The sequence below is a fragment of the Pipistrellus hanaki genome, assembly GCF_964339955.1.
Source record: "Pipistrellus hanaki genome assembly, chromosome: 5".
Taxonomy (NCBI): domain Eukaryota; kingdom Metazoa; phylum Chordata; class Mammalia; order Chiroptera; family Vespertilionidae; genus Pipistrellus; species Pipistrellus hanaki.
In genome coordinates, this window is record NC_140507.1 from 55,892,282 (window position 1) to 56,906,154 (window position 1,013,873).

General features: G+C 35.7%; 1 protein-coding gene and 1 pseudogene across 2 annotated transcripts; one reads left to right on the forward strand and one right to left on the reverse strand.

Moving 5' to 3' along the window:
* Positions 1-143,770: 143,770 nt before the first annotated feature.
* On the reverse strand, positions 143,771-144,131 carry LOC311623414 (large ribosomal subunit protein eL34-like; annotated as a pseudogene). Its single transcript has one exon. The product of its transcript is annotated as a large ribosomal subunit protein eL34-like (transcript).
* Positions 144,132-427,460: 283,329 nt separating this feature from the next.
* Positions 427,461-968,988, forward strand: FSTL5 (follistatin like 5). Its single transcript, XM_084884381.1, has 16 exons — positions 427,461-427,840; positions 477,408-477,549; positions 531,133-531,166; positions 618,334-618,582; positions 696,006-696,202; positions 711,481-711,601; positions 781,461-781,627; positions 835,222-835,342; positions 865,644-865,805; positions 870,934-871,068; positions 890,105-890,131; positions 897,870-897,988; positions 910,424-910,573; positions 920,622-920,729; positions 926,690-926,814; positions 966,409-968,988. Exons 2-16 carry the CDS (start codon positions 477,424-477,426, stop codon positions 967,109-967,111), a joined length of 2,544 nt encoding a protein of 847 aa, XP_084740507.1. The 5' UTR covers positions 427,461-427,840; positions 477,408-477,423; the 3' UTR covers positions 967,112-968,988.
* The last annotated feature ends 44,885 nt before the right edge of the window (positions 968,989-1,013,873 follow it).

Sequence of the window (1,013,873 nt, forward strand, 5' to 3'; positions counted from 1 at the left end):
TTAGGTGAATCACAATTGCTTGATATATATATATATTTTTTTTCCCCTCTTTTCCTGTGGTTTTTAAAATTATAAGACAGCTTGGCCAGGAAAATTTTTCTTGTGAGGTTGCTGTGTACATTATTCTGCTCTTTTCCCAGAAATGAATACTGCTGTGAGAAAGGAGAGGCAGCTCTGGTGTTGAGGAGGCAAATGGTGTCTTTTCCTCCCTTGGATTTCCAAAAGTTCTTTTTTTTTTTTTTTTTTTTTTTTTTCATGGAAAGCCACTGACTTTGCTAGAACATGAATTGGAGCTGAATATTCTGTATAAGCATTTTCTGACCCAAGGCATACTCTTTTAATCTATAATTTACTATATTCTATGATATCAGGTGAATTTTTTTTCACAAAAGTTTTCTTGACTTAAATTTTGTGGATTTTATATCTTTGATGTTGTATTTTATTTTCTCTACTTCATAAATTTCCCATCATTCTCCCCCCTGCCTCCCAATTTGCTTGTCTTCTCAATTCTTCATCAAGTTTTGTAACTTTCTCCGTCATTTGCTGTTTAGATGCAATATTTTCATTACTGTTTTTGACTTATTAGAAATGTTTTGACTCAATCTTTCTATTTATGTGAGCATCACTTTTCTGTACATTTTTAACCCTCATTTTTGTTCCTTTTGTCTTTTTATATATATTTTACAAATTCTCTATGACTGAAAAGAAATGTCATCAGTAATAATTTAAAGGGAGGTTTGGAGAGAGCTGGGGTTGTTAAAAAAGTAGGTTAAGCCAAAAGATCATTCTTATCACCTATCAATTTTGTACTTGGGCTTAAGGAAACCAGAATAGATTCTTAATCTTGAATGTTATCTCTGTTTATTAAAATACAGGTAAAAAAACAATAAAGATTGTTTTGTCTTCTTCAGTCAGGAAAATGAATATGAAAATTCTCTATTGGTGCTGAAACCGGTTTGGCTCAGTGGATAGAGTGTCGGCCTGGGGACTGCAAGGTCCTGGGTTCTATTCCGGTCAAGGGCATGTATGTTGGTTGCAGGCACATCCCTGGTGGTGAGTGTGCAGGAGGCAGCTGATCAATGTTTCTCTCTCATTGATGTTTCTAACTGTCTATCTCTCCAACTCTCTCCTCCTCTCTGTAAGAAATCAATAAAATATATTTTTTTTAAAAAAAGAAAAAAAATTCTCTATTGGTAATCACTTCTCTTCAAGGCCATGTTTTTTTCTTATCAGTTATATACAACTAGAGGCCAGATGCACAAAAAATCGTGCAAGAGTAGGCCTTCCTTGCTCCGGCTGCTGGGACCCAGGCTGGCTTTCCCTGGGCCTCCCACAGGCACTCGGGACCGGGGCTGGCTTCTCCCCTAGCCACGGCTTAATCAGGAAGGATGTCTGGAATCTGTCCAGTTCAATTAGCATATTACCCTTTTATTATTATAGATATGCATATCAGGCACAGATGGCTCATGAATAAATCCAGATACCGTATTATACCATGATGCCCCATTTAGTATGAAATAAGAGAGCCTGGATAACCTAGTATGTAGAAATTAACATGCTATTAGTTTTACTGTTATTTTATTATGGCTTTTCACTAGAGAAGAAATGCAGGAGCTCATTTAGTTTTCTATTCTATAAAAATTTCTTATATGTAAATAAAGTAACATTATTTCTCCGAGCCATAAAATGTTTCATTGCCTACTGTCATTACTGACTTAATTAATAACTAATTACAAATATTGGGCATTGTATGTATGGTGTGAGTCACATTATACAATTTTTTTTCCTTGTGTTTCTCTTCTTGTTTTCCTTTTTAAATGTCTTATTGATGTAAACATTAAGGAAATTTGCTACTAATGAAACATAATGGAAACAGATGACTCCACTTATCTGTTGTGTTCGACTCTCAGGAGAAATATCACTTCTTGTTATGAGCACAATATGTAACTCTGCTTATTGAAAGGGCCCTCGTGAGTGGCTGTTGGGAAGCTCAATAATGGTAGTCAGTCTCTGAGCTGTCACTTCATCAGAGAATTCTTTGGTTACAGAATGGAGCAGATGTTTGGTCTACATTTGTGTATTCGAAACACTGAAATCACAAAGTCGGTAAAAGACACTTGTTGATGAATGGAAGATGCACAGAGATACAAAGGCACAGAGATACAAAGGGAAGAATTACAGTGTAGCAGGTTCTAGAAATCATTTGGTTGAATACATTTAAAGGATCTAAATAGTAAGCATAGCAATATCCTGCTGAATATCCAGCCCTGGGGGAAGTAAAGGACTTCAAAATATGCTATGTAGTTTCAACTATGATAACAACAAAAAAAATTATTATGGGACTATTACAGTCCTTAGACTAAAAGAAACTAAAGCAAAATTCACTGTGATTTTAATTCCATGTAATGCACGATTTGCCTTGCCCACAAGTAAAACATTTCTAGACAAAAGTTTAGGTGAAATTTTGTTATAATTACTTCATAAATCTATTTTGCTGATATATATTAAACTAATTTTAAACGGAGGCTACAGTGCAATCTCTTAGTCTCATAAGAAGAATGTACTTGTACTTCCTTATATTTGGTGAATGGCTTAACCTGAACAAAGCTCTTTGGTGTAGGTCAGGGTTCTCTAAGCTCAGCACTGTGATAGGCTGGACAATTCTTTGCTGTGGGAGTGTCCTGGGGAGGGTATTTAGCAGCCTCTCAGCCTCTACTCACCAGATGTTAGCAGTATCTCCTCTACTACAATGTCTCTAGGCACTGCCAAATGTTCTCAGGGGGCAAAATCGCCCCAAGGTGAGAACCACTGATCTATATTCTGGTCATTTGATATTCTTCTCTGATGTGATCTGACATACCAATAGCACTCAAGGAATGCTATTGAATGATACATATGGATTTCTCTCAACACAATTGATCAATCCTTGAAGAATTTAGAAACAAAAGAGTTTTAAAAGCTATATTTAAAATGACAATTTGATTGGCAATCAAGAGTGGGAAAAATTGCTGAAGCCGGTTTGGCTCAGTGGTAGAGCGTCGGTCTGCGGACTGGAGGGTCCCAGGTTCGATTCCGGTCAGGGGCATGTATGTTGGTTGCGAGCACATCCCCAGTTTCTCTCTCATCGACGTTTCTAGCTCTCTGTCTCTCTCTTCCTTTCTCTCTGTAAAAATCAATAATATATATATATTTTTTAAAAAGAGTGGGAAAAATTACTCCACACGAATTACTCAATTTTGAGGGATTTTGTTGCTCAACACGAATTAATAGCTACAATCATAAAACCAGCATGCTGCCTTCAGTGCCTGGAGCTCATCTTTTGTTCACTGGATAATTATTTACCACCTGGTATGTTTTACCTTGTGCCTCTCACAGGTAATGCATTACAAAAGGCTTTCCTCAATATTATACATGCACCATGCTACATTTTACTTGCTTTATCCCACAGAAGACTGGCATGAATTCTAGGATGTGAGAATGATATTCCTTTTTCTATGTGAATATATCAATACCTCCTGCTGGTACAAATAAGTGTAGTGGAAGAGAAATGCACAGGACAAATCCTTAATGTAGGAGACACGAAATTTGGGAAGGCTTCTTTCTCAATGAGAAAGGGGCACAAACGTGTGCTTTGTGGCAGGTACTGTTCCATATTCATTTACTTGGGTTTTATTGAAAGTAGACATACAGCAGCAGGACTTTTCTGAAGCGTCCCCTTGACTCCAGCACTCCCTACAAGGATGGTTGCAGCCTCGTTGTGAGTACACGGTTGCCCAGCTTCTTCCTGCTTTCTGTCTTTCCCCAGAGTTGTTGGTCCCAGGAGTACTATGGCCCAGTAAAGGTCTGGCAGAGTATTCCTCATGTTGAAGCATCCATAATATATAAAAACTATTTGAAATTTTAACTCTGCTATTTGGCTTCTATAAATTCTTGCTTGCTAAGACTACTCCCACTACAGAGAGGCCACTAAACCTTCCCCAGACAAGGTTATCAGTGCTGGCGCCAGGCCAGGCCTCTGGTTGAGGTCTGAAGGCCCCAGCATATATGGTCTCTTTAGGAACTTGCAAAAGGGGCTAGAAACATCCCATATTTGGGAGCCAAAGAAGGCAAAAACATATAAATAAGGAAAATTCCTGCATGTTGGAGCCCAGAATTTGAGAGACATTTTCCTCTGGACCCATGTGTAATAAATTAACTCCATCTCTCTAAGTATTGCTTTGTTCTTCCTCGGTTTTCTGTAACAATGTCAGACGCTGCTTACTGGGGAACCCAACCTGCAAGGGTTGGTCCAGGAATGGTCTGAGAAAGCAGACTCGGTGATGAGGATGGGGAACTGTAGCACTTATTGGCTCACTGTCACTGAGGCCCCTATCACAATGAGGGTATCTGTGGACAACATATAGCTTTTGGCACAAGGCAGCAGTGGAATTAGTAAAGCATTCACAAAACTTGGGATGATAGATCAGTGGAAAAAGTTAGTGGGAGCATTGTTAGAATTATGGAGGAAAAAGCAAATAGAAGGACCATGAAATTGGATGATTTTTGCTAGAGATAATTGATGCTCTGGAGAGAGAGAGAATGAAAAGCTGAAGACAGCTAACTATTAATTAAAGGTTGACAATGGAAGACAAGAAGGAGGCCTCCTTGGCAGCATGAATGTAACCCACCCCTTCATTTTTTTTTTTTTTTTAACATTGTTTCTGTAGCTACGGATAAACAGCCTGTTTGCTTAAAGGATTCTAGAAGCTAACCTTAAAGGAAGCAGCCTCAAGTCTTCAGGCACTGCAATTTCAAGAGATTTGTTCCCTCTCTATGTTAAAACTAGGATGATAAAAACTGGACTATCCATTCTTGACCAGCTCTAAGACGGCTATTGGAACAGACGGCTCACACCCTCAAGGAAGAGCCCACACCCCCTCTCTCCTGTCTGTATCTTTTGTTCTGCCTCCCCCTTCCCACCACCCTCACAAAACTCCTGTCTTCACTGAGATGTTAAGATGGTCTTTGCTATCTTCTCAGGCTGCCAGCTTTTGAACAAACCAACTTCCTTGTACCACCACTTGTCTCTCCATTATTGGCTTTTTGGGTGGCAGGCAGCCGAACCTGACTTTGGTATGATACAGAGTGCAGGTAGAGGACCCAGAAAGCTGAAGAATAAATTCAAGACTTAATAAAAGTGTATTATACTAGTGGCCCAGTGCATGGAATTCATGCATGGGAGGGAGGGTTTCCCCCTCAACCCAGCCTGCACCCTCTCCAATGGGGGACCTTTTTGGGGGATGTCCGACTGTCGGTTTAAACCAGCAGTAGGACGTCCCTCTCACAATCTGGGTTCCTAACTGCTCACCTGCCTCCCTGCCTGATCATCCCTAACTGCCCTCCCCTGCTGGCTTGATTTCACCCAGTCTCTGTCTCTTTGTTTTTCTCAGCAATCTTCCAAGCCTCCCTGCCTCCCTCTCTCCCTCTCCCTTTTTTTCCAGCTGAGAGGGGGCAGGGCCAATGGGGGCAGCTTCACCCTCTGCCCACCCTGGGGCCTCATTCTGAGAGAGGCTCCGGTAGTGCTGAGAGGGAGAGAAAGAAAGGGAGAAAAGGCTGTGAGCTGGTGGGTGTTGTGTGTGTCTGTGCATGTGTGTGGTTGTGAGTGAGTGTGAGTGCTGGCCCTGCCTCCCCTGGCCCCATCCCTGCTGCCACAAGTCCCCACCCACCGGAGGCTGTTGTGCGCACAGCCTGGGCAAATGGTCGAGTTTCTGGTTTTTGTGGATGTGATGGACCCAGGGATATACATAAGGTTATAAGGGTTATAAAGCTATATATAGATAAGGCTAAATTCTCAAATGAGGCAGGGTCTTGGTTGGGAGATAAGAGGATCCTTAAACTTTATATGAGGACTAGAGGCCTGGTGCATAAAATATGTGTATGAGGGGTGTGTGTGTGTTTCCCTCTGCCCAGCCTGCACCCTTTCCAATCTGGGACCCCTTGAGGAATGTCTGACTGCCCATTTAGGGATTGGGCCTTTCCCTGGATACTTCCCATCCCTCCTTAGGGCTACTAGGCCAATACATTGAGTCATGATGTCACCCGATTGGAAAAGGGCTGAATTTGCTGATAGAGGAACGGAATCCGTAATCTAGAGCAGCGTTTTTCAACCGCTGTTCCACGGGAGATGTTGCCTGGTGTGCTGTAGGTGCAGACAAGACAAAAATTTTATAATTTTTCACTATTTTGTTTACTTAATATTTCATAATAAAGTAATTATAAAATACTTTCTTTGTGTTTATTTGATTCCTATTCAAGAGAATTACTTTATATATAGTCAATATAGGCACAGAGTTAAATTTTTTAACATTTTCTAATGGTGGTGTGTCTCATGATTTTTTTCATGAAACAAGTGTGCCTTTGCCCAAAAAAGGTTGAAAAACACTGATCTAGAGGAACTGCAAGACCTAGTCATCACCTATTGGCAGGAAGTGGGGAGGCCATTTGGAACTCAACAGTGGAGTCTAGGATCAAGGTCAGTTGTATAAGAAAACATTTATTTTATTTACTTATTTAAAAAAATATATTTTATTGATTTTTTACAGGAAGAAAGGGAGAGGGATAGAGAGTTAGATAAATCAATGAGACAGAAACATCGATCAGCTGCCTACTGCACACCCTCCTCTGGGGATGTGCCCTCAACTAAGGTACATGCCCTTGAACAGAATCGAACCTGGGACTCTTCAGTCTGCAGGCCAATGCTCTATCCTCTGAGCCAAATCAGTCAGAGCTATTTACTTATTTTTTTAAAAACACTTCATTGATTTTTTACAGAGAGGAAGGGATAGGGATAGAGAGTTAGAAACATCAAAGAGAGAGAAACATCAATCAGCTGCTACCTGCACACCCTGCACTGGGGATGTGCCTGCAACCAAGGCACATGCCCTTGACTGGAATCGAACCTAGGACCCTTGAGTCTGCAGGCCAACTCTCTATCCACTGAGCCAAACCAGACAGGGCTATTTACTTATTTTTAAGGAAACATTTATTAATTTAGGAACATTTTGGGGGGGTTTTGGGACAGAACAAACTGGGTGAGAGATGGTGCTAACACTTCTTGAACAGAGATCTTAGAAGCTTGGAGAAAGTGTTAGCCATTGCCAAATAAAAGGAAAATGTGAGAATGGTCATGGGAGACATTAAAAAAAAGAGGTCCAAAAGCTTATATAAGTCCACATGACAAAATGGGTATATCATATGGGGTTGGGGAAGGTTTCCCAGGAGAAGACCTGAAAGACATTCTGCTTGTCACAGAACAGGATGATGAGGAGCATCAGTATTATATTGAAGAGCTCAAGCATAGCCATCACCTGTAAGCCAGGGCTGATGGCAACAGGCACGATCACTGAAGATAGCAAAGGGGTGAGTGATGGGATCCTGACACAGAGGCAGGAGGAAGTCAGGTGCAATGATCACCATGCGGTTTGGAGGCAATTAGTAGTGTGTCTCCAGGGAGCACATATATTTTAGTTATCAACAACTCTTTGCTGTCAAGTTTTTTTTTTTTTTAATTTTTTTTAAAAAAATTTTAATTTTAGAGAGAAGAATGGGGTGGAGCAGAGAGAGAGAGAGATTCTTGTATGTGTCCAGACTGGAGATCAACTGGAAACCTTGGAGTTTCAGGAAGACACTCTAAGCAACCAGCTCCCAGGCCTGGGCCACACTGCCCTGTTGAACAGTGAGATGAAATCTTCCGGGTCCCATGGGCACAGCCCACAATGCGTGTCATCCGTCCAGCGTGTGGGCGCAGTCTGCGTTGGGGGGGGGGTCCGTCTGCGTGTGACGTCACTCGCGTGTGGGCGTCGCCAGCGTATGGGCGTCGTCTGCGTCTCCCGCCGTCCATGCTCCCACGCTCCCACGTGTGGGTCCCTCGGCTGCCCGTGGGGTGAACAGGTGGACGCCCTGGTGTGTCCGTGCTTGTGCCGATCACCCCCATTTCACTTAATGGCCCCGAAGCACAGGCCTCCCGCCGCCGGCCGCGAGGAGGAGAAGCCCCGGAGAACCAGAGTCTTCCAGTCCGAGGTGAGGACAGCACCATCCTAGGTTGAGAGAGGCCACATTCACATCGCGTTTATTACAGCGTGCTATTAGAATTGTTCTATTTTCTTGTTTAGTTATTGTTTGTAATCTCTTGCTGGGCCTCATTTAGAAGTTAAACTTTATCATAGGCATCGACGTACTGGAAAGAACAAAATATATGTATCTGCTGTTTCAGGCATCCACGGAGGTCCTGGAACTGCCCCCAGGGATAAAGGCAGGGAGGGGAGGGGAGAGGATGGGACGCTTAGGTTGCTTTCTTCCCTTCCCTCCCGTTCTTAGGGTATGTGGTAAAGGTAATATACTTCTTGAACATTACATATCAGAGTTTGCTTCTTGAAAATCATTGTGTATTATTTTTCGCCTACTCTGTTTATAATTTGGATAAAAATTTACAACATCCGTTTAATTTCTGTACCCCCACCTCCATTGGGGGTTTTAAAATAACCAAATGTAACTGCTATCATGTTACATTTTCCCAAAGCTAGCTTTAGCATGGTCTCCTAGAAAACTGGTGATGTTTACTTCTACACATTTAAAAAAATCTCTCTCTTTTTTTAAAAATTGATTTCAGAGAGGAAGGGAGAGAGAGAGAGGTAGAAACATCAGTGATGAGAGAGGATCATTGATTGGCTGCTTCCTGCACGCCCCCTACTGGGAATCTAGCCTGCAGCCCCAGCATGTGCCCTTGACTGGAATCGAACCTGAAACCCTTTGGTCCATAAGCCTTCGCTCTGTCCACTGAACCAAACCAGCTAAGGCTACTTTTACACATTTAACTTTAAAATCAGGTGATGATTTACATAACAGGAGGTCTTCCGCTTTTAGAAGCTTAGAAATTGCTTAGTACTTTTCATTCAAGTTCATCACAAGTTGTTATAATTAACTGATGAAATAAAAATGTTGATTGCTTCCTCACTATTTTCTTTCCTTTATCATATTCATATGGTTTCCCACTTTGTTGATCCAGCATCATATTATCCCCCACAAAATAAACCTACCCCCCACAAATTGTGTAGGCTTAAATCTTTTTTTTTATTTTATTTATTGTCTTATGTTTATTTTCTGCTGAATACCAGAATAGCAATTTTAAAAAAAAGTAACCAAAAGTTTAATATTTAGTGTGTGTTATATATATATGAACTCACTGTGATTTGTGGGCTATTCAAAGAGAAAGCAAAGCTATAGTTTCTTCCCATTAAAAGTAATGATAAAAATTAGAGAAGTATGAGTTATTTTACTATTTTTGTTTCATACTCTGATAGCTATTAAGTTATAATTTTTCATGGCTATTATCAATCTAGATAAAACATATTTTCTTCATTGCATTACTTTAAAAGCCATTTTCTCAAAATCAGAATACAAATGTGCTATTATGATTGTTAAGATACCTTTGATATAGTTTTGTATATTTAACTCATCTTAAAGCATCTTTCCACATGCCAGTTTGAATATCTTATTTTAAACACACTTAGAAAATCATGTTCTCACCGTACGAAATAGAGAAAAATGTCTATGGCCAATATAATTGAATAGATTTTAAAATTTTCAGTAGTAACCAGTTATGCACTGTATTGCAATATTGTCAGATTTGAAGGAGAGAGGGAGGAGAGGTGGGGCATCCTTGTAAGTGAACCTTATTTTTTGTATTAGAATTATAATATATAAAGTTGAAAGTTTATACATCAATAAATAGGAGAGAACCTCAGAATGTTGGAAATGACCACTAGAAAAATCTAAAGAGAAATGGATAGATGAGATTACATTTGGGATACAGGAAGAGAGTGAAGCAGTGTGGAAAAGGTAACTCTTCCTTTGTACTAGTGTTTTAAAATACTTGCTTTATTTAAAAAGCCGAATTTAAATTTATATGCATATTTTATAAATTGTTTGATATAGTAGTTTAGCTATTGTTTATTTTTATTTTTTATTGATTTTATTGGGGTCACACTGGTTAGCAAAATTATATAGGTTTCAGGTGCACAATTCTATAGCACATCATCTATCTATGTATCAACCACATTGTGTGTTCATCATCTTAGAGATCTGAAAAAACCTACAGATAGTTAATATGTTTGTGTCTTTTGACCCTGTTTTTGTGCTAATAATCCCATTGTCTTAGGCTTTAACTGTCTTTTTAAGATTGAATGTAAGATACAGAGGATTTTCTCACCAATGTGTTTGTTTTAGATTTAGGTTCAGTTGATGGAGTATTATAGCAACTCTTATTTTTTGCCTGCTCCCTGGTTTCATGTCTTTTATTTCATAGTTTTCCATATGGGGAGATGAGAACTTAGAATTTGCAACTCAGAAAATAAACCCTGAATTTTAATTGTAGAATTTACAACTAAAAGAATTATTTTATTCCTCTGGCCATTACTTTATTGCGCTGAAGACATGTTGCTTTCTAAAAACATATTTTTCATTTAGTCTCTATTTATTAAATGACTATTATATGCACAGTGCTGTATAATGCACCTTTTCAGATACTGAATAGAGTAAAAGTAGTTCTTCCCCCAAACAGATGAGATATCCACCAGGATAGAGATATATGATGGCTAAAATAACAAAATTATTTATAACATAATTAAAATAATCCAGGGAAAAAATCAGTAATGTGGTCAGAGGCGCTTCCAGGAAGCAGAGCCTTCACAGAAAGATACAATGTGGCTGTGGCTGAAGAGGATGAGGATGCTCCTGATGAGGTGAGCATCAAGGCCAGAGGAAAGTCATGGAGATACGATTCTGTATGTAGAGTTCCTGCAGGACCAACGTTGTGGAGTAGATTTGGTGGGAAATACAAGTAAGGTAGAGTTTACAACTGCTTAAACATGAAAGGTGCTGCTGATAGAGGTTAAGGTTAAATGGCATTTTACGTGTTAGGATAAAATATATGCATTTTGCCATGTGGGGAATAGGAAATTAAAAGATTTTTAGACAGAGGAGTTATATATTAAAATGAAAGTTTTTGGAAACCTGGCAGTGTTATAAAGATGGAAGAATTGGAGCTGAAAGGTGAGATAAAAATTGAGATAATTGCCCGAGTTTAAGTCTCTAATTTCACAAGTTTTATAACTACATTTTAAAAAGTGTTTTTAGGTAGTTACTTTATTATTATAGATGTTCAAGTATTCTACTTGAATAAATATATGGGTATCAAACTAATTTCTTGTCTTAAAATTCTTTTTATGTTATACATAATAATATCATACTGCTATACTTAAACACAACTGTCTGCATTTCTTAATATTCTTTGCCATCCATATTCCAATTAAATAAACCTATGGGTCCATATTACCTTCTGTTGGGTTACATTTTAGTAACTATAACAACATTGGCAAACAATGATTTAGTAGGGAGCAAATATATCGCTATAATATATATATATGTAATATTTTATTAGTAGTGATATTGGAAAATATTCTTGTAAGTTTAAATCTTAAATTTAAAAACATTATATTCATGGAAATTCAATTATTTAATTGTAAAGTACTTGAAAAAATTAAATTAATATTATAAGAATATTCTAATATTGCCCTAACCAGTTTGGCTCAGTGGGTAGAGTGTCGGCCTGCAGACTGAAGGGTCCCAGGTTTGATTCCGGTGAAGGGCATGTACCTTGGTTGTGGGCACATTCCCAGTGGGGGGCATGCAGGAGGCAGTTGATCGATATTTATCTCTCATTGATGTTTCTAACTCTCTATCCTTCTCCCTTCCTCTCTGTAAAAATATCAATTATACATATATATATATATATATATATATATATATATATATATATATATATATAATGTCCCAATACTTTAGAGAATTTAATCAATCAACAATTGGCAGAAGAACATGTAGGAAATGCTTATTATTGTAACATTTTTTAATTACAGTAAATAACTTTAATAATTTTTGGATGTACTGTTAAGCTAAATAAAATCATCTTTTAATAATTTTGGTTTACATTATCACTACTAGCTAAAGAAAATATCTTAAGTATATAGCTGATATATAATTCAGTCTGTGATTTGTCAATTTACCTCAGAATGGATCATGTGAAAAAGATTGGTGGAGAAGAGAGAACTGGAGTTTAATTCCAAAGTTTATATTATGTAGTTTTTAGGTATCCAATTTAAGACATTACCTTCTTAGCTGGCCTGAATAGTCTGTTATGCCTCATTTGATTGAAAAGGAGCTTTCAGTGATATATTACAATTCTGTGGAATCAAAGATCCACATTCATAATATTGTTATTTTGCCTTGATTTTGCACTTCTATAGATTTTTCTCTAAGCTTCCATTCCTTGTATTGACAAAGCAATTTAGAATTGAAAAGGAATCTTTATGAATGGGCATAGTTACATCAGTATGGCTCAGTGTAACAATATGACTAATCTCCACTATCCCTTCTACATCTTAATGTTACCTCAGAGAAATATCAGCAACTTAAGGAAAAGCCTCAGACCTGTTTGCCTGTTTCTTTAATACAGTTCTTGGCATGTTGCATAACTATTTTCAGTCTGTCTTTCTTCCTCTGCATCGTATTTGTTCTTTATGCTTGGCACTTATTAAATGCCAGATAAATATTTGTGAATAAATAACTTAGTATGTAAATGAATAATGAAAATAAACATATGTGTTACATTGTTGATAAAATTTTATTTTTCTCAATTTTCTATGTGCTCCAGAAGACCTGAATTTCTTACTTATAAAAAAATAGAAGAATAACTCTGAGAATTTCAGTTAGAGACTGAATATTAGGGAAACTTGGTTATTGCCTAGGAAGCATTTACTAGTAGCTACTCATGGTTTTTTCTTTTAGAATGTTCAAAGTATAAATTGGTCAGAAACCCTTCTCCAACATTTTCAGATGACAGAAAGAAGTATCTTGTCTGATCTCCCTCTCTGGATTAGAGCGGGTGGGGTAGAGGTCAGCATTCAGGTGACCTTTTGCAGTATGTAGAGCATGGGGACAATTATATGTAGCATCCTATGGATTGCTAGGTCAGACCAACACTCCAAAACTTATTCCTGATCCCAATGAAGATTAAAAAAAATATGTTTTTAAAGTAATTTCAGAGAGAAAAGCAGAGGGAGCAAGAGATAAAAATATTAATGATGAGGGAGAATCATTGATCGTTTTTTCCCCTTCATGCCCCCAACTGGGGATCAAACCCATAACCCGGGCACATGCCCTGACAGGGAATCAAACTGTGACCGCCCGGTTCATAGGTACACACTCAACCACTGTGCCATGCTGGCTGGACCCAAATGAGGATTGTAATGTTTATTTTCAATCATTGTAGAGTTATGAAGAGGTTTTATTTATTTATTTTTAAATATATTTTATTGTTTTTTTTACAGAGAGGAAGAGAGAGGGATAGAGAGTTAGAAACATCAATGAGAGAGAAACATCGAACAGCTGCCTCTTGCACACTCCCTGCTGGGGATGTGTCCAAAACCAAGGTACATGCCCTTGACCAGAATCGAACCTGGGACCCTTCAGTCCACAGGCTGATGCTCTATCCACTGAGCCAAACCGGTTTCAGCTATGAAGAGGTTTTAAGTTGAAGAGTAACTTGATCAAGTTTACTAGGTGTACCAGTTAATAATGAGAATTTTTTCAATAGGTGGAGTTACACATAGGTTGATATATATGCGATTTAATATATTTGCTATTTTGTTGTATTGACAACAAGCTTCAAAACTTCATATGTCAAATTTTCTTAAGGTGTTAACATCATAGATATTTTTGCGCTTAAAAATGTCGAATTTTGTGCCAAGAAAGAACCTTTGAGGGAAGTTTTAATTCATTATTTTATTTTGAAGAAAAATGCTGCTGAAAGTTACCGTATACTTCGGGAAGCTTATGGTGAACGTGCGCCATCTCAAGATACTTTCTGATAGGATACATCAGTCCTAAGTCCTGATGAGAGTTGTGTTTCCTAAGACAAAGCAGATGGGGCTAGAGAACCCTGTGAGGCTATGACCTGGCATATAGGAAGCAGTGCTCAATAAACGGTGACTCCACTCACAATTCATTTTCCTTTAGAAGTATGGTTTGCTTCTATAATTGTTCAAGATTTACATTGTTGTGGGAATGAAGTTTTTTTTTTTTAATTTTGCTATTAATATAGATTAAACAAATATTGCCAAATTTCAAATATTATCCCTACACATAAATTACCTTTATGATTGATATATTTTTTATTAGTAAGTTTTATTAATCATATGATGATAATCATAACACAAGCAAATGAATAATCTACTCAATAAGAGCACCAAACAAAATCAGAAGAACAGGTTCAAGTCACAAGTATGTCATTCTTCAGCAGGTTGACTTTAGATATTCATTTAATTTTTTTTCTTGAGATTCATTTTTTTCTTATCTATAAAGTGGCAATGAGCTCTTATTAGAGGTAATGCCTTTTGTAAGTTTTAACACACTAGAGTGATAATCATTGCAGATATTACACATTTGTGCTTTGACTGGGTTTGCTATTTTAATTTTTAAAAACTGTGTGCATCCTCCTGAAGCTAATGTTCACACAAGTTTATAATACTCTTCTATAAAAGGAATGTATATCTTTATTTTTTAAATTATAGCTTAATTTATGAGAATCAAATTCTTGTTCAACTAACTGTAGGTTAACACAGGGGCAATTATCCTATTTAAACTGTGGAATCCCCATAAGTGTATTTCTTCCTTAGAACTATTTTTAATAATTCAGACTTTCAGTGTGAACTGTAACACTAGAGAGAGAATTATGAGAGTTGGTTTATATCTCTGACCCTATAGCTAATTTGGTATTTTTTTGGGACAAGGCATTTAACCCCGTTTTAGTTTAGTTTTACAAGCTGTAAATTGATATAAAAATGTCTTCTCAGATAGAATGTCTGCCAAGTTACTTCTATTAAGGAAAATATGATTTTTAAAATTTGAATAAGAAAAAAAGGCACTCTCTGTTGTCAGTGAATGACGAAGTGCATAAACCTCATGCACTGTAATTATATTAAAAAATCTGTCTGGTGTAGATAGGATCAACATTCATTATTAATTTCCCTTTCTCTTAAAGAAACAACTACATACATCTTTGGCTTACTTTAAGGATATTTTAAAATCACCGAAAGCACTGCATCTCCCCCTCCCCCTGATTTTTTTTAACAGAACAACATTGCAAAGACCAAGCTCCTTGGGGGACAGTGTGGGAATCCCACGCTTGACCACATGCTGTTCCAGCAGAACTTGGCTGATGGTGTCTAATAGAGAATGTCCTAACTCAGTTCCTCCCTGAGGTTTCTTTAAACTTTAAAAAATTTAACATGTCCTCAACCTTCTTGCTTCTGATGAGTTTTCCATGTTTATCTCTAACATTTAAGTTACCCTTAGGATGAGACTGTCCTGTGGCCTAGAAACAAAATTAGCTCTCTTTGGATACCAGGATTTAATAAATCAGAGGTGCTGGTATTTCCCATCAATATTAATCACATTCCCATTTTTGCAAGTGCTAATTCACTTAAAACAAGAAGACACCGTTTATAGCTCCCACAAACTAAAATTAGTAACTTAAGGCATACATAATTCATATTAAGTGTCATTTCCTATTTCTGACTCAGAAAATATTGCTCTTGTCTTCAAGCGTCACACTATTAGAAATAACCCCGTGAGAGTCTCACCAATGCATGCTCAAGTGGACCAGGGCTTAGTGCTTTCTTCTTTCCCCCACCATTTTTAGTCATCAACCTCTCTGGGAAACTGAAGCAGCCAAGTTTTACGTCAGAGATGAAAAGATTCTCAAGTTAGTCTGGGTCTCCAGAGGGGACTTAAAGGTCTTAATGTTAATAGTATATGTTTATTGTTGGCCAGAACTCTAAAGCTTAGTAATTTATATTTTTAAAACCAATTCCTTTTTCCCCCCCTGAAGAGCAAAAATGCTAATATTAATCCTACTCTGTACAAAAGAGGAAAAGAAAGGAGTATAAAAAGAATTATTTAGGAAGGGGGGAATGACGGACAAAGAGTTTGTTGACTAAAGTGAAATGTAAATTAAGAATTTTGAGGGGAAAAAATAGGTTATTTTTTTTTTCCCCTCATCAGGTTTCCTCAAGCTATGTTGCCTACTTTAAATGTCCATCCTTCCTTTTAGCAACATTGACAGTTATTTACTCTCTGATTGAATCCCTGGTGTTTTTATTCAATAAGTATCAACATCGATTAGGATCACTTTTTTTTTTTTTTTTTTTTATAAGCTGCAAGTGTTCTGCCCTAGGGAATTTCTAGTAAACTCAGAAAATACATCAAAAACATTTTTTTAAATATATTTTATTGATTTTGTACACAGAGGAAGGGGAGAGATAGAGAGTTAGAAACATCGATGAGAGTCATCGATCAGCTGCCTCTTGTACACCCCCTATTGGGGATATGCCCGCAACCAAGGTACATGCCCTTGACTGGAATCGAACCCGGGACCCTTCAGTCCCCAAGCCGACGCTCTGTCCATTGAGCCAAACCGGTCTCGGCCATCAAAAACATTTTTATTGCCAAATTGGTGAAGAAGACAACAAATTTTTCTTTCTTAAATTTAGTCACAGCTGCTTGTATTCAGATATCACAATCATAGACTTTCAACTATGCTCTCCTACAAGTAGGTTAGTGTGGACCACCAGAAAATCATGCTATTTACCTAGTTAATTGAGTCAGGAGGAACTTAATGGTAAGAGTAGGGTATTTTAGGAAAGTTTGACTAGAATAACTGTAGAATTTTTGAATATTAAATTAATGTTGTCTGTTACAAGATGGGTTGACAATCTCGGGATATTGTCTCTTCCCTAGTAAATCTAGGACATCAACTCATACTTAATTCATACACATACGCACATACACCACACCTATTTCTAAATTGTGATTTATATTCTCATCCAAATAAATGGTAGCAAATGATCAAAATGATTAGGATGAAAGCAAAGTCTTGGTGCTTCATGTCTGTTACTATAAATAAGGGGACTTGGGAAAAATGGGACAGGAAAAAATAAAATACTCTTAACATTTTTTTTAAAACCATGTATTTTTAAAAATACATTTTATTGACTTTTTACAAAGAGGAAGGAGAGGGATAGAGAGATAGAAACATCTATCAGCTGCCTCCTGCACACCCCCTACCAGGGATGTGCCTGCAACCATGGTACATACCCTTGACCTGAATCGAACCTAGGACCCTTCAGTCCGCAGGCTGACGCTCTATCCACTGAGCCAAATCAGTCAGGGCAAAGTAAAATACTCTTCAATCTCTGTATTACAAGCCTCAGAAATATGTGCAAAATGTGTAATAGGTTCTAATTCTCCAGTAAGCAATCCAATTTTAGGAAAAATACAGAGGAAAGTGTGAGACAGTTTTGATTGTTTCTAGAAGTCTAGCTTATTTGTGCCATTTCAAACTGAAAGTAGGAAATAAGAATAATTTTTTTTTCTATCTGGAGGTTGTTATTTAGTTGTAAATTACCTAATTTGCTGTTCAACACTTTTTGGTTTACTAGAATTTTAGTGGTAAGTTCTTCATCGAGTGGTGGTGTGATTAGTGTATTAATAGTTTAATGTCATTGAATAAAATTTAATCTTATTTTGTAGCCATCCTATCTGCTGGAGAGTTTAGTATAAGTCCTAACCCTGCATCTCTTCAAAGATCTCTTCTGTCATCTTTTCTTAGACCAGAAAAGATGAGGCCTTGACAAAAAAGTGTGTGTGTGTGTTATTTAGCTTCCCTGTGTATCATCTTTCATGCTTGTATAATGGAAGTACAACTTACATTATGATAGCTTTGAGACTTAAACAAGATAATGTTTATAACTCTTCTCAGTTAGAATAAATACCCAATGAGTTTAGGTATTTTAATCAATGTTACAATTAGAAGTGTTTATTGATATTCAAATTCTTGAGTCCTACTTTGTAGCAGACACTGATATTATAAAACTTATTTACTCTTAGTAGTCCAGTCTTCTACAATACATTACACATTAATATATAATGTGTGATTAGCATGCCAAGTAGTTAGGTTTTCAAGTGCAGGCAAACCTTTCTGGGAAATTTGTGTAGTACTATAGAAAGAAAATTAGTAAAATTAATAATATAACATAATAATAATTATGTTATGAAACACTACTATGGATAAAAAAGTGTGGTATTATATGCAATGGGATGTTACCCAGCTTTAAAAAAGAAGGAAATCCTGCCATTTGTGAGAACATGGATATATTTGGAGGGCATTATACTAAATGAAATAGCCAGATAGAGAAAGACAAGTACTTCCTGGTATCACTTCTATGTGGAATCTAAAAAATGAAGTTAAATCCTAGAAACAGAGTAGAAAATTGGTTGCTAGGGGGCTGGGTGTGGGTGGTTAGGGAGGGGTGAGGTGGAGGAAATAGGGAGAGGTTGGAAAAAGAGCACAAACTTTAAGCCAAAGATGAATAAAGCCTGAGTGTCTAGTGTATAACATAAATATCTTACAATTTTATTTGTTAGTTATTTTGCAGTAACACTGAGAGAAGTTCATGGTTCTATAATTGCTATTCATTGTGTCATTGCTATTCATTGTGTTATTGGTTAAAAAAAAAGAGCTGTGTTCCATTTGTCAGTAAAGTGATTGCATTCATTAGATAATTATCATTTACACTAGAGGCCCCATGCACAAAGATTCATGTAAGAACGGGTCTTCCTTCCCCTGGCTGCCAGCACTGCCTTTGCTCTGGCTGGAGCTGCCTTTCTGCCTTTCCATACTGCCTAGAGGCCCAGAGCGGCTGGTGCATTGTCACCATGGCAGTGATGCAAGCATCCCACCTAGGCCCTGGCGCCTGCATATGTAAATTAACCCACCATCTTTGTTGGATTAATTTACATAATCCTGATTGGCTGCTGGGTGTTAAGAAGTTACTGCCAGTTTACACCTTACTCTTTTATTAGTGTAGATTCTTTTAACAGGAGCACAAAACCTTGGATTTTTGTCCAAAAACAAATTTAAAATATCAAACAATTACCTTTATTTGTATGAGCTCATATTTCCCTTTGGTTGCAGATGAAGATTCTTAATATTTTGTTAGGATTTAAGAAACAGATAGGCAAATTAAAAGAGGATTTTAGCACAGCCTTCCAATGTTTTCCACCAGGAAGTTATGTGATTAGAGCTGTGTGTCAAAGGAACTAGTCAGGCAGAAGAGTATAGGTGAACCTAGACATTGGCGGGGGGGGGGTGGTTCTAGGAACTGAGGTGAGGGAATGAGATTGGGAACCTTTGAGATGGCCTGAGTGAGGAGCAGAGGCCCTGAACAATGGTCCAACAGCAGAAATGGAAAGAATGGACTGCAACCAGAAGAGAGAGGACAGTGGGATCCTTGCAAAGGATTAGATAAGAATGCATGAGCAGGAAAGGCAATGATAACTTCATAGTGTCAGTTTTGTGACTAGAAGATTCTTAGTAAGGGTAGGGAGGGACTTGTTAAAACTGAAAAAGCCAAGTAGGCAAGTAAGGCTTCTGCCCTCTGGTGTTCATGTTACAGAAAACTGAAGAAGAACAAAGCAATATTTAAGAGAGAGAGAGTTACATTTATTACCTGTGGGTCCAGAGGAAAATGTCTCTCAAATTCTGGGCCCCAACATGCAGGAATTCTCCCTATTTATATGTTTTTACCTTCTTTGTCTCCCAAATATGGGGTGTTTCTGGCTCCTTTTGCAAGTTCTTAAAGAGCCTTATGTGTTGGGCCTTGAGATCTCAACCAGAGGCCTAGCCTGACACCAGCACTGATAACCTTGTCTGGGGAAGGTTTAATGGCCTCTCTGAGGTGGGAGTAGTCTTAGCAAGCAAGAATTTACAGAAGCCAATTAGCAGGGTTAAAATTTCAAACAGCAGTTTTCATATAAGATGGATGCTTCATTCAGAGAACCTTACTCTGCCATCATCTGCATCTCAGACTTCCAGCTTCCAGACATGTGAGACAGAAAATTCCTGCTGTTTTCAGCTACCCAGTTTCTGCTACTTTGTTATGTCAGCCCTAGGAAACTAAAGCACTGATCTAAATTCTTTAATTGTGCTGATTCTCACCCAGTAGTATTTAAAATTGTTTGGTATTAGAAGGGAAGTAAAAGACCCCCTCTCCGCCGCCCCCCCCCGCCCCCCCCGCCCCCCCCCCCCCCCCCCCCCCCGCTCCACACACATACATACAATCAAACACTCCTGGGACTATGGCTGGCTGGAGAGGCCTCTGTTGGGAGGTTGGAGCTTCCAATGAAATTTCTGGTCACAGAGCTTGATCAAGTGTGCACATGTAAAATACTCCACAGTTCTGAATATATATTTTTTTAGTTTAAATTTTATATCGTTTCAAAGAAAGAATATTCATATGTTCCCAGGAGAACACAGCCTGGGACTGTGCTGTTTGTAGGAAGCAGGGGTACACTGTAAAGCTTACCTCTCATGGAGTGCAAGCTGCAGGGGAAGGGATGACAGGTAACATAGCTGTGCTCAGCCACCGAAAGGCAGCTAATGCTTTCCTGTGACTTAGTTTTCCCAAATTGAGGGAGAGAAAAAACAATGACAGGAAAATAGGGCTAAGTTGTTGCCACATTATTCCTTTAAGTTCAAGTTATAGCTGGGCACTACAGAAAAGACTCTGAATGCAGTAATTTTATCTGCTCTAGTTATATAAACATTAATTAATTAAAGGGATTTGCCTTAAATCCCATCAATAAAAACACCACAGCTATAAAATGCCCAACATCTAAGACACATATAATGTTTGTGTCTAGGGCTAATTTAGAAAGATGGACTTCAGTTAGAGTTTGCAAGAAGGTTGTGCTGTAGGTTTTAGTAGCCATCAGAGAGAGAGAGAGAGTGGTTCTTTTAAGCTGAAAGAAAACTGTCTCTGAAATGAGGCTCAATCTTTGGAATTAACAGCAGAGTTTGGAAGGAAGGGTTCCAAACTACTAGCAGAAGTCAGATGAGAGGTAAGACTTGCAAATATTACTGAAAAACATTGAAACTCAAATATCCATAACTCTCACCCCTTTTAGTTAATCAGTTAGTTTACTTGTTCAACAACGATTTACAGTGTATATTATTTGCTAGTATGTGGTAGGTCATAGATGTGACAGTGACGAAGATAGATAAAACCTCAGTTGAGCTTGTATTCTAGCAAATCATAAAAAAAAAATGTTTGCTATTTACCTCTTCTTATGTCTCACAGATTTGCCTGAGGCTTGGTGAAATTAGGAAAGCTGAAGAAAACAGATCAGGGATCGACAAATTTTCATTCTTAGAGACACAAAGCATCATACTGTTTTTAAAAAATATATATTTTTATTTCAGAGAGGAAGGAAGAGGGACTGAGATATATAAACATCAATGATGAGAGAGAATCATTAATTGGCTGCCTCTTGCAAACTCCCTATAGGGGATCACACCAGCAACACAGGTATGTGCTCTTGACCAGAATCAAACCTGGGACTCTTCAGTCCATAGGCTAATGCTCTATCCACTGAGCCAAACCGGCTATAGCACAAAGCATCATATTGAAGCAATTAGGAGTCAGTTATAAACAGAGAATCTGCTTAAAATAAGACATTTCTAAATATTGTTCTCATCCCCCCTTTTCCATGTTATGACATTCAGTACATTTTATGGCATGTTATGACTTTTTTAAAATCCACTAAAGCTACAGAAGCTCTTTTAACATATTCCAGTATTTGGAAGACAGCCTTTATAGATCACTAAATTTTCAGCTAGTTGGAACTTAGAATGTTTAACTCTAAGGTTAACTCTCCAATCATCTTTTTTTTTTTCTCTCAATAGAAATAAAAGCTATTCATAACCTACAAGTCATTTTACATCTGATGCCTTCAGACTGTAAAAATCAATACTCACTAAAGATGTGACTAGCTTCACCATGTTTGGTTGATACATAGGCACCACAGTCACATTACTTGAGAGGTTATTTTATTTAGGCAGTTATTCTTTCCTTGTTTTTTTTCTTTTTTCTTTTTCTTTTTCTTTATCTTAGCTTTATGAGTGGCCAGGAGGTGAAGTCTGAATAATTGGAAGAGTAGCAATGGGACATACTCACAACATTCAGAAGGTGAAGCGGCACAGGAAGACTAGCACGATCTTCTCAGGAGATGCCGTCACAGTATTTGGTGGACTTGGTATGCCCAGTGAGTCAGACCTTAGAAAACCAATCACCAGCCCAAAGGACCCACTGAATTTTAGGGGTAACATCCTATTTTGCTGCATTCATTTTCAAATTCAGCTGCTTATTGATTTTAGATGCTTAGGGGAAAAAATCATCTTTCAAACTATGAACATTTGGTATGAGTAGCATTTTATAAAGAGTTCCAATATTGCTCAAACTGACTTGGCTCACTTATGAGCTATGTAGCAGGATAGGAGCCTGTGGTAGCACAAGTGTCAGGGTCTGGAGTCCTACACTAATGGAGTTTGCAGTCACACCCACACATTGTGCTAGATGAAAAGTGCTAAGGAAATATCTATTTTATTCAAATAGACTGTCTATAAAATGACTAATAAAAAGAAATTATGGCTTCCATATCCTTTTTAATATTATGGTACTATTTAATTTATAATTCATTTAAAATTTATATTTATTGTTGAAAGTATTAAAAATGTCCCATTATATTCCCTCGTCTATCCAACATCTGAATCTTCACCACTCTATTGTCTGGTGATTGGTTTTCTAAGGTCTGACTCACTGGGCATACCAAGTCCACCAAATACTGTGATGGTATCTCCTGAGAAGGTTGCACTAGTCTCCCTGTGCCGTTTCACCTTCTTGAAAAGAACAAGAATAAAAGTTAAAGGGAATAAGAAATAGTAAAAATGAACAGGAAAAATAATACAAATTATAGTATGATAAATTTAGGTAATCTTTAGAAACTAATTTTAGTTCCCCAAATCAGTCTTGAAGCTTATTTCTGTATTTACCCAAATGAAATAAAGTAGGAAATCTTTAGTGACCTGTAGCATCTAGTATATATTTGATGTTCTCAACCCTGCTGATAAGCATAATTAACTATCAGTCTTAACTGACAAGAGAACTGGAAGTAGCCAAGAAAGACCTATATTTACAAAATAAAGAGAAGGAAGCCCAAAGGGAATAGCAAAACAAATATGAAGGAGGGGGTTGGGGGAGAACCTCACAGGTTCTACCTTTGAGCCCAGGAGTTACCAGTCTAGGGGATTAGTGACCAATCAGAGGGGATATCAAGGCGCCAGAATCTGCAGCCTTTATAAGCCTTTGGGAAGAGGAATTCAGTGGAGCCCTTTCCCCCCTCCCTATGTGGGTGTCTGTACTTGTTCTTTAATAAATCTCCACCTTTGCTATACCACCTTCTGTACGTGGATTCATTCTTCGATTCCAGCAGACAAAGAATCCAGGTTCCAGTCCAAAAATTTGGTATCACTTATAGTGTAAGTGATATACCAATCACTATATTGGTATATATAAGTCTTATACTAATCCTTTGCTACAAAATTTCTCATCTGAGAATAAATCTTACCATCTGGTCATGCCCTATAAGGCCGAAGTGACCAGCATCTGTTTATCTTTCCCTTCTATGTGCTAACCCTCTTCTGATTCAGTTTGTTTTCTTTCCCCAGCTATAATAGACTTCTTGCTGTCTTGTAAAAATAAACATTCAACTCAATTCCCATCTTTGCAGTTTTTATCATCTCTACCTCGAGTTCTCTTCCCCTGGTCTTTGCATTAATCCAGGTATATTAATTAGGATATTTTCCCACCCAAAGATCACTCATCTGAGAGACTTTCCTGGCTACCCTTTTAAAAATAGCTGCCCTGATTCATTGCAGGAAACAGAAATACGTGTAGGTATTTTAGGCAGAAAGAAATTTAATCTAAAAATTAGGATATTACAAAATCATTAGTAGGAAAGGAAATCAAGGGATCACCATTGGATCCCTCACTTTGGATCATGTCACTGTAGAATTCAGGAAATAGTTGCTGCCACTGTTTCTCTGTGGCTGCTACCCCAGCCACCCCCACCTATGAAGCAGGTATGAGACTGGACTCTGGTGCCCAGCAGTGCGTATGTTCACATGTACTAAAGTTGCCACCAGTGCAGGAAAATGGCCTCAACCTCCCAGAATTATCCATATCTTATGCAAGGTCATCTCCATGGGAGAGCCCAAACCACATCTAGTGAGCTAGCTGAAAGGGAGTCTAGGAAAAACAGTCTTTATTTTTCTAATGTAAGTAGAGGACACAGAAAGGTCAGGACTGGATAGGAAGTGCCAAGAAATGATATTTAGCTCATGCTCCCCTGGGTCCTGTCACACTCTATTCTTGACTCTGCTTTACTTTTCTCCCAAACACCAGTACCTAAAATACTTATTTGTTTGCTTGTTATTTTCTTCTTGTTTGTTTGTTTTTGTTTTTGTGTTTGTTTTTTTTTGCTTTTTTTTTTATTATAATAGAATTGTTATGGGGTCGAACCCTCGGTTCAGAATAAGACCACCAGAGGCTGATGATTAATTTAAAAAGCAGGCAAAAAATTTATTTAAATACTTGGCCAGGACAGACGCAAGAGCACCACACGCAGGTGGTCTCCACACGACTGCACCGTTTCAGGGGTAGGAAGTCCCTTTTAAAGGTTTAAACCACAGGAATTTTCCTTTGTTCTAAATTCTAAATCTTAAAGACTACATTCTAAAGACTGGGGTCAGCCCACAGAGTCGTTGTTAGTCACATCCTGCTGGACATTGGAATGTGGCCCTATCCTGCAATAGCCTATAACATAGAAGCAGAGCTCAGAGGTTATCTACAGTTTCTATCTCTGAAGGTTACTGAGTTAGTGGGAATTACTCTCCTGTGCTCCTGGTCCCAGGCATGGGAAAATTGCCTTAGCCTCCAAGTCTCCACCTGAAAGCTAAGGTAAATAGTTTTATTTTTTCCCCATGTTTAATCAGGTGCAAGAGCCAAACTAGAAGGGTTAAAATTCAAACAGCAGTTTATACCAAAGTATAGTTGCCACTGTATTTCAGAATCTAAAGTTCAAGGCAGGGACTAGAAAGGTGCCTGTTGGCTCAGACTGCAGCACTTGAGATACATGTGCTGAATAGAGAAATGAGTCAAGGAATCAGTCATATATATATCTGCCTTTGATAGAAAGTCATATTCAAAACATTGTAAAAATAAAAAGCATGTCCCATGTTGTGTAAGAAGTATTACCAGAGGATGATTCTAGTGGTAGAAAAAGTAGAAGCCATTAAAAGTTAAACTAGTATATTGAGGAAAAACTCAATCTTAGGTCAGCAAGATTTTGTGGCAAATGAAAACAATCAATTAATTGTATTTTTGCAACCATAACTAAGAATGATGTTTACTTCTCTTAGAGAAGAAAAACAAATGATTACGTAAAGTAACAGTAACTTTCTATTCTTTTCCCACCTCTTACTACTCTCCATGGGAGACTGATGAGACTGAAAACTCTTGTCTACTCGAGCTTAACCTTTCTTCTGTCACTCACAGGACCTGGTTGCTGCAGGCCAAATGCTAGTAGCCCTCTGGGGCAAGCCCTGTCCCTGCAGGGAGTAGCTTGCAATTGCCTAACTGTTCAATGACTCGGAAGTTGAGTTTAATTTATGTGCAAAGAAATGAAAAAATTATTTTGACCTCATGGGTGAAACTATGTTCTTCAATAATAAAGCTAGTTTTTTTTTTCTCTACTTAGTTGTCTCCCATGTGTATTACAGTAGTTTTCAAGCTTACACGTTGGAATCACCACCTAGGAGCTTTCAGATATACCGATGCCTGGGTCACCTCTAGAGATGTTGATTTAATTGTTCTGTGCTGCAGGCTGGAGAATTGGGATGTTTTATAAGCTCACAGGTGATTTTAATAATTAGCCAAGGTTGCATGCCATTGCTTTTATGGAAAGGAATGTTAATTAGCATCTCAAAACCCAACACAACAGATTGAAATTGATATGAGTTTATTGCTTGTCTTATGTGATGGGTTGTAATTGTGTTCCCCCTAAAGATAGGGTAAAGTCCTAATGCCTGGTACCTATGAGTGTGACCTTATTTGGCACTAGAGTCTTGGCGGTTATAGGCAAGTTATGATGAGGCCTTTCTGGTGCCTAATCTAACATGACTGGTATCTAATAAGAAAATAGGCACAGAGAGAAGACTTCCATGTGACAATAGAAACAGATTGTGGAGTTATAGTGTCACAAACCAAGGAATTCCTGGGCCTCCTGGAAGCTGAAAGAGACAAGGAAGGATCCTCCCTTAGGGGGTATAGCCTCTATTCAAAGCATGGAGCCTCTATTCAAATCCAGGAAAATGTTATCCTACAGGAATGTTCTCATATTGTCCTCAAGCTTCTTTCAGCTTCCAGAGCATGTTATTTGCAAGTGCTTTTTCAAAACATATTACAAAGACTAGCTCATGCTTAGAAATCTCATAATTTCAAGTACAGCTTTAAAACACGCTGTTGGATGTCACTAAGCTCTTCATTAGCCAGAACCCACTTGTCATCTAGATTTTGCTGTAGGCATTCTTCAGAGACTGCAGTTGCAGAATCACCTTGGTTCTCACTTGAAGAAATAATCAGACTACATCACTTGAAAGAAGAATGGACTCTTAAAAAAAGGTTCAGCCGAAACCGGTTTGGCTCAATGGATAGAGCGTTGGCCTGTGGACTGAGGTCCCAGGTTCAATTCTGGTCAAGGGCATGTACATTGGTTGCGAGCACATCCCCAGTGTGGGGTGTGCAGGAGGCAGCTGGTCGATGTTCCTCTCTCATCGATGTTTCTAGCTCTCTATCCCTCTCCCTTCCTCGCTGTAAAAAATCAATAAAATATATTTTAAAAAAAGGTTCAGTTAACCTAAACTCAAATATATACTAATTCCCTTAAGTCTATTAAAACTTTTAAATTCCTAATGATGGTTATCCCTGTAAATCTGGATAGTTGTTTTATATTGACATGTACCCAGATACCACTTTTGGAAAAAAATAATTGGCCCCTCCTAAAATTTATTTTAGTAGGCATATGTTTTATATGAGCCTTCTTCCTACCTGTCAGGTGATTGGACTAAAGTGTTTATATGACCCAATGACAACTTGCTCATAGATTAGCCTCTGAAATATGATGTAAGACAAGACATAGAAAAATAATCTGAATGTAGCAAATCGTATTTTGAGATACCCTGAACTGAACAAATAGAAAGAAAGTAGATCAATGAGAATTGGGGACAGATGATATTTTCTAAAACCTGGTCTGTGTACAATCCAAATTGTAAGAAAACATACAGTGAGTAAGCATTGGAAGACAATGTACAGAAAGAAATGGACATACATTGGTTGAGGTAGCATTTTCAAGGTCCAGAGTAATGATACTATCAAGAGGAAGAGAAGTAGAGGTGGGGCGGGGAGGAGGAGAATGAGAATAAAAATGTGTCCATTTCTGAAGTCAGCCTCCATGATTCCAGTTCTAGTCTCTATGTAACTTTTGATAGACTCTGTTAACATAGTATAAGTCTCTCTTTTAAACCAATGATCTAAATTAGAACAATATTCTGTGTAGCATGGCATTACTTAAATGTAATGTAGTACTCAAGTTAGGCATATGCAGTGTCAATGCACTTGGAGATTTTGAAAAGGTAATTAGCTATGGTAAACCTTGAAGAGTTTCTGCGTATGTCCAGGTTTATATTGTATTTAGTCTCATGACTAAATCTAAAGTAGAATGCTGGACTATCGAGAAGATTCTGTCCACAGTGTTATCTAATTAATGCATTCTATATTTTAAATTGGAAGTGTGTACCTAAAATTCTGGATGTCTTTTTTTTTTTTTTTTTTTTTTTACTCTTGAAAAACTAGGCTTGGGAACAATATGAGAACATTCCTGTAGGATAACATTTTCCTGGATTTGAATAAAGGCTACATGCTTTGAATAGTTCTGTATTTCCCAGGGGCTGTAGTATATCTGAGTATGTTTCCCCTTCAACAGGTTTCATACTATTTTTAAAAAATATATATTTTTATTGATTTTAGAGAGGAATGGGGAGAGAGAGAGCAAGAGATAGAAACATCAATGATGTGAAAGAATCACTGATTGGCTGCCTCCTGCACTTCCCTTACTGGGGAACCTAGCCCGAAACCTGGGCATGTGCCCTGACAGGGAATCGAACCATAGCCTCTTCATTCATAGGTTGATACTCAACCCCTGAGCCACACTGGCAGGCTGCACTACTTTTCTTATGGTACAAAAGTGTGTGCTTACATGTGTGTATGTGTGAATGTCTCTGAAACAAAAAGGAAATGCAAAAAAGCTTTTGTTAGAATTAAAGCTACTTTTTTTTTAAAAGAACTTTAAAAAAAAAAATTTTATTGATTTTTTTTTTACAGAGAGGAAGGGAGAGAGATAGAGAGCTAGAAACGTCAATGAGAGAGAAACATCGACCAGCTGCCTCTTGCACATCCCCTACCTGGGATGTGCCCGCAACCAATATACACGCCCCTGACCGGAATCGAACCTGGGACCTTTCAGTTCGCAGACAGATGCTCTACCACTGAGCCAAACCTGTTTCGGCTAAAGCTACTTTTATATACTTAAAATAAAGACAAAGTATGTTTTATTTTTACTCTACTCTTCAACTACATTTAAAATTTAATTTTAAAAAGAATTCAGGAAGTTTAAGAAGGGTTGGTGTTAATTCTTCTTTAAATGTTTGGTAGAATTCACTAGTGAAACCATTTGGTTCTGGACTTTTCTTCATTGGGAGATTTTTGTTTACTGATTCAATATCCTCACATATTGGTCTGTTCAGATTTTCTATTAATGGTTCAGTCTTGATAGGTTTTACACATATGTATAGGAATTTCTCTCTCAAAAGTGGGTGATAGTCTATGACAGTGCTTTCTTGGGGCTCTAGGACCACAGCCAAGAAACACTGGAGCCAGTACACAGGCCTTTGCAGGGTCCATAGCTGTGACTGAGGTCTGGCTGCCTATCGCCTGTTACATGGATGAGTGAGGCTCCTCTGGGTTCCTTGGTATGTGATACGGTATCCCAGTTCTCACAAAGGCATGCTTGTCTGTTCATAGATGCCAGAGTTTTGTTGCTAAGCGATTAGAAAGGTGGAATCTCCATGCTGCTATTATGATTTTGACATCACCTGGAGCCACATCAAAATCATCAATTCTTTCAAGGTTAGATCAAGCTATTAACCCTGGTTCCTGTGGGTTAATAGATCTTTTATGATACTAGATGGATTCTCATTCCAAATTTGTTATTGGGTCAATTTTCTCATTTTTACTCTATTAGGAGATCAACCATCTAGATTTAAAAAATTTTGTCATACAGTTACATTCCTAAATTTGCAAATTATTCTTTTCAAATGTTTTGATAATAAGCTTATAATTATTAATGCCTTTCTACTATTTTATTAATTACCTATTTGTTTTCCTAAATAATTGAATCCATTTATTGGGTCGGCAGCTAAGTAATTGCGGGTTTCACACATATATGGCTTCAGTTGAATTTTTAGGTTTGCAGACGTAGTACAAATGTAAAACACATTTTGTTATTTGATAGTTGGCTATTCAGCTGTTAATCAGTAAAAAAAAGTTTTTTGATCTGTTTTGTAGTTTTTGTTTGGCGTTCGTTGAAAAATGGAAAATCAAAAGGAACATTTTCGTCATATTTTGCTTTTTTATTTCCGCAAAGGGAAAAACGCATCGCAAGCTCATAAAAAGTTATGTGCTGTTTATGATGACGAAGCCTTAAAAGAACGGCAGTGTCAAAATTGGTTTGCCAAATTTCGTTCTGGTGATTTTTCACTCAAAGATGAAAAACGCTCTGGTCGTCCAGTTGAAGTTGATGACGCCCTAATCAAAGCAATAATCAATTCAGACTGTCACAGTACAACACGTGAGATTGCAGAGAAGCTTCATGTATCACATACATGCATTGAAAATCACTTAAAACAACTTGGCTATGTTCAAAAACTCGATACATGGGTTCCTCACGAACTGAAAGAATCACAGTTAACGCAACGCATTAGCAGCTGCGATTTGCTAAAGAAACGTAATGAAAATGATCCATTTTTAAAACGACTGATAACTGGCGATGAAAAATGGGTTGTTTACAACAATATCAAGCGGAAAAGATCATGGAGCAGGCCAGGTGAACCAACTCAAACAACATCAAAAGCTGATATTCATCAAAAGAAGGTTTTGTTATCAGTTTGGTGGGATTACAAAGGAATTGTCTACTTTGAACTCTTACCACCCAACCGAACGATCAATTCTGATGTCTACATTGAACAACTAACGAAATTAAACAATGCAGTTGAAGAAAAGCGGCCCGAATTGACAAATCGAAAAGGTGTTGTATTCCATCATGAAAATGCAAGGCCACACACATCTTTGGTCACTCGGCAAAAATTAATGGAGCTTGGTTGGGATGTTTTGCCACATCCACCATATAGTCCTGACCTTGCACCATCTGATTACTTTTTGTTTCGATCTTTACAAAACTCCTTGAATGGTAAAAATTTCAATAATGATGATGATGTCAAATCGTACCTGATTCAGTTTTTTGCTAATAAAAACCAGAAGTTTTTTGAACGTGGGATTATGATGCTGCCTGAAAGATGGCAAAAGGTCATTGATCAAAATGGGCAATACATTACAGAATAAAGTTATTTAGTTTCATGAAAAAATTGTCTTTGATTTTCTTTAAAAAATCCGCAATTACTTAGTTGCCGACCCAATATAATTATTTTTGATTTTGGTTCATTTTTTCTTAATTTATTAGTTAAGATAACAAACACTTATTTTTTTTCTCCTGTCCTCATTATAAAAGACATTGCAGACTATAAGTTTTTACTAAGTGCAGCTTTTTTCTGTTTCTCAACAGTTAGGTTTTCTTTTTCATTTCTCTCTCTATAGTTTGTGAACTACCTTTTGACTTCTTTTCTGGCCTAAGGATTTTCTTAAGCTCATATTTTTTAAGTTCCTACTAGTTAAAATAGTAATTGTAAAATTATATATCTTACAGTTTCTAAATCATCTAAATCATGAGGTAAAATATGTCTTGATATCATCTACATTTGTTAAAGAATCTTTGTTGTCAGGTACATAGTAAAATTGTGTGCATATTGAATAAACAAATAGACAAAACATATCTCAGCTATGTATCTGTTAAATAAAATCAACTGATTGAATTATTCTGTTTGCTTTTATCTATCCTCAGTTTTTTTTACATTAAGTTAGAACAAAGTTCCCTATGTTGTGTTTTAATCTGGCTTTCTTTGTACTTACAAATTTTTTTTTTACTCATTTATTTTAGAGAGAGAAGAAGGGAGAGAGAAAAACATAGATTTGTTGTTCTGTTTATTAAGAATTCATTGGTTGCTTCTTGTATGTGCCCAGACTGAGGATTGAACTCACAATCATGGTGTATCGGACAATACTGCAACCAACTGAGCTACCTGGCCATTGCTTCCTTTATATTTTTAATCATGCATTATGAGACAAATTTTAGTATATGTAGGTTTATGATTATAGAAATTTCATACATTATGTCTTTTGAACCTACAAAATTCTCTCTTTTTTCTTTCAATTTACTTTTTAGCTTAAATTGTGCCTGATGTGATGTTAATGTTGACAGCCCATGGCGTGTGTGTGTGTGTGTGTGTGTGTATGTGTGTGTTCATTTGCCTGATTCTTTTGAATCATCACGTTATTTTCAGCCTCTCTCTGATACTTTGTTTCTTGAAAACAACATGTTGCTGGGCTTTTATTTTTAGTGTTTAAACAACATATTGTTGTTCAACCTCATTTTGTTTACTATGATTGATATACTTGTTTTTCTTCTAACTTACTGGGTTTTATTTTTAGTAATCCCTTTAAACAGCAGTTTGTATCTCAATTTCATTGTGTTTATAATGATGATATGGTATGCTTTTTTCTTCCAACTTGTGCTTACTTTTATATTATGTTTTTCCCTTTCTCTCAAATGTGACCAAGTTTCTATTCATTTCATTTTCTTTCTTTGTTAATTTTGAAATGTAATTTTATGGCTCACCTCTATAAATGATTACAATTCCTATTCCTATTAATATATTCAGAAATATATTTAAATACTATTATTTGGCAATAAAATGTATTTTTTTTTTTAATCCATGAAGATGCACTGCTGAAACTTCTAAAAGATGCTCTACCAACCTACTTAATCCCTCTTGGTTTTCGATTAGTAGGATTTACCTTAGAAAATGTCTCTTCTGTCTTAGAAGGACTTTTTTTGGTACTGATTTTAACATCCCCACAACATCTGTTTCTGCTTCTGGTTTACTTTCTTCATAAATACTACTACTTGAAATATTATATGTTCTTAAGTATATTTGTTATATTTGTTGCCCTAACAAGCGAATGTGTCACAGGGGATGCATATCTCTTGATCCTAATCTTCTCTTGGAAACTGGTTAATGCAATTTTGCTACCTCCTAGTGCCCAGTGTTGGAGATGAGAAAATCTGATATTTATTGTTTATAGGTAACTCTTTTTTCAGTGTAGACATTTACAATTCTTTCTAAATATTAGTGTTCAGGCATTTGCCCTTCTATGCATAAGTTTATGTCTTTTCAGACTGGAATTGGATGAGAACTTTTAGTCTTTTTTCTTCCTTTACCTCCATCTATTTCTTTTTATCATTCTAGAACTTTTATATCATGTGTTATGCTTCCTAGATCTAACATACTTAGTTAGCACTTACCTTTTCCATCATGATGTCTATCTCTTTATAATTTTGCATAATGCTGTGAAGAAAGATTTGAATTTAATCTTCTGACTGCTTATTCACAGCAGTGACCATAATCTCAAGAGTGACCATAATCTTCAAATTGAATTGTCTACCAAATTGTTTAGTTGAAAATTATGCTTTATTTTAAATTTCAAAAATGTTCCTTTTGTATTGAACTTGTGCTTGTACCATTTTTATTCAAATTGCTATCTGTCTTTCAGAAGCTCTAGTTTCCTGGGCTTGCATGCATTTTATTTCTTTTGTTTGATAATGCTTTTTTTCTAGCCTCCGGGCTCCCTCATACAAGCTATTATATATTTTCTCTTGGTTCATTAGGGTCAAGTTTGCTGTTGGAAGATCCTAGTGACAATAATCACACAAACAATGGAAACTGATCTTTTTCCCTTGGCCTGACAATGTAGAAGGATGAAAGAACCTGGATTGCATGCTTGTCTTTTTCTAAGAAATCTTTATTGTTGAGATTATTACAGATGTCCCTAATTTTCCCCCCATAGATCCTCTCCACCCAGTTTCTGCCCTGCCCCAGACCCTGGCCACCCTATTGTCTGTGTCCATAGGTAATGCATACATGAATATAATATCTTTGTCTAATCTCTTCCTGCCTCTCCTTCCAAACCCCCAGAATGCTGAGAATTACTAGTCTGTTCCATTTTTATGCCCCTAATTCTATTCTATTCACAAGTTTATTGAGTATCAGATTTTTTGTTCATTTGATTTTTAGATTTAATCACTGATAGATAAGTATTTGTTGCCACTTTGTATATAATCTTTTTCTTCTTCTTCTTAAAGAATATCCTTCAGGAATTCCTATAATACTGATTTGGTGGTGATGAACTCTTTTAACTTTTTCTTGTCTGTGAAGCTCTTTATCTGACCTTCAATTCTAACTGATAGCTTGCTGGGTATAGTAATCTTGGTTGTAGGTCCTTGCTAGTCATCACTTAAAATATTTCTTTTTTTTTTTTTAATATATATATTTTGTTGATTTTACACAGAGAGGAATTGAGAGGGACAGAGAGTTAGAAACGTCGATGAGAGAGAAACATCGACCAGCTGCCTCTTGCACACCCCCCACTGGGGATGTGCCCGCAACCAAGCTACATGCTCTTGACCGGAATTGAACCCGGGACCTTTTAGTCCACAGGCCGACGCTCTATCCACTGAGCCAAACCGGTCCCGGCTTAAAATATTTCTTGTCATTCCCTTCTGGCCTGCATAGTTTCTGTTGAGAAATCAGCTGAAAGTTGTATGGGCACTCCCTTGTAGGTAATTAACTGCTTTTCTCTTACTACTTTTAAGATTCTTTGTCTTTTGCCCTTGGCATTTTAATTATTATGTGTCTCAGTGTGGTCCTCTTTGGGTTCCTCTTGTTTGGGGTTCTCTGTACTTCCTGGACTTGTAAGTCTATTTCTTTTACCAGGTAGGGGATGTTTTCTGTCACTATTTCTTCAAATACATTTTCATTATTTTGCTTTCTCTCTTCTGGCACTCCCATAATTCAGATGTTGGTACACTTGATGTTGTCCCAGAGGCTTCTTACACTATATTCATATTTTTGGATTAATTTTTCTTTTTGCTCTTCTGGTTGGGTGTTTTTTGCTTCCTCAAATTTCTAATCATTGATTTAATTCTCAGGATTCTCTAGTCTACTGTTGGGTTTCTGTATATTATTCTTTATTTCAGTCAGTGTATGCTTAATTTCTGACTGGTCCTTTTCAAATTTTTTGGCATTCTAAGATCCTTGAAAGTCTTACTAAATCCCTTGGATATTTCTAAAAGATTCTTGAGTAACATAACTGTGGTTTTGAACTCTATCTCTTTCTCCCATTTCTTTCATTTGTGACATGTTTCATTATCTCCACATTTTGACTGCTTCTCTGTGTTTCTATGTATTGGGTTGTTGCTAAATCTCCTTTAACAAATAGAATGGCTTTGTGTAGTAGGTGTCCTATAGGGCCCAGTGGCTCAGCCTCTCCAATCACCTGAGTTGGACACTGTAGGTATACCCTTTTGTGGGCTGTGTGCCCAGTCTTATCATAGTTGAGTCTTGGTTGCTGTTAGTATCACTGAAAGGAATTGACCTCCAGGCCAATTGGCTCTGGGGACCAGCTGTGACTACAGTGGGAGAGCTGTGCAGGGGACACTCTAATGGAGAAGGACTTGCTTCAGTGGGGCTTTGGTGCTCACTGAGTCTGCCCCTTGAGTGTGTTGCTTATTGATATGAAGAGTTGTAATCTGGTATGTTCTCACACTGAGCACTGGGTGTACTGGCACTTGGGTCTCCAGGGAGGTGCAAGTCAGCCCCAGTCTGGGGCCACCCAATAGGAGCTACAGAGAGTTCTGCCGATTCCTCCTCTTTGTATCTGGTTTGGAAGTGCCCTGATGAGGCCCAGCTGAGAAGCAAGGCAGGCTGGTGCTGGTGGAAAGTCTAGGGCAGTGTTTCCCAAACTTCTCTCATGATGAGAATCACCTGGTGGAGTTGTTAAAACACAGATTCCTGAATCCCAACTAAGAAGTGCTAAACTAGAATTTTTGGGAACATATAGGTAAAATTGCATACTTAACTAGTGCTCTAAGACAGATGTTATATACAGAGCACTAAGTTAGGTATGCAATTTTATCTATATGTTCTCAAAAATTCTAATTTAGCACTTCTTAGTTGGGATTCAGGAATCTGTGTTTTAACAACTCCATCAGGTGATTCTCATCATGAGAGAAGTTTGGGAAACACTGGTCTAGGGCCTTCTATTGATAGGTTTGGAGTTCCCTGACCCACCTGCAGCTTGTTTGACAGGTTTTAGCCTGAGCAAGAACAGGCTATTCATATGGGGTTGTAAATTGAATGGGGCTGTTTATTAAGGAATCACTAGAGCAGAGCAAACAGAAATGGCAGCTAGTCAGCCCTGTCACAATGGAGGTCTCAGAATGGGAACAGTGACTACTAGGAGCATCTCCATTTGAAAGAAAGCCACCCGTGAGCTCCTACCCTGATGCCAGACAGTCCAGTTTCTCCTTGTATGTTTCTGGGTCCCCCAGAGCCTTGTCTGGCAATGGAGCTCAGAGGAAGTAGGAGTTTATAATTTCATTTTGTGGTGTTGGCCTTTTAAGAGGAGCAGCTGGGTCTCCAGCAGCCTTTGTGTCACTGAGACCCAAACCACACTTGTTTTTACAGCTCATAGTTCTTACTGCTCATAGGGACTTCTTTTCCCATCTTTGGGAGGCTGGGCATCTGGTGTGGGAGTGGGACCCCTTGCTCCTCTGGGAGGCCTCCACAGAGGTGATTTAGCTCCTAATTAAAAGTGGCACATGTGGGTGCAGGACCAGCCGTTCCTCACCTCTGGACCTTCTACCAGTCTCAGTGTGCTTTCTTCTTTACTTCTCTAGTTGTAGGACTTTCGTTCAGCCAGCTTTCTGGCAGTTCTGGATGATGGTTGTTCTGTATTTTAGTTGTAATTTTGATGTGGTTGTGGGAGGCAATGAGTATAGGCATTTGCCTAAGCTGCTATCTTGATTCTCCTCCCCGTGCTTATCTTCATAGCTTTGGGATAAGGAGGACTGAGTTAATCTATTTAGTTGATCTTTTAGTCACTCTTGTGTCCCAAGAGATCTATGGATTTCTGCAGGTCAAATTTTTCCCAGGCTCCATCACTTTTTGCTTTCTATTTCTTTCTGGTGTTTCTGGTCCTGGTCCAAGAAGGTAGCCAAAGCCATGGCTAAAATAGCTGTAATAATTTTCTCTTTAACTCTTCCCACAGAATCGGAACCTGCACTCATACTCATAGTAGCCAGCAACTAGCCTAGTAAAAGGAAGCATGCAGAGCACAGACATAAGGAGTTTTCTTCATGTCACTCTGTTCTCAGAATTCTCTTTCCCATAATCAGCTGTAATCTGAAGCAATATACTGCACATATATTATCAGCAAACTATTGTATACAATTCATTTATCCACCATTTACTATAATCTACCTATCTATATTTGAAATTCAGGAGTTGGGTAGAGAGGAAAGAAGTCTTCTTTTTTGACACATAAAGAAAAAAAGAACAACTAACCCTAAACTTCAGATAGCAATTAATATATCCATCCAGACATTATTTTGAGAGCTTTACCCATAATCTTAGCCCCTACTCTCTACTGCTCCTATAAGTGTGCCCTGTTAAGAAAGGAAATGTTTGTAGTCTTCTTTGCTAAACTGAATTCTGATCGAAGAAAAAAAACAAGGAGGAACTAAGATTTTATATTCCATGTAAAGTTTGATGGCAGCACTAGCCCTCGGCAGCATTGAGATACCTTAGGAAATGTTTATGACCTGTATTTTCCCATTTTCCTAAGATTCCACTTCCTTCGTTACTCTGGGACATGTATGACAGGAATCTAACCATTTTGGTTAATTATGTTGGTAAACTAGGGTTCACTGGCTACTTTGACTTAATTTTGTAAATAAAATTTTATTGGAATCCACTAATGTATTGCCATGGCTACTTTTGCACTACGGTGTCAGAGATGAGTAGTTGCAACAAGATACCAAACAGCAGACAAAGCCTAAAAATATATTTATTATTTGATCTTTTACAGAAAGAGTTTGCTGAACTTTGCTCTAGGTTAGTATACTCTTTTTGAGAAGTAGTATGGGACTTTAATTTCTCTGGAATACAGCTCGCTTAAAATGAGTCCCATTCTATTGGGCTTTTATTCTCTGCCTCCCAGTAAGAGAGCTAGCTATCTAAAACCTAATTTATGAGAAGATATTGAAGACTGATGCTGGATTTTATGTGTTTCTCTCAAGTGGCATTTACTCTCTAATATAAAATTTCTGGAGAAAAATGTTACAGAACAAAAGCAGTTAATATCTCATTTTATAATTTCAGAGTTCACAGCAAATTAGAACAGCTCTTTCTAGTGCCCTTCTAATTATATGACCTCATACACTTCTGGTCTCATTTTATTGTGCGTAACTTTGTTTACTTTCTCTGATATGTCTCTCTCTGGCTGATAAACCCTTAAATGAGTTATTTTTTCTTCTGGCTCACTGGCTTAAGTCCAGTTTTTGGAGGTTCGTGAGTGGCAGTAGTCACATAGTGAAAAATGAAGTGCTCTTTACATTCACAGTCAGCACTATAGAAGCCACTGGACCACCATTCTGTTCATTCCAAAAGAAAGTGTTAAAGGAAGAGTTTTATTTATAATTTAAAATTACTTATTATATGTAACTGGAGAATACATTTTACTTGGCAGAGAGTAGAAGAAAGAGCTCCTGTAGTAATGACAGCTGGCCTGCAATTGTAAATATTTATATAGGTTTTTGAGGTTTACAAAGCACTTTTCAACACTCATTTACTCTTTTCTACATCTTTGCCATTCGTATTTGTATTCCCATTTCACAAGTGAGATAACAGGCTTAGAGTAAACAGCTCTTAAGTGACAGAGGTAGAACAAATCTATGTTTTTAGGTACTAAATATCATGCTGTTCCAAGTGTCCACATGGTTTTTATTGGAAAAGACTTTGAGAAGTGTGATGGAGAGGAGTTAAGGGACTCTGCGGGGACAGGGCCGGAGCAGGGAAAAGCAATTTTCATTCCTGCAGAAAAGGCAATTTTCTTCACTGCAAGGAAGAGAAAATTAAGGAAATTCTGTAGAAGTTTCTCCTTCATCTATCTGTTCATTTATTTAACAAATATTCATTAAGAATATGTGTCAGGCATTGTCCCAGGAACTAAAGACATAGCAGTGAACAAAAGATACCTGTCCTCGTGGAGTATATATTTGTAGGGGATTGGCAATAAAAAAAAAATGATACACAAAACACATAGTATAATAACTAATGATAAGTGCTAAGGAGATAAAAAGCAGAGAATAGGGATATAAGTGTCAGGGTATCAGGTTAAAATTTTAGAAAGTGTGATCAGGAAAGGCCTTGCTGAGAAGGCAACTGTTAAGGTACTGAATATACTGGTAATGTTATTTTTTACTGAGTTGTCTAATGTTATAGTTCAGTTTTCATTTGCTTTGGTGAGATATATAGTACCCAATTTATTTTTACTAAAAGTAAATCACTTGATTTATTGAGTGCTTCTAATTATCTCTACTAAGTAATTAATCCAATGGTACTCTAGTATATTATAGTATAAAGTGATAGACTTGTTAAAGCTTGGTGTAGTATATCAGATTAATTCAGCAATATTCCATGTATATAAAAATTTTAAAATAAATTTCTGAATGAAGAACCTATATGAGAAAGACTGTAGCTTCCAGTACTGTCAGAACATTAACTTGAATAAAAGGAATCATATTGCTTTTATACAACAGTCTTGGAAATGCTAGAAACGCAAAAATACTATAAATATAAGTTAAGTTTATTGCCTTGTTTTATACTAGAAAATGAGATAAAAGATAGTTGGCACTCTTTTTCTTCTTAAAATTAGTGTGCCCCCATATTCACTATCTGGGACATTAAGACAGTCTATAACTAAGAAGTATCTACTGTTCTTATATGGGACTATTGGAGCAATAGATATAACTATTGTTGACATTTAAGGGGAATTCGCTGAATAAATAACAGTCCCCTTTCAACTCTCGTGCTCTGTTGGTGGAATGCTGATTGGGATAGCCACTGCAGTATGGAGGTTCCTCAAAAAATGAAAAGTGGAACTGTCTTGTGAGTCAGCGATTCTATCTCTGGGTATATGTCCAAAGAAACCCAAGATACTAATTCGAAAGGAAATAATGCACCTCTATGTTCATTGCAGCATTATTTACAATAGCCAAGATATGGAAACAACCCAAGTGTCTATCAGTAGATGAGTGAATCAAAAAGCTGTGATATGTGTATACATATTACTTGACCATAAAAAAGAATGAAATTGTGCAGTTTGTGACAGCATGGATGGGCCTAGAATGTATTTTGCTAAGTGAAATAAGTCAGACAAAGATAAAGACCATATGATTTCACTTATATGGGAAAGCTAAAAAAAACAAATGAACAAACAGAAGAAAAACAGACTCATAGTTGCAGAGAACAGACTGGGATTGCCAGAGGGAGGAGGGCTGAGGGGGCTGGGTAAAAAAAGGTGAAGGAATTAAGAAGTACAAATTAGCAGCCACAACATAGTCATGGGGATTTAAAGTATAATATAGGAACTATAGTCAATAATATTGTAATAGCTATGTATGGTGACAGGTGGGTACTGGAAACATCAAAGAGAACATTTTGTAGAGTATATGATTGTCTAACCACTATGCTGTACACCTTAAACTAATACAAAATAATATTGAATATAAACTGTAATTAAAAAACAAACAAACAAATAACAGTCCCTTTCACTAGCCCCTGAGTTTGGAAACAGAATACAGCAGGATTCAAAAAATACCAGCTTTATTACTAAGAAAACTGTTTGGAGAATAGAGCCTACATTTGCAAACTAGTGTTTTTGCTAATGTTATTCCCTGCAATTAAAATTATTCCCTCAAATTAAAGGACTATCTGCTCTTACTTGACTAAAAGTAGATGAAAAAATAAACTGTCTGCAGACCATCAGACCCCTACAGAAGGGCCAGGTTCAGGACCACCAACTAGACTGTAGTGTGAATGGCATCTCCATGGAGTTGTGAAAGCAGTAGGTCTGGCCTCAGTCCAACCTTCCCTTATCTTCCTCTGAGAGGTGGGAGCAGTGAGGTGAAGAGCACCTGGGAGAAGAGGCTGGAGTATTACTCTAATTTAGTTCCATCCACATGGAAACATCCCTGCAGGGAGGATTAGAGCTCCTCCCTAAAGATTTCCTTTGATCTAGCTATATAATTTCATATTAATATTAGTAGATAGCAAGAAAAAGATTTATTACTTCTGAAGTTAATTTGATCTTAGTTCTAACATCATTCACTCAATTTAAAAAGGAAGAAGAAATGGATATAGTATTAAAGTTACCTAGCAGGTGTTCTCTGAGTGCCAAAAAAATGTGCCCAGCATATAGAGTACCAGCTTCCAGGGATACCGTAGAATCAGACATAAGCTTTATCATCAAGAAATTTATAATTCAGCAACTTAGACAATAATAATAAATATAAAGTAATAGTTATAAAGCACAGAATATTAGTTGTTATTGTGTGTGACAAGCTAAATGTGCCATTAGGGTAGAAAGCAGCATGGCATATTGTAAAACAATCCAGCCTGGGAGCCCAGGGATCTGGGTTCTTGTTTTAATCAAGTGGGAAAAATTCTACGCAAGCTTTACTTAATCTCTTTAGGTTTCAGTTTATTATTCTGTAAAATGAAAGGTTTGACTAGAACCCAGTCTAAATTAAAAATTTATTTTTCATAATGTAATAGCAACCAAAACAAAGTTGGAATTTTTAAGGTTGCAATGAATTAAGTGCTATCCTTTCCAATCCCCCTACCCCAACCCCCGCAATCCCTGCAAGAAAACAATGACTAGAAAATGTAAAATTGGTGGAAAAGTAATAATGAAATATAGAAGATTAATCAAAGGAGCAAAGGATGAAATTCTGTCATAAACATTTAAAAGGTCCAAACAACAGTTGTTGAGGGTGGTGAAGAGAAGGCCTGTACTTGGTGTCTCAGCACTTACACTTGTGAAGGGAAATGCATGGCTAGCTCTGCAGAATCGAGTGCAGGACCCTCCCTAGGGTGTCATTGCATATAGCACTATAGAAGCTAATCCACATTTTTTTTTTCCTCTTCCAACCTGGAGTGCTGCTGCTTTCAGAAGATTGAAGTGTCACCCTTACCCTGGCACCTTAACAAGAAGTGACAGAGAGGACAGAAAGAGACTCTTTGTTCTCATTTGCTCTGTTGTCTATCACTGCTGTATATTTCATGGGATGAGGAAATAGGAATTCGGTTGTTTCTACTGGTAAGGAAAAAAAAAAAAAGAAAAAGGCACTTTCTTGAAGAAAAAAAAAAAAAAAAAAAAAAAGAATGTTATGTTTGGGCGAATCTGAGAATATTCAGAAAGGGCTGCTGTCCCTGAAATTGCAGATACAGGCTGAAGGGATTCTACAACTTCCTTACTGATTTTGGGAGGCATCCGTCTTAATTTTGTACACCCTCTTTCTGGCAACCCTGAGGCCGGCCTGCAAAAAGAAAAAGTGTATGTGAAAAGGTGGGCATTTGAGGAAACCAGAGGGGAAAGAAGGCAGAAGGCCTTTCTCTGCATAAATCCACTGGATGTCTTCCTTGTGTTTTTGTTGTAGCCCTCCTCTAAAATATTTTTGCAATTGGACTTCTTTTGACGACCTATTTAGAATTAAGAGCGGGGCAGGGCTTACTGTCTGATTTCATTGTCTGTGAAAGAAAAATTGCGGTGTTAGTTTCCTGCCGGTGTATGTCTAATTGGAGATCAGAGGTGACAGATGTTTTCTGTAAGGAAACATTTTAATGACTCTTGTTATGAAATACAAGGAAGTTGAGAGAATGAATTCCTCTGCCTAATTGCTTAATAAGATAACAGAAATACAGAGTTTTGAGATTTTGCTGGGCAATGGGAAGAGGAGGAAGGGAGGCCACAAGGTAAAGAATTTGAGGTGGGGGAAAAAGTTCTGATTAAGGAAGATAAAAACACTACAAGTAAGAAATAGAGTCCTAGCTGGCTTGGCTCAGTGGATAGAGCACCGTCCTGTGGACTGAAGGGTCCTGGGTTTGATTCCAGTCAAGGCCACATACCTGGGTTGCAGACACCATCCCTAGTAGGGGCAGCTGATCAGTGATTCTCATCATTGATGTTTCTCTTTCCCTCTCCCTTCATTTATGAAATCAATAAAAATATATTTTAAAAAATGCACAACAGAGAAATAAACATGGTGTGAAGTTCTCTGTGGTGGTGATGGCCTGATGCCATTAATGACACTGATATTGAATAAAAAATTTAATATTTTTTAACCTACTCTGTTAGTGTCCCCACATCCTGCCAAAGCCTTGAGTAAAAGTTAATTACATCAAAAAGAGTTGTAATGGAGGTTTGGGAGAGGGAAGAAATGATGAGCTTTACCCAGAGAGCGGTTGGGCAGGAGAAAAGAAAACATCTGTAGGAGGTGAGATGGCAAGCAGGGATTAAATTATCAGCAACAACTAGGACTGAAGTCTGGACATAGAGGTGACAAAGGGAACCAAAGCACCTCTTTCAAAGAACTTCAGAAATAATTGGGACCATGGGAAACTTCCCAGAGTACTTGAGATGAAGAAGAATTAAACTATCCTAAAAAAAATACAGAGAAAGGAGGTGAGCTTGAGATCTCTGGGGCAAGACTTTCCCTCTAGTGCTTACAGTATATATACTCTCAGCCACCAGTGCGCAGGTCTCATTTTTGATATACGTACTGTTATTTCTTAAGATTATGAAAACAATGCAAATCATTGTCAGGAGAATGTACTTAAGCAAATATAATATATTCAAAATTACAACTCTACTTTGGGTAATGATATTTGCTCTTCTTGAAGTTACATAACTCTTATCTTGTATCCAGTGAGATATCAAACATTATTGTTAATAGCTTACAAATTGGGGTTTGAAATTTATAGCTTGAAATAATTGTGTTTGTTGTTCCTGTGTGTGTGCAGGTGGGTACACATGCATATGTATCCCTGTAGATGCATGCACTTTAGCAAGGAGAAGCTTAACTGAGCCCACTGAGTTAAAAAAATGTAAATTCCTCTCTCTGCCACCTAAAATGAAGAATCCTCTTTTCCCCGACCTAGCAGATGAAATACACACCTGAAGCCAGGAACTTTTCACATGGCTAAATGAACCTGTGAGTTGCTTATGCATTTTTCATAATAGATTCTGAGATGTTTGTGCTTGGCATTGCTGTCAGAAGAAAATGAAAGGTATAGATCAAAATTGGCATTAACTTTTTTTTGTGTTTATATAGTTGATCCCTTTCCCATTTTCAATAATTATGTTACTGACATATGTATCTAATATGAGCTTTCCTCAAAAGTAATATTTTTGGGGAAATATTGTTTACTTTTTGAACATATTTGATAAAAGCATTCCCAGATTGAGGTTTATACTTCTCACTGCTGAGGCCTTTCAAATGGCTTTGCGAGGTGCTATATAAACAATACAAAACCTGTCAAGTCAGGTTTACTTTGATGTGTTTCTGCCTAATAACAAGTTCAAGTTGAGTTGGCATTGTAGTGTGCTTACATATAATACTCTAACTTACCTTTAAAATTTTCTTAACATCTTTTATTTTCTTGCTGTTTCTAGACCTAAATATGCAGCTAGATTCTCTTAACTTGCATTGATGAAGCAACACTAATTACTTCAGTTTTAGTACATCTGTTAAGATTGAACACATTATTTTCATGCTATTGGATTAATTACAGAAGTGTAGGATGTATTCAAGGCTATGGAGTTGAAAGTGGAAGTCATAGAATCACTTAGTCAATAGATAAGTGCATGAGAAAGTTGTCACATGTTTTATATTTCTTAAAAACAAAACAAAAAGTTCTTATGTGTCATTTCCTCATTTTCCTGGATTTTGCTGTGGAAGTGAAAAGAGAGTGGATACTGAGGTTATGAGGTTTGGGTTCAAATCTTTGCTCTAGATTTTACTTTGTAGATTACCTTAGACAATTTTTTCATCTTTTTGAGCCCTAGTTTCCTCATCTGCAAAATGGGAGCTATATTTAAATTATATACTTGTCAGAATTATGCAAGATTAAGAATATAATACAGGTAATCAGTAATTGCTTTTCTTGGGATAATTCCTTATTTCAGAGATTTCTAAAGTTTAGTTCTATTCTTGCCTGACTCCAGCTTGGTTAGTCAACTCTTCATTTGGTTGCATTAGTTACGCAGGTGTCTCCACACCCCACTGGCTTGGCATACAGGGGAGCAGGGCTTGATTGTTTCCCTCTGAATGTCTGGAATGTAGCACAGTGTCTCATATGTTATATAACTAATAAAGAACAATAAATACTCAAAATGAAAAAAACAAAAAAAAACAAACATAGAAGATAAAAAGAAAAATAAATGTTTATTGAATGAATCTAGTCAATAAAATTTTCATGTTTGCTTTAGCTAGTTGAGGTTAAGTTTCTATATTTTTCACATGAAGTCCTGAAAAGTGTAGAAAACAGGAGGCTATTCTATTTCATAAAATTTCCCATGAGGACGAACAGTTGTTAAAGCTGGAGAAAAGAAGTGTAATGTAGAAGGTAAAGGAAGAAACATAGGTTTTGGGAAAAGAGGATTGAAATACTTGTAAGGCATTAAAAAGCTTCCCGTTATTGTAAAACAATTAGAAATGCCTGAATATAAAGGGTTCTGATGAACTGGAACCATAAACATGATCTGAGTTGCAAAGACAGATAATTTCAGAGCGCTGGACAAAAACAACTGCTACTTCAAATCAACCTGGGGTTTTTGTTTTGTTTTTTTTCATGGTGAAATTAGATTTGCCCTTAAGGTTGAGAAATAAAAAATTACAGCATCAGGGATAGTAGGAGTTGGAAGCAGGGGAGTAGCAGTTGAGGAAGGAATTGGAGTAGTAATAGTGTTGTCAAGTGATTGCATTCTATACCTGAAAACATCAGAGGGAAAAATACAAACTTTAATTTGAGTAGTTGGGGTAGGGAGAGCCTTCAATTTTGACCCTGAAAATGATGCAACCAAGTGATGACATTGTGGACTTTGAGGTTCCTTGCAATTGTAAGGACAGACTGGGGGATTAAGAAGGGACAAAGATAGTGAGGGGCATCACTAGAATATTCAAAACTTACGTATTTGAAGGATGAAAAGTCTTTAATTTCCTGCCACTGTATAAGAAATTGTCTAGGAATCCATATTATGAGGCCTAAATAAATACTATTCAATTATTTCAACTAATATCCTATTTTTATCATGCATTATATAGTAAACTCTGATTAGATACCTAGCTCATTGTGTTCCCACCACCTGTTTCTAGAATTTACCTCTTTTCTTCCATCCATGTGATTGCAACTATATTTGTATAATGTGCCTCTGACCCTTTAGCCGTATTTATTTCTGGGATGGACACTAGACCTAAGAGGGGAAAATCAGTTTCTATATTTGCAAATGATTGCAAAAAGCAGTAGAGAGAAATGGAGGACCATTTTATGTGAATGGTATAGACAGGAGCAGCTAGATTACAGGGAGAGGGAGAGACAGAAAATGAGAGGTAGACAAAAACTGGGGGCAAAGAAAAATGAAGCTATTGGAAGAAAGAAGTAGAAATAAATATAAAAAAGAGTTCCTGAGCAGTGCCAGTCCCAGTTCTACCCTAAACAAATTAGATATGATCCCTTCCATTAGAATCACCAATATACTTGATATCATTCCACTAAGTCTTAGTTTTTCCATTAGTTACTTGCAACAGTGAATGCCAACATTCATTCTTTCAGTTGCTTGTCCCACAAACATTAATGGAGCTCTTATGTGTGTAAGCATTTTGCTTTCACTGGGGGCAGAGATACTTGCCTACAGAAGTATTGGCACTATAAAAAGTAAAATAAAGGCCTTTTTTGGAATGATATATGGGAGATATTAATTCATAGACTTCAGAGAGCATGGTCTATGTTTGTGGCTAATGAGAAATTGAAGAAGAAGCAATACTGCTGTATTTTTATGTATTATCAAATTAGTGGATGATTAGTCTGAAGCATGGTTTATCATCTAAGGGAAGAGAGCATATCTAATTTTTTCCAGAGGCAACAATGGAAAGAATGACAATAAATCATTAACAACAATTTTTACCTTTCAAGAGATATTGAGCATCTTGAACAGCAAGTGTCAGGCAAGAAAATGGTGAAAAACAAGACTGGAAAATCGAGTGTCTTCTATACTAGGCTTCAATGAATTTTAATTTTATTCTTTAAGCAGTGTAAAACTATATCAATAATTATAGTCTAAAAATGTGTAAGGCTGTTAGGTCAGGATTTCTCATGCAATGGAAGCCTTGGGACTAAAAAGTGCTTAGAATTTTTATATTTTCTGTGGGTCTCAGTAATGAGACCAATAACTTGCACTTACTATGCCTGTGTCTTCTTTTTTCTCCCTCTCTTTTCCTCTCTGAAATCAATAAAAATATACTTTAAAAAAGCATTAAATAAACTATTAAAACTCACCTTAGATTTAAAAATGTTTTCCATTGAAAGTTATGTTTCATATTTTCTCTAGTATTACATTTATATTTCATATTATTACTTAGAAAATTTACAGTATTTTAAAATTTACTATCAACTATAAATGTATGAGATTAGTGATTCTTCAGGTATTTTAATTATGTAGGTTACAGAACAATGTCTATTGTACAATAGTACAGTTGGGTGAAATTAATGAGCAATAACTCATCTTTATCTACCAAACCTTCTAAAAGAATGATTCAAAATTGGGAGAAAATGTATATTTTGAGTAGCATTTACATTAGTGATCTTATAGCACTACTTTTTTGAAGGTTCAAGATATTCTCTCTAGTGGTCCCTGTACAAATATATATATAATATATGTACTAGAGGCCTGGTACACAGATTCCTACACTGGTGGGATCCCTTGGCCTGGCCTGTGGGGATTCAGTTGAAACTGGTTCTCTGTCATCTCCTGAGGGTTTATGGATTGTGAGATGGTGGTTGTCAGGTGACACACCCTGGAATCGGGCTCCCTCCTCTCTGAGTCCGGGTATGTCACCCAAGAACTGTAGTTGCCAAGTCACCATAGCTCAGTAGTTCCTGTGTTGAGCATCTGCTCCATGGTGGTCAGTGTGCAACATAGCTACTGGTTGGAGCTTGATAGGAATGAGTTGAGGGGTTAGAAATGAGAGCCTTCATTCTCTTTAGTTCTGCTATAATAAGACATATGCATTCTAAAATATCACTGTATTATACCAAGTTGTATAATAAGATCTACTGGACTTGTGAGAAATGTGGGGCGAGAGTCACAACACTCAAAAACTTCCATCAGTGATATATTAAAAAAGAGTAGGAACCTTAAAAAAGTGGTGTGCATTTAATATACACATATTAAATGGTTAATAAATAAAAAAATTCAATAAACATGGCACTCTACCATGAAGCAGATCCAAAGTTTGCTAATGGAAGTGGACATCAGAAGGGTTTCAGCTTGCATGTTATTGTGAAGTGGAAGAAGCAGAGTTAGAAAAAAAGTCATATTGTGAATATGTGTGTGGCTTATACCATGCAGTGAGCTGAGGTAGCTCGTGGATATTCCAGGTGTGAGCATATGCTTTTGTTTATTCTTACTCAGCTTGGTTCAACCAGGTGAGGTTTTCCTGTTGATGATATTGTGCATAAGCAAAGACCAGATTTATATTATGCTGAAATATGTAGTGTTGGAACAAATCAGAATTTTCCAAAACAAGCATTAAGCTTGAATCAATTAAATATTGACATATAAAATGGTATCAAAAAGAGAAAAAGCACTAATAAAATTGAATACAAACAAACAAATGTATATTCCTGTCCCATTGAAGGTTTTACCATGTAGAGAAAAGATTATTTCTGGTAACTTTAAAAATCCCTGCTTTGACTACATATTCTTATTGGGAATTATTCTCAGGACAAAAAGCACTGTAAAACAAATGTCTTAAACATTATTATGGATTTATTGTTAATATAAATGTTAGTTATATAATTTTGAGCCATGTCTGTGTAAGTTGTAGAATACAGCAAATACGCAGGCTTGTTGCTTTCATTAGGATCTAGAATTTTTCACTGTAAGGAAAAGAATGTATGGATTTAAAGGAATATAAGAGAGAAAATATTCTGATTTCCATTTTGAATTGAAAATATTAATATGATCTCATCCTGACTAAAACATATATTTATAATTTCCTTTTTTTTTCATAAAAAGGGCCTAAAAGGACACTCTGGCAGCAGTTAGCATACCTATTGCCCAGATCTTGGTTTCTGAATATAATTCTGCATGAAAAAGAACTAGAACTTCTTAGAGAACTGGCTGATTATAGGCCTAAGACAGGAAAGTACATGGTGAGACAGATATACTGAAAGGGTCCAAATGCAAATGAGGAAATATAAAAATGACACAAGACCCAGTTGGAATGGTCCCCCACTTGACAAATTTGATAATTTGAGCACCAAAAGAGAATAATGACAGTAATTATTATGCATTGAATCACAAAGAAAAGTCCATTATTCTTAGTGGACAAAAGTACAAACCATAAAAGCTAAGAAATGAGATTATTAAACCTAAGAGCTTCTGTATATGAAAAGACACTATAAAAGGAGTGAAATGACAAGCTTCAAAGTAGATATTTGCTTTATGTACAACTGACAGATGATTGATGTTTCAAATATAAAAACATATTAATAAGATAAAGAAAACTCAATAATAATTTTACTGAGATATGAATAGGTAGTTCAGAAACAAGAAAGTATAAATGATCCCTACATATGTGAAAAGAGTGTTAATATCATCCCTAAATAGTGAAATGCAAATTAAAGTCATACAGACTTATGATGCCATATTGACCAAATTGGCAAAAATTAGAGTCTGATAGTACAAGGTGTTTTTGGGAATATGGAGCAATGATACCCCTCACCTGCTGCTCATGGGAGTTTAAATTTGTTCCTTTGGAAGACTGAAATTACCTACTAAAGTTGATGATCAATTGCCTATGACTCAGCAAGACTGATGCACAAGATTGCTCATGGCAACATTATTCATAGATAAATAAATTTAATTATTATATTCATATAGTGGAATATGGAGCAATAGGAAAATTAAATAACTAGATCTACAGGATCAATATATTTGAATTTCATTAATGGACTGCTGAGTGAAAGGGGCAAAAAAAATGCATGCAGTTGATTCCATTTAAATAATGCTTAACAGAATCTTAAACAGTATGTTAGTTGATGTTTCATACGTAGATAATAAAAATGATAAAACTACATTTAAATAACAAAAAATATAAACACAAAATCAAGAGAGTTCTTATTTCTGGAGAGAGATAGGGGATGGAACTGTGTAGAGGTTCATAGGAGACTTTAGGATGATGGTGTTATATATACTATATATAATGTTTTAGCAGAAAATAGTTTCAAGATCATTAAATTTACTATCCTAATTTGATAGGTGCAGATACATACCAAGAGAGGGTAAATTACTTGACTTTGACTACAAAGCTAGTGTCTGATATTAATCATATTGATACATTACACATATATAAGAGTTGAAAGTTGATATATCCCCTGTGTTATACTCACATGTGAGTATAGGAAGCTCATGGAAATGGACTTAAGCTCATAGAAATGTTTTTGGGAAGGGGCAGAAACAGGGTTGAAAAATTAGGCCTGTGATTTGTACTTTTATAAATCCACCTCCATCTCTTGGGGATTAGATCTGAGGTTCTCAGCTGGGTTGTTGGAATACCAAGAAGGTTTATACCTGAACTGAACCAAGGAACAGACACCATTTATCCTTGGTTTACCCTCTTCTATTATACCTCCTCCTACCCCCTTTCTGTTTCATGAAGGAAGAGCTTATAAACTTTCCGTGGTAACTTGTTAACTGCTGATTTTTAAAATAAAGATTTAGAAATCATCATAAATTCATTATATGTTTAATTTCCCTTGAACATTGGATTCTTCCAAATTTTCTACGAAGTTCAATATTTATTTATAAATCTAATAATTTTAAAAGGAAACTATAGCTAAGTTTTATGTTAATGTATGATTGCTTTAAATTATATTGTGGCAGGATGTGAAAGGGGACTTTTCATCTTGTAATTATAGCTAAAACATACAAGTTGAAAGCAATGGTAGTGGAAGTGGCCAAGGACATCCACATTCTGAAGAGAGGTTCTAGACATGTCCATGCAAGACTTGTCAAGAGGCAGGAAGAACAGTTCCTATAGGAATGATCCCCAACTTAAACCTCAAGCTTCTATCACAGAAGGCTATGGATTCACTTTGGAGAATCTTTAAAGGGAATTAATTTGAGAAGAAACACTAGGGTGTTTATTCCCTCCCTTTCCTATGGAGAGGAAGAGAGAAGAGCTTCATCTTTCCCACCTGAAATCATATGGGGGTGGGGGTGTGGCCACAAGAAGTCCTTTGGGGAAGGGATGTTCTCTGTGATGAGGGGACTGGTTAGCATCTCACTCTCGGTGGGGTTTGGTGAGCAGCAGATAGGGAGGCTTGCTTGGTGCTGCCAGTAGTGCTGTAAGAGGGTTGTTGGCAGAAAGAACCTAGTATCTTTTCCAGCGATTAGAGGCACATGTGAGCAGAGAGTCCTTTGTCTCCGTCTCACCTCTCAAGTTCTGAAGACAGTTGGTGAGTTATTTTGGGCAACTGTTGCCAGAGTCACTTTCTTCCTTATTTTGAAAGTGGAAACAGATATATTAAATGATTGCTATTTGTTTTTTTGTCCTTTGTTCAAAACACATTAAAAATATATTTTATTGACTTTTTACAGAGAGGAAGGGAGAGGGATAGAGAGTTAGAAACATCAATGAGAGAGAGACATTGATCAACTACCTCCTGCACACCTCCTACTGGGGATGTGCCCGCAACCAAGGTACATGCCCTTGACCGGAATTGAACCTGGGACCTTTCAGTCTGTAGGCCGATGCTCTGTCCACTAAGCCAAATCAGTTAGGGTTGTCCAATACACATTTGACCCAGATTTTGTGCACAGACTATGTGTGTATTCACATTTGTGCACGCATGTGCTTATTGTTCATGCATGTGTCTGTATTTGGCAGGAGAAAATGAATTAAAATACAACTGAACAATTTAATAGGATTAACTTTTACATATGGAAATATTCATATTCACCTAGAGTAAAGATATTCAGAAACTTTACTCACTATTTACTAAGCCTAAATCTCAATGAAACATCCAACATAACAAGGTTCAATGCTGCTAACCAATCAATCCTGTAGGAATACCATATAGAAGATGAAGCCAGTTCAACTGATTTGCTTTCATCTTTCTAGGCTGACCATGAAAAGGACAGAAATGCCAACAGCATAAACCAAAGCAGAAGCTGTGCAGTGAGCTGATGTAGAGCAATCAGCCACACATGAAAACAGCAAAATAGAACAACAGAGCAACACTTCAAGGGCAGCACAATATAAAGCACAGTGCCAGCTCACTAAGGCTTGGAAGTGATAGCTACAGGCATTACAAATAGGATGTCAGCTCTTGGGGTGTTTCTGGCTCACTGAACTGACTCAGTCAAAGGTACAGCATTACTAGCAGCAGGTGTGTGGTCCCATGATCAGTGGCTGCTGCTGAGGGCAAAGAATTGTAAAGAAGAGATTGTATTGCACCCTCCAGGTTTACAGAGAAATTAAAATATACCTGAATCACATGATTGGTTTTTCTAAATGGAAAGGTTTTATCTATGCCACTGTCTTCTTTCATTCACATTGTATCACTTCGGTTCTATAGGTCTGTTTCTCTTTTTGCAAATGAGAGGAGTACAAAAAAAATAAGTGAAGGAAAGGTCCTGTCCAGTGCTAGCATTCTCTGGTCCTAATCCCTGTAGATGATGTCCATAGGAAATCCTGAATTTCAAAACTCAGAACCATGGGTTTGTACTGGTAGCTGGATGATTTGAAGGGGGAAAAGGCAAGAAAATCAAATCCCAGAGCTGAGGTCATTTGATTTTAATGAACATAGAACATTCAACGAGGTTTCTGCAAGAAGGGTTCTGGTTGTCAAGATACAGGATCATTTCATGTAATCCACCATAGGAAGTGCAACTGAGTGTCCTTGCAAAATGAAATGTCAATGTGCAGATTGCTCTCTTGGCCATAATGTACTTCCTTCCCTCTGTCATTCTGCTCTATTTTAAAACTTTTAGACTAGCTTTCCCCCTCAAGATTATATCTGATTTCCTAAAAATTGACATGGCTCTGACTGCAGTTCCACATAAACTTATGATAGAAATATAACTTAGAGGAACAGAATCTTATCACTTTGCATTACTTGCCTATGGCTAGACACTACTATATATTGGATAGTATAATAAAGTGAAATGGAGTAGGAAAAAAAGCTACAAAGAAAAAAAAAGGAAAGGAAAGGAGAGGAGAGGAGAGGAGAGGAGAAGAGGAGAGAGGAGAGGAGAGGAAAAGAAAGGGAGGAAGGATGGACATTGGATTTGTGTTACTCTTTGTTATAGCGGTTTGATGCATACACTAACTAAACTACTGTGGTAAAACAGGAGCCAGGGAAGTTCTAGGACCCTTCAGAATCAGATCTGGTGACTGAATGACAGTCTCCATATTGCAGGGGATCTGGAACTAGTAGCTGCATATTTGCATATAATAACTTTGACTCCCTCCTTTCATTGTTTTTAAAAATTCTGGTGATGGATTCTGACTGGCTTATAACCTAAGTGTTTTGTTGACTATCACTGGGACAAATTCACTGACCTATTAGGGATCCTGTATTTCCCATGGAAGGATCAGTGTGGGAGCTGAACTAAAATTTCCAAACTTTTTAAAAATGGTTTATTTATTATTATTTTTTTAAATTTGTCTTTATTTTTGAAATTATTATAGATGTCCCTCTCCCCCCCCCCATTGACCACCAAACCCCTCTTCCGCCCTTCCCCTCATGCCTTCACTGCACTATTGTCTGTGTTCATGAGTTATGCATATATGCATATAAGTTCTTGCTTAATCTTTTTCCACCCATCCCCTTCCCTCTTAGATTTGTCAGTCTGCTCCATGCTTCCTGTCTCTGGATCTATGTTGTTTACTTTATTCATTAGACTAGAGGCCTGGATGAAATTGGTGCATGGGGGAGGGGTCCCTCAGCCCAGCCTGCACCCTCTCCAATCCGGGACCCCTCAGAGGATGTCTGACTGCCTGTCTAAACAGACAGTCTAAACAGGCAGTCAGACACAATCCTGTACCACTGGCTCCTAGTTGCTCACCTGCCTGTCTTCCTGGTTGCCCCTAACTGCCCCCTCCTTCCAGTCTGATCATCTTAACTGCCTCTCCCTTCTGGCCTGGTTGCCCCATGTAGCCTGCTTGTTCAGTCGTTTGATCATCCCTCACAAACTCTCCTGTGGCCTGATCACCCTACATAGCCTGCTTGTTCAGTCATTTGGTCATCCCTCACTAACCATCCTGCCGGCCTGGTCATAAGCAGCATTCTTGTGAGGCTGTGAGGGTCAATTTGCATATTACCAATTTATTATATAGGATTACCTGATGCTGCTATAGAGCCAGCAATCACTAGTCCTAAACCATGCTGTAGTTAAAACATATATTTAACTTATTTGAAGAAATATAAAGTGTACATTTCAAAATGCATTGTGTAGCTGTGAAACTTACCAAGTTTCACATGCCATTTTTGCCTAAAATGGACCCAAAATCTACAACCGAAGAAATTGGCTATGCTGTAACATGCATGACTGAGAGGTGACCTATTTTTTTTTGAGCTTCTTATCTCTATTTTGCCATGAAATAATACCTAAAAACCATCCTAGATAATGTGTGCACCTTTTGAATACTAGTTTGGGAAAAATTGAGTCTGACACAAGTAAAAAAAAATTATACTCCCCAGTTTCATGCTGAGAACATTAGTAATTGTGGATTCAAAGAGTCTTCATCAAAAATTATACTGATACAATGTAGAGGATAATAATGGAGAAACTAGTGTTAACACACATCCTGGCACTTAGAAGATTAATGGAAGGAGACCATTCCTCTATGAAAAGATTTACAAATTATGAGTCATAGATACTGGTACAGAGACAACTTTCTAACCCAAGGGTATTGGAAAGGCTTTTGTAAAAAACAAATTTGGTAATTTGGGCTGAAGTTTATTGTCAAGAGACATATTTAGCGAATATGGACGATGAGGGCATTTGGATAAGACGGCTCTATGGATCATCTCAGTCTGTCTGCAAGTGACACACAGCCCTGAATAGCATTGATTTACAACTGCAGTTTGTTTTCTGATCAACTATATGAAGCTCAAGTGGAAATTTCTAGGCCCTATATGTTTTGTTGTACATTTTAGTATTCAATTTGTAAATTTTCACAAATCACTTTAAAATATTGATTAGAATTATATAAATGTAAACAATAGATTTGGTAAAAATTAATATTTTTTTAAAAGATCAAGTCTCCCAATTCATGAACAAGGAATATCACCTCATTTACTTTAGTTTTAATTTTTTTTAAACCATATTTTACAAACACATGTGTTTTTGCAGTGTTGCTTTTCATTTATTACACAATTAATATCATACTATACATGTTATTTTCCAAGTATATAAACACAACAATTCATATGTAAGATTTGTAGAATTAATTCATACTTTTAAAATGCTTGTATTCTCTAGTATGAATTTATTATGAATTTACTATTTCATTATTGATGCACATCTGTGTTTCTAGTTTTTCTTTATTATAAACAAAGCCGAAATGAATATCATAGATCATTTGGATGATGAATGTCTAGAAGTAGACTTACTGGATTAAAAAGTGTATGTGCTTTTTAAATCCTTGATTTTGTATTCTCTATTTTCTATTTCTTTAATATATCTATATGTAATTTTCTTCCTGTAGGATATTTGGAGTTGATGCCTACATTTTATAGTTTTTCTGAATTTGTGATTAAGATATTATTTTTTTATTGTATTTACAATTTGATTATTGCTAGTGACTAGAAAGCCACTGGCTTTTGTGTCAATATTATATGTGGCATTATTGAACTATCTTTGTTTGAATAACTTGAGAACTAAGTGAAGTTTACTGAAGAAGCAAAAGCTTTATCTTGTCTGTTGGATATGAAATTTGCTGTATAGCAAATATAGTAGCAAATATCAGAATTATTGTATTCCACTAGCTGTGTGTTCTGCTCTGAGCTCACACACATGATGTGAAAAATTTAATATCCATCATTAGTGGGCATTCCTCTGGCCACTCACTGTGTTGGAAAGCAATCCAAGGTCTTTTTTTTTGTGGTCAGATATGGGTGTGAGGGGAATTAATCTGGTAGGTCCTTACCCCAGGGTATTTGCCATAATTTTTATTGCATAATAGCATGGCTTCCTTTTTTTAAAAAAATTTTATATATTGACAAAGGAAAACTGCAAACAAAATACACTTTCATATCTTAACAAATTGTCCTGCTTCACTTATTTGAAGGCCACTTATAGTCTGACCCACTTTATCTAATTTATCATAATTTGCACTCCAGCTCAACTTCCATCTGCTATTTTATTTTATTAATGGTCGAGGTAATGAAAGAAAAATGTTAAATAGCATCTATCACTACTATTTTTTTTTATAATTGCTTAAACATTTGTATTTTTATTGAACTTTTTTGTTTATTTCTGCCCAGTTACAATTAAATAGGAAACCACAATTAAAATTCACAAGCTGTGACATGAAAAATAACACACATCTTAACACCCATAGGAATCATACCAAGCCCTTTCCATTTTTTTCATTCAAAAAAGTCCATCACACAAGTATCAAATACAAGCACAAATATTTTTTTCTTGGACGGGGGAGAATATTAATCCTGGAATCATATTACAATTCTAGGAAGTGGTTCTGATACAGCAAGCTATAGTGATTGAAACCATAACAAAGTTTGGGGCGTGTTTCTTTGGGGGGCCCAGAACTACTTGGAGGGGAGACTCCCTGTGTGCTTAGTGACCTGCCTGCTATCTCAGCTGGCTGAGTCTTTCCAGGTGTTGATATAGGAAAGGACTTCCCTGCACAGATGGTACCATTATGTTTTTTTATACAATAAATATTTAATCACATAGATAGGTACAGTTGCCATTAAATTGTGGAAGCCTATTCTCTGAAACTCTACTGGGGTTATTTTTCCTTAGTTTATTTATTTAATCAGCAAACCTTCATCAAATGCTTACTATTCAGTATGATCTGTGCTGGGGAATAAACAAAATTAATAATTCACATTCATTATCCTCTGTGAGGTTGGTCTCTGGTAGCTAGCTCATATGGGATAGTTAGAGCATCCATAAAACATGATGCAAGAGTATTTCTGATTTTCTTGAGGGTCAGTGAATGTGGCTAAGTCCCAAATACTGCACCCATGATCATCAGTTCTGACCTCTAGACATTGGTAACTCCTCATTTAAGTATTTAACAGTGTGGGTCATGTGAGGAATATAAAAACAATTGGAAGCAGCATGAATAATGTCAGCTTATGTACAAGAGCACAATGTTGGATACTTATTTAGTGACCATGCCATTTCCTGCTAGCAGCACAGAGTCCCTGGGCTATGGAACAAAGTCCCCACACAAAATCAGACCATGTGCACAGAGACTTGGTCATCAGCAGACAGTGTTGGTACTCAGTTGGGGATGGACTGCTAGTTAGACATCTTGTCCCTGAGGCAAATTGGTATCAACAGGAAATAATGCTGTTGGAGGCAGCAATTTCAAACTCTGCAGGCAATGCTGTGTTTCTTTTTAAGTGTTATTTATGTTCTGGGACATAATTCAGGGGAAATTATTGTGCCATTTTAGATGCCACTACTTTGGTTTTCTTATAAGCATTTTATATTTTATTGTATTAAACATTTCATTTTGTTAGTCTATTCTTTGATATATCTGAATGTGTTGTAAGTTTGCATTTCTGCACTGCAATCATAATTAGAATCATAAACAGCAGGTGCAGTAGAGCTTTGTGAATTATCAAATTGGATGTCTTGAGAAAATGGCAATTATTTCACTGAATATAAGCAATTCAGCACTCTCAGGGCACAGTTCTAATTGGTCTCTGCACATTGGATATGATTCATTTTATTCCCATTCCTGAAATATGTTCTTAGATGTGTTCAAAACAAATTTTATATTAGAAAGCTAATTGACAGCTTAGTGTTCAATCTAAAAGTTAGTAGTGTGTCTATGATGTGGAAATTCAATTTTTTAACTTCTTAAGACAATGAAGTAGACACCTAATGATTTTGTGCTCACACTCCTTCCTTTAATTCTTGGATATATTACTGTTGTCACTCTAATCATGGTATAGTCTCAGATGGCTACAGTGATTGGTATAGGAGGCAGTACCTGACCCAAGTTTGCTCCATTATGATAATCAACTTCCCTGATTGCTATTATTTGTCTAATGATGCACAGTTTATTTAATTTGTGCCAATAACAACAATTCTTGGGCATTTTTAGAGTTAACACCAGACAAAAAGCCTATTGGGGTCCCCCCCCCGAAATGATAATTATTGGGTCGGCAGCTAAGTAATTGCGGATTTTTTAAAGAAAATCAAAGACAATTTTTTCATGGAACTAAATAACTTTATTCTTTAATGTATTGCCCATTTTGATCAATGACCTTTTGCCATCTTTCAGGCAGCATCATAATCCCACGTTCAAAAAACTTCTGTTTTTTATTAGCAAAAAACTGAATCAGGTACGATTTGACATCATCATCATTATTGAAATTTTTACCATTCAAGGAGTTTTGTAAAGATCGAAACAAAAAGTAATCAGATGGTGCAAGGTCAGGACTATATGGTGGATGTGGCAAAACATCCCAACCAAGCTCCATTAATTTTTGCCGAGTGACCAAAGATGTGTGTGGCCTTGCATTGTCATGATGGAATACAACACCTTTTCTATTTGTCAATTCGGGCCACTTTTCTTCAACTGCATTGTTTAATTTCATTAGTTGTTCAATGTAGACATCAGAATTGATCGTTCGGTTGGGTGGTAAGAGTTCAAAGTAGACAATTCCTTTGTAATCCCACCAAACTGATAACAAAACTTTCTTTTGATGAATCTCAGCTTTTGATGTTGTTTGAGTTGGTTCACCTGGCCTGCTCCACGATCTTTTCCGCTTGATATTGTTGTAAACAACCCATTTTTCATCGCCAGTTATCAGTCGTTTTAAAAATGGATCATTTTCATTACGTTTCTTTAGCAAATCGCAGCTGCTAATGCGTTGCGTTAACTGTGATTCTTTCAGTTCGTGAGGAACCCATGTATCGAGTTTTTGAACATAGCCAAGTTGTTTTAAGTGATTTTCAATGCATGTATGTGATATATGAAGCTTCTCTGCAATCTCACGTGTTGTACTGTGACAGTCCGAATTGATTATTGCTTTGATTAGGGCGTCATCAACTTCAACTGGACGACCAGAGCGTCTTTCATCTTTGAGTGAAAAATCACCAGAACGAAATTTGGCAAACCAATTTTGACACTGCTGTTCTTTTAAGGCTTCGTCACCATAAACAGCACATAACTTTTTATGAGCTTGTGATGCGTTTTTCCCTTGCGGAAATAAAAAAGCAAAATATGACGAAAATGTTCCTTTTGATTTTCCATTTTTCAACGAACGCCAAACAAAAACTACAAAACAGATCAAAAAACTTTTTTTACTGATTAACAGCTGAATAGCCAACTATCAAATACAAAATGTGTTTTACATTTGTACTACGTCTGCAAACCTAAAAATTCAACTGAAGCCATATATGTGTGAAACCCGCAATTACTTAGTTGCCGACCCAATAGCAATATTAATAAGCTCTTTAGTGTTCTTAAACTAAGTCTGTAGAAGAAACCAGCTGGACTAAATAAAATTTCTGCATGCAGAGAACCAAGGACAACAAGTGGAAGAAATGGATCTTGGCAACTTTCAAGATTAATGTTCACTTTGATCCAGTCATCCTATAGTGCAGGTAGACTCCTGCCTTTGACAAAGATTAGTTAGAGGTGCCAATAAATTCTTGCGCGAGACTTAATTTGTTCAGGTGAATTTAATAGCAATTTAAATATGTCTGATATACACTGAGTGGCCAGATTATTATGATCTATGAACACATAATAATCTAGCCACTCAGTTTATATTCTATATAATAAAAGGCTAATATGCAAATTGTCCCTTCGACCAGGAGCTTACCATCAGGCAGCTTGCCAATCGCCCATGTCCCTTCCCCATGGCCAGGCTGGCTGGACTCCCACCCATGCATGAATCATGCACCAGGTCTCTAATATATATATATATATATATATATATATATATATATATATATATATATATATATACACACACACACACACACACACACACACACACACACTGAGTGGCCAGATTATTATGCCTTCAGATATCATAATAATCTGGCCACTCAGTGTATATGGCAAAGATGACTTTTTAAAATATTTGAGTTCTACCTCTGCAACCAGAATGTCATAATCCAATGTTTCTCACTGTTGCCCCCAACTACTCTTTATATATTTTTTTCCCTAAAAACTTAAGCACATGCTCTTTCTATTTTAAATAAACTTTAAACAATAACTTTGTTTTATGTAGATTGAAATGTGCCAAATTAAATAAAATCAGACAATTTTGATAATTCAGGAACAGATATTACTTATTTTCTTTGATATATTTAGAACCATAGCTTTAAGTAGAGATGGAAATATAATCTATATAAACGCTCAAGTTTCTAGAAAACTTTTAAGAAACCCATCCATAAAGGAATTATCAGTTAACTGAAAGAAAGAATAAGAAGTCTGCTATAAAAGAACAATTTTCTTTAGTACAGCTATATTATGTTATCATTATTATTGGATATCTGATATCATTTGTTTTGCTAGTATTCACATAGGACTAAAGAGAGGGAATGTTGGTAAATGTGAACATTGTTTAAATATTAATATACCAATTTTCATCAAAGGTAAATGTATAGTCAGGATTCTCCAGAAAAACAGATTTATTATGAGGAATTGGTAAAGAACTCTGGAATCTAGAGACCCAAGAGAGCTGGTTGTATAGTTTCAGTGATAGTCCTAAAGTCTAAGAACATGGAGCACTAACGGCCTTGGTCCCAGTACCAGGACAAAATACCAGTGTTCCAGCTCAAGCAATCAGGTACAGCTAGAGAGTTCTATTCAGGTCCTAAATAGATTGCATGATGCCCACCCACATTGGACTTTACTCAATTCAAACGGTAATTTCTTTTCAGAAACACACACACACACACACACACACACACACACACTCAGAAACAACATTTAATTAGATAACTGGGCATCCCATGACTCAGTAAGCTGATGTATAAAATTAACCATCAATAGTAAATATTGGTGAACTCTTACGAGTGGATATTTTAATCGCTTCTCACTAAAGGGTGAATATCCCATTTGAAATGATAAAGTAATTTTAATCCCCATTTCCCATACAAGTTATATTTTAGTTTTTCATATTATAGACATTTATATTTGTTATAAATGAAATATATTATAAACATACATGTACTGTTGACAGTTTAATTTTCTTCTCTGTGTTCTAATGAAAAGATCTGTCATAAGAATGTTCCATACTTAGTAGATTTAGAATTAGTCTTCTAAACTCTGCTTTGATGACAGTTTCTCCCTCATTAACATAGTCCCAGTTTGCTGATTCAGTCAAACCAGAATTGTTTTGCATTTTAATGTCATGCAAATGTCCTCTCAGAAATGTTTCTAGAATTCCCAGTGGGAGGCCCAAAATTTCCTAGGATGACTTATGATATAAAGGTACCTGAAAACAGCAGGCCCTCAACCTCCAGGAGATATTGCTTGTTTTCTCAGGTTATGATGGGATTAATAATATTTCTTGATTTTGTTCTAATGGTCAGACATACTGCTGCTGTGTCTGGAAAATATCTGTGTGTTTTTTCTTTGTCTTTTTGCTCAGATAATAAAGAGTTAACCTGTTTCAAGTGAAAACAAGTAGGTATAGAATATGGAATAAATTGTCCATTTCTTCTAGAAACCACATAGAGATTCAGAACTAATTTTATGTTGTAAATAAAGAGTTATAGATAATAGCTATAAGTTGAACACATTTAATTTAAACAGAGGCTTAGTATCCTATCCTACCATCAGTTGGGACAGGGATAGCAGTGTCCCCTCATCTTCTAGTGTGCATCTGAGAATGGGGTTTAGTAATCTATCTTTCTTTCTTTCTTTCTTTCTTTCTTTCTTTCTTTCTTTCTTTCTTTCTTTCTTTCTTTCTTTCTTTCTTTCTCTCTTTCCTTCCTTCCTTCCTTCCTTCCTTCCTTCCTTCCTTCCTTCCTTCCTTCCTTCCTTCCTTCCTTCCTTCCTTCCTTCCTTCCTTCCTTCCTTCTTCCCCTTCCTCCCCTTCCTCCCTTTCCTCCTCTCTCTCTCTCTCTCTCTCTCTCTCTCTCTCTCTCTCTCTCTCTCTCTTTCTTTCTTTCTTTCTTTCTTCCCCTTCCTCCCCTTCCTCCCCTCCCTCCCTCCCTCCCTCCCTCCCTCCCTCCCTCCCTCCCTCCCTCCCTCCCTCCCTCCCTTCCTTCCTTCCTTCCTTCCTTCCTTCCTTCCTTCCTTCTTTTCTTCATTTCTTTCTTTCTATTTGGCTTCCAGTAATGGAGAGTTGGAATAGATTTGTAGAAAGCTTTAGGTAGACTATTATATTTTGGTAATAAGAAACCAAATATATGTGCAGTTTACTTCTAAAAAGGGGGTATTTAAAAGATAGATTCGGGTGAAAGAATGTGAAGGGATTAACCCAAAAACATATACCTGGTATACACAATAGGTAGACACAGACAAAAATGTGGTGATAACCAGAAAGGAAGTGGGGTGGAGGATATGTGGAGCTGGGCAAAAGGGGTGGGAGGGGAATGGGAACTGAAAGAGACTTTGCTTGGGGCAATGAGCTAAGGATGCAATGTGTAGATGATGTTTTATCAAGGTGTGAACTAGAAACTTGTATGATTTTTCAAACCGATGTCACCCCAATATATTCAATAATAAAAATAATAATAATAATTGTGAAGCTGTGAGTCCTGGTGAATGCTCTTTTCCTCTTTCATATGCCAAGTGACCATTCGCACTGTAGATGAACAGGGGCCATATGCTAGCCCAACAAGCTCAGGGGGTGGCAGCCTTGCAAACTCAGAGATCTAAAGTAGTAACCAAAAAGGGTGGTCTGAAATTCAAACCTTTGAACTAAAAGCAGTTTGTGGCAGATAGTCATCTCCTAAGCTCCACTCTCCCCTGACAAAAGTCAATCTTTACCTTAACTGAGTCTGTCTACTGTCTTGCATCTACCATAACATATCTTTGGATGTAAGGGTAACTCCCCCTTTTTCAGACCCCTCAGCACACAACCAATGCACCTGTGTAGAGACCATATATCCTCTTATTGCTGTTGTTATCATGTTAATTGTTGACTGTTAACTATCCTGTACCCACCTCTATAAAAGATGTGTGTCTAATATTTTACTGCTCATTCATTCCCAGATGTTTCACCCTCTCCCCACTGACAGGCTCACCTTTCCCTGGAATGTGATTACTAAACTCACCTGTCTCTGGAATAGCGATGACTTACTGTAAATATGATATGGCTCCAACCTAGAAGGAACACCTTGTATGGACATATATACATTGACTAACCAACCAGCTCTCGCCAAGTACCCCAAGCCCTGGTGCCTTCTTTATTCTCCTTAAAAAGAGTTCTAACCACTACACAGGCTGCTGCTCTCCCTTAGAGGCAGCCAGGCAGGCCTTTCCTCTAATAAAGCCTGTGTCACCTGGCTTTTGGCCTCACTAATCTTTCACCTAACCCTTTGCTTTCTTTGCCTCCCTCATCTACAATATCACCAATGCATTTCATATAACTCACTCACATCTTCTCTTTTGATTGCAATGTATAAAACAAGGTGGAAAACTATCATTCTGTGAAGCATTATATTAATCTCTTGAGATTTTGTTTCCTGGTTTTGGCTCAAATTAACTCACAAAAATTCTCTATAGGTTTGAAAGTTTCTTATGTTGACAACATTGCCACTCTCTTTCAAGGCTGCTCCATTCCCATCAGTCATTCCCTCCATTTTTCTCTCTTACTGATTGACCTCCTCAAGCTATTTAGAGGGTTTGCAGTTGAAGCTTTGATTTGGGACTTACCTTTCCAACTCCAGCACTCCCTATTAATTAAATTTATTGTTTAGAATCACTTCGCTCATATTCCAGGGAAGGGAATCTTGCCCCATCCATGTTTTTCAGCCAGGCTGTAGATTGTAAGTAACCCTGTATTACAAACCCAAATGCTGTACATCAAGGAGAAAATGAATTGACTGTACTCAGAAGCAAGTAGTTTTCCATAGCAGTATCAAGAATCAGCAAGATCAACCTTATTAGGATAGGTGATATTTTCATAATAACCCCAGGCAACAAATATCTAATTGAAGATGTTCTTATAAATGTTTTAATAAACACATGACTGTGTGTGTGTGTGTGTGGTGAGAAGCATGAGGGTACAGCAGAGTATTATTTGAATGTTCTGGGTCCTGCTTCTATACCCCAGGTTTCATTTATGGGATCCAAACATCAGAATGATGGCATTTCTTCATCTTGGGATATTAAAGGAAACTTCTGATGTGGTTTCATATCTTAAGTGCAAAACATTTCTATATTTCCTTTAACAGACTCACATTTTTTTAGACATTAATTTTTTTTTAATTGATTTCAGAGAGGAAGGGAGAAGAGGGGAGAGAGAGAAACATCAATGATGAGGATCATTGATTGGCTGCCTCCTGCATGCCCCCCACTGGGGATTGAACCACATCCCTGGAATGTGTACTGACCAGCAATCAAACCGTGACCTCCAGTTCATAGGTCAACACTCATCCATAAGCCACACTAGCCAGGCAGACTCACATCATTTGAATAACAAGGTCAGTTGATTAAAAAATTAGGCTGAGACAAGGATAGACTTCTAGAGTGGGATATTCCCTCCTGCTAGTGATAAAGAACAGGGAAAACAGAAGACTTAAAGCTCTTTTGTTTATAAATCATAATCTTATTTAGGAAAAATAAGTGGTATTAACCCTTGGTAGTTCCCTTATTGCAATTTTCCCCCCCTTTTAGGCTGAACTTGGTATTTGTTTTCACCTGATTTCACATGTGTAAACATTTTAGGAAAAACCTAATGTGACTTATGAAAATGACAGAATCTTGCTTAAGCATCAGGGGCACTTTTGGTGGGAGATTAGGCTTTCCCTTCTATGGACTGCTCTTCCCCCCACCCCTGCCAGGTATATCTTTTCATCAATGTCAGAAGATCCTTGTGTTGAAGGCTAACTTTAATGTATACTCAGACTTAATATTCTTTCCCTTCCACCGAGGTATTGCTTGTTCCATCACACATTCTCATGTATCTTCAATATTGCTTATCTGATTTTTTTCATTCAGCCTATATACATGCACAAGTCTTTCAAAGACACAAATTAATTCTTTATCCCTTATAGTTACTATTTAAATTTTCTCACTTTCTTGAATTAGGCATAAATAATTGCTAGTTCCAAATTCAGAGCTCCTATATATTTTTCAAATCAATTGCAATCTGCTTACTATTCTTATACCTTTTCTGGAACTTCTTTAAGGTGCAGAATTATTCTATAATTACTAAATCTAAGGTATACCATCTAATCTTCATCTTGATAGAGCTGTAAGGACATTTAACATTGTTGATATTTAAAGTCTCTTCTTCCTTGGCTTCCAAAAATAAATGGTTTGGTTCTCCACAAACTTTTTTCCTAATAACATTTTAAAAGGATTTCATAAGAAGTCTTACATTGATTTCCACTTAACTTTGGTATTCCCTTCTATCTCCTATTGAGATCACTGCTTACATCAAGCAGAGTCTACCAGAGAAATAAAAGCAGCAGGATATAGATTTATCACATTTGCAGCACCACTGAGAAGGATAGTTAATAGTCCTTGCAAGACTGTCTCGGCTTCTGATTGATGGAGCCTAAAGTTCCCTTAGTAGGTTAGGAGGAAGAGGAGATCAGGAGCAGGTTGGAATCCTATGAGCACAAGCTTAAACCACATGGATGGGCTGACACTTATGTACATTCTTATTGTCCCTTTCCTTGATGACAAGGACATTCTGCAGAAGCTGAGGCCTTGTGTCACAAAGTCAGGCACAACCATCTGGTCTAGTTGTTGCTTCATGCCAGTGAGGTAAATCAGTAGGTCAGCAACAATTAATATGTGCTATAAAATTGCTGCTAACAACCTTCTGCCCTTTAAAATTATAAGAACCCTGCAGGTTTTCCTGGTGGTTAGAGCATGCTCAGTGGTTAGAGCATTGGCCCATTGTAAACTACTAAGTGCAGCTTTCACTGAATCAGATAAATTTTGATAAGTTGTATTTTCATTTTAATTTAGTTAAAATATTAAAAAATTTTCTCTTGAGAGAAATTACTTTTTTAAAAAGTCTCCTTAGCTCCTATTTTTTTTTAATCCTTTGCTTGTTCATCATAGCATCTTGTTTCCTATTTAATAAAAGTGAAAAAAAGTAAAAAGGTCACTGATCTATTGATAGAACTGACCACAAATATCAGGTTAATGGACTTATATTTATTTAAAATTTATGCACAGCAAGAACAAGTTCATAAGGTAATACTTAAAGTTAATTAAAATAAATAGAAGTGCTATATTTCTGTTTTTTAATGTTCTCATAAAACATTTAAAAGCCTCTGTTTGATTAGATTAGAGATGAAAGCTATTTAATAAAAAATTGAAGTATACAATGCTTTTTCTCAATATGGGAGATAATTAATACTCAAAAACTTAGAGGAGTATTAGTAAATAAATCAGGACTATGCTGCAATATATAGGGTAGTCAGAAAGTAATAGTATTGCAATAATGAAATGCAACATGGTCTAATAGAATTTTGCAGCAATCTCTTAGAGACCATGTTCGTTTTCCAAATTTTCCATCACCTACTTTGTAAGCTTGGTAAGATAACTGCATTACTTTCAGTCTCAGAATTTTCACATTCCAAGTCTTCTAATATGTACGCATTTATCATATGTGCCAGGAACTGTCCTGAGTGTGTTAGTATATTTTATTGCCTATTAACTCTGTGATACAAAATTGGGAAATAATACATGAGGTTTCTGAAGCTCTGAAATCTCATGGTGATATCTAATGTTAGTATTGGATATATAGAGCAGTTTTGGAGATTTTATATTGATTAATTTTGCTGATTAAAAGGAGTATATTATAATTATTACCATCAGCATATATCTCATGATAGTAATGATACTACCAACTCAAGTGATATTTTTGATGGAATGATCTCCCATCAACAAAACATGTCTTTAAACTCCATCACAAGAAGGTCTAAAGTTCTCCTAATTTGGATTAAGCCCTTAACAGAAATCAACATGAGGATGTGAATCCATTAAGCTATAAGTATTCATTAATTCTGTATTATATTTAGGTTTTTGGTTGTTAGTAAAGATTTAAATATCTTAGTAATAGGACCTAAGACAGATAAATTTTACTTGGTGAGAATATAAAAACTGGGTATATTAAATGTCAGAACTTATTGAAAACAGGAGATCCTGGAAAGCTGGAGGGTGAATCCATTTTGTTTTCTACCACTTTCCTCCCCTCCCCCCCTTCCCATATATGTAGGTTCTATTTTTACACTTAGCCTATAGATACAAAATACGTTCAAATTGTTCAGTTTTGAACAATAGCAATAACAGATTTCTAACATATAAGTTGAAATGTTACAAGAAACTATAAGATCTAGTGGGTAAAATATTAGGCCCAGAGTCCGCAGCGAGGGCAGTTGTGAGGGATCAGGCCTGTAAGGGAGGGCAGTTGGGGGCGATCAAGTCTGCAGGGGAGGGCAGTTAGGGGTGACCAGGCTGGCAGAGGAGGGAAGTTGGGGGCAAACTGGCTGGTAGGGGAGCAGTTGGGCATCAATCAGGCTGTCGGGAATGGTTAGGGGGTGATCAGGTTGGCAGGCAGAAGCCATTAGTGGCAATTAGGAAGGCAGGCAGACAAGCAGTTGGGAAATAGCTGTCCTGGATTGTGAGAGGGATCCTAGATCAGAGAGGGTGCACACTGAACTGAGGGACACCCTTCCTGCTATAATAATAAAACGCCCTCATCCTGTACTCTATAATAAAAAAGGGTAATATGCTAATTAGACCAGACAGCCAGCCGTCCTTCCAGACAAAGCTTCAGGCAGCCGCGGTGGCTGCCAGGGCCCAGGGCAGGTAGCCGCGGTGGCAGCAGCAGCACCATGGGGTGTTTGGGACAGTTCCTTCCCCTGATCGGCCCTGTCTCTCCTGCTTCCCAGGGGGAGGAGGCCTAAGCCATCAGTAGAACATCTCCTGCCAAAACCCGTTTGGCTCAGTGGATAGAATCTCGGCCTGCAGTCTGAAAGGTCCCAGGTTCTATTCTGGTCAAGGGCATGTACCTTGGTTGCAGGCACATCCCCAGTAGGGGGTGTGCAAGAAGCAGCTGATCGATGATTCTCTCTCATCGATGTTTCTAACTCTCTATCGCTCTCTCTTTCTCTCTGTAAAAAATCAATAAAATATATTAAAAAAAAAAAAAAGAACATCTCCTGATGACTCCCGAACTGCGAGGGGCGTATGAATTTTCATGCACCTGGTCTCTAGTAGTTAATAATTTTATATTACACTTGATAGTTGCTAAAAAAAAAAGTATATCTTAAAAGTTCTCACTATAAGAAAAATATTTTTGTAACTATGTATGGTGATGAATGTTAATTAGACTTATTGTGGTGACTATTATATTTCACAGTAAATACAAAAATTATACATTATGTGGCATACCTGAAACATATAATGTCTTACATCAATTGTAGCTCAATAAAAAAGCATATTTTACTTAATTATTTTCTAACTTTATATCTCCCTCCAGGAGGGTAGGGACTTTTATTCTGCTGCCGATTATTTTTTCCAATTGACCTGATGGGCTTATTTTGAGTCAGGTAAGGGGACTGAAGGTGTTAGTAAGAAAATCTCTTCCCTCCCTCCATTAATTATCTATTGTTGCATTGTAAATTAATCCAAATTTATTGGATTAAAACAAAAAACAAAAAACATTTTTTTTTTTTAAATCTCGTGAATGAGCAGTCTTGGGAGTAGCCTGTGGCTGTACCTGTGGGAGAAAGCATGAAGCATGCAGATCTGTGGGTTTCATGGTAATGGCTACCAGAAAGCATCTGCTGCTGAAGAGAAATTCTAAGGTAGCATGTCACCAGGCTGCCTCATTGACCCCCTGGTGCTCACACAATGGGATCATGAACTTGGTGGCTATGGTGATAGCAATGAGATTACTGGCCAATAGCAGAGAGCCTCCAATGAGCACCATCTTTCAATGACACCAGCTAACCTTTGAAAGCAAGTTCATTATTGTATATCAGACCCTTTTGAAACCTAGAGTGGGCAGAAATTCGTTCTTATCAGAACTGATACAAAAGGCCAGCAGCTTCATTGGGTATATAACCTGTGCACAAGACTGCATGCTAGGATTAATGCTCTGATGTCATGGATGTGACATTCTTAATAGCTTTTGAACAAAGGACCCTGCATTTTCAATTTGTATTGTATCCCACAAATTAGATAACCATTGCTGCTGTTGCATATTCCAGTTGTATATGGGCTTTTCCATTTCCTTTGTGCAGAAGACACAAAACAACATCAGTACCTGAGAATTTAACACCTGATTTATTGACATGAGATCTCACAAATATCCCCGCAAATCTAAGGAACTGTTAATGAAATTCGGTAGAAGCAGCTGACCTGAATAACTGAAGAAGGTGATTTATAAGTGAAAGACATCTACCGGAGCAGCGTGATAAAATTGGTGAACATCGTTTCTTTTGAAAACCATAGCCTCCTAGAGTGTCACTTTCCTGTGTTTTTCCAATTGTGCTTAATCTCATTTACATTTTTAATCCCCTAATATCATGTTCTCTCTAAGAGTGTCTTCTTTTCATTGGCAGTTTCTCTTACCATGTATTTTTAAATATAACCTCCAAGGTTAGCTTGGGCTATGCTTTTTAAATGTTGACCTCTTCCATAGCATTACTCTAGCAAGCTGTTAAGAGTAATTAGAATACAGCCTGTGAGAATGGCAAGAATAGAATAGGTTTGAGACATTTTGAAGAGTAAATCAATATAAATCAATAGATCTTAAACTGTTGAGATATGGAGTTCTAAAGTGTATAAGTTAAATGTGACTTTTAATTTACAACCTATTAAGTCAAAGTGACTAAACACCAAAAAGGTTAAAAGGTTTAAAAGACTTTATAAACAAAACAAAACAACAAAAAAATGTGTCATGGCTATTTTTCATGGTGACTTTGAGACTTTTATTTTGCAGTATTTCTCTAACTGAGAAAGTATACACTCTCCAGTTCTATCCCACACAGAAGGGGAGGGACTGGACAAAGAATGAATAGACATATGCTTAAGAAAGTGTAGGTGACATAGGGAAGGGTGATTTTCTGTCAATCACATCTGGGAGCAGGTCATTGGCCAGAATGGCTTGGCCACTGGAAGGGCATAAAATCTGAGATACTTAAACTCCTAAACAAAGGGGGGTTCTCTCTCTCTCCCTTGATGACTCCTGGCTTGCAGGGCTTTTACACTCCACACTCGCCCACACAGCTCATGGCCACTTTGACCTCACACAAAATGGACTGATGTACTGAGAGGGCAGGGCAGGGTGAGGATAAACTCCGGACTCCACTGTGGGGCAGGGCGGAGTTACCCTCCATTTTGTGTAACTGGACCCCTCACCCAACCAATCAGGGTCAGCCAAAGCAGTGACATCACCACCGGTGTAAAACCCCAGGGCTTGGCGAAGTTCACGCTTTTGTCCGCCATGCAGTTGGCGTGAGTGGGACAGAGCCCATGTTAACATGGAAGAGGCTCTCTTGTTAATTGCATCGAACTTGGCTCCCTGGTGGTCTTTGGGGATCACGGAATCACGGTACAACAGGACTAAAATTAGCCTGATTCTGTGTTGGATTCAACTCTGCCATGGATCAGACCCTTTGGACCATTTGCTTTTATCACTGCTGGACCCCTAACTGCAACTTTTCTAGGACTGGTGTAAGGGAATTGGGGCTTTGGAAACTGAGGGGCATAAGTCCATGCAAACAAAGCTTCCTACCATATCTTTTCCTCCAATGGGGCCTCTGAAAATTCTTATTCCAGCAGCGCCTCAAATAACCTAGCAATGGAAAAAGGCAGTCCAAGCAATTCCCGATAACAATTCTATCAATATATTATGTAAATATATTCCAGGCAGTTGGAATTGCTTGGCAGTCTCTAAATTCCTTTTCCACTTTCCTAGGCAAGGGGAGTGGTTATGTGTAATTAATATGCAGATTATCATTTGTTTGCCAAATAACAAGTGCTGATAACACTGTTCCAGACAGAGGTGCCACTATTAAAGATGTCATCATGGGAGTAAAATGTATCAAGTAAACAGGGAGCAGAAATCACCTGTGAGGACCTGCAGGCAATTCTATTTGCAAAGCGTGCCATTGTATGCAATGTTAATTATAGACACTCCAGGCATCTGTAGTACTTCCAGGATAGCATAGAAACTCACCAATAAACAAAACACTGAAGAGAGGGTATAGATGTTTAAATTTTTAAATGCTTTTAACCACCAGCAAAAATTATAGCATTGTTCACAAAATTAAATGTATTTTAATCTCATGTTCCCCCTCTGGGTTATCAGATTGACTATCCTGGTATCACCATGCTTGTATTGAAGTAAACCTTATTTTACTTAAAAATGGCCCTAAAGCCTAAGAATAGTGATGTTCATAATTCAGATATACCAATGAAGACTTAAAGTGCTTTCTTTAAGTGAAAAGGTAAATAAACATTCTCAACATAATAGTTATTTTATAATCTCATATCATCACAAAAATCAATGGTGATGTAAAATAAGATACTTTGAGACAAAGAGAGGGAAAGATGACATTCACATAACTTTTATTACAGTATATTGTTATAACTGTTCTATTTTATTATTAGCTACTAGAGGCCCAGTGCACAATATTTGTACAATAGGGAAGGGGAGGGGGGGGGCGCAGGGAGAGGGGGTGTCCCTTTGCCCAGCCTATTCTCTCTCCAATCTGGGACCCCTCAAGGGAAGTCTAACTGCCTGTTTATGCCTGATCCAACAGGCAGTCTGACATCCCTCTCACAATCCAGGACTGCTGGCTCCCAACTGCTGGCCTGCCTGCCTTCCTGATTGTCCCTAATTGCTTCTGCCTGCCACCCTGATCACCCCCTAACCACTCCCCTGCCAGCCTGATTGATGCCTAAGTGCTCCTGTTTCAGCCTGTTTGCCCCAACTTTCCTCCTCTGCCAGCCTGGTCATCCCTAACTGCCCTTCCCTGCAGGCTTGATTGCCCCCAACTGCCCTCCCTTGCAGGCCTGGTCCCTCCCAACTGCCCTCTCCTGCTGCCCATCTTGTGGCCATCTTGTGTCCACATGGGGGCAGGATTTTTGACCACATGGAGGCAGCCATCTTGTGTGTTTGAGTGATGGTCAATCTGCATATTACTCTTTTATTAGATAATATAGAGGCCTGGTGCATGGGTGGGGGCCAGCTGGTTTGCCCTGAATGATGTCCCTGGTGAGGGGCCTGTGGTGGTTTGCAGGCCAGCCACGCCCCTCTGCCAACCAAGTAGGGACCCTGGTTTATTTATCTTCTACAATTGAAACTTTGTAGCCAGAGTGGAGCCAAGCCTTCTGCTCCCTTGGTGGGGGCAGGGATTTATTTACCTTCTAAAATTGAAACTTTATAGGGTTAAGTGGAGGCCTGGGCCTGCCAAGGTGTGGGGAAAGCTTGGCTTCCTCTGTCATCTGGGAAATCCAAGCCTCCCTCTTGCTTTCTCCATGGCTGCAGCCATCTTGGTTGGGTTGATTTGCATACTTGCTCTGATTGGCTGATGGGTGTGGCTTGTGGGTGTAGCAGAGTGATGGTTATTTTGCATATTACTATTTTATTAGATAGAAATAGATGCCCCTTGGAGGAAGATTCCTGCAATAGGATTTCCTGCTGCAGTCACTGTCCCGCCTGCTTTCCTCCCTTCTCCAGGTCTGGCCTGCTTCTCTCCCTTCTCCCTGCCCACCTACTTTCCTCCCTTTTCCCTCAGCCCATCTTCTTTCCTCCCTTCTCCCTGCCCCACCTGCTTTCCTTCCTTCTCCCCAATCCTGCTTGCTTGCTTCTCTGCAGCACTTGGCTTCTTTCTACATGTCTTCAGTTTTCCCTCTGGCCTGGATATGCAAATTAACTGCTATCTTGATTGGGTTAATTTGAATACTCACCCTAATTGGCTGGTGGACAGGGCTTATGGGTGCAGTGAAGGTGCAGTCAGTTTGCATGCTTCTCTTTTATTAGGTAGGATTGTTATTAATCTGTTATTCTTCCTAATTTATAAGTTAAACTTCATCATAGTTTATATATATGTAGGAAAAATATTTGGTTTCAGGCATCCACTGGAAATTTTGGAATGTATTCCCAGCAGAAAAGGGGGGAATTACTGTATAACTGAAATTTGAAAAGACTCTATGAGCTTTTTATCTTTTTTCCCCTAAAATCTTTACATATATTATTTTGATCACCTATTTTTTTCTCAGGTTAGCTTTTTAATTTTCATTAATGCATTTGAATTTTTTCTTTATCTTATTCTGATTCCTTTTTGTATAATCCTCATGATTTTGTAAAATTTTCTGATCTTCTTCCTTATATTTTCCATCTTGCATTTGTTTTTCAAAAATGACCTGCTTCTTCTATTAAACTTTTTTCAGTTGTACTTTTCTTTTGAATATTCAGAATAACTTCCCCATCTTCTTTCTTCTTAATATTTTAAATTAAGATAGAAAATATTTATTTTAAAGAAAATTTTGTTTACAAGAAAATTGAGCATAAAGTATACAGTATACACATACACCTCTCTCACCTCAGTTTTTCCCTTTTATTAACATTTTTGCATTTATATGATTCTAGAGGCCCAGTGCACAGAATTGGTGCATGGGTGTGTGTGTCCCTCAGCCAACCTGCACCATCTCCAATCTAGGACCCCTCGGTGGATGTTTGACTGCTGGGCCTAAACAGGCAGTCAGACATCCTTCTCACAGTCCTGGACTGCTGGTTCCCAATTGCTCGCCTGCCTGCCTGATTGCCCCTAACCGCTTCTGCCTGCCAGCATGATCACCCCTTAACCACTCCCCTGCCAGCCTGATCGATGCCTAACTGCTCTCCTGCAGACCTGATCATCCCCAACTGCCCTCCCCTGACAGCCCGTTCACCCCCAAATGCCCACAACTGCATATTCCCTCTTTATTAGATAGGGTTTTTCTTTAACATATTGGATAGCCCTAACTGGTTTGGATCAGTGAATGGATTAATGGCCTGCAGACTCAAGGGTCCCAGGTTCAATTTTAGTCAAGGCCATATACCTTGGTTGGGGGCACTTACCCAATGGGAACTGTGTAGAAGGCAGCTGATCAATGTGATCTCATAGATGTTTCTAGCTCTCTATCCCTTTCCCTTCCTCTCTGTAAAACATCAATAAAAAATATATATATATAAAAGAAACATTTAAGATTCCTCCATGTCTGCCTGGCTGGTGTGACTCAGTGGCTGAGAACCCAGGCTGGGCCGGAAGGGATCTCTGCGTGGGTCCGCGCCTCTGCCAGCCTGAGATCCCAGGCTGGGGGCATGGACCCAAACAGCTTGGTGCTGGAACGTTCTCACGCCGTCCGTGTGTCCCCCCCACCCCCGCTCCAGCTGCTTGGCGTCTGAGCTCATAGTCTCTGAGTGGCCAGGGGGTGTTCTGGGACCCCTGCCACTTAGGGCCTACAGGCTAGGAGCAGCCTGGGTCCGGAGGGTGTTCCTGTTGCCTGGGAAACCCAAGCCTCCCTCCTCCTTCTCTCTGTGGCCATAGCCATCTTCCTTGGGTCTATTTGCATACTCGCTCTGATTGGCTGGTGTGCGTGGCTTGTGAGTGTAGCAGAGTGATGGCTAATTTGCATATCACTCTTGTATTAGGTAGGACTAGACACCTAGTGCATGAAATTTGTGCATGTGTGGAGTCCCTAAGACTGGCTGGTTATCAGGGCCTATAGGGGCTGTCTTGCCCAGTCCCTATCAGGGCCAGCCCTGCTGCCGACTGGGGCTTGCCAGCAGGGGACTGAGGGCCTGCTGGTTGCCAGCTGTGGCCTGCTGGCTGCTGGATGAGACCTTTAGGAGTGGGGGAGGGATAGGGGGAGGGACTACAGGAGGTTTGCCAGAGGGGGAGGCACTGGTAGGAGGTTGGGTGTGGGAGTGCACTGACCACCAGAGGGCAACTCCTGCGTTGAGCATCTGCCCCTTGTTGGTCAGTGTGCATCATAGCCTGGTCGACTAGTCATTCTGGTCATAATGGTAGCTTAGGCTCTTCTTATAGATATTACTATTGATGAGAAAATATTTATTCATTATTTTTAACCAAGATCCATATTTGAAATTAGGTTTTACTTTTTGTGAATGAGGCAGGAATCTATAGAACCTATGTAAAAGGCTGAATCTATGGACAGATAAATTACTCATTCTCTTTGGATAAAATAAAAGGATGTGGTAAATATGTATTAAAAGATTAATGGGAAGAAATTAAAATCTTTTTTTAGGAATTAAATTATTGAGCCTAATAGCATTAATTTTACTATGAAATGGTATGGAAGATGATTTGCTGGGATGCACACACATCAAGAGAAAAAACACATTTTTTAAAGCAAAATTACATATAATAAATAATATTTTTATGTTCTCTAAAGCCTTTTTTATATAAATGGCTTTTTTATATCATTGCTCACTTAAATAAAATTGTATTTACAAAAATTCTACCTACATACACAACTGAGGCAGAAATTCAAATAGTACATTGATGAGAATTGCTAGTGTCTTAACTCCCTGGGAATGATCCTAACTGTGAGTAATCCTGATCTAATTCTCAAGTACCTAGGGGAGCCTTGGGGTTAGGTAAACTCCAAATTTCATTCTCAGTCAGTAAGAGAGAGCTATGTCTTCTTGGAAAATAGTTTGATTCCTTAGAGGTGTCTGCAGGGTCTAATTTTGTTAGCTTGTTCTGGAAACTATTGAAAAACCAGTTTATGGTATATTTTGTGTGAATTGTTAGAGAAGACATGATTATTCTACATTTCATTTTTCTCAAATACATGTGAGTCAACCTGTGCATTATATAATTAATGAAAATATAATATGTTTTTATAACACTTTGTAATTCAATTATGATACTGCTTATAGTCAGTATAAAGGATTTTTAAAAATTGCTAATACTAAATTAATCATAAGTTGCATGTTAAGTGTTTTCAAATTGCCATTAATTTTATCACAAATGATAATTTTGTAAATTATTCCTTTAGCGTAATTTTATTGACTTGAAAAGTAATGAAGCTTCCCAAGGCACTACAGTTCTTTTCACATTAGCACTTGAAAAATAATCTACCTAATTAAATTTTTCAGAAATTTTAATTTTTGAAATTACACAGAAATGAAACAAAATGATACCTCTTCAAAATGAACAAAATTATATTACTTCAGAATAATTAGAACTGAAGTATGAATGAAAGTTCATTTCTAAATATTATAATTATTGGAATTTCTTAATTCTGATCCATAATTCTATAGAAATCTATGGTCTGCTTGTTTTAATCTCAGTATTTTTATGCCCAATATGTGGTTTTATAATAATTTTACTTCAGCTTAGCATTTATTAAAAAGAAAAAAATCTTGCCCAAACCGGTTTGCTCAGTGGATAGAGTCAGTCTGTGGACTGATAGGTCCCAGGTTCAATTCCGGTCAAATGTATGTACATTGGTTGCGGGCACATCCCTGGTAGGGGGTGTGCAGGAGGCAGCTGGTCGATTTTTCTCTCTCATTGATGTTTTTAGCTCTCTATCTCTCTCCCTTCCTCTCTGTAAAAAATCAATAAAATATATATTTTTTAAAAAACCTTACGTCAAAAACTATATGAAAGCATTTACTGGACATATTGCCTTAGGGGGGGGAAATCAGTGAAAACAAAAAAACATACAATGGTCAAAGTTTGGAAAGAGTGCTTAAGCTACATGTAGACACAAAGGTTGATATTTTAAATCTCTTTGATGAGGAAAGGTTTTCATAAAATCAGGAAATTCCTTTAACATCTCCATAATATGTGGAGGAAATGGGATGGGGATAAAAGTGGTAAAAGGAAAAGAGACAAAGTGCCTTTGAAAAATGGTGGATCCCCAACTCAGTTTTATCAGCTGGTTATCAGTAGCAGACTACTTAGATATATTGCTCTTTTCCGTGAAAATCATCCAGTAATTCCTTTCTCTAAGTCTAAGACATGGTTCTCAATAGGGACATTTAAAAATGTCTAGAGACATTTTGGTTCTCACACTAGGGGTTGAGGGAAAGTGCATTTAGCTTCCAATGGGCAGAAGCAAGAATGATACTAAATATCCTACAATGAACCAGACAGGCTACCACAACAAGAATTATCTGGACCAAATTGTCAGTAGTGCTGATGTTGAGAAACACTGTTTTAAGATAAAATAAGAGATTCTTGGAAAGATGTCTGCCTACTGGAAGGCAGACTGCAAGATAGTGTGTGAGAGAAAATAAAAGGGAGAGTGTGTGGTCGTACGGGGGTTGAGGGACAGCTATACTCCAGGAGACTCTGGGGGACTGATCAGACAGCCCCCATTGCTACTGGGTTCCCTCCTGAAGTGACTGGCTCTGACATGAAGACCTCGCCATCTTGAAGGGGAAAGTGGATGTTATTGGAAGCCAGAAAATCCTGGGAATCTACAACTAGGGCACCCAGCAAACAGCTGCAAACTCAAGAACACTGGCCCCCAAGTGGCGCCAGCAAGCAGATTCAGAGGAGCTCTGCACCCCCTCATAGAAAGGTCAGATTTCGCCTGGGATAAGATGCGGTCTGTGGTCCCGGGCAGGGGGATCTGGAAGACCTGGGGAAGTCTGCACCCAGAAAAATCTGCAGCCATTGCGGGCTGGCATGATCTGTGAATGTGGAAGGAGGTCCACAGAGCTGCTAACAGAAGGGAACTCTAAAAAGCATAGCTTAACTGGGTGCATAAAGAAAATTTAAAAATTTGGGGACATTCTAAGAGACTGCAGGGGAAAGTTGTTTTTCTGGAACCTGGGGATCAGAGTAGGGAATAAAGATCAGAGAACCAGCTCTGGGGCAATCCATTCCCCCAAACCGGTAATAAGTGCCACAGGGAAAACAAAATAGAACACTAGCTAGAGCGGACCCATAGACCCGGAAGTCAGTCCAGAAACACTGCCACCCAGGGGTTGAATCACAAATTGACTCTGTGTAAACACAAATAAAGGAATATAAGAAATAAAGATGTACTGCCTGCTTGAAAATCAGTACTATGACCTATAACTGAGGAGCAGTGGAATGCAGGGAACTTCAATACTGTCCTGACTGGAAAAAGGCATGCCGAACAGAAGAGTAGAGGAAATGAATGACCTTCACTAATGCACATTTTTATTTATTTTTTTCATCTTTTACTATATAAACTAATTTTTTTTCTTTTTTCCTCACTTGGTTTTACCTTTTTAATTATTACATTTTTATTTTCAATCAGTATTATTACTACTACTATTTTACCTTTTTTTTTGTGTCATTTTATTCTTTCTTTAGTTTACTTTGGGATTAGTGTTCTACATTCTATTTTCATCTGTCTTTTAACATCATTTTACTCTTTCTCAACTTTACCTTTATGCCAATACTCTCTCCCTCACTTTTTCCCTTTTGTTGTCCTGTTTCTTTTATCCTACTCCTGCTTTAGATTTTCCCTATTCCTTCTTTTTTACTGCCTGTTAAAATTTCATCCTATTTAATATATCCAATTTCCAATCCCCTGCTCCAAGTACATACACACCTCTCTCTTCTCTTTCTTCACTTTCCAGAATTTATTTTCTCTCTCTGCCCTTTTATTGTTTTTTGCTTGATTGTTGATTATATCATATTTTTATGCTTGTTTGTGGGATTGTTTCGCTTCTTTTTGTTTTTTGTTTTGTTTATGTTTAGCTTCTGTTTTCCCTCACCTCACTTGATATTGGTTGTTGTTTGTAGTTTGCATTCATCTCTATGTATTTGTTGCTGTCTTTTTTGGGGGGATTAGTGGCTGTTCTATTGAAGTTTTCTCCCTATATAAATAACCCCCCCTCCTTATCTTCTTTTTCTCACTTACTTTTTTTTCCTTTACCCAATTTTATTTTTTGCACTCCTTTTCTTTTTCTCTTCTTCTTTCTTTCTTGTCCTCTAATTCGCCTTTCTCTGCTGATCACCTTTATTTGGGATTATTAATATCATGAATACATTTGTGTTCAGTGTCTTGTGCATTGTGCCTTGTTTTGTTGTGTTGTATGTTGTGCCTTTAAATCAAAACAGGAGAAAGAGAAATACATAACCAGACACCCTGAGAAGAGAGATTATGGGGAGATAAAAAAAATAGTCTGCATATAAAAGAAGAACAGGCCTCACTAGAAAAGGAGGCAAGCAACTTGTCAGAGAAAGAATTAAGAGAAATGGTCATAAGGTGGATAAAAAGAATGGAAGACAAATGCAACAATATGTGTAAGAACCAAGAGGAAATGAAGAAGAACCAAGAGGAAATTAAGAAGAACCAAAAGGAAATGAAGAAGAACCAAGAAGAAATAAAAAATGACATTGCTGATATAAAGAATTCAATAGAAAGCATCAACAGTAGACTAGAAGAAGCAGAGGACTGCATCAGTGAGCTAGAAGACAAAGTAGGAAAAAATAACCAAGTAGAACAGCTTCTAGAAAACAATTAAAAAGCAGGAGGAGAGTCTAAGGGAACTTCGGGACAACATGAAATGAAACAACATGCCCATAATAGGGGTGTCAGAAGAGAGGAAACTGAGAAAGGAATAGAAAACCTGTTTCAAGAAATAATGACAGAAAACTTCCCTGATATAGGGAAGAAAAAATCTACACAAATCCAAGAAGCTCAAAGAGTCCCAAGCAAAATAAACCCCAAAAGACCAATGCCAAGGCACATTATAATTAAATTGGCAAACACCAATGACAAAGTAAGAATCTTAAAAGTAGCCAGACAGAGACAGAAAGTTACATATAAAGGATCCCCCATCAGACTAACCACTGATTTCTCAACAGAAACACATCAGGCCAGAAGGGAATGGATTGAAATATACAAAGTCATGCAAAGGAAGGGTCTGAATCCAAGAATACTATACCCAGCAAGGCTATCAATCAAAATTGAGGTTGAAATCAGGAGCTTCATAGACAAAAAAGGTCTAAGGGTGGAGCAAACAGCAATGGTTTCCCATCAGCTCTGCCCTAAGAGGCCCCTGGGTCTCAGTGTCCTGTGGTAATTGCTGCAAGCACCTCTGAGAGAAAGCTGCCCTCAAGTTTCACCTGCTGCCAGATAGTCCACTTTTTCCCAGTATGAGGCTGGGTCACCAGAGTCTCTCCCGGAACTGGAGTTCAGAGCAGTCGGGAGCTTTTGTCTCCGTCCCGATTGAGAAAGCAAGCCGCATACTCATTTGCCAACCCTCTCTGTGCACGTGCCTCTGTACCTCTGCCTTCTGCAGCTCCCGTGAGTCTCAGTGTGCTGTTCTCTTTCCTTCTAGTTGTAGAATTTCCACTCAGCCTGCCTTCCTATGGTTATGGATGATGTCTGTTTTGTCTTTTAGTTGTAGTTTTGAAATTGCTGGGTGAGGCAGCAGTTTAGGTGTTTACCTATGCCTTCATCTTGGTTTCTCCTCATTGAAGATAAATTTTAATATTTTCATTGGAATTTATATTTATAAAATGTTAATATTTACATTTGAAATTTGCTTCCACCTAATAATATATTTCTGCCTAATAATACAATATATTTCCTCTGTATGATGATACTTTTCAATTAATTTTCTAGCCTGAGGTGCATTTTTCTCATTACAGGATAGATCATTTGTTAAATGCTAGTTTGCCACCCACCTTTCTGAAAAAACAGTAAGATTGACCCTAAAATTTCTACTATCTATATTCCAGGGTAAATGATAGTAACTTCTTCCTGGTTAAAAAGAGTTATAAGATATGAATTAAACCTCCAAAATGTCATTATTGCTAAAATGACTTAAGCTCAGTTAAAAGTGTATTTAGAGCAATAGCAGAGGAATGAGTTATAGGAATTTGTTTATTGCTAAGCATGATGCAGGGCTCTTAATATAATCATGTCTTTAGAACCAATATATATATAGAACAAGTAATCATTAAAGCCCATAAAGTAGACCAACTCGCTTATAGAAAGCATCTAATATTCCTGGGATTAGATTGTGTTATTATACCAGTTTGAACACTAGCTATTGTATTAATTTCTTACTTGAAGTAGGCATTAGGTTTTTATTTATTTAACCTACATTTTTAGTGTTGGTTTGAAATCAAATTAAGCTTTACAGGATATACTACATCCAATGTTGACCTTATTATTTTTTTAACCAGTTTTTAATTTTTTAAAAATAAATAGTTACAATATATATCAGGTACCTACCAATGTGAAATTGAATAAAAAGCAAGGTATCATAGCAATAAAGTTACTTGATTTCTGTGCCAGACAGATCAACAATTGATTTTCTGCTCCATAACTTAAGGGTTGAATAAAGATAAACTTGGAGACATTTTCTCACTTTCTATGGTTGGCACATAGTAGGGATCAATGATTTTATCATTAATTATTTCTTATGTGTTTTCCCAGAACAAACATTGTTCAAAGTACTTGTTTTTAGATGTTTTGTCTCCTCTTCCTTTCTTTTCCTCCCCCACCCCAGACAGACACAAGTTGATATATATACAGTTTTTAAACATCTATGAGCATTATATTTTTACCTTCTAATAATTTTATGAGGATTAAGTTAGACAATGCAGTCTATATTCTTTGTCTTGGACTTAATAGCTAAGTGATTTTCAGTCATTATTTTCAAATGCTAAGCATATTATATGAACTATATTTTTAAAATAATTTATTACAAATAAGTCTTAAAATAGCAAACATATTACTTTTTGTTAGTAATCCATATTCCTTTGAGATTCCTATGTGATTTTTAAAATTGTATCACAGAATTTTATATTTTGAGGTATCTTTGATGTTCTTCAGTTGTTTTGTTTCATTTCTATGCAATTTTAAAAATTAAAGTTTCTGCTGAAACCGGTTTGGCTCAGTGGTAGAGCGTCGGTCTGGGGACTGAAAGGTCCCAGGTTCGATTCTGGTCAAGGGCATGTACATTGGTTGCGGGCACATCCCCAGTAGGGGGTGTGCAAGAGGCAGCTGGTCGATGTTTCTCTCTCATCGATGTCTCTAACTCTCTATCTCTCTCCCTTCCTCTCTGTAAAAAAAAAAAATCAATAAAATAAAAAAATTAAAAAATTAAAAATTAAAGTTTCTGACAAATTTAGTTAGGTAGATTTTTTTTTTCGAGTGTTAATGTGAAAAGAACTTTAGTACCTTGGGAATCATCATTACTTTCAAGTCAATAAAGTTACACTAAATTAATAATTTACAAAATTATAATTTGTGATAAAATTAAGAATGGCGATGAGAAAACAACATGCAACTCCTAATTAATTTAGTAAGAAGTGAGAGAGAAATATTTTTCAGAAATATGCCAGAATTATCTCTGAAGCAATCCTTGTTCATATTGATCCTAATAATCTATTCCTTTTTCATTGATAGGACTACCAGGGTTGTCTCCATTGAGATGCTTTTAAAAGAAAAAGCAGAAACATTATCTTGGGCATCTCTAAATTCACGTGAGATTATATAGTTAATGAGGAGCATGTTTAGTTATACTATTGTCCAAACTTTTGAATGAGTGATAAAATGCTTAGGGAAGGGTTTTAATATCTCAATTACTTGCCTGAAACAAGCTATTTTTTATTTGTTTCCTTTTAATTTGATGTGCGTATTTCCCCCTGAATTTAAAATAGACTTAAATAAGTTGGCTATTAAAAACAATGCTGACTCAGAAAGAGACTGCCTACTCTGTAGACTAAATAATCATCATTTAGAGTTTTAATGGATTATGGAAATTAAGAGAAATCTGGGCTGGTTTCAGGACAAACCAAATTAAAGCATGGCTATTGAAAATTTCTAACTTACAACCTGAATGTATCTTTATGATTAATGTTTTCTCAGATGTAAATGTCCTCATCTTTTTATATATAAAATGGTTATAATTATATAATGAAGAATTTGCTCATTGATACAGTTAATCATTAACATATGCTCTTGCAAAAATGAGAACTTAAAACTGGTATTTTACTATTCCACACACTTGTATGTATGTTTGATGTTGAGAAATTTTGGACTAGGTACTTACATCAACCTTACTGCTGAAGCAAGGTATGTATATACACACACAAATATACAATTATTTATTAAGTTGTCAAGGCACAAAAGTACTTGGTATTTGCAAAAGTATTGCATATTTACAGGTGAATTTTGGATTACTTAGTTCAACATGTATTCCTATTAACTTCCAGCTAGAGATCAGAAAGGCAAATGATACATTTCTCAGATTTCCTTCTTGCTTACATTCTTGGTGAGGGGTACACCAATCAGATGCACTCTTTGAAGGTTAGGAGAGTAGCAAGATACAAGCCGTCTATTTTGATAGTATCTTGTGATTCATATCTTTTATAGGATCCAAAGGACTGGTTTGTATTGCTCTACTTCCTCTCAGTTTGGGAATGTTGGTTCAGTGGGGAAGATTCCCAAGGAGCCCTACAAACTACTATTCTTCATATCCTACACGTTCTTTAGTATCCCATGATGCTGCGATTGTATGCACCTGCTCCCGCTGAGGCTGGTATCCAAGTCCCCCAAGCTGCCCAGATTGACTTGCTTTAGCTATTGTGGCCTCTTCATTCTGTTTCTTTCAGGGCAGCCATATTTCCAAGAAGTGGTTCTTGGTTTATTTGCATCCCCTTTTGTATTTGTATACTCTTGCCATGTTAAAATTCCTTCCTGGAGAGTCCGACTTTTTAAATCTGTTGACCTGATAGATGGCACTGGCCTCTTTGTCCTTTTCCCCACTTGGTTCCTAGCACCACATAGTGGCAGGAAATGGATTTAAACCTTCCTTTCTCTCTCAACAAGCAATAGCATTATTCTCAAGTCTCCCTTCTGCTCATGTTCTCATGCTCAGCGTCTCCATTCCTTTATAGCTGAATTAAATCAGATTCACTTCAAATGTGATTTTTTTCTCTCATGGTATTTGCTATATGTCTGCTTATATTTTTCTCATTCTAGAAAGGTTTATAATATGAGGTTTTTGCATATTTAAAATTATTTAATGTTATGGAGAGTTGTGCTGCCATCTTAATGACACTATCAAATAATTTATATTACATTTAAGATAGTATGCTACGATAGAATATTTTATTTGCCTGTCATCTTATAGATGGAGCAATTAATCAAACAACTGTTTATGATCCTTAGAAGATGGACTGGAAATTGCTTTCAATTATCAATGACTTGGCATCATGCGACTTATTTGACCATAAGTGAGTTTTTCACTTGAACTAAATTGAATACATTTCCTAATACATACTTATTAGCCATCCCACAGGCACATTGCAAATTGGTGGCCCCCATGACACGTGCTGTCTCTTTATTGATTCTGATTTAGAATGTATGATCTTTCAACAGATCCTTATATACATCATACAAAAATCAATCCTATTACTTTTTTGCCACTCTCATTCTCACCACAAAAAGTATTTATTCCTCTTGTTGGTATATGTTTATAGTAGGCTGTACAAGGTTGCCTTATAATGATACACGTATAAATGATCTAAGTGGTTATATATGGGAGAGGAAACACTATAGTTAATTTGTAAGACGTACAGTAAGTCCAAATAATCCCTCTTATTTTGGACCTGTCAGTTTTCCTGAAACTAGCTTTAGTGTACTGCTTTTCCCCCTACCAAACCTGACTAGAGAAAGCCTGAAGTGGGTTTAGTCAATTCATCATTAACTGGACCTTATGGGTGCATTTTGCTGCCACAGAGCTTGCCCCATCTTTCTAGAATGCTTATAACTACAGTGTGTCATCATCCTTCAACTAAGAATGCTGCCTGCAATCAGAGGATACCATAGGAGAAAGTTCTTGGGAATTTATTGCCACATCAATTGACATAGAACTGAGTGTGACTTGCATTGCTTCTAAGACTCATCAAATAGTGCCGAATTTCCTTTTATTCTGAAAGCTTAATTCAAGGACACTTAGGACAAATTGTTTTCTTGTATTAAGTGAGAAGTTTTATCCTCTCAGGGAACATGAGCTGGGTATGAGGCCATTAGTGCAGAAATTCACATAGCTGTGCTAATAAAGATTTTTATTTCAGCTTTTCCACAGCATTTTTCATTAGTTTCACATGGTCATGGAGCTTATAAAAAAGCTGAGGGGAGGAATGAATGCATTTTCGCTCATAATTGTTCTTTTCATTCAAAAAAGTAATCAGTTCATTCCCACTTTGTCATAATAGTTATTCCTCAGCTTTAGCATTTGAGCAAATGCATTGTAAGTTGTAAAATTGCATTCTATCAGACCTTTACTAATCTTACTAGCTCATGCAAAAATTGTAAACTGTGGAGGGCAGCTGTTAGTCAGCTGAATCCAGAAATTCTGATTTCATATGATTGAATTGGCCAAAATGCTCACGATTTAAGGTAAATAATATAAACATCATACTGAAAAGCAACTCAGGTAAAGATTTTGGTCCAGATGCCTTGATTCCAGTTGCACTACAAATTAATTGTATTTTGTTGGCCAAGATTATAATTAATTTAGGTTTTAGCTTTTTTCAATTATAAGTAGCAATTCTCTTTGAGAATATAGAGGGATAATTCTTCACTCCTCTTGCTTGCTTTCTATCACAGTTTGCAAAAAACCTACTAGCAAATTATATTGCTCTATTATTAAAATATATTCAGATGCTTATTTTTAAAAATCATCTTTACTGCTATCATTTTGGTATAAGCATTGTCATCTCATGCATAAATTACCATTGTATTAGATTACTCATTGGTCTCCCTTCTTATACTTGGACCTACGTCCCAGTTTTTAAAATAATTTTTAAAAATGTGAGTCAGCCATGGCTGGTATGGCTTAGATGTCACCATTGGATTCTCTGTTAGGGCACATGCCCATGTTATAGGCTCAATTACCAGGAGAGAGCATGGAGGAGGCAGCCGATGAATGTTTCTCTCTCATCCATGTTTTTCTTTTTCTCCTTTCCTCTCTCTCTAAAATCAATAAAATATATATTTAAAAATATGAATAAGATAATGTCACTCCAGTTTTCAAGACCCTCCGATGGTTTCCCATTTTATCCTATCTAATAAAGAGGGAATATGCTAATTGACACTCACTTGTATTTAAACCAGAGTTTCTGAAGCCTATTAAAATGTATCCATATTTTAAAATCATCTAATGGTTTATTATCTATCTATCATCTATCTACCTATCTATTTATCTATCTATCTCAATCTTTCATTTTGCTATCTAATATACAAAGACAACTATACAAATATGCACGTTAGTAAGCACTCTTTCACACATTCTTCTATACAAAGTCACTCAGATGGCTATCCACTCATAGGATAAAAGGAAAGAGAAGGTCATAATGTGCTCTAACAAGAAAGCAGAGATGGTACAGAGTTATAGTCCCCAGATACTTGTATGGAAGGAACAGCATGACCTTTTAGTCCTGTTAGGAGCATCAAAAGCTAGAAAAGAGGGAGCTGAGTTGTCCTTTTTAAAAATGAATGCTTTTCACTTTCTGTCATATTGACCTAATAGCATCTCAATGTTGCCAAGCACCACTGTGAAGTTGAGCTGCTTAAATCAGGAAAATGTGTGCTGGGCCAGGTAAGTTGGGCTTTAAGAAAGACTTGGGTATGACTCACTCCAGCTGCTCTGGGTACAGATACTTCTTAGTTCTTTAATGGTATTTCAAGTGATCTTTTTATGTTTCCTGAATTTATCATGCTTTTTGACCATTTTCTTACGGAAAATGTTTTGTTATTGTTGACTATTTTGGTTTTCAGATTTCCCATCAGTCGTGGCAGGAAATTCAGACAAAATCCATTTAGTTATCCTTAAGTTTCTATTCCCCCCCCAAATGTCTAAAAATATATTTACTGAAAACAAATATCTAAAAGTCACTGAAATCTATATAGAGAACTAACTATCTAACCAAGAGCTGCTATTAAAATCAGTTAGGTGAATTTTTTAAAGGTATTTGTATATATTGAAAGGTACATATATATTGGTAACTGGCACTATCAGCAAAAGAGGGGGAGTTCATTTTTCCTCTAAAAGTATTAAGAAACAGTATTTCCATGTGATATATCTAAAGGGACAAAAATGGACATAGTAAAATGGCAAATTTATCAACTAAATTTAAAAATTAAACCATTTTATGTAAAATTAAGCATGGAAGTTAGAGAAAAGTAAGAACATTAATACACTGGGGCAGTGGTCGGCAAACTAATTAGTTAGCAAAGCCAAATATCAACAGTACAACAAATGAAATTTCTTTTGAGAGCCAAATTTTTTAAACTTCTAATACCACTTCTTCAAAACAGACTCACCCAGGCTGTGGTATTTTGTGGGAGAGCCACACTCAAGGGGCCAAAGAGCCACAAGTTGCTTACAAGCCGCAGTTTGCTCACACGGCACTGGGTGACACTCAATGTGACTGAGAAAATCTGAAGAAACCAGTTTTAATTTTACACATTTCTAAAATCTGGCTTTGGTAGTTTGTTAGCAAGACATTTATTTGTTCAATAGTTGTATGAAGAATGGTGACCTAGCCTGTGTTCTTGGACAATTAAGTAGGCCAAGTTTCATTTCACACTCCTGAAATCAACCTTGATGATTTTATTTTAAGTTTTTTTAAAGTAGGGGCCCAGTGCATGAAAATTCGTGCACTTGGGGGGCTTCCTCAGCCTGGCCTGTACCCTCTCACAATCTGAGATCAGGTCTTCTTCCCCTGGCTGATGTCTGTTTGCCCTACCCCTCCACTGCCTCCCTCCTCTCCCCTGCCACTGGTTGCCTTCCTCTGCAAGGGACAGGAATGGGGTGTAATTGCTTGGCTGGCCTGAGCCTCCCTCTGTCGGGTGATCACTGGCTGGCCTTGCACACCTGCCATAGCATCGCTGGTCAGTGGTGTGGGCCTCCTTCTGTGGGGCGATCAGTGGTGGGGCCCACAGACCGATTACCCCACAGAGGGAGGCCCCATCCACCCCCTACAGTGCCACCAGCCAGGTAGCCTGGGCCTCCTTTTTTTTTTTTTTTTTTTTTTTTTTTTTTTTTTTTTTAAGTAAGAGTAATGTTTACTGAGCAATACATAACTGAGTACTATGAAGGGTTTACCAGGATGGAAGTGCCCTGCACCCCTGCCCCTGCCACCCCCAACACCCAGAGATTACAATATTTAGAAGTTACATGCAACAGCCATAATTGCTGAATATCTGTTTGTAACAAACAAACCATAGCATAATTTATACTCTATCACATTGAGTGATTGTAGAAATCCATTTATATATTGCTTCTATAAAATCTTATTTTTGTGTGAAAAACATTTTTTAAAAAGCAAGTATAAAAACATGTGCAATTGAAAGCTCTACCAGGACCACCAGTCTGTAAACATTCAGTGAGTATGTGCTTTGGAAGGGCGCCCGTGCCTCGTGCCCACAGCAACTCCAGCAGTACCAGCGAGGTGTGCCGCAGCTGCCACTCTGGGTAGAACTGAGCTGGACCACAGTGGGTGGGTACAGCAGGGCCTGGCACTGTACCCTTCTCCAACCTTGCATCAGGATCAGGGTCAGGGTCAGGATCAGGGTCAGGGTCAGGGACAGGGATAGGGGCAGGCAGATTGCAGTTTCATTATTCTAAATTCCATAGTCAGCTTAATTTTGATTACAACTTGAGGCTTTTCCTGGCAACTCAAAATTCCTTTGGGTGGGTGCCCTGGCAGAGAGGCCAGAGTAGTGCCCACAGCTGCCAGGTTTGGCGTCTCTCCAGACCAGAGCCTCTGTCCTGCCTCCTGAAAGCCTGGTCCCAGGCAGAACACACTCCCCACTGGACTGCTTTAGTCTCAGCACTTGGTTCTGGGTTTCATCAGCCTGGGTTTCTTCCCCTGGTGCGGCTGATCTGAGTTTCACAAAATAGTTGGTCAATGCTGGCTGTGCCGAGCCTCATTGAAGAGTTTTTCATGCAGCAAGGAAGAGCCCTCTGGGACACTCCTCCTCCTCCTTGTCTTTACCTCCTTCTCCTCTTCCTCTTCCCAGCTCATGGTCACTTCTTCTCCAGCTGCTCAGCAGTGGGTTGACTTCTGAGTTGGGGGATCTTAATGCTGTCAGTCCTGACAGTGCAGGTGGGGTGATGCCGGTTGAGCATCAGGTTGAGCTGCTGCTGCTCCTGCTTTAGCTTCTCCATCTGGGTTTTTATAATAGCTCCGCATTCATGAGCTCCAGCCACTCAGATTCCCGCTGCAGAAACTCCTTCTGCTTCTTCTTCTTGTTTCAGCATCAGGCTGCTGCCACTTTGTTCTTTTCCCGGCACCTTTTCCTCCGCTCCTCTTCCTTGTCTAGCCCACTTTAAACAGATGGAGGCCTCCTGCCCTGTTTCACCTCCAAGAAGTGCAAAGGGGCCATCATGGCCCCAGTGTTGTGGAGGTCAGCCTATTTCCGCTCCTCTGCAGTCAGGGCTGAGCTGGGGAGAGGGAGCCTGCAGTCGTGGAAGGGTCTGGGATCTGCCCAGGCATCATAGCAGGAGGAGTGGCAGTTTTGCCTGCAGAAGCCGGGTGTAGAAGTGGTGCAGGTCCTGGGCCAGGCTGCAGGCACTGTGCCCGTTCAGGATTTGCCATGGCACCAGCGTTCATAGCTGCCAGCACCTCATGTCACAGCCACCAAGAGTCCCTCCTGCAGGCTGTGACAGGCGGCCTGGGTCTCTCTTTGAGATCATTGATCGAGGGGCTCTGCTTGTCTGCCTCATTGCTCCTAACCACTTGCCTGCCTGCCTCATTACCCCTAACCACTCTGCCTGCCTTGCGTGATAGCCCCTAACTGCTTGCTAGGGGACAGGGCCAGCCCAGGCAAGGGGTTGTTGTGTCGCTCTGATCACTGGTCGTTCTAGTTGTTCTGCCATTTTGGTCGCTGGGCTTTTATTATGTAGCATTATGCTTGATTTTCTTGGCGGATCCTAATAAAAGCAAATTTGATATCATCTTCAAGAATGTCTTTTATTGACATTCTAGTATTTGTATTTGCATTTAATTTCAACACTTATTTCTAAAATTTTCTTGGTAAAGTGATGGGCAGCTAGAAATAATGATTACAAACAGGTTTTGTTTTCAATGCCAGTTAATTGATTGATTGAAAAGCTTTACAGAATCCTGTCTTTAGAAATAGCTCCATTCAGACAGAGATATATGTGCTCTATGGGGAAACACAAAGCAAGGATTTAATAATATCTGGCCCAGACTTTATTTTATGTATTTTAAAAAAAAACTTAATCATTTATTTCTTATTTCTTCAGTATAAATTGTGTGGCTGCCTCATGATTATAGAAACTTCACATGGATCTTTCATTGTTATTCAACTTCTACATATCAAGAAGTTTGCCGAGGTCGGTTTGGCTCAGTGGTAGAGCGTCGGTCTGCAGACTGAAGGGTCCCAGGTTTGATTCCGGTCAAGGGCATGTACATCAGTTGCGGGCACATCCCCGGTAGGGGGTGTGCAAGAGGCAGCTGGTCGATGTTTCTCTCTCATCGATGTTTCTAGCTCTCTATCTCTTTCCCTTCCTCTCTGTAAGAAATCAATAAAATATATTAAAAAAAAAAAAAAGAAGTTTGTAGAAGCATACCTAACTGGTTTGGCTCAGTGGATAGAGCATCGGCTTGCAAACTGAAAGGTCCCAGGTTTGATTCTGGCCAAGGGCATGTACCTTGGTTGCAAGCACATCCCCAGTAGGAGGTGTGCAGGAGGCACCTGATCAATGTTTCTCTCTCATTGATGTTTCTAATTCTCTAGCCATCTCCCTTCCTCTCTGTAAAAATTAATACAATATATTTAAAAAAAAGAAGTTTGTAGAAGCAATAGGACAGTGTTTTAGAAAATTATTTAAAAGCATAAACACACTTGCTATTAGGACATGTGCATTAATGAAGACAATTGTCCGCATTATAGAACAGTAAGAGGAAGCCTGCTATGATAAGAAACTGTGTAGACAACACACACACACACACACACACACACACACACACAGTTACATTCTGAATCTTCTTTTTAGGGGTTGAATGATTTGGGCAAAGCACTAAATTCTCTGAGCTTCAGCTTCTTCCCTGGAAAACTGGAATTATAAATAATGTTAAGTCTTTTTAGTGCTTGGAGTTATTAGGAAGATTAATAGAAGGAAATGGCTTATACACTAAAAGAATTAAAGAATGTTTAATGAAGGGACTATTTTCAAAACTTTGATCAAGGGAACTCATCAGGGGTGGTGAAACACCCAGAATGTAGTAGCAACATTAAGCTTTTAGCACCCTTTGCTTAAAAGGGCCAAGGGCTGTGTAGCTGGACCTGTGGGCTTTGGTAGAGTAATGTAGCATTTGCCAGACCATGGCAAGATGGAGAGTGAGCAGGGGAATGAATTATCGGCTCTCTTTCTACTATGCTCTGAATTCTCTGGCTTGTGCCTTCTATTGGCCAAATGCAACAAGGAGCAAGTGGATGAAAGAACCTGAGTGATGCAGTTCATAGTGTCCTGGGGCTCAGAGCTACCAGAGAAGGTAGATCTCAGGATGATATACAATTTGAAAATTGGCACAAAACTCACTGACAAGTATTAAATATTCATTCTGTAAGAGGAAGAACAAAACCACTTTATAAACCCTAGGTCTTTGCTGTGGCATGAATCTTCTGCACATCTTTAATCTTACACATTTCCCCTTTGTGAAAATCAAGGTCGGAATTTCAGTTTCATATCTGAGTTAATGCCAGGGTAGAGATAAACAACTGCAAAACTCGGAACTGAAAATAAGATATTGGCAGAATTAGGAAATCAGATCCTGAGAAGGTCTTGAGGTCACAAAATCTTTATGGATTCCGAGAAAGCTTTGAAAGAACATGAGTTGGATTTTCTGCTAAAAAATGAAAGGCAAGTTTCTAGAGGCGACTTCATCTTAGTCATTAGAAGAAGAACATAGTTGACATTTGGATTATAAATAAATAATAGCTACCATAAGTGCATATTATTGGGTATTGACTTATTCTATTCTACAATAATATATAAAAACCCTGGATTGTAATGACCAGTAACGACCAAAGCTTGACCAACGGGAAGTCAGTCCTACAGTCAATGCTGGGTTGCCATAGCAACCCAGCACTAACTGCTTCCTGTAAGTGCAGTGCCCAGCATTGACTGCTGAGAGGACTACAAATCAGGGCCAGAGAGAGGCCTGAAGAGAGAAGCAGGGACTGATTCATTCCATCTGAGGCAGCTTTTGATCAGCACTTGTCTCTCTTTTTCTCCTAGTCTGGCCAGCAGCCACCTCCATTTCTCTCCATGCCTCCACTAGAGCTGCTAATCAGCCTTGCCTTTCTGATCAGGCCCCATTGATAGGCCCAGAAATGCTGAGTGACATAGAAACTGACCAATCAGAAACAAATGTGGGTGCTGTGAAGAACCAATGGTTGCCTAGGTGGCGGAGCTTTTGACATTGATTGGCATAGAAACCTACCATTCAGAACCAAGTCTGGGTCAACTGTGAGGAGCCAATGGCTGCCTAGGAAGTGGAGATTTTGACGCTGACTAGCATAGAAACCGACCAATTAGAATCAAATTGGCCAGCAGAGGAGGGCAGTTGGGGGGCAAGATCAGCCATTGTGGCCAATGGGAGGGTAGTTGGGGGCATCAGGATGGCAGGGGAGGGCAGTTAGGGGCAATCAGACATGCAGGCAGGTGAGTAGATAGAAGCCAGTGTTCCCAGATTGCGAGACCACAGGGATCGGCCTAAACTGGCAGTTGGACATCCGCAAGGGGTCCCCAATTGGAGTGGGTGCAGGCTGGGCTGAAGGAACCCCCACTCTGTGCACAAATTTTGTGCAGGGGGCATCTAGTAGTTTTATAAAAGGATGAAACAGTATGTACCTTGGTTCTATTAGTAATATTCTGCTTTGTCCAAAGAGGTGAGTCAGAAGCTTGAGATGGAGCCTAGAGTAGCTTCACTAGCCTCCCACCCACATCACATTGCTTTTTGGCCCCAATCCTGTGAGCCAAATCAAGGCATATTAATCCAATGCTATACCCTTACTTCATAAAATGCTTATTCAGATTAAAGTGCCTGTGATTACTAACCTCCCACTGGCATGTCAATGCTACTCAGCTGATTATAACTTTTTGATAATTTAAATTTGAGCTAAAAAGTAGGTACAATAATTTAGAAGTAAAGTCAGCAGTATTTGCATCGGAGTAGCTGCCAGTCAAGATGAGACAACGAAGAAAACTGTATTGTTGTGATTCCATTATGTCAGTATGGTGAAGCTTAAAATTTATCTATCTATCTATCTATCTATCTATCTATCTATCTATCTATCTATTTATCTATAACCCTAATATGCAAATAGATCGAACAGCTGAACAACTAGTTGATATGATGTGCGCTGACTGCCAGGGGACACGTGCAGAACATGTTAGGCACTGTCAACAGATGGCAGAGCATGGAACTAGGTGGGCCTCAGCCATGGTAGGATGGCAGAGCATGTGAGTGTGGGTGCCGGACCAAGGCAGGGTGCCAGACTCTGTCATTGGGGTGAACCTCTGATGGTTACTAAAAATTCTTTGCACCTACACATCATGGTTCTGCTAGGCACTTGAATCTGCTGCCAACACCCACACCTGTTGCCGGTGCTGGCCCCACTCGCACCTGCTTCTGGCCCTGGAGCCACCGCTTCACCTACTGCTGGTGCCCAGTGCCTGACCTGATCGCTTAGTGCCATCAATGGGTGTGAGTGGCGGCTGCCGGCCTTTATCACCTCTGAGGGCTTCTCCACCTCTCCCTGCTCCTGAGGGGCAATCGGGGTAGCAGCTGCAGCTCATACCCTCTGATGGCACCAGCCCCACTCACATCTGTGGCAGGAGGAGATGGGCATGGGCATGGAGGATGGGCTGAGATCCACCCCTGTGCCCATCACAGACTGGCAGTCACAGTTCCTTTCAAGGGGCACAAATTAGTGCACTGGGCCTTTAGTCCTAGATATGACAGTATGTATGCCAAGATAACCAGGAGCATATGACTCTGTTAAAGATTAAACCTATAATTTCAAAATCAAATACATATCTCTTTTTAAAATCCATATTTTTACAAACAACACATTTTAAAGGCAAAAGCCCATGTGGAATGGTGTGGTATTGGGGGAGGATAAAGTAAGGGATGAGGGGGTGAGTGTGGAGTCAGAGCTAACACTGAAGACTAGAAGGTAGAAGCAGTCAGCTGAGAGTAGAAATTTGATTGGCACTTCAATTCTTGAAAGGGTAATTACTTAGCAGGAAGGGAGTGATTTGGCCAGAATAAAGTCTAACCATAGTTTGGAAGACATTGAAGCCCAGATAATCAGTGAGTTTTATACACTACACTGAAAATATAAGGATTGATGAAGAGGTCGTGAGAGAACATACTAGATTGTGGGTCTCAGGGCCAAAAGTCAGATGAAGGATAACACACTAAATAATCTGGCTAATATGGCATATGGTTGCACTTAATTTTTAAGTCCCATATCAGGTCTCCTTGCTTTTAAATGCCTAGATGTTTTACTAGATTGGATCTTTGAAGGACAGGACTATGTGTGATAATTAATAAAATATTTAAGTGATATTTTCTTACTATTTATGGCCCCTCATTAACAATTCAAAAATTTAAATACCAGTATACAAAAACATCCAAGGTAAAATTTTGTTAGCATCTTGCAGATTTGTATAGCAAGAGTACTATTAACAATGACATACAGCATGTAGGCAAAGAAAAATAAAATGTAGTGGTGATAATTTTAAAGAGTAGAAGCATAGCAATACTAAACTTATATAATATTATAGAACAAAAAATTCAGTTTACTGTGTTACAAGATGGTAAGAATTATATTGTCCTAAAAAGTAACTAAATGTATCTCCTGTTACTTGAAAAGTGTTTCTGAAGTTGAAATTAAAGTAGAAATAGTTTGTATATCATTGATCCTGAAGTGAAAAACATAAAAGCCTAATTGTACAATAAAAAAATGATTCAAGACCATCCTCAAAATACAAGTTGTTTGGAGAGATATTTGAACAGAAGTGCAACTATTTTAAAGTAGAAAAGGCTTACCTTAGAAAACATTTTTTTAAATCAATAAGTCAATAACTGATTTCTTTGTGATTGCCTATATTCTTTAGTGCAATTATTTGTCCATAGCAGGTGACTAATATATGCTTGATGGCATAACCTTGAGTTATTAAAATTGGGACCATGCACTATCATTGCATTTCCCTGGGTTATTTGCCCCTGAGGAGGAAAAAAATGTTAGGTTCAGTTAACTTTAATAGGATTTAGGTATATAGTAAAAATTCTACTGGCACCATTTATATACATTATATGATTGAATCTTCTGAAGTAGATATTGTTTTGGTTTTACAAATGAAGATAGTGAGGTTCAATAGAGATAAGCAATTTACCTTAACCACATAGTAAGTGGACAAGATATAATCAAAACACATACTTTTTATAGCCTTTTTATGTCAATAAGAGCAAAATGCCTGGCTTAAGGGCATTTTCATTTCTACAACAGCACTAATAGATCTTGACATATTTTGCCACTATACCAGACTTGTCCCAAGAATTCTACTCAATACAGTGATTTAGGCCCAAATTGCCAATTACTTAGATATGTCATTCTGTTTCAAAACTCCTGACTATATTCTTTTTCCTTTTAAAAAAATACATAATAATTAATAGCTCTTATCATTGAATTTGCAATCAAACCACAGGTAAAGAATTTTATAAGATGGTATTTATCTCTAGCAGTTTTCATAGGAAAAGGAAAAGAAAGGAAATAAAGACATGCATGAAAGGCAGAAAGAAGTTCTATCTTAAGAATCCTACTTATGCCCTAACCGGTTTGGCTCAGTGGATAGAGTGTCAGCCTGTTGATTGAAGGGTCCCTGGTTCGATTCCGGTCAAGAGCATGTACCTTGGTTGCAGGCACATCCCCAGTAGGGGGTGTGCAAGAGGCAGCTGGTCGATGTTTCTCTTTCATTGATGTTTCTAACTCTCTATCCCTCTCCCTTCCTCTCTGTAAAAATCAATAAAATGTATTTTTAAAAAATCTTACTTAATCTGAACACTCACAAAAAATGTATCTCAGTAGGTAGCACCAAATTGTTTTTTGTTTAGAAAAACATGTTTATAAGGTGCTTGGCTTGGAAGGCGAGACCTTGAGTGTATAGATTTATAGATGAACAAACAAAAAATAAAGTTAAATTACTCAGGATTGGCAGACAGATCAACAAAAACATTACTAAAACAGATGCCAAGGAACTTACTGTCCATGTTTGCTTTTATAAATTTTAAGATTTCAGGTTTTATGTTCAAATCTTTAATCCATCTTGAGTTATTTTTTGTGTGTGTATGGTGTAAGACAATGGTCTAGTTTCATTCTTTGCATGTAACTGTCCAGTTTTTCTAACATTATTTCCTTTCTCCATTGCTTGCTCTTGGCTCCTTTTTCATAAATTGATTATCTGTATATATAGATTTTATATATATATTAATGTTATAACCTGAAACTTTGCTAAATTCATTTATTCTAGCAGATTTTGGCTGAAGTTTTAAGGATGTCTACAGTATTGTGTCATTTGCAAATAGTGACAGTTTCATTACTTTCTTTCTGATTTGGATTTATTTTATGTTTAATTGCTGTGCCAGGATTTCTAATACTCTGTTGAATAGAAGTAGCAAGAATGGGCATTCTTGTTTTATTCCTGATGACATTTTTAAATTGAATTTTTTTTTGTAACAGTGGTTCACAAAACCATGCAGGGTTCAACTGTACAACTCAACAAAACTTCATCTGCACATTGCATCATGTGCCATCAATCAAAGCAAAGTCTCTGCCATCCCTATTACTCCCCCTATGTTCACCTCCACTTACTCCCACTTCCCCTTCGCTCTGGATATCAACACACTGTTGTTATATATATATATATATATTTTTTTTTTTTTCCTTATGTACATATGAATTTGATAGCAGCTGATTACTTCAGACTATTTTATACATTCTTACAAAAAATATATTTTTGATTTGGGGTGTATGTGTGTGCTTGCGTGCACGCTGTATTGTAAAGAATGGGAATGTCAGGAGAATTAACTACTTTAGCTTTTCATAATTGCAAAAAAGAGTGGTGCTTATTTTTTTAACCCTCTCCAAAGGATATGTTTTTTATTAAATTTAGAGAGAGAGGAAGAGGGATAGAGAGAGAAACTAACAAACTCTGAATTTTGTCATATATATATATGTGTGTGTGTGTGTATATATGTATATATATACACATAGGGAGTATGTATGACAAGTGTGTATGTGTGTGTGTGTGTGTGTGTGTATATATATATATACATATATTCTAAAATATTAAATGCATGTCTTAGGTGCAATAAAGAGTATGTATGTATATATGAATGAAAATGGACATAGTAAGGTCCAGATAAGGGAACAGTTTCGCCATTAAACTGTAGCCCAGTAAAGTTATCATAGTGGAATCATGAAGAAATGCCAGTTTTGGGACATGTTTATTTTACCCTGTTTCCCCGAAAATAAGACAGTGTCTTATATTATTTTTTTTCCGCCAAAGTTGCGCTAGGTCTTATTTTCAGAGGATGTCTTTTATCTTTCCATGCACTAGGTCTTATTTTCGGAGGATGTCTTATTTTTGGGGAAACACAGTATAATCCTAACACTTAAAATTGAACAGTAGCATTGTATCACATAAGTTGATTTTGGACAAGCTGACTTTTAGACACTTCAAATCTGTTGAATAACTGACAGAAATCTTACGTCTTTTGAAAGTATTTTATATGCTCAACCAAGGAGAGGGGTAGGGAAAATGTCTAATAACAATGTGAACTGAAATCACTGAACAGACTCTTAAACCTGGAAGAGGTACTAAACGTCACCACCTCCAAGCTCTTCACATTGCTGAAATTGAAAGAAGTTTCCTTGATCAAGATGTGCTTTTGACATGCAGGAGGACTGACTAAAATTCCTGCCCATTGAAACTAATGCTTCATTTTCTCTATTAAACATTTTACTGGGCTAGACTTTAGGTAGGAAAGAAAATCGATCAATACCATCTTTATATGCACAGGAATACATTGTATTAATTTAGCAAAATACATAGAGTACTTCATAATTAGGAGCTTTTAAAAACCATGATATGTTTTCTATAGCAGGACATGAGTAGTCATTAAGGCCATTAAGACATGCTAAACCACTAAAAAAAAGTGGGACAAGGTAATAGTGAAAGAAAAACTGCTAAATTAATAATATACAGAAGAACATTCTAATGGTATATTTTGGGCAAACTGATGGGTGATAAGTGAAAGGACTTGAAGATTTAGACAGGAAAAGGAAAGGAAACCCATTATTTGTAATTCATTTTAGAATTATTCTTTGAAGAAGGGAGATATCAGAAAAAATATTTGAATCAAAGGAGTCAGAATTCTTGACAAGTGGGAAATGAATTATACATTGTGATGAATATCTTCTGTTTGCCCTTCCAAGTCAACCTTTCTAAACTTTTTCAAATTGTCCCATGTTTTGGAAGACTGACCACATATTGATTTTATCAGTGAGATCCCAGGCTCTCTGACTTCTAATTGGCTTGGGTCATGAACATAACTGCAGGAAATGTAAATGAGAGAGCAGAGGGAGTCAGGGTGTTTATTTTCCTTGATGTCTGTGGCTGGCTGACCTCAGCAGAGGCCAGTGCTCCTCTTAAGGTTGCCTGTCTAACATAACAATTTCTCTTTCTGGGCTCAGAAAATCCTGCTTTGTTGTTCCCTAGTCCCTAAGCTGTTGACATCTCTGCTGCTAAAAATCCTGTGTTTCTGTACAATCTGCTGCGTTCTCTCTCCTCTAACTTTTGTAGTTATGTTCTTTGTGAATATCAACCCTTGGGCATATCTCAATTCTTATTATTCCATTTATTTCCTGGTGGGCCTCTGATTGATATAGTGACTGCTACTGAAAGTGGCTCCAACAGAAAGGTGTTTAAAATGGGATTCTGGGATTTTTTTGTGTGTGTGTCATTTACTTGAGGAATACATGGATAACTCCCTTGTCAGGGGAAAAAATCAAAGACAAGTAATTTCTAGCATGTGAATAAAATCACCAGTTACTCAATGCTGACTGGAGGATTATGGGATAAAGTGCATACTGAGAACCAGATCTGGAAAGAACAAGTGGCCCTGCACTTAGTTGTTGTGTATGCAGAAGACAGTTAACTAGCAGGACTGAGGCTGATCCCTATTAAGGCCTGCTTGCTAAGATTGGCTCTTACCTGGCATCTGGAAATTTGGATTTCGGGAAGGTTCTGATTCCTAGAACTCCTAAGAGGCTCAATGTGTCTGTACTTTTAGCAAAATGCATTCTCCCAAGATTTATTGAGGTACAATTGCCAAATAAAAATGTATATTTAATGTATACAATTTGATATTTTGATAGACCAAACAATGAGCTTTATGTTGAGCACCTGCTTCCCTTTGGGAGTCTGGAATTTTGGTACATGCTAGACAGTGAGCATCTACATGACCAGCCCTCAGTAAAACTACCAGGAAAGGAGTCTCTAATGGGAATCATTTTAAAATAGAGATTTTAGATCAATAATTCTCATTATGATATATAAGACTATGTCTGTTTTACATGGGAAATTTTAGAAAGATTCAGGTCAACCAACATAAGGAAGAACAGGCCTTTGTTAACTTTTACTTATCACTATGTGCAACTTCACTGATAATTTTATCGTAATACATCCTCTAAAAATTTATTTTCTCTTTTTAAATAATATAGTCTTTGACTGTAAAATTCAGAGATTTCCATTACCTACTCTGACTGCTATCATCCTAAGTAGTTTCCAGAGGTATCAGAAATAGTTAGGAAACACATAAAAATCTATAACATCTCTACTTTATGTCAATGATAGATATTACATATATATCTATCTTTATACGTGTATTATTAATTCAAATGAGTAAATAATGCTTTTAAAATGATAGGCTTAAATACTCAGTTGAAAATATTATTCTTGACCTTTGGGAACAATTTGAAATAACACAGCCAATTTTATCTTCAGTGTTCTTCTAGATAAGCACGGATGACCTACTAAATAACCATGACAGTCAAATTTCACACAGGATAATCAACCTTCAAACAGATTGCTTTTTTATGGATTTCTAACTGGATCATTGATATGCCTGAAGAAAAACAAACTAAACTAAAACTAGATTGTACAGTTACATTCATGAAGAAATAAATACTAAAACATATTTTTTAACTCCTAATTGAAAATTTTGTTAAATATTGGCTAAAAGTCCCTTTAACTTTCAGAATAGAAAATTAAATCAGATAGGTCAGCATGCCCTTTGGGATAATAGCACAATGTGATGATATGGCTGATGCTGGAACAAATCAATGATCTAAGCCATAATTTGTATGCAGTTGTACATGGTTTGCCTGTATTTGTAATTATAAAGTCCTGGAAAATAATATTTCAAATGCAGTAAACTTTGAGATTCACCATAGGACATATATATAAAACAAAAGAAGGCAAATTCCAGAGGCCATCTCTTTATTATAGGTTGAATTGACCTAAAATAAGTGAAAAAAGGGTGGGCACCAGATTTCCAGTTAATAGTTTCAAAGAGAAATACCAGAATGAATATTCTCTCCACAAATTGAAGGATAGATTCAGTGTTTGCATAGGATTTTCAGAGTGGATGCTAAAAGAAAGAAAATAGTTATTTTGAATATATAATTACAACTGTATGTGTGTATATGTATACATAGTGGTACATACATAAGCACATATTTAGGCAGAGTATAACTATATTAAATAAAATGAAATAATTTGTTCTGTTGACATAATACTGTGGAAAATTCACCCTAAATAATTGTACCTTATAAAATAGACTAAGTTTACACAGACTTTCAAACCATTTTCAGCATGTTTTCATTTCCATAAAAAATCATCTGTTTAAGCATTTAGTTAGTAAAAATGAGACAAAAGATTTTTTACAGGAAATATTATGACTCATTGGACAGTCATAGAAAATGAGTAAGACAGCCAGTTCATCGCAGTGTCATTTTAGATAATGTGAGAAGTTGTGCACTTTTAAGCAATGGTGACAATGCTGTCATATCCTAAATTAAAAGCCTGTAAACTTAATAAAATAACAGATGATGTTTATATGATATATATAGCTAGCTCTCAAAAGTAGTGTTAGAGGATGTTGTAGTGTCTAGTCACACTACAGATGCATGAAAATTTGTCACTAAATCTACTGAATATATATTTAAGTTACCTCCTGTTTTGTTTTCTGATGAGGCTATTACATTGTATTAAGGAATATCCTATAAAATAAGAGAGGAATATGTTAATTATCCATTATTCTGTGAGGTGTAACAACCTACTGCATAACAACCAGATCACAGGTCTGCAGGAGAGTGGGGTAGTGAACTACAAGTGGTGGCAGAGAGCTACAGGAGGGGGAAGGGCAGCAAGCTATGAGATGGGGGTGGGTGGGGCAGTGGGCAGAGAGCTACAGGAGGGGAGCCATGACCTACTGGCACATGGATTCATGTGCAGGTCTACTAGACAAAAGTCATAGTGTCAAACTGTATTAACTAATTCTGTAAACAAATCTTTATTATTTATTAGGTCTCTGGCACTGTGCTCTCTTGTAGAACCATAACTAACAATGAATAAGGCAGACATAGAGCCTAACCTCAAGTTGCTTTTGGGCACTACAGTACTGAATATGTATAATCCTGTGGAAGAAGAACTGAACACTGTCTAACACATTTCCTTGAGTAATTGGCATTTGTGGGAAGAGCTAAAGGATAAGTTGGAGTGAATAGGGAAGTCAAGATAAAAATAGCAGATGTGATGTGACAGACTATAGAAGAAACGAGGTGTAGATAGGCCTGCATGTATTAGGAGTTCATATAGTATGAAAGTTAGAAAATCCAAAAAGACTATGTTTCACTCTGCATCCTTTTCCAAAGCAATGATGAGTTAGTGCTGAGGACACCAGCATCACTAAGTTTAGTAGTGGCCTGCTTTCTAGGCCAGGGCTGACAATAGAAGCAATTGAAAGCCTAGACCAGTGGCCGGCAAACTCATTAGTCAACAGAGCCAAATATCAACAGTACAGCGATTGGAATTTCTTTTGAGAGCCAGACTTTTTTAAACTTAAACTTATTCTAATGCCACTTCTTCAAAAGAGACTCTCCCGGACCATGGCATTTTGTGGAAGAGCCACACTCAAGGGGCCAAAGAGCTGCATGTGGCTCGTGAGCCACAGTTTGCCAACCACGGGCCTAGACTTAAGAAGTAGGAGATGGTTGATACCCTAAACAGAAGCTGGTAACAGCATTTAACTATGGAGGAAATCATTGCAATTCACTACAAGGTCAAAGCCAAGGGTGTCTGACCTACAAAGAATTATGGAGATATAGGGAGATGGTGAATAGTGCATGGCATTCCTCAAGCAATTAACAAGCATATTGCTTAATATGTACAATCAAAATTAAGAAAGGATCATCAGGTTGTTGAGGACAGCCTTGCTAATAAAAACAAAAAGTCACAGTTCCTTTGCCCTGTTGAATCCATCAATTGAAGTAGAGGGTGGTTCTCCAAGATGGCTGCTTTTATTTATTTTTTATTTAAAAATATATTTTATTGATTTTGTACAGAGAGGAAGGGAGAGAGATAGAGAGTTAGAAACATCGATGAAAGAGAGTCATCGATCAGCTGCCTCTTGCACACCCCTACTGGGGATATGCCCGCAACCAAGGTACATGCCCTTGACTGGAATCAAATCCGGGACCCTTGAGTCCACAGGCCTACACTCTATCCGCTGAGCCAAATCGGTTTCGGCTAAGGTGGCTGCTTTTAGATGTTTTCTGGTTAGCATAGTGGGTTTAATATTTGAATATTCTTTCTTTATGCAAATACCACTATTTCCATTTTAATATCCTATTCCACATTTATCTTCTTCATTTCTGATAGCTGTAAGTTCTGAGAATAGGTATTACTCTTTCTTAGATTCTCTATCCCTAGACATACTCTTTCTTGCCTGTGGGATGGGGGAAGGTGAAGGGTGGAGAGGGAATGAGATTGGGCACCTGTAAACTGAGTAGAAAAAAGGTCAACTAATTCAGTATGGACCTTCGGCCTCCACTTCCTTGCATTTTTTCATACTGTCACTAACCCCAATTCTCTACCTAGTGACAGTCTCCACATCCTGAATCTCTGGTGTTCTTCAGAGTAAGTCATCTTTCTTCTACCTGTACACATAGATTCCAACTGTCTATATCTCTAAAAGAATGATCTTCCTCCAATCTCCTCTACTATCATTGAGAAGATATAATAAACACAGATCCAGAAAGATATTCTTACCCTCTGGCCTTGACCCACCAACTTTACAAAGATAAATAGATTTGAAGAGTAAGACCCTTTTTTTTTCTTTTTTAAATATATTTTATTGATTTTTTTTATAGAGGAAAATGGAGAGAGATAGACAATTAGAAATATCGATGAGAGAGAAACTGATTAGCTGCCTCTTGCACACCTTCTCCTGGGGATGTACCTGCAACCAACGTACATGCCCTTGATTGGAATTGAACCTGGGACCCTTCAGTCCCCAGGCCGACGTTCTATCTACTGAGCCAAACTGGTTAGGGCAAGACCCTTTCTTAAATGTTTTTTTTTTTTTTTTAAGTGTATGCAAAATTCTCAGCAACTTTTCTCCAGGATATCTGGTTGACATTGGGAATTCCATCTGCCTTGCACAGTCTTAACTACAAGATGTTCCAAAAAAATATGTATATACACTTTTAACAGCTGATAGTTCAATTTTAGAAATGAAATGTATTTTAATAAACACAGCCTTTATAGTTATTCCAAATATGTGTATACATTTTTTTGGGACACTCTACATATTAGCCTTTATTGCTGAAGCAAGGACATAAAAAAGAGCTAATGGTCCCTTCTGGAAGAGAACATGGTGAATGTCTTCCCTAAGCTGGGTAGTAAATAAGAGGTTGAGAGAATTATTTGAGGCAGAAACCTTGTGTTTTCAGACCTTAAGCTGTGTGACAAACCTGACTTCACTCAGGCAAGCCCCCTTCCTCAGGTTTCAGTGTTAGACACTTAAGCCCTAGGTGATATTCTGGAATTAGGACATGGACAGTTTTATGGATACAGTGTATTACTGAGGATGGAGGTACATTTTGGATAATAAAATAAAGGAACAAGTATCAGTTCCAAACTGAGGCCACCAGGAGACCAATCCAATATCTCATTAATCTGTAATGAGCATATATAACCTGTAAAGACAATCTAGATATATCAGGGGTTATCTCCAGAGCATCTCTAATATTTAAAGAGGTTATTTAAGGAAATGAATGCATTTTGTAATCATCCAAAGGGTTGGTCCACTTGGGGAAAGTTATATTAGGGTGTGATTTTATTTTCCCTCTTTCTCTTCCAGGAGCTGGAAATTTTTACTGATCCTATCTAATAAAGAGGGAATATGCTAATTGACTCTTATGCCAAGATGGTGGTGCCCACAGCCTCAAAGATGGTGGCAGCCAGTTCCCTCAGCCCTGCTGGGGTGGCAGGCATGCAGCAAGGCCAGACCTGCCCTGAGGTGGGCCTGGCCTTGCCTTGCACCTGCCTCCAGAGTACCCTAGTCCCCTCAGCCCCTCAATTGCCCAGGGCTGGCACGAGGTGCAGGCAAGCCTTGAATAGAGGCTGCCCAGCCACCCAGGACTGCCCAAGGCTCAGGTAATAGGGCTGGCAGAGACTTGTGCTGCCAGTAGTAGCAGCAGAGGTGTGATGGGGGCATCACCTTCCCCTGATTGCTGGGTTGCCTCCCATCTCTGAGGGCTCCCAGATTTGAGAGGGGGAAGGCCAGACTGAGGGACCCACTCTCCAGTGCATGAATTTTCATGTACCAGGCCTCTAGTGCTATAATAAAATGGTCATTACTTGATGGACTGATAGAGTTTTGTTACAAGGCAAACAATGTTAGTAAGAAATTTATCTTTGTCTTTTAAATGTCTTTCATTCAAATGAGAGAGCCACTTACCCAGAATTTAATTTGAGGTTTCAGTGTTTGACAATTAAGCACTAGTAGATATTTTTGAATTAATACACAGAAAGTGATATAAAGTATATTACCGAGCATGGTGGATGTCTTTCCTAAGCTGGATGAGGCAGGCTGTGTTCCTCATGTACTATCTATGGACAGGGCCCGGAAAGACCTGTCTTCACAACACCAATCTTTATCCAAAAAAATCTGCTCTAATCTTTGAGTTGAAACCCTAACCAGTGGCTGAAAGCAAGACAACAAAAGAGTGTTTGTGTTGTAGAGCAATGGGACATAAAATCCAGGGAAACAGTATGGGGAGAGATGGGGGAGAAAAACGCCGGGCCAGTAAAGGTCTTCCCTAACACCATTAAAGAGAGATTTATTGGTGTCAAACGGCAATAAACAAGAAACGATTTTGCATTATTTTCACTAAGGTTTAAATATGCTTAATCGTATAGTTAAGAAGATTTTATTTCTGGTAATGGATTGTCTCTATTTGATTTTAAACAATAAAAGACACTACTAAAAGGATATAAATATAATTGAGTTTAGTAATGGTAGGCCATTATGTAATAGGACTCTCCGAAAGCATCTAGGCACTGTTGGCTAGAACAGCAGGTGATTGTTGATCTGATTTGGATTTTCTTCATTCCGAAATATTGATTTAGCTCCTATATGAGTGGCATACATATTGCAACATTGTCTGAGTTACATATTTATTGCAGATGGTCAGAGTAACACTTTAATCTTTTATAATTACTCCAAGTGTATCTCAATAACAATAGAATTTAAACTCTTCATGCATTTTATCATTATGGTGATTTTTGTTCCTACTGGCTAACATACTATAATAATTCATTCATATGACAGAAAGGAAATAGTTAAAAGAATTTTCTAATATGAATGTTCTGACATGCTATATGCTAAATGGTTGTGCCTATGTAAATACTTACCAATTTATTCCCTGAGGCTTTGATAATATAGCTTAAAATCTGTGTTCCCCTAAAAGCAGAGCCTGAGACAAAAAATTTATATGAGAAGGGATTAAAGGAAGCAGAAATGAAGGAGGAGAGAGTAAAGAGAAAAATTGGGAGGCCATTAAGAACATGCATGATTGATTTTGACATCCACTATTGGCAAGCGATGTTCAAATCAATTGTAAGCCAGTTGTTTTGAGTCTCCATCTAACCCTTTCCACTTCTCATTCTTTACATGTGTTGTTTCATCTCTCTGCAGTGCTTTCTATCCTCTTATCCACTGGTTGATTAACTCCTGTGCCTCTTCACAGTCTCAATTTATTAATTTGAATGCCATTTACCATGGAGATGTTCTTCAACTTCTTATAGCTCTTTCTATCCTCTCTTGACACCTTCATAGCAACTATTCTTCTATTCTTTTCCTTTGTAGCACTTGTCACACTTTTAATTGCTTGGTAATTATTGGTTTTACTTTTACCTCTCAAACTTGGTATTTAGTTATCAAAGGTAGGCACCCTGCTTGTTTTATGTGCTGCATTAGCACATTTCTTGTTACATATCAGTATTCAGTATAGTTTTCTTCTTTTTGACTGATAGAATGAACAAATATGATAAAGTAGTAGTTTGTATCAACTGTTTTTGAGTTAGGCTAACATACCTAAATACAAACAAATGCGATTATTAAAAAACTAGAGGTACAGTGCATGAATTCATGCACAGGTGGGATCTAGCCAGCCTGCCCGAATCAGGGCTGATTGGGCAAAAAACTAGAGGTACAGTGCATGAATTCATGCACAGGTGGGATCTAGCCAGCCTGCCCGAATCAGGGCTGATTGGGCTGGGCTGGCCAAGGGGAGGGGATGCTGGAGGTTGGCTAGGGGCTGGGTGTGGTTGGCTGACCTACCCAACCCCTAGTTGAACACCTGGTTGAGGAGACAATTTGCATATTAGCCTTTTATTATATAGGATGGGCTTGATAAATGTAGTTTTTGATAAGATGTGATTTTATGACCATATAGCCATATGAGGTTAACATCTATATAAATAACAACTATAATGAGATAGTTTTATATCTTTTATCAGATTTCACATACATTTTCCCTTGTCTACTTTATTTCTTATAGTATGTCTATCCACAAACATGCATTTAATAAATTATAAAAATTGTTTCTATTGTGCCAGTTTCATTAAATATACAGTATTCTGTAAACTAGTTTTAGTGATGTCTACTTCCATGGCCTGTCACCTTTTTATTTCTAAGTTCTAATTTCTGTGAATATATGTTCCTGCAAAAAATCAGATATACTCCTCCCCAAGCCCCCTCTCCCCCCATGTATGCAAGAGCTAAAGGCTAGACATGGGCAAATAATGGGAAGATACCAAAGGCCTGCCAGTATATCTGTTAGGTGTGATCTATATGTATACTATTGAAAGTGTGCACAGTATTAGTTAAAAATGGCATCCCCTAATTCTGCCTGCCTATCAATAAATTTTGATGTGTTTAAAATTAATAAAAATGAGTGCATTTTGAGGTCTCTTATATTTAGTATGGTGACAAACTTTGAAAGTCTTTTCCTGCCAGTAGTTATTAGAGAACAACAATGAATTGATAAATGTATATTTTTATAACTGAAATATTAAACATGAATTGAATTAAACAACATAATAAAATTCCTCTGTAGTGTATTAGCCTACTTACAGAGTGCTTTCAAGTTCTGCTGATCATTAGTCATCTATGAGGATTTCTTATACATTTAAGTTTTCTGGCCTACTGCTGTATGAATAGAAGAGATCCTGAGGTTCTGCATTTTTAAAAAATATATATTTTTATTGATTTTTTTTACAGAGAGGAAGAGAGAAGGATAGAGAGTTAGAAACATCAATGAGAGAGAAACATCAATCAGCTGCCTCCTTCATACCCCCTAGGGATGTGCTGGCAACCAAGGCACATGCCCCTGACCAGAATCGAACCCGGGACCTCTCAGTCCACAGGCCAAAGCTCTGTCCACTGAGCCAAACCGGTTTCGGCCTGAGGTTCTGCATTTAAAACATTTTGAAAGTGTTTCTGATTGTCAGCCAGAGTTGTGTTACTTATACATACAGTTTGACCATATAATGTATTTTTGCTAGTGACATTTTTATAAGAATACAAAGAAAAAAGATAGAAATGCTAAAATGGTTACATTGGTTGATCATCCCATGTCCTCCAGTTATCTTAGTGAATGAGCTAATATTCTCCAGATCTACTTATTTCTACGGAAAAGTATTAAAATTGGTTTCTAGTTAGATAATATTAGCTTTTTCTATATTTATATAATAATTACTTTTCTGATGCCTTCACTTCGAGTTGAGGAACAGTGAAAGATTATATAAGCTTCAAGTGTCAAAATTTTAAAGATAGCTTACACACTTTATATACTCTTAAATTATTTTAATATTATTTTTAAATCTCCAATACTGATATATTTTAAAATATGCGCATTTGATAAGTACATATTTTATTTTAGAAATATGTATTGTGACATTTTTAGAAAATAAATGTGGTAGTAATGATATGGATAACATAACAGCTATGTGTTCTTTTTGGAACTTTTTATTTTCAGAACAACCTTGCATTCTATATCAATTGCAGATAAACGAGAAAAATTTTTTTGAGAAAGTGGGAGAACAAATCTAGGAGGGGATTACTGTCATTGAATACTAAAATAATGACTTTCAATCTATAAATTCCTTTCATAATTCATGACTGTATCCAGTTATTCTCCAGTTAAAGCTAGTACACATTAATAGTGTAGAAAAATTTTATTCTAGGACACGTAGATAAACCTTGGTGCTTGTCTATTCTGTGAATGATTGTCAGTATGAGCAAAGGATGTGAAGAAGATTTACTGAATTTCCTAATATGAACACAGAAACACATACCAATACAAGGCTGGGGTGGAATTAGAAGTAGACAATACAATGCTTAAATTATATGATTTCTGGAGAAGCAAGAAAAAATTATTTTTTCTTCTTGCCTTTCCAAAGTCAGTATATTGTAGTTATTGAGTAAACAGATGCTGAAGAAAATGGCTTGGAATTCTGGCTCAGCCATTAGCTAGCTCTGAAAAGAATCTTCAGCAAATTACTTAACCTTGCTCTGCCTTTGTTTTTAATATGTTAATCACATCTTCTTGAAAATGTGAATTCCAGTAGTATCTACCCCACGAGTGTTGTGAGGATGACAGGAGTTAACACAGTAACATGGAAAATATTTAGAATTGTACAAGACCTATGAAGATCTCAGCAAGTCATAAAAATTACTTATCCAATAAACCTTTGCTATGGGTTGACTAATCTTTGATTTCAATTTCCAATTAATTGCACCAAAGTTAGGCTTAGCATCTAAAACTTGTCAGTCATTTTACATTTTTATGCATATATAAATTTAAATGTTTCCTGCCAGTAATTTTTGAGGAGGGATAGGAATGGAGTATCCAATTACTGGGCAGCCATTTGAGAGATCAGTTCATGGATGTCGCAAAGAACAAAATACACTGAGGTCACAGATGTAAAGGAAAAATGAAAACAACAGAAAATAACATGTTTGTAGAAGGCCACACTTTGTTATAAGAAGTTATCATATAGCCCCATGGCCAGTTTGCCTGTATGCCAATGGCAAGGGGAGTGGTGTTGGCCTCTTTAATCTCCTGAGCACTGGTTAGTTTTTTCCAAGATGTCAGGCCTAGGCCTGGTTCTACTTTTCCATGTGCTGAGAAAACTTAGTTATGGCTTCATTGAAAGGAGAGACTTATATACTAACTCTTACTTTCTGTCTTGATGAGCTAGTGGCTCAGAAGCAAAACTACTTGCTTTTAGGCATCTCACATTTTCCCACTGACTCTCACTGAAAAATTTGGTCTTTGAGTAAAAGGAAATTAGTAGATAATCATAAGATTTAGTCAACAGCATTTTTAAAAAACAGAATTTGTCCTACCACAACTGTTCTTATTTTAAAATTCATAACACTTACCAGTAACTTGAAAATCAAACTTACACATTGCTTTCATCCGATTTGAACAGTAATATTATTTTACTTTCTCTAATTTTTGATACAATTGAGAAATAAACATAGGTATCATAGATGTTAAATATTAACATTATAAGTAAAAAAAGAACAAAAACTGGTCTGCAGAACGTGGCTTAGTTTTTTAATTTGAAGTCAGATGAGATTTTCTTCCAAAATAAATTGTATTGGGAGGCAATTCTGTGGCTTTGCCAGATGTCTTCACATTTTTTGACCCATATGTGTTTATTTTTAGGTCCTTGATTTTAGAAAGTAAAGCAATAAAGAATATCACTTGTACAATTAGAAGAATTTTAACTTGGACTGTGTGTTGGGTATTTGGTTATTCTTAGGAGATGCATTCTGAAATATTTAGTGGTAAAATATCATGAGGTCTGCCAGTAAGAACATTAAAATAGAGTGATACTCATTTATTTTTTTTACTCTGAAGCAATAAGAACCATGAAGTGGAGAGGAAAAAAAAGCTCACAAACACAGTAACACTTACTTAGATTCAAATTTTGCATCTAGCACTTTGGGCTCTGAAAGGTGTCACAAACTTGCTGAAATGATTTTGTTTTAATTAGGAAGTGAGAAGAATAACATCTACCTCTCAATTTGTAAGGTTAAGGGGCACATATGTGAAATTACTTTGTAAAAGGCAAAGTGTTATGTGTGGTTCATCATCCTCCCTTTCTCCCTTTGAGTTATCATCATCATCATCATCATCATCATCATCACTCACAGTTTTCTCCCATAAAGCTTAGTTAGGACAAGGTCAGTAAAAGATCTAGAGTAGAATAAATAATGGAAGTAAATATGAGAACTATTTCTGTGTCCTTCTGACTGGATTAGACTGCATAATAAACTATCTGGACTTTACACATAAAAGGCAAAATAATTAAAAGCAATACCTTTCTAAGATCACTTCTAAATTTTTTTTTCAAAAGTTGGTAAAAGGTCAACATACTTTTTAAGAAAAAAACAAGCATTGGCTACATGAATTAAGAGTGACATTTGATGAAGATGGACACGACATTTTCAAAAGAAACTAGAGGGTTGCACTTTGTTGTTGGCTAGGATGGCAGAATGACTGCAGACAAAGCAATGGAAATTTCACTTTACAGTGTCAACTGCGAGTTAAGTATGGCTGTATCATATCTTTACTAGATTAGTCATTGTAACTTTCACAAGTGATCTGATTGATAAAGTGGGGAGTACTTTAGTCAAGCTCTTAGAGGATGAATACTTGTGAGAGATTATGCATTCCAGAGAGAAAATTAATAAAATTATCTGTGAAGAAGGTGGAAGGCGAGGGAGCAAGACTCTCTGCCTACTGCAGTAGTTGTCAACCTTTTTAATGCCGTGATGCTTTAATACAGTACCTCATGTTGTGGTAACCCCCGACCATAAAATTATTTTTGTTGCTACTTCATAGCTGTAACTTTGCTACTGTTAATGAATCGTAATGCAAATATCTCTGTTTTCCGATGGTTGAGAACAGCTATGCTAGAGGGTCACTTAAGACCATCGGAAAACACAGATATTTACATTACGATTCATTAACAGTAGCAATATTACAGTTATAAAGTAGCAATGAAGATAATTTTATGGTTGGGGGTCATCACAACAGGAGGAACTGTATTAAAGGATCCCAGCATTAGGAAAGTTGAGAACCACTGGTAGTGGTTACCACTCCCTTCCCTGAGGCCTGATGGAGGTGGAAGGAGCCAGGGACACTCATGCAGAAGCATACGCTATAAGAGAGCTAGTATAGCAGTCTCCCTCTCGCTCATTAATTTAAGAAGGATGGTGTCCTATCCACCATTAAGAATTAAATATGTCTTTTTGGCACTCTTCATTTTAGTTCAGCAACATTTGTCAGACAATAAACAGGGCTGTATAGATATAAATGGAATACAAAACATAATTACTGTTCAATTAGCGTAAGAAAGACAAATGTGTAACAAATAAATGCAAACAAAGCACACGTACATTATGGTTATGGAAAACACGTAAGGGTTGGAAATCAACTATTTTATCAAGGAGAGCCAGAAGTAAGGGGATGGATGATGGACTAGGTGGTATTTGAGTACTTTTAGAAGAATAAAATAAGTATATCCAGCTGACTTGATGAAGGTGATGGTACCTTCAAGGCAAAGAAACTATATGCACACAAATGGAGAGTTGCTTATGTTGTGTCCAGATGAAGAAGGGTGACTCTGATTACTGAATTTATGGGAAAGAGGAAAACATGAGGCTGCAGAGGAACTCTGCAGGCAGAATGCAGGAATAACTCACCAGACAGGAAAGAAACATAATTAATGTATACATAAATAACATTCAATGTTAAAAACTAAATCCATACAAAATTGTGACAGTTGATTATTGTCTTATATAGTTATTTGAGATTCTCTGAATATCACAATCAAGGCTTTCCTAAGTTTTTTTGTTTGCTTGTTTGTTTGTTTTTTATAGACTAATGCATGCTTTCTCCTTTTTGAGCTCCTGTTTATCTGTCTATAGTATATTTGGTCCTTCCATTACTTCCAATAATCTCCAAAATATTTACTGCATTATGAATTCTCCAGAAACAAAAGGGAGGAGAGAGTCTATAAATAATTTAAAGAGGATGGTTACCTACCCATCAATTGATGGTTTCCTATTCACCAAATTCCTATCAATTTGATATATTTGGCCAAATGATAAATGTAAAGTGCTGAATTTATCAAATACTGATATTTATGGAACAGCTTTATAATCTCTTAAATGCCATTTAGAAGTCTGTGTAATTAATGTAGTTTTCTGAAGAAATAATTTTTTATGTTCATGCAGTGGCAAATTCTAACTTAATAAGGTCTCACAGTAATTATGTGTATTTTTTCTTTCTTTCTAGAACTAGAATGATTCTGTAGGGACCTGGAAGTTATTTTCTGGGAGAAGTCATAGCATAGAATTAATGAGTCTGCTATTTTCCTCTCATTAAAAAAAAAAAAAGAGAGAGAGATTACAAGTTTCATAAGCTGCACTAGTCAAATGCTTGACAATAGCCCAAGATATATTTTCTTACACAAAGACTTTTGATACTGAAACATTGTCAAGAAATACTTAGTCCACAAATATGAGAATTCCTGTGAAGTTGCTTTTATAAAATTCCTATGCATGGCCTGATAAGAGCTCAGTGCATGCAAAGAAAAGTGATCATGAAGAATATATTCTCAATGCAGATTTTTCAAATGGCAATACATGAAAGCTTCATACATTTGGGATATCCTATCTAATAAAAGAATAATATGCAAATTACTCCATCACTCCAACTCACAAGATGGCTGCCACCATATGGTCAAAGATTGCTGCCCCCATGTGGGCACAAGGTGGCTGCCACAAGATGGCCAGCAGGGGAGGGCAGTTGGGAGGGACCAGGCCTGAAAGGGAAGGCAGTGTGGGTGATCAGGCCAGCAGGGGAGGTCAATGGGAGTGACCAGGTTTGCAGGGGAGGGCAGTTAGGGTCAAAGAGGCTGGCAAGGGAGCAGTTAGGCATCAATCAGGCTAGCAGGGGAGTGGTTAGGAGATGATCAGGCTGGCAGGCTGAAGCAGTTAGGGGCAATCAGGAAGGCAGGTAAGCAGTTGGGAGCCAGCAGTCCTGGATTGTAAAGGGGATCCCATATTGGAGAAGGTGCAGGCTGGGCTGAGGGACCCAACTCCCCCCCACCCCCCCATGCATGAATTTCATGCACTGGATCTTTAGTATTAACATATTTTAAAGTATTTTTATTGATTTCAGAGAGGAAGGAAAGGGAAAGTTAGAAACATCAATGATGAGAAAGCATCATTGATCAGCTACTTCCTGCACGCCCCCTACTGAGGATTGAGCTCACAACCTAAGTATGTGCCCTGACTGGGAATTGAACCTGTAACTTCTTGGTGCATTGCTCAATCACTGAGCCACACAAGCCAGGCTATCTATACTATTTGGTACTTATTGTAGTTTCTTTTTAGTTTAGTCAGACATGACTGCTTCTGACAAGAAATGCTTTGGTATTCATTCCTGTCTGTCTTGAAAATCTAGGTCTGTCAGGTTTTGAGAGTACTTTTTACCTGAAGTAACTGAATTTCTATATGTCTCTGTCTCTTCATATTGCCTTCTTATAAAACAGCAGTCATTGGAGTTAGGGCCACTTTAATCTACTATGACTTTATCTTAACTATTACAACACAAACAACCACTTTTTTTTTTTTTTTTTTTTTAATAAGTTTTTATTTTTCATATTATTACAAATGTTCCTTCCCCCCGCCCCCCCACCATTGCTCTCCTCCACCAGGTTCCCACCCCACCCTCTGCCCTTTCCCCTCTCCCCATTGTCCTCATCCATAGGTGCACAGTTTATGTTCAGTCTCTTCCCACGCCCCCCTCTCCCCTTTTCCCCAAGAATCGTCAGTTCACTCCCCTTCCATACCTCTGATTCTATTATATTCAACAGTTAATATTGTTCATCAGATTTTTTTAATTTCCTTGGTTTTTAGAGTCACTTGTTGATAATTATGTATTTGTTGTTCATAATTTTTATCTTTGTTTACTTTCTCTTCTGAAAGAACCCCCTTCAGCAATTCATATAATTCTGGTTTGGTGGTGATGAACTCCTTTAGCTTTTTTTTATTAGTGAAGCTCTTTATCTGGCCTTCGATTCTGAGTGATAGCTTTGCTGGGTAGCTTATTTTTGGCTGTAGGTTCTTGCTATTCATCACCTTGAATATTTCTTGCCATTCCCTTCTGGCCTGCATGGTTTCTGTTGAGAAGTCAGCTGACAGTCGTATAGGTGCTCCTTTATAAGTTACTACCTTCTTTGCTCTTGCTTCTTTTAATATTCTCTCTTTATCTTTTGCTCTTGGAATTTTAATAATGATGTGTCTCGGTGTGGTCCTCTTTGGATTCCTTTTGTTTGGAGTTCTGTGCGCTTCCTGGACTTGTAAGTCAAATTCTTTCACCAGGTGGGGGAAGTTTTCTGTCACTATTTCTTTCAGTATGTTTTCGATATCTTGCTCTCTCTCATCTTCTGGAACCCCCATAATTCTGATGTTGGTTCGCTTGAAGTTGTCCCAGAGGTTTCTTACATTATCTTCAATTTTCTGGATTCTCTTGCCTTCTAGCTTCTGTGGAGGAGTGTCTTCTGGCTCTTTATGTTCCAAATCTTTGACTTGATTCTTGCGATCTTCCCTTTTGTTTTTAGGACTCTGTAAAATATGTTTTATTTCAGACAATGTATTCTTTATTTCTTGTTGTTCCCTTATCATTTCTTGATGGTCTCTTTTCATATCCTCATAGGTCTTATCCATCTTTTCTAGGAAATTCTTGAAAAACCTTATAAGCGTAGATTTGAACTCTATATCCAGACGCTTTTTGTCCTCCATTTCTTTCGTTTGTGATCTATTTTGTTGTCGCATTTCGCAGTTACAGATGGGACGGGGTTTCAGGGTGGAGCCTGCAGCTTTGGCTTCCGTCAGCCCCGCCCTATGCGGGTCCTTCAGCTGCCGGAGCCTCTGAGAGAAAGGTGCCCTCGATTTTCGCCTGCTGCCAAACAGTCTATGCTCTCCCACAATGAGCCCGGTATTGGGGTTCAGTTCAGTTGGAAGTGGAGTTGGAGGTGGCGTTCACAGCAGTCTGGAGCCCCAGTCTCCTTCCCGTCAGGGCAATCCCGCGGCACAGCCGACCGTCCCTTCTCTGGGGGCAGTGTGCGCGCCTCCGGGGCCTCCTTTCTCCGCTACCCCGGGGTTCCGACTTACAGCCCAGCTCCCTATGGCTGAGCCTGGGTCCCCGGGGTCTGGCCCAGAACTGGAGTTCAGAGCAGTCAGGGGCCCAGCACAGTCGGAGTTTTATCTCCTTTCCGCTAGGGAACGCCCGTCAGGCACTCGGCCTCCCTCCTCTCCGGCTCCGTCCTCTCCGCGCGCCGCGTGTCTCCGTACCTTAGGCTTTTACAGCTCCTCCGCGCTTCCTTCTGGTTTTCTCCTTGCTTCTCGTTGTAGGATTTCCAGTCAGTCGACTTTCCTGTAGTTCTGGGTATTGTCCATTTTATATTTTAGTTGTATTTTATTAAAATTGTTGTGTGCGGCTGCGGCTAGTTGCCTACCCGAGCAGCCATCTTGGATTCTCCCAAACAACCACTTTTTAAACAAGGGCACATTCTGAGGTTCTGAGTGGACATGAATTTTTGGAGGACACTATTTAACTCAGTAGGAGCCTCAGTCTGATTTTTGTCAGCTGTACTTAATTCCTGAAATCCGATTGGAGTACCCAGTCCTGGTGCAGGAGGCCCATTTTGCAGCCCTCAGCCACAGGCTGCTTTTCCGTGGAAAAGTAGCCACTTCTGACATACTCCTCTGAGAGATGTTCAGCTCTTTGCATCCCTCTTCATTAGAAATGCAGATATTTCTTTTATTTTAAAGTATAATTATTTTATTGATTTCAGAGAGGAAGGAAAAAGGAGAGAGAGAAATATCAATGATGAGAGAGAATCATTGATTGGTTGCCTCCTGCACGTCCCCCCCTGGGGATCGAACCTGCAACCCAGACATGTGCCCTTGGCTGGAATTGAACCTAGGACCCTTTTGTCCGCAGCCTAATTCTCTATCCACTGAGCCAAGCAGGCTAGGGCTATGCCTGTTTCTTAAATGCCATGCATAATAAAATGCTGTGAGAGTAGGGACCATACTTTGAGATCCACTGTTCTAGGCTTAACTAGCATAATTTGCCACCTGGCACTTGGGTAAGAGAAGAGCAGCATATACATCTGGGCACATTTTCCCACACTCCTCAGTTGGAAGGTGAGAGTTTCAGGTTTTCTGCTTTCTCTCTGCAAATCCCTTCCCATTTAGCATAATGAATTTCACGGGCTAACAGTCATCAGAGGAAGTGATATTCTAACCATTCCATGGGAGAAACGCTGTTGACTAGTGGCCTACACTAGCTGTCAATATGTAAGATGGAAAGTAAAGAAATATAAAAGCTTATTCTTCTAGACTAGAGCCTTGGTTGACAAACTGTGGTTCACAAGCCACATGCAGCTCTTTGGCCCCTTGAGTGTGCCTCTTCCACAAAATACCACGGCTTGGGTGAGTCTATTTTGAACAAGTGGCATTAGAAGAAGTTTAAAATTAAAAAATGTGGCTCTTAAAAGAAATTTCAATTATTGTACTGTTGATATTTATCTCTGTTTACTAATGAGTTTGCCGACCACTATTCTAGAGAAATACTGGCATTTATTTCATTTATTGTTTATTATTTTTAGTTTAGAAACTGAATTTTAAGTTTCTTTTTATATCCTTTTCCAGTTTATCTTATAAACTGAATTCATATGCTGTTGAAAGATAACTGGAGTACATTGAAATTTTGAATAAAGATTGATTAAAACTGAGCAGCACCAAACCAAAAATGGTTAGCAGTTCTCTGCCGGGAAGAGATAAGGAAAAGGCTTTTGTAGGGCAGACAGAAGCATAGCAAGGAAATTAGTTGATTAGCTAACAACTTAAGCAGTTACCATATTTGAGAAACCTAGTTGGCTGTTTGTGATTAGTTGTTCTTAAGTTTTAATTTTTTAATGTCGAGGAATTTATAGAACTCAACTCTGGCTTAAATTTCAGTGTGCATCCACAGACTGGTAAAGCATTAGAGCCACCTCAGTCTAATGGTCTCCTGTTTAATTAATTTAACAGCACCTACCCACAACCCTGGGCGAGGTGGATACCAGAGATTTAACAGTCCATGCACATAAAATGCAGCGAAAAGCACATTAATAAAAACAAAATATTGTTCCTATTACAAATATTCATATTTTTGATATTTTAACAAATGTTTATCAATTGCCAAAGCACTCTTGCCAATATCTGCACAGTATTTCACATATTTTGCTTATTTTAATAACTTCCATCCTACCATTCTATTGCTTACTGTTTTCCAGAACTCTCTACTTGTCATAGCATTTTTCTTGCATTTCCTCATCTATAATTCAAAATTTCAAGACTTATAATACTTATTTTTAGATGCAAATATTGAAGCTCAGAGAGGCATGAGGTTGTTAAACTATTATAAGGAAAAAACTGAAAAAAATTCAGCTTTTATAAACGCTGATTTAGTTCTTTTTATATATAACTCTAGATAAAGATTATGTAATTTTACCTTTAAAAATGGTATCATCTTAGGCTTCTCATAGAATTTTTAAGCCTGAGGTTTATGACAAATAAAACTAAGGTTAAGGGTTTGTTTTTCTGTTCCACATTGTTATTAAGAATTAACTAACAATTACGCAAAAGATTTTAACAAAATTAAAATGAAATAAAATTATTTTGTGTTATGTTTACAGGTGCTTAGCAGGGTATTTTTTTGCAGGGACTCGTAATTGACTATTCCAATATTAATTTCTCCCTTTTTTGTTAATTATAAAATCTGACTTTTTAGCTGTTAGAGAAAAGACTACACTTCTCAAGTACAATTGCAACTGGAAGTAGCTGTGTGACTAACATCTGATCACATGTTTAAAATAAAAGTATGAAATTGAAAAAATCCATCTGGTTGTGTGGGAAGGGAAAAAACCCTTCTCCTACCAATTTTGCACTTTTAAAAGAAAGCTGCCATAGCTATAGGAGGAAAAAAATTATGAGACACACCAAAACACATGAAAAAATTACCCATTGTCAAGAGAAAAAGCAATCAACAGAATTAGACTCAGATTTGACCCAGAGATGGTACTACCAGAGACTTTAACATACCTACGATTAATATATAATGATTTAATTTTGTATAAAGGAATTATTTCAAGTGCCTTTAAGACACAGCAGTTATTCAATATAAATATTTGAATATATCTTAATGTTAAAAATGCATTTATACATTGAGCTGTTTTCAATAATATTAATAGTAATATTTTCAAATTGTACATATTTATATACAAAACTATATATAAAAATGTTTTTTTCAAAGTTATTTCATTATTTCTCAATTCCTCTATTACCACCCCTGCCCAGCCTCCCTAAAAATGTAGTTTTTAAGAATAAGATGATACAATGTAAAATGCATGTGGATAAATCTACTGAATATTTATATTAAAGTTATTGGGACCACAAATGTAAGGTCAAGAGGAACAAAAACAAATTACTTAGTAAAAGCACTATAATATCTTTTTTTTTTAGTCCTCTCTAGAGCATATGTTTTTCATAATTTTTTTTAAGAGATAAAAAACATCAATGGGAGGGAGTAACTGATTCGTTACCTCCCCTACATGATTCTGGCAGGGATCAAACCCCACAACCTGGCTTATGCTCTTGTCAGGAATCGAACCCACCACTTTTCATGCCTGGGGCAGTGCTCCAACCAACTGAGCCACACTGGTCAGAACAAAGCACTGTAATCTGAATTGACATTACTAATAACCTCACATGTATCTTTTTCTAAATAGGCCTAGAAAAAGTGACCAATAATAATGAGCATCTTTAAGTGATGAGATTATGTACTGTAAATGCTATTTTCCACTAAAGGGAGGCAGACAGAAGAAATATATAATGTTAGATCTGGGATAGGAAGTATGCTAGATGGGCTTGGAATATTTTATGAGTATAAAGGCAAAAATCAGACTACAGGATTATATTAAAAATACACATGAGCCATATGGAAAGGGTTCCCACTACTAAAATATAGGCTAATATAAACATTAAAAAGGATGAAGACTATAATAGAATCAAAGGTAGAAAATGTGTTAAAAATCTATGGATTCTTAATAGTACTAATATATAAAAAGCTAGGGGCTGTCACAACTGAAACAACTGGATGGACGACCCAGGCTGTGTGGGGCAACCAGGCTGGTAGGGGGAGCAATTGGGGGTGACCAGGCTGGTGGAGGGTTGGGGTGACTAGGGCAACAGAGGGGAACAGTTGGGGGTGACTAGACCAGCAGGGTGGATAGCTAGTGGCGATCAGGCTGGCAGGCAGAGGTGGTTAGGGGTGATCAGATTGGCGGGGTGGGGGTGGGCATCAGTTAGGGGCAATTAGGCAAGCAGGCAAAGGAGGTTAGGGGGTGATGAGGTTGGCAAGGGGGGCGGTTAGGGAAGATCAGGTAGGCAGGCAGATGAGCAATTAGGATCCAATGATCCCGGATTATGTGAGGGATGTCCAACTGCCGGTTTAGGTCCAATCCCCACCTAAACTGGCAGTCAGACATCCCCTGAGGGGTCCTGGGTTGGAGAAGATGCAGGCTGAGCTGGAGGGACACCCGCATGCATGCATTTCATGCATCAGACCTCTAGTCCCCTGTTTCCCCAAAAATAAGACAGTGTCTTATAGTAATTTTTTCTCCCAAAGTTGCGCTAGGTCTTATTTTCAGGGGATGTCTTGTCTTTCCATGCGCTAGGTCATGTTTTCAGAGAATGTCTTATTTTTGGGGAAACACGGTAGTAAATAAAATAATCATAATGAAATTATATACATATTTGGGTTTGCTGCAAACCAATTAATTATTCTGGAAACTGCTAAACAAAGGGAAAACATAAAACATTTATTTAGAAATGAGTATCATTTCTCATTGACTATTATAACAACCTAATAGTCAATGAGAAATTATACTCTTTAGAGAAAAAATGTTAGGGCATATATAGAATATTTTCTGTATATATTTTTTTTGTTTTTTTTGTTACATAAGTATGTTATCTGCAAATAATTAATTTAGTTTTTTACTTTCAAATACTTACTTTTTAAAGTATGTTTTTATTGATTTCAGAGAGGGGAATGGAGAGAGAGAAAAAGATAGAAACATCAGTGAGGGAGAAATATCAATTAACTGCCTCCTACACACCCCCCACTGTTTATTTGTCTTTGCTATAGGCATAGTGATAAATTTCCAGCTCAATATTGTCTGGAAACAGTGATAATAAGTATGCTCACCTAGGCCCTGGTTTTAAAGGGACCACTTTTGATGATCCTTATTAAGATTAACACATGCTATAGGTTTTTGGCATATTCACTTTATCAAATTAAAGAAATGTCCTTCTATTCTCAATTTGCAAAGAGATTGTAATCATCTACTGAGATACTTATGTTTTTATGCTGTTGATATCCATTGCATCATTGTTTTCTATTCCCATAAGAAATCGCAAAAACAATGAATTTTTTGTATTTAGCCTCATTATTTCCACACTACTTGAGTTTATTTCTCTACTATGTAAGTAAGCTATCAAATTCCCTAAATGTAATAATAGTTCACATAATTTACATTAATAGTTTCCTTTTAACTTAGTTATAATTACTCCCCATGAATTATTTTTAAAATAAGATTTAAAATTTTAAACAAATATTTTCAGCTTTTTTCTCTTTTTTGAGATTTAATTTTCATTAAGGAATGTTTCAAGTACATAGTAAGGAAAGAAATAGTGAATACCTATGTACCCATTAGTAAATTTAACTAATTAATAATTTATGCCCAATAATACAGGATGGGGCAAAAGTAGATGTACAGTTGTTTGTATGGAAAATAAGGCAAGAATTAATAGATAATACAAGAATAAACTCTGTGTTTTGTGTGCCCCACCCTACATTTTAATCTTTATATGCCCAAACATTTCCTTCTCATAACATGATGTATTTAGGTTATTTTAAAGCAAAAACTTTGCATCATACCTTCTAATATATGAATGCTCTAGTATATATTTCTAAAAGATAAGGATTTTGTTTTTTAACAATAAAAATAACACATTATAACTATAAAAGTTACCAATAATCACCTAACATTACCAAATGTTCAATCACTGTTCAAATTTCCCAGATTATATTATATTTTCATAGTATATTCCATTCAGGATAAAAACAAGGTCTACACTTGCCATATGGTTAATTACTCATTGTATCTATTTAATCTGTAGGTATACTCTCTCTGAAAACCAAGACACTGTTAAAAAAACAACTATTTATTGAAAATAAACTGGGAATTTTGTTTTGTAAAATTTCCTTTATTACAGATTTTGCCAATTTCTTTTTTTAAATACCTATTTTCTATATCCTATATTTACTATACACTTTTAAATAGGTCAAATTCAGGTTCATTTCTTTAAAGTATACTACATATTTATATGTGGAAGCATGTATATGTTAGAGTATCCTATGAAATGTGATTTTTTCGTATCTCAGTACTGTTTAGATTCATCAGTGATCTGGATGTTGTCAGTCTTTTTCTTATAATATAAATTTTCCCAGCAGTAATTTATATAAAGTTATTGGCAGCCATTGAAGATCATTGCCTCTCTATTCTATGTCATTAGGGGTTACAAATTAATTATATTCTAAGTTTATTAGTTATTCTGCATTTATTTTCTGAAGTGAAATTCTTCTCCGTGACTATTTGTCCCTAAATGTATATTGGTTCACTTTATGTAGAGTATTCCATTCATTCTCATTATGAACTTGTTGTCCCAAATAAAAAGAAAAATACATATTAATTTATTCGAATGAACATATATCAGTGCTGCTTCTAGGGAAAATATATAGCAGTAGTGTTACAACAATCACAACATGATTCAAAGTCCCCTTTCTTATTAGCAAAGGTACCTTAAATTAGTTGGTTTGAGGGTACATTTGTTTACCTTTTAGAATAAAAGGGGTGATTTATTATAATAATGGAGTATGTGTAATACCTTACTGCCTGATATTTCACTTTTTATTTCACATTCCAATTTTACATGCACAGGAGACAATTTAATTTCTAGAATAAGCATGTGAGAGGAGAGAATGACTGCAACATATTCAGCTTCATGTAATAACTATTAGATGTTTGTCATGAGAATGAAATAACAAAATAAGCAGCCAAATAAAGGCTAATTACATTGGTCTAATTCACAATTGCAGACTTAGCCAACTCCTGGCTTCCAAATACATTTGTCACAAGAGAAACCATGTAAAACTTTGCAGTTAGATCTATCAAACCTCTTGCTGCAAGTAAAAACAAACAAACAAACAAACAAACAAACAGATAAAACCACAACCTTATATTGGTATCTTAATGTTCACTATTTATGGACCCAGAATGTTATTTGTTTGTGGAAAAAAGAGATGAATTGATAGGAAAAGCAACTGATATGAGGAATACTGTTGTGTTCAAGACCAAAAAATTATGTAAGAGTAACACCTGGATACTGTGTTCCAATGAAGAAAAAAAATGTGATGGAGAAATCGCAAAAACAATGAGAAATAATGACATTATACTTGATAAGATGATAGATGTCAAATAGAGAGTGGTTAAGAAAAAATGTGCTCATTTATTTTAAAAGAAGATAAAGCACAATCCATAATTGATGTATTTTCTTCAAAGAATGAATACTTATTCTGACTTTAAAGGAAAAAAATCAGAAAGTTTCTGGATATATCATTTGAAGCTATTTTAGTGAAATCAATATAAATTACTAAACTAATTTTGACACCTCAAAATTAATTTTAATTTGGCTAGAAGACAAATATATTTGAGACTAAATAAATTTATTCTGCTGTTAATATGATAGACAATAATAATCCTTCTAAAATTTAACTATTTTGTTTCTATTCTCTAAATACAAGAGAATTTGCCTTCGATCCTGGAAATACAGTTCAAAGAGAGAACTGCTCTCTGAAAGGTGAAGAGTCATTTGGAAAGACCCCAGTTTATTTTAAAAATTAATTCACCTTCTGGGCTTGTTTAATTTATATTCATGATACTAGAATAATTTATAGAAATTACTCACTAATGTTGAGTATCCTTGAGAAATGAAAAGAAAAAGAGCTTTGAATATGTGAAACATTCATTTACCTTGATTTTTAAATAGTAAAATAGGTTGTATTTCTGAAAGCATAGTCGTTGTACACTTACTAAAGTGTGTGAGCATTTAAATAGCTCTTATCCTTGCCAATACTTTGATATATTCCATAGACAAATGAACTTAATGTAAACTCTTTCCTTTTGTTTTAATTGTAAGATTCTTCTGGTTTTGATTATGCAGTATGTCAGGTTTATGTATTCTCTTCAGAATATTTTTCCTTCATTCTAGGCACAGCACAATATTTTTATTTCTTTTATGAATATATTGATTTCAGAGAAGAGGAAGAGGGAGAGAAAGGTAGAAACATCAGTTATGACAGAGACTCATTGATCAAGTGCCTCCTGCACCCCCCAAACTAGAGGTTGAGCTTGTACCCTAGACATATGCCCAATTGGGAACTGAACCTTGACCTCCTGGTTCATAGGTCAACACTCAACCACTGAGTGACCTGGCCGGGCTATTTTTATTTCTTAAAATCAAATGTGTGTTCACTTACATTTCCATGCTTTTTTATAACATATTTATAAAGAAATAACTTGCATAAAAATATACAAATAAATTGAATAGCTTGATCTATTTTTAAAGCCTTTAATCATGTAAACATGAACAGTAAACAATGTTCTCATCTTTCTGGAAGCATCTCTGGCCAGTTTCTTTTCTCTTTAAAGCGTCAGCACTGTGACAACTTATGAATCCAAAGAGTAGTTCCAGCTATTCTTGAATTTTATATAAATGCAATTTGGTCTCTTTTGTGCCTGGCACTTATTATTCAGCATTTAAGTTATGATGTTCATCCATATTGATGTAGGAAGTTGTAGTTTTAAGTTTTTTCTTGCCATATCACCTTTCAATATGAGAATATATCACCATTTACATATTCTTTGGCTGTTGGACATTTGGGAAGTTTAAAATTTGCCACTCTTCTGTGTAGTTCTGTTATAAAAATTCTAACCTAGCACTGTGTATCTACTGAGTGTATAGGCATTTCAGTTGACCATCCACCTAGAAATAGAATTACTGCTGGATAATAAAATACCCATTTTAAACTATATTAGATATTGCCAAACAATATTCTGTGATATTTTTTAAAACTTGAAGCATTGGTTGAGAGAGTGGGTTATATAGTGGCATTTTATTGGGGTTTTATGTTTTATTTCTCTGAATTGTAATAAAAGTGAGCAAATTTTCTTATCCATTTGAACATACATTATTATAGAGATCTTTTTTAAATCTATTGTTCCTTTTTTTAATTGATTTTCTGGCTTTTTCCCCCCTGTTAGTTCAGATCAGTTCTTTACATATTTTGCATTGAATCCACAAAATTTGGGGACAGTTATTCATAATATTAAGCCTAACAATTCAAATGCATGATATAATCCCTCCACTTATTTATTTAAAATTTTAACAATGCTTTGCTGTTTTCAATGTAGAAGCCTTGACATTATCTTTATTCTTGTGTATTTGATGTTTTTAGTGCTACTGAAATGATAGTTTAATGAATTTCCTGTTGTATTTGTTTGTTGCTGAAATATAGAAATTCTTTTGTTTTTATTTATGTTTACCTTGATATGATAACCTTATATCCAGAGATTTAGCTTAATCGAGTACTCTTAATAGTTTTCCCACAGATTCCTTTGGATTTTCTAAAGATACAATGATATCATATGCAAACTCTGACAATTTTATTTTCTTTTCCAATCTGTTGGCTGTTTATTTCCATTTCTGACCTCACTGAATATATTACAAACTCAAATATGTGAGGAAAATATCTTTATATCATTTCTAAAATCAAGATGAGATTTTGTGTTTTCTAACTAAGTGAAATGTTTACTGTAGGATTTTTATAGTTATTTCCTTTTTAATTTGCTGAGTTTTTTCCCTAATAAATGATGGTTGAATTTTATCAAAGTTTTTTCTATATGAGCATTTGATATTTCTCCTTTTATTCCTACTAATGTGGTAGATTAGAATGATTGATGTACATTGACATATATTTCACTATAAATGCACAATTAATTGGTTTTCAGTTTATTCAGAGAGTTGTAGAGTCATGAGCAAAATAAATTTTGCAACAAGTCTATCACCCCCAAAAGAAATCCTCAACCTTTTAGTCATTGGTCTCCTTTCCCTGTCCCCCACAACCCTCCATGTCTTAGGCAACCATTAAAATAATTTTTTTCTTCGCAATTTTTCTATTGGATCTTTTGTACAAATGGAAATATACAATATGTGTACTTTATGACTAGCTTATTCTCCTGAACACAATGTTTTTAATGCTGATCCATGTTGTAGCATGCATCAATACTTTATTATTAATGCCATTATATGGATAATCACATTTTGTGTTTCTATCAGCTGGTGGGTATTTGGCTTATTTCCACTTTTGGCTATTTTGAAATGCTGTAGGAATATTTATGTGGAGTGTGTACAAGTCTGTGTAGATGTGTGCTTTCAATTCTTTTGGGTATGTATCTATAGATTGCTTGGTCTTACAGTAACTGTATGTTTGCTTGAGGAACTACCAAAGTGTTATCATTTTAAATTCCTTTAGCAGATGGATAAGGGTTCTAAAGTCTCTATATCCTTGTCAACACTTGATACTATCTGTCATTTCTTTTCAATGAGAAGTGGTATCTTGTCATTTTGATTTGCATTTCCCCAATGATTAATGGTGCTGCGCTTTTTCCATCTTTTCTTTCTTTCCTTCTTTCTTTCCTTCTTTCTTTCTTTCTTTCTTTCTTTCTTTCTTTCTTTCTTTCTTTCTTTCTTTCTTTCTTTCTTTCTTTCTTTCTTTCCTCCTTCCTTCCTTCCTTCCTTCCTTCCTTCCTTCCTTCCTTCCTTCCTTCCTTCCTTCCTTCCTTCCTTCCTTCCTTTCTTTCTTTCTTTCCCCCTCCCTCCCTCCCTCCCTCCCTCCCTCCCTCCCTCCCTCCCCTCCCTCCCTCCCTCCCTCCCTCTCTCTCTCTCTCTCTCTCTCTCTCTCTCTCTCTCTCTCTCTCTCTCGATGCCTGATAAGAACACATATATTCTCAATTGTAGTTTTTTTGTTGTTGTTGCTGTTAATTATCACTTATTTTTAAAAAAACGATGTTGGGCTTCTTTTCATGTGCTTATTGTGACTTTTATATCTTCTTTGAATTAGTGTCAATTGGTCATTTATGCAATTTCAGGTTTAGTTGTGTTCTTGCTATTGAGTTGTCAGGGTCCTTTATGTATTCTAGATACAGTCCTTTGTCAGATAATGTGATTTAAGATTATTTTCAGCTATTCTATGGGTTGGATTTTCACATTCATGACAGTGTCCTTTAATATATCGAGTTCTTCATTTTGCTTGACCAATTTGTCTTTTTTTTCCCTTTGGTTTCTGATTTGTTTTGTTTTTTTGTTTTGTTTTGTTTGTTTGTATTATGTAGAATTAAGGACATCATAGTGTGAGGGAAAATTTTATAAGAATGAACTCTCCTGAAACTTGATGACATTTGAAGTATATATGCATGGTTTAAAAAATGTTTTATGAGGCTTCTGTGGGTTTCAAAGGATTAACAATTTCATTCTATTAATTTTACAATTGCATGAAAGATAAAGGCCATCTACTTGAAGTCAGAAACTGTTCAAACCAATTGTTCAATTAACTGTAGTAAATAAAATAATACTAGTATCAGAAGTTTTCTCATCTCAAGGAGTTTTAAAAAATTGTAACACATGTTTTGTGTGTTTTCTAGGATACCAAACTGAAACCAACCCAAAGACTTATGCTTATTACCATCTAGTCACCAGCTCATTAAATTATATAATAGGAAAGTAAAACAAACTAACACCTATACTACCTAAATGGCATGTCAGATTTAAAGAGTCTTTTACACTTAATTTTCAAATGATGTAAATTTTTTGCAATCTGTTTATTTTGTGATTTTAATGAAATTTTAAGCATCTTTTTGCAAGATCTATATGGTATTCATAAACTTATTTTTAAGTAAATAGATTGCCATTTAAAAATTAGTGAATTGAGAAAGATAACAATTATCCAAATTGATTGTTTTTAAGTAAATCATTTGTCAATTTTAATATTTAAATTATTCGATATTTTGCAGATAGAAATTACAAGTTTCTTTCCCCCACCCCCTCAAGCTCTAATAAGCAAGTAGTTTCAATCTTTTTTGTTAAATTGGCAAAGTTCATTAAGTGTGCGAATTTTCAGAGATTGCCATGTATAGGTGTGTTAAGACTAAATGCAATTTCAAACTTGTGCATGGTTTTTTGAAAGTTTATCTCTGCCTGCCACATGCAGCCACATGATTTATAACCTACATTTATTTACATCTTATCATGAGCATTAGGAATCAAACACTAGGCCCTGTGCTTCAGCTTCCGTAGTGGAAAATGTGTCCATTTCCGTACTTTTTGCCAAAAATGGAAATCTCCATTTCCAAGGCTTTACTCTCTTACTCCCAAATCTCATGAGGGTATGGGTGTGTCTTCTAGTTAAAATTATGTAAACGTATCAAACCAATATTTAGAGCATTTGAATTTGTAGTATTTGGTTCTTCAGACTTTTAGGATGCAGTTAAGATCATCATGGGGATTGATATGGCATTAAGTGACTTGATTTTTAATATATGCCCCAAACCCCAAAGCAGTAAAGTAATAGTACACAAAATATTATTAATACTGTATCTACTGACAGCATAATCTATAATGTAAAATGTGGGGGCAGAGGAAGGCATAGAAATTCAAATGACAAGAAGAATATCTTGTTTTAGATTGAAATTAGAAGAGGGAGAGAATAAAGAACTTGTTTATCTAATTAGTACAAATCACCCACTGCTAAAAAAAAGCAAAAATCATTGACTTTGCTTTCATTTATTCTACCTCTCCCCTCCCCTTCCCTCCGTTTTCCTCCCCTCTCTTCCCCTTTCCTTCCTTCCCTTCCCCTCCCCTCTCCTATCCTTTCATTTTCTTTCTCTCTCCTGCCCTTTGTCTCACTTTCTCTCACTCCTTCTCCCTCTTAAATTCTCTCCTATTTTCTTTCTTCATTTTGTATTTTATTGATTTTTTACAGAAAGGAAGGGAGAGAGATGAGAGAGAAACATCGACCAGCTGCCTCTTGCACACCCCCTACCGGGGATGTGCCCACAACCAATGTATAATACATGCCCTTGCCCAGAATCGAACCTGGGATCTTTCAGTCCGCAGACCAACGCTCTACCTCTGAGCCAAACCGGCTTCGACCTTTCTTCATTTTGGATAAATCCGTCTAAAAATTATAAAGGAGAAAACGGTCTTTCTAAAACATGCCTGAGAAAATCACTCAATTGCTTAAGCTCTTCAGTTAAGGAAATCATCATAGTCTCTAGTAAGTGCTCTCTGATGCTAAGTCAGTGTGGCTCATTCTGAACAATCAAATATATGTCAAGCATTTCTTAGCTCCTGGAACACTTTAAAAAATTAAACTTGATGAAATGAAGACTAATTACATACTTTAATTTTAATAAGCATCCTTAAGGCACTGCCTAGAATTCATTACTCACTTTAATTTAAAACATATTTTTTTGATCCTTTGTCCTAAAGGTATTGTCTTCTCAGGCAAATGTCGTAGAGACATGTCACTTGGCAAATAAAAAGTTAGTGCTAAAATTTTTATTTTATTTTATGAATTTATTTTTTCAAAATTTTTTCTTACTTTTTGTTTTCTGACACAAAAGACTAAGCAATGACATTAAATAATATATTACTCCCTGGAGAAATACTTTTATCTGTTAGACATTCATCAAGTGCTATTAAGCATTTCAAAATGCAAAAAGCATAGCTAATGTGACAAAAGCCTTCATAAAATTAGCAGAATGAATATAATGACTTGATAAATTTTGTTTTCACAATAAGAAAGAGGAAAGTCTTTGGGAAAATATAAAAGACTGAAAGAAATACAACTACCTCATTTATTTTCCCAGTCACCCTGTTTTAGACAGAGTATTAGTTAAGAAAATTCCAATTGGATTGTGTTGGAATAGTGATAAATTAAAAGGGCATCTTCTAGACACTGGTAATCTTATTAGCACAGAAAACCTGTGCTGGGAAAATATTCATATTTGAAGTGAATAGTTTTTATCTACAACCTTAAATTATAATAAGAATAATACCATTAACTTTATATGGTAGGCCATAATAAGAAAATAGGCAATAAAAGTAACATTGATAGAGAAATATTGATAAATAAAATGCTATTTTGAAGGTGTTCTTTAAAAATAGGATTTTCTTTTCTTTTTTTCCAGGGTATTCTTTGAGACACCTCATACTTCTATTGGTATTGTGACCTTCCACAACACTGTGCATTGATTAGGCTTATTTATGGATATGTTTTCCTTCAGGTGCTCAGAATTGCATGGAGATATTCTATTTTCTTTTGATTTCTTCCTTATTAACAAATATTCCCAATAAAAGAAACAGACATTCTTTAAGCTTACAAGGGACAGTCACCAAGATAGACCATATTCTGGACCACAAAATGTTCACTAATAAGTTTAAAGTAATATAAATCACTAACGTATGTTCTTGGAACACAACAGAATAAATTAGAGATCAAAATAAAATATAGTAGAAAGATCTTCAAATATTTGGAAATTTCTAAATACTCTTCATAAATTAGTGAAGTCTCAAAGATTTTTAAAATATTTTCAAAATTTGGATAAATATAAATTATTCAAATTTGTGAAATGCAGTGATAGCAGTGCTTTGAGAGACATTATAGTAGCAAATTTATATATCGAATACCTGGTTGGTGTGGTTCAGTGGTTGAGCATTATCCCTTGCACTAAGAGGTCTCTAGTTTGATTCCTGGCAGAGTAGTGATCAGTCTCTCTTATGAACATATATGCAAATATCCTTAACAAAAATTAGCAAGTGAAATATAGAAGTTACATAGCTCAACTACATAGGAATTAGTATAGATATTCAAGGCTGGTTAAACATTAAAAAATAAATGTAACCCTCATATAAAAAGTTTAAAGAAGAATAAGCATATTACTTAAAACAGTCAAAATGTATAAGCATATCAGTTAAAACAGATAAAACACGTCTCTTGGCCATCTGTATGACCTTCTTTGGGGAAGTGTCTATTTAAGTCCTTTGCCCATTTTTAAATTGGATTCTTTGTCTTCCTTTTGTTAAGATGGATGAGTTCTCTATATATTTTGGAAATTAACCCCTTATCAGATGTATCATTGGCAAGTATATTCTCTCATATATTTGGCTCCCTTACCATTTTGTTGATAGTTTATTTTGTTGTGCAGAAGCTTTTTCCCTCCCCAAAAATAGTTTTTATTGATTTCACAGAGGAAGGAAGAAGAGAGAGATAGAAACATCAATTATGAGAGAGAATCATTGATAGGCTGCCTCCTGTGCCCTGATCTGGAATTGAACTGTGACCTCCTGGTTCGTAGGTCACAGCTCAATCACTGAGCCACAGTGGTCGGGGTATGCAGGAGCTTTTTATTTTGATTTCCCAAAGAGGATATATAGCTGGCCTAGATACATATAAAAAATGTTCAAAGTCATATCATTAGAGAGATGCAAGTTAAAAACGAGTTATCACCTCATACCTGTCAGAATAGTTACCATTAACAAATCAATAAATGACAAGTGCTACCAAGGATGTGGAGAAAAGGGAACCCTAGTGCACTGCTGGTGGGAATGCAGACTGGTGCAGCCATTATGAAAAACAGCATGGAGTTTCCTTACAAAATTAAAAATGGAACTGCCATTTGATGCAGTGATCCCACTCCCAGAAATATATCCTAAGAATCCCCAAATACCAATCAGAAAAAAATATATGCACCCTTATGTTCACAGCAGCACTATTTACAATAGTTAGTATCTGGAAATAGCCCAAGTGCACACCAGTAGATGAGTAGATAAAAAAGATGTGGTGCATTTATACCATGCAATACTATGCAGCAGGAGAAAAAAAAAAGGATCTCTTACCCTTCGAGAGAGCATAGAGTGACCTGGAGAGTATTATGCCAAGTAAAATAAGCCATTCAGAAAAAGAAAAAACAAGTATTACATGATCTCATGCATATGTGGAATCTAATGAATACAATAATGGTGAACAAAATAGATCCAGAGACATAGAAGCATTGAACAGACTGACAAATATTAGAAGGAATTTGAGGGGTGTGGGTGGGAAGAGATTAAGCATAGAATTTATGTGCATGTATGTATAATCCATGGACATAGAGGATAGTGCAGTGAAGGAGTGGAGGGTGGGGGAGGTGAAGGGTGGAGGTAGTCATTGTGGGAAAAAAGGGGACATCTGTAATACTTTCAACAATACAGATTTAAAAACAACAGATAAAATATTTGACATAATATCTAATAAAAGTAATATGCAAATTAACCATCACTGCACTACACCCACAAGCCATGCTTACTAACCAGTCTGATCAATCAGCTGCATTATAATCATGGATAATTATTTCTGTATCTGTGTAGTGAATTAATCACTAGCACAATATTCTTGAACATCAACAATATGCAAATAACCACAGATCTTGGAGACACTTTTATCCAGTTTACAATATAACTTGGATATTATCTGAAGTATTTTAAAGGTATGTGAAAAGAAAGAACAATGAACTTGTAGATAACTTGAAGAATACCTTATGAACCACTAAATTTTGAGACCCAAGATGTTCTAATATGAACTTTTCTTTTTTTACCTCTAAGAAGAAATTCTAAAATAAGATCAACAGGCTGCCAGTTAATCAAGCTTTCCATTCATCATCTCATATTGTCTTTGGACATGCAGACATTTAAGAAAATACATGTAAATATGTGAATACATCTGGTCTACACAAGTAAATATATAATTATTTGGAGGCAATACATTCTTAATTCAGTAAGTTGTGTAAATTGTAAACTTCCCTTTCAATATTGAAATTTTCTTTAGGTAACCCTAACCCAACCTTATGTTCTCCATAGGGGAAGAAAACCTAGGGAAAGGGAATATTATAGGTAGAAGTCTAAAGGATGCCTAAAATATAAGTTTTTATTTGGCACTTCCATAGGAGAAGTATGCCTGGTAAAGAGATGAAAACAGATTACTGACTTATTCCTGCAAAAGCAGTATTAATGACTATTCAGAGTGTCCAGGTGTGAAAGAAAAATGAATGTGTGGGCTAGAATGAAAGTGTGTGATATGGGATTAAATTAATGTAAGAAAGTGCTATGAAAAACATATCAGTGTTTTACTTATTAATGATTAGGAAAATTAATTGTGATTTCTACTTTAATTTTATTACATAATTATATGTTTCAGTTTGCTGAGAGTTTTTGTAAAATACTGCCTTTACCAGATATATATATATATATATATATATATGCAAAAACTTCTGCATCCTGGTGTATGATAGATACTCTCCAGAAACATGACATTTTTAATAAATGAGCTTAAAATCTGTTTGATAACTACAAACTATTTCTTACAGAACTCTCATAATAGTACAGGGGAATGTAGTCTCATTTTTAAGGAATGTATATCAGGAGACAGCTTCTTCATCATTAGAGCTTATTCCATTTTTTACTCCTGGAGAATTATAAAAAGTGAACCTCAAATGATGTAGGAAATGGGTTGCTGAGATTTGCTGCTAATACTACTTTTAAAAGATTTCATTGAATAAGTGCAACTTACTGTTGCATTCTTTATTGAATAAATGCACCAGCAGTGCTATTATATAGATAACAATTGATGCCCTATAGATTTCACAGACAGACGATAAAAGCATACAAATTGTATTAACAGGTATATTGTGCATATACATAGAAGAAACTCAGTGAATAATAATTCAAAGGGATGGTTAAAATTTGGTCTCTTTAGGTCTAAAAGGAGAGGAAAGAAAGGGGAAATGGGCACTCAAAGAAAAGCAAATGACTTTTTGGAAAGAAATTGTCCTTTAGAAGAATAAATGGGGATATGATACTTTGTGATAATGCCTTTTTGGATGTGATGCTGATTTCTCTCTGAGAGGGGAAGATTAGAATTGCTTTAGAAAAGAGATTTATGAAAATTGAAGTTTTATGGGAGGCTCAGCTTCTAGGCAGATAGGAATTTCAGGACCTCAAATGCTTTCAACTTTAAATAATTTTTATACCAAAGTATATTTGTTATATTTTGGTCTGGTATATTCTGATCCCTTTCAATATGCTATTATTTTTTTTTACTGTAAATGTCAAATAATAACTTTACAAGTATTAAAATAATAACAGATTCCAGAAATGTAGTAGAGTTACATTTTAAATATAAAATTACTCACCTCTATATAAACAATGTAACAAGTAGCTCCATTGTAATCTGACCAAACAGGCCCTATTTACATTAGTAATATAAAGGATAAAGTAAACAAAATCAATGGAATAAATATTGAAATTCTAACAGGTATTTAAAAATGACTTAAACAACTACAAAGATATTTCAGGTTCCTGGATAGGAGAAAACAACATAATTAATAATTTGTTAGTCTTCCCATTTGTGATCTATACATTTAATATTTTTACCAATTGTGATTATATTTTTATTCTTGCTGTGTAAAATTTATTCGCCAAACGATAATCAAACAGTTTTTGAAAAAGATGTAAAACATGACTATGCTTTTAAAAAATAGTTCAAAGACTTTCTAGCTTCTTTATTTCCAAAATTCTGATCACCATCAGCAATCACTAGATGATTTAGCCCATTTGCTCCCTGTGATATATCACTCTACTGAGACTTCCCATCTACAGATTCTACATTTGCACCTACTATCCTAGGTTTCCTCTATCATACTTGCTGAGACTATTTTCTTTATTTTTCTATATTGTCACTACTTAATTTTATCTTGTTTACATTTAGTCACTTGTTTATTTTTTGTCTAAGATTTAAATGTAAGATCCTAAAGATCAGGAACATAACGCTATATACTTTAAAGAATTTTGAAACTATTCTTAGGACCTAGTAGTGATACTAGTGGAAATGGGTCCTTTCACAGAGTTTTAAGGAAAGCATTTCTGGGGCACCTCACATGGGAGGTTGGAGTGTTGTAAGGTTTACTGAAGCCAGGATCAAACGCAAAGGACTGGCCCGGGTTCAGTTCCATTCTGCTGTGGGGAAAATCTTCAACAAAGCCAGAAGAAAGGCCAGGGTTAAAAAATTCTGTGCCATTTGTTCAGTCTCTGTCCCCATCTGGGCTAGCTTAGCTTCTGTCCCTGGCTGTGCTGTCACTGCATTACTGCACCCTTACTTGTGCTTGGAGCCTGAGCTTGGAGTCCAAATGGCCACCACGCTGCAGGTGGCTGCTAGGGTCACATGGCTGTGATGGAGAGAAAGAAGCACGAATAAACCAGGTAAGGGCATGAAACCGAGCAAGTAAGGGAGGGGGGTGGGATAAACCTTAGTTAAGCTTGAATTATATATTATCTCAGGCTTGGGAAGGACCAGGCAGTCTTCCAAAACAACCAGTCAATTTTCCAATCCTTTGTAGGCTTCACTTGGGTCTTTTCCCTAAATAATTCATGTCCTAAATCTTCCCATTTTTGTGCCCCTTATCCAATCTGATTCTTTACCAGGCTAGCCTCCTCCTCTTTATGGTAGCTTCTTGGCTCCTGTGCATGCCTCACAGTAGAAGCACCTCCCCCCTGTGCCATCTTGGCTTCTACAGGGCATGTGCCCAGAGAGGAATATTCCTTTCTGAGAACATCCTTCCTGCCCACTTCAGGGACTGGGTCCTGAGGGTGGGGGATATGGCAGTCCCCAAGGGAATGTGTGGAGCTGTTGCTTACTAAGGAAGCAGGCTTATTGTCCTCTTCAGCTCCCCAGACTATTATGCTTAATAGTGTCTGAATCCCATTGGTCCCTTTCTTTATTAGTATTGTACTTACCTCTGGTAACAGTAGGAACGTAATAATAACCTGAGTAGATAAATACATTTTAGTTTAATAATATATAAAAAATTTCAAGCAAATTTTTAAGAGATCATGGTTTATAATTTTGAATTTAATGGAACTAGATATGCCAAAAATGAGTTAAAAGCTTTGCAAGACACTTTAGTATATCCTGAAATTCTTTATAGAAGCAGAAAGATGCATTATTAATAAATGTGGTTTTTATTAATAATGCTTATTATAAATGCAAATGTAAAACCACTCATGTCATTAGTAAGCAGAGCAAACAAAATAATGATGTTATTGAAAGGTAGTGAGTCATTATTTTGAGATTTACCTTCAGTTATTTATAGCTATAATAATAATCAGGATAATCAGCTTCTATGAAGATGCCCTTCATTTGGTTTTAGAAAATGTAGCCTCAAAATCATCTATAAATTTTTTAGAATTAATCAACTCCCATTATTTTAAAAACTACATACCCACATAATCAGAAATGATCAGTGATTGATTAACTTATTTGATTATATATACATCCCTTTATTCTTCATTAGTGTTTTTACTATTGGAAGACAATGTACTTGCTTGGTGTATGTACTTTCATATTTTCTGTGCAAATGCAAATGCATATATTTTTACATATTTTCCTATTGCTATAAACTTTTTAATATATGTATCAGATTATACTTTCCATAATGTGTTGCAGCTTGTTTTATAAATCTAGTATGTTGTGGGAATTTTCTGTGTCATTACATAGATTTTCTTCATTCTTTGTATACTGTTTGGCCTAAATTGAGATCTTAATTAGAGGGACAGTTTGATGTGTTCTAAATTTATAGGCAGGTTGAGGCAGTATAGAGCATTTCAAAATTTCATAGTAACACAGAGACATGAGGGTATAGGAAAGGGAAATAGAAGTGGATAAGAATAAGAAGGGGCAGCATACTTCTGAGAAATGATGAAGGCGGAATAAAACTCAAAATTTGTAGGTGGATGAGAGAGAGTACAAAAGTGAAATAATTGAAATTACATTAATTGGAGTTTTTAAGTGATCATAAACTAATATAATTACAGAAACATGTTGAAATAAGAATATAAGAAAATATGTGGGCTTTTAATATTTGTAGAGGTTATAAATGAACTATATTTGGAAAGCAGAAGAATATTAGGGAAAACAAATTCTGAGAGGTTCATAAGTTTATGTATTTTTTTTAGTTTAATTCTGAGAGGTTCATAAATTTATATATGTATTTATTTTACTTTAATAAAGATAAAATGAAACTTTATGGTTGATATTTTAAAATATGAAATTATATATTACTCAGGAAGAATATTGGTCAGGGAACATAATGTACCATTTTAATTAACTTATTATTACCAATTTTATTTTATCCATTTTCAACATTATTATCTTGTCAGTGTAATCAGTATCTTTTCTATCTTTCTCACAGCTCAAATAGGGACAAAGAAAAATCTATTAGGCACCTTTCTTTTAGTGCCTCTCAAAAAGGGTTTGTTTCATATGAAACAATCTTACCCATATCATAGAGCAAATCATTAGTATTTTCCTTCTCCTTCCTATCTTTTTTAAAAATATATATTTTATTGATTTTTTACAGAGAGGAAGAGAAAGAGATAGAGAGCTAGAAACATCGATGAGAGAGAATCATTGATCAGCTGCCTCCTGCACACCCCCCACTGGGGATGTGCCCGCAACCAAGGTACATGCCCTTGACCGGAATCGAACCCGGGACCTTTCAGTCTGCAGGCCGATGCTCTATCCACTGAGCCAAACCGGTTTCAGCTCTTTCCTATCTTTTGAATGTAAGTTTATTTTAGGACATAGTCCTGTGAGCAGAAGAGTGTGAGTTACCATTATTTTTCCTGTAGAAACATGAAGACAAAGGCACGGGAAATTAATAGTGAGTAATTCAAGTTTGTTAAATAAAATAATTATTTGACTGGGATATAGAATAATGAAACCTAATTCAGGGAAGGTTGGTGTTGGCCCTGACAGCTGCAAAATCACCTGTGGATTAAGATTGTTTCTGAGGTGGTTACAAGTAGCATGTTTCTGAGGTGGTTATAAGTGGCACAGCTTTTGAGTCCCCATCTATTTTGGGTGGAAATGGAGTTCTTTCATGTTGCAGGGAAAGGAATTAACTGAGACTTGCATGGGAGGATGAGTGATCTTTATTTCTGTGAAATGAAACCTCTGGGTTTCCAATGTTGCATTTCCCTCTATCCCGCCATGGAAAAAAGTCCAATCTTATCTTCAGCAGGGCAAGAATTAAGGCCACTGCCTAGAGTCTCTCCTCTGTATTAAAGCACAGTCCAGTCCAAAATCCTGTATGAGGAGTCTGCCTGGCCCATCTTCTGAGGCCATATAACTATGGAAAGAAAACAGGTGAGCATGTGGGTCACAGAGAAAGAGAATAAGAGCAGAACCAGAGAGAGATAACTCTCATGGGTTTGTATTGGGGACCACCCCAATGATTTATTTCCCAGATTAGACTGATAGGCAAATATTTTTCTTAGGTCATCACCCTGACTTCACTGTGCATGCATCCATCCCCCCCTTTAACCCCAAAGTCTGCAAGGAATGAACTGTGTTCCCTGGGGTGTGTGAAGTTGTAGTTTCCAGATGACTATGCTGATAATGTTTGGCTTCCCCTTTGCTCTCTTTCTATTTTAAAATTAGCTAGCTAATTAAGATGATAGCCGGGTTCCAGTTGGTTTCACTGGTATTCAGAAAACCAAAACAAAAATACAAATGGTTGAGGTTAAGAAAGATTTGTTCTTTGTTGTTAGTATATTGAATTAATCGAGTCTTTAAATATTTTATATTTTATAATTCTTTGACTTCTTGGGGCCCTGTTGGCCAGCCTGGGTGAGCCTGGCCAGCCCCTCCTAATGTTACTAATTCCTAGAGATAGTAAACAACCTGTCTACTAGCATTCTTTCTTACCTAAATCAAGCAATTCAAAGCACCCAACATCTTCTTTATCTAACTCTCACATATAAAAGCAATATTTCCTCTAACCTAAATTATGCCAGGGCTAGATACTTGACAACTAGAGGCCACACCAATAGCCTAAAGCATATATAAAGTTTTAAGCAATTCAACTTTAAATTTGCTCAAACTTGCCTACTCTCCCTTGCAGTGTTCTTTGTGCAGAAAGCACAATAAATGCTCTTTGCTTTGCTTTCCCCTGCATTCCTTCTACTAACTCTAAAATTCTGGTAGCCATGCATTGTGTGGCATGCCCCTTTCTTTTGGGAATTTTAAGTAATACACTATTCTTGCAAAGGTAATTGTCTCTGTGTCGGTCATTTTCCACACATGATTAAAACAAATCCTGAATACATTTTGAAATATATATCAATATATTGCCTTTTAGAAATGGCATCTGTTTTATACATATTAAAAGGACAGAATGAAAGAGTTGCCATTTGAACTCTTTTGACTGCTACCCTTGCCCTGGACTGGACTGCCTTGGCTATATATTTACAATGAAAATAGAAGCAATTAATTAAAAAATGAGAGCTTCTATAATGCTAGCATTGGAAATATGTCTTGAAAAATGCTACATGTGGTATTATAAGTTCTCCACATTTTGGGGTCAAATACCTCATATTACTTTTGATAGTTCAAATTTCAAGAAATATCTGGCACACATTAAAGCAATAAATTTTAGGATTACATGTCTTCGCCAAGAATATAGATTCTTACAGTTAGAGGCTCTATTATTACTAAAATTTAACAAGTACAATTGATTGCTTGGAAATAATTAGGGCAAATTTATATAACATCCTTGAGATTTGTCTTTGTATATTTTTCCACTCTATAATGAATCAATAAAAGTTGATTTTAACAAGCATTTTTCAAGATGTAGAAGTTAAAGTCATATAAATTGCATTTATTAATGAAAAAAACTAATTTATAGGGTTAGATACTATATGATTCCAACTATGTGACATTCTGAGAGAGATAAAACTATGGAGTCAGTAAAAAGATCAGTGGTTTTCAGGAGTGGTGGGAGGGAAGGCTGAGTGAAATATAGAGGAGTTTTAGAGAAGTTAAAATATTCTGTGTGATACTATAATGGTAGACTCATCTCTATACTAATAAAAGAGTAAGATGCAAATTGTCTGTACCTTTGCGATGCTCACACCAGCCAATCAGGAGTGAGTATGCAAACCAACCCAATAAAGATGGTGGGTTAATTTGCATACACAGGCGCCACTGAGGGGCGGGGGTGGGGGGAGGGAGACCTGAGCGGGACACTTGTGTTGTTGCCATGGGCCTCTGGGCAGCGTGGGAAGGCGAAAAGGCAGCTCCTGGCCAGAGCAGAAAGGTAACTCCATCTGAAGCGAAGGCGGTGCTGGCATTCGGGGGAAGGAATGCCTATTCTTTCACGAATCTTCGTGCATTGGGCCTCTTGTTATTATGTATTTGTCCAAACTCATGTGATGTTCTGTAGCACCATGACTGAACCTTAATGTAATGTGTAGATTTTGGGTGATAATGATGTGTCAATGTAGGTTCACCAGATGTAGAAAGTTCCACTTTGGTGGGAGATGTTGATAATAGGTGTGCTGTGTTGGGAGAACAGGGAGTAGTATATGGGAAATCTCTGTACCTTCCTCTCAATTTTGATGTGAATCTAAAGCTGACCTTTATAAAAAAAAGTATTTGAAAGATCATACAGATAATCTTATATAACTATTTGGCTTAAGACTGAGTATTTCATTCAACAAAGAAAAGAATGGATAATCCAAGTTCTGGCTAGGTAGCAAACCAGACAAGACCTCATCAGTCGTTTGTGGACATCACTTTTAGATACCTGCTACTTCATGTGTAGTCTGAGGACTAGCAGTAGCCATAACACTTGAGAGCTAGGTAGAAATGCAGAATCTCTGGACCCTCTGCAGTTGAATCTGTATTTTTACAAGATCTGGTGATCCGTATGCATATTAAAATTTGAGCTAAGCTGGTGTTGCTCAGTGGTTGAGAATTGATCTATACACTAGGAGGTCGTGGTTTGATTCCTGATCAGGATACATGCCTAGATTGCAGACTTGTTCCCCTGTGTGGAGTGTGCAGGGGGCAGCCAATTGGTGATTCTCTATCATCATGAATATTTCCATCTCTTTTTCCCTCTGCCTTCCTCTCTGAAATGAATAAAAATATACTCTTTGAAAAAATTGAGAAGTGTCCCTAAATAATATACTTTAACAGGATTCAATTAACACATTTTTTAGATTCTGCTTTTTAGTTGAACTCCCAGGAGAATAAGTATAACGTACCCAATATGAGTTCTGTGTCATCTCCTGTTTTTTACTCTCCCACAAGACACATACTTAAATTTGCTTTAGAGAATGAGAAATATATGAAATGTCTAGAATAATTTTTTAGGCCTATTCCTGGAAAAATAGCAATTTATATCCACCAAAGATATTTGGAGTAGTAGTTCATTATGTAATTTTAAAAAATGGTTTGCTTTTGCTTATAACTCTTATGTTGATGTACAGACACAACTGAAATTGGGACTGGCTAGAGTCTTGAGGGAAGAGTTAGAAACAAAAGTGAATTTATTGCAATTTAGAGTATACATATTGCTATGCATAGTCTTGCCTATGTCTTAATGGTTTTGGGACAATCATATTAGTCAATTAAATATAAACTATTTTAAATACAACTATATTTCGATATTTAGTTGTGCTTTTGGCACTCAGCATTGTAGCTATGAAAGTGTTCTCAGGCTCAGACTATTTTGAAATCATTGTGAGTTAAGCTTAGGTTCTTAAAAATGAAAGAATATTATTTGGCAGTAGATAGGGTAGAGGGTCAGGATGAGGATTTGAACAATATTTCTTCAGAAGATTCAGAAGAACGATGGACCATCACCAAACGAGAAGTTCAGAGCGATGAAGAATTTTCTTAACTTCTGTAGTGGATAAAAATATATTAAATGCTGGAGAACATGTAGTATTTCTATACCCTGAGGTGTTTAGATTCCAGGGATGGCACTCTATACCATCTTATCCACCCTCTCATTATCTAATTGTAGGTGCGGTTTGCTGGAGATGGGATTCTGAGAAACTTTGAGAAATAGTTATACTTTCTTGACTGTTTTAAGACAAGTAGTTTCCCATTTTCAATAAATATATTTGCTAGGTATTCTCCAAAAAGCTATAAGCCATAGTGTTAGATAGGACAAGGGTTTCAATGTCTGGGCCAGTCTTACCAAACATTATTCTTGCAAAATATTAAAATGTAGCACAGTATTTTGCAGACTACATTTAAACAGGATAAGCGTGACAGAAGTCAACCTGATAAGTTTGGCCAACTGCAAAAGAAGAAATCAACATCTAATTGATCAAACTGTGTGTGTAAAGAATGGCTAAGCCTTCCTTCAGAGACAGAGCTTTTGATATGAATCATTTCCTTGATTCAAGTAAATAAAACTACTTTGTAACAACCCCATCTTGTTTCTGAAAAGAGAACTCCAAATGGCAAACCCCTTGAGTTTGGTAACCATAGTGATATTATTTTATAGAAATAATATAAATGAGTAACTTTTTCATTCTTTTTATAGATCGTATCTTCATCTGATATTTTTTCTTTTGCACAAAGGATTTTTCTTGAAATTTCTTGTGTGGGTCTGCTTTGGATGTATTCTTTCAGTGTTTGCATGTCTAAAAATGTGTTTCACTTTCATTTATGAAAAGATTTATTCTGGTAATGAATTCTAAGTTGACAGTTTCATTTTTTTCTTTCAGTACTTGAAAAATATTATTCCACTGGATTTGCTCTTATCACTAGCTTTTTGTTCTTTTCATTTTATGTGTATTTAAAATATATATATATATGTGTGTGTGTGTGTGTGTGTGTGTGTGTGTGTATATATATATATATATATATATATATATATATATAAAATTGATTTTTACTGAGAGGAAGGGAGAGAGATAGAGAGCTAGAAATGTCGATGAGAGAGAACCATCAACCAGCTGCCTCCTGCACACTCCCTACCGGGGATGTGCCCGCAACCAACATACATGCCCCTGACCGGAATCGAACCCGGGACCTTTCAGTCTGCAGACCGACGCTCTACCACTGAGCCAAACTGGTTTTGGCTATGTGTATTTTTTTTTTTAAATATGTTCATTTTATCACTGTGTTAAGCAATTTGTTTAAACTGTGCCTTTGTGTAACTTTCTTAAAATTTCTTGTGTTTGGAAGAGTTAAATATCTTGGTTATATGGATTTCTATTTTTCAGAAATTTGGTCATTATTTATTCAAATAGTTTCCCTTTGCTTGCCTCCCTTTGTGTTTCAAATTACCGTACATTTGGCAACTTAAATTTATCTCAGCAATCAAAGCCTCTGCTTGTGTATTTTTTCTCTCTGTTTCAGTTTGGATAGTGTTAATTGCTGTCTTGGAGCTTACTAACATTTTCTGGTGCAGGTTCTATTCATTATTTCATGCTGTGTATTTTAATCTCAGACATTGTTATTTTTCATATCCTAAATATTTACTTAGACCTTTTAGTATCTTCCATGTCTATCTGTAATATGTCAAATCTAGCTTCTTGTCTATCTGTAATATGTAAAATTAACAACTTTTAATCTTTTGACTACTAATTTTTTCATTTATGTCATTTCTGGGTAAATCTTTGACTCCTTTCTCTCATTCTGAGTAGTAATTTCCTGCTTCTTATATACTTAGTTAATTTTTTGAGACTTTTAATTGTTTTTATTACTAAAAAAACTTCATTTTAAAAACTTATTTAGCTCTCTGAGTCTGTGCTTGTGCCTTCAACACTTTCACAATGATTTTCGGCTCCTCAATAAGGAAAGCACTCTCGATCCTGTCATGGACACATTTAGCACACACGGATCCACCGTGGGCCCTGCTGATGTATTTTTTTTTTTTTCATTTTAAACGACCTTATTAGAACGTTAGGTCTCATAGTATTGAACTCTGCGAAGTTGGCCTGGGCACACTCCACATGCAGATTTTGGTGCTTTCCCAACCTTGTTGGTATAAAGGTAAACAATTCTATAACCAAGGGTTTGGGAAGCCTAGTTTTGTTAGATGCTATATTGTAGGGCAGCCTTTGATGGTTTGTCAAACACTGGACCATGGTGCAAACCTGAAGTCACCATCCCTGGAAGAGTCATACTTAGTTACTTTTGACTGGATGCCTGACATTGTACGTTTGCCTTGTTGGGTGCTGAATATTTTTATGATTTTAACATTTTTGGACTTTGTTGTGGGAGACGGTTAAGTTACTTCAAAACAGTTGGATCCTTTTGTGTCTCATTTTTAATATCTGTTAAGCAGGACCTAAGCAGCAGTTAGTCTAAGGTTAATCTTACATACTCCTGAGGTAATGCCCGTTTAGTATTCTAACTGATGACTCTCAATCATGTGGTTTTCCAATCTGGCCTATGTGAGCTTTGGTCCCTATTGAATTCTGTGATGGGTTTTTTCCCCAGGCTTTGGGTAGTCTTTTCACACATATGCTAATAAGTTCTCAACTAGATGCTTCAGGGAGACCTTCCCTATATGCAGCAATCTCTTCTCCAGTGTGGTGCCCTGCAAACTCTAGCCTACTTACCTTCCCTGGACCTCCAGATCAATCTCTTTAACACAGGAAGAGCATTAGGCTCTTTTTCTTGTACTGCAGACTGGAAACTTTATCCAGGCAGAAGGCTGTGATGATCATAGGGATTACTTTGTTTGTTTCCCAATTCTCAGAGATTGCTGCCTTCTGTTGTTGTCTGACACCTAATATCTTGAGGGCTATTTTATATATTTTGTTACTTTTTGTCTGTCTGTTTCAACTAGGAGGGTAAATCTGGTCCCGTTAATGTATTTTGGACCAAAGAAGGAATTCCTGGGCTATTTTAAACCAGCATTCTTTTATCCTTGTCATTGTTTCACAAGCAGAAACCCTGTATTTTATATTTCTGGTTCTGAGAAACCACCGACTTGATATTTCATTAAAGGGCTGTTTCTATTGAAGGCAAATAGCATCTTGGATATCCATAGACCCTTGGACAGATCATAGATTTTTTTTTCACCATTTTTCTCTACCCCAAGTATATTAATACTTCTCCTCTTACATCCTTTAATCCTGAACATGTTGAGATTCTTTGTAAGAGAGAGCACGTCTTTTTTATTGAAAATCTTCCTCTGTCATCTCTAGTTGTTTATGTATATATACATCTACTTCTAATGTGCCTTAAAGAGACTCCAATATCCTTATTCACAATAAGAAAAGTGATAAGGCCGAAACCGGTTTGGCTCAGTGGATAGAGCGTCGGCCTACGGACTGAAGGGTCCCGGGTTTGATTCCGGTCAAGGGCATGTACCTTGGTTGCAGGCACATCCCCAATAGGGGGGGTGCAAGAGGCAGCTGATCGATGATTCTCTCTCATCAATGTTTCTAACTCTCTATCTCTATCCCTTCCTCTCTGTACAAAATCAATAAAATCAATTTAAAAAGAAAAGAAAAGTGATAAGGCAAGGGATTATATTAGAATTAAACATTACTAATTTTCCTTCTTTTGAAAAATATCTTCTAACACCAAATAAACACACAGATGAATAAATAAGTAAATATCTAGCTAATTAGGTAGTAGATATAGCTCAGTCATTGAACTTTACCAGCATATTCAACACAAAGTTAAACTATAAAACCAAATGTGTCATGCAATTTGACATTTTCACACCTTTTCTTTTATTGTTTTTATTTAAACCTTTGGTCACAGCCTACTGCATATTCATATTGTTTCTCTCTGGTATCATAGCCACCTTTTAGGATATTAATTACTAATGTTGTTTTGGGGCAGAGTTTTACATACGGTATCAAACCCATTTACTTTAAACCCAAATTGCCAAAGTAACCATAAGTTAATGATTATGGAAGCTGTATTGATAAAAATTATGAAAAAAAGTGCCCTACAGGCCCTTTTGGAAAAAGAAAAAGATTAATATAAAATAAACAGCACTGATAAAAGTTGTTCAGCTGTCCCAGAGTATGGCCATCGGAGTTCAAACAGTCCTAAGATTAAAGTCAAAGGGCTCAGTAGGAACTCTTATTTTATTAAACTGAAAAAAAAATTAAGCAACTGGATTCTTTCTATTTTTTCCCTAGGTACCTTCTTCCCAAATTACAATTAAGATGCCTCAACCCTTTCTAACAGTGAGAAATAGTCAGACATAGGATATTCCTCAAAACAACTTTCAGGAAAACATCCTATATAATAAAAATGCACATTGCCCCCTTGGGAGTTTGTCCAGGAGACCAGGAGTTGGATCACTCACTATGACTTGTGCTGACCACCAGGGGTTGGCACAGAACATGGCAGGTGATCAGTGGTGGTGGAGGAGGAGGCAGGGAGGTTGGGAGGCGGGAAACCTGATCGACCCTGATCACCAGCCAAGCCTAGAGACCCTACCTGTGCAATAATTGTGTGCACTGGGCCTCTAGTGTAATATAAAATTAAAATGCCAATGTTGTGCATATTTCATTAAACTTATTTTTAACTATTTAGAGAGATAACTTTAGAAAATATTTTTCTTTCTAGATAGAAGCAATGAAAGACATATGATATTTAATCAGATAAGTATATTATATTGTGGCTAATAATACTAAATAAGGTATGATTTTTTTAAGTGGTATTTTTATATCTGTGCACTGTTAGAGAACTACTAAATATTTTTAATAAAATAAAGAATTTGGGTCATGGAACTATTCAGAATATGTAACACTATAAATGATTTTTTATATAATAATTGAATATACTCTAGAAAAAAAGAACTTATTAGATATAGTTTATTCAGATAATTTTAAAACATTTTTATTGGCTTCCTAGGTTGCATAACTATACATCAGAAGTATATGGACTATTAGATAAGACATCAACAATCTTAAAGTTAAAATGCAAATACATTCTTTTTCCAAATTATATCTTTTCTGAAAATTGAACCTGTTTTGATAGCCAACTTACCCTCATTGAACACATTAAATTATTTATTACATAAAAAATAATTTAGAACTCTTTAAATATCAAACAGTCTCAAGGGTACAATATGTGCATGCATGCATACACACAGAGGAATGAATATTGGAGAGCACAGCTGTGGACAAAATTGTACCAGGTTGTTAGATACTATATCACTCCAAACTAATGGTTTGATTATACCTGTTTATTAGTAAAGTGAAAGACCTCCCATGAAACCTATGGGAAATTTTACTTTAAAATGATCACTTGAAAAAGAGGTATATTTTCTAAAGACTTCTTAATATTAACTTAAATTTCTGGCGAATAACAACCGGAATGCATTTTGTAATCACATCCTCTGTTTTCCATTTGATTGCATACAAAACCCCATTTGATTATGCACCTGGCCATGGTTACAATTGCATTTCCTGCCTCTCCACGTACTTCCTACTCTGATGCAGCCATATAGGCTCCTTTGCCTCGTGTCTCTACAAGCTCAGCTCCCTCAACTTGGAGCACTCTTCCCCCAAATATTCAAATAACTGCTTCCTTTGGCTTTATTTGGCTCTCTGCTCAGTTGTCTATGCCTTCTCTGACTACACTATTCATTAGTACCTTTCCTCACTCCCAGTTATTCTTGAGGCCTAACTTTATTTTGTCTTCATAGCATTTACCATATAACATGTCTCATGTTCATTTGTTTATTATTGCCTCTCACTGGAATGCAAAACTTCAGTAGATGAGGGATTTGTTCTATTCACTGCCGAAACCTCAACTTCCAGTATAGTTCCTGGCTGCTTATAAGACAAGTATTCCATTTGTAAAATGCATGAATGCATGCATGCATACACAGATGATTGAACAAATGATAAAACAAATAACTGCTACCCATAGGATCTTCTATACAAGTTTGTAGGATATTCCCTTTGCCAAGATCTGAACATTCATAATGACACAAATGAGTATGTGGGAAGTTTTATCCATTGCGTTGGGTAAGTAACAGGACATTTCAATCTGGAAACTCATGGCTTGGAGTCTTGGAATATTTACTTTTAATTTTGTCATTGATGATTTTTGCCAACTCTAATTTTATTTTCTTCCTAGAGCTTAGTTTAAAGTTGGATCTCTAGTAGGTACTCTGCCTTTTTTTTTTTCACTTGTCTCCTAATTTTAAAAACTGTATTACTACTCGGCTTTGTGGAGTTACTGTATCTCCCTATTTATTTATTTATTTTTATTAAATGTATTGAGGTGGCATTGGTCAATAAAGTCACATAGGTTTTAAGTGTACATTTACATGACTCATGATCTGTAAATTGCGCTGCAATTTTTAAAATTGATTTATTATATCAATTTCTGTTTACAGTTTTTGTTAACTTTCAGAAGCTTTTTTGGTTCTTCGATTTAAAAAAAATATTTGTTTGATTGTTTTTCTTGAAAAAAAGTATCTTTTCTTACTGCCTAAAGGATATTAATGTTAATAAGGTTTTATTTTTTCTTGGAAAGAAAATCAGTTTCCTTTAAGTTACTTTTGACAGATCAGATTTTTGTTTGTCTTGGTTTCTATAGTCCATGCTATAGACTTTCTATCTATGCTTGGTTTCCCTTGATTGACGGCTCAGGTAGTAAATAAAATGCTGAATGGAAGCTCTTTTCATTTGATGGGTGGGAGAGTTGCTACTGCTTTGAAGTGTATTGTAGGCTTTAAAATTCACTAGGATGTCAGTATTTTCTTTAGTTATTTTTTCTTTGAGTTGCCCTCTACCCCCCATTCAACCTCTGCCTAGAGAGTAAATGCTGATCTGCTAGTGTTCCTAGAGTCCAGTTTCAGAAGGTATCTGGAGTCTTAGCAATTTACACATATACATGTATTGTATAAAAGAGTTTAAAAGTTCTAGTGAGTTAACTAGAAATATTAGAGGGTACCTTGAGAAGAGATTGTTGGGAGAGGTGAGGGGTAAGGGATTGCATTAGAGAAAAAGCTAACGTCTACAGAACTTGGCAATCTATGGATACATTGTTGTCCTTACCCGGTCTTGGACGAAGAAGAGTACCTATTTCTTCAGTGATTATAAACAGATAAAGTTATTTAATTTTCCTTACAATAAATCTGTTTAGTCTCTCTATATAAAAGGCTAATATGGAAATTGTCCCTGCGGGAGTTCAACCGGGAGACCAGAAGTTCAGTCACTTGCTATTACACGCGCTGACCACCAGGTGTGGCGCAGAACAAAGGAAAACCCCAGCTGGCTGCCAGGGGAGGAAGGCCCCGACCAGCAGCTGGAAGGCCCTGATTGTCCCTGACAGCTGGCCAGGACTAGGGAACCTACCCATGCATGAATTTCATGCACTGGGTCTCTAATTAATGTATAAAGAAATATAATTCAACTCCTTTAAATATATATTTATCATTATGGATAGATGTCTAGGAACATTTAAATGGTGTTTAAATATTTCACCATTATCATCAAATTGGTTCTTTCTGTACTCATATCTTTTGCAGTTGTTCTTGGGGGTGGACCAAGAAAGAATTATTTTATGCTTGAACTGCATTTCAACTCAATAATCATACCTCATGAATTGTGCTACATGACTTGATCAATTATTTCATTTAAAATTCATAATAACAACTTAATTTCAGTACTATAAAAATCCCCATTTTAAAGCTTTAGGAGGTTAAATAAGACCAAGCACCTAGTAAATGACAGAGCTAGAATTTGAACCTAGGCAATCTGTTCTTCCCTTAACACATGTAGGCCACTGATGTGAAACTTGATTTTAAATTTGTTTCTTATGTTAAAATCAAAGAAGGAGATAAATGGATTATTGAACTTTAATTTCTGTGTTGGGAGAAAATCAATTTGGAGTCAGTTATCTTGATCTATAAATAGTTATTGAGTAGGTAGCAGACACTATTGGTCCAGCATGTAGGCTCCTCAATTAGACTACTTTGTTACTTAATCAATGTGTGATGTTGGATTGCTTTTTTCAGCATTCCTTGTGAGGATTACATTGTTTAATACATGTAAAGCACTTAAGGCAGTACTTGGTGAATATTAAATGGTCATGTGTCAGCTGTTATTTCTGCATATTGCTTAGATATTAATTTTAAGAATGTGAGAATAGGCACATGACATTATACCTCACAAGCAAAACCATACACTAGACTTTATGGTTCAAAAATATTCTTTCTTTAAGGTTGTGAAAGTCTAACATTTTTCTTTTATTATTATTTTAAAATTTTTATTGTAGAAATTGTTATAGATTCCCCCACTACTTACCTCCCATACCCTCCACCACACAAGACTAATATTTTTCATTTAACGTTGGACATAATGTGAAATTTATGAAAATTAAATTCATAAAACTGCAGTTCCTTTATGAGAAAGGAAGGAAATGCACTGGCATTCTGTTGTACACTCAGTTGGAAGTATTCTAGGTGGTAAAACAGTGTCATCTAGTGAGAGCTTTAGGTGAGAAAATTCCCTAAGATATAAACAATTCTTATTGTTTATTGGATTCAAATTCCTAGAATTAAAGAAAGCAATTATTGCTTAAGTGATACATAAGTGAGAGTTGATATTTTAGACACATTCATCATACTGAAATAGACACAAAGGGTCAGAAAGTTGAGACCTTTCTTGGTGTTATTTTAGTAAGTGGCATATTAGGTTGTTCTCATCACAATTTTGAAATTCTATATTTAAAGTTTTATTCCCTTGCATTTTGGAAGTTTGGAGGTGGTAGGTGGTTTTTTTTTTTTTTTTTTTTTTTTTTTTTTTTTTTTTTTTTTTTTTGTGTGTGTGTGTGTGTGTGTAGAAATCCACTGTAAAGTGAACTAGTAATTAGTGAGCAAACAATGGGCTCATAGCTGGGGATGTGAAGACACAAGTAGCTTCTTCTCTTTGTTACGATGGCATTTCTACCATATGCTAAGAATTAGATGCCATTCCTTCCATGTTAATTCCAGAGAGATTGCCACAGGGAACACATTATTTGAGAAATTAGCATTTTTCACTGTTATTGCCAAGCCATCTTTTGTATGAGATGACTCAGTTCACATTATGAGCCTTCTTTTTGGGATTATTGTAACTAGATAAAATAACCCCATACATTTAAGATCTTTTAAAATATGTTTTTAATTGATATTTGAGAAAGAAAGAGAGGAAGGGAGAAGGAGAGAGAGAGAAAGATTGATAAAAGAGAAACATCCTGCATGCCCCATTATGGGGGATGGAGCCTGTAATCTGAGTATGTGTCCTGACCAGGAATGGGACTGGTCTTGGTGCATGGGATGATACTCAATCAACTGAGCTACACTTGCTGGGCCTTTTAAAGATCTTTGATTCTAAAAAGAAATAAAAATTATCACTTAAGCTTGAAATATATCAGTTAATAAATAACTCAATTGATTTTATTAATGAAATCACTTCATGGCAGGATTACTTAGATTTAATATAATCAGGTTTTAAATGAGTTTAAGGATTGCATATTAAAGATTTATTAAGGTTATTGCTCTAATATGAATCTTAGATAAATTGAATGTAGTAAATTTCAATTCTTAGTTGGAAACCTTTAGGTGATTGTCACTTTTCAATTGGTGATTCATTAATAAATTAATTAGTGATTCACAAGCATGTGAATATAATTTGTAATATCAGTGCAATTAAGTTCTCTCCCAACACTGAAATATTTTCTTATTCTCCATAATAACAATTTAATTTTTATGTGATTACAGCATCAATTTGAAAAATAAACCCTTCAGAGGACCATTAACAACATAATTTGCTTAGGCGATTCTCATTATGCCTTTTACCCCATTGTATCTAGTCAGCACAATAAGCTCAAGACTCTCAGGCCTCATTTCATTGAACACTGATCACTTTGCAGTTCTGTGTATCCCCCAACCAAACCCCATTTTGTACCTCTCACTAATGCTTTTACTGTACACTCTGAAACTCAAGCCCTTCCTCAGCACACTTCCTTCATCACCCATACCTCCCCTGAAAGCTCTGCTCACTTTCTTAGAACTGGTTCACTCACGTAGCTCTGCCCACTCACACATCCTTAGATCTGGAAGTGTGGTATGTCTCCTCTGACTTCATTTTGATAACTCCAGGCTGTTTTCAATTCTCCTCTGGAAAACATCCCAGGCTTTGAAGTTTGGGCTTCAGATCTTAGCTATCATTATTATTGAGGATTTTAATATCCACAAAATGATCTAATATATTGGTTGTTCAGTCCTTCTCCTTAAATGGCATCCTTCCACTACCTTAGCCATGATCATACTAAATATTATTATAACTAAATAACTGCATCTACCAAAAGCTTCCTATTTTTTAAAAATCATAACTTCTATTAAATAAATTCCAATAATTATTAATTCAACTAGAAGCTCTAATTGATTTATCCTACAACTATCCTACTGTATCTGCACTTCCTCATGTCCTCAATTTCCCTCATTTTTGAGATTAGGTTCTGTTGGCTATATATATATTATGAACCCTTCTATGAACCCATAGTACTGTTGGCTTTTTCTCTTTGTCATATTAACCTGGCAGGATCCCAACCATGTTTCCATTTAGATCTACCCAGGCCAGGCCTGCCAAGCAATCTTACTACATTTTGTAATCATAATGTTCTCATATGTGACTGTTATGATCCTTCTCTTCTCAGGAATTCACTATTTGATTCTGACTCAACTGTTGATCTTGCTGCCTGTTTCACTCATACAATAAAATAAATAAAATCAAACTAAAATAACCTATAGAAACAGAGAACAGATTGGTGGTTGCCAGAAGTAAAGAGTGGGAAATAGGGAAGTTGGATGAAGGTGGTCAAAAAATACATACTTTCAGTTGTAAGGTAAGTGCTGAGGATGTAATGTGCAGCATGATGACAATAGTTGACAGTATTGTATTGTGTAATGGGAAGTCTATAAGAGTAAATCTTAAAAGATATCATTGCAGGGAAAAATTGTAATCATGTGAGGTGATGAATGTTAACTACCTATTGTGGTAATTATGTGGCAATATATACATATATCAAATCATTATGCTATACAACTTAAACTAATATAATGTTATATGTATGTTAATTATGTTTCAAGAAAACTGGAAAAATTTATCAGTAGAGGAAATCCACATGCTCTTTGCACCATATCTGAGCACATAATTCTTTCCTTCCTTTTAAATAAGCCAGACTTTTTGTTATTCTAATGAAGTCCTACTGTTTCTACTATCCAAGCTTATCACTTCAAAAATTTCCTATTAAATCATCAGCATGAAATTATGTAATAGGTCTCAAAAAAGAAAAACTTCCTTTCTGTTCAGCTACCGTTTCGTTGTTTCATCTTTCAGAAAACTTAACAAAGACGTTGTCTGTACTCATAAATTTCTGTTATGAAATTTTCTCATTTCAGTCTATTTAGGTTTTTACTCCATTCACTTTGCTTAAATAGCTCTAATCTAATTAATGTTTGCATCATTCCGGACTGATTAGCACAATAGGATGCAGTGGATAACTCCCTTAAATTTCTTCACTTTTAGGATCCAAGATTGTTTTTCTCCTGCTTAGAGGGATTACTTTTCTCTACAACAGTGATTACTTTTCATATTCCTCACCTTTGAACTATCCCAGGCCATGGTTCATTCTATTACTTTTATTCACTCAGTAGATAATCTAATTCATTCTTAGAGTTTTTAGGTACCAGTGATCTCTAGTATGTATCTTGATTTCAGCCTTCTTTCCAGAATCCATCTATCAGTGCAACTTTTCCATTTCAATGTCTAATAGGAACTTTAAAGTGACTAAATGCCATTTCCTCATTCCTAGTCTTTTTTTCCAGATCAATTATATATCAGAAAACAGTAGTTTTATATTTTCAGTTGCTTGGGTCCTAAACTTTAGAGTTGTCTTTGACTCTCATAATTCACAGGAATTAATCAACAAATATTGGATTCTCATTCAAGTTTTTTGATTAATTCACCCAACACTTAAACCACTGCTGAATTCCTAACCCAGCCTCCCACTTTGAATTAGTTTCCTATTGCTGCTCTGCAAATACCATAAATCTTTCAGCTTGAAACAGTAATCATTTACCATCTTGCAGTTCAAAAGACCTAAAATCACAGTGCCAGGAGAGCGGCATCATTATAGAGGCACTTGGGGAGAATCCCACTCCTTGCCCTTTCCAGTTTCTAGGCTACTATACTCTGGTTTATGGGTCCTTCTTCCATCTTTAAAGTCAGCATCTTATCATTTGCAAGTCTCTTTCTCTCTGACCTCTGCTTTGATTGACACATCTCCTCTCACCCTGATACTCTTGCCTTCCTCTTATAAAGACATTTCTAATTATATTGAACCCACTTGGATAATCCAGTATAATATACCCATGTTGAAATACTTAACTTCTTTTCCTAAATCTTTAGCCTTGTAAGGTAAAATATACATAGGTTTTAGGGATTAGGGCATTGATATCTTGAGAAAAGTGCATTATTCTATCACCACACACTTTGATCTGTAATCCTTCAAGTGTTCCAAGCTGGTCCCCCCTGACTTCAACCTTTTCTCTATTCTCCACAGCAGAAACCAGATTGATTTTTTAAAAACCTGTCAGAACTTCACTTTTTATGGATAGCAAGACTTTATGAAAATATATGAGCTATCTTTAAATTAGTACATAGACTCACTGTAATTTCACTTAAATCCCACAGTTTTCCATAAAATTTATAGAGCTAATTATGCAATTAATATAGAAATATTAAGATTGATAAATAGATATTTACTTTTATGAAAAAGAGCAAGAGTGAGTAACACTACCTTAATAGACTTCTATAATAGTTGCATTATAAAAACAGTAATTAAGATATTAACCTACTTATATACCCCACGGACTGGAGAAGATAAGTAGATGAATTGAGCACATAGAAATTTTATAAAGAGACCCATACATATATAGGAATTTGATGTGGTATTGTAGATCAGAGGAAAAATGGTGTTTCATGGATATTAATTATGTATTATAAATGAATTCCTTTAAGCCATACACAAAAAAACTCATCAATTTAGAAGGAAATATAAAAGTAATGTCTAATGAACTTGAATAGAGAAATTCTCTTAAACATGGCAAACACACAAACCCACAAACCATAATGTGAAAGATGGATACATTAATCCATATTAAAATTAAATAATTGTTTTTATTACAGGACTTCATAAAGAATGGAGACTTAAGACACATGGAGACAAAATTTGTAACAGGTTTAATCTATAAGAAAGTAGTATCTTCAATATATAATTCTATGCATTAATAAGAAAAAGACAAACACTACAGCATAAAAGTAGTCAAATGACCTGAATATTCCTTCTCTAGGAGAGGGATTATAAATAGCAAGTCAACCTATGAAAATGTGCCTAATCAAATAAATAATCTTAAATACATAAAATCACAATGTATACCAATTAAAAACCACTTGATTTTTAAAATTGAATTTTATTAAGTTATTATTTATTTATTAGAAAATAAGTTTACTGGTGACAATGTAAAACAATGTGGTCTCTTTATACTGTCATTGAGGGTATACATTGATGAAATAATTTGGAAAAGTGAAGGTATATATACACTCTGAATCAATTTCAACCCACCTCTTTAAAATGCCTCTCCCTGAGGGCACATAGACCCCTTTCCCATGACATACATTTTCTTATATATTTCCTTTCCCATTCATTTCCTTGCATATAACATTATGATCTTGTACTTCTCTTGATGCTTGATGATCTCACAATTTCCTTCTAAATTCTTCCTTCAGCAGTCAACAAAATGTGACTACCAGTATTTCTGCTCCTGTCCTCTGTTTTTATTTAGGTCTGTGGAGGATAGTGTGGGTATACCTGGAAAATCATGTGACCCTAAATCTTCTGGGATTAAGATTCCTCTGCATATTTTAATATTTATTCAAGTCACCAACGACTTTCTTCAAAACATCAACCTGAGAGTATCTTTTCTTCTGCAGAACAAGGAGAGAAAGGGATAGAGAAGGCAACTAACCATGAGTTTCCTCTGATAAAAATAGGGAGAGACTGTAAGATTTCCATTTTCATCACAGTATGCCTTAGAGTCATTGACTTCAACTGGCTCATTTTATAATATAACTGCTTAGAGTTTTAGTTTTTTCTCTCATTTAGATGGAAATTTTGAATTTTTAGGTTCCATTTTTCAAAGTTACTCTTCCTAATTTTGCTGGTCAATAATCCATCCCTCTCTTGTGTTTATTCTAGAACTCAGCCCATCTGTTAAGTTTTTATCTTAACTGTTGCTCTTCATTAAGAAGTGCTTGTTTCTTTCTATTTTTATGAATTCATTAGAGGCTCAGTGCATGAAATTTGTGCAAGAGGGGTATATGTCCCTCAGGGCAGCCTGCACCCTCTCCAATCTGGGACCCCTCGAGGTATGTCTGACTGCCCTCTTACAATCCAGGACTGCTGGCTCCCAACTGCTTGCCTGCCTGCCTTCCTGATTGCCCCTAACCACTCTACCTGCCAGCCTGAAGGATGCCTAAGTGCTCCCCTGCAAGCCTGTTTGCCCTAACTGCCCTCCCTTGCAGTCCTGGTCACCCTAAATGCCCTCCCCTGCAGACCTGGCCACCCCCCCGAACTTCTCCCCTATAGGCCTGGGTGCCTCCCAACTGCCCTTCCTACAGGCCCAGTCGCCCCAACTTCTCTCGTCTGCCGGCCTGGTCACCCCTAACTGCCCATCCCTGCAAGCTTGATCACCCCCAACTGCCCTCCCTTTCAGGGCTGGTCTCTCCCACTGCCCTCTCCTGCAGGCCATCTTGTGGTAGCCATCTTGTGTCCACATGGGGGCAGGATCTTTGACCATTAAAGGCAGACATCTTGTGTGTTTGAGTGATGGTCAATCTGCATATTACTTTTATATTAGATAGGATAGAGGCCTGGTGCATAGGTGGGGGCCAGTTGGTTTACCCTTAAGGATGTCCCAGATCAGGGTGGGGGTTGCCTTGGGGTGTGGGGTAGCCTGAGTGAGGAGCCTGTGGTGGTTTGCAGGCTGGCCACGCCCCCCAGCAAACCAAATGGAGGCTCTGGTAACTGGGGTTTATCTATCTTCTACAATTGAAACTTTGTAGCCTGGAGTGGAGCCAAGCCTTATGCTTGCTCCCTGGTGGCAGGCATTTCTGTTGGGGTTTATTCACCTTCTATAATTGAAACTTTGTAGCCTTAAGGGGAGGCCTGGGCCAGCCATTGTGTGTGAAAAGCTTGGCTTCCTCCATTGCCTGGGGCAACCATAGCCTCCTGCTCTTTCCAGCTCTGTGGCTGCTGCCATTTCTGTTTGGATTTATGTATCTTCAATCATTGAAACATTTAGCCTTGAGTGGATGTCTAGGACAGCATGGACAGGCAGAAAGCTTGGCTTCCTCCATTGCCTGGGAAACCCAAGCCTCCCTCCTGCTCTCTGTGGCCATAGACATCTTGGTTGGGTTTAGTTGCATATTTGCTCCTGATTGGCTGGTAGGCATGTTTGGTGGGCGTGACTTGTGGGTGTAGCGGAGTGATGGTTAATTTGCATATTACTCTTTTATTAGATAGGATATGTCTTCTTCCTGCTCCAATATCTTTCCTTATCTGTCTGTAGATATTAAATATGCTTATTTTAAATTATTTTTATTGTTTATATTAATTCAGCCTCATCTGCTCTAGCTTCTCTTTTTCTTTATCATCAGCACACGAAATACAGTGTGTCCTCCCAAAATGTATACACACTTTAACAGCTAATAGCTCAATTTTTTAAATGAAATGTATTTTAATAAACAATGTCTTTATAATTATCAGTGTGTTGTGTATATTTGGGGGGACACCCTATATTTACTTTATTTTCCTGAGTTCTTATTCTTTTGGAGCTATATTCATAGCAATTGATTGTGTGCACCGTGGAGGAGCATCTAAAGCCCTATGCTTGCTGTGCTTTGTGTGATGATTTTGAGGTAGGGATAACCCATAATCTATATGACACCCCATGGGATTTCATTCTCTTTGTTGTTATTCTTAATTAAAATCATTTAGTTACAGGATACAAGTGGGGGAGGACAATAATCTGAGAGGTTTGAAGATTTATGAAGATTATTTTGGACCCTGCCTCTATATTAATCTTAGAGACCTGGCTGGGTTGGACACTATTTTTCTGTATTCTTGTGTTTATTGGGTTTCCAGGGCAATATGAAGGCGAGATAATGACATATTTTAAAAAATACTCTTGTTTTCATGCCCAAAATATTTAATTTAGGAAACTATTTTCCTTCCCATCTGTTACTCAGAAATTATCTTACAGAGTTTTCTCATAGTTTTTTTGTTAATGTGATAGATCCTTCAACTTATTTTTGGTCTGCAATACCTCTAAGGCTGAATTGAGAAGAGATAGACAACACCCCAAGCCAGTTGTCATCATAGGAGAAGCAAGAGGTACTCAAGAAAAATAATCTCACACAGATTATTATGAATAAAAATTCTAGTTTTTAATTAATTTCTTTTTGTAGCTCTCTTATGTTCTATTTGGCAAATATAATAGGCTATCTTCTGTAAGTTTTAATTTCATCTTATTTGTAAGACCTACAGTTTTTTTCATTCTTCCTTTCTTCTGTTTATATTTTAAAAAATGTTTTTGGATATGGCTTCTGATGGTTAATTTTATGTAAACGTAGCTAAGCTATGGTACCCATTTATTTACTCAAACACTGGTCTACATGTTGCACTGAATGTGTTTTGTGGATGTGACCGACTTCTATAATTGTTGACTTTAAATAAAGGTGTTTTTCTTGAGAGTATGGATGGACCTCATCCAATCAATTGAAGGCCTTAAGAGCCAAAACTGAGGTTCCTGGCAAATGAACTCTGCCTCAACACTGAGTCATTGAAGTCCTGCCATGATTTTCAGGCTTCCAGCCTTCACTATAGGTTTAGAATTTGCCAGCTACCATATGTGTGAGCCAGTTCCTTAAAATAAATCTCTACACACAAACATATCCATTATATACAAATGTAGTTGATTTTGTTTCTCTGGGAAAACCCTGACTAATATAGGAATCTCTATTATGGATAAAGGATTGGATTGTTTGATATGACTTAAAACCATAGTAATAAAATCTCTGCTTTTAATTTCTTAGTTTCCCATTCAATATTTATTGTGACCTCCTGAGAACAGAGTGTTACAGAAATAAGTATGAGGCTCATTAGAGGACCACAGAATTTTTTTCTTTTATTTTCAGAACAGGAAATGAAATATTAGATTATTAATTTATTTTACATAGGAATAGACTTAATTGGGAAGAGTAGGTAAAGATCAACTTTGAGATAATAGGCTAAATATTTGTTCAGACTCCCTACAATTTGACTTTTGTATTTACCCTTTTACAAAAAAAAAAAAATTTCTTTCGAAATAGAATTAGGCTCTTTTGTTCACTGTCATTTTCAAGCCTTCTTTTCTACATTTCTCAAGGCTTTATTGTCTGTACATCCTCCCTGCCCCCACACTTTTTACCTCTTATCACCCAACACAGGGTTATCATTTTATTCTCTTGCAGCTAAATATCTCATTTACCTCTTTCTATTTCTGTTTTTTCCCACTTCTGGATTCTTGGCCTTTTATGATAGTAACTATTTCTTTCATAATTTAGAGTTTCTAAGAATTCAAATAACTTTTCTGTTGTGTTTTCAGAATCATTTTTATTTAGTTCTAGAAATATAAATAGCAACTGCATTTTATGAGAGGGAATATATTGGTACACTTTAAAAAAAAAAAAAATGAGAGCATTGAAAAGGAAGGGGCTAGCAGTTTGAACAAAAGGAAAGTTTACTGGGCCACTCAAGGTAGGTCTACCACACAATGGCATAACAGCAGAATTACAAATTTAAAGGAAAGTAGGAATTTTCACAAAAGACTGTTCATAACTTGTACAAATGATAATAAAACACCATTCCTCTATATCTAGGAAGGGAGGACAATTGGTATTTAAATAAAATATGAAAGTATTGCATATGTTTTTTTAATGTCAACACCATTGTAGATATCTCTAATTTTCTTCTCTTCCCCCCCTCCACATCTAGCCTTCACCAGAGTTGTCTGTGTCCATTGGTTGCGCATACATATTATTTGGCTAATCTCTCCATCTTCTTTTATCCAGTCTTTCTCACCCCCATCCTCTCTGACATCTGTCAGTCTGTTCCATGTATCCATGGTTCTATTGTGTTCAACAGTTTATTTTACTCATTAGATTCCACATATCAGTGAGATCCTATGGTATTTGTCTTCTGCTGATTGACTTATTTCATTTAGCATAATAATCTCCAGGTCCCTCCATACTGGCACAAAGGGTAAGAGTTCCTTCTATTTTATAGCTGCATAATATTCCACTATGTAAATGTATTATTGGCAAATATAAAACTGCCTTTAGGGAATGAGAAATAATTCACATATTTTTATTCCTTATCTCTTGTTATGACCTTCACCTTGAGGTCTAATTTGTCAAATATAAGTATTACTACCCCAGATTTTTTTTTCCACTTCTATTCCCCTGAAAAACCTTTTTCCACCCCTTTGCCATCAGTGTGTCCTTTGTTCTGAGGTGGATCTTCTATAGACAGCAGATATATGGAGCATGTTTTCTTACCAACTCAGCTACCCTATGTCTTTTGATTGAGGCATTTAATCCATTTATATTTAAAGTGATTATTGGTAGGTACCTGTTTGTCACCATTTTATTCTTTATGCCTGTGTTCATTTTTCCCTTCCTATTTCTTATTTTTACAGAAGTCCCTTTAGCATTTCTTGCATTGCTGGTTTGGTGGTAATAAACTCCCTTAGTACTTTTTTTTTGTCTGTAAAGATCCTGATTTCACCCTCAACTTTGATTGCTAGTTTTGCTGGGTACAGTTTTCTTAGATTCAGACCCTTGCTTTGCATGACTCTGTATATTTCATTCCATTCCCTTCTGGCCTGATGTGTTTCTGCTAATAAATCAGTTGATAATCTAATGGGAGAGCCCTGTAGGTAACTTTCTGTCTCTCTCTTGCAGCCTTTAAGATTCTTATTTGTCCTTGATGTTTGCCAATTTAATTATAATGTGCCTTGGTATTGATCTTTTTGGGTTACTCTTGTTTGGGACTCTGTGAGCTTCTTGAACTTGTGTGAGTTTTTTTCTTCTTCCCAATATCAGGGAAGTTTTCTGTCATTATTTCTTCCAACAGGTTTTCTATTCCTTGCTCAGTTTCCTCTCCATTTGGTACTCCTATATGTGGATGTTGTTTCATTTTGTGTTTTTCCAAAGTTCACATAGGCTCTCCTCCTGTCTTTTAAGTATTTTTTTTTCCAGTTGCTGCTCTGTTTGGATATTTTTTCCTACGTTGTCTTCTAGCTCACTGATGCAGTCCTCTGCTTCATCTAGTCTACTATTGATGCTTCCTAATGTGTTCTTTATTGCAGCTATGTCTTTTTTTTGTTTCTTCTTGGTTCTTCTTCATTTTCTCTTGGTTCTTACACTATGTTGAATTTGTCTTCTGACCTTTTCAGTGCCCTTATGACTGTTGCTCTGAATTCTTTCTCTGACATATTGCTGGCCTTCATTTCATTTACTTCATTTTCTGGTGATTCCTCTTTTTCTTTCATATCAGGGCTTTTTCTTTGTCTCCCTATCTTTGCTCCTCTCAGGGTGTCTGAATATGTAGCTCTGTCTCTCTGCATTGATTTAAAGGCACAACATAAACATGACAAGATACAACACACAGGGCACCAAAAGCAAATGTACTCACAATACCAGTAACCCCAAACAAAGGTGATGACCAGAGAAAAGAGAATTAGGGGAGAGAAAGGGGTGCAAAAATCATATTGAGAAAAGGGAAAAAATGTGAGAGAGAAAATAAAGAGAAGAAAAAAAGGGGGGAAATATATGTATATGGGAGAAAACTCCAAAAAAATCAACAACTAATCCAAAAAACGCAAACATACACCCAAACAACAAATATCCAGCTGAATCTGAGGAGGCAGAGCTCTCTTTAGGCAATGTTTTGACTTTTCTGTGCACAGATTGTTTTACCAGCTGTGTTTAATTCACCATTTCTGGGTGGGTATTATTCGATTCAGCTGTTCCTTCTATCTGCTCTGTGAGAAGGCACAGGTCCCATCCATATATTCAGTCACCATTTTGTCTCCCCCTCGACAAACGTTTTAGGTTCCTGCAGCTGGGGAAGATGGAGCCTCAGTGTTTGTGGGTTTGCAGCCGAGGCAGCTGATCCCTGGATGTTGTGGTTGTAGGGTCTGAGGAGGTTTCCAGTTTTAAGGTGGGGCTGGCCTTCTGATCACAACTGCTTTCCCCTTCAAGATGGTGCATTCTCTCACACATATTTCTTTTTTTTTTTTTGTTTAAACAACTTGTTGAAATTATTTATTTATTTATTTTTTAAAATATATTTTATTGATTTTGTACAGAGAGGAAGGGAGAGAGATAGAGAGTTAGAAACATCGATGAGAGAGAGTCATCGATCAGCTGCCTCTTGCACACCCCCTACTGGGGATCTGCTCACAACCAAGGTACATGCCCTTGACCGGAATCGAACCCGGGACCCTTCAGTCCCCAAGCCGACGCTCTATCCATTGAGCCAAACCGGTCTCGGCCTCTCACACATATTTCTAAAATACAAATTTTAATGTTTCTCACATAGCATACTTTAATTTTAAAATGTATATTATATTTAAAGCTCATAGGATGTGGAAAAATAAGTCCTATGAATCTTTTAACAAGTATAAATTATTCATATGTTATTAGTGAGGTGATAAATTATAATGATACTAGAGGCCTGATGCAAAAAATTCGTGTGTGTGTGGGGGTGGGACCCCTTGCTCTTAACTGCCTGCCTGCTTAGCTCTTTACCACCTCTCTGCTCACTCCTAACCACCTGCCTGCTTGCTCCTTACTACCTGTCTGCTCGCTCCTTACTGGTTGGATCACTGCTCCTTAGCACTGCCATGGAGGCAGGAGAGGCTCCTGCCACCACCATTGTGCTTGCTAGCCATGAGCCTGGCTTCTAGTTGAGCTGTGGTTCTGCTGTGGGAGTTCACTGACCATTGAGGGGGAAGCTCCTGTGTTGTCCCCTGGTGGTTAGTGTGCATCCTAGTCACCAGTCATTCTCATCATTTCGGACATAAAGGTCACTGGGCTTTTACATGTATAGATTAAGCAAAGAATGTACACAGAAAAGCAGGTGAGAATAGTTTCAAGGAATCTAGAGATATTCATGATAAAATATGTGATGATTTAAATGTGGATTCAGATGAATTTGGAAAAAGGGTTGTCAGACCAGGTTGAAATATATATGTTCATGTGGGATGTATGCACACGTGTTAATGATTTTGGAAAAGGTTGCAGATTGTATTTGAATAATTTATATTTCATTAGATATTTCTGGTAGTACTTCATGCACACCCAAATCAGCATATTATCCCTGGATTCTCTTCAGTACAAAATGTACCATTTTAATAACATGATACAATAAAATAGCTATTTAATTTCAGGGACTTATGCATCTGATTTGATAGTACATTCTAAATTAAATAGAGAAACATTTTTCTTTCATGCTTCCAATATAAACAGAGGCCAAAACATTTGCATATGAAATATATTAACTGTCATGAAATGCTTATCTTCACAGCCAGTTTGAGCAGACAATATTTATTCAATCTTGCCGTCAGCATTCAAAAGGAAATTTAGTGACAATTTTATTTAAGTACATTGTTATCTTGGTTCTGGAAAAAAGTAATTTGGACACTATTTCTGTGAAGGAGATTTAGGAAGTTCAAATCTGCCAGTTATGCAAATTCACTCCAAACAACAACTTGGACATCATTCAAGGACACTATGTTCGTAATAGTTTTCCTCTACCCTGACCATCTTTGTAATTGTGCAGTTAAAAAGAAAAGTTATATTTTTCATCCGTTTAACATCAGGAAGAAAATAATGAAAGGCAGGGGTGATTGTTTTGATTGATAACATGGAAATTGTTACAGATGTTGATGAGAAATACCATTTTCCCTATGATGACTTTATTTTCCTAGTTGTTTTATTTCTCTTTCAATTGTCTTGCTTAGCAGCAGTTACATCTAGTATTGGTAATGGATTATTATTGTATGAGAAACGATAGTATTACAGATTTTTTTGGCTTGTAAATAACCAATAAAAGAAGTGTATTTCTTTTCTCCATATTAATTCACAATCATATGAGAGCTATTCAGAATTTAGATTAAGAACCAAACTTTACCTTTATTGTTAATCAAGGGAAGGGCAAGATTTTATATATGTGTGAAGACAACTTACTACTACTTGTCTCTGGTTTCAGCTTAACCAACCTACTTATTGCGACAGTGGTCACATGCATCTTGTGGTCAGTCAGCTCCCAGAGAACAAATGATTGAGGAATGCCTTCTCACTAAAATCTCTTAAACTTGGTATTAGATTTGTAATACTGCATAAAAATCACCACAGGTCTAGCAGCTTGAAGCAATACTCACATATTATCCTACATGTAGGTCAGAAGTCTGGGAATGGTCAGTCAGCTCCCAGAGAACAAATGATTGAGGAATGCCTTCTCACTAAAATCTCTTAAACTTGGTATTAGATTTGTAATACTGCATAAAAATCACCACAGGTCTAGCAGCTTGAAGCAATACTCACATATTATCCTACATGTAGGTCAGAAGTCTGGGAATGGCTAATATAGGTCCTGTGCTCAAGAGTTTCACATCTAAAATGCAGATGTGGTCTAGTTCCTTTTACAGACTCATTTGACTGTCAGCGGAGTTCATTTTCTTGCAGCTGTGGAACACACAGCAGTTTGCATATTCAAGACCAGATGGATAACCTCTCTGTTATCCACAAAAGCCTAAATAGTCTTTTAAGAACCCTCCGGAAAAGGTCAGGCCCACCCACAATAATCTTCCTTTTGATTAACTCACAGTCAAAATGGGACTTTACATCTGCAACATGCTTTCACCTTAAAAAGTAATATCATCATGAGAATTAATGCCATCGTATTCATGGCTTCTTCCTGTAAACAAGAGCAGGAGATTACAAAGTGTGTTAACACCAGGGGGCTGAAATCTTTGCGGCCATTATAGAATTCTTTCTACCATACTGAACAAACAAAATTCACTTAAAAATAAACAAACCATCAGTTAATTGGAATGAAGAGAGAGGTCAATAGTTCACCCTAATTTACTTTTTTCATTACAAAACAAACAAACATGAGGCTTAGGATCTTTGTTATATTTTATTTAAATGACTTACTGAAACAAATTATTTAGTAGAAACATATTACAATAGTATTCAATTTATATTCAAAATTTATTCAATCAGCACTTTAATTCAGTGATACAACTCATAATATATTTGAAAACTATCATGCAACTATATTGAATCTTCAATATGGCTTGAGTTAATGATAAATAATTTTGGAAGAAACTATTCTAGGGCATAGTGCTTCATTTCCAGTTTTACAGATTTCAGTTCTTTGGTGTATTTTATTCTCTACATCTTCATCTTTTTTTTTCTTCTTTTTTTCCCATTTCTCCCTCTATTTCATGAAAAATATTACTAATTGTACCGGTTAATAATCAAAGAAAACATGATAACTTCAAGAGAAACATCAAAAGTGCTTTATTCAAATTAATGTCCATCGCTAGCTTCCCCCATCTTTCAGGTAATTTGTGGATACCGTCCCAATAGAACTTTTCTTGTTTTGAGGCAAACATTCAGAAACCCGATTTTCTGCTTCTTCATATGTTTTGAAGTGCTGCTCAGAAAGTGCCCGTGCCATCTATTGGAACAAGTGGTCATCTGAAGGAGCAAGGTCTGGTGAATACAGTGGCTGGGTTAATACTTCGCAGGCAAGATCTTTTAGTATGTCTTTAACTGGTTTTGAAACATGTGATGGTGCATATTATGAAGCAAAATTATTTTGCCATGTTTTCTGGCACATTCTGGTCATTTTATGATCAGAGCATGCTTTAAATTGATTATTTGTTGTCAGTAGTGATCAGTATTATTGGTTTCATCTGATTTTAGAAGCTCATAATACACTTACACCATTATAAGACAAATGCAGAGCATTGTCTTCTTTCTAAAGCAATTTGGCCTGCAGTCAATGTTAATGGTTGACCTGTATCAACCCATGATTTTGTGCATTTGGAATTCTCAAAATAAATCCACTTTTCCTCGCCAGTCACAATTTGATGCAAAAAAACAACTTTCTTTCGTGCTGTTGAAGCAACTTTTTACTGATGACTTTTCAGTTTTCCATTTGTCTTTTGTTCAGTTGATGTGGCACACATTTTCCTTCCTTTAAAATCTTTCCCATTGCTTGTAAAAAAATCAGAAATTGTTTGCTGAGAAACATTAAAGCTTTCTGCAAGTTGTTTTTGAGTTTGACATGCATCTTCATCCAATAATGCTTGTAATGGTTGGTCTTCAAACTTTTTTGGTTGACCTGGATGTTCTTTGTCTTTTACATTGAAATCATCACCTTTAAAGTGATTAAACCAGCTTTCACAAGTATCTTGAGATGTATCACTTTCACCATAAACTTCCTAACGTATACAATAACTTTTTTTTTTCAAAATAAAATAATGAATTAAAACTTCCCACAAATATTCTTTGTTTTTTGGCACAAAATTTGGCATTTTAAGCGTAAAAATATCTATGATGTTAACACCTTCAGTAAATTTGACATGTGAAGTTTTGAAGCTTGCTGTCAATACAATAAAATAACATACATATTAAATCACATATATATCAACATATGTCTAAATCTATCTATTGAAAAAACCCCACATTATTAACTGGTACACCTAGTAAACATTGCCCTGGCTGGTTTTCTCAGTGGTAAGAAGGGATGCAGGTTTGATTCCTAGTCAAGGGCACATACCTTGGTTACAGGTTCAATACCTGGATCTTGTCAGAGTGGGAGGCAACCAATCAATGTGTTTCTCTTTATCTTTGTTAGTCCCTCCCTCCCTCCCTCCCTCCCTCCCTTCCTCCCTCATTCCCTCCCTCCTTCCCTCCATCTTTCCCTCCTTTCTTCCCTCCCTCTGTTCTTTCCACCCTCCCTGAAAAGTAATGGAAAAAAAATCCTCATGTGAAGCTTAATAACAACAAAAATAAACATAAATATTGTAAATTTTTTGTTTGCTATTTCCAATATCTAGATTATATAAGAATTTGCTCCTATTGTCTTTGTTTTTTCTTGTTTTTTTTTGTTGTTGTTGTTTTGTTTTTGCAAGCCTAGTGATTTTATTGAATATCAAATATTGTTTGAAAAGTAGAGGTTTCATATTGTGTTCTTTTCCATCCAAGAGGCTTTACTTCTTCCTTGATTAGAAAGACAGAACAGGTAATTGATGAACTTAATCTAATCATGAACTTGCTGAGTTTGGAATGGGCTAGAGTTGCAGTAATAATGTGTGTAGATCTGGTTTACAACCACTTCTCAGCATGTCCCTCCAGTGATTCCAACTGAGAGCCATAAATGTTCATTGAGGTTGGTTCCCCAGTGGGCCCTGAACATTATAATCATCCTCTACTAGTATTCAGCACAGTGAGATTATAGAAAACTCTGTTCTACTTTATACAATAGAAATCTTTGGCTCACCTTCACCTCTTACCTACATAAGTCATAATATTGAAAATAGCTGGAGAGAGAAAAAAAATCTGTATTTATGGCTTGGTTCTGAGACCCTTACTTTTATCAGAACTTTAATCATCCCATCTCCACATTTCATGTCTTTGGTCATGCACTGCTTGACTATATGCTGATTTCTCTGACTCTCAACTACAGTCCTCTTCTCAGGCCCTTCTACAACCTCAGCCTCTTTTTATGCACTTAAACACAGAAATATCCCCAAAGGAAAAGTGGCTGCAGGATATCTACTAAGCTCTCAGCCTTCCTCTCTATGGAATGTAGGTATTTCATTCTAATCTCAGCAGCATTATGCTGCCTTTATATTAAAATAAAATAAGACATAAACTAATTAGTAAGTAAATACATTTGCATTTTTTTGGAGCTCTTCTATTTCCATGGCAGAATTGTTTGGTCACGCACAAACTACTCTGTCTTAGCCAGAAGCAGTTCCTGCTTACCTGATTTTACAAGGTTCTGAATCCTTGACTTAAGTTTATAAGCAAGATCACAAGAATACTGAATTTAATGGTAGAAGTTTAACTTGAGAAGTAAAATAAAGCAAGTGAAGTAGGTAAACTTATAGCCATTGCCTGGATGTCTTTTTTGCCTTCTGTCACTGAAGTCAAAGATTAAGTAATAGGTCATTTGTACAATTTACATCTCTCAGTCCTGTTTTGAAAATCACAGTGATAGACACACTGCCAAGAAATTCTTGAGAAACATTCTTCAGTGGTAGGTGAAGAATTTAGGATTTAAAAGGTTGTGCAAATTTGTTGGATTATTTTCAATGTAATTAATTTCTATATTTATAAAAGCATTTTTTACTAGTACATTCTACAGTATAGGAGAAATTACAACTAACAACAGCAGTTTATTTTATGTTATCAGAGCATCATAAGCATAATTTAAATATGAATTTTTGGGAGAGCTCAACCATGAAGCTTTATTTATATAAAAATAACACAGAGAGAAAGTTTTGTTTAGAAGTTCTTTCAGAGGCCATCAGGAATTCTATGCAATCGCTTTTGTTAGAAGAATAATTAGCATCTATCCAATTTAACGGTAAAATTGAGCTCTTTCTGGCCCTATAATTTTATGTGAGATAAAAGTGACCACAATTTTAAAAAGAATATCTATTGGTATACCTAGATAGGATTATTCCTTAGTGCATTATAAGTTGGTAGACATTACATCTCATTTTGCCATCCTACATAAAATTTTATATATATGTATTTGCTTTACTCTACATATATTACTTTTTTATATACCGACATTGTGATTTGATTTTCTTGAGGCATACAATATTAGGTTTATGCCTGGGGATAAAAGTATTTTAATGCCACTTTAGGATTAAGGTACTGAGATAGCTCTTATCTTTAAATGATTATTCTTAAACCAGTATATTTTAATAACTAAATGATAATGATGCTAATTCAGTTTCTTCAAGGGGGAAAAAAAAACCAATGAGAAATTTTATCATGAATAATTTTAGGTCATGATTGCTAGTTCCCAGATAAATTAATTTGCAGAGATTATGGGAGAAAAGAGAGTAAAAAAATTAAGTATGATGTATAAAGCTTCTTTCAGCTGGGCTTTGTTCTATCTTCCATATTACAGTCCTTATTAAGTCTATTTGGGGATCATACATTTTAGAATGTTAATCATTTTAAAAATTGAGTACATATAAAGGTTCTGGAATATGGTATTGACATATCTTTTGCTGATATGCAATTAATATAGTGATCATCCTAAATTAATACATTATTTTTTAAGTATCCCATTTTTGACCAGTGCTTAAACATTAAATTCATTTATATAACATAATCTGTCTATGCTTATCTTATATGTTTCATCAGATTACAAATGTGGTTAGCAAAATTTTCAGAGAGCAATTATTATGGATAATATATTTGCTATTCATGATTGCACCATTTATTTTCTTAGTGAGTTTCTGATAATATAGAAGATTAATGAATAATAGCTCATGGATCATTATTACTACATAGAGAGGCACCAATTCTATATGCTGTTGTGTGCATGTTTCTATATTTTATAATCTATGAAAAAGTTAGCCACTTAAAAATTTTTTTTTACATCTCTTGTCTCTCTAACATGCCATGTATGCTTAGAAATGTACTTCCCATTATCAAGAATTTGGTGATACCTTGTCACATCTTTTTAATTATATTGACCATGATGTTGTTCTTAAAAATTTACTAATATAGATTATAACAGAAAACATGGAATGAAATTTAAATCTATCACCATGAGAAATTTTGTAAAGCTGAATTTTAAGCAGAGGGATTTATATTATACATTTGGAGGGGGTGGAGGTTTGAGAGTAAAACACACCCTCTCAAAGGCAAAGGGTTTGACCTAACACATGGTACACTACATACTGGATTTAACACATATGAAGATAAAATATTTTGCTCTAAGAAACCACAGTCTTAGCCAAAACCACTTTGGTTCAGTGGATAGAGCCTCGGCCAGAGGACTGAAGGGTCCCAGGTTCTATTCCTCTCTATAAAAAACTTCAATAAGGTATATTTAAAAAAAAAAAAAAAAAAAAAAAAAAAAAAAAAAAAAAAGAAAGAAACCACAGTCTTAGGTTTGGATGAGCAATTTGTGGAAAACTGGACAGAGTACTTCTACATTGTATGAGAACCAGCACAGTGCAAAATGGAAAGTTGCCACTGGTTATGAGAATATGTGTGTATAGAATGAAGTATATTTCTACTGTGCTAAAGAATGTTCTTAGAGAAGACTTTTCAGTAGACCTAATACTTTATGAAGGCCTGGAATAATGGGTAAGCTTTCATCTGGTAGGAAAGTAAGGGTACTTCAAGCATAGAAAATGGACCAATGGAAGCAGAGATGTGAGAGTGAATCTTAAGTGCATGATAAAAAGTACACTAATAAAAGGGAAACATGCAAATTAACTGTCACTCTGCTATGCCTACCAGCCAATCAGGAGGGAATATGTAAATTAGAAGGGCAAAGTTGGTGGATACTCAGCTGCTCCAGGAGTGGAGTGGCTGGAGGGTCAGGATGCCTCAAGAGAGGGGACGGGGGTGGGGTGGGGGGGGGAGTGTTCTACAGGAGCAGCACTCCCACACAACAAAGACAAAGACTTTGGAGTCTGTAACAAAGACCAAGACTGCAGACTCCAACCAGATATGCATCGAAGACGAAGAAGGCAGACTCCGGCCAGAGCAAAGGCCTGGGTTCTGGGTGCCAGAGGAAAACTGGTGCTGGAAACCAAGGGAAGGAAGGCCTATTGCACGAATCTCTTTATGCAATGGGCCTCTAGTCTGTAAATAAAGCTGGAGCAATGAGTTGTGGCCAATTTATGAAGGACCGTAAATACAGGCAAAAGGTTTTTAAATCCTTTTAGCCTAGAGGAATCCATGAAAGTACATTATTTGGATTTATTAAGTTTCAAGAAAAAATAGTTATTAATAGTGGTCATTGGAGTTCAGTTACAGATGGGAGAAATATAATATTGGGTGACCATTGTGAACTTTGGAATTTGAAGGTTTTTGTAAATGTCCAGGCCTAAAAGAATGACAATGGTAATGAAAAGGCAAAGGTTATGTCCAGCTAAGACATTACATTTGCATAGTACCTATGTTTGCTCAGAAATTTAAATTTACTCATGCTAATAAAGAAAAAAATACTAAAGATCTACTATGTAACAGTTTACATAAACTATGTTGATAGTCTTGAAAAATGCTTCCTTTAATCAGATATAACTTGCAAAAGAGGAAACCAAGAATTAGAGATGGTAAATCATTCTCCCAAGGCCAGGGATAAATCTACTAGGCAGTATTTATAGTTATAGCTCCCTTCAAACTTTTTGTATAACATTTTTTACAAATATACTCAACAGTTACTTATATATTTTCCTTAAAGACACTAATGATAAAAGTGTTAAAAATCTGGTCTTAAAAGCTAGTAGCTTTTTTCCCCCTCCACCATCTATTTAGCAACTATACTGGTAAGATCAGTGCCCATAGCACTTCTCAGGGAGGTCTGGCTGGGAATGTCATGACATCTAGTACAACACTTCTGAAATAATAACACCCCGATTATAAACATTAAAAATGGGTAAGTAAAAATGGGTAACTTTCCAATTCAAGGAATGAAATACAAATAATTCTTCATAGCATGATAGTTTCAGTAATACCATTTTTATAATTTTAACGGGAATTGCTAAGATGGTCTGTCTCAGTAATATGTAAAATATATATTTGTATTGCTGGAAAAAAGGTAACCAGACTTTTTAAATAGACAGGCACATGGTACTAGTACCTCAGTGACTGAGAGATTGAAACCTAACACTTTATAGTTTTATTCAGTTGAAAAAAGAAGTCAGAAGTCATACCAGTCCTACTTAAAAATTGCATTGAGAATATAAATAAATAAATAAATAAAATCAAAGGGTAGATTCAAAATTGTGAATTTTATATCTGAACTGATGGGTTTATGTATAGTAATGATATTTATAAATTATTCTATCTTTTTTGCATACCTGTATATGATTTATTCCTACACATTTTTTGTCAGAAGTGAATGTTATTATCTTCATATATGACATATATTAATAGTTATTACTGAAATAAACTCAATAAATAAATTTGTAACTGTATCAATGATATAATTGTTGATTTTTAGTGTATATAGTATAATTTTACATTGTAGAGAAATATACTTTCTGAATGTTATAAAGGGAATGATAAAGTGTCCATGTAATGATATATCCTGTAACTCTTAGTCTATCATTTTTTTCTTATGGAACTTTCTATCTTTGTGATTTTTTTATTATGTCATAGAAGAACTACATATGACTGTTTCTTTAAAAACAAGCACACATGCATCCTGTACACAGTAATTATCAAGTAAAGATATACAAATGATGGGAGAAGAGCAATGGGAATTAATCATTTTGAGTCATTATTGTTTTCTATTTTACTTATTTCAATAAACCTATTAACTGCATATTTTAAAAGGACCTTTGATCTCAGGGGTTGCTTTATGAGACATAGGAGGGAACAGCTGTCACATAATCTTATTCTAGGATTTTCAGTAAAGTCTAGCAATTATAAACCAGGACAGTCTGTCTAATGTGGCCGACATGTAATCAACATTCACTGCTGCTTCAGCCAAAATGATGTGCATTACATTTTGTTAAAAAAAAAACACCACACACACAAAAAACCCCAGCTTCATTGATCAGACAATCAATTCTAAATGGCTCTGCATTAGGTAAAAACAATATTGTTTTATAATTATAACTAGTGGCCCAGTATACAAAATTTGTGCATGGGGGCAGGGGTTGTCCCTCAGCCTGGCCTTCACCCTCTTCAATCTGGGACCCCTCATGGGATATCTGACTGATGGTTTAGGCCTAAACCAGCAGTCGGCCATCCCTCTTGCAATCCAGTACTGCTTGTTCCTAACCAATCACTTGCCTGTCTGTCTGATTGCCCCTAACCACTCTGCCTGTAGGCTTGCTCACCCCCAACTGCCACCCCTGCCATCCTTATTGCCCCCAATTGTCTCCCCTCGCTGGCCTGATCACCCCAACTGCCCTCCACTCCTGGCATGATCACCCCTAACTGCCTTTGCCTCAGCCCTGCCACCATAGCTTTGTCCAGAAGGACATCAGGAAGGTCTCCGGGTCCAATTAGCATATTACTCTTTTATTATATAGTATAGATTGTAGTTTTGAAAGGATACTACAAATAATTTTCTTTGATAAAAAAACACACAAATATTTCAGAAGTCGATATAAGCCAAAGATCTCTATAAGAAATAATAACATACTTTCAAAAATTTCAGCTTCTAAAAAATTATTAGAATCCATTAATAGGACATCAAACACATCAGATGCAGATCTGTATAAAATCTGAAAAGCTACAGTGTAAAGGTCATTGGATTGTCATTTTTTTAATGTATATATTTAACATCTATTAAAATAATGGCCTAATTGCTAGTGGAATCAGCCATTTGTTGCTATAAATGTAATGACTAGGCAGCTAATCAGGTTGGAAATAGACTATGTGGGTCATTATTAGCACTCTTCGTATTGTGATTGAAATAAATTAGAATATGTAGAAGAACCATGAAGATTCCTTTCACTTGTCTCCCTTAAGTCTATAACAGATTCCTAAGCCTTTAATCCATGTTTCTTAGTACCATTCTCCACCATCATGTCTATCTGTCTAGAATAAAAAGTACAGATTGACAATGTTTGACAATCTTAAGCAGATAGAAAAGACAGAGAAATAGATAGTCTTGTTGTTTGTCCAAAGTAGCAAATTAGAAGGTATGACACGTTCAAATATAAAGGAAAAAATACACGCGCACAGACACACACACACACACACACACACACACACACGTGTACGTGCACACACAACAAACATAAGAAACCTTGTAAGGAGAGCAAAAACAATCACAATCACATAAATAATCACAAAATGCAGTTCAGGTACTAAAATAATCCATCCAAAATCATTTATTCTTTTTTAAAAATATTTTTATTGATTTTAGAGAGGAAGCTAGGGAAAGATAGAAATATCAATGATGAGAGAGAATTATTGATCAGCTGCCTCCTGCACTCTCCTCCTCGCCCTCCCTCCCCCCTGGGGATCGAGCCCACAACCTGGGCATGTGCCCTTGACTGGAATCAAACCCAGAACCCTTCAGTCTGCAGGCTGATGCTCTGTCAACTGAGTCTAACCAGCTAGGGCAAAATCATTTGTTCTTTTATGAGAATTCTATGTAAATAGACATTTATGTCTTTGATTCAATATTTTATTTGTTACAATTATTTAAGAAGTTTATCCGTCTAACTAGAATTTTCCATTAATAATATTCATTAAAGTTTTAGGTCCATTCCTACAGGAGCCAGGCCAAGAAACATTGTGAGAGTTTAAGAAATTTTATAACATTCTCCCACAACGGACTAAAACCAGTATATTGGTGTCAGCAAGCAAGTAGGGAAAGCAGGATATTCTCTTGTGAAGGTTGAATGTTGGCCACTTAACTGTCTCTTGTGACACCTGAAATGAGAATAACAGGAAAACCACAGAGAGGGCAGAAGCCCGAAATGGGACACAATGGAATGGTACTGAGTGCAGGGGAAAGGTTCAGAATATGCCGAACATAAAGGAATGCTGGTTCTTGGTTATAAAAGAAATATTTTTACTGTTTCTTCATTAGTAATGATAGTAACTAATTATAGTTTCTACTGATAAGTTTACAATGAAGACAGTGAGGCGATCATTAGATTTATGTGGTCCAGTACTGTCATAAGTAAGCATACTATTGCACAGTTTCTACATTCTTCCTGATATTCAAATTTCTGATCTACAATAGCAGATAGAATTCCCCCCAGTTTTCTGAGAGATTCAGAATTCTGTGATAAATCATGTGTATGTTGTATTGTGTGTTCACCACCCAAAGTCAGATATCCTCCTCTTACCACTTACTGCTTTATACATTTTTCTAACTCCCTCCACACCCTTCCCTCAGGTAATCATGATACTGATGTCTGTCTGAGGTTTCTTGGTTTTTTTTGTTTGTTTTTTTTGTTTTATGCTACTTTAATTGACTGTCCCATCAGCAGTGCATAAATTGGAGAAGGGGTAGAGGAAGATTGAAATGACACTTTCAGTAGAAGAGGGAAGGGATACTGAGCATATTATATTTTAAAAATATATTTTTACTATAGAAAATGCATATTGTTTGCAATTGTTAATGTTTTATATAATGTTAAACCTGAACACTATGTTGCTAGTCATTAAAAATTTAGATTTTAACCATTCATGACTGAATTTAAAGATCTGTGATATGTTGTCACTTATTATGTTTTTGGGAATGAAACGGGCAAGATTCTGGATTTATTTAGATAATGAAAAAACCTTACCAATGGCCCAACATCTAAATCTCAATGAAATTTTTATCACTTTCTATCCATAATAAACATAGCAGTTTTATGATCAGTCTAAAAACAATTCACTTAAATATCTTAGCTAAACTTAATTTCGTGTGCTAAAGATACTTATTCATTCATCAGAGATTTTTAAGTTTTATATATCTGCTATGCTAGTGGTTATGTATAAAATACCTTGCATTGCTTTTAGACAAGCAAGGATAAAAGCTTTTAAAATGTAAAGACATTTTTCAGACAAAGGTTCTGTGATATCACATCTCATTTGAAACCAATCAGGGTTTTGTATTATCCAGAAAAGCTGTATCCTATTTAAAGAGTTTTTAATTACAACGTTTGAACTAGATTGAAAATAGATGCTTGGAACATTAAGAGACATAATTATCTATAGCTGACAATTGGTCCAGATGTCAGATGCAACACACCAATTGTTTTATATATAAAACTGTTTTTAGTTTAAGAGATTGATTTAACCATTTCAAGCAACTGAAGCACAAAGAGTATTTTCATATGGCATATAGATGGGTACTGTCAAATTTCTTGAATTTTGAAGAGTTTGAAATGAGTGTTTATAGTGAAACAAGTGTAATGCTAGATTTCTCTACAATAATTATCACTGGTAAAAAATGAATACATAGATATTTTACTCTTCGTGCTTGAGGTCTATATGTAGAAATGAGTCTGGAGTTCTAATTTTATGGGTTAAAATAGTAAAAATAAATAATATTTAACTTTAAGAATCTTACAAATATGAATTTTGTACAATATTATTTTACTGTGATTTGCCATTCATTAAGACCAAAAATTTAAAAAAGTTGAACTAGAAATGTCTTTATTCTTATATATCTTGATTAGTGTCTTTAATATCTTACTAAATTTATGTTCCTGTGAATGTACAGTATGTGTTTGAGGTGGGAAGAGGATCTGTTAGCAGTTCCTATAATCATTTTCTGACTTTCAGGATTTTAAGTACCCAATATTAATTCTAGTCATTCTAGAGGAAAAACCATTATATCATTCAATCATAGTTCCAATAATTAATTAATTTATTTATAACACTGAGAACCTACACCAAAGTTTAAATAGTGATTTCAACTCTCAAGGAACTTTTAGTTTTATTGGAGACCAAAATTGAACTCTCTTTCTTATAGCTTTAAGTCTATAAAAATTACATCTTAAAAAATAATTTATTTTTTAATTACAGTTGACATAGAATATTATATTAGTTTCAAATGGACAATACTGTGATTAGATATTTATATAACTTATGAAGTAATTGCTCCAGTAAGTATACAACTCATCTGACACTTGCATAGTTACTAGAATATTATTGACTACTAGAAGCCTAGTGTATGAATTCATGCACTAGTGGGTCCCTCAGCCTGGCCAGTAATCAGGGACATGGGAGGCTGGTGGTAGGGAAGGCCAAGAGAGGTTAGCTGGCCGGGGGGGAGGGCTGAGGGAGTTTGACTGTGGGAGCATACTGACCACTGGGGAACAGACATCTGTGTTGAGTGTCTGTCCCCTGGTGGTCACTGCATGTCATAGTGACTGGTTGACCAGCCATTACATCCTTGATTCTGTTTATAACTGGCATTTGCACATCTGGATTCCTTTCTTCTTTTCACCCATTTCCTTAATACCCCTCCCATTGGGCAATGGTTAGTTAGTTTATTTTTTTTTTTAGATATCACTTATAAGTGAAATCATATGGTATTTGTTTTTATCTATTTGACTTATTTCAGTTATCATCATACCCTCTAGGGTTCATCCATATTGTTTCTCTCTTTTTATGACTGAGTAGAATTCCATTGTGTATACTGTATGTACTACCTCTTTTTTATTTATTTATCTATTAATGGACACTTCTGTATTTCTGTATCTTCGCTATTGTAAATAATGCTGTGATGAGCATAGGGATGTATATGGCTAGAATCTAACCCGGGACCAATCAGTTTGCAAGCCGATGCTCTATCCACTGAAACAAACCATCTTGGGCAGAATTTGGGTTTCTTAAAGGCAATTTTTTCCCTTTATATCCAACACAATAAAATGTGTACTACATAGCTATGGCTAAATATCTACTGAATGGTTTTAATAGATAAAATCCTGTTAAAAAAATCAGAAGAATAAGTAATTCTATTCTGAAAATACTAAAAATTTCATAAAGTGCTTTGGGTCTGAGTTTTAAAAACTTAAGTAATCAATAGGAATCTTCTTTGTTGACTAGCTCCCTGTTAAATTAAATAAATATCCTAAAACAATTTTCTTACATAATGTACCCATGCTATTTTTAAAGTTCAAAAGTCAGTGAAACTATAAGTATATAATTAACATAAATTGTTTCTTGTTAGGAACCATTGTGGGAATCTACAGTTGATTCAGTTATCAGAATAATGTCACTAAATAGCCATGAACATAAAAAATATTGCTTATGATCATTTTTTAAATTTATAAGTTACGTATCAGAAATTATTCTTGCTCAATGCATTCTTTTTTAAAAAATATATATTTTATTGATTTTTTACAGAGTGGAAGAGAGAGGGATAGAGAGTTAGAAACATTGATGAGAGAGAATCATCGATCAGCTGCCTCTTGCACACCCCCCCCCCCGGGGATGTGCCCACAACCAAGGTACATGCCCTTGACAGGAATCGAACCCGGGACCTTTCAGTCCGCAGGCTGATGCTCTATCCACTGAGTTAAACTGGTTTGGGCCTCAATGCATTCTTAAAAGTTATATAAACTATACCAAGTAGATAGTTTTATATTATTATTTTTTTGTTATTACTAGAGGCATGATGCATGAAGATTTGTGCAAGAATGGGCCTTCCTTCCCTTGGCTGCCAGCACCACCTTCGCTATGGCCAGGAGCTGCTTTTCTACCTTCCCACACTGCCAAGAGACCTGGAGCGGCTGGGGCCGTGCAGAACATCTTGGCGACAACACAAGCATCCAGCCCCACCCCAGGCCTCTCAGTGCCTGTGTATGCAAATTAAACACCCATCTTTGTTGGGTTAATTTGCCTACTCACTCCTGATTGGTTGGTGGACATTGCAAAGGTATGGTCAATTTGAATCTTTCTTTTATTAGTGCAGATTTGACTTATTTTTAACCTATCAAATAAATAAAAATCATAAGGTTTAAGTAAATAGCTTAAGTAGTATACCTAGTGAAAGATGATAAAATATTTCAATTCATATCTAGTTTCTTAAACAGCTCTTTCTGTGATACCGTGCTATTAGTTTGGGTAGTATTCTGTACAATTCAGTCAGGGAAGAGCTCCAAACCAAACCCATACATCCATGTCCCCAAATTCCTTAAATGATGTAAGACTTGCTTCATTTGGATGAAATATTCAAAATTAGTCACATGAACTTCCTTGTAAAACTAAGATTTATGTTACAGAAATATTTTATAGTCTATCACCCAGCACTTTCCAAAGTGATGTGATCACAAAGCATTTAAGTGGGAATGTGTAAAACATGCTAGTATCTCAGTTGCTAGGGATCCTTGAAAAATATTGTGTGATATAAAGTCATCTATCTCCTCCACTGAATTACCCTCATCATGAGTTTCTGTCAATTGTTTTTTTTAATGTTCACTGACACATTCCTTAATTGGGAGCTATAGTTGAAAATAACATTTCAATAATTTCCTTGTAAACTTGAATATAGTTTAAATTATGTATTTTGCTCTAAAAATATCTATACTTTTAGGTCCTTGAATATATTAGCCCTTATTTTGCCATTTAATATTTTTTAAACATTAGAACTTTTTTATAAATCAATTATGTCACATTGTTACATTATTTTGAATTGCTAGTTAGTAGAGAGATACAATGACATGTTCCAGGAGGGCATTTAAAAATGAAAATAGTTTCCCAAAAAAAAAAGGTAGAGATCACTTTTAAGTTACTTTTGACTGCCAAGTGAAATTTGAAATAGCTTCAGAAAGTGGAATAGCTTTCCTAAAGAAAGTAAACACAGAACTTCAGAAGTAATAAGAAAACATCAGTGTATATTTTCATCCTAATGATGCAGCAGAGTGCTTTTAAAAGCATGCACACTAGCTGTTTGTGAGGTGCTGCGCTATTTTCATTAGAATAAGAGACTTTCCAGGATTAATAAGGCAATTATTTGTTATGCTGCTTTCTTTGAATTCGCCAAATCATTTACATTATGAACATGGTAATATTATAATGTCTTTGGGGAACTATCTGGCTCCCTAGAGGTTAAACCAAGCATCAGCCTGAGACCATATGAGTTCCTTTACAACACATATTCATTAAGCATTTAATATATGCAACACCTGCATCAAATCTCATGGTTAAAGATAAAAGGCATACTAACTATTAAGGAGGCCGAAGTAGAATCTGAAATTAAAGATGCTTTTTTCAGTACCACGAAATCTATCAAGCCACTTATCAACCAGAACACAAAAGCATTTTATGAGCTACACAAAATAAGATTTGAAACAGAGCACTGAGAATTTATTCCTTAAACAACCTTTAAATTTATAGAATAATTTCTCTAAGAATTCAAACCAAAGGATCTGTGCATGGTGTATGTGGAACCTTTAACTTCAAGTGGCTTATTTTCTTCACCATATTTCCCAGCTGTCATCTACTCTGTGCCTACATGTTATCTAGTTTGAAAACCAGCAATATGAAGTGGTAAAAGAACCACTTCCACAGATGAGCAACTCTGATCTCCTGAAAGTTCTTTCTCTTCCTTTCTTTCATAGAGTTTTACCACATTATATACAGGGTTAGGCAAAAGTGGGTTTACTGTGCCATTGGACATTCTGAGTTAAAAAGCTCTTGTAATAATCATTAACCTGCATGTCTTTTTCAATATGAACATCTGTCAACCTACTTTTGACCACTCCTATATTTACTTATTTTTTATATTTTTTATAATACCACATGATCTCACTCATATATGGAATCTAATAAATTGATGTACAAAATAAATTCAGAGACATAGAACCATGAAACAGACTGATGAGAATTTCAGCGTGAAGGTGGGGTGGGTGTGGCTGGGGTGGGGAAGGGGTGAGATTAACCAGGAGATTTATATGCAGATATGCATATAGCCCATGCACACAGAAGATAGTGTGGTAAAGGCTTGGGAGTGGCAGGCAGAGGGTGGCAGGTCAATGGTGAAAACAAAACAAAAACAAAAACAAAGGGGACATGTGTAATATTTTCAACAATAAAGATACTATATAATAAAGAGGTAATATGCAAATTGGCCATCAGTCCAACACACAAGATGGCCACCAAAAGATGGCAGGCAGGGGACGGAAATTGTGGGCGATCTGGTCAGCAGGGGAGGGCAGTTGGGAGGGACCAGGCCTGCAAAGGAGGGCAGTTAGGGTGACCAGGTCAGCAGGGGAGTGCAATTGTGGGATGGGGGGTAGGCCTGCAGGGGAGGGTAGTTAGGGGTGACCAGGCTGGCAGGGGAGGGCAGTTAAGGGTGACTGGGCTAGCAGGGAAGGACAGTTGTGGGTGACCAGGCCTGCAGGGGAGGACAGTTAGGGGCAATCATACTGGCAGGAAAGTTATCAGGAAAGTTATGTGTCAATCAGGCTGGAAGGGGAATTATTAGGAAGTTATCAAGTTGGCAGGAAGAAGTGGTTAGGGGGAATCAATCAGGCAGGCAGGCAGGCAAGTGGTTGGGAGTCAGCAGTCCTGGGTTGTGAGAGGGATGTCTGACTGCCCTGATCTCAGTGGGCCTAAATGGGCAGTCGGACATTCCTCGAGGGATCCCAGATTGGAGAGGGTGCAGGCTGGGCTGATGGACATACCCCCTCCCACCGTGCATGAATTTCTTGCACAAGGCTTCTAGTAAATTAATAAAAACAAACAGTTACCTTATTAAAATATTTACTCTTAATCAAACAGAACATTTTAGGAAGACACAGCCACTTTAGTTTAGCTTACACTATGTTCTTGATGCCTAGCACAGTATCTGACACATAGTAGAAATTCAGTAAGTAATCTATGAAATAATATCTGATTACTTGTAAATTCACCAATTAGTTGCAATTTGATTCTTGTAGACTTTCAAAACAAGTCTATCCTAGTAACAATTTGATGGAAGTTATGAAAAAGACAGATGGTTTTTCTCTGTGTTATTTTAGGATTAGGTTTTTCTTTGACAGCAAACTTAAAATAACAGTACCATTTGAGAGACAGAAGTGAATTTCTTTCTCATGAAGAAATCTAGACAAAGACAGCCATGTCAGATAATCTCACTACATCCCAGATCCTTACCCTGTTATTCAGAATTATGGCTGTTTCAGATCAAACCTTTCTTTATTACTTGTCATATTTTTGCATGAACTCTATACACTATTCAAATTTACCCAAATATATCTCTTACCTTCTCTGTTTTGTTCTCTTAACACAAACTCCATTTTAATTGCACTTTTCACAGTCCACTCATTTATTGTCCTGTCATCACTTGTTCCCATTAAAGCTGAGGGTAAATGCTATGTGTTTCATAAAGATGTTATCTATTCTGATATTTTCATCAAGAACTGATCATCCAACTTCATAAACTTATAAGGCATTTTTGGACAAAATAAATATACTTAATGTTATATCACTCTGATTAGTAAGCTATTATGTGGTGCATTCCCTTCAAACTTATGAATTAATTGTGCACTCTATTGGTATGTTTAGCTATTGTTTCTCCTGGTAACTGATTTCAAGTTATGTCACAGTTGTTAGGTAAGCAAGGACTGTACCCTTCCCTATGACCTCAGAGGGATATTTGTAGAAAGTGTATACATGGGCAGAACAAATATTATGCTTTTATGATGGTACTAAAGGCCCAGTACACGAAATTCATGCACTGAGGGAGGTGTCCCTTAGCTCAACCTGAACCCTCTCCAATCTGGGACCCCTTGAAGAATACCTTTCATAATCCAGTACGGCTGGCTCCCAACTGCTCACCTGCCTGCCTGACTGATTGCCCCTAACCACTTTTGCCTGCCAGCCTGATCACCCCCTAACCATTCCCCTGCCAGCCTGAATAATGCCTAACTGCTCCCCTGCCATCCCAATTGTCCCCAACTGCCCTTCCTTGACAACTTGGTCGCTCCCAAATGACCTCCCCTGCATATTCCCTCTTTATTAGATAGGATTTTTCTTTTTCTTTAACATATTGGACAGCCCTAATTGGTTTGGCTAGGTGGATGGAGCATTGGCCTGCAGACTCAAGGGTCCCAGGTTCGATTCTGGTCAAGGCCATGCACCTTGGTTGGGGATTGTGCAGGAAGCAGCTGATCGATGTTTCTCTCTCATAGATATTTCTAGCTCTCTATTCCTTTCCTTTCCTCTCTGTTAAAAATCAATAAAATATATATTTTTAAAAAAGAAACATTTAAGATTCATCCATATCTAACTGGCTAGTGTGACTCAGTGGTTGAGACCCCAGGCTGCCCCCACTGGGAGGGGATCACGCCATGGGGGTGCATGCCCCTGCCAGGCTGAGACCCCAGCCCTGGCTGTCGCCTCTGTCATGGGATTGTGCCTTGGGGAGTGAATTTGTTTTTGTTTTTTATAAAAGGTCAGTAGGGCCTCTGGGCAGCATTCCACTATGCCGCTTACTCTGCAGGCTCTCAGCAGCAGCTCTCCTTGAGACTGGGGGACTCTGGCGGGGCTGAGAGTACTGGGTGCCACCATTTTGTCGTGGAGTGACAGTTAATTTGCATATTACTCTTTTATTAGATAGGATTATTGTACTAGAAACACCAATCACAGTACTGCTTTACCCACAGACCTCCTAAGGGAAACTTCCTTGAGCTTAATGAAAAGTCCAGATGAAGTAACAAATTGCTGTTGTTGTTGTTTACAACAAAAAAACCTTTTCAAATTTGCATACAAATGTGTGTGAGTTAGGGTATATTATCCCTTAAGCATATCTTTCTAATTTTCTTTCTTACCCAAGTTCATCTTTTTGAATTTTATTGAGCCAGATACCAGTGATTTAAGTGTGAGCCAATGTAATTGTGATCCTTGGTCTCATGGTGTTTGTTGTCTTTGTGGGTAAAACAAGTCTACTAAGTAAGTCATTACAATATTATAGGTGCTTAGTTGAGGAAGTCTTAAGTGTTGGTTCTGTGAAAGCAATTAGGGAAGCTATACAATCCAGTGTATTAAGGTCAAGAAAGACATCCTGGCAAAGCTGTTTAGAATAAGATCCAGAACATTCCTATATAGTGATGAAATTGAAAATGGTTTATTGCAGCAACAGAAAGAAGTTCAGTGCAAATAGAACATAATTTATAATGAAAGTGATGGAAATGAATGTAGTGGAAAAGCAATCAGAGGTCAGTAAACAGGTTCATGAAGATTAAATCTAAGTACAAGAGGTTAATAAATTATTGTGTATTTTTGCTGTTTGTTTTTACAGAAGCAATATGTTTGTAAACATATAAAATTTTGCTTAGACAAATTGTTATTATAAATGTTTTACTAAACATTAGAGAGGATAATGTTTTGCTATTTTGAAAAATTTAAAAGATTTCAAGAGAGTAATAATTATCCCAGTGTAATAACTACTTATACCATCTCTACTTTAATAAGTGTAATAGTAGATTAAGTCATAATAATGATTATAAAAATAATTTATAACAATCCATTCACCATCTATAATAATAATTGATTTATGATCATTTGCTAAGTGATTCCCAGAACCAATTTTTGAATTTAATTATGTGCCTAAGAACAGGGTCCCCATGTGTTCTCATCTCCTCAAAAGGCAGCTGTCAGCATGCAGAATGCTTGAATTCTTGAGTCAGAGAATATAAGAATTTTAATATATTAGTAATACAGATAGCCCAGTGACTTCCTGATCCCATTCTCCTCATGGCTTTAATCTGTGTATGTGAATTTGCCTTCCTCCTATCTTTTAAACATATCATTCTTGCTTTTAAGCTTTCTCTTCATTTTAATCACTCTAAGTAATTTTTCTAGTTAAACTAGTATGGTATTACAAATAGGCAATGATCTTTGGGCAATAACTATATTTCAGACAATTTCATACATTATTTTATATAACTATTGCAGTATTTTTATGAATGTCATGACTAGGATTTAGTAGAGGAAGAAAACAATTTCAGGAAAGTTAAATGGTTTGCTTAAAATCATGATAAGAATGTACTTTTGTATGTGGGCTATACATTAAAATAAATAAATGAATGAATGAATGAATAAATAGATATTTTGTCAACATTTACTTGCTCTTCGGCCCCACCCATGCCCCCAACTCAGAATTAGAAGTCATATTCATATTTTCTTTATTCAAAAATGTCTTTTCTTCATTCTTTGATACTCAGATCCCTAAAACACTTTAATGTCAATATCATCTATTAATCTGATATCCTAGCTATCAAGGAAAAATAAAACCTCTGACAAGCTAGGATGAAATGCTCAGATAGATTGCCAAAATTTATTCAGAGCAGAATCATTAAACTTTCTTCCCTTTCCCCTGCTCCCAAACACATGCCATTCCAGTGAAGGGCATTGTCAGATATCAGGTGACAGCAAGAGATGTAACATTTGAGATGAAACCCTGAAATATAGACAGTTAGGGAGTTATCTAGAAACAGAAGTTGTTGATAAGATATCGTTCTGAAAATAGATTGATATGAGTTTAGAAAAGAACTAAATTTCATATTCTTTTTATTAAAGCCTAAAACCTCTACTTACTTAAGTAGGCTTCAGCACCTCTTATAGGACTGTACTTTGAAATTGAGTTCTTTATTAAACTGAGCTGAAATGCCAAGACTTAAAAAAAGAGGATGGTCGAAGGTGACATTTAAATGGGAGAGAACTGTCTAAAACAAATCTTTTCATTGGAAATCAGCTAACTTCCTGGCTATTAGGGCTGAAGAAGTGGCTTTATCTCAGAAGTGCAACATATTTAGAGTAGGCTGATATTAAATTGTAAAACTTAGCTCAGCAGAATGCTTTATAAGATGTTCATTATAACCAATGCTTAAATTGAAGGAAATCTTCCCAGTTGGAACTCTTATTTCTTTGCCTTTCTGAGTCATAGAAATGTCTAGTTTGTATAACATCTTAGTGAGGTATCCTCAATAAGTTTTCTTCTCTTTGGATTAATGATCAAGACACTGCCATTACTGCTGCCCTTGCGCTGAAAGACACTGGTATTCTGAACCTAGCCCTCCTACTTTCTCATTCATGCCACTATTTGGGCTGAGTCCTTGTTTCTGGCATGTGTTTATGCTTAGTGACCGAAGAAGGAACAATTAACACATTTAATATTTCTGCATTTGAATTTTTGATATGATGTTGAGTTTCACTCCCAGCGATTCTAAGCAAAAGTCAGAAAAACATATTTTTTTCTGAAAACATATATTTTAATGTTCCATGAGAATATTGATTTTCTGCTTAGTAATGAAAATGGGTTGTTGGTTTTTAATTTGGAAATAATCTGCCCTAAATGCAGCATTTTTCCCCCAAAGAGGCAATAATAAAAACTGAATCATTTTTATTATATTCAATTCAACAACTATTACTTTAATGTCTGATCTGTGCCACAGTGTCCTAAATCCCTGAATTGAGCAGTGTAAAAAAGAGACAGAAACACTTGCCCTTCTGAGTTCATCTTCCAACAGTGTCATTTTTATTCAATGATGTGAGGCTTTTAGGATGGTTTACTGAAAAATAGCTTCCAAAATTGACTTAGGGTATTTGCTTTATAAAATTTTTAAAGTATTTTTTTCCAGTTCTTCTTTAATCTGACAATACGGTCCAATTAGCTCTCATAGCAAAGGTATTGTACGAGGTCAATCTGATCATGTGCTTGAAATAGATGTAGCAGGTACAATAATATCTGCCAGCAATAGCTTAGAAAATCATTGATAGCAGCAGTCATTAGCAAGTGTTAAAAAGCTCCCAATTTGGTGAATAAAATGAATTAAATATCTGACATAAAGCCGTCACACTGTTTTGTGGGAGTGAGTACTAGCCATAATCATCTCAAGTTGTGAAGTGTGTATTATATTAATTTGTGAAGTATATTTTATAAATAAATTCTTAGAGCAGAGGATCAATTAGACGGTAGAACTTTATGAGATTTTTTTTTTTTTTTTAGATTTGTATAGGCCAGGATTTGTGTTTAAATTCTTATAACAGAGAACTCAAATAATAGTGGTTTAATCAGGTGTGGTACTATTATTCTCACATAACAGTGGTGTCTGTAAAAAGGAAGTCTGTCTTCACTGTCCTCAGGGATTTAAGCCCAATCTTTCTGACCAACAATTCTTAGCCAGTGGTTTTGCCCTCCCACTTATCACCTTATGGCTTTAAGTTGGTTGTTTCCCTCCCAGCATTAAAGATTTATTCCAGGCAAGAAGAAGTGAAAAATGGATCTTCCCTTGTCTTAATTAGGTCTCATGAGAGTTCCATCACTCTGTTACATCCCTTGATCACATGAGCATCCCTATCCCCAAGGGCAGCTGGCAATGATTTCTTCACAGGCTGTTTGACTCAGGGGCATGGAAATATCTACAGTGATATTCTCCTGTTAAGGGGGATGATTTATATTTTTATAACCCTATGAAATACCTTTAGATGGCCTCGGTTCTTACAGATTAATAAATAAAACATACATAACTATCATAGGGAAAATAAAAATGGGGTGGGGGAAAGTGGGAGAAGAGGAGATTTGAGAAATCAAGTTGAAATTTTCAATAGTGTAGTTAGGGAAGACTCAATGAAAAGTGATGTTTGTGTAAAGGACTGAAGTACACTTGGGGAAGGGGATTATGGGTAGAGAGATAGCAAGTGCTATGGTGGGAGCATGCATGGGAAGTTTAGAGGACCAAGGGGAACATAAAATTAAATTAAATTATTCTCACTAAAGCAGAACATAGTTTGTTCTATAATAGAACAAAATTTAATAGTTTTCTTTCTTAAAAAACCATCTGTTAGTATATACTTGCATGCATTATTACATACATGTTATAAAATACAGTTTTCAATGGGTAAAGAGGAATAATGGACAAAATTATAAATGTGTAATATTTTATCTCATTTGATAATTTTAGTAATACATTTGTGGCATAAACATTTTTCAGAGTGCAATTGGATTATAAAATCCTCCTAAGACATATAATAAGTACAAACTAAAAGAATTAGCATTTTCTTAGTGAAAAAACTTTTTTGTCTTCTGATTTAAATGAAAAATGCTATTTATGTGGTCATTTGAGAGAGAAATTTTAATTTAAGTAAATGTGCTCAAATTATTCTGACCAATCTGGCAGTCTGAAGACTATGGTAAAGTCAAATTTTGTGGTAATGGTGAGAACCCCGTTGCCTTGAACAAGTCTAGTGACCTGGGATAAGGTAGTTGTGTTTAGTAAGCAAGTGATAGAAGTGAAGAAATGTTCTAGGTTATCCTAGAGCTGATAGTGAATATGAGTTAGAATTCACTATTGAGTGAAAGAAAAGCTCTTGGGTTAGGAAGATACACATACATTCACTGTTCACAAAGTTAAAAATATTCTATAACAGCCGGGACTGGTTTGGCTCAGTGGATAGAGCGTCGGCCTGCTGACTGAAAGGTTCCAGGTTCGATTCCAGTCAAGGGCATGTACCTTGGTTGCGGGCACATCCCCAGTGGGGGGTGTGCAAGAGGCAGCTGATCGATGATTCTTTCTTATCGATGTTTCTAACTCTCTATCCTTCTCTCTTCCTCTCTGTGAAAAATCAATAAAATATATTTTAAAAAAATATTCTTTAACAGAGATGCCAGCCAAGATAAGTTTACAATTTAACCTTTCAAAGAGCAGAAACTGAAAGGCTAGAGTTAACTAAAAAAGCAATTGGGTGTTAGTCAGGAAACAGCCATCAAAGGCAAAGGGAGATCAACTTCAGAGGCATCTTATCTAATAAAGATGGAATATGCTAATTGACCCTTATACCATCACAAAGATGGCAGCCGCCCACAGCCAATAAGGAAGGAATATGCTAATTGACTGACAAACCCTCAAAGATGATGACACCCACAACCATAAGATGGAGGCGCCCAGACCCCTTAGCCCCACTGGGAAGGCAGGTGTGTTGAACAACCAGGCCCGCCCCCAGGTGGGCCCAGCTACCCCATGCACCTGTCTCTGGAGTCCCTCAGCCCCCCAGCCACCTAGGGCCAGCCCGAGGTGCAGGCAAGCCTTGGATGGCAGCTACCCAGCCACTCAGGGCTGGCATGAGGTGCAGGCAAACCTTGGATTGTGGCCGCCTGAGGCTCAGGTAACCAGGGCCAGCCAAGGCTTGCACTTCCAGCAGTGGCAGCAGCAGAGGTGTGATGGAGGCATTGCCTTCCACTGGTCACCAGGTCACCTCCCACCCCTCTGGGCTCCTGGACTGTGAGAGAGGGCAGGCCGGGCTGAGGAACCCCTCCCCTCCAGTGCATGAACTTTTATGCACCAGGCCTCTAGTATTTATGTCAAGTATATTTAAAACCAAGTCAGCCTTTCCCACTCATTAGTTGTAGCAGCAGCAGCAGCAGCAGTACCTGACACATGCTTATCGCAGGCTTGGAGCTGCCTAGTCTAGAATTACTGCCTATTTGTAGAAGCAGGACGGGCCAAGGGTGGACCCACAGTCTGTTGCAGGAGCATGAAGAGCTGCTATTTGTTGGGCTAGTTGACTAAAACCTTGGTAGAGGCTTCTGGAAGATGGACTAAATACGGAACAATACCCCAGCCATTCTGGGCATGTAAGCATGCTACAATTTAAGAAACAAGTTTGCCTTTGCTAATAAAAAAATTCACATTCAGGGAAGACTTATGGAAGTGTTGCTGTGGTTTATCAAGAGATTCACACTCCACTGAAGAACCCTCATTAAAGGGAGTACATTTCTGCGATGTCAGTGGATCCTGACACTTTATGGATAGTATTTCCTTCCTCTTAGCCGGAGACAAAGGAAATTTAGTTAGGACTTCAGTGCAGGCATTTGGAGGTAGAATGCAAAAACAAACAAACATTTCCGATAACTTGGATCAGGTATAAAAGTTATTGACCCAATTAAAACTGACCCAAAGACAGAGGAATTCTGAGTTCTTAGGATCTACAAGATCTTTCCTTTTTGGCACTGCCTCTGGTTTATGCCTTTTCCAATTCTCTGTGGTATGAGCGTAGCCATCCTGCTGAATATATCAGAGAGAGATATGGGAAAAGGTTCTTGAGTGCCTTCCAGTATCAACCAGCTACTCATTAAATGCTCCACAGGTCTGAAACCAGGTGATTTTGTGCACACCTTGGTATCTGAAGCATAACCAACTACTGGGATTTCAGCTTTAGTGGGAGAAATAAACCTTTTTCCAGTTTTAAAAATCCTTCAAAAAAAAGTTGAGAGAATTGTAAGATAGCCAAGCTGAAAATTTAGAGAATAAGGGCTACAATTTTAGCTGTCTATTAAGGAAATTATTATAGAAAGTTAATTTAAAGGAATTTTGTCTCAAATAAGTCATTTGTAGTTATGAGGACTGGTACCAAGGTTAAAAAATCATAACAAAAAGGAAAAAGTATACTGGCTTAACCCATATCTTCTTATAATTATTCATCCTTAGGGAATAGGTTTCATTCAGGGATTTGCAGCAGATGCATAGAAAAATTACACTAATTCTCTGGCAATTAAAAGCCTTGAAATGACTAACACATTCATTGAAGATGTACAAAAATTGCTAAAATTATTAATAAGGACAAGAGAAACACAGTTTATATAATTTTATAAAAAATGTATGCATGCATTTCGAACATGTCTCTTTATAAAGGAAGACCATGAATTATAATAATCATGTATACCACTTTCCAACATTTGAGCAGAGGGGAGTAATAGCATATACACATACATATAAAAGTGTGGTCAGGGACAATTAGAGATGATCTGTGCATTTTTTATTGCTAGAGATCTGGTGCATGAAATTCATGCACAGGGGTGTCCCCAGCCTGCACCCTCTCCAATCTGGGACCCTTTGAGAAGTGTCTAACTGCTTGTTTATGCCCAATCCCACAGTTGGACATCCCTCTCACAATCCAGGACTGCTGGCTCCCAACCGCTCGCCAGTCTGCCTGCCTGATTGCCCCTAACCACTTCTGCCTGTCAGCCTGATTACCTCTAAACACTCCCCTGCCAGCCTGCTCAATGCCTAACTGTTTCCCTGCTGGCCTGATTGCCCTTAATTGCCCGCCCCTACTGGCCTGGTCACCCCTAACTGCCCTTCCTTGCCAGCCTGGTTACCCATAACTGCCCTCCCCTGCTGGCCTGGTTGGCCCCAACTGCCCTCTCCTGCTGGCCTTGTCACCCCTAACTGCCCTCCTCTGCTGACCTGGTCACCCCCAACTGCCTCCCTTGCAGGCTTGGTCCTCCCCAACTGCCCTGTCCTGCAGGCCTGATCGCCCACAACTCCCTCCCCTGCTAGCCATCTTGTGGGAGCCATCTTTTGTCCACATGGAGGTGGCCATCTTTGACCACTTGGGGTGGCCATCTTGTGTGTTGGAGTGATGATAAATTTGCATATTACCTCTTTATTTTATAGGCTAATTCTAATAAAGCTATATACTATTTTACAAATAAATACCAGCAGGAAGTATACATGCTATCTGTCAGACAATAAATTACTTTTCCAACATTATAGGATTATGAAAGTAATAAAAGTGAATGTATTTATTTTTTATTCTTGTCCAAGAGCAATATCTGTGAAACTTGCATCAAAGCCTTCAGTTCAAAGATCTGAAGGCTTTAGTATGTGGTCTTTTCCATGCATTCTACATGGCCTCTGGGCCTCACATGAAGGCAGTGGTGGTATGTCTTCTCCTTACAGAGATGCAGTCCTCCAAAATGATCAATGAGCAACCATTTCTGTCAGTTCTGTTCACCACAGGGAAAGCTGCTGCCCTTTCCTCTCCAGTGTGTCCCTGCTGAGATCTATAATGAAACTCAGTACTTCATCTACTTTGTCAACCATGTGTCACATAGAAATTCTAGCTTTTATTTCATTTTTGTTTGTCTTAAATGGTATTTTTTCTCAGTAAGATTTCAGCACCTTCATGAAGTGAATAAAATTTTAAGTTTATTTGAGTTTTTCTCAATACTCCTCAATATTCTCACTTCCTTTCTATACACCCTTACCTGGTAATATCTTTTTCCTCACACATCTGGGTACCCGGTCCTTTCCTTTAGGATATGCATTTGTGTCATTCTCTGAGGAGATTAGAAAGTTCCCCTTTTGTCAAAAAGTACAAACTTGCATTTATAAGATAAGTCAGTCCTGGTGATGTAATGTGTAACACCTATAAAATGACAATAGTTCACATTGATTATAGTATATTTAAAAGTTACTAAGTCACTAAGTTCTTATCACAAAGAAAAAAATAATTTTTTTTATATCTATGTGAGATGATGGATGGTATCTTATAATTATTTAATGTATGTAAATCAAGTTATTATACTGTACCTAAAACTAGTACAGTGCTGAATGTCTATTAAATCTCAGTAAAACTGAAAAAAACAAACAAACAAGCAAACAAAAAAATCCTCTCCCCAATCTTTGTCCCAATAGCTTACATGGTTCATGAATCCCCAGCTGCCTAAAATGAGTCTGTTTGCAAATTGTAATGACCAAAAGAATCCAAGTGAGAGCCACTGAAATTCAGTTTTGGCCCCACTAGCCCTGCTCTGGGCCTGCATCTACTTTTAGAGGACACCTTTTTACTGTCTCTCTATTGAACCAATCAGATGCTCTTAATTTTAGAGCAGATGGTAAAGGTTTGGAAAAATTAAAGTGTGATGGCCACCTAAACTGAAAGTTAACCTTTTTTATTTTGCTTCTTTTACTCTTCAGTTTGAATCCTTGGCAAGTGTTATTCACCTAGATTATATATGCCTGAGCTGAAAACCAACTGAGTAGCAGTTGGATCATCATCATCAAATGGCCTGTTTCTTGGAATAATGTGAATATCTAAGGGAAAACTCTAGATGCTTGCACTTACAATAGCCTAACTGAAAAATACAACAAAAAAACATGTATTATGTATGTAGTACATGGCGAAATAACCACCAGAAATGTGATAGCACTGACAAAAATAGAAGGCTTATAATGATACCTCTTGTACAAATTTGAAAAATGTCTCAAATTTTGGATGCCTGATTCTCAGAAAATTGTAGGGTTTTTGCATTTGAATAGATAATAGATGTACCACTAAAATACTTAGATTCTAAGAATTTGTATTTGACACAAAGGAATACATAGTATAAGTGAGTTAGATTAAAAAAAAATAAGTTAAACATGTTACAGACTTAACACAATTATAGAATAGGTTCAATGATCTTTCTTTTGGTGCTAAAGCATCACTCAATTTTTATGGAAAATCAGTGTTCTATGAATTCTCTTGAGAGTGCTTTTGAAAATGTATAGTCATGTAAAAATTCAGAGAATGAGAATACAATTAGATCTCACTGTAATATAAAATGTATGTAAGCCACATGTCATCTAAAACAATACAGATTATTCTACAAGCTCATAATTGCCTAATGTGCCTTTGAACATAGTGCTTGATAGTAGCATAGACCAAATTTTGTGAAATATGCATTTTTAAGTTTTCTGATATTTTACTTATAGAATATTGCTGCATAGTTTAAGTCACAACCCTTTAAAGAGATCAGTGTTTTTGATAGCTGCTTCCAAATCACTGAAAATAATGGGGTTGATTAAAGCAAGTGAAGTGAATTTCATTGAAATAAAGTGAAATGAATCAACTTTGCTCAAATAGGCTAGTTGTTCTAGGCAAAGCCATTTTCTGCTAAGCTCTGAAAGTAGTTGATGGACAACACTGTTTAGGTTTGTTTCTATAATGGAACTTTTGGCCAGTGAGTGTGAAATAAGAAAGAAGACATTTCAGAATTTGTTTTTAGTTGGCCCTTGATTAGTCACCTACTTTAGGCCTGAGAAATTCTGAAGAACTTAATTGGCTCTGGCAGAAGACAGCTTATCCATTTCTGCATTCATTTAACAAGCACTCATGCTGTTCTTTGGAAAGTTCTAGTGTCATATTTTTCATACACACTTTTTAAACTCTTTTTAGATTATGATTTATAATGCTATTAATTTTCATATGGAATAAAATAAAACATTACATCAAATATTAGTTCACAAGATGCATTCATTTATTTTAGTGTCATAACTATCAAGAGAAATTTAAGAATGGCTTTTTGACATTTCTCTTCCAGTAAAGTTAATGCTTATATAATATTCAAAGACATAATAGTAATAGACTCATCAATGATAGGGTAGGGTCACCAGTTGTGGTTAGAGATTAAATAAGATTAAAATTAAGTGTGCTTTGAAAAAAATTCTCTCTCCTCTTTGATTGTGCTCTTTCTATTTTACTAATGTGATGAGATTAAGCCTGAGAATATGCCCTCTCTTTGAAAGGACACATAGGAACAAGAAAGGAGATCATATATAAGAAAACTTGTACTTCTTGCTCATGTTAGACTCTACTAAAAATCTTTTCCCTAGAGTCAAATGAGCTTATGCATGAGTCCAGCTCAATAAGGTGAGAAAACCTATACAAATTTGAAGCCAAAGTATATAAAAGATGCACATATATATATATATATATATATATATATATATATATATATATTTGTGAAAATGTGTTTTTCATAAATGCATAGCTCCATAGTGTATTTCTTAATAGACATAGGGAATTGGTCAATAGTGTCAGTGGTAACTAGCTATTTTTGTTACTTAGAATTCTTATCTCACTACTATTGTAAATTTGTACACTGTTGTCATTTTTATTTATTTTTGTAAAGGAGATGTACCTTTTATTTTCTTTATTTTTTTAATTTTCACCTTAGAGAGAGAGAGAGAGAGAGAGAGAGAGAGAGAGAGAGAGAGAGAGATTTATTGTTCAACTTATTTATGCATTCATTGGTTGATTCTTGTGTGTGCCCTGACCTGGAATTGAAACTTTAGCCTTAGCATATCAAGATGATCATTTAACCAACTGAACTACTCGGCCAGGGCTGCAAACTTACTTTTGATCTCACTTTTTCTGTTTTTTCCTAACCAGATGGAATGCTTCTCAAAGGCTGGAACTATTAGTTCTGGCTTATTTTCTCTTATTCATAGTACAGTGGAGTGTTGTCCCTTATCATCAGAATAGTCTTCAGGGACAATTCTAATGAAATGTCAACCAGTAGAGTGTGCCCTGTGTTCTCTCCATGTTCTCCTTCACAAAGAAATACTGTAGCTTAATAATATTGTTCATACATTTTTGTGGCATCAATATTTGTGGAGAATTGGAGGATCTCATCCAACCCCAGGATTGGATGGGATCCTCCACATAATGATACCATGATGTTCATTTGCATGGCAGTTTACCAAGAATTCTTAGAGATATTAACATGTCTTACCACATTCAAAGTATACACTGTATTTTATCCTGAATTTCATATAGATCAAGTATCTTAATTATCTCATTTTACAGGTTTGGGAAACAAAGAATTAGACACAGAAAGTGATTTATCTGAGAATATACAGTTGTGATATGATTAGTGATAAAGCCCAAGCTTTTTCTGTTATACGTTATGTTTTCTCCTCTTTAATTCTACACCCAAGTCTAGAAGAGCAGATACTTTGGAGTAGAATCCAAACTAGCACACAGTGAGAAAAGTCAGGCCTGCTTATTTCCCCCCTGACTATTATTTTAGCTTTTCCCCATTTTAAAAACATCATATCAATACTTTTTTATCATTTCTTTTTCTTGGTGAATGTTAACGCACAAAATGTACATTCATTCTAGTTTTCTAATTTTGTATGCTTTTTTATGTCAGTGTCTATAATTGAGCTTAATTTGATGGATTTTTTTCTTTATTTTAGAAAAAAATGATATGATATATTTTTTAAAATGTGTTTTCTTTCGGGCAATTTTTTTTTGTTGTTGCTGAATTCAACTGATATAAAAAAAAAAAAAAGCTAGATTGCCCCAGAACAGTAGATGTTCAGACGTCTGACAGGCAATTTCCTGGAATAGTCCAGCTTTGAGAGGGTGAGCACATATGATATGCCAGATAAAAACAACTGAATGGTGGCAGAGAACAACTAAACATAACATTAGAGTAAGTGGCTGCATTACTTACAGTCAACAGAAATTTCCAGAAAATAGATCTAGGCTTTTAGTGAGTGTCTGTGATCTAATTCTACTCAACAAAAATAATTTCGTTTTCCAGAAATGAATTTGAAGTTTCTGTACCCAAAACTTAGCAACAGAGATAGTTACTCTAAGCATTTGGGTGACTTTTGAAATCACTCTAACAATGATTTGAATTGCCTAATATAGCATTATACTTAAAGTGTATATTTTCAGAGTGTGAATTATGCTAAAACACACCTTTACAAAATACATATGAGAAATATAAAACAGAATTATACTTTTATTAATATTAATATTATTACCTCAGTTGCTTCATGATGCACATGTATTTTATAAGTTGTTTTCACTTAATGATGCATCAAACCTAAACTGAGATTCATATATACTTTAATCAACAATGTGGAATAATCATATAGGGTGTCTCAAGAAATGTATACACACCTTGAATAATTATTAGTTCCAATGGGTTAAATCTGAAAAGAAACATCAATTGAGCTACCAGCTGTTAAAATGTGTATTCATTTTTGAGATACCTATATTTCCCCATATCCTCACTAAAATGGGACATTATGACACTTTAATTTTTTTTTTGAAATGTGGGACATGATCTTTACTATTTAATTTACATTTCTGAACTCCAAATTATTAAGTTGCACCAAAATCCTCTTATTTTTAAAAGTAAAACTACAGAAAACATTCTTGATTCCCTTCTTTTCCTGACAACTAATATGCAGTATCTAATTCAACAACAAAATAATCTATAATTTTTACATATTACATAATAATATATGTGTTAGAAAATTGCTATTTCTCATCATATTCTCTTCTACATTCTTTGCCCATGCACATATTGCTGTTTTACCTGGCTTCTGCATAACTCTGTTAAATGATCTTATTGCACCCCCTCTGCTGCCCATTCCCTATTCCACATAGTGGCAAGGTTGATTTATTGTTTTAAGGCCCAAGTCAATTTTTGTTTCTCCTGCTTAAAGTTCTTCGATGTCCCTATGTCTCCCTTATACAATCAAAAGTCTTTTGGTATCTTTTAAAACACTGTATGCATAGTCTCTGCAAACCATTCTCATTTCAGCTCCCTGCACACTGACTTTGTAATTGCTGCCATTTCTGTTTAGACCACTCTTCTCACAGACCTTCACTTTTTCCACAGCTTTTTTCATGATCCATGTTTCAACTCAAATGATAGATTCTTAGAGAGGCCTTTTCAGTGACATTATCCAGTTTTATCTTCCTTACAGTAGCTGTTATTTGTGTACTAGAAATAAACATTTCAGAGTCTTTTTTATTGTTCTCATACTATTTAAAAAAATTCTTTATTGATTTATGAAGGACTTGTATACATGCATATAAGTACAACCAAAGGACACAAAACTCTGGGGAGGGAGGATATGTATGAGAGGGGGGGCAATGTTAAAATATGTACACAGATAATAATTTAATTAAATAAATAAAAATTATTTAAGTATTTATTGATTTAAGTATTACATATGTCTCCTTTTTTCCCCATTGACCTCTCCTTGGCCACTCTCACCCCCAGAACATGCCCTCATCCCTGGCTAGTGTTCGTGTCCATTGGTTATGCTTATATGCATGCATACAAGTCCTTTGATTGATCTCTTACCACCACCACTGTCCCCTTCTCCCCTGCCTCCCCTCTGAGGTTTGACTGTCTGTTCAATGCTTCCCTGTCTCTGGATCTATATTTGTTTATCAGTTTATGTTGTTCATTATATTCCACAAATGAGTGAGATCATTTGAAACTTATCTTTCCATTTCAGAGTCTTTTTAGAGAATTGCAGTTATGGGTTTAGGAACTCAATACTAAAGGAAGGGTGTACAGAGGATTAAAAAGAAATCTTTGCCTTGAGTCATGAATAAAATCAACATATATACGTGAAACTTAGCTATGAAGTAGAAAGTTGAGTTAAAATATATAGTAGGAAAAATAAGACTGTGAGACATGGAAAAATTAAAGAACTTGAGTGTAGTTATATTGTTGAATGCCTCTGAGTAATCAAGTAAGTGTAATAATTTAAAAGATTTGAAGACATACAAACCTTTTCTAAACTTGCCAAGAAGTGTTTTAATGGAGTTATATTGATGATAATTGTGTTGGAATGTATTGAACTGAGAGCAAGAAGCAGGGAAAGTCAACGTTATATATGGAAAATGCTTTTGATTCCAATAATAAATTCCAAATTATTTATGGAATTTGTATATCAAGGGGAAGGGCACTGGACTGAGAGCTGGGAAGACTATGGTACAGGAAGTGAAGTTTAAAAAAAATAGAACAGGAATTTTTGCAAGAAGGTGGAGAAATACTAGTCCTGAAGTGAAAAGGATTGTGTTTATACATTTCCAATGCTTCTGGTAAGAGCAAAGAAACAACTGAGAAGATGACCAAGTCTGGCTTAAAATAAGGGGGAGGGATCTTTCAGAGAAGATGAAGATATAAGAAGTTTGCCGATTATGAAGATAGAGTTCTAAAGAACCAAGAGAAGAGGAGATGAAGAGGGATGTAAATAGAAAATTCATGTTACTGGAATGAAGGTTTGATGGAGTATCAGCAGGGAGGCTAACTTATGTGAGAAGAGACTTATATTATTTTGGAGAAATGTGGGCAATTGCCTGATTTTCAAAGAAAAATTTGGCTGAAGGGGTGGATGACTCAGAAGCTTCGGAATTTACAGCCTACAGGAGCCTCCTACTTTGTCCATGTAGAAATACCAAGATCTATAATCTTGCACTATTTTTAGCTACACCAGTTTGAAAGTAAAATTAAGTAAACAATGTAAAGATCACATTTAATTTGTACTATCATATACTTTTAAAAGTATTTTAAGTAAAACAATATGCAAATATAATTTTCAAAATAATTTTATAGTAGTTGTTTTATCCATGATAGTTGGTTACTTGCTCCAATGTAATTACTTTTTAGTGAAGTCATGTGATTTGAGGGTAAGAGAGTGAAAATAAGAGACTGATTCTCAGTTAACACACACATACACACACACACACACACACACACACATCACCCAGAGTTCTTTGAAATATGACAGATATACTAAATTATATATGAAATGAGCAAGTGAGCCAGTTATTATGATTTCTATTAGTTGAAGAAATTGAGGCTTATAACAGTAGAGGATGAATCAAACACATAATTACTAATTGATGGATGCTAATTTTGAGCTTTTTTTTTCCATGAGTTTTTGCCCAGTATACTTTTCTTCTGTCATACACTGCTTCTTCATTGAGGCTTGTATTATGAACCTGATTATAACCTTTGCTGAGGACAAAATTACAGCCATCTGAACATCTGGAGCTTTTTTCAGCCACACTAAGATCTCTTTATAGAGTTTGTAGCTGGAATACTAATATCAACTCTGACAATAATTAACCATCAGCAGAGATTTTCATAGTGTCATTATATAAGAAGTTACTACAGAACTAGAGATTGTTTTTTAAATTTAATTTTTATCAAAGCAGCATTTCACTGTGATTTTTTAAAATATTATTTTTGTTTGGGATAAGAATGTTATTTTAAATTTATATATATTTTGTACTTGCCTAAACTAAAATCACATTGACATGTATTTGATTTGTTGAGGTACTTAAATCAGGATAAGAAAAATGTTATATATTGCATATCTCTTATAGAAGTATTAAGTAATAAATAAATGTAAAAGAAAACATTCTTGAAAGAAAATTGCCTATCATGCCCTAGCTGGCTTTGGCTCAGTAGATAGAGCATCATACTGCAGACTGAAGGGTCCCAGGTTTGGTTTTTGATCAGGGCACATGCCTGGGTTGCAAGCTCAGCCCCCAGTGTGGGGCATGCCCTGTCAGTGATTCTCATCATTGATCTTTTTATCTCTATCTCTCCCTTTCTGAATCAATAATATATTTTAAGTACATTTTTAAAAAATCACCTATCACCTATAATTACACTAACCAAACTCAACTATAGTATTCATGGCATTTTAGGCTATTTCCTTGAGTCTTAATGTATTAATCTTTACATGCAAACATTATTTCCACAAACAGTTATTGGACATCTACTTCGTGCCAGACATTGATAAAGACCTAGGCACTGAGCCTATTGCATGTACAAGATACACAAGGCTCCTATTCTTTATTACCCCCCCTTTTTCCTCAGTATAAAAAGACATGAATGTAAACATAGTAGATAACATATAGTAGAGTATCTTTGCTTTTCATATGACATTGGTTGTTTTTTAAATAAAAAAGGATATTCAGTAGAAAGTCCTCGATTCCTATCTTCCTGGCACCCAAAGGTTCCTTGGTGCAGAGGCAACCAATTACTCTATGTGATATTCAATCAACTTTTAATGATAAATTCTAAAACATTACTATATTACTAGATGTCAAATATGTAGTCTGTTATCTTTTTTAAATTTATTGGGATGATATTGGTTAATAGGATCGTGAGGTTTCAAGAATATATTTCTATGACACATGATCTGTATATTGCATTGTGTTCACACTAACCAAATATATTGTGTTCCATCACCATATATTTGGTCCCTTTTACCCTTTACCAACCTTCTCCCCCGACACACCACTTTCCCTCTGGTAATCACTATACTGTTTTCCATATCTCTTTATTTCTTAGAATTATATTTGGAGTATTTTCCTATCTTTTAATAATCCTCATGATCTGTTATTGTCCATGGAATGTTCAAACCATAATGGACTATTCTTCTATGATTAGAGATTTAGATTCCAATTTGTAGTATTTTTACCTAAATAATGTCTAAAATGTTTATATCTATCTTTTATTAGTCACATTTCTGATAATTAAAAGATGCTTATTTTAGAAAATCTGAAAAAATGATTAAATAAAACAAAATGGTAACCCATCCTATCATCTACAAATAATAATGGTTCATAACTTGATGAGATTCCAGCCTCAGTTGTAAACAAACTTGCCATAATGCCTTTTACTATGTTTATATCCTATAGCTTTAATTAAAATTGTATCTAACACATGGTATTTACTTCTCCATTGAAATGTAAAAAAGAAAGCCAGTAGTTTTAAATGCCCATTTTAATAGCTTCTAAACTTGTTAGTTAAATTTTGCTATTATTATTATTATTTTTTTTTTTTTACATTTTCTTTATCTGCAGTTCGGTTACTGTGGATACTCAGGGAGCACTGGGGAGTCTCCCTATTTGGCCAAGAGGACGTAGGTGTGGAGGTTCCTCCACTGAGCGCACCAAAGACTAGAAAGATGAGTAAGCAGCAGCCCAGAATGCCAAAAGCTAGTAAGATAATTGGGTAGAAAAAAAATCCCTTCTCTCCCTCTCTGTATAAGAACCCAGCCTTGAGCTGGAAGGGGGAATGGTCTTTGAGATGGGAATCCACCATTTCCCCAATTTGCAGCACCGAATAGTCCTCTTTCATTTTGCATTAGTGCCTGTCTCTCAGTTTTTGTTTGCTTTGTTTTGTTTTGTGACAGGCAGCTGAACCTGCGTTTTCAATTACTTACTGGCCAAGGCCAGTTCTTTCTTTCTACATGTGTGTATGTATACAAATACATATGTTCTTTTAGAGCTATATGATTTAACAATTATATCATATAGATATAATTTTGCATGGATTACATATATATTGAACCATGACCTGGTAATAAATATCATTCCTTGTTAATGGCTTATTTTTAAGTGTTTAGATAGTATATTGTGGTTGTAAATTGACATATGAACTCACATATTTCATGTTGTTGCACTGTCAACATAAAGTATAGTTTAGATTTTCCTTTAGATATTTTGGATATATGACATTACAATTATGTGTACAAAATAATTTTAATTTGTTTAATTCATTTACAAAGACCATAAACAACACCTACCTATTATCTGCATCTCTACCTATATGCTCTGTCCTCCCTGCTGTTAAAGGAATTTGTGCTCCTCTTGTTTCCAGTCACCTATAATAATGCATTTGATCCAATTACTTCTCAGTTTTGCAGAGATGTTTCTTCATAAGTACTCATTTTCTCCTTCATCAGCAAATCACTAGCTTATTTCAATCAATGTACAAAAGCTAAAATATAATCCTTCCTTAGAAATAATCCATATACCCCTTGTGTCTCTATTTCCCTTTATAGTAAAATTTCCTGAGACTTGTCAATGCAAATTATATTAACTTCATATCCTTTTATATTTTCCTTGGGCTTTTTTCAAACAGGAACTTATATTTTCTTATTGCTTGAGTAAAATAGCTTTTTTAAAAAGGCCACTGATGACATTCGTGTTGCAATTTAAGTGGTCATTTCTTAGAAATTAAATGATTTGAGTTATCTACTGCGTTAGATGTAGTTGGTCAACACTTTTTATTGAAACACCGCTTTATTTTTCAAGATTCTGCTATTTTTTGGTTCTGTATTTCCATATTTGGTAACTTATTCTCAGCCTCCTTACTGATTTCTTCTAATCTTCCAAACCTTTACAATTTTATATGTTCCAGGCCTCAGTCCATGGACATATTCTTTTTGTAGCTATATTTATTATCTAAATTATTTTTATTCATTTCAAGCTTTGGTTCTTCTTTCTCTTAGAATAACCATTCCATTGTTAAATCATGTAATCTTCAATATATATATATATATATATATATATAGAGAGAGAGAGAGAGAGAGAGAGAGAGAACTAATAAGAAAGTATACCAAGGTTATGAGATACAAGATTAACATACAAAAGTTAATTACTTTTCTATATATTAGTAATAATTGAAATTTGAAATAAAAAATATATAATTAAGAATAGCACAAAAATATGAAATACTTAGTCATATACCTAACAAATACATATAGAATCTGTCAGTGGAAAACATAATAAAATAAAGATCTAGGTAAGTAGAGAAATATTCCAGGGTCAAAAATTGGAAGATTCAATCTTGTTATGATTATGGGTTGTTTGTAGCATTTGATCTATAGATTAAATACAATCCAAATCAAAATCCAAGAACCCTTTTTGTAGATATTGACACACTTTTTCTAAAGTTTATATAGAAAGGTGAAAGCCTTAGAATAACCAACACAGTTGTGAAGAACAAAGTTGGCAGATTTATGGCACCAATATCAAGACTTACTGTTGAGCAAACAGGAAACAAATCAAATCAGAATAGACAGATCAGTGGCGCATAGTAGATAGATCATATGAAGAGATCCACACACTTATAGTCAAATGATCTTTGATGAAGGAGTAAATAAGCTACTTAGAGAAAGACAAATACGATATGATTTCACTCAGATGTGGAATCTAATGAACAAAATGAATTAACAAGCAAAATAGAAACAGACTCATAGATAGCAGACTGACAGCTGTTAGGGGGTGGGGGTTGGGAGTCTGAGTGGGGCAGATGGGAGGATTGATTTTAAAAAAGAAAAAAAGCTCATGGACATGGATAACAGCATAGTGATTTTTAGGAGGGCTGGTAAGAGGAAGGGGGTTGGAGGAAGGTATGGGGGGATAAATAGTAATGGGAGGAGACTTGACTTGGGTGGTAAATATATTGTAGAGTGTACAAATGATGTGTTGTGGAATTGGGTACCTGAAACTTGTATAATTTTGTTAACCAGTGACACCCAAATAAATTTTATAAAAAGGAGAGAGAGAGAAAAAAAAAGAAATAGATAGGTTCAACAGCATTTGTTATCAGGGAGTTGAAAATTTAAAAAAGTAACGAGATACCACTAACATACCTATTAGAATGGCTAAAACCAAAAAGCTAACAATAACCTAATTTAGAAAAAGCTAACATTACCAAATGCTGGCAAAAATGCAGAATTTCAGAAACTGTTATTAATTGCTGTTTGGAATACAGAGTCAAACAGCCGCTGTGGAAAACAATTTTTGGCGATTTTTATAATACTAATGATGCCTTCCCTTATAATGCAGCAATCATAGTCCTATGTATTTAACCAACTGCTTTGAAAACTAATGTCCCCAAATTGCACATGGCTGTATATAGCAGCTTTGCTCTTAATCACCAAAAATTGGATGTGACTAAGATGGTTTATTAGATTTATGTACTATGTGAAATTTAAATTTATAGAGGACTTATGCCTGAAGGGTTAAGCTTACTAAATATCTTATATATATATATATATATATATATATATATATATATATATATATATATATATATATATATATATATATATTGATTTCAGAGGGAAAGAAAGAGAGAGAAAGAGATAGGAACATTGATGATGAGGATCATTGATTGGCTGCCTCCTGCATGCCCCACACTGGGGATCTAGCCTGCAACCCAGGCATATGCCCTGACCTGGAATCAAACCCTTCCTGGTTCATAATTTGACACTCAGCCATTGAGCCATGCTAAGTAGGATAAGCTGAGTAAGTATCTTAACTTACAAGCCAGGGGTTGGTTTGTTACTTGATGGTTTAGCATTGTTCTTTTGGAATTCTGTCTCTGACCTTTTATTTCTGTAGCTGAGACATCAGTTTATAGCCATGCGCTGCCCAAGTGCTGGGCTATTTATTAGCTTCCTGTTTAGACTTCTGAATATTATATTACTTACCTCCTACACCAACTGCTTTAGCCTTTGGATTCTACATCATTTGCCTGATGTTAGTATGTCTATTTAAATTTAATCACAACATGCTTCTGGAAATGTTTATGATACTGCTCAGCAAGCTTCAGTTCTCTCATTAATGGCATATTAAAAAATCTTTATTCTTGAAAGTATTACATATGTCCCCTTATTTTTTCCATAGACCTATTTTAGCCCACCCCTGCTTCTCACCCATGCCTTCACCACACTGTTATTTGTGTCCATGGGTTATTCATAAATGCATAGAAGTTCGTTGGTTAATTTCTCCCAGTTATAGAAATATGCAATATAAACTTTTCTTTGCTAGTTTAATATTAAATTTGGGAAGGTTCATGAGCTATCCATGTAATTGATGAATACTTACGGTATTTGGTATTGTTTTGCTGAAAAAATATTCTAATATTCCAGCAGTTGATATGCAGACACTTTTTGTAAAATAATAGCTATGTAATTTGGAAAGTGCCTGTTTGGTTACATGGTAGTCCTCCATTCAATAATTTCATAGAAAAAGTTTCTTCTGGGCTATGTTCATAGGAGATTATATAATTACTAGAGGATTGGTGCCCGAGATTCATGAACTTGGGGGTAGAGGGGGCCCTCAGCCCAGCCTGCATCCTCTTGCAGTCCAGGAGCCCTCGGGCAATGTCGCACTGATGGCTTAGGCCGGCTCCACATGGACATCCTTAGGCTCCCACCACCGCCACTGCACTCACAATGGCTTCTGGAAGAGCAGCGCTCCCCCTGTGGGAGCACACTGACCACCAGGGGGCAGCTCCTGCATTGAGCATCTGCCCCCTATTGGTTAGTGTGTGTCATAGCAACCAGTCATTCAGTTGTTTGGTCAATTTGCATATTAGCCTTTTATTATAGCAGAGGATTTCCAATATTTTATGTCTAATCGTTACGATACCTTATTTTTGTGAAATTTATCTTCTAATTTTGGACATGTATTATTATATATAATGTATTTGTGCATTCTTCAAATGAAAAGCATAGTTTAATAACTTGCAATGAAGTTCATATTTCTTTAGGAAGTAATTAAATCATTTATAAAATTTGATAAATTAGTGATTAATATTATTTTACAATTTAACAGAATTTTGTGATTTAAACTATATGAATATTGCTAGAAGTATCAGGAATGGCTCTTAAAGCAATGTTGTTGTTTTTTTTTTCCATTAAACAAATGAAGAGTACATCAAAACATAAAATCATATTCTTCAAAAGATTTGTTGAGAAGCACAAAGTGGGGGGGAAAAGTAACCAAATATTTTTTCCATTAATTTTTAATATTTGTCCCAATTCTTGGCCCCAAATAAATGTTTTATGAGTTAATGAGTAAATTAATAAATTTGGATAAGGCCCTAAATTTTTCTTTAATGGCTGTTGCATTAGATTGAAATTGGTGACTTTATTATCAATCATCATCATCACCTTCATCTTTATCTTAATATCCCTAACCCTCCTGAAAGACTACTAGATCTTAGACACTCACATTTTATAGTTGATTTTTGCAAGTAAATCACAGAGTTTCTAAAGCACAACCATGTCAGTGTAGGTCACTGCATAAAAGTACGTTTTGAAGAGCAGGAGTGCTGTGAAAGTGGTCTTGGCAATTCAATGAAAGCACTTTGGTGAGTGAATCAGCCCAATGAAAAATTCCCGGAGATTTCCACTGACTCGGTTCTTGCTAATTCTCTGTCCAGTGGTACAGTGTGTACAACTAAATTCTATGGTATGAGACTCAGAATGTAGCCTGGATGTGTCTCTATGAGTCTATCATAAAAGTTAAATGTAAGAATTTTAAATTGTGTTTTTTCATAACATGTTGAAATTAGTTTTAAAATGTTAGTGTTTAAAAATAGACATACATGGAAAACTTCCCATAATCTAGAAAATAATTTGGTGTTGGTTTAATTATGAGGGCACTTCAAATTATATGTTATTGACCTTGCCTAATTACTTTATGTCTCTGAGCCTGAGATAGTTCATAATAAAGCAATAGAATGTTAATTCCCTTAAGACTTTTTCAGGTTTTGAAATAGTTTGGAAACAGTGCAATGTTAGTTCTCATTTTCCCTTCTATTTTGTTTTCTTTTATATAATATAAATATTATCTTATACATTTGAGGAATCCAAATTTTATTGTGCCTTAATTTTTAAGAATGCATTGCAATAAAAATCAAATAACTGTACTCATTGCAGTATTAATTAGTCAATTCTCAATTCCTAAGAATATGTAAGATTTATAATGATTGAATTTTAGGTGGTTTTTAAAAATAAAAGAAATGTTACCCTTGGAAATATCTGAGGCAGCTTGGCTCTCTATATGGAGCAATTTGTAATCTTTAAACAAAATGAAGGCCAACCAAATGGGAAAAATCAATCTGTGTACTCTGAACTTGCTGCAGCAAGGAAATCAGCCACTGTCACCTGCTTCTCAAGTGTTTCAGGAGGATTTAGGGATATTAAGATAAAGAAGAAGGTGATGATGATGATTGATAACATTAGTATTAAAATCAAGCAGAGAAGTGGGAATGCTGTATAGTGAAGCAAAGAGAAGGCTTTAGGTTTGCTCTACTAGGAGGCAGAGCTGGGGTAACCAGAAGCAGGGCATCCTATGTGACCTGTTAGAGGTGCATGCTTGGCTTTCTCTTGTTAGTTCTAAATTGGGAATGGGACAAAATATATGAAGCTCTCAGTTATTAATCAAGGCATAGCCATTTGAGCAGATTTTTATAGAAGTTATTGTTTAGCTTCCTTGATTGTTCTAGAGATACCAGTTTAATTTCCTACAAATCTGACTTGTAGCAGGCTGACTCTGGGATGTTATTATAGACTAGAGACCCAGTGCATCATGCATTGGAGTTGGGTTCCCTCAGCCCAGCCTGACCCCTCTCTCAGTCCAGGAGCCCTCAGGGGCAGGAGGCAACCCAGCAATCAGGGGAAGGTGATGTCCCCATCATATCTTTGCTGCTGCCACTGCCAGCAGTGCAAGCCTTGGCCTTTCCTCGTTACATGAGCCTCGGATAGTTCTGGGAAGCTGGGCAGCCACCATCCAAGGCTTACCTGCATCTGGGGGTCTGGGGGACTACAGAGGTAGTTGCATAGCGGCTGGACCTGCCTGGGGGTGGGCCCAGCCGTGCCATGTGCCTGCCACCCTGGCAGGGCTGACAGACTGTGTGCTGTCATCTTGTGGCTGTGGGCGATGCCATCTTTGAGGATGTGGCAGTCAATTAGCATATTCCCTCCTTATTTACTGTGGGTGCCGCCATCTTTGTGAGGCATGATGGTCAATTAGCACATTCCCTCTTTATTAGATAGGATAAAGGATTGGATTCCAGACAGGTTGCTGCAGGTTGTGGATTATAGTTCTGTTATTATGGTCTGGATTTTGTTTGTATTTTTTATTAATATGGTCTGGATTTTGTTTTTATATTTAGTCTCTCAATACAAATTAAGTATCTTTGTACGAGTTTTTAAAGGCAGAAAGTAGAGGCCATTTTCCCAGTGGCTGAAGAGTGGATCTTTCTCAGATATAATTCTTGCCATGGTCAGATACTAGCTCTATTATGCTATCACCAGCTTCATGATGTAAGGCAGCTGTGATGTAAGCAGCTGGAAGGGGCCACACACTTGGGACCGCTTTATGACAGCCACAGATTCTGGCACTTAGATAAAAAATTTGAGCATGCACCATATGGGAAAAAATAAAATGTATTTTAAAAGTAATAACTGAAGGCAATACAAATAGGAAGAGAAAATTTATAACATATATATATATATATATATATATATATATATATATATATATATATATAATGTCTAGAGAGGCCCTTTATGTCCATTACTACAATAATAATAAGAGAAAAATAAACTTATATGTAGAGAAAAGTTGTAAATGATGGGATGGATGACTAAGAATGTGGAACTACTTTTAAAGTACAAACCTACATGTATGGCTAAGGTGAGGTATAGTTAGCATAGTAACTACTGAGGGCTATATTATTGAACCATTACATGGCTACACTGTTGAACCATTAGAATAAAAAACAAGAAATTTCAATTGAAATGCAGTTAATGTTTGAAAAACCCATAGACTATCAATCAGTTTTATACTCTGTGACTGTTCTGTTATTGTGTACTTGTTCTGTCGCAGTTTTTAAAAGTTTCTGTTTTTTATTCCCTTGTAGAGCAGTGGCTCTGTGCAGTTGCTCTTATCCTTTGCTGCCACCGTGTGGTTATAGATAGAAATAGTCTAAAGAGTTTCACTTACCTTATATTTTAGGTTAATCAAGAGGAATTTAGAAAAATTAAATATTAGGCCAAAATCCTACAAAATAACTTTTTGTAAAATAATGACTCACAGATAAATTTTCTTGTGTTAAAATACACACATACACACAAATATATATTATATAGTGTACATATGTACAAATAATATAGCTCTCTGTGTAATGTATTATATAAAACATACTACTTATATCAGTATCTATATATCTATTACATCTAATATACATATGTAAGTTTTGATATGTGTATGGTATATATCAATACCATATATACAGAGAAAGCTATGTTATTGTTATTCATTATTTGTCAACAGTTCCACTTTCTTTTGGTTTATGAGAAAACATTGAGGGCAGGAACATGACGAGATCTGAATACTCTTTATAGCGGAATCATTTGTACTTCTTTTCTCATCCACTTGGGTGAGCCATGGCTCTAAGCAAGGAGGTGTCCTTCTCTACCTCACCTCTGTCTCCTCCTTTCCAGCTGTCTCTCCTGCACATCAGATTCATTAAGAGAACAGATGTTTTATTATCCTGTATAAAGAGCATCACATCTATGAGCTATCAATATTAGTACCAGTCATAAAAACATAAATCACTTATTTTCAAGAGTATCTCAGATTTAGCATCCTTCTAATGAGAATGACTATGGAATTCAGAATATCAGTGGTTGAATTTTAAGAGTGAAAGTTGTATTACAAATAATCTTATCAAGACAAACTTTATGACATTCCGCACAGGCAATCAATAGCATCTCTAGCAATGTGTTAACATGTGTTAAGCTCCCTAGCAATGTGTTAACATGCTGTTATATGCAAGGTGCACTTCTCGGTTGTGTAACCTGTGTGGTCTCACAAGTCGCCACTCTCAGAGGAGGCTTCTTTAATTCTCTGCTCTTGCTGTCATGAAATTCTTAATCATTTTTGAACATGGGAACCTCCATTTTTTTTGTTTTGTGCTGGATCTTGACCATTCTGTAGGCAATCCTAGATAGGGGATTTTAAAATTATATTATTATTGTGTATTTCATAAGGAAACTCAGCTGTCCACTTCCCCTTTTTTCTATCAGCAAACAAGTTGCACCCTTCCAAAGCAAAATGTTCATAGGCATTGTGTGTTATTCATGCAGTCATCCTAAAAATAAGTTGTGGTTTTCTAAACAAGTACATTAGTTACATGGAATTTTCCTTTTTGCTTCTATGTACTAGTCACTTATTTTCTTATTATCCTATTATTTACTAATTTATTTTTTATTACTCAGAAATTATTTTTAGAAATATAATTTTAAAATCATATACTAGCAACCCTCACATCACACCTTCCCAATATGCAAAAAAATTTAGATACCATAGTTTACTTAATACCAGTTGCCCAACAATCCTGTTCAAATTGTAGTTACCATTGTCTGTTCACTGTGAAAAGCTGAATAATGCACAAGCCTCACATTTAGCATTTCAGCCCACAAATCCCTACAAGAATAGCTGACACATTAATTGCATTACTCCTTTGAAAGTTTGTCAGTGATTGGTTGCTGCACACCTGTTATTCAGTTCACACACAGGCCAAAGCATGTAGTTGTGCTGCCTCTTTGTCTCACAGAATGAAACCCATGCAATATTTTACTAAAATGGATAATTGAAAGATAGACTTGACTGACAATAATAAAAGTGCAGCCAAAAAAAAAATCCCCCCCAAAAAAACAAAAACCAGAAAAGTGATTAATGAAGAGTAATTCAAAGGAACATGATAGAGTTATAGAAGAAGTAGCTGGCTTTGGGAATGTTAAGATTGCCAACATTGGAGAAATTTTAGATACGCCGCAGCCCAAGAAACTTAGTGGAGATGAACTTATTGATCTAAGTTTTCCCACTGATTATTAAGATCTCCTTGAATGCTTTCAGCTTCCATTAATTCTATGGTTCTTGACTACTTGAAAGGAGCACATATCATTCAGGGATTTAAATTGTAACTTTCATCAAGAAAGGGACATTGTCAAATTTGTTAACATAGCTTGTGGTCCTTAGAATAGTGCCTGGAAAATTGTGGTCACTAAATAAAATGTGCTTAATGAATAAATGAAGACAGTAGATTAGTAAACTAAATTACATGTTTTAACAGAGATATTTAAGTAACCCAAAAAAGATCACAAAAGGAGCAGTTGAAAAACAAGGAAGAAATTGTGACAATTTTTAAAAACCAAAGATGCTCAGGACCTCAATAGGGTGTAAAAAACATGGCAGGAAATCTATAAAACACTAAAAATAAAACAAAAACAAAATAAAAAAACACACTATATAATAAAATGGAAGATTAATCTGGAAAGTTTAATGATTTTCTACTTAAATCCCCCAAAAAAATAGCAATAGAGAAAATGGACTGGGAAAAAATAATCAAAATAAACAATTGTATAACATTTCTCAGAGCTAAGGAAAAATATACATTGTCAATGAATGGCTCAACCAGTGATAAAGTAGATTAGCAGTCTCCTCTTCCCAATAAATCAATTGCAGTTACAGATATGCTTGTGAGGTTTTGAATGACCAATATAAGCTGTGAAAGCTTCTATAGGGGAAAGGAAAAACAAACATGCTAACCAAAGAATGCAACTGTCACTGAAGAGTTATCAGACTTTTCATCACCAGTATGATATGGCAGGTGGTAATAAATCTGTTTTTATACTTCTACGGAAGTGTTTTAAAATTAGAATTCTTTATCTAGTTCAATTGTCAATCTGTTGAAGTAAGGAAATGTTGTTCTTTTTTGCTCAGAAGAGCAAAACAGTCAGAAAAATTGATTTGTGTATCTTTTGAATAAGATATACAGAGAGGAGAATATAGATTTTTTTTTAAAAAACATCAGAACTTATTCAAGAGTGCAAAGAAAAATCAGTCAATATAGTAACTACACTGTGGATCAGAGAACATAATGAGGCTGGGAAGCTGAAAATAGAGTGCTTAGGAGAAATACAAAGTTAAAAAGGCGATTTATGCAATAAAGAATAAGGTTAAATGTGTGTTTGTGCAGTAAAATATAATGTACTGACAAGGATAAATGGAAGACATTTTACACTTTAACATTGTAATGAGGTTTCCTCTAATTATGTTAAGCGCTGGTTGATATGTATGGGTACTTTTATTAATGAAGACTTGTAGATTTCAGTTGAATTCAACTGTTAGCATGTTTTGAAATAATTTAACTGTAATATAATTTTTAACTTTTTAAACTTTTGGTGTAAACTATCCGACATTTAATAGATGTTCATCTCTTTTGTTTATGCTCTCATGTTGGAGAAGCACATACTCCAATTTATTTTGAGGATATTGATGCAATCTTTTTGAGATACAACATGTCTGAGCATGTTTTAAATGACATTTGCATTTGACTAAATGTGATAAAATTTTAGTTTAGAAATAATTTTTCTCTCACATTTTATTTATTTTTACTTTTTCTCACATTTTAGAACGCTCCATTTTCCGCTAGATTCTAGTGTGACTTTTAATAAATTAAGTTCAATTTTGATTAGGAATTGCTAATATGGGATTATTCCCCTTTTCCCCCAATGATCTTGTTGTCTTTTATTTTCTTAAAATTCACAAATACATTACCTTAAAATCTTTTTTCATATCATTGTATCTTTATTGTTTTTTTAAGCATCATGCAAGAGTACTCATGCTTTTATGTACTGAACTTGCCGTTTTCACTCCATTGTGTTTATGAATGTATCTCAAAGAATTCCATTAATTTAATATGCTCAATGTTCTTAACCCACTCTCCTAAAGAAATATATTTAGGTTGATTATCTTTTTTTTTTTTTTTAGAATGTTTCTTTATCTTTTATGTATTTGCAATTCTTAAACTTTTTTTGATTAACCAACTTTTTGTATCCATTTCATAATAAAAAATGGTTTCTAACATAATTTACTTTATACTAACTTAAACATCTTTAATTTATATTAATAAATTTGATCTGTTCCTCTTTGTGCTAGTTATCAATTTATTGTCTCTGAGCTCCAAATTCTCCCTGTATTATTTGCTCTGTGATAATGGACTTGACTAAGCATTTCCTCTCTCCAGGGAGCCTCTTATACTTAGACAGAGAGGGCACTGAAGAGATAATGCTGGTGAAACAGGGCTTTTGGTTCAATTCCTGTTTTGGTTTCTCTTGCTCTTACTACATCGGTTCATGTGTGGGACATCAGATAGTGTTCTAGTTATAATGGCCATCTTGCCAATTACACTGACACTTATAATTACTTGCCAATATATTGTCTACTTTCAACACAGACATCTTGCACTCTAGGCCTCTTACCACAGTGCTCTAAAGAGTATAGTTACTCTCTGTGTGCCTGCCAAACTGTCTTGACTCATCCACAGTCCAGAAGGTTGTTTTCTTTTAGTTTGATGACGGGGCCAGCTTTGGCCTCAGAAACCCAGGAAACTTATCAGCCATCTCGTGGGCTGTAACTCTCAGCCTGGTGCAGATCTTCTGTCACACGTATGTTCTTTATTGGGTACTCTGCTTCAGCTCTGGGCCCTTCATAGGTATCTGCCTATCTTTATACTGACTCTCCTATTCTACAAATGAATTATTACTCATATTAAATTTTCCATGTTTAAATTATTGTGTGGCTCTCTATCCTAATTGAATCCAGACTGACAAATTTCATTTTTACATTAGAGAATGGGGTTTGCAAGATTATATTTAATAATGTAAAATCTACTAACTTTAAATAATTAATCTGACAACAAGTATTGACTAGGTGCCTTTAGTAGTTGTTTATGGTGTTTCTGTTATAGTAGATAAATTCTCTAAAAGATTGAGGTTTTCATATCCTAAGGTGTTCCTATAAATTAACAGAAAGTTACACTAACACTATGAATGCTGAAATTCCTGGTAGATGATAGGCAAATAAAGAAACGATTGCCATGCCAGTGCCCAGGCATAACATACCTGCAGCTGCACTAAATATGATCCTATCTTCTCTACACCTTCTGTGGTCTCTCATACAGAAATCATACTCTATAATAACTTAGAACCAAGGCTAGTTATTTTATGTGGCTAATTGACTGTTTCAAGTGAATGCATTTTCAGTACCCTAAAATGATGTCTTATTACAAGGGCCGGATGAATAGCACCTTGTCTAGGGGTATAAGTAACGTTTGCTATCCCAAATCTTAAAATGCTTCTGCATAGGAATTTTCTCAACAGATGACTCAAAAAGTGATTCAAAGACAAAAACATGATGAAAGCATGCTGATAGATGCTCAACCTGAAAAAATATTTCTTGGCCAATGAAAGCTCATTTCAACAATAGTAGTGAAGATAGAGAATCCTTGATGATCTTCGCTGAAGATTTTGCTATTTGAAAACAAAAATAAGGAACTGACAATAAAAATATTTCCACAGTCCTAAAAAAAAAGACTAATTATTCTACAATTATAAAATAGACAAACAAATTGGGTGTTAACACACTTAACTGGTTGATGATAATTTTATTATAAGAAAATCAATCAGTAACAGCTTTTTACTTTGGAAAGCCAAACAATTAGAAATGGACTCACTCTCATAAATACACCTCTAATGTCAACCAGTTGACAACAATTTTATCAGAGTAACCATATTTGACAGCTAATGTTAGTTTACTTAAGCCTTTTGATAGTCTACCAATCGCTGGCCTCCGTGTTTCTAAAAAATGCCCACATAAATTTAGCATCTTCCTCTTAGAGAGACTACCTGACTAGGTGTTTTATCATCAGTTGTTGACAACATAATTTTTCCCATGGCAGAATGTGCATTTATATACCTTATTAGGGGATCCTTTTTCTTTTGTTAGTCTTCATTTGAGAATATTTTGACATTGATGTTTAGGGAGAGAGGAAGAGAGGGAAAAAGAGAAAGAGAAACTTTGATGTGAGAGTAACACATCAATTGGTTGCCTCCTACACAAGCCCCTACCAGGGCCCTTGCTGGGATGAAGCCTGTAACCAAGATACATGCCCTTGACCGGAATTGAACCTGAGGCCCTTTGGTCTGCAAACCAAAACTGTATCCACTGCACCAAACTGGCTAGGGCAGGAGATTATTTTCCAGTGTTAGAGCAATCTTGCCCCTAAACCAAAATGTTTTTGTTTTTGTTTAAATGCCAATCCAAAATTAGGCAGAAATCAAATTCAGGAACATTTTAGTAGAATTTATGTTGCTCTTGTTTGTTCCCTAAATTTATCATTGTTGCTTGGATACAATTAAGATATTTTATTCCTCTGACAATATCATGTAATAGCTTTTCATAAAACTACCTAGCTCAGGGCTTTATTTTCACTCAGAACAAGTATTTGGAGATCAGAATGAAAGAATGACTTGACAGTGACCATTGTTTCTCTTCTCAACATGTCTTGGAACTTGGATTTCCTTATTTTTTAAAACTTAAAAAGCAAATTATTATTTTTCTTTTTTTTTTCATTTATATATCAATATATTGTCTGTAAAGTGTGCAAAAAGGACAATATGCTCATGGAAAAACAAGCCTTCAGGGAAAATGGGCAAGGTCTTGCTTTTCAAGAAATAGTTGAGCATTGAAAATGTTCTCCTGTGATAAAATAATTTTTTTTCAATTAAAATGAAAACAAACTTCAATATCAGTGACAAGTTTATTGTAGAATAGAGACACATCGCTAGTTCAGATTATGTGTGGTCCTGCTCTCACAGTGCCAGCTTTTAGAGGGTGCATTATAAAGTTTGTGACCATTTTCTGCTTATAAATGAGAATGTGTACTTGTAAAACACAGCATGTAGGATATCAAGAATACATCTATTAAAGTCTGTCAGTGTTGAAAAATAATAGTTTTCTTACTGAGGAAAAATGCCTTTAGGTTTGACTGTGTTCAGCTCTGGGATAAAAATGTGATGCTTTAAATTTAATAAAAGAATAATATGGTTACTTTTAAAACTGTTAAAATTAGATTAAAGTCCATGTTTATCAAACAGTATATGCAACCTCATAGCATTGTCTTCTATTAAATTTGTGGATATGTATTAAAAGACTTGGGTTTTAAAAACATTGCTATATAAGCATACTCAGATTCATTTAGTATTTACCCCCGTGTGTGTGTGTGTGTGTGTGTGTGTGTGTGTATTCAGAATTTAAATTTTTCATAAGAGACCTATAATTCAATCTTGAGGTTCAGAGAAGGGTTTTTCTGTTAAAGGCATCTTTAAAGCCATTTCAGTGGTAGGGAAAAGAGAAATGCTATCAGATATAGCAAACACCAATCAATGCAGGATGCTCAGTTAAATTTGAATTTCAGACAAGTATATTTTAGAATATATCCAAAATGTTGCATGAGACATCCTTATACTAAAATATATTTATTTGTTTAGAGTTAAAATTTAATTGAGTGTCCTGTATTTTTTTTTTGAAACTTTAGAAAAGAGGAAATTAGGACAAGGTGGTTCAGACAGATGAAGGCCTGAAGATAAGAACAATAGGGACACATTTGGGGAACAAAAAGTAATTTACTGATTCTCAAATATAGAGTGCATGGACAGGGATGAGAAGTGGGAGTAGAGGTACAGGATATGTGCATTCCTTGCTAATATAAGCAAGGTACAGGTGCCTCAGGCCCTAAGTCTTGTTTAAGAGTATATGCACTTATTATATGCATGCAGTTCCAGGATTAACCAGTGATAAATATTGACTTTTAATTTAGGATAATTAAATTATGAACATTGTCTGTATATCTTTCTCAGTGTATTATAATATTAATTTAATAAATATTTAGTTTTTAATATACACATTTTAATAATATCTATTTTTCCTTTTTAAAAATTTATCTTTACTATTGAAGGTATTATATATATCTCTCCTTTTTTTCCCTTTTAACTCCTGTATCCTCCCAGGCCTCCATCACATTATTGTCTGTGTCCATGGGTTATGCACATATGTATATAGGTTCTTTGGTTAATTTTAATAATATGTATTTTAATGCATGTATATAATCTATATTTATTAATAGTTTCATGGCTTAAAAAGGAAATTAAGAGAAATTTAGGGGGAAATGCTGTGTTTTTAAATTTCCCCAAACTCCTCATTAAAGCTGACAAGAGTTACTAGGGAAATGAAACTAAAACTCCAAGTACATCTAAAATAAATATAAGTAATGAGGTTTTTCCAGAACCCCCCAAAGTGAAGACAACTGATTGAGAGCTACAATATCAGTATAATGTGAGAATCCATTTGGAAGAAAGCTGAGGTAGGAAGCAGGGAATCTACAAATAATGAAACTAGCCCTGGCTGGGTGCTCAGTTGGTTGTGAGTTCAATCTCTGGTCAGGGTGCATATGGAAGACAAAAAAATCAGCATTTCTCTTTCACATAGATATTTCTCTCTGCCTCTGTTTCTCTTTCTTGCACCCTTTCTCTCTCTCTAAAAATAAATTTAAAAAAACCTCAGGTGAGGATTAAAAATAAATTAATTTAAAAGTAGTGGCTGAAACTGGGATGTTTTCAAATGAAATCACAGAAATGTATGTTATTCTGATTATATTCTGAAAAATCTTGAGAAGACTTTGTCATATGACCTCACAACAAACCAATAGCATTCTTTTCTTGCATAGAGCTGCTGAGTGGCAAAATTCACATTGAGCAGAACAAGGAAAATAGGATTTCAGAGGAGAAATATTCATGCAGAAGTTGTGGGCTGTGAGACAGAGCCTGGGATTGAAGACAATAGTGGCCATATTTCTAACAATTCATTACAAATAACTAAAGATGAATCTGTATACTATAAAGCTCAAAAAGGTATTCCAGCAAGCCAGCCTTTTAAATAAGATAAACTTATTTCATGTAAAAGTATATAATAAAAATAATTGCTCCTGATTTCTAAACAAAGTAATAAGAAAAAAAGCTGACAGCGGGGAAAAGTCATCCCCCAAAGGAATTAGTGCCCCAGATAGATAACCTAGAATCTCATACTTTTAATTGAGCTAAATGAAATTATGGAAATATTCAAATACATGAGAATAATGTAAATGAGAATCCTATATACAATAGCAAAGAGGTAATATGCAAATTAACGCTCACATCCTCACAAGATGGCTGCCTATGACCAGGTCAGCGGGGGAGTTAGTGAGGGACCACCAAATGACTGAACAAGCAGACAGTGGGGGAGCCATGAGGGGCAACCAGGCTGGTGGGGGGGCAGTTAGGAGTGACCAGGTTGGCAGGGAAGGGACAGTTGGGGTGACCTGGCCCGTGGGGGGGAGCAGTAGGGGTGACCAGGCCGGCCAGGGGAGCAGTTAGGGGCAATCAGACCGGCATGCATAGGCAGTGAGGGGCAATCAGGCCAGCAGAGGGGGAAGTTAAGGTGACCAAGTAGGCGGTCAGGTGAGTGATTAAGAGCCATTGGTCCAGGATTGTAAGAGGGATGTCCTGCTGCCTGTTTAGACCCAACTGGAATCAGGCCTAAATAGGCAGCTGGACATCCCCCAAGGGGTCCCAGATTGAAGAGAGTACTGTTTGGGCTGAGGGCCCCCTCCCGTGCACAGATTTTGTGCACAGGGCCTCTAGTTACTATATAACAAGTAAAAGTAGAGCTGACAGAACTTAGGAATTAGAAAAGAAACAGTCATCTCAAAATGAAGAGCAAACTAGAGTGAATAAACACAACTGAAAATGGCTGTAGTATTTGCCCCAGGCATCCCACTTAGCTCCCCTTAGCTGCTGGTAGATCTACTGATTGTCAGGAGCTCAGCTGAGCTGGAAAGATAGCTGACCTGTCAAATGTCCAAATATCCAATGAAGCCAACAAATCAAGATGGAAATAACCTGGGGCGTTACTTACTAAGATGGTATCAGCAAGAATCCAAACTGGAGAAAGTGTCAGTTCTCATTCTGTTTTGCCCAATGGAACCGCACACAGATGAAGGGCCAGCAGATATGCAGTTATCATCTCACCTTTGAGGGAGTACAAAACAAAAGACTCCTGCATTTTTATGGACCCTGGAGCGGGGGGAAGTGTGAGAGGGAAAATCTAGGACTGAAATGTATTCATTCTGATTAAAATTTTTGTTTCTTAAACTTCTCATTAACACATTTACAAGAATTCTTTGTCTATGATGTGTTGCTTATTTGTTTCTTTTTCAAGAGTTACCTTCATTTCCAAAATTTGTAGACACATTTATTCATGCTGAGAAATGTGAATAGCAACATCAGTAATGCCACAATTATACATGGACAGAAAAGATACATGTGAAGAATATGACTATTATTTACTGACTAGAGGCCTGGTGCATGAATTTGTGTACCAGTTGGGTCCCTCAGCCTGGCCTGCTGGATTGGGCTGAAACTGGATCTTCAACATTCCCTAAAGGGGAGGAGTCCTGGATTGTGAGAAAGTGCAGACCAGGCTATGGGACTCCATTGGTGCACGATTGGAGTTGGGGAGGAATGTAGGGGGTTGGTTAGCCGGAAAAGGATTGTGGGACGGCTGCAGGGTATGTCTGGCTCATCTGCTCAGTCCCAATCTGCTAGACCCCAGCATCAAGTTAACTTACCGTTTGGAGCATCTGCCCCCTGATGGTCAGTGAATGTCATAGTGAGCAGTTGAACATCCGTAGCATATCATTAGCATATTACACCTTGATTGGTTGAATGGACGACTGGAAACTTAGCATTTTAGACTTTTATTATATAGGATTAATATAGTTACGAAGTCTTGTCATTAATCATACCTTAAAAGTATGCTCAAATATGTCCATTAGTTTAATCTATAGAGCTCTCTAAAAACCTGTCATTCAAATTCTATCATTGTGAACTGATGACATAGGAGGAATTTACTAGGTTATGGATCGTGATAATATTGAAGCTTTCAATTTTTTTTAAATCCTGTTTTTTGAGTTTTTTTGTAGACTTGACAAGATATTACAAAGAATGAGGGATTTGCAATTTACTAAGAAAGATCATAACCAAGTAATATAAGGCAAGATATTTTCTTGTGATTAGAAGAAACAAAGCATATTTTTTTTCACCAGTCCCTTCTCCCTCTGTATTGAAATTATAGCATTTTTTAGCTTAACTTAAAGTGATAGTATTGTATTCTGATAAGTCCTTTAACTTTAGTTTACTTCTTGAGAAATAATATATTTTTAGCCATGTTTTCCAAGCATCTTCTTTAAATTTCAAGGCAAATATGTCTTACTTCAAAATTCATTCTAAGTAAAATATTATCAATATTTGTCCTACCAAATATCTTGCTAGAACTTTCATTGCTAAAATTTGTGCTTTGATGGGGATTAGAAGAAATTAGCCTATTTAGTATTATATTATGTGTCCTATTATTACCCTTTAAGACTTGCTTTATTTTAGCATTTATTTTCTTTTCCAGTTCTTAACCATCTCTTTAATGATCTCAGTTTCTCATTTTTGCTAATGAAGGACAAAAGGAAAGGAAAATAAATTCCCCCATAATCCTTCACTTTGGCCTCTGGCGAATTGACTTTCCCTATACTCATTGAAATGTGCTATCTCATTTATCTAGAAATGTCAATGACTTCTACAAAGGACTGCATCTGAATGTGGTTTGGATAAACATGTGCTAGTAATTCAAAGTAAATGTCTTTCCCCTTGCCCTCTGGATATAGCTTATTAAGTGACCTTTTATGTTTTGAGAACATTAAAGTGGAGGAAAACAGACAGATGCTGCATGGAACATTTGAAAGAAACAATAACGTAAACATAATGACAGCAGTGACATTATTTTGTTTTCAAAAGTAAAGACAGAGATGAGAAACAGAGTGAGAGAGAGAGAGGAGAGAATTTATATAACTAATATTCTCTGGGAAGGTGCTACATATTAGGCACTACTCCTGTATAGAATGTACTTATATTTTATCATGTAACCCTCAAAACCACCCTTTTAGGGAGCATGGTTATAAGAAGCAGATCCTTAAAGAAAATGTAGACTTGGTTGTGATGGAAGAGTGTGCAGGATAGGGAACAGTAGGAGACAGTTATTTCCTTGCAGGTATGAAGTACCTAACCTTCCCTGTTGTCTTCCAGAACCCAGAACAGATTAACGTAGAAGAGGAGAGGGTGCTTTGGAGAAACTTGATGACAACTGAATGTCCTTGACAATAATACAACAGAAAGCAGAAAAATTCTGGTTCCAGGCCATTCAGCTCAATGCTACTAGGAAAAGTCATACAGTTTTGTATCTCTGTTGCTAGAATTGTTTTTTTTTTTTTGCATTTTGTCTTGGTTGCTGTATGCCAGATAAATAATTTATACAGTTTGGCAGAAATGAAGAGACAGTTCTCTATTGTCAGTTTTCTCACTAGATACTGTCCTCATATGGAATTCAACTTCTACATAGTCAAATGCCAGTGGTAGCTATAGGTTAGGGTAAAATTCAGGCATGGATAAGGATTCTTTAAACAAAGAAAGTTTATGTGAAGGCTGTAGAAGGAAATCAGCATCATTAGAATGCCTAATAAAGATATTAACAACATCTAATAGGGAGTTTAGGTGTGGGTGATAATGTGAAAATAAAGTCATAAGGTCTACCTATAAACATCTAGTATTGTTTACATGCAGGCTACATGTTTAAGTCACCTCACTGGATCAGATACCTTAACATTCTTGGAGTTGTACAAGGAAAAATATGATTATTGGCATACAATGCATTCAGCACTAACAATCCTATATAATAAAGAGGTAATATGCAAATTGACCCTCACACCCTGGCCCAAGATGGCCACCCTCATGTTGTCAAAGATAGCTACCATAAGATGACTGGCAAGGGAGGATAGTTGTGGGTGATCAGGCCAGAAGGAGAGGGTAATTAGGGGTGACTGAGCTAGCAGTGGAGGACAGTTGGAGGTGACCTAGCCTGTAGGGGAGGGCAGTTGGGGCCAATTGGGCTGGTAGGGAGCAGTTAGGCATTGATCAGGCTGACAGGGGAGTGGTTAGGGGGTGATTAGGCAGGCAGGCAGGCAGGCAGGCAAGCAAGTGGTTAGGAGCAGGGGTCCTCAAACTTTTTAAAGTGGGGGCCAGATCACGGTCCCTCAGAGAGCTGGAGGGCCGGACTATATGAACTACTAATTCCTACTGTAACACCTCGGCTGCGCTCACTGCCCAAAAAACCTGGCGGGCCGGATCAGACTCCTCTGCGGGCCGCATGTGGCCTGCGGGCCGTAGTTTGAAGACCCCTGGGTTAGGAGCCAGCAGTCCAAGATTGTGAGAGGGATTTCTGACATGGATCAGGCCTAAACTGGCAGTTGGACATCCCCTGAGGGGTCCCAGATTGGAGAGGATGCAGGCTGGGCTGAGAGACACGTCTCCCTACCTCCCTCCCCAGTGTACGAATTTCATCCACTAGGCCTCTAGTTTATCTATCTATCTATCTGTCTGTCTGTCTGTCTGTCTGTCTATCATCCATAGATAATGTAGACTGATAGACCTCGGTTGAAGAATATCCTCAAAAATACAGCAAGTTAGAAATTGATTTTCCTTAGGCCAGTGGTCAGCAAACACATTAGTCAACAGAGCCAAATATCAACAGTACAACAATTGAAATTTCTTTTGAGAGCCAACTTTTTAAAACTTAAACTTCTTCTAATGCCACTTCTTCAAAATAGACTTGCCCAGGCCGTGGTATTTTGTGGAAGAGCCACACTCAAGGGGCCAAAGAGCCGCATGTGGCTCCCAAGCCGCAGTTTGTTGACCACGACCTTAGGCTATTACATTAGGGAGATCATCCCAGCTATGAAGATCACAGTGTCTTGGGAGTATGATTCTACCTTACGTTTTATAGGGAGAAGTGCAGAAGGCATAGGTAGTGTGGTTTAGAACTGCAGTTGCTTTGCCCTCAGGGGAAGTCTCAGCTGTACAGGGAATGTCTATCTCTGTGTCCAGTTAGGTTCATTAGACAAACAATTCTAATCTCAATTAATTATTCACCCACCAGAGAATCAGAGCTTAAAAATTTGTGTCTGACTTTATCAGTGTATCCAGGCAGAAGGGAAATGTCTGTGGTTGACTTTGTCACAGGCAAAGGAATCATTATGGATCTTAGGGAAGTTCTGAGTCTTATCTAAATCATATGGTGAAAGATGACTGGTTCTTTGCAGGGAGCCATTTCCATAAACACAAAATAGTAGTAGAGGGAGTTGGAAAACAAAAGCGTGGGTACATTTTTTTTTTTTTAAAAAACTAGCACTGCTTTGGGAGTACAGAGATATGGTAAACTTGAATAGTCAATATTCCTAAACTTAAGACTATGAAATAGGGGCAAGAAACATTTACCCAATTGAACATGAGAGAATGTTTGTGTAACTGGGGAATCTAAGCCCTGGATCTTCTAAAACATGTTTACACTAAATCTTTATCCCCATTTTCTCAATGTAAATATTATTTCCCTTTGAAGGGAGTTTATGGAAGAAAGTCATTCTTCTGTGCTTCTACTGAGTAGCATGATTCAACTGTTCTGAGATCAAGGATATTCCCAGGAGAAAAATGAGGGTGAGCTACAGTAATACAGAGGTATTCATTAGGGAGAATGTCAGATATTGGTTTTTGGAGCAACCTGCTTGCAAATGGCTTATGGCAAGAGTCCCTTTACTAAATCGACAAGCAGTCCACTAAGGTGCTGTGTTGTCACAAATCACAAAGTAAAAAAAAAAAAAAAAAAAAAAAAAAAAAATATATATATATATATATATATATATATATATATATATATATATATATAAACTAATTTAACTAACAAGGTTTGGAGGCTAATCTTCAGGTACCAGTCAGATGTGGGTTGTTGTAATGATACTATACTGAAGCACACCCCCTTGGGGTAATCCTCATGCATTACCTTTTTGAAGGTGAACATTTACTCACACATGACAAATGAAGTTCTTTCAGCATGAAGCAATACCAGACCAAAATTCAAACTCAGGGAGGGCAGATGTTGCTTATTTTGTTCACTGATAAATAATCCCTGGAACAGTGTCTAGAATATGGAAAGTGCTAAACACATAATTATTAAATAACTAGAGGCCCGGTGCATGAAATTCCTGCATGGGGATGTGTGTCCCTCAGCCTCTCTTGCACCCTCTCCAATATGGGAACTCTAGAGGGATGTCCAACTGCCCGTTTAAGCCTGGGATCAGGCCTAAACGGGCAGTCGAACTTCCCTCGCACAATCCAGGACTGCTCCCAACTGCTCGCCTGCCTGCATTCCTGATTGCCCCTAACCCCTTCTGCCTGCCAGCCTGATCACTCCCTAACCACTCCCCTGCCAACCTTATTGATGCCTTACTGCTCCTCTGCCAGCCTGTTTGTCCCTAACTGCTCTCCCCTGCAGGCTTGGTCACCCCTAACTGCCTTTCACTGTAGGCCTGGTCTCCCCCTCCCCCCCAATTTCTCTCCCCTGCAGGCCTGGGTCCCCCCCAAGTGCCCTTCCTTGGAGGCCTGGTCACCCCCAACTTCCCTCCTCTGCTGGCCTGATCACCCCTAACTGCCCACCCCTGCAGATTTGATCACCCCCAACTGCCCTCCTGTGCAGGCCTGATCCCTCCCAACTGGCCTCCGCTGCTGGCCATCTTGTGGTGGCCATCTTGTGTCCACATGGGGGCAGCCATCTTATGTGTTGGAGTGATGGTCAATTTGCATATTACTTTTTTATATGATAGTATAGAGGCCTTGTGCATAGGTGGGGGCCAGCTGGTTTGCCCTGAACGGTGTCCTGGATCAGGGTGAGACTTCCCTTGGGGCATGGGACAGCTTGGGCTAGAGGTCTGTGGTGGTTTGCAGGCTGGCCACGCCCCCAGCAACCCAAGTGGAGGCCCTGGTATCTAAGATTTATTTATCTTCTATAATTGAAACTTTGTAGCCTGGAGCGGAGCCAAGCCTTCTGCTAGCTCTGTGGCAGCAGCCATTTCTGTTGGGATTTATTTATCTTCTATAATTGAAACTTTGTAGCCTTAAGCAGAGGCCAAGGCAGGCCAGGGTGTGTGCGAAGCTTGACTTCCTCCATCACCAGGAGCAACCCTAGCCTCCTGCTCTCTCCAGCTCCATGGCCACAGCCATTTTAGTTGGGATTTATTTATCTTCTATAATTAAAATTTTATAGCTTGGAGTGGAGACTTGGGCCAGCCAGAGTGTGTGGAAAGCTTGGCTTCCTCCATCAACGGGGAAACCCAAGCCTTCCTCCTGCTCTCTCTGTGGCTACAGCCATCTTGGTTGGATAATTTGCATACTGGCTCCTTATTTGCTGGTGGGTGTGGCTTGTTGGCATGGTTTGTGGGTGTAGCAGAGGCACACTCAATTTGCATATTAATCTTTTATTAAATAGGATTGAATGAAAAATTAAGGAACAAGTGAGTACCTAGAAGTCCATTCATCTTGAAAAAACTAAGTCCATAATCATATTAATAAAGTTAGGTAAAATACACACACACACACACACACACACACACACCATTAGGGAACATTTTTCTTTCATTTCCACTTTCTAAATATGAGCATTTTGCTGTTGTATTCTTATACCTCCATCTCATAAAACTGTACTTTCTTTTGCTCACATTTTATGATCAAAGAAAGTCTTCCATGAGCCCATGTGTTAATATAGCCTCAAAGACTATCTTAATTCAATTTTTATAATTTAGTCTATTTCTATAGAATACCAATTTCCATTTTCTGGAGGAATTTATTCAATTCAGTAGGGTCACCATGGACTAAGCAAGTATTTGTATATGTTCTCAGAATACTAATGTATTCACTGTGTAGGTATTAGTTTCTGGCACAGTGTCTAACCTATTAGTAATTAATACAAATTAAATTACAGTGTGTGTTCATAATCAACAGAAATTTCTGTTATTACTCTATTTTAAATACACATTAGATAACAGAACACAATAGAATGAACAATTAGAATAAACTGAGACACTAGATGTAAACGTAATATAAATGTGAATTTGGGCCACTAAATAAAATGATTGATGCAATCTCTGGAAATAATTTCTATTATTTTCTCTTTAAATAAATTTGTACTTATTTGTATAATTTGTAGTAAAATGTATGTTATAGCAAATAACCTTCACATCTCATTTTGGCATAAGAAATTTTATAAAACCATTATGATATAAAAATTATTATATTTTTGTCATTTGACTCCAGATGAATACAAAGTAAACTGTTGTTAAAATGTTTTCTTCATGGTTTTAAACACAAATATGTAAGGTCAGTATAATTGCAAGAAAATATTTGCCAACAGCCCAAATTAATTATAAACAGGAGAATGGAATGTCCTTAATGGATAATTTCCTATATTATATGACACTTATTAAAGAGCCATCAAAGAAAACTGCTCATTAATTGTGCATTAAGAAATTATCCCTAAATCTTTGCTAATTTCATTTAGAAAGATTCAGCCATGACTCCCATAAGATAGCAGAAAATGTAACTCAAAAAGGAAATAATGCCAATTGGGTTCTCATAAATTTCTTCCCAATAAACACTTTCTTACATACTTCACTAGCTTTGTCTCATCTTTAGCATTAAAGAGGAGCAGTTGGAAAACAAATGTGCGGTGTTGCACTCCATGCTTGGCTTATAAAAATAAATTATCAGTTAAGAGAGAGCTTTATTCTGTCAGCTACACAGAAGTGGGTAAGTGATCAAATTATTGAACAGGAAATACATGGATAAAAAGTACTAATGAAAACCAGGTGTTTTATGAGATTCATTTAAAAATTATGCATGTCAATATACTACCTATAAAAATGCTTTTAGTAATGTAACTATTGTGCTCAGCAAGGAAATAATACAGTAACAAATTATCTATAATGGTTAGCCCATTGGGACACCAATATTTATAAGTAGTAGAAGGCATACTAACAAAAGAAGAAATTTGATCTGCCTGAGTTGGACTTGGTACTGCTTTTATTTATTTTTAATTTTTAAAATCTTCATTGTTGAACATATGCTCCCACCCTTTCCACCATTGACCTGTTCTAGCTTACCATATCAGTGGAATCCATTCCACATTTGATACTTGTCTTTCTCTGACTGACTTGTTACACTTAGCATAATACTCTCCAGGCTCCTCCATGCTGTCACAAAGGGTAAGAGATCCCTTTTACTGCTGCATAGTATTTCATTGTGTAAATGCACCAGAGCTTTTTTCATTTCCATTCGCCTGGAAAACCTTTTTCCATCCCTTCACCCTCAGTCTGTGTGTGTCTTTTTTTCTGAGATGGGTTTCTTGTAGACAGCAGATATATGGTCTTGTTTTCTTATCCAATGCGTTACCCTATGTCTTTTGATTGGGGCATTTAATCCATTTACATTTGAAGTTATTATTGATAGGTACTTATTTGTCACCATTTTTTATTCTTTTAAAAAATATATATTTTATTTATTTTTCACAAAGAGGAGGAGAGAGGGATAGAGAGTTAGAAACATTGATGAGAGAGAAACAGCAATCAGCTGCCTTCTGCACACCCCCTATTGGGGATGTGCCTGCAACCAAGGTGCATGCCCTTGACCGGAATCGAACCTGGGACCTTTCAGTCCTCAGGCCGACGCTCTATCCACTGAGCCAAACCGGTTTAAGCCATTTTTTATTCTTTACCCCTGTGTTCCTTCTTTGCTTCCTATTTCTTTTTTTCTCACAGCAGACCCTTTAGCATTTCTTGCATTGCTGGTTTGGTGGTAACAAATTCCCTTAGCCTTTTCTGTCTGTGAAGCTCCTGATTTCACCTTCAATTTTGATTGATAGCCTTGCTGGGTACAATATTCTTGAATTCAGATCCTTCCTTTGCATGACTTTGTATATTTCATTCCATTCCCTTCTGGCCTGATGTGTTTCTGTTGAGAAATCAGTCACTAGTCTGATGGGGGATCCATTGTAGGTAACTTTCTGTCTTTCTTTGGCCGCTTTTAAGATTCTTATTTCATCATAGATGTTTGCCAATTTAATTATAATGTGCCTTGTCATCAGTCTTTTGGGGTTCATTTTGCTTGGGACTCTGAGAGCTTCTTAGATTTCTGTGGGTTTTTTCTTCCCTATATCAGGGAAGTTTTCTGTCATTATTTCTTCAAACAGGTTTTCTACTCCTTGCTTAGTTTCCTCTCCTTCTGTAAACCTTATATGTGAATGTTGTTTTGTTTCATGTTGTCCCAAAGTTCCCTTAGACTCTCCTCCTGCTTTTTATTTTATTTTTTTCTAGAAGCTGCTCTACTTGGATATTTTTTCCTACCTTGTCTTCTAGCTCACTGACACGGTCCTCTGCTTCTTCTAGTCCATTCTTGATGCTTTCTATTGAGTTCTTTATAGCAGCGATATCATTTTTCATTTCTTCTTGGTCCTTCTTCATTTCCTCTTGGTTTTTATTCATGTAGTTGAATTTGTTTTCCATTATTTTCAGCCACCTTATGACCATTTCTCTGAATTCTTTCTCTGACAGGTGTGCTTTCCTCTATTTCTTTTACTTCTTTTTTTCTGGTGATGTCTGCTTTTCTTTCATATGCGGGCTGTTTCTTTGTCTTTCCATGGTCTCTCTTCTCTGGATGTCTGATTATGTAGTTCTCTCTCTCTTATCTCAGGAGAAATCTGACCTCTCTGTGGTGGAGTGTAGAGCTCTTCTGAATCTGTGTGTTTGTTCTAATTGGGGACCTGTGTTCTGGTGCTCACAGCTGTTTGGTGGTTGCCACAGTTGTATATTTTCAAGTTTATGATAATATCCACTTTCCTTTTCAAGATGGCATGGTCTCTGCATCTGAGCCCGTAGCTCTGGGAGGGGGGGAATCCGCAGCAGTGGGGGCTGCCCAGTTAGGGGAACCCTGTCCAGCAGTCCTCCACCTTCTCCTGGAGTATAGCTGTCCCTTAACTCGCCAACAAATACTCCCCATGCCACCCTCAACTGTTCTTTCTTTCTGTTCTGGGACAAAGCTCAGGACCCTTCTGTCTATTCTGTCACCATTTTTCTTCTTCTTCCACCACAGCTCTTTTATCCACTCATCTACTGATGGGACTTGGGCTGTTTATAGATCTTAGAAACAGCAGTTACACTGCTATGAACATAGGGTGCATACATTCTTTCTGACTGGTGTTTCTGGTTCCTTAGGATAAATTTCTGGATGTGGGATCACTGGGGCAACCAAGGAAACTAAGGAGAAAAGTGCCTCTTTTAGAGTTTTTATTCTAATCTTGCAAGTGGGCTGTCCATCTATTTATCTGCCTATCTGCCTGTCTATGTATCTATCATTTTTTTGTTGTGCAATTATGTCTTGCTTTGTTTTTTTCTAAGATACTCATTGTCCTCATTACTTAACACTTAGCAACTACTTAAAATGTGATAAGCAATATATAAAATTAAAGAATAGAGGAGGTAAACATGAGGAAAAAAAACAACAATTAATAGTAATTTGATACTAGGGAATATAAAATTTTGGTGTCACCAGAGTAGTTCTAACAGAAAAGAGTTTCCCATGAAATGTAGAGTGAGAATTGTAACTTCCTCCTATTACTTTTGGTTACTTAAGCAATTTGAGGCAAGGAATATAATGGGGAGCCATGAGATGATTTTCATTTTATCAACTTCAGAAAATTTTGTGGAAGTGATGTCTAATATTGTTCCATATATTAGTGTGAACTTTACATACGCATCTTTAAGGATTCTCTATTAGCAACTTGCAATTACCGCAGACCATAAATTATATATTTACTTTTTTTCAATTGAAAGAAGTCCATTCATTGACAGTTGCTTTAAATAATGCAATTTGGATAATAAAGAATCCCTTCATTATTCACGGCATTTCCAACTTATCAAACTTTTTAGTATTTAAGGGGAAAATGCAGTGCACTTTACCCTAAAATGATGTTGAAAGTAAATTTGCTTTTGTTGGTGATTTAGAAAGTTGTCATAAAATTAAATAAAAATTAAATACTTTTAACTAAGGAGACTGAATTTAAAATCAAAATTATAAGGCAAAAAAAGAGACTTTAAAACCTTTAACATTATAATAATATACACAGGGGTGAGAAATAATAGGTCTACAGTTGTGAATAAGTGAAATACAGTTAATAAAGCTACTGTAATAATCATAACTTGAATCTTTTAATAAGAACAGCAGTAAATCTACTTTTGTCCTCATTATGTTTTCCTTAGGATAAGTTATCTAATTAGCTAAGATGAGCAACAAAATATTTTGCTGATATTAAACTGTTAATGCATGCATTTGGAATATGTTTGTGTATATTCCAAATAGAGCTTACTCTAAAAAACAAACAAACAAAAAAAAAGAAAAGAAAAGAAAAGTATGGATGTTAACTCACCAATAGATGGCAGTAGGAGTTTATATTTTAAGTTACTAGAAGGAATTTGGCATCTATTCCAATACTGCAATATTCCACTGAAATCAATGTTGATTTGAAATTGTCATATTGAACTTCAACCAATAATATTCATCAAGGTTTAATATATATATATATATATATATATATATATATATATATATATATATGTAATGTTTTTTGTGTGTATGTATTATACACACACACACACACACACACACACACAAACACATATATATCAATGTATCTACCTGTCTATCTATATCTTGTATTAGATATCTGTTACTGTATAACAAATTACCTCAAAATTTAGTTTCTGAGGTTCAGGAATCCAGCCATGACTCAGCTGGGTGGTTCTGCCTCAGTGCCTCCTGTGTGAGACTTAAGTTGTCAGAAAGCGACACAGTCACTGAAGGGCCTGCCTGGGCAGTCTAGTCCAAACTCTTCCTGACAGCTGGCTGATTGCAAGAGGTTTCAGTTCCTTTGCTATGTGGGTTCCTCGATAGGACTGCTCATATGGCATGGATGCTGGCCTTCCCAGACTAGGTGAAGAAAGAAAGAGAGAAAATGAGAGCACAAGCAAGCAAGCAAGTCCAAAAGAAAACTCCCTCCAGCCTTTATAACCCGACCTCAGGAATGGCATACTGCCACTTATGTTCTATTGGTCAGTAGACCTATACTGCTATAGTTTGGAAGATGATTATGCCAGGGTAGTGTGAATGCCACGTGGCAATGGAGAGATCCAGTGGTTGGTTAAATTCATACTAAATTTTGTCATTCTTATGTCATTTAATATTTCTATTCTTATAATCATAAATACTTTTTCTATTTCTCTACTTGATATATTTTCATTAACTTCCTTCTTTATTTGCATCCATCAACATCTGTCATGAACAGAGTGACGTACATAACTATGTTTTAAAAATCTGACTTCTTGTTTGGGATCATATTAAAACTTTTGGAAATAGACTGACAGAGAAAACAGTGTTTATTACTCACTGATGCAATAGTATCTTCTACCACAGAGGACAATATCTAGAATAAAAATCCTCCTAGATTTATAATTTATCTTAGTCTATCTATGAAGACTTTCATTTACTAGGGAATCTGTGCCAATGTCTCTTTAGAATTAAATTAATATTTTATTAAAAAACAGTAGTTATTACAGATGAAGTGAATTCAATTTGATTGGGAGGGTGAGAGCACAGGTATAAAACTTTTAAAGTATCAGTTCAGTATAGTACAGCTGAAAATGTTTTTAAACAAAACTGTGATATTAATGGGATAGTGTTGAGATAATGATAATAAACAAAATAAAGTGTAGAAAGGAGAGGAAGAAAGTCCTTAATTGTTAAGAAAAAAGAATAATTGAATTTGAAAGTGTTTTCTGGTTAATAGATTATCTCTATCAGGGTTCAGTGGAGGAAACCAACCAACTGGGTGCTTACAAATTCATTGTAATTTTTCAGGGAGAGATCTGGTCTTGGTTATCCTGGAAAGATTCCCAGAACCCTTTAAAATGACAAACAGAGAAGCTTCAAAGTGGGATACAATATAAGAGGTATGAGAAAGCTGCAAAAAAACAAAAAACAAAACAAAACAAACAAACACACACACACACACACACACACAAAAAAAAAACAAAAAACAAAAAACAAAAAAAAAACTTCTGAGATTAAAAATTTACCACTGAATTTGTGATTTATTAATATGAAAGATAGAATACAATTGTTTCTAAACACCTATGACGCTACAAATTGGACACTTCATTGACAATATGAAAACTTCCACATCTGCACAATCTTTTTTTTTTTAAGTATATTTTATTGATTTTTGTACAGAGAGGAAGAGAGAGGGATAGAGAGTTGGAAACATCGATGAGAGAGAGTCATCCATCAGCTGCCTCTTGCACACCCCCTACTGGGGATATGCCCGCAACCAAGGTACATGCCCTTGACCGGAATCGAACCCAGGACCCTTCAGTCCCCAAGCCGATGCTCCATCCATTGAGCCAAACCGGTTTTGGCCACATCTGCACAATCTTGCAAAAAGAAAATATTAAAAAAAATTGAATGCCATAAAAACTTCTGTTTTATTTCACATTTTACATCTCCTGTGAATGCATACAAATGCCAGTTCTTGATACATAAAAAAATCCTACCTATATCAGCACCTGAGAAATATCGTGTTCCTTTTCCAGATCCTGTAGACATTAGGAGGTGTCAAGCATGGATGATAAATTGCAGTCTACCATATTTGGCATGCCAAGTATTTCTGTTTTGAATATGAAGTAATGTTTTCCCTATCTACAGACTCTATTTTTCTCTTTGGCAATTTCCCTTCTCTGCATTGCTCTAGAATTAGGTGAAATATACTCCCATGTTTTTGTTACAACCAGATTGTAGTAGCACACTCACTAAAAATAGATTTTAATATCCTCTGTTTGAACAAATAGCACTCTTCCTCCTCGAAGAATAATCAGTCTATTAAGAGGGATACATGTTGAAAAATCAAATGAATCCTTGATGCCCAGGGCAAAGCTGGCCTCTCTAGAAAATATTTTCTCTTTAACAATATCTATACCCAAAAATATATTAGAAAAAATTAACATATACAGATTCCTGAGCATTTATTATGAAATTCTGGTCACTAGTTATAATAACATGATAAAATTAATATTGTCATTACCATTAGACACAGAAGCTTAGAAACTGTAAACAACTAGCCTAAGAATATACAGTAACCAAGCTAAGGATCTATTATAACAATCCAGGTTTCATTCTATTGCATAATGGTCACCAGTATAGGCTCTTTCTAAAGATTTTGTGTCATATTGAAAATTTTAAAATATTTAATATGTATTAAATATAGTTTGTATTCCTTAAGGGATCTCAAACTTTTCCTAAGTGGAAACTACCTCTTGTGATTAAACTTTCCTAGTACTACTAGATGTGAGAAATGAAAAGGGGAGTAGGAAATGCGAGGGTGAAAAACACGTATGTAAATTTTAATCTAAACAGTTTGCTATTTACATAATACTATTTTAATAGATGTTTCCCCCACACTATGCAGAGAATAGTAAGTCAGGTAGTCACTGCTTTTGGCTGCATGAAACTGATATGAACAACTTAATATCATTAATACACGGTTTATTTTCCTTGTGTAACAGTAAGAACAAGGAAAACTGGTTCAGGGCTGGTGTGTTCATCCCTTTCTGCCATTTTCAGCATATGATTGCTTCCCCTCACAGTTGTAATTTGGCTGCTCCCCTTCTGGCCATCCCATCTGTCCCCTAGGCAGGCAGCCAGGAAAAGGGCAAATGATGAAGAGCAGAGTGTAGGAGGTAAAGAGAGAAGTCAGCTGAACCTGTTCTCTTTTTAATAGCCTGTCCAACAGTCCTATACAGCAACATTTGCTCATATTTTATTCATCAGGACTACATGTCATGGCTACATGTCACATGTGAAAGATATGATCAGTGAGATTCATAACTGAGGGTTTAGTTTGGAATAGAAGGAGATTTTTTAGTAAATAAATAACAAATGAGTATTATCCTAAAATGTTACATAGCTATCTAGCTTTCTAAGACCTTGAAAAACCAAATATTTTAATTGGGTGTGTTTCTGTTCTGTAAATACCAAAATTCTTATAATAAAGGAAAGGGAGAATGGATTTTTGAAAGGCCAATAGCACTGACTGTAAAACTTGGTTAGTACTATGATGATCCTAAAACATAGGATCTAGGATTATCCTATATAATAAAGGGCTAATATGCAAATGGTCATCACACCCTCATGCCTTTACTCCTTTACAGCTCAGACACTCAACACTAGTGAGAGAGAGGAATAGGGACCAGCCAGGCCCAAATGAGCTCGTGAGAGAGGAATGGGGACCAGCCAGGCTGCGGCCCGGGAGAGGGACAAGCCACTTGCTCTGTGTCCCCGGGCGCCTGTGGCTGTGGCCTGGGCAAAGGCGCCCACCCACTGTCCCCTGCAGCTGCAGCTGACCCAGGTGAAGCCAGCTCGGGTCCTGGGTGCCTGCCACTGGCCAGAGGGAGGGAAGCCTGGGTCCCAGATACTGCAGCAGCAGAGGAGGGAATCCTGAGACCTGGGTGCAGGGCAAGGCAGAGTTGGTTAGGGACAATCAGGCCAGCAGGGAAATAGTTAAGGGTGATCAGGTCAATAGGGGAGCAGTTAGGGGTGATCAGGCAGGCAAGTGAATCGTTAGGAGCCAGTAGTCCCGGATTGGAGAGGCAGTTGGACATCCCCTGAGTGGTCCAGGATTGGAGAGGGTGCAGGCTAGGCTGAGGGAACCCCCCCCTTCATGTATGAATTTTGTGCACCAGGTCTCTAGGAGATTTAATAATCCAGTTATTAAAGCTAAAATAACCACTATTTAAAATTCTCATCCTGATAAATTTTTTTAAGTGTATAGTCCATATCCTACTATGCTAAATTTTTTCTATACTTTTTCTTTTCACTTTAAAAGGGAAATATTTTAAAATAAAGGAAATATTTATATCCAAAGAAAAAGAAATGCCATCTTAGAACAAGTTTGGGGATCCATTTCAGTACAAGTTTCTGTATTTATTGTCACTGGAGAAAGGGACTGCATTGATGAGAGTAGTGGCTATTAAAAAACTTTTATCCAGAAGTGAGATCTTTCACTGCTAAACACATTTTATTGTCCAAAGCAAGTCACATAGTCATGCTAAACAAAGATGATACTAAAGTAGATGTGGTCTTAAATGGTTTGGCCCAGTGTATAGAGCATTGGCCTGTGGACGGTTCCAGGTTCAATTCTGGTCAAGGGCATGTACCTTGGTTGTGGGCACATCCCCAATAGGAGGTGTGCAGGAGGCAGCTGATCGATGTTTCTAACTCTCTATTCCTCTCCCTTCCACTCTGTAAAAAAAATCAATAAAAATATATTTTAAAACAATTTTTAAAAAGTAGATGTGGAAGCATCATAATAACTAGCATATGTTTCCTACCTTTTTAAAGCCACTATGTTAGAAACTCCATGAGAATAAATAAACTACCTTTATTACAAAGTTGGAAAGTGAAGTGTGCTATGAAATGGCACAGAATAGAGGCTCATTGAACAGTTGGCAACTGCTTCAATAATCAGGTAATGAAATGATGTATAAAATAATCTTTGTGAATTTAGCAATATAGTCTAAGTAACTTGGTGCATATAGAAGTAAGGTTCTTAGTACAGGCTGGAATAAGAAGCCCCATGAAAAGTATTTTCTTTATTAGTTTACCAATATTATTGAAAACATTCATTTTTCTAAGAATTGTGTATTTGGCATTGGATTGTCATTGGGTTCATAGGCAAACATGGAGAGAAGCACGCCCCCTGGATTCATGGAAATTATTGTCAAGTGGGGGTGGAGTGTGGTAGTATAATGCTATAGGAGATAAAAAAAATATCAACCAGAATTTTGCAGTGAAAACAAAATAAAATCTTGACCACATCTAAATAGGAAGAAGAATTTTATATCATGAATTTCTGTGTGTCATTTAGATTTAGTACATGTATACTAAGATGTGTACTATTATCTATATAGTTTTCATTTCTTCAGGCTTCAAAAAAGTTGCAATTTAAAAAAAATAAAATTAAGAATTAAAGGACCCTTCTGGGTATTTGTATAAAGGCCTAGTACAGTCAAACCTTGGTTCTCAAATCTTTCCCATCTTGAACCATTTGGTTCTGGACCAAATTGTTTACAGAACTGGGGGTCGGGGGAAATGGGATGTCTCAGTTGTAGAACAAAACATTGGTTCTTGACCAGACAATCCTTTCATGCTGATATCTGTATGCTCAGTCACACATCTGTCAGGTAACAAATAAAGGAGATAATGCATGAGTACTGAGTCAGTTTACTGTAAAACCTTGTGTTATTTACATCTCTGGAAATAGTGCTGTGAATAGTTTTATATGTTTGTTTTTGTTTTTTGTTTTACTTATGTTGCTGCTTATTATTATTAAATACATACAGTAAGTCACCATTTTTTTTACCATGCATTTCATTTCCTTTTTATTAAATTTTCATTTACATGTTATGTATTTTTTTTTTGTTCTTAAAGAGTTAATTTATAAACATTACTATAGATTAGACATGTACTACATATAAGAAAGGTTAAAAAAGGAATCATTTGGGGGCCTGGAGTGGATTCATTCAAGTTACATGATTTATTTTTATTTTTTATTTTGTTTTATCATCACTATCCCCTCTCTGCCCTCTTCCATTCCACCCACCTCCTCCCCACCCCACTATCACCAAACTGTTGTTCATGTCCATGAGTTCTCTCCCTTTCTTTTTTTTTCTGTTTTATTCAATCCCTCCACCTCCCTACCAACATTCCCCCAACACAACAGAGCTGGGGAAAATGATTTGGATTTCTAACAAATCAATTCTGAAACAGCCTTTTGGAACAAATTAAGTTCAAGAACTGAAGTTCCTCTGTAGATTATTTATGGTTATTATAACTGAAGTAGGCACAATTATGGAAAAAATATTCACTAGTTACTGATTTAAAATTTTATATATGTAAATGTGTTGCATATTACATGTACAGATATCCACATGATTGTAAGGAAATTAGAGCTAGTAAGAAAACATTTAAACAGTTCATAAAGGAATTTTAATTATTTTAAAAATGTTGATTTTTGAATTAGTAGCAGAAATGAATAATCTTAAAATTTTAAGCAACTACCTTTCATATTTAAGAAAGCAGAATGAAATGGCCTTACCATGCGACAATAGAGATTTAAGTATATCCTAAGAAAAAAGTACTGACAGAGCCTGACTAAAACATAGAATATGTAGCACTGACAAGCTCATTGCTTTTAGCAATGATAGGGCTATGTAAATAAACATACCTAATGAACAGGTATTGATATATGTCTAGAGTATATATACATACATGAAAATAATAAACTTACCAAAAAAAAAAAGCCTGCAGGTAGTGGGAACATTTGGATTAACATTGAAATAAGAAAAGGGGGAAATGAGAGAAAACAAGAAATTATGTTGCTGTTTAAAATATAAGACACGAGCAACATAAACTCACCTAATGATTTATTTATTTATTTATTTATTATTTACTATATTTTATTGATTTTTTACAGAAAGGAAGAGAGAGGGATAGAGAGTTAGAAACATCAATGAGAGAGAATCATCAATCAGCTGCCTTTTGTACAACCCCTACTGGGGATGTGCCCGCATCTAAGGTACATGCCCTTGACTGGAATAGAACCTGGGACCTTTCAGTCCACAGGCTGAACCTCTATCCACTGAGCTAAACCAGTTTCGGTGACCTGGTGATTTTTTTTATTGCCCATTAAATTATTTAAGATTCATAGTCTAAAAGGTAAGTAATTAAGAAATAGGTGAGTCAAATAGTTATTGGTTTGCATAAACTCTTGTCAGTAGAAGGATAAACAGTTGAAGCAAGAACTAAATAGAAATAGAAGTGACAGAATGTTTAGAAATTTAGAATATCGTACGAGGCAATGAAATTCATAGAAGAAAATAATAGTAAAAATTGTTCAACTATATGCCCAAGTTTTAAGAAAGTTCATTTAGGTGATGTCAACCTTACTCATCTAGAATTTACTAAATAAGTAACTTTAAGTAAAAGTTAAGAGATATATTTTATTTCACTAGAAATAAATATTTTTCAGGCTGCTATAATTTTCCAGAATTAAATAGTTTCCTGAAAAGTAATGGGCTAAATGTGTTTTTAAAGAAGTTGAATTAGGATTAAAAAAGTACATACAGATACTATAATTTGGAGTGGGAATTGGACTATATGATCCTGTATTCATGAAGGATAAAAATTAATAATTGCTGGGAAAAGTTTTATTTTAATTTAGTATGAGCTACTATTGATTTTAGGTAATGAAATAACATTTTTAAAATTAAAGACAATGTTTTCAAATTCCCTACAGTTCTTCCAAAAACTACATCCTAAGTCTGCTAATTTCTTCTCTCTATTGTTTTCACCTGGTCCACATATTAATCTTTCACTTAATTGCACTTGACATAATCCAATCATCTTCTGTACGTTAGTTAGCCAGAATCAAGATTCTATACTATAGTCAAAATGATGTCACTACCTTGATTAAAAATTCTCAGTAGCTTCTCCTAGTGTTTGGTATACAAGCATATTTCTACAAGGGGTGTGTCTCTGCCTAACTCCAGCCATTTCTCTTTTGCTCACTATAGGTAAGTTACACTGGCCTGCTTTCAGTTTTCTGTATGAAATAAGCTCTTTCCAGGTGTATATGTCCTCTCTTCTACTTTTGAAAAACACACTCTATCCTTTATTATCTGACAAGTCTTTATCCTACAAATGTCCCAAATAGGTACTTTATGAAATCTAATATAAATTATTTGCTTCGTGAATTTTCTCTCATAAATCTGTCGTTTTGGAAACATATTATGTGTATATATTATTATTAATAATAATATATAAACATAGTAGCATATATATTTTGGTATAGTAAGTGCCAGCAAAAAAAAATTTCTTCTAATTAAAGAAAAATTTCAAATTATGACAAGTTTGGCTCTGGTGAGCAGAATAGTTTTTATAGATATAAATACTTTTAAACTATGGACACAATTTTTAAAAGAACTATGTGAAGACACTGGTGGGTGAAGAAAAGCCTTGAGAAACTGGAGTGGGTTTATCCTCAAACAAAGGTTTCTCTACTGTGGGAATTATGTAGTGTGCAGCATTCCCACTAGGATATCCTGTCCGTGGTGGGTGAATAGGATGCAATCAGGAAGTGTCAGCCACCCTGGTGAAAGAAAGGCTCAGAGAAGTTGAGACAGCCACTATACGGTGTATAGAAATTGAGGGACATCTGAAAGGAGGGTGAAACAATGCAAGAACCCCAAAACTGGGTATAAACTCACCTTAGATCTTAGTTGAACAACGAACTATGCACATCAGAGTGAGATTACAGGAGTCCAAGGGGAACAACAGATGGTGCTGAAAGAGAGCAGTTTGTATTTTAGCTGCTCCTCAAAGCAGAGGAGACACTGTTTAGAATTTGAACCCAACTTGGTAGTGATTGATTCAGAAGTTGGGCTTTGTCTTTCACCCAAAAGGACCATGTCCTAAGAGTCAAAGTTCAGCCTGGGATTAATTACACAGTGAAATAATAGACTCATCTAAATAAAACCTACAAGTTCAAGGGTATCCATCTGAATAATTTATTTGCTAGAATAAAACTCAGATAACAGAAATTGCCTTTGTAACTCATCTGCCACAATGTTAAGATTTCTAGAAGTTCTAGAATAAGTTTGGGAAAAAAAAAAGCCACAGTGGTAGAAATTAGAAGTGGTTTGTAGGGTGAGGGAGATTCTTAACTAGATAAGGGCATAAAAGAACTTGGTGACAGTGATAATATTCTTTATAATATTAACCTGGATGTTGCTTATACAGGTATATTTGTCAAAATTCATCAAGCATTGCACTTAAAACCTATAAATTTAACTTACGTTACACCTAAAATGAATGGGTTAATGAATGAATTTTCCCTAGTTTGTGAATAATATATAGAAGTAATTTTTCATATTCATTGCTCATGAGTTATAAAAAATAGACCTAAAATCACAATTTAGACACGAGCAAAATTTCTTTGTTTGCTTTCCCCCTATACACAAATAGCTCTCCAATATTTCCATATCCCAATTTAGCCATTCTTTCTTTTAGTATTACTATCTTCTAAGTTAGAGCAATAACACCATCTTCTCCCTTTGATTTGAATGTAAATGACAAAGGTGTGACAATAAATACATTACGGATCAGTAATTCAGTGATTCTCACTCATGCTATGTTTTGGATCACTGAACTAAGCATCCATTTCACAATGAACTGCCTTCTGCTCGCTGCTGCATTTTTCACTCTTCAGGTCCCACCTAATATACAGCGATAATGGAAATTAAATCTATTCCAGTCTGGCACATACATGGACTACATATAGTACATAAAGTATTTCATTTTCATAGTGAAACTCTGTAGAGTTAAAATTCTCCAGATTAAAAAGGAGAGGGGGAAAAGTACACAATTCTCCTCTCACTAAAACAGCACAGCATTGTTGTTCAGATCCAAGCAAATAATCTTCAAAATAAACCACGTACTGTTGATTTACGTATGCTGCTTTGATTGAGGGTCTTTAAAGCTTGTCTTTTATACACAGAAATACTGAATTTTATGTCTAAAGAAAAGTTCAAGAAGTATGTCACATAGTGGAATTTTATCTTTTTAATAGATCTTTTGTGTTTCATATCAAATATCTAATCTATTTGTAGTCTACCCTATCTAATAAAAGAGTAATATGCAAATTGACAGTCACTCCAACACATAATGTGGCCGCCCTCACATGGTCAAAGATGGCTGCCCCCATGTGGACACAAGATGGCCACCACAAAATGGCTAGTATGGGAGGGCAGTTGTGGGTGAGTAGGCCTGCTGGAGAGGGCAGTTGGGGGGGACCAGGCCTACATATTAGGGCAGTTGGGAGGGACCAGGCCTGCAAGGTAGTGCAGTTGAGGGAGACCAGGCATACAGGGTAGGGCAGTTGTGGGGAACCAGGCCATCAGGGAAGGGCAGATAGGGGCGATCGGGCTGGCATGGGAGCAGTTAGGCATCAATCAGGCTGGCAGGGGAGTTGTTAGGGGGTGATCAGGCTGGCAGGCAGAAGAAGTTAGGCACAATCAGGCAGGCAGGCAGGCAGGCAAGCAGTTGGGAGTCTGCAGTCTTGGATTGTGAGAGGGATGTCTGACTGCCTATTTAGGCCGGATCACACCAGGGTTGGGCCTAAACAGGAAGTTGAACATCCCTCTAGGAGTCCCATATTGGAGAGGGTGCAGGCTGGGCTGAGGGACACCTCTGCCCCTATGCATGGATTTCATGCACTGGTTCTCTAATGTTTTGATAACTTTCATTTTAATACAGAAAGGTATAAAGACTAATAAACAGTTTCTTCATCTTCTCTATGTCTCACAAATGAAATAACATTCTAGTACTTTTGGTAAAAAGTACATTGATGTGCATGTATTTATAAATCTTTTATTTTGACACAAATTTATTGACAGATAAAACTCCAGTGTAAGCATGAATGATTTTAAATTCTTAACACCTCCCCTAGAATCAAAATGCATTTAGAAGTTCTTGGGTTTCAAAATTTTTGACTTCTTAGTTTTACAGAATAAAGAACTTTATAGATTAAAGATGATTTATGCCAAAGCCTTAATTTTATGAGAAGTTGAAACCTGTATTCCCAGAGTAATGAAGTAAACTGCCAGCTCATAGCAAATCAAACAGTAAAATAGAACTCCAATAGCATTTTCCAGTAACATACATCTTAGACTCTGAACATTTAAGCAATTTCTTGTGTAATTCTCTATGCTTCAGGTTTTGCCTTTCATATGATATGCTCTGTGCAAATCCAAGCCTTAGCATAAATCTAGAACTAATTCACTTATGTGCATTCACATTCTGACCTGGAACACAGCTCAGATGAAAGAGAGGGATGATTGGATATGGTTTATGCTGCATGAAATTTAAATAGAGATGCATCAAAAAAATATTTCCTTAGAGTTGGTGAAGCCTTTATTACATTACCTGCTCAAAGATTATTTTCTAATGAGAAAACATTTTTATTTCCATCTCTATCTATAGACTTAATTCTTGCCAGCAGCACAGAACTTACAAATTATAGGCTTTAGTATTTTTAGATATATTTAACATGGGCTTAGTAAAATATTATTCGAATCACCTTCACCTCAATCCATAATACTGTTCTCTGAATTTTTATTTTTTATTGTGGTCAGATACTTCTCCTATATAAAGAATATGTTTAGAGAACATAACATACATATATCAAATGAATTTGTATTTGATGCAAAATTTAACTCATCTTTTTTAGTATCTTTACTGAAGTGCAGATGTTGGGAACAATATTTCTCTATTCCTTTTAAGATTTACATTTCTTTAGACACTCTGCATATATTTATCTTTTAAGAGTTAAATATCAGCTCTTAGTCTATAAGCCAGTGGGTCGTAATAATTCAGTAATAATTATTGGTGTTTTCTCTCCCTAGGCTTTCGAACATGACAAGTGTTTTTTGCCATTAGATATGACACTATTTTAGTCAATGGTCTTCAACTGGAGACCGAATTTACTGTGTATTCTATGTTTTCCAACTATTGTATTATTGGATAGTCTCTATTGTTATTTTTTTGTGAGACTGTGTCCTATATGATCCATCATTTGTTCTTTTTCTGCTGTATTTAGATATTTGTTTTATTGTGTGTGGTATTTTTTTAATTTCTACATTTTCTCTCCTTGGCTAAAATCCACCCCATTATTCCAAAATAAAGTAACTCTCTCTTCAAGTACAAGGAAGGAGTTATATTCTCTCTGAAAGAATGAGATATTCTTTCAGAGAGAATATAAGAAAAGGAATTGAAAACTGTGTGGCTATTTTTTTAATATGAAGATTTTTTGAGTTAAAAATGTACTATTTTTTTCTCCATATAATTCTCTAAGATGGTAGTTATACAGAAATCGAGCTATTGCTATATAGATACTATATTCATGTATGTTACTTTTATTTAAAAACAAACAAACAAACAAACAAACGTGTGGTAGTAGCCATGAACTCTTGAAAAAAGCATGATGGTTAATTTTATGTATCAGCTTATCTAGGCAATGGTGCCTATATAGTAGGCCAAATATTATTTTGTTTGTTGAAGGCTGGGGAGTGTTGGGGAGGGAGGGAAATAGAGCAGCCAAAGGACTTGTATGCATGCATAAAGCATATCAATGAACACAAGACACTGTGGGGGAGGGGTGTTAGGTGAAAGCATATAAAAGGGGATAGGGGAGGCTGGGGTAAGGTCAGTGGGAAAAATAGGAGATATATGTACTAATATATGTAATACTTTAAACAATAAAATATTAAAAATAAAATAAAAAATATTTTTAAATGAAATTAACATTTTAATTGATGACTTAGAGTCATACAGCCCTCCATATGTGGAGTTTCTCATCCTATCAATGTGAAAGCCTTAACAGGACAAAGACTGACCTTTCCAGAGTAAGAAGGTATTCTGCTGTAGACTGTTTGGACTCTGCAACTCTTCCCTAGGTTTCTAGCTTGCTGGCCTACCCTGCCGATCTTGAATTTATAAGGCCTCCATCATCATATTACCCAATTTTCTTTCCTTTGCAAAAATACGTTCTTATTGTTTTTCAGAGAGGAAGGGAGAGGGAGTGAGAGTTAGAAACGTTAATGATAAGAGAGAATCACTGAAAGGCTGCCTTCTGCATACACCACACTGAGAATCAAGCCAGAAACCTGGCCATATGCCCTGACTGGGAATCAAACTGACCTCTTGGTGCATAGGTAGATGTTCAACCTCTGAGCCACATTAGCTGGGCAGACCCAATTTCTTAAAGTCTCTCTCTCTTCACACACACACACACACACACACACACACACACACAATCTTTGAATAATAATGTTGAATAAGTTCTTACAGAGATTTGGGAATCAGTAATAAGAAATATTTTTAAAAACCATTAAAACACGATAAAAATTTAAAAATATTGTTATATACCATATATATGCCAGATATATTATACATAATGTTTATACAAACTCTGTTTGGTCTGCTTTTCTGGATAACTAATGGAGAAAGTATTGTCAAATTCAGTCATTAAAATTTTTATTAATTTTTCCTTGAAACCAACTTTTCAATCTTCATATTTTTAATGAGGTGGGTAGTATTTCACACACAAATAGGCATGAAATTATTTTTATTTAAGTTGTAAATATGACCTGAAACTTTTTAAACTTAAAGTTTACATTTTAACTGAAAATTGAGTTGTTTTTGTAGAATCCTCCTTTTTCTTATATGACCTTGCTCCCTTCTTTTGATTCATTTTTCTCAACCTCTGATGATAAAGGAGCTTTGCATCTCACCCAGGGACTCAAGAGAAAGTGTTATTAGCAGGAGTTTTCTATGAGAAAATTGCATTGAGCCATATGGGCTTTCCAGATTTCACTGTATTACAAATGGGAATTTCAAGAGGGTCAAGGGAAATAAACTACTCTCACCCACAGTGGAGAATATTTGAGGCATCAGAGGAGGAGGATCAAGACAATATTAATGTCGGTGTTTTCTCTTTCAAAGATGCCTTTAGATTTTGCTCTGAAGATATGTGAGGAAATGTAAAAATTGTAACTTTTTATTGCATTTTGAAGAAACCTTATAATGAATGAAATTGTTGAAGGATTTAATGTAGCAGTAGAATAAAAAATAACCCAATTTTGATAAGAGAAAAAATATAGTATCTACTACAATTAACAGTTTTAAGTGGCCATGTATAGAGTTAAAAGCTTATTTAGCCTCTGGCATTTGCACAAGTAATTGCTTGCTTTGCCCATGCCATCGTGCCCTGCATTGCCATTAGAATCATTAATTGCCTATTTGCCTGTTTCAATTTGTACAGATGTCATAGCAGTAATTAGATATCCTGCTCATTTCCCTCCATAATTGTCTAATTTTATTTCATTCATTCTAAAAATTTAAGACTATTCAATTTTATCCAAGTCATATTCCTCTGTTTAGCTAATATTGATCACATAAGCATAGATTGATTTTATCATATTTCTTGTGATTAATCCTTACATCTCCAAAGGTTCAATTCAACATTAACATTCAAAAACTATTTCTCATTTTGAATTCAGAGTAAACATACAGAATCAACTAATTCCATATCAGAAGCATCTTTAAGAGTCTACTATTCATTTGACTGGTCTGATACTCAGCACTGGCTACATAATATGTAAAGTTCAGCAGTAAATGAAAATGTGGGGCCTTTTTTTTTTCAAGAAATTAAGGATTTCTTGAAGTGACCCCAGAGTATTAAGCTAATTATAGCGCCTACTTAAGCTGGCCAGTTCCCACTGGAAGCTTTCTTGAATTCCTCCCTGTCATCCTTACCAAAGGGTTTTTGGGCCTCTGTTTGCACATTTTCAGAGACAGAAACTTTACTAATTCTCAAAACCATCCATTTCCTCAATTCACCAGTTATGTCTGTTAAAGAGTCTTCCTTATTTTTTTTTTTTCAAAATAAGGGCAAGTGTTGATAGCACATGACTAATTGCTGATTTGTTATTATTACTTGTTTTCTCACATTTTACTTGTAATAGTGTTTTTAAGGCAAACATAGTAGAATAACTGAAATGATTTAACAGTCTGTCCCACTTTGTTACCTTTACTCTTTTCATCTTTTTTTTTTTTTACCAAGTTAATTCTCTTATTTCCTAAACTCGAGAGTAAACATCAATAACAATACCTCTAAAATTGGTTTTAAAGGAAATGAACAGACTAAAATATAAGGAATAAAATGTTATAAGATGTCATCCAACCTAATTAGTTCTAGCCATAAATAGTGTCTGAAATATAGGCATTGAAATAAATTCTAAATGTAAGGACTTCTTGGCCAAATACACCTGTACAAATGGACTTCTCATTCACCATGGTACCAGCAACACAAGACTCTGAAGATCTTTTTGATGCACCCTTGATTAAATAACTGAATGAATTATTTTTATGTATTCAGTCTTATGCATATTTTTACATTGATTTCTTAGGCCACTATATAGATGAGATGTATTATTTTAGGCACATAAAATGGCATTTTTATTCAATATTTTTGTTAATCTTCTTATGTACATTTAGCATGATCCCTTTCTCCTTGCCTACTATCACAAATCTTGTTCATCGCATCGGACTATCCTTATTTTCTAATTCTGAATCTCTTTCTCCTCTCTCCAATTAAATATAATCTCTTATTGGAATTCTTGTTAAAATTTGGATTGATTTTTCCTCATTGCACTTCATATCATATCCACCTTCCATATTAAGACCAACTTGAAAGTCAGACTTTTAAAACAAATAACCTATTTCATTTATTGATCAAATATGATTAACCATAATTTTGTTTATTGATTTTGAATGATACTTTTTGAATTTGGTTAAAATACATGCAAAAAAGAATTTTTAAAAACCACCACACACCCAAAATCATAAAGAAAACATTGCTGCTAATATTTTTTTTTAATTAGAGAAATTAAACATCAGGGACATTTAATACTGAAATATTAAACATGTAAGATATCATTGAGGAGCACAGTATTTCAAAAAGATAGTTGTTCCGAGATTTTCTAAAACCTTAAATAGAAAATAATTATTTTAAACATGATAGCTTACCAAATAAATAAATAAATAAATAAATGTGGATGGAATCAAGGACCAAATCTAAGATACTCTCTAATCATGCTTAAGGGTATAAATGATTAACGTAAACATTTTAATACAATTTATTCTATGGAATGCAGACAATGGTGTTTTATTTCTTTAAAGTATGTGCCATGAGATCTTTATCTCCTGTTCAAGAGGGAGGAGAAAAGAAAATTCTGACTCTGAGGCAAGAGAGACAGGTTCCAAGCAACCCATCCCAAGTTAGAGCTCTGGAAGTAATTGCTTATTAAAAGGTACTTATTAATAGGCTGATGCCCTAAGGCTTGGCTTGGCTCAGTGGATAGGGCATCGGCCTGCGGACTGAAGGGTTGAAAGTTCGATTCTGGTCAAGGGCACATGCCTGGGTTGCAGGCTCAATTCCAGTATGGGCCATCCCAATAGCGGCCATGCAGGAGTCAGCTGATCAATGATTTTCATCATAGATGTTTCTATCTCTCTCCCTCTCCCTTTCTCTCTGAACTTAAAAGAAAAAGGCACCGGTGTTTGTAAGAGAGTGAGAATGTTGGAGCATGCTTGCATAGAGGCCGTGGATCAGTGCTGACACTAGTACAGGCCTTGAGATACAGTCTCATGGCCCCTCCCCAGCACGTAGGCCTTCTTTCAAGGGCAGAGCAGGACTGACTCTGTTTTGTACTGTGTAACTGTCTTGTATAACTATGTCTCCGACATAACCCCTTTCCAAGAAAGACCACAAAATGTATCAATTACTCAACCCACCCTTAAAACAGACCAACAGAAATACAGAGGGAAGTAGCCCAGCATAACCGGATCCTGGCCCTCACCCCACCAATCAGAACCAGCCAACTCAGTGGTCTGAGCATCACCCCACCACCCAACCCTAAAACCCTATAAAAAGACTTCAGAGCTTGGGGCTCTTTGCATTCTGCCGCTGCATCGGTAGAGGCAGGGAGACCAGACTCGAGATTGAATAAAGGCTCTTTTATTTTTTGCATCAGACTTGGCTCCCTGATGGTCCTTGGGGATCTTGAAATCTGGGCATAACAGTGTTTAATCTACAGCACTTGTAAACATTAGATAACTGTCTCGGCTCCCTTATCAGTCAAGTGGGTTTTATTTTATTTTATTTTATTTATTTTTTATTTTATTTATTTAAATTTAAATTCTTTATTAAAGTATTACACAAGTCTCCTTTCCCTCCAGTTGACCTCTCCCTGGCCGCCCCCACCTCCTAGCACATGCCCTCATCCCCTCATCTGTGTTCATTGGTTATGCAAGGCCTTTGGTTGATCTCTTGCCTCCTCACCCCCTGCCTTCCTCATAGGTTGGAAAATCTGTTTCAGTGATTCTGCTTCTATTTTTGGTCATCACTTTATGTTGTTCATTATATTCCACAAATAAGTGAGATCTTATGATACTTATCTTTCTTTGACTGGCTTATTTAGCTTAGAATAATGCTCTCCATGTCCATCCATACTGTTGCAAATTGTAAGAATTCTTTCTTTCTTTCTTTCTTTCTTTCTTTTTTTTTTTTTTTTTTTTTTTTTTTTTTTTTACAGCAGCATAGTATTCCATTGTGTAGATATAGAATTGTTTTTCTAATCCACTCATCTGCTGATGGGCACTTAGGCTATTTTCAAATCTTAGTTATTGTAAATTGTGCTGCTATGAACATAGGGGTGCATTTATCCTTTCTGATTGGTGATCCTCTTTTCTTGGGGTATATTTCCTTAAAGTATGTCCTCTTTCAAAAAGTGTTATTTAGGTCCTTTGCCCAGTTTTTGATTGGATTGTTTATCTTCCTCTTGTTAAGTTGTATGCATTCACTATACAATTTGGGGATTAAACCCTTATGGGAGATAACATTGGCAAATATGTTCTTCTATACAGTGGACTTTTTGTTTTGTTTTGTTGATGGTTTCTTTTGCTCTGCAGAAACTTTTTATTTTGATGCATTGAAAATTTGTTTATTTTCTCCTTAGTTTCCTTTGCTCTAGGAGCTGTATTGGTAAAGATATTGCTACGACAAATGTCCGCTATTTTGCTGCCTATGGCTTTGTCTAGGATTTTTGTGGTTTTTAATCTTAAGTTTAAGCCCTTTATCCATTTTGAGTTTGTTTTTGTGTATGATATAAGTTGATGGTCTAGTTTCTTTTTTCTTTTTTCTTTTTTTTTATTGCTTGTATCTGTCCAATTTCCCCAGCATGATTTTTGAAGAGACTGTCTTGACTCCGTTGCATGATCTGGCATCCTTTGTCAAATATTATTTCAGCATAAGGGCTTGGGTCCATCTCTGGGTTCTCTGTTCTGTTCCATTGGTCTGCATGTCTGTTCTTGTGCCAGTACCTGCCAATTTTGTGAACAGTGGCTTTGTAACACAGCTTGATATCTGGTATTGTGATCACTCCATTTTTTTTCTTTCTCAGGTGCTAGTTTTATTCATTCAGTTTTCTATATATAATTATTGTGACTTTAAATTCAAATAAATATTTATCTTTAGCATGAAGTAATTCATAAATCATATCAGAATATTTTCAGAAGGTTAATGTTAGTTTATTTTTAATAACATAATGAACATATTTATTATTTTTTAAAAGCTGTGTAAAAATTGCTTTGACAAGGTGATTCTGACACCTGCATGACTTCATGATCACAAGTACCATAAATTAAGCCACTATTGATGCAAGCATATAACAGTCTGGTGAAAATTCTTTCATGTTTTCATTTTAGCAAAACCCATGATTTAAAAATGATATATATTTTTATTATTAAATGATAATTTAAGCATATGTTTTAAAGGAACTTATGACTTGTAGAGGCTTCCATAAAATTTCAAAAAATGTTTATAAATAGTAAGATTGGGAATTTTTTACCAAACCCTTTATCAAGACACAAGATAATTATCAAACACGTGAACTCAAATACTTTTATATATTTCCACTTAGAGATATTTTCAGGCTAAGTGTTGCTATACTTTAGTTTTAAACTTGATCTACAAAAATATATGTATATTTTAATTTATAATATTATATTATTAATTGAAATAATACCTCAATGTCATGATTTTATAGAATTTAAACTTATTAATTAAATTTAATTTCCACCAATATATTTTAAATGTATTTTCTTTTAATTTTCATTTTTTAATTGATTTCAGACAGGAACAGAGAGAGAGAGAGAGAGACAGAGACAGAGAGAGAGAGAGAGAGAGAGAGAGAGAGAGAGACGGGAACATCAATGATGAGAGGGAATCATTGATTGGCTGCCTCCTGCATATTGGATCAAGCCCACAACCTGGGCATTTGCCCTTGACCAAAATTGAACCTGGGATCCTTCAGTTTAGAGGCTGATGCTCTATCCACTGAGCAAAACTGTCTAGGGCTTTAAATTTCTTGAAATAAACTTAAACTTTAGTTCAGAATTTTTTGCCACTATGTTCATCAGAATCATTAGTTTTGTACTATTTTAATATGAGTCATTTACAGACATTACATGGATTTATTTTTTTCTATGTTATATAGTTATTTTCTTATTGTCTCCTTTATACTTCATTAATTTATATATTATGCTATGCTTAAATTAAATATTTCAATGCCAGATTTTGAAATAATCTTTTATTATATATTATGAATAATGAGAAACTACCATGAGTTACAATTTGATAAACATATGTTTTCTATTTTTAAAAGTGTTTATATGTATTTTATTGAAACATTTAATAAGTTTTCACTATGCTACTGGAATACTAAGTACTGAATATATATAAAACTTTCATATTTAAACACATACAGATGGCTAAGAATTTTTACTTACTGAAATCTTGTGTTTTGTTTGAGAAAGTTGAAGGAGAATGCCAAAGTGATATTTAAACTGAACTTAAAAAGTGACTTGGACTTGAAAATGACATGAAAAGGTACACCAAGTGATAGCAGCAGCATATAAATTTATTCATTTAATCAAGCGATTAGTTAAAAGAACATATATGTACAATTCATAGATCAGACAACAGTGTGGTGATAGCCAGAAGGAAGAAGGCTGAGGGCTGGTGGAGGTGGCAGAGGGGAGGGGAGGGGCATCTGTAATAGTGTCAACAATAAAAATTATGTCAAAAAAAGGGAAATAGTTATGGAGTGCCTACTCATGAGGTAATGTATTGTAAGAGGGGCTAGAATGTTCTAAAATTTGAAACTGGTAGGAGCAATGAAGTTGGGGGTTGGGTCTCAAAGGTGTTGGTAAAAAATGAGAATGAGCAACTAGGTTGAGAACAGATGGTGCCAAGATATAGAAATTGGATTTCATCTTATATATAGGAAAATTCTTCAGCAGCTGAGTGACCCAAACCAGTTCACTTTTAGAAAGATAACTTTGACAGCGACATGGAAAATGAGCTAGAGTGAGGGAGAAATGGGTTGTCAGCTAAGAGTTATGAGGTCCTTATTATAGTTGTCTAAGGGAGAAATAGTGATGACCCAGACCTAAGGAGTGACAGGTGAATGGAGAGGATCGAATTTGAGAGACATGTTTGGGGGAGAATTGACAGTGTTTGGTGACAGAATATTTTGCTGTCAATCATAGTAAAAATTATTTGTTAAAAGAAATACATATTATAAAACATATGCACTATAACTATATACTGTTATTCTTGATTTAATAATTTGGATTAATTTTATCACTTTTATATATCTCAAGATTAAAGAGAATGTGGATTGACATTGTTGGTAATGGGAATAGAAAGCTTTAATTTGTGTAAAACATAGGGATTTCAGAATCGATGCTGGAGTCAATTTTTTTATTTTAGGAGGAGACTGAAGTCCAGACACAAAATACAGTTATTGGCAGATCCCATTAACTGACTCTCTTGATTTGAGGCATTGAAATTGGCTTAATGGTACGTTCATATGTTTTTGGAGTAATATTTATTACTAGAATCCACCAGATATTTAAACTTTATTTTTATTGTTGAGACTATTATAGATGTCTTCCTTTTTCCCTCCTTTGACCTCTTCCACCCGGCCCCCACCCCTCTTCCCTCTGGCCATCACCACACTGTTGTCTGTGTCTATGCCTTATGCTTATATATTCTTTGACTAATCCCTTCACCTTCACCAGTTCCCCTTCCTCCTTTAACTATACTGCACACAATAGGCTTGTAGTATATATATTTAATGAGTGAAGACTTGCTTTAGAAGGAACAAGAAAGTAAATAGTGATTGTATAATTTCACTGTTTTTTAGTTTGTTATTTATCGGGGACTATAGAAATGTGATCAGCACCTACCTTAGTACATTATGAAAGAAATAGAATTAGGTCATTCTTAGAGTTTTTGAATAAAAATAATTTAAAAATGAAATGTATATAATGGAATATTACCCATAAAATTAATAAAATCTTGCCTTTTGAGATAACATGGATGGACCTAGAGAACATTATACTAAATGAAATAAGTCAGAGAGAGAAGACAAATACTATATAATTTCACTTATATGTGGAATCGTAAAAAAAGATAACAAAATAAATGAACAAACAAACAAAACCCCAAACTCATAGATACAGAGAACAAATTCGTGTTTGCCAGAAGGTAGAATGTTGGGAGGGTGGGTAAAAAAGGTGAAAGGGATTAAGAAGTACAAATTAACAGTTAAAAAATAGCCACGAGTATGTAAAGTACAGCATAGGGAATAAAGTCAATAATATTGTAATGACTCTGTCAATGACATCAGATTATTAGGCTAACCAGTTCATAAGATATATAAATATCTAATCACTATGTTATAAACCAGAAACTAATATAATAATGAATTTCAACTAAAAGTTAAAAATAAATTTAAAAGTGACAGTTGTACGTCTTTATTTCCAATTCGGATGCATTTTATTTCTTTCTCTTTCCTGATTGCTCTTGCTAGGATTTCCAATATTACTATTTTAAATAGAGTGGTGAGAGAGGGCATCCCTGTCTTCTTCCTGATCTTAGAGGAAGTTTCCAGTTGTTTACCACTGAATATGGTATTAGCTGAGAGTTTGTTATATATGACTTTTATTATATTAAGGTACTTTCCTTCTATGCCTATTATATTGAGTGTTTTAATTATATATGGATGTTGTATCTTTTGCTTTTTCTGCATCAATTGGTATCATCATATGATTTTTATTATTTATTTTGTTGGTATGGTATATTACATAGATTGACTTGCATATGTTGAACCATCTTTGTGCCTCTGGAACAAACCTCCCAGAATTTGATGTATTTATTTTTTTAGTATATTGTTATATTTGATATGTTAGTATTTTGTTTAGGATTTTTGCATCTATATTCATCAGAGATATTTATCTGTCATGCTTTTTGTATGTACTATCCTTACCAGGTTTTGATATCAGGTTTATGTTGGCTTCATAAAAGGTGTTTAGAAGTATTGCATCTTCTTCAAATTTTTTGAAGAGTTTGTGAAGGATAGGCATTAAATTTTCTTTGAATTTAAATGAAGCCACCTGAAACCCATTTGGTCCTGGACTTTTACTTTTTGGGAGATTTTTTAAAAATCCTCACCTGAGTACATATTCATTCATTTTTTTGAGGGGTAAGGGATATATATATATGGAATTGAACCCAAGACCTTTCAGCAAATGGGACCCTACTAAGTGAGTCACACTGGCCAGGGCAGGAGGTATTTTGTAAAAATATATTTTTATTTTTCAATTATAGTTTAAGTTCAATATTAGTTTGTATTAGTTTTAGGTATATAGTATAGTGATTAGATAATCATATACTTTATAAAATGTTCCTCCTGATATTTCCAGTACCCAAATAGCACCATACATAGTTATTGCAATACTAGAGGCTGGTGCATGATTTTGTGCACTGGGGAGGTATCCCTCAGCCTGACCTGCACCCTCTCCAATCTGGGACTCCATTCGGACACTGCTGGCTCACAACTGCTTGCCTGCCTGCCTGATTGCCCCCTAACCACTCCCCTGCCAGCCTGATCAATGCCTAACTGCTCCCCTGCAGGCCAGATAACCCTCCATCTGCCCTCCCCTGCCAGCCTGGTTGCCCCCAACTGCCCTTCCCTGGTTGCCCCCAACTGCCCTTCCCTTTAAGGCATGGTTGCCCTTAACTGCCCTCCCCTGCCAGCCTGGTTTCCCATCTGTGGTGGTCATCTTTAACCACTTGCATATTACCATTTTATTATATAGGATTATTGACTGAGTCATATTTCCTGTACTATACTTGATGGTTGTGCCAATTTTCTCACTGTTGATTGGTCTAATTAGATTTTTCAGGTCTTAGTGATTTAGTTTAGGAAGGTTACATATTTCTAGGAACTTATCCATTTCTTCAAGGTTATTCACTTTGGAGGTATATAGTCTTTCATAATATTCTTGTATGATTCTTTGTATTTCTTTGGTGTCTTCAGAAACTTTCATTTCTGACTGATTATTTGAGTCTTTTCTCTTTTTTCCTTAGTGAGTCTGGCCATAGGCTTTTCAATTTTATTAAATAAACAAACAAGAAAAAAAAAACACCATAAACTCATAGACACAGACAACCAAGGGAAGGTAGGTGAGAGTATTAAAATGTAAAGTGGGTCAAATATATGGTGATGGAAAAAGATTTGACCTCTGGGCACACAGTGCAATATATGTATCATAGAATGGTACATTTATAACCTATAAACTTTTATTAACCAATCCACTCCAATAAATTTAATGAAAAATTAATTTAAAAAAAATAGAAGACAATATGACAAATTAAATCAGCACCTATACTAATAAAAGGATAATATGCTAATTAGACCAGGAGACATTCTGGGCATTCTTCCAAACAAAGCCATGGTGGTGTACCAAAGCAGAGGGGCTTAGGGGCAATTAGGCCAGGAGGGGAGGGCAGTTGGGGGCAAGCAGGCCAGCAGGGGGTGGGGCAGTTGGGGGCAAATAGGACAACAGGCAGAGTGGTTAGGGGTGATCAGGCAGGCAGGCAGGCAGGTGAGTGGTTAGGAGCCAGTGGTCCCAAATTGCGAGAGTAATCCCAGATTGCAGATGATGCAGGCTGGGCTGAGGGACACCCCCTTCTCCATGCACAAATTTCATGCACCGGGTCACTAGTTTAATATAAAAGTTTATAGTAAACAAGATATTTTGAAAAATTTTCCTGAAGAAAAGAAGAGTAATAAAACATGTAGAATATATTCATATACACAAAATATATAAAAATATTTCGATGTTTGCAATGGCACTTACTGGACTAGGATTTGAATATGTACAACCCAATTTTTTTTTTAGCCCTTTAAAATAAACTAAAAATGATTGCAATTCCATAAAGATCACTAGTTTTGGTTTTAAAAGTAGGATGAAGAAAATATTAAGAAATAGATGAATTTAAATAATGGAACACTTTAAATTGAGATAACTTCTAATGAAGAAAATCATTTTTTTAGTTTCCAGATAAACATTTTCAGATTTTTCTAGTTTATCTTTTTTCTTTCTCTTTATTGATTAAGGTATTACACATGTGTGCTTATCTTCCCATTGTCCCTCATAACCCCCCCCCCCCTCCCATGCCCTCACCATTCTGGTGTCTGTGTTTGATATAGGAAAAACAGAATGAAATACATAGGAAAGTGGAGGAAAATACAATTAAACCATGTATTAACACTAACTAAAGGGGAAGCATAAAAATTCTGTGGTAGTCCATATGCTAGCTACAATGTATGCCACACTGCAGTCAATGTGAGTTCATTGTGAAGGAGACCTCTCTGGCTCAGGGCATGCCAGCAGATAATGCAGGTCTGGTCTGCACTGCTTTGTGTTCAGGACAGAATGAGGAATGAGGCAGTGTGACCAGACTTCAGAGATGGCCCTCCCACAGTCTGTGAAGTTTCAGTACATAGATATTTGTGCTCAGTGGCTGGGATACTTTAATAACAATTAATTTGGCCTCTAGAGAAGGTATGTTCTCTCTGGAAAAGTATTCTCAGAAGTGTTTGTCCCTCTAGTTCAGGGGTCCTCAAACTTTTTAAAGTGGGGGCCAGATCACGGTCCCTCAGAGAGCTGGAGGGCCGGACTATATGAACTACTAATTCCTACTATAACACCTTGGCTGCGCTCACTGCCCAAAAAACCTGGCGGGCAGGATCAGACTCCCCTGGGGGCTGCATGTGGCCCGCGGGCCGTAGTTTGAAGACCCCTGCTAGTTGTTCATTTACCAACAAAATACCAAAGGAGAGGGAAAAAAGAAGTCATGAGATTACTAATAATTTCCAGAGTGATGTATTTGAGACGTTTGGGAGATTCTTAAAATTTTGTTTTAATTAACGGCATTCACAGAAGGACTCTGTGCATTAACAAAGAATTATAAAATTATCCCAGATTTGGAATTTTTTTAAAATATATATTTTATTGATTTTTTACAGAGAGGAAGGGAGAGGGAGAGAGTTAGAAACGTTGATGAGAGAGAAGCATCGACCAGCTGCCTCTTGCACACTCCCTACCGGGAATGAGCCCGCAACCAATGTACATGCCCTTGACCGGAATCGAACTTGGGATCTTTCAGTCTACAGACCGATGCTCTACCACTGAGCCAAACCGGTTTTGGCTGGAATTTTTTTTTAATAGGAGAGCAAGTATAATTAAGAGGGGCAAGATAAAGTCATGTTTGTTTAATGTATATTTCAAGTTTCTAATCTGTTATTTTGTTTAATTTTTGAAAGTGCAGTTATCTCTATTTATTTGAGTACTCTGCATTTACAAAAAAGAAAAAAAAGTAATAATTGTAAATGCATGTCCCTGGGAGGAAATAAAAGCTCTAATGTTGCAGATTATATTATCATTATACAAATTCATGGAAGATGCAGAGAGAATTTTATAAAGTTAAATAATATACACTGTTTATATTAAAAAACAAAGTTCACTGAAGGAAAGTGAGTCATGTATGACTTCCCATTCTGTGCTCATTTCTGTGCTCATTTATTTCCTTGGTCATACAGACAGACTTTGGAAATCTACTTTGACCATATTGTTGGTGGCAGTTTTAAGCTTTATAGACTTTTGACAGATGGAATCATGAAATTATTGATTCAGTATTCTCAAACCTAAAATATTCCAGATGCAGATGTAATATAATAAGGGTTTATGGCATAGTTAGGGTTAGTTATGATATATTTGATTATTTTAATCTTTAGTGCATTTTGGATCTCAAAATATTGTCATGGTCTATAATAAAAAGATCTAAATTAATTTGATGAAAGCATCATTTGCCTATATGCAAATATGGGGAGGGTGTTTCTAATTGACATGCTGGATTCCACATAGTGTAGCTAAATTGTCACAGGAGATTTAGTGCAATTATCTGGGCAATCTGGCTAGGGCAAACTTATAATCAACAGATATTTATGGAGTGTCCACTGAGTGCCTAGCTTTATATTAGTTGCTGCATATCTGTTTAACTCTCTGGAAGTAGATCTGATTATGAGAATGGAGATGGAAGAAAGGTGCAGAGGGCAAAGTTTCCATCAAAAAAGAAGCAAGTTTTTAAATCTACAAAAAACGATGAACTAGGAATTTTTTTAAAAAATTGTATTTATTTTATCTAATGATAATTCTAAAATAAAGCATTTCTTAAATTAGATGTTTAATAAAGTCAGTTAACAATATATTTATAATAATAAAAGTGTAATATGCTAATTAAACCAGACCTCCTTCTGATGACCTTCTGCAAGGGAAGCCCAGGTCCTGGGTGCCTGAGGGCAGCTGGTGCCGGCAATTGGGGGAAAAAAGGCCTACAATTGCACAAATTTCATTTATCGGGCCTCTAGTATAAAAATAATTGTTTTAGGAAGATTACCACATTATATAGGCTCTTTAGTCATATTTAGAGTTAACAAATCAATTTTTGGCATGAGATACTCTAAAGAAATAAAAGAAAAATTATTTTTTAAAAATGAAATATATTTCCTGATTTAGAAGGCCTAATGTTATTTTCATTTTTGATGGGGATGGGGGAAGGGACAAAGAAAACCTCTGACAGTAAAAATTATCTGTGTTGTATACCAATATTTTTTTTTAAAATAAAATCGTATATTTTCACTGTTTTTTTTCTTTGCAAACTTTTTAAATGTATAGTAAGAAATACATTTTATATCATGACTCATTTATCGCAGTGGGCCCTGAGCTGAAGTTCTTGCTAAGGAATCACATCATGTGTTGTGATTATTTCTATTCCATTTCATCTTTTTTATTTTTTATTTTTATAAACCTTTATTGTTCATATTATTACAAAAGTTCCTCATTTTTTCCCCCTCCACCAGGTTCCTACCCCACCCTCTTTCATCTTATTTATTTTTATTTATTTCATTTAAAAATACTATAGCTTACTACATTTATTGTAGTAAATACATCAATTACCAATGGGTAGTGACATATAGTTTGTAAAATTCTTTTTCCTAAAATTTAAAAAAAAAAAAAATCACAAAGGATAAAAAAAAAAATCAGACAATAGAAATTAAACACTTAATATATAGATGTACATTGTTAGATACACAGTCAGTCCAGCTTGTGGTTGAGTGGCGCTCCCCCTGTGGGAGTGCACTGACCACCAGGGGGCAGATGCTCATTGCAGGAGCTGCCCTTGGTGGTCAGTGTGCATCCTAGAGACTGGTCATTCCACCCTTAGGGTCAACTTACATATTACCCTTTTATTATATAGGATATTGTCTGTCTATTCTGTATACTTCTACATTTGTTAATATTGGCTATACTAAGCAAGAGAGTCTGAATGTGAACTCATCACATTGTTCAGCAAAAGCACAGCCAATAGTGTTTTCAACTTTGTGCATTAGGTTGAGTTGTCTTTAGTATCCATCGTTTAATGGCAGCTCAATCATCCATAAAGATAGGTAAAAATTAAATTATTGAAACATTGCCAATAAAAACACTTGGGTATATTCAGTACTACCAAATCCACATTTTTTTTTCTTTCTTTTATCATATATTAGAGGACTGGTGAATGAAATTCATGCAGGGGGGGAGGAGGGGTGCTCTGCCGGGCCTGCTCCCTCTTGCAGTCCAGAAGCCCTTGCTCCTTACTGTCCTCCTGCTTGCTGCTCCTTACTGTTTGGCTCCCTGCTCCTTAGTGCTGCCGCAGAGGAAGGGGAGGCTCCCACCACCATGGCTGCACTCGCCAGCTGTGAGCCCTGCTTCCAGATTCCCCCAGTCCCCTCAGCCCCCAAGCCACCCAGGGCCAGCCTGAGGTGCAGGAAAGCCTTGGATGGCAGCTGCCCACCCACCCAGGGCTTCCCAAGGCTCAGGTAACCAGGGCCAGCCGAGGTTTGCATTTCTAGTAGTGCCAGCAGCAGCGGTGTGATGGGGGCATGGCCTTCCGCCGATTGCCTGGTCACCTCCCGCTCCTGAGGGCTCTAGGACTGTGAGAGGGGGAAGGCCAAACTGAGGGACCCGCCCTCCAGTGCATGAATTTTCATGCTCTGGGCCTCTAGTGCTGTAATAAAATGGTCATTGCTTGATAGACTGATAGTTTTGTTATAAGGCAAACAATGTTAGTAAGAAATTTATCTTTGTCTTTTAAATGTCTTTCAATCAAATGGGAGAGCCACTTACCCAGAATTTAATTTGAGGTTTTAGTGTTTGACGTTTTAGCACTAGAAGATATTTTGGAATTAAAACATGGAAAATGACAAAGTATCGATATATTACCGAGCATGGTGGATGCTTTTCCTAAGCTGGATGAGGCAGGCTGTGTTCCTCATGTACTATCTATGGACAGGGCTTGGAAAGACCGGTCTTCACAACACCAATCTTCATTAAAAAAAAAAAAAAAAATCTGCTGCAATCTTTGAGGTGAAACCCTAACCAGTGGCTGAAAGCAAGACAACAAAAGAGTGTTTGTGTTGTAGAGCAATGGGGCATAAAATCCAGGGAAACAGTATGGGGAGAGATGGGGGAGAAAAATGCCGGGCCAGTAAAGGACTTCCCTAACACCATTAAAGAGAGATTTATTGGTGTCAAACGGCAATAAACAAGAAAGAAATTTGCATTATTTTCTCTAGGGTTTAAATATATTTAATCATATAATTAAGAAGATTTTATTTCTGGTAATGGATTGTCTCTATTTGACTTTAAACAATAAAAGACACTACTAAAAGGATATAGATATAATTTAGTTTAGTAGTTTTAGGCCATTATGTAATAAGACTCTGAGATCATCTAGGCACTGTTGGCTAGAATGGCAGGTGATCGTTGGTTTGATTTGGATTTTCTTCATTCAAAATACTGGTTTAGCTCCTATATGAGTGGCATACATATGGCAACATTGTCTGAGTTACATATTTATTGCAGATGGTTAGAGGTGTGATGGGGCATCGCCTTCTCCTGATCACCTGGTTGCCTCCCACCTCTGAAGGCTACCAGACTATGATAGGGGGCAGGCCAGGCTAAGGGACCCTCCAGTGCATGAATTTTCATGCACTGGGCCTCTAGTCCTATATAGTAAAAGCCTAATATGCTAAGTGTCCAGTTGTCCAGTCAGTTGTTCAACCAATCAAAGTGTAATATGCGAATGCTATGCTAAGGCCGCTTAACTACCATGATGTACACTGACCACCAGGGGACATGTACTGACCACCAGAGGGCAGATGCTCAGACTGGTAGGTTAGCTTGCTGCTGGAGTCTGGCTGATCAGGACTGAGCAAGACAGGCTGGACACGCCCTGGCCAACCTCCCAAGTCCTTCCCTGGCCCGATAGTGTACCGGTGGGGTTCCTGGGTCTGGCCTGCATACTCTCACAATCCGGGACCCCTCAGAGGATGTCGGAGAGCTGGTTTCAGCAAGATCCTGCAGGCCAGGCCAAGGGACCCCAAAGAGCCTCTAGAATAGAATAAAAACAAATGAACTACTGCTTAAGCTAAGAGCATAGTAGAATCTCTCAAAAATACTATGGAATGAAAAAGGTCAATTATAAAAGGGACCCATGTTAGACAATTCCTTTTTTTTTTAAGTTTTAAAATAGGCAAAATAGTGATCTTTGGTTTTAGAAGTTATGATAATGTCACCTGGTGTTGGAGGATCCAGGGCACAGTAAAGTTGAAGAGACCAGATGCTGCTGATGTTGATAATATTTTATTGGCTAGTGATTAAAATAATGGGTTAATTTTGTGGCAATCAATTATTGTAATTTCCATTTAGGATCTGTACATTTTTATTTGTGTTCAGCATCAGTATAAATAGTTCTTTAAAAAAAAAAGTATTGAAAAGAATGTGTATGTTGGGGACACCTGTTCCGTGGTGCTGGGAAAGAGCCTCGCGAGCTGAGCTGCCAGTCAGAGCTGCTCTGCTCCAGCTCACCTTCCCACCCCCAGGTTCTTGCTCACGCAGAGCCTCGCTTTTCTTCAGACTTTAAAAGGTTTGAAACTCAGAAAAGTGTTTGGAGCAGGTTTTTTGATATTTGGAGTTTCTTTCCTTCCTGGAGATGTGACTGGATGTTTTGTATATGAATACTTATTAGAGGATGGCATAGGCTGCGTAGATTATTCACAGGAAAAGGTTCTTTTGAGTTTTTAAATCTTTGCTGTTTTCTATCTCTTTTTTATGGTTCTTTTGAAAAACTCGTGTATATTTCACACTGTGTTAACTTTTCTCTCTCTCTGCATAAAATTTTCTCACTTGCAAACTTATTTCTCTCTATGCCTCTCATTTTCCCCTCCTTCAGGACTATCTTTCATTGAAAGTATTATACTATTCTTTTTCATAAATAAAGATCCCAGTCTTCCTGAATCTATTATTATTACTTTAGTATGAATATTAACATTTCTAATTTAGTTAAAGGTCTCTAATCCTCCTTTTTCATTCTCAAAATCCACTTTCTCTTTACTGGGTCCTGATTTATCTGCTAATTAATCTTCCATTATGCATAATTTTATTTCTAACAGCTTTCACTTCCTTATGGAGGGGAAGGTCTGGATATGTAGAAAGAAGCTATTTTCCTAGGTCTTCCAATTATGCATGACAATCTCCTGTCACACACACAATTGTGGCAAGCTGTGCTGGTAATATGGCCATTTTCACTTCATTTCTAGAAATTATCCCAATATTTGATTTTGAATTAGTAAAATCTACAAGCTTACCAGTTATTTTATTTATCCTGAATTCTAAATTAAAATTTTTCACTCTGAAATATTACATCATCTGAGTCACCTTAAGTTATTTTATAGGTTTAATAATATGTAAATTTGCTTTTTAATTTACTTGTTACTGATGTACTTATTTTTTAATTTTTTTAAAAAAAATAACATACTTTTTATTGTTGATAGTATTATATATTGTATATATATCTTCCTCCCCCCATTTTCTTGATGAAGTTTACACTGTTTCATGCCTTAACAGAAATAACAGGATTTGTATTCTTGCTTGTTTTAATATTGCCTACCATGTTTAGCTGGTTGTATTTTTACACACACAGCTTATTCAGTATTTTTGTGCTATAAACTATCACCTAACTTTTTGAATTTCTATGATTATTCAGGTAATAATTCACCTCTGACATATTTGCTATATGGGCCACTCCATTCTGATTTTGACTCTGATATACTTTATTGTTCTCTGTAGGTTTATGGCTTTTAATAAAGGCATCTCTAGTTACTATCTTTTTCATTTCTGTCTGATGTATTTTCATGTCTCATTTTGCATCCTTCCCCCCTGGAAGTCTCACTGTTGCTTTCCTTCTCTTTACTACCACTTTCTTCTTTGTGGAATTATAGAATGGAACTAAAACAGCTTCTAGACAACATCCTGCTTCTCTTTCCTTTTAAAATCTCAGTAGTTCCAACAGTGAACTTGTTTTTATTCTTTGTTATTTTCTTCATCCCTCTGATTTCCCTTCTGTTGAATAGGCTTCATTAATTTTTTATACACAATTATTTTGAAATATGTTCCTTTTCACACATCTTTCTTAATATGTTATTTGCATATTTCAATGTTATTAAATATATATCTGCATTGTTATTTTGTAGCCCAAGAGAGCAGGATTAGAATCCTGCCTCTACAAATTAAGATTAGTCATTTATTTTTATTTTTATTTAATTTACTGGAGTCACATTGGTTAATAAAATTATATAGATTTCAGGTGTACAGCTCAATAATACATCATCTGTATGTAGTATTTTGAGTTCAGCACCTTGGTGGTGAGTGCAGTCCCACAGGGGGAGTGCCAATCAGCCAGCAACTGGGCTCACAGCTGGCCAGCACAGCTGTGGCAGCTGGGTCCTCTCCCGACTCCATGGCAGTACTATTGAGTGGCAGCAGCAAGCGCAGTGGGCAGGATGAATGTGAGCAGCCTGGCCTCATCTCGGGCTCATCTCTGGCCACCTGCCACTTGGCACCCTGCAGGGATTGGGCCTAAACTGGCAGTTGGACATCCTCTGAGGGGTCCTGGATTGTGAGATGGTGCAGGCCAAGCTGCACCTTTCCCCTCTGTGCATGAATCCGTGCATCAGGCCTCTAGTGTTTAAGTAAAAATTTACCCATAAGATATTAAGGAAGTTAACATTCTTGAAAGGCAGAATGGATATAAAATTATCCACATACTTTTACTTTGAAAATATTTTTGTAATTATTAATTATTGAATAATACAAACATGCAGTACTTAAAAATTCAAATGGCCGAAACTGGTTTGGCTCAGTGGTAGAGCGTCGGTCTGCGGACTGAAAGGTCCCAGGTTTGATTCCGGTCAAGGGCATGTACGTTGGTTGCGGGCACATCCCCGGTAGGGGGTGTGCAAGAAGCAGCTGGTCAATGTTTTCTCTCTCATCGACATTTCTAGCTCTCTATCTCTCTCCCTTCCTCTCTGTAAAAAATCAATAAAATATATTTTTAAAAAAATTCAAACGTTTAAAAGAGGGGTGTTAAAATTTAAAGTTAAGCCTGCATTTCTATCCCAGTTCCTTTAATGAGAGCAATAAATCTTAGCAGTTTCTTTTGTATCACATCTTTTGTATCACATCATATAAATATTACACACATATTTATATTCACTTTTATTTCATACAAAACTATGTATGTAAGTATGTATTATAATATACACTGAGTGGACAGATTATTATGAACTCTGAATCCATAATAATCTGGCCACTCAGTGTATATCCTATATAATAAAAGGCTAATATGCAAATTGTCCCCTTGACCAGGAGTTTGACCAATAGATATACCAGCCAACCGCCCATTTCCTCCCGAGTGGCCAGATTATTATATGTTCATGCATTCAATGGTATAATAATCTAGCCACTCATTGTATGTATGAATGTATGTTATGTATGTCATGTGTGGTATATGTTTTAATACTTAATAGCACGTGTGCTATGTATGTTAATGTATTTGAAAGCACTGCTTTTTTAAATGTATGAAAAATATTTCCAAATATTCTTATAGATATACCTTGCTAACCTAATATCAGAAAGTGGCTTAGTGGTCAGAATTTAGGCTTAAGTTCTATTAAAACTTTCATATGCATGTTTCAAGGATGATTTTGATAAGTAAGTTTAATTTTAACCAGTATTAATAAATGTAAAACCAACCTAATCAGACAAAATACCCATTATTTTCACAGAATATCCCAGAAAAGTATAATAAACTAATATACAATGCACACTAATAAACACTACATAAAAAACTTAAATCTCAGAAAATAGCATTGTTGAATCCTTCTTTCCCCAGTTCTTATAAATATACAAGCACACTGCTCATAACATCATTTTTTGTAGTAGTAAAATTGGTAATCATTTAAATTTTCAGAAACATGAAACTACATAAATAAAGCATAAGGTATTTGTAGTATAGGTACCATAAAACCATTATAAGAATGAAATAAATCTTATATAATGAAAAAGAAAAGGATACCATGGAAAAAGAAAATAAATTAGATATATAGATGGAAAGAAAAGCGCTCTCTCTCTCTCTCTCTCTCTCTCTCTCTCTCTCTCTATATATATATATATATATATATAATAGAGAAAGGATAATAGAAGTGAAAATTCTTGATAAGGTGAGAGAGAATTCAGTTATATATATATATATATACCTTCCAACATTATCAGTTATATATATATATACCTTCCAACTGATAATGTTTGCCATCTGGATACAGTGGGGAATCATCTGAATTCAATGGGAATTGGGCTTGGGGATGTGGAATATCGTCAGTTTTAATTTATGTACTACTTATGAACATTGTGACTATTATAACATTTATAAGAACTGCTATATTTTGAGCTTTTTCTCATATCCTTTCATACCTTTTTCTCATACTGTTGGCTATCATTTTTTAAAAAATGATGCATCATTTAGTTCACACCTCTTTTCTGTACAATATTTCACTTTTTCCTCACTCTGCAATGATCCCTCATCCCTTATCATGATCAAGTACACAATTGGAGCTGATAATTACCTAATATTTCACTGTGAAAATAGAAACTGTCAGACAGAAACATTTCAATCTTCTCAGGACTGAGCCTATGAAAATACCAACGTCTGCTTTTGCTTTTTTCCTTTTTTTTTTTTTTTTTTACCATTTCAGTGAAAGAAGCAACTCTTATCTTTTCAATGATCAATCCCTTCCTCCCTGTGTGAACTGAATTCTCTCTCACTTTATCAAGAATTTTCACTTCTATTATCCTTTCTTGATCCTTTATCAAAATCTCATCCTCTTAAAGACCTTCCCAGAAAAATGCTGAACTCTTTCAAGATGACATGAATTTTCTTCATGGGAAAATTTTAGTTACCTCTAAAACATAGCTGGGAAAGAATGTAGCTATCTAACTGGCTTTCTCATTCTCTCTCACCCTAACACTTTGCCTTTGCACTCTCAGTGTCTTCTTATATCATGCCAATTTTTGTTGCTACACATATCTCACAGAATTGAATTTTTCTAAAACAGCCATTCTTAAGATTCTTTTGTTGAGATGATAGGGTTGGGCCAGATAAGCCTTCATGCCAAGCTGTCTTTCCCAAGTCAATGGCTATCCCTTCTGTTGTCACACTGTTGTCCCATTGGTATTTGGCATATCTGAGAGGACACACCTCCCATGCTTCTCAGAATTTGTCAAGTGTAGAGGTGGTGTATTGCCAGCTATGACCTGCTTCAGTTCCCTCAAAAGTATTGTCCCCAGTGGCAAATCATGTGACTTTGAAAGTGATAAAAATTATTAGTGATAAAAATTAAAGTGATAAAAATTTTAAGATGGTATATTTCTTTATTGGTGATTTTTCTATTCTTGTTAGAACATCCCTATGCAATTTTTCACTTTGAACCATGGCTGGTGTGGCTTACTTGGTTGGGTGTCATCCTGTCATCTCGTATTCCTGAAAGACTGCCCGGTTCAATTCCTGATCAGAGCATATGCCTGGGTTTCCAGGTTCATCCTCAGTAGGGGGTGTACAGGAGGCAGCTGATCACGTGGATGTTTCTCTCCTTCTGCCTTCCACTCTTGGTAAAAATAAATTAAAAATCTTTAGGGGGGAAAAAAAAAACCCTGCCTTTTAAAAAAAGAAAGAAATTGAACTTGAGGTTTCTTCAAACTCCTATTTTTTATACAAGTTAATGTATATTTGCTTTTTTATACTGGATTGTCTCCAGGAACAAAAAGGTGATTCAGAACTTATTGGTCACTAAGTTTCCACCACTAGAAATGCATTAGCATAAATTTAAACAATTCTGAGTATGTACTAGGTTATATAAATCTTTGGTAAAAACGTTTATTCACATAGAGGTTAAGCCAAAACTAACAATTTTCTATGTGAGTTTTTATTTTTAAAGAAATAAATTATTTCCATTCTTTACTTACATTCAGTGTGCTAGTTTTGCAGAAATTTTAGTTCCAACCACTATCTTTCAATATAGCAAGGTAATGGGCCCTGTCTGTACTATTTGTTAAAATTAAAATTGTCTGGATATAAAGTCTAGCTTCTAGATTTTTACAGTAGGAAATCACTCGGGGTTTCAATTTTGCTTCAACTTTTTACTTCTAATGGTGCCTCTATTGTTCTGCACATTTGAATATTCATTTAAAAAATGTTAATTATTGGATCTTTTCTAAGCATTTGTAGCTATAAATGTTTTAATATGTAATTTTCTAAATAACTCAAATTAAAGAACTCATAACCTTTCTATCCTATTTTAATCTAGATTCAACCTCAACCACTAGAAAAGTGACAATCCTATATAATAAAGACATAATATGCAAATTGACTACCACACCCGCACAAGATGGCTGCCTATGACCAGGCTGGCAGGGAGTTAGTGAAGGATGACCAAACAACTGAACAATCAGGCTGTTTCGGGTGACCAGGCCAGCAGTAGATTTAGTGAGGGATGACCAAATGACTGAACAGCAGGCTGTGTGGGATAACCTAGCCAGCAGCAGGGGGCAGTTAGGGGTGACCAGGCCAGCAAGGGGGGCAGTTAGGTGTGATCAGGCTGGCATGCAGAGGCAGTGAGGAGTGATAAGGCTGGGGGTGGGGCAGGTAGGTGCAACCAGGCAGGCAGGTAGGTGAGCGATTAGGAGTCAGTGATCCAAGATTTTGAGAGGGATGTCCAACTGCCATTTTAGGCCCAATCCATAGATCTGGCCTAAACCAGCAGTCAGACATTCCCCAAGGGGTCCCAGATTGGCGAGGGTGCAGGCGGGGCTGAGAGGAACCCCCTCCCTGTGTATGAATTTTGTGCACCAGGCCTCTAGTTTACTTTATAAAAAATGTGTCTTTATTGTTGAAAGTATTACAGATGTCCCCTTTATTCCTCCATTGACCCCTTCCACCCTACTTCTGTCCCCTCCTTAGACCTTCACTGTACTACTATCTGTGTGCATGGATTGTGCACATATGCATATCATTAATGACCATCTTTCTGTCAAAACATGTATTTGAACTTAAAAATCTCTCTAATCTTCTTAAAGGTAAATCCCCTTTATTATGAATTTTGTTGGAAAACAACCACCAAGAAACCAATAAAATAAAAAACACTTATGACTTTCCTAATATGTCTGATAGTCAAATCTCAATTTAATTTAGAAAAATCTTTTATATAGAATTATTTTTATTTTACTTTTTAATATTCATCTGGGAAACTGTTTTTATATTTGTTTGAGAGAGAGAGAGAGAGAGAGAGAGAGAGAGAGGGAGAGAGAGAGAGAGAGAATAAACTCAATGTGAGAGAGAAACATCCAACAGTTTCCTTCCATACTTGCCCTACCAGGAATCAAACCTGTAAATGCTTCTGGTGCACAGGACAACACTCCAACCACTGAGCCTCTGGCCAGGACTATATAGAATGTTTAGGCCTAAGATATTTTCTTTCCCTGTATTGTGTCTGGAGATAACTGCTTCATTTTCTTGAAATAAATATAAATACAAATTTAATATATTTGCTATTTTTTCAGAACTTTCTAGAAATAATTTATACTTGTATACTCAGCAAATGGCATTTTAATAGAATTTGTATTTATTAAACACTACTTTTATATTCTAAATGTACCTTTGTGTCTTAGCATGAAAACAACAAATAAATAATCCAATATGGCAGTCTACTTTCCTTAGGTTTCAGAAAATGTATGACCAATTCTATTGCCTCAGTGTTTTTTTCTGTTCAACTTGGCTCTCTAACATAAGTGTCTATTTTTCTCCCTTTAGTCATTCTGCGTTTCATTTATGTGTAAGAGTAAGCTTCTTCATTTCTAACATAAACTTAGAGGCTTTGAAAATAATAAAGGGAACTCTTAACAAAATTGGTAAAAACAAGACTACCTAAAGTCTATATCCATGCTGTACTACTTATTAAATATCTCAAAATATCAGAGATATAAATATATATGAATATATGGAAATATAACTATATTTAAAATATAAGTTACCTTTATGAAGATAATATTGTTTTATAAATTATTTAAGGGTTTTGAGTGGTTACGATATGCAGATTATTGTTTATATAATACACTTAGCTTTGTTAGCTTTGCTAAGTGCTATAAGATATCTCTTTGACATGTCCAAAAATTCAGCAATTATGTAAATATTTAAATAGAAGGAACTCAAAAGTGTCATATTTTGAAGCTTGAGAATTTACCCATGCACCACATCATTGTCAGGGCCCATGATACCAGTTTATCATATGAGAAAAAAACAAACAAACACAAAAAAGAACTTTCAGGGGTTACCTAAACAAGCTCCAAAAATTTTAGAAATGAGTTGTAAAAGAACACATTTCTTTCAGTAACAACAAAAGCCCTGAAGACAATCAGAATTAGACTAATTCCTACAACAACATGCTGCTGTCTTCTTTTGCTCTTTCTGCATCTATCATGCTGCATGTTCTATTATATTCAGGCAGATGTGATCGCACATGAGTCACAGCAAACTTAGGTAGACAAAATATACACCATTATTGTTTTATAACTCATCTTGATTTCTGACTATGAGTCTACATTCTTCATGGCTGAAGAGAAGAATTAAAAGTCAACTTTTACTAGATTTAAACTTACTTGCTCCTGGATTTTGCTGTCATTATGTTATCTTTTGCAATTTTAACTCTTTTTTTTATTCATTTAAAAAAATGATTTTAGAGAAGGGGGGGGGAGGGAGAGAGAGAGAGAGAGAGAGAGAGAGAGAGAGAGAGAGAGAGAGAGAGAGAAGCACACTGACCACAAGGAGGACAAGGAGGTGGATGCTCAATGCAGGAGCTGCCCACTGCTGGTCAGTGAGCTTCCCCTGTGGTCAGCTGGGCTGATGGCTGCTAGTGCAGCGGAGGGCTCCTGGGCTGCCAGAGTGATGTCTGACTGCTACTTCGGCCTAATCTCCCAGGGAGCAGGCCTAACCCAGCAGGTGGACATCCCGTGAGGGGTCCTATACTGTTAGAGGGTACAGGCTGGGTTGAAGGACTCCCCCCATTCGAGTGCACAAACTTTTGTGTACTGGCCTCTAGTAGTAAAATAAAGTTCCAGAATATTCATTATTATAATTCAAGAATTATTATAAAGTTACAGTAATCAAGATGTGGTTACATTGGGTTGTGGTTAAAATTGTTTTTATTTTGCCAGAATGAAACAGTGTTCAGAGAGACCCACATATATAAGTTTAATTTATTTCAATTAATTACCAATATAATCAAATTTAAACAATAGAGACCTTTTCAACATATGGCTTGCAACAACTGGATATTCTAATAGGAGGAAAAATAAAACTCAACCCCTACTTCAAACCAAAAATATAAACAAAATATAAAAGATTATTATTATGAAATGGTTCATACATCTAAATGTAAAAGTAAAAATGTTAAAAGTTTTAGAAGAAAGCATAAGCACAGAATATCACCTATAGTCATTTGGGTTAGGTAAAGTTTATTAGAATGCATAGATCAAAATATAAAATATATTAAATTACACGAAAATTATTCTGAATTTCTAATAACATTTAAAGAAAAGTAAGGCACACACTGGGAAAAAATATTTGCAAAATTCCTTTGGATTAAGTACACATTTAAAATGTATAAAAACTCCTTAAACTCAATAGTAAAAAGAGAACCCAAATTCTAAAGTATCAAAAGATTTCAACAGCCATATTATCAAAGGTGAAATGCAATATTACTATATAAACACAATGGAAGCTAAAATTTAAAATAAAAAGTAACGAATATTTCCAAGAACATGGAGCAGTTGAAACTATTATATTATGTTCATGAGAATGTGAAATGGGAAAACTACTTTGGAAAACATTTTAGCATGCTTTTGTTTTAAAGTTAAAAATAGTCTATCATTTGATCTAGCAGTAGAATAAGAAATGAAAGCATATGACCCTTAGGGAGACTTTTATCAGAATGAATGCATAAGTCTTAAAGCCTCAGGTGAATAAATAACCATAATGTAGTACAGTCATACATGTATGTACTACCCCAAGTAGATATTATGTTGAGCAAAAAAATCAAATACAAAATAGTAGATGTGGTATGATTCTATTTATATAAATTCTAAAACAGGAAAAATTATTGACCTGTCATGTTTAAAATTGATTTATTTTATTGTATGTAAATGATTCATCAACTAACATAAAAAGAAGTGTTTCTATCTCTTTCTCTTCCTTCCTCTCTGAAATAAATAAAAATATTTTTTAAAAGATGGGATTATATAGCTCAAATTGTGGTTTTGTATTTAGGAATATATTTTAGAAATAAAATTACTGGATATGGGATAGATTATGACCTCAAAAATGATATAGTGGCCTAAATAGAAATATACTGAAAATGTTAGTTTTTTTTACTTTGGCAAGTATATTACAATTTATATTTTTAAAAGTTATTATCTCCATCCTGTCCCAAGCCTATTATTTATTTTTACACTGGACAATTGTGACAGACATTTTTATAAAATATAATTATTGGAAGTTAATTGTGCGTGGTGATCTTCTTCTAACTGGAAGGGATGATGGAAGAAGGGATGTCAAGAAAAAATTGATTACTATTCTTCCTTATATGTCAGATGTTATTCCTGTAGAGGTCCCTGGAATATCTTCAGTATCTCTGAAGTTTCAGATTGATAGCCCTTTCCAAGTTCCTTTGAGGTCATAATTGTCTTTATGCCAAAAATACCGTCAACTACTTACATGATTTCCTTATCCTATCTCCTATCCTTTTCTCTACCACTGATTTTTTTAAATGCCTGTCTTATATACGCAGTTAATGTGTTCTAGAATGTCTTATTTAATATGGATAGTATGTGTTTAGGAGAAGGACATATTTATTTTTAAAGTATTGTAATGTTCAATCAAGATGAGATGCTCAGCTCAGTGGTTGAGCATAAATCTATGAACCAGGTGGTTACAGTTCAATTCCTGGTCAGGGCACATGCTCATGTTGCCGGCCAGATCTGCAGGAGACAGCTAGTTAATGATTGTTTCTCATCATTGATGTTTCTATCTCTTTCCCTCTCTCTTCCTCTCTGAAACAAATAAAAATGTTTTTAAAAAGATGGGATGGTGTAGCTCAAATATATTTTAGGAATATATTTCAGAAATCAAAATTACTGGATATGGGATAGTTCAATATCTCAAAAAAATTTTTTTTGTTTCTAGATTGCAGAACTGAACAGATAGTTGCTATAATAATAATTTAAAAAGTAAGTTTTGTGAGATTTGAACTTTTGTGGGAGGTCAAGGATTTTTTTTCATATATATATATATATATATATATATATGCGCACACACACACACACACACACACACACACACACACACATATATATATATATATATATATATATATATATATATATATATATTTTTTTTTTTTTTTTTTTACTGAGAGGAAGGGAGAGAGATAGAATCATCAGTGAGAGAGAAAAATCAATCAGCTGCCTCGCACACCCCTTACTGGGATGTGCCCACAACCAAGATACATGCCCTTGAGCAGAATCAAACCTGGGATTCTTCAGTTTGCAGGCCGATGCTCTATCCCCTGAGCCAAACCGGTTAGGGCAAGGGTTTTGTTTTGAACATACTGAAAGTGCAATCAATATAATGATGGTAGTAATTTGATATTGAATGTGATGCTATCAAGTAAAGGATTAGAGAGATTCGAAGTCATCTATAAGAAAAATGAGGTAACTTGAGTAGAGTGTATGCAATGAAAATGGAAGAGGTCCCCATGTAGAAATAAGAGTAAAGGAGGGTGCCATGGCATGAGATTGAGGAGTGTCAGAGGAGATAAAAGGGCTATAAAGAGAGTTTAATGTACTGTAACCAAGAGGAAAATGTTTAAAGAACAGATTTGCAAGAAATTCCAAAAGATAGCCTTTAACTTGGATAGTGTGAAAAATCACTAGTGAATATATCAAGAACGATTCTCATAGAATCTTAGGGACTCTCCAAACTCAGATCTCAGTTGAATTCCAGAAAAGTTATAATTTGGTAGATTGTTCAATTTTTCTTATTTCTGAGGTAGATATGAAGCTTTTTAAAACATCTTTCTACATCATAAGCAGAAGCCAAAAGGCCATTAATATGTTTTTTATTTATAGGAGTGACTCACTGTTAGCAGTAGATGCTGCCATAAACATACTTAAAATGACAGAAGCTACAAACTAGTCTAAAGGATTTGACCATAGATTTAATAATTCCTCTACATACTTTTATGTTCCTAGAAAAAGTAAAGTTTGACCCCATGAATCATTGTGTCCTATTTTTGCTTTTGACTTTACATCAGTAGGTATTTTCAAAGAGAAATATGTCTAGGTTGACCATTAAGTTTTAATTCTTTCAATGGAATCATAATTAATTTCCCCATTTTTCCTAATTTATTGACTGAGGAATTTGGTTAAATATTGAATTTATGATAAATTCCAAGAAAAAATATTGCAAGAAAACACTAATCAAGTATAGTTTATGGAAGAATAAATCACTGGGGATGAATATATCAAAGAATTGAGAAGCTAAATTATTGGGTGTATCAACCAATGGGATATTGAAGCGACTCAAGAAGATAGGGTAAAGTAGAAGGTTAACGGAGGCTTATACAGAGGTTCAGTGAATAAATTAATGACTGCAACATCTGTGGCTGAAAGCAAAAAGCAAAGACAGTATAATGTATCCAAGCTTTATTAGCCTCAATAGTTAGGCTTTATTTTATTTTATTCATGAATAATAATAAGGATGAGGTAGCAATGGTTTGGAATAATGGTATCATTCTACGTGGTATGAATTCTAATATTGTGTTTTAGGAACTGTGCTAAGAACTATAGATAGATTATAACTGTGCTAAGAACTAATATAGATTATTTCACTTGGGTTCCCAAGGTGAATCAATTATTAAATGTAAGTATTTGGATTTAAATCCCAGTAGACAGACTAACCTATGTGTGGAGTCACCATATCACATTCCTTGAATAAGCATTAGAGGGAGGCCTGAAATATGTTTTAGAGGCCTTGAAAAAAGGATTTCTAGAATAGAGCCAGGCTTAAGTTAGTAACTGGAAATAGAGGGACATTTTCTTACATAATGGAGTTTCCAAATGTTGGATATAGCTCTGAAAGGTGGAGTTGGAGAAAATGAAAGGGTAATAGACTAGGCTCAAAAACATGCAAAGCCACTTGAGACCCACAGAATAGAATATAAGAGGGTCTAAATTTTGAGTGTTGACTACTAAAAACAAGGATAAATGCAATATTGGGTTTGATATGAGCAGTTTCTTAAGGAGAATGGGCATTGGATTTAATAGCTAAGGGGACGTGTTTTACCCAGGTTAACTCCTGATAAGGTACAAATCAAAAGTTAAATTCCTTGTTTACTTTGCCTGTAATGGGGGTAATCCCAGTGTCTCTAGGCTCAGTACCTTAGTAGCCCAGGCTGGTAGATGTAACTATTTATGAGAAGTACTGGAAATAATATTTCATTTATTTCTTAAGACTGTAATAACAATAGAATAATAATATAAAGACCATTTTATCTGAATTTAAGCCATGTTACTTAAATATAAGAAAACTTTTTTCTGACGATAAACCCAATCAATTTGATACTTTATAATACTTTCTTTAAAGCTTTCTATCATTTGTAAAATAAATACCTATTGAATGCCTATGATGTGTCCAGTATTATGATCCAAAGGTGTATCGGTAGATAAATGCTGAACAAAAATAGTCACAGATCTTAAGATCTAGAAGGGCATTCAAATTTCCTATTGGGTTAGGAGATAGACATTAATCAAATAATCATACTAATGAATGTATAATTGCAAATAGATACATACACACCCAGGGGAGAGGAATATGAATTTGTTAAGAACCTGTATGGTAACAACAGCAACAAAAAGAAAAGGATTTGCCTGGGAGAATAATGAAAACATCCCAGAGAAAATTGTTTTTAGTGAGATCTGAAAAATCAAGAATTGTTAATTATGTCTAAGTGTCTGGGGATACATCATAGAACAGCGTGCCAGGAAAAGAGCAGAAAATATGCAGACTCTGAAATGGGAGGGAACATGATATTTTAGGCATTTGAAGAAGGGATTCTAGCTAGGTCACGGAGAAGGAAAGGTATGTTTGAGATGAGAATGGGGAGATAGAAAAAGGAAGGCTGCAGAGACTGATACAGGATGCTGAGAGTTTTGGTCTCTGTACCCAAAATTAATTGGAAATGGTACTGGATTTTAGAAAGATATGATTTGATTCCATCTTCATTTTGAAAAGATAACTCTGATTGCAGTATAGTTTGAAGGAAGGCAGAGCTGGATGCCAGTAAGACTAATTAGAGGGCTGCTAGCCCAGGTCAAAGATAGTAACTTGGACCTCTGAGCTGGCAGAAGTGATGGAGATAATTGGACAATCTGAGATATGTTAACAAGGACTGGTATTTTAAATTCCATTAAAACTCTTCAAATAGTTTTTTCCCCCAAATAGTTCTAACACATTGTTATTTTAAAATATTAATAATTTGAACTTTTCATTTAAGTACATTTTTCTCCCTTATTTAGGTAACACCTATACCAATCATATTACTAAGATTTAATTGTAGTTGTCTTTTCATTGAATCAAATTAAAACTTTATTTTACTTACGATAATATCAATTATATTTGTGTCACAAATATTCCTTGATCATTAACCTCTCTTGACTGAACTTAATGTTCATTCAGATTTTCCCACTATTCATCCATATGACCCCCTCTGGAGTATGATTGACACAATAGCTGCCTCATATTAGAAACTAAATATTTCATTTAAGTGAAATTTATTCAGCTTAGTTGATGAAATATTTCTATAACCCTAAAACCACTCTTCTGAAAATAACAAATGATTGCTAAAAATTCTGTCACTCCTTTTCTTGTCATCACTTTCTTTTTCATTTTACTGCAACATTTACCACTTCATAGCCCATGCAATTTTGCTCTTCTGTGATGTAGATAGAGTGTGCATTGTTCTGTCTGCATCTGGATGGCTACTGCCCCATTTAGCTAGCTGCAGACATTGCCTCATTTAGAAAACATTTCACCACCCAGGCATACATGGGTAACAAAGGAACTAAAGGGCCTTTGGAGATATTTCTTTTTAAACTCCTCAGACATTTCTAGGAAATCTTGAAAAATTAGATCAAGATAATTTTCTTCCAATAAAAAAAGGGTTACTAATAAAATAATTGTGTGCACATTAGACAACCCAGTATTCATAAAAGAGCAAAGGATGTATAGTCATAGTGCTGTGTTCAATTCCTGGCTCAACCACTTTCTAGTTTGTAAAGTTAAAAAAAAATTACTTAGCAGTATTTTGCCTCCATTTATTTGTCCATAGATGAATATGAAGCCATGCTCCTTCCTCATAGGGTTGTGATAAAGGAAATCACAGACTTCTAAAATAACCCTTAGAAATGGGATGCCTCACTTAATGTGTATTTGGAAATTTCAAGTTGTTCATACTAGTTTGTGTAAAATTGTCAGTTTTGTGCATTTTCCTGTACATAGGATTCTTTAAATTCTCAAATTAATCCCTGGTCACCTGCTCCCACCCCCAACAAACATTAACTATTAGAGGTAGTGTTAGATGTTATCTTTATTCATCATTACTTTCGTCTCTGAGAGGACTGTTTCAGCAGAAGGCACACAAGCTTTGGAGCTCTATACACCTGGAGATGAACCTGGGCAGGTCAGATGTACTCAACAGAAATGGTTTAGCCCAGTGGTCGGCAAACCTCGGCTCGCGAGCCATATGCTGCTCTTTGGCCCCTTGTGTGTGGCTCTTCCACAGAATACCATGGCCTGGCAGTCTATTTTGAAGAAGTGGCGTTAGAAGAAGTTTAAGTTTAAAAAAATTGGCTCTCAAAAGAAATTTCAATTGTTGAACTGTTAATATTTGGCTCTGTTGACTAATGAGTTTGCTTACCACTGATTTAGCCTCTCTGAAGTCCTATTTCTTCATCCTTAGAATGAAATGTTTAGATAAACATGAGGATTTACAGGATAGAACTCAATTATTAGAGCTATTTTCTTCTTTCATATTTATTTATTCAGATAAGTATATGAGTAATTAGTAACATTGACACTTTAGAACTGAAAAATTTCTATATTAGGTGTTTTTCTTAATTGTGTAACTTAGCAATTAACAAAAGAACTTTAAATTATGGGTTTTTAGCTATTATTATATTTTGAAATCAATCCCTTAAGTTGGAATAAATTTACTAAATGACACTGATGGCAAAACTGATTCATGATTTAAGATTCTCAAATGAAAAAAAAAACACACACCTTTTTATTTTTCTTATATTTATAATGATATAAAGAAAAGTAAAAATTTCTCATTAGGAGTATGGTTCAATTTATTATAGTTTTTTATTTAATTTTAAGGATTAGCTCAATAATGGTTATATAGCCATCTTTTGTGTGTGTGTTTTTTTGTTTTGTTTTGTTTTTTTTACTATCTTTTGAGAGCTGTCATTAAACTGATTACTTATTATAAAATGCTAATAAATCCTGCCTTGTCACCATGGTTCAGTGGTCGAGCATTGACCTATGAACCAGAGATCACAGTTCAATTCCTGGTCAGGGCATATGCCCAGGTTGCTGGCTAGGGCCCCAGTGGGAGGCATGCAGGATGCAGTTAATCAATGATTCTTTTTTATTATTAATGTTTCTATCTCTGTCTCTGTCTCTCCTTTTGTCTCTGAAATCATAAAATATATTAGAAAATAAAAATAGACCAGGATTTATTTTTTAAATGGTTTTATTTATTTCAGAGAGAAAGGCCATATTCATACACAGAATCTTTTTCTAGAATGAAAGCTCTTTTGTATTTTTCTTTTTGTGAGTTTATTGTAATTAATTTATAAATTCATTATTGTGACCCTTTTACTGCCATGCTATCAGTACTAGTAAATGATTTTTATCTTGAGTAATCGAAGAACACCTTTTTAAAAAAATTTCATAGTGACCAACTGTTATGGACTTATGGGATTTCATGTCTAGGAGGAGGTCAACATGAAAATTTAGCAAATATATTTATGTATCTAGTACTTTAGTAGAACCACATTTATGTATCTACACATTAGTAGAACCACACTTAAAACCTGTGCTCCAGCTTTTCTGCGTATGGAGGATAACAATGGATGCATTGTTAAGAACTAAATTAAAGTTCTCAGGAGTCTGAGCTTTATCACATGGCTAGCATTTATGTATTGCTTAGTATATGCTAGGCCCATCACACTCTATGATTGCTTATTTGTGAGAACCATAACTATTGTCTCTAGATGTCCATTTAATATCTCCATAGAGATATCTAGTAGTCATCACAAACCTAACATATCCCAAAGTGAATTTGATCTTTTAGTTGTTCTGGCCACATTTGAAGTTATCTTTGATTATTCTTTTTCTCTTATATTACACATATAAATCTCACAGCAAATTCTGTTTATTCTATCATCAAAATACATAATGCAACATTTTCTTTATTCAATCTATCTATCTTTCACCTGGATTACTTACACAGTTTATTTAACATCCTTGCCTTATATTATTATATTATTTTCAAGCCATCTGTGAAAGTGATTCTTCTAAGCATAAATCAGATTATGTTGCTTTTCTGTTCAAAAGAAAAAAAAAAGTGCCTTTAAAAAGGCTTCGAAGACGCTGTGGATTCTGGCTGTCTTACCTCTTTGGCATTGTTTCCTGCTAGTCTCTCCCTTACACAATCTCCTCCCAGCCATCCTGTGACCTTGCTGATGCTTGAACATGTTCAGCAAGCTCCCATTATAGTGTTTTTGTACCTGATATCCTCTCTACCTTGAGTACTTTCTTCAGATTTTTGTTCAAATATCTTTTTTCTTTGTAAGGCCATACTCAATCATCCCATGAAAAATATGACAAGACACACATCCCAACAGGCACTTCTTATGTCCCTGGCTTATTTTGTGCTTCATTTCCTCTTGAATGTATTTGCCAAAGGCAGGGAATTTGTTTTTTTTCTTGGTACTATCACTAGAGACTGGTATATAGTGGGACTCAAAAAATACTTGGTGCATAAATGAATGAAAAGAAAAGCTATTTGCTCCCTTGTGTAAGGCTCTTCTGACCTGTTATGTAAAACAGTCAGTCCTCAGGGATTTTTTGAGTAATCTTAGACTTAGAACTTCTGGCTTTCCCCCATATTGTTCCCTATTAAGTTGATTATGATGTAATATATCATAATTGGTCGCATCTCTTAACAGTGCTCTTGTTTTCACTGCTGGGCTCATTTTTTGAAAAATTTTTGTCCTCAGACTTTATACTACTAACAAATACACCCAACTATAGGAGTTGGTCTGAATTGATCTAAAATAAGCATGATACATTTATTTACACTTTCACAATGATTGCTTTAGTTAATGCAGGGCTAAGTTAATCAGCCCATGGCATTTACTTGGCAACTATAATTATTTTAGAATGAAGTTCAGAATACAGGCTGGAAATTCTGGCATGCAGACAATCTCCTTCTGGGTAATGGGTTGGTGTTTATGAAGTCTGGTAGTCCTGCTGCCTTTTAGTACAAGCCCAGGAATTACAACCAAATGATGTAATTAGCAAATGGGGGAAAAACAGAGAAATGAGCCATATCCTGATTAAACTGAACTTGAACTTTTAGTTCCTTGAGGAAATAAGTTTCCTTGAATGCACATAAGTAGATATCAGATAGTTGTTTTTATGTTATTTGCTACCAAAAAGTCCTACTAAATATATATTGTCCTGTTTTGCCCTGTTTCAAAGCTAACACCTAAATATTATCTATATCTATCTTTACAAATATTAGTTGGGTGTTTTGTTTTTTTTAATAAGAAAAATTGGAAATTTCATCCTCAAAATATTTGGTTTGTTTTTCCAATAATACTGAGGCATTTTTTAGTAACATTCATACTTAATTGTTTTACTTATCTGAAAAAATGTTTAAAATTCTTAGTAGATGGAGATGTTGAGAAATATATAACTCAGATTCATTTGGAGCCTGAGGCAGTCCCTCTTTATTTAAAGTCATAAAGTATAGTACTATGTGAGTGAGGCCAGGCTGTTGTATACTTCTGAGTTAAAGTATCTAAACTCATTCTCTTTTTTTGTTTGTTCTTAATTGTGGTAAAACATCAATAACATAAAATGCACTATCCTAAGCATTTTTAAGTATACAGTGCAGTGATATCAAGCACATGCACATTGTTGTGCAGCTATTACCAGCCTCCATCTGCAGAACTCTTTTAATCTTGCAAAGCTGAGACTGTATCCATTGAATAGCAACTCTGAATCCCCCCTTCCTTCCAGTCCCTAGCTAGAGAGAAAAATTAATATTATGTATAATAAAAGGCTTATATGCAAATTGACCAAATGGCTGAATGATTGGACTCTATGATGTGCACTGACCACCAGGGGCAGATGCTCAATGCAGGAACTGGCTCTGGTGATCAGTGTGCTCCCATAGAGGGGGAGTGCTGCTCAGCCAGAAGCCCTGAACTGGGCTCAAGGCTGGTGAGCAGGCCTAAGCCATCAGTCGGACATCCCCTCAGGGCTCCCAGACTGTGAGAGGGCACAGTCCAGTACGTGAATGTCATGCACCAGGCCTCTAGTAGATATATATTTGCCAATATTTAAATAAATAAAATGTATATTTATAATAAGTAAATATGATCAATTCATATTTATGCTTTCTATGTAAATAGATAAACAGAGATGTAAAGACAGAGAGAGAGAAAGAGAGGGAGAGGACAGAAGGACTATAATGTGTTTATTGAAATGGTAACATTGAGAAGTGGGTTTAAGGTAATTTTTACTTTTTTAAAAATCTCTACCAAGATTTTCCCCCCCAAAAAATAAAGCATGATTTTAAAAGCTGGAATAGACTTATTTCTAAATGAAAAATAATTTTGCATGCATTCTCCATTGTTTTATATATTGGGAGAATATAAAAGAAAAGTATTTGAAATAGCAACCTGTTTTTCACACAATGGGGAGCTGAATAGTGTTGGAGTGAAAGCTACATCCAAATAAAATAGAAAATGAATGTGTGTTCAGTTGTATGATGAATTATTATAAGTTTAATTAGAGTTTAGATAAGAGAAAAATCAGTATGGATCAGAGTGTGAGAACAAAGTTTCATGCAGAAATCTGAGTTTTATCTTGTGACCCTTGATCATATTACCCAATGTGAACAAATACAAGTAAAAAGGCCAAGAATTTGAGTGATCTCAGAGGGAGTAAGATTTGCCAAGACATAATTTTGGTTCATAAACATTACTTTTCAGTTGACATAAAAAATGAAAGTATTTTTGAATCTATAAGTTCTACAGGTGAATATCTAGACAAAAACTTGAATAATTGTGTATGTCTGAAGAGGTTATCAAAATGAGTAAGTATTTCATTCCTGTGCTTGTCATATGTTGCTGTTTGGAAAAAATGCCAGACATTTGATTATTGTCATCTTATTTAATTAAACACTACTTATTTATACAGATGTCAATCCTGCAACATGTATATTATCTCAATATTGAAATATTATGTTTTCTTGAGACATAAGAAATTTGTTTGCATTTGTTTGCTCTCTGGGCTATTTGTTTGCCTTCTTGTCTTCTCTGTATTGCAAAGGAGATAAAGGCAAAAAGATTTATGTCTGACTAAATTTTAGCATCTACTCTATCCTCCCATTATATTGCTGCTCTAAATGTAGTGCTGTTGCTGAAAAATTGCCCTTGTCAGCCAGAAAAATTGCTTAGCAATATGATCTAATATATTTCTCTTGTTCTTAAGGCAGAGATCTTTCTAGTAACCATATTACATGGATGTGTTTCTTATAATTTAATGAACATCTTATGAAACTACCACTAATTAGCAGAATATTTAATTTGGGCCCCATAATAGGAAACCTGTTTTTCTTTCCTACTTCTTCTAAGGAATATTATCTCTTAGGTCACATCTAACTGACAATAAGTGAGTTCTCAGAAAGGAAAGTTTGCATTAAACTCTGCAGTGTTATTAGTGTCTTAACTGGCAAAAGCAGGTCCTAATGCAACATTTTCTGCACCTCAGCCTTTACAAACACACTACACACAAAGTAAGAATCACCACTTTTTTATTTTGAGCAGGAGCAGTTAGTTTATTAAGAAGGTCTTGGGTGTGGATGGAAAAGGAAAGTGATAGTTTTCTTCTTTGATGGCAAAACTACATCATTAAATCATTGAAGGGTAGGCACCTATACAAAATGTGGAGTTTACATAGCCCTGAGGGCTGTCACAATGTTCCACCAGACAGCCAGTGTTGCTGTAGGATTGAAGTCCATTGTCTTTCTGAATGTGGACATTGTCTTTCTTACGTGGTTTGCACAGGTACAATAGTGTCATTCTGCAGTAAAGAGGTAAGCAAACACTTACCTTTTTCTTCCTAGGTAGTGAAGTCTAAGACAACACAATACGCAGCCAGAGTAGAATCTCAAGCACATGATATGTTAGATATCATTTGAACCCAAAATGTTGTTTTTCCCTTTGTTTGAAGTATAAAATAATGATGCTCAGCCATGGGCCATTGTATTAAAAACACATAGAACGATTTTGGTAAATTGCACATATCTAGAGTGAGTGAGGGTAGAAAGAATTAGAATCTGTGAAATCAGTTGTTTAAAACATTAAAATTATTTTTTTAAAGAATACATTTACTGGGGTTATATTGGTTAATAAAATTATACAGGATTCAAGTGTACATTTCTGCAATACAGTATCTGCATATTGAATCATATGTTCACTTCCCAAAGTCATCTCCTTCTGCCACCATTTATACCCTTTTACCCTATTCTACACACCCCCACTCCCTTTCCTTTCTGATACCCACCCATTGCTCATGCTGTCTCCCAGGTGAGAAGGCTGATGTGAACTGGCTAACTTAGAACAAAATTATATCTCTAGGGATAGCTTAGAATTGTAAAACAAACCATTAACAATAACTTTCCTGTTGACTGATGTTGGTGAACCTTATTGTCACTTAAAGCACAGGACTTATTATAGCACTTAAAACCTGATTTTAGATTTTTGGTTATAAATATGTCTCTTAGACTAGAGTGCCATTGTCCAGTTTATATATATATATATATATATATATATATATATATATATATATATATATATGCAAATAAGCCAGGACGCCATAACAGTCATGACCACTCAGGAGGAGGCTACACTCGCAGATGGGCAGGAGAGGACTGCTGCATGGTGAGGCAAGCCACGGATGGTGCAGGACCATAGAAAGCAGGGTGGAACAGGCGTGCAGGGAGCGGGCCTGCCTGATGGCTGTGGTGGTGCCGAGCAGGCAGGCCTGCAGAGAGGAGGGCCTTCCCGCAGAGTACAGGGCCTGCCAGCTGGGGCACGCTGGCTGTCCTGCCTCTGCCTGTGCGATGTAGAGTAAAAACCTTTTCTGACTGCTCATTGGCTAAGTTAATGGTATACCACTTACAGTGTTCTTGGTAACTTGCATAGTAAGAATTCAAGAAGGTGATCTATGATTTTTCCACCTCATACTAGAGGAAAAAATGAAGGTCCACTGCTGGAGGGGCTAAGAAATGTCGTATCCTGCCCTAGCCAGTTTAGCTCAGTAGATAGAGCCTTGGCCTGCTGACCACAGGGTCCAGGTTCGATTACAGTCAGGGACATGTACCTAGGTCTCAGATTCCTCCCTGGCCGGGGCCCAGGTCAGGGCTCAGGTAGGAGGCAACTAATTGAACTGTGCCTCTCACATTGATGTTTCTCTCTGTATTTCCCTCTCCCATACTCTTTAAAAATCAATGGAAAAATATCCTCAGGTAATAATGAAAGAAAGTAAGAAATAAATGTCATATCCTATGAAAGAGACATCTTTAAAATGCCAAAAGAAAGTTGTTTTTTCATGGTGAAGGGACTGAAGTCCATGTTGATGAAAACACCTTGGCAGATGCAGTGGCTGGCAGTGGCAGCAGCAACTAATTGGTGTGGACAACACCTTCCCCTAATCAGCCTGGTTACCTCCTGCTGAGAGAGGTCAGACTGTGGCTTAGGCTGTGGCTAAGCCATCAGTAGGACATCCCCTGAGGGCTCCCAGATTGGAGAGGGTGCAGGTTGGGCTGAGGGACACCCCCCAGTGCACAAATTTTGTGCACCAGGCCTCTAGTTAACTATAATCACCAGGTTATACATTAGATCCTTAGAACTTATATATAATTTAACTAAATGGCTGTGCTTTGATCAACCTATTCCCATTACTCCCAAATTTCAGCCACTGGCAACCACCATTCCATTTTGTGGTTCCTTGAGTTCAACATTTTAGATTCAACATATAAGTGAAATTATACAGTATTTATAAAACATTATTTTTGTACATTAATCAAGATGCTATATAAAATTTTATGTACTAATATTTGATAATAGCTGAGTTTTAACTTTTAATTTCTTTTAAAATCAAGTCACATAGTGTAAACATAGACTTGACTTTAAAATGCTTGATCCCTTCTAAATATTGGAATAGTTATATCAATGTAAGAGTTTACCATAAAAAATGTCTCACAGAGACATGGTCAATTATTTTTTCAACCTCACCATAATCAGACTAGACATAAACTTAGACAAATGACTGCTGCAAAGGACTCAATGAAACAACTTGTAGCCAATGCTTACCCAGGACATTGAGGGAAATTGTTATTTCATCTATTATTACTTTGTTTGGAGCAAAAGTAAGAATATTTAAGATAAACAAAGTTGTTCACATTATTGAAATAAAATAGTTTTATGACTTGCAGTTATTAAGTTTATCTTTATTGTTAAAAATATTACAAATATCCCTTTTTTCCCCCATTGACTCCATCCACCTTGTACCCATTCCCCTACTCAGGCCTTTACCACACTATTTTTTAAAAATATATTTTATTGATTTTTTACAGAGAGGAGGAGAAAGGGATAGAGAGCTAGAAACGTCGATGAGAGAGAAACACCGACCAGCTGCCTCTTGCACACCCCCTACCGGGGATGTGCCCGCAACCAATGTACATGCCCTTGACCGGAATCGAACCTGGGACCTTTCAGTCCGCAGACCAACGCTCTACCACTGAGCCAAACCGGTTTCGGTCTTTACCACACTATTGACATATATTTATTAAATTTATTGATATAATACTGAAATCTACCAAATTGCAAACTAGACTGAGTTAACTTATAATGGTGCTCATTGCATTAGATTTTATTTGAGAAGAAAACAAAGGAATTTGATAGAAAAATTAGATTTGTAGATTAATTTATATTGTATATATATGTAGCTTATAAATTATATATTATGTATTACATAAATATAAATGTGTCACAATCTATTTGTTATTTTTACATACGTAGAATTCTAAGGTTACCACATTCTTAAGAGTTATTTTCATTATCGTACAAAAATAGTCTTTAACATTTCAAAACTCACAAAATCATTGTATGAAGAACTCAGGGCTACCATATAGAACAGTTAATTAAATACCAGTATTTTATAGACATTGAAAAGTGTGCAGTGATATTTTAAAAGTTGGCCAAATGAGCAAATTAACTATAATTTAGTAGATACAAATCATATTTTGTGAAACATGAACAGCATGTAATATAAGTTGGAACATATAAAAAAATCATGGAAGTAATTATGATTATTAAAAATATATCTATTTGCTCTGTCCATTAATTTGTCATTTTTGTTTGTAATAATAGATAGTATACTATATGTTTGTCACAGGCTTTACCTCCTCCCAGGCTTTCCTGTGCCTGTGTAATCATGTTTTCCTTTCTCTCACTTGTCCTTGAATACACAAGGATAACCTTTGCAGTTAGTGGCTGTGACCTTAGATTTGAATGACTTCAGGTTGAGCAAAGCACATTCCAGTCCATTTCTCTGAGATACCAGGTCTCATTGTCCCTCAGGATATTTGCTGCTGATTCTGTGGCACCTGTCAGTCATCACCCTGCACCTACTGTCAGTGATTCTTCCAGTAATTGGTGTATTTCACATATAATGGATATGTTTCCGTCAGTATCTGTTTAGAAACTAAAAATAAGTAAAGGTTTTGGAATGAGGGAGGGTTAGTTATGGATTGTGAACACATCTGTTTATATGATACACAATATTTGGCAAATGGTAATTTTTCTGATCAACAATTGTTGTGTGTGTTGTTTTTTTGTTTTTACCTAAAAAAATATGGGATTGAGTATTTATCAGGTAGTATCTTTGGAAAGAAAAGAGAAAATGACTAGCATCCTGTAAGGGTTCAATAAGTAACAGACTTCTATGTCTAACCCCTTTTCTTCCTCCTTTACCTACCTCTTCTTCTTCTCGTCCATCTTATACTTTTTGAGTGCAGGGAATTGTGTACTAATTATCAATAGAATATTATAGAAAAGCAGTATGGAAGGTAGCTTGATGGTGATAGCAAATGAATGCAGTGATTACATTACAGATCTGATACAATAAAGGCCTGGCTAGAGTGAGGCAAATAGAAATTGAAAGGAAACTGTGAGACAGTATGCAGAGATAGCAATAACAACACTTGTGAAAGAATTGAAATTTTAAAAAAGACTGATTTTATTATGTTATATTATAGTTTAAATTGTTCATAATATAAAGTAGAGAAATTATACAGAAAGTAATATTTGATGTAGATACAAATAATTTTGAGAGCAGATGAGTGCAATGCCTCTGTTTAGGGTACTGTTATTCTCTGTTGATTATACTCAAGGGATAATCATGAATAATGCAGGGAAATCATTATGCACTTGTAGTCTATAGCAGGGGGTTATTAAACATAGTTGGAAAAGACCAGACAACAAATATTTAGGCTTTCCTGGACATGAGGTGTCTTTATAGTGCTAAATAAGTCAAAGGCAATATTTAAACACATCACCATGTTTAATCAATCTATCTATCTATCATCTATCTATCTATCTATCTATCTATCTATCTATCTATCTATCTATCTATCTAAAAAAATATGCTAAGTATCCAACCATCTGACTGGTTCCTATGATGTTCACTGACCACCAGGGGGAAGACACTCAACACAGGAGCTGCCATGACACACACTGAACATTTACAAACAAATGACACTGAGGACCTGGTGCCCACAAAGCAACTCTTGGCTTCTCCCAAGTGGGACACAGCCCCCCACCCCCACCCCCGAGTGATAGCTCACCAAATCCCAGCCAATGCTGTGGATAATCCATAGTACAAAATGTGGCCCACAGCCAAGCCCAGCCTTGAAACAGTGGCTGTGGGCATTGGGTAATGACATCACATACCAACTTCTGGCTTCCTCTCCCTAGTGACTAGCCTCCTTGCATTTTCTTCAGCCCAGAAACATGACTTGCTTTATAAAACCAAGTGCAAACATTTACACTTTAACCAAATGTCCATGAAGTGTTTTCCTGTGCCTCATCTCACTTGATCCTCACAGAAGTCCTAGAATAGGTATATAGGAGACTTGGTGGATTCTATTTTCTTTTCATCAGCCACTAAATGGAGATTCAGAAAGCTCAGAAACTTGACCTGACTGAAAAGAAGTAAGAAATGGTGAACCTTGAGAATGACTTCAGGTTTTCTCAACTGTACAGAATATAGTCAAACACTGCTGCAGTTAAATATTTACCCTTTATTCTTCCTGCATGATCTACAATAATAATCTGCTTCATGTTGATATTTACTGCTGTGTTGCTAACAATTACCTGAAAGAGAAGTTGGGGTGTTTCACTGGGCTTGCAAAAGTTTAGCTAAATCAGAAAGCAGGTCTAATTAAGCAAGTTTATTCTATATAAAAAGGTTACATTGACTTGCCTGTGTGTGATACATATATAGCTCTCTCTGATGCCAATCACATGTGTGTGTTTTGATCTGTCATTGTAATCATGAATTTGGTTGACACTTCTATTATAGAGAAAGGGCAAATAGTGATATTAAAATATTTCTTCTAATTAATTTCCTTTCAATGTGCATGAATTCCTGCACTGGGTCTCTAGTATGTAATACGGTTGTTATTTACAGACCCTAACATTTGGATTATATTTAATTTTCTTGAAATTGCCATTAAATATTCTTTACTTTTTTCCTCAACCATTTAAATATGAAAAGGAACATGTTTAGCTCACAGGCCATGCAAAATAGGCAATTCAGGGGTCCTCAAACTTTTTAAAGTGGGGGCCAGATCACGGTCCCTCAGAGAGCTGGAGGGCCGGACTATATGAACTACTAATTCCTACTGTAACACCTTGGCTGCGCTCACTGCCCAAAAAACCTGGCGGGCAGGATCAGACTCCCCTGGGGGCTGCATGTGGCCAGCGGGCTGTAGTTTGAAGACCCCTGGATTAGGTGGTCAGCCCTAGTTAGCAAACCAGCTCCTATATTTCACACGATGAGTCCAATATAGCCTGTGTTGAGTTAGAATGATTTGGAACATCCTTGTGCAGACATCACAAAAATATTTGAAAGAGTAGAAGATGAAAGGTGCAGGGTCAGGGTCTGGTGCCAAACATAGAGTTAGAAGTCAAGCAGAGAAGGATTCAAACTGAGGAGGAAGAGATAAGCGAATTTGCATTAGAATTTTGGAAACCAACTGATTTGCATTCAAATTAAGTTCACAATAGATTCCAGGAAAGGGGAAAATCAGGCTAATGTTTTACACACAAAAGTATTTTTGAAAATAAGACCTGTAACTTGATATAAAGCAGTTCACTCAGAGATCAATAATGTTTAAAATAATTTTGGATTTATATTATTCTTTGCTTCACTGTCTTAGAGTAGTAACACATGAAAAGATGCCAAAAACATCGAGAGGAAAAAATAGTATCATCATGGGCTGCTAAACACTCTGATCTATATTTTAGATAGAATTGAGAAAATCTAGCATATTATAAAACATTCTTGAAAAAGGATCAATTAACTCTTTACTATATTTTTGAGAATGCACTTATATCTTAAACTTTCTAATCATTTTATCATAAATTTCTGAATGACTTTCAATAATTCTGTTGCTTACTGAAAGTTTCATATTTTTCATCCTTATGTAATTACCATAGGCCCAATGCAAGAAATTCTTTCATGGGCTTGGCCCTCCCAACCCTGGCTTCATTGGGAAGGTCGTCTTCCTGTCCATTCTAATTAGCATATTATGCTTTTATTTTATAGATTTTAATTCATTTCCCCTCAAAATAATATTATCTTTTCATTATGTTTATCCAGTTTTGTAATGGTTGTAAATACTTTCTTCTCCCTCTTTCTCCAGATACAAATGGTTTACAGATCTATAAAATCTATTGACTAATAACCATTTAACACATGTAGAGGTCATAACTTTTGTTATGTATTAAGTACACTGACCCGTTTTGGATTATCAATGGCCTCGGTCGTGGTGAGTTTCATTGGAGGCCAAAAATAAAAGTGTTACAATAATCTTCCTTTCTACCAGGCTTTTCTTTTTTGAGAGCTATCCATTTCAGTGGTAGAAGCAAAATATTTTACTTTCATCACATCATTTCCTTAAAAAATATTGTTATTAGTTCAGAAATCAAGGGAATGGAGAGGGAGAGATAGAAACATCAATGATGAGAGAGAATGACTGATAGGCTGTCTCCTGCACTCCCCACACTGGGGATTGAGCCCGAAAGGCCCTGATTGGGAATTGAACCGTGACCTGTTTCACAGGTAAACACTCAACCACTGAGCAAGGCCGCCTGGGCTCATTATTTCTAATTGCAGTTGTCCCATCTGAAGTGGTTTGATGAAATAAGGAGGAGAAAGACTAGATAGGGGAATATAATAGAAATTTACATAAAACCAATGTAAATAATTAAACCCAAAAGAATTTCTGTATATTTTATTAGTAACTAAAAACGACTTTTCAAGACTTAAATGAAAAAAGCAAAAAAGCATCTCCCATTTAAAAAGTTAGACACTAAGTTTTAAAATCCTACATTTTATTTAACTTCCTATAACAAATTCTGTAGTCATCATGATAATGAAAGCCATGAATGTGACTCGAGACTTAAAAACTTTGGGCCTATCCTGGATGTGCCTTCCTGTAAAGGGCACACTATCTGTAAAAACCTTTCTGCCATATTTCTAATCTTCCTGGACTCTCGCTCTATTAGGGCATTATATGTTCTGGAAAATTTAGTAGTTCTCTTGACGACCTCAACATAAATCTACACTGACATCAACATCTTTGGCAGAGACTCAGAACCAAGTAATGATTTTAGGTTTGTAGTTTGTGGAGTTGAGCCAGTGGAGTCTGATTTATGTCTAATTAGACAAGGGTTCTTACTTCAGTTGCCAAAGAAAGCACAAATAAAAATGAATACACATATGAACACTACTTGGGAAAAATAAAATTCCAAAAAATATATTTTTAAAAATTATTTAGTGGACAAATAAATCCTCTATGTTTCAGTGCATGTTCCCTTCTATAAGTTTAAATCAATATTTATGGTTCACCACACTTTTTAAATAAGTCTTTAGATTACTGCATAAAGTCTTTTGTTTTGAGACATAATATAAATAGAGACTTCGGTAATACTATTAGATTTACCATGGTGAAGCCATTTTTAATAAATTTTGATTAATTAATTGGTAATATGGATAAATGATTTATTTGTGAAATAAAACACCTATGTTTGTTTACAAAGGAATAATCTATAGGTATTTACTGAAAATGAATTTTTGTTCTTCCTTATGAAGATAACTAATCGTATAACTGAAATTTATATTTATATTGTAATTTAAATTCCTGAGAAATTAGAAACAGCAATATAAAGCTTCATTATGATTATGAGTACATATCATCAGTTGCTAAAATGTTGAAACAAAAAATAAGTACAGGAAGATTTTGTTTTGTCTATTAAAGTACTAATTATTTGGGAAGCAGACAGAATTATAATAGAACATCCACACTACTCTTGAGAGAGAAATATTTCATACATTAAGGGAGTAACTTTGCTTTTGTATCCAGGCCAGAACATTTTATGCTAGCAATTTTTCAATGTTAAACTTAAGCCTATGTAATCTCTTAGGTCTAAAAAAATCCCAAAAATATTATAACTTTTTGGAAAGGGTGATGAACCTTTTTTAAACTTAAATTTCTTATTATAAACTTAAATTTCTTGTTACCACATACATTTTAGTTTGTATATTAGGCATGCAAACAGGAAATTTGAGTGATGGGACTTTTATATATTTTATCGATTTTTTACAGAGAGGAAAAGAGAGGGACAGAGAGTTAGAAACATTGATGAGAGAGAAACATCGGTCAGCTGTCTTCTGCACCACCACCCCCCCTCCACTGGGGATGTGCCTGCAACCAAGGTATGTGCCCTTGACCAGAATCAAACCTGGGACTCTTCACTCCACAGGTTGACACTCTATCCACTGAGCCAATCCACTTTCGGCAAGTGATGGGAATTTTAGAAGAAATAACAACATACCTTCTGTGATGGTTAATTTTATGTACTAATTTGACTTGACCCTTATAGACATGGAAGGAAGGAAGGAAGGAAGGAAGGAAGGAAGGAAGGAAGGAAGGAAGGAAGGAAGGAAGGAAGGAAGGAAAGGAAGGAAGGAAACATTTAAAACTCAGGAAATTTCAAAACATTGGGACTTCTAGACTTTTCTTAGTGAATCAAAATACTAGACAATTATTGCATGGGCACATTCTTCTAGAGATAACAGATGGATGTTAATTTTGAGCAAGCATGTCAAATTCGTGGCCCACAGGCCATATGCCTTGTTTCTTTGGCCTTCGTTAGACTTTGAGTTTTACATGCTTGATTTAGAGGGAGTAAATAAATTAAACCAAAGGGAACCAGAATGGACATGAGATAACATGGTTCATATAAGTCAATCAAATATGTCAGGGTCAGTGGACAAAGATATGAAGGAAATAACACTGGAGATATGAGCACATTGACAAGGTTATGATTAGCCATATATTTGACACTCAGGAATTTCAATTTCATTTTTATTCTTTAGAGAATGAAGATTTAATAACATAATTTTAAATGGTTATTTCTAATACTAGAGGCCTGGTGCATGAAATTCGTTCATGGGTAAGGTCCCTAGGCCTGGCCAGCAACCAGGGCCTATCAGGGCCATCTGATTGATGGCTGGGGCCTTTCTTCATTCTGCACCATCCCCTGGTGGTCAGCACTCATCATAGCGAGTGGTAGAACTCTAGTCATGGAACTCCCAAGGGGACAATTTGAATATTAGCCTTTTATTTATCAGTCTATGACAAGTAAACTAAGGTAACTATGGCTGTTCTTCAAAATAAATGAAAATAAGCAAGAATCAATTAAAATTATTTACTTAAGCTTATTTAATATAAAATGTTTATTTTTAACACTTCTAGGATGGGAAAATCTAGTTAAATTTAAGATCCAAATTATATTAGCTTTAAAAAGATATATGATAGTGTACTTAGCATGAAAATGTTTTTGTTATCATGATTAAATTTGAGTAATTTAAAACAGACTTTTAAGTTTTAGAAATCTCATTAAAGATATCTTTTGTATATTATTTTCTTACTTAGGAGCATAGGAAAGGTAAGCATATCCCTGTACAACAATAAAACAGTTACCCTCCATCAAGGATCACTTTTATTGCATGGTCTTTTGGCCAATCTCTAAATTATGTACTTATTGTTTTGCTATCATAAAGAAATACTAAAAGTATTTTTGAGCTGCTCACTCTAGAGAGTACTATATTCCTTATTAAATAATAATGGATCTTCAAGAAAATAAAAAGTATATATAAGGAGTTTTATTATAAAGAATTGGCTCACATGGTTATGGAGGCTAAAATGCCGTAAGATCTACAGTTGGCAAAATAGATACCTAGGAGAGCCAATGGTATAGTTTCAATCTGAATCTGAAAGCCTGAGAACAAGAGTAGCTGATATATAATTTCAGACACAATTCGAAGTGTAAAGGCAGGAGAAACTCAGTGTTCCAGCATGAAAACAATTAGAGAAAGTGAACGTTTCCCTACTCTGCCTTTCCTCTACTCAGACCTTCGATGAATTGGATAAGGCCCATTCCCGTTGGGGAATACAATCTGCTAAGTCTATCAAATCAAACATTAATCTCATAAAAATCTTTTCCTTTGTACTATAGCTATTGATAATGAACTTTAGAAAAGCACCATGTTTACCCAATGTTATTTAAGTCAAGCAATATATTAAAAAATTATATTTTATATTGTAATTTTCCCTTCCCACTGAATAACTTACAGTTTTATATAGATCCTATTTCAGCAAACTGTTAGGACATGTGCAAATGATATATAACACTTGAAATTAACCATCATAGAATTTATGTTATTATTTTCTCTAAAATCACTGAACTTTTCTGTGTACATAATATGCAACCTAAAATATACTATAAAATTTAATAGTACTGCTTTCATATTTAATAAAATCAAAAGTTATAGACTGAAAAATAATAAAGTATATGTGGCACATTGTAGAAGCAAGTTAAACTAAACAAAGGTCAATACCCTATTTAGATGTATTAAAAGGAGTTAAAAATGCATGTGCAACCGACATCACATACAATTTTATTTATAAGGTAATTGGAGGATTGCATACTTCTTAGAATAGAAAAGCATTTGGTAATGAATATAATATATAAGTTTGGCATGTGAGCTTTGAAAGCAAAGTTAACCAATGTTTTAAAGCTATGGAATTTCTGTTATTACATCTGTCACCAGGGCTCAGTGGATTCAATCAGTATTGGAGGCAAGAATCGCAAGTTCTGAATCTTAGGCAAATTCTCTGGTCAATATGAAACCCAAGCTAACAGAGAAAGTAATTTCATACTGCATGTTTGCATTGATCTTTAGTTCAAAACCATAAACAAATAATCTATGATGATAGAAGTCAAGATAATGGTTTCCTTTGTGGAATATTGACTTGGAAGAGTATAAAACATCTTTCGCAGTGCTGATACTATTTTTTTTGTCCTGTGTGCTGGTTATTTGGTCTTATAAATTTTGTGAGAAGTCATTGAACTATGCATTTAGGCTTTGTATAGTTGTCTTTATGTACACTATACATCAAGAAAAGTGGAAGAAAATTACTTTGATAACCATAAACATATTATGGCTGGCTGCCTTTAGGGATTCACTCAAAATTATTCCTGTTATAATGTATTTGATTTTTATTATGTAAATATTTTAGAATAGAAAAATCAATTTTCAATATCAAAATGATAGATCAATAGTAGCAATAATTACTGTAACAAATACTGTGTTCTTTTTTTTTTAGAGTATTTGTAATATTTAAATTAATTTGCTTAAAATAGATTGATTGACTTTCTAATTTAAAATGGTTAGTTGAAAAATTGATTTAGAATGTAATTTTAAATATTAATCTTAAAAATTATGTAAGCTAAGCCTGGCCAGCATGGCTCAGTGGTTGAGTATCGACCTATAAACTAGGAGGTCACGGTTTGATTCCTGGCTAGGGCAAATGCCCCAGTTGTGGGCTTGATCCCAGTATGAGGTGTGCAGGAGGCAGCCAATCAATGTTTCTCACTCATCATTGGTGTTCTATCTTTCATTCCCTCTCCTTTCCTCTTTGAAATCAATAAAAAAAATATTCAAAAGAAGATCTGCTATAGGCCAGTGCTAGGGATTTGAATGGTTAAACTCCATTATAAAAATAAGGTGGGCTGTTTCCAATATGTTGGAATTTTAATCAAACTCGTCCCTTCAAAGTTGGTGCCCTTTTCTGTATTGAAAGCTTCCCTACTTCGAATACAAGTATCAGTTTCTATTTTTTTGAGTTAATTTGACTGAGGCACCTTCTTTTGTTATGTCCTTGATGGAGTTTTCTTTTTGATTCTATCTATAATTTCTAGAACTTCTGCTAATCCATTAATAAAATTCTTACATTAATGTGTTTTAAAAATATATTTTATTGATTTCTAGAGAGAGAAGAAGGGAAGTGGGGAGAGAGGGAGAAACATGGAAGTGAGACGGAAGCATAGATTGGCTGCCTCCTGCAGGACCGGACCCAATATTGAGACTACAACCTGAGCAATCAAACCAGCAATCTTATGGTGTATAAGACAATGCCCAACCAACTGCTCACCCTGCTTCTGATCACCCTGCTTCTCTCCCCCGGCCTCGTCAGAGCTGCTGCCACTACTGATCAGGTCCGCCTCTCTCTCCCTGAGAGGTCAGCAGTTCATCTCACTCTCCTGCTGATGTGTACACAGCCTGGCATTTGGTTGAGCCTTTGATGGTTTTGGATGTTACAACCCTGGCTCTTTATATGTATAGATATTTTATAGGATCCTTAATTGCCTGTATCTATAAAACTTTTTTGGGTTATCTCAGTTTTGTTGGATAATAACCTTCTATTCTCCATTTGGTGTTGGGCCTGTCTAGAAACATCCTGGGTATTAGAAGAGAAAAGCCTGTGTGTTTTTGTGTGTGTGTGTTGTTGTTTTTTTGGGTTTTTTTTTTTGCTTTTTTGTTAAGTGTGTAAAACTTTATTAATCGCCTGTTTTCAATTCCATAATAACTCCTTCCTTCCATCTGGCTTATCTGATGTGGCTGAAAGAGAAGTATAGATTGTTCAATTTCTGTAGATAATAAACTACTAGTCTTATGCTTGGGGTGGGGCAATTCAGCCCAAACTCCCAAATGCCTGGTATTTGCAATTCATGAATCTTATTGAGTATTTAAAAAACAAATAAAAAAACGATAGTTTATCTCTCTTATGCTCTGCCTATTGTTTAACCATCCTCTGTCTCTTTCTATCTTCCATCAATGTAGTTATCATCGGCTGTCCAAAGAAGTCACCTCTCCCATTTTATTCATAATAAATTTATAGTTTTATATCTTTTAAATTCCTTAGTGTTGTTTCAGGAACATCTTGTAAGGAAAAGATAAAATAAATATACATGGTTAATCTTTCATGTTTAGTTGGAATCCCAGGGCCCACTATTTATTCACTATGATGCACTGCTTTATTCTGGGGAATAGTGAGGGAAGATTAGGTCAAGGACTGAATAGAACAGAGGTTAAATTTAACAAGTATATTCCTCCTCCCCTTTTCCATTTCAAACTAACTTAGTGTAAATACCCAGTCTTACAGAATTACTCTTTTCATTTTTATTCCATATGATAACTGGATTTAAGGCAGCTGGGGGACAGGCTTATATGATTAGTGTCTATTCTGTTGTGCTATATTCTCTGAGCCTAGTTAATTGCACAGTGCTATCCCTTGTTCCCACTGGGCATCCAAATGCTGCTGAAGTCAGAGCAGGTAAAATCACACCTATTCTCTGTTCCCCTTCTACCTCAGCACCACTAGGACCAGCACCACTTAACACATCACCCTGTCTAGTTGGCTGCTGATGCCCTTGTTGGGATGTATGGGTCTTGAGCAGCAGTTTTCTATCTAGATTCACAAACAGGGAATTTTCAGCTTTCCCGATGCCTATTAGGATATGGAACCTGCCTGTGGAATCTACATCTCACCTCCTTAACATACTATTCTTCAATATGCTCATTAATAGAGGAGAATATTGCCCTAGCCCATTTATTTCAGTAGTTAGAGTGTCAGCCCTCAGGCTGAAGGGTTGTGGATTCAATTATGGTCAAGGGCATGTACCTAGATTGCAGGCTCCATCCCCACATGGATCTTTCTCTCTGTGTGTCTCTTCCTCTCCCTTCCACTCTCTCTGAAAATCAATGGAAAAAATATCCTCTGGTGAGGATTAACAACAACAATAACAAAAGTGAAGAATATTTTCTTCTGCTTTCTTTCCTTTTCTTTCCTTTTTCTTTTTATTTTTTGAATAGGCTCATATCTTATATTTTATATAACTGTGATGGACAATAATGCTTTTCATCTGAGCTTCCCAAGACTGGATTGAATATGTAAGAGACACTGACAAATGTGAAAGAATTCAATAAAAATATAAAATAACAATATAATTTACTAAGTACCCTTCTCCTCCTAGTGTCAGATGTTCTCTTGCATGCTCCTGCATCCCACATGAGAGTCAGTGCAGTCTGTGAGCATGTAAAACCTCTAACAATGCATTAATACATGGATGCTTGCTTCCAGAATTTTCTTCATATTAGAATGTTCCATCAGGTCTTCCAGCTGATGAACATGTGACAGTGTTGGGTTTGCTGTTGTTCTGAATGAAGAGAGAGTTAGAGATTTGGGAAGGTGTGACAAAATTATTCTGCAGTTTGCATTACATTTTAATTTTATGTAAAATGTTGTTTTATATTTTGTAACTTAGAAAGCATTTATTTTCCATTAGAGTTGAGTTAATAGTTTTGACAAGTCCTAGTAGAATACACCTCTAACAATCTCAACAGAAGAGACTTGAGGGAGAAGATCAGAATTTATCAGGATTCTCAAATCATTGCTCTAGCACATGTCTACTAATTTTCTATAATTTGTACTGTAGAGTTATTCCATTAAATTCTACTTCATTATATTTAATTTTGAAACCCATTTTTATTCCATGTTTCTAATGTGCTGTAGCTGAGTCATATGGGAAGTAAATATAAAGTGGTCAGAAATTATTTTACCTTAACTTTTTCAGCTTTATTGATGTCAAGAAATAAATGAAAAATAGTTTCCCAGCTTGAAAATTCTTTATAAGCCACTGTATTATGCATCCAAAATATAAATAATAGAATATACAATGGTTTCAGTGTATGTATTTGTGCTACTCAATTTTAAAAGTACAAATACCATGACACATTTTCATTTTTTTGTCATCTTCTACCTCTATGCAATTTTGATCAAATGAGTTACATTTCTTTCTGTATTTTCTCTTGACTTTTTAGTGGGCAGAATGCCAATGTTATAATTTACATAAATAAATAAAAACTTTCCTCAAAGTGGGAAAATCAGAAATACATGCTGTGTCTGGTAGCAGAAGTAGAGTCCCTTTAGTGTAGAAATTGAATTGCTTCTTTTCTAATTACAGTATTAAAGTGTTTGCCCTTATTAAGTCACAATTGAATAGGTATGAATATTTTACATACATCAAACACTGCCTGCAGTTTGCTTGAATAGTTATTTCTGAAATTTTATGTAAAAAAGGACCTAAATTATTTATTGAACTTTTGAAGTGTTTAGTGTCTTTGACTATAACAAGGTACTATCATTTATTCACGGCTGTCAACTTTGGATTATTTCAAGGGTTAATTATCCATTTTATGATTTGTCCATACCCTCCCCTCCTTCTCTCTCTTTCTGGCAGCCTGTTGGCCATCATCCTATTTGATGGCACGTTGGCCATGTCACAGAAAAGGCACTAGTATTAATGAAGTGCCACATGCCTCCATTAAATGCCTCCATGAAAAGATTGGATAAGTACTATAATTATTTTTTAACTTGGCTCTGAATTAGCCTGTAATCATTTGTTCTATATAATATCCAAATATATGTCAGTATAAAAATGTTCCATGAGAAGAGTTTTCATCCTAAAAATAATAAATAAATTGAGTTTGTTTTTAAGAAGAGAAATGCATCTCAGCTAGTGTGGCTCAGTGACTGAGGGTCTATCCAGTATCCAAGAGATCAAGTGTTCAGTTCCCGATCAGGGCACATGCCAATTGATAACTTCCTCTCTCATCAATGATTCTTTTTACTGGGGGGGGGGGGATGTTAATCCTCACCAGAGGATATTTTTCCATTGCTTTTTAGAGAGTGGAAGGGAAGGGTAGAGAGATAGAGAAACACTGATGTGAGAGAGACACATCAATTGGTTGCCTCTCACATGCAACTGAGGTAAATGCTCTTTTATTTTCCATTTTTTTTAAATTAAGGTATTATATGTGTACATATCTTACCATTGCCCTCCCCCACCCCCCACTTCCACACATGCCCTCACTCTCCAGTGTTTTGCATCCATTGGTTATGCTTATATAATGTGAGGTAAATGCTCTTGACCAGAATCAAATCCAGGACCCTTCAATCACCAGGCTGTTGCTCTATCCTGAGTCAAACAGGCTAGGGCTCATTGATGTTTCTATCTCTCTATTCCTTTTTTCACTCTATTTATAAAAATAAATTAAAATATATTATTTTAGAAAGAAGAAAAGAAATGCATCTTGACATATTAAAGCACTATAAGAGTAAAGCAAACTCTTTAGGTAATTAAACTTGTGCATCATAATTCAAATTGTGAGAAAGTAACTAAAATACACATATTCCCTTATGATGTGTTGGGCTTTTTAAATAATTTTAGAAATTATTTTATGTATAATGGAAAATGTGAATATTCTTGCTATAGCACAAAGAAAGAAAATATAAATGTTCTTTTTTGTAACACAAATGAAAGGCATGGACACAGAATCATCTCCAAGCATCATCACTGTCCAAATAGCAATAGATCTAAATCTGGAGATAACATGAAAATGTTTTGTTTATTTGACTAACATCAAAAAATAAAATAATAATTAGGTTGTTGTAAGGCTTTCTCATATGGCAACCTATGTTCTCTGTGTTAGTTGGTTTTTCAAACATTGATTCATCTTTCATTCCATTTAGACATTTCACTTGGGTACCTCAGCTTCAACTGCTGTTAACGTGGAATTCCAAGAGGGAATGAACAAATGCACCTGGTTCTAGCTCTTATATTTGGGGAAAAAAGTGATTCAAAATCTCACTTTAATGTTTTTCTGATTATTAAGTTATACACACATCAATAATTGATGTGCATCAGCTATGTTTTGATATAACTCCATTAAAAATTAGCTTATATGAGTTCAACATTGGTTGGCACTAGAAACAAACTAGAAGGCCAGGGCTTATATGATAAGTCTAGTTATAAATTTCATAAGCAACATGGATTGATTACTAAGCTCAGAATGTTATTTTGCATGGAGGGAAACTCCCCTCCCCTTGGAGAAGAGGAGAATCTATCGCCATGGCAAAGCTATACTTTTTTGAAGTTATATATCCTATGTCTGTATATATTGGCTATCATATTGGCTCTGTTATGAGTAAGCATTATTATTCATTGTTTATTTTAAAAATCATTACAATTAAAGTCTTAAAATTCATAAATGTCAAAATAGTATGATGTCATGTGTGCTCAATGCGTTAAAGACAGAATATCTGACACATGGGACACGTATTGACCTCAGTTACTTTTTTTAGCTTCTGAAAGAGTAAGTTAGAAACACACACACTTTAGAAAAATCTTGGGATTTTATTAGTTAATATGAGGAGCATCATTCTCCAAAATATTTTTATTAAGTCAGTGGCAGTGAGAAGATCTTGCTTCTTTCCCCAACCCCTGAGTTGTTATTTATTATGGAAAGACAAGCTTTTATACTCACTTTTACTATATTTCATATTCCTCAACTTTAAAATAAAAATTTAATAAATATATACCTATATTTGTATAACACATAATAAATATAATAAATATTTAATAAATAAAATAAAGATATAGCTTTGATATACAAAGAGTATTTTATAATTCATGGAGAGACAAAAAAAGTTTAATCTCTTTATATCAAAAGTACTTCATAAATATGATGTAGGTTTAAATTTTTAATTAAGTTGATAGAGCAACTATTGGGTCGGCAGCTAAGTAATTGCGGATTTTTAAAAGAAAATCAAAGACAATTTTTTCATGGAACTAAATAACTTTATTCTGTAATGTATTGCCCATTTTGATCAATGACCTTTTGCCATCTTTCAGGCAGCATCATAATCCCACGTTCAAAAAACTTCTGGTTTTTATTAGCAAAAAACTGAATCAGGTACGATTTGACATCATCATCATTATTGAAATTTTTACCATTCAAGGAGTTTTGTAAAGATCGAAACAAAAAGTAATCAGATGGTGCAAGGTCAGGACTATATGGTGGATGTGGCAAAACATCCCAACCAAGCTCCATTAATTTTTGCCGAGTGACCAAAGATGTGTGTGGCCTTGCATTGTCATGATGGAATACAACACCTTTTCGATTTGTCAATTCGGGCCGCTTTTCTTCAACTGCATTGTTTAATTTCGTTAGTTGTTCAATGTAGACGTCAGAATTGATCGTTCGGTTGGGTGGTAAGAGTTCAAAGTAGACAATTCCTTTGTAATCCCACCAAACTGATAACAAAACCTTCTTTTGATGAATATCAGCTTTTGATGTTGTTTGAGTTGGTTCACCTGGCCTGCTCCACTATCTTTTCCGCTTGATATTGTTGTAAACAACCCATTTTTCATCGCCAGTTATCAGTCGTTTTAAAAATGGGTCATTTTCATTACGTTTCTTTAGCAAATTGCAGCTGCTAATGCGTTGCGTTAACTGTGATTCTTTCAGTTCGTGAGGAACCCATGTATCGAGTTTTTGAACATAGCTAAGTTGTTTTAAGTGATTTTCAATGCATGTATGTGATACATGAAGCTTCTCTGCAATCTCACGTGTTGTACTGTGACAGTCTGAATTGATTATTGCTTTGATTAGGGCGTCATCAACTTCAACTGGGCAACCAGAGCGTTTTTCATCTTTGAGTGAAAAATCACCAGAACGAAATTTGGCAAACCAATTTTGACACTGCCGTTCTTTTAAGGCTTCGTCACCATAAACAGCACATAACTTTTTATGAGCTTGCGATGCGTTTTCCCTTTGCGGAAATAAAAAAGCAAAATATGACGAAAATGTTCCTTTTGATTTTCCATTTTTCAACGAACGCCAAACGAAAACTACAAAACAGATCAAAAAACTTTTTTTACTGATTAACAGCTGAATAGCCAACTATCAAATAACAAAATGTGTTTTACATTTGTACTACGTCTGCAAACTAAAAATTCAACTGAAGCCATATATGTGTGAAACCCGCAATTACTTAGCTGCCGACCCAATATACCTCATCACTTGCCATTTATTGTAAATACAAATAATATAATTACTGCAATAGTTCCACCTACTTGAAATTGTTTTGTGAGCTATGAATAGACAAGGCTATCCTTTGGCATGCATACTAGTAGAATTGAGCTCCTGGGATTCTTCAGGCAAATAGCACTGTTCTCTGTTAATCTTAGTATATTTGTGAGATTAGCACTCCTTTGCAGTTAAATACTCTGGTCCTACAGCATTAAGAAAATGAAATCAGCCGAAGCCATTTTGGCTCAGTGGATAGAGTGTCAGCCTGTGGACTGAAAGGTCCCACTCAGGTTTGATTCCAGTCAAAGGCATGTACTGTGGTTGCGGGCACATCCCCAGTAGGGGGTGTGTAAGAGGCAGCTGATTGACGTTTTTTTCTCATCGATGTTTCTAGCTTTGTATCCCTCTCTCTTCCTCTCTGTAAAAACTCAATAAAATATATATTTAAAAAAAATGAAATGAGAGGGAATATTCCACTAATTAAAACAAAGGAAGATATATTTTCTTTATCTTATTAAAACATATCTTCCTATAAAACCTGAAAAGGACAAGGAACTAACTTCACAACTAATTTTTAAATCTATCTACACTAATAAAAGAGTAAGATGAAAATTGACTGTGCCTTCACAAGGCCTACCAGCCAATCAGGAGTGAGTATGCAACTTAACATAACAAAGATGGCAGGTTAAATTGCATATTCAGGCGCTGAGTGGCTGGGAGTGGGGCAGGATGCTTGTATCTTTGCCATGGCAGCGATGACACAGGCATTCTTTACCACCCCAGCCGCTGGGCCTCTGTGCAGCATGGGAAGGCAGAAAGGCAGCTCCAGGCCCTGAGCGAAAGTGGTGCTGGCAGCCAGGGGAAGGGAGGGCCATTCTTGCACTAGTTTAGTTATAATTGTCAAATATAAACTGATTAAAGAAATATATAGTAGAAGTATTAGGAAGTTCAATATTATTTAAAATGATCAACATAATTTGATGAACAAGAATAGATCCAGAAACAAATGGTACGGGAGGGGGGGCAGTTAGAGAGCAACCAAAGGACTTATATGCATGCTTATTAGCATAACCAATGGACACAGACACTGGTTCAGTAGGGGCTTGCCTGGGGTGGGGATGGCTGGGGAGAGAGGAGTCAATTGGGGAAAAAGGAGACATATGTAAAACTTTAGACAATAAAAAAAAAATGCAGGAGACGGGGCATTGGTAGTGGTTTGTCATTCTTTGGGTGGCATACAATCTAAGCCTCTGACATTTTGGGTATTGTCCACCATGTGAGTTGTGCTGGAATGCAGAGTATGCCAGCTACTAGATAATGTAAATGATACAAAATCACCTTCCCATTATCCTTTGTAGCAAAGATAGCAAATGGCTCAAACTGTGCCAGTGGGTTGCATTCATCCAGAATAAAATGGGAATCTAGTGTACAAGTATGTGTGACCTAGGAACTCTCTCCAGGAAGTGGTTTCCTAGGTATCAGTGGCAGCACCAGTGTCCAGAAATGTAGAATTGTCCATATCAGTGCCAGAATTTAGCATCTTACCAGTTGTGCCAACTATAACCACAGTGCAAATTTGGTGTATTTTCCTATTTGTCTATTTTTAAACTTAATTTTTTAGTTACCCTGAGAGTTATATGAATTAAACAAATTCATTCCTAGAAAGATTTATTTTATAATCATAGAGATATGGTTTTATATAGCTTGTAATTTAAGTTCTTAACAGATTCAAAATAGAATTGATAGCTATATGGTACTATTAACCACATTAAAATTAATTTAATAAAAATATAAAATATTTTCATTTTAATACTCAGAATGAAGAAAGATAAGTAAGTTATATTAATAAAATATCAGGAAATAAGTTAGATTATCTTAGTTTTAATTTAAAAAACTATATTCAAATGAAAAAATATTTTGGCATATTATAGTGAAAAATATTTTTCTTTTATAGTGTGAAGAAAAGAAGAACCTCAGAGACTGTCAAATGAATTGATGTCTAGTTTTCTGTTTTCCACCATGAGGCTTTGGGTAAGTCATTTAAACTCTTTGATTATTGATTTCTTTCCTCATATGGAAAGGAGAAAGATACTATTGATATGATTGTCAAACTAGAGACAATATATTTCAAATGCTTATCACAACGTCTGAAGCATGAAAGGTGTTCACAAAATTATGTGCTATATTACTGGATAATAATGAGTTATTTCCTCAAATTCTTCTGTCTTGATGTGGGTTTTAGCTCAGTGCGGTTCTTAAACTATAAAGTGGAACCTGAGCCAGTCTGCCATGTGTGGCACCTCTTGATAGTTTAAGGTGATGCCCTTGCTGATGGTTTGGTGATTCTACTATATTAATTATTATATATACCATAAAAGGAAAGGGGAATATTGCTTAGAAATCTGTTAGATTGTTTAAATTGCATTATAAAGTAAGAAAATTTTGTACAGTGTGACTCTATTCATGTTTGTATTTTGTATCTTTTCTAACCAACTGTGACAGGCACTATAGGCTGGCTACACGACCTTAATTTTATGTTACTTGATTGCTTAAGCTCAACCTGAAGATCTTTGAAATAAGAAATGCTATCTATTCCTAAACAGTGCCTCTTGATTTTGTATACCTTTTGATACAACACTAATCTTTGATAATTTCCTTGATATCTGGTCTGACAGGATTTTCTAGTCCTATCTTGTGTGGTGGTTTTGTTTTGTTTTGTTTTGTTCGGTCCCAGATACATCTCTATCTCTTTATTCACACTGAAGTTTGCAGCTTCCAGAGACAGAAAGGATAACAGAATTAGAATTTCATATAACTAGTCGCTATTCTTATTTAATAATACCAATACTACTACAATTATGATTTAAAAAAGAAATTGCACATGTGTTCATTTGCATGCTTTATTTCACCGTACTTTTTAATAGTAATACACCTATATTATCAGATCATATAGACTGTACATAATAATTTCTCTGTCTTAAAACCTCATTTAGTGTTGGTACTAATGCACTTAACTTTCTTTTAATTGATTTCATAGAGGAAGGGAAAGGAAGAGATAGAAATATCATTGATAGAGAGAATCATTGATTGGCTGCCTCCTGCACATGTCACACCGGGGGTTGAGCTCACAACCCAGGCATGTGTTCTTGACTGGAATTGAACCTGGGATTCTTCAGTCCGCAGGTCAATGTTCTATCCACTGAGCCAAACCAGCTAGAGCAATAATGCACATTTTTATTTACTGCTCACAGTGAGTCTTTATGTCAGTGTCTGCCTAGTCATTTTGTTTCTCTGAGATCTAAGCTGTGCTAGTTTCCTCTTCCAAATGGTCTGTAGGTTATGTACTTGAAAACCAGTTTAGTTTAATAAGATCCGTGGTTTACATTTTCATTTTTTTATAACCCTAAAGCATTACTATTGAAACTTGGACAACAATGTCAATTGGATATTTGCAGTTATTTTGTTTTTCATCCCTAAAGAGTGATTTGATCTTTTTCCTTGGATATTTAAATGATGTCCCTGTTTTTCTCCCTCTCATTCTCCCCTGCTTCCTTTTATCCTTTACCCACTCCTGTCCTATTTTTCCTCCTACTGACTTCCTTTTCAAGGTTTGCATGAGTTGTGGAAGTTGTCATGGGAAGGAGTTGACATTTTGAAAATCATTTTGTTTGATGACTTTGGTGTACCTGTGCGCCACTTATACAACAATCCTCAGAGGCCAGCAGTGATGACAACAGTTGGTGTTCTAGAAGAAGCCTGATAGTGTCAGTGGGGAGGATATTGTTCAGGGAGAGTGGAGAATAAGTGTTGTCACTGAATCCTTAGAAGCAGGATGAGCTTACTAATTTTCAGGCATCTGAGATAATAGTTTATATGCCATGGTATTCCTGGAACATTACAAATTAGCAATACATGGCAATATAACTTAATTTATAAACCAAAAAACATTCAAGAATCAGTGAGAAAAAGTCTAACACCAACTGCTGTGACAGAAAAACTCAGATAGTTTTCAGATCTAACTGGTTTTCAGACCTAGAACTCCTTGATTAAAAGGGAGACCAGGTTCCCTTGGGGAAGAACCCTTCAGTGCCATTGCAAGTGTTTCAAACAAATATCAGCCAACTTTACCCTAAAAGGACCTACACTTTTTATCAAAGTTGTTACATTTGAGGAAAAAGGAAACCAAGCTCTTTTGCAACCTGCTGGGTTCAGCTGACACAGAACACCATCCTGGCTCCTTTCCATTTAGTTTAGAGATGTAAAAAGGCCAGATGATAAATGGCATGCTGTGACAATTCCATCTCCTAGATGTCTTATGGTTCTGCAGAGCAAATTGCAGTTATTTCTCTAGTTCACAGAAATACAATTGGTGTGCATGTAATTAGTAGCTGGCAGAACTCTCACTTTCTGGTCCAGGAAATGAGAGTGATTATGGTAAGAAAAGCCAGATGGAAGTTTCTGAAACATCCCCCTCTACCTACAGAAGACAGTAAATCAGAATCAGTCCCATATCCCATGCGGAATGTTAGAGATTAGTTCCTTAAAGGATGCAGTGTTACTAGTTCCTCATCAAATTTTATTTAATTCATGAAAAACAAAGCAGAACACTGAAATAAAAGAAACAGATTTTGACAGAAGACGGTGGAGTGCCTAAACATAATGAAGTTATAGTTTCAAAGGTGGTGGGTACGATATCTTTATTAGGAAATATTTAATCAGCTCTGGAAATTGGTATATAGATAAAGATCTGGAGGTGTGCTATTTTCTATTAGCAAAGGAGATCTGAACCAGTGCACGTTTAGTGTCTTGCCCCAGAGCTATGATAACTTCCCTTCACATTTACAAATACATCTAAAGGAAATTTGGCCCCCTTGTTAGTCCTTCGATCAGATTAGTTAACTGTATTAATGAATCACATTAAAGGGACCTGACAAATCTGTATTAGAAAGTATTTTCACTTTCCTAGTAAGATTCATGTGCACCAAAGAGTAGAAAATAAATCTTAGGATGATTTAGAGACCTGTCACGCCATTGAATCTTTAAGGGCTAGATACGCCAGGATATTCCTTCAATGGAAGAACAAATTATTACATTTATGTCTTCTACCACGAATAAAAAGAACAGCAGTCTGTAGGTGTTTTTGGATTTTTCAGAGAATATTAATCTTTTGGGGATATGACTTCTACCTATTTGTTAGATAATTCAAGATTGCAAATTTTCAGTTGACCCAGAGTGCTCTGCAGCAGGTCCAGACTCTGTGGTAGCAGTTCTTTAGATCAGTCATTTTATGTGATAGACTCCAAAGTGCTGGAGGCAGATTAGGATGTTGTATTAAATTTCTGGAAACAATAATAGGGGAATAGCAGTGAGGAGTCCTACATTTCTGGAGAGCGGTTGTGATTTCAGTAACAGAAAACCAGCAGATTTTGACATGCTCCTAAATTCCAGGTGAGACTGAACACTTGACCATAGGACAGTGACTGACTGTGGGATCAGAGCTGACCTGCCTGGATTTTCTGTGTCAGACGTGACAAATTCTAAGTTTGGGCAATGCAATGGCATCTGTTGTCATGGAAATGGTATCTTTGTGATGGTAACCAAATGTAGAGTGTACAAGTAAGTTACTATACAAATGATTTTGTGTGTGTGTCATCTCACTATTTTTGAACAAATAAGTTGGTTGCTAAGGGTCACTTTGGGATGGCAGATATTCATAATCCATCCTCCACACTCCATTCTAGCTCTGAAAGCAAGTCTGAGGAATTCCTTTCCCTTCTTTTCTTCCACAACTTGAAGGTCGGTTTCTGGAGTACCTTTCCATGGGATCTGAAACAGGATTCATGTAGGCAGGGTTTCGGAGGGTATGAGGCTGGAATAACAATGTTAAAACTGGGATATAAAGAAATAGAATGGAGTTAAGGAGTAACCATTGTGGTGGTCCATGGATTTCATGAAGGAACGTAATATGGTAATCTTTCTTACAGTTTATTTTTCTCCTTTACCTTGGCACTATTCTATTACAACCTGTTAGTTGTTGCTCTTCTCAGGTATTGTGCATATTGGATAGAAGTGTTGTTTTGCACTGAGGGCTTTTTAATAGCACTGATGATGTGGAAGCATGCATTTCTATACTCAAATAGAATAAATTGAATAAATAAGAATTCTAGGTACACAACTCATTTTCAACCTGCAGACTTTATATATCACAGGCAAGTTCTTTGACAATATTTTCTTTCAGTATTGCGTCTCAAAAAGCATCCATGTTTTATGAAAAGACAAAGAAAATATATTCCATTGAAGGAGAAGATATTTTCATAAAACAGTGCTTCATATACATTATAGAAAACTAGTAGATTTACTTCAGATAAATTATTCATTATTTTTCTTGGGAAATGCTAAGATTTTTAAGTAATGGGTAAATTTTTGTTTCTTCTCCATAATGTAACTATTAAAATATTTGATGTTATATATCTTTTTAAAATTTATTTCAACATTTATACATCAGCAATAACAGCACTCAAGAAATTATTAAATTACTTAAATACATTTATTTAATACACCATCCATTCTTTGTAATTACAATTTCATTATCTACTAGCAAAAATATAATTTAAAAAGTGTTACCTACACATAATCTGAATTTCCCCAGATTTTAAGTGTCTGTGGATTACATGAGTAATACTAATTTGAAACCCCTGGATTTTCTGTTACCCTACACCTTATACATGGAAGTCCTTTGCATGTTTTATATTTCCTTCCAAATGTTTCTTTATTCTCCTTGCTCAGGGTTGTTTTGGAGGCCCAAGCAGGTGTCTTTTAAATGCATATGTATCCTGCTAGGTGCTATTCTTCTAACTCCATACCAGTTCCATCATTTTTAGCAAGTAGGGCAGTGTTCTACCTGGCAGAAATGGCACTATTCTGAGTATTTTTGTCCCTATCAACTCCTCCACTCAGACACTGTTCCTGTATATTAAGCAGGTCAGCTTTGAATATCTGCTGCCGCTGCCTTGAGTACTACTGCTTCTGTAGCTCATGCACCCCTTGTACAGCCCAGAAATGCATTGAGGTAGTGGTGGTTCCAAAGCTGCTTCACTCTAGCCCTGGCATAGTGCAAAACTGTTCTCTCTTTCTGATGATACATTCTCTTAAACTTAGAGACTTTCACAAGAAGTAATTCCTATACCTTGCCTTAGGTAGTTTTAGGCAGATAATCTCTTCCTGTATTTATCTTATTTTATATGACAATAGCTACCTATTTTCTATAGTTCTCAAGCATGAATCCATTAGGAATTAGGCTATGATACAAATGTCAGCTTTTCTGACAAGTAATGCTTCCTCTGATAAATGCTCTTAAAGCAAAAAGCTTTTAGTATAAGCATACCATAGCATGTCTTCAAATTCTACTTGAATGATTCAGTACATACTCAAAATCCATACCACGATTGTAATCAATTTGCAGAAAGAATAACATTTAGAAAATTCTCTTATTTCCAAGTGGGTTGTTGTTTTTTTTAATAACAGTATTGGATTGAAATGCCCTATTCCATAAAAGACAATATTGGTTATGAAAAAAAAAGAGGACACAAGGTAATATACGATAGAACACAAAAATAAATCAAAAGCTGTGTATCTTATAATGCAATTTATTTAATATAAACAGATCTTGACAATCAAATGAAGACTGCTTTGTCACTTGTCCTTTAGCACAATTGAAAACCTTGATTGAAAAGAGGAAATAGAAACTTATATAAATTGTGAAATGTAATGATTGTTACTATTAATTTATTGATTGTTATACTCATAATGAGCATTTTAAAAGTACATAAATTCCCTTAAGACAGGAAATACAAAGCACCATGCTATACTGCAAAATAAACAAAAATATTAATTACTAAGAATTTTTCTTGACCTACAGATGGGAATATGTAATAATCTAACCTCAGGATTTATTTTAATAGCATTGACAAAAATAGCATCAACCAAAGCTCAATGACTTAGATCACTGCTTAGAGTTAGGTCACATTCCTTCACAAGACTTGCCTCAATTCAGACATCAGATGAAAGTTTGGGGATTCCTAGGTACCCACACTTCTGACCAGCTGGCCATATATTTGAGAGTTTCTGTTATACCCTCATGTTCAATAAATTGCTAGAAAGACTCAGAGAATTTGCTGAAAGCGCTATACTTATAAATTCAGTTTATTAGAGCAAAAAAGACAGAAATCAGAATCAGCCAAAGAAGAGATACATGGAACAAGGGTCCCAAATATGAAGCATCCATGTCCTCAGGAATGTGTCATCTTTTTCCCATTTGTGTAGCAATATGGAGAGAGTATTGTTCACCAGTGAAGCTCATCTGAGCTTTGGTGCCTAAATATTTTTATTATGTATATGTGATTGATTAAAACATTGGCATATAATTAAACACAATCCATATCCCATTGGCATATAATTAAACACAATCCATACTCCCTTGAAGTTGGGCCCTTACCAAGTGGCTCAAAGCCCCATCCTTCTAATCCATCACATTATTGATCTCTGTGGCAGGGCCCCCCACATCTTGAGTCATCTCATTAACATAATCTATTTAGGGTCTACCATGAATCACCTTAATTACATAAATAATTAGAGGACACCATGAATACCAAAGACACTTCTAACTTTTGGGAAATCTCAAAGATTTAGAGGTCCCCTACCCTGAACCAGAAACAAAGGTCATGACATTTATTTCTTTTGTTTAACCGTGTTTTTTTTTTTTTTTTAAATTTCTTTATGCCTGCAATTTTGAATTGCTTCTTAGTCTATAGTAAATTATTTTATTCATGTTAAATTTATTACATTTTATATTAAACTGCCTCAAACTTCTTTTTTATTTCTACATTATCATTTTTCAATATCGTATTTCTCTCAAACCAATTGTGCTATCATGTTGTAAATTGTTAGTTTCCTAGCAGATAACATCTTTACCATTTATACAACAAACAAGATAAAACCAAAGAAAACCACATTATAATACATCATAATTACACTATTGCAAACTAATACCAAAAGGGTAATAGATTGACCAGGGTGATCATTCTATATAATAAAGAAGTCATATGCAAATTGACCATCACTCCAACACTCAAGATAGCTGCCCCCATGTGGACACAAGATGACTGGCAGGGGAAGGCAGTTGTGGGCAATCAGGCCAGCAGCGGGGTGGGGGTGGGGGGATTTGGAAGGGACCAGGAGTGCAGGGGAAGGCAGTTGGGGGCAACAAGGCCTGCAGGGGAGGGCGGGTGTGGGGGGACCAGGCCTGCAGGGGAGGACAGTTAGAGGAAATTGGGCCAGTAGGGAGCAGTAAGGCATCAATCAGGCTGGCAGGGGAGTGGTTAGGGAATGATCAGGCTGGAAGACAGAAGCGGTTAGGGGCAATCAGGCAGGCAGGAAGGCAGGCTGTTAGGAGCCAGCAGTCCTGGATTGTGAGAGGGATGTCAGGACTGCCAGTTTATTCCTTATGACTATGTTATGCTATGCCTTGTCTGTTGCTATAACACTGAGGCACAATAGTGAAGATGTTCTGCTGACCATACCAACTGAAAGAAAATTGTTTCTAATGGTGTTTATTCACAAGTATAGAGGGAATAAAGATTTTGTGTTCTGGAGCTGCATATATATTCAAACACTGAAACTACATCTGGATTAGCAACTGTACTAGAAGTCATTGCCCTTTTTTTTTTTTTTTAATAATAATTAGTTGTTATTATCCAAAATTCATTCCTCTTCTGCATAATTCAAATAGGCATATTAAATGTGAATATCAAATTGCAGCATAGTATCACAGATATGATATATGTAAACTTTAAAAACATCTATTAACAAAGATATATGCATCACTATATTCATGGCAGCATTTTTCACCATGGCCAAGACATTGAAGCAACCAGAGTCCTTCAATGGAGGATTGAATAAAGAAGATGGGTGTGTATATATATATATATATATATATATATATATATATATATATATATAATGGGATACTACTCAACTATAAGGAAAGATGAACACTGCCATTTGTGATAACATGAATGGATTTTGAGAATATTACACTAAGTGAAATAATTCAGTCAGAAAAAAGCTGAGGACCATATAATCTCACTTATCTGTGGGATATAAACCTGAAACTCATAGACACAGATAACAGTATGATGGCTACCAGAGAGAAGGGGGTAAGGGGCATTAAAGGGTATAAGGGGATGGATGATGATTTGACTTTTGGTGGTTACACAATGCAGTATACAGATCACGTATCATAGAAATGTATAGTTGAAACTGTTATGATCTTATTAACCGATCTCACCCCAATAAACTTGATTAAAATAAAAATAAAATAAACACTACAATGAGCACATTCTGTTGGTGAAGTCATGCATATATAATATAATTCTAAAATACATGGATATGAAAAAACACAACATATTTGGTTAGAGTTTGTTATTGCATGTAGTCTGGTGAGAATAAATGCATTGTGGAGCATTACATAGAATTTCAACTGTGCTATAACGTTTTGGTTTTCAGAAAGCAATTTGATTAAATATGACAAATGTTAATATTCAGTTAACCTGAATGTAGGTACATGGGCTTTGTTTAACTAACTTCTACACATAGATCAAACATTGAATATATATAAAAATTTATATATATATATATATATATATATATATATGTGTGTGTGTGTGTGTGTGTGTGTGTGTGTGTGTGTGATACAAGCCAGAACAAATCCAAATAAAAAATGGTTCAACCCAACCATCACCCAGTGACATTTTAATTCTTTAATTCTCAATTTTGAATCACAAATAGTAAGAAATTCAAGAATCAAATATGTGCTCAGACAAGGGAGGCCATAACATGGCATAGAAGAACAGGTGTGACAAAGAATAAAGAATATGTAGTCAATTTACATGAGCTCATATACATTCTTGGATAGTTAATTTCAGAAGCTGGGTCAAAAGAAAACTATGAAATAGATAATGCTTTTTTTTAATTGTCAGAAAAATATTTTGGTTCTTTAAATTTACCACCCAAGAATTTAGGAAATTAAGGTGCCATAAATTTTAGAATAAAGGTTTTGAACCCATTGCAAAAACTTTTATAGATTTATATAATAAAACTTTTCCTAAATAATATCACATCATACCTCATTAGGTTCTTGGACTTAACTTTGTGCTTTAGATTAACTGCCTTCTTTACTTCTGACATTTTAAATGAATGGAAGTTAATAAAACAGTAGCCAATTGACAGATACAATATTTCTTTTCTGTTCCATACAAATGTGGTTTAATATGACTTTCAATATAAAAGTCAAATGGCATTACACTAAGTTTAAATCACATGCTCTTCATTTGAAGATAAGACTTTCAATCTAGTTTAATAAAAGGCTAAAAATGTCAATAATTTCAAAAGTCAGACTGATAGATTAAATGATAGTGATGCAAAAAGTCTAGCAGACCTCAAGTAAGAAAAGATAGTTAGATACCATTATTCTTAGCAATTTCACTTTTTATGCCATCATGAAATGAACAAAATAGTGGTTCCATTTTTAACATTATAGGTGGAAAAGAATATACATCAATGAGAAACTACATAATCAGTATTCACAATTATGGTATTACTTCGTAGAAGAAATTTATTTTCATGGAAAATTTAATGTTCTACAATACTTTTATTTTATAATGATTATAAAATAACCACAAAAGTAGATAATTTAATACTTTGTTGTTTCTCACAAATTTAATGTGTTTCCTATGAAAGAAAAAAAAACTATAAGCCAAGCGAACAATTTCAGAAGAGGGCCGTGTTAAACATCTATTGTGGTTCCATCATCTTTTTTTGAGCGCTTCAGTGTAATTTTTGGAATCTGGAATCTCCTGAGAAGAATGTAGTGAGATGAAAAAGTCTGGGGAATCAAACATATAATGTCTGATTCCAGTTGCTGCTCTGACACTTTTTAGCCATATAATTTTGCATATTGTTCATCTCCTCTACACTTACTTAATCGATAACTGCAGTAAAATATCTTTGTCTTACCTCATGTTTTTCCCTCTGATATATTAGGATTCAATGAATATTTATATGAAAATGTCAGCATATTGTGAAAGTTATGCAGTGTTTTGTATAAGTAGAAATTAATACTGTAATTTCAAGCAAATGCGTTTTTGTTGATATGAAGAATGCACAAAGGTAAATTATATGCTCAGGAATAAAGTTGTGGGGATTAGTGGATTAATTTTGCAAAATAAATAGATGAGGGAGAAATTTGTTTTAAAGCATGTCCAGGACACTTTATTAAGGGGCAGATGCACCACTAGAGTGACATCTATATAGCTATCAGGATGCTGATGATCAGAGAAACAAGAATGTTTTAGGATGATATTCTTTTGTATATATACTTCAATGCTGGCAAATTTGATATGGTAGATTCAAATAAATAGAGCAAGAAACAAATTTGCTTTCAAATTTTTACTCAGCCATTCATTGTAAGTATGACTTTGAAGAAAACTACTCTGTTCCCGAGTTCAGTTTTTTTTAAATCTCTAATATAGAGATGGTAACAAGAATAACATCTCACACTTGTCAGGATGAATATCAATAACAAACGACAAGTGCTGGAGAGGATGCAGAGAAAAAGGAACCCTTTTGCACTGTTGGAGGGAATGCAGACTGGTGCAGCCACTGTGGAGAACACTATGGAATTTCCTCAAAAATTAAAGTGAAATTTCTATTTGATCCAGTAATCCCACTTCTAGGAATATATCCCAAGAAAACAAACACCAATCAGAAAAGATAGTATATGCACCCCTATGTTCATAGCAGCACAATTTACAATAGCTAAGATTTGGAAATAGCCTAAGTGCCCACCAGCAGTTGGGTGGATTAGAAAACTGTGGTTACATCTACACAATGGAATATTATGCTGCAATGAAAAATAAGAGATTTGTACCATTTGTAACAGCATGGATGGAACTGGAGAGCATTATGCTAAGTGAAATAAGCCAGTCAGAGAAAGATCAATATCACATGATTGCAATCGTTTGTGGAATATAATGAACAACGGAAACCGATGAACAACAATAGAACCAGAGTTATAGAAGCAACAAACAGACTGTCCAACCTATAAGGGAAGGTGGGAGATGCGGGGGTAAGGGGGCAATTGATCAACCAAATATGATTATGAGCATAACCAATGGACACAGACTGGGGAGGGGATTGGGCATGTGCTAGGGTGGGGGCATCTGGGGAGAGGTCAGTGGGGGCGGGAAGAAGACATGTAATACTTTAAACAATAAAAATTTAAATAAAAAAATAATAATACATGTAGTGTGAGAAGCTAATTGTGAGTGCTAATTACAGCAGGCACTGTATTCAGGGCTTTTTGTAGGGAATACTCCTGTACTGGGCTATTGTGTAGAGTGAGGAATATTTTATATATAAAACATTTACTATACTCTGATACTTGTATGTGCTAAATAAAAGAAAGTCACATTATTTTTTTTTTATCAATTTGAGAAAAGAGAAGTGCAACAGGAACTATGTTATTTAGCTTTGGAGTAAATTGATGGGATTTGATACCTACTCTGAAATACACTAGTTTTTTAAATTAACCTCTGTAAGCCTTATTTTTCCAACTTCCCAGAGATGAGTAATAGTGCTAATGTTGCATTATGAAAATAAGTTATTTTTTCAGGATCTAGATTTTGAAACACTGGGAAAGTCAGTGTTGCACTGATTTTTTAGTATGTATCTTGTCTTATTTTTAAATGTTCTAAAATGTAATTTTTCATGTGATTAATTGCTTAAGATGGACAGTTTTATTTGAAATCAATAGTACTTTGTTTTCAATTCATTTCTGCACATTTGACAGTAAAATAGGTTTTTTATTTGTTAATTCATCCTTTAGTGATTTATCAAATTCATGTAAACAGCCATTTAAAACATCTTTATAAATGATCAGGGGAAAATGGAGGTAGAAATAAAAATAGTTTTGAGGTTAATATTGATTCTATTTTATTTCAACTAAGGTATTACTTTCAACAAATTATATGACATTTTTAAAACCAGAGCACATGATATGTACATCAGGGTATGCATGTGCAGTCCTCAGTCATTTGAGAATGCTGGCTGCCCACAATGAAGGTAATCAAGAGATAAGCTTGAGCAGACTTTTGGTTGCAGGTTGCACAAATGGAAAGCCATCTGGAGGGCTCTGGGTATTGAACAATGGCTGCCAGTCCCTGTACTTAGGTGCAACAGCACAGAGAGAGGCAGATTGACTCAGTTGGCTAGTGAGGGAAAATCTAGGGAGAAGTCAAATCATGTTTATTTCATTTTCTAAATTAAAAAAAAATGATTTAAATCACTTGAATGTGTACAATGTGCAGAATACTCTTCTACATGCTATAGAAAAAGAAGTAGGTTTTGAGAGGTAAATCCAATATAGACCTGGTGTTTACCCTTGAGAATTTTCCTTTAGATTAGATAACATTTGCGCAGATACCAAAAATAAAATATTTAAAAGATGAGGACATGTAGGCAGTCAGGCGATCCTGGAAACAATTTCAAAGATGTTTCCTCTGGCCCAAAATATGTAGCAGAGTTTAGTGATATGTCACTATTGATGCAGGAGGCTATTAGTCAAAGTGAATTGACTGAAGCAGGGATCAACAGAAAGACCATTTCTAGGTTGGAAATGCACATCAAGCATTATCCTTTTTTGCTTTTTTTTTTTCCTTTAGTGTTGGGTAGTTACAAAATGTTTTCCAAAGCCTCATTTCTATGTGTCTCTCTCTATGTATCCTGAAATTTATTTCCTATTTTATATGCTGATTGACTGCCTAGATTTATGAGGTCAGGGATTTTCTGCCAATGTGCCATTCATTCAGAGACAAGCATTTGTTGCTTCTTCCTATTTGTGAGATTCTGAGCCAGAAATTTAAAGTTAAATAAAATAAAGCTTTTGTCCTATCACACTCAAGAGATTTATTATTTTTTTCCAAAGAGCAAAGAGGAGAGGCAGTAGAATTGCAAACAAGAGACTCAGAGAAGTCTTTACAGAGAAGAGAGTTCTTTTTGTTCTGCTTGTTAATTAATTAGGACTCCTTGTTTTTGTTAACCAATGTCACCCCAGTAAGTTCAATAAATAAGAATTTTACATAAAAAATAGAATTCTAAAAAAAAAAAAAATGTTTAATTTTCCAAGCTTAAAATTCATTGTCTATGAGGTATCTGTGATACTGCAAGTACATTAATATAATTGGCTCACAAAATTTTTGAGGAGAGGCAGGAAATAAAGGCTGAAATAAGTTCAGATCATATATTTAGGGTATTACTGCAGCTGTAAAATATTATCAGAAACTTAATTATCTTACAACACAGAATTATCTTAGAATTCTGTAGTTAGGAAGTCTGACAGTGAGGCTAACTTCAAGATTTTAGCAGGACTGCTTTCTTGAGTGGAGGCTCTGGGCTTGAATCCATTCCCTTATTCATTTCAGTTGTTGGCAGGAATTGGTTACTTACCCTTTAGGACTGTAGGACCGTTTCCTGGGTGGCTGTCCGATCTAGAGGCTGCCCGCACTCCTTGACTCAGACTTCCTTTCTCCAGCTCAAAGCCAGCAATGATGGGCCAAGACCCTGGCGTGCTTAGACTCTGTCTTTTCTTCCACTGCCACATGCCTCTCATTGACTCTTCTGCCTCCTCTTCCACTTCAACCACCCATTAAATTTCATAGGTTTCATGTGCTACGTATTCACAGGTCCTGGTGATTAGGGTTTAGAGATCTTCAGGGTGGCTCTTATTCTGTTTTCCATGAATGTGTTACACGTGTCATTATTTAAAAAATAATGAGGGTTATCTTTTCATTTCAGATTCTTTAGTGTATATATGTCTATTCAAGTTTCTTAACCCATACCCAATTCTAGCATATTCTTTAACTATTAATTAAACCTCTTGTGTTAGTTCATGTTTAACCCTTTTATTCATATGTTTTCATTTCTATCTCTTTGACCAACATCACTAGAAGTTTTCACTGCTCATGCATCTTTTCTAAAAATTAGCTGTTCATTATGTAAGCCTTATTTATATATTATTTTTCCTATATTATTAATTTTATGTTTATTTTTTACTATTGTATTCCTTATTTTCAGTTTTCTCAATTTTTATTTTCCCAGCTTCTTGAAATGGTTGGTAGCTCCTTAGTTTTATTTTTCTAATTTATTTGCTGACAAATGTGTCTAAACTACAAGTTCTATGTACCTTTTTCTGTGTCCCACAAATTTTGGCATCTAATGTTCTTATTGGCATTCATGTCTAAGAGTTTTTAATTCCTTATTTTTTCCTCTTTTGATCAAAGAGTTAGTAAGTTGTGTTTTATTTAGAATGCAAACATTTAATAGTTTTTGCCATATTTAAACATAAAATTTTTAATTTCTATTTTATTGTATTATTAGTGGAGAACACATTTTATTTGGTCTTGATACTTTGGGAAAAATAAGATTATTTTCTGAACATTATTTCATGGTAAATATTAATATTTTTAATTAGTGATTAATATAAACATGCATTTTTTGTTTAGATATATGTGGTACTCTATAAGGCTATTAATTAAAGTTTAAAAATTTAATAATTCAAATTGTATGTATTTGGGTTTATTTATTATGTGCTTTATATATCAACTAGAGGCCCAGTGCATGAAATTGGAGAATGGGGCGGCGGGAGGAGGGTCCCTTAGCCCAGCCAGCATCCTCTCCAATTTGGGACCCCGCAGGGATGTCCGACTGCCCTTTCACAATCCAGGACTGTTGGTTCCCAACTGCTGCCCTGCTTACCTTCTTGATTGCCCCTAACTGCTTTGTCCTGCCAGCCTAATCATCCCCTAACCACTCCCCTTCCAGCCTGATTGATGCCTAACTGCTCCCCTGCCAGCCTAATTGCCCCTAACTGCCCTCCCCTGCAGGCCTGGTCCCCCCCAACTGCTCTTCCCTCCAGGACTAGGTCCCACACAACTACCCTTCCCTTTAGTCCCAGTCACCCCCAACTTCCCTCCAATGCTGGCCATCTTGTGGTGGCCATATTGTGTCCACATGGGGGCATGATCTTTGACCACATGGGGGCATCTGTATTGTGTGTTGGAGTGATGGTCAATCTGCATATTACTCTTTTATTATATAGGACAGAGGCCTGGTGCATGGGTTGGGCCAGCTGGTTTGCCCTGAGGGTGTCTCAGATTAGGGTGGGGTTCATTTGGGGCATAGGGCAGCCTGGGTGAGAGGCCTGTGGTGGTTTGAAGGCTGGCCACGACCCCCCAAACAGAGGCCCTGGGACCTGGGTTTTATTTTTCTTCTACAATTGAAACTTTGTAGCTTAGAGCAGAGCCAAGCCTTCTGCTCACTCAGTGATGGCAGCCATTTCTGTTGGGATTTATTTATCTTCTATAATTGAAACTTTGTAGCCTGGAGTGGAGGCCTGGGCCAGCCAGGGCATGTGGAAATCTTGGCCTCCCCGATTCGTGGGTGCAACCCTAGCCTCTTGCTCTCTCCAGCTCAGTAGCTGTCACCATTTTTTGTTTGGATTTATTTATCTTCTATAATTGAAACTTGGTATAGCCTGGAGTAGAGGAAAGCTTGACTTCCTCTATCGCCAGGGAAACCCAATCCCCCTTTTTACTCTCTCCTTGGTCCCAGTCATCTTGGTTGGGTTAATTTGAATACACACTCCTGATTGGTTAGTGGTCATGGCTTGTGGGTATAACAGAGTGATACTTAATTTGCATATTAATCTTATATTAGATAGGTAAAGTATATATTTCTATGTGTATTTATATAAAAAGAAGAAATGACATTATAAGTAGGGAAAAAATGCTTTATTTTAGTAGGTAGTGTTGAGAAAACTAATGGCACAATCTATGGCAGGGGTCCTCAAACTTTTTAAAGTGGGGGCCAGATCACGGTCCCTCAGAGAGCTGGAGGGCCGGACTATATGAACTACTAATTCTTACTGTAACACCTTGGCTGCGCTCATGCCCAAAAAACCTGGCGGGCCGGATCAGACTCCTCTGCGGGCCGCATGTGGCCCGCAGGCCGTAGTTTGAAGACCCCTGATCTATGGAAAAGAACATAAGTATATGACTACTTTATTCCAAATAGCATTGCACTAAAAATGTATTCATGTCCTAAATATACAAATAAATAAAAAGTATAAAGATAATACTTTCTCCAGGGTGTGGGGAAAACATCTTAAATGAGATCTAAAATGCACAAATAAGAAAATGATAAGGCAAATTTGAAAACACAAAAATAATTAAATTATATTTACTAACAATTTCTATAATAAAAGTTAGGTAACCAGTGAAAAAAATTTGAAGTATCTTTTTACTATATAAAAGTTAAAGATATATTAATAATATAAATGAGGAAGAGCTCTAAATATAGGAGAGTAAAAAGGTAAATTTTTCAGTAATAAAACTGACAAATAAATGAATAGGAAGTTGTAGTCTGTGACTGAGGCAACTTCTTTAGCAATCAGGATAAAATGCAAATTAAGACATCAGAGTGAAACAGTTTAGAAACATGAATATAATCTACTGATAACCATGTTGTGAAGAAAAGGAGTGCTTGACAGTATTTAGGGAAATTGAGTATGTGTATACTTATGATTCAGTGGTTTTACTCCTGAGTGATATCTTCCCATAGGGGAAAAAAAAATATTTATAAAGGATCTGAGAAGATATGTAACACGGTATATATTAAACTTTGTTGGTCATGGCAGGTATATAGATAAGGAACATGAAAATACTAAAGAAAGCTAGAAGGAGTAAGAAGGAAGGGACATACAGTGCCATGGATAAATCACAAAAATATGAAGATGAATGAGAAAACTAATAAATAGGTCTTACACCTTAGTACTATTTGTGTAAATTAAAATAGCATATTCAAGAAACAACAGTACATATTTTATAATATCATTTGCATATTAAGAACAGGTATTGAACGTGCTTTATTGATACCTGTGGAAGACAGGGATAGAAATGTGTATTAAGCCTGGCCTGTGTGGCTCGTTTGGTTGGACATCATCCCATGCATTGAAGGACAGAAGTTCCTGGTCAAGGCACTTGTCCTGGGCTGTGGATCAATGTTTGGCGCTCTCCCTCTCTCTAAAAAAAAAATAAGAAAATATTTTTTAAAGTAATCAGTATTAAGAAGAAAGGAGAAAACAAGACAAGGAATGTTTAAATACGAAATCTCTATGATAGTAAATTTATTATTTTAATGTAACATTATAGAAATAGGTAGAGGTGAATTAGTGTAGCAGCTCATATATTAGCAATCTAGCAAATCCTTTCTACTTGGAACATGTAACTGTTCATTATGGCTGTAAGATGTCTGTTTCACCCCTGGATTTGGTACTTGCGTTCCATTTGGTAAACGGCGAAAGATTTATGCGGTCTGAAGAGAAACCAGAGCATTTGCGTTCCATTTGGGAAGAAGTGTAAGACCTGGAGACCAAACACAAGAAAGAGATGCCAGTTAAGTCTGTCTTTTTAAAACTTTTCCATGAAAGCCCCACACAAAACTTTTGATTATATGTTACCTGCCAAAATTAAGTCATATGGCCACCTTTAGCTGTGAGGACACCTGAAACATCAAATATTATTGAACTTGTGACCCTATACAATAGAGAAAAGTGATAGGGAATGTCATTGTAAATGTGTGTGCAATAAAGAGCTTATTTATGCATACTATTTGGATCTAATGGGCTGAGCATTTCTAATAGGGACTAAAAGGAATAGATTTTAGTGCCTGAGACACAAAATAGCAAGTACACTTTTTGATATAATAATAAAATATTTTATTATAAAAGGTAATAAGATTCACTGGTGATTTCTGAAAGTAAGTAATGAAATTATGAAAGTGCTAGATTTGAAAGCACAATTATGAGTTGTGGGATATGTTGTAAAAGAGAAACTAAAAACAGAAAAATTTAGTAGGGAAGTGCTTGATTTCTGGCCCCACTAACTAGTTTAATGAATTTGATGCACATTAAGTCTGAGTCTCATTTGTTTCATCTGAAATTAGGGATATTGATACTAATTGCTACAACAAGTAGGTGAAGTAATGTTTGTAAAATTATGTAACTGTGCAGCACTTTTAGTTTAGAAAAAAAATTTTTCACCTTGGCAAACAATGTCTGCCAGACACCTTTCAGAAATATCACACTTAGTGGTAGAATACTGGAATTTTTCTCATTAAAGATAAAAATAATATAATGATGTCCTCTGTAAAGCATGGTTCAGTAGTTCACATATCAAAATATTGCTTTTAGCCAATTAAATAGACAAAGTGGGAAAAAAATAAGTAATTAGATTGTGATTCTAATTTTTTATAACGAAGACCTGATAGTCTTCTCACAAGCCTCAGTGAGATTTTATAGATTAATGGAATTTTAGCCTAGTTATAATTCACAGTGAGCCCAATTTGTCCTTAAATCCATCTCCAATTATTTCCCCACTTGCTGAATAAGGCTGTACATGTCTCAAGAACACTCTGTCACCCTACTTGCATTTATTGGGTCGGCAACTAAGTAATTGCGGGTTTCACACACATATGGCTTCAGTTGAATTTTTAGGTTTGCAGACGTAGTACAAATGTAAAACACATTTTGTTATTTGATAGTTGGCTATTCAGCTGTTAATCAGTAAAAAAAGTTTTTTGATCTGTTTTGTAGTTTTCGTTTGGCGTTCGTTGAAAAATGGAAAATCAAAAGGAACATTTTCGTCATATTTTGCTTTTTTATTTCCGCAAAGGGAAAAACGCATCGCAACTCATAAAAAGTTATGTGCTGTTTATGGTGACGAAGCCTTAAAAGAACGGCAGTGTCAAAATTGGTTTGCCAAATTTCGTTCTGGTGATTTTTCACTCAAAGATGAAAAACGCTCCGGTCATCCAGTTGAAGTTGATGATGCCCTAATCAAAGCAATAATCAATTCGGACTGTCACAGTACAACACGTGAGATTGCAGAGAAGCTTCATGTATCACATACATGCATTGAAAATCACTTAAAACAATTTGGCTATGTTCAAAAACTCGATACATGGGTTCCTCACGAACTGAAAGAATCACAGTTAACGCAACGCATTAGCAGCTGCGATTTGCTAAAGAAACGTAATGAAAATGATCCATTTTTAAAACGACTGATAACTGGCGATGAAAAATGGGTTGTTTACAACAATATCAAGCGGAAAAGATCATGGAGCAGGCCAGGTGAACCAACTCAAACAACATCAAAAGCTGATATTCATCAAAAGAAGGTTTTGTTATCAGTTTGGTGGGATTACAAAGGAATTGTCTACTTTGAACTCTTACCACCCAACCGAACGATCAATTCTGACGTCTACATTGAACAACTAACGAAATTAAACAATGCAGTTGAAGAAAAGCGGCCCGAATTGACAAATCGAAAAGGTGTTGTATTCCATCATGACAATGCAAGGCCACACACATCTTTGGTCACTCGGCAAAAATTAATGGAGCTTGGTTGGGATGTTTTGCCACATCCAACATATAGTCCTGACCTTGCACCATCTGATTACTTTTTGTTTCGATCTTTACAAAACTCCTTGAATGGTAAAAATTTCAATAATGATGATGATGTCAAATCGTACCTGATTCAGTTTTTTGCTAATAAAAACCAGAAGTTTTTTGAACGTGGGATTATGATGCTGCCTGAAAGATGGCAAAAGGTCATTGATCAAAATGGGCAATACATTACAGAATAAAGTTATTTAGTTTCATGAAAAAATTGTCTTTGATTTTCTTTTAAAAATCCGCAATTACTTAGTTGCCGTATATAATCTCTACAACATAAGCCTACAATGATCATTTCTTAAAAGTTAGACATTACAGAATACCAACACTTCTGATGTCTCCTCCAAGTCTGGCAAAGTGTTAATTTTGTTGGGTCTTCTAGACTATTACAAAGTTAGTGATTGGAAAGATAAGAAAATCCTTGAGGTTATCTACTATAGGGTATTATTTATCAATATTACTGATGAACATTAATTATTCTCCCCCATTTTCTCTCTTACTGAAACTACACTGTCAACTCTCTATTTATAAAAACAACTTAGCCAAGAAATAGCTATAAGACAATTATCACTTTTGTGTATATATATATATATATATATATATTGTGTGTGTATATATATATATATATATGATGAGTGTGATCAGAGATCTACAAAACAATAGGAATTTCTGTGAGGAGTATATTCAGATGATGAAGGTAGGGCTTTATGAAATCATTCTCAGTCACATACTGATAGTTTGATAATTGTGGCACAATCCTCAGGGTCATGAAATGTGTACTAAGTCTATTATGTAGTTTTCCTTACTTCAATTAATTTGCTCAATCAGACCAAACTTTGACATTTTACAAAGTTTGAGTAGTAAAATAACAAAGCTCTACTGATGATTACAAAGTTATAATGTGTTTAAATTTTAACAAAGCCTCAATGATTTTAATTATTTAGAATAATTCAGTGTTTTTTTTTTTTAAATAAGCATGCTTATAAATAGTAAATGGACTTTAAATGTTAGCTTTTGTAGCAAATCTTATAATTAAAGAATGTCAGCAGATTATACATATATCAAGATCCTTAGGAGACATGCTGATTTATTATTAAGTTTTTAAAAGAGACTGCAATTTCTTTTTTATGTTCCATTCTACAAAATGTAAAGAAAAACCAAATCAATTTCTAACAATTATTGACCTCTGTCTGAAGTTGTTAGTAAACATGATCTCATTTAATCCTCATAACCCTCCCTTGAGGTAGGAGTTATTACTTTTCTTACTTTAAGAAGAGGAGATCAAAACTGCCAGGAATAGTGATTGGCCTGAACTAGTGAAGCTAGTTGGTAGTGAGAACAGATGGGCATCAGGAATTCTATCTGTAATGCGTGCTCACTTAACAACTCTGCCCTACTGACTTCTCCCTGAGATTTCTCATGCTTCCTTTAAATTGAGGTTATGCCTTGGTCAAATATAGCACTCGAATACGAGGCTATTAGTATTCCTGTCAGTGACTGAAGCTGTGTATGGTTTGTAGCTTATTGCATATCATGCGGGTAAAAGTAGAGTTATGTGAAAGAAAGAAAACAATTGTTCACTTAGGGCACAAATACATTGCCTTCCTTCTGGGCCTTATGTAAACCTACGAAAGGATTTTCCTCCATACATTTAAAAGTATCTGGCCCTGGCCTCTTACATGTGATTTATGAAAATAGGCTGAATGAATTCTGAAAAACAAGTGATTTGAAAGCTTTTTATTTGCTTCTATGGGAACATAACAGAGAAGCCAGAAACAAGCAAAGTTTATCCTGCTGCTTATGTGTCACATATGCCCCTGAGGTGCCTTATAATAATATACTGTGAATAATTCTGTCTTAACAACCAAAGCTTAATAAGAACAAATAATTCTTTTTCACATTAAGAATTCAAAGAATGTTCTTTGTATAAAATTCTAAAAATTGTTTTCAATGTTCAACAAGAGTGAATGATTTTAAAACTTTGTAATAAATGAATATATTTCTTTTTCTATGTTGGATCACCTCTTTAAAAAAAGAATTGTTCTCTGCTGATCTTTTAAACCTACAGCATTTTAATCAGGTAAAATTATGCCTTTTTAAACTCTCATTACTGGCTTTGTTTATTTTATACTTGTACTTCACACTGTAAGTAACATTGAATATTAAAAAATAGTTGGGATCTAAATGATATTCAATATGATTCTGTGTTCCTTTAATCATGTACATAAAGGCAACAATTTTAAATGGCATTCTAAAGAAAAATTGCTAAAATTGAATATAATTTAATCTTCAGTAAATAACCAAGATTAAAATATTCACCAGAATAATTTAAAACTATATAAAGTCAAATCTTCATTGTCCATGTTGTACTGCTTCTAATCTACTTTTTAGTATCAACTCAATATAAATATTAAACACATTTAATATTATTTTTATCTATAGTCTTTGAAGATGAGATGACCACATTAATATATTTAGGGAAATCCCCAATAGGGATGGAACTTAGTGTCCAAAATTATTTAGGTGCTCAGCTTTCCAAACAAGGTAAGCCATGGAATGCATCTGAATTCCCTGCAATCATTTGTCTTCACATTGCCTTTCAGGCCACACTGAGCAGGGCTAAGATGCTCCAGAAATTCTTTCTGGTTGTGGCCACTTGTAATTATCCTTTTACTCATCCTCAGTCAGCAGATCATAAGCAACTTCTTCATAAGAACCTAGAAATGAAATGAGGGAAGTATAGTGGTGAAGTAGGAAGAGGCACATTGGGAATGTGTTCCTTCAGGGCCTGTGTGAAGATAATCCTTATCTCCATTCTTTCTTAAGATCAAGTATATTACTGTGTATCTGCATTTATGTTTTGGTACTTGCTCTACATAGTACAATAAAATGCTGTGAAATCCCGTGGATTGATGAGAATAGGTATCTTCTTAGATTAAATATAGTACACATATAGAGAATTGACATATCCCTGAGACAGAGTAGAGAATGTGCAACACTGTTTTTTCCTAGGAGAAACAAAATATTTCTTTTGTTTGTTGCTTAGTTATTTTTTTATAGATAGTGTTATGTCAGGTATTAAGGTATATGCTCTCTGCTTTAATAAAGAGATAATATCTGAAAGAAATTGCAATTCTAAAGCCACCTTATTAAGTTTATAACAATCCACTATTAATTTTAAGGCTCATCCATATTTTTTAGAGTACAAATAGGTAGGCTAAATGGTGATATGATAAGCATAATCACCTCTGAAATTTTTAAATATTTGATGTGATTCTAACACTCTGCTTCTCCAGAATATGCAGCTGCTTTTTCTCACTCTTTTGATATGGAAGATAATTTCTGAGTACATCTTGGCTCTTTAAATAAAATTAAAAAATGTCTTTATGCCAAGGACCATGGAAACAATGAGTGGATTCTACACTTTCCCCAAGTGTCTATTCCAACTACATTCTCAGAGACAGAAGCTTAGCCATTCTATGGGGTTTGGGGTCCTGCAGTACTGATAAAGAGGCAGACTCAGACTAAAATTCATTTATTAACATATCTATATCTATATATCTATATCTATCTATCATCTATCTATCTATATACTAATATAAATTTATAGAGGGTCCCTTCTCAAGAGAATGCACACTCCATTTCCTTCATAGCTCACACTGTTGTTTTAGTTTACATTTAGACAAAGGGTAGGGTTCTAACTATTTATTAATAGTGTCTTTCATTGGCCATGTAATCCCAATTTAGAGTTTCCTCAGATTATGAATCTAGCAGGAACTAACCTAAGAATGTCATTGACTTTCTCATAAAATGTGTCCTGTGATTATCTTTTTATTGCTATTTTTCTGTTCTTAATTGCCTTTGGTAAATAACGGCCTTAGGCACCTGGAAATCTTATTTTCATTGAAATCAGGAAGCCCTGTTCTGTGGCATAATTTCCCACCTACATCTTCAGACTACACATTACAACCACTAAAGGCATGTTTTCTCATATTGTCACTCACCTCTACCAATTTTTTTTAAAAAAGGTATCTAAGGGGACTCTCAGGGAACATTGGAGACTGACTAGGATTCCCATGATAATTTCCTGTAAAATTTCTAGCTCATTTGATCATTCCCATTACATAATATACATTATATTTTAGCATCCAAATTCAATTTTACCATAAGTCAACATGAAGTCTGAGTGCTACTCAACTGAAAAAAGGACTACCAGACCATACAAGAATTCAAGGTTTCTTTTATTGGCCACTCTATCCACAAATATGGCTTAATCTAATAATCTTAGAAAAGGCCCCCAATATATTCTTCAGATATATTAGAAAATACTTGTGATTCTCCTGCTGGACATTTTGAGTGGTGCCAAATAAATGAACTCTTGGTTTCTGTCATTAGTCAAACATCCAAACATTTATTTATGAGCCTTGTTTTGAGAAGCAAATGAACTCACAAGTACTACCACTCAAAAAAGGAAATTTATGAGAAACTGATCATAACATGCAGTATTTGTTGTTCCCTAATTTACTAATCAGGAAATGTACTCTATTGCCCCTGGGGCAGAGTTTTTTTTTTTAATTCTCCAAACTGTAAGACTGTACTATTTGAAATTTGGCTACTTCAGCTATATTGGCTTAGCTTGTTCGGGATTCTATAACAAAATACCATAGACTGGGTGAATTAATTAACAAACATTTATTTTTCACAGCTTTGGAGGTTAAGAGGTTCATATCCAAGTTGCTAGCCTGTTTGGTGTCTGGTTAGGTATAGTTTTAGTGGAATAAGTGGTCCTAGGTTTGCCTTCCTGCTGACTAAAACCTTTCTCTGTTGAGAAAGAAGTTCAAGCTGAAAGTATTACTCAGCTCTCCATGTTTCCAATCAACAATTCAAATCTTCAACATCCACACTATGTTATAGAAATTTGATTTTTTTCCTTATGGTAGGGGAATGTGGTCATTTTGCCAATATTGTAGAACCCAATTTTACACTAAGTTTGCACAGGCTGCACTAGTGTTAACTGCCTCATTAACCAGAATATGCTTCATTCAGATATGATGGTGCCCTTAGTGCTGATCTAACAGTTTCATAACTATCTGGTATATATATATATATCCTGTATCATTTCCCTCTGGCATGTAAGTCCCTAGTATATCTGCTGAAGAAGCCTATAATAAACTGTTGATTGTAGCAGCAACACAAGTATTTGCTTTGAGCCAGTAATCTACGTTGTGATATTTAACTTTTGCTATGGTAAGTGCATTTATTGACTGTCTATTATGAATAAGATATCAATGCTACCATCAAGACTAAGACTATTATTCACTGAATTATTTTCTCACTGTTGTCAAAGCTGGCATTAATGACAAGTCTCCAATTATGTTACTTTTTATTTTTATTTTTATTGATTGCAGAGAGGAAGGAAGAGAAAGAGAGAGAGAGAGAGAGAGAGAGAGAGAGAGAGAGAGAGAGAGAGAGAGAGATATCAATGTGAGAGAGAATCATTGACAGGCTCCTGTGTGGCCCCCATTGGGAATCAAGCCTACAACCTGGGCATGTGCCTTGACTGGGAATTGAACCCTGGCCTCCTGGTTCATAGGTCAGTGCTCAACTACTGAGCCATGCCTGCCAGGCTCCATCTGTCCTTATTGGAGAACTGGCCACATAATGGTACACTGTGTGCATGCTGAGCAGCATGAAGATAATAGTTGTGCCTGATGTTGTCAGCAGCAGGCAGTTGGCCTGAGTACCAATCCTACCTGTGCTTTCTGGTACACAGATGAAGAAATGGGAGAGTGTTCAAGGGCACATCAGGATATCACACAAAGGGGTCAGATAGTCAACTGGTTGAGCAGTCGCTATGATGTGCACTAACCACTAGGGGGCAGATGCTCCGACTAGTAGGTTAGCTTGCAGCTGGGGTCCGGCTGATTGGGACTGAGCAAGATGTGCCTGAGATGCCTTGGAGCCTTCCCACAGTCCCTCCCTAACCCAATTGTGCATCAGAGGGGTCCCTCAGCCTGGCCTGCACCCTCTCATAATCTGAGACCCCTCGAGGGATATCAAAGAGCTGGTTTCAGCTCAATTCCACAGGCCACTCCCCTTGGGAGGGTCCCAGATGCAGGGCTCATGGCTGGCAAGCACTCCTGTGGCAGTGTGAGCCTCTCCAGATCAGAACTGATTGGGCACAAGCCTGTGGCAGGCAAAATATAAGAAAAGAACCAAATAAATAGAAAACGAGACCTACAAAACCAAATACATCCCCACATATTCCAAAATCATACAGATAAACAAAGGAGAAGAGAATTTAAAACATAGTTTATGCCTGAAAGATGACCAGGACATAAAGATTGATAAAAATGTGAACTTAATGTAAGCAGGGAAATATATCTTGAAACTATCTGAACCTGTCTGCAGTTTACACTCATGTGGAGAGTCAGGCAATGACTATTAAAGAATCAAGGGATCAGTGACCTAGCAGGGACAGAGGAAAATACTAAGGGCCCAGTGTACGAAAGTCATGCTCTGGGGAGGGGTTCCTCAGCCCAGGCTGCCCCCTCTCACATACTGGGAGCCCTCAGGGGATGTATTACTGATGGCTTAGGCCCACTGGGAGTGGACCTAAGCTGCAGTCTAGCCTCTCTTTGCGGGAGTCTGCCGGGCTGATCAGGGGAAGGCTCCAGCCCCTTCACTCTGCTGCTGAAACCACTGCTAGTCACCACAACCTCCAAGGTATTTTCATCAACACCGAAATGACAACTTTTTTAGGCATTTTCAAGATGTGTCTTTCATAGGATATGACATTTCTTTCTTTAATTTTATTTTTATCCTCACTTGAGGATATGTTTTCATTGATATTTTTTTTCTCCTCCCCTCCGATCCCAGGCTCATCCCATTGCTAAGCCTAAAGCCTGGTTGGGAAGCAGGCAGCTGCCCCTTTGATTGCAGGCTTGACCCTTCCCAAACTGAAGCTTCTGCCCCAGGCTTTAGGCTTGGAAAGCGGAACCCCTCCGATGGCCAGCTGAGGAGGTTCCAGGGAATCAGGAATGTATGCAAATTAACCACCATCTTTGTTGGGTTTATTTGCATACTCATTCTGATTGGCTGGGGGCATAGCGGAGGTACGGTCAATTTACATGTTTCTCTATTATTAGGTAAGATGGTAGTTTTCAGGCCTGAATACATTAAATTAGATAAAGAAACTTCTTTATGATGCAGAATGATTCTATTGACAGTATTTCACAGGTACAAATATCTATGCATCAAGTAACACAGTAACTTTTTATTGTTAAATTAAAGTATATGCAAGGGGGAATAGAAGAAAAAACACTAGGTAGTTTAATACTTCTTTCAAGTTTATGTTAATATAGTTTAAGTCCAGCCAGTGTGGCTTAGTTGGTTTAGCATTGTCCCTTGCACCAAAAGTTTGCCAGTTTAATTTCCAGTTAAGGCACATGCCCAGGTTGCCAAACCAGGTGGCACCTTAATACCCTGCCTAGAAATCTCCTAAGCTCATTAACTTAGTTCCATAAGTATGTTTTCTACTTTTCATGTTACTGTAGATGCTATTTTTGCTAATTGTTCTGTTACTGCAAAACAAAGATCCCCCTTCCTCCCATTCCCAGTAAGATTTTTTATGTTTTCCTATAAACCCTCAATTGCAGCTTTCTCAAAGTTTATAAAAATTTTAAGATTTTTTGGGGGCTCTTGATGCTTTCAAAAACATTTGCCTCGCATATCTTTTAGCTTCTAAATCCACCACAACAACTTAAGTTTTTGGTACGCTGCCTTAATATCCAATTCCAGCATCAAAACAGGTATTAGTTATCTGTAACTGTGAAAACAATTGCTTCAAAATATAGCAACTTAAAACAGAAAATACTGATTATCTAAGATGTCTGTAGGTCAGAAATTAAGAAAAAACTTAACTGGGTGATTTTGACTCAAGGTCTCATGTGTGGTGGCAGATAGGGTGTCAACCAGGGCTGTAGTCATCTGAAGGATTGACTGGGACTGAGGGATTCTCTCCCAAGCTCACTCATATGGCACTTGTCAGGAAGCATCAGTTCTTTGCTAACCATCTCTAACCAAACATCCTGGTAGAGCTGATTGGTTGACCTCATGACATGATAGTTGGCTTCCTAAAGAGTCAGTGATCTGAGAGAGAGAAAGGAGAATGCTATAATGCTTTTCATGACTTACTAAATCTCCAGTGACACACGATTACTAACACCATATTTTATTCATTAGAAGCCAATCAGTGTCCACAAAGAGAGGATAATTAAGTGTCACCTATTGATGGGAAAATTCAAATAATTTGTGGACATATTTTAAAACCACAAGGCCAAAGATAAACTTTTTTCATATATTCTCGACAAATTGAGTGCTGTGGCAGAAATGTCAGGGCTACCTCTTGATGTAGCAGTATGACCATATAGACAAAAGTTGACTTAGGTTGGGAGGTACTATATTATTACATGAAAACTTCCAAACTAGGTAGGAGAGTTTTGTGGTAGACAATAAACTGGGCATTGAAAAATAAATATTATTTAATATTATTTTAGTTCAAGTTCTTAAAATATATTTTAAGGCCCTATAATTATTTCAACTTTCCTGTTTTAGGAAATGTACAACTCATGCTGGAGGAAAAATATAAGCTTTCTCTTTTTCATCTTAAATTTCTCATATGTTCATATATATCCTATATAATAAAACCCTAATATGCAAATTGTCTGAAAGGTGGAAAGACTGATTGCTATGATGCACACTGACCATCAGGGGGCAGATGCTCAATGCAGGAGCTGCTCCTGGGTGGTCAGGGCGCTCCCACAGGGGAAGTGGCACTTAGGCAGACTTTGGGATCAGGGCTAGTGAGCACAGTGGTGGTGGTGGGAACCTCTTCTGTTACCGAGGCAGAACTAAAGACCCCTTGGGGGATGTCTGACTGTAAGTTTAGGCCTGCTTCCCAGCAGTCAGACATCTCCCCAGGAGTCCTGGACTGTGAGAGGGTGCAGGCCAGTTTGAGGGATCCCCCCTCCAGTGCACAAATGTTGTGCACCAAGCATCTAGTCATTGAATAAAAATAACACAGAGAAAAAAATAATATAAGTAAAACATACAGAAAATTATATTAAGATACAAAATCTGTTGGGATAAATACTGTGCATTTTGTAAAGACTATCTTACATGATTCACTTCTTCCAAAAGTTTCATATGAACAGTGAAACAGTCAACATTATTATGGTTTGAGTAAAAATAGTATTATCCACATGATTATTATCCATATGATTACCCATACAGAGGTAACCTAATATGTTGAGATGAATACTTATGTTCCAGGTACTCTGATAAGCAATTTATATGCACTGCTTGATTTAATTATCCCTAAATCATGTGATTGATGCAACAAAGAAGCAATTATTTTCCTTAAGAGAATCATATTCTGGGCTAAGTTAATATACATTGATATGAATCCAACTCCCTTGAAGTTCTTTGAGCACTGGATTTTCTGATTGATTTTCTATTTCATTATTAATGCTTTAATTGATTTTAGGTCTGATGATTATTAAGAATTATCTAGTTTTTACATTTGCCAATTATACTTTAAGAAAACTAATTTCCATCATTTCAGGCAGTTAAAAATGAAACAATTATGCAAAATGTTTATACAAAAAGAGGAGGAATTTTACTCTTCTAGTGTTTAAACTGCATACAATTAAACTATCTTTCTTAATTCACATCTAGTTTTCCCTATAAAGATTACATTTATTGTTCTTACTATTTTCAGTTTATTAACTAAGACTTAGCTGATTTAATTTAAGCAGTGCTTTTCAACATTTTTCATCTCATGGCACACATAAACTACTAAAATTCTAATTACCAAAATATCTATTTTTGCCAGTCTGACAAAAAATGGGTGTAATTTTGATTCATTCACACTGGACAGCTATTGTGTTGGCAGTTGTCATTTTTTTATTTGGTAATCTAAGGGAATAGAGGTCAGTGCCCCTGACTAAATAGTCAGATATTGCATGTTTTAAAATCCCTGTGGCACACCAACTGAAATTCACTGACCTGAAGCAATGAGTGTGCCATTTGTTACAAGACTAATCTTTCTTCAATTCTATAATATATGGGACATATAGAAACCTTTATAGTATTATTAAAATGTAAAGCACTGTTAATGTGTTAGTGTAGCTCTGCTGTGACACAACTGAGGAAATACTTTTTCAATATTTTTTTATAATTGGTAAATGTATACTAATTATGGACATCAGAAAACATAAAAAGGGACTCAACAACAACAACGAAAGTAGCTAGAACTTACCAAGGTTAACAAATCCTCTGTATGTTTCTGGCTATATCCAAAAGTATGTCAAATATATATAGATGTATTCTATATAATAAAAGCTCAACATGCTAAGTGTCTAACTGTTAGACAGTTTGACCAGTCACTATTACATGCACTGACCACCGGGGGCAGATGTAGGTTAGCTTGCTGCTGAGGTTCGGCAGATTGGGACTGGGTGAGATGGGATGGACAAACCCTGGAACCCTTCCACAGTCCCTTCCCAGCTCTGATTGATCATGTACCAGTGGGATCCCTTGGCCTGGCATGTGCCCTCTAACAATCCAGCAATCTGGAACCCCTCAGGGGTTGTTGGAGAGCCAGTTTCAGCCTGATCCCCACAGACTAAACTAAGGGACCCCACTGGTGCATGAATCTGTGCACTGGGCCTCTAGCAGATATGTAAATATAGATATATAGATATATTTTTTGAGAAATAAAATAGTTTGTGACATTATTTCATTTAAGGTTTTTATAAAAACATTACATGTGTTTTTAAAACATAATTTTAAAAACTATACAGTATTCCTAAAAAGGTATATACTAGATTTTATTTAATTATTTTCCTGCCATTGAAATTATAATGGATGACAACTAATACTTTCAAATAACTGAGAATATATTTTAGAAGGATTCAAGGTGTTGATATGTGAGTGCAGTGGGAATTCTTCTTAATATATTCCTCAAGAGACTTCATCAGCCTTCTTTAAGATTGGTCTTCAGGTTCCCCAAGGTTCTGTTTTTCACTGGGAAGTTTTTCAATATCTAGCAAGCAATTATAATAGCACTATCATAGCACCTGAGGCATTTAATCACACATTTCTACCCTCTTTGCCCAGCTATCTCTGAATTATCTTGGTTAGAAAAAAAAAAAAATACTGTTCCAAGCATGGCTGCATTAAAACTAGGGGGAGGGAAGGAGTAATATAAAAGATCAAATAGAAATGGCCTGGGGAGTGAAACAGCAATTGCACCTGGATTTTGGGAATTGGTTGCTACTCCCTGTTGAGCACTTGAATAGCATTGTGCCCTAGGGAAAGTCACTTAAATTCTCCAGACCTCTAGTTCCTCATCTTATCATTTATCTCAAAGAGTAATTTCCACTCTGGAATTTTTAATTTGTCTTTAGAGGGAATAAATTTCTCAGTTGATGTTATCTTGTTTCCAAGTGATCTGAAGCTAGGTAAAAATTATACAGATTAATTCCATATACTTGACTAACTTTACCAGTGAGGCTTTTTAAAATAGAGTTGAGTTTCTTTGAGATTATTTATTGGCATATGTGGTTAGCGTTTAGAGTATTTCCTAAACGTTGTTTCTCTGTAATTAACATTTTTTACCCCTCTACTCAACTCAACAACTCAACACATTTTTGTAAAATATAAAAGAAATGCTTATTTTTTCATAGGAACATTAGAATTACATTTTTATCTGTAAAATAGTCCATTTATATTAATTAAAAGCTTGTTGGAACTAAAATTAATTTGGGAAGAATTTGTTATTATAATGTTGAGTCCCATATGAGTGGAATTTTTAAATGACCCTGGCAAAAAAGTCTTGGGAATCTTATATGTTCATCTCTTAAAAGGTGTGCTAAGCAAGATGAGCTCTTTCTGCCATTAGGTTGGAAATGTCAATGGAAAGGACTAGCCAAGCTTATTATTTATGAATAGAGAAATAAGAGGGAGATTGTCCTAGCAGAAATTGAAATATACCCCTACAATAAAAACCAGTGTGGTATTGGCCCTTGAATAAAAACTGAGATCAAAGAAACAAATGAGAATCTGCAAACCACAAGTCTGATATTCATAGGTAAAGAACTAGATGTTTATTTATTTATTTATTTATTTATTTATTTAAATATATTTTATTGATTTTTTTCAGAGAGAAAGGAAGAGAAATAGAGAGCTAGAAACGTTGATGAGAGAGAAACATCGACCAGCCGCCTCCTGCACACCCCCCACCGGGGATGTGCCCGCAACCAATGTACATGCCCCTGACCGGAATCGAACCGGTGACCCTTCAGCCCGCAGACCAACACTCTACCACTGAGCCAAACCGGTTTCGGCAAGAACTAGATATTTAAAAAGGAACTGGGACAATTGTTAGATACTGGTATCTAAAACAAAGCTATATGCTTTTTTTCTCAACTTCACCAAAATGAATTCAGTATGAATAAAAGTTAAAACAAGGATATTTATAAAATGGAAAGGAATACATAATCATCAGGAAAAGTTTTTGATGTATTTTTGTTATTACTATGCTATGAAACTTTTTCTTATCAAGCAACAAAATTATATAATGAATTAAAATGGTACATTTGATAACAGAAAGCTACTATAATCAAAATACATGAAGACAAATCAAAGGTTAAAATAGGAAAAACTAAAGAAAACAAAGTATCACAGCCAGTATCACAGATGAAAGGTCAGATTAATATCTTTAACAAATAAAATTTTATGATTTAAATGTTTAAGGGATGAGAACAATGCCATAAAAAAATAGGTTAATGAGAAAAGAAAACATAAACGACAAATAAACACATGTAACATATTTGAGCTCACTTGTACAGAAACAAAAGCAAATCAAATAAAAATATAATATTACTTGCTAAATTTCTATTATAAATGAGGAGTAACACTATACTAGATTACAGTGCAGAAACATAAACTGTCTTTTTATCATGGGAAACCTTCAAAGTTCATGGCCTTTGTTTTAGCAATCCACTTCCAGCAGTTACCTTCAGCTAATGAAGGGCAAGTTTGTAAAGGTCTGGCTATAAAGTTGTACTGGAGCAGTTTATACCAGTCAAAAAGAAATTTAAATGCTTTCCAGTAGGAGACTGGTTAAAGTAATCATAGTGTGGCTTTTTAAATGGTTACCTTCTAGTTTAATTTCCAGTTTGTTTTTTATTGTAACTTAAAATTGGTCAGCTCATGATATCCCATTACTGCTGATGTTGGTAACAATAATGAAGGTAGGATCTCAGTATTTTTTCCTTCACAGTGTTAGTAAATACATTAAATAAAAATTCCTGGGAAGTGTATATCCTGTTACAAAAAAGAAAACTGCAATCAAATAAGTTAATATTATTAAGATTGAGTCCACAGATGTCTTTGCACTTTATCACTGTCCATCAAAGTTAGAACAATTTTAGGCTTAAATTGATTTTCTGATATGCTGATAAAGTGCTAACCAGTTTAATCAGGTCTGTGGTCAGGCAGAAACCCATATCTATAATTAGATGTCCCTATTTGTGCCTTACCTTTTGAGACACACCTAGCTTGTATGAAGTTGAAGGCAATTGCATTCACTTAAAACATTAATTTTGGATTGTTATATAAACCTGCATAATGGCCTAGCAGTATAGATATTTCTGACTGTAGATAAAACAACCTACAATTTCTGTCAGTATGGTGGTCACAGCTAAAATGCAATATGTAATACAACGTGCTTATTTTAGCCTCAACATCACTACTTGTGAATTTCTGCTTTACAATTAATTGCCTGGAAATCAATAAATATATGTTGACTGACAATTATTTTATCTGAAAAATAATCTTGAGATTTTGCTGATTTGGTACACGTTCAGAGCCATCCATATACTGTAGTATATCTATAGTATTTATGACAGTGGTTCTGAAACTGGTGTGTGGATCTCAAAATAATACACGGAATTATCATTAGATTATTCACCTGAGCTTGTACCAGGTCAGAATATAATCAAAAGGTTTTCTCTTTTCTTTCACATTGCTTCTTCCTAAACTCACTATTTTCTCTTTTATGTCAGCATATGTCCCTGTAAAAGTTATCATTTTGTACCTCTCTATTTCTTTCATGCAACTTTTAAATTGAAAAGAATAATAATAAAAATAAACAGAAGAAAGAAGCTGAGAGTTGGTAAGATATAAAAAGGGCAAGTTACAAATTGTGCATCCTATTACTTGATTAATATTCTTGTGAGATATCTTTCTAAATAATCAGATCCCAAACCAATTTTCTACATGGAGTACACAGTAAGGCCTTAGAAAATGTTCTTACAGCTCTACTTTCTCTCTCTCTCTCTGTAATAAAATGTGGGCAGTGCATTGTGATGCAAATTTGCTGCAATGTCTGACTTAGTTCTCTGGCCCCCAGTTTCCCATGAATATCATTATCCTGCCCATGAAAAATAAAAGGCACGCCTAGTAATGGGCAAAATGCTATCCAGGTAAGATGAAAAACTCTTCCAGCTAACAAACCCAACCACCTGACATTTGAATGTTTGGAAATTACCAACAGGTGCAGAAAAGCAGGTCCAGAAAGATATCATGATGCAGTTTAAGGAATTAGATTAGAGAAAGAGAGTTTTGTATTACCGCTGAGAGATGTTGAACTGAGCTTGGTATTTGGCAAAGGTTATATATTTGAGAGCTACAATAAAATATAAAAGGCTATGAAAATGTGCATCCTATTTAGAATCAGTATCAAGAACAAATGTTATAGTCCTTTTTCTTAAAAAATAATGTAACATACAGCAAATGACAGAGTTTTATATTATTAGGTTTTTTCACAATAAAGTCTTGAAATGAAAATGTACATTCTTTTTACCATTTGGTATGTATTCTACTAAAACATTATTTTTAACAAGTTAGGATTCTCAAAAGTAGATGCACATCTAACATAGATTAATTGCTTTCAATAAAATATGTAATTCAATGTGAACTATATATTTAACTTTAATGACTATTAATAAATAACTTTTGTTATCACAAGAAAATAAAATTTAGACTAAAATATGTAGGAATTCTGAATGAATAATCATAGAAAAGTCAGACTTACAAGTTGACACATGATTTTAATAGAAATATGCTAAAATGAACATTCTAAACCTACTATTTTGTCATTGTGAACATTTCTTACGTCACTAATATTAAGCCAGGATATTACTTTTAAAGTAAATGTACTTTTTTGGTTGTGAAGAAATCAATGATCATTTGTTTTTTAATATAAACTTTAACTGTATTGTTGTCTAAGATGATCATGTATAATCATAGCACTTAAAATGTCATGATCATTTTGGACAACAACAACAAAAAATTATAAACTCTGTTCAAAATATTAAATAACACTACCTAAGGGCTATAATTAGTGAATAAAAGTACAGGGAGAATTTGGGAAGGAGTTTAGCCTTAAATGAAGTAATCTTTAACTAGGTTTCCTGTTTTAGGACACTGGTGGCAAAATGCCAATAAAAATGCAGCTGTATTTCTAGTATTTTATAATTTGTGTCTTCCTTTTAAATTTAGTTATGATTTGTATATCTTTATCTATAAAATAAATACAGAACTAATAAGATGTATAACTCTCACAGAGTTTCAAATAAATAATTATATTATTTTGTTGTTTTACTCCCTCCACTGGCTTAAATAGAATTTCTTGAAATTATAATTATAAGTACAACTAGTTTAAATGAGATGAAACAAAAACAGTATTGTTATAAGCATATATTTCATCAGAAAGAACAGGTTTATCATGAGCACACTGAAGCTAGAGAATGCCAGCATTAAGTATCAGTTATTATAGTCAATAGTTGAATAGTGGTAAAAATGGCAAAATTGTTCTACTTGAAATTGTTTTTGCGAGTTTCTACTGACTCCCTCTTAGGGTTCCATTATGCCACTAACCAAATTGGCCACTATGAATTGGCCATTTATGAATCTCTACAAATGTATGCAATACAAAGACTTGCAGCATCTTTTCATGGAAAAATAACAGCTTTTGAAATATTTACTCAACCATACATCTATTTAATTATTTAGCAAGCTGTGCATTTAAGCTCTTCTTTTACACTGAGCACTGTGCTAAGCATTGGAGATACATGAAGAAATAAAAAAATCTAAATACTGGTGATTTCAATTCTAGTTTCAGTTATTAAATTAAAGACCTGGAAAAATATCACTTCCTTTTCTATTCCTTGATGTTTTGTGTGTGTTTTTCCTCCTAGATATAAATTATACATAGATCTCATGAAAACCAAATGAGTTAGTATGTGGATAAGACACTCAAAAACATTAGTATAAATCTTGACAATACTTGTTCTTTTTAATACTGAGGGTTTTTTTAAGTGGTGATTGTTATAGGTTAAGAAAGAGAGAAATGGTAAATGAGAGATGAGTAAGGTCAATTTGAAAATATTTGCCGGATTAGAATACATTAACCAAATAAGAGAAAGTAGATCACTGGATCTTAAGAATATGTTCTTGAGGTTTCTGAAGGAGCTGGGGAGGGTGGATAGGTTTGAATAGCCCTGGTAAACATTTTGTTAGTTTGCTTTGTTTTGTGTACTTTCTCAGATATGGAAAAATTATGATAGAGGTAAAGTCATAGGTATTGAAGAGCAGAGTCATAAAAATTTCCTAGATACATAAAGTGAGGGGGGCTTATTACCTTGAGCTAAGAAAATGTTACTTAAGCTAAGCTATTGTTTATTAAAGCCTCCAAATCACTGTAAGCATTTATGGTATTTAATATATAGAGTTAATTACCATAGATCTCTTTTTAGCTATTCTCTGAAAAACACCGTCCCCTTCTCTTTGAAAATACATGATCCTCAATATCACAAATGATACCGAGATGATAGATAATTAAGATACACAGATAAACTATGATTTTGTTTTTAGATAAAAATACTTCACATGTGTTTCAGCTTCTTTTACATTATATTGAACTATTCTTATTTTTCAATTAATGTCCCAATGTACTCCATCTGATAAAATATGAATCAATAGGGAAATGCTTTCATACTACTTGCTACATGTACATATTTTGAGTCTTAGCCAAGTTTTGCTTTCGTGTGATTTATTTTCTATAGTTATATGTTTTAAGGTCAAAGTTTTAGAATTTTGGGGTCTTTCATGCTTTTAAAAATAATATATAACCCTTAGAAAATATTTTTCTCCTATGTCTATAACAGGTAATGGGGCTAGTAGGTAGACCCAGACCAAGTGTAACTGAGGCAAAAATTGGATATTAGTGAGTAATCTTTTACATGTCATGTTTTTCAGAAATGTATTTAAGTGTAGGCAGTAATTAAATCTAGTAAAAGGATTTATACAGTTATTAAACAAATACTTATTGACAGATGTCCATGTGTCAGACACTTTTCCAAATGCTGAAGATAAAGCATAGGGTATAATACACAAAAATTCTTGCCCTTAAAGTGCTATAAAGATATCTTATGTTTATTATTTTATAAATCCAGGTTTATAAGTAATAGGAAATCAGGAAATTGTGAACAGAAAATCTGAGTGAGTTTTCAGTGACTTAAACCAATCTTATGGAACAGGGCTCATGCAGATGGGGCAGACTGGAGGCCAACCCAGACAAACAGCACAAGGTCAGCATCCAACAACTAAAAATGATGGAGATAAAAGAGAAATGAGTCCTGTATAAATAAGAGGTAGTAAACTACTCAACAATAAGGATGCTAGGTGGCCTGTGTCTTATTCCTATTGCCCCTTGGTGGATGGAAAGTCAGAGGAAAGCAAAGCTAACTCCTAAGTAGGTAGTAAGCATAATAGGAGGAAATTATCTTTAAGGGTAAAATATTAGATTAAAAGACAAAAAGTCCAAGACTATGACTTTAAAACTTGTAATTGAAGAAAATGAAATAAATTCCCAGATGACTGAAGTGGCTGCATTGCAAGGGCACAGAATCAACTTGGCATGCTTAAAAATGAAATAGTAAAAATTATGCACATTTTCTTTTAAGCTAACTTTCAAAAATCAACTATTGTGATGGTTTACTTCTATATTTAAGAGAAGAAACTTTTTAAAATATATATTTTATTGATTTTTTTATAGAGAGGAAGGGAGTGGGATAAGAATTAGAAACATCAAGGAGAGAGAAACATTGGTCAGCTGCCTCCTGCATCCGCTCCCCCCCATTTGGGTAGGTGCCAGCAACCAAGGTACATGCCCTTGACTGGAATCAAACCTGGGACCCTTGAGTCCAAAGACCAACACTATCCACTGAGCCAAACTAGGTAGGGCAAGAGAAGAAAAACTTTTTATTTATTTTTAATTATTATGATAGAAAATAGTAAAATATATACCAAGTTGTTTTTTTTCTATTGAGTTAGGAATGACAGAGTACTAGCATTTATCTTTGCCTTATCTAAAAGTAATTTAAAATTGCTATGAAAGCTGATTCATCCCTAAAGGACTTTAATTAACATGAAGCTCAGCCTTGGAGGTTCAAGAAAAAGGCAAGATTGACCTTGTCCTTCAGATTGTTCCTTTTGTACAAACGTGACATTTTGGTTAGAATTTTTGTTCGACAATCCTACAATGTAATTTTTCAGAATGTGTTGAAGTGGAATCAAATGTCATTGACTTCATTCAGTAGAATTTTTTGCCTGGTGATATACCATACCATTGACACGTGAAAATTAGAGTGAAACACATTGTTTTCCTCTGGGCAGGCTGATTTCCTGGTTCCATGTCCAGGTGGATTCCAAGAATGAAGCCACAGACAAAAGGTGAAATAGGAAAAGGTGGAATTTATTAGGAAACAAGCACAGACCCACAAGTGGGGAGGGGGAAACAGACCCACTATGTTCCTCTTTCCTAAGGTTTACAAAGGTTGCAGTTCTTTGTGTCCTGACAATCTCTCTGATTGGTCACTATAGCAGCTTCAAAGCTCAAACCCCACCTCAGGTCACCCTCATTTTCTCTCTTTTGTTTTACTACTCCCTGTGGATTTCCCCTTTATTCTGTGAAGGTCTTCTTCTCCCCTTATTCTGTAAATGAATGTCTTTCTCTCCCTTTATTTTGTAAATGTATACCTTTTGGCAGCTCCCAGCTCCCCAGCTTTGCAGCCCTGCAGTTCTCCCCCTATGAACCCCCTAAACCTGCCTATTTTACCCCTGAAAACTCTTTTCAGCATCACTATTATATTTGGTTTTTATAACCAATGAAAACAATGATTATTTTGATTCATGGAGTTATTTTAAAATGTATCCTATGTAAATATATATATATATATATATATATATATATATATATATATAGTAATAAATTGTAATAAAAGGCTAATATGTAAATTTGTCCCCTCAACTGGGAGTTCAACAGAGAGTTCTGCCAGGGGGCTAGGCCAGCCGGCCATAGGCAGTCCCTCCCATGGCTGTCCCCACCCCTATTGCTCCCCCAACCTGATTGGGGGCAGGTCTGGCTGCCAACCACCCCTGGCTCCTCCTCTCCAGCTGGCCAATTGGCCTGATTGGGGTGGGCCAGCTGAAACCCACCCATGCATGAATTTGTGCACCAGGCCTATATATATATATATTGATTTCAAAGAGGAAGTATGCAGGCCAGGCTCATGAAGTTCTTTTAGACATAATTTTTCCAGAATATACTGATCCCATTTTAGTCATTATACTGTATCTGTCTATGATTGAATGTAAATTGATTTGGATATAAAAAAATGACTATGTTTAGTTCCATTTTGGTATTATTTTCATTAGCAGTTAGCAGGTAGTATTGGCTTAAAGAAAATATGAAAGTACTTGGAGAATTTTGTGGCATAATATAAAAGGTACTCATGTAAAAGTCATCCATAAGTAGAGAGAATGAAAAAAGTGGTTTATCAGATGAAACCAAATCATAAATTGGGAGGAGAAAGGAGGCTAAGTCAAATACAAGTGTCAAGTTAAAAAAAAAAAAAAGTATTCCTAGGGTCTTGTAATATTGTGTTATTGGAAGAAAGAGCAATAAATAAGGTTGAGGGTATTAGAGCTCAGAAACTAACACAGGTTAGGGTATATGATAGAAAGGCACACAGGTTTTTCTGAAGCTAACCTAGAAAAGAAGAATTTATAAGTTTGTGGTATTGGAATAAAGAGGCAATTCCAAGAATGATTTTTTTTTAAATACAAGTTAACTTCAAATTGGGATTTTTAAAGTAAAATGTTACTTAATTTTTCTACAGATTAATGAAATTTAGCCTTGTGATGTTAGGGAAGCTGCGACTACTTGGGAAAGAGGGTGTTATTAGAATTATTGTAATTTTTAAATATTTTTCTAAGTACATTTTGTTGATGATCTCTGGTCCATTCATAAAAGAAAATAAATCTATGCCAACATGCAAATTTCAATTGTAATCAACCTACTTAGCACCCTAAATTTGTGAATTAAAGTAAAATACTTTGTAGTAAAATAGAAACCTGAATTACAGTGAGTTTGTGGTTTAAATGTGTACACTTAACTCCTTATTTGTTAATATCTCCTACTGATACTTTTTAGCATGAAGATAGTATCTATATATATAAAAGGCTATGTGACTATCCGACTGTCTGAACATCTGACCATCTAACTGGCCTATAGGTATAATGCACATTGACCACCAGGGGGCAGACACTCAACGCAGGAAGTGCTGAGTTATGGTGATTTGGCAGTGGTGGTTCTCGGGTGACACACCTGAAACCAGAGAGGAGGAAGCCTGATTCTGGAGAGTGTCACCTGAGAACTGCCCTGTCGCAATCCAGGATCCCTTAGGGAAAGTCAGAGAGCTGGTTTAGGCCTGATCTTTGCAGGCCAGGCCACTGGGACCCCACTTGCTGGAGGTGCCCACTCACTCCTCAGACCACCTTCGAGCGGTGGCGCTGCCCCAAGTGCAGCCGTCAGGAGAGGGACTGTTGAAGGTTGGTCTGGCCCCTCTCACTCAGTCCCACCACACTGGCCACCTTCTCAGTAATTTCCTTTCAATGTGCATGAATCCTTACACTGGGGCCCTAGTATGTAGCTAATAAATCAGGATGCTAAAATTGTAGGTGGGTTATGCAAGAAACTGGAAATCTTAGAACTTAAGAATAAAAGGCCATGATATGATATGATTTATTATTTTACATAGTAAGAGCACAGGCATAATATATTAGAACAAAGGGTATTGTGAGTAAAGTACCTGGATCCTATCTTATGGCCCAGGCAGTACACCGTCAAGTAACCTTTAAAAATATTACATATTCTGTTGGTTTCCAGGAAATTTATAATATAATAAGAACCTCCTGGTACTTCTTAATCAGCAGCTAGCTTTTCATGAGAAATCACTGGAAAATGAAGCAAGCATAAACTTTTGGACTCTCAGACTTTTAAAGAGAATAGAAAACATTCATTTTGCTTGTGTCAGTGCTTACTTTTCTGCCTTCTTCTCATTAATGCGTTATATAAAAATCTCTATCCCAATTTGACCATACCTGTGAAAGTTGCCTGATCTTTTCTGCCTCAGACGCCTCCCCATAACCCAGTCGCACCCTTATTTCCAGCATCTATACAATTTCTCCTCCCTAAAATGGAGTCTCTCTCATTCGCATCTATAGAATATAGTTTTTCAATTTGTTTTTGACTTGTTATAGTGCATTGGAGTCTGCTAAGTTTCTCTTTTCAGTCTGCCTGGTGTGGTCCTAAGGGTAAAGAAATTCTCAATTGGTTATCTCTCCTTCTTTTGCTAGAATACAACAAAAGAACTTGGCCAATACCTTTTATTAATCAACAGTCTACCGCATGGAGTTTCCATGGGAATTAAATGAGATAATGAGCATGGAGAATTAGCATATAAAATATCTGTTTGTTAGAGACTCTTTGTACACCTTAAAGTTTTAAAATCAAATGTAAATTTCTCCTACCACTCACCAATCCCACAACTAGATATCTACTTAAGATAAATGAAAATATGTCTACATAACCATATTTTTACAAATATTTATTGCAGTATTATTAATGATAGTCCAAAGATAGAAATACCCACATGTCCATTAACTGGTGAATGGATAAACAAAATGTATACACTGGTTGTGAGGCAGGATAGAAAAAGTTTGGAAAATTCCGTGGCATTTGGAATGGGGAAACTGAAGCAAATTGTTAAAAAAAAAAATAAAAAAAATCACTGAGCCTTAGATGCCAGCTAATACATTACAAGATCTTATCTTTCCCAACCAAAGACACTTAGGAGTAGATGATTTACACCTCTCCTCTGCAAAGATAGAGTGAGTAGCTTAAATCACCCTAGTCAGGGAGGTAGAAAACAGAGACCCAGTTAGGGACATTAGTGCCAGACAAACCCAAGAACTGATGTCATGGAAAAAATAAGAAAAACAATTAGAGCCAGACAAATCCAAGGTAGAGATGAAGCTGACCATAAAATGATCCCAAACTCCATTATATGCTTATTTTTCTGCATCAGCATATCAAAAGACATAGCTGAAATTTGATGAATATTCTGATTGGGAATTCCTCTAAAATTCTCACCTGCAAAAAAAGAAAAAAACAGATAAAAATCTCAGGACAAGAGGACACCAGAATGTACTCTCCCTTGAGCATGTCTGCAACCTCCTCCCTACCTCCCAAACCTTTCTTCAGATGTGTACTTTTCCTTCTTTTTCCTAAGCTCTATGGGTTCTGAGGCCACTTGCAACCATGGGAGCAGTGGGCAACAGCAGCTCATCCAGAGCTCACCCCTAATCTAACCTCTATGATGTTCTTGCTGAGTCAAAGTAGCCCCACTCTGGCTCATTCCTTTTATCACTGTAACCTTTTTCTTGAGTCTAAGTAGCCCTGCCTTGGCTCAGTCTTGTTGCTGTGATCTTGCTTCTTTTATCCCAAACTCCTCCTTTGTCTTACTGTCCCCAGTTTTAATAAATGTACTCTCCAAATCACCTGGACTCATCTCTTGAAATCTTTCCTGCACAAAGTCAGGGACCCACACATCCTAGACTGTGCCAGGACAGACCAACTTCGGCCTAGTCCCTTTCTAGAGACAGTTTGCATATGTCTCCCCCCAAAATCCATGCCCATTTGGAAACTTAGAATGTGATCTTATTTGGAAACAGGGTTTTTGCAGATCTAATTCATTAAATGAGGTCATGCTAGGTTAAGGTGAGCTCATATCCAATGACTGGAATCTTTATACTAAGAGAAAACTGAGGAAACACAGAAGCAAACAGGAGGAATGCCATGGGACAACAGAGGCAGAGATTTTTGAATGTGGTTCTACAAACCACTGAACATTAGTTATTGCTGGCAACCATTAGAAGCTAGGAAGAAACAAGGGAGGATCTTTCCCCAGAACTTTCAGGGAGAGCATGGCTCTTTCATCACTTGGATTTTAGGCTTCTACCGTCCAGAACTCTGAGACTAAATATTTGTTGTTTTAAACCACCAAGGATGTAGTATTTAGTTATTGGAGCTCTAGAAAATCCACACAATGTGGTACAATCCAACTCCATTCAGACACAAAAAGGAATATACTTCTGAAATATAATAAAGTATAAACAAATATTTCATGGCTTGAAGCTTTTCTAAAAGAAAGTGTTTATTGAACCAAATGCCAGCCAAAAAAAGGGTCAGGTCCTAGGGATGAAGTCTAATGACCTCATTTAATGTATTACATCTGCAAAAACCCTGTTTCCAAATAAGGTCCCATTCTAAGTTTCCAAATGGGCACGGATTTTTGGAGGGAGACATATGCAAACTGTCTCTGGAAAGGGACTAGGCTGAGGTGGGTCTGTCCTGGCACAGTCATTGGATGTGAGCTCACCTTAACCTACCAGTAGAGAAGGCAGCACATCTTCCACCCTGAAGTTGATGGGCTTTTTTTATATATGAACAAAGGAAAGAGGGTATAAGTTGTTGTGAAAATATTCATATTGGCTATTAATAAAAGTGGTTGGAGAAGGTGAAGCTGGGCTAGTTCTGGAAAAGGTGCAGAGTCCATTGGTTGTGGACACAGTCTAGAAAGTGCATATGTGAGCAAGTGGTCGGTGGCACCTAACTGTTCTCTTTGGATAAATGTGGAAATAGCCACCTGGAAGTTAATTCAACATTTCAACATATATTCTACAAAATCAAGTCTTTTGTTGGTTTTGCTCTGCAGTGGCTGATAGATTAACCTCTCTTGTCTCTTTCTTCTACTCTCAGACCTGCTGTAATTTAATTTAGGGCATCTCAGAATTCTGTTCTTGTCAAAAGCATAAATTAATTTCAAAATATTATGCTAATAGGATCCTAACTCAAAAGATCACATACTGTACAAGATTCTATTTATATGAGAGGCCTGATTATAGGAACAGAAAGTAGATTAGTGGTTGCCTGGGGAGGTGGTCAGTGAGAACCAGGATTGCCTGCAAATGAGCAGAAGGAATATCTTCCAGGTGATGGAAATGTTCTCAAACTGGATAATTTTGATGATTGTACCACTTTGCAAATTTACTAATATTCACTGAATCATATACTTACATGGATAAATTTATGGTATGTACATTATACCTCAATAAAGTTCTATTTAATAAAAAGAAAAAAAGATGTGAAGAAAAGTAGATGTCCCTGATTTCTGATTTCCAGCTTGGAGCCTTTAGATTCCTATGGTTCATTCATGAGTAATATAATATCATGAGCATATTATAAAGTACAATCCTATATAATAAAGAGGTAATATGCAAATTGACTGTCACACCCTCACAAATTGGCTGCCTATGACTAGTTCAGCAGGGGAGTTAGTGAGGGACAACCAAACAACTGAACAGCAGGCTACATGGGGCAACTAGGCTGGTGGGGGGGCAGTTAGGGGCGGCCAGGCCAGTGTGGGGGTGAAGTTGGAGGGGCCAGCAGGGGGAGAAGATGGGGGCAATTAGACTGGCGGGGAGGGGCAGTTGGTGGCAATGGTCTGGCAGGGGGAGCAGTTAGGGATGACCAGGCTGGCAGAAGGCAGTTATGAGCAACCAGGCTAGCAGGGGGTAGTTGGGGATGAACTGGGTGGCAGCTGAGGACAGTTAGGGGTGACCAGGCTGGTGGTAGACAATTAGGGGTGATCAGTAAGTGATTAGGAGCCAGTGGTCCAGGATTGTGAAAGGGATGTTCAACTGAGAGTTTAGGCCCAATCTCTGGGACCAGGCCTAAATTGGCAGTTGGATATTGCCCAAGGGGTCCTGGATTGGAGAGGGTGCAGGCTGGGCTGAGGCAAACCCCCTCCATGCATAAATTTTGTGCACCGGCACTCTAGTATTGTTATAAAGGTTTTTACAATTTTATTCAATTTTAGATGTGATTGTATTAACTTTATGTTGTGATAGAATTTAGTGACCAGAGTTTCTAAATATCTTTTGATTAATGGAAAAATTAAGTTATTACTTCTGACTTGCTATTATTTAATCAAAATGCTCTTTAGTATCTAATGCTTTATATGAGAAAAATGAACAGAGTTTATGGTGGCAAGTACTTTGAGATTTAATTTAAATGCACATATATTTTCTTTCAAAAAAATTTTAACTAAAGGAGAAATTTTATGGCTTAAGAAATCTCAGAAGTTATGTGTCTTTCAATTTGAATGTAATTTTATGATTTTTCTTTAATACAGGGAAATAAGATTTTTGTTTATTGTTTTGTTTTGGGTTTTTTTTGCACTTGATTTATTATTAATTTAACAGATCTTATATAAAAAAGGATAATATGCAAATTAACCCTAATTTGGTTGTTTCAGAACAACCAGAAAGACCACTAGACCAGTCACTATGAGGCACACTCTTGGTCCTTTTTTCCCAGCCGACAGGCGACAGGCTCCAATCGCCTGATGGCCACCCATTGTGGGGGTGGGACTGGCAAGTGGGCGGGAACAGCCAATGTCTCTGTGCCTTCCCCAGGCCATCTGGCACCGATCACCCGAGGGTGAATGGGGAGCTGGGGGTGGGTGGTATCAGGGGCCAGGGCCAGCTGCGGGCAGCTGGGGAAGATGGCCCTAATCACAGGCCAGGCCTAGGGACCATACCCACACACACATTTCATGCGCCGGACCTCTAGTATTCTATATTCTTCAAAATATCATGAACCAAGTTACTAATCACAAGAGAAAATAATGGCTATCTGTATAGTGTTTGTTTATTCATGATGGTACTCAAACTTAGAAACAATACCAAGTCAATGGTACATATCTGTACATCATTGATTAACATGTCAAATATGGCAAACATGTACAGCAGGGGAAGAGAATTGATGATCAGTAAATATGCTGTTGGCAGCATACTTGTACAAAAAAAATTATGGAAACTATTCACTAATATTTTATAACTATTAAATATGAGTGTAACTGACAGCATGGAATTTTAACATATGTTTTCTAATATATGAATGCAAATATTGACCTTGATTAGTATTCCTAAATAAAATGACTTGTAAGCAATCACAGCAATGTTTACACAACAGTTTTTTGCCTAAAAACTTGCAGAATGCAATCTAAAGATCATGCATTTGCCATGTTCATCGTTATTTTTTAATGAACAATGTTATTTTCAGGTACCACAAAATTACTGCCACATATTGTTTTTTGGAAGTATTTACATAAACTATTAAAATAAAAGGCAGTTATTTAAATAAATACTTTATAAAGAAATTGTGAAACGAGTTTTATAGCACTCAATACAAAGATAAATCAAGTAAGTAATTTACCAACTAATCATATACCTTCAATTTATTATGTGCCAATGTGAATTCTGGAGCATAATAAATCTCTTATATGTGAGGATACTGTTCTGAGTGGTTCATAAAAACAATCACACAGTAAGTCAGCTAGATAAACAGCAGGGAGTTTTCCCTTGGTTTTCAATATGAAATGTAAAGCATGATTTACTTAAAATCTTAAATATTCTTTACTTTACATGCTTGTTTATATTATTCATTTTGTTATTCAAAATAACTACTCAATTATTGCTTATTTTTTACCACCCTCTTATCCCATGCCATCTGTCAGTTGGACCCAAATACAAACTGTACTGTTTCATGTCCTCTTTAACTCTGTTTTGCATGTGTTAATACACACAATAAAGTTTATGTTAGGCAAGTTCAACAAAAGCTTCATTCAGTTTTATAAAAATATTTATTGGCCACATGGTATTAAGTATGTGTTGATACCATATATAATTACTTTTAAGAAATTCAATTATAAGAGTGGATATTTAGGAACTTCAATCAGAACTCATTGTTTAATATTAGACAAGCTGATAGCATTAAAATGTGGTTCCTCAAGCAATTGATCACAGAATTTTCATATCATTCAGCAATTCTACCTCCAGGCATTTATACACACACACACACACACACACACACACACACACAAAATGAGAACAGGGACTGAAATAGCTGTGCATGGATGTTCACAACAGCATTTCCATAGTAGCCAAAAGCTGAAAACAAATCAAATGTATATTCGTGAATGAATGAAATTCTGAAACTTGCTGCAGCATGTTTGAAATATGGATGAAACTTGAGGTCATTATGTAAATGAAACAAGCTAAACACAAAATGGCAAATATTGCATGATTTGTTGAGACAGAAAGTAGAAAAGTGGCTACAAGGGGCTGGTGTGTATGGGGAAAGTTATGAGGCTCAATGATGGTTGCACAGTATGGATGTATTTAATATCACTTGAACACTGAAAATGGTTAAAATGGTAAATGTTGTATTATGTATATTTTACTGGAATAAAAAAAGTAAAATTTATTCATTAACATATTTTTTTTCCTTTTCACCTTCTGCTTCTTAATCTTCCCTAGGCTAAAATAAATATAAATCTAGAAAGTAATGTGGAGTAAGATTAGTGAGTCCATTTGGATATAGGAAATATTTAAGCTGAAGGACCAAAAAATTTTAGATATTCTTCACTGAAGTTAGGGCTTTCCCCTTCATTTCCTCCATATTTCTTACACCAGCTAGTCTAAGGAGAACGAAGAATGACTGAGATACAATCTTAGAGATTGGGCATGAGAAAAATCACAGTCTTAAAATATAATCTATTCTTGCCTAGGAATTGTCATAGAAAAGCCAATCACTCTGAATAAAATATGGGGGGGGGGGGGGAAGTACGTTGACAGTTGTTTGTATGGAAAATAATACAATAATCCTATATAATAAAAGCTTAATATGCTATGTGTCTGGTCATCCAGTCATCTGTTCAACCAATTAAAGTCTACTATGCTAATGATATGCTAAGGCAGCTTGCTATAACATGCACTGACCATGAGGGGGCAGATGCTCTGACCAGTAGATTAGCTTGTTGCTGGGGTCCAGCTGATTAGGACTGAGTGAGAAGAGCCAGGCATACTCTAGAGACCTCTCATGTCCCTTCCCGGCCCTGATTGTGCACTGTAGGGTCCTTCAGCCTGGCCTGCACCCTCTGGCAATCCAGAACCCCTCAGGGGATGTCAGGAAGCCGGTTTCGGCCCTATCACACATGCCAGGCCAAGGGAACCCACTGGTGCACGAATTTGTGCACCATGCCTCTAGTTTATAAATAATAAAAAGAATAAATTATTTATTTCCTGTGTTCACAACCATATCTTGTATACTAGATTACCACACAATTTTTATAAGATTAACAAAGTGATATTTAAAAAAATTTTGTAAGTAGATGCTATAATATGTAATAATGGGTAAAACCTAAAGAAATATATGTAGTAGTATGCCATTTTGCAAAATTTTTATTCATTTTTTAATGTAGGAATAATCTATTGCAATACAATTTAACTTAGATTACTAAAGTAGTAAGGGCAGATCTGTGCATAATAGCAACACAAATAGAAAAAATAGGTAAACAGTTGCAATAAATGTAGGAAGTCAATCCTGTAGAATAATGTGGATAAAGTAGAAATTTGAGATAATATTTTACATAGCATTGAAAATTCTATGGACATTAATATCCATAGAGAGAAAAAAAAAACACACAATAAAACCACTTAGTAGTGTCATTATAGTTTATAAATTGCTAATCTGATGTGTAGGCAGCCACTGTGTCACTCTACTGGGGAGGTCATGGAGCTATACCTGTTTTTTTTTTTTTTTTTTTTTTTTTTTTTTCTGCCTGCAAGAGAAGGGGCAAATGGCTAATCAATTGGCACCAAAATTTAGAAATGATTTGTCTGTGTCTGTGTATGGATAAAAAAGAAAAAGAGAAAAATGTTATGTTTCTAAATGTGTAGTTTGGCTTATCATTAAAATATGGCATTTTACAATGCAGTACGATTTAGAGAGTTTTTTTTTTTTTAAAAGAATGTAGTTGAATATGGAAAATCATTGAATAATCTCTGGTGTAAAAGTCTATAAGTTCCTGTCCTTTAACTTAACAAGCGTTAGTGCTCACTGCTAATATACATACAAATATGCATTGTACATATACAGAGAGATGAGAATGAACGGCCTGATTTGAGAAAGATTTTTTAATATGTTATTTGAATTCATTATCAATATTTATTCATAATTATATCCCCTCCTTCAAACATACACATTATAATTGAGGAGTTTTTCTATAATAAATAAAATATAAAAAGCAAAAGCATAATAAAGTATAGCTTAAAATAGGACATTTTGTTAGAAACTGTCAAGGGGACAATGAACAAAGAAAACTGTTTAAGTAAATAAACATACAAATTATAATTCATAAAGAGTAATAATTTACTTATATACATTGGATTATAAAAGTAACTTTAATTTGCATACAGTGAAGTAATTCAAGTTGATTATATTTCAATATAGAAATACTAATACTTTATTTTATAATACTTATAGATATCATAATACTCTTCTCACTTTACTAAATATATGCCTTTACATTTATTTCAAATTTTGGAAGTTGCAGTTTAAATAAATCTTTAAGAAGTAGTAATGCAAGACATAAATGAATTAATTCTAAAGATTAACTTAGTTCTGTTTGTCTTTTACCATTATTCACTGTTTTCTAAAGCCTATATTATCTACATTTAATTTTCTTTACTTCTATTTCTCACTTTTACTTTTGTCCTGCAATGAAATAAATAAGTAGAGATCTTTAAAAAATAAAAGCAACAATACATCTATTATTCCTCCACCTTCATCATTACTCTCCTTATCGCAGTCCCTAGCAATTACCATAAAACATGTTCTTTATGCGTTGGAACAAACAAATAATAAGCATCATATATTTTAGTTTTATTGTTAAGAACATGAATATTAAATGGCAAAAGCAGGCACAGCATGTATTCTACAAGCGTGGTGCACAAGCTTATTTCATATGCTTTCCCTTTACACTTGTAAATTGGATAAATGCAGCCATAGGTGTTTTGACAGCTAATTAAATGTGAATATGGGCAATTATATGCCAGCGTACTACTATGATTTGTGGAAAATAAGATGGGATTTGTATAATTTGTACTGAACTATTTTAAATTCTGCCACTTACATACACCTGATTTTATGATACATACTGAATCATTCAAATTGAAATTTCCATTGTGTGTGTATTTGTTTATGGATTCATATGAATCCATATATGAATGAATCTTAGGATTTACTACCTATTTGAAAGCATGTTTTTATGTAGCTCATATAATGCCAAATCTGTGAGAAGCAAATAAAGTTAGTTTGGAAATAAATATTAAGGCCCATGTTTTTTCATTATTTTAGCTTCTATCTTTGGTAAAATTCTTATAGAAAGAGCATAAAGAAGGGATTTTAGAGTACTTATATTCATGAGAAAACATTGTTATTACTAAATTGTTTCATTATCTTGGTTAATCACAGAGATCATAATAATCTAGCTTTTTGAGTTATGATAGAAGAATCTTGTGACCTAGGATTTATATCAAGAATCTAATTGTTACCTTTTGTTAAATTTTATAAAATTGTTTAAAGGAATCACAGTTTTATTTTAGTGTTGCTCAATAATTGGCTCCTTAGCAAAAAGAACAACAACAAACAAACACAAAACACAAAAATACATGTAAGAATAAAACATTTAATCAAATCTGTAGTTCATTTTTTATTGCTGTCGATAACCCCTCCACTTTGTTCATAGGCTATTAGAGTAATCTCCATTTCTGTAACAGAAGGCTATGACTGCTTTAATGGAATGTGTTGTTGATAGTTAGATAAATATTACTCTGTGTAATTAGCATTGACTATGTTCTAATTAAAATGACTCTTAATTATTGCCTCACTCTGAAACTGCTAGATTCTTTAAAAATCTGTTCAGGTGACTGAGGGAAATGAAATTCTTACCGAATGGCCCTAAAGTAGAAGAGATGATCATTCCTTGGCTAGTTTTATAGATTGATTGTGGACATGACAATTAGCTGCCTGATCTTCTTAAATTTTCTAAGCTTTAGTTGACTCATAGGTAAAAGAAAAATAAGTAAAAGCCCACCTTGTATAATTATTGTAATCATTAAATTAATCATGTATTTAAACCTTTGAGGGCCAATACCTGATGAGGAATAAGCATACAAAATGTATGCATAGGTTCATTATCATTATGCTCTTTTGTTTTATATATAATATTTTATGTTATGTAAACATGTGTTTTATACAAACAATGTAAATATATTTTTAAACAAAATATTCTTCGTAATTCCAGTGACAGTATTTTTATCCCCAAAGCAATGTCATTTATTTTGAACTCTTTTTAAATTTGTAAAACGTCATGTGAAAGCTTAACATAGGCCTTGGCATATACTAATTGTTCAATAAATGTTAGACTTATCAGCATCACCTCCAATGGTTTTGTGGCTCAGATTGTCATATCAACATAGCATGTGTTTTACATTCAGTCATCCCTCAACTTACATGCCCACATGCTTCTCCGGGGACTCAAGCAGGAAGGGTCACTCGCACTTATTTTCGTTGGGTCACTATCATCTTCATCCCTTCCCTTTGTCCACCATCACACTTCTTTCTGCTAGCCAGTGTTATTTCCAGCATATTCTAAATTTATTTTTCCCCTTTACCTAATATGCTGACCTCTTTTCCCAAGAAATCTCTCATAATCCATGGGTTGTTTATGCTTAATCATAGAATTACAAATTCAATAAATGAAACTATTTAAATGATAGTAATTAGAGTAATTTTATGTGTGTGTTTTCCAAAATAGTGGCATGATATTTCAGTGATACTGTTTTATAAGATTTTTAAAATTCATTCAAATCATTTGCTTAGATTTTTTTCTAGAATGCTTCCTAATCATTCTTAATTAACTTATATATGAATGGAATGAGACATCTTTTCTGTTTAAGAAATTTTATTTACCACAAATATACAATATTCAACATCTGGTTGAAAATAAAGAATTATAGCATCATAAAGAGAGAAATCAACTTTCTTTCTTACCTGTTTTAGTTTTGAAACTAGCTTCCATTTTTCTAGAAGTTGACTGGATGAGAGGAAGGACATAAGCTATAGTAAGGGTTTCTGGATACTGGAATCAAATTCATTTGGATCTCTGGCTCTGCCATTTTCTAGCTGGATGATCTTGGACAATTCAATCAGTGGGCTTTAGTTTTCTTGATGTAGAATAATTTCCAAGGGTCTTCTTGGCCTAACATTCTCTGTAGCTTTGAATTTCTTAAGACACCCAAATATATGCTTTATAAAATATATATTTTAATATATAATATATATTTGTTATATTTACATATGTTACATTATTAAATCACATGTAAATGGTTACATTAAATTTAATTTAAGGAAATGAATGGGTTTAGTTTAATATTTTCCATTTATTAATGGGTCCATCTATACATGAATTTAAGATTTTCATATAATTTCTGCAGATACCCTAAAAATTCTTTACCTGACTTCAGATATATATATATATATATATATATATATATATATATATATATATATATATATATATAGTGATATATATATCTCATGACCAAACACTGCACTTTTTTAATACATATTTTTAATATATATTTTATTGATTTTTTACAGAGAGGAAGAGAGAGGGATAGAGAGTTAGAAGCATCAATGAGAGAGAATCATCGATCAGCTGCCTCTTGCACACCCCCTGCTGGGGATTTGCCTGCAACCAAGGAATCGAACCTGTGCCCTTGACTGGAATCGAACCTGGGATCTTTCAGTCCACAGGCCAACGCTCTATCCACTGTGCCAAACCGGTTACGGCAAACACTGCACTTTCTAAAATACTTTCCAAATTGAAAGCTAATATTGATTTAAAGTACAAATGACTGCCCTGACTAGTTTAGCTCAGTGATTAGAGCATGGCCTGTGGACTAAGAGTTCCCAGTTTTGATTCTCTCAAGGGCACATGCTGGGGTTGAGGGTGAGATTCCCCCAGTAGAGGGTGTGCAGGATGCAGCAGATAACTGAGTCTCTCTCATTGATGTCTCTATCTCTCTCACCCTCTCTTTTCCTCTCTGAAATTAATAAAAATATATTTTCTAAAAAGTACAGAGTACTGTAAATGAAGGGGGTGAAAATATATACTTTTTTATACTTCGCAAAAGTGGACATCAGAAATCTTTAAATTTCCCTGAATGGTGAAAAATGTGTGTGGGTGTGGGGCAGGTGCATGTGTTACTTACAATGTAAGACAGTAAAACCAAACAGGGCAGTTGTAAAGCACTGGGTGATGAAATTTACATTGTTGGTTGAATGGTAATTGACTCAATTCTCTCATTTTCCTGAGGGTTGTTTTTTTTTTCCTTTTTTTTTTCTCTATGAAATATTTTCTTAAATTAAACATTATGGAAAGGATAAACATAAAATTCGATGAACTTGGGACTGCAGTGGTTTAAGATACTGGTGAGGACAGACACAAAGCTCTTATCTTCGCACCCTTTCTCTCAACTCTTTCTCCAGCCAAATGCATCTGCACACACAGACACAGAGCTTAGCTCGCATTCAGCTGAGTTAAGAAAATAGAATGATCCCAAATTCATATGAAAGTCAGAGTGAAAAAGAAATAGAATATGATACTTAGTTATTTTGTCCTTAAGTTCTCTTTGAAATATTTTTATTATGGTCCTTAAGAGGGTTTCCCAGCTTATATTATTGTATGTTTTGGTTGGCTACTTAAATCTTTTCAATTTTTTTTTTTAAAAACACATACACATTAGCACAACCAGGAACACACATTTTAAGATGCAATTGCTTTCCAATTTTTTGTCTTGGGTTTCTGAGTTTATGTTTGGTTTTACTTGAGGTGAGAATGCTGGCTGATTGGGAAAATTTCCAGACCATTATTCTGCCTTAAAGGATAAGGCAATTGATCTCATCTTGAATTCCTGAAAATCCTAATTACTCTCTTCCTTCATACACTGTAAATCTCTGAGCAAGGATGTATTTTTGTTATTTCATTTGGATGTCTCTAGTTCCGTTTGGTTTTTAATTATTTGGCCAAAATCCCTCTGAGTATGTGGAGTCAGATTTACTTTGTGCATTTATTTCTAAGCACTTAACTTGCCTTAGAATGAAAGGTTCTCTAATGTCTATTCCGGTACTAACATTTTATGGTTCTAAGCTTTTAGGTTGTATATTGAAAAATAACATGTATGACTATAAATTATACTATATTTGCCTTGTGGCTAAATCAATGTTTTCCTATAAAATGATGCTGCTCTTTAATTATTATTTTCAGGGGAGATGATCCATTTATTAAAGTTCTGAAAGAACACACATATTACTGCTTTACCTGAAAGTTGATACATATTCATAAACACCTTTCTATACAATTTGATATTCTTAATATGGGATTGCCATCTGAAACAGGAACAAGGGAGAGGAATCCTTCTGCTCTCCTGTATTTACATCTTCATGGCCTCAGCCACAGTTATATTCTGATGAAGAAAAATATTTTGGAAACCTATAGTCAAATATTCTCTTCAGGGTTTAATGTACATCCCCATATGTAGGTAAGGGAGTTAATGTAAACCCAGTCAATGAAAACAAGACCCATTTCTTGTTCCTTACAAATTGGAACTCCTTTTTGTTCACTGTCTTAGAGGAATAAATTAACAGAATAAACAAAAAGGTAGGCACTTAATTCCAGCTGTTAATATTCAAAATTAGTTGTCTGTTAACAAACTACTTATTTTCTTTTTTTTCACTATAGTTTTATCCATAAATAATTATAATAACAGTATCTGTATCAAAGGTTTATTTTCATCCTTACAAGGAGCAAATAAGTTAATTTATATATACTTAGACATAGTAAGCATTCAGCAAATATATAGCATCATTATCAACCCTTTGGCTCTATGGATTAAAGATGTATGTTCTACCTGATGTGCAAAGAAATTATAGCTTGTTTATTTTCTGCAATTAATGTTATCTTTCTCACATGTCACCCTTCCAGTTTCCCATCCTATTTATTTATTGTAGGGAAAACTGCAATAAATAAATGTCTGTTGCTTTCTACGTAACTTTAAAGTTAATGAATACTTCCTTGTTCTTTTTTGATTATATATAAACTTACATAAATAGCTCAGTATCTTTTAAATCAGAGTTTGCTTTCTTTCCTCTTTTCTATTCCTAGAATGGCCAGTGTATATCTGAAGTATTTACAATATAATGGTGGCAATGGAGAAAAGAAATGGCAGGTATGCTGATTACACAGGATTTTGTGCTATCATCCTTTAAGAAGTGTGTTATCTGTGATCATCTTTGCACTGCCAGCTGCTAAGATACAACAGGTTCCACCTGGCTTTCGGGGTGCTATGCTGCACCCACCTTAGAAGATTATTGTCTTTATTTTTGTCACAGTGCCCCCATTCATTGAAGCTGCTTCCTACCATCTCAGCCATTTGCAAGTCCATAGTCTTTTAGAAAGGCAATCTGAAAATTCCAGATCCCCTGCACATTACAAATCGACCATAGAAAACCTTAAGCAATATTATGGATATGTTTATTGGACACAGGATTTTCAACACAGCCAACACCAGTCTCCGTCAGGGCCTCTACAGTCCCTTACAGCTGTGTGTAGGGAAGCAGACTGGCAGTCCCCAAATATTTCATTATTTCCAAGTTTAAGACCTAGAGGAGAAACCAAGACATAGGTTGTTGGTGGTGAAAAAACAGGTATCTTCCATTATTGTGATGCCTTTATTTCCTCTTCACTCCTTATTTATTTTCCCTTTGGAAGTTTCTTCTGTATTTTATCTATTCCTTTTTGCAGGGTTAAGACTGACAGAATATATTTAATGGTGAAATGTCTAATGCACATCTGAGGACATGTCTAAGTGTAGCTTTAACCTAACCATAGTTATCCTGATAGTGTAAGAGCCTTCACCAAGCAATTTCTCTTTACCCATGCAATATGATATTCTATATATTCTATATTATATGTAACTCTGGAGGTTCATTTCCTCCATTTTATTCCCACTGCCATCACCTTACCATAAGCCTGAATTAGGTCTTAATGAAAAATATTGTTGCCAATCTACTTCTAAATGCATCTGTTTACTAAATAATGGATCTACTAGCTTGCTTACCTACCTGTCATGCACAGTGAGGGACACTGACACAAATGCCAATAAATGCTTGGCTATAAGTAAATAATAAAATCCATTTAATAGAGAGAGAGAGCATTATTCAGCTTCCTTATAATCAAACTGTGGGGGAAAAAAGTGTTGCTATTAGATCTTCTAATTTTTCAACACAAAATTGGCATTTAAAATTTTATGAGAAATTTCCCAATGTCTAAATGTTCAAAACTAATTCAGAAATTGTTGAACGCATTTCATAAGGCAATAAAATATCTGTAGTCAAAATTCAGCCCGAGGATAACCAATTGTCAATATCCAATATGAGGAAAGAACTATTATTTCCCCAACTTGATCTCAGTTACACTTCTCTTGTATCATTCCTTAGCATATACACATATATTTCGCCCTACACTTCAACAGACTCACTTCCTGTTTTTACACTGATCGATCTCTTTGTCTGTAATGTGTTCTCACCTGCAGAGTTCACTCTACTGTATTAAGACTGAAGTAAATGGCCCTAGCTGGTTAACTCAGTGGATAGAGAATCTGCACAAAGACTGAAAGGTCCCAGGTTAGATTCTGGTCAATGGCATGTATCTCCATTGCAGGTTCCCAGGTCCTGATCAGGGTGCATGCAGAAAGCAACCAATAGATGTATCTCTCTCACATTGATGTTTCTCTCTGTCTCTCCCTCTCTGTTCTACTAGTACTCTTTCTAAAAAATCAATGGAAAAATATCCTCGGATTCACAACAAAGATTGAAGTAAATGATAATTTCCTGGTAGCTATGATAACTCATTCTTACCTATGCTCCAAAGATAATCTATACTAATAAAAGGGTAATATGCTAATTAGACCAGGACACCTTCACGGAGACTTTCTGGACATCTTTTCAGACAAAGCCATGGTGGTAGGGCTGAGACAGAGGTGGCTAGGTGTGAGCAGGCTGGCAGTGGGAGGCATTTTGGGGTGATCAGACTGGACAGGGGGCAGTTGGGGTGATCAGGCCAGCAGGGGGGGCAGTTGGGGTCAACCAGGCCAGCAGGCAGAGCAGTTAGATGCAATCAAGCAGGCAGGCAGGTGAGCTGTTAGGAACCAGTGGTCCCAGATTGTGAGGGAGATGTCTGACTGCCTATTTAGGCCCGATCCCACAAGGACATCCCCCAAGGGATCCCAGATTGGAAAGGGTGCAGGACAGGCTGAGGGACACCCCCCCCCCGCCCCATGCACGAATTTTGTGCACTGGGCCACTAGTTTTCTATAAAGTTTTATTAATGCTCACTTCACTAGACTATTAATGCTTCAAGATAGGGACAGACTTTATTCATCTTTGTTTCCTAGCATTAAAATAAAATTCAATAGAAGAAACTCAGAATGAAAAGGAACAAGCTCCCTTGACTCTCCAGCAGGCAGGAAAGCCTTAGAAATCCTACAGTCCTTAACAACCTGAGAGTAGGTCTTAACTTGTTGATGATGCTCATGCTGAACCAAGGTGTTTTTATTTTATTACTAATTTTTGAGTCACCTTGTGAAGTTTTACTAATTAAAAGAAAAGAAAAATTGTTGGGATCTGATTGGTATTGTGTTCACTCTATAGATGAGTTTTAGAACTAAATCTAAATTAGACTTCATAGTCCTACTCATGAACATAATTTATCTCTCTATTTATTTTAGGTTTTATCTCAGTAGTGTCAATAATCTATAGTTTTCATTATATAATCCTGCAACATATTTTGGCACATTTATTCATAATTACATTATGGTTTGGAATGCGTTAGTAAATTATTTTAAATTAAATGCTAATAATTATTTGCTTACAGTTTGTAGAAATATAGTTTATAGATATAATGATATAAAGTTAATATTATTATTGTTTTGTCATCATGTTATGTGCTGCTACCTAGGTAATTTCTCATTTAGTTTTGGTACATTTTTGTTGATTTATTGGAATTTTCTATATAATTTTATTAACTATGAATAAACACAGTTAAATTTGTTTCTTTTGTACATTTTATTATTATTTTTTTTTAATCCTCACCTAAGGATATTTTTCCATTGATTTTTTTAGAGAGTGGAAGAGAGAGGGAAAACAGAGAGAAACATCAATGTGTGAGATTCACATCAATCGGTTGCTCCTGCATGCACACTGACCAGGGCCTGGACCAGGGAGGAGCCTGCAACCAAGGTATGTGCCATTGACTGAATCGAACCCGGAACCCTTTGTTCTGAAGGCCAACCCTCTATCCGTTGAACTAAACTAGGTAAGGCCTTTTTGTACATTTTAAATGTTTATTTTTGCCCTATTGTATTGTCTGGATTCTAGTACAGTGTGGATCAGGAATGCTGATTAACAGCTATCTTTGCCTTTCTATCATTGCAAGGGAAAAAACATTCTATATTTCACCATTAAGTAAATGTTAACTTCAGTTTTTGTTTTTATAAATATGTATACTTTATCAGATTGAGCAGGTACTCTTTGTTCCTACTTTGTTGACAGTTTCCTATTAATTGAGTGGTAAGTTTTGCATTTTTTACAGCTATTGGATCACATGATTTTTGTTTTATTTGCTAGTGTGTTAAATTACATTGATTTTCACTGCTGAAACGTACATCATTACAGATATAAACCCACTTGCTCATGATGTATAACTCTATATATTGCTGGACTTCATTTGCTAATATCTAATACAGGATTTTGACCTCTTTGAAAGGGATATTTACATGTTTGTTTGTTTTTTCTTCTGGTGGCATGGTCAAGTTCATGCTGGCATTATAGTGGAATAAGCTGGCAATTGTTCCTTTCTCTTCTATTACTCAAAGATTTTGTGCGAAAATATTAGTTTTTCATAGGTACTAGAAAGACAACTAGTAAAGCCATCTGGGCCTGAAATTTTCTTCAAGAGAAGTTTCTCTTTAGTTTGATTTTAGTGGTTTATTTGTTGTTAATTTGAATTTCTTTACTAGAAGTATGACTATTTAAACTTTTTCAAGTGTTTTGATGTTTGTTTTCTAAAAATAATTACTGATTTCATCTAAATTGTTAGATATATTGACATTTAATTGTTTTTAAAGTTCTCTGTTTATCCTTGTGCTTTTGCTTTAGTACCTCTAGTAAGAGTAATTGATAATGGAAAATAATTTTATCTTTTTCTAGTCTTAAAGTGGATGATTATATCACTAATATTAGGTTTTTTTTCCCTAATATGAGTATTGCACTTACAGTGAATTTTTTTCTTTAGAAACTGCTTTATTGCATCTTATACATTTTATATTTTTTATTTAAATTTCTTTTTAGTTTAAAATAACTTATATTTGTCCTTGCAATATTCTTTGAAATTTTATTTATCTAGAAATATGTAGCTAATTTCCAAATATACTTGGGTTTTCTAGATAACTTATTGTTATTGATCTCTAATTTAATTCTATGGTGCTCAGAGAACATGCTCTGTAAAGTTTCAATCTTGTAAAATTTATTCAGGCTTATTTAATGACCTAGCATATGGTCTATCTTAGAGAATAATCAATATGCACTTGTTAAAATGTTGTTCTGTTATTATTGTGTGTTGTGTTTTTAAATATAAATTAGATAAAGTTAGTTGCTAATTTGTTCAACATCCCTACTAAAATTTTTCTTATCTCAGTTAATGGGAGAGGAGTGATCAAAATCTCCTATTGGAATTGTATACTTGTCTGTTTCAACCTTTTCAGCTTTTCTTCATTAATTGGATATTCAGTCACTTCAGACATTCACATTGATGGTTTTCTCTTCCTGATGACTTTATAATTTAACATTATGATGCTTTCCTCAATAGCATTTCTTGTCTTGATGTTTATTTATATGATATTAATATAATCATATCAGCTTTCTTGTGCTTGTTATAAAGAATATATTAGTTTATAATTGGAAAGTGCTTTCAAATGTACTTGGCAGGAATACATAAGTGGGAAAATATACCCACAATTTCCAATGATCACTTCATTCCATATAAACTAATCTACGTAGTATTACCCCGTTCACATGCTGTTTTCCTTCACAAAATCCTTTCTCCTTGTATGAAGCAACATCTCCTACTTCTTCTTTTACCTGAGTCATACTCAATTTTTGTAGTTTTTATTTTCTCCATGACATTTAATAAAGAGTGAGCTTTCCCTTCTCTAAGCTCCTATAACTACCCTGGCATCTTCTCACTCATACTTGTCATTTGCTGCTTCTTAATGTAATTTAGGTTTTATGTTTCTTTTTTCCTAGTTACTAGGCTATGTGTTATTTCCATGTTACAATGCATCCTTATTTTCCTTGCAAAGCTTTGGTAAAATGTATTTTGGGTTTTTGGCTTACTTAGACTCAGAGCTCAATTCAGAATTGCCTTTGGTATGTGGAGAAGCATAGAGCAGCAATCCTACATAATCCTACATAATAAAGAGGTAATATGCAAATTGACCATCTCTCCAACACACAAGATGGCGTTCCCATGTGCACACAAAATGGCCACCACAAGATGGCCAGCAGGGAAGAGCAGTTGATGGTGATCAGGCTAGCAGGGGAGGGCAGTTAGGAGGGACCAGATCTACAAGGGAGGGCAGTTGGGGGTGATCAGGACTGCAGGGGAGGGCAGTGGGCAGTTAGGGGTGACCAGACTGGCACAGGATGGCAGTTGGGGGCAACCAGGCCTACAAGGGAAGGCAGTTTGGGGGGCCATGTCTGAAGGGGAGGGCAGTTAGGAGTGACTAGGTCAGCATGGAAAGGCAGTTGGGGGTGACCAGGCTGGCAGGGGAGGTCAATTAGAGGCAATTGGGCCTGCAGGGGAGCAGTTAGGGGTTGATCAGGGGGGCAGGGGAGCGGTTAGGGGGTGATCAGGCTGGCAGACAGAAGCTGTTAAGGGCAATCAGGCAGTCAGTCAGGTGAGCAGTTTGGAGCCAGCAGTCCTGGATTATGAGAGGGATGTCAGCCTGCCAATTTAGGCCCGATCCTACTGGGATATCCTGCATCTCTCAGCATAGCTTTCCATTAGAATGATTACATGTTGTATTTTAACAAATTGCTGCTTCGAGACAATTTTTCATGATTCTGACATGATAAGATTCTTTTATTATTTTCTAAAATGAGCTATTAATAAGCTAAAAATGTAACATAAAAGCAGAAGTCTTCTATTCTTTAATGACAAAAATATGACAGATATATAATATCAATATTTCCCACCAAATAAATGCCCTAAAATACAAGTTAGAGATATTGCACTTTGAAAAATAACATCAAACAAAATGCTTACCAGTCCCAAGTATTCTATCGCAGGGCATATATCCCTACCGGGATTGGGCCTAAACGGGCAGTTGGACATCCCTCAAAGGGTCCCAGATTGGAGAGGGTGCAGGCTGGGCTAAGGGACACACACACACCCTGCCCCCTGTGCACAAATTGTGTGCACCGGATCTCTAGTAGGGCAATAAAATGGCAGTGGGTAATCAGAATTGAAGAGGCTCCTTGGAGGAAAATTTCTCTGACAAGGCTAGCTGAGTGGTGCAGAGGTTATCTTAATCTGCCTTCTAGTTGTACCAATGCCTACCTGGAACAGTGTTAATGGAACACGATATATGCAAAATTAGGATAATTCAAAGTGTGGGGAGCCCTGGCCTCTGTGGCTCAGTTTGTTGAGAGTTGCCCCATGCACATGGGGTTGCCTGTTCAATTCCTAGTCAGGGTACATGCCCTGGTTGGCTTGATCCCCAGTAGGGGGTGTACAGCAGGCAGCCAATCAATGTTTCTCACATTAATGCTTCTTTATTTCTCTCTACCAATGTGGGGTGTGCTGGAAGCAACTGATCACAGATTCTCTCTCATCATTGATGTTTCTATCTCTTTCTCCATTTCCCTTCCTCCCTCTAAAATAAAAAAAAAATATATTTTTTAAAAAGAGAAAAGTTTGGGGAAACTAGAGTACTATTCATTATTCCAGCCAATCTTAATAATAATTGTAATAATAACAATTTATACATCATGTACCACATGCCAAGCACTTTCTAAATGCTTCATATACAAACTCATTAATTAGTTACTGTCATTAACATTTTACAGAGAAGAAATTGGAGAGACTGTAGAAAGCAATAATATGCCCAAGAACCTCTTAAGCTGTTAAAAATCAGAATCAGATTTTAAACCAAAGTTGTTTATGCTTCCAAGCAAATGTTCATGTGTAGGACCCACCTTTCTTTGATTTGTTACAAATTCAATAGTATTTCTAACCCTCTAAATCTTCAGAAGTAAGATAGAGAGGCTGGTATAAGTTCTGATTTGTCCTCTTAACCTGCCAAAGCATTCACTATGTCTGTATCAAGTGATACAGCATGAGCCCTTGGTAACTAATACAGATATAATTTCCTGAGATAAAAGTGTAGATAAATAACCAATGTAAATGCCATTTATTCATTAAAATTCTACACAGCAAAATATCTAATCATTATCTGAATGACTAATATTCTTTCCTGTCTTCATGTATATCATAAAACATAATAAAATGGATAATGGATATATTCTCCTGAATAATATTGCTGCAATTTAAATTCTAATTTCATGACATGAATAGAGCACACTTCTGTGCATAAAGTAGTAAAATGCCATACTATGGTTCGACAAAGAGCTGCAGTATTATTTAAAGGAAAATTCATGAATCATACAAAATAGCACATAATTTTTTTTTCACATTTGTTTTTTATTTAAATCATTTCTTTCTACTCCAAGAACAAAACCGGTATATCCGGCATCTCTCAGCATAGCTTTCCATTAGAATGGTTACATGTTGTACTTTAACAAATTGCTGCTTCAAGACAATTTTTCATGATTCTGACATGATAAGATTCTTTTATTACTTTCTAAAATGAGCTATTAATAAGCTAAAAATGTAACATAAAAGCAGAAGTCTTCTATTCTTTAACGACAAAGATATGACAGATATATAATATCAATATTTCCCACCAAACAAATGCCCTAAAATACAAGTTAGAGTTACTGCACTTCGGAAAATAACAACAAACAAAATGCTTACCAGTCCCAAGTATTCTACGCAGGGCATACATCTTTCTGTTTGTCTCAAAAGGAATATTAAATGCATATCTTCAGAAGAAATCCATAGCACTTAATCTAAGTAAAGACATTTTCTGGGAAGCATTATAAAATCAAGTGAAATCTTTTGCTGTGAAGTAACCCAGAATGAAATAGGAACTTTGAAATTTTTTACTGTTTCCTAGGTAAAACTTGACTAAAGCTACTTGGGAACATTTCATTAGCAGCCTCCCTTCTTTCCTATATTTCTCTTTTTCCCAAGAAATGTTCAAAGGGCCGCATGAATTCATGAATAAGAAAATTCACTAAATCAGTGATACATTTTATTTATAAATTTTAAAAATAACCAAATGTTTGTAAGTGCATTGGTATCCATGAAAATATAGGTTGTATAAATGTATATTTCCATTTTAATTTTTACCTCTGATCATGAATATTTCTAAGAAACATGTTAAAACAAAATATGTGGATATCAGCAAAAGAGTATATATATTTATTTTTAGCATAATTATTTGTGTTTTTTTGGGGGGGAAAGGATTAATAATTTCCAAGGTACCTTTGGAATCTGATGCATATGTATACGAAAGATCTAGTTAACTGCCAGTTATATTTTGTTTATGTTATATGAATGCATATCTGTCAAATCCCAACACTCAAAGGTAATTTTTTAAGACTTTGGGAAAGTAAATTTTAATTTTTATGGTTATAGAGTCATACTACATAAATTTCAATAATTTTTCTTGGTGCTGTTTTATTTTATGAATCTTGAGTATATTTGCTCTTCCAAAGATCAAATGGATAATGATAAAAATGGAGAGAAGGTTGCTTTCTTCTCCAAATTAAGAAAAATCAAACAGAGTAGCAAATGTAATTCTTAAACTTCAAGCTTATTCAATATGTCTAACAGCTAAGGAAGTTGATTTTATAATAATCCAGAAATTATAGCTGTTAAAGATAGAGGTTAATGCAGTAAAAATTGTATCACTTTAATTCAAAATATATTGCTCTTTTTTTTTCTCATTGCTCAACAATAGTGCATTACATTTATTTTGCCTTCTTTACCAGTTTGGTAAACATATTTTGGAAGCTATTAGGAAAAAAAAATATTGTTAATACCATTTTGTGTATCTTTATTTTCATTGTCTAAATTGAAATAAGTATGGTTTTGTTTCATGATAAAATAATTCATTCTAGTTTTGTATTTATACAAAAAGCATATAAACACCAAGACTTTATGGGAAAAATCTGTTTCCATAGTTTTGTGAAGTGATCCCTAGACAAAAGTCCACTTAAATAGTAAATCTTCCTAGTTCTATTTTGGGATCTCCACCTCTATTATCAGAGCAGTAAGTTTAATGATTCTCATCTATTTTTAATGGACAATACATATCTAGAGTGGCTACTATGTCAATAATACTGTTATTACCTTAGTTATATGTTTTTTCAAGACTCAATTAAAATAAATTATAATATTACTACATTAAATAATTTAATATTAATGTAACCTAAAATCAGCCCCTTTCCATTTAACATTAATTCAGTTATTTAGGAATCTACCAATTAGGAACCAAAATTTCTCTATATTCAAATGTTAAGTCTGTTTACTGGGTATTTTAGGTACTTGATTCTTTTTACATCTCAGAAATGAGATAGTAGGTACATCATCTTTTCTCTCTTTTGTCCTTTCTATCCCTCATTTTAATTATGAAGAACCTCACTGTTTTCTGTGTTTGAATCCCTCCTATACCATATTTGTTAATTCCCATGTCCATATTCAACTTGGCAGGCACTGGATCCATGTCAGTCCCAGGGTCCCAGGGCAAAATTAATTCAATGTTTGAGATAATACCATTGCCTGACTCAGTAACAAAGCAAAACAAAAAGTTCCACAGTGAAAAAATATCAACTGGTCATAATGCTTTGTGTGAGCTACCTGGCCAATATTGAATACTAATATTTATATTTGGATATTGTTATATTTTAATACTAGTTTTCAAATATAATACAACCATTTATGTATTATAATATTAGTCTTCAAATATTCTGTGGATTTGACTTATTGAATTTATAATGTTACAGTGTTACTTAATTGGCAATGGTAACTCATTCTCAAACAAACAAACTGAATCCAACTAACCTGTATGTCATGAGAAAATAAATCTAAACTATTTTAAATCCAAATATGCTTGTTAACAGGCATTCCATAGACAACAATATTATTTTTGAGATTTTCATTCCAATAAAATAGAAGTAGCCTCAATAAAATAAGTGGCACCCTAGGCCCAAATCCTTCCTTTAAACTTTCTTTAAAATATTTTTTCATAAGTTGTATTCTCCTAATTTTTGTAATCTGAAAGTTTTGATAGGAAAATGCATTTTAACATGTGCCTGTATGCAAAAGAGGGATACCTTCCCTCCCCCCCCCCCCTCTGAAAGTTGAGAATCTGGATATTTAAATTATGTAGAGAATAAAATGTGAAATTATAAACCAAAGTTTCCATACCAGCTTTTAGACTAATGATTATTTTAAGTATTAGTTTTTATATCATGTAGGAACCAAAAAGTGGAGTGACATAGAATAACTTTTATAGTTGCCTATGTGTGTACCTTTACTTCAAACTTCTTCATAAGACACACATTACTAATGTCCTTTTATTTTAACCAGTAGAACTCTACTTAAGTTTAATGGTAAAAGGCTCTCTCCGTTTGTGTTTATCTTGGAATGTCTTAATTTCTCCCTCACTTCAGAAGAATGGTTTTTCTAGATATAAGGTAGTTGGTTGACAGCTTTATTCTTTTAGCACTCTACATCTATCAGCCAATTTCCTCTAGCTTCCAATATTTCTAATGTGAAATCTGCTCATAATTTTATTGAGGATCCCTTGTTATGTGATTAGTTACTTCTTGCTGCTTTTAAGATTCTCTTTTAACTTTTGAAAGCTTCATTATAATGTGTCTTGGTGTGGCTATCTTTGAGTTTATCCATTGAACTTGCTGAAGGCATGTATTTATGCCTTTCTTCAAAGTGGGGAAGTTTTCAGCCATTATTTCTTCAAATATTTCCTTGTACTCTCCCCCTTCCTCCTTCTCCCACTTTTCTTCCATTTCCTCCTCCTCCTCCCCCTCCTTCTTGTTATTATTATTCATTGACTCCTACACTTCATTTATTGGTCACCTTGATGGTGGCACACACAACCACTAGGCTATGTTCACTACTTTATTATCTTCCTTTTCCCAAACTCAATAATTTCCATTGTACTACCTTAAAGTGTACTGATTCTTTTTCTGCTTTCTAAAATCTGCCTCTGAACTCCTCTATTTAATTTTTCATTTCAGTTATTGTAATTTTAAGGTTGAGAATTTCTTTTTGGTTTCTCTTTAGGTTTTCTCTTTGTTGATATTTTCATTCTGCTCCTATATAATTTTCTTTAATTTCTTCAAAATTTGTTGTAGTTTTTGAGGATCTTTTAAGACTGGTAATTATGTTTTGAACAGTTTTGAAAGAGGTTTGCATGTATGGTCAGCCTGCACTCCCATAGTTTATCCATAGAAAGAATGCAGAACCCTAACCAGTTTGGCTCAATGGAGAGAGCCTCAACCTGCAGACCAAATGGTCCCAAGTTCAATTCTGGTCAAGGTTATATATCTTAGTTGCATGCTTCTCCCCTGTCTGGGTCCTGTAGGAGTCAACCAATCGATGTCTTTCTCTCACACCGATATTTCTCTCTGTCTTTTCCTCTGTCTTCCACTCTCTCTGAAAAAAAAAAAATCTTCAAAAAAATCAATGGAAAAAAACAAAACAAAACAAAAAATAAAAATAAAAAAAAAATAAATTAAAAAAAATCAATGGAAAAATGTCCTTGGATGAGGCTTAAAGAAAAAAATAAAGAAGGAATGCAGAGAAAATTAATGTTTTCTAGGCACAAAATGATCTCCAGCTGGGGTTATTTTAAGTTATATCTAAGAGGATCACCAGAAGTGAACATGAGGTCTTAACATGGTTTATGGGTGAAATGGATTACCAAAAAAAGAAATAATTAAAATATTGCAGGAAGCCCAACAAAAATATGTTGCTGACTCAATCTAAGAACAAGTCCTTAGAAAGTGTCAGATCAAAGAGTGAGCAGTAAATTTATGAAAGTGCTGATTAAGAACTTCTCTGCTCCCTTTATCTTTCCTCTCTCTCTTGCTTCATCACAGAAGGATAAGAGACTATGAGAACACAAATTAGAGAGGAAGGGTGAAAGTAAGAAACTAAACAGACCAAAGACATATTTTAGAATGTTCTTACCTGAAGCAAGCCCTCTTTGCATCAGCAAGAGTAGCTATTGTCTTACATAAAGTTATAATAATCTTGAATAGTAATTGTGATTAGTACTAAATCAGATCCATATATGTCTTAAAGTTATCATAAATCACTTTGTATTAAGCATGAGAGAAAGTGCAGGAATCTTCTCCCAAGAGAAGATGAAGAACTTGCTCCAGCTTTTGCATTTGAAAGTTGGGGGGCAGAGGGAGAGTGAGAGAACAAAAAAAAGATTTTGAAAATTATATATTATGAATCATTTGTTCAACAAAAGATCAAAATATAAATAACAATATTTTAAAAAATCACAGTTCATGTTGTAATGTTATATAATTTACAAATGTACAAAGTAACTCTGTTACCAGTAGAGAACAGGAAAGACATCCTATATGATAAAACCCTAATATGCAAATAGACTTAACAGTGGAACGACCTGTTTCTAAGATGCTTACTGACCACCAGGGGACAGATACTCAATGCAGGAGCTGCCCCCTGGTGGTCAGTGCACTCCCACAGGAGGAGCACCACTCAGTCAGAAGCCGGGCTCACAGCTGGCAAGCACAGTGGTGGTTGCAGGAGCCTCTCCCATCTCTGATGCAGAAGGGCAGTAAGGAGCCAGGGATCCTGCACTAAGAGAGCCCTAGACTGAGAGAGGGACTAAAGCAGCAGGTGGATATACTCTGAGGGATCCTAGACTGCAAGAGGATGCAAGCTGGGCTGAGGGACCCTACCTGTGCATGAATTCATGCGTCAGGCCTCTAGTTGGAAAATAATGCTCTTAAGTCATAAATTTAAAAAGTGGGGAAAGGCTATATTCATGAACCATCACCCAACATATTGCTTATTTATGAAAGTTTGTGAAAAACATTTCAAATATTTAAATCTTATAAATATTTATCTTCTTGAATTAATTATATGCTAATTCTAAATGTTTACATATTTCTATATTTATTTGTCCTCAAATCATAAAAATGTGTTTTTTTCATTTTTTATAAATTTATTATTTTAAATAGGATAGCCATATACTCCAGCATCTTTATACAAATGACACTAAATATTTTGCCTGTTAGGAAGTTCCAAAGGAAATTATACTGAAAATAACGGTAACTTATAGATCCAGTTTTACCAATATGCTTATTCTGATATGATTATCCTAATGCAACAGAGTTACAGTGTTCTATGAACAACATACCAAAAAAAACCCCAAAACACAAAACAAACAAATAAACAAACAAACAAACAAACAAACAAATGCACATGCGCACACACACACACATAGCAAGAAAGAAAATTTAAAAAAGTAATATAGATTTTTGGCATAAAATATTCCAGTAAAATAGATGTATATAGAGATCCTATATTGTACATTGATTATTTGGAAGAACATTATTGCATACTAGGGGCCCAGTGCACAAATTAGTGTGTCTTGAAAGGAACTGTGGGTTGTGAGGCTATAATGGGCACAGGAACAGGTCTCAGCCCATCCTCTGCATCCCTGCCCAGCCCATCCCTCTGCGACCCCTGGTCCTCTGTCTGCTGGCACCCTGCTCCTGCCACCACAGCTCCCACACTTACAGTGTAGAGCAATTGGGGCTGGTGCTGTCAGAGGGTTTGTGTGGTGCCTGCTGCCCCCGTTGCCTCTCAGGAACAGGGGAAGGTTGAGAAGCCCTCAGATAGTCAGGGCTGGGAGCTACCGATCACACTCCTTCATGGCACTGAGCGATTTGGACTGCACCTGGAGCCTTCAGCAGGTGTGAGTGGCAGCTCTGGCGCTGGCTGCAGTTGTGAGCTGCTCCAGCATCAGCAGCAGGTGCAAGCACCAGGCGGGACTGCAGCACGTGGGAGCAAAGTATTTTCAGTAACCACCAGAGCAGTGGTTCTCAACCTTTGTAATGCCGCGACCCTTTAATATAGTTCCTCATGTTGTGGTGACCCCCAACCACACAATTATTTTCGTTGCTACTTCATAACTGTAATTTTGCTATGTTATGAATCTTAATGTAAATATCTGTATTTTCTGATGGTTCGCTGCTGTAAAGCCTTAGGCCATCGGAAAACATAGATACTTACATTATGATTCATTAGCAGTAGCAAAATTACAATTAAGAGGTAGCAATGAAAGTAATTTTATGGTTGGGATCATCACAACATGAAGAACTCTATTAAAGTGTCGCGGCATTAAAGGTTGAAAACCACTGCACCAGAGGCTTGCCCCGATGACAGTGACCAGTACCCCACCTTGGTCTGGCACCCATGCTCACCTGCTCCACTATCCCGCCATGACCCGCCATGTACTACACTCTGCGGGCTGCTACTGACTCCCACCAAGTTCTGTGCACGGCCCCCGGTGGTCAACGCACGTCATAGTGACCAGTTTGGTTTTTCGGTTGTTCGGTTGTTCTGCTGTTCAGTCTATTTGCATATTAAGGTTTTATATATATATAGAGAGATAATCTTCAATACCTTCTAATATTTTTAGTTAACCTCTGTGTAATACTTCATACATTGTTGGGCACAAAGGACATTTTATATATTTTTAAAGAAGAAACATCAAATATTGGGGGGGAAATATGTACAAGTTTGAGAAGATCTTTGGGTTGGGAAATGGTCAGTTTTCCTTAACTTTGTCCTTAGTCATCTTCTAGAACCTCTTAGGCTTTGTCAGAAAGTGATTATACTATCATGCTGCTAAGATAAATGATTCCTATCAGCTTCAGTGAACTCCTGCCTACCATTTATCTTGTTGATTTCCAACTTTAATGTGCAATGTACTCAACAAGCTTAAAATTGATCAAGGTTACTAAATAAATAGTCTTTGGAGATGAGAGCTGGAGTGGACATCAGATTTTGACAAGGGGAAAATAAAATACCTGAGGTTTCTGACAAGTGAGCACTCCAAATGAAATTCTCAGATGTGAAACTGCTGGAGAAGTACATCAACTGAAGATATCATTTTGATCTTAAGGTTGTTATTATTACCTTCAGTTGACACAACTCTTGAAGTATTGCTTGCTATGCATCACATCATAAGCAGCACAACAATATTAAACTGCAATGGAAAACCCAGCACTCTTTCTACACCATTGCTACTACAGCACTGACTGTAATGTGCCTCCCGTTTATTTATTTTTTTCTGTTACATTGAGAAGACTTAATGTATCTATTCTGCTTAGCTAACAAATATTGAGTGCTGAAAAACTGCGCCCAGTTAAAAAGAGATTTTCTATTTCTCTTGCCATATCACTTCTACATGCACAAAGAAGAAGGGTTGCTATGAATTGATCAGTTTGAAGGACATGATGTTGGTCTAGATGTTTTGAGTATTAAAAATTTTAATAAGGCTAGCCTGTCAGTGCTCCTGAGATTGGCCGTTTTCTCTGCTTATAATGATCAAAATAGTAAAAATAGCAGTACTACTTTTTTTTTTTAGTAGCCCAGGGTAATTTCTCTGAGTATTTTATTCCCACATTTATCATCAAGTCAAAGGATTTCTTCTGTAATCTGAGGTCTAAGATGAACAGTTTCAGTATGCTCTGTGGTAGATTTCAGGGACATATGTTGCTATTTTTGTTGCTTAATTTATTTTATTTACTTAGTTTTCTTTTGGCTATTGGTGATGTTCTTGCATGGACTGCTAATTTCTATTATTTGAATTTATATAATAGTGCTTGCAGTGGTATGGATCAAGAGGAAGAAATTACTTGACTATATATGGGACTCAGATATTTTTATATTATGGCATTAAAGTTTGGTGCTGGATCCTCAATGAATAAGGTATTACTTTGATTTTCTTTGTTTATGTCCTTTTATTTGACAACTACATTGGGGGAGGAGGTGGTTAGACTAACTTAGGTTTAGGCATTCCTGCATTTACTGGCTCATTAATACTTCATAATATGTTATAAATATAAAACTTCAATAATACCTTAGCATTACATGTATAAAATCTTTTTAAATATATTTTACCTCTTCATCCATAGCTAGTGGAGAGTTCTTTAATTTTCCTAGCCTCGTTTAAAAATATATAATTTTATGATTTTATATAAATTAGAAAATAACCATATTCTATGTACTAGTTTACAAACCTCTACTAACAGCCAGAAACATAATCATGGAGAAGAGGAGTCATCTGTAAAACCTTGCCTATACTTAGAGATGCTTTATCCAGAAGGTCTTCTCTCTCATATATATTTTTCTCTATCTCTGTGAGAATCTTGTAAATTCAGTTCAACAACTTAACACTTGTTTTTCTCCCCTGGGTCCCAGATCAATAATTCAGATAAATTCTCACAAATATAAATGTTTTATCGCCTAAGAAAAAGTAAAAATATTCATAGTTAATAAAGATTCAGGTTGTCATTGAATGGGTGTGCTTATTAATTATTTAAAAATCCGGGTTGACTGACAAGTATAATATTACATAATCCAAGAAAACATGGAATTCGACATATTTACTGTAGGATTTAGTAACTCTAGGCCATGATAGCTCGATGCTACTTAAGAATTGGGCCAGGCCATTCCTATCTAAGCTACTTAATATCTATTGTAGGAAGATCATAGCACTAAACTTGGGGAGAAGAGTGAGCACAAATGAATAAACCACAATTCAATGTGTTTTGAACAAGGCATAGATATTAACAGATCATTTTATTACATATTATAACATCTGCTAAGAAAAGACAGGCAGAGACTAAGATAATTGACCCAGCATGAAGAAAATGAGTTATCCAGGAACATTTTCTGAAAAAGCTGTCACCTTGTCAGCATCTATAATCACACATAGGAGTTAGCCAGCTCAAGAGGAAGCGAAAGTTAGGTATGGAGGTAGAGACTCATGCATTCTAATTTTAAAAAGGAAGAAAATAAAACATTGTAAAAACAAAGCATGCACCAGGAATATAAACAGCTAAGTATTATTCAGTAGTACCCATAAATTACAATAAGTTTTAAAATGCATTCTAGGCAGTAGTGTTCTTTCAGGTCTTAGATATCAAGTTAAAATGCATTATCCTGTATGAAATAAAAGTAACAAAAATCCATAATTATAAAAATATCTTAATAATTTCACCCCCACACATATTATAATTTATCACATATAATTTTAAATTAATAAAAATAGAATAAAATATTTTTTTTAGTAGACATGAAAGTAGGTTGCAGAACATAAGGCTACATCATTATGTTTTACACACAATATTAAAAAAAATATTGTTGAATTGTCTTGAAATAAGATATGGGGATATTCTTGAAAAATGTTGATTGTGTTTTTAGTTTAGCTAAAACATCGTATATATAATTCTCCAAGAATTATTTGAATGATTTGTGTGAACCCTTTGGGATGTCAGTGTTTTAAAACTATAAAATGATAATATAAAACAATGTTATAAAACAAAAAAAGTGTTACTAAATTTATTAGATTAAGACATCTAAAATACAGTCTCTGAGGCAGAAATTGAAGTTTGTTTTTTTTGGGGTGGGGGCTGATTTGGGAATAAATAATACCCGTAAAGGAGTGAAGGAGGCAGAATTGGTCAGAGAGAGAAAGTGAACAGCCGTGCACCTGCAACAGATAACTCGGGTGAGCTCAGAATGGAATCGGCCCTTCAGAGTTGTCCCAAAGCTAACTAGGAGTCAGGCTTTGTACTTTCTCATATCACTCAGTGTTTGGTTATCAGCTTCTGAAGACATCACTTTCGTCAAGGCCAACTGGTGAAAAATTCAGCTATAAGTCATTAGAAAACTATATTTTCAGCAGGAAAATAAACCCTACCAAAAAAAAAAAAAAAAAATCAAACAACAACAACAACAAAAAACAGACAAAAAAGGGTTCCTTACTCATAAGTAGGCAGCTTACTGCCTTACTCAGTACAGGTTATCCCTGGTACTGCTTACATCTCCATTTACTTCCAAAAGTGAATTCACATAATCTAAGAAAAGCTCTTTCAAGATTCTCATGTTTCTTTCCTTAAAGAAACTCACAAAGGTAGGTTAGTGTGATAAAACCATGATATATGACATTGGTGTTAGCTTCAAGGCCACAATTGATATTCAGTATCTTAACCCTGCCCTAACCAATCTAGACTTCTTAACCCTATGGGTATCTGGCACGGTGATACAGACTTTCATTTGGAGGCATGTGAACTACTGGTTATCATGACTTTTCAGATGTTGGCTGTAGCACTAATCCATTTGTAATCACAATTGGTAGAAGAGGTGCCAAAAGACTACCTAAGAGATCACCTGGCTGCAAAGTGTATTGTTTTCCTGTTGCTTTTGAGTAATTTCAGCCCTCCCAACTCATAATTATCAGGGTGAATTACCCTCTTAGTTTGGTGATTCATTTTCTTGTCTGCTCACCTGCTGGCACAAGAGTCCTGAAGTGAATAGGAGTCAGTCATAGCTTAAAGTTTAATAGGATATTTTATGTTTCCAGGTGTAAGCAAGTGATCCTCCCCTGGGGATTCATGCTCTTTACACATAAAGCTATGGAGTCTGTGGAGATAGAAAGCATGAGTTACCCATATGGCTTACGAAGTGATGGTAAGTGAAACTACTTTTGTCACCAGGTTCTGTGTATCCCAATTATCGCACACAAAACACTCATGGTTATTATTGATTTAGGATACATTTACAACTTAAATAATGAAACCCCATAATTATAATATTATATTGCCTCCCATTTTTTCTTAGCTATACATTCATTCTCTATCAGGCTGGCATCCTATATAATAAAGAGCTAATAAGCCAGTTAGACCAGATGGCAAAATAACAAGCATGGAGTGGGGCCGTGGGGCTGTGAGGCAGCCAGGGTCCTGAGGCAGCCAAGGTAGCCAGGGCTGCAAGGGCCGATGCAGGTGGTGTTGTGAGGACCTACTCTTGCATGAAATTTTGTGCAGCAGGCCTCTAGAATTCTATACATGCCACAATATTACCGTTAAGGACAGTATGGCAGGAAAAGCAAACATGAGTAGAATATATATTGATTCCCTATTTCAGTATAAAAACCTACTTGTTACAAATAAGATGGTGAGTCACCTTGAGAAATTAAGTTCTAGTGATTATTCGGTGTTGAATTTTGCTGGGCATTTGACTAGGGCAGTAGGTAGAGTAGCCTTGGTGAGTTTGGATATATACTACTGGGATTATATATAGTTGCCATTCCTTTCATAATTTCCTCTGTGAGCTTTTGTGTGGCAAGATTTTGGGGGTTGATATCAAAGGCTGGCTGATTTCAGCTGGCTTCTATTTATCTGTCTACTGTCTCATATGTAGTGGATGCTCTCAGAAAGACACAGAGATCTTCAGATTTCAAGTTACTCTCAAATCCAACTGCATGCCTTTTTCACATATCTCATTGTCTATGGTCTTCCAATCTTTCTCACCTATGACCATCCTACCATCCACATTATTTGCCATTTCCCAAGAGTAAATGCTTATTGTTACCTTGTCCTTTTCTGTGAAAAGTGGATGATTGGGTGAAAGACTCAAAGCTTTAATCATTGGAAAGTTATTCCTTTCAGTATTGGCCCATCTGTAAACCAGCTCAAAAATGTCACTCCACTATAAACCTTTCAAAGGGACATATTCCAATGTGGCTAAGAGTTTGAGCTACAGAAGCTACTGTATCACACACTATACTTATGGTGCTGGCATGAGTATAGTGGGTGATATAGTATGGAGGCAACCAACTCATTTAACATACCTGTGCATTTTAATGGAATTTGTGCATTATGGATGTTTCACTTTATTTTGTGATTGATTTTTGTTAGACTCACTTTTTCTTCTGAGTGAGAGACCTGTTAAATACAGCTCATAATGGACAGTCCTTGTTCTACTATCTCTTAATGTATTATAGGGCTACCAGAGAATGTTAGAGCGATAAAAGCTGGTGGTTTTTTTGTTTGTTTGTTTGTTTGTTTGTTTGTTTGTTTTTGTGGTGTGTGTTTTCAGATGGCATGGCCTTGGTCCAAAAACCTAGGCAAGTCTTCTATTGTGCCTTCCTATAAAGTCCACATAGTGGATAAACCAAGATGGCGACATAGGTAAACACTTAAACTGCTGCCTCGCACAACGATTTCATAACTACAACTAAAAGACAAAATAAACATCATCCAGAACCACAGGAAGGCTGGATGAGTGGAAATTCTACAACTAGAAAGAAAGAGGAAAGCACACAAGAGAATCAGAGGAACTGCAAAAAGCTGAGGTACAGAGACACACGCTTAGGTGGCTGAGTTTCTGGTTGGCTTTCTCTAACAGGAAGGAAACAAAAGCTCCCCACTGCATTGAATCCCAGTTCTGGGTGAGATCCTGGGGACCCAGGCTTATACTGGGGGAATCTGTCAGGCAGAAACTCAGGGGAGCAGCAAAATGCAGATGTCTGTAGGCATGTGTACCAGTGCACATAGAGAGGACTGACTGCTGAATGCACTACTGGCTTTCTCTAGCAGGTGGGAAATGGAAGCTCCTGACTGTGCTGAACTCCAGTTCTGGGAAAGAATCTGGGAATCCAGATTCATTTGGGGAGAAACTGGACTGTCTGGTAGTGGGCAGAACTCAAGGGCGGCTTACTGTTAGAGATGTTTGCAGTGATAACCAAGGGACACTGAGACCCAGGGGCCTCATAGGGCAGAGCTGATGGGAAGCCAAGACTATCTGCTCAGCCCTGAGACTCCACCCCATCCAAGCTGAGCACAGAGGCTTTTGCAATTTTGCAAGTCTTGTCTCATAAGGCTGTCTCCAGCACAGAATTTCTCCTGGCATAGATACAACTGATCCTCACAGCCAATTGGCGTGGAGAGCAATTCCTCCCAGTGATACTAACATCAATCAAGACTTAACTACAACAAGGCTGTACACACAGCCCACACAAAGGTGCACCAGGAGTGTCCATCTCAGGTAATTGTGGAGGGCCATATAGGACACCTGGCACACAAAGCTACCCTACCAACTCAGGGAAGCAGCAGAACTGCGGAAACAAAGAAACAGATCACAAACAGAAGAAATGGAGGAAAACAAATGACTGGATATAAAGTTCAAAACCACAGTTATAAGGCTTTTCAAGAATTTCCTAGAAAATGCTGATAAATTTAGCGAGATGCTCGAGGATATGAAAAAGGACCAACTAGAAATTAAACATAAACTGAATGAAATAAAAAAAATATATGGAGACCCAACTGCAGACTAGAAGAACATAAGAATCAAGTCAAAGATTTGAAATACAAAGAAGCAAAAAACACTCAAGTGGAAAAGTAAAAAGAAAAAAGAATCCAAAAATTTGAAGATAGTGTAAGAACCCTTTGGGACAACTTCAAGCATACCTACATCAGAATAATGGGGTGCCAGAAGAAGAGAGATAGCAAGATAATTAAAACCTATTTGAAGAATAATGACTGAAAACTTTCCCCACCTGGTGAAAGAAATAGACTCACAAGTCCAGGAAGCACACAAAATGCCAAACAAAAGGAATCTAAAGAGGACCACACCATGACTCATTGTAATTAAAATGCCAAGGACAAAAGACAAAGAGAGACTATTAAAAGCAGCAAGACAAAAACAGTTAATTACCTACAAGGGAGCACCCATAAGATTGTCAGCTGATTTCTCAATAGAAAATATGCAGGCTAGACAGGAGTGGCAAGAAATGTTCAAAGTGATGAATAGCAAGTACCTACAAGCAAGATTACACTACCCAACAAAGTTATTCAGAATTGAAGATGAGCTAAAGAGCTTCACAGATAAGAAAAAGCTAAAGGAGTTCATCATCACCAAATGAGAATTATATGAAATGCTGAAAGGTATTCTTTAAGAAGAGGAGGAAGAAGAAAAAGGTAAAGATAAAAATTATGAACAAGAAATACACATCTATCAACAAGTGAATCTAAAAATCAAGTGAATTAAAAATCTGATGAACAGAATAAATTGGTGAATATAATAGAATCAGAGGCATAGAAAGAGAGTGGACTGAAAATTCTCAGGGGGAAAGCAGTGCGGGGGTGCAGGAAGAGACTAGACAAAAATGGTACACTTATGAATGAGGACAGTGCAGGTAAGGGCAGGTAAGGGCAGAGGGTGGGGTGGAAACCTGGTGGAGGGAAGCTATTGGGGGGGGGGAGGAGAAAGAGGAAAAATTGTAATAATCTGAACAATAAAGATTTATTAAATTTAAATAAAAAATAAAGTCCACATACGGTAGCTTCTTTTCCCACTAGAGATGGCTGTAGTGATATAAGGTATGCCAGATCATTTGGACCAAATGGCTAGGCTGCTGTCACTGTAGCCTATCTAGACTGGTGCAACCTTCTCCTACTCTGACCCCAATTCAAATGTAGAAGCTTTCTATGTCAGTTAGTAAATAGGATACAGTATATTCACAGCTTTAGAAGATTTTGCCTTCAAAAGCTGAAAAGGACTGTCTGACATTGTGTTTCCTTTTAAATGTTGAGTTGGAAGCTATGTAACAATTGGTCTTTTGCATTGGAGGGGATCCTGGCATTAGTCTTATCATTAGACTCTGAACCGCTCTACTGATCTGATGGGATCTGAGTTTCCAAACCTTCATAGAGCTCATCTCCTATAAATTGGAGTATTTTGTCATACAAAGCCCTTGGAATGACTTGATGAGGCATTCTTCCCATATAAAATATAAAATCCCAGGGAAGGACTGGAATGTGAGGCATCAAAAGCCCACAGACTAAAATAGCTGGAAGAGGGAAGACTTTGGTACTAAAATGATAAGAGGGTATAAAATTGCGCACTGTATGGGATATGGCAATAATAAGTTTGAGGAATGTGTGCAATATTTTAAAATATCACTATTCATAGTTCCTTATATTTGGTAAACCATTGTCATTTTCAGAGTTAGGATGAAAAATGTTAATATAAAAAAACTGCAATTCATTTGTGTCTGGGTCTGAGACTCTGTAAAAATGACTAGAAAGCAAACTGATTTCCTTATGACAAAGAAAGTGAGAAAAATCATGACCTTAGAAATTTATAAATTGTTTCTGTTTATGACATATTTGATTTAAATTTATAATAACTTTAAAATATACTAGAAGATTGTCTTCAAATATTAAAAAAATTAGAAAAGTATGGTAAGATATTTCATAGCAAGTTAGCTGTCTGTACAACTTGGAAAGGTATTTTATCAATTATACACATAAAGCTTATTTAAACTGTTCTATTCAGCTGTAAATTCTTTCCTGAACTATAAATTCCTTCAGAGCCAGCTTTATGTCAAAATCATCTCTATAGCCATGCTAGCACATTCTTCAAAGCCATGTACTAAGAAATTCTTCACTATTATTACTTGAATGAGTAAATGAATAAAAAGTGTCATCTTTTCAAATATCAAAAATCATAAGGCAGTCTCTGTCAAACATAAAAATGGCCATATATATATATATATATATATATATATATATATATATATACATATGAAATTATAGTTATCTATCTCTTTAAATAGATTTGGACAATTAGGTAAAAAACTATACTTCAGGCATTTTCAATCAAGTTCAATTTTTTAAAAGCATGAAAAAATTCTAAAGAGAGTATTTAAGTTGAAATTGTATGCCCAGGAAATCTATTCTCGATTATCTGAATGACAAAGACTTATTTGCACATCAACCAGGTATTTTATTTTAAACTTGAGAGTAGGGCAGCATGGAGGAGAAGTATAATTCAAAATCAAGCTATGTTTCTAGGCACTATGATTCAGTGAATCATTTTTATGACAAAAATTATAATAAGCTAAGTATGGTACAAAATCTATCTCTTTTAACAAGGCTGGGAGGTAATATTAAATTACACCATCCTCATTACAGTCCTAAGTCAGTCACTTCACATTACTTTTTGCTGAGGTTGATATGTGCATTCACAGTCATTGCCAGACTTTCATTACTACCTTCCCCTGTCATTTATTACTGGTGTAGGATAGAAAGCCCAAAAGAAAGCTAACGTGATAAAGAATATATAAAAGAAATATGGCAAGTAAAATGCAGTGTTGGAAGTCATATTTCTTGCATATTCTGCTACATTATAAATTAGAGGAAGAATATTATTTTTACATTTGTTCCCTCTCTGATATTATTGTAACACAACCTACATTGGAAATATGCTAATGAGATATTATTAAACAATGTATGATCATGCACCGATTTATAAATTTGTAAAGTAAATTCAAAGTAAGCTCCTCATCCCAGTACTTTTTGCAGAATTCATGGAGATGGCAAGAAGCATAGAACTGTGATTAAAGGCTTAGGTGAGGTTAGACTGTGGAGAATTTGAGCCTGAGCCTAAGCCACTTTTCCATTAGTGAGGTCCATTATCCCAGGAGCTATCACCGTTAGTTCATAAAGTTTCCAGTTAGAAGAAAACTAATCCTTGAAAGGCTCGGATGAAGAAATATATATTTTTTAATATCTGGAAAAGTCACATAGCCCAGTTAACAGTGTAGACTCTTGGGAGTGGTCTAGATTATTCCAAGTATGATGGGTTTATCTGTCTTCTGAGTGACATACAGCAAGTCCTCAAACAATGTCGTATCGTTCAACGATGTTTTTTATAGCATTGTTGAGACGCCAGAGGAACTTACCATAAGTAACTGTTCATATCAATTATGGTAAAATTGGTTCTGCTATGCATTGTTTCTCTACGATTCCAAGGACTATGTTAAGTGAAAGACTTAGCTATACTGTTTCCATATCTTGAGTTATCAAATCCATGGAGTCATCCTAATAGTTGCTGCAAAACCAGCAAAGTGGGTTTAAGGAAAAAAGTAAGACAATCACACAGACCCTCTCTTTAGTGTTCACAAAAATAACCATTGCATTTTAATTTAAAGATCTATTTTACGATGAAAAACAAGGACATGCAGCCAGAACTAGGAATTAGATTGAATTATCTCAGCTGCATTTGGACTCAGAGTCCTCGGTGGTTTGCATGGAGATTGTAACAGCACTGTGTATTAATCAAAACATAAACTTAATCACGAGCCTCTGATGTGACTAGAGCACAGAGTTAATGATGTTGCAACCAGGATATAACAAGTATGTGCCTGGCAATTAGATCAGAGTCCATTATGTATCTAAGGCGAGATTTTCTGATTAACAAAAATAAAGAAATCATCACCCTCAAGTATGCTTTTCTCCTGCAAAATGGGGGGGGGGGGAAATGGCTAACGAAAGTTGTTAAAATGAAACTTTTCCTCATTAAAGTTATGTGTTTGCTCAGTTCTCAACATCCATTTGCTCCATCTGTGTGCCTTGCTGTATTGTAGAAGCAGTGATGTGAAAAATACATTTCTCTAACTAAATGTTCTAGGTGCAAATTAGGTTTTGACCATGTTATGAACTTAAAGATTTATGAGATAGAAGTGAAGCTGATGCCATCTTACCAGTGTTTTCCTCTTTAATGTAGCAAGGAAAGCCTATGAGAACACAGGTGTCTCCTATTTCAGTTGACACCTGCATGGGATGCATAAGAAAATTGTAGGCTCAGTGGCAGCCTCCTGATCCTGGCATTCTTATCCCAAGATCAATAGCTTCAGCAATGGCCACCTGCTTCTCACTCACCCAACATTTCCAAAAGTTTTATAAAATTCCTGGATTAAATATATTTATGTTTGGAATGTCTTGATTTGTTTTGATTCTTGGACCAAAGCCTAACTGATATAAGCAATAGGAAATGTGGAATACAAATTAATTTGTTTCTTATGACCAAAACAATCATAATTATTCTGCATAACAAGATACTTATACTTGTGGAGCAGACAAAGGTACCAGGCATGTAAACAAAAAGGACAAAGTCTTTTTTTATTGTCTTGGTCTGATCATTTTCCCAAATTGCAGCTCAAGATTGATGCATCTATTATGTAACCATTAAATCTGAAATTTATTTACAAAATTATTAAGTGAGCTATGAATCAGCAAAATGAGAGACCACTAAAATTTGCTGAGAAGAGGAGTATTAAGGATGTACCACTGAACCATTTTGCATTTGATAGAAAAGAAAAACAACCATGAAATTAGTGATTATAGCTGCTAAAGTTAACCTGAAACCAGAAACCACTCATTAGATTCCTTATTTGAAATATTTGATTCACTTTTTAAAAATTCAGCAATTTTTAGAGAGAAAAACGTGATTGTCAAAGCTATTAAAAAATAAGATCATGAAAAGCTCTACACACAAAAAATCATGTAGACACAAGCTGACTAAGAAGACACCATCTCAATTTTTCCCAATAGCTTTTGTATAAAGCATTTAAAAAAGCCATATGAGGTCTTATTATCTATCAAATGTATCCTCTGTTCAGCAATTGATATACATACTTTCTGCTCACATTCCTTGGCCAGAGTAGAAAAGGAGGATGTCCAAAAGGCAAAGAGGCCCTAAATCCCATTCTCCAATGACAGAATAAGTACCACCAGGGATAACTGAAACTTAAAACTTACAAAGGCATCAGGCACTCTATAACACACTGTTTTCTTCCATCTGAGGTAGTCTCTAGAATTTCCTTTAGTGTGGTCTATTGCTGATAAATGTTCTGTTTCTTTTTTTAAAACTCTGGGATGGTAGCTTATCTCCTTTTAGCATTTTGAAAGTCATATACCCTGTTTTCTTCTTTTGAGAAGTCAGATATAATAAGCTGATTGTTTCCATGGAATTTTATTTTTCCAAGTTTGTTTTCTCAAACAAATTTAAAGGATATAAAGCATACAAAGCGTGTCTTTGCAGAAGAAGTAAGTTAGAACCAGGAACAACAACAACAAAACTAGAAAATATTCAATACTTAAAAAATAAGCAATACATTTATATATATTCAAGTAGAGGCCTCGTGCACAAAATTCATGCATGGGGTTGGGGTATCCCTCAACCCAGCCCGCACCCTCTTCAATCTGGGACCTCTGGGGGGATGTCTGACTGCTTGTTTAGGCCTGATGCCTTTCACAATCCAGAACTACTGGCTCCAAACTGCTCACTTGCCTGCCTGATTGCCCCTAACTGCTTCTGCCTGCCAGCCTAATCAACCCCTAACCACTCCCCTGCCAGCCTGATTGATACCTAACTGCTCCCCCGCATGCCTGGTAACCCCCAACTGCTCTCCCCTGCAGGCCTGAGTCCCCTGCAACTGCCCTTCCCTGCAGGCCTGGTTGTCCCCAACTTCTCTCCTCTGCCGGCTTGCTCACCCCTAACTGCCTTCCCCTGCAGGCTTGATCGCCCCCAAGTGCCCTCTCTTGCAGGCCTGGTCCCTCTCAACTGCCCTCCCCTGATGGCCATCTTGTGTGGCCATCTTGTGCCCACATGGGAGCAGGATCTTTGACTACATGGGGGCAGCCATCTTGTGTGTTGGAGTGATGGTCAATCTGTATATTACTCTTTTATTAGATAGGATAGAGGCCTGGTCCATGGGTGGGGGCCAGCTGGTTTGCCCTGAAGGGTGTCCTGGATCAGTGCTGGGGTTCCTTTGGGGCATGGAATGACCTGGGCGAAGGGCCTGTAGTGGTTTTCAGGCTGGCCACACCCCCTAGCAACCCAAGCAGAGACCCTGGTATCTGGGGCTTATTTATCTTATATAATTGAAACTTTGTAACCTGGAGTGGAGTCAAGCCTCCTGCTCACTCTCTGGCTACAGCCATTTCTGTTAGAATTTATTTATCTCCTATAATTGAAACTTTGTAGCCTTGTGTGGAGACCAAGGCAGGCTAGGCTGCAGAAACTTGGCTTCCTCCACCACCAGGGGAAACCCTAGCCTCCTGTTCTCTGCAGCTCTGTGGCTGCCGCCATTTCTGTTGGAATTTATTTATCTTCTATAATTGAAACTTTGTACCCTTGTGTGGAGGCTTGTGCCCACCAGGGTGTGTGGAAAGCATGGCTTCCTCCATCGCCAGGGAAACCCAAGCTTCCTTCCTGCTCTCTCTGTTGCAGCAGCCATTTTAGTTGGGTTATTTTCCATTATTGCTCCTGATTGGCTGGTGGGCATGGCTTGTGGGTGTGGCTTGCTGGTATAGCGGAGTGATGGAGTGATGGTTAATTTGCATCATACTCTTTTGTTAGATAGGATAATATATATTTTTAAAAAATACAATTTATTGATTTTTTTTACAGAGAGGAAGGGAGAGGGTTAAAGAGTTAGAAACATCGATGAGAGAGAAACATCAATCATCTGCCTCCTGCACACCCCATACTGAGGATGTGCCTGCAATGCCCTTGACCAGAGTCTAACCTGGGACCTTTCAGTCTACAGGCTGATGTTCTATCAACTGAGCAAAACCATACAGAGCTTCAATAATATTTTAAAGTGAAATTTAATAAAATATATATTATACCAAAATGTTATTGATTTAGTTAAATAATGCTTAAGACAAAAATAATCTCTTAAAGCATATAATAGAAAACAAGATTGAAAATTTATGGATTAAGCATTATTCTTAAGAATTTAGAAAAATAAATAGCACATTAAAATAAAAGTGACAAAAGAATGAGATAATAAAGTAGAAGAAATTAACTACAGAGAGTAATTAAAACAAATTTGGTTTTTGAGACTAATAAAATATATGTATCCATAGAAACAAATGTATAGAAAAGGTATATTTAAAAAAGTAACACTACCATAGAAACTATCTATACTAATAAAAGGGTAATATGCTAATTAGACCACATTGACTGGACATCTTTGGGATGTCTAACTTCTTTCTGGACAAAGCCACAGTGGTGGGTGCCGAGTCAGAGGCGGTTAGGCGCTATCAGGTCAGCAGGGGAGCAAACAGCTAGATCCGGATGATCAGGTTGGCAAGGGAGCAAGCAGTTAGGGGTGAGATCAGGCTTGCATTGGGGAGCAAGCAGTTAGGGAGTAATCAGGCTGGCATAGGAGTGCAGTTAGAGGTGACCAGACCAGCAGGGGAAGGCAGTTGGAGGAGAGATCAGGCTGTCAGGGAGGGCATTTGGGGGCGATTGGGCTAGCAAGGGAGCAGTTAGGCATTGATCAGGCCAGAAGAGGAGCGGTTAGGGGATAATTAAGCTGGTAGGCAGAAGTGGTTAGGGGCAATCAGGCAGGCAGGCAGGCAGGCAAGCGAGTGGTTGGGAGCCAGCAGTCCCAGATTATGAGAGGGATGTTTGACAGCCATTGGACATCCCCTGAGGGAGAGGGTGCAGGCTGGGCTGAGGGACACCCTCTAGTATCTTACATAAAGGAAATGTATATATAGGAATAAAAACTATTATAGATTAAAAAAAGCAACTTTCCTCAATTTCTCTAATATTATTAAAGTAGTTGAGAAAAATAACCTTCAACAAGTATGTGCAAGATGCCAGCAATGACATTCACAAACTGGATCACCTGAAGTTTCCCAATAGACCAAATAGGTGTAGTCAGGGAACCTCCTATTTTTGATGTACCAAGAAAACCACCTTCTGGCATACTTTCCCTAATACTTTTTCTATAGTTTACATAAGAGAAAGGAACAGCCATGCAAGAGAGTACCATTACATTTTTTATTGGTCTTTTCCTCACACATCTGACTTTTAGGCTAGAGGGAAAACAACTGGATTGCTAAACATCAAACTCACATTAGAGTTCTGCGTTTTCTTCCAATTACTGCTTACTTTCCTAAGATTCTGGTGATTAATATCCCTGATATTCACTGTTTTCCAGCGTCTTACTCATCATTCTAATTGATTCTCTAACCACCACCCACTGTTATTATTCTATTTACCTACTCCAGGTGCTGTGGTTGTTTCCTGTTTTGCTTTACTGATAAGTATAGAATGAAATAACAGATTTAAAGACATTTTAACATTTAGAGCTTCTTTCTTTTATGTGAGAGAGGGACTTGTAGATGTCTGAACTATGGAGGGATCTCATTTGTATTCCTCTTGTGCTGAGCTATTCCCTGCAGAGTCCCGAACAATCAATTGTTCATTGCAGCAGTGAGACTAGCCACGCTCCTCCTATATCTGACATTTGGCTGATTATCTCAAGAATGTCCTTGTATCTCTGCCTTTCTATTCTTGTTGATGAAATGTTTGACAAATTGTGACCCGGTTCTATTTGTTCCATTCTCTTTTTCATTATTATTTAGATTAGGAACAGAAGATAATTTATAAAGTTCATATAATTCACTCCTCTCATTTCCCCCCTTAATTAATAGTAAACAGTATTTCTTTTTTGTGTGTGATTTTCCTAAAACTATTTAGATTCTGTCTAAACTTTGATGATTGTTTAATGAGATGTGGAATAAATCATATTCTAAATAATTTAAATTAGGCATTTGCACTATTAATACTTTGGATAATGCCCTCAAGGGATTGTTTATTTCCCCCTTTAATTAAGCAGGAAAGATTGTTAAATTGGTAAGATAGTGCAATTATCTTTCTGTGGCTTCTTTTAGCATCTGTTTACAGTTATATGTTAATGTATCTTATTAGATTGGAAGCTTTTTACTTCTCTTGACAATTCCAATAAGAAGTTCAATATTATTCATGCAAACATATGTCATTTCATGTTTAAACTGAGAAAAAGATTCAGACCTTTACAATACAAAATCCATGAATTTTAATGGGATGGATATAGCAAATGCCCTAATAAATTCAATATTAAATATTAAATACTACTTAAAAATATTAAATTATAGATTCTACTATTTCAATTAGTATGTAATCTTTTCAAATGTGTTACACTGATGTTTAATAAATTATACATGAGTATTTCAAAATGTTAAGTGCCTGTATAGATGGTCAGTTCAAATGAAACATAAAAACACATAGATAATATGGAAATGTCATTCATTTAGTCACTAATTAAAATTTATTGGATAATTATTTTTGTACATAATATATAGCTTAAGCATTAGAAATTAAATATTTCCTTGAGAAGGTGACAATTTAACAGTGGAATATATATATATGTACACACCATATATATTATATATGGTGTGTACATATATATACACACAAATAAATATTTTACATTCTTTAGTAAATGATTGTAAATGTTTCCAAAAACACAAATACATGCAGTAATTCCAGCTTTAAAAAAGTCATGGAAAATTGTTCAAGGCAAATAACTAAGTTATGATGTGAATATGAAGTGTGGCATTTCTATGAGGAACCAGAATCTAAGACATATAAAGCACATAGTATGCCTTGGGAATGAGCAGAAGTCTGTATTAGCTTCCTAGGCTGCATTAACAAAGTTCAAAGGACTGAGTAGCTTAAAACAGTAGAAATTTACTCTCACATTTCTGGAGGCTCAAAGTCTGAAATCAATGTAGGACCATGTCCCCTCCAAAACCTCTAGGTAAGAATCCCTTCTTGCCTCTTCTAGCTTCTGGAGGTAGCCAGCAATCCTTGGCCTACACTAGTAGCTGCATCATTCCAATTTCTGCTTCTGTAACCACATGGCTATCATTCCTCTGTGTCCTCTCCTTTTCTATCTTCCAATATTTTAATCCTTTTAAAGACACCAGTCATTGGATTTAAGGTCCACCCTAATCCTCTAGGGCTTCATCTCAAATAGATTACATCTGCAAAGTCCCTGATAACATTACCTTCACAGGTACCAGGATTAGGATTTGAACATACCTTTTTGGGGGACACAATGCAACCCATAACCAAATCCCACCAAGGAGACTCTGAAAATAAATTTAATACAGCTAATAGGACATACTAAAGAGTCTGGATTTGAGGCATTAAGGAATTATACAGATATCTGCTAAGGTTCTAATATTTGTTTAAGAAAACTAAATGTTGGGTCTGGGGAATATAAATAGCAAGGTGCAAATGCATAGGCTTAAGCTAAGAAAGGGCTACCAAAACCTGGCAAGAGGAAAAAAAAACATTAAAAAATGCTTCTAAGTGACTGTAATGAATTTGTCAAATTAACACTTATCAAGTGGAGCACAGAATTCCAGGTGATAAAACCCAGTTTATCAACAGACTGCAAGGGGCATTGTAATTGAGATGTTTATTATTCCCAGGTCCTGAAGGAAGTACCTTCCATCCAGGGGTCACATGAGGCGGGGAATGCAGAGTGCAGGCAGGGAGAGAGGCATGCTTTTATTAGGGTCGTTGGTAGGATTGCTTCTGGGTCCCCAGGCTAAGACCAAATTGGTCAATTCAAACAAAAAAGTGGGATTTTGGTAAGCCTCACAGGCCTTACCTAAGGAGCACATAACGGGAAGCCATAGGGTGCATTTACATTTACCCAAGAGCCTTTGGGTAAGTCAGAGCAGGAATTTACATTTTTCTGTGAACCCAGTTATTTAGGGCTGTGTTTTCAGGAGGGACTGGGATCAGTTTAGGCTGCTTGGCCAAACAACATGAAGGCATAATACCACGGAGTGAGTATCTACAGAGAGGAAGCTTTCAGAGAGGAATGGAGTGGGAGAGAGAGAGCTAGAAACATTAATGATAAGAGAGAATCATTGATCAGCTGCCTCCTGCATGCCCTCTATTGGGGATCTAGCCTGCAACCCAGGCATGTGCCCTGACTAGAATTGAACCATGACCTCCTGGTTCATAGGTTAATGCTCAACCACTGAGCCATGCTGGCTGGGCAATTTACCCAAACTCTTAACAGTGATGAGATGGGTGTGAGCTGTGTGGAGGAAGAGGAAGGAAGCTGTAATTTGATGCAAAAGTTTGTGACCTGTGTCATTTGGAAGCAATGTTCATTCATATACAGTGGGATAATAAAGAAGAGGATGTTCGGGGAAGAAGAAAATTAGTTTGGTTTTACTTTTCTGCCAGGAAACTCAAGCTTTGGGGGTATATGCAAGTAAGAAATATTTCACAGGCAGTTGTAAATTCCAACCCAGAATTCAGGACAAGGTTAATTGCTGAAATGACGTCATCAGATATAATGATGATTGAAACCTTGGGAATTGAAGCCAAGGTTGTTGCTCAGTTTTGCTGGGATGGGAGAAGAAGAGTGAACTAGAGACATAAATCTTGGGGAAAACTCAACACTATCAAGACATTATCATAATTGTATGGCGTAAAACTCCAAACAGTTTTACAGAACTAAAGTGAAACAAAACATTTAAATAATTTAGAATTGTGGCTGACAAAAAATGTTTTAGTAATTATTTGCTATCATTAATATAATAATCATTATTATGAAAATGAAATACACAAACTTGGGTTTTAGGTTGCTGGACTATCACATTTTTAAAACAAAGGTTTTATTTTAGTTATTTTAGATTTAGAGAAAAATATGTAAAAATTGTACAAAGAGTTTCTATATATTTTATACTCACTATCCCCTATTATTAAATCTTACATTAGTATGGCTTATCTGTCATAATAAGTGAACCAATATTGCTACACCATTCATTAAAATCAATAATTAAAAAAAAAAATTTAATTTTACCTAGTAGCCTTTTAATGTAGTCATGTTTTCTTGGGCTCCTCTTACCTGTGAAGTTTTCTCAAACTTTATTGTTTCTAATAACCTAGGCCATCTTGAGGTATGCTGATCAGACATCTTGCAGAACACCCATAAGTTGGGACTTCTTTGATACATTTTTCACGATTACATTGAAGTTATGATTACAGTGCCGTGTTTCTCATATTAAGAATACATATTCTCAGCATGATTGTCATTGTCGGATGTTCACTTTGATCACCGGGCTGTGTAGTGTTCACAAAGTTTCTTCATTGTAACTTTCTATTTTCCTCCTATGAAAACTAGAGGAAAGTAAAGCTGCAAAAGTCACTATGCAAAGCCCACACTTAGGAGTGGGAATTATGTGCCTCCTTCTTGAGAGCAGCATATCTACATAAATCATGTGGAATTCTGCATGAGACACCTGTCTTTTCTCCCCATGTACTTATTCATCTAATCATTATCTATCTCACTATAGACTCAGTTGTGGGTTTTGTTTCATTTGTTTTTAGCTTGTCTCTTCTTTCTGGCACTAATAGAATGCTCCAGGCTTTTCTTGTGTATTTCCTCCCTCAGTCCTAAAAACAGCCATTTCCCAGGGACCCCTTACTTATTTTATTGGAGAATAGTATGGAAACCAATTGTGAGTGCTTCTATACCATCTCAGATAACAGAGCAACAAAATATGTGCTTATTATCTGTGTATAAAAGTATACATATAAGTACTCTTATGTGTAATTATTGTATCTCTATTAAGCTAAACATGAGTTCTATTGATATATCCAACTCTAATTCATTACCACATAGATGATTGGAGCCTCCTTTTTTTATTTTTTTTTATTTTTTGGCTTTTCTGTAATCTCTCAATCCAACAATAAGAAATCTGGCCCTCACTATCCACCAACCACCTACATGATTATTCAAGTTCAATATACATGTACAGTAGTATCAGAATTATTAACCTGAAACTGTAGAAAACCACTATTTCATGGAGAGTAATGTGCCTTTGTACAATTCCTTTTGCCTTTAGTCTAACACATTTCAATTGCATCCGAAATTACTTAGGTTACACCTGGTTGGTGTTGCTCAGTGGTTGAGAATCAACCCATGAACCAGGAGGACCACAGCACATGCCCAGGGTGCAGGTTCAATCCCCAGTGAGGGATGTGCAGGAGGCAGCAAATCCATGATTCTCTTTCATCATTGATGTTCCTATCTCTCTCTCTCTCACCTGCTCTCTGAATTCAATGAAATATATTTAAAAAACAACAACACAAATTTACTTAGGTTAACTCCTTTTCCCAATTTTTTTTTCATTTTATATACTTGTATACACTTAAAAATTTTAACAAAAGTGATTTAAAATAATTTTAGATACACATACAAAGGATTAGTATTTTTATTTTTTATTTTTTTAAAAATATATTTTATTGATTTTGTATAGAGAAGAAGGGAGAGAGATAGAGAGTTAGAAACATCTATGAGAGAGTCATCGATCAGCTGCCTCTTGCACACCCCCTACTGGGGATATGCCCGCAACCAAGGTACATGCCCTTGACCGGAATCGAACCTGGGACCCTTCAGTCCCCAAGCCAACGCTCTATCCATTGAGCCAAACCGGTCTCGGCAGGATTAGTATTTTTAAATGAAAAATATTTATTAATAATAAGTTTGAATAGGTGCAATTATAAGATGATGTTCTTTATAAAGGCAAAAAAGTATTTTTAATTATTCCTGTACTATGCTCATTTAGTATTACATTGAAATTGTATTTGATGGTACAAAAGTAATTTTGTAATTATTTTTGTTAAGAATTATCCAAAGTATTTTTCAAAATTTAAAGAAGACAATAGGGACTTAGTTTTTATGTCAACCTTTCTATACATTTTAGTACAACTAAAAATAAAATACCAACTATCTTGATAAAACAAAGCAATTTGTGATGTCTCCAGGCAGCTTTTACGTATCCCATTTGTTTAGATTATCAGCCAACATTTTGGACAAACTAAACAAACCCCAAATCTTTTGAGATTGCACAACCAAAATTAATCAAATAGCATCCCAGTGTGTGTAAGGTTCTTTCTGAGTGAACTGCTAACATAGTCTTATAATACAATAAAGAAAAAACACACACTTTGTCATTTCTTAATATCTTTCAAATTCTTTCCTAACAAGAATATTTTGAAACTAGATATAATATGATTTTAGGCATTTGAGCACACTGTGAGATTTGCTGCTTCTCACAGTACCCTTCTTTGATAGATGACTCTGTTGAAATCTTACTAATTTTCTCCAAAAAAAATATCTAGGGTAAGATACACAGAAATCAAACTAAAGCATAGGTGGGGAATAAAACCATGACCATAAATCTGAGAAGATCTGTATCCTAAACCAGAATTTTTCACTAAATTGCTTGTGGTCTTGAGCCCTCCCCTTAACTCTTTGTGTCAGGCATCCCTCATTAAAAAGTTGTTTAGTCTAAAAGTACTCTAATGAATGCTCTGATATTAGCGTGATATGATTTTATAATAAAAATCACATGTGATATTCTGTGCTCTAATCACACCATAAATGCATATAGTGTTTAACATGGCTGCTCAGAACAAAATAATATTATAAAGCAGCTGAAAAAAAAGGAATAATTCCTTTTGTTTTAAAATTATTTTTTCAGAATACCTACAGATGAGTTGATTGTGTGAAATAACAATTGTAATTCTGAATATAGAATTATTACTTAGAATCTCATGTACACTCAGGGAAACCCAGTATGCCAAATATATTTTACTCAGATAACTTTTCTTTTCCCAGTACAAATACTACTCCATGAAAGTATTTGGCAGTAACAGGCAGATATTGATAAACAGTTTAAAATCATTGACGAGTCTTCTCTTGACACATAGGATTTGTTTTAGAGTCAGTCTTTATACAACTATGTAGTTATAATAAGCATTACATATTCTCACTTTTCAAAGATAAATCTATATATAAAAACCAGGGCCTTAATGCTGTAACTGCTGGTTGCGCATGGACCAGTAGGGGGTAAATGCAGGAGCTGGCCCCTGGTGGTCAGTACACTCCCACAGCGGGAGAGCCACTCAGCCAGAAGCCAGCTGCAGGAGCCTCTCCTGCCTCTGAAAGGTGCAATATCCAGCAAACAGACTGCAGTCCCAAATCATAGGTGATGGAGGGGTAGCCAGAATAATCACGGATCAGCCATTGCTGACCCCGGGAATTCTCCCTTCAAACCCTGCGGTTGCACCACATCCCTTATCTACTGCCCTCTGGGTCTCCTGGTGCAGACTTGGGGGGAAAAAAAACCACAGAGGTGCCTCACAAACATACTGCCTGGGCCGGCCCCCAACTCAAGAGCAAGTGCTGGTGAAGTCCAGCCCAATGACCAATACCCATGCGTGTCCTCGGGAGAGCCCTTCACAACTTCCACCTACAACCCGGCCTGACCCCATCTCCCAGAAAGGTCCGTGACCTGGCACAGACTCCCCGCTCCTGGATCCCTGTTTGGTTCAGGCAGCCCCACACCTGGGCGGGGAGTTGCGTGGTAAAATCACCCCCTATACTCTGCTGGTACAATCTACTGTGAACAAATGCAGCATGGAACGCTTGCCCGTGACTGGGATGACCTTGATACTGACGCCAGCTCCCTGGAACTGTGCATCGGGCCTCAGGGTCATGTTCCACCCCTAGGCTATTGCCATGCTTCTTTGGATGTGGAACTGACATATTAAGAATGCGCCTTACCTGGGACCATGATCTGCCTCTCCCTCCTTCCTTCCGACCACCCTCAATTGCCACTAACAAGCCAGACTGGTCCCCACCTCTGAAGAGAGTACTGGAAAAAGTCAGAAAATTCCAATCTGATGAGCGAGTCTCCCATGGGTGTCCACAGCACAGTCCATTGCATCCTCCCAGGGCCTGGCCTGTATCTGGGCTCCCTTGGGGCTCCTGTGGGTAGGCCCACAGGTGGCAGCTCCTGTGGATGGATATCTCTCCCCTGGCGGTGCTGATACCAGGCCCAGAGACACCCACAGCTCAGCCAGAACTTGCCCTGAGGCATATACCCTATAAGCCTACAGTTACAATCTTTCGGGAACAGATGAAACTCGGACACTCAGAGTAACCAGGACAAGCCTGATATCACTGCCAGGCTCTTGGAACTCTGCCTTGGGCATAGAGATAAAATCTCATCCCTTACCGATTACTCCAGAGCTACAGAGGAAGGCAGCAATATAAAAATGGCCACTAGGTTGTCAACTGACAATCGGGATAAAATCAGAGAAATGGATCTAAAGGGTGGGGGCATGGGAGAGAGAGGACCCCCTCCCTCAAAGATCCCTAACTTGATATTGTTCACCTCCTACCGTCTCTTATCGGGCTCTGAACAGTGGGAAGCATTCAGCACAGCCCAAGGTGTTCACTGGGGACTTCCTGGCTGGCAAGGCGCAACCCTGGCTGCAGAAGAGACATTTGGAAATATTTTTTCAGGAAAGTTCGGGGAAGACAGACTCCCTATATGACTTCCTGAAGGCTCAGGGAATGTGGAAACTTCTGGGGCATGTGGGCACAGGCTCCTGGTTTCTTTTCAATGTGCACGAATTCGTGCACTGAGCCCCTATTTACTTATATAATGGCTATAGGCCTGGTGCATGAAAATTCATGCATTGGAGGGGGCTCCCTCAGCCTGGCCTGTACCCTATCACAGTCCAGGAGCCCTTGGGGGCAGGAAGCAACCCAGTGATCAGGGAAAGATGATGCCCCATCACACTTCTGTTGCTACCACTGCCAGCCCTGGTTACCTGAGCCTTGGGCAGCCCTGGGTGGCGGGATAGCTGCAATCAGATGCTTGCTTGCACCTCAGGCTGGCCCTGGGTGGCTTAGGGAGCTGAGAGAACTGGGGGACTCTGGAGGCAGGTGCACAGAGTAGCCAGGGACGCCTGGGGGCAGGCTTGGCCATACTGTCCACCTGCCGCCCCAGCAGGGCTAAGGGGACAGGGCACCGCCATCTTGTGACTATGGGTACTGCCATCTTTGAGGGTGGGGCAGTCAATTAGCATATTCCCTCCTTATTGGCTGTGGGCACTGCCATCTTTGAGGATGGGACAGTCAATTAGCATATTTCTCCTTATTGGCTATGAGTGCCACCATCTTTTCAATGGTGAGAGGGTCAATTAGCATATTCCCTCTTTATTAGAAAGGATATCTTTATAGCCCCTGGCTTAGGACTCTTTGTCATCTGGCCCATGTCCATATCTCAAGCCTCATGATCTGCTTTACTTCACAGTTATGCAACTCAGGCATGTGCCCTGACCAAGAATCATACAGTGAGTGACCTCCTGGTTTTTAGGTTGATGCTTTACCATTGAGCAACATCAGCTGGGTACAATGTATTATATTTTTAAAACAGCTAAAAGGAAACACTTTTAATCACAAAAACTTAACTGATTGTTCATACATATTTGTATGACCAATTTTTTTTCAGAATGATTAAATAAATGTAACTGACTAACCTTTTTATCTTTAATAAATTCAAACTAATGCCAGAATTTGTATTCTGTGTACAGAATACACATATACATGCCAATCACTGATAAGCATAATGAACATTATGTCAGACAAAGAGAAAAAGAAAAGATTCATAAAACACTCCTGGGCTTTTGAGCTTGCATTACAACAACCTGGGGAACATGAAGACCTAAATAAGGCTTTGATATGTCGAATAAAATACCATCTCTGAAAAAAATCAATGTGAGCAAAACACTCATTAGCAGTAACAAAATCCTAGTGTAAGCAGGTTTAAATAAAACAGAAAAGGGCATCAAAAAATAAGGGGGAAAAAGTTTGATTGCTGCCTTTCATACATCACTTATATAGATCCATTCAAATTTCCTCCTGATCAATATAAGGAAATTTGTCTTTTTCTGTTCTTTGAAAATATATTTACACTAGAGGCCCAGTGCACAAAATTCAGCCTGAGCTCTAAGCATGGCCTGTGCCCTATGGTGATGCCTTACTGATGATGGCATCCTAAGTCATCAGTTGGACATCCTTAGCACTGCTTCTGTGCTCACCAGTCATGAGCCCAAGCTTCTGGTTTAGCAGGGGGCACTCACTGATCACTAGGGGGAGGCTCCCACATTAAGTGTCTTCCCCCTGGTGGTCAGTGCATGTCATAGCGACTAGATTTTCTGCCATTCAGTTAATTTGCATATTAGCCTTTTATTATATAGGATAATCAGTTACAACTTCATTTTTTCAAATCCACTTTATTTCTAGAATCACGTCTTTGGCTCTAGTATTTTCCCTGAAAGCTTTGAGATACAATTTACCTTTTAATGTGTACAATTCAGTAAATATATTCAGAGTTTTACTACATTATTACTAATTTTATAACATTTCATCACTCCAAAAAGAAAACTTATATGTAAGGGTGGACTATTCCTGTTTCCCCCTCTCTGAGCCCCCAGTAACCATAATTCTATTTTTTGTCTTTATGGATTTCCTTTTCTAGATATATATCATATACATGTAATATTTGTGTGTGTGTGTGTGTGTGTGCGTGTGTGTGTTTGTTTTGTTTTGTTTTTGACTTGTTTCTTTCACTTAGCATAATAGCACAAAAGTCCCATAGTTCAAACCTCATTAAGGTCCTGTATGCTAGTGAAGGATGCTAGCTAATAAAACAGATTCACTGCGTTCAAGGTGAAGAGTGCTAGGAGGAAGAATTGAAGTTCTTAATGTGGTTTCACTGGTGGTTCAGAAGTCTGAAAGTTTCATGATTGGAATGAGCATAAGGCAAACTTCCTTATGGGATCCCACCTTCATTTTAGTTCCCTTGACATAAATGACATCACTATGGCAATTTTAATTCACATATTCATGATTTTTACTAAAAAAATAAAAATAAAACTTTGCTGTAAGAAATTAAAGAATATACTAGTATATTGGAGAGATAACCAGCATAAGATATCAATTTACCCTTTCTATAATAACTGTGTGAAATTGGGACTCTCATTCATTTTTCATGGAAGTTGGAGTATAAAGTGGTACAACAACTTGGCTGTCTATATAAAGTTACATACACATACTTATTCATACCAGGTGAGCCGGCAATTCTACACTTAGGTGTTTGTTATGGATTGGATTGTTTCCAGAAACACACACACACACACACACACACACACACACACACACACACAAAACAAACAAACAAACAAACAAACAAGAAACAAAAACAAAAAACCTATGTTGAGATTCTGACTCCCAGTATCTCAGAATTTGAATTTATTAGGAAATTTAGATATTGCTGATGAAATTAATTAATCAAGATGAGGTCATACTAAAGGACAGTGGTTCCCTAAGCCAATGAGACTAAAGATGTTATGAGAAGATGACTTATGAAGACAGAAACACACTGAGAAATACCACATGATGATGGAAGGCAGAGGTTAGAGTTAAGTAAATGTAAGCCAAGTTATGCCAAATATTCTTAGCACACCACCAGAAGCTTGGAAGAGACAAAGATCCCCCTACAGTTTTCAGAGAAAGCACGGTGCTGCCAATGACACTTTGATTTTGAACTTTCAGCTTTCAGAACAGTGAGACTAATAAATTTCTGTTATTTTAAGCCACTTAGTATGTGGTTCTTTGTTATGACAGCCATAGGAATTAAATGCAGTGTTTAACTAAAAGAAACAAACAAAAAAACTGTCAGCAAACAGATTAGAACAAGAATGTTTATGTCAGCTTTATTAGCAACAGAGCTTGGAAAATAAACAATAAACTAAAGTCATGATCAGTAAAATAGAAAACAAGTATGATATCCAACAACATAATACCAACCACCAATAAGAAAGGCATTATACCCTAGCCCGCATGGCTTAGTGGTTGAGTGTTGACCTATGAACTAGGAAGTCACAGTTCCATTCCTGGTCAGGGCTAATCCTAAAAAAACCCCACTATGATGAGGAAAAGAAACCAGAAAAAAAAACATTTACTATTTCATAATCCTATTGGATATAAATTTGGATATCAGGCCTGAGGAAACTTTTTAGTGTGGTAAAAAATGTCCTACATCTTGAATTATTCTGTTTATCCTCCACCTCCCACCTTCCAGTTTTCTTGTGGCCCAGATTTTGTCTCCTTCACTGTCTCCTCTCCCACACTTCAGTCACAATGGCCTATTCTATTTCTAAACTTGCTAAATTGACTTGCTAAGTCACCTTGGAACCTCCACACTTACTGTTTTCTCTGCCTGGAAGAGATTATATGGCTTTCTCCCTCACAACTTTTAGATCTCCAATGGTATGTTTCATATTCAAGTGGTTTTCCCTCGTTACCCTGTCTGAAATAATCATTCTTTTCAATCTTTCTCCCCATTTCATTTTTAGTCATAGAATTCATCAGCACCAATCATAGTGTGTGTGTGTGTGTGTGTGTGTGTGTGTGTGTGTGTGTGTTTGAGAGTTTCTTGAGAATAAACGTGTTTTTCCTTTTCTCTCTGCCTGTCACACAATAAGTCCTCTATAATTATTTGAATCACTAAACAGAAGAATAAGCTCAAGCAGAGGGAGTATTTTTAGCTTTCATATTCACTATTGTAAGGTAATCAGCATTTATACGTAAAGCTGTGGTTTATGATGTTTATTTAGAACTCACAAGAACTCAAATAAAAATGAAACCAATTATTTCATGTTTGTCTTTTTTTCTTAACCAAAAGTAGCACCTTTTTGAAAGCAGTTACATAAGTTAGCACATTAAAAAAAAATAACAAAAAACTCTCTACAGCACATAAACCACATAACATAAACATTAAGTATAATTAAAATTCATTAAATGGAGGTCTAGAAAATATAGTTTATTGTCCCATACGAAAAGAAAAAATAATATTTTTTTTATTTAAAGTCACAAATAAGGACAAACAGGGGGAAACATTCTGGTTATAACCAATTAATCCTTTGATTTCTATTAATGTAAGATGTTCATTGATAACTTTATAAAGAAAGGTATTTATGGATTAAATAGTAAAGGGCAAAGCAGCTAAAATATTATAATTCAAAATACGTACCTTTCATAACTTTAAAAATGGTTGAATTTAACTTGCCTATATATTATATAATTTTAATGTTATTGTTTTCAAGAAGATAGCAATATTAATAGTATTTTCTTTACAGTTATAGAGTGTTACAATCTGGCTTGAAAAACAATTGAATAAAACCTGACATGATATCTAATACTATAGAACAAAAGGCACAAAAAGAAGGATAATTTATTATTTAAAACATGTGTTGCAGGCAAAGTCTCTTCAAATTCAAGAAGATAGAAATCATATCAAGTATCTTCTCAGACCATAATGGCATAAAACTGGAAATTAACTACAATAAAAATAATCCAAAGAAATCAAACACATGGAGACTAAACAGCTTGCTATTAAACAAGGACTGGGTTACCAGAGAAATCAAGGAAGAAATTAAAAACATCCTGGAAACAAATGACAATGAGAGCACAACAATCCAAAATCTTTGGGACACAGCAAAAGCAGTTTTGAGAGGGAAGTTCATATCCTTACAAGCCTATTGCAAAAAACTAGAAAAAATAGTAACAGATAATCTAACTCTACAACTCAAAGAGTTAGAAAAGGAGCAACAAGAAAAACCCAGTGTAAGCAGAAGGAAGGAAATAACAAAAATCAGAGCAGAGATAAACGACATAGAGACCAAAAAAACAATACATAAGATCAACAAAACCAAGAGCTGGTTCTTTGAAAGAATAAACAAGATAGATGGACCTCTAGCCAGGCTAACCAAGAAACAAAGAGAGAGGACCCAAATAAACAAAATCAGAAATGAAAGAGGTGAAATAACAACAGACCCCACCGAAATACAACGGATTGTTACAAAATACTACGAACAACTCTATTCCAACAAACTGAACAACCTGGAGGAAATGGACATATTCCTAGAAAAATACAAACTTCCAAAACTCAATCAGGAAGAATCTAAAAATCTCAATAGACCAGTGACTTGGGAAGAAATTGAAACAGTCATCAAAAAGCTTCCAGCAAACAAAAGCCCAGGGCCAGATGGCTTCACAGGAGAGTTTTACCAAACATTCAAGGAAGAACTAAAACCTATCCTCCTCAGACTATTCCAAAAAATTCAAGAGGAAGGAACACTTCCAAACTCCTTCTATGAAGCCAGCATCACCCTAATACCAAAACCCGATAAAGACAACTCAATGAAAGAGAATTACAGGCCAATATCCCTCATGAACATAGATGCCAAAATCCTCAACAAAATTCTAGCAAATCGGCTCCAGCAGAGCATCACAAAGATCATACACCATGACCAAGTAGGATTTATACCAGGAATGCAAGGTTGGTACAATATCCGCAAATCAATAAACGTGATACATCACATAAACAAGTTGAAAGATAAAAATCATATAGTCATATCAATTGATGCAGAAAAAGCATTTGATAAAATCCAACACCCTTTCCTGATAAAAACTCTTAACAAGGTGGGAGTACAAGGATCATACCTCAACGTAATAAAAGCTATATATGATAAACCCACAGCAAACATCATACTCAATGGGCAAAAACTAAAACCATTCCCTCTAAGAACAGGAACAAGACAGGGATGCCCACTATCGCCACTCCTCTTTGACATAGTACTGGAAGTACTAGCCATTGCAATTAGACAAGAGGAGGAAATAAAAGGCATCCAAATTGGAAAAGAAGAAGTAAAGTTATCCTTATTTGCAGACGACATGATATTGTATATAAAAAACCCAAAAGACTCCATTAAAAAACTAATTGGCTTAATAAATGAATTTGGCAATGTAGCAGGATACAAAATTAACACCAAGAAATCTATGGCATTTCTATACACCAACAGTGAGTTTATAGAAACAGAGACTAAAAAAGCAATTCCATTTACGATCGCACCAAAAAAATTAAGATACCTAGGAATAAACTTAACTAAGGAAGTAAAGGACCTATTTGCGGAAAACTACACGACACTGAAAAAAGAAATAGAGGAAGATGTAAACAGATGGAAGAACATACCATGTTCATGGATTGGTAGAATCAACATCATCAAAATGTCCATACTTCCTAAAGCAATCTATAAGTTCAATGCACTCCCCATTAAAATACCAACGGCATATTTCACTGACCTAGAAAGAACTCTCCAAAAGTTCATTTGGAACAATAAAAGACCCCGAATAGCCACAGCAATCCTGAGAAAGAAGAGTAAAGTAGGAGGTATCTCAATACCAGACTTCAAACTGTATTACAAAGCCACTGTTCTCAAAACAGCCTGGTACTGGCACAAGAACAGACATATAGATCAATGGAATCAAATCGAGAACCCAGATATCAACCCAAATCACTATGCTCAATTAATATTTGACAAAGGAGGCACTAATATACAATGGAGTCAAGACAGTCTCTTCAATAAATGGTGTTGGGAAAATTGGACAGATACATGCAAAAGAATGAAACTAGATCACCAACTTACACCATACACAAAAATAAACTCAAAATGGATACAGGACTTAAACATCAGACGGGAAACCATAAAAATACTTGAAGCATCCACAGGCAACAAAATCTCAGACGTATGCCAAAAAAACTTCTTCACTGATACTACCCCTAGTGCAATGGAAGCTAAAGAGAAAATAAACAAATGGGACTACATCAAAATAAAAAGCTTTTTTACAGCAAAAGAAACCATCAACAAAACAACAAGAAAGCCCACTGTGTGGGAGAACATATTTGCAAATGTTACCACTGATAAAGGTTTAATCTCCAACATCTACAAACAGCTTATACAACTAAATAAAAGGAAGATGAATGATCCAATTAAAAAATGGGCAATGGACCTAAATAGAATATTTTCAAAAGAAGACAGAAGGAAGGCCAAAAAGCACATGAAAACATGCTCAAAGTCACTAATTATCCGAGAGATGCAAATCAAAACAACAATGCGGTACCATCTCACACCTGTCAGAATGGCCAACATCAACAAATCAACAAACGACAAGTGTTGGCGAGGTTGCGGAGAAAAAGGAACCCTCGCGCACTGCTGGTGGGAATGTAGACTGGTGCAACCACTGTGGAGAACAGTGTGGAGTTTCCTCAAAAAACTGAAAATGGAACTCCCATTTGACCCAGTAATCCCACTTCTAGGAATATATCCCAAGAAACTTGAAACACCAATCAGAAAGGATATATGCACCCCTATGTTCATAGCAGCACAATCTACAATAGCCAGAATTTGGAAACAGCCTAAGTGTCCGTCAGCAGATGATTGGATCCAAAAACTATGGTACATCTACACAATGGAATACTATGCTGCCATAAAAAAGAAGGATTTCTCATCATTTGCAGCATCCTGGATGGAATTGGAGAACATCATGCTGAGTGAAATAAGCCAATCAATGAAAGAGAAACACCACATGACCTCACTCATTTGTGGATAATAAAGAACATTATAAACTGGTGAACCATAAGATAGATATAGAGACAGTATATGAACAAGTAGACTGTCAAGTTACAGTGGGGACGGGAGGAAGATCTGGGGGAGATAATAGATCAACCGAAGGACTTGTATACATGCATATAAGTGCAACCAATGGACATAAAACTCTGGGGAGGGAGGGGATGTGTGGGAGGGAGGGAGGGGGTAAAAAAAATCAATAAAATATATTAAAAAATATAAAAAAAAAAAAAAAAAAAAAACATGTGTTGCTTGATAAGCTGTTATCAGTGCATTGCAACCTAATTAGAAAAAAAAAAAAGATAGAAACAACATTGGCCATTAAGCACAGAGTGATGAAAGATTTAAAATATCCACACATCTTTTTTTGCCAATACTTAATTCCTGTTTCTGCAAGGATGTAGGCTAGATGCTTCCAATTTCCAGGTTATGCAGAGGAAATAGCAAAATAATTATGTGAATAAAATAATTATATATATGAGGTTATACAAATTTAATATAATTATGTTTTATCTGTTCCATTTTTATGCCCCTGATTCTATTCCATTCACCAGTTTATTCTATTCATTAGATTTTTTATTTGTTTGATTTTTTTAGATTTAATTATTGATAGAGACTAGTATGTACAATATTTTTGCCACTTTGTTGTTCATAAGTTTTATCTTTACTTTTTTTTTTTCTTTTGCTGAGTATAGTAACCTTGGTTGTAGGTTCTTGCTATTCATCACTTTGAACATTTTCCCTTGTAGATAACTAACTGCTTTTCTTTTGTTGCTTTTAAGATTCTCTCTTTGTCTTTAGCCCTTGACATTTTAATTATGATGTGTCTTGGTGTGGTCCTCTTCGGGTTCCTCTTGTTTGGGGTTCTCTGTGCTTTCTGGACTTGTAAGTCTATTTCTTTCACGTGGTAGAGAAAGTTTTCTGTCATTTTTTCTTCAAATAGGTTTTCAATATCTTGCTGTTTCTCTTCTTCTGACACCCCCTTAATTCAGATGTTGGTACAATTGAAGTTATCCCAGAGGATCCTTATACTATCTTCATATTTTTAGATTATTTTTTATTTTTGCTCTTCTGGTTGGGTTATTGTGCTTCCTCATATTTCAAATTGTTGATTTGATTCCATTCTCACTAAGATCCTTGAAGGTCTCATTAAATACCTTGAAGGTTTCAAGATGATTATTAAGTAACGCTTTAACTGTGGTTTTGAACTCTATATCTAGCAGTTTACTTTCTTCTATTTCTTTCATTTCTGACATGTTTCAGTGTCTCCACATTTTGGCTAATCCTCTTTGTTTGTTTCCATGTATTGGGTAGAGCTGCTAAATCTCCTTGAGTTGATAGAGTGGCCTTGTATAGTATATCAAATTTCTTTGGAAAGAGGACATGATAAAAAAAGAAATGCCATTACTACCAAATTTAACTTGATAAATTGAAATATAGGAAACAGACTCTCACTAATTTGATTTTAATCTGAGGAGAATGAAGTCTGAATATAGGCCAGATTCATAACACTCTGATAATGTACTTCAAATTAAATCAAGTTATTTCTTTGGAGACTTTTCAGTAAATCTATTTATGAAATAATGAATTGATTATAGGATAAATAGCAAAATATCTTCCTGAGATATGCCAGAAATATTCCAGTAGACAGGGGTTTATTTTTTCCTTCCTAATCAAGATATAATGTAACATGTCTGTAATAGTTCAATAAGGGAGACATCAAATGTCAAACCTAATTACAAGATAAGTCTTCAGGAAAGCGAAATCTTAAATTATTAAGAAAAACATTATGTTATAACTAAATTTATATGAAAATTTACATTTTACCTTGTAGATACAACATTGTTCAAGATAGTGTCATTGTGCATGTTCCAATATTGTAAGAACAACAATAAATATCTCAGTGAATTAGAATGGGATTATTTGCACCCATGTATATATACTAGAGGCCTGGTACACGAATTTATGTACTGGTGGGGTCTGGCCAGCCCTCTCTGATTGGGGTTGATTGGGCCAGGCTGGCCAGGGGTAGGGGACATAGGAGGTTGGCTGGCCAGCCCCACCCCCAAAGACCTGAATCATGGGTGGGGCCATCCAGGGGAGGGGCTAAGGGCAGTTGGCTAGCTGGCCCCGCCCCCTGGTTGAATTCTTGGTCAAAATCCTGCTAGAGGGGACAATTTAAATCATATAGGATAAAAGCCTAATATGCTAAGTATCCAACCATCCGACTGGTTGCTATGATGCTCACTGACCATCAGGGAACAGATGCTCAATGTAGGAGCATAGTCACTGTTGAGCTGCAGTGACTTGGCAGCTGTTGTTCTCGGGTGACATACCCCAAAACCAGAGAGCAGAGAGCCTGATTCTTCTCAGGGCTGTGCAATTCCACCTTTGGCTGAGAGTTATGCTGCTGGGCCACTGTCAACCCCAAATGTGGTTTACTGCACATTTGCATTTGCATTCCAAACCCTGTATGACAGCAACTTTGTAGAGTGCCCTCTGGTGCCAGTTTTGGCCTGATTCCTGCAGGCCAGGCCAAGGGACCCCACCTGCCTGAGGGGCCCAGACCTTGGGAGGTGGGCTCCAGGGTGTTTCCGGCCCGTGTAGCCCAGTCCCCCCCTGCAGGCCACCTGTTAATTAATTTCCTTTCAATGTACACGAATCTGTGCACTGGGTCACTAGTCCAAAATAACCTTTTAATTTATCTAATTTGAGATTTATCATAGTTAAAAGGTACAATTAAATAATGAAAATCTACAGAGGCTTCTTTAAACAACTTTACACCACATGCTAATTAATTGTAGTCTACAAGAGTCAATAAAATAATATTACCTGCATGGCATTGATTGGCAGTATTCTGTGTTGAAAGTATGTTGAGAGTAGATAATCTGTATTTTATGACGGACAGTAGATAAGACAGACAATAACAAATTTGAGTGCCTGATCTGTTTCAGGCATTTGTATATTCTTTCATTGGATGCTCATAAAAACTGAGCTACAAAACCACCATTTACTGATGTGAAAAGTCAGGTGTGTAGGATATTAAGTAATTCAGTTTTTTGTTTGTTTGTTTGTTTGTTTTTTAAATATGTGGAAAGTTTTGAATAGAAAAATAGGATGCAGAACATCATGGTGGTTTGTGTCAATGGGTAGAATGTCCAGACTTCTCCATCAGCCAGAATAATCCTGGTTTCCACCTTTAAGTGAGGGTGATTATTCATTATGCCTCTTTCACTCTCAAATGTCTTCCAGTTTGGGTGACAAATTGTACGATCACTGGAGCAATGTGGAACCGTGACAGGCTTTTTAGTGGGATAATGACATGATGTGGGCAAAGTTTTAGAAAGATTAGCCTGAAATAAATGTGTAGAGAGGAATGAAGATACAAAGTCCTGAAGCAGAGAAACCAATTAGATGCCTATTTCAATCATCTCAGGAAATATACTGAAAATCTGAACTGGGACAATGGCAATGGAAAATATACAGTACAAGCCAAATGGAGCAATGCTACAGATATAAAATAAACAGGACTTGCAGGCTAAGTACTTATTATGAGGGAGAGTGAGGCATTAACAGTGATTGCAGGTTTGGATCCTGAATGCCTGGGAATATAATGCCACTAACATGTGGAAGTCATCTAGATTTTGTTCTTGGTCTGACAGAATTTTATTTTTATTTATTTACTTTTCGAGAAAGCTGCTTGAATTATTATGGATTCTCTCAGTTAACATTTTCCTGTAAATTATGCCACTTTAGGATGCCAATTTATATTTATCTGAAAATTTCTAACTCTGCCAGACACTGTGAGATATAAAGTTGATTTTAAAAACTATAATAACATGGAAAATCATATGCTACAAGGTTTTCACAATTGGTTCTTTGTTTATATTATAGCAAGCCTCTCTTCCCAAAACAAATGGTAGAATTTAAAAAGTTGTTTGGTTTCTGTCATGCATTCCCATATAATTAACATCCTATATAATAAAGAGCTAATATATTATATGATACTAATGGTTGTGATGCCCTCATGCCTTAACAACTGATCAGCAGGAGGCTGTGTGTGCATGTGCTGTGGGGTGGAGCAGCCGTGTTGCTCTGGAGAAGGGGTGGAAGTAGGGAGGCACCCGGAGGGGGCAGGACCATCCCATGGCAGGGAGGGCAGGGGTGAGAGCCTGTAGCACCCCTCTCACCAGTCCTTTGCCACCCATGGCTCGCACTCAGCATGCCCTCTGCCAACCTGCCAGGGGAAGGAGTGCAGTGCACGTGTCACCAGGAAGTGGTGCTCAAAACTCTGCAGCAGGCATGAGGCTTCCATGCTCTCCTCTGGCACCATGTTGGGTGGAGCTGCCTCATTGCTCTGGAGACAGGCACCCGGAGGAGGCAGGACCAGCTTGAGGCAACATTTGGTACTGAGGGCAGGGCTTGAAGCTGCCAGAGAAGGTCAGAGGGGTTGGAGGCAGGGCCAGGCCCACTTATGCTCTGGGTGGAGAGGGTAGGATGTCAAGGTGGAGTGGTGGGTGGGTGGGCAAGGCGCAAGTGGGTGGGCATGGCTGCACGATTTCACGCACTGGACCTCTAGGTGTATTTAATGGAGAATAGAAGTCCTAGGTTACAACATCAAGTCCTTAAAGGAAATGTGCTAAAATGTTTTACATTTTGTTGAAAATTTAGGATAATCATACTAACACACAAACAGATTAATATTACTGAAATGCCTGCTTATCAATAGGTAATTCTGAAATAAACATTACATTCTTCTGAAGAAGAAAAAAAATAATTTTATATGAAAAGCTGACACCTAAAGAAAATCTTACCGATTTAGAGGGTAATTATGAGGTCAGTGAAAACTTGGAGTTGTGAAGTATAGTGAGGCTTTTTTAATGGCATAATTCATTGATCAATATTTAAGTTGCTTGGCTGTTATGAATAATGCTGCAGTGAACATAGATATCAATATCACCTTGAGAATTTGGGGTATATAGCTGAGAGATGAATTTCTAGGTAATTTGGTGATTCCATATTTAATTTGCTGAGGGACCTCAATTCCGTATTCCAGAGCAGATTACCAGTTTACATTCCTACCAACAGTGTTCAATGGTTCCAACAAGGATCAAATTTTTTTTTGCAACTTTGTTAACACATTTTCTGTTCTTGTCTTCTTTCATTTTTAGTTTTGGTTTTTATTTTTTGATAGTTATCTTAATGGGTGTGAGGTGAAGTTATAGTTTTTATTTGCATTTCTTTCTTTATTTTTTTAATATATTTTATTGATTTTTTTTTTTTTTTTTTTTTTTTTTTTTTTTTTTTTTTTTTTTTTTTTTACAGAGAGGAAGGGAGAGGGATAGAGAGTTAGAAACATCGATGAGAGAGAAACAGCGATCAGCTGCCTCTTGCACACCCTCCACCGGGAATGTGCGCGCAACCAGGGTACATGCCCTTGACCTGAATTGAACCCCGGAGCTTTTAGTCTGCAGGCCACGGACTATCCACTGAGCCAAACCGGTTTCAGCTGCATTTCTTTAATGGATAGTGCTGTTGAGCTATTTTTATATCTTAGTCACCAAAATATCTATTCAAATCCTTTGCCCATTTTTCAATCAAGTTTTGTTGTTGTTAAGTTGAAAGAACTATTTGTACTTCCTGGATATTAAACCCTTGTTAGATTTATGATTTTCAAAATTTCTCTCCCATTTCATAGCTTGTCTTTACACTTAGTTGATTTTTTCTTTGATGTGCAGAAGCTTTTTGCCCATTGACCCCTTCCTCCCTGTTCTATATATCAATTTTATATAACTATAGAAAAATGTACTATATTACAGCAATGCATATTTTTTAAGGTTTTCTCCTACTATAAAATAAGTTCCCTTAAATTAGGACTATTTTTTCTCTTTTGTCACTGCTGTATCTCCAGTTCCTATTAAGCACCTGGTCAGAAGATACTCCAAAATATTTCTGTAATGATTAAATTAAAATGATACATCAAATAATAATATCTCTCCTTAATATTTCATATCAAACCCTATTTCTAAAATCTACAACTTGCTTATTGAATTAATATGTATAGTTTAGGAATTCAATTGAATTAATATGTATAGTTTAGAAATTTATTACTGTAAATGTAGTTTAGAAGCACATTCTAAGATTTGTAAGATATTCACTTTCATATTTGGAAATGGACTTGAAACACGGTTAAAGTTGAATTACTATCGAGTAATACATCTATGTCAAAGTATTTTATGCAAATGTTAAGTTTTCAGCAAATGCAATGAACATTTGTAGGGAAAAATATGAACTCCTGTAATAGATGAGGTTGAAAATGTTGAGAATCCACAGCTGTGTCTTAATTACGATCGATTAGATGTTAAAATGATAATGAAACAAGGGAACTGGAACTATTAATTGAACACAAAGATAGATAATAAGGTAGGTTGTCTGTGAACTGAAACTGAAGAAGCAGTTCTGTGAAGTCACCTAAGATTATTCTGGGATATATATTACACAGCTAAGGGATTCTTGTCACTTGTCTAGAGTAAAGTGTATAAAATGGGCTGCCAGAATAGGGCCTAATTTGAAGTAAAAGTAAATTAATAATAACCAAACAAAATATTGCATTGCATGAGCACTGAGGTGTTTCTTATGTCTAAGGTACCTGATTAATATATTTTACATACAGTTTCTTTACTTGTTTGTCTAGATATTTTATATTCAATAGGAAACAAAGCAAATACAACATATTAAGCTTCAAGACTCATTTTAAACTGCTATTTCTCATTGTTTATAACTTTTACTTTCTTCCTTGTATTTCACTAGCTAAATAAACACTTATTTACTCAGTCTAAAATGTCCTCATAGAACTCTTTTCAGTAATTTAGGCAGTATTACATAAAACAAATAAAATTATAAAACTTTTTTGGTTCAGGTTTATGTAACAATTTAGTAGCATTACATTGTTATTCATAATTGATGTGCACCATTAAGGATAATTGAAGGATGCTTGTGTTTATGTATAATACCTATATTGTATTTGTTCTAAAGTTTTATTTCTATGATAATTGTTACTTTAATTTCCATTATTAGGTAAATAATCTGTACATAATGTTTAAATTCTTTAGTATGGAAATACATATATTCTCTCCACCATGTTTTCTCCTAATAATTGATTATAGCTTCCTTAAATATATCAAATAGTGGCTGTTGATTGTTGTCATAAAGCAAGATATAGTACTTATCTGTTCCTCTTCAATAGGTTATCTTTCTTGGTTTATTGATGATTTTCTTTGCTGTATGAAACCTTTTTAGTGTGATGCAGTCCCACATGTTTATTTTTCTTTTCTTTCCCTTGCAAGGAGATAAATCAGAAAAAGAAAATATAGCTTACAGAAATGTCAGAGGTTTTACTGCATACACTTTCTCTTAAATGTTTTATGGTTTCAAGTCTTACATTTAAGTCTTTAATTCATTTTCAGTTTATTTTTGTAGATGGTGTAAAAAAGTTATCTAGTTTAACTTGTTTTGTATGTATTTGTCCAATTTTCCTAACACCATTTATTAATAAGACTTTTTATTCCATTGGATGTTCTTGACTCCTTTGTCATATATAAATTGATCATATAGGTGTGGGTTTATTTCTGGACTCTGTATTCTGTTCTATTGTTCTGTGTCTGTTTAATGCCAGTACCATGCCACTTTTATTATTATAGCCATGTAGTATAGTTTGATATCAGGTAGTGTGATATTTCCAACTTTGTTCTTTCTCAAGATTGCTTCACTGTTCTGGATCTTTTTTAGTGTCATTTAAATTTTTGAATTATTTATTCTAATTCCATAAAAAATGCTGTTATTATTTTGGTAGGAATTGCCTTAAATCTATAGATTGCTTTGAGTAATATGGACATTTAAACAATATTAATTGTTTTCATCCATGAGCATGATGGATGCATTCACTTATTTGTGGCTTAATTTTTTTCTTCAAAGTCTTATAACTTTCTGAGACCAGGTTTTTAACCTCCTTAGTTAAATGTATTCCTAGATTTTTTGTTTGTTTGTTTTTTTAACCGAGTTATAAATGGGATTGTTTTCTTAGTTTCTTTGTCTGATAGTTCATTATTGATGTATAAAAATGAAACCGATTTCTGAATACTTATTTTGTATCCTGCTACTTCACTGAATTTATTTGTTTTTTTATTAATGCATTTATTTCCCATCACCAGATCTAGTAGTTTTTTAATGGAATCTTTAAGGTACTCTATAATGGTAGCATGCCATATCCAAATAAAGGCAGTTTTACTTCTTCCTTTCCAAACTGGATTCCTTTTATTGCTTCTTTTTATCTGATTGTTGTGATAAGACTTCCAGGACTCTGTTGCCTAAGATGGTAAAAGTGGATATCTCTGTCTTGTTACTGATCTTAAGGGAAACGCTTTTAGTTTATGCCCATTGAGTTCGATGTTGGCAGTGGGTTTGTAAAATGTCGCCCTTATTATGTTGTAGTATATTCCCTCTAGTATCACTTTTTTCTTGTAAGTATATTCTAGCTTTTGTCATTTTTTTCCTGCATCTATTAATATGATCATTTGATTTTATTCTATATTTATGTGATGTTTCACATTAATTGACTTGCAGATTTTGAATTAACCCTCCATTCCAGAAATAAATCCCACTTGATCATAATGCAGGATCCTTTTATTCAGGCTGCAAACATTTTGTTGAGGATTTTTGCATCTATGTACATCAAGGATATTTGCCTAGAATTTTATTTCTTAATCTGGCTTTGGGAGCAGAATAATGCTGGCCTTATAAAATGACCTTGGGAGTCTTTTTTCCTCTTTAATTTTTTTCTCATAATTTGAGAAGGATAAGTATTAGTCCTTCTTTGAATGTTTGATAAAATTCACCTGTAAAACTGCCTGGTTTAGGACTTTTGTTTGTTGGGAGTTTTTAAATGATTGCCATGAGTTTGTTGGTTCTAAATGGCCTGCTGAGATTTTCTGATTCTTCTGGATTCAGAATTGGACGATTGTTTCTAAGACTGTATCCATTTTTTCCAGATTGTCCAATTTGTTGGAACATTGTTGTTTGTAGTATTTTCTTATACTTTTTTTTTTTTTTTTGGTATTTCTGTTCCTTCTTCTATTTAATTTCTGATTTTATTTATTTGTGTCCTCTGTCTTGTTTTCTTAATGAGTCTGGTTAAAGACATACCAATCTTTTTTATCTTTTCAAAGAACCATCTCTTGGTTTCACTGATCTTTTGTATTATGGTGGGTGGTTGTTGTTGTGTGTTTTCTTTTTTGTTTGTTTGTTTATTTGTTTTACCTCAATTTGTTTATTTTGCTCTGGTATCTATTGTTTCCTTCCTTCTACTCACTTTGGGCTCTTTTTGATTGTTTGAGATTTTTATTTGATATTTTTCTTGTTTATAGAGGTGGCTGGTATTACTATTAATTTCCCTCTCAGGACTGCTTTTGCTCTGTCTCACAGATATTGTGTTGTTTTGTTCTCATTTTCTCTTGTCTCACAATGTATTTTGATTTTTTTTTATCTCATTGTTAACCAATCACCTTTTAGTAATGTGTTATTTTGTCTCTCTGTGCTTGTGTATTTTTCAAAGTTTTTTTTTTTCCTTGTAATTGATTTCTTGTTTCATACCATTGTGGTCAGAGAAGATGCTTGATATAATTTTTATTTTCTTAAATGTATTTAGACTTGTTTTTTCTAAAATATAGTATACCTTAGAAAATACCTTATGTGCACTTGAAAAAAATATATCTATTCTGCTATTTTGGGTTCAAATGCTCTGAAAGTATCTACTAAATCCATGTGGTATTATATGTTATGAGGATGCTGTTTCCTTATTGATTTTCTGCTTGGAAAACTCTATCCATTGATGTCAGTGGGATGTTAAAATTTTCTACTATTGCTGTATTACTGTCATTCTCTCCATTTTTGTCAAGATTTGCCTTATAAATTGAGGTTCTCCTATGTTGGGTGTATAAATGTGTTACAAAGGTTATGTCCTTCATTGGATTGATTTCTTTATCATTATGTAATGTTCTTTGTCTATTATGGCCTTGTTTTAAAGCGTATTTGGTCTGATATAAGTATTGCTACCCCAGATTTTTTCTGTACTTAAAAAATTCAGTATATTCAATATAACTTTTATTAAGTATTGATTCTATACTGTGGGCCAGGTATGGGCTAAGATTAGAGATCCTATAATGAATTTTTTTCATGGACCTTATAGTGTTGGAGGCATGATACATGCTTATATATGTAGTTATACATAATGCAATAAAAATAGTAAGTCTAAGAAATTAAAGATGCATTGACCATAATATTGATGTGCATAATTAATACTATAAAGAGTGGAATCAGGAAATCTTCCTGAAGCAGTTGACATTTAAGCTGTCCTACAAAGAACTAAAAAATTACAATGCAGTTTTGAGCTCTAACTCGGATAGATGGAGGTGTGTTCAATAATCAAGGAACATAAAAGGAGAAGTTTTCAGGGTAATAGATGAATTTAATTTGAGACATGTGTTGCTAGAGAGGCCTGTGAATTATTTTATTGCAATTGTATTATAATGGCTTAGGTTGGTCTTATTTGAGGTATTATATATTTACTTTTGTGTGTCTAATTCCCAACATATCTGTTTCAGACCTATTCCTATTGCTGAAGGAATAATTGAAGGGATTCTTGGAAAGAATCACCTATAAAGAGGATTGGTTCTTATTTTGGGTAAATGTGAGTAGGTGAAAATGAAATCTTTAACTGAAGGATAGTTACCCATTACAGAAAGTCTAGAAAAGAAGCTAACTCATTAGCTCCAAAGTAATGCATCTGGGTCAGAGTGATAGAAAAACTAAGTTGGTTCAAGTCAATATAGGGAAATCTTGTTTTGACATTCTAAGCTTATTTTTGAGTGGGTTTTAAGAGGATGAGATTCATTTTACTTAGTAATTACAGGTACAGATGAAACCTAGGGACAATGTAAGTCTCTTTATGAGGAGATCAGTTACATATTTCATTTAGGAAGCTAGAGAAATTTTCTAATATGTAACTAAGGTGCATATATAACTATTTCAAAATCAACTCAGTTGCTGATACTTATCAATGAGGTTAAATTCTGTATGCTGTGATATCACACTAACAAACCTCAAATCTCAAAGGCCTAAAACAAATGTCAAATCTTAGAGACTTAAAACAACCAGGGTTTATTTCTTGCTCATGCTCTATATCCATCATAAGTCAGTGTCTCTTCTACTTACAATTCTTTTTAAAAAATATATATATTTTATTGATTTTTCACAGAGAAGAAGGGAGATAGAGAGCCAGAAACATCGATGAGAGAGAAACATCGACCAGCTGCCTCTTGCACACCCCTACCGGGGATGTGCCCACAACCAAGATACATGCCCTTGACCGGAATAGAACCTGGGACCCTTCAGTCTGCAGACCGACGCTCTACCATTGAGCCAAACCGGCTTCAGCTACTTACAATTCTTTATACATAAATGGGCACATGTCTACACTCACCCACTGTAGACCACAAAGTGTGATTCAATCTCATTCAGGGGAGGAAAATTGGTATTATACAAATAGTAGTATTAATAAATACAGAAGTGTATTGTGAAATTCTAATACATAGAATCTCAGGTTTCTTTATGGGCAGTGTTTGCTTTTATGAGTTTTATTTATTTTTTTAAAAATATTTTTATTGATTTCAAAGAGCAAGGAAGAGGGAGAGAGATACAGAAACATCAGTGATGAGAGAATCATTGATCAGCTGCCACCTGTATGCCCTCTACGGGGGATCAAGCCTGCAACCCATGTATGTACCCTTGACCAGAATGAAACCTGGGACCATTCAGTCCACAGGCCAATGCTCTATCCACTGAGCAAAACCGGCTAGGACTTAAATTTTAAATCATTTCTGTATAATCTTAATAAACATAAAAATGGACACTAATGGAGTGAAACTGCAAGAAAAGTATCCTATATAATAAAAGCATAATATCCAAATTGACCCTAATGGTGGAATGACCTGAAACAACCGGTCTCTATTATGTGCACTGACCACCAGAGGGCAGATGCTCAATGAAGGATCTGTCTCCTAGTGATCAGTGTGCTCCAACAGGGGGAGCTCCGCTCAGCCATAAGCCTGGCTGAGAGCTGCAAGTGCAGCGGCGGTGGCATGAACCTCTCCCGCCTCCTCAGCAGCACTAAGGATATCCGACTGTGGTGGGGAGTGGGCCTAAGTCACAGTTGGACAGCCCCCAAGGACTCCCAGGTTGCCAGAAGGATGTCTGACTGCCAGATTAGGCCCTATCCCCTGGGGAGTGGGCCTAAGCTGGCAGGTGGGCTTCCACTGAGGGCTTCCGGACTGCGAGAGAGCACAGGTCATGCTGAGGGACATCCCCCACCCGTGAGAGCACGAATTTTTGTGCACAAAGCCACTAGTGTGTGTGTGTGTATGTATGTATGTATGTATGTGTGTGTGTGTGTATATATATATATACATATCCTATCTAATTAAAGAATAATATGCAGATTGACCATTACTCCAGCACACAATAGCTTCCCCCATGTGGTCAAAGATCCTGCCCCCATGTGGTCAAAGATCCTGCCCCCATGTCGACACAAGATGGCCACCACAAGATGGCCAGCAGGGGAGGGCAGTTGGGAGGCACCAGGCCTTCAAGGAAGGGCAGTTGGAGGCAATCAACCCTGCAGGGGAAGGCAGTTAGGGGTGACCAGGCCAGCAGAGGAGGGAAGTTGGGCCAAACAGGCTGGCAGGGAGCAGTTAGACATCAATCAGGCTGGGATGGGAGTGGTTAGGGGTGATCAGGCTGGCAGGCAGAAGCGGTTAGGGCAATCAGGAAGGCAGGCAGGCAAGCAATTGGCAGCCATCAGTCCTGGATTGTGAGAGGGATGTCTGACTGACGGTTTAGGCCCGATACCACCAAGATCAGGTCTAAAGAGGCAGTCGGACATTCCTCGAGGGGTCCCAGATTGGAGAGGGTACAGGCTGGGCTGAGGAACACCCCCTCCCTGGCTCCATGCATGAATTTTGTGCACCAGGTCCCTAGTATACACACACACACACACACACACACACACACACACACACACACACAGACACACACACTAGTAGCCCTAAGCACGAATCCATACATTAGTAGCTCTCTGTGGGGCCTGGCTGCTCCATACCAGCTGCCCAGAGCCTCTCCACAGCCCAGAAGCCCATCTGTAGCTGGGCATGGAACGGTCATGCTGCCCGCTCTCAGTGGCTGCCCCACTGGGACTGGGGGACTCTGGCGGGGCTGAGAGGACTGGGTGCTACCATCTTGTGGCTATGGGCACTGCCATCTTGGTGATGGAGTGGCGGCTAATTTGCATATTACCCTTTTATTAGATTATATATATGTGTGTCTGTTTTTTCACTACTATATTTTCCCCCAAACCCTGTCAGTACCATTCTTCAGAACAAACTGGGACAAATGCTGCTTTGGCTCATATGCTCTGGAAAGATGTTACAGACAAGGAAGGCTAAAAAGAACAATGAAAAATAAGCAATAATTGCTCATTTCACCAACTTGTCCTTATTTCTCTTTCAGGATTGTCACTTTCTACTTGTGACATTTCCCTACTAAGTTTTACCTGTGATCTTTCATATAGCAGTATACTTCTAATATTGTTTATTTTATATTAATTATAACTATTATAATTTTAGTGATAGTTATTAATTTATATACTATATTATATATTACACACATATTTATATTTATAGTATATATTACACAAACATACAGAGATGCTGGACTTTAAAATCCAGATTTTTTTCTCCATCCTTTCTCATTGTCGTGCCTAATGTCTAACAAGTAGCTATTATATTTTTGCAAAATTACCTCTATATCTTGCCAAATATACAAATTATTTTCAGTTCTAACAGTATATCTTCTTACACAATATAATCTTTCTGAACTTAAGATTTATAGCCATATTCTCAATATCCTTATCATTCTACTCAGATTACAATGTAAAATATTACTGTGTACTTCTTTTGAATGTAAAAGGATAATTATTTTGACATTCCTAAAAAATCCAGAAGTTTAAATTGAAAACTGAAAGCAGCTAATCCAAAAAGTGACATATAGATTCTGAGACAATATAAATTTTGAGAATGTTGAAATGTAAATATTATGTTACCAAAGTTTATAGGACTGAGTTCCATACCATATTTCTTTTCATATATTCGATTAATACTTTAAATTCAATAACACACATGAAAATTTTCCATTACAGATTTCTTTTTTTAAAATATATTTTATTGATTTTTTTACAGAGAGGAAGGGAAAGGGACAGAGAGTTAGAAACATTGATGAGAGAAAAGCATTGATCAGCTGCCTCCTGCACCCTTCCCACTGGGTATGTACCCACAACCAAGGTACATGCCCTTGACCGGAATCGAACCTGGGACTCTTACCCGCACGCCGACACTCTATTCACTGAGCCAAACAAGTTGGGGCTATCACAGATTTCTTTATTATCATGTATTTAAATCATTATTTTTAAACACAGAATTCTAGAATTTACACTGCAGTGCTATAATTCTCATATGCAATACTAACATTGGCCAATAGATGTCCTAAGAGATCTCTTAAAACACAAAAACTATAAGAAGTAAACTCTTCTGTTGAGGGATCAGTAAATTCTTATGCTTTATTTTCATAGTTCAGTTACACTTGTGAAAAGGCACGTTTTTAGATTCCAAAGACTCTTAAGATTATTAAATGCCAAATCACCTCCCCCAAACAGTGATTATTAAAATAACAGAAGAAAGACAAGGGGGGAAAAAAATCCAGAATTGACTAAAAAAACTGCAGTGAAATCAGTGATACATCTAAGCCACTTAAATTGATTATTTCTAATTTCAGTAAGTTCAGCCAAAACTATAGTGTGTAAATATTATTCTAAGCTTAATTTAATCATATAAAAGGAGAAGGTTGACTTATAAAGAATTTACTTGAATAAGCTGATGCCTTTAGATTTTTCTGATTTTACTACAATTCCTATCATTTTCTATAACCTAGCTATTAGCAGAGTGTGCATTGAGCTCTACTAATGGAAACTATTTTACTATAGTTCTCTACTTTTATATTTTTTTAATATTAAGGTTTATTCAGATGTATTTGTCATATAAATCTGGAAAGTAGAACTATTGATACATTGTTTTTTATTTACAAAAACATTTTCTCCAGATATTTTTTTCTTTTCTACTAAAATCCAAATGATTTTCTTGCAGGCTCATGTCTATATCTGTCATCTTCCTAATGAAGCAATCTCAAATTGTATAGACATGTGGCTACATAAAAACACTTTTTATTTATTCAATTATACTTTCTACAAAAATATCTTCTTAATCCTTCATTTTATTTGATCCTCCCTTTTATAGAAAAACTCATTTTTACACCATCCAGAAGAGCTGAGAATTCTGTACATGGACATACTGGTGGATGAAAGCTTTTATTTTTATTTATTTTTATTTTTAAAATACATATTTTATTTATTTTTTACAGAGAGGAAGGAAGAGGGATAGAGAGCTAGAAACATCAATGAGAAAGAAACACCAGCCAGGGGATGTGCCTACAACCAATGTACATGACCTTGTACATGTACAAACACCTTGTACTTGTACATGTACAAACACGTACTGGGGATGTGCCTACAACCAATGTACATGCCCTTGACTGGAATTGAACCTAGAACCAGTCACACAGACCGACGCTCTATCCACTGAGCCAAACCAGTTTCAGCAGGATGACGGCTTTTATTAAAGTTTATTTACATTGTTTCCTAACTAAGAAAGAAATAGAAAGTATTATTTACCAAACAAACCAAAAAGGCAAAATATAGCTCTGGGGAAAATTCATAGTTTTATAACTTGTAAGAAGTATGTTTGAAAAGGAGCTATTAAAAGAGGAAGATAAAAGCAAATGGACTATTTTTTTAAAAAATATATTTTTATTGATTTTAGATAGGAATTGAGAGGGAGAGAGAGATCAAACATCAAGGATGAGAGAGAATCATTAATTGGCTGTCTCCTGTAGGCTGCACACTGGGGATTGAGCCTGCAACTCAGGCAGGTGCCCTTACCAGGAATGGAACCATGAGTTCCTGATTCATAGGTCAACACTCAACCACTGAGCCACACCAGCTGGGCCAAGTGCATGGAACATTGTAAACTAGATTAGATAACACAAAAATGAGTCTGGTATATCTGTCTGTTAATACTAATTTCCCTTAATCGGCTAGGTAAAGATATAGTTTTACTTTTCACTTCAATTTAGAATACAAAACTTAAAAAGTTAAGGATCCATGTTTATCATAAGAAAAAAAAAATTAGATTTGTACTACCTTTTTTTTGTATTACTTTTCAGTGTAGTCTATAATAGTCCTGTGAATAGCCATCAGGATTTAATTCTTAATCCAAATTCATAATTTCAAATGACTCCAAATTATTGGTGATAATTATTGACAACAAAGAACCCCAAATTATTGATGACACAAGCAAACCTGTTCCTTAAAACCCAATCTAGATTATTCTATTTAATGTTGTAAGTTTTAGCTTCCTATTTATGTAGCATTTCCTGAAACATGTTCTATCATTTCTGTATTTAATGTTATCTCCAAACAGATATCATCCACCAGTTTGTTGAACCAATAACTTTTATCATGTTATACACTTGCACAGGTTCTTTTGGAATTTGAAAAGCCTATTTGCACAGTGAGAACTAAATAGTTCAAGTGTCCATTGATCTGAGAATTTGATGGAGAGGATAAAAAGTTATATCCAAGAAAAAGACTGAGTCCTTTATGAAATGATGGTGTATTCATGAGTAAAAATTATAAAAATAATCTCCCTTAGTGTATATCCCTGTGCATTAAAGTAAATACTAGTAAGAAAAATAGACTTTCATGTTCTTGGTGAAAAATATAACCATTTCTTATGCAAATTTAACACATTGCCTACACTATGATAGACAGTGGATACAAAAACATAATTTTATTGTTCAACATATATTAAGAGGTTTTTAAATTAAACTATCACAGTCATAAAAACTATAGTTTATTGCAAATAATACTTAGGCAAAAAAAAAAAGAAGTGTGTGTGTGTGTGTGTGTGTGTGTGTGTGTGTGTGTATGTAAAAGAAAAGAGAGAGAGAGAGAGAGAGAGAGAGAGAGAGAGAGAGAGGAGAGAGAGAGAGAAAGAGACTCAATAGTATTCTTTAGTTTGTAGCTTTATATATTAGGATTTAGGTTTTGAAGCATATCCTAAGTCTAATGTCCATATTTTAAAGAAAAAAATATTTGAAAATCCTCTTTAGTGAATGCTTCTCTCCTGATCCCACTCCCACTCCCATACACACAAAGTGCATTGAAGATCACAATTCTGGGTTACCTAAGAAATTTAGATTTAAATGCAGTGCTTCAGAATTCCACTCAATAATATAATACCGTATATAAACATTTCATAACATACAATAGAAGGTATATTATTAATCAATATTTTATTAATAGACTATTAAAATAAAAGATAGGTAAAGGGAAAGGCCCTGAGGAAGCAAGAGTTAGAAAGGAAGAAGGAAAGAAATGATGGAAGTAAGAAAGTAAAACAAAAGAGGAAGTTAAAGAGAGGAAATACATGTAAGTATCAAAATTTTTCTAAAAATTTTGTAAAACTTTGCATATTTAGCATTTGGAATTGCCATTAAAAACCTAAAAAAGTAAGAACATAAATTAATTTCAGAAATTATTTTTTTTCATGAGAACTAATTGTTAAATGAAGCATTCAACTCTTTTAAAAACATTATGTTCATGTATGTGTCATGAGAAAGCAAATCATATAGAAGAAGCCCATGTTGCAGGAGTTGAGATCTCTAACAGATATATTTTGTGCTTTTATTGTAATTGTTTTTTACTCTTTTTAATTAAGGAAGCATTGGTCATTTATGACTGACTTTTTCCCTGTTCTGCTTTATTTTATCTTTCAAAATTAAGAGTGAAAATTTCTGTAAAAAAGTAGTGAATATTTGCTTTTAAAAATAAGCATATTCTGAATTTGCAGCAAACCTTCTCATAATTAACTTAAAAAATAACGAAGTATACCCTGTTATTATCTTTGGAGTAATTCTAATTACTCATGTACTACAAATACATTATAATAATTATAATTTGAAAGGAGCTTATAAAATCTGATGCCTCTACAGGAGTCCAAATATAGAGAACTGGAAGGTAATATGATTAAAAGCTAAATCTTTCCTACAAGTATAAGTATACACATATAAGACAATAACACAATGATCTTCATCATTTCTGTGTATTATATTTTACGATGTCCATGTAGATTACTTAAATTAAAATCCTTAAGTAGATGTTGGTCATTTGCTTTAAACATATTTTCCTTGAGTATATTTACTTAATATTTTTGTCATCTTTCCAGTGGCAATTTACAACTAAAAATCAATTTAATCACTTTCTACATGCCTTATATTTTATTGTTACTTTACAGTTACTTTAAATATACTGAACAGTTATTAAATGTATGAGATGATTGTAATATTGCTTATATACAAACAAGTAAATACTGGAACAGACTCATTCAGTCATCTCTCAGTTTCATCCTGGGTAGATAGAATTCATGTTTGACCTCATTAACCTCTTCCTTGGTATTAGCCACTAGTCCCCTTTCCACACTTCCCAAACTACTTGCCCTCAGGTGCCTTTTTCACAGACTTAGTAACAGATGCCAATTTATTGCGTCTTAGAGGAATGTTCTTAAAATCTTGCATTCTAATATACAATTTTTGAAGTTTTCTAATTCTAATATATGGTAACAGAATGATATAAAAGTAAGGGACTTTAGAGATAATTTAGTACAGTCCCGAAGAGCCAATTAGGGCAGAACAAAGCCTGAACCCCCTAGGAAGGTGCAGTTGTCCCAATACCTTTCTGGATGAGTGCACTTTCATGAATGTGTCACAGATAGTTCTATTGCTTTCCTTTTTTAAATTTAATTTTTTTATTGTTTAAAGTATTGCATGTTGCCTTCCCCCCGTCCCCGCACTTGATTTCTCCCCACCCCCAGCACATGCCCTCCCCCCTCCCACCCTGTCTGTGTCCATTGGTTCCAGGGGTCCTCAAACTTTTTAAAGTGGGGGCCAGATCACAGTCCCTCAGAGAGCTGGAGGGCCGGACTATATGAACTACTAATTCCTACTGTAACACCTCGGCTGCGCTCACTGCCCAAAAAACCTGGCGGGCCGGATCAGACTCCTCTGCGGGCCGCATGTGGCCCGCGGGCCGTAGTTTGAAGACCCCTGGATAGGCATGCATACAAGTCCTTGATCTCTTATGCCCTTGCCTCCTGCCTTCCCTCATAGTTTGGACAGTCTGTTCAATGCTTCTATGACTCTGGTTCTATTTTTATTCATCAGTTTATGTTGTTTGTTATATTCCATAAATGAGTGAGATCATGTGATATTTATCTTTCTCTGACTGGCTTATTTCACTTAGCATAATGCCCTCCAGTTCCATCCATGCTGTTGCAAATAATAAGAGTTCTTTCTTTCCCCCCCTCCCCTCCGTAGTTTAGTATTCCATTGAGTAGATGCACCACAGTTTTCTAATCCACTCATCTACTGATGGGCACTTGGGCTGTTTCCAAATCTTAGCTATTGTAAATTGTGCTGCTATGAGCATAGGGGTGCATATACTATCTTTTTCTGATTGTTGTTTCTGTTTTCTTGGGATATATTCCTAGAAGTGGGGTTACTGGGTCAAATGAAAGTTCCATTTTAATTTTTGAGGAAATTCCATACTGTTCTCCATAGTGGCTGCACCAATCTGGATTCCCACTTACAGTGCAAGAAGGTTCCTTTTTCTCAGCATCCTTTCCAGCACTTGTCCTTTATTGAATTTGTTGATGATAGTCACTCTGTCAGGTGTGAGATATTGTTTTGATTTGCATCTCTCAGATGATTATTGATTTTGAGCATGTTTTCATATCTCTCTTGGACTTCTGTATGTCCTCTTTCAAAAGTGTCTAGATCCTTTGCTAATTTTTAGATTGGATTGTTTATCTTCCTTTTGTTAAGTTGTGTGAGTTCCCAGTTTTCTTTGTCTTTTTTTTTCTTTCATTCTCTCTCTCTTTTAGAGATGAGAAAATTTTTTTTTAATTTCCATATTTGAAGCATAGTTTTGTTTTCCAGTTTTATCCCCTTAGGCTTTTGAATAATATTATGCCTGCTTTAATTGAATCCATAGCCCCAAACAATATGATCACTGAAGTGAACTGCATAATGGTGTCTATTAAACAACATATGACTTTGGTGGAATTTTATAAGAATTTTTGTAACACGCTCTATATATTTCCACCATGAATTTTTAAGTCTTTGCTGACATTTTGGCATGTTGTTATTAAGCAGAACAAAAGATGCCATGTGGCATTTCCAAAAGAAGAATAAGATATGTGCTTTGATCATCCTGAGTACAGGTTATACAGTTGGCTCTATTGTTATTATAATTAGAGAAGACCCATCTGCCTCTAAAAGTCAGCTTTCATGCCTTACCCTGGCATCCGAAATCAGTATTAGAATCACCTGGGGAATTGAGGAGCTTTTAGAATGTGTGTGTGTGTGTGTGTGTGTGTGTGTGTGTGTGTACATCTATGTAATAAGCAGAGCAGAAAGGCATGACACTTATCATTTACACATTTACATAAAATCAATAGTTGTCAAAGAAAATCAAACATTGCAAATTACCTGGATGTGATATAGCCTAGAAGTGTTGGAGTGATGTACCCAGAAAATTTAATATTTGGGGAAGAGATGGACAAATTCTAGAAGAAAGCTGAAAAGAAAGATTGTAGAATATGGATGTAATGCAGAGAAAAGAAAATTTCCTCAAAAACAAAAATACTTTTCCTCCTCAATTTTGCTCCTGTTTCAGTGAATCTTAAGAAAAACATTGAATATACATGCCCACAAAGCAGATCTGCTTCCTCAAACAATTTCTCACACACTTCAGAACATCAAACTTATTATTTTTCCTCACAGGAAAAATAAACAAGTGTATTCATTTCAACATAGTCCCAGAAAACCTTATGAATAGATCCAGTGCAAAATTTTATTATTCCCCAGGAATACAGCACCTATCAGTATGTATGCACTTTGATGGAAAACTATGTATTGAATGCTATAAAATTCTTGAGTAAACTTTTTAGTGAAAGAAGTTTTAACCAACTTGGTAAAATGTAGTCTTAATTTTAATCCCCCCCCCTTTTTTTTTATACAAGTAAGTCCTGATGGCTGTAGGTACAACATGGGGTTATGTGAATAATAAGCCTTTTGGGTGGTTGATCAGTTCAGTTCACTGTTTGTTTACAAGTTCAAGCAGTCAGGAATGGGCTGACATGGCACCCCCTCTTCCTTTGCTGTCAAGGCCCTTCAAGCCCTACTGGGACAAGAAGCATCACATATACTGAGAGGATTGCTAAAGGCTATGAAATGCTTCCGGCATACCCCATCTTTCATAGAACAATTTGATATATTAGACATAATAAATATTGCATAACCGTCAGGATTTTGGCAGTGGAAGGAGAAGCTGAGAACTTTCACTTTTTTCATTATTAAATGATTTTTTATTTTAACCCTGTAATCTCCAGCTCCATTTAGCTCGATGATACTGTTAAGCCATGAGAATAAAGAGGGGTGGAGGGTGTGCTGACATTTTACAGGAAAATACATGAAGTCCCATCATTATATTATGAAACCCTCCTAGCAAACACTAAGAAAAAGATTCTGTTTACGAATGATGGTAAGCACTGCCAACTTTCACATTTTCTCCCTGGTGCTCGAAGCATGTTTTCCTCCAGAACAAGTTTCTGCTGCAGCGACTCCCTCTAGCAGTTCCGTGAACCGAGGAAAAGGGAACGGAACACCGAATACATCCTTCCCAGTAAACAAACGGAGGGGAAAGGAGGAAAGTTTGACCATGAAGATCAAAAGGATCAGGGGTTGTTTTGGAGTGGTCCTACAGATTCAGCCTGTTCCCCAGTCCCTTCCTACCCCTGCCCCCAAGCCTCTCCTCTCCGGGCTGCACCGCCTCCTCCCTCCTCGTGTGTCTTCCCACTGGAGCTGCTGTGCCAGAGGTGGGCTTCGGATGCTCAGACCCGTCAGTCCCAGGGAAAGCAGAGGCTGTAGCGACACACGACACCCAAAGCATCCAGTTTCTTCAGGACTGGCTGTGAATGGAGCGTGAAGTCCAATGATGCCCAGGCTGATCACAAGTCCGGAATTTCTCGCCCGGAATGCCTCAGCTGACCCCAGCAGAAGCCAAGTCAAGGGGGTGGCCCCCCCGCACCTCTCCTTGAGTTGATATGCAAAATAGTTACGTCAGCTGTGGGGGCGGGGCACGTCCGGGTGAGTGACAGCAGCCCTTGCTTAGGGAGGAGGTGCTAGAATCAGCCTGGTTCAGTGACTGAGACAAACCTGGAGGTGAGAGGAACTGGCGCTGTCCGCTGTGCTGTGGGTGCTGAACCTGGGACGCGAGCAGAGCAGTCGCTCAGGCATCTCGAGGCAACGCCCTCTTGCACCCTGTGTGCCCTGCGGGACCGCTTCGCCAGCAGGACTATATCAACTTGACAAAGGAGTGTGGTAGCGGACGGACGTGGGAGAGAGTCCTCTCTTTGCCACCTGGGCGCTCGTTCAGGCGTGACTTTGGAGATTTCTATAGTTTTAGACCAAACTATTTTCATCTTTTCCCAGCCAAGAGGATCTTTTTAGTTTTTTTTTTTTAATTATTATTTTTATTGTGATTTCTATTTCCACACCTTTTAGGGATCTTTCTGGGAGACTTTTTTGACTGTTAAAATAAGGTAAGAAAAATATTGTTATAAATTATTATAAATGGGGGGGGGGGTGGTGGAAGAGACCCAGACTGCCGTAAAAATTTAAAAGCAAGTTATGTTTATTTTTATAATTTGAAATGGTACTTTTGACAGTGATTGCAGTAATTATTTAAATGGTTATTATCATTATTATTACAAGAACATCTATTGGTGATTATGCACTGGATTCTAGAGAGGAAGTTGAGGGCTTTGCTTTTTGTGTGAAGTTATTGTCATCATGTTACATCCTGCTTTATAAACATAAACATTTGTAGAGCAATCCTTCCAGCATTTCTCAAGGAGCAGCAAAAATTCAACGCAAGCCCCCAAATATGTTAATAAATTACAGTAAATAAGTCAACCAACAAGTTGTTTAAAACAAATGTATTCTTAAAGACATGTGTGAGTGGACTGATTTCTGATTTATTAATATTACCTCTGGTATCTAAAGCCTAGACTACAAAGTGCAGAGCTCTCTTAACATGTTGGGAGGGGAGGTGCTAGGAATAGGAGCAGTTATACCATGCTGGGTTTATTTGGACGTATTGTTATGCAGCAGATCCAAATAAAACTTGTGAAACTCAGGCTCTGAAAATTCTATACCCCAAGGTCATGTGCATTTCCAAGTTGGGGGTTGTTTGTTCTGCTGTTGACTAGTAAATGTCATCCCCTCCCACCCCCTCGGGTTAGAGTTGTATGTAAATGGGAAGCTCTGATTTAATAATACAGTTTTAGCTTGTATTATGGTCGCTATTGCTGTTGGTAATTGAATGGAACTCAGAAGCGTGGGTTGAGAAAATGTCTCGCTATTTCAGCAATGCTTAACCTCTTGCATGCTTAACAGAGAGCTTTTCTCTACTTAGATTTTCTTTTGAAGCTGTTTTCCTTTTGTCAATTGGCAGTGTGTTCCAAGTGTGTTTGGAGAAAGAATTCAGTGCAGAAAACCACCAAATAGTACTTCTCACAGTGAATGATTATTAAATGATAGAAGTTAGCTGGTGCTGTGTGTTTTTCATTACTGTTCAGACTTTGAAACACATGATGGCTTGTTTGATAGACAGAATTATGATTTTTATTTATGACATTTAGTGACATCAGATTAAGTGTAAATGATGGCTGGGAAATGATTAGGGTAGGGGTTCCTTTGCATTTCATGGGAGAGAGTTCACATTGCAACCAGTGTTCTATATTTATAGTAATGGGTAAAATAAAAGCTGTTGCAGAGTTAGTAATTATTGCTTAACTGACTAAGGCTATGTTTTTCAGCAATTAAAGATTTACACTAAGTTTAAGCATTTTTATATTTTTAATTATAAAAATTTCTACTATAGTTGCATTATACTTACAGGGATAAACTTTAGCTTTAGAGTTTATAATTTAAAATAATTCCTCTAGGTAGAGATTTTTTAATTTTATTTATAGCACAGTCCTACACAAGAGTAATTTTTACCAGGAATGGATATTACTGCAAATACTCGAGGTCAAATGTAAATTCCTTTAAGGTTTTTTTTTCTTTTTTTTCTTCATGTTTTGCCCTAAGCAGATGTTCTTTGTAGTATTTATGTCAGTCATGTGATCTTACATTAAATATTCCTACAAATTTTTTAAAACAAGGCAGGTAAAGGAGCAAAACAGGGCATGTGAAACACTGAGCCATGAAGCTGATATCAAACAGACTTCTATAAATTTATGTGGCATCATTCTTCTATACATTTTTTATTTTGTCTTTAAAACTAATTATCTTGGTATAAATATTCAGACTGGATTTCAAACAGAATTGTGGCTTCTTTTGATTTTAACTTTATTTTCTTATATTGAAACATCAATATGTATTTTACTTTTATAACTTACTATATATATATATATATATATATATATATATATATATTATACATAAATACACACACACACACACACACACACACACACACACACACTATATTCACCCAACTGTATGAGTATCCCATTGACTTTTTTTTTGCATAAAGTTTTCAAAATGTATGTCTTTGTTCAAGTATGAATGGTTATCTTGAACTACCAATATCTGGAATTCTTTCAAATGAAGTTTCATATTGTCAAGTTTTATGCTTAAATGCTGAAAGCAAAATATTCAACTGACAATAATGAAATCAGCCAAAGGTAGATTCAATTAAATTTATTTTTAAAACATATTTGGCCTTTGTATCTTACTTCTGAAGAGAAAATTAGTTGACCATAATTGGCCAAATTTAGCATATAGAAAATACTACTTGGAAAGGGTATATGATTCCTACTGTAAACAAATAAAATTACCATCTTTGAAGACACCTATGAAATATATTCAAATATGATGGCCCTTCATTAGTTCTTTGTGCCACAAAAATTACCATGTTTTGGAGTTATAACTTGTCCATGTAAAATTCAAAGGAATGTTCAACTTAGTAATGAATAGCCTGCTAAAGCACTAATTCATTTCTTTACATAGGCACTGCAAGTGTATATAGAACTTTTTACTTCAAGATGATGAACTTTTATAAAGTGCATAGAAAAATTACTGAAATAATTGAGTTACGTTATATGACATGCTCAGGTTGTTGTCTTTCTTAGTTGTTTCTAAGTTTCTTAAAGCACATTGAGCTAGACAAAAGTAAAATTAAAAAATATGGCCGGACATATGTCTTTCTTCTTACAAATAAGGTAACTGTGTGTTTGGTGAGATTTAATCTAAAGTTAAAACAGTTTGGGTTATAAGTTATCAAGGCTACATATTTTTTTCTTTTTTTATCTACTAACATGTACAATAGAGAAATACAGAAAATTATAACAAGCCTAAAATATGCTAAAAAGTTTGAGTGAATTGACTTTTTAAAAGTAACATTAAATTAGTTCAGGAAATTATGTGAATAATAGTTTATTGAAAGTTTTCTTTCTTTAATGCTCATTTATCAATTTGACCAAAGATCCTGAATAGTAGGTTCCTATTAGTGCTTCATATTTGCTCAATATCGCCATACTAACTTTAATATTTTTATTATTTAATATATTACCAATTTCAAAAGACCTTTATGAATAAGTAGGCTAGAAAAAAGTACTTCCTGTTGTTAATATCATTGTTAACAGCTCTTTGAACAATTATCCTTTGCCAAACAGACTTAATCACTTCTGCTTCAACACCTCTACTGTCCTTTGGGTATAGTCTACTTGAGGTGATCTGTAGGATCCCTAGTGGAATATCCTATTTCATCAAATAGGTCATCACAACAACAAAACAATTAATCCCTTTGAGCTTTAATTACCTTGATATTGAGGAAGTTAATATTATTGTAATGGATGAGATAGTATTTTTGGCAAATTCAGAATTCCAGTATTCCACTGGATTTTCTGAAAGAGGAATTAAACAATAGTATATGCATGAATGTGTGAGTATAATTTTGGTAGAGTCTCCTCTACCATAAACATGCAATGAGAATGATGTGGAATATTTAAATTCAACAAATGCTGCTTAATATAACAATAATTTATATAATAAGCTATCATACTATATATATATAGTATGATATATATATTAGTAGCAAATGTGTCATCAAATTATTGTTATTTTTATTTAGGCTCGTATGCTTGAGCATACACAAGTTTTTTGGCCTGAAAGTATCATTTAGAAGCTCTCATGTTGATTGACGAGGAAAGGGGCAATTAGAAATGAAAATTTGCCAGAAATTAGAAAGAAAATGGATGTGTACATAACAAAGAGTTTACAGTATTACATTGATTCTGAGAAAATAGGAATTCTAAAAGTTATTCTCTAAAAAATACATTTCAGGTTTACTTACTGCACCTCTTTAGGTAATAAGCCATATAAGTCTAAGGAAAAAGCCTGGATATTTCTACACCTAAAACATTTTTATTCCTAACAACAGCTTAACTATGAACTTTCTGTTTTTAAAACCAAGTAATTAATATTAATTTTATGTGTTTTGTTATCAAATTATGTAAATCTCTAAAGCAAAGTGGTTGCTCATTGAGTTCATTTGCATGTCAATACAGAGGGTATTTTTCCAACTTATAACTAGTTCTTAACATTGCCAGTAATTCTAAAGCACAATGCAAAAGATTTGAAAATACTTTTTAATTAAGTTTTATTTATATATGTTCATTGTAATTGACAGTTAAGAGAAAGTTACTTTAGTGATATATTTTCTCTGTGTCTCACAAGGTAGTAATTAAAATATACCTACAGTAGCAATTAAAACAACAAACCTCAACTATGTTCCCTAAAGATGATGATGAAATGGAAGTAATTTACCTTTCATGGTTGGACCACTTCCACCAAACACATTAGACAGTGTCTTCATGACCACCAGTGACTTATTTTTCTTAATTTCTAAAACCCCAAAAGTGAAGGTTCTTGCTCTCATGAAAAGACAAATGCCCCCTTGCACTCTATGGTAATGTGGCCCTTTTTCTCAAAGCCACCATAATTGCTGTGACCTTGGTGTCAACCAGATTCTGAACTGTCTCATTTAGGTTTAAGAAGGTAGTCCATTCAACTTTCTAAAGAAAGAGATCCAATAAGTTGTTACTATTAAACACATTTGAGGTTTCATGATAGATTACCTATTGATATTTAAACGTATGGTTTTTGATTTGCATATACATTTAAGAAGAGAAAGAAAACAGAAAAAGTTCCCATCTATAGTATTACTATTTATTCATATTAGGCCATTTTATCCATATTAAGTCATTTAACATTTATTAGTACATAACCAGGTAAAAATCAATATTATCTTCATTTTATTATCATTTTGTTTGATCTTCATTTTAGATATTAGAAAACAGAAACTCGGATCAAAGCTCTCTACCTCTCTAGCCATGGTCACACAACCAGGAATAGGTGAATTAATCAGTTAAACCAAGTTCAATCCTCTTTAACCTACACTGCTCTAGAACCTCTGTTTAGGTCAAATAGTCAATTGTGTGTGTATAAAACTTTATTTTTGGTGATACTATTTTTACTAAATGTGAATATTCCCAAATACTTTCCTTAATTATTGTTGTATTAAAATTATTTAAAAGCATATATTCTTTAGAATGCACAATTCCAAAGTTTTAAGATGTTTTTCCACTCTAGCAGCTTTGGCTTAGTGGATAGAGCATAGGCCAGTGTTCTGATGGGTCCTGGGTTCGATTCAGGTCAAAGGCACATACCTCGAGCCCCAGACCTGGTTGGACCATGTGCAGAAGGAAACCAATCAATGCATCTCTCTCACATCGATGTTCCTCTCTCTCCTCGGGTGAGGAGTAATAAAAAAAGAAGAAAAAGTTTTCCCTCCATACTTAATGTTAGAGAGGTGTTATTTTATTTGATTTCGTAGACCATTCAAATTATTAGCATCAGACAATATTTATCTTTGCATTTCAAATAGAATGTAAAGCACTATAATAGAGTAGTTAATGTGTCTTAAGAGTTTTATGTTTTTGTTTTCATGTAACATTTAGCCTGATTAAAGAGGTGAGCACTGGTGGCAGTAATTATAACACAGCTCCTGGGTGAGCCACAGGGTTGCATCACATCCCCTAGTGAATCCTCATTATCCAAGTTTTGGGTTCTCCTTATTAGATGGATCCCAAAGGACATAGAAAAGTTTGATCTGTGGAGAAAGTTTATAGGGCTTTTATTAACAAGGTGTGTCCTCCAAATTTGTGTGCACTTTGAATGATTATAAAGTCAGCTTTTATTGACATAAAATTTATTGTGATAATTAATTGAGTTATCTGCTATTAAAATGTATACACATTTTTGGGAAACCCTGCATTTTACATATTGGTTAGCAATACTCTGTATTTTACTTTTGAAATGAACTCTGATATAATCATTTTTTTAATTGAATTTATTGGGGTGACACTGGTAAACAATTACACAGGTTTCAGGTGAACAGTCCTACAACACATCATCTGTATTGTGTGTTGACCTCCCCAAGTCATTTCCTTCCATCACCATTTATCCCCTCTATACCCTTCTCCAACTCCTGTGACCCCTCTTAATCCTCAGCAACACCTCACTGTTGTCTTTGTCTATGAGTTTTTTCCTCTCTTGTTTACAATATTTTTTTCTGATATATCTCCTACAGCAAGGGAAACAAAAGGAAAAATAAACAAATGTAACTACTTCAAACTAAAAAGCTTCTGCACGGCAAAAGAAACCGTTAACAAAATGAAAAGGGAACTTACTGTATGGGAGAACATATTATTCACCAATGATACATCCAATAAGGGGTTAATATCAAAAATTTACAAAGAACTTATAAAAACAACATTAAAAAAATCCCACCAAACTATCCAATTAAAAAACGGGCAAAGGACCTAAACAGACACTTCTCCAAAGTGGTATAAACATTTTTAATCTTGAATTTCCTATACCGCTTTGTATACATTGAATTTAACTCATAGTTCCTCATTCTCTGTGGAGCCTGCAGGAAGTCCATTCACTCCAGCAGCTACGATTACTCTCTCTTCATAGATGTATCTCAATTCTATAGCTCTGGCCCAGATTGGAACTCCATTTAATGTATTTACAAAGGTCTTCTAGACATTTTAACTCTGATTTGATGGTGAGAGCACAAACTCCATGAACTCATCATCTTATTCCTGGCATGGCCCCCCAATTCTAATTTTTCTGCCCATCATTTTATGACACACTCTTTTTTTCATCCACTCAAGTGTAAAAATTTATAGGTGTTTTAAACCTACAACACGCTTACTATCCTATATAATAAATATGTAAATATGCAAATGGTCATTACACTGTGAAGCGTAACAACCAACTGCGTAACTACCAGATCAGGGATCAGCAGGAGAGTGGGGCAGTGAGCTACAAGTGGTTGGTGGAGAGCTACAGGAGGGGGCAGGGCAGCAAGCTATGAGGAAGCAGTGAGGGGAGGGGAGCTATAGAATGGCGAGGCAGCGGGTGGAGAGCTACTGGAGGGCAGCAGCGAGCTACTGGCAAGCTACTGGCACATGAATTTGTGTGCAGGGCTACTAGTGCTATATATAATGAGTCCCTAAGTTCTGACATTCATCCCTTTATAATGTTGCTTTAGCTAATTTGTTATTTCTATACTCTTCTTCTGTAAGTTTACCTTGACTCAGACTGTTCTCACTCAGCCAGAATTATTTTCACATTCTTTACCGTACATTGATCTCCCTAGTTCTTGTTTCTTCTGCTGTAATAATAAATGATAATAGCCACTAAATTTTTGATGATTCATAATATGCCATGAAAGGTGTTCAGTACATATAAACATTATTTTGTTTTATATGCACAAGCACCTTATGAGGTTGAGAGACCAAATCTTAAAAGAGTTATGTTGCCCACAGAGCTGGGGCTTGACCAAGCTCTGTCTGAAACCAGCTGCATGATCATAATTATTATGCTCTGCTGATACAGACTTCAAACATCTTGTAAATTCCTCTTGATTAGAGTAAGCTTCCAAATGTCACTGTGTTCAGAAATCATCATTGGCTCTTCAGCTTTTACTATAAGTTGAAATTCTCTGCTTGTTTCAAGATCATTCTAATTGATCATACACCTTGCAAATAATCAAACTGATTTTTAAATTTCTCATTTGTGCAATGCACAAAATTAAAACACAGGTGGATCAAAATATTAAGTATGATTTGTCCTTTCTATACAAACACAATGACCTATCTGGACGGTCATGTCTGCAAGAATCCTGGCCTATACCCAACTCCTCTGTGTTCAGCCACATTTCCTCATAGTATAAGATCACAGTGTGCGCATATGTACTTTTCAGAGTCTGTATTTTTGTTGCAATAAATGGCATGTCAGTGTCACTGTGGACATCACTAAAATATCCATTCCTTACATGTGTGTATTTCTTTGTTATTATTGCATAAGAATCAATGTAAATTCTTATTAGCTCATAATTTTCTTGAATCACAAGTCTGGATACATATTAGCTAGGCCCTCTGCTCAGGATCTCACATCAACTTTCAGCCAGTGCTGGGATCTTTGAGACTCAAGGTCCTCCAAGATAACTGGCTCTTGGCAGGATGTCTTTTCTTTACAGCCCAGAATTCATGGAAGATTGTTTTTTCAAGGCCAGATAATAATCTCACTGACTCCTTTAGTTTCTGACCTGTAGATTGGCCTCTGAAGAACTCGCCTCATTAGGCCAAGTCCAGTTCGGATAAGCTCCTTTTGAATGTACATAAAGTCAACTGATTTGGAACCTAAATTACATCTTAAAATCTCTCCTCTTTATCACATAACATAACATAACCAAAAGAGCAATATTACATCACCTAGTAATATTCTATTGGTCAAAAGAAAGTTAAAGGGTCTGGCTACAGATCAGGTAAGTGTGTGGTCACTGGGATTCATGTTAGAAGTCTGACTGCATACCTGCTTCTAGTTCTGCTCGAGCCTCAGAGTCTGTCTTCACTGATCTATAGTACCATTGAGCTAATTTCTTTCCTCTGCAGCATTAATGACCTGAACTATGCAGTGGACAACTGGGTTTTTAAAAACATGTCTTAGGCTGTTTTTCCCAATCAATCTTAAGCTCCTTTTAAACGAAAAGGCCTAGGAATTCCTTTCTTGCATACAAAACTTTGTGATTTAGATTTTATCACATTCTTTAATATTATTTAATTATCATTGAAGACAAAGGGTAATGTCTGACATTGATAGGTGTTATGATGAAAAGTAGAACAGGCAAAGAATTACTAAGGGTAAGAGTGCTACCTAAGATCCAGGTTATCTTAGGTGCCAACTTTGTCATTCTGAGGGACCCATTAAGTAATTTATGGTAAGTTAACATTACTTATGGCTATTGAGAACTAATGGTCTGGTGCACAAAATTCGTGCACTTGATGGGGGGATCCCCCAGCCTGGCCTGTGCCCTGTCAAGTGTGGGAGCCCCGAGATACATCACCCCAAAGAGGTGGGCCCCGCCCACACATCCAGGCCTCCTCGATGGATTGCCCCAAAGAGGTAGGCCGGAGCTGGGGTAGTCCTGTGGATTCCAGGCCAGGTTGTGGCGATTGCCTGCAGAGGCCTGTGGAGACTTGCAGACCCCAGGGGGCAGGCCTGCCATAGAGGCCTCCCTCTGCATGCCTTGGCCTAACCCCCACCATGGCCACATCACTGTCCCTGACACTGCAAGGCCCCACCTACCCATGCTGCTGTGCATGCCCTCTACTGAGTAGTTGTGATGTTATGGCGTCCTGGACAATTTGTATATTTCTCTGTTATTTTATAGGATTATTATATAGGATAATGCTGCTATCAACATGGGAATAAAAATATCTTTTTGAGATCCTGCTTCAGTTTTTTCAGATGTATAACCCGAAAAAGGATTGATCTGTCATATAGTAGTTTTCTTTGTAATTTTTTAAGGAACATTAATACTGTTTTCTACAGTGCCTGTATCAATTTACATTTCTATCAACACAGCACTAGGGATCCAATTTTCCTACATTCTCAGCAATACATTATCTTTTTTTTTAAATGATAGCCATCCTCACAGGTGTGAGGTGACATCTCAATGTGTTTTTGCTTTGCATTTCTCTTATGATTAGTAATGTTGAGCAACTTTTTGAATACCTCTTGGCCATCTGTATGTATTATTTAGAGTAATTCTCTTGCTTTTTAATTTAATTATCTCAAAAATGGAAAGGCTTCTATCATGAAAAAAGATGATTAGTTGCGATTTTCTCATTAAAGATTATTAGCTTCTCTCATTTAAAAAAAAAATATATATATGTTATTGCCCTATCTGGTTTGGCTCAGTGGATAGAGTGTCAGCCTGTGTACTGAAGGGCCATGGGTTCGATTCTAGTGAAGGGCACATGCCTGGGTTGTGAGCTCCATCCCCAGCACGAAGCATGCAGGAGGCAGCCAATCAATGATTCTATCTCATCATTGATGTTTCTATCTCTTTCTGCTTCTCCCTTCCTCTCTGATATTAATTATATATATATATATTCAAATGTACATACATACACACACATATATATATATATATATATGTGTGTGTGTGTTTTTGTGTGTATGTACATTTGAATACATTTTTATTGATTTCAGAGAGAAAGGGAGACACAGAGAGAAATAGAAACATCAATGAAGAGAGGGAATCATTGCTTCACTGTCTCTTGCACACCCCACGCTGGGGATCAAGCCCATAACCTAGGCCCTGACCAGGAATTGAACTGTGACCTCCTGTTTTTTAGGTCAATGCTCAACCACAGATCTCTGCATGGCAGGCTGGCTTCCCACTTTGTTTGCCACACCATGTATTTAAACTATGTTAGTTAGACTTGATTAATTTAATTTTCATTTTTAAACACTGTAGTATACCAAGCATGCTGCAGGGAAATACTGGGACTTCAAGCTAATTTCTGAAAATTAGTTTGTACTCTTTGTGCATTGTATGGTTTATTTCCTCAGACCTCCACATTGTTTCATATAAAACTTAAGTGTTCTAAAATCTATGTTGCTTTGAGGCAGTGATCCAGTGAGCTGGAATTTACATCAAATGATCCATTATCCAAGACACTGAGGCATTGTTAGGGAAAGAGAAATGCTTAGAATGCCTTTTGGGATTGTGCACATGCTTGAGAAACCACAATGTTTATGAGTTATTATGTAATTGTAGCCTTTCTACAAATTCTGTGACATCATGGGACCATGTAAGGCAGAATCAAAAGAAAATGAAAGTAATAAAAATACATGTACAACATTAGAAAATAAATGCTAACAGGGGTCTTCAAACTACGGCCCGCGGGCCACATGCGGCCCGCAGAGGAGTCTGATCCGGCCCGCCAGGTTTTTTGGGCATGAGCGCAGCCGAGGTGTTACAGTAGGAATTAGTAGTTCATATAGTCCGGCCCTCCAGCTCTCTGAGGGACCGTGATCTGGCCCCCACTTTAAAAAGTTTGAGGGCCCCTGTGCTACTAGATGCACAATATCTCAATCCCTTTATAGAGTCTCAAAGGTTAGTGCATTTACAAAAACGTAAGGCCTGAAGAAACTTGCACCGAGTGCCAGTGCTTTGCCTGAATTATTTTCTTTGGTGACATTTCTCATGAAGCCATAATTAATTGAGCTAAAAAAAATTAAAAGGTGAAGGAGAAAAAAAAAAGTGAAGGAAAATTTAAAAAAAAATTCTTTTTATGCTAAATCTACATATTTATAGTTCATGATCACAAAGATGTCCAAAAATACCTTCTATGATTATTTATATTTTTGTTTGGCAAGTGTCTCTTTTCTCTCTGTGTCCTAAGGCCTGAGGAAGGTGAAAGGGGATTTCATTAAGTTTGTTTTCCTATCTTAGAACAAATTGTACAACTTAATTGATAATGTCTGGAGTAGAACTGTGTGCCCAGCTGTGAAAACTGCTCTCGATGCTAGCACTCGACTGGACATCTCATTAATTACTTGTTTTGTTGAACATCTCGGTTAGGTTAACAAGTGTCTAAAAATCAGTAGAGGGAGCTCAAGAGGCCATGAAGGATATGGTGATCCTAGCTGTCTAATGTCACGGTGCTTTCCTTCAAAAGCAGTCTTATTCCTGTAGAGGAAATGAAGATATTTTTAAGTGCAAGATAACCTGTTTATAATTTGTGAAATTCATGACTAAATAGTTGAAGTCTCACCTTTTCTCTTTAACTTGTTTTGTCCTATTTATTACAGAAGGTAATTGTGTTCCATTTATATACAATAGATTGTTCAATCACTTTGAAGATCCCACTCTGTGATATTGAGGCTTTTACTGCCTTAATTTTTAGATTTTGGTACAGAGTTCTTGATACAGGAAAGAAAACATGAAATAGCATGCATATAGACATAACCAATGGACACAGGCAATAGGGTGGTTAAGGCCTGGGGTGGAGGGTGGGTTCTGGTTAGAAGGGGTCAATAAGGATAAAAGAGGAGATCTATAATACTTTCAACAATAAAGGTATATATATTAAAAAGGGGATATCTAGTATTCAACAGACTTATATAAAACAACATTAGCCTTAAATTAAATATGTGATAGTTCTAAGAATATAACAGACCATACTGTAACATTTTGTTGGTTAGCTTAAAAATATTGGACTTAAACATAGGTTTTTGTTTTATCCCAGCCGCTATAGCAACATCCTTCCAAATGTTTAAAAATTAACACCAAACCAAAACCACCAGCCCTCAAAAACTCTTAATGTTTTTAGTTAGTAACTTTATACTAAGAGCCATGTCTCCAATTTTATATCCTATAAATCTAAAAGTAACAACTATCTCTGTTCATTTTTATTGGGATTCTGTTGCTTATTGTTTAGTCTTGCTGAAAATATAAAACATGTTAATTTAAACACTTTAAAAAAAAAATCATCACCCCAGGATATGTCTTCATTGATTTTAGAGAGTGAGGAAGAGAGAGAGAGAGAGGGAGACACACATACACACACACACACACACACACACACACACACACACACACACACAAACACACAGAGAGAGAGAGAGAGAGAGAGAGAGAGAGAGAGAGAGAGAGAGAGAGAGAGAGAGAGAGAGAGAGGCTGCCTCCCATATGTGCCTTGAATCTGAAACCCAATAGGCATATACCCTGATTGGGAATCAAACCCACAACCTTTTGGTGTACAGGAGAACACTCCAATCAACTGAGCCACCTGGCCAGCACAGTACTTTAATTTAAATTTAATTTTTTAAAATGTATTAGAGAGTATCAAACATAACCTAAACCTACTGTGCTGTAAAATGAGCTGTGAAATTGCAACATTCTTGAAAAGGAAGCACTTTTATTACTAATAATGTCTTAGCATTGATTTAAACTAAATTAATATATTATTTTCTTGCATAATTGTTTTCCAATTTAATTGCCTTTTATATAAGACCCTTAAATCATATAGCAGCATATGTGACTTATTATGATCATATTAAAATTGCATTTTAGTAACTTTTATACATTATTTATTATTGTTTGACATGCACTTTTTATATTAATGCAGAGTGAACTACAAACTTTCGAAATGCATATTTGAAATCCATTCAAATTTATTATTATAAAATTTTCTTAGAAGTTAAATTACTTAGTATGATACCTGGATTGTTCTTAAGAGTGGAAATGACTATTGTGGTATTATTTTCTTTTCTTTTCTTTTCTTTTTAAATATATTTTATTGATTTTTCACAGAGAGGAAGAGAGAGGGATAGAGAGTTAGAAACATCGATGAGAGAGAATCATCCATCAGCTGCCTCTTGCACACCACCTACTGGGGATGTGCCCGCAACCAAGGTACATGCCCTTGACCGGAATTGAACCCGTTACCTTTCAATCCGCAGGCCGACGCTCTATCCGGCTATGGTATTATTTTCTATAATGATTACATCAATCCACTTATGCTAGTAATGTTTGAGATATTTGACCATAGTGTTGTGTGTTTTGATTTTGTTAATTTAACAAATTCAAATCTGTGCTTTCAGAATTTTATTTGCATTTGCTTATTAATGAATGTGATGTTTTGTATGTTTCTTAGAAATAATTCTATTCTACTTTTTCTCTGGATGTCCTTTGACCATTAATCTAAGAGAATCTTACCTAGATTTTATATAGTCAATGAAAATTATTAGATTCTAAGAAATAGTAGTAATAATTGCTTATTGAGCAATTATATCACTAAAACTTTAGAAGAGCTTTTAAGGTAGAACCCATGCTGAGCCCAAGGCTTCTGGGAAGGTTAAAGGCCACAATGTCACATATGGGCCTCCCAAGTTCAAGCCTCAGTGCTGTCTGTCTATATGTTTAATACCCTATAATGTTAGAGTCATATTTTCCATGAAAGCTTTTTTTCAATTCTAAAGCCTTCAGTAAAAGTACATACGGATTGCTCTAGCTGGTTTGGCTCAGTGGATAGAGCATTGGCCTGCATATTGAAGGGTCCAGAGTTTGATTTCCATCAAGGGCACATGGCCTGAGTTGCAGGCTAGGTCCCCAGTAGGGGGTGTGCAGGAGGCAGCAGATCAATGATTCTCTCTCATCATTGGTGTTTCTATGTCTCTTTTCCTCTCCTTTCCTCTCTGAAATCAATAAAATTATTTTAAATATATATATATATATATATATATATATATATATATATATATATAGCACTTGGGTTTCTCAAGTACATGAGTATTTCTTCAATGTGACTCATTTTTGGGTATCTAAGATTCTAAACAAAGATATATTATTCCAAAGCAACCCTTGTTAGTCATTATTTTTAATTGAGAAAGTCTAACTTGTTAGCTTAAGGCAAAAGAACCATACGTGAAAACATTCCCTAATTTAGAGAGGAGATAAAACTAATTTTATTAATGCAATTTTATCTCCTTGTTTTCCATGCATGTCTTATCACAAAATGGTTCAATATCAGAACTTCTATTTCTGAAAATCTCCAAATTTTTTAATTTTTATTTTAGAAACAGATATTAAACTGAACTTCATATTGAAGCTGACTTACAAATTAAATAGAGTCATGAAATAGCATTTTTTACCAGGAACAAAAATATTTTAAAAAACAATCTTATTTTTCCTATTAATATTCAGATTTATATGTATTTATAACAATGTTAATATAAGTATGTATACAAATTGAATGAATCTACATTGACTTTTTAGTGGCAGAAATCTTTATTATTACTTAATTTGATAAAGAGAAACTAAGATTAAACAATTCATGTATGTCTCATTTCAATTACTTCACACTTCCAGGTTTTTATGTATAACCCTGAGCAGATATATTTAGATACTTCATATTGGGGGTTTGAAATTATAATAACTTTTGAACACAAAACTCCATTTATGAGCTTTTTAACGTTGATTACATGGCTTATTATACAAACAAAAGGCTTTGATTTTTACTTTGCAATATTTTTTCTTCACAAAAGCTTGCATAGAGTAACATCAAGCATTGTTTTTTTGTTTTCCTTTTTATGTATATTCTTTTAAGGTTGAGTACTAAATGAATACTTCTAAAGAGTTTAATTATTGTAATCATTATAGCACTTAAATTCATTTCCAAATATATATACACTGTATTGATTTATAAAATGGTTTGGTAGATTTTTCCTTTTTAAAATGCAAGTTAATGATGCCTGATTCAGAAAACCAAAGTATGGTAATAAATCATATGTATTACAATAAGTTGAATATTATTTTTGGCTACATTGTAGAAAATTTTCATGTTTACAGTGACCACAGTTATTTTTGGGGGAGTGTCAAACTACATCTATGATATTTTATTATTGATAGTAATTAACTTTAATCATGTTTACCTTGAAATATGTACTATTCTATTTTAATAATGTATAATATAAATATTGTAAAACATTTGAATCAGTTGCAATTACCATACTAATTAATATACAGTTAAGTATACTTATAATTGAGTATTATGTTGATATATTTTAAATTGAAGATACACTAGAACACTAGAACTTTATACACACACACACACACACACATTCACTAGAGGTCTGGTTTACAAAATCATGCATAGGAGGGGTCCAGCCACCAGCCCTAATTGGGGCCACTTGCACTTGAGGCCAGGCCCTGGCAGTGGGGAAGGGGCCATGGCCCATTGGCTAGCCAGCCCCACCCCCAGTTGGGGTGGGGGCCAATTGGGGATAGGGCTGGCCAGGGGAGGGGCTGCAATGGGTTGGCTGGCCAAACCCTCCCCAAATTGGGGTGGGGGTGATCAAAAGTAGGGATGGCCAGAGGGAGAGGCTGAGAGAGATTGAGGGGATGACCAGGGCCCAGATCAGGCTGGTTTGCCACTGCAGTGTGTATCATAATGACCAGTTGTCTGGCCATTCTGGTTGTTCTGTTGTTCTGTCATTATGGTCACTTAGCTTTTATATATATAGACTAGAGGCCTGTTGCAGGAAGATTCCTGAAATAGAACTTCATGCAGCAGTCTCTGCCAGCCTGCCTGCTTCTCTATCTTGTTCCCATCCTACATGCTTCCTCCCTTCTCTGCAGCCCCACCTGCCTTCGTCCAGCCTCTGCCACTCTGCTTGCTTCTCTGCACATTTGCTCTCTTCTACAGCACTTGGCTTCCTTCTATGCTATCTCTGCTCTGTACATGGATGTGAAAATTAAATGCTATCTTGGTTGAGTTAATTTGCATATCTGCTCCTGATGGTGGGTGAGACTGGTGGACGTGGTTTATTGGCATAGAGGAGGTATGGCATGTTTCTCTTTTATTAGATAGGATACCATATATGATTGGTGAAAATGCAATAAAGCTCTAGATTCAAGACACAGAAGGAATTTAGGATAACATAATAATCATCTAACAAAAAATACGAATAGTGTATTTTATTCACTTTATTTTTAATTGAACTTGAAGATTTTTTAATGATAGATTTTTAAATTATATTAGTGGATACTAGAAAGAATTAGTCTTTAATCTATTTTATTTTGTATACAGGGACAACAGTAGTCTAGTTTCATTCTTTTGTCATGGAGCTTTCCAATTTTGCCAAAACATTTATTAAAGATCCCTTCTTTTCTCCCCATTTTATGTTTGGATTTTTGTCAAAAAAAAGTTGCCCATACACAAGTGTGTTTATTTCTGGGCTCTTAAGTTTTTTTTTTTCTTATATTGCTCTGTGTCTGTTTTCCTGCCAGTACTATGTTGTTTTGATTTTTGTAATATAATTTGAAATTAGAGAGTGTGATATCAGGATTGCATTCTGGGGTATTTTATTATTCCATACAACTCTGATGATGTTTTTGATCTATTGCTTTTCAAAATTCCATTTAGAATTTATGGGGATTGCATCAAATCTGTATATTACTTTGGATAATCTGGACATATTAACTATTGTGTCTTTTTAATAATACTCTGTAGTTTTCATTGTTTAGGTCCTTCACATCCTTTGTCAATGTTATTCCTACATATGTTATTGTTTGTTGCATTTGTGTAAGGAACTGTTTTTTTTTCCATTTATTTTTCTTTTCTTTTTAAAAAAAATATATTTTATTGATTTTTTTTTTACAGAGAGGAAGGGAGAAGGATAGAGAGCCAGAAACATTGATGAGAGAGAAACATCGACCAGCTGCCTCCTGCACTCCATTTATTTTTCTGAAATTTCATTTTGGTGCATTTATACAATAGAATGCTACTCAGGCATGAAACAGATGAAATACTGCCCATTTGGCATGGCTCAATGGTTGGGCTTGACTCTGTGAGGTGGGAGTCAAGTTTTGATTCCAAGTTGTGGGCTTGATCTCCAGTAGGGATGTGCAGGAGGCAGCCAATCAATGATTCTCTCTTATCATTGATGTTTCTATATCTCTCTCCTCTCCCCTCCTCTCTGAAATTAATAACAGTATAGGGGGATTAAAGAAAAGATGAAATACTGAAAACATGGGTGGATCTTGAGTATATCAAGTTAAGTGAAATAAGTTAGAAATAGTCAAGAACCATATGATTTCACTCATATGTGGGATATAAAACTGAAAGTAGCAAATGAACAAATAAGACTAACAAAAACTCATAGACACAAACAACAGTGTGGTGGTCATCAGAGGGAAGGAGTGTGGGGAGATAGTAAAGGGTAAAGGGTGTCAACTATTAGTGATGAAAGAATATTTTTCTTTGGGTATTGGGCACACAATGCAATATACAGATGATGTATCAGAGTGTACACTTGAAAAATACATAATTAATTTAAAAAATGTGTTCAACCACTGTGGAATAGTTTAATTTGTTCATAAATTCATCTAATAAGGATGGTTCTGAGAGACTCAACATTGAAGTATTTTTTATTTTTAAATGTAAAATTGTATTAATTATTGGACAGTAATCTAACAGTTCTAAGTAACCCAGATTGTGGTTTATGTAATGAAGTTGAGTCTGTCAGATAGTTATAAATGACTATAAATTAGTTATGTAGTCTATACAGTTAGAACATAAATTTGGTAGATACAAATTAATTTAAAAAATGAGAAGCTTAAAGAGACAATACAAATAATAAAAGGTGTTTCTGAAATACCTCTTCATCCAGAGAAAGTATAGTGAATTGATCTCAAGTATAATTTTAACTTAAATGGTATATAAAACTGTGAATCCAACTTGAGTTATTCTCTCTGTTTTGTATTTTCTCAGCAATGGAGTGAATGTGTAATTCTGTATTACAGAAAATCCTTACAACTTATATTATAGAATATGCTTAGAAAACCAAACCTCAAAAACTTTCAGACTTAAAATCCATTATTTGCCTGTTGTGAAACAGCTTCTTGTGAAGTGTTTCTTAAAGTTGGGCTTAATTGGTATTATTTGAAAAACAACATTTCTGAGTTAATTTAGCAACAGTGACTTAAAAAGAAATACATAAATTTGGAAACTAATTCCCAAAGAAGACTATTTACATCATTGTGAAAAGGTAAAAATTGGAAACATGGTGAGATGGCAGTAAGAACCCACAGACGTGTGATGACTAAATCTTGTGTGATGTCCTCAATGAGATCTAGGGAAACAAAAAGCTCATTAGGTAAAACTAAGGAACTCACAAGAAAGTACAGACTAGTTAATAATAATAATTTATTTGTGTTGATTTATTTATTGTGACAACTGTGTCATAGTAATGTAAAATGTTTACAAACAGTATGCTAGGTGTGGGATATATGTTTACTAATTAACATGAGGTATATGTACTATCTTTGCAATTTTTCTGTAAATCATAAAATTACATAAGTATTTTAAAATGAGCTAGCTAAATTATATGTGATAATAAAGCTCCTTTAGCTGTGGATATAGTAATTTATTTTGTGGATTATGAGTAATTATGTACTAATCTGAAAATCATAGATTTGTACATATATTTGCCAAACATATGACAGAATGTTAATATTAAGGAATTTACCCTAGAAAGGAAGTTCTCTATTTGATTCTTACATTAGAATAGACTAATCCCAAAGCCTATTTCAAGGAAAAAGAACTATTCGTTAGGTAGGTGGACAGATGGATAGATAGATAGATAGATAGATAGATGGATGATAAAGACACAGATAGTGATATAGGTAGACATGACATTGATCTGTAAATATCTACATTCAAGTGTTAGAAAGAAACTTACTGAAAGCCATAAGGTCTGGGTTCCAAAAATCATTATTTTCTTCATCACTATTAGTAATAAAAGAGCATCAAAATCTTAATTACTATACTAGCAGTACAATTGTGAAATATTTTTAGTTTATCATAAGTTAACATGTATCATACAATATTTTAAGGTATGTTCATAGAAATTTAGTGCTAAAATAACCCACTTAAAAGTGAACAAAGAGTTAGAAAATTTAATATAGTCTCACATCAGCCTTGGAAAATCATAATGTACATAAAAGATCATTACAAGCTTCACAGTATTAAAGGACATGTGCTGTGGTTTAAATATTTTACACCACTTTTAAAAATTCTCTTCACCATGTGTGCATATGGGAAGATTGCACTGGCATATCTTCCTGAAGTTAGATGTGATCATATGACCTGTTTGGCCAGTGAAAAGAGGAGGCACAGTAGCGCCCCTTCCTTCTGGAAGGCCTAAAAGGCTGGTGTCTGATCATGTTTTCTTCCCTTTCTATGGTACATTCTGATGCTTATGTTGGGATAAGGACATCATAAAGTGAGGCCGGTTTTACCAGTTTTTTTCAAATCATCCCACAAAAATTGAAATAGATTGAGTTTAAATCATTTGACAAAAATCACCTTGTTAGTAGTTCCTTGATGCAATAATCATTCACTTTTTTCTTATTGATTGTTATATTTGTCTAATCAAATTTTCAAAATAACCATGATATTTAAATTTTGATGTTTAAAACCTGATGATGAAGCAAAACTTTGGATTGTGCCTCCAGAGCTAACAAGGTTGTTTAAAAAATTAAGTTGAGTTTGATTCCATACTAATCACATACCCTGAGTGATTATATGCAACATAGCATATTTTGACATGTTTTTTTTTTTGTAATGAATGGGATAGAGCTTTAAGAGTAGCCTAGAAATAAATTTCCATTTGGAGTAGTCTTGTTGGGAAAAAGTTCAAATTAAATCCTCTTAGTGCATTAAAATGCAAATATAAGAAGGCAATCCAGTTGAGTTACATCGATAATAGAAGATATAACACAAATAGAAATTCCTCCCAAATAATTAAGTTATAGCTGTATAAATCACTGATGTGTGTATTTGAATTTTGTTCCTTTCCTGCATGCTTGAAAGTTCATTAACTTTGGATCACATCAGAATATGCTTTGTTTATCCCCCGCAGACCAGTCTCTAGGAAAGTCCTTTTTCCCACTGAGACCAATGAAGGCCCATCACCACTCTTCACTGCATTCACAATACCATAACTAAAGCTTTCAATTCTGCCAGCAGGTTTTGTCTCAGACATAATTATGGAAGCATTGAAATTGGGGCATCACCCTTGGAGTTTCAAGGTCTTGAATTTTTCCAGTAAATAATTTTGACTCTAAAATATACAATATTGTGAGAACAGTAATGTTTATAATCCAATTCCATAATTTTGAGAGAAAACAGAAGCACTTCAGCAAAAATTATGCTTAGAAACTCTGTGAAATCATGCTTCCCTGTGTGTGTATATGTGTGTGTGTATTTGTGTGTATAGTGTAAGATATGATTAGAAGTAAGATAGAATGTAACAATGTCACTTTAGCTGTTAGGATCTGAGATTCAAAGCCTAGGTTTTTTAAACTGTGTATGATGACTTAAAGATCACAGTACCCAAAAATGTACAACTTATAACAATTATGGAAGACGTGGAACTATTTCAGTTAAATGAAAAAAATGGTAAGAATATACTTTGCTTTGGATATTTATGTTAGTAATGATGTCAGTTATATATTCTCTTAACAAGGAGCATAATAATTATGTTGATCACTAAACATAAGTAAGATTGTTTTTGGTAATAATACTAATCTTGAATAAGAATAATTTTCTCTCATTTAAAATATATAGAGAATATTGGTACCTGATAATATGAATTCATAATTGAAATTTTAAAATAAAATACAATTGACACAAATTTAAATTAATTTAAATTTAGAAAGTATATGTAAATGTCTTAATACAAATTAGGCTACTGACAATAAGCTTTAAACTTATTTTTGAATTATTGTAATTTAATATCTTATACTAGAAACAAAATGACAAAATTAAATATAAATCACAGATTATTACCTAGGAAAAGTAAGTGGTCTTTAATTTTTCTCATGTTATCTACCTCCCATTGGATATCAGAGTTGTTGTTTTCTAATAGAACACCTTTTATTTTAAGAAATTGTTAAACAGCTGTAGATATATATCTATTTATCTATCTATCTACCTATCTATCTATCTAAGCCTAAGTGACTGTTATAACTGGTCTACTAAATGACCAGTAGACCAGTCGCTATGACAATGCACTGACCACCAGGGGGCAGACACACAATGTAAGAGCTGGTGGTCAGTGCACTCCCACATCCAACCTCGTGTGGTCGGCCGACCTCCCGTGGTCCATGCATTCATTGGCCCTGATCGGCCATGATCTCTGGCCAGGCCAAGGGATCCCACCGTAGACGAATTCGTGTACCCGACCTTTAGTTATATTATAAAGTTCATGCAGGTATGCATGCATATGATTGAGAATGTTTTCTTGTCCTTTCATCATCTACTTTTGAAGAAAAAAAATGTGGGACATATCATTTACTGTATCACATTTTCTCTTAGCTTCTCAAGGATATTGCTCCAAGAATTCTCTTTTCCCTTTCTGCCTCATCAGTTTGTTCAGCTCTGCTAGACTATTTTCATCAACATAAAAGAAGGTTGCATTTTTTCCCTTCTATAAACCCAACAAATCAGGAAAATTCTTTTGATTATGATTATACATCAGCCATCATTCCATTTCTTTCAGTTTTTAAAAATATATATTTTATTAATTTTTTTACAGAGAGGGAGAGGGATGGAGAGTTAGAAACATCAATGAGAGAGAAACATTAATCAGCTGGCTCCTGCCCAACCCCCACTGGGGACGTGCCCACGGCCAAAGTACATGCCCTTGACCGGAATTGAACCCGGGACTCTTCAGGCTGCAGGCCAATGCTCTATCCACTGAGCAAACTGGCCAGGGCCATTTATTTCAGGGCCATTTATTTGCCATTTATGGTAAACTCCTCAAAAAGCAATCCCTACTTTCTCAAATTTCTCTCTTCAAATATATCCCCTTTCATAAAATATATTTTTATTTATTTTAGAGAGAGAGGGAGAGAATAGAGAGATAGAAAATTTGAAGAGAAACATCATTGATCATCTGCCTTCTGCACACCCACCACTGTAGATCTCACTTGCACCCTGGGCATAGGCCCTGACTGGGAATTGAACCAGTGACCTTTTAGTTCTCAAACATTTAGCCACATCAGATGGGCCAAATATAACCTCTTTTGAATCCACTTTATTAATCCTATTGAGCAATATCCTGCTCATTACTAAATACGTTGTTCAGTTTTAAGTTCTCAATGTGCTCAGACTGTTAGGTGATTTGCTATAGCCCGATAGCCTGTCACTTCACCCTTTCAACGTTTTCTCCACTTGCCAATTCCCCCACCCAGTCCTTTTCAGGGATCTCTCAAAAACCTTGGATTTTTTTTTTTTATATGCACTTTAAAACAGCTTATCAAGTTAAATGAATCCCACTGGGATTTTGATTGGAATTGCACTGAGTCTATAGCTCAGTTTGAAGAATGTTGATATATTTATGATAGAGAGTTTTACTTTCCAAAATGTAGTCAATGTCATATGTTATCTAATATCATTTAATGTTTTTAATAAAATGTTTTGGTTTATTCTATAAGGGGCTTTAATGTATTTTTAATTGATACTCTTTATGTTAATTAAAAAAAAAAACACGTTTTCTAACTAGTGTGGCCTAAAGAAGTGCAATTGAGTGTTACATGCCAACTTTTTTTTTTTTGGTTTCAACAAAAATGCATATGCAGATAATCACAACGTTTTCTCTAAATTTCCAAATTATAGATTTAGTTTTATTTCTTGTTCTTCAATTAGGGGCTACTGGTTTTATTTAGGATTATTTTAATACTTATGATATTGTTAATATTTTTCTTTTAATTTTAAAAATAGATGCCATTTAAATAAATATTTTCATTGATTTCAGATAGGAAGGGAGAAGAAGAGGAAGAAAGAGAGAGAGAGACAGACAGAGAGAGAGAGAGAGAGAGAGAGAGAGAGAGATCAATGATGAGAGAGAATCATTGAGTAGCTGCCTAGCTGCCTACTGCATCCCCCTACTGGGGATTGAGCATGCAGTCCTGACAGGGAATTGAGCTATGCCCTTTTGTTTTGACCCCTGAGCCACAGCTTAGATTAAATAGTTCCCTTCTATTCTTAGTTTGCTAATTTTTTGTTGTTGTCATACTTTATCTTACACTTAATCGAGGGAATTATACCTGCATGTGCAAAGATGAACTTCAGTATTAACACCACTATCTTTTAATATGTATATGTACTATTGTAATAAACTAGAGGCCCAGTGCTTGAAAATTCATGCACTTGAGGAGGGTCCCTCAGCCTGATCTGTTCCCTCTCAAAGTCCAGAAGCCATCAGGGGTGGGAGGTGACCTTGAGATTAGGGGAAAGAAATGTCCCATCACACCTCTGCTGCTGCCACTGCTGGCAGGGCAAGCCTAGGCTGGTCCTGGTTAGCTGAGCCTCAGGTGGCCCTGGGTGGCTTTGAAGCCGCCATCTAAGACTTGCCTGTGCCTCGAGCTGGCCCTGGGTGGCTGGTGAGCTGAGGGGACTGGGGGACTCCAGAGGTAGGTGCTCAGAGTGGCAAGGCCTGCCTGGTGTTGGGCCCAGCCTTGCTGTGCCCTTGCCACCCCAGCGGGGATGAACGGACTGGGTGCCACCATCTTTTGGCTGCAGGCGCCACCATCTTTGAGGGCATGGCAGTCAATTAGCATATTCCCTCTTTATTGACTGTGGGCACCACCGGCTTTGAGGGTAGGACAGTCAATTAGCATATTCCCTTATTGGCTATGGGCACTGCCATCTTTGTGACAGTGTGAGGGTCAGTTAGCATATTCACTCTTTATTAGATAGGATACCAATCAAATTAATTAATTTAGTTAATTACTTAATTGAATACTGTGGAGTATTCTTTTCATTATACCGATTTCTCAAAAAATGCTTTATATTTAAATTAGAGCTGTATTGTTGAACTACATATTTTACCTAGTACATTTAAAGAGAGAGGAAGCTCATCTTATATTTAGTTATATTTATATCCACTATGTGCTTGTGTGTGGATTATTTATATAATAATAAATAATTAATGTGTGTGTGTGTATAATATTAAACGTTTGCATCAGGTTTTGTCCTTGCTTCTCTTTTTAGTGGGGTAGACTTTCCTCCTAGCCCTCTGAATGTTCACTGAAACAGAGAATCACCTGTTTACCAGGATACTGTGGTCACTGATACACATTTCAAACGTACATTATCCCTTAATGTATTTTTTGTCTTTCTTGAAAATGTATCTGTAATAATTTGGACAGCAGATATGTGAATTTCTGTTTGCTATTATTTTACTTTTCTGCTAAAATATATACTACTTTTAATTTAGTTAAAATTAACACCAACTTTAGAAAAAGAAAGCAATATTTTTTCAACCATCTTGAACTGCCCCAAAACTTTGATTATTCAAGCTGATTTATTTAAATTTGTAAATAATGTAAAATGCTACTGCCAACTCAGAAAGACAACTCAATTAATTAATAATTTAATAAACATTTATTGTTACAAGCTCTGAACTAGTAATCGGAGTAAGAAAAAGAAAGGGGGAGGGAGGGACAGCCCTCTTCAAAGAGATTCTAATGTAGTAAGGAGACACATTTCAGGTGTGGTTCCATAGATTATGAAATTTTAAGTATATGCATCAATGATGGCTAGCTAGTAGCTATTGCATTTGTCCATATCTAGTTATGGTTCCTTGCTTCTAAAGCAAAAGTTATATTCTTGCTATAGTTTCTGTGAACAACTCCCCAGACCTTAGCCTGTTGGATGACTGGACAATCTTTAAGCTTTAAATAGTGGACTTTGCTAGGCTGTGAACCAGACAATGCCTGAGAGAGATTAAGTGTTTACAAACAATTAAAAATGCATTTTGAAATTGGAGGGCACATATAATGATCATACAAAATATCTACCATCTCTTATTAAATTTTTGCTCAGAGGATTGTGATAACTGGATTCATTGTCAACATAGTATTATAAAATCGCTGAGAAAAACTTTTATTTTAAGCGTGGTTCCTTTGTTGTTCAATATATTGCATTTTAAAAATCTTGTTTTACTTAGAACTCAGTATATGTCACTAGGTTATCTGCATTTATCACAGTTTATTTCAAAGTGTAACCACAGGAACATTTATCCCTTAGTATGTTCTTTGGAAAAAAAAATAGGAGTTTTTGTTAAATACTTTTTAGGACCCTGCGTACCACAGCTTCCTCTTGGTGTTTCCATTACCCACTATCACATTGAAGTATCTGGGAAGTGTTTTACTAAATTGTGTTTATCCCACCTGTCCTAAGTTTTATTTGACCTTTAAGTCTGTTTCCTTCTTATATAAATACAATTACTATATCACTAATACTCTGGGGAATGCACTTTGGAAAATATTTCATTATGTAAGTAATACATAGTTTTACAATAATACTGTCAATTGGATTAACTTTCTTTGGTATAAAAATGGCTATATTCACAGGCTGGATTGTCTGGTGCAGAGTTACAACTTATTTGGCTCATTGACTCAGTCTACTGTTTCAGAATTCTGTCTAGGTTTTTGGTAAATACTCTAACCAAGTCTCCTCAATCCAAACCCATTTGGCAGGAGTTCTTATATCCCATCCAAAACTGTATTATGAATCCTACATTTGACACACACTTAGTACATTCTTTGGTTTGCTGATGCATTTACTACAAAAGTAATCACCATGGGCATGCTATTCATCCAGATTGCCTTCAGTTCTTTTCTATTTTTACTTGCAACTGGGGTCTTGTCATCCCTTGTAGCCAATCCCATTTCAGTTATAACAGTTCCCTATAGACATCGCACAGAGATGTAGTTATTTGCCGGGAGCAGGGCTGGTGGGGAGGGGGATAGTGATGGTGAGAGGGTAAGCTTTTGACTTAGGACATATTATTTCTGAGATATGTTTGTGCTTGTCAAGTGGAAAACTATAATAAGCTGTCATATTTCTAAATCTTGAAAGAAATTTTATTTAGAAAAGATAACCCTCTAGAATTCAGGGGTCCTCAAACTTTTTAAAGTGGGGGCCAGATCACGGTCCCTCAGAAAGCTGGAGGGCCGGACTATATGAACTACTAATTCCTACTGTAACACCTCGGCTGCGCTCACTGCCCAAAAAACCTGGCGGGCCGGATCAGATTCCTCTGTGGGCCGCATGTGGCCCGCGGGCCGTAGTTTGAAGACCCCTGCGTCTAGATGACAATTGAAATAACAAGAATGCATGGAAAGCCAGGTAGAGCATGAAAGATGAAGACCTAGAACAGAAAGTCAATACCATTAAAAACATAGAGAGAGGGACAACAGAATATAAGAGATTTTAAACACCCTTTCAGATAAATGATGGAAAACCCACAGGTTTATTGCCAGGCAATAAAATGGAAGTATTGTTTAAAGATGATGAATATGACCATTTTTAACAAAATACACAAGGAACCATACTGTGTGCCAAGCACTATACTAGCACTGGACAATTATAAACAAGACAGGTGGTCCCTGACTTTATAGAGCTTGAAACATACAATGATACCCATGTACTTAGGGAAAGCCAAGACAGATAAAGTATTTAGATATTTTCAATAAATTTAACAACAATGAGTTTAGTAAATGACTCAAATAATGTTTTGTGAAGTAGTGGTGGATGAAACCATATTAAAATGGGTTGAACTATAAGGCATTTATCTTAGGCAATATGCATAAGGAAAAAAAAACTGATATCCATCAAAATACTATTCAATACATATCATTGACTTGACTGTGGAACCACAAGTAATTTTTACTCATATGTGTGTTGTTTTTTAAAAATAAATGACTACAATGATATATCTTTTTTAAAATAATAAAAACGTGAAAAATAAAAATAACTCTATTCTAATACTTATTAATTACATTACAAATATAAATGAAATGGAAGTGTTATTTTTCTCAGAATAGTAGTGTGACAAACATTGAGAGCTTAACAAAATAATTTCAACAAATAACATTAACAAAATCTGAGTAAATCCATTTTAAAGACTTTATTATTCTGATTGGCTCCATAATGATCTAATTAAATAGATAACTGCTAAAACTCAACTTGTACTATGCTGACAACACACATCCACCAAAACACTAAAGCTGCTATAGGTTTTTAAAAAAATGGAGTGCGAGGCATTAATTTATGTACCTTTTAAGTTGAGATATGCTAAGCTTGCTTTCAAAATGTATAATAGCTTCAATTCCCATCCGTTTAGCAGCTGATATGATTATGTACATGAATCCTCCAGGAAATGGAGGAAATGGCAATAACAAGCCCAGTTAACAAGAGAGGAAAAGGACTGCCCGGCTGACTGTCTAAGTTTTCCGTGTTAACACTGACTATAAACATCAGTGGTGGTAAACAGTCATTCCATGAGCTTAAGCGGTGAACATCTATGGGAAAATGAGCTCAGCAGTCCTGATTCCGTTTTATTAAAATAATTCCTCTGAGGCCTTTGTAGGATAATACCTTTGCTGTTCTCCCTTCTTTTTAGCAAGTGAAAGGGACTCTGGAATTATGATCTCCAGGAGCCCAATGAGAAGGGGTTAAACTAAATTTCTTCTAATGCAATTGCATTGTTAAATAATTCACCTTGGAAACCCATCAGCTACCAAGACCTTTTTTCCTTCTTTCAGATACATTTCATAAAGAAATTAAAATATTTAAAAAAGATTCTTAGGTAATCTCCTATGTCATGTAACAGAAAAGTGTAATTGTTAGCCTGAAGCCCATTAATCAATTGCAGATAAAAATACATGTTGTGAGATGAGACACTATAGGGACAGTGTAATCATATATTCCAAAATAGGATATTTTGCATTCCTGAGCATAGCTCTAGGTCATCTGCCTAAAATTATTCTCCAACCGCACACTTGGATCAAGCCTCCATAGTCTGAGATATCACCATGCTTAAAATGTCCAGAACAATTATTTTTTTAAATATATATTTTATTGATTTTTTTACAGAGAGGACGGGAGAGGGATAGACAGTTAGAAACATCGATGAGAGAGAATCATCCATCAGCTGCCTCTTGCACACCCCCTAATGGGATGTGCCCGCAACCAAGGTACATGCCCTTGACCGGAATCGAACCTGGGACCTTTCAATCCCTAGGCCAATGCTCTATCCACTGAGCCAAACCGGTTTTGGCCAGAATAATTCTTATTCTTCAACACTTTACAATGCGGGGGCCCATAGGTCAATGTGAGAGAAAATAAACTATAAAGAAAAGAGAGTTCTGAGCTTTAAGAAGCCATAAAGATAATTCAGTCTAGGTCCCATGCTTGGCTGAATTGAAACACACCAAAATAGTTTCAGTGATTTACCCAACATGGCATCAAGTTGGGAGAAGAACTCAGTTCCCCAGCTCCCAGGATTAGGTGGGCTTCCAATGAAGTACTAGTCCAGTTAACTTGTTTAAAATAGAGATTGATTGGTTCATTCTTTTATGTTCCATGATGAGGGACTGAACCCATAACTGTGGCACATCGGGATTGGGCTCTAACCAAATGAGCTGAGGGCTGAGTCTAGTTTCTTTGGGGAGAAGCAAAACAGAGAACTGGTAGTTAGGATCCTGACAGAAAAAGAAGTGATAAATATGCATTCCAATCTCTGTCCTTTATATTTTAGAGCTGCTTACTTAATGTTCCTTAAAAGCAGACGCAGAAGAAATGAAGCATCTCTTTATGGCACCAATTATCACAAATTTAGAAAGGTTTATAATTTCAAGGGAACTACCTATGACAGAGCTTTTTGCCTTCACTCTACATATATTTATCAGGTCTACCAAATGTCTCACACCAGCTGAAACAACTGGCTAGACTGAGAGAAGGGCTGCATTTTAAAGTGTCTGGATATTTCAATGCTTATATTAAAATAAGATGTTACATAAAATGCCTTTAAAACAAGAAATGGAGTTGGGAAGAATGAAAGGTAGCACAGGGAGTTAAAAGCCATCAGTCAGAACGGTGCAGATTTACCTCTTCTGCTTCATGTCCTGTAGAGAAGAGGAGTAGGAACCAAATGAGCTGAAATTTAGGGCATGGCCTTCAACTGGTGTGACCTTGGAGAAGGCACTTACCTGCTCTGTCAGTGGCTCAACTACAGACCAGACTTTCATTCCTCCCCTCCTTTTGGTGTTTTGAGAAGCATGAATATTGTTAAAAGCTCAAATGCATATAAAAATACTTAGATTAACTAGCACTCTAAGGTTCTGAAACCATCTCAGAATTACTTACTGCCACTTTCCTGCTACACATTGGAATGGTTTTGATCTATTTCTAATTTTTTTAAAAAAAAAATCAGACTTTAAAAAATTATAACATATAAGAGTTCATAGGTTGATAATCTTTGGTAAGCCAAACAACCTCCTCTAGAAGAGAAGATGGAATTAGCTCTGCACAGAGAGCAGATGGCAAAATTCCAATAAGAAGTACAAATACCCACAGTTCTCTTGATTGCAACTTTTCCTCCATGCCTCTGAAGATTATTTCATAGTTCACCTATAGCAGAGATGCCTTATTGCTAAACTCTGAAAAACATTTGCAGGGTAGGTATTGTTGATGCCACTAACATTAACAATATTATCTCAGGTTGTAATGAGTAGTTTTTTGTTTGTTTGTTTTTTTGTGTTTTTTTTTTAATTCTAAAGCTTGCAATATTTTACCACTGTAACTATAATGGAACACTGTAACTCTTAATTTTTTCCTCTTTCCTACTCGTGTAAATGAAGGTACTTTTACTAGATACAAGTCTTCCTGCCCCTGCTTAGATCAAGAACAAAACCAATATTCAGGCACTGAAACTTCAAACTCAGTTTCATCAAAGAAGCAAAATAATAACACACAAATATTTGCTAGACCTTGTATGCAAGCTTAATATATGTGCTTAGAGGTTAATATATTTCTTATGTGAGTATAGCAAATAGTACAGAGTACTTTTTCACAAGTATAGGACTTGTCCCAATAATATTGGAATAATCTTACGATGCCTGTTTATAATGCCAATCCTTCGGTCTCATTCAAGAACCCTGGAATCATAATCTCTTTGGTTAGGCCTGAAAACCTTTAACAAGCACACCCTACCTTAAAGTCTCTTGGCCACCCAAATCTGATCATTTTGGGCATAGGGTAAGATCTGCTGGTTTGAATGGGAAGAAAGGTAAGGCAAAGACTAGGGAAGTCAGTTATGTGGTAACTAGAGGCTGGGTACACAAAAATCGTGCACGGGGGAGTGTGTTCCTCAGCCCACCCTGCACCTTCTCCAATCTGGGACCCCTGGAGGGATGTCTGACTGCCCAGGATCAGGCCTACATGGGAAGTTGGACATCCCTCTCACAATCCAGGATTGCTGGCTCCCAACTGCTCGCCTGCTGGCCTTCCTGATTGCCCCTAGCTGCTTCTGCCTGCCAGCCTGGTCACCCCCTACCTACTTCTCTGCCAGCTTGATTAATGCCCAACTACTCCCCTGCCAGCCCGATTGCCCCTAACTGCCCTCCTCTGTCAGCCTGGTCACCTCTAATTGTCCTCCCCTGCCAGGCTGGTCACCCCCAACTTCCCTCCCTTACAGGACTAGTGCCCCCCCCCCCAAACTGCTCTCCCTTGCAGGCCTGGGTCCCCCCCAACTGCCCTCTCCTGCAGGCTTGATCACCCCCAACTGCCCTCCGCTGCTGGCCATCTGGTCCCTCCCAACTGCCCTCCCCTGTTGGCCATCTTGTAGTGGCCATCTTGTGTTCACATGGGGGCAAAATCTTTGACCACATGGGGGCAGCTATCTTGATCTTGTGTGTTGGAGTGATGGTCAATCTGTATATTACTCTTTTATTAGATAGGATAGAGGCCTAGTGCATGGGTGGGAGCCAGCTGGTTTGCCCTGAAGGGTGTTGCAGATCAGTGTTGAGGCATGGGGCGGCCTGGGGGGGCCTGTAGTGGTTTGCAGGCCCGCCATGCCCCCCAGGGACCCAAGTGGAGACCCTGGAATCTAGGATATATTTATCTTCTACAATTGAAACTTTTTAGCCTGGAGGAGAGCTAAACCCAGCCATTTCTATTGGGGTTTATTCACCTTCTATAGCTGAAACTTTGTAGCCTAGAGTGGAGGCCTAGGCTGGCCAGGACAAGTGGAAAGCTTGGCTGCTCTCTCCAGCTCCATGGCTGCCACCATTTTTCTTGGGATTTATCTTCTATAGTTAAAACTTTGTAGCCTTAAACAGAGGCCTGGGCTGGCCAGGGTAAGTGGAAAGCTTGCCTTCTGCCATTGCTGGGGAAACCTATGCCTTCCTTCTGCTCTCTCTATGGCCACAGCCATCTTAGCTGAGTTAATTTGTATAATCACTCCTGATTGGCTGGTGGGCGTGGCTTGTGGGTGCAGCAGAGTGATGGTTAATATGTGTATTACTCTTTTATTAGATAGGATGGTGTAGAACAGTGTCTGTACAGACATGTCTTGGCCCTCTCAATTGTGCCTGAAGCTTTTGACTTTCATTCTGATTCTTCTTGTGTCTTTCTAGCTAGGGAATCTTTTCTCAGTGAGAATACCCTGATATTGAAGGTAGTCTCCAATTCCATAGAATAATTTTATATCATTGTGACAATCCATTACTGTAATCTCAGTAAAGAGAGTTGAATGGCTTAGTCATGCCTTCTAGACAACCAGGGAATATGTTTTGGAACGTACTTCAATTTAAAGTGATGTCACCAGGTGACCAGTTTTAGAGAAGGTGAACTAGTCTCTTAGTGGCCAAAGGATCCCCACATTCTAAAACCTAGTTGATTTTGACATTGAAAAATTGTGACTTTGTTATAACCACAATCAATATTTTTCACTGTGTAAGTTCAAACACTGTTGTAGATTAATTTGTTAAATATAAGATATAATTAAAGCTTTATTAGCCCACGAATAACAGAACATCCTACTCTCTCTTAAGAGAAAGCATGTTCAATGATCACTCAGTTACCCACATATCATCTGAGATTCTAATTATATTTAAGGGCTGACTATGTGATAATGTGTTCCTGCTTGTTTAAGTAAATTCTTATGTCTTTTAATGGTGTTATGTTTTGGTAAACACAGCAGACAGTGGTATGTAAACTTATTAAATCACCAAATTTGCTGTAAATATAAGACAAGTTATTGCCTTAACTGGTTTGGCTCAGTGGATAGAGCATCAGTCTGCAGACTGAAGGGTCCCAGGTTTGATTCCAGTCAAGGGCATGCACCTTGGTTGTGGGCACATCTCCAGTAGGGGGTGTGCAGAAGGCAGCTGGTCGATGGTTCTCTCTCATCCATGTTTCTAACTCTCTATCCTCTCCCTTCCTCTCTGTAAAAAATCTATAAAATATATATTTTAAAACAAGACAAGTTATTCTAATTCAAATGGTAGCTTTGCATTGGTTACATATTTTTGGGTTAGACAATATCCCTCTCTAAAATAACAGATGATTAGATGTAATTTTCTTTTTCATTTAATATTATTTACATATCTAATGAATAATGTGGTTTGAAGATACCACCATTATTATTCACATTCATATATCAACAATGAATATTTGTGTCTAAGGAAATAAATTATCAAAGTAAACATAAATATTATGACATAATTATTGGTCATATTTAATACTTCATATATAAGAACTAGGAAAATGTTGATAAAATAAACATTTAAAATATATATAACCAGTGCCTATTTTATAGTAAATTGATAATCAATTAGAATTATTGACTTTTGGTCATCAAGACTAAAAAGGATAGAAATCTTTTATTAGTGTGGTCGTGTTAGCCAAACCACAACACTTCAGTCTAAGTTGTTTGTTCTTGTTATTTTCATAGCATTAAGTTGAGTTATTCATTCCTACTTAACATAGAGACTTCAATAAGGTATAACTCACCAAACATTTTCTATTCTTACTATTTTATTGTTCTAACTCTGTAGTACTGACATGTCTGGAAGGACTTTTTCTATAGTTCTCCTTGAGCTGACACAGCTTATGTATAAACACAAAAAGCTGGGAAGAAAAAATAATCAAATTCACTTGGAGCTTTTTCTAATTTTATATCGACTAGCAGTCATTTAAAAATATGATTGTAAATATAATAAGTCTCTGTTTGCATAGGTCATATATATTTAGCTCACGAGTTCTCCTAATCATTTCCATAGAAAGTGCTCATAGTGTTCAAGCTTGATTGAGCTTGTTTGGAAAGACTAATTTTCAAAACCCTGAATCTATTTATTATGCACTTGATGAGGGGTGAATTTATAGTTATGATGAAAAAATTTTATACAGGTGATATTAAAGTTACAGATATAGGGAAATTCTTTCTTCCTAAGAATGAACTCATAACAGTGAAAACATAAAACACAGCGAAACTTTATCAAAGACAGACATAGTGATTTTTTTTTTTTTTTCTAAACACTCGATCAAGTGTTCAGGGTTAGGAGAATACAATCAGTTTACATACACAACCTTCAGTTTGTTGTTTAAAGTGGCAGCGTGATTTCAGAAAATGAAAAAAAAAATGTTCATTACCTGTGTGGACTTTATTCCTCTAGGTTCTTAGAATTCTATTGCTTCATATTTGTGATCTTATTGTATTTTCTACTTAAAATATATTTATAGTAGTAGAATGTTACACCTTATAAAGGGCACATTCTAAATCTTGAGCAAATCTGAAAAGTATTGATGGTTGTTTGATCAAGCTCTTCCTCTTTTTCCTTCATAGCAGATATATTTCTGAGAACTATTCCCAAAGCTATTAAATTTGGAAAATTCTATTTTACTAGTTATTTAAATTTAGCATTTGTATAAGATCCTATATATTGAAAGCCTAGGTGGTGTCATGCCCTCACATGATGTTGTCACAAGATGGCTGCCACAAGATGGCCACACACACAGTGGAGGCAGGGCCAGGTGGCCACTCCTCATGGGGTCCCGTGGCTCTACATGGTCCAAAGGAGGCCATTCTTAACAGAGGAAGCAGGCTGTGGCAGTGGAGTGCAATTGTGTGAGATCAGGCTGTCAGAGGAGGGTGCTTGTGGGTGATCAGGCCAGCAGGGAAGCAGTTGGTCATCAATCAAGCTGGCAGAAGAGCAGTTACGGGGAGATCAGGCTGGAAGGCAGAAGTGGTTAAGGACAATCAGGCAGGCAGGCAAGCAGGCAGGCAGGCAGGCAAGCAGTTAGGAGCTGGCAGTCCTGAATTGTGAGAGGGATGTCTGACTGCTGGTTTAGGCCTGAACCAGCAGTTGGAAATCCCCTGAGTGGTCCCTGATTGGAGAGGGTTCAGGCTAGGTTGAGGGACACCCCTCCCCCTTCTCTTCATGAATTAATTTCATGCACCAGGCCTCTAGTATTTATATAAAATGGGATATTTAAGTTAAATTTTATTTAAATATACTAGCTTATTTTTTTTGTTTTAATTTTATTTTGTTTTTGACGTGTAGTTGAGAGATGCCTTCTCTTAATGCTTTCATACAGTTCAAGGGCATTTTTAAAAGGTTTCACAGTTGCATAGCATTGTTTTTAAGATTTTTCTCTGAGGCAGACTGCACCTACTGTTCCCTTGATGTTTTTGAGTACTATAATTTAATTATGAATTTCCTATGTAACTTCAAGTACACCATAAAAGATTTTTTTAAAACTTATTTTTGTAAAGAATATGAACGCTTGCTGAGATTTATTTGGGAATATTAAACTTCAGCTGAGTTCTCTGGGAGACATTTTCTTAAACTCAAAATCCAAATGATAATAAGTTGCCACTACAATATTCAAAGCATTATACTTTATGTAAAATGTGGACTTGAACGAAATGAATGAATTAATTAAACATAAAACAGATAAAATCTTAAGCAATGAGGTTTGAAAGCTAAATTTAACTTGAAGATGACATACAGCCAAAGAGTGACCAATCTCTTGTATATAAAGTCATTTTCACAATGAGAAAAAGATATAATTTGCAAATGTTCTTACAAAAGTATGCATATTAAGTAATAAAACACACTGTTTTATAAGGACAAAAAAAATAACACTAGCTTTATCCCATTTTCTAAAGCTAGGTATCTTTATTACATATTTTATAATAGGATAGCTATATGGAGTTATTTGATTATAATCTTCAATAAATCTTGGAAAGAACTCTATAGGTATTAGGAAATTTTCTGTCCAGCAATATTCCTATACATGTGTCTAGAAATATTCTAGACATATTATTATAAGTAATTATATATGTACCACCAGAGTTCAGCTCTGTGTCACACTGATTGTTGTCTCTTATCTGTGATAAATCACTTTGGATTATATAAATTCTAGATATAAATCATAACAAACTCTGATGAAGAATTTTATGTACTCCTGCAAAAGGTACTTGGAAGAGAAAAGCATCTAAGGTGCTTCTAACTGAATATTAAAGATTATTATCAAACTTTAATAATTATAATCTACGGTATCTGTATAGGTGTAGATAGGTAAATGAAATAAAATAGAAAATTTAAAAAATTAAAACAGATAACATTTAACATTTAACCAAGACAGAATTCTAAATCAGATAGAATTTTCAAAAACTTTAACCTACTAGAACAAAAGTAAAAATAAAATAAAAACAAATACTTCTAAAATCTTTTAAAATCAATTGAAAAACTAAACTGAAGAACTTTAGCTTTATGTGTAGGGAAGGTGTTTTCTTAAAATATTAAAGTTTTATTCCAAACCATTAAAAATTATATATATTGAATACATTATAATTAAAAATAAAAGTAGAAAATATATTCAAAATTTATTTAAAAGAAAAAAAGATTGGTGTTTCTAGTTTCTTGGAATATATTCCTAGACATGGGATCACTGAGTCAAATGGGAGTTTCATTTTTTTTTTTTTTTGAGGAAACTCCATTCTGTTCTCCACAGTGGCTGTCCCAGTCTGTATCCCCACCATCAGTGCATGAGGATTCCTTTTTCTCCACATCCTCCCCAGCACTTGTTTGTTGATTTGTTGATGATAGCCATTCTGACAGGTGTGCGATGGTACCTCGTTGTTGTTTTGATTTGCATCTCTCAGATGATTAGTGACTTTGAGTATGTTTTCATATGTCTATTGGTCTTCTATATGTCCTCTATCAAAAAGGGTCTATTTAGGTCCGATGCCCATTTTTTTATTAGATCGTTTATCTTCCTCTTGTTAAGTTGTATGAGTTCTCTGTAAATGTTGAAAATCAAATCCTTATTAGAAATAGCATTGCAAAATGTGTTTTCCCATGCAGTGGGCTTTCCTGTTGTTTTGTTGATGGTTTCTTAAACTTAGAAATACCAATCAGAAAGGATATATGCACCCCTATGTTCATAGCAGTACAATTTACCATAGCTAAGATTTGGAACAGTCTAAGTGCCCATCAGCAGATGAGTGGATTAGAAAACTGTGGTACACCTACACAATGGAATACTATGTTGCTATAAAATGGAAGGAACTCCTACCATTTGAAACAGCATAGATGCTGGAAAGCATTATGCTAAGTGAAATAAGTCAGTTGGAGAAAAATAAATATCACATGATCTCACTCATTTGTAGAATATAATGAACAACATAAAATGATGAACACAAACAGATCCAGACAGAGAAGCATTGATAAGACTGACAGATGTCATTGGGAAGGCAGGGGATGATGGGTGTAGGGGGAAAGATCAACCAAAGTACTTGTATGCATGCATATAAGCATAACCAATGGACACAGACAGTAGTGGGGAGAGGGCATGAGCTATAGGTGGGGGAATATTGGGGGAGAGGGCATGAGCTATAGGTGGGGGAATATTGGGATAAGGATACATATGTAATACCTTAATCAATAAAGAAAAAATAAAATAAAATAAAAAGGAAAAATAATAACAGAAAGAAAAAAGAAGTTAGAAGCCAAAGGTGAGGAATGGAAGTGGCGTTCCCTGAGCTAGTTTTCCTCCAGGCTTCAGATGCAATTCCACTCCCTAATGTTGGCCTCACCTATTTTTGTGTTTACTGTATGATAGTATAGTCTACCTAAAGGAATAGATTTTGCGTTGCTATCTTGTTATCAAGAATGTGAAAGTATATGGCATACTTGTGCCTGAAGTAGGGTAAATATCCAATAGATACTTTTAGAATTACAAAACATCATATTACTGCTTTGTGTTTTCATCACTCTTCAGTTTTTCTTTCTTTCCAAATATGATAAATTTGTTTTGTTTTAAAATATTCATTCAACCTTTTACCTGTAGTTTATATTTTAAATTTAAACTGCAGTATAAAATAAAATACAAGGTGCTTTGTGTGTGTGTGTGTGTGTGTGTGTGTGTGTCACTTGCTGAAAACTAACTTAACATTTGCTCTGTTTTAATCATTGGCCACGGTTGACCACAGAACTAGATGAAATGATTTCTTTTCATTCCCATTAGGAATTTATTGGAAAGTTTTAACTACTCGTCTGTTTTAGTTCAAAAAGTAGTACTGTGCATGAAAACATTGAGGTTTTGATTGTGAAAAACTTTATGAAAAACCTCATATGAAACTAGATGACATTAATCTATTTTCCCTGCACACCAGGGTGTCCCAGATCTCCCTTTAGGGGAGGCATGAGGTCATTCTGGAAAATACCCTGGGTCCCAGTGACTTTTATTACTAAGGTGGACTCCATCCTTGGGGTCTCCTCACACTTTTCTAAATAGGAGCTAGAATACCTCTGAGACTCTTGACCAGGACGAATGGGCAGTTTTCCCTAAGGCATTTCAGTTTTAAATGCAGAGCCCATTAAGTTGTTCCTTGTGTAGTAGCACTACATTGTTAAACTGTGACAGAATACTTTTTCTCTTGTACAATAAATGCAGTCTCCCTTTAAAGAACTAAGGCTGCTAGAAACCTTGGTATGGAATAGGTTGAACTTAAAATCTGCCTGACATTGACAAAATTGCAATAATTTTTTTTTAATAGCAAATAAAATCTGTAACATAGTACCTTTGGGATTTTAGGCAGAGTCCATTCTAAGAGCTGCATTCTTCTTTAATTTACATTTTAAGTGCTCAGCAAGGTAGATGGCAATGAATTCAGAAGACAGAACTTGTAATGATTTTCTCTTCTCTTGAACTGGGGCAACATCTTCAAGGTCATACAATATCTTATTAATTTTTTATATTTTAAAGCCTCATTTTTTTCATATTATACCAAGCCAACTTGTTGCAGTTTAGATACAAAGTAGGGTAAGAGATATTTCACACAAACCACATATTAAGTTGGTCATCTTTAGCTAAAATTTTGCAAGGTGCTATAAGTTATACTCATCATGTTTAGGAGGAAATAATTTTTAAAATCCACAAAAACTAACATTAATGTGATTGATTACTTTTATTTTGCATAATTACTTCCATTTATTACTTTGAAAAGAATTAAGTAGTTTTTATAACTTTCCATTTATATTACCATGACTACAGATGTTCCTTAAGTTGTTCTTGACTATAGTATTAAAAATAAAGAAAAAAATCTCTTTATTACACTGATTAAAATTTTTTTTAATTTAAAATACTAAGCCTGTCATATAGCTCTAAGAGATCAGGTGAATGAGAGAAAGTGGAAAAGGAGACTGTAAGAAGATGGCTAGAAAGGTGAAATTAAATCATGAAAATATTGTGATTGAAACTAAATGGAGAAAAGGTTAAGTAAATGGGTCACTTCTGTCTAAGCTGTCTTAATAGAGTTGGTAGAAGCTGGATTACAGGAGGTTGAGAACTATAATGCAAGTGTTAAGATCATTTTAGGGGCACAGCCACTAGTAAAATCCATATCTTTTGACTTTTAATCTATTGTTCTTTCTACCAAAGCATGCTGCTGCTCAACATTAAAAAATACTTTTAGTATCATTTTAAAAAAAGATATTTTCAGTATATCAACCACAAGAAGAAAAAAATGGCCTTTTTGATGTCAGATTTCTATGAAAATTAGTTCAAACTAAGAAATTCAACATATAAAATAAATTTCATCCAAGAATATGAGAAGAATATTGAAGTTGCTTCATTTTTTACCTTTCACCCATAAACCTGGGGGACATACAGTACAGAAAAGCTAAGTGCAGCATGCTGAGATATATCACATTATCTTGACAATATTAGAACATGATTTTAAGCAGTCATTTTGTACAGTGTCATAGACCATGGGTTTCAGCAAGGAGGAAGTTTGATGGATCATTATGTATCTATATGTATCAACATATATAATCCAGAATATTAAGATCAATTATATTTTTAAATAACTCAGATTATTCACTGTGAAGAAAAAACTGACAGCAGATCATTTAGTAAACTGTATAAAAAGAATTGAATAAAGTGTATTTTTAATATCTATTAAAGGCCATCATAAAAATGGAAATATGTATTTAATTTAGTTTCAGGCTACACATAGTATATCTTTCACTACTATAACGTTCTTAGGGAGACTGAATATGAGTCACTGTATGTTGGGTTTTTTCAAAGTTTGAGGTATCAGCGCAGACTATTTGAAGTCCATCCTATTGTAAGGTTATAAAATTTAAAGAAATGTTTTGATTAAGTCAGCTAGACTCAAAGTTCATTCTGTTTTATAGTTGTCAAAGTTGTATTAAAAAAATATGTGTATATATATATATATATATATATATATATATATATATTCGGTACTATATATAACTATCTGTTTTAAACTACGACCATTAACATCTAGATTATTATAGAACCATATATTTTTCTTGAGTCAGCTAGACTCAAAGTTCATTCTGTTTTATAGTTGTCAAAGTTCTATTCTAGATTATTATAGAACCATATATTTCTCTTGAGTCAGCTAGACTCAAAGTTCATTTGTTTTATAGTTGTCAAAGTTGTATTAAAAATATATATATATTTTATATATATATAAAAAATATATGTTGTATTTATATATAAAAAAATATATATATGGTTGTAGTTAAAAACAGATAGTTATATATATATATATAACTATATGTTTTTAACTACAACCATAAGATTATAGAACCATATATTTCTCTTTCAAGTTTTAGATATAAATGGAATCTGTCATGATCTAGCCTGATCAACCCCTAACCATTCCCCTACTAGCCTGATTGATGCCAAACTGCTCCCCTGCCAGCCTAGTTACCCCTAACTTCCCTCCCCTGCCAACCTGGTTGCCCCCAACTATTCTCCCCTGCAGGCCAGGTCCCTCCAACTGCCCTCCCCTGCAGGCCTGGTTGCCCCTAACTGCCACCCCCTGCCAGCCTGGTCACTCCCAACTGCCCTCCCCTACTGGCCTGGTTGTCCCTAATTGCTTTTCCCTGCAAGCATGGATCCTCCCCAAATGTCCTCCCCTGCAGGCCTGGTTGCCCCCAACTGCCCTCCTCTGTCAGCCCGGTCACCCATAACTGCCCTCCCTTGTCCACCTGATCGCCCACAATTGCCCTCCCCTGCTAGCCATCTTGTGGTGGTCATCTTGTGTCCATATGGGGGCTGCCATCTTGTGTGTTGGAGTGATGTTCAATTTGCATATTACCTCTTTATTATATAGGATATAATGTATAGAAATTGCATATAAAACTACCGTATTTTCCGGCATATAAGACGACTTTTGAAACGAAAAAAAGCCTGCTCAGACTGGCCAGAGTCAGAAAGGCGGTCTATTAAAAAAAGAACTGGTGTTGCCCCGGAAGTGGAGGCTAGTCTTATACAGCGAATAAAGGCCTAAACCTATGTTTTAACTGTAAAATTAGGGGGGTTGTCTTATACACTGGAAAATACGGTATATTTTATATAAATATATAAAACTTCAGTGTAACTCCAGTTATATAAGCACAACTGTAATCCGCTATATGTGTAACTTTAATAATAAATATATACAACTATCCAGTGGTGATCATTGTGATGAAGAAACATATAGACAATTTTTTCCAAAAATTGCACTTAATATGATTCTTTTTTAAAAATATATTTTATTGATTTTTTTACAGAGAGGAAGGGAGAAGGAGGTAATTAGAAGCATTGATGAGAGAGAAACACCAATCAGCTGCCTGCTACACACCCCCTAATGGGGATGTGCCTGCAACCAAGATACATGCCCTGGACCAGAATTGAACCTGGGACCTTTGAGTCTGCAGGCCAATGCTCTATCCACTGAGCCAAACCAGTTATGGCACAATACGATTCTTTAAAGATGTTGATGCTGATGTCCTTTCAGTAGATTTTTGGAAACTCTAATGAGTAGTAAGTACAAAGTTGTTGGGGCTTAAAGAGATGTAGCTTCTAAGTGACCCCTTGGACACTAAAGCATTTGTACATGTGAATAGATTAAAGTCACACATTTTTCAGTGTTTAAAAAAATACTGAACCTGGAATCAGGACAGTTGCATCCTAGGCCCTGTCTTATTTTCATTACAGGCACACCTCTTATTCTCACTGGTTTTCATTTTCCTCACCTAAAAGAAGAAGGGGTTACACTAGGTCTCTAATATGTTTTTCAGTTCTGTTGTTTGTGTTCTATATTGTACTTAAATATTTTATTTAAAAATGTTTTTAGTCTGAAGAATTAATATAGCTGCAGCATCAATAGTTGTGCAAAGCAGGGATGATAATAGAAAACAAATATTTCCCACCTAAAATGTTTTCCATAATGTGGAACTTTCATTTGTTAAAAGCATAGTGTATAAGTATTTTTAAAAAATTAAATAGAATTCAACATGAATACTTTCTCCCAATGAAAGATTACATTGTACATTTTACACTGCAGTTCCTCTAAAACAGCATGAATATATTTCATGTACATTGAGCTTCTCTCTCAGCTTCAGATTAAGCTGGCTTTTGAAAGGTATGATCGATTAAAATCTAGACAGTTTTGTTCAACCAAATTAAGGATTTAGATGTCATTGAATTAAAGTTCATTCTTTTTTGAAAGAGTGAAATCGATTTAATGACCACAATTCTCATTATTTAACACATTTAATTCTATTTTTATTCCAGATGCTGAGAAAAAAGTTGTACTGCATGTTATAATCTTTCAACATACAACATTACATTTACAAGTTTTAGACATCTTCACAACATGAACCAATCCTATATAATTAAAGGCTAATATGCAAATTGACCGAATGGTTGCACAACCTGTCGCTATGACACATACTGGCCACCAGGGGCAAACACTCAAGGCAGGAGCCAGGCTCACAGCTGGCGAGTGCAGCTGTGGTGGCAGGAACCTCTCCCATCTCTGCAGCAGCACAGGACCCCTCAGGGGATGTTTGACAGCATGCTTAGGTAGCGGGATGTCGGACATCCCCCAAGGGGTCCCAGACTGTGAGAGGGTTCAGGCCACGCTGAATGTGGTGCATGAATGTCATGCACCAGGTCTCTAGTAATCATATAATTAAGAACTGAAGGAACTTCCATGTTTGCTAGTGGCTCCATAGATATTTGAAAAACCCTTTTCCAGGTAGTCTGGAAATAGAAGTCACATAGCTATTGCTCCCTCATATCACTGCATTTGTTTATCCTCTATCTTCACTTACCTTAATTTATAGCAAATATAAGTGAAAGATTCTCTTTCCAGTAGAATTCAGTCTGAAACATTAGCTATTTTTCTTTATATTATCAGCTGTCTCTTTATTTTGGCATCATTATATGTGTCTTTTTTGTTTAAAATTTTATTACACTTTATATTGAATATTGTTTTGTAGATTAAGATGTACAGCATAGTGGTTAGACATTCATACTTTTCAAAATGGTCCCCTGATATTTCAAATACCCATACATAATTATTACAATTCTAGAGGCCCAATGCATGAAAATTCATGCAAGGGCTCAGTTCTTGTAGCTGCAGTGGCTTGCCTCGGTCCTCACAGCCCTGACTTCATCTGGAAGGTTATCTCAAAATACACCCAGAAGGTCATTCAGCTGTTCAATCTAATTAGCATATTACACTTTATTATTATAGACTATATTTCCTGTGCTGCACATTATGTGTGTTTTAAGAGTAGAAAAACAGAACAATGGGCTAAATTTTATTGGAATCAGTCTCGGGGTCAGATACCTGTTGTGACACTAGCCAGCTTTCTAAACTTGGACACTATTTTGATATGTTTCTCTTTATATATTGTTTCAGTGTAAGTAATAATACCTATAAGAAACTATGTTGACATAATTAAATACCATAAGGTACCATCCCCATATGTCTAGTGGGATATACGTGACCTTTCATTTGCTGTTCTCCCTTGTTGTTACACAACATGCAGGCAATGACTCTTAGCTGTTGTTACGTTTTGTTCTTTAATTAGAATGAGTATCTGAAGTTAGAACATTAATAGAGAGAATATACTACCCAATGTAAAACTGAATTCTTTGGGGGAATGGTTTTCTAAGAGAAATATTACTTTAGAACTCATCCACAGAGTTCAAAGAGTGGGTATGAAGTTAGAGTGTGTCAAAGATGGGAAACAGCTGCTATCATTGACTTGCCTGATCAATGTAAGAGATATCTCTGTGGTCCTTTCAATTTCAGTTGCTCTAAGTAGTGACAAGGTTGCCTTGTCCTTAACAAAGGAAGCATTTCCAGAGGAACTACCCATTGAAAGCTCAATTTTGATCCAGGTGTAAAGAAAAAACTTTTTGTGATAACCGCAACTTAATTTCTAACTTGATTTTACTGTCAGTTTCAATGATTATTTTTCAATTACATGAAGAACATTAAGAACCTTAATGTATTCCTACTATTTCAAATTAATTATCATCATTAATTTATTTATTCGTTTATTTATCAAAAATATTTATTGAACTCATGCTGTGTGCTAGGTACTTTTCTAATTGACACAAGCGACTAACAGAGTCTTGTTTTATGCAGTGAATATTCTGGTTGGATGCAGAGAATAGCAAACAAACTGGTAAAAATATAGCAGGTCAGATTGATGACAAGAGCAGTGGCTTCTAGTCATCCTGTCTCAATGAAAATTTCTTATCATTCTGGTTTTAAAATTGACGATTTCACTGTTTCTATTTTTTCTACTTCCTAGCAGCATGTACTCTTCTATCTCAACTAAAGCTGCCCAACGGCTTATTCTTTGGACCTCTTCGCTTTTCTTGAAAGCTTGTGGTAGTTTTTGGGGTAGCGTAAGAGTCAGTGAGGATACGAGATGAAACCCTCAGGATACTTGGCTTCTCTGCAAGATGTAACAATGTTGATGATGTGAGGGATTTGCTTCATCTTGACATTCTTTCTAATCAATGGCACAACTCCACACCATCTTTCCCCATCTCAAATGCTACATTTTGTTCCTAAGGCAATACTCCTACTATCTTAGTTTGTTTTCTCTTGTGATTAAAAGTAAGATTCTAGAGAATGTGTAAACAAATGCAAATCTCTCAAATTTGAATCTACTAAATAACATAACTACTTTATTCTAAATCCTACTGCCATAAGCAGCACACTGAATGATAAAAGTTTGATTCAGGGAAATATATTAATTTTTAGAGAAACCTCTGTTCATCTTCTTTACCATCTACAAGTCTAAATTTGTTAAATCTAATAATGTAAAGCAGATGCTTTTTTAGGTACATGTGCATTTTTTTTCTCAAAGTTAATAATGAGGCCTTTTTTGATGCTTCCATATAAATGTTGAGGTTACAAGGAAAAGTCATAGGATCATTATTGCACCATCTGTTCTAGCTGGTTTGTTTCAGTCAAGTGCATTCTGTGTTCTTACTGAGCTGTCAACAATCTGCCAATTAATTATGAAAACCTAACAGGTTGTTAGAGGTTACTATACTGAGAAAGTGAGCTCACCAGCCAGTATACCATGGGACTGATTACTGCTGATTTACAAACAATTTCCAGAACACCTTCTGTGGATGAGTAAACTTTTAAAGACATAATAATGAAATCTTTGGATCGTTTAGCTGAAGAAAGTTTAGAAGATGACAATTAGTTTCTGAGCATCCATAAAGAAGAGCTATCTTAAAAAAAAAAAAAAAAAAATATATATATATATATATATATATATATATTCTATTGATTTTTTTTTTTACAGAGAGGAAGTTGAGAGGGATAGAGAGTCAGAAACATAGATGAGAGAGAAATATCAATCGATCAGCTGCCTCCTGCACCTCCCCCCCCCCCGCCCCAGGGATGAGTCCCCAACAAGGCACATGCCCTTGACAGAAATTGAACCTGGGACCCCTACTGAGGCCGACACTATTCACTGAGCCAAACCAGTTTTGGCAAGAAGAGCTATCTTTTTGTTTAGATTGTTATTTTATAACTATATAATTGGATTCAATTATTTTTCTTGGTAATGTTTCTATTGAGACACTATTACAAGGTAGCTGTTAGCATAAGATAAATGCAGAAACTAGTCTTGGTTCTTTGTCTTGTCTAACACTTCACTGCTGAGCTCAAATGCCTATCTGCAGTAGAAATCAGAGTTCCCTTTAAAAAAAAGTTATTTGACTTTTAATATTAGTTCTCTTTCACTTTAGCTTTGATACCAAGTAAATTACTCCAGTTTGAAAGCTTTTGCTGAAATAAATTATTTATATTATATATTTATTTTTGCACTTTTTATTAAGAAATTTTAGACTTGAAATTCATAACACTATCAATGAAGAAATTAATCATTGTTAAAAATATGAGAGAAGTTACTTAAAATAGTACAAGTGGGTGGCATGTGCTGCATGAACACACTGAGTTATTTTTATAAACTCTTTGTAAAATTTCTTAAAGCACATATTCCTAGCCTATTGCCTTTGGCAGAGAAAATATTTCAGTAGTTAGTTGAAGTTTAATCACCCAAGGCTTAAGAGATTTTTGGCCATTTGTTAAAATTAATTGTTAATTTGCTATATATTTTATAGTGGGTGAAATAATTGTAGTCATATATGTATCAATATATAGAAATACAGGGTGTCCCCAAATTATTTACATAAGTGTGTGTGTGTGTGTGTGTGTGTGTGTGTGTGTGTTTTGTGTGTGTGTGTGTGTAGAAAAAGATAGAAAGGGAGAGGGAGAGGGAGAGAAGGAAGGAAAAAAGAAAAAAGAAGAAAAAAAACCCTTACATGAGCAATATGAGCACTTTTAAATATATGACATCATCTTTACCCAGAGTTTTGAAGGAACATGCCTTATTCTGACCTCTCCTGGTTGACCACAAAAGGAGCATAGTTTCAGGTACATGAGAAAACATCTTCATTGAGCTGATTCCATTTGCTTTATTCTTTGATCTACCTTGGATTTAAGATATTCCATTCATTGGTTTTAAAAGCTCATATTGACATCTGAGCAAATAATTAGACTATACATAAAAATGACAGCAAAGTAATGGACTACAAATGAAACTATTTTTCTCAGGTTAGTTTTGTAAGCATTAGTGAAAATTGGGATTCCATTCAGCATTGTCAGAATGCAAGAAAACAGGATCCTTCTTTTACCCTTGAATGCAAGGTGACATCCATTTATGCATTTATTTATTGAATGTCTAGTAAGGGTTAGGTGATTTGTTAGACCCATATGACCTAATGCTGAAAAAATCATCCATATCCCTGCATTTATGAAGTTTGAAGAAGACAACAGATATATGTATACTCTAGTGAAGCAGTCAAACATTTAAGCAATCATATTAATATTGTATAATTATAAACAGAAGATCTGAAGTAAAGGAAAACTGACCTGATTGTGAGTGACTAGGAAGTGTAACTCAGGCTTGGCTTTATGGATAGGATCTTTGAAGGATATGTTTGATATGTGAAGGCATTTGGATGATAATTGGGAAAGAAGAGATTTAATTTCATGTGGAGGCACTAGAATACAAAAGCCAGTAGTATGAATTGAAAAAATAATTTCAAAGAATTGAATGAAGGTTAGTGTGTCTGAAAAGCAGTTATTTAGAGAAAAAGAAAGACATGCTGAGAAGTTGCAGGCTACGTCAGTAATTTTGTTTTTACCTTAAAGGTAACTCAGTATATTCTAAAATTACTGACAAGGGCAATAATGTCATTGTTGGAATTTTTGTACTCACTGGGGCTGCTGTGTGGAGAATGGCTGGAAGATTCATGTACATAAATGTGGAAGGACAGTAGGGATGTCATTGGGGCAGATTAGGAAGAAGTGGTGCTAATAGCATGAGCCTGGGTTGTGACTTTAGACTTAGCGAGAAACTGATACTCAGAGATCTATTCTGAAGGTAGAAATAACAGAACTTACTGGTGTGTTTAGTATGAAGGTAAGGAAACCACAGCTATCCAAGATGTCTTCTTTGTTTCTGCTTGAGTAAATGGATAAATGAAAATCTGGGAAAGCATGACTAAACATGTGGGTATGTATGTTATGAGGAGAAGCTTTTGAAACAAAGATGGAGCTGTTAAGTAGGCTAACTATACCAGTCTGGAGATTGGGTGGGTGGGAAGCAGTACATGTATTTGAAACTATAGACTATGTTGAAAAAGCCTAGGCTGATTGAATAGAGTAGGATAAATTGCTAGGAATAGATTTAATAAACTATAATATTTAATAACTAAGTAAAAGAGTAGGATTTACTTACAAAAAGAACTGAAGAATTGTCATAAAATCTATAGAAACCGGAGAGAGGGGTGTCATAGCTATCAAGTAAAATGACCGTTTCTTGAGAAATGAACTATTACTTTGCTAGTGACATAAAAACATGATTGAAGCTGACTATGGTCAGAATGAAATACACAACTCCTTACTGACAGGGTTAGTCAATTGGTTAAGTTGCTCAAGAAGTCGAATATACAGCTTGGCTGAGGAGCAGAGAGAGCTCCTCTATTGCCTCAATATGTACAAAGATGTGGTGAAAGTGGTGAAGTGAAATATAATTGAACTATTTGTAAAAGGGCTTAGTGTTTGTTTATACTAATAAAAGCATACTATGCAAATTGGTCATGATGCCCTCACAGTAACAACTGAACAGCAGGCTGCATGTGGTGTCGAGGCTGGCAGGGGGGTTAGTGAGGGATGGCCAAATGATTGACGAGCAGGCTGTTTAGGGTGACCAGGCCCATAGTGGCCTTAGCAAAGGAGGACCAAATGACAGACCAACAGCCTGCGTGGGGTGACCAGGCCAGCAGGGGGCAGTGAGGGGTGATCCGGCGAGCAGGTTGGCAGAGGGGGGCTTTTTGGGGTGACCAGGCTGGCAACAGGGTCAGTGAGGGGTGACTAGGCTGGCAGGGGGGCAGTGAGGCGCAACCACGCCAGCAGGGCAGGCAGTTTGGGGAGATTAGGCTGGCAGGCAGAGGCACTTAGGAGTGATCAGGCTGGTGGGTTTTGGGGGGCAGTTAGGAGCCAGCTGTCCCTGATTGTGAGAGGGATGTCCTACTGCCGTTTCAGCCTGACCCCCAAAGACATTGGACATCCCCCAAGGGGTTCTGGATTGGAGAGGGTGCAGACTGGGCTGAGGGGCCCCTCGCCCCCAGTACACAATTTTGTGCACCAGGCCTCTAGTATAATAATAAATGCCATTTTACAATTTTTTTGATATATCCAAAAACATAGAACATTGAAAAGAGTTATAGGAATCTTTGTTGAAAGCACTTATAAAACAATTTTCTAGATATATTTGCAGTTTTTACTTTTTAATTTATTTTGTTTTACTTAAAGAGATTTTTTTAATACTATTGAAAAAATGTATTCATAAACTTAAAATAACCCATTTGCATTATTTCTGTAGTACCTCAGTTTATTAAGTACTACTCTAGTAGACTCTCTTCTTAATCTCTTACCAGTCTGTACCAGTGAATTATAATAACTATAGTTTTATTAAGCATTATTGAGTATTAAGAATACTCAAAGAAGAATTCATTCAAGGTTTATAAATATGTTGATAATTGTATTCTATATGGATGCTTAGAATTTTATGCATAGTTCAGTTTTCTTTTTCTTTTTAAAAATTTTCAGCATGCTTTTATTAATTTTCTCCTCAATGCATTTTTATTGCCCCCTATATTCTACTTAATGAATGTTGTATAAGGGATATATGAATGAAAAAAGCAAACAGTATTTGTTATGATAAGATTATATTAATTTATATTTGGAGATGCTTATCTATTATGGATTCAGTTGGTAATTGCTGATAATTTTTTATTTGGTCTGTGGATATTTCTTTGCACTTTTAATACATTTTTTTCAATATATAATGGATTTTCTGATTACTTGCAATGTTAATTTTCACAGGTGAAAAGCAAAAAGGATGTTTAAGTACTGGTCAGCTGTTTTGTTTCTTGGATTCATTTTTTTGGAGTCAGAAGGAAGGCCAAGCAAAGAAGTAGGATATGGACTTAAATCTTATCAACCTCTAATAAGACTGCGACACAAGGTACAGTCACCATTCTGAATTACCTCATAAGTCCTAGTATTTAGGAGCTAATCTATTAGTTGTTTGGTTTCTTATTCATTCAAGAGCACTTATTTAAGAATATGGGTTCAGAATATAATTTTCACATTATGAAAAATACACACTTTAAAACACAAAATGGTAGTGATTTTATAAATTTAGAATTTTGAAAAGTATAGAGATCGCTCATTTAAAAATATATTATTAAAGTTAACAAGTAGTAATAGTTTTATAAAAATAATTAAATGTGGTTAGACTTAATCATTTTATTTCCACATTAATTTTAAGTTTAAAACTTTTAAAACTAAAGTAAAAGTGTTATGTTCTTACATTTGTTATAAAGGTAAACTAAAAAGTTTTTTATACTGTGGACAAATGCTTAGGTTGGTAAAGGATTAATTTTTGTAGAAATATTGAAACATCTTTATGTTAAATATATTTAAATGTAGAATAAATAGACATTTAGGTATAATATAAATTATATAGATTATTAACAATAAATTAAGCTAGTTATTTTATTTTAATAACAGATCTTGATAGTATAAATAACAAACTTAAGTAAATATTAAATTAAATAGAAGTTTATAATACATTTCGGTTTTCATAGAAAGTAGAAAGAAGAAGAAAACATACTAATTATGAGAAAAATATAGATTTTAAATGTCTTATACTACTTGTCTCAATAAAAACTTTCAAAATAAAAAAATAAGCCACAGAAAGATAAGTATCACATTATCTCACTCATATGTGGAATCTAATGAACCAAATAAGCTGATGATCAAAAATAGACCCAGAGACATAGAAGGGAAGGCAGGGGAGGTTTGGTGGGAAGACATCAACCAATGAAGTTGTATGCATATACAAAGGGTGGTGAGGGTGGGTGGGATGAATGGGAGCATGTTGAAAGAGGTTAGTGGGGGAAAAAGGAGGACATATGTAATACTTTCAACAATAAAGATAAAAAAATAAAAATAAATAAAAATATATATTAATTTTTTCTTACATTCAACACACATCTTTGTTACTTACATTATATATATTTTTGTTAAGTTCTTTCATAATATTATAATCTATATATATAAAAGCCTAAGTGACCATTACAACCGATTGACTGACTGGATCAGTTGACCAAACGACTGTCGACTGGTTGCTATGATGTGCTCTGACCACCAGGGGGCAGACATTCAATGCAGGAACTGCCCCCCGGTGGTCAGTGTGCTCTCACAGCCAACCTCCCATGACCAGCCAATCTCCTACAGTCCCTTTTCTCAGCTGGCTGGTCCCGATTGGCTCCAATAGGCCCCAACAGGATTGGGCAAGACAACCATATCAGCCCCAATTGGCCCCAGTTAGCACCGAGCCCCTGATTGCCAGTCAGGCTAAGGAACCCTAGCTATACACAAATTCGTGCCACAGGCCTCTAGTATCTTAATAAAATGACTGAGCTTTCCTGGCATTTTTATGTGCAGAAACTAAGCTAAGATCTGAATTATATTATCTTCAAAACAATTTTAAGAAGATGTACCCATTTTCATCTTATAAATGAGAAATCAAAATTCATATAAATGTTAAGGAATTTTCTGAAGCCATGAATTCATTTAATATATTAATTAGCTAGGCATAACATTCAGGATAGGTTTAATAGCCAGAAAAGTTAAAAATAAAATAAGAAAACTGTAAAAGTATAATTCAATGCCAAATATCATTGTAGAAATTTAGTCACATGTAAAAAATGAATATGTTCTTAAAGTTTCTAGTCTGGGTAAATACAAGGGAAGATTCGCCTTGTTCTACTATATTTAAATTATTATTCATGTCCTCTACTTCAGGGACTAATAATCAGTTTTTTCCTAACCCAATAATTAGAAATAATAACACCTTTGTGAATATTGTCAAAGCACATTATTAATACAACATATTGGCTCATACTCCAACATATCCAGTGAATATTTATTCTGTACTGTGTGTCTGCTCTAAGTAATACATGTTGAGGTCAAAACTATGACTTTCTAGTCCTGTTATTCCTGTGCCATGAACACAGTAGATACTCTTAAATTGAATCTCTGAGAATCTTTAACTAGGAATAATACTTGATTGCTGGTATTTAAAACAGAGAGACAGAGAATGTCATGGTGACACTTCACTTTGAAACAACTTGGGAGAGAAGTGAAATTAAGCGCCAAAAGGCTTACTACTTGTGAGTGAGTGAGTTTGTGTGACCATGTGGAAGGGTGTATTAGACACAAGCAGAGAGGCACCCTAAGTTGTGCAAGCCCCTGCAAGAACCACCAGATAATATCCACTCACACCCAACCCCCACCTGACCACTGGGAACTACCTTTTCTTCCCCAAGACCTTGAATATTAATCTCATTATAGCCTTTATATTTTGTCTGTATCAGTCATTATTTAGATTCTAGAAATACCTGGTCGTCCTTTTTTCCACTGACTCTCATCACAGCACTTGATTGCTAATGCTTTCCCAAACCATAATTGAAAATGGAATAGCCATATCCATTCCCTCTCTCCAACTTTTAAAATTTATTTTCATTCATAGAACTCTTCACCCTTCCTTAAGATATATATTTCACTTATTTGTTGTGGTTTTTTGTTTTTTTTTAATGTTTCCTTCCATTAGGATGCAAGCTACTATTCATCTTGCTGTACACCTGTATCTAGAACAGTGTTTGGCAGGTGGTAAAAATTCAACAAATAGATAGAAAATGAATGACTGCATCTCTTGACTAGAATAAGACTGATATTAAGATGATACATGTATTTGTATCATGTAGTAAATTATACATAATTATGTAGTTCATTATAATTATTTTATTAATTACAATTAGTAAGTTAATTAGATATATATTTATATTTTTATCATTTTATCAGAGTTAAATCAACAAAACAATGCTTAAAAACTTTATGTATATTTCAATATTATTACATAGTTTTCTATTTATTTTTTTACCTACATAGATTTATTTAAATTGAAAAAAAAAATAAATTCTACATGTCTATAAGACTGAGGTAATGCATAAGAGGTTTTCTATTTGGAATATGTCTCATTAATATTAAGTATTAGTTATTGACTAGACAACTAAAACATGGATAATCAATAAAATCAATCTCCAGTTCTGATTATCCATTTTCCATATTTTCCTCAGAGGACTTTTAGTACATTGAATCTAATAAAATCATATGTATAGACCTCATGTTTGCCAAATATTTGTGTGTCAACTGTGTAATGAATCCCTTCTTGGGACCAAAAAGTGAAATGTGAGACTTCTGAGATTTCATAGACATATTGTAGATATAAATACAAATACATGTGCATATTTATAAGTTTTACAAATACACATATACATAAATGTGATTGAAAATATATTTGTGTTTCAAGATACACACAAGAAACATACATTCATCATTCTGATTATGGAAATCTTAATTATAGTCCACAATATGTGTGAGAGAGCTAATCATGTATTTCATACAGTGTGTTTCTTCAACAAGCATTTATGGAATATTAAATACAGGGATTCATTAGCACTCTAGAATTGTAAAATACAGTTACTAAATTCAAACCCTCAAAATGGTTGTGTTATTTATTACTAGCGGCCCGATGCATGAATATTTGGCAAGAGTAAGCCTTCCTTCCCCCAGCTGCCAGCACTTCTTTCCCCCAACTCTGAAGCCTGGGACCCGGGCTCTGGCACTGGCTTCCTTTCACTGGCTTCCCTCAGGCCCAGCTTCAACAGGAAGGACGTCCATAATGATTTCCAGAAGATATCTGGACTCATTACCCTTTTATAATTATAGATTATTTTAAAGTAAACAGTGCATACTTATCCTGTTTTAGGTACTTTCATGTTGAAAGTGATTGTTGAAACGTAATCTTATAATAGTCCTGGGATGCAGAAAATGCATTTCTTTTATCCAAATGAAATCACTAAATCTTGGAGAAATAAAGTAACTTTCCCAAGGACAAGAGAGGGAACAGACAAAATCATTGAGATTGACAAAAGGAAACAGAAAAGGATAAATTGGATAATGAAGATAAAGCAACAATACACTGACCTTGAGAAAAACCGTCTAATGTGCTTTCAGATTGTTCCTCCTGCTCCTCCATAAGCACAACCACAGTATTCCCATGTGCATTTCTTTGCCAGGTTGACATGAATGTCTTCTAAATGTTGCTGTAGCTCTGGTTTAGGGCCATCTTCTCAAGGAAGATTCCCTGGGATGCATAGAGACCACCCTAATTGCTGGTCTTGTACATGAGTAATGTACTTCCTGAAGTCTCCCAAATTTTGAACCATCAGCAGTAATTGGTGTTTGCAGAGAGGTCTTTACAGAACTTAATATTCTCAGGCATTTACTATATATTAAGTTTTCTGTTAGGTTCATTCTATATAGTCGATCATTTAATTTTGAGTATTCCTATGTGGTAAGTAGTTTTATTACTGTCTTATAGATGAGGAAATTGGAGTTCACAAATGTTTAGTAATCATTTAATTTCACACAGTGAGCAAGTTGGGAAGCAGGATTCAGGATTTAATACATATGTTTCCCATTGAGTACTTTTGACGTATAGGTAATAATTTGACCTATAGGTCATATATTTCCTATTCTCCCTTATTCTGATCACATAATAATAAGAATTTTATTTATTGGTCACTTTGTGGTTGAATGAGACTTTGTGTCTAGTTCTGGCCAGTGAATTGTGAGCACTGCCATGCAATGCATCTGGGCTAAACATTATCATTATAAAATCACCCTGAACTCTCTTTTGCCTCCAGCATGGCAAACAAATCTGATCAAGGTAGTGTCAGCTTAAATATCTAAAGTCTAAGCAACTAGGATGAATCAAACATGTGCTTAATTAGTGATTCTCTAGTAATGTGAAAGGAGGGCGGGAGGCGACTTTGGTTTTAAACAACTGAGATTTGGGTGTTGTTATCTCAACATATCCATAGTCTATTCTCATCAATAAAGACGAAACTAGAATTTAAATCCCTATCACCTAACCACAAATCCTGGGCTCTTTTTGCTGTACAATCTTGACTTTCAGTTTCACTTCCACTCTTGGCGATGTTCTTACTCTTTTATTCTCTACTAGAGAACTATGAGCCATGAGGCTGGAAGGGGGGCACTGGGGCAGCTTGACCCATTCTCCACACCCCTTCCCAATCCCTCCTGCCACAGCCTCCGGCCCCCTGTCTACCAGCAGCCCTGCTCCCACCACTGCTGCTCCCACACACTGATGGTTCTGGGCACCCACTGACAGTGTGGAGTGATTGGAGCCAGCCAGGATGGTACAATCAGCAGGTGTAAGTGTTGGCTCTTGTCCCATCGCCCCTCAGGAGCAAGGGAAGGTAGAGAAGCCCTCAGGGGTTATTGGGGCCAGCAGCTGTTGTTTGCACCCATTGATGGCATCAAGTGATCAGGACTGGTGCTGAGTGCCTGCAGTGGGTGTGAGCAGTGGCTCTGGCACCAGCTGCAATTGTGAACAGGGCTGGAGCTGGCAGCAGGTGCGAGTGCCTGGTGGGATCGCAGCACGGGAACAAAGAATTTACAGTAACCACCAGAGGCTTGCCCTGATGACAGGGACTGGCACCCCACCTTGGTCTGGCGCTCACCTACTTCACCACCCTGCCATGGCCAATGCCTACCATGTCCCATGCGCTCCCTCTAGTGGTCAGTGCACATCATAGTGACCAAATGTTTGGTTGGTTGGTTGGTCTGCCATTTGGTCTATTTGTATATTAGGGTTTTATATATATACTGGAGGCCCAAAGCGAATGAAATCGTGTGCGAGTAGCTTGCTTCTGCTTGCCTTAGCTGGCTGCCCTGTCCATCGCTGCTCATAGCTCGCTGTCCCGCCCTCCACCATTTGTAGCTCTCCACCACTAGTAGCTCAAGCCCCACCCTGTTCACCACGAGTGCTGCTGCTCCTTTGGCTGTGACAGCATTACTGTGTCATGGTCACAGGCCTTCCATTAATATCGACTAGAAGCAGGTGCATGAAATTTGTGCCTGGGTAGGGTCACTAGACCTGGCAGGTAATCAGGGCCAATCAGGGCCTTCCTTTCCTGGCTACTGCTGGCTGGGGCCTTCCTTCATTCTGCGCCATCCCCAGTGGTCAGTACATGTCATAGTGAGAGAGCAAACTAACTCCCAGTCTCCCAGTTGAACTCCCGAGGGTATACTTGGCATTATATATATATATATATATATATATATATATATATATATATATACACACACACACACACACACACACACACACACTTTGCATTATATATATATATACACACACACACACACACACACACACACACACACACACCGTATTTTCCGGCATATAAGACGACTTTTGAAACGAAAAAAAGTCAACCGAAAATCGGGGGCAAAAGACCAAAATTGCACAAAAATTACCTGCAGATCTTGACGGCAAAGTAAGTCTTTTCTTTGAAGTGGGGGGTAGTCTTATACAGCGAATAAAGGCCTAAACCTATGTTTTAACTGTAAAAATTAGGGGGTCGTCTTATACGCCGGAAAATACGGTGTGTGTGTGTGTGTGTGTGTGTGTGTGTGTGTGTGTGTGTGTGTGTAAATTTTTTTCTTTTTTTCTGGGTCATAATTTCTCATCTCAATTTAACTTCCTATTGTATTTATAACCCTAAAATATGTGTGTATTAATATTTTAGCTTGTTACCATATACCTTTATCGACTGATTGCAAATCCTGTCAGGGTTGGTACCATATCTTACATCCCTTTTCTTACCAGCTGTACTGATCACACTGCCACATTGCTTGCAGAAGACCATAATCAAAGTCAGGCTTGAGGGAAAAATCTTAGGACAGTAAGAGTGCTCTTTGAGAATTCCTACTGGGACCACTTAAAGAACTTAAAATGCTGACATTTTATGCGACTGGAGAATACTATGTCCAGCTTTACAATGCAGATCTACTCCTGCAAACAAAAATTACGTTATGATTCCTTTACTACCTAAATCGAATTGCTTACCTGTGAGAGTAGTTGCAAATGGACCAAAGAGTTTGCATGGTTTAATAAGTCCAGAGAGTGTCACTATGCACCGTAACACAGTGCAATTTAAATAAACCACTTGTGGGAGGTGATTTTTACTCTCAGTATTTTAAAAAAAAGATAGATGTGGACTCACAAAGAGTGGCAAGAGACAACTCTAGGGAAGGAGACAAACATTAAACAACTCATCAAAGCCACGACTGCTTAGAGGCTGGAAACCTTCAGGCAAACCCAGGAGCATTATTTCCAGACTGAGGAAAATTTGTGCCATTCCATCTGAAATATCTGACTGCTTGAAGGATGCTCAAGGGAAGGCCCTTTAAAATAGTCATATGTTTTTTTATATGTAGGGAAGCAATTCAGACCATTATTTGGTCTGAATGGAGAACAAAATTGGTGGTGAGGAGTAAAGGGGAACATGGGAAAAATAAATTAATTTTAAGTGACCAGAGTCACAGAGCTTCCTCATAATTAAAAACAAACTCAGTAATTAAAAACAAAAATTTATCTTGACATTTAAAAAAATATATGGCTTTATTTTATTTTATTTTATTTTTTAAAAATATATTTTATTGATTTTTTACAGAGAGGAAGGGAGAGAGATAGAGAGCTAGAAACGTTGATGAGAGAGAAACATCAACCAGCTGCCTCCTGCACACCCCCTACCGGGGATGTGCCCGCAACCAATGTACATGCCCTTGACCGGAATCGAACCTGGGACCTTTCAGTCTGTAGACTGACCCTCTACCACTGAGCCAAACTGGTTTGGCTATATGGCTTTATTTGTTTCTCTGAAGCATTACTGATGCTTTTACTAATGCAGAAGCACCAGAATATCAAGACCTAGAAATAATTTTTTTTACTGTTTATTTTCTTTTGATTGACTTCCAAAGAAAGCCTTCTTGTGTTTAAATATAGTTATATTTTCTCACCATGTATCTGGAAATGATAGTGCTGGATCATATCAATTTGCTAAAGAAAAACAAGCTATTAATTCACCCAAATCTACATTAATTGTGTTAAGCTAAGTCCTAATCAAAATATAAAAGTGTGGTTGTTTTGAACAGGAGAATTGAGTAAAAATACATTTACCTAACCATTAATAATGCATTGTCAAGCAATCATTTGCATTCACTACTCCAACGTGTAAATTAATTATAAGATGCCCTGTATATCTTTTATTATTAAAATTCTATTGTGAATTCAATTAGCAAAGATATATATTATAAATGAAAGAAATATCCTGATTTATGAGCTTGACATTTAGCATGGTTAAGAGATTAAAACTTTATAGTATACTAGAGTCTCAGTGCACAAAGATTTGTGCAAGAATGGGCCTTCCTTCCCCTGGCTGCCAGCACCACCTTCATTCTGACTGAGCCTTTTCGCTCCGGCCCTGAGTTGCCTTTCTGCCTTCCCGGCTGCTAAGAGGCCAGGAGCAGCTGGGGCAGTGTGGAAGCCTGGGAGGACACAAGTATTCCACCCTGCCCCAGGCCAACCAGTGCCTGCATATGCAAATTAACCCGCCATATTCACCCCTAATTGGCTGGTGGGCATCACAAAGGTAAGGTCATTTTGCATCTTACTCTTTTATTAGTGGAGATGAACTACAATGGAAAAGATTGGTATTCTTTTTAACTAATATGACCCACTGCTGATTGCTGGCATCAGTTCTCCTGTATGTAAATGAGAGTTTGTTTTTAGAGCCACACAACAATAAAAAATACTCAGTAAGTTTATATATATATATATATATATATATATATATATATATATATATATATATATATAATCTCAGATTAGAAAACTTAGAACCTAGGAAACAAAACAAGGCGAAGTTCTTTGGTAAAGGTCACACTACTAGGGGCTGCTCAGCTAAGATTTGATTTCCTGTCTTACAGAACAGTTCTCTTTTCCTTTAACATACTGCCCCTTAAATTAAGGCTTTTCTTCAAGTTCAGTTTTTATCAACAAAAAGGTATGTTCAATCATTATTTCAACAAATATTTATTAAGTACCTACTACACACAAGGTTCTGAGCAAAACAATTCAAATTGGGTTCTTAAATGCATGTATTGATTTGTCTGTGGTTATTAGTGTAGCAAACATCTCAAATGAATTGATTGAAAACACTATTCAAGACCTTATTTAAATGTGCAACCAAGGAACAATGCTTCAGGGATAGCCAGTGCAAAGTTTGGTTTCTAGGCGCTAGGTGACAGGAAAATAAATGGGGGTGACTACATATATTTGCTGGACTAGGCACTAGGAAAACATGTTTGGTTACAGCGTTGAATTAGCTGCCAGGTTGTCTGAAGGTGATTGCAAGTTTATCAGCTGTGTGGGTTGTCAATCACTACACTATCAATGAATGGAAACATCCAACAGAAATGCTTTATTAAATACTAGTAGCCCATCATGCAATATCAAGCACAGTAGGCTACCCGCTGTTTCCATGGGAGCCCTGTGGCTTCCTTGGTAACAGGGAGGGACTGCGCTGATTCCATGGGAGGCGGGACCACCATCTCCTCTCTGGGCCTGCACTCTGCCATGGAGGCTGTAGGCTGGCCCCTCTGTCTCTGTCTCCATCTCCACTCACCTGTGTATGCAACCCATTCCTGTCTGGTCATGACCTGTTACAGAGTTCCAGCCTAATTTGCACATTTCCTCTTTATATAGATAGATGCTGTTAGAAGTTTGCTTACATATGCTATCAGAAATGCTGGCAATGTGTGTTTTTTTTTTTTTTGTTTGTTTTTTTCTCGAGGTAGGGATCTCTTTTTCTGGGTGTTTTAATAGACTATTTTTATAGAGTATATGGTTTTCCTTATATACATCTTATGCATATTTTTTCAGGTTTATATTTATAGATTTTATTTTTTGGGGGGTGTTATGAAAATGGCATTGTTTACAATTTCAAATTCAACTTCCTCATTGCTGTTATAAAGGAGTTTTAGTAATTTCTGTATATTAACCTGCGTGCACATTTCTTTCTTTCTTTTTTTTTAATATATTGAATATTTTATTGAGTTTTTTACAAAGAGGAAGGGAAAGGAATAGAGACTTAGAAACATCTATGAGAGAGAAACATCAATCAGTTGCCTCCTGCACAACCCCTACTGGGGATGTGCCCGCAACGAAGATACATGCCCTTGACCAGAATTGAACCTGGGACCTTTCAGTCCACAGGCCAATGCTCTATCCACTGAGCCTAACCGGTTTTGGCCTGTGTGGACATACATTTACGGCTCTCTTGCAAACTTACTTTAAATCACGTATTAGTTCTAGGAGTTATGTCAAATCTCTCAAATTTTTGACATAGTTAATTGTCATCTGCAAGCAAAGACAATTTTATTTCTTTCTTTCCAATTTGAGTATGTTTTATTTTATTTTCTTGCATTATCAGACTTAATTCTGATATGGTGTTGAACAGGAGTGGTCAGAGAAGGTACTTTTGCCTTGTTTCTGATATTTGCACTAAGGCTTCTAGTTCTTTACCCTTAAGTGTAATGTTAGTTGTAGGGTTTTATTTTGTTTTGTTTTAGATATTCTTTAATTAAGGTGAGAAAGTTCTTCTTTATTCCCACTTTGGAGAGAGTTTTTATCATGAATAGGTATTGAATTTTGTCAAATGCATTTTCTGTACCTGTTGATATGATCATGTGATTTTTCTTCTCTAGCCTGGAGATGTGATTGATTACATTCATTAAATTTTTTAATGTTGGATTAGTTTGCATAGGTGTTATAATCCCACTTGTTCATAGTGCATAATTCTTTTCATACATTTTTAAATTCCATTTTCTATTATTTTATTGAAGATATTTTTCATCTATATTCACATGATATATTGTTATTTAGTTTCCTTGTAATTTCTTTAGTTTTGATAGTAAGGTAATGATGGTCCCTTAGGAAGTATTTTTTCTGCTTTTGTCTTCTAGAATAGATTGTAGAGAACTGGAATAATTTCTTCCACAAATGTTTGGTAGAATTTACCAGTGAACCCATCTGGGTGGGCATGGCAATTTTTGTTTTAATTATTGATGATTGGTGGCACTGAACATCTTTTCATTACATACTGGTGATTCACAATTTGTTTTGTGAATTGTCTGTTCAAATATTTTGCCCATTACTTGTAATATAATTTTTAAAATATGGAACGCTTCAGGAATTTGCATGTCATCCTTGTGCAGGGGTCATGCTAATCTTCTCTGTATCATTCCACTTTTAGTATATGTGCTTCTGGAGTGAGGACTATTATAATATTTCATTGTTCAGTTGTCTAAGTGCTTTATTTTTCATAGGTGCTTCAGAGAAATCTAATTATTTATGAAAATATTTATGTCATTGTAAAATTTAAAACAAGATAGAGCTACTGTTAGCCTCCTTGATGAGCTTTCATGGAAAACATCATGAAGACAATAAAATATTTACACATTTGGGCAAAAGTTTTAAATGTTTAAATAGTAATTAAAAGGTATAACTCCTAATACAAATTGGATATGACTAAACTATTTATTATATCTGAAGATATGTATGTATGTATATTTATATATTATATATTTCTATCATGTATATATTTAGAATTACTATATTTTATTCTACACCATAATAATCTTTTTTTTAAAAATATATTTTATTGATTTTTTTTTACAGAGAGGAAGGGAGAGAGATAGAGAACTAAGGAACATTGATGAGAGAGAAACATTGATCAGTTGCCTCTTGCCCGCAACCAATGTACATGCCCCAGACCAGAATCAAACCTGGGACCTTTCAGTCCACCGACTGATGCTCTACCACTGAGCCAAACTGGTTTCAGCAACCATAATATTCTTGATACTGATGTTTCATTGTTAAAAAAAAAAAAAAAAAAAGGCATTCATCTTCAGCAATTAGTTTGAGCTGCTGAAGTTAATCAGTCACACTCAATTTAAGGTCTAAAATAGTATTTCCATAGTATATCATCTCTATAACTCACTTTTCTGAGAGGATTAATGATATACAAAGGAGAAATTGCAGAGATATCATTGAAAAGAAGGAATTAAGACTTTAATTAGGAAAGGGAAGAGTTAAGAACACACAATTATTGTAATGAAATAAATTATCTTGTATTATTGCATTGTTTTAGAGTTTTAACAAGTCTTTAAAATAAATTACTATTTCCTTTTTTTAATAAGAAAGTAAAATAGATTCATTCTTCAAAGTTCTTTTTTTAAAATATATTTTAAAAAATATACCACAACTAAGGTACATGCCCTTGACCGGAATAGAACTAGGGACCCTTCAGTCCACAGGCCGATGCTCTATCTACTGAGCCAAATCAGTCTTGGCCATTCTCCTAAGTTCTACATTTCTGTCAGTACTGTAGGTAGGTGGCAAGAATTAATATGGTTTCAACAATATACTACTTTCTATACCAATACCATTTTAATTAAATGTTATTAGCTTTTTATATTTATACTAGAGGCCCGCTGCACAAAATTCATGCATGGGTAGTGTCCCTGGGTCTGGTTGGGATCAGGGCTGATCGGGGCCGTCTGGCTGCTGGCCAGGGCCTCTTTTCCTGGCTGCCAGCGACCAGCTGGGGCCTTCCTTAATTCTGCAACACCCCCTGGTGGTCAGTGCACATCATAGTGAGTGATAGAACTGTGGGGACACTTTGCACGTTATCCTCTTATACATATAGATTTTATTTTGGATTTATAGATACTTAAGAGATATATGTGAATAAATTTTACAACTCTACTAAGCTTGTATATTTATATTTATATTTATTTTTATTGATTTTTTACAGAAAGGAAGGGAGAGGAATAGAGAGTTAGAAACATCGATGGGAGAGAAACATCAACCAGCTGCCTCCTGCATACCCCCCACAGGGGATGTGCCTGCAACCAATGTATATGCCCTTGACAGGAATTGAACCTGGGACCTTTCAGTCCGCAGTCGGACGCTCTATCCACTGAGCCAAACCGGTTTCAGCTAAGCTTGTTATATTTAAACAATATATTGAAAAGAATTTAAGGCCACCTTGCTTGTTCACAGAACTATTTATTTCCTACAAATGGGGAACATACATTAATCAAGTATTGAAGATCCTAACAGAGTGCTAATATGTAGGCATCTATTACTATTACCAGATTACTAGTTTCTATTCTATTCTTAGTTTTAAGGTTACATGGGTAAAACAATAACAACAACAAAATAATAATAATATAAGAAAATGGAAGGTGAGCAGACAGTTAAGCAAAAAGCCTTTTGACTCTACTCCCACTTCACCTAGAACATCTCTGATTTATTTTGATTCATAAAAAGTGTTGAGTAAAATATTTCTGTTGCTTATAAAAATTAAATTATTAGACTGAGTGTTCTCAATTACTTAGTAATTTTATAAATTGTAATTTCAAATGTTTTACCTAGTTCCAAAAATCAAATTTATCCTCAAAGGATAAAGCGTAGCTAAAGCTAAACATCAAGGATAACACCTTTTTCTAGGAGATGAATTAAGTATTTAAGAAGAATAATTGCATTTATTTAGACATTTGTTACAAAAGCATTAGTGAAAGTTAAAGTAAAATGTATCTTATCTGATTATAAATCTAATACCTTCATTTTGCTAATAAAAATGTATGCCCTAATTGTTACATGCCCCAGTTTCAAAATCAAGTAATAATAGATTTTGGAATAAAATTCTGGTTTCCTAATAAAGAGTAGATAGGGACCTAACACATTAATATATTTTCTGATCTATCATAGGACTTACATACATAGGATAGATAGGTATTATATTTAGAAATATTTCCATCACAAGTATATTTCTACCAAGTCTACTGGATTTACCATTCCTGTATAGAAACTTTTCTTCAACACTTGATATTCCAAATAACTATGTGTTTACCCTGAAACGCAATACCTTTGAAATTCTCACTGTGAAATCCCAGCCATTATTTAAGACCTTCTCTGTATAATAAAATGCACCTCCTTTAAAACATAAATACAATTTTTTATGCTATACTTCAGAACCTATTGTTGTGTTCAATGTTCCTCTCTTTGGTAACTGTTCTTCAAAATCTTATAATTTTTGTCCTTTTGAATGTTATAATAAAGTCCCTTATTCACCACAGTGAAGTCTATATTCTTTGCCCCTGAGAACATTATTTCTCTGAAATGTTCTGCTGAAAATGGATTCTAATGACCAAGTCATTCGGAGAAAACTGCCTATTATGCTTCTGTGGAAATCCACAATGCACAAAAGTATATTAAAGCCTGAGAAATATTCTAAACTTTGCTTAACCTAGAATTTTCCAAATAAATGGACTATTGAAATTTTTGAATACCTTCTGATGTTCTGGGGAACACAATTCGGAAAACTCTGCTCTAGTGACTTTTAGAATTATTCCTGCTACACACACCAAAGGACTTGGGATTCTCTTGAAGCTAACAATGTTAAAGGTGAAGGTGGCAGCGATGTGTTGTTTTTATTGCTCTACAATATCCTATTACACAAAAATCCCAATTGGTTATGTATTCCACTATTGATAGATATTTGAATTGTTTCCATTTGGGGGTTATTGTGACTTTCTTTTTTTAAATATATTTTATTGACTTTTTTTACAGAGAGGAAGAGAGAGGGATAGAGAGTCAGAAACATGGATGAGAGAGAAACATCTATCAGCTGCCTCCTGCACACCTCCTACTGGGGATGTGCCTAAAACCAAAGTACATGCCTTTGACCGGAATTGAACCTGGGACCTTTCAGTTCGCAGGCTGATTGCTCTATTCACTGAGCCATACTGGTTAGGGCTGTGACTTTTTTGTGTATGCCTTTTGTTAGACATGTATATTCATTTCTCTTAGAGTATAATTGTGAGGTCATAGGGCTGCCATGTATTTAACTTTAATAAGTAATTTCAAAGTGTTTGTGCCAGCATATCTGTTTTTATAAAATATTTCAGAGTTGCTCTTAGGAATTATTTTAATTTCCGATCTTCCTTTTGTCTACCTAGATAGAAAGAAATGAGATGTGAGCAGATGATTTATTATTGCTGCTGCTGACAAATGTTGAGTAGAATAATTACAGTATAATTAAATGACTGAATATTCATCTTTTAAGAACAAAATACAATTGAGGCTCCAAAATTTCTTACTAAGGCCATTTTTGAAAGTATAATACAATGGAAATTAGTAAGCAATATCAGACACAGAAAAGCTCTTTCTTCAATTATGAATTTACCCTAATGATAAACAAATCCCATAACTTTATAGTTTAAGATTTTCTGGAAGACATATCCCTCTTTTGACATGTAAGAAAATAGTGACTATCAATTTAAACTTCCCATAGCCTTTGTATCTATTATAAACAACAAAGGTCCTAATTAATTACCTATAATAATCTATAATAATAAAAGCATAATATGCTAATTAGACCAGACAACCCAACAACCTTTTGGATGTCCTTCCAGATGGCCTTCCAGTTGAAATTGGGGCTGCAAGGGTTGAGATCTTTGCACGAATTTCATGTATCTGGCTTCTAGTTTAATATATTGTAAAAATCTCTCAGATATGGTGTTCATAATTATAGTCTTTAAAATAAGACACTGAAGCACAGCTTCTAGCCTCAATCCCTACTAGGATTAAATTCAACATTTTCTTTTTGTAATGTTTGCTGGTAGTTAGCAAAACAAGATTTTACTATAGAAAACACTTCTCTGAAAGATAGCCTGCCCCTGGGAAGCATGGTATTTTCTGTAAGAGAAGTTTGGGGTTTTTAACTGGCAATTTTAATGACCTAGTAGTCTTTAGGCTAGTCCAAATTTTCCAGAAGTGAAGAATTAGCTGAACATAATGAAGCAATGATAATATCAACAAAGCAAAATAAATAAATAAATAAAAATAAAGAGCACTGCCACACTTCAGTGGTTTTCTTTTAAAAAATCTTTTATTGATTTCAGAGAGAGGGAGAGAAGTAGAAATATCAATGATGAGAGTCATCAGTTAGCTGCCTCCCGCATGCCTCCTATTGGGGATTGAGCCATAATTCAGGCATGTGCCCTGACAGGAAATCAAACCATAACCTCCTGGTTTATGGTTGGATGCTCAACCACTGAGCCACACCAACAGGGTTGGTAGTTTTCATTTGTATTGACTGGAACACCAAAGTCTTATGTTACTGCTATGTTTTCCCACCTGCACTTGTAGTACCTTCCAATGTTGAGTGCTAGTTAATATTCAACTTTGTGAATATCTTATATTTCTTATAATATTATTATTAATTTTAGACACTTGCTAAACCTAGATGTTTACTAACATTACCTGAGCTACAAAGGTATAGACCTCTATGCTTCTGAAAGACATAGGCTTACCTATTTTTTGAATTATGTGCCAACTGCTAGCATCATCAATTTTCTAAATGAAGCTAATGTAGCTTCTTTTTTCCTTTTCAAACTGTAGGAAAATTATAGTCTTAATCAGTATGGGCTGCTATAATAAAAATGCCATAGATAGGTAGATTTAAGTCATAACCATTTATTTATCACACTTCTGAAGGCTAGGAAGTCAAACATCAAGCCAGCAGATCTGATGTATGATGAGAGGTATCTCACTGGTCCATAGATGACAGTATTCCTGTTATTTCATCACATGTTCAAGGGACATAGAGGACATGAGCGCTCTCAGTTGTTTTACACACACACACACACACACACACACACACACACATATATTGGCACTGATCCAATTTATGAGGACTCCCATTTTCATGATCTCATTACCTACCAAAAACTTCACCTTCAAATATCTTGAATATCTACATGTTATTAGCAGAATTTGTCATCAACATATGAATATTGAGGGACACAAGCATTCAGTCCATAGCAATAATTTCAAAATTACTTCTATCATTGTCTTATTATTGTCATCAGTAATATAAACCAGGAAAAATGATTTCTGGCAAAGAAAATGATCATCTATTGTGAATTTTACCTAATATCTGCCACAAAGTATAATAACTACTGACTTTCAACACAATAATTATATTTAGTGTTTTCATGGTGAAACATTGCATATACCTGCAGAACAATATTTTGTATTTTTGTCAGAATTGTTTCTTTTTAAAGATTTAAGAATACTTCAAGAATTATAGCTGTATATTGACTCTAAGGGACTCTAAAACAGTGGTTATAAATCTTGACAGATTGCCAGGCTGGAGCAGCTCAATTGGTTGAGCATCATCCTGTGCACCAAAAGGTTGCTGGTTCAATTCCTGGTCTGAGCACATACCTGAGTTGCAGGTTGAGCCCCCATTCTAGTCTGGGGCATGAGTGGAAGGCAGCCGATCAATCTCTCTCTCTCTCTCTCTCTCTCTCTCTCTCTCTCTCTCTCTCTCTCTCTCTCTGTGTGTGTGTCCTTGGGTAAAGATTACAGAAATTAAATCTTAAAAGATTTTCAGAATCATCTGGGAGCATATAAGATTGCAGGTGTCTTGCCCTACCTGGCTTGGCTCAGTGGACAGAGCATTAGCCTGCGGACTGAAGGGTCTCACATTCGATTCCCGTCAAGGGCACATGCCCGGGTTGTGGGCTCAATCCCCAGTGGGGTTGTGCAGGAGGCAGCCAATCAATGACTCTCTCTCATTATTGATGTTTCTATCTCTCTCTCCTTTCTTCTTCTCTGAAATCAATAAAAATATATTAAAAATAAAATTGCAGATGTCTTATCTATTTCCTTAAAAAATTAAATTAGAGCTTCTGGTTCCTGTATAAACTAAAGTTCAGTTTAAAAAGCACAAACATATGTTTAACTTAGAAATTATATGTAATAAGATTATATGAAGAGATAATGTAGATTTGTAAAATATGTATAAAATTTTTAATATTTAAAAATTTAAAAATATATGCATAAAATATACATATATTTGAATAAAATAGACATATATAAAAGATACACACATATATAAAGATACATAAGTATAAGATATGCATATATTTTGTATAAAATATATATAATTTGAATATAACCAATAAAGAAAATGGTCCCATTTAAAGGGAAACTCACTTCTTTGGTAACTATTTGATTGCAAATGTTGAAAGGTCAAAGAAAATAATAATGCAGCAACAGTAAGCAGATATAATGTAAGTGTGTGATGCATAGGATGGATGGTTGACTATAATATGCCCATGATATTAGCAGAAGAAAATTAAACTTAAAATCTGTGAAGCCACAGATAGGTTCTGGGAGAATGAACTCCAAACAAATAAGAACAGAGTTTCTAGAGGGAATATTTGAATTATCCCTTTAATTGCAGGTTGACTAGGGAAAGATGCATATAAACTTTTAATGACAACTTATGGTGAAAGAAATCCCAGAAGGAGGCAACACCTTTGTGCAGGGCAGATTGGTCCTGTTCATAATTAAGACAATATATTTGCTTATAACCATAACTGATACTAGTTTAAGATTATTAGGCAGGATGCCTATCTCTCAATTAAATCTCCAATATTAATATACCTTTATTTAAGTATGTATTTGTGCAGAGATTTCAACAGTAGATAGATAGCCCTTATACATTCAAAGAGATAGGCAATTTTTCAAGCAAAAATTGAGGCAACTGCAGGGTGCAATGGAAATGCATAGAATGGTCATTGAACCTGGTTTTGGCAGTGGAGTAAGTGAAGAAGCCACTTAGTGGAAATTTAGAAGAAAAATGTTGGTGCTACTTGGTAAAAAGAAGGGGGAAATGTGTTCTATGCAGGAGAAAAGATAACTGTATTAAAAAACTCTGAGAATGAGTTCAATGTTTTCAAAGGCTAAATGATTTTAACATATAGGAAAATAGGCAAAGTCAGTTACTCATTTTAAAGAGAAGAGAAGCATAGAGGTAATGGGAAAGTACTGTAAATAATAGTAAAACCTTTGAATATTATCCTAGGGTTGAGAAGTCAATGAAAGGGGCTTAAGAAGAAAACATAATAAAATGTTGGTAGTTTCATACATCTTAAAGATTAATAAAATATTTTGGTAATTTTTTTTTATAAAACATCATTTTGTAAAGCATATTTTTATCAGACTTTATTTTAGTTAATCATATTTTTGAAAGGCTAGTAATTCTGAACAATAATCTGAGGCTTGGATTGCGCTGTTGTCTGGCTGTAAGCTTAATGGGCTTGAAAATTAGCAGTAATACTACAAAACCATTTCCTTAAGGCTGTGGTTCGGAAAGTGTGGTTGGAGAATTAACCCCATCAGCATCCCATGGGGATTTGTTAGAAATAAGAATTTTCAGGTCCCACCCAAATCAACTAATTGGCCTTCTTAATATTTTTGACTCATGATAACATTTAAGAACTATTGCCTTAAAGAAAAGGCATGTGTCAAAATGTTTCCGTATTCCTCACTTCAAGATTTTAACATAAAAAGAAATTTCCTTTGTCTGGCTGGTGTAGCTCAGTTGGTTGAGCTTTCTCCCATGCACCCTGAGATTGCCAGTTCGATTCCAGGTCAGGGCACACGCCAGAGTTGTGGGCTTGATTCCCAGTAGAGGGCATGCAGGAGGCAGCAGATAGATGTTTCTCTCTCATAGATGTTTCTATATTTCTCTACCTCACACTTCCTTTCTCTGAAATAAATAAAAAGAAAAAAACAGTTCCCCTTTTACAACCAAATTAAATCAAAATTTCAAAATATAAGTATCCATACATTTAAATAATAATTGTTCCTTATCTTTAGATGTTACAGTATGTTATGTGTTTTGATGTGTTAAAAATCATCTGGTATACTGGATAATCATTCTTTTTTTTTAATTAAATACTTTCACATATGCCTGTTAAATAGTCTTTCAATTTAGAGTAAGTTACTCTGAATAACTCACAACCACAAATAAGTGGATAAAACTCTTCATTGCAGCTTTGAAAACATGCTGTTTTGAACTAAAATCTATGTCTTTGAAGCTTTCAATTACTGATGCTCACTCTGCTCTGTGGATTATATATAACATAGTTAAGATTCTTTCCACAGAGAAACCCTGGAAATATTTGAACATGGCTATCAGATTCCCTAAAATGCTCTTTTCCTCAAGCTGAAAATCTCTAGATTTATTAACCATTAGTTATATAACTTGGCTTCAAGTCCTCTGCCTTCATACTCTATTGAATGCAGTGCACTTTACTCCTTCCCTGTGAATTGAGATGATGCCTGGGACACAACCCAGTTCTCTAGATGTGATCTTCCCGCAAGTAAACTCAATTTCCTTCTGAATATGACATTTGTTTCAAATTAGTTAACTTATTTTTTAAAAAAATATATTTTATTGATTTTTTACAGAGAGGAAGAGAGAGGAATAGAGAGTTAGAAACATTGATGAGAGAGAATCATCGATCAGCTGCCTCCTGCACACCACACACTGGGGATGTGCCCGCAACCAAGGTACATGACCTTGACCGGAATCAAACCTGGGACCTTCCAGTCCGCAGGCCGACGCTCTATCCACTGAGCCAAACCGGTCTTGGCACAAATTAGTTAACTTATTAATAATAAATTAGTTGTTCCTTTTCTCTTGTTTTCATTCTTATTAAATTTGACTCATATTAGGCACTCTAGAATCAACAATCTGGAATCAGATTATGTGTTTTTGTTTTGTTCCGGGTTCTTTGCGGGGGAAGCAGGGTGAAGATGTTATTCTTTCCAACCTTGTTGAGTCAGGCTATTTTTTTAAAATTTTTTTTTTATGAATTTGACAGACTCTGTGTATTGAGAGTTAAACCAGTATGTTACTATTGTTTGTTTTGTTGTTATTTAGAAGTATTATACTGTGTGCATTCACTCATTTCTTTGTGTTTTTTGATTTTTCATTGAATTTATTAGGGTGACATTGCTTAATAAAAGTATATAGATTTCAGGGGTACAATTCTATAATATATCATCTGTGCATTGTATTGTGTGCTCACCACCACAAGTCAAGTCTCCTTCCATCAATGTTTATTCACCATTTATTCTCTCCTACATCCACTTACACTCCTTTCCTTCTGGTAATCATACTGCTGCCTTATTAAATATTAAACATTCCGGTTTTATTCATTTTTGCCACTTATATTTATGTTATTTTTAAAATAACATATTTTGTATATAATTATGTAAGATGACCACAATTTAGAAAATGTTGACATAATTATAGATACATTGAGAATATGAATGAATATTCAAATAGATTAAAGGACACACTTGTTCTAGAATAAAACCAGGTAATTCCGCATTCCATAACAATATTATAAAATGTGAAGTGAAGATCTACTCATTTTCTTTAGTGATAACCTTCATAAAGGGAAATAAAAAATAGTATATGGTGACTTTTACTAATAGTACTTATCACATTCTGCTTTCTACAGGCGCTCAGCTAGTAGGTGTACAAAACATATTGCTTTTGAAAATTGTTCAGGCATAAACTTGAATTCTTCTTTGTATGTTTTATGAATCTATGCTCTTCTTTTTTGGAGAGGGAGAAGTGTGGAAAGGGGAGGGTGGAGTTCATTGAAACCATGAATTTGAATGTAATTGTAATGGGGATATTTAGTCATTATAATCCCTTTAGTCCAGTGTTTTTCAACCTTTTTTGGGCAAAGGCACACTTGTTTCATGAAAAAAATCACGAGGCACACCACCATTAGAAAATGTTAAAAAATTTAACTCTATGCCTATATTGACTATATATAAAGTAATTCTCTTGAATAGGAATCAAATAAGCACAAAGAAAGTATTTTATAATTACTTTATTATGAAATATTAAGTAAACAAAATAGTGAAAAATTATAAAATTCTTGTCTTGTCTGCACCTACGGCACACCAGGCAACATCTCGCGGCACACTAGTGTGCTCCGGCACACTAGTGTGCCGCGGAACAGCGGTTGAAAAAACGCTGCTTTAGTCTATATATTTTATCAATATTTTTCTAATATTTTATTCTCTTAATGAAATTCCAGGAAAAGCAAAAGAACATTGGTGATTTTTTTTTCTTTCTGCATGGCAATTATAATGAAATAGTAGGCCTGTTATCTGGTAGATTTTTCCCAATTGCAAGTAAAGTTATAAACTAGTATATAACCAAAGAGATTAGGCTCACCTTAACTTTAATTAATATTATATTTACTTTTTAAAGAGTGATCTTATACAAACCAATATAAGAAAATATCATTGCAATATTTCATTGGGGCAGAATTTGAATTACTTTTTTTTTTAAATAAATTTTTATTGTTCATATTATTACAGATGTTCCTTTTTTTTCTCCCCCCCTTCATTGCTCTTCTCCACGAGATTCCCACCCCACCCTCTGCCCTTTCCCCACCCCCCATTGTCCTCATCCATAGGTGCACAGTTTATGTTCAGTCTCTTCCCACATCCCCCTCTCCCCTTTTCCCCCAAGAATCGTCAGTTCACTCCCCTTCCATACCTCTGATTCTATTATATTCAACAGTTAATATTGTTCATCAGATTTTTTTAAAATTTCCTTGATTTTTAGATTCATTTGTTGATAGTTACGTATTTGTTGTTCATAATTTTTATCTTTATTTACCTTTTCCTCTGAAAGAACCCCCTTAAGCAATTCATATAATTCTGGTTTGGTGTTGATTAACTCCTTTAGCTTTTTTTTATTAGTGAAGCTCTTTATCTGACTTTCGATTCTGAGTGGTAGCTTTGCTGGATAGATTATCTTTGGCTGTAGGTTCTTACTATTCATCAACTTGAATATTTCTTGCCATTCCTATCTGGCCTGCATGGTTTCTGTTGAGAAATCAGCTGACAATCATATAGGTGCTCCTTTATAGGTAACTACCTGCTTTGCTCTTGCTACTTTTAATATTCTCTCTTTGTCTTTTTCTCTTGGAATTTTAATTATGATGTGTCTTGGTGTGGTCCTCTTTGGATTCCTTTTGTTTGGAGTTCTGTGCGCTTCCTGGACTTGTAAGTCCAATTCTTTCACCAGGTGGGGGAAGTTTTCTGTCACTATTTCTTTCAGTATGTTTTCTATATCTTGCTCTCTCTCATCTTCTGGGACCCCCATAATTCTGATGTTGGTTCGCTTGAGGTTGTCCCAGAGGTTTCTTACATTATCTTCAATTTTCTGGATTCTCTTGCCTTCTTGCTTCTGCGGAGGAGTGTCTTCTGGCTCTTTATGTTCCAAATCTTTGACTTGATTCTTGCGATCTTCCATTCTGTTTTTAGGACTCTGTATAATATTTTTTATTTCAGACAATGTATTCTTTATTTCTTGTTGATCCCTTATCATTTCTTGTTGATTCCTTATTAATTCTAGTTGATCCCTTTTCATATCCTCATAGGTCTTATCGATCTTTTCTAGGAAATTCTTGAAAAACCTTATAAGCATAGATTTGAACTCTATATCCAGTCGCATTTTGTCCTCCATTTCTTTCGTTTGTGATCTATTTTGTCTAGCCATTAAAGCAGCTTCCCTGATGGGGCGGAGTTTCAGGGTGGAGCCTACAGCTTTGGCTTCTGTCAGCCCCACCCTATGCGGCTCCTGAGTCTCAGCGTCCTTCAGTGCTCGCTGCCGGCGCCTCTGAGAGAAAGGTGCCCTCGATTTTCGCCTGTTATCAAACAGTCTAGGCTCTCCCCCAATGAGCCCGGTATTGGGGTTCAGTTCAGTTGGAAGTGGAGTTGGAGGTGGCGTTCAGAGCAGTCCGGAGCTTCTGTCTCCTTCCCGCCAGGGCAATCCCGAGGCACAGCCAACCGTTCCTTCTCTGCACCCAATGTGCGCGCCTCCGGGACCTCCTTTCGCCGCTCCCCCGGGGTTCTGCCTTACAGCCCAGCTCCCTGTTTGAGTCTGGGTCCCCAGGGTCTGGCCTAGAACTGGGGTTCAGAGCAGTCGGAACTGGGGCCCAGCACAGTTGGAGATTTTATCTCCTTCCCGCTGGGGAACACCAGCCAGGCACTCAGCCTCCCCTCCTCTCCGGTTCCGTCCTCTCCGCACGTGCTGCGTGTCTCAGTACCTTAGGCTTTTACAGCTCCTCCGCACTTCCTTCTGGCTTTCTCCTTGCTTCTTGTTGTAGAATTTCCAGTCAGTCGACTTTCCTGTAGTTCTGGGTAATGTCCATTTTATATTTTAGTTGTATTTTATTGAAATTTTCGTGTGCGGCTGCGGCTAGGTGTTTACCTGGGCAGCCATCTTGGATTCTCCCCACAGCTCTCGAATTACTTTTTTTTTCATTTAGAGGTAAGTCAGTCATGATGGTGAAGAACAGGAAATCTGCAGAGTTCCAAACTCTGAATTGCTGTATTTTATACACTCACACTGTGCATTTCCTCATAGATTTCCTCAGATTTGGTGCACCAGAAAAATTAAGTCATTGTGTATACAACATAAATAAATTTTCTATCACAAACAAGTTACCACTTAAAAAAAAGTACATATATTTAAATAGTCCTGCCTTGGTAATTCACAAGATAATGAATAATGCTAAGATATTACTTATACTCTTTGATTTAACCAACTATTCAAATACATTATTTTATTTAACCATAGAATATACTTCATCTTTCAAAATCTAAAATTGTTATTTTCCAAAATTGAAATATTTATTGAGTGCCTAGGAATAAAGTTTTGAACTCTGAAAAAAAGATAAAAATCTATAGCTCTCATTTTGATAAACATTTTGAAAGACAAAAGGAAAGCAAAAGAGGGAAAAGAAAGTCTCAAGGCAAAATACATTTGAATTAAACCACTAAGATTGCCACAAATTCAGCACTAAGAAAGTAACAAAAAGGGAATTTTATTTTAGCCAGTGTCAATATTTAAAAGCGTCCCACAGAGCCATAATGCTTTAAAACAATAACAGCGAGCTACATATTCATTATGCCAGAACTGACAATTTTATAAATATCCTATATATTGTTAATGTTGCCAGTGGAATGTAAATAAGGTCAGGACATAAATGAGTAAACAAATACTATTTTCAATATTTAAATTTGAGAAAGAATAGCAAAAATAAAGGGGCGACAAGAAGAGGGAGAATGGGAAAGGAGAGAAGAAATATAAAAGTAATGCAGTAATATCTGAGCTAGAAACAATGTGAAATAAAGAAAAGTTGTTGGGGTACATTCTCTTAATATATTATGAAGTTCTAGATTTAGCCTGGTGGCTTGAGAAATTAAATACCTAAAGCTTGTATTTTGATAATGATTAAGAATGTATTGAATTTATTAAATATTAAGGGAATTGGGGAAAATATTATTAAATATTGTATCTAGCAACTACATTGACAATGCCCTGAGGCCAATAACACATTCAATTTCAGAGATCACCTGCTTAACATGCTGTAATGTTTTGAAAAACAGTGATTACATTTACTTTTTTTAAACCTAGTTTCAGGGGCCTCTACCTAATATAACTGACAATTTTTGATGTAAATTATGAAATTTTTAAGAACAAAACCATATAAGCAGGAAGTGGATATTTCAAAGGTAACAAATCCAAAGCCCTGTATTTTAGTTTCCAGGAGACTGACTACTTAGGTAGGATGAATCATCATTCAAGTATTTAACATGTGAGCCACCATGACAAGGCAGGAATTCTTATGCTCCACTCCATACAACACAAGTTCTATGGCAGCCACCCCAGTCAGACATATTTAATTATTTTTCAAAAATTATCTTCCAGTTTCCTTATACTGAAGCTGAAATAATGTTTTAAGTAATATTATTTTTATACTTCATAAATGCTTGAATTTTCTTTGCTCCTTTTTCTCTGTGGGTATCTTAACTTACATTAATAAACTAGAGGCCTGGAGCATGAAAATTCATGCACTGGACAGGGGGTGGGGGTCACTCAGCCCATCCTACCCCCTCTCACGGTCTGGGAGCCCTCAGGGGCAGGAGGCAACCCTGCAATCAGGGGAAGAAGATGCCCCATCACACCTCTGCTGCTGTCACTGCCAGCGGCACAAGCCTAGGCTGGCCCTGGTTACCTGAGCCCAGGGCAGCTGAGGGTGGCTGGGCAGCTGCCATTTGAGGCTTGCCTGTGCTTTGGGCCAGCCCTGGGTGGCTAGGGGGGTTGAGGCACTGGGGGACTATGGAGGCAGGTGCACAGCCTTGCCATGTGCCTGCTGCCCTGGCAGGGCTGAGGGGATTAGGCCCTTTTCAGGCTGTGGGCGCTGCCATCTCTGAGGGCATGGCAGTCAGGTAGTATATTCCCTCATTCACTATGGGTGTCACCACCATCTTTAAGGGTAGGGCAATCAATTAGCAGATTCCTCCTTATTGGCTGTGGGTGCTGCCATCTTTGTGACAATGTGAGGGTCAATCATCATATTCCCTCTTTATTAGATAGGATAGTATTGATTCATATATTAAAGTAACACTTGGGATCTACTTATTACAGACATCCCCCCCCCAATCTGTCAAAGAGCTTCAAATGTTTTTTTGTTGTTTTTAAAAAATACATTTTTATTGATTTCAGAGAGGAAGGGAGAGAGAGATAGAAGCATCAATAATGAGGGAGTATCATCGATTGACTGCCTCCTATATGTGCCTCCCTCGCCCCTCACTGGGGATTTAAGCTGCAACTGGGGCATATGCCCTGACAGGGAATCAAACCCGATTCAGAGGTTGATGCTCAACCACTGGCCGGCAGGTAATGTTTCTTTATTGTTTTTTTATGACCTCAACATTTTAAAGACTTTCATTAAATTTGCTTAGCCATTAAATACAAGACAGTCATCAAATAAATGTTAGTAGCCACATGTTCCCTGCATATTTTCAACAGAACTACATTAATTCTATTGCAAAAGATCATGTGCACCATTTTGTTCCAAGTGTAAAAAGGGATGAAATAGTATATTATTTATGACATTAATATTTTATTATATGTTCTTTTCCAAATAAATTTTTCACAAAGCAATGATAGGGCCCTTTTAACAACCTTATAAAAATCTCACTATGAGGTGCCTCCAAAATTACCTTTTAACTTTGTATTTGATATGAATTTAGATTGTAGGTATGTACTGACAGAAGTGTTGCTTCAGTGGATAGTTTCTGGGTATGTTTGGAAGCCATATGAAGTTGAGTCAGTGAATTTACATTTCACTTTGTCTTAAAAAAAGAAAAGAAAAAAATATATACCACATGTCTTGGACTTGAGTTGGTATGGGTTAAACTTAATATGACTGTGGCATCAAAAGAAATGGATTTAAATTTTTTTAATATGCTGCAATCTATGAGTTCCCCTAGTTAATGTGTTGATGTTCTGTGATTGCAAATTCAAATAATTCTGACAACTAAATAAGTGATCTAAATGAAGAGACTGGACCTGATGAGTATTGTGAGAAACTTGATTACTTAGAGGAAAAACATATATTAAATACATGTTTATTACATATTTGAAAAGAAAAAAAAACTAATTATGTAAACTAAAATTGGACAAGGAATACATAAAATAAAATCAGGAATAAGGACATGACAAAGTCAAATCAGAAATTAATATGATAGAGAAAAATTAACAGAATAGGTAAACATTTTTAAAAGCTGTTTTCTTAACTCACTAATGAAATGTATAATCCTTTTCTAAGGCTGATCAATAAAATGGGTGAACAATTATAGGTAATACCTGGAGAAATTCAAAGAGTAATAAGCAATTCTTAGTGCAATTCCTTTGCAGTAATTTTAAAAATGAGACAAAATTGATTGCATCATTATAAAAGTGCAAATTTTCAGTATCAACTCAAATGAAAGCAGATAACATGTATTCTCCAACTATTCTAAAAGAAATTGGAAAGATGATTAGGGATCAACACTGATAAAGACACCAGAACGAGATGATTTCAAAGCTGAGCCATCTTTTTAACTTCTTAACTATTTAACTTTTTAAAACCAGATAATACCAATGGTATTAAAATAATTCAGTTTTATATTTTGATGTGAAATACCTCAGTTTTGAAATGTTAAAATTAATCCATACATTGCAAAATATTATGTACTCAAAATAATTCTGCAGAGTATCTGTGTCACTTGTTTGACATGTTATGTCATTAAGACTGAGGGCTGCTTATTTGTTATTGAAGTCTGCTTAGGAATCTTTGAATTGTATATTTGTGTAAATCTGTTTGTCTAAGAAAATGTGTGTGTGTGGTATAGTGAGAGAGAAGACAGAAGCTTAAGTGATTTTATTCCTAGTTATATTTTCATATTACATACTTTTTAAAAATAATATGTGTGGACAAGGTTCCATACTAAAAATAATTCATTGTTTACCAGATTATTATATTATCTCTATGGTATAATACTATCTAATAAAAGGGTAATATGCAAATCAACCAAACAGCAGAATAACTGGTCACTATGGTGTGCATTGACCACCAGGGGGAAGATGCTCATTGCAGAAGCTGCCCCCTGGCAGTCAGTGCACTCCCACAAGGGGAGCGCCCCACTCAGCCAGAAGCTGGGCCTGAATGCTGGCAAGAGTGGGCAGATCTGGGCAAAAGAATGCATGCTTGGCTGAGCGGGTGTCTCCCCAATCCCCCAACCCCCCACCCACTGAGTGCACAAATGTCATGCACTGGGCCTCTAGTTAAATAATAAATAGAATACTTTTGGCAGTTACCTCCTTGTATTTTTTATTATCTGCCTCCCCTGAGAAAAGCATAAGGTTTATTTCCTACTTATATGTATTTATTTTGGCTTTGGTAAGGCAAAGACAAAAGATTAGCTGCGTTTCATTTCCCAGATATTGTTTGATTTATTTGGGTTCTGTTCATTGACAGAGAATGACTTTACAAATTGGCCTTTGACTAACCAAATGGCAGGCCAGAAATAAATGAGAATTAAATTGTTCTGACTGGATATTGCCTCTGATCTGCTTCATTAGCACAGGGCCTTCCCCCAGTGGTCCTTTGAACTCCCAGTTTCACTGTGATCCATTATATGGTGTCAGTTGTGATCTGCTTTATTGGAAAATTTGCTTGTTAGAAGCATTTTGGTGCCACTGACCAGGGAACTCTTATTTTGTGTAAACTCCAACATTGCTAGTCCCTGAGATGTTGGCATTAGATGAAGGGTGATTAAATATTTGCCTTAAGAAAAAGGATAATTCTTCCTAAAGTGAAAGTTATTTAAAGGGCAGGAATAAAAACATGAACTTTTCAGCTTAATCAACCTAATCTTATTTTTCAGTCTGGGAATTTTATTTATTTATTTTTTTAAAACATCAATCCAATGGACATAATTTACACACATAAGACACTGAGGGTTAGGGTGAGGGCATGTGCCGGTGGGTAGAGGAGGCTGGGGGAAGGTCAATGGGAAATAAAAGGAGACATATGTACTACAATTTTAATACTTTAAACAATAATTAAAAACAAAACAAACAAAAAAACACACAAGGTTTATTTATTCTTAGGTCACAGTAATGTTTTCATATATTGGAAAATTAAGTACAGTAAGGCCCTTTTGGTTAATTTATTTAGAACTTTCAGTGGAACAAAATGTACTTTAGAACTTCATATTTAATTTGCATAATGTTTTTCAAGTTCACATAAAACAATTTTAAAAACAAATAGAACATGTGCAAGTTTATAAGCATGGGGGAGTTGGTTCAAATTAAATTTTAAAATATTGATATTCTTTTTTCTTATGTGGAATCTAATGAACAAAATAAACTGATGAACAAATAGATTCAGAGACATACAAGCATGAAAAAGACTGACCAATTTTAGAAGAAAGGGCGTTGGGGTGGGGAGAGATTAACTAAAGAACATACATGCATATATACATAACACATGGACACAGACCATAGTGCAGTGAAGGCCTGAGGAGGTGTAAAAGTGGAGTGGAGGGGGTCAATGGGGGGATGAAGGGGGGGCATCTGTAATACTGCAACAAGATAAAAATTTTAAAATTAATAATTTAGAGACAAAATAATGAAATGCAATATATCAGATAAGAAAAAAATTGAAAAAACAATTCTTTTATAATTATTGTAGGAAAAATATCAATCTATGATTTTTAAAATGAACCTCTAGAATGAACTACTTAGGTAGAATTTTCCGAATTGATGCTGTACTTCAGTACCTATAGAATAATAGATAGTAGACTCTCAATCCAGCACTCCTCTCTCTTTTAATTTGTCATTACACAATTTTGTGCTTTGATGAAAAATACATCCTGAAAACCATCTAGCAACCAACTTAAGCCCTGCAGCATGAGATTTAATTATTTATATAATATTAGGACACAAATTAAACATGCTCTGAATACATTCTTACATAATTTGCCATAAAAAAATCCTATGTAATAAGCTTTATTACATAGGATTTTTTTATGGCAAATTATGTAAGAATTTTTAAATTATTAAATAAAGGGATAATATGCAAATTAACCATCACTCCATCGCAAAGATGGCAGCACCCATAGCCAAAAGATGGTGGAGCCCAGTTCCCTAAGCCCCTCCAGGGTCCCCCAGTCCCAGGGTGACAGCCGCTGAAGTGGGCAGGACGAATGGCTTGGCGGAACGCTTGCTTCGTCGCCACAGCCACAAGGCAAGCGCTCCACGCTCGGCTGCAGATGGGCCTCTGGGCTGCAGAGAGCCTCCGGACAGCCTGTGTGGAGCGGTCAGGCCCCACAGAGGGCTACTGGTGCACAGATTCATGTGCAGGGCTACTGGTAAATTAGTAAATATAATAAAATCATAAGCAAAAGTATACCTAAAAGTACTTGAAGTAAATTATATCTGAAGGGGAGTAAGCACCTGACACACAAATAATCTCAAAACTATGTTGTTTCAAGAAATGTGCTCAGTGAGTGATTTAAAAAGACAGAGTATTTAAAGTTTCATGCTGCACAGGACAGGAAGTATCATTTTGGGGGAGAGTGGTATAAATTTCTTGATTACAATTTTAGTTGTTTTACTTTTAGAAAAAGTGATAATACCTTCAGGAATGTACACATTTTCTTTTCTATTCAATTAATATCATCTTTAGTCTGCTATAATCATTTATTATTTTCTTAAAATGTATTTTATAATCTTATCTCTTCAACCAGTCTCTTGTGTTCCTAAAACCAATAATAAGTTTTCCTCATACCACACACTAGAATTATATCAAGTCTAAAGTGTCCTTTATTATCTTAAATGTTCTTCTGAATTCAGTTGTATCGCATGTTCTTATTAAGCAATTTTTCATCTGTTCTTCCATTTTCTTTAAATAAATTAAAATTTCTTAAATCCTGCTCCCATTCTCATTAATACAATTTTTCTCTTTGGGAATTAAAGGGTTTTGAAGTTGTCCTGCCTCTATTCTAAAGAATGGTGATTGCACCATATCCAAATATTTACATTTGCTGTAGAGACAAATAAATATAAATCAGCCCTTATTACATTTGCATTTTTAGTGGATTTTAATAAACCTTTAAATACATGTGATGGAATAGGATATATAATAGAAACCATGTGCTCTGAACCATTTAAAGAGATATTAAAATTTTCCAGATTTTTTTATAGTGGAAAATGGGAATCGGGGGGGGGGGGCAACCCAGATATACTTAAAAATCCTCTCTCCACTCCTACCCTGTTCTCCATCTTCAGAAGTGATTTTTACTACAATGTACTGCAGCCATCTCTCTGATGACATAAGTCCATTTACTCAGAAGGAGACCCACTGAGTTCTATTTATCATAGTATGTATCTTGGGATGATATTCATTACACTAATTCAGTCATAATATCAGCTTGATATGCTCTAACCTGAAAGCTAAATTAATATGTTAACCATCACCTGAAATACCTTGTTTAAAATCATAGAAGAAGAGTAGACCCATATGTAAGCAAATTGGTTGATATTTATTATAGTAGACACAGAATACAGGCAGAAAACATGGTATTTTCTGTAGTCTGTGATTCTCAACCTGGTGATATAGCATCTCACCTCCATTATTTTCTGGATCCTTAGAGAATGTCTCAGCCATCAGAGTTCTGTTATTGCTTTCCCCGTATGGTGGGCTCACATTTCTTTTCTGAAATTCCTGAGTCTTTTGTAATTTATTTTTCTGCATTAGGTTGCTATAACCTTCTGTCTGTATTTACCAAAGCATGTGAATATACTATGAACTAGTCCACAGTGTCTTCTGAGTTCAAGAGAGATGCCTGTGCCCCCAAGCCTGTTCTTCGGAGAATAATAACCAATCTTTCAATTTTCTTCGTTTCAATTGCATAAAAATATACAGTTGTCAATTTGAATATCCAATTTGATGGAAGAAATTTTTGTAAGTGCCTTAGTAGGAGCAGTCCTCTCTTGAATACTAAAGTAACAGAATTCTAAGTTGGAGAATGAATGAGTAATATTTTGTGAAAAGGTTATTAAGTAAAATAGTAAGAAAAACTTCTGCTTTTATCACTTTGTTCTTTGATATTATAGGAGAACAACACTATATATTACTTATCAATTTATCATATCTACCTCATCTTGTACCATCAATTCACAAGCCATTGTTTATACTAGCTGGCAACATAACTAAGTACTCAATAAAATATACTATTACACTTATCTGTAAAGCCAGCTGCTTCTGGGTATTGGGGTTTGTGATAAGACTAGTGAGTTTCATGGCCATCTTGATTATTTATTTCATATGAAAATAAGTTATTCGCTCCAAAACAATATTGTGTGAGGTATATAGCAGGAAATAAGACATTTGGTGAATTAAAAAAGTGACAATTTCAGAAATATTGCTGATGGGAAAGGTAAATCCATACTGGATTATTGCCTATTCTAGTTTGGAAAATACCTAAGATTTCCATGGTGCAATGTGACCAGTGTAATCAACCTGCCACAGGTAATTGGCTAGTCCCTGTAAGTACACACACCAAATCAAAGATTTAGAGTTGATCTTTGCTGTTGGCATAGCCACAGTACTTTTCAAAGCTTCTGGTGATCATCTCAGCAGTACATTCATAAAGACACTCTGGCTTTTCAGGTAACATCATTAAAGAACCTGAGTATGTAGTTTATGGCAAGTCTATACTATCTAACTATTTTATTCCAGTTTAATTTTTTTGCACTGTATCAAAGAAGTTTAGTACTCTCAACATTCTTTAATATACGGTACTACTGAGCATTCTAGTTTCAGTAAAAAAATTCAAGCAAAATTATCAATTATGATATTCTAAAACTAGTCTAATAAATCCTGAATGCTCATTATCACACCAGTATTAATAAATGTGGCCTAACCTAAAGTCATTTTATTCATTACTTTTAGAATTTATCCCCACACATATTCTTCAGGTTTTTGCTGCTATAAATTATCAAGTTGTTGAAATTATTTTGGTGTGTTAGCTATTTCCTTCTCAATCAAATTGTTCTCTCTAGAGCACATGTGTCAAACACAAGGCCCACGGGCCAAATCCAGCCTGCCAGTCCTTGCAATGTGGCCCGCACCGCGCTGTCATCACTGCACTCAGCTGTCAGTTTATGACATTGTCAGTTTATGACTGTTCAGTAAACCATTCGGCCCGTGATTTAGGCTGGATTTTAGATTTTGGCCTCTTCTCTGATTGAGTTCGACACCCCTACTCTAGAGCATATTGGATATGACACCAATAGGTAGGAATGGGGCAGGGAAATATGGCATGCCATTGTTAGATAATTATTGCAAGTGCAATTATTATAGTGTATTAAAGCATGGCAGGAGTACTTTGATAAGGCATATAGAGTTGATTGTACTGGCATCTCCAAGTATTCACTCTAATGTCCAGGAATCTATTTCATCTCATTGGTCTCATATACAGGATAAAGTAAAAAAAAAAAAAAATCAACTTATGTTGTAATTCAGCAATCTATAAATTAGATTCTGCAGCTAATTTTTGGCTACATCAGCCTTGTGTCTACAAAGTATAGGATTTTGATAAGGGCAATTTTATAACCTTATGGTCCTCTCATCTGAATGCAGGAAGCACTTACAGTATAATGTTTACTATTTATTCCAGGATAGCCACTGCTTCAACCTCATTTTTATATTCATCTTTACCTTCACAATGTTGTATCTGACCTGCTATTTTATCCACCAAAGACTTGCCTTTGACTGGTACCTCATTCCACATGATCTCCGGTGATAACTTAAATATTTTTTCTTCACCCCATCCACCTAGAACACTTATGGGTTTGTCTCACAGGAATAGCCCAGAAATTAGAGGTCCTATATGTTTTATAATGGGCTCCAGCAAACCTATGGATGTTTTCCTAAAGGCAATAAACATTATTTTTATTATATTGAAAATTAAACAATCCTGCTCTCTGCTCTGGAGAGAATGAGTATCTCTAAATTCCCAAACTGTGCACTATACAAACATCTCTGACGAGATAGTTCAGAAAAAGAAGGCAGTATATGCCTTGCTCACAAAATGTATAACAACGTCAGAAACCCATAGGGAACTGCTTCCCAACATTAGACTTTGCGATTTGTGCTACAGTAGGGTGTTCCTTGATTTAATAGCCCAGTTGGAGCTTCAGTCTTTTAATCCTCCAGACCTAATTATTTTGTAAGCTTCTAATACCTATATTCAAGTATTGGTGCTTGAAAATACCCAGAATAGTTTCCTGCCTGCTACAGTGTATGTCTTAATTCAGTGTCTTAGAAACAGGGGCTGGGGTAAAGATTGTGGTACAGGCGTCCAATTGGGGCATTCTCTTAGGTAAACCAAGATTAAGAAATCAGGGGAGCAGGATCAGGCAGAGGATGGCCTGATCAGAACTAACTACAATGAAGTTTCAACAAAGATCCCAACCAATCCCACAGATAGCTCTGGATCTGGGATGCTCTTGCAGGGATTGCCAATTTGAGACAAGTGGGACAGCCTTTGTATCTCTATTAGCCTATCTCCATATGTGGCCATATTAACCAAGGAGAGTGTGTAGCATCTGCCTGGGCGTCTCCCCATCGCTCTAGTAGTAGGACATGAGCAAAAATGGGAACTGAAAAGTACGTGAGGTTCATGCTTTGTGCTGTGCCATAGTTTTACAGTGATTTGCCTACCATCCAGGAAACTGTGATCTTATGCCAGCATCTATTATAGTGTGGGGGACAAACTTGTTAGCTTACAAGTGCAATTATTATAGTGTATTAAAGCATGGCAGGAGTACTTTGATAAGGCATATAGAGTTGATTGTACTGGCAAATTTTCAGATACTTAATTCTTGACATCAGGAAGTTAGTGGTGCTGCTACTGCAGCTGACTCTCATACCCATGGCCCTGATGATCAGGCACTGGAACATGGCATCAGTCTGTTGCTTCTACCTCAGCACCTCATGGAGAGGACAGCAGGATACTGGAATGCCAATTTTGGGTGCATCATCTGTCTCAAACACTCAGTGTAACTGCTTTCTGGCAGCAATAGCATCAGGAGGGTAACCTCTGCCTCAAAAATTATATTCCGGCCGAAACCGGTTTGGCTCACTAGATAGAGCATCGGCTTGGGGACTGAAGGGACCCGGGTTCGATTCCAGTCAAGGGCACGTACCTTGGTTGCGGGCACATCCCCAGTAGGGGGTGTGCAAGAGGCAGCTGATGGATGACTCTCTCTCATCGATGTTTCTAACTCTCTATCTCTCTCCCTTCCTCTCTGTACAAAATCAATAAAATATATTTAAAAAAAATTATATTCTGAATTTTACGCAAATGTATCACCTATGAACCCTCATGGAAAAGGAAGTTTGAGAATTACAAATTTTACCTTTCAGTCTATCTGACCAACAGTATTGACAAGAGGTTGGAGGTCAGAAAGTAGAGGAATACAATCTATGGGGTACATCCTAGGGTGTGTCCCTCCAGAAAGAACTTGGTTTTTATTGTACCTGGGGCTTCAGAAATATATTCAGCCAGAATCAAATTTTATGTCAGTGTCTTTCCAAGGTTTTCCTATAGCACAGATATTTCATATTTAAAACCTACCCTGTTGGGCTTATGGTTAATTTTGTGTGTGTTTAGAGATTTCCCAAATCTTCCAGAAATTAATCAGAGACATTTTTCTTCTTGTTCTGATATTCCTAGTCAGACTTCCACTGAGTGAACAGCCCACTGAAGGTGCAGATTTTCTGCAATTATCACAGAAAACCTCCAAATCACTTTTTGGAAGCTCAAGGTTGCATCTCCTGCTTCATGTGAGCAATATATCTCAAGCCCCAGAATTGCTGTAGCAGCAGCTAATGAAATGTGCACTATTCATTTTGACTCTAGCACCTAATTTTCACTTTTCAAATTTTTTTTTCTAGTACCTTTTGTTTTTTCTTTCTTGAAAGCTCAGGTATGCATTTCAATGAAAACTTTTACCAGAATTTTTATGTGATTCTGGAGGGAGGTGGGGGTAGTTTCCAATAGATTTGAAGCTAGGAGCCACATTACCTTTGTTTTAATCATTTCACTCAACTTAGTATTGCATAGTATATTTCTTTGCCTTATTTATTTATAGATACTCAATTTTGTCTGGGAAATTGGTCGTTTCTCCCTTATTTTCTACTTTAAATTGTTTTCTTATTTTATCACTATATTATTTGATGTTGATCTTCAATAACAGACAAATCTCCTGATCAGCTTTGGACAGTTTTCACCTAGATAAGGGACAAATCAAAGGAAGGCAGTGAGGTTGACTCTGAAAAATCTTACTTGGAACATGAATTCCTTGGAAAGGTTATGCTGACATAATTTCCCATATACTACCTAAAAATGAAAATAATATCTTTTTTTAATTAAATTAACATTTTTGTTTATCTCTTATCCTATAAGATAAAATAAGAAAACATATGGGACATGTTTATAGGAAGTTCATATTATGGTAAGATAGACACTGATTTCAACAATTATGCAATGTGTACATAGTAGGAGAAACAAGTCTGTAATATTTTACAGAATTTAATATATTAATAATTAAGCAAATATATATTTACTTCATTACAGCAAGAATTTAAATATTGCATGCACAATAAGTAGGTTGTCATAGCTTTGCACACATATACATTGTTAGTTCAGCAGATATTTATTAAGCCCTTGGTACATAGTGCCATTAGTATACCATATGAAAATTTACAGTCTATACTGAAAAAAAAATCCTAAGGTCACACTTGCAAAATCAATATGGATAAATTTAGAACTAAACTGAAGAAAAGAATCAAATTAAAATTAAATGAAACTTAGTGTTATTAAGAATACCATCTCTTAAACAATAAGACATATTCAAAGGAAACTGCATGATCATGATATAAAAGTTAATGTACCTTATAGAAAGGGATTTTAAAATCTCCTTAGGAAAGGGGAAATGATAAATCTATAAATTACTAAGTGGTGAACAGAATACTTATGCCTGGAGAATTACTTGAAGTAACAAAAGGCATAATTTAGAGTTATCTAAAATTGGAAAGTAGTGGTATATAATCCAGCTGACTTTGTGATAGACTAATTGGGCTGAACTACTTTCATTTCCTTTTATAATGGAATAACAGTTTTCAGAAGCAAGGAACAACTGATATTATAAATGCAAGTAAAAAGTCAGATGTTAGCATAGAGGGCTTTCTCATTGAAAGCTGAAGCAATAAAATGCATCATGTTTGTTTTTAAAATTCCTTGACTAGAAAAATCTCAAAATTCTCTCGAGATTAGATATGCATTGCTTTGAGAAAAAGTTGCAACTACTACAAATATTTCCTGATTAATACTACCTTATTTCTGTAAAAGGGGAGTACAGCAATAATTTCAATATTACATGCAAGAATTCCAAAAATAAGCAGGTTTTCATAGCTTTGCTCATCAGAAAAAACCTAAACCTCCTCTCCTGGTCAAGCAGGTTTATTTATTTATTTATTTATTTATTTATTTATTTATTTTATTTTACTGATTTTTTACAGAGAGGAAGGGAGAGGGATAGAAAGCTAGAAACATCGATGAGAGAGAAACATCAATCAGCTGCCTTCTGCACACCCCCTACTGGGGACGTGCCTGCAACCAAGGTACATGCCCTTGACTGGAATCGAACCAGTGGATAGACCATTGTCAGTCCACAGGCAATGGTCTATCCACTGAGCCAAACCAGTTTTGGCTGATCAAGCAGGTTTTATCTTTTCATTATATATATTTTAAAGCATAAACCTTTGTAAATTCTAGCAATATATGGCAAAGAAACTTAGGCCAGTAGCTTATGACCAAACATGAGTAATGATATTTGGTAGGGGGTCAGGGGGTGACATTGACTAGACAGTGAAATGAGAAAACTTTTGGGGATGATAAAAATGATCTCTAATTTGTTTTATGTGGTGGTTACAAAGGTGTATACAATTGTCAGATTTTATTAAACTAAAAAAAAGGGTAGGTTTTTATTTAGATCCACTAACTTTCCTATAATTTCTCCATACCTACTATTTTGATATAAGGTAATTAACCAAAATAAACTATATTTGCTGTACAACAATTATTTATCTTTTATAATTGCTATTATAGTCAAATATCTGTTTACTTTTTAATCAAAAGCATATTTTCTAACTACAGCTGCTTAGGTCCTACCTTTCATTCTAGAAATATTTTTTTGATGTAGAATTTTTCTACTTTTGTAAAGATTAATGATAATAGCACAATAAAGTACATCATAGTAGTCTTTATATAAACAGCTTTACTGTGTTGTTTACAATTTCATCAGTCAGATAATTTTCTAAACCAAAACTCAAGAAACAAGTTTTCTAAGCTGGTCATTGTGAATTACATTAAGTTTATACCAATATACACAAATACTAGCATAAGGATTAACACTGATTTATTATTAAGGTACATTTTTACATTCTGAATTTGTCATAGTTCTCCACAAAAAGTGAATAATACTATATAATAAAGCTCTAATATGCAAATTGACTAAATGTTGGAACGACCAGTTACTATGACACTCACAGACCACCAGGGGCCAGACACTGAAAGCAGGAGCTGCCCCCTGGTGGCCAGTGCACTCCCACAGGGGGAGCGCTGCTCAGTCCAAAGCCGGGCTCATGGCTGATGAGCACAATGGGTGAGTTTGCAGGAGCCTGTCCTGCCTCTGCTGCAGGTGGGCGGTAAGGAACAAGAGGGTCCTGGGCTGCAAAAGGGTTCAAGCTGGGTTGAGGGACCTTCCCCAACCCCCACAGTGTACAAATGTTGTGCACCAGGCCTCTAATAGGATATATAATCATATATATATATATATATATATATATATATATATATATATATATATATATATATATGTATGATTTATTACAAAGCATTGGGGCACATGGTTATAGAGGCTGATAAGTCCAAAAATCTGCAGTGTGAGTCAGCAGGCTGGAGACCCAGGAGACTCGAAGGCCTGAACCCCAAAACTAACGGTGTAGTTAAGAGTCCAGATGTTGGAAAGCTTGGCAACAGTAGAAGCAAGTGTTTCAACTGAATTCCCAAAGGCAGAAAAAAGCCAAAGTGGATGTCCAGGGAGTCAGACAAAAGGAATAATGTCTTTTTCAGGGAGGGTTAGACTTTTTGTTCTAAGTAGGCCTCAAACTATTTGGATAAAGCTTGCCCTCAGAAAAACAATCCGCTTTACTCAGCCTACTGATTCAAGGTTAATCCCATCCAGAAACAGCCTTACAGACAAACATAGAATACTGTATGAACAAATGCCTGGGCACCCTGCGGCATAGTAATTTACCATCACATATAACATCTGTTGATAAAAGTTCACCCCTTCTAGCAACAAGGCCCAGATGCAATCAGCAAAACATCATGCAAGTATGCAAAGGTTAGTTTTGATCAAGAATTCTTCATTAGCATATGACTCCACTATTCTAATAAGAAAACGACTTGCCTGAGTTGGTTTCTGCTTAAATATCTACTAGTATAAAAAGATAACCATATGCCTTTTTTATTGTTATCATTGCATATTTTTGAGAAAACATAAAAAAAAATTAGGATATGAGGCTTAGAGTGAGCAAAAAGAACTGAGTTTCCAACTCAGATTCGTGAGTAAAAATGTATATGGAAGATTCTTGAATAATGTTGTTTCCTTCAGTATTGTTTTTCTGATAACATCAATGAGAAAAAAAAAATGGATTCCTGTTTTGGGCCACTATTTGTGTTGAGTTTGCATGTGCTACTCTCTTCCCTCTGAAATCTGTCTGTTCCACATATACATGTCTTTGTTTCTATTTTGTTCCTCAGTTTATTTTGTTCATTAGATTTTATATGTAACTGAAATCATATACCCTGTTTCCCCAAAAATAAGACAGTGTCTTATATTAATTTTTTCTCCCAAAGTTGCAGTAGGTCTTATTTTCAGGGGATGTCTTATCTTTCCATGCACTAGGTCTTATTTTCGGGGAAACACGGGTAGTATTTATCTTTCTCTGACTGGCTTATTTCACTTAGCATAATAATCTCCAGGTCCATAAATGCTGTGCTGTCACAAACTGTGAGTTTCTTTTTCTTTTTCTTTTTTTTTATGGCTGAGTAGTATTTCATTGTGTAAATGTATCAGGCTTTTTTTGTTTGTTTGTTTTTGTTTTGTTTTTGTTTTTATCCATTCATATACTGAAGGGCACTTTGACTATTTGTAGGTCTTGACTATCTAAAATAATTAAATTATAATATGCAAATCAACAGAAAGGCCAAACAGCAGAACAACCATCCAGATGACCACGCTATGACACACTGGCACCAGGCCAGCCAAGGCAGGTGCCATGTGATTGGTTGGGGGGCCCTGCCATTGCCCCACAATCGCCCTGCAGAGGGAGGCCCGGGCCACCAACTGGTGGGGTGATCAATTGAAGGGCTCCATGATCACCCCAAAGAGGAAGGCCCAGGCCACCCTCTGTGGAGCAATCAATTGGGGGGCTCTGCAGAACCGGGGAACTGGAGGTGTGTGGCAGCAGTTGTGGACAGTTCCAGGTCAAGGTGGATGGAAGTGGGCGGAAGGGGTTGGGGCTGCAAAGCCAGCAGCCAGAGGAAGGAAGGCCAGCCCTTACACACTTATACAAATTTCGTGCATCGGGCCTTTAGTTGCAAGTAACGTTACTATGAACATAGTGGTACAGATGCTTGTTACTTCTTATATATTCATTTTCTTTATCCATTTTTTTCCTCTCGTGTTTCTTTAATTTTTCTCTTCCTTTTTTTATTTGTAGTATCTTCTTCCCTTTCATCTTGAATCCAAACTCTTCATTTTACTTGCAGCAAATAAACAAATAAACAAGCAAAATAACGACTTGCAAAACACAAAGCATACATAAAAAACTAACCTCATGTGAAATAGATGTTTAAAAGTGGAAGAACATTATTCTTCAATCTTCTAATATACTCAAGACCCAATTTAATCATAGAAAAATTACTTTGTTATAGAGACATAAATTGAATTTTAAGTGATTCCCTAGATAAATATAAACAAATAGTTAACTTATGAGTATTTTAGGAGAGTATGACAGCTCTCCATGGTATTTATTCCAGAAACAATGCTAGGTTTTTAGGTTCCAAACTACAAGTTCTCTCAAATAGACTCAGACTCATGTACCACTTCTTTATCCAGAAGTCAGATATATGTATTTAAGTTTCCAATCCATTAAACTTGATCTTCTTTGCAGCCCAGCTTTCTCCAAAGTCCACTTAAATTTTGATTATGTTTCTGCCCTGTCTTCCTCATGTTAATATACACATATCTGCATTCTTTTTTGTTAAAGTCTAGCTTGGGAGTTGTTTGTTGTGTGTCTAGTTTTTGTTTTATTATCCCAATGACGTAATGGGAGAGGATTTGGAGAGTTTATCAGGATAGTAGCCATCTATAAGTACAGACAGCTCTTCAGGGAAATCTAGATTAAAAATGAATAAGCAGAGGGAAAGCTTTTACAATCTGGAAAGCTATGATTTAGTGAAATGAGGTTAGTGAAATTTAAAGATTAGATAAAAATAGAAACTGCACGTCAGCAGCTTCAGCCATAGTGCTAACTGGGCAGGTGGGCCACACACTCCAGCTGGGCTGTTTCATCCCTCAGGACCTATTTACAACCTGCTGCAAGGGTCTTTTTATATTAAGCAGCAGTTGGAGTCATATGCCTGTGCTGACACACAGTATCAAATGTCTTCACAAACCAACATAGTTTCTCTGTGGTAATAAAATTAATGGCAGATGTTTTAAGTAAGTCTTTTTATTACATTGTTGGAATTTGGCATTTAGATAAATTTCTTTTTCATTTAATTTATTAGAAAATATTTCTGATAAACAATAACATATAGAAATAATTTAATACACCTCTACAAATCCAACACCAAAGTAAGAAAAAAAAAAGATGCTAAAAATATTGTTTAGGCCGTTCTGTACTTTCCCCAAATATTCTTTACCTGCCACCTCTTCAAACATAATTGGACACAGACATTAGTGCAGTGAAGGTCTGGGGAGAAGGACAGCTGTGGGGAAGGGTGTCAATGGTGGAAAATAGGACATCTGAAATACTTTCAATAGTGAAGATAAATAAGATGTAATATTTTCTTGAATTTTGTCTTAAGTACGTCATTGTATTCTAAGTTTAATATATGATAAACAATAAATTGTGATTTTTCATGTTAGAAAATATAATGTATCCTTTAGATACTTTTTTGTGTTAATGCTCACTCAAGGATATTTTTCCATTGATTTTTTTTTTTTTAGACAGAGTAGAGGGGAGGAAGAGAGACAGAAGGAGAAACAACCATGTGAGAGAAACCATTGTATGGCTGCCTCCCAAAGGAGTCCTGATCAGGCTGGGGATCCAACCTGCAATCAAGGTTCATGCCCTTGACTGAATAAAACCCGGGATAGTTCAGTCCATATGCCAATGCTCTACCCACTGAACCAAACCAGCTAGGGCACATATTTTATTTATTTATAGTGTTTCCAATAGCTTCACTTTATTTTCTCTACAATTAATGATCCACTTATAAATTGCCACATTCATCATATGTAAGATAGATGTCCCCCAATTTTTGTTAGTGTAAATAGTGCTGTTAGCAGCATTCTTACACATTTTTCAAAGTTCCCACAAAGCAGCAATTATTCTAGGACATATTATAAAAAGTAGGTTTGATATCTTGTAGGTTTCTGCATATCCAAAAGTAACTGATGTGCTAGTGATGTGCTCAAACATTTCTGATAATCTGGTGAAAAGCAATTGCATTAATTGATTCCAGTTTCTATGGTGGACCCATTCAGATTTGTCTTCCAGTTCTCTAACTTTATTCAGCTTACTGCTGTTCAGTTGCTAACTGGTTACATTGTTTTGAACTATCCTAGTCATTGTATTTGAAAAGGTTCCAAGTCTTACTAATATACTCATAATTCTCTTTATCTCCTTACATATTTTTAATCTCCTGAATTTTTAGTCTATATCCAGTAATGCCAATATTTGAAATTTGGGTCCGCATAATTATTTACTTGTTGCTTCCTTTGACACTTGTGTGTACTTTATAAGTTTGAATTTAGATGTGTTTTGTTTATAGCTTTCTTTGGGAACCTTGTGCAGCATAAGTTGAGAGTATATATTTGTGAAGATGAAAATTTCTGAGCTATGAAGGGTCTTAAAGCATAACCAAAGTGGAAATATTTTAAGTTTTTTCTTTTTCTTTTTTATTGTTGTTGAATTATAAGGTTTTCTTTTTATTGATTATAGTATCACATAATTGTTCTCATCCCCCCATTCCCATCCCAAACTCCTTCCTAAATATGCCCCCATCCCCCTGTTGTTCATGGCCACTGGCTAGGCCCATCTGCATGCACACAAGTCCTTTGGTTGATCTTTTCCCCTTACCCCCACCCTCCCCTATTAAGTTTATTTCTTAAGATTTTTCTGGTCATATCAGTAGTATAAATTTGTACTCCAGATCTTTATGAGAACATGCTCATGGTGACAAATACTAAGGGAAATATAGGGTATGGCAAAAATAGATTTACAGTTATGAGTACACAAAACAGTTTATTCTGATATTACTTATTAATTATTATATTGTTTTCCATACTGATAACTGCAAAAGTACTTTTATCCCTCCCTGTACCTTTCCCCTCAGGCTAGAAATGACATTTTCCCTTACTGCCTCTATTTGTCACAAATGTTATTTTTAAAAATTTATATATGTGTATGTAAGTCTATACATCTCCTGCTTGAATTTCATACAAGGCAAGTTATTTAATATACAATTTTAAGAACCTCTTATTGTCTGGTGAAATGAATTATCTAATATATATATATATATATATATATATATATATATGCATGCAGACAGGTATATATGCATCTGTCTGTCAACTTATTTATCTGCCTAACAATTACCTATCCACCATCCCATTAATTTCACTATTCTCTTTTTTTATTCTCATTCTCTACTTAATTCTTTCCCTTAGGGCCAACCATTTTAAATTTTTATGACTTATTTTTATTTGGATATGTTCCCATGAAATGTATTTTATTATGCCTTTGTGTTTGGATTTACATAAATAGTATTATTGCTTTTGATTTAATTAATTTTTCACTCAGTACTTTGTTTTAAAGATATTTGCATGCCATTTTATTATAGCTTCTATTGTTGAATCCCAGCATACAAATCTGTTCTCCTAAGAATGACTACATCAATTTTTACCAACACCTTTTCCCACCAACAGTGCTGCAGTGGGCTCATCCTAGAGATCTCCATGGACCGCAAGTTGAGGATATAGGTAGAGGAAGCTAGACATGACTAGTGGTCATCTCAAATAAAAAAAATATGTATAAAGAACTTCAAATTTGCTTGCCAACTATTAAGACTATTCTGATGCACCCCTATGTTCATAGCAGCACAATTTACAATAGCTAGGATTTGGAAACAGCCTAGGTGTCCATTAGCAGATGATTGGATCAAAAAACTATGGTACATCTACACAATGGGATATTATGCTGCCATAAAAAAGAAGGAATTCTCATCATTTGCAGCAACCTGGATGGAATTGGAGAACATCATGCTGAGTGAAATAAGCCAGTCAATGAAAGAGAAATACCACATGACCTCACTCATTTATGGATAATAAAGGACATTATAAACTGATGAACCAAAAGATAGATATAGAGACAGTAAAGCAACAAGCAGACTGTCAAATTACAGCGGGGAGTGTAGGGAGATCTGAGGAAGATAAGAGATCAACCAAAGGACTTGTATACATGCATATAAGTACAACCAATGGACACAAAACTCTGGGGAGGGAGGGCATGTATTGGGGGGGGCAATGATATATATACAGAGATAATAATTTAATAAAAAAATTTTTTAAAAGACTATTCTGTTTCTTAATCTTTTTTACTTCCTCCTCCTCCTTATCTTTTCTTCCTCCTTACTAATTTCTTCTTCCTCTCCCTCTTTTATTTTTATTCTCCAAGCCTTAATCATCTTGTTATAAAACCTTATAATGAATCTCTCTGCCTAACTGGAAAGGCACCACATGTGTGTATGCTTAGACTCCATGCTGTTGACCTCTGTTGTGCTTATTTCCCCTCTTAAGTCCCTGATTGCTTGAGCCCAGAATATCTTACATTAGTTTAGGTTTATCTTGGATACCTGGCTATAAATATTTTTATTTCATAATTGCAGAATATAGTAGGGATTTTTTTTCTACAAAATGTATTCTCATTAATAAATGTTATTTATTGGTAGCCTCTATAAAATTTTTATACTAGAAAAAGCATACTATACCTGAGATACCATTATGTTCCTTTTACTTTTGGCCTAGTTACAGACTTAATAAATTTCAAATCTAAATTTATTGAGTGTGCCACACCAGCAAGGCCAAAGGTGATTCTGAGTGGGGGTGATGAAAGGATTGAGAATAGACAGACAAGAGAAGGAAAGCTGGGACTCAGTGGGACAATGCTTCCCTGGTGGGGAGCCAGCAGCTCCACGGACTACAAGTATCTTTATTTACAGCAGATGCCACGAGGCAAAGAAAGGGCGTGGTCAAGATGTTTACAGCATTCTCATGAGTTTCGATCCTGCTCAATTACATGCACCTGATCAAGCTTTGTTTACCAGGAAGTCAGGGTTCAATTCCCAGTCAGGGCACAGGCCTGGGTTGCAGTCTTGATTCCTGGAGTGGGGAGGGCAGAAGGCAGCCGACCTCTCTAATCATTGATGTTTCTATCTCTCACTCCTCCTTCCCTCTCCTTTCCTCTCTGAAGTCAATATGAATATATTTTTTTTAAAAAGAAAAGAAAGTCTAATGTGTGGAGGCCCACATGGCCATAAGCCATGTGAGTGCAGGAAAGTGCTCCCCGACCACTGGAACAAACATCAGGAACCCACTGAGTGCAAGGGAGAAGAGAAAGAGAACTAAAGGAAGCACAGGCCTTTTAATTTGTGGAATTGAAGACAGCCTTGCTAGCTTCTGATTGATCTTTTCAAATAATTTTGCCTTAGCAACATCCTTAGGATTGGTTTACAGGCCTTACTGCCTTGTGATTGGTTATCAGCATGATGCCTGTTTTAGCAGTATTCAGCCATTTTAAAGTTTGTCTCCCACACACACCCTTCCTTCCCCAACCAGTTGTGTTGTCCTAGTAATTTCAATTGGGTTCCCGGATTCTATTGTCTCCAGCCCCTGCCCACCTTGCTTCATTCTGTCTCCTCATGTGTATCAGGTACGGATTTTTAATTTCTCTTTGATTACTTTAACTATATGCTGTGCTAATGACTCTGTATTATTTTCTATCTAACATATCTCATTACCTAGCACCTTATTTCTACAAGTTATTTTTTCTGCCCTGGATGTTCATAATTTCTTTAGCTAATTAAATGCTGGTCACCTTTTAAGATCCAGTTTGTTTATGTCTTTCATGAGTCCATCAACCAAAGAAGTCCTTTGTGACACTTTGGACAAATGTTTTTGACACAGTACATAAAGCTTGTTTTTGCATATGTTTTATCAATTTAACTTGAACTCACACACTCTGGTTAAAAAAAATTAGACAAAAAATCTATCTGATGCTTATGACTAGATTTAATTGATGAATGTAATTATAAATTCCCCATAATAATCACTGATTTTTATTTTAAATGTAAATACAAATAAATTTACATAATAAAACATAAAATTAATATTTAATTTAATTTAAAATTATTTAAAAATGCTCAGAGTCACCAGTCATCCAAGAGATGCAAATCAAAATGGCAATGCAGTACCATCTCACACCTGTCAGAATGGCTATCATTAAAAAATCAACAAACAACAAGTGCTGGGGAGGATGCGGAGAAAAAGGAACCCTGGTACACTAATAGTGGGAATGCAGACTGGTGCAGTCACTGTGGAAAATAGTTTGGAGTTTCCTCAGAAAATTAAAAATGGGACTCCCGCCAAAACCGGTTTGGCTCAAGTGGATAGAGCGTCGGCTTGGGGACTGAAAGGTCCTGGGTTCGATTCTGGTCAGGGGCATGTACCTTGGTTGTGGGCACATGGGGGGGGGGCGTGTAGGAGGCAGCTGTTCGATGTTTCTCTCTCATCGATGTATCTCTCTATCCCTCTCCCTTCCTCTGTGTAAAAAAATCAATAAAATATATTTTTAAAAAATGGGACTCCCATTTGACCCAGTTAATCCCACTTCGAGGAATATATCCCATGAAATCAGAAACATCAATCAGAAAGGATATATGCACTCCTATGTTCATGGCAGCACAATTTACTAGTATAATAGCTAAGATTTGGAAACAGCCTACGTGCTTGGATTAAAAAATGGTGGTACCTTTACACAATGGAATACTACGCTGCTGTAAAACAGAACTCTTATCATTTGCAACAGCATGGATGGACCTGGAGAGCATTATGCTAAGTGATATAAGCCAGTCAAAGAAGAAAACAAATGATCCCACTCATTTGTGGAATATATAGGACAATGTAACCTGATTAACAAAAATAGATCAAGAGACATAGGAGCATCAAAAAGAACACCCCTCAGAGGGAAAGCAAGGGAGGGTTAAGGGGGAGGAGGTAAGAGATCAACCAAAGGATTTTGTAAGCATGCATATAAGCATAAGTTTTGGAAACAGACAGGAAGGTGAGGATATATTCTGGGGGGTGGGAGAATGGGAGGGCGGGGGGAAGGGGAGAGCTGCCAGGGAGAGGTCAATGGTGGGGGGAGGAGGAAACATATGTAATACTTTAAATGATAAATAATTTAAATTTTAAAATATATAATATTTATGTAAGAAAGCATAATATAGCCGGGGCCAGTTTGGCTCAATGGATAGAGCGTCGGCTTGGGGACTGAAGGGACCCGGGTTCGATTCCAGTCAAGGGCATGTACCTTGGTTGCGGGCATATCCCCAATAGGGGGTGTGCAAGAGGCAGCTGATCGATGACTCTCTCTCATCGATGTTTCTAGCTCTCTATCTCTCTCCCTTCCTCTCTGTACAAAAATCAATAAAATATATATAAAAAAAGAAAGAAAAAAGAAAGCATAGTATAGGTATTATTGAATATAGAAGATATTTGATGAGTAAATTTAGTTCTAGTTCAAGATTCCTTTATAAAAGTCTAGTGTATGTCTCTTTATCATCCTAACTTTACTATCTCAACTCTGATTACCACTGCACACTGTTCGCTCTTTTGTTGTATGCACTCTCATGAATTGATAATTTTGCTCATGCTGTATATTTTGCATAGAATCCCCTTTGCTATAGAGATCAACTAGTTATCTTTATATTCTCATCCCTCTGTGTATTTTCCAGTAATACACATTCTCAAATCTTCCTTTCCCCTGCCTCAGTTAAGAAAAAAAATGTATTTTTTACTATACTGTCTAGATTGTATGTATAACTTAATTATTGAATGTCACATTTGATTTTAAATATTTCATGTGTGTGCCTGTCCCCCATCCAGGCTGTTAAATTCTAGAGTTCAGAGATTTAGTTAGGAATAGTGCCTACTCTCTTGAAAATACTCTTCCAGATACTGTGGATATACCAGTTAGGATTGCAAAGTCTCCAGTTCTTAGAACATACATTCCAGTAAAGAGAACATACCATGAACAAATAAATATATATATATATTATTGTTAGAAGTAGCAATTATGTTAAGAATTACTAAAATAAAAGGAAATCAAATAGTAACAAGGGTGCTGTTTTAGATAGAATAATCAGAGTTGAGGCTTGTTGTGGAAGTGATAATAGATCAAGAACATGGTTTAAATCAGTGGTTGGCAAACGCATTAGTCAACAGAGCCAAATATCAAAAGTACAATTGAAATTTCTTTTGAGAGCCAAATTTTTTAAACTTAAACTTCTTCTAACACCACTTCTTCAAAATATACTTGCCCAGGCCATGGTATTTTGTGGAAGAGCCATACTTAAGGGGTCAAAGAGCTGCAGGTGGCTCGCGAGCCGCAATTGGCTGACCACATATTTAAATTATAGGGGAAATTGTGTTAAATAAACATTAAGAAGATTGTGATTAAATTGAGTAGTCAAAATTTACCATTCCAGTTTTCTGAAAATATGCCTATATACCCAATATTTAGGAGGATAGATATGATTGCCAATATCTCTTATTTTTCAGGCATTTCATGGTGAAATGAGCTCATAAAAGTATGTTTTGTAAAATATGTTTGTGTGTGCATGCATGCGTGTGTGTGTGTGTGTGTGTGTCTAGGGCCTGGGGAAAGGAGCTCTTATGTTCATGGGAATTCATGCATTGGAATGGCCCAGAAGATATTTACAAGATTGTGGTGGTGTGGCTCTACTAAAATAGCCTCTTATTCCCAACTTTTATGAATTTATAACCCATATTACTTAATATTTCTAATAAATATAAAAACTTGAATAGTTTCATCACCTAGCACATGGAGATTTTAAATATATACTAAACATGTCTATTCTACTGCAAATTAGTATTTTGTAATTTTTGTTGGGTGGTATTTGTCTAGCAATCAATAAAGGAAGGAAAGAGTTCTGAGAAGTAATTTAAACTAGGCAGATTTCTAGAATTTGCAACATTTACCTTTAGGCATGTTTGCCACAAAAATTTATGTTTATATATAGGTTCATTATTTGTGTACAATTTTTTAAAAAAAGGTATTGATTGGGAGCATCTGTTTTGGGTTGATGCCTTTTCTTTAGAGTGACTTAAGCAGTATCATGTAGAATGGGAGGACAATTCACTGGTGGTCTAATGTTTATAACTCAATGCTGTGTTGGTGGAGATGATGCAGTTAGCATTCAGATGGTTGCCTTTCTTCTTAAAGAGCATGTGCATCTTAGTGAGAAAGAATAAATGAGGTAAACTATGTTTGACAGTACTGTGGCCTGATATCTAGTTAATCTTTGATCATAAGATACTTATTATGATATTATACCCATCATCAGATCCTACTAAGAGTCATTCCATAAATTCAAATACTAGGTTTACAAAATCTTTAATAATATCTTCCAGAGTGATAACATTCTGCTAATTTAAAGGACTAGCTTTCTGTGCATCTATTTTGTTTGCCTAGATTTTAATTTGCCTAATCACCACCTCAGTTTAAAAAATATTGTGTGCCTCATCTTGTCTTAATTTTATACCGGATTACCAAAGTTTTATTTATTATGTTGTTCTTTTAAAAATATTTAAGAGATCTTATCATACATTTATGTGTTTTCTTATACCCATAGTTTTGCCCAGATTGTCGTTGTTAATCTTTATTGTACTATCTGCAAGAATCTATTTGCTCATTTCTAGCATTGATCTGAATTTCATGGAGTTTAGTTATATAATTAATATAGCACTTTGGGATTCTTCCAAGAAATGGTGTGGTACAAAGTAAAACATGAATGGTTTGCTATTATTTAGATTTGATACCTGGCCAAAATATATTTCTTATTTTAAGACAAAATCACTCTATCAATAAAGAAAAAATAAATTAAAGGAATATTAAAACTGAGTTATACCAAGAGATAGATTGGCCTTCTGCTATTACAAACAAGAACTAAGGATTCTTATTATAAGAATGCTAGAGGCCTGATGTACAAAATTTGTGCAAGAGTAGGCCTTCCTTCCCCAACTGCTGGCACTGGCTTCCCTCACAGCCCTGCCTTTGTCTGAAAAGTCATCCAGAAGGATGTCTGGAAAGACCTCTGGCCTAATTAGCATAATGCACTTTTATTATTATAGACTACAGGCCCAGTGCAGGGGTCCCATTGTCAGGCCTGCAGGGAAGGGATCAGGCTGAAAGTGGCTCTCTGACATCTCCCAAGAGGTCTTGGATTGTGAGAGGGTGATTCTCAGGTGACGCACACTGGAATCCAGCTCCCTTCTCTCTGGTTCTGGGTCTATCACCCAAGGACCAAAGCTGCCAAGTGAGTGCAGCTCGGTAGCTCCTGCATTGAATGTCTGCCCCATGGTGGTCAGTATGCTTCATAGCTACTGGCTAGTCAGCCAATCGGTCACTTAGGTATATATATATATATATATATATATATATATATATATATATATGTGTGTGTGTGTGTGTGTGTGTGTGTGTGTGTGTGTGTGTGTATTTTTTTTTCCAAATATATCATGAGGTCAAGGTAAAAAATTTCTGATAACTTAAGAATTCTCACATAATTAAACAATCACAATTTCTCCTTAATATTTCTTTATTTTAAAATTGACAGTTAAATCAATTTGTAAATTAAAATTGTAGAGAATATATTTCGCCTTTTGAATAATGCAATATGTAGTCATAGAAGCAAGTCAAAAATACATTACTTTCAAAATCCTAAACTATGTATATAAGTCACCACTAAAAGAGTTCTAATACAAGTTTGGCAGTAAATGGAGTAATTTATTTTTCTTCTTACTTTACAAGTCTGTTCCCAGTCCAATAAATTAATATTTAATTTATCTTCTTTAATGACAATATTCTTAAACATTTCTAGTTTGTAGAATATTTAAGGGTATTTTCATTGGTAATTTTAAGAATATGCAAATGTGTCAGTAGAGAATTTATTTTAAGAAACAAATAAAATATAATAGTGTGTTAAGTCTATATGAAACCTATGTAAACTTATTAACTAATGCTACCACAATACATTTAATTTAAAAATAAAAGAAATAAGTAATACTTAATACCATTGTGCAGTATATTCAATAATGACATTTTTTTTTGTTTTGTTTTGTTCATCCTTTTTTCTTTTTTTTTCTTTTTTCATTTGTTTGTGTTTGTTTTCGTTGTTGAAAATTGTTTTGTTCATCCTTTATATCCTGTTATCTGGAGAGTGACTGACACATAAAAGTCATTTATATATATTTGTTGAAATAATAAATGACTAAATAAATAAATGAATAGTATAAGAGGAGAGACAGAGTATTTTGATTAATAAATACCTCTTTGAAAAATGTAAGCCTGCTTGTCCTATAATTATGAGAGAATAATCTATATTTAAAATAATTAATTTATATTTTAATTTAAATAAACAGCAGATACTCTAAATTAAAAAAAAAATAACTGGAAACTCAGTTAATTAACAAAGACAGAATAGCATTCAAACACAAAGACTGGAAAAGTTAGGATAAGAGACTTAGAACGCAAAAGTGTTAAAGTCTAATAGAATAGGACATTGTGTTAGCTGGTCCAATAAATGTACATTTGTCAACCAGCACTTTCTCAAAATTTGACTCTGGCATTAACGCTTTTAGCAAAATAAATTATTTATATTTTTATTAAGTATGTACATTTTATCAAAATTTATTGGAACTAATACTGTTCTGCACTTCAATGTGTGTATGTGTTTGGGTGTGTGTATACACACATGCAATTGTCACTTTTTATTAGAAATATATTTCAAAGTTATTTTTAGTGGCAACCCTGAAACTTTTAGACAGAATAAACTATGCATGAATATTAATTGAGAAGTCATAGAGTGCATGATTTCTATTTAAAAATTGAACACAAGCTAATTCTTTTGGAGTTGCCTAGTAGCTTATAAGGAGTATGTCAAATTGAAAGACAGGTCTGACTGAAGCAGCCTTTGAATAAGTAATAGAATTTGTTGTCAACGTTAGCCTTAGAGCAGTGAGATAGGGACCAAGTCTAAGTTAAATTGAAGGAAAGACAGTTGAAATGTCTTTTGTGTTTTTTAGTGAATTCTCACTGTTTGCTCTTAAACTTTTTCCCTCACCAACAACTTATGATTAATGTAGAGATGTTGAAGGCAAATTCTGAAGACATCATTCATAACGTTTGAATTAAATGGAATAGCCTAAGGCACTTGAGAGGCATGACAGGCTATTTTTTTATTCATTAACCATTTGTTCATTTATTTATACATTTCTATTCATATAATATATTGGTTTCTTTAATAAAATTATGTCCAATAAAAATAATTGATTACTATTCTAATAAAATATTTGGCATACGTATTTGTTAAGGTGAGCATTATATTACAATCACTCCTGGGTATATGTACAACAAAACATTTAGACAAGTCTTTAGTTATATTAATATTTTATAGCAGGCTGTTGAATATATATTTACAGATTTTGATCTACTTCTGTTTTAATTCCAGCAGGAAAAAAGTCAAGAAAGTTCAAGAATCAAAGGTAAGGAATAATTGTTTTAAGATTATAGTCTCATAAGTTCATGTAAGCATAGGAGAATAACTATAAAAGGTTTGATGTTACTTTGGAAATTTAGTTAAAATTAGGAAACGGAATCCATCTTCAATGTGGTTTTAAAGCCATTGTGAACCCTTGGGGGAAACTTTAACACAATTTTCTGTGTTCCTTCATCTGTTCTCATAGAATTCCTCCACCGAGCATTGTCCATAGAGTTGGTGTTCTGTCACATCAATGATTTAGCAGATGAACTTTTTCTAATACACTTCATGGACAATTATTTAGTCATTTTATGTTCCATGAAAAAGCAAGAAAATATTTATTTATATACTAAAATCAGTGATAGCTTTTAGTGTGGCATACTCAACTCTAGTCAGACATAGGGAGACATGTTTTCCCATAAAAACATTGTTAAGTTAGAAGTTTGCCCATAGAGCTAATAAATGACTCTAGGAAGAAGGTATTCTTACCTAACTGTCTGTGTTGTTTTTTCAGCAAACTACAGCTAGGTTTGTTATTTTATGTGACATTATTACACTTACTTATCCTCAAAACACTCATATTAACTCGAAGTTTTATGCTTTTGTGTTGCAAAAGGGAATTTCTGTTCCAAGATGTGCAGGATGGTGTGCATTTAAATGCTGTAAGCATTGTAAGCATGCTGAGCGCACATAGTCCTTCTCATGAAACATCCTAGTGTTTCAGGTGAATCTTAAATCACATCTATAATTCTGTTATATTGAACCAAGTTTAGTGTAGCTTTCTTCTTGACGCTTTATTGCCTTGGGGTACATAAATCATACCATCCTAAGTAGTGGAAATTATTTTCCAACTGCTGTCTAGGAACATGTTTTCTTTTATAACGTAATACAATTTTTAAGATGTTTCTTGTCACTGCTTTCAATGCTACTGGCTGACACATGCTTTTGAACTGTCACACATGGCTTCTAGACTACTGGATTCTAAGTCAGAGATGCATGGTCACATCAAGACTTGTTGCTTAGCTCTCCTTAAAAGAACTCTACATTTTTGACAGTTTATAGAAATCATCTGGAATGTTATCTTACTGGAAATTATGGATAACCCTTTAAAATGGTTTTAAATAGCAATATTAATAGAAAACATTTAAGCCATAGAAGCTATAGTTTACCCATTGGTAGATGACAAAAATTCTGAAAATTAAATATTGTACTTTTCTTGGTAAGTAATTTTTGAGATGTAAGCTATGTCTTCATGTGATGTTAGTAACCAATTCAGTTATGGAATCTCTGGACTTTCTGACAAATTGGAAATCTCATTTGCCAGATCTTGTTTACTACATGACCAGGTATGTCAGCAGAGGAAGTCTTTAATTTTCTAATTTTATGCATTCTATGCTTTTTTCTGATATGACAACAGTCTCACCCTCATAATATTCATGACTTGAAATTATATTAACACCCAAAGCACTCTAATGAAAATAGATCCCTTCTTTCTCTGTGCATATAGGGATGTATATTGAAATATTTTGAAACTTTCAATTGTATCTTTAATTATTTGACATTCTCAGAAGTTATGCTCAAATTATTTCAAAATACCATTAAAATCCATATTTTACATATTCCAATATTACATTTACATGAAGTTTACTCAATAAAATGAATTTTGATCCAATAGTTAATATACTACTGGTTTCTCAATATTTTTTGCTTCAATTGCCTATTTTTACATGAATTAAAGCCAATATTTAGTACACAATTTTGAGGTTTACAATATTTTGACATCCTTCTATAAAGTTAATTGGGGATAATAGCAGGGAAGTTAAGACAGTCCTACAGTTTTTAAAAAAGAATTCACTATTTAGGAACTCATATTTCACACTGTTCTTCAGTGACATTATGGATATGTTAAACTAGGATACACTATGCTTTTAAAATCAAGTGTGATTTTTATTATATAAGTATTATTAGTAATTAATTCCCTTTGAAGAATAGTTCTAATGTAAGGATCACAAAAATCAATTATTCTCTCCTAATATTATTCCAGACAATATTTTAATTTGTGATTGCTTTATTCTTGGTATTTAAGAAAATCATTATATAGTTCTCAGTTATGAAATAATAACTTATTTTAAGGAGATATCTTAAAAATTCTGTCAACTTAGTTGTTCAACTCCCAGCTGCATTCATCATACAATTTCTCCCTTCTCTCTTTTTAAGTGGATATTCTTCACTCTTCCCATTCGAAAATGATAAAAATAAAGTATATTCCCCTTTCATTCCTAGTTATATTTTGGGTAAGTCTCTAAAAATTAGGTCAGGTTGCTAGATGGAAATAGTGAGTGGATAGGAATGGACAATAAAATTCTTATTTCTAAAAGCCATTTGCCATATTACATTAACAAATAAAAATATTATGTAAAACTAAAAGATGGTAAGTCATATTTATGAGCTCTCTATGAGCCTCTTTTTCTAATTGTTTCAATATCTCTGTGTTTAAGAAATAAAATATAGCCAGTAAAGTAAGTAATAATTGAAATGGAAATTCTTACTATTCTGTGAAATTCAGAGTTACTATATTTTTGACAAATTATAATGTTACACATTATAAGTTGGTATTTTAACTTAGAAAGCTATTGCTGAGGCAAACAATTGTTTGCAGGATTTGTAAAAAACATGGGTTTGTCTAACACATTCAATAGTTATAATACAATCCTTAGGAAGTCCAAGTATCTAAAAGACAAGAAAATTCACCTCTAGATAATGTCAACAAAATAATTGATAGTTTTATTTATTTGTTTGCTTTTGGTGAGCAATAATTCTAAATAAACCCAAGCAAATGTACTTATGGCAGATTTGTGAAAATAATTCCTAAACAACATATTTTGTGAGAGAGTAATAATTTAGAGTTCTTACCTTAACAATTGCATTATATCAGAACAATTCTATTTTTTACTGTATTTGTTTTATTTAAAACACATTTTGTAAATTAAATGAGGGCAAAATGTATTCTATGTGTGATTATTGATTACCTTGAAGCAAAAAAAGGGCCAATATATATGTCCAATTTAATAACATATGACTAACTGGCAAGTGTTTAATTAGAATATGAGTATCTCAAATACTTCAAAACATTTTTCTATACACCTAACTTAACAATGGGAATATAAATTCATTGTTAACTAATTAATTAAAAACATAATTCTCAATTATTATGAACATATTGTCAGACTTTTCTGATTTTATTAGCTGACATCTGTTCCATTTATGTTCTTTTACTATTAAAATATGGTAACATTTCTTCATGCAAGTGATGTTTTGTGAATTTCTGTGATAATGTAAGTTTTTAAAAAGTGAATTCATAGATGCAAATTTTGAAAGTCACTAAATATAATATTACTTGGATAGTAAATGTTACTTTGGCAGACTTTCAAAAATATAACAACTTATACCTTAGCCGGTTGGCTCAGTGGATAGAGTATTAGCCTGCAGACTGAAAGGTCCCAGGTTCAATTTCAGTCATGAGACATGCCTGGGTTGTAGGCTCCAGCCCCAGTAGGGGGCATGCAGGAAGCAGCTGATTAATGATTCCCTCTCATCATTGGTGCTTCTATCTCTCTCTCCCTCTCCCTTCCTCTCTGAAGTCAAAATATAAATAGTTAAACAATTTAAGTTATAAAGTATAACTCCATAAAATAAAAGCAAATTAATAGAATTATATTCACTGGGCATAATCTAAACACTTCAAATGCCTTATTCAATACAACTTTTAAGTAGTATAGATTTCATTGAAGGCAATAACTTTTCTCTGAGAATTAAGGTAATATTTATTTTTCATTCTTTAAAAAAAAATTAAAAACTTGGTACAATTTTAGATGATCCTGATGCATGTCTTCATGCCACAGCAAACAGCAAGACAAACATTCTTCTCTATTATCATTCACCTGAAGAGGTTTCAAAAAGTATCTGAATGTGTTTTACACTTGTGCCAAGAAGGGCTTAATTTATATAATGTCAAATACATCATTGTTCTACCCACATTTTGAATATATTCTTTCATTTTCCAAAGCATATCAATAAATCATCTCCAATGGGTCACTTACAGTGATGGGCAAAGGTAGGATTAAGGTTGTTCATATGAAAAAGACAGGCAGGTTCTGATTATTACAATAACTTTAATTCTGTTTCTCATACAACTATAAGCTATTTTTGCCAACCCCCATATTTTGGTTTCTGTGTGATTAATTGGGAAGCTCACTTTGCTATCTGAAATAAATGAAGGCATAATAGGTTTGGTGATTTGGGGAGAACCCAGAATAACTGGATTTTTCCTCTGAATAAATAATAATTTAATGTTGTGTATAATATCAATAGATATTGTTTGTTGGCTTTTCTTTAAATAATCCAATCTTTTTTTTTTTTTTACTTGCACTGCTCAACAGTGATCTTTCCTTCAATCACCAATACAGAATATCTTTATTCTAGCCTTTTAACAGAGCTAAATTGTTTTCAAAATATGTTTTCTAAAAATTTCAAAAGCTATCTTCTGAAATAGTTGAATGTCATGCTTTAAAAAATGTCAAGTAATATTAACCAAAATGTGTTTGATGGTATTATTTTTTTTTAGCTTTTCTTTTTTTTTTAAAATATATTTTATTGATTTTTTACAGAGAGGAAGGGAGAGAGAGAGAGAGCTAGAAACGTCGATGAGAGAGAAACATCGACCAGTTGCCTCTTGCACACCCCCTACCGGGGATGTGCCCGCAACCAATGTACATGCCCTTGACCGGAATCGAACCTGGGACCTTTCAGTCCGCAGATCGACGCTCTACCACTGAGCCAAACCGGCTTCAGCTTTTTTTAGCTTTTCAAAATAACTTCACTTGCAATGGTTAGTCTTTGTGAGATAGCAGTTCTTGAAATGGTCATGTGAAAATTGAATTTTTTTTTTGTCACAAATTTCTATTTTATCTACCAATAAAAAATTAATGGTTAATCAGTTTTCCCTTTAAAAAAAAAAAAAAAAATATATATATATATATATATATATATATATATATATATATATATATATATATATACATACACACACAGACACACACACATACATATATAATTGATTTCTTAACAGAGAGGAGGGGAGAGTTAGAGAAATAGAGAGTTAGAACCATCAATGAGAAAGAAACATCAATCAGCTGCCTCTTGCACACCCCCCACTGGGGATGTGTCAGCAACCAAGGTATATGCCCTTGACCGAAATTGAACCTGGGACCTTTCAGTCCGCAGGCCTAGGCTCTATCCAGTGAGCCAAACCGGTTTCGGCAGTTTTCCCTTTTTGCTTTGTGTCCCCAAGCACTTTCAACATAAAATTTGACTATATTAAAGAAAATATATTTAGTTGCTTTTTAAAGAAATATTTCTGCCTTTTTATCAAAGTTCATAAATTAACATTTAATGTAATAGTTTTTAAGTTTTTGTAAGATATTTGAATTTTTTTGAAGTATGAAAAATATATATTTTATATAATAAAGATTTGTGACTGTAAGTAGTATTACATTTAGTGACTTATATGAGACAAAGTAAATATATAATACCATTTGTCCAACTCTGATGAGTTAGTTAACTTGGAGTTTTACCTATTATGTAAAAGATAAAATAATTTCACTTTTAAATACTTGTAAGATGCATTTCAAACTTTTAAAAAATTGGTTTCAGAAGGGAAGGGGAAAGAGAGATAGAAACATCAATGATGAGAGAGAATCATTGATCTGGCTACCTCCTGCAAGCTCCCCGCTGGGGGTAGGGTTGAGCCCACAATTCTGACTGTAATATAATCCTGACCTCCTGATTCATAGGTTGATGCTCAACCATTTGAGCCACACCATCTGGGCCATTTCATGCTTCTAGCTCATTAGATGGGTAACCATCTTTTTAATTACTTAGATGATAAGATGTAAATGTTTTTATTGGAAAATTTTGTATCATTCTAAAAAATCATTGTTTCTTAAATTACTGGAACATGGAATCCTTATCCATTGTATATTGGAAAATAAGGGAAAAGTGGTCAGATATAGACTGCAATATTGCAAAATCTCCATCTAATCCTCTGGTGAGGGTTACCTTTGCTTTATTAAACATATATATTATACTTTTAAATGTATCTGGATTGTTGAAAGTATTACAGATGTCTTTGTTGACCCTCTCCATCCCATATGCACTTCCCTCCCCAAGCCTTTACCACACTATTGTCTTTGTCCATGGGCTATGCATATATGCAGATAATTCCCCCAGTTAATCTCTCCCAACCCACCCAACACCCACCTTTCCTCTGAGATTTTTCAGCTGTCCATGTTTCTGGATCTATTTTGTTCACAGTTTATTTATTGCATTAGATTCCATATATGAGTGAGATCATGTGAAACTTGTCTTTCTCTGACTGCCTTATTTCACTTAGCATAATATTCTCCAGGTCACTCCATGCTGTCTCGAAGGGTAAGAGATCCTTCTTTATTACCCAGGATCTCTTTCCCTCCATTATCCCCCTTTCAGGAAACAGCTGTTCTAATTCAAAGCACTAGAGTTACACTGAGAAGTACTGATTTATAACACTTCTCAAGATCTATCATGGGGTGTAGATTCAGCATGCTTAGGCTCAATTTTTTTATCCCCCACTTAAGGACTCAATCTCCTTTTCTCACTTACAATATCAATATAATATAGCACAAAATTTTGTTTTAAGGATTAAATTATATTGAGTATATGACCCTTTAAGTAGAAAGAAAACTCTTGGTTTATGTGAGTTTTATTTCAATATGTTTTGAAATATTTGCAACCATTTTTAATACGCCAATGGTAAAAACATATTTATGAAAAAATAAACTTTAATTTCATGAAATGTTAATTTTAGAGGCCAGGACATGTTGATTTTTTTTTTTTTTTTTTGATTTAGGTATTACCTATGTGTCCTTACCCCCTTTTTGCCCCTCCCCATGTTGATTTTATTTATTTACTTATTTGTTTATTTATTTGTGTTGGTTTTACTTTGCCTCATCATTTTGCATATTTCTAGTTTATAATCCGCATTATTTTCCAAACTTGGAAACATCTTACCTACTGATATTAATTAAGCTTGAGGTGTTTACATATATATTCTTAGGCTCACATTCTTCTTCTTCTTTTTTTTTTTTTTTTTTTGGCATTAGGGCATAGTTGGTTTTTTGTTGTTGTTTTGTTTTTTTAAATCAATATTTATTGTTCATATTATTACAAAGGTCCCTCATTTCTTCCCCCCTCCACCAGGTTCCCACCCCACCCTCTGCCCTTTCCCCACCCTCCATTGTCTTCATCCATAGGTGCACAGTTTATGCTCAGTCTCTTCCTGCACCCACCACTCCCCTTTTCCCCCGAGAATTGTCAGTCCACTCCCCTCCCGTATCTCTGATTCTATTATAATCAATAGTTGATATTGTTCATCAGGTTTTTTAGTTTCCTTGTTTTTTTTTTTAAATTAATAAACTTTTATATTTTTAAGAATAAATTTTAAAATCTAATAATTTTAAACCTTGTTTTTTCTGCCCTGGGAACTGAGAAGCCAGCTTGTTTACATGTAAACTTGCTCTTAGGCTATCAAAAGGTGTAGCCATTCAAATGTAAATGAACACATTTAAAGATAGCTGCTCGCTGGAATTGGATTACCTGTTCTGGGTGGGAAGGCCTTGTCCTCCCCTTTCTCCATTGAAATTAAGGTGTTAGCTTTAAAACCTCTTTTTGGCAAGAGACCTTAAACTTTCAGAATTTTAAATTTTTCAGATAGTAAATCAGTTACTTAGCATTTTCTCAAATCAATAATACCTCCACATGCCCAAGGATACACTTCACACATAAGACACTTCCAAATACATCAACCAACCTCATCCAGACCCCACACAAGGCACTCACAGATCAACACCCTAGCGCTACAATAACTCTACACATCCAGATGTAAGCCTTCATCACTTGATTCAGCAGACCCTCAAGTTCCCCCAAAAGTTTCCAGCCATGTCTGAGGAGCAGCCCTGGGGCATGGGCAGGCGAGGAGCAAGCTGTTCCAGGCCCTGCTGCTGCTCCGGGCCTGGCCTCTGACATTATTCTTATTATGTTCCTATTATGATGTATGAAGCTGCACAAAACAAAAAATATAATATGATGTAGTGGACATTGATTTGAACATAAACATATGGAAGATTAGCATACATTAGTGTGTGATATCCTCATCTGTATAAAATGTGGGTAATTATAGTTCCTTCTAGATAGGTTTATTTCGTGATTAAATGCAGAGAACATAGCAAGAATTGTGCGGTATCTGATATTTTGCTCTTTTCACAATCTAGTTAGTGAGCTTCATAGTTGCCTGGATGCTGGCAAAAGACATGAGGCTCCCATGTCAGAGACAAAGTGCTATAGCAGTAAGAAGTGTACCAGCATTTGTGGCAATTCCCATAGGATTATGGGAAGAGGGCCAGATGATACCTGCCTATGAAGCAGTTTGCATTATAAGAAAGGACCACTCTCCCTCCCTCTTGCTCCGCCCAGCTCAGCTTAAGGAATGCAAATATCTTCTAATTAACAGGAAACACATTTGCCCTGTTTAGATACCTTTTAAAAAAAATTATTGATTTCAGACAGGGAGAGGAAGAGATAGAGATAGAAACATCAATGATGAGAGAGAACACATTGATTGTCTTCCTTCTACATGCTCTCTACTGGGGATTGAGCCAGCAACCTAGGAACGTTCCCTTAACTGGAATCAAATCAGGGACCCTAAAGGCCACAGGCTGACACTCTAGCCACTGAGCAACCTGCTAGGGCCAGATAACTTTTCTTTATTACATTTGCTTTATTACAAAGCTATTATATTTGCCCCTTGCTCCAGAGAGAGGGATTCTTTCTTTCTTCCAAAGATATTAACTATAGAGAATCCTTGAAAAGAAAGCCTGGGATTAAAAAAAACAACAACAGTAAGTGTTTCTTATTTTAAGACATGCAGAAATGCAAGAGATCCATGGAAATTTGTCTCTCACAGAACTGAGAATAGTAGGGGAACACAACAAAATAACAATTTCTTAGTAAACATTTATAATTGCCACCATCCACCACAATCACCACAACCAGGACCATCATTCAGAGAGTGTTTTTTCCTAGCTTATCCTTGGGGTGCAAGTGAAATTAGAAAAAAAAAAACCACAAAAAACAAACAAACAAAAAAAACATCTGTAGGCTTCTCCTGTTCACGGCCTCAAGTTGATGTTTCATGGAAGGGGAGCTGTTTCTAAATTTGCTTCTATGGCAAAAGAGCTATAAACGTACAACATAGAGATAAATGCAGAGAGAAAGACATAATTTCTTTTCTTTCTGTAATATTAATGTGTATTCATTTTAAAAGTCAAATAAATTCAGAGAGTTAAAAAGATTAATTGCAGTAATTCACAATTTCTGTCTAATTAATAAATGCCAGGTCCTATGTAAGGCACTTCACTTGATTTATCTTGATTTTATATATATATGTGAATATTTAACATTTATGAGTACTTCTTTATTGCCAGTTCTACTAAGTGCTTCTCATGCATTATCTTATATAATCCTTAGAATGATTTTATTTATACAAAAAAAGAGTAAATTTTACTGTTAATCTTTTTACAGAGCTGGGTAAAAGTAGGTTTACAGTGGTTCGTATGGAAAATAATACAAATTAATAAATGAGAATATAAGAATAGACTTTGTGTTTAATGCTCACAACTATTTTGCCAATATCTTTATATTAACCATCATTACTATTTGGGCATATGTGGATTTTTAATAAATGTATATACATATATCGTATTTCTACAAAAGTAATGTTAGTATCCTTCTCTTGGAAGTATGGATATTATTGGTTCTTAAATATTCACTCAACAGCCATTTCAAACATCAATTAGCATGCTTTCTGTTTATTGACTCTTTCTGGAGTCCTCATTTAAAAGTTACATTCTCAGGTTTCCTTGCAGTTAAACTTCTGGATATGTTTTGGATTTCTCCTATCAAATTCAAGCAAGCATGGTCTTTTATGAAATTCTTTTTGGAAAACAAGTACAGTTTTGGGGAAAAATATTTCTTTATTGGATAATAGCAGCAAGGCAGTGCAGATCTGACAGCTTCCTTATGCTGTCTTTCCTGATAATGGCAGAAGCAGTACACTGATATTCCAGTTTTGTGGTGTGGTTTTCATTGTTTCTAAGAGTAGTGTATACAGCCCTTTTATTCAATACCATGAATTACTTTCTATTTCCTTTAGTAGGTCTCCTTTACTTAAATAGTGCACATTCTATTGTTTGAAACAAAGAGCTTCCATCCACCCATTCTGGGACAAGAAGGATTAGGGATGGAAAAAGCAAGCAGCCAAGGGATTATCAGAGACCTCTGCAGCAGATCTTTGGGAAAGAATCCAGGAAGGACACATACCTGCAAGGCTGGTGCAGAGGAGGACAGCTTGGAGGTACCAGGTGTTGAGCTCAAGTTATAGAGTAAACACAGGTGGTGTTCAGCCACACGCTGCAGCTTGCAAGCATATCAGTAGGGCATTCTTCAGTCAGATGCAGTGATGGTTCATACAGTCACTTATTCAAATTTTTGTGTTGAGCACCAGTTATGTTCCAAATACAATTGTAGGCACTGGAGATATAGTAGTGGGCACAACAGGGGGGAAAAAAATTCTGCCTTCTGAGATCTTAGACTGCAGTTCCTAGAAAATCTGCCCACACTATAGGATACCAGCTGTTTACCAAAACCAGTGAAAATCCCAAAAGAGCTCACTCAGATTTTCATCTCTTCCTCCTTTAACTGATCCCTTTCTCTACTTTACTTAGGCTCCTGTCTGAAATATAGGGTGAGACGCTAGTACTAAAGGAAGGTGGAGGCAAAAATGTTAACAGAAACTGATCAATTATCCTGAGAAAAGGACAAACTCCCACTCGAAGAGGTTAAACTGCTATTTGCTCTAATTTTCCATGTCATGTGTTGTCCTCCTATTTTGTCTTCATCAACATTTTATCTTCTCAGGGAAATGGAGCCCATGGTTTTAATAGGATGACTAAGAACACAGGGTTGCAGTTTAAGGTTTACCTCAAAAGTTATAGGTAGTTTTCTTGGTTTTCTATGTGATAATCCTACTTCTTTATTATTTAAATTGCCATCCTCTCACAGGTATGGTAGACATTATTATTCCACTGTAATTTTTAATAAATGGTGTTTTAAGTTTCTCCTTTAAAAAAATCATGATATGGCCCAAACGGTTTGGCTCAGTGGATAGAACGTCAGCATGTGGACTGAAGGGTCCCCAGTTCGATTCAGGTCAAGGGCATTATCTTGGTTGTGGGCAAATCCTCGGTGGGGAGTGTGCAAGAGGCAGCTGATTGATGAGTCTCTCTCATCGATGTTTCTGGCTCTCTATCCCTCTCTCTTTCTCTTTGTAAAAAATCAATAAAGTATATTAAAAAAAAAATCATGGTATGAAGGTTATTGTGTAAATTATACATGATGTTAAGTATTATAAATTGTATAATATATGTTATAGCATATAATATACCATATATTGTGTAAATAAAATAATATCAATATAATAACAATATTAAGTGATAATATATATATATATATATATTTTTTTTCTGTTTGTGTATTTGTGTTTTTTGTGTGTTTGTTTTAAAGGCTTAACTAATATTTATCTACACATCTATTTATTTACTTTCCTACTTTGACATAGTATATATTTTTTAAAATTCTGAGAAGTAAACACAATTTTATATGTAAGGAAAATGAATCTTGAAGGTTAATTAGTAATAAACCCAAGATTACACATCTAATAAATGCCTAAAGCTAAATTTAAAATAAATTTACTGCTTTCACTTGGACTTGCAATTTTCAGAAATTTTCTATGAATCCTAGTGCAAGTGAAATATTTCTCTTTTTTGAATAAGTCATTATATAAGAATATATTCATTCTTTGGAACTGCATAGTAACCAATGTAAATTACATGTTGACTGCAAAATGGAAAAGTTCTGCCCACTCAACAGTTAAATAAATAGGCTAGTTATTTAAATGTCAGAATCAAAATAATAAAAAAATAATGCTTGCCTAGCAGGTGTGGCTCAGTGGTTAAGTGTTGACCCATAAACCAGGTTATGGTTCTGTTTTGGTCAGGGCACTTACCAGGGTTGTGGGCTCAATCCCCAGTGCTGGTAGTACAGGAGGCAGTCAGTGAATGTTTCTCTCTCATCATTAATGTTTCTGTACCTTTCTCCCTCTCCCTTCCTCTCTGTGAAATCAATAAAAAATATTTATTTTTAAAATTAATGCTTCATAGCTAATAAAAATCGGAACAAGTTAAAAACTTTAAGTGGGAGAAAAACTTAGACATTTGCCCTAAAATAAAGAACTTAATTGATCTATGATTTAAACGATTGAAAGATTAATTTTATTAACTTCAACACAAATTATAAAATAAAATAAAGGAAATTAAAACATTATATTGAGTCTTATAAAGGGCCCGATAAGGCAATAATCTTTTTGTTCAATAGGCAAAGAGCTCGAGGTAAATATGAGTAGAAAAAGCATAATTTTTAATTAAAACACTTTTTAAATTTGTTATTTAATGGGAAATATTGTTATTCTTTTCTGCCTGGTTAAACATAATTAATTAGACATGTGATAAATTAATCTGCCCGTGTTAAATACTGCCTTTGATATTCACAAGCCATGTAACTGTAGGCAAGTTATACCATTATTTTGAGCCACAATTTTCTCTGCTCTGAGTGAGAGACAACCAATAGTACCAATGTAATGTAGCTGTTGTGAGGATTAACTGTGATTACATATAGAAATGTTGGAACAATTTTGTTACTATTTGACATATGAATTAAAGTTTGGGGAATTATATGATAACTATATCTTGAGTTATCTTGGATAAGATCAGAAAGATGTGTGTGGTAAGGAGAAGGATACCCTTCAATGAAAATATCATTCACAGAACTCATTTTAATTGCCTATTTTTATAAATATTGGATATAATTTTGATTAAACAGATTTACCTTAAATTCATTTTGTTTTACAACCAAAGTGGTTAGCTTTATCCAGTGTGAGTTTATGCACAGGGCATGGGTCTCATAACCCTGGTTATTCAAGTGATAAATGTGCAGTGTTAGCGAAATTGGAAACAAAAATGTATAAATCATATAATTTTCCATTTATTTATAAATTTTCTCATTTACAATGTTGTTGTGGTTTTTTTTTTTTTTTACGAGAGCCAAATACAATAATATATGAGAAATAGCATATTACCATGAATCACACAGGTATTCAGAGAATGTTAATTAATTATAATAAAAATTTGTTAATGAATATATGCAAATATTTGTATAGTTACACATATAAATGATAATATTATATAGAATATTAAATATTGTGTTCAATTCATAATACTTTCTATAATTGTATATATAAAATATATTTAAATTTGTATATCTTCTTAAATACTTAAATATGTAAAATTAAGTTACTTTTCACCTTTTAAAAAGCTATTATGTATATAAAACACATACACACTCAACCAGTTTTAAATATATATATATATATATATATATATATATATATATATATATATAAATCTTATTTATTTTTTACAGAGAGTAAGAGAGAGGGATAGAGAGTTAGAAACATCGATGAGATAGAAACATCAATCAGCTGCCTTTTGCACACCTCCTAGCGGGGATGTGCCCACAACCAAGGTACATGCCCTTGACCAGAATCGAACCTGGGACCTTTCAGTCCTCAGGCCGACACTCTATCCACTGAGCCAAACCAGTTTTGGAATTAACCAGATTTTTTATAGTTATCTTTTAAAGAATGCATTCATAACAGTTGTATTGGCAGGTGCATTGTTCATAAAAAGCATTTAAAAAATGTTTGTGAATAAATGAAGAATAAGCTAGAAAACATATTTAGTTACAAAATGTTATTATACCTTCACATGAAAGTATTTAATGCAGCCCAGGAATAATTAGTTAGACTAATTCCAAGTAGAAATGTGAAACATTATTTTTCACAAAATTAATTATTTTACCTGTGCTCTATATTTAAACAATAGCAAAGACTTGCCCTTTGAATCATCTTTTTATATGTATAATCTAGAAATAAAATATTAAGTCTATTATTACTTTTTACATTTATTTCCATACATAATATATTTTTTTAATATTAAGACTTAAGGTTTGTAAATGTGGAAACATACATTTCCATTATGAATTAAAAATGAATTGGTATCTGGGTCATATGTTTAGGTAATCTTTTAATGAAAAAATACATAAATTCTGATTAATATAAACTTTTTATTTCATAAGAAGCTTTAGGGATTACACATGTTTTACTAAAATTCCATTTTCACGTTGAGAAAAAATGTGTGCCATATTATAAAAATATCAAATTTTAGATTCAGAAAGAAAAGTTTTTAAATGCTGCCATAGTCAGATTTATGGGCCAAAATAACTTGTGGAACATAACTAAAGAATAGAGAACCAACAATAGGAAGTTATTTAAATCTTTGATTAGGATAAAGCTATTTAGATATTTGTGGATTAATTATTGCAGCCACATCATTAATAATATGTAGACAAGTTAGACTTTTAACAGATTGTTTATTTGTTTCCATGTTTCATTATCAAAATATTATTAGTATGGAATTGATGGGAAGAATTAGTGAAGAAGACAGATCTACTTAGACTAAAATGAAAGAAATGGAAATATATAAAACCACCAAAATCAAATATTAACTGTAGAGCCTTAAAATAACAGGGACTGGCTCTAGACTAATTTAGAATGTTTTCTCGAACTTGAGAAGAGACACTGAACTAGCAAATGGCATTAATTTTTTTAATTAAAGACAGGTAAACCTATTAGACACAAAACACAGAGAAAGTATAGGTAGACAAAAATTATGATAAGCAGGATTTCATATCAACATGGTGAAGGGAGAAATAATTAAACTGCATTTTTGGTTTCCAGGTTATACTAAAATAGATAAGCAAGAAGACTTTATAATTATTGAAGAATTAATTTTACTCAATATGTTACAAAATATGAAAGCAATTATTAAATTACTGTCACTAAGTACATTAGGCATCACTAGAATTTCAGAAATTAAATGAAAAGCAATATTATAACAATGTAAAATCTATGTAGTTTAACTCAACCTACAGCAACTTGCATGGTCTTGCTTAATACATCTTTTAAACAGGCCCAAATGTAAAAATTGTAGGTCCTGGACGAAGAGAACAAATAAATTGCTTCTTGAAAACTTTGCACTAGGGGAAGCTTAGAAAAGGGGACCACATTTGGAGATACAATGGCTTATAAGGGATAAATCCACATTTTGAGAAACTTGAATTTTATAAACTTGTTATCAATCTTTATATATTAGGAAAAGTGCTACCCACTGTTGTCTCATTCTCTAACATATTTTACAGTTCTTATGGAATCCATCATTGTGCTGACTTAGTAAGTGATCTGCTAAGCATATAAAAATAGCTAGCTCAGCCAGAGTGGCTCAAGTGGTGGAGCGTCAACCTATGAACCAGGTCACAGTTCAATTCCCAGTTAGGGTACATGACCAGGTTGCAGGCTCGATCCCCAGTATTGAGTGTGCAGGGGGCAGCTGATTAAAGATTCTTTCTCATCATTGATGTTTCTATCTCCCTCCCTCTCCCTTCCTCTCTGAAATCAATAAAACTATATTTTAAATAAATAATTAAATAGCTAAAATTGCAGAAAAACATTTACCTTCTAGGATACCAATGTTGTTGGTGTTCTAAGATTAGCCTTCATTAAACTACTCTTCAACAATGTACACCATGCATTGAGTCATAGTACCTCTGTTGCATATCTAATATAACTTCCCCTTTACATGGTCATCCCGTAGGAAAAAGGTATCTTTTATAATATTTTAGTGCGATATAATACAATTCGAAAATATCAGGAGATACTCTTTGAAATAATATGCTTTCACTTATACTTTTGGGTTCTGAGACTTCAGTGAAATCTGACAAAAACAAAAGCATGGTCAGGTAGACATTATGCAAAGAGTTTGGCTATTGTCTGGTCATTCTGGAAAGAATGTGCTGGCAGGTAATCTACAGGATGACAGCATACAGACCATCTGGCATTTGGTCTGCACACCATAGGCGCTCTGATCTCGGTCACCGCAGGAGGAACCTGCATGGCTAACCACATAGGCACTTTGTAAGAGACTGACTTGAAAGGAAAATTACTAGAGAGTAAGAGGAAAAAGAATTTTATCATCTTCATCCAGATTTCTTAAAACTTTACTTTTACATCATTTTACTAAATTATTAACCCTATGTCCAAACTGCAGTGTAAGCTTCTTCCTCGGAAATTATCAGGACAGTTATAGGAATTCATGAAGTTAGAAAGCCAGTGTTAACCAGGGCTAGTGATGTATGATGATCCGTGTAGATTTCCCCCCAGAAGATGCTAAAATGGTTCAGAAAAAAATAGCTTGAACTCTAAGGCTACTCCTTGCAAATTGAAAAATCCATTCCAATTTTTTTTTCACTTCCCAAATTATGCCATGCCATGTTGTGAACTATAGTTGACCTAAAATTGCATACCAGTATTATATAGAATTTTAAACATATTCTAAAATAAAGCCAAACCTCAAATATAATTGTAAATCTCATTCCTATTTGAAGCCTGGGGAAGGCATTAATGAAATTTAAGCAGAAGACTAAATCCCCAAAGTAAGTTAAAATCTAAGGATATTAAAACCCAAATGAATTAAAACTCAAAAACATAAATTATCTAGCCACTTTAAATAAAAAAATAAAAAAATAAATGGTTTTTTGTTTGTTTGTTTGTTTGTTTTTTAATCCTGGTCAGCATGAGCCCTGGGGGATATCAAAATCTTGTAGCAGGGCATCAGCAGTGTCCACCTGGGCGTCTGTGTTCCACTGGGTTGGTATGAGTCTCTCAAATCAGAATCTCAATTAGCCAATACCAAGTCGGATGTGTCTATCCTTCAAAGAGTCCACAGATTATACATAGATAACCTCAATGCTATCTGAACAAAATGAGGCTAGTGAGTGAAAACGACCTATTTCAGCCACTCTAAAATACCAGTTATTGTATTTCCCTTGCCCATATCTGTTAACTTTTGGAAGTAATTTTAACCAGACAAAGATTTTCATCAAGAGGTTATGGCACAGTTATTTAAAAATTAACAAAAAAAAAGTAAAGAAGAGGTGATGGCAGAGTATTTATCTTAACTGGGGAAAAACTAACCTCTTATGAACATGCTTTCCTTTCTCAGATAATGGCTGTTGAGACATGACCACCTTCTTTTGAGTTTAAAATATTCAATACATAATAACATACATATACAGTAAATGTACAATAAAATGTCTTTAACAAGTCTTAATTGCAGTTTCTTCTTTATCCAGCATATTCAAATCTTTTAATTTCCTATCTTAACTGAATTTTCCTTAAAGGTAGAGCCTTTGAAAAGGTTTATGTGTTAATGTTTTATGGTAAGTACATCCCTAGGAGAAGTGAAAAATAAGACAGAAAGAGAATGTTGGAGAGCCATAGATGCAGTGCTCTACGAGCTGGCCAGAACATACTCTGACACTCTAGTTATTTCATCTCACAGGATATTGCTAATGACACCACACAAAGCCACTTCATCTGCAAATAGTCCATCAATGGGGAAAAAAAGGAAGAACAATTTATCTGAATTTATCCCCTGTCCTCCATATCTATTACTTAATGCTTGCTAGATGGGCACTAGCTACCCCACACTTTTAGGTAGTATATGTGTACATTCTGAGCTGGATCTGTGCCTCAGTGTGCAGTGTGCGGTGTAGCATATGTTACTGGGGCATGTGCAAGACATCACAGAATAATAGCAAGGTCTATATTGAGGGCAATGACAACTGTCTCTATAATTAAGGGAGCACACAAGTTCTTGTTTCAATCAGGAAGCCAATCCAAAGGCATACCTGGAGTAACGAATCTAACTGAATCCAATATTTTTCCTCTTTCCTTGAAGACTATTTTTTTCTGGCCCACCATTGCTGCAATGAATGTGGACTTTTTTTTAGGGACCAAACCTCCTCTCTGTGGACCAACATTTACAGTGCCTGGACAGGAGAGGCCAATTATATTGCCTGACCACTGTGGAATAGGTTAGACACGCGAATCTTAACTCCTAGGGAAAGTTTTACTCCCATTTTGATCCTAACATCACTCTCAGAAGATTCCTAACTTTAACCTCTTATTATTGCATTAAGAACACAGTGAAGGTCTGCTGTGAGTTCTTCAAGTCACTATCACTCATACTTCCAATGTGTCAGATCTTGAATAGTATTTCTACATGATGTTTTATAGGCAATGCTGGAAAAGAACTTCTTTGTTTTATTTTCCCACTCTTTTGCTTTTCTTTTTAGAAAAGTCATTGCTAACTTGTTTATAAAAAGTTGGGTCTCTTTCCTTCTCTACTATGTTAAAAACCTATTTCTTAGATCCAAATGCCTTGCTCCTCTTATAATCCTTACATTCCTGTCCATGCTTTAAAAAAAAAAAGATTTTAGATTCAGTATATTGTTCTGTGTCTGCCAAATAGATCTAGTGTTCAAACAAATCTGTGCACCTTCACTTTCTTGGCTTAGATAATCCCATCCAGGAGATACTGCCATTTAGCCACAGCATGGACTGAATCTGTCATCATCCCATCTGCTTTCTTAACATACATCTCTTTTATGCTGTGCTTTTATTATGGTCTCAGTTCTACAAATTTACCAAACACATTCTCTCAAGGCGCAACAAATTTTTGGATAGCTAACTAAATGGAACTTCATCACCTAAAATTATTTTGTTACTTTTTAAATCTCAGGCATGTGGATTGACTCCATGAATTCAAGCCTAGTTCTTCTTCTGTTTCCTCTTTAGCTCTAAATGCAAATTAAATTTGAAGAATCAAACCTAAGCCAGACAATAATAATTTAAAACCAGAACCTCTTTAGTATGTAGGGTGCTTGAAATCCAGCTACCTCAAAGTATAAAAGCCATTCCCTGTAGCAAAGGTTGAAAATCAAAATGCAAATAGCACATAAGCAGTCAGCCATTTAAAGTCTCAATGGTAGGTGTACAGGGAGATTCCCTTTTCCATAAAATTGGACTCTTGCTCTAGTTAAATCTGATGACTCAGGTCTGTGCAGCTCACTGGCAGTCTCCACACTTGCACTGAGATAGTGCAAGTCAAGCCACCAAATGTACTGAGAGCCAGGATTCCTGAGGATTGCCCCGAGGAATCTTTTGAGTGTGCTATGACATTTTCTGCCCACCAACAGTGCAGTTTGGTTTCTGAGATCCACGTGGCTTCTATTTTGTTTAAATCCAAGATGCCAAGTGCCACTGCCAAGATCAGAACACACTTCTGCTGAAGGCCTGCTGTTTGCAAACCTATCTTTATATCTCTCTTAAAAATTGCCCATGGACAGTTCCTTCCTATGCTGCACTGACCGGTTAAGGCAGAAAAATAAATCACAAATGTTGGAGTTAAGACTTCTTGATAACCTAAAATTCATTTACATGGCCTAAACTAAGCCTCTACAGAAAATAAACAAAAAGACTCTTGTTTAGTAATGCCTGAAATAGAGCAGTGTGCCATGACCCTGACCTGTAAAACCTAAATCATGGCAAGTGGAGAATAATCTTTTATTTATACAAAAAAATATAAAGGGAATAAGCAGAATTAGTACACACTGTTTTGTTCTTCCCATAATTCATCTCTCACATTAGTCCTGCCTTCTCCCTAGGGAGGAATGCAAACAGGAGAGTTATGTGTTACACTGTTGGAGTTTCTCCAAATGGAAGGGAACATCAGGAGAGGCACAAACTTCCTCTACTTTATCTTTATTCCTTGATCTTCAAGACTCTTATTCCCCAAATCTCAGGAGAACTATTCTAGTGGTCACAAGGAATGATTGAACTCTAATAGACACTGTTGAAGCTTTTCTGAGAGGTTCTGTTCTGAAAAAAAGTTCTAATACTATAGTTCTTCTAATGAAATATATTGCACAGAGGAAGGGGTGGGAGTATGATTCTGGGAAAAAGCCTATAAACCTTCAGTTTAATATTATTAAATACTCATCTATGTGCTACTCATTTGAAATGCATTTGCTATATCTAAATGTCTTATCTAATTTAACTAAAATATAAAATAAAGTTATCTGTGTAACTTTCAATTTTTGTCAAATGAGAATTTTTCTACCAAAATTCCTTAGTAGAGTAGGATAAAAATGCATATGCTTCAGACTGTTTCTTTTTAATTAATATTTTGCCACAGATTTTATAATTGAAGAAATAAATGGAATGTTTTGAGCTATGACTGAAATGAAATTTGTATCATCTTATTTAATTTTTAACTGTGATTTTTTTTTGTTTTCACTAATAATGCATATTTATTTGAAGAAGTTAGATATTTAAAATTGTATTAAGGCACCCAAAATTACATCAATGCAAGATTATCAAATGTTGTTAATCTGAAGAGTTGGAATAATGCTTACTAAAACTCAATACTTTCACTTTTGCAAAATCATCAAGAATTCTGTGTGTAGCATATCCTCAGGATAAATATATTTCTATTATCTTAACCTGGGAGGTGATATTGGAATTTACATCTAACTTCAGTTTGCTCCCTTTCAGTTACCCCCACTGAGAGTTCATCCATATTTGATGTACACTAGGTCTATTGCTTTTCAAACCAGGGGCATCACATAGGGACTTAGAGTATATATCTTTTCCCCCCAATTTTTTATTGATTAAGTTATTACATGTGTTCATATCTTCTCATTGGCCCCCCACTCTCATACATTTAATAGAACACCAGTATAAGTGCAAAGTACTTGCCTAGTCAACTATATAGCCAAGATCAAACTCATGAAATATTTTACCTGTCCTACAGAAGCTTGTGATCTATTTAAAAGGTCAAAAATACACATGGAAAACCCTTCTGCCATTGCACAGTGGTTTAATGTCTACCTATGAGCCAGGAGGGCATGGATCAATTCCAGATCAGGGCACAAATCTGGGTTGAGGGCTTGACTCCCAGTAGGGGTCATGCAGGAGGCAGCCAATCAATTATTTCCTCTCATCATGGATGTTTCTATCTCTCCCTCTCCCTTCTTCTCTGAAATCAATATATATATATATATATATATATATATATATATATGTGTGTGTGTGTGTGTGTGTGTGTGTGTGTGTGTGTGTGTGTACTTTTTTAAATACACATGGAAAGAAATATTGCAACAGAATAAACAAGACACTAGAAATAACAAACAGCAGAAGGCTATTTAATATAGTGCTGGAAAATTGGGCAAAGTTTTGAAAGTACTTATCAAAGGGACACCTGTTCCAAGCAATTGACACAACTTAAACTAAGTCTAGGAGTTAAGATAGTAAAATGACAACTACAGGTTCATTTAGTGGGCTGAACAGAGACAAGACTGGAAACACAGAAAAAATTAAATTTAAAATTTCAGAAAAAAAATACTTTTATACATTCTGTCCTGCTGTTAGTCCATATGCCAAAACATATGCTTTGTTTTATTTGGGAAATATGGTCTCTGGTCTAGGGGCCAATTTTTGGGGAGCCTATATTAGAAAATCAAGTCAGATATTTTGGTATATAACCCTAAATGTGCCTGTGGATAGAAATCTTAGTGGTTTGGTGATAAAAAGAATGATAGTTCAGCACAAGCATTGCATCGAATGTCTGACTTGAGAGTTCCTCTAACTCTGAACCCCCACTCTCCTAGGCATTATTGCACCCTAGTTTTCACTGTCATGCACTCTCCCCATAACAGTAAAGCCAAGTAAGAAGGCAGTGAAACAAATGTGCTCTTCCTTCCTAGGGGCTTCTGTAAATTGTTCTAGTGTTCCCGGCTTCTATTGTGCCATATAGCATTAAAAATCTAATTAGCTTAAATACCAAATTACCATATGCCCAGCAATACAACTCCTAGGTATGTGCCCAAGAGAAATAAAAGACATATGTCCAGACAAAACTTTTACACAAATGTTCAAAGTGGTATTTCTCAAAATAGCCCCCTTGCCCCCCCAAAAAACAACAACAATCTAAATGTTTATCATCTGATGAATAAGTGGGTAAAGTTTGTATTACACAATGGAATATTCTGTAATAAAAAAAGAAATAAAGTACAGCTATGTGCCACAACATGGATGGATGAATCTTGAACACATTATACTACGTGAAAGAATTCAGACACAATAGGCCATGTATTGAATGGTTTCATTTATATGAAATTTCCAGAATTAGCACATCCATAACTACAGAAAGTATATTAGTGGTTGCCTAGGGCAAGAGTGGTAAGAACAATGATGTATAGAGGGCATGGAGTTTCTTTTTGGAGTGATAAAAAAATGTTCTAAAATTAGATTGTAGCGATGGTTGTAAAACCTTGTGAACACACTAAACGTCATTACATTCTTCGTTAAATTCTACATGAGTAGTATTGCATGTGAATTGTTTCTCGTATGTTTCTTCATAACGTTTTATCTTTAGCATAACTATCATATTATTTTACAGCCTATTTAACTTCTCTGTGATCTTTAGCAATAATGCTTCACCACCTCAGGGAGCTCTGAGAAAATGTACGGCTTTATAGATATACAAATGCTTGAGGGAATGGGAAAAGGGGTCTGATATATTATATTGTGTGATGCAACCTTGTTATTGTGAAATAGTGTTGTCTCCTAAACTCCTAAGATCAGTGTGCTGATCTCTATAAAAAGCAAATTAACCTGCAAGTAGAAACAAAGCATCAAGAAATGCTTCAGAATCATCACATACTAGGTTTATATTCTGTACCAGGAAAGAGATAAGAACGTTATCAAAAAATGTAATTGGTTCTACTTCTTAAAACAAAACAAAAGAAGACAAAAAAATAACAAGAAAATTTGCTTAAAATTACACATAAAACCCCCCCACAAACACTAACAATATCATGCCACTCGCTCTCTTTTTTGCCTGCCACTATGCCACCTAATTTGTAGAACGATGGTCAGAAGTACATTGAGTTGAACAATTATTTATATAAGGCACATAAGATGTAACACAGAATACTGAATTATAGTGGAATCTTTATGCATGCATGGGATTATGTAGGATTAAAAATAAAGTAATCTTTATTTTTGTGTATGTCAGTTTATTATTTTTATTTTCATGCCAGCTATTAGCTTCAAGTCCATGAGTTAATGCTTTTAAATATTAATTATATATTAAGATGTATTATTCTCTTTTATATTGTCTACTGGTAATTTAAAGGACAGTCAGAGCCCTGCAGCCTTGATCTATGTATCTAAGGAGTGCTTATAATTGTAGCCTTTTGCATTATGCAGGTTTCTACTGAAACAATTATTGTATTTATTTTATGCTTTTGACTGTTCATAGAACTGCTGCATTTCATTAACAATTAAGGTTATGTTCCCGTTCACTCCAAGTATACTCCTTTGCCCCTGCCCCAGATCCTAGCAAGCTATTCATAGTGCCAGCTCTGGTGAACATTTACATCAGGAGAGGAGATGTTACAGTGAAGTGCAAATTAAAGCCTGCTAAAATGCTGCTGCCAACAATTATACTGGGGCACAAGTACATTTTTTCATTTATTTCAATGGGTCAGATTAACAAGGCTGCATGCCACATTATCATAAAAGGTGGCCCAAGCTGTCAGTTCTCATTATTGTTAAAGGAATGACATTTCTAGAAGGCTTTACCACACATCTCTTGCTAGAGTGGTTTAAATGTACGTAATTATCGCACACTTTTTGCAGAATATTAGAAACAACTGTCAATCAAAGGTCAATTTTTCGTTTCATCATTTTTATTTCTTTTTTGTCTTTTCAATTTTTTTTTTTTTTTACAAAATCAAATCCCTTTATGTCAGCTAAATAGATAGAAGAGAAAAATCCTTGCATTTCAATAGCTTCTTGAGTAACTAAACCTGTTTAATTTAAAATACTATAATGCAAATTACTGTCTTAGAGAAAGACTATGTAAATCAAGCCTACATTTAGGAAATTCATCCTCCATGTTAAATATTAAGAAAAAAAAATGATCTAAAGTGATTCATGCTAAAGGAGACAGAGCCCAGCATTTTTTTCTATAGAGTTCATTGTCTTTTGGATAATGATGTCTATCTCCTGGAAATTGTATTTAATAACTCATTGTTTATTCCTATATAATATGAACAAACACCACAACAATATGTCATTGTTTCTATGGAACTTGAATAAGTTTTCTGTCCCTGTCATAATGATGCATGAGTTATAAACCATCTCTGGACTAAAACAGAAAATAAAATTAAAGATGGCTTTCCTGCCGAAACCGGTTTGGCTCAGCGGTAGAGCGTGGGTCTGCGAACTGAAAGGTCCCAGGTTCGATTCCAGTCAAGGGCATGTACATTGGTTGCGGGCACATCCCCTGTAGGGGGTGTGCAAGAGGCAGCTGGTCGATGTTTCTCTGTCATCGACGTTTCTAGCTCTCTATCTCTTTCCCTTCCTCCTCTCTGTAAAATATCAATAAAATATATTAAAAAAAAAAGATGGCTTTCCTAGTAAATCATCTTTACATAAGAAAATAAATAAATTGCAAGTATAACAGATCACTAAATGGAATATTATCATTTCCATTGCAGTTCCTCTCATAGCAGCTTCAGAATTTAACCACTATGATAACTTCTGAAAATAAGTTTAATTTTACCTATTTCTAATTGCTTGAAGCTGCAGCCTACTCATTTTTATTGCTATATACTATGTTTCCCCGAAAATAAGACATCCTCCGAAAATAAGCCCTACTTACAGGTTTCCTTCTGAGTGAAATATAAGGCATCCCCCCCAAAATAAGACCCCCCCCCCAGGCTAAACATGAGAGATTTGTTCCACTGATTCTGAAAGAAATGGAGTCACAAGAAATTCACCAGGAAATTCAGGAATTGGATTGTTATGATGATGTTCCAGAAGATGATGACATGATTGTCATTGAATAAATGAGTAAATTCTTGGTACTGTAGGATTCACAGTTTGTCTGGTTTGTGTTGACAACTACCGTACTACTGTACCATATTCAGGTAATAAATTTCCTTTATTTTCATTTAACAATAAATGTGTACCGTATTCTTCTTCAAGGAAAAATAAGACATCCCCTGAAAATAAGACCTAGCGCATCTTTGGGAGCAAAAATTAATATAAGACATTGTCTTATTTTCGGGGAAACAGGGTAGTATACTACTTATGAATACACTTCAATGAACTTACCCATGTGTGGTTAGCCAGTATATGGCTAATACAGAGCAAAGATTCATACCCAATTTTTACTGTGGTTGAGCCTGAACTATTTCTACCCCCCCCCTTTTTTTTAAATGAGTTAAATATGGTGCAATACTTTGTCCCAAGTACTTCGAAGTTTACAGAAGGAGATATACTTAGTTACAATGCAAACCACATTTTTCTGTTACAATTTTTATTTGAAAAATACATCTTGATCTTGGTAAATATAGTACTTGTATACACTATGGTTCTTTATAGTTATTCCACATGAGTAAATTTAGTTCGTTGAGTTATATAATTATCTTACTTTTTTTCATCTTCTGTATAATAACTAATAGGTTATCAACCACTGGTGAAATCCTGTTTCTTAATTGTGGGCCTGGCAAGTTCCAAATAAAGGGGACCACCTCCTTAAATCCCTTTGAGCCTAACCACCTGAAAAGAAGATTTTGATAACCTATCAAAAGTCAAAATATCCCAAGGACTAACATAGTGTTATGTGCTCTCTGTGTTCCCTCCCATAGGGAGGGCAGTTGGGAGCAATTGGGCCAGCAGGAGAGGGCAGTTGGGGGCAATCAGGCCAGCATGGGAGCAGTTTGGCATCGATCAGGCTGGTAGGGGAGTTGTTAGGGGGTGATCAGGGTGGCAGGCAGAAGCAGTTAGAGGCGATCAGGCAGTCAAGCAGGCAAGCAGTTGGGCACTGGCAGTCCCAGATTGTGAGAGGGATGTCCAACTGCTCGCTTAGGCCTGATCCTGCAGGGATCGAGCCTAAACCATCAGTTGGACATTCACCAAGGGGTCCCAGATTGGAGAGGGTACATGTTGGGCTGAGGGACACCCCCCTCGCCCATGCAAGAATTTCATGTACCAGGTCTCTGTTGCAAATATAAATGTAATGCAGTTTTTATGTTGGGACACTACAGCATCTCACTCTCTTTTATAGTTCTTATTTATAGTATTCAAAATAATCATGTTAAATTTGATTTATCCAATGAAAATTGGCAAGGATTAGGATATAAAAATAGCTATCTCCAGTTAATTGGGTATGTGTATGAAGGGGGTCTTGTACAGTTAGTAGCAATGTTTCCTTAGGACAGTTACTGAACCTCTCTCTGAATGAGTAGAGTTGTAAATAGATCCTATCCCACAGTGTTATTCTGAGGAATAAATGCCATGATATAGAAATAGAATTGTGAATTGCGCCTCATACTTATTACCTATATCATTTTTCCTCAATTTATCAAAACTAATGAGTGAAGGAACTGAAAGAGGGAAAAAGCATGTTTATAAATATTCTCCTCCTCCAACTCCTTTGTTTTCTTTACTTTTCTCTCTTTTACTGGCTTTACATTCTTCTTGAGACATGAAAGTTGGACTGGGACTCATGGTTTTCCTCTGGACAGGATGGTCCTGGTTTTTTGTCCAGGTGGAGTCAAAGAATGAAACAATGGACAGAATTTGAGAAAGTTAAAGTTGAAAGTTGATTGAAAAACAAGCACAGACTTGGGGAGAGGGAGAGAGTCCCACTAAGACCCTTTTTTCTGCAAGACAGTTTTTGTGCCTTGATCTCTCCTGTGATTGGTCACCATTCCCACTGATTTGGTTACTATAGCAACTCCAGAGCTCAAACCTTGTGTGAAGAAGTGAGGTTCTCCTCTTCTTCTCCCTTATTGTTTTCCTAATTCCTTTTGGGCTTTCCTCTTTTCTCTCTGAATGAAAGCATCCTTTTATGTTATTCTTGTAAACTAGAGGCCCGTTGCACAAAATGTGTGTACCATGGGGAGGAGTGTCCCTCAATCCAGCCTGCATCCTCTCCAATCTGGGACTCCTCCGGGGATGTCTCAGCATTGGAGCTAAACCACCAGTTGGACATTCCTCTCACAATCCAGAACTGCTGGCTCACAACTGTTTGCCTGCCTGCCTTCTTGATTGCCCCTAACCACATATATATGTAATTGATTTTTTACAGAGAGGGATGAGAGAGAATCATTGATTAGCTGCTGCCTATTGCACATCTCTTACTGGGGATGTGCCCACACCTGAGGTACATGCCCTTGACCGGAATTGAACCTGGGACCTTTCAGTCCTCAGGCTGACACTTTCTTCACTGAGCCAAACTGGTTTTGGCAACCACTTCTGCCTGCCAGCCTGATTACCCCCTAACAACTCCCCTGCCAGCCAGATAGAAGCCTAACTGCTCCCCTGCCAGCCTGATTGCCCCCAACTGCCCTCTCCTGCCAGCCTGGTCACCCCTAACTGCCCTTCCCTGTTATCCTGGTCATCCCCAACTGCCCTTTCTTGTTGGCCTGTTCCACCCTGCAATTGCCCTCTCCTGCTGGCCTGATCGCCCATAACTGCCCTCCTCTTTTGGTCATGTTGTGGTGGCCATCTTGTGCCCACATGTGGGCAGCCATTTGACCAAATGGGGGCAGCCATCTTGTGTGAGGGTGTGGTGGTCAATTTTCATATTACTTGTTTATTATATAGGATGTGTACCTTCTGCAGCTCCCAGCTCCCTTATTCTATGGAAATGTATCTTTTGTATCTCTGTAGCCCTGTGCTTTTTCTTTATTAATTTTTTTAAATTTATATTTTTATTGATATCAGAGGAAAGGAGAGGGGAGAGAGAGATAGAAACATCAATGATGAAAGAGAATCATTGATTGACTGCCTCCTGCATGGCTCCTACTGGGGATCGAGCTGGCAACCCTGGGCATGTGCCCTTGGTCGGAATTGAACCTGGGACCCTTCATGCTCTATGATTAGATTAATGCTCTATGCACTGAGCCAAACAGCTAGGGCAGCCCTGTACTTTTTCCACAGACCCGTCAATTCCTCAAATTTCATGAACCTGCCTATTTCACCCCTAAAAGCTGCTTTCACTCTCAAGCTCTGAGGTTTCTTGGGATTCCACTCTCATCACCCTGGGTTTCTCATTTCACCCATTCTCTCTGGACTGTATTCCATCCCTGTGTTTATTTATCACTCACCCTTTTAATAACACATTAAATAATTAAATAATACAGAAAGGAGGAGACTACTGAGGGTACAACAATAGATAAAGCATGCCTCATTGAAGTTATGGTTTAAGGACAGAAAATGCACATATAAGCAGAGGGAGTTATGGCAACATCAATCACAAATATGAGACCCTTACCTAGTCAGTGAATGGAATGCTTCTGTGTGAAGTTTATAATTAAAGTTATATAAATGATATAGAGGGAATGCACCTCAGTGTAATAAAGCCTATATATGAAAGCCCACAGCTAACATTATACTATACTCACTGGTGGAAAGATGAAAGTCTTTTCTCTAAGATAAGCATACCTCTCTCACCACTTTTATTCAGCACAGTACTGGGAGTTCTAACTAGAACAGTGACATAAAATTTTTTTTTATAACTATCCAAGTAGAAAGAAGCAAACTGTATTTACAGATAACATGGTGCCTATGTATTCTGGACTCTCTTCATTGTAAAATTTGAATCTCCCAGAGCCTTCCTCTACATTAAACCAAGGCATGTCTGATGTTTCTGATTCACTCACAGAGGACCGCCTTTTGATCCCTGTTTCAGCCAACCAACGAAACAATTAGCACCTTTTCTATCTCTAATGGTTAGAGTTGTGATTCAAATTCATGATTTCATGACTCTTAAATGCTATTTAAGAATGATTTTTTTTTCATAGTCCATACTAGTTCTTAAAGTTCCTAAACGTTTCCTTAAGTCCACTCCAAGATGTTCTTCATACACAAACTTATAAAATACTTTTTCTTTCCCTAGAGGGAATATAACATCAATAATGGTTTGCTAGATTACTATCTTATACTGTATCCAATACACTAAATAGTTTTCTGAGGAGTTTTCTTCTTTAAAGTAAAATAATTTGATAACAATATCAAATGCAGTATTTAGTTCCTGGCTCATAGGAGGTAGATACTAATTGGTAGCTGCTAATTCTTTCTTATTTATTATTATGAAACTAAATCAAAATGGCAAAATCTCAGGACTTATTATTGCTGTTGTGTGGATATGTTTTAGAAATCAAATGAAAAACCAACCATGTTTGTGGATCCACTTATTCTAACATACCTAGTTTCTGAAAGATATGAATCAATGGAATATCAATTATTATTGATTTTATGTAATTTTTGCTACATTTAGTAATCCATTTCCAATACTTAGAGTTTTAAGACCTTGACAAACATTCCCAGGCACATTCTCACTCTTTCTCTCTCTCTTTCTCTCTCTGTCTCTCTTTACTGTTTTCTTATTTCATACTAAGGCCTGTGATTCCTGTGGTTCATATATTGCATCTAATTCCACACCTCTCTAAGGAAGTTTAAAATTATGACCATCTCTCTAGGAAATAATAGCATTTATTTTACTAATATCACTTCTCAATCTCCTGTTAGAATAGAAAGCTCATTGTACAGAGGTGATTTTGTGCAATCATCCAAGAATACTACTCTTAGCTTTGCTATTTTATTTTACAGTGTGTGTGTGTGTGTGTGTGTGTGTGTGTATTTTACTGTGTGTGTGTGTGTGTGTGTGTTTTACAGTGTGTGTGTGTGTGTATATATATATATATATATAATGAAGTATTGAATTTTTAGTTCTTTGAAGACTGTAAGTAGTATGATGGAAAAGGAAAATATTTAATCTTCAATTTTAAGGCATGAACTCTTCACCCTTATGGATACTCGTGTCTTTATGCCTGGTAGGCATGAGTGTAAGCACAGAGATTTTGGCTGATGCTGCCAGAAGTCAAACTTCTTGACATCTGTTCTTCTGATAGCCCCAAAGCAAAATAATTTCAATTCCAATATATCAGATCAGCTCGTCACAATCAATTCAATCTTCAATCATTTAGAACCAGCTGACCTTATGATGCCTGGAAATCCAGCAACAAGTGTTACTTGTATTTTAAAATCTACTTGTGTTTTACCTGGGAAATCAAAGTGAATTTGACCTCTGGAAACCTTTTCTGGATTTATGTTAGACGAGAGAGATGTTTTTGATGGTTTTCACAGGACTTGTCTAAGAAGGAATGGCTCCAGATATGCTTTTGTCATCATTATTTTATGTAGGCTATTAAATTTAAATAACAGATATTATAGTTGAATTTTTATTTCTAAAATTAAGATATAAAATTTGTTGACTATCTTAGTCATAGTTCAGCCACATTAAAGTGTCTTAATTAAATGATTGTGCGAACATAATGCATAGTTATTTTTCCCAGAATAGAGTGATTCTCTTCTTATTAGACTATTTTAGGCAGTCTATTTGCTGATGAGTCCAAATATTTAGTGGCACTATAAAGTGTTTACTGTCCATAGTTAGAGTTTTACTGTACACAAAACAAGATAATTTTAAAGTGAATTTGTTTTCTCATCAATATCAATTTATATTACAAAATTAAAGTTAATATATGTACACTATCTTAAGCTAAATATATTTCTTTATTTTTATTTTTATTTTTTATTTAAGTTTATTGGGGTGACAATAGTTAATAAGATTATGTTGGTTTCAAGTGCATAACCCTTTGATACATAATCTGTAAATTGCATTGTGTGCCCACTGCCCACAGAAACCTGATGATAAGGACACTGTCTTGATGACTACATTTTCAGGAAGTAGCTCCCAGAGTCTTTAAGAAAAAAAATCCAGTCTGACTGGCTTGGCTCAGTGGTTGAGCATGGACCTGTGATCCAGGAGGTCACTGTTCGATTCCTTCAGGGTATATGCCCAGGTTGTAGGCTCCATCCCTGGTGGGGAGCATGGAGGAATAAGCTGATCAATGATTCTCTCTCATCACTGAGGTTTTTATCTCTCTCTCCCTCTCCCTTCCTCTCTGAAATCAATAAAAATACATTAAAAATAAAATAAAAACATTTTTAGGTTGTAAAAGAATTATACCTCAAAAGAATCAAAAGGAAAGAATTTATAATCAAAGTTTTTCTAAAGCAAATGCCTTAAGAAAAGGGAGGCCAGAGATATATAGTCAGGAAAAAGCCTGTCTAAAATTTAGTCAAACTAAGAGGAATTATAAGGCCATCTTAGACACTCACATTCACACACATACACCTGCAATCACATGCAATGAGCTGGCCTGACCCTGATAGGGGCCCTGACCATGCCTTGATCTAGGTAGGCCACTGGCCAACTTCTTGCTGTCTGCTCCTCCAACAGGTCTAGCCCCCATCTACCCTATTTGGGGCCCTGATTGGGGCTGGGCTGGCTGGACCCCACCCGTGCATGAATTTGTGCACTGGGCCTCCAGTAAAACTATAAAATAAAACCACAATATACATCTGTCTGACTCATCCTAGGAAAGATCTAATTAACATGTGTTTTGACTATACTCATAAATTTTATTGGAGTGATTTCACACTTTAAACATAAATGCCTACTGTAATGAGGAACATATTTTTAACTATAAAAATAAGATTCCCCTGTGATAACATCTATCCTAAGAGTGATTTTTGTGATGTTAAAAGTATCTTCTAATTAGCAATAGATATTCTTCTGAAAGTACACATGCATTTCTTATTTATAATCAAACCTTCAAGAGATGAAAAAATATAGCCAAACAATGCAATAATTGTAGGAAGCAAATAAAGTTGGCAGACTTATCCAACAATAATCTGGGCCACTGGTTCCAAAGTGGGAAGAAGGTACACTGGGTGGTACATAAAGGATGCATTTGGATGCAAGGGGAAAATATGATGCTATAGGCAAAAGCTATTGAATGATTCTAAATATGATTAGTGTTATATATTAGAATGAATATATCAGCAACTATGTGGAGCATAGATTAAGCAAAGGAAGCAGAAAAGGCAGGTGAGGGGGTTCTTGAGAAATATGAATGTCTAAATTTTGGCAATAGCAATAAAGTTTGAGTGTGTGTGGGGGGGGTTTTGGGGGAGGGGCTGTTAGGATATATGAAAGCCCAGCTGATGTGGCTCAATGGTTGAGCATCTACCTATGAACCAGGGCATCTAACATCTACCATGTTTTGGACATGACCACATGGTTCAGTTCCTGATCAGGGCACATGCCTGGGGCCTGAGTTGCAGGCTCAATCCCTGGTACAGAGTATGCAGCGAACAAATGATCAATGATTCTCTCACATCATTGATATTTCATTCTCTCCCTCTCCCTTCCTCCATGAAATCAATTTTTAAAAAATATACATGAAAAGGTTCGAGTCATTGGTGAATATTTGGATATTAGAGGATAAGGAGAGATGTTATAAATTACTTACAAGGGCCTGAATGTTTGCCATGCATTGTGAAGGTGAATCTGAAAGAAAAGAAAGTTCTAGAGATTAAAATCATTTTACTGGTGAGCATCCTTAGTTTTAGGCTTCTGCAAGCCATCCACTAAAACCTAATTGTTCATGGTTAAAATTTGTTTTAGACATATGAGGATATATTGCCTTAGGCAACTTATTTAATATCTTGAGCTTCACTTTCTTGATGTATTATGAAGCTTTTATAATCACTAATTCATAAAATCATTCTTGGTATTAAATTTATAAGCAAAGTTACCTTTTTCTAGCACTAGCCTTTACTTCTCTGTTGTTTAGAGTTATGTTTAGCCAGTAACTGTGTTACTGCATTAACTCCAGTGTCTCACTAAGAAAGTAGTTTTTGTCCATGTGAGGTGACTGCCATTTAAGAGAACCAGTTCATTTGTTTTTGTTTTGTTTTTGACAGCAGCAGGCCTTCAGATTCTGAGAGGTGATCTGAACAGTTGTGTGGGTCTCCAGAATTCTTCTGGATGACTTATAGAAGTCATGTGTTTTCATTAAATAAATATAAATACAAATACCATAAAAGCTCATTATATGTTAATAAATACTTTGGGTAACCATTACAACATATTTAGGGAAGTAGAGAATATACATTAATAATTCATTAACAACCTAATGGTCTGTATCTTAATTTATATTTTTGATGTGATACAGTATCTTTTGTAGGGAAGTGCTAATTATTGTATTCCTAAGAGTTGAAAAATTAATAACTCTGGTCCATCTGCTTAAGGCTGATAAGTACCATCTTCTCTGTATATACTGGAGAGCATTCATTCAAAGGAGATTGTTCACCCAAAGGGTACAAGTGATGCATAAAGATTTGACACTTTAATAGCAAACCAAGCACAGGCTCTAGTGTTAGATTCGGTTTTGAAACCCTGATTCTATTGCTTCCTCACTATGTGAAGTTAAGCAATTCACTTCCCTTCTTACATTTCTTATTTGTAAAAAAAAAAAATATTCTAGATTTACCTGGAAGAGTGATTATGCGTAACCAATGCTGTGCATGTAAAAGTATGCAAAATTTTAGGCAATTTGCCTGGCATATGGCAAACAAAACATCATTATTTTATCATCATTGTTTTGAACTTAAAAATGAGCATTTGATTTCCCTCCCTAAATTTTCATGCTATGCTATGAAAATTTTTAATGGACCTTTAATTTTATTGCAAAAATTATTGTAAGTCAATTATGTATTTTCTGTAAAATAACTTTATTATTCACATCCATGTACACACTCACGTATTCATATTCACAAAAGCTGAAAATTAGATAAAAATCATTTTGCTGTTGCTTTTATTCACTACCATTCCCTCTTCATCCTAATCTACATGAAAAAGCATTCCAATAAAGGTATTCTTAATTCAAAAGCCTGCTCCTTGAAAGAGTCTTTCTTTGATGAGCCTATAATAATGTATGAAAGTCCTATGATTATGTAGCTCTAAAGCCTTTAATCTCAGTATACAGCAAAAGCAAAGAGTATATTGTTTTTCCATGTACTTTTACATTATGATTAAAACTCATGTAAAGGGAAATCTTATTTTATCATTTTGAGGACATGCATTTCCAGTTATAAATTCTAATTTTTTTAAAAAAATATTATGTACCATTTATCTTATGCCTCCTATGTAACTTTCAGATGTTTCTTTTCCTTAATTGATCTTGTTGCCATTCAGTGGTAAAGTTAACTAATAAGCCTTTTAACATTTTAAAGCTATAACACAATCTATTAAGAGCCTTCAGATAGGAGTTCAGTTGTAAAACAATATCATGATTTTTTTTTCAGTTTGTGCACCGAACATATTATGGAATTATTGAAAAATAAATAATTATTGACAAATACTTGCTTTTTAAAATCATCATTTACAATTGACATTTAAAGCCATGGGTTTGACCACTTGATATTATATAGGGCATTACTCTGACTTTTATAAAGAAACACACACACATGCACACACCACCTATGAAATATATTGAAACGTATTTCTACTTGAATAGCCTGACATTTCAAACTTTTCCAATCCAAAACAAAATACTTTCTCCTCCTCCCTCTACCTTCCTCTTCTCAATTAATGGCTACTCTTACCTTCCATGAACTAAGTCAAATCTTGCAGTCAACTTTGATCCTTCTCTTTCACTCAAACATTCCCTTAGGAAACCTTGGTCACTCTATTCAAAGTTCTAAATTCCCCACAGCCTCAACTTCTACTGCTTTTGTCCAAGCCACCATTCTCCTTGCTTAGAAGATTATCTGTATCTGAGTTAGGCTCCTTGTGCCCTGCCCTTTCCCCCCTTCAAAATCTTCTCAGTCCAGCAGCCAGTGATTCAGATAGTCAGTCTTTTGCTCAAATTCTAAGGCCCTCTACTTCTTCTTTTTTAATTTTTTTATTTTATTGAATTTTTTACAGAGATGAAGGGAGAGGGATAGGGAGTTAGAAACATCGATGAGAGAGAAACATCAGCCAGCTGCCTCCTGCACAAGCTCCACTGGGGATGTGCCCACAACCAAGGTACAAACCCTTGACTGGAATCAATCTGGGACCTCTAAGTCCACAGGCTGAAGCTCTATCTACTGAGCCAAACTGGTTTAGGCATGCTCTCTACTTCACATGCAAGAAGGTGAAGACCTTAAAATTACTCACAAGAACATGTTCCAGCTGCTTAACTCTCTGCCCTCCTCCTCACTTTCTTTTCATTCCTGTTGTTCCTGCTGCACCACCCCCTGGATGCTCCTGGAATAAGAACACACCAGGCGGTCTTTTTCAGGGGATTTTGCACTTCATCCCCCCTCTCTCTGAATCTCTATTTCCTGAGTTGTGAACCTTGTTTACTTCCTTATATCCTTGATGTTCATGCTTAAAGGCCATCTTCTTCATGAGGTCTACCCTGACTCCCATATTAAACACTGAACTTTCTAAACAACAACAAAACAAACAAAACTAAATATTTTAATTCTCCTAACAGTTCCACTCTTCTTCCGCTGCTTTCTCTTTCTTAGTGGCCTTGTTCCTTTTCACAAAATTGATAATTTCCGTATATATATATCCTGTTTATTGTTTGCTATTTGAGGACAGGGATTTTACTAATTTGGGTCAGTGCTCTCCACCCTGGCTATAGAATATATACACACACACACACACACACACACACATATATATATATGAAATTTGCTAATTAAATGGGATGCCATAATAGGTGGACCCGGCAGGAGTAGGTTACACACGCAGCATCAGGGACAGGGCAGCAGGGGCCTCCGCACGCCTGCACTGGGGGAGGGCCTGATCAGCAGTGGCCGCAGCTGCTTCAAGGGCCAGAGAGTGAGGCAGGGCCTGACCGGCAACTCAAGGGTGATTTTGATCCTCCCGTGATTTCAAATCTTGTGGTGGGCTCCTAGTTAGTATATAATAGATATTTGATAAATAGTTTTTAATGAGGTAATAATATGAAGGTTTGACTTGGATTTATATCTTAAAATTTTAAGAAAATATTCTTAAATATTTGAAGTTTCTCCAAATAATTACTTTCCAGCATAAGTATCAAACTGACCATGTGAGAGAAAGGACTTACAGAGTTGAGGATAGTTGGTCCTGAGGACACCAGCATGGTTTCACAGCTTCAGGCTCCTGGTTCTCTTGGTACTCAGTTCTCTCTGCTTACCAAGTTCTATTATCTGATATAAACTCGGATGGAAATTATGAAGCAAACATAGTTCACATGAAAATAAAATACAAAAATATATGAAATTAAAACATGGTCTCTCTAATTTGAGTATTGTAATAGCCTTTTCATTGTGATGTCTTAATGGTATTTCCAAATCGATGACAGTAACTTTTGTTAGAAAATCTGCCTTGGGAATTTGGTCCACATCTAGAGACTTATTTTTTTTATCACAAATTCTATTTTCATTCATTCACTTCTGGGGCCCCATTATTAACGTGTTCCTAGTAGCTGCTATGTGATCATTGCCAGGTGGTGAAGATAGCAAGTTTGGGCATGCCGACCTAGCATCTAACTTGAGAAAGTGATTATTAGATAGCTAAAATTTTTGTCACATCTCATATATTGCATTCACTGGAGGAGTTGAGGAGTGAGTTGTTGATTCCATCCATTTCTATCAAAAGTTATAATGCTTCCTTCATAGAGAATTCAGCTAAAAGTGTTTACACAGGAAAATAACAAGATTACACTTTAAGATAAAAGCTAAATAGACTTTCAGTGTAGTGTCTGTGTTTTTATCATCCTATGAATTCTCATATCTTAATTGTATTTCCCTTTGTATTTCATTTAAAAAATATATTTCATTGATTTTTTTACAGAGAGGAAGGGAGAGGGAGAAACATTGATCAGCTGCCTCCTGCACACCTCCTACTGGGGATGTGCCTGCAGCCAAGGTACATGTCCTTTCAGTCTGCAGGCCGATGCTCTATACACTGAGTCAAACTGGTTAGGGCACCCTTTGTATTTCTTAATGAGTTGCAATGGAAATAAATTTATAACATGATAATATAATATATATCTATAATATGAATTATATTATTTCTATATATAATGGTAAATTTATAAAAGAATTGATATATTTTTTATATTTCACTAATATTACCTTATTTTTCATTATATATGTTCTTTAAAAAGTAGTATTATTTAATGGTTCATTAATATTTAAAAGTATTTAAAATTTAATTGACTTTATTGATCATGATTTTCTAACACTGTTTTCTTCTCAAATATCAAAAAGAACCTAAATATGAACAAAATTGTGTGACTTTTATTCCAAGAGTGTTTAAACAGGAAAAAGCTGTGTGTGTGTGTGTGTGTGTGTGTGTGTGTGTGTGTGTATGTGTGTGTGTGTGTCCTAGAGGCCCAGTGCACGAAATTTGTGCACGGTGGACCCTTATTTAACCTGCACTTTCTACAAATCAGGAACTCTCGGGATGTCCAACTGATGGCTTAGGCCCACTCCTGGGGTTCTCTGCTCTCTGTGGGGTCTGGGGGTTTTGCTGGCTGCAGCCATGGAGATGAAGCCCCCATGCCCTGCTGTCTGCTCTCTGCCTGCTGCCGCCCTGTCCCATGCCAAGGAAGCCCCAATGCCCTGCAGTGTGCTGTGTCTTCCAGGCCTGAGGCTTCACTGACACTGACACTCTAAGGAACCCCCCATGCCCTGTTGTCCGGGCTCTGACTGCATGGCTCAGGGGTGTTCCTGCCATCACCTTACTAAGGAAGTCCCCAAGCCCTGCTCTCTGGGCTCTGTCTGCTAGTTGTGGGGCTTCCCCACTGCCTCAGTGCTAAGGAAGCTCCCAAGCCCTGCTGTCCGGTTTCTGTCTGCCCTGTCTGGGGGTGGATCCAGCTTCGAGGGGAGTCCCCTCGAACCCCCGCAGGGCTGACAGGCCCAGATGCTGCAGCACCTGTGGAGGGGGCGGATCCAGCCTCACTTCTCCAGCAGACAGGCCCAGACACTCCTGCAGCAGGGCTGACAGGACTGGGCGCTGCCATCTTGTGGCTATGGGGTCCTCTATTTTGTCATATATATATATATATATATATATATATATGGAGAGAGAGGGGGGGGGAGGGAGAGAGAGTATAATATATCTTCTTTAACAAATATTCAGCATACTTTATAATCATATTGTAAAAGGATGCTCACATAGAAATTATGTTAATATTGTTTATATATTCTAATTTCCTAAAATAGAGTTGTCTAAAAAAGGACCAACCATCCCTAGTTTGAATAGAAGCCACCAGACAGTTTAGAAAGTTTAGTACCTAAATGTTATCTTGCTTTAGTTTGATTATTTAAATTACACTTTTGTTAAAATTATGAGAATACAGACTCCAAAGATATTTTCTTAATATCTAAATGTATTTATATAACTTTTACAACAACTTTATTGAGGCATAATTAAATTATAGGTGCTGCATGATTATTTTATAATGACATGTATTATACACAGTGATACATGTTACTGCCTAACATTCCTTTGTACTCTGCTTATTCCCTTCCTTCCCCTCTAACCCTTAACAACCAATGAACTTTTTACTGTCTTTATAGTTTTGCCTTTCCCATAATGCTAAATAGTTGGAATCAGATAGCATACTAGAGGCCTGGTGAATGAAAATTCATGCCCAGCCTGAACACACTTACAGTCCAGAAGCCCTTAAGGGTGGGAGACGACCCAGTGATCAGGGAAAGGTGATGCCCCCATCACATCTCTGCTGTTGCCACTGCCAAAAGTGCAAGTCTCAGCCAGCCCAGCTTACCTGAGCCTCAGGCAGCTCTGGGCAGCTGGGCAGCCACCATCTAAGGCTTGCCTGTGCCTTGGGCTGGCCCTTGACAGCTGAGCAGTCGACATAAGAGGCTTCCCTGCGCTTCATGCCAGCCTTGAGTGGCTGGGGAGCTGAGGGGACTGAGGAACTCCAGAGGTTGGCACACAGAGTGGGCAGACCTGCCTGGGGGAGGCCTTGTGCCCACCACCTCAGCAGGGCTGAGGGAACTGGATGCCGCCATCCTGTGGCTGAGGGTACCACCTTTTTTGAGGGCATGGCACTCAATTAGCATATCCCATCCTTATTTGCTGTGGGTGTTGCCATCTTTGTGAGGATGTGATGGTCAATTAGCATACTTCTTCCTTATTAGATAGGATAGTCCTTTTAAATGGACTTCTTTTACTTAAGAGATAGGCATTTAAGTTTTTTCCATGTCCTTTCATAGTTTGATAGCTAATTTCTTTTTAATTTGTTTTTGTCGTTGTTAAGCTTCACCTGAGGATATTTTTTCTTTGCTTTTCAGAAAGTGAAAGGGAGGAGGAGAAGAGAGAGAAAGGGTGATGGGAAGAGAGAGAGACATCAATGTGAGACATGTTGATTGGTTGCCTCTCATAAGCACAATACCAGAGTCAGGGATTGAATCTGCAATCCAAGTATTTGCCCTTGACCAGGAATTGAACCCAGGATCTTTCAGTAAGCAGGTAGACACTGAATGAGCCATGGTGATAGCTCATTTCTTTTTAATGCTAAATGATATTTCACTGACTGGATGTACCATATGTTTCCATGCATCTAATAAACTTGTTAGTTGATTCAAGTTTTGGCTATTTTGAATGAAGCTCTCCTAAATACTTATGTGCAAGTTTTGTTCTATGAGTTTGATGACATACACACATACAACCAACACTAAAATAACAAAAAAATATACATGTGAATATATATATATATATATATTCACATATATATTTTTGTTATGTAAATATATATTTGTTATATGTAAATATATATATATATGTGTGTGTGTGTGTGTGTGTGTGTGTGTCCCTTTACCTATATATCTTTCTATCTACATATATGAAATGTATTATTTCCTATTTTCATGCAAAGATCTGTGAATTTTAGGAGCTGGTTAGCATCCATTAATCAACAGGTTCATTACCCAATAATACTTTTTAATGCCTATTCTCTAAAGTCAACCTCCCCCCTCCCTCAACCTCTGTCAACTACTGATGTGTTTTCTGTTCTAATAGTTTCACCTTTTTCAGAGTGAATGAAATCATGTAGTATGTAACCTTTGAGACTGGCATTTTTACTCTATCTAATGCATTTAGTATTTCAACAAAGTAGCATTTGTTGTTAAATTGTTAGAGTTCATATAAAAGTCTATTTATAGTCAGCCATATTTTTAAAGTTTTGATTCTATAGTTATATTTTGGGTGGTATTTAAAGCATGGTAAGCTCCATTCATGAAATGCAAAACATGGTGTAATATTTTTAACAATATCTTGATTGAAAAGTACTGGGATATTTTTGTCCTTGAAACATTAAATACTAAAATATACTTTATGTATTATATTTCCAGGGCATAGGGACTATTTGATGTACAGTTGGCTGGCCTTTTCTATTCTCTTCCCCTTTTACTCTGAAGGAGGAAGCATTTCATGTACCAGTTTGTCTTTTTGAGAAGTCAATTGCAACCTTAGCCTTTCTTACCTAGGATCTCCTGAGAAACATGAGACATGAAGCTTGTTTATTTCTTCCAGGCCTTAACTGTACTAGTAGAGGCTGCCCTTTTCCAGATGTGACTTTTATTTCTCAAGTTGTTGAAACTGTTGAAAGGTTAGCAGAATCAGAGATTCAAGTGGAATGCACTGTTTGTATAGGGGAGTGAAAGTTATTGCCACATTCCACAACATCATTATAGCTTCCCATCAGATGCTTATAAATCTGACCCACTTGTTATCAGAAAAGTCAATATTTGCATTCTTTTGAATATGATGACCAGAAAGGGCTACTTGATATATGCACTTATATGATTATCTTATTTGCATTTAAAAGAAATTATATGAAAATCCTCTAATGATTCAGACTTAATGTAAGTGGTTATTTCATTATTAGAATTAGTTCTGCTGCAACCTTATGTATAAAGACTTTGCATTTTACATTGCTTGAATTTAAAATAAATCACCAGAAAAGGGGAAAATATCTGAGAAATAACTTCTTTGTTCATAAATTGTTGTCTGTGTATATGGGTAGCTATTTTCAAAATGTTATCATACATCAGATTTTTTTTTTAATCTGAAAAGTAGATGCAGTAAAGGAATTTGTTTTTCCTGGGAGTTTCCCATATTTTAACAAACCCAACTAGCTTCTATTGAAAATTACAATGTGGCAATTTTTAATTGGTAAAAAATTTCTAAACTCTAATCTAAATCTAAATTTGTTCTTTGTGAGAAATATTACCTGTCACTAAAACTTATTTACCCATATTCCTGATTTGTTGCTTTTTTGCCCTACATCACCTTTTTGTTTGTAAATTATCCATCTTCTTTTTTCAGTTCTGTTAGCTGAAACACGGTGGGGATGCCTTGTTCTGCTTGGCTGTCTGTGACTTCCCCATTTTAACCCTCTGGCTTTGTGATTTGTATCCTATGAAACAAAGGTATCTTGCTAATTACCTCATGAGACTGAACTTTTCTACTCTCTCTAGGTCCTATTTCCCTTCCAATTTTGTAAATCAAAGAAAATTCTACAGCTTATTGGAAGCATATTTGAACTCTCATGAATTTCCTCTGTTGCTCTTTTAGCAGTTTTTAAGTTCAATCATTTATTTTCTCAACCATAAAATTTGTAGAGGCTCTTTGTACTTTCAGTTTGAAGTTTCAAACTGAAATAATTTAAGGTGAGGTTCTTCTCTGAGACTCACTTTTTAGTCTGTAAAATGATGACACATGTGGACTTGGTAAACTTTAAATTTGATCATGTTTAGTGGTCTGAGCCTTATTAAATCTCTCAAAATCAGGTTAAATGTGGCAGATCTTTTGCTCATGGGGCATTTTATTTGAAGGTATGCTCAGGTGTGAAATCTTCCATGGAAGACTTTCATCCTGCAAGCTTAGAATTTGTTGAAGTCATTGAGTAGAAATATTGTTGTGGATTCTGTATTCTTCTGTTAGCTTTGGTATCTTCACTGGATGTTGGTTTGTGTTTTGTTTATATCCTCACCTGAGGACATATTTACTGGAGGGAGGGAGGGAGGGAGGGAGGGAGGGAGGGAGGGAGGGAGGGAGGGAGGGAGTGCTAGATTTCAGGTGTATGTAGTCATGTTGTATCATATGCAAAGAACATTTATTTTTCCCTCATGTGTATTTGCTCCAGTTCACAGATTGGATTCAGATATATCTCCTGAGTTTCTCATTCTCCTAGACTAGTGGCTATCCAAGTCACATTCTTCTTATGTTAAAAGTCAGGAGTGCAAGAATAAAAACACAATTGGATAAAGACATTTTTATTAAATCTACTGGCATCTCATTGATCAAAGCAAGCTACATGGCTAAGCTCAGCTCCCAAAAGAAGAAATGAATCATTCTCCCATTATTTAATCTATCACATATTAAATAGATATAATCTAATACAATAAATTGTCTGAATGTTTTTTGGACCTCAACATATTCATATATAAATATTTCAATATGGATTACCTTTTTGATTCAGAGGGAAAAATTATATCTATTCAATTATGATATTTTTTTATTTACTATTTAACTTCAGAAATAAATGACATCATCAGTTATGAAACATCCTACTAATATGTGGCAATAAGTATACAATATTGCCTGCATAGAAATATTGTCCAAAAATAATTAACTTTAACTTAAATTTGATTAGAAGAAAATAAGAGGCAAATCTATAATGTAAAATATTCTAGAAGACAAGTGTCATATACTCCTTAAAACACAGACAAAGAGACAGAGGTATTATTCTAGGGGAAAGGAAACTAAGGAGCCATGCAACCAAATGCAATGTATGAAGCTTGACTAGAATCTAGAACCCTCAAATCATAGAAATTTGAAATTTTAAGTGTAGACTATACAGTATATAATATCAATGGTATGTAGTGTTACAAGAATGCTCTGTTATATAGAGCACCATCCTTATTATTAGGAGATACATGCTAGAGTACTTAGAAGTAGCATTAATGACATTTGTGCCTTACTTTCAAGTGCATGGAGGGGGAAGGAGGAAGGATGGAATAGAGGTAGTGAGGGAAGGAGGGAGGGAGGAAGAAAGGAAGGAAGAGGGCAATGTGCAATTTTAAACTCTTCTTATATTGTAAACTAGAGGCCTGGTGCACGAATGTATGCATGGATGGGCTCCCTCAGGGTGGCTTGTGAGTATCTGGACCCAGCTGGCGCCTGCAGCCCTTCCTGGCACCCCGCTGTGGCCTGGCACCACCCCCTACCTGTTCCACCACCCCCACCTGTGGGGTGATCCATCAGGCTTGATACCCATCCCACTATTCCCTCAGTGCCTGGGAGCTGGGTGGCAGCTCTGCCCCTGTTGCTGGTCCCCATCTGTGGAGAGATTGATGGGGTGATCAGGCCCCCACTTGTACTTGCCTTGGCCTGGTACCATCTGCTTACCTGCTCCACCATCCCACTGAGTCCTGCTCTCATTCCCGGCCGGCAGAGCCTCTATTGCTGCCCACCACCAGTGCAGCTTCACCAATACCCGCCATGGTTCACGCTGCCACCTAGTGGTCAGCAAGTGGTCTAATTCCTCTTTTCCCCATTGAACTGGTTGAATGACCACCCAAGAGGACAATTTGCATATTAGACTTTTATTATATAGGATAATAAACATCAAAAGTGATGCATTATTTTCTGCATGAAAATTAAGCATGTAAATCAGTTCAAAGTGATTATTTAGACAAAAGAATATGTATCTTTAGTAAGTGTCCACTAAAAGGTTTTTTTTTTATTTTTTATTAAGGGTTATTTTTAACACTTTAGAAAACATTAACACTTTATAACATTTTATAATCAATAGCATCACAAAACAAAGTATATGCATATACATTTGAACCTTTTATATTTTAATTTATTTAAATGAGGCAAAAAGAATATATGTCCAGAAAGTTACCATGATTTGTGTATTGTTAATAAGAATTCTTAATAACCATTATTTTTAATGGCTGTTATATACAATCTGCCTTAAACAGGCACAGTAGATTGTCTTTGCATGTTTACAATTTAAATAAAAGTGGAAAGACCAATAACATTTAGTTTACTTTTGATCCTGTTAGGACAATTATGAGTAATAAATTGATTCTGCATTGTGATGACAGCATCAAAATAACTTACAGATTTTATATGGTAATTCCTGTGGTAATGGAATAGACATATATGCTTGATGGGTTCTCAATCCCTAATCAGGATATAGATTAGTAAAAAATTTTGTAGCAGGGAAACTTTCTGATCAGCCTAATTCTGGTTTGGTGAGTTGTGGCTCATTATAAAGAGATGATTAGTTCATTTATGATTGGGATTTTATAACTTTATGAGCTTTTAAGTGCTCTCTCTGAATGAATAAAATAAATTAGCAATAATAGTCACCATGGAAAATAGAAAAGATGATGTTCATTTCCAAAGAAAATTGCTTATCTAGAAAGTACTAAAGATTGAATCAGGGGAACTCAGTCTTGGGTGATTTGTAATTATTGTATATTATGGAAGACTGTCTTCTGTTTCACAGGTCCCTTGGGGTTAACTAGATATCCACATTTCTCAAACATAACCTTAAAGTTACCTGATAAACATTTAAAAAATGTATTCATGCTTGTATTCCACACTGAGAAATTTTGATATTTATTATTGGGAGAAAGAAATTATTTCAATCTTCTTTATCAGCCTCTATGCATATTTGAATTAATTATTCTTAACACAAAATCATCAAAGAGAGGCTTTCATGATTATATGTGGTGAACAAAGCAAGAAATAGTATTATCTATTCCTCTTCCCAAGAATCTCCCTTTTTCAAAAAAATTATTTCAGATAGGAAGAGAGAGGGAGAGAGAGATAGAAACATCAATGATGAAAATCATTGATTAGCTGTCTCCTGCCTGTCTCCTACTAGCGATGGAACCTGCAATCTGGGCATATCCCCTAACAGGGAATCAAACCATGACCTCCTGATTCATAGTTTGACACTGAACCACTGAACCACACATGCTGGGCCAGAATCAGCCACCTTTATTTCATAGAAGAATATCTCCTTAATCTTGATGTTTCCCATTTGAGATGAATGTGGGTGAAAATGAAATGCAATGTAATCCAGCGACTCCATGTAGCCGTGCTGAGGCAATCATTTTTTTAAAATACATTTTTATATTCATATAAAATGAAAAAATACACACACACACACACACACACACACACACACACACATATATATATATATATATATATATATATATATATATACACTTTCAGAGGTAATTGACAACCTGTTATCAAATCTGTTATCTAATCTGAAAATTCTACTTTATCTCATGAAATCTCTGGTCTGAATCATTTTACATGAACAAAATATAAAATTTCAATTAGCTTTTAATATTTACCATTGCTGTTTGATATTATGATAGTTATTGACTTATGCACTAAGATAAAATTATTATCATTTCCTAGAAAAATAATTTATAGGCCCAGGAGAAAAGTCATTTAATGATGTGCTAGCTCTCATTTTATGCAATTACATCACTTACAGAAAGTACACAAATGAAATAAAATCTATACCAGTTATTAACTCTAATTTCTACATTATTCACTTCAATTTCATTGTTCAAATATAACTAATACAGAGTTGCTTAGAATATAAATTATTGTTCAATCATCTATTGAAGTCCTATTATTCTTTCTGCATTTCAGAGTCTATAGTCAGAATATTTGCATGCTTTATCATGGGGATTTTACTTCTGATATTCTATTTCTAATAGCCTTTTCTTTAAATGTGGATTTAAATTTTGCACATTTTAGAAAATGTTCTGCTCAATATTCCAGTCTGACAGTATTTTGTGCAAGATAGAGAATATTGTTTTCACTGTACAGTTGCTTTCTCCAGAAAACAGTATTTTGCTCTTTTTCTCTTAGTTTAATCTAGACTCTTGAAAACTAAAACAATATAATTTTTTGTGAATTAAGTCTTCTGAAAAAATTATGTCTTGAAGAAAATGTAATGTGCCCTAGTGAAACTTAAGTTATCATCAAGTATTGCAATTTAAACACTATAGTTCACAAATCTTTATTCTTCCCATTGCTCTTTACTTCCCAAATTCAAACCCATTAATATTCAGAAACAATTAAGTTTTGCAACCTGCAAAGAATCTCTTCCCAATTCTGGAAAATATTCTCATTTCTATAATTAGGATACATTTGCCAAAGATGGAATAAGTTCTATAATTGTAAATATTTCATGTTTTTAAAATCTGTTCTTACCTTTTTATTCCTAGTACCATGATCTTGCTTCAGGCCCTCATTATGTCCATTTGGAATTCTAAAACAAAATCCCCACCCAAGGACATGCTTTTATTGATTTATTTTGGAGAGAGAGGAAGAGCAAGAGAGAAAAACATTGATGTGAGAAACAGATTAGTTGCCTCCAGCATGCACTGACCAGGGACTGAACCCACAATGTGAGTATATGTCCTGACCCAGCATATAGCCTGCCACCTTTCAGTGTATGGAATGATGCTCCAACCAACTGAGCCACACTGGCCAGAGCTAGACTGTTTTAATACTTTATAATAATCTTTTATTTCACTTTTTCTTTCTCAAAAATGTCTTCTACATTAATAATACAACTGTGCTTAATTTAAAAAAAATCAAATAATTTTCTTGAATTTCCATAAAAACAAGTTTATATTTTAGAGGCCAGAACACAAGAGTCTTGTCCCCACCAGCCTTTTTGGCTCATAAACGTACTCTCTTACACTATATGAATAACAAAGGAATTACATTTTCCAAACACATACCTTACCCTCCTCCCTTACTCATCCTGAGACTACGTTCTCTCTCTTCGGTTTCCCTATAGGATTCTGTAATACATCCATATGAATAGGCATTATTTTTCTTAGTTGCACGTGAAATAAAGGTGAATAATACAATTGGTTGTATTTTAGTTTCAATGAAATAGAGGGAAGAGTTGTTTTATGTTTTGAGCAATATATTGGATCACTGTGCTTTTCTTCCCTTGAGCCTAATTTCCCAGTGAGAAGTATAATAACTTGACCTTTTTTCCAAAGCAAAATACCACTACCCCCTGGTTTGCCATGGTTCCCTGATCACAAAAGCATGGCTCTGGTTGCCTGGAGCCTGTGAGCCAGGGGGAAGAACCAAGAGGTTGCTCTTCCACCCTCTCCTTGCCCTGCTGCCACTAACCTCAGTTCACTAATCCATTCACCAAGCTGTGATCAGAGCCTGAGGCTTGGGAAGAGGTCAACTGTCCCCCAGCTTTCCAGTCTCACTCCACTGCCACTCACTTCAGTTCCCAGTGGTTCCCTGGTCACAGCTTGGCTCAGGTTCCCTGGAACCTGTAGGCTATGGAGAGGGACCAAGAGATTGCCATTACGCCCGCTCACCAGTTATGCCCTGCTGCTCCCTTACTTTGGTTCTCTGTTCACCATGCTGCAATCAGAGACTTTGGGCTAGGGAAGGGGTCGGGGGGCAGGGGTCAGGACCAAGAAATGGTCAATGCACATCATGGTGACCAGTCTTTGGTCATCCTAGTGGGCCCGGACACTGGCTATATATATATATATTAGAGGCCTAGTGCATGAAATTTGTGCACTGGGGGTTGTGGTGTCCCTCAGCCTAGCCTGCACCTTCTCCAATCTGGGACCCCTCGAGGGATGTCCGACTTCCTATTTAGGCCTAATCCCAGTGGGTCTAAAGGAGCAGACGGACATCCCTTTCACAATCCAGGACTGCTGGCTCCCAACTGCTTGCCTGCCTGCCTTCCTGATTTCCCCTAACTGCTTCTGCCTGCCAGCTTGATCACCCCCTAATCACTCTCATGCCAGCCTGATTGATGTATAACTGCTCCCCTGCCATCCTGTTTATCCCCACCTTGTAATGTAAAGAACTAAGGTATAGTAAAAATGTAAACATTCTTTTTAAAAAATATATATTTTATTGATTTTTTACAGAGAGGAAGAGAGAGGGATAGAGAGTTAGAAACATTGATGAGAGAGAATCATCAATCAGCAGCCTTTTGCACCCCCCCTCCCAAGGATGTGCCCACAACCAAGGTACATGCCCTTGACAGGAATCGAACCTGGGACCTTTCAATCCGCAGGCCGACGCTCTATTCACTGAGCCAAATTGGTTTCGGCTAAACATTCTTATAAATAAGCATGTGTTTTTAAGAAAATATCCAAAACAATTAACGTATGTTTGTTGATAATTTATCCTTTACCTGTTAAAGCTTTAGGAAACATCTGAATAATTCACATCAACTCTGATTGTTTTCTTATTAATTAAGTTAGCATCATTGTGCTATAGAAAAAAAAAAGAAGCAACATAATGATGACCACCAATTAAAGAGAGCCTTATTTGTTTCAAAGAAATGATTATACTTTTTTAGGAACTCAGAGAAAAACTTTTTGAGGAATTGTGACCATATATTTACAAGGTTAGGAAGTGTTTCATTCCAAAATGTAACTTTTACAGCTAGAAAACAGAAACCATGTTTCACAAATTTCTATTACTATCATGCTGCTTCCTAGAAGGCAAACACAGGAAGCTATTAATATTTATAGACTAAGAATGAAGCAAACGCTATCAATGAAATGTTACCGGTTTTAATTGAAGAGCCCAGTAAACTGACCAAATATCCATCAGATGATTTCCTGTGATAATAAGGAAAAGAAAAACCATGGGCAGGGGGATATCTTTAAAGTATTTAACCTTTGATATTATTAAATCTATATGCCAGAACCTGAGATTTGAGGTAAATAACAAATAATTACTTTCTAGAATAGCTAAAGCTTTGTATTTTTTTATTTTAACATAATGGAGCTTCATTGTATGATGTGGTTTTGAGAGGAAGACCATAATAATCTACTTGTAATTTAAAAATCATGTTTAAGGAGCTGCTGCTAAGCTCTGAAGAATCTCATAGAGAATTTGATAAATTGACTGTTAATTAAATAATCAAAACCCAATATCAGTGAACTGAAGTGTGAAGATGTCATTTTCTGCTAGAGGTGAAATACGACTTGAAATTTTCCACCTCAGTCAGATGACTACCAATCCAAAACAAACTCTTAGGGATGTTCTTCAAATTATCATAAAAAACACCCTTAGTATAGTGTCTTTATGTTATATCAATAGTATTTTAGGAACACATTAGACTTCAGTATAGGCCTAAATCATTGCAAGTATGATTAGTTGCTATTAACATTCATACAGTTTAAATAAAACTGGAGAAAAAAATGACATAGCTTAATTGTTTTCTTTATTATATTTCTTGATATCCTTTGTCCTAGAAATACAAATTTGTATATAATTCAGAATTCACAGATTTATTACAAAATGCAAATATTCTCATAAACTCACTATCACAACCAATTTTCAGAATCTTTTAGTAAGTTCAGAAATTGTTTAAATGACTGCTCAATATATGTTACAATTAGACATGTGTCAAGGATGAATAGAAAAAAAATGCCTTTTGAATTGTTAAACATAGTATAGTATATTGATACTTAAGCAAGCTCATTCATTAATGATAATAATTATTATAAGTATTTACATTATGTTGTAAACAATGGTTGGGCAAACTTCAGTGGAAAAGTAAAATTTTAGGAAATCTTTCTACAAAATTGAATCAAGCTCTCACAAAAGGTCAGACATTCAAAACAAACAGTTCATAAATACATACTGTTATAGAAAATCTCATTTTTTATGTTATGGTATTTTTATTGTTGGCACGATTGCAGATGTGTTATAGTATTTTTATATGAGTATTCAAGCATATGTTCTAATTTAAGTTTCTTTCCTAAATTGAGTTTTTAAAATTGAACATTTATTAAAAGGGAATTCAACAATCCAAGGAGTGACCATGGCTGTTTTACCATTTCAGTCACAGCATGCATTATATAGAATGTCATAAATAACCCTGCAAATGAGGAGACGAGCTGTGCATGCTTGGTTTAATTTATTGTTTTAAAATTAAAACACAGACACACACACACACACACACACACGCACAAACTTCTTTAAAAGTCTTCTTCTAAGTATATACAATATATAGGGGACTTAAAATGTATCATTTTATATAAAGAACATGTTTGTGTTTTGCGGGTGACTATATGAACTTGCTAGAACAAAAGAGGACTATTTTATAGTTATTTGGTATCCATTTACAGAAAGTACAGGGAAAAGAGAAAATCACTATCATGTATTGCACTCAGCTATTCTGTAAAATGTAAAGTAACATTTTACTTTAATAATTTCATTTAATCTACAAGTCTGTGAGGTAGTTATTGTATTCCTTCTCTACTAGTAGTAAATTGGAGCTGAACAAATTATTGCTAGCAAATGGCAGAGCTGCAATTCAAACTTAGGTCTAACCCCAAAGCCAACACACCACACACACACACACACACACACACACACACACACACACACTTTTTTCTTCCCTTGAAATATTCTCATAAATTAAAATAATTTTTACTGGGTTGTAAATATTTTTGCTGGTAAAAATTACATATATCCAGCCAAAACCAGTTTGGCTCAGTGGATAGAGCGTCCGCCTGCCGACTGAAAGGTCCCGGGTTCGATTCCCATCAAGGGCATGTACCTTGATTGAGGGGACGTCCCCAGTAAGGGGTATGCAAGAGGCAGCTGATCAATGTTTCTCTCTCATTGATGTTTCTAACTCTCTATTCCTCTCTCTTCCTCTCTGTGAAATATCAATAAAATATATATTTTAAAATTACATATATTCAAACAGTACATCCATTAATTAATTATTTCTATATAGTAAGCAACCAGTACTTATTAATTGCATATATCTTGTTATAAAAATAATACTGCCATTGGTAAAGTTCAATTTTTAGAGGAATGGCTAGTTTATCCATGGTTATAATAATAGGGTACTAGCTGAATAAAGTATAAATGGATTCTGATCTCAAAATCACAAATCTAGTATATAAAATTTTTATATCAATCTTCCTCAGCTGGAGTATGAATGTGTTTAAATTAGAGACCTTTAAGTGCCTTAGGAAATGAAAGTTCTTTAGTTCTATGACCATGCCTGAAATAGCACATATGATTATCTAAATAGAAGTGATTTAAAATGTATTAAGGGCTCAGTTAATAAGCTGTCTCAGTGGCAAAATTAAATATAACTCATGGTGCCTACCTTAGAGGAACTAAAAGGACAGGGCATCAAATTGTGAAAATTAAATGGCAGATAACCAACAGTAAAGGTAATAATAGAAGATGCTCTTATACAATGCCTGTAATTCAATTTTCAAATGAGCATAATGGGCAATTATTCTTGAGTTCACAGGAAGATACCAACTAGAGTATTCTGGAGAGTTACCATAGAAGAAAATAGATTTATTTAATTTTAGAAAAAGAACAGCCTTGGCTATAGTAGCAAGAAGAAAATATTTTCTAATTTACATAAAATTACACATTAAAAATAATGTTAGGTTATGAGAAAAATATTTTCAGAAGTAAGTGAGATTCTACTCTCATGGGGCTTACAATCTATTTAGGAATCTTTATATGAGTCATCACATTTTATTCTATAACTTTCAAATAATACTGTGGAAGTTTTTAAATTTGAGAATAGATTATACAAATATTAGGTTTTACTCATATTTGACTGGAAGTTTTTAAATTTGAGACTAGATTATACAAATATTAGGTTTTATTCATATTTGAATTTTTCGGTATCTGGGACTCAATTTTTATAAAATAGAAATATTCTATTACAATAAATATACAATATGATCTAATATTAACAATTATAATATAGTTAGCACATATTACTCTATTAAGCATAACTAAAATACATGTTGAAATGGTGGTAGAAAATTAATTTGTTCAAAATTATGTAAGTTCACCCAATTTGGATAATCAAGCAAATATATAATTATAATATCTGATTTATGAATTTTAATAATTATGGTGGGATTAGGTCATGCAATAAAGATAAGAATAATACTATTGTAAATTAAAATTAGAAGAAAATACGTCATTTTAATTATTTTTGAGGTGTTAACTTGGTTTTACAATTTTAAAAAAGCTAATCACCACCATATTTTTACTTGGGAGATGTTGATACTGTGCTGTTCCATAGAGTTTTCTTTTGCTAATGGTCAGTTTGGGAAATGAAAAGACAGTTTTTATGATTAAGAGAACTTCAATTTAGTATAAAGTGAGTTCTATTCAATAAAGAGAGAATGCTCTTTAGAATAATATGTATATGTGTATGTTCATATATTTCTATATAGAAGCCTAAGCAACTGTTCGACTGGTAGCTATGATGTATACTGACCACCAGGGAACAGGTGCTCAATACAGGCATGAAAACATGGAACAGTCTGATAAATCTTAGAGGGAAGAGAGTAGAGGTGAGGTTGGGAATAGATAACCAAAGATCTTATATGCATACTAGAGGCCTGGTGCATGAATTTATACACCAGTGGGGTTCCTCGGCCTGGAGTTCAGGGTTTGGGTCAAAGCCAGCAGTCCAGCCGAAACTGGTTTGGCTCAGTGGATAGAGCATTGGCCTGTAGACTGAAAGGTCCTGGGTTCAATTCCAACGAGGGCATGTACCCTGGTTGCGGGCACATCCCCAGTAGAGGGTGTGCAGGAGGCAGCTGATCAATGTTTCTAACTCTCTATCCTTCTCTCTTCCTTTCTGCAGTCCAACACCCATCAAGGGTCCCAAACTGCAAGAGGGTGCAGGCCAGGCCAAGGGACCTAACTTGTGCACAGATGTGTGCACCAGGCTTCTAATATATATATGAAGTATTTAATATATTATTTATTTCCTTATTACCTCATTATGGCCAAGATACCAGTAAATTTAATAGTTATGCAATAGTATTGTTGCTGGAGGATCAGATGGATGAAATTCCTCCATTGCTCATGGGAGCAGTGTTATTGGAATGTTTTGAGATAAAGAATTTTCTAAGATTCACACAGGAGATGAGTGGTCTTTATTTGCATGGAATTATAATTCTCGTTTTCCAAAGACCCATTCCCTTAATCCAGTCCTGGAAAAATGTACAGCTTTAGTAGTGCTGAAAGCAGAGCCAGTGTCCAGAGTTTCTGTTCCATGGTAGAGCTGGATCTGATATAGCACCAGGCTAGTTAATGTTCATCAGTCCATTGTATGGGGTCCAAATGGCTTTGAACCAGGTCAGTGAGTGCAGAGCATGGGAACTTCAAAAGCTAGAGCACAAGAGTCAAGAGAGCCAATAGATGGAACAAAACTCCCTTTGTTCAGGAGCTTATGTACCTCAGATTCCATGCCCTTTCAGTGGCCATTCCTGTTCTGGCCAGTTAACTGGTTTCTAGGTGTGATTGACTGGTAAGCAGCTTCCCATGTCACCCAGAACTTACTGGACATGCATCTAAACTGCCTTTGTCCAGTCCCTTCTCTATTTACCTGAGGATAATAGACCTGGAGAGTGTTAAATTTCAGCACAGCTGTATGACTGGATGAAATTCCTCCGTTGCTCATGGGAGCAGTGTTATTGGAATGTTTTGAGATAAAGAATTTTCTAAAACTCACACAGGAGATAAGTGGTCTTTATTTGCATGGAATTATAATTCTTGTTTTCCAAAGACCCATTCCCTTAATCCTTTATTATCTAGTTTCTTTGCTCCTTTCTTGTTAAATAATTACCAGGTATTATAACAGTGTCAGTACCATTTAAAACTTTAAGATCTATTATAACCAAAGTTAACTCTTCAAGTTATTTTTTTTTCAAAATAAAGAACAAAATAAAACAAATTAAAAGCACATATAATCAAAAGAGTATGCATGAGAAATCTTTACCAAGTGGTTATATTTAGTAAGATACATATGTAGAACAATATTTAAAATTAAAATTTTCATATTCACTTACAGAAGAACTCACTGCATTCCCTGATTTATTTCCATTGTGAGTCATGAGTTTTTCCAGTCTTAGATTATAAGCTTAGATTTCCAATTCATAATTGAACTTTGATGTTTGTATTTGATTGAAAGCAGATAGTTTAGCAAGAGGTTCACTTCTGTCTTGAAATAAATAGCAAATATTGATATACACATGGAAAGTATTATGTATCTACTAGAGACCTGATGCATGAAATTTGTGAATGGGGGGAGAGGGTGTCTCTCAGCCCAGCCTGCACCCTCTCCAATCTGGGATCCCTCAAGGGATGTCCAGGTAGGATCAGACCTAAATGAGCAGTCGGGCATCCCTCTCACAATCCAGAACTACTGACTCCCAACAGCTTCTTGCTTGCCTTCCTGATTGCCCCTAACTGCTTCTGCCTGCCAGCCTACTTGTCCCTAACCAATCCCCTGCCAGCCTATTTGTCCCTAACTTCCCTCCACTGCAGGCCTTGTCATCCCTAACTGCCCTCCCCTGCAGGCCTGGGTTCCCCCCAACTCCCTTTCCCTGCCCTTTCATGCAGTCCTGGTTGCCCCCAACTTCCCTTCTCTGCGGGCCTGATCACCACTAACTGCCCTTCCCAATAGGCTTGATCGCCCCCAACTGCACTCCCTTGCAGGCCTGGTCCCTCCCAACTCCCCTTCCCTGCTGACCATCTTGTGGCAGCCATCTTGTGTCCACATGGGGGCAGTCATGTTTGACCACATGGATGCAGCCATTTTCTGTGTTGGAGTGATGGTCAATTTGCACATTATCATTTTATTAGATAGGATTAGATAGGATAGAGGCCCGGTGCATGAGTGGGGGCCAGCTGGTTTGCCCTGAAGGGTGTCCTGGATTAGGGTGGGGGTTTCCTTAGAGTAGGGGTGTCAAACTCAATCAGAGAAGGGGCCAAAATCTAAAATCCAGCCTAAATCGCGGGCCGAATGGTTTACTGAACAGTCATAAACAATGTCATAAACTGACAGCGGAGTGCAGTGATGACAGCGCGGTGCGGGCCACATTGCAAGGCCTGGCGGGCTGGATTTGGCCCGCGGGTCTTGTGTTTGACACATGTGCCTTAGAGCATGGGGTGGCCTGGATGAGGGGCCTGTGGTAGTCTGCAGGCCGACCATGGTCCCCCCTATCCAAGTGGAGGCTCTGGTATCTGGGATTTATTTATCTTCTATAATTGGGACCTCATAGCCTTGAGTGGAGGCCTGGGCCCGCTAGGGCAGGCAGAAAGGTTGGCTTCCTCCATTACCTAGGCAACCCAAGCTTCCTGCTCTCTCAGTGGCTGCAGCCATTTTGGTTTGGTTAATTTGCATACTCACTCCTGATTGGCTGGTGGGTGTGGCTTGCGGGTATAGCCGAGGTATGTTCAATTTTCTTTCTTTTTTTAAAATATATTTTATTGATTTTTTTTACAGAGAAGAAAGAAGAGAGAGATAGAGAGCTAGAAACATCGATGAGAGAGAGACATCGACCAGCTGCCTCCTGCACACCCCACACCAGGGATGTGCCCTCAACCAAGGTACATGCCCTTGACCTGAATCAAACCTAGGACCTTTCAGTCTGCAGACCGATGCGAGTCTATTCACTGAGCCAAACCGGTTTCAGCTCAATTTTCATATTGCTCTTTTATTAGATAGGATATCATAAAATTCCTGGGTCATGATGCTGTCAGTGTTAATGACCAACTACTGGACTCACCATGCATCGATGGGTCCTGCGGCGGCCACAGCTGGTGGAACATCTGGAGCATTGCAGGGCCTGGCAGTATCCACAGAGCATGTGAGGCTTTGTGGGGTGGTGGACATGGCTCTGAAGGTAGGTTAGGCCTAGTTGATCCTACACGTGCATGATTTAATCGTGTGCTGGATCTCTTAGTAGTTAATAATTTGAAATATGTTAGTTCCCAGTTATTTTTAGCCAGTGATATAGCATATTACGTAATGACAAAACAAATATATTAGCTAGAAACATCCTGATCATTCTGATATTCATTTACTTTGTGATTATATAAGGTATATACATACATATATATATATATTTATTATATACATACATATATATTTATATACATATGTATATGTATATATATCACTGGTTAGAATATATTAAAATTTTGTATATATCAACCCCTACTTATGTTTTAAGATAGGAATAAATACAGAAGAGGGAAAAAAGATAACTGAACATTCAAATGTGAAACTTGTTTTTATTTAATTACATTGTAGATAATAAGTGCATATCTGCCTTACTTTGCTTGATTTGGTGTTTCCATGTGGTTTTATTTTGGGTCTGGGAATACTTTGAAATGCTAGCTTTGTCTTGCTGAGCATTAGAGGAAGCCAGAATTAGTCTTCAGTGTAAACTGCTCCCTAGATGTAAATTTAAAGCATAGTTCATTCTTCTAGGCAACCAGGACAGCACTTAGTGAATTACTGTTTGTGTTAAAGGCTAATTCAATAGCACACCTCTGAATTAGCTTTCTCAGACAGCCAATTCTCACCCAATAAATTTTAGGGCACAAAACTCAGGAGGAAAGAAACATTATTGAAAAACAAAATCTCCCACATTATTTGTATACCAAGAAACATCTCTAATCTAAATATATGGTATTTCTCCCAACATGATACTTTTTGTTAATGTAGTATGGTGTTACTCACATTACAAAAATATACTAACTTTACAGATTGCCTGATTTCTTTGCTATTGTTAATATTATCTTAATTTTTTATTATATTTTCTGTTGTGTATGGGTCTACATATTTTTAACATAACATGAAGTTATTATGCATTAAATAATGATTTTACACTGAATGTAGAATGTCATCCATTGTAAGACTTTATTTAGCTACTACAAAAATGACAAATAAAATCCTGTAAATTAAATTATTCCATCCACGTTAAAATAGGGGGGGTTGTTAGATGTAATGAAATAGGTATATTTTATTGCAAGTTATTAGTCTTTGCAGACCATACTGCCAAAAAAAGGTCTTGTCACTTGGCATAAAATAATAGTTTTAAAAGATTACATAGTCATGCTTATAATATTTGTGCTTATAATTAAGTTGAAAGAACAGGGATAGGATTGAGCCTCTATATGAAATATCTAAAAAAAAAAAAAAAAAAAAAAAAAAAAGGACAAAATATATGAAACAAACTTTTTAAGACATTGGATATCAAGGAACAAAAGTAAATGACTCCTGAGAAACAGGCAATCAAAATGTGGTAACTATGCTAGCCCCCAGTGATAAGCTGGGAAGTTTCTAGACCATGGCAAAGGGATCTTTGAAAGAACCCATCGGAAAGGGATCTTTGAAAGAACCCAGCAGTTCCCTGCATTGAAGAAACAGAGCTTCACAGAGAACTACACAGAACAGAATCTGGATGTCTGGATATGTGCTTCAGTTGATTTCTGAACAGTGCAAGCATGTGAGAGAATGATCTATAATTGATTAAATCAGTTGAAGGAATTAGAAAGAACAATTTATAGAGCTCACATAGGACTAGGTTTAGTTCCTTTTCCTACCATCCAAAGTAGAATCTTTTGCAATTCAAGAAGGAAAACATTGGATAGAATACTCAAAAGCATTTTGTATGAGAAATAAGCCAAATTTTATACTAAGTTAAACAAAGCTTAAAAGATAGTTGCAAAAGGATCCAACTGTTTCCAAGCAACTTCATTACATCCCAGAAGAAAATTTTAGTAATATTGACAGGAATACAAAAATATCAAGCCCCACAGAAGGAAAAGTGCACAGTGCCTTCTATTCAATCAAAATTTACCAGACAGATTAAGAACCAGTAAAGTATAACTCAACAATGAGAAGAAATATCAATTAAAACCAACCCATGACAGAAATTATAGAGTTACTATATATGGGGATTAAAAGAAAATTGTAACTATACTAGAGGCCCAGTGCAGGAATTCATGTACGGGTTGGGTTCCATCTGTCTGGCCAGTGATTGGGGCTGATCAGGGTTGGCTGGCTCGGGGGAGGGACCACAGGAAATGGCTGCTGTGGGAAGGGACTGTAGGAGGTTGGTACACTGTGGGAGGTTGGTTGTGGGAGGGCACTGACCACCAGGGGACAGCCCCTGCATTGAGCATCTGCCCCTGGTGGTCAGTGCATAATCATAGATACTGGTTGGTCATCTGGTTGTAACAGTTGCTTAGGCATAAGTTCACGGAACTATAGGAAACGTGAGGTATAATTAGAAATATGGAAGATACAATAAAAACAAAATTGAACTTTTAATTTTGAAAACTACAATGTTTCTATGAAATAGAATGGCAGGATTAGTAGTGAATCAGACAATGCAGAAGAAAAGATTGCTAACATTAAAGACATACTAATAAAAATTATCCAAATCATAACAAAAATAGACACAAGAGTTAAAAAAAAAAATTGAAAGAACATCATTGGGCTGTAGGCTAACTTCAAGCAACCTAATATAGTTTGTGTAACTAGAGTTCTGGAAATGACATGTAATTGAAGCCTTGAATATTATATTTCAATTTTGATAAAAATTTGTTAACATACCCATGAACCTCTACAATCCCTTAATGCTAGAAAAATAAAGATGTGTGTATGTATATAAATAATCTTAAAAAATATATGTTCTCACTCTTTAAGGTCAATGATGAGAAGTTATATTTTTTGAAAAAGGATGATGACTTATAAATTATACTTTAATTTATAACTTTTTAATGTATAAATTTTTATAGAACAATTTAAATTGTATAGTTTAAATATACTTAGTTAAGTGTTCATTAATTCTATCTCACAAATAGCATTAACTTTCTCTTTTTAATGATGGACATTACATATAATGATATCTTAAATTTGTTACTTTATGCAAGAGGACTTACTCTTATTGACTGGTATAGAGTGGCCAAGGCTGTTGCCACATGTCTCTTCTCATCACCTCAATATCTAATCTAGGCATGACTTCATTAAAGAGAATCAGCTTTTTAAAAAATATTAATTTGAGCTTTTTCTATGAAACATTTTGTCAGTATTATTTGCATTTTTTTCACTAAGCAATGTGTTATATGTCTATAGTAATTACATATATTATAGAAACATCCTTTTTGTGTTAAATGCATTAATATTTTCTTCTCTTTTAGTATTTTTTGAAACACAGAAATATATAAATTTTATTATTATTAATTTTTTGTTGATTTCAGAAAGGAAGGCAGAGAGAGGGAGAAATCTCAATGATGAGAGAGAATTATTGACTGGCTGCCTCCTGCATGCTCCACACTGGGAACCCACAACACAGGCATGTGCCATGATTAGGAATTGAACCTGTGACCCCTTGTTGGCAGGACCAGAAATATATAAATTTTATTTGATAAAATCTGTCAGTATTCTTCTTTTTAATTTGAGGAGATTAGGTAGGCATGCATCCCTAAATATTTATTTATTTGTTTGTTTGTTTGTTTATTTATTTATTTATTTTTATCTTTTTCTATAATAGTTGTAAACTCATTTTGTGTGCCAAAAATCAGTTTTCATATATTTTGTCTATGTTTCCTTCTACTTTTATTTTTAGTAGACACTATATGTTTACATTTTTAAGAATCTAACTTTGTTGTATTCTATTTACTTTTGAAATTATTTTGTTTCTGTTTTACTATTCAGTCTTTTCTTAATTCTCCATCCAATTGGCCATTAGTAAAATAAATCTCATGGAAACTTAATATTAATTGTTTTTATTTATTTATTTATTTCTTCATCATAACAAAGTAGGTAACTGGAATAACTTCACCCCCTCCCCCCCAAATTCTCTTGTCTTTCTTTCTCTGCCATATATAGAATGTGATTGTCATTCTAACAGTTTTAAGGCTCATGCATTTCCAGCCATCTCTCTCTCTCTTTTGTTGGTCACAACTTTTAATTATCTTATATTTCTCTTATTATTAATTAAACATGTTACATGACCACCTTGAGTACAAGGTTGACAGATACTGAATGTCCTAAGCTGGACATTTTTTTTTTCACATTCCACATGCATATTCTGTTTGCAGAACAGTTCAGTCTGTCTCAAGCAGGCTGCTAGATGTGGGTCATATGAAGATTCTATTTAAATGTATTTTGTTGCTCAATTTCAATTTATTATATTAAATACTTAGATTAATTTATTTTAAGATTTTTGCTTAATATTGAAGTATATAGAGATAAAATTTTTGTGTATGAAATTCTATATCCTCTACTTGTTAGTTTTCTCAAAATTCTAATTTTAGTTTTATGTACTACAACTTTTATTTATAATGTTTTTGTTTTTATTTACATTATTTAATTGGAGGTTATTCTTTTATTATTTATTTAACTTTTATTGGCTCAATGTCAAATAATGTAATATAGAGAAGTTCTATCTTCTGAAATTAGAATTTTCTTAATTTTCATAACTGTTTCTTATACTAAAAAATTATTTATCTTCTCTATATTGGACATAATTTACTTTGGCAAAACCAACCTCTAATGGAAATGTACTCTTTTGAACTGTTACCAGACTCTACAAAAGTTACATATCTAAGTTATATGTCTTACAATTATATATAAAAAGAGATTTGAAACTCATTGAAAAAAAAAAAAGAAAAGAAAATCTCTTTGTGGGATAATTACAGGGTTTGAGATATACCAAGTGAAGCAATTTTACTGTAGTTCCCTCTGGATTTAGAATATTTCTATCCAGTTTTTGAAAAGATGTGTTTTGTAATTCTAAGTTGACCTAAAATTGTGCAATTTTATTAAAATAACACAGAATGATTGTTATTTGTCTCTATCAAAGTAAAACTAACCTACCTACCTAAAGAAGTATCTCAGTTCTATGAAATGGGTGAAACATATAATTTATAAGTTAGCAATGTCTCTTATAAACCATTTATATTATAAAATAAATATAAATAAATAAGGGAAATATTTCTATAACGGTTTTCAAATTGTTTAAGCACAACTTGTCACAAATTATTGGAATATAGAATAGAATTTTATTTTTATTTTTTTAATTGTTTTTTATCTATTTTTATTGTTGACACTATTACATACGCCCCCTGTTTTTGCCCAAAGTGTTAGGAAGTTTATATTTTATAGTTATCTAATCCTACAAAGATTTAAATGAGGTAATTGTAAAGTTAACAGAAAGATTTACAGTTCTATTCTCTTTTAAATATATATGTTAATTTCAGACAGGAAAGGAGAAGGAGAGAGAGATAGAAACATCAATGATGATCTAGAATCATTGATAGGTTGCCTCCTGCATGCCCCCCTACTGGAGATTGAGCACCTCAACCGGGCATGTGCACTTGGTGGGAATCCAACCTGGAACCCTTCAGTCTGCAGGCAGACACTCTATCCACTGAGCTAACCCAGCTAGGGCTACAGTTCTAGTCTTGAAGTTTTGCACTCGAATGAATCCACAGATTCATGCAATATATTATAGATTCAAATATAAATCTTTTAAATGTAGAAAGCAAATAGCCATTTTTTTTACAGTAAGCTCTAAAGGACCTATTTAGAGTGCCTGTGATAATACATTCTTAAGGAGAGAAAGCGAACTGAAATAATCCTTTGATCAGCCATTTATCTTCAGGGCCTTCAGGCAGATAAATGTCTAAATCATTTCTGTCTTATATTATTGAAGATAAGGAAACTTGCCTTGAGCCAAGAGTAAATGGTCATATAATTTAATGTATGCTTAGTTCTCTATAAACCCATCATATTTTTGTATAGGGTTATGTTTTTAATAAAATGATAGTTCTTAAAGTTATGACTGTAATGGCTGCATTTTAGTTATATAACAGCAGTTTCAGAAGCAGTTAATAGTGAGGTTGCAATTACCTGCCTTGATAGAAACTAAAACATATCTATTAACACTTTTATCATTTCATTTCTGAGGTTAGTTCCATGCCTAGATTTTTCTTAATTATGTATTAAAAATAAACAAATTTAATGAATTTGTTGACTTGTACAGTGAATATGAGAACTTTACCATGTTTATTTTCAAAGCCAGGTGGCATCTCTTCAGTACATAAGAATGTTTAAATTTAAGATTAGATGATTTATTATACTTTCTAAGTAGCTATTCAATAACCAAAGCAAACCTTAACTAACATTTTCAGCTACTTCTTATGGCTTTGCTAAAAGCACTATGCAGTATTTTATTATTATTATGACTAGAGGCCCAGTGCACAAAAATTTGTGCACTTGGGGTGGGGGTCCCTCAGCCTGGCCTGTGCCCTTTCACAGTCCGGGAGCCCTTGGGGGATGTCTCACTACTACTTAGGTCTGCTACCCCCATAGTCAGATATCCTTAGCACTGCCATGGAGGTGGGAGAGGCTCCTGCCACCACCACTGCACTCGCCAGCCTTCAGCCTAGCATCTGGAATGCACTGACCACCAGGGGCAGCTCTGGCATTGTCACCCATTGCTCTGCCACCACTGCTGCCAATCGCTGCTGTCCCCTGATCTCCGCCCCCTCCCTCTGCCTGCTGGCACCTGCCTTGGCTGGCCTTGCACCGCCCTCTCACTGCCCCCCCACCCCCACCCCTGCTGACTGATCTTTCCACCATTTGGTTGATTTGACTTTTACAGTGAATCTAAGAACTTTACGATGTTTATTTTCAAAGCCAGGTGGCATCCCTTCACTACATAAGAATTTAAATTTAAGATGAGATGATTTATTATACTTTCTAAGTAGCTATTCAATATCCAAAGCAAACCTTAGCTAATAGTTTCAGCTATGTACTATATAGGCTTTTATTATATTAGATGAGTTAAGCTTTTGTTTAGTGACTCCAAATCAGTCTTTAATGATCACTTGAAAACCACTGCATCATATTCTTCTTTACCTTGTCTGTATTTTTATCTTTCACTTTACATCTCTAGTTCCTCTGAGGCATATTTTTCAATAAGGTCAAAAAAGAAGTATTGATTGTGTCTGACAAATGTCAAAAGTTTTTTCCATGGAAAAGAAAGAGAAGAGAATAATACCTAAAAGACTGGTCAAAGCTAGTACGATGAATGGTGTCACATTAAAGAGAAGATCCATTATTTAGCCACTTTAAATTCTTACACACCTTTGATTATTTGCCATGTTATATTATATTCCTATTGCTGTAAAGCTTTGTTTTTCAGATATTATTTTTAATTTAATGTTCAATCACAAGGTTTATACTTTCATTGCCTTTAATGAGTAAACATATAATAGTTTGAAGGCATGTTTTCATAGGTGTCTTGGCCTTTTATATGTCCTCTTTGGAAAGGTTTAGGTTCTTTGCCCATTTTTTAAATTTGATTGTTTATCTTCCTTTTGTTAAGTTGTATGATTTCCCTATAAATTTTGGATATTAAACCCTTATCAGAAATAACATTGGCAAATATGTCCTTCCATGAAGTGGGCTTTCTTGTTGTTTTGTTGATGGTTTCTTTTGCTGTGCAGAAATTTTTTATTTTGATGTAGTCCCATTTGTTTATTTTCTTCTTAGTTTCCTTGCCCTAGGAGCCATAACGGTAAAGATACTCCTACGACAAATACCTACTATTTTGCTGCGTATGTCTTCTTCTAAGAATTTTATGATTTCCAATCTTTCATTCAAGTCCTTTATCCATTTTGAATTTGTTTTTGTTTTTGTGTATGGTGTAAGTTGGTAGTGTAGTTTCATTTTTTTGCATGTATCCATCCAGTTTCCCCAACACCACTTACTGTCTTGAGTCCATTGTAGGCTCTTGCCTCCTTTGTCAAATATTACTTGAGCATAAAGGCTTGGGTCCATCTCTGGGTCCTCTGTTCTGTAACATTGGTTTATATGTCTTATCTTGTGTCAGTTACAGCCAGTTTTGCAAACAGTGGCTTTGTAATATAGCTTGATATCTGGTATCATGATCCCTCCAACATTATTCTTCTTTCTCAAGATTGCTGAAGCTATTTCGGGTACTTTTTATTCCAGATGAATTTTTGGAAAATTTATTCTAGATCTTTGAAGAATGCTGTTGGTATTTTAATGGTGATTGCATTGAATCTATAGATTGCTTTGGGTAGGATGGGCATTGGTTTATGTATTCTTCTATTTCTTTTTTTAATGTCCTATAATTTTCTGAGTACAGGTCCTTTATTTCCTTGGTTAAATTTATTCCTAGGTATCTTAATTTTTGTGTTGCAATATTAAATGGGATTTATTTATTTATTTATTTATTTATTTATTTATTTATTTTATTTCTTCTTTCTGTGAGTTCATTATTGGTTTATAAGAAAGCCATAGATTTCTGGGTGTTAATTTTGTATCCTACTACATTGCTGCAATCATTTATTAAGCCTAGCAGTTTTATGATGGAGTCTTTAGGGTTTTCTAAGTACAATATCATGCTTAAAGTCAACAATCATCTTAGAGATGCAAATCAAAACAACAATGCGGTACCATCTCACACCTGTCAGAATCATCAGCAAATCAACAATCCAATGGGTAAGTGCTGTAGAGGACACAGAGAAAAAGGAACCCTTGTGCACTGTTGGTGGGAATGCAGACTGGTACAACAACTGTGGAAACCAGTATGCCATTTCCTCAAAAAATTAAAAATGGAACTTCCATTTGACCCAGTAAATCCCATTTCTAGGACTATATCTCAAGAAAACAGAAACACCAATCAGAAAGGATATATGCACCCCTATGATCATAGTAGCACAATTTTTAATAGTTAAGATTTGGAAACAGCCTAAATGCCCATCAACAGAGGAGTGGATTAGAAAACTGTGGTACATCTACACAATGGAATACTATACTGCTGTAAAAAAAGAAATAATTCTTACCATTTGCAACAGGATGGATGGAACTGGAGAGCATTATACTAAACAAAATAAGTCAGTCAGGAAAAGATAAATATCACATGATTTCATTCATTTCTGGAATTTGATGAAAAACATAAACTGAACAAAAACAGAACTAGAGTCATAGAAGCATTGAATAGACTGTCCAATCTATGAGGGAAAGTGGGAGGTGAGGAGGTAAGAGATCAACCAAAAGACATGTATGAATGCATTAGAGTAGGGGTGTCGAACTCAATCAGAGAAGGGGCCAAAATCTAAAATCCAGCCTAAATCGCGGGCCGAATGGTTTACTGAACAGTCATAAACTGACAATGTCATAAACTGACAGCGGAGTGCAGTGATGACAGCGCGGTGCGGGCCACATTGCAAGGCCTGGCGGGCTGGATTTGGCCCGCGGGCCTTGTGTTTGACACATGTGCATTAGAGCATAACCAATGGACGCAGACTAGGTGGTTTGGGATGAGGGCATGTGTTGGGGTTTAAGGGCGACAGGGGAGGTCAGTGGTGGGGAATAGACTTATGTAATACAGTAAACAATAAAAAGCTAAATAAAAATAATTAAATAAAAATAAACACATACATACTTTATCATTGATATCATTGACTGGCATGAGGTTCAAAGCAGACAAAACTTTTCTTTACTGATAGAAATCACGGTTCTAGTATGTCTCTGTGAGCCTTAAGCACATTTGCCGTAATTATCTACTTCCCCTATGGACATGCATGTGCGCATACACACACTCACAATTATACTTTATGAATATCCTATATAATAAAAGCATAGTATGCAAATTATATCCTCAACATAAGTTCTTCTGTGAATTTGACCAGGGGTTGGGGGTGGGGCCAACTGAGGGAAGGGGAGGAGGCCTGTGACATGGCTGCTGCAGGCGGCTGGGGGAAGAAAGGGAGTACATGTTGGTGGGCCAGCAGGGGGTTTGTGAGGGACGACCAAATGAATGAACAAGCAGGCTGTGTGGGGCAACCAGGCAGACAGGGGGGTTAGTGAGGAACAACAAAACAACTGAACAGCAGGCTCTGTGGGGTGACCAGGCTGGTGTGGGAGGGCAGTTGTGGGCAACCAGGTCAACAGGATAGGCAGTTAGAGGCAATCAGGTCGGCAGCAAGAGTAGTAAGGGGTGACCAGGTAAGTATGCAGAAGCAGTGAGGGGCAACCAGGCCAGCAGGGGTAGGAGCAATTAGGGGCAAGCAGGCAAGCAGGCAGGTGAGTGATTAGGAGCCAGCAGTCCAGGATTGTGAGACGGATATCTGACTGCTGGTTTAGGCTCAATCCCGGTAGTTGGACATCCCCCTGAGGGGTTCTGGATTGGAGAGGGTTCAGGCTGGGCTGCAGGGACCTTCCCTCCTTCCCACCCTAGATTTTGTGCACTGAGCCTCTAGTTTTAGTATAATGATGAAAAACATTATAAGACATTAAGTTATTATAAGACCTAAAGTTTATTTGTTATTTCTGATTTAAACTAAATTAAAACATTCCCTAACAATGTTATGGGCACTAGCTTTGTCAGGACAAAAATGAGAACGGTGCTTCTTTCTCTGGGGTGGAGAGTTGAACTTGGAAATTGATCAGAAAAGTGCAGAGTGAACTTAATGTGGTAATGGGAATATTATATATATCTTGGTGTGAGTAATATTTATATCAAGTATATAAGGCTATGAAAACTGAGCAATTGAGATCTAGGCATTTACTGATATATAAATTCTATCTTAAAACAAGGTAAATCTATAAATAAAAATATCTAGATTTAAATACATCATAACCCCAAATTTATTAGATGAATAATACTGAGTGAGCATAGACATTTATTCTTCCTTTCCTAAAACAAAACTTTTATTTTGTCATTCTCATTGATCTATAGTTCCTATCCCAGATCTTGCAAGAAGCCTTATTGTGCCACAAATTCCAGTCTTTTGGTCCAGCTTAATATTGTTTTTATATTACATATGCATGTAAACTTTCTTAGAGTGAGAAAACACATAGCTTGGTGTCTGTAAATTACCAGCGTTAAACAGGAATAAATAAAGGAATTCCTTTCTTTACTTCTGTCTCTCAATACCATCAAAAAAAGTAATTTTTTTTCCTGCCTGATAATATTGCCTTTTAGATATTGCTTTTCTCTGTCTGGTAAAGCTATTTAGCAACCTGTCCTTATTTTACTGCAAAAAATGAAGATACTTGCCACCTCACCTGAAGTATCAGATTACTCCTTTTATTCTAGTTGTATGGATTAGAGATGAGCATTCGTCTAATTAGGGCCAATTAGAAATCTTTTGAACAGGCTAAGATCCAGAGAGGATGGTATCTCCTCTTTAAGATAAAATGTAAATGTAGAGTAACCCAGAATAATTATTGCTCCTGGGTGGAAAGAGTACTGCAGAAAGCAATAAGGCCAATATTAAGGAAAACAGTTTGAGAGTAAAAAAAAAAAAAAAATGATGACATAGATACATAGCTGAAAACAGCCATGCCTAAAGCCAGAATCAACCCTGGTTTCTGAGTTACAAGGCCAGATATTTTGTGCTGTATAAAGCTAGTTTCATTGTGGCTAATGTTATATGTATCATAATCTACACTAATACTTCCCCAAACCATTCTATCTATTACATTTTTGGCAACTACCCACAATCCTGGAATTTTCTTCCTACAAATGTTTCACACATACCTTGCTGAGGTGTTTTTCTCTCTCCTCTTTCCACTACTATCTATCCTTTAATTGTTAGATAAAGTGAACATTCCCCCACATATATGCCAACAAGCACAAACCCTGTTCTTAAGGAAGAGAAAAAGAAATAGCAAGAGGAATTCAAGGAGCATTTTCATATTAATAATTTTCTGTCTTTTCTTCAAAGAATTGCTTAAAATATAATATTGTTTTCAGCCATAATTAATATTAGCTATTCATAATAAATTCAGTGTGTAAATAAGAAAGACACATTTCATATTAATAAATTATTTTGAGTAAAGTAAATACAGAAATACTGGTATGAACAGTCATTTATGTCTATGTATTTTCTATGTATTTATGCACATTTATATGGATATATAGTAAATATATGTCATCTATGCTAAAATGTTTTAACACATTTGTCATCTGTAGTTTAACAAATAGAGTTAGCTTTTCTCTGGATAAGAATGTGTGAATTTTAATTTTTCAGTAGAACCTAAATTACTGTGATGTTTTTTGTGTGAACTTTTGCAGGTAAATTTTTAAAACAATGTAAAATAGGACCAAGAAACCACATAGGTATAGCAATAGAAATTAACTTGTGTGGCTTTGTGATATTTATGGAACAGAATTGCTTAGACAGAAAGATAATCCATTAGTCCCTGAGCATTCTCATGTGTGCCCTGTAATTCCACATCCATTATGTATATTAAGCAGTAGGACATCAACCATTTATATCCACTTATATACCATATTCCTGTTAGTATGCTAAAGTCAGGGAATGTTACTTATGTCTAAAATATGACATCAATATTTGTTTTCTCCATAGTGTCATTACTATAATTTAATGCATTTATAATTGTATTTGCAAGGACAGAAATTAAATTGTTTTAAATAATGACAAGAACAAGTGTATTTATCATTGAACTTGTCTCAGGAAACCAACCAAAGGCATAATGTAAACCTCTACATAAAATGCAGGTAGGAATAGGAACCAGGATCTATGGACTCAAAAAATATCCTGATTGTATTTTCTTTCTCTCTGTCCATTCCTTCAGCAGAAAGATGCCCATGCTCTGTACATATAGAAACTCTGACAAACCCACATTCTCCAATTTTAAATGTTAGAATTCCTCAACCACATACAGAAACCATCTAGTAGACTATCCATTTCAACTTCAAATTAGAGATAAGGAAAATTCTAAACAAAATGTGGCTTGGGTATCCTTTCTCTTCAGTTGGCTATAGTAAAGGTGTGTGCATTCTTATTTGAAGACCTTTGTGAAGCATCACATATCCACTGCTATTAAAGCATTAAAGGGGTCCATTTGTCTGCATGTATCAAAGCCCAATCAAACAAGATAAGGAATTTGTAGTCAAGAAAGTAAGGGTTTATTAATTGAAGAAATAGCATACAGCTCAGAGTCACAGGTAAGCCAGTGCTCAAAACCTGGCTTCCTAATGGCTTTCAGGAGGATGGGTTTCATAGGGGGGAAATCATTAATCATGTTAGCTAAAGAAGTTAGAATTGTGGGCTTCCTGATTGGTTGGAGCCAGGGTAGGGACTAGATGATCATTGTATCACGTTCTGATATCCATCATGGCATTGTTCTGTCTGGTTGCATATGGGTGTGAGCCTTAGGGTCATTCAGCTTTCCTAAGTGTGGGGCTGAAACACAACTAGAGTCAAGATGATTTCTTTAGCTTAATCTGTTTCTTTGGTCAACAGACCTCAGGCTATTCTTAAGATATTTTGATGCTGACCAGGATCTGATATCCTAAGGGCTTAATGATTAAGGAATGGAGTGGACAGACAGAAAAGAGTAAGGGTTATGTGAAAAATATGGCATTTCTGCACAGTTACACTGTTCTTAAATTAAATTGTACAGACCAGGTCATATTGTAGTAAAAACAAAACAATAAAATAAACATATTTCCTATTTTTGTAGGCTGAAACAGAGGTTCCCCTCTAAAGGTTCAAAATTAATTGCAGAGTTTAAAATTCAAACATTAGTTACAATTGAATGTAAAAAATCACAGTTCAAACATTTGCTCCCCTTTTCAGATGTGTACATATACTAAAACACTTTGAGGATCCCACAGAAGTTATGCTAGCATGATTAATAGTCAGCTGGGAGGATTTTCTTTTACTTACTGTAAATTTTTAATTAAAAGAATTTTAAGTTTAAAATGAAAACAGAATCAAACATCAAAGAATGGATCTTCTCTGGTGTTCTTCCAAATGATCAAGGCACCATTCAGTTACAGTTCACAATATTTCAGCAAATATACCTAGAGCCCCTTTCTATCTCTAAGCCTCTCCTGCATATGGGGTCTCTGACTCTCATGTATGTGAGGTTCCCATACTATGTATCTATTAAATTGGATTATTTTATCTTTGCTCTTATGAATCTATTTCTCATCTACTTGATTATTAGAACCTTAAAGGTAAAGGAGAGTTTCTTTGTGCGCCAACATGTTAATTTATTGTGATCAAAGGAGTACTTCTTTGAAGGTGAGTACAGGAAAGCAACTTTTCCTCTGCCTTCTTGTGTCCCATACTGGGGGCCTGACACAGACAGATTGATAGGAGAAAAAGGCTTATATATATACATACTGTGCACAGTGGAGCCAACTAAGAGTAGCTGGCTGGTTAAATGAGTCAAGTTAGAACTTTGTATACCTAGTGAAATAGGAAAAAGGGAAGGTGTAGAAAGAAATTAAAGGTTTGTTTAGAAAAGACCAACAATGGGTTTTTAGGAGAACAAGGGGAGATAAAGTTTCTATAAATTTTGCCTCTGTAGGTTAATGATCTTTTCATCTTCTTCAGGGTTTTATGATAATGAAACTAAAACATGGGTGTTTCAGTCCAAGTTTGTTATCTCACATCAAAAATGAAGTCCTGGACAAAAACAGTTAGCAAAATCAAAGTTTATTGAGAGAAGCCATTCCTGGAAAAGGTGCAGCTGGAGTTCCAGGAGCAGGCCAGTGTCCAGAGCTTCATTTCCTTGTTACAGTGGGGTGTTGAAGTCTATTAGTCCATCTATAGAGTCCCATATGGCCATAAGCCACATGGGCACAGGGGAGCATACCTCCTATCATCAACCCAAGAATCTGGCATTTCTGGGAGAGAGAGTGAGAGAAGAGGAAGTGCACACTTTTTAATTTAGGCAGTGGATACAGCCTTCTTACCTCCTGATTGGTCTTTTCAAAGAATTCTATCTTAGCAACATCATTGGGATTGGCTTATATATTTTATTGCCTTGTGTTTGGTTATCTGCAAGTTGCTTATCTTAGCAACAATCCATACATTTAAAGTTTGTCTTTCACACATTTTCTTCTTTCCACGCCCAGTTGAATTGCCTTAGCAGTTCCACTTAGCTGGGTTCCCTGGTTTTACTTCCTCCCCCTCCCCAGGGTCCAGATTCTTGACTACCTAGCTTCCCTCTGTCTCCTCAGTAGCTTTATTCTTGTTTTTCTTCCTGAAGTGAACCTGCCTTGAAGAGGAAATTTCTGGCAGCCTGATTTTAGTCAGATAAAGTAAACTCAGAGAAGGCTTCCTTCTACATCTATTGACTCTCAAATGTCTTTATTTTAAATAATCTTCATACCAACTCTGAGATTCCTAGGTGGTCTTCACAGAAATAAATGACAAACATAGATAGAGGCATATTGAATTTTTTAAGAAATATTTTGAGCAAAAATCTGATTGTTAGGTGTAGCTGGGTGGGGCTGCCCTGGGGTCTTGAACAGGGGCCAGACCAATATTTCTTCAGACCTTCTCTCTATGGGCAGACCAGCAGCCAGTAGACTGCCAGCAGGCAGGTTCAGAGCAGTTTCTTGGCTCAAGTTCAGAAGAATACAAAATGACCTCAAAGGACAATGTGATCTTATTAATACTGGGCTAATTATAATAAAATTTGCATTTTGATCTTGACACCACCCATGTGGATTTTCTATATGCATGTTGGGTAATGGCATGCCCAGAAGAAATATAGGTATGTCAGTCATCCCTGAATGCAAAGGAAAGTCTCCACCCAGAAAGTCCCTCTTTAAAACCCAGGAATTTGGGGCCATGCTCTCTCTCCACTGGCTGGCTCCTCTTCACTTTGATTGTAAAAACCTTATAATCAAAGTTCTTAGAAAAAGTGGAAATCAAGAAAAATCATTTTGATATCTGATATACATCATATACATCATTATGATATTCCTTTCATTATGTAACATGTTAGTAAACTCGCCAGGACCGGTTTGGCTCAATGGATAGAGCCTCGGCTTGGGGACTGAAAGGTCCCGGGTTCGATTCCGGTCAAGGGCATGTACCTTGGTTGCGGGCATATCCCCAGTTGGGGGTGTGCAAGAGGCAGCTGATTGATGACTCTCTCTCATCGATGTTGCTAACTCTCTATCTCTCTTCCTTCCTCTCTAAACAAAATCAATAAAATAAAAAATAAAAATAAAAAAAATGCCCCTGGGATGCATAATTTAAAAAAAACACACATGTTAGTAAACTCTATTTTATTTAATCAATTTTTTTATTTCTCAACATTGGACATTTTTCTGCTCCAAGCTACCAATGGTCTCAGATTTTAATCAACTGCTATATAGTAATGATGAAGTGCACCAATGTTTTATGTGACAGATTTTCTCATGTAATTTTTCTCAGAGGTAAAATTTGTACCTTAATTATGAAAATTTTATGTAATGATTTTTCAATATCTATCTGCATATGTATATATCACTTTAAAAATACACACACAAAGCCAAAACTGGTTTGGCTCAGTGGATAGAGCATCGGCCTGCAGACTGAAAGAACCCAGGTTCGATTCCGGTCAAGGGCATGTACCTTGGTTGTGGGCATACCCCCATGTGCAAGAGGCAGCTGATCAATGATTCTCTCTCATCGATGTTTCTAACTCTCTATCCCTCTCTCTTCCTCTCTGTAAAAAAAATCAAATATGTTTAAAAAAAATACACACACACACACACACACATATTTCATTTAACAATATAGTACAATTTGGTGATTTGTTTTTCTTTCTTTTTTAAAAAAATATATTTTATTGATTTTTTTACAGAGAGGAAGGGAGAGAGATAGAGAGCTAGAAACGTCGATGAGAGAGAAACATCGACCAGCTGCCTCTTGCACATCCCCTACCGGGGATGTGCCCGTAACCAATGTACAAGCCCTTGCCTGGAATCAAACCTGGGACCTTTCAGTCTGCAGACCGATGCTCTACCACTGAGCCAAACTTGCTTCGACTGTATTTCTTTTTATGTCTATCCTAATAAAAGGATAATATGCTAATTAGACTGGGAGACCTTCTGGCAGACCTGGAAAAAGCCATGGTGGCAGGGCCAAGGCAGAGGAAGTTAGGGGTGATCAGGCCAGGAGGGGAGGGCAGTTGGGGGTGAGTAGGACAGCGGGGGGGGCGGGTATTTGGAGTTGACCAGGCCAGCAGGAAGAGTTGTTAGGGGTGATCAGGTGAGCGGTTAGGAGCCAGTGATCTTAGATTTCAAAAGGGATATCCCACTACTGATTTAGGCCTGATCTTTTGAGTGGGACATCCCCTGAGGGGTCCCAGATTGGAGAGAGTGCAGGCCAGGCTGAGGGCCCACCCCTGTGCATGAATTTCATGAATTTCATGTATCAGGCCAAATATATATATATATATATATATATATATATATATATATATATATATATATATATATATATTTTAATATATATATTTTTTTCTTTAATGATTAAGGTATTACATATGTGTCCCTATCCCCTCGTCATCCCCCCCAACTCCCCACTCATGCCTTCACACCCCTAGTGTCTGTGTCCATTGGTTAGGGTTATATGATTGATCTTTCTCCTTTACCCCCACCATCCCCTGCCTTTCCTCTGAGGTTTGATGGTCTGATCAATACTTCTCTGTCTCTGGATCTGTTTTTGTTCATCAGTTTATGTTGTTTATTATATTCCACAAATGAATTAACATTTTGGCATGCAACATCAACTACTGTATCAAACATTCACTTATTCAAATTTAGAGAGGGAGGGAGAATGAGAGAGCGATAGAAAAATCAATGATGAGAGAAAATCATTGATTCACTTCCTCTTCCACATCCCAACTGGGGATTGAGCTGGAAAACTGGGCATGTGCCCTGACTGGGAATTGAAACTTGACCTCCTGATTCATAAGCTGAGCAAGGACTCTGCTTCTTAATCCATTATTTTTGAATAACTGAACATTTTGTTTTCCTTTTTGGAAACTTGTGGAAAATTTTCTTTGTTTTCAATATTTTAAAATTTCACAATGTGTCATGTTATGAATCTATTCTAATTCATTTTTCTGGGGACTGAGTGAATTCACGTCCTTTAGTTCTGGTGAATATTTTCATAATTTTATTAATTATTTTTAATTATTTTCTACCATCTGTTTTTCTTTCCTCTCCATCTGTACCTTCTATTATTTGGACTTTGGAATTCTGGAATTGAAGTCTCTGTTGTTTTATATTTTCCTTCTGATATATTATCATTTTTTCTATTTAAGTGTTTTCTGTAACATTTTTTAAAACTTTATTGCCCAGACTTCCTGTTGAAATTTTCACTTAGCTATCGGATTTTAAAATTCCAATAGTTCTTTTTAGTTTTTATAAAGGATCTTCTTATTATTATTTTAGGGATTAACTATTATCTTTATTTCTACGTGGATATAAATCACTATTTTTCTCCTCGCATATCCTCATTTTACATTGTTTTTTATCTGATTATTTTAACCTTATTTTCCACTTTGGACAGTTTACCCAGGTGTTCAGTTAATACTGACTTTCTGTTTTTTAGCAAGAGCAAGAGCATAAAATATCTGACTTTGAATTTCTGAGCACTGGGTAAGGTTTTGGGTTGTAAACTTCACTGTGGGTGACTTGGGTGGATCACTTTTAAGGAACTCTCAATATTAGGTTACACATTTCCCAGAGAAGAGTTTGAATCACCTGCTCAAAGTCAATGGCTATCAACAAGGTTGCAGGATTCTGGGATGGAGTTCACTGGGGAAGAGAACTGCTGCTCGTGCATTAAGTGTTCAGCGTTCTTCACAGCTGAGCTCCAGCGTCTACCAGGGCTGTGTAGTGGAGGGGGTCTAGTACTTCAACAACTTCTCACACAGTGTTCAGCATGCCTCTATATTTTAAAATCACCATCATTCCCATTTCTTAAAGTACTTGGTATTGCTAATTTATGTTTTTTTTTTCTTTGTTTGTTTTAGGTATCTGTGCAGTAAAAGAGGTTTTTGAGATTGCCTACTGAATTTTGAGATTAGGGCTACTAAGTCAGTTGCCACTTATTCATGTGCTTTCAAACTTCCAATACTTTGTTTTCTTTCTCCAGTTCTCCTGATTCTTGTATATATCTTTTTAAAATATTATTTGGTGGTTTTGAAAGATTTAAGCAGGGAACAAATTGATGTTCATGTATTCAGTAGGCCAAAGTAAAGCAGAAGTGCATTTAGGAAAGTATAAGTATACTAATGTCTATACACAGCAATAAACTTACACAAACCTAGATTATATGTATTATATATACATAAACTGGCAGTTAGACATACCTGAGGGATGCATGCATATGTGTAAAATACATGTGAAACAAACATTAAAAAATATATTTTTATTGATTTCAGAGAGGAAGAGAGAGGGAGAGAGAGAGAAACATCAATGTTCAGAGACAATCATTGATTGGCTGCATCCCACATTCCCCACACTGGGGAGAGAGCCCACAACCTGCACATGTGCCCTGGCCTGGGAATCCAAGGGTGACCTCCTGGTTCATAGGTCGGTGTTCAACCACTGAGCCAGGCTGGCCAGGCTGCAAAAGAACCTTTATTGCTTCCTTAATTTCTACTGTGCCCCAAAGTAACAACTATCCAGTAAACTTCAATCTATATTTCATTAAAGGAAGCTGTCTGTTGGGGAAGGTAGTTTCTGTTTTTGTTTCTTTCTTTTTTCTTAAAGTTCAGGGAGGGTCTTTAAGTCTACTCATAAGACTATTTGTGAAGGATGTGCAGATTTATCCTATTTGTTACCATTAGGACTAGTGAAAATGTATGAAGAAAAAAATGTTAATTGGATAAAAGTTGAATAAAAGGAAACTAATATAGGGCAAAAAAGACTGAAAGTCAGAAGCAACATAGTTATAAGCAAATGAGACAGAATGTGATACTCAGAAGCTTGAAAAAAAAAAGTCCTTAAACTTTCCAACCTTTGCTTACCTCTTCCTGGTAATAGAAAGATGGCTCTGACTACGTAGCTTTATATGTTTATCAGAATTTTGCTAACAGAATCACATTCAGTGACCACCAACTTCCTTAGTTCTGTGAGAACAGGCATTAGTCACCAGATACGTATGAAGTCCTATTTCAGAAAGACATCATGAGGTGGTTGGCCTTATTGTACATTCCTTGTTGAGGAAAGGCAGGGGATCTGCCCCACTGAATCTGTGTTCCCAAGAACAGAGAATAAATTGGAAACAAAAATTCTCTGGGAATCGAAATTGAGAGGAATGATTAGTCTGCAAAGTTTTATTTCCCTACTACCTTGATGTTCTCATTCTTCTCTTTTACTGGCCTCTTACAAATGCCCTGCTGGAACTCTTATGCCAAAAACAATCATTAAGTAAGAACTGGAAGAGTTATCACTTTCACTACTTGTTAAGTTGACAATATGCACTGGAAATGCCCTACAATAGAAGGAATGTAGTAATGAGCTATAGAGTTAAATGGCTAGCCACATTTTGTTTAAGAACATTTTATACATAATGATTATTTTCTATAAAATATCGCAGAAATGGTACCAAACTATTGAGTAGCTGAAGGTTCAGTACAGTTTGTTAGCTAATCTAGCATATCACATAAAGTTTCAATGGGTTTTAAATAGCACATGGATTTTGGATTGTAATTCCTTTAGAAACCCCTACATTTTTGGGTTTATTAGAATGAAATAAAATGACAACAATAACATTGATCTGTGTAATAGCTAACATTAATGTTGCAGTTATTACCTGACATATACTATTTTCGGGCTTTACATGCACTTAAATACATTTTTATAAATATATATCTTTATTAATTTCAGAGAGGAAGGGAGAAAGAGAAAAACATCAGTGATGAGAGAGAATATTGATGGGCTGCTTCCTGTATGCCCCACGCAAAGGATGGAGCCCACAAGCTGGGCATGTGCCTTGACCGGGAATTGGACCTTGACCTCCTGGTTCATAGGTTGATGCTCAACCACTAAGCTATGCTGGCTGGGTTACAGGTGTTAATTTGTAATAACTATTTAAGACCAGTTTTACTACCACCTAGATTTTACAGATGAGAAAACTAAAGCAAAAATAAACCAAGTAAACTTCCAAGATTACACAACCAGTTACTAATGAAGCCAGGTTTTAAACCCAGGCATTAGAATTCTAGCTCCAATGCTTCTAACCACTAGTGAGCAAATGAGAGTTTTCAAATTGACCATTTCTTTTATAACTAAGGATGAAGGTGCTCCCACTCCCTTTGAAAAAGTTTCCCAAAGACTAAGTTGTTATATTTTCAACTATCCCTTGTTTTTCTTACCATTCACTTATATCTTCATCGATTATTTGACATAGATGGTTGTCACATTCAGATTTCCAGACTTTCTAATAAGTTTAAGTTTTATATTTATAATTTTCTATAATGTACATTTCCTATGTATTCCACAAGAATTAATAAAAATTAATAGAAACAAAATCCAGGCATAATAGCATCATGGTTAATTATTCAAACAAACATGAGTTTGAAGTCTTGAACTATGACTTACCAACTATGTTACCTAGGACATGATAAAAAAAACACATTTAAGTAGTTTCCTCATTATTTGTAAAACAGGAAACAAATAGCACTTATTTCAAATGATTGTTACAAATATCAAAGTAGAAAAATGCTTAAGAAAATGCTTTAGTCACCATACACAAATGCAAGTTATTATTAGAAGGGAAGCTTGGTTTGGAGATGTTTTCCTATTTTCCACACCAGAGCTAACACTTAAAAAATTAACTATATAGAAACATAAGTATATTGCTGATACTTTTTAGTAATTAAAAAGTATATGGTAAGTATTTTAAAATAGATCTTTAAAAAGATATACGACAGTTTTTGTTAGCTTTCCTTTATTGGAATAGTAATAAGGATTGCCTTACTAAATTAGGAAATTATCACTCTAAAACACCTTGTAAGGGTACTATAAAAATGACACCAGAGTTGAGTTTTATGAGACATAGAATATTGTTCTCATGTCCTCCCGTTCTCTTCCCTTTCCAGTCAAGTTTCAACTGTCAAAGTCCAAATCATTAAAAAAACAAAACAAAACAAGACCAAAACTGATCAAATCTGACTTCCATTAGGAATATTATTCAATATATCACTTTTCCTCAATATAAATGTCTTTTTCCTCTAAAATTCAGATAACTTTGTATCTTCTATGTTACTTTATTACCTTATAAAATAATTATTTTAATTATCTCAGCTTTCTACTAAAATATAATGCCCTTTGGAACCTAAGCAAATGACATGTATCTTTTTATTTTTTAATATATTTTATTGATTTTTTACAGAGAGAAAGGGAGATAGATAGAGAGCTAGAAATGTCGATGAGAGAGAAACATCAACCAGCTGCCTCTTTCACAGCCCCTACCGGGGATGTGCCCGCAACCAATGTACATGCCCTTGACCGGAATCGAACCTGGGACCTTTCAGTCCACAGACCGATGCTCTACCACTGAGCCAAACTGGTTTCGGCACAAATGACATGTATCTTAGTATACTTACCAGTATGTAGGTGATTACTTTTATGTAGGGAGTTCTATAGCATAACCTGTATATCCAAGAAGGCAATGTTGGATAGAGGGCTGAAACAAGAATAGTTGCCAAGTTATCAACTCCACAAAATATTAGCTTGATGGGATCCGGTGGCCCTGCAGCTTAAAAGGCATAATAAGAGAAACCACTGGAAAGGAACTTCGATGCCAGATACGTTGGCAGGTAGGGAGAGTGAGTGCCAAGATCATGAAATAACTTCTACATTAAGCCTAAAACCTGTCACATCTGCCTGCCAACAATGTAAAGTAGAAGGCAATATTATTATTTAAGCAAATTATACATGATATAAAGGTTTAGAGAAGTTAATCATATGAAAATTAAAACATTTATAATACTGTATCTATATATTGTAGTGTGTTGTTTTGCTCAAACAAACACGAGTTTGTAGAGAGTTTATCAATGATTCAAAAATAACCAAAAGCTAGTGATTGCAAGAATACCAGTATCAAAATACTCAGAATGCTGAGAAGGCAAGTAAGCAACAACATTAATAAAATAATCTTTTAAAATAACAGAAAAAGCTTTATTTTGGTTGAACAATGAATTAAAAATATTTATTCCAAATATGTAGACATCATAAACATAGAATAACTGAAAAAACCAAGTTGACTTTTCAGAAAGTGGAAAACAATGGAGTGACAAATATTTGTAGAGCTACAAAATAGAGATAAATCAGTAAGACCAAAAACCTAGAAATCATAGAAGACACAGGCTAAATGAGATTTTAAATATATGTACAGATGTTCCCTGACTAACAATGGTTCAACCTACCTTACAAAAGTGAGATGCATTTAGTAGAAAATTTATTCAGACATTGATATTTTCCTGAACTTGCACTTGCGGTACCATCCTAATATATAAAAACCCAGAGTCCATAATATCCCAAATGACCAAAGGCTTGACCATCCAAAAGTCAGTGCTGTTGAGGGGCTGCAAATCAGGCCCGAAGAGAGGCCTGGAGAGAGAAGCAGAGTCTGATCCATAACCTCTGTGGCAGCTGTTGATCAGCCCTTGCCTCTCTCTTTCTCTCAGGCCTCTGCTGAGGCTGCTGATCAGTCCCACCTCTCTGATTAGGCCCATTGTTAGGCCCAGAGATGCTGACTGGCATAGAAACCACCCAATCAAAACCTAATATGGGTGAACTGTGAGGAGCCAATGGCTGCTTAGGAGGCAGCACTTTTGATGCTTACTGGAATAGAAACCGATCAATCGGCATCGGCATCTAATCTGTGTGAAGTGCGAGGAGCCAATGATTGCCTAGGAAGCAGAACTTTGGACACTAACTGGCATAGAAACTGATCAATCACCTAATCTTTGTGAAGATCAAGGAGCCAATGGCTGCATAGGAGGCAGAGCTTTTGACACTGACTGGCACAGGAACCGACCAATCAAAACCTAATCTGGGTGAACTGCAAAGGCAGAGCCTAAAGTGGGGGCTGAGGAGGGGTTTTGAGGGCAACAGATGTTTAGTGTGAGATGTAAGAAAGCAGTTCAACTTTTTAATGACTGTTTTGGTAGCATAGTGCATATGGCTGACTATCAGTCCAGATATAGGGATTATGTATTTTTTGTCTGCCAAGAGCATCTCTTCCTGATTAAAATGGCTTTCTCCCCCATTTAAGCAATCCTATCCTATATAATCTATCTATACTACTAAAAGGGTGATATGCCAATTAGACCAAATCAAATGGCCATCTTCTGGACATCTGACTTCATTTTGGACAAAGCTATGGTGATGGGGGCCAATGCAGAAGCCCTTAGGAGTGATCATGCCAGCAGGGAAGGGCAGTTTGGGGCAAGATCAGGCCAGCAGAGAGGGCAGTTGGGGGCAAGATCAGTCCAGCAGTGGAGGGTCATTAGAGGCAATATGAGACAGGCAAGGGATGGCAGTTGGGGTCTACCAGGCTGGCAGGGGAGGGTCTTTGGGGGCGAGATCAGGCTGGCAGGGGATGGCAGTTGGGATTAACCAGGTCAGCAGGGGAGGACAGTTAGGGTTGATCAGGCAGGCAGGCAAGTGAGCAGTTAGGATCCAAGGGTCCCAGATTGCGAGAGAGATGTCTGACTTCTGGTTTAGGCCCTATTCTGCAGAGATCTGGCAGTTGGACATCCCCAATGGGTTCCCGATTGGAGAGGGTTCAGGCTGGGCTGAGGGACACCCCCACCGCACACACAAATTTTGTGCAGCTGGCCACCAGTACTCTCATGATTTTGGGCAGTTGTAATGAGCCACAGATCCCAAGCAGCCATGTGATTCTTGGGGTAAACAGTGGATACTCTAAAGTGAGTGTACTATATAACCCCATTTCATGTATATTGTGGTTTGTGATTTTGCATCCTATTTTATCTCCAAAACACCTATCTGTGTCTACTGTTTCAGGTCAGAAGAGGAAGGAATTATTTTTGGGATGGAACTCATTCTGATTTCTACTTTATGTCTGTATGATTTAACTACACTAAGCTCACATAATGGAAATTATACTGTAGTTATTCTTTTTTGACTGGTGTATGGACTTATCTGTAGTTACCTCTCCATTTTGCTGTAACCTATTAATGCTAAAAATTAATAATATATCTAATATTAAAAACACAAAAGGCATTAAATTATTCATTTTCATAAAGAAAAGTATTTTTCAAGAGAAATAAAGCATATTAAAAAACTTTATTTAAATAGATTTTAAAATTAAAGTGATTAAATTCTAAAGCAATATTCATCTTTGAACAGTCATTTGATTCTATATTAATAACAGAAATTTCTATGTTTTCATCTCTATCTTGATTCCCTGTTAGCCATATGGCTGGTCTGAGTCTAACAATCGTCATTATAATGAATCTGAAGACTATCTAGCCAAATCTACCCTTCTATGACAATGTTTGATTTTTACTTATAATTTTTATTTTTCTATTTAACATTTTATTATTATTTGAAAATATATTATTTGAGAATATTCTCTCTATTGCTTTAAATTTTAATAAGAAATAACATATTTTAAAGTTTTGAATTTATTTCAAATCCTGAAATATTTCAAGTCTCACAGATAATTTAGTATATGTCTTTCAAGTGATTGCATAGAGTTATATAAAATGAAATAATTTACTTTTACTTAGTTACTAGTAAAATTATCAAATGCGATTTCTTTGGTTTCCAACCCATTTCTCTGATCTAAATAAATCACACGGGTGAGGAAAGTATTTTTACTAGCTAAATGTGTAACCATAAGTACCAATTCTGTTGTCATAATTAAAATCATAATCCTGTATTTGAGAATAATAATAAAGAAGTAACTGTTGCCATATTAGTTAGTGATCTCCAATTAACTAACTTTTTGAAATGATGCATTAAAAATCATCTTCACTGGCAAGCATTTATTTTCATTAAACATAAAATATAATTTGGATGGGTGAAATTAAACTGAATACCCGACCTTTTTAAATGCCTTTTTTAAAATTATAAATCTGATGGCAGCATAACATGCAGGTTCTTGCTGAAGTCAAATGGATTGTCTGAAATAAGATGGTGAAGAAGATTCCAAATTCACTGAGCTACAGATGTTGTAGCATGCAAATTGTCTTTCAGTCATGGCACACTGGGGAACTTTTAGGAAGGCAGCCTTGTTTTGACAGATACAAAATAGCAACAGGCAATGCATAGCCCAGTCAGCAAAGGTCATGATAGGATCATACTGTGCTCAGTCTTCTGCAGGCAGTAATGTATTAACTTGAACTGCCAGTTGTCATGAAGTCTTTGAGGACTGAATGTGTTTTGTTAGAGTTTGCAGTGTGTAACAGGTATTCGTGTTTTAGAGTTACTGTAGAATTTCACACTTTTCCATATGTGCATACCAAAATGTTACCAAAATATTATACTTATTTCTAAATAAAAATATATAATAATATAAATGGAACCTCTCTCTCCCTTTCTCCCTCTCTCTCTCTCTCTCTCTCTCTCTCTCTCTCTCTCTATATATATATATATATATATATATATATATATATATATATATGTAGTTGATACTTTTGAAAAAATTATGTGTATTATTTGGAAACACACATTTTAATACTTCTGTAAATACATTCCAGGAGGTGTAATAAAAACTAGAGGTATCAAAAGCTGTTTTTTATTTATTCCAATGGTTTTAAGTCAATATATTTAACATTTCAAATTTATAGTAAATGATAATTCTTAATAATAGTAACTATATTTGTTAAACACCTACTCTATGCCAGTCATTTTCATTGCATAATCTCCCATTTTCCCCTCAACCACCATATGATACTATGAGTATATTTATTACTGCATTTTATTTCCTCTTCTAAATAATACATGTAGAGTTCCCTTTTTATTAGTGTTTTTCAAAAATATATTTTTATTGATTTTAGAGAAGAAGAGAGAAGAAGAGAAAGAAGCATCAATGATGAGACAGAATTATGGAGTAGATGCCTCCTGTACATTCCACAATAGGGATTGAGCATGCAATCTGGGCATGTGCCCTGACCAAGAGCTAAATTGTGACCTCCTAGTTCATAAGTCAAAACTCAATCCCTGAGCCATACCACTGAGCCATGTGGAATTTCTTTGTGTTCTAGTTAGATGAGGAAACAGAAGCTTTGTTATTTGAACTAATTATCTATAATCACACTTGTAGTGACAATTGGAATACAAATAAAATACTCTGATTTGAAAGTTCGCTTTTGTAGATATTAACCTGACACAAAAATAAAAAATGACAAAATCTTAGGGAAAAAGAGTAATTAAAAAATCTAGGTTAAAAATAATGTTACATGTAGTATAGCTGGGATTACTTATAGAATATCTAAATATTTTAAATAGAGAATTATGAGTATGTGGTTGTTTAATGTAGATGAACTTTAATTATTAGGCATTCTAGATATATTACTAAATATATTTCTCAGACATTAGCTTTTATTAGAAAACTATGCTTTGAAAAACAATTATTTTATTATTTACTAGAGGCCTGGTTCACGGATTCATGCACTGATGGGGTCCCTTGGTCTAGCCTGTGCCCTCTCAGAATCTGGGACCCTTAGGGGGATGTCAGAGCGCCGGTTTTGGCCTGATCCCCACAGGCCAGTCAGAGGAACCTGACTGGTGCATGAATCCATGCACCAGGCCTCTAGTATGCATATAAGATCTTTGGTTAATTTCTTTCTGCCCTCCCCCTTTCTCACTTCCCTCTGAAATTCATTAGTCTGTTCCATGTTTTCAAGACTGCGGTTTCTGCTCCTGTATTGAGCATCTGCTCCCTGGTGGTCATTGTGCATCATGGCTACTGGCCCATCAGCTGTTTGCTTAGGCTTTTATATATATTCATTTATTGAATTTATTTGGGTTATATTGATTAATAAAATTGTATAGGTTTTAGGTGTACAATTTTGTAACACATTATCTGTATAATGCATTGTGTGTTTACTAACTCAAGTCAAGTGTCCTTCCATCACCATTTATCCCCACTTTGCCCTCTTCTACCTCCTCCCACCTCCCTTTCCCTTTGATAATCACTATCCTGTTGTCCATGTTTATGAATTTTGTTTCTGTTTCTTTGCTTAATCTCTTAACCTAAAAAGCACAAGTATTCTTAAATGAAATGATTGTTTGGATGAAAGTAAATATAGGTGGTTTATTAGTTGATTCTTTACTGTTTGAATATCAGGCTCAGTTGAGATCAGACAAATATGAAGTGTAAAAGCAGACTGTAATCTGCTAATCTCTGACCAGAAATCTGTTGTTCTTTTAAACAGTACTTACATTTTTTACTTTACTACTATGTATTTTTATGAGATGAAACCTAAAATAACTTGGCATTCTATACCAAGTATGTGTATTACCACTATAATCATTAGAGGTAGTTGACTCATCAAAATCTGGTTCTCCCCTTTCTCTATTGTTACTGTTTTAAATTCAGCATCAGTTTGTTTCATACTGAACTCCATTTCTCAAACATCACCTCAACTGTGACATTGTCTATGAGGTCTTACCTGTACTATCTGTAGAATTACATAGAATTATTTTACTTTATGACATGATCTCTGTCATCTTTTAATGTTACAGTTTTGGTTTTTTTTTTAATTTCATTTTTAATTTAGTTTTAGATGAATTAAAGGTGATTTTTTAAAATTACAGTTTACTTTCAATGTTTTTTTGTATTGGTTTCAGGAGTACAATTTAGTGGTTAGATAGTCGTATACTTTATAGTATTCCCCTTGATATTTCTAGGGCCCACCTGGCACTCTGTATAGTTATCACAATATGATTTACTATATTCCCTATGCTTTATATCTCCGTGACTATTTTCTAACTACCAATTTGCACTTCTTAATTGTTTGTCTTAAATATGTTTGAGGAATTTCTGTGAATCTCTGAAGGTATAAAAATTATAAAATGAAGTACTTGTTAAATATATAGTACTTTTCTGGGAACAAATATGATTTTATCAACTATCAGATAGCAGGATATAAGTTCATGATTAAAATTCACTTAATGTAATAATATCTGACTGAATGTACACAAAATAATTTTTGACATGTTGATAAGATTAAATTTATTTGATCTCATCTGAAACTTTAGTTCAGCATTACTCATGGATAATTACTGTCAGAAAGGATATGTCTAGTTATTTCATTTACATAACACACATTTTCTTTTAGATTACATATGAATTAATTAAAATTTTTTTAATTATACCAGCTACATATAACTCACAGCTTATAGCTAGTATAAATAGTTCATTAACTTCTATAAAATAGCCAATATTCTAATACTATAAGTCTCTGAACTGGGAAAGATACTCAATCTAGATATACCAAAATGACTTCATTTTACAACAGACCATTCCTCACCAAAAAGGAAATTAATTGTACTGTTTAAGTAGCCACCTTATTTGTGACTAAAATATATAATGACCAGATTATTTTGATAAACATTAAACTCATTGATAATAAAAATAAATTGTTTCTTGATAAATCTTAAACTCTTTATTTGATAGCAAGAAAAATTTCATTAGTAAATTAGTAAATAAAGAAAATATAAGATATAAAATTATACAAAATACAATTATGTGAGTCAAATTCCTGAGTTATGGAATTTGAACACTATAAACATTATATCAACCAGAGGCATACATATATGGTATAAGGAAAAGGAAAAAGATTTTCCAAATTGAAATTGGTCATTACATTATAGTTATGATTGACATAATTTTAGACTTTCTTTTTTTACATTGAATGAACATTAAAAAGCAATAATATTACAGAAGCAAAATTTGCTTCATATTATTTTTCATATATTTTTATCATTTATATTAAATACTTGGATTATTTAACATGATTTATTCATATTGTTTATTTAACAAGCTGAAAACATACTCTAACTATCTATGATGATTAATGTAATTTAAGTTTATAACTTCTCAAATATTTTCTCTGCTTTTTGCAATACATAGGTGTCATTGATATTAAATATACATATACATTTGTGCATGTACGCATGTGTATATACATATTATGTTTGTGTGCATATGCATATATGCATGTGTATATCTTTATATATAAATGAGGCAGAGACAGCTCCAAGCTGCCAGATTATTTATATTACACACACAGAGGACAGCATGCTACAAGATAAAGGAAGAAGAAGGGTAGGGGGCACTGGGTGAGCTTTAAAACTTGAAAACTGATACCATCCAGGGTTGAAAGGGAAAATAGCCAATTACAAAAGCACAGGGGACATAAACTATATATGTATATAGTTTAATGACCTTTAAAATTTTCTAATAAGATCTCAAAGGAGAAAATCCAGTTCCGGCTATAAAAGCATGGGTATTAAAGTTTGATTTTAGTGTAAGATTGCTGGATCCATCTATCTATACTTTTCTTATGCCAGTGGAGATTATTAGAGTGACTAAGTAAAAAACATTTTGAATTATCCATGATTTATTAATTCAGTCATGAATTGTTTAAGTGATTGGTGGCAAAGGTCAAAACAAGAAATGATCAGCTGTCAGAATCTACCAAGAAGTTTTTCAAGGCACTATTTTTCATCCCTATCTCCTATTTCCTGCTTTATATGCATATATTTTATTTCCCCTATCCAGAAATCTGCTAATGTAAAAGTTGACATTTATTAAATATCTACTGTGTGCTAAGGATGTGCTTTCTGTGGCTTACTGTAGGTAGTATTTTGTACAACTCTAGGAGATGGTCTACACTATTATCCCCTTTTTACAGATGGACCGTTAGGCCCAGATAATTAGTTTTTTCCAAGGATGTAAAGCAAATAAATGGTAGAGCCAAGCCTTGAACTCGGGCTGTAACTTTGGAAACCTGTTCTAAGGACCATACTTCTCATAGAGGGGAGAGAAGAAAGCTCAAGGAGAGCAGGAGAGAGGAGGGAAGAATGTTGAGAGTATTCTGAATGGGCTCATCTGCCAGTTCTGTGCCCCTTCTCCACTGAGTGCAACAGCCGAACCCTGATTAGACTGTATTTCTCTTAGACAATTTCTTTTTCATTTGAAACTCTGACAGGGATATATTATTTGGGCATATGAATCAACATGATTTTCTATTTTTGATCCTCAGGATTCCATATTCAGGAAGGCCATTTGGTATCTTGCGAAAATAAATACTGTGGTTTGGGAAGACACTGTGTAATCAGCAGAGAGACAGGGCAAGCAGAATGTGCCTGCATGAACCTTTGCAAACGGCACTACAAACCTGTGTGTGGATCTGATGGAGAATTCTATGCAAACCACTGTGAAGTGCACAGAGCTGCTTGCCTGAAGAAACAAAAGATCACCATTGTTCACAATGAAGACTGCTTCTTCAAAGGTAAATGCAGGGTGAACCTAAATTGTCACCCCCCTCTGTTTTGTTTTTCTCTTCTCTCAACTAGTGCCTTTAAGTCTAAACTAACACAATTTTATATCAGCAAATGTCTGAAAAGGGAAAGAAAAAAGACGTGAGCTTGGTTACACCAGTAAGCAGCAAATGAATAGAAATGTACAAGGATACAATTCTGAATCTCAGTTATGACAACAAAGCTGGCCAAAATATGACTCAAAATTTAATATAGCTTATAGCATTGCACCATATGGCTTCCCAATCATGCAGTTATCTTACAGACACAGGGTGGCTGGCCAATTCAGTCAACAGGCCAAACCCAGCCGGTGAGAAGCACCTGGAGTGGAACTGAGGGAATAGTGAATGCCAAGTCACGCTGTGATAACATCTCATTTCCCCCTGATTAAAAAGCATGCTTTCATTTGTACTACATAATTCAAACGGTATTGAACCCATAGATGTCTACTGAAATAATTGTGAAGAACTCATGCTAAACTTAGTAAATCTGAGATGGCCATAATTTAAAATTTTAAAGTGTTGGTAATTATTTTCATGGTAGGTACTGCTAAATTAGTAATATGACAGCTATTTTAACATGCTATAGAAATAAATCATTGAACATTTTTAAATGAGTTGTTTATTTATAAACTTATTTGATTTATTGTTTTTGGACTAGAGAAATTATTTGCTTGTTGACAGTCATAAGGCAGACTAAAATTCTAAAGTCTTAAATATATTATTTATTTAAAACATTAATGCATTATTTAAATACTAGAGGACCAGTGCACGAAAATTTGTTCACTCGGTGGGTGTGGGGAGGTTTCCTCAGCCCACCCTGCATCCTCTTGCAGTCTGGGACCCCTCAGAGGATATGCATCTGTCAGCTTAGGCCCGCTACCTGGGGGGCTGGGCCTAAGCTGGCAGTCAGACATCCCTATGGCAGCTCAGGAGCCCTCAGAAGATGTCCACCTGCCAGCTTAGGCCTGCTCCCCTAATCTGCAGTCAGACATCCTTAGTGCTGCCAAGGAGGTGGGAGAGGCTCCTGACAACACCATTGCGCTTGCCGCCTTCAGCCTGGATCGTTGCTGAGCAGAGCTCCCCGGGTGAGAGTACACTGACCACCTGGGCATAGCTTCTGCATTGAGTGTCTGCCCTGTGGTGGTCAGTGCATATCATGGTGACCATTGGTCCTGGTCATTCCACATTTAGGGTCAATTTGCATATTACCCTTTTATTGTATAGGATATATAAACCTTATTATTTGAATAGGCCAGTGATCAATCTGATTATGAATCTTTGGTTCCATGGCCCAGTTTACAGACTATCTATCCCTGGACTTTATTTACACTTACAAACTTGTTGGATGTTTTAATTTTAGTTTACATTCATGTTTCAAATATATTACTACACTTTCTTTGTTCACCAATTATGGTAAAATGACTATTAAAGTTTGTCCTTTTTTAATCTTGGTAGGACACATAAAGTATTATTTCCCAGGTGATGAGAAAAATTATACATAGCTTTTAAATGACACCAATGAAGTGCTATATAGTGATTGTGGCTACTAACAGCCCTCTGATATAAATGAAGAAAAAAATATTAGAATAGTCTCCTTACCAGTATGACCTGTGTGCACCTTTACTACATGTTCTGAGAATTTTATGATATTAAATTTTCTTCTTCTTTGACAGAAATAAGAGCAGGTACTTTGGTTTTAAGTTCAATTTATTCCCCTCTTCTATCAAATCTGTTTTACAAATAACTAAAATTGAGTCCATTAACATTCTGCTTTAAAGCTCATAAAAGAGTATTTTTTTTTTCTGTAATTTGGACCTGAGATGTTACAGTGAGAATTTTTCTATTCCACTGATGTATAATATCATAAAACTATGTAAATATATGTTATTAAGTTACTTTAGAGTCATATTCTCCAGCTGAGGTTTTGTCCAGCTGACACTAAAGAACTGATTATATGGAAATATATGGTATTAAGTATCATATGGGAAAAAACCTGGCGTATTTAATGTTCTGCTTTATTTCTGGATGCTTAGGCATAGTGCAACTCATATGTAAATCAGTATGGAGGAACATGAACTGGATATAGCAGAAAATATTGCCTTCCTTATGATTTTATAGACAGTAGTTTCAAGAACTTTGGTCCTTCACATGTATACTAAGCATAGTTAGAAGATTTACGATTGCTTCAAAATACTTTCTCATTATATATAATATTAAAATTTCTTTTATTTTGGGGGGTTAGTTAGCACATTTCCCAAGTCACAGAATTTGTCATCTGTTGTTTGTTGTTTTATTTGTTTCGATGTTTTGCCTAACATGTCACTCATAAAAGGGCTTACTTTCAGCAGAACTTAAGTAACATGGAAGAAACAATAAATTGCCTGCCTTTGTGTGTACAATTGGCCAAGTTTTGGACATAAAAGAAGATTCTGTATAACTGAAGGCCTGGCATTGTTGTGAGGGCTAACATGAATTCTTGTGACCGTGAATAATATTTTCTGTGGCATTTAAGCTCTAGTTTCTAATAGTGGTACAAAGGAAGAAGCAAATCAAGTTTTATTGGAATAAGCCACAGCCTTTTGTGTAGGAACTATTTTGGAGGCATTTTGCACTATAAAAGAAAAGTTGAGTAGTTGCAAAGCAAGAATATGGGCAGCAAAGCCTAAAAAGTGTTTTATTTGGATCTTTTCAGATAAATTTATTAACTTCTGTTTTTAAAAAATCACAAGTGCCTTAAAATTAATTTTTAAAAATCTTTGCAGATCTTTACTATTCTGTATCTTTTGGCTATGGAGGGCAAACACACATGGTCAGATTGAGTAGAACACATAAATAAATGGATACAAGTAAAACAAGAAATCTGTGCAGTAGATAGTATCATAGTTGGTATCCTGCTTATGATGTATTATACAAGGATAGGCAAAAGTATGTTTAAAGTTGTAAATACACAAATCAGTTTATTTTTGTATTATTATTTTTAATTATTGTATTATTTTGCATACATACAACTGTTGACCCACTTTTGCTCAATCCTATAGTTTTGTAAAATGTTAACCATGGTAGAAACTGGGTAGAGGGTACATACACTCTCTCTGTATTATTATCTACAACAGCATGTAACTCAACAATTATCTCAAAATAACGGTATTTAATAAAAACAATTGAGTTGGAAAAATATTAGCAGATACTTAAAACAATTTTAAAGAAAGTAGAATTTGCACTATTTATTTATTTATTTATTGTTTGAATTTTAATGTCTTATTTGTTTCTTATATTGAATTTATTATGCTTCTGTTTGGTACTAATATTTTAAATATTTATATTTATAAAATCATATATATTGATTCATTGTTTTAAATTTGAGATTAGAATATAGATCAAATATATATGTGTGTGTGTTTATATCTACATTTATACTTGTATATATAATTATGTCTATATATCCTCTTACTATATTTGTGTAATATATTTAAATGTTTCTGTTCTGTGCTCAGCATTTACTATTACTGATTATAAAATATAGACATAAATTCACTAAGAATTGCCTTTATGATTAAATATTTGTGGAACTATAGAGAAAACATAATACCTCTGTGAACATACATTTTTCTAATTTAGTTATATTGACATTTATCTGATTTCAAAGAAACCAACCATAATAGGATTATAATATTATACTATTTGTTTATTGACATGAAATAGTTTATACTGATGCTTAACATAGCCTAAGACTTTCTATTTTTATACGATGCCTAGCTATTACTTATGGTGATAGTTTTACTTTAATGACATTTCCTATCCCACCCCTACTTCCAAAGGCTCTCTAATTGCTAAAATCCCACATCACTTGTAACAGGTATAATTCCCTCTCTCTGACACAGGTCAGTTTGTCATCCACAGCAAAATTTAGTTAGTTGGGATGCAGATATAAGCTGGAATAGGAAAGTCAAGATGTAACCGGTGCCAAATGAGGAATTAAACCTTTTATGAGAAAGTCAATTGAACAAAAACTCTTTTGCCATTTACTATGTTGAGAATAAAACTCATAAAAGCAAATGTTCTGTGCACTTAAATGTGCATCACAAACAATAACAACTTGGGAAATATGGTTTTATAGCTATATGTGTGCTCTTTGAATGAGACATGACATTGTGTTCTCTTTTTTTTGGTATAATTTGGATAGACATTCATATTTCATTATTTTAAAATTGGTTCTTTTACCAGAACTTTTTTTTTAAGATGGGGCTTGTAGAATGTAGGCTTAAAAACTAGGCTGCCAATATGCTTTAAAATATATCAGTCAGTGTAATGTGCTCATCCACATTTGCTTTATTTTTAAAAGTATACCTTTATAAAGCTTTGGTTTTATGCACAATCTTTTATTATATTTCATAAAATATTATAATCTTCAAAAATATATAAACTTTATCTTTATTCTATTTATTTATTCAAATAATAGAACATAATTTCATTTAGTCTCTAAATATAATACCTATTAGATCTACAACAATGTTATTTTACACTCTGACCTTCCTCTAGCAAACAAAACTTTGTCTGAGTTGGTGCTTTGTTGCATAATTTTGGTCAAATTTTCCCATTTACAATATATAGGAACTACATTTAACTTTCAAATACATAGTCTTATCTTGTTTTTGTACATTTTAATGTTATATCATTTTTCTTTAGGTGCAAATTATAAAAGAAATATTTTTGTTTAACATTCTATTTTGTATTTTCTATGGCTATATGAATATTTCAGTAATGGTTATTAAGCATGATATTCAATAGTGACATGGAAAAATGAGAAATGATTTGTCTTCCATCTTGAAGCTGTTTAAATATTGTATCAGTCATTACCCCTCACTGACACTTTCACTTATCATGTTTATTTGCTCCGTAACTATTTTCAAATGCTGAATGTGATATTTCTGTAACTTACAAAGTGAGGAACTTTTTTTAAAAAATAATTTCTCCTCTTTGATATAAGAGGAGAAGTCAGCTACCTTGGAGCCGCCTTTCTGCCTTCACTCCAGCCTGGAGCTGCCTTTCCGCCTCTCACCTTGTCATGTCACTTTGCATATTCCCTCCTTATTGGCTGTGGGCACCATCATCTTTGTTATGTAATTATGGTCAATTTGCATATTTCGTCTTTATTAGCTAGGATTAATAAAGAGATGAGGCAAGGTACTCTGTAGTTCAGATAAACCCTAGAATAAGTGCACACTGGGAAGTAGAGAGCTGAGGGTAGAATGCTGTAGTACTTCAACTTTCAACAGTCAGGAGGTGGAGGGAGAACAAGCAAAGGAGGTGAATATATAGTCGCCAGTGATAGAGAAGGGAACCAACACAATGTAGATACACAGAAGCTAAGTACAAATGTTTCCCACGGAGGATAAAATGACAGGCTGAATAAGATGTTGCTGAGATCAAGTAAGATGAGGTTTTGAAAATAATCATTGGATTTTGAAAGATTAAGGCCATGGTTAACTTTGGTAAGAGTATGTAGAGAAGCTGAGAAGTGAGATAGGAAGAATAGGAAGCTCATTGGATGAGTGTTTCTCTAGAAGACACCAGATATATGTAGGCATATGTAGTGCAGATATAGACACATGTGTAGTGGTCAGGAGGGAGACATGTGAATGGGAATAATGAAGCAGAGAGCGGGAAATATACAGGGCAAGAAAATAAGAAATTGCCAGAGCAGATCCTTTGGATTGACTAGAGAGAACTTGATCCAATGAATAAGGGGCAGATTTTGAGTTAGATGAAAGCTAGGATTCAGAAGGAAAGGAAAATAAGCACTTTCAGGTGCAGGCAGATGGTTATATCTTATGATATATTGAATAAAAATATGTTGTTCCCATATGGTTTGTTATCCTATATAATAAAGAGCTAATATGCAAATGGTCATCAAGTCTTCCAGTCATCTGATCTTCTGTGTCTGGACACTCAACACTGAGGAGAGAGGAATGGAGACCAGTCAGGCACAAATGAGCTCCTGAGAGAGATATGGGGACCAGCCGGGCAAAAATGAGCTCGCAAGAGGGGAATGGGGACAAGCCAGTCTGTGTCCCTGGAGAGGGACAAGCCACCAGCCCCTGGTCCCAGGCACTAGTGGCTATGCCTGCGCCAGCACCTGTGCCTGCGGCCTGGGAGAGGGCCTAGCCACCCGCTCCACAGTCCCATGTGTCAGTGGATGCACCTGTGCCTGAGGCCCAGGAAAGGACAAGCTGCTTGTCCTACAGTCCTGGATGCCAGTGCCTGCTGCTTCTGCCTGGGAGAAGGACAAGCTGCCCACTCCATGGTCCCAAGAACCTTGGTTGTGGCCCAGGCAAAGCCGCGCACCCATGGTCCTCTGTGACTGCAGCTGGCCAAGGAAAAGCCAGCCAGGTTCCTGGGTACCTGCAGCCTGCTAGACTCAGAAAGGAAGCCTGGGTCCCAGGTGTGGGGTGAGGCAGAGGCGGTTAGGGGTGATTAGGCCAGCAGGGGAGCAGTTAGGGGCAATCAGGCAGGCAAGAGGCAGTTAGGGGCTATCAGGCAGGCAGACAAAGGGGTTAGGGACAATTAGGCAAGCAGGCAGGCAAGTGGTTAGGAGCCAGAAGTTCTGGATTGTGAGAGGCAGTCAGATATCCCCTGAGGGGTCCCAGATTGGAGAGGGTGCAGACTGGGTTGAGGGACCCCCCAACTCCTTGCACAAATTTCATGCACCAGGCCTGTAGAATTTTCATAATGATATAAGAAATAAAGCATCAGTTGAAGGTGGCAAAGAAGATGATTATGGGGATTTGAGGACAATAAAACAAAAAGGTTATGAAATAATAAACAAGGAAAGAGGGAGAAAAATTCAAGAGAATATAATAGAATTTCCAACAGGTTTAAAAACCATATGGTATCTGTTACTCTGCTCATAAATTTAAAGAGAGTAGTGTTTTGTGAATCTGTACTTTTTCTATTATATTTATAAATGTAGTCAGCTGCTTAGATTAATGATTTGAGAAGATGAAGAATTGGGTTTAACTAGGCTTTTTATTTTCCCAAAAAATAATTATACTTAAAGAAAGAGTTGAAAGCCACGTTTTCCATCTCTCTCAGTGACAGTATGATTATGTTATCTATGCTTTACTGTGTATACCTACTTTACTATCCAGACATCTCCTGGTGTCTGTGTCTATTGATTAGGCTTATATGCATGCATACAAGTCTTTCCCCTTTACCCACACACTCCCTCTGAGGTTTGATGGTCTGATCAATGCTTCTCTGTCTCTAAATCTGTTTTTTGTTCATCCATTTAGGTTGTTCATTATATTCCATACATGAGTGAGATCACGTGATATTTATCTTTCTCTAACTGGCTTATTTCGCTTAGCATAATGCTTTCCAGTTCTCTCCATGCTATTGCAAATGGTAAGATTCCATTATTATTATATATATTTTTTTTACCACAGCATAGTATTCTATTGTGTAGATATACCACAGTTTTTTAATCCACTCATCTGCTGATGGGCACTTAGGCTGTTTCCAAGTCTTAGCTATGGTAAAATATGCCAATATGACCATAGGGATGATTAGTGTTTCTACTTTCTTGGGATATATTTCTAGAAGTGGGATCATTTGGTCAAAAGGGAGTTCCATTTTTAGTTTTTTGAGGAAATACCATACTGTTCTCCACAGTGGCTGCACCAGTCTGCATTTCCACCAGCAATACAGGAGGGTTCCTTTTTCTCCACATCCTCTCTAGCATTTGTCTTTGTTGATTTGTTGATGATAGCCATTCTGACAGGTGTGAGATCTTGCCTCATTGTTGTATTAATTTGCATTTCTCCAATGGTTAGTGACTTTGAGCATGTTTTCGTATGTCTCTTGCCCTTGCTAATGCCCTCTTTCAAAAAGTATCTATTTAGGTCCCTTTCCCATTTTTTTTTTATTGGGTTGTTTGACTTCCTTTTGTTAAGTTGTATGAGTTCCCTGTAAACATTGGAGATTAAATCCTCATCAGTGATAACATTGGCAAATACTATGTTTTCCCATTAAGTGGGCTTTCTTGTTTTGTTGGTGATTTCTTTTGCAGTGCAAAAGCTTTTTATTTTGATGTAGTCCCATTTGTTTATTTTCTCTTTAGTTCCCATTGCCCAAGGAGCTATATAAGTAAAGAAATTGCTTTGATATATGTCTGAGATTTTGCTGCCTGTGGATTCCTCTAATATTTTTTAGGTTTCCCAACTTATGTTTAAGTCTTTTATCCATTTTGAGGTTTTTTTTTTTTTTTTTTTTTTTTGTGTGTGTGTGTGTGTGTGTGTGTATGTTGTAAGTTGGTGGTCTAGTTTAATTTTTTTGCATGTATCTGTCCAATTTTCCCAACACCATTTATTGAAGAGGCTGTCTTGAATCCATTATATATTCTTGCCTCCTTTGTCAAATATTAATTGAGCATAATGGTTTGGGTCGATTTCTAGGCTCTATAGTCTATTCCATTGATCTATATGTCTGTACTTGTGCAAGTACCAGGCAGTTTTGAGAACTGAGGCTTTGTAATACTGCTTGATATCTGGTATTGAGATCCATCCTACTTTGTTCTTCTTTCTCAAGATTTTTGTGCCTATGTGGAGTCTTTTTTTTTATTACAGATGAATTTTTGGAGAGTTCGTTCTAGGTCTGTGAAATATGCTTTTGGTATTTTAATGGAGATTGCATAGACTCTATAGATTGCTTTGGGTAGTATGGGGATTTTAATAATGTTGATTCTACCAATCTATGAACACAATATTTTCTTCCATTTGTTTATGTCTTCCTCTATCTCTTTTTTCAGTGTCCTGTAGTTTTTTGCAGACCAGTCTTTTACCTCCTTAGTTTATTCCTAGATCTTAATTTTTTTGGAGTTATGGTAAATGGGATTTTTGGTGTTGTTTTTAAATCTCTCTGCAAGTTCACTATTCTTGTATAGAAATGCCATAGATTTCTTGGCATTGATTTTGTACATTGCTGAATTCATTCATTAAGTCTAATGATTTTTTGATGGAGTCTTTAGAGTTTTCTATGTAGAGTATCATGTGATCTGTGAAGGTGATTAGTTTTACATCTTCCTTTCCAATTTTGATACCTTTTATTTCTTCTTCTTGTCTAATTGCTATGGCTAGCACTTCCAGACTATGTTGAACAGGAGTGGTAAAAGTGGGCACCCCTATCTCCTTCCTGTTAGGTTAAATGGTTTTATTTTTTGCCCATTGAGTATGATGTTGGCTTTAGGTTTGTAATATAAGGCTTTTATTATGTTGAGGTATGATTTCTCTATTCCCATTTTGCTGAGGGTTTTTAATCAAGAAAGGGTGATGGATTTTGTCAGTTTCTTGCTTCATCAATTGATATGACTATGATATTATTATCTCTGAATTTGTGTGCTGTATCATGTTTAGTCATTTGTGGATATTGTACCATCTTTGAATCCTTAGGTTAAATTCTAGTTGGTCATGGTGTGTGATCTTTCTGGTGTAATGCTAGATACGATTTGCTAGAATTGTGTTGAGGATTTTGGCATCTCTGTTCATGAGGAATATTGACCTGTAATTATCTTTCATTGTGTTGTCTTTATCTGGTTTTGGTATTAGGATGATGCTGGCTTCATAGAAGGAGCTTGGAAGTGTACCTAATGATTTTTTGGAAAAGTCTGAGGAGGATATGTTTTAGTTGTTTCTTAAGTGGTTGGTACAACTCCCCTGTGAAGTCGTCTGGCCCTGGGCTTTTGTTTGCTAGAAACTTTTTGATGACTGTTTCAATTTCTTCCATAGTTATTGGCCTATTGAGATTTTTAGATTCTTCCTGATTGTGTTTTAGAAGGTTGTATTTTTCTAGGAATATGTCCATTTCCTCCAGGTTGTCTAGTTTGTTGGAATAGAGTTTGTTTGTCTTTTTAAATATGTTTTATTGATTTTGTAAAGATAGGAAAGGAGAGGGATAAAGAGCCAGAAACATCAATGAGGGAGAAACATCGATCAGCTGCCTCCTGCACACCCCCTAATAGGGATCTGCCTGCAACCAGGGTGCATGTCCTTGACTGGAATGGAACCCGGGGCCCTTCAGTCCTCAGGCTGATGCTCTATACACTGAGCCAAACTGGTTAGGGATGGAATAGAGTTGTTCATAGTATTTTTAACAATCCTTTGTATTTCTGCGGGGTCTGTTGTTATTTATCCTCTTTCATTTCTGATTTTGTTTATTTGGGTCTTCTCTCTTTGCTTCTTGGTGAGCCTGGCTAGAGGTTCATCAATCTTGTTTATCCTTTCAAAAAAACAGCTATTGGTTCTGTTGATCATTTGTATTTTTTTTTATCTCTATGTAATTTATTTCTGCTCTGATCTTTATTATCTCTTTCCTTCTGCTCAGTTTAGGCTTTCTTATTGCTCTCTTTCTAATTCTTTAAGTTTTAGAGTTAAATGATATACTACCATTTTTTCTTTCTTTTTTTTTTTTTTTTTTGAGATAGGTCTATTGAGCAATAAACTTCCCTCTCAGAGCTGCTTTTATTGTGTCCCATAGATTTTGGATTGTTGTGTTTTCATTGTCATTCATTTCCAGGATGTTTTTAATTTCTTTTTTTTTTTATCTCATTGGTAACCCCAATCATTATTTAATAGCATGCTATTTAGCTTCTAAGTGTTTGACTTTTTTTATTGTTTTCATTGTAGTTTATTTCTATTATTATGCCATTGTGGTCTGAGAAGATGCTTGGTATGATTTTAGTCTTCTTGAATTTGGAGAGACTTTGCCTTCGTCCCAATATGTGGTCTATTTTTTTTTTAAATATGCCATGTGTACTTGAGAAGATCATATATTCCATGCTTTGGGGTGAAATGTTCTGAAGATGTCAATTAAGTCCTTCTGATCTAATGAGTCATTTAGAATTGCTGTTTCTTTGCTGATTTTTTTTTTTTTTTTTTTTTTTTTTTTTTGTCTAAAGGATTTATCCAGTGATGTCAGGATTTATTCAGTGATATTATAAAGTCTCCTGCTATGATTGTATTGTTGACGATCTCTCCCTTTATATATTCCAGGGTTTTTTAAAAATGTATTTTGAGTGCTTTTGCATTGGGTGCATATATGTTTATCAGTGTTGGAGATTACACAATTCTTACTTTTGCCAAGTGGGTGAAGTTGAGTGCTAAGCCAATTAATTAGTGACTAATGGTACTTTTCCCCATTGCAGGAAAAATATCATTATTAGGATAGATTAGCAAATGTAGCTGATATTCAGATAAATGAACTTACTCATATAAAACAAATCTATCTACCTTTTGTTTGATGAAACCAAGTTTTCCCATAATGTACAAATGCCATATTGAATCCAGTTGTTGTCTATAGATTTTTAGTTTTGGCTCTTGGCAGTTTATTATTACTGAATATGAAGTCTGAATTTTATAGAGCAGGGGTACATGAGAACCATATTCAGGAAGAAATGAACCAATCAAATTAAGAAAACAAAAACAGGGAAGTTAAAAGAAATTTCACCTGCTCATCATTCAAATGAATTCCTGCAGCTCTGAAAGGCACTGCATATTGTTTTAATAAGCAGGCAGGGATCCTTTATAAGAATTTATACACTCAACCTTACTAAGTTTATTCTACCAACCTAGAATATGATGGCCGTTCACTTTACTTTCAGATGAGTGATGATATCAGGTAAGGTATAGTGATCCAGTGTATGTCAAAGCTAATGCATGCATATAAAAACCCAGACAACCTACTGTCATTACCTGTGGAACATGTCATGTTTTGACTAAGTGACTATTGTAAGGAGGAGAAAGACTTTTGGGACTACTCATTTGCATTGTATTTCTCTGGCGATTGGACATTCATCTACTCCCAAAGAAGTACAGAATAGCATATCCTCTAGCTTTGAGGTGGAGTTTTTATGCCTTATCAAACACCATAATTTATTTTGTGAATCCCTTCATTTACTTATTTTCAAAATTTCTACAAGGCAAGACTGATCATTGTTTATTTTTTAAGTGAAAAATACTAATAGGCCTACATTAGAAGTACTTTTAGGGACTACAAAAGAACATGTAGAATTGGGATAGGTATGTTTTCCAGTATTCCAAATAATAAGTAAGGCATTTAGCTGCAGTGACAGTCTACAAAACACAAGAGTGTGATTTGGGGTTTAATTCAATTTATGGCAAGTTTACTTTCAAATCCTGAGGAAAAATATGCTTGAATGACATAGCACATGTTTCGGCCTTTAAAATTTTTAGCAAGTGGAAACATTTACATGACACATTGGCACAACCTCCAGAGCCCAGAACAGTTCAGTATATACAACATAGCAACAGCTTTGTTCTTTAATTCCATGAACATGCACACTGACTCCTGTATAAATTTGTCACTTCTGCATCTCCATCTACTAGGAACAGCAGGGGTGGAGGTGCGTTTCATTTAAATATACTTATGAAATACATGAAGGAAAGATTATGCCGGACCCTTTCTGTATATTGCTAATTATTTCAACGTCAGAATTGTACACCAAATAAATAACATAAGTAGAAATCTTATCTTGACAACTAGACATTATCTTACAAGCAATAGGAGGCAGAAAGTGGCTACTTTTAGATATTTTGAAAATCTACTTTTAGAGACAGAAGATGGGTTGTTACTCAAAGACAAAGCCTATTTGCACCCACCCCCTCCTGCAGTCATCCCCACCCTCCTGCCAGAAGGAGAACATTGTTGTCTGAAACTTGAAAGCTGTGGCTTTGACACACATAAATCATTACACTGTTGCTTTTGGAAAAGGCCAAGGCACTGACCCCATTTACAACCCAATCTTCTGACCCTGTTTCTGAAAAGAAGCTCAAGAGGACCAAACTGTTAAGTGCTTAAAAAAGAAAAGCTTCTATTCCAACCTTATTTTTATTCATATTAGAGTGAATGGATTGATTTGAGCTAGAGCCTTTAGCTGTTTCAAAAATCTGTCTTCTTTTTCCAAAGTCCTAACCTGAATCCTTTTATGTTTATCATTCTACTGTTATTGTTACTTTGTCCTAACTCCTGGATGCTAGTGTAATCTCTTTATTTCATGTCACCATCAGCCACTAGAAACGGAGAAGAAAGCAATAATTAATCTTAAGATGTCAGGGAGCATTCACAGGACATGTTTGACTCTGGCTGTTTTCTTTACATTTTCTTGGGACACGTACTAGTAGGTATGTCTTTTCCTTGGGACACTCAAGTCTCTTTTCTATTATTCTATGTCACAATCTGTCTTGCCTAGTGACTCAGGAGCTTGGAAATTTTGACTCTGAACTGATCATAGGTTTGCATAGGTTGGGCTCTACTTTCAGAGTTCATATGCCAAAATCATAGGATAAAACATTGTTCAGCCCAACTGGTGTGGCTCAATGGTTGAGTGTTGACCTATGAAACTGGACATAATTGTTCAATTCCTGGTCAGGGCCCATGCCCAAATTGCAGGCTTGATCCCCAGTAGGTGGCATGCAGGAGGCAGCTGATCATTGGTTCTTTCTCATAATTTATGTTTCTGTCACTCTCTCCCTCTCCATTCATCTCCAGTCAGTGTTTCCCAAACTTTTGACATATGTGTACCCCTTCTATAATTTTCATAACCCTGAGTGCCCCTCGTACTCATGAGAACATAGAATTAGGCGCAGCTAAGCACGGTGCAGTGCATATCCCCACCAAACTCCGGTGCAACACATACCCCCACCAAACTCTTCCCGTACCCCTGGGGGTACGCGTACCACACTTTGGGAAACACTGTGACCTAAATCAATCAAAATATATATTAAACAAACAAACAAAAACACATTGTCCAAAGTTGGCTTCCCAGAAGCTTCCAGGCTTAGGCACAATCTGGGTTAGAAGAAAGCCTCTTTCACAAATCTGTCTAATCCTCCTTTTCTTCTAATGGGTTGTGCTTTAAATGCTCAGTGTCCTCAACAATCAACTAATTTCAGCCACTCTACTAAGCCATTGTATCATATGTCCTTGGATTTGGATATCAGTGGCAAAGGCAATATTCTTCCTTTATACCTGCCTACTGTTCATCCCCAGTTTTCACATCAACAAAAGAACTAATGTTTGGGTTTGTTTTTTGCTTCATCTAAGCTACACATCTGATCATAATCTTTTTACAAAATAAATGTGGATCATCTGCTTTATATTCTTATACAGTAGTCTTCCCTTATCCTTGGCTTTGCTTTCCACAGTTTTAGTTACCCTGTGGTTCACCACTTTCCAAAAGTATCACATGGACAATTCCAGGAATCAACAAAGCCTAACAGAATAACTGGCAAATTTTAAATTGCCAGTTATTCTGAATACTGGGATAAAACCTCTCATCATGCACTCTACCTCACCCGCTATGAATCTTTGCTGTGACCAACATTTCCACACTTTAGATGTCCCGTCCAGTAGTCACTTAGTAGCAGTGTTGATTATCAGATATCAGATCCATTGTTGTACCATCATAGTGCTTGTGTTGAAGTAACCTCTATTTTACCTAATAATTGCCCCAAAGCACAAGAGTAGTGATGCTGGAAATTCAGATATGCTAAAGAGACACTATAAAGTATGTCCCGTATGTGAAAAGATGAACATTTCAACTTCAGGAAAGAAAAAAAAAGGTGTATGACGACACTGCTGAGATCTAAGGTCAGAACAATTTTTATTACTGAAATTGTGAAAAAGGAAAAAAAGAAATTAGTAATAGTTTGCTAAGAAGAGAGAGACCACATACACATAACTTTTATTACAATGTATTGTTATAATTGTTCTATGTTATTAGCTATTGTTGTTCATCTCTTACTTTGCCTAATTTATAAATTAAACTTACCATAGGTATGTATATATAGGAAAAACATTACATAGGTTTGGGTTCTAGCTGGAGTTTCAGGCATCCAATGTGGGTATTAGAGCATATCCTCCATGGATAAGAGGGGACAACTGTGATAAAAGAGGTGTTTCTGGAGATGTTTTACTGGACACAGAAAGTCTGTGATGTACTCAGAGCACCTCTGGGTAAGCATGCAAAGTTCCATTGTTTCTGTCCTAACACCACCTATTACATGTGAAGTTGCATTACCAGTGAATGTTATTGTCCACTAAAATTGTCTGCTATACTTGAAACTAAATTAATTTTTTAATTAAAACAGCTGTATTGTGAGATAATATATTCTATAAAATGCTTATTTTTTGATGAAACATGTTTCCTAGTTTACAATCTTTTAAAATGAATTTATATTTTAAAAATGTTTTTACACATCTCATTATGGTTGAGAGTAATCTTTCATCTGATTTTCTTATAAAGTAAATTTTTATATAGCAAGCTGGTTAAAGCACAATATCAGCCAACTTGCTCATTACCGGGATAGTCATATAATAAATTTATATTAGAAGGCAAGAGTTAAGTAATTCATAAATTAAAAATAGTTATGTATATGTACATGCACACATTTATGTAAAACCTTAACATTTACAGTAATAGTACACTTTACTTTTCTAGATATTATAACAATAGAACAGTGGCTTTTTATTTTTATTTTTATTTTTAAAATATATTTTATTGATTTTTTACAGAGAAGAAGAGAAAGAGATAGAGAGTTAGAAACATTGATGGGAGAGAATCATCGATCAGCTGCATCTTGCACATCCCCTACTGGGGACATGCCCGCAACCCAGGTACTTGCCCTTGACCGGAATCGAACCTGGGACCTTTAAGTTCGTAAGCAGATGCTCTATCCACTGAGCCATACCGGTTTTGGCAGAACAGTGGCTTTTTTAAAGATTGGCATTTGTGTTATGCTGATATGCCTCAGTACTTGTTCCACTGAGGATCCAGATCCTCATTTACATTATGATTCATAACAGTAGCAAGACCCACAGGTTGAGAACCACTGATATAAATGAAAGAGGAAGCTTACTCTCTTGCAATGCAGATGGTGGTCCATTGTCATCTAGAAAGCCCAATATTGTCATATGTCTAAGGGAAAATAACATAGGAAGGAAAACAGGAAATATGCCCCTCTCTATTTTTTGTGTGACATGTAAAAATAATTCTAAGAGTTTTTAGTGAGGATTAAACTCAAAATGTGTATTTATCACACTGTTTTTTTTACAGTTAAATACTCTTTAAAATAATTTGAAATAATTAATTTATTATTTATTTTTTGTTTCTTGCTCTATTCCTGCTCTGACATCGTGTACTGTATGCCAGTTACAACTGCTGTGGATAAGGTCTCAGGCAATCCAAAAACCTGTTTAAATTCAGCTTCACATTTCTCTAGTTGAAATTGCTCTGGATTTAACATTGGGTTCAATTTCTGTCCTTGCTACTTGCTAACAGTGTGGCAAGTCTTGCAATTTAATTGAGCTCCTCAGTTAAATGTGAATCATAAATGTCACTTAAAAGCTGGTTCCAAATAAAAAGACATGAAACGTTTAAAAAAAATAATGCCTCTTTGAAAGATAGAAAGAACTGCAACAATAGATTTTCCCCCCCTTATTCATGGGAAAAGAGCATGCCTAACCTATTGTGAAATAGAAAAAGTGTCTAAGAGAATGGGCATTGTGGTCTAGTTATTGTGCTTTTGCCACTTGTTAACTATGTGACCTTGGGTAAGTTAGCCAAAAGTTTAAATCTGAATTTTCTTATATGAAAAATAGAGATAATAACAGTACCTACCCCACAGGGTGGTTGTGCTGATTGGATACTCTAAAGAAGGTAACAGGGAGCATTTGGTAGTGGGAGGGGCAGGATCCATGGGAGAGACCCCAGCAGTGCCCAGGCCCTGGATGAACTGCTCCTACCCCTGGGGTCCTAGGTGAGACTGAGCAAGGAGCACACACTAGCTTTAGTCCAAGCAGGCCAGGCCGCAAAACCAGAGCTGCCCATCCAAGCCACTTGGGCCAGAAGAGCAAGGCACCTACCGCTCTTCCTTCCCAGCAGCTCCCTGGTCCTCGCTGCATGTTAGCGTGCAGGGCCACCACCTCTTCTGGGTGTCACTCTGAACCCAGCCTGGTCTCTTTGAGAGCAAGCTCAACAGGCCTGAGGGCTGCCCTGTGGTACATGGACTAGAGCAGAGCCGGAGTCAGTGACAGCGGCTACAGCTCCCGGGAAGCCTGTTGATAAGGGAGGACCGGGGGACAGTGGCTGGGGACATGGGGAAGCTACAGTGGCACTGAAGAGGATGAAGGGGACCAGGGAAATTGTCAGATCAGCCCACACTTACGCAAGGCATGGCCACTGGTCCTGCTGCTGCTTTGCAAAGCACTGAGGCCCCAGGACCCCAGAACCTCTGGAGCCTGGCCCTCAGAAAACTCCACCTTCCCCCTGAGAGGGAGACAGCAAGGGAACAAGTACCAGAACATTCCAACCGGGGTGACAACTGGAAAGTCAGCAACAGGGTTCAGATTTGCTTTGTACAGGGGACTTGCCTGTTGAAAGACTTCCTCGGAATAGAAATGGAAGCATCTCAAGAAACTTATTGCACTTCAGCATCAAATGCCACCGTGGGCAGAAGAGGGCAGTGGGGAGCTTGCGCTGGGAGGTGGCCTGTTGATCTAAACATTGAGCCAGCCCTCTGGTGAGCACCAGGCCTCCTGTCAACCCTTCACTCACAGACTCCGCAGGCTCTCCGCAGGGGAGAGGTGGCCAGTGTGGGGTCTCCTCCCTCGCAGAGAAGGGCCTGGAGGTTTACGAGTTTCTAAGCTTTGATAATGGTAGCTCCAGGTTCAGAGGATGCCGTTGAGCACATCACAAGTATGTAGTTTTTGGTGTTTGTATGTGTGAATGGACTATTTAAGGTTGAAAGAAAATAAATTTTAAATGCAAAGATATTAACTCTTACTCAAAAAAGAAGACAAAGCAAGATTTGTCTGCCTTAATTTGGCTTTGCACCTGAGCTGTGCCATTTCCACCCAGTGGGCAGCAGCCATAGGCAAGGATGGAGCTGGGCCATGGGCCGCAGCATCTAGAGCCCAGTTGGTATCTTCTGAGAAACATCCAGAGCGGCTGGTGGGCTGTGCTTCCTGGTGTGTTGTTCGTGTGGAGATGTGAATGCCTACTGCTTAAGATATCTGTATGAAGTGCTGCCTGTTAAACCTTTTTTCCGCTTGTTGTTTTTGTTGTTTTTTTTTGAGGGCTCATAACAATGCACACACACAAAACGACAAGCTGGCACCATTAAACCTGTCTCTGCCTTAAAAAAAAAAAAAAAAAGATAGTAAGTACCCTGTGCTACCATTATGATTGATTTCTCCAAGCATTTATTTACTTTTGACAAGTACTGATATAACCAGGAGAGTAATACTAAATAAAGTGCACATTCATGAAGAAAATAATTCCCTGTCTTAAAGCTTCATGTATAACATGGGATATACTAGTAGTATAAATATGTGCCACATGAATTAATTTGTGTGGGTGCATGTGTGTTTACTTAAATGCATTTTAAAGAAGCATGTGTATCTTTGTCCACAGTCAAACAAACAGAGATGACCAAAAAATGTTTTGGGATTATTATTTTTTTTTTGAGCAATTCAAATACTACATTAAAATGGACATTGGTGGTCCTGTAGTTATGTGAGTGTGAAGAAGAGTCCTGATTTTTCTAAAGCCTGGATTAATAACGTCATAGTGTAATGGAAAGGAAATTGAAATCTGGAGTCAGAGAGGCCTCACATTGATCTGTGTTCCACTGCTTACTCTTGACTTTATCTAAACATGCATCGCAGAATGAACCTTCTTCATCCATGAACATAATATAGAGTTAGATGAAGTGCTGCCTGTTAAACCTTCATGTAACATTCTAAAACTTAGAACTGTATACTAGCTCCTAACTTCAATGATTTTTTAATATAGCTTATAGATACAGGATTTAGGACATCACTGTGTTTTTTTAACAATGGATAGAATTTAAGCTCCACAGGCATCCCCTAGAAAAGTCTGACTAATAGAGTAAAAAGTTGTTTTTATCTTACAGTTTAGAACATGAATCTTTAGCGAAAGGGGAATAAATACCGATTAACAAAAATTCCCAATGTCAACTTAGATCACTGAAAATGTGTAAGAGTGATTTCTAAGGGATTACTGCTGATACTGCAAATCAGGCAGCAGTATGCTGCTCTCATTTGTTTTGTTTTAATAAATTTATATATCTACAAAGAATTACACTGTTAACAGAGAATGCAATATTCAGTGTTTGGAGACATTTTTGAATTACCTGATAAAAAATAATAATGTATGTCTGCTTAGTTTTTACTAGGCAAAAGAGTTTTAATCTTGTTTTTCTAATTGTGCTATTTAACTGGACATAGCATGGAAGCATTCTGATAATAGCAGTGGTTTAGCTGTTAAGGGTTATTTTATGTCTTTAGCTTATATTGATGGCATTAGAAAAAGGAAGCAGCATCCTAAACAAAGAATTATGGTAAGATGACAAGTTTAAAATATTAGAATGGGATATAGAACTTGAGAATATTCTTTCCAGTGCTAAAAGCTAATTATGACTTAGAAGTTCCATTATCTGTCTTAAATTTAAAACAACTGCTATATGGATCATTTCTTTGTTATTTAGCCATTCAAGCTTATCTCTTTGATAAAGGTCTTTGCCATCCAAATGGAACATAAAGATTTTATTGGTCTCTAATGATGCCAACTACAGCTGTACAATCATCATTTTAGAGTCCAAGCTCTGTCTGCTCTTAGATCTGCCATTACTTGATCACAATTGCAGAAGTATCTTTAAGTGTATTTGCTTAACCAGATGGTAAATGGCTGTTGAGGGAATACATTTCTCTTTTTTGCTGTATGACTAAGTGTTAAAACAGAAATTTTAGCTATGGTGGGAAAACACAGACTTATATTAGACTAAAAATACTTTCCTTTACTTTTTTTGCAAGAAAAAGATATGAAAATCTGCAGCATGAGAATACAACATTATGGCAAACAGTTTTTTATAATATACACACAATATTTGAATATTTCTTTTAATGAAAGTTAAGTAAAACAAGATATTGATACAAAATGTCATTTGATTCCTGAAATATTTTTCAAACGAAAATCTGAAGAATTTCAATTTTCATTCTTCTTTTAACTATTAACTTAAATGATCAGAGTAAAAGGTCTAAGAATCATGACATTCAGAAGTATTTTAATTTTATATATATATATACACACATATATATGTATATATAATTTTATATATATGCATCTATATCTATCTATATATATATATACACACACATACATATAATGATATAAATATATAATGATATTTCCCATGTGCAAAAGTTTATAAATAAGCTTTTGATATGAGAATTCTTAAAAATTATATGAAATACTTTGTTAATTTTGGGTTAATTCTTTAAATTTGAAAAGCTGTGAGAATGTGTAAATAGATATGTTAAATATATGTTTGAACTTATAGAATTCTACAAGGTTTATATATTAGAAGGATAACTAGAATTATAATTTCTGTTGAAAAGAAAAAATCTCTGCTGTTGTCCTATGAGTGTGAACTGAGAATTATAACATGTTAAACAAACTTAGAAACTTTAGCCCTTGTTTTCCAAAACCAAGTAAATAGTAACTGTATAGTATAATGATAAAAAGGAATGCATCTTGAATTACAATAGTGTGACCAGTGATTTGTTTCTGAATAACAAACTGAGCATTGAGCTTATATGGGGCAATCACTAGAAAAGTAAGCAAATGAAAGCAGGTTTATGTTGGAAAAGTTATTGTTAGTCATATTACATTCTCATATGATGGTTCAGATAATGACATGATTGAAATGAAAGCATAGCAATTTATAATTTCAGGAAACAAGAGTGTCAGATATCCAAGCATAAGACTTAGGAAAACAAGCAGATAAGGAAAACAAAATCCTAGATGCATCCATGAACATGGATAGTTAATGTAGACTGCAAGTTAGATTTCTCAGGTCAAAAAAATTGAAGCTGCACTGTCAGTTAAATTTGATCATTCAAATGGGCTTCTTTGGTAGGATAAATTTATGTTGAAGAGAGAGATTAATATCAGTACTGAGACAACTTTCTTGTGGACTTTGGTGAAGTCAATGGGTTAATGGAGGGAAAAAGAGATAAAGAAAATAGAAACTGTAGTGAATATTAGTAATCAGGGACTGGATGAGTTGGTATCTTGACAAGGTATTATCCTCTCTAAACGTAGGTGTCCTCACCTGTTAAATAAATTATTCTAGGTGAGGTTCCTACTGAACACTTTACTACAGAAGAATAATTGAGGGTAATCAGTCTTATAAATATTAGTTGTAAGGAACAAGTGAATTAAATTGGAAGATCACCAGTTGAACATGAGTGAATATTTGACTAATAAATGAAATTGCTCATCAATTTTAATCATTTATGTATTCAAGTAGAAATATACTAGAAAATAAAGTACACTACATCTTGGAAAATATTAAGTGAGGTAGATATTTTTAAAAATGTTTAAAAATGCTATAGTTTTCATTAAGGATGTAATAGCAAAAGGTGAAAACATCTGAGAAGCATTTAAAATTGGGGAAGTAAAGACACCCAATGGTATAAATAGGATGGGTAGATAAGTAGGTGATAGATGATAGATAGATAGATAGATAGATAGATAGATAGATAGATAGATAGATATAGAATACAGGGACCCTGAAGTAGACAAAAACACTTTGTCAATAATGTGCAAAGTAGCTTTAATTGTTTAGTGTTATTTCTCCTGTTGTTTTTTTTCTTTCTTGGTCAGTAGTCTGAATGCTTAATTTAATTTATTTATATGTGCTTAAATAACTGTCTGATACCCCTGAAAACATGCAACATTAATTTAAATTAAATGACTCTCAGCCTAACCTGCTAATGCTGTTATGGGACTTGGGATTTAAGAATTTGCTACACAGGCTTTCTTCAGAACCATTAAATATTGCATTACCTATAAATTACCAAGACAATAAAATGCTAGCCATCATAAATTTACTTATTTTAAAGCTTAAGTTGTCCAAACTTGAGTAATATATTTAAACAGTAGTCTTTAATCAATGCTATAATCTTTCTAGATTAAGTTTATATCAGGATGTTGTATTGACAACCAACCCAGAGATTCACGAATCCCTATACAAATATTTGTGATGTGTTTCAATTTCAGGTATAGCATGTTTGTAACCTAAAACAGAATGTGCACTTTTTCTTTTACATTAGAAACAGTTTCTTCATTTCTCTTAAAGTACTGGCCCTTTTACATTCACATATGACTGAAGAACATGGAAGATATTTATTTCAGTGTATCTTATTTATTGAAATACAATTTCTTGTATAATGTGGTGGCAAGGTAGTGTGGGGGTGGGGCTGAGAAGCATACTATAGTCCTACAATTAGGACAGCTTGGTGACTTAAAAGATCCTTACATGAGGAACTGAAGGCTAGAAGTTTGTGTTTACTTTTACCTCTTGTTTTTAAACTAATATTGTGGTATAGGCCGGGGGGAAGGGGGGAATCACACATTCCTGAATACTATTTGCTTTACAAACATCCAAAACATATCTTTAACATACTTTACCCACTAAGAGAGGAGCTATTTATTCTTTAGCAATTATTTCCCTGAAAATCAATAATTAAGTATTGACCCAAATTGAATAATGTATGGACATTTTGGAAAGGTATCTTTTGGAGACAAAATGAAACCAACCTATTTATAAATTTTAGTGAACCATTTAGCACTAGTGAACCATTTAGCACTAGGCTTAATACATGAATGACCAGAGAATCCTACTGATAATGCTGCAGTCTGTGGCTCTACTCTCAACTAGAAAGATAACACAGGTTCTGTGAAATCATTATTCTACCGGAAAAGGAAATTCCAATGTGTAGAAGAAAAAAAATGAAGATGAAACATGTTCACAAATTATTTTATGTTTAGTGTTTTTGATCTAAGTAGAAAATACTCTAGTTATAGTATTCTTATTTATCATTATTTATAGTTTTCTTATTCCTTAATTAGAACTTGCAATAATTATCTTGGATTTGTAATTAGCTTGCATAATATAATTGGGTTGAAATATATATTATGGATTTTTTAATAGTACCATTAAAAAAATGGCACCATTTAATGGTGTAAAATAGCAAACAGATAAGAAAAGAAAATCTCTTAACTGAGAAAGATGCCAAAGCCGTGTGAATGTTTTCAATTTTCCAGGTATTACAATTTTGCTTTGGTACAGCAGATTCAGTTTCTAAATAATCTGATGTCAAGGATTAGGTGAGGATTTGAGGTTTTCAAGTAGTAGGTCACTAGTGATTTTAGAAAATCCTGAATTAGAGAGGAACAATTTAAGATAAGACAGGTGATCAGCTTAAAGTCCATTACTGTTGGCTTAGGTCTTGTAAGAGAAAAAAAAAATACGGCTTTTACAGAGTCTGGAAAAAGGTGGACTAGAGGATGAAGGTAACGGGAAACTGAACAAAAAAAGGATGTGAATAAACTGAATACTATTTGATCAAATATAACACACATCAAAACATTATTTTGATCATATGTAAGGCTATTGAATATTTCTTCCTTAAAAATGACTGATCAAGTAGGAATTTTAAGTGATCAGACAGAAATGGATTTGGGGCTACTTAAGGACGAGCATCATATATTAGTCGGAGGTCATTTATAAAATTCCATAGATGCCTACTAACCTGGTTAATAAATCATCTTTGAGAGAAAATACAAATTAACATTTAAGGAATTTCTATATTCAGAATCAAGAAAATATGCTGGAGAAATCATTCAAATAGACAAGAAAGTCTTTTCTAAACCTAACTATACAACTGACCACAAAGCATTAGGCTGTGTTTGTAACCTTTGTTGTGACTGTAATGGAGCCAGATGGCCCAGATAAGCCGGTGTAAGTGAAATCAATTTTCTGTCAAAAAAGCAAAACAACCCCCAACAACAACAACAAAAAGACAATGACCTAAGCCCTTTCCTGCTATTAGTAGAATGCTAAGACTTGTGCATCCCCCCTCCCCCCACCAGGGTATTTAATACATCAGGACACTGCTGACACTCAGGGAGAAAAAAAGTAATTGTCAAAGGATCAGAAAAATCAGCATTAAACCATGATTTAAATGTGGATAACAGAGGTAGTTGTGGGGAAAGCTGTTTGCTTTTCGTGTACTTGTTGTATAGGGTGTCCCAGGTATTCAATAGAGTGTATTACCAAATGCTGTTGAATTCCCAGCTTCAGTATGTAATGTAAACCTACTACAAAAAGCACACACACATATATGTATGTGTTGCTTGTGTATACCCACGCATGTGTGGTGAGTATAGAACAAAATATTGAGTTCAAATTCAGTTATTAAACTATCAGTATTGGTCTTGAGTTATTAAATAGATAAATCATACTCTTTTGCCAGTTAGAGTTGTCAGAATTAAGTTTCATTTCTCAGCAATAGCACAAGTTACTATATTATATTATGGATACTGCCCCCAGGGTTTTACCCAAATCTTTCAATTAGAAGGCATTTCAGGATCTAGTTTGAAATAGTGGGTTTCCAAAAGGTAAGTATGAAATACTTTGTTTGATGTTAACCTAACCTGTGGAAAAGTAAGAGTCTACACTGCTCTTGGAAAGTTCAGGCTGGGTGGTTAAATAGGACCCACTTGACCTACAATACATTTCAGCAACAGAGGCTTCTATTTTTTCCACTGATAAAATCAAAGTTGGAAGACATGACTTTAGATTTATGAGCCTAATGGTTTTTAAAACCCTGACCACAGATTTAGCCAGGCCCATCCCAGTGGCACAAAGGTCCTTCTCCAGCAGATTGCAGCTCCTGCAGGAGCAGCCGAGTTGGCAGATAGGTAAATCTCAAGGGGGAAAATGAGAAGAGCTGCAATTAGGTTGTGGAACTATGCTTTCTAAATACAAGCAAGAAAAAGGACTCTATTCCTCAAGAGTGGAGCTGGTAAAAGTGAGAGAGGGTGGGGTAAATCACTTCTCATGGAAATCAAGAACTGGAAAAGCTAACTCTCTTATTCCTCTCCCAGATAAATTTGACACCCTCTTGTTGTTGTTTTTTTGTGTTTTTTTTTTTGGCTTGCATCATTTCCAGTCTGCCAGTGCCAGCATGCCTCTCACACCTCATTCAGCCTCTCAATGTTCTCTATTTCTTTTGTTGAAACTGTTGCAACAACCTTTAACTGATTCTTCTGTTTCTTTACTTTCTTTGTCTGTATTGATTTCCTCCATGAGCTGAATACAAATTTTCATTATCCTGAAACCCCTTGGTAAAACATGCCTGTTCTGTTATCACATGTAAAAGTCAGTCTGTAATCCAAGAACTCCTACCCTCTGACATATACATGCCTTTTCTATCATTATTATTCACCATTTACATCTAATAAGATCATTTATTTATCCCTAAGCAAAACCATCTATTTCCTAACACTGTGCCCTTTTATGTTTCTTCTTATATTCCTGCAACACTATAAAAATATACATAATTTATATTTCCATTGAAATATGTATGCTAAAGTATCATAAATGATAATAAAATAAGAGGAGCATGGGTTACTATAAAATTGGCTTTATGTGTATTTAGGGATTATTACATACTAGTGACCCGATGTATGGATTCGTGCACATAGGAAACTTAATTAGAATGTGCCAGCAGGGTGGGACTCAGCTAGACAGACTAGACACTCCCTGGAACCAACCTCTTTCAGTCCCTCCCCTGCCAACCTCACCTGGGGTGGCTCAGAGGCTCAAAGAGTGTCTGTGGAGTGAGCAGGGTCCCTCCACCAGGTCCTGGCTTGCAGGGATGGTGTTGAAACCAGTTCTCTGATATCCTCAGAGGGGTCTCGGAGTACGAAAGGGCACTCTGCAAAGTTGCTGTCATATAAGGTGTGGAACACAAATGCAAGTGTGCAGTATACCAGATCTGGGGCCAACAGTGCCCCATTAACAACATAATTCAAGGTCAAAGGTGGAATTGCACAGGCCTGCTAGGAATCCGGCTCCCTCCACTCTGGTTTTAGGGTGTGACAACCTAGAACCACCACTGCCAAGTCACTGCAGCTCTGCAGCTCCTGCTTGAGCATCTGCCCCCTGCTGGTCATTGCATTCCATAGCTACTGGTCATAGCAAATTAGCCTTTTATATATACAGATGAGTCAGTTTAATCAAGTGAAATTGTAATGTTATCACTGACATTTGGTACAAAGAGTATTTTGCAATCAAGGGAGAATTGATGATTCACACTTCCTTCACTTATTCATAGGCTTATCACATATTTTTTTCAGATTGTTTGGATTATAATAAAAGTGCATTTTTAAGTTCTCTACTTACTTTTAGAAAAGAAAAAAGGTACAACCACTCAAAATTTGCAAGTTCTTTACAATTTTTTTTCTTACACTGATTTCTTATAGATCATTCTTGCATGCTTGAATATGGCATCTTCTCTGATATAAAAATATTACGTGCTTGATTTTGGTAGTGATGATATTCTTTTTAAAAATATATATATATTGTTATTGACTTCAGAGAGGAAGGGAGAGAGAGGTAGAAAAATCAATGATGAGAGAGAATCATGGATCAGCTGCCTCCTGCATACCCCAAATTGGGGATCAAGCCCACATTTGAGGCATATCCCCTGAACAGGAATGGTACCATGGCCTCCTGGTTCATAGGTTGATACTCAACCACTGAGCCACACAGCCAGGTGAGATCATATTAATTCTTTAAAATTGAAATTGAAATAGAAACTACTAAACTACTTTTACTACACTAAAACTGTCAATGGCCCAGTAATTATTATTTCAAGTACATATTTCATGTTCATAAATGAAATATTTATGTATTTTTGGTTATATTTTATTGTATTTATTGAAAGCAAAGGTAAAATAGCACTACTATATAGAAAAGAGTATATTTTACAAGATTATGAAAGACATGTACTTTATCTAGACATAAATGAATTGCTTTAAATGTTTTTCTATAACATTTATCAAATGGGAAGTAAGTATTTGCATAAAAATTCATTCCCACTGAGAGTTAATTTGATCTATGCAGAGCAGTTCCTACTAAAGAAGGATGGAATTCCCTGCACATGCCCTGTCAGTTTTACCAGGTGAGGAAAGACTAATGAGGTTAGATTACTTTTCAGTGGGATAGAATGAACTGGATTTGCATCAAGGGAGAAATGATTTCTTAGTCACAGGCACAAGCATTGATCAGATTGTCTGTGAGTGGTTTATTCTATATATTCATATATTTTCTTTCTATCTTGCTGTCAACTATTATTATATTACATTTATCACCAGAGAATTAAAGTGAGAAAGCAGTTTCCAAAGATTGTCTGAAGTGAGTTAAAGTTGACCCACTAAATTTTTCAGCTGCTTCTCTAGCAAGAGTCCAGAAGGAAGAGTCAACCTCTACCTATAAAAAATACAGCATTCTCTGAATATTTTTCCCCAAAAAATTGTCCAACTGAACTTTTGGTATCATATTTGAGTGAAGATTAATGTCAGAATAATTCTTCAAATTTAACTGATACCACCACCCAGCTATCATTTAAAATGATAAGAAAAGAAAATATAGCACGCTCTAGCAGAATCAGAAAAGGGGTTGATATCAACACAAATATTTATAGATTTAGTACATGGTACATTGAACAAAGAAAGGATACTCAAGCATCTTCGGTGGTAATATTGACTTAGATATTGTAAATTTGAAAAATATAACATGCTGGTTTTTGTAGGTAGTAATAAATGTGTACTATACATCCAATGTCCATTGGGTTGTCAGTACTTGTATTGCTTTGGATGCATACCTTAGCCTTCATCCATTGCTAAACAACACTATATCAGCATCTCTTTAAGTGTGGGCCACATAAATATAATGTTTTGGGATGTTTTGTGGGGGAAAATACAGGGAGATACATGTAAGAAATGTTATACACTTTATTCCCTTCTTAGAGATTCACCAGACAGACTATAAATGTACAAAACTAGGGGAATGGTTCAATTACTTTGTATCAATCTATCTACGGGTAGAGGATTTTAGAGCCCAGTGCCTCTATCCTGATGTATGCCACCATTGCCTTTTACATGGATTCCTCTAAATCTAACTCTTTGCCTCCATGTTTCAGTCCCTGGAAACTTGCTATATCCTGAATCCCAATCCAAAAATCAAATCTGACCCTAATATTTCTTAATTTCTTAAAGTATCCCCATGTTTTTGAAAAAAACATCAATGTTATTTAACATGGCATACAGTATTATCATTACTTACTCAACTCTGTGCCTCACTCATCTTTATGTATAACTCTTTTTTTCTTTTATTTAATATAGTCTTCTTATTCTGCTGCTCTTAATTGGTATTTAATCTTCAAAGCCTTCTTTGACATCCCACCTTCACATGTCACTCTGAGGCTTATATCCTTCCAACATGTTGCATAGCCCACTGAACTTGAATATGATAACATTTAATTCATTGCTTCAGATTGGCTATAAGCCTAGTAATGGCAAGTAACAGACCTGTCTAATTCATTGTTTTATTCACAATACGTAGTGCTATGCCTTTTATATAACTGCCTTCTTGATTTGAATTTATACTTGTTCATTGAACAAGTATGATTTTTAAAATAAAAAATACAGATTTTTTTAAGGGAAAAACAAAAGTTCTAAGAATTGGGGGTTTTTATGTTACCTTAATAGTTTTAGAAAACAACTTTAGATAGTTACCATTAAGTTTAGGTCACGGAGAGTTTTAATTAATTGGTCAGGAGGGGGAAGGGGGCTGGGAAATATATTAAAGGCTTAATGTAACTTTTGGAAGATTTTGTAAATGTATATAACCCAGTGAAATATGTTTTACAAGGTTAATCTGGTGGTGAAATGTATGATAAATCAAAGAGAAAAGGTTAAGAGCTGAAAGAGTACTTATGAGGCTTGTAAATTAGCACGTCTGTAAACCATAAGTATAGCAATATAATGTGAAGAAGGGGGGGAGGTGCCCATCTGTTCCTCTAGGACAGCAATGGAGGCAGTGAAGAAGTTTGTGATGATAGGTAGTAATAAATTAAGGGCACCGTAGTAATAAATTAAGGGTTTCATTTTTGGTAGATCATATGTTCTAAAAAGTGAGCAATTTCATCTGCCAAGAGACTAGAAAAGAATGTTAAGAAAAATTCCGGGAGAGGGTGGAAATAAGAGAGGTCTGACAAGGAATACATAAAAAAATTCTACTGAACAATATATATATATATATATATATATATATATATATATATATACACATACATATAATATACATACACACACACACACACACACACACACACACACATATATATATGTATATATATATATATATATATATATATATATATATTGATTTCAGAGAGGAAGAAAGAAGGAGAGAGAGAGAGAGAGAGAGAGAGAGAGAGAGAGAGAGAGAGAGAGAGAAACATTAATGATGAGACTTATTGATTGGCTGCCTCCTTCCTTCCCCCCATACTGGAATTTGAGCCCAAAACCTGGCTGGGCATGTGCCCTGACCAGGAATCGAACTGCGGCCTCCTGGTTCAGATGCTCAGCACTGAGTCATATGGGCCAGCCTAAACAATATTGGTCCCGTCAAACTTGCCAAGCCACTAAAACTTCTATGAGATTTTCACCAGTGATCTTCAACTGCACCCATAAACATAGAGAAAGAAAGCCATATACATATATTACAGATTGTGGTTGCAAGATTTTGTGACTGAGAGTTAAAAGAGATAAAGTTGTATGCATGCATATTAGCATAACCAATGGACACAGATACTGGGTCATTGGGGGCTTGCTCTGGGTGAGAATGGCTGAGGGTGGGGAAATTGAGGAAATTGAGGAAAAAGGAGACATATGTAAAACTTTAGACAATAAAAATGAAAAAAAAAAAAGATAAAGTTCTAGGCAAGAGTGTAGTTCCATGGGATATCAAGAGAAGAGACAACAGGAAGTACACTAGAAACACAGCACTCATATAGGAGTAAATGGCATGGCCACATGGCAGATAGCTCAGTGTATTTATAGAGCAGAACCAGTGAATGATAATGGTGGAGAGATAGTATTTGTGGTCTAGGAATGAGAATTAGAATTAGGATTTCAGAGTGAAGCAGCTCAAGGCAGTGTAGATGGAAGAGGTTAACTAACATGGACTGGAGGTCAGGCTTTTTTATGAGATTATTTGATTCTACTCCATTGGAACTTGACTTGCAGAGTGGCAGGGCTCCTGTCTGCTTTAGCGCAATACATTATATTCAGTGCCTATCATAGTACCTAGAAAAAGTAAGGGCTCCCTTACTATAGTTCTATGAAAGTGAATTATGCAAGTCAAGGACTTTCGGTGGAGGGGATGAATGGTTATCCAGAGGAACTCTGAATTTGGCAGTTAGCTAAAAGTTAAACTAAAAGTCCCATCACTTAACTAAATCGATAGTTGATGGTCAAAGGAAGAGACAAAAACTGATAAAAAACAGATGGCAAGAGCTCCCATATAAAAGAACTAGAGAAAAAAAAATAGGAGGAAAGACAAAAGAGAATTAATTACAGACTCACAGACTTCCCACTGTCTGCAAGGCACTAGTATTGAGAATAATCTGTGAGCATAATAGAGTCCCTGCCCTTTTCAAGCTTTTATAGTGGGGATGCAAATCTCAAGTTGTTAAATTGAAAAATAAGTAATTAAAGCTGAGATAAATGTGTTAATAGATACTTATGTAGGCTTTCAGAGAATTGATTTATATTAAGTACCAGGTTAGCAGTCAGATTGATGAAAGGGATGGGGATTGAACTGGGAGGAGGTAGCATTTCAGGCAGATTACCATACGGTAGTGCTTACGAATGTTACAAGTAATTGTTCCCTAAGAACTGTCTTTTGGAGATGTTAGAAAAAAAAATAATTCTAGGTAGAATTAAATATATTTTTACTGAGGTGCTCAGATCAAAACTCAAAAACTGCTTTAGACCTCACTCTGTCTTCCCATCTTACATTCCACCTGTCAGCTGGGGGTCTAGCCAACATCTTCAAAATAGGTATCAGATTTGGTCACTTCTCATCACAACTTCCCCTACTAAGGAGACCAAGCCACTTTCACCTCTCACCTGCGCTGTAGCAGCGTTTTAAACAACACCTCTCTGCACCCAGAGAGGTGTTGTTAAAAGCCAAGTCAGAGCATGCCGCTGCCACTGCCACTGCCACTGCCACTGCCACTGCCACTGCCACTGCCACTCTTGAATATCCCAGTCAATGAATTCCCAAGTGATCTCCGTGTAAATTCCAGACTTCACACACATACATGTATCTAGCTTCTGCAACAATCTTGGACTTCCCTTCTCATCATTTCCTCCCAATAAGTACTCTGCTTTAGTGGATCTGGTCTGTCTGGTCTGTTTTTTTCATTCTTTTAGCATCAAAGCTTATTCTGGCCTCATGGTCTTGTGTACTTTGCCTAAACATTATTTCCTCAGGTGTTTGAAAAGCTCCTTTTTTTTCTTTTATTAAACTTTCAGGTTTCTGGACTCATTCATATGTTACATAGTTCTTTATCTCCCATCCATACTGTCCATTCCCCTTTCATTTTATATGATACTTATGAATATTTGAATTTACAGTACTTATTTGCTTGCTTACTTCTGTGGATGCATACACATACACACAATGCATATACAAATATGCAAATAAATAAGAAATAGAGACCTTTATATAAACAGAAATTCTCTTTATTCCCCATTAAAATATAAATTCCATAAAGAAAGACACATATTTAGCTAAGTTGTTCACTCTTATTTCTCTAAGGGCAGTACTTATTCCAATACAATTATATTCTCAATAAGTGTTTGATAATTGTATACAAAAAAACACAATATTTCAATATAGCTTTTTAAAAAATGTTTACACTTGGATGCTATTTAGTCAGTATTTCATTAATTTTATAATTAAAAATACCATTAATATTTTCCTTGAAATATACCTTTGAAAACTAAAAGCTACTTGGTTGTGATATTCTTCATCCTCTTATGCACACACATTTACCCACCACCATGCTTCTCCTTATGCCTTCCTTCTAATTTTCCATATTGGAAAGTTTGCCTTGAATTAGCTTTTAAGGATAATTTATGTGACTTGTGATACAAGATAATTTCCCCATCCTCAAAATGGAAGCATTTCACTGTTCTCTGAGCACCAAATTATGTTGCTTATACTTTTACAAATGATTAGTATTCTCTATTCTCTATTGGTATTCTCTATTACAGAGATACGTGCTTTATGGTGTGTTTCTATAAAGCAATAAGGTCCTTGATGACATGATGCATATAAGCATTTACAAAACAAGCAAACAAAGAAACAATCAGCAAGCTTACTGGTATAATATTTTACTTTTTAAAAAATGTGTTTTTTTTAATTCACTTAAGAGAGGGTGGTAGAGTTAGAAACATGATGAGAAACATTGATTGGCTGCCTCACACATGCCTCCTACTGGGGATTGAGCCCACAATCCAGGCATTTGCCCCGACTAGGAATTGAATCGATGACCTCTTAGTGCACAGGATAAGGCTCAAGCAACTGAGCCACATGGGCCAGGAATAAATGTTTCACTCCCCCCACCCCCATTGAACCTTATTTCTTATTGAAACCTAGGTGCTGTTTCATAGTGCCATCTCCTCCTTCTGTGAACCTTTCTTCCCAATCCAGCAGAAATTATGCACACTTCAATGTGTACAAGTTGAAAAAGATATCCATTGAAATGAGATTGCATTTAATTTTGAATTGTCTCTTTTACCAATTTTAGTGGAAAAAAATTAAATGTTATTGAATTAACTAACATGTGGTATTATTGGTGCCTCTAATAGCATAATAATCAAGTTGCTATGTGATCAGAAAAAGAGCAAATATTAAAACATATTGAGTAGGTAGATGTTTTCATCTTTTCTATAAATTTCAAGTATAATTCTAGGACAATTGTTCCTTTTTATCTTTTTTTTTGCACTTCTGATATATTTTTTTGGAATTGAATAATTAGGTCTCAATTTCTGGGAGTTTTGTGAATTTGTAATGTAGTTATAAATTTTGAAGCAAATGTGATTCAGGACTCTGATTGCAAACAAGCACACTGATATTATATTAAATAAATGATCTTGTTTATACTCAAAGGAGAGGTTTGTTTTGTTTCTATGTATTCCTTATGGACCTGGATATGTAATTTTCTTCTGTTGTGAAATTTCAAGGGAATACAAATTAGCTCTGAATGTACCATTTAGAAAGCTCTTCAAATATAGCTGATGGCAATGTTGCCCTGTGTTTACATAGCTCAGGGCATAAAACTTTGCTAATTTTAATCTTTATATTTATTGCAATATAATTAATTTATCCCAAGTAGCTCAATTAGGGCTTAATCAGCCTCTCTTCTCCTTAATATTATCGCCTTGAGTCAGATTTCTGAGAACATTCTCAATCTTTGCTTCCAACCTATAGAACATACAATAGTAATAGGACTTGACAGGAAAACACACACACATACACACACACACACACACACACACACACACACACACACACACACCAAAAAAACAAAAAACAACAATCCTGGTAACTGTATTCCTTAGAAGAAATGTGAAGATTGGCTTAGCTATACTGTTATTTATATATTAATTATTATCAGATTTAGATTTAGAAAAATGATTTAGCTTGTTTTAAGCTAGAATATTTTAAAATTCAATTTTAGTAATATATTTGAATATATGTGTATATGGAAAATAGGTCTGTTTTTTAAAATTACTTTTAAGACATACATATATACTATTGTATGTAGCACTATATAATTTTATCTATAATAGTTCACCAGCTACTATTTTACACAGTAGCTTAACACAATTCATTTATTCCTAGTATTTATCATTTAAGTCACATTGTCTGACTCAAGAATTGTATGCTTGTCTATAAAATCGGTGTTTTTGTTGGTATAAAAACAGTAATCCCCATGGAGAATTAAATTCCCCCATCACCACTATGAAATCAAATATCTTTTGTTCTCTTAGGCCACTGAAGAGGCATGTAATCATTCTGAATGGATGTGAATGCTTATAATCAAAACCGCTGCCAAAAGTAATTATCACGTAGGAACTCGCCAGCAGTCCGCAGCATAGGTCCAGAGAACTATGCTGCTCTTTGCTGCTGAGATTATCTACTGGAAAACTCATTCCATACTGGGAGCTGCTTCTGAGGACTGAAGATACTCTTTTGAGCAAAGGTTCTTCTCAATAGGGAAGTTAGTGTCAGTCACTTTTTCCTCTCCATAATGAAAAGTTTAACTGCCCAACTCGCCTGGGGTTGTGTCCATCAATCCCAGTCCTTCCTAGGATTTGAGTAAGAGGCTTTCTACCTTTCCTCCTAGCCAGCCCCACCCTCTTTCCTAACTTAGTTCCAGAATAAGTTTGTGTATAACTTAAAAGTTATAACTACCAAGCAGTATGTGTGTGTGTGTGTGTGTGTGTGTGTGTGTGTGTGTGTGTGTACACTAGGATCTACATTTATAAATATGACTTCTTTGGGTAGTTTTGTTTTTTCCTATCTTGTAAGAATATAGGAAAGTGAGTCTCAGAAGTCGTAGCTTATCTAATGCCATATAGCAACTGGATGGTAGAACCTAAACAGTCTTGTCTACTGTAGAATCTACATACTCTCCTGTCTATTTTTTGCCCAAACCTTGTTAAGCCATGTCAAAATGCGTAGAAACATTTGAAATCAGTTTTTCTTTATTTTTCTAAACAAGATGAAAACTAGTAATATCTACCCAAGTCCTAACTTTGCCCTCTTGACTATGTCAACAATATTAACTATCAAATACATAAGAAAAAGCAACAAATAAGTTATTGAATTTTAGGAAAGATTAAAGTTTTCCATTAAAAAATAGCAAGGCACTTAACACTTATTCATCTACATGATTAAGTTGTATATTTTTCATTACAACTTCCCTAAAGGTGAATTATATTATATTAATATAATGGATGTTCTGGACAAAATGAGACCCAGTTAATTTGATAGAAGTCTTCAGGGGACCTATTAGGAAACCAATTTTTCTCTCATTTTAATGGTAGAAATAATACTTAAATTATGTAAACCACGAGAAGAGAAGAAAACAAGACATTTTAATTTCACCTTTGTTTATTTTAAAAGGTAGAATGCTTGGTAGGGTTGGTTTTTATTTATGTATGTGTTTATTTTGTCTTGAATTATATTCAATTATCTTCAAATATGTTATTTTAGTCCTTTCATATTTGACAGTCCTTTTCATTTAGAATGTATGTGCATAATTTCTTTTTTTAATGTTTAAGATATTACATATGTGTCCTTATCCCTTCTTTGTCTCCCTCCCCTCACTCATGCCTTCTGTGTCTTGTGTCCATTGGTTATGCTTAATACATGTATACATCATATATTTTATTCTGTTGAAATAATATATTCAGTTAGCACCTTAAAAGGCTGAGGGTCATGATACTAGTTTTATTTAACAAAATTAATTAAACTATGGTAATTTTTAAATACATCTCTTAACAGAGTTAACTTTGAGAGAAGCAAAAGTTATAAATGGTATAACTTGCAAAGTGAAATATACTACTCACTACAGGAGTATATATAACTAACATTTAATGTTTTTGTTACTACACAATATTTTGCTGGCACTTAAATATTCTGATGATGTTTACACTGGCATCTAGAATTAAATTATTTCAGATATGCAAAAATATGAGGATATAAATTATATTTACATAAATATTCAGATGTGTGTGTGTGTGTGTGTGTGTTTGTGTGTGTGTGTGTGTATATACATGCATACATTGTTCTGTTTTGGTTGTTTATCATTAAAACAGACATTTTGAGCCTGCATTTTTCCAATTGCTTGTTTTTATGTACACCTGCATTTATGTGGTCAGGTTCTATTGGAGATCCCCTACTCCAAACGGACAGGTTTTATAGTGACACTATAATAACAACATAAGCTATATTAAATAATTCACATCAATATTTATGTTATAAATCTAAGAAGATAGTGTCTATGTTTCTATATATTCCATATAAAAATTACTATAGTCACAATGATCAACTTAAATTCTGTCAGTTACTAGCCAAAGTAGTGTGAGCAATGAATTTAAGTTTTCTAAGCTTTATCTTTGCCATGTGTACTAATAGGAATAATAATTTCTACAGTAGACCAGATTTGTACTGGAATCATTTTTTGTCCCTGGAGATATGGGTAATTTCACTCAAATCATCAAAATCTTATCCTTATTCTTCTCCAAATGTATACAAATATCTTATTTTATTTGCTTACAATAAAGTATAGCACATTTCTGAAAAATAGTAAGTCATTTTAGTATCCTAACATTACTGTAATATTGTAATACTACAAACTATTGTATTTTCTTGAAACCAAATATTAAGAAAAATAAAGCCGTGTGTGCTGTCTGATATTTCTTAGATTTTTAAAATATAAATTATTTTAATATTATGCTAAAAGTTAAATATTCAGGTTATAGCTACAAATACCAAAGTAAACCTGGAAGTTATTTACTGTAATACCACTTAAACAGGAAAAGAGAGAAAAAGAATCAACAAACAAAAACCACACAAACAAAACTGCTTTCTGAAAAGCAACTAGCAGTGATCCTGGAGGTGTGTTGGCTTCAGCTGGTAAAAAGTGGTGCTCAGGAGAGACAGCCTGGAGCCATGTAAACTGGAGTTAAATCTCAGCTCTGCCTTTTTAATATCTATGTGACTTTGAGCAACTGACTTAACCATCCTGTGTGAGCTTCCTCATTCGTAAAATAATCATAATAGCAGCTGGCACATAGAAGAGCTGTGTTAATTGAGCTAATCCATGAATAATGCTGAGATCCATAACTTGTACATTAGAATCACTGAACCAAAGTTCTTTTTATCATCATAACAGAATTACCAGTTCTTCATTTTCTTTATAATAATTCTCTAATAACACTTTGAATTAAACTTTGGATAGCCATTTTAGTGTTTTCTTTGCTTTTTTTCTCCCTCAGATATTGATGTTTCCTAAATATTTTATTTAATGTAGACGTTATGTGAATTAAATACCAATAAAAATACTGTGACTATTCTTATATTAAATATGTGTTTCCCTCAGTTTTAAAGTTTGCATAATTTTAAAAAGATTATCCCATAATACTGTCAAGTACCTCCAACCAGCTATTTCAAGTAATAGTAAAGTCTAACATAGATTGTTAGAACTCTGAAGCATAACTTGAGATCTTTAAGGATTAAATATGGGTTTCAAATGATATTCAGATGCACACATTAACTTATTTTTTAATAAAAATCATTTTTTTTCTTAATCAGGCATAAAAACAATCACATTAGACTCCTAACTCAGTAATACTTGACTGCATGATTGTATAATGAAGCAGTATTGTTAATGTAGATAAGACTGCTTAGGTTCTAATCTTTCATTCAATTTGACTGACCTATTGATTTGAATAAATACTCAAATTTTCAGTACCTCAGTTTTCTTATCTGTATAATGTCCATAATATAAAACCTACTTGATATTGTGGTTTTAAGAATAAAATAAACCCAGCAGGAGTGGCTAACTTGATTGAGCATCCTTGCCGGTTCAATTCCTGGTCATGGACATACCCGGGTTATAGGTTTGATCCCACTTGGGGAGCTCACAGGAGGCTATCGATTGACCTCTTTCTCTCCCTCCCTCCCTCCCTCCCTCCCTCCCTCCCTCCCTCCCTCCTTCCTTCCTTCCCTCCCTCCTTCCCTTTCTCCCTCCTTCCCTTCCTCCCTCCCTCCCTCCCTCCCTCCTTCCTTCCCTCTCTTTAAACATGTCCTCTTGTGAAGAGTAAAAAAGAAAAGAAAAACAAAAATGAAATAATAATAAATTATTGTTGGTTAACCATTGTGAATTCTCTTCACAGATATCTATGGAGTTATTATCCATATAGTGTTTCCTAGGGTAACAATATGTTAAATCATCATTGCTAGTGTTTGAGTACTAATGAAAACTTGAAAATACATGACACCTTAACTAGCAAACTAATATAAATTTATATTCAAGATTTGTAATTTATTTATGTATTGTTTGTAATATAATCACTGAGAAGTATTTGTGCCAAGTTTAAATACGAGATTGAGTTTAGAATTTTAACATATGGTAAATATTTGGTAAAATTTCATAACTTTGAACAAAGAAGTCACTTTGAAAATACAGACTGATTTAAAATACTAGTATATTTGATTTTTAAAAAATTTTTACTTGATGAGATAAATCATTTTGAAGATTTCTCCAACAATATTAACACCATAGACTAGGAATTACCTGTACTCTGTCTTAGTAGACACACAAACACAGACACACACACACACATGCTACTACTAACTGTTCTTAACATCAGACAAAACTCTTAAAGATACCTGCAAAAAATAATATTATAAATTTGTAAAGTAATTAAATTATGGGCCATATTATAAACTTATATACTATAACCATCAAATGATAATCTAAAGATATCTACATTTCTGAAAACATGTCTAGAGTTTATCTTTTGCAATTGCACTTGAGTCCTAAAATAAACATTTCCAATATATTCAGTGGTGGTAAATATATTTTCTTTAAAGTAAAACTCACATGCCTGGTGAACAAAATGAGTGATCAACCTTGATATCATTTACAGCAACAAATACAATTGTCTATTAAAGAATGAGAGTCATTTTCCAGTGTGATGTGTAAAGTGGTCTGGAAAGCACCTCCTCTGGAAGGACACTCACTGTGCATGCTTGTTTTAAGATCACATTCCCTTTACCACAGCAGGAAAGAGGTATGAATAAAAAGTAACAATGACCTTAGTTAAAACAAAACTCAAAAGGAAAAAAAAATGTGTTTAGTTGACTTGAACGATAGATAGGAATAAATTAATTAAAATGAGTACATTAATTTCCTAACTCATAGTACTAAAGTACATTACATTGTTTCCCAGACATGTAATTTGAAGAACTGGGTATTAAACTCAGTAAATTAATAGTCTGGCATGGTTAAACTCATAAGAACAGTGTTTGTTGTTTCCTGTTCTGTTTTTTATTTTTTTAACATTCTGTAAATACAAAATCAAGCAACTACTTTCCAGGTGCATTATTGTCATCTAATTATTAATAACCCATGACAAGAATAAGGAGCACAAGGTAATTTACCTAAATAGTATGTTAATTATACAGCTCAGCCTTTTAAAAGGATATCCACAAAGTGTGTAAAAGATGTTTATGGAAAAATGGTACTACTCAGAAAACAACAAATAATCAGATCTAGCAATCAGAAGAAAGAATAACAAAGCTCTAGGCTCCACATTTCCTGTTTTCAAACTTTATTACAAAGCCATTCTTATCAAAACAGTATGGTCCTGGAATAAAAACAAAGGCGTGGGCAAATGGAACAAAATTGAGAGCCCAGAAATAAACAACATAAATGCAGTCCACAAATATTTGACAAGGGATACTCAACAGAAAAAGAATACTCAACAGGAAAAGAATAGTCTCTCCAGTAAATAGTTTTGGGAAAATTCGATATACACATTAAAAAAAAAAAAGTTCTTCACAACAAAGGAGGCAATCAGCAAAATATAAAAGACAATCTATAGAATGGATGAAAAAATATACAAACCTTCTATTTGATAAGGCATTAAAATCCCAAATACATAAAAACTCATATAACTCAACTGCAAAAACAAAAACATTTTATTTTAAAATTGGAAACAGATATGAATAGACATTTTTTTATAAAGAAGACATATAAATGGCCGACAGATGCATAAAAAGATAACCATCAGGGAAATGAAAAACAAAAGCACAGTGAAACATTACCTCATACCTGTTTGAATGGCTATTTATTAAAAATATAAGAGATGACAAATGCTGCCAAGGAAGTGGAGAAAAGGAACCCTTGTCTACTGTGGCTATAACTGTAAACTGGTAAAGTCATAGTGGAATAGAGTATAGTAATTTCTAAAATAAAAAATAGAACTACCATATGATGCAGCTATATATCTAGGTATACTAGTATATTTGAAGGAATTGAAATCAATGTTTCTAGGAGTTATCTGCATTCCTATGTTCATTGTAACATTATTTACAAAAGCCAAGACATGGGAACAACCCAAGTGTCCTAACTTGGAAGAATGGACACACACAATGGACATAAGCAAAGAAGTAAAATGTGTCTTGGAACAACATGGATAGACCCTGGGGGCATTATGCTAAGTGAAATAAGTTGTATAGAGAATGGAAAATACTTTATGTTCTCACTTATAAGTGTAATCTAAAAAAGCTGAACTCATAGAAATAGAGAGTAGAATGGTGGTGGTAGGGGGTGGGAAATGGAGGGTTATGTAGAGATGGTGGTCAAAAGGTACAAGCTTCCAGTTATAAGATGATGAAGTCTGAATGCTTTAGAAGACCAGAGAAAAACCAAGCAACACTTAGAGAAATGTAGTTACACGGCTTTATTTCACTGGTGGACTCAGCAGAGTCACCTCCAAAATTTGAGCAAAGCAATCTGGTGGAAGCTTTTCTTTTATGACTTTTCTAATGTCTTTGTCTCTTAAATATGGACTTCCATTTCCTTTTGCAAGTTTTTAAAAGAGTCCTGTGTATGCTTAGAAGATATCTCGCAGGAAGCTTGCAGCCTTGAGTATAACACAGTTCAGTAGTCTTGAGTACAGATAACTAAAATACACCTGGTATGGGGGTAGCTAGGGATGGCAGCAGAGCAGCTTGCAAAGTCAGACAGTTGAGCTTATTTTTCTTATCATTAGAGTCAATAATAGCAGAATTAATTCACAGAACAAAAAACTTTTATGTCTAGTGGAAATTTCAAGCAGCAGTTTTTACAAAATAAGGGTTACTATGCTTTGATATAGAAAGAATTATTAGCCTTTAGCCTTCTCATTGGGACCTAATGTACATCATGGTGACTATAATTAACAATCTATATTATATACTTTAGTGTTGTTAAAAGAATATATCTTAAATGTTATTACCACCCACAAAAAATAAGTGAGTGGACAGAGATTTAGCTAACATTACTGTGGTACCTATTTTTCAATAAATGTATGTATGAAATTACCACATTGTACACCTTCAAGTTATATGTTATATGTCATTAACATATCTATAATGCTGGAAAAACTATTGTGCTTATTTTGCAATATCTTAAAATATTAAGGAAGATATTTAAATCACATAAAATGATTAAAATGTTAAAAACACAAGTAAGTTAGAAAATACGTATTTAAGTCATTCTCATCCCCTTAGAAGTAGTAGAGAAATAATTATTGAGAACACTAGTGATTCTGTTGTGAAACTCCTGACAAATCAAAGTAAATATAGTTTCAAAAGATTGTTCTGATTTATGAAATTACATGTGAGCTTCAGAACATAACAAGATATTAGAAGAATTAATAAAATGGCTAGTAGAGAAATAAATGACATCAGGAAACAACTTGGATTTGTCAAAAATCAGTAATAGCTGACTGTTGTTTCTCTTTGATAGGATAGAATATTTTAAGAAGGGAAAGAAAAGAAAAATGAAATTTTTTTGGATATAGTATATAGTTAAAGGAATATACAATTGTTTAACTTATTAACATTAATTAGGAGTAACTTTGAAGTTAGACTTAAAACATGATAGATTTTAAATAAATAGATGGCAACTATTAAGTAGCATGTTTTTAAGTAGCTCATTTATCAAATATAAAGAGATACAAATTTTATTTTAGGTGTTTTATTTTGTATTTTAATTTGAGAAGTCACCTGGAAGAATGATTACACTGGTGTTTTTAGAATAGTGCCTTTAGGTTCATAGTCAGTTCTCCATAACTGTGTAAGTGAACTATACAAATGAACAGATGTTTAAACTTATGTAAGCAAATATGGAAGCTGACTTGGTGAAGTCAGAAATGCAGGTTTTAATGAGCCTATAGTTTTAATAATCCAAACAGCCATTCTGATTATACATAGGAAGGTTCACAGACTGCACCTTCAAAATACAATAATCACCATCACATTTCAGTTCACATTTAGCCACCTGTTTTTGATTACTTGGTACCAGCTGTCAATCTGCAGCTATTTGTATTGATGCCACAAGGTGTCCCAGCTCTGTTGAAGTCCTTCAGTTGACACCATGCAAAGTCCCTTAGTGTTTTCCCTGAAGCTCCCTGTAAAGACATCCTCAAATCCTTCAGTGCCAGCACACTCTCAAATATGAACAGACATGCTGGGCTGTGTCTGTTAGCCCAGCATGTCTGTTCAGGCCCTTTAAGTGGATGCCAAAGCCTCCTCAGCATCAAACACAGTTATTAAAGAATCAACTAAACACTAAAATATTAAGCAAGGTCTTACTTGGCTTCTACTGCACTTGTCACTTTTCTATTCTTAAGTAATTCCTTGAAGAATTAGGAACAGCAGTGAACATTACTTAAGATTTTATGTATGTAATTAGTTTATTAGTTGCTTGCATCCTCTCTCCTAATTATAAGCTCTCTGAGAGCAGTGATCATAGTTATGTTTAACAATATATCTTCAACTCCTAGAAAGCTGTTCAATAAATACCTATTGCATAAATAAAAATCATCCCACATATTCACCTATGCAATTTGAGTCTCAAATATTAAATATGAAAATGCTTTAGAACATATTTTCCTATATAATAAAAGCCTAATTTTTTAAGTGCCCGGTCGAGCTGTTGACCTTTCAACAAATCAAAGTGTAACATGCTAATGATATGCTAAGGTACTCAACCACTCACTTTTATGTGTACTGACCACCAGGGGGTAGACACTCCAACCAATAGGTTGGCTTGCTGGGGTCTGGCCAATTGGGACTGAGAGAGACAGGCCAGTCATGCCCTGGAGCCATTCCAAGGTCCTTCACTGGCTGGCCAACCTCAGTCTCTGCCCAACCTTTATGGTACACCAAAGGAGTCCCTTGCCCTGACATGCACACTCTCACAATCTGAGAATGTTGGAAAACCCATTTACCTGGGTGTACAAATTTGTGCACCCGGCCCCTAGTATAGATATAAAATGGAACTGATTTAAAAAATAATAATTTAAATGATTTTAATATCAGCAGATGTATATGTACACTTTCTACTGTTTTATTTTAGAGTAATTAGGTGAATACCTGCTAAGTAAAACAGGAAAAAAAATTATTCATTAAAGACTGGGATACATACTTACATAATATTCCCTACTTTCACAATTTGTTTATGACCAATGCTGAAATATATTAATTCTCACTTTAAATACATGTGCCACTTGCCCTCAAATATATAAAGATGTGACTAAGAAACTATAACAATCAAGCTAGCATTTTCCTTTCCTCTTTCATTTATATTTTTATCAATAAAATATGGGAAAACATCATCAAGTGGTTAACATTCTATGAATTTCATAGTGATACATTAGTGTTTATTTTATTGACCTTGAAAGTCAAACATAACCTGCATTTGATAAATGTAGAGGCATTCATAATTTCAAGTGAGTCGGCATGGCTTCTATGAGTATGTAAAAAGACATTAGAAGCACAATGAAGAAGATGCATCAACGACATAGGCTATAAAATGTCTCTTTAACCTTCTTCAATGCATCAGTAAAAGTTAACCTTTATAAAGTGTTTTTGTTTTCTTCATGGTGTGTCAAATAATAGGGCTTGCTGTGTAATTGTACTCCCTCTTCATGAATCATAGTTGCACAAAAATAGACAGGACTTCACAGATTAAATATTGTAATACTTTTATTTCACTAATACTTTCATTTCCCTCAATATTTCTTTAACAACATCTTTGTCTCTTTCACGGGCTCCCTGTTCTCCTTCTTTGTTCTTACAAAAGGGTCTTTCTCTGACCCCTTACTTAGAGTATATCATTTTAAAAAAATAATATACTCTCTTTGGATAACCTCAACATCACCTCTGTTAAGTTCCAAAAAATTGTCTTTCCCTTTGACAGCCTACCTTTAAATAAATAATAATTTTCTCATGGATTAAAATACCACTATCATTTAAATCAACTCTTAAGTTGAAAATATAAGCATATCCAATGGATGCAAGACACTGGCAGGGGTGATGGAGTAAGAGCATGTCCTGGGGGTAGGGGAAGCCATGGGAAGGTCAATCAGGGGAAAAAAGAAGACATATTTATTACTATTTAGAATACTTTAAATAATAAAATAAAATTTAAAAATATTGGCAATAGTTTCTGACCAGACTTTTCAACAAAAGAGATAAAGGCAGTGTAAATAAAAGCATATAGTAGTGCTCACCATAAAAATTTCTTAGCTAAATAGATTTAAAACAAAACAAATTAACACTGTACTGATTCTTCAGGCTTACAATTTAAAAATATTAACTATCTCATGTGCTCACAAGGATGAAGAAAAAAAGTAAATATGACCTGAGCTTCCAAATTAATAGATCCAAAAACAATTAGCATCTTCATTCAATTGGGGGCCGCACAGTTGTCTTAAACTCAGTAGATCCAGAACTAACTCATTTCTGTTTCACAAAAACAACCCCCCCTTGTTTTGTTTATTTGTATCAAGTATAGAATCAATACCCAGGCAGTTATTAAAAATTTTTTTTAAAGGGAAATATTCTAGCTTTCTTTGTAAAAACATTATTTATTCACTCTTAAATATGTCTTTATTGTTTCTCATTAAAAATACATCACTATTGTACAACTCATTCTTTTCTATATATAAATATATTTTTATTGATTTCAGAAAGAAAGGGAGAGGGAGAGAGATAGACACATCAATTATGAGAGAAAGTCATTGATCAGCTGCCTCCTACACACCCTCCACTGGGATCAAGCTGGAAACCTGGGCATTTGCCCTGACATGGAATCAAACCATAACCTCCTGATTCATAGGTTGATGCTTAACCACTGAGCAACACTGGCTGGGCTGTCTAGCTCATTCTTTTAGTTCAGTATTCATATCATCTATAAATTATTCCCTTGTCCTTGCCCTGGGACAAAGATTGACTAGTAATCCTTTCAGCTGAAGTGTCCTCAAAACTTGCAAATGTATACCATGCCTAAAGTTATCATAACACCATGTTATATCATAGTGGTTGGTGTATATGTTATAATTTTATACTAGTCTTACTATCAAGCATATTTCATTTCTAAATTATCTATCCTTCGCACATGCTAAGCAGGAAGCAATAAGAATCTGTTAAATGAATTAAAGATATTAATTGGGCAATGCTCCTTACTGTTATCCAAATTACTTAATAGATAATAAAATCACAAGTTGTTTTTCTAGGCTTTTAAAATATATTTTTTGGCAAATTGTCAATAAGACCATAAAATAACTTTTTTTAAAATTTTAATGATAGCACAATATCTATCTATCTATCTATCTATCTATCTATCTATCTATCTATCCATATATCCATACTAATAAAAGAGAAAGATGTAAATTGACCATACCTCCACTATGCCCACCAGCCAATCAGGAGCAAGTATTCAGATTAACCCAACAAAGATGGCAGGTTAATTTGAATATGCAGGGGTGGAGTGAACACTGAAGACAGCAGAGAAGGAAGCCAAGTGCTGCAGAGGGAGTGAAGCAAATGCTGCAGAAGGGAGTGAAGAAAGCACTGCAGAAGGGAGGGAAACAGCAGAGAAGGGAGGGAGCAAGTCAGCAGAGATTTATCCGCTTTTCTCCAGCAGCAAGAAGCCCTGTTCTTGCAGGAATAGGCCAGAGGAAAGCATATTCTTGCAGGAATTTTCCTGCAATGAGCCTCTAATAAATATATAAAAGCCTAAGCAACCAAACTACCAAAAGATCAAATGACAGGTTAACTGGTCAACCAGTTGCTATGATCGCTGACCACCAGGAGACAGAAGCTTTATGTGGGTGTTATCCCCTGGTGATCATTGTGCCCCCACAGTGGGAGTGCTGCTCAGTGGACCAAAGGGCACCAGAAGCAGCGCTCATGGCTTGCAAGTACCACTGTGGCAGTGCCAGCCTCTCCCGATCAGGAATGACTGGAAGTGAGCCCCCAGCAGGTGCAGCAGGGCTCGGATGAGCAGGAGTGGCTGGAGATGTTGGACTGCTGGTTTTGGGCAGATCCCCACAGGCCATGCTGAGGGACCCCACTGGTGCACGAACTAGTGCACCAGGCGTCTAATACATAAACCGTATTTTCCGGTGTATAAGACGACCCCCTAATTTTACAGTTAAAACATAGGTTTAGGCCTATATTCGCTGTATAAGACTACCCCCCACTTCTGAGGCAACACCAGTTCTTTTTTTAATAGACCGCCTCTCTGACTCTGGCCAATCTGAGCAGGCTTTTTACTAGAACACAGTGTAGCTTCCGGTACATCTGTACCGGTAATCTTATACAGCAAATATAGGCCTAAACCTGTGTTTTAACTGTAAAATTAGGGGGTCGTCTTACATGCCGGAAAATACGGTATATTTGAAGCATAAATATGATGTTCATAAGTATATGTCATGAATATAATAGAAATTATAATAAATGACATCACATTAAGAACTATTACAAAACAGTCCTTAGATTTTAAAAGTAAAATCTTGTGGAAATACACAATGGAATGAAATATTACAATTATGTTGAACAATATTACAATGATGTGGAACAACAGAAAGAAATTTAACTTCATTGGATTATGTTTAATCTCAAATATATTACAATGCAACAATTTTGGAATTGGTAATTAAAATAAACATGAAATTATAGCATTTAAAAATGTTTTTATATGATTTATATGTACTTTCTAATAGAACAGAAAGTAACCTTGGAAATGCAAAACTTTTCATTTTATTTCCAAATGTTGTGTTGTTTTCTCCCCATAATGACACAAAATAATGCATTCAGGTGGTAAAAAATGTCAATTTAAAAAGCAGACAGATGGTGCCTGCTTATATTATCAGTGACACAATATGAGATATGTTTCAAAGGGGAAAAATTAAATTTAAATGTCCAACAGGAATTTACAGTGTATGCATTGATTTAATATTTGTGAATGAAAATAAAAAAGGCAAATGTTCCTTAATCCTAAGTCATGAAAGACTCATTTTAACTTTTAGAGAACATGAAGAATTGTGATTTTTAAATATACTAAGTTTCATTGGAATTTGTTGCTGTTAGGTACCCATATGCCATGCCATGTCATCTTTTCACCTTAAAATAGCAGTGCAGCATCCTAGAGACCAGAGAGTTGAAATGCTAGTGGTTGATTGATTGATTTCAGGTTTTTCTTCATGATTTCTTGTAGTCTCTAATATTTTGAGTTCTGAGGTTCATTGTGAATAAATTTAGAATGACTAATATTCCCCAAACACTTTATCAGGGGGCACTTCTCTCTTTGATTTTATATTTTTGAAATAGACAAGAGCATCTTCAGTTTAATCCTACTAACTATAGAGCCTTCTTTCTGTAGATAGATAATCTCAAGACTAGAGTTTTAAGTACCTTCATTAGGGCGCAAGATAAATGGATCTAGGAACTAGGATTCTCTTCACTCATAATCAAGTGTTCTTTTCACTAAAAAAGTATATTAACAAATACAACTTTATTTTTAATTAAAATCTTTATTTTAAGTAGAGCGTGGTGAGTTTTTTCAAGTTAAATGTTATGAACAAAAACAATAAACACTCAAGTTTTAAGAATCCAATTATAGATATCATTACTACTAAACCTTCCATGTTAACAACTTTAAAGCACATCATAACAGGTAACAAAATCTATGGAATTAGTTGACAACATGTTCATTTCTCTTCAAAGTACACAATTTAAAAATATACTAGGTGTTCCAGAAGCTCAAAAAAATTTCTGTAAACAATTGGCTGATTATTCTCTAAATTATAATTGCAGACTAAGTAACCATAAAAAGAATTCAGAGGGGAGGCGGGTGGTACTGACTGGGTGAAAGAAGGTGAAAAGAATAGCCAAAGCACATATATGCATAGCCCATTGACACAGACACCAATATGATGAAGGCTAAAGGAAAGGTAGGGAGGGGACTTGGCAAAGTGAGGGTGGGGGTAGGGAACATCTATCATAATGTCAACAATAAAAATATATTTTAAAAACTTTATTTAATGGCTATAAATATTTGCATAAAGTTCTACTTATATGTAAATATTGGTTCATAAAGATGTGTAAATAATATTGAAGAATTCAAACTAATTTTAAATAAATAATAAAAAAAGAATTCTGCCTGAACAATATCAAATATGTTTACTTAACTTAAATCCAGAATGTTAATATATCACCTAAAAAATCCACAGATATTTGTTCTTTTTTAAATATTTGAAAAAGATTTAAAAAATAAGTAATTCTGGAATTCACAGAATATTTGCTTCCTAGTCTTTATTCATCTCAAAATTGCTTCTGATCCTAGCCTTTCACTATTATTAACTTAACTATTGCTCATTTCTTGTGAACAAAATTACAAAGTGTTCTTGCTTCTTGTCATTGATGCATATAATTTTTTAAGGGAAATTGGCAGGATGTATCTGAAATTTTGGCTGTATGGTTTGAAGACATTCTACATACGCTTGTGTAAAGGCAGGTGGCAAAATGTGAATTCAAAACTATATCCATTATGTTCATTTACTTTACCATTTAGAAAGCACAGATGTTAACTATATAACAACAAGGTGTTTTTATTGTAATCACCTGCTGTTAGGGTCTCTCCTGGTGCAGTAGCCAAATGGATTCTTGTTTCCTTCTCATTTACAAGGTGTTTGTTATTTGATGGCTGAAAACAAAACTGGAAATTATATTTTATTCATAAGAAACGGTTAAAACAAGATAATATTGGAGAAAAACCATTATAAAATTGAATTGCATACTATCATAGTTAAGTGTATACATCCATCATAATGTGATTTGTGTTGATTTCCCAACTAAAATATCTGGTTCTCTTCGTGTTTATTTTTTTGATCTGCTATTGTTATACAGAATTCCTTCTATTCACTGACAATCCTGAAAAAAAATCGCTTGATTCTAATTTTCTTTTAGTTCTGATACACACAATGAAAAATTTTAATATTTTCTTATTTTGATGACTAATTAATATTAACATTTTGAAGAGTTTTTGCTCTTCACTATCAGAACTATATAAATTATACTCATAAGCAAGTGTGTATATATAATATATGTTTATAACACATATATAACATATGTATAATGCATATGCATACTATAAGGATGTTTTTCACTAATGTCCTGCCCAGAAGTTTTTATCACCAGAGAAATACTGAATGTAAAATGCACAAAGACTTTCTTCCTGAGCATGGTGACTGTTTGCCTCCTCTTCACATCATTTCTATTGTGACTAAAGCTTTTTAAATTCTCTGTCTGGTTTTTCCTTTTGGAGTTTATTTCTCAATAATCTAAATTCATTAGCCTTGACACATACAAAGTGCAGACTTCTAAAAGCTCATTCATCTCATAACTTCGATCTTTACCTGAGACCTGAAAAAGGACAAGGCTTCATGTTTTACTTGTACTACTGTAGCCTTTAACATAAACTGAGATTACTAGCATTGGTCCTGTCCATAGCTAGGCCAAAGCAAAATATTTGTCTCTATTTCTCTGTTGATCTATTTTAGTTTGCATACATATCTTAATTACAAAACACTATAAACACTAATAAGTATGTGCTGTACCAATTATATGCAATACATATTATAACTGCAAAGGTAAAATTAGATTCAGAGTACAAACATTTATTCAATCATTCAATAAAATGTATGGATAAGCTATCCTTTGCTAAATATAACTAAACTTGTATCTTATTCAAATATTTCCCGAGTATCATTGCCAAGTATCACTTCAACACGTAACTCCGTAGTGAAAAATACTCATAGGGTGGTAGTAGAAGTAGTTTTAGGAATAGTGATGCTCAGAACATTTGACTTATATTTAGTGGTGCTAAATTGGAAATATTTGTTATTTTAGATAAATTCTAAGTTTATATTTAATTCCTAACACAAATATTTGATGCTAAGGCACATAATGTGTAACATTTGATATTTAGTTGAATTATGTGTGAAATTTGCTGATTTACAACAGAATAATGACATCTCAGTATTGTATTATGTTTCAGTAGCTTCATAGATTAGCCATGATTAATGGCGTTTTTTAAAGCCCTGTCTTGTTTTGAACATCAAATACATTTTGGGGTTAACATTTTACTTATGATTTTAACTCTGTGCTTTCAGGTGACTTGTACACTATGCAAAATTCACTCCCTTCTTAGCCGAGTTATTTTAAGATTAACTCTGTAGCTTGTTTCAGTGAAAGTCAAGTGAGGAGAATTTAGATTCAATTGTAGAGTGTATATATAATCCATTAAAAGGCTGTCATAATATATAAATCACTTAATAATTCAACTGGTTGTCATCTGAGTGAAAGGAAAACATTTTTAAAATCTTATTTTAAAAATATTATAATTTACTATCCTGCAAAAATTTATATGGTTTATATATTTTAACCCTCTTCTGATTTGACTTCAGTGAAATTGTATTTGTTCAGTCCTGCTGTGGGCATTCTGGTTATTCCTTCTTTGAATCATCTTGCTCACTATTCAACAAAAAGATGTCCTCTAAGACACTGCCCACATTGCTCATTTCTTCTCAATTTAGCCATTTTGCAATACCTATCTATAAAAATGATGGAGACTAAAAATAAGTCCTAGAGATTTTTGAAGATTAGAGGAGAAATTCGTGTAAAATGTTTAGGACAGGGTTGACACAGTCACACAGTGAGTGCTTCCTGCCTTCCCCTACTGGGTCCCGGATTGAGAGGGTGCAGGCTGGGTGAGGAGATCCCTTACTGTGCACAAATTATGTGTACTGGACCTCTAGTAGAATATAATCCTCTAACTTCTTAACTTTAATTTTTTCTTCTTTTCTTAACAATTAAACATAAAAATGTGTGTATATGTGTGTATGTGCATAAAATCTATGGTATATAAAATATATATGAGATTTCGCTTGAACCCATCTCTCTTGACTCCCAACTTTCTTTATTCTTTTATAGCCATACTGAACTGTTTCTACTGCCTCTAATAGACTCAGATTCTAACCAACTGAAATTAGGCCTTCCTCCCACCTTTCCAGGGCATTTTTATGGTCATCAGTGGTTTGCTTCTTGCTATGTCTGACAGCTTTATTGGTCTTTTTCTTACTTAGGCTGATAATATCTGTCCTTCACTGTCGGACACTTTTCTTTTTCAAGCCTTCCTCACTTAAATTGACACATTCTACTTTTCCCTCCAATTACTCTTGATCCTTCTTTGATTCTTCATAGTTTAAATGCCCAACAGTGGTATGCATGTGGAAGAAATGGACACAGACACAAATGTATTTCACAGAAACATTTTTCAGAACTTCATGTCGAGTGTCTATTCAAGCACTTCTAATACTTAATGTATAACTTGAATACTTCTCTTTGACTTAGTTTCTTATCTATAAAATATATATTTAATAATTACATGTACCTTGTAGGATTTTTTAGCATTAAATGAGTTAATGTACATAAAGTGCTACCACAGTTCTGTGTAAATGATAACATCAATATACTATAAGGGATAGGAATGGCCTCTGAAACCTTCCTTTGACCTCAGGATCTATAGATTTTAGGTTTTCCATATTTTGATGTCCAGAATTTTTTTAATGTGTTATAAGTTTTTCTCAAAATGGACTACACTTTCTGTCTCAACTGATATTTAACCACACAAACAATTAACCTTTATTTCTATTAAGAAGCTAAATTCAATCTTTGAAATTTATATTTAAGCTTACCTCATCAAAATTCTCCAACCATTTGCAGCTGTCAACAAATCCTTATTAAATATCCATTCATTTTTTTAATTTAAAGGATGATAAAATATACCCATATTTTAAAGAATAGTGGTATAAACAGAGAAAGTATGATAGTTGGGCTTTACTTTGAAGAAAATTATTGTACAGAACAAGTTTGGTTATGTGAAGTATTTCTCAAATATATTTTGGCATGTAATTTTTTTTCAATGAACAGCAATGAGTAATTAGAGCTTGATAATAAAGTGCAATTGAAATAATTTAATAGTGAAAATAATTAAATGTGAAATACTTTAAGAAAATCTGTGGTATACAGAAGCTGCCCTCTACCCCCAAAGCTGTCTACATCCTGATCCCTGAAATCTGTTAATATATCATGCTACACAGCAAAAGGAACATTGCAGATATAGTTGTGGTGAGAGTCCTAAAAGCAAAGAGCTATATTTTTGGGGCAGGTATAACTATAGGAGTCCTAAAAAGTACAGAGTTTATCCCTCCTGAAATCAGAGAGATGCAACAGAAGGGAGCATCAGAGAGAGCTGAAGGATAAGGATTTAATGTGCCATTGCTTGTGCTGACATATGGGAAGCCCCATGTGCTAAGGGTAACAGCAAGGAAACCACTATTTTAATTACTTATTTTGGCCAGCAGAGTGCATGATCTGGAGCAGATGTTATCTCTTGAGGCTCTAGTAAGGAGGGAAATCTAGCTGACACCTGATTTAAGCCTTGAGTAACTCAAAGCAGAAAACCCAGCTGAACTGCACTTAACCAGTCATTTGACTTGGAGAAACCGTGGAATAATAAATTTGAGTTGTTTCAAACCACACAATTAGTAATATTTTTAAGGAAGCAATTGGAAATTAATAAAATATTCTTAGTATTTAATGCAAATTAATGATCAATATCTTCATATATAAAAAGGCATCTGTTTATGCAAACTTATTTGATATAATAAAAGTGATGTTCACAGCGTTTGTGTGATTTTTAATCATTTGAAACTTAAAGCTTTAAATTTTGACTATTGTGAAGTCAGTAACAGAATATTTGATAATCAATGTTTCACAGGCTCATAGATATTAAAAGACCATAAGATTGCATATTAGCTCTCATCAAGAAGTTATAACCTATTACATTCCAGTGTTTTATTTATATGGAGCCATTCTAGATGGATTTCAGGCATGCTCTGAAGCTTATTATGCTAGAAGATTAATTTTACCAAGTTAATCAATCATGAAGTCGGTGATAAACACTGAGCACTACCATGCACAGAAATAGAATAAAAGTTTAAGCAATTTTTTTGAATGCCTTATGCAGAAGTCATGGAACATTATTTTCAACATAGCAGATTAATTCTTCACTGAATTTGTAAACCAGCAAGTATAAGTAATATATAATGGGTACTAGGATATCAGAAAAGCTCAGAGCTCAATGTATGTGACTTACACTTTAATTCTCTCTGTAGATTCTTATCATGATAATATGAGAAAAATAACTTTACAGATAGTGGATTATTTAGTTTCAAATATTATTTTCAAACCATTGATTCAAAATATATTCAAGTAAGCTTTCTTCAGGTGTGAATTTCAGGAGGCATCATTCTATTAAATAATTAATTTCATGGTATCACTAGTTTTGAAACACAAATATATATATTTTTTAACTTTTCAGTCCATATATGAATGGAGTTTCTCTTTCAATAGCAGCATTTGTATTCTTAGTCTCCTATGTTCCTCCAGGAGCAATACATGAATTGAAGACATTCTTTGAGATATAGTACCTACCAGCCTTTAAATTTTACTTAAAATACACCAGATCACTCTAGGTATTGATGTAATAATAAAGATAATGTATGGGATTTAAAGGATGGAACATATGGGCTTAATAAAGTTGCTCATGCAATAAAGTTTATTATATCTTTTCACCTAACTAGATGAATGGATATTGCGGTAGAGCAAAGTGAGAGTTCATTTCATTTTCCCTGAGTACATTGTCTACTTTATCATTTGCCAGGATCCTCTGGTTAGAAAAATTATAAATGTGCTGACTGTGCTAGATTCAGAAATATGATCAATATGTACACACACACACACACACACACACACACACACACAGTATCTTTATATCTTTATAGAAATGCTTAAACTGACTATAATTAATGTCCTAGAGCTAAGTCTTGTGGAGGACAGTTAACCTTCTTCCTTCTGATGACCAAAGACTGTATCTATTTAGCCACATAACAGAAGCAGTATGGGTATGAAGTGGCTACATGTTCAAGAACATGTGAAAGGAGAATCGGTAGAATCCATTATTTTCCTAATAAAAATACTAAATGATAACCACAATAGTCTTTTTTTTTTGCATGTAAAGAATAATACACTATATTTATTAAGGGTACACAGACATGAGACTTTTCAATGACTGCATGGCTTTATTCCCCGGCCATGGATTATTATAAAGTAAGATTCTATCCTTGAATACTGTGCAAATAAGGAAAAAATATATCTTCAAAGAATGCCATATCCTGCAGTTTATTTGCTGGGGAGAAGGAAGCACATTAGTACTAGAGGCACAATGGGAATCTGACTTTTAATCTGACTTTCATCCATTTCAATCACAGCTCATCGTGTGTTCAAGAAACTTGATGGAATTCCTGCTATGAGAGACATTTTTCTCAAAAACCTTTTTTTTGGTATTGTTATTACCCATATTGTATTAGCTGGGTAGGATACTTATAAATATGTATATATAACACAGTAATGAAATGATATATTCAACTGCAGTTCAAAAGAATGTATCAATCATATTGAAAATTCTGATAATAATATACTTAAAACTAAATGTGCTAGATAAGGGATTTTACATCTGTGACCTAGAATGTCTGGAAGGAGAAGAGGGTTTTGCTTCCCAATTAGGAGCATCGAGTGATAAACTAAAAGGAACCCTTGATAGTGCAGCAATAATTCTTCCTCATATTTTTCCAAGGAGATTTCCCTCTAAAGAAAACCCCAGGCCCCTGGAAAGCATAAGACAGAGGAACTGCCATAACCCATTCATTTCCCCCCAAAATAAATGTACATTGGATGAATACATAAACCCAAAGTGAACCCCTTCTGTTTTCCAATTATGCTGTATAATAGACATGAAAAGATTAGGAAGGAGTAATAATATAGGTCATGTAGGAAATATATATCAATAGTTTGAACAGTATTCCTCCCAGAAACACCCCCCCCCAAAAAAATGCTTAAACAACAAAAATCTAAACATTAAGATATTCACAACAGTTAAAAAAAACAAAAAAACAACAACTGTGACTGTAAAATGCTGCTTTATTTATTTTTCTTCTTCATAATGTGACAGGTATAGCACTTTCCATCACCTGATACCAATCCCTGCAGCTGCTTAATGAAACATGGCCACCGCCATTTATCATTACCTTCTAATGGTTCTCAGTATTGCCACACTCCCATCTAAAGAGCTAAAATTAATGTAGTCACGCAGCCTATGATAAACTCGCCAGCTACTTCAAACTATCACCAAAATGTATTTTATAATGGTCACTAATTCTGTTATTTTATTATAAGTTGTGTGAGGTCTTATAAGAATTAGATAAAAAATCTGTTTATAGCAAAGATATTTATACTATCCAAGGAACAACGTGTTACAGTCATTTTTGTTGCAGTTTATTGCTCACTTTTTTAAAACCAATAATTTTTTCCTGACACTTTCTGAATTAAAACAGTGACTGAACCCTAATAGAAGTGAGCTTTAAAAATTTCCAATTACTATTTCAGTCACCAGGAAGCGCTAATTTATCAAAGTTGTACTCAACAAAAATCTAGATGAAAAGTTAGCCCTTCAAGAGCTAAAGAAGTCCGGAGCAGTTCTGTCTCAATTGAGAGAAAAGGGTGGTCTTTGCGTATTCATCTCCATCTGTCAGCTTGAGGAAGGTTTTGCGCTTTTAAAGATTCTTTTAAAATTTAAATTTCGTCTTCATGAAGGCTCTGAAATGTCCTTTGACATAAATATGGAAAGGTGAAAATTGGCCAGGCCAGTGGGGAGAGCTGCTGACAGGAGCAGGTGTCCAGTTCTCACATATAAAGAAGGAAGGAAGTGTCACATGGACATGTCCCTCTCAGAGTCTTCTGTACGAGGTGCTTCTCTCCGGCCTGGGTGGGTTTTGTGTGTTATTGACTCTGTGTAGCCCTTTAAATGTAATTACTCATCGGAGAGAAAATTTATAGCATAAGCTTCTTATCTTGAACTATTCATTAAAAATAACAAGATAGTGTTGTTGTTGTTGTTTTCCAGATCCTTAGTGATTAGGAACAAACAGGAGGAAGGAGGGAAAGGGATTTTATCTCAGTGGTGAAAATAAAATGTATAATTAGTGCTTTAAGAGGAGACATCACTTTTTCAATAATTAGTTAGCCAAGTTTAATCTTCACCCATTTATGGCATTCTGTACAACATCAATATGATATGGTAATCTAAATTTGAACAGATGTCCTGAATGTTATGTCAATATTTGAAGTGCTATTATGGCTGTGACTCAATATTACTTTGTAAACATCCTTATTTCAAGTGGCCTGAATCACAGCACAGTGGTTAAATATGTAGATTCTGGAATTTGACTGCCTGATTTTATATCTTAGCTTCAATATACACTGATTATTCTCATTTTGGAGACTTACTCAACACCCCATTGTCATAATTTATCCATCCTTGAAAAAGAGGTAATAGTTATCTCATAATATAGTGTGCAAATACTAGATGTGTTAATACTCAGTTTTGTATCTGTAACATGGTGAACATTCCATTATAATTGGTTGTTATTTATGTTTACATTACATTTACTTCCCCATTTTCTTCTTGGAGTCAGGAAAGTCATACATTGTTCTAAAATATAGACTATGGGGAAAAAATATTTACTGGAGAATAGGGATAGATAAGAAGTATTTTGAGAGTAGAACCTAACTCCAATATGTATTAGCTGTGAAATTGTGAATGAGTCATACTTCTACTCTCAAAATACTTCAGGCAAGAAACCTTATTTTTTTCATGCATTTTACCTTTTAAAATCTCAGAATATCATAAACGTATCTCTTTAAACTGAATTATTATCACTTGTTTCTAACCCAAACAATTGTATCAGTATTTTTTATTTGATCTCTCATACTGCGCTCATTACTATGTGAAGTATTCTGTTTATATTAGAAGAACAACCTAACATTTGGAGGGGAGGGGCTTAGCTATGTGCCATGAACTGCTTTGAGCTCTTCACATATACTGTTTAATCATTTATAAAATGTGAGCGTTAGGTTTTGATAGTACTATATTAAATAAGTAATCTAAAGCATAGAAATATCAAATAACTCATTCATACTTTCACAACTAATATATATTGGAGTTAGGTTCTTAACCTAGGCACCTTAGCTTTTTAAAATTTAGATCAGCCATTTAATAATATACTAAAAGCCCGATGCATAAGATTCATGCTAGAATAGGCCTTCCTTTCCCTGGCTGCCAGCACTGCCTTTTCATACCTGCATAGCTCTGGAGCCACCTCTTTCTGCTCCTGCCCAGGAGTTGCCTCTTTCAGTTCTGGTCCCTCCTTCCCATGCTGCCCAGAGGCTCTGAGAGACCTGGGATGGGGCAGAACACCTTCATCATCTCCATGGCAATGACACCAGCATCCTGCTTTCCCCCTCTCACTGCATGCAAATTAACCACCATCTTCGTTTTGTTAATTTGCATATAACTCCTGATTTCCTGATTGGCTGGTGAGTGTAGTGGAGGTATGGTCAATTTACATGTTTGTTTATTATTAGGTAAGATGGTTTCAATATCCAACCTGATCGAGGGCTCACCTCTGGAGCTTTTTTTTAGAATTTACTATAGTGATATTATAGCCCATCATAATTTACCTCAGGAACCTAAATCTCACCTTCCTTCCTGCCCCACAATTTTTACTTAACTCAGTTTAGAAGTTAAAATATTTTTATGTTTATTTCTTTACTAGAGGCCCTGTACACAAAATTCATGCTTGGGGAGGGGGTGTACCTCAGCCCAGCCTGCATCCTCTCCAATCTGGGACCCCTCTTCAAACTTTTTAAAGTGGGGGCCAGATCACGGTCCTTCAGAGAGCTGGAGGGCCGGACTATATGAACTACTAATTCCTACTGTAACACCTCGGCTGCGCTCACTGCCCAAAAAACCTGGCGGGCAGGATCAGACTCCTCTGCGGGCTGCATGTGGCCTGTGGGCTGTAGTTCGAAGACCCCTGCCTCAAGGGATGTCCATCTGCTCCTTTAGTGTCAATCCTACTAGGATTGGGCCTAAACGGGAAGTCGGACATCTCTCTCACAATCCAGTACAGCTGGCTCCCAACTGTTCGCCTGCCTTCCTTCCTGATTGCCCCTAATCATTCCCCTGCCAGCCTGATTTTATGTCTAACTGCTCCCCTGCCAGATTGGTTGTCCCCAACTTCCCTCCTCTGCCTGTCTTGTCACCCCTAACTGCCTTCACATGCAGGCATGATCAGCCACAACTGCCCTCCCTTGCAGGCCTAGTCCCTCCCACAGTCCTCCCCTGCTGGCCATCTTGTGGTGGCCATCTTGTGTTCACATGGGGGCAGGATCTTTTACTAAATGGGGGCAGCCATTTTATGTATTGGAGTGATGGTCCATCTGCCTATTACTCTTTTATTAGATAGGATAGGGGCCTGGTACATGGGTATGAGCTAGCTGGTTTGACCTGAAGGTTGTCCTAGATCAGGGTGAAGGTTTCCTTGGGGAATGGGGTGGCCTGTGCTAAGAGTCTTTAGTGGTTTGCAGACTAGCCATGCCCCATGGCAACTCAGTGAAGGCCCTGGTATCTGGGATTTATTTATCTTCTACAATTGAAACTTTGTAGCCTTAAGTGGAGGCCTGGGCCAGCCAGGGTGTGTCCGCAGCCATCTTGGTTGGGTTAATTTGCATATTTATTCTGATTGGCTGGTGGGCATGGCTTGTGGGTGTAGCGGAGTGATGGTTCATTTGCATACAGCTCTTTTATTTGAGAGGATTAACTAATTGTTACAACAAACACTTTTGTATTTAGCATGCCAGGTCATGCTAATATTTTAGGTTGGCTCATCTATAGTGTAGTTAAAATCTGTGGGCTTTTCTATATTTTTAAATAAGCTTCATCATTGGATTATATTCTTGTGACTGAATAACAATGTGAGTAAAACTTGAGTTTGTTAAAACAGATTCTTGGGCCATACACCTGGAGTTTCTGATCACTAAGTATTAACTGGAGCTCAGAATTTGCATTTAGACCACAATGTGATACCATTGGTACATACTAATATAGTACATATTTTAATACTTTCAATCACTATGTCCTCATGAATATTAAGTCCCTTTTTATCAATTCACATGAAAATTGTTATTTTTAACTCTTGATAAAATTTTAACTAGCAGAATATACATATTAGACAGAAGTTGGTAAACTTTTGATAAAAAGAGTATATTCTTGCGGAAACCGGTTTGGCTCAATGGATAGAGCGTCAGCCTGCAGACTGAAAGGTCCCAGGTTCGATTCCGGTCAAGGGCATGTACCTTGGTTGTGGGCACATCCCCAGTAGGGGGTGTGCAAGAGGCAGCTGATCGATAATTCTTTCTCATTGATGTTTCTAACTCTGTATCCCTTTCTCTTCCTCTCTGTAAAAAAATCAATAAAATATAATTTAAAAAAAGAGTGTATTCTCCATTTATTAGATATGTTGCTTATTTCTTAGATTATGAAGGAAGCTTTTGTAGAACAGGAGGCTGTATAATAAACTGTAATCATTCCTTAGTTAACATTGTCTCATGTTGATCACTATCACTTGGCAGGCTTAAAGTAGCTCATACTTTTAGCCAAATTCAAATTCCAGCTGTACTATTTCTTAAAACCTATCTCTCTGATTAAATTACTCATTTCCATGTGTTACAGTTTTCAAATCCAAAATATGAAAGCATCACAGCATCTATCTCATTGGGTAGTTTTTGTATTAGACAGAATATTATATATGGCATTTAAAAATGGAGGATATATATGTTTTAGCTTTAACTATAATGGTATTGCACTTTGCATACCATAAAATATTATAGACTATAAACTATTTTGGAGAGTTTAGTTTCTGATAAGATATGATGGACATAACAATTAAGAGATAAAATGAACCCAAACCGGTTTGGCTCAGTGGTAGAGCGTCGGTCTGCAGACTGAAAGGTCCCGGGTTCGATTCCGGTCAAGGGCATGTACCTTGGTTGTGGGCACATCCCCGGTAGGGTTGTGCAAGAGGCAGCTGGTCGATGTTTCTCTCTCATCGACGTTTCTAGCTCTCTATCTCTCCCTTCCTCTCTGTAAAAAATCAATAAAATATATTTTTAAAAAAAAGAGAGAGAGAGAGAAAATGAAATTGAAATCTCAGCTTAACATGTTTTTGTGCTGCTTTTATATTTTTTATTATAATATTTCTGGTGGTTTTATAATTGAGACATTTCTGATAGAAAGTCCTTCAAAAATACCTTATTACCGAAGCAACAAATAAACTTTGTTATTTATGAGATAAGTAATTTCTTATTCTTGAGAGCATTGCATCCATTAAAAATTTATGTGAAATCCTTTCATAAACACATTATAAAACAGAATCCACCTTTTGTTTTAAAATCCTTTTTTTCTGATAGCCTTCCGTGTATTTTATAATTGAAATTTAATCATCAGAATGGATCAGTTGTTTGGCTAAATATTTATTTCAATTTCTAATTTTAGAGAAGACATCATTTTCATGCAAGAATAACTAATAGTGACTGTGTCCTAAAGAGTAGTGTTTCACCTGATTAAAACCAAATTAACATAAACAAACTACTCTAAGAAAATTAAATGCTGTACTGAATATCATTTAGCAGTTCCCAGAATGTTACAGAACCCAATTTATAATAATTGTTTTATGTGTATGGACATTTAAATTGAGTGAAACATATTGCTCACTGTGCATCTTCAATATGCTTTCTGTACCACAATCCTACTAAATACACAGAATGAAATATTTGATGAAAGAAATAGAACAGCCAATAAATAAGCAGTCAGGTCTCAGAATTTTGAAAGTTTCTGATGTAGCCCTAACTGGTTTGGCTCAGTGGATAGAGCATCGGCATGCCTGCTGAAGGATACTTGGTTCAATTCTGGTCAAGGCCATGTATCTTGGTTGTGGCACATCCACTGTAGGAGGTGTACAAGAGGCAGCTGATCGATGTTTCTCTCTCATTGATGTTTCTAACTATCCTTCTCCCTTCCTCTCTGTAAAAATCAATAAAATATATTAAAAAGAGAAAGTATCTTACGTAACCACATTATACATGAAGAGTTCAGTGGGTTGAGGAAAGTGGGACTACATCACATGTTTCTTTTGGGACTTAATATAGAAAGGAATGGTGAACTATTTAAAAATTTGGCACAGAAAAGACACCTGAAAATATTAATTTATAGATTAATAGTAATTAAATTGAAGTTGGCAAGATTAAAAGCAGAGAGAGTTGCAAGTTAGGCAGTTAGGAAATTAATGCTATAATCAGATGAATGATAAAATGTCTTTAGTTAATTTACCTAATAGTAGGGGTGAAGAATTATATTATATATTAATAATCAAGGATAGAAGAAAGCCAACTAAGATTAAGGATTTATATCATTTCCTCCTTAAGATTTTAGTAAAGTGAGATTAAAATAGCAATCTACAATCATGGAAAATCCTCTAAATGAAAAATCAGTGAAGAAATAGCAATCCTAAATGACTCAGATGGAATTAATTGACATCTTCAGAATATTCCACCCCAAAGCTACAGAATATGCATTCTTCTCAAGTGCACATGGGACATTTTCAAAGATAGATCACATGTTGGGACACAGGCAAAGTATTTTCAATTTAAGAGAATAGAAATCATTTCAAGCATCTTCTCTTCTCAGGTCACAATGGCATAAAATTAGAAATCAACTATAATAAAACAATGACAAAAAATAAAACACTTGGAGGCTAAATAACATGCTATTAAACAATTACTTGGTTGCCTAAACCCGTTTGGCTCAGTGGATAGAGTGTCGCCCTGCGGACTGAAAGGTCCCAGGTTCAATTTTGGTCAAGGGCATGTACCATGGTTTTGGGCACATTCCCAATGGGAGGTGTGCAGGAGGCAGCTGGTTGGTGTTTGTCTCTCATTGATGTTTCTAGCTTTCAATCCCTCTATCTTCCTCTCTATAAAAACTCAATAAAATATATTAAAACAAATAAAAAACAAACAATGACTGGGTTACCAAAGAGATAAAAGAAGAAATAAAAAGCATCCTGGAAACCAATGACAAAGGAAACACAACAATCCAAAATCTATGGAACACAGTGAAAGCAAGTACTGAGAGGGAAGTTCATAGCTCTTTACAGGACTACTTCAAAAAACAAGAAAAAGTGGTAATAAATTATCCAACTCTACTACTTAAAGAATTAGAACGAGAGCAACAAGAAAAGCCCAGAATAAACAGAAGAAAGGAAATAATAAAGATCAAGGTGGAAATAAACAACATATTGAACAAAACAATAAAGAAGATCAATAAAACTAAGAGCTGATTCTTTGAAAGGATAAACAAGATTGATAAACCTCTAGCCAGGCTCACCAAGAAACAAAGAGGACCCAAATAAACAAAATCAGAAATGAAAGTGGTGAAGTAATAAATGACCCCACAGACACACAAAGGATTTTAAGAAAAAAAAATATTAGGAGCAACTCTACTTCAACAAACTGGACAACCTAGATGAAATGGACTTTCAGAATTATTGACATTTTTCAACAAATAAAGTGCCAGGTTTTCTTTCCTGAGACCAAGTCTGGGAGAGATCATGTAAGAATGAATTGAGAGGCCATTAAAATAACACAGAATTTCAGATCATGCCTCGCATAGCTTTCAATTTAGGCTCTAAACCTGACAGAATTTCAAAAACAGAGTTGTGCTAGGGACCTCATCCTGAATCAAGTGTTGAATATCTGCCAAAGTCTTATCTGCACCTTAGGGGGCCATGACCAGGTAAGAACTGGAATCAATCAGTGGCATCAGGTGTACTGTCTCCACAGAATGTCTGCTAAGAATAAGAAAAATGCAAAATATGTGAACAGCACCTTTTTCAGTTGGGATACTATTGACAAAATAGTGACACCATTTTCTTTTAACCACGGCTTTGGTGATTTTCTCGATCAGATATTTTTTTCTCCAATGAAGTAACTTTTGAAAAGCAGTATTTTCATGGTACTTTAATCATGATTTCAATCATTATGGTCAGATCTCTTTACATTAGATATGAAAGAGTATGATAGAGTAATTATGGTATAAAAATTAGATACTCATGAAAAAGGTCCTTGTTAGAATTCATAATAGAAAGTCTATTTAAAATAAAAATACAGAAATAATGCCTAGTACAAAACAATAAATGCAGGGATGCCATCAGTTGTGCAATGCAGAAAGGCACTTGATAAAGGCAGGAAGTGCGGTTGAAAACCACTGCATGTCACTTTTCAAGCTAGGCACTCTGCAGTAGGTTTGTATTCAACCAAGAAGTGCTTTCTTCTTTACACAAAGAGTTGTATTCACCAGTGATTTCTTCTTTGCACAAAGACAATATTTGTTTGCAAAGCTTTGTACCAAGAGTTGTGTGCAGGCAGGTGAGTGCCTTTCTTCATTCATGAGAAGGTGCAGTCAAGTCTAAAACACCCCTGTTAAAAGTGCATAGTAATTTGAAAATATTTTTGAATCCATCCAATCAAAAGGTTGGGTCTTCAGGAAGTTATAATAGATTCTGGTATGACCTTGTAAAAAAAATCTTTGTTTTTAATGTCATAGTACCATAATGAAATATCATTTTCTTCTAAAAATGATGTTATAATGATGAAAATAATAAAATAACTACATACTTAAATACACTGGTAATATAAGTTTAGGATATTTGTTTTATAAAGGTAAAGAGTTAATTCAGTTGGTGAATTCTAACTTTTAAAAGTTTATTTCATGTACTGTAGTAGTAAAGAATAGAAAAATTCAAAGATGTTTCATAAGTTTGCTATTTACATTATATATTATTGTTATGTTTTGGTCAACTTGCTGGAGATATATTCAAATTCAGCTCTGTATATTTACTTATATATGTAAAATGATATACAGGGTGGCACAAAAGTTTACAGTTTTTCATATGGAATATAATACAGTAATTAATAAATAATAATACAGTATAAACTGTTCCATGTACGTAAAACTGTAAACGTACCTTTGCCCACTCTGTCTAATAACTTGTATCTGAAATAATCCTAAGCACTTTGAATCCTATTCTAAGAAAAAAATTACATATTTAGATTGTTAAAAGATTATTTTTAAAGGTAAAGTGATTCTCATGTAGATCTAAAATAAACATATTATATTGTAATTAATTCATTATTTATGAAGGAAGTAGGTCAATGTTATAACCAATTCAAAAAAAGTAAAAAACAAAAGTCATGCATTTATATGGAGTAAACCATTGTAGAAATAAACTTATAAATAGTCATGAATACCTGGATTTTTTTTCCACCAAAGGGGGTAGAGAAATCAACAGAATCTCTACCAGGTAGAATTATTTTGCAAATTCATAGACAAGAGTTATTTTTCATTGGTATCAGTTATCTGTAATTTACAGGGTAGTAAAATGCTTCAAAGACAATGAAAGGCTAAAGTTAGATAACCCAGAAATTCATGTTATAAATAATGAAAACTTTTCCATTGGAGACATCTAATAATTTTCTTTTCCAAACCTTTTTACCAAACTACAGGAGAAAACACAATTTAGTCTAAACAACATTTAAATTTTACAAAGTTAAAGTCTTCATATATAAATTAATAAGCTACTGTCATTATTTTAATTATGGAACCAAGAAAAAATAAATTTAATATTGGAAAATAAAAGCACTAAACCATTGTATATTTTGTATTAGTATATACATGAATATATAATATAGGTATATTAGTCTTAATGTATGCTATCTTCAAGGAGAAGGTGTGTGTTGTTTTTTTTTGTTTTCACTGCTCAAAACAGGGAACTAAATCAAGAAATTGAATAAATGCAAAGTTATGTAAAAAAAAAAAATCCTAATTTTCTCTTTTCCTCAGAAAATTGAAAGCCAGGCATGGTTTTAAAATGCAATTATTAAATAATTCTACAACTCACTTATACAAATGGATGGCTTTAAAAACAAGGAGTTTGTAATTCATTTTCATCTGAAAACATACATGAAAAGGACAAGAACTTAAGTGATTATCTTTTATTCATAAGGTGAAAATTAGGAATTTTACATCTCTTGTCTTTAGAAATTTCACACATTTTAATAATTTTTTTCCATGTAAGTGTATTCAAAACTCATATGCTTTTAGTTTGTAGGAAAATTAACTTGAGAAAAGTCAAATTAATGAAATAGCAACTTCTTATTTTAGAAAGTTATCTTTGATAAAGCAACTATAAACTTTTCTAAACATAAATTGGTACCATATCAAAGGAATATATCTTCATATGCACACTTATTACTTGTATTAATATAACCACAGATTTTACACACACACACACACACACACACACACACACACACGCATCCTATATAAAGTGAAATCAAAATGTCAGCTGGATTTTACAGAAAAGTTTTTTCATTTCAGATAAAGGCAACATCTTATTTCCCTCAGATTCTTCCACCTACTTTGCATCAGTGAGTAGGTGTTTTTCTCTTTTTGAAAAATAGATGGTATGATAAAACTAGAAGCCCAGTACACAAAATCGCTCAGCTCCGCCCACCCATGCCCACCTTGCCTTGCTCAAAGCCCTGCCCACCCACTCTGGTCTTTGGTCATTAAGGCATTAGGGCCACAGGCCTTTTATAATATAGATGCTCAAAGTCACTGATCATCAGAGAGATGCAAATTAGAATGTCAGGAGGCATCACCTCACACTTGTCAGAATGGCTGCCAGCAGCAAATCAACAAATGACAAATGTGGAGAAAAGGGAACCCTTGTACATTGCTGGTGGGAATGCAGACTGGTGCAACCACTATAGAAAACAGTCTGAGTTTCCTACAAAAATGTAATATGAACTACCATTTGACCCAGTGATACCACTTCTAAGAATATATCCTAAGAAACCCAAAATCACAATCAGAAAGATTGTATATTCATTTGTTCTGTCTCATAAGCCCAATTTATACTGATGTCATATATAGTCTACACTTAATTTACATGCCTTCTAGAATTAATTACTTTATCTCCTCCTACATACATCCCTTATATAGTGTGTCCTCTGCCTTTCTTAAGTACTCTATTTAGTGAAGGTCTTCATAGGCTATTGTTAAAACACTATGCATGCCCATAGAAAAGTGCATAACTCAATATATTTTTGTTACTTGTTTGACTAATTTTGAATTAAAAGAACATGTCAAATAGTGTCATATTTCTAAGGCAATGCTGACATCTTGAACTATTAGCAATTATAATGTTCCAGAAAACAAAACAATGAACATTTCATATAGATAATTTAAAACTAATTATTTTTAATATGTAGTATATCCTATATGAGTTATTTATTTTTTAATTTCATAAAAAATGGGAGCCCGCATTGATAATATTCCAAATAATCATTTCATAGTAGAGAATGGCTGATGCATATATAGTTAAAGAATTCTCCTTATGACCATTTAACTATTTAAATAACAGAGCCAGGACTTATTTGAGAACACCAGGCAATCCTCTTTTACAAAGAGACAAATTGGCAAAATCATTTGTGTTTATTTTGTTGGTTTGGGGACAGCAGGGAGGTAATTGATCCTAGCTAGCATCTATGCTATGACTAATCAAAATATTAAATATATGATACTCCTATGACAATGTCTTTTGAAGGTCAGCAGTGCTAAAAAGAAGAATTGATAACACATAGTTGTGACTACTACAGGGACATGGCTTTTTACTGGTGACATGTATTCAGATAAATCATTTATACATGATCATTGTATTGAAATAAGAAAATTTAATTAAATGAAATTGCCCACATACATAAAATAAAAAGTTATTTCTGAATTAGCAACCTATAAAAATGTTATTAATATTAACCTACTTCAAAATTAAGCCTATATGAAAGTATCTATGATAAAACAGCAACAGCAGCAACATTATGATTATTGCTATTCTGATGTTTAGTACTAGTATGTGATGGTATTTGACCATTTATAGTTGAACTAGTGGCCCAGTACATGAAATTTATGCAAATGGGAGGGAGGATTGTCCCTCAGTCTGGCTTGCACCCTCTCCAATCTGGGACCCCTCAAAGGATGTCCTACTGCCAGTTTACAGGGATCAGGCCTAAACTGGCAGTCAGACATACCTCTCACAATCTGGGACTGCTGGCTCCTAACCACTCACCTGCCTGCCTGCCTGATTGCCCCTAACCACTCTGCCTACCGGCCTGCTTGCCCTAGACTGCCCACCCACCAGCCTGTTCTCCCCCAACTGCCTCCCATGCCAGTGTGCTCACCCCCAACTGCCCCCCCTTGCTGGCCTGCTTGCCCCACCTTCCCTCCCCACTGGCCTGCTTGCCCCCAGCTGTCCCCCTGATGGCCTGCTCACTCCAACCTGCCCCCCCCCACTGTCCTAATCATCTCCAACTGACCCCCCTGATGGCCTGCTTGCCCCCAACTGGCCCCTTTGCTGGTCTGCTTACTCCCAATGGCCCCGCCCCCCACCAGCCTGATCTCCCACAACTGCCATCCCATCCTGGCCTGATCACTTAAAACTTTCCTCCCTTCTTGGGCTCTAACCACCTCTACCTCAGCCCTGCCACCATGGCTTTGTCCAGAAGAACATCCGGAAGGTCTCCTGGGAGGTTTCCCAGTCTAATTAGCATATTACCCTTTTATTAGTATAGATAGAAGCCTGGTGCATGGGTGAGGGCTGGCTGGTTTGCCCTGATGGGTGTACCATATCAGGGTGGGGGTTCACTTGCGGGGGGGCAGGGGGGGGCAGAGGGGCTTGGACAAGGGGCCTGTGGTGGTTTGGATGCCAGCCACGGCCTCATTTGGGTGGGGGACCCCACCAGGGATGGTGCCAACCTGGGCGAAGGGCTCAGGCAGTTTGCAGGCCAGCCACACCCCCTTGGGGAATGATTTTGCCAGGCAGTTTGCTGGGTGTGTGGCCAGCCTGGGTGAGGGGCTGATGGCTGTTTGCAGGCTGGCCATGCCCCCAGTGGGATCCAGACTGGTTAAGGGGCTGCGGGCTGTTTTAAGGGTAGCCATGTTCTTCAACCCAATGATGGTGTGGCCAGCCTGGGTGAGGGGCTGATGGCTATTTGCAGGCCCCTCCCTTGGCGGCTAGCCCAGGTGATCCAAACCTCACGTGCTGTTAGACTGGGTCTGTGGCCGCTGCCCACAGGCCCCTCCTTCAGCGGCCAGCCAGTGTGGGCAGGAAGTCAAGCTTCCTCCATCGCCAGGAGTGACCCAATGACTCAAACCTCCTGCTCGCTCTGGCCTGCTCTGTGGCTGCCGCCATCTTTGTCCTCCTAATTTGCATATTCCCTCCTGATTGGCTGTGAGTGTCATGGAGTAATGATCAATACTATATTAATCTTTTTTTAGGTAAGGTAAGGGTAAAAACATGACAAGGTTTTGATGCCCATTCATTCCTATTCTATCCTTTGTTTGCTTAACAAAAAAAACAAAAAAAAAGGATAATATATGTAATGTGCATATATGTGTTTATGTGTGTATTAGAGACTATATATCAACAAAGAAATCCTTTTTTTCACTATCACTTCTGTATTTTTCTGAGATATTAGGAGACAAGAAAGATACTGTCTTGGCAGATTAGAATGTTCAGTGACCAGAAAATACTTATGATCATACTCTTAACACTAAACTGGCCATACAACCTAAGGCTTATCGATAAACTTCAGGGAGAAATGAACTCAACCTAAAACTTCTATTGTATATAAATTTAGCATTAAATGTAATGCTTAAAGAAGATTACTATACTCCTATTAGAGCATATTTCTGTGTTTCTTTTTTTAAACCAAGGTACTATTCTTAATTGCTGCTTTATCTATATTTTCCATGTAGAAGTATTACAAGTTTTCTCTCTAATTGTTGATAGCTAGTTGTCCTAGTAATACTATCACTATTTGATTTAGATTTTTTATTTAATGTCATCTTGCTATGCACATACATAATCATAATTTTTAGGTGGGGTTAGTGAAACATTCATGTCATTATTATGTGTAGTGTTTCCTAATGATGGTAGGAACAATTAAAAATCTTACCAACCAAAACACTCTCTGTCTCAATGTATATGAAAAAGCAATAAAAGCTTTATTATTCTGTATGAAAATCAGCTTTCATGAATGATGGCAGTCTTCAGAAGACTAATGTTTTTGAAAAATTTCACAAATATTTTTAGAATAACATTGAAGAAAGTACACTTAAAGGTTTCTATTTTCTCAAGAGAACAGTAGATGCTCCTTTTGAGTTGTGTATACAGCATGAGAAAATCTTGTGTTAATTTATGAGAGTTGGGCTTATAATTCTTGAGTCAAATGTTTCTCAACTTTTCATGTAAAGTTAAATGCCACATCTATTATTGGGCTTACTATGTTTTTAAAAATATGGTATGATAATTGTACTTACTTCATAGAGTCCTTATTAATGTTAAATGAATTATCTGTAAATCTTAGAACACTACAGTACACAATAATTGCTTTTTAAATATAAAGCCATTATATGCCTCTTGCTACATAGATATAAATAGCTTAATGTCTATAATATCAATACAAACAATAAAATTCTCATTGAAAACATCTTTGAATGTTGTGATAAAATTATTGAACATGATCGCTTAGTGTTCAAGAGTTCTAAGAGACCTTAATTCCTTTATTAAAAAAATATGTTTTTATTGTTCATTTTAGAGAAAGAGGAAAGGAAGAGAGATAGAGATAGAAACTTAAGAGAGGAACATCATCTATTGACTGCCTCCTACACCTGCTCCTGCTCCCTCCTAAATGGCCCTTACTGGGATCAGACCCACATGCTAGGCATGTGCACTGACCAGGACTAGAACCAGTGACCTCTTGGTTCCTAGGTCAATGCTCAACCACTGAGCCATATTGAGCAGGCTAAGAAACCTATTCTTAATGCACTTATGTGAATCTTAGTTTTGACTATATTTGATGCTGTGAGAATAACTTTTTGTAACCTGGTTAATTTTTTTTTACAATGATGTTCAAATTATACAAAACTTAAAGAATGTATTTTATATAACACTAGAGGCCCAGTGTATGGATTAATGCACTAGTGGGATCCCTAGGCCTGGCCTGCGGGCATTGGGCTGAAACTGGCTCTCCCACAACCCCTAAGGAGTTTCAGATTGCGAGATGGTGGTTTTCCACTCTGGAATTGGAATTGTCACTGGAGAACTGTAGCTGCCAAGTCACTACTGCTGGGCACTTCCTGCATTGAGTGTCTGCCCCCTGGTGGTCAGTGCATTTCATAGCTTCTGGTCAGCCAGTTGCCCGGTTGGACGGTTGCTTAGACTTTTATCTATATGGATAGATTATTCCTAGAATTAATATAAAATAGATAATAGAAATCAAAACTTAAAAGCTCTAAAACACACAGTCTACCACACACACACACACACACACACACACACACACAAATGATAAAATCCATGCTGTGTAATATTTTGGGCAATATGCACTTATATTTTAAGAGCAATTATAGGACTGTGAAAAGATGGAAGTTCTAACATATCTTGTACAAAATATTTGTACATAGGTTGCAGAAAAAATGGTTAGAAAAAAAAACTTAATTCACATACTCATTAATAGCATTAGCTGTCATATTTTCTATAAAAGGTGTGCTTTTTCATATGAAGCACATATTTTATAGGTTTTTACTCTAAAGATAGTGACATAAAAGACTGGTAAATTCACTGAGCATCAAAATAATACATTTGACTAGTTATGATAATGAATACTATAAGTTGTATTTATTCTGGTAAGATAAATTTACATTTTTAACTTATTTTTTAAGCAATCTACATTATCGAGTTCACCTTCATAATGTGTTCTATTTTATTTTGTTGTGTTTTCTGTCAGCATGTTCTGCATGTTTACTTATAGTATGTGACTGTGTTTGGGAGGATGATGAGCTAAGTGGTAACAGTGAGTAATAGCTAAGCTGCACACTCACTCCCAAGCGTGTCATCTTTGAAGAATATAGTTGAAAACAGAGGATGGACCACCTAATCTTGCCCCTAAAAACAATTAAGCTCATGTATTCCCAGGTTTAATAGAGCAAAGTGACTTGGTTATTAGAGCACCTATATTGAATCAAATACATAATCACATTTGCCAAATAAGAAAATCAAACTTGTTTTTACTACAGACTATTATATAAATTTACAGTTGTGAATGTGCCATATAATTGACAAAGTATAAGTAGTGAAGTGCTTAGACAATGAATGTTTAGCTCAAAATACTTTTATTTCCAATAAGATTAATTTCAGAATAAATGAGTAAGCATTGCAATTGAATTAATTGTTTTTAATTATTCACTTTTCTTCAACAGTGCTTAATGAGATAATAAATTAAACAAAAGCAAATTTTGTTTTTTGGAGAGAATGGAGGAAGGGCAAAGGAATTAATATATCTTATAAAATACAGTTATTTATTGATTTTTTAAAAATGTCCTGTAACTCAGCTGGCATGGCTCAGTGTTTGAGCATCAACCTATGAATTAGAAGGCCATGATTGGATTCCTGATCTGAGCACGTGTCTGGGTTGCAGGCTCAATCCCCAATGGCGGGGATGCAGGAGGCAGCCAATCAATGATTCTACATATAGTTTAACAAGCTACATCTTAATATGAAGATAATAGTTTTCTATGCTGAATTTACTTCATATTAGCTTATTAAATCTATATACTAATTCTTGACTTATGGCTTTGCAATAAATGCAAATTTTTCTAAAAAATATGGAAAAATTCTATTAGCAATTATTGAATGGTTTGAGGAACAAAATAGTTTCATTATATATTCCAATAATGAATAGACTTGGCACTAAAAGGTATCCAATTTTATTTTTTTGAATTTTTAAGATTTCAGTTTATATAAGAATCAAATTAACCAGATTCTAAAAATAAATGTTTAGAATCTGATTAATTTCTAAACAGAAATTTAGAAATTTATTGTAGAATCATTAAAAGAGAAAAATGGAATTCTTATATAGTTAGGTTTGAATATTTTTGCATTGAAGGGAATTGGTATATTTTACTGATGGATGGGAGGGAAGGATACAAGTGTAATTTCAAAGAGAGAGGAACAAATTAAGCCTTTGAAAAACATAATAGTAAGCATAATTGATATGTATATAACCTATAATTCTTAGCACTTATGTACTCAAAATCGATGGTTGTACTATCAGATATATAAAATGCAATTCTCTGTTCCATGGAGACTTGGAGTTGCACTGCCTGCTACACAGGTTGGGCCTTTGAATGTCAGAGTTTTGCATCTTTCAGGCCCTGCAAGGACAGGTGGATTTTAACACCCCTGGTAGAATGACTCTGAGTGCAGTGGGTGCAGAGGCAGTGTCACAGTAAGAAAGATAATATGGGTACTACCATGCAGGGACCTCCTCTGTCTTGTTCTCAGTGTCTGGGCAGGCTCAGCAGAGCAGGCTTCTTCCTGTTTGCCCAAAGCAGAACATGCCTCAGGAGAGCATTTCTTTCCCTGACCTACCCCAAGCTAGCAGAGCCTTGACTGTGTTGAGAAAGGAAACCTACCAAAGCAAGCTAATAAACAAACAAAAATGTCTTACCTCCCTGTCTAATGTTATTCTGGATGAGGACACTCTTTCTACATATCTGTTGAAGTTTATTTTTCTAAATATCTATTGTTCTTCGTTAATAATGCTGGTTCTTTTTCTTTCACGTTTAAACTTTTTGAAAGGACAGGAACTAACAACTATTTCCCAATCCGCACTTTATTGTTTTTACTCCTTAGCCGTTGTAATATGAATTCTGCTCTAGTTATTCATTAAATTGCCCTTTAAAGCCATCAACCACCTCTAAATTAAGCAGTGTAATGGCTTATTGTTTATCTTCTATTCTGAAACACTTGACACTTCATAAGACCCTCTTTCTTGATAAGTTCTTTTCCCCTTAGCTCCCTCATTTTTGGTACTTTCTTACAGTTTTCCTGTATCTTAGATACTCCCTCCTCCCTCCCCATTGTGAGTTCTGCTCTCTATACCTGTAATTTAAGCAGTGATATTGCCTTGAGTTTATTATTATATTTATTTCTTACTTTACCAATAATCCTTGGACAAACTTACTGAATCTGTGTATAAGTTGATTTTAAAACTCATTTCTAAAGATGAAACATAGAGAATAAAGGATAGAAAAGATATTCCTCTGTGTAAAAATCATTCTGTTTCTTTCTAGCTCTGTAACTTTGAACAATTTATATAATCTCTCTATGCTTTAGTTCCTCATCTGTAAAATGGTGATAATTATATTATCTGGCTTTTTGGATTAATGTGAGAGTTAAGTGGTTTAATAGGTACAGAGTTTGTAGTACTGTATATTGGAAGCCTGCATTACAAGTAACCTATTATTAATAACAGATGCATCTATTTATTACTTTAAAAATAGATGACAGATTTTTTTATTAAAATGTAAATTATATGTTTACATAAATTTATAATGGCTGGCTTATCATACATTATCATAGAATATGTATGCCTTAACTTCAGAGTTTTTTTTTTTTTAATTTTTATTTTCTTTGGATTTCCAGTAATACCTCAATGCTTAGACTTAAGAGACTTTCAATTTGGAAACAAAAGTATTAATAGAGAGCATCATGATGATACATTATTTAATTAGATCAAAATTTGAGTGCAAAAACCCAAATTGTATTATCTTCCCTAAATTTCAAATGTTGTTTAAAAGGTTTTTAGCATTTCAATTCTATTTTCCATCTTTTTCTCATCAACATTCTGATGCCCACATTGCTTATGATCACAGGTCATTCCCTCCAAACTCACCCTGCCTCCCACTTTTGCACCTTCAGTCAAATGAAAGGACATAAATATGCAAAGTCAAATACAGAAATCCCAGGCGGGGCTATTGGAAAGATCTATTATCATTTTCCACATTCTTTCATCACACATTTCTCTTTATTTCTGAAGCATACCCACACACAGAGAGATAACACACCTACATACACACATTTGAAGGATTATTTTGTGCCACTTTCATGGACACCAAAATTGCTACCTATCCTCTGGATTTGATTACTTCTCTCTTGTGTCAGTGATTTTTTTTCTATTATGAAAACATATTCTTATTATTATTCTATATTGAAAACAGAATAATGCAAAATTAACTTAATCTGCAGCATAAAGTTTAGATTTTTTTGTGAAAAATGAAGTTCTTGACAGTATTGCTGAACAATGAAATTGATGAACAACAATAGTCATTTCACTGTCTTTGAAAAATAAGATAGTTTCTCATTCTCTAGCAGAGGTTGTTTTCTGTCCTATCTTAAAAGAGAATGAGACCTCAAATATTGCTTTTCAACTCATGCTTCTTAGATCTTTATTTAAAACTAGATACCTGGTGCATGAAAATTCATGCACTGGAGGGGGTTTCCTCAGCCTGGCCTGCCCCCTCTCACATTCCAGGAGCCCTCATCACACTTCTGCTGCTGCCACTGCTGGCAGCACAAGCCTCAGTTGGCTGGCACTGGTTACCAGAGCCATCCAGTAGCCCTGGGCTGCTAGGCTGCCACCATCTGAGGCTTGCCTGAGCCTTGGCATTGGATGGGAAACCAAAATCCTATGCTTGCCTGCAACTCAGGCTGACCCTGGGCAGCTGAGCAGCTGGGCAGCTGGGCAGCTGGGCAGCTGCCATCTGAGATTTGCCTTCACCTCAGGCTAGCCCTAGGTTGCTGGGCAGCTGACATCTGAGGCTTGCCTTTGCCGCAAGCCTGCATCCTCGGTAGGGCTGAAGGGATTGTTGCCACCATCTTGTGGTTATGGATGCCATCTTCTTTGAGGGCATGGCAGTCAATTAGCATATTACCTCTTTATTAGATAGGATTCTTTAGAAATCTTCTTTCTAAATTGTAGATTCTGCCAAATTCTAATAGTCAATGTTGACCATAACTATAGTTATCTTTTCCCCTAAAAATACAACATAAAAATTTTTTAGATATTATACCCAATTTTTAATTTATAATTACATTATAAACTATATTTTCTGTAATATAGTTTATATCACATTTGGTCTCCATGATATGCAATTAATTTTAGTGCACTATTTGTGAAGACATCAGCATGAATCCATTGTAAGTAAAATCCTTTGTAAAATAATCATGTGAAGATTTTAGAAGGATTGCAATTACTTTTGAAAAAAATCATACCAAGCAATTATTTTTATTAATGGTGATGTTCCCACTATTCTTATGGTTATAATATGGGATATATGAAAAATATGTAATTCATTACTACTTTAATAAACTTATACTTTAGTTGGGAAGATGAAATTTGAAAGATTAAGACTTTAAGATATAAAATGCAAATACATAACATATTATCTATACTAAGTACTCTAAAAGAAGAAATAAATGAATAGCTGAAAAATAACTACTTTTGAGAGAATACAAGTATGAGCCTAGTTGCATTATAAACAGAATTAAGAAAAAATGTAAATACACACACACATACTAATAAATTTCTTCAAAACAAACCCAAATATTATTAAGATATTTCCAATTAAAAATGTGCTATAGTATTTTGGAGCTACATTAGTGGCCCGTGCACAAAGTTCGTACATGGGGGTGGTGGGTTCCCTAAGCCCAGCCTGCATGCTCTCCAATTGGGGACACCTTGGAGGATGTTTGACTGCTGGTTAAGGCCCGACCCCTGTGGGATCCGGCCTAAAACAGCGATCGGACATCCATCTCACAATCTGGGACGGCTGGCTCCTAACCACTCACCTGCCTGCCTGCCTGATCATTCCTAACTGCCTCTGCCTGCCTGGCTGATTGCCCCAACATCTTTGCCTGCCTGCCTGATCGCGCCTTTGCCTGTCTGCCTGATGCCCCTAACTGCCCTCCCTTGCTGGCCTGATCTCACCCACAAATGCTTTCCCCTGCCGGCCTGATCTTGTCCCCAATTGCCTCTGCCTGCCTGATCACCCCTAACTACCCTCCATTGCTGGTCTGATATCACCCCCAACTGCCTCCCCTGCCAGCCCGATCTCCTATAACAGCCTCTGCCTTAGCCCCCACCACCATGGCTTTGTCCAGAAGGAAGTCAGATGTCCAGAAGATGGCCAGTCGACTCGGTCTAATTAGCATATTACCCTTTTAGTAGTATAAATAGATTATATAGGAAAGAATTGCCTAAAGTAGGGTGGGGAGGGTACCCTTTTTCATCAGGAGGAGATGCTCTTGGAAGACAAAATAATAATAATAATAATCCCTATATCTGGACTGATAGCCAGCCATGTGCACTATACTGCCAAACTTGTCATTAAAAAAACTGAACCACTTTCCTACAACTTACACCAAACAGCTGTTGCCCTTAAAGCCCCTACTCATTCCCCACCTTAGATTCTTCCTTCGCAGTTCACCCAGATTAAGTTCTGATTGGTTGGTTTCTATGCTAGTCATCATCTCAGGGCCTATCAATGGGCCTGATCAGAGAGGCAGGGCTGATCAGCAGCCCCAGCTGAGGCCCAAGAGGTGCATCTGCTGTTCAGGCCCCAAACAAGAGAGAGGAAAGGGCTAGTCAACAGCTGCCACCTAGGCTACAAAAGTCAGTGCTGGGTCACCACTCCAACTCAGCACTGACTTCCAGTTGGTCGAGCCTTCAGTCATTTTGGATGTTATGACCCTGGGTTTTTATATATTAGGATATATGTGTTTAAGTGCAAAATTCAGCACAGTCTAGCCCTTTGATTTGGGTAAGTCATTTCATCTTCCTGTGCCTCATGTTCAAAACCTATGAAATTCTCAATATAGGGATGTATTATGAGGATTAAAGCTAAGATATATTTAAGCACTGGAGCCAGTGAGAGCTATCATGTGTTTCTATGTACCTTATAGAACAAATGACTTAGACATAGGCATTAATTATATTCTTATTAAATTTTATACAGACAAAATGTTTCTAACTTATCATGAAAATAGCCTATTTTTTTCCTTGCATAAATTTAAACTATACAACTATTTACAAAGTATGGCATCTCTTAGATATCAACTTCTAAACATTAATAAAATAAATGATTTGTTTTCCATATATTGCTTTGAAAATAACTTAGTTCTTTTGTTACAGGTGATAACTGCAAGGCCACTGAATACAGCAAGATGAAAAGCATGCTTTTAGATTTACAAAAGCAAAAATATATTACACAAGAAAATGAAAACCCTAATGATGATGACATATCTCGGAAGAAGTTGTTGGTAGATCAAATGTTTAAATATTTTGATGCTGACAGTAATGGACTTATAGATATGAATGAACTAACTCAGGTATGATTAATGATTTAAGTTGATTTAAATATAGCATATACAATGTTTTTACATTTATGTGGACTTCTTTTATATTAATAAAGTGTATAATCTATATTAGTTGAGATGTGAGTATGCAATATTTTGAAAGTAAAATTTGACTACTCTATAAGTAATGTTAATATCAAGCAACTTTATGTCATCTTTTACAGTTAAAAAAATGAGGGTTTTATACCTTAAATACATAAAGGAATTACCAGTTCTCTATTTTATAGAATTTATAAGATATCTTCAGGTATATTCTGGAGTCTTTGTAATGTTTAATTTTCCATAGCCAACAAAACCTTGTTTATTCAGTATTCAGTGGAACTATTGACCAGCAATTGAGCACCTCTATAACATAATGTAAATAAATGACTGAAGATAATATTGAATTATGGACATACTGCAGTACTTTTTCATTAATCAAGGCTCAATTATAATATATTTAATTTGTATTTAATATTAAGTCCATATTATTAAATTTCATTTCTTAGAAATTTGTTGCTTAAATGATACCTGTAAAAGAAAATTTGTTATTAAAGAGAATATACTAATAAAAGTTCTTTATGTGAGCCATTTGAAAAAAATAGAAATATTTTTACATTTGTATCACTGAGACTGATAGGATATTATTTGCTTTGAAAATAACTTTTTCTTTAAAGAATATAAACTGGTCCTGGATAGTATTGGAAATGTAGAAGAAGGGTTATACAATTTCTCCAGAAATGAATACAGGTTTCCAGAAGTAATAGAGAGAAAAAGCTAATATAGGGTGTCTAGAAAAATGATGATAACACTTAGGAATTTTGCTGACTTATCACGTTAGTTTATCTTCAGGTATACTGGTATCTTGCTGCTGTGTATAGCAGTTAGTATAGTTTTCAAAAAGAAATCAATAGTATATTTCCATAACATTATGTCATTCATCCATTATGTTTAATTACATGGCTTATTTTTTAAAAATCTGACATTATAGAATATTGGTCTTATCATGAAAGTATTTCTAAGCTTTGGAATATGCAACTTAGTTTAGAGACTTAATATTAAAGTGACCTCGTGAGCAAGTTGACTATAGTTCTTGTCATTGCAGTTAATTAAAATATATATCATTTTCATTATCTTTTTAAATTCAGCCTACATTTATTGAGTAGTCATTAAGTCCCAGGTACTAGGATTAAAGCAACTGAACTCTGGAATTTTAGGGTAAAATTAGAAAACTTTTAATTAAACCCTTTGTATTGTTATATACCCAGGATGAAACACTTTAGAATTTTATATTTATACTAATTAGATAGAACAAGATAATTATATTAAAATGAATGCCTAATTAAGGCATGCCATCTTGACCTATATGTGTCTGATATATTGGAAAATTGTGGTTTGGTTTTGTACTTATTTCTTACTTTAATAATATTTTTAGTTTTAATAACCTTTTTACCACTGTAATCATTGGATTGAGTACAAAATATGATCTGACCAAATCCTGTTATTATCATAATACCCTCATCTAATTCCAAAAGGGAAATTCCTAGTCATTACAGAGTGGCAGTGGCAGCCTGAATCTTTACATGTTTGAAATGCCTACTAAATTCAAGTTTGTATTAGTTTCCTAAGGTGGCCATAACAAAATACAGCAAACTGGGTGACTAAAACAACCTCTCTCTCAGTTTCTCTAAGTCCAAAACCGAGGTTGGCAGGGCCATGCTCCCTCTGAAGCCTCTGGCAGGAGGATTTCCCCTGCTTCTTTCAGCTTCTGGGAGGACCAGGCATGCTGGTCTCCACTTCCATAGTCCCATTGCTTTCTCTGTGTGCCTGTCTTCACATCATCTTACCTCTTTTTATCCAGTCATATTGGATAAGGGCCACCTCTACTTCAGCATGACATCATCTTAAGTTATGTAATTATATCTTTAACAACTCTATTCAAACAAGGTTACTTTTTGAGGTATTGGGGTTAGGACTTTTATAAATATTTTGGAAGGACACAATTTCAATAGGTTTAATAATAAAGTTCATCTGATCTAAAGTTTACTTTAGTTTTTTTTACCTTTGATTGGAACTTGCTTTATGTCTGAAAAATGTCCTTCTAATTCATCTGAAAGCTGTGATGTGAGAGCAGAGATTATCTGCAGAATTCCATTGGTCTCTTGGCCACCTATGAAGTACTTACAAGCAAGAATCTAGAAAGGTAGTGTTACCGATTGAGGTTGCCAGTTGGGACCTCGGTTTAGTCTCATCAACCCAGAAAAGATTTTAAGGTCAATGAAAATGAAAGTAAAATGAAGTGGGGTTTATTGAAGATACACTCCAAATGAGGAGCAGGCTAGTCAAGACAGATAATGGCCCCAGAACTCCTGGTTTATATGAATAATTTTCTGGGCGGAGTCTTATTTATTTGCATTCAGGGATGATTGACAGAAAAGGGTTATGTAACTATATTTCTTCTGTGCATGCCCTTACCCATAATGCATACAGAAAAGCCCGCAGGGGGGAGGAGGCATCAAAATTGCAATGCAAATGTTATTATAATTAGTCCAGGACCCTAGAAATGTAGCTTTGAGATCATGTCATTTCCTTCTGAGCTTGTACCAAGAACAGGCTGGTTTTGCACCTACCTGTCTGTGGAAGTCTTCTGGCTGCTGGACTGCCCAGAGATAGGCAGTCTGAAGTCAGTGTGAGCCAGAGACCCCTGTTCAGGACCCCAAGGCAGGCCCCACCCCAGCCGCTCATGTCTAACTTCCTAACATTAATGTTTATTGACTTCCTTCTGTACACATCCCATACCACATAAGTCACTGTTTCCTTCAGCACTCTATCTTGGAAAGGTTAGTAGCTCATCTATCCACAATCAATTATGAAAAGAAATAAATTATAATAGACACTCTGGAGAAGATATAATAAATTTCTAGCTATTTATAGGATAATATTTACCCAATTATTTTTTGACTTGTGTATTTTTAAGTTGCAAATGCTTTTTAAGAACCTATATGTCATTTTGTAACAAACTTGAGGACAATGCACAAAACATATATGCCATGCACTAGGCAGGGCAGGGGTCCCTGGGCCTGGCCTGTGTCCTCTCACAGTATGGGAGCCCTCTGGGAATGTCTGACTGACTGACAGCTTAGGCCCGCTCACAGAGGGGAGTGGGCCTTCAGTCTGACTTCCTTAGTGCTGCCACTACCACCACTGTGCCTGCCAGCCATGAGCCCAGCTGTAGGAGCACACTGACCACCAGGTGGCAGCTCCTGTGTTGAGCACCTGCTCCCTGTTGGTCAGTGAGTGTCATAGCGACCAGTTGTTCTGCCATTTGGCCAATTTGCATATTACCCTTTTGTTAAATAGGATAATACATATAAACTTTACTCATAAACTTGGAAACATGTATCATAAATTAATATAAAATTTAAACATAATTTAATTTTGAGTTAAGAGGGAAAGGATCTTAATGGTGTCTATTAATAATTTACAAGCTATTATTAGCAGAAAATGTGACATGTAATATATGACACTGCCAGTGACAAGTAAAAATTAAAGATCATAATTTGGCTTTGAGGTTTTATAAATGCAGCATGAAAGCTGGATGCACATATTCAATTCTTGCTTCACATAATGAATACCTATTCTAGAGATGCTCTTGCAGATTTTCAAGTAAATTAGAATCTAGCTGAGAGAAAAAAGAAACAGTATATATAGAGGTAAGATCTTTAGTATCATAGTTAACAAATTGCCGTACCAAGAAAATAATTGCTAAAATAAACCAATGAGTTTTAGAAATAGTTCCAGTCCATCTACCTATTCACCATTCCAGCTTGATGGGACTGTTGATACTGAACATTGAGTCTTCCAGTGTGAGGGTGATTTTTGTATGTTGGAAATACCCAACAATAAAATGTAAATTTATCACAAAATGAAATTTTGAACTCTCAAACGACCTGCATTTTTATGACAAAATTTATTTAGCACACTTATAGATTTTTCATTTACAATTGAGAACCTGGAAGAGTTTAAATAGGTAATAACAGAAGAGAAATAAAAAAAAGATTAAGATGCAATATGCATCTTGATATTTTTTATAATTATGGCATAGTGGTTAAGAATGTTGATTATAATTTCTCTTTCTCAATAATTAACTTACAGAAAGAGAAATTTTTTAAATATCCCATTTTTAATTGCAACAAAAAAATTAAAATACATTGAAAAAAACTTAACTAAGAATGAAAAAGATCTCTATTCAGAAAACTATCGGACATTAAAAAATAGAGAAAGACAAACAAATGGAAGAATATACTGTGTTCATGGATTGGTACAATCAGCATCATTAAAATGTCCATGCTACCCAAAGCAATCAATGCAATCCTCGTTAAATTCCAACAGCATATATCACAGAGTTACAACAAACTATCCAAAAATTCATATGGAATAAAGAAAGAATCCGAATAGCCACATCAATCCTGAGAAAGAAGAACAAAGTAGGAGGGATCTCAATACCAGATACCAAGCTACTCTACAAAGCCACTGTCCTCAAAACTTCCTGGTACTGGCACAAGTACAGACATATAGAACAATGGAACAGAACAGAGAACCCAGAAATTGACCCAAGCCAATATGCTCAATTAATATTTGACAAAGGAGGCAAGAGCATACAATGAAGTTAAGATAGTCTCTTCAATAATGATGTTGGGAAAATTGGATAGATACATGAAAAAGAATGAAACTTGACCACCAAATTACATCATACACAAAAATAAATTCAGCATGGATAAAGGACTTAAATGTAAGATGGGAAACCATAAAAATCTTAGAAGAAACCACAGGCAGCAAAATATCAGATATATGTGGTAGCAATATCTTTACCAATACAGCTCCTAGGGCTATGGAAATTAAGGAGAAAATAAATGGGACTACATCAAAATAAGTCTCTTCACACAAAATAAACCATCAACAAAACAATAAGAAAGCTAGCTGCATGGGAGAACATATATGCCAATGTTCTCTCTGATAAGGGTTTAAATCTCCAAAATTTATAGAGAACTCATACAACTTAACAAAAGGAAGATAAACAATCCAATAATAATAATAAAAAGAAAATGAGCGAAGTCCCTAATAGACACTTTTTGAAAGAAGACATACAGAAAACCAAGAGACATATGAAAACGCTCAAAGTCACTAATCCTCCCAGAGATGCAAATCAAAACCACAATGGAGTACCATCTCACACCTGTCAGAATGGCTATCAACAAATCAACAAAGGACAAGTGCTGGTGAGGATGTGGAGAAAAAGGAACCCTCCTGCACTGCTGGTGGGAATGCAAACTGTAGCCACTGTGGAAAATAGTATGGAGTTTCCTCAAAATATTAAAAATGAAACTCCTATTTGGCACAGTAATCTCACTTCTAGGAATATATCCCAAGGAATAAGAAAAAACAATCAGAAAGGATATATGTACCCCTATGTTCATAGCAGCACAATTTACAATAGCTAACATTTAGCAACAGTCTAAGTGCCCATCAGCAGATGAGTGGATTAAAATAGTGTTATATCTATACAATGAAATACTACAGTGATGTAAAAAAGAAGGAACTCATCATTTTCAACAGCATGGATGGATCTGGAGAACATTATGCTAAGTGAAATAAGCCAGTCAGAGAAAGATAAATATCACATGATCTCACTCATTTGTGGAATATAATGAACAAATTAAACTGATGAACAAAAATAGATCCAGAGACAGAGAAGCATAGAACTGGCTGTCAAACCTCAGAGAGAAAGTGGGGTGGGGGGTAGGATGGGATGGGGATGGAGTTAGGGGTGGGAGATGGGATAAGAGATCAACTAGCCCTAACCGGTTTGGCTCAGTGAGAAGAACATCCGACTGCAGACTGGAAGGTTCCAGATTTGATTCCCATCAAGGGCATGTACCTTGGTTGTGGGCACATCCCCCGTAGGGCGTGTGCAGGAGGCAGCTGAACTATGTTTCTCTCTCATTGATGTTTCTAACTCTTTATCCCTCTCCCTTCCTTTCTGTAAAAGAAAGAGATCAACTAAAGGGCTTTTATGCGTGCATATAAGCATTACCAATGGACACAGACACTAGGGATGTTGGGGCATGTGCTGGGGGTTGAGAGTGGCTGAATGAAAAAAAAAAAAAAGTAAGAGGTGAATGAAAAAAAAGTAATATTATAATAGCTATGTAAGGGTGCGGGGCGGGGGGGTAGCAGTACTTGAAATATCAGGGGACCACTCTATAAAGGATATGGATTGTCTAACAACTATGTTGTATACCTGAAACTAATACAGAATAATTTTGAATGTGAACTATAATTGGGGGCAAAAAGATGGAAAATTTTATGTTACACGTTTTTCATCACAATAAAAAATACATACATACATACATACATACATACATACATACCACAACTGGTGTCTCCCCTAAAGTCATATACATGACTAGTGTGGTCAGGCATGCAGCTCCATAATAGCACATTTGTGGTTTTAAGTAGATATAATATTTCTAAAATATATGAACTTGTAATGCCTGACAGGCTGGCATGTAGGAAAAGGTCATTGTAAAGAAGAGGTTAATGATCATTTGTTATGTAAAGGATCATAGAACTTCTCTGCATCATTTATTCACACAGCTATTGGAGTCACTAGGAATATTGAAATACTAAATAAAAGTGGGCAAAAATATTGTAAATTCAGAGCGTTATCCATTCTTAAATTATGGGGTGAGAATACAGGGAATCGTGTAGCTTAATGACCTTGGTTTCAAAGACTACAATCTATCTATCAATCATTCCTTCTACTTATCTATCATCTATCTGTCTATCTATCTATGTATCTATCTTCTATCTTCTATCTTGCTATCAATCAATCATCTGGTGAAGACTGGTTTAGATGAGGAAACAATCAAGAAATGCCAATAGGGAGGCATGCAGTTATTTATCATATTTCTTACACTGGGATGGAATGGATCTGAGAGGGAAATTATCCTCCATTTGTTAAAATGATTGGACAATTCGTTTTCTTAAGGAACTGCCAGGATCTTTTAAAGTCAATATGGTGAAGAATTTGGCAAAAGCTAATTTCCTGATCAGAAAACCAGTTTCCCAGAGGGCACTCTGATGGGTTTGAGTTGGAAAGTTATAGAGATCTGATCAGATTGGGAAATGTGTCCAGCCATATGAGGAAACTTGGATTTCATAGGGCTGTAGAGGTAAGCTAGGGTATGAAGCACAAACGAATTTGTCTAAATTTAGAGGAGAATGGATAACTATTTCTTGCATTATGGTCCTATAAATTTGATCCTCATGATAAGATGAGGTAATTCACAGGCTGACATCACTTACTGCAATGTCATCCTTAAGTTTGTTGGCACTATTAAAAGATAAACAAAGGCATATTAAAATTTTAAGAGTTTATTTGAATAAAGATTATCTCAAAACAGGCAGCCAAACTGGAAGTGGTTAGAAACACTTCACAGAGGGGAATTGGAGGAAAACTTTTATAGAAAAAGGCAAAATCAAACTAAGGAAATAATTGACTGGCTGTAGTTTAAACCAAGTGTCTGTTAATGATTGGATTTCCTTGGTTTTTTCATTTGATAACATTGAGGCATTTCTAAGCTTAGATTTTTGTTTGCTTATGTAGGCACCTCTGAATTAGAGCTGCCTCAATTTAATGGCCTTTAAAAAAAAAGAATATATATATATATATATATATATATATATATACATATATATATATATATATATTGACTTCAGAGAAGCAGGGCGAGGGAGAGAGAAAGAGAATAGCAATGGTGCAAGAGAGTCATTGATTGGCTGCCTCCTGCACGCTCCTTACAGGGGATCGAGCCAGCAATCCGGGCATGTGTCCTGACCAAGAATTTAACTGTGACCTCCTGACTCATAGATAGATGCTCAAGCACTGATCCACACTGGCCTGGCTAATGTCTGTGGGTTGAAATGTTACTGACAGCTTGGAAAATCTGCTCCTTACATCTCTCCTCATTTCATAAAATAATCACCTGTAGAACTTAAGTAAGCAAAGTCATTCTCTCATGATTCTGAGTTTAAATAAGCATCTGTATCAAGTATATTGATTTAGCTTTTTCTTCATTTAGATTCTGTCATCTTAATTAGCTGATTCACATTAGGATTGCATATGAGAATGAAATATTTCCCTAATGTGCGCAAATGGCAACTCTTTATTAAAATAATAAAAAGAACTACTTGTTCACAGGATTCAGATTATTATGTTATACATATTTGACTTAAAAAGTCATTTGCTCAATGACTACCATATGTGAATACATTTACAAAATTATATAAAAAGCAGGTATACATAAGACCAGATATGTTTAAGTATGAGCATGGCAATGGTGTTGCAATTTTCTCATGCATAACAATTTTATTTAAAAATTATTAGAAATGTTACATAGGGAGTAGACCCTTCATCTGTATTTTGAGTTTATAAAGCTTATCACATTTTTAGAGATTGTTTTAAAAGGTTCTGACGTCTAGTCAGCATATTTATTTAACACTATAAGGTTGGTAAGAATTGTTTTGTCTCATAGATACAAAGCTAATTTAGTGGGAACACATTGAATACAAATAAATAAGAACTTGTATGGATTAAAAAAAAAAAGAATAAGTGAGAACTTCCAGGAAATGCCCGGTAATTAATTCTATTTAAAGTTTTGAAAACGCATAAGCCAATCAAGTATTCAAAATAAGGCCACAGAAACCAGGGGTTTGACTTAGAAAAGCACTGGCAATGCCATTACTTAGGTCCTAGCAGCAAGGGGTATATATCCTTCCAAGTGCTAAAGATTTCAGAGTAATCACAGCAGCAACTAGGACTTAGAGAAAGGTAAAACCTGTAATTGTTTCTTTTGGTGCAGCTCAGGGCTACAATTAAAAACCAGTAGTTTCCATTGTATCTGGAAGCATAAGTAACTTGCTGGAAGTAGACTGTGGTCTAGAAATAAGTCCTTGCTAAGTCCAGGAAATGAATTTCAGGGACTCATGGCTTAGGGGGATTTGAGCTGGAATGGCAAGATTTAGTGGAAAGACATGCAGGGCATATGTGCCCCTCAAGAGGCTTCTGTGCTGCCTCATCCGTGACCAGGTAGTTCAGCTCTGTCTCCCGCAGGGAAAGAAGTTCCTGGCTGCAGGCTCCCCACGCCTGAGGAGGAGGGCCAGGGCCCGGAGATGCTGTGTCATTATTTCAGCATAAGCATCTGAAGCTTCAGTAGTCCAGCTTGGTCTCTGTTCCCCTAGCCGGCCTTCAGTGCTGTGCTTTGGCCTGGGCTGCTGCCACACCCAGGCCCGCATGCTGCTGTGGAGGGAATAGAAAGAGAAAGGGAGTGCGTGCCTCTAGCTTTTGTTAAGCTGTGATTTCATCTCCTTGGCTTGGGAGAGAGTAGGCTTTCCTTCAAACTATGGAATCTCCTTTCTAAATCTTCCAAGGGCTGTGCTGGATAGCCAATCCCTGTTCTGGATCTTCCATGGTCTCATGCCTTTATCCTATCCCTTCCTCTGCCCAGATTTTCCCAGGCTTGACCCCTCCCCTTTATAGTCACTGTTTTTGTGTGTGTTTTTTTAGCTCCTACTGTGCATGTCTCATAGTTCTGTTTGGTCCCCTGGATTCTACTGCTCAAGTGGTTAGTAGAAGGCTTCTTGGTGCCATCCTGGCTTTAATTGCACATGCCTCAGCAGAGGAATCTCCCATCTTGCCCCACTGGGGTGGCTGCAAAGCTGCCACTTCCTACTTTGGCTTAGAGTCTGATTCTATCTTCTCCCTTCCTTTGTTAATAACTAACTGCCTAGGCTAATGCTAACTAATTTCAAATGTTTTTTAAATGCTGTTCATAATATGCAAAAGACAACTGAAAAATTAACATTATGATTTTTAGTTATAAACATTATTTGTAGCATCCTTTCTTTAACATGTCAAGGTGGATTTAAGGTTTTGGCAAGCATTTTTAGAGAACCCCTATGAGTTGTATAGGTCTTAAAAATAAAATAATTTCCTTCTCAGCAGAGTTTTAATAATGTTATCACTTTAGCTAGTATTTCAAAATAATTAATATTGGCCCTATATTATTTTTTAATGTTTTCTAATATGTTAGGCATGTTAGAAAACCTAACAGATAATGTAAAAATTAATTACTTTCATTTAGTCCTTTTCTTTTAATATGTCTATTATAGAATGATATCAATTACATATGATTAAATAATTATAATTAAAATAATAACTATTTATCCATCCTTTCACCTTTTTTATTTTGGAAGCACTGTTGAAAATTAATTATCTTGTTATTTAATTTTTAAAAAAATATATTTTATTGATTTGTACAGAGGAAGGGAGAGAGATAGAGAGTTAGAAACATCGATGAGAGAGTCATCGATCAGCTGCCTCTTGCACACCCCCCACTGGGGATATGCCCGCAACCAAGGTACATGCCCCTGACCGGAATCGAACCCGGGACCCTTCAGTCCCCAAGCCGACGCTCTATCCATTGAGCCAAACCGGTCTCGGCTTGTTTATTTAATTTTTTGATTACATGTTCCCACTCATCCTCTTTATAATATTATCTTAATGGAGGCAGAGACTATAATTATTTTCCTTTTTTCTAAAAGATGAAACCAGGTAGCTATTTCTGTTATATATATTGTTGAAATTATTACAGATATTCCTTTTCTGCCCCATTGGTCCTCTCCAGTCTTGCTGCACTATAGTCTGTGTCCATGGGTTATGCATCTATGCATTTATGTTCTTTGATTAATCTCTTCCTGACCCTTCTCCCACTTCCCTCTGAGATTTACCAGTCTGTTCCATGCTTCCATGTCTCTTGATGCATTTTGTTCATCAGTTTACTGTGTTCAGTACATTCCACATATAAGTGAGATTAAATGACAAGTGCTGGCAAGGATATGAGATTAAAGAAACCCTAGTATATTGTTGGTGGGAATAGTGACTAGTGTAGCCACTATGGAAACAATATGGAGTTTCCTCAAAAAATTAAAAATGGATCTCCCATTTGATTCAGTGATCCTACTTCTAGTAGTATATCCTAAGAATCCCAAATCACCATTCATTCAGAAAGACTATATGCACCCCTGACCTGGTATCAAATCAGCAACCTTTTAGTGCATATGATGGCAACCAATCAACTAACACTGGCCAGAGTTGTTTTATCTCTTAGGAGTATCCGTATCATAATCTTGGATTTCCAAGTCATGCCATATGTCCAAAAATCTAATGCATACATTTCTCTATAGCAGGGAGACAATTTTCTATACCCACCTCTGACTCTTTCTATTCTTTCCAGTTTTATTTTTAGATAACTTATCATCATCTGACAAACTCTATGTTAAACATGTATATTTCTTTGATTCCCATTTACTGGAATATAAATCTCACATGGGAGGGGTTTTTGTATGTCTTTCTGTTGATTGTTTTCTGGAACTAGAGCAGTGTCTAACACATAGTGGACAGTCAAAAATAATCCGTTGAATGGATGATGGAATAAATGAATGGAAATGAATACCAAGGACAATAGTTTATTTTGCAGAGGGATAGTTTTTCTTTTTCTTTTTGAATTTTCTGTTTTGTAATGAAAAGTATATAGTACCAAAATATTGAGTCATCTCTGAGTTATTATAATTTGACAGTACTATTATGTTGATACTAAATGCAACCCCTCTTTGAATGTTGTGTGCCTGAGCTCCTTTGGTGACATACATTCAAGCTCTAGTTGTTGGGGGGGGATGCAGTATAAAATATTTTCAATTTTGCAATCTTAAAGATTTCATCAAAACACTGGCAAGTTTAGGAAACATCTTCACTATTCTACAATATAAAACATAAAATTATGAGTGGTCAACTAGGGATCATCACAGATACCTAAATGACAAAATAGTCAACGACTCTAGTCTTATCATGAATTATTAGTTCAAAAATAATTAACATGTGTGCTTTTGAGGAGCCCAGAATGGGAAGTTATTGAAGCATGTGCCAAACAGAAAATGAAAGAAGTTCAGGGAATTATCAAAGTCCTACCAGTTTGGATCCCCTGTGTCAAAAAATGTTTAATGTATTGCGATGTGCCAGTGAAAGAAATCTGCTTGGATTTTCTATCATGCTTTCTTCCCAATAGTCAAATACCCATCACTTCAAGGCTATTAAAATTCTGGATATATAAAGCAATTATTTCATGCTTTTGAAAGCTCATAGGAAAGTATCTCCCTCATTTAAAACACCCCAGGCTATAACAAAGTCCCATCAGGAAACATACAGGAGAAAAAAACATATGAAGAAGTATATTTTAAGGAGGTTATTTCATTGAGCAAAAATGGAATAAATGAGGAAAGCACATATTTAAAACATTGATGAGTGAGGAATGAATCACTTCTCTCTGTGCATGGACATGGCCCAGTAGAGATGAACAGGGTTTTTAGAAAGCTAGACCATGAGCTTTCCTAGTACCCTCCTGTTAGGGCATAAATAGATTATTTGGGACTAGCTATAATTTTAAGGAATATTAATTATGCTCTGTTAACCATGATTGTTGTGTTCTGACTAGAGAAAGTACATTCTAACTTGATTAACAGTTCTATGTCCTGGGACATAGGAACTAACATCACAATGCAGTCCATCCTCCTTTCCAGACAATTACCTATTATTATGGAAAGATTTACAACCTCCTGGCTGAAACAATCTAGTCCTGGAGGTGCCTGCACTTTTCAATTCTCCCACCCTGCAACCTGCATTGCCAGTAGTTTGTGAAGGTTATACTGTGCCTACTTCCTCATGCCTGTGATTTTACTTTCCCACAATCTTTTTTTGTCCTCTTACCCAATAAAAGCAGTTCGCTTATGGGGAGGGGTAGAGTAGTAGACTTTTGTGGATGACCTGCTTCTCTCCCACCCTGCTGGCAGTATTGAAATAAAGGCTCATTTATGATTCAATCCTGTCTCGGCTTAATTGGCTCAAGTAGTGACAGACAGCCCGCACCCCTTGGTTGCATGCTCATTAAACTAGTATGCCCAGTTTAAGCTCCATAATCATGATCAATCAAGATCAAGCTAGAGCCAGCATTCAGGAAAAAAGGTAAACGTTTGTTCTCTTTGTCTAATATGTGATTTAATTAGAATAAAATATTAAAAGAGAAATGAGATAGGAAATGATGAAAGATTTCCCCTCACCTTTCTTTTCCGTCTTCATCTCATTACATGTAGTATGAGAATAAAAGCCACTGAAAATATTATTAAAATACCTGACCAAACCCTGGTGTCATTGCATCCCAAAATGTCCATGATAACATCACAGAACTTTAGGAAGAACATGGTGAGGTAAGATCAAAGACACTGAATCCCCTCCTACCCAAGGAAAGTCCTTTTCCATGATCTAACAAATAACAGATGGAGAATGACTGAGAGCTCTGTTGCTTTCTAAGTAGAAAAGCAGTATTTGCTTTCTCATTGGGCTCATAGGAGAGATGGCTAAAGCCATTAGGTAGTTTTGTTCATCTTCCAGCTGGCCTGTACTCAAGTGTAGAGTTTAATACCTGCTATCAATAATACATATTTCTACGGACCTATTAAGGCAGATATACAATATGTTTTGCCTTTCTCCTCCTTCCCCCTCAAAGGCAGGAAATATGAGCTTAACCAATGAAATTTGAATACAATGTATAAGGATAGAGAAGGCATTATGTTGTCAAAGTTATATTTGGCAGTGAATATGTTGTCATTGCATATTATCCCTCAGGTGGCTAAAGATGGGGCTGGATGCTCTAGTCACTCACATGTAAGCCCCATCCTCAGAGCTGCTTCTACAGCTTATACACACTCATACCTAAGTGAACTTTTCAGATATAAGTGTTCTAAAATGGGTGAAAAATAGCTCAATGGCACCCAAGAATCTTTAGAAAGTAGAATCACAAATCTACCATCGATATACAAAGAAAATTGAAAACATATTGCTCTCCCAAAGAAAATAGTACATTGTGAATGCATAACCATAAAATGCTCAAGCTGGTGTGAAAATCTGCAGTGAATTATTTGAATAAGAAGCACAATATATATATAAAAGTCATATCTTAACTTTAAATGATTATTTTTTACAGTGAAAATTATATGTTGTCTTGCCTCTGACCATATACATGCATATATGTATGTGTGCATGCATGCTTGTGTGTAATGTTTATTACAACCACGGGATACAGATGATACTATCTTCAATGTCTAACTGAGGGTTGGTTAAGTAATTTGCCAGAAACTATAGAGCTGCTAAGTGGCATTGGCAGGACCTGAATCCAGAGCTAGCAGACTTCGTAGCCTGTATTTTTTCTGATTACACTATTTAACCTTTAAAAAACATGCACGGTGATGCACTGCTCCAAGCAATCTGAACTATTGCCTCCCTGTCTGTGGAATATGGAAGCCCATGGAGCAGCTATGCAGCTACCCGGAATGAATAGGAATGTTTGAAAAATCTTGGGGAGCTCCTTTATATGACAGGCAATAGTCGAAATCAGTGGAGTATAAAAAGCCTCCAGCCTCAGTCCCTAGGACAGAGCACAGAGTAGAAAAGCAGTTGTATGATTTTCCTCACCCGCCCACGCTTGGATAGATTTTCATCATCAGTTGGTGCATTAATTCTATCTGGCTCCTGGAAACAGTCATTTGCTTAATAGCTCCTTTGTGACCAAAGGAGTTAATGCACAATCCCAAATGGCTGCACTTCCAGCAGGGAGGAGTTTAGGCAGAGGAGAAAAGAAAGTCTGACTTCATTTTTCACAAATAATACAAGGACAAAAGTTGGGACAAAGGATTTCACTTGTTCTGTTGGAAAAGAGCCCTGTTTTATTTTGACACAGGTCACTGAGACATAGGAGGTAATTTTCATGTGGAGGTATTTTCTTGAATAAATGGGACAAAGTAAAAAGGTAAAATACAAAATAACCTTTTAATGTTCAGATTTTTCTGTGTCCTACTGTGAGAATTTTGTATTAGAAAGTTCAGACTGAATTCCAAGTATCTATCTTAACTTTATCACTTTATATCTTTGAGGTAGTTAAAGATAATTGTCCGGTAACTGAAAACCAGATTTTTTTTTTTAGATCCAATTCTTTGCGGAACTGCACACTTAAAATGACCTATTGGTTGATTATTACATACAATTAATAATACTATAGAAATGTTAAGACACAGATATAATTGTGTGGTAATTGTCTTGTCAGGTGATAAAGCAGGAAGAACTTCGCAAGGATAATTCAGATTGTACTTTGTATGATCTACTGAAATACGATGATTTTAACTCTGACAAGCACCTGGCTCTGGAAGAATTTTATAGAATATTCCGTGAGTATAAAATTCATTCTCTAATCCCTCTTTGTTTTTTTCTGTTTTTTTTTTTTCCTTCTGTTTATTTACACAAAAGTGCATGTTTGTTTGGTCTCAGAATACTAGCTGTGCCTTAAGAAAAGTCATATAATTGAATAATTTACGTGTTTGGCTATATTGAAGTATATGTAAAAGCTAAGGAGCTTCGTAGTTCTAAAATAAAGAGCTGGAAATATACAATAACCCTGATTCTTGTTTAAGATATTAATTACACAAGGAAGCTTTTAAGGCTATTTCAGGATAGGGGTACTTGACCAGTTGAACAAAAAACAGTTTGATTATTTGCACACTGACTTTATTTTTATTTTATTGGGAAACCAACATAGATGAATAGAGCTTTTCACATATTTTTAAAATTTAATGTATTGGGGTGACATCTCTAATAATAAAAGTGTAATATGCAAATTGATAGAAGGACTGAACAGCAGAACTACTGTCTGGACGACCTTCCAAATGACTATACTATGACATGCACTGGTTGCAGGAAAGTCAAGGTGAGTGCAATGTGATTGGTTGGAGGGCCTTGTCATTACCCCAAGATTGCCTTGCAGAGGGAGGCCCAGGCCACTGCCAGTGACTCTGTGATGGGTGTGCAGGGCTGACAAGTTATAGCCCTTCAGAGGGAGGCCCAATGCCTGCAACCAATGTCTTGACCAGAATTGAACCTGGGACCCTTCATTCCACGGGCCAAAGCTCTATCCAGTGCCAGTTAGGGCACCCTTTCTTTGTTTTGATTTTTGTTGTTGTTTTTTGCTACAAAAAACTTTATTATTCCCTTTTGGTCCAATGTATGGGAGAGGGCTCCACAGTGCTTAAAAGGATGGCTAGTGATTTCAGAGAGAGGCTCAGGAAAAAGCCAGACACCAGGGGATGCAGAGGGGCCCATCTGGGCTCCAAAGGCTCTTATTTGTGCATGAGGGTGAACCTTTTGATATACTTGCTCGGCCCAGCCTAAGGGCTGGCCAGCCTGCAGATGTTAGTCAGGTGATTGCCCATCTTCTTAATGGGTTTCACCTCCACACTGAGGAAGTGGTTCTTCAAGAAGTCACAGAGATGAGGGCCTCCATGGGTAGAACCCAGAGCCTGCAGCTCCAAAAGGGCCTGGTGACTTCCATGGCTTCCTGATTTTGCCCCAATCATCTTGGGCAGGATTCAGCAGGAAGAGAATGTGGCCACCACACTGGTTTTGCATTTTTAAGAGATGCTCAGTGCCATGGAGCTGCTTCTCCTCCAACTTGAGGAAGTAGTGGCTCACATCCTCCTCTAGACCAGTGGTTGTTACCTTCCTAATGCCACGACCCTTAATACAGTTCCTCATGTTGTGGTGACCCCAACCATAAAATTATTTTTGTTGCTACTTCATAACTGTAATCTGTAATGTTGCTACTGTTATGAATCGTAATATATAAATATCTGTGTTTTCCATGGTCTTAGACGACCCCTGTGAAAGGGTCATTTGACCCCCAAAGGGGTTGTGACCCACAGGTTGGGAACCACTACTCTAGAGCTACACCTCATAGTTGAAATAGAAGCCCAGAAAGAGGTAGTTGTAGGAGTCCCACAGATGTAGGTTGGCCAGGCGGTTGATGGCAGTCTCTACCTCTGTGGAATAATCCTGAGGAATTTGGGAGCTCATGGTTATTTGGCAATAAGAAGTTAAGGTAAAAAAACAGAAACAAAAACAAAAACAAAAATACAGCTGGGCTGGTCTCTGAAGCTAGATGGCTGAGGTGGTTCCAAAAGTGGTGACTGGAGAAGATACTAGAAGGTGGTCAGAGGCTGGGAAAAGGGGTGTTCCTGGGTCTGTTCCATCCAAACACTGTTGAGGCAAGAGACAGATCTGGGACCATCAAGGACTCTGTCCCCTTTTCCCTTTGGCAATCACCAAACTGTTGTTTATGTCTATGAGATTCTATTTTTCTTATTTGCTCATTGGTTGATTACAGTTTTATGTCCCACATATGAATGGAATCAAATGGTTCTTAACTTTTTCTCTCTGACAGGTTATTTTGTTTAGCATAATATTCTCAAGGTTCATCCATTTGTAGCAAATGACAGTATTTCATCTTTTAAGACTGAGTAGTATCCCATTGTATATATGTACCACATCTTTATTATATAATTAATACACACATACACACACACACACACACACACACGCACACACACACACACACACACACACACACACACATTGCTTTCCAAATGTATCATATATATATTTCCCAAAAGGCAGAAAGTAGAATTTGTACTTTATATAAAAATATTTTTAAAATTAGGCTTCTGCCATCTATCAACAGCCTGATATTGAGAAATTACTTATGTCTCTGAAAACCCATAGAAATAAGGATAATAATTACTTATCCTATATAATAAAAAGCTAATATTCTAAGTGTCTGGTTGCCTGGTCATTTGTTCAACCAATCAAAGCGTAATATGCTAATGACATTCTAAGGCTGCTCAACCGTTCACTATGACATGCACTGACCACCAGGGGGCAGTCAACCAGTCAACCAGTTGCTATGATGTGCATTGACCACCAGGGGGCAGATGCTCCAATTGGTAAGTTAGCTTGCTGCTGGGCCAATCAGGACTGAGTGAGATGGGCTGGACACGCCCTGGAGCCTTCCCCCAGTCCCTCCCAGGCTGGCCAACCTCCTGTGTCCTCAGCCCTGATTGTGCACCAGTGGGGGCCCCTTGGCCTGGTCTGTGCCCTCTCACAATCTGGGTTGAGGGACTCTCCCACCCAAGTGTACAAATTTCAGGCCTCTAGTCATATAATAACTTTATATTAATAGAGTGAATTATATTTTATGTAATACTATATACTATCAAATTAATAGTTGTGAAACAGTTGCACATTACAAACTTTAAGGCAAGATATCACTAATGTTTTTCAGTTTTAATTAACTTGAATTTCCACTATAAATGACAAGGCAGAATATGAGAGGAGATGACCCAGTAAACAGTTATCCTTTAACATTGTTCTAAAGGCTAGACTACATTTTACATAAAACAACAAAGCAGTCTATTTAGTCCACGTTTATGTGAATAAACTTAAACATAGAAAACTAATTATGAAGTCTATATACTAGTATTTTCTATTAATCTTCACAGTGTAGTAAATATTTTTTTGTGTGCTCAGGGTGGCAGGGAGAAGATATGGCTCATCAGGGGAGAAATTATAAATAATAAATATAATAAATATTATATTATATTATATTATATTATATTATATTATATTATATTATATTTATTATATTATAAATATAATAAATATAATAAATATAATAAATAAATATAATAAATATAATAAATATAATAAATATATAATATAATATAATATAATATAATATAATATAATATAATATAATATACATCTTACCTAATAATAGACTGACATGTAAATTGACTGTACCTCTGTTACACCACCAATCAGTAGTGATATGCAAATTAACCCAATAAAGATGCAGTTAATTTGCATGCACAGGCATGGAGTGAAGGGCTGGATGCTTGCTTCATTGCCAAGGCGATGACACAGGCATTCTGCCCCAGCCCTGGTTTCTCAGGGCCTCTGGGCAGTGTGGGAATGTAGGGCTGGAGCCCAAAGAGGCAGCTCCTGGGCCTGAGTGGAAAGGGGCTGGGCTGGAGTAGAAAGGTGATGTCAGCAGCCAGAAATAGGAAAGCCCCATTCTAGTACGAATCTTTGTGCATCAGGCTCCCAATAATATAATATAATTATATGATATATATCATATATTAAGCAAGGTAGAAGGGGATAGATGTCATAGAGAGGCCTGCAAAAGATATTAACTGAATTGAGAATATAATCTCCAGCTTTGGGAATCAAGGAGATTTATGAAGATGGTAGCAATTGAGTTAGTCTGCAGGATGAATGGATTTGGACTTTGGGAGATGAGAGATGGGAAATAGACACAAAGAATAACATAAATAAAAGCTGAAGCACATGACATACCAGTGTATTTACAGTAACTAGTCCAACTGCAAGATCTGCTTAAGATCTAAAATTCTACATTAATGTATAAATTATTATTACTATTATATACTTATTAAGCATTCAGTCTAATCTGTCAACTCCTGTAAACCACCCCTCTATGAAAATACATGAATATGATTAAATAACAGTAGTTGAAAGAGGTAGCAATAGCAGAAAATATTTTAATTCATAATTCATCAAGCCTCTATAAGATAAGATAATCAAATGTATATATTTGCGTAAGGTTTTTTATTCAAAATTTACTTATTGTTGATGGTGGAATGGTGGAGCTGGAAACTAAAAAAAAAAAAAATACACATACACAATTAAAATGAGTGTGAATAATACGTTATTTTTATGACAGCACAGCTAAGACTGAAAAATGATCCCTGGCAATATCAGGAAATAAGTATCTAGCCTAGAATATTGCTGTTTGTACCTATCATGAGAAAAAGTAATACTGTTTAGGGGGATATGGTTTGAAGTTTCTAAGGAAGGCAAGGTATTCAGTATATTGTTCAGGTAAATCAAATTCTGCAATTCAGAAACCTGAATCCCCAGTAAAAGTGCTCAATAGAGAAATAGCAAAATGTTGTTAAAAAGGAGCCAGGATGTCCTAGGGAACTATTGATTTGGATTGAAAACTGTCGGACTTTGTTAACTATTTAGAGGTAACATGGTTACCATTTTATGGAATTTTTAGTAAATGCAGTGAATTTAATGAATATTGTAATGATTCTGCCATTAGGTCAAATTTCTGTGTAACATAAAGGGTCTACATTTTTTAATATTCTGAGTAACAAAGATATTAGGTAATGAAACTAGTAATCAGCAATCATATTATGAGCCTTTTTGTTGGATAATCACAAAACTGTCTTTTAACAATGATAAAATGATGTTCACATACTTATTTAGGAAAGACGATGTTTTTTAAGTAATGCTGGAGTTATATGAGATATCTTAATATTCCTGTGATCTCACTAAGCAGTTTTTTAGAAAGCTATTACATTTTCAGTTTTATATCCTTGTTTAAACTGATTATGAAGCTATATAATGACCCGTTAGAGATAGCAAAACTAACTTGTCCTTATTAACAAAAGTGTATTTTACTTAAATTTGAATAGAATATATATTTCTATTTCTTTCATTCCATCTGTTATAGCACTTGACAAGTAAAACCACATTGTGAAGGTCAGTGACAGGCTTTATATAAAGACATGATTTTAAAAAGTCACTCTATTATAAAATCTAGGTAGTACCCTGAATAAAAAACGTGTAACAATAGTGAGAAAGCAATCTATTCAGAAATTATATATTAAATACCTATGTGTGTAGAGTATTGTGGTAGTTAAAGTAACTTGAAAAGATAAAATTCCTTTCCCTTAGGAATATATCATGTTAGGCAGATAGTGATAAAAACGACAGATATAGGAAGAGTAAAGAGTAATCTTCTTTTTCATCCAGAATGCATTCTCCCAGACAGTTCCTAAAAAGAGATGAGGCCAGTATATTATAGTTAAGAAATGCATCTTGATTTACTGGTAGATAAAATGATAGACAGATTCCTTGAGTTTTAGATTTTTATTCTTTCTGCCACAGTGTTAAATAGAAGAACGTAAAATAACCGGTAACTTACAAACAGGAAAACATTAATGGTAAAAAAGCAAACAGCACATTTCAACTGTTAATTATACTATTACCGAAGTCTTCTATAAAATACCTTCTTTTTCTTTCTGAATAAGATGAATTATTTTAATATTACCAATAAACACTAGATGATATTCTTATTTTTTTTTCTCCAGAATTTTGACATTATTTTAAAAATTATTTGATTTTTACTAATGCATTGGCATATTCAAATAGAAACATTTGATTGGAAAATATTGTGGCCTAGAGTTCAAGTGAGGGCTTTGGTGACATACAGAAATATGAAACATGGCCCTGGCCAGTGTGACTCAGTTGGTTGGAGCTTTGTCTTGTATACCTAAAGGTGGCTGTTCTAATCTCCATTAAAGTGCGGTTTGATCCCTAGTCAGGATGCGTGCAAAAGGCAACCAGTGTTTCTCTCTCACATCAATGTTTCTCTCTCTCTCTCTCTCTCTCTCTCTCTCTCTCTCTCTCTCTCTCTCTCTCTCTCTCTCTCTCTCAAATCAATAAACACATATCCTGAGATGAGGATTAAAAAATAATGAAGAATGTAATTGAAATTTGATTATCTGATAAGAAGTGGGTTATACAAGGGGAGTATGTAAAGAGAAAGAGATGGGCAAAAGAAAACTAAATTTAAACTAAACAGCAAAACACTGATGGAGGTAGGGAAAAACTCAAAGGAATACATCATTATAAAGTTTCAATGAGAAACTATTGACCAGCCCTAGCTGGTTTGGCTCAGTGGATAGAGTGTAGGCCTGTGGACTGAAGAGTGAGTCCCAGGTTCAATCCTGGCCAAAAGCACATGCCTAGGTTGCAGGCTTGATCCCCAGTAAGGGCTGTGCAGGAGGCAGCTGATCAGTGATTCTCTCTCATCACTCATGTTTCTATCTCTATTCTAAAGAGTTAAAAAAAATATAAACTATTGACCAATAATCTAAGGCTAAGTTCAAAACAAGCAAGTTTAGGACAAATGCATGAGAACTGGATATGGCAGAAGGATGTCATTGGTGACTTTGCTCATAGCATTTTCAGGAGAGATGTAGAATTAGAAGCAAATGTACTGGTGGTTGAGAAGTTAGATCTGAAAAGTTGGGGGGGAAATTATGCTGAGCAAAGAAGCAGAGCACATACGTAAGTATACAGCAAGTATATATTTAGATAAAATCCAAAATAAGTAAAACTCACCTGTGGTTTTAGTAGTTAATATGATGGTTGCCTTTGGGAGAGGTGAAGGAAGATGGGGTGGAGACACAGATGAGAGGAGGACTTGCACAGTGCTGGTAATATTCTATTATTTAGCTCCATTAAAAACCCCACACTGATTTTGGAAATGCTGTATTACACATTGATATAGCTCCTAATTTAGTTAAAAAATACACAGATCATTTCAGTATGAAGCCTTACAGCAAGTTTAATTGGCCCATTGGAAAAATAGCTCTACTGTATCATTGGATTACAAAATTAATTGACATATTTGTTTGTGTAATTATAATTTTCTGTGTGAGACTATAAATGTGCCCTCATAGTTTGATGTAAATACAACTAGTAACATTGGCTAACAGGTAAATTCCAAGTTATGTTACTGTTACTATATCAGGGTTTGGTACACCTTGTTGGGAAAGGAACTCTCCAAAAGATTGATTATTGAGGCCCAACCTGTGGACATGTGTTCCAAAGGACAGTGTTTGGGTCCTAAACAAGATGAATTACTTTTAAACACTCACAACTAATGGAAAGGAAGCATTGTGGTAAGGCAGTACCAATTTGAACTACATAACTTAAGAAAGACAAATCGTCTTAAATTCGTCCCATTTTAAGATGATCCTATTCTCCCCAGTGTTGGATTACTATAATCTGTTGTAGCTGGTATGCTGTTATGATTCTTTTTAGCCTGAAACCTCTGGTGTTCTTCACACAATGATCTCCCACTAGAGAATTTTGTTTGCTGACCTAACTATTTGTAACTCCAAATAGCAGACACAATAAGATCTTTCAATTTCTCTTTTATTTCAAGTGAAACACTTTATTTCTTAAGTATTGACTCTTTTTGTTATATAGATACAGAGAGTAAGGATTCTTCTGACACAAAATGAAATCAAATTTAAAAAAAAAAGTAAAACAGCAATAAAATGGGAATTGGTCAATCATTCTTGTTTTATACAGTGTATGATATCTTATCAACCACCACTTAGTGCATCTGACTCAAAACTACTTTTGCCTCATATCATTGTAATATCTGGGGATAAAGTTTACCTGAGGCTATTTTTGGACTCTCAAAAGCATTTTTGTAATTCATGGGTACTTTCACTTTTTTACCCCAGATTCTTTATGTCAGTTTCTCAAAAAGTCCTTGAATCAAGCCTTGCATTGTTCTTGAGTGGTTCTGAAGCCCTATCTTGAGTACATCTATTTCATAATGACTTTACTGTGGAGATCCCCAGCTACACGGCTGCCCCACAGCCAAGTCATTTGGGCGTCACAAAGTCACTGCACCTTACCAAAGCCTCCGGTTCATTTTAAAACATCTCAATTTCCAAACTGAATTTGCACTATTGGAATTTAATTTTGAACTAGCCAAATCTTGTTCAACAATTCAAGGCAATTAGTAGTTGTTTTACCGAATTCCCTTCTCTAGGTTAGTTTGAGAAAATGCAATTCATTTATATTTTTCAGTTGAATGTTTGTAAGATTCTTCTCTGTCAAGTGATCCTTTAAGGAGGTATGTATTTATTAAGGGATTCTTTTTATTAAATATAAAATCAAGTGCTTTTAAAATATATAATATAAAATAATTATACACATGTAAGCTATTACTCTTTTAAAATTAATTTTTAAAAAAAAATTCAAGGATTTGGAAGTTAGCACTTAGAAAATACATTTTTGCTAAATTTATTTTACTACATAGTTATTATTCTCTTCATGTTTTTATTTTAACCATAATAAAGATACACTTTCTCATTTAAAAGAGTTCTACCACTTTTACAGAGAAGTTAGATAGGTATAATCAGATGAAACATGAAGCTTTAAATAGGCCTTATCACTAACATCTACTAGTATAATAATAAAACCATAATATGCTAATTGGTTTTGGACCTTCTGGACTAAGCAGAAACTGTGAGGGCTGAAGCAAGCTGCTGCAGCTGCCAGGGCCGAGCCTCTTGCACGAATTTCATCTATTGGGCCTCTAATATACAAATATGATTTAAGTTGAGTATCTCATACTAGAGACTGGTGCACAAAATTTGTGCCTGGGGAGTGGGGTGTGTGTTCCTTAGCCCAGCCTGCACCCTCTTTAATCTGGGACCCCTTAAGGGATGTCTTACTCCCCGTTTAGGCCTGACAGGGCCTAAAAGGGCAGTAGGAGATCCCTCACACAAAACAGGACTGCTGGCTCCCAACCACTCATCTGCCTGCCTGTTTGATTGTCCCTAACCATTTCTGCCTGCCAGCCTGATCATCCCCTAACAACTTCCCTGCCAATCTGATTGCCCCTAACTTCCCTCCCCTACAGCCTGGTCAACCTAACTGTCCTTCCCTGCAGATTTGGTTACCCCCAAATGCCCTCCCTTTGTAGGCCTGATCCCTCCCAATTAGTAGTTGTTTTACCGAATTCCCTTCTCTAGGTTAGTTTGAGAAAATGCAATTCATTTATATTTTTCAGTTGAATGTTTGTAAGATTCAACTCCCTTGCAGGCCTGGTCCTTTCCAACTGCCCTCCCCTGCTGGCCTGATCACCCACAACTGCCCTCCCCTGCCAGCCATCTTGTGGTGGCCATCTTGTGTTCACATGGGAATGGCCATCTTTGACCACATGAGGGGTAGCCATCTTGTGTGTTCAACGTGCATATTATCTCTTTATTATATAGAATTAGTATGTACCTATTTTGTCTTATTGAAAAAAGGAAATAAACCGAGGAAGTTAATTTTACTCAATTTAAGCAAACTCACATATTACTAAAAGTTCAGCCATAATTCCATATCACTTTTAACAATGTATATATATATATTTTTGTTGTAGTAGAAAATTAAAAAAAGAAGGCATAAAAAATAGGAATGGATATAATTCCATCATTGAGTTATATTACTTTGATATATATTGATATATATACAACTATTCTATTAAAGTATGACTATATTAATTTTATACCATCAAGAATTTTTTTTTAATTTTACATATTTCAATTAATTAAATATTGGTAACATATCTCATCATTGATAAATATAGTTTAACATATTTTTAAAGGCTTGCATTGTGTAAAGATACCAAAATTGTAAAATTATTATTTTCTGATTGTAACACTCCCTTTATTATTATTTCCAAACTATCATTTCTTTCCCTAAATATTAACCCTGCCCATTTAAAATTGAATACAATAAAAATATTAGTCATTCTAATAATTTTTAATTTTTTAAAAATATATTTTTTTGATTTTTTACAGAAAGGAAGGAAGGATAGAGAGTTAGAAACATTGATGAGAGAGAAACATTGATCAGCTGCCTACTGCACACCCCTTACTGGGGATATGCCCACAACCAAGGTACGTGCCCTTGACTGGAATTGAACCTGGGACCCTTAAGTCCACAGGCAGGCATGCTATCTACTGTGCCAAACTGGTTAGGGCTTATTTTTAATTTTATAGTAGTAGTGAAAAAAAAAAAAAAAAAAAAAAAGAAGCAAGTGAAATTGATTTTAACAATATTTATTTATCCCATTGTACCCAAAAATATTATCACAACATCCAATCAATGTAAAATTTAAGAAAATAATAGACAGTTTTTCCTACCAAGTTTTGAAATCAATATATATTTTGTACTTACAGCACATATGAATTTAGACTAGCCACATTTCAAATGTTTTAAAGCTACATACTGGCTTCCATCCTGGATGGTATAATATTAGAGAGGTAAGAAAAAAGTCTATCTATGCCGAAACAGGTTTGGCACAGTGGATAGAGCGTCAGCCTGCGGATTGAAAGGTCCCAGGTTCGATTCCGGTCAAGGGCATGTACATTGGTTGCAGGCACATCCCCGGTGGGGAGTGTGCAGGAGGCAGCTGGTCGATGTTTCTCTTCATCGATGTTTCTGGCTCTCTATCCCTCTCCCTTTCTCTCTGTAAAAAATCAATAAAATACATTTAAAAAAAAAAGAAAAAAAAAAGAAAAAAAGTCTATCTACAATTTTATTTTAGTTATTTTAAATATGAGGTCAAACATATTCTAGTTGTAAATAAATAACATATTGTTTTTATTTATTTGTAAATAATTGATTTTTATTTGTAAATGAACAAATTAATTTTATTTATTTGTAAATGAACATAGAATCATAACATAATTGATTTTATTTATTTGTAAAACAAATTGATTTTATTTATTTGTAAATGAACATAGAATCATAATATAGTGTGATTCTATGTTCATTTCTGTTTTCAGTGAACCAGAAAAATACAGACATTTAAGGTAAATGTAATAATCTAATATATTGACATAAATGTGAAAAAGAATAATCCTATCTAATAAAAGGATAATATACAAATTGACCCTCACTTCAACACAAAGATGGTCACCCCCATGTGGTCAAAGATGGCTGCCCCTAAGTGGACATAAGATGGCCTGCAGGGGAGGACAGTTAGGGGTGACCAGCCTTCAGAGGAGAAGAGTTTGGGGGGACCAGGCCTGTCGGGGAGGGCAATTAGGGGGGGACCAGGCCAAATGGGGGGGAATTAGGGGTACCAGGCCTGCAAGGGAAGGCAGTTGGAAGAGAAAAGGCCTGCAGGGGAGGGCAGTTGAGGGGGACCACGTCAGCAGGGGAGGGCAGTTAAGGGTGACCAAACCTTCAGGGTAGGAGATTTGGGGATACCAGGCCTGCAGGGGAGGAAAGTTAGGGGCAATTGGGCCTGCAGGGGAGTAGTTAGGCATTGATCAGGCTGGCAGGGGAGTGGGTAGGGGTGATCAGGCTGGGAGACAAAAGCAGTTAGGGGCAATCAGACAGACAGGCAAGCAGACAGGTGAGTGGTCTGGAACCAGCAGTCCTAGATTGTGAGATGGTTGTCCAACTGCCCATTTAGGCCTGATTCCAGTTTGTCTAAAGGGGCATTCAGACATCCCTCAAAGGGACCGAGAAGGACCTACCCTGTGCATGAATTTTGTGCACCTCGTCTCTAGTTAGGTAAATATGAGGGTGTGGATTTAAGTAATATTTAAGAGAAAATACTCAAATGCTTGGTGAATGATAAGACTGATAATTTCTAGAAAAATATTGTAATATATATATATATATATATATATATATATATATTAGTACCATGTAAAGTTAGTATTAATAATATCATATCAACAAGTTTGTTGTGGCTTAACAAGAAGATATCTAAATAAGTTTGGTTTAAACAGCTCTTCCTTTGTCAAAACTAAATGAAAATAAATATTCTCATCTCTAGAAATCTTAATGTAACATATTATTATATTAGAAAACCTTACATGTGTGATACAATCGGTTTTTGTTCATGAAAATTAGTTTTGAGCAATTTGTTGCCAAATTTTGAGTGACTCAAGTAAGAAAAGTTTAACAAATTTTCTTTCCGATGAAAAATGACAACAGAAATGGTAAACTAAATTAGTTGAAAAAAGTGAAGATCAGAACCAGTGATTGTGTTTAATGGTATATGTTTTCTTCATATTCCCATTGACACATTTTATTTTACTACAATCATCTTTTATAAACTTGTCTATATTAACGTTCTAAAAAATAATGGGTGACAACTCCACACTATACAAAGTAGTAACATTTTCTTTTGTGATCAGTTTATCTTACTGTATATTGAGTGTGGTGTCCCCCCCCCGGGCTGTCACATTTCTTATATAAAGAATATTATTTTTTGTGAAGTCTCATTAAAGGTGTAGATTATTATCCTGTTCTTTGCAGACATTTTGACATTCAACTGAAAATGTAAAATTAAACATTTTAACACCTTTTAACTATGTTTAAACAACAGATAAAAGCGCTATCAACACCATTGACTATAAATATTCTCTTGCTTTTATCACTCCATATTGTAATTAAGCAACTTTGCTATACTATCATGTGACAAAAGGTTTTATATTAGCACTGCATTTCAGTTTTTATAACTTGAAAAGTAGCACATTTTCACATTTAGTTAAAGGTATATAAAATAGCACTTGTAAAAGATTTTTATGTGAGACTACACTTCCCCTTCAGTCAGTATTTTTTAGTATTTTGGGATTTTGAACATTTTCTCTTTTTTTTTTATTTCAAACTTGACTTGTCAAGTTGTCACTTGCTGAAATCTAAGGATTTTTGAAACATAATGATAGTTCAGGGAGATAGTAGATTTTATCAATTTTAATTAAAATTACTTCTCAAAATCCAAGCTTACAGTCATCTTCTTTACCCTTTTAGCACAGAATTGCAATTTTTTTCCTCCATAAACTGCTCACTCTTGCTGTTGCTAACTCCACTAAAGCAAAAAACATTGCGTCTGATATTCCCTGTCCCTAAAACTCATTTTGTAATTCTCATTTTATAATTTTGATACTTGGCCTTTTACCATTTTTTTTTGTCACACAGAGATAGCTATTCATAAAATACTAATACCCAAAAATTTGATTATTATCAAATTTTTTATTATAATCATATATAACTGCTTCCATAGTATCCTTATTTTTAGAAGATATGTAGCTCTAAAAGTGTTAGTGGATTTGAACTGAAAGAGTTTTATGAACAGTTTATCATTTTTAAAATATTATTTTAGTTGAGACATAATTTCAAAATGCTAAAAACTGACCTATGTCAATTAGATCATTAACAGCTGTTAGGTTTCTTGTAGCATCTATGAGAGGCCTCAAGTAGTTAGAGAAGAATTAATGCCTCATGTCACCTCCCTAATAGAAACTGCTGGCTTGGTTACCAGATTTTTTTATGAATGTTTGTATGTAATATGGAGTTTGGTATACTTATTTTTACCTTTTATCACATTTTTACAAGTAGAAAGAGGTAAATGAGGGATGAAGTTATTATAATATGATTGTTGCTAATCCATTTTATTATGTTATAAAAAACATAACCCAACTTTATAATAGTTGAAGAAAGTTCAAATTATGTTAACTTTGACTCTATAAGTTCATTGGAACCTTAAGTTTATATGTAGTAGTTGGATGCATAATATATCATAGTCAGAAATTTTTAGATTTCTTACATGAATTGTATAGGATTCTCATACTATCTAAAAAAGTTTACACAGGATAGGCTCATTCCTTATGGAATTTGACCATATGCTTTTACTACTCTTACTGTAATATGAAAAAATCATCTATTCATGAAAGAACACAATATTTAATAATAAAAAACATATTTGTTATGTTCTTGTAATAGTGGTAGAATTTGCACCTTGTTGAGCAAAACAGGATTAATGGTTCTGAACTTGTCCCAATCTAAGCAAGTTAAATTTACAAATTATATTCTACTACTGGGATAAAGGAAGCAAGTTCAAAAAAAAAAAAAAAAAAGAAGAGTCTGCTATTTAAAAAAGGTAAGTTTCAGCTAAAACACCATGCTAGATGCAACTGCATATTTCTTCATTTTCAAAATCTTGTGAGTCTTATTAACTCATCTATCAGGGTAAGGAATGACATATGAAATTTACAGTTCTAAAAACAAAGTACCTCCATACTGCTTTCCACACTGGCTGTATCAATCTGCATTCCCACAATAGTGTAGGAGTGTACCCTTTTCTCCGTATACTTGCCAACATTTGTTGTTAGTTGATTTATTCATGATAGCCATTATCACAGGTGTCAGGTGATATCTCATTGTAGTTTTATTTTGCATTCCTCTGATGCTTAGTGACATTGAGCATCTTTTTTCATCTGTCTATTTACCATCTGTATGCCCTCTTTGGAGAAGTATCTTCTCAGGTCCTTTGCCTATTTTTAATTGGAGTGCTTATTTTTTTTGGTATTGAGTTTTAAGTATCATTAGATGTATCTGTGAATATGTTCTCCCATTCTTGTCTTTTGTCATTTTGTTTATGGTTTCCTTTGCTGTACAAAAATTTTTAGATTGACCCAGTCCTGTTTATTCTTTTCTTTTGTTTCCCTGTGTGAGGTGATATATCAGAAAAAAAAAATTGTTATGAGAAATGTCTGAGATTTTACTGCCAATGTTTCCTTCTAGGATTTTTATGGTTTCTAGTCTAACATTGAGTCTTTAATCTGTTTTGAGTTTATTCTTGTATATGGTATAAGAAAGTGATCTAGTTTCATTTTTTGCCTGTATCTGTCAAATTCTTCCAACACCACTTATCTTTACCCCATTATATGTCTTTGCCTCCTTTGTCATATAATGGGGTAAAGACTATCTTTACCCCATTATATGTCTTTGCCTCCTTTGTCAAATATTGACTAAAAGATGTGGATTTATTTGTGGGCTCTCTGTTCTTTACCATTGATTTATAGGTCTGCTTTTATGCCAGTACCATGCTATGTTGATTACCAGGGCCTTATAGCAAAGTCTGATATCAGGCAATCTCAAAAATTAAATATGGAAGTTTCTTATAACCCAGAAATTCCACTTCTCTGAATATATCTAAAGAAACCTGAAACACCAATTAGAAAGAACATATATTGATACATTCCTATGTTCATTGCAGAGTTATTTACAATAGCCAAAATTTTAAACCACCCCGAGTCTATATGAGTGGATTAAGAAAGCTGCAGTATATTTACATCATGGAACATCTGTTAGTCTGTAAAAAAGAAGGAAATCTTACCTTTTGCAACAAATTGATGCACCTAAAGTGTATTATGCTAAGTTAAATAAACCAGTCAGCAAAAGCCAAGTAACATATGATTTGTTATATGTAGAATCTAATGAACAAAATAAAAAAGAAGAGACAGACTCACAGATACAGAGAACAGACTGATAACTGTTAGAGGAGGAGTTATGGACTGGGTTATAAAGGTGACGGATTAAGCAAAGAAAAAAAGAAAGAAAGAGACTCATGGACACAGATAACAGTATGGTGATTGCAAGAGGGAAGGGGCGGTGCTGGAAAGTATAAGAAGCTAAAGGGCAGCAGAAGGAGACTTGACTTGGGGTGTTATGTTTAACATGTTTAACAATACAACCTACAGATGATGTAATACAGAATTTTGCACTTGAAACCTGTATAATTTTATTTACCAACTAGAGGCCCCATGCATGAAATTCATGCAAGAGTAGGCTTTTCTTTCCCCAGCGGCCAGTACCGGCTTCCCTCTGGCACCCAGAACCCAGGCTTCCTTCACAGGCCCAGCTTCTTCTAGAAGGTCGACCTGAAGGATGTCCAGAAGGACTCCTAGTCTAATTGGCATATTATGCTTTTATTATATATATCGCCACAATAAATTCAATAAAAAATAAATAAAAACAAATTTGACTTGTAAATGTTACCTGTACATATTTTTGATATTTTGAAGAAAGAAGTAACATATATAGTAGATTTAAAGTATATTGGAAAGGCATTTCTTATTCATGTAACCTATATATACAATGCAGCCTCTGTCAACATCTGAAAAGTGTTTAGAAAAATTCATTCCAAAATACATGTAGAATTTCAAGAGTTGCTGAGTAGTCAAAATCATCCTGCTAGTAAAGGACAAAGTTGATGGTCTCACACTAACTGATTTTAAAACTTACTATAAAGCCACAGTTAAAGTATTGTGATACCAATGTAAAGACTCACATATGGAATAGAATGGAGAGCCCAGAAAGAAGTCCTCATGTACATGGTCAAATGGTTTTTTAAAAAGAAAGCCAAAATCATTCAAAGGATAAAAGTCTTTTGAATAAATTATACTGGGAAAATGTAATATCCACATTTAAAAAAAAAAAAAAAAAAGAAGAAGAAAAAGATAGAGCTTTACCTTATACCGTACACAAATATTAACTCAATATGGATCAATGACCTGAAAGTAATAGTTAAACTAAAAAAACTATTTGAGGAAATCACAGAGGAAAGTGTTTGACATAGGATTTGGCTGTTGATGACATCTTGGATATGATGTCAAAAGTACAAGCAACAACAACAAAAATAGATAAATAGTATTTCATAAAAAAACAAAATTTTTATAAATCAAAAAATCACTATCAGCAGAGTGAAAAGGCAATTCAGAGAAAGGTAGGAAATATTTGTAAAACATCTGATATGGATTTAACATCCAGAATATATAAAGAACTTCTGTAACTCAGCAACAACTTAAAAATGGCAAGACAGTTTGATGCTTCTTTGTCTCTTTATCTATTTTTGTTAATCAGTTTATGGTGCTCTCTATATTCCATAAATGAGTGAGATCATGTGATATTTATCTTTCTCTGACTGGCTTATTTCGCTTAGCATAATGTTCTCCAATTCCATCTGTGCTGTTGCAAATGGGAAGAATTCCTTCTTTTTTATAACAGCATATATTCCATTGTGTAGATGCACCACAATTTTTTAATCCACTCATTTGCTGATGGACATTTTAGGCTGTTTCCAAATCTTAGCTATTGTAAATTGTGCTGCTATGAACATAGGGGTGCATATATCTTTTCTGATTGGTATTTCTCTTTTCTTGGGATATATCCCTAGAAGTGGTATTACTGGGCCAAATGGCAGTTGCATTTTTAATTTTTTGAGGAAATGCCATACTATTCTCCACAGTGGCTGCACCAGTCTGCATTCCCACCAGCAGTACAGGATGGTTCCTTTTTCTCTGCATCCTCGCCAGTACCTGTTGTTGTTGATTTGTTGATGATAGCCATTCTGACAGGTGTGAGATGGAACTTCATTGTTTTAATTTGTATCTCTCAGATAATTAGTGACTTTAAGCATGTTTACATATGTCTCTTGGCTTTCTGTATATCCTCTTTAAAAAAGTGTCTATTTAGGGCCTTTGCCTGTTTTTTAATTGGATTGTTTATCATCCTTTCATTAAGTTGTATGAGCTCCCTATAAATTTTGGAGATAAAACCCTTATCAGAGATAACATTGGCAAACAAAGAAGCATCAAACAGACTGTCAAACTACAGCAGGAAGTCAGGGGAGGTTGAGGGATGGGGAAAGAAATTAACCAAAGGTGTGTATATAAGCATAACTAATGGACACAGACATTGGGGTGGGGACTGAGGGCATGTGCCAGGGTGTAGAGGAGGGAGAGGGGGGAGGTTAATGGGGAGAAAAAAGAGACATATATGCTACTATTTGTAATACTTTAAACAATAAAAATACTGAATAAAATAAAAATGGACAGAGTAGACATTTTTTCCAAAGAAGTTAGACATATGGCCAAGTGTACATTTAAATGCTTAGAATGGTAAATTTCACATTATGTATATTTAATTATAATTTTTAAAAATAAAAGTAAGTATATCTGTAAATACTTCATCATTTATATGTAAATAATCGAAGGATACATTGACTTTTATCACCAATATTTTTACTTACTGAGTAGAATGAAGAGCTTTCTACTATTGCCCTGGGGGCCCAAGAAGCAATTAGCTCCTCATTCTGAGTCAGTTTTGTTAATTTTTATTTATTGACATCCATTAGTGCAGTGCTGGAACTCCCCAAGGTGTAAAGAGAAGACAGGTCATACTTTCCAGACACATTCATCCTTTTATCTGAATCCACACTCTACTTCATTATCTCTAGTTACAATATAAGGTAAACACTTCTATTTGCATGATGCTCTCTTCATTTTTTTTTTAAATTATGTCTTCTAAGACTTTATTCTAAAAGTGATATCTTCTTTACAGTATACTTTCGATCTGTCATGTTATGATGGCTACCTTGCATTAATAATTTTAAGAATGTCAATTCTCTTCCAATTAAGCAGCATGCTTTCTTCCAACTGCCATCCTATTTGTATTCTCTTCTTATCCAAACTTTTACAGTTGCTTATATTCACTTTTCTGTATTTACTTCACAACCTAAATCCCAGGCTACCACTTCAAACAGGCTGCTCTTCCCAATGTCCACATTAACTTGCTTGTTACTAGACCCAATGGAATATGTGTTTTACCTGATGTCTTCTCAGTATGTGAAATTGCTTACTATTCCCTCATTTGTAAATGCTTGCTTTCCTTGTCCTTTCCAGTCACCATTTTTTTTTTTCTCCTGGAAATCTATCTATTTGGGATTATTCCTGAGTTTAATGATGCATTTTCTTAGTCACTACTTTAAGGTTGAAGTTCCTATAGTGCTGCCTTGTGACTTTCTTCTTCTAATCTAGTTCACTCACTCTCCTTTGAAGATTAAAATCTACTAGTATATGCTGTACCTCTAGACTAGGCTTCTCACCAGAACTATAGTCCCTACTTGGCCCACTCTACACTGTTACTTGGATTCACTTCTAGTACTTCAGTACCATTTGTCAAACCTATACTTATGGTATCCTACCTAATAAAAGAGTAATGTGCAAATTAAACATCACTCTGCTCCACAAGCCACGCCCACCATCCAATCAGAGCGAGTATGCAAATAAACCCAACCAAGATGGCTACAGCACAGAGAGCAGGAGAGAGGCGTTTTCTGGCAACAGAGGAAGCCAAGCTTTCTGCCTGCCCTTGCTGGCCTAAGCCTCCACTCAAGGCTACAAAGTTTTAATTATTGAGGTAAACAAATCCAAACAGAAATGGCTGCCACCACTGAGCAAGCAGCATGCTTGGCTCCACTCCAGGCTACAAAGTTTCAATTGTAGAAAGTAAATATATCCCAGATATCAGGGCCTCTGCTTGGGTCACTAGGGGGGCAGGGGGGGGGGCGTGACCAGCCTGCAAACCACCACAGGCCCCTTGCTCAGGCTGCCCCATGCCCCAAGGGAACCCCCACCCTGATCCAGGACACCCTTCAGGGCAAACCAGCTGGCCCCCACCTGTGCACCAGACCTCAATTTTATCTAATAAAAGAGTAATAGGCAGATTGACCATCACTCCAACACACAAGATGGCTGCCCCCATGTGGATACAAGATGGCCACCACAAGATGGCCAGTAGGGGAGGGCAGTTGGGAGAGACCAGGCCTGCAAGGGAGGGCAGTTGGTGGTGATCAAGCCTGCCAGGGAGGAAAGTTGCAGGGGACCAGGCCAACAGAGGAAGGAAGTTGGGGGCAACAGAGCCTGCAGGGAAGGGCAGTTGGCAGAAATTCAGGCCTGTAGGATAGAGCAGTTGCAGGGGGAGGAGGGGCAAGACCTGTAGGAGAGGGCAGTTAAGGGTGATTAAGCATGCAGGGGAGGGCAGTTAAGGTGACCAGGCCTGCAAAGGAGGGCAGTTAAGGGTGACCAGGCCTGCAAGAGAGGGCAGTTAGGGGCAAACAGGGATCTGCCCTAACTGGACAGTCAGACATACCTCAAGGGGTAGGCTGGGCTGAGGGACACCCCTTCACCATGCATGAAGTTCGTGCACCGGGCCTCTAGTTTCAACATAAGAATTTTGAGAAGATGCAGTTCAACCCATAACATAAGTAGTCACATCATACACATTTTTAATAACTGAAACATGAAAATGAATAAATAATTGAAACAGTTTAATTATGAATACATAAATAATGTTTTTGAAATCTTCCTATCCAAATACTGATTTAAGTGAATTTGGGACAAGAATGTTTTTCTATGTAAATTTTAGAAATAATAGAGCACTTATAAAAGAGCTTGATTACAACTTATATCATCAAGGAAATCTTACTTCAGCCAAAATATGCAAATAAATGAGAACAGTCAGAAAAACAAAATGAAGTGTTCTAAGTATTATCAAATAATCTGCAAATAATCAAAAGCTTATTTTGTAATTTAATATTTTGTTAAGCCACACAGTTTTGATTTAGCATATAATTTTCCAAGTAAATGAAGCATTATCATTTAAATCTGATCAACACCAATTAAGTTGTTTACCTTTCTGGTAGGCATTCTAGTTATGTTTTTATTCATTTTGATAAGCTATAACATAATACCAGCTATGCTTTGATCACAGTGTATGATTATAGTGATTATCCTTGTCTCTGGTTCAGTTTCAATGGCAGATCTCCTACCTTTTATTTTAGCTTCACTCATACCATGCTTTTATTACTGGCTATTTTAAAATGTGCTATCTGGAAGAGTTAATGAGCGTCCTCTCCCTCTGTTCATTCCTGACCTTTCTTATTTTGTCATTGAGAAAAATCATTACTAAGTATATTCTGAATTGTTATTTCACAATTATTGAGCCAAATCACATGTATTATAAAAGCTTTTTGTTCCAAAGCCATCAGCATAAGTTGACATATTGTTAGGATTATTTGAAGGTTAATAGCTACTCTTGAATACAAGAACTTCATTACTGGACCATTTTCCTCTTATTTTCTCAGTTAACATAAACCGATGAACAAAAACAGATCCAGAGACAGAGAAGCATAGATCAGACTGTCAAACCTCAGAGGCAGGGCAGAAAGGGTGGGGGGAAGAGGGAGAGATCAACCAAAGGACTTGTATGCATGCATATAAGCCTAACTAATGGACACAGACCTAGGCGGGTGAGGACATGAGCGGGTCCGGGGACAGTGGGGTGATAAGGACATATATGTAATACCTTAATAACAAATACACACACACATATATATATATATATTTATATATATATATATATATATATATATATATATATATATATATATGAAGAAAAGAAAAACAAAAATGACAGGGTAAATTAAGTGTTGTCCAGAAAATATAGTTTGTAAGGCAAAAAGGATATATAGGCCTATTCACTGTAACAAGAGGAAATGTATAACATAATTATTATCCAATAGAGGTTTTCCTTTTTAAAATATATATCCATAATAATTTTTAAAACCAGAAAAATAGTTTCCTTATTTTTATTTGTAGCCTTAATCTGTATAATTACCTGTTAATCATATGGTCAAAAGAATAGTGCTGAAATTTTAAAATTATTAATCTTAAAATTTTAAACTTTAAAATTAATCATGATTATATTTAAATGTGTCATAGTTGGCCTTTTTAGATTTGAAGTTATAAAGCATATTACAAAGTAGTTGATTAAGAGAAAGTTAAAAAGTGCTCTCCCTTTTTTATAATTTTTCTTTATATTCTTTTACTAGTGGCCTGGTACACGAAATTTGTGCACGGGGAGTGGGGGTAGGGGGGGGCCGAGGTGTCCCTCAGCCCCACCTGCACCCTCTCCAATCTGTGACAACTCTCTTATAGTCTGGGAGTGCTGGCTCCTAACCACTCACCTACCTGCCGGCCTGATTTTCCTCTTGCCCCCAACTTAACCCTTTTAGGTCTGATCACCCCTAACTGCACACCCCCCCCTGCTGGCCAGATTGCCCCCAACTGCTCCCCACCTCCTAACCTCCTCTGCCTCAGCCTGCCACCATGGCTTTGTTTAAAAGGACATCCAGAAGGTCCACCCAGAAGGCTCCTGGTCTAATTAGCATATTACCCTTTTATTGATATCGATTTAAGATGTTACTTTCTTTTTTTCTTTTCTTTTCTTTTTTTTTTTTCAGAGAGGAAAGGAGTCAGGGAGAGAGAGATAGAAATATCAATAATGACAGAGAATCATTGATCAACTGCCTCCTTCATGTCACATACTAGGAATTGGGCTCACATCACAGACATATGACCTGACAAGGAATCAAGCCGTGACATCTTGGTTCAGAGGTCTATGCTCAACCATTGAGCCATACTGTCTGGGCTATCATTTTTCTTTAAAATATCAATGAATAGGGGTCAGCATTTGATATTATCAAACATTAAAAAAAATTTAAGTTAGTGAGGTTTCTCAGTTTGGAAATATATTGATTTTCCTTAGGTGGAAGTGCTGCTCTCTTTGATTCTTGATCTCCCTTTTATCCTTTTAATTTAATGTACATGTGCCAAACATAATGTTTAAGACCTACTTCATGTCTCTGTCCAACTGATAATAAGAAAACTCTGAAAGGTAATGAGAATATTCTACATTTTCATATTGTTGTGGCAGAATTTATAAGGTAGACAGTTCTACAAGAAATTACTCCATATTCTGTGATCCATCCTGTGATTCCTATTCCATTGTCGAATCAAATTCCTTTTTGACTCATCATGATTGTGTTTATCTCCCTTAGTGTGAATCCAGAAATGTTGATTAAAGGTCATGCTTTATTTTCCTTTCCTATCTATTTTCTTTATTTTACATAGAACTAACACACAGTGCTCTTAGGCATGCCAGGTATTAATAAAGGATTAGGTTTACTGAGGTGAATTATAAATTGGAATAGAAAAAGAACAATCTGAACTTTAAATATAACATTTCCCATAAGCCAAAGCTGAAGCATCCGCAGAGTTCAAAGTAATGACTTTTCAGTGTCCCTGGTCACTAACCTTCCATGCTCTTCTGCTCTGTAGTATTTCTCTAGGAAATTTCCTCCGTCCTCTGAGGTCCATTTTGTAAATATTCAAATTTTGGCAATGTAAGTTTTATAGTATTGTCCAGGGAGGATATAAGACAGTGTAAGTGCCAATTACTTAAAGAACTGTACATTAATTTGAGGTGCAGACATGACATTTTATTTTTTAAAATTCACAGGACTTAGCGTTTAATACACCCCCCACACACACACACACACAAAATGCTACTACTAGCATATCAGCAGCCTGATTATAAGTGTATGTAGAAATAAGAAGTATCTAGAATAGCCAAATCTAGTTTTCAAAAGTGAAAACAAACCTGGGGAATGCACATATATTCTTTAGCTATTTCCTTTATCTTCTTTATCCAGGCACCCTCACGCCCTTTCTCTTGGGCACCAGCCACTCCATTTTATGTATTTGTGTTTCTGGTTCCACTTTTGTTCATCAGTTCATTATGTTCCACATATTAGTGAGATTATATGGAATTTGTCTTTCTCTGAATGGCTTATTTCACCTAGCATAATACTCTCCAGGTCCACAATACTTGTCACAAATGGTAAGAGTTCCTCCTTTTTGCAGCCAAGTAGTATTTTACTGGGTAAATGTACCTAAGCTTTCCTTTTTTTTTTTTTTTTATCCACTCATCTGCTGATGGGAATGTGGGCTATTTCTAGATCTTAGCTATTGTAAATCATGCTGCTATAAACATTGGGGCACATATATTTTTTCTGGAGGTGAGCAAAGAGGGTGGAGGGAATTCCTGCAACAATATCAACTCTAAATTTATTTAATTAAAAATAAAAATAAATAAATAAAATAAAAACCTGGGGGATTTGTATCAAATTTGAAAATATATTATAAATCTATAATAATAAGGTGACATGAGTATAAAAATAGACACATAGAATAATGGAATAGAAAAAATGTAGTCCAGAAACAGCACATGTATATGGTACATTTATTTTTGACAAAGCTCTTAATGCCATACAATGAGAAAAGAAAAATCTCTTGAACAAATAGTGCTAGAACACATTCACAGGCAAAATAAATAAGCTTTGACCCCCTACCACAATCATAGACTAAAATTAACTTAAAATAGATACCAGACCTAAATTTTAGAGCTAAAACTATCAAACATTTTAAAATACATAAAGTACTAATAACGTGGGTGTGCAGAGTTTACTATGTAGATATTAAAAATAAACTACGAAATATTATTAAATTGCTTGTCAAAATCATGAAAAATACCAGTACAAAATAATGAAGAAGAAAAAAAAACTACTACAAATATAAAAAGACAACCACAGAATGGGAAGAAATTTTAAAATGATATATTCAACAAAGGGCTTTATTTAGAAATTATAAATAATTATTTCAACCTAATAATAGGGGACAGAAACCTCAATTTAAAAAATGGGCAAAAAATTAACAGACATTTTACTAATGAGGATATACAAGTGACAAATATCTATATTAAACATGTTCAGTACCATCATAATTAGGGAGATGGAAACAGTAAACAATTATATACCTTACAAAGTAATCACCACAATAAGTCTAGTAACTATTTGTTGGATCAACTATTGATACACATGACAAAATCAATACATCAAAATAATGATGCTGAGTAAAAGAGGCCAGAGAAAAAATAGTATATACTAGATTCCATTTATAATATTCTAAAAAATGGAAACCAATGTATATTGACAGAGTCTACGTTTGCCTGAGGATGGTGTGAGGCTGTGATGGGGGGAATCCAAGGAAGAGAACAAAAGGATACATAAAACTTTGGGAGTGATGGATCTGTTCATTATCTAGTATGTGCTAATGTCTTCATGGGTGTTCATACATATTAAAACTCATCAAATGACACACATTTAAAAACATGTAGTTAAGTCTACATCAATTTTATTTCAAAACAGAAATAAAATTTAATATAGTGATTAAAAATAATAGTAATAAACAAGAAATCTTCTTTGATAGTGACTAAAACTATGCATAAAAAGTATAATACAAATAAATGATCTCAAACTCATAAGATGTACAACACCAAAAATAGATACTAATATCAACTTTAGGTGATTGTGATGTATCAATATAGATTCATGAACTCTAACAAATGTTCTCTTCTGGTACAGAAGGTTGATTGTAGGGAAGTCTAAAAATAAAGCAAAAATAACAGATGATCTTAAAAATTAATATACATATGTTTTTCTCCTTTACATGGCTCTAGCAACATGTTTGTTTTTGCTACTTTATTTTGGGATAGATACTTATAACCTCCCAAATTCCAATTTTCTTCTATTTTTAATATTAGTATTTTCATTAACAATTTTTTTTTATTATCTAACATAACCTAACTGGTAATTCAAAATTCAGCTGCAAATTTGAAATCTCTGTGGCTTCTACGTTGAAGTGCAAGGAAAAAAATGTACATTAGTGTTGAATCAAAATTTATGGACACTTAGACCCAATATTCTGGCTAATGAGGCAATGTATCATTTGAGAAGACTTGGTTAGATTTGGGAGAATATAGATGAAAATGGAAGTGAAAGGTCAACAATTGAAGATAGATTTTGACAGCAGCAAACTTTCTGCACTAGCTTTTAATATGAAGAAGAGAGGGCAATTATTAAGGATATATCAATTCAGGAAAATCCTGAATTACTCAATATGTTCTTTATGAAAGTGATTTTAAGTATATTTTAAAAATAAAATTACATTTCACTTAAATAAGTTACTTTATATTAAATAAAATACAAACAAATTGGAAAATATCACCTGTAAGAAATTGTTTTAGATTTAAATACAGGATACTTTCTATTCTAAATTTGTTGTACATGGGAGAGAGGAATGAGGACCAGCCAGGCACAAATGAGCTCACAACAGAGGAATGGGGACCAGCCTGGGTCCCTTAGCTGCTTCCCCAGGTGAAGCTGCTTTCCCACAGTCCCCTGTGGCTCTGGCCAGCCAGGATGAAGCTGGCCCGGTCCTGGGTGCCTGAAGCCAGCCAGAAGGAAGGAAGCCTGGGACCTGGGTGCCTGCAACTGGATGAGGAGGGAATTCTGGGTCCCTAGTTCAGGGGGAGGCAGAGGAGGTTAGGGGCAATCAGGTCAGCGGGGGAGCAGATAGGGATGATCAGGCAGGCAGGCAGAGGTTGGTAGAGGCAAACAGCCAGGCAGAGGTGGTTAGGTATGATCAGGCAGGCAGGCAGAGGAGTTAGGGGAGATCAGGCAGGAAGGCAAGTGAGCAGTCCCGGATTGCAAGAGTCAGTTGGACATCTCCTGAGGGGTCCCAGATTGGAGAGTGTGCAGGCCAGGCTGTGGAACCCCCTTCCCCCATGCATGAATTTTGTGCACGGGGCCTCTAGTACACACACACACACACACACACACACACACACACACACACAGACACACACACACACACACACACACACACACACACACTTGATTTCAGTGAAGAAGGGGGAGGGAGAGAGAGATAGAAACATCAGTGAAAGAGAATAATTGATAGGCTGCCTCCTGCACACTCCCTGTTGGTGATCTAACCTGCAATCTGGTCATGTGCCTTTGACTGGAATGGAATCCAGGACCCTTCGGTCTGCAGGCCAATGCTCTATCTCTATCCACAGAGCCAAATCAGGTAGGGTGAAATTCAGTTTTAATCACTGACCAACTGCTGCTGTCCAATTTCAATATAAAAGCCTGTGTAAGTAAATGAATAATTCTACATAGAAGATAAGATTTCATTTGCTTTTACTTAAAATATAAAAGAAATACTTTCTTCCATTGCTCAATAGATTTTCATAATTCAGAATTGCCTTTACTTAAAGTGTGTGTATATATATATATATATTTAAAAAATAGTTTTATTGATTTCAGAAGGAGAGAGAGAGAGAGGAGAGAAACATCAATGATGAGAGAGAACCACTGATCAGCTGCCTACTGCATGCCCCCTACTGGGGATTGAGCCCACAACCCTGGCATGTGCCTTGCCCAGGAATCGAACAGTGGCCTCCTTGTTCATAGGTAGATACTTAACCACCGAGCCATGCCAGCTGGACAAAATGTCTATTTTTGTTCTCCTTTCTAAATCTTTACATTACCGAAAAGGAGAAAAATCAGATACCATTGAACATGATGAAGTGGTAATTTCCATCTTTTTAAAGATTGCTGGGCTAGAAAGATTTGGTATGAGACAGAATCATTTAGAAGTGTGTGCTTAAAACCCATGAAGCTTAAAATGTGACATGCTCAGCATCATAAAACATTCTCAACTGCCTCCACCGCTGGTTCCCACACACTTCTGAACTTTCACTTAGAGAAAAGTGATGAGTAGAGGACAGTAAAACTTTCATTTTATGGGAGTTATTTGGGGGTTATAAAAATGGAGGAGCTAGGCTAGAGAATATACAGCAAAACTTTCTTAGACCTAAATTTATAAACACGTTTTGTTATTTGGACCATACTCCCTGACAGGATATCTGGACTTGAGGGGAGCCGGCAGGGATTCAGTCTCATTGAGAAGAAACAACAGGAAAGCACAGGTGAAATATACATGCTGCTCTCTGAATTGAGAACTGAGATGTAGAGGCAGGCTCCGCTTACCTCCCAACATGTCGGCTTCAGTGGTAATGCTTCCAAAAAGTGATCAGAGGTCTATCATGCTTTTGTGGCTGATTTCTAGGATTTTTGATGCCATTCCCAGATTGAGGATTGGGTATGTGCATAGGGAAGGCATGAATGAGTTGAAGCAATTGTTATGTTAACTGAACATAGCAGCATATTCATTTCATAATATTAGGGAAGACTTTTGAAATCATGTCTATTAGTTTAAAAGCTTCTGCACAGCAAAAGAAACCATCAAAAAATTGAAAACACAGTCTACTGTATGGGAGAACATATTCACCAATGATACATCCAGTAAGTTGTATAAAGAGCTTATACAACTCAACACCAGACAACAGATCCATTGAAATAAACCGGCAAAGGACCTTAATAGACACTTATCCAAAGAGGACATTCAGATGGCTAACAGATGTATGAAAAAATGCTCAAGGCCACAAATCATTGGAGAGATAAATGCAAATAAAAACTATATAGAAATACCACGTCACACTTGCTGGAATTTTTTCTATCAATAAATCAACAAACAGCAAGCGCCTTTGAGGATGTGGAGAAGAGGAAACCTTTGTACATTGCTGGTGGGAATGCAGACTGGTGTAGCCACTATGGAAAACATTATGGTGTTTCCTCAAAAAATTAGAAATGGAACTGCCTTTTGACCCAGAGATGCTACTTCTGGGTATATCCTAAGAATCCAGAAACAATTATCAGAAAGAACATATGCACCCCTATGTTCATAGCACTGTTATTTGCTATAGCCAAAATCCGGAAGCAGCCCAAGTGCCGCCCCTCTGCAGATGAGTGGATAAAAAAGCTGTGGTGCTTTTACACAATGTAATACTAAGTGTCTGTAAAAAAGAAGGAACTCTTGGTGATAGCATGAATGAACCTGGAGAGTATTATGCTAAGTAAAATAAGTGAGTCAAGGAAAGAAAAATATCATATGACTTCACTTATATGTGCAATCTAACAAAGAAAATAAATTGACCAGCAAAATGGAACCTGAAGCAGGGATACATGGAACAGATTAACTGGTGCCTGAGGGGAGCTGTGTGTGGGCAACTGGATAAAGAAGATGAAGGAATTAGCTCGAGAACATATATGCATACCCCATGGATACAGACATGTAGTGTAATGAAGACCAAGGGAGGGGAAGGCAGGATTGGGTGGATGTGGGTAAAGGGGTTGGGGAGGAACATAATTGCAATAATGTCAACATTTTAAAAAATTCTTAACATAAAAATAAAATACATTATTAGGATACCTGAAAGAATATAACCTACCGTTATATACTTATCATATCCTACCACTTACAGTAAAGTTCTCCAAGCCTTTATCATATTTTATATTTTAATTTGTGCTTTCAATTTTTATGTTACTACATAGTTGTCATCGGAAATAGCTTACCTGATAGATATTACTGACTCATGTGTAAAAGGTGGTTTAATGTGGGTGAACTTTTTTGTCATCAGAAATTGTGTTCATCCTTTTGTTCAATGCCCTTTTTTGGTGTGGAATAGTCAAGATGAAGTAAAATATATCTCAGATTATTTGTTTTTGTGAGCGCTTAATGATTTTCATTGTGCTATCTCTACATCATAATTTTATTAATGACATCTACATTCTTCCAACATCACACATCAATACATTTATGTTTTCTCTTGCTGTCATAATAAATTGCTGTAATCATAACAGCTTAAACAAACACATCTATTATCTCACAATTCTGTAGGTGGGACGTCTCAGTGTCATGTTGATCAGTTGAGTCCTGGGCTTAGAGTCTCACAGGGTGAAGTCGAGGCGTACGGAAGGCTGTGGTTCTTGCTTGAGGCTCTAAGAAGGAATCTGCTACAAGCTCATTCTGGCTGTTGGCCAAGTTCATTTTTTTAATCCTTACCTGAGGATATGTTCATTCATTTTAGAGTGAGAAAAAGGGAGAGAGAGAAGGGGGAGAGTGAGAGAGAGATTGGTTGCCTCCTGTACATGCCTGAATGGGGGAAAAAGACACAACCTAGGTATATGCCTTGATTTGAAAATCCATAGCTTTTTCAACTTACTGAAACATCTGACTGGGCCACCAAATTATTTTCTCTCTTTTTTTTTTCTTCTTTTTTTCTTTTTTGTAGTTATAGGACTGAGATCCTCTTTTACTTCCAGGCCATCATCCTTGGGTCATTCTCTGCTCCAGCAAGGGCTGGATGAATCCCTCTCATATTTCAGATTTCTGTGGTTTCCCTTTCTGGCACTTCTGTCTGACTTCATTTGAAGAAAGTTTGCTGCTTTGAAGGAGTTGTGAATAGAACAAGGTCTGGATTAACCCTGACCCAGGATAATCTATTTGTTTTATGGATGGTGCTTTTGCCATATAAGGCCTTCCCATATTCCGGGGATGAAGATACACATCTTTGAAGGGCCATTGTTCTGCCAATTAGGGTATAGGATAACATTGAGACCAAAACCGGAGATCTATTTTGTGCATCTGTTGTGTGGCAGGTCCTATTTCACCAGCATGGGCTACACAGACAGGTATCACCTTTGCAGCTGCTCATCATGTCCCCGCTGCTGCAGAGTTATTTTGTGTGTAAGGTTTCAGAGTGAGGGCTTGGCAATACTCAGAGTTCGTCTGTTGTTTTCTTCCCAGAGCTACTGAGCCTATATTATCCAGAGGAACTTCCAGATTTAGATAGTCCTGGCAGCAGGAGCAGATATTTTTCTAAAACGTACCCTTTGCTGGGTGCATGTCATTGGCACAGAAAACCCACCTCCTCATCGTGGTTTCCTCTCTCGGGCGCTTTTGTGACAGAGTACCATAGTTAGTGACATTCACATCCTTTAGAGGTTGTAATAGCCTTGACTTTCAAATAAGAAGTATCTAATATGCTGATTGTTTTCTTCTCAGCCCCCCTCTTAAGTCCTTGTCAATTTATCCATTCTGTTTAGCAACCAACATTGGTACTTTGACTCCTAGCCTACCAGTTTTTATTATTTTTAAATACCTCCCTAGCAATTATTACAACTATGAGCCTTTTTCTTATTCACGTGTCATACTATGGGCATTAATATTGACTATTTAGTGGTGGAAATCGAATCATTAATGCAGATAAATTATAAAATGCCAGTAAAGCTGTCTACATTTGGAGAGTAGATGAAAAGCCTCCTTTTTAAAATTATTAATTTCAGAGAGAGGAAGGGTGAGGGGGAGAGAGATAGAAGCATCAATGATGAGAGAGAACTATTGATCAGCCGCCTCCTATATCCACCCCACTGTGGATTGAGCCCACAACTCAGGCATGTGCCCTGACTGAGAATTGAACTATCACCTCCTGGTTCATAGGTTGATGCTCAACCACTGAGCAATACTGGCTAAACAGAAAGCCCTATTTTCTAGTGATGAAATGTTTTCAGTACCTGCAAGTTCTCTTCTGGCCAAATTATTTCCCTCCACAATTAATTGGGGAAGGTGTGTGTGTGTGTGTGTGTGTGTGTGTGTGTGTGTGTGTAGAGAGAGAGAGAGAGAGAGAGAGAGACATAAATTATCATACATATTCCCTTGAATGACATCATAAAATTCAAAATAATCCAACATCATCATATCTCTTTCAAGCTATCATTACTCCCTTATTTCCCCTATGATGTAAGCACCTATTTCCAGGCACAAATCTTTGCACTGCCTTCAGTATATTTTTATCTCTGCCCTAAAATCAGCTACGAACAGTAAAATTCCATTCAAAAATGCCCCATTTTCATCCACATCTTTACTAACTGACTGGTCTTTCAGCATTTGTTGACTGGATTGTTGCAACCTCTCCTAATTGATACTTGTTTCAAGGATTCTCAAGCTAACTTCTGATCTCTAAGCTCCTAATAGGTGATATCTCTGAATTCCAAAACTGTTACTAGCTTACAATAAATCTATATGACTTTGAGAATCAAGCTGAGATATCTTATGATCTGGACTCAGCCTAACTTCTGAGCATAATTTTGCTTGTTTCCCTCTTTTCTGTTTGTAGCATTTTCTACCCTCATAGATTTTGACTCAACACATTTGGAATTGGCCATGCTTTGTTTTCATCCATGGTTTTATAAAGCTTTCTCTTGAACAACCTTCCCTGTCCTTTCTCTAGTTCAGATTTTGCAAAACTAGGAAGTCACCTTTTTCAGAAAGCCATCTCTTACACGTAAAATTTTTATCTGTTGCCACTTCCCTGCTGCTACTTTCATGACAAAGAGAGGCTAATGCTGAGTTGGGTAATGGGAAGGACATAAGGGGCCAAGACAAGGGCATATACTTTCAAAACAGGGTAGACAACAGATTAGACTAGAAAAAATATTCCACCCAACTTCATGTAAAGAAACAGGGTCAAGGTCAGGGACAAAAGCTGCCAGGGAACAAATAAAAACTGAGAAAACTCTCCAGCAATTTGGTAGGTTGGCCATTCAGTCAAAATGACTAAGGTAAATTGGTATTTGATAAATAGGCCAGCCTTGCTTTATTCAATAATTTACCTCCTTTCCAAAGCTACTCAATCAGAATGATATGTATCTAACTGGGGCTACAACTGTAAATTATTCTGGCTGAATCTAATAGGAGTAGGTATGCTAACATGTAATTTCCCTTTATATGTGATTTTGGCGCCCTTGTTGTGAAGGACTAACAATGATTCAAATCATGTAAAAATGTATCGAAACAAAGAATTACTAAAGACAACTATTATCTCAAAATACAGAATCTGTCCATGGAAATAAAGAAGTCAGTTGTCAAAACTCTTGATAAGGTCAGGGAATGGCAGGATCCCTCACCTGGGTAAATCCTCAGCCACTGTAATTTTCACAGTTGTTTCAGTCCCAAAGTAGTATAATTGCCTCCTAGGATAGGCAGCAATGTCATTCTCTAAAATAAAAATATCTCCTTAAAATATATTTTTAAACTAACATTTCTATATACAATGCAAAAATATTATACTTTTAGTGTACTTTATTTTTTTTTCTTTATCCAGACAGACTCAATAAAAATTACATGAAAGGTTTCATCTGCATATTGATTTCTTTCCAGAGTGGTAATTGATCCTTGGTAGGTTAGAATTTCTTGATTGAAAATGTCCTCCTTTATCTGCAGCATTTTGAGGATATCAACTTTCAGGTGAATTATTTACCTATGTAGCTAGTTAGTAAATTAGCTATGTTTAAATAGTATTCATTTAACATTTATGATAATGAAAAAAGTACAATATAGTCTTCATAAAATATGGTGTTTAAATAATAAACATAGGAGATGCTAGTAGAGTCAAAACCTCTATTAATATTTTCTTCCACTTTTTATGTTCAAAGTATACACATAGAGTGGCAAAATAGATTTGCATTTATGAGTGCATGAAACAGTTTGTTCTTGTATTATTATTTATAAATTAATGTATTGTTTTCCACATTAACAACTATAAACCTACTTTTGCCCAATCCCAGTCCATTTAACCCCCTGCTCCCACAGAATTAGATTCAGATTATGTGCTTGAGTTACATTTGAATTTTCTTCAATTATCATCACGTCAGCATTTCCCATGCCACAAAATGCAACATTTTCTCTATGAGTCCACTGTGAAATCAGAATATCTTAGTGCACTGGGAGCCGGATAACCTGTGTTTGCATCCTGACTCTGCTGCTCTTTTTATGTTGGGTAAATTAGTTATTAGTGTGTGTTCCTTTCTCAGCTATGGAATGGGATTATAATACTACCTTCCTCTTATGCTTGTATGGGAATTAAATGAGTCTAAATATTTAAAGTGCTCACAACATTGCACAGTGTGAGCACTCAGTAAGTATTATCATCATTTCTATGACTTAAATAACTTTCTCCTTGAATATCCAGATGACTCCAAGGATTGAAGTACTGACAATTTTTAAAATTTTTGTTCAAATTATAAAGATTATCATTTATACACAGAATTATATTGTCCATATGCTTTCTGTATTTTTCACAAATATGTTTCTATATAAATTGTTTATTACATGATATTTTCACATATTTTATTCCCCCATCAAGTAACATTTTAGATGGCAACTATTTTTAATTCCAGACTTATACTAGACTTCTTAGTTTTCGTTGTGCTCAGAGATAGCAAGCTATTGTGATTATATTGTATATTATGAGTATGTTAAATATTATGGTTATGTTATATATCATGATTATTCCTCCATAAATATAGTATATTCATACAAAGACATATACATGTGAAGATTTTATCTATATATGAATATCTTTTCATTAACTTTTAAAATCATCTTGTCTGGAATATATTGAATTTTTGTGATCCAAATACAGAGGTATTGTTATAGCCCCAAAAGCAATATTTTTTTCCTGTTAAAAATTCCATTACTTATTAAAAATGCTTCTTTGATTGTTCTGGTATCTTTCCAGGAACATGAATACCAGTTCAATTTGACCTCTTCTCTGTTCTCCTTATCTATTCATTTGTATTTTATTTTATTTTCCTTAAATAGTCAGAAAAATCTTCTCAAATTTGTTTTCAACAAATTCATTTGATATTTGCATGATAAAGCCTGCTCTTATTGCCTTGTGTGTGTGTGTGTATATATATATATATTTAATTCTGCTGATGCTATTTTGCTTTCTTTATGTCATTTCACCTTTATATTCTTTCAAAAGTACTAGTCTTTTAATAGCCTTATAATTCTCCTTTATATTATTTTAAATTTCACTCAGCACTCAAACACTAATTTTTTAAAAATTATTTTGAAATACATGTTTCTTCTTCCTGGGAACCCTCCCCTCTGATTATGAGCTATTTTCAAAATCTGGTGTTGGTTTGTTGGTTGTTGGTTTCTTTTTTCAATATATTCTTCATAATAGAGACATTTGTGCAGATATTGGTTCTGTGTAGTGCACACTAGATAGTGGTTAATATCCACTTTTAGAGAAATAGATGCATCTGTATATTGATGTTCACACCTCTAAGCCCAAATATCAGTTTGTCAGGTTATTCTAGCTTTTGAACCCATTTTACCTCTGAGGATCCAATGCACATTTGATATTTTTCTCCCCAAATTCCCAGTTGTTGTCTTTTAAATAATAATTTCATATATGTATATGGAATAATTATCAGACAGCAAAGGGAACAAAAGTGTGAAAATTTAGGATGCCCTGAAGACATTGTACCTTGCCTAATATTCTGTTTGGTATAGATCATTGATCTCTTACTCAGAGAACAGAGAGAAGGAGAAGAACCAATTACCTATTTTATAAAAAGCATAAATTGTCCAATTATGTTTTTTTTCTGTTAAACATAGTCAGTGTTATAGTCAATCCATCTATATGCTGCTATTTTTTTTTTTCTTATCAGACTATGTTTTGGTAAATTTTTTTTCTTATCAGACTATGTTTTGGTTTATCTATTTTAATCTATATTTTTGTAGATAGGGGAACTGCTTATCAGATGTGTTTAAAATCCTAACTTTTAACTAAATAGTTTCAATGTATATATATCCTCATTTCTTTACAAATAGCACCTTTGCAGGAAAATAAGACTTAAATGTGCATATAGATTCATTCTTATCTCAGAAATTTACTTTCTGGCTGACCCCTAGATTTGGCTTTGAAGATTTCTGTTCTTGTAAAATTATATATTCTCTTGAAAGCAATGTAGCTGGTCAGATTCTGTTAAAGTAAGGATTTCAATCAAGTATTTTTAACAAAGACATGTTTTAAGCTATTCAGAACCCAGAAGTCTCAGTGGTATTCTGGGAGCCCAAATGGATTAACATTCCTCCATGGTTTCCTTCTTGTGACATTATATTTAGCTGTAAAAGCTAACCAATCATGCCTGATGAGATATACTTTTTAAAAAATTGGCTAAGAATATAATTCAATATACTTTAGTGAATAAAAGCTGTGAAAATGATTACACTGGAAATTGTCTAGTAGAAGGAAGTAGCTAGTTAAGTTTCATGGGATAAGTTCTGCATATTGATAGACCAGCAGTGCCATTATATAAAAACTAGAGGCCCAGTGCACGGATTCATGCACTGATGAGGGGCATGGCCTGCGGGTATCATCTTGCTGTGGGAGCAGCTGCTCATTCTGGTCAGCAAAGCGGTGCTCCTACTGTGAGAGCAAACTGGCCACCCTGGGGAAGCTCCTGTGTTGAGCGTCTGCCCCCTGTTGGTCAGTGAGTGGTATAGACACTGGTCAACCAGTAGTTCTGGTCGTTCCCCTGTACAGTTGCTGGGCTTTTATATAGATAGATAGAAAGATAGATAGATAGATAGATATAGATATAGATAGATATATCATTGCAATTTACACGTCAGTATATTTAAGGTATTGGAAACAATGGTAGGGAAAATCAGTTAAAATAAGTGAACTAAAAGGAAATTTATAGAATGTGAGCTGAACATCAAATGAAATTCTTCTGTAGAGGAGAGAAAAAAATATTTAACATTTGATCATTATAGCCTAAAAAGCAACATTTAAAAAACCTTAGATGACCTGACTATTGACTTTGAATTGGATCCATGTTGTGAATTAATTAAAATTTAATGACAGATGTTGAATAGAATTCATCATTAAAACAAATAAGTATGAGAGATTTTTAAAAGAGTAGGAAGAATTTTACTAAGGAAAATGTTTGCATTTGCATTTAATTTCCCAGCTATATATTCACATCAGTGAGAGGATAAAAATAATGCAATGATAACATATCTGGGAACTTATCCCAGACACCCACATAATCCTTAAAGCAAGGATATAGAAGCTAGACATGTTATTTCAGAGAGAAATGAAAGAAAAAGACATCTAAAAGTCTGTTTTAAAATTTATATTTGCATCCATATTATGTATAAGATGTTATCACATTCACTGATTATAATTTAATTCACCCAATATCCTTTGTGCCTCTTTAAAATTCAATTACTTTGACCCCTGGTAACCAGTATAATGATACCTGATTATGCTGCTTTAGACTATCCTTTTGCAAACTATTTTAAAATTCACTCATAAGTTTTTATTTAATCTTTCCCAAAGGAAGTGTTAGAAATATTTCTATGATGTAGCTTTATTCCAAAGAAAATCTTGTCTCCATGGATGGTGCTTTTTTTTTTTTTTTCATTTCACTTTATTTTTCTGATGCACTATATCTTCTGTCATAGTCCATGAGGTCACAGTCTTCATGGGATTCCTCTAGACTTTATATTGCAAAAGGGATTCCTGTAGACTTTATATTACAAAAGCTCAGAAGTTGTTCTTTGTGAGGGAGGAACACCTGACATGTGGGGCTTGGACCCCACTACTTGACTCAATAAAAAAAAAAAGCTTATCTTTTAACCAAATAAAATTGGAGGGTTCATTTTGATGTCACTAAATACAAGTTTGTACATGGATTGCTATAATAGTATCAGTGTTTTCCAAATGCAACCAATGGATTTCTATTAGCTTCCAAAGTAATCTTAAAGAGTTTTGACTTAATCTTCTATTATTTTGAACCAAAAATATAGTGCCTAATTTGAATCTCAAGTAAACATATGTGTTAAAAATAAAATAAGCATATATGGATACAGATCCCCCTTAAAATTTTTACTTGGTAGAGTATAGCTGCTGTGGTATAAATGCTTTAGGGTTTTTGTGTTGTTGTTCTTTTAATTTTTAGAAGCATTATATAATTTATACTTTAATAGACCATGATTTAGAGATGGGGGATATAAGAAATACTAGTTTTGAGATCAAACTGTTTAATGAGAAACATAAAAATGATAATAATTATGTCAAATTGCCCCAAGATGCTGTTCATAGATTAGGAAAATACATTAATTGCAAAGAATTCCATACATAATATATATACATAGATATCTCTAAGACTTCCAATATCATTAATAATTAAACTGAAAACATGTTAAAGATCATTTCCATTTTCTCTTTTTACTTACTGAATTGTAGATCAGCCAAAACCACTATATTTAAAGAAATTTCTTTTAAAACAACAAATTTAACAAATTTCATGATATCATTTATAAATGCAATATAACAATTATTTTTAAAGCATGTCATTTGATTTTTGAAAGGCACAAAAAATAATCATTTTAAACATCAGGCAATAAATGTAGACTTTTTTTTCTGGAAGATGCTATAATATATAATAAAAGTCTATAACATTTTGGAAAAACTATTTCCCAAATCAAATTGATATTATTCATACTTTAAATTATATTGGTCAAATATGTTATATTGTAAAAAATTATATAACTATATAACCTATTAAATGGGAAAAATAGATCTATCTTTACATATGTGAATATGTATTTGGTAAAAGCTTTTAACTATATAGAAAGATAATAAAATTATATCCTTATAAAAATAAAATAAAATTAATAATATGATAAAATTTAAAAATATATATTGTGATACATTAAAAACACATTTTTCACATGTTAAATTAAAAATAAAATAAATGGTTACATTGTTATACCTAAAAATTATACTTACCAACCTATATAGGAGTGATCATAAGAAATGTATTTTTTTCACTTAAATAGAGCCCTTTGCACAATTATACGATTCTAAAGTCTCAATTTTCATAAGAGGTCAGTCCTGTTTATTTGACTGTATTGAGGTTTTGAAGTGGAAATTATTGATAACCAGAGGCCCATTGCATGAAGAGATTCATGCAATGGGTCTTTCTTCCCTTGGCTTCCAGCACCTTGGTTTTCCTCCAGCACCGGAGACCCAGGCCTTCGCTCTGGCCAGAGTTTGCATCTTCCTCTTTGCTGCAGACTCCGGAGCAAAGTTGTGGCCCTCCAGTCCTGTAGATTCTTTCGCCCCCCCCCACCCTCCTCATTGCAGGCATCCTGCCCAGCCTGGCCACTCCATGCCTGGAGCAGCTGGGCAGCCACCATCTTTGGCCTTCTCATTTGCATACTCACTCTGATTGACTGTGGGCATAGCAGATGTATGGTCAATTTACATGTTTGTCTATTATTAGGTAAGATGTATTCATTTAACATTGACAGGAGAGGTATACATGTGTTTGACATTATATCTGTCTCTTTTGGGAAGCTCTTTACTGGGGCATAAGCCAGAGTGGATAAGGCTTGCTATCACTTCAAGCTCTACATTAACATAGGTATGTTACTGCCACTGAAACCACTCATAGTTTCTCATGATAAAAAGGAAGAGATCACCTTTCCTATCTATATTTTCAGAGGTAGGAATTCCACAGTCTAAGTCCTCAGCATAGTCTAAATATTTGTTTATGAAACAAAATATCTAAGAAAATATTATCTGTAGACATGTAGATCTGCCAATTTCCATTAACAAACAAACAAAAATATGACTTCTTAGTTTGAAGTATGGGCATTTAGGTCATGTCTCTAGATTGATGTCTTAGAATCATTGTGTCTAGGTCTAATAAAGCCTATTTTCCAAAACATAGGGAAAGTCTATTCCAACAAAGTGAATTTCCATCTCAGAAAAAAATAAAAACAATAAATGTAGTGTTAATCTATTAGTTTTTCTCTATTCTAGCCATAAACATTTTCAAATCACTCTGAAATCTGCATTGAAACAACCACATAGAGTTGTTGAAGACCGAGGAATTCATATGAATATTTTAAGTTGTGAGTGCTACTGTACTCTACTGTCTAAAAGTCTGGAAAATGAAAAACATCCAATGAAAAGAGAAGTGAACAAATAGTAAAATTATGAAATTTGAAACAAACAAAACTAGAGTGTGTAATTTGGAAAACCAGGTGAAAAGAGTATTTCATTAAAGATAGAAAGGTTAACTATTATCAAATACTTGGACATTAGACAAGAATGCTTTGATTTATAAACTATGTGAAATGCCCCCCCCTTTTTTTTTGTAAATGAAGTAATGGTCAATAATATCACCAGTTTTTAATGGCCATCCTAATGTACTTTCTGCACTCCAGTTTCCATTTTTAATAGAGGGGAAAACCTACATATTGTTAGACTAGAGGCCCGATGCACAAAATTCATGCAAGGGTAGGCTTCCTAAGTCCTCTAAGCCCAGGCTGCCTGTGGCCCTGCAGCCTCACACTCTCCCCACTGGTTGGTCTGAAAGGTCATTCCAGAAGGTTGCTTCTATCATCAAAAGATCATCAAAAATAAAGCAAACTTTATTTTTCCCTGTGCAGAAACCATGGCTTGTATCTAAAAGCATTTTAAATTAGAGTTAATGTCTTTCTAATTCTGTGTTTCTAGAAGAAGTAAAGGTGATATTGGAAAGAACCACAAAACTAAGCAGATGACAGTGTCAGACTTAAGGCAAGAAGTGAGACTCCAGTGAGCAGCACAGCAAACCCTGATCACAGAGTGAGCATTCATCACTCCCCAACACAGGCGGGTGGATTAGAAGATTTGTTAAAGGATTAAGAGATTTGAATCCCCACTTTCTTTTTCTTTTTAATATCTCACAATGGCCCTCATTGTGTATATTGTTCGCAAATGTTTTACGTCTGAACATTAAGTAGGAAATGGATGTAGAATTTAGGGAGATGGAGTTCACTTTTAACAGAAAAGAAATAAATATTCCCACAGATTCAGAATATAATGTTCTTTGTGTATTCAGGTTTGGAGGAAATCGAATAAGGGTTTCAGGGGTGGATTTACATTGTCTTTGTGTGAGAAAGTGTGTCAGGAGGTGACCTCAGACTGTTTCAAACACTTTAATGAGTTCTGCCCACACTCCATCCATAGTCCCTTCAGCTGGGAAGTTTCCAAAAACAGTTTTTCCCAAAGATTGTTCTGGGAAAATGGCAATTTCAAAAGTAGGAATGCAAGTGACCAACACATAGGAAAAACTCATCAGCCTACTAGTAAATAGATAAAGAAAATTTAAAATTAGATTATTTCAATATTTACTTCTGATAGTTTAAAAAAAGTGGCAACACAGTTTTCACAAGCTATGGTTAGGGCATATTACGTTGGAATGTAAAATATCGATAATATATTTCTGGGGTGCAATCTGGCATATAAAGTAAAAAAGATAAAACCATACATAGCTTTTAATAATCAATTCCAAATCTAACTATAGAAAATATAAAATAATCCAGCCCCCATCCATAGTGGACTAGTTAAATAAAACATACTATAGAAAGAAAAAAAAAAACCCCACAATAACAACAACAGCAACAACAATAATAAAAACAAACAGAAAAGCTACCAAAAATGAAGAGATATTTAAGTGAAAATATGTCTGTTTTGTAATGTTCAGAATGAAAGTAAATTATGAAATTCCATGTGGAGAGTAATATAATTAATAGAAAACTTTATTTTTTATTTATATATTTTTATATATTTTATTGATTTTGTACAGAGAGGAAGAGAGAGAGAGTTAGAAACATCAATGAGAGAGAGTCATCGATCAGCTGCCTCTTGCACACCCCCTACTGGGGATGTGCCTGCAACCAAGGTACATGCCCTTGACCGGAATCGAACCCGGGACCTTTCAGTCCCCAAGCCGACGCTCTATCCATTGAGCCAAACAGGTTTCGGCAATAGAAAACTTTAAATATTTGTGAAGGTATTTGTACAGAGGTGAGTGTATGTGTGTTGTGATTTTACATGGATAATCAGTATATTTTTGTCACTATTCTAGTAGGACTTCAGATTATGTTAAGCTTTATTTATTTATTTATTTTTTCCTAAGGCATGCATTATTTTTTCACTCTGAAAATAATTCAAGGGTTTTCTGTGAAATAAAATTTGAAAGTTATGAGGTATATTAGCTTTTCAAAGTAATATCACAAAGAAAAAAATTCATTTGACCTTGTATTAACCAGTTTTTCTCTAATGGCCTTAACTAGAAAATGGCAAAACTGCCTATAGAGCATGCTCTGAGCAACACTCTCTGAAACTTCCACGCCACACCTCAATTTTCTTTACGATGCCACCTCTCACACTCCTGGAGGAACAAGAATAACATGAATATTAGTAAAACACATAATGGTATTTTGTTTTTGCCCTCACATCATTAACTATCATTATTCACTAGATGCCTGGTGCACAAAAATTCATACACCGAGGCGGGTCTCCCTCTGCCCGGCCAGCACCATCTCACAGTCCGGGAGTCCTTAGGGGATGTTCTACTGACTGCTTAGGCCCGCTCCCCATGGAGGCGACCTGGTGGGCTGATCAGGATCAGGGGGCAGCACTGTGCCCATCACCCCACTTAGGCCTTCACCCAGACTTTCTCTGTGGAATCAGCCTGGCGCTGGCCCCATCATCCCACCACAACTGCCCTAGTGGCCTCCCTCTGCAGAAGGCAACTGGGCGGGCCCCCCAATCATCTCTCTGACACAGCTGGTTGCTGCTCCCCCCCCCCCCCCCCCCCCTCTGACTGCTGGCAAGTGCCTTGGCTGGCCTAGTGTTCTCTCTCGCTGTTCCTGCCCACCATTGACTGGTTGTTCTGCTATTTGGTTGATTTGCATATTATACTTTTATTATATAGGATAATTTACTGTATAACCATTTCTATTTACAATAAGTTAACCAGAAAATAGTTGCTCTTTCAAATCACAAAGTTGTTTAGGGGAAGTTCATACATATTTTCTGAATTTATTGACTATTCATTATGCTAGGAAACATTGCACTTGGACTGGCAACTCTGTGTTTTCATATCAGGCAACCACTGGCATTGAGCCTCTTACTTTCCCTTTTAAAGTCACTCAGTCTTGACTTAACTCTGTGATGAGACCTTTATTGTCTTTGTGAAGTCTATGCTGATTCTTACACAGACACTTGTGGGAAGCTTAACCTGTGGCAAAATATTTTAACCTAATTGAAATTAAGAATAGTTAACTAGCATTTTTTATACATAACAGGTTATGCCCCTATACTTATTACTTTTTAAAAACACCTTTACTGAGGTATAATTCATATGCCATAGAATTCACTTCACCTATCTCAAGAGTATGATTCTTTTTTTTTTTTTTAAGTATATTCACATAGTTGTACAACCTATATCACAATCAATTTTAGGACGTTTTTATAATTCCCTAAAAGAAATCCTTTCCCATTGGTAGTCAGTCTATATCCACCTGAAACTTCTCTATAATATTAAAAAAAAAAATTGTGAGAAATGTTTCTTCTTCTGATTTTGGGAAGAAAGTGAAAATTTTTTTCAAATTAAGTATGATCTCAGTTGTGGGATTTTCAGATATTCATCTGTTTTAGGAAGTTTTCCTGAAGTTAGTTAGTGTTTTATCACAAGGGATATAAATTATGTCAAGTGTATTTTCTGCATCTATTCAAATGTGTCATGCTTTTTTTTTTATTCTATTGATGCATTCAGTACATTTCTATTGATACACATTAATTCATTTTCAGATGTTGAACCAATCTTAGATTTATGGAATAAATCCCACTTGGTTATAATGTATATTCTCTTTATATATTGCTGACTAGAGGCCTGATGCACAAAATTTATGCAAGAGTAGGCCTTCACAGACCCTTCTGCCTCAGTTGCAGCCCACCTCCGCCCACAGGTCATTCTGGAAGGTCCTTCTGCTGTCCTATCTAATTAGGATATTAGCTCTTTATTATATAGGATTAAGTTGCTTGTATTTTGTTAAAATTTTGCATCTATATTAATAAGAGATACTTTTATGTAATTTGTGTTCTTATGTAATTTTTGTATTAGGATAATATTGACTCTATAGAATGAATTGAGAAGAAAAATGGTCATTTGGAAAATATACTGTAGCAACTCTGAATATTGATTCCCTGCTCTAAGGATCTTCGTTCCTTGATTTTTTACCTATTTTTTTTTTTTTATTTAGAAATTTGGCCATAATATTTCGGTGAAGTATATTTTACCTATAGAAAAAAATGTTCAGCCTCTGACATGATAACTCAAGGAAGTATTCTTGACTACGCACACTCTGGACCCCTAAGCATGTCAATGGTTAGAGTGGGGTTCTCTTTAAATATTTCCCTGATCTCCTTGCTTAGCTTCTAAGTGGTATGCATATATTCTTCTAGAATAAGTGTATTACCATGTGCCATCTGCTGTTAAAATTTCCAGAATTTTTATTTTATTATTTTTCTTTTTTAAAATATATTTTTATTGATTTCAAAGAGGAAGTGAGAGGGGGAGAGAGAGAGAGAGAGAGAGAGAGAGAGAGAGAGAGAGAGAGAGATCAATGATGAGAGAGAATCATTGATAAGCTGCCTCCTGTACACCCTCCACTGAGGATTGAGTCCACAACCCACACAATCCACACATGCCCTAACCGGGAATCTAACCAGGACCTGGTTCATAGATCAATGCTCAACCACTGAGCAACAACAGCTAGGCCAGAATTTTTCATTTTAAAAAATGGATTATTACCAATTGTGGTTATTTTGTTAGGTAGGGGGTCCATGTACTTCTTACACTATATTCCTCAAGTACTTTCCCTGCAGCATTTAAGATTTTTAAGAAAACAAAGAAAGGGAGTGAATATGTCTCATAATTTTTATATATTTGCAATATGTATGAATTTACTACATCATAATAAAAATAAAGTTATAATAATATAGAAATAAAGCTTTATAGTTCTATGCAGAAGACTGATATAACTGAAAAGAGGATTCAATTATCTATCAGATAACTCAGTAAACTTTCTTCAATAATAAAAATATAAAATATACATATCACATGTATTTAATTGAAGAAATTATTATGGATACTTGTTATTTTTGTCATCTATCATCTATTTTTCTCTGAGGCATTTACTGAGTCAGATCTGGCTAATATGAATATCACATTGTTCCTCCACACTAGTGGAAACATGATAGGAAGGACCAATGGCACAGATATCTTTATAAATTTAAATTTTATTTATTTATTTATTTTTTGCACCATTGGGATAAAGACAAGTGTTCTTTTTTTATGATGAATCCTCTAACACTAAGGATAATAATATTAGCCAGGAGCTGCTGACACTGCCTGACAATGCAAAGAATACAATATATGGGAAAATAATAAAACAGAATTAACCTGGTTTGTTAACATAGGGATCTTATGTTTGGGATCTTTGAATAAGCAACATCTAATACCAGACCAGATATAGCCCTGAACTTGCCTTGTGGAAAAGATTATTGCCATTATTGCCCAAGGTGTTTTGCTATTTAACCATAATATGTTGATGTTCTTAAACTAACCAAATAATTATTATATTCTAAGAAGTATATGGCTTAAAATATTAAAAGTTTTAAAATAGGTAACATTGAAATGATCTTTACTGTTAGTGCCACTATTATTCCCATTAAAATGTTCATATTGTTTTTCATTTCCCATTCCACTCTAACTCTAACTCTAACAGTCCAAAAATGTTAGTAAAATATAATCAACATTTTTACATTTCTAATTCAATATTATCATCATTTATAACATATGTATTTGAAAATTAATTTTATTTCTTGTTGATTCATTATCTTTTCTTGACACATATTCCATTAGAAGACTTTTAAATAAATGGAAGGTGGTATTGTTTAAATAATTCATATGATGGTACAATCAAATTATATTAAAAATAGAATGCACTTCTCAAAATGCATATTTATGTCTTTGAAATTGTTTATCAAATTAGATTTTGAAAAATTTTATCTGAAATATGTTAAAAATTATCAGTAATAAAAGTAGAATACACTTTTATTTATAAAAATTGTCTTAGGACCATGGAAATTGTTCAACCTATGATATGAAAAATAGCAACTGACATATTGAAGGTGGCAAAATTTTCTGTCACTTTAGATTATAAGTAATCAATGCATACTGGATTTTCTCCATAAATGATATTAGATTCAGATATATAACCAAAAAAAAGCAGATCAGCAAATTATTAGCATTGGCTTCTATTTGACATTTCACAAATATTTTGTATAATATTGTACATAGCTTTATGTAAATTAAACACAGGAAAAAATCTATTTAGAAAAAAGTGCTTCTATTATATATTTTCATGGTTATAGAATTGGCATCATATTTATGCCTGGTAGGCAAATAAAAAGATAAGCCATTTTTTATCTATACAATTTACTCCTTTTCCCAATTACTAAAATAATACATATTCATTAGAACTATCAGGAATAGTTAGACGACATATTCATAACTCCAGAAAGGAAGTAAACATAAAATGATAGTACTTATTTATTTATTTATTTGGAAACCTTCAAAATATATAAATGACTTCATTTGGTATAAGTTTAATTTTGAAAAACATAGGCTCTACATATGGCATGAAAGAGCCTTATGAAGGACATCCAACAATGGAATATGCAATTGGTCCTTATGCTGTGAAGCTTAACAACAGACCACATAACAACCCAATCATGGATCAGCAGGAGGGTGGGGCAGTGAGCTACCAGTAGGTAGCAGAGAGCCACAGGAGGGGGCAGGGCAGCAAGCTATGAAGGGGGGAGTGGAGGAGGGAGCTATAAGAGGGTGGGGCAGGAGGCTGAGAGCTTCAGGAGGGCAGCAGTGAGCTACTGGCTCATGGATTTGTGAGCAGGGCTAGTTTGTCAATAAAATAAGAAGGTAGTGAAGAGCTGCAGAAGGGGGCAGGGCAGCAAGCTATGAGAGGGTGTGGAGAGAGGGGGCACTGGAAGCTAGAGGATGGTGGGGCAGTGGGAGGAGAGCTACCGGAGGGCAACAGTGAGCTACTGGCTCATGGATTTGTGAGAAGGGCTAGTTTGTCAATAAAATAATAACCTAACCATTAAGAGCATAAACATAATTTTTCAATATTGCATGTCTTGCTTCTATACTAGGAATTTTATCAAGAAACTAGATTTAAACTTCATTTCAATACAATGTTCTTCTGACGTGAAAATTAAATTTCTGTTTGAGAAATGAAAAGTATCATACAACTCTAAGTAATTATAACCAATTTGTATTTATGAAAAGTAACTTCTCTGTGAACACATTAATTTATAAACGGAAACATTCATTTGTACTGAGATATTTTGTGTTAAATGCATTAGAACTGGTGTATAGTAAGGTAAGTTGTAGTATTGCACTCCCTAAAATCTGTATAATTTTAATTTGCAAATTGATAACTACTAACTGTGCAAACATTTTATTATTGTATGCCCTTCCCACTGTTTGATGTTGCTAATAAAATTATTTCAATCTACAAAGAATAATTTTGAGAACCTAGATTAGAAGCTAAGATTTGGATTACCCTGGATGATGCTTATTAATTTTAAAAAGCTAGTTCATTCAGATTTATATATTTTAAGTAGTAACTAGAGGCCTGGTGCATGAGATCATGCACTTGGTAGAGGGAGGGGGAAAGGGGTGGCTTAGCCTGACCTGTGCCCTCTCACATTCTAAGAGCCCTCAGGGGATGTCTGACTTTAGAGTTGATCTTTAGAGTTGCAGCAAAGGCTGCTGAGGCTTCTGTCACTGCCCTGCACTCGCCAGCTGTGAACCTGGCTTCTGGCTGAGCAGCACTCCCCATGTAGGAGCACACTGACCACTGGGGGGCAGCTCCTGCATTAGGCATCTGCCCCATGTTGGTCAGTACGCGTCATAGTGACCAGTCACTTGGCCATTTGGTCAATTTGCATATTAGCATTTTATTACATGTGATAACTGTGATCTTTCTAAATTTATTAAATGTATGCTTTTATGCGTAAACTTTGAAAACCACTTTTGTTTAAAAAGCAAAAATATTATAGCTAATGTATTTAATCTGTAAATATATTATTTTAAATGATGTATGCACTCAGTAGAAGAATAAAAAAACGCAGAAGAGACATCTCAATACTAGCAAATATTCTGTTATTATCTTGTAATTTTTCTCTCTTGATTATGGTAAGAGTTATTCTAATGGAAAAAGCATTAGGTTGACAATTGTGCTTTTACTTTCCAATTTTTTTAAGCACTGATTACATCTTCAAGCTTGGATAAGTCAGTAACATTTTTAGATATCTAATCCATTCTCAACAAAAAATTTAGAAAAATAATGATAAATAATTTCTGCTCCTAAAATTACCAAATTTATTAAATAATTAATTGTAAAAATAATAAAAATCACATCATTTTTATCTATAAAATTAAAAAAATATATCACCTACTTTCAGACTGCTGCTTATTGGAGTTCCTTATATTTACTATTAACTAATACTTGTTCAGTTTTTAAACCACTATATGTAACTAATATTTTTATAGATCTTGGCAGTTAAGTTTTAAAAGGTTCCAGTAGAGTAGGCATTTTTTCCTTGTCTACCCTTGTCAGATTCTAAAATAAACTCAACTCACAGTCATAAAATCAGTGATTCATATGTGATTACCCTATAAACCTATTATCAAAAAAGTGTAGTCCCTCCACTTTTATTAAAATACTAGAGCACACCCCCCCCCCAAAAAAAAAAATACTAGAGGCCCAGTGCATGAAATTCATGCATGGGGGATCCCTCAACCCAGCCTGCACCCTCTGCAATCCAGGACCCCTCAGGGGATGTCCGACTGCTGGTTTAGGCCCTGTGGGATTGGGCCTAAACCAGCAGCAAGATCCCTCTCGCAATCCGAAACCACTGGCTCCTAACCACTCACCTGCCTGCCTATCTGATTGCCCCTAATTGCCATCCCCTGCCAGCCTGATCACTCCCTAACTGTTTCCCCCTGCCGACCTGATCACCCCTAACCACTTCTGCCTCAGATCCTGCCACCTTGGCTATGTCCAAAAGGATGTCTGGAAGATGTTTAGTCTAATTAGCATATTACCCTTTTATTAGTATAGATCATTGTGATCATAAACATAATTAAACTAATATTTTCATGATGTCCTAATGAGGTGTACTATGTATCTTTTAACTTTTGATATTCACAGTAACTCTTTCTAAAGGGCTGGCAGGGCGGGTGCTATTATTAGGATTTTATTGGTGAACAAACTGAAATTCAAATGATGTGATTTGAGTCCTGGTCAGGAATCTCATTCGGTTGTAGCTTTGTCTCATCCACCAAAAGGTTGTGGGTTCTATTCCCAGTCAGGTTATATATCTGAGTTTCCAGTTTGATCCCCAATCAGGATGCCTACAGGAGGCAACTGATGATGTTTATCTCTCTCTCAATCTCAAATCAATAAAAAATCTGTGATGAGGATTTTTTAAAACATTGGGGGCATAAAGGCTTAGAATTCAGACCAAGTTCTTTTCATTGTAAGTCAAAAATGAATTTTCTTTATGCTTTCCTAATAGTGTGCTTTCTTTTCTTTCAGAATCAATACTTCTGTCAACTTTAGATTTGTGTGCTTTTTGTCTGTGTGTAACAGTACATGTTGATACTATATATTAATTTATTTTAGGGTAAATCTTTTTCCATACTTCATAAAAAGACATTCATCTCTTCTAATTGGTTGTCATGAACATGTATAGCTTATTTCAACATTCATTTAATGGCTGTCCACAGTGCTTATGTAGAGCTGTTATCAGGGAAATTGGAATCTACTAGGTTAATTACAATAGTATTAGGGCTACAAATGTAAATATATACATAAATTAATTAATATATAATTACAGAGTTCCAAATATAAATAAAACGTCATTCCTGTATCTGAGGAGTGTAAAACTTATTGAGAAAGATAATTTTAAAATAATCTAATCTAATTGAGAAATACAACATAGTATTGTATTTAAATATTATAGTGGAGATAATAATAGGACTATCAGAGTAAACAGATGTATAAAGCCAATCTGGAATTTATTGAAGACTTTTGCAAAAGATGGATGACTGTCTTTGAATAAGTAATGTCTACATTTTAAGAATAAAAATGAGTCAGTTAAGAAAGTGTCAGAGAAAACAACATGAGCAAAAGTACAGAGGAACAACCATTTAGTGGTTCATAATGAGAGAGCAGATGGTCTCATCTCTCAGAAAGATAATGTGGGCTGAAATTTTGTTTTCTTATATGATTAACAACAGGTAGCATTTCTAGAAGTAGAGTTAAGCAATTGACTGATGGATTTGTGTTTAAATGCTTAGGTAAATATCAGTCAATAATGACTCTGATACTCTTAAAAGTCTATTTGTGTGTATATATCCCTAGTTTACTTGTATTTTTAAACCTTTTTTTATATAAAAATTATTGATTGGGGAAAATATCTTGATTTTTTTTTTGTCATTTGTCCCTTATTGCCTTTGTAATAAAACTTAGGCTGGAGCTAGCAATCAGTTCTAACATTCCCACAAATGCATTTTCATAAAGTGCTAATAATATGTGAAAAACAGGTTTATGGTTGAACATGCTTAAAAAATCGAGGGTTACATATACATTAAGGGGTGCACTTGCTATAAAAAATTGTGTTTCACCGAAACTGGTTTGGCTCCGTGGATAGAGTGTCAGCCTGCAGACTGAAAGGTCCTAGGTTCGATTCCGGTCAAGGGCATGTACCTTGGTTGTAGGCACACCCCCAGCAGGGGGTGTGCAAGAGGCAGCTGATTGATGTTTCTCTCTCATTGATGTTTCTAACTCTCTCTCCCTCTCTCTTCCTCTCTGTAAAAATTCAATAAAATATATTTTTTAAAAATTATGTTTCTATCATATCACTTTAGCATTTTCTTTTTAAAAAAATATATTTTATTGCTTTTTTAAATTTTATTGTTTTTTTACAGAGAGGAAGAGAGAGGGATAGAGAGTTAGAAACATCAATGAGAGAGAATCATCAATCAGCTGCCTCTTGCACACCCCCCACTGGGGATGTGCCCGCAACCAAGGTACATTCCCTTGAACGGAATCGAACCTGGGGACCCTTCAGTCCGCAGGCCGATGCTCTATCCACTAAGCCAAACCATTCCCGGCTCACTTTAGCATTTTCAAGTTCAAAGAAGAAGATCTGTGTCTGCAATGACTTAGATCATTGTATACATGTTAAGTCTCAACCCTGTACCAGGTAATAAAGAAATTAACTTCTATTTTATGACTGTCCTGTGAATTAATCATGAAGTGTTCAAAAGTGTATATCATTTCTTCTATTAGTTGTTTAGCATCAGTGGGTCTGAGATTTTAGAAAATAGAGTAATTACCAAATGAAAGCCAGTGTAACTAACACAAGGCAACCCATTAGACTAATATTAGAAAGGTCTACCTACATGGAATAAAACTATGCCAATTGAAAAGGAGAGCAGTCATAGGCTTTTTGTTTCTAGGCATGTGACCTGAGCTCAAGGATGATTTTGAATCTCGGGAATTGAATGATAAAGCCCATCAAATAAAGACCACCAGGAACATATCTGAAATCAAAGAAATTTAAGTTTACTAACTTGCTGTGACAAGGAAGAACATAGACAGCATAACAAAATGCCCCAGACAGGAGTGGAGGGGGTGATGGGAAGGAGGGCTTAGACAACAGACATATGTTTTCTCACAGTTCCAGGGATTAGAAGTCGAAAACCAAAATGGCGGCAAGTTTGGTTGCTCCTGGGTGTTTGCAGTTGGTTCCCTGTCACTGTGTCCTCACACAGTTGTCATTCTGTGTACAAGCATCCCAGGTGTATCGCTTTATTTTTATAAGCACACCAGTTGTACTGGGTTAGGGCCCCTACCTAATGGCCTCATTTCAAAGTGTTTACCCTTTTAAAAGTCCTATGTCCCAATAAATTTACATTCTATGGAACTAGGGTTTAGGGCTCCAACATAATGAATTGAGAACACAATTCAGTCCACTGCAATTAAGTATTGGTTATATTTCGGAGGAAGGACTAGGGCAAGCAGAGTTCAGCTTTGTGTTGGTTTCTGTCACAAAGCAAGAGAGGCTTAGCAATCAGTTCCGTCAATAATCTTTTAATCACAGTGGGTTCTTTTAGCATTTTACGGCAGAGTGGCCTAAGAAAAATGTTTGTTGCCTTTGGAGCCAGGCATAGCTATGGCTGTTATAACCATATGATAATTAGCAGGTTTGATGTTATTCTCTCATTCTAAGATGTGAAATAAAGTGCAGAAGGTATAAAATTTCAAGTTCACTCTAAAGTGATACTCTGGGGTGGCACTCCATTTTGGGGGAAGACTGTCCATGGGTAAATGACCATTAATAAATGTGCTATGTCTATGGGACTCTCCTAAAAGACTGCATGACCAAGCATGGGACAGAGGAATTGGAAATATTAGGGGCGACAACTCAGGATAGACTTCAAATGAACTAGCTAGACCATGTAATAAAATAACAATGATCATCACTCTGCAATGTTCATTTTGCCCTTCTCATCAACTTCAGGCAGACTTAAATTTTCATTTGATTCAAAATTATTTTCAAATTTTAATGAGGTTTTACTTACATGATGAGTGTATCACAAAACAATTACAATGACTTAAAGCAGCTTATATTTTATTTTGGAAATCAAGAGAAATCATTGATAGTTTTAAGTAGGAGAATGGCCTGGTCAATTTTTCAACACTACTAGAACCACCAATCACAGAACATATGTGTGCCTACTTTGAAACATACTTAAATATGTATTATAATATGTCAGAAAGAGGGGAGGGAGGCTATTTTTACCTGATACACATGACTCAGGGCTGGGTTTAGCTGCTTCATTAATTGATTTCCATGGTTACTCTCTCCTGGAATGAAATTTTTGTTTTGACTCTAATTCAGATTGATTTCTGGATGTGTCTGCACATTATTACTATTTGCAGTGCTGCACTTCACTGAACTGAATGATTTAATGTGTTTTTCTTTAGTGTCAGAGAGGGACTTACAACCATGGGAGAGTAGAAAATATGGTATTCCTTTGAATCCTGCTATTTTCAGGCTCTCATACCTCTTTTTTTTTCTTTCTTTCTTTTTTTTTTTTAGGATTTCATAATGCCACTGTTAGCATGTCACATACAAATGATAATTATTTGTAAATTTCTTGATGGACAAAACACTTGTTTTTAGAGATATTGTCTCTTTTGGGTAAACTTACAAATTTAATAATATGTATATGTAAAAAAAATATATACACTTTATTATAATTCTTCCACCAAATTTTTTTTTTAGATAATGGAAAGAAAAATATAAAACATTATAAAAAACCCTCTATTACCTAAGAAGGTAGCATAATTCATATCATTTGGAAATGAATGTCTATACAACATCCTTGACCTTCCAAATGAAGATGGCAGAGAAAGACAAAAACAAAACAAAACAACAAACAAACAAACAAGCAGAAAAATTAAAGCTGTTGCTGTTTCACTTCAATTGAATGTGGGTAGCCTTTAGTTAAACAGATTTAAAAAAGTGAGTCTTAGTAAGTATGAGCCTTAGTGGACCTAAAGCTAAATAAGGGATAGATGATAGGTGAAGGAGGAAATGTGCTGTGGAAGGGAGAAAGACTAGCTTAGAATTGGGACTATGTTCACACAAGAAGACTAGTTGGCCCAAACACTGATCTAATTAAGTAGATTTAAAGCTCAGAATGTATCATGTGGCAAGTAAGAAAAATGACTTTGGCCGGCCGGTATGGCTTAGTGATTGAGTGTCGACCTATGAACGAGGAGGTCATGGTTTGATTCCTAGTCAGGGCACACTCAAGGTTGGGACTAGAACCCTCATGTGGGGAGTACAAGGAGGCAGCTGATCAGTGATTCTCTCTCATCATTGATGTTTCTATATATCTTTCCCTCTCTCTTCTTCTCTGAAATCAATAAAAATATATTAAAAAAGGGAGATGACTTTGCCTCTAGTATCATGATTAAGTCTAGTTCATTTAAATCTTAAAGCTCTAGATACCTAAACTGAAATATAGATTATATTTATTTTAACAGATTATTTTCTTCCATAAACGTATATGTAAAGAAAAGTTTTTAATTGCTTTTAACTTTACATAATGTAATTATGTTTTTATTAAAAACTAACTGAAAGAATATAATTAGCAATAAAAGTGTAAATATTTGAGCTTTGTTATAATAGTAGTTTTTACATTTTGGAATATATGCACTGTGAGGATAGGACTATGTCTGTTCCAAAAATCTATTTCTCACACCAAAATATTGTCCAGAATAGAGTATGTGCGCAATAAGTAGTATCAATGATGGAAGTAAGAGATCATATTGTTTTATTATTTTATTTTCTCAATGAGCTCATGCTTATTCTAAAAAAATTTTTTTAACTTACGTTATTTTCTGTTTTCAATAAATATTTATTAATATTTGATATTATTGACGAGGGAAATACTTTTTCAGTAATCGCCATATTTTCACATTGAAGTATTCCTAACTTGTATTCTACTGTGTATTTGCCTCTCTTTATAAATGCGAGGACCAGTGTAGCATAATGATAACACTTTCCTGGAACTGCGGTGGGAGCGCTAGATTCTTTCACCGATTAATGGCTCTATGACCTTAGGCAGGTTACACCCTTGCTCCCTGCTTTAGTGTCCCTAACTTCAAAATGGAATAAGTATTCTAACTCACATAATCTGTGATGATTACATAAGAAAAAACTAGTGCCCTAGCCACTTTGGCTCAGTGGATAGAGCATCATTCTGAGGACTGAAAGGGTCTCTGGTAAAAGGCAGGTACCTAAGTTGCAGGCTCTATCCCCACCTGGTCAGGGCGTGTGCAGGAGGCAATCTATTGATGTGTCTCTTAGACCTCCATGATTCTCTAAGTCTGTCTCTCCCCTTCTCTTCCATGCTTTCTCAAAAAAAAAAAAAAAAAAAAAATCAATGGAAAAAATATCCTTAGGTGAGGATTAACAACAACAACAACAAAAAACACAACAAAACAAAACAAAAAACTAGTGAAGCATGGAAAACAGTATTCATGTGCACATAATAACTACTCAATGTATATTAGCTATTATTGTCACTTGTGTAAGTCATGTTTTACTGAAACCCTTTATTTTTATTTATTAATATTCACTGCTGTTGCATGCTTCCTTTTATTATCTCTTCTGTACATTTTATGCTATTTTTAAAAACATCATTCTTGTTCTACTATTTATGACTATACAACATTGAAAATTACTTAATCTAAGATCTAAAACCCCATCAGTAAAATGAGGATAGTAATAGTACATGCTTCAACACTGAGTGTTCAATACTGAGATAAAAATGCAACACAATGACTAACATGTACTTAGAGTTCAATAAATTTTAGCTATTAAATGCATTATTGTTCTTAAAGTTGTTATTATTTGCTAAAAATGAATTTTAAGTGTATGAATAAAAAGTAATAATATCACTAATGTACAACTTATATTTTATTTAGATTTTATTTCTCTGTTAAGTAGCAAAATCTATCCCATAATAATCTATAGTTAATCTCCAAACCATATCCAATACACTTCAATTTGTTTCTTTCTCTTGGCACTTCTGTGTATTACCTTACACTTATCTAAATTAAATCTTGTCTTGTATTGCTCTTTTCCCATTTCTCACTTTTCATCACTCTGAAACTTTTCTGTACCTTCTACTGGCTTTTGCAGGCTATTTTGAAAATGTATCTGTAGCCCTGATAAATGCATACTCATCTTTCTGTAGATCAAACACGATACAACATGCTCTGAATTTCACTTGACTCATTTACTTAGAACATTCTTTTTCTATATATTTTAATGATTTATTTGGGTAATTTATGTTATCGGTAGTAGTAATAATGATAAATAACTAAACTTGAAAGAATGTGCACCTTAGAAACTAGATTAGAAATTATATTGGTTTGCTGTTCTTTTTTTGCATTTCTTGAAGCCTAAATTTCTGAAAAAAATGGGGCCAAAAATTGTTGTGAATATTCTGTTTTTCTTTGTTTTTATAAAATATATTTTATTGATTTTTTTTTTTTACAGAAAGTAAGGGAGAGAGATAGAGAGTTAAAAACATCAATGAGAGAGAAACCGATAAACTGCCTCCTGCACACCTCCTTCTGGGGATGTGTCCACAACCAAAGTACATTCCCTTGACCGGAATTGAACTTGGGACCTTTCAGTCTGCAGATCAACACTCTATCCACTGAGCCAAACCAGTTAGGACTATTCTGTTTTTTTTGATGAAGAAAAACCAAGAGAGCATATTTATAATAATTCCCTTCAATCCTCTCTAATATTTATACCTTTAATTAACTTAATGGATTTCTATGAGGGTAGTTTTTGTAAATTGGAAACTGAGAATATATCCAACTGTGTGATATGTAATAGTATACACACATGTACATATATGTGTGCATATATATACACATATATGTGTAAGTGTGTGCGTGTGTGCGTGTGTGTGTGTGTGTATAAATATTATTTCAGGCAGGTTTGGGATATAATTTTTTCCTTAAAAGCCCATTTAAGTAAGTATTTCTTAGCAATGTATTAAAATCTAATTATACAACATGCCTTTAGGGGAAAATTATAATAATTTTTTCTCTCACTAGAATTTTAATATTGTGCTCTTTGGGAGATTACTACATCCAGCTTTATGCTTTCATGATAATACATTAAATCCCTACTTCTTAAAACTACTAAATTAGAATTTTGATAAAAAATATGGATTATATAAAATGCTTTCTATTTAACTATGATAATTACAACACTTGGTCTTTATGAGTATAAGAGGAATTATTTAAGGATCCCAGTGTGTTTATGGATTGCCATTTTAACAAAATGGTGAGTTTTCTAATTATCTAAAAAGTTTGAATTATCTAAAAAGTTTGAATTATACAATATTAAATTGATAATTGGGCAGTAATAGGAAATATTGTGTTCTGTGTGTTCATTTGTATTACTGTTTCCAATATAAATGGGATACTAGTAAAAACGCATTTAGAAAATATTATTGATACATTTTTTTGACCATATTAAAAAAATAAAGTAAAACCTATATTGGTTTATTATTTTTTATGGTGGCAATACTACTAATGATATATTTCCACCTACTTTAAATAATGTATGTGATCACTTTATTGATAAAGAGCAGTTAAGTAATTGTTTATCAGTTGTTACATTTTTAACTTTTTATTGAAATGATTAGAAACATATTTATTTAGAGTTTTATCTAATGGTAAGTTGAAATATTTACAGAATATCCTATATTACATATAGTCCTTTGAGGGGGGTGTCCTTAAACCTATGCTTGTATTACTAATCTATTAGGAGATATCTCAGCTCAGTCAAAGGAGATTATAAAGCTGAGAGCTGAGGCTTCTGGATACTTAAGTCTGAAAGATTTTTCTGGGGACAAGATTTCTCTGCATCCCTGTTAAGCAGAATAGAACCTGTCTTGACTGAAATGTTACTCTGGCAATGTTAACATTCCCCCTTAGAGCCTTCTCCACATTGGGAGCCCGTGTTACATTTTCCTGATGAACTGTAAAGCTGCAGACCTGACTCCTAACTTATTCTGTAGCTCCCTCTTTAATATATGACACACCAATCAAACAAGCCTGTGGGAGGGGGAAGTAGAGGGTGTCCCTTGGGGAAGTGACATACTCAGATGACAGCTATGCCTTCAGAGCAGGTTGAGACAGTCCAAAATATGTCGCTGGACCATGCTTCTCTGGCTGTTGAATCTTTGAGTGACTTCATTTTTTTTTATAAGAAGGATGAAAATATAAAAAGGATAAGGGTCATTTCTTATTCCTTGTATTACTAACATCAACGGTTCCGGTAGCACTGGAGGGGGAAAAAGCAATAGGTGATATGATTTTTCACAAAGTATTTTCTCAGTTGCCTGGCTTTTACTCTGTATATTTCTTCTGTTGGATTAGCTGCACAGACTTTTTATTTTATTCTTTCTTCATTTTATTCATTCCCACTTATGCTCTCTTCCCATAGAGGTTCCTTTTGTTACAATGTTAATGCTGTAAAACTTTAAAGGTTGGTTTCCTGCCAAATATACAGATGAATGTGTGTGTGTGTGTGTGTGTGTGTGTGTGTGCTTGCACATATTTTAAAAATTTTATCAATAGTGAATATCTATAGAGTGTTTTGCTTTTGCACTAATCCTTTAGTTTCCTTTTATTGTATACTAACTAGCATCCAACCAACACAAAACCAGCTGTTAATAATTTTATGCATAGCACAGTGTTTGGTCATTTCTGAAAATAGCCTTAATTATAAATGAAACAGATTATAAAGCTTAAAATACTATGTTTTTTTTCTGTTGACATTTTATAAATGTACATTGAAATATGCTGCTAATTTATATTTTTTTTTAAAAATATACCATCAAAATTAATATTTATAATGAACAAACTTAATCTGATAAGTTATGTATTTTATATCACAAATTAATAATACAAAATTCAGACTTAAGTATCTAAATAGTGACATTTCACAATTGAACTGAACTCTGATAACACGTAGTTATTACAAGAAATGAATATAGTATCCAAGGCTAGAAATCATCAGAAGAGTTTGACCAAGTCTTTTATCTACTTAACCAAAAATAACTATTATACTTTTTTTTTTTTTTTATATCTGAGGCAAATCACAGTTTAAGCTTTTATTTTTTAAGGATAACTGAAAATCTTTTTTGGATTTGCCTCCAACTTTTGTTGTGATGGCAGCTTAGCCCACCCTCTGCTGTAACAGAATGCTTGCTTATGTATAATCAGCCTACCCCTACCCCCTTGCTGCACTGTGCAGACCCACATCCTGGAACAGTAAGTTGCAGAGGCTTTGAACGGTAACCAAGTGCCTAGGTGTTAGCAGCTGGTGTCAGCTAGGAGACTATTATAACCTACTTTTCAGCAAAATAACTTTTAGAAAAGCTCCCACATAGACCCGAAAGCAAGTAACAGAATCTGGGGTTATATATAACTGGGTTCAGCAGGACGGATTTTGCTCGGTTTTGGGAGCTGATTTCCCTGGGCCAGCAGCGCTGCTTCTGGAGTAAAGGTGAATTTCTGCATCCCCTGAATGCGTGGTGGTCTGTTTTCCCATCTCTGGTTATTTTGCTGTAACACTATTAAAAAGAAATGTGTTTAGTTTTCCTACTTAGTGCTGTTCAAAAATTTCCTCAAATAAGCAAGATAAAAAATAGGGTACCTACTAAGTAAAATCTCCACAAATTCAAGAAACTTACTACAAATATTGAATTAGTATAAAAGACTGACATTTTTATATGTTAAAAAAAAAAAAAAAGGCCACAAAATGTAGAGTCTGATATTTGCTGAACTGGACTCCTTTTCTCAAATAAGCAGATATGCTTTAGCAAATCTGAGGCCTGTACTTATAGATTTAAATTAAAACCATGCCAGGTCTAATTTATGTAAATGTACTTTTAATATGTGCAACTTAAGTCTAGTACATTAATTTTAGCAATCTATGTACAGAGCATCTATTTACATTCACTGTGTTAAGTGTATAATTGTTCATGTCTTTTGTTGATGTTGTTCTGATAATAAATGACCCTAAATCTGAATTTTTAGGCATTTAGATAGCATTGATTTGCCAGAGCTTCCAATTGTACAGTATTTACAGAGGATTCCTAAAGACCTGTAGTTTCAAGATAGTGATATTGTTTAAAATCATGCCTGGAAATCCTAAGAGAAGTACATTTTAAAGTAATTCAAACTACATCATATGCAGAGAAGATGCATTCCTAGCTTTCTAAATGACATAAACCCCATCATTGTATGAGTAATCATAGAATTGTAAAAATCTTTAAATGTAGCATTTTTGTTTTTATTTTGGTTTGTTTTGGGAGAAGTAATAATAGATCAGGACAGAATGAAGAAAGGCTGTGGCAGTCCTTGATTGATGGACAGCCCTAGGGACCCTGCCTGTGTATGAATCTCATGTACTGGGCCTCTAGTGCAGTGTTTCCCAACCTTCTCTCATGATGAGAATCACCTGGTGGAGTTATTAAAACACAGATTCCTGAATCCCAACTAAGAAGTGCTAAACTAGAATTTTTGAGAACAATAGGTAAAATTGCATACCTAACTTAGTGCTCTAACACAGATGTTATATACAGAGCACTAGTTAAGTATACAATTTTACCTATATGTTCCCAAAAATTCTAGTTTAGCACTAGAATCATGAGAGAAGGTTGGGAAACACTGCTCTAGTGTATATATATTACTTGTCCTCTCATTAATACTTTGTAAGCTCCCTCTGTCTTAAGTATGAATGAGAGGAAATTAAGATAAGCAAATATTGATGATTTTCCTGAAAAGAAAACCTAATTTCTGATTGTCAATGAAACACTGCACCGGATAAGTTAAAAAGGTAAGGAACAGTTTATCCAATGCTTTAAATATAGGAGTTAAGACTATGAAAATAGGGAGAGAGACTGAATTCAACTCCACTGAAACAATGGGTAGCAGATACAAGCTCTGGGATGAATAAGAGGAAATTACTGAAGGACAAAAGGGTGGAGGTGAAGTTAATCAACTTTATTAGACCAAAGGTGTCTGTTAATTGGCACTTACTAGAGATTTAGTCTCCTACACTTCCATAGAGACTGGTGTAGGGACACTGTCTTACTTAATGACTGTATTTCAAAGGCCCTTGAGAAAGACATTCCAAAGTTGTAAAATCGTCAAGAAGATTTACACCTCAAAAGGATAGATAAAGTTTTTACAAAGTTTTTAAATTTCCTAAAATAAATGCTCTAAGACAGGGGTGATCAGAGGTTTATAATCTCTATAGGTTTTGTCTAAAGTTTAGTCAAAGCGAAGGAATAAGCCTGCCTTGGTCAGATCTTGGTCCCTCTGATTTCCTAGTCAGGGAGGTAGCAGAGTTGGCAAATGCTCCTTGGAAGATTTTCCTTCTCCAAAGCATTTCTTCTTCTCCAAAGCATTTGGTGGTTCAAGTCACATTTGCATTAAAACGTTGCCTATTCAAATGTAAATGCTTTCTTGGAAATCAAGCTTGTTCACAGATTAGCACTGTGCAGAATTCACACAGGATCATCTGATTGCTTCCCTACTGGCTGAGAAATGTGCTCTGGGAATCACTATTTTTATTGGATGTTAAAGAGAGAAGGAATGATAATTGTTCTACAATCTACATGATAAAGTTGGATAAGATAGACCCCGTGGGATGCTACTATCAGGGAGTAATAAATTACGTTTGGACAGGACATATTTAACTCATTTTTACACTTTGCACTGTACTCTAGGAGTAGCAACTGTCATAGTTACTATAAAACATATATTTGTTATTTACATACCTCTCAAAGAAGATTTTAAAAAATGCATTGCTTGCTTACAAACTCATCTACAATGATAAACGCATAATATGCCAATTAGACTGGACATCCTTCAGATGTCCTTCTGGACGACCTTCCAGACAAAGCTGGGGCTGCGAGGGAAGCCCAGGTCCCGGGTGCCAGAGGGAAGCAGGTGCCGGCAGCAGGGGAAGGAAGGCTTACTCTTGCACGATTTTCATACACTAGGCCTCTAGTCTATATATAAACGGGAGCAGTTTCCAGGTATTCTGCATGCAAATTATCTCATGCTTAGTGTTCTGAACCTAAACAATGAGTAGAATTCAATAGATCACATTTAAATTACTAAGGCATGTGCAAGGGATGTAGAAACAAGCAAACATAGTGTCTCAAGAACTAGGCAACATTCTGTAAAGGGCTCAGAGAGCAAATATTTTAGTTTCTGCGTGACATAAATTTTCTGTATCAGCTAGTCAATTCTGACTATACAGTAATACATGGCTTAACAATGAAGAGAGTTCTGAAAAATTTGCCCTTTGGGTGATTTCATTGTGGTGTGAACTTCATAGAAGCCACTCACACAAACCTAGATTGTATAGCATGCCCCACACCTAGGTTATACAGTATAACCTTATGGCCCATAACATTTACTCAGCCTAAATATTAGTTTGTAGTGTATGAGTGTATAGCTGAGAGCAGCAACCCTAGATGACAGCATAAATAATGAATGGGTATAGCTGAGTTCCAATACAAATTTCTATGTAAAAACGTGATGGTGGGCTAGACTTGGCCCATGGACATAGTTTGCCTAGCTCAGGACTGTGGTAAACATCTGCTAACACGAACAAAACGCTAATATATTCAACTCCTTAACAGCCTACCTAAGTTAATGCTCCTCTTGCAAACATATGAGTGATGTGCATGTTGTGAGAAAAAAGAAAAAAGAAAAAAAGAAGGCAAGAACTAAGAAGAATTAAGAATTTGTCAGTAAACTTGGAATTGACAAGAAAAAGAAAGGCTCTGTAGACAGAAATGTCTTTAGAGTTGAAAAGGGCAATTCATTAGCTGATTAGAGCTTGACTGGTTTGAGAATAGCAGACTCTCTTTTTGTAACTTTCTGTTCATCAATCTTGCGAAGCTGTTGACCTGTGCATTCACAGAGATTCCCAGGCTCACAGCTGACTAAACCTGATGTCATCCCAAGTGTAAATGAATAAATTGTTATTCCAATCTGAACAAAGATATTCTGTGATTTTTATTAGTTCAGTAAATCCCCAATAGCCTAATTAATTCTGGATGAATTGTTAAATTTGTTTCTGGATTTGCATAGCTGAGACCCCTTCGTCAGACACTGTGAAGAGCTGCCAAAATGTCCAACTCTAGTGGCCAGCTCCCCATCTTTCACATCTATTTGCTGTAAGATATTAGAGAATCTTTAACTGAAAAACTTCATAGTGAAGGCAAATGCTCTGGAACCTACTTTCAGTTTTATCAGTAATAGCAGCATGTTAAGGCAAGTAGCAATCTCTTTTATCTAAATTGTTTTAATTAGGCAAACAATACTAAAGTGTTTTTTATTTGTTTGTTTTTGTTTTTTATTGTGTGTGTGTGTGTGTGTTTCAGTCTGAAAGTCTCTGGTTCTATTACACTGAATGTAGGGAATAATTCATTCACTGAGCTCTGTATGACTGACAGTAATCTTAAAAATAGTGGGGAAAAAAACTTCAATTTATTAAAGAAAGAGCAAATAACATGTCATTTGATTGACTCCAACATTAACATCCTGGGGTTTCTAGAGATAAGTTGAAGGAATAAGTTGAAGGCTAACATTCTTTCCTTTTTTCTCTAATGGCTTTTTAACACACCACTGAGCACACTGTTAACATACAGAAATGGGTATTGATTAGCTGATTGCTTTACCCTGACTGACGAATGAAGGTACACAGCAAATTCTTCATGTTAGATTCTCTCCTTCATATGTCTATGCAATTTCTCTTCTTAGTTTACTAAAACCTTTTAAAATTATTAAAGATGGAAAGTTAATTCAGTATTTTATGCATTTAGTAATTCAGGTATTTAGAGTGTAATATCACTTTCTGAAATCATATAATGTTTTTATACCAATATTCCATAATTTTAAGGGAGAGAGTGATTATTACTATGTTCCATAGTTTTTTATTTTTTTAATATGCACATATTTAAGTACAACCTCAAGGACATGTACTCTACATATAAGAGTAGAGCCAAAGTAGAGCATAAGCTGCCTTATGAGCCATGAGCCTGGGTTTTTCCTCTCATGCTTAAGTAATATCTATGAAAATAAAATCAATATGATTTTACATAAACAGTGCCTTTCTCAAAGTGATCATGTTTCATCCCTAAACATGGTGAAATGGTGCCTATCTTAAGCTACAGATACTTCAATAGTTCTTTACTTTCTAAAAATATACATTTTTTATTGTTGCTACTATTACAGATGTCTCACTTTAACTCCTTTACCCGCCTCATCCCAGCCCCTACCAATCCCCCAGGCCTTCACTCCACTATCACCTGTGTCCATGGGTTATATAAAAAAGTATATGTATGTAAGTTCTTGGTTTATATCTTCTCATTCCCTCCAACCCCCACACCAAGTCTTAACAGCTGCAGCATATTCTGAGTTTTCTAAAGGCTAGGTTCTGTAATAAGTATTTTAAAATGCCATCTCTTATTTTCACAATATGGTTAAAAGCGGCCATTTTTACTTTAAAGATTAAGAATCATGAAGTTTAAATAATTGTCAGAAGCTTCCAAATAGTGTGCATTGGAAGTTAAACTGAGGCAGGCATCGAAGTCATGTCTTGGATCTGGGTTTTATCCTTCATGCTATTCAGACTTCATTGTCAGTAGCATGTATCTTTTCAAGATGACTACTTTGCAAGATGTTCAAAGACAAATATTTTTTCTCTTTTGGCCAATTCTGATTAAGGACCGGAACTCCTTTGGTTTTTGCATTAGCCATCCTTAATATGTAGGGGAAGTCCCTATTTGATCACAAAATGGCTGCTAAAGCTTCAATATATTTTTTAATATAACAGCATCAGAAATTTAAAAAAAATCAGGATCACATCAGCATTTACTGCATAGGGTGGTTTTGAAGATTAAATGGAGTAAATATTTAGGACAATGTTTGAAAAATAGTGCTCAGTAAATCTGACATTTATTCTCTTTTACACTAGCTCGACAAGGAACAACTCACTTGTAAAGAAATGTTAACTTTGGCAGAATATACCTTGAACTGTCAATGTCTTATTATTCCAGCCTACACAGTTTTAATGTTAAAATCATCCAGTGGTATGCACATTTAAAGTTTTCCAAATAATAAAATTAACTTAACTACTTTGGGCAGCTACCTAATTTTCTTGTTGGAGACAATTTTGTTAGGTCAGGTGTCAAATGGAAACTATTCTTCATAAAAAAAGAATATGTTCCAGTTATTAATGTCATACATATCACTGAATGAATAGGCTTCTCCTTCACATGTTTCACTTTAAAATTCAAATGTATATAATTACTTGAAAGAAAGAAAGTTGAGCAGAAAAGATGAATAGTAATTGTGCTATATTCATGAGACATCAGAAGGAATATCAAATTCATAAAAAAATGAAAATGAGACTGACTATTGTTAACATGTAAAACTACTTCAACTATTATCAAAATACAGTCATATCTATAATATTGTATTGTCATTACAGTTTTAGAGAGAATAAAAGTGAAATTCTACTTTTGCACAAAACCTTTGCTTCACTCTTTTACAGAATATATTCTATTGAAGTCTTTTTATATATTTCCCATTATTTTAAATCCCACCAATGACACAGAAAGAAGTGACCTTTTTATTCTAATGCCTAAATATTTTTATTTCTGCTTGTGATTCTAAGTCCTGTTCATGTCTTTCAAATAATTCCATCCTTACTCTTAATGAAGTTTTATAGTATAATTATAATGCAAGCATATAATAGTTTATAGATAAGTAATTAGTATCAAAAGTTCTAGACCTTTTATTATAATAAGTTGGTGTATGTCTTGGCCTCTCTCAATTAGGTAAGCATTAGCATGTATCTTAAAATAAACTATTTCTTCAAAAAAGATAATACCAGAATAGCCCAATTAGTTAAGGAGCTTGTCCTTGAGTAATTGTCATTTCCCATTATAAGAATAACTTATTTATTCCACCTAACATTTCTGTCTTTTTTTGTTTGTGTGAAGTGTTTCTGAATGAATAATTTTATTATTATGTTTTTAATTAGTAATTTATTTTAGTGAAGTAGAGAAGGGAAAATATATGTTATTTTAAAGTATTATGGGAATTTATTTTCTAGGCTTCATTCTTATTATAGGAGCATGAACAGGGCAATAAGATTACATAAAATTAGCATTTAAGTGGATTAAATGAAATATTCAATATAAATCTGAATTTAGGAAGTTGAAAAGGTATAGTTATTTAGAGGTACATAATTTTTATGATAAATTATGTTCTTATGATATTGAAATAATTTATTTTCAAGTAAAGCTACTAAAATTATCTCTTTTTTTTAAAAGTATTTTATTGATTTTTACAGAGAGGAAGGGAGAGGATTAGAGAGTTAGAAAAATCGATGAGAGAGAAACATTGATCAGCTGCCTCCTGCACACCCCCCACTGGGGATGTTCTGGCAACCAAGATAAATGCCCTTGACCAGAATAGAACCTGGGACCCTTCAGTCCGCAGACCAACACTCTATCCACTGAGCCAAACCGGTTTCAGCTTTTTAACTGGCATATCACAAGTATTCATAACATTTTGTTCCCAATCTGTTCTATTTTAGTCACATACTATTTTTACCCAAATTCCTATTGCTATTCTTATTACCTCGTTGCTATTGGAACAAATTATTTATTACTACTTACCTGCTGTGGTTGAAGTTGTGTTCAACTGTACTTGTCTTTTTGGCTTCAGATTCTGCCAGAGGAGACTTACATTTTTTTTATTCCTTTAAAGTACTCTCTTAATATTCTTCTAAGCCAACTTGTGAAAATGAGAAAGAGACCTGCAGGGAGAAACTATTTTACAAGCTCTTAGCTCTCGTAGTAATCAAACGAAAAAAGCTGGTCTGGAAATGACAAAAATAGTCTTCATTCATAACATGAGATCAGAGGAAACACCATAGCTTGAGCTATTTTCTTGAGTACTTGAAATGGCCTCTGATAGAATGCACAATTTACATACTGGAAGTAGTACTGAAGTATTTTTTTAATGCTCAGTATTGTTTGTTATAGCTAGCCTATATGTTTTTATTTTTACCTTTTGCCATGGCATCAGATTACTTTTGATATTGTACAATGGATAATTTTAATTAAAAACCTTTCAAAAGTCCATTATATTTGGAGCTGAAGGAATGAAGCAGGTGCTAAAATGATTGATGTTTGTTGTTGCAAAGCAGTTGTCTGTATATAACCAACATACGGAGTTTTGGTAGAATATTATAGAATAAAATATGCCATTGTTAATGCATATTTATAAGATATAAATTATCCATAATTGGTAAAGGATTATTTTCACTATTGTTCTTTGAAACTGACATTTCTATACTAAACTACAATCACCCAAATATACACATACTCAGAGACAACCAGTAGCTCTTAAAATCAGTTTTAAATTCATTTATAGATTGATTCGTAGGTATTGTTTCAGGATATTTATGCATTTCTAGATATAACAACCATTTATAAAACATAAGTATGATAAGTTTTATGTCTTTTATTCATCATTAAAGCATTTTTGATAAAATTTAGAACTTAAAGATAAAAATGTTTAACATTTGTGATTTTGAGAGATAAAATCTTTACTTGTTAATAACTATCACAAAGATTAGTAAAGGTGAGCACAATAGTTATGAAGAGAAAATAAATCTTACTACTAAATTATTTAAGAAAAGGATCACTCGATTTTGATAAGTAACAAGTGAATATAATTGAATTTGTACATGTAATTCTATGTAATATATTAGGAAAGAGTTGACACATAGCTTAAAATATGTAGGAGAGAAGTTCTAAATAGTTTCAAAATGCCTATCATTATTTAATAATAAATATTACTGAGATAATCTTAAAATCAATTTAAAGCTTAATCTCCAAATTAAATAAAAAGCTTTGCATGATAATATTCCTGAGTGGATAGTAATTCTTATTTCAAATTATGCAACTTCTCAAAAAATTACATTTTAAGAAGTTGTCTCATATAATGTTATGCCAAACCTCAGCATTTATTCTAATGTGTTAATATGAACTAATTAGCATTGTAATGTGTAACTCCCCAAATCTCACCCAATTCAAGTGACCTGGAACCTAATACCAGATACAGGAGGTTAGTGAAGAGATTCCAAGGTGACTTAATAGCAATTGTATTTCTAAATGTCAGAATAGCCAATGCCAGCATGCTGTTTTTAGAACCAGATGTTCCATTATATCTTACACGATTTAATAGGAACAAGATGCTGAAATTTAGGAATGTTAATGGAAAATTATTAATCCCTTATATGATACTCTATATAATGCTATTACTTTTATAATATTCTCTCTTCCTATAATTTATAATTTTCATTTTTTAAAAAGAAACACTGCAAATTTTAATTTATTCTATGCTTAATTTGTCAAATATAGTTTCTTTTATTGATTTTATGTAAATATATATGTATATATAGCATAATGAGTATTAAAGAAAGCAGATTGAAAATATATCTTATGCTCTTATTAAAAAAAAACTGAAATAAAATGTGAATACAGATAAATGCCATGAGGGAACATTAAACTGGCAATACAACTGACTGAGCAAGATGCTTGTTGTCTATTTCATTCATTCAGTGATGTAATGACCAAAAAAATAAACTTGGGCTGAGTGTCTCTTTTAGGGATTAAAAGTATGCCTGCCACCTGCTTTGACAAAACAAAACAATGATAACTTAAATAACCTTGTCTTTTAGATTGAGATACTAGAATTTATATAAGCACATACAAAAGTCAATATATTTCTGTTATTTTCACCAGAAAATAGTGTGGCAGCCAGTGATCCTGTTACCGTACAGTTGTGGAGTGCCAGGAATGATGCAGGGGAATATTCTTACACTGAGCATGCCAAAGGCTAGAAAGATGAAGGGACAGTGTCTGAGCATGAAAAAAGCTGGAAGGGTAATAGGATAGGAAAAGAAAGCCCACCCCTCCCCATAGGGACCGTGGGATTGAGGAGGAAGGTGAGATAATCTTTGGGAGTGGAATCCACCATTCTCCCAGGTGCTGGCACCTGAAAAATCCTCTTTTCTTTTGCACCAGATCATGTCTCAGGAGTTTGGCTTTTGCTGCCATAGACATCTGAAACCATTTTGTTCCATTCTAATCCAAGACATCTGAGATCACAACATTAACCTAACATGTGCACGTAGGGAATTATTCTGGCTTTCTGATAAAAGATGTGTGCCATTTTAAACTTGTTATAGTACCAACAAATTAAAGATCTATTCTATAAATACAAGATGCCTGGTACATGAATCTGTGCACTGGTGGTATCAGGCCAGCTCTCTCCCCCAACCCCCCCACCAAGGGGGAAGTTCAGGGGTGGGGCCAGGAGATGCTGGAGGTTGGGTGCCAGCCCCACCACGAATGGGGGCCCAATTGGGGTCAGGCCAGCGGGGAAAGGGGCCTTGGGCTGTTGGCCGGGCAGCCTCACCCCATATTGGGGTGGTGGGCCTGATTGGGGGATGGGCTAGCTGGGGGAGGGACCACAGGAGGTTGGGGGGTGATTGGGGCCCCAATCAGACCAGTTGGCCACCATAGTACGTGTCATAGCTACCAGTCATTCCAGTTGTCTCTCATTCCTGTCATTTGGCTTTTATATATAGAGATTTTATTAAATTTATTTGTTAGTATTTTTCTTCCTCCTCAAGAGTAATACAGGATAGAAGGTAGAATGATGAAAGGGATTTAGGGTGGGGATTTCTGAAGGAGACAGCAATGATTGCACCTGATCATAATTAGTACAAAGTATAGCACCACTTACATACACCACTCAATCGCCCATGAAAAATGTCATCAATCTAACAAAGGAACAAAGGACAATTATTGTGCCTCTAACTACCATAGAAATTTCAGTTAGAATAGTGATTTGTGATATTTCTAACCTGGATAAGATTAAACAAATTCAAAATGCAAGACTAAATCATGGCTTCAGAAATTAGAGTGTCTGTGAAAGTCAGTTAAAAAGTAAAGGGTAGTTATCACTTGGATGAAAACTGGTAGGATTTGAGTCATCATCTCTCAGGAGAATGGACTAAGACAGAGTTATTAATTTCCAAAGTTGGTAAGGATTGTCTGAAAACAGAAAAGGAAAGCCAATACCAGATTATAAACTATATTTTTGCTTCAGCATAATTATTACAAGAAATGTACTTAATGATTATTTTAAAATAGTATAATTAGCTTTAAATTTTAAAGATCAGATAAAGGCAACTATCAGAATTTCACTTAATTGCTCTTTGGTTGGTGAAGTTCAGTTTTTCCTTCTTCAATTTTGCAAATAAATCTTATTTCTTTTGAGTCAATTTATGTTTCCCAGCATAATGATGTATTTTATCTATTCAGCTATGCCTGTGTTCTCTGAAGACAGCCAGCAATGATCTCAGCTCACCTACAATATAAATCTATCAATGAATAAACAATATCATTTTTATTTCAATGCTAATGACACACTACTTGTCGCTTTGGCAGTTAAATAATTTATTTCTCTTTTGGGTGCAACTGCCAGACTTATAATTCTACTTCTGATATTCATTTCATGTTTAATAGTTCTTTCCCTCATGAGGATGCTTGTCAGTCAATTAAATGGAAATGTCATTCTGACCTTTCATTGGAAAAAAATTACTCTTTTTTTTTATTTTATCACAAGCCTTAATTGCTAGTATTTAAAAAGTGTATACAAACTATGTGCTCATCAACATTACTGACACTCTCTCTCTTTATAGAAGTTATCCAGTTGAGTCTGCCTGAAGATCAGAAAGTAAGCATTACAGCGGCAACTGTGGGACAAAGCGCTGTTCTGAGCTGTGCCATTCAGGGAGCCCTGCGACCTCCCATCATTTGGAAGAGAAACAATATCATTCTAAATAACTTAGATTTGGAAGACATCAATGTGAGTACATAAATAGACCTTGCTTTGTAACTTGTCTATGTCATATAATGTACTCTAGATTTTGTGAAGTCTGAAGAGCTTAATGAATATTGGATGCAGAGTAGAAGAGAATTATTGACACATTGTCATATTCATTCTACTGACCAAGAAGTGCACTGTAGATGATTTGAAATTATCTAAATCACTTGTATATGTGTGGTAAGCAGGTTATGGAGCACTGTAATAGGTATGACATCACATCAACATGTTTCTCCACTCTGACTCCTATAAATTCATAATGTAGATTCAATTCAGTGTAGGGTATAGTTCCACAGGTTAAAAAGCAAACAAACAAACAAAAAAACAAAACACAACACTTAAAGCAGAATAAACTTCCCAGTATTCTTTTGTTTCTTTCATGCTATCTGCTGAAAGTGAGGATCAAAAAGTGATCATCGTAAATGTGGAAAAAAAGTAGAAATTTTATGTTAGGGGATGTCTATGGAAATGCAGTGGTACAATCCTTTGCCTTGGTGATTTTGTTGTTTTATGATCTCTTTGCATATAAATTTTAATTATTTTTTAATCACTCAAGAAAGCCATTGTCTATCACCTTATTCTTTGCTGCTTTATAAAGAACTGCTAACACAGGCCCAAGAATCACTCCTGTTTGTTACATCTTACTAATTAATATTCTTTTTTAATATCCTCAATGATTCAAAAACAGGTAGCTTCTGAAATATAAATTTGTTTATTTTGATAATTTTTTCTCAATTTACTTGTATTAAAGTTCTTTGGGAACTTTCCTCAGAGAATATAAGTAGAATAATGTTAATTCTCTAAGCTATTAAACTGTTGTGGCATGGAAAGCTATAATCTCAGGAGCATGCAATATTCTTTAAGAGGGGCTTATAGGCGTAGCGAAGGTGAGGTCAATTTGCATGATTCTTTTTTATTAGGTAGGATCTCTGTCATTACTATCAACCTTTCCACTATTATTTTCCAGAAGACCATGTACTTTAGGATGTTATGGTTTGAAAAATCTCAAAATAAGCTCATTTATATTGTTTCAAAAGTAAGGAAGAGTGTGCTATGTGTGTTGTTCTGTGGACAACTTGCAATGGTGGACCTACTCTTGTGCATGTATATTGTAAATTAATTTGCTTTCTTCCTAATTTTTGAATATGTTCTAAAAGTTCCAGATTTCTAGAATGATTATAGAAAAGTTAGGTAATTAAAATATATGTAAATATCAGATAAATTCTAGAATCAATAAATTGATTTTTATTGGATACAGTTATTTTGGATACATTTCATAGAGTAGATACATTTTGAGGATTTTAAAAGCACTTTCAATATTTTAAAAAGTTTCAATTTTATTTCAAGCCATATTTAGTTAAGTTGAACAAGCATTCATAACCTAGAGTGTAGACATAACTACCAGTTTCAAATAAAGCTGCAGAGAATAGCCAAATATATTTTTGAAAGAAGGGATATTTATTTAATTTCCCAATATAACCACGGTGTTTTCTGTTTAGTACTAAAATTTCAACTGTCAAATTATCTAAATAAATTTAATCCATTTACCAATATAAACTAAAGCAGTTATAAAATATTAAGAATTGTGCTTTATTTTATATTTACTTCTGCTTAAATAAGGCCTTCACCATGTAAATAACTTCAGACATAAAAGCTCAGATGTTCAGCTTCAATGGTACCTTCAGTGGGCCAGTCCCACTGTACTGCTTGTGTATTTCTGGCTTCTCACTCCCCAGAGCTCTCCTCAATAGTCTGTGAACTCCCTATATCTTTATTAAGTCTCCTTTCTGCTTAAAACTAGCTAGAATGAGTTCCATTGTTTGACAGTAACAATAGGTCTAATTAATTTTTGGGACCTATTATGTTAAGAAAAATCTTTAAGTATATCTCCTTAAAATGTATTTTGTCTGATATGCTGACATCCATATCTAATAACAAGATAATTTTACTGTAGTGAATTACAAGATAATTTTACTGTAGTGAATTACATCCTTACTTTGTTTATAATCAAAGTATACTTTCTAAAAGTTCAGATATGAATCATATTTATAAGATTTTATTATTTTATCTATTTCCACAAAAGTGGGTTTAATTCTCATTAAATTATGTAAAGTTAAAAAATAAGTGCCTTTCATGCCAAAGGGAATCAGTGACAATTTGCAATAATCTTTCTAATTATTTAACATGTAAGGTAGGACTTACTATATATTTACTTAATATATAAATACCTTTTTTAAGTAGCATAATTTTTATATCCATTTAAAAATGCATCTCCTCACTTTTATATCTACCTAGACCCATGTTTACATGTGGAAGAAGAGCCCCTTCATGAATTACAAAGATAATTTTATTCATTTAATAGAATGGATTCATATTACTACTTACTATTTCACTACCTCATTATCTCATTGCACTAAAAATAACTCCATGAAGCAGAGATTTTTATCCTTTATTGACACTGAAGATACCTATGCTAAGACAGTGAAGCCAAAGGTTGTTGACCTAATGAGTGGTGCCTTTGGGGTGTTTACAGGAGCTGATTGACTCTAGATCGTAAACTTGATCTGTGAGATTTTTGTAAATGTATATTGCCCTTTGGAAATTATATTCCTACTAATTTTGTCCCAATATATTATAAACAGATTTAATATTCTCTAATATTATGTATGATACTGATTGATATTCAACTGATGTTTGGAGCTTTTTCATTTTGCCTGTCTTCTCTTTTGTACCAAATGAATAAAAGGACATCACTTAACTATTACACAGTGGTTTGCAGGAAGGGCTGGAGTTACAGACTGTCTGGATTTCAATTAATATCCAGTCTCTTGCGAGTTATGTGCCCTCAAGTAAGTTAAATTTCCCAATTCCTAAGCAAAAATTGAAGAAAGAATAAACTCATTTTTGTGAGTGTGAGAAAACTATTGAGATAAGCCTCTTAAAGCTGGTTACACTCTGAGCTTCTTTGTGAATGTTCAATGAAACTAAGTTCTGTTTTCTCTTCTCCTTCTTTTCCCTTCCCTCCTTTTTTTCTTCCTCCTCTCTCTTTCTTCTTCCTTGTCTTTCTCCAATTACATGTTTCAAGAAACAAATTAATACTCAATCTACCTAAAACAATAGAAATTTAATGTTAGGACAAATATGGTAATAAGGAAGTTTGGAAACAAGAAATGCCAGAACCAAATTTTATACAATTATAGCAACTAAAACTAGAAGACATTTATCGATTCAATCTAGCTCTAGGAATCATGCTAATTTATCTCTCTGTTAGCAATCTGGTATTAATCACTGCTCCAAATATTATTAAATTCAATTAGCTATTTTATCTTCATCTATTTTCCTTTGTTTGTGTATCATCCTCTTTCCACTCAAATTCCTGAAAAAGGTAATTGGCTTATTTTGATCATTTTGTTTTAGGTGGAAGGTGGCACACAAACTATAATTCTAATATTATTGTGACTGAGTGAGTGCTAATCCTGGTCTCTTCAGCTGTAAGCACGGGTTTGCAGGCAAAGAGCTATGAGATATTGAAGATGGCTCTATTAACCTTAACTTCTTTGCAGCTGGTTCCTGGGCTCAGCCTCCCCTTGTAAAGGGAACTGAATTAAGAAAGGCAAGGCAAACGTAGATACATGGTATAGATTTGAGAGAAACATCATTAGAGGATAGAATTGGAAGGATTGGCAGAGAAGAGTGAAGGAATGAGAGGAAATAAAATGTAGCACTATTTCATATTTGCTCACCTTACCAAGAGAAATTTCTAGCAGAGATTTTTATTTCCTTTGTTCCTGAGAGAAATTAGGTTTAAAATTCCTAGTCATTATTGTGTGTATCTTATTTATAATATCTCTAAATTTTTCACCGTTCACTAAGTTACATTATAATCTGGTCTTTATTCAACTCTGAAATCAAATGATGCCATATCAACCTAGATTTCAGTTCTAGTTGTATAACTTACTAGCTATGTAACACGATGAATTGATTGAAAAGATTTAAGCTTCAAGCTATTTGTCTATAAAAGGAGAGATGATTATTAAATCCAATGACACATATCAAGTGTTCAATAAAGTGTTATTTATTTTATCACTATCTACAGCTTGATTCAATATGGCATTGCTGACTGTATTTAATAACAAATGTGGAGCCCCATGAATATATTATTTCTTTGAAAATAACCTGATATAATATACATTATTATATCTTTTAACAACTTTATAGGTAAACTTGATAAAATACATAATTCTCAGGTAATTTTGAATTTCAGATATACTATAAATAATTTTTTGTTATAGGTATGTACCAAATGTTTCATGGGATATTCTTATATAAAAATTATTCTTGTCTATCTGACATTCAACTTTATCATATGTATTTGCTAAATCTGGCACTATATTTAGCTGAAATTGGTTTGAAAGTGGTTAAGCCATTTTCTTATTAAGTGATACAGTGGTTTATATCACTGAGATTAAAAGTTTAATCTATTCATGTGAATTTAATCAATTCCCTTGCAGATTCCTGTTGTTTTCTCACTATTAGTATTTGTTTTGTAACTTGTTTCCTACATCTATCTATCCTGTGTTAGGAGTTGTGTCCAGCACTGAGTAGAAGAGACTAAAAAAAAAATAGTGTACTAAATCCACAGGAGGTTATTTTTCCATAAAATATATTGTCCACAGCTGGCATGACTGCTCCACAAAGCAGCTAGAACTCAAACTCCTACCTTCTTCCTGACATTCCAAGAGCATGGCTTTCATCTTCAGGTCATGTCAGGGTTCAAGACGGCTGCTGGAGCTCCAGCCACCAATCTATATCCCATCAATCTATAGTCCAGGTCCACAGCCGTACAAAGCAGGTCCAAGATAAATGGTTCTTATTTCTGGAAATCCCACAACTGGTTATGGGTCGCTGATGAGCAATAACTGCAATAACTGTACCAGGGAGGCTGGTAAATACAATTGTTCACAGAGGCACACTGCTCAGCCTTCTGTTACAATGGAGGGACAGGAGAGCAATCTCTACTTCCCTATCAAAGGCCATCCAAGAGGATACAGTGTTCTACTTTATGATTTTTTGTTTTTGTTTTTCTTCATTGATTCAATATGATTATCCATCTGAATTCAGATTAAAGCAATTCTGCACAGCATCTTTATGTCTTTGGTATTTATGTCAGACTTCAACTTATTTCTTTCATTGTTTTGTTTTCTTATAGGCCTTTTCTTAACTATTCTACTATTTTTTTTCTTTTTGTATCCACTTGGATGAGTTTTCCTCTCATGGTTCTTAAGATAGTTTTATACATACATGATTCTCACAGTGTATAGTTGAACTCCACTTAAATCAAAGCATTCTGTTGATTTTTTAAAAACACACTCAAAGACAATAAAACAATTGAAATGATTATTTTAATTCAAACCAGAATCCCATTGCAGGTGTGGTAGCTTGCTATGTATTTTAAAGTGCTTGAGTTTTGGGTTTTTGTGTTTTTTTTTTAGTTCAAATTTGGCAAAACTAATTCTGGTAGATAACATTCAAAGCATAATAAAATGTTCCTTATTTGTCTGGATTTTAAAGCCTTTCATTACTCAATAAATAATATTACATCTTGCTCAGGCTAGATGTATCGTCCAGCTGGTTAGAGTATCGTCCTGTATACCAAAAGGTTTCAGGTTCAAATTCCCAATCAGGGCCTATATCTAAGTTTCATGTAGACAACCATGGATGTTTCACTTTCACATGAATGTTTCTCTCTCTCTCTCTCTCTCTCTCTCTCTCTCTCTCTCTCTCTCTCTCTCTCTCCTACCTCCCTCCCTCTCTCTCTCTAAAGAAAAAATAAAAATAAATAAAACCATATCCTCAGGTAAGGATAAATATATTACAATTTATTCTTATAAAAAACGTTTCACCATATGTACCATACTTCCAACTTAGAAGTAAAGTCTCCAATTCATCTTTAGTTCCCAGAGACTGAAAGGAGTGATTTTAGGAGTAGAAAATTCTGAGTCTGTTACTCATTTTTCAAATTTAAAACAGTGTGAAAATACAACCACCTCCTCCTTGAATTTTAAAATTCTCACATATAGGAAAGGGACATTTTTACCCTTTTGGCTATTAATTTGTAGCAGAGCCCAAATTATTCATTTCCAATAAAATAATTTAATTAGCCAGCTTTCATTTTAACTTTTAGAACCCTGCAATGTTGTTTTAAAATATGAAACATATTAGAGTATACCATTAAAGTAGTTATTTAAAAAGAAAGCTATTGACTTTTCTAGGTAATAAAAAATCAATTTCTTTACCCCCTCAACTAAAAATGTGGGCATTTAATGTTTGTAACATAATACATTCTTTCCAAGTCATCTTTACCACTTATTCATTTTAATATAAGCCTGAGGCCATTGAGGCTCTTAAAATCCAAGTTACAATCAGAGAATCTTTATGATACAAAATCTTCCAAGCCAAATAAAAGGGAGCATTGGCATGGCTGAGAAAGCTGAATTTCTTTCACACATATAAAATATGCAGCAAACATTCTTTGTCCACTAAATATATGTTATACAGTTTCAATACTAATTGTTGAATTGGTGAAATTTAATGTACTCATAAATATTGTCAAACAGTGTGCTGCTTGAAAAGGAATGTTGTTCCTAAATTACTTTTTTTCTGCATATAATAGAGCACTGCATATTACAATTCACTTCTCAAAGAAGTCTTAAAATAAGTAATTTAAAAATATTTCAAATGTCTTTGGTCATATTCTTTTTGAACTTGTTCTAGCAAGTAGCAATATGTAAAATTAAATGTCCATGTGTGAGTGAGTGAAAGAAATATTAATATTTCAAGTTTGTTGAGTACCTGGTAATTTAATTTTTAATTTTATGTTTATTTTTTAAATTATGGAAGATAAAATTGTTTAAGTTTATGAGGACTGTTAATAGGAAAACATGACTTTATTGTGATGTTCTTTTTTTGTCTTTCAATAAGAGCCTGGGCTAAATAATTGTACAGATTATTAAGTTGATAAAGCATGCTTCTTTCCTTTTTTTCATTATTATGTCTTTGCTGCCATGGCTTTAATTGCTACGTTTAAGCTGACATATTACATGTCATATTTCTATTGAAACATGATAATATCATCTTTTTTATTAGAATGTGCACAATTGAAAATAATATCTTTGTACCAAAACCCAAAACATTTTATTTGTTTCTTATTCCATGTAAACATAACCAGAAAATGGAGTCCTGCTACAGTTCTTTCACATTTTTTTCCTCAAATGTAATCTGCCACAAAACCTTGTGAATTTAACTTTTTATTTATTTTAAATTGATTCTGTCATCTTATTTCTTCTATGGCTGCCTTAGTTTAAGCTTTTATCATTTCTCACCTTCAAACATTATGTTTGCCTACTGAGACAGCCCTTTCATTTTAAACATACAGTTCTGTTGCGGTGTTGCCCCAAAATCTATGACACACTTTGATTAATTATAAATCAGTTTTAATTAAAATACATTTGAGCCCAAACCGGTTTGGCTCAGTGGATAGAGCATTGGCCTGCGGACTGAAAGGTCCCAGGTTCCATTCCGGTCAAGGGCATGTACCTTGGTTGTGGGCACATCCCCAGTAGGAGGTGTGCAGGAGGTAGCTGATTGACGTTTCTAACTCTCTATCCCTCTCTCTTTCTCTCTGTAAAAAATCAATAGAAGGCCGGGACCGGTTTGGCTCAGTGGATAGAGTGTTAGCCTGCAGACTGAAGGGTCCCGGGTTCGATTCCGGTCAAGGGCATATACCTTGGTTGCGGGCACATCCCCAGTGGGGGGTGTGCAAGAGGCAGCTGGTCGATGTTTCTCTCTCATCGACGTTTCTGACTCTCTGTCCCTCTCAATTCCTCTCTTTGTAAAATCAATAAAATATATTTAAGAAAAAAAATCAATAGAAGTATATATATATATATATATATATATATATATATATATATATATATACACACACACATACATATACGTATTTGACTTTCAAAATTGAGCTATCAGCAGCATACACTTATGGGGACACAATGTTTATGCCTGTTTTTATACCATTACTATGTTGTTGTTTTTTTAAATTACTATGCCCTAGTAGTACAGTTTAAGATCATGTAATGTGATACCTATAACTTTCTTCTTTTTCAAGATTACTGAGGCTATGCAAGGTCTTTTGATTCCATACACATTTTTGGAATATTTATTCTAGTTCTATACTGGTAAAATATGCCATTGGTATTTTGATAGGAATTGTGTTGAATGTATAGATTGCTTTGAGTAGTATGGACCATTTGAATGATGTTGAGTCTTCTCATCCATGGTTATGGTATATGCTTCCACTTATTTGTGTCTTCCTCACTTTCTTTAGAACCTTATCATTTTCTGAGTACTGGTCTTTTACATCTTTGGTTAAATTTATTTCTTAGTACTTTATTATTTTGTTGTTTGTAAATGCGATTGATTTCTTAGTTTATCTTTCTGGTAGTTCATCATCAGTGTATAAAAATGCCGCCAATTTTTGCCAGGCCAGTGAGGCTCAATGGTTGAGTGTCAACCTATAAACCAGGAGGTCAAGGTTCAATTCCTAGACAGGGCATATGCCTGGATTATAGGCTTGATCCCCAGTGTGTTCATGCAGGAAGCAGCCGATCAATGATTTTCTCTCATCATTGATGTTTCTATCTTGCTTTCTTTCTTCCTTCTTTGAAATAAATATAAAATATATTTTAAAAAATAAAAAATAAATAAAAATGCCAAAGATTTCTGATTTTTAATTTTGTATCCTCCTACTGTACTGAACTCAGGTATCAGTTCTCATAGTTTTGTTTGTTTGGTTTTTGTTTTTTTTTATGAATATATGTTTTTACTGATTTCAGAAAGAAAGGGAGAGGGAGAGAGAGATACTGGTAGAAACATCAGTGTTGAGAGAGAATCATTAATTGGCTGCTCCTACATGCCCCCTACTGTGAATCTAGCATGCAACCTGGGTATGTGTCCTCAAACAGAATCGAACCCAGGGCCCTTCAGTCTGCATGCTGATGCTCCATCCCCTGTGGCAAACCAGGTAGGGCAGTTCTACTAGGTTTTTTTTGTTTGTTTGTTTGTTTTTTGGAATTGTTAGGATTTCCTATATAGAGTATCATGTCTTCTGCAAATAATAATGAGTTTTACTTCTTTCTTTCTAATTTAAATACCTTTTATTAATTCTTCTCATTTAATTGCTGTGACTAACTTTCAGTACTATTTTGAATAAGAGAACTGAAATTGGACATCTGTCATATTCCTAATCCTAAGGGAAATTTTTTAGGTTTTGTCTTTTTAGTATGATCTTGGCTGTGGGTTTGTCATATATGTCCTTTATTATATTGAAGTATGTTACCTTTATTCCCACTTTGCTTAGAGATTTTATCATAAATGGGTGCTGAATTTTTTCAAATGTTTTTCTTTTTGCACCTGTTCCTGTTAATATGATGTGATTTTTATCCTTCCTTTTGTGTATGTGATGCATCACACTTTTATAGTTAATATTTGACAAAGGAGACAAGTACACACAATGGTGCAAAAATAGTCTATTCAATAAATGGTATTGGGAAAATTGGACATATTCATGCAAAAAAGTGAAACTATACAACAAACTTGAATCTACACAATAAATTAAAAATGGATTAAAGACTTAAATGTAAAATTCAAAATCAAAAATTCTAAAGAAAACATAGGCAATAAAATCCAAAACATTTCTTATAGCAATATTTTTTCTATATAACTTCTTGGGCAAGGGAAACAAAAGAAAACATAAACAAGTTGGACTATATCAAACTAAAATATTTTGCACAGCAAAGGAAACCATCAACAAAATTAATAAATAAACCACTGAATGGTAGAATATATTTGCCAATGATATATCTGATAAGTGGTTAATATACAAAATTCATAAAGAACTCAACTCAACATAAAAAAACAAAACACTAACAATACAGTTAAAAAATGGGCAAAAGAGCTAAATAAACACTTCTCCAAAGAGGACATACAATGGTCAATAGACATATGAAAAAATATTCAATGTTACTAATCATCACAGAAATGTAGATTTAAACCACAATGAGATATCACTTCACACCTGTCAAAAATTATTATCAATAAATCAACAAATATAAAGTATAGGTGAGAGTGTGGAGAAAAAGGAACCTTAGTCTACTGTTGGTGGGAATGCAGCTTGGTGCAGCCACTGTGGAAAGCAATATGGAATTTCTTCTAAAAATTGAGAACTGCCTTATGACCCAGAGGTTCCATTTCTGGGGTACATCCAAAGAAACACAAAACACTGCTTCAAAGAAATATAGCATCTCTGTGTTCATTGAATCAAGATATATAAGTAGCCCAAGTACCTATCAGTAGATTTGTGGATAAAAAGCTGTGGTATACTACTCTATCCTGTTATAAAGAAGGGAATCTTGTCTTTGGTGACATCATGGATGGGCTTAGAACATTTAATGCTAAGTGAAATAAGCTAGTCAGAGAGGCAAATACCATATGATTTCACTTATATGTGAATACAGAGAACATACTGACAGCTGTAATATGTGGGGGGAAGGGGCCTGTGTAAAATGGGTGAAAGGATTAAGATCACACACACACACACACACACACACACACACACACGCACACACACAACTTCCAAAAGACTCATAGACACAAATAGTATACCATAGTGATTGCTAGAGAGAAGCAGGGTGTGGGCAAGTAGAAGAAAGTAAAGGGGAAATAAATGATGACAGAAAGAGACTAGACTATGAGTGGCAAACACACAATATAATATGCAGATGATATATTATAAAATTGTGCACTTGAAACCTATTTAATTAATCAATGTAACATAATAAATTAAATAAAAATATACATTTAAAAATAAACCTGCACTTCCTATTACAGCCAGATAAATCTTCATAAATTTACATCTGACCATTTCGTTTTACTCTTTAAAATCCTTTAATGGCTTCTTGTAGCTTTTAGGAGAAAAAAAAAAGATTAAAAAATTTTGGCTTGGGCCAAGACCGGTTTGGCTCAATGGATAGAGCATCGACTTGGGGACTGAAGGGTCCCTAGTTCGATTCTGGTCAAGGGCATGTACCTTGGTTGAGGGCATATCCCCAGTAGGGGGTGTGCAAGAGGCAGCTGATGATGACTCTCTCTCATCCATGTTTCTAACTCTTTATCTCTATCCCTTCCTCTCTGTACAAAATCAATAAAATATATTAAAAAAAATTTTTGGCTTGATCTATGATGCCTGTTTCTCTATTAAATCTTCCTTGTATTTACACATATTCACTTTTTACTACAGCCTCTCCAAAGTCTTGTTAAACTAACACCAGTTTTGAACACATTCCTTTCTCTATGGAAAAATTTTCCCTTGTCCCTGTCATCTGCTTAAATCCAGTGCATCCTTTAAGAATAGACAAATCCTTCTTAGGACTAAATTTGACTTCTTAAAAGTTCTTTGTTCAGTAAATGTAGTACATGTTGCATAATAATAAAACCATGAATATTATTGTCTTTCTTCTATGAACTAGAAACTCTTAGCACAAAGACCTTTGCTTATTTAACTTCATGTTAGCACTGTACTGACACATATGAGTTCATTTTTAAAGTACAAATAACAAATGACATAGTGCTATTTTTTATATTTGTAATTATGCATTACCATATTCCCTCCTCCTTTACTTTGTTCCATGACCCCCAGTGGATGCCTAAAACCATCAATTGTACCAAACTCTCTCTATATAATTATTTTTATTATACCTTCATACCTATAATAAAGTTAAATTTATAAATTTGGGATAGTAACAAATTAATAATGATACCTAATAATAAAATCAAACCATTATAACAATACATGGAATGAAAGTTTTGTGAATGCAGTCTCTCTCCCACAATATCTTATTGTATTGTAGTTACATTTTCACTTACAGGAAGTACTTTACAGCTTCTCTTTGTCGTATCTAAATTTCCAGAATCACTACTCTTGCATTTTGGGGCTATCACGAAATAAAATAAGTGTTACTTGAACACCAGAGCAACTATACCATGACAGTCAATCTGATAACTGAGACAGCTACTAAATGATTAAAAGGCAAGTAACATATACCGCATGGGCACTGGACAAAGGGATGATTCACATCCTTGGCAGGATGAAGTGGGAAGGCATGAGATTTCATCACACTACTCAGAGGGTGTACAATTTCAAACTTAGGATTTTTTCCCTTGAATTTTCCATTTAATATGTTTGGACAACTGTTATTCGTGGATAACTGAAACAGCAGAAACTGAAACCGCAGATAAGGGGGACTGCTATATTGGGTTTATTTGGAGACTTTTTACTATTTAAAACTTTATCAGGGATTTTATTTACTTACTGTAGTCACATGCTGGATTATAAATCACCTGATGTTTATTGGCAATCAATCACTTAAGCCTAGTACAGCTCAACAATTTCCAGATTCAATTTCTTTAATAACATTTCTCATTAAGCATATTGATTTTCTACTACAGCTTCAATGTAATCTATTATATGCAGTAAAGGGGAGGTAAGCAAAGCATGAAGGGAAGCAAAATTTTGGCCATTGTATAATCTTCGTGCATTCAACAAACATTGATTTCACTGCTATCTTTTTTCAGGCACTCAGATAAATGCTGAGGACATACTTACAAGAGACATCATTTTAGTCTTGAAAATCTCACAGGTTGAAGGAATAAAAAAACAACAACTCTATTATATTTAATAATACAATATGCAACTGTTTCATAAATGTGTGCATTTGTACATTTTGTATACAGATATTTTAAGTTTTCAGAGTTATAGAAGAACTTTAAAGATTAACTGGTCTTGGGGTTTGGATGATAGCTAGATGAAGGAGTGTCAAATAGGTATCATAGTTTTGGGAAAGTCATCAAGATAGCATGGTGCATTCAGTGAAGTGACAGACCATCAGTATATCTAAGAGTAAACAAAGCAATAGATTAATAAATAGCTTCAATGTACAGGGTAGGGGAAAAAGTAGGTTAACAGTTGAGAGTACACTGAAAAGAGTTTATTCTTGTATTATTTATTTATTTATTTATTTTCTATCTGAACAACTGTAGACCTACTTTTGCCCCATGATGTATTATACAGAACTTGTTTTTTGCATTTGGTTATAGAGTGATAAATTTACATTTGTAGCCTATAATACTGATAACATTGAATGAATACTTAATACTTACCATACATTTTAATTTAAAAATATATTAACTCATTTATTTCACAATATAAGATCTATATAAACCAACACACACACACTCACACACACACACACACACACACACACACACACGCACACACACACAAGATGATGCTTATGTTGATTTTTTAACTGCATAATTTCAATAATAATTTTGTGTTTCTCTGTAGTTTATCTTTCTCCAGTCTTTTTGGTCTGTGTATGCAGGTAGAATTATAATTTAAACAAATAATACATACATACAACTTTAAGCAAGTTATCAGCTTCATAGCAAAGGAGAATAGCAAGCACCATTTGAAGGATATATAGTTTATGCCAATTGGTCTTACAAACACTCAAAAGTCTCTACAATTCATTTCATAGTTGACTCTAATTATAGTTCACTTTCTTCCTAACCTTTAAATGCACATTTTGTGAGAAAGATATCCACTACATATTTTATTTTTAAAATACAAAGGGAAAATTATATTGGAATTTCCTCCAAATATCAACAATTATATCATATAAAATAAAAAATCTTCTAATATATTGAAAGGCATAAAAGATGGAGAATTTTTAATGTAAAAAGATAACTACGTAATCATTGTAATCATAGCTGTTAACTATTATTTTTCTCATCTTTTTCCTTTTGTTTAAAGAACAGAAGTTAGAGTTTGATCTAAATAAACAGATATTTTTGCTCAGTAACAATCCTATATAATAAAAGCCTAATATGTAAATTATCCCCTCCACCTGGAGTTTGACTAGGGGATAGGGCCTTGCAGTAGATAGTGATGGTTGATCAAGAACAACCCATGATTTTGTGGGTTTGGGATTCTTAAAATGAATCTACTTTTCATCTCCAGTCACAATTCTATGCAAAAAAAGACTTTCTTTCATGCCATTGAAGCAACATTTTACTCCTGACTTTTTGGTTTTCCATTTGTCTTTAGTTCAGTTGATGTGGCACCCATTTTCCTGTCTTTAAAATCTGTACTATTGCTTGTAAACAATCAGAAATTGTTTGCTGAGCAATGTTTAATTTTTATGCAGTTGTTTTTGAGTTTGACATGCATCTTCATTCAATAGTGCTTGTAATTGCTAGTCTTCAATTTTTTTGGTTGACCTGGACATTCTTTGTCTTTCACATAGAAATTTTCACTTTTAAAGCATTTAAATCATTGTTCACAAGTATTTTGAGATGGAGCATGTTCACCATAAGCTTCCTAAAGTATTTAGTAGCACTTTTCTTCAAAATAAAGTAATGAATTAAAACTTTCAGGAAATGCTCTTTTTTTGGCATAAAATTTGACATTGTTAGGCATAAAAATATTTATGATTTTAACACCTTCCAAAAATTTGAAATATGAAGTTTTGAAGCCAGTTTTCAATACAATAAAATAGCATACATATCAAATTGCATATATATCAACATATGTGTAACTCCATCTATTGAAAAAAATTCATGTTGTTAACTGATACGTCTAGTATAATATTTTACTGAAAAGAAGTTGTAAACTATCGAATTTTGATGTCCCTTCAATGATTTGTCTTTATTATTTCTGTTTAATTAGCAAGGTTTTAGCAGAGGTAGGAGACTTTTGATACATTTTTTTTCTGAACCGTATACACAATTAAAATTAGACAAGGGAATAAAAACTGTTAATAAATGACACATTTTTTTCTCACTATAGGAACTTGATGCAGAGGTGTGTTAAGTCAAAGTTATATTAATAAAGCTTATTAATTGGCATTGCTTGTAAATTACTGTTTTTCCTCTTTAAAATTAGTTATATTTATGATATTGTAAATAACTCCAATAAACATTCTCAAATATATATGACCAACATGCAAGTATATTTATACAGACATGCTTATAATTCATAAAACTTTTTTCCAATGACAAAAATGGATTGTGATTTTATTACTTTTGCCTAAAAATAATAAACCAGCAATTGTTCAGAAAGAGAATATTAATACCACTCTCATTTATTCATTTCTATTCCATGATGACCTATTTAACTTGAATGTGCTTCTTCAACAACTTATCAATTGGTGTTTACAAAAAGTCAGCAAATATGTATGAGTTTATGGCAGGGAGGTATTTTATAATCTATGATTTAAAGTTGATAGGTATAAGATTTATTTTAATTTGGACTGAAAAACTGGGGCATCCAAAATAAAGACAATTGCCATTGAATTGCCACCATGTGTATAAGACAAACAAGGACAACTTATTTTTTAGAGAGTAAAAAATTGAGATAAGCATTGTTGCAGTGATCCATTGGTTCATTTTCTGGGTTAGGTAATTAGAGGGCCATTTTCTGGCTAATGCTTTAGAGTTAATTGCTTGACATGATGTATCAATGACATTATAGAGATATATAACAGGGTCATATCTTTCAAAGTCATATCAGAGTATGGTTAAACACTCCATTCATTAGGGCACAGAATCTCTGATTATGTATGCTAACTTGTGCATATATTGTCCAAAAAGATGCAAATAATTTATGTTCCATAGAAAATATAACTACAAAATAATTGTTTTATTGGCATTTAAGACATTAGCCATTTTATGTTTAACAACAGAATTATTTCAGCATTCTGCCCCTAAATTATGTAAGTCACTCCTCCTCAAATTTACTTTGAGATAGCTTTGCCATCTTACTGGTTTCTTTATTAAGGAGCTAAATAAGTCTTTATCTCATGCTCATTTTATATTTGTATGAGAATTGTTGACTCTTTTAAAATTATACTTCAGATATATTTTAAGCTTCATATATCACTGGTTCCTACACATTCTAGCATGATATTTTGGAAATATGAACATTTTACTTCCTATAATTTAACTGAATACAAGAGTCAGCTAATATTTGATGATAAAATTTGACATTAGGGACAGGTGGATTTTTTTTTGCTTTTTTTGTGGGGTAGGGGTGGCAGGACCTTAAATATTTCTGCCTTTTTAAGACATTTAGAGACCTTACCATAATTCCTGGTCTCACAGAGATATGCACGCATGAAATATCTCAGTCATCGCTCTATCATGTTTTAGGGAGCTGGATGGTGGCAGGATATGAAATCCCTCTTAATCATAACCTTCTTCTTTGTAGAAAAATAAAAGACACTTCAGAAACTTGCCATACAGACCTGTGAAAAAAATTATATAAAACATTACATCTTTATACTAATACCATAGATACATTAAAATATTAATACGATTTAGTTTTCCTTTCCTCACAGGAATATTTACTCCATTCCTTCTGGACTTATTTAAATCCCCTTGTTCATTTGCTCATTGGGCTTTATCCTATTTTATCTAAATATAGGACTAAAAAAACAACTTTTAAATAAAAATTTAAAGTATATAAAACATCAATGACTATTTTATAAGAATATTTAATATTTACCTTCTCACTGAAAAGTAAAAAAAAATAATTGATAAGAATATGTTCTTTATATCTCAGACTTTTAATAGTACATAACATATTTCCCTGATGCAAATTCATAGAGAAGAATATATAAGCTATAATCTGTGGAATAGTGAAAAGAATTCAATTATGTTAACAGAAAGGTATGTATGGTCATGCCATTTATTTGGGGGGGGGAAATGTGTGTGGGTGGATGGGAAGAGATCAACCAAAGAATGTGTATGAATAGATGCATAACCCAAGTCACAGATAATAGGGTGGTGAAGGGCTGGGGTGGGGTGGGCTAGAAAAAGTCAATGAGAGGGATAAGGGATATATAATATGTAATACTTTCAACAATAAAGATTTTTTTTTAAATGTTAGCTTTTAAAGAATATAAATTTTTAGGACTTGGAAAAAGTAAACACCAATGTCTAAATATACCGTTGCCACCATGTTTACTTGAAACTTTTTATCTATAAAAAAAAGGTTGCCCCTCTTCAGTTCAATGTCAATCAATTAAAAAGTGTTATTTTTGTTGAAGTTGGAGTTGACCTTGCCACAAATTAAAATAAATCTTATATAAACTCAATGTATTTTTAATTTGGAGGTAAGTTTAGGGGAAAAGATGAACAGAATAAGTCAAGAATAAACCAAGACTTAAAGGAAATGTTTTACCTGAATTCTCACTTCAGTGATATGCTGACATTTCATACACAGCTTGCTTTTATTACTAATCTTATTTCAGTATAAATTTAAAATTATACTTGTTAAATGAATAAATGAAATATGCTTTAAAAATTTTAATTTATTAGAGTTGTCAAGTCAAAATACTTTGTTTATTATGTATGTCCAATAAAGCTATATGTCACTTTAAATAATAGTTATGTTGATAAATACATAAAAAGCATAGTATGTGCCAAATTAGTGTTATAGGTCACATCATTATTGATAGAAGAAAAAAAATATGAATTAGTGGATTCAAAAAAGTATTAGGTGAGTTCAATTTTTGACCTTGATGAATAAAATATAAGATCATAATTCTAAAAAATTTGCAGAAATTTTAATTATAGGGGCATTTTAGGAAGCTTAAAATGGATAAATTATATTCAGGAAGCACAGAATTAAATAACCCATGACCAGAGTATATCTTACTACAAGATTAGTGGGGAATGGAATTACCTTAAATCTAAATCAATACTGAAAAATACCTGGGTGCATCAGATAAATTATTAACTTGGCCTGTAAAGAATTAATTTGCTTAAGGTTTGCTCATTTGTTTGTTATTGAACAAAAGTGTGTTATAGAAATGTTGGAAATATTTTGTGTCAGAATCTTATCACATGGTTTCACTTATTTGTGGAATCTAATGAACAAAATGATTTGACCAACAAAATAAGACTCAAAGGAAGGAAGCATGGGACAAACTGATATACACTGAATTTCCAGATTATTATGACCACCTGACATTTGTAGGAAAATTAGCCATACACTGCATCTTATAGGATATGGAAGCCGAAGGCCATCTTATGTCCCTGCAGGGAGCCATCTTGTGTGTTGGAGTGATGATCAATTTGCATATTACCTCTTCATTATATAGGATGGGTAATTTGAAGAAACAAATAATTTATTATCCATATTTATAAAAATTTACATATCAAAGTATAAAATGATTCATATGTTCAATCACTGTTACTGTTTTGGAGATCCCTCATGTTTCCAGTGTGATTATGATTTTTTTAAATATATATTTTTATTGATTTTTGGAGAGGAAGGGAAAGGGAGAGATAAAAATATCAATGATGAGAGAGAATCATTGATTGGCTGCCTCCTGCATGCCCCTAGTCATATCAAGCCTGCAACCCTGGGCATGTGCCCTTGACTGGAATCGAACCTGGGACCCTCAGTTCACAGGCTGATGCTGTATCCACTGAGCCAAACAAACCAGGGTGTGATTATGATTTTGAGGTCACCGTTACTGAATGTCAATTTTATCCTAGGGAATCCATTTATATCATCTCTCATACTTATGATGAGAAAGGTATTGCTATCCCACTTTTGCCAATAAGAAAGGCTCAAAGAAGGTAGATTACTTCAAGGGCTAAGCTGAGCTGGAGAGTGCTAAGCTGCCAGGTGTCATGGTAACTGATTGATACCACAAGCCAAACTGAAAGTAACATACAACATTTAGTCACTGAGTACAAAAATATAAGCCAGAAGCCACATTAGAGAAAGTGCTGCCTGTCCCACATTTTCATTTTTCCCCATGAAGTGACACTGATTGGTGAATCGCAAGCCATCTTACTGCCAAGAGGGGCCCAAGGGGCTCAACAAAAAGTCCCAGAGGCTCAGAGACCACTTTTATTTTATATATATATATATATAATTTTTTTCATTTTATTTTTAAAATGTAAATTCTTTATTGTTTAAAATATTACATAAGTCTCCTTTCCCCCCCTTGACCTCTTCCCACCTGCCCCCACCCCCAGCACATGCCTTCACCCCATATGTGTCCATTGGTTACGCTCATATACAATGATCAAGGGTTGCCCAGCTGCCGTGGCTCAGTGTTTGAGCATCTGCCTAGGAACCAGGAGATCACGATTTGACTGCCACTCAGGTTAGGGCACATGCCTGGTTGCTGGCTTGAATCCCAGTTGGGGGAGTGCTAGAAGCAGCTGATCAATGATTCTCTCTCATCACAGATGTTTCTATCTCTCTCTCCTCCCTTCCTCTCTGAAATCAATAAAAATACATTTAAAAACTGATTGAGGGAGAAACTGTGCTGGGACTTAGGTTAGACAGCCTTAGGGTTTTGTCACCTAGATGCATCGTCATTGATGTTTAGAAAGAAAACAAAAGACAAACAAAAAAACTTAGATTTAATTAAAGTTTTATCAATATCACTTCTTTCACTTTGTTTAACATATCGATATACATATTGCCTTAGCTCTTTCACTAAATTCCAAACCCTCCGCTTACTACACTCTATTGGGTAACCATATAATAAGGACTAAAATGATACTTGCATACTAACATTTTTTAGTTGAATAGGCTAAACAAACAATAACATAGAGAGCTTTGCAATTTCTGGAGATTAGTGATGTTGTGGTATACCCAGGCAGCAACTAATGTGGCTGTCCATTAGTAGTCTGGATCTGGGCACCAGCAATGAATAAGTGACAGACTGTGATTGAGGGCATAATATTGGCAAGGCCAACCTTCTTCGAGGAAGTCAAAAGGAATAAATTACTAATTAGAAGTTGAGGTTTCAGATTAAGATGCATTATAAAATTCAAACTTAAACTTCATTGGGATTTAATCTTATACTTAATGGACTAAAGTGATTTCAAATGTTCTTTTTTGGCATCTCTCTGCACATTAAAAGTAACATGGCTGTCATTCATCTTTGGTTAATTCAAGGAAGTAAAATAGTTAGACTCTGATACTATGTTTTATGTATTACTTTTTTCCTTAGGCATAATTTTAAACATGGAGCTTCCATTTGTATCTTTCCTTTAAGTCATTTTTTATCATTGAGATGGTATTTCTCCTTTTATACTTAAGAAGACCTGTAGACTTATCAGGATCCATTGGTATTTGAAATTTAGTTTTTTATTCTTGTTTTGTCCTTAAGTAAAATGTTCCTACAACACAAAACTTAGAAATTATTGATTTTCAGACCAAATTTGTAAATAAAAAATAAGGAAATTAACATTTCCTGAGCACCTATAACATGAGAGACAGTGCTAATGCATTATATTTAATTCGCTCCTTTAATCATGTTAAACATCTAAGGAAAGGTGCTTTTCTCTCATTTGCATAAGATAAACTGAGGCTGAGACCAATTTAATCAAAATCATGCAACGGAAGCTAGAAGTACAGCCAGAATTAAAAACCAAGTTTGTTGTCTCCAAAGGCATACCATTTTGTCTGTGTAGGAATGTTTCCACTCAGAGGATCAAATGGGGATGAATGCTGATGGAGGGAGACTGGACTTGGGATAGTGAACATATAATACAATACAATATACAGAAGATGTATTATACAATTATACACCTGAAACCTATATAAATTTACTAACCAATGTCACCCCAATAAATTCAATGAATAAATAATAAAGAAACTTCTTTGTGTATTAGATTTGAATTAAAAATGAATGATTTTGGCCTAAATTGGCATAAAACCATTTCCAAATGATACGTATATGATAGTATCAATATAAATTCAAACTTTTATTAATAATAATTTGTATTTCAGATATGAATGTATGCTTTTTAATATATAGGATAGAAATTATGTGATTTTTAGCTAATTACATTTTTAATATATTTTATTGACTATAGAGAGGAAGGAAGAAGGAGAAAGAGAGATAGAAATATCAATGATGAGAGAGAATCATAGATTGGCTGCCTCCTGCATGCCCCCAAATGGGGATTGAGCTTGCAACCCGGGCATGTGCCTTTGACCTGAATCAAACCTGTAACCCTTCGGTCTGCAGGCCAATGCAATGCTCCATCCACCGAGCCAAACTGGCTAATTACATTTTAATGCTTCCAAAAAGTACTTGATAATATCCACATGAGAAAATATCTATCTATACACTACTTATGCCTCTTAAGCACTATAATAGATATAAAATATGGTGAATTAGAAAAAAATAATGCCTTATGATTAACCATTAAGGTTTTTTGAGTTCCTGTGTTTCATATAAAAGATACTTCATAAAAATATATTTCCTAAAATTATTGAAAATACTGGTATTAAAAACTGATAAACATAGACAACAGTTAAGTTATTAAGACTTTAAATTTGCATGTGACTAAAAAGAACTTTCTGAAGACTATTATCTTCATATAATAAATATTTTATCCTTTTATTCCAAAGTGAAAAAAACTACATGTCATTGATAGTCATAGAGGAGCTAGAATGGCAAGAAGGTATTTCTTAACAGTCCCAACTGCTGCTGTGATACTGGCCAAGGAGGCCCCATACAGTTTGCATGTGATTCTCTACAACACCTGCTTCTCTGCTTTTTTCCAATCTAAACTACATTAGATTTCTGCATAGGACTGAAATACAACTAACAAATTCAAAATCAACAATATACTACAGACACTAATATAATAAAAAAATATACAGCAAAGTGAAAAAGCAGATTAAAAGAGAGAATACTTATTTTAATCTTCATTACTCTTTCTTGTAATCTAAATACTTGCTGCAAAGTAGTAGATGGAATTTTGCTTCTCAGGCAGTGCAAAATTTTTGGAATGGAGGTCTACAAGCACTTTAACATAATGAGCATACAAAAACTAATTAACTTATATTGAAAGTTTTTTAATGTGATATGGTTACAAGAACAATAGACATCAATTCCTGAAATTCTGTAGTTCTATTTACTATTATAGCACACAGTAACTTTTACTAAGCATATATATATATATATATATATATATATATATATATATGAGAATTAAATAAATATAGCATATATTTATCAAATTTAAAGTGCACATAATGGTATGTGTTTTCTAATTATTCTCTAAATTATTATATCAGAAGATATCCCAAATTTCAAAATCTAAAACAAATTACATTGGTATATCTATGGCCACATACATACAGAGAAAAAATTAAATGTAAAAATAAAAGTGCTTATCTCTGAATTTCAGAATTGGAAGTCATTTAGGTTTTCAAAAATTAACACATATAGTGTCCTATGAATATAAGAAACATTTTTAAAAAGTAAGCACATTTAGTGCAGTAAATTATGGAGTAGAGGTCCACCCTCCAGTTTGCCATGCAAAGGGCAATTCAAAGTACAAGTCAGATGATTGCTGTTATTCTTTAGTAATTGCTTCATATGTATTTTCTTAATTGCTTATAGCTATCTTAACTCTTATGGGGAAGTATTTATTTTCCTACATATTTATTTGTCATACATAACCAGTATTGGAAAATTTCACTTTTGCCATTCCAGTCTTAAAATCTTTTTCATCACTTACAAATTTCTCTTCCAAAATTAATTGTCTGTTTACGTGAATTAGTTTAAAAAATAATAAATTTGAAATATATAAATAGTCCTTGAGAGTTTTACCATGTGAAATACCTCAAATAAATTAAATTAAAGCTTTTTTAGCAAAGAATGCAAAATATTCTGCATAGCTCTGTTCTTTTTTTTTTTAATATATTTTTATTTATTTTTTTACAGAGAGGAAGGGAGAGAGATAGAGAGCTAGAAACGTCGATGAGAGAGAAACATGGCCCAGCTGCCTCTTGCACACCCACTACCAGGGATGTGCGCACAACCAACGTACATGCCCTTGACCGGAATCGAACCTGGGACTTTTCAGTCCGCAGACCCATGCTCTACCACTGAGCCAAACTGGTTTCGGCCATAGCTCTGTTCTTATTAGAAGTTCAGTTAATGAAGAAAAGTGGCACTTTCTTTAATAGAAACAGATAGCTATCTGTCATTGAACTGAAATGTCATATCTTGCCAGAAATCAGTCATTTTAAGTACAGAATACAATACTGTGTTTATATCATTTTATTTTATAAAAAATATGTAACAAGGAAAAAGGAATAGACTGGTTAAATGTGGAACCTAAAGTGAATTTATAGTAACTGTTATCAAAAATTACATGGAGAATGTTTTAATGATAAAGTAACAATTCATAGTAAAATTCTGACAGACTCATTTAACCAATATAAAAATTGTACACAATCTTCACTGACAACAATAATCATAATTCATTTTATAAAGAGCCTAAAAATAAAAAAAATTTTAAATACATGATTGTTTGGTGGCCATTAATTTAAGTTATTAACACATACAGGTTAAAATAAAATTAGAATGATTGGAATAATTAGAATGGATGTATGTTTACAAAAATGACAATTAAAAACTAATAAAACACAAAGCCACCCAGCCTGTGTTGCTCAGCCGCTGAGTGTCCACCTATGAACCAGGAGGTCACTTTTCAGTTCTTGGTCAGGGCACATGCCTGGGCTGCAGGCTCAATCACTGGTGTGGCATGTCAGGAGGCAGCCAATCAATGATTCTCATCATTGATGTTTCCATTTCTCTCTCCTCCTTTCCTCTCTGAAATCAATTTAAAAAGCAAAATAATTTAGCCTAAGGGTATTTTCAGACTACAGTAAAGAAACCTTGATTTTTTTTTTCTATATCAAACGACCTACTTGAAGAAATATAAACAAATAAGATAATTTGTATTTTTCAACATAAGCTTGTTTATGTATACCCTTGATAGATATTTTGCCCTGCAAACTATGTAAATTATAAAAAGTAATGAATATGTAATGGTCTCAACATGGATTTCACAAATACAACCTTGGGGTTTTCTTATCTCATGAGGTTTATAAAAAGAAATGTTTAGAGGAAATACTGGGGACATAAATCCATCTGTATGTGTGTGTGTATATATAGCAGTAATATGCAAATTATCTGGGACACTATAACAGTCATGACTGATTCAGGAGGAAGCTGTGTGTGCAGATGGGTGGGAGGGGACTGTGTGCCACCCATGGCTCACTGGGGCTGTGGGAAGGCCCAGAGCAGAGACATAATACACAGGGGAACCCACCCCCACTGGGAGACACAGTCCCACCTCTGCACATGAGCTGCAGAGGAAACACCTTTTCTGACCGCTCATTGGCTAAGCTCCCTGTATGCCACTCGCAGTGTTCTTAGTAACTTGGGTAATAAGAATCCAAGAGGGTGATCAAAGGTTTTTCCACCTCACTCCTTGAGGAAAAAACGAAGGTGCGCTTGCTGGTGGGGCTAAGTAATGTCATACCCTGCCCTAGCCAGTTTTGCTCAATGGTTAGAGCCTCAGCCTGCAGACTACAGGGTCTGGGTTTGATTCTGATCAAATACATGTACTTAAATTGCAGGCTCCTCCCTGGCCGGAGCCCAGGTCAGGGCTCATGCAGGAGACAACCAATCGAAGTGTCTCTCTCACATTGATGTTTCTTTCTGTTTTTTCCTCTCTCTTCCACACTCTAAAAAATCAATGGAAAAATATCCTTAGGTGAGGATTAGAAAGAAAGAAAGAAAGAAAGAAAGAAAGAAAGAAAGAAAGAAAGAAAGAAAGAAAGAAAGAAAGAAAGAAAGAAAGAAAGAAAGTAATGTCATATCCTATGAAAGAAACATCTCGAAAATGCCTAAAGAAAGTTGTCGTTTTTTCCTGGGGAAGGCACTGGAGTCTGTTGATGCAAACACCTTGGTGTCTGCGGCGGCTGGCAGTGGCAGAAGCATGGGGCGATGGGGCTGGCACCTTCCCCTGATCAGCCTGGTTCCCTCCCACAGAGGGAGGCCTAACTCCTCCCCCAGGGAGTGGGTCTAAGCCTTCAGAAGGACATTCCCTGAGGGCTCCTGGACTGTGAGAAGGAGCAGGGTGGGCTGAGGGGACCTCCCAACCCCCAATGCATGAATTTCCTGCACCGGGCCTCCAGTATTTAAATATTTATCAGTGATAAATGCATAAGATTAAAAAAAACCTTTGGTAATATAACCTTTCATTCTTCATCATGATTTAAGTATTAAGCTAAGGCAACCCAAGAAGGGCAATAGGGAATGAATGATGCTGTGTGAAGACCATGGCTGTGCCTTAGGAAGCCCTTCTCTGTATTTAGCTAGATATAAGGGTTTGAATGAGATTTGGAGCCTCTTCTTCCCTGAAAAAATGAGAATGACAAACTTTTACACATGAGATTAGGTTTGTAAAGTATTGAATATAGTTCTCTCCATACTTTCCAATAATAAAGTAATAAAGTCTGAAGATACACTTAGAAAAAGGGGAATTAATTGCTCTTTTGAAAATCAAATTACTGGGAGAAGTAAGAAAATGCAATTGCTGAGTGGCAGCCAGAATCCAAACAATTTTAAAAGGTGTGACATAATAAAATAACACTGACAGAAGGAAAGCGTAGTGCATTGCTATGATAGCCAATTAAAAAAGTTTATACACATGCAATTATGGAAAATGTTGATGGTAGCAGAAGTATAATGATAGTGTAAATATAGAGGCACTGGATTAAATGGAGAATACTGGTACTATTTGATTTTAATGTTTATTTGATCTAATGAAGATAGTTTAATTCCACTGTCAGTTACTTGAACATTTCTTAGTGAGCTATAGGGTGTTATATGCTCACAATGAAACAATAATGATTTTAATATGATAATAAAGGAATTGTATAGACTTTTAAATATTTTTTGTGTTTACAGATTTTAGGATTTAAAGAGGCAAAATACCAGAATTTTTTTCCTAGATATAGTTAAAACTTCTGTTTAAAAGTCCTTTTTTTTTTTTTTTTTGGTATATACCCTTTGTTTATAAATCTGGAGGAAGGGAATACATTAATTACTAATTATTAAAGAGGCATTCATTTTTTATTTATTTTACCTGATGACTTCATCTTTGATGACTGAGTACAGTTTCTGTCATCTGAATAACTGTTCCTAATTGAGACCTCATAAGTAATAGTAATGGAAACCTGATTGTAGACCTATATTTAGATTGAGCTTCTACTTTCCTTAATTATTTTGGAATTGTCAACCACTAAACAATGAAAAGGTATTGATGACTGTTTAATTACTGTGAAACTTAGTCCCTGAGAACAAACTTTTAAAAAATGTATTGCATTGTTTAATGGATAGAATATAGGACTGAATTGCTCTCAGAGCATAGGTAGAAGTTAATTAATCTAAATAGATAGTTGGAATATAATTACAAATGACAATAAGAGCGATTACTTGCAATTTACCAGGGAGTTCATGTGCATGTATCATGCAACATAAGCATTTTTATTCTTAGTAATCAATAAAGCCAGTTAACTTGTGAAACATATACAGCAAATACAGAATGAAATTCAAATTCTTTCCAAGGCTCCAATTTCAAAATCCTTGCTTTAGCCATTCTGCTTACTTCTTACTTTGTATACCTCTGAGGTAATGAATGCTTATCTAGTAATGGGTAGTATCATAGAAGATATACTAATGTGAACCTATTTATTCAAATGAAGTATTAATCTTCTTTTAAAGAAGGGGAAACTGAGATTCAGGAAGCTCAATTTCTTTCTTGAAATCACATAATTGTTAAGCATGAGATAATTTGTTTTTATACTAGAATAAAATTGAGAAGTTTATCAGAAGTCATACAAAACAATTAAGTTTTCATAGTCATTTTAATTGGATTAATATGATTTTTTTTATAATTCTGAGGGCAAGTAATTACTAAACCATAATGCCAGTACATAAAATAAGAGATTAGGCCTCCCTAATATAAAAAACCCACTGTGAATCTTCCACATTAGGATGCTCAAGTAAATTGCAAGCAAAAGAAATTTAAAGATCAATAAACCATCATAAGACCATATCATTTTAAATTTTATACAGAGAGAGAGAGAGGGAGAAAGAGAGAAAGAGAAAGATAGATTTTTCTATTCCACTTTTTTAGGTATTAATTGGTTGATTCTTTTTTCCTCATTTTTTTATTAAGGTATTATATGTGAACATATCTTACCATTGCCTCCCCCCCACCACCACCATACTCTCATTTATTCCCTCAACCCCCAGTGTTTTGGTTATAGTTATGTGCATGCTTACAAGTCCTTTAGTTGATATTTATCTCCCCTACCTCTCCCTAACCTTCCTGCTGTAATTTGATAGTATGATGCTTTACTGCCTCTGTATCTATCTTTTTGGTCATCAGTTTATAATGTTCTTTATCATCCATAAATGCGTGAGATCATGTGGTATTTTTCTTTCATTGACTGGCTTATTTCACTTAGCATAATGTTCTCCATTTCCATCCATGTTGCTGCAAATGGTAAGAATTCCTTTTTTATGGCAGCATAGTATTCCATTGTGTAATGTACCACAGTTTTTTTAAGCCAGTCATCTGCTGACAGGCACCTAGGCTGTTTCCAAATCTTAGCTATCGTAAATTGTGCTACTATGAACATAGGGGTGCATATATCCTTTCTGATTGGTGTTTCCAGTTTTTTGGGATTAGTGGGTCAAATGAGAGTTCCATTTTTAGTTTTTTGAGGAAAATCCATACTGTTCTCCACAGTGGCTGCACCAGTCTGCATTCCCACCAGCAATGCATAAGAATTCCTTTTTCTCCACATGCTTGCCAACACTTGTTGTTTGTTGATTTTTAATGATAGCCATCCTGACAGGTGTGAGATGGTACCGCATTGTTGTTTTGATTTGCATATCTCGGATAATTAGTGACTTTGAGCATGTTTTCATGTGTAAGTGGTTGATTCTTATATATGCCCTGACTGGGGATTGAATCCACAACCTTGGCATATTGGTACAATGCTCTAACCAACTGAGCTACATGGCCAGGGGTGATATCTTTTATATATATATACTAGAGGCCCATTGTACTAGAGGGCTGAGGCCCATGCAAGCATAGGCCTTCCTTCCCCTGGCTTCACTCCTGGCCATCTGGGAGCCCGCAAGTCCTTGCTCCCAGCCGCCCAGAAGCATGGGAGCAGGCAAGTCCTCACTCCCTGCTGGAGCATCGCTGCTGTAGCTCCCTTCACTGGCCCCTTCCTCCTGATAGCAGATATCCTGCCCTTCCTCGCCACTCTCTGGCTGTATATGCAAATTAACCCTCCATCTTTGTCAGGTTATTTTGCATATTCACTCCTGATTGGCTGTGGCATAGCGGGGGTATGGTCAGTTTACATGTTTGTCTATTACTAGGTAAGATGTATATGTGTATTTATGTACATATATATATATATGTGTGTGTGTGTATACATGCATACATTTATATGTATATGTATATATTGCTATAATAAATATGTCACTGTAAGAATTAAAAAGTACAAAACAACACAAAAAATATTTGATTAATCAATGATATGTGAAAAATAGTTGAGTTGCATCTGGAATTCATGCTCTGCATATTTTATTATGTTTCAATCAAAGTCTTCACAGAAAATAAATATTTTACACATGACCTTCAGACTTTTCTGCACTCTGTATACTTATATCATCAGTCAGATCATAGACCAGCTATGTTCCAGAAAAGTTACAAAATAAAACTTATAATTTATCATTTAAAATTTGCTGAGGAAATGTGCCTTTTTTTTTTTAAGGAAAGCTCAAATTAAATTTTTTGAAAAACAGTATAAATAAAATTGTTTATATATGGATTTAACTATATATTTTTTTAAGGTGGATTTGTAGAACTTACCTGGGATTTTTGTCTTCTTTTTCTGTTTTCTTCTCCCTTGTTCTTGTGTTACTCTCTACTCCCCTATTCCCACCCCTTCTTTTTATCCCATCATCATCATTACCTACTGAGTGCTCTTATGATTAGGTCTTCATGTTAGATGCCACATTAGTAAATTGTAACCTATTAGCCCTAGTTTCCATGAAATTACATGATTATAATGCAATATAATTTGGGGTTCAATAAGTATAGTTCCCTTTAGATTTGATAAAAAGATTTGTTACTATTTTACCTTGCTCCAGGTTTGTTTTAATTTCAGTACTTAATCATAAGGTATAATTATTAAACTATTTAAAATTATAATGACAACAATAAATCTTTATGTTACAACTGCAGTGTTACAGACATCTTTGTAAGTATGTTTTACAAATCACATCATTCAATATTATAATGTGGCAATCACTAATATTTCCACTTTATAGATGATGATGCTGAGACAAGAGATATGTCACTTCCCATTATCACATAATTCTTATAGTTTCTACTTCAATACCTTTCCCTATAATTCCCAATCCCTAAACTCTGTGTTATCAGGTTCTCTGTTCACAAGTAGGGATTACCTCTGATGTGTTACAGATTTTGTATGCCCTCATTGAAGCAAACCTCTAAAACGTTACTGTGTCTTCCATACTTTTAATTTCGAAGTGGACTATACTCCTTTCCCATCTCATCTATTGGCCCATGGGACTTAGGGGACAAGGAGGGCTGTTGCAAGAATGAAGTTTATATGGAGAACTTTTACAAGTGCTGAGAACTGAAAGATTATGTCCTTTTCTGCTTCCTCAAGGAATAGGAAATCCAGCCATCCACCGAACAGGCTCAGTAAGGGGTTCTCCTTCCCATTTGTTATCCCACACCCAATGCCAAATTTCAAATTTGTACCCACTCTTTCAGCTGCATCATGAAACTGTGCCCTCACATTCTCTATCAAAACAGGCCTATTGCAAAGTCTTGTTTCTTTTATTGAACCCATTGGGCTGAGCACCTTTTTAGAAAGGACAGATCCAGTCAGTCAAGGTTGGCTCAGGCTCTGGGCTCTAGCAGTGGGAACTCATCCTTCTGAGTCTCAGTTTTCTCATCTGTAAAATGGGATTAATTTGCCCACCTCCTGGGATGTGTGAGGATGTAGTAAGGTGAGTCAGGTGAAGCATGCCAGTATCCAGAACTGCCAATTGTGTCAAACCTTTCTTTTCTGCAGCAGGTTTACATGCCTGCATCTTATCTCATGCATCAAAGGGGCATCTAAGGGAAGACTAGTGCCACCTACTATTTAAATTCCATATCCATTACCCTGGCTACAGAGACATCTCTGGATGGGTAGAGTGTCTTTCAGAGACCCCTGGTCACCTCTCTTCAATTTCGTCAGTCCCCTCGCTAGACTGAGGTTTCACAGTTTGGTCTGGGATATTTCTGATGGCACTTCACTTTTGACTAAAAGATCACCACATCTGCCATTACAACTTCTCTAGTCCAAAGCATTATTCTTTGTAATCACCTTGAATATTACCCACTCCCACCCCCACCACCTGCCCTCACTCAAGCACCATTATTTCCTCTGAATCCACAGTTGCGATAATCTATTTTTTTTCTGGTAGAAACACCTGGTTCTCAGATGGAAGATTAGTCATAACTGTTATCACATATTCTATGCCAGGCAGCATTTTAAAGAAAAAAAAATACAAATATCTCAATTTCCTTGATAGAAGGTTGACATCTAAATTACAAACAAAGTCAAGCCTGTATGGTTCAGTGGCTGAGCAATTACCTACAAACCAGGAGGTCATGGTTTGATTTCTGGTCAAGGCGCATGCCTGGGTTGTGGGCTCAATCCCCAGTGGGGGACATGCAGGAGGCAGCCAATCAATGACTCTCTCATCATTGGTGTTTCTATCTTTCTCTCCCTCTCCCTTCCTCTCTGAAATCAATAGAAATATTTTTTAAAATAAATTAATTAATTAAAAACAAAAAAAGGCATTAAGATGGTGAGTGAAATAATTAACTGCTTTAGGAAGTTATATGGTATCTTGTCATCTCTTGATTTCACCTGCTCTGTCTTTGGGCAAATTATTCAGATCTGTGTTAGTTTATTACTAGAATAAGTATGCTGAATTATCAGAGAAATAATTCTATCTCTTCATTTCATGACCTTAAATTTTAATAATGGCGCCTATTTTTTTCCTGTGAATGAGAAATGGGGTTACAGCGAATGCAATAGAGGTATCGTGTATTTTCCATTACATTGGCACCTGGAATTACCAAACAGAAATTTTGACACATAAAATTGTCACAGAAAAACTTCATCCACAACCAAATATAAATGAAGCAAATTATAAATAAAACTATTTGATCATTAATAATTTGATATTGGTGTGTAAACCATCTGCTTCATTATTTTAAGAAAGAATTTTGTGGCATAAATTTTAATTTCAACTCCTTGTTATTGGATTTCTAATTTAGGTTTCTACCAGACAAGCAAAGTGTTGACCCTACTGAAATGTCCTCCTCACTCTCTTGTTTAGATTTTGGAAACCTGAATTGTATTTATTGACCTCTGTCATGCTATCAAAGTAAGTTTCTCAAATTTAAAGCAAAATTGGCCTTTAACAGGCCTAGAATCAGTTTTCTTCTAAAGCTAGCAGCACATGTTGAGAATGGATAAGGGATATAACTGATTTTCCATGTTAGATATGATGTACACCTGTAAGTCAACTTTATTACTGCTGCAAGTTTAAGGATTCTACAATAAAACTATTGTTTTGTGATTAGGCCACATGCCATTCTTATATCATCCAACAGTGCACTTTACAAGTGGACTCTAGAATTATAATCTAAAAGAAGGGAAACTGACATTTTTAAAACCTCATATCATTATCCATTTTTATTATCAAGAAGAGTGCAAATAAACAGCGTACTTTTTAATTGGTTTAATATTTAGTGGGCTCAAATTTACCTATTGAAATTAAAAAATATTTTGACACCTGTACTACTCTGAAAAATGAATAAAATTATATCAAAATATGAGATGCAAGATTTGCATTAGTATGAGAAGAACACACTAGAAGATAATTTTCTATGAGTCTCATATTTTTGCATGGCTTGTGAGCAGAGGCAGTTTTTGTTCTGGACCATATTTGTAAGAATATTTGTGTAGTGCAAAAAGAAAGAGTATCACCCTGTAAAACAGAGGCCAGGTGTGTTCACTGTCTATGGAATTCTCCAGGCTCCTCTGGATTGCTCCCATGGGATTTGCGGCACAATGAGAACTGATGCAAGAATGAAGTTTATGTGGCTTGTGTACCATGATTAATAAAGACCTTTGCCTCTGATCCAGAAATCTCAAGTCTTCTGACAGCATCTGCAAAACTAGGGCAGGTTTACTTATTAGCCTGTAAGTAAGAAAAGATACAGATCATTCATAGTTCTTGGTAGCTTGAACTCAATTTAGTTCTGCACACTAACCACATGATATATCAAGGTTAAATTTACTTTTGATAACAATCTTTAAATAAATTTTTTGCTACGTAATCCAATGAAATAAATACTTTGAGTATTTATGTGAATGTGTTGGTTTTAAAAGTGGAATGCTGCAACATAACATCATATAAAAATATAAACATCCAGAGAAGTGTTATCTAAGAATATCTGGTAAATCTAAATTGCCACATTTAATGATACATCACTTACTAACAGGTCAAGTCAAAGGAAAAAAATAAACTCTCCAGCATTATATATATTTAAAATGTTGTTTAGAGTAAATAATTTTCAACTAAATGCCTGAGAGCTTTAAAAAGAAAAATTATAATTCACCATTTTATTAACTCATTCAAATTCCCATTATACACTTACTCATATATAGAGGCACTCTGCTACATGCTGAAGATCACATAGTGAACCACACAATATCTGCCCTCAAGAATAAGACTATAGAGTTAGATACACAAAATTTAAAAGTTAATAATAATTTTAGTTGACCCTTGAACAACACAAATTTGAACTGCCTGGGTCCACTAATACATGGATTTCTTTGTTTTCAACAAATACCTGTACTGTTTTCAATCCGCAATTGTGAGTCATTGTATCACATGTTTTTCCACCTTCAAATGTAAACCTAAAGTGTGAAATATGTTCAAAGTATACTACTATTTATTATTAAGGCATTATACCATATTCACTTTAGAGACCTCTGATGTGATTTTAGAATTATAGTCATGACTTTTTATTCTATCACTTTTCACGATTTTAGAAATGTGTAGAAATTTTTCAAATGATATTTCAGCTACTCTTCTTTCCTATTTTTCTCTGAATGGGAAACTATTATCTGAACAATAAAGCTATCTGAGCCTGTGCAGCCCAAAGAAAAGAGATCATTAGTGAAGAATCCGTCCTCCAGGAGGCAAGAATATCCAGCTTCACTCAAAAAAAGGATTTCAGAACATCTTAAGCTTACCAAGTACATGAAAAATATAGTGATTATTGATGTTGGATGAATGATTAGAAGCAATCATAACATTTTACCCTTTATTACTTTGACAAATTTGCTCCCATTTAGAAATCTGCAATGCATGCAAAATTAGATGTACCAATATAAAAAATACTAATTCCTTATCATTAAGGAAATTACGCCGCACATTTTATAACACTTTACAAAGTGCTTTACAAAGCATCATTTTATTTTTTTTCCATTATATCTACTTGTGAGATAAAGTAAGCAAATATTTTTATTTCCATTTTGTACATATTTAGAAATTGAAAATTAAAAAGAGGAAACAATTTTCTCAAGTTCTTTGAAACCAGTCAGTGACAAAACTGGGTTTCAAATTTAAGACTTTATTTTTCAAAAACTTCATGACCTAAATAAATAATTGGATTCAAAACGTTGTAAAGGTAACAAAAAGTAACAACAAAGTTTCTCTAAGAAGCACAGGTTGATGGAGAAAGTATTATGCACATGTGGCTGTAATACCATTCAACACGGTGGAAGGAAGCAGAAAAAATAAGTACAAAGAAAAAAAAATTCAAGATGATAAATAACCAGCATCCTATGAATACTGGAAAGACCTATTGTTCTACATAAGAATACATTTAATTTGAGAGTTGAAATTTATTTAAGATTAGTAGCAGAGTAAGAATCAGCTGGCTGTATTCAGGTCCTCAACACCAATTATACATTTTCCTTGTGGTTAGTTAAAAGAAAAGCATATCTTCCCATAGGACATTTAAAAAGACACCTATGCAATCTTTGTCTGAGATTCACAGTGGCTGGCAAAGAAGAGGTACCGCATAACCGTTTCCTGAAAAAAAAAATAGTTGTCTTAGAGAAGGTTTTTAATGGTCTTCACTTTTACAATTCTTATTTATCCTTATCTCAGAAAGAGACAGACTGCATAAATATGAAAAAGAGCCATTGTTTTAGAATTTAATATATATATTTCACTGCAGTGCATGCAATTAGCAGAATGAGACTCCCAATTCTCTCCTGACGTATAAAAGACAGCTGAGCCAACAACAGTGGTATCATCTAGCTGCATACAGAAAAAATTCATATTTTTTCATATAAACTGTATTTCTTAACTAAGTGTCAAATTACAGGTTCTTTCCCCAAATGTTCAGAATGATTCAGAACACAGAACTGTTCAGTTTTGTGCATCTTTATTGCCTAAGTGACATAAACATCAAACATAGCACATCACCTGATAACGAACTGTGGGTCAGTACACACTTGGTGAAGCAGTCAGAAAGTCTGCATTTATTAAATTATCACCTTTTTATTATAATTTTTTTCAAATGATTTCAAAACATTTTATTTAACCCTTGCAATGTCCCTTAATGAGGAAATAAGATTACTGATTAAATAACTATGTTATGTTTTAACTCTTATTTTGTAATCAATTATACCTTTTGGTGGACTCAGCATTTATAGGTTTTATATTTAAGCTTTTAATTTAAAAAGTTTATGGTCTACAATAGTCTGTATTTTGGCTGTAATGCAATTTAGATTTAGGATCTCTCATTGTTGGTATGGAGGAAAAATAGTCTCTAGCTATTGAAAAAAGAATCCCAGTGTGTATTTGTTTGTTTGTGTGTTTGTTTGTTTGGTGTGTGTGTATGTGTATGTGTGTGTGTATGTGTGTGTGTGTGTTTGTATTTTTGGTTTGCAATTCACTTTGCCTATGGAGTAACTCCAGTGGCTTGCTATGAACATTATTTCTTAAAAAACAAAACACATTTTTTTAAATTTAAAAATTGTGAAAGAGAAAACTTCAACCAGTTAAAGTTATGCTAAATATATGTTGCAATCTATATGGCATGTTACTTCAAATATTAATGACTAAAAATCACAAACATTCATTATTTCTTACATAATTTGGGGGGGGGGGTCAGCTTGGAGGTCCAGCTGATCTGAATTGACCTTGACTGATCTTGGCTGTTTTCCCACTCCTAAGTGATTAGCTGTTGGGCAAGTTATTAACCGACTAGCCTTCAATGGCCTCAGCTGAGATCATTTAACTCTGCTCCATGTAGTCTTTCATCTTTCAGTAGGCTACTCTTTCCTTCTTCTCAAGTTGATGGCAAAGATCCAAGAGAAAGCAGGCCATGTCATATAATGCACTTATCTTTCTTCTCAAGTTTTTGCCTGTGTCAAAATTGCTAATGTTACTTTGGCCTGAGCAAGTAACGTAGCCAAATCATATTCAAAGAGGAGAAGACTAGAAAGTTACAGAGCAAATGGCATGGATTAGTAAAGCATTAGTGATGATAGTTAAGGTCATCAATGAAATCAGTTAACAACATTGTTAAAAAGACCTATATCCTACAACATGGATTAATTCTCTGTTAAAGAGTGATATCATTTCAATTTTCAGTGTGTGAGGAGAATCTGCCCTCCAATTAATAAATTTTAAGGAAGCATAAGAACTTAGGGAATAAAATGGAAGTCATTTAGTTTTTACCATAAAATTATTAATACTGTTGGGAGCAGCTTTCAGATAGCATTTATAATGGCAATTACCTTCTGTTAGAGGCAAACTAAGAACTTCCAACAAATCATGGAAGAAACATATTTTGAATGATTGGCAAGTGTTTACTTCCAGAATAAATTAATTTTATTTATTTTTCAACCTTTTCCAGAGCCCGTAAATAAAAGTGTTTTTGATTCAGAGTCATTGCAATTAAATAGGTACTTACAACATAGAGAAATAAATGAGTCAATAGTGCTAAGTACATGGATTCTATGATATGCTACATACAGGCTAACTATAATCAGAAATTAAACTTTGCAACATGGGTGCTTCATTTTGAAAGTTTTATTGAAATATAAAAGTGATACAGACAAGTATATAAACCATAAGTTTATAGCTTGATAAAGTTTCACAAGTTGCAAACACTAATGTAATGAACTCAGGATACTTTTGAATTTATTCTTTGTATGCTATCCACTTTCTTTCCCCTTATTGCCAGTGGATGATTAGGATGGGAAGTGTGTGTAGTGCAAAGCCTGTGGCCTACAATTGACCAGATCACTGATCACTTCTTTTCCTAATCTGTTTTTTGTTTTTTTTTTCTTGGGAGATATTGAAAACTGATGTGCTCATTATCAACGCATTAACTCTCTACAAATGACTCTTAAACAGTCAATAATGCCTCGGGTGGTTTTTCCTGAGGAGGATGCAAGGGTGTTTTCTTTCATGGGTCCTCCAGATGGATTGGAAGAATGAAGCCACAGACAAAAGGTGACAGATGAAAAGGGTGGAGGTTTATTGGGAGCAGATACAGACTCCCACATAGGGAGGGAGTCCCAAGGAGGGGACCCACTAAACTCCTTTTCTCTAAGGGTTATGAAGGCTGCAGTTCTTTGTTTCCTTATACTGCCTTCCAGTAGGTCCCTATACCAGCTTCAAATTTCAAACCCCATGTGGTTCCCCTCTTACTCTCCCCCTCCAGTGGTAGAATTCTCTGTCTCCTGTGAAAATCTTCTTTCCTCTCTCCCATTTGTCAGCATTTCTCTATCCTCAATAAAAGTTTGTTTTCTCTTTCTCCCCATTCCCTGTGACTTTTCCCTGTCTTCTGTGAATGGATGTTTTCCTCTCCCCTTATCCTGTGGCACCTCCTCTCTCTCTCTCTCTCTCTCTCTCTCTCTCTCTCTCTCTCTCTCTCTCTCTCTCTCCTCTCTTCTCTCTTCTCTCTTCTCTCTTCTCTCTCTCTGGCAACTCCATAGCCTTCACCTTTGTAGTCCTCTTTATTCCTAAAACTCCCTAAACCTGCCTACTTTATGCCTAAAATTCCTTTCAATAATACACCTGAATCATATAAGTATTTCTCCTGTGGCAGTTAGTTTTTATTTTTTTTATTTTTATAGAAGGTACTAGGAAACAGTATACAGGTAGTAGGAAATGGGTTTCTATTCCAAGTTCTGGTGTGTTTTTCCAGGCAGGCTCTGTCGTGCACTATCTGCAGAATTCCTTAGTGCATAGACTCCAGCAGAACATTCAGTTCTACAGTCTCTTAGCTCCTAGAGTGCCTAATTTTTAGAAGCTCACGGTGGTTCCCACAGCAGACTTCTCCAACACCACAAGTGGCTGTTCAGTGGTGGTTTCTAGCAGGGAACCTCCTATAAGAAATTTCCTCCCAAACACTCTTGGGAAGCTCTGTGGCCTCAGTAAATTTCTCTGCCCTCCAATGAGTCATAGACATGCCCACCCCTCTAAAAGAGGTCTGGGTGTGGACACTGCAGAAGAGGGGTTTCTTCCTTAGGTTCACTGTCTCTTCTCTAGGGTTGGTGATGGCCCCCGTATCTGTTATTCCTATATTCATCAGGTGCCCTTTTTAGTAGATAATCATTAATTACTCCAATTTCCTATTACACTTAAGATTTTAATGAAATATTCCATATTAAAACTAATGTGTGGTTTCTGCCTCTTGATTGGTTTCTGTATAATGTGCTTGCTTTCTTCAGGGTTCCAGAGTACTTCTTATTCAAGTCTGATGATTCATGGAAATAATGTAGAGTGGATTTTTGCATAATATTATTTGCTGATTTATTTAATCCATAAATTTTTTAAATATCTATCAATGAATATTAAATGCAACTAAATATTGAATTCAACCCAAGAAGATATTGAAAATATAATTGTCAAAGTTACATGGAGCCCTGGCTCCACAGACTGAAGGGTCTCGGGTTAGATTCTGGTCAAGAGCACATACTGCATTGCAAGTTCTATCCTCCCTTGGTTTGGGTGAGTGTGTGAGGCAACCATTAGACATGTTTCTCTCTGTTTCTAACCCTTTCATTCTCTCTAAAAATCAACAGAAAGAAATATCCTCAAGTGAGGATTATGAAAAAAATAATAATAAAGAATTACATTGATAATAAGAAACAAATGATTTTTGGAAAGAAAATGATCAGAAAAGAAAATTATTTGAATTCAAATATCAAACGATGGATTAATTTTAGTGTTTCAATATACAACAGCATCCAATTGATTGTTCCTTTTAAAAGTATATTTGTTATTTATATATGCTCATATAATTAATTGATTGGTTAATTGATTTTTAAGAATATAGATGAATGAGTGATTGAAATTTTCTCTTTATGCTGTAGAATTGACATTGTTCCCTCATTGTCCAATTTTTCCTAGCATCCTTCATAGATCATTCACTCCTATAAATTACATACAATTTTTAGGTATGTTAATAACTCTGGTTATACCAATTATCAAAAACCTGGAAGACTTTCTATTTTTTTTAAGACAATTATGTACTTTTCTCTGACAACCTATGACATTTCTCTTTATCTTTTGTCTTGAGGTTTATAGGTTGACTTTTAATGTGTTACTTTTGGAAAATTCTTGAGCAGACATTTGCATATATTTTTCTCTCCATTCTCTCACTTTTTTCTTCTAGGATTCTAATTAAATATTTTAAACTGATTTCTTCCTACATTTCTTGGATAGTGTTTTGTTTGTTTGTTTACTAATTTCCTCTTTGTACTAGTATTTCCATTTGAATTTATGCCTGGAAATAGGCATGCCTCTTTTTCTGCTAGGCCTTTATTGAGGAGTTGTGCTGTGTTTCCATTTTGTTGGTTGCTATGATTACCTTCAGTGTACCACCAACTTCAATTCCTCTATGGTCACCTTAGGGCTAAGGTTGGAGCTAGATTCATTATCTGAGCAAATTCTTGATTGTGTTTAGCCCACCCTCAGTTTTAGACTCTCCGTGTGAGCCTGTCCTTCAGAGAGCTTGTTTCTCCCAGCTCTTGTCCCTCCACTACTGCTCTTGCATGTTTCCACGTTCTTGTAAGCCAGGGTGATGAGGAGCAAGGAAGCCTCCTATCTTTTTTTCATTCAGACTCAGCCATAGGCAGTTCATGTGTTTGAGTCTAGAGCTGAGTTTTCTCAGTGATTTTGCCTGCCCCCAGTGGTAAAAGACCTGCAATATAGTGGAAGTAGGAGGAGTTCTTGCCTCTTTTCTTTCCCCAAGTCCCCTCAAAGTGACAGGGCTAGCTGTGTTCCTTAAACATTTTAAGAGTATATTTCAGCCGGGACCGGTTTGGCTCAATGGATAGAGCGTCGGCTTGGGGACTGAAGGGTCCCGGGTTCGATTCTGGTCAAGGGCATGTACCTTGGTTGCGGGCATATCCCCAGTAGGGGGTGTGCAAGAGGCAGCTGATCGATGACTCTCTCTCATCGATGTTTCTAACTCCCTATCTCACTCCCTTCCTCTCTGTATAAAATCAATAAAATATATTTTTTAAAAAAGAGTATATTTCACCTGGGAGAAGGATCCAGGTAAGATTTCTTTATTTTCTCTCAGTTGCTGCTGTTACACCGGAGAACTACATTCTGAGGAATGTTTTCTTTGTTCTCCCCCACTCCCTCTTTCTCCTGAGCAAACAGTGAGGTTCCTGGAGAAAAGGCTGCAAGTGTCCCTCTTCCCAGGACTCCATACACTCACAACCGTACATGTGCAGCTTTTAACAATTCATTAATAGTTTAGTTTTATTTTTTGTACTTGTTTCTATGGCAGCCTAGTTGTTGTTTTTATTTTATTTTTCTATTTTTCCCCAATTCACTAGTCTAGCTGAGTTATTGCCTATACCAGATAGTGATTGTCTTGTGTCTTTGTGGAGGCTCACTCCACCTTTCCTCAGATTTTACCCTAATCAGTTGCCCTTGGAAGCCATCATTGGGATGGCACTAGATCAGTATAATTTTTTAGGTTACCTTGCTTCTTCTTGTTTGCATAGGTATGACATTCTTTCTATCAGTCTATCCTGAAATGGAGCTGGAATTCTGTAATACACATTATTAACTCATTGATTACATAAGTTACCAGGATTCCAGGAATCTTTGGGTACTGTGTTATTAATATTTTTGATGAAACCAAAATAAAGTTTAATTCTCTTTCAAAATATGCCAAAATATAGTCTATTTAATATCTAAATAGTATTTTCTTCATGAAATTTTTAAGAAGTGCCATTCTAGTGCTTAGAGTAGTAAGAAAAAATGGGATAAACTTAGAAGCTGTGTATTTTGACATACATGATTTAAGGTCTAGTTTAATTTTTGTTGTTGCTATTAATCCTTACCCGAGGATATTTTCCATTGACTTTTTAGAGCAAGTGTAAGGGAGGGAGAGTTTAAGGGAGAGGAAAGGACAGAGAAGAGAGGAGAGAAGAGTAACATCGATGTGAGAGATACACATCAATTGGTTGCCTCCAACACACTCCCCAACATGGATGGGGATAGAATCTGCAACACAAATACATGCCCTTGCCCAGAAATTGAGCCCACGACCCTATGATGTGTGGGCTGACACTCTAGCCACTGAACCACATTAGCCAAAGCAAGGTATACTATAATTTTTTAAAATATATATCTTTATTGATTTCTGAGAGGAAGGGAAGGGAAAGAGAGCTAAAAACATCAATGATGAAAAAGAATCATTGATTGGCTGCCTCCTGCACATCTACTGGGGATCAAGCCCACAACCCAGCCATGTGCCCTTGACTAGAATCGAATATGGGACCCATCAGTCTGTAGACTGACACTTTATCCACTGAACCAAACCAGCTAGGCTACTACAAATTTTAATTAGCCTTTTATATTTCACAATTACACATCCCAAGGGTATATATAAGTACGATTTAAAGTAAAATAAACACTGAAAACTATAAACTTAATAACTACCCTGTTTCCCCGAAAATAAGACAGTGTCTTATATTAATTTTTGCTCCCAAAGATGCGCTATGTCTTATTTTCAGGGGATGTCTTATTTTTCCATGGAGAAGAATACGGTACACATTTATTGTTCAATTAAAATAAAGGAAATTTATTACCTGTATACGGTATGGTAGTACGGTAGTTGTCAACACAAACCAGACAAACTGAATCCTACAGTATCAAGAATTTACTCATTTATTCAATGACAATCATGTCATCATCTTCTGGAACATTATCATAACAATCCAATTCCTGAATTTCCTGGTGAATTTCTTGTGACTCCATTTCTTTCAGAATCAGTGGACCAAATCTCTCATGTTTAGCAATAGCACTGTCTTTAAATGAGTACCTCTTGTCAAGGTAGCCTGCTCGCAGTGCATTTGCAATGCAACTGTCAGTGATTTTCTCCCATAAATTCTTCACCCAAGTCACAACTTCTTGCAGTTTAGGTTTCACAAAGTTTCCACGCTGATTTCTCTCCATTCTATTTTCAATGTAGTCATTAATTTCCATGCACAAATTGTCTTTGAATGGCTTGTTTATTGCAATATCAAGAGTCTGGAGATAGGCCTTATTTTCAGGGGGAATGCCTTATATTTCACTCAGAAGGAAACCTATAAGTAGGTCTTATTTTCGGAGGATGTTTTATTTTGGGGGGAACACGGTATTTAAAAAATATAGCATTGACAACACATTTGAAGCCCCTGGTAGGCTCCTCTTTACTACATTCTCCTACTTCTTTAGATATAATCCTACCATGAGCTATATATTTACCAATTCTTTGCTATTATTTTTATTTTTATCATAAATGTATATAATGTGCATATACTTCAGCATATAGTTTATTTTTCCTGTTTTTTAATGATATCAGTATCTATAAAGTATGCGCTTTCAGAACATGGACTCTGGAGCCAGATGACCTAGTTCTAAATGTTGGCTCATTAACCTAATAGCCTTCATAGATAAGCTAATTAACCTTCCTGATTTCTGTTTCTTTGCCTACAAAGCATGGTATTGTCAAAATATAAGTAATTCATATGGCCGGAGGTGGTTCAAGGTGATATGGATCTTGAAGTTTTAAAGCACCTACCATTTGAAGGTGCTTTAAGACATAGAATACAAATTATAGATAACAATTAGATAAAAATTGGGTATTTATTACAATATAAATCACAGAAATTTATAAATATATTTGTAAGTATCACACAAATATAAAACCATATGTACACATTGCAAAGCTACTTTCAGATACTTGGAAAGGGCTTGTACAAATAAGGAGCTCTGAAACTTAAACTTTATCAGCTTCATGGCAAATCTGATTCTGTATATATACTTTGAATACTAGCTCTGTAAGAAAGACTGATAGGTTTTTAATTTGTTACTCATTGTTATATTAATGAACACTTTTCCAGGGTTGTTTCTTTAAGTGAAATTAAATATTATTAATTTGATTATCTATGTCATTAAATAAGATTGTTACACATGGTTTTACAATTTTGATGTTGGTTTTGCTACCAAAGAAAACGGTTGCTTGAGTTTTGGTTTGCTTACCAATTTGAAATAATTTTAGTCCATATAAGTTTACTTTTTTATTTTTTTAAATATATGAAATGGTTTACTTTAGAAAAAATGGTTTTAAAAATAATATGTCTAAATTAAATGTATATTACTTAATTATATAGTGAGAAGCTTCCATAATTTTTAGAAAATCATATAAATCATTAGATTATAGTACTTTCATCAATTTCAATATGTAGATGATTGTTTAGGTTATTTTATTGCTATTTTATGAAGACATATTTTTTTACACAGAAAAAGCTAGAAAAATAGCTTTTACAAACTAAAATCAGACTAGCACATTCGAAATGAGACAGGAATTTTAAGTGCATATGAAAACAATTTATACTACACCGAAAAACTCATATAGTAATACTGGTACCATGGAATTTAGAACAATTAGGAGGAACATGATATGAAGTAGGAAAGTAAATTTAAAAATTACCATTTCTAATAGACAGAACCTATCATTCTGATTGGATAAATTTTTGTGATTAAATACACATGAATTCAGCTGTTGTGTTCTAGTATAATCATAACTGCCTTGTGAAGTCTGATTGACCAATGCTCATCAAATATAGGTTGTTAAATGTTTTGATTATTACTCTTATACAAGTGGTTATAGTCAATAGTAGCCATACATTTTCAAAATGTAGAAATGTGCTATAGATCCCCACCACCAGCACCATCACCACAGTTCCTCACTGAACTGCCTCAAAGAGAATATAAGCAATCGACTCAACAAAATAAATGATTTTAAGTTTTCTATGGACTTTCCAGACATCACTACCTTAAGGCAACTTTTTAATGGTGTAGGAGCTCATAAAGATTTAATTGGGAAAGAAATATTTATGGAGTGTATTGGCAGCAAGATTATAAAGGTGTAATGAGAGTTCAGAATAAGTAAAAGATTTGATCCCTGAATTCAGGAGAGTCTGTTGTAAGGCCATAACTCTCAGCCATGAGCATCAAAATTGCACATTTGATTTAAATGCTAAAATTAACTATTAAACAATTAGAAATGCTAAATCAGAATGGAGATAAAGAGTAGTACTGAGATATCTATATTAAAAAAAAAAGCAGTGCTAATTTTGAGGTATGATTAAAGTAAATGTATTAAGAATGTATACTAATAATAGAGGAATATGCAAATTAGATGGGAAACCATCACATAATGAACAATCAGGATGGGGGTGGGTCTGCAGTGAAGAGCTCTCAGTATGCCTGCACCTGGGGTCTGAATGGTATAGAGAGGAGGTGAGAGCAGATAGGCAGTTCAGAGGATCAGGCGAGGAGGGGAGAGCAGTTAGGAAGTTAGGACAATCAGGCCAGCAGGGAAGGGCAGTTAAAGGGATCAGGCCAGCAGGGGGGAGCAGTTAGGCAATTAGGGGGATCAGGCGAGCAAGAGAGAGCAGTTAGGGCATCAGGCTTCCAGGGGAGTAGTTAGGGGCATCAGGCAGACAGGCAGCTGAGTGGTTAGGAACCAGTGGTTCTAGATTGTTATAGGGATCCTGGATTGGAGAGTGTGCAGGCCAGTCTAAGAGACCCACTCCACCTCACCCCCATGCATGTATTTCATGCACCAGGTCACTAGTACTGTATAATAAAAGCCTACTATACTAAGTGTCTGGTCATTCAGTTGTCCATTCAACCAATCAAAGTGTAATATGCTAATGATATGCTAAGGCTGCTCAACCGCTCACTATAACATGCATTTACCATCAGGGGGTAGACTCTACAACCGGTAGGTTAGCTTGCTGCTGGGGTCTGGCCAATCAGGACTTAGCTAGATGAGTCAGACATACCCTGGAGCCCTCCTGCCACCCCTCCTAGCCTCGATTGTGCACTGGTGAGGTCCCTCAGCCTGGCCTGTGCCCTCTTTCAATCTGGGACCCCTCAAGGGGGGCACCTTGACTGCCAGGTAGTTCCATCTATATATCTATAATATATCTATATCTATATCTATATCTATATCTATATCTATATCTATTATATCTATTTCTATCTATCTATCTATCTATCTATCTATCTATCTATATATCTATATCTATCTATACCTATATCTATCTATCTATCTATCTATCTATCTATCTATCTATCTATCTATCTATCTATCTAAAAGCCTAAGCAACCAAATGATCAAACTACTGGTCAACCTATTGCTATGATGCTATGATGTGCACTGACAACCAGGGGGCAGACATTCAATGCAGGAGCATTGAATGTCTGTCCCCTGGTAGTCAAGGTGCTCCCACAGCAGGAGCACCACTCAGGTGACATATGGGTGCCAGACACATGGCTCACGGCTGGCCACCGCAACCCGGAGATCACAGTGGAGTGGCAATGAACCTACAGAGCAACAGCAGCAGGTGCAGCAGGGCTGGGATGAGAGGAGCAGCAGGTAGGAATGGCAGGCGGTGTTGGACTGCTGGTTTTGGTCTGATAGTCCCATAGGCTATGCCAAGGGACCCCACTGGTGCATGAATACATGCACTGGGCCTCTAGTCTATATAATAAATGCCTAAGATGAAACAACTGGTGAAACAATTATATGCACACTGATCACCAGGGGGCAGAAGCTCAATGCAGGAGCTGCTCCCTGGTGGTCAGTGTGTTCCCACAGGGGGAGCACTACTCAGGCAGAAACCAGGCTCATGGTTGGTGAGTGCAGTGGCAGTGGTGGGAGCCTCTCCCACCTCCACTGCAGCGCTAAGAAGCAGAGATCCAAGTGGTAAGGAGCAAGCAGATGGGCATTAAGGAGTGAGGGTCCCAAACTGCGAGAGGGTGCAGGTCGGGCTGGGCCCCTCCCACCCCTCCAGTGCTGAATGTTGTGCACTGGGCCTCTAATTAAAAATGTAGCCCCATTCTGCAGTCTGACCAGTTGGATGTTAATCTTAGACCCTTGCTTTGGTTGGAGCCTTGGCCTGTTGGGCTGCTATTAACAAAATACTGCAGACTGGGTAGCATGAACAAGAGAAATGTACTTCTCACAGCTCTAAGGCTGAGAAGTCCAAGATCAAGATGCCAGCATATTTATGTCCTGGTGACGGCCCTCTTCCTGGTTCATACCTGATGCCTTCTTCCTTTGTCCTCAATGGTGAAAAGGGCCAGGGATCTCTGTGGGGTTTCAATGAAAGAAACATTAATCCCATTTATGAAGGCCCCACATTCATGACTTAGTCACCTCCAAAGGCCTCCCCTCCTAATACCATCACATTGGGCTCTGGGATTTCAACAGATGAGTTGGGGAGGAGACACATTCAGACCACAGCAGTTGGTGACTTGAAACTTAAAATCAGCATATTTCAGTTTTCTGATATGTAAAATGGGACTAATAATATGAATTTTAAAGAGGCCATTTAAATGATGAAATTTGCCGAAACCGGTTTGACTCAGTGGGTAGAGCGTCTGCCTGCAGACTGAAGGTCCGGGATTTGATTCCGGTCAAGGGCATGTATCGTATTTTCCGGCGTATAAGGCGACATTTGAAACGAATAAAAGCCTGCTCAGATTGGCCAGAGTCAGAGAGGTGGTCTATTAAAAAAAGAACTGGTGTTGCCTCGGAAGTGGGGGATAGTCTTATACAGCGAATATAGGCCTAAACATATGTTTTAACTGTAAAATTAGGGGGTCGTCTTATATGCCGGAAAATACGGTACCTTGGTTGTGGGCACATCCTCAGTGGGGGGTGTGCAAGAGGCAGCTGATCAATGATTCTCTCTCATCGATGTTTCTAACTCTCTATCCCTCTCTCTTCCTCTCTGTAAAAAAATCAAAATATAAAAATAAAGATGAAATTTGATAATTTATTTAAATTACTTAGCACAGTATCTGGCATACTTAAGTGTTCTATAAATATTTATTGGGTTTTATATTAAGTGTAGCAAAAAGATCCATGCTTTATTCAAAGTGGTGAGGGAATATTAGTCTTGCTTATTCAAAAAAAGCTGCCTGAAAAAGTGATTATGAAGTTGTATGTTGAAATAAAATGAATCTGGAAGATATTTCTTCCATTTAGAAGAGGAAAAAACATGAATAAAGATACATCGATTAGAAGAGTTCACCTATATGCTAATTTAGAGAATATTCTAAGTTAAAGGATTTCATGGTGCAGAATAATACAGATAGCAATAAGATGCATTTTAAGTTTTCTCAAGGTTGTATCCTTGGATAATTTTCACATCATTGGGTGTTTAAACATTCTCAAGGTTATATTCTTGGATAATTTTCACATCATTAAGTGAAGGTATCTTTATTAGAGTAAATAGGGAAGAACCATGCTTTCCAGGTAGCTATAAAGAACACATTTATTTCAGATTTTATGAAGATTTAAAAAGGGTTATTTTTTTTTAAAATCTACTTTCAGTTTAGAATATATCAAAATAAACATAATTACAAATAATAGATATACTTTTTGTTTTTACAATTCTTTTCAATTATTCTTGTCCAGTGAAAGGATTCATCTCTGTTCTGACCATGATTTTCTTTTCTTGAGATTAGTCTTTCTCCTATATACATGCTTGTGTGCTTGTCTACCCCATGCATACTGGATATCTTACTATATATTTTAAGCAACCCATTATTACTTTTGGCTCATAATCTGTCTCAAAATATTTTTAAATATATTTTTATTGATTTCAGAGAGGAAAAGAAAGGGATATAGAAACATCAATGATGAGAGAGAATCACTGATGGTCTACCTTCTGGACACTCCTCAGGGGGGATCCATCCCATAACCTGGGAATATTCCCTGACCAGGAACCAAATTGTGACTTTCTGGTTCATAGGTTGAAGCTCAACACTGATGCCTGCCCTCCAGGAATCTGATAATATTTTTAACTCTAGTTACTTGGAATTGATTTCCATGTAAGTTTGGCTTTCCAACATTATATCCTACTACATATTAGCTATTTGCCTTAGTGCTAACTAGAGGCACAGCTATAGTCTAGCCTTTCTGTTTGGCATTTCCATTCTCTAGACTAAGTGCTCTAGTCTATTAGTAGTATTTTTTTAAATTAATTTCTTTATTGATTAAGGTATCACATATTTGTCCTCAACCCCCCAATCTAATCCCCCACCACTCCCCCCCCCCATATTAGTAGTGTTTTTAATAGTAGCCTGTGGTAATGCAGGGAGTTTTATCATACATTTGTATTACACAACAACTTTCTTGTTGGGTTTTAAGCTCCTGTGGTGCATGTCTTGAGGTTTTTTTGTTACTGCAAGAAAATTTCCCCTGGGAGCTGCAGGAATGTGGTCTGATTAATCTTATATAAAACTAGAGGCCCGATGCATGAAGATTCCTGCAAGAATTGGCCTTCCTTCCCCTGGCTCTGGCCGAGCCATCTTTCCACCTACCCATGCTGCCCAGAGGCCCAAGCAGCCTGGAGTGGGCAATGCAGAACACCTGTGTCATTGCCATGGACATGGTGACATTGCACAAGTCTCATGTCCCACCCACCCCTGGGCGCTTGGCACCTGTGTCTGCAAATCAACTCACCATCTTTGTTGGGTCAGTTTGTATACTCACTCCTGATTGGCTGGTAGGTGTTGCAAAGATACAGTAAATTTGCATCTTATTCTTTTATTAGTGAAGATTATCTTGGGAAATTTTATTTGATAATTATTAAGGAAATATACATTGAGTGGCCAGATTATTATGATTTCTCAGTGTGTGTGTGTGTGTGTGTGTGTGTGTGTGTGTGTATGTGTGTGTATAAATATTAGAGGCCTGGTGCATGAATTCATGATGGGATGGGTGGGGTCTGGCCAGCCTGGCCAAGGGGAGGGGACATGGGCAGTTGGCTGGCCTCCCTGCTGGTTGCACTCCTGGTTAGGGGACAATTTGCATATTAGACTTTTATTATATAGGATATACACTGAGTGGCCAGATTATTATGTGTTCAGAGATCATAATAATCTGGCCACTCAGTGTAATTCTTCACTGGCTAATATGATGGCCACAGCATATAGTACGTTTCTCCTTCCCTCCTGCCCTTTCTCCTCTTTAGCCTACCATTTGGACTCCCCTGTCTCTTCCCCCTTCCTTTTCCTCCTCCATCTTTCTTTTCCTCCTCCTCTTATTTTTCTACTTGTTCTTATTCTACTTCTGATTCTCTTCCTCCTCTAATTCCAAATTTTATTCTTATTTTTATTTCCTCACCCCTCTCCCTATTTCTTTCTCTCCTTTCTGCAAGAACATTTTCCTTATTTTTGGGCCCAGGTTTAATAACCCCCAGTAATTTTTTTGATTGCAATCAACTTGTAGTGAGTATAAATCAGAGGAAAGCTATTTTTAACAGAAATGCACATGGCATAAATATGTTAAAATTAGAAACATATAAGGTATACTTTTGTAACACTGTTATGGGAATATCAGTAAGTTATGTTTTGAAGATACAAGTATAAAACATCACAAATGGGGCAAAAAAGTTTTTTTGAACAAATGACACTGACAAAATTACAGTATATTAAAAATGCTCATTAAATAATTATATTTATATAAAGAAAATATTAAAGGGTTAGATACAACTTTTACAAATATAAGGTGATGAGAAGACAATATTGGGAAATATTTACATTAAATCAGAACAAAAAAGGGCTTTCTAAATATAAAGTTGGTATGAGAGAAAAAAAAAAGTCCAAACCAAAAATATTCCACAGAAAATGAAAAGAAGAGCAATACATTAAACAAGCATGGGAATCAACATAAAAAAGTGTAAGTTCAAAAGGTGAAAAAGAAAATAAACATTATTCTTAGAGGGTAAATCTTAGTAGTTACTAAATTTATGGAAAAATCATGACTTTAGTGATATTTGTAATAGAATATATTGAAATTTTCTAATTACATCTTAAGAATGAGTACTACAGCAGCCTCATATTCATCTTCATTCTCTGCCACTGAGAAAGGGAAGAGATGCAGTTGTTGATTTATATTGTAAAATGCTATTGTTTTTAGATCTCAAGAAATTGATCCAGGTTTCCTTCCTTTTCCACCTGTACTCTCACTATAGTTCTAGGCTCTTTTCTTCAGACCTACCCTTGTATTTGACCTTTGTCGTGGACATTTTGTCTTGACTTTCTTCTTTGTTCTCTTTCCTGTCTTTATTCCTAGTTCAGTCTAATGGCTGAGAAGGAAGGCCGTATAGTGTAGGGATTCACAGTATAGGCTCTGGAGTTAGCCTACCTGGAGTCAAATCTTAGTTCTTCTAACTGGAGGTCAAGTGATACTAAGGATAATATTTTATATCTTATTATCCCCCTCTATAATGTTGCAATATTTTAGGAGATTCTCTTTTTGTTGTTCTTATTGTTAATCCTCACCCAAAGATATTTTTCCATTAATTTTTAGAGAAAGTTGAAAGGTAGGAGGGAGACAGAGAGAGAAAAATACCCATGTGAGAGAGACACATCAATTAATTGCCTGCTGCATGCAACCCAGCCTGGGCTGGGATTGCGCCTGCAACCAAGGTACATGCCCTTAACCAAAATGAAACCCAGGACACTTCAGTCCATGGGCTGATGCTCTATCCATTGAGTCACACCAGCTAGGGCAGGAGATTCTCTTCATATGGGGTTGATATATGGCTCAGATATTTCTAATTTACTTAGAGCAGTATCTGGCATACAATAACTGTTGTATATATAAGGATCAAAATGCAATGCTTTTAAAAATATTTTGCATACTAGATAATCTGTTCTTATTTTCCTTCTCATGCTTACAATGTTTTGTAATATAGAAGTATTATTATATAAATATATTGATAATTATTTCTTGATTTATAACTTTTCTATACTGAATAAAGATTTCATTCGCCAAAATGATAATTTTATTTTAGTATATTCATTTTTTATATTTAAGTACTTTATGTATTATAAGATATGTTGATAACAACTTTATTGAAATATGATTCTGATAGTATAAAATTAATCCCTTTAATGGTTTTAGGATAGACACAAAATTTTGCAGCCATTATGGCTATCAAAGTTTAGAACATTTCTATCATTCCAAAAAGTATTTCATATATTTAGCAGCCATTTCCCATCTCCTATTCCCCTCTCTACTGGTAAACTTTAATTTATTTTCTGTCTCTATAGGACTGGGTTATTCATGTTGTAAGATATATCAGTACCTTATTCCCTTTTATTGACAAATAATGTTTTATTGTATGTAAATATGCCACTATGTGTATATCTATTCATCAATTGATAGGTATTCAGTTGTTTTTACTTTTTGATTATTATAAATTAGTGCGACTATGAATTTTCTATGCATAATTGGTGTGTAGAAATATTTTTTGTGTGTTTTTTGCTGTTTTTAATCCCCACCTGAAGACGTTTTTCCCCCCATTGCTTCTTAGAGAGAGTGGAAGGGAGGGAGGAAGGGAGAGAGAGAGAGAGAAAGATAGCAAGAGAGAAAGATAGAGAGGGAGAGAGGGAGGGACATCAATGTAGAAGATACATTGATTGGTTGCCTTCTGCATGTGCCTGCAACCCAGGTACATGCCTTGACTGGGAATCAAACTCATGACCTTTGGTGCATTTTTTTTTGTGTGTGTGTGTATGCCTAGGAATTAAACTGTTAGAGACATCATGACCCTTTCTTTAACTTTTAAGGAATGGCCAAGCTGTTATCCAAAGTAGTTATACTATTTAATATTCCTACCAACAACATTTGAAGATTCTAGTGTTTCCTAATGTCCTCATACAATTGCATTGTCAGGGTTTTGTTTTGTTTTGTTTGCCAGTCTAGAGGATGTTAACTGGTATCTCATAGTGGTTTTTATTTGCATTTCCCTAATGACTAATGGTGTTGAACAGCCTTTTATGTGCTTACTAGAGGCCCAGCACATGAAAATTCATGCACTGAAGTGGGGTCCTTCAGGCCGGCGCTGGGCAGTTGGGGGGCTGAGGAGACTGGGGGACTCCAGAGGCATGCACACTGGCAGGGCTAAAGGGACTGCTTGCTGCCATCTTGCAGCTGTTGGCACCACCATCTTTGAGGGTGTGGTAGTCAACTAACCTATTCCCTCCTTATTGACTGTGTTTGCTGCCATCTTTGTGAGGTTGTGATGGTCAATTAGCATATTCCCTATTTATTAGATAGTATATTTCCCATTGTAAATTGCTCATTCAAATCCTTTACCCATTGTCTTAATAGGATTATTTATGTGTTTAATTTCGTAGTTCATTATATATTCTGGATGCAAGAACCATATGAGACAGATAATTTGAGAATTCTCCCATTCTTTGTGGTAGTTTTCATTTTTATTTACTTAATTGTTTACTTTCATGATAGTGTTCTTTGGGGAGCAAAAGTTTCTATTTTGATGCAGTATAATTGATCTATTTTTCTTTAGTTTGCTGCGCATGGTCATGGAAACCTTTCCTCAGTTGTCTTAGTGGTGAGCTAATGATCAGACAGAGATTTAATTAAATACCTTAGATAAGTAAATCCTCCAGACTTTGCTGAGGTGCTCTACTTCAGTTTATTGACATATGCTGAATGCTCCTAACAGCATTTACAAATCTGCCTTTGTCTTCACAAAGGTCAGTCAGAGATGAGGGATTAGGGATTCTCTAATATATATTTTCTGATCATGGGTACAACCCTGCACATTTGTATGTTCTTCTATATTCCCAGGATTATACAGATCTTTTTAAATCTCCCTGTGAACATCCCATTTGTTTTTTATTTTATGTTTATGTTGTTGTGGTGGTGCCTGTTGTTATCCATAATTAGTAAGTAGCTACATGTTAGACAACTGTTTTTTGTGTGTGTGTGTTTTGTTTGTTTGTTTTTTAAAAGGCCTTTTTGGGCAGAGGATTTCACACAGATGAGGTCTTGGAGAAGTTCTACACTTGTTGTTAGCCCTCAGGTGTTTGATAGGATGATGAGTTAGGAAGCTGGTCAGTCAAGACTTCCAGAGCAGCTGTGGAGAGAGGGATGACATAAATCCCAGTATTTATGGAGATTCAGCATCTTTTTTTACCCAGGTTTTTTTGTTTTGTTTTATATAAATAATTGACATTCATATATACATAATGGTTTGATTCACATATATTATAAAGTGATTAATACAATTTGTGGTCTGTGGTTTGGTGTGAGCTTTTGCCTATTCCCAGAATTTTAAAAAAGTTGGTTTTAACAAATTTGCCAATATATCCATTGTTTTCATGGAAGAAAAGACTTTCCAGTCTTTACTGTTACAAAGTTGTTTTTTAGATTTCATTTTGACAAAGAAGTGAAATTTCCCCCTTTCTTTATTCCAAAATGTTTATGTAATTGTTCCCATAGTTTTGAAATATTATGGTAATTTTTTCTATTATATTGATTTTTCTGAGTTTTAAAAAATCCTGATCTATCAGTATGGCTATAAATTTTATCTATGACCACCCTGTTTAATTTTTTTCTGGTTAAATATATAATTATAGGATATAAAACAAAATGAACAATTACAAGAGTGAATAATGTAATTAAGAGCTCTTGTTTTAGCTACAACTAAGAAAAAACATAGTATATCTTTATACATTAAAAATGTAAACTGGATTAGAAAAAATATGTGGGAATTGGGTTAATTTACACGTAACTTTATATACTTCATATAAATACTAAAAAGCTATGTTTATAAATGAAATTATACTTTTTAAACAAAACATGTCTTACAAAAGTGGTTATTACTGGTCTCCTAGCTTTATATGAGTTTCATGATTATTTTGATAATTAGAACAATACTTTACTCTCTTTACTTTGCTTCTGAGTACACTTTTTAAAATTGCTTAAAATATATTCAATACAATCAGGTTACTTTTGAAATTTTACTTTTTTATCTATAGGACTTTGGAGATGATGGATCCTTGTATATTACTAAGGTTACCACAACTCACATGGGCAACTACACCTGCTATGCAGATGGCTATGAACAAGTCTATCAGACTCACATCTTCCAAGTGAATGGTAAGAATTGTGATGTTGCTATAATTACTTTTTGCTTTGTTAGATAGTCGAGGAGCATTGTTGTTGACTGGGAAATTAAGGCTTAATTTTTTTAAAAGTATTTGGACTTACTGTTAATGCAAAACTTTTTTCATTTTAAAACAGTGTTTGAGTTGAATAAATACTGTAAGCTGTACCACTTTTCTCATCAGGAATCATTGCAAAGTATCTCATTCTAACTAAAAATGTAAAGCAAAGAAAGTTGAAATTAGCTTTTAAGTTTAAGAATATCAACAAATAAGCAACCATATAAATTTTAGAAACTGAAAAAAAGAAACATTTAAAAATGTAACCAGATCATCTATTTCACTTATCTCAGTAATGATATAGGAAACATTATCTATAGCAAAATTTGTACTCTTAATGGTTAATTTGATAGCTATGAACATTGACCAACTAAGCTGATATCATTCTTATAATCAAAGCTTTGCTTTCTTTCTTATTTAATTCAAATTTTAGTTATTTAGTGGAATTGGTGATATACAATTGCATGTTTGATTAATACATACTGATTCATTTTCATACTACAATAATAAAATGTAAATTTTAATTCATCCTGTGATTTATAAAATGAAGGCAGAAACTCCCTAGGCTTCTAGACATTAAGGAATAATGATGTCTTAGAGCTCCCTCTTCCCCACTATCAGTCTTAATATTATGAATTAATTAAGAGAAATTCAATACATTAGTCTCCCTTTATCTGCAGAGAATGAACCCCCAGCGTGTGCCTGAAAGCACAGATAGTACTGAACCCTATATATACTATGTTCTTTCCTATATATACCTATGATAAAGTTTGATTTATAAATTAGGAACAGTAAGAGCTTAACAAAGGTAACTATAAATAAAGTAGATAGAACAACTATAACTCTATGCTATAGTAAAAGTTATTGGAGTATGGCCATTTGTTTCAGAGTTTTCCTTATTGAAGTCTTTGTATAGGCTCAGTGTTCCCATTAATAGGAACACGTTTTCTATTTGTGTTTTCTACACACAGAATTAGCACATAATTAATGCCTTTTCCATCTTAATTAAGCACTAATTGTGCACTATGGCTATCACTTTTGTACTTTGAATTGTGAGCAAAAACAAGAAGGAATTTCTTTTGTCTTCACAATTTTACAGCTAGAAGATACTGGATTACTCTAGATTTTAGCAACCTCAGCACACAATTATTTTCTTATTAAATTGAGAACACTCACCTTTTCACTTCATGGAGGCACTTGCTTCTAGCTTCTCTTTGGCATATCTGAATTGCCAACATCACTACTCTCCTGTTTTGGGGCCATTATTAAGTAAAATAAGTGTGACTTAAAGACAAGCACTTTGATTCCATGACAGATGATCTGATAACCAAGACAGCTACTAAGTGAGTAATGGTCAGGGAGGGTATACAGTGTGGAGATCTGGATAAAGAGATGATTTATGGTCTGAGCAGGTGTATTGATGCTGTTGGATATTTCATCAAGCTACTCAGAACTATGCGTAGTTAAAATTTATGAGTGGTTTATTTGGGGCATTTTAATTTTCATATTTTCAGACCTCAGTTGACCGCAGGTAACTGAAACTGTGGGAACAAAACTGCAGAGAAGAGAGTAACTGCTGCATTAGGAGTGATTGCCTAGGCTGAGCACGGATGCTTTCCCTGTTCCAGGAACAAAAAAAATCACTGAAGTTGGGAGTAAAATCAGTCTCTTCTATTACCCCCTACTGCATGTATTCTACTTCAAAGTCCTTGGTATAAATGTTGAAGGATAGGATTTGGGAAAAGGAACAATCATATTACCATTACTGAACATTAGTTGAAGGTGAACAGAGAGAGGGACCTGCAGTAGTTAGAAAATGATGTGAAGCCAAAAAGAGGGAGTTTTAGAAAATTACAGATGTGGTCCTTTTTTATGCTGGGGTAAATCCCAGCATAAATTCCAGTAAATGTTACTGGACTATTCCTTTTGCATGTGTGCATTAGAAGATATGAACAGGAGCTTACAGCAAAGAGAATAAGGGTATATTTTTAGGAAGTGGTCCCTGCCCTGAGATACAGGTGAGCTAATGCTCAAAGACCTGGCTCCCTGATAGCTTTGAGGGTATGGGTTATATGGGGAGAAACTACTAATCACAGTGACTAAGGGAGTTAGAGTCATGGTCAGGGTTGGGTCTCTACTGATTAGTCAGTTGTAGGGTAGGGAATAATTGATCAGTGCGCCTTATCCTGATTGACGTTCAATCCATGATGTTGATTTGTCTGGTTTCCTGCTTTTCTGAAGCTGGATTGGCCAATGGGAGGAAAAGAAGACTTATGTAATACTTTAAACAATAAAGAAGTAAAAAATAAAGTTTAAAATTAAATAAACAACACAAAACAGTAAAGCACAACTGAAGCCTAGCTGTCATCTCTAGTTTGACTGGAAATTTTCCTCTGGAGTCAACAGACCTGAGACTATGTTCCCAAAATAATTTGATGCCAACCAGAACCTCTTTGTCCTGAGGGCTTACTAATTAAGGGAGTGGCTGTAAAGGGAGAAAGAGGCAGGTGGTGAATCAGGGTGCTGGATGTGGCCAGTGTGAATCAAAAGGAAAGAAAAGAGAAAAGGTCATATTTAAGAAATGAAGTTTATGCGCATTGCATAAAAATGAAAAGCAACTCATTTAAGAGAAAAGGGAATAATTGCAGTAGTTGAGTCCTTAAAGAGTTGATGTAATGTAGTTAATCCAATGGAAGAATTGGTGTTTGGAAAATGAATAGTTAATCTATTAAAACAGTGAGCAAGACAGACTGGGAACAAGCCCTACGGGTGGGAGCACATGGAATTCATCTTTACATTACTTGGGGTTTTTCCAGTGCAGTCTGGAATACCAACTATTGGAAATGAGGAATTTGTGAGAACATTGGTGGTTTGAGAAAGGGTAATTTTATAAAACTAGAAATTCATGCAAGGGCCTCAGCCCTCAGAGCCTTGGCTTCATCCAGATCATTCTGCTGTCCAGTCTAATTAGCATATTAGCTATTTATTATGTTGGACTAGAGGCCCAGTGTACAAAACTCATACACAGAGGAATGGGGAAAAGAGGGTGTCCCCTCAGTCCAGCCTGGACCCTCTCCAGTCTGGACCACTTGGGGGGATGTCCAACTGGCAGTTGGACATCCCTATCATAATCCAGGAGCATTGGCTTCTAACTGCTCACCTGCCTGCCTGCCTGATCACCCCTAACTGCCCCCCCCCCTGCCAGCCTGGTCACCCCCAAATGACCTTCCCCACTAGACCTGCCACAGCTCACTGTCCCCCCTGCAGGCCTGGTCACTCTTAACTGTCCCCAATATTGGCCTGGTCACCACAACTGCCCACCTCTGGCCTGGTCACCCTAATTGTCCCCCGTGCCAGCCTGGTTGCCCCTCACTACCCCTCACTGCCTCTGCGTGCTGGTCTGTTCATCCCTAATTGTCCCCAACTGCCAGCCAGGTCTCCCCCAACTGCCCCTTCCCTGACAGCCTGGTTGCTCCTAACTGTCCCCCCACTAGCCTGGTCACCCCTTACTGCCCTGCCTACCGGTCTGGTTTCTCCCAATTGCTCCCCAACTGGTCTGGTTGCCCCAAACTGCCCCCTCTCCCCCCACCAGCCTGGTCACCCTCAGCTGCCCCCCCTGCTGGCATAGTCGCCCCTCACTGCACCCCTCTACTAGCCTAGTCACTCCACGCAGCCTTGCTAACCCTCCTACTGGCCTGGTCGCCCCATGCAACCTGCTGTTCAGTTGTTACTGTGAGGGTGTCATGACCAATTTGCATATTATCCTTTTATTAGTATAAATACTTACCTTTTAGGACAAGGTGGTGATGGAAATAAGCAGTATGTAGTTGTTATGTTGGGCAGATCTTTGGGAGTTCTTGAGAAGATATACAATATATTCAAATGTTTTTATTCAGTGTGTTGGCTGTGAATTTACAATGAGGAAAAAAAGTGATTTGAATTTAACCAGCATTTTATTTTTGTCAGGTAAGTGACAGAGAGAGACATAGAAAAGAAAGTTAATCAAGTTTATAAAAGAAGGATTATAATAAGTGGCCACAGAATTAGTGGTAGGGTAAGGGAAGAAGTGAGACCATGAGAAATGTGAGATTAAGTAAAGAAAATTATTATACTTTCCAAATTGACCAGGTAATAATACAATGGGTTACAAGGGAGAAAAAACACAAATAACTTCACTCAAGGCATTTTCTTAAGGCATTTGGCAATTTCTGTTTATCAGAACTACTTTAAATTAGATTAAGTCTGTATAAAAAATATATGGACCATAAAGTTTTGACAAATGTTTGGGCAGCTCAGCAGTTCTAAATCTAACTTGCCAGATCTGGCTTTAGCTAAAAAGGAGAAATGAAGTATAAAATAACACTAATTCATCAAATTGAAATATAATTGATTAAAAACTTGTTCTGATGCATTTTTATCAATGAGAGAAGATAATAACTGCATTTTAAGAATAATTTTTAATAGTTAAACCTATTTGAAGGGCCAAAGAACAGTAAAAACAAATTGTGTATCAGTGAGAAATTGCCTTTGGCTTCTATAATAGAGACCCCAAATAATAGGAACATTTTGCTACGGTGTGTTTTTATTATGGGGGACCAGGAAACCTTTACTTTGGGGGAAGAGAATGGGAAGGGTTTTTTTTTTTTTTTTTATCATTCAGATTGCCTCTTCCTTCTATGGGGATGGTGAGGGTCTACCTGGCAGATTACTTTACTGATGTGTAACCAAAAACTTTTAGACTGACTGATTAAGAGAGGTTGAAAATGCAATTAGATCAGATATTAAATCTAGGTTTGGTATCATGGACTTTTATGGTAGCACCAGTGACACCATTTTGGGCCTGTGGTTTTCCTCCTTAACATAACACTTTCTAATAAAATATTTTGAAATAATAGAATTAGCTACAAAATAAAAGCCTTATAAGAGAATTGTTAAACAAGCCATTTCTTCCTTCTTTTGTGTGTTTGTTTATTTCCTTTGGGTTTAAGTTGTTTTATATTTGACATAACTTCAAACATATGTTTTTATGTATAAATAAGTATAGTAAACTTGAGATCACTCAGAATAGTGTTGCAGTTCAACCAAAAAAGAATACTTAGGAATGAACTTTCACAATGGAAAAATACAAAGAAAATGCAAATTAGATAGGCAAATTGCACATTTATGGACCTAATAAATCTCTAAAACTAGTTTAATTCATTTTCCCTTCTCCATCCACTTTTCAGAAAAGGTTAAAAAGACCTTTAGAAAATTAGATTTTCATAGGGAATTTAGCATATTTATCTTAACAATTTGTCAATTAGTAATAAAAATAAAATATATCATTGATTACCATAAAAAGCTCTGAAAATACAAGTTAATGGAATTTGTGAAAAAGTGTTTTTGAAGTGCAGTCTATTTAAATATCCCATGGTGCAAGTCAAATAAAAGTCTATCAAACTGATTTTTTTCAAACAATGCAAAATTAGATCATTGAAATATGAGAGTGATTCTGTGTCCTTGCCAGAAGAAATGTTATGTATAAATCAAAGGTGCTTGACTCTACCAGTGGAATTCATTTCATGCTTTTCTTTTTCTTTTTACATAAAGCAAATTGCCTTTAGATTTTCATCTTATGATACAGAAAGCTTGATATCTTCAGTGTTTACACTACCCTCTGGGCAGAAAGCTTGTCCATATTCACCATGGGCCTATTTCTAGTTCATATTGTTTAAGACTTCACACATAATATCAAGTGCATTTTTTTTTTCATGTTAGAAATTTCTATACAAGACTGCTGGTTTTCTAGGGTGCCTATATAGAATATCCCTATTTTCCCCCTTTAAAGTTAGAAAGTGTCTTAAATGTAAGGTAATAATGGGCAGCTTCCTTAGCCTCATAGAGTGGAATTTTCTTATCCATTCATACGCAGGCTGCCCTACTAACCTTGCCAATCATTTTGTTTCACCAAAGTGGGGTTGGAAATAAAACCTTCCTGCAAACAGTAAGATCCTGAAAGGAGGAAGTGAGAGCCTTCCTTTGTCCTTCTTGGTCATCCTCCCACTGTGAGTTATTAAAGGATGGGAGAGAGAGAGAAGGATTACTCTGTCTCAGTGATTCTCCAACTTTGGTTCTTGGGCAGCCAGCATCAGCCAGTTGTTTTAAATGCAAATTATCAGGACAGGATGTGCCATCCCTATGGAATCAGAGGCTCTGGGCAAGAGATAGAATAACAAACACTCCTGATGATTTTGACTATAATGTTTGAGAACTGCTGCTCAAACAGTTGTATTGGCCAGAAACATGAGGAGTGGGAGAGTGTGTTTCTTCTGCATATTCTCCAGCTTTATTCTCTTTTGACTTGAAACTAAGTTTATAGTGAACTCAGGGAGTCACTCTTCCTTAGGGGTCAGAGATCAGACATGTCTTAAATCAGTCTTACCCCTCATGAGGTCCTGCAGCAAACAACCTTGACTTCTTTCTCCAAACCCTGCACTGACCACCTCAGCTGTGGTGGAGGTCTTTTGACAGCTTGTACTGTAGAAACCAGTCTTTTTGCCATTTTTTTTAACTTTATTTGATCCAGGAAACTTTGTCAGATGCATTTATGGTAGCTCAAATGTGCCAGGTGTTTAATGCCCTCAAGACAGTCCTTAACCAAGAAGGGACACAGTCAATGAGTAAGAAGCTCAGCTTTCCACCCATTCTGTGGGCAGATTGTGAGCTGCCTTGTACATGATTCTTCAGAGGGTCTACATTGGAATTGAGCTACTTTTGTTCAGAATAATAACATGCTCATGAATATCATGAATTTCCTTCCTTTCTTGCTTCCTTGCTTCCTCCCTTTCTCCCTCCTCTCTCTCCCTTCCTCTCTCTCTCTCTCCCTCTCTCTCTCTCTCTCTCTCTCTCTCTCTCTCTCTCTCTCTCTCTCTCTCTCTTTCTCTCTCTCTCTCTCTCTCTCTCATTTTTCTTAGCCTTTATCTTACTTTTCCCTCTTTTTAGCCCATGCTTCCTGGGATCACTTCTGAAATCAACTATCTGAACCTAACTAATTTTCTCAGAGCTACTCTTGGGGACACTCCTACTTAGAAAAGGCCTTATCCTAGTTACTATTGCTGCCCTTTTGTAGTCCCCCCTGAGAACTACTGGTGGGCATTATATGTTTGCTCCCAGAAGGCTTTTAAACATGATAGAAAGTACATTAATTTATGAACTCCACGGCCAAAAATACTTTCTCTCTATTATTTCCTATGCTAAATTATGTCCAGTTATGTATTCAGTAGAGCTCTTTAGATCTTCAATTAGATTAAACCATGACAGCCTGATACTTTAATTATGCAATAGCGAGAGCATAGAGATGCTCAAAATTTAATATGTAATTTATTATATTCCCAGAAATAAAATTTCAAAGATTAAAGTTCAAAATAAATTAGCCCAAAGTAATTAATATCCAAAATTAAATTCTTGCAACATAAAATTTAAAGAAAGTCCAAATGGTTTAAAGTAAGTATATCCTAAAGAACCAAGTTCTTCTCTGATATCCTTTACAATGAGAGAGGTCCTTGATAAGTTTATTGCTTTGGGACTTCACCATATATATGTATGTTAAGCTAATTCTCACTGGACTTAAAGGTGTCATCATGCAATTTGTTTTCAAATGGTTATATTAGTTCTATATTCATTTATTTCCTTGTATTCTATTTTCTGTTAGGTTGCATAAATTTTAGAATTCTATCATTTTTCTACTGTTGACTTATTAGTTGTACCTGTTTTTTAATTTTTATTTTGAAAGTGAATCTGTAAGGTACTTTTACAATATACAACTTATATCACTATGTCTTATCTCCCCCACCTCTCCCTTTAATGCATGCATATAAGAATAACCAATGGTTGCAAAACATTGGAGGGGTGAGGGCATGTATGGGAGTAGGGTGGGAGGGGCAATGGTAAGATATGTATACATATAATACTACCTAATAAAAGAGCAATATGCAAATTAACCATCACTCCACTACACCCACCAGCCACACCCACCAGCCAATCATAGTGAATATGCAAATTAACCCCAACCAAGATGGCTGCCGCCATAGAGAGTAGGAGGGAGGCTTGGGTTTCCCAGGCAATGGAGGAAACCAAGCTTTGCACACGCCCTGGCCAGTCCAGGCCTCCACTCAAGGATAGAAAGTTTCAGTTATAGAAGATAAATCTCAAGAAATATGGCAGCAGCCATGGAGCTGGAGAGAGCAGGCTAGGGTTGCCCCCTGTGATGGAGGAAGCCAAGCTTTCCACCTTCCATGGCTGGTCTAGGCCTTCACTCCAGGCTACAAAGTTTTAATTATAGGTGAATAAATCTCAACAGAAATGGCTGCTGCCACAGAGAGAGTAGAAGGCTTTGCTTTGCTCCAGGCTACAAAGTTTCAATTGTAGAAGTTAAATAAATTCCAGATACCAGGCCTCCTCTTGGGTTGCCAGAGGGCATGGCTGGCCTACAAACCACCAAAAGCCCCTTGCCCAGACTGCCCCACATCCCAAGGGAACCCCCACCTTGATCTGGGACACCCTTCAGGGCATATCAGCTGGCCCCCGCCCATGCACTAGGCCTCTATCTTATCTAATAAAAGAGTAATATGTAGATTGTCCATCACTCCAACACTCAAGATCAAGGTAGCTGCCACCATGTGGTCAAAGATCCTGCCCCCATGTAGACACAAGATGGCCACCACAAGATGGCCCTCAGGAGAGGGCAGTTGGGGGCAATCAAGCCTGCAGAGGAGTGCAATTAGGGGTGACCAGGCTGACAGAGGAGGGAAGTTGGGGCAGGCTGGCAAGGGAGCAGTTAGGCATCAATCAGGCTGGCAGGGCGGTGGTTAGGGGTAATCAGGCTGGCAGGCAGAAGTGGTTAGGGGCAATCAGGAAGGCAGGCAGGTAAGCAGTTGTGAGCCAGCAGTCCTAGATTGTGAGAGGGATGTTGGACTGCTCTAAATGGGCAGTGGGAAATCCCTCAAGGAGTCCCAGATTGGAGAGGGTGCAGGCTGGGCTGAGGGACACACACCCCCTTGCAGGAATTTCTTGCACCAGGCCTCTAGAACCTTAATAAAAGAGGGGGGGAAAGTAAAAAAACAAACAAAAACATATTACTATGTATCATCAAATATTTCACCAATCTATAAAAATAAAAGTGTAATATACTAATTAGACTGGGCATCCTTCCAGATGAAGCCAGGGTTATGAGGGAATCCCGGGTCCCAGGTGCCAGAGGGAAGTCTGTACCAGCAGTTGGAGGAAGGAAGACCTACTTTTGCATGAATTTTGTGCATTGGGCCTCTAGTATAAAATAAAAACATTAAAGTAGCATACTTTGATCTCTCCTTTCCATCTTTTATTATAATACCAGAGGCCCAGTGCATGAAATTTATGCATGGGTGTGGCAGTCCCCTCAGCCCAGCCTGCACCCTCTCCATTCTGGGGCCACTCAGGGGATGTCTGACTGCTAGTTCAGGCATGATCCTGGGGATTGGATTTAACCCAGAAGTCGGAAATCCCTCTCACAATCCAGGACCACTAGCTCCTAACTGCTCACCTGCCTCCCTGATCATCCCTTAGACTGCCCCTCTCCCATAGGCTTATCACTCCTAACCACCTCTGCTTGCCGGCCGATAGCTTCAAACTGCCCCCTCTACAGGCCTGGTCACCTCCAACTGCCCCTCCTGACAGCCTGGTCACCCTCGGTTGCCTCCCCTGCTGGCCTGAACACCCTCAACTGCCCCCCCCATGCTGTTCTGGCCACCCCTTTCTGCCCCCTCCCCCCCCAACCTGGTTGCCCCACATAGCCTGCTGTTCAATCTTTGGTCATCCCCTCACTAACCCTCCTGCTGGCCTGGTTGTAGGCAGCCATCTTGTGAGGGCATGAGATTTAATTGTTATATTACTTCTGTATTATATAGGATTGGTAAACATTTTACTTTTTTATGTTTTAAACCCCACAGTCATTGTTTTTCCTTTTCCTTTAAAGAGTTAAAAATATCTCAAATATTCTTTTAATAAGTGAACGAGACTTTTAGATTTATCTTTTCTAATCCCCCATCATTCTTTCATGTAACTATAAATTTTTTAATTTTTTTCTTTAGACTAATAAACATACTTTAACACTGTGAAATTCAGCTCTGCTCCATGTTCTTGCTCAAATCTGCGAATTACTTGTTACCTATTCATGAGGTAAAGTATAGAATTTATGAGTAGGCTTTTAAAAATTTATAATAATTTCATATTGCTATGTCATCTATGTAACTGGTCTTATTTTCTTATAACTGTAGGAATTAAGGGGGGGAAATTCCACAAAACACAGCAAGATTCCCACCACAGATTGTTCTGGAATCACTTCCCTCAGGCCTGGATCCTCCCCTGGATCCTTTGTATTTGTTTATCAGACAATAGAAGAGACAAAAAGTGAAGGATTGTGTAGATATTTAGGGCAGGCCTTGTGGTAGCAGATGGCATTTTTTTACTGCTAACCTGGGCTTGCAATTTGTGCATTCTATGGTGAGTCTGAGGGGGGAAACGCTGGCTCTCAGCTCAGAAAGAGGGGGGAATACACTTAGTGTACACCTCACCTCATTTTGCCACAAGAAAACAATGCTCCTAAGTTTTCTGGGAGAAAGATCAAACCCTGCAATGTCACCTCTCTCAGAAAACATTTAAGGCTATCATGTTGTCCTTGGGAAAAGGCACTTTGAACCTAATGCCACAATGGAATTACTTACATTTGTAAAACTGGTTCCATAGGGATTCTAGCAGCATTGTTCCAGATGGCACGTATGCTTTTGCTGATTCCGAAACTGAAATTGAGATGAGTGTTTCTGAAAACGGTGCCTCCAGGGAACTAGCAAAGACCCAAACCTCACTGTGAGCTCCACAGTTATCATTTTCCCAGTTTAGAAAGTTCCTAGACCTTGTGCTATATTTATTTCTGCTATTCCACCCCCTGCTTCTATAGTACTCTTTCTTTTAGTTGTTCCATTATTTCTTTCAGGAGGGTTCAGGCATTTTAATCATCTCTTTTTTGCACTCTTTCCTTTAGTTTTGATTGGGCAGTCTACTGAAATCATTGTCTTCTTTCTTTTTATTGCTCTCTGCTTTCTGGTCCAAACATTTTTAGTTTTGAGTTTTTCTCTACATATTGTCTAGTGGGGTATGCCCTGGTGAGAGATTTGACAATATTGCATTTGCTCTGCCAAAAATACTCACAGTTCAAGCAAATATTCCCCACCTTGTTCTTACTGATTCGAGTAATCCCACCCAAGGGCTGTCTTTACATTAGAACAATATCTAACCTACGGCCATACATGATCCATCATTATTGTGCCTGGATTTCTTTTAGTATGTTTCATCTTGGCAGCGATGTCCCTGAGTTTTAATTCTATAGATTTTCTGGCCACGCGCCCTTAGGTATAGCTCCGTGGCCATCAAAATCACTGTCACTTTGAAATACATCCAGGGATGCCATGAGAACTTCATATTGTTCTTTCTAACACATTGTTTCCCACAATCTGTGTACACACTTGAAAGAGGCCTAGGAAATATAAGTCTTACTTTTGTGTATCCCAGAATTTATGAGGTCAGATCATATCCCTCCTCTACTTAACACCCTATAGTGGCTCCCTGCAGACTAATCGCCTGTCTTTGGAGTGCCCTTCAAAACAAACCATAAAATGTTCTGATTTTGCAATAACTTCTTATCCTCTTATTATCTTCCTTGCAAACTCTGCTCCATTTCCACTTAATGCTCACCCCCTTGTTGTCCTTAAATATGATAAGCGTCCACAGTTGGTATTCCCTCTGCCTGAAAACACTTCCCAGATTTCCATAATGCTCTGTTTCAAGCTCTTTCAACTCTGTTGTTAAATGTCACTTTCTCAGTGAAGCCCATCCAGTCTACACAGTTAAAATTAAACCCCGTCCCCACCTTTAGCACTTGAGGTCTCTCTCAACTTTATCCATAGCCCTGTTACCCCCTATCAAGTTGCATATACTATTTACATTGTTCCCCCCCCCTCCTATTTTAACATCTTTGATAAGGGATACTTTCTACAACATAAGACTATAAAACACAATGCATTTTATTAAACTGGTAGTATTTGTTTCCTTTGTTAGTGGTATATAAATGATAGCATCTCAGATTTCATCAAATAAGGTTCGTTACTTATTTAAGATGTTTAACTTTATTTTTATCTTGTTTCACTAGAAGAGATCCCTTTTCCTTTTCTCTCTCCCTCCACTCCTCTCTCTCACTATCTCCCGCTCTCTCTCTCTCTCACCACCCCTCCCGCTCTCTCTCTGTCGCTCTCTGTCTCTCTGCTTTTAGCTGCCTAGTACAGTGCTTTACACATAGTTATGACTCAATAAGTATTTGCAGAAACAATGCACATTAAAGATGACTAATTGCCCTAACCTGTTTGGCATCCCTAGATAGAGCGTCAGCCTGTGGACTGAAGGGTCCCAGGTTTGATTCCCATCAAGGGCATGTACCTTGGTTGTGGGCATATCTCCAGTAGTGGGCGTGCAGGAGGCAGCTGATCAATGTTTCTCCCTCACTGATGTTTCTAACTTTCTATCTCTCTCCCTTCCACTCTGTAAAAAATAAATAAAATATATTTTAAACAAATAAAAAATAATAAAAGATGACTAAGTGTTTCTCATTAGTTCCTGGTTCAGGATTCCATTGCAGAATCACTGTAGTCTACTATTTGAGATTTTCCCTCTCTCTGCTTCTGTCAGGTTGCTGGGGATTGTCTGTGGTTTTATTAAATAGGCAACTAAGATATTTGCTCATTTTAAAAATATGTATTTTATTGATTTTTTACAGAGAGGGATAGAGAGTTAGAAACATCAATGAGACAGAAATACCAATAAGATATAGGTCTTGCAAGTGAACTTTTGAAAATAGGGGATAATTGTACTTGTTAACACATAGCAGTGGGCCAGTGCTCAGACAGCCTTTGAACAATCCCCACTTTATAGAAAATTAGTTCTGTGAGACTCTCTTTGGTAACTAATGGGAGTTAATGGAATTCTGGGAGTCAGTTTGGTACTTCCTACCTAGAACTACTACTAATACCTTAAAGCCATAATCTATCCTTAGTGCTTTGTAACACTAATGGAAATTGGTTGCCTGTGCATTAGGGGGAAAAACAAAACACACACACACACACACACACACACACACACACACACACACACACACACAAAACTGCTGCCCATAGACCTGGGTAAAAAAAAAAAATAGTAAAAGCCACTTACTGATACCTCACAAAGAGCCTATCCCTGTGTTAGCCTTGATTGAAATACCAAACTAAAATATACCAGTATGATTCAAAGTTCAGATATGACAGTTCACACACAGGATGACCTGCTTCCCAAAGTTTGCATTTGTTAGTCACAGCTCTGTCTGCATAAACAGAACTATTCACTTATGAGGAAATAAGTCACCCAATGAGATAAAATCGAATTAGTTCATTTTTATTAAATCTTAAAGCCCTGAAACTATATGCTGAGGCTGTAGCATATAGAAGCCAACTGTGTTACTATTTTAGAAAAACTAGCTCTGAGACACATACCATCAGGTCTGAGTTACCTACTGGATCCACTTCAAAAGTTCTAATTTCTTCTAGTGTTCATGTGTCACTTTTTGTGAATTCCCAAGGTTTCCTAAAGCAGTAGATTTTGGGCATTTAGGATATCAGTAAAAAAACAACACTCTTTTGTAATCTTCAGAACTAATTTAGAGAAAGAAGCAGTAGAGTCTTATAAAGAATAAAATATCATATGCATACAGAAAAGCTACCTAGAGAATGTGGTTGAAATAAAAAGGCAATTATTTAATTGTCATGAGTTAATTTACCCACCAAGTCATGAACATTACTATAGACCTTAGTACACAGAAGCAGAGCCAATACCACTGATTTTGCCAAGAGAGCTGAAGAGAATGCATAGTTTTTACAGGTGGACCCAAGATATAAGACGTGATGAGTAAAATAAGCTCACTCTTTCTTAAAACGTACGATATAGATACTTCGTTCACCCTCTTGCATATATATATATATATATATATATATATATATATATATATATATATATATATATATATATTTAAGGCATCAAATATGAGTCTTTAACCCCCCACCCCATTGCTTCCCCCCGCCATGCCCTCACTCCCCTGGTGTCTGTGTCCATTGGTTAGGCTTATATGCATGCATACAATTCCTTTGGTTTATCTCTCCCCCTTACCTCTGAGGTTTGAAGGTTGCATCGATGCTTCTCTGTCTCTGGATCTGTTTTTTGTACATCAGTTTGTGTTGTTTATTATACTTCATAAATGAGTGAGATCATGTGATATTTATCTTTCTCTGACTGGCTTATTCCACTTAGCATAATGCTCCCCAGTTCCATCCATGCTGTTGCAAATGGTAAGAATTCCTTCTTTTTTACCACAGCATAGAATTCCATTGTGTAGACGTACCACAGTTTTTTAATCCACTCATCAGCTGATGGGTACTTAGGCTGTTTCCAAATCTTAGCCATGGTAAATTGTGTTGCTATGAGCATAGGGGTGCATATATTCTTTCTGATTGGTATTTCTAGTTTCTTGAGATATATTCCTACAGGTGGGATCACTGGGTCAAATGGGAGATTTTTAGGTTTTTGAGGAAACACCATACTGTTCTCCACAGTGGCTGCTCCAGTCTGCATTCCCACCAGCAGTGCACAAGGGTTCCTTTTTCTCCACATCCTCACCAGCACTTGTCCTTTGTTGATTTGTTGATGATAGCCATTCTGACAGGTGTGAGATAGTACCTCATTGTTTTGATTTGCATCTCTCAGATGATTAACGACTTTGAGCATGTTTTCATATATCTCTTGGCCTTGCTAATGCCCTCTTTCAAAAAGTATTTATTTAGATCCTTGCCCATTTTTTGATTGTCTTGTTTATCTTAATTTTGTTAAATTGTATGAGTTCTTTGTAAATGTTGGAAATTGAACACTTATTGGTGATATCACTGGCAAATATGTTCTCCCATGCAGTGGACTTCCTTATTGTTTTGTTGATGGTTTCATTCGCTGTACATAGCTTTTTATTTTGATGTAGTCCCATTTTTTTTATTTTCTCTTTAATTTCCATTGCCTTAGGAGCTGTATCAGTGAAGATATTGCTTCAACATATGTCTGAGATTTTGCTGCCTGTGGATTCCTTTAATATTTTTTTTAGGTTTCCCAACTTACATTTTTAGTCCTTTATCCTTTGGGCTGGGGAGAGATCAAGTCTTCCAACATTATTTAAAGAGGTGTGAGGAGACTTTTGTTAGTAGAAGCAAAACTCTTCAGTAGATGACTCATTCTCAGATACTACTAATCTGTATTCACCTACAGTTGGCTCATTCAGTCAGAATTCTTTGGTATAAGTGAACATACTTTTGTGGGTAAGTGAATATACTGAATCCTATTTTTTTAATATTAAAGAATTATTTTTCTTCATAAAATTATGATCTGATTTTATGTACACTCATTTAATTAGCATGACTTATTTTACAGGACTAGTTTACACAGGTGGATGGGAGTGGTATTTCACAGATCACTTCTGTGTATACAAGTACTGGGTAATGTTACAAAACACTCATGAGGTGGCCAGCACTTAAAGAACAGTATAATGGCTAATTAATGTAATGACACTTGTATAACAAGAGAGTCGAAGGAAGGTTAATGTGATAATGAGGCTTATTTGATCTTAAAGATTTAGCATGAGGGCACTCTCAAGATAGCTTAATTAGATTTTAAGCACCTTTTGCAATTTGCATGTGTACTTGTTAATCCATATGTTCTTAAAATAAATTTTACTTCATTTAAATTAATGCATTTTCCTAATCCCTTTTCCTGTGCCATATTAGTGTTACCAGTGATGGTGTTTTCTTGAATTTTTCATTTGATGTGTACTATTTCTGATTACTTCTTCCATATTATGCTTAACTTGTAGTTTAATACAAAAGAGTAAAGCATTTAAATTGTAAAACATTATGTGAGGCATTATGACAAGTCATGACTGGACTCATTCACTAATCTTTATATCATTTAGTACACTTTAGCAGCATACAGTATACCAGTGAGTTTGATTTCATTTTTGATAACTGTGTCATTTTTAAACTTGACCAACTAGAAAGAAAATTTTAGAAATTAATTTAACAATGACACAAGCATTATTTCTAGCTCTAACAGAGTTCTGTTTCCCAGAGCCCTGGAAAAATTACTTGGCACAATCTGTTTTTTGGATTTTATGGGTTCTCCAAATGAATACTTTTTTATGCTTTTCTCATATTTATGATTGATTATTATAATTTATGTGTATGACTTTTACCACCCATGTCTTATTTATTTTTAGTGCAGTTTATACTTAGAGCACACATTGATTTTTAAAGGTCTCAAGGCATGAGTACTGACATGGTTGGGTATCTTTTTCTCTGGCCTATTTAGGTCAGATCCATGTTCTAAGACTCAATTCATTTTCCATGTTTTACATGAAGTTATTAATAAACACTGTGCCTCACAGTAACCTCTTCCACCTCAGGCATCCTGAATCACAACATTTTTTTAATTAAAAGTAATTACTTTGATTTTATACCACTTTTATTTTAAGTTTTAAATGCATATAGAGCTTTGTAATTAGATATCCAAAGACCAAGGGTCATATTTCATTCTAGCATTCTCTACAGGCTTAGTTTTGTGTTTTGCAAATAGAAAGTAGTAAACAAAACTTTATTCACCTATTCTGTTTATTGAGCTGGGATATTTTTTAACATGCTAAAGTAAATAATCAACTAAACATTATGTAGACTATTGAGAGCTGGTCACTCTACATGCATCCATGTTATTTATATCTCAAGAGACAATCCCCTCTAAAATTAGCACTTGGGCTAATCTTTCAGCAGGTTAAGTCATTAATTAAATGTTCTGGCATCATATTAGTAAACAAAGACATGCTTTCAACCCATACAGCCTTTTGAAATTTGAGGTGTCAGACAATTCCAAAAAGTTGTGTGGGAAGTGCAAAATAAAAACTATTCCAAAAAGGACTAGGGAAACATCCATAGCTTGCTTCAACTTTCTGTGAATATCAGGATTGTCACTCATGTAGATAAATAACTATAGATGAGAGCCAGGGAGAAAGATATGGTTGGGAAAGTAGCATTTTTCTCCCCTCAAAAATCTACATACTGATTTATTTCAATATACTTACTGAGAATACATTAAGTAGAAAGGTGTTTTAATTTAGTTGATATTATTAGGCAATAATACTTCTAAAAATTTATTGCCGATACTCTATATTGATCCACTGCTATAAGATGTTACAATTATTGCTAACTATGATATGATTATTTACACAAAAGAGAGAGGGAGAGAGAGAGAGAAATCAGTTTGGATAAGAAGACATTATTTTATTGTTAGTAATGGTCTGAGAATCTTCTTTGTTTTGGCTCCACATTTCCACGTCACACAAATTAGTTTAAATTTTTATTGATTTCAGAGAGGAAGAGAGAGGGAGAGAGAGATAGAAACATCAATGATGAGAGATAATCATTGATCGGCTGCCTCCTGCACACCTCCTACTGAGGATTGAGCCTGAAACTCGGACATCTTGACTGGATGATTCCCTTGACTGGAATCAAACCTGGGACATTTCAGTTGCCAGGCTGATGCTCTATCCACTGAACAAAACCAGCTAGGGTCACAAATTAGTTTAAATAAGCTTGCCAGATTATGTGAGTAAGAGGTTGTTATATGCTGGCTTCTATATTAGTGACTTGGGAGTATGTTTCATGACAGAATTCAGATAATTGTGTCTGTCATGTTGCATAATACATACAAAGTTAGGAATAAGATTAACAATAAAAAATATATTATTTTGACTATTAGTAGTGCTCTATCACCATTAATAGATAATTTATGTTATTAAATTTTGAGTTTCCTAAAACTTATTTTTTAAAATTTGAGACCACTACTTTTAAAACAAACAAGTAATATGCAAGCAGAACACCCAGTGTTAGTAGCACCCCCTCAACTAAATAGTCATCTTCCTCATTAACTCTACTCTGAGTCATGATGTCTTAATAATATAGAAAGGTTTCTTAGAAAGTATTTGGAAAATTTTGTGGATGATTATATACTATATAGTAATTATCATATATTGCAATTTTAGTATCACTTTTGAAAGTGAATATTTTAAAGTAACATTATTATGTCAAAGAAATAATAAATTGTTTATAGAAAGTCAGTGTTTTAGAAGGAAAGAACATATATTATTTAGTGAATTGATACAGTGTAGCAAACAATATGGTAAATAGTAGTGCCATCTATTGATGAGACTGAAAACTACAGTTTCATATTAAGAATTTTAAGACTTTTACACTTATAAGAATACTTTACCAAAACATTACACTTATAGGAATACTTTACTAAAACATTCCTTATTTTGTGATTATTCTGAATTATTATTATGTCACATTAAATACTGGAACTGTGTTAAAATATGTATTGGTATATATGTGCATATGTATGTGTGTATATGTATATATCAATAGTTTGATATTTCTAATAATAAGTATTGGTCATTATTTTTAATTTACTTATGCTGACTGTCATTCATTTTAAATTATAATAAATTTCATTACTAAAAGAAATTAAATTTAATATTAAATGCTTCCTGCCAAAAAATAAACAATAAATATTTATATGGTAAGATAGATCATTGTACCATTTTTAAATTATATTTTAATAGAATTCTATTTTTAATATAAAGATAATGCTTTAACGTAAAAAGTTTGCATATTTACTCTTTAGCATACTACTATTACTATTTTAATATTTCTCATTTTCTTTTTTATTTTGGTTCAATTATCCTATATAATAAAGATACAATATGCAAATGGTCATCATGCAGTGAAGCTTATCAAACCAACCTTGTAACAACCAGATCACTGATCAGCAGGAGAGTGGGGCAGCAAGCTACTGGCTACCAGTGGGCAGTGGAGAGCTACAGGAGGGGGCAGGGCAGCAAGCTATAAGGTGGGGCAGGGGCATAGAGTGAGCTACAAGAGGGTGGGGCAGCTGGCAGAGAGCTACTGGAGGGCAGCAGTGAGCTACTGGCTCATGGGTTCATGTGCAGGGCTACTAGTATATAATAATAGACTACTACTTGTAAATTGTATTGCCTATTTTCAATAAGTGTAAATTATATATTTGTTTCTTAGATTCCACATATAAGTGAACTAACACTTGAAACCCATATAATTTTATTAACCAATATTACCCCAATAAATTTAATAATATTTAAAGAATACATTATACCTTTAAATTTTCCAAATTTGTTTATAGTTACCTAGCTAGTGCAATCTATATGCTGTCTGGTGACATTGTCACGGTGATATTGAATATTTTAGGGGAGTTATATTATAACTGAAAGCAGTGGTGGAATCCACTGACCTCCGGAGCATGATCAAATTATATGTTGCAGGTGACAGGTACCAGAGCATTAACAGAAAGATAAGTACAGACCAAATAAAGGACATTTTATTTTCAATTAGTTTGGATATTATTCTGAAAATAAAAGGGGGTGGTGTAACAGAGGACCTTGAGTAGATGAGATGCAACATCCTACTTTCAATTAAACATATTTTTGTACTGATGTGGACAATAGATTTGTGCAGGGCTGTGGGGCAATGTCCAGTTAAGAGTCTTCTGAATTATCAAAGGCTAGAAATAGTGAATGTTTTAAGTTTAGGGTATATTTAAGATTAGTAAAAACCTAAGTTTAAGGTAAAAAAAAAGGAGATAAAATTGAGGAAAAATTAAAAATAAGTATGGCAAATAGTTATATTATGGATTGTTTATGAGGGTTGTTACTGAATTAGAAGAACCAGACACAGATGAATTCTAGTCTTTTAATTTGGCTGGATATTATGATTCATCTTGGAGGCAGCATTATTTGCATATAAACTTACAGGAAGCATGCAGTTTTTTAATAGAACATGGCATTAGCTTCAGAGGTAACCTACATTACTTGCTGGCAGCTATCACTAGGGAATGAAAAAAACACACCAAATACTCCTGTCTAGCCAGGACACACATTAGCACTGAGACATCTGGAGAGAAATCCTAGGGAACCAGAACAGTGAGCATGCAGCACATGAAGGGACCAGTAACAAGGGCTTGCCTGAGAATGTGAGAATGTCATTTTGATGGTTCCAATCACATGATTTATTTCCTTTGAACTACTCAAAGTGGACTTTTCTCCTCTACTGCAATAAATTATGTGTTTTTGAAAACTGATTAAAAATGCTTTCAGTAAATTTTTATTTTGAGAGAACTATTGATTCTTACAGTTTCAAGAAGCAATACAAAAAAAAAAAAAATCCCTTTGAGCCCTCTCCCCATTTTCTCTTATTGATAATATCTTGCAAACCTCCAGTTCAACCTGAAGAACTAGGATATTGACAATGACAGTCAACATACAGAACAGGATCCCTAATGTTCCACACTTAACTCTCTCCTATTCCCACTCCTTTATGAACCAGCAACCACGAATATATTTTCCTTTAAAAAATATTTATTTTTAAATATATTTTTATTGATTTCAGAGAAAAAGAGAGGCAGATCAACTGTGAGAGAAATTTATTGATCAGCTGCCTCCTGCAGGTCCCCCACCGGGGATTAAGCATGCAGATTGGGCATGTGCCCTGACTGGTATCAAACCATGACCTCCTGGTCCATAAGCTGACACTCAACCACTGAGCACACTGGCCAGGCTGTTCTTTATTTTTATTTTTTTTAAATATATTTTATTGATTTTGTACAGAGAGGAAGGGAGAAAGATAGAGAGTTAGAAACATCAATGAGAGAGAGTCATCGATCAGCTGCCTCTTGCACACCCCCTACTGGGGATATGCCCGCAACCAAGGTACATGTCCTTGACCGGAATTGAACCCAGGTCCCTTCAGTCCCCAAGCAGATGCTCTATCCATTGAGCCAAACCGGTCTCGGCTGTTCTTTATTTTTAAACTTGTTTTTTTCAGGACTTAAATAAATGAAATAATTCTGTATATTTTGGGGGAATTGGTTCCCCCCTCCCCCCCCCTCCCCCATTCAGCACAGTTATCTGAAGATTTCACCTAAGATTTTTGTGTGAATCAAGTGTTTGTTTCTTTTCATTGCTGAAGTGTAGTTCATGGTATACATCAGAGTTTGTTTAACCATTTACCTGTTGAAAGATATCTGGGCTAATTCCAGTTGTTTTCTATTACAAATAAAGCTCAAAAATATTCATGCCCTTGGGTGTGGCAGGAACCAAGTAGAGGAGGAGAAATTGGGGGAAAATGGAAGACATCTGTAATACCCTAAGCAATAAAGATAAATAAATTAAAAACTATTCATTTAGAAGTTATTATGTGAACTTAAATGTTTATTTCTCTGGGCTATGCTCATAAACTTTATTTCTAAGTATTATAATTGCATGTTTAGTTTTCTTTAAAAACAAAACAAAACACCTGATGGAGTGCCTATACTATTAAACATTATCGCTAGCAATGAATAAGTGATTCAGTTTCTTTGCATCCTTGCAAGCATTTGGCATTATCACTATTTTAATTTTAGCCATTCTTATAGTTATACAGGGATGTCTTATCATATTAATTTGCATTTATTTAATGGCTGATGACAGCAAGCATATTTGCAGGTATTTGCCATCTGTATATCATCTTCAGTAAAATGCCCTCTCATGTCTTTTGCCCCATTTCTAATTGTATTACTTGCTTTTCACTTCTGCGTTTTGATTTCTTTAGATATTCTAGCTTCTAGTCTTTCGTTGCATATATAATTTGTAAATATTTCTTCTACTCTGTAGCTTGTCTTTTAATCTATTTCACTGGGTCTTTTCCAGAGCAAAACTATTTATATGTTGGTGGTGTCCAATTATCACTATTTTCTTTTATGGATAGTGCCTTTGGTAGCAAGTCTAATAATTATTTGCTGAGCGTTAGGTAATGAAATTTTTTCTTAGATATTTTCCTAAAAGTTTTATAGTTTTACATTCTCCATTTAAGTTTACATTTTTGAGTTTATTTTTTGTATAAGATGTGACATGTAAATCAATAATTTTATGACAGAGAATGTTATATTAAAACTAACAAAAAGGAAATAAAAACCTCCATCCATGAGTATGACCTTACAATTATCAGGTCATGGGAGAGATGACACACGTCTGTCCCCCTTTCTTCAAATAAAATAATAAGTATGAAAAATTACTAAAAAAAACTCTGATAAAATAAACAATAGAACTTATAGTAAAGGATAATAAAACTTCTTTTAAAGCTATTACATTAATGAAAGAATATAGCATAGATTTATTGGTAGATAGTATTGATAACAGAAAGAGGTACAATTGGTATATGTGTAAAATCATTATACTTATGAAAGTATTATGTGTGTATATGTGATGTATAAAATGAAAACAAACATAAAATTTGTTATTAAAGAATTACACAGTATGTAATGAAGAAAGAAGATCAAATTATAGAAACTATGTTGCTTTATTCTTAAGTAATATAAGGAAAAATAACACTGCGGAAAGAAAATTATATTTTCTCAGACATTACTTAAAAATGTAAAAAAAAATCAAAGTGGAAATTGGATGGTAAACTAGATTGTAATCTAATATGAAATACAATTGTGTTAAAATAAATTAAATATTACTTTACTAGAGGCCCAGTGCATGAAATTTGTACACTGGAGAGGTATCCCTCAGCCCAGCCTGCACCCTCTCCAATCTCGGATCCATGATCAGGCCTAAACCTGCAGACAGACATCCCTTTCACAGTCTGGGATTGCTGGCTCCTAACTGCTCATCTGCCTGGATGCCGGATTGCCCCTACCTGCTCCCCTGCTAGCATAATTGACACCTAAAAGCTCCCCTGCTGGTCCAATTACCCCCAACTACCTCTCCTAAAGGCCTAGTCCCCCCCCAACTGCCCTCTCCTGAAGGCCTGATCCCCCCAACTGCCTTCCCCTGTAGGCTTGGTTGCCCCCAACTTCCCTCCCCTGCTGGCCATTTTGTGATGATGTGGGGGAAGCCATCGTGTGGTGGCCATGTTATGATGATGTGTGGGCTGCAATCTTATAACAATGTGGGGCAGCCATCTTGTGGCAACCATCTTGTGATGACATGGGAGTGGCCATCTTGTGATGAGATGGGGACAGCCATCTTGTAAAGACGTGTGTGTGGCCATCTTATGGTGACCATCTTGTGGCAATGTGGGGGTGGGCAACTTGTGATGATGTGGGGGCATCCATCTTGTGGTGGCCCTCTTGTAACAAAGTGGGGGTGGCCATCTTGTGACAACATGGAGGTGGTCCTCTTGTGACAAAGTGGGGGCAGCCATCTGTGATGCAAAAGTATGAGGGTCAATTTGCATATTACCCCTTTATTATTGTATATAGGATAGGATTATTTAGGAAATATTTATACAACTGTGGGTAGCAGTATATTTCTTTAGCAAGACAAGAAATATAGTAGTAATGAAATAGATGTTTGAAAGGTTATATTAAATACAAATATTCTTTATTATAATTATTCAAAATACATATGGTATATAGAAAATATATATTCTACAAATAAGGAATGAAGAATCATTACACATGTTTTAGTTGAATAGGTGTTCATAGTTATTTACAAGAAAAAAATTGGTAAAGGCTATAAACAGGCCATTCATGGAAGAAATCAAAATGTATAATGAGCCTAGCCACTGTCTCAGTGGTTGAGCATCAACCTATGGAGGTCAAAGTTTGATTCTTGGTCAGGCCACATGCCTGGTTTTCAAGATCGATTCCCAGAAGGGAGCATGCAGGAAGCAGGGATCAGTGATTCTCTCTCTCCCTCTCCCTTCCTCTCTGAAATCAATAAAAATATATTTTTAATTTTTTTTAGAAATGACTGAGTGTATAAAAACATACTCATATAATAGTCTATGAAATTCAATTTAATATAAAATGGGAAATCATTTGCTAAAGTAAAATGTTTAGTAACATCTAATTCTGATGAGTTGGTGGAAAATTGACTTTTTCATATATCAGTTAATTTTGGGAGACAAAATTTTATAAAATGTTAGCAGAACAATAAAGCATTATCTATCCAATTTTAAAGGCAGGTAATATTTAATGTATCAGTTCATTTAATGGATTCTCGTGTTTTGTTTTTTTTATCATAGATTTAGAAAAACAACATTTGTATTATTACCCTGAATGCCTTTGTTATGCTTCCTTTTGTGTTACAGAGAGCATTCCTGAAAATGATGGTGTGTGAGAATTCTTCATTGAGGTTTAGAAGAGTCACAGACTTTAAGGATCAGCAGAATAGATTTAAGTTATAGTAGGATGAACTGCTGTCCCTTTCGAAAGAGCTTAAAAAGTTGTGAGTTTTTATAATGCTACACGATAAATAAGAGACTACATTTTTTAAAAATTCACAAAAGTTTAGGACCATAAGGATGTTTTTGGTGTTAATTTATATTTTTGCCTCCAACATTTGTTGCATCCTCTATACTTTTATGAAGGCTGCATAATGTGATCAGAAAGCTTTGTAATATTGACAAGAGACAGTGGGAAAGTCATGAATATAAAACGACTGCTTTGGGACAAAGTTAAAAAGAAATTGATGGCTTTAATAATGTCAGAGACAAAAGGCATTGGGCAAGCTCTGTAGCATTTAAAATATTTATTAAACCCAGTCTGTAATTTTTCAGAGGAAAGTTGCTTAAATTGACAAAGGAATCATAATACAAACAGAGCAATCCAGATGCCACTGTGAGCCAGCACTACTTCAGACGCATTTATATTCTTACCCGCAAGCTTTCTTAGAACCTTTTCTCACAGTTGCAGCTGTGTGAATAATTTGTGGAAGAGCAATGATAGACTCTTTCAAAAGAAGGCAAGATAATGGCATCAAGAAAAGGGGGAAAAATAGTTGTTTACATACCAGTGACCTGCTCATTCACCTTAAATGCATTTTTGTTTTCATTTAGAAGGAAGTTGTGTTGGGTCAGTGATCTCTGCCTCCTGTCTCTAAAATTGGGCTTTTAAAGTGTCCAGATTATGCTGTTTCCATACCTTCTGGCAATAGTGCAGGGATTTCTAAAAACAGATAACAGAATTAAAGTTGAAAGATAGGAAAAAAAACAACAGGGTTTGGTATTATAGAAATCTATTTTTTCTATGTGATGCCTTCTAATATTTGATTAGAAGGATTATTGGATTTAAATAATTCTATTAGATCCACCCTCATATTGAGAAAAGCACCAGTTTATTATATTACAATAAAATTATTATGGACTTTCAAGAAATATAACCATCAACCTATTTATTATAGGTTTTTATACCTATCTATCTATTATTATTATTATTATTATTATTATTATTAAATAGTTCTTGGTTTTGAACTGAGAGATACTTACAACTGATTCCATATAAACCACAAAGTTTGCAGAAAGAAAAACCTAAGAAAATATAATTATACTAATTATACTTTATTTTCTTTAGCTTATCTATTTTTTGGTTTCTCAATTTAATATTTTTAGTATTAGAACTCCATTTCTGTTTCTTACTTCTACAGCTAATATAAGAGCATTAGCCTTATGTATATACTCTCAGAGCAACTAGTCCTCCATATACAGCATCATATTATTTACAGCTTATGCTCTATAATCTGTTAGATAAATTGAATACAGTTGTATTATATTAAATTTAGCCACCTGTGCATTTCTAAAAAAACAAACAAACAAAAACACTGGGCAATAGAAAACAGGTAGCTCAGCTTCCTTTAGAAGTTTCATCTATTTGATATGAATTATTAATACCTTTCCAAAATACTATAAATGCACTGATTATTTATTTGACCTTTACATTTTTAAATACAATTTTTCAAGGAACTCAAATATACCTTATCTGTTCCTGCTAAAAACCTAACTCAGAATTTACATTAGATTCTAAGTATATGCTTGTATGGGGACGTTTATTTTATAATGTGTAACACATAAGGCGATTTCAACCAAGAAAACATTTTTCCAGTTTTCCATCTGACTAATTTCAACACCCAAACCGAGCAATCGCACAACAGGTTAATACGTAAAAGAGAGCATATGAGACAGAGAGAAAATGTCACCAGCACAATGTGCTACATTCAGAGGTTGCTTAATAAATATTTATAAATTGTTATTTTAAAATTCAAAATAAATTTTTTAATTTTTCTTAAATTTTATTCATGAATACAATTAATATATTTACATCTTGTATTCCGTCTAAGTGACAGAAACTTAATTATATTTTATAGAATTAAATGGAATAATATGTAATCTCAACAACTTAAGTGGTTGCATATAGACATAAATAATGCATTTATTTGATATTAATATTATTTGACATTGCTTGACAATATTTTATCAAAAAAAGCCACCTACTTTAAACTACTTACTGTGTTTAGTGACATTGAATATTATAAGAGGTTTTCAGAGTATGTAGACATTTATTTTTAAATACCACCTTTTGCTTACAATATTAGGAACCTTATTTAGAGATTTTCATGATACTGCACACAAATTGGATTCTAAATCCAATTTCAAAACCCTTTGGTGTTCTTTGCCAGTTCTTTTTTTTCACACACAGCCAATAGGAAGGAGAGACAAGTTCATAGAGTGCACTTCCTAACTAAAAATGACTGTAACAAATGACTTGAAATGTTCTCTGGGGGATTATTGACTTTTTAATTCAGGCTGCCATTGATCCTCATTTATATTTCATAATTTGTATCTCGAGAAAAATAGCCTCTTTTTAAATGTGTAGTTTGTCACTGAGGTTAAACAGTTGTTATGTCAATCACTTATTCTTTAATTCTATAAGCGTTGAGAGATTTTTCAGGTGATCATTTGATACCAGTATACTAAATGAGAAACATATTATATGAGAGTATTTTTATTTTTTAAACATATTTTATCTATTTGGGTATAAAAATTCAATACAATAAAAATTATTGATCACTGTTTTCCTTTCATCACATGCACAAGTATATAAATAAAGTAGAAATAGCTAGAGTGCTGGGAGAAATGAAACATCTTATTTGAAGTCCGTGGGGAGCATCAGTGGTAGTATTATGACTTACATAATATCTATATTTTATAATATGAATGATGTAGAATCCATTATTATCATTGAACTAATTGATCTGTTTCCTTTCTAAGTAGTTTTCATATAAATTTAGGCTGTCTTAATATTTTGCTTTTCTAAAGAATGTTGCAAGAAGCATTGATCCTTCCTTTGGCTATAAATTCAATAACAAGATCCACTTGCCTTTATTAAATATGTCTTTTTTAAAAGCTCATTTACTAACCACCAGGTTGTTAAGAAATTATAAATTAGGTCTGGTTTGAAAGAATCTCTTTATTTTTCTTATGATTAAAGTGGTTTTTCTGAAAAAGAAAATAATATCTTTAAAAAGGTATTAATTTGTACTTCCTATATAATACTAGTAAAATGTTACAGTAACTGTTATGTTCTAGATATATTAAAAGAACCTAAACATATGTTACCAAGGGATAACATAGTATTAAAATAACTATTTTTGAAAATGTTTTTGATATTTCAAAGTAAACTATTCAAGTAGTTATCAAAGTGAAAAACAATACAATCTTGGTTTAACTCCACAACATTGTTGCAGATGTTTGTTAGTATGTGTTGTGTTTGTTTTAAATTATATTTAGGAGGTTGGGGAAGGATGTAGCAGATTTATAATGTTCAGAAGCTTTGGAAGTCTATTATTTTTCTGTCCTGGGACTATAAAAGGCAATATACAAGGAAAAGTTCCAGCTCTAAACTCAAAGATTATTGGGCCTGTCTGAGAAATCCTCTCCACTCTTGGTCTCCGTGTCATAGTTGATATGGGTCTAGTTTGGCTTCATCTAGTATCCTAGTTTGCAATGATTTTATAATTCCAGTGAATCTGGAAAGCCAACATTTACTCATTAGTCGATCAAATTTGTATATATATTGGCTCTGCCAGTCACTTCAAAGGAAAGTGGTAAAGTTAATTTTGGGGCTGGATTTCTGACCCTAAAGAGAGTGTCAGATTGGTTACCTAACTTGCATCTTTGACTGCTGGTCTGATGAGTGAAAAGAATATGCATCAGGTAGTTCAAAGTATACACATTTTTTTAAAGTGTATGATGGTCTGTGTGAATAAAACTTCTATCCATTGTCTTTTGCTAAGATATCTCTTGCAGAAAATTCTTCAATTAAGGACCAGAATGTTTTTCCTTGATTATTAACTCATATTCTTATTAAATAAAATGTAGGGTATATAGGCTTTCATGGCTATACTAAAGAGCAAATGCTAAAATATGAATTCAAAGAATAGATGGGTGTGATAAGCCAGTAACACACATTCTGCAGACTTCTCTATTCTCTGGGGTACTTTAGTCACTCATCTATCTATGGGAATACAATGATTGAACGAGGCAAAACCCTTCTGTAAATGAACATTTAGTGGCATAAAAATAGATATGAGATAGTGGAGAAATAGGATAAAAACATTTTGAATAGTTCAACTATGTGATTCTGGTATGTAGTCCTCTCTGAGGTTGCATTTAACATCTTGCTAGGGGCTGCAGTCATCTGAAAGCTTAATTGGGGCTGGAGAACTTCCAAGATGGCTCACTCACATGCCTGTTTGTTCTTTGCTGGCTGTTGGCATGGAGCTTCTCTCTGTCACTTGATACATGAGCATTACCATAAGACTGATTGATTATCTTTATGCCATGGAACCTGACTTTTCCAACAACAAAAGAGAGCTAGGAGGATGCTTTAATACCTTTTATGGCCTAATATTGGTTATCTTACACCATCACTTGGCCATATTCTATTTGTTAACAATGAGTCATCAAATTCAGCCCACATGTAAAATGAGGAGAATTTCTCATCTTAACCATCTTATATCTGACAGCTTGTGGTCTCTTGAAGGTAAAAGTATTGAGAGATTTGTACAGATATTTTTACACTACCAAAGAAATACCTTTTCTATTCTCTAGAATAGGTTATGTAAGATTTGTGTTATTTCTTCTTTAGTTTGGAGGGAAAACTTACAGTTTTATTTGAATAAAATATTTTAATAATGTATTAATTTTCTTTTTAGATTTTTGTACAATTTTTTTCATGGGTTCTGCTAGAATTTTGTGTTTCTAAAATATATTTATTATATTTAAAGTTATGTATTGAGTTGTAAAGACTGATTATAGAAGTTAATTATAAAGTATCTTGTTTCTGTAAGAATTTGGCTTTCAGTCTAACTTTTATTCTTTTTTCTGGTTGTTTCTTTTTTTTTTCTTTTTCTTTTTTTTAAATTGATTTCTGAGGGGAAGGAAGATGGAGAGATAGATAGAAATGTCAATGATGAGGGAGAATCATTGATAGGCTGCCTCCTGCACATCCCCTACTGGGGTTCGAGCCTGCAACCTGGGCATGTGCCCTTGACCAGAATAGAACCCTGGACCCTTCACCCCACAGGCCGATGCTCTATCCACTGAACCAACCAGCTAGAGCTTGTGTTTGTTTCTTCACCTTTTATTTTGTGAGAACATTTAATTTCTATTATCTTAGCATATTTCAAGTACACAATAGTGTTATCAACTTTAGTCACCATATTATATATTATATCCTCAGACCTTTTTTATATTTAACTGACCGTTTGTACCCATTGCCCATTTTTAATTTTTTTCTCTGCCCTGGTTATTTAATTTACAATATTGTCCTTGGACAGGATTTTCTTTTTTAAGGTTGAATAATATTCCATAATCTATATACAGGGTGTCCCAAAAATTAATATGCACTTTGAATGATTCTAAAGACCGTGTTTATTAACATACAGTTCATTTTCAAAATTTAAAAGAATCTACAGAAATGAATAATATTTTTGGCAATGCCTATTTTCAAACTGATGATTGTTCAGGTTCAGGCACTGCTGATACAGGAAGCAATGGAATCACAAACATCAAGAATAATTTCCTTTGGTATCGGTGCGCCCTCAATTTGTCAACTATTGCTGGTTTTGTACCATAAATTTTATTTCTTTGCTTTAGAAAATCAAATATGGGTTGCTAATTTGCTTTCTTTTCCATTTTTTTTAGTTCCTCCAGTGATCCGGGTATACCCAGAGAGTCAGGCCAGAGAGCCAGGGGTAACTGCAAGTCTGAGATGCCATGCAGAGGGCATACCCAACCCTCAGCTGGGTTGGCTGAAGAATGGAATTGATATTACACCAAAGCTGTCCAAGCAACTCACACTGCAAGGTGGTTTTTACCTACATTTTTCTTCTCTTAAATGACCATGTAGAAATTTTATACTAAAATTTATGTCACATTTTATATCATTTAGTAAAAAGGCAAATGAAACTTGTTTTCAACTAAATGTCATGAACATTAAGAAAATGAGTTTTCCTAAGACATTATATTTGAAATAAAGTCTCTTAATATTTTAATGTTTTAAATAATAGTCTTGTCATAATGATTAATTATGTCATTATTTTGATTATAAGGAAAATATTAAATTATATACTTTTTAATACTTGTCCTCTGAGTTCTAACAGATATACTGAACAGAATAATCAGGTCTCTTCATAGAAACCAATTCTGAAGTGACTTTAAATGTTTAAATCATACATTAAATATATCTATGACAGAGGATGTTGATATTATAGACACTCTTTAGTGAGAATTTCACAGTATACTTTGTAAATTAAGGGAGAAAAAAATCAAGATGTTACTGACTGCTTCACATTTACATTGCTTTCAGTTATGAAATTATATTCTAATATATAAAATATTCTATGTGTTCTAATATTTTATGAGTATTATTGTACACATATAATTACTCAAATACTATATAGATTATAGTCACTAATATATGGTAAATGAAAAACAAAAACAGACAATATTTGTAATGTCAAATAATCAAAATAATGATAAAGCAGTTGATTATACTAGTTAGAAAATATGTTGGTTATACTAGTAAGAAAATGTACAAATCTAATTTGCATTGTTCAGAGTAGCAACACCAGTCATTTTACCTGATTATCTGTTGTATGGCTTTTTATTCTTTATTTCATATCTTTAAATTCCTTCAGTTCGCCGAATCCGGTTGGGCTCAGTGGTAGAGCATCAGCCTGCGGACTGAAAGGTCCTGGGTTCAATTCCGGTCAAGGGCATGTACATTGGTTGCAGGCACATCCCTGGTAGGGGGTGTGCAAGAGGCAGCTGGTCGATGTTTCTCTCTCATCGACGTTTCTAGCTCTATATCTCTCTCCCTTCCTCTCTGTAAAAAAAAAAAATCAATAAAAATATATTTTTAAAAAAAGTTCCTTCAGTTCATCTTTTTAAAAATAAATACATTTTCTTTTATTAAAAATGTAAGCATAAACTTATCTTATTCCACTTTAACAGTAATTATGTTTTATCAGTATTTTAAAGTAAATCTTTTGAAACATGTTCTTATCTATTTTTCCAAGTCAAAATGACATGTAAAAGTGTTTTTGGCCTTTAAAACCTGAATTATAAAAATATGTGTTGATATAAATAAGCCAAATAAATTTACATGTTTACATCTACTGATTAAAATTTGCTATAATCTGATTAATAGAAATTAAAGTGAAGAAAGTTCTGTTTTGTCATTTCTTATCCATTTTACAGCAGTAAATCATAAGGACATATACCTTTAATTCCAGGAATATATAGGAAGCAAATTTAGGGAGTTGGTTACTCTCCGAGACTCAACATTGAAAGAGTGTGGACCCTTGTAAAATAGTTATTGCCATTTTAAAAATGAGACAAAATAGGTAAAGTTTTGAGAATATATTGTAAATAATAAAAAGTGAATAAGTAGCATAACCTAAGAGATATATCTAGATGTACAGGAATTCCATGTGACTTTATATACAACTAGAAGCCCAGTGCATGGATTCATGCACCATTGGGATCCCTCAGCCTGGTCTGTGCTCTCTCACAATCTGAGACCTCACCAGTGCACTATTGGCCTCGGGAGGGCTCCAGGGTGCTTCTGGCCCATCTCACCCAGTCCACATAGAGGTGATTGAGCCATCTTGCTTAGTCCCAATCAGGGCGATCAGGGCCGGGAAGGGACTGCATGAGGGCTCCAGGGCATGTGCTGCCCATCTCACCCAGTTCCGATTGCCAGACTCCAGAAACAACCAACCTACCAGTTGGAATATCTGCCCCCGGTGGTCATTGTACATCATAGCTATGTTTGACCAGTCACTTAGGCAAATACTATAAATATTTAATTATTCATTTATTCAACAGATGCTTATTTATCGTTTCTATGTGAGGTCCAAGTCTAGATACTAACTGAATAACTGACAATAGATGGGATAATATATTAGTGACAAGAAGTAAAATCCTGGGAATGCAGACATATTTTATTGGCAGGCAACTCAAGATAGATAACACAAGACTAAAAATCAGTGAAGATGTATTAAGACAAGGTGATATTATGTTTTCTTTAAAAAAAAAAAAAAAAGGAAAGGTAAAGATCAAAAAGAGTTTAATATCACAGTCATATTAAGATCAAGGAAGGTCATTAAAATGTTTTCATGGGTCAAGTGATTCATATGTCCTTGTGACATTAAGAAAACAGTATTCGTAGCAATTAGTCTGCAGTAGATTTAAAAATGAAAAGGAGGTAAAAAGCATAAAATATATATATTTCCACGTTTTGAAAGGAGGAAAAAGAAAAGGTAGCGTATGGTATTGGAAAAGGTTAGGACTAATGAAGATATTTCTCTCTCTTTGGGCAATTTATCCTTTAAAGAACTATCAATAAAGAAAAGATATGTAGACAATGGAGGAGGGAGAGGATGAACAGAGTAGAAATGAACAGGAAAAGAGGAGAGATTTGCCTTGGAAAGAAAGAGAATATTTGTTTATAAGTAAACTAGAGACCCGATGCTCAAAATTCATGCGAAAATAGGCATTCACAGCTGCGGCGGCTGACTGGATCCCTCCCTTACAACCACAGTGGCTGCCTGGACCCCAAAGGCTGCAACCCCAGCTTCATCTGGAAGGTTGTCTGGAAGGACGTCCAGTCTCATTAGCATATTATGTTTTTACTATTATAGGTAAAGGTGAATACGTAAGTGGAAACAATGTTTTGGGTTTCCTTTATTTTTTTCAGATTTTTATTAAAACATACTTGACATATATCATTGTGTATGTTTAAGGGAGATAACGCGATGATATGTTGCGAAATGACTTGGGTTTACTTTCTTAACACTTCTATGTACTTCATTATTTACAAAGCAAGGTCACTCAGAGTGAGAAGTTAGTATTATAATGGAAAACATCAAACTAAGCGTAAAGATTTGAAATAAAAGTGGAATAGGATATGAAAGATATTGAACTGTAAAGGTCAAGTAAAATGAATATCAGCATTGAGCATCCTGCAAATTGAAAGCTGTGAATATGCACATTGTAGGTTTTCTAATGTAATAGTCTCATAATTTACTAAAAAAAACCTAGGTGCAGGGACACCAGATACATAGATATGTCAGCTTGCCCTAGTTCTGGAGGTTAGTAAGACATATGGATCAGGATGATACATGGATAAGGGAATTGGTAGTTTTGGCAATAGGATAGAAATCATCTAAAAATGCTAGAAAAGACAGTAAGAAAAGACAGTGAGGCATATGGGTTAGGGGAAGAGATAAGTTGAAGACAAAATACACTGACCTGATGTTTGAGAAACGCTAAAGAATTTAGCTTAAGTGTGTGGGTCTTGAAAGAAAAGTATGGTCTGTGGAGACATAAAACAAGAAGCTGATGCATGATTAAACAGAGCTCTCGCCCCCTATCATTTGCACACTAATGCCTCCAAGCTAAGTCTGGAAAGCTGCTTATTTTTGGACATAAAACAACTTTTGTTTGTGTTTGTTTTCAGAACACAGCCACACTTATTTAAGAAAAAATATTATCTATGACTGCTTTCATACTACTATAGCAGAAGTGAATAGATGCTGTAGAGACTGTATGGATCACAAAGCCTAAAATATTTACTATCTGGACTTTTACAGCAAAAACAAATACAAAACCAAAATGTTGCCCATCTGTGTTTTGGACAAAGGATTCTCAACAAAGACTAGGGGGATAGAGGTGTGCAGTAATGTTTATAAATTGAGAAAGAGGTTTAGGTGATTAGAATAATTACCTCTCCTCAAACATTCCCTGCCTCTCCATGTCCCAGTGGCATCCCTAGGAATGGTATTCAGAGCTTTCCCCGGTGGTTTTCCACCATCTTTCCTCAAATAGCCACACAGATCGTTTTGTCCTCTGTCACAAATACCGAGCCATATTCCTCATGGTGCATGATGTTACTGAGATTGGATAACATGGAACCCCCACACACAACCGCACATGCTAAGACACATACAGAAAGAAAAAAAGAAAAGGAAATCTAAACAAATGGACACAACAAACACTAAACTTCAGAGTCTGATAGAGCAGAAGGACAGCCTTTCCCTTTGAGCTGAGTGACTTGCATAAGATCATTGTGAGTCTCAGATTCTTCATCTAAAAATTAAATGTTAGTTGAGATAATTGAGAAATAATATATGTAAAAGGACCTCATATATTGCAAACATATATTAAATCTTAATTATATCCAGATTTCCACACTGGGGAATGCAACTCATTATTCAAGAATTAGCTTAACATATTATTTTACAAGATTTAAAAGTTGGACCAATGATTTCCTTAACCTTTTGGTTACACATTGACTTTGTCAATTTCCATATTATGTTGTTAACTTTAGTTATATTTATGACAAAAGACTGAAGATCTTGCAGAAAAACCATGTATTATTATTTTTCTGTTCTTCTTATCTAATACTTTTTGATATATAATAAGGACTTAATAAGAAACTTGACAAGTGGCAGTCATATTATATATGCATGATATATATAGCTCAGGTAATTTCTTTATGATTTTATAGGTAGCCTTCTATATTTTATAATTAATAGCCTTCTATAAATTAACCATACTGGTATTATTTAAAACTTTTGTGAAAGCTTAAGGCAAAATAGATTCTGAATATTAAAAATAAATATATAAATTAAATTATACTTAACAATGTGAAATACATCTTGTGCAATATAGGAAATAGGAAATTAATATAAAATATAAAGTGTGTGCGTTTGATATCAAATACTGGCTCTCTGTAATAGAATGACAGCACAGTTTATGAAACACTTGAATGCTTTTGAAGTAATTTGGCATGCCTCCAAAGCATGGAAGTAAGAAGGAAAATAGTTTAATTAGGGCAAGCTAAGAAATTGTTTGACTGTGTAATCAGAAAGCACTGTACCAAAACTGAAATTGTAGTTTACAAGTTGCATTTGCCTTCTGTTTTCAGCAAATGGCAGTGAGGTTCACATAAGCAATGTGCGCTATGAAGATACCGGAGCATACACTTGTATTGCAAAGAATGAAGCAGGAGTGGATGAGGACATCTCTTCTCTTTTTGTAGAAGATTCTGCTAGAAAGACCCGTATGTACTGAGTGCGCGCGCGCACACACACACACACACACACACACACACACACACTACTCAATTTTACTATCAAGCTTTTTACAAAAAAAAAAAAATCAGGCCTGACTGGTGTTGCTCAGTGGTTTATCATCAAAGTATGAACCAGGAGGTCATGATTCGATTTCTAGTCAAGGCACATGCTTAGGTTGCCGGCTATTGATGTTTCTATCTCCCTCCCTCTCCCATCCTCTCTGAAATGAGTAAAAATATATTTTTTAAAAAGAATCAAAAGACTGTGAAGTGAATAATGCATTAAAATTTTATATGTAAGAAATATATTAATCTTTAAATATTAAAAATAGATTTAAGAATTAACAAATAAACTTATCAAATTTTTAACACAACACTGAAATGATTCTGTTTCTTTTGCAAGTGTACCTAAGATGTTTCTGGTCCTGTCTTCCCATTTGCTCATAAAGGAAGTTAAATGCCTTGCAAAACCCCTCTCCCAAATGACTTGGGGAATTTAAGGTCTCAATACATAGCAAGGCCCATCCTATAGGTTTAATAAATTAAAAATTTTACTCTTCTCTCAGTTGCATTGCAGTCAGTGGTGCATTGCAGTCACTGTGGTCACTGCCACCATGAGACATGCACTGCCCTAACACCATCACCACTCTAAGGGCTGACCTATATATGTATTTCTCTCATAGATTTCAGAAAAGAAGAGAGAGGGAGAGATAGATAGAAACATCAATGAGAGAGAATCATTGATCAGCTGCCTCATGCATACCCCACACTGGGGATGAAGCCTGTCACTCGGGCATGTGCCCTGACTGGGAATCTGATTGTGACCTCCTGGTCCATGCTCAACTACTGAACCATGTCATCCAGGCCTGTTCTATGTTTAATGCTAAAACTCCTTTGTCGTCATTCTACATGTCTTCTGGTGGGATCATGAAATATGCTTTATTTAAAATTGTTACTTGGTGAGAGGAATATGGATGGTTTGGGGGATGCTACAGATGGATATTTGATTACAATTGAATTGCTCAGAACTCAAAGTAGCATTTATGAAGTGAGCTCGATATAGGCAGACTCACAGCCACTTTCTTCTCCTGGTCCACACACATCACAGTATTGCTGTTTAGAAATTGGGTTTGGAAATATGGTAGACCATTGAGCAACAAAGGGATGCTCTCCCCTGCATATTTGAAAATCTGCATGTAACTTTGGAATTCTCCCAAACTTAATTACTAACATGAATAGTCAATTTACACAATTTATGTATATGTAATATACTACGTTGTTACAATAAAGTGAGCTAGAGAAAATAAAATGTTATTAAGGAAGTCATAAAGAAGCAACAAATACATTTATAGTATGTGTTGAAAAAAAAATCCACCATAAGTTGACCCCACAGTTCAACCGTGTTATTCAAGAGTCAACTGTAACTTCTTGCTTCTCTGTTTGTTTTACCCATTAACACCCGTTAATCTAAGATTTGGCAGGGTCCTGATATTTTGAAAGCCCTCTAGATTGGTAACACTTCTCTAAACCTAGTTTTTGAGCAAGGCTAAAGCATTCTCCCAGGAATCTTCTTATTTGTTTTTAAATCAGTGACCACATTTAGGTAGGAGTGGGCCCAATGAGGACGGAGGATCTTATCTTTTTTATTACCAAGTTATTTTTTTCTATATTTGGTCTGGTTAGGACAACCATCATTACAAACAAACATTTTAAAAAGAAATTTATTAGGGTAGAAAAAGAGAAAAGAAAGCTGGATATAATGACTTGAATAAATTTCACCATATTTTTACTGCACTCTTATGTATTCCTACTAAATATCTTTACAACATATTTCCTGTTAAAATTTATTTTAGGGTGACAAGTAAATTGAAGACTTTAGTTTTGTTTGTTCTTTATGATGACATTTGTGACCCAGATATTTATTTCAGCTCTGTATTTTGATTTTCTTTTAATGTGTATCATGTAATTTTCAATATATTTCTCTATTTATAACCGTATAAGACCTGTAATAGTACCTTAATTCAATCAGCCATTATATACTAGCGTGTAAATTTGAGGAAATTTTAATGTAATTTGATTCATATATTTAGTCATATGAATGTGTTTAATTATAAACAGTTTCTGAAATTATGTTTTTACTTTATTTTACTTATCACTTTAAACTCTAAGTTGTCAAAATAACAAATTTTAAATTAGTTTTTGAAATTATATGTTTATAGCATGCTGTAAAAACCAGACTTAATGTTTTTATAAGATATAGTGGCGTAGGCCTTACTTCATTCTACACAGAACTTTCAAAGTCATAGAAACAATCCAAATAAAATATTTGGAGGGATTTTTTTCTAAGTCATAAAATGTTGATAAGTGTTACTTCTATATTTAAATTATGTGACATTTTCAAGTATAAAGAGTGAAAACTATTGAATTTTGGTTTTTAAATTAAATTTATTTGCATTGGTAAAATAAATAACTTCTACCATCTGAATAACTTTTAACCATATTATTAACTACTAGTAGCATTGCACATAAATCTGTGTGCCAGTAGCTCACTTCTGCCCTCCAGTAGCTCTCTGCCAGCTGCTCTGCCCCTCTGTGGCTTCCCCCCTCATAGATTGCTCCCCTGCCCCCTCCTGTAGCTCTCCACTGCCCTCTTGTAGCCAGTAGCTTGCTGCTGCCCTCCTGTAGCTCTCTGCCCCCTCTAGTAACTTGCTGCCCCACCCTCCTGCTGATCACTGACCCAGTCATTATGCAGTCGGTCATTATGCTTCATGTAATGACCATTTGCATATTACATCTTTATCATATAAGATAGGATAGGCACTAAGTTGTACAGCAGATCTCGAGAACTTATTCTTCATGTATAACTATAACTCTGTATTCATTGAACACATTTCTTTCTTCCCCCCAGTTCCTATCAACCACAGTTCTATTTTATGTTTCTGTGATTTTGACTCTTTTAAATACCTGATATAAGTTCAATTACACAGTATTTGTCCTTCCGTGAATGGCTTGTTTCAATTAGCATGATGCCTGCCAGGCCCCTTCATGTTGTCACAAATGGTAGGATTTCCTACTTTCTAAAGCTGAAGGACATTCCATTGTATGTATGAACAACATTTTCTTTAACAATTTGAATTTTAATAGATACCTGAGTTGTAATATCTCTTAGTAGTTATTGTGAATGTAGTTACTGCAAGGAACACATGAACTTAGGAATCTCTTTGATCCTTAATTCAATATTTTTGGATATATACCCAAAAGTAGGATTGCTGGAGCACATGACAGTTTTAGTTTTAATGTTTTGAGGAAACTTCATAATGTTGTCTATAGTGGCTGCACCATTTTATGTTCCCACCAACAGAGTGCAAAGGTTCTAGTTTCTCTACAACCAAGCCATGACTTTTATATTTTGTTATTTTCATAATAACTATCCTACAACAAACTCAAAAAATAACGTAATTCCCAAATTTATAAAACTTCTATTAAAATAATATGTGGAAAAATTTTCATGACATATGTCTTGATTATGAAATTAACACATTTGATTTGTAACTCAGATGTCTCAAACATTACAAATTCTTTTTCATATTCTAACTTTTTATAGGCCTGCAAATACAGTTTCTTTCAAATAGCAAATTTATTTTTCATTTTAAAAAGGCCTTTAGTTTTTAACTTTTTATTCACAAATTTTAGAAATGCATGCACATAATTAGAACAAGGATAATAATAAGTACTCCAAGTGAGTAGAATATTAGTAGCTACACAGAAAAATTAACTGAAAATGTTAGAATATCTATGTAGTAGAAGACAGTTTCTCTTTAATAGTTAACTATTACTTAGTAAACTGTCAGAGATCTATATAGCAAAAACAAAATCAAAATCAGGTAGAGATATTATTAGGGAAAATGGTGGCTTATTATAACTCACATTTTAAGGATTGCTCCAGTCTCTCTAGTAGTAATTTTGTGGATAAAGATCAATCTTACAACCTTGTTAATTATACAGGGCACATATGTATTTTGACAGACATTATTTTTAAAAGCTAAAGAAAACAATCACAGACCCATCAATGATGAATTTACTCTTATTTGTACATATTAAAATTTTATTGACTTGCCCATGTTCACAAAAAATAATATCATTGTTCTTTTTTCATTTTAATAGTGATGGGATAGTATTTCTAAAAAGCAGAGTGGTTTATTAGAAGAGCATGAACTTCGGAGTAAGATCTGAGTTAGAATTATTGTTCTACCACATAATAGTCTGGTGGTTTGTGGCTATTATGTAATCTCTCTGAGCTTAAATGTCCTTATCTCCAATGTGGAATAAAACTCACTAAGGGATTTCAATGCAGATATTATAAAGCACTCATCATAGTGCAAAACATAAAGTAACGCTTCCTCTATTCATGCTTATTTTCTGAAAATAATTACTTATTTCTTGCTAGAAATATTGGCAAAAATATTTTAAAACGCCTAGAGAATCAAGTAATTTGTTAGAAATCAAAGATTTTTGAACATGAATTACATATATACACTGTATATATGTATATATATTAATATATATATATATTTTTTATATATATATAAAAGAGAGAGAGAGAGATAAATGTAGAGATAGATAATAGAGATAGACATAAATATGACTATAAATGGGAATCTGTGATTATATAACAGTATAAAATATCATATTTCTCTTCACATTTAAAAAAATGGACTCAGCTGATTAGAATATAGTATACATTTTTTTAATGTAACTATGAAGATATTTAATATTAAGGACAACTCTGTTTTGTCAGAGACCACTTTTGTCATAGAGTCAAAGCCAAACTATAATATATGTGCTTCCTACTAGGGATCTAGCCCACAACCTGGGCATGTGCCCTGTGAGGGAAATGAACCTTTGACCTCTCGGTGCAGGGCATGGGATGACTTTCAACCAAATGAGCCACACCGGCCAGGACCTATAATATTTTTAATAATATGTGTAACATGCTCTTCTGTTTTTTTCTTTTCAAAGATTCAAAGAAGAAAGCTATTTAATTCAATGTAGATAGCAATAAAAATGGAGAAAGATTTACAACTTTTGGGCTAAATGGCACAACACAGACTTATATTGTTTAGCTACAGCTAGGGAGTAATCATACAGCTGTTTTCTACTTAACAGAGCATCATGGTAATATCAATCACTTTTTTTCTTACTACTTTTTCAGCCATAAGATACTACTGAGTGGACTATTCATACAAGGAATCATATGGCTAAGGAGTTTATGTTTTGCTTGTATCCTAGTCTTTGAATTGGAAAATACAGTACCCAGCTTTGTCAACAGACTTCACTGGAAGTTTTCTCATGTGATAAATTGAACTACAAAAAAAAAGTGCTTCAAAATACTATACTCCTACAGTTACCTTAGATATAGGATGTGATAACTAAGGTTTAATTGAGTGATGTACAGAGAGGATTTGAATGTAAAAAAGTAGAAATGGGCCATAGGGAATTATGTGGTTCTTGTTACAGGTAGTAGGGGAAGGTGATAAGAAAAAGGTAAGGTGTTTTAAAAGAGTAAACATTATTTATTTGACAACATCTTGCATGTAGCATAAGCACTTAATAAATTTCTATTCCCAAGGGGAGTCAATTCCCAGATGATAATAATTCATATTTAGGATTAAGGTAAATGAAAAAGTAGCACATATATAGGCTGCTATTGAAAGCTTTTAAGCTAATGGCTGCATTAAACACAGATTATATCACATCTTACTAGATTTTTAGTAAGGAATATGATTAATCTAGCTTCTTGTTAACATTGGAATTTAATGTCTGAATATATTATACTAATATATAAAACTTTTCTTTTTATCATTGTCACTGGCAGCATTATATTTGGAAATACTGGGCTATTACAACAATTCTTACTTAAGGATTAACTTAAATACATTAATATAATTTGACTATTATGAAATAAAATTAATTATAAGATTCTTTAAAAGAGTATTTCAATTTGTTAAGCTCTACAAAAAGATTTCTGAATGGCCTGGTCAGTGTGGCTCAATTATTGAGCATCAACCTATTAACCAGGAGGTCACGGTTCCATTCTGATCAAGGGCACATGCCAGGTGGTGGGCGTGATGCCCAGTATGAGGCATGCAGGACGCTTTGGATTAGTGATTCTCTTTCATCACTTTTTAAAAAATACATTTTATTGATTTTTTTTTTTTTTTACAAAGAGAAAGTGAGAGGGATAGAGAGCTAGAAACGTCGATGAGAGAGAAACATCAGTAAGCTGCCTCCTGCACACCCGCTATTGGGGATGTGCCAGTAACCAAGATACATGCCCTTGACAGGAATTGAACCTGGGACCCTTCAGTCTACAGACCAACGCTCTATCCACTGAGCCAAACCGATTAGGGCTCTCTCTCATCATTGATGTTTCTATAAATCTTTTCTTATCCCTTCCTCTCTGAAATCAATAAAAAAATATTTTTTTAAAGATTACTGAGTGAACAAATTATGTTCTCATATATATATTAATAACCATTATAAAAATGCAATGAGTGCAGTTCACAATACAGGGATTTACAATAGAAATATGCTAAAATGTAGCTATTCATACCTTAATATTTCAAATAATATATATGCTTTAGAAGTATTTGCCTGTTTTAGAAGTAGAGGAAAGGGTCTTAAAACAGATTCAAATATGGCTCTTTTACATATAAAGAGCCAGTTTGAATATGTTATCACCAATTTTGTAAATAGAATAATATATTTTGGTAATAGAGACAAAGTAATTAACTTTTCTAGTCTTTATTTACTATTTTCTTTAAAAAATAGAGAAGATACTTATTTAAAAGGAATAATTAAATAGATTTAATATTATGTCAGTAGGACCTTAATATTTACAGAGGCTAAAAATCAATAAATAGCATCACCTATAAAAAGGCATGGGTGAAGTTAAATACAGCAGTCATTGATTAATAATTTTTATACTCACCCAATATGAGAGAGAATAATAACAAAGAAAATCCATAATTACAAATAAGGTGTGGACATCATAGCCAAGGTGAAATTTTCGTCCTGATGATTATGAGCTAAGTGCTAGAATAAAAAAGAACCAAATAAAAACAAATATTTGAGGAAAACTGAGATAAATTAATAAATGAAAAATATGGTTAATTTTATTTAAAATTTACTGAGTATTATTCAATAGAGCTTTTTAAATCTGAGTGGACAATTCACATTTCTTTTGTAAAGCAAGAAACAAAACAAAACAAAACAAAACTAATACTTGTCACAAACATTTACACATTCATAAGCTTATTATGAAATAAAATGTACTTAGGATAATCAGAGTCATGTCAAGATTAACCATGCTTGATAAGCATTTATTATCTTATGAGCTTTCATTATTTATATAAATTCTAATATCCATGCTCTCAATTTGGCCAATGACATTGTCACATGCTGCAAAGAAACTTATTCCATAAATATTTTCATCTCTTGATCCAGAACACACTGAAATTATCTGCCTTATGATTTCTATATCTGAAGGCTATATATTTAAATAACATCCTTTCAATGTCATTAAATAGAACTGTTCCTAAGACAATGCTATTTTTGCACAATAATAAAGCCTTGTTATCTTAAAAGTTGCCATGTGATCTGAAAGTCATAGAACTTACTTTACAATTATCATAATAAATTTGGTATCTGTGTTGCCTATAAAGCAAAAGAAGACTCAGAGCTTTTATTTTGACTTATCGCCTACATTTTGTTGGCAAGACATTATTTACCTTTAGGGGAGTGTTACTATCCTCTTGTATCACACACTGCCAATTAGCCTAATTTACTTTGATAAAATTAGGCAGGTGATGATGATATTTTTTATATTACTTTAGGCATGAGGACTAAATAAGTTTAGAGACTGAAGGTGCTAAGTATAAAATCTCTATGAAACTTAGAAAATGCCATTTCACATCCACAAGAATACCACCAATTAAAAAAAGCTATATAACACTGAGACTTGAAAATATTTGGGGAAAAATGAATCATTATACATTGCTAGTAGGAATGTCAGTTCACCACCCTTTGGAAAACACTTTGGTATTATACTATTAGAGTTGATTTTGTCTTTGCTATGCAAACCAGCAATCAGAGGTAGCAGAGAAACACCAAATTGCCAGATAATTATTTAGGAAGAACCTGCCATGTATTTAATATTTTGCTATAATTTATAATTACTTTTTAATTACTTTCACATCTTCATAGCAACCAAACTAATTTAATTTAAATACTTTTTACAATGGCTGCAATTTGATTTATACAGTTATTAATAAATCTGTGTGAAGCTAGCTACCTTCACAATACCTGAATACCATTATCAGGATTACTCTAAAATTACCTGTTTCTTGTCTACTATAAAAAGGATTTTACAAAATTTATAAAGTGAATAAGAGTTTTCATTATAAGGAGAGCAAAAAATCTATAGGGAACAATAGTTTGCTCATTTGTGCTTTCACTGATTAAATATTTATTGAGGAAAGAACAAACACAAACCATGTTGCTAGCATATGAATAGCACTGAATCAGACAATCCTGTCCTCCCAGATAGCCTATAGTACAGTTTAGTTCAGAAAGGACAATCATAAAACATGGTAGAAGAAAATAATTATAATAGACATACAAGCCACTCATGATAAGATTGCAGACACAGAAAGATCAAATTCCAAATGAGTCGCATAGTCTTTATTGAAGTGATGACTTTCAAGATGATATTTTGTGGATATATTCATACTTCCATACCTAGAGACTTAGTAAAAAGTATTACAAACCCAGGGAAGACTCATTAAGTCCATGGTGGAATTCACTGACTTTATGTTATATATAATCAGAAAATATTTGCTAGTATCTTGCAATACATGATAAGAATGAATTGTTGGAAAGAACTAGATGAAGGGAGGCCTTGACATGCATGTATAGAAAAAGAAAAAGTCAAATTAGGAGTTATTTAAATGCCATATTCCTACAAAGATAAAGTGTCTACATATTCATTATATAGTGTTTTTTCTACAGATATCACAATAAGCATTTTTTTTCTACATCTCATTGTTAACATATACCAGTAGAAGGCATTTGAGGTGTGATTTTTGTTTTGTTTTTGTCAGATTTTTGTTTTGTTTTTTTAATTACCTGGGGAGAATTAACCAAGTTTGAATAACCATCAAATAGTCTTGTATGTTTACCATTTAATCTCAAAATGGAATACACATTTTGAAAAGTCATTGCAGCATGTTGCTGGAACACAATTAGTGTGACCATTCAATGAGGTTGGATTATCTTCTCTTACCCAGCTTTTGAAAAGCTGTTTGACATAATAACACTTCCCCAAAGGTGATGTTACTTGGTTAATCAGTTTATTTGAACTGATATGAAGAAAACTGCATCCTCTATCTATAATAATAAATATAAATAAATAATAAATATAATTATAGATGCAAAATTAATTACTGTCAACTTCATGCCTTACAGTCCTCTGAGCAATCTTTACCTCATGTCATCTATACAATTGGTACAGTGTTGGCCAGACAGAAAATTCTGGCTACAGACCCTAATCTGAAAACGTTCTGTGTGATATTGAAGCAAGTGGAAGCTTGGCTCATCAATTTATTTTTAGAACATTAGTTGACTCCAGATTACTTAATTAGCCACTTATGTTTTAACACATACTTGGTCTATTTTGCTCTTTTAGATTAATCTAAAATAAAAATTAACTCAGAGACATTTGTAGAAATGTAATTTTAATATATCTAATGTTCTAAAATACTTGGGACAGTGTCTAGCACAATAATGAAGGCTGAATAAGTGTTGTTCTGATTAGCATTATTATTATTCTGGGTCAGCAGTTATTAACTTTAATGTTTTTTAAATAGATTGAACAATGAGTAAAAATGATGTATCCCCGGCTGGTGTGGTTCAGTTGGCTGAGCATCGTCCTGTGCCCCAAAAGGTTGCCAGTTCAATTCCCAGGCAGGGCACATGCCAGGGTTGCAGGGAGCATTCAGGAGGCAGCAGTTTAATGTTTTTCTCTCTCCCTCTTCCTACCTCTCTCTCTGTCGGTGAGGGGGGGGGGGGGGCGTGGAGGGGGAGAAAGTAAAAGTGATGGTACCCCATGCTAGATATGGGACTAGTCAAGAATTACAAAGTAGATATTTTATATTTATATTTAATAGCAAATTATTTGGGGGTTAAGGTATTTTCAATTCAAGAATGAGCAGTCATTAAGGTTTACATGTGTGTGGAGTCCGTGATATGAGAAGGCTCCAGCAGAAAATGCTCACACATTTCCATGCCAACATTCCTCTTACCCCAGCTACGGTTGGCTACACTCTGCTACTTGGCCCAGTTTCTTTGTTCTTCTTGTCACTTCTCTGCTGAGCATCTTTGACCCCATCCACTTTTTCTCTGTGCCAGTAACTGCAGCTGCTAGAATATCATCGATGCCTGTTTTTAGTTCTGCCCTTTTTTTTTTCAGTGTTGACAATGGAGGGAAGAAGAGCAGCTGGCATTGTTCTGTCTTATTAACACAGAATCTGTATTGTGTGGGATAGGACAGGAAAGAAGGGGAGAGAGGACAGATAGAACTAGAGGAGACCAGAGCAGTTTATTCCATTCATGATGTTCCACATTTGTTTCTCCATTGGAATGATTCAAAGTAGTGTTTCAGCTCCCAGTGGCAGCAATAATGTTTCAAATAAAGAATATATTTTTAAAATAATATGGGCAGAACTCCAAATTCCTCATTTTAATATGTAGTGGTGGGACATCTTATTTCCTTCTTTACCTAGTCTTAGACATTCGATGTCACTTAATTTTCCTTTGTAACATGATGAGAAAGAACTGTGTTTTACAACCTCATTTACAGGCATTCAAAAGTAGTAATGACAATGTCTCCACAGAGAAGACTTTAGGTTCCTGAAATATTAGAGATTTAAAGGCAGGTAGTATTATGACCAGGAGTTTTAATGGAGCAAAGTAAGAAGCATGTTAGTTATTACAGAAAAAAATAAAAAGATCTGTGGATGACTTGAGACATTTTTCAGTTAAATTGTATTTTCCTTCTTCTTGAAATATACTCTTGAACTGATTCCTAATATATGTTTTTCGAAACACCGTGACTTGCACTTCAGCTGAATGATATTTTAAAAACAGGACGGTAAATTCTAATAACTAGAAACACACCACTCAAGAATTTTAGGAAAACATAAATTAATAAATGACAATATCATAAAGAGTTGACAGCAAAACTGGGCTTATTATGTCATTTTAAGCTGAGCCTGCCATTCTTTCTGTGCCATTGTAAGCAAAAAAGGGGACCTTTTTTTTTTTTTTTTTTTTTTTTTTTTTTTTTTTTTTTTTTTTAGGAAGTACTGCTTTCATAATTAAGTAAGAAAGGAATAAAACTATCCCAGGAAAAATACAGTAAGAGAGGCCTCAGGCTGAAGTTGAGTTGTCCAGTGCAAAATAATCCTTTTCAATAGGAAGTCGGTGAACAAATCAGACGTGCAGGATCCGGGTAACTCACCTTCCCGGGACCATCAGGGTACTTCCTAACTTAAGTTTGCAAGTTCTTTTATGATTAAACTGCAATTCTTTTATGAAAGTTATTATTAGTTTGACATGAAAATTCTTACTTCATAACCCAGACGTCTGGGCTCTGTCCTGAAACTGTACAGGAGCTAAATATAAAGGACTTGGGGGGAGAACTTGTCAGTCATCTTTTTAATCCAATTACACAGGCCCTCCCCGATATGGGATGGGAATTTAACACATTGAGAAAGTCAGTGTTTACATTTTGTAACAGGGGCCAAGGCTGGTGCTTCCTGTGCCTAACAGCAAATCAAAATCAACACGACTTCACTTTCATCAGCACATTGTAAACACTGGAGGCTTTATAAAGGCCAGATTCGATTTGACTGCAGAACTTGCCATTGGCCTGTTGAGGCTTCTAATTTTTGACTGAAGGGGCATGTTGTCTACTTAAAAGGGTAAGGTATATGAATGAGTTAAAAGGCAAAGTTTTCTTCTGTTTAGCCCATTAATAGCAATTGTTTAATAGTGTCTTGTTTAGACCAGCTGGCATGACTCAACATCCACCTATGAATCAGAAGTGAATTTGATTTCCGGTCAAGTTACCTGCCTATGATGCATGCTCGATCCCCAATGTGGGGTGTGCAGGAGGCAGCCAATCAATGATTCTCTTTCATCATTGATGCCTCTCTCCCTTCCTCTCTGAAATTAATTAAAGAAAACATATTTAATAATAATAATAATGCCCTGTTTATTGTTTGTCATGTTAAAGCTACAGTCAATCATTTGTGTTAAGAACTATCAAGTTTCTTTCTAACTGTGGTCAGTTTAGGATTTTTGTATTAAGAGAAGTTTAAGTGTTGGCAGTCTGGCTAGGAGGATGTTAGCTGGAAACATTTTCTTAACACTATGTTTGCTTCCTAAACAGTCTGTTAATGCCAATGTGGTGTGGCATCCAAGACGGTCCTAAAGATCCTCTTCTCCTGTTATCCACACCCTTGTAGCGTCTTCCTGCATTGAAATAGCTCAGATACCTATCACATAGAAGGTAGGATGAAGGTGGAGGATATGACTTCTGAAGCCAGGTCATAAAGGGCCTTATGGCTTCTGCCTTGCTCTCTTGGATCACTGATTGGGGGAGAAGCCAATCGCCAGTATGTGTGGATGTTTAAGCAGGTTTGGGGGGAATCCCGTGAGTCAAGAACTGAAGCTTCCTGCCAAAGGCCACCACCAAATTGCCAGCATACAAGTGAGGCCCCTTGGAAGTGGATCTTCCAGCCATACCAAGCCTTCAGATGCCCAGAGCTCATTTAGATACTCCAAATTAGAACCCGCCCAGCCACCCCACCCCACAAGACCACAGATGCTTTTTGTTGTTTTAAGCTGCTAAGCTGGAGATATTTTTTACGCATCATGCAACAGCCACTGCAGATACTACGCTCACTTAGTTTGCTATTGGTACAAGAGATGGATATAGTTTTTACTTGTTTGGCATGCTGGCTTTCATTGATTGACATGGCAGCAATTCCTATGTTGTGTTGGCTTCAATAAGGCTTGTTTGGTGACCAAGAGTAAACTCTATATGGTTAAGTATAGGTTATTTTAGAATTGATGTGAATGTTACACTGGTAACGTGGAGCAGTCAGTGATGTATCCACATTCAGAACGCAGAACCTGACATTACCTAGTCAGGTGACTGCTGATCCTCTCATTTCTCCTGTGGGTTGTATAGTCCCTTCTGGACTTTCATGTCTTCTTGAGTCCTTCTGTATGTTATCACAAATTATCATAGCCCTGACTCTATGCCATGGTGCCTTTACCCATGCATGTCTACAATTCTTGTTCTCTGTGCTTTTTATTTTCTAACATGATTTCTTGATTCAAGCCACACCCCCCCCACCAAAGTACCTTATTATCCCATTTTATCACTTTACTAGAGGCCTAGTGCACAAAATTCATGCATGGGGGTAGGAGGGGGGGGGAGGTCCACTCAGCACAGCCTGTACCCTCTCCAGTCCAGGACCCAACCTTGCAGATTGGGCCTAAATCGGTAGTCGGACATCACCCTCACAATCTGGGACCAGCCTGCCTGCTTGATTGCCCTTAACTACCGCCCGCTGCTAGCCTGGTCACCCCCAATTGCCCCCCGCTGCTAGCCTGGTCACCCCCAACCTGCAGGACAGGTTACCCCACACAGCCTGCTGTTTGGTCATTTGGTCACCTCTCACTGACCCTCCTGCAGGCCTAGTTACCTTACACAGCCTATTTGGTCCTTCATTCAGTTGCAATGGTTGCTTAGGCTTTTATATAAATATAGATAGAAATTAAACCATCTGTTTCTGGCCAGTGTCTAGGTTGTATGCCCTAGTGGAAGTTAGACACTATATCCTAATCAGATAATGTTAGACACTAGTTTGGAAACCTGTGTAGTCACAGAGGACAATTTCTTCAATTAGTGCCAAAAGAATGACACTTTGACTTAAAAGTGGTTTTGAATTTGGCATATGGCAGGCAATGTACTTGACATACATTACATAGCTTTCCATCCTAAAAATAGTATGTTTTAAATATCTCACTTCATTCTCCATATGTACATTCAAACAAATTTCAACTGCCCTAACATTAACCATACATTTTTTCACTTACATTTAATTTTACCTACATTTTTTAAATGTCATCTTTTTTCGTTTGTCTTCTAAAGTTGTCAATTTCTCAAATCCAAAGGAGAAGCAGTCAATAAGACATATAGCTGAAATGTTATCCTCAGATAAATATAGAATAAAAAATGTTTTGCACTGCTGAAAACATTACACTTTCAGAGGAAGATGACAAGCAAAACTTGTATTTAGTTGAAAAGCCAAGCAGTTTACACATGAGTAGCCAAGAAAAACACTAGTAACTGTTCAGTACTATAGCTATGTAGTGAACTCTCTTATTGCTGTTGCTTATATGATATTCAATTCTCCACATGTATTTCTACATAGAATATCTAATTGGAAATTTATTACTTTGAATATAATAGCAAGTCTACAATAGATAAAATAAGGTAATCTATTAAAAACATTAATAAAGATTCTGTTGCTAGTGTCCAGGCATCTCCATGGAACCACATTTTCATTATAAGGCATATGTTATCTTCAGAAAGAATTTGACATTTCAGCTGTCATGAATAAGTACTAAATTACTGGGGGGGTCAGTAACTGTGAGGTTTTTGTTTTCTAGTTACAAAGAAAAGCTTTTGGAACAGAAAATTTACTTGTGTTATAGTAAAGAATGCATTCGTGTTTCACGGGATTCCATATGTAGAAAAAAAAGTCAGTAAGCCCAACAGTTAGTTGTACACAGGCTAGCAATAAACAAAAATGTAAGCTGGTTTAAAGAAAAACTAGAAGGAAATTAGGTGAATAATTCTGCTAAGAATATTACTGTCAGTTTTAACATAAGAATAAAGACTACGAGAGTCTAAATGACTGATGTTTGAAATGTGCATTGAATATAGCACAGGCATAACATGGGAGACATCCATGCCATGCTAAGGACTCTGGCTCATATACTAACACATACACACATGTGCGCACGCACCCACACACCTTTATGTGTTTTTCATCTTAAGGGTGGCGGTATGAAGCCTGAATGTATTATAGGTAGCTGTTTATATTGTATGAAGGATAAATTAGTATGACAAACAAAACCATTCCCATATGTAAATAACAGTCCAAATAAAATAACATTCCTTTTATTGATAATTACTTTTATTCATAAAAATTGTTATATTGATCTCTTTGGTATGGCAGAAAGTGTGTACTGTTGTAACCCGATTCAACATTTAGGGTTTGACATTTGAGGTTTACCTAGTGTAGGAAAGAAAGGTTTCAAGTAGTGAGGCCTGACTGGAGCAGGGAGGGAAAAAGCAGAGAATCTGGGAAGAACAGATCTTGGCTTATCGGGGCTTATTGATTTGATACAAAAGAAATCAAACATCCAGTATGGTCATTCATGATACTAATATAATCCCTGCCTCTATCCTTAGGTTATTCTGATCTTAGAATTATCATTTTAAGTATCATGGTTATTTTTATTCAATTTTATGCTTTATGTTCAATTTAGATATATTTCCTCAGATTTTGTTATGAAATCCAGATTATCAAATTTATAGTAAAATGTCTGTATTAATTTAAAATCATTACAGCTACAGGTATTCCTTCCTTCTGCCTTCCCTCTCTCCCTCTTTTCATTCTTCTCCTCTTACTTATCTATCACCTATCTATCATCTATCATCTATCTATCTATCCATCCATCTATCTTGCTTTTCAGTTAAGTCTATACCTTATCTTCTGGCTAAAACTCTTTGGGCCCACATGTTGAATTAGTATTTTTGTAGTTTATATAAATTGTGATTACATTTTATTTTTTTAAATATTTAATTTATTGAAGAAAGTTTTGGATTTAAACATGTTTTCATATTTTCTCTATTGTTGTCTGAATATGGCTAAGCTATTAATACCTATTGGCATATATATACAGAATAGAGACTTTATTTTCTAATGTACTTTGATGCCACTCTGGAAAATCTTTTAAGACATCTTGAAAAGAAAATACTTTCTGTTTGTGTAGTTTAGTATTTGTTATAAAAATATTAATTCAGTCTTAAAGTTATATTATTGAAACTTTGTCCTTTTTTTTCTTCATTTTCCAAACATTAAGAGTGAAGAATAAAAAAGCAGAATGTGGCTGTGGTTTTATCAATGTTGTACCCAGTCGTAATAGTTTCTGCCTCATGTTATACTGCTATGTATTTGATTTATATAATTTTAAGTTCAATATGTAGTGCCTTTAATTTTATCTTCTCTAATATTAATATCACAAACCATGTACTTTTTGGTACTTTCTCATAAGTTATTGTTTATCTTAAAAATAAACCATCCTTATTTTTAAGTTCTTAGTCCTTTAAAATAGCAGTGCTTTGATATATTGCTAGGGTTTGTGCATGCTTTTGCCCATATCGATAAATTATATCTCTAAAATTCTCACTCAATTTGCTCTTATTCATCTTTTAGATGTCACCATCAGCATTATCATTAAGGAAGTTTCCTCCAGTCTCAGATTAGACTACGTCTAATCCAACTGTTCAAAACATTCCAATGACTGCTTCTCTTTTTTATAACATAGAATTTGCAATTTTTTCTTTACCATGATTTGGGTACTGTTTGTTCACTTTCCCTTCCTTAACTAAAATAGATGCTCTATTAGCACATAGCTGGGTCTGTTCTAATCTGTGTATTGAATACATTATCTGGCATATGCTAGGCTTCACTCAATAAGTGAATGAATGGAGATATGAGTGATCATATGTCTAATTACCGTTCTTATAAACTAGAAAAATAATGATAAGGGTAATCGTGGCTCAACCTTTCCTGAGCCTCCAGAAGAAAAGTTTATCTCCTTGATATCATGTACAAGACTTTCATGATTTTATCATGGGCAAATACTGTGGCCTCAAGTACACATTTTTGCCTTCCAACTATATTCAATTACTTAAATTTCTCTAGATGTATTATGATGTGCTCTGTTAGTATACCTTAAATGTCTCTAGCCATGGTCCCTGCCCTCCACATTCCTTTTCTGAGCTTGGATGACATTATCTTTCTTGAATATCACCAACCCAATGAAGCTATCCCCTGATTTGCTACCCAACCTCTACCCCTCAGAGATAATCATTCTGTCCTGTCCCCAGCCACTGATCCTGGTATTTGTTTATTTGATTGGACTTAACACATGGTCATAATTATTTGTTAGCATGGTTCTCTCCCTTCACAGGCCTATGTCCTCTCCTTGCAAATAGAACTGTTCTTTTCATATACATGCCAAACACACTCTAAACCACAAGAATAGCACCTTGAAATCCCCTGAGGAGATATACATGTCATGTGTACATGTTTGAATAAATATTCTTAAGGAATTAAGAACACCCAAAATCACACACAAAAAAATGCTTACTCTACATATATATGTATTTAAAAACATATATGTATTTAAAAACATGCTGAAAACTGCATGCTTGGTCCTTCAACCTCGAGCTAGGAGTGCTGGACATCCATCATGGGTATTCAGTTTTTTAAAAAATAAGTGATTATGCTTTAAGATGGTTAAAATATTTAGGGAGTAATTATATGTGTATGAGATTTTCTGTTAGTTACACTTTCTTGTTACTTATATTATTTTGCTTTGAAAACATAGAAATTGGATAACTTTGAATTAGTAAGGCAGGCATATTTTTCCTTGAAAATATTTCTACTGGTATTCTCTCTTTATTTCTGTCTCACTATTTTAACTCTACTGATTTAACACTGTGCCATCCTAATAAATATAAAGATCTATAATATGTGGCGTCATGACCCAACAGGCCACCCGGTCACATGAAGTGCATGGAGCACCTCTCCGTCCCCTCTCTTCCCCAGCCCCCGAGCCGCTCACCATGAGGGGGCGCTGGCGGTTCGGTAGGACTGGGGACTGTTGAGCAGCCATGGCGAGCTGCTTTGCGGAGTGGCCTGAGCTTAGGGGAGCAGTCACCCAGGCAGCAGCAAGTTCCACAAAGCAGTCACAAGGTGAGAGAGCCTCCCAGGGCAGTGGTGGGGCCAGGGGAGTTTAGCGGAGCATCCAGCTGCAAGATTCACCTAGCAGTCAAAACAGCGTGGGGAGCCTTGCAGAGCAGTAGAGGGGCCATGAGCATGGCAGAGCATCCTGAGGCAGGGAGCTTCACGTAGCCTAGCAGGACGGCAGAGGCCATGCATCGGAAGCCAGGCCAGGCCTAGGGACCCTAACTGCGCACGATTTCGTGCACACTGGGCCTCTACTGTTTAATAAACATATTGTCTAGAAACAAGTTAATAAGACACCCCCCCCACACACACACACACATATATATATGTATATATATCATTCTGTCTTGTTGAAAGAGTGAAAACGTATATTTACTTAAAATAAGCAACTTTTGTGTTCAAAAACCTATGTTTATAAGAAATCTTACTTAGGAATATTGAGAATTATAAAAATATAACCTTTTCAGTTAGTAACTTTTAATGATACTGTCAAATAAACAAATAGTTTCACTGTCAATGCTTATTCTAAAGCTGCATTTCAATACAATTAACTTAAAAATTCCATTCTTTTCAATGATGCATAAAATGTTCTTTGTTTATTATCAAAATCTTTATGCCAAAGAAGAATAGGCTATTTCAAGAAATGAATGGAACATTGTTAATTATTGCCAGCATTTTTACTGTTTTGTTCATTTTAAAGTAGTTTGTTGAATTCACTTCAGTATTTTTATGTATATTCTCTGTCTCAGAGACTGTGACCTCCTTAATAGTTATTTACATTGCTGTGCAACTGAAACTCTCTTTACTCACTTTTCCTTCTCTTTCTTTTTAACATGCTGCAGTAGCTAACATATTATGGAGAGAAGAAGGTACTAAATTCTATTATTTCTTATATTGTTGTGATTATTTTGCCTAATCTTTTAGTATGTATGTTGACTATCAGTTTTAATAACCAGTTTTTATTTTGAGCCAATATTTTTATTTGATTATATTTCAACATTTTTGTGTAAACCTCTACATTAAATATATTAATACCACTCATCAGCTTGAATCATAATTGATAATTGATATACAGCCAGGAAATTAAATTACAATATATTTAAATACTTTTAAGAGTATAAAGTTAAGTTAAAAAATAAAATAATCTTTAGTTAAACAATTTACATAATAAGCTCTCATTACGTTAGGAAAAGAACAAATATAAAAACTGTTGCCTTATTTAGGGAATATAATAAACTATTTAACAAAATGGGTTGTAAACTTGAAGGACCTGGGTTTAAATTCAGTTTCCATCAATAGGGCCTTTTTATGCAATAATATTCTTATTTCAAAAATAAGGATATTAATACTCATAGGATTATTGTCAGTTTTTAAATATAATCTACATTCAATAAATGTATCTACTGTCATTTATTATTATTATTATTGTTATTTTTTTTTTACTTAACCACAAAGGCTGGAAAGTGTTAGACGAGGTACTCAAATAGCCCATCAATGTGTTTTTAATTATATTCTAAGGAGAAAATTGTCTATACAATCATTACACTCCAGGTAAACAATGACGCAAATTATTGTTTTTACAGTCCATCCAAAGCAAACTTTCTCTTCCCCAATTACAGCTTTCCACATGAGCTGAAGGCTTTGCTACCTTTGAAGGCCATTAATCATAATATTCAAGTAATTTTTTGAAAATATATGCATTTTAATTTTGTTCTCAAAGATGAAGGATGCCACCTCCCTCCTTTTTGGTATTTGTTGTTACTTAAATCATTTATATAATCTCCTTTTTAAGGGCTAGATAACTAAGGAGGTTCTGGTGTAACTATACCCTCTAATTCATTTCACTTAGATATTTCACATTTGAATGTACACATTCAATTATAATTGAAATTATCATTGACATATCTGTTGGATAACATGTCTTTGTATTATCTTTGCTCTTGAGATTAAACAAATATTTCTCTGAGCATTTTAAAAATTGATTTTATTTAATCATTATAATGGAAGGAATATTACTTAAGGAATTTGAAATCAGGTGCCATAGATCTGGCCTTTCTTGTTAGTTGCTGGGAAAAATTGGATGAGTTATTTCACCTCACTGAGCCAAATTTGATCTAACAGTACTTGAAATAGAGTTGGAATTCTCCTAGTTAATCTTTGATATGTAAAATTTAAAGTATGGGAAACAGTTATGCCTTATAAATTGATTTTGTTTAATAACCACCATGAACATTATTGCTTATAATAATTATTAATTTGCAATACATAATAATAAAGGTGTAATATGCTAATTAGACTGGACAACCTTCCAAACAAAGCCAGGGCTGTGAGGGAAGCCCGGTTCGCGGGTGCCAGAGGGAAGCTGGTGCCAGCAGCAGGGAGAAGGTTGGCCTACTCTTGCATGAATTTCGTGCATTGGGCCTCTAGTAATAATACAGTAGCATTCTTCAAGCTACCCCCAAAGTAGTAGAGGCCTCCATATCACTTATCATCACATTGAGATTTATTATTTGAAACCATTTTTAATATAATAAAATTTTATTCCAATAGTTTTGGGACAAGAGTTATCTATCCTTTTGTGTGTGTGTGTGTGTGTGTGTGTGTGTATATATACACACACACACACACACACACACACACACACACATGATTCCAACTAATAGTAATTACTTAGCTAACAAATACTATATTATCTTATAACCTTTGTTAGGTTAATCATTACATGTGAAGTTAATCATGTAGATTTGAATTCAGTTTTTCAGCAAACCTTTGGAAGTTCAGGGAATTGTATAATGACTCAAAAGGAGTGGTTTTAGATAATATCACTCATATAACACACACACACACACACACACACACACACACACACACACACATATATATATAATAAAAGTATAATATGTTAATTGGACTAGATAGCCTAATGACCTTCTAGACACAGCTGTGGCTGCGAGGACCGAGAGCCCCTTGCATTGGGCCTCTAGTATATAGAGGTGTGTGTGTGTGTGTGTGTGTGTGTGTGTGTGTGTCAGATGGCACCTACTTCCTAGATTAATGTTGCCAAATAAATAGCTTGACACAATCATTCCTCAAAACTTTATAGGAAGAATGAAAGAGTCAGTCTTATTTTAAATGAACATAATATAAGGATCTTATTGTGGTGGGATGCTGGGATACTACTGTGTGTGTGAAAAGATTTTTAGCTCTAAAAGAGAATCATAGAAGCATTCATGAATCATAAGTCTACCTCTGCCTAGTTATCAATATGAGAAATGCAACTGTGTACACTCTATTCTTGACTATATTTTTCTTTATCTAAAAAAAAAAGAATTCTTCTATATGTCAAAAAAGATAAATAAGTTTAGGATAATTTGAATGTGAAAAGATTAATATTAACTATAATTTATATTCTCAAGTAATGTAAAATTAAGTCAGAGGAAGGCAATAATCACAAGTTCTCACGGCACTGTAGAATTATAATTTGCTCTTCACTATAACTTAAATGCTAAAGTAATGTAAAATTAAGTCAGAAAAAGACAATTAACACTACACAGTCTCTCTTGTTGTTGACTTAAATATTCATCCAGTATTCAGAATTTAACCAAATTTTATTGTTGGTATAAATTACATAAAATATTTTCTATATATAATAAATAACATACTTGTGTTACCACGATCCACTGTCATTACTGAGCAGCTGTCCTCAAAGTATTGAGACAGGAATGCACGTTATTCCCATTTTTTCTCTATCCCATGTATTTAAAGGCACATTATTGATTAGAAAATCCCCTGGAAAATAATGCTTTCTTATGAGACTGCAGGTAATTCTTGCTTATGTCCTCTTTCTGTATAGAAAGAATAACAAAGCAAAAAGAAAGCTCACAAGGAACCAACAAATATGGATTACATTCTAGAGCACAGTACTCTATTAGATTAACAATCGACCTGTAAAAGACAAAGCACATTTGTCTGCCTTCACCAGGGGATGGAAAAGGGAAAAGAAAAACAGCCTGCACATGTTCCCATTCTTTACTGTGACTAGTGCCATGAAGCTTTCACTGGAGTCAAAAACTTTTGTAATATGCCTACAATAAAAAGCAGTACTGAGGAGAGAATTCTAACTAAAACCTACATGGTTATCAAACTCCTTGGGACTCAGGACCCCGTTACACTCTTCAGCATGACTGAGAACACATAAGCTTATATCTATGTGGGTTATTTTCATCCACTTATGTTTACCATATTAGAACTTAAAACAGAAAAAAAATTAAGTGGGTATTTATTAATTTATTAAAAGTAATTACAATAAGCCCATTACCTGTAGCCATAAATAGCACATTATTTTTAAAGCTATATTTTCAGAAAACAATGAGGAGACTCATATTTTTTCAAATCTTTTAAGTGTCTGATTGAACAGGAAATGCTAGCTTCCTATATCTACCTCTGCAGTGAATTATAGGGTCATCACTTTTGACACCATGTGTCTTGTAGCCTATTTAGAAGTGCACTCTACTTCTGGGAGAATCTCATTTGGGAGACTGAGAGAAAAACACACACCAAAAACAAAAAACAAAACAAAACAAAACAAAAACAAAACAAAAAACTCCACAAATGGCATCTTAGTATTATTATGAAAACAGCTTTAACTTTGTAGACCCACTGAAAGAATCAACTTTGACACCTGCTCAAAGAAAATAAATTTGAACTTTTAGCAGCTCATGGATTCACATAACTGAACATCATGGAAAACTGAAATTTAGCCGTATATCTCACAGTATAGATTTGAGGAAACCAGGAGGACAGTAATCATATTCAGGTTACATACATTTCACCATTTGTTTTTCTCCCACTCATGTTTCAAATAAGAGATAATGTCAGTTATAAAAATGTGATAGTTTTTGTTTCTTGAAATCTTACTATGTGTCAGTCACTCTGCTACATGTTTTAATTTCTCCATCTCATTACATTCTTACAACAGCTGTATGATATAAGTATAGTTATTATCTTCAAATTGTAAGATCAGGTCGTTGTAACATGACTGATTAACTCTACCCCATGACTGAATAGCACAACTGACAGTTGGTTTTATAACTATGATTTGCCCTAGCGCTGTCTGAATCCAGAGAATGGAATTCGTCTAATTCTTACATTCTCCCATTCCCTCTCAAAAAAAAAAAAGTAAGATTAGAACATAGAAACTTATAATTATAATTAATATATGCAAATATGTTATTGCTACTTTACAAATAAATCTAATAATGCCCAAATGAAAATCTGAATTTGTCTTCAGTTATCAACATCTCCATCATCAGGTAATTTATATTGTTCTGCTCTCACTATATTCCTAATAAATGTACATATGTACAATATCATAGCAGCAAATTTAAAATAAACATGTCTGCATCATATATTTCATATATTCATATTATAAATTCTGCTGCTAAATACTAAATAAAACTTTTTATGAACAAAATATGTCTAGCAAAATTATAATGGCAAATAGACCTTTTGTGGATAGGGAGAGGAGGACTAAAAAATGACTCTAAAAGATATAGGTAAAGTTTTATTCCAAGGCAGAGTAATTAATACATAGTTGTTCACTTTAAAGTTATTATTTTTAGTAACATACTTATATATGGTTTTTTGTTGCATAACAGTTTCATATACACTAAGGAATTACATTTCACTGAAAACAATAAAATGCAAAATCAAACTAAACCTTATATAATGATGTCTGTGTTTCTTCAATAACCTAAAAAGTAGATTATGCTTGGTAAAAATGCTGATGTGTAATTCATATTTTAAAAGGAAAGAAAATAGTCTCTCAGAATGGAAGGGTGATTTGGATGGATTAAGTGGGTTTTAGAGGAAAATACAGCTCAGAAATTTCATCAGTGCAAGAATAAAGTGGAATCCCACTGATTGTATTGTGTGAAGAATATGGTAAAGTAATAAGAAAGGGCAGGCAGTTTTCCAAGAAAGTTTACAAACAAACTGGGCATAGAGTAGTGTGAGGTTCAATCATCTTTTCATTCCTGATTGTGGAGTACAATTTTGCAGCAGCTGAAGGAGGGCAGAGTCATGTTCATTCCAAAATGTTCTGTGGACCATAACCCATGAATATAGACACTAGTAGAGTGAAGGCCTGGGGAAGGAATGGGAGTGGAATGGAGGGAATTATTGAGGAGAGAGAGAGAGGGGACATACAAATACTTTCAACAATAAAGATACATTTCAAAAACTAATAAAAAAAGGTATGGGCTTTGTAGTAATCATTGAATGTAGTGTGTAACTGACATCTGACCATCAGACACCACATCACTACTTGGTTATGTTTATAGATTTCAACAATTAATACTAAATTGATAGTCATTGATATATAGCACACATCAATCCAGTTAATGTTCACTGGAAGCTTACTGATACAAATAAACATTTTTTTAAATATTAAAACTGACTTTTTAAAATTGTATTCATTGGGCTTGGAATTTATAGTCCTTTATACACAATGATAATTACGAAGAATAGCTGACAACTACTAAGTTATATATTTTATTGATTTTTTTACAGAGAGAAAGGGAGAGAGATAGAGAGTTAGAAACATTGATGAGAGAGAAACATCGGTCAGCTGCCTTCTATACATACCCACTGGAGATGTGCCCGCAACCAGGGTACATGCCCTTGACTGGAATTGAACCTAGAATCCTTCAGTGCGCAGGCCAATGCCCTATCCAATGAGCAAAATTGATCAGGGCAGTTATATGTATTTTAAAATATGACTTGAATTTAGTTCCTGACCCTTCTGCTATTTAGGACTGTCCCATCAGAATATAGTACTCTCTGGACTTAAAATGTTTAATTACCTGATAAAGATTGCACATATTAAAATATAAGTAGTGTAAAATATTTATAAAACAATAAAGAAGTGTCAAAACAATCTGGAGTAATTTAAAATGTATAGATATGATTAGATAGAAATAATTTCATGTGCCAAAAGACAATTATAAACACCATGACAAATAACGTCATAATTATGTTTGAATACATTTTCCTCTAAATTATAATAGTAGGTGGACATGTGATGAGTGGACAGAATTGGTGACTCTTTAATACGAATAAATATGTCTTGAGAACAACAAGGAATTTTACAAATTGATACATTTTTACTGTGATCCTCAGACTTGGCTTAATAGACCTTGCAGATATTCTCAATTGAAATAAAAATCCTTAGAACTTTTTGTACTTAAATAAAGTACATTTCCCTTTATAGGTGTTTTTAGATTTTAAGTATTTTAAGCAACAGTGGTTTGGCTTTTCAAAGAACATATGCTATCACTGAGTCATGTAAGGTGTAATTAGACTGAACAAAGATGATTATGGAACCCAATACAGCCAGGAAAGGATCTACTCAGCTGAGGATCTGAAAAGGAAGGAATACATGAAGTTAGGTCTGGAGATGTGGGAAAAGGCAGAAGCAGAGAAAACGAAGAGAGCAGGTAGTGCAGGAATTTGCAGACACTCCCAGGTGCAGGCCTCAGGTAACCCCACCTGCATTCCTGTATTCCATTGTAGTGTCCTGCACCAGTTAGGTTTGGATTTATAAAGTGACACAAAAGCTAACTCCCCACATACTTAGATCTGTAGTGTGAAAAAACAAACAAACAAACAAACAAACCACAAAAGTATGCTTTAAATTAGTACATTAAAGTTTTTTTCTAAAACCTCAAATTAGCTCTGACCAGTTTGACTCAGTGGATAGAGCATTGGCCTAGGGACTGAAAGGTCTCAAGTTTGATTCCATTCAAGGGCATGAACCTTGGTTGCGGGCACATCCCTAGTAGGGCACAGAGGCAGCTGATCTATGTTTCTCTCTCATCAATGTTTCTAACTCTCTATCTCTCACCCTTCCTCTTTGTAAAAAAATTAATAATATATATATATATATATATATATATATATATATATATATATATATATATATTAAAACCTTAAATTAATTCAAGTTTTAAAGTATAGAAATAGGTCCCAAACACTGCTAGTATAAAAAATGACATATAAGACCTCTATGTAGGATTATATTTATAAAAATTTGCTTATTTTCTGAAATCTCAAAGTCTTATTCTTTTCATTTTTAAAAATGGGTATATAAATTAAATTCCTACAAAGAATGCCATTTTATTTTCACTAGGGAATTCTAACAAAAGTACTAGGATAAATAGAATTCTTCAAAAGTACTTTTTTTTTCTTAACTAAATTAACTAGAGAAGGTATCAGACATTATGCAACTAAATTAACTAAAGAAGGTATCAGACATTATGCATCTCAGAGTTTATTATTTCCATTTATAGTTATTCTAAGTATATTTTAAAAATTATTGAGTTGTATTAGAGAAAGCAACTGAATTGCAGACTGGACAGAATAAGGTAGAATGTCTGCCTAGTGTCACAAAGTTGCTCGGGAATTTGGTGAAGGTCACACAGGGTTTGCATTACTGACATTACACGACTTTGCAGATTGATCTGTCAGCAATATGAGGGGCACTGAGTATTAGCTGTACAGATTTCTAATAATTTCATTTGAGCTTTTGAATGTGTTTTTATTTATAAGGTCTGGGAATTGGAAACATGTTCTATGTTTTTTATGAAGATGGAATCAAAGTGATACAACCCATAGAGTGTGAATTTCAGAGGCACATTAAGCCTAGTGAAAAGCTCCTTGGATTTCAGGCAAGTATTTTAATAATTTCTTTATATTTTTAGGTAGCAGTTTTGTTAAGTAGAATTATATTTTGAAAATACAATGAAATATAGACATATATGAGATATGTTGGGAGGAAAATATTAAAATTATAATATTGGCTGTTATTAATGCAGGTTTTATATTTGAGGAAAAATAATATATTACATATTCCCAATTATTTATTTGTAATTAAAATATTTTATTGATATCAGAGAGGAAGGGAGGGGGGAAGATAAAAACACTAATGATAAGAGAGAATCGCCAATTGGCTGTCTCCTGTATACCCCCCACCAGGAATCAAACCATGACCTCCTGGTTCATAGTCAATGCTCAACCACTGAGCCATACAAGCTGGGATTACTATCTCTTTTAGTTAAGGACCTTGTTTAAATAATGTTTGTTTTCCCAACATGCTTAGTGCAATGCCTTATACATGGCAGGGGTCAACTAATACTTGTTAAATGAATTTAGTGAAAATTCCATTGCTTAGAGTGTGGGATTCTTTATTCTTTTATGCATTCTCTAAATTATATATATATATATATATATATATATATATATATATATATATATATATATATATAATTTTCTCATAATACTTCTTATTTGATAATTACCACAAAGTCATGTTCTTCTTTTAATGTGTTTGTGAGAAATGTTTCATAGAATAATTTATCATTGAATTGATTCAAGTGAAGTAAAATCTCATGAGTATATTAATTCAGGATCACATAATCAAAATTTACTTCTGCAGATGCTCTCTATAAGTTTGGAGTTCCAATGTAAAAAAAAATCTAGTTAATCTAGATTTTATAAAGTAAATATCTTGAGCGTGAGTAGTGGAAATGAATTTTTTAATCATTTTCTTTCTCATGTAAAGGATTAAACATAGATATAATATTTTTCAAATTCACTGGTCAAGTTGAGAGTAGCAGTGCAATCCCAAAAAAAACTCACTGTCCACTGAAGTTTAGATAAAAAAGTGAAATATTTAGCATATAGAATCTTCCATCAAACCTCTCACAAGATGCTGTTTGCTTGCCCTAAATAAAAATTCAATTTTGGTGCAATGTCAGATTGCATCAGGCTTCAGCTTCTGATAGTGAGTTAGTACAGAACCTGGTTTCAGTTATACTTTCATCTTTTTATTTTCTTTTTTGTTATGTAGCCTTACTAGATAGGATTCTTGCTCTATTTATCCTAGCTGTAACACATGATTTCATCTTGTCACCAATAGTGTGAACTTCAGACAGATAGAATTCTACTCCGGACTTATGAATTCAGGACTAACACTGAAATAGGTTTGGCAAAATGTTTAAATTACACGCTCAAGGATGACAGGGTTTTCCAAGCTTACTAACTTTTTGACTCTTCTGGTTTTCAACTATTGTGTCATCCTTCCTCACCACTCTCTTAATCTTGAATACATGTTTAGTCCATTATTTATTATAACCTAGCTATTGTTCTTCACATAAACCATGGTGTTTCTCATTTTCTATAGTTTAGGAGATACGCACATACATGTTTTATATTTTGTATATAAATGGGTCTTATATTTTGGGACATAGATATTCTGTGCCTGTTATAAGTGCTGAATAACAGTAACCTGTAGAGCAACATAGTTTCTACAGGATGTCTGATGCAAATCACCTCTAAAATGTCTTGCTTTCCAGGTTTGGAATTTTCACACATGGAAATTACTCTACCTTTAGGAATGAATACTGTTAGTGCTCTATTAGGATGCAATGTGTATGTAAGGATTTTGTCCGAATACATAGGTTTCAAGAAATTGTAACTGAGGTTAGAAATGGGGAACACAATAGTCCACATTTCTTCCTCTGCTGGTGTCTCCTCTCTCCTCTAGCAGTGCAGCCTTCAGGGATTTCATCAGTCCCTAGGCATATTCTCAACTTCCTCTTTTCAGCGTTCCATTCTGTTTCTAATCAAATTACTATTTCTCCGAATTCTGCCTGCAAAAAACACTTGGTACAAACCAGCCCTTTTGTATGATGCAATTTCTTTCCCCAGGAAGCCGTAGAGCAACCTTTTGAATTCAATACCACTGTGTGTTTTAGAAAGGTAATCGGAATGCTGCCCCACTTACTCTTTTCTCAGTGGGCCTCTATTCAAACATGGCTTAACTTACAAAGAGTTACCGAAGGAGGAAAATTTAAGCTCTTGTCCCTTTGTGGCTCAATGAAATCCTGCCAAGGGCTTCCTAAAGAGAGTAATGTAAACTACCTCTAACTAGTCCTCAGAAGGTTACTCTGCAGATTTTAAAAGAAATAAACTCATAAAATTGGTCTTTGAAGTCCTAGACTTAAAGAGGACTTCTAATATTTTATTTAAAATCACACTTTAAAATTCTTATCATGTGCATCTATTAGACTGTGAGTATGTAAGCTTAATGATGAGGGAACAACAGTGGGAAGTAGTATGTAAATTGTGCAGCAGCATTTTAATGGAGTTATATAGCATTTTAATTGGGTAAAGTAATTTTATCTTAGATAGCATATTAAGTCTTCTTTAAGAGATTATTAATAAGTGCCAGCCAAGTTATGAGTGAATGTGACCAGAATGATGTATGTGTCAGGCAATTATTGCCATCATTTAAAAAAAACATTTTTTTATCTGAGTAATAAGGAGTCATTATCCCATCTAATAAAAGGGTAATATGCAAATTAACCATCACTCCATCACAAAGATGGCAGCACCCATAGCCACAAGATGGCAGCACCTGGTGCTCTCAGCCTCACCAGAGTCCCCAGTTTTGGGGAGCAGACGCTGAGAGCAGGCAGGTTGAGTGGCCTGGCAGAATGCTTGCTTTGTCTTCGCAGCGACAAGGCAAATGTTCCCCACCCTCTAGGCCACAGAGAGCCTCTGGGCAGCCGGCATGGAGCGACCAGGACCTGCAGAGAGCTACTAGCACACGGATTTGTGCGCAGGACTACTATTATAGTATACATATAAGAGTACATCCCTAGACAGTTTTTCTCAGTTAGATAGTATAGGCCCACAGACTGAAGGGTCCCAGGTTCCATTCAGATCAAGGGCACATACCTCAGTTGCAGGCTCAATCCTTGGCCTGGTAGAAGTGCATGCAGAAGGAAACAAATGGATGCGTCCCTTTCACATTAATGTTTTTCTCTCTCTCAGTGTCTCCCCCTTTCTTCCACTTTCTAAAAGTCAATGGAAAAATATGCTCGGGTGAAGATTAACAAAAAATCAAAACAAACAAACAAACAAAAACTACTTTTTAAAGAATAGTACATCAGATTTTTATCCTAGGGGCACAATGATAGTTCAACACATGCAAATCAATTAATCAAGGCACAAAGACCTCATTCCAGAATTTTTCATCTTTTATTTTAACATAAGAAGAATGTATTTATGGCTTTCAGTGTCACAGTAAAAATAGAGCTGATAACATTGCACAGCCAAAAACTGAGGACTGGTTTTTCTTTAGAGACAGCATATTAGAGACACTAAGGAAACAGGCGTTGAGGTCAACCAGACCTGGATGTAATAATGTTCAGCTGTACACTCAGATGAACTGTGTTAATATTCCTTTTAAGCCTTGTTTACTCCACTGGTATAAGAATGTTACTCATCACATAGGATTATTATGCAGGTTAAATGAGTCATGTTTGAAAGTGATCAATAAATGTTAAAAGATGAAAATTTCTGTAATGTAGCCTCTGCACCTTGATATAATAGAATCAAAATGGTGTTATGACAGTTTTCTAAAATAAACTAGATTAAGGCAAATCAACCTCTAACTTGCTGTGACTGCTTATGCTTTGACTAATATGAACTAGACTGTTTATGACATTTTAATAAATGAGAAGGGAAATAGAATGAGATAAATTGAATATATCTAATTAAAGGGAAAGAGCAGTTGTATTGTTTGGGTTATAAGCAGTGATCCCAATTAAAAATTGATGAAAGTACTTTTATCTCATTGTTTCTTAAAAAAAAAATATTCTAGTAAGAGAGATAGCCATTGGCATTATATTGTTTAATACATTATTGTAAAATATAGGGTTTTTTAATATCACAAAGCAAGATTAAAATAATACATCTAGCATTAAATATTATAAATACCTTAACCTTGATTGTAAATATTTCTACATGGCTATAAAATATATTGTGAGAATCCCAAACTAAACATTTCAATCAAGTACAAAAGAGTCCTTGTTTCATTGGCAACAAATCCTCAATGAGAACAATTCTTGACATTCTGTTGAATTTGATAAACACTAGTTTTTCAAGTGTTCCATTATTCACTTTTCTATTTATCTTAATACTAGAAGCCCAGTGCATGAAATTCATGTCCCTCAGCCCAGCCTGAACCTTCTCCAATCTGGGACCTCTTGAGGGATGTCCAACTGCCTGTTTAAATGGGCTGTCGGATATCCCTCTCACAATCCAGGACTGCTGGCTCCCAACTGCTTTCCTGCCTGCCTCTCTAACTGCTTCTGCCTGCCAGTCTGATCACCCCCTTATCATTCCCCTGCCAGCCTGATTGATGCCTAATTGCTCCCCTGCCAGCCTGTTTGCCCCCTACTGCCCTCCCTTGCAGGCCTGGTCCTTCCCAACTGTCCTCCCCTACTGGCCATCTTGTGGTGGTCATCTGTGTCCACATGGGGGTAGCCATCTTGTGTGTTAGAGTGATGGTCAATCTGCATATTGCTCTTTTATTAGATAGGATAGAGGCCTGGTGCATGGGTGGCGGCTGGCTGGTTTGCCCTGAAGGGTGTCCCAGATCAGGGTGTGGGTTTCCTTGGGGCATGGGGCAGCCTGGGCAAGGGGCCTGTGGTGGTTTGCAGGGCAGCCACACCCCTGGTGACCAAAGCAGAGGCCCTGGTATGTGGGAATTATTTATCTTTTACAATTGAAACTTTGTAGCCTGGAGTGGAGCCAAGCCTTCTGCTTGCTCTGTGGTGGCAGCCATTTCTGTTGGGACTTATGTACCTTGTATAATTAAAACTTTGTAGCCTTAAGCGGAGGCCTGGGCAGGCCAGTATGTGCGGAAAGCTTGGCTTCCTCCATTGCCAGGAGGCAACCCTAGCCTCCTGCTCTTTCCAGCTCCGTTACTGCCACCATTTCTGTTTGGATTTATGTATCTTGTATCATTGAAACTTTGTAGCCTTGAATGGAGGCCTAGGCTGGCAAGGGCAGGCAGAAAGCTTGGCTTCTTCCATTGCCAGGAAAACCTAAGACTCTCTCCTGCTCTCTGTGGCCGTAGCCATCTTGCTTGGTGGTGGAATGATGGTTAATTTGCACATTACTCTTTTATTAGAGAGGATACTCAAACAAGACTCACACTGCTCTAGTTCTGTTTAAGGAGCCCTGGCCAGTACGGCTCAGCAGATAGAGTGTTGGCCTGTAGGTCAGGTGTTGGATTCTTGGTGATGAGTTGGATTCCCAATCAAGGTTGGGCTGCTTTTGAGACGCAGCTTTCTCTCCCTTCCTCCCTTCCACTCTCTCTAAAAAATCAATGGGGAAAAACATATATACTTGAGGGAGGATGAACAACAACACAAATTCTGTTAAAAAAGACAGGTCCACTGATCACACATGGCAATATCATGGATATTATTGCAATGTCAAATTGCTATAAAAGAGTCTAAATGGTTATTTTTAATTTCTGTAATATTATCAACTTGCTAATAAATGACAGGCTACCTGATACCTGTTCATAGTCCACATTTTGAATCATAGTACATTAGAATTCAGTTTCTCAATGATTCAAGATGATATGGTCTAGTGTTTAACATCGTTATTGAAAAATATGCATTCTTGACTCATGTATTTATTTATTTATTTATTTATTTATTTATTTATTTTGCTATGATAAGTGACAGTTAAAATTTAAAAATGTATTTACTGATGGAATATTTTCAAATTAAATGCTTATCCTATATAATAAAAGCCTTATATGCTAAGTGTCTGGTCATTGGTCATCCATTCAACCAATCAAGGCATAATATGCTAATGATATGCTAAGGCAGCTCAACCACTCTCTTTGATAGGCACTGACCACCAGTGGAAAGACAGTTGACCATCACTATGATGTGCACTGACCACCAGGGATCAGACCCTTTGACCAGTAGGTTAGCTTGTTGCTGAGATCTGGCCCATCAGGACTGAGCAAGATGGGCAGGACATACCCTGAAGTCCTTGCGCAGTCTCTCCCCAGCTGGCCAACCTCCTGTGTCCCTCCCCAGCCTTGATAGTGCACCAGTGGGGTCCCTCGGCCTGGTCTGTGCCTTCTTGCAATTTGGGCTGAGGGACCCCTCCCCCAGTGCATTAATTTGGTGCACCAGACCTCTAGTCTAGTGTTTACATATTTGTCAAACCCTCTCTCTCTACCTTTGACTCAATATAGGTTTCCAGTGGTTCATCACCTATCTCTGGTTATCTATATATCACCCTTGGGTAAATCCACAATGCTTCCTAGTTCAGTGCCCAAATGGGGTGTATACATATTAGGTCATCTAGTTTGTTACATACTTATTTCTACATTCATTATAATACTAATGCCAATTTGTTTTCATTCACACCTTATGTATATTACAAAATGCATTTGTATTTTAAGTTATGGAGAAGATCAGAAGTTTGCTTTTCTTTATGACTTAGAGAACCCTGACCTAATAATGTTAGCTTGCCTTTGCAGTGCTTTGTTTACCCATGCAACTAGGTCTGGTAATCTTTTGATTATTGTCTATTTTTAAACTTTAATGAGGATATTTTAAATATCAACTATAAATGTTCTATACATAGGTTTCCACATGACTATTGTTAATTTGACTCTTTGTTATTTTACTATCTAGTAGTCCGTTTTTTTATAGAACTGCTTAGGGTTTTAAACCTCCCTAATATAAATCAAGTCATATTATCTACCTCTAGATAGATACCATCTATTTATCTATATCATCTGTGTATCTATCTCTTACCTATGTAATGTATCTCTCATCTATCTATCTGACTATGTGTGGTTATGTGTGTGTTTTACCTTTTCTTGATTTATTTTCTATTTAATTTCAAATCACCTTTACTACCATGTTCCCCCAAAATAAGACATCCTCTGAAAATATGACCTACTTACAGGTTTCTTTCTGAGTGAAATAGAAGGCATCCCCCGAAAATAAGGCCCCCTTAGGCTCTGTCTCAGAATGCTATTGCTAAACATGAGAGATCTGGTCCACTGATTCTGAAAGAAATGGACTCACAAGAAATTCACCAGGAAATACAGGAATTGCATTGTTATGATGATGTTCCAGAAGATGATGATATGATTGTCATTGAATAAATGAGTAAATTCTTGATACTGTAGGATTCACAGTTTGTCTGGTTTGTGTTGACAACTACCATACTACCATACCATATACAGGTAATAAATTTCCTTTATTTTCATTTAACAATAAATGTGTACTGTATTCTTCTTCATGGAAAAATAAGACATCCCCTGAAAATAAGACCTAGAGCATCTTTGGGAGCAAAAATTAATATAAGACTGTCTTATTTTGGGGGAAACAGGGTACTTCCATTACTATAGTATATTTTATTCTCCTATTATGTCGTCATTCCAAATTGTCCATTGAACAGTTTTGTCTAGATGCCATGTGATCATGATAATAAAGCAATAAGAACGAAAAACTTCTCAGGGGAATTTAATGTAAAAGAAAGAAGCAAAAAAACAAAGTCTGGGATTTGACTTTCTTAAATTCACAATTAGAGAACAGAAGATAATGAAGCCCTTCTAAGACAGAGTTTTTGCCAGTGGGATTAAAGTGATGAATAGGGTAGGGTTATATCCTAGATCCCTATTCAGCAACATTTTATTCTGCCAAGATTCAGATAGTAAATATCATCTGTGTATCTATATCTTACCTATGTAATGTATCTCTCATCTATCTATCTGACTATGTGTGGTTATGTGTGGTTAGGTTTGAAAATGGGCAAAGAACCCAAGTAGATATCTTTCAAAAGTCGACATACAGGATAAGAGACATATGAAAACATGCTCAAAGTTACTAATTATCTGAAAGATGCAAATCAAAATGACAATGAGGTACCATCTCACACTTGTCAGGATGGCTATAATCAACAAATCAACAAATGACAAGTGCTGGTGAGGATGTGGAGAAAAAGGAACCCTTGTGCACTGCTGGTGGGAATGCAAATTGGTGTACCCACTGTGGAAAACAGTATGGAGTTTCCTCAAAAAATTAAAAATGGAACTCCCATTTGACCCAGTAATCCCACTTCTAGGAATATATCCCAATAAATCAGAAACACCAATCAAAAATGATATATGCACCCCTCTGTTCATAGAAGCACAGTTTAAAATAGCTAAGATTTGGAAACAGCCTAAGTGCCCATCACTAGATGAGTGAATTAAAAAACAGTGGTACATCTACACAATGGAATACTATGCTGCTATAAAAAAGAACTCTTACCATTTACAGAATCATGGATGGACCTGGAGAGCATTATGCTAAGTTAAATAAGCCAGTTAGAGAAAGGTCAATATCACAGAACCCTTTCCCCTCCTGCCTGGCCATCCTCCCCCGTGCTGGCCAGCCCCTGAATAGGCTTCAATCATTGACCAAGCCAAGGGACCCCACCCATACACAAATTCATGTACTGGTCCTCTAGTAAACTAAAATTGTTTTTTTTTTTTCTTATTGATGCTCATCCTCATTATTCCTAATATCTTATTAATCCCTTTCACTCTGAATGGCAGGTAGTATACATTTTTATAAAAAGTAATTTCATGATACTATCTGATAGAATCTGTGACAATTTTCCTCATCAGTATGTATTATCTTAATCTTATTTTGTATCTCCGGTATTTTTTTTTTTTTAGCTTCTCTTTTATCCCATTAAATGCCTAATGCCTGAGATAAAACATCCCTCTCTAATTTTTATCTACAGAAATAAATATTAATCTATGGAATCTAAAAAAAAATAAGAGTGCTATTGTAAAATGGGACCTAATAGACTATAATCAGAAATAATGTCATAAAGGGAAGCAAATAAAACTCAGGCTGACTGTCAGGAAACTTTTAATGGCTTTGTAAAAGTGATTGTGACTCTGGTCAGGGACAACCTGTGGGGACAGCACACACATAGAAATAATCCCCAGCAGACTCATTTATTTTTCTCCTTAATAGTTTTGTAGCAAACAAAGGGGTGGAAATTGCTCCTGCTTCTGCAGTTGTTTGGCTGACAGTTACCTGTCAGGCCACTCACACTTTCTGTGGTTTTGGCAGATTTCATTGGTGGCTTTTACACAACAGCAAAGGATTTGTAAACAATCTCCCTGTATGCTGAGCCTTTCATCAACTTCAGGTCCCACTTTTTTCGCACCTCTTCATGCCTCCAAGTACATATTTTGTATAGTGTTTGATTATCACAAAATGGGTTCTTATCAAAGAAATTTTAAGATATTTCTGAGGGGAAATGTTAGCCATACAAAATAACATTTCAATAAATTGATGAGTACTTTCCTCTATATCTGGCATGTGCTGAGGGCATATTTCTGCCCTCAGGTTGGTGCTGCCTGCTTAAAGGTGCCATGGACATGACTCAAGATGACCCTGCATGTAGTCATCATAGAATGATCATGGTACATTCCATGAAATGAAGTAATGTGATACCTCCAAAAGGACCAGAAGCATACATTAGGTGTTTAGTCTTCAGGGTTGTTGTTCTGTTAGTTTGTTTTGTTTCTTCGTGTGTGTGTGTGTGTGTGTGTGTGTGTGTGTGTGTGTTTACTTGATTTCACAGAGCAAGGAAGAGGGAGAGAGAAATACAAACATCAATGATGAGAGAGAATCATTGGTCGCAGCCACCTGCATGTCCCACACTGGGGATGGAACCTGCAACATGGGCAAGTGCCCTGACCCTGAATAAAACTGTGATCTGATTCAAAGGTCAATGCTCAACCATTGGTTAGGCTCATATGTATGCATATAAGTCTTTTGGTTAATCCCTCCCCCTTACCTTCACCATCCGCCTCCTTCCCTCTGAGGTTTAATGGTCTGAAAGATGCTTCTCTGTCTCTGGGTCTGTTTTTGTTCATCAGTTTATTTTGTTCATTATTTTCAGGCTGGTGTTTTGTTTTGCTTCGTTTTGTTTTGTTTTGTTTTGTTTTGTTTCTTATTTCTTGCAAGCCTAAAACAGCCTGTGCTGTTTAGACATTACCCCCTCATGTTCCTGGTGTTCTGGCTGAACCTGACAACCTCTGGACTGGATCTTAGAAATTAGTAGACACTCCAGTTCCTCCCTGAATGAGACCTGAAGACCACATACTGAGCTTCTCACACTGGAGTGCTGTGGTTTCTACATTATTTTCTAAATGCTATGCATACAGGCAGACCACATATTAAGGCTCTGCTTCTTGAGAAGCGTTATATTGTTGAAGTGTTAATTTTAATCATTAAATGCCAAATGTGGTTTATCTACTGTAAGTATTACCTTTAAATTAAAAGATACGTTTAGTAGTGTAGCTAATGAAAACTTTGTGGAATTTGTTTCATGATTACTAAATACAAATGGTGAATGGAAATTCTGATGAAAAATTGTTTTATTTGAATTAGAGAAGAGAGTATTCTAATTTAGCTTAAGAGTTACTAGCTGGAGTACACAAATCAGTAAATTAGATATCAGTAATCAATGATCAGGTCTATTATCATAAAACAAGTAAAATACATAAATCAGTATTGATCATTATATCATCCTATCTATAATAATAAAAGGGTAATATGCAAATTGACTGTCACTCCATCACAAAGATGGCGGTGCCCAGTCCTCTCAGCCCTGCCGGAATCCCCCAGTCCTGGGAGGGAGAGGGGGTGCAACCGCTAAGAGTGGTCAGCATGAGCGACCAGGTGGAATGCTTGCTTTGAGGCTGTGCCCAAACCATGGCAGAGGCTTGAGGAGAGCCAGGGGAAACCTGCCAAAGCCGTGGTGGATGGAGGCTTTAGCAGAGCTGGGGGCCATGCCCAAGCCGCAGCGGACGCTTGAGCAGGCCCAGAGACAGGGCGGGTGTGCCAGCTGTGGCTTGCTAGCAGTCCCACCTCTGTGCATGAGCTGCAGAGGAAACACCTTTTCTGACTGCTCATTGGCTAAGCTCCCTGTATGTCACTAGCAGTGTTTTGGTAACTTGGGTAATAAGAATCCAAGAAGATGATCTAGGGTTTTTCTACCTCACTCTTGGAGGGAAAAATTAAGGTTCACTGCTGGAGGGCTAAGAAATGTCATATTCTGCCCTAGCTGGTTTTGCTCAGTGGATAGAGCCTTGGCCCATAGACTGCAGGGTCCAGGTTTGATTCTGATCAAGGGCATGTACCTAGGTTGCAGGTTCCTCCCTTGTTGGGGTCCAGGTCAGGGCATATGCAGGAGGCAAACAATCAAGTGTCTCTCTCACATTGATCTTTCTCTCTGTCTTTCCCTCTCTCTTCTACATTCTCTAAAAATCAATGGAAACATATGTTCAGGTGAGGATAAAATAAAAAAAAAGAAAGAAAGAAATGTCATATCCTATGAAAAACACATATTGAAAATGCCTAAAGAAAGTAGTCATTTTTTCGTGGTGAAGGAACTGGAGTCCGTGTTAATGAAAACACCTCCGTGGCTGTCGTAGCAGCAGCAGCAGGGTGATGGGTGTGGTGCCATCCCCTGATCAGCCCAGTTGCCTCCCGCAGAGGGAGGCCAGACTGCAGCTCAGGCCCGCTCCCCGAGCCTCTAGTCAGTATATAAATAAGTATTTATCATTACATACTTACTATATGTGCTGGGTAACAAATCTCTTTTTAGTATTTTTTTTCTAGCTATAAGTAAATTGAGAGAATTATAGAACCAATAGACCACCAAATAAAAGAAAAATATGAAAAAAATAATAAGCTAAGTGACATTTCTTGTACTTGCGATTTATCTGCCAGAGTAGATAACAAAGGCTGACATGTCCTTTCAACATTCATTTATTGACAACCTGCAGGAAAGGAAGAAATAGAAGGTATTTTTTTGACTCATTTATGGCCATCCCGCCCAGATTATGCAATATTCAACCAGAAAGAAAGCAGTTCTAGGGTCAAAAAAGTAGTTTAAAAACGCTTGGGTAGATTAAAGGACATTGTAAAAATTTGACATGGTTGCAAAATTGAAAAATTAAGTAACCATTCTGAGTAACTACCTCACATTCCCATTTATTTCCATATAAATACTTAATGAATTTAAATATATACTATATACAGTTGTGATTAATTTATCTTTCTATATTAATATTTATTAATTTTTATGTTTAGCTTTTCATGCTAAAAGTAGTAAAGAAACAATTTTATACCAAATATGGCCATGCCCATGTTATATTTTAAGATACTCATCTTATTTTTCTATTTGACAAATTATAGGATGAAGTCTGTCCCAAAGCTGAAGGAGATGAAGTTCAGAAATGTGTGTGGGCCTCGGCGGTTAATGTCAAAGACAAGTTCATTTATGTTGCACAGCCAACCTTAAACAGAGTCCTAATTGTTGATGTGCAGTCCCAAAAGGTTGTTCAGGTAAGAATGAGTCCTACTTTTTGAAAGTGACTACAAATATTTACTTTAATTTAATAGCCTTTGTCGGGTAACTTGTGCTTTGACACATGGTTGTCAGTTATAACTAGTTTCATTACTTGGATAACTGGAAAATATATGCCTTACTTGCTCTTATTTCTCTCTTTTTGCTCCTTGAGCTTAATGAATTAAAGAAATAATTTAAATATCTTTTGTTTTTAAAAATTTTATTCCATGAACACATAATAACACTAAAATGACTAGTTTCACACAAATCATCCTCAGAGTTGCTTATTCTGCCTAGGACAAGGAGAGTCCCAGTCAGAGGTCAATTAAGGTATTGCTGCTTATCATCCTAGAAGCAGTATTATATCTTTCTCATTTGATTCTTAACAGAGGCTGAGATAATGAAAGGTTTTACTAGGTAATAGTAACTTAATAGGTATTAATTACTAAGTTGTAAAAAAAAAGTACTAATATGTACATAGGTCAATGACAAAGACAAATATCTCTAACATATCAGATACATCCCTATTGTAGGAAAAATGTGGGAACTTAATTTTTGAAATAGTAAGGTATAGTGGTATGTAATGGGGTTGCTCACATATTCTGGAGAAATTTATGTACATGTTGAATATTCTCTCAGTGAAAAAGAAAGATTTTGAATTACAGGGCTACTGAATACCTCTTTGGAAAAGAGAGTGAAGTAGCAGCAGAATGATTTGACAATTCTGCACCAATCTATTCTATAGAAATTGAGACATCACCTTAGTTTATAAAATAAACATTTCTATACTGGGTGTATTCAATCTAGTATTCTTTGTGATAGGTACATTATTTTTTAAATTATATTTTTATTGATTTCAGAGAGAAAAAGAGAGGGAGAGAGAGATAGAAACATAAATAAGAGAGAATCATTGATCAGCTGCCTACTGCATGCCCCCTACCAGGGATCTAGCTTGTCCTGACCTGGAATCAATCCTTGACCTCCTGGTGTTCAGGTTGATGCTCAATCACAGAGCCACAGCAGCAGGGCAGGAACCCTACATCTTGAGGCCTATTGTTAAATATAATTATCAACCTAAAATATTAGACATATATCATTTATTAGATTCTCTGTTTTCAAAATTAAAAGTTTCTTCTTTGATTAGTCTAAATTTTACTTTTTGTAACCATATATAATTTCAGTATGTGGACATCTTTTGATAATGAGTTCCAAAAGTCTACCACCTGCTGGGTAAAATATTGCATTGTTATATTTGTCTTAACAGTATTGTAGACTATGTAAATTTTAGTCTCCAAAGTACATGTTTAAAGGTGAATAATGAATATCCTAAATATTTATACTTGAAAATAATTCATCTCATACTTTCTAATTTTTCAAGTTTCTAATTTAAAAACATGTAAGGTATAGATTTTATAGCCTTAGATATTGAACCCTCTGTTTTATAAATTAACTAGAGGTGCGGTGAACAAAATTTGTGCATGGGGGTTGTGTCCCTCAGCCTAGCCTGCACTCTCTCCAATTTGGGACACCTTGAGGGACACCGGGATAGGGCCTAAATGGGCAGTTGGACATCCCTCTCAGAATTCAGGACTGCTGGCTTTTAACTGCTCACTTGCCTCTGCCTGATTGCCCCTAAGCGCTTCTGCCTGCTAGCCTGATCACTACCTAACCACTCCACTGCCAGCCTGATCAACACCTAATTGCTCCACAGCCGACTCATTTGCCCCTAACTATCCTCCCCTGCCAGCCTGGTCACCATAATTGCCTTTTTCTGCTAGCCTGGTCTCCCCCACTCCCCTCCCCTGCTGGCATACTCTCCCCCACTACCCTCCCTTGATGGCCTGATCACTCACAACTGCCCTCTCCTGCAGGTCTGCCCCCTCCCCCCCAACTGCCCTTCCCAGCAGGCCTAGGTCCTTCCCAATTGTCTTCCCCTGCAGGCCTGGTTTCCCCCCTTTCCCATAACTGCCCTTCCCAGCAGGCCTGGGTCCTTCCCATCTGCCCTCCCATGCAGATATGGTCCCCACCAACTGCCCTCCCTTGCTGGCCTGGTCTCCCACAACTGCCCTCCTCTGCTGGCCTGGTAACCCCTAACTGCCCACAACTGCCCTCTCCTGCAGGCCATCTTGTGGCAGCCAACTTGTGTCCACATGGGGGAAGCCATCTTTGACCACATGGGGGTGGCAGTCTTGTGTCTTGGAGTGTTGGTCAATTTGCATATTACTCTTTTATTAGATAGGACTAGGAGCCTGTTTGCAGGAAGATTCCTGCAAGTGGCCACCGTGCCCTCATGAGCTGCTGCTGCCTTTGCCACACGCCCCCCCCCCCCCTCACTTTTCCTCTGGCAGCCTCCTTGCTTTCCGCTTTTCCTCCCTCTTTCTTCTAAGCTGTCTTCAGTATTCACTCCTCCCTCCCTTAGTGTATGCAAATTAACCACCATCTTTATTGGGTTAATTTGCATACTCACTCTGATTGGCTGTGTGTGTAGAGAAAGTATGGTCAATTAGCATTTATCTCTTTTATCAGTGTAGATAATTCAAGTAATTCACATTTTAAAGTTATTTAAAGAAATATTTTTAACTATTTAAAACAATTACATTTGAAAAACTTTATTTGTGGTTTAAAGCTTTATCTATATCCATGGTTATAGTCAACTGCAGAGTACAAAGTTAATTTTATAAAAATAAAGCACCCTTTCCTAATCTGACCATTTTTTATATTGATATAAATATTTTTCAAATTGAATAAGACTTTCTGATTATGTGCTGTATCTAGGTTATTTATTTATTTTTAATCTGAGTATATTGTACAGAAGCAACTAACAATATTACTTACAATCAAACTTTAATCATCTCCCAAACATCATAGAAAGTAATATAGAATATTGTAACATTTGGATATAGAAATGTGACAGTGAAGTCCAAAATCAAAATGCCCTATTATTGGGGGGGAAAAAATAGAAATATAACCTTATATTTATTTAAATTTAATCTTTATTTTTAAATCAGATTAAAGTAGGTTCTAGTGTTTAATATTGATCTTATCTAGGAAACCATAATTCTGACTTTTTTTTTTTGCATGTATTAATGGTGTGGCATGGTATTAAATAAACATTTTAGGACTAAACATTTAAAAAATTAAGCATTGTTACACTTTATTATTAAAATTAAAAAAAGTTTCTTAACAACATAAGATTTTACAAACTTTATGATAAATTATTACCATTAGGATATATGTGTTTCCAGTATTATTGTTTCAGTATTATTTTTATCTGCAGCTTTAAAATAAAAGGTCACAATTTTTAAAATAGAATATATAACCTTGGTATTGTTTTAAACATCAAATGGCTCTTGCTTTTCTTCTGTTAAAAAATAAATTTGTAAGAATGTTATACAGGTGATGTTTTGCTCTACAGATGATTAACTAATAAACAACTGACCTCATTTTGTCTTCCATGGAGCAAAATCAGGTTCTGCTTGGATGCAGCAGTGGCTTATTGTAGCACCTCGGGAGTGTTCTTAAGTGTCATCAGCAGTCTCCTCTAGCCATTAGCACATTATCTTGAGAATCTACATCATTAGTTTAAATTAGGTTCACTTAATTAGCCAGCTGGTACTCTCCTTGTCAGACTGATAAACAAGCTGTGCCACACTGTTCCTTCATGTCAAGATTAAACCCCCAAGTCTGTGTATCTTTCTTTGGTGCTATTCCCAGAATTTCACCCTTACAATATAAGCCATCTTTCTAGAAGCTGATACAACTGGTCCGTAACCAGTGTAGCATGCTTTTACAATTTTTTGTATTTGTCATATCCCCTCAGGAAATATTGATGAATTTGTATATCTATAGGTATATTGGGATTTTGAGGGAGTTAAGGTTTACAAGTAAAACCAACAAGGAAAAAAAAACCTGATAGTGTAAGTAAATTGCACCCTTAAACAATTTTTTAAAATAGTAAAGAAAAATATTTATATCAATATATTTATAAACCTGCGATAGAATATTATATTATATAGCATATGTTAAACATATTTTACAAAGTAGTAAGATAAGAAATTAATTCATCCTAAATGATAAAGAAGTAATATAAAAATTGACTCTCCCTCTCACAAGATAGCCACCCTCATGTGGTTAAAGATGGCTGCCACAAGATGGCTGGCATGTTAGGGTAGTTGTGGCGATCAGGCCAACAAGGGAGGGCAGTTAGGGGTGACCAGGCCTGCAGAGGAGGGCAGTTGGGAGTGACCAGGCCAGCAGAGGAGGGCAGTTGGGAGTGATTGGGCTAGCAGGGGAGCAGTTAGGCATCCATCAGGTTGTTAGGGAAGTGGTTAGGGGGCAATCAGGCTGGCAGTCAGGCGAGCGGTTAGGAGCCAGCTCTCCCGGATTGTGAGAGAGATGTCCAATCTGGGGCATTCCCTGAGGGGTCCCAAATTGAAGATGGTGCAGGCTGGGCTGAGGGACACCCACCCTTCCCCAGTGCATGAATTTCTAGTTATAATATTAACACTCTGAAAATGGTAGTTACATGGATGATTAAGAAATATAGACTCTGGGACCTGAAACATGTAATTACAATAAAATTAATTAAGTTATTTGAAGGAGCTTTGTGAAAATGTTGAATAAATCAATAAATCCTTGGATGAAGGATGCTGGCTTAATTATCTGACTATCACAAGGCCAAGCATCATCTACTATGTGTACAAAATTCTAGTGTTTATGATATGGAAGAAAAATTTCCAATTTATGATATCAGAACCTTATATTTAAGTCTTACAGAATTTCTCAATAGGTCAAAACTGATCTTCTTTGTTCTGTTTTGGTGAGGATTAAAATCACCTGCTATAAATAAGTCTTATTTCCATAGGCTTTTAAAGGCAAAGCTTGAAAACAATTTTTCTGGCAAAATAATATTAGGAAACAAATGCAAATTTATACTAAGTAATAAATGAGCATTCTATGAGGTTAATTTTGAAGTGAAAGATGAGCATATATGAAATGCTTATATTCTTATTCTTGAACATTGTCTTTTAGCTAACATCATTTTTGGTATAAATGGCTGGTGGATTGGAGACATCCAGGATAAATAGTAGTGAGAGTGTTTAAGAAAGAAGACTGGAGAATGGAAGGTCAGGTACTGCCTGGTAGTTATTAAAAGGACTTTTAGGGTCTATTCTGAGGGGCATTAGAACACGCTGTAGTGTTGTGAACGGATTCATGACATGATCTAACTCTTACACCCAAAAATAAAATCACTCTGATAAATCTGTTGATAAAGCTGATGAGTATGAAGTCAGAAGGTAGAAATCCTGCGATGAGGTTAGAGATGATAGAGGCTCTGTGCATGGTGGTAGCAGGAAAGGAGCCGGAAAGAGGTCAGCATTTAAAAGGCAGGTGCAGTCATGTGTCCTGAGATTGTGAGATATGGGAGGAGAGGGCAAACAAAGATAATAGAATAATTACAATCTTTTCATAAAATGTGGAGAACTGTTTTAACTATTCATTACTAATAGACTAACAGGTTTAATTGTGGAAAGTTATTTAAAAAGTGTCAAAAATAGCACCTTTCTTTTACTTGCAAATGGTTTAAATTTACTGATCATTTAGAGCAGGGGTCCTCAAACTTTTTAAAGTGGGGGCCAGATCACGGTGCCTCAGAGAGCTGGAGGGCCGGACTATATGAACTACTAATTCCTACTGTAACACTTCGGCTGCGCTCACTGCCCAAAAAACCTGGCAGACAGGATCAGACTCCTCTGCGGGCCGCATGTGGCCCGCGGGCCGTAGTTTGAAGACCCCTGATTTAGAGTGATTTCCAGAATATACTGGCAGACATTTTGTAAAATCCAACATATGTACTTTATTCCTTTCAAAAGTGGATGATGTAAGTAGGAAAATATTTGTTTGGTGTTGTGTGTGTGTGTGTGTGTGCATTTTCCTGAAAATTACGTTATGATAAGGATAATCTGGAGAACATGTTTGGGAATAATTTCATCATTGTTATATTATTTTGTTGTGGAAAACCATATAAATGTCCCTTCTGTAAAATGTGTAATATCTGCACACTTGAAAACTTGTAAACTATTTTTTTCCAAGACTTAACCATTTCCCAATAAAATATGTTAGATGTACTTTCCTTCATTTTGAGCTGCATATCTTTTTCAGTTCTGGTATTCTCTTATATCCAAACAGGAAAATAAACTAAATTAAGTACCAAATCTTAGAAATGATGAAACACAAAATGTTTAAAATTTTGGACAACATTGAGCTGACATTTTTAAAATTCTGAAGTTGTTTTAAAAATGAATTTATATTTTTCTCTTTCAAATACATATATCTTACTTGAATTGAAGTCAATCAATCATAAATTGCTTCTGAACCTCCTGGAACATTTTATCATAAGTTATCTTTAAAAACATAGTTTCTGCTGAGCCAACATGCCAAGAGGTCACGGTTTGACTCCAGGTCAGGGAACTTGGCCGAGTTGCAGGCTTGATCCCCAGTGTGGAGCGCGCAGGAGGCAGCCAATCAATGATTCTCTTTCATCATTGATGTTTCTATCTCTCTCTCCCTCTCCCTTCCTCTATGAAATCAATAAAAATATAAAAATAAAATAAATAAAAATAGTGTCTGTCTTCCCATTCCTGAAAATGTTCATACTTTAGGGCTCAGTTAAATAATCCTCTTCTCTTTGTATCCCTCATCCTGTGTTGTACTTTTAGATTTCATGGCATTTAGTCCTTACCTTTATGTTATGACATTTTAAGTTCTTCTTTCACTTTCTAGCTCTAAATTTATCAAGGACAATGTTTATTTACTTGCTCTTCTATGAATATTTTATCATTTTCTAAGTAAGGGTATTATATCTCTAACTTTGCAACACTATGATGCTCACTGTTATATAAATGCCTCTAGTTCAATTAGTTTTTGTAATAGTAGCAGTAGTGTTTTCATGGTGCTTATTATTTACCAGGCACACCCTAGGCATTTTACATTTACTGCTTCACCTATTCACAGCAATCTTTTGAAGTTGCTATTATTGCTATGTTCACTGTGTTATAGAGAAAACTGAGCTGCACAACATTTTAGTAACTTTCTATGATTTTACTGTTATTATCTTAAATTTAAGTGAAGATGCTAAGATATGAAGTCTACTTTGGAGTACATGCTCATAAACAGGTGTATACCTTCAATGATTCTCTGCTTATGATACTAAATATATTTGAGCCCATGAGTTTCTTTTCACCTTCCAAAAGAGAGAAAGAGAAAAAAGAATATTTATTATACACGAGGCATAAATAGGAAGGCAACATATCCAAACATTGTCAGGAATTAAAATATCAACCAGGAGGGACGGTGTTTGATGTGCACAGAGGTTCTCACTTTGGGAAAGAATAGAGACTATCAAATCAGAGCCTCGATGATCACTGGTTGGATGACTCCTGGTAAGAGAGAGACTGTTTCCATATCCTATTTTATGTGGATATTAATATAACATATGGATTGTGGTATGTCCATGTCAGACAATGCTTCAGTAAGAACTTGGTAAATAGAAATTTATCAGAGCTGGACATTTTTATTTAAATTGTTCCCTAATATTGAAAGATATTTAAAGATTTGGGATCTTTTAAAAATATTTTTTTTTATTCTTTTCAGAGAGGAAGGGAGAGGGAAAGAGAGAGAGAAACATCAATGATGAGAGAGAATCATTGATTGGCTGCCTCCTGCAGGCTTCACACTGGGGATCAAGCCCACAGCTCTGGCATATGTCCTGACCTGGAACTGAATCATGACACTAAACCCCAGAGCAACACTGGCCCGGCTCCTTGCTTTTTTTTATAACTGTTTCTGAAAAATTGAATAATAATGAGGTCTTTGTTATTGTTGCTTTGGTGTTTGTATTGACTCTTTTTATCTTTAATATTTTAAAGATCTAAGATTACCCCATTTTAAGCTGCATGCAATGATCCTGACCACCATTATAATCATACATAGATCAAGTTTAACATGGTAAGAGGAAAATATGAAAAATTAAAGGAAATCTTATTGCTTTATTAATGTAATTGTCAATGATGGCTTTTTTGCTATAAGTGCATTGAAATGATCAGTACATGAAGAATTTAAATGAAACATCTGATATTTACTTGAGTATGATTAACAAAACACCTGACTAACTATTTCTTAAGCAATAAATCCATTTAATTATTTCAATTAACATTAAGTCTAGGGATAGTTATTCTAGGCTTATGCAGCTACTCAAGGTTATAATCAATAATTTAGTTTCCTTTCATTTTTCTCTGGCTGAATCCTCAAAGTGTTGACTTTTCCTTCTTAAGTTTATTGCTTTATGGCCTCAAAGTGGCTTTTAAATTGAGGCTTAATATTCTCATATGGCAACATTCAAAACAGGAAGAAAGAGAAAGCTTGGTGCAAGGACGGCTCTTGTTGTTATTGTCTCTTTTGATAGATGGAATGCAATATTATTCTCAGAAATCATTTATCAAAATCCTATATAATATAATCCTAATATGCAAATCACCAAACAGTGGAACAACCAAACACTGACCACCAGGGAGCAGACACTCAATGCAGGAGCTGCCCCCTGGTGGTCAGTGCGCTCCCACAGAGGGAGCTCAGCTCAGTCAGAAGCCAGGCTCCTGGCTGGCGAGCTCAGGAGTGGTGGCAGGAGCCTCTCCCACCTCCACTGCAGCATTAAGTTGGCCTAAGCTGGCAGAGGACAAGCCCCGAGGGGTCCCAGACTGCAAGAGGGCCCAGGCTGAGCTGAAGCCCCCTTCCCTCCCAGTGCATGAATATTGTGCACTGGGCCTCTAGTGATTTTATAATATATAAACTAGAATATGCCATGTGACCACCCCTAACCCCAGGAGAGGCTGGGGAACTGTATTTGTCAGAGGGCAATGAAATAAGTCATTGTCCCTGAATCTCTGGTGCTTATCTTCCCTGAGAACATTGCTGCCCATCTAATACCCAAACAATGCCATCTTCTGTTAGCAAGGAGGAAAGGGAGGATGACGCTGATACAGACATATTTAAATAGGCCTTTCAGAAAGCTAACAATTACTTCAGTAATCCAAAAACAGAGATAAAACACAGAACAAGGTTTTAGGAAAAAAAAAATACTTTGTAAGACTAAATTGCCAACATGCTAGTTAAAATGTGATCTCCATATGTTCAACCACAACGGTAGTTTACCTTTAACAAAACCCACTGAGAAAAAGGATTAAGATTTGAACTAGGACTTAGGAAATTCTCTAAGGATATTCCAACAGAGCCTTGGAAAGAAATACTTTCAATATTGAATAAAGGCTGTTTTATTGAATACAATTTGTTTTGTGCCATAAAATTTATCTATGCAAGTACTACAGCAAATTACTTTGAAAAGGGCTTAGCTTGTAATATAAATAGCTTAAAATTAAAGTGAGTGAAATAACTGCCTGGAAGCAATTTATTTTCTGGAAGTTTTATTTTAAGTTAATGCTAAATATTATAAATATTAGCAGAAAAGCACATTTACTATATCATGTATGGTACAAAAAATTGCTTCTCCTTGTTTCTATGATTTTAGATCTCTCGTTAAGGAAAATAAAGTAGGGAATCTGTTACTAGAGTTATAGCCACATCTCATATTATTAGTGTCTTAGCATTATAGGTGGTCAAATTCCATAACCAACATTGGGATGGAAAAAAACCTAATAATATATAAACTTAGTTCTCACCTGTATTCAACAACTGATTGAAATGCACATGTTAATCACTTATATCTTGAGTTTTTTAAATAGCTTCTCCATGACATACAATTTGCATAGGTAATGAGTGAACATAAGACTTTATAAAATGGCATAAAAAGATGTTTGAGTAAAGTATCACATTTCCAAATTAATCAAGTAAGAGTTTAGAAAATTAGGTAATTAGCAACATGGGTTTTTAATCTGACATCTAAATTCTTGAATTCTTCCATAATTTCTGGCCTAGTTTTTAACTAACGTTTCAGTGTGTAAACATTTTTTTAATTCCTATTTGTTGCAGGCAGTAAGCACAGACCCTGTCCCAGTTAAATTACACTATGACAGATCACATGATCAGGTCTGGGTGCTAAGCTGGGGTACCTTGGAAAAGACTTCTCCAACACTTCAGGTAAGTCCATTTCACTATATTGGAACAAATAATGATCTTTAAGTATCTCATTTAGTATTATAACCATTTAACCATTATATTCTTCCACCTGAGGACTGTACTTTAATCACACCTAGATCTGCACAGAAAAAGTAAAAGAAAGTTGATAGCTCAGCTTTTTTTTTTAATTGGAAAGTATTGTAGGACATATTTATCAAAGGTTGGATGTTAAGCTACAAGCATAGCATGATGACAAAAATGATACTGTTAGGAAAAAACAAGTTGTAATTTACCTTCCAACAGTTTCTTGCCTCCCTGCAAATTTCATAAGAATTTTTTTTCTTTTTCTTTCAGTTTCTCCTTTCATAACAGGGCCTATTGGGTGGGGTACATGAAACAGAGACCACGAGAGGTAGACAAAGTCTCAAAGCAGATCTCCACTTTCCTCCAAACAGCTAGAATTTTGTTATGGGACCACAGGCTCATTTCTAATTGGAATTAATGTGGTGTCATTTGTGTGGCACTTGCTTCTGTCTTGAAGTTGCTTATATGAGAACTTGACAGATGCAGAAAAAACATAGCATACATTTGACAATGACTCTTTGGCACTTTATTTAAATTTTTGGATTTGTACATTTAAATAGAAAAAATAGAGAAAACAGGAAGGAATGTTTGGCCCTGAAACTGCAAATTTTCTATTTCTAAACCACCTTGTGGTTAGAGCACCACCTGGTACATGTCTCTTCTTACAAAGTCTTAAGTCATTTGTCTTTGGCCAGTTTTCAGTAAATCTGTTGAATGCAATGTCATTTTTAATTAATTGTCAGTACCAATACTGTTAATGTTTTTGAAGTATTTTCTGTATTACAATGTTTAACTTACAAAGAGCAGATTTATTGAAGTGAAACAATTTAATGCAACTACCAGAGTTTATGGTTTATTTTATATTTCACTAGGAATATGTGTCATTTGAAGCATCTAAAATATGATACAGTATTTTGGTTATCTATTGCTGCAAATCAAAGCACTTCAAAACTTGAGGTTTTCAATAAAATTCAAGGATCACTTACCACTCACATTTGATGGCTTGGCAGTCTGGGTATTTCTGTGGGCAAGATCAGGGAGCACTTACTGAAATGCTGAAACAATTTGTCAATAAGAGCTGGGAGTCCAAACGTCCTCACTCCGACCTCTGTCTGTGGTGATAGTACTTAGCCGGGTGTCTTGTGTGTCTTACATGTGCTTGCTCATCCATTGGACTGACACCTTCACCGCATAGTGATTCCAGGTTACTAGATACTGGAAGTCGCTAGGCCAGTTAAAATCTGAGCTTGAGGATTTACATAAGTAACTGCATTCAGCCTGTTGATGGAAGCAAGTTACACTGCCTGCCTAGATTCTAAAGGATGGAGAATAGCCAATTTCTTAATGGAAAGAGCACAATCTTCACTGTGGACCACTGTCTGAATGATCGGCCACAATATGCTCACAGGCTCTCATATTTTGATAGTTTGTACTTAAATATAATATTGATAAGATAAAAAAATAGGTATGATTTTAAAATAACTTTAGGCAAACATCTTTAATAACATGCAGAAAAAGGGGGGAAGTCTTTTTATAAGTGTTAAGTAACTTTCCACAGATTATCCAGCCTTCTCAAAATGGATTCTTTTTCTCTGAATAAAGAGAGAGAGAGATAATTATGCTAATAAAATTTAGTGAAATGTTAAAATGTTTCCTGGCACACTTGAAAATATGAAATAAAACTTAGGAATTGAGAAACATTCTTAAATATTATATACAAGAAAAATTTATTTACATAAAGGGTGTGTGTGTACACACATCTATATGTATGTAAATGGTGGGTGATGATAGATGATAGATAGATAGATAGATAGATAGATAGATAGATAGATAGATAGATAGACAGATAGAAAATGCGGGGTCTATGGATCAGAGAATGAACCATTTCTTACCCATGGAGCAGCTATTCTTCTGCTCCAACCCCCATTGGGTGATGTGGGGAAGACCGATGCTACCCTACAAGTGCAGCGCAGTTGTACTACAGGAAAGGACCCTGAAAATATGTCCCCCTCTGTTTTTTTAGGCTGCTTCCCTCAGCCCATCTTCTCCTGTGAGAGACAGAGATTATTTCTCAGAAATATATACAAATTGTGTTCTGGGAGGGAGGGACAAGTCAGTACCCTAGAATGTCAAGAATTGGCTCAAATGCCTTAAGTTTCTAAATATCTCAGGAGCAAAACACCATCTCTAGCATCCTAGGCACTTTTAGTGACATCATCATTTAACAAAGTTTGCCAGTGCCCTTTGCTCAAAAGGATCTGACTCTGCAAAAATGTTAAATACTCATAGATAATTGTCTCCCAACAGAACAGGTTTATCAGGAAACACCCCCAAAGAAAATGGGTTTTAAGATTTGCATGAAAATGGGAATACTTTTCCTTTGGAGAAATGGAATTCACAGATCAAAATCATGAGCAAGCTCTTACTTTTGCTAGAGTGTCTATGACACATGTTGAAAAGTTAGACTGAAAAGAGAGATTGATGCTAGAATGTAAAGGCTAATCAGCAACTTTTTTTGCCTTAATTCTGTGTATCTTATAATGGTACCCACTGACCCTTGAAGGAGCAAAAACATTTTATAAAGGACCAGAAAGCCCTACTTACATTCCTTCTTCTTTGTTTTCCTTTTGATTATTAGTAAATCTGTAAATCTTTGCCAATTATGAAAGCAAAATATGTTATTTCTGTGATATTTATAATTAATAAAAACGCATGTACTGTGATTTTAGGTATGTAAGGCAATGATTTTTCCAATTACTGTTCTTAAGTGAATTTGCAAAGATTTATCAGAGTTATTTTTTAAGACATCATGCCTAATAAGAATTCAAGAAATGCTGTCCTAAAAATCATGAGTCTGTCATCTACACAGTTTTACAATTTCTCTGTAATATCTTTTCAAATGCAAAAACAATTGGAGAAGAAAATATCTCTAAGAAACAACGTGGAATAAAGTCCTTTGATTTGCTATTGGTCAGAAAGTAGGCCACGGCCAGATGGGGTGTCATTGGGAGGTGGAGGCTCTGGATCTGTGGAAGGCACCACACCTAGAGAGACCAATGGTAGGATGCCATTAGGAATGAGCCAGGAGTTGCAGAAAGATGGGACATATTGATTAATGTGCATCAGATCAATTTGTGCATCCTTGCATTTAGTCGTCTCAGTCCTAAATTTGGCCATCCATCTGGTCCTGCTCAGTCCCAGCAGTGAGAAGGGCCCCGAAACCATCAGGGAACTAAGTCCAGATAGCGGGGAGCTAGGGAAGTGACCTTGAGTTTTTTACAGCCAGGACTATGCCAAACACATAAGTGCTCAGTTAATATGCCTTCAGTGGTATGACAAAGTTTGCATCAGTAATTTTGGTAAGGTTAGGATGCAATGCACACATTTTAGTACTGTATGAATATTGAATCCTGTGATGCCTGGAAACTACTTAGAAACGTATTGACACACAGCAAGCTCTCAGTAAATATTATTATTGCTTCAGTCACTCAAGTATTATTAATTTCAAATATAAGTGCATGCATTTTGAGTTCTACACACTATACAATCAAAAGGGAAAAGAAAATTGGAGAGTTCTTTCCTATTACTCTGTTCACCTTTATTAAAGTCTTATAGACATTATTATGAATGGCTACAATCCCAGTGCCAACTTTATCACTGATATTCATTTTAAAAAAAATTAAAACACAGATATAGCCCTGCTGGTGTGGCTCAATGACTGAGCTTCGACCTATGAACCAGGAAGTCACAGTCCAATTCCCAGTCAGGGCACATGCCCTTGTGGGCTAGATTCCTTATTGGGGGAATCAATAATTCTCTCTCATCATTCATATTTCTGTCTCTCCCTCTCCTTTCCTCTCTGAAATCAATAATAAAAAATATATTAAAAAACAAACAAAAAACAGATATAGTGTCTTTAAGGTTGCTATCAACACTGGTTCTCTCCTTCTGGTGTACACTGAGCTCCTTTTGGTTAGCTGGAGCCATATGACTGGTTCTGATAAATGAGAGCTTCTGTGGTCAGAATGTAGGCTTGCTATTGGTCAGAATGTAGGCTGTCGCCAGATGGGGGTGACATTGGGAGGTGGGGGCTGCTCCTTCAGTGTGGAACACTGAGAGGTAACAGTGGATATCCTGCAGATTCCTCAGGGAATGTAACATGTGTGAAACAAAATCTTTATTCTATAAGCCACTAAGACTTAAAGGTCTGTTTCCGGTTGTTTGTTTGTTTGTTTTATCTGTAACATAACTGAGCTAATAATTTATATATTTTTACTGAGCATGGTAATTTTCAATGGAACACAATGAATATATACTCACTGGAAAGAAAATTAATCTTTCAGAATAAAAACCCCCCAAAATAAAAATGCTATGTACTCCTGTCATAAAAACTAAAGGAACAGAATCAGTTTGGAAGGAGTCAGTCAGTACTTTAGGAAGCTTAATTTGGGGGCCATATGAAAAAGGGGGAGGCAGGAAGATACTTTAAAAAGCTAACAGAACACCTGTACAGCAGAGACAATAAAAAACAAACAGCAAAAAACAACACATGGAGGTATGAGAAACTGGGAAAACAAAAAACAAAAACCCTGATAGAATTTGATATATAGTAGGATATCTTATTTAATAAAAGCCTAATATGCTAAGTGTCTGCAGTCCAGTCGACCATTCAACCAATCAAAGCATAATATGCTAATGACATGCTAAGGCCACTCAACTGCTTGCTATGATGTGCACTGACTACCAGGGGGCAGACGCTCCAACCAGTAGGTTAGCTTGCTGTTGGGGTTCGGCCAATCAGGATTGAACAAGATGAGCTGGACATACCCTGGAGCCCTCCCATGGTCCTTCCCTGGCTGGCCAACCTCCTGTGTCCCTCCCTGGCCCCAGTAGTGCACCAGTGTGTTCCCTCGGACTGCCCTGAACCCTCTAGCAGTCTGGCACCCCTCAGGGAATGTTGGAGAGTCAGTTTCTACCAGATCCCACTCCACTTAACACAGGAGCTGCCCCTGTGTACTCCCACAGGGGAGTGCTGCTTAGTCAGAAGCTGGGCTCACACTTGGGAGCTCAGCAGTGGTGGCAGGAGCCTTTCCCGCCTCCTTGGCAGCACTAAGGATGTCCGACTGCCGGCTTAGGCCCACACCCCAGGGAAAGTGGCCCTAAACCATCAGTCAGACATCCCCCAAGGGCTCCCAGACTGTGAGAGGGCACAGGCATCGGGACTCTAGTGAGTAATAAATTTTAAATGTAGTTATCTTTTCTTTACTTTTTAAAAACCAATTAATGAATAGTTGGAAAGAAGAAAGCTCTGATAAAAACTTACTTAAATCTGTTATTTTACACATTTATAGTAGGAAAATGTTTTAAAATAAGATTTTATCTATTCTAGGATTTCTAAGATCTCAAACATTTGGTATGATTTATTTGGAGTTTTCAGTGCCATGCTTCCCCCTGTTTCATGGGAGGGCCAGTTGTTTGTTCATCAATTATATCTCAACAAAGTGTTTTTTTTTTAAAAAAAAAAAAAAAAAAAAAAAAAGGAAGAAAACTAACATCTTATTTACATATGTATGCTTGCTTTTATTATTCTCATATAGCAAAGTTAATTTTTTTATAAAACAGCCGTTGTTTAATAACATATTCATCTTATATTTCAAGCAGGAACTCTTCAAGACAAATTGTTTTCTTTTCTATTTTTGTCTTTGTAAAAACTAAAGTTTCTACTTTAAAAATGAGCAATTACAATATTCCAATATAATTAATAATATACTCATTTTGAAGGTGGTAATAAAGAGTCTGTGCCAGAGATTATTTTCTTGTCTAAAGACACACAAAGCTGATGCTATTATATTAAGGAAATGCATTGCCAAGATCTAAGCAGGGTGTGTTCTGTGTAGGTGATAACCTTGGCCAGTGGGAATGTGCCTCACCACACCATCCACACCCAGCCCGTGGGAAAGCAGTTCGACCGAGTGGACGACTTTTTCATTCCCACCACCACCCTTCTCATCACCCACATGAGGTAAGTGCTCAAATGAATGATCCATTTTAGATTTCTCTCTTAATTTTGACAGAAAGCCACAAGAAACCCTAACACACATTTCAGGTACACAAACAAGACACACAAAGTGCACATGATTTAATTTTGTCTCATATGCTTGATGAATTTTTACCAATATTAGTGATAATTTCCTGTCATATATATTTCTTCATAAGCCCAATGCATAAATGAATTTATAAAGATAGAGTTGCATTTTTTTTAAATTGACTTCAGAGAGGAACAGAGAGTGAGAGTAAGACAGAAATATCATCAGAGAGAATCACTGATTGGTTGCCTCCTGCACACCCTACACTGGGGATCCAGCCCGTAACCCAGGCATGCGCCCTGACCCTGACCGGGAGTAAACTGTGACCTCCTGCTTCATAGGTCTATGCTTCACCAACTGAGCCATGCCAACTGGGCGAGTTGCATTTTTTAATCAAAATTTTAGTTAATATTTTTTTGCCAATACTAATAAGTAGGGTCTTTTAGGCTTTTGCACAATACTGACATTTGAGTTGAAATGAAATGTTTCAGGCCTGCACTTTGAGAAAACATGGTGTTGGCATGTTCAATCTCTGCGTATTTACAAGAGGTGAGAAGGCAGAAATTTCTAGCGACCTCACTCCAAAGTTTCATGAAAGTCAGTTAAATGTTTAAAAGGGGGATACTGCCGAAGCCGGTTTGGCTCAGTGGTAGAGCGTCGGTCTGCGGACTGAAAGGTCCCAGGTTTGATTCCGGTCAAGGGCATATACATTGGTTGCGGGCACTTCCCCGGTAGGGGGTGTGCAAGAGGCAGCTGGTCGATGTTTCTCTCTCATCGACATTTCTAGCTCTATCTCTCTCCCTTCCTCTCTGTAAAAAATCAATAAAATATATTTTTTAAAAATAATAATAAAAGGGGGATACTTTGGGTATTCACAATTTACTGAAATTTTTAAGAAGCATTGCTTAATAATGTTACTGAATCTGAGCCAAAGTAATATGTTGACCTGCTTCTAAAGTGAATTCACATGAGGGGGAACTGCTCCAGCTATGTCCTGTGAGCCAGTGTTTGCAATGTATATGGTATATACTGCAAATTAAATTGAAAGATCATCTCATCTAAAAGTTCAAGTTGTAAGAATTCTGAAAGAATGAAAAATTAAAGTTGCAAAATTAAAAGGGGGATTAATGAATCAGAATTTTGGCTCACAGTCAAGACATTATGTAAACTGGTTTTTGTTCTTGTGCAGCAAAGTATGTAAGAGTTTAAGTATAGTTCTCAAGCAGTTCACCATTATTTTCAGAATGTCTGTCATATGCTTGACAATAAAGTGATTAAAAACATAAATACTATCACAATTATTACATGCTTATATGGAAAATAAGTAGAACTAAAAAATATATTATTTGCATCAAAGTTAACAATAATTTGTAAGGTATGGCTGCAAACACTATAATTCAGAAACTAAATAAATCAGCATATGAACTGAAAATGGTACTACACTTGACATGTTACCTAAAAATATGTTTTTATACTTACTTTATGAAGATAAAATTTTTATTTGCATTGTCTATTATGATAAATAAATATTTCTTTGATATTTTCTCATTGTTGATAAAATTTTGCTAATTAATAATTTAATATGTAACACTTGCTTTTATTTACTCCATTATCCCACTACTACAGTGTTAATACAATTATTTAGGGCAAAAGTCCTGTGGTTATGAAACCAGTAGGGTTAAGAGCATATAGTTTTAGGTATTTATTTTACCTTATAATAAGTAACTTGTGTCCTATGGTATTAAAAAAAAAAAAAAAGCTTCCAAGGTAAGAGTTTAACTCTGTCTGGATGCAGTGTTATGTGTAATTCTTTGTTTGTATGTATAGTTGATATGCTTTCAGAACACGACATCTGTTTAGGGTCAACACGATTATGACCTTCTGGGATTTGGAGCTAATAATAATTAGAAGAACATCCACATACTCTGAATACATATAAGGCAAAGTTGTACTTTAGATATTTCTATATATTATAAGAAACACCCAAAAGTATTCCTGAGTGTATTTTTAAATGTCTATTTTTCTTTTTAGGGCTGTATAGTGAAATGTGTGAGTGTTTTGCCAATATTTGTAAGAATACTAAATTAGCCAAAACCGGTTTGGCTCAGTGGATAGAGCGTCGGTCTGCAGATTGAGGGGTCCCAGGTTCGATTCCGGTCAAGGGCATGTACCTTGGTTACGGGCACATTCCCAGTGGGGGGTGTGCAGGAGGCAGCGGGTCGATGTTTCTCTCTCATCAACATTTCTAGCTTTCTATCGCTCTCCCTTCCTCTCTGTAAAAAATCAATAAAATATATTTTAAAAAAAAAGAATACTAAATTAAATTATAACAATCCTACCTGCTATAGATCCCATTTTAATGAATGTGAGTGATCAAATTTCCTATTGCACTTCAAAGTAATTACTCCTGTTACTAAAGTGAAGAGTAAGTGTAAAAAGTAGCATTTCTTTACAGAAATAAACTATTACGTAAAGTATCTTTAACATAATGAGCATTTGTTCCACCTCAGGAAAACCTGAAGGATAGATATGATATGGTCCTTTCTCCTGCCAATTTCATGTACCATGTTTTCTAATGAAATATGTGTGTTGCTGAAATTGATCTTGTTATGAATTGTGTTTTTTTAGCATTTGAAACTATTTTATCACTGTTATAGCTGGCATATATTTCCAGGTCAATCAGAAGGTATGACACAGAATATGTTTTTAATTAATACTAGTTTTCTTCCTCTGACCTCTCTGCACATCAATCTGTGTATTTTTTTTCTCAGATGGCTACACCCTCATTTCAAATAAGTTATATCTCCTATGTCTGAAAAGCTCCTGGACAAGTGTCAGGATTTTATATCCTTAGTGTCTAAAAACCTGTAGGCACTTAATTCATGTTTCTCATAGGATTGGAGATAAGGAAGGAAGAAAGTGCTGTACTGTTTCCTAAACCAGAATATATAGTATCGAGGGGAGAGCTGTATATCTTACACTCCTGACTGCATTTCTCAGTGTGTAACACAATAGCACACATGCAGCAAGCTCTGCCTCAGGAGCACATGGATTGCGTGGGGGCAGCGAAGAGCAGGAAGAAGAACTTACATCTCCTGCCAGGCAGATCTAGGCCTGCATGTCCAGCAGCACCCTTTGCCATCGGCTCTTGTGGCATTGACCAGCTTCCTTCAATTGTTTCTAAGCGTTGGCCTAGAAAAATGTTAGAATATTAAGTTGCCTATAATAGTTTGTCCAGACTACTCATTATCTACACTGGTGCACGGAGGCCCCTGAGATTACTTACAATTTCGCTAAAAGTCTCTATTTTTCCCTGTTTGGTTTCTTCTCACTTTTTTTATTTATTGGTGTCGTTGATTCTCAAATCTGTTTAATCCATTCTGTAAAATATATCAAGACTTGAGGAGTTTAAGAGAACCAAAATATCTTCATAAACCTACATTAAAAGATAAACTGGTAGTTTAAAAAACAGACAAGCCACTAATCAGTCTTCACAAGAAAGCACTTTAAAAATCCTTGAGAACCTAATTTAGGACCCTTTTGAATGGCCTGTGGAATTTGAATTTCAGGAAACTAATATTAAAATCTAAGAAATATTTGAGAATAAGGGCCTAGTGCCATCATCCACTCATTCTGCTCCTCACTTTAATCCCCTCCCATTCCCTGAGCACCACAGCTTAGGCCAATGTAATTATTCCTATTTCATACTGTAGAGTAAGAGCTTAATGGTGAAAATACCCCATTTTTGTTTTATTTGTACCTTCCTTCTCCTTAGAAATTAGAAGATTACCTGAGCCCTAGGCTGGGGATTATCAGATACACCAATGGTACACTGTGTGTGATCTAAATCAAAGTGGTCTTTAACACTATAGCATTCTGGTTAGTGGACCAAAAGTCTGTCCCTGAGTTCTTAGTTCTTAAATATGAATGTTTGTCTAGGCAGTAATGCAGAAATACTCCAAAGCAGCATGCAACCATTTGTGAGCCCCACTTGTGAATATGAGAGAGGTTACATTATTAGCCTGTCTCCCCAGTAGTTCCAGCTACTTGCTGGGTTTCTGAAAGGGACTGAATAAATGCTTATTGACCAAGTTTATTTTTAAAGGTTATTAAAATTCTATAGTAGATTTTCTTTTGCTTTTCATTGAATGTATTGGAATGACACTGGTTAACAAAGTTATATAGGTCTCAGCTGCACAATTCTACAGGACATCATCTGTACACTATGTTGAGTGTTTACCATTCAAAGTCAATTCTCTATCCATCACCATTTGTCCTCACTACACTCACCCACCAAGCCCTGCCACAACTGTGAGTTGGTTAATTCTTCCCTCCACAATTAGTTAGGAAAAATTTAAATTACTTAAAATTGCATTAATAACAACTTTCTGATGCTTATTGAAATATACTTATTCAAATTACTATATGTATATATTTTTAAGAATAGGTTATCTCTTATGTTTTGTTAATTTGCATAGAAATGACTCCATTGGATATTTAATAAATGATGTATTTTTTTACATTAGTAATTCATTGCACAATGCAGTTAAGTGGCAATGTATATTAGCTAGACATTCATTTTTCAGATTTGCAGTTAATAGGGAATTTTCTTTAAAAACCTTAGATTTCAATAAATAATTCATAAATCATGAATCATAAATCTAAAGTTTATCCAGCACAAAAGAAGTGTGTTTTGCAATGATATGAAAAATATAAATTTCTTACATGAAGAATTTCAATTTGGAATTTTTTCTATATAAAAATACATATAAAGGTAATATTAAAGATAAACTGTTAAAATAAATATACATGTATAATTTTCAGAAGAACCAATATGTCTGTTGAATATTATAAAAATTAAAATTGTTTATTATTTTTCAATCAAAAGTATTCTACAAATGCAAAGCAAAATATTTCATTGTTCACATAATTTCTATCCAAAGAACTAAATTATTATAATACTAGTAATCCTCCACATGAATCCATGTGCCAATAGCTCTCTGCTGCCCTCCTGTAGCTCTCTGCCTGCTGTCCTGCCTTCCTGTACCACCCCATCCATCTTCTCCCTGCCCCCCCATAGCTTGCTGCCCTGCCCGCCCCCCTTTGCTTTTTGCCACCCACTCATAGTTGGCTGCCCCACCCTCCTGCAGATCTGTGATCTGGTCATTACGTGGTTGGTTCTTACACCTCATGGTGTAATGGATAATTAGCATATTCCTCTCTTATTATATAGGATAATTACAAGTAAATAGATGTATTTGAATAATATTATAGTTCTAGTACTTATAAATATTTTATGATATGGCTAAAGCATGGGGGATTTAGTGGTTTTTGTTATCATTTTTTTAATTAGCCAGAAATTAAAAAGTAATTTGAAAATACATTTTTTGAGAAAAATGGTGTTATAATCATTGTGTTTAATTTCAAAGCAATTAAATTCATAAAGAATAGACACTTGCATAAATTGATTATTATATTTTTGGTACCATTCTGAAAAAAAATGTGAATGTCAATTTCTTGTCATGATATGTGTACAGATTACAACTTGTTCTGCAGGTGCTACTAAAGTTTGTATATAAGGAATGAAAAAAATTGGTTTGCAGGAATTTATCATGTTATCATGGGATTTTTTGGTTTGTTTGATTTTAGTTTTGGGTAAAGATTAGGGGATTGAGAATAACTGAGAAAGTAAGAGAAGCTAATAAGATGGCAGATATCCAAGCAATGAGTGATGGAATGTTTGCATGGGACCACCCTTGAAATGCTTTTTTATAATTCTTCCAAAGAATTATTTCTTTTTGGTTAGTGGGGGACAAAAATGAAACTACATGAAGGCAGAGATGGGAAACTTGATACAGCTTAATGAACGATTCCAAGAAGGCCAGAAAAATATAAACTACAACAAATGCAAGAATTAGCAGAAGTCTTTCTTAAAGCCTTGTTGTGAATAAAAATAGCTGGAAGGTAGAGAATAGGATAGCAGCAAGATATTTTCACCTAAGATACAGCTAACATTTGGGATAATTAGGGCTATAAGTGAGAAATTGTTTAATATTTTTATTGACTAAATCATATATTCGATGCAATTTAAATCTGGTACCACTTAGTGAGCAAAGATGTATTTTAATTCTGATCCTTGAAACATTTGCAAATCATGCTTCCTCTAGCTCTTGTCCTCTCAAGTTAGAGTGCTGTGACAAGAGACCAAGGTAGTTCAAGAATGTGGATGTCAATTATCACAGAGGATACTTATAGTAAATACAAGAAGAAAAGTACTTCTTATTTACATACCACTCCAGGACTAGTCCTATATGTAGAAAAGGAAGATGCCAGCTTGGGTGATGCTATTTGAGGTGCTTTGAAAGGCTAGCCTCCCCTTTAAGTCACCCTTACACCACCATTTGATTATGTTGCCTAGAATTTCAAACTCCTCTTGTTTCTTTCTGGTATATTTCTCTAGAGATCTACTTTTAAAATGTTTCAATTTCTTGAGAGAGAAAAATGGAACAGTTAGGAAACTGATATATTTATTATTGTCATTTTTCTGAATGGGCTGATTGGTTGATTATATAGTTTCTTAAAATTAATGTTTATAGGAGAGAGAGGGAGGGAGAGAGGAGAAAGAAAGAGATAATTTATTTCAGTCAATGATTACTTGAGAAGTAATAAGCCAAATACAGTAGATCTGTAAAGATCTGTAAATCAGTGTCAGGGAGACCTTGAAAGCAATAGACAGTTATTTAAAAACCTAAAAATTCCAGTTCCCACACTTTCCCCCCTCTCTGCACTTAACTCAATGAACAAAATTAACAACTAGAGTGTCCAAAAATTTTCTGTGTAACGCTCTGCCCTTTCCCACCACAAACCTACCCCTAGAACATGTTACTGTTGAATGAATATCTCAGGTTGGTTACTTCAGGAACTCTGTGGAAAATGAACATGTGTTATTCTTTAATTTGGATGAGCTAGAAAGAAGGGTATCTGGACGCACTATTTTAGGGCCCTCAAATATCAAATGAGGCCTAAGATTGATAGTGGTGAAATGGCACCAGAATGTTACTAGATTGGACTTCTGTTCAGCAAGCTAGGTATTTGAGTTTTGGCTAAGAAAGATTTCAGAGCCAAGACTTAAATCCAAGCAAAAGGTTATTTAGAAAGTCACAGAATTTGAAGTGAGCTGTGGAGGAAGTGAGCACACTAGGCTGTGTGAACTGAGAAAACAAGTTAGAGGCAAAAAAAAAAAAAAGGGAACCTTGGAGTTTAGGGGAAGGAAAGGCAAAGAGACACACCTAAGGAAGAAGGCACTGGGGGTGGGGTGTGTGGGGGGGGACGCGCCTGAGTCTTTCATCCTAAAGGCTGGGATTTTAGGGTAGGGCCCAGGGAGAATCTCAATAGAGATTATCAGCTTTCCAGGTGTGTCTTGTCAGTGTTCCAGTCGCCACTGATTGCTCTGTGTCAGGACAGGGGTTCAGTAGTCATTGCATCTGGTCCTGATGTCAGGCATGGCATTGTTCTGCCTGGTTTTGCTGCTTTTCTGTGTGTGAAGCTGAAATACAACTGATGCCTAGATGTTACTTCTTGTTTGACCAAAATCCTGTCTCTGTGGTCAACAGACCTGAGGCTCTGTCGCTAAGATTATCTGATGCAGGTCAGAAGCTCATTGTCCTGAGGACTTAGTGCTAAAGGGAGTGGTTGTACAAGGGCTTTATGCCAGTGGCATGAGGCTATTTCTCTGGCCCCCTTGTTCCTACCACATGAGGCGACATGGTAAGGGAGAAAATGTCACCCTGGGAGTGAGATCCTTTTGCCCATTGCTAGGTATCCAGGTTTTCCACCCTGGTCACCTTCCATATCTGACATACGGTCCTTACTCCGCTCATGCCTGTCTAACTACAAGAGAATAATATAGTAAGAATGTGTGTGTTAGATGTCATTAAATCTGCTCCAACTCCTGTAAACCTGTGAAAGTGTGATGTTCACTATGTTGTGTCATCATCTGCCCTGCTCAGCTCTTGCAGACCAGTTCTTATGGTTTCTGTTTTGGAATCAATTCATCTCTCATTTAGTCTTCCTCTTTTCCTTCTGCCTTCTATTTTTTCCTAGCATCATTGTTTTTCCAAAGAACCCTGCCTTCTCATGACATACCCGCAGTAGAACAGGTTTAGGGTGTAAGAGTGCTTGCAGTCACATATGACAGTAAGAAGCTAAGGGTTTATCCTGTTTCAGATCTGTCATAGTCCCGACAGCCAATGGCTATGGCTCCACTGCCAGAGATGAGGAAAACTGAACTAAGTAGCGGGTACCATTCTAGCAGCCTGAAGAGAAGTCTATAGCACTCCTTTTCTGTTATAAATTACAGCAAGGAAATGATTAAGAAGGAATTGGGTTTGATATATGTTTCCTTAAAGCTTCTCCAAGGGAAAAATAAACATTCTGTGAAAGTGAAAGTAAAGTGTATCATACTCCCTCATATTTTATCAAATCTGTTAAAGCAAAATTATATATATATATGTGGCTAGCCATATATCAAACCAACTCTACACTGGTGACTTGATGCATGGGCAGGCCAGGTGTATGGAGATACAATTCCAGCACTAAAATTGTCTGGTTACATTGAAATCCTAGCACATCAGAAATTGAAAATATCAATTATTAAAATACATTTTTAGAAACAGTATAGTCTTAGAATAATAAGCAGCAATCACAATTGTTTCAAAAAATGAAGATCTTAGATGAAGATCTCACAAAATCACAATTCAGTGAAGTTCAATATTTTTCTTACCTTCATACGTATGTGCTAATTACTCTCACAAAGAGAAATAAAATCACATAAACAAACAAACAAAAGGATTCCAAATACCCCAGAAGTTAGAGCTCTTTCTACCTGTAGTCTCTCAAATAGTGAATATCTGAAACATTTATAAATTCTGAAACTCTGACCTTCTCTTTCCCCAGTTTCTTTGCTTCTACATTCCCTCTCTCTCCTATACATAAACACTGACTAGATTGTCAGCACCTACTGTCTCTTGGGGTCCTTACTTCCCCACAGCCTCGGGTCTGCTCTACCTGAAAATGAGAACATTCATAAATAGTTTAGTAAGCAAACTGTATATGTATACTTTTATGAGTGAGTATGAACATACATATACAAATCATTATTGGTAAACCTTCCGGCATTCTTATATCTGTGCAAAACTTCTTTTACATAAATACTTGATAACTTTCTTCACCTTATTTCTAAAAGAAATAAACACACCATACTCTTCAGGCTTTGATCTATAATGCCATTCTTCTTTTCATTATGCTTACTGGTTTTGTCTTTATTTTAAGCAGTACTTTCAACCTTCATTACCATAGTGTGCAGCCCAACACTGAGTGTAAAATACTCAGACAGAAAATCACTGAGTGCTTAAAGCCAAGTATTGTATGTGTGTGCTCAGCTTGGTATCTTAATTACTGCTTGAGTTAGAGAATCCTGTCTGCTTTCCTGCTTGGTCCAGTGTTAACAGGGCTCTGAACCTTACAAGAAAAGAGCCTTGTGTCCAACATGGATGAACCAAATAAACCAGCACCTCTTTTGACAGAATATCACTTAATCATATTAGTAGCCTGCACTTGTTATGTAATATTTTTGTTGTATGGGGAAATGAGGTTGGATTTAAAGAGCAATCTATATTCAAAATATGTAGGTTACTTTTTTAAAAAAATAAAACATTTTGTGCAGGTATGATTACTAGACACCTACTCTTAGCATTTAACAAAGTCTCCAAATAGATTGATACTACAGCAATTTTTTTTTTTTTTTTTTTTTTTTTTTTTACTGAGAAAATCAATGAAGCACTAACGACATAATTTAGAAACACTCTACCGTGCAGATCTGACTCTTGAGTTTTATTATGCAAAGTAAAATAGCTCTTGCATCTTCTCTCAGAGGTCCTTATGCTAACTCATCAAAGTGTTCAGTAAAACATAGGACTGTCCATTTATATAATAGAGAGGCCTGGTGTACAAAATTTGTTCCCGGAAGTGGGGTCCCCTCAGCCAAGCCTGCATCCTCTCCAATCCAGGACCCCTCAGGAAATGTCTAACTGCTGGTTTAGGCCCGATCCCAGGGATTGGGTCTAAATTAGCAGTCAGACATCCCTCTCACAATCCTGGACCACTGGCTCCTAATCGCTCACCTTCCTGCCAGCCTGATCACCCCCAACTACCTCTTGCCTGTTGTCCTGGTCTCCCACAACTGCTCCCTGCTGGCCTGGTCACTCCTTGCTATCCCCCTTGCCAGCCTGGTTGCGCCCACCTGGTCCCTCTGCTGGCCTGGTCACCCCTAACTTCCCCCACCTGCCATCCTGGTCACCCTAAATGCCCCCCTTGCCAGCCTGGTTGCCCCTAACTGCCCCCTCATGCTGGCCTGGTCACCCCTCATGGTTCCCCCAACAGCCTGTTGTTCAGTCGTTTGGTCATCCCTCACTAACCCCTCTGCTGGCCTGGTTGTAGGCACCCATCTTGTGAGGGTGTGATGGTCAATTTGCATATTACCTCTTTATTATATAGGCTGTTACAGTAATTAAGAAACATTGAGCACTTACTAATACTCTATGGCCGACACTGAACTAAGAACATTTTATGCACTGCCTCATTTAAAACTAGCACCTACATTAATTTTTATCCCTATTCTACATATGGTAAATTACTTATCTAATAGATGTTGGAACCAGTTATAAACTCAGTTTTGTCTAAATTCAGTGGCTTAACACTTTATACATTACTAGAGGCCCAGTGTACTCTAGTAATTCATGTACTGGGGGGGGCGGGGGGCGGGGGGGGAGGGTGTCCCTCAGCCCAGCCTGCACCCCTGCACCCTCTCCAATCTGGGACCCCTTGGGTATGTCCCTCTCACAATCTGATACAGCTAGCTCCTAACTGCTCCCTGCCAACCTGATTTCCCCCAATTACCCTCCCCTGCAGTCCTGGTTCCTCCAACTGCCCTCCACTGCCAGCCATCATGTGCCAGCCATCTTGTGGTGGCCATCTTATGACGACATGGGGGTGGCCACTTTATGTTATTGGGAGGGCGAGATGCCACCTAAGCTTTTATTAGTATAGATAGTATTTTGAAGTCTTTTGTTGATTTTCAAAGTTCAAAACCTGATGACTGATGTGCTCTGAAAGTTAGCCTGAGCTTGTCTTTGAAACATCCCCATCTCTTGCTTTTGTGCACCTCTGCTACAATAAAACTCGACTCCCCACAACAGACCTACATTATATTGTCTTGCCTTTCTGCAATTACTTGCAGGACGCCTTGTTTCTTCATTGTCTGCTTAATATGCCCTTCAAAGCTTATCTCAAAACCACCTTTTCTAAAATTTGCTGTAATTTCCATAATTGGAGTCCCTTTGGCATTTTCCATTTTCATTATTTCTCATTTGTAGTTGAGACTCACAGGGACCTAGATTGGAAACTAGCTCTTCAAACTCCTTTGAGTGCTTTAACCCGTATTTAATATTGCTTAGATCAGTTTCATTTTTCTCTTCCAAAGGTAAGTGATTTCAGAGAGGAAGAGGAAAAAAAAAATATGGTGTGGTATCTATAGTTTCTGCAGACCCTGCAGTAATATTTTGCTGTCTGCTCATGTCTAACTTCATCAGGTCTATTTATTAATATGTTTCTGTCCTGTGTCTCAGACATGGCCCCAGGCTGAACTCCCTTACCTCTCACCACTAATGTAATGAACTCCTTACTGTTTCTCCATACATATCATTTCCCCCATATTTCAAAGTTCACCAGAGAACCACTGATTCCTCTCTCCAAGTTTATAGCTATGGTGATACCACTCTGCATTGAAAAGAAAAAAAGGAGAAAAACTTCATGCATTTCTTATTGCATATTCATTAAACCCACTTAACTATTTATTATGTCTGAAGTGCTTTTTCTGATTCTGTATTAGGTCTCTTAATTTATATCAATCTCCTGGCTGAACTCAATTGCACTCTAATTCCTGCAAGTTTTTCTATTCCTGTGTCATGTATGAGCACTTAGTAAATATTTGTTTTAAAAGAATGCATTTAGTCATGTTTCTCTGAGTGTCTGTCTGGCATGGTGATTCTGTGCTAAAGGAAAAAGTGCAGTGAGCTAAGTCCTAGTTTCAAATTACTGAAAACTTCTCCATGGCCTTAGGTTCTGTGGAGCAAGGGAGTTGCCACTTATCAACCAGTTGTAACACCATATGGGGGCAGCTCAGTTTGCAGATATTTGGATCCCTTGAGTCAGCTCAAGAGTAACACCAAGCCTGGAGGGTTGCCATCTGTAAGTTTTCTCAGAGTCCTGTGTGAATTATAAGTTATAGATGGGGCCACTTATTTATTCAGCCTGAGCATCTTTCTCTATGGCTTATGCAAATCCTCATTTTCTCAAAGTGCTGAGAAAATTTACTAGGTCTTTGCTCAAAGGGAAACTTTTTATTTTATTTAAGATTTGACTAGAACTTGTGATTGAACAAAACCTTGGACCTTGGGACTATTTTAATTCTTCTAAGGTTTAGAGAATCTACTTCTTTCTCTCTCAGGGAGATTTCATTATAAATCTCCTGGATTGTTTGTTTGAGGTTTATGTCTTTCATGTTATTCTGAAAATGCTCTAGAGACATTTATTCAATGATTTTTCTTTTCATGGTTCTAAGCAATGCATATTGGAGTATATATTTTAATAGGTTTCTCAGTTTTAATGTGGTAGCAAACTAATTCACAGCAATGTTGAATAATTGGTAAGCTTTATAAAAGAGTTAGAACCCTACATAACCCATGGCTAATATCTCTAAAATGTATTTTTTGAGGACTTTACCAAATTGTAACACAATGAAGAACAGTATTATCTTCAGTTAACATTCAGTTTATTTATTAATAATTTATAAGGCTCAGGAAGCCTCATTTACTTATTCATTTTAATTTGGAATTTTAATATCCAAATTTTAATATGAAGAGAAAGCTAATCATACTCCTCAACAAATATGATATAGGAAGAGGTTCAAAACTAACAGTCATTTTTTTGTCAATCCTAATCATTGCTGATTCACACATTCCTATGGTGAGCTCTGTGAATTCCCTTATCTGTGACTAGACATATTTGGAGAAATTTCTGTAAAAAGAAAGATGACATGGAAAAATTCTAAATATATACCTGTCACATGAAATACTAGGGAATTTCTTTTTAATGTCAATATCAAAGGAAACAAATTATAAACGTGTGTGCTTATTACCTAATCAGTATCAGGCAAGTAAGTGTTTGAACTCTTAAAATTTATTATTTAGTTTGCTTAGAATATCAATATGTACTCAAAATATGTCAATAAAGAATCACAGTTATTTTTATTATGTTCAATACGTGCTGCCCTCAACATCAGTCCTGCAGTGTAATTCATTTCAGACACTTTGAAATAAAATACCGTTAGTGGTAGAAGTCACAACCATGATAAAGACCTCCATTTCCACAAGGCTGAAAAGAAAATGTGGTAAAACAAAACTCTCTAAAATAAGAAGTCATTGAGATGTGTGTGATCTGGCAGGGCAGAGGCAGGTCAGTGTTCTGAGCAAAATGCACAAATCACCAGCCTGGTAGAAGTACATTGGGAAACTCAGAACAGCAAGAGGAAAACAAGACAGAACTCCATTCTGTGGGAAAATGAGGTTGTCAGACACTTTCTGTAGGTGTAGGGGGAAAGAAAATAAACACTTCATCAACAGGTCCAGATACGTGATTACTCTCACTGAGTTATCTGGGAAAACAAAACTAAGGATGGGACCAAGATATGTGTCTGTATGCTGGTGAATCTGATACATGCACAGTGGTGTCATGCTCATTTTCAGTGCTTCCTGTGGAATACTATGGTTATTTTCTCTTCTGCTTAAGAAGAAAAAGTAAAATCAAAAGTTGCCTTGAGAGACAAGCCTGCAAAGTAATATAATCCTTTTCTATGACTTTAGTTATATTAGCAGATATTTTATTGTTTGACATTATCTGTTTTGGTCAAGACCTGCAGCTTTTGAAAATGGCAATTATTCATCGCCATTCACTTATAGAAAATGTGCCAGACGGTGGCGTGAGTAAATGACTCCCTCAGAGCCAACTCACATTGGCCATTATTTGAAGAACTTACCTGACACTGTCCTGAGATGCACAAAAGAATATCCCTACGGGCTGATGCATCTATAATAATTGTTGAGTAAGACTAATTTGAAAGTGTCAGTTAGTTTCAGATCACCTTGTCTGTGCATATACTTTAAATTTGCACCTTTGTGTCTGTGTGTGAAATAATCAGGCTTGTATGAAGCAAGTGTGCACCATGTTGTCATGCATTCTAATTGGTTAGTGCCTACAACCTATCAGTTGTCAGATACTTTGACATCAGTTCACAAATAACTGCACTTTTTTTTAGATGTTTAATATGCTCAATGGCAATGTTTTCATCTAGGGTTAATCATAACTACCACTCCCATTTTATAAATTCGGAAACAGACTTACAGAAAAATTAAATTGCCTATGATTTAATCAATGTCACATGATTATTAAATTGTGGAACAACATAATCTCTTTGGGGCACAGTATCTGTCCTTAAACACTTGGGCTCTGATGTGGCACTATAAGCCTTGAACTCCCCATTCCTCCCAAAATGCATGCACACATTTACCTCCACTTAAAATTTGCCTTGGCTTGGTTTACTTAGTAACCTTGTAATTTTTTTATTTTTTTATTTTTGGAGAGATATTGATACTATTATTTGTTCAGATATATTACTGAAAATTGTGTTTACAGCCGCCTTTTAAGATATTTCTATTGTTAACATGAAAAAATAGCATGTCACATTACAGGAAATTTTGAATGAAACTATATTGTTTGAAATGTGCTTTACATTAATTGAGTAGTGCTATCTCCTGATATTTTGAATTCTTAAATTATCTTCTACTTAAATTATTTTCTACTCTCAGTAGAAAGTATACTTGCTCATTCCTAATTTTCTTCATCATTTAAGAGCTTCCTTCATAGCTGCCTTTATGTTAAAACTGTAATCAATGATACTTGCACTCAGTACCAAATAATATTGGCATAGGCTTCAGAAAACGTTTCTATTACAAATATCTAAGGAAGGAATAACTATAAAAGATTTTTGAAAAACTATATAGATTTTTGTTTCTAGTATATTATATCAGAGATTTCTCCTCTCTCATAAAACATAATTTCATACATGATAATTAAATATTCTGTAAAAATCTAAACATCTAGATTATGGTATTAAATTTATTACATTAGATTCATCTATTTAATTTTACTTTTGAGTCCTTGTTCAGTAATGATATACTTTAACTCAATTCAATTATAGATTGTTCATTTAGATTTATGAATTGGAGAACTGAAAAATAATCCCTCATGTTCTTTAAACTTTTATAAATGCAGTATTTTTTTTTTCATGGAATATTGTAAAAATACCATTCTGTGAGCCATATAACTAAGATGCCAATTAGGCAGGGGTTTTAATTTTATTTTATCATCAGCAAGCAACAAGAGGGGAAATTGAAAGACAACATAAGAAAGATTTTAGATAAAATGCTTTTGTTGAATGGGATATTCATTTTCACTATCAATGCCTCCAGTACAATGAGATGCTCACTTATTTCTGAGTAGCAGTTGTTATTCTCTTTCTGGTATATTATAAACATTGAACGACAACAACAATCAGAACAAAAAACACCATAGTACTGTATAGGCTGGGGACCACTTAGAGATAAATGCAAAAAAACTCAAATGGCTGATGGGCAGATAGGCAGAGAATCACGTCAGATGCCTCAGCATGTTTATAGACAGCTATTTGTTAAATTTCCTTACATCTCCAGACTTTCTTCTCCTTCCTTGCCCTTAAGGGAACTCCACCCTCCTTATTGAGGGTTTCTTTTGCACACATGCCTGGTACTCTCATTCTAATCAGCCTTGATGTGTGTGGAGTGAGGGGGTTGTCTGCCTTCACCATTTTTGCCCATACTGTCATTTATAGATCATAGATAAGGAACATAAGAAGGGGAAAAAGAAAAAAGAAAAAAAGAGGAAAGAGCCCTGACTGGCTTGGCTCAGTGGATAGACCATCAGCCTGTGGACTGAAGAGTCCAGAGTTTGATTCCAGTCAGGGACATATACCTTGGTTTCGGGCACATACCTGGTGGAAGGTGTACAGGAGGTGGCTGATTGATGTTTCTCTCTCATCAATGTTTCTAACTCTCTAAACTTCTCCCTTCCTCTCTGTAAAAAATTAATAAAATATATTTTTTTTAAAGAAAAGGAAAGGAAAAAAATATCTTTTCAAAAATGTATAATCCTCCATCTCAATTGTATCACTTTCAACTCTTCTTATTTCCTGTTACCTATAGCATCTAAGTCACCCTTCATCAACAGGTAGTTATTGATAACCTCATGTACTACCTTCATCTTTCTACCAAGACCTGCAAAGTGATATCTGCTTCCATTCAGATAGCTCTTCCATATCACTCCACGCTTTCATAAGATCAACAAATTCTATTATTGAACTGTCTCCATTGCTCACTTTGCATTTAGAATAAAACCATTGCTACAACTATGATAATAGTGTCTATTATCATTAAAGAAATAGCAAAATACTTTTTATAAGATTAAGACCATTTATGACCTAATTTCTGAGTAGCAGTTGTTATTCTCTTTCAACTGCTACTCAGAAATTACAGTTTCTATTCAATATTTTTTTTATATTAGCTTCAGGTTGAATATAGTGGTCAGATAATCATATACAGTATCTTACAACCATATTTCCAGTTTCCACCTGACACCATGCAGTTATTACAGTATTATTGACTGTATTTCTTTGGCTTTTTTTCCCCCTCCTCACTGACTCCTTCCTAATATTGGTCTTGTGTTTCAGTCTCACCTCTCACAGTACTTCCGAAATGCCAGGCTCTCTAGTGCAGTCTCTACTCCTAACCTCCTCTGTGGAACCTGTTCCAGCCCCTCAAAGTTATATCTTCATAGAATTCTATGCAAGCTCCTCAGACAGCAGAACCTATTTTTCAGACATTATTTGTTCACATATTTGTCTTCACTGTGAGAATAAGGTCCTTAATAAGAGAAAGATAATCATAGTATTTGTTATCCTGAACATGTAGTTTATTGCATGGCATGTGGTTCAAATTCAGAATGCTAAGCAAAGGAATGATTGAATATAATTAATAGAATTTACTTGCAAATATTGCAAAAACTTTTCTCTGCAATGTTGCCACTTCTTAGGAAAAATATTTTACTGTTTTCTATCTCAAATAAGGGTTAATCATTTTAACTACTAGAGGCCCAGTGCACGAAATTCATGCATGGGAGGAAGAGTGTCCTTCAGCCCAGCCTGCACCCTTCAATCTGGGACTCCTCGAGGGATGTCTGACTGTCCATGTAGGCCCAATGCCAGCAGTTGGACATCCCTCTCACAATTTAGGACTGCTGGCTGCCGAATGCTCACCTGCCTGCCTTCCTGGTTGCCCCTAACCGCTTCTGCCTACCAGCCTGATCACCCCCTAACCACTTCCTTGCCAGCCAGATAGATGCCTAACTGCTCCCCTGCCAGCCTGGTCCCCTCCAACTGCCCTCCCCTGCAGGCATGGGTCCCCCCCAACTGCCCTCCCTTGCAGGCCTGGGTCCCCCCCAACTGCCCTCCCTTGCAGGCCTGGGTCCCCCCCAACTGTCCTCTCTTGCAGGCCTGATTGTCCACAACTGCCCTCCCCTGCCAGCCATCTTATGTCCACATGGGGGCAGCCATCTTGTGTTTGGGAGTGATGGTCAATTTGCATATTATTCTTATTATATAGGATTATTTTCAAGTCACTCACAGCTAGAGATAGAGAAAATATGGTTGTTTCAGTTTTCTTGATAATTAAAATAAAAATTCACTTTCTTTTATTAAAAGAGTTGTGCCCTCAGACTTAGAGAGGGAAACAGGCATATAATAGAAGTGAATCCAGAGTAATTCCTGTGCTAAAAACATGCACTTCCCATCTTCCTACAAGATTCTGCCTTTTGTTTAAAACCTACATCAAATTGTGTCAGTTAGTTTAAGGATTTGTCCTGCACCATTACCTATCAACATCTATTTTACTCTGTCTTTTTTCTATGCAGATTAAAAATATTTATGTCACACAACATAAATAATATTAAGCAAATAGTATTGATTGAGATACTAGCCAGAAGATGGTACTTTTTTTTTTCTTTAAGTATGTTTTTAGGGATATATTTTGTTGTTTTAGACTATTCAATAAATTCTTAAATAGTTAACTTTTCTCTTTCTTTTGTATCAACCTAAAAAAATCTTCTACAGTGCTTTTAAGCTCTACTCACTAATATTTTACTCCTGGGTGAGAAAAATAATAGAATTTAGGAACATAAGATCTAATCCAATCTCTTCAAGAAGAGAGCTGTGTGACTTCAGTATATCCTTTAATCTCACTGGGTTCAAAGATTTTCTTCTGTAAAATTAGGGGATTGAGCCAGATCATCTTCAAAGTCACTCTAGTTCCAATGCAAACTGTAGATTTTAAGATTGCCTCTGACCAGAACATCTGGCTCTGTGCTGTTTTCTCTAATATCTTCTGATATTATAGAAGAACTACCAAGTATTAATCATTCTCTCAATGGAGCCAAATGTTCTTTAGAACAAGAGTTTCCTGGGCAATGAATATATATATATATATATATATATATATATATATATATATATATATATATATGCCAGTGACTGGAACACAGTAACGACCAGAATGACCAATTGCTATGACGCCCTCTGCCGCCAGGAAACAGCCCAATTGGGAGGTGGGGCCGGCTGGCAAACCTCCTGTGGCCACTCCCCTCAGCTGGCCCTACCCCTGATTGGTCTCTCCCACCCTGATGGGTGCTGGGGCAGTTGGCCAACCACCCTGCAGCCCTTCCCCCCTGCTGGACCTGCCCCTGATTTGCCCACCCCACTCGATCAGCCCACAGCCCCTCCTCCCAGCCAGTCACACCCCTGACCACACTCCACCACCTAAATAGGGGGTGGGACAGGCTAGAACCCCCATCCCCCACAGCTCTTCCCCCCAGTTGGCTTTGCCATCTATCATCCCACCCTACCCCGATTGGCCCCTGGCCTCTCCCTCCCCACAGCCAACTTCACCCCTGGTGGTCCCCCCATTCCGATCAGGGGCAGCCGGCCAACCACTCATGGCCCCTCCCCCAGGCCACTGGTCCTCTATCAGACCCCACCCCATTTGGGGGAAGGGTCAACTGGCCCACTGCCCACAGCCATTCCCCCTAGCAAGCTCCACCCCTGATCAGACCCCCCACACACCAATTGGGGATGGGGCTAACTAGCCAACCTCCCATAGCCCCTTCCCTGGCTGCTGACCCCTGATTGCCCCCTCCATCCTATTTGGGGGCAGGGCCCACCAGCCAATCACCTGTGACCCCTCACCTAAGCCAGTCCAGCCCTGATCAGGCCCCAATCAGGCCAGCCAACCTCCTGCTATCTCCTCCTCCTAAAAGGCCTTTCCCTGATCCACCCTTATTCAAGCTGGGCTGGCTGGACCCCACCCCTGCACAAATTTGTGCACTGGGCCGCTAGTTAAATATAATATATAATCACTCAAAGATCTCTGATACTTGCAATACAGATCTGTTTACCACAATTTACCACAGGTATGTCTTTAATTACAAATGACTTCTAGCCTAAGCCTGTTTCATTGACAGTCAGCAGCAGACACAGTCCAGAGTCTTTCTATTTTGGTATGTGATGTACCTGGATAGAGTTAATATATAAATGTGGAAAATATAAACATTGTATCAACATAACATTTTATGATAGAAAATATTTTCTTTTCTAGTTACAGCTTCCCCCTAAACTTAGTGTCTGACTCTTTAAAAAATTCTGATATCATATGACCTGTTAATATTTTTAAATTTCTTAAAATTGAAACACATTTGAAGCATGTATATCTGCAAAGATCCAAAGTAGCATTCCGCCACTTTCTCTTTTTTTAAAATATATTTTTATTGATTTCGGTGAGGAAGGAAGTGAGAGAGATAGAAACATCAATGATGAGAGAGAATCATTGATTGGCTGCCTTTTGCACACCCCCTACTGGAAATTGAGCGCACAACCCGGTCATGTGCTCTTGACAGGAATCAAACCTGGGACCCTTCAGTCTAATTTAACTTCCAAATATGATTCTTATACACTGCACATTTATAAAATCTTATTGGAATACTGAATTCTACAGAAAACTAGTAAAGAAATAAGATTCTCTTAGAAAATTACTAAAAAGGTACCGTAGAATGATAAAAGACTATAAGAATTATATATTTTTTTAATTACAGAAAGAGGAAAGAGGAGAAAGGGATTAAGCTTTTCTTCTTAATTCTCCTTAAAGCATAAAATCTCAAGAAGGGAGGAATTTGCCTTCAGGACATTGTATTATTCACTGTCTTGTCTATGTTCCAATTAAACAATGAGTAAATGTTGTTTTTTTAATCCTCACCTGAGGATTATTTTTTCCATTGATTTTTAGGGAGAGGGGAAGAGAAAGGGAAAGAGAGAGAAACATTGCTGTGAGAGAAAACACATCAATTGTTTGCCTCCTGCATGAGCCCTGACCAGGTTTTGGGCCTGAGGAGGAGCCTGCAACCAAGGTAGGTGCCCTTCACCAGAACTGAACCAGGGACCCTTTGGTCCTCAGACTGATGCTCTATCCACTGAGCCAAACAGCTAAGGCATAAGTAAATGTTTTGAATAAGTTAACATCCTGTTTCCAATATCAAAATAATTATGTTAAAAATACTATAAGAATTGCTTTTATGGATAATGTGGGCACTCTTTCAACTTCAGCAAGGGCTTAATTTCCTCTCCTCCCGGCCATCTGATGATGGATAAGATAAAATACTGGAAAAGGTCAAGGACCACCCACTGCCTCAGGTCTCCTTCAAGTTGACTTTGGTTCCAGTGACATTTCCATGCTTAAGAGTTAAAATATCATATCTGGATACCTGGGGAAGAGGTATTAGGCATCATGGACTAGGAATTTTCATTAATGTCTTAGTCTTGATAATTTCAAGTTAAAACAATAAAAATATGGTAGAGAGATTTATCCCACTTCAAAAGCAAAAGAAGGGGAAATGGGAATATCTGTAATAGATTCAACAATAAAAATAAAGTTAAAAAATAAAATAATACTAAAAATCACAAAATAATACTAAAATCACAAAAACCTTCCAAATAAAAGTGTAGACATATAGAGCCAATAAGACAATTGCAAGGATATTCACATTGTATAAAGACTAAATTAAGCCCAGCTGGCCTGGCTCAGTGGTTGAGCATTGACCTATGAACTAGGAGATCATGGTTCGATTCCCAGTCAGGGCAAATGCCTGGTTTGCTGGCTTGATCGCCAGTGTGAGGCGTGTAGGAGACAGCTGTTTAATGATTCTCTCTCATCATTGATGTTTCTATCTCTGCGCCTCGCCCTCTTTGAAATAAATAAAAATATATATTTTTTAAAAAGACTAAGTTATAATGTTTCTTTAGATAGCCAGCATTTCTGAGATAAAGCGTGATACATTTTACTAGAAATTACTATTCACATAATTTTTTAGGAGAATAGTTTTAAGAAGTCCTTAAAGAAAGATTGTGATATTATATTTCATACTGAACTCAAAGCTCCACTGGTTTTATTTATTTATTTCTTACCAGCCAAGAAATGGTCTTGGAAAGAACTGTCCATAATGGGATAGTGGTGATGGCCCCCTATGCCTTTGAAATCTGGTTCATGTAAAGAAATGGAGTTTTGAGCCTCATCAATTTTTAAGCACAAAGGAAGTACTTGACATACTGTAGTGAAAAAAAGTTATAGCCTCTCATTATTAATTCACAGATCAGCTGTTGGAGTGAAATTGTTTCTGAATTTATAGCAAACTAAAAGGAGCATCAAAATTAGTTCTTCCTTGTGGTCTCTATAAACAGCCTTCACAGGTACTAGGTAATAAATACAATATGGACGCTTTTCCAGAGAGATGAGTGCAGCTGTGATCAGGTAGTAATGCGCTATAATGTGTTTTCCGTCCCCAAGTCCTTTCTTAGGGAACACTATGACTTCTTTCATTTTCCTTCGGGGGAAGGAATGTGTTGCACTGCGGTATGTTCTGTTTCCAAAAGATAAAATGAACTCCCCAGGTCACTTTGGAAAGTATTTAGGCATCTTGAAAGGAATGCTCATCTCACCTTTCTTTTTTGGGGGGGAAGGGACGCGCGCGCGCGTGTGTGTGTGTGTGTGTGTGTGTGTGTGTGTGTGTTTGGTTATAGACAGCTAGAGGAATTTAAGGGTGGTGAGATAGACAGCCTTAAAGCCCAGTCTTCATGCTCATATTCCCTCAGCTATACTATTTCCTCCACACTCTAAGTTAAGTCCCTTAGATTCTTAGTTTCACTTTCTCTTGGGTAATTCCAAACCTATCTGGGTTTTGGAATAATGTAGGCAATATAAGTCAGAAAATTGGTTCTGGACTCTTAATAAGAGTCTCATTAGCTGAAAAGGAAAAACTAGTGTCCCTGTTCAGAAATCTATGAATCTCATTAGAACAGCAATAATAGTTGTAGCAGATACTCTTTGCTCTTTTGTGCTGGGCAGTCGACTATGCATTTTATGTATAGCATATATAGTGATCTCAGGATTCCTTCAAAGAAGGAGTTCATGGACATTGATAGGGAATGAAATATGAAAACAATATATCAAACAATTAAAAGCCCACTGGAAGTGAGCAGAACTTTACCAAGTCGTCCTTGAATTAGACTGTGGAATTCAGGATTAAGTCTCTAATTTCAAGGTAAGCATTTTAGGTAGAGGCAACTGTGAGTGCAAAGTTATTGACTAGAAGATCTCTGGCATGTTTGAGGAGCAGCATGGAGGCCGCTGCTGCTGTAGAGGCAGGAGATGAGTTTGGAGAATTAAGGCCGGTTGCTGTTATTCTGTGTGATAGAAGTCATTAAAAGTTTTCATCAGAGATGAGACTGGATCTGATTTTCATTGGGAAAGTGTCACTGTAGTGTTGTGGAAATTATATTCTAAGAGAACAGGAGTGGGGAGCAGTTAGGAAGCTATTATAGAAGTCCAAGGACAGGACCTTCAGGTCAGTGAGGTTTGTTTTTTTTTTTTTACAGGAACAGGATATTAAGAATGAATCAGCATTTGCCCATCCGGCTTGGCTCAGTGGTTGAACACTGACCTATGAACCAGAAGTCATGGTTGGATTCAAGGTCAAGCATATGCCCAGGTTTTAGGGTTCAATCCCCAATGGGGTCATTCAGTGGGCAGCTGATCAGTGATTCTCTCTCATCATTGTTGTTTTATCTCCCTCTTTTCTTAAACCAATAAAAATATATTTAAAAAATATAATTAATCAGTATTTGATAATTTATCTTTCCTTGAGGAGGATTTTAGTTTTGTTTTGCGATTTGGTGCTTTCCATACTGCATCTTTTAATTTCCAGATTTAAATAATGCTAAACAAAAATACAGATGCTACAGTTAGAAAAAAAATCCATTAGTTCCCTGTGTGTAAGCAAATATACATATGATTTAGATAAAAGACAGAGGAGGCTAAATATAAAGAGGTCATTAGGTGTGAAAAATATGACTAGCACTGCAATAGAAATGTGTCTTCAATGCCATTGGTAACAAACAACTGAGGTCCTTCGGTCTCCTCCACTCTTGAGAAAGTATGTGTGCAGGTAGATATCCTGGAAGCTGTGCATGACGTAGGTTGAAATGTGACTGAGTGTTTGAGAGAAATTTAGAATGTGATCACATAACTAATGCATGAGATGATGAGTGTGTGTTAAGATCTGTGATAGACATAAGTACTGCATCTCTGCTAGTCCACACCAAGGAGCTGAAGGACAGAATGAAAGGCATTTCTCAGCTTTACACACTGCACTTGTGTAATCCAGACAGCTGGTACTCACTGTCACAGGCTGCGCTGCTTACTTGGTTCCCTACATTTGAAATGTGTTTTCCTGCTTCTTCATCTGACCGCCATTCCTGACATTTTCTTTATTTCCTCCAGGAAGACTTGCATAGTCTATGTAAATTGTCTATTTTCTAATGGAATTTCATGCCTAATTAGAAATAAACTCAATAAACTGTATTAAGGTAACATATATTCATTAGTGTCACTTTTAAAATATTTGTTTAACAAACATATACAGCAGTGAATATGTGCAATACACCGCTATGTTTGTTACCTGAATTAATTCTGTCCTCACAAAACATTTGCGAGCAGTTGCATTGCTCTCCCCATTTTACAGATGAGAAAACTAGATCACTGAGGGCTATACCGTCAGTATGTGATAGGATATGAAGCTAGTGCCCAGGCTCACATTATTCATCCTAGACTCTGAAGTCTTTAAGATCAGTGACTGTTTCATATTCAGAAGCATATTTCTAGTACCTAGGCCACTTTATGAACAGGTGGACACTTTAAATAAAGGAATCCAAAAGTTGGAAGAGGACAAAAGATATTAGAGAAATTAATAACCATATAGATGTAGCTGGAGTATAGGGTAGCATTATTGAAAAATAGTATAAAATAAGTCACGTGTTATTTTATGGATGGCCTTGATTACAAGACAGAGAAGTTCACTCAATATGCATGACCATTATGAATTGTTGGTTTTTGAGCAAAATTCATGAGTTACAAATAAATCAAATAAATATTAGATACGCTGCTTCAGAATTAAGCTACAGTTGAAATTTAAGAGATACTGTCCCATGTTCTGATTTGGTATAATGTACTGAATATTAAAAATAATTTTAATTTTTCTGAAACCAGATCTGGGAAATGGGCAATTTATACAGACTAGAAAGGGCACCACTATTGGGTATAGTCTCATGTATATTATTTTTGAAACTCACAGAGATTAACTCAGAATAAAAGTGTTGATGAACCCATACTTTGTAAGGAACTAAAACTATGGAATGGTAAAAGAACAGGTAACAATTTCAATCCTATTAAAAAAAAAAATAAATAAATAAAATAATAGGACAGTAAAATCTTCAGTAGAAACAAACAAAAAAAATAGGAAAAGCTTGTGAGAAATACATTATTACAGCTTAAGTTGTTAGTGGCACAGGGCAGTTCAGGGCATTAAGTGAAAAGTCACTGACTGTCAGTTCTCTAAATTGTTGTTTACTTTAATTATCCATAGCAACTGGACTATACACTTAATCTTTCATAGTCATCAGAAGAAAAAAGCAGCATTTAATGACCTTATTATCAGATGAACCTTTAAATTTTTTCTCTTGGAAAAATAATAATTCAATTATGTATTGCACTAGATCACTGGACTTGAGAGAAAATAATTTGGTATTCCATATTTTAATGTTGACAGATTGGCATCAAAAAGCTCATCAATCATAAACAAATAGAATTATGTTTAAAGTAAACATAGGCTCATATGCTTGAATGTGCTAAGCAAAAATATTTCACCATTCAGCATTTCTAAATATCTGGGTGCTGAATTCTCTGAATAAAGAAATGATCTACGTTAGCTATCCATCACTCAACCACCATTGTAGACATAAAGAATAATATCAAAACAAGTAAGCACCAGAATGCTGAAATGCTGAGTAGTTAGCCCCCATAATGGCACATGTACCTTTTTGAGTGGGTAAAAGATGAGAAGTTATTTTAAAGCCAAAAACAGCTATGTGAGCCTCAGAAAGAAGTGAATAGTCAAGAAAACCTGTTGAGGGGGGAAATCATAGCTCTTAAATGTGTTCATCTTTCTTTTTCAGTGAGAGGATCTAAATTCTTTTTAAAAAATCAATCAGTGACTAATATTTGCATTATTTGTAATTTTAATATGTTTTCTTGACATCTTGCAATTATCCTTAATGATAATAGCTATAATTTACTGAGCACCTACAATATATCAGAGTTTCACACAGATATTTCCCTAATCTTCACTGGTAATGAGTTATTAGAATATATAATAAAGGAAAGAATAGAGGCTCAGGTAAAGTAATTTATTCAAAATGTCACAAACTAGTACATAGGAGACCAGTACTCAAATCCCGTGATTCCAAAACACACCTTTTCATTTTACAATCATTAGGAACCTACATTGGAATATTCTTGCTTGACATTAGAATTCATATCAATATTTAAAAGAAGAAAATAATAGGTCTTTTATTTTTTCCAGATGCAGAAAAAAATAATTTCAGTTAATTTTTTTTTTGAAATGCTAGTGTGTTATTGTTATCCTCTTTCATTTGTTTTCTGAATGCTTTCTTGCTTTTATTGCTTCCTCACCTGCAACACTTTTCTCTTCCCTTTTTAATGAGTTTAACTAATGAATCCTAGACATATTAAACAATTATCTAGGTTGTCTTCATATATAAATGTTGGGTAAAAGGATTAAAAACACCTGACTAATAGTACTGTGATACATAAATTACCCCTTTGAACTAAATACTGAAATTATACCAAGGAGTCTAGACGCATAGCTCTTACCTTATAGTAGACTCAGAGAATCTCAAAATGTAGACATTAAATATGTGTTTTGTTTTTTGTTTTTTGCTTCTTTCAAGTGAATAACCTAAACTACATAGGTAGTTTTTGTTTTGTTTCTACATCGAATGACTATTATAGTCTTCTATGAGATGTTTATTTTATGTTTAACCATTAACCAAAATTAAGGATGGACTGAGGATGTTGTAAAACTCATAATATGCCATAAGGCAGGGACAAATTGATATCATCAGTGCTATCTTGAGTTAGACTTTGTCAGTAATTTTTACCCTTATTTGCTGCTAATTAGTATTAGCTTAGTCAATGTTTAGATATTTATGCAGCTGATCAATGATTTTCTCTCATCAATGATGTTTCTATTGTTCTCTCCCTCTCACTCCAATAAAAATATATTTAAAAAATTTAAAAAAAACTAAATTAAAATGAACAGTTTGGGAGATATCTCTGTATTATTATTAACACATTGTCACTTTCATAACTGTACTATGAACTTTCATTTGGTGGATATTTCATAGTCAGTGTTGAATGAATATCCTTGTGCATGCTACTTTGTAGTTATTTTATGAGCATTGATTAAGGGAAGATACTGCAAGATATCATTGCTTCATTAAATCAGAATCACATTTTGATTTCAGAGATAATAACAAATTATTCTAACAAAAAGCCTAAAACAATTATGCTTCCACCAGTAGTATGTAAGAGAATATATTTAATCACATCCTCACCAGTATTTAAACACACTTTATTATTGTTACCAACAGATTGTTAAAAACAAATAACTCATTTGTAAGCTTTAATTTATTTTCACCTACTCATTTGTGAAGGTTTGAATCTTTTGATGTTTATAGGCCATTAATGCTCCCCCCATGTAAGGAATAGCCATTGGTTTGCTTGCTAATTTTTTTTTTTAGTTCCTTTGTTTTCCTTATTTTAGTAATTTATTTTACAGTAAGACTATTGATCTTTTTTGTATTCTGTTTCTGCTCATTCTGTAGATTGCATTAATCATTGTTTATTTTTAAAGTCTAGTCTCCTTTAATCAAGCTTTACCTTTTAACTTACACAACACAGTGTCTTCCTTACAAGGTCTCATCTTTCCCAATATTTAAATACTAATGTTATAATACTGTTATAATACAGTTATTTCATGCTGACTTTTAATATTATTATAATTTGAATACTTTCATTTATGTAGATATTATTTTGTGCAAGAAATGAGTTATACAAATATTTTTTTCTTATTAGGTAGCTGATTACCTCAATACAGTATATTATGTAGTTTATACTTTCTCTACTGATGTACAATATTTTTTTTGAATTTTACATTTTTCATTGTCATGTATGACATGAGTCTGCTAATTAAATCTTTATTCTGTTCTACCAATAATGTTGTATCTCCCAGTATCAATGCCTTTGTGTAGTCTCCTTCCATGTTGACCTTAGGCTTGGCCTCGTGAGTCCTTTATGTCAATGAGATGTAAGCAAACGTGAGACAAGCAGAGACTAGCTTTGGCACTTAGAAAGGTGCAATCACCTTGTAGAAAAGTTTTATATAGCGACCTTAGAAATTTTTTCAAATCTTTCTATTCTGTGTCTTTTTTGCTTAACAGTTTCTTCTTCGATTCATTTCTCTTTCCTTGCATTACATGATAAGCAGGCAGGAGGAACCAAGCCACTCCTTCAACTCTTTGCTTGCAAATCTCAGCTGAATAGGACTCCTTGCCAAGTCCTATTTCCCATAAAACACTAGAACACTCATACAATTCAACCAAGTTCTTTGCCACTTTATAACAAGGAATGGACTGTCCTCTAGTTTACAGTAACAGATTCCTCATAACCATATGAGCTCTCCTCACATTGGATGCTACCATCCCTATTTCAACATTCTGGCCACGATTACTTGTGTGTTCTCTGAAAAGAAGGAGGCTTTCTCTCCAGCTCTCCTCTTTTATCTCGGAGCCCTCACCAGGATTGCCCAGAGTGGCTCCTGCATGGAAATACCTGCTTTTCTAGCATGCACCTCCAAACCATTCCAGCCTCTACCTCTTGCCCAGTCTAAACTGCTTCCACACTTTGAGATGGCTCTTACAGCAGCACCCCACTTCCGGTACCAGTCTCCGTCATAATCAGTTCAGCCTGCTTTAACAAAATTCTATAGACTGTATGCCTTAAACAACAGAAATTTATTTTAAGGGGAGGCTAGAGGTCGGAGCTCAGCGGGCCAGCATGTCAGGTCCCTCATCCTGGTTTGCACACTGCCATTTTCTTGCTGTCTCCTGACATGTCAGAGGGAGCATGATCATCTCTCACACTTCTCTTTTTATAAAGGAACTAATCTCATTCATGAGGGCTCTACCCTCAAGGCGTAGTTTCCTCCCAAAGGGCCAACCTCAAATTCCATCACATTGGGCTCTAGGGCTTCAATAAATACATTTGGTGTGAGGAGGAGGGAGGGTAGAGATATTCAGTACATAGCTGTTATTAAAGATACTAGAGCCCTGATGCACGAAGATTCATGCAAGAATGGGCCTTCCTTCCCCTGGCTGCTAGCACCACCTTTGCTCCAGCCCAGAGCTGCCTTTCCACCTTCCCACCCTGCCCAGAGGCCAGGAGCAGCTGGGATAATGCCCTGGTGGTTCAGTGTCTGCATATGTAAATTAACTTGCCACCTTTGTGTTAATTTGCATATGCACTTCCTGATTGGCTGGTGAGTCTCACAAAAATATGGTCAATTTGTATCTTACTCTTTTATTAGTGTAGATTTTACTATTAAATGAAAGGAGACTTTTTCTAAAACTTTACAGAAGAAAATGCTATTTAAAGAAACATTTTTCTCAGATAAAAATAAATAAATAAACAAATAAATAAATAAATAAATACATCAAGAGTTTTCCTTTTTTCCAGCATGTAAATACACAATTTTTTAATGAAGTGCCAAATGATCCCAATTAGAAACTAAATGTGTATTTTGCAACCCTCACTCCACCTATCTTTGTATATTCAGTAGACTTGAGATATTCAGACTTTTTGGCCAGGGAATTTTTTTTTTTTTTTATTGATTTTTTACAGAGAGGAAGAGAGAGGGATAGAGAGTTAGAAACATTGATGAGAGAGAATCATCAATCAGCTGCCTCCTGCACACCCCCAACTAGGGATGTGCCTGCAACCAAGGTACATGCCCTTGACCGGAATCGAACCTGGAACCTATCAGTCCACAGGCTGACACTCTATCCACTGAGCCAAACTGGTTTCGGCAGGGAAATGTTTTTGATGTTTTGAATTTTATCCCCAAGAACACACTGCGCCCTTCTCCACCATGCTTGTTACACCATGCTTGCTGAGTAATACAGCTTCTGGTTGGTTTGGCAATGAGAAACCTGACTAGGGATTTGCATGAAGAAGGAAAATGGGACTGGAATCTATAAGCCCCATCCCCCAACTTGCCTGCTGATTTGTGGGAGACCAGCTGTTTCTTGAAATCAAAGTTCACAGTCGCTTCCAAGAAACACCTCCACCTCCCCACATAACTCCTTCCTCCCAGGGCACAGTAGTGATAACAGCCTTATTTTTTACTTTCCTCATATTACTGCACTATCCCATGTGGACAATTCCTGTTTCTCTGTAAACAGTCTTTTTATTGCACCCTCCTTGGTTTATTCTAATTGGAATTTGTCTTCTTTGGGGATCCAGACTAATATAAACTCTGTCTTCAAGTGAAAGCTTAGCATAACAAAATGTGAATTAGTAGCTGAAACAGGAATATAGCTATACCCAAGACTTCTCTAGTCTTTGAAGATGTTCTTTAAACAGTCTTTAAAGGTCAGGGCATCCAATTATAGGTACCCACTACTTGATTACCTTAAGAGTAGGGATCACTTATTTCCTCTCCACTTCCTTTATAAGGTTTTACAAAGTACACAGAATACAGTAGGTTGTGAATAATTACTGAATTTGGTCCCATAGAATCAAATTCATGCCAAACCTGGTTCCTCATAGAAATTTTTTCTTCACTCATCTTTTTCTGTTTTGCAGCTATACAATGGACGCTTTGATAATATTTTTGATTAATTAATAGATTTAAATTTGTTCTTGCCTTTGTTTTATCTTCATTTCCTCTATCTTCCTCAGTATTCAAATTATTTTCCATTCTTCTGCTACATAACCTCTGATTCATTTATCAACTCCTGGATAAAACACATCCTAATTAGAAAAATGGGTGAGATCAGGGAAGCTGATATCTTCAGATTTTCATGAATCTGAAAAGTAAGTTAAAAAAAGCAACCAATTTTTTTAAATGGCATCTTAAGGCATAGTTGTCAATCTTTTCCCTAAGCTCTTAAACTCTTTGAAAAGATAAGAGAACTTTGGTATTTGAAATATGGTTGGTTGTATACAGATGCTCCTCGACTTACAATGGGGTTAAGCCCTGATAAGTCCATCAAAAGTTCAAAATGTTATGTTAAAAAATGCATTTAACACTGCATGGTAGAGTACTGGTTGTTTACCCTCGTAACTGCACAGCCGATTGGAATCTACTGTTCACTGTAGCTGCCCAGCACACGAGAAGTATCAGACCACATATTGCTAGCCCAGAAAAGATCCAAATTCAAAATCAAAATATGGTTTCTAGCAAATGCATGTGGCTTTGTACCATTTTAAAGTGGAAAAAATTCTTACTTGGAACCACTATCAGTCAGAGCATATGTATATGGTGTGTTCAGATTTATTCATCTGCATTTTTGTACGTGCAGTTACTCACGAGAAGGGCAGACCTTTGGACCCTATATTAACTATCTAAAGCAATTAGACATTCTGAATATACTATAATTAAACTATGTCTTCATGCCTTAATTTTCTCTAGAAGAAACAAAGTCCCCACATATCAGAGATATAGGGTATCAAAATGGGAGAATGTAGGGAATTTAGTGTTCACATTCTCCTTTTTTTTATTTTTTCGGAAAAAAAAATCTAAAAATGAAGGTAAGGAAAAAATGATGTAGCTAAAATCTTTAAGATAGAATTTCTATAATATAAAAGTCAGGTAAGAGGGTGTCCTGTGATTCATCATAGCTTTTTCAACCTATGTTTGAAAACAGAAAACATCCAAGTACTATAATTTCTCAAACAGAGCCAAGCATTAAGACTATTCAGAAACTGGCCTTGCTCTAAGTTTAAACCTTTACTAAACGTGTCAGCTCTGTTTCTCTGGGCTTCTTGTGTATGGATGTGACCACTTTTTATGAACAGGTATGTTTTACTGAGCTATTTATGTGAAGTTCAGATAAAACTAAATCCTCTGGTACTTGAGTAGGTACAGCATTCAATCTCACAAGGGTCAGTCCAGGATAATAGAAAACAACTAAATATAAAGGGATTCATAAACTAGTGAATGAGGACTCATGTCAGATTTATGGTTTGTGCCTATGAAAACTCTGTCAGCTATAACACAGTGCTTGAAGGTGCCATTTCAAGAACCCATTGTATGTGTGGGTTTATATAGTAATAGTGTGTGTGGGGGTTATAATTTTAATTTCTTACCTGATTAGCATTTATCTTCCAGTTGGAAAAAAATAAGATACTTATAATACAATTAGCAAAACAAGATATTAATAATCATTCTCACTGTTATTTATGAAACACTACTTGACCCTAGATTTGAATATAGATTTTCACAGGTGAAATTTCAATACAACGAATTCCTTAGGTTGCTCATATTTTTTTTTTCTGGAATTTTATTTCAAAGAATATGGTTTCTACAATTGAGACATAAGAAATGCTTGGGGAGGTGTTTTTTATATGTAAATTACAGCAATGTTGTTTTTATAACAGAATAGAGTGTCTGGCTAATCTTATGCTCAAATGCACCCAATCTCCACTCACTAATTCCCATTTACATTCATTGATATACATGGAAAGACTTGTTTTAAAATCTGGGGAAGTATGGATGACAGAATTTGAATTAAGAAATAATTTAGGAATGGAGAAGTAGCTTATGGCACCTGCCCCAGCTTCTAGTATGGGGATTGACCCTCAGTGGTTAATAATTAAAAGTCAGTGGTAATGAAAACTCACTGGTAAGAATCTATGGGGACTGGGGGCAGGCAGTATTACAGTAAGACTCAGGAGATAAAATAATTGTTATTCTGCAAATCTTACAGGGTTCTTTCACTCCAACCTTTGGGGCATCATAAAGGTCATTAATTACAACTATGAGAGTCCTTCATTAGCATATCAGGTGATATATTTGAAAGCAGAACAGGAGTGGAACAGTATGGCAGATGCCTAGGGGTGACAGTGACTGGAGAGCTGGAGACTCTGTGACCAGACCCATTTGGGGATTGTCTAAGTGAGAGTGTTATGGGCAAGACATGAAACCTCGGTTCTTGTCTTCTTGAAGGAAAGATTTCAATCAAAACAAAAAGTGTAAAATAGCAAGCAAGAACTTATGGACTGCAGCACAAATATACTTAGGACAGTGAAATAAGGAAGAGCATAGAATAAGCAACAGGAAGTGCAGGAGACAGCTGATGGGTGATTCTCTCTCATTGTTGATGTTTCTATCTCCCTATCCCTTTCCCTCTCCCTTCCTATCTGAAATCAATAAGAATATATATATTTTTAAAAAAGAATAAGACACAGGAGAGCCTAGGTGGGCTGTTTTGGCTCACTGGGAAGTCAGAAAAAAAAAAGGGGGAGGGGGGGCCTTGGGGACAGGTTCAGAGTGTTAGCCTGGAACGAGATACTACTACTGCTCTCTGGGCGCAAGTCTCATGAGGTCCTGTAGCAGTTCGGGGAATTATGCCTGTAGGAGGAAGAGCAGGCGAAGGGAATGGGCATGCTCCCTGGGTAGAGGAAGAACGCACAGAGACCTTAATTTTCAATAGCTTTAAAGGCTGGGCATTTACTACCCTGTTTTCCCCAAAATAAGACAGTGTCTTATATTAATTTTTGCTCCCAAAGATGCGCAAGGTCTTATTTTCAGGGGATGTCTTATTTTTCCATGAAGAAGAATTCGGTACACATTTATTGTTAAGTGAAAATAAAGGAAATTTATTACCTGTATACGGTACGGTAGTACGGTAGTTGTCAACACAAACCAGAAAAACTGTGAATCCTACAGTATCAAGAATTTACTCATTTATTCAATGACAATCATGTCATCATCTTCTGGAACATCATCATAACAATCCAATTCCTGAATTTCCTGGTGAATTTCTTGTGACTCCATTTCTTTCAGAATCAGTGGACCAAATCTCTCATGTTTAGCCTAGGGGGGCCTTATTTTCAGGGGGATGCCTTATATTTCACTCAGAAGGAAACCTGTAAGTAGGTCTTATTTTTGGAGGATGTCTTATTTTCAGGGAAACACGGTAGTAGGGGAGGTCTTAGAAGCAGATCAATAGAATATTCATCAGCTTAATGCTGATGTACCAAAATGAGATTTATTCTCTTAATTTGTCTGTCCTTGTGTGTGGCTGGCAAATGGCCCTCAATTAGATTCCTGTTTTCTATCCCTGGGTAAGGAGATTTAAGCTATTTATCCTCTGGTTGGGGAGGAGAAGTGTAAACCATTTACTCTTACACGTCCTTGGTTTAAGGAAGATAGGATTGACTAGGTTGCTGCAACCTGCTATTTAACTATCTGTTTCAGTTTCCCTGTTTAGCTAGTCTTAGAATTTTCCTAGTTTGGCCGAGACCGGTTTGGCTCAGTGGATAGAGCATTGGCTTGGGGACTGAAGGGTCCCGGGTTCGATTCTGGTCAAGGGCATGTACCTTGGTTGCAGGCACATCCCCAGTAGGGGGTGTGCAAGAGGCAGCTGATGGATGATTCTCTCTCATCGATGTTTCTAACTCTCTATCCCTCTTTCTTCCTCTCTGTATAAAATCAATAAAATATATTTTTTTAAAAGAATTTTTCTAGTTCTTACTATTCTATTATATAATATAACAGAGATTTGATGATTGGCTAGGATTGGGACAGGGCATAGATCCCATTGGCACAAGTGAGAGCAAAATTTTCAAATAAGTGAATCCCATTGTCAATGTGACCACTGTTGCATTTAGGAATGGGAAAAGGTAGCCACATTTGAGTAACACTATATGTTTATTTTTAACATTGTGTTTAATACTAGCAAAAAAGAAAAATTGCTGAGCTTTTCCCCATCCATGTATTATAATATGCCGATGGTTGTAACGTAGGAAATATTTTATTTGATTTGTAATGGGAAAATGATACTGTTGTGGGCAGTGGGGACAGCACCAGGTGTCTGACTGGCGAGGTCAGACCAGACCTGAGTTTAGCAACCTCGGTACTAAGTGAATATTTATTTGGAAAACCACCTAGATGAAGAAATGAATAGGAGAAATGGGCTTAGGAAACAAGTTATAGAGGTAAAGGAAGGACCCTTGAAGCTTAGGAGTGGGGAAGGTAAAGGTGATGCACCTGAGGAAGGAAAAGGCTCAGGCATGCTTCCAGGAGAGGGAGAGTATAATGGGTCCCCACCCTAGGGGTTTTAAGGGTGGAGATTTTAGGGGAGGTCTCTGGGGAAGATTTTAATAGAATATTCAGCAGCTTTCCAAGTGTGTCCTTTTCAGGGTCTAGGTCTCCACTGATTGGCTGGTCAACACTGGGCAGAGGATCATTATTTAATGCACCTTGTCCTGAGGTCAGTGAGGGGTCACTTGTCTGGTTTTGCTGCTTATCTGGGCCTGGAGCTGAAATACAACTGAGGCCTCAATCTTATCTCTAGGGAGGAAAGGTCAGTGGGTCCAAACCAAATGAGCCGTGATTCTTAGGGGAGGAAAGGTCACCCTGAGGCAAGGTCTCACCCTACAATTGATTGACCCTTGCTAAGTACCTTGGGCTTTCCACACTGAAGACCTTCTGTACCTGGCTCATCATCCTTGCTCTGCTTATGTCTATCTAATTGCCTACAACATTTTTTTTTTTTTACTAAGCATTCAGGAAAAGAAAATAATTTGAGAAAAAAAAATGCTATCACCCTGCTCACCAAATCTAGCAACAAGTCCACACAATGCCACCTGAATGACAGTCACACTTTATTATTTGAGTCTTTCCTAGTAAAATAAAGTGATTTCAAGGATGACTTTTAACTCACATCTCTTAATCTGCAACTTCTTATACACATTCTAATAAATATTAGACAAACTGTGTTCAACTTTGTACTATGCAGAATTTTATTATACTTAAGCAGGCATGGAAGTTGAGAGCCCTGTAAATATTAATCACAGACTAATGAACAGCTGGAGATTTCTGAATATCAATCTGTACTAGAGGGAAATTTTGAATCAGAGACACTACTTCCTACCCAATAAATCAGTAGTGAAAAATGGAAGGCGTTCTCATGCATCAGCTTATTAGCTAGGTCTCCAGTCCTAAAGTAGCATGCAGTGCATGTACCAAAGTAGACATAATTTTATCACCCCAACGTGGAGCTTTTGCATTTTTAACGGGACCATTTTTAAAATTTTAATTACCTCCAAAAGAAGCTGGATCATATCACCACTTGAGTGCATTCTTTAGTATCAGAGTTAAAATAGTTCAAGAGTAGTTAGAGCTTGTCTCCTTCATTCTTCCTCATTAGCATTCAGAAACCATTGCCCAAAGGGACTGGAAAACTCAAGGTTAAGAGGAGAATTGAAATTCCAAAACTTGATTGGCTTATTGCTTTTATTAAGTGTGCATATTACTGCTTGTGCCTCTGAGCACATTTACAACGTATAGCAGGAAAAAAAAAGACAATATCTTTGATCATAATTTATAATTTCATAAATGATAGACACACTCATATATCTACACACTTACATATCCGTAATGACTGTCCATTGATGGAATAGCATTCATTTTCCATAGTCAGTGTTAATTATTTATTAATACAAGTATGAGAGCAGGTAATGATATTTAGGATTTTATATTTTTGATGCTGACAAAAAGAATGGGATTCAGTTTTCAGTTTGAACTTTTTCTTAAATTCTTTAATGTATTAGGTAGCATTTATAACCTTCAGTGTGAATTAATACTTTAATGTGAACATTCAGTAGTGATTGTTAATATGTGTCTTCATTCCATTGTCATTAGGACAGAATTTTATTTTCAATACTTATGGTATGAGCTATGCTTACTGAAAAGATACGCACAGTTATTAAAGACACAGGAAAAGAGTAAGTTCCAGATATAAGCCAGAAATAGTAAATGGTATTTTAAAATACTGCAAGTAAATATGGAAAATTTAATAGTTACTTTATTAAGTAATAGTATAGCATAATGCTATAATTAAGCATTAGTCACTAACAGTTTTTAAATTTTTATCACTCAAAATTTATACTCTCTGTAATCAGGGGAATTATGTTGTTCTCCAATATATTCCTAGTGCTTTGTGTTGAGCAGTTGCTCAGTACATATATGACATCTTAATAAAGGATCATTATTTTTTTTAATTTAAATATATTTTTATTGATTTCAGAGAGGAAGGGAGATGGAGTGAGAGAGAGAGAAACATAAATGATGAGAGAGAATCATTGATTGCCTACCTCCTGCATGGGGATTGAGCCTACAACCCAAGCATGTACCCTGACCAAGAATCAAACCACAACCTGTGGTTCATAGGATGATGCTCAACCACTGAGAAATGCCAGCCTGAATAAAGGATCATTTTTTGGAACATTTTTAAAATGTATCTATAGATTTCAGAGAAATAAAAGAAGAGGGAGAGAGATAGAAATATCAATAATGAGAGAGAATCATTATTAGACTGCTTCCTGCATGCTCCTTATTTGGGAATCAAGTCAAAACCCAGCCCTGTACCCTGACCAGAAATAATGAAACCGTGACCTCCTGGTTCATGGGATGACACTCAAGCAAATGAGCCACACCAGTCAGGCTATATATATATATATATATATATATATTTTTTTTATAGAAGAATTTGTATTCTCCAATGACATCAAATAGTCTCTTCATTATGTTCACATAGCTAAAATTATAATATGGTTTCCCAACTAAATGCAATGTAATAACATAGAAGCAATTATAATTTTGATTATTTTAGTAAAATATTTGTGCCTATGCATTCCTTGGTTATATAGTTATAAGACTGATGTTTGAGAAAATGTATCTTATTTTTCTATGATATTAAAGATACACATTTATTTATATTTTGGGTTTGGCATGTGCTTATATTTAAATTTTAGAAGCTATTTCCCTGAATATATAATTTCCATATATAATATTTCTATATTGTATATGGAAGTGCTAATTTTTGGGTTTTTTTGGAAATGCTAATTTTTTACATAAATAAAACTTTGTGTAAGAATCCTATCTAATGAAGTGTAATATGCAAATTTACTATCACTCTAAGACACAAGATGGCTGCCCCTATGTGGACACAAGATGGCCTGAAGGGGAGGGATGACCAGGCCAGCAGAGGAGGGCAGTTGGGGGGGACCCAGGCCTACAGGGAGGGCAGTTGGGAGGATCAGACCAGCAGGGAAAGGCAGTTAGGGACAATCTGGCTGGGGAGCAGTTAGATATTGATTAGGCTGGCAGGGGAGTGGTTAGGGGTGATCAGGCTGGCAGGCAGAAGCAGTTAGGAGCAATCAGGCAGAGGCAGGTGAGCAGTTGGGAGCCAGCAGTCCTGAAATGTGAGAGGGATGTCCCAGATTGGAGAGGATGCAGGCTGGGCTGAGAGATATCCCCCCCACCCCCCATGCATGAATTTCATGCACTGGACCTCAAGGTATACTAACATGAATTACACAGATTACAACATAATGGGCTATTTGTGGAGGTTTTGTTTGTTTTATTTTGCTTTGTCTTAATGCCATCATTTTTTCATTTATAAAAAATATGTAGCAATATTTTTCTGGTCTTTATTTTTAGGAAGATTTTGAATATGATTAAAAAGTGCTTCAATCATTATTACTAATAAAAATAAAAGCCCTTTACATTTCTTTTGGCCAATATGTAATTTATATAATGTTGCATAGTAGACTCTATCTTATTTGATCTTATTTAACTTACTTATTTTTGGTAGGAAGCCACCAATGGTATAGGTAAGGGTTTCAAAATATGTTTACCCTTGCGACAGGGATTTTGATCATTTTCAGCCAGCATTCAGAAGAAACACTTGTAAAAGCATTAATGTAATTAAAGATTCCTCAAAAACATTTTAATTATTTCTTTTTCAATTGAACTTAATAGAAAAATGCCCTAAATCTCCAAAGTTCATCACTATTCAATATAAGACAACCAATACAATTAAAAACAATAATAATATAAGCATGGCAAGGGTGAATAAAGTAACTAGTCTTTAAAATGCATAATAAAATAAGTGTTAAGATCATAGAGGTAATCAAGGTGATTCTAAAATGTAATATACCGAAGTCTAATAGTTCTGTATCAAAAATAATAAATCCATAGCTATTAATATGATCCTTTGAGGCTGATTAAAATGCAAAAGATACAGATAATTATTTAAATAGTTATGTGTCAGAGTTATTAGGGGATCATAAGACAACATAAGATGTAAATGAAATGAGTGAAATAGATATATAGTCAAGCTTTTTATTGTTGTGGCTTTTATAGCAACTAACCAAGCATGTTCAATATCAAAGGTTTAAAGACATACAAAATGTTTACTTTTTTAGCCTATTTTGTTGCAATTAACTAGATATTCTACTTTTAATCATTTTGTTTCCTACAGCATGGATTATAATTGTTTGACTGTAATGGCCTGGAAGCACAATTTAAAGGTGAACTCAGAGACAATTAAGAAACAAATTGCTCTCCACAGTCCGGCAGTGAACACCTGAACTCGCGATGGCCCTTCCTACTGTTCACGGTGCTTCTTTGTACAGCAGCCACTCTTCATTTTCCTGGCTAACTTCGGTTTTCCTTTTTTTCAGGTTTGGATTTATTCTTCATAAAGATGAAGCTGCGCTACAAAAAATTGACCTTGAGACCATGTCATACATCAAGACAATTAACTTGAAGATTTATAAGTGTGTTCCTCAATCGCTGGCCTACACACACCTGGGAGGATACTACTTTGTTGGCTGCAAACCAGACAGCACGGGAGCCATTCCCCCACAGCTCATAGTGGACAGCGTAACCGACTCAGTCATTGGATTCAACAGTGATGTGACGGGCACTCCATATGTGTCTCCAGATGGGCACTATCTTGTCAGCGTCAATGACGTGAAAGGTCTGGTGAGGGTCCAGTACATTACCATCAGAGGAGAAATCCAGGAGGCTTTTGATATCCACACGAATCTGCACATATCGGACCTGGCATTCCAGCCGTCCTTTACGGAAGCCCATCAGTACAACATCTACGGGAGCTCCGGCACGCAGACCGACGTCCTCTTTGTGGAGCTCTCCTCGGGAAAGGTCAAGATGATCAAGAGCCTGAAGGAGCCACTCAAGACAGAAGAATGGCCCTGGAACCGGAAGAACAGGCAAATCCAGGACAGTGGCTTGTTTGGGCAGTACCTGATGACACCTTCCAAGGACTCTCTCTTTATACTAGACGGACGGCTCAATAAGCTGAACTGTGAGATCACTGAAGTTGAAAAAGGAAATACAGTTATTTGGGTTGGAGATGCCTAGGAGCCCTATTAGATAATTATCGAATGAAGAATTTTCCAGTACATTGCACTTAATTCATTGTTTAAATTTACAGTTTAATTTTTTTTTTCAAGTTTATATCCTACTCGTACTCAAGTTAACTCGATTGGCCCAAATAAAATGGATTTTTTGGGGAGTGGGGGCGGGGGGAATGCACAATTAGTCATATAAGTTTATTTGAAATTTTTAACACATTATTTAGTAAGAAAATATATTAATCACAAGACTCAAATCTATAATTGTTTTAAGCCAACAAAATAGGAATTTAAATACTTAAAAAAAAAAAAAAAGAACTCAACTGCAGGGAATTTCAGATGACTTTCAGCCCCATTTTGTTTTAAGGGTGGACTATTTTTCTTCTGTCCTTTTCTGGTATGCTTATACCAGAAATAAAAGGTATTGTGGAAACTTAAAATTATTAATTCAAAATATTCTGTCCCATTCACTGTTTAAAATCTTTTGTGCCTTGAGGGAATGTCACAAGAGGAAAGGGAAGGGTAAAAGCTGCATAGTGAACACTCATAACTATAAAACTCTTGTCCTTAAAAGAGAAATATTTAACATCTCTTGCACGAAATCCTGCCTTCAGTTATTTGTTTAATGGAATATCATTTGAAGGCAAAAGTCAGCTTTAGATTCTATACTGGTGACAAAACTCTATTTGACACTTACTGTATAATCTGCAGCTTGCTATGGAAAATGGGGAAGGAAGGAGGAAAAAAATAATTATGGTAAAATGTTTGCAATGTATTCTACTCATCTTGCTTTCAATTACTAGAGCGCATTATGTTCATAATGTAAGTTTGTCTGGGATGTCAACTGCTTACAAACATTTATTAATAGCAAAATAGATTCTTTGTTTTTCATGTAGTCCAGTGTTGCATCAGCAGGAACTCTCATTTCTTAAAGAAGAAGCATTATTTTTGTCTGCTTAGAGTAAAACATATGTAGGGAAATTAACACGAGAGTAAAAAGCTGGCTAGAGAACAGATGAATATTAGTGTTTCAGAAGAATTAGTTTTCAAATTGGGAATTAGGGGATAGCTCCACAGTGGTAAGTAAAAATGTATGTCCCCATTGCCTTTACTATTTACATATAACCCATCAAAACTTCATTCTTTAATAAGTTTCCTAAGTGACTTCTGTTAAACTCCTATGTCACTCTTAAATGAACCACTCACTAATTCTGTGCTGTAGTTCAGAACCTAACTAATCTTATTTGAAACACTGCATAGAAGTAAAAAAAAAAAAAAATTTAAATGCATTTTTAAAGGTAAAAATAAGGCCAGTAGAAGTGGATTAAAACTAGAAAGTTGGTTTATTGAAATAAGCAGATCATTATCTAGGCTTAAAGTAATAGCTTACATGTTTTGAGAACCTTTTACTTACTTTTGCTTTGTTGCTGCTAAAAATGCTAATGGGCTGTTGAAATGACCTCCATATACTGAAGGTAATCCAATAAGGTCTTTTTTAAATACAAATTTTACTCAAGTTTAAATTGTGTAAAACTGCTTAGAAACCTGAAATTTTATAGTATGTAATATCTTATGTGTATATAGCATCCGGAACTGTGTGATCCAGTAGATTTGTTCTTAGCTTAAGGAAACATTATGGGAGGTAGATTTAACAAATAAAATCAGCTTATGTTTCTAATTATCTGCTTTCCTTTTTAGCAATTTCCTCCCTTGTGAACCTGAACCATTGTAAGTGTCTGTTCCTAATGATTTCATGTAAGTCTGTCTCACACATCCTTCTTTGGTAGCTTACACCATGTGGATGCTCCATCTATAGACATTGCTTGATAAAAGAAGAATAAACTTCTTACCTTTTAAACTTTGAGAGTTCAGTCAATGCTTTCATGTGCATACCAGTGTTTTGTGTGTTCTCCCATTGCTTCAAACACATGCTGGTGCTCCCCATTATTTTGAAAGTGATGGGATGGAGTAGAAGGCATGTGAATTGAGATCAAATAAGAAAATACAATTTAGTTTGCCTTTTTATAAACAATTCTACATCGCAATCTCTCTTTGTATTCAATGTTTAAAGCAAGGAACTTTACATCTTTCAAGTCTCCATTTCTTTAGAATCCCTTCATGTGTATTAAAGTAATGAGTATCAGAATGGAATATCAAAAGGAAAACCCTTTCCTTTCCATATACTTACACCATTAACCAAACAAATGTTGAGTCACTTTTTAAAAACATGGTAATAAAGCACTGACATTTGTGATTCTTTGAAAAAAGCAGATGCAATGTTATAATATTTTCTGAGGTAGACATTTTCTTTTTTGAAGATGGGGGAAAGAGAGTGAAAGTTACCATGCAGGGCAAAAGCACTATTTTATACACATCCTGGTAAATGCTATTGCAAATAATGCTTTCAGCAATATGTAAAATCTTAGGAAAACTGTCTACACTAATAAAAGAGAAACATGCAAATTAACCATCACTCTGCTACACCCAGCAGCCAATCAGGCGTGAGTATGCAAATTAACCCAGCAAAGATGGCAGCAGCCACATAGCTGGAGCGAGCAGGATGCCCCTGGTAATGGAGGAAGCCAAGCTTCCCGCCCACCCTGGCTGGCCCTGGCCTCCACTCAAGGCTACAAAATTTTAATTATAGAAGATAAATAAATCCCAGATACCTGCTTCCAACTGGCCCTGGCCTCTGCTCAAGGAGGTGCTGGAAAAACAAAACAAACAAAAAAAAAACCTTAATCAGGCTGACCACATCCTCAGGGTCCCTGCTGGGGGGCTTGGCCAGCCTGCAAACAGCCATCAGCCCTTCACCCAGGCTGGCCATGCCCCCTAGTGGGGACTCTTATCTCATGGGGGCATGGCTGGCCTGCAAAACACCACAAGCCTCTTGCCCAGGCCATCCCAATCCCCAAGGGAACCCCTCCCTGATCAGGGATACCCTCAGGGAAAACCAGCTGGTCCCCACCTATGCACTAGGCCTCTATCTATACTAAAAAAGGGCAATATACTAATTAGACTGGGAGACCTTCCAGGAGGCCTTCCTGACATTCTTCTGGACAAAGCCATGATGGCGAGGCCAAGGTAGAGGCCATTAGAGGTTAAGGGAGGTGGGGAGGTTGTGGGTGATCAGGCCAGGATAGGATGGAGGTTGTGGGTGATCAAGCTGGAAGGGGGCACCATTGGGTGTGATCAGGCAGTTGGGGGTGAGCAGACCACCAGCGGGGCCAGTTGGGGGCTAGCAGGCTGTCAGTGGGAGTCAGTTGGGGGGATCAGGACAGTGGGAGGTGGGTCAGTTTGGAGTGAGCAAGCCAGCAGGGGGCCAGTTGGGGGAGAGCAGGTTAATGCAGAGGGAAGGAGGGGCAAGTGAGCCAGCAGGGGGCCAGTTGAGAGTAAGCACACTGGCAGGGGGGCAATTGGGGATGATCAGACTGGCTGGGGGGCATTTGGAGGTGAGCAGGCTGGTAGGCAGAGTGATTAGGGGCAATCAGGCAGGCAGGCAGGCAGGTAAGCACTTAGGAGCCAGCAGTCCCAGATTGCAAAAGGAATGTCTGACTGCTGGTTTAGGCCCAATCCCTGTAAACTGGCAGTAGGGCATCCTTCTAGGGGTCCCAGATAAGAAAGGGTCCAGGCTGGGCTGAGGGACACTCCCCCACCATGCACAAATTTCATAAACTGGGCCTCTAGTTTAAAAAATGACATAACTTATCTATAAAGAAGGTCTAACATCAGAGATCACATTTTTAATGGGCACTCTTCCTAAAAGAGTAAAGTAATAGAAAAAAGTAAGTGATTTTTTTTTCTAGAAAATTATCTGGTGATAATTTGGTGATAGAAATGAAGGTCATTAAAGGAGAAAAAAGTGGAACCAAGAATGGGTATAAGATGTGGTATAGCCCTTGAACAAAAGTGACAGGAGGAAGTAAATATTTATGTAAAGAAGACAATATAGATAAAGCAAGAAAAGTAGGTTCTGATCAACTTTTGGAGGGAGAAAGGGAGGTGAAGAGTGAAATCAATTTAAACAGTTTGGACATAAACCAGACAATAGGGACTCAGCAATAACTTAAAAAAAGGGAAATGACAATGAAAACACTTTTAAAATTTATTATTTTAAAATATGTTTTTATTGATTTTTTTAAGAGCAAGAGAAAGGGAGAGAGAGAGATAGAAACATCAATGATGAGAGAGAATCATTGATTGGCTGGTTCATAGGCCTATGCTCAATCACTGAACCATGGGGACCAGGCAAGCAGTTGTGAAGAACTTTTGAGTGGCATCTGAAAGGTGATAAGATTTTAAATTGAATTTTTTATAAAAGTGCTTCAACTTTACATGGATATAATTAAACACAAGGTGAAAATTATGTTGGTTTGCTATGCATAATGGCATATCTCTGGAAATATAGCCCATTGTTCAGTATTTTCATTTAATTTGTCTTTTACTTAAATCCTTTTTTAAAATTTTTTATTGATTTTTAGAGAGAGAGAGCAAGAGAGAGAGAAACATTGCTTGGCTCCTTCCTGCATGCACCCCCCTTCCCCCCCCCCCCCCCCCCCGGAAATTCAACCAGTATAGGTGCATGGAACTATTCTCAACCGACTGAGCCACACTGGTCTGGGCTACTTAAATCTTTTTTTTTACCTAAATCTGTTTCTTCTTTCTGGGTTTCTTATTTCTATTAATAATATTTGAGATCTTTCCTGTCTGTCTTTTTTTATGATCCATACTTATTTTTCATTTCAAGTATGATTCTTTAACATGCCCCATTTTATTATATATACTTTCAATGTAATTGCCTTAAAGACCATCAATTACCTTGTCCTTTAATCCCCGTTTCTCCTGTCAAAATTTCATTCCATTAAAAGATAATAAACTTGTTCAGCCTGTGAGGCTTAGCACTGTATTAGGCCCAGGAACCAAGAGGTTGCTGGTTCATTTCCTGTAGGTTGCTGGCTCAATCCCTTCCTCTCTGAAATCAATAAAAATATATTATTTTTTTAAAAGTTCTTCACAGGGTTTCAGTTGGAGCGTCATCCCATGGTTGTGGCTTTGATTCCCTGTCAGGGCACATTCCTAGGTTGAAGGTTAATGTAGAGGGAAGGAGGGGCAAGTGAGCCAGCAGGGGGGCAGTGGAGAGTAAGCACACTGGCAGGGGGGCAATTGGGGATGATCAGACTGGCTGGGGGGCATTTGGGGGTGAGCAGGCTGGTAGGCAGAGTGCCCCAAATGCCCTCCCCTGCTAGTCCAGTCATGCCTAACTGCCCTCCTCTGCTGGCTTTGGTCCCCCCCAACTATCCTCCCTTGTAGGCTTTGAGGGGAGGGCAGTTGGGCTCGAGGGCAGTTAGGGGGGAACCAGGCCAACAGAGGAGGGCAGTGCGGGGGGGGGGGGGGGGAGGGAGGACCAGGCCTACAGGAGAGAGCAGTTGGGGGTAACCAGGCCTGCAGGGGAGGACATTTAGGGTTGACCAGACTGGCAGGGGAAGGCAGTTAGGGGCAATTGGGCCTGTCAGGAAGCAGTTAGACATCAATCAGGCTGGCAGCGGAGTTGTTAGGGGGTGATCAATCAGGCTGGCAGGCAAAAGTGATTAGGGGTAATCAGGGAGAGGCAGGCGAGCAGCTGGGAGCCAGCAGTCACGGATTGTGAGAGGGATCAGGCCTAAACTATTAGTCTTTTATTAGATAGGATTAGAGTTCAGGAATTTTAATATGTCAATACATTTATCTACTTTTATTAATATTGACTTTCATAATATTATTGCTATCTAATATGCTATGTAATTTATTATACATTTACTTATTATCTGCATAACCCCATCTAACACTTGAATATTATGAAGCCCAATGAGAACAGGGTTTTTCTGTTTTGTTTATACATCTAGAAAGGGCTTGGTATGTAGTAGTAGGCACATATTAAGCAGTCAGTAAATGTGTGAGATGATTGAAATGCTATTTTAATTGAACTCACACTATTATTTAGTCTCTACAGAATATATGTTTAACTTTTTGAGAATATCAAATAACTGGCAAAATGTATGCTTTGAATGTTATTAAACTGTGATAATTAAACATAGCATCATTCGGGCAGGTGTCTTATATTTAATATTATCCAATTCTCTAAGGTATTAAAGCTAATAGACAAATAATGAACAGTTGGATAGATGATGTCTTTTTAAACATTTGCCATCTCAAATTAAATGTAATTGCTTATGTAAACATGATGTTTGTTTTGTGGAAGATTAATGCCTTTCATATATTATTTAACTTTAAATTAATATACATCACCTTTCAGTTATATATAGAGGCAGATAATCCTTTATATATCAGCCTTGCCACAAGAAGCATGCACATATTAAATAAAAATATAGTATCCTACAAAAATATCAGTATGTTCTGAAATGTAAATTTGTATTTCTGTTTTGAGATTAATTCAAGTCAAAAGTTTACCATTAAATGTTGAAATTAGCCAAAACCTGTCTAGCTCAGTGGATAGAGCCTCAGCCTGAGTTCTGAAAGTTCCCAGTTTCGATTCTGGTCAAGGACATGTACCTTGGTTGCAGGCACATCCCCAGTGGGGGGTGTGCAAGAGGCAGCTGATTGATGATTCTCTCTTGTCTATGTTTCTAACTCTCTATCCCTCTCTCTTCCTCTCTGTAAAAAATCAATAAAATATATTTTTTTTAAATGTTGAAATTAACAAAATATATATTTAAACTTCTATTAATTGTTTAATGAATTTATGTTTTCCCCAACATGCAACATCATAAACTTGCCTATGATTTCTCTTACTCTTATGTATTATGCATAAAATTTTCCATTGTTATCCAACTATCATCAATCTCTTATTCCATTATTAGTGCAGTTTCTATTTTTTTGCTATATATAATTAGTTATGAATATTTGGACTTAGTACCAACATCCAAAAAAAATTATACTGTTTGCAAAAAATCATTATACTTGAAGTGCTGAGGTATGTTATTTAGGAATTATATTTTTGAATTGTCCCTAAACATTTCTAGACTCAATTTTTTCTTGTTAAAAGATTTCCCATTTTTAAAACTTCTTAAAATAATTTTCTATGAAACCTATTATTATTATTATTATTATTATTATTATATCCTTTATAATAAAGAGGTGATATGCAATTGACCATCACTCCAGCACACAAGATGACCGCCCCCTTTGGTCAAAGATGGCCACCCCCATGAGGACACAAGATGGCTGCCACAAGATGACCGGCAGGGGAGGGCAGTTGTGGGTGATCAGGTCAGCAGGGGAGGGCAGTTAGGGGTGACTGAGTCTATACAAGCCAATAATATTGAGGCTCTGTTCAACTTTGCCCTAACTTACTTGCACTTGGAGTTTCCGTCAAGGAAAAGAAATTCAAGAAGACCAAGGCCTAGTGTCAACCAAAAAGTGGGTCACTGTCCCTATCTTCCTTAAATCCGAAGTCTGTTAAGTCAAGGTCAGCAAAATCCAGGGCTTACTGTACTTCTTATGTGTGTGATCTCAATTAGGCGATAATCTATTTAAAGTTGTTTATTTTCCTTTGAAGTGAAAGAATTACGATACATTAAGGTCCCCTGCTTCTATACATTATCTTACCTCCCATGGTTACCATTTTATTTAAAACATTTATGTCTGTCTATCCTCTCTGGTGCACATTTACCCTCATCTCAGTTGGTTCTTATAGTAATACTTTTCAACACAAATCAAATCAGGTGGTAGCCGGAGGGACTAGAAAACAAGCCTCTCTCCTCAGGTGGCAGCTGTGCTCTGCCAGGAGTGGTGCCTTTGCTATTGATTGAATAATGGAGGTGTGAATGCACTTTCTCTCACTGAGCCACCCTCTTCTGAGAGGCTGACTGGTACTGGGTGTCAACAAACTGACAAGACAGATTTTGGGTGCAGACTCTAAGTGATGCAATTATAGAAAGGACGACGCTGAAAAAAATCAAATTAGTGTCAATGCTATGGTTCTTTCACACTAGAGGAGCAATTGCTTAACCTTACCCGTTTTACAGGAGATTTAACAAAATAACAACACTGGCATTCTCTGCTTGCAGAGATTAAGATGGGCTTTATTTGATATGGCAGGATGGCTGCCTTACCTGAGAAACTTTCTTGGGATTTAGTTCAATAAATTAATAAAGGCCTGCGGACTCTGAGTCAGATACTGTTACCAGGCACCAAAGGTGAATGAGATTCTATCACTGTCCATAAGAAGTTTTCAGCTCAGTGAGGATCAAATAACCCAATAAAACAAATAGTTTGAAGTTGTTTGGCAATTTTTGAACTTTGTCAATTGGCCATTTGCCTTTGTGTTTGGGCACTTGCTAACAGGGTGTTATATGAGTGGGCTGTTATATACTAACACTATAGGGCCCGATGCATGAATATTCATGCAAGAATAGGCCTTCCTTCCCCTGGCTGCCATTATGGGCTTCCCTCTGGCATCCAGGACCTGGGCTTCACTCCAGCCAAAGTTGCCTTCCACCTTCACTCAGGCCCTCCTGCCCTCCTGTAGCTACTTACACACACACACACACACACACACACACACACACACACACACACCACCCGCCCACCCTGCCCTTGCTGCTCCATGACTGTGCATGCACGCTGCCCAGCCGCCATCTTTGTTGCATCAATTTGCATACTCTGTCTTTATTAGATATCCTTCCCCCAAATGGGTATTTACTTTAGGAAAAATGGGCATTGCCTATATGAGCAATCTGACTATTTTAGCAGAAGAGTTCTCGATGTCCATGGCTACACTCAACTACTAATCTTCAAATTCTGCTTGTTAATGCTACTTGTATTCTTTCATTTATTCATTTATGAAATATTTATGAAGTGCCAACTACTGCTAGGCTCTGCTCCAGGTATTGGTTATATGCGACCAAGACAGGTGAAGACTGGAAACTTCCAGACCAGGGTTGCTTCCCAGTGGGTCAGGGTGGGGAGTCGAGAGGACAATATTTTCTTCTCACTAAACTCTTTAAGGCCTTTCCCTGTGCCCAATGCTGTTCTTGGTGGCTTCAAACCTAGGCTTTGGACCATTTTTCTTCCGATTCTCTGTGCTTTGTTATTTACTCCTTTCCAAGGGATTCTATCATCCGTCCATTTTAATCACTGCAATTCTCAGTCTCAGAACTCTATGGGGAAAGGGATGTAACTGGAGAGACACGCGGTACACAAACATGTCGATATTAATTTAAAACATAGTTAGAGGAGGCATGAAATTCCATAAACCTAACCTGGGAACTGTTATCTGTAGTTACCAATGCCCTTAAAAAAAAAAAAAGATTTATTATTGATTTCAGAGAGGAAGGGAGGGAGAGAGAATCAGAAACATCAATGATGAGAAAGAATCCTTGATCAGCTGCATCCTGCATACCCCCCACTAGGGATCAAGTCCGAAATCAGGCATGTGCCCTTGACTGGAATCTAACCTGGGACCTGGCTCTATCCACTGAGCCAAACCAGCTAGAGCTACTAATGCCCTTTTGATCAAGCAATGGCACGCTGTCCTCAATGCAACTTAAGTCACTGAACATCTTCTAAGTGCAAATGTCATATTTTATTCATTAGAATCATTACACAGGAATATGACTTCCAACCCTATGCTTATTTTATTTATCTATTTATTTATTTTACAAATAATGGGACATATGAGCCACTGTAAATAGTTTGATCATGTTGTCACCAGGGAAGAGCTTCTTAACCTCCCTCAAGATACAAGTCAAAAGAGAAGGGGAAAAAAGTGGAGGCAACACAGATTCAGAAGAAGAGTTTTTTTCTGAAAAGCAGGCGGAGGAAAGGTGACAGGTGCTTGGTGCACGGAGGGAGCACACACTAATGAAAAGTTTGAGTCTCCAAACCGTCACGGGTCAGGCTATGATGCAGGGCTGGTCTCCACGCAGGCACAGAGTGGATGCCTTTGCTTCCCAGGCTCTGGCCCTGAGCTGATTTGCATTTGTGCAAGGGAACAACAGCGAAGCTCTTTGCTTTCCAGGATCTCAGACTACAAGTCAAAGATAAAGAAAAAGTTAGACACCTTTTTCATGAGCTCTATTTCTGAATCTCACAGTGATTCAGAATACAATACTGCGGTGGTGAGAATTACAACAGACGGCTGAAGTGGCGTGGGAATTTTAACCAATGCTGAAACCTTGCTGATGCCCTTCCATTAGGTTTAGATCTTTAGTAGAAACTTCTTATTAGAGCCGAAAGCAGCAGGACATTTGAACCAGTATTGACACTCAAGGAAACCTCACAAAATATGACTTCTAATTAAAGAAGTAATACATGCAAAGGATCGACATGTAGCAATACCAAATGCTTATGGGGTCTTTATATTTCTAGGGACTCTATGACATGCTTTCAGTATTTTAAACTGTTTTCATGTCCAGGACAACTCTGTGAAGTAGAGACTATGAATACTCGCTTCACTGGTTAAGAAAAATGAAATACAGAGAGATTATATAACTTGACTGAAGTCCCGCAGCTGATAGGTGGTGGAAGTCCAATATGAATGCAGGTCTGGCTTCACAGTCTATGCTTCTAATCGCCGGAGAAGTGGGAGCTCAGCAAGCTGGAGGAGAATGGTTTGCTATTACTAATCTTGTTTATGCTAGCTTTTCCCACTCCATTATAAAAGTTTGCATTTACTTGGGAAAAGATCAGTACACCTTTAATGTATTGTCCTAGCAAAAGGTAAATTCTACTTGAATGATATTAATGTAGCATGAAAATACAATCTATCATTCTATTATCACAGATTATGACCCTCACCTCACGTATTCTGATAAAATGTATTGATGATATAATGTATGAGTAGAAATATGATTTCTCGTTTGCTGAATTTTTGCCTCTAATTTCTTAAATGGCCAAGCAATATTTAAAGACTTAACTGAAGCTTTGAAACAATGAATTGAAATGGTGAACATTTCATGATACTTTAAAATTAAAGTAGTAGACATCCCTGTCTTTTTTGAATCATAAACATCTCACATAACTAAACAGGTAGACTATGAATGACCTAATATTTGAGCCCTGCTATTCATCATTCTTTAGAGTAAAATATACTGGACTCTGACACTATTAGTAGAAATACTCTGAGTGGCCAGATTATTATGCCCTCTGAACTCATAATAATCTGGCCACTCAGTGTGTTTGTGTGTGTGTGTGTGTGTGTGTGTGTGTGTGTGTGTATGAATTCATTCATGCATGCCTGGCTTCTGGCCAGGGGAAGGGGACATGGGCGGTTGGCTGCCCTGCCTGTTGGTCGAACTCCTTGTCATGTGGATAATTTGCATATTTTCATATTAGCCTTTTATTATATAGGATATACACTGAATGGCCATATTATTATGCATGCAGAGATCATAATAAGCTGGCCACTCAGTGTAATAATGAATGATAACATGGACTTTTTTTTTTTTTAATGCATTATCCCTTTCCAATAGTTTTAAAGCTTAGACATTCTCTTTAAAACTTTTATTTGCCTAGCCGGTGTGCTCAGTGGTTGAGTGTCAACCTATGAACTAAGAGGTGAAGCTTAGTTCATGGTCAGGGCACATGCCCAGGTTGTGGGCTCAATCCCCAGTGGGAGGCTTACAGGAGGAAGCTGATCAATGATTCTCTCCCATCATTAACATTTCTATCTCTCTCTTCTTTTCTCTTCTTCTCTGAAATCCATAAAAAAATACATTTAAAAAATACCTTGTGTTTATTTTTGGTATAGTTTTATATCACAGTTTTATACCATTGAAATCTGGAAAACTAGAGCTTGAACTATTTTCATTATGCCTTTGATTTCTGTCTTGTAACTGCACACAGCAAAGGTGTTCGAACAGGCCTTCAGCTTCCATATCCCATACATTGCAGTGTATGGCTAGTTTGCCTACAAATGTCAGGTGGTCATAATAATCTGGCCACTCTGTATTATCCAAGGTGAACCACTCAATCCAGGAACTGTTAGTGTTAGACAGCATCAGGTGCATAGCACTATAACAACTGCTTTGTGTAATTTCAAAGAGAAGAAAAAATGAACATGGGATACGAAGAACACCAATTAGAAAGTGATCTGTCCCGAACAGCCTCAGCATGCACCTGCCTGAAAGCAAGAAGCTACCTCAGATGATCTCCCAAGTACCTGTTTTCTCTTCCTTCCTGGCCCCTAAGTCAAACTCTCTAAGTATATTGGGCATCAGACACATAACTTTTGTGAGCCACTTGGGTGCCTTTTGAGCATTATACGTGTACTGTAGGTGTTAATGGTCCTCTCTAAGGGTCTAATTCACTCTCAGAGACTTGAGTCCAATTTCATAGGAATAGTTTAAACAGAGACTTTGAAAAAGTTTTAGTACAAGTCTTATGAAATGAAATTTACTTTTAAATTGAAAGAAGGTCAAAGAGAGTAGTAGCTTTTGAAACTCAAACAGCTGGGTTTGTACCCATGGGATACGCAAAATACGATCGCTATAATATAAGATCAGGCATAGGGTTTGGGTTTTTTTGTGTGTTTTTTTATCTTGATCACAGATATATGCCCAAGTGCCTTGAGTTGTGATATATTACAAAGAGGCTTTTGATGAGAACTCTAGTTATTTAAAAGGACTATTTTATTGTAAGCAAGGCACATTAGGAAACATCAGATTCGGCTCCAAATAAAAATAAAATAATGAAATTATGTTTTATTCATTAGCCAAAAAAAGTTTAAAAAGAAGCTAATTACATACAAAAGTTTTAATGATAGTAGTGAGGATTAAAAGTAGATAAAGTACTTATTATAATTATTTCCGAAGGAAAGTAGATTATGAAATCTGCGCATAGTCTAGTTCTGAATTATGAGGAAAAAATACCTTAGATAATATAAAACACATTAAAGTTTAATCTTTAAGAAACAAAATGTATATCCTCATATATATTTGGGATTCGTTTAGGGAAAAGAAGTAAAGAAAAAAAGCCCTTTCCTTATGAAGCTTACAGTCGAGTATGCAGATAATGGCATTTACTAATAAACATAATCAATAAATAATACATTATGGTTACAATATTATATGTTCTACTTAAAAACAACAACAAGAAGAAAATGTAGAGCAAAATAAGAAGGTGAGAGAATCCTAAGGGCCTTTGTAGATGTGATGTGCTCCGTAATGATAGTATAAAATAGGGCAAGGCAGAATTCATTTTGCTGAGAAAGTGATTTTAACAATGTCTTGAAAGAGATGACATTTTTTGACAAGTGAATGCCTTCCCAAAGATTATTTTAGGGCAGAGGGTAAAGGTAGAGCTATATTCTAACACAGGGTCATGCCTGGTAGTTTTAGAAGAAAAAAAATGAGGCTCTGACTGATATAAAGGAGATAAAAAAAAGAATAATTCAGAAAGTTAATAGAAATCTGTATTAGTCAGTTTGAGCTCCCATAATAAAATGCCATAAACTAGATACTTAAAACTACATAAAGTTATTTTCTCATAGTTTTGGAGGCTGAAAGTCCAAGATTCAGATACCAGCAGTGTTGAGTTCTGGTGATGGTCCTCTTCCTGGCATATATATTCTCTCTGTATCCTCACATGGAAGAAAGGAAAAGAGTAAGCTCTCTGATGTTTCTTCTTATAAGGTCACTAATCCCATCGTGAAGGCCTCACCCTACTGACCTCAAGATTACAGAGCGGGAGGTGTGCCAGCCCCAGACTGAGACGGGGCCTGGGACAGACTCTGACAGTGAGGAATCCGAACCGAGCTCCAGGACCAAGATCCCACACAGGCAGCCACACAGACCCAGCTGGCAGCTGCAGCTGTGATTCATGAAGAACCATCAGTAAAGCAAAACAAATCTGGAGTGAAAAAAAATCACAGAGGGCTTTGTCCAAATTGGGCTTTCCATGGGTTCCAGGGGTTAATAGGGACACTACCCAGAAATCTAAGAATACCTTTTGTCAAACCAGAAGTCTATAAGTGAGCAGCTTCAGATATAAACCTAATTATCTAAACCTAACTATCTCCCAAAGGCCATATTTCCAAATAGTATCACAATGAGAATTGTGGATTCAATATATAAATTTGGGGGGAAGTGGCAGAGGGATACAATCCAATTCATGATAAGGTCGATCTTGCAAGGAACTCCAGGTCATGATGGTAAGGTATCAGCTTTTACTCTGAGTAATCGGAAGAATCATTGCTTAGTTTTGGACAGAGAAGTGGCAAGAATTATTTTACATTTTACAGGATCTCTGCAGCATTCATCTTAGGAACAGAGTTTTGAGGCTGTCAGTTCTGAGAAATCACTAGGATCCATACTCCCACCAATCTCTATCATAATTACTTTAAAGGATGGTTTCTAAACCCGTATTTTTAAAAATTAAAGCTTCTGAAACTTTTTAAGTTATTAATCTTTCATTAAAAACTCAACATGACATACTCAACAATAGTGGCGACATTTTATTGAGCACCCATTATTGCACTGATAATATCATTACTGTTTTTCCTCAGGGCTCCAACTGCCTTTGCTCTCTGCCCATTTGTTTGTGATATGACCAATCCTATGTTCTTCGCTTCCACACCTGTTTCATCAACCTCTTCCTTTTTACTCTCCTCTTGTACAGTTGGAGTCTGTGTACTTTCTAGAATGTTTACAATAGCTTCACCTTGAACTTTAATTTCCTCAGCAGCTGCCAGTGTTCTTGCTGAGATCAGTCCTCTATCTCGGCTTCCCAAAAAACTATGCAGGTACAGTAAACCCTCAATGTTTCAGACCTCAACAGGCTTTGGATTTAAGGGGCAACATTTCTGGCCAATAAGTTATATGTGGAAATTAACACCCTGCTAATTTTTAAATGCTTTTAACCAAGATTTACTTATTATTAAATTAACAGGTTATTTTTTGTTACTGATTCACTGTTATTGTTAACACGTTTTAGCAAATAGGCCATATGTTGGTAAAAAACACCATGGTAATTTCACTGACAGAAATAAATGTTATATATATCTAAAAGTAGAGACTACATATTTAAATCTAAGAGTCACCACCTGTAAACAATGTTCAGGATGATTAGCACGTGATCTCATGGCATCAAGTGTGGTAATTGGTTCTGTTGCCATGTGGTGTGAATTTCTGCAACAGTTTTTGTTTTTTTTAAAATATATATATTGATTTCAAAGAGGAAGGGAGAAAGAGGGAGATAGAAACATCAATGATGAGAATCATTGATCGGCTTCCTCCTGCACACCCCCTACTGAGGATTGAGCCTGCAACCCGGGCATGTGCCCTTGATTGGAATTGAACCCGGGACCCTTCAGTCCCCAAGCCGATGCTATATCTACTGAACCAAACCAGCTAGGGCTCTGCAATAGTTGTAATGCTTCCTGGCTGATGTTCCCAGATGTTCTAAGCCATGCCCCAACTGTGTGCATTTGTTTACTGGTGGTAGTTGGTGAATGCTTATATTTATTGGATCTAGTCAGTATAAATTTAAAATTATAGTAATGCATATAGAAAACTCTTCTTTGAAATTAAACTTTTCATGCATACTTAATTGTAATTGCACAAACATGTCTACAATAAGTAAAAACAGATAAACTAATTTAGCAAGGGAGGAAAATGAACATTTAGCAAGGAAGGAAAATGTCCCTTGTAGTAAATTTTCCTATTTACTATAGTAAACATACGCATTCAGAAAATCTATTAGATAACAGATTTTCAGCTTATTGGACACCCCCTTGCCCAAATTAGTCCTTTATACTAGGGTTTTACTATATCTGAAGCAGCGCACTTATAGACATCTGGTTTGGCGATGACCAAGGATATTCTTAGATTTCTGGGTAGTGCCCCTAGTAACCCCTGGAACCTATAGAAAGCCCAATTTGGACAAAGCCCTCGGTGACTTTTTTTCCACTCCGGCTCTGTTTTGCTTTACTGATGGTTCTTCATGAATCTCAGCTGCAGCTGCCAGCTGGGCCTGTGTGGCTGCCTGTGCGGAATCTTAGTCCTGGAGCTCGGGTACAGATTCATCACTGTCAGAGTCTGTCCCAGGCCCTGTCTCAGCCTGGGGCTGGGGCACCTCCCGCTCTGTAGCCGGGATGATTTCTGTGGCTCACCCTGCACTCGGGAGGGAAACAGAACCGATAGGACCACAGAAAGAAATCAAGTGAGACCGTGACCCACATCTGTTGCAGAGGACAAAACGACTCTTGAAAAGAGCTTTGAATTTAGCAATTAGGAGGAAAATGGAAAGCATCCAGGCAGAGAGAAGACAGATGATAAGACTGGTGAAAAAACCAGGTCACATTTTTAGAACAGCTAAAAATTTGAGTTCGGTGTAGTGCAGGGTGCCTATGAAGATGGCAATGGAGAAGTTGAATAAAAGATAGCTAACGAGTCTGAATTTCATTCTAAGTGAAATGTGGGCATTATTGTAGAAATATATTTTAGTTAGGAAAGACTCTAATATATCTCTTTCTATTTTTTTTTCTATGAACTTCAGACAAATAATGTTATTCATTAACATAAATTTACTATGAAAAACTCACCTAACAAATGCTTATGAGTAATAATATATATGTAAGAACCTAATATTAATGAGATAGTCCATATTATTGCTTCAAACACAGAAATAGAAAAGTATATTGCAAAGTGGAAAAAAGATGGAAGCTAAAAGCAGAGAGACCTTAAGCCCATTTTACAGCATCTTCTGCTCTAGATATTAAAAAAAAATTGTCACTATTCCCTTTGATATTGTAAAATAGTATTGATTTCTGAAATATTAGCTAAAGTAGTGTAATTCAATAAAATTTTTATTAGCTTATATTGTATTGTTTGCCAAGTAACATTACTGAGTTTAAGTTAAAAGCAAGTTAAATATCACCTGAAATAATTTAAGTTCATAACAAATACAGTTATTTGCCTGCATATGATATTCACTTAGGAAGAAAAAATGATGTGAGTTTGATAAAATTATAATATATAATTTGACTTGTATTATTTTCAACTAAAAATTATAAGAGAAGAACCCCATCACAATCTTCACATAAATTAGAGGAACTGATTGGAGGAAAATTAGGAAAAATGCTACAGCAGAAATGTATCTTAAACACAAATGTTACATTCCAGAGACCTTTTTTTTAAGGATACAGGTTTAAAGTAGATAAAATTACACTTACTTTTATCAATCCATCACTTATATTTACTATACTTACAATAATAAAGATAGTAATATATTTATTAATGGAAGAATTTGTCTAAGAAACCGTGTGCTCAATGGTCATTTAATCACATCGAATTGGTTTTGAGTGAATAGTAAAAATGGAGCATTTTGCCAAAGCCAGTTTGGCTCAGTGGTAGAGCGTCAGTCTGTGGACTGAAAGGTCCCAGGTTCGATTCCGGTCAAGGGCATGTACATTGGTTGCGAGCACATCCCCAGTAAGGAGTGTGCAAGAGGCAGCCGGTCGATGATTCTCTCTCATCGACGTTTCTAGCTCTCTATCTCTCTCCCTTCCTCTCTGTAAAAAATCAATAATGTATATATATATATATATATATATATATATATATATATATATTTTTTTTTTTTTTTTAAACGGAGCATTTTAAGAGACATGGTATGTGATACCTCATAGATTTCCTCAGGCAGCTCATTTTCAAACTGAGGGTGCAATAGAAACAGGTGCTGACAATCAATATGCAAACCTTTGCATAGCTTAGTGACTGAGATCTGGAAGAGTGTGGTGTGTGAATGGTGGGAGACTTCAATGACTCGGGGGTATGAAAAGGCAGAGCACAGAAAGCTGAGCACTTCCGGCCAAGAAAGTGGGTCACAGGGATCCGGACTGATTATGGACCAGGAAAGGCAGACCATAATGAAGATGTTTAAAAAGATGGGCTGACAAGTTTGGGTTAGATGTGACAGGAAAGAAGGGAGTCGGGGTACAGTGTGTGAAGGAGTGACTTCAAAAAATCGGTGTGTTTTCTTGGAGATTCGCTGCCATCTGGGTTAAGGCAGGATTCAGAGTCCAAATAAAACGCTGTCTCTATAAATCCAGGAGAAGGACATCTAAGCCCACCATCAGAGGGCTCATCTGGCAGGAGGCAGTTTGAGAGATTGGCAATTCTTAAATAAACACAGTTTGTTTGTTTTTTGTCTCTGCTTCCAAGTTCACAGTATATTGTTTCCCCCTCTTATTGCCTCACCTCTAACAACGTTTACTTCACTTTGCTCCAGCTTTTATTCTCCGACTGTAAACTTCAGGGCAAAGACCATCAACTTTTCATTTCTCACAATGTTCGGTGTCCTGCTTCCAGGGCCAAACAGAAAATAGCAACCGAAGAAGTAAATTACATGGAAACTGGGTTTCTGAATTTCGCCTTCTGGGCATCTTGAATCATTACTTTCTACACATAAGAAAAAATATATATATACAATATATATTTTTAATTCAATAATTGAAAAAATACTTATATTTTATCTGATGCTGTCAATAACATAAAAAGTTATGTTTATTGGAAAATCTGATGCTTACTCTCTAAAAATAAAAAATAAAAATGTAGAAGCAGCATGAGAATGCTATCGGGGGTAGAGTTCTAACCGGATTTGGAGAGTATGTATAACAAAAACAGGTAGACTGAGAAGAAAATAAGCACTTTCTTGTAAAATGACTCGATCGTGTAGGTTTATAATTTATCATCCTTCCTGTGCTTAATACATCGTGCATAACCACAGGCAGCACGTTTCAGGGGGGCAGATTCAAGCACAGTATGTTTTGCCACACAGAATGTGTTGCTGCTTTTATGGTTTCCAAATGTATGGCGCCCCTGGAACTGCAAATGTTGTCAGATTAAAGCACTTGTCATTTGGATTTGCTCAAACAATCGCTTTTGCCAGAATTCGTTCTTTCTGAAAATGATTGCCTTTTAGGAGTTTTCACAAATAGATTTATTAGCTTTCACGCTGAATAAGAAAATGAGAGCCTGCTATGCAGATCGGCCCCAGAAGCTGTTGTCGGGGATATATTTCCAACTTATATGGCAACATCCTTTACTTTTATGTTCTATCCTCTCTAACATTGATAAATTGAGTTTTGTTTTAAAAAAATACCAGAAAGTGGAGCAGAATAAAGCAGGACAAATTTTTCTCCACAACGCCTGGGGTTTCCTTGGCGTTAATGTATACACGCTTTTACTGGAGCAGAAGTTTTCATGGTCAAGTTGCTAGAAATTAGGACTCGACGGGATGCATTGAGGCAAATTTAGGGATCAGGAACAAGTGAGAACCTAAGAAATGTAGTGTCCATGCAACTTCCTCCTCCCACTGGGGTTTTTGTTTGTTTTGCTTTGAGGATCTTGGTTGCTGTTCTAAATGGTTAAGGAAGCCTGTCCATTTCTTGTGTCTTAGGAGAGCATGCTGTTTTGTCCTATAAAATATTATCAACTTTCCTGAAACAAAAAGGCTTTACATTGCCGAAGCCGGTTTTGCTCAGTGGATAGAGCATCAGCCTGGGGACTGAAGGGTCCCAGGTTCAATTCCGGTCAAGGGCATGTACATTGGTTGAGGGCACATCCCCAGTGGGGGGTGTGCAAGAGGCAGCTGGTCGATGTTTCTCTCTCATCGACGTTTCTAACTCTCTATCCCTCTCAATTTCTCTCTGTGTAAAATCAATAAAAAAATATATTTTTTTAAAAAAAGGCTTTACATTACAGAGAAAACTGTTGGCATATAGAGAGGGTGGGGCGAGGGATTAAGTGAAACCGAGGAAATGAAGGAGAAAGAGGGAAAGAAAAAGAGATTGCTAGCTCCACACTGATTTTCAGTATCCAAAAAGAAAGGTGTGTTCACTCAAAGATAGTTCCACGTCTCACTAGCTAAAAAGTGCAGGTACTACAGTTACGGGCGTATCACATGCCAGACTATTCATGCAAGTAGATCCCACCCTCTTTACTCTTATACTTGTAGAGTAAACAGTGACTTGGAGGTCTCAGTGTGGCATATTTCCTCCTTATATCTTTCCTGCCTCGTTGTGTCTCCGCTGCCAGTGCCAGGAGTTCTCTCCCAAAAGAGAAATAGAGTCCGAAACTTTCCGAGGCCACATAGGAATGGCCCTGGGACTGCATCTTGTTTATTTCTCTGCAGCACATTTTACTCCAGGAAAAATGTAGCTCCTTCGGATAACTATTTGCTATTTCTTTAGTAGAAAATATGATTTAATGTTTTGGTTATTTTTAAAAAGTAGTGTCCTATGATTATAACCCCACTGCCAAAGCTGAGCTTTTGTGATGCACTTTGTCAAATCTCTGTCTCTCTACTGCACTGAATGTGTATAAGAACATTCATTCTGAACTAAATATTTAGTCCTTTGGTCCTTGGAGAAGTCTCAGCGAGAGAGGATCAGCACAGGAGATGAGGAATAAAAAGCCATCTTTAGCCAGAATTACTTGGGTCCTTCCCACCTACAGGGAAATGCAGATAGTGCAACAGACCGAAACGTGTCTACCACACCTACTGGTAATGGACCCCACGCCTTTCACTGTGCCAAACTCAGCTTCCGGTAATACTGAAGACTCCTGGTTATTGCCTCTTTTTCAAAACCATATATCTACACGTGAATCTACTAAAAGCTATGGACTCTTGCTCCAAGAAAGGACAAAATGTATAGGGACCTCCTACTTTCCGAAAGTTCACTTTACACAACTTCATTTTTACAGAAAACCTACTTTGCACCTGCTTTTGCTACCAGAAAGAAATCCAAAGAGGATTTACACTGTTAAAGGAAAAAGTGAAAATAGCTTCTTTGTTTTATGCCGTTTCTGCTGATGAATGATTTCATGGGAACACTTTCCTTTCAGATAGCTAGGGAAAACTTTCCCTCTAACCCAGAGAGTAGTGGCCAAGCATTTGGAGACCTAGTTCAGCCTTGGTTCAGCCACGACACTAAGGCATTTAGCTTCTGAAATTTAACTTTATCAGCAATAAGCGAGGAGGATAACCAAGATAAATTTGGAGTAATATTGTAAAATACTTTTAAAAAGTAAAAAGCAGTTTACACATATAAAACTCGAGGGCCAGAGCAAGTGGGCACTGCTCCATTTCCTACTGAAGAACTTGAAACATACACTTTCTAAGATTGAGAATTTTAGTTCTAAATGAAAGAAACCATATAACAACCTTACTTGATCTGCAGTTGTTTCCTACCAGGAGTCTAACAAATGGCCATGGCACTAGCCTCTGCCTTCACATTTCTTCCATGAACATGTGGCAAGGGAGAAATGAGGGGAAGCAAGTGTTTTCTCACTTCCTTTCACCAGAGCGCCTCTCTTCTTCTGAGGCGTGAAGTAGTAAAGCACAGGCTATTTCCACCCAAATAACAGGCCAAGGATCAGGGAGAAATTGTCTGATAAGTTTCCACACTTTTGAGCAAACAATTTCTAGTTTGTGGAAATGTCTACATATATGTTTTAGAGGAAGTTATTTTTCCCCCAGTGCGTATCTCTCCAGGCTATGCCAGTCTAGGATCCAGTAGGAGTAGCAGCAATAAAACTAGCTGACTTTCATTTAACAATTGCCATGTGAAGATGACAATCTAATCATTTCAAATGAATTTACTCACTGAACTCATAATCCTTGAGTTGGATACTTTTAAAATCACATTTTAGAGAAAAGTGCATGCCATTTAAGGAATTTACTGGAAATCCCAGAACTAGTGAATGGAGCAGCCAATTACGTGCAGTGTGGGTAAGTCAGTTACTTCAGTGGAAGTGATTAATATTAAAAGGTTACGAGGCATTTGGGATCACCATTCCTTCTGCGACACACACACACACACACCACACACGCACACACACACACACTCACACACACATATGGAAACACGTATTTTTATTGATAGAAAATTGAAAAATATTGGCATGTTCTGGGCACACATAGTTGAAAGGGTTAAAGAGAATAAAGTGAGACAGAGAAAACTTATCGTGCTCAGCAGATATCTTGCAGAAAGCATGCAACCTTGAGCATGGCATAGCCCAGAGAGCCACTGGACATCTGGTGCCAGGAAGAGCCAAGGACAGGACACGTCAGTCAAGCTCCGTAAGTCAGCAGAACTGTTTGCAGCCAGCAGAAGTGAATAAAACCCTGCCTCCCCCTTCAGTCTCCGCTGATTCCTTTGTTGGAATCAGCCCACCTGCACACAGGTGCCTAAAATAAAAATCTCTTTTGATACGCGATGGCCTCATGTCATTGGTGCGCGACCCAAACCTTTCAATTGTGTTGGTTCAGAATCTGGGAGACCAAAAAACACAAGATATACGCTCGAGTCAAGAGGATGCTACTGGCTCAGTTCTAGCTGTGGTGTCAGCACTGTCAGCTCTCAGGGTAGTCCTGAGCAAAGGGTAGCTTCACTGAGAATTACTCATCCAGGATGCAAGAAGCAGATGCATGTGTTTACTTATGCCCATAATTATTCAAAACTATGATAAAACGTACAATTTCCTTTCTACCCCACAAGAGACCTAAATTAAGAGATCCAGCATTGCAAAGAAATGAGCCAGGAGAACTTATTAATAAGGGACTTGGCAGGAAAAACAGAAACCAAACTAGGTGTTTAAAATGAGGGAATCAAACAGGGAGTTCATGGTACAGGTGCTGAGTAAGCTGAACGAGTAAAACATGTTTAAAAATAAAATAAATAAACAAAAAAACAACAACACTGAGATAAGCCAGAAAAATAACTGCAAGAAGAATCTACCGCTTTCCATCTGGAGAAATAAAGGGGAAAGGTTGGGATTATCATAACAGACTGTCCTGCAGCGTGAGCTCAGACCTCTGAGGAGGGTGTAGCCTGCTGCTGCCCTAGGGGTTCAATGATGTCGGTGCTGGCGGAGAAAAGGGAATTGGAGGCTAGAACTAACTGCTGCTATTGTGGGGAAGAGCTCTTGCAAAAAAAAAACCCAAAAAACAAAAAAAAAGCACTTCCTTGTGTTTACCTTGCAATCTCCTACTTGCGCTGCCCCCTACTGTCAGGATGTCACCAGAAGGCAGCTGTAATGAGAAATGTAGTTTGTAGGTTTTCAAACTCAGCATCATAAAGGAGCGATTAAGCCCGACACAATGAGACAATAGTTCAACTAACCGGGAAAACGGGCTGGTAGATATTGAACCTCTTTGTGACTCAATTTTCTCATTTATGAATTTTGGGCTGTAGTAGTATCCACCTCAAAGTGATGTTGTAAATAGTAAATAATCACATGAGGGCATGCAATCTATGCTCAATAAATGTTAGCTATTAAAATTATTTTTGTTCATAGGTTTCTCTAAAATATGTGAAAAGTATGGGAAGAAAACAAGAGAGAGGAAAACCTTTAGAGAAAAATGAATACTCTATAGAGAATGAATAGGTCAATATTAAAAGGCCAAGCAAACCTACAAAGTAACTTTGAACTGACAATGCCTATAGTGTGGTAATCAGCCATTATCCTATTGTGTGAGCAGTAAGCCACGCCAGCAGACAAATCAATATATGAAATCTGTTGAGCAGACGCTTCTAAGACATTACTCATTTCTGAAGATTCTGTTAAATTCAAGAGAGAACGCTTACATAACATCCCTATCCAAGCAGGAACGCACTGATCTGTGCCTCCTATTGTTCCTGTGTACAGAAGTTTGGATGTGGGAGCTGACATTATGATAAGAAACACAAGATGGATAAAATCTTGTAGTGAATCTCAACATTGTTTCCATGTGTCTCCAAGATTCTTATTAGAAAAATAATATTTCTTAACATTTAGATAATGTTAAAAAACAAACAAACAAACAAACAAAAAAAACAGGACAGCCTGGTCAACTATCACATATATTTGGGATGAACATGCAGGTTGTGAGTCAAGATTTATGAGGTGGGTCAAATGGTTTTATTAAACATATTAGGCCATATTTATTTTAAAGCACTTATTTAGTGTCCCTAGAATAAGCAGGGACAGAACTAATATTCATTAAGCCTTACACTTTGTATTACTTACTGCATTCAATTAGCACAAGAACTTCATAAAGTGTTATATTTCATTTCATAGATGAGAAAAATATTTGAGAAACTGTCCCAAGGTAATTGTTTTTAAGTGAGAAAACCATTTATAACCACATTTAGTAATCTTTCTAGTTTACCATGTTTGTTAGATCATATTTTATATATTCCTAATTAATATATATTAATTGAATGCTTACTCATTTTCTATGAATTGGTATGCTAAGACACTAAAAATTTTTAAATTCCATTCTGTCTCTGAAAGACACATTTATTTTTGAAAGATATAATGCATGACATAATTAGAGACAAGAAACCTAATGAATGGCCTGGCCAGTGTGATTCAGTGGTTGAGCATCAATCTATGAACCAGGAGGTCTTGGTTCAATTCCAGTTGTGGGCTCAATCCCAGTGGGGCATGCAGGAGGCAGCCAATCAATGATTATCTCATCATTGATCTCTCTCTCTCTCTCTCTCTCTCTCTCTCTCTCTCTCTCTCTCTCCCTCTCTCTCTCTTTCTCTCTCTCTCTCTCTCTTGCTCTCACTCTCTCTTTCTCTCTTCATTCCTCTCTGAAATTAATACAAATTCATTAACAAAACAAAACAAAAAAACACTGAATGGAGAAACACGGAGGTTCCCACGTTAACGGGGAGGCTGTACTCCCTTCTATTCCAGAGCCTCCACCTTACTCTCACCATCTCCATGGGGGCCCTGTTCCTCCAGTTTGCTTTTGATCAGGCAGGGACGTGACCTACAAACACGTCGACCGAGGGAATCTGTGGAAACACATCAAGCACACGTCTGAGAACCAGGTTCCCGGAAGTCCCCGTCAGAGCCCAAAGGACCAGGTCCACTTGCCAGCTGTTTGCCTAGAGCCAGCGCCTCAGCTTGTGATGATGCTCAGGTCACTCTTCACAGACCACCTTTCGCTGTTGGCAAGAAATGGCTTCCAACTTCTGCTATGTTTAAAGTATGTTTAATCAGACTCATTAGCATAAATTGTCCCAGAAAAAAAAGAGCCGCATATACACTCTAACATACCATGACTCACAAACACATACTACTTAATCATCAAATACACAACACAAATACCTTTGACTTTTGATTATTGATTATTTTGTGTCAAACTGATTTGAAAAAGCAAACTGAAATATTACTTATGGAAAAGTAAAACATTATTGAAAATATGTTTACAAAATATTGATTTTCATTTTTGTACAACACAACTACCACATTATGGATAGAATTTCATAGATGAAAAAATATCAAAGATTTATTAGAGATTTCTTTTCAATATATGTATAGTGGTTTAAATTTTTTATTAAGTAGCCTATTTAAAGAGGAGGTCAAAAATGCATTTAATAATTTAAAAATGAAACAAGAAAAAGTATCTTGAGAGGGAATTACAATACTTTTAAGTACAGATATTTATTTTTTTTCAGAGGCTTTTCAGCCAATTGTGCATCTTAACAAGGAGTATAATGATGTGCTTGATGATATAACCTTTTATATAAAGCAAACTGTACTGGTCAAATGTTACTATGAAAACACTTAAAGTCAATAAATATTGTATTAATCCTTCCAGGCACCTCTTTCAATCCCTTTCATAGCTACATATTTGTTTGTAAGAGGATTTTTATTCATATCATACTTTAAAAAAGCTATGTAAATGATGCATAAGTACAAAAATTAGAAAAACATATAACCTGTTCAGATAATAAAAAAATTCTAAAATAACTCCACATTATAGCTACATCAAAAAAATATTGATTGGGACAAAAAACCATTAACTCTGATTTAAAACAAGAACAGATGCAGTAGACATGATTCTTCTGAAGCAAATGTTACTAAATACAAAACTCCTTGCTCTTGCAATTTTTAATGTATTGGGCAAAAAGTATTGGATATAAATATGACTTTGGAATGCTTAAAACGCAAAGAAAAGTGATAATGAGGCAAAAACAAAGTAAGAGAAAATTTCAGGCTTTTAATAAAAGTTTTGAAGTATAGTTCAATTTATACTAATAAAACATTTATCCAGTGTGTCCTAAGGGTTAGAAAATAAAGCATTTCTTACCATCACTATAATACTGCCTTTCTATAGCTTGCTATTGGGAAATTTGTTCATTGTGAATATACTAATCGTAACAACACAACAACAAAAAACAAATTAGAGAACAAAAACAAAAAACTCTGGAGGGCATAAAGATCACATCTGGAAGGATCCAGAAAGGATCTATGGGTAGGTATTAAATAAAAAACAGTGAAGGGTTTGAGATTTTTGCCTTACTTAAAAGTTAACATGTGAGCCTCCTATAATGTTATACACATACTAGAGGTCCAATGCATGACATTCTTGCATGCATAGGGTCCCTAGGCCTGGCCAGCAATCAGGGCTGATCAGGGCCTTCTGGCTACCAGTCAGTGCCTTCCTTCCCCAGCTGCTGGCTGGGGCCTTACTTCATTCTGTGTCACACATGGTGGTCAGTGCACATCATAGTGAGTGACCAAACTCTTAGTCTCTTGGTCCAACTCCTGAGGGGACACTTTGCATACTAGAGGCCTGGTACATGAAACTCATGCACAGGGCAGGGGGTGTCCCTCAGCCCAGCACCCTCTCCAATCAGGGACCCCACGAGTGGTGACCGAAACATGATTAGGCTCGATCCAGTCAGACATCCCTCTCACAATCCAGTACTGCTGGATCCCAACTGCTCACCTGCCTGCCTTCCTGATTGCCCCAAACTACTTCTGCCTGCCAGACTGATCACCCCCTAACCACTCCCCTGCCAGCCTGATTGATACCTAACTGCTCCCCTGCCAGCCTGTTTGCCCTAACTTCCCTCCCCTCTAGGCTGGATCACCCCTAACTTCCCTCCCCTGCAGGCCTGGTCCCCCCCAATTGCCCTTCCCTGGAGACCCAGTTGCCCCCAACTTCCCTCCTCTGCCATCTTAGTCAACCCCGACTGCTCTACCTTGCAGACCTGGTCCCTCCCAACTGCCCTCCCCTGCTGGCCATCTTGTGTTTACATGGGGGCAGTCATTTTTTAACACATGGGGGAAGCCATCTTGTGTATTGGAGTGATGGTCAATTTGCATATTATTCTTTTATTAGATGAGATTAGATAGGATAGAGGCCTGGTGCATGGGTTGGGGCCAGCTCTGAAAGGTGTCCCAGATCAGGGTGGGGGTTCCCCTGGGACATGGGGTGGCCTGAGCAAGGAGCCTGTGGTGATTTTCAGGCCAACCATGCCCCCCGGCTATCCAAGTGGAGGCCCTGGTGTCTGGGATTTACCTTCTATAATTGAAACTTTGTACCCTTGAGTGGAGCCAAGCCACCTGCTCACTCTGGCTGCAGCCATTTTTGTTGGGATTTATTTATCTTGTATAATTGAAACTTTCTAGCCTGGAGTGGAGGTCTGGGCTGGCCAGGGCAGGTGGAAAGCTTGGATTCCTCCATCTCTGGGGGTAACTCAAGCCTCCTACTCTCTCCAGCCATCATTTTGTTTGGATTTATTTATCTTATATCATTGAATCTTTGTAGGATTGAGTAGAGGCTTAGGCTGGCCAAGGTGTGCAGAAAGCTTGGTTTCCTACATTGGCAGGAAAATCCAAGCCTCCCTCCTGCTCTCCAGGGTCACAGCCATCTTAGTTTATTTGCATATTCACTCCTGAGTGGCTGGTGGGATGTGGCTTGTGGGCATGGCTTATGGGTGTAGCAGAGGTATGGTCAATTTGCATATTACTCTTTTATTAGACAGAATACTAGAGGCCCAGTGCACAGATTTGTGCACCGGTTGGGGTCCCTCAGTCTGGACTTCTCCCTCTCACAATCCGGAATCCCCTGGGGAATGTCAGACTGCCAGTTTGAGCCAGATCCCCAGGGGCTGTAGCAGTAGGTGAAGTGGTAGGCAGCCGAGGAGGATCCCTAGTTGGGCTTGGTGCTTGGTGCTTCTAACCACCTGCCTCTGCTCTGTTTGCCCACTGCTGCTTGCTCCTTATTGCTTGCTTGCTGATGCTCACTCCTTAGCGCCACTGCAGAGGCAGGAGAGGCTCCCACCACTGCTGTTGTGCTTGCCAGCGGTGAGCCAGGCTTCTGGCCCAGTGGAACTCCAGCTGTGGGAATGCACTGATCACCAGGGGGCAGCTCCTGCATTGAGCATCTGCCCCCTAGCGGTCAGTGTGCATCATAACTACCAGTTATTCTGATCATTCTGGTTGTTGTATCATAAAGGCTGCTTAGGCTTTTATATATATATATATATATATATATATATATATATATATATATATATATAAAATTGACAATTGAACAACAATGGGGGTTATGGGTGCTGACCTCCAGTGCAGTCAAAAGTCAATGTATAACTTTTGACTCTCCAAAATGTTAATTACTAACAGTCTACTATTAACTGGACACCTTACCAATAAAATAAATAGTCGACTACACATATTTTGCATGTTATATGTATTATAAAATGTATTATTACAATAAAGTAAGCCATAGAAATACTATTTAAAACCCATTTCTCTGTCAAAGGTTTTACTTAGTCTATACAACATAGACCAACCTTCTTTTGAAGGTTAGCAGCAACTCAACTGTCTCTTTCTTCCACAAAGAGATACCTCTTCCCATTCATTAAGGATCAGTGATAGAAATTCTTATGAATGACATAACTGAGATATATCACTAGTTAGTCACTTATTACATATGGAGGATCTCCAAACCTAAAAATGCAGTCCTTGAAAAAACATATTTTGATAATAATAAATGCATAATGGCAACCCAGGCAGTAAATAAGTGGTAAAATATTTTAGAGCCACATAAAATAAATAAATCTTAATAGCAAAACCTTTTCCCTCATCAGACAGTTGTGCCTAAAAGTATGAATGTAGCCACAAACTTACATTATCTAGGACTCACTGTATTTAAACTATCTAATTGCTTCACAATTACATTAAATATATTTGTGCATGATATAAAATTTACTAATGCCTCAAGCATTTTAAAATGAATAATGACTGCCTGTGTTGTGCATGGTCAGTTTCTTTTACGACACATAATTCAAATATAGTATATTGCACTGTTTCTACATAGTTTTATTACTAGATTTCAAATAAAGGAGACTTGTTAGCATTTTCTGCAATGAAGACATTACAAGTTTCTCCTTTCCCTTCCTGTCATTTACTATGAGCATCTTATAAACATACACATCGTGCCACTAACACATTTACTAAGTGTATCTAATCAGTGACCTCTTTAGGTTAGTAATTTTTTCACAGGATAGAAACACTGCGCTTCCATTGACTTGCCCCAGTGGCTGTCATACATAGAAATAGACACATCTGCATTACATTTTCCGTGGGTTATCTAGAAATGCTATTCAAGAGACCTCAGAATGCCCACCTGACAGGAGACAGTGTGGACTGCAACGTGAGCACATTTCAGGACCTATCGTAGTAAATCGTGCTCTTTGAGAATATTTAATGTCTCACAACTGAAAGCAGATAAAAATATATAATTTTACACTGTTGCTTTTTAAAAATTTTCTTCTGTTCAACTTTGACATTTCCATGGAAATAAGCTCAGAGAGCGAGTAAGGATTAAAGTATTAAATTTAAAAGCAAACCACTCAGTTGCAACATTTATAAGGTTGATTTTGAGGATGTCACAAATATTACATTACAGGATATCATACTGTGCACATTTTTATGCTATGTTTTCTGTGACCTTAGTGTACTCATTTCTGGTGCATAGTTATTTCCCATCAAGTTCAATTTCTAAGTTCCAGAACAACTGTAAAATAATTCCAGTTAGCAGTTTCAGAGTGCTAATGCATACTTCCTTCCACATAGCATATCTAAAATTTAACTTATCTTTACCCAAAAATCAATTCCACCTCCTATTTTCTCTAGCTCAATCAGAAACTGGAAAATCTTAATTAATTACTTTCCATCTTGAGCACATTTATTTATCAGTTATGTTCTTAATAACCCTATCCCATTTATAATATTTTTCTTCCTTTCCACTCTTAAATATTGCTACTTCTCTTTTTACCCATTGTCCATACCCTTTGTTTAGGTGTGCATTCTCCCACATGGAATTTTTAATATTCCTTTGTATACTGAATTCAGACAAAAAAATTAAAGAGATCTTTCTAAAGGACTAACTCAATATTGATACTCTTCCAATTTTACCTATAAATCATGTCTTTTTGTCTTTAGAAACATCACAACTCTTTAACATGTCATAAAATATGTTATGATCTAATTTTCTGTGATACCTACAGGTTTTTACATCCGCTATCTCCTATCCACTCTAAACTAACCTTGTTTAGATTAACACCAATCTATCAATCTATTCTTTTTTTGCATTTTAATTTATTTATTGATTAAGTTATTACAAGTTCTTCTACCACCTAGCCCTTGCTTAGATGTCCTTCCTACTCCACAATAGCATTTTCCACATTCTATTATTATTTTTTATGTATCTGAATTCCTTTGGGCTCTAATCTCTTCAAGACAATATTTCTGTTTTATTCACTGCTTTATCTCTAATACTAGCCTGGCATTACAGACAAATAGCAACTCACAACTATTTATTAATTGACTAGATTCTTTTGAGATGATCTATGGAATAATAAACAATATTAAACTTATAAATATATATCATAAGAGGCAATTTTGACATAAATACAAATTATTTATTGCATTCTAATATCTGGGAGTGACCTATGTGAACTAGCTAAGGTAAAACTGTTGGATTGGAAATAAATTTAAACACATATAAGAATACAGAACACATAGGTAAGTATACAGAACTATATTTTATTGTTTATTATTTGCTTATTTTAATTATGTATTTTATTTATATGTTTTTCTATTATTTATTTTTACTTGCATAAAGACTAATATGGATGTTTCTCAAAGCAATAATTCAAGGAGCAAGGCAATTCCATATTTTTAGGCCCACCATCTCAACAAGGTTTTCAAGGTTGCAATGCTTCTCTGAATTAACATGACAGAAGAGAAAAAATGTAGAGAATACACATGGGAGGTTTTTAGAGGCCAGTCCCAGAAATGATTTCCATCAATTCTGCTTATATTATATTGGTTATAATTCAATTACATCCAAATGCAAAAATGACTAGAAAATACTGTGTAATTGATTTTTTAAGAAGAGGAAATGGACCCAGCTGGTATGGCTCAATGGTTGAGCATGGACTTATGAACCAAGAGGTCACTGGTTCGATTCTCAGTTAACCTGGGTTGCTGTCCATCCCCAGTAGGGGACATGCAGGAGACAGCCAGTCTGTGTTTCTCTCTCATTGATGTTCCTATCTTTCTCTCTCCATCTCTCTCTAAATATCAATAAAAATGATTTTTTTTTAAAGATGAAGAAGAAATGGGTTTAGTAAATACATATCTTGTCTGCCAGTAGAAAACCAATCTGGTCACAGAATACAGATTCACCCTTGTTTCCAAATAGAGAACAACATCAATCCTTTTTCAAGGAAAATAAGCAAAAACATGCAAATATTTCACCCAAATCAAAGTTCAAGATCTATTTGGCCTTGGTGAGTTCCAAACTGTTGTGGCAACCTATAAACTAAAGACACCTTATCTGATTTTTACATGTCTCTGATTATATAACCAAGATTCTGGCCTGGAAAACTTTAGTAACAATTCTCACCTGGAAGAGTAGAGACTTAGAGACACACTGAAATCACTTTTCTGGAGCAATAACAAAATCCTACCATCCGGGTATTGAAAGAACTTCTGCTCTAACTATCAAAGAATCACTTTAATGAGACCCTTCTGATTTTCCTGTCTGCACATCCTTCTTCATGATTACTGGGTCTCTTCTATCTGACAGATTCTTCCTTGTTTGTTACACTCCAAAGCTAACTCTGTGTAATTTAGTGGGTGTAATTCAGAAAAAAATTACTTGCTTGGTACTGTATAGTTTTCACAGGGTTCTTTCTGTTAGAGTGAGCAGGGAACTAGTTAGATGTTAACAAACAAGGGAGGAGGAATCGAATGGAACCAGATATCTGATTCAGCCTGATTAAGTAGGAAAAAGCAGCTTTACTGTCACCCTGAGAAGTAACCAGAAAAAGAGACATTGTTCTGCCAAACAATAGGCAGGGAAGACTTCTTTTCAATCACACCGGGAAGTCTGCCAACTAATGGGGAGAGGAATAAAATTCCTTTTACTAAGCACATGCACAGTAGGAGCCACAGTGGCACAATACAAAGGGCAGGGCACAAGCCTGGGAATAGGATCAGAGGAGGAAGGGCTTAAGTCCTGGAGAATCCAGGAAAGAGATTGTGTAGGGGAGGGCACAAGTACAAACCAAGGAAAAGCCAGGAAAGAAGGTGGATAGCTTGAGGAAAAACAAAACAAAACAAAACAAAACAAAACAAAACAAAACAACAAAAACATGCTCTTTTCCAAACCTAAGAAAATGTAAGGAAGTTTAAAAAGACCTCATGGCAGCTTCTGCCCTATAGGCTGCCTGCTCTCTTTCTCTGAGAGTGTACTGTGGCTTTTCACTTTATTTTTTTATTTTTTTATTTTTTTTTTAAATCAATCTTTATTGTTCATATTATTACAAAGGTTCCTCATTTCTTCCCCCCTTCACCAGGTTCCCACCCCACCCTCCGCCCCCTCCCCATCCCCCATTGTCCTCATCCATAGGTGCAGTTTATGTTCCGTCTCTTCCTCCCTCCCTTTCCCCGATAGTAAATCCCTTTTCAGATAGTAAATCAGTTACTTAGCATTTTCTCATATCAATAATACCTCCACGTGCCCAATGATACACTTCACACAAAAGACATTTCCAAATAGGTCAACCAACCTCATCCAGGCCCCACCCAAGGCACTCACAGATCAACACCCCAGCCCTATACTTACTCAACACATCCAGATCTAAGCCTTCATCACTTGATTCAGCAGACCCTCAAGTTCCCACAAAAGTTTCCAGCCATGTCTGAGAGGCAGCCGTGGGGCAGGGGCAGGCGAGGAGCGAGCTGTTCCGGGCCTGGCTGCTCTGGGCCTGGCCTCTGTTGCTCTGGTTCATTCCACAACCAGCTGCTCCGGGTCTGGTCACTGCCGCTCCCGACCCAGTTGCTCTGGACTTGGCTGCTGCTGCTCCGGGCCTGGCCGCACCCGACCCGGCTGCTCTGGGCCCGGCTGCTCCGGGCCCGGCCGCTCCGGGCCTGGTCGCTCCCAGCCTGGGAGCTGCTGCTCCGGGCCTGGCCGCACCCGACCCGGCTGCTCCGGGCCTGGCCGCTCCCAGCCTGGGAGCCGCTGCTCCGGGCCTGGCCGCACCCGACCCGGCTGTTCCGGGCCTGGCTGCTCCCAGCCTGGCAACCGCTGCTTCGGGCCTGACCACACCAGACCCGGCTGCTCCGAGCCTGGCCGCTGCCAGCCTGGCAGCTGCTGCTCCGGGCCTGGCAACACCAGACCCGGCTGCTCCGGGCCTGGCTGCTCCCAGCCTGGCAACCGCTGCTTCAGGCCTGGCCGCACCAGACCCGGCTGCTCCGAGCCTGGCCGCTCCCAGCCTGGCAGCCGCTGCTTCAGGCCTGGCCGCACCTGACCCAGCTGCTCAGGGCCTGGCCGCTCCCAGCCTGGCAGCGGTTGCTTCGGGCCTGGCCGCACCAGACCCGGCTGCTCCGGGCCTGGCCGCTCCCAGCCTGGCAACTGCTGCTCCGAGCCTGGCCGCTCCCAGCCTGGCAGCTGCTGCTCCGGGCCTGGCCGCACAAGACCCGGCTGCTCCGGGCCTGGCCGCTCCCAGCTTGGCAGCCGCTGCTCCAGGACTGGCCTCTCCCAGCCTGGCAACCGCTGCTTCAGGCCTGGCCGTACAAGACCTGGCTGCTCCGGGCCTGGCCGCTCCCAGCCTAGCAACCGCTGCTCCGGGCCTGGCCGCACCAGACCCGGCTGTTCCGGGCCTGGCTGCTCCCAGCCTGGCAACCGCTGCTTCGGGCCTGACCACACCAGACCCGGCTGCTCCGAGCCTGGCCGCTGCCAGCCTGGCAGCTGCTGCTCCGGGCCTGGCAACACCAGACCCGGCTGCTCCGGGCCTGGCTGCTCCCAGCCTGGCAACCGCTGCTTCAGGCCTGGCCGCACCAGACCCGGCTGCTCCGAGCCTGGCCGCTCCCAGCCTGGCAGCCGCTGCTTCAGGCCTGGCCGCACCTGACCCAGCTGCTCCGAGCCTGGCCGCTCCCAGCCTGGCAGCTGCTGCTCCGGGCCTGGCCGCACCCGACCCGGCTGCTCTGGGCCCGGCTGCCCCGGGCCCGGCCGCTCTGAGTCTGGCCGCTCCCAGCCTGGATGCTCCGGGCTTGGCTACTGCTGTTCTGGGCCTGGCTGCTCCCAACCCGGCTGCTCTGGGCCCGGCTTCTCCTGGCCCGGCCACTCCGGGTCTGGGTGTTCCTGGACTGGCCACCCTGGGCTTGGCTGCCTCCGCCTCAGGCCTGGCTGCCACTGCCCCAGGTCTGGCTGCTCCAGTGCTGGCTGTTGTTGCTCTGGTTCTGGCTGCTGCTGCTCTGGGGCCTGGCCATTGCTGCTCCAGGCCCGGTTGCCACTGCCTTGTGCCTGGGCACTCTAGGCCTGGTCGCCGCTGTTCCAACATTCTGCCCTTTTTTTTTTGTTTTTTTTAAACGCATATATGTTGCAATGTTGGCTGGTGAGTTGAGTTCTGACTTAGTCTTTGATTTTTCAAGATCTTCTTTGTATTCTTTCTTAAGTAATTTTACTATCTTTTGCTCTCACTTGATTTCTTCACATTGAGAACTTCTTTGGTTTCTTCCTCCTTGTCCTGGGAGCTCAGCAGGTTGGCCTGTGGCACCCCTTTGTTCTCCGCGGGCTCCCGCGCTGCTCCAGCCTGTTGCGTGGGTTGGCGCCGCCCAGGAAGCAGCCCACGGCCTTGGCTCCGTTGCCCGTGCTCAGTGGTCGAAGGCTCAGGGGCACCCCCTCCCGGGGGCCCCGTCACCCGGCTCCCTGCCGGCGCCCAGATGGCTGGTGTCCGGCAGGGGCTCCTGCTCCCTGTCGCATTCCTCCAGTCTGGAGCTTTTTTTTCTCTTTCCCGCTAGGGGAGTCTAGGATCAGAGTCAACAGACTGTCCTCTGCAAGCAGTGTGCGCGACTCTGGGGGCTCCGCTTTTCGCCACTCCCCTGGGATTCCGCCTCACAGCTCCGTCTCCCCCTGCTCGAGCCTGGGTCCCCAGGGTCTGGTCCAGGACTGGGGTTCAGTGCAGTCGAAACTAGGGCCCAACACAGCAGGGGCTCCCGTTTCCTTCCCTCCAGGGCAATCCCACATCAGAGTCAACATTCCTTCCCTTGCAAGCAATGTGCTCAACTCCGGGGGCTCGGCCTTTCGCCGCTCTCCCAGGACTCCACCTCACAGCCCCGTCTCCCTCTACTTGAGCCTGGGTCCCCAGGGATTGGCCCAGAACTGGGGTTCAGAGCAGTCCGGACTGAGGCTCAGCGCAGCCGGAGGCCCTGTTCCTTCCGGCTAGGGTAATCCAGCATCAGAGTCAACATTCAGTCCTCTGTGCACAATGTGCGCGCGACTCCGGGGGCCCTGCTTTTCGCTGCTCGCCTGGGATTCCGCCTCACAGCCCCGTCTCCCCCTGCCAGAGCCTGGGTTCCCAGGGTCTGGCCCATAACTTGTGCTGCCAGTTCGGGGGTTCAGCCCAGGCTGGGGGTTTTATTTCCTTCCTGCTAGGGAATGCCGGGCAGCACCCAGCCCTCTCCTCCTCTCCAGCTGCGACCTCTCCGCGCAGCATGTCTCCGTACCTTAGGCTTTTTTTTCAGCTCCTCTGATTTTCCTTCTGGTTTTCTCTTTCCGTCTTGTTGTAGAATTTTCAGCCAGTCGACTACCTGTAGCTCTGGGCGATGTCCACTCTACATTTTAGTTGTATTCCATTGAAATTGTTGTGTGCTGCTGCGATTAGGTGTCTACCTGAGCAGCCATCTTGGATTCTCCCTGGCTTTTCACTTTAAAATCCTTGCCACTATTGCTTAAAACTCCCCCTATGTGAGCTTCCATGAAATTCTTTACCCATCACACCACATAGGAACCTATTTCCTCTGGTAACATTCCTACTTGTGCAACATTGAACACCAAGGATTTATCCCAATATATAAAACCCCCCAATATATAAAAAAACATCCACAACAACCAGAGGCTCAACAACTGGAAGTCAGTCCTGTAGTCAGCGCTGGGTTGCCAGTGCAGTGACCCAACACTGACTCCTGAGGGGGCTGCAAATCAGGCCCAGAGAGAGGCCTGAAGAGAGAAGCAGAGTCTGATCCATAGCCTTTGTGGCAGCTGTTGATCAGCACTTGCCTCTTTCTTTCCTGGCTTGGCTAGCAGCTGCACCTCCATTTCTCTCCAAGCCTCCATCCAAGCCTCCATCAGGGCTGCTGATCAGCCCCAACTTTCTGATCAGGCCCTGTTGATAGGCCCAGAGTTGCTGACTGGCATAGAAATGACCAATCAGAACAAAATCTGGGTGAAATTTGAGGAGCCAATGGCTGCCTAGGAGGCGGAGCTTTTGACACTGACTGGCATAGAAACTGACCAATCAGAACCAAATTAGCAGGCAGGGGAGGGCAGTTGGGGGTGAGATTAGGCTGGCAGGGGAGGGCAGTTGGGGAAAATCGGGCCAGCAGGAGAGCAGTTAGGTGTTAATCAGGCTGCCAGGGGAGTAACTAGGGGATGATCAGGCTGGCAGGCAGAATTGGTTAGGAGCAATCAGGCAGGCAGGCAGGCAGGCAGGCAGGCGAACAGGTAGGAGCCAGCAGTCCTGGATTGTGAGAGGGATATCTGACTGCTGGTTTAGGCCTGATCTCTGTGGGGCCCCAGATTAGAGAGGCTGCAGGCTGGGGTGAGGGAAACCTCCCCTGCCCCCAGTGCAGAAATTTTATGCACCGGCCTCTAATTTGAAATAAAAAAGTACAAGGGTTTTTTTTTATTCTGGATTTATTGTTTCTTTGTCAAAACAATTCCCTCAAAATATAGTATGTTTCTGATCTGTATGTTTTCAGGCATTTCCAATGTGCTAGTACATTCACACAAAGTTCTCACACTGCATAATTATCTAGTCTTATTTATTGATTGCTTTATGAATTTGATGCTCCCCTTTGCATTTAAGTTTGGCTAATCTGAGCTAAACTGCAGGAAAGAATTCAGGAAGGCAAATATTAGCTTGAATTATCTTTATCTCAGGACTAACACACTTGTCCAACTAAGGGATCTATTGAACCTTTATTGTTGAGCCTTTTCCAAATCCGTAACTTTCTTTATTTCTCTATTCACATGTATATTTAAAATCCAGTCAATTATTGCTTCAGCTCTTATTAGAGAACCTTTTGCTAAAAACTGTCAATCATAGCTAATACACAGCATATTTGTTTTAACTGCATCTACCTGATATCAGGAGCAGTATGCACATAATCTGATTTCAAAATTTCCAGCAGTTCTGTGAACAATAGTTTTACTGAATATTTTGCCATTCTATAATAAAGATCTCAGCTTTATAATTTGCAGTATCTATTTTTTTTTTGTCACTATTGTCCAACCACGAAGCCAATGTCACATGCTGTAGGTGCCTGGAAAGGCAGCAAGACATTTCCAGTTAGCAATTTTAGCAAACTCATGGAATGCTAGCTGCCCTAATAAACAAATGTACAGAGACTGGAACATGAGCAGCATTTATTTTTCATTCAGGTAAATTCCAAAGCTAGCGCTTCCGGATGGCCAACATCATTCTTTCTCATAATGATTTACAAATCAGGGTTACTTTATCTTGAGCTTCTGCATTTTTTGACTCTTCGAGCTTCATGGACATTGAATTATGTTAAAAGAAAAGAAAAAGACATGGAAAATTGTGTACAGGAAGTTTCATGGGTCAAGCCTAGAAATAGTTTCCAACATTTTCACTCAAATTCTGTTATCCAGTCATGGTGCATGACCATGCCTAAATCAATTTAATCTAGCTGAATAAGTAGTTTTGCATCCATTTTCACATCAGTGTATAATTTGATAATAAAGTTTCAATTTCCTTCAGAGAGGGATTTTTACTTTCCTAACATACCACTTGGTTGGGGGTAGTCAGAAAGTTTAAAAGAATGTTTTCTAGGTCATGGAAGAATTGATGCCATTGCATTACAGCTGCATCTTGAAGATGAAACTAGTAATTGGGAAAAGCTGAGCAAGTGCTGATGAATATACAAATTACATCCGTAAGCAAGAGAGTGTGTCAGGAGAGCCAACATACTTCCTTGAAAGATGAAAGTGAATGTTGAGGGAAAGAATACACAAATATTCTTCCTAGATATGATTTTACACTAAAATGTGTCAGTCTGGAGTTTTAATTGTTTTAAACAATTAAAAGCATTAACTGGGAAAATAAGAGACATATTTTTAGATAAGGTGAGTGCAGTTCTGTTTAGATTCACCATTGCATTATGCATGCACGTGTGGTTTGTTTGTTTTTTATCATCAAAGATGCGCTTAGTTGTCCTGGATTTGAACTAAAATATGTGAGTGGTGGAAAAAGTTTGTAGATATTATGGCATAAATCATACGAAACTTTAAACTTTTATTTATTATGTATTTCTCAAAAATGCAATGGAATGGCATGGGAAGTATGATTTTGAAGAATATTTTCCAGGCAAAAAATATTTAATTAAATTTCTTTGATCAAAATACATCATTTCTCCAACAATATATCTGGGTAATGTCATGACCATGTGCATTTAAAATTTACATGAATATTTTCATGCTTCAGGGCTTTTCATTTACTGTTATTATTACTCATTATATTTTCAAATCATATTATCTAACAAAGCTTTTTAAATTAAAAAATGTAGTGGCAAGCAATTTTGTTCTCTGGTTCTAAAAATAATAGACAAACAAGAGTTATTTTGGCTATAATTAACTTCAGGTTGCCCAAGGGAAGAAGAGAAAATTAGTTTGTATTGTAAATATTCTTTTTCATATGGACTGTGTTTTAATGTCTGCTTTATCTAGACACTTCTCATTAGAATAGATAAGATTAGTATGCAGCCTTTGTTTTTAAAGTTCAAGTTTCCTTCAGATAAATTTGGAATTGAAATATATTTTGCATTTAATGAGGAATAGAATGAATACCTTGCCATTACAACTGTTTCTCTTTCTTATTTTCCTGGTTAAAAAAAAAAAAAGCGATTACCAGTAACTTCTCTATTTTTATTTAGGCTAGGCCAATTAAAGTAACAGTCAACTGTGTCCTGCTTTTTTATTTTTAAAGCTAGTTTTTATTGGCATTTGAAAAGAACATGACACTGAGAACTAAAGCCATTAAATGTAAGCCCTATAGAGAGTTAAGAACACTTGAAAATAGCATGATACATCAGAACTAGCTGAGAACAGAGGAAGGAAACTCTCCCTTAGAGGATCTTAAAATCAAAGGGGAAAAAATGCATAAATAAGATAAAGTTGCCATGTTCAAAGTCACCTATAGGATTATAGTATCTTGTTTTTTAAAAAACAATTTGAGAAACTATGATGTTTTTAAAATGGATGTGTCATTTTGAAATCTGAAGACAAATTATTTTATAGTTGAATTTTGTCTGAGAGCTATTTTCTTTAAAATTTACCCCTTGTCTTTAAAAAGAATAAGTGCAATGACCTTAAGGTTAGAAAAGGTTTCAATAATGGTCCCATTGCCAGCCTAGGCAGTAAAACCCTATTGACTTCAAAAGTGGTCTATTTATGCCCATTAGTGGTTTTAGCATTCTTTTTAAACCATGTATTTTTTTGCTATTTGCAGGCCTACAGGCTTTAAAAAGCTCAGAATAACTGTTGTTTCTTGTTATTCTTCAGAATCCACAGCAATATATCTTTGTCTCTCATATTGGAAGGTTACATGGCTGACATTGTTAATTTTCTTTAGCAAAGTCCCTCTGGCAGCAGGATTTATCCTTGAATTGTTTAGAATGGTCATGCCAATAAATAATTTTTAGTCAACTGTGTTCTCAGCATTTAACAAATAAATGGAACTGTAGGTGCCATATTAAATCTAATAGTTTTTATGAAATATTACAAACTATCTAAATGAGGGTAGAGAAGGAGGATTTTGAACTGTAAAATTTCAGTCAATAACTTCCTCTTTCCCATAATACAGCCCCTAAAAGAGGATTAAGATACTGAAAAAATAAATAAGATCTATGTCCTAAGTTATGATTTCCCTTAATTCTTTATGTACTGAGGTCACATTAATATAAAAATAACCCTATATAATAAAAGGCTAATATGCAAATAGACTGATGGCGGAACAACCAAAGAGCCGATCGCTATGACGTATGCTGACCACCAGGGGGCATGCGCGGAACATGGAAGGTGTTGGTTGCAGTGGGATGGTAGAGCAGGTGAGTGGGGGTGCCAGACCAAGATGGGGTGCTGATTGCTTTCATCAGGATAAGCCTCTAATAGTTACTGAAAATTCTTTGCTTTTGTGCACCGAGGTCCTACCTGGCGCTCACACCTGCTGCCAACGCAGGCACCCGCAGCCATTGCTCAGTACCAGTCCTGATTGCTCGGTGCCATCAGCGGGTGCAAGCACCAGCTGCTGGCCCTGATCACCCCTGAGGCCTTCTCCACCTCTCTCTGCTCTTGAGGGGCGATCAGGGCAGCAGCCACCACTCACACCTACTGATGTTCCAGCCACAATCACCTGCGCCATCAGCAAGTGGGAGCAGGGCAATGCCATCAGCATGTGGGAATGGCAGCAGCAGGAATGGGGCTGCTGGCAGACAAGACCAAGGGCTGTGCTGGGAGGGGCTGGGCGGGGGCACGGAGGATGGGCTAAAACCTGCCCCTGTGCCTACTGCAGCCTCATGGCCCACAGTTCCTTTCAAGGTGCATGAATTTGTGTACTGGGCTCCTAGTTGTATAATACTTCCATTTTTAACTATGTTTTAAAAATAAATGATGAAGCATTTCACCTCTTGCTATCTCTCTCTCTCTCTCTCTCTCTCTCTCTCTCTCTCTCTCTATATATATATATATATATATATATATATATATATATATATATATATATATCCTACATAATAGAGAAGTAATATGCAGATCGTTTTTATACCATGATGAATAATGACCAAGCAGCAGGAGGGCCAGGCAGCAAGCTCAGAGCCTAGGAGAGCTACAGGAGGGCGGAGAAGTGAGCTACCTGTGGCAGAGAGCTACAAGCAGCACCAAGGTAAGCAGTAGCAAGCTACTCGCACACAGATTTGTGTGCAGGGCTACTAGTATATATTATATATTTAAAGTGTTATATCTAGAATTCAAAGGGAGAAAAAAAAGCCTTATGAAAACACAAATTTTGATAATATGAACAGTATATAAGGTCTTGATGGATTTCATGCTTCGACTGATATTCATATGGATTGTTCTGAATGCTATAATTGGATACAAATTATTCAATGGGATTTTAGTTTCATTTAAAAAAAAGTCTAATTATAATACTATAGTATGTACTATAGTACTACAGAGTAGAAGGGTAAGAAAATATGGATTAAAAATAAAAACTGTTTAATGCTACAAATATCATACTAGTAAAAACCAATGGGTATGAATCTACTTTTTTTTTTTAATCCCAAGTCAGCTAATTTAAAACACATCTCTTGTGAGGAAGTTTTCTAACTAAGGAAAATGATACATATATAATGCTATATCCTGAAAGATTTTATTGGTGGAAGTAAGACGTGCATATTTTTACACCAAAACAACCTATTTGAGACAAACAATTCTGTTCACAGAATTTATTTTAAGTTTTCTTATTTCTAATTTTATTTTAATATTTGAAACACTTCAACTAATTTGTGTATATAATTTTATCATAAAAGATTTTTAAAACATAAATGAAATTAAATCAGGTGGGTTGCAATTCTCATATATTTTATATATATAAAATATATTAAAATATACTATTAAGTTTCCCAGTTTTGCTTAATATGCATTTATTTATTTAATAGCACTTTGTCTTTTTTCTTAAGTTGATAACCCTTAAAGGGAAGTATGTTCCCAACTATTTTAGAATGCCTGTGTTTTTTTTTTCACAGAGAGCTCAAGTATGACCCTAACTAGAAGTAAACACACACGCACACACACACACACACGCACAAATGCCAACAGTCTTTCAAACCACAGATAACTAAGAAGCAGAAATGGAGATAATTTTCAAAGAAAAATAAAAATTCAAGCGGAAGCTCCAATATTTTGTAGCATATGCATTTAAAACAATTTCCAATACATGTTTCCATGAGAATACATTTTACTTCCCTTCCCACATATTTTTCAGAGACTACTACAAAAGAAATTAAATTAACTAAAGGGTTCATAATATGATTAGATTTAAGCATTCATTTATATTTATATGGGATTGCTGGCCTGCTAAGCATCCAGACTTCGAAGACCCAGGAAAGCATTCAGATATTTTTTGTTGTTGTAGTCTGATATTTCAAATTAAGCCCAGATACTCTCTGTATTTTCATTTAACTCACTCGCCAGGTTTGCTTCTCATAGGAAGAGTGACATTAAATTTGCCTTATCATATGTGCAGAAAAGGAGTGTTTCAGACAGTTAGGCCCTGAGCAACAATAAAGGCCTCATAGGAAAACACTCAGCATGACAGGCTGAGAGCTGTACTTGTTTATTCTAAGTGCTACCTGGGAGATTTCCTCTCCCTACTCACACTGAACTCTCATCGATGTTAGGATAGACAACCTTAAATACTCAATGGAACAAGCTGTTTGACTTTATTTCATCCCGGTAATCCTTTTTTTAGACACTAGAATTGTGATAGGCATAGAGGGCTCTTTTTTATTTTATATGAAAGCTCTTAGAAATAGCTTGTTTTGGCTGCTTCTATGTTTTATGAAAACAAAATGTTACCATTTATAAACTGAAGCAGAAAAGATATGCAGTGCTAGACTATGGTCACACTGATTTGATGTGCACATTACCTTTAGAAATTGAATTTTAATTTTCATTCCATCATAGCACTGGTGTTTATAATAATCAAGATTTGTACATCTCACAGGAATAAATACAAAGGTGACAATAGTGGGAATTTTAAAAATAATATTTCAAATGGATAAAATCCTAAAAAGTCTGATAGATGTACTGATGACAGTATTGCAGGGTGGGGCCAAGGTAGGTTTACAGTTGTTCTTATGGAAAATAATACAATAATTAATAGATAATAATACAAGAATAAACTCTGTGTTCCATGTACTCACAACTGTAAAACTGATTTTGCCCCTCCCTGTAAATCACTTATTGTGTTATCTTTATTAGTCAAATAAAGTTTCTCTAAATAAGATCAAAATTATAAAAGTTTAGGCTGATCACCATTGGTCAGTGGTTGAGCATCAACCCATGAACCAGGAGGTCATGGTTTGATTCCCGGTCAGGCACATGCATGGATTGCAGGCTCAATCCTCAGTGTTTTATGCAAAAGGCAACTGATCAATGATTCTCTCCCATCATTGATGTTTCTACCTCTCTATCTATATCCCTTCTTCCCTGAAATCAATAAAAATATATTTTAAAATTATAAAAGTTCAACATAATCTGAACATACACTTAGTGTACACACACACACACACACACACACACACACACACACATATACATACAATTATGCATTACATATATACACTAAGTGGCCAGATTATTATGATCTCTGAATGCATAATAATCTGGCCACTTTTTATGTGTGTGTGTGTGTGTGTGTGTGTGTGTGTGTGTGTGTGTGTATTAGAGGCTCGGTGCATGAATTTGTGCATGGATGGGGTCCAGCCAGCCTGGCCAGGGGGAGAGGACATGGGCGGTTGGTCAACCTGCCTGCTGGCCGAACTCCTGGTCGAGAGGACAATTTGCATATTAGCCTTTTATTATATAGGATATATACTGAGTGGCTAGATTATTATGAATTCAGAGATCATAATAATCTGGCCACTCAGTGTATATTCTATAGTGTTGGTTGTCTCAGTTTTAAGTGCCTAAGTAACACTTTGAGGAACACTCTATTATAAATTCTTTCTTTCTTGTTTTTTAAGGAGGGAAAACGAAGACCCAGTGAGGTTATAAAATTACTTGACCAAAAGGTCAGTGTTTATCAGTATTACAGCTGTTCTTATTCTAAGGTTGTCTGTGCTTTATAAATAGTATCCACTTCTGGCTGTTGCCTCTCATTAAACAAGAAGCCAAACTAGCATTTCCAACTATTTTTATTCATGTCTAATGTTTTGTCAATAATACTTGCAATGTTTAAAGAAAAGCAGAGACTAGCTTGAGGGTAGAGGTATAGTTCTCCGTTGTCAAAGATGTGTTAAGGCAAGAGATGAAACCATTTCTTGTTTTCATTCCCAAAGTGGCTGACTCAGTAATTAAGGTTGATGTAGCAGAGTTGCTAAGTTCATAAGCTTTATTGTTTTATAAATAATAAATTTTTAAAATCATCATATATTATTTTTAAAATTTCTCTTCAAATTCTCAAAATCAGTGAATTTTTTATTAAAACATTTTGAGAGTTATTAATTACCCTAACTTATTTGGCATCACCGTATAACACTTAAATAAATTTGCTGTAACTTTCCTCCTTAATTAAAGTGGAAAATTCAGATGATTTTGCTTATAATCGTGCTATGAATCAAAACATAAGCACCCCACAGTGCTGTCACCCACATCAAAGACTTTATGTTTTAGAAGTAATGATTTGTAAAAGAAAATCAGCGAAAATTAGAAATCCGATGACATCAAGTTATGTTTCAGATAATTCAGGATACTTCTAATTGATATGTAGTCATTAAACAGAATAGTGTGCCAAACTGGTTATAGCAAGTTTAAATCAGTTTAAAATCTATGACTCACTTTACCAGCTCTCATCACTAGATGAGCTGGAATGATTTGTCAGCAACCACTGTGGCTCCCTACTGAGTGCCCTGCTGCCAGATCCTCCTGAAGAAGCGCATTTGAAGTAGCTGACTAAATACAGACTCACTGTGTGGGGACGATTTCTTATATTGATTGTTGAACTCTGAGGAATGATTCATCATGTCGTTTTTGTTCTTTAAGCACAAGTTCGCTGTAGAAGATTTTTATTTAGAACCGATGAAGTGTGTCTTAAAAAATAATAAAGCATGTAACAGAATGAAATGGCCAAAGAGTAGCTGTATATTTATTGTGTTATTTAATTGGAAATTAGCTGTCTTATTTATTTACTTTTTAGTGTGACAATTTTAAGTTAGTTTTCATTTAAATAGCACATGCATTTACATCTAACCTCCTTATTAAATGATGTTTCCATTTTGTGCAAGATACAAATAATTGCAGGTGCTTCATACTCTTGCAATCCAAATTGTTTAAGGACAGCCCTGATGGATGAAAATACAATTATAGATTCCCTGAGAATGAAGGAAAGGAAAATTGGAATATAGAAAGCAGAATCTGTAAGTAATAAATATTTGCATCAGCTTCCATGTACTTCTCACTCCCCACCCTAATTTCATATTATCAAGGCAAAACTGACTTCTTTATGTGGCTTCAAACTTCCACACTTTAAAATAAGAATATTCACAACTTTCTTTTTTGGGTATGAATGCTGTTACAAAATCACTAACTATGTTAGATTATCATATAAAGGTAGTTTAAAAGTGTACATTTTGTGATTAATAACTGTTTCTCAGAAGGTTTATTCTCCTAGTTTTTTCTTCACAGATGTCTTTTATAGACTTTTGCAAAAAAAAAAATAGTATTGTTTGTAAAGGGTAACCTCCCCAAGTTAAACAATTTTATAAAAGTGATAGGGCAGTATACCTCAAGCTATGTTTTGAAAAATATTTCTCTGAATAATGCTTCACAAACTAAAGAGAAAAAAAATGATTACAACATTTGAGCTAAAAATACAATACTTCAATGTTTGATAAAGCAGACTGAAATGGACTTTTAGATCTATTCTACTAAAATTTTCTGCTAACACAATTGTTGTTGTATATGGCAAAATATTTCTCAAATACAAGTTATTTATCCTCATGGACACAGACAAAATTGTGATGATTGTGGTAATGAAAGGTGGGTGGAAGTTTAAGAGGGTTTGGGGGGATAAGTGGCGATGGAAATTTTTAAAAAATAAAATAAACAAAATATTCTTTATTAAAAAAAGTCATGGCTTCTTAAATTAGATAACTGAAGAAAATAAATGCAGGCCATTTATGTAACTAAATTCTAAACCAGTTAAATACCTTACAATAGTAAGAGTGGGATTATTAGTTTATTTACTTGCTCTGTCATATATCCATCCCTTTATTTAATGAATACGTATTGAACACGTACTCTGTAGTAGGCTGCTTGGGGACACAGATAATTGTGTGTTAGATGCAAGGACATAACAAACAAGTAATACTGTGACTTTCTGTGAAGCATACTATGAAGGAATATAATCAAATTCACACAGAATGAAATTTTGGTTAGGGATGTTGTGCAGGCCTACCTTAGGAAAGGACAATTTTACCTTATTTGTTCTAGAATAACCTATCTATTAGGGTGAGTCAAAAAGCTAAGCGAAGAGAATCCTGTAACAATAAAACAGCACATAAAAAAGGCAGAGAAATTGTGTCTGAAGAACCAATAAGAGGTTAGGTCCTATTTTGAAGAGCTTGAAATGGTAGGTAGCAGCCAGAGAATTCATGTGTGTGTGT

Excerpts from the sequence above, each read along its gene's own strand:
- FSTL5 (XM_084884381.1), top strand. The coding sequence starts at position 477,424 with ATGTTTAAGTACTGGTCAGCTGTTTTGTTTCTTGGATTCATTTTTTTG. Across the intron at positions 897,989-910,423 it reads AAAAGCTCCTTGGATTTCAG|GATGAAGTCTGTCCCAAAGC; the intron begins GCAAGTATTTTA and ends GACAAATTATAG. Across the intron at positions 926,815-966,408 it reads CTTCTCATCACCCACATGAG|GTTTGGATTTATTCTTCATA; the intron begins GTAAGTGCTCAA and ends CCTTTTTTTCAG.